The sequence below is a fragment of the Xenopus laevis genome, chromosome 4L (assembly GCF_017654675.1).
Source record: "Xenopus laevis strain J_2021 chromosome 4L, Xenopus_laevis_v10.1, whole genome shotgun sequence".
Classification (NCBI taxonomy): Eukaryota; Metazoa; Chordata; class Amphibia; order Anura; family Pipidae; genus Xenopus; species Xenopus laevis.
This window is the reverse complement of record NC_054377.1, coordinates 56,902,574-58,056,006: the sequence shown is the minus strand read 5'-3', so window position 1 is coordinate 58,056,006 and position 1,153,433 is coordinate 56,902,574. Positions and strand designations below refer to the sequence as shown.

The window sequence follows — 1,153,433 nt, the reverse complement described above, 5'->3', positions numbered from 1 at the left end:
CTCCTTACGTACTGCAAAGCGCTTTTGGCACTTTTCAAATAAATGTGCTATTCTCATTTAATAATAAAAATTATTATTACAGGTATGGGATCCGTTATCCAGAAACTCATCCAGAATTACAGGAAGACCATCTCCCATAGACTCCATTTTAATCAAGTAATAAGATTTTTTAAAAATGATTTCCTTTTTCCCTGTAATAAAAAGACTGTACCTTGTACTTGATCCCAACTACAATACAATTAATACTTATTGGGTTTAATTCATGTTTAAATAATTATTTAGTAGACTTAAGGTATGGAGATCCAAATTACAGAAAGATCCTCAGAAAACCTCAGGTCCCGAGCATTCTGAATAACAGTTGCCATACCTGTATTTAAAGGGGAACTGTTGTGAAAATGAAAATTTAATATAATCTTCATCATACTGAAAAAATAAACTTTCTAAATACAATCAATTGAAAATTCAGTACCATTTCTGAAATAATCAAGTTTATCTTCACTATTCCTCTCTCAGCATCTGTTTCTCTTCATTCTGTCTTCATTCAGGAGTTGGGAATATTCTTTGATAGTTAGATCCAATATATCTTATAGGGGGGCTCCTTTTGCCTAGAAGATGTATTAAAGCTCACTCTATTATAATCACCAGACATCATGTCTCTCTACATGCAGAATTTGGGCAAAATGCAGGGATTTTGTTAGATTTTGTTTGTACTGGAATCTGTTATTTGAGAGAGCTCTAATAAAGATTATTCCAGAAAGGATGCAGACCTTTTTATTGATTGTATTTAGAAAGTGTCTTATTTCAGTATGTCGACGTTTATATCAAATTTTAATTTTCTCAATAGTTCCCTGTTAATTACGTTTTTCTGATACTTGCCGGTGGGCCCTGGTACAGGATGGGCTCCCAGGCCCCCCTGATTCCTATGAATCACGACCTGGAGTGCGAGCTGCCCATGATAACCATTGTTGCAGATCCCAAGGGGGTTTGGATCTGGGTGCAAACGCACCCCTGCACCCATGGTAGCTGCACCACTGACTTGGCTTGTATGATTGCCTCCTGCTATTTAATTATTAGTGAACTCCACATAGCTCTGAGGAGTCCTCCTGGAACACTAGGTTGCCTAAAACCATAAACAGGATAAAAGGATTGTTCTCCTGAACCTCTCCCTTGGATCCACTGTAGAGGGCAGCATTTATGTTTCTTTTCATTCCCTGTTGCATGGATGTGGCACTGACAGTATGTTAGCAGAGGATTAGGCAGTTCCAGCTTGTGGTTGCCACTAATAGACCATGCTTGTTTAAGAGCAATTAATGAAAATGCCTGAGCCTATAATTAATCCACCTGCGTTGAGGAAGAAATACTGTCAGTGGCAGGCTCCTCTGTAGCCCTAGGCTCCTCATGTGAACCAGAAATCTGCTGCCTGTCATCTACACTCAGTGCTGTTCGTCAGTCCACACATATAGATTGCACGTGAGTTTATATTGAATCTAAAGATACTGAGGCAATGCCGAGAAGTCATCTGTATATTTATGTAAACCTATTTCAATCAGGCTTTTTAGAATTGCATTGATTATGTACATTTCAAAGAGCAGCCTGATAATATACAGCATGCAGAATATGCACTTAATGCAGTAGGGCCTAGTCAGTGTATAGAACTGTAATGTAAGGGTACAAGCACTAATTGGGTTGTGGAAAGATAACACTAAATCAATATGAATTATATACGATAGGGCTTAGAAGACATAGAAAAGATGAACTGCACAGTTTAGCCACCAGCATTGTCACCACAAGCCAGAATAGAAATGAAATCTTTCCTGAAACACAGACAAGAGGAATTTTCTTGGGCCAATTACATCAGCCAGTAATGCCTTTGGTATCCCCTCCATGGGGCAAATTCACTAAGCGCCGAAAAAATGCCACACTTCGCCAGGCGTAGGGCTGTGCAAATTTAAGAAGATCCAAAGTTGCGCACAGGTTACCGAGCGGTTGCGAAGTGGCGCTAGTGTTTATACGATAAGCAGTCCGAAGTTACGCTAGCGTTGCCTACTTAGCATACAGCGTGCAGTTAAAGTACAATGAACGTGTATGCTGCAGCAACTACATTACACTACACAAGGCCAGGGAAACTAAATTAAATAGAGTTCTTATGTTGCCCTACAAATGTGCCCTCTGTATAGTTAAGGTGCCAAATATAAGGGGGAAGGAGGGTACCCCAAAACATTTTACGATATTTTTCAGCCTGTTACCCAGTAAAAGGTAAAAAAAAAAAACACCAGCGTTTTGTGGGACTTAGGAAAATGTTCAGCTTTTTTTTGACAAACTCCTATCTACTCTATTGCACTTTGCCTGGTCTGAGCTGGCGAAATAAAGTCTGGCTGCAACTTTGTGAATTAGCGTAGTTACGTCCCTTCACCAGAGCGCAACTTCACCTGGCGTAAGGGTTCAAAGCCTTGCGGCTTTGTAATATGTAATTAACAAGTAATACCGCAAGGCTAGTATCCAGTTTCTGGCAGGAGCTCCCCAAAACTGCAGAATTGGCATTTGCTTTAGATTTATGCCTCAGGCGGCACGGACTTCTGTGCTCATGTCTCTTTACTAGTATTACTATTTCATATTTTGTAGGCACAAAATAGTGGGGGCACAATGTACACTGCAAGCCCTTTATCTGCCATCTGGTCAATGCCTGGTGTAAAGTTTCCTAGCATCTTTGCTCTAGGAGCTAGCACTTTTTTTCATAATATTCTGGCATCAGGTGATGTAAAATTGAGTGTCACTCTCAAGTTTGCAGGTGTTTTAGCACCAAGTAGAGACCCTTCTAAGGGCTCTTACACACAGGCAGTTTTTCCTGCGCTCCCCTGCGTTGCGCTTCAGTTCAGCCGCAGGGGAGCGCAGGAGTAGACACACTCAATTATTGTGAGGGGGGCTGTAGTCATACAGACGCATGTAAGCGCCAAACGCAGATGGGACACAGCATGTTGCATTTCACCTGCGTTCGGTGCTTACATGCGTCTGTGTGAGTACAGCCCCCTTCACAATAATTGAGTTTGTCTACTCCTGCGCTCCCCTGCGGCTGAACGGAAGAAATCGCAACGAAGGGGAAAACCGCCCGTGTGTAAGATCCCTAATAATAAAGGAGGCCCTGAGACTTAAATCACTTTAAATCAAACATGAGTTACCTTATGTTTTAGCCAATGCTCCAAAACAATAATTTTTCCGTATTCTATTCCATTTAATATTCAGGCAACTGCTTTCCTTTAAGGCCCCAACGAAACATTTACTATCAATTAAAATTAGAGCTATAGGTTTGCTCAGACCCAAATAGTTTCAAATTAAAAAATACAACCACAATAATTACTGTGGTTATCACCCGCTGTTAGCTTTGGAATACACATTTAATCCTTCAAGCATGGAAAACATGCTCAGAGAGCAGAAAAATGTATTGCTTTGAAAAATAACAAAAACATTTAAATGAGTGCAGATGCTATTTAAAAAAAAATTAATCAGATGTCCCCATTATGAATTGCTAAATGACTTTAACCCTTATTATTGAGGTCCTGCAAGTTGCAAGCAAAAGTGTGTTTCTGCTATACTATGTCATATGAATACATGATTATACTGTAAATTATATTGTGCCGCCATATTGCACAAAATTTTACAGATAATGTTCAGATCTCAAATATACTTGGTCGTGCGGAGCTTACAATCTAAGGAGGGAATGTAATAAAAGTTGCAAAGTTGCATCAGGTTTAGTAACTCATAGCAACCAATAAATATTTATGCGTTACCTGCCAACAACTAATTAGTTGCTAGGAGTTAATAGACAAGGCCCCAACTTGCAACAATAACCCTGTTGTTTCACTACTACTACCACACTACGGTCAAGTGGCCTGCATGTAGGGTTTTTTGCAGTTTTGGGGGAAGGAAACTGTAGCACCCAGAAGAGCATACAAACATAATCCATCAGCCTTAACCACTGCACAACCATTGAAGTTGGGTTAATATAATGTGTTTTATACATATTCCAGCAGCATCGGCCAGGGAATCCTATATACTAAACGAAGGTTGTTTCTATGCCCGGCGTGTCGGGGAGGCAGATGCGCGCGCATCTTCAGCTGAAAGGTTAGGAAAGATGCGCGCGCAGAAAGACACGCCGGACATAGGTTGCTGGCAGAAGATTCAGGCAGACACCGTCCCCCTCACTCATGCCCGGCGTGTCGGGGAGGCCCCTCACTCATGCCCGCCGTGTCGGGGAGGCAGATGCGCGCGCATCTTCAGCTGAAAGGCTAGGAAAGATGCGCGCGCAGAAAGACACTCCGGACATAGGTTGCTGGCATAAGATTCAGGCAGAGACCGTCCCCCTCACTCTTACCGCTGTCTCCTTCTGCCTCCCGCCGCCTCTTCTTTGCTGGGGAACCGTTGCGTACCTGAGTGGGCGGCACCGCGCTGCCCAATCAGCACGCACCATCGGCCATGTTGCTACTCCTCTGTGAGTGCCCGGCGCTGCCCAATCAGCACGCACCATCGGCCATGTTGCTACTCCTCTGTGAGTGCCCGGCGTGTCAGCTGAAAGACACGCCGGACATAGGTTAGGAAGGAGGCATATGCGCTGTGCTGGCGGCAGATTCAGGCTTCCCAGACACCGTCCCCCTCACTCTTACCGCTGTCTCCTTCTGCCTCCCGCCACCTCTTCTTTGCTGGGGAAGTGTTGCGTACCTGAGTGGGCGGCACCGCACTGCCCAATCAGCACGCACCATCGGCCATGTTGCTACTCCTCTGTGAGTTTGTGTAATGGCGGCGCTAGCGACACTGTAGGAGGGGAAACGGTTGCGTACCTGCGTGGGCGGCAACGCGCTGCCCAATCAACACGCACCATTCAGGTCACAAGGGTCAAAGCAAACCAATCCGCCCACTGAACGTCTGTATGCGCCCTTTCTCCTCAGTTAAATCATCCTTCATACGGTGTGTTGTTCCTCACTATATCTCTCTGCTGAGAACTGTGCTAGCCATCAGGGGCACCATTTGAGGATACAGCTACTAAACTAGCACAACCACTGCCAGCAGCTACTCCACTGCCTCTGTCACACCAGTTAATAAGCTGTCTGCCTCTGTCACCAGTGCTGGCAGCCAGGGCCGCCATCAGAAATCACGGGGCCCCACACAACAAAATTTTCGGGGCCCCCCTCACGACACCTCCCCTAACCACGCCCCTAACCATGCCCTCACCTTAACCACGCCCCCTCACCACAAAGGTCACATTCACAAACTGTATGGTGGCCCTGCAGTATGGGGCTCAGGGGCCCTGCAGTATGGGGCCCAGGGGCCCTGCAGTATGGGGCCATGGGGCCTTGCAGTATGGGGCCATGGGGCCTTGCAGTTGCAGTATGGGGCCATGGGGCCCTGCAGTATGGGGCCCAGGGGCCCTGCAGTATGGGGCCCAGGGGCCCTGCAGTATGGGGCCCAGGGGCCCTGCAGTATGGGGCCCAGGGGCCCTGCAGTATGGGGCCCAGGGGCCCTGCAGTATGGGGTTCAGGGGCCCTGCAGTATGGGGTTCAGGGGCCCTGCAGTATGGGGCTACGGGGCCCTGCAGTATGGGGCTACGGGGCCCTGCAGTATGGGGTTCGGGGGCCCTGCAGTATGGGGTTCGGGGGCCCTGCAGTATGGGGCCCGGGGGCCCTGCAGTATGGGGCCCAGCAGTATGGGGCTAATGGGCCCTGCAGTATGGGGCCATGGGGCCCTGCAGTATGGGGCTCAGGGGCCCTGCAGTATGGGGCCATGGGGCCTTGCAGTATGGGGCCATGGGGCCTTGCAGTTGCAGTATGGGGCCATGGGGCCCTGCAGTATGGGGCCCAGGGGCCCTGCAGTATGGGGCCCAGGGGCCCTGCAGTATGGGGCCCAGGGGCCCTGCAGTATGGGGCCCAGGGGCCCTGCAGTATGGGGTTCAGGGGCCCTGCAGTATGGGGTTCAGGGGCCCTGCAGTATGGGGTTCAGGGGCCCTGCAGTATGGGGTTCAGGGGCCCTGCAGTATGGGGCTACGGGGCCCTGCAGTATGGGGTTCGGGGGCCCTGCAGTATGGGGTTCGGGGGCCCTGCAGTATGGGGTTCGGGGGCCCTGCAGTATGGGGCCCGGGGGCCCTGCAGTATGGGGCCCGGGGGCCCTGCAGTATGGGGCCATGGGGCCCTGCAGTATGGGGCCATGGGGCCCTGCAGTATGGGGCCCAGGGGCCCTGCAGTATGGGGTTCAGGGGCCCTGCAGTATGGGGCTAATGGGCCCTGCAGTATGGGGCTAATGGGCCCTGCAGTATGGGGCTAATGGGCCCTGCAGTATGGGGCCATGGGGCCCTGCAGTATGGGGCCATGGGGCCCTGCAGTATGGGGCCATGGGGCCCTGCAGTATGGGGCCCAGGGGCCCTGCAGTATGGGGCCCAGGGGCCCTGCAGTATGGGGCCCAGGGGCCCTGCAGTATGGGGCCCAGGGGCCCTGCAGTATGGGGTTCAGGGGCCCTGCAGTATAGGGCTATGGGGCCCTGCAGTATGGGGCTATGGGGCCCTGCAGTTTTGGGCTATGGGGCCCTGCAGTATGGGGTTCAGGGGCCCTGCAGTATGGGGTTCAGGGGCCCTGCAGTATGGGGTTCAGAGGCCCTGCAGTATGGGGCTCAGGGGCTACATTGGTGGCTCAGGGGCTACATTGGTGGCTCAGGGGACTTACCTGCTTGTGCTGGTGTCTTCTTCTTCGTCCAGGAGGGTCTTCTTCGTCGTCTTCACCGTCCGTTCGCTGTCTCCAGGAAGCACGTCCTCCTCCAGCGAAGTCCTCGATCTTCTGACTGCAGGCGGCAGGCGGCGGCGGCTTAAATAGAGTTGCGCCCGTGCGTACTGACGTCACGCGTACGCACGGGACGCAGCTCTGAGAGGATAAATGCAGGGCAGAGTCAGGTCGCGTCCGGGCCCCCTGGAAGCGGGGAAATCCACCGGGCCCGGGAGGACTGTCCCCCCAGTGACCCCCTGATGGCGGCCCTGCTGGCAGCTACTCCACTGCCTCTGTCACCAGTGCAGACTGCCAGCAGCTACTCCACTGCCGCTGTCACCAGTGCAGACTGCCAGCAGCTACTCCACTGCCTCTGTCACCAGTGCAGACTGCCAGCAGCTACTCCACTGCCTCTGTCACCAGTGCAGACTGCCAGCAGCTACTCCACTGCCTCTGTCACCAGTGCAGACTGCCAGCAGCTACTCCACTGCCTCTGTCACCAGTGCAGACTGCCAGCAGCTACTCCACTGCCTCTGTCACCAGTGCAGACTGCCAGCAGCTACTCCACTGCCTCTGTCACCAGTGCAGACTGCCAGCAGCTACTCCACTGCCGCTGTCACCAGTGCCACCAGCTACTCCACTGCCTCTGTCACACCAGTTAATTAATTGTCTGCCTCTGTCACCAGTGCCGGCAGCTATAGTCATGCTGTTAAGAAACCTTAACACTAAGCAAGGTTTATGTAACGGTACACGGTTGGTTGTGAAGACCATGAGACAAAATGTTATCAAGGCAGAAGTGCTTACAGGATCCCATAGCGGTGATACCATTTTGATTCCCAGAATTGACCTTCAAGTACAGAAAATAAAGTGCTAGAATCCTCAAAAATTCATTGAGGAGGGGGATTTAACAGAAAGAATAAAATATAGTGTAGTATTTTTTCAAAAAAAATTTTTTTTGTTATTTGTTTTTTTTAAAGAATTTCTTAAACACCCACCGTGATTATTGACAGTGATAATAGTGTTCTTTTATTTGGCTTAGAAAAAGAGAGCCCAAACTGTGATGGTTGTGAAATAACAAGTGAAAAAAAATATATATAAAAAAATGAAAAATGAAAAATAAAAATAAAAAATAAAATATAAATAAAAATAAAAATAAAAATAAAAAATAGAAAAGAGTGAAAAGTGAATTTGTTCAGTGAATTAATAAATACCAACGATTTCTTTCCAAGTGATAATAAATGCAGTGTTATTCATTACTTAAAACACATTCAGTGCAGTAGGTGAATATTAATCTGATTAGTGAATATTTAGTGTGGGTTAAACTTCCCCTTAGATTTTTCTCGTTTGAGATCCACACTCTATGGATTAGAGGAAAGGTAACGTAAAATACTTTGCCACAATTCCGGTACAACCGGTTGTGCAGCTCACTCACCAAATGTGAGTTAAGGGAGAGCGTCTGATAGGTCCTGTTCGCGCTGTTTCCACTCTTTTTCTGCTATCCAGGTTTTTGTAAGAGGGATAAAAATGGAGAGGGGCATGTGCAGGGATCACTTTAAAACAGTTTAATAGAATAAAAAATACACTCACAAACACGATCGGTAAAACTGCAAAAAGGATTGGTAAAAGTCCCGCGAAAGTCGCTGTGTTTCCTTGGCGTCCCTCGGAAGGTACAGACGTCTCTCTGGGTCGGGTACTCCTGCAGGAGTACCCGACCCAGAGAGACGTCTGTACCTTCCGAGGGACGCCAAGGAAACACAGCGACTTTCGCGGGACTTTTACCAATCCTTTTTGCAGTTTTACCGATCGTGTTTGTGAGTGTATTTTTATTCTATTAAACTGTTTTAAAGTGATCCCTGCACATGCCCCTCTCCATTTTTATCCCTCTTACAAAAACCTGGATAGCAGAAAAAGAGTGGAAACAGCGCGAACAGGACCTATCAGACGCTCTCCCTTAACTCACATTTGGTGAGTGAGCTGCACAACCGGTTGTACCGGAATTGTGGCAAAGTATTTTACGTTACCTTTCCTCTAATCCATAGAGTGTGGATCTCAAACGAGAAAAATCTAAGGGGAAGTTTAACCCACACTAAATATTCACTAATCAGATTAATATTCACCTACTGCACTGAATGTGTTTTAAGTAATGAATAACACTGCATTTATTATCACTTGGAAAGAAATCGTTGGTATTTATTAATTCACTGAACAAATTCACTTTTCACTCTTTCTATTTTTTATTTTTATTTTTATTTATATTTTATTTTTTATTTTTTATTTTTCATTTTTCATTTTTTTATATATATTTTTTTCACTTGTTATTTCACAACCATCACAGTTTGGGCTCTCTTTTTCTAAGCCAAATAAAAGAACACTATTATCACTGTCAATAATCACGGTGGGTGTTTAAGAAATTCTTTAAAAAAAACAAATAACAAAAAAGATTTTTTTTGAAAAAATACTACACTATATTTTATTCTTTCTGTTAAATCCCCCTCCTCAATGAATTTTTGAGGATTCTAGCACTTTATTTTCTGTACTTGGAGATCGTCTCAAACAGGTGGAGGAGGACCTGCAAGTGCTGAACTGTGGGGAAACCAAAGTTTGTCCTTGGATACAACCCGATATATCCAGAATTGACCTTACCAGTTCTGACCAGGAATTACCTTTTAAACTTAAACGACGATGTCATGATACAGGCCTGTAATAGTTAATAAAACAGGCCAAGGTATCATGAGAAATATTTCTGCCAACATCTAAATCAGACACATAACAGGCCTCTTTTCACTATGGTCAGAGGGGTCAGAGCTGTAATTCCCTCCTCCATACCCTGGCTGATAAGAGCCATTCCATGGGGAGGGGGGAAGCCCAAGGAGTGAGAACTTAAAGTTCCCAGCAAGACCCTCAAAGGTGAAGTAAAGGTTACATATAATGTATACTACAATATATTTATCCTTACAGAACCCATACCTGTTGTACCAACAGTATAAAAAACTGATGATGGGTTCAAGGCAATTTCATCTTTCCAACAAGTCCAAACATGACTAGGTTTGGTACTCTGTATATTAGATGTGAATATCTGGGCAGGGGCAGGTCACAAAGTATTGATGTTTAGTATCTATGGAATCCCAGAGAGAATTAATAACCAATGAATATAAAATCATCTCTCTCCTATGTTCCAATGGAGAGTTATGGTCATTATATTCTTGGTCCAGTTCCTACTCACAGGAGGTCATAAAAACTCAATCTGTGTCCTGCTAGGCCACACCCCCTTACATTCCTGAGGGAGGGGGAGTGTGCAGTTACCTGATGCCCTGAAATCACTGATAAATAGTCAGCTCTTCTGATTAAACTTTGGATTTACTTTGGAGGACCAATTGCGATTGGAAGTTATCCCGTTTGTTTCCCCTTGCCTCCAGGACCAGGAATTCTATATCTTTGGAGTTAAGTATAGGTTTTTCCATGTTTTCCCTTTTATTTTACAACTGTTTGTACTTGTATTATTGAATGTATGTCTCTTTTGTAACATCTTTTTTGTATTTTGCACTGTTATACCTTTTATAATATTAAAGAGAATTTAATAAGATTGTCTTTGATGCTCTAAACGAACCTAGCCTGAAAGAGTGTAACTGTGAGCCTTAACCCTCTGCATACTGAAGTACTTGTTGAATCAGTAGGTGTATTGTGAATTATTACCTGTAAGAGAGAACAGGGGAATAGTCACATTAGGTTTCTATCGCCTGTGAATGATAGATGGTGGCAGCGAATGAGTTTTGTGGGTGTTGGTTGGTGTTTGGGGTGCTTTTGTGTTAGTCTAACCTGTGTGCAAGGTGGGTGAGAGACTGAGTGAGTGACCCCTGATAGCCACACCTAAAGTCACGTGCGGTTGGAAGTGCCGTGTTCGTGACAGATTGGTGGCAGCGGTGGGATATTTTTTATTTAGAGCATTAGTGCTTGGGTTAAGTCATTAAACCTTGCACTAAAGAACTGTAAATCCTTGCGAGGAGTTTACAGTCTTCAAAGACAAACTCAGTGCATACTATTTTTATTAAGACATACTTGCAAACAGTTTCCCTTCCCTTCTTGTTTTTCTTTTCTATCTTTTATTTTGGCAAAGTGTTGCAAGATGGCAGCATTTTACAAGAGGCAGACCAAGGAGACCCTCATCAATCTCTGTGAGCAAAGAGGAATTGATGCAGCGGACAAATCGAAGGAAATGTTGATTTGTGCCTTGGTGGAAAAGGAGCAGCAGAACTACACACCTGAGTCAGGAGACTATGCAACTCAGGATGTCCCAGTGATGAACTCTGTTCCAGGATCCTCTCAGCGAGAGGACAGTTCTAGCTGCAGTGGGCAGGATGACAGGAATTCATCCCTGCAAGCAGCTTTGCAATTGTTGGGTTCAGATGACCCCCAGCTGCGTCTTCAACTTATCCTGCAATATCAACAGGCAGAAAGAGATGCAGCAGCAGCAGCAGCAGAAAGAGATGCAGCAGCAGCAGCAGCAGAAAGAGATGCAGCAGCAGCTGAAAGAGATGCAGCAGCAGCAGCAGCAGAAAGAGATGCAGCAGCAGCTGAAAGAGATGCAGCAGCAGCTGAAAGGCAGGCAGAACGACAGCATCAACTGGAGTTAGCAAAGCTCCAGCAACAAAACTCACACCTACCGTCCATGGAACCCAGGGTGGCCCATCCTTTCCATATTTCCCATGACAAATTCCCGACCATGGAGAAGGATGGAGATATGGACACCTTCCTGCGTGGGTTTGAGAGGACTTGTAGACAGTACCAACTGCCCCGGGAACAATGGGCAAAGTACCTTACCCCAGGGTTAAAAGGCAAAGCCCTGGAAGCCTTTGTGGATTTACCACCAGAGCTCGATGGGGATTATGATGCTATCAAACAAGCCTTAATTGACCGGTATAATCTTACTCCAGAAAGATATAGGAAACGGTTTCGTTCCCTACAAAAAGGCCCTGCTGACAGCTATGCAGATATCCTAAGTAGTTTGAAAACTACCTTTAAGCAATGGGTCTCTGGACTGGATGTTACCACAGTGGAGGATTTAACTGATTTGATGGTCAAAGATCAGTTTTTACACATATGTCCATTGGAAGTACGGCAGTTTGTTATGGACCGGGAGCCTAAAACAGCAGACCAGGCTGCCAAGCTTGCTGATACTTATGCAGCTAGTCGGATGCCAGAGCACCGCAAAGCATCTGTCCCAAGCTACAAGGAGCGATCAACAGGAGGAACCGCACACAGCAGTCCACAGTCTGGTGAGAATTCATCTTGTGGGGGGTCTGTTGCAGCTGTGGGGCAGAAGGATACCCGCCGATGTTTTTCCTGCAACCAGATGGGCCATGTGAGGACTGACTGTCCACAAAAGAAGGAACCAACTTCACCTGGACAGCCTGTTGTGATGCTCGTGTCTGGTAAGCCTGAGAATCTACATCATCATATGCAGTCTGTGATTGTGGGGGACAAAGTGACTCAGGGACTAAGAGACTCAGGTTCTAATTTTTCTCTGGTGCGTCCAGAGATGATAAACACTGGGGACATTATTCCTGGAAAGACTTTGTCCATAAAGGGAGTGGGTGGGAGCCACCCAAAGGTGCCTGTGGCAAAGTTTTCTTGGATTGGGGTGCGGGGAGAGGTCTAAGGGAAGTGGGTGTAACTAATGAAATTCCTGTAAATGTCTTGTTGGGGAATGATTTGGGTTACATGATAACTGCTTTTGTGCCCTATGACCAGGTCTCACTAGGTCCAGCCGCGCTGGAGTGTGGCCACCCACCTCAACAGGTAATTGTAAAAAGTACAATGCAGCAAAGTAACTGGGAGGGAGGACTGGGAGGCAGGAGCCAGAGTCAACCAGTGCCTGAACCAGTGTTGTCCCAAAGTAGGGATAAGAAGGGAGAGGGGGAGGAGAGGTTTCCCCTAGGAGTCTCCCTGGTGCAGCCCGGTAGTATACCGGCAGTGAGGGATTTCCAGCGTGTAATCCCTGATCCTGTACCCAAAATGCCTGAAGTCTTGAGTGGGGGTCAGCAGCTACGCCAAGCTCAGGAGTCAGTGCAGAAGCATGAGGGACAGGTGGTTAGGACTCAGAGTAGGGTCCTAGTGGATAATGCCACTCAGACTGGGGAGAGTGATGGTAGTAGTGGGCCAGGAATAGCCCTCATGCCAGAACCAGTACTGAGGGGCGGTCAGGTGGTCAGTACTAAGGAGGAAAGGCTGACAGTACCAGGAGTTGCTCCCAAGTCAGATAGCAACAAAGTAGTTTTTCCAGAAGTCCAGAGTATTAAGGACAAGCCCAGTGGTTTATGCCAACCCAAGACTAAGCAGGTTAGTGGAGACCAGGGTGGCATCAAGGGGGTGGGAGGCCTCCAACTACTTTCTATGTCTAGGCCCAGGGAATGGGAGATTAGAGATAGGCTGGAGGGCCCCTCAGTGAACAAGGTGGGAGGCCGCCAGCTAGTTTCTATGTCTAGGCCCAGGGAATGGGAGATTAGAGATAGGCTGGAGGGCCCCTCAGTGAACAAGGTGGGAGGAATAGGTCAGATGCCTGAGGAGAGCAGTGATAGACCATTGCCTACTATGCAAACCTGCACTCTGTCCAGAGACAGTGCAGATAGAGGCAAAATGGGAAGTATACCTACATCAAACCAGTCCAGTACCTGGGATTATACTGATACAGCCCTCAAGGAACAAGACTTTAGGCCGGGGAGGTAGCCTGATCCCTCATACTGTATAACATGAATGGATATTTCGATAATGACCTGGCTATGGTTATGGATTTATGTTTTATTGTGGCAAGGTTAAGAGTGACCTGTAAGTCAATCTCCCCTTGCTCACTCTAAAAAGGGGAGGTGTCATGATACAGGCCTGTAATAGTTAATAAAACAGGCCAAGGTATCATGAGAAATATTTCTGCCAACATCTAAATCAGACACATAACAGGCCTCTTTTCACTATGGTCAGAGGGGTCAGAGCTGTAATTCCCTCCTCCATACCCTGGCTGATAAGAGCCATTCCATGGGGAGGGGGGAAGCCCAAGGAGTGAGAACTTAAAGTTCCCAGCAAGACCCTCAAAGGTGAAGTAAAGGTTACATATAATGTATACTACAATATATTTATCCTTACAGAACCCATACCTGTTGTACCAACAGTATAAAAAACTGATGATGGGTTCAAGGCAATTTCATCTTTCCAACAAGTCCAAACATGACTAGGTTTGGTACTCTGTATATTAGATGTGAATATCTGGGCAGGGGCAGGTCACAAAGTATTGATGTTTAGTATCTATGGAATCCCAGAGAGAATTAATAACCAATGAATATAAAATCATCTCTCTCCTATGTTCCAATGGAGAGTTATGGTCATTATATTCTTGGTCCAGTTCCTACTCACAGGAGGTCATAAAAACTCAATCTGTGTCCTGCTAGGCCACACCCCCTTACATTCCTGAGGGAGGGGGAGTGTGCAGTTACCTGATGCCCTGAAATCACTGATAAATAGTCAGCTCTTCTGATTAAACTTTGGATTTACTTTGGAGGACCAATTGCGATTGGAAGTTATCCCGTTTGTTTCCCCTTGCCTCCAGGACCAGGAATTCTATATCTTTGGAGTTAAGTATAGGTTTTCCATGTTTTCCCTTTTATTTTACAACTGTTTGTACTTGTATTATTGAATGTATGTCTCTTTTGTAACATCTTTTTTGTATTTTGCACTGTTATACCTTTTATAATATTAAAGAGAATTTAATAAGATTGTCTTTGATGCTCTAAACGAACCTAGCCTGAAAGAGTGTAACTGTGAGCCTTAACCCTCTGCATACTGAAGTACTTGTTGAATCAGTAGGTGTATTGTGAATTATTACCTGTAAGAGAGAACAGGGGAATAGTCACATTAGGTTTCTATCGCCTGTGAATGATAGATGGTGGCAGCGAATGAGTTTTGTGGGTGTTGGTTGGTGTTTGGGGTGCTTTTGTGTTAGTCTAACCTGTGTGCAAGGTGGGTGAGAGACTGAGTGAGTGACCCCTGATAGCCACACCTAAAGTCACGTGCGGTTGGAAGTGCCGTGTTCGTGACAGACGACAATTCCCCATTAAGGCTGCATTTGCCATGACAATCAACAAATCACAAGGACAAACATTGGATAAAGTCGGCATTTACCTATCTGAGCCTGTGTTTGGTCATGGTCAACTTTATGTTGCATTTTCAAGAGTGCAGCGTTCATCTGATGTTAAAGTCAAGATTTTAAGTACAGCTCACCAGGGAGAACTCATTCAAGGACAGGAGAACATTTTCACAAAAAATGTTGTTTATAAAGAAATTTTTCAGTAACACTTTACTACCAATAAACTCAAAATTTAAGAATTCTAATAGCAGATAGGTAATAACAAGCAATAGGCACAGATTCACTCTACATCCCCACAAATTAGCGTCGTCAGTTGCTGCCTGGGGATGGAGAGTGAATCAGCACCCATCACATTTTGCTGCCTCACTGTTGTTACCATTCTTTCATTAACGATTCTTTAGAGAATCGGGGGTTTACTGGTAACCTTATAATGAAAGGTTCTGTATTAGGTAGTCCCTCATGGTGGAACCCTGGAAATCCAAACAAATTGCAATATGCCAAAGTATCCATTGAAAGTAATGTCACGTTTTCAGGAGCATTATCCTTTTGAATGTAAACATTCTAAGCTACAAGAACATTATTTTAGTTGTTTGCTAAAACTGCATCCTTCACATTCTCATTCATATAAATTACAGACCACTTCAGGTCTTTTTAGTTCCTACCAATGTAGCACTCACGGACTCATTTTCGCAGTCGTACAAAAAGACAAAGGTCACATTCGAATGACTGAAATGTTTGATTTATAATGATTTAATTACTGTCACATTCATGAAGACCCATGGAGAGCAGTTCTTATGTTGTTTTTTTTTTTAATTTGCACACAGTTTTTTTGAGAAATGTCGGGAATTGCTCCCTGTTTATTGTAAGGGCAATCACTTAGACCCGTGGACGCATTTACATAGTAAGTTAGTAACGTAGTAAGTTAGGTTGAAAAAAGACATTCAAGTTCAAGCTTTTACCTTTTTTTTTTAACCAGCCTAACTGCCAATTGATCCAGAGGAAGGCACATGATTGAAGCTTGGAAATGTTGACTGCCATATGGGGTAAAAGGCTTGAAATCACACTTTGTACCACTGCTATTGACTTTTTTCTTCTGCAAACCTCATAAAGTCTAAAGTGCAACTTTGCAACTCAATAAGTGTCTTAGCATTCTTTATGTACCATATTTGCAATGCCACTTCCTGTAGCTTTCACCTGCACTTATTTATTATTACACAGACAATGACAGAAGTGGCTTTTTATCTCTATATAGTACAGATATAGGATCTGTTATCCGGAAATCCGTTATCCAGCTCCGAATTACAGCAAGGCCATCTCCCATAGACTACAATTTATCCAAATAATCGGAATTTTAAAAAATTATTTCCTTTTTCTCTGTAAAAAACAAAACCTGTACCTTGTACGTGATCCAAAGTAAGATATAATTAATAGGGATGCACCGAATCCACTATTTTGGATTCATCCGAACCCCCGAATCCTTCAAGAAAGATTTGCCAAATACCGAACCAAATCCAAATCCTAATTTGTATATGCAAATTAGGAGTGGGAAGGGGAAATTTTTTTAAACTTCCTTGTTTTGGGACAAAAAGTCACACTATTTCCCTTCCCGCCCCTAATTAGCATATACAAATTCAGATTTGCTTCGGCCAGGCAGAAGGATTCGGCCGAATCTGAATCCTGCTGAAAAAGCCCGAATCCTGGCCGAATCCTGGATTTGGTGCATCCCTAATAATTAATACGTATTGAAAGCAAAACCAGCATGTTGGGTTTATTTAATGTTTACATGATTTTCTATTAGACTTAAGGTATGAAGATCCAAATTACGGAAAGATCCATTATCTGGAAAACCCCAGGTCCTAAGCATTGTGGATAACAGGTCCCATACCTGTAATACAGGGTTTCAATGAAGGTACAGTTAAGTGTCTTTGAAGGATAGTGCCTGACTTCCCAGCATAAGGCTTAAAGGGGACCTGTCACCCTAAAAATAATTCCAAAACTTATTTTCTGATGTGAATCAAGCAAAATAAACTTCACTTTCACTACTTAAAGGAGAAGGAAAGGTTAAAACTAAGTAAGCCTTATCAGAAAGGTCCATCTAAATATACCAGTAAACCCCCAAAGTAGTGCTGCTCTGAGTCCCCTGTCAAAAGAAACACTGCATTTATTTCCTTCTATTGTGTACTCATGGGCTTCTGTATCAGACTTCCTGTTTTCAGCTTAAACCTCATTGCCCTGGGCAAGAGCATGCTCAGTTTGCTCCTTTTCCCCACCCCCCTCCCTTCTCTACTGTAATCTGAGCCCAGAGCAGGGAGAGACTCAGGCAGGAAGTGATGTAACACCATGTTAATACTGCAGCTCCTATCCTTAACAAACAGAGAGTTTCTAGAGCTTTTTACTCAGGTATGGTAAAACATTCTACAGAATAAATATAGCATTCTAGCTTGCACTATTGCAGCTAATCTATTGGCAATAAAATGCCTCCGTAGCTTTCCTTCTCCTTTAAATTATTTTAATCTTCTTTCTTTTAGGGGCAGATTTATCGAGGGTTCGAATTTCGAAGTATATAATGAGAAGGTCTGTGCCACTGCCACATAGAAAAAGTATATATATATATATATATATATATATATATATATATATATATATATATATATATATATATATACGGCTCTACTCAAAAAATAAATGGCAAATCAAAAATACAAAATCCAATGTTGAATCAATCAAGGAGGATTCACTCACAGTTCACCCCAGTCCCAGGGCGCAGATCCAAAAACAGCAGTTCAAAAGAGATGTGAGGACCTCCAATAATAAAGCAACAGCTAATTAAAAAGTAATTAGAAAATTTTATTAGGACATAGAAACTTAACGCGTTTCGTGCCTATTAGGGCACTTACTCATAGGCTGAGTACAAAAAAACTTCGAAATTCAACCATCGAATTGAAAAACGTTGAATTCGAATATCGAATTCAAAGTTTTTTCACCGAATTTGGCAATCGTACGATTCGAACGAATTTAGTGTACGATCGATGTGTGAAGACTTTAAAAAAGTTTGTCGACGGTCCCCATAGGCTAACATAGCACTTCGGCAGGTTTAATTTGTCGAAGTATTGAAGTCGAAGTAGGAGACAGTACTTGGATTATCGAATGGTCGAATATTCAAACGATTTTTAGTTCGAGTCGAAGTAAATTTGAAGTCGTAGTATCCTATTCGATGGTCGAAGTATCCAAAAAATTACTTTGAATTTCGATTTTTTTCACTTCGAAAATTCCCTCGAATTCACTTCGACCCTTGATAAATCTGCCCCTAAGTGTTGAAATTCACAATCACAGCAAGCAGACAGCTGCCATTTTGTGGACACTGTTATTAACAAGCATTGCATAATGCCTACATTTTGTTTCTGCTCCAGAATGCTGCACCTGATGCCCATGCTCATGCACTGGCTACACAATTAGATGGTGAGGAGGGAGGGGGAATGTGAGGAGTGCAGTGACCTATAGGAAGTGAAAGTAATTAGCTGCCAGCCTCTATGCCTAAAGGTGGCCATAAATGGTCCTTTAGACTGATTCGGCAGCTCATCTGCCTGTATGTGGGAGGTTCCGACGGGTTCCCCCGATCGATATCAAGCCAAAAAACAGGCAGATATCGATCGGGTAGGTTTGATTTTTGCTTAGATAGAGGACCGCATTGGCAAGTTGATGCGGTCCTATGACCCTTCGGCAGCCATTTCATTCCTTGTAATCTGATCATTCAGCCCTAGAGCCTAACATTCTGATTAACCTGATATTGCCCTGCTGTTAGTGGACATATCGGGTTAAGATCTAATAGTGTATGGCCACCTTAAAGGAGAACTAAACCCTAAAGTTAAAAAAACCTACCCCCCTACCCTATATAGACCCCTCCTCCCCTCCGGCCTAGATGCTACCCCGGGCAAATGCCCCAACTCTTTACTTACCCCTCCGTGCAGATTCTGTCCAGCAGAGTTCATGAGCGCCATCTTCAGCCACTTCGGTTATCTTCTGAACGAGACCAGCACTTCAACAATTTTTGCAGTTGTTGCGAAACAGAAATTTGCTCCAGCTGCGCATGCGCGGCTACGCTGGTCTCATTTCAAAGATTATGGAAGAGAAGAAGACAGAATCTGCACTAAGGGGTAAATAAAGCGTTCGGGACATTTGCCTGGGGTAGCCGATTTGCTGAGGAGGGGGGGGGGTCTATGTAGGGTAGGGGGGTATGGGTTTTTTAACTTTAGGGTTTGAAAGTTTCTCCTTTAAGGCATAGAGGAGGGGCAGGCGATACATGATTGACAGTTGAGATCTTTAAATGTATTTATAACAGGTATGGATGCTTTAAAAGACAAACGAATTTAGGTGTCATGTTTAATTTGAAAAGGACTTTTATTGCACATCTTTTTATACCTGGGTGACCTTTAATCATACATATGTTCACTGTGAGAATTGTGTTAAACAGGAAAAAACTGCTTTTAACACAAATCCAGAAGAACTGGGCAGTTTATTTTGTATCTGTGTCAAAGGGAGAAATAACATCTTCATAACAAACAGCTGAGTAATGCATCAAGTAATACAGGTATAGCTCGTTTGTGAATAAAGCTAACAATTATTGTAGATGAGTACCTTAAGGCAGGTTGTGTAGTTCATGCAAAGCGAAGCAATTCCTACAAATACATGTCTCAGGGGGTAAATAAAATATTCCATACAAAGTTCAGATTTTCTTGATCTGGTATTCTGTGAAAATTTTATTTATTGCACAAAAATCAACATTTTGGCCTTGTTTCCAGCTGTTTATCAGGGTTCCAGAACAGCATTAATTAACAGGAGATAGGACTCCCTTGGACATTTATCATCATATACTCACTCTCAAGACGAATGATATATATATAATACACAAAAGCCATGAATATCATGTAAATTATATCCTTATAAACTGTGAGTACTGATATCAGTTATAGGCTTTCGGCCTCGTGTTTTTATATGGTCATTAAACTCCTCGGTAACTTATAATATCCTTATAATTTACAAGAGGGGGTACTTTACTCACTATATATTTATTTATTATATAGTAGAAAAATCCTGAGTTTGGTGCCAAATATTTTCAAATTCTTAAAAAAATGTTTATTAGATTTACCCCATAATCGGCAAAAACCACACACTCTAATGTAGGATTGTGCTAAAATCAGCCAAAAAATATCCAAGACATATACTAACCAGACATGGACAGAGAAGAAACCAGTTAGTTGGGGGGCACTGCTGCATTTAGATAAATCCTAATAAAGGACAGAAATTGGTTTGTCCTACTGTAAACTAAGCTCCAACTTCACATCCATCTATACGAAACAGATATGGGTTACGCTTTTTGTCTTGAACAAGCAATTTGCCCAATATCACATATCCTAAAATCCTACATGAGATACCAAAAATACACAAATCACTGGTGAACCTCCAAGGTCATTGATTATATTATATTATTATAGATATTATGAAAGATTCTGTTAAAGTAGTGAACTACACAAAAATTCTGGCAAATTTAGAAAGCATTGCTTGCCCTATAAAAAGTACAGAAAAAAATCACTTTCCACCAGGAAAGAAACTAACACGTTCAAAAATTATCTGGCACTTAATGCAAATTTAACTTTAGAGCATAATGTGTTTTGCTCCATATGTAATAAAAACACAAAATTTTTCCAGTTGCAGTAATCCATATCAACTTATTTTATGTTTGCTTTAATTTTAGATGATTAAAATGGAGTCCATGGGAGATGGCCTTCCCGTAATTCAGAGCTTTCTGGATAACGGGTTTCCAGATAATGGATTCCATACCTGTAGTGATTTAGCTTGTAACAATAGGTCATCAGCAAACAGAACAGGCGCACCTTTGGCAGTACTTGGGCTCAGTGACTTATTCTGCATGTGTTTTTCTTTATGGTATTGTTGAGAAAATTAAAAGCATTTGTTGGATGAAAACATCCTTTCCCCTTTCACAATATCCAACATTGTTCGCTGGACATGTTAAGAATATTTCAAACAATTTCACAGTAAATATGTTCTACGCCAGCCCACATGTTCATGAAAACAGGAGGAGTATTTTAATTTGATGTTTTATGGAGAAATGAGCTCTAACAAGCATGGCAGAAGAATGGAGCACTGTATAACGTCTATGCTCTATTTAAAATTATCCTCACGCCTATTTCATACTATAGGAAAAACTGGTCTGTACTTGGGATCCGATCAGAAACTGCCTTGGCTTTGCTCCAAATAGGCAAAAATATTTTTTTTTATCTTATTTGAAATATTGGGCAAAATTGAAGATGGGGGGCTACATGCAAACTGGGTGACTTTCCACTTCACCCTGAAATGAACAAAGTCCTAAACTTTACCATTAAACATACATCAGCTCTCCTAGAAAATTGGAGGTAAGGCTGTCAAGTTAGGATGTCAAATTCTGTTTCCTTTACTCTCTTAAAGGGGACTCGTCACCCAAAAAAAATATTCCAAATCCTATTTCATCATGTTAGTCAAGCAAAATTTAACTTTAATTACAATGTATAAATGATTTGAATCTTGTTTCCTTCAGTCTGAGAACTAGAGATGTCGCGAACTGTTCGCCGGCGAACTTGTTCGCGCGAACATCGGGTGTTCGCGCTCGCCGGAAGTTCGCGAACGTCGCGCGACGTTCGCCATTTTGGGTTCGCCATTGTTGGCGCTTTTTTTTGCCCTCTCACCCCAGACCAGCAGGTACATGGCAGCCAATCAGGAAGCTCTCCCCTGGACCACTCCCCTTCCCTATAAAAACCGAAGCCCTGCAGCGTTTTTTCACTCTGCCTGTGTGTGCTGAAGAGATAGTGTAGGGAGAGAGCTGCTGCCTGTTAGTGATTTCAGGGACAGTTGAAAGTTTGCTGGCTAGTAATCGTTTTGATACTGCTCTGTTATTGGAGGGACAGAAGTCTGCAGGGGTTTGAGGGACATTTAAGCTTAGGTAGCTTTGCTGGCTAGTAATCTACCTTCTACTGCAGTGCTCTGTATGTAGCTGCAGTGGGCAGCTGTCCTGCTTCTGATCTCATCTGCTGACTGCTGCAATAACAGTAGTCCTTGTAAGGACTGCTTTTATTTATTTTTTTGTTGTTTTACTACTACTACTACTACTACTACTATAAGAGCCCAGTGCTATTAGTCTAGCAGTGTTGGGGAGTGGGACTGGTGTGCTAATCTGCTGCTCCTAGTAGTTCAGCAGCACCAACTTTAATTTTTTTTTTTTAATATTCATTTTTTTTTTATTTTACTTTTTTTTATTTTACTACCGCTGTAGTAGTGTATAAGTTGACCTTTTAGGCATTATTTGCCCTGTAGGCATTATTTGCACACTGTTTTCTTCAACCCGCCATCGAGCTGTGTGACCTTGTTCACATTCTGTCTAAATATCCATAATATTACCGTCTCCAGAAAAAACACCGGAGTCACTTTTTTCAAGCAGCCATAATATATTTTACGTAATCCGTATCCACCGCTGTAGTAGTGTATACGTTGGCCTTGTAGGCATTATTTGCACACTGTTTTCTTCAACCCGCCATCGAGCTGTGTGACCTTGTTCCCATTCTGTCTAAATATCCATAATATTACCGTCTCCAGAAAAAACACCGGAGTCACTTTTTTCAAGCAGCATTCATATATTTTACGTAATCCGTATCCACCGCTGTAGTAGTGTATACGTTGGCCTTGTAGGCATTATTTGCACACTGTTTTCTTCAACCCGCCATCGAGCTGTGTGACCTTGTTCCCATTCTGTCTAAATATCCATAATATTACCGTCTCCAGAAAAAACACCGGAGTCACTTTTTTCAAGCAGCATTCATATATTTTACGTAATCCGTATCCACCGCTGTAGTAGTGTATACGTTGGCCTTGTAGGCATTATTTGCACACTGTTTTCTTCAACCCGCCATCGAGCTGTGTGACCTTGTTCCCATTCTGTCTAAATATCCATAATATTACCGTCTCCAGAAAAAACACCGGAGTCACTTTTTTCAAGCAGCATTCATATATTTTACGTAATCCGTATCCACCGCTGTAGTAGTGTATACGTTGGCCTTGTAGGCATTATTTGCACAGTGTTTTCTTCAACCCGCCATCGAGCTGTGTGAGCTTGTTCACATTTTGTCTAAATATTGATAATATTATCGTCTCTAGAAAAACCACTTGAGTTACTTTTTTTCAAGCAGCATTCATATATTTTACGTAATCCGTATCCACCGCTGTAGTAGTGTATACGTTGACCTTGTAGGCATTATTTGCACACTGTTTTCTTCAACCCGCCATCGAGCTGTGTGACCTTGTTCACATTTTGTCTAAATATTGATAATATTATCGTCTCTAGAAAAACCACTTGAGTTACTTTTTTTCAAGCAGCATTCATATATTTTACGTAATCCGTATCCACCGCTGTAGTAGTGTATACGTTGACCTTGTAGGCATTATTTGCACAGTGTTTTCTTCAACCCGCCATCGAGCTGTGTGAGCTTGTTCACATTTTGTCTAAATATTGATAATATTATCGTCTCTAGAAAAACCACTTGAGTTACTTTTTTTCAAGCAGCATTCATATATTTTACGTAATCCGTATCCACCGCTGTAGTAGTGTATACGTTGACCTTGTAGGCATTATTTGCACACTGTTTTCTTCAACCCGCCATCGAGCTGTGTGACCTTGTTCACATTTTGTCTAAATATTGATAATATTATCGTCTCTAGAAAAACCACTTGAGTTACTTTTTTTCAAGCAGCATTCATATATTTTACGTAATCCGTATCCACCGCTGTAGTAGTGTATACGTTGACCTTGTAGGCATTATTTGCACACTGTTTTCTTCAACCCGCCATCGAGCTGTGTGACCTTGTTCACATTTTGTCTAAATATTGATAATATTATCGTCTCTAGAAAAACCACTTGAGTTACTTTTTTTCAAGCAGCATTCATATATTTTACGTAATCCGTATCCACCGCTGTAGTAGTGTATACGTTGACTTTGTAGGCATTATTTGCACAGTGTTTTCTTCAACCCGCCATCTAGCTGTGTGTATTATCGTTTCCAGAAAAACCAACTGAGTTTTTGTTGTTGTTGTTGTTTTTTTAAAAATAATGCCAGGCAAAGGCAGGCCGCCACGCAGAGGCCGTGCTAGGGGCCGTGCTGCTATGCAATCCTGTGGCCCTAGCAAATTGCCCAGTTTTAAAAAGCCAATGACCCTGAACTCCCAAAATGCTGAAGAGGTAGTTGACTGGCTTACACAGCACACCCCATCCTCTACCGTTTCTAACTTTACCACAACATCCTCCTCATCCTCCACTGCTATGGCCACCCCACGTAACACTTCCTCCACCACCGGTGCCCCTTCTTCACTGGGGTCAGAGGAGTTATTTTCCAATGAGTTTCTTGAACTGAGTAATGCGCAACCATTATTGCCAGAAGAAGATGAAGGAGATGAGGACCTTACACCAGATTTAATTCTGGCAGAGAACACGATAGAGATGGACATAATGAGTGATGAGGAGGAGGTCCCCGCTGCTGCTTCCTTCTGTGATGTGTCAGAAGAAATTGATGCATCTGAGGAGAATGATGATGAGGAGATTGATGTTTTGTGGGTGCCTAGTAGAAGAGAGCAAGAGGAGGGTAGTTCAGATGGAGAGACGGAGAGTCAGAGAGGCAGTAGGAGAATAAGACTTAGAAGAAGCAGGGAGGACAGCCCGCAGGGATCAGCAGGGCAACAACATGTATCGGCACCTGTGTTCAGCCGGCCAACGCACCCGCCATTGCCGCCAATACCGCCAACTCCGCCAACTTCTACTGTTACCGCCAGATCGCACACTTCCAAAAAGTCAGCAGTGTGGGATTTTTTTAATGTGTGTGCCTCTGACAAAAGCATTGTAATTTGCAATGAGTGCAGTCAGAAACTGAGCCTTGGTAAGCCCAACAGCCACATAGGTACAACTTCTATGCGAAGGCACATGAGCGGCAAGCACAAAGCACTTTGGGAGCAACACCTCAAAGGCAACAGGCAAACTAAAAGCCACACTCCTTCTGGTCCAGCATCTTACTGCTCTACCTCTGCTCTCCTTGACCCGTCTGAACCACCCTCCACTCCGCCTTCCACCTTGACCACCTGTTCCCATTCCCAGTCATCTGCCACCAGCCAAGTTTCTGTGAAGGCCATGTTTGAGCGTAAGAAGCCAATGTCTGACTGTCACCCCCTTGCCCGGCGTCTGACAGCTGGCTTGTCTGCACTCTTAGCCCGCCAGCTTTTACCATACCAGCTGGTGGACTCTGAGGCCTTCCGCAAATTTGTAGCAATTGGGACACCGCAGTGGAAGGTACCCAGCCGCAATTTTTTTTCTAAAAAGGGAATACCACACCTGTACCAACATGTGCAGAGCCAAGTTACCGCATCTCTGTCACTTAGTGTTGGGCCAAAGGTCCATATGACTACTGACGCATGGTCCTCCAAGCATGGTCAGGGCAGGTATGTCACCTACACTGCCCACTGGGTGAACTTGGTAATGGCTGGGAAGCAGGGAATGGGTAGCTCAACAACAACAGTGGAGTTGGTGTCACCGCCACGGATTGCACGCGGTTCTGCCACCACCTCTACTCCTCCATCGCTCTCTACCTCGTCTTCTTCTTCTTCTTACTCTGCTGCTGGGTCCTCCTTCTCCTCCTCCACACCTGTGCACCCCCAGCTCCCCTAGGCTATTCGACGTGCCAGGTACGCCGTTGTCACGCTGTCTTGGGGATGACGTGCCTGGAAAGCAAAAACCATACCGGATCTGTACTCCTGTCATCTCTGCAGTCACAGGCCGATCGGTGGCTGACCCCACACCAACTGCAGATCGGAAAAGTGGTGTGTGACAATGGAAGCAATCTGTTGGCAGCGTTGAGACTAGGCAATTTAACACATGTGCCCTGCATGGCACATGTGTTAAATTTAATAGTCCAACGTTTTGTCTCCAAGTACCCAGGATTCCAGGACGTTCTCACCCAGTCCAGAAAGGTGTCGGCCCATTTCAGACGTTCCTACACAGCCATGGCACGCCTTGCTGACATTCAGCAGCGCTACAACATGCCAGTCAGGCGTTTGATTTCTGACAGCCAGACTCGCTGGAATTCAACGCTCCTTATGTTGGAACGTCTGCTGCAACAACAAAGGGCCGTCAACGAGTACCTTTTTGAACTGGGTGGTAGGACTGGATCTGCACAGCTGGGGATTTTTTTCCCCCGTTACTGGGTGCTTATGCGCGATGCCTGCAGGCTCATGCGACCTTTTGAAGAGGTGACAAATATGGTCAGTCGCACCGAAGGCACCATCAGCGACCTAATACCCTTCGCTTTCTTCCTGGAGCGTGCCGTGCGACGAGTGACAGATGAGGCTGTAGACCAGCGTGACGAGGAGCTGGAAGCGCACGATTTCTGGTCGGAATCACCAGAACGAACCCAGGCACCTGCTGCAACGCAGGGAGAGGTGCCAGAAGTGGAGTCAGAGGAGGAAGGTGGCTTTGTGGAGGAGGAGGAGGAGGACCAACAGGAGCAGGCTTCCCAGGGGGCTAGTGGTGACCTTTTGGGGACCCCTGGTCTTGTACGTGGCTGGGGGGAGGAGACCGTGGATGATGCAGTCCTTGATAATGAGGAAGCGGAGATGGATAGCTCTGCATCCAACCTTGTGAGAATGGGGTCTTTCATGCTGTCATGCCTGTTGAAGGACCCCCGTATCAAGAGGCTTAAGGAGAAGGACCTGTACTGGGTCGCAACGCTACTAGACCCTCGGTACAAGCATAAAGTGTCAGAAATGTTACCAACATACCACAAGTCCGAAAAGATGCGGCATTTACAAACCAGCCTGCAAAACATGTTGTACAATGCTTTTAAGGGTGATGTCACTTCAGGAACTCATCAACATTCCAGGGGCAGAGGTGCCAGTAATCCTGCCACGAGCACACCTGCAAGGACAAAGCCCTTTGGCCAGTCTGTAACGTCAGACATGCAAATGTTTTTCTGTCCAAGGCAGCGCCACAACCCTTCTGGATCCACCCTCAAAGAACGCCTCGACCGGCAGGTAGCGGACTACCTGGCATTAACTGCAGATATCGACACTCTGAGGAGCGATGAACCCCTGGACTACTGGGTGCGCAGGCTTGATCTGTGGCCAGAGCTGTCACAATTTGCCATGAACCTCTTGTCTTGCCCAGCCTCAAGTGTGCTCTCAGAAAGGACCTTCAGTGCAGCAGGAGGGATTGTAACTGAGAAGAGAACTCGCCTAGGTCACAAAAGTGTCGATTACCTGACCTTTATTAAAATGAATGAGGGGTGGATCTCGGAGGGTTACTGCACGCCGGAAGACTTGTTCTGACTTCTATGCAGCTGTCCTTCTCTTCAAGCCTCATGACTCCACACACAGCTGTCCTTTAGCGTCCTCCTCCTCCCTCCGCCACCGTTACAAACTAGGGTGCAAACCCTACTGGTTTAATTTTTTCTGGCCTCTGTGCTTCAGTGGCTGCAACCAAAAAAACTGGGCAAACAATGTCTACAAGGTCAACGTATGGCAAAAAATGACTATTTTCAGCATTTATATGGCATATTTTTTCTGGCAACTGTGCTTCAGTGGCTGCATCCAAAAAAAATGCATATTTTCTGCATTTATATGGCATAATTTTTCTGGCCTCTGTGCTTCAGTGGCTGCAACCAAAAAAATGCATATTTTCTGCATTTATATGGCATAATTTTTCTGGCCTCTGTGCTTCAGTGGCTGCAACCAAAAAAATTTATATTTTCAGCATTTATATGGCATAATTTTTCTGGCAACTGTGCTTCAGTGGCTGCGACCAAAAAAATGACTATTTTCAGCATTTATATGGCATATTTTTTCTGGCCTCTGTGCTTCAGTGGCTGCGGCCAAAAAAACTGGGCAAACAATGCCTACAAGGTCAACGACGTTGACCTTGTAGGCATTGTTTGCCCAGTTTTTTTGGCCGCAGCCACTGAAGCACAGAGGCCAGAAAAAATATGCCATATAAATGCTGAAAATAGTCATTTTTTGCCATACGTTGACTCAACGTATATGGCAAAAAATGACTATTTTCAGCATTTATATGGCATATTTTTTCTGGCAACTGTGCTTCAGTGGCTGCGACCAAAAAAATGCATATTTTCTGCATTTATATGGCATAATTTTTCTGGCCTCTGTGCTTCAGTGGCTGCAACCAAAAAAATTTATATTTTCAGCATTTATATGGCATAATTTTTCTGTCAACTGTGCTTCAGTGGCTGCGACCAAAAAAATGCATGTTTTCTGCATTTATATGGCATAATTTTTCTGGCCTCTGTGCTTCAGTGGCTGCAACCAAAAAAGTTTATATTTTCAGCATTTATATGGCATAATTTTTCTGTCAACTGTGCTTCAGTGGCTGCGACCAAAAAAATGCATATTTTCTGCATTTATATGGCATAATTTTTCTGGCCTCTGTGCTTCAGTGGCTGCAACCAAAAAAATTTATATTTTCAGCATTTATATGGCATAATTTTTCTGGCAACTGTGCTTCAGTGGCTGCGTCCAAAAAAACTGGGCAAACAATGTCTACAAGGTCAACGTATGGCGAAAAATGACTATTTTCAGCATTTATATGGCATATTTTTTCTGGCAACTGTGCTTCAGTGGCTGCGTCCAAAAAAACTGGGCAAACAATGCCTACAAGGTCAACGTATGGCAGTTGTTTAAAGAGAACAGTAGATTACTAGCCAGCAAAGCTACCTAAGCTAAAATGTCCCTCAAATCCCTGCAGACTTCTGTCCCTCCAATACAGAGCAGTATCAAGCAGATTACTAGCCAGCAAACTTACTATCATCTGTCCCTGAAATCACTAACAGCTCTCCCCCTACACTATCTCTTCCAAGCACACACAGGCAGATTTTTCAGATACATTTTTGCCCTTGATCCCCCTCTGGCATGCCACTGTCCAGGTCGTTGCACCCTTTAAACAACTTTAAAATCATTTTTCTGGCCAGAAATGTCTTTTCTAGATGTTAAAGTTCGCCTTCCCATTGAAGTCTATGGGGTTCGCGAACCGTTCGCGAACCGCTCGCGTTTTTGCGCAAGTTCGCGAATATGTTCGCGAACTTTTTTTCCGACGTTCGCTACATCCCTACTGAGAACTCATAATTATAGCAAGCAGGCAGGAGCCATTTTGTGGACACTGTTATTAAGACAAGCCTTGTATCATCTCAGAATCTTGTTTGTGCACCAGAATGGGGGACCTGATGTCCATCCCCATGCCCTGGTTACACAATTAAATGGTTAAGTGAGAGGCGGAATGTGGGGAGAGCAGCGACATCTAGGAAGTGCTGAATGGAAAGTGCAAGTAATTGTCTGCCCCGCTTCTATGCCCATGGCATAGAGGAGGGGCAGCCAATATTTGATTGACAGCTCAGTTTTAAACGAGTTTACAACAGCTGTGAATAAAAAAATAAAATAATCAATAAAAAAAAGAATTTGGATTTTATGTTTAATTTGAAAAGGACTTTTATTATACAGCTTTTTATGTCTGGGTGACAGGTCCACTTTAAGATTATACTAAATCACGCTGCAGAATACAGAAATCCAGGAAGAGTAATGCCATGTTAGGTGAAAAGCAAGAATAGGGTAGGCCTGCAGTTCCCTTTCAAGAGCTGTCTTTGTGGCAACTCCATATTGTGCAATTTTCAGTTGATACTAAAACACAAACAATTTAGAATGTATCTAGAGTAGTTGTGTCAGATACATCAGAACAATTGCAGATGTGCATGTGTTCATACATTAGTCAGGAACATGTTGCAACTCAAATTTCCATGGTGGTTAAGGCGCTACTTCTGGTTTTCATTGTTAAAATGGCATTAGCATGTGATTCTTTGGACACCTATTGATGTAGTCCAATGTGGGAACATTGAAATTAGATCGAAATTCATGGTGGTGGGAGCTCCGGGGTTTCTCTGTATTATTAGGGGAATTATTTTTGTAACAAGAATAGTAAAAATAAGCACACAGTCTAGGGTCCACCTAAGCTCAGATGCACTTGCTTTTGTAAATAGTTTTTTGTAGTTTGTTGTGATTTTGTAAGAATCCAAATTACGGTGTAAATGGTGGTCCAGTTAGTTCTGTTACTCCATTTATTTAAAGTTGTGTTGATGTTTGTGTTCTCTTTCTAATAACATGCACAGAAATCTAGGCACCACTATTGTTCTCTAGACCTTTCACTAAATACTAGAGATTATATATGACAATAACATTGTAAAAATATGAAACAACAACTGCCCTAAAAAAGTAATGTAATATCGGAGTGTCCCCACCTCTCAACTTATGCAATTAAGAACAGAAATGAAACGTGAGGATACAAAAGTGCAAATGCAAATAGCAGCCACTTATAAGTTTCAAAATGATACAAGTATCTGGCTACATAAATAATTGCCTATGTGAATATGCTTGTGCATATGGATGGTCAATGGTAATGGAAAGTCATAGGAAGTTCTCAGCAAACAGAGAGTACCTTTGTGTGCTAGGTAAAACACGATAAAAGTAGGTGAATGTATGACAGCATTGTGGGGCAATCCAAGTGTATTATAAATGACCATGCCTGAGGGTTTAATCATGGTTCATATCAAATAACAACTATTCATAGTACCTCCACCTGCTAATGTAGAAGAGACTTTGAGACATGGTGGGAGTGTCCAGTCAATATCACTAATGCACATGACCCACTTACATCTCTCTACCCATTATATTAGTTATATATAATTTGCTGAAATTTTAATAACTATTAATAAATCTAATGCAAACATACTGTAGGGACCCATGTGCCCATATGGCTTTAAATCCCTACACTTCCTGATATCCCTAGTTGCTAGGCAGATGCCCATGTATCTAATTGTAATTTACATATCCCAGTTATTGGCCAAGAGGTGCTGTGACCACTTCTTGTCACACTTTGGTAAAGTGAGTGAGAAGGGGTGGATCTTTCTTTTTGGCTTCTGGCTGCTGATCCCCCTGGATGTTTCCAGGGTGCCTGGGTACAACAAGGCCCAGTAAAGCCATTTTGCCCAAGAGGGACCTTAACCTCTAGTATGGAAGTTGGGAAGCAGGGACCCGTTGAATAAGGCTAGTGAGTGGCAGGAATATAATTGTTATAGACTCTCTAGGAGAGTAAGACAGTGAGGGAAGAGATAAAGAGCAGCGTTGTGCTCCATCAAGGAGGTGTAGCAGGGAGTAGCTTCCCAGGCTATAAGATTTGCCTACAGTGAAGGGACCACAGTGGATAGCGTGTCAAGTTTTGGTTCTCCTCCCTGACCACTCCACTGGGTGAGATCCAGACCACGTGTGAGGTATTTCTGCCTGATGGTAGGCTGTACTGCCTTGACTACGTCCTCAGGGAATGCACCTAGATCTGCCTCTGATATACTGTCTGAGCTGGGTGCCTATATATTCTGCAAATGCCTCTTTACTGATGTAAGTAACCTGTGGATCATTTGTCTCTAACAAAGTTATTTTGTTCTGTTTGATTGCAAGAACCTCCTGGTGCCCATTTCTTTATTGGTTAAAGCACAGTATCCTGTGGGAGTTGTAGTTTCACTACACCGCACCTTCATTTCTTCCACTTTGCTGAGGCCCTGCCTTAAGTGTTATAGTCAAGTGTAACCCATGCTCTAGTTTACTAGCTGGTGATTAACCCCGTTGGCCTGTATAGTCCAAAAACGTGTTACAATTCTCACAATACACCTCATAATTATGCATATATTAGGGTTGCCACCTTTCCCCATCCAACTTACTGGACAGGGGGCGGGAGGTGACATCATGGGGGGGCAATGATGTCAAGGGGCGGGAGGTGACATCATGGGTGAGGGGCAATGATGTCAAGGAGTGGGGTGACTATGACGTGGCAATTGGTCGATTGTCATGTCAGCCTGGGACAATCCTGCCTGGTTTTCCTAATTTGGAAAACTGGGCAGGCAGTTTTGTATTACAGAAGGGCTGTCCAGGTCAAAACCGGACAGGTGGTAACCCTAATATAAAACACATGTAATTATCTAACAGCCTCATCTCATTTTGATCTGCAAGTTCTGATCTTTCTATTAATCAGGGGACGGGGGTCTTACAACCTAACAAAGAGTCTCAGTATAGGTTCAATACACGTGGCATGGACAGAATACAGAGCACTGCACTCCTTTAAAGGGTTTCTAAACCCAAAAGTAATTTGGATAGCCAGTGGCGTAGCTAGATGATACTGGGCCCCATTTTAGGGTCCCCCATCATGTCCAGAGGTTGTCCTGTTTTACCAATATATTTTGACATTGTTCATTATTTAGGGCATCATGGGGCCCCCTATCCCTCCTGGGGCCCCCTGCAGCTACAGGGTCTGCTTCCTCTGTAGTTACACCCCTGAGGATAGCTTCTGTCAGCAATTTTAACAATTTACATTTATTTTCTATTTAAAGTGCTTCCTGGGATTTTAGCATTTTTAGACTGCTAATACCAGCCTTTTCACTCAACCCTAGGGTTAATTGCCTATACAGAAAATAGAAAATGTATGTAAACTGTAAAAGTTCTCAGAGGACCACTGAGTACGTTTATATGAATTAATTGTGTAATTTTTTCCATAGGTACATACAGTTTCAGAGAGATCTGCAGCAGATGTAGATCAGTTTAGGTACATAAAACCCAATGCAGACTTCAGCATATATTGTAATGAGTTGATGATTAACCATGCAGCATGATGACTTTATATGTGTAAAGGATTAAATGGGTGAAATGGAAACTGTATTATAACAATAGCTGGAGGTGGGTAAGTGTGGATGTCAATATAAGTAATTTACAGAAGCATTTAATGTTTTATGTTGATAATATGCCCATTGTATAGTGTGTGTAGTGTGTTTTATATAGTGTGTCACAACATTGAAGTAAGAAATATTATTGGAAGAAAATCTGATTTAAAAAGAAAGTCACCTTCACAGTATTTTGTACACCTTGGCGTTAAAGGGCTGGTTCACCTTCATGTGAACTTGAATGGCTAATTCTAAGCAACTTTTCAGTTGGCCTTAATTTTGTATTTGTTAAAGTTTTTTAATTATGTGCCCTAACCCTTATTCATTCCAGCTTTCAAATGGGGGTCACTGACCTCATCTAAAAAAAAACAAAATCTCTGTAAGGCTAAAAATGCATTGTTATTACTGCTTTTTAATACTCTTCTTTCTATCAGGCCTCTCCTATTCATATTCCAGTCTCTTGTTCAAAAATGCATGGTTACTAGGGAAATTTGGACCATAGCAACCAGAGTGCTAACTTGCAAACTGCTGCTGAATTAAAAGCTAAATACCAAACAGAATCCTGGATTTAGTGTATCCCTATTATTAACAATATTTTGTCTAATAATGTCAAATTCAGAAAATGGAGTTGAAATGGCAAAATTCGTTGATTACAACTTTTTGATGAAAAAAACCTGATTTTGGTTTATGGAAATTTAACGCCAGTTTAGTCTTAATGCCGGTTTTGTGTGCATGGTAAGGAATTTCAAAAAAGTGCATTAGTCTGAAATTGAAGTTACAGTGGAATAAAATGTTCTTTTTAGGCCAGAAAATCAACTCATTTTAACCTACAATCTACTAAATTGAAAAACACCAGGATGTTTGTTTCCTATCCACATTGAAAATCCCTATTGTTTATCACATAATGTGTACAGTGGCCCAGGGTGTCCAAATTGCGTTCATTGTGAACAACGAAAAACGCATTCGAAATTATGTGAAGATTCATGTCTGTGACGCATTAGAGGACCTAACCCCCAGGCGACTGTAATTTCATCAACTTACAATATAAAAATAACATACACTTTATTAATCTATATCATTATATATCAGCACAATTAAAAACACCCAATCCGATAAAAAAAATCTGCAGTGCTATTGTTTTTATGGGTTTGGGTGTTTTTAATCGTGCTGGTATATTATGATATAGATTAATAAATTGTATGTTATTTATATATTTGAAGTGGATGATCTGGGGTTTAAGTCCTCTAATGCATTTTTGGTGTTTCTTGATGTATGTTTTTTACACTGTCATTTGTTTTTATTATCAAACAAGAGTAACAGTGGTTCTGCTAATTAAAAGCCATGCTAATTATTATGGCTAATTATTAAGCGACTGTGCAAAATAAATAAAGAAGACCTACAGAAAAGGCTTCCAATTAGTGCACCTAAACTAAAGCTAGTTTAAAAGCAAACTTTAACAATTTTTCTGCCACACTAGATTAGACTACATTGTCAGCAAGGGGTTAATAGAAAGCAGCTAAAAGGAAAGTGATGTCTAGAGGCACGCTGTTCCCAAAGCAGATGTCAGTGAAAAGGCTAAGGGTACAACATTTGCTACTGGTCTTGTCGTCCACAGCATCCAATAAGGAGGAAGCATTAACTGGACAGCTATTTAAACAAAAATGTAATTGGTTGCTATGGGTTACTAGACCCTGGTAATCTTAACACCTTTAATTACATACCATGAAGTTTCAGCTGTTCGAAAGCAGACTATCATAGAGTGGTGTTAATTCCAAAGGGGAGGGGCTTGCAAACAAAAAAAATCACAGAAAGAGGTGGGAAGCAGTTTAATATTTATACCAGCAACTTTTTAACAAGTCTTACAAGTCTGTTATTGCTCAAGGAAGTTCCCGAAATATTGCACCAATTTAATCTCACTTGTGGCGCTTCCCAGGATTCCAGAAATGGCCCAGTTGGATTCCAGGCTGCTTTACTTAGCTGTGGGTGTCTTCTTCAGTGGATCAGCCCTTCACAAATTAATGAAGAACAAGGTGAAGATTGAAAATGCCTCTGTCCCTGGTCTCCTGTCACTGCTCATATTGGGGATTTTCTGTTTCTTCATTTTGTCTGACAGTTTTGGCTTAACTCTATTAACTCTAGCATGTACCCTCTATTATTATTCCATACCTGTCAGAAACATGTTAAGCGCCGAAGGAAAGTCTGTGCTTATTACAGGTAAGAATTCTGTTCTGAATATTCAGCCGTACACACATTCTGTGGAGTGCGAGATTACATTGTATTTAATCAGTCAGTCTGTGTTAACCATTGATTTGCCTTCTCGAATTGCGATACAAATATACATTACACTAAGAAAATAAAATAGCTTTGTGCAGTGACAACTAAACAGATAAAAGAACATAAAAAATACAGTGAGATTACGAAAAAAACGGAAATAATAAAATATTCCAATAAAATTGCCAATGTTATCAAACCTTTCTGGTGAGCTTCCTGTTGGAAATATTATTTGCTTTGCTTGGGAATTTTATTCCCCATAATTTTCCTATACCAATAAATTACTTATGTGTTTGGACTACAGTTATTCCAATTGGGGATAATCCAAATATATATTAAATTGACCTCTCCACACATACAACACATCTCTAAACCATACTCACCCTAACTACATGAGGGTTAGTGGACATCTCTTCTAATATGTGCAGTTTATCATTATGATCATAGAAAGGTAAGTGCATTGTGCAACTCTTGCTTGTTTTGGCACAAAATATGCCATCACACCCCTTTTAAATTGGACACATAATCTAAATGCTAAATGTCTAATAATTAATTAAATTGTGTTTTTCAGACTGCAGCTATGCAGTAGCCATCTGATTTAAATGTCAGTTAGGGATTTGGCATGTTAATAGTATATATAACTTTAGGGCTCTTTCGTTTTTTAATGTCCTCATGCTGAGCACAAATAAACTGCATATGTTGCGTCTATATTAGTTAAAACTAAGTGCGTTTTTGTCAGTTCCAGACGCATCCTCTTATTCTATTGTCTTTTCAATGTGCATTGAGAGCTGGAAAATGCAGCAAGCTTCATATTAGGGCAAAGACATACGGTCAGATTCTGGGAGATTAGTCACTCGGTGACAAATCTCTTCTTCGGGGCAACTAATCTCCCCGAACAGCCTTCCCGCTGGCTAGAATGAAAATCGGCAGCAGGATGGCACTTGGAGTGCTTCGTTTTCCGAAGTTGCCTCACGATTAAACTTTGGGCAACTATGGAAAACGAAGGGCTCCGAGTGCCATCTCATTGCCGATTTTCATTCTGCCAAGAGGGAAGGCAGGGGAAGGCAGTTTGGGGAGATTAGTCGCCCCGAAAAAGAGGAGATTTGTCGCCGGCTGACTAATCTACCCGAATCTGACCATGTGTCTCTGCCCTAAAATAACACATTAAAACACAAATACAGTGAACTGCAACTCTATATGCTCATGAGTACAACCAGGCAGAATTATTTGGAATTAATTAGCTGATGCATTGAGGAGCACTCAAACCTGTGTCAATCACCTATGTGTAAGAGCCCTTAAAGAGATGAAGTGGCAACTATAGTAGAAAAGGGTAGAATCCAATAAAAATCACAAAAAAGAGAAAAAGGCAGAATGGTGAGCTCACCAAGGGCATATGTTCCTTAGACCAAGTGAAAAGTATAAAGGAATCCCAAAATGCAGAATTAGACAGCATGTACATTGCAAAATTCAGAATAATAGTCAAGTATAACAGAAACGATATATCTTTTTTTTTTTTGATTTCAATCGAGGCAATATTAGCAATAAGTTTGTATATTCTCCCCCAAGTCTGAGTGGGTTAGCTCTGGGTACTCAGGTCTCCTCCCCCTCCCCACCCACAGGGCTGCCCATTTTTACCCATTTTTCCATCCTAAGGTGATTTAAAGGAAACGACAGGATATTAAACTAAACTGTGTGTTTGCCATGTGGTTCCACCACAAAAAATCCAGTCTAATTCTGCACATGATAAACACATCAAAAAATAGATGAAATTTTAGCTTTTCTGCATATAGTGGTGATCCACTTAGGTGTTAATTGTAAATAGACATGAGTATATTGTGCATTGGTCCCCAAGCTATTTGTTCTACACCACACATTTTCCATCACTAGTTCACTTTGGAGGTTACTGGAAGGAAAATTAGAATCCAGTTGCATATGTAGTTTCAGTTCTCGGGTGCAGTGCAGTTACCCATATCAACCAATCGGCATGAATTTTGATCAGTCTACAATAAAGAAAAGGTCTGAATGGTTGCTGTGGATAAATGCTCTGGGACAATTTAGCACCTATGATAGTAACTTAAACACAATCTGTTTATTTTAATAGATGAGGTTAATATATAGGGAAAAGGCACATGCTGCAACATTTAGGGTTCCCAACAGTTCCTTAGGACAGTGTTAAAGAATTGTTTTGAACAGTCAAAACATTAATTTTCAATGGGTGTTAGTGCTCAGTGCTGCTTAACAATGGACAATGGAGCCCTTAGAATTTAATATTTTATTAAAGTTTTTATGTCGGATACAATTTTATATACTGATTCATGGGATCTGTTTCTGTAACAATGTTAGTGTTGTTATAGCCACAGCATCTTTTTATTCGTAGCCATTTTGAGCTTTGCTGCCTTGTTGTGTCTGTATCTGTGTCTAGTTTATAGTTCCTATGTGCCTGTTTCTGTGTCTGGTTTATAGTTCCTACTCTGTGCTTATGATCTTTGATCCTCCGTATGTGCCAGGAACTTTGTTCCTCATATATATACAATGACTTATGGCCAGTTAGTGTTACTAGAGTTTAAAGTCGTAATGGAAAGTTCAGTGCCTTTTTTATGAGATGTTTTTATAGTTGTATCTGGTATAATAAAAAGCTTCAACATCTGATGCTTAAAGTGGGAAATGCCTACAAGGGGTCATTTATGAGTTACAACTCTGTTTTTACTCATAATTTTTTTTTCCCACAGTCATTGTGGGAAAATTCCCATTTGTCAAAGGTACTGGCATCAATAGCTGCTCCTTGAACAATGAAGAATTTCAGCTCAACTGTGGCCCAGTTGCATTTAAGTACAAGTGCAGTTTGCATGTGTTTTAATGCATCCCCTTCAATAGTGTCAGCGACATCTCCTGTTGTGACCACAATTATGCTGGGATTGTGGGAAAACACTAAATCATGGGTAAAAATATAGCGATAGGGTCCAAAATTAGCACTCTGCAAACTAATACCCGGTAAGTAAATGAATCCTATAATCTGACTGCTCTATATAAGCAGTTATTAAAGTATAAAAAATGTGGCTTTGTTGGTGTCTTTGGGAAAGGGCCAAAGGTGTGGCTACAGGTGCATCTCAGGACATCACAACTGGTGTTTCAACAAGGCTCCATTGCCAATTGCTGCCTGCTAAAACATGACCTCCTGTTATCACCCACATACACATCGCTGCTCAAACGCACAAAACCAGCCAGAAAAACCATCACAGTCTGGCCGAGTGGAGCTGTGGAAGCACTTCAGGACTGTTTCGACTGCACAGATTGGAACATGTTGAGGGAGGCTGTTACCCACAATGGCTCCACCAACTTGGAGGAGTACACAAACTCTGTGACCTGCTACATCAACAAATGCATAGAGGATGTTACCGTCTCCAAAACTGTCACCACGAGAGCCAACGAAAACCCTTGGTTTACAGCAAAGGTTCGTGCACGGCTAAGAGAGAGAGATGCCGCTTTCCGATCAGGGGACAGAGATGCTCTAAAAATAGCCAGGGCCAACCTCTCTCGAACCATCCGACAAGCAAAGCAGGAGTACACACTGAAGATTCAAAATCATTTCGACAACTCAAAAGACTCACGCAACTTATGGCAAGGCATTCAGGCTGTCACACAGTACAAGCCTGCGTGGAGCAGCAGCGAAGAAGACGCCACACTACCAGAGGAACTGAACAAGTTCTACACATGGTTTGACGCACTAAACAAAGAATCTGTGAGGAAAGCCACGCCTCTTCTCACCGACCAAGTCATCTGTCTATCCACGGCCAACATGAGGTGAACATTTAACGAAGGTCAATCCACGAAAGGCTGCCGGACCAGATAACATTTCTGGTCGAGTGCTCAGAGACTGTGCTGATCAGCTGGCTGACGTCTTCACTGACATTTTCAACACATCACTAAGCCAGATGATCATCCCCACATGCTTCATGTCCACCACCATCATTCCAGTGCCAAAGAAATCTTCAGTAACCTGCCTGAATGACTACCGCCCTGTTGCACTAACCCCGTTATGAAATGCTTTGAGAGACTTGTGATGGCACACATCAAGAGCACCCTCCCCCGCTCACTGGACCCACTACAATTTGCATATCGGCCAAACAGGTCAACTGAGGATGCCATACCTTCTGTACTCCACCTCTCTCTAACTCATCTGGACAAGAAAGACAGTTATGTGAGAATGCTGTTTATAGACTTTAGCTCAGCATTCAATACCATCATCCCTCAAAAGCTGAGTGGGAAACTAAGCGAGCTGGGATTGAGTGCCTCTTTGTGCAATTGGAACCTTGGACTTTCTGTCAGAGAGGCCTGTACTTATCGGCGACAACGTTTCCAGCACCATCAGATTGAACACAGGAGCTCCTCAAGGATGTGTTCTCAGTCCGTTGTTGTACACATTGCTGACACATGACTGCATAGCTAGACACAACTCAAACCACATCATCAAGTTCGCCGATGACAAAACTGTGGTGGGGCTCATCAGCCACAACGACGAGTCGGTGTACAGAGATGAGGTTCAGCAGCTGGCGGTCTGGTGCAGTGAGAACAACCTGTCACTGAATGTGAATAAAACAAAAGAGATGATCATCAACTTCAGGAGAACTCGCCCTGCTCACACACCACTCAACATCAACGGCTCCACAGTAAAGACCGTAAAGAACACCAAATTCCAGGGAGTCCACATCTCTGATGACCTCATCTGGACCACCAACACCGCCTCCATCACCAAAAAGACTCAGCAGCGTCTTCACTTCCTAAGACGACTGAAACAGGCCAGCCTTCCCCCTCCCACCCTCACAGTGTTCTACAGGGGCACCGTAGAGGGTGTAGAACAAGCAGGCTGCGCGAAAACTTTTTTCCGCCTGCCCTCCCACTACATTCCAGACACAACTGAACTGTGAACAGTGTGGGACTGGGACACCAGGGGCCCATCCAAAAACCTTAGACCAGGTGCCCACTCTCAGTTATTATTCTTCTCCTCACTCAACCAATATTCTCCTAGTCTCTTTTCTTTACATATTATAATACTATGATATACTATTCCATCTATTTAGCCTCTTTTCCTCATAGGAATAAAGAATGAACAGGAAATATGCCAAATGTTTAGCAGCATGAGGGCCCACTGACACTTGGGCCCACCGGGAGTTTTCCAGGTATCCTGGTGGGCCAGTCCGACACTGACTGTGAACTTAACTTTGTGAACTGTTAATTTATTTGCACAATTCTAAAGGTTTAATTTACACATGTATATATCCAATTTCTGCCAATATATTGCACATTTCATGTTTACATATTTATTTTGTATTTTTACGTGCCTTCTTGTGATACGTACTAGCTGGAGCCACGTCGTCTCATCTCACTGTGTATTCGTATACTGCTGAGATGACAAAGTTTACTTTGACTTGACTTTTACATCTAGTCAGGGAAGGACAGACCTGCCAGACCACCAGCCCAGAAAGGTCAGCCCACTAGTGCCTGGCCTTATCTTCCAAGGACAATTCCCATGAACTGTATAACACCTATAAAATGTAGCACTATCTACTCTGAAAGGCCGTGACAGTGGGACCTGGATATCAGGTATTTTGTTGGGCCCTAGAAAGCCCGTTCTGACATTGCAAGTAAATGTATCTGTGTCATAAGCCTGACTTTTCTTAATTTCTAGATTACAAGCATTAATTATATCATGACTCTGATAAAATACCCCCATGTGTATAAAATGGACAAAGTTGCAACCAATAAGACAAACTGGGCAAACATAGTGGTTTTTATTACATACCCCAATATAGTCTTTTTTAAAGGCCCAGTAAATGCCTTCTTTTTATTTTTCCTTCAATTTCTTTAAATAGAGAAATAATAAATATAAAATGCATCAGTGTATAATTATAATACATTGTATATCAACATAAGCACAATATGAGCAATATGAAATGTAAGTTAAATTTGTAGTGACAGTTATTACGTAACATTAGGGCAAGAGGTAAAATACTTTTATAAGAGAACGGAACCTAAGAAATTGGAAAATGAATGTAAAGTAGATACCCAGAGCATAGCCAGTGGGAGTGTTTCTGCCTTAAGCTAGGTTTACATTTAAAGATCTGTTCTTTGGGCAAGGTTGTCAAGTCAATTGGTCCTTTTGCCACTCATATTCTGGGCCAAATCCGATTGATCAGATGTTTTTTCCGAGGTCAACTATTGAAGTATAATGGGGACTTTGGGGCCTATACGGTCCTTAGATTGTGAAAATTTATAACCTGCCTAATAAATATATGTTGGGAAGGCTCAATACATTGGCCAGTAAGTTGCTCGTTCATGAGGGGAGAAGCCTAACTCTCATTAAGTGTAACTTAATTGAAAATATAGCTATTAATATTTGTATTATTTATATTTTTTAATATTTTATTTTTAGATATTAATATTTTTCACATTTCCTATATTTGCTTATTTGAAATTCACATTTCAGTCTGGTACACATTTGGGAAGTCTGTGGTAGGCCAAATTCTACTAACAACCAACTGAAATACTTGTTTGTGTATTACAAACAGAGAGGTGTTTGAAAATTTCAGGCAGAGGATATAAACAGGAAAAAAATGTGTTAACACCACAAAATAAATATAAATTGGAAATGCATTAAGAATGAAGTTAGAAGAGAATGAAGGGAGTGTACGGTGTATAATTCATTAAAGAAGACCTATTTTGTGAAAAACAAGAATGTGCCAATACATTATAAAATATAGAAGTAAAGTGCTGAAAAAGCAGTGTTTTAGTTTGGTTTATTGAAAATGTCAGCAAAACCTCTCATAATCCTGTCCATCTGTTCCACTTCCTGCTGCCTCCTTTCCCAGGCTGTGCAGGGGAGCCAGCCCACTGCACTGTAGGATAAGAATCAGCATCTAGTCTGACTGTCAAGGATTAGGTAGGGGGCCCTGTGGAGGCAGCAGGAGGAAAGCGAGTTTTTTAGGCAAGAGCTGGCTAAACCCACTGGACAAAGACAGAAAAAGGGCAGTAACAGGGTAATGGAGGTGATGAGTCAGACTGGAACAGTGCAGATCGGAAAAGGACAGAGAGTGCGAAGATCAGGACTGGACTAGACAGGATGAAGAGGGCGAAGGTCAGGACAGGAACAGACTGGATGGGACAGGACGGTGCGGGCGTAGATCGGATCAGACTGGGGATAGAGTGCAGAAGGAGACTAGAGCAGAAGGAGAGGATAGGAGCAGAAGGGCAGGAAAGCAAGAGGACTGGATAGCGAGTGAACTGGATGGCGAGAGGACTGGATATAAGACAGGTTAGGTACAAGGCAGGACAGAAAGCAGGAATCAGGAACAGGCAAGGTTGGTTCAAGGTAAAGGTAGGGAAAGGTAATAGGTAAGGTCAGGTTTGGAGTGAGGAGCTGAGCAAGATTCAGAATAGCAAGGAAAGCTGGACAGAGCAAGGTCAAGGCAAGGAAAGTTCAAGGTTTAAAGCAAGACTGGAGTAGAACTGGAAGGTAAGGCAGATTAAGACAAGGTTCAGAGCCAAGCAGGACAAGACAGGGAAGAGTCCAGAGAAGACAAGGCAAGGAAAGGAGGCTAGAGCAGGAACCCTTAGCTAGGGACAATGCCACACTGCTAGTTTGGGAAGCCAATGTTCAGGCAAGGAGTGTTTTGAGGGCTGGTCTTAAATAGGGCAGAGTCAGCCCTGATCAGGCTGCTGCTGGGCTGGGGTTGCAAAGGCCAGGTAATATATAGTGAGCAACCCAGCAGGCTGCTCACCTGGTCCAGTGGTCAAGACATTAAACCAGAAACCCAAAGTAAAAGTTGCGGGCGCTAGGACCTGCCGGCCTAGGGACGACAGGCACGGAAATCCGACCCTGCTCGAATCCCAGCAGATCCTGACATTGACCTGATAGGAAACTAAAGCATGTCTTTGTTTGTGTGACTGCAGGGCTGTAAATGGTTGTCACCCGCCTACTGTGGCTCACCCCCACTTGCAAATAGTAAGTGAGCTATAGAGATGACTACATTTCTAGGCATTCACAAGTAATTACAGCAGAGGGGCCCACATGGGGTCTATTGTAGTAAAATTATGCCAATAGGTGTGCACCACGTTGAAGGTAATGAATGACAAAAAGATGTGCTAAACAAAAAATCTGAGTACTCCAATATCTACTCATGGGTATCCCTCTTCCTCTATTTTAAATCATTATGCAAAAGTGCCATGTGTTTAGGGTGCATCTGTCTCCCTTCCTACCACATACTGTAGATCTACCATTATAAGATTATTTTCAGAATGCAATTACTATTCTAACTTATTTACACTGTAATTTAAAGTCCTTTTGTTATAATTACACGCATAGCATCAAAACAACACTTTTTAAGTGTAAATGAATGGAAATCTCAAAAGAAGATTGGGGGCACATTTACTTAGGATCGAATATCGAGGGTTAATAAACCCTCGATATTCGACCGTCGAAGTAAAATCCTTCGACTTCAAATATTGAAGTCGAAGGATTTACCACAAATACTTTGATCGAACGATCGAAGGAAAAATCGTTTGATCGAACGATTAAATCCTTCGAATCGAACGTTTCGAAGTATTTTAATCCATCGATCAAACAATTTGCTTTCGATCAGAAATTTGTTAGAAAGCCTGTGGGGACCTGTCCCATAGGCTAACATTGATGTTCGGTAGGTTTTAGGTGGCAATGTAGGGGGTCAAAGTTTTTTTTAAAGAGACAGTACTTGGACTATCGAATGGTCGAATAGTCAAACAATTTTTAGTTTGAATCATTCGAGTCGTAGTCGAAGGTCGAAGTAGCCAATTCGGTGGTCGAAGTAGCCAAAAAAAACGTTTGGAATTCAAGTATTTTTTCTTCTATTCATTCACTCGAGCTAAGTAAATGTGCCCCTTGAAAGCAGAAATTCAAGAAATCCCTTCCAGCCAAGATTCTAGGGGGTCATTTACCTATGGGAAAGAAGTGTGCACAGATTTGTTTGCAGTTTGCACCCTGCATTTCTCTCTGAATTGCTGTGGGTCTTTGCATTTACACTTTGTAGAGCAAACACCCACAGACGACCTATGAATACAACATTTCCTGCATTTGGCAACACTGTATTCATGAGGGGCAGAAAGGTTGGCATATAGACTCTTGTACCCCTTAATTCTCTAGGCAAATGTTATTCTTGGGTTTACAGCACCTTTGTTAATCCTGGGTTCTGCTAGTTACCACCTTTGTTTTTATTGGTAGCTTGTCATCTACTTCGGGCATTTGTAAAAAAAATTTGTGGTGTGAAAATATTATACAGTAACTTATTAAATATGCTCCTAAGTGTCCTTAAAACGATTCTTCTAATACTAGCCAGTTACACTGTGTAATTATTTATTTGAATTTTTACCATTTCAATTCAAGATTTAGATCACCGATCTTATTGTGCAGTAAAGTTTTTTTATTTTTTCATTTTATGACATTGCTCTTGATGACTTATATTTGGCAAAAAAAGATTTATGTTTACAATTTTTATTCTTCTTTACTTTCTTTGTTGTTTGACTTCATTTTGACTTTTTCAGTTTGAATCTTGTTTGTTTTGCATTTGCAACACAGACTGGCCAAAGCCCACATCTTCCATGCTTAGCTCAGCACGTATGAAAATAAATACTAACCAGGAAAACAATCCTAACATTTATATGCCCTTTAAACTGCATGAAATCCACATAGTCTCAAAAGTCCACCCTAATAAATTTTGTGTCTGTGCCTAATTAATGCTCCCATGGGTCTGCTCATGTTGGTATGTTCCTGCCTGATACTGCAAGTGGGGTTATTTCTGGAATTAAATGTCTTACACAGCTGACTTGCACCTTTTGTAAAGCACAAGGCCAGATCTTTGTCCCTTGCTTGGTGCACAAGGAACACTTGCCTTTAATAAGACACCATAAATATAGATGAACCGCTAAGATGAATATGTGTTCCTTATTAAACCTGACAACCATTGCTGAAATTACAAGCTCTCTCCCTGAGCTTGAGATTAAAAGAGTACATTTTGCCACTCTTCATTAATTTATATGGGCTTTTTTAAAGCATATTTATTAATAGGTGAAAATGAAAGTTCGCCTTTTGATAAATAGGCCTTTCAAAATGCCATAGAAATGAATGAAGAGTGGCGGAAATTCACTCTTGTGGACTGAGACGATCTCTAACTTCACTCTTTGCTAAATATGCCCTTTAGTTACTATATGTCAGGAGACAAATGGAGCGCCATTTCTAGCAAGATTTATTTCTAGGGTTTAATTTTTCTTTAAGGGTTTACTAAAGGCTTCTTTTCTCATCAGTGCATTGAGCAACCACACACACATTGTTGTCTTGACCACCTCTACTCAAAACTGCATTTGCATTGCTATGAGCTAGACGGAATTCAGAGATTATTTACGCTGGTGATTTTTTGGCATAAATGTAGTCATAACCACTGTACAAAAGGTCATTTAGTCTGGTGATTTCTTATATTTTGGGATGTATTTTTGTAATGAAAGGTAAAGAACTGTGTGGTAATAGAGCTGGACCAGGTTAAGACCACTCTTCAACATACATTTTCAAATTATTAAACTATAATATTAGTTTGATAGATTTGATAAGCATAAAGACTTATTTAGCATCGCCTACAAACTTATCTTTGCCCAGAATATATGTAATGACAGTAAAAGGCACAAAATGCATAATATAAAGGAGTGACCTATGGTGGAGACCTTGATAAACACCCTGTTAAGATATTCTTGAACATGTAGGGGTTCCATCTCTAGGAAGGATTTTCAAGGTGTTTGATTATTATATGCTATAGCAGTGGTCCCCAACCAGTGGCTCTCCAACCTCTTGGATGTTGCTGCCAGTGGCCTCAAAGCAGGTGCTTTTTTTGAATGCATGATTTAGAGGCAAGTTTTGGTTACATAAAAAACAGATATACTGTGAAATAAAGCCCCCTGTAGCCTGCCAGTCTACATAGTGGCTACCAAATGCCAATAGCAGCCCTTATTGTGCACCCCAGGGACTTTTTGAATGTTGCTCCTCAACTTTCATTTGAATGTGGCTCACGGGTCAAAAAAGGTTGGGCATCCTTGTGCTATAGTATCAGGCGGAGCAACCTAATGTTATATCTCTAGTAACTTGTAGAATGGTCTTTTCTTGCTATAACATTTAATTGGTTATTAATTAAGTGCAGGGTAGGGTGCAAAGTGCCCAACTGTCTAATTCCATCTTGCCTACTTGCTATTTTCCCCTTTTTTAAATAAACCTTGGACTGCAATAGATGTTAAAATGTTTTTTTCATTTCCAGCTTCCATTCAGCTGTAATTTGTTGAATGACAGTTGCATCCCCTTCAGCCAACATTTAGGGATACAGTACTCCAAGGCACACGTTTAATATTCCAGTGATTCATTTTCAGCCACCAATCTCTGCAGGTGTCAGTAGTGGTGGTCAGATTTCCCTGTATTGTGATGGGAGATTCATTATGGCAATACAATACAATGATTCACTAACTGAAGAGAAGAAAATGAAATGTATTCATCATGTAAGCAGATATCCAGTGGCAAAATAAGCAGGTCTGTACCTGTATGTTTGGTATGAATCGTCTGTTTATTATATTTATTAAATATGTGTCAGGGCTGTCTTCTGCTAGATGTTTGTGAATAAATCATATCTGTGGGAACTAGAAGCAGCGAACCAAAAATGTGTAGTTTATTAAAAAGAAGAGCAAAAACCACACAGACTATGAAATATTTATTACACCATTTATCTTGGAATAGTGTATGGAGAGAAAATAGATAAGAAATCCTTTTGCATTAGAAACAAATATACAAGCTCAGTATTTTCCATACTTTTAATGAATTGTGTGGTCTTTTTTTTAACCTTGAGCCTATACCCTACCTTTTTATATCATTAACCAACTGTATCCTGGAAGATAATGATTTCCGAATCATATAGGCAGGGAAAAAGTGGCTTTATACATTTCAGGTACAGGTATGGGATCCATGTTCCGGAAACCCGTTATCCAGAAAGCTCTGAATTACAGAAAGGCATAGGTAGGACAATGAATGCATTTTTAAAATCCAATCATAGTTATAAAAAAAAACTGCACCAATCAGGATTTTTTTTTACAATAACTAATTTTAGTCCCGCAGTTATCTCAATTGCAACATAAATTGCATTGTTCTATTCATTTTTAAAAAATTGTAAAAAAAAAAAAAAAAAAGCTTATAAAATAGTTTGAATGTTAAAAAAAATACACCCCCATTGATTCCTACAAAATCACACCAGGTTTTTGAAGAAATCTCAAAAATTCAAGTTTAGAAAACTCAATTCCAATATATTCCAATATATATTAAAGGGGAACTATCGTGAGAATAAAAAAATTATTATAAGCTTCAGCATACTGAAATAAGAAACTTTCTAAATACAATCAATTAAATATTCTGCATTGTTTCTGAAATAATGAAGTTTATCTTCACTATTCCTCTCTCAGCATCTGTTTCTCTTCATTCTGTCTTCATGCAGCAGTTGGGTGTCAGATATTCACTGACAGTTAGATCCAATATATCTTATAGGGGGCTCCTTTTGCCTAGAAGATGTATTAGAGCTCACTCTATTAAAATCACCAGAAATTCTGTCTCTCTACATGCAGAATTTGTGCAAATGGCAGTTATTTTGTTACGTCTTGTTTGTACTGGAATCAGAATTTGAGTGAGCTCTAATACATCTGCTAGGAAAGGAAGCCCCCCTATAAGATATATTGAATCTAACTGTCAATGAATATCTAACACCCAACTGCTGCATGAAGACAGAATGAAGAGAAACAGATGCTGAGAGAGGGATAGTGAACATAAACTTGATTATTTCAGAAACAATTCAGAATATTTAATTGATTGTATTTAGAAAGTTTCTTACTTTAGTATGATGAAGCTTCTTTTCAATTTTAATTTTCGCGATAGTTCCGCTTTAAAGATCACTTTTTTTGGTGTGATTTTCTTGAATCATGGAGAAACATGATTTGAGATATTAATACACAATAATACAATCCAATAGTGCCTCTTGGATTTAAAAATGAATACCAAGTCAAGAACAAGGAACTGTTTTATTATTACAGAGAAAAAGGAAATATTTCTGGATAACTGGTTTCTGGATAATGGATCCCATACCAAACCATTTGAATAGTGAATTCCCGCAATTCTCGAAACCACCACGAAAATTTTCGGCAAATAAATTCTCGAAACCGCCGCGAAAATTCGCCAGCATCAAAAAAAAAAATGGACGCAGGCACCGTTTCGCAAACTTTTCTCAAATTTCGCGGGAAATTCATGAAACGCCCCAAATTCGCCCATCACTACATTTGCATATACTCTACCAAAAGAAAAAAGGAGATATAGTTTGAAAGATTTTGTTTTTCTGAAAAAAAGTAAATTTATTTTTCATTTTATTTTTACTATAATAGGTTTTGCTGTGATGGTTTTGTGAGTTATACACTACAACTACTAAATCCCCATTCCATTCCTCCTTAAGCCCAGTACATTCCATCACTTATTTCCGTGCAGTTACTGACATGCAGACAAGATGTTGTTCACATTTAGTACAAGTTAAGAAAAGCAAAAAGCAGGATTGAATGAGGCTGGTGAATCGTAAATTAACAGGATTATGACTGAATAAAAGCAGTTAAACCTTCATTGTTTTACACTCCAGGCTATAAGGTTACAAATATTTAGGTTTTCACTTATATTCAGTCTGATTTCAATGAATATAAAATCAGTTTTTTTTTCCTTGTATGATTCTTTAGCAGAAATGTTATCTTGACAGTATAATGGTTTGCAGCTTATCTTGAGGTTATGTTTACTTTGGTTAGATCTGACATTTGTGCTTTTCATTTGTTTAGGGTGTGATTCTGGGTTTGGACATGCACTAGCTAAGCACCTGGATGAACTGGGCGTTCATGTCTTTGCTGGTGTGTTGGATAAGAAAGGGCCTGGCGCTGAAGAACTGAAAAGGGTTTGTTCATCACACCTTTGCCTAATCCAACTTAATATCACCCATTCAGAGGAGATAAGGGAGGCCTACAAGGAAATCAGCAGTCATGTGCAAGATGCAGGTAATCCTGTTTTAATAACAACATTGATGCAAATTGCCAATAACAACATTACTTTGAATTAGCATCTAATAAAAGGGGCAATGAAAGTAAGGGGAGAAAAATATACTCACAGTTCACCCCAGTCTATGGGTGCATGAATAAATAGTAACAGACAAAAGTTGTGAGTTTTTCTCCATCAAGTAATAACAAAAATATAATTAAAAGTTCAAACCATTTATTAGGACATACAGGTGAGGGCCTGACGTTTTATCATGCCTGTTGGGGCACTTACTCATAGGCTGATGCTTAATTGCCCCAACAGGCAGGAAACGCGTCAGGCCCTCACCTGTATGTCCTAATAAATGGTTTGAAATTTTAATTATATTTTTGTTATTAATTTTTTGGAGAAAAACTCACAACTTTTGTCTGGTGCAATCCTGTTTTAATTCCAAAAGCAATTATGTTAACAAATATCTTTATTTGTGTTGCATCAACATTATGGGGCCTATTCACTAAGTTCGAGTGAAGGAATAGAGGAAAAATAGTTCGAATTTCGAATGTTTTTTTTCGCTACTTCGACCATCAAATTGACTACTTCGACCACGACCTTCGAATCGAACGATTCGAACCAAAAATCGTTCGAATATTCGACCATTCGATAATCTAAGTACTGTCTCTTTAAAAATTTCTTCGACCCCCCCTAGTTCGCCACCTAAAACCTACCGAGGCCAATGTTATCCTATGGGGAAGGTCCCGATAGGCTTGCTAACAATTTTCTGATCGAAGGATAATCCTTCAATCGATGGATTAAAATCTTTGTAATCGTTTGTTTCGAAGGATTTAATCGTTCGATTGAAGGATTATTCCTTCGATCGAACGAATTGCGCAAAATCCTTCGACTTCAATATTCGAAGTCGAAGGATTTTAATTCGACAGTCAAATATCGAGGGTTAATTAACCCTCGATATTCGACCCTTGATACATCTGCCCCAATAGGTTTGAATTTCAAACACAATATGGATCTTACAGTATTTTTCTTGCTAACGGTGCTCTGTCAGTGATACAGGAATGGGATCTGTTATCCAGAAAACCACTTATCCACAAAGCTACGAATAACTGGATGGCCGTCTCCCATAGACTCCATTTTGTCCAAATAATCCTATTTTTTTTCTCTGTAATAATAAAACAGTAGCTTGTACTTGATCCAAACTAAGATATAATGAATCCTTATTGGAGGCAAAACCAAGCTATTGGTTTTATTTTATGTTTAAATGATTTTTTAGTAGACTTAAGGCATGAAGATCTAAATAATGGAAAAATCTGTTATCTGGAAAACCCCAGCTCCCGAGCATTCTGGATAAAAATGTATCCAAATATTTGTAGACAAATATAGGTTTTATTATTTTTTTTTTGAGATATAAACAATTTGCTTTCTCTGCCCAATAATGTTTTCCCTCAGTCACGCTGTTCTTCTGTAGTGCACTGCAAATTGATGGCTAATGCCCGATTTAGACAATGAAATAAAATAATGAACACATTTCTTGAATATACTGCATGAACTGTAAAAAAACATAATAAAAATACTCTTTGTATTGAATGTCCACAACAGTTTAGTGATTTTTATAGAAAAGTGGCTGATCCCCCTTAAAGAAAAGACTAATGCGAAGCAACTGAATTCTCTAAAGTATGTGCACAGTAAGCGATTCAATGCTCAATAAAGATTCACAAAAAGACATTCACCTCTATTACAGGAGAGTGGCCAACAGATGTGTTATTTTGTCCTCATCAACATGTTAATCATTTGGCGATTAAGAGACCAGTCACACATCCGAGAGATAATTGGTTCCTGATGCTTTGTTATGCTCAAGGAACAATACGTGGACATAAAACATGTTTAGGATTTTTTAATTTTTCATTATATACATTGCAGTCATTTGTGCATCAATTTAACAAGTGTTTGCAAAACAGCATGTAACATAACAGTATACATACTTTTTCTATTCTTTTATAATTTTTCTAATAACGTTGATTTTATTTCAGATTTTTTTTCTGAAGGTCTATGATTTTTGCTGTTTTATTTTAAGCTGAGAAACATAAATAAACAAGAAACAATGCAGGTTGTAACATGGTGTGCGGGTCAAGAAATTCTCGACCCGCACCCGACCCCAACCTGCACCTGGCCCGCCATTCACCCTCTATTTATAGACCTGGCGAGAGTGTACAAGTTAAGGGCCATAAGCAGGCAGTGCTAGGTCTTGGGTGGGGAGAGAAGGAGAAGAACTCAACCTGGACCCACCCATGAACCAAATATTTTGTGCAGGAGCCGGCCCTAACTCACAGGTCCCGCAGGTTTTGGGCTAGCCCCCACATCACTAGTGTGCAGTTTCCTCTTCCAAGATTTTACCCAGTGAAAGAATGGACAGAATATTATACAAACCATACACTTGAGAAAGGGCATTATATGCCATCACGTGTCGTGTCGGGTTGTCAGCAATAAAATGTAATTACAGCAGTCATACTGTGTTAAGAGTGCTCACTCATCTCACTTTCATATACCTTCCAGTGTCATGGTTTGGATACAGGTATGGTATCCCTTATCTAGAAACCCATTAGGCAGAAAGCTCTGAATTGCAGGAAGGCAATCTCCCAGAGTCCATTTTAAGCAAATAATTGGTGGTAACTAGGCTGCATAAATCCATATTGGCAACAAAACAATTCTATTTATATTAAACTGAATTTTAGCAGGCAGGTATGGAAATCTGAACTACAGAAAGATCACTTATCTGGAAATCTTCAGGTCCCAAGCATTCTGTATAATAGATCCTATACCTGTACATTAACGAGTCGATGTACTTTGGATATGCATAAGCTATTACTGTATTGTACGTTGAGAACCTTCATTCTGAACACAGACTATGGGGCAGATTTACTAAAGGGCAAAGTGACTAAGGCTGGCGATAATTCGCCAGCATTACCGTTTTAGGCACTTTGCCGATTTACTAACGGGCACAGGCGTTAGCGAAAAAGACAGATGCTATCGCTCATTCGCACTCTATCACCAGGCGAATTTTTGCTCTGGCAAATTCACTAAGATGCGAATTTTAATTAACGTTAACCTTTCGCCGGACTTGCCTTTGCTAGCTCAAACCAGGGAAGTGCAATGGAGTACATAGATCTTCCTCATTCTTCTCTTACTTACATCATATTTTTTAGTGGAAAAAGTTTCTAAGTCCAAAAGCGCTGGCATCTTTTCCTTTTTTCAGAGTGATAGGCTGCAAAAGCCCTAAAAAATTTTTTTTTTACATTTTCTAACATATGGAACATAAACTATACAGTGGGCTCATGTGTAGGGCATTATAACAACTTTATTGTGTTTATTTAGGTTCCCTGGACTTGTGTAATGTAATGTATTTGCTGCAACATATACGTCCATTCAACTATAAATTTCCCGCCTTATGCAAATTAGCCTGAGTGAAGACCTCTAACGAAGTTGCGATAAGATTTGCTTGCATTGGTGAAGTAATGCTAGAGAAAATTCACCAGCGTTCGGCGCCCTGGATGCAACTTCGCATTTTAGTAAAGTTAAAATGCGAAAGTAAAAGTTAAAGTTAGTAAAGTTAGCGCTGTCTGAGTGAATTCTCGCCTGGCGAAGTGTTGCGATGGCTGCGAAGCCGTCGCTGGCGAATTTTCGCCACTTAGTAAATTTAACACCATATATCTATAGGATTATATTGGTGTGTCTTACCACTGGGTTTCCCAGGGGCAAAGCTTCACAAACATACACAATTGACTTGCCACTTTGAAGGTGCTGGAAAGCTGTGGGACACAGCTTATAGTCTACACTTGTATAAGGAACGCCTGTGTTTCAGAAGCGCTAACAACCTTTATAACAACACACACCCTTATACTGCAGGCTTTGCCAAATAGGGCTTAAGGTTATAAAGGTAACAAAGACACGTAAAAAAGGTAATTTGCTTAGTATTGTTGTGAAGATGTTTTTATCAATAAACATTTATAGGATTTGCTCATTTATGGCTGTACTTCTGATAAAAGGATGGTAAATATAGCAGACAAGGGTACTTCTGCTTCAAAAATATATTATATAAATATGGACAAAAAACTATTTAAAAACTGAATGTAAAACATTCCTTTGGCTGCTCTGAGCCTATGCGTTTATTAAATAACTCATAAATATTTTACCTGTCACAAATGCAAAATAATAGTCCAAGCATTGCCTTTCTGTATAAAGCCATCTATCATTAGTGTTCGAATTGTTCCTATATTCTCTGTGGCATCAAATTGATCCCTTAATGGATCTTTAAAGACTTGCTGTGGTTCCACTTCTAAAAACAATAAAAAGCAGGACATTAACATACTGAGGAAGAGTTTAACCATGTTGGGGTTTGTATTAATGTAGCCTTTAATACAATTTAAAAAAATTTATTTTGTGTGTATCCTTCTTTATATATGATATTGCATATACTTGGGACTCTGAGTTTAAAGGTGACCCCCCACAGTGAGCATCACCTATTTTATTACTATTACAGGAGGGCAACACCTATGTAATATAAAAGGTTGTAAGATGCTCTCACTGCGTAAATCTCATAAACTAGTAGTTCTATATCTTGAAACGAAACCCATCAAATTATTTGTGCCTTTTCCACTGCTTATCATTAGTGATGGGTGAATCTGTGCCGTTTTGCTTTGCTGAAAAATTGGTGAAAATTCGCGAAACGCATTGAACTCAATGGGCATCAAAATAATTTTGATGTGCGGCAATTTTGACCCGATCATAAATTTATACGCGTACTATTTTGTCCAAATGCATTCAAGTCAATAGGCGTCTGAATCATTTTGACTCTTTTTGTTGCAGTGGCAGCTTTGCAAATTTATTCGCTGCCAGAGAAACGCAGAAATTCGCAGCAAATGAATTTAGTCGCCCATCACTTCTTATCATGCTTCCTAAAAGACCTCAGTAGTGTGGTATTTGTACATAGCTAAACAGATGATACAATTACTAATAATCCATAAATGTGTGTGTTTTTCAGGACTGTGGGGCATTGTGCACAACGCTGGGGTACTTGGTTATGTGGCTGATGGAGAACTAATTCCTTTCAGTGTATATAAGCAATGCATGGATGTCAATTTTCTTGGTGCGGTTCAGGTCACAAAAATATTTGTTCCATTGCTGCGGAAAGCCAAGGGAAGGCTAGTTAGCATCTCCAGCATGGGAGGTAAGATTTATAAGATGATAACAAACATGCTTCACTGCTGGATTCTGCTAGCACTCGTTGCCATATTTCTTAGCCTTAGGTTGACAGTGGGCTTCTGAAATTGATCCGTTGTTATAATGTTTCCATTATTGTACTGAGTGGAAAGCAATTGCTGTTGCACTAACTGATAGCTATATATATCAATGCACGGAGCAGAGATTCTGGGTCACATTTGTAGCTATACACAAATCTCCTTTAATGCTAAAATAGTCTATTAACATTGTTTATGGTGCTGGGCCGTGAATTTCAATTCATAAGCATATACACCTTTGAATGTGTTCTTTTTTTTTACTTGAATTTTAAAATGCGAACAAGACTTTTACTAAAACCTCAAAATTGCACTTATTAAAAATTGTCCAGCACAGTAAAATTACAAAAACATTTTTACTGTAAGCCCTACAGGGTAGGGTCCTCCATCCGTTTGTCTCCTTGACACTGAGCACTTAATCTGTATTGTAATTATATTTTATATTTATGGGAATGGTATTTCTAATAATGCACTTACTGTTACTTAAGGTGGCCATACACGGGCTGATAAAAGCTGCCAACAGACAGAATCGGCAGCTTATTGGCCCGTGTATGGGGCCCCCCGATGGACTTCCCCGATCGAAATCTGGCCGAAAGTCGGCCAGATCTCGATCGGATGGGACTAAAAATCCCGTCGGATCGCGGCCGCATCTGTTCGTTGATGCGGTCCCGCGATCCGACCGCCCGTTCCCATTCGTTAGGATCCGATCATTGGGCCCTCAAGGTGGGCATATCGGAGAGAGATACGCTCGTTTGGCAACATCGCCAAATGAGCGGATCTCTCCGTGTATTGCCACCTTTATTATTGCGATGACCCATTGTTTGTTACTACTACTTATTGTTTTGCTGTACAGTGCTTTGCCCTCAAGAAGCGCAATACAAATAAAAATATACATACATACATACAAACTATCAAGTCCTATTCATGAGATTGTGTAGTATTCTGCATTCATACTTACATACTGGTATGTGACCAAAGCCCTAGTACGGTTTTTAAGACTGATGCCAACCCAGGCCCAGAGGAAATCCTCATGGAGTATCTCTTTGTGGCCCCAAAGAGAAACAACAATGTTTTTACTATATATACTGTATATATAGGGTTCAGATGTCAGCAGACTTGGAGGGCCCATACCAGGAAAGACTCAAAGACCACGCTGAAGATGTTGCTGACTATAAAAACACCCCAACGGCAAAACATTTTCTAAAGCAAATTGTCAGCATTGCAGTCTATCTGATTGCCACAGGCCAGTTACTGGTACCAATACTTAAGGTGGCCATACGTGCACAGATAATATCATATGAAACAAATTTTCTTACGATATTCGTTGCGTGTATGGTGGGAAAAGAGCCAACCGATATCGGCAGAAGACTTGAATATCAGTCGGCTCGTCAATGGGGAAAATTTTTATTGGTGAAGGCACTCAAACATTGGCCATTGTTAGCACTGAATTGTCAGATACAGGTAGAATTCTATTGTTTCTACCTGTATATCTACCTGTATATCTGACGATTCAGCTCTGCACATGTGTATTGAAACAAACGATCTTTCTTGGAAAGATCTTTTCCAAGAAATATCGTAATTGTTACGTCTATGGCCACCTTTATTCATGCTATATATAGTTGTATTTACCTCTACTGATATGATGTTCACTGGAAGAGAATAAAGACTGACGGCATATTCAAATCAAACACACAGCTGCAGCCTTATTTTTGAGCTTCGAAATCTAGGGTAGTAATCACAGCAGTGTTTGGACTAAGTTAGTTAGGTATTAAAACAAAAAAGGATGCATCAGAGTCAAAGAGAAGAACAGCATATTTGCCATTAATTAATGAAGTCATTAATTTGTCAAAATGTATTTGCTGTGGCCAGGTAATTAGCATTTTGATTATTTAATGAGTTCTGTATGTGATTTAAAATTAACATGCATAAATATCTAATTTACAAATGAGATACGACTTACAAATTTAAGAGATTTTGCAAACAGTAAAATTGTTATTCTCTTGTTCTTTTGAAGTTTGTGGCAGGAATTTCTGGCACAGAAATTCTTTCTAAATCTGCCTGTTTTGGAGTAATTCCAGAAATATGAAATAGCTTTCATAATACAGAGAAATATATTTTGTATATACATGGAATATTACAAATCGTTTTCTTCCAAGTTCGCTAATATCATCTATGTAAAGTTCAATTAAATGCAGTATACTGCTGAATTTTCAAAGTTCTTCACCAGATAAAGATAATTTATATTTCAAGGACAAAAAAAAGCCCCTAATAGTAAGCAAACCCCAGAAAACAATATCTGAACATTTCTAAAATACAATTTAGGGGCAGATTTATCAAGGGTCGGAGTGAATTCGAGGGAATTTTTTGGATACTTCGACCATCGAATAGGATACTACGACTTATTCGAATATTCGATAATCGAAGTACTGTCTCTTTAAAAAAACTTCGACTTCAATAGTTTGCCAAATGAAACCTGCCGAAGTGCTATGTTAGCCTATGGGGACCTTCTAATGCACTTTTCCAAGTCTTTACACACCGAAGCAAAATCGTTCGATCGTACGCTAAAATCATTCGAATCGAACGATTTAATAGTTCAATCGAACGATTTTACTTCGGTGGTTCGATTGCAAAATTCTGTAAAAATCCTTCGACTTAGATATTCGAAGACGAAGTATTTTAATTCAATGGTTGAATTTCGAAGTATTTTTTACTTTGAAATTCGACTCTTGATAAATCTGCCCCTTAAAGTATAGTCAATGTGAAATATATTTAGAAAGGAAATATACCAAATAATTCCAAATAAGGAACAGGGCAGACATTTATTTGTTAGTATGCAGAGCTACTAATATATCAGTCAGAAATGTTACAATTAGTGGTAGGTAAGCAGTTTTTTTTGTACAGTGAATTAAATTTGAAGATTTTAATGTTTAAACCACTGGTGATGTTTAACCAAGTTTCCCGTTGGTAAAATTGATACCACGTGGATAAATTGGACCCTTACCCTTTATTCATGTTTTGAGCAACTAGGGCTATGAAAATATGCATACATACATTTAGTTTCTGATATGTACTGTTCATGGTGTGTTCTCCATTTTTCTTCAGATGAATAAAACCCCACTGCTTTGTGCACAGTATTAATACTAGTGGACTCCATCTTTAAAGTGTTCTTCATTCTTTCAGACTGGACTTTTTTTTAACCTTAGGACATGTCCCCCTTAAAGGGTTTGCAGCATATGCCTCATCCAAGGCAGCTCTTTCAATGTTTTCTGCTGTGATGCGACAGGATCTCTCCAAATGGGGTGTAAAAGTTGCTGTTGTTTGTCCAAGTGGATTCCGAACAAGTAGGTTCAAAAAGAAACGTTTACAGAACTCTACACTAACAGATAATTCAAAGTGTGTTGGTTACTATAATAGATGATTTTTCTTCATCCGCATACCTACAATAGAAATTGTATATTTGGATATTTTTTAGGTGCAATTTACAGTAATACAGAGAAATTCACCTTCAAGTTTACTTTCATTTTATTATAGATATGCCTGGTCTAAGCAACTTTTCATTTTGTTGCATCTACTATTTTGCACAGATTTACAATTATACATGTGTCCCAGCCCTGGGAACAAACAAAGAACAAGGGTAGTTATAGACTGTGAGCTATAAATAATATAATAATTACAGTATTCATTTTAAAAACACTCAAAATTAAAATCATTCCCAAGATGCCATTAAATACTATTGTCCATGCCATAATAAGAGGTATTTTATAGGTGAAAAGCCACTTTAAAGGAACAGTAACACCTACAAAAATAAGTTTTTAAAGGAATGACAATATAATACCCTGCAATGTTAAAACGGGTGTGTTTGCTTCAGAAAAACTACTATAGTACAAGCTGCTGGGTAGCAATGGGGGCAGCTATTTAAGCACAGGATACACAGTAGATTACAGCTAAATTCTGAAGAATCCCATTGTATACTACATAGATTATCTGTTATCTGCTTTGTAGCCTGTGCCTTTTCTCCCTCTGCAGCTTTGAATGGCTGACCCCTTGGCTACACAGCAGCTTGTTTATATAAACTATTTTAGAGTTTCTGAAGCAAACACACCAGTGCAGCACAACAGTACATTATATTTTCATTTTTACTTTAACAGAGTTTGATTTTTTGGTGTTACTGTTCCTTTAATGCAACTAAGAAACTTACCCTTATGTTACATGTCATACTTTGTCAACTCAACCCAAAGGAAGAGTCATCAGTTGACTAATTGTCATGGATAACCTTCTAGTGGAAATTACCGAGAGTATGAACAATGTGTTACTATGATTTGACAGTCGAAACCCGTGCCATGTTCATGGACACCTTCTGTGTTTACTAAATATATAAGCATAATAACCATTTAATTGATGTTGATGATTGTTATTATTGATTTATATTGCAGATATTTTTGGTTCTCAAGAACAATGGTGGTGCCAAAACCAAGTCATTTTGGATGATGTCATGCCAGATGTGAAAGGGGATTATGGTGAAGACTATATCGAAAACTTTAAGGGCCTCTACCATACAATGCACAAGTTTGGTTCCTCTGACCTCTCACCTGTCCTGGAAGATGTGTGCCATGCTTTACTGGCTCAAACCCCAAATCCCTCATATACACCTGGAAGATTTGCATACTTAATCCCATGTTTATACTATTACTCTCCTCAGTGGATTTCTGATAGGATATCGATGCAAAGTTTCCAGACACAAAACAACATGCTTCCTAGGGCTTTAAGGACTAAAAACAAGACATAAATTATAATTTAGACATAAACCTCAACTTGAAATTGGATCATTTGAAAAACATGATGAATACTAACGTGTTTTTCCTGTCAGAATTCAACAGTTTTTAACTTTTTAATATTAATTAGAACGTGAGAATTCTTATTACACAAATTTTCACTTGCGGCTAAATTGACCATATACAGCAACTTAAAAATAAATTGAAGTGGATCCTAGTCAATGAAAACTTGACTAACATTTTAAAAGATAAAAAAACACAATTCTGAAAATGGGACCCGTGATTATTATACGTCACCCCATCTGATGTAAGCCGTGTTCTCCTCTCTAATTAGATCTCTAATTAAATAACTGGGTATGGGAGACTCACATAAGCATGGGGGAAAGAGCACACTCTTGTGAGAATATCATTTGAGGTCCTATCCTACAAAAAATGGTAAATAGGGGCATTGCCTTAACATAATTAACAGTGATGATGAATTGTAAACAGTAGTTTATGCAAATCCAGAGACCTTGCAACGAGCAGAAGGAGATTTTGATTCTGATCTTGTTTTTGATTTTGACAATTCATTGTCATGGTCAACTGTTAGGCTTGTTTAAAATGTTGATCTTCAATTGTTGAAATTCATACTCTGTCCAAGCTAAACATATATGATCGTATTACCTCTCGTAAAACTAGCCACTATGTTAATTTGTAAATATTACTATACAAACTGCATGTCAGGCATCTGTAAGAGACCTGACCTATCCGATGTCTCCCCTTACCTTTTTCTCCTGTCCTTCCTTAGTCTCCCTTCTTTTCCCAATGGTCCCTCTCCCCTACCCTTAATAATGAGACATAATATATGGATGTTGGTTGAACTGATCAATACTTTATTGATACTCTCATATATAAACGTTCATGCTGTTTTGTTATATACACTTTTACCTTTAATAAAAACCTGGAAAAAAAGAGCCAAACAGGCCCAAACAGATCCTAAGACCATTTTGCTGACTATTATCTTTATAACCTATGCACAAAGCCAGATGAACCTAAGCCAACTAGGGAGCATATTAGAGACTATCTTAGCTCCTCAGCGTACAAGACCTACTTTCCCTCAAAGGGAATTATTAAATGCACCAATCACCATGGAAGAAGTAGCACAGATAATTCAGCTCCTTAAATTGAGTAAATCTCTAGGCACAGGTGAATTTACAGATCCATATTAGTAGTTACCTCCATTGTATGCTGGCAAAGGCATGGAGTTTGCCAGGTAAAATGGGACAGCTAGCGTTAATTGCATGCTCTAAACATTATGATATAATTGGTATCACTGATACCTGGTGGGATGAAACATGTGACTGGGCAGTGAATTTAAATGGTTACACCCTTTTTAGGAGGGACAGAGAATTAAAAAAGGTGGAGGCGTGAGTTTGTATGTAAAGCCTGAAATAAAGCCATGCTCTAAAGAAATAACCATTGATGACACTGGGGAGGGTGTGGAATCCCTCTGGGTGGAGATTTCGACTTAGCAAAAGGTTACAAAGAAAATTATCATTGGTGTATGCTACAAAACACCTTATATTTGTGACGAGAAAAAAGCCCAGCTACCTTTACAAATAGAAGTGGCTTTGCAACTAGGTCAAGTTATTACTATGAGTAACTTCAATTATCCAGACATTGACTGGGGTAATGGGGTTGCCAATGGTCAGGAATTGTTACAAAGGTGTCCCACAGACAGAAGTTTAAAATCAGAAAACTTTATTCCAGGCTATTTAAAACAATGAACAGGCATCAACTACAGATGTACTTCCCATTTTATGTGTGGTCATCTCATTCTGGCACTTCATTAGTGGTGAGGCCACAGGATATCTCATGCCTTATATAGCAACATCCATTAAAACCATCAATCATTTAAAAAAACAGCAAACAACATATTTGCATGTTACATCAAGTACTATATTGAGTTTGTAAATTTTTTAGGGATATAAGAGAGTTATAGAAGGATGTATATGTGTATATTTATGATAAGGTGTATATATGTTTATTTTTAGAAAACAGGATACTTCCCAATCACTATTTAGCCCATATGGATATCTTGTTATCAAAGTGAATATCCAATAAACTGCCATTTGATCTATTATTCTCTTGATATTTCCTCCCCTTGCTCCTAATTTAACACTTTCTATTCCTTGGAATATAATCTGATCAAAATTACCATTATGTTTATACATAATGTGTCTGCCTATGGCTGAAATTCTTTTATTATGGGGATTAACCAAATCAATGGGTGTAAGATGCTCTCTAACTCGCTCTTTAAGGGATCTATATGTTCTACCCACATATTGTTTGCCACAACTGCAGGTAGCTAAATATATGATCCCTCACAATTGATATCATTCTTAATGGGAAATATCTCCCCTGTTATATTACTTTTAAAAGTGATCTGTACTAACAAATGTTTACACACTTTACACCTGTTTTTGCCACATATGTACATCTGTTTTTGCCATTGCTGTTTTAGCCTATGGGTGACCTCCTAGAATCTATTTGGAGTCAATTTGGTTTTTTTTGGGAAAAACTTAGACTCTAATTGATCGAATGCAATATTCCTTCGATTCATACAATTCGAATTCGGCTGTATACAGACCTATTCGATCTAAAACGGACATATTCAACCAAAAAAAATGTTGTCTTAATTTCGGTTGGTCTTTTTGAATTCGAATTTCGAAGTTTTTTCAATTTGAGATTTGACCCTTGATAAATATGCCCCTTGGTTTGTTTAATTTTAGGACGATATTGGCTGGGAGAAACATCATTATAGATTGTTTTTCCCCATTTGAAAACATATTTTATGCTGTCCAACATTGTATTGTCCAAGAGAGGATCCATTTTGAGGACATCCAACCTTTTTTCATTTATTTTCCTTATCTTCTTAGATTACTATATTTTGTAATACAAAGCATTGTTTTTGTATCCTGTGGTTTCTTTTGGCAAGTTTTCTTACTCTTCCTATTCATTGTATTTATTAATTCTTGTCTAGAGGTTCCTACAGCCCTCTCATAAGCCTTCCTGATTACCGTTACCATATTTTTATTACAAAATATAGTATTCAATCTAAGAAGATAAGGGAATAGTGATCATAACATGGTCTACTTTGAAATTATGTTGCAGAGGCAACGCTAATAGGGAGTAACTAAAACACTACATTTTAGACGTGCAAACTTTGACAGTATAAATGCATCTCTGCAACATATTAATTGGGGAATGTTTTTTACAGGGTTAAACATGGAACAAAAGTGGTCTTTAAAATGCTGCTTAATAAATATACATCAGTCTATTGTTAGCAAGGAACGTTGTTGAAAAACAAAACCTTTGTGGTTCAATAGAAGTGTTGGGGTTGAGGTGGGTAAGAAAAGACGTGCTTCTAAGGCTTTCAAGTTAGGTGGGACAGCCGAAACCTTTATCAGGTACAAGGAGGCCAATAAATCATGCAAAAAAGCATCAGACAAGCTAAAATCGATATGGAAAATGGTATTGCAGTAAAAAGGAATCCAAAATTATTTTTTAAATATGTAAATAGTAAAAAAAATGAAATAGGAAGGTGGAACCCTTAATATCAGAGGGGGGTCAGCTGGTTGATGAGAACAGAAATAAAGGAGAGATTCCGTTGTTTTTCATCTGTCTACACCAGGGGTCCCCAACCTTTTTTACCCATGAGCCACATTCAAATATATAAAGAGTGGTGGAGCAACACAAGCATGACAACGACGTCCCTTAGGGTGCCAAATAAGGGCTGTGATTGTTGGACTGGTAGCCTACAGGAGCTCTGCTTGGCACTATATTTGGGTTTTATGCAATTAAAACTTGCTTCCAAGCCTGGAATTAAAAAATAAGTACCTGCTTTGAGGACACTGAGAGCAACATCCAAGGGGTTGGAGAGCAACATGTTGCTCACAAGCTACTGGTTGGGGATCACTGGTCTACACAAATGAGGAACCAGTTAATGAAGGTTTCCTTCTTAATAGTCCCAATTCTTGTAATACAACTAATGATGCATGGTTCACACATGAGGAAATTGTTAAGATAAACAAAGGTCTGGGACTGGATGGTATTCATCCCAGGGTACTCTGTAAATGCCAAACATCTTTACTTAATTTTTCAAGATTCATTGAGGTCTGGCAAGGCTTAGAGAGACTGGTGAATTACTAATGTGGTGCTGCTATTCAAAAAGGGATCCCATTCTCAACCTCAAAACTATAGGCCAATTAGTCTGACATCACTGAGAGGAAAGCTTTTTTGAAGGGTTATTAAGGGTTAAGATACTGGACTTCATTGCAAATAATAATACTATAAGTTTGTGCCAGCATGGTTTTATGTGTAAATAGATCTTGCCAGACAAATTGAATTTCTTTTTATGAGAAGGTGAGCAGGGACCTCTATTCTAGGATGGCAGTGGGTGTGATCTACTTAGACTTTGCTAAAGCATTTGATACAGTGCCACACAAAAGGTTACTGGTTACATTAAGGAATGTTGGCCTGGAACATAGTATTTGTACGTGGATAGAGAGCTGGCTAAAAGATAGACTACAAAGAGTGGTGGTAAATGGAACATTTTCTAATTGGACCAGTGTTGCCAGGGCGCTGTATATGGTCCTTTGCTTTTCAACTTGTTTTTTTAATGACCTGGAGGAGGGCATTGAAAGTACTGTTTCTATTTTTGCTGATGATACAACATTGTGCAGAACTATTGGTTCTATGCACAAAGCTGCAACTTTGCAAAGTGATCTGACTAAATTGGAAAACTGGGAAGCAACCTGGAAAATGAGGTTCAATGTTGATAAATGCAAGGTTATGCACTTAAAATAATATAAATACAAGTTATACACAATATGGCAGTGTGTTGGTAGTTTCCTTAATTGAGAAGGATATAGGGTTTTTTTGTGGATAAAAAGGGCATAAACTATGAAAACATATATTTTTCTCTTTATAGGTCCCTGGTAAAGCCTTGCCTGGAGTATGGAGTGCAGTTTTGGACTCCAGTCCTTAAGAGGGATATGCAGAGATGTGCAACTAAATTGGTTAGAGGGATGGAAGACTTAAATTATGAGGATAGACTGTCATTGGGGTTGTTTTCTCTGAAAAAAAGACACTTGCGAGGGGACATGATTACACTTTACAAGTACATTAGAGGACATTATAGACAAATAGCAGGGGACCTTTTTACCCATAAAGAGAATCACCGCACCAGAGGCCACCACTTCAGACTAGAGGAAAATAACCTTCATTTGAAGCAACATAGGTGGTTCTTCACAGTCAGGACAGTGAGGTTGTGGAATGTACTGCTGGTTGATGTTGTGATGGCTGATTCTGTTAATGCCTTTAAAGGAGAAGGAAAGTTATGGAGGAATTTTATTGCCAATAGATTAACTGCAATAGTGCAAGCTAGAATGCTATATGTATTCTGTAGAATATTTTACCATACCTGAGTAAAAAACTGTAGAAGCTCTCTGTTTGTTTAGGATAGCTGCTGCAGTATTAGCTTGGTGTGACATCACTTCCTGCCTGAGTCTCTCCCTGCTCTCTTATAGCTCTGGGCTCAGATTACAGCAGAGAAGGGGGGGAGGAGCAAACTGAGCATGCTCACGCCTGGGGCAAGGAGGTTCAAGCTGAAGGCAGGAAGTCGGATACAGAAGCCCATGTGTACACAATAGAAGGAAAGTAATGCAGTGTTTCTTTTGACAGGGGACTCAGAGCAGCATTACTTTGAGGGTTTACTGGTATATTTAGGTGGACCTTTCTGATAAGGCTTACTTAGTTGTAGCCTTTCCTTCACCTTTAAGAGTGGCTTGGACAATTTCTTGGACAAGTACAATATCCAAGGCAATAGTGATGCTAAATTCTAACGTTAGTATTGATATGGGAATATATAATTTATGTGAGGGTATGGAGGGGGTCACTGTGAGTGTGTTTATGTATGGATGCTGGGTTTCATGTGGAGGGGTTGAACTTGATGGACTTTGGTCTTTTTTCAACCCAAATTAACTAAGTAACTATGTAATTATAAATATTACAAAGCTTTTAGGAAGATACTCATTCTGCACCTTTTAGTACTATTCCAAAACATAATGCATATGGGAAGATTTAATTTGCTGATTTGGGCCCTTCATACCAATTCAGTAGGACATCTGCCCATGTATGGGGTCCTACAACGGGCCCACCTGATCAAATTATGAATGCAGCTCATTGATGTGGCCCTTGCTCTGAGTGATTATATTCCTGTTGTTGTAATCTGATCGTTTGGCCCTGTAAGAGAGGATGTGGGCACCAAGACAGTCTACTACATATATGGTGGTATTGCCAACCTAACTATTGCCTATGGCATTGATCCCCAACTAGTGGCTCGTGAGCAACATGTTTCTCACCAACCCCTTGGATGTTGCTCACAGTGGCCTCAAAGAAGGTGCTTCTCTTTAATTTCCTGGCTTTGAGGCAAGTTTTGGTTGCATAAAAACAGGTGTATTGCCAAACAGAGCCTCCTTTAGGCAGCCAATCCACATAGAGGCTACAAAGTAACCAATCACAGCCCTTCTTTGGAACTTTCATGATTGTGTTGCTCCCCAATTCTTTTTACATTTGAATGTGGCTCACAGGTAAAAAAGGTTGGGGTCCCCTGGATGACAAGTGTTTAAACTGATCAAAGAAGATCTCCAGTTTAATATTCCCAAATCACCTGAGATATCTTTATTATTACTCTTACATGATGACATTTCCAGATAAAAATCCTTTTTAACACATTCAATACCACCCCAATGGTTATTTCGAGAGGTTGTAAATCAGGCATTCCCTTTGAAATACAACAGATATTACAAGATATGGACTCTGGAAGTTAGCAGCTCAGAACGAGACTAGAATGAAATAAATTGAAAACATTTGGTCTAAATGGCTTACATACCAAAAACTGATCAAAATTGAATTTCTCAGAAGACACGGCATCTCCTTAGAATCCCATTTCTGCTATTATTGTAATATATTCACAAGTGACAAACCTTGTGACATGATTCTTATGTTAGATACTAATTTGTTAATTTATACTGAACCCTTTCTTCTTTTCTACTTTGTTATTCCAACTAAATCTCTACTAATGTGCCCTCCCTGAGCTCCATACAAAGTGCAGTCCTCAGGTCTCTGTGCACCCATAGTGGCTGGCGGATATTTGCATGAAGTAGGCAGAGTACAAAAAAAATTGGATTTTGCACACCATGTGGAGCATTGTAAATAAGACCTATAATGTACAGACTGAGATTAAGAAATAGCAGTGCAAAGCACCTGCAAGGTCTGTAGTCTGTTTAATATTGCCTTGTAATGTAAATCATTTACAATAGGGTAATGTAATTATATATTTCTGGACTGCTTGTTGTCTGATTTTTATTGTGCATAGACTTTTACTCCAAGTTTTAGGGGGTTATTTAATAAAACTCAAATTTATCTCATCTTTTTATTAAACCAAGTTCAACCAAACTCCTATCCACGATTTTATCATCAGCCCATCATTAGCGCAGATCACAATATCTTCAAATTATAAAAGGGACATCTGCCATTGACTTCTACATGACCTCGACAGGTTTGAGATGGTGGATTTTTGGATTCGGACTTTTAGCAGCTTCAGGGTATAATAAATCTTGAAAAATGTGTTGCCCATAAAACCTTGACCAGAAACAATTGAGGTTCAGTAAATAACCCCCTTTTTGTTGCTGTTTGGGAGGAGATGTGTGTAATTTATTGTAAGACCCATTGGTAGGTCTTATTGGTTCCTTGGAACGTTATTATCTTGTTTTCACCAGGGGCGTAACTATAGAGGAAGCAGACCCTGCGGCTGCAGGGGGCCCAGGAGGTATAGGGGCCTCATTAGACCCCAATTCATATACAGTTTTAATACATATTAAGAAAACAAGTCAACTGCTTAATATTTTGGGGGCCTGAAAAATAATTTGCTGCCGGGCCCAGTAATATCTAGTTACACCACTGGTTTTCACTTTACTGATGCTTCACCTGATCTGCTGCCTGATCAACCCTCTAAGCAGAAGAAATATTTTAAACAACATTATAGGTCAACAATGTGATTCTCTGATGTGAGGCTAACTTTCAACCTTCTGCTCTTTGCAGAATGTATGTCATTGTTGATTAAAACGGTTTCATTTTAGTGAACCGAATGGGTGCTAGATTGGAAGTTCTAAAGGATATCTAATTGAGAGACAAGCACAGCTTCTTACTTAAAACATTGTACAAATAAATGTTTTAATTAAGAAGCTGTGCATGTCTCTAAATTATATGTATCATTTGGAAGTGGACCCGTGAACAGTTCTTACTATAAAGATAGCATATACCCCAAAACTTTATAATTAAAGGATATCTAAGCAGTTTAAGAGGTCACATTAGAGTCCCTACCTATATGAAGACATTAGGACTCAGACAAAGTGCCTTTAAACAGACATTGAAAGACTCATATTACAAACAATTACATTGATTTAGCATAAAATTCATGTACAATAAGATGTGACCCATCTCCCACTCTGATTATAAATGGTGACATCATTACAAAAACATTTGTAAAGACACATTTTATTTATTCTGGCTTATAATATTCGCCTCAAAGTGCCATGAGCACTACTGAGCCTCTACTGGATATCCAACTGCTCTTTAAGTTCAATCACCATAAGGATTTAGAATGTGGAAAGAGCAATCTTTTCCTTTTTGCGTTGGCTAAGTATTGTATAATCATTTTTTGAATAGCATATGGAAGCCCTGGTTTCTACATGACTTAAATGCTTTTCACCGAAATGAAATAGATTATTACAAGTGCTGACAGATTTAGGGAAGCTTTTCTGTTTAACTATATTATTATACATGCATATTCAACAAGATAGAGAGGCCTGTAATTTGAAAGAAACTGGGCGTTTTCATCATATAAAGAAAGAATTATTTACACTTCACGTGTCTTTCAATGCATAATGCTGCAGCACTGGCCTGAAGCAGATAATTTGAATCAAGCTCATACTTAAGGTATGGGAAAAAGAGAATAGATAAATGAAATGACACATGGCATAGACTGATGTTTCTTAACTATTCCTTAGTTTCTTAGGTATTATGCTTCATGTAATTAGCTTTATGCTTTTGTGTGTATAACTCATTAAAGATGTATACAACAACCTGCAACAGTACTAGGACCCTTGGCAAATTCACTAGTTTCACTGGATAACAAATCATACTTTGATATAGTGTTCCCTGTGATATTTTAAATCCCTGCAACTGAAAATTATTTTTTTTCTCTATATGACAGAGAAGAGTGGAAAAGTTGGTGGTAAGGAGATCTCAATTATCTCTAGCTAAACTGCATTTTCAACAATCCTAATACGATTGTGCGGGCAGGGAATTCTGGGAGGTGTAGTTCAGGGACTATGAACTAAAGATCACGCTATCGTTTATTTTCAAATGGTACTCGACAGCAGGAGGCAGTAGCTGAGTCACATCACACTTCCATCTGACAGTAAAAAGGGGCCAATGGGAGCCAATTTAAAGTACAATATTTTTTTGGGATATGGTATTATGCCCTACAGTGTAATGGTTCTTCATTGGGGCAAATTCACTAAGATTCGTAGTTGCGCCAGGCGTAACTTTGCCGCACTTCGCCACACTTCGCCAGGTGTAGTTTCGCCAGCGCTCCGCAAATTCACTAAAATCCAAAGTTGCGCTCAGGGGTAGCGTAAGGTTGCGAAGTTGCGCTAGCATTGATTCGCTAAGCGAATCGAAGTTTCGCTAGCGATGGTTAATTTGCATACGGCGCCAAATTCAGATTTCAATGGAGGAATATGTAGCAGCACTACAAATGCCTGGGAAACCAAAACATCAAATAAAATTTTTATTTTGCCCTACACATGTGTCCACTGTATAGTTAAGTTGCCATGAGTTAGGAAATGTAGGGGGGAAGGAGGGGAGCCCCAAAAAAAAATTTTGATCTTTTTCAGCCTATCACCCATAATATAGAAAAAACGCCAGCGTTTTTTGGGACTTGGAAAAAATTTGAACTTCTTTTGAAGCAATCCCTATCTACTCTATTACGCTTCGCCTGGTCTGAGGTGGCGAAGGAAGTCTAGTGTAAAAGGTAGCGTTCAGTACAATGCGTGCGTTAGTGAATTTGCGTAGTTACGTCCGTTGCGCTAATTCGCCAGGCGTAAGGGTGCGAAGTAACACTAGTGAAGTTACGCCAGCGTTCGTTAGTGAATTTGCGAAGTAACGAAAAAGCCCAACGCTAGCGAATTGACGCTAGCGTTAGGCGCTTCGGCGCTTAGTGAATTTGCCCCATTATCTGAGGTATATGCAAGGCAGTAAATATAGATATATAGGTGCATTTGCACATAATATTTTGCCCAGTTCTGAATAAGTGTTAGCCAGTGCATGGTCATTTCTGGGTATTAGTGTTTTTTGGACTTTAAATATGCCAATGCATTTACACTCCTATGTGTTCTGGGGACATTAAACCTGAAGCTGGCATGCATGTACCTTGCTGTGTTCAGGGGTTTTTAAAACTGAAATTTGCATTGCATTTATCCTGCTATGTGTTCTGGGGCATTACACTTAAGTTGGCAATGTATTTATTAGGGTTGCACCAAACCAGGATTTGGCTGAATGCGCATGCCTGGCCGAACCAAATCTGAATCCTTAAAATCACTTTTTCATCACACAAAAAAGAAAGTAAAATTTTGTTTACTGCACGCTATGTATGTGGTTCTTTTCCAGACTTCCTTGCCCTGATTTGCATGTGTAAATTAGATTTCAGATTCGGTTTGGTATTGACCGAATCTTACACAAAGGATTTGGAGATTCGGCCAAATCTGAAAATAGTGGATTCGGTGAATCTCCAGTATTTATACTGCTATGTGTTCTGGGGTCATTAAACCTGAAGTTGTCACTACTTTTATCCTGTATTCAGGGAGAATTAAACATGTTGACACTGCATTTGTACTTTTATGTGTTATAGGGGCATTAAACCTAAAATCAGTACTGGGTTTATACTTCTGTATGTTCTGGGAGCATTTAGCATAAAGCTGACATTCTATTTATGATGCTTTAGGTTTATATTTACAGATTAAGGTGAAGAAATCTGTGAGTGTGTCCTTAAGTGAGAGTGGTTAAGTAGCAGCAGCCAAAAGATTGTTTGTGTGATGTTTCTCTCAATGTCACTATGGTAATCTGTTATTGTAGTTTATGACAAAATACTAGTACAGACAGAAAGTGGCAATTTTGTAGAAAATCTCTTATTGTGGCCAGCTAAATGGACACTATTGCAAAAATAAAGTGATTGAAAATCTGAAGCAAACCATTATTAGCAGGTTACTAGACCTGGAAAAATATGGTCTAAGTATATGTATCCCTATTCTGCTACTGCAAGAGATCTAGCATGCATTGTCTTGCGTGGGGCGCTACAGGAATCTTGTGCCTCTGTTATATGGGAGAGCAGGTACACTATGAGTTGGCATGCCGCCATCCAGGGTCAGGACAGACTGGCTGCAATTCCCCTCCCTAGGAACTTCTTTGATCCACAATCACACATAGGAATAAAGTTGAAAGGTTTATTTGCAGAACAATGTAACTAAATGGCATGCAGATTATGGATCTCTTTAAAGGCTCTTTTTGATGAGTGCTGTGTGTAGTCACACGAATGATCAGTAAGTGCTTCCAGAGGTATTATTGCCTGCCTTTGGTGCACAATCCCCACTGAAGGCAAATCACACAGGGTCCCACGCTCCAAGGACCTCTCTATCCCTGAGCCTTACCACTTGAGTACCTAATCTGGCAACCTTGCCACCGCACGATACTAACCCTCCTGATCTCTTCGTTGGAGCCTCTGGCTACTCACTAAATAACTCCTGATCCTGTTTTTCACTCCTAGAGTGACTATAACAGAACTGCACTTACTTCACTTATTCTGGAACCTTCCTTTGTTCCAGCCCTCTGCAGCACCACTCCGCTTTCTCCAGCAAGTGTGCCGATCAATGAGAGTGAGCACATGGGGTCTACTTTAACACCTTCCCTTCTATAACTGAGGACCAAATCTAGCTGACTAGCTTATGCCCGGGGGACCAAAGCATGCACCAAAGTGTGCTCGAGCACACATGCACAGAAGCGCATTATTACCAAAAAATATTCATGGCAGTCGGGGAGAGACGGGACCGGACAATGGGGAAGGCGTCAGAGCAGGTACGTGCCTGGAGCCCACCCAGTTTTGCTCCCTAGGCACGTGCCTACTCTGCCTACCCCTAGTTCCGGCCCTGAAAGGACCTAAAGCAGGGGTGTCCAATCTTTTGGCTTCCCTGGGCCACATTGGAAGAAGAAAAATTTTCTGGGGCCACACTCGAAATACACACAAACCCTAACGCTAGCTTTTGATTTATTTTATTGTAAACATAAAAGAAAAGAGGGTATCATAAACCTAGTGAGATTTTTGACATTGTTTTTGAGAAACTAATGTATCAATATCTGGTTGAATGGAAGTAGTTGCAATTCACAGTGAATTCTCAAGGTGCTCATCAGATAACTTGGTTCAAATTCGATCGATTTTGACCAATTCGATGGTCGAAGTACCCAATAAAATACTTCGAAATTCGTATTTTTTTCCATTCGAATTCTTCACTCAAGCTTAGTAAATCTGCCCCTTAGTGTGTTCATTCTTGAACTAGTGCTTGAAAACTTTCATTCCTGCTTTCAGTGTGCACCAAATCGATGATGCGCTAGTTCAAAGAGGCGACTTTTCTGCATGCACAGTGTAATTGTGGCAGCCATGTTGTTGATATAAACTAAAGAAAAATGGGGCCCGTGATGCACATTCCTTAGTTCAACATAGACAATGACACTCAACAAAAATCAAAAGGTATTTTGAAAAAAAGATTATAACACAGTAAAATGTTGTGGTAAACTTTTTCCTTTTCCTTCAAGCACAAAAAACTCGAAAAACTCAAATGTAAAACTTCAGGATATAAAAACTTGCAGGTTCATAAAGAAGTCAGTTGGAGTTGTCCTAGGCAGCATTTGAGGTATTACAGTTTTTTTCCACGACTGTATTTAATCAAATTTGCTCTATTCAGATTTTTTAATAAATAAGCACAAATTGTGAGTTTATTCTGCGTATAAAAAACCTCTAAAGCCTTGACAAATTAATTTTTTGATGACGAAGCCCATATTAGTTTCACAGGTGTTCTTATCACCCCAGCATTATTAAACCCTAACACCAGTCCCCAAGTCCCCCACCTATCAGAATCATTAGCTCCATAAAAACCCACATACTGTTCATAGAAGAACACACACACACAGAACTCTGCCTCTTCAACAGATCTCTCCTTTTCTCTCTCTGCAGCAGGACAAAGCTTTTCATTTCTAAAACTAAGCTGTAGTGGGATGTGGGGGGGGGGATAGTTTTGTTGTTTCCAAATAATACAAGAGGAGTCAGAGCAGGTGAAGAGAGATAAACACTATGCTATATTCAGCTCCAGGGCAGACGCTATTGATCAGAGGTGGGAGACTGCATAGTCATAAAAGAGCAGTGATGTCATCGTCATTAACTACTTGTTTGCTCCAAGTAATAATCAAGCATGTATCAGAACTTGGTGGCATAGTCACTGCTCTTGAACATGATAACATTTCAAAACTATTGCAGCCCAAAAAACAAAAATACAAATTGAATTATTTAAGCCTGATGCCCTGTTGCCAGGATTTGTTGACCTATATGGCAAATACAGACCTGCATTCATTAAATTCAATAATTTATTGAATATTTTGCAATATTACATGAGTTAATACCATAACCAAGCAAGGAGGGAGCTGCAGCTCCAACACTGGACACAATTAATCTTTTATCACAATGTATTGGCTCTATAACACCTAGAAAGTGAAGCTGAGAGTGAAGAGACCTAGAAGTGAAGCTGGACATTGATCACTTTGCAGGCTACCTAGGCTCTAGATATTTTAGGTATCTATTACAGGCATAAACATTACTGAATTCCCTCCTTAAGCACCGGGGGGGGGGGCTACAAAGAGACTCACTGGCCAATTGTCAGAAAGCTAGTAGCCAGAATAAACAAAATAGGAACAAGAGCAGCAACTGGAAAATGGCAGCAAATAATGGTAACTAGAAAGAAAACTGAGAGTTTGGGGGTTATTTAACAAAATCCGAATTTTTTGATTTTTTAAATAAAAAAAGTCAGACAAAACTAGACTCCACGATTTGACCTTATTTATTATTAAAAAAGCTCCATTTAATCGTTAGAGTAAATACTCGATAAAATCGAACGGAAATCTGAATTTTTTAGGAGTTTTTTCCCAAATCACTCAACTTCTTTGGGCTTTTTCCTGAAAAGCCGAAATTTTCAGATTTTTGCCCGAAAACACAGAAAAATTCGGATTTTTGGGTTAATTCCAGTGCAGACCACAGAAACGTCAACATAGGATAGGGACCTCTGCCATTGACTTATACACAACCTCGGCAGGTCTGAGATGGCAGATTTTCGGATTCAGGCTTTTGCTGCTTCAGGCTTTAATTAATCTCAAAAAATTTGAGTTTTAAAAAAAAACTCAGTGCAGTGTTTCATAGCTGTAAATGTTTACACCTTCCCTCCAGCACTGAGCAATTTGCAGATGTGCTTTACATTAACTACAGTGTCATTTTAAATCCATTATTCATTGAATATTAAAGGAGAAGCAAACCCTAAAGTCAAAAAACCCTACCCCCTACCCTACATATACCCCCCTCCCTAGCTGCTACCCCGGGCAAATGCCCCAGAGTCTTCACTTACCCCTTGTTGCAGATTCTGTCCAGGGGAGTTAACGTCAGCCATCTTCTTCTCTTCGGTAATCTTCTGAAAGTAAGTGCCGTATTGGCGCATGCGCAGTTGGAGCAATTTTCTGTTTTGCGACAACTGCGCATGCTCCGAAACTAATGGAAATTGCCAAAGTTCCGGGAGATGACCCGAAGATTACCGAAGCGGCTGAAGATGGCATCCGTGAACTCCGCTGCACAGAATCTGCAGCAAGGGGTAAGTAAAGACTTAGGGGTATTTTTCCGGGGTAGCAGTTAGGCTGGGAGGAGGGGGGGGGTCTAGGCAGGGTTTGCTTCCATTCATTGATTGCAGCTTCTGCATTAGCTACTATTTTTTTATTTATAAAGTTGTGTGTTCTCCCTTCTCTGACGTTTAATTTGATGTGATGTTCCAAGGACATAAACACAAAATCAAATATGCTCTAAGATAAACAATGTGGAGCCTACCCACCTATCTATGTATGTAGATTGAGTTAGTGCTCTGAATACAATTAATTCTCTATCACCGTTGCTACAATTCCTGACATCACTAAGATTACTACCAACATGAAAATTCTTTTTCCAAAACCAAAAACAGTGACCACTAGAGAGATCTCCACAAACCAAGCTCATTTTCTTCCTAAGCATGCCCAGTCAGGCTTATGTTGACCACAGCATTTGAATCAAGTATATTTAAGAGGAAGGTTGACCTTGGATAAGATTCCCCTGGATGTTTCCAGTCCAAAGGCTTAGAAGTTAGAACCTATATAAGGGGGTTGGCCTGATTATTATTGTGGATGGATACTAGGAGCCAAGAACCTGATCAAGGTGATCTTTTGGTCTTACTGGCACCACTCTCCAACCAAATCCTATTATGTTCTGAATGAGCCTGGTGCTCCTCCCCTTCCAGAATACAAATGCAAGTGACTCCTGAAAAATCCAGTAGGGTTGACAGGTCTGGGAAAGACGATATCTAGTTAGAACTTAGTTACCGTCCTAGAGCATCTACAGCCTCAAGGAGGTGATTAGTCAGTTAGTGATCCCAGTGAATACATTGCCCAGGTAGAAGGCTTAGCCTTAGATTGATCCTGGGAATCTATGGAACTGCCAGCAGGGGTGGTTGTATGGTGCCAGAAAGCCTGCACACATGAGAGAAGAAAGATGAAACCTGTGTCAGCTTGCAGGTGGACTCTGCTGTTTACCTTTAGGCCACTCTGCCATACGGCTGTACTGTAGGTTGTGCAGGGCATTGGAAGCACTGTGGTGTAGCAGCGAGAGATACAAGGGGTGTGTCAGCTTGTTTAACGTTTGTATAGATTTGGTTTAGATATAAAATATAATGAATATAAAATTGACAGTTTGATTCAGCATGGTTTGACTACTTTGTTACTTTGCATGAACAGTAGTTAGCATTGCCTTGATCTATTAAGGCGCAACAGAAATCTACCAAGACATGTACAAATACTGAATAGATTCAATGGATTCAATGGAAGGATATTCTCAAAGTGTGTGTCTCTTTCCAATTAGGGACAATATAATTCAAAGCTGCATACCCATAACAATTCGTATATGCATGCATCTAAAGGCTACAAAAGAAAAACAGCTTTATCTCTGGGAAAGAGTTTCTCTCTACCACAAAATGTTAGTTTTATAATTCACTACATAATTCCCAGGAATGTATCACTTATGATTTAAAATAAAACAAAACACTTGGCGCTATAGCATTAAAATCAATCACTGACATTTCCCTGTCCATGAAAAGGATCCTGGGATTAATGCTCTTATTATTATAAAAAAAATATCCCATTACGCCAGGAAAAATGAACACTGATTTAATGGCTTTTTAATCAGATGGCTATGTAGGCTTGTTCAATATCTTATGGGACTTACAAACCTCAAATCGGAAAAACCTATTAATTTGTATCTACCTCAGTTCATGGATGCTGAACCTGCAGATCACTAGCAAATCATTACTTGATGCTCAGCCTTGTTCAGGAAATAAATCTTGATTTTACAAGCGTAAGAGGGAGTAACAGTAAAATACTGACAAAGCACAAGGAGTTAAGTAAAAGTTAAATCAGAGAAACTGCAGTGTTGTGAATTGCACTTCTCTGATGCCCTCTTCAGGCAGTTTTCATTCAAAACTAATTTGAAAATATATAAAGAACTTTTAATACACAAATGGAATGTTTTTTTCCCACTTAAGGATGATTTACAGCAGTGGTTTCCAAACTGTGGCCTGGCCCAAATGGTTTCATATATCTGGTGATAGACACAAATAAACTTAGAAATTATTGACATAAATGACAATGAAGATATATCAATATAATATACAAAAGCCATGAATATCTTGTAAATTATATAGTGAATAAAGTACTCCCTCAATTATAAGGATATTATAAGTTACCGAGGAGTTTCATGACCATATAAAAACACGAGGCCGAAGGCATCAGAACTCACCGTTTATAAGGGTATAATTTACAAGATATTCATGGCTTTTGTGTATTATATCCTTATAAACAGTGAGTACTGATGTCATCATTTATAAACGGAGAGTAGTGATGTCATTTCTGTAACATGACTCACTGAAACTTGTGTATTATAATAAATAAAGTACCCCCTGTTGCAAAACATGAGGATATTAGAAGTTACCTCCGAGTTCCATGACCTGTATAAAAACATGAAACTCCTCGGTGACTTATAATATCCTTATAATTTGCAAGAGAGGGTACTTTATTCACTATATACCTGTGATGGATGTGTTGTAAGTGGAGCAGGGCCATGGTTGGAATGGGGCAGCAGGTCATAGGCTGGGGCCAAAGTAAGAACGAACCCATCCATAAATAAATAGATACAGTAGATAGATGATAGATAGATAATAGATAGATAGGGTTGTTTGAGTGACCCCTTATTTTATTAATACATTTGTGTGATTTTAGAGGTTTTGACTGCTTTGAATAAACTCTTAATTTTAAAAACATTTAAATGCTTGCTTATTTATTAAAAAACCTGAATATAAAAATTTCAATAGAAAAAAATTGTCACAAAAATTTGAACAGCTCAAATTTTTACTCTATCATTTTTAATGGCTGAGAAATTTGAAAAACTTACATTAAAAAAAAATATTAACATTGCTATAAAATAAGCAAAATTTTCATGTATATAAGGTTTATATTTTTTACCATTTAGGGATTCATGTAATATAAGTGCAAAGTTTGATCTAACCAAAATGATTGGTGGATGTGTTATAGATAGTGCCTACATATAAATACATATATAAATACATATAAAAAGATAGGGTGAATGGGGCTCCCTTGTACCTGATAGTGTTGCCCATTTAATCTGTTGCCAACACAAAGCACAGCAAAGCTATATGAAAATTATAAGTGCACTCAAGTTTTGGTGAGATACAATCTGGTGGTATTAGCTGTTTGCTACCACATGCAACATTTAATGTTGCCGAGTTTACAAATGTTGGTTGTACAAGTATTAGTATTTACTGTTTTGGTCCTATTTCCATGTTTTTCTAGGTACAAGGTTTCTGCTCTAACTTCTGCCTCGGGTTTAATCTTCGATGGGCCGGTTGGGAGTCTTTTCACTGATTGTTATAGCACTGTACATTATTATGTTGGGATAAGCGATGCACTGCAAAGGAAGAATGACACGTTTTTATTCATTGAATGCTAGGGGGTTAAACTCCCCTCATAAGAGGAATCAGGCTCTCAGAGATGCGCATAGAGCAAAGGCTGATGTACTATTTTATCAAGAAACACATTTCACTGTTAAAAACCCGCCTAGATTCTCTAATAGGTATTACCCCCACTCATTTCATTCTTATTCTCAGAATAAGACGAAAGGGGTATCCATATTGATCTCGGCTAAAGTGTCATGCCAAGTTTTGCAGTCCGTTGCTGACCCCGCTGGTCGCTACCTGATGTTAATTTGCATGTTAGATAATGTTAAATATACCTTGGTGAACATTTATGCCCCAAATGAGCATCAATATAAATTCTTATCCCAAACACTTAATAGGCTACTCAGCGACAGACAAGGGAAGTGTATAGTTGCTGGGGACTTCAATATGACCCTGCAACCACATATTGATATTTATAGAGGGATTAAAGGGGCACCCAGTAAAAATCAATTGGCTCAGGCCAAAAAACTAAGAGCTCTGATCCATAACTTTGCCTTGATAGATGTGTGGCGAGCGAAATACCCTTCTGAAAAGGAATATACGTATTTTTCCCCGAGATTCCATACCCATACAAGAATTGATATGTTTTTATCGGATACTCAGACCACATCACAAATTTCCAATCCATGGATAGGTATCCGAACGTGGTCGGATCATGCACCTATTGGCATGACGATACCCCGGGGGAACAATTTAGAGAAGCTTCCCTGGAGACTTAATAGTGTCTTATTGCAAAAGGAGGAAAGTAAACAGTACATAGAACAAAAAATTACCCAATATTTCAGGGAAAACAAACCGGAGGATACGAACTGGCAAAATACCTGGTTGGCACATAAAGCAGTAATTAGAGGAGAATTAATAGCTCAAGCCAAACAAATAAGAAAACAAAGGGAGATGGAGCAATTACAATTAGAGACCCAAATGGCAGAACTGGAAAAAAAAAACTTATTCAAAAATATAGCGTGACTATTGTTAAGCAAATCAAGGAACAACGGGATAAATTGAATGCACTATTGGCAGCCAAAACAGCATATAGACTACAACGCTTGCATCTCATTTATTATACCAAAGGGAACAAGGCAGATAGATTATTAGCAAGTTTACTGAGACAGAAACAAGCACAAAACAGAATCCAGTATTTGATGGATGCCCAGACCAAAATAACGGACCCCAAACAGATTGCAAATAAGTTCGCACAATATTACGAATCATTGTATAATTTGGGTTCTAGTGTGAATAACCAAAAGCCCCAATCAGAGCATATCACTGACTATCTGAACAAATTAAATCTCCCGACCCCTTCAGCACAACAACTTGAGGCACTTAGCCGTCCAATCACCCAGGAAGAGATTCAACTAATAATTAAAGACCTAAAATTAGGAAAAGCCCCGGGCCCGGACGGGTACTCTAACCAATATTTTAAAACGTATGCCACACTTCTTTCTCCATTCCTACTTAAGCTTTTTCAAAACATAATGGATACGGGTCAGATACACCCTGAATTTTTACAGGCCCATGTGGTTACAATCCCCAAGCCGGGTAAGTCCCAAGAACAATGTCAAAATTACAGACCTATAACATTGCTCAACACTGATCTTAAGATTTACTCAAAACTCCTTGCCCAAAGATTGAACCTAATCCTGCCTTCCCTGATTAATAACGATCAGGTGGGATTTGTGTTAAATCGCCAGGGCGCTGATGCTACCAGGAGATTTCAAAACATATTGTATATACTCAAGAAGTCGAACACGCCCGCCTTGTTGTTGTCCTTGGATGCTGAGAAGGCGTTCGACAGGGTAAACTGGGACTATATGAAAGCTACGTTAGCTAAGTTCCAGTTGGGAGAGTCCTTTCTCAAAGCTATACAACCACTTTACTCTAACCCGACTGCTAAAGTTTGCACAGCGGGTGCCCTGTCGAGCGCCTTCAAGCTTTCTAATGGGACCAGACAGGGATGTCCTCTGTCTCCCCTAATTTTCGCCTTGATGGTGGAACCATTAGCCCAGACTATTAGAGAGAATCAAGATATAAAGGGAATAACCACGTCCACGGGGCAAGAAAAGATAGGATTATTTGCGGACGACATTTTGCTATCTATTACAGAGCCTATAATCTCCCTACCCAATGTCTTACAGGAATTGAAGAAATTTCAATCCATTTCGTGGTACAAAATAAATACTCAAAAAACACAAGCCCTTCCTATAAACATCTCCAAACAGGCTTTGGCAGGGGTTATGCAACATCATTCGTTTGAATGGAGGGACTCTTATTTAGTTTACTTGGGCATAAAACTACCCAAAAATCCGGAAATTATCTATAAATTAAATTATGTGCCACTTATTAAACTGGTGGAGTCCGAATGTAATAGATGGCGGAAAGAGACAATCTCGTGGTATGGGCGCATAACATCAATAAAAATGAATCTGCTTCCACGGATATTATATGTCTTCAGAATGCTACAAATAGCTCTCCCCTCACATTTTCTAGCAACCTTGCAGAAAGGGTTAAATAGATTTGTCTGGCAATACAAGCCTCCGAGATTATCCTTTGCTATTTCACAATACTCCAAATCCTCAGGAGGGTTAGGTATACCCAATGTTAAATTATATTATATGGCTACGATACTAGAATCTGTTGTTAGGCTGCATGCGGTGCAATATTATAAAAAATGGGTGGACATGGAGACAGACAGGGGAGGTGACAAGTCTCTTGCCCACTATTTTTGGCTCCCTAAAAAAAACAGACCGTCACTTGACGAATTTTTACCAACTACTTTACTCTCTTTGAAAATATGGGACTCAACATCTTCCAGATATAATTTTGGTTCCTTCCCCTCACCATTGCTTCCACTATATGCATTCAAGTATTTCATTCCACATATCTCCCTGACCAATTGGACGCAAGTAGGTCTTTATAAATTGGGAGATTTATTTTTTGGAAAAACGTTGCGGAGTTTTGAGGACTTAAGGGAAAAATTCGGACTGCAAAAGAACCAACTCTATGCTTATCACCAAATAACCCATTTTCTCAAATCGTGCAACCGAGACTACAAGTCACTCCGGAGTCATACCCCAATGGAGAATCTCTGTGGGAAATATTGGGGAGGTAAAGCGATTCTATCTGATTGCTATAAAATGTTAAACCAGCGAGATGAAACACGCAAATTGCCCTATATGGAGAAATGGGAGGAAGACCTACAAGCGCAATTTACTCCAGCACAATGGAATGAGAGTATAAATAGCCCAAAAGGAGCGACGCATTGCACAAACCACATTGAAGCCCACACAAAAATAATAACGAGATGGTATTTAACACCGACCAGAATAGCTAAATTCTCGGGGACCTATCCCACTACTTGCTGGAGGGGGTGTGGGCATCAGGGTACTGTTCTCCACATGTGGTGGCAATGTGCTAAAGTGGTCCCATTTTGGAATACGGTTTTTGCAGATATCAAGGACATAATTCAACAGGATATTCCACAGCTTCCACAAATTGCTTTATTACAAATATACCCAATGAGAATCACAAAGGAAAAAAAGCGGTTGCTATTTCAAATCTTCAACACGGCAATAACTTTAATAGCCAGATCATGGAAACAACCTTCAACTCCTACGCAGCAACAACTTCAGGCCCAGTTGAATATGAGACGTAACATGGAGTTACTGTCGGAAGTGGATCCTGTAAGAAAAACAAAAATTAGCAAAATTTGGGAACCTTGGAATGTCTACCAAATCTCCATGTCCACCCATACCCTATAGCCCATCTGTGCCTTTTAGAATGCAATATGTTGGGGACCAGTTATGTAGTTAAGTTTAAAGGAAGCGAATATTGTGATATGAATGTCTCTGGTTCTAGCCGGTAAATATTGGTGATTTCACGGTAACCTTGTACCTTATTACCTTATTACCTTATTATTATTTATTTTCTTTTTTATTCTTTTACCTATTCTTATTGTTGTTTATGATTTTATGTGTATACTTTGTGCATATATTTTTCAATAAAAGCAAAACTGAATTGAAAAAAAAAAAAAAAAAAATTATAAGTGCATAGCTACAACCCTTTTGCACTTGGACCTTTCCCTTTGTGAAGAGACCCATAAGACAGCACACAGAGAGTCATCTCTCTTAAGCATCATATTTTCCTGTTTTCTATCTGGTTAATGTACAGGAAAGAATTACATCTCCCTGCCACATCTTTCATGGAAAGTACCTGTTGAGCGTGTCTCAAGACAAATCGACTTTGTTATTAATACTGGGAGTTAGGTAATGTCTAAAACAAAATCCAAACAACAAGAAAAAAAAAAAAAAAGGCTGCGCTATCAGCAATGACTGAATTCAGTCAACCTTGAAGAAGAGCACAGACTACAGTATATTAATAACTGTAATATTTTGACTTTTAAAGCGCTGCAATGCCAAATGAATAAATCTAGTGGCAAAAGCAATTTGTCTTGGAAGGTCAATGACAGGTTTACTTCTGATGGAATAACTGTGGTTTTTAAGTACGGTGAATAGGTCACTGTAACCTGAGTTTGTGATTCCGCTGTTAGCGTACTGCTTGGCACCAGACACCTGTTATATTGGTTTTCAATCCCCAAGAAAAATGCCTTCATAAAAGTTTATGGCCATGCAGTGTGTAGCACACCTGCCCACTATCAGTCAGGCTGAGGACATCCAAAAGGGCTGAATATCTGCTTGTTTTATGAAATATACTAGTGTTTGCTAATTGATATAATAAAAGGTTCAGATAACTGGCAATTTAATGGTCACTAGACCCATAGTGATTTACATGACACTTTTGTTTGCCTGATCACTAATCTCATAATACACTGCTCTGTAGTGAAATATGATATGCCTAATAGCTACATCATTTTATTTGACATTTTGTGGTTGAACAGAAGCAGTATTACTAAATTAAAATACCTAGTCTATCATACACATATAAAATGCAATTGCAAAATTTAGATATATAGTTCAGTGAAATGTCAAGAAGCGGATGATGGTTTATTCCCCAAGAAAAAACCCCAAAACAAACAAAATAGAACAAAATAAAATAAACTGTTTTTAGTGAACAGGTGAATGAGAAGTTGTTTGTTGTATTACAGCAAGAGAGCTGAAGCTTTTGTCTGGTTTTGTCTTACTGCATGAAAGGAGGTGAAATATTTTTTATTTCAAATGTAATTAGTTAGGCAAAATGCAAGTCAGCCAGCAGGTAACACAACCCAATAAGGTTGGCCTATAGGTAGTTGCTTTAAAAGGGAGTGCACAAGCTAGGTACTTTTTGGCCTGGAAAGAAAGATCTGATGACAAAACAATCAACTGGATCAGTCTGAAAAAAAAAGGGACTGCACTGAGCTAGGCCTAGGGAAGTAGGAGTGCAGTGTGCCAAGACCACCTCAGAGGTGATTAGGTAGCGGGGGCAGTCTTTGGCCCCAACAAAGAGGTAGTGTTTGGATTAGTACCCCGGCGATTCTGTGCCATTAAGGGACAAAGCTTTCAGGTGTAGGTTGGAAGGGAACTTATGAACTGTAGTGAGACAGTCAGGAGAAGCTTGTGCACTGTATGTGGACACAGCAGAGTAGAAGATAAGGTCCATGAATGGTCACAACCCTCTGTGAGTGCCTTTTCACAGGACAAGGGTACCGGAGGCTTCTTGAAAAGAGAAAGTGAACGTTGTGAGGGCAATTGTAGTTGTATAATGTAACAGGAGATAAACCGAAGTTGGGTCAGTTGTGCATTTGACGTCCTGTACTTTGTCATCCTCTAAAAGGAACTACAATATAAAGTCTGTACTGATTTATTGCATCCTAGGGTGAAATGTCTTCTATACACAGCAAAGACCTTGCCTGTACCCTTTCCCTTAAAGAGAAGCTACCAGCCACAGGTAGCAACTTTATATGCACACTTGCTCATGAAAGTCTATAAAGTGGCAAGGGTGTGTAAGTGAGCTTGACTTCTGGATAGTTTCTCCACCTGTTGCCTTATTGCATCATGCGCCACACTGAAAATAATCTAACATTTCACTACTAATTAATTAGTGGTCCTCATATTATTCTGTTCATATTTAAATCTGCTTTAAAAACAGTAGGTGGACATATATTTTACCTGCTGTAGTGTAACAGAGACATCATTGAGAAGTTTGGGAATTGATGCTCTTGCTCTGTACATTTTAATTAACTGGGCTTAGCAGTTGTACAAATGCAAAGTGACCTTGATTGCATCCCCCATATCACCATTTTGTTATGCGCTAAGGTACCCGGAACTACCAACCAGGTTTTCCATTCTTAGGCCCTACACCTTTAAAAATAAAAGCATAGAGCATTGCTACATTCAGGGAAACTTGTTCCATGTGCATATTGGTATATGATACGAACAGAATCTAAAGAAGATCTCTACCTAAAAATTCTTATTTTTGAACCTATGCTGCTGTCATTTTATTTTTTTTAATTTCTCCTTTAAACATTACAATTTTAGAAGTATTGACAGGATGTTGACAAAAATTGTAAGCTCATACCTGTTACTCAACCCTTGCCACTACACATCAGAATTATCTTGGCTGGGAGCAAATCTATGTAAATTGATAAAGAGTACAAGTGTGACAACATTCAGTAAAACCATACTGATATACACAAAACCAGATATTTTTAAAGGGGTACATTAACTTTTAGCATGAGTAGAGTGATATTCTGAGACAATTTGCAAATTGGTTTTCATTCTTTATTGTATGTGCTTTTTATTCAGCAGCTCTGTAGCTTGCAAGTTCTGCAATCTGTTTTTTTAGGTTCCAAATAACTGGCGCAATATGTTGGCACTCTAAAAATACATGTTAATAATGAATAAAATAAGAGATTGGAATATGAATAGGAGAGGGACTGAATAGAAAGATGCGTAATAAAAAATAGCAATAATTATACATTTGAAGCCTTGTAGAATTTGTTTTTTAGATGGGGTCAGTGTCCCCATTTTAAAGCTGTAAAGAGTGAGAAGAAGGCAAATAAATTAAAAACAATAAAAAAAAGAAAATAATGAAGGCCAGATGAAAAGTTGCTTAGAATTAGCCATTCTATAATATACTAAACGTTAACTCAAAGGTGAACCACCCCCTTAAAGCGCTGGCTAGCAAAGGACTACACTTTTTTTTTTTTTCTTTAAATAAAACAAAAGACTTCGTTATTTTGCCCTGCAAATATATTTGTATATGCACACAGACACATACAAATACATATAGGGCAGATTTTTTACAAATGTGGTGTAAAAAACGCCAGGATAATTCATCACACATTAAAATGCTTTGCTGTCTAAAAAATGGCGTAACTGTTTTACGTTTTTTCTTAGAGGGACTTCTGTCGAACGCTATGTAAAATAACAGCAGCATATATGGGGTTAGTATGGCGTGAAATAAAACACACCTTAATAAACTTTATTTATTTTACACAGCAATTTACACCATTTTTTGTGCAAATTTCATTTTATACAACATAATAAATATGCCCCTTACTGTATATACATCCAAGCCCCTCTTAAAGTCATTTAGGGAATTGGCCAACATGCAATTAACTCAAACTAACAGACCTCATAGTGAAAAACTAAATTCTGTTATGGTTTTCATTAATTGCTTAGCCCAGATAAAAAATTCCAGCATTAGCTGTCTTACTCTTACTGCTTCCTATGTTGCAAATATCCTGCTTCTTGCCATCTGAATTTTTTCTATTGATTTGAATTGGTTACATTATATCTGAACTATCTGAGTTAAAGATTTTCTTACATTTTGGCAATCTGCGTTAAAATGGAAAAAGAACAAAACCTTCACAGATACCATGACAAATAGCATGAATAGCCCTTTGAATGGAAGGTTCAGGGATTCTGATGGATGGCGTACAAGATTTTGTACGAAAAATACACAGCATTATACACACACCAATTATTTTACACCAGTTGGCAATTATAAATCATTTTACATAGCTTCATACATTGACACTATAGCATTAACTGAGACCTTCACTGAGACTATCACTTACTATATATACTAGTAAACTGCCTGTTGTTGCATGATGGGTGAATATTGGAGTCTTGGTAACTTTGCCTACCCTACAGGGCCCCACAGACGAAATATGGTTAAGCCAAATAAATACAAGCAGATGAGAATGCTTGGAGTTTGAGTTCTGCAACAGCTCAACTTAGATTCCATCTATCAGTTCTGAGTAGCAGGAATTAACCTTCCAGGTCCCAATAAAGTGCTCACCGTCAGAATCCCATGTGCCTGATTCTTTATGCGCAAGTGCACTGATGTGATTGAAGCAGACAGCTATTGGAACTCTGGAGCTACCATCGCCTAGAGAGGTGGTGGTAGCTCCAGGGTTCCCTTGTGCCAATAGTTGCACTGAGCTTAATTCAGAAGAGGAGGCAGGATGGGCAGAGTGCAACTATATGGAAGTGCAAGGAGTGGCTTTTGATGCTTAGTTCCTTCAATGAATGAGATTTTTTCTGCAAGGACTGTGGCCAACTTAGTGCAACCACAACTGAATTGTATCATCATTGCTCAGAAACTCTAATTAGCAGTTTGGCCAAAAAAATACAAAACAGAATGGCTAATCACCTCATCGGTGCAAGCATGGGGACACCTAGATATGACTAATCTCTCTAATCCTTTTTTACCAGCAGGACTTTCCAGCTGATGCAAGGTCGCCCAGAAGAAAGGAGGTTCGAACGCCTAAATATTCGGAATGGGTTTTTTACAATGAGAGCTGTGAACATGTGGAATTCTCTCCCTGAATCAGTTGTACTGGCTGATACATTAGCAGTTAGGCAGGTTAAAATAGAGTTAAAAGGTTGAACTTGATGGACGTGTGTCTTTTTGCAACCTAACTTATTATGTTAGTATGACTTCTGCATAGAGGACTAGTCAATGTTAGCTGGCCAAGCACATGGGTGGAAAATTGCACAGTATCCAACGGATTAGTCTGTATCCCCAAAGCAAACGAATGAATAGAAAACTGAAATTGACTCCCACTGCACAGAAATATATTTTCTATTGTTTATTTCTGCAGTTACCAAGAGGACATGAAGGAACTGAAAAGGAACTAATTTTCATCTTCAGCAACCCCATTATTGTTTGGTATGCCTGATTTTCACCCTCTTAACATTTTTCTCTATTAACCACTACTAATAACAATTAAGGATTGACCACTAATGATTACAGCAGCTATTAATTCCTTATTGGTATCAAATTCATATTGATGTTAATGCATTAAAAACAGTAAAACTGCTACTACAAATTATTTCAAGTATACATGCATATTCAGCAGAAAAATGATTTGTTTGCTTCTAATAGTGGATTCAAGTTCAGCCCTTCTGTGGCAGCTCTTTTGATAGTTACATAGTTACATAGTTAAATTGGGTTGAAAAAAGACAAAGTCCATCAAGTTCAACCCCTCCAAATGAAAACCCAGCATCCATACACACACCCCTCCATACTTTCACATAAATGATATATACCCATATCTATACTAACTATAGAGCTTAGTTTCACAATAGCCTTTGATATTATGTCTGTCCAAAAAATCATCCAAGCCATTCTTAAAGGCATTAACTGAATCAGCCATCACAACATCACCTGGCAGTGCATTCCACAACCTCACTGTCCTGACTGTGAAGAACCCCCTACGTTGCTTCAAATGAAAGTTCTTTTCTTCTAGTCTAAAGGGGTGGCCTCTGGTACGGTGATCCACTTTATGGGTAAAAAGGTCCCCTGCTATTTGTCTATAATGACCTCTAATGTACTTGTAAAGTGTAATCATGTCCCCTCGCACGCGCTTTTTTTCCAGAGAAAACAACCCCAACCTTGACAGTCTACCCTCATAATTTAAGTCTTCCATCCCTCTAACCAGTTTAGTTGCACGTCTCTGCACTCTCTCCAGCTCATTTATATCCCTCTTAAGGACTGGAGTCCAAAACTGAACTGCATACTCCAGATGAGGCCTTACCAGGGACCTATAAAGAGGCATAATTATGTTTTCATCCCTTGAGTTAATGCCCTTTTTTATGCAAGACAGAACTTTATTTGCTTTAGTAGCCACAGAATGACACTGCCCAGAATTAGACAACTTGTTATCTACAAAGACCCCTAGATCCTTCTCAGTTAAGGAAACTCCCAACACACTGCCATTTAGTGTATAACTTGCATTTATATTATTTTTGCCAAAGTGCATAACCTTGCATTTATCAACATTGAACCTCATTTTCCAGTTTGCTGCCCAGTTTTCCAGTTTAGACAAATCACTCTGCAAAGTGGCAGCATCCTGCATGGAACCTATAGTTCTGCACAATTTAGTATCATCTGCAAAACTAGAAACAGTACTTTCAATGCCCACCTCCAGGTCATTAATAAACAAGTTGAAAAGCAAGAGACCTAGTACAGAGCCCTGCGGTACTCCACTAACAACACTGGTCCAATTAGAAAATGTTCCATTTACCACCACTCTTTGTAGTCTATCTTTTAGCCAGTTCTCTATCCAGGTACAAATACTATGTTCCAGGCCAACATTCCTTAATTTAACCAGTAACCTCTGTATGTATGTATATCGTATGTTGCCAGTACATGCGGTGAGGCACAGAGCAAAGGGAAATCCAGAAATGAAGAGTCTGTGGCTCTGTTATGCTGTTACTTTCATGTCAGTGCTGTAGAGTCTGTGTTGCCCTGCATGTAAAGTATTAAACAACTTATAGTGTGAGTCCCATTCCAGATTCAAATATAAATGTACCTGAAGGAAATATAGGTAATTTTGTCCCGAATAGCCGTGCTAAAATGAAACTATATCGGTTTCACCAGTAAAGTAAAGCATCACTTTTTTTTAAAGGAACAGTAACACCAAAAAATGTAAGTGTTTTAAAGTAATGAAAATATAATGTACTGTTGCCCTGCACTGGTAAAACTGATCAGTTTGCTTCAGAAACACTACTATAGTTCATATAAAAAAGCTGCTGTGGAGCAATGGCGGAGATTGAAAAAAGGCTATATGGCACAGGTTAACGAATGGATAACAGATAACACCATTAGACAGACAGAGCTTATTTGCTTTCTGCTCTGTAACCTGAGTCTTTTCTCCTTTGAATGGCTGCCCCCATTGCTACACAGCAGCTTATTTATATAAAAAATAGTAGTGTTTCTTAAGCAAACACAGCAGTTTTACCAGTGCAGGGCAACACTGCATTATATTTTCATTACTTTAAAACACTTACATTTTTTGGTGTTACTGTTCCTTTAAGACAATTTCTCCAGATTTGAGCAGGTAAAAACACTTTTTTTCCTATGGGTCAAAAAGTGTCAATCAAATGTTTTCATGCTATTTATCACAATGCAAGTCTGTCAGAATGTCCAGAAACCTTTTTGTAAATGTTAAAGAATGATGGGTCAAATTAGAAATTTTGCCTGGTTCACTTGGACAAACATTATTATTATTACTATTAACATGTATTTATAAAGTGGCAACATATTCCGCATTGCTGAACAATAAATGGGTTTGTACACTGAACAAACAGAATTACAAAGTAACCAACAACCGACACAAGAGGTGAAGAGGCTCCTGTCCAAAAGAGCTTACAATCTAATAGTTGAAACTTGAATGACGTTTAATGCATCTGTCCCTTAAAACTGAAAAATGCATCACAGTAGATGCACAGTTTCTGGATATATGTAAGTCAATTTGGAAACAAAGGATATAGACAAGGGAAACATTTTGCCAAGGTCACTGTACATGGCCATTTTCATTTCATCTCACTACCCAACTGTCTTATATGTAGGTTAAAGAACATCTCTCAAGTTGAGCTGTGGAGTACAGTTAAGCTAACAATGTAACAAGGTCCAATTTTCTCTTTTTGCTTAAAATGATTTTTATACTTTTTTAAGAAGCCTGGCAGGCTTATAAAGGTCATTCCTAAATATGAAATTGCAGTTCTGAAGGTTTTACGTTAATCATGCAACTGACTCAACTCACTCGATTTATTGACTAGTTGTTACAGGGGGTGGTTAACCAGAGTACGGTTGATCGGGGCCAACAAAGGATGACTCCTGAAAAATTAATTTAAGTTGACATGTTTGTATTTAAATATATAGCCTGCAAATCAGAAGCCATGATGATATGACTTTCACTGATGATATCTAAGAAGTCCAAAATTGTTTAAGCATGCAATTTGTTTTTATGTCTTTGAATTTATGGGCATACATCTGCAGTTAAACCAGCAGTTCTGAATACATTATAAATAAAAAGCTTAAAAAAATATCTGAAGTTTTGTTTAATATAACATAATAGTTTATGAAAATGCCCTTTAATTTGAACTTGTTTTCACTAAATATCTCCAAACACTTAGGGGTATGGTTGCCATCTGTTCGGTTTCGACCCAAACAGTTTGGTTTTTCTGAGGCCTGTTCAGGTCTCAACTTTCTGTTTCGTTTTTGACCTTGTGAATCCCGAAACAATAATCTGGCCAATAAATATAGTATTTAAATACTAAGATACTGACCGTTATCAAGTGCAGTTAATTTCTTATTACACAAACAAACAAAAGAAAACACAAAAATAAAAAATCGTTTTTCTTAATTAGCATTGCTGTATTTCAGTGCTTTCTGGATTACTGATTACTGTATAACTGAACCCATACCAGTAATTAAAGGATTAAGCTTACTCATCAGGCAGAATATAGATAGAAATAGGGTTGCTATCCATGTGGTTTTTAATTGAACATCTAAATTTTTCGAAAATACTCCATATCAAACATGTCAAGGTCATGTAGAAGTCAATGGCAATCGACCAATCGATTACTAAGCCTGTTAGTAACAATGTAAGGTAAATATAAGTAGAATAACTGCAGAAAAGTTACTTTTTATTGCAAATATTTCTGTTGATACATGTCAACATATTTTTTCTTTTTCAGGATCAGTATCGAGCAGTTAATATGATTTGCAAAGAAAACAGCACACTCTATTGGAAATCCTGATGCTATTTTCTATTACCAACCAAGGATACATATTTATAGAGACATCTCATAGATTAACAGCTCGACAGGAAGGCAGCGGTGGATAATGTCGTGATCATTGCAGCAGATTTCTGTGTAGGCTACTGCTCAAGACTGAAATGATAGGGACTGCAGGGAAAATACAGGGTCAGAAAGGCTTGACAGAGTAGCAGATGATTTCCCAGCGGGTCCCAGGAAAATACAATTCCCATCAGCCCATTTTTATTTCCCCCCATAGGCTTATATGACAGCTATTACATTTAACAGCTTCTAAATCTAATTGTTGTTAGAGTGGGCCCTTGATGTCAAATTCTTTGGTGGGCCCTAGGAGGCCCAGTGTCCAGACACAGGAAAAATATAATTATGATCATCATTACAGGAGATATTACTTTTTAAAGCAGAAGAACAGCTCTTAACATAATCTTAAAGTTTGCAGTCATGTAAATAATCAGACTGCTAGCTGTGGGCTGCCATCATCCTTTGAGCTCACAGGTTTTAGATGTACTGTAGATCTGAAAATAATTCCATCTGTTGTAGTCAACCTGAAAAACAAATACAGGTATGGGACCTGTTATCCAGAAAGCTTGGAACCTGGCATTTTCTGGTTAAGGAGTCTTTCCGTAATTTGGATCTCAATATATTAAGAGGGTTATTTCCTAAAATCTGAATTTATCTCATATTTTATTTAAAAAAAAACACGACTCAACTCCCATGCCCGATTCTAGCTTATTCATTAATAAAAAACTCGATTTAATAGGATTGCAAAAAAACACAAATTGCTTGCATTTTTCTGGCTTAAATTTTTGAGTTTTTACACAAAAAAGACTGAAAAAGTTGGATTTTTCGGGCTAAACCCAGCGCAGACCATGAAAACTTCAAATTGAGATAGATGCCTCTCCCATTGATTTATACAGGACCTTGACAGGTCTGAGATGGCAGCTTTTCGGATTCTAGCTTTTTGCAGCATCAGGGTATAAAAATATCAAAAAAATCAAGTTTTTTTCCCCTAAAAATTCTAGTTTTTAGTGAAAATAAATCATATTTTTGGAGATTTCACAACTTGAACTTTAATAAGTAACCCCCTACTAAATATTTTTTTTAACATTAACTAAACTCAGTAGGCCTGTTTTGCCTCCAATAATGATTAATCATATCTTAGTTGGGATCAAGTACAAGGTACTGTTTTATTATTACAGAAATCATTTTAAAAAAGTAAATTTTTTTTATTTGATTAAAATGGAGTCTATGGGATAAGGCTGCCACCATCTAACATTTCCGGGATAACAATACCTAAATGTATAAGTAAGAATAAATTTGTATTTTAAATGAAACGTCCCTAAATTTAGGACTAACTAACTATCTTGTAGGCAAGCCTAATCAGGATCAATCTGATTAAATTAAATAAAAAAGGATTTACATGTGGCAGAACAGCTTCTTAAATATTTTTGATGCAAATCAGGTTGTAAAAGTTCTGACCTATGTACTGTGCCACTGGTGGAGACTTCATGCTTAAAGGGATACTGTCATGGGAAAAATTTTTTTTCCAAAATGAATCAATTAAAAGTGCTGCTCCAGCAGAATTCTGCACTGAAATCCATTTCTTAAAAGAGCAAACTGATTTTTTTTATATTCAATTTTAAAATCTGACATGGGGCTAGACATTTTGTCTATTATTTTTCTATTAACTGATGCGTTTCTGATATGTTCTATTTTCATGTGAGCTCAGAATTATAATCACTCAATGGGCTACAACTGTCTATTATGAATGCAAAATATAAGCTTGTGTCATTCTCTAGTTACAGGGAATTCAACCTGTATACGGTTAATAATAAGTTCTAGGGTCCTTGGTACAATATATTAGTGATTTTGCCATGGCACAAGGTTCTCTGAGAGCACCGCTTCAACACATTATGGACAGAAAGTATGAATCTATCTACTGTCTTTTGGTTGGATGTCATACGGGAATGGGCTGTTGGTGCTCCAGTAGCAAACAGCTGCTTGCGTGTACTTATCCAAGATAGTTACAATAGCATTACATATGTAATAAAGACATTTACTAGTCTTGTATATGCTCTAAGGGCAGAGACAGACGAGAAGATTCAAGGAGATTTAGTCGCCTCTTGTTCAGGTGAATAATTTCCCCGAACTGCCTCCCCACTGGCTAGAATCGAAATCGCCGGCCGGATGGCACTCTGAGCGCTTCATTTTCCTCATGAGGAAACTTCAGGGTGACTTCGCAAAACGTAGCGCTCCGCGTGCCATCCCGCTGGCGATTTAGATTCTAGCCGGCCGGGAGGCAGTTCGGAGAGATTAGAAGAGGCGATTTGTCGCCAGGCGACTGAATCTCCCCGAATCTTCTTGTCTGTCTCTGCCCTAATAAGGACCAGGTTGTTTTTACTGCAGAATACTATAAATAAGCACACATATAACTCCTATTCAATTGGAATAATGTTAACATAGTATTCAAAAATGAGAGTTAATCAGCTTGAAAGTCATGTACAGGAATATAACATAAATTTAATAGGGAAAAAGGCAATTATCATAAAAAATATAAAATTAGATTAGTAACAGAGTCTAATTCTGACTGAAATGAAATGTGGCTGTTGAAATGTACTCGATACCTGAATGCTAATTAGAGTCTAAGAAAAGAACGCACAATCACAAATCATACAGGTTGAGTTCCCAGTAACTCGAGAATGACACAAGCTTATATTTTGCATCATCAACACTTAATTATTGGTTTCCTTTGCAATGAATGACCGTTAGTCTCCCAGTCGACACGCCAGCAGATAATTACAAGCAAATAGAGGCCATGAAATGATATTGGTTTCCACACAAAATGGGAAAAATTAATCATGCTGTAGCCGCTTCCTCCACGCAGGTTTCAGATCTCATTTCCAGCCAATATTTATGAATAAGCAGATAACAGGATTAGCATTTGCTACACAGCCAGCTGAATGATAATACTGTGCCTATACTGTAGAACCCTATGTAAACACATACTGCTTATAGACTATAAAGCCCATAGTGCCATGATTGTAAATACTGCTCAGAGGCGGGAGGAGACAACACTGTCAATATTTTATCTGGGAAAAGTGAATCCTCAAAGTGTATCTGTCATGCCAAAACAAATATGACTAGTTAATATGAGAAGCTATGGTACACATCATTAATAAAACTTCACAGATTTTGTGCTAATATTTAAGTCATGAATATTCAAATATTAGTTCTTCTATGAATGGAGTAGACGCTTCAGGCACTAAATGCGCAAAGAAATTTAATTTGTTTTAATAGAAAACTATAGAAACTTCACTAAATTCAGTCCCACCCTATGTTGCTTAGCACCCATTCAGCTTTAATCCTGTTGGGGTTATGCAATAAATGTACAGTATTTGCTAGGTCTAGGGACCTGCAGCAGCCAATACAAAATCACCTCTACCTAGGGTAGCAAAGGCCCTAAATACAGCCCTAATGGGCATTATGTTTTAGCACAGGTATAGGATCTATTATCTAGAATTCTTGGGTTTTCCAGATAAGGAATCTTTCCGTAATTTCGATCACCATACCATTAGTTTGCTTAACATGAAATAAACCAAATATAATTGTTTTGCTACCAATATGAATTCACACAGCTTAGTTATCATCAAATACAAGGTACTTTTTATTACTGCAGAGAAAAAGGAAATCATTTTTAAAAATTAGATTTGATTATATTTGACTCTGTGGGAGGTGGCCTTCCCATAATATGGAGCTTTCTGCATAATGGGTTTCTCGGTAAATGCAACTAAAATATTTTTGTCTGCATTCTTTTAGGCTGATGACACACCAGGTGATTAGTCGCCCGTGATAAAGCTCTTCTTCTGTGGGCGACTAATCTCCTGTAAATGCTTTGTTGATAGACTACAAATTCCAGCATGCTTTGGTTAAGGCATGCTGGGAACTGTAGTCCGGCAGTGTAGAATTTTTAAAGCTATATACATCGTTACAGTCAGTTGCCGTATTAAAATATTAAATAATCATCCAATGAGAAGATGTGTCATGTCGCTGTAATGTTTAGTTTTGCCTTAGGGATGATTAATTGCGATTGATGTACAGTAAGCAGTGCAAAGGAGCCCTGTTCTGTTTCTTTTACAGTGTGTAAGTAGGCAACAATGACCAGAGAATTGTGAAAACTACGGCTTACAAAATTCTTCCTCTTTTGAAATAGGGCAACAATACTAGAGAAGACATTTATGATTTACCTTAAGATTTATTTGAACCATTCAAGAGGTTACCAAATAATCTCTTTGAAATGGTGTGGCTGAGAAGTGATATATGGCTGATGATAAAAATGAATGAGTGGGTCTAGAAACTCAGCTGACCCTGTTAGAAGTCAATGATAGCATATCAATTAAATAGCTACTCATACTGAGAATTGCTTTTGTATCTGAATTAGATAACAAGCCCAAGAATCTATGGCAGAGGTTTGAGGGGGAATCAGTTTTTTTTTCTGGTGGCATTTTTCATCCCTTAACATGGGAAGTTTAGCTAGAAATAGTGTAAACTATTAAGTATTCAAAAGAAGAATGTTCACTCCTTGCCTGAAATAAAATGTGCAGTTCCTTTACTTTGTCTGTCATGGAATCTGCGAGTGCCTGCTGTTTTCTCCATGGTAAACTTTTACCTGGATTATTTGTAATTATTGTAATAGGTACCATGCCTCCTAATGCAGATGTAAATATTTCTTGCCTTTTATGAAGATGCTTTATTATTTAAGTAAGACTGATTAACATTGAGCACGATCATTCTGAAAGCACAAATGAAGACAGAATAACTGGTACCTAAATTACATGCTATGGTCACATTAAAAAGGTTTTAAACATTCAATTATAGGCATTTCAGGAAATTGTAGTATAAAAAGGACACTGTCAGGCATCCTGCTAGGATCACCACGGCTCTGTCTATGAAGCCCCTATGTGTACTGGTAGCCTACAGGAGGCTCTGTTTGGCAGTACACCTAGTTTTTGTGCAACCAAACTTGCCTCCAAGCCTGGAATTCAAAAATAAGCACCTGCTTTGAGGCCACTGGGAGCAACATCCAAGGGGTTGGGGAGCAACATATTGCCCATGAGCTACTGGTTGGGGATCACTGAGCTAACTGGTTCCAGATTCTGGTAAGCCTTATAGACACAATGCAATGATATGTGCGAGGTTAGGGGTTTTGGTTGTATGTAAGTTGCCTGTGTGATTGGGGCTTCAGGAGCTAGGAGCGGAAAGAAGTAGGGTCCATGAACAAATGGTAAGCCTCCAGAAAATGTTCTCAGCTAAGTAAAATTAAAACTGATGGCTGAACATTTCAAATTGCTTCCATGACAGGTGCTTGCATGAGCTCAAGTACTTCTAAATAACATCAATGTCTGCTAAATTTTGCATCCAAACTAGTGTACTGTTCTTGCAGAATCTGCAGTAATGGCCCCCTCCAGTTTCAAGCAACAAGTTTTTCCTCATATAGTTTTGTCTGTATTTGTCTGGCTGGTCTTTGATTAACACACAGAAACTAAAATATATTGCAAGATAACTAGACAATATCTAGTTTACTCTAAGATTCCTCTTTTCTTTTCAAATTATTTTTATTGCATTTCACAATAAAACAAGTTGACTGTTTTACAGCATATAAATATATGTGCAGATTCATGTTTCAAATAAATGACATTCAGATTTTTACATGACCAATAACCAAATATTGTTAACTATTTTGACCTATTTCTCCTTTTTAAATTTTCAATTCTGAATCGAATAACTTCTTGAAAATATAAACTATGCAAATATAGGAGTACATCTTTCAGTGTGGGAGACTAGATTCCTCTAGTGACTATCCCTGTGCCCAAGACACCAGAGAGGCAACGCTGACCTGGTAAGAAGCACTCAGAAAATGCAGTAAGAGTCATGTTCGGGTAACAACATAAATTTCTATTCCATTTCAGCTGAGCAATCCTTTTTTGGTGTTGAAACTTTCCCTAACACAAAAGAAGAAAGATGGCTAACATTTCAGTAGCAACAAGAGTGGACAACAACCCTTCAAACTTAGCAGCTATCTTGTTGATAATAATAATAAAAAGCAGCTATCTGCTTGAAAATAACAGCCAAGGAGGCTCTGTAATGTTTCCCACTTGAGAATCTTGGGTGATTTATCAGTTTGAATTTTTGGCACAATTCGATTTTTTTTCAAAAACTTGCAAATTTGAATGATATCTTCAAAAACTTGACACAAAAAACTCAAATGTAAAACATCGGCATATAAAAGCTTTCAAGTTCATCTAGAAGTCAGCGGAAGGCAAATTTCAAGCCATTTTTTAAAATTCGAGATTAATTGTTAACTCGCAAAATGGAATTTTTTTGAGCTTGTAAACTCAAAAATTTGAGTTATTCAAGTTTTTTTCATGATTGTATTCAATCACTTTTTTATATTTGGATTTTTTTTAAAATATGCAAATGTTCAAGTTTTTTTAACTCTTTAAATGACAGCAGAATTTCCCATTTCATTTGCCAGCTGTTTTTTGAACATTTTGCGCTCTTTCACTTTAGGGGCCTTTCCTCTGGGGGATATTTTGTTTACCTAGGATAATAATACATCCTTTTTTTCAGGAGAACCTGAGCTTTCTAAATCTGCCAGAGTTTTTGTGTATTCCCACTTCTGGAGCAAGATTTATAAGTCTAAATACCAAAGAAATAATAAATAAATATATTTTTCATGATATAGGGATTTATACCAGAAAAATATTTAATTTTATGCACAAAAATTCAACTCATTTGGAAAGCCTCATGTCTCGAATGCCAATACCAGATATGTATAGTTTTATGGAGATTTCTGACTTCTGTGTCTCAAAATGAAGTTAGTTCATACAAATTGCCTCACTACAGCTACTGAAAAATAAACACATTTACTGCATTTTTGAGGGGTAAAAACACAAAAATATATGTTGACCCCCCAAACCATATACATATATAAGTACGCATTCAGTCATGTCTTTCTACTCCGAACTACTGAGTCACAATATTTCCCAAATGTTTGATAAAGTACCTGAAAATTGCCTCAAAGCTTCCAGTTTCTAACATCTTATCTCCCACATAGCATTAGGTATAAAGGAAAAACATCCTAAATATGAATGCCAGGGGTCCACTGAACAGTTTTATGCCCACTGTGCATAGGATTACTAAAGTATGTGGTATTTAGAGACCCCAAAATGAAGTTAGCGCATTCAAATTGCCCAGGAGGTCAATTCAGCTATTGAAAAATTAACACATTTAATGCATTTTTTGGAGAGTAAAAACACAAATAATATGTTGATTCCCAAAACCAAATATTTTTGGATAGTACACATTTAGACAGCATGATCCAATAGAGAAAAAAACATGAAGCACCAGCAGGGCACTAAAAACATCTCTTGAATAAATGTAAAAATCATGAAGTGGACATGCGGATGTCTTACCGATGTACTGAGCTCTGAATGTGCAAGTAGCCAGATATATTACTTTTGACAGACAGCTAAAATACTGTTTAATAGTGTATTGTCAACGTGTATATGTACTACTGAAAGTAGAGGGAACATATAATATTGTACATGCTTTACACTTATTCCGACCACACATGTATGTTCCCAAGCCAAGCCGGCTCCATTTTATGCTCCTTAGAGTTATTTAAACTTGGAGATAACTAAGAAGCTAAGGATTTCCCTTTTTGAAAGATAAAGGAGGGTAACCTACCTAGGACATCCGTCAAAGAATAACAATATACTGTAACAATATACCCCAATGTCTCTAGATGCTCCTTTGTATAAAAAGAACATCTCTAGTGTAATTTGTACAGAACCATAATTTCAGCTGCTGTTCCTGTGTTCCTAAACTAGGGCCCATCCTTCTTTTATAATACTTTAACAATTCTGACCTATCTTTCAGTAAAGCTTTATCATTGGCAGGCTTAATATCCCTCACATCATACCCTCGATCTACAAACCTGTCTCAGCATTCCATAGTCCGCTCCTGAAAAGCATCCCATGTCGAGCAGACACGGCGTACAGAGACCCCAAATGAAAATGAGATGAAAAAAATGGCTAAAAATGCACCAAGATCCCCAAAACTGTAATATAACCACCAAAACAACATTAGAAAGATATTGCACGGTGCCGTTATCGAAAACGCTATTCACAATGGCAGTAACACTTTTTTATCAGGCAAAAAAAACACACGATGCAGTAAAATAAAAAAAACGTACAACATTGTGTAAGTGTGTATGTGTGTGTGTGTGTGTGTGTGCACTTGGCAAATTGCGTGCATGTGTGGGCAAGTATGTGTGGGTGCTGTGAATGTGTAAAAGCCTCCAATCCCCCCAAAATGTACAGTGGTGTGAAAAACTATTTGCCCCCTTCCTGATTTCTTATTCTTTTGCATGTTTGTCACACAAAATGTTTCTGATCATCAAACACATTTAACTATTAGTCAAAGATAACACAAGTAAACACAAAATGCAGTTTTTAAATGAGGGTTTTTATTATTTAGGGAGAAAAGAAATCCAAACCTGTGTGAAAAAGTAATTGCCCCCTGAACCTAATAACTGGTTGGGCCACCCTTAGCAGCAATAACTGCAATCAAGCATTTGCGATAACTTGCAACGAGTCTTTTACAGCGCTCTGGAGGAATTTTGGCCCACTCATCTTTGCAGAATTGTTGTAATTCAGCTTTATTTGAGGGTTTTCTAGCATGAACCGCCTTTTTAAGGTCATGCCACAACATCTCAATAGGATTCAGGTCAGGACTTTGACTAGGCCACTCCAAAGTCTTCATTTTGTTTTTCTTCAGCCATTCAGAGGTGGATTTGCTGGTGTGTTTTGGGTCATTGTCCTGCTGCAGCACCCAAGATCGCTTCAGCTTGAGTTGACGAACAGATGGCCGGACATTCTCCTTCAGGATTTTTTGGTAGACAGTAGAATTCATGGTTCCATCTATCACAGCAAGTCTTCCAGGTCCTGAAGCAGCAAAACAACCCCAGACCATCACACTACCACCACCATATTTTACTGTTGGTATGATGTTCTTTTTCTGAAATACTGTGTTACTTTTACGCCAGATGTAACGGGACGCGCACCTTCCAAAAAGTTCAACTTTTGTCTCGTCGGTCCACAAGGTATTTTCCCAAAAGTCTTGGCAATCATTGAGATGTTTTTTAGCAAAATTGAGACGAGCCTTAATGTTCTTTTTGCTTAAAAGTGGTTTGCGCCTTGGAAATCTGCCATGCATGCCGTTTTTGCCCAGTCTCTTTCTTATGGTGGAGTCGTGAACACTGACCTCAATTGAGGCAAGTGAGGCCTGCAGTGTCTCTTGGGGTAATTTTGGTCGGCCGGCCACTCCTGGGAAGGTTCACCACTGTTCCATGTTTTTGCCATTTGTGGATAATGGCTCTCACTGTGGTTCGCTGGAGTCTCAAAGCTTTAGAAATGGCTTTATAACCTTTGAAATTGAACTCAGGTGTGATAAACCACAGTTAAGTTATTTTTTAACAAGGGGGGCAATCACTTTTTCACACAGGCCCATGTAGATTTGGAGTTTTTTTTCTCCCTTAATAACGTAAACCTTCATTTAAAAACTGCATTTTGTGTTCAATTATGTTATCTTTGACTAATAGTTAACGGTTTTTGATGAGCAGAAACATTTAAGTGTGACAAACATGCAAAAGAATAAGAAATCAGGAAGGGGGCAAATAGTTTTTCACACCACTGTATATGAGTGTGTGTAAGTGTAAATGTAAGTGTGCATTAATGAAAATTGTGTGTTTGTGAGTGCTGTCCAATTGCTTATAAGTGGTATATGATTACAGTAGGGATGCTGAGGACTGAGCACCTGACTTTGGGAGCTTCTTTCAATGAAAAGGTGAGCTTGGAGTGGTCTTTTCCTTGTTTCTTTGCTTGCGTATAGTGGTACTTATTTGTTGAAACAGACAGGTAGGCAGGCTGGAGGTACAGGAGGACCACTGCAGCATGAGGAACTGCACCATCAGGAAGGATGGGGGGTGGGCAATAATAGTGGCCCTGGGCCATTGCACCCAAGGGCCCACTCGTTCCCTGCTTCTGCTCATTGACTAGAGGCTGGGTAACAAGCAGGGAGTGGAGACGCAGATGTACAAGCTGTTTCTCCACTCCCAAACCAGGAAGTGCTGCAGAATCTATGTTCTGTGGCACCATGAGTATTTTATCCTCATAAAGTAGACTCTACATTCTGTGGTACTTAATGGGTTCAATTGTGAGTTTATTTGAAGTAGAAAAAAACTCTCATACCTCACCAATTTGATAAATAAGACCATTGGGTTTTATTCTCAAAAATGCTACATCTATAGAAAACCCATAGTGGCCAGTAAAATGTGTTTCTAGTGATGCACATAATGGCATTACAAAATAAGCGTATTAGAAGCTGTGATTACATTTCCAAGGTTCAGTCCACTATGCTCATGTGAGCAAATATATCCAGTAAAAACATATGCCAGTGGTTAGAAAAACACTTAATACTTACTTAAAGGCTGTTTGAAAACAGGTGAAACAAGAAAAGTGGAGTTGTAACAAAAATAATCAGCACAACAGTACAAATGGAAGGTTACAGTCCTTTAACAATGTGGGAAGTATTTAAAATTTAACACACCTTGAGCAAATATATCTTGTGTGGCAAGGAGTGAGTTAATGATGTAAGGCTTTGTCAGCAGTTAAAACTGAATGGTTAAAAGACAGCAAGATTCAGCAGCTAAAAGACGATACAGTGAATAAAACCTTGCATTCTTTATTGAGTGGCTGAAAGCAAATAACCTTGAAGGAGTATCCTCCATCAATGGAGAAAGTGATGCAACTCTTGAAAAATTTAAGAACCCCATTCAAACATTTGCTCTCTGCAAAATTAATCGAATAATTTTATTTTCTTGTGAATGTTGAATGTGAATGGGATCCCATAAGGCATGCATTATAAATCAGAACTTTATAGCTATACAACTTTAAGATGAAAAATAAATGTAACAAACAGATGAAATAACCAGGTGCACTTGAAGTCAAGCACCCAATATTTAATTTAAGCTCAAAATGGCAAAAACACGTCTGTGTATTGGATAAAAATAAGCACCTTAGTGTAATGTATCAGGCAGTGGAGGAATCATCAGGATGTATAATGTGCATACAATTTGTAGTGACCCACTGTAATCAGCTCGCTTACAAATAGAAGACTAGTTAAAGCTACATGCACATGGGGTGCAATTGATTACTAGAATTGCACTAGTTTTCACCCCCTGTAGTACTGGACAATAGCAAGAAGTGTGGATGGGGAGTTATTTGTTTGCCATACTCATTACTCCAGCTCTTAAACAAATGAAACAGTAGCACAATATATGATGAATCTAAACTAATCCCTCATTTGCAATAGTATCTAAAACACAAGTATTTAGTCTAGATGGAGCCTCAGTTTGGTGAAGTGTGACAATTATATTATATTTTTTCTCCTACAATTTTGCTGAATATTGTAATAAGGCCCTTTTCTATGCATTGCTTTATATAAGGGAACAGCAATGCTATTAGGCCAGGTCAGACATGTTGCAGCAACTTGGGTGGGTGACTGCTGATCCCTTTCTTTTATATCCCTAGACCAGGGGTCCCCAACCTTTTTTACCCGTGAGGCACATTCAAATGTAAAAAGAGTTGGGGAGCAACACAAGCATGAAAAAAGTTCTTGGGGTGATAAATAATGGCTGTGATAGGCTATTTGGTAGACCCTATGTGGACTGGCAGCCTACGGGAGACTCTACTTGACACTATAGTTATTTTTTATGCAATTAAAACTTGCCTCCAAGCCTGGAATTCAAAAATAAGCAACTGCTTTGAGGACACTGAGAGCAACATCCAAGGGGTGGGAGAGCTGTGGATATCAGGATTTAACATGGTGCTCACAAGCTACTGGTTGGGGATCACTGCCCTAGACAGAGTCAAAGGGTCAGCCAACCATCAAGTGGGTAGGTCTGGATTGTCCATGCTCTGATAGCCGTATAACACTCTAACAATAAAATAAGGGGCATCAATGATGTCCATTTTATCACCACTGGATTTCCTTTCCTTTATTTTACTTTTTGGATACAGCTATGGATGTTCACGGTAAAGAAATGATTGATAGGCTTAGTTGACTATACAAAAAGGTCAATTTAATTTGATAGATAATCAAATGCATAATTATTCTCAAAACATAAACATTTAGGACCCATAGGGAATTTGTTTTAAACTTGTGGACACCTACCTATATTTATAAAAGGGGCTATGGGTACTCCATAAGCACAATGGTTGAGTCTACAGTTGTGAGAGACTCAACCAAATCACAAATCACATAGATGACATGGGCACTGGAAATTGATTACCTTTATATCAGATGAGACTAAATAGATATGCAATGCATCATCCATTGACTCAGAGCTCCTCCTCCTTTAGTGTTTTGTGTATCTAGGAATGGCTGATAACAGGACAGAGGTCTTTGTCAGATGATTGCTGTATTTCAAGCCCAATATCAGTTTGCTTATATTGCACCATTTCTTAACTCACCATTTGTTAGCTATTAGTTGCTCTTTAAAATATCTTGACAACCATGGCTGTTACTTCTTATATACTTAAATACAAATAAGGCTTTGTAATTGCAGTGTTATCCATTCCACCTCTTGTAACACAGCTTGAAGGGAAAAATATATTGCTGCAAATATGGTTCATAAAGCCTCACCCAATGTAGATACCAGCTGCAGAAAGCATTTTCTATGGCCTATATATTGTCTAGCCATTTAGCACATCACTTCATGTCAGTTTTACTTACAATTCTGACATGGCTTTGTGTTCATTAGACTGGGGAATCTTGGAATCTCAATGTTCACATTTGACAACTTGGATGTAATTATATGTTTTAGATTACAGATGAAGCCACTTGGATTTGTGAGTTAAATGCGTCATGACTCAGGGTTAATTGAAGAAACTGGGTTATCTAAAGTCATCTTAACTCATTTAATGCATTTAACCTTTTCATTAGCATACCAAAGCACCATTGTTCACAATGGTGAATGCTTTAATTAGATGGGATGTTGTGACACAGTTTTCTGTGTTAAATGAGATAAATGGGATATCTGTGTTTAGTTATTCTGTGTCAAACAGACAAACCAAAGTGGCTGCATCTGTATCTTGGCAGCTACTTTTTAAAGACAATGTAACTTTAACTATGACGCTTCTTTATTCATCTAGCTAAATGCACTTAAGTATTTATACACCATACTAAAATCATACACAATTATTACCATTATCAAAAAAAAACTATGAGGCCATTTTCATGTTTTTAGAGGTTTCCATAGTCTTGTTTACTGAAGCCACTTGACTAGGATTAACACTTTCTGTTTAATGCTTATTTGTAAATGACTTTTTTTTGTAGAGCATTTTCTTGCATGTAAATGTTTCCTGACATCTTTTGTGATTTATTTTGTATACAGCTTAGAAATTCACCACTTTGGTGGGTAACCTAGCATTAGCATTCTACCCCTTAAAATCGCTCATTATCAGTGAATAGGCTTCACTTTGTTAATCTTGACTTGTAGGTATGGAAGCATCAAGTTGGTTAATTAGTTAGAATTTAGTTAAAATAATAATGAATGTTTAACGCAATTAACTCAACATTTTAAAACAACTGAAAAATATATATAAATCAGCTCTTTAGCTGTAAGAGCATAATTTATACATCTGCATAATTAATTGTATACATTTATTCCCTGGTGGATGTTCCATGACACAGACATTGGCAATTAGAGTTTTATACGTATTCAACAACAAAACGGAAAATAAATTTAACAGATAGGAGAAAAAATTATGCACGCTTTAAAAGTCAAACCTCAGAACATTTTATTGCACACATATACTATACACGGGAATTAAATGTATTCTTATAATCATAATCATTAAAATAAAACAGAGTATCCGGGTCTCAAACAACCTATAAATCAGTGATCCCCAACCAGTGGCTTGCAAGCAACATGCTGCTCAGTGACCCCTTGGATGTTGCTCCCAGTGGCCTCAGAACAGGTGCTTAATTCCTGTTTTGGGTGTACTGCAAAACAAAGCTTTCTTTAGGCTGTCAGTTCTCATAGGGGCTACCAATAACCAAGGAACTTTTTGCATGCTTGTGTTGCTATATATATATATATATATATATATATATATATATATATATATATATATATATATATATATATATATATATATATATATATAGATTTAAAAGTTGCTTATGGTTAAAACCGGTTGGGGATCCTTGCTACAAAGGAAAGAATGTAAACAGTGTTACATGGATCACCTGTGTTTTTCTACTGTTGAGCAGCATGCCTCAATTACACATCACTGCAACAAAACCTAACTTGTCTGTGTTGTGCCATTCATATGGCAGTAATCAAAATATGATATCTAGTATTGTAAACTAAGTATGTCTGGAACACCAATGGGAAAATGTAATAACATTTCCAGAAAGAACAAATAAAAATAATAATTTGCATGTCACAATGTAATATTCTTCATTAAACTTTTATTGCATTGTGAATCTCTTAATGGCGCATTTTTAAGACGTGCTTAAAATTGGCGTAAACGCTTGGAGCCTGGAGCCGAAGTAACAACGTTTTCAGTAAGAAGTTTTATTACATACACTGCGCACTAACGCAAATTACATTTGTGCAAAGGCAAAATTTTCGCAATGTGAATATTTATTTGCATTGCAAGTAGTTTTCCCATTAGCAACCTATATTACATTCCCCCACAAGCCATTTAAATACCAATCGGCAGCCATTTCTAGTAGCTCACCAAACTGCTGGCTTATCTCTTCCGTCGAAGTTCTCTGGTAAAGGTCTCTTTTCTTGCTTTAACATGGTGTTAGTTCTAATTTCTAATAGAGCTCTCCACCCCCATCTTAATCAACCAAACATAGCACTGAACAGCAAGAAAGCAGGCTCAGAAGCTTAAAGGACCTATTTCCATACTATACTAGTAGTGAATAGTGAAATTGTGTCAGTTACACAAAGGTATTAGTAATCTAAAAAAAAATCTATAGAGTAACTACATAGTTACATAGTTAAATCGGGTTGAAAAAAGATAGTCCATCAAGTTCCACCCCTTTCTACACTGGCAGAAAGTTGGCACAAAACATCTATGAGTACAGTATACAGTATGTGACTAAATGGCATCACAAGTAGAGCATGGGTGAATACTTTTATACCGCTGAGTGCATTTTTGCAAATGTGAAAACATATGCACAAGCACAAATGCAAAGGGATCTCTGTACTTAAAGGGGAACTCCACAAAAACATAACTTTAGCTTTTTGAAAAGTAAACATAATTTCAAGCAACTTTGCAATATATATCATTTAAAAAATATGCAGACTTTTCATGATTTTTAATGGTTTCTGACAGTTCCCTAAACCTAGTCCCCTGCTCTCCTGCTGATCTGTCTGACTACTTTGCTGAGCTGGCTGACTACTGTTACTTTGTATCAACAGCCAGCTGTCCTTAGCCTGCATCCTCCAAACCACACAATTCCCTGCACACTTGATTTCAATAAGGAAATGAACATCACAGTGCAATGCATTGTGGGTTATGTAGTTCCTGCATGCTGTCTGTAAGCTGTGGAGAAGTTGTTACAATTTGTAACATGAGTGTTTTAGTCCCTCCTTCCACGCCAGGTTTTCAAATGCTGCAGAAAGAGAAGAACATTTAAACAGCTGGATTTCAGCATAGAAAAGGGCATTTATTCATACTTTTTTTTTTCTCAGTTGAATGTTTATTGAGTTTTCAAAAAAAAAAAAGGAAAAATCAGGGGTACAGAAAACAAAGAAGGGTGGGGGGGAAAAGATAGTACAAATAATCAAGGTTGTAATCTGAGATACAATCAAAAAAGGAGGTTGCATAAGCTCCAACATAACAGGAAAGTGGAGGGTGTCAAAACAACAGGGTCCCATTCAACCAACATGTAATCAGGAGGTTTGCTTGTAATATGCAGATTCTTTAAATGAAAGCCAGTTAAGCCATCTCACACTATAAGTATCATCATTTATTCATACTTTTTGAAGATGGTATATTAGGGGTTTCTGTGTTATGTGGGCCTCTTTATCAAATTTTGGTTTGGAAGCAGGATTTCCCCTTTAATGTATGGGCAATGCCTGATGTACAGTAAAGGGCTTCCTTATAACCTTGCATGTCATTTACACTATAATATAAAAATGAACTTTAACGTCAGTTAATGTGTGGCATTGAGGCTCCCACTAATAGCAAATTAGATACTTAGTAGGGTAAGATTTTCCTAAGCCCCAGGGATTCAGTTGGCCAGCTAGGCTGGGTCCTTTTTCCCAGAGGAGGGGGGGTAGTCCCCTGAGGTTATAACAAGGGATACCCATGTGTGCTCTGCCTCTTTCAAGTGCATCCACTCGCTGGAGGAAGTGGGGTGTTACCGCTATGGTTTGAGTTGGAGGTAGACCTCAATATAGGAGAAGCAAGTGTCAGGTCAGAATTGTTATAAGTCATGCTAGGAGTGACAGTAAGGATCAGGAAGGTTAGTGAGCAGCTAAGGCTCCAACAAAGAGTTTAGTGAGGGGTTAGTTCCCTGCGGAACTTCTGCTGCCATTATAGGGATCCTAAACGGTCAGGTTTAGGATTCTGGAGTAATATATTCCTGCGCCTAGGGATAGGGAGTTGGTGACCAAGAGTCAGGCAAAATTACTCACTGAGAAATTTGGTGAAGGAAAAAATAAGTTTGTGAGTATTCTGCATACAACTAACCTGCTGCCACTTGAAGTATTGATTTGTTATACCAACTGAGCACACCCTGCATATTGAAATTGGCATCCTGAATTATAACTATGTGTTCAATAAATTGAGTTGTAGTTTTTAAGAACCACTGGCGCCCAAAGTTATTGTGAGAAAATGAATGCTGTGTGCCTATACCCGAGTGGTATTCCTTCCTCCATCCCACAAGCGAGGGCTCACCCAAAAGAGAGAGAGAGAGAGAGAGAGTATATCAATTGCTGGGAGTTAGACCCCTTGTCCGGGTCTGGATAACAATAGACAGTAACAAAGGGAAAATTTGGGGCACCCCTGACCCATACACCTGTTACATGTATATGTGCTTTTTTTATTCCTTGGATTAAAAAAACTCATTAAGGTTCCACTTGACAAGGAGGAGTTTTGTATTTCAGTTTCCGAACCCTGACCCTGTTAAGTTGCTGACAACTCTATTTTTCAGTGGTTTAGGTAACAAGTACAGGTTTTAAATGCCATAGTATAGGAAAGACTGCCAAAAACCACAATGACAAGTAACAGTTTTGCTCTGATTTAACAATATAATAACAATATTCTTATCTCAATTTTATTATTTCTGCAGACAGCAAAAGCAATACTTAACATGAATTTTACATGTCTTACCCTTGCTCAGGGCATGGCCCTTTACCCCTGAAACACACAATTTCTGACCATTTTCGATTCCTTTGCATATTAAGTTATTGAAGTAGTTCCCTTTTTAAGTAATATAAAGGCTTTTGTGGTTCTTTTTTTTTTCCACCAATGAGAAGAAAAGAGTTGAGCGCACCTAACTAGCTTTTTATAAAGTGCCCGATAAAGTCTTAAGCAGTTGAAACATGTTGAAGAGGTTATGGCCTATGTAGGCAGCCCTGCCATTAAATTATTTAAAAAGTTCACAAGTGTTTCAGTTTATTTATATATTTTCATGACCAGTGTCGGACTGGCCCACAGGGACACCAGGAAAAGTCCCGGTGAGCCAAGGTGTTAGTGGGCCTTCACGCTGCTAAAAATTTGGCCTATTTCATGGCCATTCCCTATTTCTATGAGAACAAAGGGGCTAAATAGATGGAATAATAGATTATAGTATGTAAAGAAAAGGAGAATAGATGAGTGAGGAAAGGAAGAATAATATTACTAAGAGTGGTCCCCTGGTCTAAGATTAATTGGTGAGCCCCTAGTCAAAGGTTTTTGGGTGTGCCCCTGGTGTCCCAGTCTGACACTGTTAATGACATTTACCATAATTTGTTGACATCTATGTTCTCTACTGGAATGTTATATTTTCCGTGTCTGAAATGAATTAAAGAATTTTTGTTTTTAACTGGTAAACTGACCTGCTACAACAATGTATTCGTCCTCCATTAAAAACATAGCATTGATCACAATCTATGCTCACTTTGTTATTTAGTCAGGGTTATTTTCCTTACATTGTCTAGGTGGGGAATAAACTATGTAACAACTGATCCTAAATATTTGGGACACGTTTCACTATTAATGCAAATGTGGTGAGTATAAATTCAAAACACTACACTATTCTTTAATTCTTTTTTTTTTGTTGTATTCCCCCATTATCTTTAGGGAGCTGATTTTTGGAGATTTTGCTTTAAAACAACAGGGAGAGATTGTGTTAAGATCGGAAGGAGGAAGAGGTATGAAAGTTTGAGTAATCTGAATTGCATATTGTTTTTAAAGTTTGCTAATATATTTATGGGTGCAGAGCAATATAATCAATCATAGGTGGAGCGCCGTGCACATGACCTATAACACTGAGAAGAGAATCAAGCAATTAAATCAATGTTATAGAATTCAGCTTATTAAGCACAGTCTATACACAGTATCTCACATGGGTCTGTTTATTAAAGGAGTTGTTGGAGCTATGAAATGTAATACATGAGCTGATTTAGTCTGAAAAATCATATCTGAGTTAGACCACCGAAAGTTGACGATGCTGAATGATCCAAGGATTTTTGAATATTATGCTTTCAATTATGGATTTTGAATATTATGCTTTTATGTAGGCATGACAGGAGCAACCATAAATTGAGTGTTTTATTTTTCCTTCTAATTATAGCTTTAACTATACTGTACGGTAACACTGAAAAATAATTAGCATTTTACACAATTCTCAAAGAACAAATTAGAGTCAGTAAACAAAAAGCATTCATTTGTCGCTATCAAAGAACACTTTTAGCATTGCAAATATCATGTATGAATTATTGTAGTATTTATGCCAGAGGTACAGGGTTTATTTTATAAATAAGGCATTTTATTCCCAAAGGGGTAGGTAGTTCACCTTCAAGGGGTGGTTCACCATTCCCACTTTTAGTATGTCCAAAAGAAAAACCCAGTGGCACACAGGTCTGCATGAACACTTCAAGTGTTTATTTAAACGGAGTGCAATGCAACGTTTCGGGGTGAACCCCTTTGTTCACCCCAAAACGTTGCATTGCACTCCGCTTAAATAAACACTTGAAGTGTTCATGCAGACCTGTGTGCCACTGGGTTTTTCTTGTGGACTATTATTGGGAAGTGGCCGAGCCTCCACCTGTGTGCGCCATACATATCTTCATGACTTACTACGCTGGATGTGGGAGGTCCTACACTATTTCTATTCAGTATAACTATTAGTATGTGTCAGGGGCCTAGCGCTCCAAGCGCTGGGAAGTCCGGAGAAGCTTTAGGGCAAAGTTCTAGTTTGCGGTAACCAGAGGGATCAAGAGTAATCATAGTCAGAATTCCGGCAGTAGTTCAATAGGCAGGCGGCAAGGATCAAAGTCAAAAGGTTCAGGCAAGGTCAAAAGTCCAGGAATATACTTAAAATAAATGTAGGAAACCCAGGAATACAAGACAGCAACTCCTATAAACGGCATTGAACCTGTGACCCTGGCGTCCTTTTAATTAAAAATTTAGATCCGTTCAGGTGCGCTGATGTCACTTGCCTGGCACGCAGAAATCAATGCGCGTCACTGGGCGTCACTGGGCGCCGCCATCTTGGAAGTGGAGCACCCAGTAACGGAGCCCTCCTAGCGCTCCTGACAGTATGTTATAGCATGACCAATTCTAAGCCAAGTCAAGTCAAGTGGATTTTATTGTCATTTCAGCCATATACAGTAAATAAAGTACATAGTCAACTGGTCTTCATTTTTATAATAGATAAATAATAACAAATATTATTATTTGTTATAGTTTCTTTTAATATTTGCCCATCACTGACCCCATCTAATAAACACATGCGCTTTAAGGCTACAAATGCATTGTTATTGCTACTTTTTATTACTCATCTTTCTATTCAGGCTCGATCCTATTCACATTCCAGTTTCTCATTCAAATCAATGCATGGTTGCTAGGGTGTTTTGGACCCTAGCAAATAGATTGTTGAAAATAAAAGTTGGAGAGCTGCTGAATAAAATGCTAAATAACTGATAAACCAAAAATAAAAGAAACCCTTTAACATCTAATAAAGATATCAGTGATTTAAGATGATTTTGCAATTAGTCTTTTCTTTTTAAATATGTAATTTTTTTCTACTTTGTAATTATCAGAGTTGACACACACACACACACATACGCCATAACAATCACACTAAAATAATAGAGTCTATAGGTAAGATAACTGTTTTTCCTTTGTTGTTGTTTCTTGCTTTAATTAACCACCTACCTATGCAATGGAAACACTACAAGTGAATGTTATTACTATTAGCAGAGCCTTCTAATTGCACTTTTATTAAGCCTCACAATTATATATAGCAGTTGCTAATTTAATCTGTAATTCCCAGTATGCCTTTAGTAACTTAGAAAGGAGTGTCTGTATCCCTTTAATTGTGAACTCATTACACCCACTCATGGTGCTGGAAACAAACCAATGGAAGTACTGAAACAGCAGTAACACTCATGTGATAAATGAAAGATGTTCAGAAGGAAGTGACAAGACTTACTAATAGACTGTCAAGAAGCCAAATCTGAGCAGAGACAATACCACTGATTTTTAGACCCATTGGGCATGCCTGGGGGTGAGAGGATCCTTTGTTTTGGTCATTAAAAAAGAAAGCAATCCTGGCATGTTTGTAATAGCTTCCATTCATCAGCTCTCCCCACATTTACACATGAATGAAAGTCATTCGAAGCTATGCCAGGATGCTAGAACTCAAATTGAGAACATTTTGATATACTTACATAAATGCCTCTCCACTTTTATTTTTCTATTCAGAAAGAGTAAAGAGGTCTATTCCAGAATCCAAAAACCACATACTTTCAAATAAAAAAGCAAATTCTTATTGCATGTGATGGTTAAACCGTGTAAGTTCATGAGTATTTGATTTATATTAAATAGCATTGTGTTAGTATTCAATTTTTACGTTATAGTAGAACTGGGTCAAAACAATTTCCATTGAGTTAAATAATAACCAGAATGCAGAGATTTGTCAGAATAGTCCCAGCAATCAATAACATCAATGGCAAAAAAACAGTTTGTTTTGTCCCATGTAGTCATATTAAATTGATGTATGGCATCATGACTTAAAAAATTTACATTTTCAAATAATTTTAGGATTAATACAATTACATTGTTTGCTTTTCTATTTAATGCTATAAACGTGTTTCACCCTTGTAGGTTGGGTCATTTATTTTCTGATCAAGTTTGGTGCAGTATGGGGCCTACACACACAAATTATTGGCACTTAGAATGCAGAAGCGCTACTCCTGTGTGATGCATAAAAAACTTGGTTTTTCAAAATGAATTTGCTTTTTCTACAGCACTCATCATAGACTACAATACAGCTACAGAAAAAAATGCCTTAACCTAAAATAGGAGAAATGTGGTACTGCAGTTAAGAACAAGGGAAAATCAAAATATGCTATCTATTATTGCTATCCTCCCACTACAGTTTGCCAACAACTGAAAGATCCTTCAGTAAACTAAAATAGCGGAGCTGCACAACAACATAAACATGCACTTTTATTAAAGGCAAACCTTTAAACTGCCTGTAATATTCATGCAATAGAGTTAGGAACTGGCTGGTTTAAAACCAGGTACCTGCTGATCGCTGCTCCTCCTGCTTGTGCCCCAGGAGCAGGTCCGGACTGAGAATTAAAATGGGCCCTGGCATTTCAGGTACACAGAAGCCAATCAGCCCACACAGAGGCCCAAAAAGCACCCACCAGCCCACTAAATACTGACTTTCTATGGCACCTTATAGCAGCCCCTCTGGCATTTGCCAGAACCCACAGATTGCCAGTCCGGGCCTGCCCAGGAGGCAGTGTGGTTGGGTTTAGATGGGTAATGTCAATGACTTATAACCCTGTCAGTGTTCCTTGGTTACCAGGCCCAATTAAGATGACATTTAAGCCTGCCTCTTCCATATCCTGGTGTTTTATCCCATTTGCTTTGTCCTAGCCTCAAGTTCCTGCCCTGAGTTCCTGATGATTTTTGTCCTGTACTTATCCCCTTTGGTTCTGATTTCCTGGTTTTGATTCATGTTATCTGGATTCTTGTTTGTCTGCTGCCTGCCCTCACTCTCTGCTTGTTTCAGGGACTGAAACTGTTTGATTGCTGCCTGCCCAGACCTGTGCCTGTATATCTGCACCATATACCCACTTCTGCAGAGATTTGTGTATTTTCAGTTTTTTCTTTATTAATGTAAGTGGTTACACTACACCTTCCAAACACATCACACGTGGCACATCACTAATATCAGGTGGCCTACAGATCACTGGTGTTGAAATTAGCACCTGAATCACTAAATGGAAAATGGAGAAAGTAATGTAGAAACACGATTCACAGTATATAAAAACAACAAAACACAGGGACCTAATGCATTTAAGAAGCTTTGAAGTCAGAAAACTAATTGAATTATGAATTATAGAATTTTTTCCAACTTAAAACTGACCAGAGAAAAGTCAGATGCCTCCTGTAACATACTTGCTAGTGTTGTGTGGGTCAAGTAAAACTCAACCGCACCCGTTCCTTATCCACAAAACCTTAACCTTCACCCAACCCTAACCTGCAAAATGTTGCTACTGTAGGACCAATGGCCAAGCCATACCCACATCTTCTTGCTCTGGTCAATACTTCTGTGTGCACCAAGGGATTCTTTGGGAGCAGTGGAGGAATATACTTACCAGTCTGACCCGTACCCAACCCTAACCCACAATGGTTTGCCAAATTTCAACCCGAACCCACGGGTCACCAGGAGAAAATACTCCTTTGACAAAGATCAGCCATGTTACAGTTTTGTAAAGGATAAGCTTTCATAGTCATTACTAATGATATGATATCACAATCCTGTCATTTTTTTAACAGGACTAACAATGGACATCAGTAATAATTTCTTAAGAATCAATTCTAAGAAGACAATTGAGTTGGATCTCTCCCAAGTCTGCATTTGCCAATCCATTTGTATGCTGCAACTTGCAGATGATGTTTAAGTTAGATGGACATTGACTCAAAGTACAACTCTAAGAAAGTGTGGATTTAGTAGACTTTTGGCACTGTCCAAGACAGTTATGTAAGGCAAGCACTTACCTGGGAAGGAAAGATTTATCAAAATGTGTGATTAGCTCACTACAGAAAAAAAAATTATTTAGAGCGTATTTATCAAATGGTGAACTTTCACCCACTGATAAATAGACTTCTAATATATCCCTAGAAATGAATAGATCATGGGTGAATTTTCAGTGATAAGGTCTGCCCTAAAGGACTGATTTGTCATAAATTTTTATGACAAAAATTTTTTATGATTTTTTTCCCCATAAATTGAACTTTTTTGCTTCAAAAATCATGCATTTAAATAATGTCTTTTAAAACGTGATTTTCTTTTAAAACTTGAGTTAGGTATTGTTTTACTATGTAGGCTTATTGCAGCCAACAGAAGTGGGAGATATAAAATATACTGTAGGCTGCTACAGTATGGCAGAGAAATGAGCACTATTTAGTTATAGCCTCTAGTCTTCATAGTACAAAATTTAGAATATATAATTTTTTTAATCTCTGGAGAACACATACATAGACTTTTGTCAATTGCAGAACTTTTCACTTCAGTTAATTACTGTACTCCCAACTATTTCTGCTGGAACACTTTTTCACACATTGTACAGATGAGAATGTTTGCGCTCCCTATCTTTTATCCTCTTTCTGGATGATTGCTTTCTTCTTGAACTTTATCAGTTAAGGAAATAGGCTGAAAGGTTATTATCTCGTACTGTCTAGTAAATATTAAAAATATTGCGTGTGGAAAAGTTGAAAAGGTTATTCTCCCTTATTTTGTAAGCATTTTAAATACTGTGCTTTATACAGAGCTGGATTCTGGAAGGACATTGTGTGCTTATTAGATAATTAAAGTGTTCTTAAAGTACACATTTACAAGGAACTCCTAAGAAGTAAATTAGTATTAATTGTACAGCTGGCGCGTGCCTACTAGGAGAACACATACACTTTATAGATTTATATGCATATTTATTACAAGGGTTTTTAGGGAAAGATGTGGGATATGTATACAAATGTAATGAAAGTGTTTCCCCAGGTTTAGTTGAACTGAACTATTGTATTCCCCACCCCCTGCCAAAAAAGGACACACTTGACAGCATGGTGTCTGCAGAAGGGGGCAGAGGAGGCAGTTGTCCCACCCTGACTTCTCCAGCTAGTCCAATATATTGTAAATTTAATTCCCAACAACACTACATTTTTTTATTCTTCTCAACGCAAGGCAAGCCTTAATTAGGTTATCTTCTGCATTTTCATGAATAGCTTCATCTTCAGTGGAATGGTAACCTATGTGATATTAGCTTACTTGCCCCCCTGGGAAATTTTCTGCGGACACCCATGCTTGACAGCACTATAACAGAAACCAATGCAGGAACATCACAATAACTTCTGGGTTCCCTAACTGCAACAGATCTTTTACTGTATTTCTGTTATGAATCTTTTGTTCATACATGTGATGCAACGATTCGTGCAGTGCTCAGCGGTGTTGCTAAACAGAATAAGGCTAGAAATGCTGTATTTTGTATACTAAACATAAACATGAACTTACTGCACTACAAGCCTAATCAATCAAATGATTTATGCTTTCAAAGTTGGCCACAGGGGGTCACCATCTTGTAACTTTCTTTAAATCTTTGCAAGACCAAGACTACGCACATGCTCAGTGTGGTGTGGTCTGCTTAGGGATCGTCATAAATTATCAAAACAGGGAAACAAACAAAGCTGCTTGAGTTCTGCATGGCTGGGAAGTAAGGCGGGGCTCCCCCTGCTGTTCATAAGTATGATTGTTTTCCTGCTTAGCAGTTAGGGACCATTTGACAATTCCTATCCACAGCAGTAAATGAAGGGAGAATTCCACTGCATACAGTCAGGTTTCTTATAAAAATGGTGCACATTTTTTAATTAAAGTATATTGGAGATAGATTTCTTTTTCACTAAAGAAAGTAAAAATTGTATTTTATTATTTTGGCTTTACATGCCCTTTAAAGCGAATCTAGGAGAGGACCTGATTAGAAAAACGAGTAATAAAGCGTTACAATAAAATTGCAGCTTCACAGAAAAATAGTTTCCTGGCTACCAGGGTCAGTGACCCTCCGTTTGAAAGATGAAAGCAGCGGAAGAAATTCAAAAACAATAAAAAATAAGGATAAATAAAAAAAATAGCTTATAGACCATTCTATAACATACTAACTACCCTTTTAATACAGGGCACAGAACTCTGAGGTGATTTATATCCATAAATTACAGTAAAATGTGTATTATGTCTGATTACATACAATTGTAACACAGTTAACACATCTCTCCACTGTGCAAGATGCTGCTGTTCAAAATCCCTCTGGTACCACAGTAAACATGGGATAAGGTTAAAGTCTTAACAATAGCATTTGTGGATTGAATGTTCTATAAGGCAACTGATAATTAATTTTTCTAAAAAGCCCAAGAGTGCAACTTCTCAGGTAAATTGGCAAGAACTCTAAATGGCAGATTCAGGGTCAACAGAAGGATAATCGGATTGTCATAGAAAAAGGAATGAGAAAGGATTGTCTCTGCTGGGCACACTAATCCTGCAACTAAGAAGATAGGAATCCTTTTAGGGGATTAAAGGTATAAGACAGTTATCTTACTTAAAGTGGACCTGTCACCTACACATAAAAAGCTGTATAACAAAAGTCGTTTGCAAATTAAACATGGAACCCAAATTATTTTTTTCATTACAGCATCCATACCTGTTATAAAGGGGTTTAAAAATCTGAGCTGTCAATCAAATATGAGGCATATTGGTGGGGCCAGGCGAAAATTAGCTCAGACAACGCTTATTTACTAAAATGCGAAGTTTCGGTTGCTCAGGCTAATTTGCATACGATGGGAAATCTAAAGTTGAATGGACCTCTTTATGTTACATGCTGCATCTAATACATTACATTTACACTGATAACTACACATGCCAAGGAAACCTGATAAAGTTCATGGAGTTGTTCTTATGCCCTACACAAAAGCCCACTGTAAAATAACGTACCCATGTGTTATAAAATGTATGGGGGAAAATGGTTACACAAAAATTTTTTTTAAAAAACACTTTTGCAGCCTACCACCCTGAGAAAAGGAAAAGACACCAGCGTTTTTTCGGACTTACGGTATAAGTTTTTCCACTCAAAAAATATGATGTAAGTAACAGAAGATTGAGGAAGATCTATGCACTCCATTGCAGTTCGCCTGGTCTGAGCTGGCAAAGGCAAGTCTGGCGCAGTGAATTTGCGCAGTTATGTCCATTCGCCAGAGCAAAAATTCGCCTGGCGATAGAATGCTGATGACCGCTAGCGTCTGTCTCTTTAGCTAATGAAGTGACGCCTGCATCCGTTAGTAAATTGGCGATGTCCCTGCGGGCTGTAACGTTAGCGAATTGACGCTAGCTTTAGCCACTTTGCCCTCGAGTAAATCAGCCCCCTTGTCTTAATAACAGTGTCCACAAAATGGCTCCTGCCTGCTTGCTGTGATTGTATATTTACCCAAATAAGATGAAACATTTTACCTTTATAATATCTTCACAGAGAACCTTTGGCTTTGCAACGTTCAGCATACTGAATAAAATTCATTCATTATTCAACATGGATGTTTGGGAGTTCTGTAGGGATATGATCTGCTTGCATATTTACATTACCAGTACTAACGAAGCCAATGGTTTAGTTACTTTACTGAGAACACGGAAGAGCATCTTCCCCCCTACACTTGTCATCCTCAATCACTGCTATATTTTCTACCGCTGATTCTACTCTCTTTTCTAACACAATGGATGTAATTCTATTCACAATGGAAAGCTCTATTGTCAGAAATTTCAGTAAACTGTTTCCCTGTACACTACTTACAGATCGTCCTGTTCAATCTCATATGAATCGGGTTCAGCATAATACAGCGATCACTTCTTTTTATAGAGCCATTTGAATGAAAATGTCTCAAACATCATGTATTTTTACATCAAAATGGGCTAACCACAGAACAACAACTATTTGTAAACAGGACAGGAACTCCTTACAGGAGAAGAAATAGGATTATAATTGGGGGGGGGAATGGGCTTCTGCCAAAATGATAGGCACCTTCACAGTAATTATAATAGCTTACCGTACTTGAGACCCTAGAATAACATGCCAGGAGAAGCTTAATCTTCTTTCTAAATCGTCTCTCTGTTTTGGGTCTGGGTATGTAAGTGCAGTAGAGTGGAAAGCTTAATTGAGATGGCCTTAACGTAATTTGGAGCTTTCTGGATAATTGATCCCTTACCTGCACTGTCTTGTGTAGTTCTGCTTTCTCTACAAAACATCTATATCCCAAAACACGTTTTTCATAAAACTGTTTTTGTTATGTAGCACTTATTATTAAAAGGCTTTTTTTCCCATTCTAGGAAAGCTTTTCTGTTAAATACAGTTGTTATAGGTGGAAACTGGCAGAATCACAAATCCTACTTAGGATTTGGTCCTGGGTCTGAATACTTTTAAAATATTTATTTTCATTCTGTGCAATGTTTTCAAGTCCGAATTTATCTCAATATTATCTGAAAAAAACTCCGACCAAATCTGTATGCGTTTTTTCTCTGTATCACTTTCCTGAAAATTTTGTTTGCGGGGAAAAAAAAAAATCAACATTTTACAAATTTCTACCCGAAATCTCCGGGGGTGGGGGGGGGGGAAATCAATGGAAAGGCTGAAGCAAAAGCATTAAGGCAGATTTTTTTCAGTGGGTTTTCCTTAACTAATACAACCTTTTAAAAGGGCTGTAGACTCTGTGGGGAAAATTCACTAACCTCCGAAAATTTGCTGGGTTAAAGCAAAGTTTTATCTCAAGACCTTCCCAGCTGCATTGGTTACAGAAGTATTTCTAAGCTTCTGAATGTTCCAGTGAGGACTGTTGGGGCCATACTCCAAAAGTGGAAAGAACATAATTTTACCCTAAACTGGCCACAACTAGGTGCTCCTCGCAAGATTTCTGACAGAGAAGTCAAAACAATAACCATAGAAAAGTCCAAGAGCCAAGGTTCACTTGCAGAGAACTTCAAAAAGTTGAATTAGCAGGTATAGTTGTTTCAAAGAAAACAATAAGTAATGCACTCAACAGACATGGCCTCTATGCACGATCACGACGCAAGACTCCACTGCTGAAGAAAAAATATGTTGCAGCTTGTTTAAAATTTGCTCCACAACATTTGGACAAGCCAATAAAATTCTGGTAGAATATAGTCTGGTCAGATGAGACCGAAATGTAACTTTTTGGATGTCATGACACACACCATGTTTGGAGGAAAAACGGCACTGCACATCACTCCAAAAACACCATACCAACAGGGAAGTTTGGAGGTGGGAACATCATGGTGTGGGGTTGTGTTTCAACATATGCTACTGGCAGACTTCATATAATTGAATAATGGATGAATAAAAAATGTACCCGGACGTTCTTGGTAAGAATCTGCTTCCATCAGGATGCTGAATATGAAACGAAGGTGGACATTTCAAGACAATGATCCCAAATACACAGCCAAGTAAACTCTCGTTTCGTTTCTCCATACAGGAGGCGTCTAGAAGCTTTTCTACCAAGTATTAAATACATTTCAGTAAGCGTGTTCAATCCTTATCCCCTGTGTCATTACACATAACTTAATTTATGGACTTATTTGCTTTGATTTCTTTGTATGTGTCGATTACTTGGGTTGTTACCGACATCTAGTGCAAATTTTATATCAATAGCCACATTAGAAATATATTTACTGAGAAAACAGTTGACGTGTTCAATACATATTTGCCCTGCTGTGTGTATGTGTGTGTGTATATATATATATATATATATACAGTGGTGTGAAAAACTATTTGCCCCCTTCCTGATCTCTTATTCTTTTGCATGTTTGTCACACTTAACGGTTTTTGATGAGCAGAAACATTTAACTGTTAGTCAAAGATAACATAATTGAACACAAAATGCAGTTTTTAAATGAAGGTTTACGTTAAGGGAGAAAAAAAACCTCCAAATCGACATGGGCCTGTGTGAAAAAGTGATTGCCCCCCTTGTTAAAAAATAACTTAACTGTGGTTTATCACACCTGAGTTCAATTTCAAAGGTTATAAAGCCATTTCTAAAGCTTCGGGACTCCAGCGAACCACAGTGAGAGCCATTATCCACAAATGGCAAAAAAATGGAACAGTGTGAACCTTCCCAGGAGTGGCCGGCCGACCAAAATTACCCCAAGAGCGCAGAGACAACTCATCCGAGAGGCCACAAAAGACCCCAGGACAACATCTAAAGAACTGCAGGCCTCACTTGCCTCAATTAAGGTCAGTGTTCACGACTCCACCATAAGAAAGAGACTGGGCAAAAACGGCCTGCATGGCAGATTTCCAAGGCGCAAACCACTTTTAAGCAAAAAGAACATTAAGGCTCGTCTCAATTTTGCTAAAAAACATCTCAATGATTGCCAAGACTTTTGGGAAAATACCTTGTGGACCGACGACACAAAAGTTGAACTTTTTGGAAGGTGCACGTCCCGTTACTTCTGGCGTAAAAGTAACACAGCATTTCAGAAAAAGAACATCATACCAACAGTAAAATATGGTGGTGGTAGTGTGATGGTCTGGGGTTGTTTTGCTGCTTCAGGACCTGGAAGACTTGCTGTGATAGATGGAACCATGAATTCTACTGTCTACCAAAAAATCCTGAAGTAGAATGTCCGGCCATCTGTTCGTCAACTCAAGCTGAAGCGATCTTGGGTGCTGCAGCAGGACAATGACCCAAAACACACCAGCAAACCCACCTCTGAATGGCTGAAGAAAAACAAAATGAAGACTTTGGAGTGGCCTAGTCAAAGTCCTGACCTGAATCCTATTGAGATGTTGTGGCATGACCTTAAAAAGGCGGTTCATGCTAGAAAACCCTCAAATAAAGCTGAATTACAACAATTCTGCAAAGATGAGTGGGCCAAAATTCCTCCAGAGCGCTGTAAAAGACTCGTTGCAAGTTATCGCAAACGCTTGATTGCAGTTATTGCTGCTAAGGGTGGCCCAACCAGTTATTAGGTTCAGGGGGCAATTACTTTTTCACACAGGTTTGGATCTTTTCTCCCTAAATAATAAAAACCCTCATTTAAAAACTGCATTTTGTGTTTACTTGTGTTATCTTTGACTAATAGTTAAATGTGTTTGATGATCAGAAACATTTTGTGTGACAAACATGCAAAAGAATAAGAAATCAGGAAGGGGGCAAATAGTTTTTCACACCACTGTATATACAGTATATATATATCTATATATATCTATATCTATATATAAAATGTAATTATATATTTAGGTATGTTGCTTGAATACACGAGCCACCTTCTAATGCAATCCTTTAACATGTCACTCCATATTTTCATGGCTAAGTTTTCTAAACATGAGTTTATATAGAGGTATTTGGTAAATACCATTCCTGATAAATAAAAAGTGAGGGCAAAAAGAGCACTGGTGCAGTGTGTGTAACCGACCAAAGGAACAAACAACACAAGTGACACGCCTTTAAAAAAATATAAATATATTTAATGAGCAGAAATGAATTCATATTGAAACAGACCACCAGTTATCATTTACATCACTTGAAAAACATTTAGGACCTGTTTATTCTTCTGCATCAAAAATATATTTCCATATTGCTTATTTCTGAATAATGTACCAGTGAAGGGGGCTGTACTCACGCAGATGCATGTAAGCGCCAAACGCAGGTGGGATGCAGCATGTTACATTTCACCGGCATATATGCGTCTGTGTGAGTACAGCCCTGTCACAATAATTGAGTGCGTCTACTCCTGCCCTCCCCTGCGGCTGAATGGAAGAAATTGTAACGCAGGGGAGCGCAGGTAAAACCGCCGTGTGTAAGAGCCCTAAGGAACACTAAGCAGCTGGGTTGCTTCACACTTCCAACAAGGAATACAAAGTGGAAACCTGGCTTCCTGTGACCCCAAAGTAGCGATGTGCGTGTTTTCAAGTGGTTATAACCCTGGAAATACAGCTCCAGAGGACGGCAAAAGGGAATTATTGAGAAACACACTTTTTTTAATCCCCCTATAATTTTAAAGAGAAAATTGTAAACCACAGTTCAATAAAAAAAAACATAAAACAAAGTTTGAAGCACTTCTTTTTATAAGGGATGACCCTGAGACAATGATCGAACAATGAAAAGGTCAGTCCTTCATTTCTTTCTGCAGAAATATTGGTGCTTATATATATATATATTATAGTACTTTGGAAACAAATTGAGGAAGAAAAAAAAACTCTGCACCTCTGTTTTTCATAATTGCCAGAAACACAGATGAAATGTAACACAAGTTAAGCAATGATAATATAAAATGTGCAGTCAAATAAAAGTAAAGAGCAGCCTGGCTCACAGCCCTGAAACAGGAGCATTTCACCAACAACTTTTTGCGACGTTGGCCAGTGCAGTTGCACTTATATATATAATTTTGCTGGCAAACTCTTTATCCCAGCTTGTAGTACCCCTTGACTTAAGGTTTTGCTTGAGAAATCTGCCTGTTGAGGAACTGGAACGAATTCACTTTCTATTTTGAGTGGTGCACAAGCACCAGTGCTGGTTTAGGTAGAAAACTTAGGTGGTGCATATAAACATTTAACAGATGAGAATAGAACTGTAATGGATGCTTTTCAGGTACTTTACATTTATGAATAAAAGTTGATCATGGATATATTTTAGTATGCTCCCTTTAAAAATGTACACCATCCAAAGTGGCAAGCTGTTAAAACTGAATTCATAATATGAAGATACAAGTATAAAATATCCATTGTGGGCAGAGGTAGAAAAGCAACGTGTCAACTGTCTAATCTTCCAAAACAATGACAAACAGCAGTTCTACACCTGCAGCCATTTAATCTTGTGGCTTTAGAAAACCTTTTTGTACTTTGCTGCTTCTAATGTTACAGTTTTCATCTTCTTCTTCGTCTTTATTCAATTCTTTCTGGTTCCTTTTTTTCGTAAATTTCTTTTTGATGGTGCCCACTAATGACTCGTACCTGAAAATAAGCAGAATAAGAATGACTGTACTTTCACTCATTAGGACTCCATGGTCGTCGATGCAATTCCAAATTTAAATGAAATTAAAGGCATTGCATGACAGTAAAGGAAGAAGAATACATCATTTACTCGCCTTTTATTAAAAGTCTGCTACAAGACTAGAAGTACATTTTATATATATATATATATATATATATATATATATATATATATATATATATATATATATATATATATATATATATATATATATATATATATATATATATGTTTAGATATATTTTTATAACATTTGGAAAAATTAAGCTTTTTTTCGTTTATGTACTAAAGTATTTAGGAACACTATTAGGAAGCTACCACCGAAACAGATTCTGATAATTGATCTAGACTGTTGTGTGTAATGAGTGTGAACAACAGCTGAACTTACCCACCTCTATGCAAACTCCGCTAAAACTAGAGACGGACAAGATGAAGGTGAACAGCCTTTTATAATCATGATACAGTTGATTATCTGTGATTTAAGATTTTTTTTCTGCTTACTGTAATCTAACCTACACAACTTATAAATGGATCTGTAAAGAGTGGTAGTTAATAAAAAAAATTATAAGTGAAAAAGAAAGGCAGGAGTATGCCCTCCATTGTTTATTCCACCACTTCTGCAAATTGTTAAGAGTGGAAGATCTGATGGTTGGAGCTATTATGTATACAACAGAGCTGCTATTTACATTAAAGGGGTTAGCCCACATTAAAAGGACAAGTCAAACCCTAAATAAGAATTTGCCTAATAAAAGAAAATTAAATTCTAAGCAACTTTACAATATACAGTAATTAAAGGTTTTCAGTGGTTTTAAAGTTATTAGTGAAAACAATTGATACTGAAAGAAGCATTTGCCCAACTCCTAGTTGTTACTTTTTAAACAGCGTTGTAAAAGTCTTGCAAAAAGACAGGTCTGTTTATCAGATGCCTTGTCTTACATTGTATCAACAGTCTGAGCCACCAGGGCAGAGAACAGAAAATGACAAATTATGTTTTCTTTAATTAGGCAAACAATTATTTGGGTTGACATTACATCTAAGTTACATTTTAGTATGTTATGAATATTATTAAAAATGGTTACTTACCAGCATTTAAATTGGTCATTTTATTTTTTTTATTTATTACTACTATTATTATTATTATTTAACTTCTTTTGCCTCTTTCCAGATTTGAAATGAGGGTTAATGACCCCAGCAGCCAAAAACTATTGCTCTGTGAGGTTACAATTTTATTGTTAGTTAATTTGTATTACTTTTCTTTCTGTTCAAGGCCTCACATCTACATGTTCCAGTTTCAATTTCAACCATTGACTGGTTGCTAGGGCAATTTGAATCCCAGCAAACAGATAGCTGCTGAAATTCCAAACCAGAGAGCTGCTAAACAAAATTCTAAAACATTCAAAAACCACAAATAATAAAAAATGAAGACCTTGTGCAAACAGTCTCACTCTCTGTCTACATTATCCTAATGTTAATTTAAAAGGTGAATTTTAGTACGAAGGTAACCTAAATTGTTTTGAAAGAATACTTGGGTTAGCAATCCAGTAATTACCATGTTACTTTAGTCCCTTTCTTAAATTGTCTATGGCCAATATGAAACAATTTTTTTCCACTCTTTTTTGTAAAAGCAATGAATGAAATCTCACCTTCGTGCCATTTCTTCATCAGACACATCAACATCCATTTTCCCTTCGTCAACAATCTCTTCTGTCTCTGTCCTTGAATTCAGTTGGAGCATTAATTTCTAAACAAAGTAATAAATGACATTCCAGATTTATTCTTTTGTACAATATTTTTATTGTTAAGCTTGTAATATATTCACAAATCATTTATGGGATTGAAAAGGTAAACAAATGTGGAGCTGGTTAAAGGGCATGAATTGCAGATATTTTTGCTGACAAACAGTTGAAGAATTATTTTAACCAATTACAATGAGGGTGTCTGCTATTTGCTGGAAGATGCTTTGTTTAAAGGAGAAGGAAAGTGATATGGAACTTGGGGGTGTTTATGTATTTTCTTAACTGACGCCCCACGCCGGTGCTCCTATCAGCAGAAAAATGCACCGGCCCGGGGTTATTCCAGCAAACACCACGGAGCAATCCTCTTCCTTCTTCACTGTTCAAATTTCCAGGGGCAGATGCATGCGCAGTATAATGAAATAGCCGGCTTTTTCGTTACATTTCGGTTTTTCGTTCTACTGCGATTGCACAGTTGCGAGAAGAAAGAAGAAGCAGGAAGAAGATCGATCCGTGGTGCTCGTTGGAATAAACCTGGGCCGGTGCAGTTTTCTGCTGATAGGAGCACCAGTCCGGGGTGTCAAGTAAGTAAATACATTAACATTTGGCACCCCAAGTGCCAAATTACTTTCTTTCTCCTTTAATAGTAACTGGTGTTGAAACGTAATATGGATTCCTTTGACACTTGCACTCTTCTACCTCTCCTCTGTTTTTGTGTGAGGCTAATCTTTACTACAGAAGAACAGGTAACAAAATTCAAAAAAGTATTTTCATATTAATCAACAGAACAGTCCAACAGCATGGTATAAGTTTAGACAGAAAAAAAGGGTATACTTTTTTTTTCGAGAAAACAGAACAATCTATATTGCCAAATATAAAGATGTTTTACAAACCTCCACCTCAGGGTTAAATCCTTTGAAGGACATTCTGCCATACAGAAAATCTTCACATGGTAGAAAACTCCTTTCTTCAATTATATAACTCCTGCAAATTAAAGGAGACCTCATATTTAGAGTGTGTTTTGCTTTCAGGCACATTGATCTTTAATCTGAAGCAAAACAATGTATCAGGAGGTTGTCCAATCCTTCACCTGGATTCATATCAAGTTTGGTAATCCTCACTGAATGGCTCTTTGTTGGTAGCACCTCTAAATTAACAGCAGCATCTCTATGTTAAAATAAGTAGTTTGAAAAAGTGAAGACATTTGGCTGTGTTTAATATGCTGGAGTAAGGTGTTGTCAGTTTCAGTTCCCATGGAAAGTATTCACCATTGACGGGTATGAAGAATAATGCATTTGAATTCCCCATTGCTGGGAGAAGATTTCCAGAAGTACCTCACAAAATAAAGATGGTAAAAATAAAGTTTCTCAATTAAGATGTGTGTTAGCAGGGATTTACTAGATGCTAGCAACCACTGGTTGTCATTATAATTTCAAAGTAAAACTACAGCCTCTGTATCGGCTGGATTCCCTTTCGGTCTAGAGAGAAATGCTGATCAAATCCTCAGAATGCCACTCTTAGTATGGTGCAGATGACCAATTAGCCCCACAGCATGTGAACTTTATGGATGGAAGGCTACCGCTTTTCCAACATTTCTATTTTTAATCATTCTTGAGCCGACTAGCTAAGAAGTTTACCTAAGCCAGCAGTTCCTGGTTGCCTACATACCACTCATGGCCAAAAAAAAGTAGATGGTGACAAAGAGTTGGAGTTTGAATGGCCGTTATAGTGGAGGGTGGAATATTTTCTCAAGTTTGGAACAATAGAAAGTAGAAAAAAGTGTATATTTACAATTCATGCTCTTTACCAGTTTACATAATATGATATGATCTGCCTGTTAGAGTGATTAAAGCATCTCCATGCCTTTTGTAATTTTCACAGGAAAAAAACCCAACTTCAATTAATGTACAATAACAGTTTAGAGCTAACTTTATGCCTACTAATCATGTCTGTGTGCTCTTTTGTAAGCCTTAACAATGTCTTTATAGAATAAAATAGCAGATACCAGCTATGCTGATTAGCCTCTTACTCTTTCTCTTTTAGCTCAGGTAAATCCAAGTACCAGTGCTCATCACTGATTATCTTCTTCTCATCTTCTTCTAACTGCTTTTTGGTCTCTGCATCAAGGCTGCGCTGCATAAACTAGATAGACAAGAAAAATAATTAAATACATACAAACAAATAGAAGTAGAAAACAAAGACTTCAATACTTAAGCTTGCACAAAACAGACAGGCTTTTTTAGCCTTTTCATGTACACAATATTATATTTCACATGTCCTAACCACCGGACACACATCAATATGATCATACATTTACTAGTAGGGGATATACACCTAAAAATCATTATTTCATTCTTGTTAAATCCATTACGTTGGAACAGCAAAAAAATCCACATAAGAGAGTTATGTGACATAATGTAGCTTGAAAGGTGCAGATTCCATGAACAGTGGTGAGTGACTATGCTCTAGGAACAAAAATCACCAAGTCAAATAGTTCTTTTGAGAAAGTTATATAGTGGTCTCATCTCAGGGAACCCCAAGTCCAAGGGTTACCAATTGTTTGGGAAATGTGAAAATAATTAAATAGGAATAGACTCACTTCTAATAAAGCAGTAGTCAAAATAATTATAAAATATTTTTTTATTTTATTTTGGCTACTGCTGTATTAGTCTCTTCCTATGAAAAGTGCAGATGCCTACAGAATGTGCTTCAAAATCTTCTCAACCAACAAAACGCTGTATAGTAACATTTATAGCTACATTAAGGGGGTTAGTAGTCAAAGCGGAATTTTAGATTTTTCTAAACCTCAAATGAACTCACTCAAACGGTTTCTAATTTAAGAAAAAACAAATGGTAAAAACCTCGAATCGTTGAGTTCGGGGTTAACAACACGAAAACTCAAATTGATAAAGAGTTTTTGGTGAAAAAAAAAACTTGAATCGCGTGAACTGATCGAGTTTTTGGGCAAAACCCTCTGAAAAAAAAAAAAACTAACATCATGAAGGCTATTGACATCTTTAAATGGTTTAAGGGACCTCTGCCATTGACTCCTACATGACCTTGACAAGTTTTAGCTGGAGTATTTTAGGATTCAAGCTATTTCCAGCTTTGGGGTATAATAAATGTTAAATATTCTAGTTTTTTTGAACCCGAAAAAATCGATTTTTGGCTCAAAAATAACCTTGAAAGCTCTAATTTTTAGTGGAAAACAACTCACACCTTTGAGTTAACTTTTAGTATGACGTATGATTGATGTATGTATGGTTAAAAATCCTGGCCAAATTTGACTGCATGTCTACGATAGAGGAATCATAGAGTTAATTGCTATGAAAAATCAAAAACAGAGTTGGCCACTACCTGTATTAAACAACACCCACTTTAACCCATACCCAAGTTACTACAAGAACTTTTAAGACCATATCCACATTAATGGTGGTAGCACACCAAAAAACCAAATGGTTGGTGCTCACTGCAGGGATATCACTTATCACTCACATGTGAAAAATGTAAGTAATGTTAAAACATACCCTTACATCCATATGCCTGCTGGCCACATCTGCCCCCACGTGAAAGTCTGCCTGCAGTGACTGCTTAACTTGTGTAAGCTTTAAAAGGTATCAGTATTGAGATTAACTTCCCTATGCTCATTCTGTGTGCACCATACTCTGCCTGCCCTATGCGCCCTGTGTGCGCCATACTCTGCCTGTCCTATGCTTCATGTGTGCCATACTCTGCCTGCCCTATGCTTCATGTGTGCCATACTCTGCCTGCCCTATGCTCCGTTTGTGCCATATTCTGCCTGCCCTATGCTCCTTGTGTGTGTGTCATACACTGCCTGTCCTATGCTCCGTGTGTGCCATACTCTGCCTGCCCTATGCTGAATATGAATGGATGAAAGTTAGAGTTCAGCGTTTGATAAATACGCTTCTAAAAATCCCTTACGAATGAATACAAAGTGAAGAGTACTGCATTACACTATCTCACATTTTGATAAATCTGTTGCATAGTTGAATATACACACACACCGTACCTGCACTACATGTCCTTATGTAACGTACTTAGTTTGTGGCCCGTAACCACTTGGTACCATAGGTACTGTGTATATTCTAGCTATTGTCGGGAAATGTCCTACAATGGACACCGTACATGCGAGAGCCGATGTCCCAAACCCCTGCTTGACTATAAAAACATTATTCGGGATATAAACATTCCAGTTACTGCAGAGCCGCATTGTTTACCCGTGCCCACGAATAATTACCTTCATACGCAGCAGGTTTTTGGACAGCTTCCCCACTTCTGTCGCCATGATACGTCAGTCGTGGAGAGATTCTGGCAGCACGCTAGAGATGTGAAGCACGCACTCCTTCCTTCCACGCGCTGGCACAGGGCGGGAAATCGAAGCTCGGAATCATCGAGCAGCCTTGCACAGGACGAGCAGTGGCTGAAAAGCTCTTGTTAGTCGTCTGAGCGCAGTTGTTTTAACTACTACCACATTTGGCCTAGACTATTTCTGGGGAATGTGTGGGGGCCGGAATCCTTAAGATAACGAACTATCTATTTAGTAAAATTACAATGAACCTGTTGAAGTCCACAAACTCTCAACGTTTCTAAAATAAATCTTATAGCTTAGTTTAGACTGCTGAGTTGTTATCAGCCCCCTTCGCTTTACTTCATGGCCCTCGAAAATCTCTTGATGCAACTGCATATGATTGTATACGATTGTGCACAACATGACAACCTTTAATCCACCTTTCTTTTATGTAAAATCTCCTCATAAACATTAGGATAATGCGTCTGGATCCAAAAGTCAACATGTTTTAAATAGAAAAAAAGCAGGGCCCCTAGGTCCTCTTCCATCATCACCTCCTTCCCCTCCTCTTCCTTTTTGTGCAAATTGTCAGCATCCGGTCTGGAGTACTGGGGATTGGCGCACATGAAATCTTAAAAAACGACTATCTATTCTCCTGTGAATACCCAGTGCTTCCAAACCAATGTGGGAGTGGTTGCGTAGCATTCCGCCCCCTTAAAATGATGCCGCCTTTGTGGCCTTTCCACAAATCCGGGCTTGAAAAAAATAGTCTATCCAATTTTATCTAGTGTGAAAATGGAACATGCAATGATGTTGTTCTCTTCTCACAGATTTGAATATCGAATCTGTTAGTAATTTAGTGAGCAGGTTTTAATACAATTAAATTAGACCTGCAAGATCTGTCAAAGCAAGGTCATTCAGCTAAAAAACTCATGTGGATCATCCCTTTGCAAAGGAGAAGGAATAGCATTTTACACTTGGGGGTACCTAAAAGTTAGGCACCCCCAAGCAGGTCCGGACTGAGAATTAAAATAGGCCCTGGCATTTCAGGTACACAGAAGCCCAATCAGCCCACATAGAGGCCCAAACAGCCCACACCAGCCCACTAAATACTGACTTTCTATGGGACCTTATAGCAGCCCCTCTGGCATTTGCCAGAACCCACAGATTGCCAGTCCGGGCCTGCCCCCAAGTGACTACACTTGACATTCCGGGCCGGTGCTCCTATTAGCAGAAAACCGCACCGGCCCAGGCTTCTAGCGACCACCATGAGAGATCCTCTTCGGGTCTTCTTGCAGTTGCGCATGAGCGGAATGCCGGACTTTAACGAAAAATCCGTCTATTTTGCTCTACTGCATATGCCTTTTTCCCCCGGGAAATTTGAAATCCGATGAAGGAAGATCTCTCTGTTGTGCTCGCTAGAAAAACCCCCGGTCCAGTTCGGTTTTCTGCTGATCAGAACTTGGGGTGCCTAACCAATTGTAAAATGCTATTCCTTCTCCGTAAAAATTAAAAGGGGCATGAGAGGCAGGTGTAATCCAACCATCATTACTCAGAAGCTGGGTGGGATGTGGGTAGCTGATTACACTTCTGCCCATAGAAAAATAAAGTGTATAATTTCTTTTATTGAAGGAGCACAAAGGGGGTTATTTACTAAACTCAGAATGCCAAAAAATGTGCTTTTTTTAGTATGAAATCCAAATTTTTAGTGGAAAAAAAAATCAAAAATTTTTTGGAAAATATTATTCCCCTAGGATGGAAAAAGTCTTAATCCGAAAATCCTGTCACCTCAGACCTGCTGAGGTTGCATATAAGTCAATGGGAGAAGTCCCAAAGATTTTTTGATCTGTGCTGGGTTTCGTGCAATAATCTGAAGTTTTCTGCTAAAAATCCAAATAAGTTTTGGAAATTCCGAAAAATTCGTAAAATTCGTATTTTTCACAATTTTTTTCAGTATACAAAATTTTTGGGAACGTCTATTAATAAATAAGCCGAAAAAGCCTGTGTGGATTTGGTCGGAGTTTTTTGCAGATAATATTGAGATAAATTCGGACTTTGATAAATAACCCCCAAAATGTAAGAATAAAAGGCACATTCTTTATAATGCTATATATTGTCCGTGACAATATATCTCCCCTTTAAGTTTTTAAATTGTTGCTGCCACAAACTGAAGGCCTGGATTTGTGGGCAGGTAACAAAGGCCCAGTCTCCGGGCAGCAAATCAGTGGAGCAGTAGCAGAAGACAACAGTTTAAAACCCAGCCCTGCAGGCACTTTAGCCTGAAGTAGTATAGTTAGCAAGATGCAGATAATTAGTTTTGTGTCTTGGGTAGAGCACCCATAGTTTTCCCCCGTATAAACCCCCATTTTAATGCAGTGTCATGTGAGCTATCTGTTGGAAGTCAAAAAGTCATTTTGTTCTTTGTCTCAAATGTCCCTTTTTTTAATCAGAAACTTGTAAAAGAAACAAATACATATTTATAGAATTTTAACATTGCTATTTGTTTTCTTGTTATACATGACATGGGCATGACAAAATAAAAAATGAAAAAGTTATAAGCTATATTCTTTGGTGTCTGTGTGACTTACGCTTCATTGAAAAGACTGTTACCTGATTTCGGGAACAAATTGTTTCACGGCTCTGTTATTTGCTGTGTAGAAACGTCGTTAAGATATTAATGGGGATTAAAAGTCTATTAGGGCACTTAACCTGTACTGGATATTTCATACATTCCAACCCAGGGGAGTGCAGAAAGAAATGCTGGCCTGAATTTCCTATTAGGCCTGTATTTCCTGTTTTGTATTGTGGTGCAGGCAAGCCCTGAACTAAGATGGAACAAATCAGGTTGCACGCCACCTTGCCTCAGATGGCAATGAGTGGCCATTAAGCAGGGTGGCAAAAAGCTGTCTTTGGTAACGTTAAGAGCTTTTCTAGTGTACCCCCCACGCCAAAGAGGTAAGCATTGGGGCTGCTGACTGGAAGGGACAAGAACAATCTAGCAATTGCACCAAGCCTGGCGGAAGTATTTTAACATGCGCCAAAGAATGTAACGACCGGATGAATAAATGAATTATGCAGTCTTTAAGAAGCTGCCTAAAGCACATGCACAAACATGTGCCACTATAGGTGTAATAAACCTCATTAGCATTTTTAAGAAAAGTAATCTTCTGAATACACTGAAAATGACTCTTAAAACATATTTTAAATAAAAAAAATAGCTTAAAACCAAGTTAAATAGTTAACTTATGTGTTATGTCTCAATAAGTCAATTCAAATATCTTACAAATCATTATCTGAATGGAGATAAAGCATTGCATCAAGATCTTAGGGATGATATATTATTTTAGGAACTAAAGCATGCCTTGCTTCATATCAGCTGTTATCTTTTTTTATCTAGATGACACTTCAGGGGTTATTTAATAAAATTCAAATTTATCTCTTATTTTTATTAAACCAAGCTCGACCAAACTCCCATCCAAGATTTTATCTTATTTATCAATAAAATAACTCGAAAAAGTTGGGTCAGGACAGAAGTATACTGAAAACTCGATTTGTACACATTTTTCTGACTTTACTCCCGAATCACTAGATTTTTTTCTGGTTACTGCCTGAAAACCCCCAATTTTTCAGATTATCGGTCTTAACCCAGCCCCAACATGATATCTTCAAATTGGAATAGGGACATGTGCCATTGACTTATACATGACCTTGACAGGTTTGAGATGCCGGTTTTTGCAGCAATGGGGTATACCGGTAATAAATCTTGAAAAATTTTATTTTTTTTCCCCACTAAAAATTTGACCAGAAAAAATCAAGGTTTGGTAAATTATCCAATTTGTATGTTGTTATATTTATAGGTTTATCTTAGTTGCTTAGAATGTTTCATTTGCCTTGACGTAACAGTGGAACTACTGCATAATTTCCCTTGAAGTTTGATAAACTGGCCAGTGCTATTTAAAAGGAAAATTTGGCAAAAAATGGTGCAAAAAGCTGTGTAAAATAAATGGCAGATTTATCAAGGATCAAGGTGTGTGTAATTTTACACCATGCAAAAGACAGATTTGCCACCATTATTTTACATTGCTTCCAGTGGAAGTCACTATAAGAAAAAACAAATATAAAATTTACACTGTTTTTTACACAGCAAAGCCTGGCGATGTGTGGTGTATTATCCCTTTGTTTTTTACACAGTATAATAAATATGTCCCTTGGTGTGCTCGGGGCAGCAATTAGACTGCCCATTATGTCCATCCTCTTTGTTGTTAAACTGCCAACAATACCACACTCATTAACTCCATTTCTAAAACCCTGCACAACTTCTGTAGCTTTAACTCTCTGCTCTCCCCTTCCCCTACCCCCCCCCTCAGTGTTCGTCACTGCTCAAGATGTTGCAAAGCACTTCAAAAGCTAAATTTACACCATCAGGAGTGAAATTACACAACTAAATTCTCATCCCCTGTGACTGAAGTGGAAGTCTCAAAACTTTTGGCCTTCTCTCACCTTTCTACCTGCCTACTCAATCCCATTACTTCCAAACTTCTCTGCACTGCCAATCCCTGTCTAATCAAAGCCTTAACTCATCTATGTAATCTCTCTCTCTCTCTAAACTGGAATCTTAGCCTTCTGACTAAAACATGCACTTGTCAACCCCCATTCTGAAAAAACCTTCTCTTGATCCCTTCAATCTTGGTAACCTCTGACCTCTAACCTCTCTGATCCCTTTGATCTAGTTAATTGTCTGGTTTACAATGACTAGCACTATTCCTCTCTGACAGTAAACTGCTGGACCACTCCCACAATTTGGTTTCAGGCAACACCACTCCACATAACCTGCTCTAACCCGGCTAACTAATGACCTCTTATCAGCTAAAGCCAAAAACTGCTTCTCATTATGACATTATGTATCACCCTCTACTCCAGTCCCTCCATTCTCCAGGCCTTTGTGACAATTCATAAATCGTTAGTTCAGTGTCTCTTACAATGAAGCATCATCTTCTCCCTTATCTCATTCTGGGGTTCCTTAAGGCTCTGTCTTGGGCCCCTTATTTTTCTTTATGCTTCCTCCCTTGGCAAACTAATCAATCCCACCTTTACACGGATCAAACTCAAATCTATCACTCCTCTCCTAATCTCAACCCAGAGCTCTTAACTCGGGTCTCTTCCTGCTATCTGTTCTTGGATGTCCCAACGCTACCTAAGACCTAACTTCTCTAAGATAGATTTGGTTCTCCACATCTTCTACCCATAACCTTCCAGAAGTGTCTTATCACAGTTAACAATTTTAATTAATAATTTCACTATCACCCCATCTCCTTCAGGTTTGGTGCCTTGGAGTTATCCTTGATTCTGGCCAGCCCTGTTTGCCTGAAATAAACCAGTGATTTGCCCGAAGATGTGGTGTCCCTGTCTCTATTCTCCTGATCCTACTAACCTGCCTACCATAGCCAAAAATCTATGTGTACAGGCAGATAGCTTGTCTCATATATATATATATATATATATATATATATATATATATATATATATATATATATATATATATATATATATATATATATATATATAATTTTAAGAGAGGGAGTGTGCAAACAAATAAAATCATGTACTGTAACTTTTATGTTCAACACTATACAGAGCTGAATATTAGATAAGCTAAATCTGCTTTTGCTACAAACAGTACCACATCCATGGCTTTTAAGTTCCATTTGGAAAATGAAAAATGATTCTGTCAGTGTGAAAAAAGAAAAATAATACTCCGACAGCAATTGTATCCAATTCAACAAACAGAGATGGAGCAAGATGAATGGTTAATTGGTTTAGCTAGGTAACTCAATTTGGATCAAAACCCACACTTCATACACTGCATTAGGTCTTTGCCATATTTGTTCTGCTTTCTATTGTTCCAATAAATGACTGGAAATATGACTTTGTCTTTGGCTTTGTTACACTTGCAGAGGTTTTCATCAATATAGGTGCTTACTGGTATTATTATCCCTGCTGATGTGGTGTAAACTTGAAGTCAGTTCATAATTCATCTCTTTCTGTTATACACATAACTCATTTTAGCTCAGAGCCGCCTGAAATTCCATTACAAGACTACTTATCGCAACACATATTTTATTTCATATCCTGGTGCAAAGTTGCTTTGTGTCTATAAACCTTCCTGAGTGTAAAATAGCTCTGCCTTTAAATCATTGCTACAAACCTGAGTGAATTTAATTAGCATCTAAACATTTTTCCACAACATGCCAAAAAACAATGGAATAAAAGCTAAAGCCTGCTCAACACTTGTATTGGCATTTATGAGAAGGAGGTGCAATGTAAGATTCAGTTTTTTTTTTAAATAATTGTGTATCAAACATTTCATGGAGATTTCAGAATTTGTAGGAACACTCTGAGGCACTTTGTAATGTCAGTGTACAAAAAATCTATAGGAAAGTTCAACCAAGTGTAGGATCTACTGGATGAACTGTGTTTTAATATTTTAAATATCACACTCTGGCATCTAATAGCAGTTCAGTGAGAGGCCAGGTAATGTGTGGTAATGAGTCATTATATAATAGCAAGAGGATGATTGATGAAATTGGAAATGGGAATTCCTAGGCCTACTGAGAAACTTTAGACCAACAGCACATGGGATGTTTTGTCTGCCACGGACGTCACAAAAAAGTAGCACACAATTTCATCTGATTAATTTACATTCTAACATTGTAAACATATTACTACATATGACTTCAGATTGTATTGCAGAGGGTGCTGATTGTGTTTTCTTGATCATTTATATAAAATTATAGAAAGAATCATTACTTTTGAAGAGCTAACTGGAATATAAGATGCCTTGAGTGGTATAATGGTGTAAATCTGGCTGTGTTTGTCAATCTAACAGTAGTACATATATAGTGTACTTGCAGTGAAGGCTTTGACATGATCTCGGAATATTCATATACCCTTTTGATATAGAAAGGGCAATATTTGACACAAGAACGTGATTAACAAACCAAATTGTTCTCTTCCTAAGAAGGCAGTTTTTGGCAAGTGAAATAAAAAACTAAGCTGAAAAAGAATTACGGCCAGAAGCAAACGAGAAATACAGTTGAAAATAAGTACACCAAAGGTAAATTTGCATGGGTGAATTAGTAGATCTTCTCTATGGTCTAGGGCATTGCTTCTCTGTATTTTTGATCCAAATAATTACTTGGTTCTTTTAACTTGGGACCACTTTAATATTTCAACGCAATTTACGTTTTAAACTTAGGGATTCCAGGAATGATAATTGCCTCTGCACAGGACTGAAAGTCTCTTGTCTATGGAGCTCTTTTTAGGTCTGACTCATTTTTAGCAAGTACAGGATAGTTCTACAAGGTAATACACATTTTATTAGTGGATAAAAGGAATGATAGAGCAGACTTTCAGTATGTGAAGTAAAACCAATTATTACCGTAATTGTAATCTGTTCGGCAGTTATGTGATTAGAAAACTCTTTAACAAGAAGTTAAGTCTAATTACAACACCTGTGTGTTAATTGTTTTTTAACTTGCTCTATGTACTTGAACTTTTTAGTGAGCTAATTCTGAACACCTGAAAGGAAAGGCAGAATTTCCAAGAATATCAGTTTGTCATACTGGACTTCAAAAGGACCACAATTTATATAACTGCTGCAAAAGGAATGCTCTCCGCACAGATTAAACATAATCATTTGTCTATTTAAAGCTAGCCAAATGGAAAAGTAATACTGTGTATAGGGATTTCATTGAACATTGTACCAGGCTTCTACAATTAAATTCAATTAAAGGGTACCTGTCACCCAGACATGAAAAACTATATAATAAAAGTTATTCTTAAATTAAACCTAAATGCCAAATTCTATTTTTTTAATTAAATCATCCATACCTGTAATAAAGGTATTTAAAAATCTCAGCTGTCAATCATATATTGCTTGCCCTTCCTCTATGCTTCAGGCATAGAGGTGGGACAAGCAGTTTATTTCACTTTCCATTCAGCACTTCCTAAATGTCACTGCACGCCTCACATTCCCCCTCCCTTCTCACTGTCTAATTGTATAGCCAGTACACGGGCATGTGTATCAGGTCCCCCTTTCTGGCACAAAAACAAAATCTTGCCTTAATAACAGTTTTCACAAAATGGCTGCTGCCTGCTTGATGTTGTCGTACGAGAAATTGATGTGATTGTGAATTCAAAGACAGAAGGACACAAGATTTAAATAATTTATACAGTGAAAGTAAAGTTCATTTATTTATGTTTGTCAAACCCAAATAGTAAAGAATTTCTTAGGGTGACGGGAACAGAAACACCAAAAAAAGAAAGTGCTTGAAGGGAATGACAATACACTGTACTGTTGCTCTGCACTTTCAGCCATTCAAGCATAGGATATACAGTAGATAGCAGATACGTTCTGAAGAATCCATTGTACTACTACAGAGCTTATTTGTTTTCTGTTGTGTATCCTGTGCCTTTTTTCCTTTTTCAGCATTGAATAGCTGCCCCCATAGATACACAACAGCTTGTTTGTATAAACTATTGTAGAGTTTCTGAAGCAAATACACCAGTTTTACCAGTGTAGGGCAACACTACATTATATTGTCATTATTTTAAAATACTTTCAGTTTTTGGTGTTACTGTTCCTTTAGGGGACCCGTCACCCAAACAAAATTATCCAAATCCTATTTTATCATGTTAGTCAAGCAAAATTAACTTCAATTACACTGTATAAATTATTTGAATATTGTTTCCATCAGTCTGGGAACTCATAATTATAGCAACCAGGAAGGAGCCATTTTGTGGACACTGTTATTAAGGCAAGCCTTGTATCATCTCAGAATCTTGTTTGTGCACCAGGGGACAGGGACCCAATGTCCATCCCCATGCACTGGTTACACAATTAAATCGTTAAGAGAGCTGGGGGAATGTAGGGAGAGCAGTGACATCTAGGAAGTGCTGAATGGAAAGTGAAAGTAATTGCTTGCCCTACCTCTATGCCTAGGCATAGAGGCGGGGTAGGCAATATTTGATTGACAGCTGATATTTTAAAATGAGTTTACAACAGCTATGAATGCTTTAATAAAAAAAAAGAAATTGGATTTCATATTTAATTTAAAAAGGACTTTTATTATACAGATTTTTATGTCTGGGTGACGGGTCCACTTTAAATTCATTAAAGTTTGGTTACAACTTCTAACTCCTACTAATACATAGGTAATGAAAGTAGGTCGTACATATCTAGCGGCAGTGCTAGTAAAATCTAAAAAATAAGTTGTTATTAATCATGGACAAAAAAAAATAACTCCTATGTCATTAAAATAATTCACCTACACTATGGGTGTTCTCCTAGTGATCTACAGGTAGTCTGCAGCCAAGGAGTAACCTTAAACTGTGAAATTACTCATTATTATTGGATTTCAGCTTCTTATGCAGTTTAGCTCATGAGCTTGTGATAAGAAGTTAGCCTAAATGTTGTGATAGTTTTACATTGCTGGGCATCATTGAACTACAGTGAAACTACTGTACTACTACTGAAGAACTAAGATATTTCTAATATGCCTTTGTAAAATATGTGTGTGTCAAAAGGGCACAATATTGTGTGTATTTCACCAGCATTAGGCTGGTGAAGTGAAAACTCCAGGGAAAAGTGTGTGTTTCTGCAGCAAACATTGCTGTAGTTGTGTACCAGCTCAGGAAAAGATGGATAGTGGGTCCCTGGAGTAAATGGAAGAGAGCAGGGTGGGCTTCCATTCCTTGCTACATTTTGCATTTTGCATGTTTTGCAGCTGCCTAGCTAGAGGCAGTTAAATAGTTAGTTACAGGTGAGCTGTAGCTAAAAGGAGGTATGGAGCAACACCTCAGAGCTTCCCCCTAGAGACCTCCTTGAGTGGAGAAGGGCGAGGGGCCACGTGAGAACCTCCTTGAGTGGAGGGAAGGAGTTTGTGAATAGCTGGGAAAGAGTGTGATTCCCCCTGTGTTAGAGAGAACTCCAAAAGGACTGAAGAGGAAGAGAGAAACCCTCCAAGAAGACAAGAGTGTCCTGAGTGTGCCCCAGAGAGGACTCTGGAATTTGTGTCCAGTGAAAGCCAGTGAGGGCTAAGGAAACCAAGAGTTTATGTGAACACCAGTGAGGGTGTTAGAATTGGGACTGTTAATGCTTATGTGAAGCAAATGTGATGTATGCATGCTTGATAAAGGGGCTCGCCCCGAAACGTTGCACGTCCGCACCTAATAAACTAGCAAGGGGTAACCCTGCATGAAGTTCCTTGTGTGCCAGTGTTTCACTACCTGATTGTATATTGGAGGTCGCCGGACTCCTAACACTGGGCACCAGGGTTTCTTACTACATAATCTTCAGGAGTGTGCTCTGCCTCATCTTCCTTCGATTCCCTATGTGAAGCCAGTGGGCTCAAGATTTATGTTTGTGCCAAATAAAAGCCAGCAAAGCGGCATTTAAACATAAAAGGTGGTGTCAGTCTCCATTTTTTGTGCTGAAATCTGTGCCGTGGCCTTGGGTTTCGCTACCAGAAGCTCACACCTTATTATAACACATCTAAATATCTTAATAACCAGATCTCTTTAGTGTAGACAACTCACCATCACTCTTTCCATCTTTACAAACTCAGATGAAGGGGCCTATTTATAAAACCTCAATTTCTTTTTCTGGTCAAGTTCTCAAATTTTTAAAAGATTTCTTATGCTCCAAAACTGCTAAAAATTCTAATCTCAAAATACTCCATCTGAAACCTGTCGAAATTATGTAGAAGTCAATGGCAGATGTCCCTTTTACAATCTGAAGATCTTGAAATCTTAAAAAAAACAATTGGTTACGGTAATATTCTCCATGAAACATTAATTTGTAGAATATTATTAAACTAGTTCTCTCTGAAAAGGTAAACAAGGAGAAACTTGAATATATGTTAGTAACTGAAAACTGTATCAGTTATATTAGTATAGTATATCAATGCAATCAAATGTCCCAGAGAAATGCCTCTGGCAATTACAAATGTACAGACACAGCAAATGGTAGAAATATAACCCACATCAATCATTCACACATTTGCTTGACGCCTACTGTAGACGGTTTGCAAGGCAAGCATTCACAGGAATGGAAATCAAAAGCCTTGTCTAAAATGAGAACAGACAATTCTGATTTCAGTAATATGTCTTTGTAATATATACAACTGGATCAACATAATGAACATTTGAGCAAAATGTAATTTTCCAGAATAATAATCTTTATTCTGTAACTATCATAGAACGGTTTGCTGGAATTTTGTGACGTTTTAATTTCATTTATTATAAATAATGTAGCACACTGAGCTTCAGAAGATAAAGGTGAATTCATGTACTATCTGCTTGGTATAATGGAAATATTAACTACTTTGTTCTAAAACAGGTTTCCAATTAGTTTTTTTTCAGATGATAATATTCTTCTTCTTTATAGATACAGTTGCTCATTTTGAAATATATTCTGATGACAAATAAACATTTTGTATAATGAGTTTTTTCACACAGCTAATACCCCTCATTTGTAATGAATACCCCGCAGTCAATATTGGTTTATTAAAGAGGAACTATCACAGTTATTAAAAAACACTAAACAGTATATGTTTAATCAATGTTTTACAAATAGTCTTTAGCCATGCTGCGTGTGAGTTGTGATTGCAAATAGCTGATGTGCTAGAATTAGCCAATTTGAGCATGTAAAATCTGTCAGTGACTGCAGAAGTGTGTTGTTCGCAGTCTGAAAAAAAGGTTAGGTTGAGGAAATCACATATACATTTTAAAAATATATAAACTGTAAAAAGAAAATAAGAAAGACTATATGTGAAAAAATATCTATTATGCATTTACTACTGTTCAGTGAAATTTTATTGTGACTAAACTAAATTTGACAAAAGCATATATTGGAGTGCAGAGATGGAAATGCTGGCAACAAATTGGCCAGCAAGGAAGTAACATGGATCTTTAAATTGCTTAGCAGAATTCCATCTGGGATGAACAGCAAGTTTACTTGTAACACCAGTATACACTTATTTGCATTTCCCTTTTTACTTGCACCTGCACCTGATATCAGAAAGGGATGGGTTGGGTATGGGTATTTAAGTAATTACAGCTTGCCGTAGAGTCCTGCAATGGGTCGGGTACCCGCGGGTATGTGTGGGTACCGCAAAAAAAAAACCTGCGGTACCCTGCGTGTTGCAGGTAGAAGTTCCGGGTGCGGGTATAGATGCACGTCGGCGGTTCTGCGTGTTTGCGGATCGTGGGCCGGGCTGCGGGTCTTCTCAATAGCGATTTTACTCCTTTCTTCTGATCACGTCTACTTCCAACGTTGTCACTTCTGATTGACAATTACAGCACTTCCTGTTTTACTCCTTTTTTGCTGATCATGCCTAATTCCGATGATGTCATTTCCGGTTTACAATGACAGCACTTCCTGATTCTTGATGGTCAGCGGGTCGCGGGTCCAGGTTGCGGATAAGGTACTTGTGGGTCGGGTAGCGGGTAAGAATGCGGGTTGCGGTTTCCGGGTTGCGGACTGCAGGTTGCGGGTACGGGTTCCAAAAAATGGACCTGTGCAGGACTCTAGCTTGCCTGGTCAGGCCAGGTTAGGTTTGTTCCAACTTTTGTTGACCTGCATATCATTGTTTTGTGCATCTATAGGGGCTTTATATTCTGCAACATGTACTGTATATATTGAATGTTTTAGAATGATTTTTATTTAAACATAAAGTATGTGCTTGTGATTAGATTAAAACTATCCACATTAATATGATTAGGTGTCAGTCACTCACAAGTGGGTTAACTGAACACCCCTCAAACAATTGATTATTGGGGTTGTAGAGTCCCAAGACACCATTGGTAAATTAATAAAACAAATAAGATCAACACCCAAATATATACTAGGGTAATTCATTTTATCTAATTGAAGTAATAATCTAAAGGTTATGGGTTTAAAACACAGCAGTTTAGAAATAAATGGCTGGCCAGTCTCTTAAATGAATTCATTAAAAATAGATCAAAAGCTCATATTCCAGTAAATGAGTGCTTTCTTTATTAGTTAATGGAAAAACACAAAAGCAGGAAAAAATTAATAAGATGTGTAAAAATAAAAGTTTCATCATGCAAAAAGCTATTATAGTGTAAATGGTTTGACGTCAGGGTACGAGCAGGATCACAATGTGGAACATCGTTCCAGGTTTTGTGTTTTTCTATGAACTAATCTGGAATGCACTCATTTACTGGAATATGAGCTTTTTACTTATATTTATTGAATAAATTGATTTTATTTATTTTATTACAGGTATGGGATGCTGTCAAGCAATCCACCACAGACTCACGTGACACAGCATGCAACTGTAAAGGCCTACGCAGTTCCTTGCTAACCTGTGCAGAACTCACACCCAGTCACACCCAAACAGTCCCAACATGCCAAAACTTCAAAGCTGCCACCACCGCGCTTAAGGGCCGCAAGCACCCAACTCTTGACACTCTGACGCTTACTAGAGGCTTATCCCACTATGCTTTCTAGCTAAGCACTATGACCTTCACTCCAACAGACAGGTTAAAGGAGAAGGAAAGCCCCAGGGCGTAAAACCCCTCCCCCCCTCCCCTGTGATGCCCCCCCTCCCTCCTCCCCCCTGGCCTACCTGTCCCCCTGGGCAAATGCCCCTAACTTGTTACTCACCCCTCTGCGCAGGTCCTGTCCACGGAGTTCGCAGTCGCCATCTTCTCCCACGCGCGTCTTCTTCCTGCTCTAACCGGCGTCTTCTGGCGCATGCGCAGTAGGAACAGGTACCGGTACAACTCTATTGCGCATGCGCCGAATGTCACGAAGTGAAATCGGAAAACTTCGTGACATTCGGCGCATGCGCAATAGAGCTGTACCGGTACCTGTTCCTACTGCGCATGCGCCAGAAGACGCCGGTCAGAGCAGGAAGAAGACGCGCGTGGGAGAAGATGGCGACTGCGAACTCCGTGGACAGGACCTGCGCAGAGGGGTGAGTAACAAGTTAGGGGCATTTGCCCAGGGGGACAGGTAGGCCAGGGGGGAGGAGGGAGGGGGGGCAACACAGGGGAGGGGGGGAGGGGTTTTGCGCCCTGGGGCTTTCCTTCTCCTTTAAGGCAATCAACAGTCAACACAAAACTCCCACACCCGAAGATAAAGGATCAAACATGCACAACTTTCCTTCTAACTAGCAAGAGGGGTTAGAATACATTTGACATAAACACTTCTCTTCAGGTCAACGGTTCGTTTAGAGCAGCATAGACAAACTCTTTTAAATTGTAGATTTAATAGTCCAAAATGGACAGTGCATAAAATATAAAAAGATCAGATACAATTACAAATAACATACAAGGCAGCAAACAGCTATAAAATAAAAAGGGATAAAAATACAGAAACCTACATACATCACCAACAGAAGGATCTTATATGAGTCCTGTTCCTGGGGAACGGAAGAATAACAACATATACCCCCCAAGCAGCTTGGTCCCCAAAGCCATATATCTTCCCAGTTGTCTGGACCCTTAGGGGCCCATTTACTTAGTTCGAGTGAAGGAATAGAATAAAAAAAACGTCGAATTTCGAATGTTTTTTTTTGCTACTTCGACCATCGAATTGGCTACTTCGACCTTCGACTACGGCTTTGAATCGAACGATTCAAACTAAAAATCGGTCGACCATTCGATAGTCGAAGTACTGTCTCTTTAAAAAAAATCTTCGACCCCCTACTTCACCACCTAAAACCTACCGAAGGTCCCCATAGGCTTTGCAACCTTTTTTTTGTCGAAGAAAAACCGTTCGATCGATGGATTAAAATCGTTCGATTCAATCAAATGAATTGCGGTAAATCCTTCGACTTCGATATTCGAAGTCGAAGGATTTACCTTTGACAGTTGAATATCGAGGGTTAATTAACCCTCGATATTCGACCATAAGTAAATTTGCCCCTTAATATACAGGTTGGGAAGAGAGAGGTCACACCCCCATCCAATGAGAAAGGTGAGGGCGGGTCACCAATTTACAACTGGCTATTCTGGATACATAGATCTTTCAACCAGCCTAAACTATTTGTGGTTTTACAGCAAAATTATGAAACTATGAATATCAGGTAGGAAATGTAATTCTCTTTCCATAGAGACCAAACACCCCAAGACCAACACATATTATTCTGGTCTTATCAGAATATAAAGTAACACTGGGAGGGATCAAAATAATGTGGGTGTGTTTGTCTCCTCGATAAGTCCTAGCTATAAGGTAAGTAATGGGTGCAATGATTTATATCTGTATTAGATGATATTTAAATTATGAGCATAAAAAAATATTTCCTTAAATCTGCCTCGAGACAAGACCACTCCACTATAGCACAGGTATGATAATTGTGTTTTCAGTCCCCTAGCCAGACAGTCTGTCCTTATGACATTTAGTGGGTATTTGTGAATTACCCCCTACTGTGAGGTTTCCTCACAATGTGGATTCTAGAAGAAGGCTTATTGAATTGGGAGAAAGTGGAAAACCTAACCCTTTCTATGCTGGAACTTACTGTTCCATCATGACAGATGCGTTATCCAGCAACCTGTTATTCAGAAAGCCCAGAATTACTGGAAGGCCAGCTCCCATAATAATTAAACAAAACCTTTTACTTGATTCAAATTGAGATATAATTAATCATTTTGGAGGCAGAACAATTCAATTTGATTTATTTAATGTTTAAAATATTTTTTAGTAGACTTAAAGCATGGGGATTACCGAAAAAGATCCCCAGTTCCCGAGCATTCTGGATAACAGGTCCCATACCTGTAATATGTGCTTGTGTGTTGCTAGAAGGGATTAGGGGATGCAATCCGTTCTCAGATTAGATATTGTATCTTGTTTTGTAATTGGTCAAAGTGTTTTTAAATACTTGTGTAACAATGGAATGGCTGTACACTAGTAAGTGCTAAGTATAGAACAAAATGCACAAGGCAGAGTAAACCATTCTTGATTTTAGAAGCCTGTTCTCTGGGGGAGGGGTTCATTTCAGAATGTCTGCCTTTATTATATCCAATTGTTCTCAGCTAGTGTTCCTGAGTCCTAAGTCCCTGAGTACAACTTGGTGTACATATTTGTGGCCTGTTACTACATTTGAGCACCCACAGACTGTAAAAAAAATTATACACCACAGATCTGACTATGGGGCATATTTATCAAGGGTCGCATTTCAAATTGAAAAAACTTTAAAATTTGAATTCAAAAAGACCAACCGAAATGAAGTTGAAGCTTTTTTTTTGGTTGAATAGGTCAGTTTTCGATCGAATAGGTCAGTATTCGGCCGAATTCAAAACATACGATTCAAAGGAATAGCGGATTCCCCCAAAAAACTTTGATTTTTCAAAGTCCACCAATTGACTCCAAATGGGTTCTAGGAGGTCCCCCATAGGCTAAAACAGCAATTCGGCAGGTTTTAGATGGCGAATGGTTGAAGTTGAATTTTTAAAGAGACAGTACATGATAAATTTCGATATTCGAATTTTCCAATTTTTTTCAAATTCAAATCGAATTTGGACTATTCCCTAGTCGAAGTACACAAAAAATAGTTCAAAACTTGATTTTTTTTCATTCAAAATTTCACCTCGACCTTTGATAAATCTGCCCCTATATGCAGACTGATGCACAAGTGGTGTGCTAACATCTAATGCACAACACAGTATTTACTTTTAATGGTAATTTTCAATTTGTATCCATGTTGGATCAAGGTTCAAAGAGTTCCAGTGAATATTGTTTGCAAATGGTATAAATTGCTCAAAGACAAAACCTTTGCATTATATAGATATATTTTAGGCAAGTGACTCTGGCTTTGTATGTGCATTTTATTCTGTACATACACACAGACGTTTTTTCCTGCGCTCCCCTGCGTTGTGCTTTCTTCCGTTCAGCCACAGGGGAGCGCAGGAGTAGACACACTCAATTATTGTGAAGGGGCTGTACTCAGGCAGATGCATGTATGCGCTGAATGCAGGTGAAATGCAACATGCTGCTCCCAACCTGCGTTTGGTGCTTACATGCATCTGTGTTTTTTAGAAGTGCATTTATTAATGGGTGAAAGTTAGAGTTCACCATTTGATAAATACATTTCTAAAAATCCCATATGAATGAAAAGAAGGTTGGTGAATTTTTCTTTGGGAAACTCAAATCTCACATTTTGATAAATCTGCTGCTATGTATTGCATACAGTATATATTTTGCACAATACCCAAAAAACAATCAGTTGGAGACAGGATGATTGGAAAGGCCCATTCTGAGCAGGGTAGTGATTTGGACCCATTAGTTGGACATTAGTAGACAAGCCCATATCCTGTAGAAAGAATACCATGTTGGGGTACCAGTTGCCATCTGCAAATTGCACTGTACTTGTACTAATCTAATCTAGCAGCAATAACAAAACAACTGCCCAATACTAGTTCTTCGCTTCATTTTCCAGTAGCAATTTAATGATGCACAAAGTAGCAAAACCTACTGTTGCCCTGCAATTGAAGACCTTAAGCAGCTTGCTCCCATTTGTCCAAATGATGGACAGGGAAAAGTCAAAATGATACCTACAAACAATTGAACGAATCAGTTTTAGCAAAACCTAGACTACATTAAAGACCCAAGATAATAAATACAGTGTAGTCAAATAACCCTTGGTCTCCATTAATGAATAATTTAAACCAATCCATTAAACTGAAAAGCAACAAGGTAGCACCTGAAAATAAATCATGTAATTTTTATTCTGTCAACCAGTTAATCAGTAGAGTCTGAATGAAATAATAGAGCTAGGCATTTATCCTGATTAGAAATTATAGTATTTACATTCTTATTGTGATTTTTGCCAGCTGAGGTCAATAGCTGTGGGAACTGGGAACAATGCTGGCACCTGCATCTGGCATATATAATTCCGATTTTAAAAGTCTGCATGTAAGCTTGATTGACTCCAGTATAGTGCACTGTAGGAAATAAACTAACTGAACAGCAAAACACTTTATTTTACTGGAATTATTGCATACATTATTAGACTTGTTTCTTCCGGACCGATTTTTTAACTGCATTGCTACAAATATCTCTGAATGGTTTGGTTTCCATTGGATCCACAGCAGGGTACATCTTTTTAACTGATGTCAGTGAGGGTGTGTTCTGTTGTACAGATACAGAAGTTTCCTACATTTGCCCCATCTTTCTATTTTCTCTTATATCCACCATCTTTTCTTTTTCTGCCTTGTTGTACATTTAATTGCTCTTTATCTTTTTTTTTTTTTTTTTTTAATGTATTTAGTCAGCATTTGAAGGTACAAATTGTCATAGTTTTTCGTTGTACAGTTTTCCTTTTGATTGCCGTTACATTTTCAAGAAAACAGGCAAACAAACAATCAAAAACAGACAAACAAATTTTATCCTATTCTTGATATTTTCTTCACTCTGTTTTGTTGTCGATCAGTCACATGGTATTCTGAGATAGGAAAAGTATTTGTTTTATAGCATTACATTAGTAGTATATGGGACATCTAAGCACAGCAAGTGTCTCATTCCTTATTGTTCAATCTCCATTACTGGAAATCCGGAACTCCAAGTCAATGCTCTTCAAAATCACTAAGGAACATCAATTCTCTACCCTTTCAATGGCATTTCCATGTGCCTTCACCTGTATAGCAAATGGACCTGCACCCATAAAGAAAACCAAAAATATACTGAACAGCTCTTCTTGATGATTAAAAACCATTGGCTGGTCATTTATGGGAGATACTTGTTTAAAAGTTGTCATAGACAATTTACTGCAAAAATTACTCTTTTTTCATAACATAATGTTTTTCAATAGAATAAAAAATGGGATAACTTTTAAAGAAAGCATCACAAATTACTTTGGAACATTTAGGCACTATATAAAATTATGTATAACAATCAAAGAACGGTATAAAGGGTTACAAAGAGGAATCACTATTAAAAGCTAGCAAAAAAAAAAAGTCTTGCTTTACATATTGTTTACTTCACATAATTGTTCTTTCGTGTTCGGTTTTACAGTAGAGAATAACATTAAATAGGCATGGTCTCTCTTCCATACAAAAAAAGGCTTCATAGCACTTGATTGCTTGAATCTTTTAACAGGAACTTACATGGGAGCTATTTCACAGTTAAAAGTATTTTCTTATTACAGATAATGGGATGATGAGATGAAAAATGATCTCAGTCATATATTATTCTGAAAGCTCTCTATCTGAAAAACCTATGGTGATTTAAGGATAATGGCAGAGGAGAAATAACTCATTTGCATGAGAACCTTCTTTTCAATCACCGTTTTAATGGTTTTTACTGTGATATAACTTCTAGATTGCTCTTGTAACAAGTTGGTAATTACATAAAAGAGCACGCTGCCAAGTGCGTCATCCCCAAATTACATACTTAAATTGGCCATTTACAAACACAGTTCAATGTGCAAAGTGCAATTTCTGGATGAAGAGTCCGTAAATTGCGCCCAGAATGTCAAAACAAATGCCATTGAACATTTGTGCAATTTGTTGCTAATGTTTTCAGTGGGGATCAATTCTGGTTTGAATTAGAACCTGCCTTTGTGCGTGATTCTTTTGCACAACTTTTCTATGCTTATTGATGCAACCTACTGTGGGAACCTTAGTGTTAGTATAATCTGTTATTATTGTGGTTAATTGCAGAGTTCTGCAGGGGGTTATTGTCAGAGCTCTCTACATTGGAGGTATATGGCAGGGATTGCTTTATAGATTGTCAGAGAATTCAGTAGTGGAGAAACAAGTGGTCATAGTTATAAAATTGTGATAAGGTAAACTTATTAATGGAAGCGTTTGGAATTTGTTTATTACATTTTTTTATTGTTACTGTCAATTTAACAACCTGGATTTCAGTGAAACAAGCCTAATATCACCAGGTACACCTAGAATTGTCAGACTAAATATAAGTATATAACTTATCAATCCTGTGTTGGCTTCCCTGCTACCTGTGCTGGCTGCAAGGTATTCCTCTGTTCTCATGTTGGAGTCCTGCAGACACAAGAGAGTGACCTTTAGGTGCTTGGAATGAAGGAGGGGTTAATATAAGGATTTGAACTAGGGGCCTCTTTTGTTCAGGCTGCCTTTTCCTAAAAAACTGGATTTGGGAAGCAGTTAGGAAACGTTTGGTAAAATTTGGCATACCAATTGCTTTCCCTGTTATGTTTGAGAAATCCCATTTGCCCCTATTGGTTTAGACCCAACACATCATTGTTAGGTTTTACCTATAGCATATAGGTAAAACACACATTTAGGTGGTTATTTATTAAAGTTCATATGCTAAAAACTCAAAACATTTTTGCTATAAAATCCGAATTTTTTGTGATAAAAAAACCTCAAATTTTTCAAGATTTATTATACCTGAGGCTGCAAAAAGTCAGAATCTGAAAATACTCTATCTTCAACCTGTTGAGGTCCTGCAGATGTCAATGGCAAAGGTCCTGTTTGCAATTTGAAGATATTGTCTGTGCTGGTTTTTTACTACGATAGTCCGAACATTTCGGGCTTTTATGTCGATTTCACACACTTTTTTTATTTAAAATATCAGACAAATTCGGATTTTAATAAATAACCTACTATAACTCCTTTAGGGGAATGTACCCCATTTATTACCACTTATTTAATAATATCAATGTTTTTGGGATATCCTGACAAAGAGAGGGTTCTCACAATCCCACGACTATGGAAAATACTTTTATCCCACCAGGCTTACATCCCAGGAGCTTCTCTTTATGGGATAAACATAACTTCACAACAGTTAAATCCTTAGTCCGTATAAAGCTAATGGATCTTTCAAGTTTCTCCAATTTTTATATGATTTCCTTCCCTCAGGAAGAACAATATAGCTACACTCAGGTTAAACATTTTATTTATTTTTGTCACTATCAGGCTCTGACTTCAATCCATCCATTCTAGATGGATTTGAAATTTTCCAAATGGAATTCATAGCCTTCTTTTCCCTGGTCGTACATTTGTTGCATAATGGGATCAAGACTTTGGTCTTGAAATAAAATTATATTTTAAAATAAGATTAACTTGGAAAAGCTTATAGTCTTAAACACAGAAGAAAAAGAGATGTCTAAAATGCTGCTTAAAGGGGAACTCCGACTTCCAAAACAAAATTTGATAAAGAGACCCACATACCACAAAAAATCCTAATATACTCATCTCAGTTATCTGTTTCTTCAAAAAGTATGAATACATGCCATTTTCTATGCTGAAATCCAGCTGTTTAACAGTTCTTCCCTTTTTGCATCATTTGAAATCCTGGCAGGGAAGGAGGGACTAAACACTGGTGTTACAAATTGTAACCACTTCTCCGCAGCTTACAGACAACATGCAGGAACTACATAACCCACAATGCATTGCACTATGATGTTCCTTTCCTTATTGAAATCACGTGTGCAGGGACATGTGGGGTTTGGAGGATGCAGGCTAAGGACAGATGGCTGTTGATACAAAGTAACAGTAGTCAGCCAGCTCAGTAAAGAAGTCAGACCGATCAGCAGGAGAACAGGGGTCTAGGCACAGGGAACTGTTCCAAACCATCAAACATCATGAAAAGTCTGCATAATTTTTAATTGATGTATATTGTAAAGTTGCTTAAATTATGTTTACTTTTCAAAAAGCTTAAGTTATGTTTGTGTGGAGTTCCCCTTTAATAAATATACATGTTAGTATATTCCCCTTGTAAACAAGGAACATTGTCACAAAGCAAAACCTTTGTGGTTTGATAGAAGTGTTGAGGTCGGTAAGAAAAGAAGTGCTTTTAAGGCTTTCAAGTTAGTACTCTCTCCACTGCCCTAAATGAGCTTGCTCCTATAAAAACTAAATGTTCTAGACCCAAACCACTTCAACCTTGGCATACTGCTCATACAAAAGCGCTTCAAAGATATTTCATGTGCACTTGAGCGTCGCTGGTGCAAATCCCGCTCAGAATCAGACTTTTGGAGCTACAAATCTGCCCTGCGCTCCAATAACACCAGCCTCTTCCAAGCCAAACAAACATACTTTACTTCACTCATTAACTCCCTTTCTAAAAAACCAGCACAACTTTTCTCCACCTTTAACACTCTCCTTTCCCCCTTCTCCACCCCCTCGATGCACATCTGTCTCTACTCAAGATATTGCTGACAAACAAAATTGACATTATCAGAAGGGACATTACACTATTCAACCCCCCTAGACTTCCACCACCCTCCCTCCACACTCCCCAGTCTCTCCTGTGCTCTTCCACCCCTGTCACTGATGAGGAAGTCTCAAAGCTTTTGGCCTCTTCTCACCTTACCACATGCCCGCTTGATCCAATTCCCTCAAAACTTCTCCGCAATACCAATCCTTGTCTAATCAAAGCCTTAACTCACCTATTTAATCTTTCGCTCTCAACTGGACTGTTTCCTTCTCAACTAAAACATGCTCTTGTCACCCCCATTCTGAAAAAACCCTCTCTTGATCCCTCCAATCTTGACAACCTCCGACCTATCTCTCTGCTACCTTTCATCTCTAAACTACTTGAGCGCCTAGTCTACAACCGACTAACCTCATTCCTCTCTGACAATAACCTGCTGGACCCGCTACAATCTGGTTTTAAGCCACAACACTCCACAGAAACTACCCTGACTCGACTAACTAATGACCTTTTAACCGCTAAAGCCAACAATCATTTCTCACTACTAATACTGCTTGATCTCTCAGCCGCATTTGACACTGTAGATCACCCTCTCCTCTTCAAGTCCCTCCATTCGCTTGGCCTTCGTGACACAGCCCTGTCCTGGTTCTCTTCTTACATCACCAATCGTTCCTTCAGTGTCTCCTACAATGGAGTTTCATCTTCTCCCCTACCTCTTTCTGTTGGAGTTCCATTACTATTCTCCCTCTATACTTCCTCCCTCGGCAAATTAATCAACTCGTATGGTTTCCACTACCACCTCTATGCTGACGATACTCAGATCTATCTCTCATCTCCTGATCTCAACCCAGAACTCCTAACTCGTGTCTCCTCCTGCCTGTCTGCTATCTCTACCTGGATGTCGCAACGCTACCTTAAATTGAACCTCTCTAAAACTGAAATGGTTCTCTTTCCTCCAACGAACACCAGTAACATCCCGGAAGTATCCATCATAGTTAACAATTCCATTATCACCCCCTCTCCACAGGCCCGGTGCCTTGGGGTTATCCTAGATTCTGCCCTGTCTTTCACTCCTCATATCCAGTCACTTATTAAATCCAGTCACTTCCACCTAAGAAACATATCCAAAATACGATCATTTATCACCCAAGATGTCGCCAAAATTCTTATTCACTCTCTCATCATATCGCGTCTAGACTACTGTAACTCTCTTTTAATTGGCCTTCCCCTCCAGAGACTGTCACCTCTCCAGTCCATAATGAACATTGCTGCGAGGCTCATATACCTCAGCAACCGCTCCTCCTCTGCCTCGCCATTCTGTCAATCCCTGCACTGGCTTCCGTTACCTTTCAGAATCAAATTCAAATTAATGACACTGACTTTCAAAGCACTTCATAACTCTGCCCCACCCTACATCTCTGAACTCATCTCTATATACTCACCCAACCGCTTACTACGCTCCTCTACTGACCTACTACTCAACTCTTCTCTCATTACCTCCTCACATGCCCGCATTCAAGACTTTGCAAGGGCTGCACCCCTCCTCTGGAAATCTCTCCCACGGTCTGTCCGACTTTCTCCCAACTTTTCTGCTTTCAAGAAATCTCTTAAAACGCACTTCTTCTGAGAAGCCTACCCTCACTCTGCTTAACTACAAAACTCAACACCACAAACAGTACCACATTTCTCACCCACTTAATTCCATCTTGCCCACTCCCACACCTTGTGTATTACTCCCCTCCCTTTAGAGTGTATGCCTATGCATAGGGCCTTTCCTCACCTTTTGTACCTGTATTGATTGTGATGTATGTAACTCCATGGGGCAAATTCACTAAGAATCGAAGTTGCGCCAGGCGCAACTTCGCCGCACTTCGCCAGGCGAATTTTCGGCAGCGCTCCGCAAATTCACTAAAATGCGAAGTTGCGCACAGGGGTAGCGTAAGTTTGCGAAGTTGCGCTAGCGTTGATTCGCTATATAAAGCGAAGTTGCGCTAGCGAAGGCTAATTTGCATACGGCGCGAAATTCAAATTTCAATGGAGGAACACGTATCTGCACTACAAATGCCTAGAAAACCTTCAAATCTGCAAATAAAAATTTTATTTTGCCCTACACATGTGCCCGCTGTCTAGGTAAGTTGCCATGAGTCAGGAAAAGTAGGGGGGAGGAAGGGGAGCCCCAAAAAAATTTCGATCTTTTTCAGCCTATCAGCCATCATGTAGAAAACACGCCAGCGTTTTTTGGGACTTAGAAAAAATTTTGACTTTTTTTGAAACAATCCCTATCTACTCTATTGCGCTTCGCCAGGTCTGAGGTGGCGAAGGAAGTCTAGCGTAAAAGGTAGCGTTCGCTACACTGCGCTAGTTAGTGAATTTGCGTAGTTTCGTCGCTAGCGAAAATTCGCCTGGCGTAAGGTTGCGAAGTAACACTAGCGAAACTACGCCTGCGTTCGTTAGTGAATTTGCGCAGTAGCGAAAATGCCGAACGCTAGCGAAAAAACGCTAGTGTTCGGCGCTTTGCGCCTTAGTGAATTTGCCCCCATATGTTCTATGTTTATAATTCATGTGATTTAGTTGTATAATCACATTTACTTTACAGTGCTACGCAATATGTTGGTGCTATATAAATGCATGATAATAATAATAGCTGGGACAGCAGAAACTTTGTCAGGTATAAAGAGGCCAATAAATTATGCAAGAAAGCTATCATTGATATGAAAAAGGTAAAAAGAGTAAAATGAATCCCACATTTTTTTTTAAATATGTAAATAGTAAAAAGAAGCAGGATGGAGTGGGACCCTTAGGGCCTTATTTATCAAAGTCCGAAATTTTCTGATTATTTTATTGAAAAAAGTCAGACAACTAGAATCCATGATTGGACCTTATTTATTATAAAAAAAAAAATCATAATTTAATCGGATCAGGGACAAACACAAAAAAATTGAGTGAAAATCCAAATCGTATGATTGTTTGGATTTTTTCCCTGAATCGCATGATTTTTTTCCATCTTTTTCCCAAAAAGCCTACATTTTTCAGGCTAATTCCAGCGAGGGCCACAGGGGGTTATTTTACAGATGACATGTTTTGCAGTTTTTCCACAATTTGCTGTTTTTTTGTTTCTTTTCTTTTTTAAAATGTAATACCATTTTGTGAAAGCAGAAAAACTTTGGTTGGTCAGGTCATGTGTTGCCTGCTCCTCAGGGTCAGACATGAATGTAATTAGCCATAAATAGTCATCTATGCCATGCCATACATATTAATAAGATAATTAAACAAGATTTATAGTGCTAAATAGGAAGAAGTGAGTGATTACTATTCTGTATATACAAATTCACGTCAGTCGTATTGTGATTAGTACAGAGTTAAAATATATTTTTTTTATATATATTTTTTTGGTGAATAGTATTTTATTTTTCACCAACAAGTAGAGCTTAGAAACACGTTTTCTTTGTGGCTATACATGGGGAAGAAGGAATGGAAAAATGCTATTATGATTATTACAATGCAAATAGTTCAGTGTTTGTGGGGTGTTCGGTAATGGTCCTGGCCAAGCCACATGCCAGTGATTAATGCAAAGTAAAAAGAATGCCAATACCTTTGAATGCTGCAATGGAAATGATCCCAATTTTATTCCATAGTGCTTTCAGACACTGCAAACATGATCAAACGTTTCGGGAACACCTGTCCCTTCCTCAGTGATAATGAAATTGTGCTGCCATGCAGCCTTTATAGAAAATAACACAGTGACACCTACTGGTGGAAAAATATACTACTCCAGAATAATTACATTATAACCAACAGCTTATAGCTATAAAAGTGACAATATTCGAAGCAGGTGTCCATTTAGTCCATTTGTTTACAAATGACAAAAATCTATAACTATTTAGAAGACAACAACTTGTACAAACATACACATGTTGCTTAACGTTTTATTACTCACTGACTAGGAAACTGAGAAGGCCCTCTCTATCTCACTTGTATTGTGTAGAGCAGCGTCCTTCTTCGTAACTGCAAGAATAAGAAAGGTAAATTACAAGATAAGTGTCATATTTATAAAAAGCAATGCAATCCCAAATTCTCATTAAGAACCTTTGGGGATAATGTATCCAATCTCCAGATCCAATATGATTCTCTCTGTAGAAGTTTGTTATCATTATCCGTACACCCCAATTTCATCTCTTCCAGTACTTTCCACCGTAGTTGTGACATACTATGTTTGCAGTCCGCCCAATGGCGGCTGATGGAAGTTACTTTGGATTGTACATTTCTAATTGAGCTACGGTGTTCATTTAATCTTACCCGTACCATCCTATTAGTTTTACCTACATACCCTTTGCCACAAGGGCACTTGAGGTAATAAACCACATTTTTGGACATGCATCTATAGTAGCCACATAATTTTATTTGGTTCCCTGTGTTGGATGTGCAACTGTTTCACCCTTTATAATGCTATTACAATTTTGGCAGGATAAGCAAGGGTAGGTACCTATAATAGGCTTACCCAAAAACCGTTGTTTCTCTATCACTGGAGGTTTAATATCGGATCTAACCACAAAATCACTTAAGTTTTTTCCTCTTTTATAAGCAAACAAGGGGTACTCTTTAAAGATTTTACTTGTAGAGGGATCGTTCATGATTATTGGCCAATATTTCCTAATCACCTTTCTCACTTTTTTGGAGTGTACATCATATCTTGTAACGAAGGGTATTCTTTCGGTCATTTTTTTTTCTTTAGTGACCAGTAATCCAACTTTTCGACCTCCCTTTCTGCTTTCTGTAAAGCCCTTTCCTTTTAAACATATTCAGAACATGACTTTTCGTATTATTGTATTCCCTTTCATTTGATGTTATACGTTTACATATAACATCAAATTAATTGACTTTTTGGGAGTCCTGTCATCGTGTTTGGTGGATGGAAGCTATCAAACTGTAGCATACTGTTTTTGTCTACGGCTTTCCTGTTCTAACACATACATCTAAGAATTCCACTTGTTCTTTATCATAGTGAAAATTGATTCTGTGTTCTGTTTATGTAATCCAGAAACTGTAACAACTTCTCCTTCGTACCCTTCCACACGAAGAAGATGTTGTCCACATAACGACAATACCAAAATATGTACTGGGAAAACATCACATTTTGTAAAATGATTCTCTCTTCAAGATTGCACATGAAAATATTGGCATGATTGGGTGCCATATTAGCACCCATACTGGTACCTTACTTCTGTAGGAAAAACTGGGTGTTGAATCTAAAATAATTTTTGGTCAATATCATTTTTAACAACTGACACAGAAATGTAACCAAATATGGTTCATGTGGATGTTTTCTGTGGAGATGTTGTTCAACTGCATCTAGCCCCTCACCATGAGATATGCATGTATAGAGGATAGATACATCCATAGTACATAGGAACATTTCCTCTCCTTCCAGCAATGTGATATGGGAAATTTTATTTAGAAAATCAGTGGTATCACGTAAACATGTTGGTAATTCTTGTACTATAGGGCCCAAGTAGCTGTCGACAAAAATGGCCAATGGTTCATAAAAAGCTTGACTCTTAATAAATCTTCCCCTAATGTACATTCATATTTTGAAAAGTAGTTTTTAGTGTCAGTATCACTTTAATTTCTTTCCGTAAGGCTGTATATTGTAACGCTGCATAAAAGATCCAATTTGAGCTAAGAATTGTAGAGCGGTTGGTCATTTAAATTTTTATGATGAGTTCTCATTGTTTTCTAAGGCATCCTTAAACTATCTGTGTACAGTGTATTTAGCATAAGACTTTGTCAGTAGAAAACACGAAACATAATAATATGAGTCTGATTGAGGATCAATGATCTGTTATAAAAGCTGATGCAGACCTCAGAAATATGTATTCTTTGTCCCAGCAGAAAACCTTGTCTTTTACAGAAATGATAATCAACTGAATGATAGAAGTCCTTTCCAGGGACTTTTTCTTTAACAAAAGTAATTTTTATTTCACCTCCAAATGTATGATCACTTGTGACTTGTTTCTTTACTGATTTAATATATAAATATTCAGTATATATATATATATATATATATATATATATATATATATATATATATATATATATTTTTTTTTTTTTATATATAAATATATATATGTATCCAATATATATATCAAATTGTTAATATCCCATTGTTAATAGAACTTTTTCAATAAGTGCCAGAAACTACCATTTTAGGAGGTACAATAAATTTTCAAGCACAGAAAAAGTTTTAAGGCTGAACCCTATTTAACCCAAAAATGTTATCAAGCTCTGTAATGAAAAAGACAGATATGCTGCTCTTGAGTCAAAATAACTCTTCTGGATTCTTTTTGACTCAGCAAATAAGCCTAGACTCCAAGTGATAATTGCTTTACCACAGGGGATATTACAGAAGCCTACTGTATTGCATATTTCATTATCTTGTAAGAGAACTTCTCTTTAAATGTTGCTAACTGCCACATTAAAAGCTGGGATTGAAAACTCTTGGATTATAAAATGGCTGTATCCATTCCGCCAACAGTAAAAGGTATAATATTTTCTTCTTCTAACCTCTAAAATACATTCAGCAGTTTTACTAAAGAAATGCCATTGGGAGGGGGAGATCCTTTAGAAAGTGGTAAGCTTGCAAAACTGCATTCAAATGGGGAAGCAAAAAAGAACCCATACTGTAATTGCACCTTTCCATAATATAGCCAAAGGTAATTTACAGAATCATAGAATGCACTATAGGGGCTACAACTTTTAATAATATGCATTTGATAAGCCTTTGATAAAGCTTTCTTATTAAGCAAAATGCATGTCAGGCATTTCCTTAGTAGAGGGGCTGTTTTGGTTTTGAATTTTAATGTGCTTGGCACTGTCCTTATGACTTATATGTCAGGAAATGGCATGTCGAATCCTGGTCTGTGATTTGTCTGGCTGGTGCACCTTCCCGTTGAGACACCTGGGTCTTTTGGAATCGACTGCAATAGTCCACTTAACCATATCCTCTCTCAATTACCTTCACAGTCTCCACCTCTAATCTTGTTAAGGCCAAGTGCTGACAATCTAGTAATTAAGCCTCTATATAAACCAATTCCTATCTGCTAGCTATTGCTAGATCATTGACTCAAATTAGTGCCACTATTTCCAATTCCTGATTGCCTTGATCATGGTTCCTGATTACCTTGTTCCTGGTTCTTGATTGCCTTGTTTGTGTTTCCTCTTGTTACCCAGTCCTGCCACCCACATTCATTATCTGATCTTCAGGTTTGACCCTGGCCTGTATATACAGACTTGTTTCTGCCTGCTGCCTGCCCCTGACCACTGGCTTGTTATGCGGACTTGTCGTCATACACTTTATCACTCAGTATTGACTTTTGATTTCTACATTGTTACCTGTTTCAGTTTCGCATTAAATCCAGTTCTGAGTATAACTAAGTATTCTTGGTTCTTCTAACACCAAATATGGGAACCCCACGTTACCAAGCACTAACCCTATTCATGACATTATATTTATAAAGGCAGGTAGGGAGATGTAGAATTGCTCATGTGAATCTATGCCGTCCAGGATCTTATTATTTCTTTAATTGCTGTGCACAATAAGCATTTTTATGCATGTTATTAAAAGTGACATTTTAGCCTCTGTAGTGCATTCTTTGATCTTGTAAGTGACCTACAAGTATATTGTGGGAAGGTGCAAATATTTTTTGTTTTCTCTTTTGAGTTGTAATACTCAACTTCAATTGCAGTGTTAAAAATTATGTTAAAAAATGTTGAATACAAGTGACCTCTAGAGGCAGATTTATTAAGGTTAAAGTTGTGTTTTCCACAAACAATTTGAGTTTTCGATGTAATTTTATAGACCAAAATCAATTTTTTTTTGTGGTTAAAAATAAAAACTCATATTTTTTGAGATCTGTTATACCCTCTCGAGGTTATGTAGGAGTCAGTGGCAGAGGTCCCTTGAACCATTTAAAGATGTTAATAGCCTTCATGATGTTTGAATTTCTTTGGAGAGTTTCGCTCTAAAAAACTTGATCAATTTGAACGATTTTCTACAGAAAACACGATCAATTTGAGTTTTCGGGTTGTTAACCCCAAACTTGCTAAATAGAGTTTTTTCTTAATTTAGAAACCATTCGAGTTGTAAGTTAATTCAAGTTCATTCGAGGTCTAAAAAATTCTAAAATTCAACCTTTGATAAAAAACCCCGCTAGCTTAGTTTTACTGGCAGCATTGCCTAGAGTATATATTTTTAGCACCAGATCATGGCTGTTTCAAAAATTATATCCACAGTTTGTGAAGGAATTGATTATTAGTTATTAGTAGATTTTAAAAAGTGCTTTTGCTTTCAATACATGAGCCTGTTATAACATCTTCCATATAAAACAGCCTTATGCAACTAGAGTTAGGAAGCATTGATCTTTTTCCCTTTTTAATCTCTAAATCAAAGTAATCTCCACTTTGTGAAGGCCATGTCCATGCCTAGATTGTCAATTATGCAACTGTACCAAGACCCTTTAACTCCAATCACAGCTTGGATACTTAATTTGGAGTGCATGGAAGGAGGTTGCCCAGACAATCTGTGTGTAAGTTCTTCATTTACTTTTCTTATTCACACCATTACTTTTGTCTATTTCATTTGTTTTTTTTTTCAGTGATCTCTTGACCAAGATGGAAAATCGGTTTCCCTTAATGGAAATACATTTTTCTTTTTGTCTCATATTATGTACTGTACTCTACCGTAAAACTCTAATATGTCCTTGCAGTGGACTCCAGTCTCATCTATGTATTTTAAGACTGGAGAGTAATTAAAGGCAGACCTTAAGAAGGTTAGTAGGGGTTAGGGGCTAAACTTTCTAAAGGACATTCTGGAAATCACTTCTTAAGACAACTGACATTGCTTTTAGCATTTACTCATATAAAGGGCTATATTAAATTCTATGAGAAAAGAATGGGTTATCACGTGAAAACTCTTGAAGTCTATGTGAAAATCTGGAACTGAATTAGCAGATACATCTTTCTCATCATATAAAATATAGCCAATATGAAAGAATAATCCACTGTATGCATAGAACAGATACGCAAATTTACTTTCCTTCGAAGTTGCGCCAGCGTTGACTTTGCTGCACTTCGCCGCACTTCACCAGGCATTGATTCGCCAGGGCTGCGCAAATTCACGGAGATCCAAAGTTGCGCACAAGTTACCTATCGTTTGGGAAGTTGCGCTAGTGCTGTTACGATCAGCGGTTCAAAGTTATGCTAGCGATCGGAAATTTGCATATGGCGTGCAGTTAAAGTACAATGTCCGTATATGCAGCAGAAAACACATTACACTTCACCAGGGAACCTTAATCAATGTATTCTAATGTCCTACATATGTGCCCACAGTATAGTTTAGGTGCCATATGTGATCAAATGTAGGGGGGAAGGCGGGTACCCTAAAAAACAATTATGATCTTTTTCAGCCTATCACCCTTAAAAAAGGGTGATAGGACACCAGCGTTTTTTGGGACTTAGAAAAAATGTAAACTTTTTTTTTAACCAAGTCCTATCTACTCTATTGCACTTCGCCTGGTCTGAGGTGGGGAAGTTAAGTCTGGCGCAAGAGGTAACGTTCACGAAAATCCACAAGTGAATTAGCGTAGTTACGTCCCTTTGCCAGAGCGCAACTTTGCCTTGCGTAAGCGTGCAAAGTAGCGCTAGAGTAGTTCGTACAGTAGTAGAGTAGTAGTAGAGTAGTGAATTTACGGCAGCACCCGTTAGTAAATTGGGGAAGTGGCAAAATTTTCGCTAGCATTAGCCACTTCGCAATTTAGTAAATTTGACCCATAATGTCATTGCAGGAGTAAAATATCCTGCTCGAAGACCGGTCTCTGGTCTTGTTAGGTCTTTACATTCCAAAATCATTGTTTTATGAGCATCTTATCCACCATGACATTGCTGTCTATGGCTGGAAGGGTTTTGCTTCCAGCAATGGTTAGAAGTTGTGCTGAGAGTCACATAATGATGTTTTAACAAAAGTAATTTTTGAATTAAGCATCTCCAAAAATTGCCAGGCTGATCATTTTCATTATAGAAATGATAGCTGATGCTTGTTATACACAACCTTGTTTCATAAGGTCATTTTGTTCTGTTTATTGCCAGTAATTCCCAATTTCACTGCCAAAACCCCAGGTGGCAGTATAATTACATCATAGGTTGATATGGGCTGATAACTCATTTAGGTGAATTGAAAGCTTTATAAATTCTGTATTGATCACATTATATTAGAGAAATTACAGCTTTTACTATTATATGACATTTAAGAATATTGGCTCTAGCATTGCTCATAACAGTACAGAGTAGATTTACTTGATCTATATTTATGGTTTTCATTTTGCAAAATTCTCACTCAAAGCTCAGTTTTGTCAATATATTTTTAATGCCAGTTATAACTACAATCTTAGTTGGGCCTGGATTATTACAAGTGGTCCATTTGTCTTACGTTTAGTTATAAATAGAGATGCTCCAAATCCGATCTGGATTCAGGTGAATACTGAATCTTCAATGAATGAATTAGGTGAATCTGAACTGAATCAGAATCCTAAACTGCATATATAAATGAGTAAATATTTATACATAATCAAGTGATCTAAAAGCACAATATTTTATGGGTTCAGACAGGCACTGGGTTCAGACAGATAAGGGTTCAGACAGGCACTTGTATTCGGCAAATCCTGCCAAAAAAAAGACTAGGATTCGGACAAACCCTGAACCAAATTCAGAATTCAATACAGCCCTATTTACAAATTTAAAGAAAATACTAGAATGCAGAAATTGAACCTCTTTACCTGTCGCTCCCATTCCATGGGGGCAGCCTTTCAAACGTGAAAAGGCTCAGGTTACACAGCAGATAACAGATAAGCTCTGTAGAACATAATGGTGCTATTTGTTAACCACTATTTAAACTGTACAATATATTGTAGCTTTTTTCACTTTGCACCATTGCTACACAGCTTGTTTATATGAACAATAGTAGTGTTTCTGAAGCAAACAGATCAGTTTAACCAATGCTGGACAACAGTAGAAGTATAGGACCTGTTGTACAATAAGCTTGGGAGCTGGGGTTTTCCAGATAAGTTTCCTGGATAAAGGGTTACTGGAAAAATAAATCCCATGTGATCCCTGCGTGTTTCATTCTAACATCTTTAATAATTAGCATATGGAATGAATGTTATGTGGAAGTCAACATGGGTTGAAGGTTTCCATTCATTATGTATACCAGACTTATATCTATAACACTATAACATTGTTCCCAGGCTTTAATAGTCATTAACGGAGCTTCTGCATGCCATTTTTTTAAATTGTTAATGGAGTTTTGCAATGGGCAAACATATTTTTTTAAATGAGATAGTCAGATAGTAAGATGGGCATACCAGTGTTAAACTATACATTATATAATTGCAATCTTTCCAGCAATCTTCGCTATGCGAGCAATTATGTTTGCATTTTTTCATCATAAATTGCTTAATATTAGACTTTCTAATTCATTTACAAAATGAGAGACTTCAAAGGTAATATCCGAATGATGTTAAAGTGATTAGTAAGAATGACAGATCCCCACTCTAAAAAATCTGTGACTTTAAAAAATAAACTCCTAAATTGAAATGTTCTTTTCTTGTCATACAAGGAGCTGGCTATGACTCCTATATAAATTAACAAAACAAAATTAACATATTATTAAAAAATATGATTTGCCCTCACACATACCAATATAACGTTGTGCTCACCACTACATTTTAAACCATTAGGCAGGGGGTGCAATGATTCTGTGACCACTAAATTTGTACAGACAAAGACAAAAGGTCCTCTGCACTCAACCATTATTAATACATATATTTATTGGACATTAAACTACAAAACAGGGATTGCTTGTCCATAAATTGCAATACATGCAAGCTGTCCAACTATGTCAAAACCATCCCTGGTCTGACCAGTTTTACATACACTTTCATCTAATTAAGGGCTGTGACTGCTTACCATGTGTAAAATTTAAAGGGGGTCAATAAAGAGATAAACTGGCCCCTGCATTGTTTAAACCTCAAATTCAGACTGTAATCCCCTGTATTGTTCACACATGTAATCCCCCCTGCATTGTTCATACTTGAAACACCTCTATTGTTCACACCCTACTGTTCACACCTGAGACCCAGACTGAAACTGCCCACATTGTTCACCTGTTCACACTCATACATGCCTTCCCTATACTTCCTGCGTGTGCGCTTCTGATGGGAAGTGGGCAGCCCAGCTGCATGATCTGCACCCAGGCTCGCCACCCCATAGTTAAGTGACTGACAGGGGAGAAAGAGGCATATGGATGTAAGGGTATGTCTTAATATGACTTTACATTTTTCACATATGAGTGATAAGTGATACCCTTGCAGTAAGCAGTGTTACCACAAGTGGGGGCCCATTTACTTAGCTCGAGTGAAGGAATAGAAGAAAAAAAACTTCGAATTTCTAATGTTTTTTTTGGCCACTTCGACCATCGAATTGGCTACTTCGACCTTCGACTACGACTTCGAATCGAACGATTCAAACTAAAAATCGTTCGACCATTCGACCATTCGCCACCTAAAACCTACCAAGGTGCCATGTTAGCCTATGGGGAAGGTCCCCATAGGCTTTCTAACCATTTTTAGGTCGAAGAAAAATCGTTCGATCAATGGATTAAAATCCTTAGAAACGAACGTTTCGAAGGATTTTATCGTTCGATCAAACTATTTGGGGTAAATCCTTCGACTTCGATATTCGAAGTCGAAGGATTTACATTTGGCAGTCGAATATCGAGGGTTAATTAACCCTCGATATTCGACCCTATGTAAATCTGACCCTTAATATAGACATGGTCTTGTGGTAACATGGATGTGGTTTAATTGTGTGTGGTTTAAAAACAGGGAGTGGCTAACACTGGGTTCCATTATTGGCACTTCACCATGTAGGCCAGAAAAATCCCGGGCCTTGGTTCCACAGAAGTTAGACAGCACTGATCTAATTCATAAAGAATTTTACACACACAGCAGATTTTGGCAGCAAAATGCATACTCTCATTTTTCCCTCTTATGTTGTATACTCTGAAGAATTTTTATATAAATGTTGAAAAGTATTAGTATCAATACTCATGTTTCAGGGAAACAATCCCTTGGTTATAATGTCAAGTGCTTCTATACATCATAAAGTTGAGAGCAGCATGAGCCCATTTTTACTCTGAAACAGCATAACCAATCTACCTTGGATTAATGAGACTGCAAAATTCAAATCTGTAAGGCTATTTTCGGGAATGAGTGATGTGAATGGTAATAGAATATCTTATTCTCAGCCAAAACAATCTTAATTGTATAAAGCCTTACGAAGAAGCCTAATTACAATAGATCAAGTTTGACTAAGCCAAGATTAATTCCCTAAGAAAATGGAAGATGAAGCATTAAAATTGTTGGAATTTTGAAATATTTTATCTCATTCTCTAGTAAAATTAAGTACATGAATCATTTGGGATACTGAGAGAACAATGCGTGATTTAAGTGGAATTCATTGCGCTCACTGCTTTCTAGACTTATCCTTTATATCATGGGTAATTTCCCTTTCACCTTCAATGACATCATCAATAAAGTATATTTTACAGCTGTTTTCTTACTTTTGCAGATGTTTAATTTGTTCATGCATAAATCCATGTGAAGATCTGGCAAGTGCATTTTTTCTAATTTTTGTATTGAAATGTAAACACAATGCTCTCTTTCGCCCAGATCCACTGTTGGAAAATAAAACTAACTAAATAATCGTTAAACATTTATTGCCATTTAAGAACATAAAAGTCATCAACAGTAAGGTGGTTCAATTCTGTACTGATTTGTACTCCTCCAAGCTAATAAAGCCCCTAGCAGATACAGATACTTTCTTCGCTGGGTTAGTTACTCCCAAACTGCCCCCCCAATATAGAGAATATTTGGATGGTAACATTTCCAAAGAAGTCATTGAGGCAATGGAGTCATTCCCCAATGGCAAGGCCCCAGGAGCAGGTGGGATACCGATTGAGGTGTACAAGAGGCATGCCACAACCCAATCGCCCCATCTTTTGGCATCTTTTAGTGCTGCTCTGGAACAGGGAAAGCTATCTGGATCGATGTATGAAGCGGCAAATGCTCTACTCCCTAAAACAGGTAAAGATCAAATCCTTTGTGAATCCTATAGACCCATATCTCTACTGACGGCTGATGTTAAAATCCTCGCCAAAATACTGGCCAAAAGGCTTGGCAAAGGGGTCACCATGATAGTCAGCCCAGGGAAAACTGTAGTTAACACCAGAAGGCTGTTTGCCTGCTAACTTTGTGATAGGGCCAAGGTTTTAAAGCCTGGTTAGACTAGAAGATATTTCAGCAGCACTCCGATTATGGTGAAAAAAACTTCACTGATATTTCAGTGCTGCTGAAATATCTTCTTGTATATGAATCAGATCTGGGCAGACAGAGTCACAGACGGCACCCAATGCTACAAAAAGCGGTGAGAGTGTTTGTGTAGCACTACTTTGTCTTTTTGAAAAGCCTGGTTAGACTGTTATATCACTAACCCGAGCCTCGCTTAGGGTTAACTCTACGCTGACTCCGTCGTTCTTACTAGCAAGAGGTACCAGGCAGAGGTGTCCCTTGTCCCCTTTGCTTTTTGCCTTAGCTATCAAACCCTTTGCCCAGGCTATTCAGCAGTCAGATGACATAGTTGGGTTCAAAATCCAAAACCTAGGGGAAAAAATACAGCTATATGCTGATGACACTCTGGTATATATAGGGAACGGGGGACTCTCTTTATTACACCTCCTGGAGATAACCAACCTGTTTGTGGAACTCTCTGGCCATAGAGTAAGCCCTACTAAGTTTTATTCCCGGTTGACCCGCTGGGAAAAAATGGTCAGGATGGAAATGCAGTAATGCCCATTGTGGAGAAATTCACATATTTAGGAATAGAAATAATCAGAGACCTCCAACAGTATTGTAATAATAACACTGACAGACAGATAACATTGCTGACAGAAAATATAAAAGTGTGGGAGCACCTGCCCTTTGGCCCCAGGCGGATACAGTTAATTAAAATGCTAGTCATGTCCAAAATCCTGTACCCATTATGGCACTCCCCCATATGGATGCCCGCAAAATCCTTTGAAACTATAAATAAGCTGTTAAGGAAATTTATATGGGGGAAATCTAGACCCAGATTAAGCTTCCAGACCCTCAAATGATGAAGGTGGGATGGCCTTACCTAACTACATTACTTTCTGGCTGCCCAGCTTACCCATATGGTTACTATGCTACAACCAAACCACTCTCCACCTCTACAGAAGTTGTGTATTGGAGAAACCAGTACAACTAATTTCCCATGGGGTGCAATATTAGGGACTGAAGGTCGAATGCAGAACCCTCTCTTGCAGACGCAGGAGAGGGCCCTGGCAAAAACCCATGGCCTGATAGCCTTTGAGCAATATGACCCCCGGACACCTCTGTGGGGCAACGCAAAATAAAGAGAAAATTTGTTAGGGGCTGAAGGTCGAATGCAGAACCCTCTCTTGCAGACGCAGGAGAGGGCCCTGGCAAAAACCCATGGCCTGATAGCCTTTGAGCAATATGACCCCTCTGTGGGGCAACGCAAAATAAAGAGCATAGCAGATGTATGGGCAAACAATTCCCCAAAAACATTTGCCGAAATAAGAACACAATTTAATGTACCCAATACTCAATGGTTAACTTACCAACAAATTAGAAGTGCCTTGCTCAGGCAAAACAAGGCAAAACCTGTTAGGATAACCACCTCTCAGCTCTTAGTAACCCTCCAAAAACCAAACCAGAAAGGACATCTCTCTGGAATACTGTATACAAAAAAATACAACTCATTGGTCAGGAATAACCCTGTTAAGAGAAGGGACGCATGGGATAGGGACCTGCACTATTTAAATGATAGTCAGTGGGTTGAGGCACTAAGAGCCTCAAAACATGTATTATATAAGTACAATGACAGATTGCTGCAACTGTATATGTTACACAGAGCTTACTATACGAGAGAAAGGCTGAACAAAATTTACCCTAACATCTCACCCATGTGCCTCAGATGTGAATCCCAGCAAGCCAACTTGCTGCACACAATGTGGCAGTGCTCTCAACTGCAGAAATATTGGGAAGAGATCCTAGCAGATTTGTCCAAGTTAATAGGCACCAATCTGTCGTTAGATCCAGGTCTATGTCTTTTGGGTTTAGGCATTGGGGAATACACACCGAAAGAACATAGGTGGTTAGTATCCAGGGCCTTGTTCTAGGCTAGCAGACGGATCACACTTAACTTGAAAAGTAGCTCCCCACCCTCCATTTAACACTGGCACCAGGCAGTTACCGCTGTTGGTAACAAAGAAAAGATTATACTTACCAGAGATGGTCATATCCTTGAAAGTTGAGGAAGCTGGCAGTTATGACTAGAAACTACAATAATGTGCTGATAGTGGAAGGGACTTTAAGCCCCAAATAATGTAATGATGTGATAGGCTATAGCAAACGACGACTGATTACTTTACCGTATATATTTATGTTTATGTATTTCATTCTCTGCATCTTTTGTGTATAAAGAAATGCTGATTGTATGTATATGTGATCCCTAATAAACTCGGCTTGAGCAAAAAAAAAAAAGAACATAAAAGTCAGATGACTTTATTTTTACCACATTATAAAAGATTTTTACAAATTTAAACTGAGTTCTCCTTATATGTAAAAACTTGCCAGTGACAGAAACAAATGATGTGAAGACAGAAAAAATCATGTGTGAAGGATGAAAGCTATAGTGTATTGTAGACTGCAATTCAGTTGTAATACACATTGATTTTCCAAGACAAACTTCTATTTTTTGCATAAACTTGGAGCCTAAATACCAATCTCCTCACCAGTTGACATAGATAATGTCCTCCATGATTTTATGCCTGGGGGTTTACTTCGGAGTACATCCCCAGATATAAAATCATGAAGGACATTATCTATGTCAACTGGTGGGGAGATTTGTATTGTAGTTTCTAGATGTGTAGTGGAAAATGACCCATCTCTTGTCTACTAACTACTTTGAAACCATTTTGAAAAATGTAATTCCCAATCAAGTATAGGCCTCCGAGAAAATCACATGCACCAGTTAACTATTAAAAACAAAAGCCCATATTGTTGTGTTGTATGTGAACACTTAGGGGCAGATTTACTAAGTTCGAGTGAAGAATTCAAATGTAAAAAAATTTGAATTTCGACGTACTTTTATGGGCACTTCGACCATCGAATGGGTCAAATTCGATCAAATTTGATTGAATCAAATGATTCGAACGTTTTGAAGTAAAAATCGTTTGACCATTTGACCATTCGATAGTCAAAGTACAGTCTCTTAAAGAAATACTTCGACTTCATACTTCGCCACTTTAAACATACCGAGGTGTAATGTTAGCCTATGGGGACCTTCCCCAGCACTTTTCTAACATTTCGAATCGAATAAAAATCCTTCGATCAATCGCTTAAAATCGTTCGAATTTTATCGTTCGATCGAACGATTTTTACTTCGAGCATTTGAACTAAATCCTTCGAATTCGAACTTTGAAATGTAACTTCGAGGGTCGAATTCGAGGGTTTATTAATTTAACCCTCGAAATTCGACCCTTGATAAATGTGCCCCTTAATGGCTAATATATCAAGGTGTGTGTTTTAGTTTACTCCGCCTGAACACTGGATTTGAAGCTGCTATTTTACACCACTTCAGACCTTGCAAAATCCATTAAAGTCAATGAGAAAAATGTGAACGCCTTCTAAGTTCCCATAGCATCTTGTATCATTTTCAAGTAGCTGCTTACTTTTACTCTGGATTTTTAAACAAAGGTACTCGGTTGCCGAAAAGCAGTACACAGCTTAAAAAATAGTGGGTTTTTTTTGTGCTGCAATGTGCGGTGTATTAGGTCAGATTTTTAAACATGATAAATAGGCCCCTTACATGTGTGTTTCCTATAAACACACTACAAAGGGAAAGGTGAATAGAGGGGCAAAGGTTCCTCCTCTGCTCTTCAATGTAAACATGCAGTGGTAACACGATTGGTAACACAATCTTTTTTTTAAATGAACATTTAGCTGTGGTGATGTTAATTTGAGCCTATATTTAATAAAAGTTTGAGTTTGACCTTTTTAATTTCAAAACAATGTAGTAATTATGAGCTTATGAGTAAGCAGTTTGGTCATAGAATGGAACAGGTTAGTAAAACATATTTTTTCTGATTTAAGTTGTACTGTAGGTTTAGCAGTGTACTCAATAGACAGCAGTCACTGTCACATTAGCCTAAAGTGCCCTAATTACTTTTAAGACTTGACAGGATCATTCCTATCATTAAAAATCAATCTAAAGACTAAATGTTTTTTGAATCTTCAGGGCCTTGTTTGCAATGAAAAGATTTCTCTTTCTCTTTAAGGAAACATTTTGTGTAGGTTCTCTGCAAACCCTATAGAATATAGACTTCTTTTTCCTAAATACGTCTTCCAGAAAAATTCTGACTGCCCTCACCTTCTTTTTTATGAAGGTAAGTCCATCTTTTATGTCAAACATATTCTGTATAGCAGGTTGACTTGATCCATATCTATTATTAGACTTTTTTGATCAATTCATCAATAGCAATAATCTCTGTCTTGGTAGAGATTACAGTCTAAGGACTCTATCATATTCATTGTTAAAGTTGTACAATCACCATCTGTAATCATACTGTGCTGTATTAAACTACTCTCTTAATAGCAGCCTTACATGTACTATTAGTACCTCATTGTTATATTTAATATATGTAATATATATCTGCTCATGCCTGTGACACCTTAGATCTATAAAATAAATAAGCACCTGTAACATGGGATTTATTTCCCAGTTTGTGCCACATTCCTCCCCTTATTTTTGTGAGGTTCAAAGGCAGAAAATGTTGTATTTGCAAGTTTTTAGATGAGAAGTGACAGTACTTGAGTACTTGAATCAATGGGAAGCAGCAGAGATGGCGGGGAATAATTTTCTGTCAAATATGCTGCTTTATGTGGCACAAATATTAACAGTTAAAATAGTACCAAAACTTAATATAATTTGAAGTCCTTTGATTTTACACAACAATCACAATTTTAATTAATTGCTATACATATATATTAAGATGTTTTTTGGCAAAAAATCTTTATCTTAATGTTCAAAGGACCCTGCCACCATGTACTTATTAAATGAAATACACTGAGTATAGTATGAGACTTTTAATGATTTCCCGAAAATGCTCAACTTTTTGCTAGTGGAATTCATTAACAATATATTTGTAGTGGAAAAAGAAAAATCTGTCAATTGTTTAACAGCCCTTATCACTGGCCTGAGTGCTTTCTACAATAAATCATGCAGAGAAAGTTTTCTAGCTTCCCATTGCCAAGAATCTTAATTATAAGAATCACAGACTTTTGCTTGCAATGTTTTTCAGAAGTTAAGAGTCGTGTTTAAATATAAGCATTATCTATAACAGCTATTGTCAATCTGCTTTCACCCAGGCATCCCATACTTATCTTGGTCAGCACCTAGCGCTCACCCATATGCAGATTTTCTACTCACTTTACAAATATGGCTGCATTTCTGCCATATGTTATAGTTTATAGTTATTCTTGCACAGTAAACAAAAAGATATTCAAAGTAACTTGAACATGTTTTGTTTTGATCCATACCAAATTAATGGCAGATGCTATTATATATGGAGGCAAAGACTCCTCTTGGCCCTTGCAAAATTTCCAAGGGGCCTTAAGAAGTGAGGTTTACCTTGCAGTTTGAGAAACACTGTTTGAAAGCCAGTGATTATAAACCATTATATAATGCAGATAAATGTATTATGCTGCTACTTTCAAATATAAAACATTTTGAAATATATTTAAATATCTCAAAATATGCACTGAAATGACAAGAAGTTAAGTAAAAATATATTAGTTCCAGTGAATAACAGATACAGTATGTCTCCCTTTGTATGAGAAACATAGACCTTTCGTGTGTGATAAACAACATCCTTTGCATTAACAGTAATTCGGAAAGAATTGGGACTCTACCTTTGGGTGTGTGGATTTACGTTTTTCCCTAGAGGAACCCGAGCAGCCCTGCTGAGTTTAGAATTATATTTTTAGTCATACTAAAACAAATACTCATAATTGCATTTTCACTTTTTGTTTTTTTGTTTGTGTGATTTTATTTATTCATTTTAAAGCACAAGGACACGCCTAAGTCTAAACAATAGTCTCCTAAAGCTCCTCACCAAACGCTATATAGATTTTGCCCTAAACCCTTTAACTGCAGTAATCCTCTGAAGTTCACTCTTTCTTTAAACCTTGTGCTCCCAAGTTGCTCCTGCTCCATCACACACGTCAACTCTTTCAGTCTGCACATGTGTGCAAGAGCGAGTAGTAGACTCAGAAGCTGTGTGTGTTTTGTGCACATGAGCAGATTTTCATTAAGCCGATGTGTATATGTGATACAGTCTTGATATTGCTCTGGGAATGTGATGCCAGCCAAGTTATGGGAAAATGTGCACCTGCTACAGTTCTACTGGAAGAATGGAGTATCTTTGGAGTGTTTGGTAAGTGCATATGAAGTATTTATAATGGGTCCTAATGCATGGGCAATTGTTTTGTTAACGGTTGCCTTGTCCTTTAAAGGTGATATAAATGCTTATGTAAATGGAGTTACCATCCCTGCAATTTCCCCACAGTCAGTTTTTTGAGAGAAAAGGTATAAAATAGGATATTTGTTGTCAGGAAATAGTTTATTTGTAGACACATCATAAACTGATTCAAACTTTCACTTTTTTGGTCACAAGTTACGGTTTACGGTTACGGTAAGCATTGTGTGCCCATAATGTAGCCCACCTGTCATGGAGGCTTCACTTTGTAATAACATTCCTAAACTAAATATACATAGATACATTTCAGAAAATGTGTTTTTATCAAAATTCATTAAAAAAATAAAAAAATATATATATATCTATATATCTATATATCTATATATATATATCTATATATAGATATATATATATATATATATATATATATATATATATATATATATATATATATATATATATATATATATATATATAACATTTGTGTTGCAATAAAATATTGGCACAATTAACACATTGGATACTACTCGAGAAGAAGAGCAAAGTGGTCATTTTTAAGGAAAGAAAACCTTACAAGCAATTACATAACTGACTTGGCATTCAGACTACTGTCTGGTCGTAACGATGATTAAGTTTGGCAAGCCGATAGCATTTTTATTGCCAAGAAACACAGAAAGTTAATTTAGAAGGATGGGAGAAAGCTGCAAGTTACAATATAAATTATCATTTTCTTCAGTGAAGTTGTGGCTAATCTCAGTCTGAGGGGATGATTTCAAAAAAACTTCTAAAAACTATTCACATTTAACAAATCATAAGCCAGATTCAATTTGATAGGAAAAGCTTATCTCCTAATTCAATTCCAAAATGTCCCATAGAGTCAGATGCAGTTCAATGAGAAAACTTATTTCACTATTTATTACATGAAAATTATAATTTTAAATATCAAGGAATTCATGGACTTATTAATGTGATCCCTGCCCTCACAGCCTGCTAGTCTTGCAGTGTGATCCGATCGTTTGGATCAGCCTATTAACTACAGTATCTCAAGGTGGTAAAAGATCCACTCGTTTGGCAACCTCTCTTGCTCAACTTATGATGCAAATTGCAAAGACAAGTGCAAAGCACTATGATTTTGCCTTTTATGCATGTTGGTCCCCAGTATTAGGGCAAATTACTCATACGCAATTACTAGTAAACAATTCACAGCAGAAACCTGGTTCTTACTGTGTGTCTCAGGTGTTTCGTTTTGTTGCAGAGGAGAACACTGTGATCTGCATCTATGTGTTATCAAAGGCTCAGCAAATAGGGCAAACAGCTATGTGAACTGCATGATAATGGCAGCTATTTTATGGCCATTCGTGATTATATAATTTGAGCTCGGCAATCATAGACACCCCTTATGTTCTCTCTATATATAACAGTGTCTTTCTGTTATATTTTTGCTACATAATTCACAGAATAGTGTTTTCAAATAACTGTATTTCCAAAATAATAACAGAGCATTGAAAGAGACTTCAGTGTTATAGTCATGTATTTCTTTACTTCTAAGGAGCACCCCACTTTGCTTTCAGACTACCAAAGCAGGTCTTGATGGGTATGGAGTCACAGATATAGAAGATGAAAGGGAAATCCAAAAAAAACACCTGGGCAATAAAGAAAAAACAACTAAAACAAAAAAAAAGGAGGTTGTCAAGGAGCTAAAGAGACAAAATTGAAAGTAGCGGCCGGGAAATGTGGTAACCGAAAGCTCAATAGAGACAGTTCTTATTTTGGCGCATATATAAGTAAATGTTTGTGAGTTTATTTTAATTGGTTTTATTATTAAAAGTTTCAAAGTAATTCTGCACGTGCGCATGTACTTTTATCCCCTAGTCCGCAACTTTTACTGAAGGGGGAGAGGAGAAGCGGTTGGTGGAAATAGAAAGGTTCCCATACTGAATGAGAAATAAGTGATTTCTATCTGTGAGTAGATTCACATGGGAGAGAGCACAATAGACTTTTATGCAGCACAGCATGTTGTGTGCGGTGATGGGCTTATGGAAACTGGGAATACTTGACGGGTCCTGTGCCCAGTTACGTATTTACCGTACCTGCATTGGAGGCGATACATTCTAACCACAGAACAGCTGACAGCTCCACCCGCGGAGGTAAGAGAAGGTATTATCTCCGATCTTATATTAAGACCATACAGAGACCCTTCTGTTGTTTTTAATCACAATTAAGACAGGGTACCGGCCCCTGTTTTTCACTTTCATGCTACTTAGTAGGTTGATTCTAGCTAGTGATTGGCAGCACATCACAGATTACCCTCACGCGATATGTTTATCTTTGTGTCACTAACACTGATGATGTCAGTAACTGTACCACGCCCACTTTTGATGTCACTTGCGCTGTTTTGCACCCTTTTGGTTAATTTGTATGTGTATAAATGATATAAATAATTATGTTCACGTTAGGCTTGTTCTTCCTGATGACGGCTCGAGTCTAAGAGCCGAAATGTTGAATAAACAAAAAAAATATACTGTATATATATATATATATATATATATATATATATATATATATATATATATATATTTTGTTTTTGTTTTTTTTTCTTCCTTTATTATCCAGTTGTTTTTTGGATTTCGCTTTCATCTTCCATATCTGTGACTCCATACATCAACTTATCCCCATCAAGACCTGCTTTGGTATTCTGGAAGCAAAGTGGGGTGCTCCTTAGAAGTAAAGAAATAATTGTTTTTGGACTTGGTGCACAACAAGGGTTTTGGTTTACATATTTCAACCACTAGTAATTTACTCTGGTATTGTGTATTATTTTATAGTCATGTATTTAACAATGATCAAAATCCTTCAGAATAGAATAGGATTGACTGCTATATACTGTTTCCATTGTCTGCAAGAACTGTAGAATGTGTTTTTATGTACTGTCACCAGTGTAAACATCTTACCTCCTTAGGAGCAGTTAACTCAAGTTGTGTGTTAAGAAACTTCAATAATGACAGTCATAAATATCATCCCAGGGCCCTTTAAGGGACATGTCATTTATTTGCAGCAACTGCCAGAAAAGTGCTGTCTCAGTGACCCTTGGTTCTTAGTGGTTCCCAGCTGCCTGCATTGTTTATTAGATTGTCGGTTGTCTTTCACTATTTTTGAGTTATTCATTACCACATGAATGTACATTGTGCTTCACTGCTGAACAATAGAACCAGATCCAGCTGCAGAATTCTTTTTTTCTTCCATTAGATGTACAACACCAAGTTATGATTGAGAAACATCTGTTTAACAGCTGAAATGTCACCTTGGGGACCAACAGCTTTTATGGCTAAGGCATTTTTTGCTGATACTCTTTACAACAATTCTATTCAACTTAGGGTTTTTGCAGCGTTTGGATGAATAAGAAAGATTGTATATGGTTTTGTTATTTTAAATCCTATTTTCACTCTTATGCTTTAAGCAGATACACATTAAAAGTTTGAGGTAAGAGGTGAGTTATTTCTAACTGTGGAGTAACAGACTGCATTTAGTAAGGATGAAAAAGTCCATTGGGTTCAGCTATTGTTAAAATACGTTATCGAAGAAAAGCGAAACAAAAAAAAAAAGAGGAGGCTAGTTAGAAAAACTGCCAACTTCCTGCCTCAATTGGCAGTAACAGTAATATATTCATTATTGAACAGTTGCATGTGGATGTGTCCAAGGGCAACAGATGCAAAGGAGTACTGTTACATCTTTAGTGTGCTTGCTCTACTTACGCATACACTGGCTCAACTGAGAAGTGTGAGTAGGATTAGATTCTCAGGTGTATTATTACCCAAAAGTAGGAAATAATGGGGGAATGTAATAAAAGTTTGTAACGGAAAAAAACTATTCGCAGTGCAAAAAGTTATGCCTTTGTGCAAAGAAATTTTCCTTCATGCAAATTTAATATAGCTTTTGCGACCTCTTCCAACAGTGGAAGAGTGCTTCAAAAAAAAACCAAAAAAAAAAACGCGCGTCAAAACAACTTCGCAGCGCGTCAAATTTTTTTTTGATGCCCATAGACTTTAATGGCCGTCTTGACATTTTGCTGGCGGTGAATTTTTGACGAAACGGGTCAAATTCACCCATCCCTAGTGAATATAATTCTTTCTTATTCTTTCACTTTTTTATTGAAAAAGTTATGTTTGCTCCAAAAGATTATGACACCTTAAAGCACTTCTTAAAAGTGCGCCATTAAAATTCACAATGCGATAACAGTTTAAAGAAGAAGATTACATTGCAAAATTAAAATTTTTGTTGATGCAAAATGTTTTTCTCTTTGTGACTTTTAATACATTCCCCCATACGCGTTTAGAGTCAGGGACTAGATATATTCCCTTGGGGTTCCACATAGGATAAGGCCTAAAAACTGAGAGCGCCTCTGTACAAACTGTTTGTCCTCTACGGGGATACATGCTAACCATCGGTGCTGTGATGTTCCTGATTTATCCTGATAAACTCCTATGTGGACTTGGTTAATTAAATCAGTTGTATGGTTAAGTTAAGAACCACTGGAATCCATTTATTGTGCAATGCATGATAATTGTAGTTCAACAACACCCAGCCTGCACCTGTTGTGAGGACTTTCTCCATGTAGAGTCTTATCCGTGTTGATTTATGATAAAGCTCATAGCTCTGGAGAAAGGTTCCCTCCAATTTACTATAGCTTTACATGTGTTTTGCACCTATTACAAATATTCCTTGGAAAGTAATGTATCACAGGTTATTAGAATACCATTTCTGTCTCTTTATACCAATTTGTTGTGTTGCCCCCATTCCTGATTATGGTGTGTTGACCCATGGGCCGAAACCTTGCCTTCCATTCATATAAAATAAAATGAAAGGAACGACTGACTAAACAAACACATCAAAGCATATGAATAGTTAGGGTTGCCATCTTTTGTCAGGAGTAATAATGGCTGACAATGAAAAGGGTTGGGCATTAATGCAAGGGTGCGTGGCAATCAGGGTAGAGCTGTGCCATAAGGGGGGCAGCACCATGGTGTTGAGGGGGCAGATTAGAGATTTGGATGTAGGACAGGGTAACAGAGGTGTCAGGGGATAGAGAGGGAGAGGGCATTGGTGCAGATTGCTGGTAACTGCACTGTAGTGTTTAGTAACAGCCCTTCTAAGGACATGTTTGTTATGCTTTGTTTATGTTTATTGCTTTGCAGCACTGCTGACAATAGAGGGCACCCTCTATAGCAGTCCAGGGAGAATCCTAGAGTATCCTAGGATTCTATGGTTATGACACTTTCCATGTGGAGCCAGCTAGGCAGTTCTGCAGTCTGTTGAATAAAGACTACAACCAAAGCCTTCTGTGTGTGTGTGGGTCAAGATTCTACATGTACCAAATCTCAGCCTTGGCTGGCTTTCTACCAGTTCAGTTGGTGAAATACCAGCCATTTCATTTTATAAGAGCAAGGTCAGTTTGCTGCTCCATCAAGGTCTGCTGCCCTAGGCCTGTGCCTATGCATGTGGTCTCTACACAAGTCCAGGCCTGAAAATGTAACTGCGTGATTCTTTGGCAATCGTAAGTGTATTAGTGTGACTCATTTATTTTTAAGATGGTCGACAGCCAGGCCTTCAATGTCTGTCATAGTGGTCATATTGCCAGTGCACTGCCAGTCAGGAATATTCAGAGCGAAAATTGTTTGTCTAGGAAGATTGACAAAGAGTGAAGTGCCTCTATTTTGCCCTAGATTGTGATAAACACACTTTTAAAGGGATTTGCATACATGCGGTCACTGCAAGTAACAAAGTATGGACATCCCTAAAATGTGCACCAAATACTATAACAAGCTGTGATTTAAGTGCATCATTCTGTTTTTGGCATACCTAAATATATACCTTTTCAGCTAATAGTTTCTTCACTTCTATCCTGATTTACTAGTTCCTGCACTGATTCCCAAAAATGTTCTACCTAATCCCTGAGTCAATGCAACATTTTTCTGGGACTATTTGTAGCTGGAGGGATTGCCATATTAATGTTGGTTAATTAAACCAATTATTATAACTTTTAAACACTATACTTAGTGAATGATTTTATTAAACATATTCTTGCCTTTTGAGACTGGTTTGCGAGTCACATCAGAAGGTGCAAACTCAGCATAATCCTAAAAAATAATGGCATTGGTGGAAAAAAAATACACTGCTAGAAAAATCAATCATGTTTCTTTGATCTTACAGTTTCTTTGATCATTTTGCTTTAATAAAAGCTTTGCTAATATTGCTTCACTCCTTTTTACTATTTGGAAGCTATAAATATATAATATTCACACAGGGTCCACCAATTAGGAATTTAATATAAGTTTTTACCCTACAGGGCAGACAGTCATGTAGTGAGGAGTGAAGGTTTTCCTCATAGTTGTGTTTGTATTGTAAATGTAGAGCTGTGCCTTGCCGTGTTATAATCATGGCAGCAAATCTGTGTGTGTGAACCACTTCTCTGAGTCAGAATCCAGAGACTTAAGCCACTCTTTATGGCTTAGCATTAAGTAGATGTTATTTGTAATGTTCTTGTTTTCACATAATTGTGCATTGGTAGAACAGATCTTGTGCTAACACTAGGAAATGCTTTTGTTATGTGAAAGAAAGCCATTATTAGGGAAACATGCTTTGAAAGAATATACAGAATAAAATTTAGTTTATTTTAATGGAAGTGAAAAATGTTTTTTTTTTATTCTATCCAGACTCTTGCTGACAGTAACCTTTTATAAGAGCCAAACTGCAAGCTTATATGCCACAAATATCCAAGTAGTGATGTAAATGGACTTGGTTTAGGGCAAGTTTGTAGATTGGAGCAACACAATAAATCCAGCGCTACACTAGGGGGCTCATTTATCCTAGCATTCACCTGAAAATTATCAAAGGCTACTGCACAATAAAACATTTTCCATGTTTTCCATGTTTTTTCCAAAGACTATATTAAGCAAAATAATTCTTTATTGTGAATCCTGCTTTTTTTAACTTAAATCTCTTGTCTTGGTTTCATAACAAATGAAGCAACATTTGTGCATATTCTGGTACTTTAATCTCCCTTGGGGAACTGTGGGATTCTTGTGCATTTGATATTTGACATTTAAAAAAACAAGTAGATCCGAATCACCATTTTTTGTAATTTGGGGTCACAACTCACAACACCAGCAAGACAAACAGTATTCTCATATGTATTTACAACAGTATTGCATTCAGCATGGCCATAAATGCATTATACAGTTATTGGAGCTGTTTTCCAGAATGCTTGGGACCTGGGGTTTTCCAGATAAGGGGTATTTTAGTAATTAGGACCTCCATACCTTAAATTTAGTAAAAAATAATTTAAACAATAAATTGAATTATTTGATTAAAATGGAGTCTATGGGAGATGGCCTTCTTGTAATTCATAGCTTCAGGATAACGGACCCCATACCTGTAGAAGTTTTACCTGCTTAGCATATGCATTCCAAAACAACTGAGCAGATACCTGTAATGGCTTTTTTATTTTGCTATAAGACTGAACAACAATAATTAATCTTATGTTAGGAATTTAAATATTTTTAATAGTTTTTATTTGTATTGGCAAAAAACAAGAGCAGATAAAAATGAAATTAAAACCAAACAACAAGCAATCACTTTGGAGTATCTAGTGTGGAACAACTTCTATGGGATGTAACTCTAATGGAGTAGGACACATTAAACCAATAGGGCTATTTCAGCTGACTTTCACTCACAGGGCTGTGAGATGAATAATTTTCTACTCAATTTATTACTGTACAAGCCATTTTGTTTTTGTGGACTGCTGTAATCAAATAATTTTGATTCAAGAATTCTTTCTATTTTTTGTCTTAGTTGCATTGACCTAATTCAAGATTCATTTATCCAAATCAGCAAATAGGTCAGCTATTTAGCATATCCCTGCTTGAACTCATTTGCATATGCAAAGCAGTAATTACATTTAATTGGAGGCACTTTGCAGATTTTCCTGTTGCATTGAAGTTTTCCCTCTAGTAGCTCATGAAGGCCGAAGCCAAGAGCTGCCGATTTAAACATTCTGTCAATTCTCTTTGCACCATCTGCATATAAATATCGCCTTATTTGCATTCTATTCTCCCCCCAAAGACCAGTGTACTTCCCATCATGTTATATTTATTCTCACCATCTTCTTCTGTGCAGTGTGCTGCTTCACTTTCTATTGTTCCTCTAAGAAATCTATGAAGACAAGTCATTAACTAATATTTTATTGTTATTTCAGAGAATATACATTTTAATAGAATACCTTTTCTCTCCTTTTAGGATTAAGTGGATTAGAATTTTCATTAACAGGATCATTAGAGGGACCTGATTTACCTCTGCACTTTGCTCTACATGATTCCCAGTGCAGTAGTTACATTGCAATTGAATTTAAAAGTGAAAGGTAGCTCTTCTAATTGCTTCTGTGCTGTCTCTAAATCTACAATCTGGTACATGCAAGCTTGATGACACTGCATAAAAAGTGTCTTAATATTTACTGTCACAATGGCAGTATCCTTTCCATCTGTGGAAGCAGGTACGTTGTGTAAAAAAAATGCATTTATATTTATTTCTGAAAGTTTACACAATGTTTTTGCACCTCTTCTAGATCAGATCGAATGAATGAGCTTGTGGGAACTCTTTGCAAGAACTGAACTTTTGCAAGGACTGAACCTTTAAATTTGACCACCTAAAGAGACATAAAACCTTTATAAAATTGACTTTTTTTGCATGGCAAAATATACTCACACTCTTTCCAGAGTTTTATAAGTTAAATGACTTTAAGGGCCTGATCTAAGAATGCTCAAGCCTTCATGCTTGAGTATTCCGGTCCAAAAGCAATGCAAGAGTTCCTAAACTCTTCCTACCTTCCAAATATCTTTGCTTTCTGCCTAGCAGGTTTTTTTTCCCTGACCAATAAATAGAAAGCTTGGCAGGTTATTTTTTTGGTAACCCCACTTGCGGAAAAAACTCACTTGGTGGTAAGCGAAAGTGTTGGAAGGAAGAAACCACTAAAGAGTTTAGGAATTGGTTTTTGGACCCGAATGCTCAATCACGAAGGCTCAAGCATTTTTAAATCAGGCTCTAAGTATTTTGATTGAGCTTAACACACATTTGACTTAGTTAAACACACATGATTTGGCAAAATCTTTATTATGCAAAAAGTGCTGGGATGTCTCCTTATCCCAAACCAGTTCCTGGCATGGTATACTTTTTGCTCTGTACTTTATCAGTGGTTAGGGATTCCTTTTTTGGGCAGACTGCGAACTTTAACAAACTGAAGATGAGTCTGCCAGTAAGAGCTTAATACAGATGTGCAACAAGGGAAGTCTTGCCTCGGAAGGCACTGCCGAATTTGCATAAAATCTGCATAGAGATCTGTGGTTATCTTAAATCATGATACACTTATCCGTTCATTGCGAATCCAAATGTTTAATTAAATAGACAGCTCATTTGCAAGTGCAGGGAAGAGTGGAAAGTAGAAAACAAGCACCCTTATGCCATGGTCTGCCAATGCGTCACCCCCACCTGTCACCTAACTCACGTGTTATTCAGAAGTACAGGCAGAAGTTATCTCTCCTCCTACAATTCCTTGAGAATGAGAACTAAGGGGTGTGATCTGTGCCCCTTAGTGCTCCTCTGCACTACACCTCAGTTTCTAAAGTGTATACATGGCATCAAAGCAATGAATAGAGGGTCTGAAATTAGGCCAATCAGGGTAAATGCCATTTGGGATGAGATTTCAGTCAGCTCTTATTTGCTGTTCCAGACATTTCCTGGACTATAGCTGGATAACCAGTGGAGCAAATATTCATTTTTTTACTGGGGAGCCTGGATGACAAGAGCATGACTTATATGGCAATGTTTACACATATCTGTAACCTATGGGAACCTAAGACATTTTCAAAACACTGTTGTGGGCATATTTATGAAAGCATAGAACATCTATATTTGCTAATTAATACATATTTTAATATAAATATGGCATATTTTTAAAAAGGCCTTCTGCTGTTGAAAACCATTTTATTTATACTTTCCTAAGCAAAACAACCTGTGGCAGTCAGCTATGCATAATAATAGTGTTTTACTTACTTCCTGTGCTGGTTGGGTTTTTCATGCATGTATTTGACTGATTTTTCCCTTGTTGGATTTGATTGTATGTATTTGACTAGTGGGGCAGGCCAAAGTTCTTAAATGTCACTTACTAATAAATAGAGCTGCTATTTATTTATTTAAACAAACAGGATTTTCTCAGCTGCTATTCTGATACAGTTCCATCGTTACTAATATTTTTATACAAATATCCATATAGCCCAAGCAAGGTACCTACAATTGGTAATGGCCAAATAACGGCCCGCATAAAGGAGGTGTCCACATTTAATTTATATTGACATATTTACCCACCCTGATATGGGACTTATCCTCCAAATGCGATTAAACAATATTAGATAGCCAGGACCATGCAATTTAAATTAAAAAGCGATATTTATTAACACCATGCCAAAATTACTAAAACCATTTAAAATAAGCAGCGCTGCTTGGGGGGAGGGGTTCCCATTCCTCCTAAATATGTATTAATAAACAGTCCAATGTAGTATGAGAGGCTGCGTGCACGCTTTGAATCCGAGCCTCCACTGAGTATCAATTGTAACCCGCTTCTAGTCAAAAGCGCCCATCCATACGAGGTCCTGGCTATCTAATATTGTTTAATCGCATTTGGAGGATAATATTTTTATACTTTACACAGCAACAGTTTACCTGTTTGTGTTACTGACCTGTGTAATATGTCTATTGTATAGTACTGTAGGGATGAGCGAAATGCTTCGCCAGACAAGGCTTCCTAGCAAAATTGTGTGTTCTGGCATTGACAACATTTTCAGTGAAATTGTAAAAATTCACCACAAAAAAACCCTAAATTTTGCAGGAAAACAACACCCAACGACCAATGTGTTTTGCACAAAAAGTTGCTTAAAATTACCCATTGACATCAAAGCATTTCTTTTAAAAAAGTTGTGAAAAAAACCCAATAATTTTCATGTGTTCACTGCTACAATCTTTTTCCTGTTTTATACTACAATCTTTTTCCTGTTTTATACTGTACATATGTGTGATTATAATATTCCATATTCCATGTCCTACCATGCCCAACATTTTTCAAAGTCCACAATTGCTGTTGACTAAGGAGGATTATTTTTTATCATCTTTCTTTCTCTCACCAGATTTTGCCATGGAAACAATCCTACTTTTTAAGAAAACAGTTTTGACAGGGGATATAATTATGTGGCACATAATTGGAAACTTTAGGTAACATCTTAGCACCATGTTTAGTTACTGCTATAAAAACCTCAGTATGAGCATTGTTTACATTGACAATAAAAATGTAGCCTCACAGAGCAATAGATTTTAGGTTGCCAGGGTCAGTGACCCACACCTGAAAGCGACGAGGAAGGCAAATTATTCAGAAACTGTAATAAAATGAAGACCAACTGAAAATTTGTTAAAATTGGCCTTTCTATAACTTACTAAAATGCATTACTAAAGCATGACGGCGCCTGTAGTTCAAGAACCATAGAGATGACTATTAAAACAACACTGTCCAATTAAATATTACTTCTATGTTTTCCAGGGCCAGCAATTCAATTTGAACTGGGACATGCCATATTGAGAATGCTGGCTGCTCTGTCTACACTTGACTCCTTCTTCTTGGCTATAATGAGTGTTGAAAGGGTCAAAGGGTCTATACACTTAAGTGACACAATATCAGCTCTTCTAAAGTTTAATTAAAGGTATCATAGTAAAATTGGCAAGTACAATGTGCATGTTAATTTCAGTATGTTGGATGACAAAGATATGATTAACATAGCATTAGTAGGAATGATTCTCCTTAAGCTCCCCATAGACGCGACGATTCTTCTTGCCGAACGACCGATTTTAGGGAAGTCCGACCAATCCTTCGAAATTATCGTGCGGTTAGTGGTATTCGAACGATCATACATCTTACGATTTTTCGGCCGACATCTGTCGGGAAATTGATCGGCCAGGTCAAAAAATCTTTGTCGGTCCCAGTGCAATCTCTCTATGTTTGCAGGGCCAAGCAGGCAGCTCCCCTTTGTTTTCCTGCCAAATTGGTCTTTTTAGTTGATGGTAAATTCGTACGATCGTACGATCGTTCTGAGAAGATCGTGGTCTCACGATCAGGATCTGATCTTTTAAAAATCTCAACATCTATGGCCAGCTTTAGTAATGCTCTTCTATCTGTATTTCAATTTGTGACATGTCAGTTGTAGGGCTAGGCAGTGCAAATAGTAGAATGCTTGTATCTTCTTTATTCTTCCTGGATCACAGTGATTAATATGGTGATATTAGCTAGTTAAGGGGGTGTAAACCTTTTGTAAAAATAACCCTCCAGTTGTTATCCCAAACCTAATTATAGATACACTATCCCAGTCATCCTTTTGCTATCTTTTTTTTTTTTTTTTTTTTTCAATTACTGTGCACTTTTGTTGGACAATATACAATTGAAATCAAATGCCATTAGAGTGAATGTAGTAGCTAACTAATCTGATTCTAAGATCCTTAGAAGACAGAGTCAGGCGTTCACAGAGCAATTGAGTTATCAATGGAAGAATGTCTTGAAGAACTTGGAGAATGCTGGGGATTTAGTTGAGCAACATTTTTGTTATTCGTAGACAGTTGTAGGTCTAATTAGTGCGTCCATGGGTGATTAAATTATCCAAAAATTAGTATAGTGTACAATATCTGTAATGGGTTGTACCTACATGTGGTTTTCCATTTAAAAGGGAGAAACTCATCACACTGGATATATATATATATATATATATATATATATATATATATATATATATATATATATATACTGTATATGTATATATATATATATATATATATATATATATATATATATATATATGTATATAACAAGGGAAAGTTGTGCTCACCACTATTTTTTAAAACCATTAGGCGGGGGTGCAATGAGGCTGTGACCACAAAATACATATAGACAAATACAAGAGTCCTCTGCACTCAACCCATTATCAATATATTTAAGACAGAAACATTTTGTGCATACTGCTACTAAAAAATGCCTTACCCTTTAAACAAAACAGGGATTGTTTGTCCATATATTGCAATATATTTAAGCTGGCCAACTAATTCAAAGTCATCCCATATCTGGCCAGTCCTATGCTCAATTTTCATCTGATTCATTAAGAATTCTATTGCTTCATTATACATTTTACAAAGGGACTAAGTTTTACCTGCAACTTACTAGCTGCTTTCAAAGTAAAACTCCCAAACTTGCCTGCCTTTTTTTTAGACACCAGTGGGATCACCTGACTATAGCTGGGAAGGGTGGGAGCTACAACATGGAGCTGGTCACTGCTTCGGATCCTTTGATTCGAAGTCGTAGTCGAAGGTCGAAGTAGCCCATTCTATGGTCGAAGTAGCCCCAAAAAAACTTCGAAATTCGAAGTTTTTTACCTTCGAATCCTTCACTCGAAGTTAGTGAATCGACCCCTTAGTCTGGTCTACAACGAGCAGGGATGAGTCCCCAGTTAGTATCCTGTTTGACATTCACTTAACTAGATATTCACTGAACTAACAATAGCACAGACAATAAGGGAAATGGCAAACATTTTTTAGAACATTTTGCTACATTGAAACACTGAAGAAAACCTTAAACCCGTCATAACAATGTTCATTGGAGGCCCCCAAATGCTGTGATTTTTTCAAATATTTAATATGATTTAGTTTGTAATGATAATAGTGAGTTGCTGTAATTAGAGAAAGCAAATGCACTTGGTAATATATATATAAACAATTGTTCCCAACTGAATCGTTTGTTTTTTTCCTCAAAATTCAATTTATTTGACATATTCTATGCTGAAACATTGCAGCCTTCTTCTTTATTGCGTCCTCTGTTATTTCCCTAAATTGCTACTTGCCAATGTGCATGCAAATCTTTCTTATGAAATTATTTTTGGATTAGGAAGGTGTGCATATGCGCTGGCCCAGGGTCAGTGGGTTTATTCAAGGAAAGGATATGCAAAAAGAGGAAAAAGTTAAGCAATTGCAACCACACCGAGGGGGTTATTTATTAAAGCTCCAATTTTTCTGGCTTTTAAAGGGGAAAACTCTAAGTCTGAAAAATTCGTATGATTCAAGTTCTTTCACAATTTTTTCAAGACTTTTCGCAAACTAAATTGTTATTTTATTAATAAATAAGGTAAAATAGTGGGTGGGAGTTTGGTTGAGTTTGTTTTATTGAAATTATGATTAAAATTCAAGTTTTAGTAAATAACCCCCTGAGACTAGCAGAGCAGTGTAGTCACACATTTCTAAATCATTTTTAGACTAGAATTTTCTTTAACCCTTTTACTGCTTGTCTACCTGGGGTGGTGGGCAAACATTTTATTATGCCATATTGCTGTAAGAATGCAGCAATGACATCTCAGCAATATTTCTATAGAAATTGAGGCCTTACCAGGGATCTATAGGGAAGATGGATTATAGTGGTAATTTACTAGGAGCCTCTACAGAAGTGCAAAAACACTAAGGGGTATATTTATCAAAGAGTGAAGTTAGAGATGGCCACAGTCCTCTAGAGTGAAATTCCGCCACTCTCCATTCATTTCTATGGGATTTTTATGAGTAGTTATCAAAGGAAAAACGTTCTCTTTCAACCATTGATAAATACTCTTTTAAAAATCCCATAGAAATAAATAGTGAGTGGCAGAATTTCACTCTAGAGGACTGTGGTGATCTCTAAATTCACTCTTTGATAAATATACCCCTAAGGGTGCAAGCGCATACTCATCTGCTACAGGTCACAAGTCTGTCTGCGCTCTGCAACTCACGTTAGTTAAAAGATGAGCAGGTTACAGCCTGCCTGGTTCTTGCTGCCTTCCATAAGGACCTGGATCAATTTAGTTAGGCAGGATGGCATTCAGTTTTTTGGAGTTTGCATCCTGCCTTCCTGTTTGTAAATTACTTTTATTTCCTTTTATTACTAGTTGGTCTCATCATGCTTACACTGGCTGATTAACCCTTTAAGTGCCACAGATCGTAGAATCTACGTTCTGTGGATCAAAGGACCAAAGTGCCACAGATCGTAGATTCTACGATCTCCAGCACTTCCGGGTTCCAGTGCGCAGCGGTTGCATTTAAAACCGCAAGCGCACGTTAGATGCTGGCAGAACCCCCTAGGCAACGAGCAAAACCGGTCATACTCACCGGTCTCCCCACCGATCGTCGCTGGAACCAATAGGAGCGCAGGGCGCACGCAGGGCGCATGGCTGTGACGCGCTCCTGCTGCCCAAATAAATCCAGCCCTCCTGACGCCTCCCCTTTCACTCCTACTGCGCACTTGTGTCTGTTGGAGCCCTCCTGCTGCCTTCCTGCGGTTCTCCTGCTGGTTTGGTCGCCTTGATTGCCTGCCTTGGATTCAGTGAGCTGAACTACAACACCCTTACACCTTTTATTTTACTTGTTTCCTTCTAATCTCTCTAAATTTGGTTTTTTTTTTTTTGAATATTTTTTTCTTCTGTCTTTATCATTTAGCACACTTTTGTACACTCACACACTTACAGGCATCTTTGCCAAGCACACACTCACACTCACACACGCACTCACACACACACTCACACTTCTACACTTTTTCTTTCCCCTATACTTCTTTTCTTTTCTTTCTTTCTTTGCTTTCTTTAGTAGTTGGTTTTTTTTTTGCTAAAACTTTATTTCTACTCTTGTTCTATAATTATCTGCTTTATTTTATTGTATTTTTGCAGTTTTTTACCATTTTCATTGTTGCTTTGTGTTTTATATCTATTATATTGCATTTTCACTTTTATTTGCTGTTTGGTGCCTTTACAGTGACGTTGGTGGATCAAGGTTTCTAACCACCAATTTCATTCCAATAGCTGTTATTTTTATTGTCTTAGCTGATTTTTATTATATTTTGTTGTTTTATTCTGCTTTGCCCTTTGCTGCTTGTTTAGTGCCCCCAAAAAAGTTTGCCTTTGCAGTGACGCTGGTTGGTCTAGGTTTCTGGCCCCCGATTTCATTCCAATAGCTGTTGTTTTTGTGCTTTAGCTGATTTTTATTTCATTTTGTTGTTTTATTCTGTTTTTCATTTGCATTGCCCTTTGCTACTTGTTTAGTGCCCCAAAAAAAGTTGTTTGCAGTGACGCTGGTTGGTTTAGGTTTCTGGCCCCCGATTTCATTCCAATAGCTGTTGGTTTTAGTGCTTTGGGTGATTTTATTCCAGACTGTTCCTTTGCCCTGTTTGCTTGTTTAGTGCCCCCAAAAGGTTCTTTTCGATTTTGGGCACGTGCAGTGTCTTGTCTGTAATCTATTCTGTAGATTTCTGGAAGGAGTTCAAGTTCTAGTTTTTTTTCTTATATTTTGTTGTTTTATTCTGCTTTGCCCTTTGCTGCTTGTTTAGTGCCCCCAAAAAAGTTTGCCTTTGCAGTGACGCTGGTTGGTCTAGGTTTCTGGCCCCTGATTTCATTCCAATAGCTGTTGGTTTTTATTGCTTTAGCTGATTTTTATTACATTTTGTTGTTTTATTCTGTTTTTCATTTGCATTGCCCTTTGCTACTTGTTTAGTGCCCCAAAAAAAGTTGTGTTTGCAGTGACGCTGGTTGATTTAGGTTTCTGGCCCCCGATTTCATTCCAATAGCTGTTGGTTTTAGTGCTTTGGGTGATTTTATTCCAGACTGTTCCTTTGCCCTGTTTGCTTGTTTAGTGCCCCCAAAAGGTTCTTTTCGATTTTGGGCACGTGCAGTGTCTTGTCTGTAATCTATTCTGTAGATTTCTGGAAGGAGTTCAAGTTCTAGTTTTTTTTTTCTTCTTCTGATTGTTTGTATTAGCAGGGGTTAACTGTTGGTCAAATCTTGCTGCCTTCTTTTTTTTCTTCTTCTTGGTGTTTGTATTAGCAGGGGTTAACTGTTGGTCAGATCTTGCTGCCTTCTTTTTTTTTTTTATTCTTGTTGTTTATTTTAGCAGGGGTTAACTGTTGGTCAGATCTTGCTGCCTTCTTTTTTTTCTTTTTCTTCTGGTTGTTTGTTTTAGCAGTGGTTAACTGTTGGTCAGATCTTGCTGCCTTCTTTTTTTTCCTTTTTCTTCTGGTTTGTTTTAGCAGTGGTTAACTGTTGGTCAGATCTTGCTGCCTTCTTTTTTTTCCTTTTTCTTCTGGTTTGTTTTAGCAGTGGTTAACTGTTGGTCAGATCTTGCTGCCTTCTTTTTTTTTCCTTTTTCTTCTGGTTGTTTGTTTAGCAGTGGTTAACTGTTGGTCAGATCTTGCTGCCTTCTTTTTTTTCCTTTTTCTTCTGGTTGTTTGTTTAGCAGTGGTTAACTGTTGGTCAGATCTTGCTGCCTTCTTTTTTTTCCTTTTTCTTCTGGTTGTTTGTTTTAGCAGTGGTTAACTGTTGGTCAGATCTTGCTGCCTTCTTTTTTTTTCTTTTTCTTCTGGTTGTTTGTTTTAGCAGTGGTTAACTGTTGGTCAGATCTTGCTGCCTTTTTTTTTTCCCTCTGGTTGTTTGTATTAGCAGTTGGTCAAATCTTGCTGGATTGGATTTAGGAGCTTCTTGCTTTGCAGTTGTTACTAGTTTTGCAGTGGTCTGTATTTTTCTGGCACAATGGCCAAACGGTTTTATACCGCTGCAGAAGCAGCTAGGTATTGTGAGGACTCCAGCTCAGAGGAATTTAGCAATTCTGATTCGGAGTATGTCCCATCTGATGACTCTACTGATGAATCAGAGGTTGGTGATAGCAGCACTATTAGCGCAGAGGCTAGTAGTGGCGGCACACTTACTGCTGAAGAAGTAGAAGAAGAGGGAGAGGCTGGTGGCAGTGTGCCAGATGCACCCATGGAGGTAGAAGAGGGTGAGGGTAGTGGTGATGCAGCAGTTGGAGCGCCTATGTGGGGGCCTCCCTGTAATTATGCCCCTGAAATTCCCCCATTCACTGCAGTCACGGGCGTCAAGGTGGACACCACTAACTTTGAAATCCTAGATTTCTTCAATCTTTTTATCACAGAGGCCATCCTACAGGACATGGTCCATTACACAAATTTATACGCTGAGCAGTATCTTGCCAGCCACCCTATACCAGGGTATTCAAGAGCCCAGGCGTGGTATCCCACTACTGTAAATGAAATCAAAAGATTCCTGGCGCTCACATTGGCAATGGGACTCGTAGAACGCAACACCTTAGCTTCATACTGGGATACCACTACAGTCCTTTCCATCCCTCTTTTTTCAGCCGTTATGCCAAGAAACCGTTATCAAATTTTACTGCGGTTTCTTCATTTTAACGACAATGCAGCGGCTGTTCCCCCTAATGAGCCCGGTTACGACAGGCTTTACAAATTGAGGCCCCTTATAGATAGCCTGTCTCAGCGCTTCACAGAGGTCTACTCCCCCTCCCAAAATATATGTGTGGACGAGTCCCTTTTGCTCTTCAAAGGGCGCCTAAAATTTCGCCAATACATCCCTAGTAAGCGTGCTCGATATGGGATGAAATTTTACAAACTCTGTGAAAGCAGCTCGGGCTATACTAGTTTTTTCATGATCTACGAGGGAAAGGACACTAATTTGGACCCCCCCGGCTGTCCCCTTGACTTGACTGTCAGTGGTAAAATTGTCTGGGAGCTCATTACTCCACTGTTGGGCCAAGGTTACCACTTATACGTGGATAACTTTTACACAAGCATCCCCTTATTCAGAACCCTTTACTGGTTGGACACCCCAGCTTGTGGCACTGTTAGGCGTAACCGCAGAGGACTGCCCAAGGAACTGGTGGATAAGAAATTGAAACGTGGAGAAGTACATGCTCTAAGAAGCGATGAGCTCCTGGCATTAAAATTTGCAGACACCAAAAATGTTTTTATGCTTACTACTATCCACAATGAGAGTGTAGTTGTCCAACACAGAAGTGGTGATAGGCCCGCAAAATCAAAGCCACTCTGTTGTAAAGAATATAGTAAGCATATGGGTGGCGTCGATAAAACCGACCAAATCCAAACTTATTACGACGCCACCAGAAAAACCAGGGCCTGGTACAAAAAAGCCGCAATTTATATGATCCAAATGGCCCTTTATAATTCTTATGTCGTTTACAAAACGGCAGTACCAGGCCCAAAATTGAGTTTTTACAATTATCTGCTGCAGCTGCTCCCTGCCCTTTTGTTTGGTGATGTACAGGAGGTTCCAGAAATGCCTGGCAATGACAATGTTGCCCGAATGGTGGGTAAGCATTTCATTGCCCAAATTCCACCAACTCCTAATAAAAGATATGCCCAGAGAGCTTGTAAGGTTTGCCGTTCCAGGGGTGTTAGAAAAGATGTGCGGTATTTTTGTCCCAAGTGTCCTAGCAAGCCTGCTTTGTGTTTCCAACCCTGTTTTGAGGTGTACCACACTGTGGTACACTACGAGAGGGCTTGAATTCTGTGTTGTGTTGGTAGGTTAGGGCTCTCTGGGTTTGTTGGTGGTAAAAGGATTTAGTAAATCTGTATAGTAAACTTGGCATGCTCTAGGTTTTTATGCACATGCTAGCAGTAGCTGTTTAGGTGTGCTGGCAGAGTGATACTTTTCTTTTTTTTTTTTTTTTTTTGTGGAGTGGTTTTTCAGATTCAAGCCCCCCTATTGAGATCTAACATTTTGGCAGGTCCCTACTTCACTTATAACTAGGTATAGATGTTGTTAATAAAAAAAAAAAGTTTGACAAGGCAAACAATGACAGTTTTTTTTCTGTATAGTAGTGATCTTTGATTTTTTTATATAGGATTTGGCACTGGGTGAGCAGTGCAATGTAGCAGTAAAAACTTGTATGTAGGTTTGTTCTTAGTCTAAATCAAAAAACCACACTAGCACACGAGACTTGTATCTGCAGGGCAAGCCCTTGCAAAGGTTTTTACTGCCGTGGTGCCACCGCAGTAAAAACCTTTGCTAGGGCTTGCCCTGCAGATACAAGACGTTACTAGGAGGCCACCGTATCCTCCATTCACTGTGCACCGAGCAAAGCTATATACCTGCACAACAGGTGTGCGAGTGTCTACTCCAATTGTTCTTAGTCTAGGCATTCAGCTTTTGTGTTGAGCAATGGTGTTTTAGACCAGTTGTGTTATGGATAGCACTTCTATTGCGCTGGTGGTAAATAGCAAAATGAGGTGCTGGTTGGCGAGAGGGCACACGATAGAACTTGTGGTGCGTGATGAATACGTGGGATGATGTGCATCTCTAATGCTGATGCTACAAGTCTTTTATTTTACTGGCACCTCAAAAGCTCGTCTATCAGCGCAGTTATCTATAGTTTTGTCTGTATTTCTGAGCAACATTTGCATTTGTTTTTGTAGATTTAGGTATCTCTGGATTTGTGAGTATTTCAGCTGCTAATGCCCCAATCCTCATTGTTGCCACCTAAATTCCTAAACTTCTTAGGACACTTGCATAATTTATGGGCCAAATTTACTATGGTTTCTGTTGGAAAATGTATTTGTAAATGTGGTACAGATTTTGTCATTGGCGAAATAGTGTAGGAAGAAGCAAAGGAATTCGTATCGTAACACCACAGGACAGATGGAACTCAAAGACACTCCACTACAATATATCCGAATAGGTGAGTGAAATATATTTTGGGGTAGTAGCACCCAGATGCAGATCCATAAAGTGGTCCCAAAATTCCCTGGGAGATAAATCTTAACTTTGTATACTATCTTTTCCTTTATTTCAGACCAAAGCAGAGTTCTACAATGCAGAATGTGGCCAAAATTCTCCACGCAGTAAAGCATGAATGGCATCTCTGAATAGTTGAAGGTGTTTATTTTCAAGAAATCTTAGTTTTTGGGGGTTATTTCATCAGTAAGGGACAGTTTCAGATGATATATGGATACATGCACCTAAATTCACAGCACCAATATTACGCATTGTCCCTGTTTTGGGATGTTTGGTGGCTGTGTCTCTATGTTTATGCATACATATGGGGTATCATTTTATTCAGGGGGACTTGCAGATTGTTATTGAGCAGGTTTTTGTTAGTTACCATGGAAACTTAGGGGGAAATCTAAGTTTGTATATCTTTTTTTCCTTTATTTCAGACCAAGTCTCGGATTTCTACGAAGGACTGCGGCCACAATTCTCCGTGTAGAAAAGTAAGAATGGCATCTTTGAATATCTAATGAAGTGTACTTTTCAAAAATATATGGTTTGTGGGGGTTATTTAACAGAAAAGGTGCAGTTTAGGATTAGAAAAGTTGAGAACCTGGTATAAATTCGCAGCCCCAATATTATGCATTGTCCCTGTTTTGGAGTGTTTGGTGGCTGTGTCTCTATGTGTATCCATACATAGGGGGTATCATTTCATTCAGGGGGACTTGCAGATTGTTATTGAGCAGGTTTTTGGTAGTTACCATGGATACTTAGGGAGAAATCTAGCTTTGTATATCTTTTTTCCTTTATTTCAGACCAAGTCTCGGACTTCTACGAAGGACTGCGGCCACAATTCTCCGTGTAGAAAAGTAAGAATGGCATCTTTGAATATCTAATGAAGTGTACTTTTCAAAAATATATGGTTTGTGGGGGTTTAACAGAAAAGGTGCAGTTTAGGATGAGAAAAGTTGAGAACCTCATATAAATTCGCAGCCCCAATATTATGCATTGTCCCTGTTTTGGGGTGTTTGGTGGCTGTGTCTCTATGTGTATCCATACATAGGGGGTATCATTTCATTCAGGGGGACTTGTAGATTGTTATTGAGCAAGTTTTTGGTAGTTACCATGGATAGTTAGGGAGAAATCTAGCTTTGTATATCTTTTTTCCTTTATTTCAGACCAAGTCTCGGACTTCTGCGAAGGACTGCGGCCACAATTCTCCGTGTAGAAAAGCAAGAATGGCGTCTTTGAATAGCTGAAGAAGTGTACTTTACGGTAATATATGGTTTGTGGGGGTTATTTCAGAGTTTAGGGGTGTTTAGACTGAAAAACCACAAGTAGTACACATAGAGCGCAGCCCCCAGATTTTCAACTGCAATTGCCCTTCTGCATTGCTCCTGTTTTGGGGTGTTTGGTGGCTGCGTCTCTATGTGTATCCATACATAGGGGGTATCGTTTCATTCAGGGGGACTTGCAGATTGTTATTGAGCAGGTTTTAGGTAGTTACCATGGATAGTTAGGGAGAAATCTAGCTTTGTATATCTTTTTTCCTTTATTTCAGACCAAGTCTCGGACTTCTGCGAAGGACTGCGGCCACAATTCTCCGTGTAGAAAAGCAAGAATGGCGTCTTTGAATAGCTGAAGAAGTGTACTTTACGGTAATATATGGTTTGTGGGGGTTATTTCAGAGTTTAGGGGTGTTTAGACTGAAAAACCACAAGTAGTAAACATAGAGCGCAGCCCCCAGATTTTCAACTGCAATTGCCCTTCTGCATTGCTCCTGTTTTGGGGTGTTTGGTGGCTGCGTCTCTATGTGTATCCATACATAGGGGGTATCGTTTCATTCAGGGGGACTTGCAGATTGTTATTGAGCAGGTTTTAGGTAGTTACCATGGATAGTTAGGGAGAAATCTAGCTTTGTATATCTTTTTTCCTTTATTTCAGACCAAGTCTCGGACTTCTACGAAGGACTGCGGCCACAATTCTCCGTGTAGAAAAGCAAGAATGGCGTCTTTGAATAGCTGAAGAAGTGTACTTTACGGTAATATATAGTTTGTGGGGGTTATTTCAGAGTTTGGGGGTGTTTAGACTGAAAAACCACAAGTAGTACACATAGAGCGCAGCCCCCAGATTTTCAACTGCAATTGCCCTTCTGCATTGCTCCTGTTTTGGGGTGTTTGGTGGCTGCGTCTCTATGTGTATCCATACATAGGGGGTATCGTTTCATTCAGGGGGACTTGCAGATTGTTATTGAGCAGGTTTTAGGTAGTTACCATGGATAGTTAGGGAGAAATCTAGCTTTGTATATCTTTTTTCCTTTATTTCAGACCAAGTCTCGGACTTCTACGAAGGACTGCGGCCACAATTCTCCGTGTAGAAAAGCAAGAATGGCGTCTTTGAATAGCTGAAGAAGTGTACTTTACGGTAATATATGGTTTGTGGGGGTTATTTCAGAGTTTAGGGGTGTTTAGACTGAAAAACCACAAGTAGTACACATAGAGCGCAGCCCCCAGATTTTCAACTGCAATTGCCCTTCTGCATTGCTCCTGTTTTGGGGTGTTTGGTGGCTGCGTCTCTATGTGTATCCATACATAGGGGGTATCGTTTCATTCAGGGGGACTTGCAGATTGTTATTGAGCAGGTTTTAGGTAGTTACCATGGATAGTTAGGGAGAAATCTAGCTTTGTATATCTTTTTCCTTTATTTCAGACCAAGTCTCGGACTTCTGCGAAGGACTGCGGCCACAATTCTCCGTGTAGAAAAGCAAGAATGGCGTCTTTGAATAGCTGAAGAAGTGTACTTTACGGTAATATATGGTTTGTGGGGGTTATTTCAGAGTTTAGGGGTGTTTAGACTGAAAAACCACAAGTAGTAAACATAGAGCGCAGCCCCCAGATTTTCAACTGCAATTGCCCTTCTGCATTGCTCCTGTTTTGGGGTGTTTGGTGGCTGCGTCTCTATGTGTATCCATACATAGGGGGTATCGTTTCATTCAGGGGGACTTGCAGATTGTTATTGAGCAGGTTTTAGGTAGTTACCATGGATAGTTAGGGAGAAATCTAGCTTTGTATATCTTTTTTCCTTTATTTCAGACCAAGTCTCGGACTTCTACGAAGGACTGCGGCCACAATTCTCCGTGTAGAAAAGCAAGAATGGCGTCTTTGAATAGCTGAAGAAGTGTACTTTACGGTAATATATAGTTTGTGGGGGTTATTTCAGAGTTTGGGGGTGTTTAGACTGAAAAACCACAAGTAGTACACATAGAGCGCAGCCCCCAGATTTTCAACTGCAATTGCCCTTCTGCATTGCTCCTGTTTTGGGGTGTTTGGTGGCTGCGTCTCTATGTGTATCCATACATAGGGGGTATCGTTTCATTCAGGGGGACTTGCAGATTGTTATTGAGCAGGTTTTAGGTAGTTACCATGGATAGTTAGGGAGAAATCTAGCTTTGTATATCTTTTTTCCTTTATTTCAGACCAAGTCTCGGACTTCTACGAAGGACTGCGGCCACAATTCTCCGTGTAGAAAAGCAAGAATGGCGTCTTTGAATAGCTGAAGAAGTGTACTTTACGGTAATATATGGTTTGTGGGGGTTATTTCAGAGTTTAGGGGTGTTTAGACTGAAAAACCACAAGTAGTACACATAGAGCGCAGCCCCCAGATTTTCAACTGCAATTGCCCTTCTGCATTGCTCCTGTTTTGGGGTGTTTGGTGGCTGCGTCTCTATGTGTATCCATACATAGGGGTATCGTTTCATTCAGGGGGACTTGCAGATTGTTATTGAGCAGGTTTTAGGTAGTTACCATGGATAGTTAGGGAGAAATCTAGCTTTGTATATCTTTTTTCCTTTATTTCAGACCAAGTCTCGGACTTCTGCGAAGGACTGCGGCCACAATTCTCCGTGTAGAAAAGCAAGAATGGCGTCTTTGAATAGCTGAAGAAGTGTACTTTACGGTAATATATGGTTTGTGGGGGTTATTTCAGAGTTTAGGGGTGTTTAGACTGAAAAACCACAAGTAGTAAACATAGAGCGCAGCCCCCAGATTTTCAACTGCAATTGCCCTTCTGCATTGCTCCTGTTTTGGGGTGTTTGGTGGCTGCGTCTCTATGTGTATCCATACATAGGGGGTATCGTTTCATTCAGGGGGACTTGCAGATTGTTATTGAGCAGGTTTTAGGTAGTTACCATGGATAGTTAGGGAGAAATCTAGCTTTGTATATCTTTTTTCCTTTATTTCAGACCAAGTCTCGGACTTCTACGAAGGACTGCGGCCACAATTCTCCGTGTAAAAAAGCAAGAATGGCGTCTTTGAATAGCTGAAGAAGTGTACTTTACGGTAATATATGGTTTGTGGGGGTTATTTCAGAGTTTAGGGGTGTTTAGACTGAAAAACCACAAGTAGTAAACATAGAGCGCAGCCCCCAGATTTTCAACTGCAATTGCCCTTCTGCATTGCTCCTGTTTTGGGGTGTTTGGTGGCTGCGTCTCTATGTGTATCCATACATAGGGGGTATCGTTTCATTCAGGGGGACTTGCAGATTGTTATTGAGCAGGTTTTAGGTAGTTACCATGGATAGTTAGGGAGAAATCTAGCTTTGTATATCTTTTTTCCTTTATTTCAGACCAAGTCTCGGACTTCTACGAAGGACTGCGGCCACAATTCTCCGTGTAGAAAAGCAAGAATGGCGTCTTTGAATAGCTGAAGAAGTGTACTTTACGGTAATATATAGTTTGTGGGGGTTATTTCAGAGTTTGGGGGTGTTTAGACTGAAAAACCACAAGTAGTACACATAGAGCGCAGCCCCCAGATTTTCAACTGCAATTGCCCTTCTGCATTGCTCCTGTTTTGGGGTGTTTGGTGGCTGCGTCTCTATGTGTATCCATACATAGGGGGTATCATTTCATTCAGGGGGACTTGCAGATTGTTATTGAGCAGGTTTTTGGTAGTTACCATGGATAGTTAGGGAGAAATCTAGCTTTGTATATCTGTTTTCCTTTATTTCAGACCAAGTCTCGGACTTCTACGAAGGACTGCGGCCACAATTCTCCGTGTAAAAAAGCAAGAATGGCGTCTTTGAATAGCTGAAGAAGTGCACTTTACGGTAATATATAGTTTGTGGGGTTATTTCAGAGTTTGGGGTGTTTAGACTGAAAAACCACTAGTAGTACACATAGAGCGCAGCCCCCAGATTTTCAACTGCAATTGTCCTTCTGCATTGCTCCTGTTTTGGGGTGTTTGGTGGCTGCGTCTCTATGTGTATCCATACATAGGGGGTATCATTTCATTCAGGGGGACTTGCAGATTGTTATTGAGCAGGTTTTTGGTAGTTACCATGGATAGTTAGGGAGAAATCTAGCTTTGTATATCTTTTTTCCTTTATTTCAGACCAAGTCTCGGACTTCTACGAAGGACTGCGGCCACAATTCTCCGTGTAAAAAAGCAAGAATGGCGTCTTTGAATAGCTGAAGAAGTGTACTTTACGGTAATATATGGTTTGTGGGGGTTATTTCAGAGTTTAGGGGTGTTTAGACTGAAAAACCACAAGTAGTAAACATAGAGCGCAGCCCCCAGATTTTCAACTGCAATTGCCCTTCTGCATTGCTCCTGTTTTGGGGTGTTTGGTGGCTGCGTCTCTATGTGTATCCATACATAGGGGGTATCGTTTCATTCAGGGGGACTTGCAGATTGTTATTGAGCAGGTTTTAGGTAGTTACCATGGATAGTTAGGGAGAAATCTAGCTTTGTATATCTTTTTTCCTTTATTTCAGACCAAGTCTCGGACTTCTACGAAGGACTGCGGCCACAATTCTCCGTGTAGAAAAGCAAGAATGGCGTCTTTGAATAGCTGAAGAAGTGTACTTTACGGTAATATATAGTTTGTGGGGGTTATTTCAGAGTTTGGGGGTGTTTAGACTGAAAAACCACAAGTAGTACACATAGAGCGCAGCCCCCAGATTTTCAACTGCAATTGCCCTTCTGCATTGCTCCTGTTTTGGGGTGTTTGGTGGCTGCGTCTCTATGTGTATCCATACATAGGGGGTATCGTTTCATTCAGGGGGACTTGCAGATTGTTATTGAGCAGGTTTTAGGTAGTTACCATGGATAGTTAGGGAGAAATCTAGCTTTGTATATCTTTTTTCCTTTATTTCAGACCAAGTCTCGGACTTCTACGAAGGACTGCGGCCACAATTCTCCGTGTAGAAAAGCAAGAATGGCGTCTTTGAATAGCTGAAGAAGTGTACTTTACGGTAATATATAGTTTGTGGGGGTTATTTCAGAGTTTGGGGGTGTTTAGACTGAAAAACCACAAGTAGTACACATAGAGCGCAGCCCCCAGATTTTCAACTGCAATTGCCCTTCTGCATTGCTCCTGTTTTGGGGTGTTTGGTGGCTGCGTCTCTATGTGTATCCATACATAGGGGGTATCATTTCATTCAGGGGGACTTGCAGATTGTTATTGAGCAGGTTTTTGGTAGTTACCATGGATAGTTAGGGAGAAATCTAGCTTTGTATATCTGTTTTCCTTTATTTCAGACCAAGTCTCGGACTTCTACGAAGGACTGCGGCCACAATTCTCCGTGTAAAAAAGCAAGAATGGCGTCTTTGAATAGCTGAAGAAGTGTACTTTACGGTAATATATGGTTTGTGGGGGTTATTTCAGAGTTTAGGGGTGTTTAGACTGAAAAACCACAAGTAGTAAACATAGAGCGCAGCCCCCAGATTTTCAACTGCAATTGCCCTTCTGCATTGCTCCTGTTTTGGGGTGTTTGGTGGCTGCGTCTCTATGTGTATCCATACATAGGGGGTATCGTTTCATTCAGGGGGACTTGCAGATTGTTATTGAGCAGGTTTTAGGTAGTTACCATGGATAGTTAGGGAGAAATCTAGCTTTGTATATCTTTTTTCCTTTATTTCAGACCAAGTCTCGGACTTCTACGAAGGACTGCGGCCACAATTCTCCGTGTAGAAAAGCAAGAATGGCGTCTTTGAATAGCTGAAGAAGTGTACTTTACGGTAATATATAGTTTGTGGGGGTTATTTCAGAGTTTGGGGGTGTTTAGACTGAAAAACCACAAGTAGTACACATAGAGCGCAGCCCCCAGATTTTCAACTGCAATTGCCCTTCTGCATTGCTCCTGTTTTGGGGTGTTTGGTGGCTGCGTCTCTATGTGTATCCATACATAGGGGGTATCGTTTCATTCAGGGGGACTTGCAGATTGTTATTGAGCAGGTTTTAGGTAGTTACCATGGATAGTTAGGGAGAAATCTAGCTTTGTATATCTTTTTTCCTTTATTTCAGACCAAGTCTCGGACTTCTACGAAGGACTGCGGCCACAATTCTCCGTGTAGAAAAGCAAGAATGGCGTCTTTGAATAGCTGAAGAAGTGTACTTTACGGTAATATATAGTTTGTGGGGGTTATTTCAGAGTTTGGGGGTGTTTAGACTGAAAAACCACAAGTAGTACACATAGAGCGCAGCCCCCAGATTTTCAACTGCAATTGCCCTTCTGCATTGCTCCTGTTTTGGGGTGTTTGGTGGCTGCGTCTCTATGTGTATCCATACATAGGGGGTATCATTTCATTCAGGGGGACTTGCAGATTGTTATTGAGCAGGTTTTTGGTAGTTACCATGGATAGTTAGGGAGAAATCTAGCTTTGTATATCTGTTTTCCTTTATTTCAGACCAAGTCTCGGACTTCTACGAAGGACTGCGGCCACAATTCTCCGTGTAAAAAAGCAAGAATGGCGTCTTTGAATAGCTGAAGAAGTGCACTTTACGGTAATATATAGTTTGTGGGGGTTATTTCAGAGTTTGGGGGTGTTTAGACTGAAAAACCACTAGTAGTACACATAGAGCGCAGCCCCCAGATTTTCAACTGCAATTGTCCTTCTGCATTGCTCCTGTTTTGGGGTGTTTGGTGGCTGCGTCTCTATGTGTATCCATACATAGGGGGTATCATTTCATTCAGGGGGACTTGCAGATTGTTATTGAGCAGGTTTTTGGTAGTTACCATGGATAGTTAGGGAGAAATCTAGCTTTGTATATCTTTTTTCCTTTATTTCAGACCAAGTCTCGGACTTCTACGAAGGACTGCGGCCACAATTCTCCGTGTAGAAAAGCAAGAATGGCGTCTTTGAATAGCTGAAGAAGTGTACTTTACGGTAATATATGGTTTGTGGGGGTTATTTCAGAGTTTAGGGGTGTTTAGACTGAAAAACCACAAGTAGTAAACATAGAGCGCAGCCCCCAGATTTTCAACTGCAATTGCCCTTCTGCATTGCTCCTGTTTTGGGGTGTTTGGTGGCTGCGTCTCTATGTGTATCCATACATAGGGGGTATCGTTTCATTCAGGGGGACTTGCAGATTGTTATTGAGCAGGTTTTAGGTAGTTACCATGGATAGTTAGGGAGAAATCTAGCTTTGTATATCTGTTTTCCTTTATTTCAGACCAAGTCTCGGACTTCTACGAAGGACTGCGGCCACAATTCTCCGTGTAGAAAAGCAAGAATGGCGTCTTTGAATAGCTGAAGAAGTGCACTTTACGGTAATATATAGTTTGTGGGGTTATTTCAGAGTTTGGGGGTGTTTAGACTGAAAAACCACAAGTAGTACACATAGAGCGCAGCCCCCAGATTTTCAACTGCAATTGTCCTTCTGCATTGCTCCTGTTTTGGGGTGTTTGGTGGCTGCGTCTCTATGTGTATCCATACATAGGGGGTATCATTTCATTCAGGGGGACTTGCAGATTGTTATTGAGCAGGTTTTTGGTAGTTACCATGGATAGTTAGGGAGAAATCTAGCTTTGTATATCTTTTTTCCTTTATTTCAGACCAAGTCTCGGACTTCTACGAAGGACTGCGGCCACAATTCTCCGTGTAGAAAAGCAAGAATGGCGTCTTTGAATAGCTGAAGAAGTGCACTTTACGATAATATATGGTTTGTGGGGGTTATTTCAGAGTTTGGGGGTGTTTAGACTGAAAAACCGCAAGTAGTACACATAGAGCGCAGCCCCCAGATTTTCAACTGCAATTGCCATTCTGCATTGCTCCTGTTTTGGGGTGTTTGGTGGCTGCGTCTCTATGTGTATCCATACATAGGGGGTATCATTTCATTCAGGGGGACTTGCAGATTGTTATTGAGCAGGTTTTTGGTAGTTACCATGGATAGTTAGGGAGAAATCTAGCTTTGTATATCTTTTTTCCTTTATTTCAGGCCAAGTCTCGGACTTCTACGAAGGACTGCGGCCACAATTCTCCGTGTAGAAAAGCGAGAATGGCATCTTTGAATAGCTGAAGAAGTGTACTTTTCGGTAATGTATGGTTTGTGGGGGTTATTTCAAATTTTGGGGGTGTTTAGATGGAAAAACTGCAAGTAGTACACATAGAGCGCAGTCCCCAGATTTTCAACTGCAATTGCCCTTATGCATTGCTCCTGTTTTGGGGTGTTTGGTGGCTGCGTCTCTATGTGTATCCATACATATGGGGTATTGTTTTATTCATGAGAAGTTTGTCTTTCAAATTGTCTGTGGTTTCAACATTTATAACCGTGTTGTTTTGTCAGATTTACATTTGATCCTGCGTCTAAGTTTACATTTTAGAAAAAAACTAAAAATGCAACAAAAAAGCTCTAAATTTCATGATGCGCTGGTAAAATGTATTTCAATTTTGAGTAAAAAATACAGCACCCCTACAAACCTGAAGGTCTGTTGTTTCTAAAAATACCAAACTTGAAGGGATAATTTAAATTTACATATAAGTTATGCTGCATCAACTGTTACATGTGCTTATCTACTTTGTTCTGGTGTAAAATTCTAGAAAATGCTGATTTAGTTTGGGGGTTACTCCTGGACAAAAAAAGTGGGTTACTGATACATATTTGGTATCGTTGGACTTGGCAGGATCACGGCTTTTACAAACACAAAAAAAATGCTCGTAAAATCAACTTTTCTGTGGAAAAAAAACTCAAGATATACTCAATTTTTTAATAATTTTATTTTTTTTTTACATATTTCACCCAAAATACACACTAAATCTCCAGAAAAGTTGCAAAATTACACTTGCATGTCAAAGTCCAATTTATAACGAAAAAAACAATATATAATTTTCCTAGTTTCATGGAGGTTTTCCTACAGAAAAACCTTGTTAAACTGAACAAGTACCAAATGCTTAAAAAACGTCTGGCATTTCGCGTACCAGAAATGTGAAATTCTGCTGGCACTTAAAGGGTTAAAATTATAATTTAGATTTAGATCTTAATTTAGATTCTGCACACGTACCCCTAAATAAAGAGAGCTGAAGATTTCTACCGATATAGTATAATTGCTTGTGTCAGTGTCAGGCACTGTGATATTACAATGATATATAATCCTTCAGTTCCTTAACATTAGTATATACATTAACAAAAAATGGATAACATTAAGTGCCAGAGAACATCCTTTCATTGTGCTCACATCCTTTGACTTACTGGACAAAGAGGGATAAATGAATATGTAGTGATGCTCAGAGAAAGATTGTATGCAGTCATCCAATTGAAATATAGCTTTCATCCTAATTTATATGCAAGGAAAGATTACTTGATTGTGGTTTTAAAATCCAAAAGTCACTTTGGCCAACAACTTAATATATCCCAAGGGTAGAATATCTGACACTACAAAATGTAAAATAAATGCATAATGAATGCCAAGCGTAGAAAGAATTATTATCACATGCTGTTTTTAGTATTTCTTTGCTGGAACTCTGACCAAACAGTGAAAGGAAAGTATAGCTTAATGCTTTGTTACATTCAATACTTTTCCACAGTAACAATATAAACTCTAGTTGTTTAAAATGACTGAAATTACATTTGTATACAGCTATTTTATTTTGTATTGTTATCAAATTTCTAGAAATATTCCCTATTCTAGTTGCGTTCCCTATTACATTTACACATTAAGGTAAATTTTTTTCAGGTACCTATTAACCTATATGTGTTGTCATGGAAGCCCACACAGAAAACAAGCTCCTTAGAGATACTGCCTGTCTCATCATTCAAATCAGGACCTAAGTCCTACGCTGATAATTTACAGTGCTTGCCACTAAGTACAACAGGGGCCATTTATGATGCATGGGGAAGGGTGCAAGCTGCTATGGTTTTCTCAATTTGCTCCTGCCCCATGGGTGAGCACTGGTGGCCATACACGCACAAATATTTATTGTACGAAAGATGTTTTTATATGATAATCTGTGCATGCAGGGCCGCCATTAGAAATCACGGGACCCCGTACAACAACATTTTTCGAGCCCCCTGGGCCCGCCCACACTCACGCCCAAGCCCCACCCCATATCCCACCCACTCCACATCACAGTTAAAAGACCACACAGACATCAGCGCTAAAAAAGTAACCCCCCCACACAAGTTATAAAAAGCTATTGATGGTCAGAGCCCCCTTATAAGTGTAGCGCTATAGTAAATTGAGTGCACCTTACTCTACTATGGGCTTCACTCCTAGTACATATGCTCCGGATGAGACCTTAAATCTTAGGGAGTGAGCCTTCGCATCGAGGTGGAAGCAGGGTGTAGTGCAACTGTAACTGTAATCAGGGTGCAAAGAATTGGGCGCCAGTGGTTCTTATAACTTAACCAAATAACAGATTTATTGAACACAGTATACAATCCTCAGTGGAGTGTACATAGATCAGAGCAATGCAGGTTCATACAATACATTGAATAGGCAGTACTCACAACACCTTTAGTCAGTATGAATCTCCTCAGAGATAGGAACAATACATGCAGATTTGAGGAGGTACACCCAACTTTCAGCCTTTTCCCTAAGTGGAACCTGAGGGGAATCTATCTACCCTAGGTCTGTACACTTAGTCCCTACTTCTGGGCAATGAGTACCCTGGGATCTTAATCCCACTACAATCCTCGTAGGAGCCTCAGACTGCTCAGCTAAATAAACTGACTGACTATCACTCCTAGAGTGATCTATAAAGGTGAGTAGCCTATTCTTACTAGACCTGACCTGTCTAGGTTCCAACTCGAGCTCTGCCTCCTGCACAGGCTAGAGCCAGCACAAGATGGACACTGATAATCTGGCTTCAGAGCCTTTTATACTCTAGCACAGTGCCATCTGCTGGTCACTGTGGGCAACAACAAGAGTCAACAGTACCCCTCCCAACTGTATTTTAGGACCCATTTAGGTGTCCATAACATGGAGGAACTGCCTGCACAAAATACTAGGGGTGTTATTTTACACATCCCTACATTCTCCCCCTGGTGAATAGCTTACGTCAAGCAAGGAACATATTCATATCAAGGCAAAAATACATTACAACAATAACACATGTATTGTATTTACTGTAGGGTTAACTTCCCCTCCAGTAGCCTCTTCATAGGCCTACTAGGGAACCATGGTTAACCTGAAAAGAAAGCAGTTTAGACATACAGTATCATGCTAGGAGCCCATTACGAAAAATAAGCAGTTAAGGCACATCTTGCTAGAAACCATTTTGAGAAATATATCTCTATCATAGAACAGTGGTCTAAGTCTTCTCACTACTGGAGACTTAGTACATTCATATCAAACACTTTACCAAAAAGTGATACTTAGCCATTACCTTATAACCTCTTCGGGGTAACTCTCCTGAGTAACCCAGGTACAATGGCATATCTGAAAGAAACAGCATCATAGAAAAACAATTTATTTTACTGTCACTTAACTGTGCATTTATTAGTGTCACATTTCATATCATTGTGGCAACACCATAGCATTCATCTTATCATATAACCACTCTTGAGTACTGTCCAGGTACCCTGGGTCAATAACTCCCTGAAAAGAAAGGCACAAGTTAGACATACTGTTTTTCCTCAAATACTTTAGCATTCCAGTCCATATAAGAACCTGAACCCATAGTCATTTTGTATATGCACTTAGGAGGGTAAAGGGAAAAATTGGATGAACCTACAAAACGTGTAGGTGTTAACTAAAACAGTCCTTAGACCTATCTCCAAGAGGAGCAAAAGAAGAAAAATCCTTCCCTGAAGAAAGTTCAGTCACTTTGGAGGGACAGGAAAACAGGTAGCTCACAATAGCTGTAAACAACTCCCATGGAGTATCATCAGTGGAAAACAAACCACCACCCACCAGTAGACTCAAATCATGTGAAGAAACCTGGCCTTGGTGTCTTCATAGGGAATGTAATATTTGGGATGAGGTTTGTCCACCCATTGGCCATCTCCCAAATAGACTTCCAAATTAAAGTACTTGGTGGGGTTGTAGTTGACACAACTTTTCACGGCATTTTTCAGAATGGTGCGGCCATACCACCACTCTTTCTCAATAGAGCGCAGGTACTGCCAATCTTGCTCACGCCTCACCTTGTCAGGGTTTGTGAGGCAACTGTGGTGCATCTTTTCTTTTCTTAGGATCTCGTCGATCGGTCAATTCTCATAGGATACAGCCACCTTCTCGTACACCCACAGAGGAGCATAGGGCATAAAGTAACCCCACTTTCTATGGACATGGAAGTTGATTACTCTCTGCACTCTGGAGACAGAAGTAAACACATTCGGATCTGCCCGGCCTGGCAGCACCCAAAAATCTTTTTCCTCCTCGGGTCCTATAATGGGAGGAGCAATGAAGCTACAAGGCACTTCTGTAGGAGGACCTGGACCATGCTCAGCTTCTGGAGCCTCCTCATATTCTTCCCATCCTGGAGCTGGTCCTAAGAGATTGTCTCCCTTAGGCTTGGGAAGAGCAGCAAGTAGGTTCTTTTCCCTCTCTAGGGATATCTTTCCCCACTCGTAGTGGTGCAATTCAGCCACTTGAGTGCTCTCTTCTGGCTCACTAGGAGTTTGAGGCACCATCACTTTGGGGCAAACGAATTTGATTGGCTCACTCACCACAGACCTTTTACTTTGGCACCGAATCTGTGCAGGAACTTCCAGTATGGATTCATCAGCACTGTTCACACTGGAGGACATCAACTTATCCAGCAGATCCTCATCATCCTCCAATATTGGAGGGTCTCGAATGGAGGTAGCTATGGGTGCAATCGGCCCCAATCGGTTAAAGGAAAACTTCCTCCAGTCCACGTCATGGCCTATGACTGGAAGTGGAGTAGGAACAGGAAGGGCTGTATAAATGGTGACAGTCAAATCCCCACAAGGCTCCGAATCACTGAGCAACACTTTGCGGGATGAAGACTTTGACTCAGAAGAATTAGACCTCACATGAGGAGCGGCAGCTCCTGGAACAACCATAGGAGTTTTGGAAACTTGAGATTCAACCAGCGGGTTCTCGGTTCCAGAATTCAAAACATGCTGAAAGTACTCCTCCTCCGAGGATATAAGAACAGCATCAGGCCTGCAGGCCACATCAACTTCAGGCGCGTGCCACGCCCTTTCCAGACAGTCCTCTGGTAGCGGTTCTGTAGCAGGAACACAACAAACGGGGGCCCCTATAGCAGAAGGGGTACACACTTCTCCCCCTGGTGCATCCGACACTGCTGTAGATACAACCAAAGGTGTAGGCATCACGGCCGCCAAAACATCACACAAGCCCTCAGGCTTCTACGAAGGGGTAGTGGAGCACACATCTGCCGTCCAGCCGGACGGGGTTGTTTCACTGACCGCAGCCGCGGTCACGGGCACATCTCCCTCAAGCGGAACCACTTCGGTTGGGGAGGCATACTCAGAATTGAGTGAAGACTCACTGGGTGTCTCATCTAATACACTCTCTGGTGCGGGTACAAAGGCCGACCCTAGCGCGGGTTCTGGGAACTTCTCTGGGACAGGTTCTTGTGCGGGGGTCGCAGCCGCTGACACCCCCGGGGCCTCCTCTATCCTTTCGTAGACAAGAATAGTCTTGCCGCTCACCTTGTCCCGTGTCCTCTCCACCAATGGAGGTTGATCAGCCCGGTTAAATGGTCCCATCCATAAGCGGGTTTCGCATTGCAAACAAACGCCATCCGGGTCCTCCAAGGCTTTGGGCACTTCCATATCACACACGCCACAGGCCGGAATCATCATTCCCCTTTCACTCGGGGTAAAGGTACCCTGGTACACATACTGCCATTCGGGCTCCACCCGGGTAGGAGCACACGGCACTGGGTTCTCTTCAGGCACTTGAACCTCCGGTTCAGCAACAGGCTCCGCCATCTGCTTTTTCGCATCCGCTAACTCCAGCAGGGTTGAAGCAAGATACAAAATGGCTGCAGTACTGTCTTCTACACTGGGACGCCACGCCATGACCCTGGAGGCACCTCCTCTGTTTGGTCTGACACGCCTCCTTTGTCTCTTTCGCGCGCTCCCCAACTTAACCCTCACTGAGCAGGGTATTGAGGGGGAATGTGACGCAGTACAAATTTCCACAGCAGTAACTTCTTCGGAAACTCCCCCTGGTGGATCACTCTCAGCAGGGGCACATTCGGGCATCACATTAACACAGGCCACTTCTATGGCAGGAGAGTTGTTCAGATTCACTGCACACAACTCCGTCGTTAATAAAGTAATATTTGAATCCACTTCCAAACATGGAGACACATTAGCACTGGGCCCAGACTCTTCCTGGGGCAAGGCCACTACATCACTCGCATCTCCCTTGTCACTGAGAGCGAGGGGAATTGCAATTATTGGAGGGCTTTCTTCTAGCAACAGCACTACTGGGCTCTCAGGCTCACACGGCCGCTCAGTAGCAAAGGCCTCCTCGGTTGAGCAGTCCCCTCTATCAGTAGATTCAATTAGTCCCGTACTCTCTCTTGATTCTACCGGGCCCTCCGGCTCAGGCGGTAGTACGTCAGTGGGGACCCCGGACTCCTCCGGGTAATCTACTCTGTCAACGGACCCAGTAACCCTTACACTCTCTTCATATTCAGAAGGCGGGTTACAAAGTGCAGCAGCACGGGCCTCACTAAGGTTTTGCGGTGTAAAATAGTCCTGATAAACACACGGGCAACCTTCTGCAGGGACGCCCATAGGATACACTCTGGAGGGCCAAGTTTCCTGGTAAGGCTCATCAGGGACCCAGTATAAGAACCTGACCTTTCCTTTTTCCATGGAGGGCCCCTGAGTGACATATTCAAGCCCTTCGAATAACGGGTTATCCATAAGAGCGTGATGCACACTATCTGGAGGGCAACACTCGGGTATGCCGTCAACCACAACGGCCTGACACGGCTCCACTTTCTCTAAAAGAGCCCACAGATACACAGCAGAGGGGGTTATCACCGTTTTCCCCTTTTTGTGGGACTGTGCTGGCAGGCTTGCATAAACACAGGGACAACAATCCATGAGGGAAAATCCTAGAGGGCCCCTCACCATCATCAGGGAGCTCATTTTCTACTTGCCACAATAGCCGCACAGTGTCCTGAATCTCTGAAGGAGCACGGGCTATGAATCGGTACCCCATAAATCTTGGGAACATACTAAAAGGCCATGCAGCTAAATACACAGGAGCGAGTGGGTGAACTCCATCTATCACCACCGCTCGCCGAGGGTTTACACCTTCCTTAATAGCCCAGGCATACACTGCGTCAGAAGTTATCAAGCCTGGGATAACTGAGGGGAAATGACCCTTCATTTCTTTGGGCAGTATAGTAGGCATTTTCACTATGGCCAAATACTATACTGTGACTGCGCCAGAATATTTGAACGGAAGAGAAGAACCACAGAAGTCTCCTGCCTCTTTCCTGGCCTTTTTCCTATTGAGTCCGCACCTGCAGCGCCTGTCACACTAGGCTGCAGTGCGGTGTTACAGTTTAACCCTTCTCGAGCCCCACGTACTGGGCGCCAAAATGTAGCGCTATAGTAAATTGAGTGCACCTTACTCTACTATGGGCTTCACTCCTAGTACATATGCTCCGGATGAGACCTTAAATCTTAGGGAGTGAGCCTTCGCATCGAGGTGAAAGCAGGGTGCAGTGCAACTGTAACTGTAATCAGGGTGCAAAGAATTGGGCGCCAGTGGTTCTTATAACTTAACCAAATAACAGATTTATTGAACACAGTATACAATCCTCAGTGGAGTGTACATAGATCAGAGCAATGCAGGTTCATACAATACATTGAATAGGCAGTACTCACAACACCTTTGGTCAGTATGAATCTCCTCAGAGATAGGAACAATACATGCAGATTTGAGGAGGTACACCCAGCTTTCAGCCTTTTCCCTAAGTGGAACCTGAGGGGAATCTATCTACCCTAGGTTTGTACACTTAGTCCCTACTTCTGGGCAATGAGTACCCTGGGATCTTAATCCCACTACAATCCTCGTAGGAGCCTCAGACTGCTGAGCTAAATAAACTGACTGACTATCACTCCTAGAGTGATCTATAAAGGTGAGTAGCCTATTCTTACTAGACCTGACCTGTCTAGGTTCCAACTCGAGCTCTGCCTCTTGCACAGGCTAGAGCCAGTACAAGATGGACACTGATAATCTGGCTTCAGAGCCTTTTATACTCTAGCACAGTGCCATCTGCTGGTCACTGTGGGCAACAACAAGAGTCAACAGTACCCCTCCCAACTGTATTTTAGGACCCATTTAGGTGTCCATAACATGGAGGAACTGCCTGCACAAAATACTAGGGGTGTTATTCTACACATCCCTACATAAATTAAAAAAAATTGCTAGGGGATTAAAAAAAAAACCCCAAAAAAAAAAACAAACTGGTGTTCAGTAGAATTGAACTCAAGGATTCAGGACTTCAACTTTGCCTGCTTTTGTAACTTTGGGTCTTTTGGCTGCTTCAGGACTTTCATTTCGGCCGTTTTTGTGACTTCGGGTCTTTTCGCCACTTCAGGACTTCAATTTCGGCTGTTTTCGTGACTTTGGGTCTTTTCGCCGCTTTGGGACTTCGGCTTCGGCTGTTTTCGTGACTTCGGCTTCGGTTGTTTGGCACTTCCGCATACGGCAACCTATGAAATGGCCACACGGCTCGGGCGCTCATAAGGGGGGCCTGGCTCTTTCAAAAATGCAGCACTGCCGGGCCCCCCTTCAGGCCCGGGAAACTTGTCCCCCCCCTGATGGTGGCCCTGTGTGCATGTGTGGTGGGAGACAAGGCAACAGATGTTGGTAAAAAGCCTTGGATATCGTATAGTGCCTGAACATCGTAATGTTAATGCTGAATTGTCAGATAAACCAACAGAATTCTTTTTGTTTTTACCTACAAATCTGACGATTCAGCTCTTAACATTAGGAGAGTGGATGAAAGATCTTTCATACGACCATTGGTTGTGGGAAAGATCATAATTGTAGCATGTATGGCCACCTTTAGAGTCAGGTCCTTTCACTCCAGAATCCTTTTTGCATTAGTGAGGAGGTGGTTGATGCATGTTAGTATTCACAATCCCATCCAGTTTGTCCATCATTCAGAAGTACGGGTTTGCTGATGGATGTATGTTTCAAAGAAGCCATATGGCAGACCGTATGCACAGTGCTGCTGTTTATTATGATCCAGTGCTGTAGTAGGCAGGTAGTAGGAAGGTGGGTGTCTAGGTCCTACCCTGAACCCACCTCACATGTTCAGTACTTTAAGAAACAATCTCTGTGGTTACTCTACTACAGTTCACAAATTCCAACAAGCCCATGGCAATGTTCCCCTTAATGCTAGAGGTTTTAGTCTGGAAATATTTGGGTGGAGTAATGCTGCTATTGAAAGTTTGCCTCTAAACCTATACTATATATAGAAAAGCTTTTTCCAAGTCACTAGGACCAAGGGCTAATTTGATGCAAAAGGATTCTCTAATCCTCTGTGACACTCTCTTCTTGGTTTAATGCAATCTTCACTGAAGGCATTAATACTTTTTTTTAGCTGAAAGCTGCTAAACAATATTATATCTGCCTAGAGCTTGATAAAAGTGTAATACTGGTAAGCAAATGTGCATGTATACTCTCTGTATGTTAGCTTACAACGAGACTGACCAATAGTCAAAAGAGATTTTCATTCTCACAAATCTCTTAGTTCCTTTTAACTACATCATCAAAGACATGTTCTTGCACCATATTTATATTTTCTAGTATTCAGATATCGGAATGGGTTAACTATCTCTTCATACTAGTTTCATGTACCTTCTTTTCAACAATTGAATTCTTTCCCTTGTGTTTACCTGTAATTTGTCGGCAACCCCGGATTCTTAAGTGCCCTATTACCATGACAACTCTATCAGACATTTACTGCCCAAGACTCTCCATGTCTCTCTTCTCGGTGAAGTGCATTATCCTTCCAGGGCTGATTTTCTTGACATTTGCAGCTCATCTCTTTGAAATGAAAGTCATGTTACAATTACCACCATCACAGGCTGATTCAACCCCTGCTATGCCAGCTAGGAAACGTGAATTGAGAGCAGAAATGATTCCTATATTGGATCATTCTCCTTCAACTGTAAATTAATTCCTGACTGATTAGCAGTGAAATTCCTCTGAACATGCCTTTAAAGAAGAATAAACAATCTTACACTTTGCAATACAATTATTGTTTTGCTGTGCTCCTTAGTATGGCATAAACACATTCACAAGATATAACAACTGCAGATCAGATACCTTTCAATGGACACCATGAAATATACATAAAAAGTATTTAATTTCATAATCTGTCAAAGCTGCCTTAGCTTCTTAATCAGATGTTAATTAAAACAGAAATGGAGAAGCTCAAACACAGTGTGGAAGAGGGGATGCAGCAGGATTCTGTAATTGTCAAATTGTTCCTGATATGATTAACTGCTCTTATGAAATCAAGGTGGATATGTTCTGCCTAGGGTACAGGATCATATGGTGATTAAAGTGATACTGACACTAAAAAATGAATTTTAGCATATGAATGTACATTAAATGTTACCTGTAGGTCATGTTGATCATTTTTTGCTGAGAGGTTTGTTTTTGTATATAATTGTTAGTTGAAGTTCCTAAGCCTGACTCTCTGACACTCTGACTTTGCCAACCTGACTGTCCCATCTCAGCCTGTTAGTTACAGTTTCTAATGCTAACGGACTCCTGCTGCACAAATATGGCAGCCCCCTCATACAGGAACATGGGGGATCAGAAAGGTAATGTAAAAGCATCATGCAAATACTTTATGCCAAAGTTAGAAGTAGCTTGCAAAGCCAATATTATAATAGATGTAAAAAAAAGTTTAATTTCAGGTGTCAGTATCTCTTTAAGGGATGGGCCATGGAGGTCAGAATTAAAGGAGAGATTTATGAAAGTTTGACATTTTTAATATTTTCCAGGCATTTTTTCAGCAATCTTTTAGATAAAGATTCATAAATTTAGCATTCTTTTCAATCTGCACTTGATTGCAATAGTATTATAATCCTAATGAACAAGACATTATTGAGTGATTTTTGGGGCAGCTGTAACTAGGTAAATTGATCCCTCAGAGCAGTAACCCATAGATTAGTTTTTATTATCCTACTTGCAGTAAGTACTGGCCAACACAGTATACTGTAGTTTTAAAGAAAAGATGAAGGGTAATATTATACAATGGAGAGTTTTGGGATTTAGACTTTTGTTTTCTATGACAGAAAAAGATTTGCAGAAAAAATGTAACGTTTTATATTTAAAAGTAACGAAAAGATGATACAGAAAGATAATAAAACTGCATAGTCATATTCAGTTGAGAAACTCGCCTCAGGTGGCACTCCCAGCAATTTAAAAGGGGAGGCAAAAAACTGTTCCTGGTAACTTTAAAGAGCCAAAATTCTAATTTTTCAAACTGTCTCTTTTAGTGTGCTAGAGCTATGGCACTCTCTGCACTAGCCATGCGCCCCCCAGTCTGCTCTGATGCTTAAAAAGGTGTAAAATGCATAAATATAAGAGGTCCCTAGAGGAATATTAAAATTCATTTGCTGATAAGTTCTGAATCTGCAGGTTCCGCATCCCTTCCAAAAGTGCCAGGTCTGCCAAGCTTGTCTCAATATAGATCCTTTGCTGCCATTAGTAGTAACACATAAAAGTTCAAGAACGATTAAAAATATTAAGAAACTTAAATTTTCAGCACTATAAGGACTAGCTGTCCACCCAGCATTCCTGTCTTTATGAGGTCTGTAGAGTTATGAGAACAGTTATGAAGACAAGGTATCTCTGTAACCTACAAGGCACATTCATTTCTCCAATTAGGGCGAAAACCTCTAACAGCTTGCATGCAATTTAACAAATACATAAGTGCTTGCCTTGTAGACTGCATTTCTGTGTTAGCATGCTATTTATTATGTGCAAGTCAGTTGCAATTATAGGTACCACATACAAAGGAAACACTTGAAGTAAGACATCCTCCAAGTAATTGTTAGTTCCCGAGCTCCCTTTATCCATGCATTTTGTATTTTGCTCTTTAGTGTGTATCCTGGCGCAAGTAACTTTGGGAGCTTTACCTGGAACTTTCTTCTTCTCTTTAAAAATTCCCCAAATGACAGCACTGTTTTTTGGACAACACCTGGATCAGACACTAGAAAGGAGAGGAGCTACAACAAGGTCCTGGACACTGTTCATATATAGAAGATAATCTAAATAGCCTGTTCTTTAGTCATTCTTTTTGTGGCTCCAATTAACAAACCATTATCACATTGCAGCCACAGCAACTATAAAACTAAGGTAAGTATAAAAACAGATTTAGAAAATCTCTCCCCATATACCTAACTTGGATAAGAAACAACATTTTTGCCCAAGGTCTAAGCAACACTCTCTTCCAAGTATGGCAATGATTAGGCATGATCACAGATAAACTTACATTTAGGGGCAGATTTATAAAAGGTTGAATTTCAAATTTTTTACTCTTATAAATTCAAATGTATTTACAACTCGAATGTTATCTTATTTAAGTAAAAACTCTAAAATTCTAATGAATGTTACTAACTTGAAAGCTCAAATTGAATTAGAAACAAATTCAAATTAAACTCGATTCGAGTTTCTCTCTAATGTCAAGAAGGCTGTTAACATCTTCAAATGGGTCAACAAATCCCTGCCATTGATTTGTAAATGAATTCAGCAGATTTTAGATTTGAAATATTTGAATTAGAATTTTTCTAATTGAGGTGTGATAAATCGCACATTCTAATTTACATTAAAATCGGTGCTTTTAAATTCCATGTTTGCTCAAAGAATGGAAAGGCGGCACTCCGGTTACTCCCGAAACGCATCAGGTGATGTTGGTTAGTGACCTGTTGGAATAAACCACATTTTTATTTAACTGGAGTGCAGCCTTTCCATTCTATGAGCAAACATTATTTCAGTGGGAACATAATAATGGCAGAGCACCGAGAATAAAAATGGAGCTACACTAAGGAAAACACACAGAAGGTAAGTTTTGTAGTGGCCTAAATCTCCTTTTTTAACTTTTAAATTCAATTTGTGAGTTTTGACACAAAAAAATTAAAAATTCGAATTATAATCAAATTTACAATTCGAACCTTAATAAATCTACCCCTTATACCTGTATCGGATCTGACACAAAAATACTGATTCATACAAAACCAACATTTCCCCCTAAACCAGTTAATGCATTTCATCAAACAAAAACCAACCCAACTAACAGGTAAAGATAAAAAATAATCTTATAGACTTCTTATGGGCACGCCACCATACCATAAAATCAACTGCACAAATCTATAGACAGATCAGAACATCCACAGATCAAGAAAAACACAATGCTAACCTAACAAAATGGATGTCAATAATTCCACAATCGGAAACAGAAGACCTTCTCCAATACTACATACATATTATGAAATGCATACCAGCTAGCAAATATCAGGAAATGTCCTACTGTACATCAAATCCTACATCACTCGTATCTTACACCACTCAAAAGATTTCACATAGGCACCACCACCTCAGACAGATGCTTGATATGTGGTAACCCTAGAGCGGATATGATACACTAGACACCTTACTATACAAATTTACCAACACACAACATGGTATGAAATGTTAAAACTGCTTCCATTGAGAAAATATTACATTACTACTGGATGGTCATAATACTTTTGACTCAGGTTTATTCATGTTATTTAATATTTAGATTTAAGTTGATTCACTTTTGATGTTTCTATTTTCCTATTTCTATGTCATTACACTTGTAAATTCAAATAAAGACAATAAAAAAAACAGCATATTTGTATTTGACATGTTTTCCAAGTTTGAGGAACAGCTTATTGAATGCTGTTAGCATTTGTGAAAATGAAGCAGAGAGTGTCTTTCATGCTTTGGAGTGGAGCATTGGAGGACAGACAGAGTAAATGGACCAGAAACATATAGTACAGTATAAATGTATAAATAAAATACAAGTACAGATGTACAGCTGCACTGTTATCCTGGACTGTAGATACGACTGCTATCCTGTGGTTAATATTAATAACGATTATTCTGTTAGTTGCTTCATGCTGTTGAGCAGAAAAAAAAATGAGGCAGAGCTTTTAAGCACAATTAGAGATTTTGCTTTAAAACTTGGTTGCCAGTGGAGATTTCTTTTCAGAACAGATGTTCTGCAATAGCTCAAATGTTGTTGATAGCATAAGGGATATGTGTAGCTGAATTAATTGGAGTTTTACAGGTCATTTCTTCTCAATCTGATTGTATGCTAGATTTTTTTGCCTAGGATATGCCATGGGTAACACTGCATACAGGACAACAGCCTATTGCATTAATTCAACTTGGACATATAAAAAGTGTATGTTATTCATTATATTTTATTTTATATAGGGTTACATATTATATTTGGCACTACCTACTGAATTCTTCAGACACAGCAAGAGTTTGTTACCAAGGAGCATGAAGATTAAATAACTTGCTTAAGATTATTTAGAAAATACATGTTTTCTACTATAGGTATGGGATCAGTTATCTGGAAACCAGTTATCCAGAAAGCTCTCAATTATGGTATGGCCATCTCCCATAGATACCATTTTAACCAAATCAGGCAATTTTTAAAAAATGATTAACTTTTTCTCTGTTATAATAAAATAGTACCTTGTGCTTGATCCAAACTAAGATATAATTAATCCTTATTGGTAGCAAAAACAGTTTATTTCTGGATTTTCTAGTAGACTTAAGGTGTTCAAATTATGGAAATATCCGTTATCAGGAAAACCCAAGGTCCTGAGCATTCTGGATAACAGGTCCCATTCCTGTATAATGATGTTTCCAACTGTCATGCAGAATTAGTAACCTCTAATTTTAGAGAGTGGAGCTGATTTTAAGACCTTCATGAAAGCTCTAGCGTTTACTGTACATGTGATTACATTTATAAAGACATAAGAACATAAAATGATCAGTCTTGTTTTGTCTTCATAGTTCAATTTACTGTATAATTGGTATTTCAATTATTTACTTTTGATGACCTCCTTGTGTTTATGGATACAATAAGAAAAAGCTACTGGAGCTTCAATTATTTCAGCAGGCGTATATTTGTGACAAAATTCCGTGTTTTACCATCAGCTAATTCTTTTTTGAGGGAACATATGTCTGAAATTATTGTCTGTTGACTTCAATGCAGTTTGTGTGAAAAAAACGCATAGATTTCAAAGCATTTTTATTGAGAAAGAAAAAACACTGAAAAAAACACCAATTTTTTTCGTTGTAAAAAATGCCAGTGATCCTTTTGGTGGGACTTTCAGAGCCAGTTCATGAGTATATATTATTTAAGGACAGTGGCTGATGGGGAGATTTGTCGCCCGCGATTATTTATGAGCGATTGCGATAGACAAATCTCTGTATTGGCCACTCCCCTTATGCAAAATGGACAATATAAAACAACTTGTTTTAGACAAGCAATACAAGATGGCCAAACACAGCAGAGCTGATAAACACCCTGCAATAATATAGGACTTTCCCTTCAGTTATCAATTTGTACATGTACAGGATCGAGTAAATAGTATGTCAAGTAAGATTCATCATTTTTAATTTTGGTGTTACTGGCCTTGACAATATTAGAAAATCAAGCAGTATAATTCAATGAAGCACATAATGTATGTATGTATGGCATACATACAGAATTTGAGGTGTAAACAATGCAGGGGCCAGTTAATCTCAGCACTGATACTTTTCAAAGCATACACAAGGTAAGCAGTCCCAGCAGGCAGACTTTCATGTTGGGGGCCACACAAGGGGGGTCACGGGCCACCAGTTGGACGGCCTTGTTCTACAACATTGGACTGCCTGTAAATATCTTTCTACATTTTCTTTATTTCTTTTGGAAATGTATGAGCATTTCCTTGTCCACATTATTAAATAGCATAAAGGTGATGATCCCAAATTGTTCTTCATGTATGACTTTTATACTTTTTCCCATTTTCCCATTTTCCATGACCTCGCCATTCAGCGGCTAACATTTGATCTCATCATAATCTTGAATGAACCATTTCGGAAAGTCCATTTTTGTCAGTATGTAATGAGATTGCTATCCCTAGCAAATGCATTTGAACAGCATTGGAAAATGTTGATTTTCAGGACAGAAAAAGACTCATTTGATAGAATTGTATGAGAGTAACATATAATTTAGCTTGAACAAATGCAATTCAGTCTTGAGTGTCTGGCTTCCCACCAGCACATACAAATGCAAAACTAAAAAAGTGACAAGACAGGTGCCGTATTCAACATATCAATAAACATCCAAAATGGGATTCTTGCTTTTCGTGTGCAAAGTTCGGTAAAAGCTGTAACTCCTTCACAAAAACCTTCTAAATCAAATTTCCATTTATGAATTTCTTTCATGCATTGGAGGACGTACCCTGGCAGCACTCCCAAGTCTGGGGAACATCAAATGACTGAGTTTTCAGATATTTAAAAATATGCTTTTTGGAGCAATTTAACAGTAGGATATAGTTTTATATTCATGTAATGTTTTACCAGGCTAGCACAAGTCCAACACAGTCAAATAAGAAGGAGAAAATGATGCAGGACTGTAAAGACTAAAGTGCTTAACTATTCATTTGAGTTCTTTAATAATATGACCACAGAATGTTCAAATCTACTTGGGGATATCTATAAAGTGTATTAACACTGGTTTTCAGATCAGCCTTGTGTAGTGGCTATTAATAGCCCTCTGTACATGGATTAACATGCTTGGCTTTAGATGAATGTGTCAGGTATAGTAATACAGGTATGGGATCCGTTATCTGGAAACAGGTTATCCAGAAAGCTCAGAATTATGGAAAGGCCATTTCCCACAGACTTTATTTTATCCAAATAATCCAAATTTTTAAAACGTATTTCCTTTTACTCTGTAATAATAAAACAGTACCTTGTACTTGATTGAGGATATTATTAATCTTTATTGGAAGCTAAAGCAGCCTATTGGGTTTATGTAATTTTCTAGTAGACAAGAAAACCCCAGGCCATGAGCATTCTAGATAACAGGTCCCATACCTGTATGGTGTCAGTCACAAGAAAAAAGGTGACCATTCACTTATAGATCCACTCACTTGGCAAGGAAAAAGGTTTTTGCAGGCATTTTTTCACTACTATGCTAAAGTGAGATAATTGAAAGCTGATCTTAGTAGGCACATGGCCCAGACTAAATTAAGTGAGTAAGACCAAACCTGTCATGGGGCCTGGGAGAAGGATGCGCAATCTTACATCCAGACATGCTGGCTCCTGGATTCGGCTGCTGTGGCGCACTCCTGCGCATGTCCTGACACAGTATGGTGGGCCATTTTCTTGAAGTACAGTACACATTGTATGATACATACATTTGTTTTGGCAATTAGAGAGTGTGCTTTGTTGAAATGCCTATTGATTTGAAACACATGTTTTGTCACTGAACCTTCAGAAATATCTGTTGTCATCTGTAGACACAAGACGACTGTATGTATATATATATATCCTTATATACATATATCTTTATATATATATATATATATATATATATACATGTCTTGAGAAAGGTCCAGACTGGACCGAAACGTTGACAAATAAACTTCACTTTGCTTGATCTCATTATGAAGTCCTGGAGTGCGTCATTCCTTGGAATACGACTATCTACACCAGTGATCCCCAACCAGTAGCTCGTGAGTAACATGTTGCTCTCCAACCCCTTGAATGTTGCTCCCAGTGGCCTCAAAGCAGGTGATTCTTTTTGAATTCCAGGCTTGGAGGCAAGTTTTGGTTGTATAAAAACCAGGTGTACTGCCCAACAGAGCCTTAGTGTAGGTTGACAATCCTCATAGGGGCTACCATATAGCCAATCACAGCACTTATTTGGCACCCCAAGAACATTTTTCATGCTTGTGTTGCTCTCCAACTCCTTTTACTTCTGAATGTTGCTCACGGGTTCAAAAGGTTGGGGATCCCTGATCTACACTATATATGACAGCACCTAGGCAGTAAAACTCTGCTGGATTGGAGTGCACCACAGCCTGAACTGTATGTATATATATATATATATATATATATATATATATATATATATATATATATATATATAATCCTCCAATGAAGAAGCCACACTCACAGGTCTTGTCCAAATGTATAAACTGTTTATTTAAGAAACGAACGTTTCGGCTGCATCTCAGCCTTTTGTCAAACAGTTTATACATTTGGACAAGACCTGTGAGTGCCCTTTTTTGTAAAATTTAAGGTTATTATAAGTTTTTTGAGGAGTTCCATGACCATATAAAAACACAAGGCCAATGGCCTGGGTAATGTAACAGTAGTATAAGGTCTAGTAAACCATAACAACCAATCAGAGGTTAGTATTAATTGCCTGGGTCTATTAGTTTGTTTGACCAGTAAATGATAATTTAATTTCCCCATACGACTGTTTATTAATTTAGCATTACAAAAATCTTGTAGTATGCATGTTTTAGATTCAGAAACAAATCTGTTTTATATTCATTTCAGTTTTCAGTAAATGCTGCTACACAAAAGAGGGCACTATAGCTCTGCTGGAACTAAGTATATTAGCATTACATGAATTGAATGTCTGGCTGAATGTTTTCTTCTCTCTCAGGTCACTCCTTGCTACACAGAAACTTCTCTACAAAAAGACTGTAAAAAAAAATGAAAAAGATAATATGTGCGCTCTTAGTTTTATTACCTTAAAAGAATGCACAATGTATCATGAAAAATATGTTTTTATCCTTAAGGACCAGACATTATCAGGAATACACTGCATACACTTTTTCTCTCTTCCTCTCCACATCTTCTCACCCAGTTAAAGTGGCTTGAAATTTGCACACAGTATTCTTTAGATGTTCTGCATTGAGATATTATAAGTACACAGAGAAAATACTTGGTAAAATTGTGTTGCTTTCAATGTTTAGTTACAGCAACTAAAGCAAAATTTCACCTTTTGCTTTCAAAGTTATAAAGTGGTCTACATTAAAAAGTAATTTCCAAATATTTTGGATTACGGGAAGACCATCTCTCATGAAGTCCATTTTACGCAAATAAAGAGAGATTTTTAAAAGTATTTACTTTCTTCTCTGTAGTAATAACACAGGACCTTTTACTTAAACCCAACTAAGATATCATTAATCCATATTGGTGGCAAAACAATCCTGTTGGGTTTATTTAATGTTTAAAATATGTTTAACCGACTTAATGGTATGGAGGTCCAAATAATAGAAAGATCCCTTATCCCAATAGTATGAATGGTCAGAACAGCAGGAAATGGTGCATCTCATCTAATGATGCACCTTGAGCTTGCTGACATTGTGCCAGCGTTGCAACACATCCATAGTACATGGATTATGGTCAGGATCCTAGCCATAATTGTACATTTCATAGATATTACTGTATGTGTTGACCAGCTTAATAGTTCCCCTTGTACCAGCTTGGAATGAGGACAGAAGTTGCAGGTAAGTAATTAATAGGTATTCATTGGTGGGTGCCTTAGAGGAACTAATACAGTTTCTTCTTTTACAGGGATTCACTGTAGCAAGAGATTTGGAAGAAGATCTTCACTGAAATTTGCAGGAAAGTAGAACTGTATTGGCAAAAGTAAATATCCTGAAAGGATGGTAGTAATAATGTCCTTATATCCACAGGAACAAGAAGTCAGAGAGGCAGGTAAGTTTAACTGTAGTTAGTGAAAGCAAGAAGGTGAAATAAAAGCAATATCATATACAAAACAGACCATGTGAAGCCAGGAAGTCAGTCCATCTAGACAACTGTGCCAATAGGCAGAAGTGTGAGGGAATTCCAAGGTTCACAGGACACACTAGCACAAAGTGGCAAATTATATTATTGTACCTGCAGCCATGGGCACCAAGGATTGGAGAGTTTAGTTTAGCCACAAGTCTGGAATGGAGATCTGGAGGTGGGACCAGCGCCTATCACTATGAAATAGAAATACACAGACTTATTTCCTTTGGAATTTAGTAAGGCTACTTTCATAATTTTAATATCAAATATGTTTATGTGTCTTGAAACGACACATATTTTCATCTGTACACCAAGTTTACCAATGCAGTCAGGGGAAGTAAGGGTAGTATTATGAGACAGAGAAATTATATTTTAATTGTGATTATTTATTACTACCAACAGCAACTGGTGGCTGGTGGCCTTAAAGTTATACTCCTCCAAGAGATTGTTATGCCCCCCCATACTCAATATTCTCATAGACCTTTATATAACATTGTTTTATACCATGTTCTCCAATAAAAAGTCATATTGTAAACAATTATTTTAGGGGTCTGGGATATGTATTTACCAGAATTACAGCTAAATATACAGTAGAACCCCCATTTTACATCTCCTGATTTTATGTTTCCCCTCATTTTACATTGTTGTTTTGTGGTCCCACTTACAGTATATATTATGCACAATAAATTTCCCTGATTTTACATTTTCCTGGATTTTACACCATTTTTTCTGGTCCCCTGAAAAACATAACATCGGAGTTCTACTGTATTATACATTGGTTATTGCCTGTTTTACTAAAATACCATTTTTGTGCTTTATCTAAAACACCAGATGGAACAATGTTTCAGTCATCTGCATTTGCTTTACAGTACTTTAGAATTATTCTCTAAGTGATACAGAAACCGAGGATAGTATCAGTATTACTTTCTCTGCTTTGTTCTTTATAAAAAATTCTGAGCCCTTCTCCTCACGTTCTTTTCTGAGCCCTTGTCCTCACGTTCTTTCCTGGAAATGCCCATGCCAGACACCAGCCCTCCTTCTACCAAGCTGCTATGGTAAAAATATAGTTGTCATACCAGTCTTGGTGTAGGAGCACTGACATCAACTCAGGGCAAGTGTTGCTTTGTTAGTGGGGTAACTGGAGGAGAAGTGTTGGAGCCAATTACTTGTTTATACTGGAAGAACAAACAGAAGGCAAGGAAGGCAGTGAATGTTTTTAAAGTACACATTTAAAAAAAATTATCAGTAACTGGAGTAACTAGAAATTACAGAGCCACGCACAAAATTAATTTTAGGGTACACTTATACTTTGGTTACTGCTTATCAGTCAGTGCTCCATTGGGCCCCCTATGTCTGCTTGATGCCTAATCAATTAGTCTGAGTATTACTTAAGAATAAAGGTCAATCTCTCATACTCAGCTGTCTCAGCTGTCATATCTCCTGTATATTAATGCAGTTATTTTATCATATTATTTGATCTTCTATAAAGGGAAAAACAGGATGCCTAATGCCTATGCATATGCCTGTGCATATGGAGTTATCAACTGGAGCTGCATGTGTCCTCACTACTGAACAGAAAATTAAAAGTTTGGACAGAAGTATCAGTAGTTGCTTTGTTAATAACCTTAGCCCATTTTTGGCTAGCTGTACTTCCAACAGGAGTCCTTTTACTCTCATTTACAATATATTCATACAGTTATAAACTTTTACAACAGAATAGGAGCATCAAGTCATAGCATTAGATGTTTGTATTTTCTTACATTACTAAAACTGCGCTGTAAACTGCTGATTTTTGCTGTTCCAACTAAGCCCAATAACAAATAAATAGTGATGGCCGAATTTATTCGCCAGGCGCAATTTGCGGCGAATTTGCGTGATTCGCCGCCACCGAATAAATTTGCGAAACGGCCGCAAAAATTCACTGGCGAAAATTCACTGGAGTCAAAAAATATTGTCGCCGGTGTAAAAAACGGCCGCCTGCGTCAAAAACGAGGCGCAAATTTGCCCGTCACTACAAATAAATATTGTATAATTAGTGCATAATATGCTCATAGTATATCCTTTTTCATTAACACAAAACTCATCTAAAAATGACTAATTCCCTCTCAGTACATAGGATTCACTTGGAGAATGGAGAAATACCAGGTGTTGCAATAGCCCTGCAGCTGCAACACCTGAGAGAAAGCAGTAGTCCATGATAATGTTCATTAGGCACTGAAGTGCCAGAAGGGCTAAGTCAAAGTGCATTTTTGAAGAGCCAGAAATTGATGGTTTTCTCATTTAAAAATGGCCATTGTCAACATTGTTAACTGTTCAAAATTCCAATGCACCTGTGAGTCCTTCACTTTTATGTTAAGCAGATAATTATATCACTAGCATCAAATAGCACTCATCCAGGAATCATAGAAGTCAAAGCAATTTGGCTCAGATGTAGAAATAAATGTCACTCTAGATCTCCTCAATTATCTATCAGTGTGTTGAATACAGGTGTGTTGTCTTCGGAGTTGCTTTAAATCTAAAATAATGGCTTTGATTCAGAAACTGCCATTTTGATCCTGTGAATCCTTCATTTGCATACACGGGGCTGTGGCTCTTGCTCAAGTACTGGAAATCACCGTTGTGCTGAGAACAATATTGCCAAGGTTTAGTTTCCAGTGGAAAGCAGTGGCGTGCAAAGCATGGCAAATACCTGCTACTTACATTCATGGTTACATGCTTGAAACGTGAGAAAAAAGAAAACAGCTGGTACCTTTTCTTACACATGATTGAAGGGTTAGGGAACCCTGCAATAGCAAACTAAAGAATACACCAACCAAACAATAATAGTAATTCTGCAAAGAAGATTTAATTTTAAGAAAATATACTATATGCATTAAATCCCACAACTGCTTTGCCTAGGGTTACCACCTGGCCGGTAAAAATTATGCTTGATGCCAATGTTATTAATCGGAAAAAACGGCAAGAATATAGGAAGGCCAGTATTTTTTTCCAGAAAAGGTGGCAACCCTAGCTTTGCCTGACTATATGCAGCATTAAAACTATGTAACAGCAAAGACTCAAATTGTCACATTGCAATTGTGGCCCTCGCTCCACCAGCTCGAGCACGACTTCCGGGTTCCTTTTATAGATCCACGCGACCCACCCTACCGATGATGTCACAAAACAGGCGGGGTGAGCAGGCGCGCGGCTATAAAAGTGGAAGTCTGAAGCCGGCAGTGTAAAATAGCGAGTGGGGAGAGCAGGACAAACAGCTTCACCCAGACCCGCCCGCCACCCACAAATGGCAGTGCGAGGTCGGTTTGAACCCAACTGACCCGCAGGTATCGGGGCGGCCTGCACATCACTACAGCATGGTTTTATGTGTAATAGGTCTTCTTGCACGACTAAATTGATTTATTTTTATGAGAAGGTGAGCAGGGACATCAATTCTGGGATGGCAGTGGATGTGATCTATTTAGACTTTGCTAAAGCATTTGATACAGTGCCACACAAAAGATTACCGGTTAAATTAAGGAATGTTGGCCTGGAGCTAAGTATTTGCACCCGGAAAGAGAACTAGCTAGATTACAAAAAGTGGGCTTTGCATTTTGTCCTTTGCTTTTCAACTTTTTTATTAAAGGGGTGGTTCACCTTCAAACAACTAGTTGTTTTCAGATAGATCACCAGAAATAACGACTTTTTTCAATGACTTTCTATTTTCTATGTGTGACCGTTTTTCTAATTTTGAATCTTGCAAAATTGTAACAGTTTAGAGTCTGCACCCTGCACCCAAACACCAGAGACAGGAACATTCAACTTTAAACTTAGATTTTGGAAAACAGTAAAAAATAAATAATGGAAAGTAATTGAAATAAGTCTTTATTTCTGGGGAAAATTCTAAACACAACTGGATTGAAAGAAGTGTTTGGAAGGTGAACAACCCCTTTAATGGAGGTGGGCATTGAAAGTACTGTTTCTATTTTTGCTGATGATACAAAATTAAGCAGAACTATAGATTAAATGCAGAATGCTGCCACTTTGCAGAGTGATGTGAATAAATTAGAAAACTGGGCAACAAACTGGAGAAGGATCTAGGGGTTTTTGTAGATAACAAGTTGTATAATTCCAGGCAGTGTTATTCTGTGGCCACTAAAGCAAATTAAGTTCTTTCTTGCATAAAACAGGACATAAACTCAAGGGATGAAAACATTATTTTGCCTCTTTATAAGTCCCTGGTAAGGCCTCATCTGGAGTATGCAGTGCAGTTTTGGACTCCAGTCCTTAAGAGGGATATAAATAAGCTGGAGAGAGGGCAGAGAAATGCAACTACACTGGTTAGTGGGATGGAAGACTTAAATTATGAGGGTAGACTGTCAAGGTTGGGGTTGTTTCTTCTGGAAAAAAGGCGCTTGCGAGGGGACATGATTACACTTTACAGGTATATTAGAGGACATTATAGACATTATTAGAGGACATTATAAGGGACCTTTTTACCCATAAAGTGGATCACCGCACCAGAGGCCACCTCTTCAGATTAGAGGAAAAGAACTTTCATTTGAAGCAACGTAGGGGGTTCTTCACAGTGAGGACAGTGAGGTTGTGGAATGCACTGCCGGGTGATGTTGTGATGGCTGATTCTGTTAATTCTGTGGCTTGGATGATTTCTTGGACAGACAATATCAAAGGCTATTGTGATGCTAAACTCTATAGTTACTATAGATATGGGTATATAAAATTTATATAATTCATGTATATAGTATATATAATTTATGTATAGAGTGTATGGAGGGGTCAGTGCCAGTGTGTGTATATATAGATTCTGGGTTTCATTTGGAGGGTTTGAACTTGATAGAGTTTTTTTTTTTTCTGGATCGCAGAAAACTCAATAAAATAGAGTGAAAAACCTGAATCTTTTGAATTTTTAGGCTTTTCCCAAAAATTTAAATAGGTGCCTCTCCCATTGACTTATACAGGACCTCGACAGGTCTGAAAAACATTTGGATCTTAATAAATAACCCCCTTGGTTTCTCCCCCGCTGATGGTTTAGATACATGAAATGCTATATATCACAAAACTTCTTTGGAGGGATTGCAGCTAAAAAACTTTAACTGCAGGGAATAGGCTTTGCCATCACAAGGGTATGATAAAATACAGTTATTTTTACTAAAATGCTTGTGTCAAAAAAAGCAATTCATTATTCTTAGTCTTTGTAGTTATCCCACACTAAGGGGCCTATTTATTAAACCTCGATTTTTTTCTGGTCAAGATTTTAAAGGGGAAAACTCAAATCTTTTGAAGAAAAAACTACATTTTTACGAGATTTATTATACCCCAAAGCTGCTAAAAACCAGAATCAGCTAAAACTTGTAAAAGTCAATGCCAGATGTCCCTGAAGATGTTTCTTGTGATCTGCTATGGTTTTCGTCCAAAAATCTGATCAACGCTCAGAAAACTCAACTTTCTCGAATTGTTGACTAAGTCTTACTAAGGAGGCCTTAGTAAGTAGAAGCGAGTACCCTAAGGTAGGGAAAGGACATTGTAGTAAGTGAAAAAGTAGCATGTCATGCCAGGAAGAGCAGTTGTATACTCCAATGAGGAGATTGCATTGTAGAATTGTTCCCTCCCACCAACCTGGATGGCTAGTGGAAAGGGTAGTGCCTTTATGATTTTGTTATAGGGATTTCCATTTGTGGCACTTGTTTGACTGACCACATCCCTATGATATCAGGCAAATTAATTAATATTTCCACCTCTTTCTGATGGGTGTATGTCAAAAAATAGGTGTAAAGAAGGTGGAGTGGCATCTAATTAGTGACACAGGGGTCAATTACTGCAATCTCAGTCAATAAAAGCTCACACATTGGGAAATAAAAAGCCTTAAGAAATAAATATACCTTCATCCTATTTTACGTAGGACAGTAACAATTAGGGTAAGATTGCTCATCGTTTTTTGTTCTGGGAGAAGAATATATATATATATAACACAGGCAACATAGACTTATACTAAATAGCTATATGAAAGTTAACGCCAGTCTAGCCCAGTAAACCAGGATGTGCCTTTGGGAGACTTTTTTTGTCACTTAGGTTGAAATGGAAGTTTGAGAAAAGGAGTCCAATGGATGTCACAATGTAATATTAGTACAGTTTTCTGCACTGAGCACGTTTGATAAATGATAGCCTTTTGTCTCTGACACCAATTAAAGGCTAAAGAGGTTTGAGTGCTCTGTGAGCTGTGACTGTAGTTCAGAAAACAGGGAAAACTTATGGGACATGGTTTTTATTGTAATTGGAAAAATACAGATGCAATTGAAGATAGTAATGGTGCTCTCTGTACAGATAGTACTTGGGACGGAATAGTAGCACAGTAAATTGGCAAGATACAAGATAGACTTGATAATAAGAATAAAAAAATTCTTCCGGTGGTACCATAAAAGTTAGTTCATTGCAAAATTTAGCCAGATAGCTGATAGCTAAAATGCTATTGGTTTAACTAACCAAACTGCACAAAGCATAGGTGACAGCTCAAAAGACTGCATCTTGCTCATGGTTTGATCTAACAGACATTTAGATGCAAAAATTCTTGGTGCACCTGTTTAACGTGGCATTGCGACATTTCTATTAATGAAAAAAATTGTGTCAGTACCATGTTCAAAGGAGGTCTGTATTTTATATTTTTATGAGAATTCCTTGATTTGAGTTGGATGTTAAATTCACCAGTGCAAGAAGAGTGTGACTGGTGTGGTGTAATCCGATTAAATCAAGATTTTTTAATAATAAATAAACTATGGGAATTTGGTCATGGTTTTTTTTATTTAAATAATGAGATAAATTTGGATTTTAGTAAATAACCTCCTAAGTGTCACATCCCTTATTTTAAGTTAAAAAAATCAGAAAGTGTTGTCCACTATTTTTCTTAGTTGTGTTATACTTCTGTGTGGACATTACTACCTAGTTTTTCTTAAATCCTCCCCTTGGTTTTCTACACAGTTTTTTGGTGATCAGTTAAATATGCCAAAATATTACAATATAATTTTGCATGATATGTACCTATAACTTCTGCAAATCAAGTCCGGTGTTTTCCGGGTAAAGGATTTGCAATTTGGATCACCATAACTTCATTGAAGTTAAATGCCTAATATTTTTTTTAGGGGTAAAAATATTTAGTGCTGGATAAAAAAATAGGAGATGGTTAATTGGTCCTTAAAATCCTTCCCTTTAACACCATTACGTTATGATACATAGAAAAGTGCTGTGCTGAATGTAAGATATTCATTTAGTGTGTATTGGATTCCCACTGATCAGCATTAATGTAAGCATGAGAAAAGGTCACTACTTGAAAACAAATGTTATTCATGCTGAGTCGAGTGTTAAGATTGTTTTTTTTTTTTATAACACAGATCTACTGAAAATCAAATTTTATATATTTTTCCAAAGGCTCATAAAATTGTTATATGTTGGATAAAACTGGGAAAAATATTAATTAATTAAAATTTCCAAGCTTACATAGTTACATAATTAAATCGGATTGAAAAAAGACAAAGTCCATCAAGTTCAAGCCCTCCAAATGAAAACCCAGCATCCATACACACACCCCTCCCTACTTTCACATAAATGATATATACCGATGTCTATACGAACTATAGAATTTAGTATCACAATAGCCTTTGATATTATGTCAATTACAATATTATGATATTATGTAAGCTTAAAAAATTTGTGTGAATCCTGAGCCAGAAAATAATCACAAACAATCCACAGATTGAATGACTAGTAATCATCACCATAGGTTAGGCAAACCAAGCATAAATATGTTTGGGATTTGGCTTCTTGTGGAAATTATTAGACGGCTACAATAAAAGAATCAATCCATAGTTGTAATAAGTATTTTAAAACTGTTCCTTAGAGATAAGGATCTGAATCATTAATTTATTAAGGGAACAGTATGCTAACCGAGAAAAGTAAGGAACACAATGATAAGCTAGAAAAAATGTTCTAATGTATTGTAAATGGTGATAACTGCTAAAGCAATTATCAGTTATAGTCTAATTCAAAAACATTTCCAAAAGCATTTGTGGCACCACACAATAATTCTTCTTCTGTAGCCAACAAAATCATTCAGTATATCAGGCAAATCAGAAATAAATATGGAAAAAGTCTTCCATAAAAGCTTCTTAATGTTACTTTTAAGCTACTGGGCACACAATATATGATACATTACAGGACACTAAGTAAAATTAACTGAAGTTATCCTTCCTGTCTATAATGAACTCATATCTAATATGTAGTGCTGCTTCAAAAAACAGTAAAGGGTTAGAAGTATAACATTTCATGACAGAATCAATGCCTATCAAAGGACAGGAAAAAATGTATCTACCTTATACCAGGATTAGGCTAATGTCACACCAAGGGAACATTTCTTTGAACACAGAAACACCTGCCAGTGATGCCTCCAATAGACTGTAAGGGTAGTGCCAATTGCTCACAATGTCAATTGCCCAGGGCTTTCATATAAATGCTACTTTGCTGGAGAAATATGGACATTTTCTGATTTTGTAAGGGCATTATTTGGATGCAAACATGAAGTCCTTGATTGACCATGTAAACACTCTTCAAAATATTATCAAGTATTCCGGGAGCTGTAGCTTAGCAACATCAAACAGCAATATTGCTCAATAAAACTTTTGCCCCGCTCTCCAGAGATAGCAGCTCCAAAAAAAAAAAATGTTTTAAAGTTCAACCTTTAATAAATTATCCTCTATCTGATGCGCAAGTTACGGGAGTGATAGTTGGCATCTATGTCCTGCCTAAATCCTGTCCAACATTGAATATACTGTAGGAAACAAGAGTTACAGCACCTATTTGCAGGGTAGGTACTGGCGTTAGGCAGAAAAGGCACATGTCTATGGCACAATCCTAGGGGGGCACTGGACATATACTTCTGCTTGCTTCTTCCTGGTCAAGGTTACATAGTTACATAGTTAAATTGGGTTCACCCCCTCCAAATGAAAACCCAGCATCCATGCACACACCCCTCCATACCTTCACATAAATTCTATATACCCATATCTATACTAACTATAGAGTTTAGTATCACAATAGCCTTTGATATTATGTCTGTCCAAGAAATCATCCAAGCCATTCTCAAAGGCATTAACTGAATCAGCCATCACAACATCACCCGGCAGTGCATTCCACAACCTCACTGTCCTGACTGTAAAGAACCACCTACGTTGCTTCAAATGAAAGTTGTTTTCTTCTATTCTGAAGGGGTGGCCTCTGGTACGGTGATCCACTTTATGGGTAAAAAGGTCCCCTGCTATTTGTCTTTTACGTCCTCTAATGTACTTGTAAAGTGTAATCATGTCCCCTTGCAAGTGCCTTTTTTTCCAGAGAAAACAACCCCAACCTTGACAGTCTACCCTCATAACTGCATAGAACCAATATTTTTTACAATTTAATATCATCTGCAAAAACAGAAAGAGTACTTTCAATGCCCAGCTCTAGGTCATTAATAAACACGTTGAAAAGCAAAGGACCAAGTACAGAGCCTTGCGGTACTCCACTAACAACGCTGGTCCAATTAGAAAATGTTCCATTAACCACCACTCTTTGTAGTCTATCTTTTAGCCAGTTCTCTATCCAGCCAACATTCTTTAATTTAACCGATAACCTTCTGTGTGGCACTGCATCAAATGCTTTAGCAAAGTCTAAGTAAATCAGATCCCAGAATCGAGGTCCCTGCTCACCAAAAAGGTTTTGCTTTGCAACGATATTCCTTGCTTACAAGGGGAATATACTGACAAATATATTTATCAAGCAGCATTTTAAAGACATCACATTTTTGTTCCGTGTTTAACCCTGTGAAAAGCCTAATATGTTGCAGAGATGCCCTTATACTGTCGAAGTTTGTGTTTTAGTTATTTCCTTATAAAATTGCCTCTGCAACAGAATCTCAAAGGAGACCATGTTATGATCACTATTCCCTAAATGCTCACCCACACAAATGCTAGAGATGAGTTCAGTATTATTAGTTATTAAAAGATCCAAAAGAGAGTTATTCCTAGTAGGTTCTTGAACGAGCTGGAATAAAAATTTGTCATTCAGCATATTTGCAAACCTACTAGCTTTTTCTGTCTTGGCAACCCCATTACCCCACCCAATGTCTGTATAATTGAAGTCACCCATAGTAATAACTTGACCTAGTTGTGAAGCCGCTTTTATTTGTAAGAGTAGCTGGGCTTCATACTTGACACTTCTACGCGGTGGTTTGTAGCATACACCAATGATAATTTTCTTTGTAACCTTTTTCCCAGTCAAAATCTCTACCGAGAGGGATTCCACTCCCTCACCAGTACCAGCTATGATTATTTCTTTAGTGCATAGCTTTAATTCAGGCATTACATACAAACACACTCCTCCACCCTTTTTTTGATCCCTCTGTCCCACCTAAAAAGGGTGTAACAGTTTAAAATACATTTAAACTGTATGCCCCCCTCACTCCTCCCCATGACCCCTTACTTATCCTACTGCCCCTTCTAACCTAGCTTCCCCATAATTCTTTATCTCATTCACCCCTTTTGCCTAGTTTAAACACCAACCTCTTAGCCATTCTTTCCCCTAGCACAGTGGACCCCCTTCCATTGAGGTGCAATCTGTCCCGACTGTATAAGTTGTACCCTAAGGGAAAATCATCCCAGTGCTCTAGGGACCCAAATCATTGCTTCCTACACCAAGACTTGAGCAAGGCAACCCTAAGCTCCCGCTTTCTTCCTAAACTTGCACGTGGCACGGGCAAAATTTCTGAAAAAATGGAAATTGGAAGATCTTCCCTTAATCTTAGAGCCTAGATCCTTGAACTCACTCTTTAAGGTCTTCCATCTACCATTTATTTTATCATTAGTACCAATATGTACGAAGACAGTTGGGTCATGCCCAGCCCCACCCAATAATTTTTCTACCCGATCAACCACATGCCAAACCCTGGCACCAGGAAGAAAGAAAACCGGCGATCCGGACAACAGATTACCCTATCCTCTTTCATAATAATTGAATCCCCCTACAACCACATGACTCTGCTGTCCTCTCCACCACTACTAGAGAAATTGGTCTCCCAGCTGTTAGAGAGACCAGCCCCATCTAGAATTGCCAATCCAGAGTTCACACTCCCATCTCCTTCAAGATCTCTATCTCATAGCTTCCAAATCAGTGTGCTTTAATATCGATAAATATAAATACATTTAGTTTATTTAGAAGCAAAGTTTTTTCATATTTCATTTTAGCTTGGATCAAATAAATAAACAATAAAGGACAAGGAACAGAGTAAATAATGCAACTGTACTTCTTTGTAACTATTTTCCACATCACTGACTTGTACACAGCTGCCATCTATGTGCAATGCTTTACTTTATTAAACTGACAACATAGAGCTGTTTGCTGTTTTTGCTCCTGTACTGATCAGTTAAGCTTTATATTTTTTTTAGAAGCATTACCTGGATTTAGTTCATTTGTGGTCACATTTAACTCACCAACTGTGCTATAAATCCTGTCAGTGCAGATGCTGAGCAGATAATCAAATCAGTGGGGAGCTCCATCTGCTGAGATATACTTAAACGGGAACCATGCAATTATAAATACATTCCACAAAACTGTAAATTCAATTCTTGAACAGGTTAGGCAAGTGAAAATGTCATATTTTTGAAGTGTTAGTTACTAAGGGATCTACTTTCAACCCCACAAGAGCTGTGTTTGTAACACAATATGCAAAGTGTAGTAAAAATGTACAAGTATGATGTACATATTCCCAGACTGAGGAATATTCATTAATTCTAATATTTTCCTATAGAAGTATGGCCATTGGTTCCTATGTAGGTTCTTAATGATAAAGAAAGGAATCCAGTAGGGAAAAGGTGCCAGCCCCGAAAATTTGCTGGTTTAAGTTTTATCATGGGTTGGCTGCAGAACCAATTTTTGAAACATGGACCCACAACCCACATTTTTACCAACTTGGACCCGTTACCTGATCCGACCCACAACTGCATTATCGGCAACTTGATCTGCAACCCACTTACCGCAATGAAACAGGAAGTGCTGTTGCTCCAGCAGTGTTTCAAATATATTTCTCCTACCATGCAAAAAGTAAAACTCAAGTCCCAACAGAGCTTTCAATTTGAGGGTGTCTTGGGTGTCTTTCTGCTTTGTGTTGTGCCCCAGCCCTTGTTTTTAGATATTGTTGTGCAAAAGTGGGATAAAGCAAACAAATTCTTTGGTGATCACCAAATTATACTGTATGTGAATATGTAGCTTGAGATATACAAGTGTTTTAGTTTGTGCTTCCAAATGAAGTTAGAAAAGTGTACTCAGGTTCTGGATTTAGTGTGAATATGCTGGGTGCCCTCTAAAATATATATATGGCTTTATAGATAGAAAAAGATGATTTTTGCCTCATTATCTAGGCCATTAAAATTAGCACAATTTAGGGAAGATTTAAGAAGAACTTATGGTAGCTATTTAAATGCTGACCTTAATTTTCATTCCATTACAAACTTACACAAAAGCAGTTGCAGCATGTGTGTATAAAAAGAGATATAAAAAGTGAAAACTGAATAAAGTGCAGAATAAGGTGCAGAACATAGGATTGGCAGGCAGAAGCAGACCCTATCCTTACCAGCTGCCATACGGTGCCTCCCATCCGTTATTAATACAACGAAACACAGGAACTATATTCATTCGGGTGCTCACATGTCCCTGTGTTGCAGAAATTCAATTAGCAATTTGTGGTGTGCAATGTGCAAAAATGTCTGATTTGGCACTTTGCTCACTGCCGTACCGATGAAAATGAGCTCAATCATTTTAATATAATGTGCTTGAAGAGCAAACCCCAATAATCCACCTATGAAAACTAAGCAGGCTACTAAAAGAAAGCAAACATGACATTAGGTTACATTACAGGCATAAAACTAATTTACATCATTAATGGAGTCTAGTTTTGTATTAAGGCTACAATTTACAGATGTTACTCTTTTCTTGACTTAATGTGTTAATAAACATCTTCCCTCTAGCTATAGCCATCTGCTTTTTGTAAAACATTGCTTCTTCCCTTGCTGTACTTGTTTTTTTTTTTGTAATTTCATATCTTACACGTTAAGGTCTTGAAACTTTTCCAGATATGCATTGACATGATGTGCCATTTAATAGCTTTCCTCTGCTATTCCATGAACTTTCTGTAGAAACTGATTTCATGTACCCGTACTGAAAATTGATTTTATATGATCTTACAGAAGTAAACAACTGGTTTACTTTTTTTAATATCCATGTGCTGGTTTTACATGGGAGGATGCATGCAAGCTATGGGATCTATTGTCATAAACTGCAGAAGTAGTGAAAGCATACTTGGGCTCATCGAAATTCCTTGGCACTGAGTTTTGCCTTGATAGTAATTTCTTTACTCTCCATGCTTGCAGCTTTTTAACCCCTAGTTTCTAGTTTATCTACCATACTGCACAGTCAGTATGGTAGCTATACTAGGAGTGATGTTATCACACAGACTTTTACAGACTGGTGGAGGTTGCAGTCTCGTAAGATTTTAAAGTATTATAGGCCTTAATTACGATGCAGTTGTTGCACATAAATGTACTCCATGTACTTGTGTGTACTTGCAGCAACTTGCAATTGTACCCAGCAAGTCAGTCCTGATGACTTGCAAGCAAGTGCTCCTATTGACCCCGAAGGTGGCAGTAATTCCAGGGTCCCCACTGTGGGAAGCACACTTGCGCTTAAAGAAAAATGAACAGATGTCAGCTTCAAAAATCACCATGCAACTGTGTCCAATTCATCTGGAATTAGGCTACATAGCAAAGATCTCTGACAGAAAGAACCCAAACAGTTACTAACGTCAAATATTGGTGGTCAGAGGGTCACCTGAGCATGCTGGGAGCTGCTACATTTTCTGATACGGACAAATTTATAACTTAGGGTGACCGAAAGTTCCCATTCCAGTTTGCAACAACATTTTCAATTGAACCTTTATATTTTTAAGTGCTTGTTTAGAGCATTTTGCAGGCCCTATGCCATTAACTCAGAAAGGACCCTAAATTGGGAGGAGAGATTTGTATAGGCGAATTAAGTCATTTTTTCAATTCTGGTTTACCAAATAATACACTTTTTGTGAAGAAGTATTATGCTGATATTCATTCAGTCAGTTCTTCTGCCAAAAAACTTTATGGAGCTGGAGCTTTTTTTTACCTAAACCCAAATGATTTAAAGGGGAACAATGAAAATGTAATATTGGCTTCAGCATACTGAAATAAGACATTTTCTAAATACAATCAATTAAAAATTCTGTACTGTTGCTGAAATAATCAAGTTTATCTTTATTATTCCTCTCTCAGCATTTGTTTCTCCTCATTCTGTCTTTATTCAGGAGTTGGATGTCAGATAATCATGGACAGTTAGATCCAATATATCTTGTATCTTGGGGGGCTCCTTTTGCCTAGAAGATGTATTATAGCTCACCAGAAATTCTGTCTCTCTACATGCAGAATTTGTGTTTGATTTTCTTTGAGTGAGGTCTAATACATATTCTAGGCAAAAGAAGCCCCCTATAATTGGATCTAACTGTCAATGCCTATCTGACATCCAACTGCTGCATGAAGACCGAATGAAGAGAAACAGATGCTCAGAAATGGATAGTGAATATAAACTTGATTATTTCAGAAACAATGCAGAATTTGAAATTAATTTGTCACGTTTTCATTTTCGCGATAGTTCCCCTTTAACTTTCGCCAGTTTGAGAGTTCTTCCATTAAATGTGCTTACAATGAATTGTGAAACACAAGGGGTCATATACCCTGCAAGTATTAGAACACTGAAAGGCTAAGATTAAAAATTTGGTGAGAGGAGCAGAGCTCAGCATCAGGAGGCACAGTCAAGCCCAGTCCTTACCGCTCCGATTTCCTGCAGTTTGCATTGTGAATGATCCCTGCAAACTTTAAAAATACAATAATTTTTTTACATATTTTTCACCTTCTAAAAAAATTCTGTGCACATAGTTTTAGAATGTTCCCAAATAATGCCCAATAACACATTTGTCCCATGGGTACTTAACTGTCTCCTTAATTGATAAGAATAACTGATGATTTCACTGTTTCTCTTAAGAACCGTATATATGTGAATGCTGTACGCTGGCAGGAATAATATTAAGGTTCGCGGTGGGTGTAATTTAGCCATGGATAAGAAATATCTAGAAGTAGTGTATTGCTTTTGTAATACCAGCAAAGATTTATTCTGTGCAAGCAAGATTTATTGTGTGCTAGCAGGCAGTAGTGACGATAATGAGACAATTTTAGTCTGCTTACAGCTTAGGACCAAATGCACAGAGTTAAACAATTTTCAACAATCTCCAAATATTAAAAGATATGTTTTTGAAGAAAAAGGAGAGTTTGAAACATATCTGTATGACAGCAGAGGCCAAATTGTACAGAATTCAGATACTGAAATCTCCAAAAGATGCTTTGCCAAGAAGTATAATGCTGTATCCGTGCGGATTTTCATTGGAAGCTAAAGGGATTAAAATGTCTTATGTCAGTATTTCTTGCCTGTTCCAGGAATATAAAACCCTGTAAATGACAGAATGTAATATGCATTCAGAGAGTACATACTGTTTTGTATCAAACCTCTATTATAATAACTTGTCAATTGCTTTTAACCTCTACAAAAGCAGAACCAAGTATTGGAACAGTTTTAAATGGGCAGCTGATCACATTTAAATGGTCAAAACTGTACAAAAAACACATCAGGCTGTAGAAAAAGGATTAAGGACCCTATTTATCACGCGGTGTACAATTATTTACTCTGGAAAACCAGTGGTGTAAAATAAATGGTGAATTTGTGAAGCTGTGTGTTTTCTTTCAAGCCACCTGATTTTATGTGGAAATACCTTTGCACTAAAAAATATATACACAGCTTGACCAATATGGCGGGCTTTTTTATGTGGTTAGGCCTGACAATCAGATGGTGATGTGTGGTGTATTTGGTCACCATTTACAAATACCTTTAAATGGTTTGTAGTCAGCACCGCTTATATAATACAACAACGTCCAAGCCACTATTTTGCACCCACAATAGTGCCAACTACTTTGGTCTTAAAAATGTGCTAAGGATCTTAACAGTTTCCATTTCAATAAACCGTCAAAAATTTTACTTTACAAATTCAGATATTTTCATTCTTATTTTAGTCCTTGATCAATTTAAAGAAACTAGGAATGCTGAAATTCTGGGAGAAAAAAAACAATGACTAATTTATGACTGAACATTGCTCTCGTTGTGATCATATATACTGTAAGCCTTTATGTTTTTCATCCACCTGTATATTTGGATTATTTAGACCCAGAAAGCACATTTGTCTGTCACCAGCTAGTATATAATGGTAAATAAAAGGAAGGAAAATCAATGTCTATTCACACCAGAGACCATGTGATGTTTTTTTAATTTGGACACTTTTCACAGAATATAGGGGAAAACATACATATATTGGCAAAATATTAACAAATTATCTTTCTGACACATAAGTAAATGGAATCCTTTCTCATCTTAAAGTTGCACTTACAGAAACAACTGCTCCATTATATGAAATGCAATATGACAAGTGTAACATCATTGTAATGTCCTCTGAATAACTCAATAACATCCACCCATATTTCCTTAAAAGCCCTTACCCTAAACTTTACATTATAAACAACTGTAATATGTTAACATAGTCCAAAACATAATTACTAGAATATGTTGAAGGCTGCATTTGTAAGAGATCAGATTTATTGAGCTCTCTGCACAACGTTTCGGTGGTACAACCTCCTTTCTCTCAGAGGTTGTACCGCCAAAACGTGTGGAGATCTCAATAGGTTGCAAATATTAAGCACATCATATCTATCTACATTACATGGATGTTTGGAGGTTTGCAGCAAGGTGTCCAGTATGAGCACCACAGGAATATACGCACAGAATTTTGTACTACTATATGTTGCATTTGTAAGAGCCATTCCTGCCCCACCCACATTTAAGTCCCTGAAGATAGAAAACCCCCTTTTTATAACCACCACACCACCCATTTATCACAAGTATATGGCCATACTCCTTAGCCTTAGTCATAACCTTCTGCCCTGTGATTGCCATCCAGCAAGCATCTCAAGCTGCAGCTTCTCTGATTGTCCTACCCATTGTCCCCTTACAACCAACGCCAAATTAAAAACTGTGAAAAAGGGAGGGTGGGTGGGAGGTATTAAAGAAAATGGTACCATTCCTTCCCATTTTACCTAATTCAAATAACTCCCAAACCAATCTCATAATCCCTGTAACATGAATCTCTCCATGACCTTTTCCTAACTTTGGCCCTGTCCTCTCAACCTGTGCCTTGCTCTGTCCCTGGGCCCCCTAGAAACAGCTTGTCCTTTGTACAAAAAAATGTACTGACTTTCCACGGGCACATCTCTTTTGGACTGGAGATGTAATATTTTTGTTTTATGCCTCCATTTTAATTAGGAAGACATTAAAAGGCTGCAATAATCACTAATGGAAAATAAAGAATTCTGTTTATTGTTTTTGACAGTAAGCTGAAAATAATACTTTGCAACAGTTTGATTAATGGCTCAATGTTTTTCTGAGGAACACAGCAATGACAAATATACATAAAATAATTAAATCCCCTAAATATTAAGAAGATTGTTTTAAATAAATTAAAAGAGACTTTTTTTTGGAGCTGATAAAATCCAAGCACATCAAAATAAGCTTTGTATTCATATGAATGGGAAAGGCATGACAGTGCAGAATCTGGTGCTTCTCAGCTGGAGACTTTCAGACCAAATTCACTCGCTTAAGGGATTTCAGTATTAGTATGTGTTTCCTATTTCTATAAATAGGAAGCAGCAGTGGCAGATTCGAGTACATCTCCTCATGAGAAATAATATTAGCTCCAAATGGAATGGTTGACATATTCAGCTCTTCCATACATCTCTGGAAGACATTCAGAAGAACTTAATTTATTTTAGAAAAATCAAATTTGGATTTTTTCCACATATCTCTAAAAATTTGATTAATGTTCATATTTTTTTTTAAAGCTCTAAAAATGTGAGTTTCATTAAAGAAAAAGTAACACATTTTATTAAAGTAAACAATCAATTCTACCCCTGCACTAATAGTATCTCTGTCCTGTACAATGTTTAATATTTTAAATGCTTCCTAAAACTCTGCTTCTAGTTCTACTCAGAAAAGCGAAAGGGCGACATTCAGGGGTAGGTTTATCAAAGGTCCAGTTTTGTTTTCACGTAAAAGTTTTTCGAGAGTAGTTTTCAGTCAAAAACTCAAATTTTTGGGTTAAAAAAAACGTAGATTTTGGGGGGTTTAAAAAAAGCCTCAAACTTTTCAGGTTTTTGTCATAAAAAACTAACATTTTTCGAGATTAATTATACCCCGAAGTTGGAAATAGCTTGAATTCACAAATACTCCAGTTAAGACCTGTCAAGTCCAAATCAGAGGTCCCTTCAACTATCTGAAGATGTTAATAGCCTTCATGATGTTTGAGTTTTTTTCTGTGGGTTTCGCTCAAAATTTGTGCGATTTAAGTTTTTACCTCGAAAAACTCGATTCATTTGAGTTTTTGGGTTGTTCACCCGAATTCAATTATCTGAGTTTTTTTTTTCATTCAAGTTTTTCTTAAATCAGAAAATATTTGTTGTGATTTTATTCAAGATATCAAAAACCTTACAAAGCTCTTAAATTTGACCTTTGATAAATATCCACCTCATTGTGTAGGATCCAACATGCAGTGATCAAATTATCCTCCTAGCCCAGGCAAGTAAAGAAAAATGGAAGTCAATGGTTGTGGCTGTATGGAGGATTTTTTCATCCTATCATACTGATTTATCTCTGTAATAGGTGTGATTAGTAAAGGCAGGTCAGCTACAGAAGACCCCATAAAGTCAGCACACTCTTTATTGCTCACACCCACAACTGTTGACTTCTGTTTTTCTCTACTTGCTCTGGCTAGGAGGAGAAGTTGAGCACCGCATGTTGGATCCTGCACTGTGAATGTCGTCCCTTTCACCTTTCTGAGTAGACCAAAAGCAGAGTTTTATCAAGGTATTTTTAATAAAGCATTAAACATTGTGCAGGATAGAGCTAGTATTAGTGCAGGGTGGAATTGATTATTTACTTAAATAATGTTTGTGTTTGGTTTTGTGTAAAACTACGGAAACCTATAATACAAAACTGCAGCAGGTAAAAGATGTCAAGGACCTATAGAAGTCAATGGGAGTTGCACTGATCCTATTGGACTGTTTTAAATCAGTTTGGACTTGTATATCCATGAGAGAAGCTTTTTTTGGGTGAGGGAACCCTTTCCTCATTTGAATACACAGCAGAAGGAATTCTTTATGGAATAACTAAAAGGCTAAGTCTCACCAACTTGGTTTTACAGTGCAGCCAGGACTGTTGCTGATCAAGTTTCAGCCACAGTCTGGTTACACCCCTCATCAGTGTATTGTGCATCCTTACTAGAATTACAGTATGTCTGTTTTTTGTAGAGGGAATTGATATTTTTTTTTTACAAAATTTCTGATGCAGGTATTTCTGTGTCAGGACCGCTACCTCCGGGAGCGCCCATCGGCATGTCTTCCCTTCCCGGCGTTCACAAAGAATTCAAGATGGCGGCGCCCATACAGCACACGTGGGTGCTGTGAGGCCGGCGCCAAGAACTGTATAAAAGGGTGCCCAGGACGCTGAAACTCTGCCCATTTATAGGTTCCCTTTGCTGGTGATTCCTGGGTGTTATTTCTATTGCTGAATCCTCGATCTCCTGCCTGAAACTTTGTTATTGAACCTTCTCTGCCTGCCTTGTGAACTTTTGCCTGTCTCCTGACCACTACTCTTGTTTAACCCTTTGGCTACCACAACCTGGACTTCTGCTCCTGGGCTTCCTCCTCGGTCCAGACTGTCGTACGAGAAATGTCGTATTCAAATTTATGTATAATATATATAATATATTCTTGTATATATTGTCACTCATCTATCGATATGATTCTCCACTAGGGATATATGATTCTCACCCACAATGAGTAATTAGTGTCATGTTCTATTATCTTTGTTCTTTGATAATAACCACTTATGGCTTAAATCTAAAACCCTGATACCTACATGGACTACTCCCGCTGGAAGCCGATATGCCCCTGACATTCTGTGACTTGGCAGTTGGGTTGGCAGTACTCAAAAGTCTGCACACCGTAAGCAGTTTACTGCTTTTAAAGTAATTACTCATTTAATACATTGTTAAAACCCACAAATTTATATTAATATGTTATAATGCAGTATGCATCTGTTTATTTACAAATTGTATGAAAAACAGTAACCATACTTTAACTTTTACCTCAAGAACTATGTTAGTTAATATCTGGAATGCTCTAGAACGATCATTTCTGTAGCTCGGATCACCATACCTTAATTCTACTAAAAAAAACATTTCAAATGCTTTATAAACCCAATAGTTTTTGCCACCAGTATGAAAATATGCAGCTTAGTTACCATTCAGTACAAGGTTTTATTATTATAACCTTGTGTTTTATTACTACAGATAAATAGCAGTTTGCCATTGGTATCAGAGAGTAAATGACAGAGAAGGACATAATACAGGGCAATTGTAATAATTTCTTTGGTTGTAAAAGAGATTGGCATATTTTATATAAACAATGTGATTCATCTGTTAAATATACACAAAAACCATTGAGAATGTGTCAAACCACCTACATCCCAGGGGAAGTACTTCCAGATTTTTTTTTTTATACATTTTGGGCAAGAAAATTCTTTGGTTTATACTATTAGTATACACAATTTCCAGTATAATGTGTTTTATCTGCATTACTGCATTATAGAAGGTCAACACATTGCATCTGGCAATATTTTAGGCACACATTTCCCATTCGTTTCTCAGGCAGTCTCCTTGGGAACATGCCACTGGGTTTCAGTCACTGGCAAACAAAATGTCTCTCGGGCAACACTGTATCTGGCAGCTTTCCTTGTGCTGCTAGAGAAATTTCCTATTCTTCAATCCACTTAGCCTTTCTAGCAAGCACATTGTCTTCATAATTGTTCTTGAAATACTTAAGGCACCACCCTCACTAACCACTAGTGTGTAACAATAAAGTACTGCAAAAGGGAGGCTAAAAATTTAAAGAGCCAAGGCCAAGCTTCTGATACCAATGTGAATTAGTATCTCATTAGTAGTTATCCACAAATTGGAAGGCTGAGAGCTGAGACACCGACAACTGAAAACTGAAAATAATCCACCAAGAATCATATAGATTGTTGCCTATTTTTAACGCTGACATTAAAGTGCTTTTTTTATTATCTTCAACACATATTGTTTAGTTGTTCAGACATTAATTTGATATAAAATGACTTTTACTAAATGCATTACTGGAGCATATGTTTATTGTAGCATTTATTATTCAATGTTCTTTCCCTCTAATTGTATTTTAAATATTGGATCTGAGCTGTTTATATGTGCCAATTAAATGGCGGGGTGAAGGCAGGCTATGAGCTGCTAATGTTTTTAATTGTGTTATAAATATATAAGCTTTGCACTAATAATCATATCTGATAAAATGTGCATTAAACTCACCATGCATTCATCCTAGGATTGCTCTACTGTATTTTGTACCTTATACATAAGATTTATTTTGTATTTATTTATATTAGGCATGAGGGAACTTTTTCACTTGGTACAGTGTAATGGAGAAAGTCATAGTTTTACTGGCAGAAAAACAATTTCATGAATCCGCACTATAAATTTGCCATGCACGTCATTTCACCAAATAAAAACCCCTTAAGTATTTTGGTCCATAAAAGAATTCACAAAAACATCATTATTATGTGCCTCTTCTTTTCATCATCAACCAATTGGATTGGATCCTTCCCACCTATCTAATGAGTTGCTTAGGTGGCATGTTGCCATGTTTGAAGAAATTGGCAGCATAGGGGCCTTTTTTTTTCTATGAAGAACAGTTGGAAAACAGCTTCTCTAATCAGATAGGGCAATCTATATGCTATTGCTGACCAGGCATGTCATTTTGCTTTCCCATTGGCTTCAATGCATTTTGGCAAAATTGCTCCATTTCATGATTTTTTCAGCAGATTTGCAAATTATTAAGTGAAGTGAAACTGGGCAGTTTGGACAGAACTGAATAAATGACTTTGGTTTTAGACAGGTTGCAATTTGTGAGAAAAAAACTTCAATGCATTTTGCAATTTTTTAGTGACATGTGACATTACTAATTATAGTATATGGGACCTGTTATGCAGAATGCTTGGGACGGATCTTTCTATAATTTAATACCTTAAGTCTACTCAAAAAATCATGTAAACATTAAATAAACCCAACAGACTAGTTTTGTTTCCAATAAGGATTAATTATATCTTGTAGTTTGGATCAATCATTTTTAAAAATTTGGATTATTTGGTTAAAGGACATGTAAAGCCTACATTTTCCTACCACGTATATAATTTGGGCACATCTCCCCCACCCAAATGGCATTATTTGTACTGCTTATACCCCCTCCGTTTGCCAGCGACATTACATTTCCCTAAAACAAATAGCAGCTTTCACCCGGAGGCCATTTTCCCTCTGACACATCGTCATTGCATTTATTGCTGCAAACAGCACATATGGCTGTAAAGTTCATGCAATTGAAGAATGCAGGTTTACACAGGCAGAATTTACTATGATAACAAGTCCTGCTTGGATTGAGCACTGTAATAGTTACTCTGAATTTAGTAGAGGGGGTTAGGATTTAAAAATAGGATCAGACAGATAGAGCAGAGTTTCTATGGGAACCAGCAACGCCATTGCTTCATTGGCTGCTAGACTGGAGGGTGTGTTTCTTAATCTGAGTTGAGAAGAACTGAGCATGCTCATGAGCCAACAGCCAAAGGAAATTCCTGAGGGAGGGGGCAGAGTGGGTTAGAGGAGGAGAAAGAATCCCAAGGGATTATGGGGATGCTGCAGCCTTACTGTTAACCTTTGAACAACCAGAGTGGCAGTTATTTAAAGATTTCAAAGAGGCTGTTCACTGATTCATTTTTTGTTTGGGGGGTTTACATGTCCTTTAAAATGGAGCTTTCAGGATAACTGGATTCTGGATAATATATACCTTACCTGTATCTTTATCACCCTTAAAGTTTTCTTTTAATGGTAAGGCAATGATGAGTAGTAACTTATGAAGGGAACTATTCTAGGTTGGTTTTGCTATCTGAAATATACATATATTAATAGGATTTCATGGCTAACTGAGCCAAAGGAAGGAAACCTGAACCCCAACAGTATACGTATAAACAGGTTTCCTTCCTTTGGCTCAGTTAGCCATGAAATCCTATTACTGTGATCTAAATAAATAGATTAGATAGATAGATAGATAGATAGATAGATAGATAGACGGATGGACAGACAGATGATGGATAAATAGAATTTGCATGCATTGAAAGTTTATATCATATTCCAATGATATTTTTTCAGTTTTAGTACCCTTTACACTGTGCGTTTCAGCTCACAATGACAGGAAAATTAACAGGCAACTTATTTAGCCAGCTCTGAAAAAGACCTTGGAGAACCAGCACGACTGATTCATAGCACGTCTCATCAGAATCAGAAGGAACAAAATAAACAATCTGGAAAGAGGAATTGATTTGATATCCCGCTCCCCATTACTGTCTCATTTAGTGAATGCATATAATTAATAAGAAGTCCTGTAGGAGAAATGTAGCTATTGATTACCAAGCTTGTATTTCTTCCTGATGAGAAAATAAAGACAGAAGACAAAGGGGCTTCTTGTTATAAATGAAATAACTTTATTTTCTTAAGCACTGGCAAAATAAAATCCCTCAAATAATGTTGTTAGAGGCAAAGATTGCAAGTGTACAGTACATTAAAGAGTTATTCTTTCCTAATGTGCTTTCACTTTCAGACCTATACAGATCCTGAAAATGTTTAACTGCGGGGAAGGTCAGAAACAGACATTCAAATAGTTGGCTGAGGCTTGAAGTAAATTATATCCCATTTGCATCAATTTTTCAAAGCTCATGTCAACTCTGATGCTTTTCTGCCAGCAGTACAGGGTGTTACTAATGGTGCAGTTAAAGGTGTTGTTTAGCTACACTGCAATTTGTTGATATATGTTTACTTGGAATTCATTTGCTACCTTCAGTACATTTAAGAAGGTACAGATGCAGTTGATGCAAAGGATGATTAGCTAATGCGTCTATCAAGACTTTATTAAAAATTATATTGATACATATACTTATTAAACCTAATATAGGAGAGAAACCACAGAGAAAGAGGAAACCACAGTGTCTAATCTCTAAGAGCTCAGCAATTATACATGAAACATTTTGAAGTTCAACGACCACAAAATTATAGTTATGCAGTGAGCAGGCAGAAAGTCAATTGTATATTATTTTAGCCATTAAGAACCACCTCCTCCCAAAAGATCACATTGTTTAACCTAGATTAAAAAAAAATTTATTTTGTAATCCAATATCTTTAAGATTGTATATTATTTTATAATTGAGACTTTTTTCGTTTTCCATTGTTTTATGAATTTATCACCAAGGGTTGAAAGTTATATTTTGGTATGTCTAGTGCCCACCTTAAGGCTTTTGTGATAATGAATTTGGATATCTTGTAGTACATCTTTACTAAGAATATTTAAATTTTTTCCCATTAGATTTTTTAGATAAACAACAGTAAGGGGCAAATTCATCAAGGGTCAAATATTGAGGGTTAATTAACCCTCGATATTCGACTGGGGAATGAAAATCCTTCGAATTCAAATATCGAAGTCGAAGGATTTTGCGATAATACTTCGATCGAACGATCGAAGGAATAATCGTTCGATCGAACGATTAAATCCTTCGAATTGAACAATTCGAAGGATTTTAATCCAACGATTGAAGGATTATCCTTCGACCAAAAAAAGTTAGGCAAGCCTATGGGGACCTTCCCCATAGGCTAACATTGGGTTCGGTAGCTTTTAGGTGGCGAACTAGGGGGTCGAAGTTTTTTTCTTAAAGAGACAGTACTTCGACTATCGAATGGTCGAATAGTCGAACGATTTTTAGTTCGAATCCTTTGATTCGTAGTCGAAGGTCGAAGTAGCCCATTCGATGGTCGAAGTAGCCAAAAAAACACTTCGAAATTCGAAGTTTTTTTTCTTCTATTCCTTCACTCGAAGTTAATGAATTGGCCCCTAAATGTTTTATCAAGAGAGGATCAAATACTCCTTCCCAATCAAAAATATATATTTTCTGGCATATAGAGCTGATGAGGACAATTTAAGTTCTGCTGACCCACCTAATATTGGTAACTGAACATTTCACATTCAACTGTGGACTTTTAGGTGACAGCTGGTAACATATTTTTCCATAAGAGCCAGTGGATTTCCTTGGTGCAAGTGTAATAAATGAGAGGTGGTTTTCACCAGCACAATAAAAGGATGCAGGATGGGAAACAAAAGTTGACTGGGGGTTTACTCCCTTATAAATTTCTGTTTTGTGTAATGGAGTATTTACATCATGTTTTTTAATAATGGCATTTATTTTAGGTATGTGTGTCAACTATACTTTGTGCTCACATTTGTTGTCAAAGTAGCTCTTTAACTGAAATAGATAAACATAAATTAAACACTTGTTCTTGGTCACTGTTAGCCAAAGACAACTTGTAGGTATACTTTCTGTTCTTCCAGATTTGCAGTGAACTTTTTGCTGCCGGAAAACAATAAATGACACACAACAAAAAAACAAATAAAAAATGAGCACAAAAAAAAGGGACGCAAAACAAACACATACGTCACTTCATTCTTTCCCTCTCCTTCCACGTCAACCCAGATATTATCTGTTGGTGGTCAGATTTATTTTTAGTTGTGCCTGTGTTTTTAAGCAACATAGTGTAGTAGTAGATACTAGCGATGGGCGAATTTATTCGCCAGGCGCAAACTTGCAGTGAATTTCCATGTTTCGTTGACAGCAAATAAAGTCGCAAATTTGCAGTGAAAATTCAATGAAGACAATTTAGACTCCAGCAACAATTTAGACGCTGGCAGCAATCAAATTGACTTTAATGCACGTCAAATGATGCCAGCGTCAAAATTCGCATTTCAAAAACTGTTCAGGACAAATTCGCCCATCACTATTAGATACCATTATCAGTCGACCAGAGGTAATGTCAAAAATCACAGCCATGTTTTTAAGAAATTGGCAACATGGGAGCCTATAGAGGATCTCTGTGACCTCTATTGAAACAGAGGTTGTAGCACAGTGGATAGGAGGTCTAACAACGTAGGGCATGTGTGTAACAGTATATTGAGTGAAAAATGCACATGATTTTGCCCTCCCAAAGCAGAAACAAGTTGCCATGAAAAAAATGCCCATAGACTAATGCAGTTTGCTACAAAAATGACACACAACAAAAAATGTTGTCGCGACAAAATATGGATGACAAAAAAGTTTGGTGAATTTTTTTATGAAACAGGACAGATCCACTCATCACTATTTCATAGGTACATCTTGTTTGCTTTCTCAACATTCCAGGCATTTAGAAAGGAAAATGTAGTTTGATCTGGTAACTAGTGATGATAACTTAGGGGGTTTCACTTCATGAAATTACATTGTAGTAAAATGGATTTTTAGCTGTGCAGTAGCATATACAGTGCCCTGTTAAAGAAGCTATTTTCTACTATGCTACAAATGTTCTTCATAGAATAAAAAGGCTCCCATATTGCCGATTTCTTGCAAACATAGCAATGACTTCTCCATTGCGGAACTGTACCCAGCAGAAAACCTTGCTCATCCCTGCTGGTAAGCAAATCACCTAGGGTGCTACACTATTTTGCCAAAGAATAGGGGCATATTATTAGAATAGCTAAAGTTTCCAGTAAAAATACAGAATATGAAAACTGCTTCCATCTTGTTTTTATTGGTCTTTTTAAAGGTCTTCTAGTTCATATTTTTAAAACTATCTGCTACCTGGGCATATGCTCATATGACATATATGAACACTCCTCTTAATGAAATTCAGTCCATGCAGTTTTGTATATTTTTAATTTGATACTCGTATTAATGGATGAGCATTTTACATTTCATTATTATAAAATAAGGCACCCATTATGAATAATTATGTTTTGCTGTAGTTTTAATTTTTTGCATATTTTTGTGGTGTTAAGAACAAACCTACTAAGAGTAATAATTCAACAAAACTCACATCCAGGTTGTATCAAGTGCAAATATATACTATCCCTCCACCCGTTGCCAGAGCCCAAAGATGCTGGCAACAGTCACTCTCAGCTCTGAGTGCAGAACAATGGGAGGAGGCCACAGAGATCCTCTATAGTGATCTTTTAACATTAGGTGTTAAGTTAATTCAATATAAATTTATACATCAACTATAATTCACCCCCTAAAGCTGCAGAAAATAGGCCAGCATTCCAGGGCCATTTGCCTGAGATGCCAAGAGCCTGAAGCATCCTTTTTGCACCTGGCATGGCAATGTCCTCGGAAACAGAACTTTTGGAGTTCTCCCCCTAAACCGGACCAGATCACTTATTAGACTAGGCTTAATGCAAAGAAAGTGTTAGTCATGAATTGGATGGGCAACAATGCTCTATCAGGGGTCAATGGGTCAATGTAATTAATAAAGCCCTTCCCTCCAGGCCTGGACTGGCAATCTGTCTGTATGGGCAAATGCCCGAGGGGCTGCTCTATTTTTTGTTAAGTTGGCCCCTCCCGATCCCAGGCGCCTCCCTCCCTTCGCTGCCTTGAATGAAGGCAAGAAAAAAAACCCTGCAAAATAGGCAGCGTGGGGCTGGATTAGATCCAGATCCACTGAATGTGCTGCTGCACGGAGCATGGGGGTGGAGTCATGGCAGAGTTGGGGGTGGAGTCGGGGAACGAGCAGACACTTTCTGAGGAAATCGCAGGGACCAAGTTTCCAATGCAATTCCATGGCAGATCTTCATGGGACTTCTGGTGAGATGTTGAATAGGAATAGACGAATTTGACCCGTTCCATTTCGCCCAAAAATTTGCCACCAGCGAATTGTCGCCGACGCCCATTAAAGTCTATGGCAAATTTTTTTTTGATGCACGGTGCCATACAAGTCTATGGGAGACATTTTTACAGTGAAACAAGGCAAAACAATCCCTAATGTTGAATAGAGAAACTCAGCTGCCCCAGCCGACTCTCCATTAATGGTTGGCAGCACACAGGAATGCAGTTTGGTATCTTTGCCTTGGTGCAAAACATCTTGTACCTTAATTATCCCTGAGCTACAGGTAAAAAAATCAGTTTCCTTCTAAATGCCAGGGAGCAAGGCCATAGGGCAAAGATGTTGCTTCCCAAGTGCCACTTATTTGTTACATGTTCAGCACCACACGGTTCATGAATGACACAAGGGCTGTTTCACAGTGTAGGTTCAACTGACAGTCTCTGCATTCTGCAGCCATGGGTTCAGTAATCTATCAATACTCTTGGGCTTTTACCCCAGTGTGGAACCTGAAACTGACAAGTGCTCCACCTGTGAATGTTGCCGTTTTTGCCAACTTATCATCAGTGGGTAGAATGCTGGTATCTGCCAAGGATAGCATCCCTGGAAAACAGTAGGGATGGAAATTCTAAGGTTCCATCTTCTATGTAAAATATCCCATATTTTCCATTTTTCTTCCTTATTGCATGGGCTGCACTCATTCCCAATGCTTCACTCAGTTCTCCCCAGGAAACAGATCCCATCCTCCTCTGCAGACTTTCTGAATTGCCTCTAGCTGGTTCCTTAAACCCAGGCAGTGCTTCAGAGAATGTGCCAGTCTCTTCAACTCCAATACACATTTAGGGGATGATTAGTTATCTATGAACTATCAGGCATATGATGCCCCAGTGAAGGAAATTTGATTCTAGGTTCCCTATATAGCTTATAACTGCCACACATGGAAGAGGAACTCTCACAATATAAAACTAAGCCATTGTGGATTTTACAATAGAGCAAGAGGGTAGTAAAGTAAAGAGTCTTACTGGAGGTCGGGGCTCTGGAACAAATGTCCCCTCCTCCCTGAGCTACTGTTGATTTGGTACAATGAGATTTTCTATTACCGCACACCTCCTTCCACTTTTCTGCGTAGTGGTGCTGGTCCTCCGTTGACCTGGCCAGGTCTCCTTACTGCTTTGTAGTTTTGAAAAACGGTCCGCACACACCAATATTGCAGTCGGGGATTGTGCCCCTTTTATTAATGCCACCAACAATCAACGTTTCGGGGGGAACACAGCCTCCCTTCTTCAGGGGAGGCTGTGTTCCCCCCGAAACGTTGATTGTTGGTGGCATTAATAAAAGGGGCACAATCCCCGACTGCAATATTGGTGTGTGCGGACTGTTTTTCAAAACTACTACTGTAGCTTTGGCCATTTGACTGCTTGTGGAGTGAATCGGGGGTATCAGGCCATTTACCCAGACCTGAACTGGCCATTGGGCTTTTCAAGTAAATGCCCAGTGGGCTGCTCCATTTATGGGCCTGGGGAAGTGTAGCCTCCAAATGGGAACTGAAGCCAAATAGTGGCCGTAACAAAATGGGAGCAGAAGACGAATGTTGGATGAAACCGAATAGTGGACAAAGTTGAACCCAAAACCAAAGGGGGGTAGAATCTGAATAGGGGGCCGAAGCCAAATGGGAGCCAAAGTTTAAGTCACCAAAAAGTGCTGAAGCCAAAGAGAAGTTTCCATTGAACACCAATGTTTTTTTTTCTTTAAATCCCTGGCCACAGTGTTTTTTTTTTTAAAACTTTATAGGAGGGGGAGAGCCCTGACCACCAATGTTCTTTTTAAAGAACTGGCCTCCAGTGTTGCACATTTACTCTTGATACTGTGATACAAGAAAATGCCAATATATTGGAAGAATATCACTCCATCACATAAATCAGTGTAAGAGACTCCATCATTCTGTTGTGTGTTAATCCATAATGTCCCTGTGGCATTACCTGCTCATTTCTAATCACATGATAAAAAAGGGTGAGACACTTTGTAATTTGCAAGTGTACAAGACAGAAACCCATAGCTGACATTGGTAGGGAAACCCTTCACATTTAGGACCTTTTTTATCAAAAAATTAATTTTTCTCACTATTTAATAACAATAATAAAAAAAGCAAGATTTAATCGAATCAGGGACACACGAAAAAATAGAGCGTAAATCTGAATCGTGCGCTTTTTCAAAAATCTAAATTTTTCAGATTTTTGCCTGAAAAGTCCACGATAGTCTGATTTTCAGGCTAATTCCAGATCACAGAGACTTCCAAATAGGATAGGGACCTCTCCCATTGACATACAACCTCGGTAGGTCTGAGATGCCGGATTTTTGGATTCGGACTTTATCCATCCTCAGGTGTAATAAATCTCGAAAAATTTTAGCTTTTTTTTTCCACTAAAAATTCGGATTTTATAGTAATCTGAATTTTTTGAGTTTTTGCCATTTGGACTTTAATAAATAACCAACAGAATGTAGAGCAGGCACTCAAAAGGCAATCTTCCACCAAGCAGTAAGATAAGTCAAATATTGGTGGAAGATTGCCTTTTTGAGTGCCTGCTCTAAATTTCGTTGGTTTGAATCCGCTCCCCCTGCTGAGGGCTCAGGACGGTGCACCTGGGCCTCTTCCCTAACTTGGTGGGTTAATACAAACTAATATTGGACTCTTACCTTTAGTTTATTTAATAAATAAACCCCTTAACTTCTATACCTAATGTACCCTATTCCTAAACACAGGATCATTTACCATATTTCCAGCTAGAGAACAGTTTCACATTTGGTTTGTGTTACATTTTTCATTAACTCGTTAATTTATATCAGTATGAAAATGATTGTTCAACACTGGAGAATTGCCAGCAAGTTACCTGCTCATATCTTATCAAAATTTATAACCTGCATAGTCTTTCCACGGGGGATATTGTGCAGCAAATTATATCCTGCTATTGTATGTTCACATACATAACAGACATTGCTTTCATAAGAGCGGCCTTTAAAGTAATTGGTATTGACAATGCCTGATGGTTGTCATTGCTTTTCAAGGATAGTGAGGGTAGAACACTATTCTACTGTATCCAAGATTAGTTCCTTATCAGCTGAATGACTTCACCACAACCCATTTAGTGGCAATGAAGGGCAGAACACTATTATGGAACTATTTCAAATGAATTGCTTTTAATTCTTAATATGTACTTTTATTCTGTTAAAAGCAGTGAAATTGGAGAAACAGTAATCACCTTATTTATTTACTTCTTCCATCGAAACCCCCTGCTGGGTTTTTCATATCATGCTGCTATGTTTTTCACGGAAGTTGAAAATTGATCACTGGAGTGGAGGGGGGAAGATCAGCAGGGGGGTCCTAATACACCCTTATTCTCCATATCATAATTAAAATGTGAGAATGTTTTCATTTGCCTAGATCTGAGGCTGAAATTAAGCATTCACTTCCAGACAGCACAATGATCATTATAATATATCCTGCAATCTTCTATTTACAGCTTCATTTGAATAAGAATAAAAATATTTTGGCCACTGAGCGGGATAATGGAATCATAGTCAACTACAGACAAACTACTGTATACCGCATTTATCAAGTAACCTGACAGATTTGGCACTCATAGGTGGATCAGACCTTGCCAGCAAGTTGCTAGTAATGATCAGTGCACTCCTTTCCAATTCAAATTTTTAAAAATGATTTCCTTTTTTTTCAATATAATAATAAAACAGTTCCTTGAACTTGTTCCAAACTAAGATATAATTAATCCTTATTGAAGGCAAAACAATCGCACTGGGTTTAATTAATAATTAAATCTTATTTAATAGACTTGAGGTATGAAGATCCAAATTACAGAAAGATCAGTTATCCAGAAAACCCCAGGTCCTGAGCATTCTGGATAACTGATTCAGGATATATTAAAGCTTTAATAACTTTGTTTCAGTGTGATTTTTTTATGAGGCTTTATGTGTGTTTGATAAAGAAAACCTCTGGGGCAAATTTACTTACCTCTGAAGTTTTGCCAGCGTTGTCTTCGTCAGGCGTAGATTCGTCAGGGCTGCGCAAATTCATGAAGATCCAAAGTTGCGCACAAGTTACCGATCGTTTGCGAAGTTGCGCTAGCGATGTTACGATCAGCGGTTCGAAGTTGCACTAGCGAAGGCAAATGGCCGTATATGCAGCAGAAAACACATTACACTACACAAGGCCAGGGAACCTTAATAAATGTTTTTTAATGCCCTACTCATGTGCCCACAGTATAGTTTAGGTGTTATCAAATGTAGGGGGGAAGGAGGGTACCCTAAAAAAAAAAATTCTATATTTTTCAGCCTATCACCCTATAAAAAATAAAAGACGCCAGCGTTTTTTTGGGACTTAGAAAAAACTTTTTTTGAACCATCCCTATCTACTCTATTGCACTTTGCCTGGTCTGAGGTGGCGAAGTAAAGGTGCAAGAGGTAACATTCACGAAAATCTGCAAGTTAGTGAATTAGCGTAGTTACTTCCCTTCGCCATAGCGCAACTGTGCCTGGTGTAAGGGTGCGAAGAGTAGGTCCACTTCGCTAGTGAATTTACGGCAGCACCCATTAGTAAATCGGTAAAGTGGCAAAATGACGTCACGCTGGCAAATTTTCGCTAGCGTTAGCCACTTCGCCCTTTAGTAAATTTGCCATGTATAATGTGAACTTTATTAATGAGTGAAATTTTCCCCAAATTAGGTGTGAAAAACGTGCAAGCAAAAAATGCCCATTTACTCCAATGCATTTTTGGAATGAGAAAAAAAATCCCATTGACTCCAATGCATCTGTGCAGAAAAATAAAAAAAAGTCAAATGACTCCAATGTATTTTGCAATGCAGCAAAAATGCACAATGCATTCTGCAAATTTTTTCTAACTGCAGAAAGAATAGTGAATCAGATTGCATTCTTTTTGCATTTTTTCCACACATAATGCAAAGCCAAACAGATTCTCTCATCACTAGTGACCTATTTTATATTCTTGAGGAGAAATAAGAAGATGAAAAGGCTTCCTGACCTTCTTGCTAATCATATGCATTTCTAATATTTTTGGGTGTTTCTTGTTATGTATTAAAAACTCACATTATATTTATCCATTTAGTATGTAAGATGATTTAAGACAAGTTATACAGAACATATTAATTAAGGGTTAATTAGAGCTAAATATATTGATGAAATTCTAGACCAGCTCCCTATAGTTTAGTGCAGACTTGGATATATTTGATGTTCAATCAAATGTGTTTGATGAAGAGGCTCATCTACCATTCTTGAGCGGTAAGCAACATGGGAGGTTTTCCTGATTTGTCTCAATTGTAGTGAGCTTGAAGGAATCTATTCCCATAGACATAGTAGATCTCTACAGAAATATATCACATTAGAACCCCTTATTTTAAACACTGTTATAAATAAAAAAAACATTTCCTGGTAAAAAAATTATATATTTTTTTATAGATCCCAGCTATAGTCAGGTGATCCCACTGGTGTCTAATAAAAGGGCAGCCAAGTTTGGGAGTTTTACTTTCAAAGCAGCGAGTAAGTTGCAGGTAAAACGTATTCGTCCCTTTTGTAAAATGTATAATGAAGCAACAGAATTCTCAATGACTCCGATGAAAATTGAGCTTAGGACTGGCCAGATATGGGATGACTTTGACGTAGTTGGCCAGCTTAAATATATTGCAATATATGGACAAACAATCCCTGTGTTGTTTAAAGGGTAAGGCATTTTTCAGTAGCAGTATGCACAAAATGTCTCTGTCTTAAATATATTGATAATGGGTTGAGTGCAGAGGACTCTTGTATTTGGCTATATGTATTTTGTGGTCACAGCCTCATTGCACCCCCGCCTAATGGTTTTAAAAATTAGTAGTGAGCACAACTTTCCCTTGTTTGTTATAGTGCTGTAGGGACTGCTCCCTAATCAGAAGGTGGAAGGAGCATGTTGCAAGTCTTAAAAACGGCAAGTTCAGGAAGGAGACCTGACTGAATATAAAAGGAGTGAATGGTACCTGAGGGTAAGAGATTCTGGATTAGAGAGTACTGGATCTGCAGCAGAGCAAAGATGCCCACCAGCTACTGTGAAGAAGAAAGGCAAGAGCAACCACTGTCCCTAGTTTCCTCTAAAAGTCAAAGCCCATTTTTTTCATGCATTAGCTCCATTTCTGGGTAGACCATTGAACTTCCCTCACTATAGCATCCCATTTTCATCTTGACTTGTTACTGTACTGTGAAGCAGGCAGTTAATGCGCCACTTATATTGAGACAAGTAGCTTCCCTTCTGCCAGAGTCTTACACAAATAATAACGTTCTCTATGTACTGTTTTAGGAGCTCCTTGTCGACACCGGACTTTATAAGTGCCTTCTGCTTCCCTAAACACTACCATAACCTCTGCTGTTCTCATCCTAAAATAGAAACCTGCTATGTTTTGGGAATTTTATTCCTACAACACCCTGTGGAAACCAAATTCCTAAGATATGTCATTTATACTGTCTGACCCAGTATTTACTGTCATTTTCCATAAGAAAGCAAATTGATAGGTATTCCTTTTGTAATGTACATTTGCATTACATGGCATTGTGTTTGTGCTATGCCTTTCTATATGATAACATAAAACATGCATGCTCCCTGGAATTCTAGCCATGCCAAGGGTAATAACAAATAAAGGTTAATTGCCATTCTAAGTGTGTTGTGTCATTAAATAGTTTATAACTATATCAAATGTTAATATAGTATTCTCTATAGTGTGAAAAGGCTAATGGTTTCCTATTCAAAATAGTCAGGCAAAACAGTGAAGGTCCTGTGTGTTTGCTGCAAAAGTAAAAAGCTAATTACTTACTTTTTATTAATAACTATGTGCAGTCATGCTCCCGATGTTCTGTTTAAACAAAAGAATAACACATATGGAAAGGGATTGGTAAACCACCTATTTTGGGGTTCTTGCCATTAGAGTTAAAATATTCATATTCTAAATTAGCTTTATAGTATCTATCTACATAACTGAATTATATTTAAGAGGATACATGTCAGCAGTCATGAATGAATGAATAACCAATTAAAAATAATATATATATATATATATATAAATATTTCTTGATAATTCTTTTTATTTGATGTTGGAAATGGTTTCTTTTTCTTGAATAATCAGGAACTGCTATTTTTGACTTCTGTTTTTTGCCTTCTGTTGGCCGTGGTCACCAACTACTTTTCTTTTACAAGAACCTGTATTCATTTCATCTGGTCTTCTGGAGATACTGTATCTCACTGTTTATTGTAATCTACTTGCAAGATAACGGGTCCGTTTTATCATGGATCAAACTGGGGAATGCAGAAGGATTTCCAGCAGTTCTCGTGTACTTGAGCAGAAATGTTATTTTGCTAAGGTCGCAAAGGTGGCATTGTAAAATGTTAGCTATGCATGACTTTTAATATGTGTGTCATTAGAAAATAACTTTCTAACAAAGCAATGCAGGCCTTCATCTTTATGCCTGTTTAGGCATAAAGAACTCACACACACAAACATGCACAAATCAATGACCACAGTACAAGGAACCATTTTAGACAACATATAAATGAAAATGTAAAACAATAACCTTGCTATAGGCTTATATATTCTGAAGGGTTGCAAGTCTTTGTACTATTTTATTACTGTTAAAAATGAGTCTTGCATATAACTGAAAAACACTGGGAAAAAAAAATAAATCTGAGCTTCCTTTTATTTTGCTGTATTGTTTCTTCTGTGCATTTGGACCACATACAGAGCCATTTATTGGTATAATTGTGCAGCAATCACAAATGAAAAAAAAATGCAGTAATCAGTCCAGCTGTCCACCCACTAGCAAAGAAGAGAATATAAGCTGTCGAATGAGAAACATAGTAACAGACATCCTCATTTCGAATTTGACCGTTCCCTGGACACTGTTCTATTTTAATATCGTTGTAGAGGCCTATATCGGAGCTCTCCAATTAGTCTAAAAGCAGGCTAGCTACTGCTCTCTGCTGTAAAAGTGTCCCTGTAATAGAGAACTTCTGTCCTGGATGGACAATTTAGGATAATGTTAATAAAGCTTTGAAAATCATACTGATGGCTAGAGTGGAAACACAGTTGCCTTTTTTAAAAATGAATGTTAGTACCAATATCACTATATTCTGTAGTTTTGCAAGCAATATAGGTGCCAGCATGTTAGCTAACATAAATTATTTACCATCAGCAGTAAGCAGGAGGTTAGGGGCATGGATAAACATACATTTTTGGCAATTGTTTTAATCAGGAGAAACGTATGAAATATTTCATTTCTTGATCAAAACAGGGAAACAGAAGCTACTCTGTGTTTGGTCCTTGTGAGGTAGATACTTAGATTGCCAGTATACAACCACCACCCTTCACCCTTTATTATGACTGCTTTGTTAACAGGGGCCCATTATGCAGGGGGGTAATCTGTGCACTGGTAATCTAATTATCTACCTTGCAAGGATTAAACATGCCCCTTTAAATGCATAATTGTGCTGCTCAGCAAAAATGCTTTACATGTAAGGCCTCACCCATAGCATGCAGTGCAGTTTTGGACTCCAGTCCTTAAGAGGGATATAAATGAGCTGGAGAGAGTGCAGAGACTAAGTGCAACTAAACTGGTTAGAGCAGTGATCCCCAACCAGTAGCTCGTGAGCAACATGTTGCTCCCCAACCCCTTGGATGTTGCTCTCAGTGGCCTCAAAGCAGGTGTTTATTTTTGAATTCCAGGCTTGGAGGCAAGTTTTGGTTTTATAGAAACCAGGTGTCCTACCAAACAGAGCCTCCTGTAAGCTGCCAGTCCACATAGGGGCTACTAATAGTCAATCACAGCACTTATTTGGCACCACCCAGGAACATTTTTCATGCTTGTTTTGCTCCCCAACTCATTTTACATCTGAATGTTGCTCACAGGTGGAAAAAGGTTGGGGATCCCTGGGTTAGAGGGATGGAAGACTTAAATTATAGGGTAGACTGTCAAGGTTGGGGTTGTTTTCGCTGGAAAAAAGACGCTTGCGAGGGGACATGATTACACTTCATCAAGAACGACCATAGGGATGCACCGAATCCAGGATTCGGTTCGGGATTCGGCCAGGATACGGCCTTTTTCAGTAGGATTCGGATTCGGCCGAATCCTTCTGCCAGGCCGAACCGAATCCGAACCCTAATTTGCATATGCAAAATTAGGGCTTTTTGTCAGAAAACAAGGAAGTAAAACATTTTCCCCTTCCCACCCCTAATTTGCATATGCAAATTAGGGTTCGGATTCGGTTCAGTATTCGGCCGAATCTTTCACGAAGGATTCGGGGGTTCGCCGAATCCAAAATAGTGGATTCGGTGCATCCCTAAATAAAACGTCTCTTCCCTAAACATACATGTGTTTCTGAAATGCATGATAAAATAGTTGTGCATACAAATATCAAAAAGCGAGCACTATCAATTCAAATATATTAATTCAAAATAAACAACACACCATCCAGTATGGTTGTCCACATACTCAGAGTTCAGAAGTAGTGATGGGCGAATTTGCGCCGTTTCGCTTCGCCGAAAAATTCGCGAATTTCGCGCGAAATTCGCAAAACGGCGCCCGTTTTTTCGACGCCGGCGCCCGTTTTTGACGCCGGCGAATTTTTTCCGCGAATTTTCACGGGAGTTTCGCGAATTTATTCGCTGGCGGCGAATTGCGCAAATTCGCCGCGAATTCGCGCCGGGCGAATAAATTCGCCCATCACTATTCAGAAGCGGATGAAAACTTGACACCTAAAACCTTTACAAAAAAGTTTGAAAAAATTAATGGAAGAAAAAGTGAGTTCCTGAACTTAATTTGCCCATGAACATCAATTGATCATGCGCCTATGCTGTTATATTCGTTGATGTTTTTTTCAACTTTCAAGAATAAACAATTTTAAAACATAATGCTATTCATTTATTATCTCCCTTTTATGTGTTATACATATACTGTAAGATTTGTGTCTGTATAACAAACAGCACAGCAGTGAGCATTGTAGGACGATAATTGCCTGACGTGATTGCACTGGCAGGTCAGCGTGATTACTATACTAGTCTGTACAGAGGTATTTTTGAGCATTTTGCTAAGAACTGTGCAGATGGAAAACATCCCACAATACAGTATTTTCCTCCACAATCCCAACTTCATTGCTGGGGGGTTGTAGAAAAAAAGCACAGGGAGATATTCATGTGACATTTAACTTTCCAGAAGCACAAAGCATCACATCCAGGTCTGGACTGAGAATTAAAATAGGCCCTGACATTTCAGGTACATAGAGGCCCAATCAGCCCACAGAGAGGCCCAATCAGCCCTCACCAGCCTACTAAATACTAACTTTCTATGGCACCTTATAGCAGCCCCTCTGGCATTTGCCAGAACCCACAGATTGCCAGTCCGGGCCTGATCACATCCCTCATGTTATGAAGAGCAAAAAAATATATTACTTGTGGGATCAAAGATAGATGTTACTACCAAATCCTTTCTTGTCTTTGCGAATTCCAGTTTATGTTGCATAGATTGATATGGGTCATGTCCCCTTACACTCTTAGCTTGTTCACGTTTTATATTGTAGTTATGGCTAAGGGCTCCAATCTGTGGGCAAGTGATCATATCATCCATAAAGTAATGGTAACTCTTGGAGCAATACTGGAGTTGTTATGATACACCTCCAGTTCCCCTGTAAGTTTAATAATGAATTAGAAGCAATGATATGCTTGCAGTGGATCCTTCTATCTCTTCTCTTTAGGTTTTTCAGGTCTCCAAGATCTTTATGGACACATTGATGGTAAAATTTTCCAGTCTCCTATCGATGAACATCGCTGATGTGCTTGAGAAGGGATATCCACTTTAGTGTAGTATTTTTACATTTCTTTCACAGGTTCTGGAACACCACCATAAATGCTTTATAGCAGCTATCCACTCATTTATTTATTTGCTGTTTTTTTTTCCTACTTGCTGCAGTCACTTTGTAATGTTAAGATTTGGTGACATATGAGAGGGTACTTAGTAAACTAAAGATATTCCTTACAGACTTCAGTACATACAATTTTAACACTTACATTATCTTCAATTAGCTTGTTTAAGCATATACGTAAGGCTTCCCTCTCCAAATTATTGAAGCATGTTAAAGAGCAAACCTGCTCTATGTCATAATACAACACTTTTATAGTTGTCTGTTCATGCAAGACTGTCACATTGACCGTCCCCAGATAAAGGTACTACCCTAAAATTATTTTATGGGTTTCTTTTTTTCTACAACCTAGTGAAGGTTGACAACGGGGAAAAGGTACATATATGGGTATCATTAAAAAGTTGCCTTTGATGTAAATGAAGAAGCTTATTCGCAGAATAAGCCTTGCTAAAATTTAATGCACTTTCCAAGACTGCTGTGGCAATCATTATTTTGTAGCAGTCTTCCTTTATGTGGCTGCCTGTCCAACAGGTGGAAATGGTACATGGAAGAACAAACAGCTTTAAATGGTAGTAATGAGCCTGAAACATATTTTTTTAGTCTCAAACATTGTATGGACCACAGCAATCTGTCCAGACAACATTCAAACACAAATCTACAATTTTTAACTCGGGATCTTCAACATAGTCATCATCTACAAAGGTGGAATCCTTAAAAGTGGCATTTTGTGGCATTTAGGATTCTCTGCATCATCAAGATGAAAATCACTTTCTGATGAACTCTCTGCACTTGAAGTTGTATGTTTTCCATTTCCATTTGTACATCAAAAGGGGAGCTGCTCGAGACCCAAACCTTGGTGTTAGTGCTGTGGGTCCACTCGGGCCACATTTTACTGATGTTGAACATAAAATTCAGCTTTGTTGAAGGAAGTCACACTTCCTGTACCTAAAGAGAGAGAGAGAGATTGAAATCCAAAAGGTCACACACATTGTGCTTTGATTTTTTTTATTTTCACAGTAGTGCACGTGAAAGCATTTTTCCTGTGATGGTTTGGATTAGAATTCGTACCTTTGCTTTTAGTTTAATATGAAATAATCTGTAGAGATGCCAATGTCTCTACATGCACTAGGGTTTGGGAGTCCCCCCTTTAGTTCCTGCCAATAGAGGTTTTGAAGAAAACAAATTAGCTGATGATGATGTACTTGCCAGATCCCCACATGACTCAGTGTATAGACACACAGCTACTTTATCATCTTTTTTTAATTTTTATTAAGGTGGAGTTGTTGCTGATTTTTAACTTCAATAGATCTCACAGCACCTTCCGTAGAATCAATTTAAAAAGCGTTTATTGGTTTAGATGGCTGGGATCTCCAAAAAGCAACAACGTTTCAGGCCGAAGCACAGCCCTATTTTACAATACGTCATCTATAGGCCAATAGAGAGAATACCATCTGACAAATAAAGGACAGATCAAAAAACGAAAAATGTAGCAAAAAGAATTATTTTAAACGAAAAAATATATGTAACAAAAATGCCAGACATGGCTACCTTTATAGATGCAATGTGGTATAAACAGAATGTCCATATCCTTTCTTTTGTTGCAGCAATCCAGCTGTAATCATTAATATCCTAACACAGTATCTGTAATAAAAATAGGATTTAAGAATTTTTGCCTGTCCTGTATATTTTGTCAATATTCTAACATTATCTAAAAACATTTAGTAAAACCAAATTTATCCGAATATGGGGTATAAATCATGCTCTTGATTAAGACCATGGGGTTCCAAAGTTTCCAGGCGGTGTATACACATTACCTCTTTTTTTTAATAGCGCTTTTGTAAAGAATTAAGTATTTTTATCGGTGGGTTTAACAAAGAGGTCCGTAACAAGTCTTCCTTCTCTCTTTATCACCAGAGTGTCCAAAAAGGCAATCTGGTCAAAATCAGAGTGAATAGTAAATTTAATAAAGGGGAGTGCAGTAGTAATGTCATTATGAAAGGCACCTAGGGTCCATGGGGCCCCTGTCCAAATAGTGCACATCAAAACCATGTGATACAGTACTGTAGGAACAAATTATTTGGATATATGAATTTACATTCAAAATCATTCATAAAAATGTTGGCATAGGTGGCCACATTGGACCCCTTATCTGCAAAAAAAAATTGATCCTAAAAAATAAAGTAACTGTTGTATAACACCAATTCCAAACCATGTGAGACAAAAAAAACAATAAAAGTATCATGCATCAGCTCAGTACGAACTGTCTCCACACTCCCATCATGTGGGATGGAGTTGTAGAGGCTCTCCACATTAAATGTGACTAGAATTTAGATAAAAATCATTTGTACCTTTCAAATATGATCTCTGTTTTGCCACATAGCAATTAATAATTTTTCAATGAAAATGCAGAATGGAGATAATACAGAGTCCATGCATGAAATTATTGGACTCCAATTGTTCAGTGTAAAAATAAAAACTGGGTAAAAAGATAGGCTGTTCAAAATAAAAAATGTTTTTAATATAGTTAGTTAGCCAAAAATGTAATGTATAAAGGCTGGAGTGACTGGGTGTCTAACATAATAGCCATAACACTACTTCCTGCTTTTCAGCTCTCTTGGTTTACATTGACTGGTTACCCTGGTTACCAGACAATAACCAATCAGAGACTTGAGGGGGGGGGGGCACATGGGTCATATCTGTTACTTTTGAATCTGAGCTGAATGCTGAGGATCAATTGCAAACTCACTGAACATAAATGTACCATGTGGCCCCCCTTCAAGTAGCTGACTAGCTCAGAGTTATAGAGCTGAAAAGCAGGAAGTAGTGTTCTGGCTATTATGTTACACATCCAGTCACTCCAGTCTTTATACATTACATTTTTGGCAGAAAATAGAAAGTCATTGGAAAGTGTCGTTATTTCTGGTGATCTATCTGAAACCAACTAGTTGTTTGAAGGTGAACAACCCCTTTAATTACTCCTAATATATAATGGATAGTAAAATTCAGCTGTGCCATTGAACTAAAAACAGTTACCACAAATATGACAGGGGCAACTTTTGCCACTTTGACAGGCACTTGAAAGGAACAGTTCAGTGTAAAAATAAAAACTGGGAGCGGCTGAGAGAGGCTGCACAAAATACAAAAAATGTAATGTATAAAGGCTGGAGTGACTGGATGTGTAACATAATAGCCAGTACACTACTTCCTGCTTTTCAGCTCTATAACTCTGAGTTAGTCAGCGACTTGAAGGGGGGCCACATGGTACATTTCTGTTCAGTGAGTTTGCAATTGATCCTCAGCATTCAGTTCAGATTCAAAAGCAACATAATTTGTATGGTCTACTTTTTATTTCTACACTGTTTACATTGCAAATTGGTGCGTTTTTAAAAAAAAAAATGTTTTTCTGCAACAGTATCCGTTTAACTCAAATGTATTATTTATAGGCAATCCTTTAAGTTGAATGCTTTCTTGCATTTAATTTGCATGTTCTTTCCACAGTAACCCTTGGCTGACCTTATGGACTTGGGTGTAAGGTAATAGTGATGTCATTTCCTGTGATATAGGCATTTTAATTATTTTCCAATGATTGCAGTCACCTGAGAAAGGGTTCATGCTAAGCTGAAACATGTAGTGTGAATAAAAGTACATATACAGCCATCCCTTGTATTCTACACAATTCGTTTCAGTTGCCATGCCAACTGGATTAATGCATTACTCTTGTCTGAAATAAGGCAGCTTTTCTACGGGGTATCATTTGACATGACTTTAAATGCCAATTAGGAAGCCACTGGGAAAGGCTCTTGTACAGCAACTGGTATTAGATAGGAGATTTTCATCTGAGACCTAAGCCTATTAGTGGGTTAATTTCTTAAGCTGCGGAGTTGCAAATTATTTCAAGACAGATAGCAGAAGACTCTTGAATCAATACGCTTTTCCTGTACTACAAGAGAATTTTATACTGTACATAGTTTGTGGCTAGGGCTCGGTGCTAATGGTATATGTTGCATTCTCTGTTCCTTCACCCACCCACTGGAAGCAGATTTTCCAAAAGTTTCTTATTTAAAGAAGATGTGATTAGCAATGTCCATGCTTTTTTCTATCTGAATCACTGGACACTACTTTTTGTTAAAGGAGAACTAACCCCCCCCTTTAGCCAAAAGTCCCCACTGGCCCCCCTCTCTGCCTCCCCCTGCCCAGTCTTATCTCTGGATTGTGTCCCCTCTAGAAATACTGACCACACATGCAGAGTCAGCACAGCACAACTTATGGGCGCCATCTTTGGTATTCTTCGAGTCCCTTCGGGAATTTCCGTTACTTTCGGTGCATGAACATGAAGGTTTTTCCAACTACACATGCGCCAATATGTGCTCACATTATGAAGAATACCAAAGCACCGAAGATGGTGCCCTTGAGCTCTGCATATGCGGTCAGTATTTCTAGAGGGGACACAATTCAGGGGTGCAGGAGGGACACAGGGAGGGGGCAGCGGAGGGGGCCAGTGGGGCTTTTGACTAAAGGGGGGTTTAGTTCTCCTTTAAAGGGGCTATTGACACAACATTTTTCATAAGCATAAAGGGGCCCACTTAAGATTACTCATGCACAAGCAATTTCAGATACCACTTGCAGCAAAACGTAGGCTTGACTTTTAATATAAAAAACAAAGGGTTCCAAGTAGTTACAGGCCCATATCTCTGATTAATGGAGATATTAAACTCTTCGCAAAAATTATTGCCAATAGAATAAACTCAGTTCTTCCCCAACTAATTGATCCTGAACAAGTTGGTTTCATACCAGGTATAGAGGGCAGAGACAACACCAACCGATTGATCAACATATTGCATTGGACTAAAACACACGATACCCCACTCATGCTCCTCTCCACCGATGTGGAGAAAGCCTTTGATAGAGTCAATTGGTCTTATATGTTCTCCTGCCTGGAACACATTGGTGTTGGTCCCAAAACAGTTCAGTGGATTAAAGCCTTATATGACAGCCCCAGCTTAGATAGATGCCTGTATAAACCTTTGTCGTGGTTTGGACGCATGAATGTGGTTAGGATGAATATTATTCCTCGCATACTTTATATTTTTCAAACAATTCCTTTGCAACTCCCTGACTCCATCTTAGACTCCTTACAATCTGCCATCACTAAATTCATCTGGCATAACAAAAAAATCTAGATTGAGCCATAAACTACTTATAAAAGATAAGTTCCAAGGAGGGGTGTCTCTACCTGATTGCAAATTATACTACTATGCTGCTGGATTAGGGCGCATCATTGATTGGTCGCACCACATTGACAATAAACTCTGGATTGAAATTGAGCAACAAGCTACTTCTAGCTCTCTACTACACCTACCGTGGCTAGACAAAAGATACAGGCGAATCAAATACATGGACCATCCACTCCTTACTCATACTCTCTCGCTGTGGGACAAATGTCGCCTTAGATTTAAATTTACCCAATTCCCCTCCCCGCTAATTCCCATAATTAATAATCCAGCCTTTCCTGCAGGCCAACAAACTAAATATTTCTCCCACTGATTGATAAAGGATAATTTACAACTTCTACATCTATTAGATAACCGTGATTTTATAGTTAAAGAAAAATTCCAATTGCTCCACCCGTTTTCACCCACTGACCATTACAAATTCGCCCAAATTAAACATTTTTTCCAGAGTATGGGAGGTTCCTCTGCACTGGGACGAGAACTGACTCCGTTCGAATCCCTCTGCTCCACTGGGATGGCTCCAAGACACATAATTTCTATATTTTACAAACTACTGCGTCAACCTCACCAATTCATATCTCCATCCTACCTGGCTCGGTGGTCGACCTTAGCCGACTGTATGCTCAAATTATTTAAAAGCTCCAGGTGTTGTAGACTGCAAGAAACTAACTATAAGATAATCTCTAGATGGTACTTAACTCCTTCCAGACTCAAACGCATCTTTAAACACACGAGCGACAGATGTTGGAGATGTGGAATTGGGGAGGGAACGTTGTTACATATTTTCTGGTCCTGTCCACTTATCGTTCCTTTTTGGAATACTATTAGACAAACCATGAGCCATATCCTACAGTTTGATATTCCTGACGATCCGGCGTATGTGCTGTTGTTCCATATGGATAAATCACTTCGCAATTTCACTTCCACTATTGAACCTCTCCTGTTGAATGCAGCTAAAATGTTGATCCCATTAAAATGGAAGCAAACTACCTCCCCCACATTACAAGATTGGTTTCATAAGATGGAAGAGCTACACAAGTTTGAACAATTATCATTGTTTGATACTGATCCAAATCTCAGTTATAATGCTAAGTGGTATAGATGGATTTCATTTAAGGAGTCGGATTACTATAAAAAATCACTCTCCTAGGAGTTTAACATAACCTTCTTTCAGTGTCATGTTCAATGTATAGCCTGGCAATTCCTGTTTCTCACTTGCCTCCTTGCTGTTAACTCAGCGCATTTTTTTTTTTTATGGTTTCGCTGTGTGACCCTATGTTGTCATTTATTAATGTAATGGAGATTCCGATGTGGCTTGTATATACAGCACTGTATTTTCCTTTCCTTCCATGTCATACTACCCCCTCTGTTTTACCCCCATTTTTATGTTTTCTTTTTGTGTATAAAACTCTCAATAAACAGTTATTTCAAAAAAACAAAACAAAGGGTTAAATACAGTGGAAGAGACAAGAGAGAAATTCCCAATCCCAAACTTAAATTAGAAGCAAGAAGTGAAAAAAAGCACAAAGGATTTACACCTTCTTATGTAAGAGTTTAATATAATAAAATTATGGATTTTATGTATATTATTTTAAAATACAGGTATGGGACCTGTTATCCAGAATGTTTGGGACCTGGGGTTTTTCAGATAACAGCTTTTTTCATAGTTTGAATCATCATACCTCAAGGAGCCCATTTATTAAACCTTAAATTTATCCTTAAAAAACTGCTAAAAATTTGAATCTGAAAATATTCCATCTCAAACCCTGAAGTTGTTTCTTGACATTGTGATCTGCACTGGATAATCCGATAAAGTCTGTTTTTTTGTCCGATAAACCAAAAAAAGTTGAGTTTTCGCAGCAAAAATTAGAGGAGTTTTGGATCATCAGTTGTAAGATACAAAATGATGCTGTGGGTGAAGGAGTCAGTGGAGTTAGTGGCCCCAACAGAGAGACATAAAAAGGACAAATAAATCCTCACACAGGCTTGGGGTTGAGGTTGAGGTTGTTGTAGTAGGGGTAGTTCTATAACAGCTGTTGAATTTCACTTGCAAAACTATATATATATATATATATATATATATATATATATATATATATATATATATATATATATATATATATATATATATATATATATATATATATATATATATACATATATATATATTTAATAAATCCAAAAGTAACCACACTCTTACCCGAGTCCAATGGCGGATGCTAGGATAAAGGCCCCAATGAAGGCCGGAAAGTTGGACACACGATGACTCAATAAAATTGTTTGGAAAATTATCGGAGTGCTGGTCCACTGTACACGAGATATATATATATATATATATATATATATATATATATATATATATATATATATATATATATATAAATGAATTTTGCAAAGGACCAGCACACTGTTTTCTCAAATGTCCAAAGTGTTTTTATTTTTCACATCACAGTGCCTCCACTGGCACTGTGATGTGAAAAATAAAAACACTTTGGACATTTGAGAAAACAGTGTGCTGGTCCTTTGCAAAATTCATTTATATATCGTTTTGACCAAGCATCTGGAAAGTGGATCAGGTGACGGAGTGCGGGTATCACTTGTATTGTCTTATAAGGAATTGCACTAAATCCTTCAACTTCGATATTTGAAGTCGAAGGATTGAACTTCGAGGGTCGAATATCGAGGGTTAATTAACACTCGATATTCGACCAATAATAAATGTGCCCCATAGTGTATATTTATATAACAGCAAACTTGCATGATATCCATTCACTAACTCACCTAATCATTAACTATTAGTATTGTGTAGAATGTCATATCTATATATATACTTCATCCAAAATTACAAGCTATAATTTCAGTAGCCAGTCGACTATATTTAGGGGCCGATTCACTAAATTCGAGTGAAGGATTCGAAGTAAAAAAACTTCGAATTTCGAAGTATTTTTTGGGCTACTTCGACCATTGAATGGGCTACTTCGACCTTCGACTACGACTTTGAATCGAAGGATTCGAACTAAAAATCGTTCGACTATTCGACCATTCGATAGTGGAAGTACTGTCTCTTTAAAAAAAACTTCGACCCCCTAGTTCGGCAGCTAAAATCTACCGAAGTCAATGTTAGCCTATGGGGAAGGTCCCCATAGGCTTTCCTAAGTTTTTTTGATTAAAATCCTTCGGATCGTTCGATTTGAAGGATTTAATCGTTCGATCGAAGGAATAATCCTTCGATCGTACGATCGCAGAATTTGCGCTAAATCTTTCGACTACGTTATTCGAAGTCGAAGGATTTCCATTCCTAGTCGAATATCGAGGGTTAATTAACCCTCGATATTCGACCCTTAATGAATCAGCCCCTAAGTGTATATAAGGGGCTGATTCACTAAGCTCGAGTGAAGGATTCGAATGAAAAATACTTCGAATTTCGAAGTATTTTTTGGGTACTTCGACCATCGAATTGGTTAAATTCGTTCGAATTCGAACGAAATCGAACGAATCGAACGAAAAATCGTTCGACTATTCGACCATTCGATAGTCGAAGTACTTCCCCTTTAAAAAAAACTTCGACCCCCTACTTCGGCAGCTAAAAGCTACCGAAGTCAATGTTAGCCTATGGGGAAGGTCCCCATAGGCTTGCCTGTGATTTTTTGATCGAAGGATTTTCCTTCGATCGTTGGATTAAAATCCTTCGAATCGTTCGAATCGTATATATATATATATATATATAAAAAAACAAAAGGTTTTATTTGATCAACGTATCGGCTCAACAGCTGGAGCCGTCTTCAGGAACTAAAAGTTCCTGAAGACGGCTCCAGCTGTTGAGCCGAAACGTTGATCAAATAAAACCTTTTTTTTCATATAAAGACCTGTTTGATGCGGTTTTCTTTTTCATTATTACTATTGTTGTCTTTAACCAGCATACAGGCATTGTTTTATGTTTGTCCTTGTGCACCATACCTAAGCTTTTTGTGACCACCTGTGCATCAACGTTTCGGGGGGAATTAACCCTCCCTTCGTCAGGATACAAACATTTGTGCTACAAACATTTTTAAAGCATAGGGATACATAGAGTCCCGCCCAATTTCCCATAGTCCACCAGGGTGTTCCAAAGTGAGGCTTGACACTCAAAGTCCATGTCCTGGTATTATTGTCCAAAGTCCAGTTTCACATCCAAAAAACAAGCATAAATGCATATTTGAACCATTCTATCCCAATTTGGTTACTATATATTAACACACTTGCTTACCAAATATTAGGTTTAACTACTTACGACCAGCAGGAGTTTTACCATTACCTCTATTATTCATTTTTCCCACTGGCAAAGATTATCTGTGAAAAAGAAACAAAGTGTCAATCAAAGTGGAAAAGTTATTTACAAAAAACAAGTCAAGCTAAAATTCTCATTTAGGCCCTTAGGTGTACTTCCCCACCCCTCATCATTAAATCCCTGATGCGTAGCTTACTGTTCTTCATTTAGGTATTTTTCTTTTCTTAACCAATGTTCTTCACATTTTGCTTTACCTTATTTTGTTACATGCCTCCTTTGTTATTGCCCTGTTGTGATGTGAAATAACATTATTTAAAATGTTTTCTATATATTTTACTTGCTATATCAGTTTATCTTTTCCATTTTTGCTCTTACAGTATTTCTCATATTTTCTTTCCTATGGATTTTTATCTTTTTTAATCCCCAAACCAGTCTTTTACTCTTGCTTTTACCTTTTTTTTTACTTCCCTTATCCATTACAGGTCCCCTATCAGTGTTAATTTATGTGTGAGGACAAAGTGGACCTTTATAAATATGCCATATATTTAACATATCTTTATAAATATAGTCCTAAACCTGGAAGTACATTGGAACAAAAAAATCATTAAAAAAACAGCACAAATTTAATATAACTAATATATTTGAAATTCAGATGATCTGGCAAAACAGTTCCTTAAATCTTTTAAAAAAAGCAAATGGTGAATTATAAGAACAATAAAATTAGAAGTTCAGATGACACAACCATTTTTATATGTAATAATTAGGTTATGGTCTTTTAATGTATCAGTTTCTGTAATTGTTTGTCTGAAAGTAGCAGTGTAAGACATATATTTTTTTTGTTCTTTGAGGGGAGTCTATGCTCTGTGTTGATGTTGGTAAAATAAAATACATGGATACCCTTGAAACAAAGTAAAAAAAATAGAATTGGTTGGTAGTGTTATTATTAAATACCATTTGGTTAGTAATCTCATTTGTCTTGCAAGAAGCATGAAAAAGCAATCACTGATCCATTTTTATTTTGCATTTTTCTTTTCTTTAGTGCAGATATGAGAGAGAGGGCATTTTAAGGGCAGGATATTTGATAGCCAACTATATTGTCATACAGTATAATCTCACTGCAGGCCCACTTTCAATAATTATTCATGTAACATTCTTAAAAAAATAGACTATATTTTGGTTCCTGGTCCATGTAAATATATAATTAATTTGGGTTGACAAAAAACAAAAGCCCATCAAGTTTAACCCCTCTAAAACCCCCAGTGCAGAATACACCGACCTTTATAGATCTATAAATACACTCACTTACAGTATATTGATAGAATCTGCCAGAACCTCACTGACTTCACTGTGAAGAACAATATTCAATGTTCAGTTCCTTAAGTCTGGTGGCCTCTTGTTTTATTTTCTATGTTAAAATGACCCCAGCTATCTTGTCTTCTAATGTACCCCAATCCTTAACCTTTTATATTTATAGTTATATAGTTTAATTGTTCCATTCCTTTTGCCAGTTTAGTTGCATGTCTCTAAACTCTTTCCCAAAAACTGCTCTGTATACTCAAGATGAGGCCTTTTTTATGCAAGACAAAATTGTATTTGCTTTAATAGCCAAAAATTACACAGTTTGTTATTCGCAAAAATCCCCTGCTCTATTAATAAGGTCCCCAACACAATGCATATATGGTATTTCTTCTAAAGTGTATAGCCTTTCATTTATCAACATCGCACCTCATTTGCCAATTTGCTGCCCATTTCTCTAATTTAGTCAAATCCCTCTGCAAAATGGTAACATCTTGAGTAGAACCTATGGTTTTGCACAATTTAGTGTTATCAGCAAAATAGAGATACAACTTAAAAATGCTAATGTCCAGGCCATTAATAACCAACTAAACAGCAAAGGGCACACCCTTGTGGTGGACAGACAGACCCTTACCCATTTACCACCACTCTTTGTAATCTATCCTTCAGGCAGTTCTCTATGGAATACAAATATTATGACCCAGGCCAATATTTCTTAATTTAATCGATAACCTTCTAGCTGTCCCGACTAGCTGAATTTATTAAAAGCCAATTTTTTTCATACTAACCTCAATGCCAATTAACTGGCTTTCAGTGTGCTCAATGCTCTCAAAAGGGGCAACGTACTAATGCACACAAAACAATTTAATTTATTTACCCAAAATGCAGTTTTTTCTCCAGGATACCAACATAATATTGGGCACATTAAAATGACATGCACTACAACATATGAGCTGTACCTTTAGGCGCTCCATGGATGTTGATGGCATGTGTACTTCCCCACTCCTCATCACCAAATCTTACTGTTCTTCATTAGTCATGGGCGAATTTCTTCCATTTCGCTTTACGGGAAAATTCGTGAAATTCCCGCAAAATTCTCAAAATGCGAATTTTGACACTGTCAGCAAAATATTATAGATGCCGGCGACAATTCCGACGCCGGTGACAATTCTGACGCCAATTAAAGTCAATGGGCGCCTTTTGATGCATCGTAGAAATTGAGTTAGGTGCAACACAGTTGCGTCAGTCGCAATGTCCAATTTAGACCAAATCAACACTAAAAAGGTCAGTTGCACTCATAATTGCACTTTCTTCACTGCACTTGTGATTGTTACATTTTGAATATGTATTATATATATTTTACTATGGTGGGTACATATAGGTAATATATATATGTCTTTATTAGTGATTGTTGGTGAAATTGCTGGAAGTGGCCAGTTATTATTAAAAATGTCCACGGAAGCAAAATAAATACAAAAGAGATCTTCTATTGTCCAAGACATGAACCTACACTAAAACAAATGTGGCATAAGCTGCAAATGGTTAAAACAAAGTTTAAAAAAACATATATTTAAAAACTACAACTTTTAAACATAATCCCACATTAATATATTAAAAAAAGCAGCGTTTTGTTTTTTTTATGACTTTTTTGGCATTCAGGATATGATGTCACTGACATAAGATTGTTAAGGATGTAGCTTAATCTTATCTATTCACCAGGTATAACCTGGCAAAACAGAAAAGGGTAACGTGACTTCCAGACGTGCACCTAAATTGCGTGACATTTTGGTACAAAGCCATTTTTGTAAGACAAGACCGAATCAATTTAATCCTTCTACAGGCACTTTTCCCTGTGGCAAATGTAATATTTGTCCTTATATAATAAATACAAAAGAGATAAAGGACAGATTTGGAAAGAGACATCTAATCAAACAATGGAATAATTGTAACACAATAGGAGTCATTTACAGTATATGACATATCACATGTCCTTGTAATTTAGGGTATGTCTGAACTTAAAGGGATACTGTCATGGGAAAAAAAAATTTTTTCAAAATGAATAACTTAATAGTGCTGCTCCAGCATAATTCTGCACTGAAATCCATTTCTCAAAAGAGCAAACAGATTTTTTTTATATTCAATTTTGAAATCTGACATGGGGCTAGACATTTTGTCAATTTCCCAGCTGCCCCATATCATGTGACTTGTGCCTGCACTTTAGGAGAGAAATGCTTTTTGGCAGGCTGCTGTTTTTCCTTCTCAGTGTAACTGAATGTGTCTCAGTGGGACATGGGTTTTTACTATTGAGTGTTGTTCTTAGATCTACCAGGCAGCTGTTATCTTGTGTTAGGGAGCTGCTATCTGGTTACCTTCCCATTGTTCTTTTGTTTGGCTGCTGGGGGGAAAAAGGGAGGGGGTGATATCACTCCAACTTGCAGTACAGCAGTAAAGAGTGATTGAAGTTTATCAGAGCACAAGTCACATGACTTGGGGCAGCTGGGAAATTGACAATATGTCTAGCCCCATGTCAGATTTCAAAATTTAATATAAAATAATCTGTTTGCTCTTTTGAGAAATGGATTTCAGTGCAGAATTCTGCTGTAGCACCACTATTAACTGATTCATTTTGATATTTTTTTTTCCCATGACAGAGCACCTATCCAATATTTGTTCCACATTCCTAGCTATGACTAATTTACAAGCTCAAAGACAGAATGATATTCAGTTGGACAAAACTAAGAAAAAAAATAACTTCTCTTGGCAAACACTTTTACTTATATCATGGTGGGAATCCAGAGACACTGACAGTTACAGTTCTAGAGCATGTCTCCCTGGCAGTCAGGAGAAGCAATATAGATCGAACACTTTTATCGAAAGAAAGTTGAAGGATATATGAACTTTACACCCTTACTCCCTATGGACTAAATGAAAGTCTATCTTTACATACATATATACTATAGGTAAATGACATTGTGAACTGTGTAATTCCTGATTTGATTTCAGCATCTTATGATTTATGTACTTGCTGATATGTAACTCAATTCTTTATATCATGTATGTGATTTATTTTTCCCTTTTATGATATATTCTCCCAGCACGGTGGCTAATGTGGTTTGCAGGGGGATGCCTTGATAAACTCATTATGCCCCTGCTAAAGTACTTTTCCAGTGAAGTTTTCCAATGCATGTGCAGGACTTATGCCATGATGCATTAGGTGTATCCCTGGTTAAAAATTATAACTGATTTCAGCGCACTGAACGATCATGTGATTATCTGCTACCAGTGGCAGAACACGGAACATGTAAAGATCGCAAGATTTGGCCATCATCTTACCTTTAACAAATCCTTCATGGACGAAACACACGTCAGACACAGAACTCTCTAAAAACAGTTTCTTTCTATGCTGCTTGTAAGGGGGAGGCTACAAATGAAAATAGGAGGAAGGGGAATGTTTTTCTGAATAGTGCCGGTCAAGACATGATAGCATTGCTCAGGAGGATGCACATTGAGGGGTCACGATTGCCATGAAGATAAGTAATAGGGATCAGGCCAATATACATTTAGGTGCCTCTGAGAGGACAATAGTGTTAGAAGTCATCCCTATGGCATATCTATGAAACCAAATACACTTTATTGCCAGACGTTGTTTATATAAGTTTAATTCACTGTTCATTATCAGAATTGAACTCACACCCGTGTCCACCATCTCCATACCTCCTGTACAGTAAGATTATTCAGTAAGGGGTTTGTTGTGGTTGGATGTTATGACCTAGGTGGGATCTATCTATGCATTGCTATTATTCAATATTATCCTGCAAGACCAGGTCCATACATAATTAATATTTTTAATTGTTTTTAACCCCATGAATTGTTCTATTGATTTTAACTTCCCAATTAAATGTTACGTTTTAGAACAGCATAGCACATGATGTTTGCTCAAAATGAATTACTAGAGTTATCAATACGGGGCACTTTATTAACTGGAAGCACTTTATATGTATTTATTGTTCAATCAAGTTATCACAGAGTTGTTCACATGAATGATTCACGATGTCTGGTCCAAATGAATTTGTTTAAAAAGATGCACAATGATTTTCCCGTGAGTCACAATAATTTTCCTTCACCTTTAATTTTCTTCTCCTTTTCATTACACTAAAATTATGGCATATGGATGGTGTGACACAATATAACTCGTCTGGTAGTTCTTCTGTAAAAATGTCCAAGACATATATCCAAGACATAAACTAAAACAAATGTGCTTCAAATATTTAAATAAAAAACATATATTTAACAGCTACAACAGCGAATTGTCCGCTTCGCCTTTTAATAAATTTATAAGTGTCAGTCATCCATAGATACAGTATGTTACTCATCTAGTTGACTCATCTAGCTGCTAATTCCTAGGTTGTAATGCTGCATAAAAATTATAGCTTTGTTAATATTTCACATTGCACCAAAAATGCATGCACTAAAATTGCTGAGCACATTTCTACACAAATATATATATGGGAATCTATACCCAAAAATGAATATACATAAATGAAGCAATTTTAATGGATGTTATCTGTAAATAAAGTTGTGATGAAAGTAACATCAGTTTATCCTTTTCTGTTCTTTGTTTCTGACTTTAAAGCAATGTAGCAGAAGTAATTTCTCCTCCAGGTCAGATAATCATCTGACTTGTTCCAGGAATAAGAAACAAGGTAAATTATACCCACAGTTGACTCTAGGACAAGCCTACTTATTTTCAAGTCTTGCTGCCAGATAGAAGTACACAAACATTTTTTGAGTGTTTTGCAATTGGCAGTTGTCAGGGTTCTGAGGCCCTTAAAATATGTTTACAATTGTGGAGCTAAAAATGTGGGAAAATTACATACAAATGGGGCATTGGTAAGTTTCTCATCACCATGCATTACAATAAAATGAGCCTAATTAAAAGTTTTTCATTCATCTTGCTTCCAGACCAGATAAACATCTGAAACACAAAAACAAGAGGCCATGTTGTTCTGAGCTTGTACAAACCCCTGTCATTTATGATCACCCATAAATATTTTGGTGAACCAGTTCTAAGGACTCTATCATCTCTACTGCCAATAGACTTAAAAGACAACTGATTAATAGGGATGTAGCGAACGTCGGAAAAAAAGTTCGCGAACATATTCGCGAACTTGCGCAAAAATGCGAGCGGTTCGCGAACGGTTCGCGAACCCCATAGACTTCAATGGGAAGGCGAACATCTAGAAAAGACATTTCTGGCCAGAAAAATGATTTTAAAGTTGTTTAAAGGGTGCAACGACCTGGACAGTGGCATGCCAGAGGGGGATCAAGGGCAAAAATGTATCTGAAAAATCTGCTTGTGTGTGCTTGGAAGAGATAGTGTAGGGGGAGAGCTGTTAGTGATTTCAGGGACAGATGATAGTAAGTTTGCTGGCTAGTAATCTGCTTGATACTGCTCTGTATTGGAGGGACAGAAGTCTGCAGGGATTTGAGGGACATTTTAGCTTAGGTAGCTTTGCTGGCTAGTAATCTACTGTTCTCTTTAAACAACTGCCATACGTTGACCTTGTAGGCATTGTTTGCCCAGTTTTTTTGGACGCAGCCACTGAAGCACAGTTGCCAGAAAAAATATGCCATATAAATGCTGAAAATAGTCATTTTTCGCCATACGTTGACCTTGTAGACATTGTTTGCCCAGTTTTTTTGGACGCAGCCACTGAAGCACAGTTGCCAGAAAAAATATGCCATATAAATGCTGAAAATAGTAATTTTTCGCCATACGTTGACCTTGTAGACATTGTTTGCCCAGTTTTTTTGGTTGCAGCCACTGAAGCACAGTTGCCAGAAAAAATATGCCACATAAATGCTGAAAATAGTCATTTTTTGCCATATACGTTGAGTCAACGTATGGCAAAAAATGACTATTTTCAGCATTTATATGGCATATTTTTTCTGGCCTCTGTGCTTCAGTGGCTGTGGCCAAAAAAACTGGGCAAACAATGCCTACAAGGTCAACGTCGTTGACCTTGTAGGCATTGTTTGCCCAGTTTTTTTGGCCACAGCCACTGAAGCACAGAGGCCAGAAAAAATATGCCATATAAATGCTGAAAATAGTCATTTTTTTGGTCGCAGCCACTGAAGCACAGTTGCCAGAAAAATTATGCCATATAAATGCTGAAAATATAAATTTTTTTGGTTGCAGCCACTGAAGCACAGAGGCCAGAAAAATTATGCCATATAAATGCAGAAAATATGCATTTTTTTGGTCGCAGCCACTGAAGCACAGTTGACAGAAAAATTATGCCATATAAATGCTGAAAATATAAATTTTTTTGGTTGCAGCCACTGAAGCACAGAGGCCAGAAAAATTATGCCATATAAATGCAGAAAATATGCATTTTTTTGGTCGCAGCCACTGAAGCACAGAGGCCAGAAAAAATTAAACCAGTAGGGTTTGCACCCTAGTTTGTAACGGTGGCGGAGGGAGGAGGAGGACGCTAAAGGACAGCTGTGTGTGGAGTCATGAGGCTTGAAGAGAAGGACAGCTGCATAGAAGTCAGAACAAGTCTTCCGGCGTGCAGTAACCCTCCGAGATCCACCCCTCATTCATTTTAATAAAGGTCAGGTAATCGACACTTTTGTGACCTAGGCGAGTTCTCTTCTCAGTTACAATCCCTCCTGCTGCACTGAAGGTCCTTTCTGAGAGCACACTTGAGGCTGGGCAAGACAAGAGGTTCATGGCAAATTGTGACAGCTCTGGCCACAGATCAAGCCTGCGCACCCAGTAGTCCAGGGGTTCATCGCTCCTCAGAGTGTCGATATCTGCAGTTAATGCCAGGTAGTCCGCTACCTGCCGGTCGAGGCGTTCTTTGAGGGTGGATCCAGAAGGGTTGTGGCGCTGCCTTGGACAGAAAAACATTTGCATGTCTGACGTTACAGACTGGCCAAAGGGCTTTGTCCTTGCAGGTGTGCTCGTGGCAGGATTACTGGCACCTCTGCCCCTGGAATGTTGATGAGTTCCTGAAGTGACATCACCCTTAAAAGCATTGTACAACATGTTTTGCAGGCTGGTTTGTAAATGCCGCATCTTTTCGGACTTGTGGTATGTTGGTAACATTTCTGACACTTTATGCTTGTACCGAGGGTCTAGTAGCGTTGCGACCCAGTACAGGTCCTTCTCCTTAAGCCTCTTGATACGGGGGTCCTTCAACAGGCATGACAGCATGAAAGACCCCATTCTCACAAGGTTGGATGCAGAGCTATCCATCTCCGCTTCCTCATTATCAAGGACTGCATCATCCACGGTCTCCTCCCCCCAGCCACGTACAAGACCAGGGGTCCCCAAAAGGTCACCACTAGCCCCCTGGGAAGCCTGCTCCTGTTGGTCCTCCTCCTCCTCCACAAAGCCACCTTCCTCCTCTGACTCCACTTCTGGCACCTCTCCCTGCGTTGCAGCAGGTGCCTGGGTTCGTTCTGGTGATTCCGACCAGAAATCGTGCGCTTCCAGCTCCTCGTCACGCTGGTCTACAGCCTCATCTGTCACTCGTCGCACGGCACGCTCCAGGAAGAAAGCGAAGGGTATTAGGTCGCTGATGGTGCCTTCGGTGCGACTGACCATATTTGTCACCTCTTCAAAAGGTCGCATGAGCCTGCAGGCATCGCGCATAAGCACCCAGTAACGGGGGAAAAAAATCCCCAGCTGTGCAGATCCAGTCCTACCACCCAGTTCAAAAAGGTACTCGTTGACGGCCCTTTGTTGTTGCAGCAGACGTTCCAACATAAGGAGCGTTGAATTCCAGCGAGTCTGGCTGTCAGAAATCAAACGCCTGACTGGCATGTTGTAGCGCTGCTGAATGTCAGCAAGGCGTGCCATGGCTGTGTAGGAACGTCTGAAATGGGCCGACACCTTTCTGGACTGGGTGAGAACGTCCTGGAATCCTGGGTACTTGGAGACAAAACGTTGGACTATTAAATTTAACACATGTGCCATGCAGGGCACATGTGTTAAATTGCCTAGTCTCAACGCTGCCAACAGATTGCTTCCATTGTCACACACCACTTTTCCGATCTGCAGTTGGTGTGGGGTCAGCCACCGATCGGCCTGTGACTGCAGAGATGACAGGAGTACAGATCCGGTATGGTTTTTGCTTTCCAGGCACGTCATCCCCAAGACAGCGTGACAACGGCGTACCTGGCACGTCGAATAGCCTAGGGGGAGCTGGGGGTGCACAGGTGTGGAGGAGGAGAAGGAGGACCCAGCAGCAGAGTAAGAAGAAGACGAGGTAGAGAGCGATGGAGGAGTAGAGGTGGTGGCAGAACCGCGTGCAATCCGTGGCGGTGACACCAACTCCACTGTTGTTGTTGAGCTACCCATTCCCTGCTTCCCAGCCATTACCAAGTTCACCCAGTGGGCAGTGTAGGTGACATACCTGCCCTGACCATGCTTGGAGGACCATGCGTCAGTAGTCATATGGACCTTTGGCCCAACACTAAGTGACAGAGATGCGGTAACTTGGCTCTGCACATGTTGGTACAGGTGTGGTATTCCCTTTTTAGAAAAAAAATTGCGGCTGGGTACCTTCCACTGCGGTGTCCCAATTGCTACAAATTTGCGGAAGGCCTCAGAGTCCACCAGCTGGTATGGTAAAAGCTGGCGGGCTAAGAGTGCAGACAAGCCAGCTGTCAGACGCCGGGCAAGGGGGTGACAGTCAGACATTGGCTTCTTACGCTCAAACATGGCCTTCACAGAAACTTGGCTGGTGGCAGATGACTGGGAATGGGAACAGGTGGTCAAGGTGGAAGGCGGAGTGGAGGGTGGTTCAGACGGGTCAAGGAGAGCAGAGGTAGAGCAGTAAGATGCTGGACCAGAAGGAGTGTGGCTTTTAGTTTGCCTGTTGCCTTTGAGGTGTTGCTCCCAAAGTGCTTTGTGCTTGCCGCTCATGTGCCTTCGCATAGAAGTTGTACCTATGTGGCTGTTGGGCTTACCAAGGCTCAGTTTCTGACTGCACTCATTGCAAATTACAATGCTTTTGTCAGAGGCACACACATTAAAAAAATCCCACACTGCTGACTTTTTGGAAGTGTGCGATCTGGCGGTAACAGTAGAAGTTGGCGGAGTTGGCGGTATTGGCGGCAATGGCGGGTGCGTTGGCCGGCTGAACACAGGTGCCGATACATGTTGTTGCCCTACTGATCCCTGCGGGCTGTCCTCCCTGCTTCTTCTAAGTCTTATTCTCCTACTGCCTCTCTGACTCTCCGTCTCTCCATCTGAACTACCCTCCTCTTGCTCTCTTCTACTAGGCACCCACAAAACATCAATCTCCTCATCATCATTCTCCTCAGATGCATCAATTTCTTCTGACACATCACAGAAGGAAGCAGCAGCGGGGACCTCCTCCTCATCACTCATTATGTCCATCTCTATCGTGTTCTCTGCCAGAATTAAATCTGGTGTAAGGTCCTCATCTCCTTCATCTTCTTCTGGCAATAATGGTTGCGCATTACTCAGTTCAAGAAACTCATTGGAAAATAACTCCTCTGACCCCAGTGAAGAAGGGGCACCGGTGGTGGAGGAAGTGTTACGTGGGGTGGCCATAGCAGTGGAGGATGAGGAGGATGTTGTGGTAAAGTTAGAAACGGTAGAGGATGGGGTGTGCTGTGTAAGCCAGTCAACTACCTCTTCAGCATTTTGGGAGTTCAGGGTCATTGGCTTTTTAAAACTGGGCAATTTGCTAGGGCCACAGGATTGCATAGCAGCACGGCCCCTAGCACGGCCTCTGCGTGGCGGCCTGCCTTTGCCTGGCATTATTTTTAAAAAAACAACAACAACAACAAAAACTCAGTTGGTTTTTCTGGAAACGATAATACACACAGCTAGATGGCGGGTTGAAGAAAACACTGTGCAAATAATGCCTACAAAGTCAACGTATACACTACTACAGCGGTGGATACGGATTACGTAAAATATATGAATGCTGCTTGAAAAAAAGTAACTCAAGTGGTTTTTCTAGAGACGATAATATTATCAATATTTAGACAAAATGTGAACAAGGTCACACAGCTCGATGGCGGGTTGAAGAAAACAGTGTGCAAATAATGCCTACAAGGTCAACGTATACACTACTACAGCGGTGGATACGGATTACGTAAAATATATGAATGCTGCTTGAAAAAAAGTAACTCAAGTGGTTTTTCTAGAGACGATAATATTATCAATATTTAGACAAAATGTGAACAAGGTCACACAGCTCGATGGCGGGTTGAAGAAAACAGTGTGCAAATAATGCCTACAAGGCCAACGTATACACTACTACAGCGGTGGATACGGATTACGTAAAATATATTATGGCTGCTTGAAAAAAGTGACTCCGGTGTTTTTTCTGGAGACGGTAATATTATGGATATTTAGACAGAATGGGAACAAGGTCACACAGCTCGATGGCGGGTTGAAGAAAACAGTGTGCAAATAATGCCTACAAGGCCAACGTATACACTACTACAGCGGTGGATACGGATTACGTAAAATATATTATGGCTGCTTGAAAAAAGTGACTCCGGTGTTTTTTCTGGAGACGGTAATATTATGGATATTTAGACAGAATGGGAACAAGGTCACACAGCTCGATGGCGGGTTGAAGAAAACAGTGTGCAAATAATGCCTACAAGGCCAACGTATACACTACTACAGCGGTGGATACGGATTACGTAAAATATATGAATGCTGCTTGAAAAAAGTGACTCCGGTGTTTTTTCTGGAGACGGTAATATTATGGATATTTAGACAGAATGGGAACAAGGTCACACAGCTCGATGGCGGGTTGAAGAAAACAGTGTGCAAATAATGCCTACAAGGCCAACGTATACACTACTACAGCGGTGGATACGGATTACGTAAAATATATGAATGCTGCTTGAAAAAAGTGACTCCGGTGTTTTTTCTGGAGACGGTAATATTATGGATATTTAGACAGAATGGGAACAAGGTCACACAGCTCGATGGCGGGTTGAAGAAAACAGTGTGCAAATAATGCCTACAAGGCCAACGTATACACTACTACAGCGGTGGATACGGATTACGTAAAATATATGAATGCTGCTTGAAAAAAGTGACTCCGGTGTTTTTTCTGGAGACGGTAATATTATGGATATTTAGACAGAATGGGAACAAGGTCACACAGCTCGATGGCGGGTTGAAGAAAACAGTGTGCAAATAATGCCTACAAGGCCAACGTATACACTACTACAGCGGTGGATACGGATTACGTAAAATATATTATGGCTGCTTGAAAAAAGTGACTCCGGTGTTTTTTCTGGAGACGGTAATATTATGGATATTTAGACAGAATGTGAACAAGGTCACACAGCTCGATGGCGGGTTGAAGAAAACAGTGTGCAAATAATGCCTACAAGGCCAACGTATACACTACTACAGCGGTGGATACGGATTACGTAAAATATATGAATGCTGCTTGAAAAAAGTGACTCCGGTGTTTTTTCTGGAGACGGTAATATTATGGATATTTAGACAGAATGGGAACAAGGTCACACAGCTCGATGGCGGGTTGAAGAAAACAGTGTGCAAATAATGCCTACAAGGCCAACGTATACACTACTACAGCGGTGGATACGGATTACGTAAAATATATGAATGCTGCTTGAAAAAAGTGACTCCGGTGTTTTTTCTGGAGACGGTAATATTATGGATATTTAGACAGAATGGGAACAAGGTCACACAGCTCGATGGCGGGTTGAAGAAAACAGTGTGCAAATAATGCCTACAAGGCCAACGTATACACTACTACAGCGGTGGATACGGATTACGTAAAATATATTATGGCTGCTTGAAAAAAGTGACTCCGGTGTTTTTTCTGGAGACGGTAATATTATGGATATTTAGACAGAATGTGAACAAGGTCACACAGCTCGATGGCGGGTTGAAGAAAACAGTGTGCAAATAATGCCTACAGGGCAAATAATGCCTAAAAGGTCAACTTATACACTACTACAGCGGTAGTAAAATAAAAAAAAGTAAAATAAAAAAAAATGAATATTAAAAAAAAAAAAATTAAAGTTGGTGCTGCTGAACTACTAGGAGCAGCAGATTAGCACACCAGTCCCACTCCCCAACACTGCTAGACTAATAGCACTGGGCTCTTATAGTAGTAGTAGTAGTAGTAGTAGTAGTAGTAAAACAACAAAAAAATAAATAAAAGCAGTCCTTACAAGGACTACTGTTATTGCAGCAGTCAGCAGATGAGATCAGAAGCAGGACAGCTGCCCACTGCAGCTACATACAGTACAGAGCACTGCAGTAGAAGGTAGATTACTAGCCAGCAAAGCTACCTAAGCTAAAATGTCCCTCAAACCCCTGCAGACTTCTGTCCCTCCAATAACAGAGCAGTATCAAAACGATTACTAGCCAGCAAACTTTCAACTGTCCCTGAAATCACTAACAGGCAGCAGCTCTCTCCCTACACTATCTCTTCAGCACACACAGGCAGAGTGAAAAAACGCTGCAGGGCTTCGGTTTTTATAGGGAAGGGGAGTGGTCCAGGGGAGAGCTTCCTGATTGGCTGCCATGTACCTGCTGGTCTGGGGTGAGAGGGCAAAAAAAAGCGCCAACAATGGCGAACCCAAAATGGCGAACGTCGCGCGACGTTCGCGAACTTCCGGCGAGCGCGAACACCCGATGTTCGCGCGAACAAGTTCGCCGGCGAACAGTTCGCGACATCTCTACTGATTAATTGTGTTATATCACAGCAATGCAATATTACATATTTGGTGCTATCTTTTGCATAAATATAGGTTGTATTACCAGTTCATTACGTGAACGATAAGATAAGATAACAGCAGGAGGGTTCCGAATAATTTTATAACTGACACTTCAGACAGTGAAAATTAAACTGCAGCTTCCTAAATATTTCTTCTGCGAACGACTTTAAAAATGTGTTTAGGACCGCCAACAAAAGCTGTAATTTTTCATATTTTGAATATATTTCAATATTAATGAATCGTTTACATTATTACATGGATGTTGTATGGTATCAATAAGGATGAATAAACTGTATTGTGTATTATCACGGTAAACCAAAAAAACTGAACAGGCCTATTTATTTTCCAGCACAAAGAGCTGTCCTTACAAATGTTTAATTCTTCGCTTTACAAAAAAGTATAACTTTTTGTGAATGGGAAGTGCAGTCAGAAACCAAGGTTTAAAAAGCAATAAATAATGTAGCTAAACAGTGCCTCGAAAATGTATTCACGCCCTTGACTGATTCACTCATTTTACTGAACCACAAATCCTTCACTGCAGTTGTCTTCTCTATGATATTTAAATTTTGTAGCATTGAAACTCACATCCAGTACTCACATTCAGTATTGTTTTGTGCTACAAAAAGTTAGGAAAAATATTCTATCTGCAAAAATATTCAGTTTCATATTTCTAGAACCATTTTTTGCAGCAATAATAGCTAGAGGTATATACATACTGTAAACTTTGCACACTGTTTGGGAGTAATTTTTCCATGTTTTTCAGGTCATGCACTTTTCATTTTCATATACAGATTCTCAGCTTTGACTATGCCATTGTTGAACATTCACCCTTTTTGTACTTGAGCCACTCCAATGTTATTATGGCCTTGTGTTTAGGATAATTGTCCTGCTGAAAGATGAACTTTGGCCACAGATTCTATTTCTAGCAGTGAATGAATCCACATTTGCGCACCATGGTGGTAACCATTAGCACCACATTTCTTTATATCTGTTAGCTCAACTTGTAGAATGATTAAAAATGTGCAAAGGTGACCATCAATACTATGGGGCAGATTTATCAAAATGTTAGTTTAGAGCTTAATAAATAAAAACTCACCCACGTTCTATTCATTCCTATGGGTTCTTAGAACCATATTTATTACTGGGTGAAAGTCAGAACTCACCATTTGATAAATATAGTTCTTTTTATTTATTAACTCACTTTTTGTAAAATCTGCCACTATGTGGACCAGTGAAACAGACCACTTCTCATTATGTAATTAGCATATATACTATTTTGTACACACATGGTAAAAATGTGCTTGTGAAAGAATTCAGTATCTGCAGTGGGAACTACATGTCCACCAATGTACTTAAAACCATAAAGGGGACCTCATTTTTAACGTTAATTTAAAGCTAAAGCAAAGCTCCAATCCAAAGGGGGTGTCAAATGTTAGAAACCAAAGGATTATAATGATTTACCTGTTAGCAGAAAACTGCACGGCCCGGGAGACTGACCTCTTCCTTCTTTATCCGTGTGCGGTAGAGTTAAAATCAGACTATTCCGCCAAACAAAGCCTGCTTTTCTGCTCTACTGCACATGTGTTGGTTGCTGGATTCTGAAGGAAAACGAAGGGAGAGGGGGATCGGTCGCAATTTCCCTGGGCTGCCACAGTTTTCTGCTAACAGGAGCAGAAGCCCAGGATATCAGGTACGTCATTACAATCTATGGGGGGTGCCCTAACTTTTGGCACCCACCTTGGATTAGAGCTTTCCTTCTCCTCTAAATCATTCTGCCATTGCAAAAGACCTAGGCCTGAAAAGGATAACTAAGGGGGGAGCCACAGCCACCAATATTTCAGTCCACATATCACAGCAATGCCTTTGCATGGAATCTGCCCAAGGAAGAACCTTTGGGGGAAATTTACTAAAGGGCGAAGTGGCTAACGCTTTTGTATTGTGCTGTTCTGTAGCTAAACCTTTCATAAGAGCAGCATATATTCTTATAGGTGTTTTCCCTTATCTTTATTAGTCTTATAAGACTTTGGAAGTTGGAATTTGTGCTTAGTAACAACTGAAGCCATCTGGTTTGGAAGTATAACAACCTACTAAATATGGCAAGGCTAGGCAGTCAAAAGATTATACTTCTCATTATCTTCTTCATACCCTGTAATGATGCTCATACATGTACAACATGTTCTGTTCCTTAACATAATCTCAAGGTATTTTAACTTGCTCACTCTCGCTATATTTGTAATTGGTACAATTACCAGCTGTTTTATGTGCTTGTATTGATGTTTTTGAGCATTGTGCATGAATCTAAGATTTATAACTGTAGCCATAAGAAATTGACCTCTTCTGATGAAAAGTTAACACTTCCTCATGATTAAGGTCTTTTGACAGATGAAATATACAGCTGCACTTGATATGGCATATTACCAAGCATGTTATTTCCAGTCGGGGGTCCCAGAACATGAAATGATGTGTTAGATGATAAAATCACTAAGCAAAGCCATATTTCTCACTCTAGAGCTTTCTAATGATTGCTGCTCGCTGAGAATACCAGAAAAACACATCTTGTAACATTAGAAAACTGCAGAGAGAGGGTTATTGTAGAAGGCTTGCTGGCAAGCTTTTGACACAGAGAAAAATAATATTAACTGCCCCAATTACCACAAGCTTTTCTGAAAATGTCTCTGTACGAACACTGTAGACCAAACTGAAAGATATAATCTGTGTACCTATACCTATACCATGAAAACATGTGCAACAGAAACATTTTGCAGAGGTTTATGGGCTATATTCAATGGGACAACTTTCATTTGCAAATTAGTGCAAACTAAACCTAGCACCTTAATCTAGGCCCTAGTCATATTCTTTCAGTAAGCCTGTTGCAACTGGTCAACAGAAATGCTTTGCAATCAAGCATAAACAAATTTAAATCTGTAAGAGAATGTATAGGTCATTATAAAACCTATGGGGGTATTTATTAAAACTCAAATTTACTCATCTTTTTATTAAAACAAACTCGACCTAACTGCCATCCATGAATTTATTAATAATTAATAATTATTATTATCAAATAATCAACTTCAAAAAGTCGTGTGAGAAACGTCTTGACAAAATCAAATAGATCATATGTGTAATAACTCACCCTGGTGATCAAGTGGGGGGATGCCCACAACGTCCATCTCCATTGGTGCCGTGTCGGTAAATGCACATTTTTCCGGGTCCGTGCTTCGGCTAAATCCGGAAATTGCAAAACATGACGTCATCATCGGCGCGAAATTTGAATATTTAAAGGGCTCATTGCCCAACATAATGGTCTATTTACTTAGTTCCTAGATGTTATTTTTTAGTGATTCCTGAACTGTTTTGACTCTGCCTGTCTCTGATCTTGTCCTGACCACTGCCTGCTCAGATTTTGCCTATCCCTTGACCATTTTTCTGGATTTTGATTTTGTACTGCATTTTGGTGTTTGACCGGACTTGTGACCTCAACTCTGCTTTGACTTTCGATTCTGTACCGCACTGCTTGATTTTTAACAGCACAGCCTGTGCCTTGACCACACTTCTAGTTCTCCACTACAGTACCACGTTTGATTCCCTTGCCTGCCTAGAGCTTTCTCCCTGGTTCTCTAACATTACGACCTGGTGGCACCTGAGTAGCGGAGGGCTCCTTCCGCAGCCAAAGGTGGTTGCTAAAGGTAGAAAATTCAAACAAGGCTTCATAAATAGGTCCCCTAATGTTAAATTTGGCTTATTTCTAGCAATCAATAGTAACAAAGCAGATTTGAGCATTTACTGGTCTGCTGTTTGAAAGCAAACAACTTATTAGTTGTTTTTGGTTCCTAGACCTGGAGCAACCTTGCAGAGGTTTGTATGGGATTGACAGTGAGATAAATGACATAGGGCTACCAGGGCTAATCATATGAATGTGTAATTACATTTAGGATTCCTATTTTAGTGATCTAGCAGTTTAGAGATTTGGGGGGAAATTTACTAAAGGGCGAAGTGGCTAACTTCGCCAGCGTGACATCATTTCGGCCCTTCGCTGATTTACTAATGGTCACTGGCATAATTTCGACAAGGAGATAGACTCTGGCGCTACTTCGTACTCTAGCGCCAGGAAAATTTTCGCTCTGGCGAAAGAGCGTTACTACGTAAATTCACTAGGTTTTTGATTTTGCTGACCATTAACTCTATCGCCAGAGTTGCCTTCGCCACCGCAGACCAGAGTCCCAAAAAACACTGAAACCTTTTCCTTTTTACATGGTGATAGGCTGAAAAAGATCGAATTTTTTTTGGGGGTACCCTCCTTCCCCCTAGATTTGATAACATATGGCACCTAAACTAAACTGTGGGCACATATGTAGGGCAATATAACACCTCTATATAATTTTATTAAGGTTCCCTGGCCTTGTGTAGTGTAATGTATTTGCTGCAGCATATACGGCCATTGTACTTTAACTGCACGATGTATGCAAATTAGAAAACACTAGCGTAACTTCAAACTGCTGGGCGTATTTTCGCTAGCGCAATTTTGCCAGCACTCAGTACCCAATGCGCAACTTTGGATCTTCGTGAATTAGAGTTGTCCTGGCAAATTTACGCCTGGCGAAGTGTTGCGATGTGCGCAAAGCCAGCGCTGGCAAATTTTCGCCGGTCAGTGAATTTGCCCCTTGGTTTGGAAGAATCTTTCAACACTTTAAAAACTTACTATTCAGATTAACTGAGCAGTGTTTGTATTGATTATTAATAAGTACTAACTTAATTATTTACGTACTTATCTCCTGATACTCCTACTGGAACATAGGACAGTCACTCTCAGTGCCCTGTGTTCCCATTAGGGCTATGGCATGCAAAGAATTTTGTCCGGTAGTGGTCAGTAGCAGATGAAATTCCCATGTTCTGCTTGTGATAATAATAAATTAAAAGCCCCCTGAGTGACACACATGAAGCAGTGAACAGAAGACCTTGACAGCTAAAATTCTCACGGTAGAACTTTGAAGTGGAGGTTTGTCACACCATTCCTTGTGACTTATTTAAATATTCGGTGATGGGCATTTTGAAAACATCACTGGTTTTCCCTGGATAGCAAACTCTGATGTGTTGTAGCTCTTCCAGTGAATGAGCAGCTTGGGCTGTACTAAAATACAGGATTATTTCTCCATCTCCATTGCTATATATATATATATATATATATATATATATATATATATATATATATATATATATATATATATATATATACTGTATATATGTATATATGTATATATGTATATATATATATATATATATATATATATATATATATATATATATTTTGATTGTTCATATATACACTATATATGGAGTATACTCTCGATAAGAGTCTTCTCTTTTCATACATGATAAAGATAGATATGGGATCCTTTATCTGGAAAACCACTATCCAGAAAGTTCTAAATTACTAAAAGGCCATCTTCCATAGAGTACATTTTAAGCAAATAATCATAATTCTTGATTTCCTTTTTCTCTGTAATAATAAAACAGCATATTGTACTTGATAGCAACTAAGCTGCATGAATCCATATTGGTGGCAAAATATTCATTTATTTAATGTTTAAATGATTATTAGCAGTCTGAATGTATTGAGAATCAAATCACTGAAATATTGCTTATCCAGAAAATCCTAGGTCCCAAGCATTCCGGATAATAGAGCATTTATTATACATGAAGTTCAGCCGAGTGTACAATCATATCAATTTGTATGAATACAAGTAGTAGAGTGCTCACTGTTCTCTGCAGTCTACGACCATCATTATTTGTATAGTCAAAATAACAGAATCCTCAGGGACTATCAACACTTTCCTTCAATTAGATCGCAAATGTGTTTGCTGAAGGTCATTGACAGGGAGTAGGTAACAATTTCACAATTGTCCCTAGAGCTCTGCAGATTTCCTCCACTCAAGCTCAAATCAGAATCACTGATATACATATTTAGAATATGAGAAACAGATGGCATAATTTTTTTTTAAACTTTCTTGTTTTTTTTTTCTTTTACAATAAAGCATTCATTTTTTCCAATGAGCTTATAAATTCACATGAGTTACATGGTTATGAAGCATGTGTCACTACCAAAGGCATAATTAACCAGATAAAAAGGAACTATGAATAAACCATCCATACTGAAATGAAAGCGGATAACTCAAAAAAAAAACAAAACAAAAAAAACCGATAACATAGGAAAAGACGGAGGTTCCTTAGGCAGAGTCCATGCAAAGGCGTTGCTGTGATATGTGGACTGAAATATTGGTGGCTGTGGCTCCCCCCTAGTTATCCTTTACAGGCCTAGGTCTTGTTCCGTTTGATCATGCATTTCAGAATGCTAAAGTGACCAAGAGAATGATCCATGTCAGGACAGTTCCAGTGAGACCCTTATAGATCCTGAATAGAGCCCATATTCTTTCAAAGCTGTCCACAGTGTCATTTCTAAGTGCTGTTAAATATTCCATTCTCCTAATGAAGCAAACTCTTTCCAAGAAGTCTGTTTCAGATGGGGGGCGGGTGCTTTTCCATTTCCCTGCTATTGCACACCTGGCCGCGGTAAGTAAAGCGTTCACCCGTTTCACCTGCACTTCAAGGAACAACACCCTTTTTAGCCAATGTCCAGGCCCGGACTGAGAATTAAAACAGGCCCTGGCATTTCAGGGACACAGAGGCCCAATCAGCCCACACAGAGGCCCAAACAGCCCCCACCAGCCCACTAAATACTGACTTTCTATGGGACCTTATAGCAGCCCCTCTGGCATTTGCCAGAACCCACAGATTGCCAGTCCGGGCCTGCCAATGTCTCACCATTGTCCAATATATTTGAAGGCCTGGACAGGTCCAAAACACATGTATTAATGTCCCCTCCATGTTACAGCCCCTCCAACAATTTGGGGAGATGGTTTGTGGGAACATCTTAGGTAACAAGGAGGGAGTATGGTACCAGCCCATCAAAACCGTATATATGTTCTCTTTTAGAGTAATGCAAATTGGGGTGTTGGTCTCATTTTCCCAGATATTGTGCCATGTTTCTAAATCCATAGGGTGGCCAGAGCTTCTTCCCGCTTGTTCATATATGTGTGGGGGGCAATGGTGAGGTTTTTTTCATTAAGATTTGAGTACCATTGTGAGATTAGTTTTCTCTGAGAAAAACCCCCCTTACATATACGCACTATAGGGTTATTTTCTGGTGCCAAACCATTTGGGCATAAGAATAGGGCCATGTGTCTCAATTGTAAATATTGTATGTTAGTAAGGCCCTCCAGGTTAGGTTCCCCATGTAGTTCTTGGTATTGCTTAAATCTCCCTGCGAGAGGGTCAAATAGTTTGCCCAGGTGGAAAAGGTTTCCCCTAGTAGCTAAAGTGATAAACTCTTTGGTACAGCCTGGTGGAAAATTGAGATTCCTAGCAAGTGAGGTTTTTTTTTGGCATAACTTAATTTAATTTACATTAAAAATATACATGTTTTTGTATGGCACTGGATCTTACATGATGTACAATAAGTATTAAGAGGTGGAAATGCTGTGAGCTTCTGAGCTAAAAAATACAACACACAGGGGGTTATTTACTAAAACTCAAATTAATCTCACATTTTTTATGAAAACAAAGTCGACCAAATTTGGTTCCGCAAATTGAACGGATTTATCAATAATTGTTATCAAAAAAGCGAAGCATCAAAACGTTGCAAACAAATCGAGTGTCAATTTGTATCAGAAGAGTGATGCTCTGAAAACTTGACTTTATCATATTGTTCCTGGGAAAACTCTACTTTTTTGGATTATCGGACGAAATCCAGAGATCTGCCATTGACTTCTACATGACCTTGACAGGTTTGAGATGGGGTATTTTCGGATTCAGATTTTTAGCAGCTTTGGGGTATAATAAATCTCTATAAATTTGAGTTTTTTTTTACCACAAACAATTTGAGTTTTCCCCTTAAAAACCTCCACCAGATAAATTTGAGGTTTAATAAATGGGCCCGTAGTATTCATTAGTCAGCAACCCTTTTACAACACAGATACTCACTTGTTTGAAAACTTAAAAAAAAAAAAAAAAACAGTTGATTCCATACTTTTTGTATTTGGGTCTGTTAATGGTTGGTCATGAAGGAGGTGATGCAAAACTAAAAGTGAAGCGTTTGTTAGCATACTAGCTATTAGAGATGGACTGTAGACATTTTGGCTCCTGGCAATCAGCTGAGATGTTTCTCAATACATTAGCCATCATTTATTTTAAGTTTACGTGCGTTGTCTCCTGACACTGTGTCAGAATGAGGTCTAAATGTTTAGTATTCATCTTAAGAACAACTCTTCATTGTTACACATGCTTGAGTCGGTATGCCATGATTTATTACTAGTAATATGACTTTGCGTTTGAAGTTAGTACATATGTTGGCCTGCAGCCTTTATTTTTTTATACAGGTCTTGGGATTTGTAGGAAGCTTTTTAGCCTGTTACCCTCTTACTGTTTTGAAATTCTTCTAGTATTAATAAAGGCTTTAGCTGTCAGAGGATGTTTTTAGCTTACACTAATTCATTTACAGCTGGAGGAATATAAGATAGACATCTTTCTTTATACATTTTAGTTGAATTAAATTATTTACACTACACAATGGATGAATTATATCACAACTGGGGCTTCAGCTGTCAGAGGAACCTGTACCTAGGGCATCTCTGTTATCCCTAAAAATTTTTGTAAATGTTCTTTACAACAAATAAGCTATATCAAACATTTAGGGGCCGATTCACTAAGGGTCGAATATCGAGGGTTTATTAACCCTCGATATTCGACTAGGAATTAAAATCCTTTGACTTCGAATATCGAAGTCGAAGGATTTAGCGCAGATAAAATCCTTCGAATCGAGCGATTCGAAGGATTTTAATCCAACGATCGAGGGAATATCCTTCGATCAAAAAAAGTTAGCCAAGCCTATGGGGACCTTCCCCATAGGCTAACATTGACTTTGGTAGCTTTTAAATGGCAAACTAGGGGATCGAAGTTTTTTTTAAAGAGACAGCACTTCGACTATCGAATGGTCGAATAGTTGAATGATTTTTACTTCGAATCCTTCGATTCGAAGTCGTAGTCGAAGGTCGAAGTAGCCCATTCGATGGGCGAAGTAGCCCAAAAAAAACTTCGAAATTCAAAGTTTTTTACCTTCGAATCCTTCACTCGAAGTTAGTGAATCGGCCCCTTAATATATTATGATAATCATATCAGCTTCACATCAGAAAGGGATGATTATTAAAAATAAAATAACCACGTGCCTTATACACAAAATTTTGGCTATGACCATAATAATGCCATAAACGTATTGTATTTGTGAATACTTTCCCAAAGATGCACCAGTATAAAATTTATACAGTGGTAACACATACTACCAATTAATAACATTTTATGAATTCAACTTTTATTTTGCAGCTCTCTATTTTGGAACGGCTTTTCAGAACATCAGATTCTGTTCTAGAGGAGTTTACTGTGTCCACTTAAATGAAAGGACAAGGAAAGTTAAACTATAGAAGTAGGCTAGAAATGTTGTACATTATGTTTTGGGCTTCTGTAACAGCCCCAGCAACCGCAGTCTTTTTTTTGCTGAAAACTCGATCAAATCAGGCATTTTTCGCTGAAAATTTGATCAATTTGAGCTTTCGGGTTGTTTATTCTGAACTTGCTGATTCGAGTTTTTGAATGGGAAGTTCAAGAGTTAAAATAAGAGTTAAATAATGCCCTTAATGATTCAGCTAAATGTGCTTTTAATTTAAAAAAAATGGCAGTAGAAGCTCACCAATCTTAATGTAAGTCTTACTTAATATGCCTCAGACCTGCTCAAGGAGCAAGAACACCATCAAGAGTTGTTGATGGTTATGATTTAAGTAACACTAACAGCAACAATAACAACAAAAAATGAAAGTGTTTTAAAGTAATGAAAATATAATGTAGTGTTACACTGGTTGAACTGTGGTGTTTGCTTCAGAAACACTACTATAGTTCATATAAACAAGCTGCTGTGGAGCAATGGCGGAAATTGAAAAAAGGCTATATGGCACAGGTTAACTAATGGATAACAGATAACACCATTATGTTCTACAGAGCTTATCTGCTATCTGCTGTGTGACCCTAACCTTTTCTCCTTTGACTGGCTTCTCCCATTGCTACACAGCAGTTTATTTATATAAACAATAGTAGAGTTTCTGAAGCAAACACAGCAGTTTTACCAGTGCAGGGCAACACTGCATTATATTTGTATTACTTTAAATGCTTTAATTTTTGATGTTACTGTTCCTTCAGTACTTTGTCACAAAATACATAAGGCTGCAGTGTGTCCTACATTTATCTAAATAAATATCTACAGTTATTTTACTTTCCTGTTCATGGGGGTCTGTGGGTATCTGGCAATCAATTGCTGGATTAAAATATGGTTATATCCAATGATAACAATGTAAAACAGGAACAGTTAGGGGCAAATTTACTTAAGGTCGAATATCGAGGGTTAATTAACCCTCAATATTCGACTGTCGAAGTTAAATCCTTCGACTTCGAATATCAAACGAATATTCGAACAATTCGAAGGATTTTAATCCATGGATCGAACGATTTTTCTTCTACCTAAAAAAGCTAACTAAGCCTATGGGGACCTTCCCCATAGGCTAACATTGACTTCGGCGAACTAGGGGTCAAAGTTTTTTCTTAAAGAGACAGTACTTCGACTATTGAATGGTCGAATAGTCGAACGATTTTTAGTTCGAAGTTGTAGTCGAAGGTCGAAGTAGCCCATTCGATGGTCGAAGTAGCCAAAAAAACATTCGAAATTCGAAGTTTTTTCTATTCATTCCTTCACTCGAGCTAAGTTGACAGGTGGTTTACATTGTGTCCCTAATCATTATCATCTCAGGGGCCCAGTGGGCTTTCACTACCAATCTCATCCATGGCCTGAAGACCATGGTCTTTGCAATGTGTCATTTGGTGACATTGATTTATGAGAAAAATTTAAACATCAGCAAAATATGACTATTACCAAGTCTGGGTTACTGGAAATTTGCAAGACATTTTCCCTATGTATTTTTCCCCGGCAAGAGAAAACAACAAGCAGCTTAGTAAGCCCAATTTGCCATAGGGAACTATAAGGATTTCTACTAATTTGCTAATCATTATAAAACATAGCAGCACAACTTAACAGTTTAATGGCCTCAACTTAAATGCTTACAGAAAAATTTGGGAAAATGAACTTTCTTTAGAATTGACACAATTACTACTAATCTAGCTAGTTTAAGTCATGCAGTCATTGCTATTTCCTTAACAACTGCCATGATAAAGAAGCTGTTTGTATTTCAGGAACAGTAGCATTAGACAAAATTAGAAGCCTTCACGCAGATAGTAAACATGTGGTAGATCGTCCCAGCTCTTAACATTCCTCATGTGCGAGTTTGAGAAACAATAATTGCATTCTTGGTTCATTTTCAACCACCACCTAAATCAGAAGAGCTGCCTTTACAGCCGCACTGCAATAAATTAAAATGGAAGAAATGCTCATTATGGAGCACAGTGGGTAATGGGATGCAAATACACAATACTGATGGCTAAAGTTTTTCACCACTGAAAGAATTTTACATTTACACAGAAGAACATCTGAGGTGCACATAAGTTTCTGCACCGTCTTTTTTTAAGTAGGTCATTTAGCATCGTAAAAAAGTAAAAAAAAAAGAACATTATGTTCATGTACCTACTGTAACGTGGCCAATTAGTTTCTTTAAAAAAAAGTCACGCTATATAACCGAAAGTCTGAAGTACAATCCAACAATGTTACACAGCTCGTTGCAGACTTAGCCGTCACTGTTTTTGCTTCCGACAACTTTATTATAGTGCATGTTGTATGTTTTAGGTCTAAAATCCTGATGAAGTAGGTTGGGCTTTGCATATTTTCAGCATGTCTATAAAGCTTTTATTTATGTAACACATAGAATCTGTATACAACAAACTGTAATAGTTCTGGATAGATCTATACACAACATACTGTTCTAGACTGTATGACTAGGGGGCAAATTTACTTATGGTCGAATATCGAGGGTTAATTAATTAATTAACCCTCGATATTCGACTGCCAAATGGAAATGGAATATTGAAGTCAAAGGATTTACCGAAAATCGTTCGAATGAACGAAAAATCGTTCGATTCGAAGGATTTTAATCCATCGATCGAACAATTTTTCTTCGACCAAAAAATACTTACCTACCTTCGGTAGGTTTTAGGTGGCGAATTAGGGGGTCGAAGTTGTTTTTTTAAAGAGACAGTACTTCAACTATCAAATTGTTGAATAGTCAAACGGTTTTTAGTTCGAATCGTTTGATTCGAAGTCAAAGTCGTAGTCAAAGGACGACGTAGCCAATTCGATGGTCGAAGTAGCCAAAAAAAACATTCGAAATTCAATGTTTTTTTTATTCTATTCCTTCACTCGAACTAAGTAAATGGGCCCCTAATTGTTCTGCAAAAATCACACAGTACATATGGGGTACAATATGTTCCCACTACATTTTTCAACAAAAAGACATTCTGTATACAGAAATATCCCCAGTACACTGAATGAATGTCTATCAGGATACAAACGTAACTGTTGCCATATATGCTGGGAAAAAAATATACTAAATACATTTGAGACATACATTATGTGTACTGGGGATATTTTTGTATGCAGAATTGTAGCTTATATATAGGCTCATTGACAGACACAAGTGTAAGTGCAAAGTATAAATTGGATTGTTTAAATAAACACCTACCTTACAATGCCCGGTTTAACCCGGTCTGTTGAATGCAAGTACATGCAGTAAGGGGCTGATTTACTTAACTTTGGTTTTCCTATTTTTCTTAAAAGCTCTAAAATTAGTTACTGTATGTATTAAGTGAAAAAAACACGAAAAAGTCTAATACAAAAATTTGCCAGATAAAAGTAGTCAAGCTCCTACAGAAGTCAGTGGCAGCTGCGCTGATGCTATTGGACCATGTTCAATCAATTCGGACTTTAAAGGTTTTACATTTTTTTTTAGTTAGGAATTGTCTGAAAAACTCATTGTTCGATTTTTTTTATATGTATTGGTATTTTTAGTGCATCGTTCAGTAATTTTTTTTACTAGTGCTTTTTAAATTCAGATTTTTTTAATGAATGTCATGACATTCATGGTTTCAGAGAATGAGTTTAATAGTGGATTTGAAAACCTCTAAAATCACTAAATTTGACCACTAGGCATCACTGTGTAAAAATAGTGTACTTATCAATCTGTGTATTGATTTTAAGTGATTGCATACGTCTGTGTAAAAGTCCAACATAAAGAAAGTAGCTACTTGAAATAACAATGCAGAAATACAGCATTCATCCATCTCATTTGCATTTTTTTTGTGCTTGAACATTCTTGCTGCTTGCATTTTTTTCATTGATAATCGCCCAAGATGCCACCAGATTTTTCATTCCCCTCTTTGTTAATTAGCCAACTCCTCCAGAGGCTGTCACCTATCCAGTCCATAATGAATACTGCTGCCAGGCTTATACACTTCAGCAACCAATCCTCCTCTGTCATTCCAATCTGTCAGTCTCTGCACAAGTTTCTGCTGGCTTTTAAAATAAAATTCAAACTAATGTAACTGTCATTCAAAGCAGTTCACATTTCCACTCCACCCTACATTTCTGGTCTCTTCTTCAAGTGCTCATCAAACCACTTGCTACACTCCTCTACAGACCTACTTCTCAATACCTTGCTTATTACCTCTTTGCATACTTTCATTCAAGATTTTGCTAGGGCTGCACTACTTCCTTGGAATTCTCTCCCATATTCTATCTGATTTTTCTCCCACTCTTTCTGCCTCTCACGATTTCTTAAAACACATTTCTTTACTAAAGTTTAATCTCATCTCTAATAGCATAGCATCCCTTTGCACACAATGCTGCTAAATGCAATGCTCAATGCCACATCTATCACTTTGCTAACTCCTGATTTGCCCATCTCCACACCTTGTGTGTGATATGCCTTCTCCATCTACATTGGTGGCAGCACTTTTGGCAGGGCCCTTTCTTATTCTTGATGGTTATGAATTGTATTTTTGTATGAAATCTATGTTAAATGTATCCCCCCACGCAGACAGATTTAAGATGATCAGCCAGATAGCTATCAAATTTTTTTAAAAAAACCCTGTTGGGGAGAGGACCACACTGTCTTGTTGATGTTGTCCTCTGCCAATGGCCTGCATTGGCTTTCATTAGGATCCGATCATATGGCCCAGGAGAAAAGTGGCCATATTGGGCAAAAATGTAGCTTTTCATGTGTATTATAAACTTTAATAAATGAGATGCATTTATATTCCCTTATTTTCTTATACTTATATGTATGTATGCTTGTATGTATGGCTGTATATTTTTATTTATATGGTGCTACTTATGTACAGCAAAACAATAAATCAGTAGAACACATGGGGTTATTACAATATTAAATTCAAATAAAAACAAGGTACACTTGCATTTAAGATTAGAGCTAAGTTTTGGGGCCCATTTATTAAACCTCAATGGAAAACAATGTGAATTTTTACATATTTATCATACCCCAAAGCCACTAAAAATCCGAATCTGAAAATATGCCATCTCAAACCTGTCAAGGTCATGTATAAGTCAATGGCAGGTTTTCCTGAAGTTTTAGTAAATCAGCACCTTAGTGTCAGAAAAGAGAGAGTAGGTCCCTGTCCCATAGAGATTGTAATCAAAATAGGAATTTCAGGTTGTCCTGTAAAATTTATTTACTGTATGAACTGGATCAGAATATAATATGATTACGCCAAACTCCTTTAATGCTTTTTTTGTTTTGGTGTGACAGCATATCTAATTGTCTAATATACTTAATGCTCAGTACTTTAAAACATTTTCTCTCCAGCACTTCACTCTGGAAAAGTATTTATTAAAATTGCCAGTAAATATAAATTTAACAAATTCGGACTAAATATCTGAATCGGAGTGCGGATTGGCATAGCTAAATGTGCACCCAGCATCAGCTTTATCACTCAGTAGAACATTTATTTTACTGAAAATAACTCAGTGGATCTGATGTTTTCTCTGCACCAGATGGAGAAGGAACCCCCATGCTCACACATTCAAGATAACACATTGAAACAGAAGACACCTGCTGCTTCCATAAACCTTTTTTCAACCTTCATTTTAAACTGACATCAAGTTTATAAGTCTTGCTCTTTTGCTCTCTTGTTGAATGGCTTCAATTCTTTCTAATCAGTTTTTCAACTTTTCCATTAACTTCGCAAGAGGGGAATGGTAATGAGAGATCCTTCTATGAACCACGTAGCCAAACAATTTAATGGAATATTTTTTACTGAATTTTAGAAAAATATCATTAGGGTTCATCTCACTTAAAGCTCTGCAGATAAGATTGTACATTTAAACCTGAAACATAGATTAAATGGAACACATACCATCATATTTTATCTGAAACAAAAAAGTCAAGGGTATAAGAAAGAAAAAATGGTGTAACCTAACTGTTAGGAACTGTGGGACAAACTGGGCTGTAATACTCCTCACTGGGAACTTATTTGACCCACACACAGGGATACAGTTGAAAGGTATATTTTGCAGAATACTGTCACTTTAATTAACATGCAGAATTTGGATCTCTTTACAATCTCTCTTGGATGGGTGCTGTTTGTAGTCACACAAATTATCTTTAAGTGCTTCCAACAAATAATCATCTAGTGTATACTCACAACATTCAGGATGAGTGTTCACGACACCCTAGATCCAGTATTGCCTGCCTTTGGTGCACAATCCCCACAATTTGAAGGCAAATATAACAGGGGTCCCATGTTCCAAGGATCTCTCTAACCCAGAGCCTAACCACTTTAGTGCCTAACTTGGCGGCCTTGTCACCGCAGGATACTAACTATTCTGGTCTCCTCGTTGGAGCCTCTGACTGCTCTCTAAATAACTCCTGATCTTGTCTTTCAGTCCTAGAGTGACTATAACAGCACTGCCCTTGTACTTGCTTCACATATTCTGGAACCTTCCTTTGTTCCGGGCCCTATGGAGCACCACAGCACTTTTTCCTGCAAGTGTTCAGCCCAAAAGAGACTGAGCACATTGGATTTTCCCCTTTTATAAAATAGAACAACGACATCTACTGGCCAGTCACTAAACTGCCAGCAGAGTACTTTCACACAGGAAAAGGAAAAAGCTTCCCTTCTATAACTGAGGATCCAATCTAGCCAGTTATGCCCAGGGGACCAAAGGACCTAAATGTTGGCAAAACCTTAACCTTGCTACATAACTATAAATAATGTGGGGGGATTTCATGTTTTCCTCCTTAAAGCTTCTGCCCTAGGCATGCACCTTTTTTGGCCTATATGGTATACCCAGTGGTAAGCACCATAAAGTTAAATATAAAGCTTTGCTGTCTGTCCACAAAACATTGTGGATGCTATAAAATAAGGATTAAGGGTGCTCATCCACCAACAATATGAGTGAACACTTAAATGAGAAGCTCTCCCTACATAATTGAGTTGTAAACTAGATCTTTCCCGGGATACCGAGATGTCATATTGCTGTACTATGTAATGATATGCCTTCACTGCTATACTTCTGTTTATGTTCTTTCTCACGTATTATCCATAAAATGTACTCAATAAAATGATAAATTAAAAAAGGGGACTCTTTTAAACTTGGCATGGGGTAACATTGTTAGCATTTCTATCTACCAAAAGAGCCAGATTTTTGGGAAAATTGGCATTGTGTCTGGTGGTGCCTCAGTTCTGAGTTTGATGTCAACAATGATATCTGGAAACAGTATCTTCTACTATCTTTGAGTTATCAGTGAGTCTTTTACTTTTCCCCACACTCTGAAAATGGACCATTATGAGGACTTACAAACATGATGCTGGCCAGTCATACTCCACTTTGGCATGTGAAGCTGGCTGTTATGTTATGACATTATCTTGTTGCAGTACAGTTGCAATGCATATGGTGTCAATGCAACTTGATACAATTTGGTGCAAAATCGCTTTTTTATAAGACCTGCAGACCTTAGAGGCCTGTTTATAAACATTCTTATTTTAGGGGTTTTAGAGGTTTTTGAATTCACAAATAAAATTATTTTCTCTTAAATCACAATGCCATGTAATTTATCAAAAGCTTTGAATATAAAGAGTATGAACAAAGAAGACCTGCTAAACGATGCTCTAAAAAAATACGAAAACCTCTAAAAATGTGCATTTTTTGGATAATTACTAACAAAAAAATCTGAAAACTCCTAAAAGTCGGAATGGCTAGAAAAAAAAGTCCAAAAGGATTAGTGTAGCTCCGATTAACTCCTATAGGACCTGGACTACTCGTACTTTTAGTTTAATTTAGTTTTTTGTGGTTTTTATACTTAATAAATCTCACATGGATGTGCTTCCACATCAATGCTTTCAGCCAGAATATATACAAGCCATTACAGAATGTGAGGCACCACTGGATTAACTGGTACACTGCGGGTGAACACATGCGGTCAAATTAACCTATAAAGCACCATCTTAAACTTGTTGAGAGTAAATCTGTGTCATATGTAATTTATATTGCAGCTATGCAAGTGTATTAAGACATTTATTCCTTTTTGAATATGTTTGTTCTTGAGTACCATGATTTCTTTTGTGTATGGGTGAGAAATAATTCAGCTTTAAGACTTTTTCCTACCGCTATTCATCAGAGGGCCCAGCTGAGGAAGAGAGCTGCATTTAGCAATGTTCTACCTGGAGAGAAGCAGGTGTTAATACCAGATACACAGTGCTACAAAAGTTTCATTACATGCACTGTACACTTTGAAATGTGCATTTTATTTTTTCTGGTGATGAATGTGGAGCTACATTTTTTTCTTTAAAGTTTATTACTTCTTTCTTTATCTGACCTGGGCAGGGACATATATAAATATCTAAATTATGAATACCGGTAAAATGCTTTAGAATATGTTAGCACTATGTGATTAAAAGGTAAATAAATATAAAGGGCACTGCTTTCAGATAAGCTATCATTTCTCATTCTCAGTTTAACTGGAGGAGTCACAGTGGGATTTTTACGATTTAGTGCTATTTTCAAATCTACCAGGGAGCTGTTATGTGTCAGGAGGTTGTTATCTTGTTACATTCCCATTGTTCTTTTAATAGGCTGCTGATGGGCTGCTATGGGAAAAGGGAGGGTGACATAACTTTAATTTGCAGCAGTAAAGAGTGGGTGAAGTTTATCAGATCACAAATCACATGACTGGGGCACCTGGGAAACTGACACCATGTCAGATTTTAAAATTATATATAAAAAAATCTGTTTGCTCTTTTGAAAAACAGATTTCAATGCAGGATTCTGCTGGAGGAGCTCTAGTAACTGATACAATTTGTAAAAAAAAACATTTTTTTTTCATGGCAGAATCCCTTTAAATAGATACTAACACCAGAAATGATGCCTTTTAACATCTATCATACTATTGGCTTTGCATGCTAACTTTTCTTTTATTTGAATTGCACTCCCTCCCCCAGTTGCTTGTGATGAACAAACTGAACAATCTTTCTTGCCTATGGTTTTAATAAAGTAATAAGTAATTATTATAAGTTTTGTTTGTGTTAACTTTTAACTACTGTTAAATATTCTGGTAGTGAGTCCCCAAGCATCTACTGGCTTTAAGGTGATGTAGTTATGTGTCTTAAGTTATCAGATCTTGAAACATTAACTTTGCTATTCTGTATTTTCTAGCACATTTACTACAGTTTAGAATATAAGTAAATGTATGGTGTATGAATCCATCGCGTCACAATGCAACAAGGAGTGGAAGGGGGTTGCATTACATTGTGAGGCTACCATGGTGGACATGATCTTGTATTCTTTTCTGCCCCTCCAGACACAAGCAATTATGAATTCCACTTATGACTTAGTAGAATGATATATATAATGCTTTTTACAGGAACATTCTGCGTAGCTTTGATTTCTGTGTTCTTCCTTTTAAGGCAATCATGTATATAGCTCATGAAATCTTGCATTGTTTTACTTTTTGTACAGTATGTACAAACTGTTAATTGAGATTGTGCTTTCAGGCTATTGCTTCAAGTCAAATGCCTATTATTTATCTTAATGACTGTGCTTTCGAAAACCAATGCATTTGTAAAAGCTATCCCATTTACCAGATCAAGCCCCAGAACCATAATAGGAAAGTTCCTCAGGGCACAATAATGCTGAAATTGCATTTTATTGCTCAAAAAGCGTATTTTGCTAACAACATAAATACGATTAATTGTTTATGTAACATTCTCTGTGTATCTGTTTCTGTTTCACTTATGCTGAGGATATTTTTTGTTCCCATATTCTCTTTTGCTTTCAGTTGGCTTTTCATATAAAGGGGTCCGTTTACTAAAGTGCGTTAAAAATATTCGCACAATATATAGACAGAATTTTCGCCAAATATGTTATCACCAGTTTACTAACCTGCAGTAAATATAAATTTGCAAATTTTCTTGCGCAAGAATAATTTTTCGCCAGTTATCACATTTGCTGAAAATAACGATACGTAAACATTAACGGACGGTTTACTAAACAGCAAAATGTGCTAAAGACAAAATTAACGCCAGAATATTTGCAAAATTTTACTGCTACCTAGGTAGTGGCGTAAAAGTATTTTTTTTCGCCAGAAAATTCTCAGGGGGCAGGAAATATCCCATAATACTGTTTTTTTTACCCATCATTCTTTGCTGACAGGAGAGAGATCTGTAGCTATTGTTTTGGCTTCTGCTTCAATCTGTTGCAACAGCAGCAGTTTCAGCTCAGAGGTGTATTATTGGCAGCGGCATCACAGTCCAAGGATTCGTCAGCCTCTACGCTTTTTTGGTTTCATTGTGATTGGCTACATTAAACTGTGCATTTATATGAAGCAAAGAGATTGACTGGTATCATTTCTTGTTCCTATGATTCTATTGGCAGAAGGGTTTATATGATGCATACATGTTTGATTGGTGTCACTCTGGTAATGTTGTTGAATGGTATAATCATCAGTCAATAAAGTTTATGAGTTTTGAAGATGCATTTCTGGCCATAAATGTCACAGTACAATTTGCCATAAAACAAGACTATAGCACAAGATTTTATAGCACAAATATTCGCAAAAATGTAATTTTTCGCCAGAAAATTCTCAACTCGCTAAAATTACCGCTAAAGTAAGCTGGTTCGTTAACATAGTTACCGCAAGTGATCACAAAGACTTCTGAGCACATCTCTGTTTAGTAAACTTAGTTGCTGCGAATATTCTGGCGTAAAAATATTCTCAGCGATAACATGCGGAAACTTAAAGTCAGATTTACTGAACTTTAGTAAACGGACCCCTAAGTGTTAACTACACGATCAACCAAGCAATGGATTTTTAAATATCTAAACATATATTGTAACTAATAGTCCAAGGATACTTTTTAATAATATCCATAAGCACGTATGTAAAATTTTGGCAATACCTGAATATATTTTATAAAGATTGGCTGGATTTGGCTCTCTAGCAGCTCATTATACAGAGGTTTCTTAGTGAACTGCTGATTTGGTTTTGCTTGTAGGGATCAGGAAGCAGAATATACTTTCAGTTTCTTGTCGGCAAAACGACAAGACAAAACGCATGCAACAAGTCACAGGCACCAAATATTATGGGAGTGATAGAAAAATCGCAGGTACAAACTACATGTATCCAACACGAGACGACTGTAGGATGTAAACGATGCGTCTTCATCCGACAGTCATGTTGTGTGTAGTTTGTACCCGTGATTTTTCTATCACTGCTGCAGTAAGCAGTAAAAAGAATCCAAAATTATTTTTTAAATATGTAAATAGTTAAAAAAAATTAAGCTCGAAGGGGTGGGACCCTTAATATAAGAGGGGGGGGTCAGCTGGTTGAGAACAAAAAAAGCTGAGATTTTTTTCGTCTGTCTACACAAATGAGGAACTAGTTTATGAAGGTTTCCTTCTTAATACTTCTAATTTTAGTAATACAACTAATGATGCATGGTTCACACATGTAGAAATTCAAAAGAGACTAGAACATGTTAAGATAAACAAAGGTCCGGGGCCATATGGTATTCATGCCAAACCTCTTTACTTAATTCTTCAGGATTTATTGAGATCTGGCATAGTGCAGAGAGACTGGAAAATTGCTAATGTGGTGCTGCTATTGAAAAAGGGATCCTGTTCTCAGCCTCAAAACTATAGGCCAGTTAGTCTGACGTCACTAGTAGGAAAGCTTTTCAAAGGCTTAATAAAGTATAAGATACTGGACTTCATAGCAAATCATAATACTATCAGTTTGTGCCAGCATGGTTTTATGCGTAATAGATCTTGCCTCTGACTGCTTTACTAAACTACCCTAATCATGCCTTTCACTCCTAGAAATCTAACCAAGCACTTACTATACTTACAGTGCCACACAGAAGGTTACTGGTTAAATTAAGGAATGTTGGCTGGAACATAGTATTTGTACCTGGAATTGAGAATTGGCTAAAAGATATATTACAAAGAGTGGTGGTAGTGGAGTACCACAGGGCTCTGTACTGGGTCCTTTGAAAGTACTGTTTCTATTTTTGCAGATGATACTAAATTGTGCAGAACTATAGGTTCCATGCAGGATGCTGCCACTTTGCAGAGTGATTTGTCTAAGTTGGAAAACTGGGCAGCAAACTGGAAAATGAGCTTCAATGTTGATAAATGCAAGGTTATGCACTTTAGCAAAAATAATATAAATGCAAGTTATACACTAAATGGCAGTGTGTTGGGAGTTTCCTTAACTGAGAAGGATCTAGGGATTGTTGTTAAATTCTGGGCAGTGTCATTCTTTGGCCACTAATGCAAATCAAGTTCTGACTTGCATAAAAAGGGCATTAACTCAAGGGATGAAAACATAATCAGGAGTGTGCAGTTTTGGACTCCAGTCCATAAGAGGGATATAAATGAGCTGGAGAGAGTACAGAGATGTGCAACTAAACTGGTTAGAGTGATGGAAGTCTTAAATTATGAGGGTAGACTGTCAAGGTTTGGGGAAAAAAAATTGCTTGCAAGGGGACATGATTACACTTTACAAGGACATTTTAGACAAATAGCAGGGGACCTTTTTACCCATAAAGAGGATCACCATACCAAAGGCCAAGAAAAGAACTTTCATTTGAAGCAACGTAGGGGGTTCTTCACAGTCAGGACAGTGAGGTTGTGGAATGCACTGCCGGGTGATGTTGTGATGGCTGATTCAGTTAATGCCTTTAAGAATGGCTTGGATGATTTCTTGGACAGACATAATATCAATGGCTATTGTGAATTGTGATACTAAAATCTATAGTTAGTATAAATATGGGTATATATAATTTATGTGATTTAGCTATGTAACTACATATCTGCAATAATCACAAATTTCTTCAGAGATAAACACCATAACATTAGCATTAACACAAAGCTCAAACTGATTTCCATGGAGATGAGGCAAGTCACAATGGCAATCTAATGGCAATCTAATGACAATCTAACAGGTACCCTATAATAATCAAAGGAACATTCTGAATGTTTTCAGCCCTTTTAACCTATATATGGCACTTCTATAACAGGTAGATGTCAGTGGGGTGTCCTAAAATCACAGTAACCCCTATTGGTATAATTCAGACCCGAGGTCAGACTGTAACTGGAACTCCTGGCAACTTTCTCAGGTGGGCCCTTACTTACTGTTGGAGGAAGGGTTAACCACACCAATTCCACACACAAAGCTTGATCTTTGAAATAAACTTGGGCACCAATGGTTCTTTAAAAACACACACTCTCATTGGTGGTTACTGACTCAGATGGTACCAGACCTTTATCATTAAATGCTTCACCATTAAAGTCAGATGGTACATACTCAATCACAGCGGCGATAGTGTTTGCAACACCCAAAGGTATTTTTTACAGCCTTGGTAAACAATCCCCAGCACTAGGGGAATCTCACAGTTGTGCATTACATAGTTACATAGTTACATAGTTAAATTGGGTTGAAAAAAGACAAAGTCCATCAAGTTCAACCCCTCCAAATGAAAACCCAGCATCCATACACATACCCCTCCCTACTTTTAATTAAATTCTTTATACCCATACCTATACTAACTATAAGGCTTAGTATCACAATAGCCTTTGATATTATGTCTGTCCAAAAAATCATCCAAGCCATTCTTAAAGGCATTAACTGAATCAGCATCACAACATCACCTGGCAGTGCATTACACAACCTCACTGTCCTGACTGTGGAGAACCCCCTACGTTGCTTCAAATGAAAGTTCTTTTTTTCTAGTCTAAAGAGGTGGCCTCTGGTACGGTGATAAACTTTATGGGTAAAAAGATCCCCTGCTATTTGTCTATAATGTCCTCTAATGTACTTGTAAAGTGTAAACATGTCCCCTCGCAAGCGCCTTTTTTTCAGAGAAAACAACCCCAACCTTGACAGTCCACCCACATAATTTAAGTCTTCCGTCCCTCTAACCATTTTAGTTGTATGTCTGCTGAACTCTCTCCAGCTCATTTATATCCCTTCTAAGGACTGGAGTCCAAAACTGCACTGCATACTCCAGATGAGGCCTCACCAGGGACCTATAAAGAGGCATAATCATGTTTTCATCCCTTGAGTTAATGCCCTTTTTTATGCAAGACAGAACTTTATTTGCTTTAGTAGCCACAGAATGACACTGCCCAGAATTAGACAACTTGTTATCTACAAAGACCCCTACATCCTTCTCATTTAAGGAAACTCCCAACACACTGCCATTTAGTGTATAACTTGCATTTATATTATTTTTGCCAAAGTGCATAACCTTGCATTTAACAACATTGAACCTCATTTTCCAGTTTGCTGCCCAGTTTTCCAGTTTAGACAAATCACTAATGCAAAGTGGCAGCATCCTGCATGGAACCTATAGTTCTGCACAATTTAGTATCATCTGCAAAAATAGAAACAGTACTTTCAATGCCCACCTCCAGGTCATTAATAAACAAGTTGAAAAGCAAGGAACCTAGTACAGAGCCCTGCGGTACTCCACTAACAACACTGGTCCAATGAGAAAATGTTCCATTTACCACCACTCTTTGTAGTCTATCTTTTGTTGTTGGAGCCTCTGACCAGGGCCTGATTTACATAGCGGTTGCCCCTAGGCCACTGTTGTCCGTCTCCCCTGTCCCTTCCCCTTTATTCGCAAATTTTCATCATTGGGACCGGAGTAATGGGGATTGGAGTACTGGGAATTTAAGAAATGAATGTATCTCCAGCACATCCCCAGTGTTCTTGAACCAATGAGGGTGTGGTGGGGCAGCATGCCGCACCCCCTAAAATCCTGCCCCCCTAGGCCCGGGAATAGGTGGTCTTTCCACAAATCCAGTCCTGCCTCTGACTGCTTTACTAAACTACCCTAATCATGCCTTTCACTCCTAGAAATCTAACCAAGCACTTACTATACTGGAACCTTCCTTCATTCTGGGCCTAATGCAGCACCACGCCACCTCCAGTAACTGGGGGAATTAAAAATTGATGGAGGTAAGCATTTGACTGTAGAAAGTTAATTAATAGAGAACAATAAAACATTGTGGAGGTGGGTGAGTTGAGCATTATGTGTGTATGTGTGGGTTTATGTGTGTATGGGTAATAGATAAGCAGTGAACAGTTAGGGGCATATTTATTATGCTGGATAATACACTACACATCATCAAAAACAGTGTACATTTTTTTCTTAACGTAACTTCCGCCAGAAACAATGTAAAATAACAGCGACAAATCGGGCATTTGCATGGCGTAAAATAAAACACACCTTTGTAAATTTGCCTTTTATTTTACATCGATTTTTACACGATTTTTTGTGAATTTTACACAGCATAATAAATATGCCCTGTAGAGTCATCAGGGGCTGCTGAATTTAAAGGTCAGACAGAAAACAACTACCCTTTAGCGGCGTAGAGTTATTCGAAGAAAATAAAAATTTTAAGTTGGATGGAGGATGTTTAGGAAAGACATTTATTTAAGCAAAAGAAAAGGGCAACAAAGAAGAAGTGATGTATGCATCAGAGTTATGTTTCAGCAATAAAACCCCACATTTTAACTTACAAGGGTTGTTTTACAGTACACTCTACTAAATTTCATATAAACATATCATCTAATCAGAACTATGCTTTCTCTTCCGTTACTTTCATCATTTCATCACTATTCAGTTGCAGCATAGATTTGCTCAGGCCTCTTCAAGTACTGCCTCTGAACCAGACAGCATTGCTTTAAAAGTCATCAAACCCCTCTGCAATCTACCAACAAGAACATCTCAGAGATACAGCACTGGAAGGTTAAATACTAGGCCAGAAAGCCAAATAATTTGCATAAACCAGAGACTCTGATGTCCTGTGTCCATTATTTGATTTTTAAGACCTGGGATCAGCTATGAAGGGATGGCAAATTAAATCAAACTGTGTGACATTTTCATAGCTGAAGTTGAAGAATAAGGATTTAAAATACATTTCTGTAATGAAATAGGCTTGCAGGAAGAGGGAGTGAAGCAGCCCATGATTTGCCTGCTTGATGACCACAGTGCACATTTTATATCTGGTATCGTTATATAAAAGAAACAGCAGAAATAGCAATTCTGCCTTAGAGAACAGTTGTGGTTGACAAGAGTTTTTCAGCACTACATAGTAATAATGGTGAATGTTACAGCCCAAAGTCCTACTTAGAAGTGGATTGAGGTGTTAAGAAGAGGTAGGCGCATTAATCAATATAAGTTGTGATGGTAGATAAAGGGATTAAGCAGTTTAGAAGAAGAGATGATGCTGACCTACATCACAGAACAGTTTTAAAAGAGGACTAATACAAATGTATCAGAAGGAGAAGAAAGTAATTAGGCTGGAAGGAAAATGTACACATATTAATTACAATGCCATTGATAAGAAGTGTACCTAATTTGATGGTAAATAATTGCTTCTTCACCTTGGCATGTGAAAAAAAAACTAGATTTATAATTGACCGGCTTGGCAGCAGCAGGTCTTATCTGCAGGTCCCAAACAAGATAAGCTAATTAGAGATTGCTAAGCTACTTACAGTGGGAAAAAACTATTTAAGTTACATTTTAATCAACAAATATGTTTTGGATTCTGGGGAAGAAGGGTGAAAAATAATTGAAGAATCAGAAAGTTGTTCTGCAGCCACAGTTGTGGTTTTATGTGAATCCATTATATGACATCTTACAGCTGTAGATGACGGGAGCCATATTTGGAAGCCTACAGTAGGATAGTAATGTCAATGTTCTGTGTGGTGTCATGTAGGGGAAGCAGAGCATGTGACGTCATGGAGGAACCAGGATTGTACACAACACAGTAGGATTCTGACTTACTGGGATAATTTAGACAACTCTGCCACATGTAATGTCCTTAAGGGGCCTATTTATTAAACCTTGATTTTTTTTCTGATCAAGTTTTTAAAGGGTAAAACTCACATTTAGAGAAAAAAAAACCTTTAATCTAAAAAGATTTATTATACTCCAAAGCTGCTAAAAATCAGAATCTGATAACACTCCAGCTAAAACCTTTCGAGGTCAATGGCAGATGTCCCTGAAAAAGTTTCTTGACATTGTGATCTGCACCGGTTTTCATTTGATTATTCAATAAATCAAATTGAGTTTTTCTCACTCTAATAAAATGATAAAATTTGACCAAACTCCCAAACTTGAATCCCCTGAATTTAACTATAATTCTTCTTTGAAAAAGTCGCACAATTGGAATTGACACACGATTTTTACGCACCAACTTTTTCAAGCAGAATAATAGGTAAATTCAGGGGATTCAGGTGTGGGAGTTTGGTCGAATTTTATTATTTTATTAGAGTGAGAAAAACTAAAGTTTTAGTAAATTCCCCCCAAATACAAAACCAGCAAGTCTTGGATTTGCCTACAACACTGCTCATATATAGTGCTGTTGTAGCCACAGAAGAACAACTATTACAGATGAGGCCTCACTCACTTTGCACCCTAAGCCAGACTTACTCTTCACTAGGGCATGGTATATCAGAATTTTGGAGGTGCAAATTGATCCAGATTATCCTTTTATACTAGCGGGAGGGACACTATACAGGGACATACATGCTTTATATCTCCCCTGTTATGTTACTATAAACTCTGCTACTAACTACAAGGAATCCACAGAGAAACACTCATTCTACAGATAAGTTATCTCCCCCTCTTAATAGAAATCAGGACACATCATCTTATCTCTGTAAACTGGAATACCTGCAGTAATCACACAACTATTAAATACATATATTTAAAATATATATATCAGGTATGGGATCTGTTCTCTAGAATACTTTGAAAAACAGAATGACATTTTCCATAGAGTTGTGACAAGTAGTTCGGCGCTGCTGGGCTCAAAGCGGTGTTTTACCCTTGTGGATTGGATGCAGTTTTTATCCCGGGGATGATCTGATGGATATTTGTGAGCGTTCCACACCACGGACGATATCCACACAAGGGCAAGTATAGGAAACCTTTTGCTGGCATACTGAACTGGGGTTCTGCATATATAGCCTTTAGGCTACTACATTGGATCCAGCGTTTGCTACAGCTAACTCCTTACTTACCCTGCATCTAACCTCGGCTCAAGGGGCTTCCGCTGAGGGACTTGCAAGGGGAGCCAGCCCCTACCCTGCTTGGGATATAGTTCTTATACAGAGAAGAAGGGACATTTTGGCATATATGCCCTTAATGTGGTTTCTGCCGGGAGTTCACATCTAATACGTTTTACCAAACTATCTATACTGCTCCAATCACATTTTTTTACCTATGCAAGGTTTTTCAACCAGTATAAAAAATAGTGATCACTAATTAACATCAGGGTATTCCCCGTTTTTTGTTTCCAGCAGCGCTGTTGGTTTTTTTTTAAATATGTTTTAATTTGTTTCACTAGCATGGTTATTAATAAATATTGCTTTTTACTGTAATACATTGTGTCTAATTTTCTACAGTGCAACGGGATAGGGGGATAAGTCCTCTTTTGTATATAGTATAATTTTCCATAGAGTCCTATCTAAGTAAAAAATTTGTTTTCTGATATACACCAGTTCCTTGTGTTTGAGAGTGACTGAAGTAAGACCTTTTATCTGGAAACTTCCAGGTCAAAAGTATTCCAGTGTCAAGAGTTTCAATCTTCTATTTAACAGGTCATTAGTGATGGGCGAATTTGTTCGCCAGGCACGAAATTGCAGCGAATTTCCACATTTCGCCGTCGGTGAATAATTTGCGAAATAGCCGCAAAAATTTGCCAGAGACAATTCCGGCACCAGGGACAATTAAATTGAAACCCATTGACTTAAATTTGCGTCAAATTGTCGGCGGCGTTGGAATTGACACCCGCGTCAATTTTGAATGGCTGCAAATTGACAATGGCATCAAAATTCGCCCTTTTGTGGGATATTCGTGAATTTTTCGCCAAATCGGAATGGGACAAATTCACCCATCACCACCTAACAAATTATTTTACCAAACCTCTTTGGATACCTGTATAAGTACTGTGCAAGGCATTACAGAAACAAAAAGGCAGGAATTAGGTTTCAATTAGTTGTTTTAGGTACCGGTCTAGTGTCCACCACAGATTGGCTGGTTATTGAACAAATTAAGCCCTTTAAGCTCCAAAAACCTGAAATCTTTTATTGGACTGCTGAAAGTTTAAAGTGAGTGACCTACTACTTATGAACAGTGCCAAATAGTGAGATTGTACAGTATGTGTTTACAGATATACTGAAATTGCCTTCTCATATTCTTTCCAACATTTATCAAATCATCAGGGTTTTATCTAACCTTTTGTTGTATATTTTCCATCTACTTTTATAACTACACCACACTATCTAGCAGTTATTTGCCACAGCAAATGATACAAAGCAGAATATCAGACAAAAAAAAGTATGGGGAAACATCTGTGTGTATAAGCCCTTAGGTCATTAAAAGCATAATGATATCAATGAGGTCTTCAAAATGTTTCTGACAGGCCAGAGCAATTTCAGCACAAATAATGTTATTCTATGGAATCTGTAATAATTTGTCAGTTACTTACCCAAAGTTGTTCATCTCGCACAATAAAGGAAATAGTTTGAAAACTTTCACAATCAGAAAATTCCATTCTCCTAACTGCAGGATGAACTAGCATGTCATAAAGCTACAAGGCGCCAGTCAGTTCAATGATCAAACAGCAGATTATTGCTATGACAACATGAGAAACATATTTATAGATTTTATTGTTTAAAACATGACCAGTAATAATGTCTGAAAAAAGAAAAGGTTTATTTCTCATTAATTGTTAAAAAGCTTTATTGTTGCAGTAAAAATCTAATTGCTGTACACAGCCTTCTTTCATATTTATCTTTTTATTATGATTTATGCTTTAATAAGAAGAAAATAATCTTAACTTATCTTTGTCAAAGAGTCTTCTATCTCTGAGGGACCTACAACCATGGCGTGCTCTGCACAGTCAGGTAGGTTGTAATATAAGTAGTGATGGGCGATTTTATTCGCCAGGCGCAAATTTGTGAAACGCCCACGAAAATTCGCCAGCGTCAAAAAAATGGACTCTGGTGTCCATTTTTTGGATGCCGGTGCGTTTTCGCAAAAAAAGAAACGGACGCTGGTGAAAAAAAAAACCGGCACCGACATCAAAAAATTTTTTACCGCGAAACACGCAAATTTGCCCATCACTGAATATAAGCCCCACTGCTCAAGTCAGAGCTTTGTGTAGGTTAAATGTTATTTTCAACTGCTGTGGTATCAACTAGACAAATTTTATCAGCTATAGGAAGCACTACTGTCTTATACCATCTGAAATAATGGAATAATGTATAGTGATTTGCTGGTGGCAACAAATATTCAGAGGGATGCAGAGTCTATGAAAAGGTTGCAAAAATGGGAAAAATCAGAATGCAGGCAATATTTAGTAATATATAAGGAGGTGCAAAAGCTGTGCACTTCCTTTTTGGCCTAGGAACATTCAGAGGCAGGACCAAGACCGACGTGGCCATTTTTTGGAAATTGACTCTTTCTGGGCTAGCTTGTGGTAGAAGGTGGTGTGAGTTCACTCTAGGGGGCAGATTTACTTGTGCAAATGTGCAAATGTGCAAATTTTCGCTTCGGAAGGCTCCACCATACTTCATGCAACTACGTCAGATGTTATTTCGTGGCAAATGTGCATTTTCATCAAAATGGTCAATTTCATCTCGGCAAATGAAAGCAGGTGTACTTTCGTCAGTGATGATTTGTTAGCGCGAACACATTTTCTCTAGCGTTTCTTTCTATCGAAACTTTGTTAACTTACTTACGCTTACAGTACGTCAATTTAAATTCAGCAGGTAAATAAAGGTCAAATGTATTTATTTATTAGTGTTGTTGGTGAAATCACTGGAAGTAGCCACTTTTTATTAAAAATGTCCAAGGAAGCAAAATAAAGACAATAGAGATGCTCTATTGTCCTAGACCATGAGCTTCAAATGTTTAAAAAAGTGTAAATAACATATGTTCAACAGTTACAACTTGTTTACATAATCACACATTAAATATGAACAAATGCCAGTGTTTTGTCTTTTTTTATGACTTTTTTTGGAGTACAGGATATGATGTCACTGACATAATAATGTTGAGGATGTACAGTAGCTTCATTTTATTAATTCGCCAGGCAGAACCTGGCAAAAAGGGTAACAAATAGAAATTTTCACACTTTGATAAATTTGTGGATTAACAAGCTTTCACCTGAACGAAAATTTGCATGGTGAAACAGTGCAAAGCTTCTCCAGCACTGTGGTTTTTCACTAGTAAATCGTTACTCGCCTTTTAGTAAATTGGCGATGTCCCTGTAAATTGTCATTTTACTTGGCTCTTTAGTAAATCTGCCTCTAGGAGTGAAAGATAGCGAAACGAATGACAAAGGACAGTTGCAGTAATTAGATTGGGGTAGAGCCACTCAGGCGATTGTGTGCCAGGTAGGGAAATTAAGGTGGTGTAGGTTAGTGGAGAACCTACAAGAGAAACTTGGGCCCTGTGTGTGAGGTCACCACAGAGAATGGAGGTCTACAGTGAGAGGAGGTCCTTGTATGGCTAGAGACACTCTGCTTGTGCATCCCCTACATGACAGAGTTCCAGGAGGCTTCAAGAGAGAAATGCTGTGAGTGTGTGAGAGAAGCAAGTGTGCATAGTGTAATTATACCCTTGAGTTGCCAACCAGTGCCCCATTTGTAACCTGCTTCCCTGCAAGGAGCTGTCAATAAAGAGTGCCTTTGTTCATTGCAACTTTGTGAATATGCCTGCTTCCTACAGTCAAGGCAATGCTTATGCATCTTCCTATGGGTGCCCACCAGCCATGTATGGCCCATTTACATGTTGAAATGGACACAATTGAATGTCATGTTAATTTACATTCACATCCTGCCCACCTGCCAAAGAGGAATGCTGATATACAGCTTCTGATTTCCTTATTTCTGCAAGGACCATAGTGATCTCATTTTCAGGCAAATTATGTTGGTCATGAGCAAAGTATGTCCACTGGTTCCACATCAGTAAACCATACCAGTGTATGGTTTACAGATCTCATATTCTGGGCACCGTCAGGCCTATATGCTTACTAATAGATATGCATCGTGCTAAAGGGTAAACCAGCTGTGCTCCACATCTAAGTGAAGAAGTTTCTCTTTCCTGAGTCGAGCACTCTTTATAATAACATGAGTTTACCAGGTTACTCCTGTAAATTAGGGATGCATCAAATCCACTATTTGGGATTTAGCCAAATCCCCAAATCCTTTGTGAAAGCTTCTGCCGAATACTGAACCGAATCCAATCCTATTTTGCATATGGAACTTGGGGACAGGAAAGGAAAAAGTGGAAAAAATTCTTCTTTTGTGATGAAAAGTCAAGTTATTTCACTAACTGCCCCTAATTACATATGCAAATTAGGATTAGGATTCAGTTCTGCCAGGCACAAGGATTTGTCCGAATCCGAATCCTGCTGAAAAAGGCTGAATTCTGTCCAAATCCCGAATCGAATCCTGGATTCATTGCATCCCTACTGTAAATGTAAACATGAAAAATTACCTTGTGAAATGCTATGCTGAAAATATATCACTTTCAAGAGAGCACAATCTGTTCAGAAATTCACAGAAAATCAAATATGAATTTTAAAAATACACTTCATCTTTATTCTGCTTCTATAGTGCTTGTCAAATGACAGAATGATGATTAACCAATGCCATCTCAATTGTTGGAAGAACTCTTAGCACACTAGATAGCCATGGATCTGTTAGAGGTGTTGCTCAGCAACAGTTGCAGATACTAACATTAGAGAAATTAATTTCCTCTGAAAGCAGAGCTGAATCTTATTAACTTTCCATCTAGCAACATATTTACATCCCCTCTCTCACCACTTGAGTTCCATTTTAGTCACCCTCTGCACACTACCTATGATTCACTCTATATACTGTATACTCCTTACCCTTTCTTCTCTCCTCCATTCTTTTCACTCTCTTGTGATTGCCATTTTCTCTCTTTATAATGACCCCCCACTTCTACTTTACTGTCTATCTAGTTCTAGTCATATTTCCTATGCCACTTTTTAAAGGAATAGTAAAGCCAAAATATGTCTGTTTATTATTTTTCTTTTATGTATTAATTAGATAAAGTAGATAACATGAAAAGTTTAGAAAGTGGAGAGAAGAATAGGGCAGAAGAAGGGATCCTCCTATTCAATAAAGTCAAAGTTCAGGACACTAACAAACCCATTATATTATACATTTCTGTGGGGGGGGGAGAATTTCAGTGTCCAGCAGTCTCCTTTTTTCTTAAAAAAAAGATTATTTTATGCAAGCATCGCTCTGTGAATGCTAAGAAAACATTGCCTTTCAGTCACTGATCCCTGGAACCATTGTAGTTCCTGATAAATCACCACCTAATCAATGAGAGTCTATTAATGAATTATGCTTCAACAGATATGAATTATGAGTTATTTCTGAGAATCACTGGCTGTATTTTGAACAGTATTGAAAGTGCATAGATTTTTTAGAAAAAATTAATATTATTGGCAGCCTGGTCCCATGAACAAGACATAACAGCAATTTAATTGTCTTTAAAAATGCATTAGATGCATGTACATAGGCACGTTTTTTGCTGTTCTAGTGCAGTTATAGTAAAAAAAAAAATGCAAACATCTGATCCTGATCTCTTGCTAAGGATTATAACATTTTGGCAAATGCGTCCCATGTTTACACTGTTCTTTTCTTTAGAGGAATGTGATTTGTCCTTTAAAGCAAAGTAATTAATATTCATTCCTTTGGGGCATTCTCTGATATTTGACTAATTTAGTACAAAATATGTTGAAGATAGTAATGTTGTGAAATAGATTATTCAGAGTAATTATGGAGCAGTTTAATTATGACAGAAATTGAGGTCAGTAGATGGCATTTAGCCTTGCAGACCTATGAGATTCCTGGACAGATTTGTCCTGCAGTGTGACACATAATTAGAAAATAACATTTTGCTTAGAATCATTATTTCTGGCAGAGATTCAGGTTTTCTGAGATGCTATTTAGAAAATATTCAACTTTATAACATTTTTTTTTTTATCTCAGAGTCTATCTCAAGGACGGCATGTGGATCTCTCCAAGGAGTGCTTATAAAGAGTAAGTCTAATTTTAGGCCATATCGATGAACGAAAAAGAAAAACCTATACATTTTAGAGCATAGATTGGCGACATATGCAGACATATTTGTTTTTTTTTCCCTATACAGAGTTTAATCTACCGTGAAGTCTTTTTTCAAAGTATAATGCTATTAGGCAATGCAGTCCTAATGTTCAGTGCTAAAATACTGTATCTAAAAATAAAATATTTTCTTATTGCTAAAATGTGCATTTTTTATATTTATATAAGCCCAATTTGCTTGTTTATTTTGGTTGTAAGAAATATTTGTACTGCAAAATCTCAAGCCTTAAAAATGTTTGTATACTTAGGGGGTTATGTAATAAAAGGCACTAAGTTTGCCCAGGAGCAGTAACCCATAGCAACCAATCAGCAGGTAGCATTTACTGGTCACCTGTTTCAAAACAAACATTGTATTGGTTGCTATGGGTTACTGCGCCTGGGCAAACTTAGTGCCTTTTATTACATATGGGTGTACGGCTTATGATGCACAGCACTGTTGACCCCAGGAAGAGAGCTGACCAACATAAAAAAAAAAGGATCTATAGTGGACAGTAATTACTGACATAAGTGTGCTACAGTAAGCCTTATACATAAGCCATATCATTTCTAGGAGCTGCAATAACATTCCCATGCAGCAAATGATTAAAGAGAAAATTCAGTCTTTTCAGTTATTTAAAGGCCACGGGGTTAGAGGCAAACATACAACATCTGGAAGATGACTTTGAAGGTTTCACAGTGGAGTGTCCTAAGTAGCCATGGCATTGGTTCCAAATAAAGCAAAATTGAATTTAGAGATAATATCTTTAGGGGTGGTTAAGGATACCAAGGATTCTCTATGAAAGAGAGATCAGTATGCTACTTGGAGGAGTAATCAAAACCCAATATAATGAGGCCGACATCAGTGTTGCATTGTGAACATCTTGTGGTTTTTTTGTGTTTGTGAAGGTATGTTGACAGCTCTGGTTAATATTTGTAGCTCTTCTGAAACAGAACCCCCCACATTTGAGGACCAGACAGTTGGGACAACCCCAATTATATTTGATTTAAACTAGATCATATTGTGTATAACTGTGTTCAGAGAGAAAGAAATGGCACTTATGATTTTTACCGGATCTCAAGTTACAGCTAGTATCAGTATTACAGTGTTCCAGCAATTATATTGTCTTCTTTTATTACATGTCTGTATTGCTTTCATTATTGGAAATTGGAAGTTTTGTCGCTCAGGTCATTGCTGATAGGGATATGCATGTAGATTTTCATAGGTCTTTTTTCAAGTTATGATTCAATTAAATTTGCTTCTCATTAATACAATATATTTGTGTAATACACAACAAGCCTCACTACCTCTAAGGTCATGTTGTACATGGGAATTGTTTCTAAAATGTAAATTTGGGCTAGATGCCACGTCTTCATAGATTAGGCCAGATTCAATTTAGTGAGAAAAGGTTTTATCATGTGAAAACTCATGGACGACATTCAGTTTGAGTTGCAATTCAGTTCAGAAAAAACGATCTCACTTTTTATCATGTGAAAAATCTATGGGAAAAAACTGGAACTGAGTTTGAAGAAAAGTTCTTCTTGAATTGAATCCCATCCATGAGTTTTCACGTGATAAACCATGAGATAACTTTTTCTCGCTGAATTTAATCTGGCCCATGGTGTTACATGGTAACACCAAGCGGCTTTATATGCTAATTATATAGCTAATGTATGATGTATTAATAAAGATATCATTTATAAAATCTGCCATTCAAACAGGTACAACAGGGAGAAGATTTAATCCATGCAAAGTCTGCAACCATCATCCACCAAACACTCTGATGTATCCAGGCAAACCTATTTGCCTTTGCTTTTCGTACAATGTACAGACAGTTTGTTTAGTTGATCATTAAAGGAGAGCAAATTGTATATAATCTGAGAGTGTGCAAAAATGTTAGAAACCCCCCCCCCCTAGTGATTATAATTGTTTACCCAATACTCTGGGCTGGTACTTCTGTTTGATAAAAACTGCATTGGCCTCGGCTATTTCTTTAGAGGCTCCTTGTTCCCTTCTTCTTCATTTTCTTCTGTCTTCTAGAGTTTGTCTCTTTGACTTCTATGGTGAAAGCTGAACTTAGACCCCAAAACCTGGCTTTTTCACTCTACTGTGCATGTGCCTGCCCACGCCTGGAACAAAGACAACAGAAGAAGAAGAAGATTGCAGCAAATGAGTTCCTATAGAAACACCCCAGGCTGGTGCAGTTTTCAACTAACAAGAGCACTAGCGTGGAATATCAGGTAAGTGATAACCACTGGGGAGGGGGGCTAATATTTTGGCACCCCCTAGTAATTATAGCTTTAGTTTTACTTTATCTGTAATAGTCATCAGAGATGGGATTTGCATATAATTCCACCAGATGACAGTATGTGATCACCACCACATACTAATCTTTAGTGGGATGATCTCAAATTCAATGAGCCCATATAAAGTCATGTCTCAGCTATGTATTTGATTTATTATAACCACTTTGAGATCTACAAAAACAACAGTGGGTATAAGCCTTTGTTAAGGCTGGTCAATCGCCAGTATAGAAAGCTCAATTTTCTCTCAACATAAAACAAACAGAAATTTTGGGTTAAAAAAAAGAAGAAATTACCATGGATGGCTTTTTGCACTCCCTGAAAAGGACATTTCTCACCTTACCTCATAGCAGAAACATCCTTGAAAAGTGGTCAGACCCTCATCATGTGGATCCTATATCTTTAATGACCTCTAAGCTTGAGCTTAAAATTTAAATGAGATGATACCATACACGAGCACTGCTACATAAACTATTCCCTCCATACTACCTCTTCAGACTGCTGGAGATTCTACAGTTGGAACTACCCTACATATATTCTGAACCTGTTCAACACTTACCACATTCTGGACATGGCATATAATTGGTTAAACAAGGTGCTCCTCTCTAATATACAAAAAGACCCTATGATATTCCTCTTAGGAAATAAAATCACAAAGCTTAAAAATCCAGCTCAAAGGCAGGAATTTATTGGTCGCATTATATAGGACACCTTGGATCATTTCAACCAGATTTGGAAAAACTGGGATGTAACTCATGTGGTACTTACAGAACCGACCAAAGATAAACATTTTATTTAATCTGGAAAACCAGCTCAACCAGAGTTTAAAGTAAAACCATGCAGCTATAAGCTGTTTATTTTATATTCTTTGTGCTTTGCCGCTTGTAGTTAATATTGTTATACAGGTATGGGATCTGTTATCCAGAATTATTGGGACCTGGGCTTTTCCAGATAAAGCATCTTTCTGTAATTTGGATACTTGTCCACTATAAATTAATGTAAACATTAAATAAACCCACTAGAAAAATTAAAAAATTTGATTATTAGGATAAAATGGAGTCTAAAGGACTTTCTGGTAATTCGGAGCTTTCTGGATAACCAATTTCCAGATAATGGATCACATACCTGTACTATGTTGTTTTATTTTGATCTCTATGATGCACTTCCTGAAAGGGTTAAATAATGTTTTTTAATGATAACATATGCTTCGTATCTCTCTCTTTTTCGAAACGCAGTTACTCACAATAAGACATTGTATCTTGAATTTGGAAAAAAACTTTCAATAAAAATATTATTATAAAAATACTTTCAGAAATGAACAGCTCAAAAAAAACAACAATATTAACCTATGGTCACTGGTGAATTATATAGAAAAATGTGAACTTAAAATCTGCATGACCATGGTTGCCATGACAGTACAATAGTAACAGAGTGTGTAATGTGTTAGCCATAGATCTAAACCAGAACATATAGGTGATAGCTTTTATTGGCTAACTGAGTAGATAAAAAAATGTGAGCTTTCGGGACGGTATCATAGCTGAAGCAGGGACCCTAAAGCTTCATTTTTCTCATCGACTCAACATACTCTACTGTATATTGTCTGGTGATGACAGTACAATGTGCCATTTTAAATGACATCTTACATACAGTACAGTTAGATCCATAAAGATTTGGACAGAGATATAACAGATAAAACCAATATGTCCTACAGAGCTTATTCTGCTATCTGCTGTGTAGCCTGAGCCTTTTCTTCTTTGAATGGCTGCCCCCGTTGCTTCACAGCAGCTTATTTATATAAACAGTAGTGTTTCTGCAGCAAACACAACAGTTTTAGCAGTGCAGGGCAACACTGCCTTATATTTGTATTACTTTAAAGCATTTTCATTTTTTGATGTTACTGTTGCTTTAAGGCAATTATCTATTATCTATTATGACCCTGATTGTTCTGCCTCAGCTGATTCAGCAATCCTTAACCTCAGGAAGGGTAAACAAAGGGTCGAGGAGTATTGTACTGAATTTAGCTGCTGATAGAGACAAGCTGAAACGATATTGCCTTATGCAGTCAATTCAGAGTGGGCCTTTCAGATGTTATCAAAGACAGTCTAGTTAATTTTCCTGCTCTGTCCTCCCTTTATTCCCTCATGCACCTTGTTATACAAATTGATCGGAGGCATAGGGAGAGACATCAGGAAAAAAAATCAACAGACCATCGTGCCCATGTTCAGGAGGTATTATGTAGGTTAAGGCAAAATAAGCTTTATGCCAGGATTGAAGAATGTATTTTTGAAGTTTCCTCTATTTATTTTTTTCGGGTATATTATCTGTCAAAAGGGTCTAGAGATGGAATCAACCAAGGTTCAGGCCATTTTGGATTGGGCCTAACCCCTTTCTTTACGGGCCATTTACAGTATGCATCATTTAGGAGAAGTCTAATCAGTGTAGTTAAGAACTTACTTACAGAAAAAGCAGCTTTCATAGTTTGATAGTTTGAATACTTGAGCAGTGGCAGATGGTGCAGGTAACAAGTTGAGTAACCTGCTTCACAGGGCTCAAATCAATTTGTGGAGGAGTCTAAGATACGCCAGAAAGTTTAATTGCATTTCCCTGCATCTGTCTCTATTTTTGTCCTATAACACTGGGATTTAACTGGGATTTACTTTTACACTATATGTTTCCAACCATATATTTGCAGAACCTTAAGTTCTAGGCAAAGGAAAAGATTGGTATTTTGTTGGCTAATTATCTAACTGATTGTATAGTATATTCTTATTATGCTTTTGCCTACTCTTTTTTTATTAACACAAATAGTGTGTAATAAGGCAGCTACAGTTTCAGTAGGAACACACCTCCAATTACAATGTATCTTTCTTTTTTTGGGAAAGAATTCTTGTGCATATGAAAAAAAGATCCAATAATATTAGTGTTGTACATTTCCTTATTAGAATCAAAAAATACTAGTATAGTGTCTGATCTAATGAACATGTGTTTGATAACTGCATGCACTGATCAGGAGAATTGTTCCGGAATATTGCTCAGGAAAGATTGCTAATTTACTATGCATTTAAAGAGATACTGTCACTGGAAAACATGGTTTTTTTTTTTCCAAAACACATTAGTTGATAGTGCTGCAGAATTATGCACTGAAATCCACTTTTTAAAAGAGCAAACAGATTTGTTTTAATTTAATTTTGAAATTTGGCATGGGGCTAGACATTATGTCCATTTCCCAGGTGCCCTTAGTCATGTTACTTGTGCTCTGATAAACTGCAGTCACTCGTTACTGCTACACTGTAAATTTGAGTGATATCGCCCCCCTCCGTCCCCATCCGTGCAATCCATCAGCATCCTATAAACAGGACAATGTGCAGCTAACTATATAAGCAGGTACCTGACACCTCTGCTGAAGGATTTGTTTACATTGCTAAAAGTGCTTCCTGCTTTCACCTGCGTGGGTGCTAGTCTCATGTCTACCACTAGGTACGGCCAGGGAGCACAACTTGTATTGAAGTACAATGAGAAGAGGAGAAACAATAGCTTTCTCTAAGCAGTTCCATCCTGAAGTGATGGCTCCTTCTCAAAGCTCAGAATCAGGCACAATGCACTGAGATGGCTGCCTCCACCCTAATATTACAGCTAAAAAATACATTTATAGGTTAAACAATACAAGTTTAAATGATATAGAGTGAATTATTTGCAATGTAAACAATGTAATTTATGAAAACTAAAAGTAAACCATTAAAATCATAACATAATTTCTTTAAACCCATAATGACTTTAGAAAATTCTAGAATAATGCAAAACTGTCATCTCCAATAAAAAATATCCAGGGGATGGGACATATTTTCTGCTGTATTTCAGGGACTAAAATGCCATCAGCCATAAAATGCACACATTTATAACCCTAATTTGGTTATTGTCTCTTTAAATAGCAATTAACCCATGGCAATCCAGGGCCCTGAGTCCCTTTTGCATATGAAAAGTACTGGGAACTGGGATTTACAGTGGCGTGCCTCCACCTAGGGAACACTGAGGAGCACACCTCAGGGGATTTCCACTAGGAAAAATAAAACACAATTTGCAATAAAACTTTATGTAAAACTGTATTTAGTAACTGTAAATGCAAATCACACAATATCACTTTACTCTGGGGAACCTGTGTGGACTATTAACCCCTGCCATGGTCCCACACTCCACACCGGGTGGATGAATGTAGAATAAATCTGATCAGTTCCATGTCTCCAAGAGCTCTTATGTCCCCTTGTAGTGCTACCTGCCCCAAAGTACCTTTCCCTTTAAAAGTAGTAGTCACTCCCACATGACAGGTACATAAGTAAGACCAGTTCTCACCCTGGGAAAATACACAATGACCAAAGGATCCACAGGCAGGAGATAGAAACTGGCTCTCCTTGATGCTCAAATACTTCCTCAAAGCAGAGCAAAACACAGCCCTTTCCTTTTACTTCTCCCTGGAAAATCCTTTCAAGCACCACTGTCACACTCCACAGATCTGGATCTCACTGGCTGCTGCTGCAGCAGGGATCCCTTTATAAGCTCTATCGGAATCCCTGTACATTTAGCTTTAAAGTCAGGCACTCCCCCTCTCCCAAGGATGCACTGGGGTGCCAAGCCAATCAGATGGTTCTCCAGCCTGTAACTGGGCTGGATGATGTCACAGACAGAAAAACAGGGAAAGGATTTGTCTGATCACCCACACATTTATAGGGAAAAATGAGCACAACTAAAACTTTAACACTCTGTAATCTGTTGGGTCTTATTTCTTTTTCTATTCTTTTTGGCCTGCTCCAGTCCTGCAAATACAATCCCTGGGAAAAAAAGAATATTTGCAACATATCGGGGATGGTGTATGGCATTTCTGCATTATGTAGAAACCCATTTGATTATGTCAGTATTGCGTTAATAGTTAAGCATTCTTCAAGTTAACATGAATGCTCCTCCATCACTGCCTCTATTCGCTGTTTGGATTGTCAGCTTTAGAGTTATGCTGACATTCATAATCGCGAGTGATTCACCCCCGGATTTACTACATCAAAAAGATGAATCCCACACAACCTTGACAATGCTTAATTCCTGTCAACTTTGATGAAATGATTCTTCACCGAATACATTTTTTTTAGTTAGCTACAGATTACTTGAAACATGACTAAGCATTCACATTGTATAGGCACCTAACATTTAGCAGGGGCAAATCCAATAAAAAAGGTTTTAAAAGATAATATTCATTTTATGTGCTTCAAATAACATCATTATATATGAACCACAATGCTTTTATGCAGAATCTTGTCACATAAATGCCATAATTATTTTTTGAAGAGTTTAGTAGAAACTTTAACCCTGGTTTTGAAGTAGACATTTGATAAAGCTTTGATACATTACAACACAGGAGGTAATTGTATAGATTGTTCAATGGTGCATTGAGAAAAAATTACAGTACAGTTTTTGCTGAAAGGCCACATGCAGAGATTTGTGATTCATGGGTCATTTCTTTAGTTGGACAAGTGGAGAAAATCAGGGGGTCTGTTCTTGGAACAGTTTTAGTTTAATTTAGTAATAATGTACCTTTGAATGTGCCATTGAAAGTCCCATCATATTAGCTCAATGCAGAATGATTTTATTTTTTTATAAAGAAACGAAGATCATAGTCAACTTCTATAATATAAAGCTGAAACTTCGGATTAATAATTTTATTTATTTTATGCAATAACAAGAGCAAAATACTGTACAGTATATACAGAAGTGCTATTTTAAACAATAGAGCAGTACATAATGCTGGGAGTGTTTGTCCTCCCTCTATGCTCTTGGGGTTGCCACCTTAAGTCAAAACACTGGCCAGGTGGCAACCCTAGCTCTGCACTGCACCAGTATTAGGTGTGGAGCATGGATATTCCCATCAGTGGCACTAGCTGAACCTGGCACTAGGAGCCTATGTGCTGTGTAATCTGTACTAAACAAGGGTTTGACATGAACTGAACAAACAAAGACCCAGCAGAATGTATAATGAGCAGACAGAAAACAAAGTCACAGAACAGGCAATTAGTCAGGGCAGACTGCAATAAAACAAGTCCAAAAACCCGCATAGGGTAAGGGCAGCTGGCAAGCCAAAACCCTGCCTATGAAGCAGGTGAATGTCAGGTCCAGTGGCAGATAAACATGAAGCCAGATATGGGGGAAAGGACAGGGCAAGAATGGACACACAGGATTCCAGGCCATGGGGTCCACAAATAGGGGCAAGGGGCGATACTTGCCCCCCCCAGAATTAAGCATACCTCACAACTCACAGTCCGCTGTCCCAGATTGCTATTTAATTATGCCCTACTTGTCTGTGGTTCTTCTCAGCTCCCTGCTTCTTGAGAAAAGAAAAATCCGAAATGGCTGTGTGTTCCACTGTGGATTTTGATTTATTGAGTTAATATGCACATTATCCATTTTCTGTAGCAATTATACTGGCACATCTGTAGTTAATGTGAGGATTACCCATTTTCTGAAGCAATTATACCAGCACACCTTTAGTTAAATATGATCTATTTTCTCTACAAATTATAGTGGTCTTGTGTTAATATGCAGGTTGTCCATTTTCCATAGTAATTATACTGGTACTGTTTAAAATGCCCATTATCTATTTTGTTTAGTGATTATATTGGCTTGTCTGGGGTTAATATGCTCATTATCCCTTTTCTGTAGAAATTATACTGACAAGTCTGGGCTATGTTTTGGTAAATGTGTGTGGTATTTAGAGGTGTGTTCACAAAGTGCACAAGTGCACAGGGGTGTGCATGACAGATTTGTATTTATGGTCTCTAATTAAACAGCTCTCTCTTGTAAACAGGCTTAGTCTTAGAAAAACAGATTGATTTGCTTGATGACTTTGCCCCACCCCAGCAACATTTTCTGTGGACGCCCATTATACAGGATACTCGGGAGACTTGGTCAAGGTAATAACACAATGATACAGCTGAAGGTATTGGCAGAAGCAGGCTTAAATATCCATTTCATTAGGCTATTGCCAGTAGCTGGATCACTGTATCAGACAAGAAGTACAGCCAGGAGGAAAAGTCATTGATAACCTCCAAACCAAAAACACAGGGCTTCTTGTGGCTTAACCCGGAGGAGCAGAAGTCAGTATATAGAGAGTCCCTGGTTCTAGACCCGGGAGTTCTAACATCCTCTGATACAAGTGCTTGTTAAATGAGGATGAAGCATCTGTGAATTAGGCCAATTCCCTTTTCTTTTGCCATGTGTCATGACTATACCCCATGGGCCTTTATAACAAAAATTATACATAAAGCATAAAACATAAAGCACAGCAGCAAAACAAATGACTGCACTAAAAGAGGCGATCTGCAAATGCTATAAGCTAATTGGTTGCTATGGGTTACTAGGCTTGGTGCAGACTTTTCATTTTATTATACCCACTTACATGTTCTATTTTTTCCACTTTTCTACCCTTCTTCTCATATGCCATTCTCTCCATGTTTCCCTCACTATCATTTTTCATTCTCTCCTGCGTTCCACTCTATAATATAAATATTTTTCTCTTGAAATACTGCATTCCTCTGCTTTCTACAATCTCTACATGAGCTATTCTATATTCCATTGCTCACTCTCATAAGCCTTCCTCCCCTTCTTCCCAACCTCTCTCTAATGTCTGCCTTAATATTAAACAGCATCAATATACTATACTGTGTGCTTATGATTGTATTTGGGTGAATGTGTTGATGTGTGTTTGTGCTCATGTACACCACTCGCGCACACACATAATAAAAGTTTTTCAAAGTGTAAGAAAAAGAAAAGCTGCAAGAACAAAATGTACCCATCTGTGTTGTGAAATGAATATGCTGTTCTTAAAATTAGGTTTTGTCTTTATAATTGGAGTAGCATTAATAGGATGCATATGTCACTCACTAGAGTGGGAGGTGATGTACCACATTAGAAAAAAAGAATAAATCAAGTGACAAGGTTAATGGATTAATAATCTGCTGCCAATAAATGGTAATAACTGTGAATATAATTAGCGGTAAAAATGTCATGCCCCTTGATATTACCAAGACAGCTTGATTTGGATGGCACCATCCATCTCAATGGGCACAGAAAAGATCAGTATTACCATGCAGCTTGTTAAATAAGTAACCTACAAATGTACAAGGTTATTGCTCCCTTAATTCCACTGAATAATGCTTTTACTTATTCCAACACATTCATCAAACTAAATGCCTAATTTATTTATTCTTTTGTTGCAAAGGCCCACAATGTATCATGGCTGGGAAGAAGCACAGTTAATTTCAAAAATGACTGCTAATGCTGGTGTTATGGTGACATCCCACAGACTTTATTCTTAAGTAACATACTAATGAGAATTACTAGACATAAACTAGAAAGTTAGCAGAACGTCCCCAATTTGCTGTCCTAAATACATCTGTGAAAGAGAAGTATGCTGCACATCCATGACTGCACAAAAAACTCAAGAACTTTGTAGGAATAATTCATGGCCACTTAGTTCAACAGTGCATGGATATTTTATCTGTCTATCTATAATACAAAATGCACAAGCTGTGGTCAATAAGGTACTTGGGAGAATTGTACCTACTGGCTGCTTATGGCAGGAATAAGGCATTACGTATAGGGCTCCCTTGTACTTAATTACATTTGTGCAGGGCCTCTACCTAAGGGGTAATTGGCAGTGGAGAAGGTCAGGGTAGGGAGGGATTTATAGGGTTTACCACCAGATTCATTGCTGGTAAATTCGTAATATCGGCCCAATCCTAGCTGGCGATTTGCTGACTAGGCTGATCAAATAATGGCCGGATGGGAACCCTTTAAAAACGTGTGGTCAAGCGTAAATATGCCAATGAAACCACACGCATGATAATATGTGTTTTTTAGCCTGTAGTTTAGCTTCTGTTTTTTCTCATTCCCCACAATTCCACTTAGAATAATTTTAGTAAAGTTTTGCGAAAAAAAGCCAAGTGGAAAACAATTTACATGAAAAATTTACTGCTTGTCAATACGCAAAGTAATTACGTCACCAGCATGCAACAGCGTAAATACCTGTACGTATATGTGAAATCCATCTCGCGAGGGTTTAGCCAACATTTTGAAAATATGCAGCATTTCAGAAAAATGTATTTCCAAACCTCTGGATCCCATTGAGTTCAATTATATGGTGTTTCCTTGGCGTATTGGCGTTTCTGCGCGTATTTACGCTCGGCTGTATTTTTTAAAACGTAAAAAATGCCACGTGTGACCTTGCCTTAAAGGGGAAGGAAACCTAGTCAGCGCAAACCCCCCACCCCCCCTCCCGTTTGTTGCCCACCCTCCCTCCTCCCCCCTGGCCTACCCGTCCCGCTGGGCAAATGCCCCTAACTTGTTACTTACCCTTCTGCGCAGGTCCAGTCCAGGGAGTTCACAGACGACATCTTCTTCCACGCGATCTTCTTCCTGCTGTGAACGGCGCATGCGCAGTAGGATCATTTCGCGGGTACGATCTACTGCGCATGCGCGTGACTTTTGGCGCATGTGCAGTAGATCCGTACCAGCGAAATGCTCCTACTGCGCATGCGTCAAAACGCCGTTCACAGCAGGAAGAAGATCGCGTGGAAGAAGATGTCGTCGGTGAACTCCCTGGACTGGACCTGCGCAGAAGGGTAAGTAACAAGTTAGGGGCATTTGCCCAGCGAGAAGGGTAGGCCAGGGGGGAGGAGGGAGGGTGGGCAACAAACGGGAGGGGGGTGGGGGGTTTGCGCCGACTAGGTTTCCTTCCCCTTTAAAGAGCTATGGGAAAGTGTGGTTTTAAGAATCTAGCCCTGATGTTGTCTGACTATAACTCTTACCATACTTTAACCCTTGATACTGTATATGTCGCAGTATGCACCAGCAGCATTTGGATGAAGCAATACTGCTATGGATGGTTGTGCCCTAATGCATCTGGAGGGTAGGTGGATAGAATTTCATAATAGTCGTGGCATATGAATAAAGTTCATTATAACAGATTTCAGTTAATTGCTTACCTGTCACTCAAGTCTTCTAAAATTCCAAAACCTACGGCCAAGTGAACATAATAACACAGTACAGTGAGATTTTTTAATCTCATTCATCATGTATTCAGAGATGTCCTTGATAATCTTTGAAAACATTTCCTGCTGTGTGCTCCCTCCAGGCCAAAAAAGAACGCTGCATTTGATTACAGGGTTTTGTTCAGGACTACACAAGCATTCGGCTTGTAAGGTTGATGTTTACATTTCATCTTAGCCTAAAAATAAATATTTTGTCTTGTGAACTCATATATTCATCTAATAAGATCATTTTCTCTCAGTAATATATTGATTGCTTTAAATGCATACCCTGGGACCAAAAAAAGAGTTGAAAGTCTAGAACTAATATTTGCCTGATGCTTTTTACATGTTTGTCAGGATCAGGTTGCATATTAAATAGACAAATTCAGCTTTTTATTTTCAACACTTTAATTGACTTTCAGTTCAGAGACGTATTGTATTTGCTTAGACCCTCAGATTATCAATTATTACTTTGCCAGCCGAAGAAGCATTACTTAGACATTTCAACAATCACATTTCTGATGGATTATTGTAAAATGTCAGAGGTAAAGGATGACTCTCTTGATGGTGAAAACGAAACCCATGGTAATATTTTTCATTTTGATTTTGATTTAATTTGCAGACTCTTCAACTTTTCTCACCATGCATGGCTGCTTAAATTCATTTCACTTGTCAAAAGAGAAAAATTTTCATAATTAAACAGTAAAATGCGGTGGCCTTTCAGTAGATTACCACATATTTCATTTTAGTAGTATTTTTCCCCTTTTTCGGAAGGCATATTTCTTTCTCTTCTTTATTTGAGTTTTCTCAATGTGCAGCAATTTTGTCTGTCTGTGTTTTGTGTAGATGAATAACATGACTAAAATATTCGACAGCTGTATTTGAATGTTAACTGTGAACGAAGGAAAAAATGCAAAGCAATGGACTTTAAAAAAAAAATAAAAAATCAATTGCCCTTTTTTTTATCCTCATGGGCACTCCAGTTGGTTGAGACAGTATAATGAAAGACAGACAGGAGCAGTTACATTGCATTTTTATATGTCACTGTAACTGAGAATGTCACAACCTTTCATTACGATTCAATACTATCCATGCTGAGCAAAGTGTTATCATACTATTCCACACTGTTTGCAGTAGCAATTCTTAGAGACAACCACAATATAGAAAATAAAAACTAGGCATCAGGGATTGTTTTAGCAATATTCTGAGTTTATGAATTACTCCACTGAAGTGAGGACTTTAAAATAAATGCAAAAAAAGAAGCAACTAGGGAAGTGTAAAGCTGGTAACGCTGGTCACATTGCTCCACCGTGACATTTTTGATTAACCTCTTAGTAAGTAGAAGCTTCAGGCAATAATTCAAATCAATTCCTAGAAAATCACATAATTTGGAAGTTGATTGTGTGCAACTGAAAATCAGTTAGCCTCATCAGCATTATCAACATATGTTGGAGATCATTAGGTGGCCTGAAGACCCTACAGTTCCAGTGCAGTCAATCAGGCTAAACTATCTAATCAGCGGAGTTTGACCATACATGTGTGTAGCCAAATATAAATGAACCGTGAGCAGAGTCTATAGGTCTGACACAAGGATGTCAATATAAAGAAAGTATATGCTCTGGGCTTATTCTGAAAATGTAATTTTTCTGGGTTGTTTGGGCAAAAATTTGAGCAATTCGGGAGAAAAGCCTGAAAAATTACAGCGATTCAGGTTTTCTCTCAATTTTCACAAGTGGGTCTTTCACCCTTTTACTAAGTGGGTCTGGGTGCAAATGCCCCGGACCTGATGCTTAAATTTCCACATTCAATATGCATTCATGATATGTAGGTCACTCACCGCTTCAAATCTCTGGTCCAGGTGCGATGCCCCAAACCCCTCATCTTAGGGAGACTTCACGACCAATCCGATAACCTTGTAGCGTGTACTCAACAATCAGTAGACAACAATGAATTTAAAACAATTTTATTTACCAGACAACCCTCCTAACGCGTTTCGTGTGGTCCCACAGGTACTCACTGTTTTGTTTAATTTTATCGAGTTTTTAATTAATAAATAAGATAAAAACCGGGATTGGGGGTTTGGTTGTGTATTTTTTTTTAATAAAATATGAGATAAATTCAGATTTTAGTAAATAACCCCCTTAATGTTTATGGCCATTTAATAAACATTCTTTTTCTTTAATGACACAATCCCAACTGGATTACCAGCTATTTGGGTTGATTCAAGTGGGGATTAAGTCTCCTTTTCATTTTGTTTGACTTTGTTTAGTATTAGAGACACCCACTTGGTTTATTTGATAGGGGTAATGATTGACTATATTAATATACTTCTTCTTTTTGGTATATTGGGATTTAGTTCAGATTAACATTACACAGCAGCATAAAAGACACGACATTCTGCACCAGAAATCATTAATAAACATCCATTTTATTTCAGCTAATATGATAGGTACTGTAACAACTCTTTCTGCAAGTGGTGGCCTGACAGGATCAATGGAAGCTGCTGTGGATGACTAAAGGCATTGATCATTGCTGTTGTGGAGCTTCTGATCCTCTGGGCTGGTACAGTAAAGTTTAGCATGAAAAGTACAGCATTCATAGAAATAATCTATTTTGAACATTAGTTCTCTTTAAAACAGTAATATTCAGTCAATAAGCAGTCTTTTTATCATTTACTGTGGCCTGTAGACTTATAAAGGCTATAACGACAATCAAATATTTGCTTACCAAGTTACTGAATGATGATTAAAGATAACGGAGCAAAACACAATTTCCTTGCTTCATAGACAGTATAATAAAATATGCCTACTTTATATTAAAAAAAGACTCTAAAACCCTGTACTAAATCAGATTCTAAAAGATGAATGAATTAACTTTTAACGTATCACCTTTCAGAGGCCCCTTTTTCTTATTTCAAATAAGATAGCCAATTGAATTAACAATTAACTTTAAGATGAGAATCTGAGAGCTGCACTGATTAAGTATAGAACTTCCAGGATCCCACAAATGTCCATTCTTTCTTGTTTTCTTCTGCCGTATGTGTATTTTTGAGCTTAGTAACTAGGAAAACGATTCCTACAGTATTTAGAAGGTATTGATTTTGGTTAGAATCACATAATCAAATCTTTTATATATTAAAAACCATATATATCAGCTGATCTTTCACTACCAGCAATAGAGGGGGACATTTAGTTTCCTTGTTGATACTGTATCTGACACATCCAGTCATAACCCTGAAAATACATATACCCTTCAGTAGCACTTACCATTTGACTACTTTTGAATTAAGTTCTTGTGGGAATAGTAAATTCACAATATGCAACAGTATATAGTACTCATAGCCATGCCCTTTTCTCTGTGAATTAATTGAATTGATAGCAGTTCATTTCTCAGAAAGCTTTGCTTTGTCGAGCAGATAGCTTGACATCTGCAGTACAGAGAAGACTTTTGGGGCTTTGTAATAAAAGTAATTAATTGGAAAAAAATATGCTAATTAAACAAGTTTTCCTTTGTGCAAACATTTTTTCTATATTCATTGTAGGTTTTGCAAAGGAATTGCATCTCATCTAGCAGTGGAAATAAGTAAGGCATTTTAAAGTTTGCACCAGTATGCAATGTATGTCCTAAAACCATAATTTTTTGCAGCAAAAATGTATGCTGCCTTAAAGCAGGCTTGTAAGGTTGAGGCACTTTCTGTATTTTTCCAGTTCATGGTTCTGGACAGGAAAGGGAATTATGATGTGAAACAGGAGGGATAGGGATAAGGCAACGCGTAGTCACAGGCCAGGGTCAAACCAATCAGTAAACCCAGTAAAAAGTCAGGATCCTGAAGAAAAGTCAAATACATGTAAAAGTCTGTTAGGGCAGCAATACAGGAGTTGTTAAGAACAGTCAGGGGTCAAGGAAAAGAAAAACATACTAGAAGCGAACTATCAGAAATAGACCTATGTGAAAAGGAACGTGGAGCCTTTAAATATTTGAAATTCGCACCAAACACGATGACGTCACTCAGCACACCGAATGTAAATGACATCGGCATTGAACCCAGAAGCGACGGTGTTCTCCGGCAGTGCACAGAAGATACATTACCCCCTTCTATAGGGGGTCACCGGACCCCTAGGCTTATCAGGAAATTTTGCATGAAATCTCCATATAAGTCGATCAGCCCGAACATCAGAGTAGGGACCCAAGATCTCTCCTCAGGACTGTAACATTTGCAGTGTACCAGATATTGTAATTTACCTCTGGAAAGGTGAAAATCCGCTAACCTCTGTACCAAATATTCAGTCTGACCATCAACAAAAATTAGAAGAGGAGGAGAAACATGAAAAGAGTTAGAAATTTTGAGTTCAGGAGGAAGTTCTAAGCAGACAGTGCTAGGATGGATGATTTTAGATACAGAAAAATGACCAGTGAATTTGTGTCCTAGCTTAGTTGAAGGGACTTTGAAAGGAATGTTCTTAGAAGATAACCAGACCCTATCACCAACCAGATGCCGGCTACCTTAGAATCATGAGCCTCCAACAAAACTGCTTCATGAAGATTTTCCAGAACAAAGAGTTTGTCTGGAGGCACATTAGGAGGTAAATTAACCTGGGCTTCAGGCAAAGAAGAATACAGATACAAATACTTTTTTTACAGTACAGTAATAGGATCAGGTTTGGACTTTCTCGAGGATTAGAGACAAAACTGCTGGAAAGGGCATCTGACTTAGCATGTCTTTCTCCGGGCCTGTAGGTGATGATAAAATAAAGAGGGTACAAAATAATGCCCATCTGGTCTGCTTGGGGTTCAAGCACTTAACAGACTCAATATACAAAAGATTTTTATGGCCAATAAACACCATAACCACATGTTTAGCGTCCTCCATAAGATGTATCCACTCTTCAAATGCGCACGTACTGGCTAGCAATTCTGTTACCAATGTCATAATTAGCCTCCGTAGAAGAAAACATCCTTGAAAAGAAAGCACATGGAGCACAAATGATGAATTGTACTGGTAACAGGGTGTTGCTGTGATAGAACTGCTCCTACCCCAGTCTCAGAAGCATCCAGTTTTACTAGGAAAGGAAGAGTAGAATTTGGATTCTGAGCAGAAGTGAATTCTTCCTTCAAATGTTCAAAGGAATATTTAAATGGCCTGTAAAGAAAGGGGTTGCGCCCTATGCAAAATGGCCTGAACCTTGGTTGACTCCATCTCTAGACCCTTTTGAGAGATAATATCCCTGAAAAAAATAAATCGAGGAAAACTTTGAAAATACATTCTTCAATCTTGGCATAAAGCTTATTTTGAACAATGGTCTGTTAAATTTTTTCCATGACGTCTCTCCCTATGCCGACTTTCAATTTATTTATTGAGGTTCATGAGGGAATCAAGGGAGGATGGAGCAGGAAAAATAACTAGACTGTCTTTGATAACATCTGAAAGGCCCACTCTGAATTGACTGCGTAAGGCAATATCGTTCCCTGTCTCTATCAGCAGCTGAATTCATTACAATACTCCATGACCCTTTGTTTACCCTGCCTGAGGTTACGGATTGCTGAATCAGCTGAAGCAGAACAATCAGGGTCAATAATAGACAATAGACTTAAAGCAACAGTAACATCAAAAAATTAAAGTGTTTTAAAGTAATAAAAATATAATGCAGTGTTGCCCTGCGCTGGTAAAACTGTTGTGTTTCTTCAGAAACACTACTATTGTTTATATAAATATGCTGCTGTGTAGAAATGGGGGCAGCCTTTCAAAGAAGAAAAGGCTCAGGTTACACAGCAGATAGCAGATAAGCTCTGTGGGACATATCAGTGTTATCTGTTATCTACTGTTATCTACTTGCTTATAATGAATAAAGCAACCACTTGTATACACACATCTATACATATTGTGGAGGTAATTTTATAACAAGTGCAAAATTTGCTCCAAGTATGGTAACTCATAGTATAGCAACATTTACAGGTTTGTCGAGGTTGCTATGAGATCCAGAGGAAACTTTGAACCTGTAATAATGCTACCCCTATGACTTAATTTTTTTTGTAACAGTTTGGTAGACCAAATGAGTAGTCGTGTGTCGTAAAATATATGTATTGAATTTATATCACATTTTAATAAAATGTAGGTTACATATGATTAGTAAAAAGTAATCTAACTTTTTACCAGTAACTATTGTTGTTACCATTCATTAAACCATATAGATCAGTGATTAATCTTTGCATATAATTATAATACCCACCAGTATATCAATTGCAGACCTCTACAAAACTGTCTGCTCAAAACTGCCTGCTTTGTTTATCAAATACTGGATCTGAAATCTACTTCCCTGTACCCAAAAGTTAACATAAATAGCAGAGAGTATTGAATAGTTACTGAATATTCTGATTTTATTTCATATGGTATTACAATCATACACCAAAAGCAACATTTCTATATAGATTTACTCTATAGTTCTGTATAGTTATATAGTTATTTCGCTCAAGAAAATTGTCTGTCCAACTCATTCTTTCAGAATACTTATCTTGTGACCAATGATTCAGATGAAGGAAGAAGAAAAAAAACCAAAGTTCTTTTATACAATTTGCCTTGAGTAGTAAAATGTCCCAGCCTTTGCACAGCTGACAAACTCAAAATTATACACAGTGTAAATTCAATGCTCTATGTAATATGTGATAAAGCAATGCAATGTATTATGTTTTTAATATTTAAATTAGTTTTTTCATAGGCATGCTAAAAATTACAAATCCACAGTTGTAAATAATCTGTCTGTGTTTGCTAAAGACATATATTAATTGAATATCTACATTTCCCACAAACGTCAACATTAAATTCAAATGTAGTTACCCTCAGTTTAATTATAAATTAAAACAGACCTTCAAGCCTGATGATGGTGTTACTGCAAATCTTTTATCACTTCTATACTCTTCCACTCAATTTACCCATGAATCTTATCAAGTGTATTCAGGGTCAATACATAAATCTAGCCAAAAAAAGGCCCCAACAGCCAACAAAAACATAGATCTGGGGTTCCTCAATATATTTGATTATTATACTGCAAACCCTTAAAAACAAGAAATTGCAAAAACTGGTAAAAAAACCCATCTAGACTCATCTACTATCCAAAGATCTCATGACATCCCCTATTAAATATCCAGGAAACTTGCAGGATAAGGTGCAACGTACAAAAAAAGGGTGTTTTGTGTCTATTTCTTTACAACTTGTAGGTATTTTTGTAAACGAGCCCTACTACTTCTAAGCTTGGTTAAGGATATAACACTTTATGAAACTGTATTCCTTGTTTGACTAAGATTAGCTAAACACTACTAAAAACTAAATTACTAAACCCCACCCCCTTCTTCACAGGGGAAATGGACTTAGACTTGTCTTTCAACCCACATATCAATGGATCCAAGCCTTTAACTCAATTGAAAAATACTGTACTGTATTAGAGGTTGATTTATCAATAATCAGATTTTCTTTTGCCGAGATTTGAGGTTTCTGCACTAAAAATCATTAATTTTATTTATGTTTTCAAAAATTCTAACTTTTTTATTCATAAAGTGTTAGAAGAACAAAAAACTTGAAAGCAAAACTTTGGCATCTAAAAGCTAGACCTTAAATATGAACTTTTAGGAATGTTTGTTTTTTCGATGATTTTACTTGTTTTTTGTATTCGGATTGTCATAATAAATAAAAAAACACTCAAGGTTTTTTGAATAGTGAGTTTATTCATAGTAGAAAAAAACCCTCTAAAATTACACAAAATGGTATTTTGATAAATAGGCCTCCTTGTGTCTCTTGACGATAATCTAATAGTTTCTATAGATAATTTAGATACAATATATATGAATATTTAGTCCATAAGTGCTGGAGAGGCTGTAACTCAGTGAGAAGTGAAGCCTAACTGATATTAGGTGAAGCCTAACTTATATTTGGTCATTCAATTCAAGCTATCAAGCTAATTGCACTAATACCAGAAATGGCTCTTCTTGATATCTATGAATATTTAGTCCATAAGTGCTGGAGGGGCTGTAACTCAGTGAGAAGTGAAGCCTAACTGATATTAGGTGAAGCCTAACTTATATTTGGTCATTCAATTCAAGCTATCAAGCTAATTGCACTAATACCAGAAATGGCCCTTCTTGATATCAGTATTAACTCCTTTCCAAAGTTTGCACAAGGAATAGCTTCACACATTGTAGTAACTACAAGGTTGTTGATTGCGTAACACTGAAAGCAACAATACCACCCACTCCTCACTAAAATCAGGTCTAGCCATATAGAATAAATGGAGCATTCTGAACCTCTGTAGTAGTCCATGCAATTTAAAATATCAGAATGGCAGTCTTCTAGAATATTCATTTTATTTAAATAAAAAAAACCCCAGAAATGTCCAGTATTAAAACAAAGTAAGCATTACTTCTACATTTTTTAATGTTTGCTTCTGAATCATCAACTCCAACCAATTTTTCAGACTACAGTGATTACAGCAGGACTCTCATGGATCTAAGTAATTATGAGTCTCATTCCAAAACTCATCTGCTAAAATTCAAGGCTGTTTTGTTTCTATGTGATTTAGAGGAACTCATTGAAAAAGCAGATGGCCCAGAGTCAATTCAGTTAAAACTAATGAAGTCCGACTGGACACACAGATTCCTATGAACCAAAAAGAAATATTTCCAAGGAGATGAGCACTAGACACAGCTTGTTTTGTGAAGAAATTTAGTTTCTGTTAAGAATGAGAGCAGGGAATATAAAACCTCCCACTGCCTAATTCAAAGCCAGTTCACAACACCGTGTTGTCCTCTTTTATACCATTTCACAGATCAACCTCAATATTGGAATGGATATCTATTTTTATATTATTATTTAGCTATTTTTTTGTGGAAAGGGTAATGCAAACAGCACAGATTTTAATAGTTGCTGGATGCTTAAGAAGATGACTTTGTTATTTCACTTTATGCACTGCCAACCCAGAGCTCGCTATCAATCATACAGCAAAAGCATAATCCCTGCAAAATTCTTTGCCCTGAGTCTAAGCTCTCATTAAATCTTACACTTGACACCACATGCTGAAACTAATATCTGGGGACTCCTTAACCCTGTCACCTTTTCTCCTGCTTCCTTCTTTATTGTTCATAATTCAGAGTATGTGTTATATGTGTAACATTTGATAACACAAATTTCAGATTTACAAGGAAAACAAGGTTTGTTTTTTGAGCTGCAACAAGACTGAAGTAATGTTCTTTCATCAAGAGGAATTTATTGGAGAAACAATAGAAATAATCATCTAGCTTTCAGATAAAGGGTTTTTATTTTCTGCTGAGTTAATGCGCCATTTGTATACACACATTTATTCATGGCTGTGCCCCATTGAGGTGCCACAGAAGAAGGTGGAACAGTAAATGTTTCATCACCATCGGGGTCAAATGTATATTAGATTTTTGCAGACTGGCTCATTCCTCAGTTATCTATAACTATTTTCTGTTTTTCTGACTAATAGACACTGCTGCAATTTCAGACTAATGTGCACTGGATTTAAGCTTCTCAAGAATCCATGTGAAACTCATGTAATACCCTAAATCTAGGTATCTAGATTTTGGCCAAGTGATAGTATGGCAAGGGGTAATATAGTGCATCTTTGGTATTGTGGTTAAAGGAATTGTTTAGTATAAAAATAAAAACAGGGTAAATAGATGTGCAAAATAAAATATGTTTTCAATATAGTTAGTCAGCTAAAAATGTAATCTATAAAGGCCAGAGTGACTAGATGTCTAACGTAACAGCCAGAACACTACTTCCTTCTTTGCAGATTTCTTGGCTTCCACTGATTGATTACCATGCAGTAACCAATCAGAGACTTGAAGGGGGGCCACATGAGTCATAACAGTTTGATTTTGAATCTGACCTGAATGCTGATGATCAATTGCAAACTCACTTTACTGTTATGTCCCATGTGGCCCCCCCTTAAAGTCTAACTAAGAGTTAGAGATCTGAAAAGCCGAAAGTTGTGTTCTGTTCTATTACAAATCTGCTCAATCCAGCCTTCATACATTACATTTTTGGCTAACTAACTATACTACAAACATTTTTTATTGCACAGCCTACTTATTTAACCAGTTTTTATTTTTACACTGTACTGTTCCTTCAAACCAGGGATTCTCAACCTTTCTAAACCTGTGAGCAACATTCAGAAGTAAAAGAGTTGGGGAGCAATGCTAGCATGAAAAATGTTCATAGTCAACCTACATCGAAGCTCTGTTTGGCAGTACACCTGGTTTTTATACAACCAAAACTTGCTTCCAAGCCTGGAATTCAAAGATAATCACCTGCTTTGAGGCCACTGGGAGCAACATCCAAGAGGTTGGAGAGCAACATGTTGCTCACAAGCTACTGGTTGGGGATCACTGCATTAAACCATGCTTATGCCTGAACTTATATTTGAACCTGGGGTAAGGATGGAATAGGGAGTGTTTCTGATCCTGTTTTGCTGGAACATTTGTGAAACACTAAAAAATTCACAAAGCGTTTTGAAGTCAATGTGCTTTTTTTTAAAAAAAATGTTCTCAAGTTTTTGCTCATGCCAAGGTCAAAGTAAGTTTTTCACCCTTTAAATGCCTTAAAGTCAATGGGTGTTTTTTTTTTTCTTACTCCACATTCATTAGTCAGTGGTTGTTTAATGCCACATTTTGCCATGAATCCATGCCTAGCCAAAAAACGTCACTCATCACTAGTGGTTTATTGGCTCATAAGGCAGGGACTAATGTCAATGATGTATAGTGCTGCATAAATTAAGCGTAATAATAATAATCTTCTAAGGTAAAAAAAAAATAAATTCACAGAAATCCAATATTAAAAAAACCTATATTAAAAAAAACTAATTTCTACATTTTGATTATATATATGCAGTACTGTATCATCTATAATTCCTACCTCATTTGAAAGATTTTAGAATTTTGGTACTGTACACATGTAAATGCCCTTTCTTCTTGGGTGTCAGCTAGTGAATGGTTGGGAATGAATAATTACCATATTAACACACAGAACAACAATATTGCACATTAACATTAGTTCAAAACACTTGCAACAACAGTCTGCCAGCACTCAGAGAATGCCAGTTTGCAGTTTAGCAGCTCAGCTATTACAAATTTTCACTGAACACAACACAGTGGACCACAACATCTAGTTGACACAAGCAGATGTACAAGATAACACACTGGCTTTTTTGGACTGCTTGGTAAGAGTCAGAGAGGGTGGAAAGCTGAAAAAAGAGGTCTACAGGAAACCAACCCACACAGACCAATACCTGCTGTTTGACTCCCACCATCCACTAGATCACAAACTGTGGGTTATCAAAACTCTACATCACAGAGAATACAAGATCTCCACCAGGACAGAGGCTAAGTTGAAAGAAATAAAACCTCTCAGAGGGGCCCTAAAGAAGTGTGGATATCCAGATTGGGCCTTTGTTTAAACCGGTAGAAAGAGAAGCAATAACACCAAGACTATTGATGAAGGTGGAAAACAGGACAGAAGAAAGAACTTGGTCCTCCCATACTGGATGTAGCTTGGGTGTCGGAAAACAGACGTATTTTTAATAAACACCACATCCCTATCTGCTTTAAACCCAGCAACACACTGAGGCAGCAACTAGTTCCCCCAAAAGACCTGACCCCAAAGCACAAGAAGAGTAACATTGTGTATACAGTGCAGTGAGGAGTGATTTGTATGGGGGAGAAGCCAAACAACAGTTACGTATGCCAGCGTTTGGTGCAGCACAGAATAGCCAACTCCTCTGGTCAAGACTCAGCAGTGTACCTACATCTAAAAGAAAAAGGGCACATGTTAGTCCAGATTCTAGACCAGGAGAGCGACTGGTACAAAAGAGGTGTTAAAGAAGCCATATATTCAAAAACTGAAAAACCAACCAAGTTTGAATAGAGGCGGGGGGGGGGGGTTGTGTGTGACATCTATTGCCATTTACATTTTGGCACCTCTCCCTGGAAAGTTTAATAACACCTCAAAGATCCAATCTTGCTAATACAATCAACACCTAATTTAATGACATCATTGTGGATTATGATAAACAGATTATGCTGATTGGAGCAACATTTCAGTGGATATATTCCCGAAAAAAAAGATCCTATTTACAAGTTATTCTGAATTGAGAAAGCCGGTTGGATGACTAGTTTAAAGTCTTCAAGGAGAAAACACAGCAAGTCCAGTTGATTTGACTTATTCCTACAGATATACTATGTACATGGACAGACAGGAGCCTAAAAATGATAATTCCCTTAATAAATCATATCTATACAAGGGTTCTTCAAAAAAAACACTGCATCACTATTGGGGTGTCACTTCTTCTTTAGATACATTGAGGTCAAAGCCACAGTGGACAATGACTAAGGTTCACACTGCTCCAAACTCTATACAAGTCTTGAGCTGCCAAAAAGACTCTGCTGTTATTCAGGTCACACTTCACCTGCTTATAGAGATATTCTATAAAAAAAGATTTATCTGGATCCTGAAAAAAGGAAGAAAGGACTGGTATACATTTTATAGAACTGTACATATATATATACATAATATGTTCGTATTAAGCTTGCAAAGCAAACTAAATTAGCATAGCTGATGACTTATGGAAGACCGCTTTTCAAATATTGGTATATTAATGGTATGACTACAATAGGTATAACTCTTAAAATCACAGAGCCCTTTGTAAAGAAAAATGCATCTCGAATCTTTGATATGCTCTGAAACAATGCAGATGGCTGGGAATTTGACTGTCTCCAGCAGCACTGAAGTGTGAATTTGAAAATTCAGTGTTAAATTATTATTGATGCTTTGCAATGCCACATCAGACAAATTACAGTGACCCAGTTTACCCAGTGGCACCTGGTAAAAATTCATTGCAGCCTGCTGTTTGGTTTCATTACTACAAATAAACAGTAAAGCTATGAATATATAGGGATACTGATTCATTAGAAGAAAACAATGTTTACCACGTGTAATAAATTTTTGGTTTGGTGCAAGGGATCTCTTTGGATAATTTTAAAATTATTCATTGTATAAATTATAGTAACCAATATGCAAACAATCAAATACAGTTGCATGCTGTTTTGCTGCAGTTGACATAGCACGCCTCATCTAGGCTTTAGTATTGTTCAATATACAAAGTACAGTTGAGACACCACACTTTAAATGTATAATGCACCATACACTGTCAATTATATCATACAAAATAGCACATTCTGACAGCAAAACACACAATTTATATCCTATTGTATCAGCATACCAGCATGCCTATGTTATTGCCTGCCTGCTGTTGGAACTTTAAGGGATCTGCTGTTAGAGAAACACTGGCATCAATATACTATTGCTGGTGCTAGTAGCAATAACATGGCCGTGACCGCAGACCAATGTCCATTGTAGAGATGATGATGGCAGCAGCAATGGGATTGTACTGTCAGAGCAGTGCCAAGTGTCAGATTGCTGTTTGCTGTGTCCATCTTAGTGCCAATAGCACTCCAAGAAGTCAGCCCAAATGACTGGGACTTGCAGTTGTCTTTTGGCACATGTATATGCAATTGCAAAGCTAAAAATGCCTTAATGAATTATATGCAGAAGTTCTCCGCACTGCCTTTGTTCGTTATGAATGCTTCAAATCCTCTTCCAGGTTACCACTATCCCAACTTCGATCACTTATTCCATATAATAAGAGGAGAGCACTCCAAAATAGCAATATGCTGTGATTGTGTTTATTAAAGACTACTACACGGTCTTACATATCCTTTTTCAAGTGAAGGGTATGCCTTAATGCAGTTATGCTCTCGCAAAAATATGTCATGCTTTTATAAATTTTTCAGCAAAGTGTAATACACCAGCTTTGCTTATCACTAGTCTGCCTGGTGCAAATTTGCGGTGAATTTCCGTGTTTCGCCGCCGGTGAATGAATTTGTGAAACTCTTGCGAAAATTGTGTCGAATCAAAAAATTTTGGATGCTTGTTGCTCGCATCAACACTTTTTGGACGCCCATTGACTTTAACGCTGCTGTCAAAAATTTCACAATTTTTTTGCCATTTTGTGATTTTGCGGGAAATTTGAGAATTTTTCAGTGAAGCAAAATCGCCCATCATTATCCATGCAGCCCTCCTCTCTGATTGACCTACACTTAAAAAAATAAAAATTCCACCATAGACATGACCATAGAGGAAAAGTGTTTATTCTTGGTTGGAGATAGAACGTTCCTCAAAGATCTCAACTTAGAACCCACATTATATGTGTTTAAAAAGCTGTGTATATATCTTACTTTAATAGGCCCCCAAACACATTCTTATGGTTGGAAACTAGTGACCTGCCTAATGATGAATTCATTCCTTCAAGATTCATCTATATCACTTTGATATTCAAGTTTCATAGAGACTTTTTTTTAATTCTAAGGTCTGGAAACCCTAACAAATGGTGTAAAATTTACAAACGTTCTACAATTATACAGGACATTTCACATTTAACAACAGCACAGAAAAAAATTAATGAATGGTAATCAATAAAAGCTACGTTAAAAGCTATGTTATATTTCTTTTCATACTTTAAAACTGGCCTTTCCTCCTCAGTATTTCCTTTGACAATTTTAATATATTGCAGGCTTTACTGATAAATTATTTAAACATTTTACATGACCTGTTGTTATCCTGCCAATAAGTCTGTTGATTTTCTGAAAGTGAAGTAATGAGACGTATGCTGTTATTTAGGTTATTTCATTAACATGCAGAAATGGATGTCTAATAATATAAAGCCCTATAATTTGGTAAATGCTTGACTCTTATATATACTTCTATCAGCTACTGATTGCAACTATTCCATAAACTTTGTTAGTTCTCTCAGGGAACAAGGACACATAGAGTATTGGTCTTGCATTATCCAGGAAAGCTAAATGCTTCAGGCAAAAGTTCAGCTAACTCTTTTGACTCTTTCAAAGAATATGGCTATAATTTGTCTAAAGTGATTTAACCATCTTTGAGTAATGTCTTCCTTCTGGAATTGCATTTTCTGCTTAGGAGAGAGCATGTAAGTAAAGGCTGCTGTGAACAGTGATATGTGATAGGTGTTAGAAGCACTGCAAGATATTTTTCAATATAAACATAATCAAATTCCCAGCATTCTCGCACTTTAAAGGTCACTGTCTTGAACCATATTTTAACAGTAAGTCCTATTAGATAAGAGTCCCCAGTCTTTAATCAAATAGGACATCATCTCGTTATAACCTTGACACTGAGATGCTTCAAGATATCTTTGGTACATCTGTCTCTTTCAGAAACCTAATTTTTCATTCCATTTATATATAAGGTACCACAAACTGAATAGGACGTTTGCTAACATTTTAACACTTTGGGTACCAGAAAGTTCTCCAACCTATCATACTGGTTCTGAGACATGCAATTGGTATTTATTTATTTCTTGGCTAATGGGTTAGTGAAGCTTCTAGCATAGCAAAGGAAAAGACAGAACTTATCGTAATAAATGAAAATGCCTTTATTAAAAGGCAGATATGTTGAACAAAGCCTGTTTCAGAAACAGGAGACACACTGGATCCTCTCCTTTTCTACCCTCCCTCAGGCACAACTTACCCTGGGGATTCACACAGATGGGTAGGCTCATCCAGAGCTGGAGCAGGCATCCACAGCGATGAAATCCATTCAGCCAAGCACATGCAGCCTGCTTTATCCTCATGGTATAGCTCCCAGCACTCTCCATAGTGCAAGCACACAAAAAGTCCATCCAAGCTCTAAACCTGCATGGTTAAGCTTACCAGGCTCTAGGGTACCCTGCCTCAAGCCTGCAGGGCTATCAAACTCCTTTGTAGCCCTTACTAGTTATGGGCGAATTTGGGCCGTTTTGCTTCGCCGGAAAATTCACAAATTTCCAGTGAAATTTGCGAAACAGCGCCGGCGTCTCGTTTTTGACGCTGATGTCTGGTTTTTTTTACGCTGTCGAATTTTCGTGGCAGCATGCCGAATTTATTCGTTGGCGCCGAATCGTGGGAATTCGCGACTGGCGAATAAATTCAGCAATGGCAGAGTGAGCACATGGCTCTAATATATCAAATCAGTTGCGCAGCAGCGACACCTTGTGACACCCTCTGGTACCTGTCCCTACCTTTACTCTAAGTTCAACCTTTAGTTGCACAGGCATGGGATTTCCAAAATGTGGTTTCACATATTAAGGAACAGAGGGGAATTAACCCTCTGGATCCCTACCATACTCTTCAGCAGGTCAGCATTGTAATCTCGAGAAGCAGATCAGTAAGGGCTCGTACAGATGATTGTTTTTTCATGGTGAATCCTTCATGTGGACCAGCGCAAGGAACTGCATGAAGAAATGCAACCTGCTCTTTTCGATGTCCTTGTACTCAGCACTTCCTTCCTGTCAACTCACAGAGGTGGAGACTCCTCCCCTTCCTTGCACAGAGACAAGTATAAAGCTCCCCTACATGTATTTAAATTAGTCAGTTGCAAGACAGGTTTATGTCCCCTTTAACTATTGTAGAATATTTTATTGCTGTTTTAATATGTGGACATTGTGACTTGATTTTAAAGTATTCTGCAGAGTTTGCTTATTTGTTAAAAGAATTGAGGCAGCCGTATTGTTTTGGTGACCACAGACTTTTTTTTTACTTAGAAAATTGGTCACAAGCTCAGAAAAGCACTGACCAAGCTAAGAAATGTACTTTTCATTATTCTATCTTGCCCGTAACCTTCACCCACAGAATGAAATCCATGACCCGTGTGTGCAGTGTCAGCCTCTGCATACAACCCTCTAAAATGGCTAGAATATTGTCCATAGCTTTATCATCCAACACCAGCAAATTCTTTTGTTATTCAAAGTCCAGGCTTTCCCTATTAAATACCATCTTTATAAGAATATCATTCTGTGTCATAGTGCTAGCAACTTGTGATTCATGAATATTCCATGCTCATTTACATGTTTGGTTGCTTTACATTACAAATCCATCTTGATATTTGTTCTTTTTTGTTTGTCTTTAAATGATCATGTTGCTCGTTCAATGCTCTTTCCACCCAATGTGCTATTTTCTTAGAAAAAAATGCCATTGTTTTATTTCTTAAGGATGCAATATCTGCATCTCAATACTATCAGAAAATGATATGGCAAATGTGTTTCCTCCATAAACATATTCTTAGCACAGCTGAATACGAAGGCTGTGTTTATTACTGAGTGTTTTATACTGGGTTCTTCTGATAATGCCATATGTGTCAAATAGAGATCACAGAAATTAGCCATTTTCCAGTTCTCAACAAAGCTTTCTCAGTTTTAGCATTTTGCTATCCTTGAGATTGTTTCAACAAAAGCCCTGGGTCTGTTAAAAAAAAAGTTGATCATTGTAGCCTGCCAGTAGAAGAGTGGCATACTTACATTTACATTTCTTCTGCTGTTTAGTTGTAAATAAAGATCTGTAAGAAATTTTCTGGACTGGAGAGATTGGATCAAATCAGCATAAAAGAAACAAATATTGGTTATTGAATGGATCTTAATAGATCAGCATTTATGGAAAGGCTTTGAACACTAAGGGGATTATTTACTAAACTCCAGTCTGGCTTTTTGGGGCAAAACTCGAATTTTTTTTAACTCATATTTTTCGAGATTTATTAAAGCCAGATGCAGCAAAAAGCCAAACTCCGAAAATCCGCCATCTCAGACCTGATGAGGTTGTGTATAAGTCAACAGCAGAGGTCCCTATCCTATTTTGAAGTTTCTGTGGTCTGCACCGGAATTAGCCTGAAAATCCGACCTTTTCTGTCTTTTTGGGCAAAAATCCCAAAAATTTGTGCTTTTTGGGAAAAAAACATTGAAAATACAAAGGATTCGGATTTTCGCTCGATTTTATCAAGTTTTTACCCGAACCGATTAAACTGAGCTTTTTAAATAATAAACAAGGTAAAATCGTGGATTCTTGTTTGGTCTGACTTTGTAATTTAAAATTTTTTAAAAATTCAGATTTTGATAAATAACCCACTAACTGTGGACCAGATCTGATTGGCCAATATCACTACTACTATGCATGGGTTTATGGGATTGTAGTGTCACAGCAGAATTAGCAGATTCACAATAAGAAATGTAGGGAAATTAAACACGGAACACACTTCTACATATACAAATAGGACTCATCTAGTATAATATTTGAAAGCATAGTCCAGGAAACTGCCTCCAGCATTCTTTAACCCTTCATATTAGAAGAGAACAGCAAGTTATAATGTTCATGTCCCCTTTAAACAACAGGAAAGCAAAGCTTTAGGTTGTATATTTTATTTATTTATGTTTAATTTTCTGCGTTAAATATTTGACAGTTTTTATTTTTCTCTCTGGCATTAGCCTTAACAAAGGCTTTGGTCTTTTGACAGCAATGTTTTTTTATGTATAGGTTATAGGTCAGGAAGACACTTAATAGGAAAACCTGCTTCTGACATTTTCCATATCCAGCCCCAGGAGCCCTTGCTTCCAACAGGTGATATCATGCTCCATAAATATTTTATATGAGATATTATATTTAGATGATCTTACTGACACCACGTATAGTGTATCATGATTGTGTGAAGTCAAAGTAAATGCTTTTTCCCAGAAGTTAACTATCCCGATCTAAAGACTCTCAAGGCAATGTCCGCCTTTCCAGTGATTTCACTCATTACCATAATGACTAATGTTTCAGTTGGGATGCTTAGCATATACAGTATATATGCCCAGTGCCAATATGCACTGCATACACAATGTATAAAGTAAATATATTCATCTCTATGAAACTGTTTCTTATATCGGGAAGTAGCACAGTGAATGTGAATGTCATTGATTGAATACACACCAATATGATCATTAGCTACAGCATATGCAATGTACTTACTGCAGAACAGATTCCTACCAGAAAATTGACTTTTGGGCACACCCGTCTGCATATATTGGGCCCATTATTGTAATTGAGTGATGTTATCTGATCATGCGTGGCACATTTCTCTGGTATGGCAATGGAAGGAAATGTTGCCCTACTTGCATAATGGCTAGAAATATGAGAATCAGAAATATCACTTTCTAGCATTTCCAGTGTGTTGGCTATTGGTGCATTATTTCACATAATACCACTTGATAGTATTTTGCAGAATGATGGGAGTTTTATTACAGCAACTTATTTATCTAAGAGGATCCTCCAATGATAATTCTTTTTGCTTCATTAGATAAACACCAAAGGCATTAAAAATATTTCTATTGTTGAACACACAAGGCTTATTTACTGTTCAAAGTGAAGGTAATAATCTCCGAGTCACGATTACGACACTTCTGGCACTTGGTGTTAACATGACAATGTGTCACTGTTTTACATGGTGAGCCCATGATTAAGTACCTTAAGGGGCCATTAGGAGATATTCACTTTTCAATTATAACTGAAATAAACAATCTTTTAATTTATACTTGTGGCCCTGTGTATTTTCTAGTGTGCCTGGAGCCCCCTTTAATAGTATTGCTGTCCCTAGTCCTATTGACACAACCCACTGAAGGTATCCTGTAATTACTTCCACATTCAGGTTGGTTATAACCAGGGTTCCATAGCATAGGTAAATTGATGCAAAAGTATTCTATAATGACGCCTGTTCTGTTTATAAAATACTCTTCCCTCCCTTAGTACCTTAATAAATAACCCCTTTAAAGGAAAACTATACCCCCCCAATCAATGTAGGTCTCTATAATAATAAATTGCATAAAACAGCTCATGTGTAAAAACCCTGCTTCATGTAAATAAACCATTTTCATCACTTTTTTAGTAGGATGTGCCATTGGCTAATCATAAATAGAAAATTGCCATTTTAAAAAATAAGGCCCACCCCCTGGGATTATACAATTCACGGTGCACACAAACAAACCAAAAATACAAACCATACATGTTAGGTCACAAGAGCCAATCAACAGAGAGAGTTGTGTCTTTTGCTTCCACGCTGTTACAGTTAGGGGCCCATTCACTAAGTTCGAGTGAAGGAATAGAGGAAAAATAGTTTGAATGTTTTTTTGGCTACTTCGACCTTCGACTTTGAATCGAACGATTTGAACTAAAAATCGTTGGACTATTTGACTATTCGATAATCGAAGTGCTCTCTCTTTTTAATAATTTCTTCGACCCCCTAGTTCGCCACCTAAAACCTACCGAGGCCAATGTTAGCCTATGGGAAAGGTCCCCATAGGCTTGCTAACAATTTTTTGATCGAAGGATAATCCTTTGATCGATGGATTAAAATCTTCGAATCGTTCAATTCGAAGGATTTAATCGTTCGATCGAATGATTATTCCTTCGATCGTTCGATCGAACGAATTGCGCAAAATCCTTCGACTTCGATATTCAAAGTCGAAGGATTTTAATTCGGCAGTCGAATATCGAGGGTTAATTAACCCTCGATATTCGACCCTTGATACATCTGCCCCATAGAGTTGTAGTTTTTCTGGTCAGGTGATCTCTGAGGCAGCACACAGACCATCACAAATGTTGGTTCAAGGCAAGAGATGAAAAAGGGCAATATTTACCTAAACATATATACCAGTTTGGTAAGATTTTTTAGTGCCATCTGCCAAAATACAGACAGTACTTGCTAAACCCAAGGCCATCAATAAACGAATTCAACAAGCAGAGGATGAAGAATGGCTCCCTGTGGTTTCCTACTGACAACACTGGCCCGCTGCTGCTGAGCTTTTTTTGTGTTCAGATCTTTCTTTCAAACTGTATCCTTGTCCAAGCTAGCTTCTGATTATTAGATCCTGCTCAATCTCTAGTTACTATGTTTTGGATTTTGTGGTTTTGATCATTGCATGTTGTGGACCACATAGTTTGCCTCCTTTTGCTTGTCTAGTTTATGAGCTTGCTCTATCCTTGATTGTACCTTCAGCAATGTACAGAAAACTCTATGGGTCATCTCTGATAGACTCCATTATAGGCAAATCATTCTAATTTTTAAAACTGATTTCCTTCTTTTCTCTGTAATAAAACAATAAATTGTACTTGTTCCTAAAATATAATTGATCTTTTTTTGGAGGCAAAACAATCCTATCGGGGTTATTTCATGTTTAAATAATTTTTTAGTAGATAAAGTTTGGAGATCCAAATTATGGAAAGATCACTTACCTGGTCCTGAGCATCCTGGAAAACAGGTCAACGGGTGGTGATAAAGGTTTCCTGCTGGACATGCCACAGAAAGTTCTGGAGCCACAAAAGGGCATTGGTAAAGACCAGTGTTAGCAGAGTTTCTCCAGCTCCACCTAGAAGGCAAGATATAAGCAGTGATCTTTTTGGGGTCCAGTTACTGTCATTATACAATTTTTATATGGCAGGCATTTCACATTGATTACAACATTACATCAGCAAGAAAAAATAAATTGCATGGTAATAGTAATGGTGACTGCATGATTGACAGCACTAAAAGGGGTGATTCTTATAGGTGAACACTCTTGCATCTGTAATTAGATGTGGGATACCTACTTTACAGAGTTAAAGGGTAGAAAATAATACATTTCAGAGAGGGATTGTGTCCTCTTTAATGATGTATATCTATCCCCATGACAGTGAAATTCTTTCAGAATGATATTACAGGTACATGCTACTTTCATTATTTTCAGATTGATAGCTTTTTCCATTGCCTACCTGAAAACAATACATGGATTCTATTGTACATTCTGTACTATATACATAATTATGTCTGTTTGTGAATCCTACCAAATATTCCCCTTCATGAAAGCAATATCACTGTAGCCGTACCTAGCGCATTAAAAACACTGTGCTCCTGTGGCTTTGAGAACAGAGCATATTTTCAATCTGTTGCTAGCATTATGAACCGAATTACTGTGTAATTGAATCCGATTACTAATCATCACAATTTAATCAATGTGCTTGTAACAAAATATTATTGCTTATAAACATTTCAGCTCTCCATACATTATGAGCAAAAGTAAAGGAAATGCAGTGAAATTGAATCCAGTGCACATCGTTTCCTAGATCTGTGTTATGCTGTGTTGCAATTAACAGCTACTGAAGAATAACAAGGGACTTTCTTCACAATCTTTACAAAAAAGGGAAGAAAAGAACAGCAGCACGCAACAACATATTTGTTATAGAATCTACTTGACATATTTCAATTCGTATAGTAAATCTCTAGAAATCAGCATTATCAAACCCCTGATATTGTGTATTCAATAGAAAAAGGCTACCCCAGCTACTTCACAATGCCATTTTCTATTACTAACCACGAGAGTGGGGGTAATTCACAAAGCTGGACACATTTTATACTGGAGTAAGTCAATTGTAGAGAGAAAAGCAAAAATGGAATTGTTATGGTTACTACTGTACATCAGATTAAAATGCACAAACAACTAAACCAAATCCACTTAACAGAGGTAAAGGCCTCACAAATGAATGAGCAAAACACTTGAGCAGTGTCATAGTCTTGTTTTCTTAACAAAAATACAAATTAGCACAGAAAGTTCAAGTAGGATTTTCAGATAATGATTACAAGCATAAATCAGTGTCACAAGTACATTTTTAAGCTCAATTCACCACATATTTTACCATGAAGCAGCAGTTTCCCTACAATTCCAGCATAATTGAAGGTCCAGAAATGGCAAAATGACCCGAAGTCACAAAAAGAGGCGAAGTTGAAGTGCTGAAGCCGCAAGTTCAATTCCACTGAACTGTTCTACGGGGGCCCCGTGATTTCTAATGGCGGCCCTGTAAGAAGGTAATTGGAGTGGGGATATAAGTCTTCCTAACAACACTAGGGCCACCAGCGCTGCCATTTAATGAATTATTAGTTCATAGGGGTCATTTACGAAGACCCCAGGCAGACGATACAGAGTCCTTAAAGGAACAGTTCAGTGAAGAAATAAAAAGTGGGTAAACGAAAGGCTGTGCAAAATAAAAATAATGTCTCTAATATAGTTTAGGCAAAAATGTAATGTATAAAGGCTGGAGTGAGTAGATGTCTAACATATACCTGTAACAGAACTAAACTTCCTGCTTTTCAGCTCTCCAACTCTGAGTTAATCATTGACTTTAAGGGTAAGGCTAGACGAGGAGATTCAGGGAGGTTTTGTCGCCTGGCGACTTATCGCAACGTCTTTTGCGCGACTATCTCCCGAACTGCCTCATCGTTTTTTCCCCATAGGCTACAGCGCAAAATCGCCTGCGCTAATGCACACGCGCGATGCGTTTCCAATAGTCGCCCAAAGTTGCTTCACTGAGGCAACTTTGGGCACTATTGAAAACGCATTGCTGCGTGTGTTTTTGCGCTGTAGCCTATGGGGAAAAAACGCTAAGGCAGTTCGGGGAGATAGTCGCGCAAAAGAAGTGGCGATAAGTCGCCAGGCGACAAAATCTCCCCGAATCTCCTCGTCTAGCCTTACCCTTAGAGAGGCCACATGAGACTGTTCAGTGAGTTTGCAATTGATCCTTAGCATGCAGGTCAGATTCAAAATGAGCAGTTATGACCCATTTGCCCCTTCTCAAGTCACAATTCCTTTTAAAGGAGTGGTTCACCTTTAAAGGAGAAGGAAACCCCCTGGGCGCAAAACCCCTCCCTCCCTTACTCACCCCTCTGCGCAGGTCCTGTCCACGGAGTTCACAGTCGTCATCTTTTCCCACGCGCGTCTTCTTCCTGCTTTGACCGGCATCTTCTGGTGCATGCGCAGTAGGAACATTTACCGGTATGGATCTACTGCGTATGCGCCGAATGTCACAAAGTTTTCCAATTTCAGACATTCGGCGCATGTGCAGTAGATCCGTACTGGTAAATGTTCCTACTGCGCATGCGCCAGAAGACGCCGGTCAAAGCAGGAAGAAGATGCGCGTGGGAGAAGATGGCGACTGTGAACTCCGTGGACAGGACCTGCGCAGAGGGGTGAGTAACAAGTTAGGGACATTTGCCCAGGGGGACAGGTAGGCCAGGGGGGAGGAGGGAGGGGGGCAACACAGGGGAGGGGTTTTGCGCCCAGGGGGTTTCCTTCTCCTTTAAGTAAAATTTTAGTATGTTATAAAATGGCCAATTCTAAGACTTTCCAATTGGTCTTCATTATTTATTTTTTATAGTTTTTTTTTTACTTTTTAAATGGGACCCCATCTAAAAACAAATGCTCTGTAAAGTTACAAAGTTTTTGTTATTGACACTTTTTATTTCTCATCTTTCTATTCAGGTCCTCTCCTATTCATATTCCAGTCTCATATTCAAATCAATGCATGGTTGCTAGGGTACTAAAACTGCAAATTGGAGACCTGCTGAATAAAAAGCTGAATAACTCAAAATTTCAAAAAATAAGAAATGAAACCCAATTGCAAATTGTCTCAGAATATCATTCTCTACATCATACGGAAATTATCTTAAAGGTGAACAACCCCTTTAAGGGTGTAAGAGGGGCCAGATGGCGGTGGATCATGGTCTGCATTTCTCTGCTGCCCCATTGCTCTTCTGCTTCTGGTCTGCCTGCTCCCAGAAGCATTTTTTCCGCTCGTGTGCAGGCAGAAGCGGGTGGATTTTGGCACAGAAATACAACACTTTGCAATTTGTGCTGAAATTCGCCTGCCGTTGAAAAGGCTAAGGGAGAAGCAATGCAACGGATTCTCCGCCTGCACATAATCCACACTGCAAACATCATCTTGTCTTAGCCTTAGTGCTTCTTAAAGGCTTAACAAGATTAGTTGTATGGAAAAACAAAACAACTACTAATTTCTACTTGAGCATTATGTAATCTTTCTGGCAAGAAAAATTATAAAAAAAAAGGGAGCTCCTCCCAAATATGACAACATTGCCAGTTGGTTCTTAATTTTATATCAATTATCTGAAATTATGGAAAAAACAAGGTAATCCAAAATGGCAGCTTATTTAGTTTCTCACAGTTATTGTATCTCAATAAAAGAGTTTCTAGATTTGTTACACATTTGATCCTCTGAAATTTGAGCATGTAATATCATCAAGAAGAGCTCCAGTACATAAGTAATTGTTCTTTTGTTGAATCCCCCTTTTTTCAACATGGATTCAGTGAATAGGGGTTGATGTTTAAATATCTATAGTTTTTTATTATATTTTGCACAAAATAGAGCAAATAAATCAGTTTAATTTTGCCATCCTGTTTTTTATGGAACCTTTAGTGTTTATTTCCTTGTTCTGGCACCGTCTTTGTACAGCATTAAAGAATATGCAAAGCAGGAGGGTATCAGGAATCTCTGTAAACCGAAATAATAGCATTTGAACCATTTATGTCAACACAATACATACATGTGCAAGGACTCTATATATAGTATCTCTGTATACTTTATTGCAATATGTGACCTTCTTTACTGTTCTTTAATGGTTTTGCACAAATGTATATCCCTATATAAATACAATTATCCATAAATAAAAAATAATGGCTGCCAACTGCTGACTTATTCCCACTGACATGAGTTGCAGAGCTGATTACTGTCCTAATGAAAAGTACCATCCAGTGACCACATAATCAAGCTAATGGCAGAATGCTTGCTCAACTTTCATACAATTTCTCACACATTTTCTGATCCATAAGCAGTTTGAGCAATACTTCTTCAAATATCTGCAGCATGATTTAAATTCTTCTGCTGTTGATTGTTAGCCTCCACCTTCTTCAATGCTTGTACCACAGCTATGGTTTATTCACTGCTGTGAGGCTGAAATAAAATCAAATCAAGAGAAACAGTTTGTGCTGCATCTGTTTTACTGTTTATTAGAATTAAGCTTCTAAAATTCAGCATCTGCAATAAAACAACTGAGGCCAGGCCAACAAGATTTATGTAACTCCAGATACTGTAGAATATGTTAACACCTAAATATCAACATATGAACTGTATTGCTCTTAGGTATATTTACTGCTCTCTTCCTAGCTTCTGGCAGTTATTTTATTGGTTGAGATTTGTTAGAATGAATGAGCAAGCATTTTAAATAGGCATTCTTCTAAAGTTTCTCCTACTGCAGAGGTCTTCCTGCCAGTTGTACAATTTGCAGTTTTCATACATTAATTTTATGGATTTTATCTCTTGCATAGAGCTTGATGCCAGTGCTCTATCTAACAAAAAGTAAATTTAATTGGCTTCATTGGATTTTCTGTTGTACATGCATTGCCACATTGTCAAACAAAGCTATAGATTGCTTGCCTAATTTGAAGGGCAGACAGTCCCAGTTAGCATGCCAGGACACTAACATTTAGGGCTCTAATCAGGACCCTCAAATGTGATAGAAAATCATACAACTTTTGTGCTAAAAACACATTTTATAATAAAGAAATACATATTACAGTAATTATGTATATACTCTTATCACATTTTGTCAATAATACTTTGTAATTTCTATCCTGTTGCTTATATTACAGAAACTTTGCTCAATGGACCCAGTGTTTTTTCTTTGGGTGATGCAAACAGCTCAGTCATAAAACATTAAGCTATACGAAGAATACAATAAATGGCTATCCAAGAAACAGTTTATTAAATGTCCTCTCCAGTTAAGTGGATTTATTTATTTCTTTGCATTAATAGTTCCCTGTAATAGTTGTATACCCTTTTATTGTTTCAGCATGTATAAGCATGTGAGAAGGTTTTAAGGTGACCCTTCAAGGTCAATTGTAAGCATGTATTGTTGATGTCTGTATCTCGGGGTTTGCAGTAATTGAAATACATATTGTTGACATATATATATATATATATCTATAGGTATGGGATGCGTTATCCATAATGCTTGGGAGGTGGAGTTTTGCAGATAACGGATATTTCTGTAATACAAATATCTTTCGTTATATGGAGTAAACATATATTGTCTACCACGCTAAGGCTCCATACACTTAGCACTTACTAATGCAGTGGTGAAATGTGGGATCGGTATCTTGTGTATTTAAGTGTTTTTTTTTCCAGGAACACAAGAAAGATCTGCCTATGTTGAGAAGGAAACAAATACAGGGCCCAAGCCACAGAAACACTGCAAAGGGGAGAAGAGGAGATAGGATAGTGCCTTATAAGAAGCATTCCTTTTTTTAATGAGACTCAAAATTTTCCATTTTTTAATAAACTGGGAAATAAAGTTGTTTAAGATAATTTCCACTGACTTCTATAGAAACTCACCAGCTTTTACTTGCCTAGTTTTTCTTGTGGTCTTACGCTTTTCTTTGTGTTTCAATAAATTGCAACTATTCGAGGTTTAAAAGTATATTCTTGAAAAAAGAATTTGATAAATCTGAGGGGCCGTGACTCTTTCATATTGAGATATGTGACGCCAAAAATCCAAAAAAGTAGTGGAAAAAATGTGCAACTCTTCTGCTAAAACCTGTCGAAAACATCTAGAAGTCAGTGGGGGATGCCCCTTTTACAACAGGAAGATATTTCTTTGATTCGTGTTGTTTTTGAAGCTGGCTTTTGTGTGACAATATGAAAAAGTCATAGTTATTGTGACGGTCCCGGTTAGTGTTTTTTCAGTTTGGATTTTTAAATAAATTTCATGACATTCATGGTTTTAGAGAAATATGGTTTTAGAGAAATTGAGCTTAGTCATGGTTTCAAAAACCTCTAAAAGCACATAAATTAGACTGTGGATAAATAGGCCTCCACATGTTTGATTGTGAAATTTAAAACATTTTTTGAACAAAATGAATTTACCTTTTCATAGACTATATAATACTACAGTTTATGTTTCATAATGCACCAATTATATTCACATCTGGAACCAAAGAGTTTTTTAATTATTTAATGTGATATCTGTGATAGTTTATCTCTCATGAGCTTTGGGGGAGGTTTACTGCAGCACAAAACATGTCAGCCAACAAGTCCATTCTATATATATATATATATATATATATATATATATATATATATATATATATATATATATATATATATATATATATATATATACATACATCCTTATAGGGGTATTTTGCTCAGCTATGCTGTAAGCAGGACTTAAAATTCAGCTGGCAGCTAAATAAAATAAAATGTGTATAAAAGACCTTATGCCACAACTGTTCAGATGGGGTCATGTGGATGGGACTAGCCCTTCTCTAATTCCTTCTTTAATTTCTTCTCTAATTCCTTCTCTAATTCCTTCTCCAATTCTTTGCATGGCATCATTATTTTATTTAATTTGGCCCCCAGACATGCTATATAAAGTTTGAATAGGACTGCTCATATACTGACCACGAGATGGAACTGGTTGCTAGTAGTAATGTACGTTACAATATAGTACATCATAAATTCCGTGGTTTGATCAGAAGGAACATAATACACAACAATGCAATGTAACTAAGAGGTAATTTGAAATGCGTTTCTTTTGGTCTCTATATAATTAGCATTTTCATTATTTAAAGGTTACCTTCTATATCATTTGCATTCCTTACTCTCAAGATAATTGCAGTTCTCAAACTGTTGAGATCTTTTTTTTCCCCCGTAACTATTCAGCAATAGCCATGGATGGTTTTAGAATGGAACAGCTATTTACAGTTTACCTGGCCTTGTTTCAAAACAAAAATATTGCTTGCAGTTTCCTTAGCTACAACATATTTTCTTTTAAGGGCTTCTGTCTTTCAGTGAACGATATAAAATAAGATGCATTGTTCAGCGCTGTTGAGTAGGTCAACCTGTTGACAGAAATTCATGATATGTATTATAGAATGCTTGACGCTCTCACAGGCTTTACGGTGAATCTCTCAAGCTGTCTCATGCTAAGTGCCAGATAGAGACATCTTATCTAAAGCTAAAGTCATTTGATTTTAGATTGCAAACAGAATAAATTATCTGTCAAAACAATTGCAAAGGTATCATTGATTCTACCTTAGGGGTTTTCTTTTCTGTGAAACAACTCACATATATTATTAATTGATAGCATTATAGCAATAGAATAAACACAACACAGTAAAATATAGCAGAGTAGAAGAAATAAGCTTCAACATTTCATTGGTCTAATGAAATGTAAAAATATGCAGTTTTTTTTATAAAGAACAGGTAAAACTGACAGAAAGACATTGATGAGTGAAATAAATATGAAAAAAAACACCAATTGATTCCAATGCATCAGGAAAAATTGTGGCAAAGGGAAACGGGGCAGGTTTGCTCATCACAGAAAGCCCCATACAGAAATAGAAAAAGGATAGCCCCACACACAGCTTTACATAAATATCAGCAAGAATGTTGCTAAATTTAAAACTTTAATGGACACTTTTACGACAATAAAGGAAGGAACTCCACACGAACAGGATTCAATTTTAATGAACCAAGCTACTTCTGGAATAAAGTTACCTTGAAATAATGTGGCTCTCTTATATTTCAGAGAGACAGTTATGGTATAGTAGGCCACAGATGTGGTACAACCTATGTAATAAGGAATACTTTGCCCCCAGCTAAAAAAATAAAAAATGGGGTTATTCAACCTGCAGTCTTTAAGCTATTCAGACAGTGACAGCTTGTGGCAGTTAAAGGCCAAATTCTATGACTTTAAATAATATAAAAAACAGAACAGTATTATTTATATTTTTTCTCTGCATTTGTCTATATATTAATTATATCATGAAAGTTAATCCACTGAGTGAAGGTGGCACATGATTTGTTCTACTGCTCTTATTTGATTCTGATACCCCATGAAATCTATTAACTTTCCTCTAGTTGATAGAGGGAGCTATATTATTTCTTCAGACACAGACTATCTAGTGCTTGTTCTTCTAGGTATTATAGTTGTCGTGTAAGTATTTTCTGAAGGGAGCCCCAGCTTCAAATTAACCTAGAGTGGAGGCACTTCTTTAGAGAATTAGGTCCCAAATTCTCAGATTCCCATCACAAAGGAAATGGTTGGTAACGGCAAAATTTTTCTCAGTGTAACCTTGGTATAAGTGTGCAGCTAGGAAATTAACAAATGAATTATTATGTTGGTGAAAATGAGTTTGAGAAATTATAGGATGATAGGGAACCCCGGTTCCATGCCTAGGCCAGATTAATTTTTTACGGATTCACAATATGATTACAGTAGTATGTCATGCATCTTGCTGACATCTTACATATGAAGATATGGTGTCATTCTGGCTTCATTATATTACATTGGCCAATAGGGAGAGGAAGGACATATCTGTTCAGTGTTAGGGAACTGTGCTTTATGCTTCCAACTCCAAATGCAGCAATAAAGGACATGGAGCCGATTTATACAGACCAATGTAATATTACAGAGTCTTGGTTCTAGCTGTTTTCCCTAGTTTGCCTATTTGTTTACCATTGATTTTACTAGATCATGTTCTCTGTATTTATCGGTTTAGAATCTATCTTCCAATCTTCTTTTTTTGCATGTTCAGCTACTTTGCCTGCATTGAGTCTAGCAATATGAAGTCGATTTTCTCAAAACCTGTTAGAGAGTTCATAAGCCAGCTTCCACTACTGGAAATATTAATATGCTATCCATAATGAAGTGAATCATCCAGCTGCTGATCCCAAGTCAATGCTCATCTCCAACGAGCTGCAGAAAGAGACTTGTGTTCAGGTAGACTCAGGCAAAACTATTTGCAAAGGATTTATAGTCTGTTCTGGGAGGTGGACCTCTATACCTTAATGGAGTTGTTCACTGTTATGATGTAGAGAGTGATATTCTGGGAAATTTGCAATATGCTTTCATTTTTTATTTGTGGTTTTTGAGTTGTTTAGCTTTTTATTCAGCAGCTCTCTTGTTTGCAATTTCTGCAATCTGATTGCTATGGTCCAAATTACTCTAGCAACCATACTCTAATTTGAATAAGAGACTGGAATATGAATAGGAGAGGGCCTGAATAGAAAAACTAGTAATAAAAAGTAGCAATAACAATAACAATAACTGTGTAGCTTTACAGAGCATATTATTTTTACATGGGGTTAGGGATCCCATGTAAAGAGTTAGAAGCAAAAGGCAAATAATTAAAAACCTATACAAAAAATAAATAATGAACATCAATTGACATGTTGCTTAGAATTGGACATTCCATTAAAAGTTAACATAAAGGTGAACCACCCCTTTAAGTCTCTTCTTGTGGTGGCATGTATATGCTATTCGGTATGGGATCGAAAACCCATTATCCAGAAAGCTCCAAATAATCCCAAAGTCCGTCTCTCATAAACTCCATTTTATCTAAATAATCCAAATTCTTAAAAATGATTTCCTTTTTTCTGTAATAATAAAACAGTAGCTTGTACTTGATCCAAACTAAGATATAATTAATCCTTAATGGAAGCAAAACCAGCCTATTGGGTTTATTTAATGTTTACATGATTTTCTAGTAGACTTAAGGTATGAATATCCAAATTATGGAAAGATCCATTATCCGGAAAACACTAGGCCTTGAGCATTCTGAATAACAGGTCCCATACCTGTACTTGTAGTCTTTTTTTATGTCTCTCCATGCCAAATACTGGGATCTTTCTCCCTGTGAATCTAACACCACATTCTTGCTCCATCCACAACACGACTTAGTGGTATTCTGATTGTTAGAAAAAAACAAACCATCTTGTATCTAAGACTTTTTGCCATATATTTAATGCAATAATGCCCCATTCAGAAAACATATATTTGCTTTGAATTGCAGATGCAAAATTCATCTAATATAACATTGTACAGTGGGTTTATTGATGCAGCTATGTCATATTCAATATAAAAAAAATTGTGACTGCCAAAAGTGAAATATTGTAGTAATAAATAGAGTGTTTGCATAGATAGTGCCTCATTAAAACACATATTACTGAACTGGTTTTCTGGAAGATACTAGTTTGTAATAATAATAATAATTTCACATTTATCCAATACATTCTTGCATGTAGGATCATTTTGACCTCTTCGCCAAGCAGTTTTTTTTGCTCCTCAAGTAAAACCCTTTTTGGTTACTGAGGTAACTGCAATCTTGCCCATCTTCAGGGTTGGTATTATGCTAGTACTTTAGCTAACAGACTTTTTGGGGGCCTCAAAATGAATTTGCTGTGGAGCCCAATAATATCTAGTTATGCAAATCCAGAAGATTCTCTGAATTAATTATAGGTTCTCAATGATCACAATGAATCGGAGGAGTCACGGGAGGGAAACAAAACACTTGCCCCATTTTTTGTACTTTGCACTTCCTTTTGTATATAAATTCTTTTGCATCCAGAAATAGTTTTCATTTGAACAATGTATCCAAATATGGTAAGTATGATGCTGTATTATGGTTTGTTCGAAGTATGTTGAAAACTCGGCATGCTCGATTTTGATCCAGTGCATTAAATTGTAGAGTTTATAATGGCTCTAGTGAATACAAAAAAAGAGGATTCAATGACCATAACCCTAATGTTGAAAGTGGGATTCACAAAGTACAAGATGTGATATCTTAACACAAAAACATGTCCTGGTTATTTATGAAAGCAAGGGCCTATTGTATAAAGCCTAAGTTAAGGGGTTACAGTTACACATGCAAATACCATGTGATTGTTTCTTTCCACACTATATTCCTCTATTTATGCATTCTGCATGTGGACAAATCGGGCAGAGAAAAGCACATAGTTTAGCACATGTGCAAGTTACAAGATGAGTGTACAGTTTTCTTCTTGCTTCACAGAAGGGATTACAGCAGAAGTCAGTTGGTTGGTGTTTATGCAGCTTAATATGTAATTGGCAGTGACTAGAGTGAGAAGGTAAATGAACTTTGACTCATGGTAGTACAAAATCTAAAGCAAGTAAATAATTATTATGCATTAAAAAATTACATTTTAAATCAGAATTTTTTTTTTTTTGCCTTTCTTGCTGCTTTAAGGGCATGCATTATTTTTTAGAAGATTTCTTTTTATTGAGTTTAAGGGGCTGATTTCTTAAACCTCGATTTTTTTCGGGTCGAGGTTTTTAGAGTGAAAGCTCAAATTTTTAGTTGAAAAAAAAAAATTTTTTTGGAGATTTATCATACCACAAAACTGCTAAAAATCCAAATCTGAAAATACACCATTTTAAACCTGTCGAGGTCATATAGAAATCAATTACAGATGTCCTGTTTCTTGACAACATGATCTGCTCTGGATAATCTGAAAAATTCTAGTTTTCGCAGAGATAATCCAAAAAAGCAGTTTTCAGATCTTCACTCGTACGATACAAATTGGTGCTTGATTTTGTTGTGACGTTTTTTTTGAGACATATTATTGATAAAAGAGTTAAAATCGTTGAAGGGAGTTTGGTCGGATTTGTTTTCATAAGAAATGCAATTAATTTGAGTTTTAGTAAATGTGTCCCTAACAGTTTAAACAATTATAGTGATGGGCGAATTTGGGCCGTTTCGCGAAACATTCGCAAACACCGCCACCGTCCATTTTTTTGTTGACCGTCTGCAAATCTATTAGCCGGTGGCGAATCACGGGAATTCGCAGAAAATACGCGCCTGGCGAATAAATTCGCCCATCACTAAAGAAGTACACAATTAAAACAAAACAGAGTTGTGGCAGACTTGAAGTGGTGTTGCACACACAGGAGACAATAGCAATGGTCCCCACATTTTTTTCAAACATAGATGATGCTTCTCTAGTTAAGTAAGTCAATTTGTAAAGTTCCAGTTGGGGTTTTTTTAAAGAGCATTCATTGTTTACCTACAATATTCATGTTACCAATCTATCACTCATGCTCGAAACCTCTATCATTCATATAACAAACATATCTTTCATGCTACAAACTTTTGTCACCTGCTCTATAAACCTCCATCATTTATGTTGCAAAGCACTGTCATTCAAACCTCCTCTGAACCTATGTCATTTGTACTGTGTAAAAACCTCTGCCACTCATGCTGCAAACCTCTGCCATAAATTCTGTGATCCCCCAGTCATTCATCCTATGACCCTCTGTCACTTGCACTACATGTTTCTTTTATGCTGCAACCCTTAATCAATTGTGATACAAATTTTTGTCATACAGCTCCTTTTGTCAGTAATATGAAAGGATATTTAACAAACATCTTGCTTTGGAGGTAATTAAAAACTATGCTTTATCAGAGGATGGCATGAGGTTTTATGCCAGACCAAAACTTTAATAAACCTGCTCTTAATTTGCACACGTTAGGTACAGATGAATGTACAGACGGTTATATATGAAAGCTAAAAATAACGTAATTTTCATATATTATAGGTAAATTTAATTTAGGTAAAGTTTGATCATCGCTATCACACACTAGGCTTTTTATTTAAAAAGGAATGTTGTGTTTCTACAATTGAAAAAAAATCAATCTATATTGTAAAGTCAGTTACCAACTAGTAACATAGAGCATGGGCTACATTGGACCGGATCCCTACAATAGACATGGAACAGGGATAGAACAATAATCTGTTTCCCTTGTCAGTACTGTGTTCCCTTAACTACAGGCAAGCAGACCCTGGGGGAGAGTTACTCCCTTCTATCTTCCTCGGTGGAGCACAAGGCTGCTCTTGATGGCTAATGCTCACTGACTCACTCTCCTAGAGAGTGCTATTACAGTGGTTATCCTGCACACTAGCTAACCTTGTTCATGGGGTCCTTGTTCCCGACTTCTCTAAGGGGTTTTCCTTTTAGGGCAGAACACTTCTGGGGCATTTTGACTCCAGGCTCAATGGCTATCCACCCAGATCAGCTGCTGCAGGCTAAAGAGGAAGGACCTCCCCCTGCAAAGTCTGCAGGATATGGTCATCAACCTACAGGCCAATGAACTGGGTATTTAAATAAGTACAAATAGTTACATGGGTTTCAATCCAGCAACAAGGAAATGAGGCACAGGTAGGGCATGAAGCCAGGCATTAACCTATGGGTCCCTACAATTGTTTTGCAGTGTAGACTAGATAATAAAATATGTTTTTGAGATGTCAAACTACATAGTAAATAGCTACTGATGGTCTAAATTCTAGATATATGGTCCTTTCATATCTCTCCTGGAAGAAAGGCAGTTAAACAGCAATGACACATGTACTGTAGATGTTTTTACCTTCATCTTTGTCTTGTTTTATCCTGAAATGAGTACAGGTATGTGATTCGTTATCAGGAAACCCATTATTCAAAAAGCTCTGAATTATGGGAAGGCCATCTCCTATAGACTCCATTTTAATGAAATAGTTTCCATTTTAGAAAATGATTTCCATTTTTCTCTTTAATAATGAAACAAGAGCTTGTACTTGATCCCAACTAAGATATAATTAAATCTTAAACCTTACCTTGGAGGCAAAACAATCCTATTTGGTTTAATTAATGTTTAAATGATTTTTTTAGTAGGTATGGTGATCCAAATTACAGAAAGATCCCTTATCCAGAAAACCCCAGGTACCAAGCATTCTGGATAACAGGACCCATACTTGTATTCAGTTGATAGACTGGCATAGTATTATACTCATAAGAAGACAGTTATTCATTGTCCTATCCTTACATTCCCCTAACAGGACCTGTCCTATACCTGTTGTCCCATCTACCCATCACCACGATCAAAGCTCTGACTTTCCAACAACAGAATTTTTGTTACTAATTTAGGTTAGGTAGGGGTAAGAAAGACCCAAGAGAGATGATTCGTTATTAAAAACATTTCCCCTCTATTACATTCTTACTGACAGTTGTAAAATCAATCCCAGTATAAGTGCTGAATACTTTTACAATTCATCATGATATGAATCATTTCACAGAATACAGAATTCATCATTGCAAAATATTATTTGAAATATTTGCAGTCATGTCATTAATGACAAAGGGGAGCATAATTAGTCATAATGACACATTTGAAATGCAAACTAATGAGGTCAAAACATCCCACCCTGCCATGATTTACTTTCACAGCAAAGTAATGAGCTACTTTCCATTGTGATTTAGATAGTTCAGCTCAGCTCCTATTGATTATTTGTCTGGGGAACATAAAGCACATATCTAGCTAGATAATTTTTTATGGCCATATGGAGAAAAAAAACTTGCCAACTGTGCCAAAGAGGCTTGGAACAAAGCTCTAATGAGCATGTAATGAGAAAGACGTCTGATTTAATGTCAAAGTGCCATGGCTAGTCATTAGAGAGATGTCTGACAGCAGAATGATCAGATGTGTTAAAGTTCTTGCACAAATAATTATGCAGAATGCCTATGGATTATAACAAGAACTGGGAAAAACATTGCCACTAGTTTGGTGGACATAGTTGAAAAATAAAACTGTTAATGTTAAAAAATTGCAACATGTTACATAGCAAGCATGGCTTTATTCTTATTTGTACAGTTATTTTCACCTACCAAAAAACAGGAATAGGGACAAAAGATGTGCAAAACAGTCTGTGCTGACTTTCTTTTCAGAGCAGCTTAACATGTAGGCTATAAATGTTGTACATTATGTTTTGGGCTTCTGTACCAGCCCAAGGCAACCACAGTCCTTTAGCAGTAAAGATCTGTACCACCAAATAAGCCCCAGTAGCTCCCCATCTTCTTCTCTGCTGATTCACTGCACATGCTCTGTGCTGCTGTCACTTACTGAGCTTAGGGACCCACTCACAATATACAGTACACATAGACTACAGTTCTCCTTTAAAATTAACACACCCTTTCTTACTCTCTCTAGCATCCCCTTTTTTGCAATTGGAAACCTTACTATTGGCATAATCGATTGCATAAATAATTTTAATAATATAAATAATTATTTGTAATTTAATGGAATAGCTGCAGAGTTGATCAGCCAAAATGGAAAGTAGACCGGTTGTGTGTTCGGTCATTGGCTGACCCAAAAATACCAAGGCTGCACTACTCTTCCACTGAGTGAACTTCTAATCAGGCTATCCCTGTGTGTGAACCACATGCTCTTTTAATTTTTTTTTATTCCCATTTTTCAGAATTATATATATTATATTGCAGTTATTTGATTTCACTTTAGTTTGCCCTGCTGATTCTCAGATACTTATTAATAGTGTTAATGGTGTACACTGGTGGTAAACAGCTTCTTTCATTTTCAAGGTTACTTTCGCTTTTTTTCATGTTCATAATTTTGTCCTGTGACAGCCCCACACTGTTTATTCCATGGGGTGGTAATTTCACGAGTACAGTACTTCTTCACTGGCTGCCTATTCTCTTGGACCATACATGTTTTTAAAATGAAAAATCAACAAGAGAGTCAACTGATCAGTCGCTATCCACAAATAGCATATTCTTACAAAACAATGCATGTGCAGTAGCAAAAATAAATGAGGCAGTAATTTATATATGTATTTGGAATCCCTAAATAAGAATTGGATTGGTATAAGCAAGGATACGATGAACCAGGAATTACATGCTTGTTACTAGCTTTGTCTTTAAAAGGCTATTACCTTTTAACATTTCTAATAGATTTATTTAGGGGAATTTCTGTTCTGATACTTTTGTAATATCCCTTGGTTTTGCATTGTTAGCTTGATCACACCCCTGTTGATGTCTATGTCCCCTTAGTTGCTAAGAAATATGCCCTGCTGCTGCATAATGAAGAACAAATCCAGAAATCCTATGGCTTATTATTTAAGACTAATATTGAAAGCAAGCTATAATCCTGCACAAATTCCATCTGGTATTTTTCAAATTAGCATCTGCTCATATAGCAGAAAAATGTTGCCATTTTATGTTATATATAATGGAACTCGTGGTTGGTTTGGTTTATTTAAAAAGAACCTAACCATGGGGAAAATTCACAAAAAAAAAAGTTAAGGGCATTTGCGCGAGGTAACACTTAGGCTGGGGGAGGAGGGAGTGGGGTCTATGTAGGGTGGGGGGAAGGTTTTTTTTTAACTTTTGCATTTGCTTCTCCTTTAAGAATTAACATATCTAAGAGCGTACACAAGATTTAAATGAATTTCCCTGTTACTATACATGTGCTGTCCAACATCTGTAATTAAATGGATCATCTCACAATTCCTCATTAATTAATATTTCCATATTACTTATGCTTGCCCAGATAGTAGCAGTTTTTTTTTTGTTTTCATAAAATGTCATATTTTAATACTGGAGTTGTTTCCTCTGTCTTGCTCAGTCAATAGTCTTGCTAACAACTTTAAATTCTGCATTGATTTATACAATGGGTTTTAGATAGAATCTGTGGCCACAAAGAGAATATTCTGTTAAAAAGACAGCTAAGATCTCAGTCAATTTTTTTACAAAATTGGAGACAAGAAGGTGATAACTCTGTGGAGCTTTTTATAAAAGCCTGTAGTCCTGAATCTGTCCTGATAATGAGAATTCAATGAATCAATTTGTTAATTAAGCAATGCGCTGGAGGCACTGGACAACTTTTTAACCTCATAATTCAAATGTAAGTTATATAAAAGGTAATGTCACCTGGACATACTCATGTCAATATGCATTGACTGATTACATTTTAGGAAGGCCTACCATCTCTGTTAGTGTGTGAGATTACTCATGATCCTCATCATCTGAAAAATAAATCTACTTTCTCCCACCATGTTATCATCATAATATAACTCTTACTCTAAGGGGTTTATTTACTAAGCTCCGAATACCTGAAATTCCCCGAACTCCGAAAAATTCATGATTTTTTTTTATAAAATCGGACTTTTAAAAAAATCACAAATTTTTCGGAATTTATTAAACCCAGAGGGCTAAAAAGCCTGAATATAAAACCACTGCATCTCAAACCTGTCGAGGTTGCATAAAAGTCAATGGGAACAGTCCCATCGATTTTTGGTTGTGTTGGGGGTTTCAGTCAATTTCACAATGTTTTTGGAGCTATCGGGTAAAATTTGGAGTTATCAGGGAAAATTCCCGAAAATATTGTGAAAATCTGAGCTTTTCCAGCAAAGCAAATTTTCGGGAAAATTATCCTTCGACCAAAAAAACGTAGGAATGGGGACCTTCCCCATAGGCTAACATTGACTTTGGTAGCTTTTAGATGGCGAACTAGGGGGTCGAAGTTTTTTCTTAAAGAGACAGTACTTCGACTCGAATGGTCGAATAGTCGAACGATTTTTAGTTCGAATCCTTCGATTCTAAGTCGAAGTCGTAGTCGAAGGTCGAAGTAGCCCATTAAATGGTCGAAGTAGCCCAAAAAACACTTCGAAATTCGAAGTTTTTTTACTTCGAATCCTTCACTCGAAGTTAGTGAATCGGCCCCTAAGTGTTAAAAAACCGAGGGTTAGATCTGAGTTTGTAGCAGCCGATATTGAGATAAATTCGGACCTTGATAAATAACCCCCTTAGTATAATACAGTACAGGTATGATACCTGTTATGCAGAATACTCAAGACCTGGGGGTTTTCCGGATAACGGATCTTTCCATAATTTGGATCTTCATACCTTGTCTAGTAGCAAAGCATGTAAACATGAAATAAACCCAATAGGCCGGTTTTGCTTCCAATAAGGATTAATTATATCTTAGTTGGGGTCAAGTACAAGGTACTGTTTTATTATTACAGAGAAAAAGGAAATCATTTTTAAAAATTTGGATTAATGGGTTTCTGGATAAGGAATCTAATACCTATATTAATCTCTACCATTTTATACAGTATGGGTTTAAAATTGTACTGTGAGCATTATAATCTTCAGACAGAATATACAACAGTAAACTTGCGTGATAGTATTATAAAACACAGCCAAGGTATACAGAAAGGGTGATGTAAAATTGTGTTGAAAGCATGATATATGATGGTATTGCTACTCTCAACCAATATACACAGCAGGCAAGGTGCATTATGTCACTATGTCAATCATGAATGATGATATAACATAACCCACAGTAAACGCAAAAAATAATAGTTGCATGGCATTCTGTCCAATATAAAGCTCAGCAAGCCTATATAGCAGAAGAGATGAATCATGACACTATAAGCATTATAAATGCAAAGCATGTTATATAATTGAAAAGATGTGCAGGTTGCTGATATTCTCAACCTTTAAATGCCTGCCATGAGACACAGCAAGAGTGATGCATTATAGTATTCTGATGTGCTTCTTAATTATTTCAAGGCTTCATGATTTTTCTCCAGCTGGATGATCTGATTCACATGTAGAAATACTGTTAAGTGCATGCTGTGCAGGTGATAAGATTTCTATTAAGATGCATGCAAGTGAAGCCTCTCAAAAATCTTCTCACCAGTCCAATGCAGAGAAGTCCCTATTAAAAGGGAGTGTTTACAATGTGGATACAGTGCAAGTAGGTGCAAATATAAAAACAGCTTTATTAGGACATTTATAATATGCCCTTATTAACTCAGTGCAATTACTTATAGGACTGGTTTGGCCAAAGAATTAAGAAAATGTTTATGTTAACAATGACATCATGAACCAATTTATTCTCACGCACGTTAATAGAGTTTATAGAAAGTGCATCACCATGTACTTCATTTTTGTAGGTTACAGCTATTGACCTTTAATTCTATTTGAAGGGTGGTCCATTCCTGTTATGGATTTTTTATAGCAATGGCCATGCACTGATTTTCAAGAATGACCTTCTCCAGCTGCAGCATTCATGGGGAGATACATTTATTTATGGCTGAATTGAAGTTGTATTAGAGCATTGTGAAACCACGTTTCAACTCTATGGGGGGAATGTAATTAAAGTCGCAAAGAGAAAAACAATTCGCACCAATAAGAATAAAAATCCACATCTCGCAATGTAATACTGTTCCTTAAACTGTTATTGCATTGAGAACTTTAGTTGCACATTGCGAATTTGAATTGCTCACTCTCAACTTGACTTTTTCAGTAAGAAGTTTTATTACATTCATTGCGCATTTGCATAACCTATAAAATGTGCAAATGGTCTTCCACTGTCAGAAGTGGTCGCTAAACAGTTTAAGGGTTCGCAAAAGCTAAATTAAATTCACGCAAAGCAAAAATTTTTGCGCAAAGGCATAACTTTTCGCATTGCGAATAGCTTTTCCGTTACCGACTTTTATTACATTCCCCCGTATTTCTCTAAAACCACTAATGACATGAAAGTTATTAAAAGATCCTAATATAAAAAGTATGAATGGAGAAATGCACTGAACAATCTAAAAAAGAAAATACTATTTTTTTCGGACAATTACAAGTGAAAAAAAAGACCAAAACTTCTAAAAGTTTGAATATTTATAGAAAAGACATTTGCATTAGAGTTTGTTTTTTTTTTTTTACAGTTTTTATACTTAAAAACAATAAACTAAAGCTTACATTTTTAGAGTTATAGAGAATTAAAACAACCACAATTTTGTAGATTAAAGAAACAATTTTTGAAAAAAAGGAAATTCATGGGGCAGATTTATCAAAGGTCAAATTTCGATTTCCTGTGAATTTTAATATAACATTTTTAAATACATTAGAATATACTCACAACTCAAATGGGATGTTATTTAAGAAAAACTTGAATGTCTAATATTTGATTAAATAGGAACATTTCCGAAAATTCGATTCATATTCCATTCGTATTAGACTAAACTCAAATCGAGTTTTTTCTCTGAAAAAAATTTGAAAGTTAGGAAGACTATTAATACAGGTATAGGATCCCTTATCTGGAAACCCGATATCCAGAAATCTCCAAATTACGGCATGGCTGTCTCCCATAGACTCCATTTTATCCAAATAATCCAAATTTTTAAAAATTTCCTTTTTCTCCGTAATAATAAAACAGTAGCTTGTACTTGATCCAAACTAAGATATCATTAATGCTTATTGGAAACAAAATCAGCCTATTGGGTATATTTAATGTTTAAATTAATTTCTAGTAGACTCAAGGCACGAAGACCTAAATTACGGAAAGATCCATTATCCGGAAAACCCCAGGTCCTGAGCATTCTGGATAACAGGTCCCATACCTGTATCTTAAAATGGGTCACTGGACATCTGCCATTTACTTCTACATAAACTCGGCAGGTTTTAAGTGGCGAATAGTCAAAATCTCGAATTCTAGTTTAGATTATAACCAACTCAAATTCGTGAGTTTGACCAAAAATCCAACTTGAAAATTTGAATTTGAATTTAGAGTCGACCCTTAATAAATCTGCCCCCAAATATTAGTAAATAGACCACGAGTGCATGTCATGTACATGTCGGAAAGAAACATTTTATATAATTTAATGGAGGGCCCTTAACTGGTTGAGCAAAAAAAATTAAATCATTAACCGGCTGTATTTTAATTATATTAGAAGAATATCTACAAGTATTGTTGCTACATCAATATATTCAACTAAAAATATGGGGAGGATTATCGTTTTTTTCAATTAGATTTACATGAACATTATTTATATTTAGGTTAAATATGAATACATTTCATGCAGCCATGCAGGAAGGTACCAGTCCATGAAACATAAGACCAGAGATAAATAGAGCCTCCACATTGGGTTTACCATTCTGTTATATGGTGGATTGGCAGTTATTATCACACCGGCTAAGAATCTCTGTTTTACCCATTTCATCCATTTTACGAAGCTAAGCCTTGACATTATTTGCAATGTTGATTTCAGGTTCATTTATAGTGACATGCAAGGAAAATATGGTCTGTATTATTTTGTGTTTTTTTTATTATTATTATTTTTCATGTTGCACTGTTTAGTAAATGTTTATGATAAGATCTAAAATTTTGGAGCGGATATAAACTTCATCCTTTCTAAAAAATCTGCAGCATAACATCAAATTTATTTCTATGGCCCCTGCTGAACACACATACAGAATACTGATGCAAAAACTGTGTTTAAAGTTTCGAGCTCCAGTTCATGTAAATCAAATGTAATTCTCATTGGAAAATTTCATTATGCTTAAACCACTGATAAAATGGTCGCCTGTGCTGTGATTTGCAGAGCAGATTATTTTTTATGGTGATCAATGAATGTTAAGGAGAGAGGAGAGATTTTATTGACTTGGTGCTCTTTTTTCCAGTTTTGTTGGTGCACAAACAAATCAAGCTATGAATGACCCTGGCTAACATACAGCTATGGCTATCATGCATAGACAATTTTGTATCCAGCATATAAAAAGATCATCCCATACCTTTTACAGAAAAACCTGAAACACTGGTGATCACTCAGTGAAATTCTTGAGAGTAAAGCATGTATCTTTTTGCATTCAAAGACTGATCAATTTGCTGCAAACTGAGATAATAGGCCGTCAGGACTCCAAATGGAGTCTTATTATCATGTTGATTGAAATATTATTAAAATGCTGTCAAATATATTAAAAAAACACAAACAATTAAAAAAAAAATGAATTATATATATATTTATTTATACAGCAGAACCCCAATTTTAAAAGGAAAATCTGTAAAAAAATGCAGTTTTACTGTGTGTGACTGCAAAAATTAGAATAAATACCAGGTAACTGTAAAATCTGGGGACCACTGCAGATACAGCCACAAGTAGGGTTGCGCTCAAATGGACACAATTGTCTTGTGTATTTATACACTTCCATCCAAACTTGCTCCATGCACATCTGTATAATTGTGTCAAGTAGTGATGGGCGAATTTCGCCGGAACGAGAATTTTGACGCCGGTGTCAATCCATGGGCGCCTAGAATTGTCGACAGCGTCGGAATTGTCTTCGGCTTTTGAGAGCAGCGAATTTTTGCTTCAATTTTGCAAATGTATTTGCCGGCGCCAAAACGCTTCCTCTATTGAATTGTGCTCAAATGTGCCTATTGACACTATCGCTACTGTGAACATAGTGGTAATTCCAGGTTCCTTCAAAGGGCTGAGTTAACAGGTACAGTAGACTTGGGTTTAAAGAATTCCATGAAAACAATTACCTAACAATTATCATTTAAACTCTGAGCAACTCACATCCAAATAAGGTGCAGATTATGCTCCCATAACTGTATTTGTTTTTACGCATCAGACACTAGGCACAAGTCTCTGCACAGCCACAATCAAGCTGGAATTATGGTGAAAAACACTGCATTATGGGAGATATTGTAGGCAAAATGCACTTGGGAGATATAAATGAATATTTCAACTCCTACATACAATAAATGGAAAGGTTTATTGTGTTCACAACAAATGTCTGATAACAGAATGGTTGAACCAGTGGAACTGTTCAGACAAGAAATAAGGATGATTTTATGTAGTGCAAGCCGAATTTAAACATGTCTCATGTGGCAATTTATGTAAAAATCCGTAACAAAATTAAAACCAGACTTTTTATATTTGTTTGCAATAATTTACCTCCAAAGAGAGAAAGAATGCATTTATGTATCTCTATAAAAAAAATTAAAGCGCACTAAAACTTTATGTGAAGCCTGGAGAACTGAGAATAAAGGCAATATGTAAAATTAGTAAAATGAATATATGCACAGGAGAGAGACAGTCTGCAGTTTCTTTTTACAAAACAAAAACATAAATCTGCAATGAAACAAGGTGGTGTTCTCAAGTACTATAACAAAAATATTATATTCTGGCTTCTTTCATGTTTTCACAATAGATCTGTTAGGCTGCTTCTGTATCTCCTCTCTGCACTTCCAGGCCTACTGGTGCTAAAAAGATGCTAATTGAGTCCTTAAAGTAGTACACATTGGATTCATATGTTAATGGTCTCAATTCCACATTGCAATAATGATCCCTATATAGTATGCAGTGATTATAAGCAAATAGAAATGTTAGTTTTGTTTGGGGTTTACTACCACATGGATCACTGAAAAAACTAACTTCCCAATTGTATTATTACTTTATAGCAATAGTGTCTAAAACTTTAAGGATTCCATTTACATAAATAGGGTATGCCTTTTTGGAGATATTCCTCTGTTGTATTATTTAGGGGGTTATTTACTAAACCTCAAATTTATATGGTCAGTCTTTTTGGGGCAAAAACTGGAATTTTTTCGTGGGAACAAAAACTCAAATTTTTCGAGATTTATTATATATAAATCTATATCTATATATAAATCTAGATATGCTGCAAAAAATGAATCCGAAAATCCGCCATCTCAGGCCTGTCGAGGTCCTGTATAAGTCATTGGGAGAGGCACCAATCTCAATTTGAAGTTGTCTTGGTTTGTGCTGAGTTGAACCCAAAAAAATTGAGCGATTTGGGAAAAAATTGCAAAAAAATCGGATGTTTCAGGTTTTGGTTTGATTTTATAGTTTTTTTCCCGATCTGTTTTATTCGAGTTTTTTAAATAATAAATAAGGTCAAATCAGGCATGGGAGTTTGGTCGTGGTTTTTTAAATAAAAAAATAGATACATTCGGAGTTTAGTAAATAACCCCCTTTAAGTCACATGGAATATTGAAAGGGAAGTTTTGCTAATGCAAAAAAATTGCCATTTCTTTATTATTTTGTCAATAATAAACTGAACTCCTCACCCACTAAACCCCATTAAACTCACTAGCTGGAGAAAGAAAGATTGTTTATTGGTTTGGGATCAAATTCCATACCATAACAAGTAGTGATGAGCAAAATTTTTCGGCAAGTTTTGCCGAGAAAATGACAGCCATAGATTGTAGTGGGTGAAAAAAATTGTTCCGCATCAAAAATTTGTTGCGCAATTTGTCGCGCGTCAAAAACAACTTTGTCGCCCATAGAATTTTTGCCGTTTCACGATTTTCTGGTGAACCAAAACAGATCAGATTCGTCCATCACTAATGACAAGAAATGAATCTTACTCAAACAACTGCAGCGGTACACCCCACACAGATGTGCCAATCTATTGCTGACAAAAATGTGTCACATAATTACACAACTGTAATGTTCAAATAGCTAAAATAGTTAAAGAAATAGTTTGATAACCTGGACCTTGCAAACTTTTTTTGCTAAAAAAAATGGTGCCGTTTTGCAGTGCTGTATTAAGACATGGCGAAAAGACATATGTTCATTATTGCAAATTTGTTGTACAGGTATGGGATTTCTTTACCAGAAGCCCAATATTCCGAAAGCTCTGATTTTTTTAAAGAATGATTTGCTTTTTCTCTGGAATAATAAAACAGTATTTTGTACTTGATCCCATCTAAGCTTTATGAATCGATATTGGTGCTAATCAGTCCTATTGGGTTTATGGAATGTTTTGTTGTTTTTTAATAGACTAAGGGGCCGATTCACTAACTTCGAGTGAAGGATTCGAAGTTAAAAAGCTACTTCGACCTTCGACTAAGACTTCGAATCGAAGGATTCGAAGTAAAAATCGTTCGACTATTCGACCATTCGATAGTCGAAGTACTGTCTCTTTAAAAAAAACTTTGACCCCCTAGTTCGCCATCTAAAAGCTACCGAAGTCAATGTTAGCCTATGGGAAAGTCCCCATAGGCTTGGCTAACTTTTTTTGATCGAAGGATCAATCCTGCGCTAAATCCTTCGACTTCGATATTCGAAGACGAAGGATTTTAATTCCTAGTCGAATATCGAGGGTTAATTAACCCTTGATATTCGACCCTTAGTGAATCGGCCCCTAAAGGTATGGAAATCCAAATTATTATATCCCAATATCTGTTACTAAAGTTTATTAAAAGGTGAATAGCATTCCATTGATTTCTATACATCAGTGTATACATCAGTGTACAAAGCATATAATGAAAGGGTTTGTAAATTATAAGTATATATACAGTATACATACACATCTATCCCTGCAACTGTTTTTGAAGTGAAAGAAAATTTTTTTTGGATTTACTACAATGGGACACTATAATGTGTTATAATGTTGCACCCACATATGCTAAATCATACATGGAATATATGTAACAATCTGAGATCTTAAAGCAAAGTGTATTTTCACTACATGGATGACCTACTTGTCTTATGGGATGGTATACCTGTCATTTCACCAATAGAACAATACTTGGAAGTCATTATAATTGACCGTAATTTATGACAGTAAACCATCAGCTTTTGGATCTGAAAATTACAAGGGATGGGAAAATGTTGGACACTGATCGTTTTAGAAAAGCAAACAATAGAAACAGTATATTACACTTTGACCGTTTTCACAGCTTGTGCTGTTCCATCCTCACAGTTTGGCTAACTGATTTAGACAAAGAGGCTACCCAGAGGAGTGCTGGAAAGGCGTTTGCAGATTCAGAATAGAAGTGTGGACATACAAAGACAAAACAAGCTGTTTTAGCATTATTATTATTATTGTTTTTGTTATTAATAATAATAATAATAATAAACATTTTTATACATTTTGATTATGCATTAGTATTATAATGTTAGACTTGTTACTTTCTCATTATCTCCAAGGGCAATATTTATTTGAATCCTGATAAGAAATAGAAAACACAGAATTATACAACAAACAAACAAAAAAATGCATGTTTATTTACTTAAATGTCAAAGTGATTATTTACATTGATAAGACCACATTTGTGAAGACCAAAAATTTTTAGAAATTGTACTGTATCTCTAAACTCACATGTACCTTTTACAGCTTACCACTTTGCTAGAATCATGCCAGCCATTCTGTAAGCCAGTCCAGTTTGCATCTTTTAGATTTAGGGGAATGGAGTTTTTTTAAATCTGAATCGAGTCGATTCAATTCTTCAGAGTTTTTTTAAAAAGTTCGATGAGTTGAATTTTCGAATTTATGGGAGTTTAGGGAAGTTTTTAAAAAACTCACATGCATTTGAAATTCAACCTTTGATATATGTGCCTCCCCGTGTCAAAACCATGAAAAAACTATAATGCAAAACTACAAAAATGCTGAGTAAATGGTGATTTCGAGGTATTCATATTTGTATTTGTTCCACACTTTTATTAATTTGTTCTTTTTATATTCAGATGTTGTAGTAAATAAGGAAACATTCATGGTTTTTTAAATTGTGAGTGTTTTCTATGTAGAAAAAAAACGTACATTACACAGATATGAATTTTGATAAATACAGCCCATGTGTCGGTAAGCATCTCAGATAGCAGACAATGATGAATTATTCTTTAATAATTCTTTAATAATTATTTGATTAATAATTAGTGATGGGCGAATTTGGTCAGTTTCGCTTCGCCGAAAAATTCACAAAATTCTCAGCGAATAATTAGTGAAAATGCTTCTCGTTTTTGACGCCAGGATCCATTTTTGGATGCCGGCGAAAATGCACTGGCGTCCAAAAAAAATTTTCGCTGGCGAATTTTCGTTAGGGTTTCACGAATTCACGCCTGGCGAATAAATTCGCCCATCACTATTAATAATTCACAGGTTTTTTTTCTTCCAGTTCATGAATAAGATGTGTCTCCAGGTTTAAGGTGCAAGTTGTATTGTTTTATTTGGTGTTCACTACTTAATGGGTCACTATAGGACTTTTTGAAAAATGGACTTTTCAGGAATGGACCATATTGAAACTGAACTTCTGTCCATTCCTGTGTTGTATTATTATAAGGTCACATGGAATATTGCACCAGTAGTCATACACAAGGTGGTCCTAAAAAGTTGTCAAATTTGTATGCTGATGAGGCGCAAGTCATTTGTTTTGCAACACATTTAGCTAGCAGCAGTTTTTGAAACCTAAATATGTGTCTCCCTATATATTTGACAAGTACTAGAATTTTGTGAGAAAAATTTGCATTCAGATGGGCTGGCAACATAAAGAGTGTATTATTTAGCTAATTATCTCTGATATTTAATATGACATACTGTATAATTTATAGACTGACATTTAGGAATTTCACGATAGTCTTTCAAGCCTTCCTTTTAGCAAAGGAAGATTTCCATACAACATTTTCATGGATTGCATGAGATATTAGGGGTAGAGAAAAATGGATCATTCAAGAATTGTTTGCAAAGTAAAAGTGAAAATGGCTTATTGAAAGCTCACAGTTGGAGATATCAAAAAAACAAGACCCCAGCCCTCCGCTATGAAAATAATTAGATTATGTTTTTTTATCACACAGACACACAACATGAAGAAAATAATACAATAAGAAAAATCCTTAATGGCAATATTATCATATTTTACGCAATAGCTGCTCATGCATTATGAAGCTTTTGTATATTCTTATAGGTAAATACCTAGGTCACATTTATTTTATGAAATTTAGGCAAAATATAAATAACTTTTCTTTGTCTGTATGTGTATACACGAAAACCAGGTTCTGAAAGAAATGCAGCATAAAGAATAATTATGTAAATAAATAATTTCTTAGTAGAAAAAGAGGCCTTTCATTGTCAGCTCTACAGGTTTCTGCAAGGCCAGCATCAGCAGCAGACACCTTTGGCTATTCTGAGACATATTCTAATATACCTCCAATGCATTTACTTGTGGCTGTTGAGGCATGGTAGACTACTTATAGTTGTTACCAAAAATTGACTAATAAATTATGCTGCTGGGACAACTGTTATGATGTCTTTGCGGTAACAACTCACCCAAGTGCTATAACTTCCAAACTACTGTTTATAAATGTATAAAGGTTTAGGAACCATATACGAAATGACATGTTTTATTGAAAGATATGTCCTTTCAGATAGATTTAAGATTATTCAATGAGATTAGAAGAAATGAGGTTCGATCTTAATATTTGAAAAGGGGTTTTTTTTGTGAGATCTGTTAAAGGGATACTGTCATGGGAAAAAAAACATTTTTTCAAAGTGAATCAGTTAATAGTGCTTCTCCAGCAGAATTCTGCACTGAAATCCATTTCTCAAAAGAGCAAACAGATTTTTTTATATTCAATTTTGAAATCTGACATGGGGCTAGACATTTTGTCAATTTCCCAGCTGCCCCTGGTCATGTGACTTGTGCCTGCATTTTAGGAGAGAAATGCTTTCTGGCAGGCTGCTGTTTTTCCTTCTCAATGTAACGGAATGTGTCTCAGTGGGACATGGGTTTTTACTATTGAGTGCTGTTTTTACATCTACCAGGCAGGTGTTATCTTGTGTTAGGTAGCTGTTATCTGGTTACCTTCCCATTGTTCTTTTGTTTGGTTGCTGGGGGGGAAAAGGGAGGGGGTGATATCACTCCAACTTGCAGTACAGCAGTAAAGAGTGATTGAAGATTATCAGAGCACAAGTCGCGTGACTTGGGGCAGCTGGGAAATTGACAATATGTCTAGCCCCATGTCAGATTTCAAAATTGAATATAAAAAAACCCGTTTGTTCTTTTGAAAAATGGATTTCAGTGCAGAATTCTGCTGGGGCAGCACTATTAACTGATTCATTTCGAAAAAATGTTTTTTCCCCATGACAGCATCCCTTTAAATTGTGCAACTCTCTTCCTAAAATGATTGTACTGGCACATACATTAGACAGTTTCAAGAAGAGCTTGGATGGCTCTTTAGCAAATATGGGGTTACTGAAATTAGCTCTTAGTACAAGTTGAACCATAGACTGGTATGATCAGTGGAGTAACTATAGAGAAAGAAGAAGACTGCTTCCCCTATAGCTAGCAAGATTGGTCATATCAATGTGAGAAGATGTGCAGTTACAGCGTTAATAAGTGAGTTTGGAAAAATATCTCAAGTTCATTAAATTCAAACCCCTTTATATTTATTAAAAAGAAAGCAAACATCATCAATAAACTTATTCATGTAAGATTGGCCAATTAAGTCTGTAGGGCTTGCTCTGTGTCATGGGTATCATGCTTGTGAACACGCTTTGTCTGTGTTCAGAATCTGTAAAATCAATTTATTTGCTTAATTTTGTTTTACCAGTTCCACCATTCTATCATTAAATACATGCTTTGATCTGAAGCTTGCTGCCTTAGCAGTCAATTTTCTCTGTCCATGTCAATGCTAAGATTAAAAATATATGATGTATTTCTTGCAACTTTGCTGATGGAATTTTCTACCTTTAAGTAAAATGTATGATAAATAATACAGATGGCTCAAGTTCATGGAAATGTTAGTAAATGAGAAAGCTGCTTGTTAAGAAGACATTAACTCGCTTTAATAGGAAGAAACTATCTCATTTCTAGCTTGAATAGATGATAATATACAGGGTCAAAGCCAAAATGTTTCCTTTTACAGCTTCTTGGCCAGATAATAATCTGCAGTTTACAGCAACTTTCTTTTCATGGTTGGAGCAATTGTCAGTGCTGAACTTGTCTTGTTAGCACAGCGAACACAGCTACATTTTAACCCTTGAATGTCAGGTTTGCTGAATTCGTTAAAAATATCTTACACCTACAGGACAAAACAGTTTTTAAGGATTTAGTGATTCCTCGAATATAAAGTTTAATATGATACAGCATTATAAACTTTACAAGATAAAATAAATGCAAAGACAATGGCAAAATTATACAATTATTTACACATTCTAAGGGGCAGATTTAGTAAGGGTCGAATTTCGAAGTACAAAAAACTTCGAGATTCGACCATCGAATTAAAAAACTTTGAATTCAAATACCGAATTCGAAGTTTTTTCAACAAATTTGGCAATCCTGCAGTCGAATAAAAATCGCTCAATTGAACGATTAAATCGTTTGAATCGAACTATTTAATCGTTTGAATCGAATGATTAAATCGTTTGAATCGCCGATTCGAACGATTTTTAGCGATCGATCATAGGATTTCTATTCGACCAAAAAAAAAAAAGTTCTGTGGAAGGTCCCCATAGGCTAACATTGCACTTCAGTAACTTTAATTTGGCGAAGTATGAAGTCGAAGTTTTTTTTAAAGAGACAGTACTTCGATTATCGAATGGTCGAATAGTCAAACGATTTTTACTTTGAATCGTTCGAATCAAAGTCAAATATAGCCTCTTCGAAGGTCAAAGTACCCAAAAATTTACTTCGAAATTCGAACTTTTTGACATTCGAACCATTCACTCGTGCTTGGTAAATCTGCCCCTTAATGTGCATTTAAAGAGACATCATGGGGGTTATGTAACTGGTCAACCCTTTTGAAATAAAAAAAATAAATAAATAACAAAGTGGTATAAAGGTGATACCTTTATTGACTAACCAAGCTTTCAGAACATTTTAGTTCCTTTTTCAAACTGATTATGAAGCTGTGGTGTAGGAAACTGTGCCTTATTCAATCCACCATATATCTAAAGCCAACAGAAAAACAATCATATCTAATGTATGACAGCTTTCACCCTGAACACCGTAAACAGTCCATCATATACAGCCAGGTTTCAGAATATAATCATATATGTTTGGAGACTGCTAAAAGGAATCACCACCTTAAAACACGCAAGGTAAACTTCATCAACAGAAGCTACAACCCCATGATTGTAGATCAGAACATTCATGCAGCCACCAGGATTCCCAGAAGCCACCTACTACAGTATAAACAAAAGCCTGAAATAAACCGAGTTCCCCTAGTGTTTACATATAATCCACAACTAAGGACCCTCAGAAAAATAGCCAGAGATCTACAGGCCAGGGTACACTTCATAAGGACGGGAGGCTATTCCCAGACCCACCACTCCTAACATTCAGCCTCCCAATATAAAGACACTATTAACAAGAAGTGCCTTATTGCATCCCACCAAAAATGGAACATATCCCTGTGGCAAAAAACAATGTAAAACCTGCCCACACATCCTGATTTCAGACAAAATACCAATTCCGGACACATTAGAGGAATACAACATCCATGGCCACTACAACTGTTCTTCTTCGAATATGGTGTATTTAATACAATGCACTAAATGCATAACAGGGGGACTGTATATGGGAGAGACTGGGCAAAGTCTGAGAAACAGAAATACACACCACCGATTCACTATAACCAATAAAGAAATTGGACAACAATAGAAATCATTTCAATAGCCCTCATCACTCCATTTTAAGAATTTTGATTCTTAAGGACAATTTTAAAAAAAGATAATGAAAGAAAATTGTGGGAGTACAAATTAATGGAAACTTTAAATTCTCTGAAACAGGGACTGAATCTGGGCCTTGAATTTATGGCTAATTATGTGGACTAAGAAAAGCCTGCACCGGGTCAGAAATACAAACGTGTGGATCTGAACTAAGATATCATATGGAATTTCTTTTATTCCATCCTCCATAAATTGAACCCTAATTTATATTCAGCCTCTTTTACCCACATTACCTTGAATGTTATCTGCTTGTCTCTTGCAGATCCCCTCGTAAATGACTTTGACACCTTACACACAGATTGATATTGGTAATCTGACCTATGAGCTGAATGTTGTATATATATATATATATATATATATATATATATATATATATATATATATATATATATATATATATATATATATATATATATATATATATAGAGTATGTAAAGAAGAAGCAGCACTCGTCAATTGCAAAAAAGTGTATTAAAAGATCAGAGCATCACTCAAGGCAACGTTTCGGACAGCATATGTGCCCTTTGTCAAGCCCAAAAAGAGTTCTCTCAGCTTATCACAGGTATCACATTATATAGGCAACAAACAGGAAATGACCTCAAAATTTGCATATACACAGGTACAGAGCATTATCATATACATGTATCTATAGAAACAAAAACAGGTCATAATCACGATTTAAACCCCGAGGATATAAAGATTTGAGCATATTAATCCACCATACCTCTCTTCTTTTAAGTTTCAATTCTCGATCCCCCCCTCTTTTCATGGGCGGTACTACTTCCAAAACCATAAATTTAAGCTGATCTGCCGTGTGTCCCAAATCAACAAAATGCTTTGAGACAGGTAATGTGGTATTGCCCAAATTAATGCTAGACCGATGTTGTGATATACGTGATTTGACCATCTGGGTGGTCTCACCCACATAGATGAGACCACACGGACATGTCAACACGTAAATCGCAAATTTTGAAATACACGTGAAGTGTCCTCTTAGCTGTATCTGTTGGCCAGTCTGGGGGTGAATAAACTCTCTGCCTTTCAATACAAAGGGACATTGTACGCAGCTAAGGCAAGGATACATACCCTTAGATCTACCTCCCCAAAATGTATGAGTCTCCTTGGGTTTAGTTCTCACTAAAGTGGAAGTGACATGTGCCCCAATAGTTTTGCCTCTCCTATAGGAGATAAGCGGAGGTGCTCTAAATTCTGGTATGGTAGGATAGGCATTTCGTAAAATATACCAATGTTTGCGTAGTAATTTACCAATAGCTTCGCTATTGTTATGAAACTGGGTGACAAATGGCACACGTTGCGTCTGTTTAGTTTTCCCCTTAGGATGTCTGACCCTTTGCTGGGCTTGTTGAATCACCTTTTCTGGGTATCCCCTCTCTCTAAACTTGTGGCACATAATTTGTTCCTGCTTCTCTTTTTCCTTCCCTTCACTCACTAACCTCTGTACCCTTGAGAGTTGGCTAATGGGGATTGATTTCTTCGTATGTGGGGGGTGCTGACTGGTAAAATGAAGAATTTGATTATTTGATAATCAAATTCTTCATTTTACCAGTCAGCACCCCCCACATACGAAGAAATCAATCCCCATTAGCCAACTCTCAAGGGTACAGAGGTTAGTGAGTGAAGGGAAGGAAAAAGAGAAGCAGGAACAAATTATGTGCCACAAGTTTAGAGAGAGGGGATACCCAGAAAAGGTGATTCAACAAGCCCAGCAAAGGGTCAGACATCCTAAGGGGAAAACTAAACAGACGCAACGTGTGCCATTTGTCACCCAGTTTCATAACAATAGCGAAGCTATTGGTAAATTACTACGCAAACATTGGTATATTTTACGAAATGCCTATCCTACCATACCAGAATTTAGAGCACCTCCGCTTATCTCCTATAGGAGAGGCAAAACTATTGGGGCACATGTCACTTCCACTTTAGTGAGAACTAAACCCAAGGAGACTCATACATTTTGGGGAGGTAGATCTAAGGGTATGTATCCTTGCCTTAGCTGCGTACAATGTCCCTTTGTATTGAAAGGCAGAGAGTTTATTCACCCCCAGACTGGCCAACAGATACAGCTAAGAGGACACTTCACGTGTATTTCAAAATTTGCGATTTACGTGTTGACATGTCCGTGTGGTCTCATCTATGTGGGTGAGACCACCCAGATGGTCAAATCACGTATATCACAACATCGGTCTAGCATTAATTTGGGCAATACCACATTACCTGTCTCAAAGCATTTTGTTGATTTGGGACACACGGCAGATCAGCTTAAATTTATGGTTTTGGAAGTAGTACCGCCCATGAAAAGAGGGGGGGATCGAGAATTGAAACTTAAAAGAAGAGAGGTATGGTGGATTAATATGCTCAAATCTTTATATCCTCGGGGTTTAAATCGTGATTATGACCTGTTTTTGTTTCTATAGATACATGTATATGATAATGCTCTGTACCTGTGTATATGCAAATTTTGAGGTCATTTCCTGTTTGTTGCCTATATAATGTGATACCTGTGATAAGCTGAGAGAACTCTTTTTGGGCTTGACAAAGGGCACATATGCTGTCCGAAACGTTGCCTTGAGTGATGCTCTGATCTTTTAATACACTTTTTTGCAATTGACGAGTGCTGCTTCTTCTTTACATACTCTATTTGATGTGGGGATGTGACGGCGTCTCCTATTGGAGCGAGCACCGACCAACACAGCAAGTATACTTCTAAGAGTGCTGGGGCACCCATTGTATAATTTTCTATATATATATATATATACAAAAACAAAAAATGCAGCTCATCCATGTGTTGCAATTAAAATCAGTCTGGTGCATGGGTGTGTGGCTTATATCATATACTGAACTAAACAAATTAACCCAGCACTATCATTATACAACTTTAAGGAACAATTGGATTAAAGAGAACTTATCTGAATTTGGCAAAAAGAGACACTTTTGGTTACATGGTTTGTACAAAGTATGCATAAGCTGATGCGCCCCGCCAAGGCAGTGTCCATGCATCAGTCCTACCTAAGTGAAAAAGGGTATTTTCTTTGGGAGGAGAAAGACCATACCTGCTTCTCTCTTTATTTGGCATGACCTCTTCCAAAGAAACATTCAGCATTATGGGCTTTTAAGTAATCTGTAGGACTGTGTTTAGAGGGGCGGGGGTTCGGAGAGCAAGCATTAAAGGGAAAGCCACTTTCCTTTATAGAATATACAAAAACAAAAAATGCAGCTCATCCATGTGTTGCAATTAAAATCAGTCTGGTGCATGGGTGTGTGGCTTATATCATATACTGAACTAAACAAATTAACCCAGCACTATCATTATACAACTTTAAGGAACAATTGGATTAAAGAGAACTTATCTGAATTTGGCAAAAAGAGACACTTTTGGTTACATGGTTTGTACAAAGTATGCATAAGCCTTGGCGGGGCGCATCAGCTTATGCATACTTTGTACAAACCATGTAACCAAAAATGTCTCTTTTTGCCAAATTCAGATAAGTTCTCTTTAATCCAATTGTTCCTTAAAGTTGTATAATGATAGTGCTGGGTTAATTTGTTTAGTTCAGTATATATATATATATATATATATATATATATATATATATATATATATATATATATATATATATACCAGAGAACACCACAGCTTCATTGTAAGTTATGAAAGCTTGCTATGATTATATTAGTTAGCCAATAAAAGTATCACCTTTATACCACTTTTGCAGGGCCGGAACTAGGGGTAGGCAGAGTAGGCATGTGCCTAGGGCGCAAAGCTGAGAGGGCGCCAGGCACGTACCTCCTCTGTCGCCTACCCCAAGTCCGGTTCCCTTCTCTGCCTGACTCTGCCTGTGTTTCTTCTCGCCTTTTGCGCTTCTGACCATGCGTCAAATTTGCGCGACTGCCCGGCTTGCCTAGGGCGCCTGCCCAGCATGGCCCGGCACTGCATTTTTGTTATTTTTTTATTTCAAAAGGGTTGCCCTGTAACATTTTTACTGGCTAACATGGTACAACAACTTTACCAGGAGTTATGTAATAAAAGTTGCAAAATTTGCTACCCTACAGCAACCAATAAGCTAGAAGTATTTACTGCCATTTGTTTAAAAGCAAACAACTTATTGGTCGGTATAGATGATTCAGTCAGGGCAAATTTTGCTCCATTTATTACTTAACCCCCTATGGTTATCAGTTTTATATAATGTTTTTTTCACTTTGGCCTATTCATCCTATTCATCCAGAATATGGGTAAAACTTATTTGCCAACCAAGACCTCACAAAATTCCACTATTTCCCATGAATGGATGAAGCACTTCCTTTGATCACAATAAAAAAATATAATAATTATTATTGTTGAAATTGCCTTTTGAAATAATAAGATTTCAGTAACAATTTATCACTTTGACTGCAATTTCCTACACTTTTTGCATCTAATTGACATCCCTCTGACTTTGAAGGAAATTTTATAAATAAGTCATTTTTAACAACACTGAGGCATTTAAAGGGCATGTAAAGGCAAAAACATAAAATCCCATTTTTACTTTCTTTAATGAAAAAGAAACCTATCTCCAATATACTTTAATTAAAAAAAAACATGTGCAGTGAAATTTGTGTATGCAGTGAAATTCTCCCTTCTCCCCAACTTGCAGATAGATTAGTTAGATTAAAGAAGGTTTGGGGTCCAAGTCATTTTTTGTTTCCTTCTGAGGCAAATTAGAAAGGGTTCAGATGTGGTTTTTTTACCTTCCTCTGGATTAACTACAGTTAAGGACGATTCACGTAGACCAAAATGTTGAACTTGATGGACAATAATTATTTATCATCCTTACATACGAAGTTTCTATGTTATTGGAAACATTGCACATTAAAAAGTTTTATAACTTAGGCCAATGGTCTCTACTTTCCCTTCTCTGCTGATGAGTGACAAGTAAGCTGCTGCTGAAGAAAAGTGGTATGAAATACAAAAACAGAGTAAAGATAGGATAAATGGACAGATATAAACAAAAGCGTTAAAAGCATTACTCACAAAAAAAAGAGACACTCGCCACAAAAATATAGAGCATAGCAGTTTTACAGCAAATATACAGTATCTAGTAGTATTAAGTCAAAGACAACTGGACATTTAGGGGCAAATTCACTAAAGGGCCATTTCGTCAGGCACAAATTCACTACCACTACGCTAATTCACTAAAATGGGAAGTTGCGTCTCTGTAGCTGAACGCTGGTGAAATTCTGCTAGCGCTAATTTGTCAGCGCAAGCATTTCATAGCGAACTTTCGCTAGTGTTCAATTCTGCCTAGCTAAACTTCGTTAGTACTCTTATGCTTAGGTCAATTTGAATAGTGAAGGTACATATCATATAGACGTCTTTATTAGAGATGTTGGTGCAAATTCTTGAAGTGGGCACTTATTATTACACATGTCCAAGTAAGCAAAATAATGCCCTAGACATGAGCCCACCCTAAAACAAATGTGGCATGCCCGTCAAATTGGTTTAAATAATTAACACAAATATCTTTAATAGTTAGAACTTTTGAAGGCAATCCCGCTTTAAAATATGAAAAAAGATTTTTTTAGAACTTTTATGAATTTCCAGCATACAGGATATGATGTTACTGACATAAAATTGAGGAGGATGTAGCTTCATCTTATCAGTTCACCTGGTCTGAGTTGGCGAAGGAAACTGGCGAAAGTTCTGTAAAATTTCGCAGAATAACAATCGATCACCTGAGCGAAAATTCACCTGGTGATAGGGCTTGAAACTGCGCTAGCGACAGTCTCTTTCACTAGCAAATTGTTCTCTACGTCAGTTAGTAGATTGGCAGTGTCCCTGGGGGTGGGATTTATGGCAAATTTTCGCTAGTGACCGCCACTTTGCCCTTTAATAAATCTGCCTGACAGTTTTTCTTGAAAACGTTTCAGCACTGATCCAAGTGGGTTTTTCAGTTCGAATTCCTTTTTTTCAGTAATAATAAAACCGTACCTTGTACTTGATCCAAACTAAGATTACTAATCCTTATTGGAAGCAAACCAGCATATTAAATTTATTTTAATTTTTACATTGTTTTCTAGTAGACTTAAGACATGAAGGTCCAAATTACAGAAAGATCAGTTATCTGGAAAACTCCAGGTCACGAGCATTCTGGATAACTGGCCCCATACCTGTATAAGCTATTGCATAGCTAAAACGGCCTTAACTGCAATGCAATTTAGCTTTTCCATTTTTCCTATTTCCAAAATGTTGGTATTTTGCACCTTTTCTCAGTCTTCAGCAAAAATTCATTGTATTTTTTGGCAAAGTGGTCCACTTGTGCTAATCACTACATAGCAGCTAAATGAAGCAGGGATAATCAACAATAACAAATCCTGCAGTATAGTATACAGAAAAATTGTCCATTTAGTGGTTGTCCTTTACCTTTACCTTTGGTCTATGTGGGTCAGTCTGTTGGTCCAATAAAATAAGTAGGTTCACAGAAATAATGATTTAGGTAAATTTTTCCCTCGGAATTGTAAATTTATTAAACATTTTGTGCAAAATAGCATAAAGATGTAAAGCTTCTAGGTTTGGTGGCAGCTAGTTTATTTTTTACATTGGAGTGAGACACAATAATGACTCCCTCTGGTCTCTAATGTATTGTTTACCCCAAAGATTTCCACCCATTTTTGTACACAAGATAAGGCTAGTTAGAATTCATGATACAACATAAATTATTAGGAACTATATGAAACCATGGTATAATAAACCACGGAATTAGCCAAGCTCAATCAAATATTATGTACTTTCATTCTGACCTTCACAAATCAGTAGGTCAACAATTTATTTTCTTAAATACCAAGTGGACATATACTGCATCTGAAATGTCTGTATATTTATAAATGTATTATTATGTGCTTACACTAAGGAAAACAATGCAAGACACAAACTCATATAAAAAACGATTGAATTTACGAACCAGCTTACTAGTCATGACTGGGACATTGCCTGGCTGTAATTCTAGAACTGATAAATATGCAGAGTAAGTCAGTCTTCTGTTGAGTTGATAAATTTTAATATTCCCTTGTTATTCAAAATAGAGATCATTTATCAGCCAAAGGATTGCTTTATATGACCCTGTTGTATTGCTGAATTGCATGTACACTGTTCTTTAGTATCAAATCTTTTTTAGGTGAAATAATAAAACTTTTAAAAGTATTTGTAGATCATGTCGTGCAAAGCTTCATATAGTTTAGCAGACAAATATTTCCCATAGCACATACTAAAAATTGTACTGCCAATACACACAAAAAGAATAAAAGAGAACTCAATTAGAATAAAAAAGTATATAATGTGAAATGGCCAGCATGGCCTATTTTGGTTGTTACAGTATGATAATAGCAGCAAACATAATGATAATCAACAGACCACATACATTGCCTTTTTACTCCTTGTTTCCAGTAGTTTATGAACATGCTATTATGTTTCTATATAACAAAGACACATGCAATTAACCTCTTCAATGTGTTGCAAGCTGTGTTTAGGTAAATCAATTTATATCTGTGCTTAGTGATGTGTGGAATGTACAGTATATGTTTTCAAGACAACTGACCATTTCTCAGCTCATTATTAAAGATTCTCTCTAAAACCAGAAAATTAAATAAGTTAATGATCAACTCTGGTAGGGAGTTCACCGAATGACCTTGAAGTGTTACTACTCACATTGCATTTGCAACCTTTTCAAATTGTCTACAAGCTAAATAATTTGAATGATACAGTTTATGTCCAAATTGCAAACCATCCATAAAGATTGTGGGCCAAATAGCAAGTTGCTCAACTGTGTGGAGTAGGTTTATTGTAAAAGAGTTTTACTCAAACGATTTTATTAACAGATGAGTTTTGAAATTATTTTTAAAACTTTCTTCTTCTTGAATTGTATGGGAACAGAAGTCTGCCACTGATAAGGCATCCATGTGAATCTATGCAAGAAGAAGAAGATGAAGTACCCAGTGTTCCATAAAGGATGCACAGCTCAATGCAATGGGGATGAGGATATTACTATTCGAAAGGCATGGGATCTATGGATTGACAGTTTAGTAATGGCCACAAACTTACTGTGGAAACACTAAAAACATATTTCTTTATCCTCGGTTTGCTGTATATAAAGCTATTATTCAGTTGATTACTACTGATGGAGAAGTGGTTCTTCCTGTGAATAGGTTATCCTAAATGTTGCCAAGGGACTTGCTGAACACAGGATTTAACTTACTATTCCTGGATTTGAACCAACAACCTGCTGTATGTTAACTGCAGAGGTATAAGCTTCTGGTTACATGCTTTGGTATCCTTTAATTTTCAGGTTGGCTTATAATGATCGGCTGTTTTTAATCTGCCCACAAGTGCTCTGAGATTACCACTAGCCTCTGTATTAATCTCTAACTCAGAGCTTATTTACTGCCCACAGTAAGAATGTTATTTTGTTCCTGGGTGCTCTGAATTCTCAATATACTATATTCTAGTTTCTGTTTTCTGGTATGCCCTTGTGCAGTGCTTTGTGTTGGTTTTCTGGTAATTGATCCTAGTCTTGGCTAAAGGTTTGCCTTATAATTATTTGGTGGTGTATCTGGTTCTTTCTGACTACACCTACGTGTAGTACAGTCCTTACAAGCTCAGCATTCTTGCAGCACCTAAGTAGCTTAGGCCAGGCCCAGAAGCAAAGGTGGGTGTGGACTGGAATCCATGTTACTCCCCTGGTGCTTGGGATTGCCTTTCGTGACACCCTGACTCCAGCAACTCACTTGGCAAACTGCTAAAAGCCAAAACAAAAATGAACACAATAATGGAATATGATTTGTTGTGTGGGTTTTTCTGAATGCTGATGGTTTTGGATCTAATTAGTCAGTCTAGGATAGACTTTATGACCCATTATGTGACCCAAACATTTACGCCGTTTTTTATGCCATTTTTTACATGGCAAAGCCTTGTGATATGTGGTATATTTTACCACCGTTTTTTACGCCATATAATAAATATGTCCCTTAGTGTCATAGAGTGACTACTTAAACTAAATAGTACTGTCTTGCATAAAAAGTGTTGAAAACATAATTTTGCTTCTTTATAGATCCCTGGTAAGGCCTTACCTTGAGTAGTGCAGTGCAGTTTTGGTCTTTATCCCGAAAAATTGATGAGCATGGTAAGAGTAAGCAGAGAGTGCAACTAGACTGGTAAAAAAAACTGAATGATTTTAAATACGAGGAAAGACTGTCAACATTATGGTTGTTTCCTCTGAGGAAAAGTATCTTGCCAGGGGACATGATTAATACATTTTTGAAAGTCTTGAATGATTTCTTAAACAAACATAATATTCAAGGCTACTGGGATCTTAGAATCTTCAGAACCTTTTGTTAACTATAGGTATCAGTATATAAAGTTTATATATGAGAGTGTATAGATAAGTTTGCTTATCTGCGTGAAACGTACAATGGTGTTCATTTTAGCAACTCATTATTTTTAAAATGATTTCCTTTTTCTTTAATAATAAAACAGTATCTTGCACTTGATGGCATCCAAGCTATATAAATCCATATTGGTGGCAAAACAATCCTATTGGGTTTATTAAATGTTTACATTTTTTTTGTAAAATTAAGGTATGGATAAGACAAATTATTGAAAACTCTTTACCCAGAAAACCCCAAGCCCCTAGTATTCCAGATAACAGTTCCCGTGCATGTACCAGTTATTTATTCATTATTCAGCAATGTTTTACTATCAGTCACTGCCCTAGTTTACAACAAGTCAGTATCACTTTCACACAGACTATGGTCAATATTATTAGGAGCCAATAAACCTGCCTGTATGTTTTTGGAGGGTATTAGGAATTTAGAGTTGCCAGATGGAACCAAGGCGAGCATGGAAAAATATGCAAATTCCTTGTAGATAGTACTTTGCAGGAATCAAGCCTAACCATTGATTCATGTGTTCCATGCTTATCTGGTATAATATGCAAACACTTTTCAGAAAACGTTTCCACAAAAAAATCCAAATTCAAAGAGAGTTGGAATCTTATGAATTTGACAGTTGGGTTCACTTTATGGAATTATGTATGCCAGTGCATTTCCCGATACATTTAGTTTGCCCGAGTTATAGGTTTATCAGCCAAATCAACTGTTGGGGGGGGAGTGGAAAATTTTACAAGAATAATCCTGTACTTATTGCAAGATTTACAACCTAGTACAATAAGCCACAAATTTATATATAGACCCACAGCAAAAGTACGAAAAGGAACAGCATTGATACACTATGGGGCCCATTTATTAACCCGTGAATGTCTTTGGTTGAGAATTTAAGGGGAAAACTCGAATTTTCCATGGAAGAAAGAAAAAATCGAATTTGTAGACATTTATTATACCTCAAAGCTGCTAAAAATCCGAATCCGAAAATACTCCATCTCAAACCTGTCAAGGTCATATAGAAGTCAATGGCAGATTATTCAAGTTTAAACTTGAATAATATTAAGTTTGCCTGACAAAATGAATTGGACTGATTAATGAGTCTTTGTAAATCTTTAGATTTACTTTTTCCATGAAGTTCACCCTCTTTCTAAATATTTTGTAGTTTGATCTAGGGATCTGCTGAAAAACAAAACAAAATCAAAGAAACACTATTTAGATAACAATACAATCTGATTTTATTCAATGTCTTCTTTTCTCTAGGTTAATGGAGTACTAAAACAATGATGTTTTAGTCTTCTGTACCAGCCCAAGGTTGCCACAGTCCTTTTATGTTGATAGAAGCAATGGAATTAAGAAATGTATGGACATAGCAGTAAAGAGAGGGGTACTGATTGATTCCCTTTACCTTTATGTCTCATCTTAAAAAATATACAGGATGTAGTGAAGTGAAACATACATTTTTTTCTTGAGTTTACAACTTATAATTCAAGCTGTTGGTTTACTGATCTTTGTAGGCAAATGCTGAAAATGTACAGATATTCATACTCACCAGTTAAACAAAAAAGAAAAATCCATCCACTCACAAAAGCATACATACACATACACACAATTTTCTAAAACTATATACAGTACATATTTTGCACATTTATCAGTGCTGAATCCTTTAAAAAAAAAAACCTTAAAAAAAAATAAAGGCCATTTGGTTTAAGTCAAACATATAGGAAAGCTTTTTACAAGCCCAATTTATTGGGCTTGTGTTGAACAGAGATGCATATTGCCTGTGTATGATGGGCAAACATAGAGACACTATGGTCAATGTCAAGGTCATCAATAAATTGTTTAGAGAGAAAGCTTTTAGATTCATTTGGCAAAGCCATTATTGAACAGCGGGTTGGATTGCACTATTTTTCTGTTGTTGCACTTGGCGTAGTTTAATCTGTCATCTCTGTCGAATACATTTGCTTTCTCATTGGCATTTATTTGCCATACAAAATATATATTGTAAATGCCTTGACTTCTTGTATTATCCACTGTTTATCCTTTTCTCATTGTAAATATATCACATTGTCTGAAGGCTAAACCATGTATCCTCTTAGCAAAAAAAGTCCAAGTATAATTGTCTCAGACCACAGTGTTTGCACCTATTCTAAATCTATTGTATAATGTAATCCTAATGCTTCTTATAAATATTGCTCCTTTTTGGAATCCAAAAGTATTTTGGTTTGCTTTTGTTCATTAACTAATGCCTCTAGTCCTTTTCCATGCTATTGTATGTCTCTTATATCTTTTTTTAAGCTTCTGAACAAATATTTATACGGTCAACTCCCAGGGAAATTGCTCAGAGCGGTTATTCATATTCACTGTTTTCACGGCTAGTTCTCTTCCTATCAGTACTTTTTACAACCTAATCATTTATTTATTTCAGCAACAGCTGTTTTGCAGAGAGGTTTTTATAGCCTTTACCTTAAATGCCTGGTTTGAAGTTATTCAAAATCCCCCAGACCTGTAATTGGTCTTTAATGTGATTGAAATTAGGCATGAAGGTCAATAAAATAATCATACTGCTTTATTTTTTAAAATGTTTGCATGTAAATTGGATGCTTATGTGTGTGTATGTGTTCAAAACTATGTTCCATTAAAAAATTACAGATCGATTATATGCCAAATCTTTACCTGTCATTCTAACGGTACTCTGGTGATTTGAAGAGATGAAGAATTCATGTGGCATAGAGTGTCTTTTCCAATTAATAATTTACAAACACTTAAGACTAGGCTCTAGGGCTGACTTTCTCAATATGAAGCTTCTTATCAAATCCACCAGGTTTCACTGAGAATGTAACAATATTTATGAGAGATATTTTTCCATTTCAAAACTTGTTTAGCAACCCAACTTGAAAGCTGTTCTCCATACAGGGCACAATACTGATTCAGATACAGCAAAATTATCAATTATTGTAGTGCTTGGCATCTAGTGTTTTACAGATAAGGGATCTTTTTGTAATATGGATCTCCATACCATAATTCTGCTAAAAATTACATTAAGTAAACCCAATAGGATTGTTTTTCAAGGGGGTGTGACCTGTGGGTCTCTTGTTATGGCCCTGTTTTGGACAGCACTGATTATTTAGATTCATCCATATCCCAAAATAAGCTATGGTACCAAAATAATGGGACAGATTTACTGAAGGCCGAAGTGGCTATTTTGAGCAAAAATTTGTCAAAATGATAATTTCGCAGCAACATCGCCAATTTACTAAAAGGCAAAGAGGACAATTTACTAGCGAAAAAGCTCATCGCTAGAGAAGTTTTGCACCCTTTTGCCAGGTGAATTGTCGACCAGGCGAACGATCGTTACTCCTCAAATTCATCAAAATTCCAACTTTCCAGTCTGTTTGCCAGGTTATACCTGGTGAATTGATAAGATGAAGCTACATCTTCAACATTGTTATGTCAGTGACATAATAACAAAGTTTCGCTTGGAAGAAAGTAATGCTATTAAAAATTCACTTAGAAAAGTTTGCGCTGACGAATTTTCACTTATCGAGACAAAACTTTGCATTTTGATAAATACGAGTATTCACTGCAAATTAACGTCTGTTAATTATGCGAAGTGTGGTGAAGCCTTCCTAGGCTAAAATTCTCACTTTAGAAATTTGCCCCCTTATGTCTGTTCCTGACAGTGATTGCAAGCAGTTCATTGCTTCGGTGAATTTTAAGAATGGATGAATTCCCTCTAGTGTTTCATTTCATTACAACATTTAAAATTAATTTTATGAATGAGAGAAATGCGGGCTCTGTACCTTTAAGTATGGGAGCTTTGACTGTGCTAGGAGGGGCAGGCTGGAAAGTAGAGGGTTAATAGGGAAGATGAAGAGGGTTTGAATCACGTCGAAAGTGAGGTCAGGATAGGCGAGATATTAGTGAGACAAAAGGAAGAGGAGGTCTCTACCTTTCAGGACCGTGGAAACATTGTCCTGCCCGCCCACCATCCCTTGGAGTACTACAGATTGAAAGGTGAGTTGGGTTAAGCGTTATACAGGAACAGCTTGTGGAGAAATGCTTGCTAAGGGGTGGGGGCTAGGCCCCAGTGTTGGCACATGGCTGTCAAAGGTAGATAGTAATCTCCTGGCACAAGGGCCCCAGGAGGGTGGTGTACTACAGTTTGCCTGCTCTCATTTGTCAACCACATGCTGCTGCAGAAGGTGTCTGGCATGGCAGGAAGCCACTGTTGGTGTGTTATCTTAAAATCAGGAAATAGACCTACCTTGGGCAATGAGTAATTGCCCGTATCCCCTTTAAATAACTGAATTTCACTCCACAGATGACATCAGGAATTTAGGAATTCACTCCAGTAAAGCAGGAGTTAAAAAGAGATGTTGTAACTGGCCAATCAGCGGCTGGGGAAGGTTACTTAGAGCCTATGCGCAGACGGGCCAGTTGCCAGTACAAGTGCTAATTCAGCAAACAAGGTCGCGGCTCATGTTCCGGTTACCTAAATCTCCAAGTGCTCGGTCGGTCGGTTCCTGACTGGCTTCCTGCTACCCGTGCTGGCACTAGGCATTCGGCATTGTGCACGTGAGGTTAGACCTCACCTGCAATGGACTCTGTGGCTCACCCTCCAGTGCTCGGCTTCCCGACCGGCTGTCGGTTCCTGCTGCCACATTATTTCCCAGTGTGGTCAGCTCTCTCAATCGCTGCACACGGCACCACTGCTTGTGCTTCCCCACTCAATGCTCTCCTGACCGGCAACCACAGTTAAAATCCTAACACTCCGCAGGGAATGCGGTGTGCATCCCCACCATCCCACTAGACCACCAGGTATTCTTATATTACCGCACCCCTCTAGAGGGTGCCACTGAGCCCCTACGCTTTACAGGAAAGACAATCAGCCCGATTATCATAGCCTTTTCAGTGTACCAAATATTGCAATTTACCTCAGGAAAGGCGAGAATCCACTAATCTCTGTACCAAATATTCAGGCTGTCCTTAAACAGAAATTGGAGAAGGAGGAGAATTCTGAACAGTTTTGCCAGGCTTTAATAAAGAAACAAAAGAATTAGAAATTTGAGTTTAGGAGGAAGTTCTAATCGAACAGTACTGGGATTAATGACTTCAGATACAGAAAAAGGACCAATACATTTAGGTCCTAGCTTGACAGAAGGGACTTACAGAGGAATGTTCTTAGAAGATAACCAAACTCTTTCACCAACATGATACTTGGGTGACACTTTACGGTGCCTATCAGAGGCTCTCTTTTGGGCAGCTACTGCTGAAGACAATGGGGAAATTCATTAAAGGGTGAATTTTCGCCAGCAACCGTTTTGCCAGGCAATCCTGCTTTAGAAGGCAATCCTGCTTTTAAAAAAAGATAAGTCGTCTACGTTTTGTACAACTTAAGGTATTTCCGGCATGCAGGATATGATGTCACTGACATAAGATTGAGGAAGTAGTAGGTTCGTTTTATCAGTTCGCCTGGTCTTAGGTGGCAAAGTAAACTCTGGAGAAAGAGGTAACGTTCAGAAAAATTAGCATCTTAGTGAATTTGCGGAGTAACGACCGTTCGCCAGATCGAAAAATCCCCCGGCGATAGGGTGCAAACGAATACTAGCAACGGTCTCGTTCGCTAGTGAATTGTCCTCTACGCTTATTAGTGAATTGCGATGTCCCTGCGAATGAGATTTCTGGGTGAATTGTCACTAGCGACAGACACTTCACCCTTTAGTGAATCTGTCCAAATGAGTCTTAGACCCCCTTGACAAATCTTAGAAAAGTAATCAACTATTGAGTTGGCAGCAGACTTAGCAGAAGGGAGGGTGGGAAGGAGAATAAAATGTCTCTTCAGTTTACTACCACCTAAATAACAGTGCTCCCTTTAGAGGGAGGTAAAATTCCATAACGAAATCCATGGAGATATGGGTCCATGGCCTTTTGGGAATAGGAAGTGATTGTAGTAGCCACTGAGGTAAAGACCTGGAAGGTTTTGAATGTTGACAGACTGGACACGAAAATAATTACCAACATCCTGTCTCTTATGTCGGCCACCAGAGAGTGCAGGACAGAAGAGAACAGGTTTTACTGCATCCCGGATGCCCAGCTACCTTAGAATCGTGAGATTCTAACAGAACTGCCTCACAGTGGTTTTCTGGAACAAAACGTTTTCCTGGCAGTACATTAGGGGGAAGATTAACCTGAGCCTCAGAAAAGGAGGAATATAGATCTAGACTCAGTGCTGCCACAATCACTTCCTTAGAGACAATATAATTGGGTTCAGACTTCACTTAAGGACTACAGACAAAACTTGAAGAAGCCATTAGATTTAGCATTTCTTTCCCCAGGCTTGATTTTGCCTTAGCCTAACTTTAACTAAAAATCCGGCTTTTGTGTTCTACTGCGCATACATTTGCCCGGGGAAATTTGGAGAAAGAAGACACCGGAAGAAGATCTCTCAGTGGTGCCCACTAGAAAAACCCCGGGTGGTGCAGTTTTCTGCTGATAGTAGTACCGGCCCGGGGTTTCAGGTAAGTCAATACAATCATTTGGGGGTGCCTAACATTTGGCACCCCGAAGTGCTAACAGACTTTCCTTCTCCTTTAACCGAGGGGACCAGGGGTAGAGTGGGTATGCCCTGTTTCCAAGAAAAGTTAATTTCTATGAATTTCCCTGCTGCTCCAGAATCTAAGCAGGCAGAACTTTCTACGCAACCAATCCCACTCTAAGAGGACTGGAATGAAGATCTTGAAAGAAAATTGTTGGGGAATAGAAACAGCATGACTCTACAGACTTGTTTACGTTGTGTTGTTTCCTGGCCTCTTGGGACAGGTGTTGCGAAAATGCCCTTTATCCCCACAGTACAGGCTGGTTTACCATGCCAGATACAGTATGTGTATTCCATTGTGTGACGCACTAGCAGAAAAGCAGTATATTCCCCAAAATATTTTTTAAATGTTGCTAACTATGCAGTATTACAAGTGCTTAAGCACAGGCTAATGAAAAATCATAAAAGCTTATAAAAAGGTTGAAGCGCTTAGTTAACATGTTGAAGTGCATTAGGTGATTGTGTTCCACCCATCTAGATATTGTGAGCATATATAATGGTGCTTCTTAAATTAATAATATGACACTAATTGTATGCTATCTATGACAATCTATAATAATCTCTATTACTAGCTTCTAGACATAAATGAACAGTTCAAATCGAAATGACATTTGAATATAAGAAAAGTCTCAAAATGATAGGCTACAAAATAAAAAGAATTTTATATCAGTCACATTCATACACATTAGTGTCTTCACTTTGCCTCCTACTTCCTGAGGAAGGCATGACCTTTTTATGGTGGTGGGGGTTAGATTAAAGCTTGTACAATGTAATAATGAGCATCTACTGTATCTCCCAGGAAGTAAATAGTAGCTTCAGTAGCAGTTGCTAAAAGAAAGACTTACACGATTATACAGACATTATAGATGCCCATGCTCACATACTCTTGACTTGCAGCAGCAACAGTGGTTCACTGTGTGGGTAAATTGGTTCACTGTGTGGGCAAATTTACTAAAGGGCAAAGTGGGCTTTTTTAGCGAAAATTCACCAAAATTACTAAAATAATATTTACTAAAAGGCAAAGTGAACAATTTGCTAATGAAAAAGCTCAGCACTAGAGAAGTTTTGCTTCGTTTTGGCAGGCGAATTTTCCCTTAAGCGAAAGATCTTTACTCCGCAAATTAATCAAAGTGCGAACTTTCGAAAACGTTGCCCTTTTCTACAGAGTCTGTTTGATTTGATAATTGATAAAATGAAGCTACAGCCTCAACAATCTTATGTCAGTGACATTATATCATGTATGCCAAAAAAGTCATAACCCCCCCCCCCCAAAAGAAGACAAAACGCTGATGTTTTTTCATACTTTAATGTGGGATTATGTTTAAAAGTTGTAACTGTTAAATATATGTTTTTTTTTAATTTAAACCATTTGAAGGTCATGCCACATTTGTTTTAGGGTGGGCTCGTGTCTAGGATAATAGAGGAACTCTTTCATCTTTATTTTGCTTCCTTGGACATTTTTAATAATACTCCAACACCAACACTCACTAATAAAGACATATATATTGCCTGTTTGTACCCGTCATATTTAAATTGACATATCGCTGGCCAAACTTCTCCAGCATTCATCTGCCAAGACGAAACTTTGCATTTTACTAAATACGCGTATTCACTGTGAATTAACATTTGACGAAGTTGCACAAAGTGTGGCGGAACCTTCTGAGGCAAAAATTTTCCCTTTAGTACATTTGCCCCTGTATCTCATGCCTGGTTGTGAATGCAGGCCAGGCCTGTCCTTATTGCCGCCTACCGCTCTCTCTGTCCTCTTTTTATAAATACATTGCCTACGTACCTACCCAGGTCTTCCCCTTATGAATACAGTGCTGCCGAGTGCAGGCAACACTGTATTAATGAGGCAGCTGAAACCGGTGGCAATTGAGCTCTGATGATTCTGTAGTTGTGATGAGCATACACAGATTATGTCACAAAATTGCATACTCACGCAGACACAGGAATGAGCTGAGACCAGCGAATTGGCTAATTCTTTGCCTGTGTTTACTGAAACATTAAATAAATCCAATAGGACGGTTTTGCCACCGGTAAATTGCTATCAAGTACAAACTACTGGTTTATTATTACAGAGAAATAAAGAATAAAATTTGGCTCTATGGGAAATGGTCCTCCCACAATTTTCTGCATACAGGGTACCAGTACTACACTAAATACGTTCTAAAACACCTTTTATATGGGATCCACACAAAGCATTTTCATAAGTTTTAACAAAATGTTTAGAGCACGGGTTGTTTTAGAATTCTGTACATATTATACAAACTATAGGTAAAAACTGGGGGCATATTACAGAATCTAAAGAATTTTTATTTCTGATAGAGTGCTTTTAAAATAAGTTGTACTTTTCTGTACTGGTATGGGTTATTGATCAGTATAATGCAAGTTCAGAGGGTGTTTTAATGTGTATACAATATTGCTTACATTATATTTTCCATATTATGAAAATGCATTATATTTATGTATTTAGAGCTCTAAATCATGTAACAGCAGTACCATTACATAATTATCGTTAAAGGAAAATCCCAGACATTTGGTTTAAAAGACAAGAAAAGGTAAATTTATTGGGAGGGGTGCTAATGTTTGTCAACTCCCAGTGATTATAAGATCTTTCCTGATACCTGGCTGTTTGCTGAACATTGCATTGGCCCGAGTAATTCAGCAACAATGGACAAAATACTATAAATAAAATCTATTTGTAATGCCTCAATGTGGGATATAGGATGGGCACTTAAATTCTGTTAACAGGCTCATGTTCATTTATTCTGACAAAGGTGGGCTTATTCGCCGAGTCATTGATGGAAGTGTGTGTGTGACAAACTGTGGCTGTAAATAAACGAGTTCAATGCAAAAATATAAGTCTTGCTTGATAAGTTTCCAGGTGTGCTAAAATTTCTTATAATACTTAATCTTCTGGTTCTGAGCTATTCTGATTGCTGCCTGCCTTAACCTTTGCCTGATATTCAACAAAAAAATCTCTTTGACCATTTGAATACTTTATATTATGCATTGACTGCTCATCTGAGAAGTTCTTCTGCCTTAGTCTGGACATCAACCACCAAAAAGGTTGATTGTTCCTGATAGCATCTACGGAAAACAACACACCCTGTATAGGAATTGAGTGCTAGATTATATTGTATACCTATTCTTCTTGTCTAACTCTTTACATCCTATCCACAATAGTTCTATATCACTGGCATAAAATACCAATGTACGGGCTCAGTATATACTCATGATCTATTTTTTTAATTCGGGCAAGATTTTATTGAGACAACAAGAACAAAAAAAAAAAATTGTACATATTTACATTCATTGAGGGTGATAATCTCAGGAGCACAATATACATTGTTAAAGTAATCTGCCTATGGTCCACGAACAGGATGATCATCTAATTTTTAGGACTGCATAATATTATTGGGAAAATGAAATAAAAGTTGCAAACAGGGAACAAAATTAGCAAAAAACTAACAAAAAAATACAGACATTCACATTTTGCAAGGTGATGTTCTTCATTAGGCAGTTTATAATTCATACATTTGCACATAGCACACTTTTAGCACAGAACTTTTAGGAAAGGTGTTTTTTGGATGTAAAAATAATGAATTTTTCAGAAAGACGTTTTCATACACTGTACATTGGTACAAACTATGACAAAATGTGTAAACTTTTTTTCCACTGGAGGGCATGTCAAATGTTTTTGGATTGTATTGTGTTTTTATGGTTTGCATTGGAATCTGCAAATCCAAATTCTCTAAATGCTGGGATTATGCACAAAATCCACCAAAAAGTGCTTAAAATTCAGTGACAGCTGCAAAGACACATTCTGTAAATGAACTCCTTGGGGCAGAGCATTTAAAATCTGACCTATACTGTGCAGTGATAATTTGTTGGACTTTAAGTACAGGCAATAGTATAAACACATTTTATAAAACAAATAAACTGATATACTGATGTTTAACAAGGCTAAACCAGAAATGACAGACTTCCCCAGTAACCTGACTATGGAAAACAAAATGTTGTTAGGCAGCCTAATTCTGCAAATCAACAAATTAATGAATCTCTGGCTAATAGTTTACAATAGAAAATCCAAATTTAAAATTGAGATCAATCCACTAACTGTAGGGTGGACTAGAATATGAATGAGGATGACTTTACACAAGTTATTTTATGGAGTATGGGAGTGCATTATATTTTTTAATATGTAACATGTTGACTCCCCAGTTAATCAATGACATTACATTATTTTACTTTGCACAACACACACATCAGTCATCAACTGGGCAAAAGGAATTGTCTTCTAATGAATAGTATAAGTACATGTATAAATCCTAGGCTTTTTTACATCTATTCATAACACATAACCAGGTGTGGAGCAGCAGGTGTGAAAGGTCCAGATGTCAGTAGGTTACTTGCACAATAAGTAAGTTCCTTGTAAGTATATATGTCATTCCATGACAAATACAGACAAAAGTGAGGATATACAGTATTTGTGTGTATATTTCAAGTTCTTATGTATTCTCATGCAAGATTAAAAATCAGGTAGGAGTTGCAGAGCACAGCATCGGTGGACATAGGCCATCCCCTTCCACAGGGACGGTTGTAACCCGTGTCCTCTGCCGGGTAGCAGTCTGTGGGGGGCACTTACATTCCTCGCCCCTCCTTACCTTCACAAATGCAGCTTTTAAACAGAGCAGAGACCTGTTGCAATTTAGGTAGAGAGGAAGGTATTGTGCAAAAAAATGGCTGATTGTGCTATTTGTCTTTATATAAGTAAATAAGCCCTTATACCTTCCAGTGATGAGACATAGAATACGTGAAAGTGCTGAAAATAGGGTAATCAATATTGTTTAAATTGCAACTGTCTTTGAATTTATGGGAAAACTGGATAAACTTAAAAAATATTTGTATCTGCTATGTTTTAATTAGGGTGCATCTGTTCACACCCAAAGAAACAACTGAAAAAGTAGTGTGACCGATTGGCAGTGAAGAAACCAGACAGCGGGTCTTGCAACAGAAGGTGCAGCTTTGCCTTTAATTGCAGTTTGTATGTCAGACAACAGGCTGCCCATTTTAGGGCTTGCACAAAATAAAACACAAAATAAACAAAAATAAACTCCTGTACAGAGGCTAACTAAACACACAGTTTCCCTTTCTAACACGACAGTCAGCCATCCTGACGTAAAACACATTTACTTAGCTCAAGTGAAGGAATAGAAGAAAAAAAACGTCGAATTTCTAATGTTTTTTTTGGATACTTCGACCATCGAATTGGCTACTTCGACCTTCGACTACGACTTCAAATCGAACGTTTCGAACTAAAAATCATTCGACTATTCAACCATTCGATAGTCGAAGTACTGTCTCTTTAAAAAAAACTTCGACCCCCTACTTCGCCACCTAAAACCTACCGAGGTGCCATGTTAGCCTATGGGGAAGGTCCCCATAGGCTTTCTAACAATTTTTAGTTTGAAGAAAAATCATCGATCGATGGATTAAAATCCTTCGAATCGAACGATTCAAAGGATTTAATCGTTCGATCTAACGATTTTTCGTTCGATTGTTCGATCAAACTATTTGCGGTAAATCCTTCGACTTCGATATTAGAAGTCGAAGGATTTACATTTGGCAGTGGAATAACGAGGGTTAATTGACCCTCGATGTTCGTCCCTATGTAAATCTGCCCCTAGGTCACCTGTTCAGTATACTGTGGCTTCTAATCAGAGCAGTTTCTCTAAGGAGCTCCCCATCTCCTCTCACAGGCAACACAGTGAGCTGGAAATCAAACTTTTTTACACCCAGCAGCTAGGTTAATTGTATACCCATGCGCATGCTTGCCTGACAGGATTAACCCTGGAGCTGCTGGTCAAAATATTGCTTCTTTTGCCTACAAAATTCCTCACTCCGCTACAGTAGTTTCACAGTGAAATCTGGGATTTTGCCAGCACTACATTTTTTCACAAATCCAAACTAAAATTTTGCCATGGAGTATTTTTTAAGGAAATAAAATGCTGACTTATTATCTGCCCTTTACCTTCCACTGGAAGCCCTCCCATGCTTACCTCTTGTTTATCTAAGAAGGTGTCCCTGCACTGTGCTTGGAAGATATTGGAAGAATATTAGGAAACATTTGGAATTCAAACATTTTTGGGTGAACCGCTTCTTAAATGACTTCATATTTTCAGATGATAAATCCTATTCTGAATTAAAGAACTAGTATGGATATGGGCACAGGTCAACACATTCCCTCAGGTATGATGTATTGTATTAGAATTAGATAGGATAAAAAGCACTCGCTAAGGGCAGTAGATACCAATGTTCAGCAGAGGCCCAAGCCCACAAGTAAATATATATTAAGTTTGATCCTTGGAAAGTGGGCCCAAGCTGTTCTTCATTTTATTTTTCAATATTTTTATTGCCATTTAAAATAATAGTAAACCCGCCAGAATAACATAAGACATTATGAACATATAAGATCTTGCTACACATGCCACACATATCTGTGAGTACAAGTTGTTTTCTACAATATAAGATATAATGAATAACAATAATACATTCAATGAAATCTTGTAGTACCAATGAGGTAAGATGAAAAAAACCTTCAATAAAAAAACCTGACAATTAAAACAAAAAGGAAAGAAAGGCAAAACATTGCCATGACTGTCAAAAATAATCTAAAAGTAAATAAATTAAATCTCAAACGAGAAATATTCCAAGGTATTCTTAAGCAATTTAGCGCTATATTAAAGGGTATGTAAAGGCAAAAAAATAAAATCCCATTTTTACTTTCTTTAATGAAAAAGAAAACTATCTCCAATATAGTTTAATTATTAAATGTGTACAGTTTTTATAAGAAACCTGAATGTATGCAGTAAAATTCTCCCTTCATTTACTGCTGTGGATTGTCAGTCGGTCCCTAACTGCTCTGCAGGGAAACAATCATACTTATGAACAGCAGGGGGAGCCCCCGCCTTACTTCCCAGCCATGCAGAACTCAATCAGCTTTGTAGAGCAGTTGGCGACTGTGTAGAAATTTGTATTGGATTTTATTTTTGCCTTTACATCCCCTTTACTTTTTCCAACTCCAGCTGCAGGGACAAAGACCATGGAGCCAGATTAAAACAGATAAACTGGGATTCTATTTGGAGGATTATTTTGCTGCAGCCACTGGTTCTGCAAAGTTGGAGAAAAGTTTGTATTAAATAATATAAAAACTATAAAATCTTTCTGTATTGGCTTCAGGCATATATTATTTGTGCTGTTTTTGATAATTTATGACGATTCCTAAGTAGCCCAGACTACACTGAGCATGTGCACAGTCTTGGTCTTGCAAAGATGTTTAACAAAGTTGCAAGATGGTGACCACCTGTGGCCAACTTTGAAAGCATAAATTATTTGTTTGATTAGGCTTGTGGTGCAGTAAGTTCATGTTTATGTTTAGTATACTGCCTCAGGCGGCAGCACCAGCTAAGTTTCCAGGGGCAGCAAAAAGCTGTGCTGTTTTTGATAATTTATGATGATTCCTAAGCAGCCCAGACCACACTGAGCATGTGCACAGTCTTGGTCTTGCAAAGATGTTTAACAAAGTTACAAGATGGTGACCACCTGTTACCAACTTTGAAAGCTTTAAGTTTTTAAACCGGAAATTTGACTTTGCTAAGGCGAGAGAGCGCAATTGCCTCTCCCCTTGGAAATGTAATTGGGCTCGGGGGGGGGGGGCGGCATAACTGGAGCGGTGCTGTCAATGATGCAAAACTTCTAGGAAAACTGCAGGGAAAATGTCAGGCTTACCGGTGTGATCCAGACGGAGAAGGAGCTGGAGCTGAAGATCTTGAACTCACAAGCGCCTCACACAACCACTACCCACCTGGAGTGGAACAGGGAGCAGGGTTGTGGAGAGTAGCCAGTGAGACTATCAAACGCGGTACAGAGGATAAGACAAGGCCGTAGTCAAAAAGTCCGAGGTCAGGGCAGGCAGCGAGGTTCGTAACGAGAAGACAGGCAGAAGAGTCGAGGCAGGCAGCAGAAATCGTAGTCCAGGTTCAGGCAGGGTCACAACAGGCAATTCAAGAAGTCAGAGATGCTAGGGTTTCAGTGATAAACCTAATAACCAGGCAATGCATGTCAGTCTGGATCTGGTTTAAATGCATATCCTTTTGGCGCCAAACTAGCGTCCTCACGCTGACGTCGCGGAACTGACGCCAGCGCGTCCGTCACAGGCGTTTCCGCCTATGTTCCTGCACCCACGACCGTCGCCGTCGCCACCGCGTCCGCGCCCGCGCCTGCGCCGAACGGAACGCATGCGTGTGTTCTTACATTGCCCCCCATCAAGGAGCGGCCTCAGGACGCGACAACCAGCAGGCTTACCAGGATAGGTTCCATGAAATCTGTCCAACAAGTCAGGAGCGTGGATGTTGGATGCCGGTTCCCAAGAATTTTCTTCCGGACCATAACCCTTCCACCTCACCAGGTAATGGAGCCGTTTGCCTCTTAATCTGGAATCCAGGATCTCTTCCACCTCGAATTCCTCTTGACCGTCAACCACCACAGGAAGTGGTGGGGGAGCCGAACGCCCAGGAAATCGGAACATCGAGACCGGTTTTAAAAGAGCAGCATGAAATACAGGATGTATTTTCCAGGACGCTGGAAGTTTAAGCTGGAAGGCCACAGGATTGACTTGGCGGATGACAGAAAAAGGACCCAGGAAACGTTGACCCAACTTCCTACTGGGAGAAGACAGCTTAAGGTTAACAGTCGATAACCACACACGGTCACCCACCTTGAACTCTGGGTCGCCTCTCCGCCTCCGATCAGCGTAAGTCTTGAAATTTTGTTGCGCCTTCCTCATGTTTTCTTGGAGCCTTTGGAAATTATTCGATAGAAAAGTTAATCTGTCCTTGACAGCAGGAACTAAAATATCAGAAACAATAGCAGAGGGAAAAGTTACTGGATGAAGACCATAATTTGCGAAAAAAGGGGACTGATTAATTGATGAGTGATGGGAATTATTATAAGCAAACTCCGCCAAAGGAAGAAGATTGACCCAATCGTCTTGGAGGTAAGAAGAATAACATCTCAGGTATTGCTCGAGAGTTTGATTAGTTCGCTCGGTCTGGCCATTGGACTGAGGATGAAACGCAGAAGAAAGAGACACCGAAATCTTGAGTGCTTTGCATAATGATTTCCAGAACTGTGATGTAAATTGTGGTCCCCGATCCGACACTACTTCATCTGGAAGGCCATGGAGTCTTACCACTTCTTTAATGAAGGTATCGGCAGTCTCGGAGGCGGAGGGAAGTTTTGGTAGAGATTTAAAATGTGCCATCTTGGTTAACCGATCAACAAAAACAACAATGGTGGAACAATCAGAGGACAATGGTAAATCGGAAATGAAGTCCATAGAAACTGATCCCCATGGACGGGAAGGCACTGGCAGAGGTTGAAGAAGACCAATAGGCCTAGAGTGAGAGTCCTTAGATCTGGAACATATTTCACATGAAGCAACAAACTTAAAACAGTCCTTAGCCATCCCAGGCCACCAGAATACTCTCTTAGCCAAGACAATAGTTTTCTTTATACCTGGATGACCTGCCAATTTAGAATCATGACTATTTTTAAGAACCTCCAGACGCATTGATTCTGGGACAAAAATTTTGCCTTGATGGAAAAGAAGACCTTCCTTAGGCAGTAACGATGGTTCAGAAATGTTTAAAGAAGCGTCCTTAATTCTATCCACCAGGGTTGGTTGAAGCAGAAGAAAGTTATTAGAATTTAGAATTGTCTCAGGGGCCAAGGAAACCTCGTTTTCAGAAGAAAACATTCGAGATAAAGCATCTGCTTTGACATTTTTTGATCCGGGTCGGTAAGTAAGATGAAAATTGAATCTCATAAAAAATAACGCCCATCTTGCTTGTCTGGGTCTAAGTCGTTTAGCTGAACGTAAATACTCCAGATTCCTGTGATCAGTAAAAATGAGAATCGGATGTTTAGACCCTTCGAGGAGGTACCTCCATTCTTCAAGTGCCAGCTTGATAGCGAGTAATTCACGGTCCGCCACATCGTAATTACACTCACTCTTGGCCAGCTTACGAGAAAAGAAGGCAACAGGATGAAGATCCTCTTGAAACCCAGTTCTCTGAGACAACACAGCACCCACCGCAAGTTCCGAAGCATCTACCTCCAAAATGAAAGGAAGGGAAACATCAGGATGGTGAAGAATTGGACCTGAAGTGAAGAGTGTTTTCAATTTCTCAAAGGCCTCCTGAGCCTGAGTAGACCAAACAAACTTTTGATTATTGCGCGTCAGTTCAGTGATTGGAAGAATGACTTGAGAAAATTTTTTTATAAATTTTCTATAGAAATTTGCAAAGCCGATAAAACGTTGAACGGCCTTCTTAGAAGATGGAATCGGCCAATTAAGAATTGCAGAAATCTTCCTCGAGTCCATCTGAAAACCCTGAGGAGAAATACAGAACCCCAAAAAATCTACAGATGATTGTTCGAACACACATTTCTCAACTTTGGCATATAACTGATGGGTGCGTAGACGAGCCAGAACCTTCTTCACATGAACTCTGTGTTCTTCCAAAGAATTAGAAAAAACAAGAATATCATCTAAATAAATGATGACAAATATATCGAGGAAGTCCCTGAAGACGTCATTAACAAAATGTTGAAAAGTTGCAGGAGCGTTGCAGAGACCAAAGGGCATGACCAGGTATTCAAAATGCCCGTAACGAGTACGGAAGGCTGTCTTCCACTCATCGCCTTCTCTTATTCGGACCAAATTGTAAGCGCCCCGGAGATCCAATTTAGAAAAGATCTTAGCCTCCGCCAATCGTTGAAATAATTCAGGAATGAGAGGAAGTGGGTAACGATTCTTAACTGTGATCTTGTTCAAATCCCGGTAGTCTATACACGACCTTAATGAATGGTCTTTCTTCTCGACAAAGAAAATCCCAGCTCCTGCTGGAGAAGAAGATTGTCTAATAAACCCTTTAGCCAAATTTTCATCTAAATAAGAACGAAGTTCCACAAGTTCTGACTCGGATAAAGGGTAAACTCGACCAAACGGAATCTGGGCCCCAGGAAGAAGATTAATAGGACAATCATAAATGCGATGAGGGGGTAACTTGTCAGCCCCTTTCTTATTGAAAACGTCCAAAACTCCCAATAAGCTTGAGGAAGAAGTTCATGAATTTCCGAAGTAGGGGATAAAAAACAGACCTTTTTTAAAGAAGAAATACAACGAGAAGAGCAGAAATTGGAAAGAAATTTTACTTCACCGGTAGCCCAATTGATGGATGGGTTGTGCTTCTGTAACCAGGGCAATCCCAGAATAACGGGGAACAAAGGAGAAGACACTACATCAAAGTTCATCATTTCAGCGTGCCCTTTATTCAACAAAACAAAAAGAAGGACGGTCTCTTGCACCACAGGGCCTGAGGTAATCAGAGACCCGTCAGCCACCCGGAGGGCTACAGGATTCTTCTTGGCTTGGAGCGGAATCTGGAACCGTAGTGCTACTCTATTGTCCAGAAAGCATCCGCTGGCCCCAGAGTCAAGGATTGCTTGGAGTTCTACCCGTTGGTCTCCCCACTGTAAAGACAAAGAGACTGTCAGGAGAGGCACAGGAATATGGCAGGGGGTAAAGTCTTTTTCAAGCAACTTCTTACCCGCCGGGCAGATCGGGCAACCCCGAAGCAGATGGCCTGCTTGACCACAGTAAAGGCAGAGATTCAGTCTGCGGCGTCTGATGCGTTCCTCCGGAGATAAAGCAGACTTAATAGCACCGATCTGCATAGGCTCTGGGGCTGTACTGAAGACAGGCGGAGGCATGGCTGGAGAAAAGGTGGACGGCATCCGAACTTGAGGAGGAGCAGATGGTAACATCCAGGTCTGGGATGAAAGACCCGCTTTTTCCGCCTTTTCTTCCTCTCTACGCTCTCGGAGTCTCTGATCAAGTTGGATAGCGAGGAGGATGAGGTCTTCCAAACTGTCCGGAATGCCAGTACGGGCCAATTCGTTCTTCAACTCAGAAGACAGTCCGAAACGGTATTGATTTTTTAGTGCGGCTGGGTTCCATTCTGTGTCATCTGCCCACTGCCGGAACTCCAACGTATAATAATCCTCAGCAGGACGGACCCCTTGCTTCAGGGCACGTAAGGCAGCCTCAGCAGTGGCGACTCTGTGGGGATCATCGAAAATGACCGCCATCGCATCAAAAAAGGAATCCACCGAAGCCAAAACTGGACTGTGGCGGTCCATGAGACGAAAGGCCCAGGTCTGTGGTTCTCCCGTGAGAAAAGAGATAATAACCCCGACCCGGGTTTGCTCAGTAGGATAAGTGTGAGGCTTTAAGGAGAACAGCAGCTTGCAGTTACTCCTGAAATTCCGAAATAGCTTCCGGTCTCCGGCAAACTTCTCCGGAAAAGCCACCTTGGGTTCAGAGATCTCCGACGTGATGACTTGAACCTCTGTTGGTGCAGGAGGAGTGGCAGCAGAAGTGGAAGGGAGAGCCGCTGGCGGATGAGATCTGATATGCTCCTGTAGCTGAGTATATCCGCTTTGCAGCTCCCGGACCGCTTGCGTCAGAGAGGACAGCTGCTGGGTTAGGACAGCAAACGGTGAGGCCCCTTCAGCTGGATCCATTTTTGGGCCTGGTTATACTGTCAGGCTTACCGGTGTGATCCAGACGGAGAAGGAGCTGGAGCTGAAGATCTTGAACTCACAAGCGCCTCACACAACCACTACCCACCTGGAGTGGAACAGGGAGCAGGGTTGTGGAGAGTAGCCAGTGAGACTATCAAACGCGGTACAGAGGATAAGACAAGGCCGTAGTCAAAAAGTCCGAGGTCAGGGCAGGCAGCGAGGTTCGTAACGAGAAGACAGGCAGAAGAGTCGAGGCAGGCAGCAGAAATCGTAGTCCAGGTTCAGGCAGGGTCACAACAGGCAATTCAAGAAGTCAGAGATGCTAGGGTTTCAGTGATAAACCTAATAACCAGGCAATGCATGTCAGTCTGGATCTGGTTTAAATGCATATCCTTTTGGCGCCAAACTAGCGTCCTCACGCTGATGTCGCGGAACTGACGCCAGCGCGTCCGTCACAGGCGTTTTCCGCCTACGTTCCTGCACCCGCGACCGTCGCCGTCGCCACCGCGTCCGCGACCGTCGCCGGCGTCCGCGTCACGCGCCGGCGCGCATTACCGCGCCCGCGCCGAACGGAACGCATGCGTGTGTTCTTACAGAAAACATGGCAATATGCAATCAAAAACTGCACTTTGCACCCTGCACTATGGTCATAAATGAGGCTACGGATATTTTTTCTTGTAGAAATCCTCTGATCTCATTACTTTTTAGTTTGTGAAGCAAAGAATATTTTTGTAGGGGAAACTGTACTGCCAATTTCTCATTATAACAGCATGAGGATGTTCAATAATGTTGTCGTTTATCAGGACTGTACAAAGCATAAAATGAAAATCTGTTGTTGAGCATCACTTTACTCCTATAATGAGGAGAGTGGGAGGTGATTTATTTCTACTCGTCATTTCAGTTAATTCCCTTGGAAAATGAAATTCATATTTAAATATGTTGTAGACCATGAAGTAAAAAATACTTTCCTTGAAAGCTTGACACTGCAAGTCTGCATTTAATCTCTTCTACAATTGAGTAGAAAGTTGTAGTACAGGCCTCTGCTTTCTAGGAGCTTTTAAGGAACATCTGCAAAACCATATGAATGCATATTGATGGATGATCAAAGAGTGCATTAAGAAAGATCAGAGACTCTATAGTAAAATACTTTAAGATGCATTAGCTTTAGAACCTATAGTGTGGGTTGATGTGCTGTATGAGAGTCATTATCAGCACACATTGCTTTGTCATTACAAATTCCTTCATAAAGAATCATCAAATGTGCTATCATTTCATTCACACAGGCGCAGGTGTCTGGAAATCTCTTTAGACCATATGATATCGATTTTCTTTGTAAAACAGACTTGTTTATCCCAGCCTATCTTTGTAAAACGGACTTGTTTATCCCAGCCTATCCCAGCAACGCAACACCTAGTTAATAGAATCGACACAGCATTTAAACATCATCTACTCATTCACACTAATGCACAATATTATACTCTTGCATATCATGTTTTCTTTTTTTCTTATTTCGCTCGCCATCACGGAAATGTAAATTGCTTTGAGTCTCTGTGGAAGGCGAGCGCTTCAAAAATAAGGTCAACGCATTACTGTTCCATATTTCTTTCAATATTCATTTTCTCGTATTGCCTTACAGAAATATGGATGTTCAATTTGTTTAATTTTTGTGTTTCTGTTATACTTAAGCAGTCATGTAGGTATAGACCACACGACAAGCAATAGCGTAATCAAACAATTGTACTTATCTTGTGCCTTACTTACAAAAAATAGTAATTATCCAGGTAAGACATTTTGACAGAATTATCTCAGTAACTAATTTTTCTCACTGTGCTAAATATCTCATGCGCATTCAGTGTTTTTCCCAGACCGCTTATAATGTCCTAGTTATGTCCTATTATGAATGCATTTTTCTCATAGGGCTTAGCAATAGATCAGTCGATTTATTTATATGAGTTGTCAGGTGTGGCTGCTTGGAAGGTTTGTTAGTCCCATCATAATTGCTTTTGCCAATGTCAATCCGGACTTTTAGAACAAATTATTTCCAGCAAAGCAAGCCCTGTCCAAATTCAGCGTGACTGATTAATCAGCAAGTCTTCTATTTAACATTAATTGAATTTGCATTTAGCAAGGAAAATAGCTGTTGAAACATTTTTGTGTGTTATGGAGAATATTTTTCTTCTCACTTAGTAAGAAATAAAGAGGAGGGAAGTCGTACTAAAATAAAAATATGCTAACCCATATTAATAATTCAGATAACAGGCCATGCAAACAGGCAGCATCATAATTATTAGAATACACAACAAAGTATAATTGACTGCCCACCCCCATAGGCTGCAGATGTTTTTTCAAGCTGTATAAGATTGAAAACTAAAGCAGTAGCACCTTTGCACTAAATCTGCTGTGAATTTCCAAAAAAAACATAAGCAAGTTTATTTCAAATAACTTTGTACGCTCAATAGTTTAAATTAATTTTACAGAGAGGGAAGCAATAAGGCAAGGCAGTGTGTATGCCACTCATGATATTTCATTAAATAAGCAAAGAGATGTTTAATGTCACATCTGAGATCTCCAGTATATAATGTATAGTATTTATCTCTATGCCAAACAATAAAAGACTACTGGGGCCCACAAACCTTTAGGTAAGGCCTATTGTGTAATCATATTTTGAAAGACCATATTAAATAGAATTCCACTGGGCCCTTTATACTCATAGAACATTGTATTTATTGTTACTCCTAACTTTTAACTAAGATTGAGCAAATATAATAGAATACATCCTAAGGCAATAAAGTTGTATTTATATCATATGCATGCATAGCTTTTTGTAAAAGGTCACACTACTCAATTTTGACAAAATTACCTCTAGTCTTTGGGACAGATTTACTAATGGGCGATTTATCTCCAGCGTTAGCAGCGCCGTTTCTGGGGAAGGAGCCGCCTGAGGCGGCTCCGGCAATGCCGCCCCCCGCACCGACTTACCTGTCGGGAGGGGAGGCAGGAACACGATTGCGGAGAGCGCAATTGCGCTCTCTCGCAATAGCGCAGCCGAATTTCCGGTTTAAAAAACGGAAATTCGGCTCTTAAAGGTGCAGGAGCGGCTTTTTGTCGCCCCTGGAATCCTCTCTGGCGCAGCCGCCTGAGGCGAGCGGCTCAGCTCGCCTCATTGGCAGAGCGCCCCTGAGCGTTAGCTTGGCACTCAACGCACCACTTTGCCAGGTGCAAATACGATACGAATACGCTAATTCACTAAGATGCAAAGTTTCGTCCTGCGCGTCGAAACGTTGGTGACTTTTTGCTAGCGTTACTTCAGCTGTGCGAGCCATTTCATAGCGCTAGCGTTCATTTATGCCTAGCGAAACTTTGCTAGTGAGCTTGCATTTAGGTCAATTTGCATAGGGCAGGAAATTTAAAGTTGTATGGAGGTCTTTATTATAAATGTTGCTGCAAATGGTTTAATTTACCGGTTTATATCACACATGTCCAGGAAACTGTAATAAAGACAAGAGAGTTAATATAATTCCCTTCACATGAACCCACTGTAAAATTAATGTTCCATATGTTTAAAAATGTGTGGAGAAAACTGGTTACCCAAAAAATTAAGTTAGGACTTTTGCAGCCAATCCCGCTTAAAAAAAGCAAAAGTCACCAGCGTTTTTTTGAACTTTAATGCATTTTCAGCACACAGGATATGATGTAAGTGACAGAAGATTGAGGAAGATCTAACTGCTTTATAGCACTTCGCCTGGTCTGAGGTGGCGAAGGCAACTCTAGAGATAGAGGCAACGTTCAATAAATTTAGTGAATTTGCGGAGTAACGTCCATTCGCCAGATCGAAAAGTCGTGTGCAAATGAAGGCTAGCGATGGTCCCATTCGCCAGCAAATTGGCGCCTGTGTCTGTTAGTGAATTAGCGATGTCCCTGTGGGTGGCAACGCTGACGTAAAGTCGCTAGTGTTAGCCACTTCACTCTTTAGGAAATCTGCCCCTTATAAGGAGCAGATTTATCAAAATGTGAGATTAGAACTCACCACAGAAAAACTCACTCACTTTCTATTGATTCCTATGGGATTTTCAAAAGCATATCTTTCAAACGGTGAACGGTGATAAATACGATTCTAAAAATTCCATAGGAATGAATAGAAAGTGAATGAGTTTTTCTGTGGTGAGTTCTAATCTCACATTTTGATAAATCTGCTCGTTAAGTCTCGAGGTCCCTCTGAGTACAGCCATTTGGGAATGTTCACCTCTCTGTGCAGCTCTGCACCATATGCTGTACTATTTGGCTCCATGTAGTGTAATTCGTTGCTTCATATTTTATTGAGTAAACATTATCCCCTTTGAATATTCTTGAGGGATCTCACCAGGGTTCTGATGGTGTTTCCCCTTTTATGGGCTTATTTTTTGTTGACCATTGCTTTATGTTAGAATTTTCAGGCTTATGCCTTCTTTTCTGAAATGGCATTTTGTGTAAACAATCTTTTTTTCTTATTGACCCTGTGTTTTTCTGAAGGAAATGTTAAAAAATTAAAGTAATCAAAATAAAAAATGAATAAATCTTGGAAATTAATAAATCAGCCCCTTAAAATTTATATTTGGAATACCTATGCTCGTGCCATAGGCAACAATTCAATGAGAGGCTTCTCTACTCCACTATGCTGTCCCATACAATTGCTGAAAATTAACTGAACAGGAGATATTCAAAGATCACCTTCCCTTAGTTTCTTAGTTGAGTAACTGTTATAAAATAAGTACTGAGTGATAAAATGCAGGAAGGCCTACTGTATGCACAGTATCAATGAGAGATTGAACATATTGCAAAACTAGCAGCACTTTGAATTGTACATTAAAACCTTTGAATACAACTTTGAAACCATAGATTGAGTTGCACAGAACTTGCCCTTTTTATAGTCCTTGAAAAATAAATCTACTACATAAAGTTTGACAGATTTATATGTGAAGCATTGCAGCATTTTATAGAAGACACAAAACAAATATGTGCAACATACACAAATACCTATTGTACGTTGCTATTAATATTCTATCAAAGGCAGGCCTGACCTTTTAGACTCTATAATACATTTATTTGTTCACATGTTCCAGAGGGAATATTCAGTCATAAAAATAACATTTGTGTAAGAACAGTGCAAATAGCAAGTACGTATGGAGAGAATTCCTGCAAGAATGGGACTGTTTTTAAAAATGTCAATATTTTATCTCCGTTTATTTCTCTATAATTGATTGGCTTAAGGGTCGATGCACAGACTTGTGACTAATTCATTTCTTATTATCTCTGCTTAGGCTGCCAAGTGAGGCGGCAATTAGTGTCAATTTGTGGCACCAACCCTTAGGGACCTGAAACTGAATCGTTCCAGTCATTCCTGCCTGTCAAATGGTGATAAGCCACCATGGACCAAATGAGGACTCGAACCAATAGCATAAAGAAGAATAGCTTTAAATGGAAAGACAATTTTAAAATATTTGATACATATGTAATAAGATCTGAAACTGTATTGGAATTCAAAACTTGAAAAAAAATCAGACTTCACCTTATAAATTAAGAGACCAGGGCCTAGACATAGACGCAGAAATTGAATTAACGTTCCTATATACTATGATGTTCTGAATGTTGCTAGATTTGCACAGAAGTTCTATGTCTCTCCCTTATACTAATGACATAAATGTTGTCTTGATTACTAGCTTGCTTACAGGATATGCTAAGGCCTGGCAGCTTGCCTGAAATGATTTTAGTGCATGTTTTCCCACAACTCATAATGTTATCATTTTTCCATATACAGAATGGAATATGTACAGTAAATGAGCTAGTTTATCATCCAGTGTAGATTATCAGAATATTGGAAACCAAAGGGCTGATTTATGAAGCAAAGCCACGAGAACAGACACACAATGATGGCTACAGTTGTTGGTAGCTCCAGCAATTCAATTTAGAAATAGCGAATACTTTAAAGGAGCTGCACTCAGATCATATTTAATACAGGCAGGGAGATTTCTCCTTTTATTATTAGCACCAGTGCATCAACATATCGGGGTGCAACCCTCCGTTTTTCAGGATACTGGCATAAGTGCAAATACCTCCTTTAAGACATACAGTACAATACAAAGTCCAGCCTTTTATTCCCAGAATCAAACATTGTCCAGTATAGTTCCAAAATGAGGCTCAATATGCAGAGTTAGGCTTGGCATACAAGTCCAAAGTCTTGTTGGTAGTTTAAACCATTTAAGCCCATATATGTTTCTTACCAAAGAAAAACACTAAAGCCCTACAAAATTACATTTTATTAAAACAAAAGAGAAATACTTTACATTTTCGATCCCACCAGCAAGGTAAATAAGAAAAAAATGTATCAGTATCAATTTCTAAATTCTTCTAAAAAACTTCAGACTACAATATTCATCAATATCTTTTGCATGTATAGCATCCGTCTCCACCTCCAATATACTGTACTCCCTTTTAAGAAGAGCCAGCTTAATATAACTACCAATGCTACCTTGAGTATTTGCCATCTAATGATAATTAGGCATTTTGACTAAATATATTATGTGTTTCTTACCAAAGAAAAACACTTAAGCCTTATAAAATTATTATATTTTTTAAAACAAAGAGAAATACTTTACATTTTCTATCCCCACCAGCAAGGTGAAAAAGAAAAAAGGGTATAAATTATTCTACTACCAATGCTACCTTGAGTATTTGCCATCTAATTTGAGAATTAGTCATTTTGACTGGATATATAAAAATTTCACTGCAATTGTATACAATTTACATTTACATGTGTTTTAAAATAAAGGATCTCAGCCAACCACTGCGCAATCATACCAGAAGTAACAGTTTTTTAAAAAAAATGCCAGTCCACAAAGGGAGTGATTCTATTGCCAGTCCAGGTCCCAAGTATATTTGAAACAAAATAGGAGCCTATTTTCCTATGAAGAACAGTTGTAGCATAGTGGAAAGGAGTTTCTATAACATGGTAGGGCATTATATATATGATATTGCAGAGCTAAAAATTCCTTAACCTTAGAGTTGCCACCTGTCCAGTTTTGACCCGGACAGCCCAGTATTTTGAAGGGCTGCCCGGGTCAAAACTTACTGCCCCATTTTCCAAATAAGAAAAACCGGGCAGGATTCCCTTGATTGACACGACGACCGGCCAATCGCTGCATCATCGTCCTGCCCTTGACATCACAGCCACGCCCATCTGCATCATGGGCCCGTCCACTGACATCACGACCCAGCCCCCTGCCTGGTCTCGGCCCTACGGAAAGGTGGCAACCCTACTTAACCACAATGTAATTTTGCCTTCCCATTGACTCCAGTACAATCTTCTTTTATGGTTACTTGAAGTGAAATGCCGATCATCGCTCTTTTTTGCAACAAAGAATATGTTTTTCACTAAAACAGTCAAATAATTTTGTTTACATGGGAATACCACATCACATCAGATGTGTACACACTTTATGGTATACGGTGTCATCTAATTTTTCCATTGCTTATTATGTACCTCTTGAAAAATTATTCATATGCATCAGAGAAGTACAATTTCAGAGCTTGTTAACGTGTAACATATCTCTATTTACAATTTGGAAAATGGATTTTTCACCCTTTGCATGTATGTCGAGTTATAATGGCTTACAGGAGTGAAGTACCTTTGCAGGTCAATTAAAAATGTTATATTTGTTTTTCTGGCCGAAGGTTTCTGTCAGCAAACTGTACTATTTTTATACTTCAGAAATACAGGTATGGGATCTGTTATCCAGAAACCCGTTATCCAGAAAGCTCAGCATTAAGGAAAGACTACATTTTATCCAAATAATCCAAATTTTAAAAAATTATTACCTTCTTCTCTGTAATAATAAAACAGTACTTGTGCTTGATCATTGGAAGCAAAACCAGCCTATCGGTTTTATTAAATTTTCTCGTAGACTTAAGGTATGAATGTCACATTACGGAAAGATATTTTATCCAGAAAAACCCAGGTCCCAAGTATTCAAAATAACAGGTCCCATACCTGTATAAGTTTATTTCCCCCTTCTTTTCTCCATTTTATTTGAACTGTCTGTTTATCAGACATTTCATAATCCTTGAATTATACTTTTCTGGCCTCTGCTTCATTGAACAACTAGAATGGCAGAAAACGTAGCTGCACAAAATTCACTGTCCCTGTAGTCATAATATATTACAGATATTTTCTGCAGGAAACCATTTCTCTAATAATGTATATTTTCTCTTGCACACAGTTGGGCTATTAAGAAATGAAGAGAAGAAAAAACAAATAAAGCAATGTTATATATACTCATTGTTAAAGCAATCTGTAATTACCTCTGAGACTAATTAAACAATGAAAAACTATGTGTTTTCTACTTTGCATTTTAATCATTTAAAGTTTTTTTGTGGTTATTTCCTCATTACCATCTAAAATATTGAAGCATTTTACTGCTGTTCCAGGTTTCACGAAGAAAGATCAGTGTTACCGTAAAGAGCATTGTCTTGAAATTTTAAAATAATGGACACAAAATAATCACAGTTACATGGTCATTTTACCTTGCATTTGTTACATTTTTATGGTACGCTTAGGGTTGGGCTTGGCACAGGCTGAATAGTGCATTCTCCAGGTAATGCATACCTTTTCAAGCTGCTTCTTCCCTTAATTTTGCATAAAATTTTAATTTACCTAAATAACATCCTGTCAGGTCACTGTCCTCAATAAAAAGAATACACCCTGCACTGGTCACCTGCTGAGAACTTGTAAACCCATTGTGCCCACCCCCTTGCCATAGGATGTAAATCATTAATATCTTACCATTCACAGGTCCTGAATCCCCTTTGCTAAATCAAAGGGTACTGGGAATTTCTCTCCATGGCAGATCCTCCACCTAGTGGGATCCCGGAATACATCTACAGGAAAGGTGGAAAACAGTGATTAACCGCACTGCTGCAGTAAAACAAATAAAACTTTATATATCTTGAAGAGTGCAGAGTAAAAAACAATCACATTTCAATAACCCCTACCCTGGGGATGCCGTGTGGTAGTCCAACCCTGGCCCAGTCCTTCCCAGGTGCAGTCCCACACTCCAGTATGGGTGGATAAAGAGAGTCACAGTGCCTTTTCCCCAGAGCTCTTAAACTGTCCCAGAGCTACCTGCCCAAATAGACAGAGGTAGTTGCTCCCACATAGCAGGCACATAAACACTTGTCCTCATCCAGGGGACACATGCTTGAGACTTTCAATACCCTCCCTCAGGCAAACTCACCGGGGCTCACACAGAGCTGGTGCAGGCATCCACAGCATTTCCACATCCTCAAGCTGGGCTCCCAAGCTTTCCAAGCCAAGCACACAAAGCTTGCTTTAATATTCAGGGCACAGCTCCCAGCACTATTCGCAGTGTGAGCACAACAAAGCCCCTTTTACTGGAATCCATCCACAGGCAGCTCCCATCATATTCTTTCCACTGCCTCCGAGCTGTAGACCCTCCTGGTCGAACTCCCCAGGCTTGGGGAACCAGACCCCAAGCCCTCCACGAGCCTCTCAATTCCTCAGGCCCCTATATCTTCACCACAGTCCCTGCACTCTGGACTGGAGAGAAACCAGGAAGTAGACTGAGCACATGGCAGCTCAGCCATTTGAAGAATTGGCTCAACAGTGACACCTTCTGGCCAAATCAAGAATCTGCCAGGGCATACTGCACAGGGACAAGTACTCAAGGACTCACTCCTATTCCTTATCCAATTTAGGTCCAACACACTTAGCTGGCCACAACTGGGGATTTCCAACTATGTGGTGTTTTTTAGACCATAGGGGAACTTAACTATGTATCCCTACATTAGATTATATAAATAAAACCCAGCTCAAGTTTATTTGCATCAATACCCTAGTTCTCATACAGAACCTTAAACCATTTATTTGTTGAATGCAAAGAAAACCAGCTTTGGGTATATCAAGATGTTGATTATTATGTATGGGAGCACTGAAGGCAGCTTATCTGATAAGATCAGATGACTCCCACAGCAGTATCAATGATTTGAGTTGAGCTTTGTTGTTTAGTCAGGGTATTTAGGAGGCCTGAGGAAAACCAAGAATCATCTGAATTAGAGCCAGACTAATTCCTATGAAAGATGTTGTATTAGCATGATTTATAGGTTAGTGTCAGCTTCAATATCAAACAAGAGAGCAGATTAGCACTTGTAATATCCTGTAGTCTAGTTACTCAAACATTGTAGGCCAAGTATAGAGGGCAATTCCAAATAATCAGCTTGAATAGCTACATTATATACAATATGTGTACATATTAGAGATGCCCAGAATCCACTATTTTAGTATTCAGCCAAATCCTAAATCCTTTGTGAAAGATACAGCCAAATACCAAACCAAATCCAAACCCTAATTTGCATACATATAAGTGAAACGAGGAGTAAAGAGAGTAAAAAGGAGTAAAAATCTGTGACTTCCTTGTTTGTATGATGAAAAGTCACATGGTTTTTTGGATTTGGATTCTATTCAGCCATGCACTCGGCAAATCCGAATCCTGCTGAAAAAGGCTGAATCTTGGCAAAATCCCGAACTGAATCGGTGCATCCCTAGTACATAATTATCTTCCTTTCTGACTTCCTAATTGCTGTTTGCCATGATATTATTCATTAAATCCTACCAACCGGACAGCAGTTAAAGTTCCAAGCTTGAGAGTCAAGGGACAAAAACACAAATATTTAAAAAATAATGAAAAATGAAAGCTAAATACTATTTGTCTTTGTGTAATACTCTGTTTATAATACTATATTAAGGAAAACAACCGTTTTAAGAGAGTGTATTATTGACCAGCAACAACTTTGGTTCACAAAGCTGGCTCCTACACTTATTTGGGTCCCATGCAAAGAAAGTTCAAGTAAAACTGCTGTGATGTAACTAAGAGAACGGCTGTCCATGGCAAAGCTCACCTTTGCTGCTGTTTCATTACTGATTACACCGTAACACTGTTTTTTCTATTTTGTTCAATTTTGGTTTCAATTTCATCTGTTGAAGGACTGACCACAGGCAGCCAGTAGTGCTCAGTATCATCATCGTCTAATCTGAGCTTTAAGTTTTATTCCAGGTGGAGTGATTAGATGTCAACCATGTTTTCAAGGAGTTAATTATAATTTGCATTTTTGTTCCAAATAACCAATTATTTAGTATTATGTTGACAGAAAATAAAGGGTATGAATATAAGGTAAAAGTATCAAGCATTTAGAGAAATATGCTGCCTCTGAAAGACATTATTTTACCAGTACATATTATCCTCCATATTTTAGGAGTATATTTATACATTAAGATTGTACACTGTGAAGATAGTATAGAAGTGAATTTCTAGAAGTTAATTTCAGTTTCCATTCCTTGGCTTTTATGGTATCTAGTCTATAACTAATGTTTCTTCACTTGAATCTACTTCAATGTTGAGGGTTCAGCACATATTGCAGATTCCAGTCAGGACTTAGTACTGAGCGTGGAGTAGTTTAGAAGTGCTTAGGTTTTTTTCTGTTTGAACTTCAAATCATTATTTTGAATGCTTTCCTTGGAAAGAAAGACACTTATTCAGCAGAGGCATAGTTTGTCTCTTTATTATTGTAAATATGGAACAGTGCATCAGTCCTGATTCATGCAGTGCCAACTTTGCAGATGAATCCATGATACAACTTTGGAAAAGTGTTCTACACTCCTTTCAATTCAGCTGCATTTTACCTGCACCAAACTGAACTCATTTCACCGATAAGCCTGTGCAAAGAAGACCAAACTTAAATGCTACTATAATACATAAAACATGCCAATATAATACATAAAGCATGTCAATTGTTTTAGAATATCATATGTGAAACATACTGTCACTATCATAAAAAAAACTAGTGAATGTTTAAGCTTACTACTGTATGTGAACTGATCAGTCAGTTCCATTTTATTAAATGGGCATTTGCCTCGGGCCCATCTGGAGACAGGAACCCACCATAATATCTTTCTAAAATATTAGCCAGGAATAGGAGAAACCTGGTTTTAATAAAACAGAAGACTTCAAATAGCCTTTTTCATTTATGTTCTTTTTTTTTTTTTTTTTTTTACATATCTCTGTTTATTAGTTTTCATTCAAACTATACATGTTTCAACATTGAATAAAGTAAGCAAAATATCATTATTGTATTACAAACAATACATTTTATTAGTTTACACCTCTGATCAATTGAGACAATGTTGATAATAAAATGTTGTATTCAACCGTTAATCTAAAGAAAAATAAAAAATAAATCATAGAAGTAAAGCTTCATAACTTTTGTTAAACCGTGATCTCAAGTAATCATGCTATTATATCTTGGTAGCAAGGTATGTGTTCCTAACTGTGTCAATTGTCTTATGGGTAGAAGGTGATGTTATCTAAGTTGTAATGGAAAAGCAGGGGACTTCTTAAAATCTTCCCAAGGTTGCCATATAGTGTTGTGGTTTTCTCTTTTATTCTCAATTATCGCTGTTAGATAATGCATTTCTTGGATGTAGTTGAGTCTAAATATAAACTGAGGCACAGAAAGAGCCGGAGAAATCCAATTAAGTGCAATAACCCATCGTGCTGCTGACCATATTTGCAATAATAAATAGTTAGCTGATTTGTCAAAACCATGGAATGGATAGTTCAATAAACTATGCTCTGGGGCTCGTAATATTGGGTTGTTAAATACCTCTGACGCTATCTGTATTATGGCATTCCAATAATTTTCTACAATCGGACAAGTCATTTATGTTCTTTTTTAATGTAAACTTTATATTGAAATAAAAGTTCCTAAACGGCCTTTCTAATCAGAAGATTTTGGTGTCCCGTGTAAAGATGGGCTGTAAGGTTTCTTTTTAATTTATTTTCCAGCAGTAAGGTGATCTACTATATGTTCCTTTCCTCTTTTTGATTTAGGAGAATCAGAAGCCAATTCAACTCTGGCAGGGTTTACCCCCTACAACCTTTTTAATAACAATGCAGTAAAGCCCATCCTTGCAGAGGAACAGGCACTTCACTGCACTAACTATAAACAGGCATCTCAAAACACTTGAAGATCAGATAGATTTAATTCCTTATAGTCCTAAAAATGCAAACACAGAAACACAAGAACATGAGGTTTATTGGTCCAGATAAGTAAATATTACAGATTCATAAATAACAGTGTCATTGAAAAGTACTAAAAACAGTAATATTTTGAAAAGAATGATGGTGTTAAATATATACAATCAAAAAAATCTGGCACACAGGGGGGGGGAAACATTTCCCTGTAGGAGTTCATTGATAAGATCTTTGCCCTGTGCCATCTGACACCTAGAACAGCCTTGTGGGCAGCCAGGTACTAGACTATAAGTGCTGTACATTCTATGATCTACTGCAGGTAAAGGGTTAACACATTTGTTTCCCCAACAGAGGCATATTTATATTTAACATCATGGTACACCATGTAAAATCAGATGTATTTATAAAGCTGTGTAATTATTTTTTGAATTGTGTAGTCAAGTGTAAAATCTGTCTTAGATGTGTAACTACAACAAGGCAAGTAGAATGTGGTATTTTGCAATGCAATATTACACAGCAACCAGATTTTTCGACCAATTATGACAGTTGTTTTTTATATTTGGATAAATAATGTATGCTTGCGTCATCATCTTGCCAGGCCCAGGCAGCAGGCTTTTTAGGAAGAAGGTGATATAAACCAAAAGCAGGTCTTGGAGACCATTAGCTTATCTCTAACAAGGACCCCACGGTAGAGTCTCATTCCAATACAGAAAAAAATGCTAATAGATGTTTATTTGCTGACACACTGAAAATACTTAATTTAATTTCAAGTTAAATTTGCTGTCCTAATTGCTCAGGAAATAATGGCCATTGAACAAGACTCTTTCAATTCAAGGCCAAAATCAATTCCTTGTTTTGTACACAACTGCAGCTTCCTTAGTGACCCAATTAGTCATCTTTGAAAGGAATAATTTGGTACAAATAAGACTTGTTCCTATAAGATGATATTAATGAACTGTCCACAAAGGTCCTGCTCCTATCTGTTTCTAGAGATGTGTGCATGGTTAAAGTTTTAACAGAAGGCCCTGGAGACAGAATTTTTAAGTGTGAATAAAGAATACAGTCGGTCTAAAAGTATTTCAGTATATTAAAATGTCATATTTACCATGTAAAGAACAATACCATTTCTGAGAGTATACAGCAATTTCCCACCATTTGTAGTCAGTCAATAGAACTGCGATTTCTACACATTACAAATTTACCAAGACCGTAGAGTAGGAGTCTGGACCAACTTTTCACCAAGAGCTGAATCAGAAATCATGCACAAGGTGTAGATCACATCGCCTGCCATAGAGTCCCATAGTACAAGACCCTAAAGCAGCCTGGATCTGCCACAGCTCCCTAACCTACCATACATCTAAATGACAGGGATAGGGAAGTGGCATAAGGGCGACTCTGAAGAATACAACATTGCTGAACACAAGTATTAATCGTTGGACTACAAATCTCATTGCTCTGATTGGAGAGCAGAGACTATAAACAATTCATCTACATGCAGGGTAGGGAACAATGTGCAAATCTTGCACATTTTAATTAACCCCCTTTGTGCCTTGTGCTTGGGCAGTATTGTGCAATCCCACAGCAGTTCATCCTCAGTGTCCTTGCGATACAAGCACTTCTGTAAAATTCTCCCAGCAGCAGTATTCCTATCCGCGTGACTTTACAGTTCACACATGATTCTCCCACCGGAGTCTCTAGAAAATGAAACAAAGGAGACTCCCAAGTGCCACAACATCTTTTTCATTTCATTCATTTTTCTTTTTCATACACTTACACGATATTGAAACTTGAGTGCACAAAACAAACTGTCTCACAGCACTGGTCGTCAACATGTAGGGGTGCTTCGTCAGGAGGAGTCAGTATTGTACCTATATTTTCCAAGGAACTGCACAAGTGTCATCCAACCATCGAGTGACCCATATATTGCATCTTTTAAAAAATAATGAAAGAAGAAAAATTTCCTGACCTGTTTATTTTAACTTTCCCTGCCAATATCATAGATTCTATGAGAGATTTCTGGCAAATTAGGTTGTATTAAAATTAATTGGAATGTGTTTCACTAGACCATGTAATTTATGTGGGTACACCAGACATACTGGGTCGGTTAAATAGGGTATTCAAGTTGCCCCTAGGTTACATAGAAAGCCTCATTCTAGCATGCAGAGAGAAGTAGAAAATTGCATCTGTGTGAATTGTACAAAGTAGTTGGCTTACCAAATGGATTTACCATGATGGGGCATGTAAACTAAAATATTCCATGGTCATGTGGTATAACTAAAAATCTGATTTTTATTCATCTAGTGCAGGCATTTTATGAAGCAATAGCAATGTGAAAGCGTGCAGTCGTATTCTAGGTTATAATAATATTAGTAATGTTGGACAAGAGGCAAAAGTGTGTTCAATGGCACAGACTAAATTATCAGCAATCAAGAAACAGGCAACCATACCAGATTCCTTCACAATGAATTAAAAAGGTAGAAACAAATGTTAATAGACTCTATGGTCTGCTACCCCACCCTAAACAAACACAATGGGGTAAATTTACTAAGAAGTGAAAATTTGCCGGCGACTGCTTCGTAGCCATCGCAACACTTCGCCAGGCTAATTTGCATATGGTGGGAAATTATAAAGTTGAATGGACGTATATGTTGCAGCAAATACATTATATTACACAAGTCCAGGGAACCTTCATAAATACAATAGAGTTGTTATATTGCCCTACACATGAGCCCACTGTATAGTTTATGTGCCATATGTTAGAAAATGTAGTGGGGAACCAGGTTTCCCAAAAAGATTTTTAAGGACTTTTGCAGGCTATCACTCTGAAAAAAGGAAAATACGCCAGCATTTAAAAAATATGATGTAAGTAACAGACGATTGAGGAAGATCTATGCACTGCAGTGCACTTCACCTGGTCTGAGCTGGCTAACTCAAGTCTAGTGAAAGAGGAAATGTTCAGTAAAATCCGCATCTTAGTGAATTTGTGGAGGAACGTCCATTCGCCAAAGAGAAAATCCTCCTGCCGATAGAGTGTGAATGAACGCTTCTGTCCCTTTCTTTTTAAATATTGTACGTATTTTTGCTAAAAGTTTACATCAGAACTTGTGGAGTTCCAGTAGGCTTACTGCTGCAGTGCACTGGATCCTCCAATAGCACCCCCTGCTCCTCCGGTAGATGCATGACTGACACCATTCATGAATAGCATTCTACACAAAATAAGATTTTGAGAGCCTTGACAAGGAATGGGGATCCATTTGAAAGATTGTAGTTATTATCTTGACATTTAGGGGCATATTTATCAAGGGTCGAATTTAGAGTTTATGAGCAGCGGTGCTTCACCAATGAGACCACTTGAGACTGTCGCCTCAGGCGGCAGCACCCCACTAGGTACCAGGGGCGGCAAAAATGCCGCTCCTGGTACTTTAAGAGCCAAATTTCCGGTTTTCAAACCGGAAATTTGGCTCTTCTAGTGCAGAGAGCACAGTTAGGCTCTCTGCGCTAGTGCACTGGCCCTCTGCCGCCCTGGTGGACCCTCCCGGACCCCCTCAGGCGCAAGAAGGTAAAAAAAAATCAATTTTTTTTAAATTCAGGTGAATAGGAACAACCCACAAACTTCATCGATTTCTAGTTTAAGAAAAAAAAATTCAAACATCTTTCAAAAGTCCACCAAACTGCTCCAAATTGATTCTAGGAGGTCCCCATAGGCTAAAACACCAATTTGGCAGGTTTTATATGGCGAATAGTCAAATTCGATTTCTTAAAGGGACAGTAAACTCAAATCAAATTTGGACTATTCGCTAGTCGAATTACACTAAAATAAACTTGAAATTTGAATTTAAAAATTCAAATTTTCAATTGGACCCATGATAAATCTGTCCCTAAAATATAAAACAGGTATCAGGCTGCTTGTTCTACTGGAGAGAATAAGTGAAGATGTGTAAGAAAGAGATCCTTTCATGAGCTTCTTACTATTACAGGGTGGATCAAGTGACATTTCAAAAGCAGGTCTAGCTATAACTCTTCAGACTCCTAAACAAATGCACATTCTTGAAACATGTATTGTAATATGCAACTGTTAGAGGTTTAGTCTACTGTAGCTTATAGGAAATGTGAGTGCATTTTGCCAATTATGAATGGTGTTAGTAATGCAGCAAAAATACATAAAATATATAAAAACTCAAGTACACCTCTTGCTATAATCACACACCCAAATAGCAGTAGATGTTTATGAATTATTTTTCACATAAAAGAATGCCTATGGCTTAATCTAATGCTTGTAATAAGAATAAGATGGCCACTGATCCATGTTCCCTTTGAGAGTTTATTGGTATCATTTAAGGATTCGCATGTGGTATAACTATTTGCAATGTATAATTGTATGGGTGCAGTGGAGTGTGGCAGATTCTTGCACCCACTCATTCATTGTTCCTTTGTACTTGCAGTTAATTTCTTTATCTTAATCACAATTTAAAACTATTCTAGAGGAACCTTTTTGTTTTAATTTTTATTATCATCTATAAACTGTATACATAATATGTGTTATCCTCTATTGATTGGTCAGGAGGCAAATAGATCAGACCCAATATGATTCATCACCTGGTTGATTAAATCAGACAAAGTTCCATTCATTGGGCCATCTCAACAAATAAACTGATAAATTCATGTAAATCTAGCTTAACGGTGTGACATTCATCCCTAAGTGCAGGAATTTCAGCTGCGATGGCAGGAGAAAGTGCATACAAAGATAACTCTGTTTGTCTCTATCTGTCCTGAATTATTTATAGCACATTTCCACAAAATTGTAACAATGTAAATAATTTAAATAATATTACAAGGGTTCTGTGATCACACAATGAAGGCACAGACAGAGCACAAGCGGAGACATTTTTTACTTGCCACAACATACATGTTGCTTGTTCAGAGTATATATATATATATATATATATATATATATATATATATATATATATATATATATATATATATATATATATATATATATACATATATATATATATATATATATATACATATATATGTATTCCAATATTCCAGGTGCTCCCAGAATTTCAATATACAGGTAAGCAGATACATCAAATCACATGGACACATGATCAAATATATAATATGTGTGGATGTACATGTGATGCGTTGTTTAATTGTAATATTTTTACCTGAATGGGATGATGAAAGGTGGTGCCTGTTATCATGTTGCGACATGTGGTACAACCAGCACACTTAAAACACCCCTTCTTTAATGCCCCTATTGGTCCCTCCTCATTCAGGGTCAGTCTTCATCAGTAAATCTTTTAGGTTCTTACCCCGTCTGTATCCCCATGTGACAATTCATCACATGTACATCCACACATGTTATATATATATGATCATGTGTCCATGTGGTTTGATGTATGTAGGTAAAGCCCAAACCACTATACGTGAACGAATGGGCAACCATAGGTCCTCAATCAAAAAAGCATTTGAAACAGGTAAATTGGATATCCCCTTGGCAAAACATTTCCTAGCAATGGGACACAGGTTGCCTACTTTTAAGTTTATGGGAACTGATATGGTACCTAAACCAAAGAGAGACGGGGACTGGGACCGCTTATTAATGCAAAGGGAAACTTATTGGATCAGATTTGTTTTTTTTTTATGGTGGCTCCACGAGGATTAAATGAATATTGTTCATCTGTGCCATTCTCAAAACCAGATGAACTGATGTTTTTTTAATTATGTACATTTATCAACATTTTATACAATGCTATAAGTGCAAAAAATGTTTTTTACACTATTTTCTTTTCTTCTCTCTTTTGTCTTAGGTCTTTTTCTATGCACTTTTAAAGTTTGACTTTGATACCCATAATGCCCTATGAGGAAAGTGAGGGGCGGTATGTGGGAGTGTTTCACTGGGGCTGCTTAAATGTTTGTAAATCATTGTGGTTTTATCTTGAGAAAAGTCCCAGTAGAGGACCGAAACATCGATCGAATAAAGGATATTATTTTCTAATTAAGGATAAATAAATGCAAAGCTCATCATTACCTATACTTACCTGATGTTTACCCACGGTCTGTTTCTAGCCTTCCAACAGTAAGAGGTATTTGCTTTTATTAAAATTATAAGTCTGCTAAACATCATTCTAACATTAAATAAATCCAGTAGGATTGTTTTGCCACCAATATGGATTAATGCAGCTTAGTTACCATCAAGTTCAAGGTACTGTTTTATTATTACAGAGAAAAAAGTATATCATTATTAATAATTAGAACTATTTCCTTAAAATGGAACCTATGGGAGGTGGCCTTCATGTAATCAAATTTAAAATATATATATATTTTTGGCCTAAAATGATCTATATGGGAGATGCAGTACTGTAATTTGGAGCTTTCTGAATATCAACATTTAAGATTCAAGAGAGATTCAACAAACTTTTATTGTCCATAAAGCAATCCCCATTTCAGCATAATTGAATCAAATTAGTGCTGTCCAACTTCTGTGGTACCGAGGGCTGGAGTTCTGCCTACATGGGCCGATAACAGAAGCCAGTGTTGACCACTCCCTGTTTTTAATCCACACCCACTTTTAACAATGCCCATGTTACTACAAGAACCATATCCACTGCAGGGATATCACTAAGTCATATTAAAACATACCCTTAAATTCATATTTTTCATACTCCTACCCTGTGGATAACAGCACCCCTAGCACATGATAAAACACCTTAGGAGCTCCTAACAACAATTTCCAAATGCTAGCAAACCCCCAGAACAAACCCTACCAGGATCATGTTCCACAGATAGCATAGGGCAGGCAGAGTATGGCAAACACAGGGAGTATAGGGCAGACAGAGTATGGCACACATATAGGACAGGAAGAGCTTGGCACACACATAGGGCAGACAGAGTATGGCAAACACAGGGAGTATAGGGGCAGACAGATATGGGCACACACAGGGAGCATAGGGCAGGCAGAGTATGGCAAACACAGGGAGTATAGGACAGACAGTGTATGGCACACACTTAAGGCAGGCAGAGCATGGCACACACAGGGAGCAGGCAGAGTATGGCACAACCAGGGAGCATAGGGCAGGCAGATTATGGCACAACCATGGAGCATAAGGCAGGCAGAGTATGGCACACCCGGGGGGAATATGGCAGGCAGAGTATGGCACACACAGGGAACATGTGGAAGGCAGAATACAGCAGGAGACAGGGCAGCCTTTCAGGACCACTCTTAAATGAATAGTTCATACTGTGTTACATACAGTGACAAAATGATGGTGCTCCTCCAGCAATTTGTATGAGGTGTGAACAGGTGAACAATGTGGGCAGTTTCAGTCTGGGTCTGAGGTGTGAACAGTACAGGGCTTTAGGGGTGTGAACAATAGAGATGTTACATATGTGAACAATGCAGGGAGATTACATGTGTGAACAATGCAGGATTTTACTGTCTGAATTAGAGGTGTAAACAATGCACGGGCCAGTTAATCTCAATATGAATATTTATTTATACAAGTTTACACAAGGTAAGCAGCAGGCAGACAATTTATGTGGGGGGGCCACACAAGTGGGGGCCAGTTGGACAGCACTGCTCTAAATGATAAAGAGCACACTAGTGCTTCATAATTTAATGCAAAATTTACAAATTTCAAGAACCTATACAAAATGTATAACCTGTTTTCACTAAAAAATATTTCTTATTCAGAGGGCTAACAACTATCTCTAGTGAATTGCATATTTATTCACAACATTTCGACATATCAACATTTACCAAATAATTATCTTTATTTGTCCATAATTGACTATCCTAAAGTGACTTGTGCAAAATTGTGTCAATATGTATTTCCACATCCAATCTGTGGGTTATTTTAATTTATACAGAAGTGATGTGCATATTTTTGAAACTAACATTAAAGGGATACTGAAAAATAAAATTTTTTCAAAATGAATCAGTTAATAGTGCTGCTCCAGCAGAATTCTGCACTGAAATCCATTTCTCAAAAGAGCAAACAGATTTTTTTATATTCAATTTTGAAATTTGACATGGGGCTAGACATTTTGTCAATTTCCCAGCTGCCCCTGGTCATGTGACTTGTGCTCTGATAAACTTCGATCACTCTTTACTGCTGTACTGCAAGTTGAAGTGATATCCCCCCCTCCCTTTCCCTCCCCCCCCCCATTAGCCAAACAAAAGAACAATGGGAAGGTAACCAGATAGCAGCTCCCTAACACAAGATAACAGCTGCCTAAGATCTAAGAACAACACTCAATAGTAAAAACCCATGTCCCACTGAGACACATTCAGTTACATTGAGAAGGAAAAACAGCAGCCTGCCATAAAGCATTTCTCTCCTAACGTGCAGGCACAAGTCACATGACCAGGGGCAGCTGGGAAATTGACAAAATGTCTAGCTCCATGTCAGATTTCAAAATTGAATATAAAAAAATCTGTTTGCTCTTTTGAGAAATGGATTTCAGTGCAGAATTCTGCTGGAGCAACACTATTAACTGATTCATTTTGAAAAAAATTTTTTTTCCCATGACAGTATCCCTTTAATAAATACAATCTTTACAAAACAAAATTACAACTTAAATACAAATACAATCTTTAAAAAAATTACAGTTTCTTTATCATATCATGTTTGGTTTCTGGGTTTCATACCTGTAATGGATAAATCTGGAATTGTGGATTAATATTTGAAATGTGACTCTTTAATGACAACTGGGTAACGTATCAGTTTGGTGGCAGACGTATTTTAAATGAAGTACTATCTGTACTTTAATATCCGTAAAACCCTTTTCTTCCAAATCCTGACTTTCCTATGGTTAGTATTGCTTGCCTATACAAGGAGGTAGGGCTAATTTCTTCCACATCCTTGTATAATGGGTGGACAATATACTAAAACCTAACTGTTACAAGCAGGGTGAGTCAAGATTTAAACTACTAGGTGGCCTCAGCTGATAGGAGTGTCCACATGCAAACCAATTACAATCTATACACAAAGAATCGTGGGACTTAACCTCCGACTGCTGGACTGTCAGTAAATCAATATATCAATATATCAGTAAACCAGGTTCCACTGCAAAAATGCAATTAAAATTAAAAAGCAATATTTATTAAACACCATGCAAATATATAATTAAAATCATTTAAAACAAGCAGCGCTGCATTGGAGACAAGGAGCCCCCAAATCTATAATAGTTATCCAATTCAAAGAATCGGATACGATGATTGCATGCAGTTTATGTTGTATTGTTTGCGGCAATACAACTCTATCTTTGGTAAAATGAAATCCAATATACTAGGCCTTAATCACAACAGCCCTTGCATGAATGTTCATATTGAGAGGGATGAATGTGTGCTATCACAGCTGATGTCAATCTGTAGAGATGATCCCAAATTGTTAATTGCACATATGATATCCCTGGGTACTTTCTAAGGGACTGGTTAGTCCATGAGGATTAGGTGAATTACGGTATTCCTAAAAGTAGTGTGTAAGAGCGGAGCCGGTGTGGGGGGGAATTCTGAGAAAATTCTCTGTAATAAAGTTTGTATGGTATTCCGTGGGCGTATGGTATGACTCCGTTCCTTATGGGTTAATAATTTCAATAGAAAGTTTTAGCGGCTCAACAGTCGCCATATTGTAGTGGATAGTGTTACTATTACAGCCAATGTATGGTTGTAAATTCCCTGGGAAACTCAAGTCCAACAACGTCCTGCCCACCAATTAGGAAAATATATCGACCGTAGCTGATCGCACCCCACACCGAAAGCTGCAACGCTCAACAGCTTGTTTCCATCTGCGTGTCACTTGAGCACTGTGTGCAGCACGCACAGCTTTTCTTTTTTTTGACGCACAACGCCATACAAGTCTAAGGGCCCCCTACATGGCACAAAGATCAGCAACTGGCCATGTAAGCACTGAATTAAGACTAAAAACAGAGGCAAATAAAAAAAAATCTCTAACTGTGCGAGTTGAATTCAAAACAAACTAGCTAATTAAAAACAAAAACAAGATGACTCCATTTCAGTGTAAAAAAAAAATTGTTAAATGTCACACACAGAAAAGCAACAAGTAAGCCGAGCTAAAAATGTCAATGCTGCTAAAACTTGTTGCTTTGGACTATACATATTGAAATGCATTCTAAAGATAGAAGCAGCAAGCTAAGCACAAAAAGTAGACATCTGCATACTGTTCCTCAATGAAGCTGAAAATCGTGGAAAGAGAGACTTAAGAAACCATGCTAACCAGACCTCAATGAATTCCTTTTGAGGAAAAATACATTTCATGGAAATTGCACTTTGAATCAAGCAAACTGATTTTTCAGTGCAGAATAGCTAGCAGACTGGAAAGAGGTAAGCTTCTGCCTTAGCAGTGTAAACCACAGCAGGTCCTGAAAGCACATGCTGTAAATGAGAACACCCACTGTGTCTTCACAGAATGAGTTCATAAAAAGGATCTAAAAATACATTTCCTAGGCAATGGACTTAACCAAAATAACAGCTAAACCTCATCCATTGTACTAAAACACAAATGTTGGCCATTAGAAGAACAAATAGCATATCAGAGTTTAGAATTTGGACAGCATGATGGAAAACTACAGCCTTTCGCTAATAGAGTAACACCTGGGTGTTGTAATACAGTAAGAAATTTAAGCAGCCATTGGATTAAAAAGGATAAGATTGCCATCAGATTTCAGGCTTTGTTTTGTTCCAGTCTAAACCTGTATCTGTGGCCCTTAAATAATTATCATCTGAAAATATATATCATACTGAGGAACCCATCTGAGAAATTTACCCAGTGCTCTGCAATGCTCCAATGCCATTGGTCAGATAGGAAGATTGGCCTATACCCTACATTGCCTGGTAAACCAATCAGGTTTGTAGGCAAACAGGCTGCATAAAAAGCTCACCATGCTTGTAAATCATTATGTATATGGTCAAGTCAACAATGCCCTGACAATTAGTTCTTAAATACTATAGAATGGTGCAATCCTATTGGTCATGCATGTGATTTGGGGGATTTATAGATGCTAGATATAAGATCAGCACCTTTAAAATCCCATAGGTATATGCTTTGTCATTTCCAACAATGTACTGCTAAGTAGATCTGTGATGCTATGAAATTGTCTGATTGGTCTGATTGGCATGCATGTAATTTTGGAGTAAATGTATGCCAAACTGAAGCTTATGGTACATGTTGTGCTGTATTTGGTCACACCCTATGGAATGCTGATATTTGGCCAGATAGATTGGTGGTGCTGGTGGGGTTTTGTGAACCCAAATTCATTGAACTTCTCTAGATGTAAGGGCAGTCCCTAAAAAGTTTTGTAACATTCTGTGTGACAATTATTTGTTGTAACATTGAGCATCAGGAGACAGGACCCGGAGAAGACAGTGTTCTTTATTAAGTCGAGTTCATCAATGGCCTTGCAGTGCCAAAACAAGTAACATTGTTCTGTTTCTTATTCAACATAGGGGTTATACTGTAGTTTTAACCAGCTATAATGTAGCAGTTCCAGTAAAGACAATGTTTAGGTAAGCAAGCAGCCAGTTTGCAAAACTATATTAAAGACAAACAATCAATACAAAGACCTTTCAAGGTTTTCTGCTGAGACAGAAATATCTGTTAAATGAATTACCATTGTTTTCACTTTGCAAGGACTGAGTGCAGATTCAAATGATGGTATGTAGTCTTTATTCCGGCACCCAGGCAATTAGCTTATACAAACAGAGTGCAAACTACATGCGAATATATAAAGTATATAGTTTGCACTTGTGTGTATATGTATATATATATATATATATATATATATATATATATATATACATATATATAATCATGAGAAAAGGTATCTTTCAACTGTAAGGAAGGTAATCAGGAAATGGAAGGCCACAGGCACAGTTGCTGTAAAACCCAGGTCTGGCAGGCCAAGAAAAATACAGGATCGGCATATGCAGAGGATTGTGAGAATGGTTACAGACAACCCAAAGATCACCTCCAAAGACCTGCAAGAACATATTGCTGCAGATGGTGTATCTGTACATTGTTCTACAATTCAGCCCAATTTGCGCAAAGAACATCTGTATGGCAGGGTGATAAGAAAGAAGCCCTTTCTGCACTCATGCCACAAACAGAGTTTAGACAAGCCACATTCATTATGGAACAAAGTGCTTTTGACTAATGAGACAAAAATTTGTGGTGGAAGAAGCTGTGTGGCTAGTTCAGGGACTGGGGCCCTTGTTAAAGTCGAGGGTCAGATGAATTCAACCCAATATCAACAAAAATATGTCACAAAGTTGAAGATTTGCAGGGGTTGGATATTCCAACAAGACAATGACCTTAAACACACTTCAAAATCTACAAAGGCATTTATGCAGAGGGAAAAGTATAATATTCAGGAATGGCAGTCGCAGTCCCCAACTTGAATATCATCCAAAATCTATGGGATGATTTGAAGCAGGCTGTCCATGCTCGGCAGCCATCAAATTTAACTGAACTGGAGAAATTTTGTATGGACGAATGGTCAAAAATACCACCATCCAGACACTCATCAAAGGCTATAGGAGGCGTCTAGAGGCTGTTACATTTGCAAAAGGAGGCTCAACTAAGTATTGATGTAATATCTCTGTTGGGGTGCCCAAAATTATGCACCGGTCAAATTCTGTTTTGATGCATATTGCATATCTTCTGTTAATCCAATAAACTTTATGTCACTGCTGAAATACTACTGTTTTCATAAGGCATGTTATATATTCAAAGGAAGTTGCTACTTTGAAAGCTCAGCCAATGATAAACAAAACTCCAAAGAATTAAAAGGAGTTCCCAAACTTTTTCATGACTGTATATATAAAGACACAAAATATTAAATCAGTTGAATAGTAAATCTTTGTCAGAACTAACACGTTTGGTGGTAGATATGCTAAGATCTCTGTAGAACAAGACCCGGGTTGTTACTTGATTAATTCCATTCCTTTGCCAAAAAAAAGTGTATAATAACATGGATATTAGTTTCTGTAGGCGCAAAGGACTTTCTGTAAAAAAGCTGTTGTTTGGGTAACATGCATTAAAGGGAAGAGTGTTACAATGAGTGCGAAACTACTCAAGCGTGATTGTGTTCTTTACAAATTTTAGCAGGTGTGAAATGGCTATTTCACAGACTATTTTGAGACTATTTCTCAGCTACAATCACAATTCAAAACCCTTTAGTTAATTAACATTTCAGAAGTGGATTCTGAAACAAAAACCTTTTACATAAAGTATGTGCATGTTATTTAGAAAAATGTTGTGCAATCATATATATAGAGAATAAATCGGAAATTTGCATTCCCTTAAAGCTAGGTGTCAAGAACCAAAAGGTATACCAAACTCAAATATCCATGTTTCTTCCACTCATGTTTCGGCTCCTGCTCAAGGCCTTCAACATAAGTAACATTTATAGAATAAAGCACTTTAAGAAACACGGATATTGGAGTGTAAACCACCTTGATTATATATCATATATGCATATACAAGATAAACTAGAAATTAGAAATAGAAAGTTGCAAAAGAGGGACTCCCTGGGGTACAAGAAACATGTAAGTCTAACAGGGATGGATTCCCAATGACGGAAGTATTATCTCCCTGCAACAGTGATGCACCAGTTATCATACTAAAAGAAAATTAGAAAATCATTTTGTGTGCGTTTGGTTCCTTACAATCTTTTGATTATGCGTTAAGCATTATGTGTGCTGTGGGTAGAGAGAATGCACCATTGCAGCAGTGTTACTTGAAAGTGTGGCTTCACATTATTGCTGGAACACAACCTCTATTCTATTTTCAGATAAATACTTATACAATAATTATATTGTATTATCCTTCTTTTCCTTTTCAGATGTAGCCCACCCTTGGATGAGACCAATATGTATGAATAGTAACTGCAACACACACCCCCCTGTACCTTTCCCAGACTAACCACAACAAGGTCAATTTTGTTTAAAGAATAAGATCCCTTTTTATTATTTATAGCAAATGGAGGGGATCTGAATGTAACCAACAATATTAAACAAACAGCATATTATAAAACAGTAACATTTAACACTATTATATAACGTATACAGCAAACAGTAATTCTGTATTAACTCCCCTGTCACAGTCCCAAATGATTTGTGCACGTTGGGGCTCTTATGTATTAATCCTCTCCATGACAGTGGCTGATAGTGCTGTTCCTTTAGTTTGTTGCCCAGCTGTATAACTCTTGCCACTTAGTGAGAAACACTATCTTTCCAATCACTTGGCAGAGGGTTAACTCCTATGGGTTAATAAGTACACAGTTCCCCAATAGGATATGTTGTTGGTAGTTTACTCACAGTTTGAGTAGGAGATATGGGTTGAGATGATGCAGGCAGCTCAGTCCTTCAGCAGTGTAATCACCTGGGCCTCTGTGTAGCCTTCCAGCCTGAGACTTTCTCACCAAACAGCCAGGCAGCTTCCCTTGGGTCAGGATCTCTGCAGGTCTCTCTCTCTCTCTGGCAGATCTCTCTCCCCAAAGCAGAATACACACAGCAGTCAGAAGTTCCATCTGTCCCAGGGTTGCCAAAGTCAGCTACTATGCCAGCCCAAAACTAGCCAAGAGGCACTTCAAAAGTATCCCAAAAATAGCACAATATGTACAGTGAAAAAAAAGGCGGAGGAGGGAGGGGAGAGCTACAGAGGTGTAGCGAACACGGAATAGGGGTAGGCGGAATAGGTTTATAGCTTAATAGGTACCTTCCAAGCGTCCCCTTATGATTGTGCCCTAGACAGGTGCCTCTTCTGCCTACCCCTTGCTCTGGCCCTGGTTGCCACCTACTTTCCCGTGGAACTCCAGGCAGGAGTGCGGAGCCGCAATGTAATGGGTCGGGCCCTTGATATGGGGGTGGGTCCGTGACATGGCAGGGGTGGAGCTATGACATGGCAATTGGCGTTAGGAAATCCTGCCCATTTTTCCTAATTTGGAAAACCGGTCAGCCAGTTTTGACAGCACTTCAAAAAACCAAGCTGTCTGGTCAAAACCTGTTGTATTGCATGCTAGTGAGTACATTTCTTTTTTTGTAACTTTCAATTTTTATTAGAGAATTTACAGAGATGCAACTCCAGTAAAAAAAAAAAAAAGCAATAGTAGAAAAAAGAAAAAGGGAAAGCCACAAAAGCTGTGATACAAGGTGTACAGGTATGGGATCCATTATCCGGAAACCCGCTATCCAGAGAGAGAGAGAGAGATCAGAATGACAGAAAGGTCATCTCCTATAGACTCCATTTATCCAAATAATCCAAATTTTTAAAAATGATTTCCTTGTTCTCTGTGATAATAAAACAGTAGTTTATAATTGATCCAAACTAAGATATAATTCATCCTTATTGGAAGCAAAGGTATGAAGGTATGGAATTATGGAAAGATGCCATATCCAGAAAGCCCCGGGTCCTGAGTTTTCTGGATAACAGATCCCATACCTGTACTACCTATCAATAGTCCACATTTCCAATGATAAAGGAAAGACTTTGGTGTTCACCAGACTTCAAAGAGGAAAGTCTCTAAGGAAAAGTTGTTAAATAATTAGCAGCTGAACTACAACTGCAGAAGTATTGATGAGCTGTAGTCCAGTATACATAAGATAACAAATTGCTGTTACAGTATGGAATCATTGGCAGAGATGGGGAGGGGCAGGGAGCATTGTTTGCTATTTAAGGAGTTTTGTCTTCTAAACATATTATTTTGGTTTTATTATGACTTTTGCTATTAATGTTTTCTTATAATCACTGGATTATCAGTGTAATACATTCTATCCTTTCAGTTTTCTATTTAAAGCATTATTAGCATTAATGATAACAATTAGCACTGATGGGTTTCTGAAATGATTTGAGAATGTTATCATAGCCGTAATCTTACTGAGCAGACATTTCCCTTCCTAATTAAAGAATGATTTCTCTTTTAATTGATGCAGTTTGCCTTCTGTTGTAACACTGACTCATAACTGGTGGGATTGAATATGTTTTTAAAGTATGAGCATTCTAAAACCACTACCATCTCTAATGGCCAAATTTACAATAGATTTTTTGGAGTACCTGAGTATTTTTACAGTGAAGAATAACGGAAAGGTTTCTTTCTTTCTCTTTTTCATTTTTTACAAGGGAATGTGCTTTGTGTTGTACATTAGTAGAAGATTAGACTTTTTGGATAGCTAACATAAATATATTTTGCCCGGTTCAGCTACTGAATAAATGAATAAATGAAAGATATAATCAAAATAATGTACCTTCATTGTTACAAAATCCATTAACATTCTGGTCTTAGGTGCTACTGGAACACTGAGTCAGGAATTCACTAGAGTTTAATAGAGGTTAAAAGGCTTACATTTTTTTCTGGAACAATGTTAGCTTATGTTTACTGAAGCTTATAGTCATGAGTGGAGTGTTAGCTGTAACATAGTTTGCTAAAGTTACAGTTCAAAACGGCTCAAAAAGGACAAAATACATAGAGCGAATTATCATGGTCTTCTTCTTCCATGTGAAGTCTTCCATGTATTTTCTTTGTCTTTCTTCCTTATTTTACCTTTTCACAAGTCCTCGAAAATTGTATATATATATATATATATATATATATATATATATATATATATATATATATATATATATATATATATATATTATCAAATACGAGCATGGAATCTTTTATCTGGAATGCTTTGGACCTGGGGTTTCCAAATAAGGTTTTTATTCTGTAATTTACATCACTATACTTATTAAATATTAAATAAACCCAATAGGATTGCTGTGCCACCAATATGGCTTTCTGGATATTGGGTTTCTGTTTAAGATATCCCATGCCTGCATGACTTTAATACAGATTTTGAGTATTTTTTAAATGTATTAATATCTAATCTTTTTGTTTTGTGGGCTTCTTAAACCTAAATTTTTACATTTTAAGCCATTAAAGGAGACATATTGTGTCATACTCTTTTACTAGTATATTTATCTTTCACTAAAATGGATAGTGCTTCTGTAAAAAAAAAAAAAAAAAGGTTTTAAAAATATTTTAGGAAGCAGAGCTGACCGGCACTCGAACGGATCCACAAGACCATAGATATTCAGTTAAAAAATAAATTTAGTGGTAGAAAAGTTAAAAATATAGCTGCATCTCCATCCACCCTACGCGTTTCGCACCCCTCAGGGTGCTTAGTCATGGGCACCAAAGAGCCCATGAACCCGGGAGGAAGGTAAAGAACAGGATGGTTAATGTTCGGTATAGCAATAAAAAAAATTCCCTTATATTCAGATGCATTTTTAAAATCTACTGAATAATTTCACATTTTTTTTTCAACTTTTTCCAGATCCATTGCACAATTTGAAATATATTTAATTTAAATCTATTTGTCAAAAGAGTGAGGACAGGAGCCCGAGGATCAAATCACCAGCACAAGTAATTCAGTGACACATTTCATCTATGACTTGCTAATTGGGATGTCTTTATTTATTTCATTTTTATAATGTCTGTGAACTTTTTTGAAACAGTATCATTTAATTGCCTGGGAGCTTAAGATCTAATAAAGAACCATAGAGCCAGGCAAATTTTTTAAGAATGCTTAAAAAGAACAGTAACACCCAAATATCAAAGTAAATAAAATGTTGTTGAAAAGGGAGAGTGGTCGCTCTTTTAAACCACAACTTTTTCAGGTCAGGCTTTTTGATGCCAAAAATCCAAAAAAGTTGCGTAAAAGAAGCAAAACTTTTCAATGATTTATTATGCGACAGAACTGTGACAATCCCAAAGCCAAAAATATTCTAGCTAAAACCTGTCGAAATCATGTAGAAGTCAATGGCAGATGTCCCTTTTAGAACTGAAAGATCTTTCTTTGATCTGTGGTTTTAGAGGTTTTTGGGGGTTTCTGACGCTGGCTTTTGTGGGACTATACAAAAAAGTTATAGTTATTCAGCGTCAAGTCATAAAAAATGCAGTTTTTCGTGATTTTTCTGCAACTTTTAGCATTCATCTTTTAATAAATTTCATGACATTTGTGTTTTTAGAGAAAGTGAATTTAGTCTGGGTTTCAAGAATGAGACTTTTGTTAAATAGGCCTCCACGTATTTGCTTCAAAAAGACTAAGGTGACATAACAGATAACAGATAAGCTCTCTACACCATTGTATCCTACAGATCTTATCTGTTCTATGCTATGCAACCTGTGCCATTTAGCTCTATTTCAGCAAGAATGGCTCCACGGCAGCTTATTTGTATAAACTATAGTAGTAGGGCACTGGCACACAAAAATTCCACCCCCTTCGGTAACATTAGAATTGATGCATGCCACAAGTAAATTACATTACTTGCTGCGATTCAGCTTAATCATGTTGATAAGATAAATTTGCACAGGTCATACTCACAGGTCTTACAAGTCTAATACCTTACTTTAAACTTATATGCATTGCAGTGATACTCAACACTGTTCTTAGGATGTGGCATTGTATTAAAACGGCTGTACTTTTAGGGGAAGATTTACCAACATTCGACATTGGAAAAAAAATTCACAAATTCAAATTTTCAAGCTTTATTAAGAAAAAAAAAGGTAACAACGGGGGTTGTATTTTCAAGTTTGAATCAATGTTTCAAATAAGTTTTGAGATTAATTCGAAATTTGGTTATTGAAAATTAAGTGTAGAATGTGATTTCACTATGTTCTAGTTTTTCATGTTTTTAAGTGATGGTGTTTTTTTGAGTTTTTGAATTCTAAACATGAAAACCTGAATTTTGTTTAATCTGCCCCTTAATGTGTCATATCACAACATGTATAGAAATTATCTAGTATAAATAATTCTAAAACAACTGGACTTGCTGAGTAATCAATGAAGACGTTTCACTACTTATCCGAGAAACTTTTTCAGTTCAACTGACTGGTGTGGGAAGTTCTCGGCATATAGACTCTTCCACTAATCCAATCACAATGGCACATTGTAACTCTTCAGAGAGGTGACATCTGAAACTCACATGGGTATGATTCTGTGGGGTTACTGTGATAAGATTACCAAGGTATCACACAACTCCTAAAAAACATGTGTTTGTGAGAGTTGCATGAATGGATGTGTGGTGTTCTGGAACCGCCAGGGGTACAGATGTTAGAACAGCATTGTATGTAGCAGACAGGTAGTGCCGAAGGCCCCCGCCTCGGTCCAGGGATGGTTTCTCCACCTTGACATTAATGGAGGCGTGAAAGAGGTTTCATGCCTCATTCAAACCAGCGGCCTTCTTTATCCACGATTTGGGTGTTGTTTGGGTGTTGTCTACGTACCTGAACCAGTGACTCGATATAGTTCCCTGGAATGTAAGTAAAGTCCTCCTTTCCACTCCCTGCATGTACAAGTTAGCTACAATGGGAGATACTGGAGAACCCATTGCACAGCCATGCTTCTGTCAAATGGTCCTTGTATTTGAAGGACTGAATGTGGTGTTAAAGGAATTGTTCAGTGTAAAAATAAAAACTGGGTAAATAGATAGGCTGTGCAAAATAAAAAATGTTTTTAATATAGTTAGTTAGCCAAAAATGTAATGTATAAAGCTGGAGTGATTTGATGTCTAACATATCAGTCAGAACACTACTTTCTGCTTTTCAGCTCTCTTGGTTTACACTGACAGGTTACCGTGGTTACCAGGCAGTAACCAATCAGAGACTTGGGGGGGGGGCACATGGGTCATATCTGTTGCTTTTGAATCTGAGCTGAATGCTGAGGATCAATTACAAACTCACTGAACAGAAATGTACCATGTGGCCCCCCTTCAAGTCGCTGACTAACTCAGAGTTATAGAGCTGAAAAGCAGGAAGTTGGATTCTGGCTGTTTTATTAGACATCTGTTCACTCCAGCCTTTATATATTACATTTTTGGCTAACTAACTATATCAGTTTATTTTGCACAGACTATCTTTTCACACAGTTTTTATTTTCACACTGAACTATTCCTTTAAGGCACAAAGGCACAAATCTAGCAACAAACATACTTTTTTAACTCCCATAAATTCGACCAATCGAAATTTATTAAAAAAATTGCATTTTTAAAACTCGGATGAATTGCATCGAGCTGAAAACGAAATCGAATTTGAATTGAATTTGATTCAGATTTAAAAAACTTGATTCAAGTGTTTACTCCAAAAAAAACTTGAATGTCAGGAAAGGCTGCTAACAACTCCAAATTGATTCCTGGATCTCTCCCATTGACTCAAACAGCAATTCGCCAGGTTTCAGGTGGCGAATGGTGGAATTCTTTGGGTCAGAGTATGATAAGTCTCAAAAAAAATTAAAAAAACTCAAATAGAATTTGAATAACTCCCTAGTCGAATTTGACAGTTTTGATCATAAAAAAATGTGAAAATTCAAATTTTCAATCCGACCTTTGATAAATCTGCCCCTTAAAGGGGTGGTTCAGCTTTAAATGTACTTTTAGTATGTTATAGAATGGCCAATTCTAAGCAACTTTTCAATTGCTCTTCATTATTTCTTTTTTATAGTTTTTAATTATTTGCCTTCTTGTTCTGACTCTTTCCAGCTTTCAAATGGGGGTCACTGACCCCATCTAAAAATCAAATGCTCAGTAAGGCTACACATATTCTTATTGCTACTTTTTATTACTCATCTTTCTATTCAGTCCCTCTTCTATTCATATTCCAGTCTCTTAATCAACTCAATGCATGGTTGCTAGGGTAATTTTGACCCTTGCATGGTTGCTAGGGTAATTTTGACCCTAGCAACCAGATGGCTGAAATTGCAAACTGGGGAGCTGCTTAATAAAAAGCTAAATAACTCAAAAGCCACAAATAATGAAAAATAAAAACCAATTGCAAATGGTATCAGAATATCACTCTCTTCATCATACTAAAAGTTAATTCAAAGGTGAACCCAATGTGTTGTGCATCAACAAAAACAACCACCCTTTCCAGGGTTACATCAGGTAGTTGTTTTGCCAGACTCTGTTTCAGATGTTCAATTTTCTGCTCATCCATTTATGCAACTCTCACAAGTGACACCTGTTTCTAGGAGTTGTGTGATACTTTGGTAATCCTATCACAGTAACCCCACCCCTGTGATTTTCAGATCACCTCTCTCACAATATGCCATTGTGATTGGATTAGTGGAAGAGTTTATATGCCGAGAACTTCCCACACCAGTCAATTGAACTGAAGAAGCTGCTCGGACGAGTAGTGAAACGTCTTCAATGATTACTCAGCAAGTCCAGTTGTTTTTAGATTTACCTATAGTAGATATACCATGACCTGGATGAATGAAAATCTTCATAGTCATGTATAGTAATAAATTAACCCTACTCCAGAACTCTAATATATGGTTATTACAATGGCTCGAATCCAAAGATGTGGATAATAATAAATATAGAATAAATATAGAATATAAGATTAAAACGCATACAATTACTAAAAGTAATAAAAACACAATGTCACTATACTTGACAACCTTTGACATAAACAGGCGATTCAAGTGTATGGCGGCTGAAAAGGTGCACTATGGCTCCTCTTTTTTTGTATCACAATATTTTGAACTGTACATATGTGTGTATATATAATAATATTATTATATAATAATAGTATTATTATTAACCATTAATATTTCTATTGTCTGTTTTATTGGGGTAAGAAGTCATATCTTACTTCAAATATTTCAATAGGCCTGTAAATCCCTGCAAAGCTATCTCCAGTGCTTAAAGGAAAACTATACCCCCAAAATGAACACTTAAGCAACAGATCTTATGCGTTTTGGGGAAGCATTACCTTAATCATGAAAAGGAAAATTGTCCCAAAACGCGTAAGGTGATGCTGTTACCTTAATGTTGCAAATAACTTCTTCAAACGTATCTGGAGTGCCGCCTGAATTGCTCATTTGGACCTATATTACAATGGGGACACTGGTGGCTGTGCACAATGAGTTTGTGGAGCTGATCAGAGGGACATTGCGTGATGGGGTGAGTTTTGAGCGGTCATATTCCAAATGACTTCCATGGATTTTCTAGACAATTGCTACTCTGCAAATTTAATAAAGTGCAAATTTTACATTCCATTACCCTTTCGCCAGAGTCTGGCGAACTGATAAGAGGAAGCTACATCCTCCTCAATCTTGGGTCAGTGATATATTTCATATTTTGAAGTGGGATTATGTTTAAAAGTTTTAACTGTTAAAAATGTTTGTTTTACATTTTCTTTAACAATTTGAGGGACATGTCACAATTGTTTTAGGTAGAGCTCATGTCTAGGGCATTAGAGGAACTCTTTTGTCTTTATTTAGCTTCCTTGGATATTTTTAATAATAATTGGCCACTTCATTTGCACCAACATCTCTAATGTGTGTACTAACGGAGTTTCGCTAGGCAGGAATGAAAAGTTTGTTATGAAATGCGCTGTCGAAATTTACGCTAGCAAAACGTCGCCAGCAATGCAACTTCGTATTTTGATGAATTAGCGTATGCGCTGCAAATGAATGTCTGAAAAAGTGCTGCAAAGTGTGGTGACGCCTTCGCATGCGAAAATTGTCCCTGTAGTGAATTTGCCCCATTTACTTCTATGTGCTTTGGCAAATTTATGCCGGTTTGCAAATTTTTTGTGAAACGGGACAAATTCACCCATCACTAGTCATTTTGTCTGAAGGACACATATTATTGGTCTGCCTTATGCCTTGTTTTTCTGTGGGGGAGGGGGGTTTGTTTATATATATATATATATATATATATATATATATATATATATATATATATATATATATATATATATATATATATACATATGTATATATATATACAAATATACAAATATACATTATGCCCCCCAAATGTTTTCTTGGTAAATAATTAGCCTTACTTGATGAAAGTGAGTAAAATTGTAATGCATGCAAAACCTTAAGAATGCTCATTGTTCCCTTCTGACTCAAAGCATAAATTCTTACCATTTACCTAACATTTAATTAATTCAAGTTTGAAATAAAAGTCATTGCAAAACACTAATTACAACACATTTTGGGCATATTTTATTGACCCTAAATTAAGTTCTGTCCTTTTATCCTAGACTATCCCTGTTTATATTTACACATTCATTGTACAAGTTTTCATCTTTTAAAGAATACTTTCAGGGGAGTTTCCTTGCAGCCTCAGCTAGTGCAAAAGAATGGTCAAAACTGAAAAAATGTACCTGACACATCTGATATCTATATTATACCTCCACATCTCATCAGATGCCACTGATATGCGCCAGACTTACATGACAAAATGGGAAACAGATTTCGATCTCCTAATTTCAGATAAGACATGGTCGTATATCTGGGAAAATGCCAAAAAAACATCCATATGTGCAACCTCCAGTGAAAGGGCATAAAAAATTATTTACCTCTGGTATTATACTCCTATAGTAGCAACCTGGCACACGCCACTTGCTTTGCTTTGAGGATGTGGTGAACAAGGATCCTTTTTACATACATGGTGGACATGCAAGGTGGCCCAAGACTTCTGGAAGATGATAGCATCTCTGCTCTCCGAGATTCTAAATAGCGATATTCCGGCAACTCCACACACATTTCTATTAGGTATGAAAATTGAGACTATTCATTCTAAACTATCCCATAAACTTGCTACACATATCCTGACAGCAGCAAGATCTCTCCTAGCAGCTAACTGGAAACAACCACAATTACCTGGTCGACAATCACTGATAACCAAAGTGAACTGGATCCAAGTGATGGAATCTATAAGAAATATACTTCTAGACAAGAGCTATGAGGGGGAGCTGGAGTGGCATCTGTGGGCCCGTTATCTGGAGGAAATCCAATCTGACTCTAACACCTGTGAATCTGGGCCAGCTTGAACAGTGCAATAAATAAGATGTCACTTGATAACGCTTTATTGTAGTAATGATAACTGTCTCTCTTCTTAAACTTTCTCCCCCCTTTCTTTTTCTTTCCCTCTCCCATAATTGTTTTTTCTCCCTCATCCACAAGCCAGCTGCACGACTAATGTCAAATCAGCAAAGCCTGAGAGACCATGGGAAATGGCTAATTTCTGTGAATGTTCTGTAAACAGTGACATAACATATTTTGACATGGATAGGCATGCAGCTGAATATATGTTGTACTCTACTGCTCTTTTTTTTTTACTTGTTATATTGAAAAACAATAAAAAATCTCAAATATTAAAAAAATGGTAATGAAACATTTAAGTTAGCTTGAATTTTGCAAAATTATTCAAAAGCGCTCAAAGCCAACAAATTCCAGTGTGGTTACATTGGTTACATGATTTTAGATTTAAAAACATTCCTTGTGGCAGTTGTGCAGTGCTTAATACAGTAGATGCCTGCTTATCATTTTTCTCTCTTTGATTCCTAAGCTTTATACAATTAAAATGCTGTTCATTAATAATTACGGTCATTAGCAAAAAAAGAACGAGAGACAGAAAAAGTGCAGTGTAGGAGTTCACACGGTGAAACTGACTCTTCAAAGTTTCAACAAAAGTACAAAAACAGTAACAGGCAGTTTGAAATGCTCAGTTGCATAGCAACAGTTTTGGTTGAACGTTCAGCAAAGTACAGTATTTTCCACTTCGAAAACTTTTTTTTTTAATTAAACATGCTGTAATCTACTTTTGTTATTAATCTACTGTTGTTTTAAAGAGCACAGATATACATGAAATTGTGAATAGTGCATTTACAATGTTTGTATTCAAACAATCGTGAACTAAGGGGCATATTTAGTGTGAAATTTTGAATTGAAAAAACTTTGAAATTCGAATTCAAAAAGACCAACCAAAATTAAGTCAAAGTTTTTTTGCTGTAATAGGTCCATTTCTTATCTAATAGGGCCGTATTTGGGCCGAATTCGAATCGTACGAATCAAAGGAATAGCTAATTCGATCAAATTCGATTCAAAGTTTTCCCAAAAAAAAAAAACTTAATAAATAAGTTCTAGGAGGTCCTCCATAGGCTAAAACAGCAATTCAGCAGGTTTTAAATGGCGAATGTCAAAGTCAAATTTTTAAAGAGACAATACATGATAAATTTCGATATTCAAATTTTTGATTTAATTTTCAAATTGAAATTGAATTTGGACTATTCCCTAGTAGTACACAAGTATACAAAAAATAGCTCGAAATTTGAATTTTTTTCATTCGAAAATTCCCCTCGACCTTTGCTAATTCTGCCCCTAACTGTTATGTGCCACTGGGGCTACAGTGGCAAACCTTGACAACATGATTATCGTATCTCTATTCATTCTATTCTTCTAGTCTCTTCTCTACATATATTGTAATATATTCTTTACTTAATTACTTCTATGTGTTCTCATATTTAAATAGTAAAAGGCCATAATCTGGGTATGGGATCCCTTAGCCAGAAAGTTGCAAATTACAGAAAGACCAGCTCCCATAAACGTCATTTTCAGCAAATAATTCAACATTAAGGGGCCGATTCACTAACTTCGAGTGAAGGATTCGAAGTAAAAAAACTTCGAATTTCAAAGTTTTTTTGGGCTACTTCGACCATCGAATGGGCTACTTCGACCTTCGACTACGACTACGACTTCGAATCAAAGGATTCGAACTAAAAATCATTCGACTATTCGACCATTCGATAGTTGAAGTACTGTCTCTTTAAAAAAAACTTTGACCCCCTAGTTCGCCATCTAAAAGCTACCGAAGTCAATGTTAGCCTTCCATCGTTGGATTTAAATCCTTCGAATCGTTCGATTCGAAGGATTTAATCGTTCGATCGAAGGAATAATCCTTTGATCGTACGATCGCACTATTTGCGCTAAATCCTTCGACTTCGATATTCGAAGTCGAAGGATTTCAATTCCCAGTCGAATATCGAGGGTTAATTAACCCTCGATATTCGACCCTTAGTGAATCAGCCCCTAAAAGTATTCTTTCTTTGTAATAATAAAACAGTACCTTGTACCTGCATATAACTATGGTACATGGATCCATGTTGGAGGCAAAACTTTCCTGTTGTGCTTATTCAATGTTTAAATGTTTTAGCTGAAAATTTATGGAGAATGTTTTGAGTATATTTCCATAAACCAAGCCCATTATTACCTAGATGGTTTCCAGTATAATAAATTGGGTATCCAAAGCATACTGTTTACAGGTTTATATTATTAAATAAATGGATGACAGGGTAATTTTTTCAGTGATAAATGGCCCACAGTAAACCACAGATGGCTTCACATGTATGCAAGATATGATACATATATACTGTGACAATATATATATTGTGACAAGCTGTACACGTAATTTTTGGGGGAAATTAGCTATGGTCGACAGGTAAGCAGAGGATCAGCAGCATAAAGACACAGCACATCTTCAAGCAAAAAAACAGGTTTATTCAGGACTTTTACCAACATAAAGTCAAAGTATACAGTTCATTAGCGTTTCAGCTTAACGCATTTAAAACTTTTCCCAACACTGGGATTCTCACCATACAAGTTGGCTTCCACACTCAGGAATATTCAGGCTTCTCACTAAGCGCCTTTTACTGTCCCCTCCAGGGACACAAATTCACCAGCTTTCAGCCTGGCTCACCTTCTGACTTTCCTCAATCACTTTAGACTCAATCTCAACCACCTGGTCATGTCTGCCTCTGCTCCTTCTAAAACACTTGGGGGCAGATTTATCAAATGTTGAGGTGAATTTTCAAATTGAAAAAATGCGAATTTCAACGTTTTTTTTTGTATACTTCGACTACGGAATAGGCCAAAGTCTATTCGAATTTGAAAGAAATGTTAAAATTCGAATATCGAAATTTATCATATACTGTCTCTTTAAAAATTCGACTTCGACCATTGACCATCTAAAACCTGCCGAAATGCTCTATCTATCTATCTATCTATCTATCTATCTATCTATCTATCTATCTATCTATCTATCTATCTAGATGGATAGATAATGAACAATCTCCATGAATACTTAACGACTATCAGAGACAAACTACTTACCCTTTAAACTGTTGTTTTATTGGACTGATTTAATTTGCATGCAGAAACCTCAACCTGCAACAGTTTACCTGAGCTATTCATGATTTGGACTTAAAGGAAAACTATAACCCTAAAATGAATTCTTAAGCAACATATAGTTTATATCAAATGAAGTGGCATATTAAAAAATCTTACCAAACTGGAATATATATATAAGTAAATATTGCCCTTTTACATCTCTTGCCTTGACCCACCATTTTGTGATGGTCTGTGTGCTGCCTCAGAGATCACCTGACCAGAAATACTTCAACTCTAACTGTAACAGGAAGAAGTGTGGAAGCAAAAGACAGAACTCTGTCTGTTAATTGGCTCACGTGACCTAAGAAGTATAGTTTGTTTGGTTTGTTTGTGTGCACCGTGAATTGTACAATCCCAGGGGGTGGCCCTTATTTTTAAAATGGCAATTTTCTATTTATGATTACCCAATGGCACATACTACTAGAAAAGTATATTATTATGAAACTGGTTTATTTACACGAAGCAGGATTTTACACATGAGCTGTTTTATGCAATATCTTTTTATAGAGACCTACATTGTTTGGGGGTATAGTTTGTCATTAGGTTTTACCTTTTTAACCACATTAATAACTAATACATATTATTTATTAGATTCTTCATTCAGCCACCAGGTGGAGCATGAATTGAAAACCACATTTCCATATCATTGATACCTGCCTGTCAGTCTCACACACATCCTCTCACTCAATCGCAATGCCCCATTCAGACCCTGAACTGAACTGAGCAATTGAACTGTTTTCTACAAGAAAGTGATGCACTATATGAATGGAGATGTATGACATGTATCCATATACTAAAATGCCCATTATATGGATGTCTTATATTCACTTTGAGTTATTGGGTAAAAAAAACTCTTTTATACAGTAATGTAGGCAAAGAATTGTTTACTAACAGCATAGTTTTAAGGATGGCCCTTAAAAATTTTTGCTGGACAGTCAAGATATGAATGTAACGATAGTTTGCTCTTTTTATCTCATTATATTTATTGCACGATGCACTTTTTATAAAAGTATGTAACACATGAATTTGAATATAAAATTACATTGTATCTTAATCACCTTTAAATTATTAGTGATACTGTATATGAATTTTGGGATATATGAATGTATTTGGTTCTAACATTCCATGAACTAGTCATTTTAATGAGGTGATGTCACTCCCTTAATTGATTGAGCACAATTGGCTATTTAACCTTGTTGCAGTATTGGTGTGGTTGCCTTGAGAAAGGTCCCAGAGGGGACTAAAATGCCACGTTGGCTGTATATGCACTGAATAATACAATTTTTTACTTGTTTCACCAAAATTCCCAGTGTTTGTTGGTCTTTTTGAATGCTACATGCTCTTTTTTTGCCATGCACCTGGGTACTAAACAGTTAAAGCGGTGTGCCACTCTACGGAATATAAATATATATATACTGTCTGTAACTGTTAAAGATGGGAATTTTGTGAACAGTGTCAATGTACAGTATGGTCAACTTTTGTATCCAAAATTTTTTTTTTCATAAATAAGCTGTACTATTTCTTATCACGGGGGGCCTTATTTATCAAAATCCAAATTTTTCTGACTATTTTAATTAAAAAAGTCCAACCAAACTAGAATCTGCAATTGAAGCTTATTTATTTATTATTAAAAAAGCACGGCGTCAAACAAGAAAAAATTGAACAAAAATCAGAATCGTAGGTTTTTTTTTTTCAGAGGTTTTGTTTCTGGATTTTTGGCCAGAAATACTTGAATTTTCGGGCTAATTCCACCGCAGATCACAGAAAATTCCAAATAGGATAGGGACCTCTCCCATTGACTCATATACAATCTCCATAGGTCTGAGATGCTGGATTTTCGGATTATGACTTTGCACAGCATTGGGCTTTACTAAATCCTGAAAAGGTCAAGTTTTTTTCCTCTAAAGATCCGAGTCTTATAGTTTTTAGCATTCGGACATTAATAAATAACCCCCTTGGTCTCACTGGATAAATTAAAGGGTAATGAGCAGAATTTCAATGGCTGGTTACAATGATATCTCTTTATTTTTTGAAGTTAAGCAGGAGGAGATGCAGGTATAGGCACTGGCCTAGCCACACGCCAGCAATGAATCCAACAATGAATGAAGAGCCGATACCTTTTTATGCAACAAACGGGGTGATCCCAAGCTTTATTACATGGTGTATTGACACAATTCAACAGTTTAAACTATTCGGGACCGCATGGCCCTTCATCGGTGATCACTGATGAAGGGCCGTTGTTTGATCTCTTTATTTTTTGCAAACTAGAGCTTTGAACTTGCACTTGTAAATGGGGCTTCTGATCTGCATCGCGTTGGCTACACTTATAATGCCTAGAGGGTAGCAACTAAACAACAGCATTTCCCATGAAAAATGATATAATAACAAAAAATATATAATATTAAAACAGGATATGCCTTTAGTGGAATAGTGTTCTGCATATTTACAGAAGAGCTTTGGTAGCATGTGCACCTTACAACCCCGATAAGCTTTTACAAGCATACAATAGTCTGTTGCCGAGATCTGCTTCTAAAACACAGGTAGTGAGAAACAACTTACAAGTTTCACTATAAAAGTGAAAGCAAAACATCACAACACTCCTCAGAGATATTGTTTTGAATATACAAAGGTCACAGTTAAGGCTCAGCATATGGTATACAGGATGTGCGAATCCCCACTCAACTGATTTCACAGTTGGCAGTGAGTCTAGTAAAGCTGGCTTGCTGTGTGACAAAAATAAGACATTCTACTGTACAAATGATCATAAAATAGATATTTCTCTGCATTTTAGCAATGTAATTGAAGTATCATAATAAAGATGATAAGGCAAATTATTATATATTATCACTTAAATATACAGATAATAAAACTGAATACAGCTTAGACCTTTCTGCTGCATAGTCACTGCTTGCTAACAGCACTAAGGCAGTTCAGTTTATAAAGGCATAAAATGCACTAAAATTTAGGAAGCATTCTGTGTTGCTATTTCAAGACTTATCCTACAAAATCCAACTCTACTGTATTGTTCAAATTGATGAAATCATAATGCTTTTGGTTTGCAGGAATATGTTAGCCTTGTCATCTTGTACGTATTGTTATAGCTATTCTGAAGTCTTTACATTTTAGGCTAATAGAATGTTTCGTATGAGTGCGAATATATATATATATATATATATATATATATATATATATATATATATATATATATATATATATATATATATATATATATACACATATATATATATGTCTTAAATATATTGATAATGGGTTGAGTGCAGAGGACTCTAATATATATATATATATATATATATATATATATATATATATATATATATATATATATATATATATATATATATATATATATATATATATATATATATATATATATATATATATATATATATAGATAGATATATAGATAGATATATAGATATAGATAGACACACGCATTTTTGTATTTTTTTCCCCTTACGGAAAATGATTTTTTCTTCCTGGGTTATACATTGTAGATTAGCCTCTGCATCTTTACTTGTTGTTACAGCTGTGATAGCCTTGAAATATTTATCACCACAAAGGGCAAAAAGGATAATTGCATACTGCTACCTAAAATTCCCAGGTGCAAAGTATAGTTTTATATTCTCTCTGACATTTTGCATGGGAAAACAAGGGATGAATTTTACCTAAAAGTACTATTTTTCAGAGGAACAGTAGAATTACAAGAATTACAAGATACTGTTATAGGGTCAATGTATAACTTTATGACCACAATTAAAAAAAGATTGAACAAAATATTTAAAAAATAAAATCATATTTTTCTGTCCAGAAAGCCATGTTGCAAGCTTATTTTTATCTTTAACTTTTTTTTTACCTTTTTGAAAATTCTTTTATTTTCATAAATGTACTGTATCTTGAGACAAAAGAAATGTCAATAAATATTAAACAAAAAATATACATGTATATACTTTTTAACTATATATTTAGCATTATAGAGTACTTGTGGCCAAATAGCTGAAGAAAAGTGCTAATAAGTGGATGTGCTGTGTGTAAAGAAAGATGACGTTATCTTACTTTCTAGATTGTCTACTAGGTCGGTATCCTAAATGCTGCAAAGAAATGTGGCCCTCTACAGGTTTCTCCCAGTTACAAGTAGTTTTGGTTATTGTTGTGTTCACTGTGGGGCCTTTTAATGTTCTGTATGTGACACTAAGGGGCAGATTTACATAGGGTCGAATATCGAGGGTTAATTAACCCTCGATATTCGACTGCCGAATGTGAATCCTTCGACTTCGAATATCGAAGTCGAAGGATTTACCGCAAATAGTTCGATCGAACGAAAAATCGATCGAACGATTAAATCCATCAAAACGTTCGATTCGAAGGATTTTAATCCATCGATCAAACGATTATTCGAAAAATTGTAAGGAAGCCTATGGGAACCTTCCCCATAGGCTAACATTGCACCTCGGTAGGTTTAGGTGGCAAAGTAGGGGGTCGAAGTTTTTCTTAAAGAGACAGTACTTCGACTATCGCATGGTCGAATAGTCGAACGATTTTTAGTTTGAATTGTTCGATTCAAAGTCGAAGTCGTAGTCGAAGGTCGAAGGTCGAAGTAGCCCATTCGAGGGACGAAGCAGCCAAAAAAAACATTCGAAATTCTACGTTTTTTTTCCTCTATTCCTTCACTCGAGCTAAGTAAATGGGCACCTAAGGCTCCAGAAACAGAGAAAAAGAGGGAGAGACATAGCAGAACAGGCACTGGACAACAGGGCAACATGGCATACATCCCAGGGTTTTGAAGGATTATAATTTTGTGGTTGTCATCCTCTTTATTTCATTTTTCATGATTCCTTGAGGTCAGGCGTTTCTCCAAGTTGAATAACTAATGTGCTTTCACTATTCTAACAGGGATCCCATTCTCAGCCTAAAAACTATAGGCCTGTTAGTTTTATTGAAAGCAGAAAGGTTGGGAGAAAGTCGGACAGACCGTGGGAGAGCGTTCCAGAGGAGGGGTGCAGCCCTTGCAAAGTCTTGAATGCGAGCATGTGAGGAGGTAATGAGAGAAGAGTTGAGTAGTAGGTCAGTAGAGGAGCGTAGTAAGCGAGTGGGTGAGTATATAGAGATGAGTTCAGAGATGTAGGGTGGGGCAGAGTTATGAAGTGCTTTGAAAGTCAGTGTCATTAATTTGAATTTGATTCTGAAAGGTAATGGAAGCCAGTGCAGGGATTGACAGAATGGCGAGGCAGAGGAGGAGCGGTTGCTGAGGTGTATGAGCCTCGCATCAGTGTTCATTATGGACTGGAGAGGTGACAGTCTCTGGAGGGGGAGGCCAATTAAAAGAGAGTTACAGTAGTCTAGACTACTGTTAGTTGGAGGAAAGAGAACCATTTCAGTTTTAGAGAGGTTTAATTTAGGGTAGCGTTGCGACATCCAGGTAGAGATAGAGGACAGGCAGGAGGAGATGCGAGTTAGGAGTTCTGGGTTGAGATCAGGAGATGAGAGATAGATCTGAGTATCATCAGCATAGAGGTGGTAGTGGAAACCATACGAATTTATTAATTTGCCAAGGGAGGAAGTATAAGGAGTTATGGTCATTATATTCTTGGTCTAGTTCCTACTCACAGGAGGTCATAAAAAACTCAATCTATATCATGCTAGGCCATGCCCCCTTGCATTCCAGAGGGAGGAGGAGTGTGCAGTTACCTGATGTTCCTGAAATCACTAATAAATAGTCAGCTCTTCTGACTAAGAATTGGATTTACTTAGGAGGACCAATTGCGATTGGAAATTACCCCATTTGTTTCCCCTTTCCTCCAGGAGCAGGAATTCTATACCTTTGAAGCTAAGTATAGGTTTTCCATGTTTTCCCTTCTATATTATAAACTTTGTATTATTGAAGGTATGTATTATAATTATGCATTAATAAGTTTGTGGTGCTCTAAACCAACCTAGCCTGAAAGAGAGTAACTGTGAGCCTTAACCCTCTGCATGCTGAATGGAAATGCTAGTCTGTCTGTAGACTGATTAACCCTTGGTGTGCTGGAGTACTGGTTGAATCACTAGGAACGTACCTTGACTATAGAGATAGAGTGTTTAATGCATTTGTGTATTGTGAGTTATGACCTGCTAGAGAGGGTAGGGGAATAGTCACATTAGGTTTCTATCACCTGTTAATGATAGATGGTGGCAGCGAATTCTGGGTGTTGGTTGGTCTGTGGGGTGCTTTTGCGTTAGTCGAACCTGTGTGCAAGGTGGGTGAGAGACTGAGTTAGTGACCCCTGATAGCCACACCTAAAGTCACGTGCAGCTGGAAGTACTGTATCCGTGACACTTGTGTGAAATGTTTTTAACTAACTTGAGGGGCATGCCACATTTATATAAGGGTGGACTCATGTCTAGGGCATTACAGGATCTCTTCTGTCTTTATTATGGCTCATTGGACATTTGTTTTAAAAAGTGAACCAACAAAAAAATTTTTTAACCAACATTACTATTAAAGACGTCCATACGACTTTTAGGTACCCGCCTTATTCAAATTAACCTAAGAGCAAGAGTGGTAGTGACATTTCGCTAGGCAGAAAATTCACTATGAAATGCTTGCACTGCCAAAGTAACGACAGCGAAAATTCGCCAGCGTTCAGCTGCTGAGATGCAACTTTGCATTTTATTTAATCAGCGTAATGGTAACAAATTTGCACCTAGCGAAGTGCCGTGGAGTCTGGTGAAGCGGTCGATGGCGAAAATTTACACCCATGCAGAATTGGTTTGCTGATGAGTTTAGAACAGGTTGAGTTGCCTGTATAGTGCTCTGACCTCAAGCCAAATAAACACCTCTGTGGTGAGTAGAAATGCCATTGTAAGCCAGTCCTGATTGACCACCCTCAATGCCCATTCTCCTTAGATTTACCTAGTAAATGCTATCTGTTTTCCCAGTGTTGACAAAAGCAATGCCGAATATACAAACACATTGTATAAATAATGGCTATTTGTATAAATGCACCTTTGTGTGTTTTCTTGATGGTTGAGCAATATTATTTTGTAGCTGTAATAAACCTAAAATCATCTAAACTCACCTCAGCCATGTCTTCCATTTGTTTTGTATATTTTCCATTATCTGTTTATTATGTGTTGATGGTCTGAATCATTTATCATTACAAATGCAGCACTGCATCCTCTCAGTAGAAATGTATTATTTTTTTATGTAAAGAAGCCTGTACATCAGAACCAACCCCTGCTCTTCACCTTCCCATCCTCCAGGGATTACTAATTATGCTTCTGAATAGGATGTTTGCAGAGAAGATGGGTAAAATTTAAATGTAATCAAGTCTCTCTAAGATGCCACTGCATGCTCACTGCTCAGTAAACCATCTGGTGCTAGGAGTGTGAAAATGCAACGCTGTGTGTGGCTAGTTTATGGGAAAAAAACATCTATGCTTCTCATAGAATAATGTATTTAAGGGAAGGCATTTGTTTTCCTGTCTGGTTTATTTGTTTTTAAGTGATCATAAATCAGCTATGACCCTTTGACTGCCAGAAGGGATAGAAATGTATTGTTGAGAAAGAAACTAAAATCTAAAATTGGCCAAGCAAAACCATCAAGGCAAGTATATCACCACTTTGGAGATAATCAGCGGTCTAGATTTATTAACATGCAGTGAATGGAATACTGATTAAACTGTGCATTATTTCAGCATCATATAAAATCCATATTAAACAGAAATATACATTATACAACTTACATAATACACGCATTTCTTTTTTTTAAATCTTTACAATACTTTGGGGCAAATTTACTTATGGTCGAATATCGAGGGTTAATTAACCCTCGATATTCGACTGCTGAATTGAAATTCTTCGACTTCGAATATCGAAGTCGAAGGATTTACCGCAATTCGTTCGATCGAACGATTAAATCCTCCTAAAAAAGCTAGCAAAGCCTATGGGGACCTTCCCCATAGGCTAACATTGACTTCGGTAGGTTTTAGGTGGCGAAGTAGGGGGTCGAAGTTTTTTTTTAAAGAGACAGTACTACGACTATCAAATGATCGAATAGTCGAATGATTTTTAGTTCGAATCATTTGATTTGAAGTGGAAGTCATAGTCGAAGGTCGTAGTAGCCCATTCGATGGTCGAAGTAGCCAAAATTTTTTTCGAAATTCAAAGTTTTTTTTTATTCTATTCCTTCACTCGAGCTAAGTAAATGGGCCCCTTTGTGTTGTACTCACCGAGATATTCTTATTAATCTATCCAAGTATAACCGTTTAAAGGGGACAGTTTACCTTAAAATGTGTTTTCTTAATATTACATGATAATAGTTTTCTATTTGCTTTCCATTTTGTGTGTTGACTGCTTTGCAAGATCTTAAATTTTAAAAATGATTATTAGATTTATATTAGTGTTAGCAGTATTTTTGACACAATAAGTGACACGTCAATAGCAGATGTAACTTTAACTCCTAATGTGCATGATTCATACGCTTTAGTAAAATCGTCACAGAGCAACTGTTACAATTAGTTGCTGGCATTTCTATATTTCTGAAAAATGTGTCAGTTGATGCATTAAATTGTTAACACAACTTATTCTTTTGCAGCTCTCTAACTTCTCAGTTAGTCATTAACTTGAAGGGGGGCCACATTGTACATAAGTGTTCAGTAAATTGGCTTTTGATCCTTAGCATCCAAAAGCAAATGGTTATGACCCATGTGGGCCCCCTAGTCACTGATTGGTTGCTGCCTGGTAACAGGTTAGAGAGCTGCAAAGTAGGAAGTAGTGTTCTGGCTATTATGTTAGACATCCACTCATTCAAGCCTTTATACATTACATTTTGGTTAACTAATTGAAAACATTTTTTATTTTGCACAGCCTATCTATTTACCTAGTTTGATTTTTACATTGAATATTTCCTTTAAGGAGGAGGAGCAAATGGTCTTAAGGTGGCCATACACAATAAGATCCACTCATTTGGCAAGGTCGCCAACAAGTAGATTTTAACCAGATATCCCACCAAAGGCAGGGCGATATTGAGTTAATCTGATCGTTTGGCCCTAGGTTACAATAAAGGAATGGGTGGTAACGGGACTAGGACCACATCTATTAAATCAAACTTGCCCGATCAATATCTGGCTGGATGAAAGAAAACCTTTCCAAAATTGGATTTACAAATTACAGTGTTTTTCTGCTTACAGAATCTTGCCAGCTAACACTGAGCTGCCAATGACAGACCAAGAAATGTGATTTGTGATTCCATACCTTTTTAAGCATGAGTCACATTCAAATTAAATAGAATAAAAGTTGGAGAGCAATGCAAGTATAAAAAAAGTTACTGGGGGTGCACGTTATGGGCTGTGATTGGCTATTGATAGCCCCTATGTGGACTGGGAGCCTACAGGAGGATCTGTTTGGCAGTGCACATGGTTTTTATGCAACCAAAACTTGCTTTGAGGTAACTGGGAGCAACAGTCAATGGGTTGGTGAGCAACATGTTGCTCACGAGCCACTGGTTGAGGATTAGTGCTGTGGAACAACTATTCAAAATAGTCGGTGGGTTCATGTTGCATATCCTGAGAGAGAAGACCCACTCCCTGCACTCTCCTTTCTCCCTCCCTGACCCCGGTCTCACTGTCAAGCCGTAAAAAGGTAAGCGAGCGCACGGCTGGAAGGGGGGGAGTAGGGTCTTGTTTTTGGTGGCAGAGAGGACTTTGCAGCTTGGAGGCCTGGGGGATGGTGTGGGGGGACCCTGAGGCTGCAGGCCCGAGTCCAGTCCGATGCTGGAAAGGTGGATCGTATAATTTAGTTGTATAATGTTGCTTTTGTGTGATTCCAGGCACTAGGCATGCCTAGAAATTTAGACAGCAATTTACAAAGAGTAGGGTAAGAATCTTTTAAAACATTGTTATTCAAACCCTTTGATAATATTTTTTTGAATCAGATAATAAAAACACTGGTTATTAAATGAATGTCTTTATAAGGTAGCTCTATTTTACACTTGCTGAATCTTCATGAATACTCGGGGTAAAATTGCTTGTGCATGAGTGTGACTTACGACCAGGGGGTGCATCCACTGCCCCTATGCCACACACACACGCATGATGTGTAAGCTGGGGGACTCGTTCATTCTGCACATGGGTGTCACCCAACATGGCTGTCCAGGGTTGGACTGGGCCAGCGGGACACCGGGAAAAAACTTAGTGGGCCCCCAGCTCTTGTGGGCCCTGCCAGCCCAGATTCTCAATGCCGCAACCTTCCTTTGTCGTACTCGGCGCATCGTGCATGCGCACAAGTGTGGCGCAGGGTGCCGGCGCGGCACAGGGGACCAGAGGGGTGCCCTGGGGCAGTAGTCCAGGTGGGCTCCGGGCCCCCCAGTCTGACCCTGTGGCTTTCTGTCCCTCTCAGGGTTGGTGGCTTAGCACTTGAGGGAGCAGGGCCAGATCTAGAAGTAAGCAGAAAAAGACATGTGCTAAGGGTAGGTGAAAGGTGAAGGGGTGCCGAGCATGTACCTCTTCTCCAGGGATAAAACTAGGGGTAGGCAGAAGAGGCATGTGCCATGGGTATAGTTGGGGGGGGGGGGCACCACGCAAATACCTCTTATGTTGCTTACCCTTGGTCCAGCCTTCTCCCGCCCTCTGCTTGCTTAGTCCTTGTGCAGTCATGTCATCAGCGACACAAGGTGGCCAGCTGAGTTGTCTAGGGTAGGGATGTCGCGGACTGTTCTGCGGCGAACTTGTTCGCGCGAACATCGGCTGTTCGCGTCCGCCGCAAGTTCGCGAACGTCGCGCGACGTTCGCCAATAGGCGTTCGCGTCAAAATCGTTCGACCATTCGACCATTCGGTCGCTAAAATCGAACGATTTTTGTTCGATTCGAACGAAAATCGTTCGATCGAACGATTAAAATCCTTCGATCGTTCGAATCGAACGATTTTCGGATGTTCGAAGTTCGCGAACTGTTCGCATTTTTTGCCGGTGTTCGCGAACGGCGTTCGCGAACACATTAACGGCGGTTCGCTACATCCCTAGTCTAGGGTGTCTGGCACTTCTCTTCACCCTAGCTGCCCCTAATTCCCAGCTCCTGAAGTAGACATTGTTTGCACTCCTATCTACCCACCATGGGGATTGAGTGAGCGTGCTGAAGCGCACACACAGGGGTGGAGTGATGAGTGTGCTCTGCCTTTGGCGCTAGTAACTTGGTCTGGCCCTACATGGGGGCATTTTTTTGGGGGAAAAAAACTATTGTGTTCCCCACAAAATTTTTGATGGTAGTTGTCCTATAGCATATGGGCACAGATTTGGGCTTGTAGAGTTACCCTAACCAACCAGTCAGTAACTAGCTACTTATCTGCCCACAGCTGGTAATGGTACCATTTTCCAATTTTCCAATTTCTAACTGGCTGTTATAGGATATTGCACTGTTACAATCTGGATCCTGAAGTGGGTGTGTGTATCTTTTTTTCCAGTTTTATTCAAGCCTATTTATTCCACGATAATGCTGCTTAATTTCTGGCAGCTGGCAGTTGCTAACGACAAAACAAAGCCCAAATACTTACAGATTAATTTGACATATGGGTTTACTGTCATTGTCATGGCTTACTTTAAGAATTGCTACATCTCGGATGGCGATTGAAATTCTTTCCATGAACTGCTTCACTGTTTTCTATGGTTCACAAATACTTTTCTAGGATGCCAGGGGAAAAGAAGAAGAAGAAGAAGACGAAGGGTGGGGTGGAGTCTACAGTGAGTAATGCTTCTATTCTGCTCGCTGGCACTTGCCAAGTAGATTCTCTAACACAGGACTTGTTAATGAGAGAACGAATTGGCATCTGCCTGTGGAATTGACATGTTCTTGGTTCGGAGCTTGGATGAAACTGTGATTTACATGTATGTGTGAGTGTGTACTGTGTATATATGTGTATGTGTGTGGACAGTGTGTGTATATGGGTGTGTGCGCGTATATCGGTGTGTATATCTGTGTGTTTGTGTGTATATCTGTGTGTGTATATATCTGTGTGTGTGTATCTGTGTGTGTATCTGTGTGTGTGTGTATATATATATATATGTGTGTGTATATATTTGTATGTGTGTATATATATGTGTGTGTATATACATGTACAGGCATCAATAAAACAATATGAAATAGATACAGTCATCCAAGCAGATAGACAAAACCATCCTTTGTGAACAAAATCCATTATTTATATAAAGTATTTGCCCAGAAATCTACTTTCCACTAGCTGGATACAGATCAGCCACCCATCCTTTCCTGGAGAGCAGCTCCTTGCTACAAAATGAATTTATTTCCCCCCTTTGCCATTTTTATAGAGAGAAGCCTGTGATTTATATGAAGCCATTTCTTTTTAACTAACTCATATTCCTTCCCTTCACCTCTCAGCATTCCAACGGATTGCACTGCGGTGAAGGCACAGTTGCCTGGGGTGAATCCTATAGTAGTGTGGCCAGGTGGAAAATAAAAGGGGGACACAGAGCATTAAGTAGAAATGTGGTGTTTGCTGTCACCCAGTATGAGCCTTGCAGAATGGGGATACGCTGGGATGAAAAGCAACTTGGAAAGCCATTGGTTGTGGTCATCAGGCGCTATCCAATGCTCTGGTGATGATGCTGCTGATCTATTTGGGAAGTTGGCTGCCTCTCAAGGCAAAGGCTCTTCTCGCACAGCAAATATGCACAGTGCAGCCTCAGTGCGTGAATGAAAACGCCTCCAGTCGCTGCGAGCTCGGCAATATGGATCACAAATCGCTACTCGTGCTGTCCCAGGTAAGGCAAAGATTTTCCTTCTCTTTCCGTGCGCTTCCCGTCCTGTTTCTTTTGGGTTTTTTTTTTGCTTCTTAAATCTTTGGTGAAACGAGTCCCCCCCCTGGTGATCATTACAACGCAGGGGAGACATTGGTTACTGGTCATACGGAAAGGGAGATCTCATTGTCGTGCCGCTTCTTAAATGGATCTAAAGTGGGTTTCAGCTTTTTGCGCCTCTCCTGGGAACGATGTGGATATGAGAAGCGTATCCCCCACCTCCAGCACGGATTTGGGGATACAGCTTGCCTTTGGAACATATGGGGGGGCTAGAAGATCCGAGTGGGTGAAGGGAGGGAGCAGGGGAATCAATGTTGAGCTTTGGCTTTAATGTGAAGTTGCCAATTAACATGCCGAGGAGGTGTATGGATTGCTGTGCCTTTGATTCTGTGTAGAAAGGAGCCAGTATTCTCTCTGAACTTTCCTATTTGGAGCTCTGGCCAGCACTGAGGAGACACTTGCTTGTAACTGCTCATGCACTTAACACTCTAGTGCTTCTTATAAAGTAGCCTTTTTATTTCTCCTGTGTACATAGCACTGTACTGTAACCCCACACCCTTCCCTTATTAAGGCTTCCAAAGAGCCAGGACAAATAACTCTCCCATCCAGGCATAGCTCTGCTACTGCTGCTGCTGCTGTCAGTCACTGCTGGGGATTTAGCCTTCTCTCACCATTCACATCTTCCCACGTTTTGCTAATTCCCTGCAAATGCTGCATGTTTTTATTTTTAAGAAAATCTCCTGTAGATTGCCTACAGCCTAGGGTAGTCATCTCCACCCTATCAAATCCCATCTGAGCATCTAGGGGTTAATAGACACAAAGCATTGCTTAGCAATAAGGATCTCTTTTAACTACTGCACATAAAAGATGACTTTGTGCTTTAAGATGTGGCTTTGAAGTAGGGGCATGTGTGTCCTTGGGCAATTAAATAGATGTGTTTTCTTTTAATGAATAAATTAAGATAGATTTTTGTTTCTCTGATGTGTACTTTGGATAAAAAGGCGTGAGCTTTTACTTGCAGAGCGATTCTCAAGAGGGGGGTGATTTATAATATTATACCTTCTTAAATGTATATTTATTATTGGAAACTATTCAGTATATCTGTATGGACTGTATGCAGAGACCAGAAATGGATTGATCAGTAGCTTCATAGGGCAATATAGACTGGGTGCCCAACTCCAAAAGGAAGAAAGAGCAATAAAACTCTAGGGAGTAAAGAGTCAAGCTTAATTAAAGATATATTGCATTTCAGTCTAATGAAGTATTGTGAAAAACACACGCACAGGGTACAGTCGTATAAAAACGCCAGGACATATGGTTTCAGATATCTACTGACAATTGGAAAGTTATTTTGGAATTTCTCAGTCCGAATGCCTGTGCAGCTGGCGCAAGGATCAACATTCAGATAGCCAGTCAACTCATGACTTGAATATGTGAAGTGAAATGAGAGCTCTGATAGTATGAAGGCGCGGCATGACAGTGTGCCGGAGAAAGAGAGTATATGAGGTCATTTCTGTTGATTGTAGTTGGAGAAACGGAGCAATACAATAAAGACTATAGAGAGCTTCCAAGCAGGTTTCAAGGACTGCAGTGGTGGAAAGTGTTGGAAAGATCCAATCAGATCAAACTAATATGCTTTTGGGACAAACTGATGTAGCCCTTCATTATGGAATGATGTTTTTGAATCATACATGGAAAAAAGAATTCTTCTAGAACAGGCACAGAAAACTAACATTGCTGCTTGTGTATTTCTGTATAGGGAAAAAGTAAAATTAGATACCAAATTATCACCGTCTTGTGGATATTGCTTTGCGATTAAGCCCACAATACCTCTCCTGGAGCGTAGCATGAATAAAATGGATTTTGTTTGGGGAGATAAAAAAAAAGACGAATGGATTTCCTGTGCCATTACTGTAATTATACTGCTGAACTGCAAGGTTTTCTTTGGGGAAAGATCGCAAGGAGGGTGATTTAGGCGGTAGAGAAGTTAAAACAATCCTGACCATATGCTTTCTGCTTTATATTATAGCTGAAAGTCAATATCATCAAACAAGTCTGTTCTCTAGCTTCGTGCAAGCAATATAACAGTATACAAGAGCCTGTATAAACTAGGGGTTGTGTAAAGGAATGCATGGATATGGGGATCGTTGGACTGGTATGCTCATACTTTGCTGTAAAAGCTTCAAATAGTTTCATTCAAAGTAGCACAAAGTGTCTTCTGTAAAATAGGTGACAGCTTGTCCCCAAAGATGCTAATTCAAATTGTCCTACACCATACTCAATTGGAAAGTTGTTATTGGGCATCACAAGGCATCGTATACTGATTGGTTGACCTGGCATGTCAGGGTTGTTTTCATCTGTGCACTTGCTGTTAATACTGCACTTGGCAGAGCAAAGGGCCTACTCTTATGTGGTCACTCGTTTGTTTTTTTCTTTATACATAAGCGGCAGGCACAGATTGCTGCCAGGGACCTATGTCTTTTTCTTTAGCACAGGTGGGTATTATAAGTTTCCAAGTTATAAGACTGGAATCATTTATTAACTGCTGTACTGCGGGTTTGGATGATGCAGTCTCTTTTATAAACAGAGCCACCATCAACTTATACCCATCCATTCCTACTGAGTGTTAGCACATGACACAATATTTTGCTGACTGTTTTCCTTCTAAAAATACCAATATAGGTTTTCAGAACGACACCTTTGTGTGATATACAACAAAAAGTACTGAAGTGAAGGAGTGTCCACTTCTGTAATTCATGCAAAGGTTGGCAACCTCATTCCTTTAATGCAGACAAGGTATGAAATCCATGCGTTGCACAGCTGACTGTAATCAGTTCACACATTATACAGGTTGCACAGCCATGCAGCATGCATCCACAATCACAACATATAGGGGGTTATTTACTAAACAACTGAATGCAAAAATCACGAAAAATTTGTGATTTTTTTTTTATATCAAACCAGACTTTTAAAAATTCACTAATTTTTCGGAATTTATTAAGCCCTGAGGATGGAAAAGTCAGAATCTGAAAATCCGGCATCTCAGACCTGTCGAGGTTGCATATAAGTCAATGGGAGAAGTCCCAATGATTTTTTGATGTGCGCTGGGTTTCGTGCAATACCCCAACGTTTTCACAGTTTTCAGGTGAAAATTTTAAAAAAAATCGTGAAATTCGTGAAAATCGGATGAAAAAATCGTGAAAATCTGATATTTTTCCTGCAAAGCAGATTTTCAGGAAAATGTAATAATAAATAAACGTAAAAAAACACAAATTTGATCGGAGTTTGTAGCAGAAAATATTGAGATAAATACAGACTTTGATAAAAAAAACTCCCATACAGTATTATTTTTAAAAGTTGAAATTTACCTGAATCTAATTATAAATGTGAACATTTTATTTAAAAAAAAACATTGATTGCCCTATTTGTCTGTGCAAGTGAACTAGAGAAGCATTTACTACAGGATTCAGCTAAATTCCAGCAAATTTTGCAGAATTCAGATTCAGATGAATTTTTCAGGTTCCAGTTTATTTCATATAACTTAAACAACCTGAACAACTGAACACAACACCTGTTTGAGATAAACGCCAAAAATTGCATCATTTACGAACAAACTAAAATATTCAAATTGGTGTCTAAATTCAGTTTAATATTTGACAAAATCTTTGTGGAGGATTCAATTACTTCTAAAATGCATGGGCGCCAGTGAGTCATCCTCTGTGTATTTTCATAAGGAAAGAATTCCCCAAAGTCTGTTGTGGTAGAGTGACCAGGAAAAGGTGGAAAAAGGTCACTCTAGCCTGTAATTTCTCCCCAGGTACTGAGAGAGGCTCCAGGAAGGGAGTTAGTAAACAGAGAATCTGCGCTCTGTTTCAAGATTTCAGTAGCCAGGGACTCCATTCTGCAGATCCAGTCCAGAGATTGGAGTTCACCTTCCACAGGAAAGCAGTCCTGTGGAAAGACTATTTAAAGTTACCGTATATACTCGCGTATAAGCCGAGTTTTTCAGCACCCAAAATGTGCTGAAAAACTCAAACTCGGCTTATACGCGGGTCATACCTCTGCTCTTCCCTCTGTCCTTCCCTCTGTCACCTCTGCCCCAGCCGGACTGCCTGTGACTGCCTGTGTCGCCGCCCGGAGCAGGTCCAGGAGCTCCGGGCGGCGCGTCCTTCCCTGCCGGCGTTCGCTTTCAAAATGGCGGCGCCCATGGCCGCCACGTGGGTAGCGGCGCCGGCCGCTACCCACGTGGCGGCCATGGGCGCCGCCATTTTGAAAGCGAACGCCGGCAGAGAAGGACGCGCCGCCCGGAGCTCCTGGACCTGCTCCGGGCGGCGACACAGGCAGTCACAGGCAGTCCGGCTGGGGCAGAGGTGACAGAGGGAAGGACAGAGGGAAGAGCAGAGGTGACAGAGGGAAGGACAGAGGGAAGAGCAGAGGTGACAGAGGGAAGGACAGAGGGAAGAGCAGCCAGGGTGGGGAGAGCGACAGATGGGGGGGGGAAGTGGCAGAGGGAAGCAAACATGAAATAGGGGTGGCAGAGGGAAGCAAACATGAAATCCGGTCGGCGACACAGTCAGTCACAGACAGTAACAGGTACCTGCCCAGTGTCCCCCAATTGTTGCGGCTGGGTCACATTCACATTTTGAAATCTGACATGGGGCCCCTAGGCTTATACACGAGTCAATACATTTTTCCAGTTTTCTTAGGTAAATTAGGTACCTCGGCTTATACACGGGTCGGCTTATACACGAGTATATACGGTAATTAGAATAGGAGAGTGTGTCTCTCAACAGGGCACAGCAGGTAGGAGACCTGGCTGTGTGAGGAACTCCCAGAGGAGCTGGGAGTGCTGCCTGTTACTGCAAGAAGCAGAGGGAGCCCGTGACTCTCACAGAGAGTATTGTGAAGAGAGTACTGTGAAGAGAGTGAGGAAGCCAGGAGGCTGAATAAACACTACAGGAAGGAGTCCTGTGAGTACAGGGGTGAGCCAAACTATTTCTTGTGCTGGTTGTCCACAAGGGGCCCAGGCTAGTCAGGGACTGCTTCAAAGTGTGAAGGTAGTGCCCAGTGGGCTAGGTTTTATTTTTATGATTTATGCTTTGTATCCTGAAAATGGTCACCCCTGTGTCTGTGCATTATTGACGGTGTGTGTTAAAGTTGGAAAATAAACCTTTGTTTTCCTTGAAGAAACTGTGTGTCCCTGTCTTTATGCTCCTTTCTCCTATGCTGCCTGCTCGCCATTGACTAATCCCCCCTAAAAGTTACGTGGTCAAGCCGCCAGCTTGTCACATATGGTGGAGGACGCGGGCAAAATAAGGAGCAATTAAAAAGACATACACCTGTTTAAAGGGCTGATGAGCCTAAGAGACTTTACCTATAAGCCTGTGAATATGGCAATTGGTGCTGCTAATCCCATTTCTTCAGCTGTTCAGCAGGAGGCTGTGAGGGCCGTGCTAAAGAAACAGGAACAGCAAGGTGGCGACTGGTGGATGCAGTTCCACAGCGACTGGGAGAGAGTCTGCGCGCCAAATGTGGTAAAGATGCCAATGGGGAAGAGATTGCAAAATGCCCCAAAAGTGAAACGTGAGCGTTTCTGTGAGTTGCAAGGAGCAGTGGCAGCTCCTGAAAAGTCTTTAGAGGAAAAGACTAATTTTTTCTGTGTACCACAGAGAGAGTTCTTCCAGCAAGCTTCCTTAAAGGTACAGCGACCTGTGTGTTTTCAACAGATGCCAAAGGAAGTGAGGGAGACTTCGCGAGTGGCAATGGAAGTCACTGTGTCTGGATCCAAGCAAGTTAACTGGGTCCCAAGAGGCGGTACCCCAAAGTTGGAGCCCAGGCGGTGGGCACAAGTGCAGCATGCCAAGGAGAGAGGGTATGCTGGTTTCACAGTCCAGTCTGGCAAGGTTGGCCAAAGATTATCCCCAGCAGTTCCAGAGAGTCTGATGCCCTTCAGGAATGGTGAGACTGTTCTTAAAGGGGCGGTGGAAAGGGAACAGCAGGCTGGGGGGATAAAAGACTGGGACTGTGGGAGGAAAGGAAAGGTCCTGGGACCTAAAGAGTTAAGTGCGCAATCAGAGTGCACTGTGCCTGTTAAAGGTACTGCTGAAAAGTCAGTAGAGGTGAAAGTGAATGGGATTTCACTGTGGGTCACACTGGACATTAACGCAACTAAGTCGGTGGTGTTGCATGAACTGTTAATGTTTGTTCTACCCTGGCAGGAGCTCCCGGTGATGCAAGTGAACTCTGAACCGACTGTATGTCTGTCTTTTGAAACCACCAAAGGGACAGTTGTTCACTCCCTCGTAGTTGCCAGTGAGGGGGAGGTGGAAATTGTTCTGGGAACAGACTTTCCCCTATTCTGGGTGTTGTGGGGAATCCACAAAGGTTTAGATGTGGAGCAATCAAACCAGGTGGTTAATAATGTCTGTTCTATGCAAAATGTTATGTGTAATTTTGCTGACCAATGTCCAGATGTGAATCCTATGTGTGTGACTGTGGGGTGTGAAGTAACCCCCATAGAAAAAAGTTTAGGGGTGACCCCCAAAGTGAGTTTTTCCCTAGCAGAGGTGAATTCTGCAGTGCAAAGGCTGGAAGGTTTAAAGCCTAATTTAACAAACCTAAATGTTGCCAGTGTGTGTGAGTATGAGACTGCAACTCTGGTGCAAGAAACTGCAGCAAATGTGGAAAGTCTGCATGGGGAATTGTTGAGCAGAGAAAGCTCAAATACTTTAGCAAACAAGGAGTTAAAGCAAATAGATGGTAACCCTTTGTTTCCCTGCAGTAGCTCATCTATCAAAAGTCTTTATGAGGATGGGTGTACAAATGAGCAGTCTCAGTCAGGTGGTATGGATAACTTGACTGGGCTTATTGAAAGGGAAAGGTGCGCCCACTGTTTTAGTATAGAGCATGTTACAGACAATTGTGCTCTATATTTTGCAATACAAAGGCTGTTTGAAGTATGCAAGCCGAATTGTGGGAATGAGACACCTGAAAGTATGTCAGGTGAGCGACCTGAAATCCTTGACTGCCAAGCTGTGTGTGTGAACACAGTCAATGCAAATGATGGTTTGGAAAATAGTACCATGAGTCTTAGTGGTGATAAGCCAGATGGGATGTCTGAGGAAGTGAGTGATAAAAATGTACAATTGCCTCCTGAATCTGTGTGTGTGCAGGTGTCAACCACAGAACTGTTCTCCAGTGTGAGAGTTGAAACACAGTGTGCTGTAGAGGGAAAGGTTTGTGAAGTAACAAGTTCCCCAGTAAAATGTGTGCCTTCTATTGAGAAGTGGAGTGTGCCTGAGAGTAGCTTAACGGCACAGACTGCCGGTAAAACAGTGAATGTGAACAGACCCGAGTGTGCTGAGATGGAGAATGGTAACATGGCTGTCAATGGGGATAAGCCACATGGAGTGATTGCGGTTGAAAGCAAAGTCATGACTCCTGTGTTACATTCCATGGAAAAAGTCTCAGAATCTGTCTGTCTGAAAGAAGATGCGTTGGGTCCCAATACAAGTGATCCCAAATGTGAGTTGCTTGCTAACCCTGAGCATGTGACTGAGTGTGTGTCTGGCTGTATAACACATGTCTGTGAGCAAGATGCAACCAGAGGGCAGACTAAAACTGTTGGCCATGGGCTTGAAGTGAAAGCCCTCAGTGTGTTTAAAAACCCATCATTGCCAGTTGCGGAAGGACACCCTATATCCCAGGCAGTGGGTAAAACTAAAATGAAAAGCGTGCATGATGGTAACAGAGATGCCAAAGTGTGTGTGTCTTCCCTAGTAAATAAAATTCAGGAGTTGGAAGTGTGTGTGGCCGCTCCCATAGAGACACATGTGTCAGATTCATGTGGTAGCAATAATACGTTTTCATTGAAGGGTTCATCCAAAAGGAACTCCCAAAAGTCAAGTAGGAGAACCTGGGTGACTAAAGTAAGGCAAAAGTGCAAGTACATGGTGATGCTTGAGAGTCACTCAGCCTTACAAAGAAGCATGCATGTGGTATCCCTGATTGAGATGTGTGTTTTGGATCTCATGCATAGGAAAGAAAACATGAGGAGACTTGTAGAAATCCCTTTAAGAGAGAGAGAATTTCTATTAGGGTTTCAATGTGCTCACCCCTACGGGTTGAAGCAGAGAGGGGGGATATGTGGTAGAGTGACCAGGAAAAGGTGGAAAAAGGTCACTCTAGCCTGTAATTTCTCCCCAGGTACTGAGAGAGGCTCCAGGAAGGGAGTTAGTAAACAGAGAATCTGCGCTCTGTTTCAAGATTTCAGTAGCCAGGGACTCCATTCTGCAGATCCAGTCCAGAGATTGGAGTTCACCTTCCACAGGAAAGCAGTCCTGTGGAAAGACTATTTAAAGTTAATTAGAATAGGAGAGTGTGTCTCTCAACAGGGCACAGCAGGTAGGAGACCTGGCTGTGTGAGGAACTCCCAGAGGAGCTGGGAGTGCTGCCTGTTACTGCAAGAAGCAGAGGGAGCCCGTGACTCTCACAGAGAGTATTGTGAAGAGAGTACTGTGAAGAGAGTGAGGAAGCCAGGAGGCTGAATAAACACTACAGGAAGGAGTCCTGTGAGTACAGGGGTGAGCCAAACTATTTCTTGTGCTGGTTGTCCACAAGGGGCCCAGGCTAGTCAGGGACTGCTTCAAAGTGTGAAGGTAGTGCCCAGTGGGCTAGGTTTTATTTTTATGATTTATGCTTTGTATCCTGAAAATGGTCACCCCTGTGTCTGTGCATTATTGACGGTGTGTGTTAAAGTTGGAAAATAAACCTTTGTTTTCCTTGAAGAAACTGTGTGTCCCTGTCTTTATGCTCCTTTCTCCTATGCTGCCTGCTCGCCATTGACTAATCCCCCCTAAAAGTTACGTGGTCAAGCCGCCAGCTTGTCACACTGTATATAATGGTAGAAAAAGTTGGGATATTAAGGTTTCACTCTTAGGGGGTTATTTCACAAAATCCAAGTTTTTCAGATTTTTTAATTAACAAAAGTATGACCAAGCTAGATTCCACAATTTGACCTTGTTTATTATTTAAAAAGCTTGATTTCATCGGATCGGGAGTTTTTTCTGAAATGATCAAGTTTTTTCAGGCTTTCAACTAAATTTTTTGGATTTTTGTCCAAAATAGTCAGATTTTGGGACTAATTCCAGTGCAGACCACTGAAACTTCAAAATAGGATAGGGCCCTGTGCCATTGACTTATATAAACCTCAGCGAGTTTCAGATTTGGACTTTTGGCAGAATTGGGTTATAATAAACATCAAAAAATTCAAGTTTTTTTTTCCATTAAAAATTCAGATTTTATAGTAAAAAAAAATAAATTTTTTTTTGAGTTTTCGGACCCCCGATAATGTAATGTTAGTTAATAATATATTTTTATATATAATGAACAATCAGCCAAATACAAGAGAGAGAGACACTTCCTTCATGCTGGGCCAGAGATACCTTGAGGGTGTTCTGCAGACTGGGCTAGGGGTGGCTTGGGGGGTGCTTTTACAGCAAAGACATTTGTGGCCATTCGTACATAGTAAGGGTTCATACTGATTGGTATTTTGCCCAGCATTTGCCTGTGGTTGAACGCAAGAAAACTGATGGCAGGGGAACATAGGGCATAATGTCTGTCAGTATAAGTCCTTATACTGATCCATTCCTATCAATTTTATAACCATGTCAGTATCCTTTTAAATACAATCATCATCAACATATGCAAAATGGTAATTGTCAGACTGGACTAAAGGTGGTCAGGGTCAAAGATGTTCAAAGACATACTATAATATCAGTGGTAGCAAATGGCCATGCTTAGTAACTTCAATAACCACATCTCCGCTCTCCGCTCTAGTGATGCACCCCTCATCGCTAAAGACTGAACTTAATAAACTTTTGACTTATTTCGACCCAAATTAATTATGTCATTATTTGAAAGCACACAATTATATATGTTAAATTTAGTCATAAGGCTCCTGAATACTCAGGGCCCGGACAGATCTCTCTCACACACATACTCCATCTGACCTTACTATATATCACAACGTTACACAGCCGCTGTATGCCATTGTATAAATAAATAGCCATTGGATACAATTGTTCTCTATGAGCACATCTGCACTTTATCATGTTTTTTATCATGTTCTAACTACTGTCATATCACAATGATACACCCATCATGTCTGACGTTTAGAATTATTTACTTAACATATTACATCTGCTGAGTGTGCACTGTCTTGTCCTGTCCCTGCACTATGCTGTCCTGTCTTGCAGGCGTTGCATATTTTTACACTTTCACTTTTTATCTGTTGTCTGGTACATCTATGTTGTGTGTAGCACCATTGTCCTAGAGGAACGTTGTTTTGTTTCACTATGTACTGTACAAACGTATATGGATGAAATGACAATAAACTCACTCTTGACTTGACTCTTGATGTAAAAACCATCTTTATGCATACTCACACATGCAGCGGAAGTAGTGTTGGATAGCGTAGACCTAGTTTTCTGAAATATTTATTTGTAGCACTTTACATATGATAATATTCTGCCCATTCCTCATTCACCTTTTCATCACTGTGAAAACATAAACACACTTGGCAATTAAGCTAACTAATTACTAGCTAAGCCGTGGGTAATCTTTAAATAGCAACACCTGTATATCACTGAGGAGAACTTTATTTTGGAAAGCTTTGTCAACACCTTCAGCCAATTTATAGTTTGTCTAAATATGTTAACATAGAATAATTTGACAACAGCATAATACATTGTACATTCTTTTTTTATAGACGTCACACTTATATATCACATGAATGGTGAGTTTGATTGGTTTTATGTGAGCAACATCACAAGTTCTTATACATTTGTGTTTGAGATTCAGATTTGGAAATAACACATTCTGTGTTGGGCATTTGATCAGAATATTTTGTAACTTTTGTTGCCATGTGATTATGGATTGAAGTAGAAATGGCTCTCATAAGACAACCAGTGGGTATTTAGATAATAAAACTAATTAGATTACAAGTGCTATCTGCTATGTACAACTTATGGTACAAGAAATGTCATGATGATGGAGAAGAGTAATTTGGTGGTAGTTTTTTTAATATTCCATTTTTGCGACTGTTGATCAACTCTATATACTGTATATACATCCGACTGGAATAGGGAGGAAAAACATCAGAGTTATCTTATTGCTTACCTTTACCAAAACTAATTTCACATTTTAGTGGTCACAAGTAGATTTTGCTATTGCTCTTAAAGAGAAATCCTCAAAATTTGTGTGCGGGGTCAGTTCCACAGGCATGAAAAAATGCAGATACGGGGAGAAGAAATGTTTCTGTTTCAGTTGACACAAATAAAAAATATATTGTAACTTGAAAGTATAAATTAAGGGGGGTTATTTATCAAAGGTCGAGTTTTAGAGGTTTTCTGTGAAAAAAAAACTTGAATGTCAGGAAGGCTGCAAACATCTTCAAATTGGTCACTGGACTTCTCCCATTGACTTATACATGAATTTGGTAGGTTTTAGGTCACGAATAGTCGAATTTGAGTTTTTAAAGGGCCAGAGTATGATAAATCTTGAAATTTGAATCAGAATTAAAACTCGAATCGAGTTTGGATGATTCACAATTCAAATTTGACAGTTTTGACCAAAAAAAAAGTAAAACATTTGAATTCTAATTTTCAGTTTGACCTTAATAAATCTGCCCCTGTATCTTCTTCCTGACAGACCGGCAGTATTTGGTACATTTTAGGCGGTAGTTGTTTGTTTTTAGCTTCTAGATAATAAAGGGAAAACAGGGGCAGAGAGAAGTGGAAGAAAGGACCTCAATGTTTTGTAAATATTATGAATTAAAAAAAATGTTATCATAGTAAATGTATAATATATGACACAAAATCTCCAGCTTCTCCTGGCTTCTTTCTTTTCCAGTGGCAGAGGGTACACACAATAGCATATTTGTCAAGCTCAAGGGCAAACCAGAACTCTGCAACTACTGTTGCTGAAAAAAAAAGAGAAAAGAAGTAAATGTACAAAATCTCAACCCATCCTGCTCCACTCCCAACACTGAGGCACATTAGTAATGAGTCCTGAAGTCAAAACTACACTGCTTATTATATATTAGTCCAATATGACTCCAGTGACTTGACACTTGTTTTTTTCTTTTATTCTTGAGATTACACTGGAGTAATGACTGCTAATCACTAAAATCTTGTAATAGGAACATCTTTACCAGATAAGGATGTACCCCGTCACAGTTACGAATGATAGTTATGAAAAAGTACATTTCATCTTATCAGAGCTACACAGACATTCAATAAAAGATAACACTATAAATATGCAGTATCCATACAGTATTTAAATATTGTTCAGTTCCTTTGTACCTTTAAGCTTAGTAGTTTGAGTTTCACATTCCAGTAACAGACATCCTTCTATTATTCAGTATCACCCATCTAATGAAACACATTTGGCATCCATCCTTAGATTTCTTTCACATTTCATTCGTTTTGCATTTTCAATTCTTTAACGAGCAGCTTTTATTTATTTTTTTGTCACCCTGAGAGGATTTTAGCACATTACATAGAAATGGACGGCCAATGTGTTCACCCTATAAAGACAAGAGAACTCTGTTAGTTACTGCATGCCACTAAAATGATAGATACATACATGTTATACATTTCATAGGATATTTCATTTTACACAATATATGTGTAAAATGAAATAGAATGAAATAGCAGAAGTTATGTGAACATCTTTTTTGGTGGAAGACCAGAGCATGTATTTACTATTGGGGCAAGGTACAAGTTCAAAAAGAATAATAAATAAGCAGCATGGTTCCAGTTACAAATTGGGTTTAGCATCTTTTTTTTTCTTCATCTACATTTTTCTATCTCTGCTCTATAGGGATATTCAATTTCTTAGCATTTAATACAAGGGTCTTTGTCCACCTCATTTACTATGTTCTGATTCCATGGTACTATAAGGAAACTTTATAAGAAAATGAAGACGGTTGGGTGGTGTCTCCATGTTGCTACACTGGTATCTCTGGCAAACTGGCCTTTCCTTTTAAGCTATATCATCCAAATGATTGCACAGGAGCATTGACATAGGCTGTGGCTAAATTATTGACATGTGGTCACTCTACAGAGGTTATTAACTAAATTCATCTGGTCTGGCTTTTTGGGGCAAAACTAGATTTCTTTAGTGGGAAAAAAACCTTTTCGAGATTTATTATACCCCGATACTTCAAAAAGCATGAATCTGAAAATCCTCCATCTCAGACCTGTTGAGGTCCTGTATAAGTCAATGGGGGAGGCACCTATCCTAATTCGGTTTGCGCTAGGTTTAGCCCGATAATCCAATAAATTCTGGGTTTGGGCAAAAAAATGAAAAAAGTGTGCAATTCAGGAAGAAAGTCCAAAGAAATTGTACAGTTCAGGTTTTTGCTCAATTTTAACAGGTATTTTCCTGATCCCATTTATTATTTATTATTATTATTATGATATATTATCAGATAAATTCGGATTTTACTAAAAAATAAAAACCCTACGTGTGGCTAGTGGGATCCCGGAGTAACTACCTACAAATGGAGTACAGTTTATTCTCTCATTTGTATTATACTGTACATGACTTGCCATCTATTTTAGTAGGGAAAGAATGTGTCATAATGATGAAGCCGATTTAAATGAAGTACATGTGATACAGAGCATTTAGTGGCAAAACACTGTTAATAACAACACTACACTACAGAAAACAATCAATCAATAAGTTAAACATTTACTTTTAATTGATATGTAATATAAATGAAACTGTTCTCATGCCTTTATCCAAACACTGTGCCATAGAGTCCTAATCACTCATTTTGTTAGTTTACCATTAGTTAAAGTGTAAGGCAACCTGGTGTGATATCAGAATGTTATACAAAGGCCTAGTGTAGCAACACTGGGTAGTGATGGGCGAATTTATTCGCCAGGCGCAAATTCACTGCAAAATTCGCCGGTATCAAAAAAAAATGAGACGCTGGCGTCGTTTCGTAAACTTTTCACAGATAATTCGCAAATTTTTTGGTGAAGCGAAATGGCCCAAATTCTCCCATCACTAAAACTGGGATTTAGTTTGACTGAACACTAAATAAGGGGCCTAGTTATCATTTTATGTGAAAAATCACTGGCGATGTTGTCCATTGCAACCAATCAGCAATTAGATTTCAAAAATCATCTATAAGTTAGAAAACAAATGCAAAGATCTGATTGGTTGCTATTTTTCACACAGCATGATTAATATGCTGCTTAAAGTCATATTGCCTAAAGCTCAGGACAACTAAATAGGACACATTTTTGTTCACATATAATGCATTTTTAATTGATCTCAAATGGAATAATCTAAATTACGGTTTTTGATTTGGTCTTGTATTCAGTCAAATCTTTTGTGAAGAATTCCGTATAGGGCCAAAATGTCTAAAAATGATGGATTCGATGAATCCCTAGTGATAAATATCTTTTCAGAGCGTAGGTGCACAAAGTTGTAGTGCTAATGATTTAATATTTAGGAGAGTGCATCGCAATATCTGTTCTTGTAAATAGTATAGTTTTAAGGATTATTCAACAAATGTAAAATAGATAAGAAGCATTTACCTACATCCATACTGTGTATATCAAAAGATATGGTGCTCACACCACCTGCCCAAATGCTCAATTTCCAACTAATCTAAGGCTCATCAGGTGAACACCAGAACCCCCAAAGATGAACGTGTTCCTGGCTTAGAAAAGCTTCCTCCAGGTTTTAACTCTTTGTGTAATTTGATTGTATTCCTTGTCACAAAAGAAACAGGTTTTGAAGCACAGAACATTTTCCTTGTTTGAACTTTTTCCTGCTATTCAATCATTGATAAATTGCAGCTACAAAAAGAAGCACTGATTTTTCCTTCTTAAAAATGCTGAGTTTACAGAACAAACTTGTGCATATTGCTTGCAGAATGGAAAGATCATCTTTCTGCATTGCCCATAGGATTACCTTAGCTGTTTCCATTCATGTTTAATGCATCTAAAACACATTAAAATGGAAGGGAAAATGGAAAAGCCTTTTGTAAGCTGGAAAATAAGTCTGCAGTTATAAAACAAGGACAATGTGGCCTTATGGGTAAGTTCATAACTATGTCCCATATGGGAGTCCAGTATTTGTTCTGTTTGACCACCATTGTTTTTGCATAGAAAATCTGGCACAAAGACACTTTGTTGTTCTGTTTTACAAACAAAAGCATGTATATTTGTAGAGTTTTCTATTAACCCTAGTGGTAATCCTTAACAGTATCCTCTCCTTTGTGTCACCTTGAGTTTGCAACAGTGATAACATACTTAATTTGCCTGGTGTATCTTTACCCTACAGACATGAGACTGAAATGTTAAAAACCTTAAGCAAGTTAGGAACCAGATTTTTCATACCAAAGCCAGAAGATATGTGGTTAATATTCTGGATCCAATTTCAGGAATGTAATTAAATGTGAGTTCATGAAAATCTTTGTATATTTTTTAGGCATAACATCATATGACCCAGTACAAGTAGACTGACTTAGAAATCATGTTTTCACATGCTCTTGTTATATTCAGTGACCTTTTCCATCCTATAACAAAACAGGCTTCAGTTAGTGGGAAATATACAGTCTTAGAGGCTATTAAGTTCTATGTCGCTAATTCTACTTTCATTGTGGATTTTTATCATGGTGCCCCCAGTTTTCTTCATATAAGATGTTTTGTAGCTTCCAGGCAGAGGAACAAAAGAAGCATTAGTTTCCCCTATGGAAGCTACTATGTATTTTTTTTTTTAATTCATACTTTTAGCTCGGTAAGCTGTTTTAAAATAAAATACAGCCAGTGAAGCCTTAGGCAAATCCTGCAAATGATATCCTTTTCTTTGTTCGGATCATACCGTAGACCTAAGTCTGTGCATTGAAATGCGGATAGATATCTTTTTGATCTATATATTTGGCTTTTAAGTGCTCTTTCATGCTAAAGTTGGATTATCCATGACGGTAAAAAAGGAATTTTGATTATTCTTACATAGCAATGATATAAAATGTAGCACTTCTTCTCCTTGATAAGAAGTATTTGATTTTTTTGTTTTATATGCAATTTAGCATTGCAAAAAAAGACCTATACGGTTGGTAAAATGGAAAAATTCTCTAGATATTTACAAGTCTCCAGAAGAGGGCTCCCTGTGCACCAAAAAGGCTGCAGCTCTCTATAACAAATCTTTGAAATAAATCACTGCAAAACTTCAGCTGTAAAAGCAGTTACAGAGGAAACATTTCCCTTGATCTTAAATTCATGCAGAGTGATCATTTTTAATGCATGTCAGACGTTGTTTGATTTGCCTGTTTGATGTCAAGAAAATGCACAGCAGATAACTTTGATTACTATTCCCCAAAACTTGATGATTTGCAAGCATATGACAAGTGGAACCATTACTTTGTCATACACTTCCTAATAGGAAGTGATTAAAGGTGGAATCAAAGGTAAGGATTATAATTTGGAAATCTGACTTTATGCAGAAATATAGTTTTAGGTCCCTTTTTGACGGCAAAAATGAACAAATGAAAGGACACTATCAAGAAATTTGCAAAAACATTATTATGAACATATACTAGAGATGTGCGAGTCGGCCCAATACCCGCGCGACCCACAGGTTTTCCTGTGGGTCGTCCGGGTTTAGCTCTTCTGACTGCTCTCGCCGCCCGCGTCCTTACAAACGCAGGCTTCCGATTTCCGCGTTCAACTTTTATAGACGCGCCTGCTCCCCCTGATCCTTTTGTGACATCATCGGCTGGTCGTTGTGGGTCTAGAAAAGGAATCCGGATCCTCGGTCTAGGGCGGGCACAGGTGGAGGGAGGGCGGGTGGTGGGTTGGGAAAAACCTGACCCGCACATCACTTATACATACTATATTATGATTACCTATACATTTTCATATAATAGAGTGAACATAGGTACCAACTTGCACAAGTGTTACCAGCAGTAGCCAATCTGATTTCATTTTCTTTGCAGTACACTGTTTAAAAGTAATTGCTCCTTAATTGCTATTGGCAACTGAACCTGTGCAACTGGAAAAAGTGCCAAATATCTAGAGCCTCTATTCTACAGCCCCATTTCCTATTTTTTTTTTATTTTTACAAAACAGCTCTTGTTTTTTATTTGGACCCATGACTCACTTTAACGATTTGTTAATGGTTAGTAGATTTGTTAGGTTTTGGTATGTCTTTCATTTCCTACTGATTGTTGATACAAGGTCGTCTGCCAATCAGGCTTAAAGGTTTGAAGGGTTTAGAGGAACGAATGGTGCTGTTTAGAGGGGCACACTGTAATGCTTTCCCTTATATCTCTATAGCTTTGATGTAGCTTAAAATGGATGTATGAAAACACAAAATGGATTTGCCTTTCTAAATCAAGTGAACAAAATGTGTACAGCTTATACAGATACATATGTCTTCTTATTCCATTATTAATGTTATTTTGTATTAAGGCAAAGCAATTGGTGCCGTTTCTAGCAGTGAATTATGCTGCCAAATTAGCCTGCTGCTCTTGTAGGTCAGGAGATGTTCCAGAAACCATCGTCTCGTTTGCTTTTATGCATATGTTCAAATGTTAGCTCTCTTTAGCTGAGAGAAAGAAAGAAAAGAAAGAAAGAAAGAAAAGAAAGAAAGGAAAGCAGCCTCATAGTACTAAATAATCTGACTCTACAGTCGAAAAATATTATGCACCTGGCTGGTGCATAATATTTTTTAAAAAAACAATTTTTGGCTCCACTACAAATCCGAGTATCTGAGTATATTTTCTTCGACCACTGCATCTCATTTCCCAGAACCCCCCATGGCAGCAGGTGGAATGTGTCATATCCTCCCTATGTTCCATACAGAGATTGACGGAAATCCTATTACAGCTGCTGCTCTTCAAAAGACTTTATTATATTCATATTAACAAATCCAGTTTCCAGCAATGGAAATTTCAGGTTTATAATCAAAATCAATGTGCTTTTTTTCCCCGGGGTAAATATCATTATTGGCTTTCAGTGTGCGAACACCAGTTTTAAACTTTTAGACACCACAGTATTGCATCCTGAGAAATATGATAGTCATTGTTTTATGGATTTCTTACAAAACTAGTTATCCACAACTTGATTTACCATTTATAATATATTCCCTTTTAAAAATAAAAAAACATAGATCAATTGGCTTTTCATCAGAAAGAAACACAGCTTACACTGATACTTATATGTTACTTAATGGGCAGGGGTGCTTCGCCAATGAGGCGTGTTGAGGCTGTCGCCTCAGGCGGCAGTGCCCCACTAGGTACCAGGGGCAGCAAAAATGCTGCTCCTGGTACTTTAAGAGCAAATTTATGGGGGAGAGGGGGCAGCAGCAACTGCTGCTGCCTCAGGCGGCGGAAGGGCCAGGATCGCCCCTGTTAATGGGCAATGAAAGCTCAGTCTATGATAAATATACGAGTGTATTGTAGCAGTTATGAATTCCATCTCTAGAAAGTTACGCCTATGAAACTAACGAGGTACCTGCATTCAGTATATATTGTACCCTCACCATGCAAAAGGAATAAGTACTGTGATCATAAAAAGAGCTAAGAAGGAAAGTTATGAGTTGTGGTTTTGGATTTAATGATGCATAACTTAGAGTTAACTGTGTTCTAAAATGGAATCCCAGAAAACCAGTGTAACATTGATTTTCTTAAAGTTTCCTGATGTGGCACATTAAACAGTTGCATGATAAAAAAAAAAACCTTAAGAGCTTCTGTACTTTTTCAGATTTTTCTGCTGACTTAAAAAAATTCAAATATATCATTGCCGGATCTTGCCACGTTCCATTCTGCTCTCATCCAGTGAAATAAGTCATAAATCTGTCAGCTAAGCTGTAATGGTCAAATGAAGTCAATCTAATTACATATAAAGTTTGGAAAGAAAATGTGGTTTATATATCATCCCGGGAGTGTCAAGAACTCAATACATATCACTAAAAGTTCCAGTGAAAAAGGGAAAGAGCATATATTACAGCACTGCATAATATATGTAAGTTACATATATAAATGTACATTGTCCAGTTGGCCAAGATACAATGATTTTTATTAAGACCTATCTATCTATCTATCTATCTATCTATCTATCTATCTATCCATCCATCCATCCATCCATCCATCCATCCATTTGTTTACAATGCAAAAGAAGAACGGTCCTCACAAAAATTTGAATTAGTCTTCCAAAGGTTTATTTTTCTCACATTTCTATATGTATGTATCTTTTTTATTTAAATATGGACACAAGCTGGCCTAACATGATGAAGATTCCATGCTATTACATCTTATCCTACTGTGTGGACACAGATCGGACAAAAGAAATAAAGTAAATACATTAATAGCTTGGTCTCTGTAATAAGTTACCAGCAATGCACATTCTGCCATTTTCTTTTCGTGTTTAGGCAGTTTACAGGTACAGGACGCATTGTACAAAAATAAGTTGTCCAGAAAGCTCCCTAACAAGGGAAAGCAATCTCCCATAACTCCCTTCTCTGTAATAATAACACAGGACCTTGTAATTGATTGTAACGGAACCGCATAAATCCATATTGGTGGCAAAGCAATATATTTTTTTTAAGTTGTAAATGTTTAGTAGATTTAAATGTCCCCAATTATTTGAAGATCCTTATCTGGAAAACCACAGGTTCCAAGCATTTTTGTTAATACCTGTAACTGGAAATGGAAATTAGTTTGGTGGTTTGATCCGAGATTTAAGTTAATAAACTGTTGCTCATTTAACCTCATTGTTATGTCAGTTCCTTTGTAAGCACTAGCAGTTTGCAAGCTTTTTCTCAATCGATGCTTTTTCTTTCATTCTATATAAATATACTTGAATTATATGACTTGCCCGACTGTTGTTTTGATACGCATTCCTCTCAGAGTTTATATTGATTCAGCGCTGCAATTCTATAGGAGTCCGTCCGCTGAAGGACATCATACATCTCTTTCAATTGAACAACATGTTGTCCCAGCACTGCAGATAGTCCCAGTCTGATCAATAACATTTCATTTTTAGCCTGTGATTGTAAACCTTAGAAAGCACACCTGAAAAATGGGCATGCTGTGTTGTACAATACTAACACTAATCACCTTTGAAAGAAAAGCCAGTCATAGACATAAGGTATACTAAATAATATTAAATTTGCTTTACGAATACTGGGCAGTCTGCTAATTAGAATCAAAAACAACCCATATTCTGATTGAAAAGCCATCAGGGAAGGCGTAAAAAGCTTAACTACTCCTACTATTATGCAGCAAACATATTGCATGTCTGAGAGTGATTTGAATCGCTGTAACCTAATGCATGTAATATCCTAAAAAAAACAGGGTAGTCGCAGGTTGTGTGCTATGGCACCAGTGAATAAAAATTGAGTTTCAAGTACAAAGGTTTTCATAGAATAGAATGTTGAATAGAAAAATTCAACATTGGTGAAAAGTCATGACAGTTTTTATAAATGTGAAAATAATTTGGAGAAAAAGCAAGCTTGGTGGAATAACACAATTGAACCTTTGTATGGGATCTAGATATGGTCAATGTATACACCCCTTTATTGTACAGCAATGTGAAATATAGTGGAGCATAATAAATACAAATTAATAATATTAATAAAATCTACCCCAACCAGGGGTCACTAAGAACTCAAATATTTGAGCCAAAGGTCTCCAGTAACTTAGCAAAATGACTTTGTTTCAGAGCCTCCTCCCTATATATAAATGCAGCTTTTACTCCAACTTGTTTTATACAGAATATAGTATAACCTAACAATACCAAACACGAATAAAAGCTTTATCGGTTATGTCTGCTTCTAAAATTTTAATTACAATCCCATCAAAAATGTTAATGCTTTTATTTAGTTTAATTATCCCTCAATGAACACATTAGTGTTTAGGCGAGAAAAACGTAGATCAAAATGTTCTGCAAATTAGTCAATGCTATCAAAATAATATTAACACTCCGAGTTGCTCTCCTCTGCTGCTTAATACTTTTCTTTGTGGTTTTTAATTGGACACATTGGATGTACAAACAAAATTAGTGGTTGTTGCGGTCAAAAATATACTGTTTATTGTGGGTATTTTTATTTTGTATGTAATAAATATATCCATAAAATGGTATTCAGAAAGTACTTGCATCAATACTGACTCCTCTGTAGACAGAAACAGACACAAAGAAGCCCTGTCAATAACACTTGCCATGAGGAGCTGTTACTTCCATGGAATTTCTTTCTATTTTGCACCTACACAAGCAATTGAATTACGCCAATGAGCCTCACACTAAGGGGCCTATTTACTAACATCCGGATTTCCTTTTTTTTCATGAATCTGATTTTTTCACAGAAAATTCACGTTTTAAAACATTTTAGATTTATTAAGTGTAAAAACCATGAAAAATTCCGATACAAAACTAATCAAAAGTAAAACCAGTCAAGGCCCCATAGAAGTTAATAAGGGAAGATCCTATTGGACTTTTTTTTAGCCATTCAGACTTTGAGGTTTTAGGCTTTTTTTGCTAGTAATTATCTGAAAACTAGTGCGATATATTTGTATTTTTTATGAACTTTTTCCATTCTTACTTTTAATATTCAGATCTTTTACTAACATTCATGATTTTAGAGAAAAAGACTTTTCAAAAAGCTCTAATGCCACCTTTAATAAATGGGCATCCAAGGTAATTTGGCACACTTGGATTATATGCAATTTGCATCCATCCCGATACAAGAAAAATGTGAATCCAACTTTGCCATGATAAGTGGGAGCAGATTAACATTATTTAAAGGCAATTGGACTACTGGTACATATCACTACATTGTGGGTAGAATAACCTAACAATTTGTACAGCCTAGTAATCAGCAGGTAGCAATTATTGATCAGCAGTTTGAAAACAAACATGTAATAGGTTATTATGGGTTACAAGATGTGGGAAAATGTACTTTTTATTACATTAATCCAGAAGTATAGTAAATTATTGACCCACAAATATATTTTAGAGGAAATACTGTCAACCCCCTTTTAAATTAAAATCTAAATATAAACTTTTCTAAAGTGGTAAAAGCCAAAATGGAATATCTGCCCATGAACTAATGGGGACAGTATCCTATGGACATATGACTATAGTACAGTATCCTATGTAAAATGCTAATAATAAATCTTTATGATTAAGGCTTCTTAATTAGTAAATACAGCATCTACAAAATCCAGATGTTGCAGGGCTGATTTTGTAATTTGCATTATCAAAAAAAGACAGTTCAGAAGATCAGATTAGTAATAATCGCTTAAGTTTGTGGATTGCACATGTGTTTGGTTTAAGAAGGCAGTTGAGGATTGAACAAAAATTGTATTTTATAAGCACTGTACACATTCATTCATTCAAGTACAACAGACATAATTCTTTCAAAGTGTACTTGAAAACATTGAAGGCTTTCATTCAGTTCTACCTAAATGTACTCAGGCCTTAGGCCTTATCAGTGCCATTGCTTCTTATTGGTATGTCTCTGTGAGTATTGTTTTTTAAGCACAACTGTATTAAATCATCTGTTCCGTTTCAACAAGGTGGAATTAAATTGTCTTGGCAACAGAAGCAGTTTTTGAGTTTATGTATTGCATCTCCAGTATCTACTCCCTGCAAACTGCCAACATACGTTTTTTTAGGTCTAGCAGAACATTTTTTAAAATATAAAGCAGAAAAACAAAGATAGTTATAATAATCTGATCATACTGTATATACTGAAAACTGACCCACTCAAATTTTAATATAAACTGCTTTAGCATACAATCCAACATTTTGGTCACATATTTTGACCTTCATTGTCTGAGGTCACATCATGTGAATGAAATGTTGGATTCTAAAAAAACACTTTATTTTGTTAGATGGTCCTTCAAGTACAGTTATTTTGTGGTACAGGTATAGGATCTATTATGTGGAATGCTTGGGACCTGGGGTTTTCTGGATAAGGGTTTTCATTTTAATCATTATACCTTAAGACAGTGATCCCTTACCAGTGGCTCGTTGCTCTCCACTTCCATTGATGCTGCTCCCAGTGGCCTCATAGTAAGTGCACATTTTGAAAATCCTGGCTTAAATTCAAGTTTTGGAGGGATGAAGACAAAGGTTGACTCCATCAGAGTCTCCTGCAGGCTAGCAGTCCACTTGGGGCTACCAATTAGCCTATCACAGCCTATAATTTGGCATCTCCAAGGATCTTTTTCTTGCTTGTGTGGTCTCCTAACAGTTCTTATATATGAGTGTGGCTCACAGATAAAAAAGGTTGGGGACCCCTGCCTTAAGGCTACTAAAACAAATTTAAGCATTAAATAAATAATAATAGGACTGTCTTGCCACCTGTATGGATTTATGCAGCCTAGTTATCAGCAAGTACAAAATTATTTTCGTAAAATTGACTATATGGGAGACGGCCTTCCCGCAATTCGGAGCTTTCTGGATATAAGTATTCTTGTAAGCTGTAACTGCAAATGTTGATTAATGTGTATGATAAACAGTTTTTTTGACAGATCATTGCTAGGACTGACTCCCAAGTAAGAAATATTTTTTACTTTTTTTTTATATAATGACAGGAGCATTAGTCATTGTGGCGTGTTACTGTCTTATTTCCCTGTGTTCACGCAATGGAACCTTCTCTATTTCTGGCATTTAATTACTGAAATTCTCTTCAAAAGTTCCATTCCCTTGGCAATCAGTCACTGAATATTTGGCTGCTGGGATGACTCTAAAATTCAGCTAATAAGATCTATCTTCCACTTTTAGGGAAGAAAAACCTGCAGTTTCAGCATGTGTTGATGCAGTCACTTTGTTTTAGTGGAAAACCGAGACAAGGTCGCATTGTAAAGTATGCTATATTTTCATAGACCTTTGCACTTTTTTTTGGCAGGGTTAAATTTTGAGACATTATACTACAGACACAGATACTATACTATAAATACTATATGGGGATTTACAGTATGACACATATAAAACATCATTCAAATTACACATGGGTGCCTGTTTCTATTCTGCCTATTTTAACTGTAGAACAAATTACTATGGGGGTTATTTATCAAAGTCCGAATTTATCTCAATATTTTCTGAAAAAAACTCCGACCAAATCCACACGGGTTTTGTGGGCTTATTTATTAATACACTTTCCTGAAAATTTTGTTAGCAGGAAAAAATCCAAAAAAATTGTGAAAATTCGTTTCTGATTTTTCATCTGGTCTTCACAACTTTTTTGGATTTTTCACTCGAATTTTGCCCAAAAACTCAGAAAACTTCGGGTATTGCCAAAAACCCAGCACACATCAAAAAATCATTGGGACTTCTCCCATTGACTTATATGCAGGCTTGACAGGTCTGACTTCAGATTCTGACTTTCCCCATCCTCAGGGTTTCATGAATTCCGAAAAAAAATTTAAAAGTCGGATTTTATAAAAAAAATCACACATTTTTCGTGATTTTTGCATTCAGAGTTTAGTAAATAACCCCCTTTGTGTCTGTTGTAATTCTGTGCTATAACAGCAGATACATTTTAATGGAACAGTATAATACAATAAGGAAATATATTAAAATTTCTTAAAATAAATGTCATAACATGTAGCAGGGCTGGATATTTCATCTACCAATGATTATATTAGGTTAATTGTAAACACATAGCAGCATAACAATGGCGTGCCACCCCATCCCCCTAAAAATCTAAAGAGGTGTGCACCTACCCGGCTCTTCCTGCACCTCCTGCCTGCCTGTGTCCCTTGCTCCCCGCAGCACGCACCTACCTGGCCCTCCCAGCACCTTTCGCCCACCCGTATCCCCTTCTCCCTGCCTCACACTCAAAGTCAGTAAGAGAAGCCAGGGAGGGGGGGTTTCTTAAAGTTGTAGGGGAAACAGATCCTGAGGTCCAGGTCCCCCTGTCCCCTTAGCCGCCCGTGACCACTGGGTCTGCTTCCGCTGTAGTTACACCACTGCTTACACAACTAGTAGAGTTAGGTGTTGAGACAAAAATGTGCATTAGAGAAGTGCTAACACAACCTTCACTAGAATATATCCCATCATAGCTATTTAAAAAGTATAGTAAGCCATTCTGTGAAGACCTCAGAGATAATAAGAAATAACTATACATTTTTTCAACTGTAACTTGTTAAATAGGCCCTGAACTAAAATCCCCAGCATCCCTAGGCAGCAATTGAGACCTATAAATCAGCCCTAACTGGAGAGACACTGATTGTATGTGCCTGCAAATAAACCTCACCCCCAAAAAATATATAACACTGTATAAAATTCAAGATATTGAAAATCTTTCATAAAAGAAAAATAGCAAGCCAGGTTGAGATCCATTATGTATGGAAGAACAGATTTGTATAGTAGATTTGTATAGTAGTATTATAGTAGTAGTATTTTACTAAGATAAGATTTTTCTATTGAAAATAAAGGTAGAAAACAAGACATTTTTTCTCGCTCTTGTGGGTAATTGATAATACAATAAGTAGCTATTATGCTTTGCACAGAGTATACAGCAACCAGTAATGACATTGAAGTCTGCATTTTCTGTCCTACAGTATATGAGCTGCTTAACACATAAATTCTTAAATGTCTTGTGACTCAGTGTATCAATCTACATTTGACATCTGGTATACTGGTACCACTGTTTTATTTGAAGCCTGTGGGGATGTATGAAATATGGTATTTATGGCCCTTAGGCGGAGAAATATAAAGCACATTACATTGATAAAAGATTCCATTTATGTCTGGTTAGTTTGCTTCGTTATTTCCAGATAATTTCCTTCTCATATCTGCAGATGGCTTCTACATTACTTTATGTATATGCTTATAAAAGCTTTTTCTTTGCTATTTAAGCAGGACATTTTTATATTAACCTGAAGTCTAATGGTATAATATTCATGAAAAATGTAGGCTCTATTCATTGTTTTTTTTAGGGACAGGGTTGGAGTGCTAAATTAATCCTTATCTTTGCCAATGATCACTGTTATTAAAGGTAAATGTTGGTCATTGTCCTTCCTGCTGTTGAATTAAAATCCCATTAGTGATTTCATACTTTTGTGGAATCTTTGGATGGTTATATAAATAGTTAATTTTGGATGAAAAAGACCAGAGAGTAAAGTCCGGCCCCTCCACATGACCCTCAGTGGACCCTCAATGAACCCTCACTGGACACGTGCAAACATCTCTGTTGCTTCAACTGTGATAAAATTCCATCGTGCCTCCAGCAGACCCCAAGGGAACGCAAGCCTGGGTGCAATCGCACAACCAGTGGTTACACAACCACTTGAGATCATTGTAGCTTTTGAATATTTTGCTTATCCAAGAAATTGAACTCTTAAATGGGATCTCAAGGGCACTGAATTCAACATGATTTATGTATAGCTCCAAATGCTTCACCATTTGATAAATAAAAAAAAAAACAATATGAATGACTGGAATATGTGTGTGTTTTTATTTATTAAGGCCTAAACTCACATTTTGATAAATCTGCCCCTAAGTGTTTCATTATTTATACGTAGTGATGGGCGAATTTGCGCCGTATACGCCGAAAAATTAGTGAATTTCGCGAAACGGCGAAAAATTTGCGACGCCGGCGCCCGTTTTTGACGCCGGCGTCCGTTTTTTTCGAAAAAAAAAATTTGATGCCGGCTAATTTTTTCCGAGAATTTTCGCAAGCGTTTCGCGAACGTATTCACTGGCGGCGAATCGCGCAAAATCGCCATCACTATTTATACGTTTAGCAATAATATGGCTAGGTGCCCCACACAGTATTTCAAGGCTAAGTACTGTTTAACTTTATTGTGTTGAGAATACAACCAGCTATACTTCTGCACCACTACCTTGTTGACAGAAAGCAATATAAAATCTACAACACCTCTCATATCTCCTTTAAAATCTTTCCACTTGTTAAAATGTGTACTCTGATTAGTCTCTAAAATAGGCAGTTATTCAGTGGCTCTAGTTCTTTGGCGGACTGCAATGTGGACTTAAAATATCAGGTGATTTTATTGGTTCACTGCATTGTATTCGTTTATATATATTCATTGTGTGCAACATCATCAAAGCATCAAAGTATAACTTTACTTTTATACATTTGATTTTCCTTCAGTAGTAATATCATCATTGTCCAGAACTTACCAGGAGGAGTCTGATGAAAAACATATAAAAATTGTATTATTTTCGAAAGATGCTCATCTCAGTGTGTGTATTATGTGCATTTACTAAAAGACGTGAAATATAAGAAATCTCTTTATACCTACCGTCTTTTGGATGAGCATAAATAGTACTGAAATGAGCTTTCCACTGTCAGTATAATTTAGTGCACATTATTACTTTATCAACTGCACATTATTGACTGCTGGAAGTTTCATAGACACATCGTAACCCAAAATGGGTTCATTTATCCTCCCTACCCTAAGAAAAAAGCTGTTTACATCTAAATTGTTTCTTACAGATTGTAGAACAGCAGTCTTCTCATATCTTATGAAAAACTACGGTGTGTTTATCCTCATTTTATCACTGCTGAAAGCTTTTCTTCTGGGATTATCTCCCTGAGTGGCATACGCAATTCATAAAAAATAGTTTGATATGTTTTGGAAATGTTTTCAAATTTGTCTCTTTTATGAAGGATGGTGATATAGCCATTTGTCTCTTTTATGAAGGATGGTGATATAGCCATTTTCTTTTCAAACACAAAGATATATTGTTTTATAGTGTGTGAGATTTACGCAATGCAGATCGACAAAATGTAGTATGGAACACCCTGTCATTGTTAAAGCTCCAGGTACCATCTCAAAACCAGGACCAGCTTAAAAATATTGAGTTGTATATTTTTCCCCACCCCATCCCCTTCTGTCATAACAGCAGCATTAACTTTTTCTTTTGTTTTGCATTTTTTATGCTGGACAATGAGAGATGAAGAACACCTTAACTTACAGATGGAGCAGGTATTATTGATGCCTCTAGTGAAGGCAATCCCTAAAGCTCAGCTTTAAATTCAATGTGAAACAGAGTGTGTCTGAGTGTCACATTCATCAATTAAGTCTGTATTGTCAGATGCTTGTATTCTGTGCTGAAATCTCTGGAGATGGCTCCCAGGTTCACTGATTCACCGGTGCTGTGGTGATGCTTTGAGACATCTCCTTGTGATCTTTGACAAGGCATCTGGTAGTGTCACAGCATATTACCAGGGCTCAAAGATGGCTGTCTTGACTTTTAGAAGGAGCTCAGGGTCAGGTTAGGACAAAATGTGCAGCGTTAATTAAGGATGCAGCGAATCCAATACTCCTGAAATATTGAACTGAATCCAAAAACGAATATACATATTCATATGTAATCATAATTAACAAAACTGCATCTTCTGCATTATAACTCTGAGCCCTGCTGAATACTAAGGGATAAGGTCAAATTCAAATATTGCAAAAAATACTGGAATCAGTGGTGTAACTATAGACAAAGCAGACCCCACAGTTGTGGGGGGGGCAGGGAAAAGGGGGCCTCTATAGCATTCAAATCCCCCTCGCCACCGCTTTCTTCTTCTTTTAATTGACACGCTCTCACCTGAGCAAGCACACAGTGGGATGGTGGGTTTGCGGACAGATGTGAGCAGGAGCCCTCGGAACATTTTTCTGGCGGGAGGGGGGGGGCGGTTCACTCTTGTTAGGTCCTGACTGGAATTCAGCTTTATTCAGCTTTATTTTATTATCATTAAAAAAAATTCTTCCATTTATTAGAACCATATGGAAATATTTTATTCACTCCCTACTTTTTACTACTACTTCATGGTAGGCATTCTTATGTTTATATTTAATTTTGCCTTAACCTCTGTAGAGTTCATTGCATGTGGTCAAGAAGCCATCAACTGGGCCAACATTTTTTAGAACAGTGATTTTCAATAGGTAGCTAAATGACATCTCCCTGCTTCCCTTTGTTTAGTGGAGGTCTCTAAATGTTACTGTAAGTAATGAAACTTGATTTTGCAATAAGGTTTACTGCCTGTTGAAGCTTATCCTTGTTTTGTAAAAGGTATTGTATTGTTCTGTTACCAGTACGAACAACTAAAATATTCAGCCTTTTTGATGAGCCAGGGGCTACATATATATATATATATATATATATATATATATATATATATATATATATATATATATATATATATATATATATATAGGCTCTTCAAATTTTGCCTAGAACTGCTTTTGGACACTTCACAATGACAAATATATTACACTTACAATTTTTTTACTTTATTGCCTTTATAAAATATAGTATAAGTGATGCTTGAATGTACTGAGATAAGAGAAATTTGAAGCAGTTTGCTACCTTTAAGAGTCACGTGATTCCTTGTCTTTTACGTCTTTTGCCAGTTTCAGTACATGAATTACAATTGTCACTAAATGGCCATCAGACGTAACTATTTCCTACATACTTTTCTTTGAATTCACTGCTGCAATATGTTTCTTTATCTGGCATTCCTCCTGTAGCAGAAGCAACTGGTTGTGCTGTTCCAGATACAGATGCCTGGTAAAATATTTATTATACTTGATGGCTTTTTGATCATTTCTAAATGTGAGTGTTCTCTGAAAAAGAAGCAGCTTGCATCTAGCTTACAAGATTGTTTTGCTTGTACTTTATACTCTGATGAGTGTACAACAGATAATTACATTCTGTGTTTTTTAATATATTGGAAATGTACAACATAAATTTTGTTAGCAGATCGTTGCTTTTATAGTATATGTGTACAGTTTTCTAATATATGTGTATAGTTTTATAGTATATGTGTATAGTTTTATAGTATATGTGTATAGTTTTATAGTATATGTGTATAAACACAAATCTTTTTAGTGTGGAGTGGAGATCAAGTGTCAGGTGGGCCCCAAACAGTGTATTTGTTTTGCCTATTCAAGAATAATGATAACTGACAAATTGCAAAACAGAATAAAATAAAAGTATATGCACATCTGTATATGCCATACGTAAATTAAGGCCACAGGGATACCAAACCAGTAGTGTTTTTCAATAACAAATACACTTGTCTGTAGAGCAGGCCTTTACTAGTGATGGGCGAATTTATTCGCCAGGCGCGAATTTGCGGCGAATTTGCGCGATTCGCGTCCAGCGAATAAATTCGCGAAACGCCCGCGAAAATTCGCCGAAAAAATTCGCCAGCGTCAAAATTTTTTTTTCGAAAAACGGACGCCGGCGTCAAAAACGGGCGCCGGCGTCGAAAAACGGGCAGCGCCGTTTCGCGAATTTTTCGCCGTTTCGCGAAATTCGCAAATTTTTCGGCGAAGCGAAACGGCGCAAATTCGCCCATCACTAGCCTTTACCAAGAACTCCTCTCCATATAAAAGGTGCCAAGTTAAATTATTTTCCTATCTGTCCAGTCTTTAAAAAGCTCTACTACAGTCCATCATGGGTACCATGGGTCTTAAATCTCTTGTTTGACAGGCAGTCATAGAAATCTGGTTCTTAATCACTCCTGCTAGCTACAGTATGTTGATCCTATAAAAAATGTCTTCTTATTTACTTCTGGTCCATATGTTGGTGCAACCTTGCCTAATTGCATTGACTTGGATGAAATATTTCCCTCTCTGCTGCATAGTGCCTTCATATGGGAGAGGTTTTCCAGGCCACCAATGCGTTATGAATGCTATATGGCTTCCAAAGCTACACTAACCAATTCATGATTAGAATTGCAGGTATGGGATCTGGTATACAGAATGCTGGGGACCTGGGGTTTTCAGGAAAACATATCTTTCTGTAAGTTGGATATTTCCTACTATGTAACAGGTTAGTTTTGTTTCCAATAAGCATTAATTATTAGGGATGGGTGAATTTGACCCGTTTTGTTCTGCAAAAATTCGCTGCTGGCGAAATGTCTGCGACGCCCATTAAAGTCTATGGGCGAAACAAGGCGAAAAAATTCGCCCATCCCTATTAATTATATCTCAGTTTGGATCAAGTACAAGGTATGGTTTTATTATTACAGAGAAAATGTAAATCATTTTAAAAATGTTTAATTATTTTGATAAATTATAGTCTTTCCATAATTCAGAGGTTTCTGGATAATGGGTTTTCAGATAACCGGTTCCATAACTGTACAAGGAAATGTGCTTTATAAAGATTGCTTTTGCAATTTAGAGCTTGATAAGTAGCATTTCCATAACCATAAAGGACAACTAAACCATACTTACAATTTTATTTTTTACAATAGATTTTTTTTTTTCTCTGACATTTTCCCTGATGCAGACTACCTGTACCTGCTTACAGTTCTAAGAGAGAGAACCATATACATTTACAGCCATATACAGTTGGCTCTCTTCCTTCAAACTGCTAGTAATAGCTTGTGGCTTTACAGTGATGAGCGAATAAATTCGCCAGGTGCAAATTCGCTACGAATTTCTGCATTTCGCCGCCGGCTAAAATTCGCACTTTGTCAATTTGTCGTCGAATTTTTCAGCGAAGCAAAACGGGACAAATTCACCCATCACTAGGGAAGGAGCCAGATAATATGTACATTGGCACACCTCGGAACAAAGTGGCATACATGGACAGAGTGCTGAAAGAAAGATTAAAGCACCCTCTTCTACTTTAACTGCATTATTGAAACATCAACTATTGCCATTTGATACTACTGACCAAGATAATTTAACAGTGGTTCACTGTATTTTAGTTTAACATTAAAGATATTCCAAACCCCCTAGAACTATTTAAGATATTCTGCAGTAAGGTTTGCCTAATTTCCATGTGATAGTTATATCCCTAGCCCTCCTTTTTATTGAACCTCTTTGGGCTATAACCTGCAACAAAACGATTCTCACTTAACATGAGGCAGATTGTTACATTGCTTTTAACAACTAAAACAGCAGATATTGCCAAATGCAGTAATCAAGGATGATATGTATTAACATGAGGCATCTAGGCAAAATGTTATGTGACTATTCAGCCATTTTGTAAAATGAATTGTTTTTGTATTACGGAAAATAATGAGCGTAAGCATTATCAAGAATGTTATCAGGACATTCCTTTAACTAAATCATCAAATAAAGAAGAGTGATCTTTGAGTATATGTCTTTTTTTGTAATAGCTGAAATTGAGCGTAATGTTGAATATCATTTCGGAACATCTGCCCGGAGTACCTTGAGCAGCTGTTTAGTATCTGATAAACAAAACATGATTTCATTCTTTGCCGGTCAGTGTTAATTCTCTTTTGTAACAGTGCTCGGGTATAAAGCACCATGTACTCGCTCGTTCTCATTCTGAGTGAAGAATAAAACATAAACTAAGGATAAAATGAAAGACTTTAGGGGAAAAGTATTTCACAGGGTACTACTCTCATGTAAGCAATACATTTAGTCCGGGTATGCCGTAGCAATTGCAGCAATTCATCTGGATCATAGGCCAGTGCTGTCAGCAAGTGTTGGTTTGGCAAAATTAGGAAGGATGGTAAATGTAATTATTTCAATGTTTTTTATTGGGCAATTTTTAAATTTTACAACACAGACTAAATGTAAATGTAATTAGAAGGGTTTAGTGACTCTAAAAAATAGCAGTGTAAAGGGATGTGAATACATTTATAAATGGAGTGGCCATCAGGCTGGCACAGCGTTCCATTTTCTCTTATCATTTCCTGGTGTGAATGGAAAATCGAATCTACATCACAATTGGAGTAGCATTTTTTATGTATGTAATTATATAAAGTGTATGAGCAACAGGTGGATACACAAGGCCTACCCTTTTTAACCTTTTCCTTACAGCTTGGTTTTCTTTTTGGTCTTTACCTGAAGTCAAGTAACCCTAAAAAGTAAATATTGTTATTGACATTGACTAGGCACAGGCCAATATCTGAGGGTGAACGTTTCAGTATGTCTCTACCCAAGATGCCTTACTTGCTTATCTACTAAGGTGTTCATCCAATTTAACCCAAACACATTAAAGGGGAACTGTTGTGTAAATGAAGAATGCATATAAGCTTCAAGCTTAATCAAAAATGTTGTACCAAATTAATCAAGTTGTTCAAATACCCTCTCTACACTACTCCCCTCTCATTATCTCAGTATCTCTTCATACATGTGCCAAGTTAAATTATTGTCCTATCTGTCCAGTCTTTAAACAGCCCTACTACAGTCCATCATGGTTACCAGTGGTCTTACTTGACAAGCAGTTATAGAAATCTGGTTCTTAATCACTAAGAACTCAAGTTCCTCTTAAAAAGAGACAAAATCCAGCAAAATAACTGGCAAAATCACAGAAGCATACATCTTCTTGATCTTACAGTAACTCTTATGGGTCTATTTATCATGCTGTGTAAAAAGTGGAGTGAAACATGACCGGTGATGTTGCTCATAGCAACCAATCATATCTTTGCTTTTATTTTCTAACTGTTGAAATTTTATTGCTTATTGGTTGCTCTGGGCAACATCACTGGTAATGCTTCACTCCCCTTTTTACACGTATGATAAGTAGACACCTTAATGATGGAATACAGTTCTTTAGCATTTACCAGGCTGATTTTAACGTTGCACAGAGTAATAGATGCAGAGTGTGGAATCATTGTGAGGCTATTTCTTATTTTTCCTTACAGCTCTCCAGAACGTATATTACAAGTATGGTTTCAGTCTCTTTTTCTCTCCTATTTTGTGTTTTTTTAGCAACCAAGTTTATATACGCATTGGTTTTTTTTTTATCAAAGTCCGAATTTATCTCAATATTTCTGGTACAAACTCCGATCAAATCTGCTCAGGTTTTTTGCACTTATTTATTATTACATTTTCCTGAAAATTTGCTTTGCGGGAAAAAAAATCTAATTTTTTTTGGATTTTTCATCCGATTTTCGAGTTTTTTTGCGGATTTTTCACCCGTAAACTCAGATTTTTGCCCGAAAACTTTGGGGTATTGCACGAAACCCATCCTCAGGGTTTAATAAACTCTGAAAAATGTGTGATTTTTTTTTAAAAGTCTGATTTTATAAAAAAATCATTTATTTTTCATGATTTTTGCATTCAGAGTTTAGTAAATAACCCCCATTGTGTCAGTGCAGTCATAAAACCAAACTTGAATTGCAGTTATACTTGAAAAATAAAAATGTTGCCGTTCTATTATTTTGCTTGCTTTGGGGTATAAGGCATAACAACAACTTGAATAGATTAATAATGGTAAACTGCTTTGAGCAGAGCTCTCTTTACCTCTTGTATCTGTTGTACAGTATTATGTAATCTGTATGTTCAAAGTATTCACTGATTTATTATACATCACTGTTAGTACTTTATAAATACATGAGTATTCTAAATGCATGAATTAGAATGAATAACTTATCACATGGATGCCATAGCATTCATTTGTATAATCTCACATACTCGCCCAATTGTAATAAAAGGCACAATGTTTGCCCAGTCGTAGTAAACCATAGCATCTAATAAGAGGTTTGCCTGACTGGTGATGAGTGTCTGGACCTGTAGCAAACTTATGTCCATAATAAGCTGGGCCTATGCTTGCCCTCTAATTGGATTATGTTAAAAAATAGTCTGTTTTACTACAATTATGGTATTATTACTGTGCCCCCACCTCACCTAGAAAGTCTATGTACTGTACATTTTTCCTCTTACCTATTCCTTTTCTTCCCAATTCCTTTTCTTCCCAGAGATGAAGCACATATATGTTCATATATATATTTTTCCACAGTCTGTAGGGTACCTGCATACATACAAACAAAATTGGGTAAATCACGGAGTAATATAAATACATGTGAATTATAATAATAATATTAATTGAACATGTTTAAGACTGTAGAGCAGTGATCCCCAACCAGTAGCTCGCAAGCCTCTTGTTGCTCCCAGTGGCCTCAAAGCAGGTGCTTATTTTTGAATTCCAGGCTTGGAGGCAAGTTTTATTGCATTAAAACCAGGTGTGCTGGTAAACAGAGCCTCAATTTAGGTTGACAATCCACATAGGGGCTACTAAATGGCCAATCACAGCCCTTATTTGGCACTCCAGCTAGTGTTCATGCTAGTGTTGCTCCCCAACCCCTTTTACTTATGAATGTTGCTCACGGGTTGTAAAGGTTGGGGATCCCTGCTGTAGAGCATGGAAAGTACTATGCCAATTATCATTAGCAATTATTTTAAATTAATTTGTTGTTATTGATATCATAAAATAAAATTGTGTCTAGTATTGGTTGCAAGCAACTTTTTTAGACATTACTTCATCTGTCGTGTGTGGCACCTCTTTATGAATTGATGTTAATGATTGCATTGCAGCTCAGTCAGCAGGCTCTTTCTGTAGAGTAGAAGACAGACTGTAATATGGTACAAATTGCAACATATAAGGCATATCAAAAATCAAATGAAGTTTGCAGTTCTGCCAGCTGTTTATATTTAACATTGGGCAATAGCATTTTATCTTCTTGGCTGCAGAGTGTATAACACAGTGTATAATAAGCAGACACATACAATCTGACATGGTTTATTACTATAATTGCACACTTGGTTGGTTTTCCTAATGTTTGAGTTTCATTTGTCTCCCACCATCTAACATTCATTGGAAAGGGACATTTTGGCAAAGAAATAGAGGAGGGGATTCATTTACAACATGTGAGCTGAGCTGTTATGGATTACTAGGTATGTTTCTGTTTGTATTTGCTTCTCTGTTATTGCTAGATCACCTAATGGGCATTCATGTTGTAATAACATTATGGAAAGGAATAAAATCTAGAGCATTTTTAGAACTGCAGTGGTACTGGTCGTATTACATAAAGCAAAGAATGAATCTTACAGCAATTGCACTCATTTGCTTTATCTTTTAAGGCTCAAAAACTGCTGTTTAAACCCCAATTTCATTGAGGTTAATATAATTATTTTCTCCATGTCCCCTTTTTTTATCACCATCAGTGCAATTTAATATATGAAGTGGAAGACGAGATGCAAAGTGCAAAAAACTGGCACATTTATTTAGCTGGTGTGAGGGGCAGAGCTCAACCAGAACCTAGACAGAACTATTCTCTAGCACTAAGGGGTATTCTCTTGTGCCTCTTAGTCACTTTAATCAGGAGGTGTCATAAAGGATTCACTATTTTTTTTATATAAAGGGAGAGGGATATGGGTGGTTAAAAATTACCCTGGGGACCATAGAGCTTTAGCTATGTGGGAGGGTCACCTAACACTGATCAAATGTAAGTTGAAAACTGTAGACAAATTCATAAATATTACAGTGTATGCTGGAAGTTTTGCCTGAGTTGGTAAGAAGCTAATGTTTAGGGTCCCCATGGTTTTTTGGCAGTTTTTCAGCTTTAGCTGTCATAGTTTTCCCAAAATCCCAATCTTTTTTAATACTGCACCCAATCATTTTCTTCCAGGATTCAAAAAGTACTGTATTTGGCTCATACATTGCAGCTTTTAATCTGAAAGATGTTAAACTAGCAAATAAGTGGTTACACTTAGGATTTCTTAAAATATGTCTTCAATGATGTTAAAGTTTGTCTGACCTGGTATGCTAACATTTACAGTGAGGTGTCCTGCATCCCCCTTTTGATATACTAAAATCTGGAATCCGACATGGAGATAACTTGTGAACTGACCTCAAAACTTGGCTGATTAGTCATTCCTTATCAAGACTTAACTTTTTTCTGCCATCACCTTTGCATATGTAAGCTTACAGCATGTCTAGGAACTAACAGCAAAAAAACAGAACAAGAAAGAAAAGTGTTATTCGTAGGCATATTAGGCTGTACTGAAGTAAACTTACTGCTATAGATGTGTGGTGTCAGAAGCTCCTGATTAGTAGGCACAAGAGCATTGCTTCACTTTTAAAGGAAGAAAGAAATGTAACCCTCAGCACTTTAAATTAATAATGGAGGCACTAAGGGTATATGCTGTAGCAGTACAGCTGCTTCTGGTTGTTGCTGTATATATTTATTTCCCCATAGCTTCTGATGTTCTTTAAATATTAAATAAATGAAAGAGAGAGAGAAGAAAGAGAGTAGGAGTGAGCAGGAAAATGTGCGAATCAAATGGAAAAGAAGAAAGGAAAAATAAATCAGACTGTTTGCAAACAGCTTCTCTATAGTGCATTAATAGTATGTAATGCTCTGCATAAATGAGAGAACATCAAAGGGAATCTGAAGCCTAGATATTTCATGGTAAATGGGATCTATCACCCAATTTATTCTAAATCACCATTGGTCTATAAGCCACAAGTTAGTTGTACTCTGTGTTTTTATATAAAAAAGGGATTGAATTAATGCTTTAATTTGCCAGTAAAGCGCTCTCCTCCAGGTTAAGGGTGCTATGCTCTACCAGATGCTATGCTGATGGCACTCCAGGAGCAATAGGAGCCATGCAGAGACCTGTCCCACCTCAAGAAACCAGTGTTTACACTTCACCCTGTTTTAAATTGTGCTCCCTCTTGGTACATTACCAATTCACAGATTGCTAGTAGCCTTTGGTAACTTGAGTAGAGGGCATAAGGGACAGCCATCATGTAGAAGTTTAACCAGTATATGCAAACTAAGCCCAGGTAATTTTGAAAGTTCATAAACATGTACACACACAAACATATATATATATATATATATATATATATATATATATATATATATATATATATATATATATATATATATATATATATATATATATATATATATATATATATATATATATATATATATATATATAGAGATAGATATATATAGCAATAATTACTGTTTTGGGCGCTGCTCTTTCTATAGTTAAACTATGGTAATGTCATGTTCTGTTATAATTTGTTTCATCTGTACCTATATGAGTGCTATTCCGTAGGAGTACTAATGGATTCTCAAGCAAAAACTGCATTAAGTATAGGTGGAACTAGATTGAAACATTTGTGAAACCAACTAGTTCTATCAATAAAACATTAATGGAAGTCTGTTTTCTGTATTTTCTGGGTGCCTTTCATCACACTATGAGCAGAAGAAATGAAAACGACTGACCTTTAAAGTACATGAGTCAGATTCCATAGTACTGGATTACTTGCAGCATGTGGCATTCAAGTTATGAGCTGTCTTTCTTTAGACATACTGTAATCTACTGTACATTCCAGAGATTACTGGAGCACTCACCTGCTTCTAACTAATAAAGGCACTATTGAAATAAAACCTTGATTATATGAATTAAGCCTTTATATGTGAGCAGAAATCCCTACCACTGACATTATAACAATTGCATAAAGTATTAAATACAAATGTTATGTGAGAATGCACCAAATATAACTGCAAAACAAACTCTAAAATATCAATGGGCCATTGGGACAAGGCACAGCAGAGATAATGCATGTTTTACAGAGAATGTTTCACAGACTATTTGAGACTCTTCAGTTCTTGAATTGATGCAATCTACCTGTTTGAATAACATTCATTACCAAATCTAATGGTAGTGCTATGGGTATAGTGTAACATTCAGGCTTGTGTTTGGATTGAAAGCATAGAATGTTCTTCCAAATCTCATGCTGTGGTATTCGTTTTCAGTACGGAACAATTTACCCTCTTTACCTAAACTGACCCTTATTCAGAAGTTTTAGTTGATATATGTAAATATTTCAAGTAAAAGTGCTTTAAAGAATTGCTTAAAGGGGACCTGTCACCTAAACATATAAAAATATATAATAAAAGTCCTTTTCATATTAAACATGAAATCCAATTATTTTTTTTAATTAAAGCTTTCATAGCAGTTGTAAGCTCATTTAAAATTCTCAGCTGTCAATCAAATATTGCTTGCCCCTCCTCTATGCCTTAGGCATAGGAGTGGGACAGGCAATTCCTTTCACTTTCCATTCAGCACTTACTAGATGTCACTGCTCTCCCCATGTTCCCCCGGCTCTCTTCATCATTTGATTGTGTGATTTGTGCATGGGGATGGACATCAGGTCCCCCATTCTGGTGTACAAACAAGAATTTGAGATGATGCAAGGTTTGCCTTAATAACAGTGTCCACAAAATGGCTCCTGCCCGCTTGCTATAATTATGAACAACCAGACTGAAAGAAACAAGAGTGAAATAATTTATAAAGTGTAATTAAAGTTAATTTTGCTTGACTAACAAGATAAAATAGGATTTGGAATAATTTTTTTGGGTCCCCTTTAAAATGCTATATTCTTTTATAAGATTATGGCAGTGGGACTGGGCAGCAGGTCCAGTTTTTAAGATGAAGTACTAAATGTGATATATGCGATTTATATTGGCAATTTTAGCAAACCACTCAGATGGTCATTATTACTGGTACAATATATCTGCATGGCAACCCAAATCCCCCATTTTTACCCAATAAAAGGTTTCCAGGGACCTTCTTTTAACATTACACCATATCTAATAATGTCCAATGATTGATCATAACTGGAGATCCAGTGAATAGGAAAGCTTGATTTTCTAGTATTTTTATAATCAGCAAAGTCAATCACTTAAAATATCACATTTTTACTTTACAAGTGCTGTTCAATCAGGGGCTACCATAAGCTTCATACAGTTCTTCAACAATAACCAAAAAAAAGGTGACATCACTCTTACGGGGAAATGTAACAAATCTTACTGCGGCTCATTTATTAATGCTGGGTAAAATACAACTAGGTGGTAACCCATGGCAGTTAATAATTGTTTTGCTACCATTGCATTACTTGCAGGTGATTGAAAGGCTAATTGCTGACTGATTGATATGGGTTATGGCCCAAGTGCAAATATGTCCATCGTTAATAAATGGACCCCAAAATGTTTGCATGGTTTTGCCTAGTAGCAGGCAAATATAGCCTAGATATAGTCAGATATAGCCTTTCGAATAAATGCAATTTGTTGTTTGGTTGCTATAGATAACATTCTGCAATTATTAACCTTTTTTGACATTACCGTATATATTGAGTATAAGCCGAGTTTTTCAGCATCCAAAATGTGCTGAAAAAGTCTACCTCAGCTTATACTCGAGTCAGCGGGCAGTAGTTGAGATTGCAGTCACTTTTAATCACTCCTATACCAACAGTTTGCTTGGGGAGAGACGGCAATATCACACAGTGCCCTCTGTTGGTTATATGAAAGAATAACAGTGCACCCTCTGTTGGTTATATGAAAGAATAACTGTGACTGCAATTAGGGATGTAGCGAACTGCCGTTTATGTGTTCGCGAACGCCGTTCGCGAACACCGGCAAAAAATGCGAACAGTTCGCGAACTGTTCGCGAACTTCGAACATCCGAAAATCGTTCGATTCGAAAGATCGAAGGATTTTAATCGTTCGATCGAAGGATTTTCGTTCGAATCGAACGATCGAAGCCATTCGATCGAATGATTTCATTCAATCCAATGGCTTCGATCGTTCGATTCGAACGAAAATCCTTCGATTTTAGCGATCGAAGGAATCGAATGGTCGAATGGTCGAACGATTTTTGACGCGAACGTCGCGCGACGTTCGCGAACATTCGGCGGACGCGAACAGTCGAAGTTCGCGCGAACTAGTTCGCCGGCGAACAGTTCGCTACATCCCTAACTGCAATATCACACAGCGCCATCTGTTGGTTATATGAAAGAATAACAGTGCGCCCTCTGTTGGTTATATGAGATAATAACAGTGACTGCAATATCACACAGCGCCATCTGTTGGTTATATGAAAGAATAACAGTGACTGCAATATCACACAGCACCCTCTGTTGGTTATATGAAAGAATAACAGTGCGCCCTCTGTTGGTTATATGAAAGAATAACAGTGACTGCAATATCACACAGCGCCATCTGTTGGTTATATGAAAGAATAACAGTGCGCCCTCTGTTGGTTATATGAAAGATTAACAGTGACTGCAATATCACACAGTGCCCTCTGTTGGTTACATGAAAGAATAACAGTGACTGCAATATCACACAGCGCCCTCTGTTGGTTATATGAAGGATTAACAGGGATGGCAATATCACACAGCGCCCTCTGTTGGTTATACAAAAGATTAACAGTGATGGCAATATCACACAGCACCCTCTGCACATGGTAGTGGGACAGTGGGATAATGCACACAGTAATCCGTTTGGCAATTCTCTGTCACCATCAACTTTGCAAAGAAGTCCGGTTGATCGCTGGGGGGGGCGCTTTGGCGGAATGTGCGCTGCTGGGAGATAGGGCTGTAGTTGTGTCTAGGCTTATACTTAAGTCAATAAGTTTTCCCAGTTTTCGTAGGTAAAATTAGGTACCTCAGCTTATACTCGGGTTGGCTTATACTCGAGTATATACGGTACTTCATGCTAGAAACTGTGAACACCTTTGCCTCTTTAAGAATGACATTACCTTTAAACCATATAGGGCAACTAAAACTGAAGTGCCTGCAGCATTCTGTGATCATTATACAGCAAAGTGTGCATGTGTACTCCCCTCCCTTTTTATATACAGGGGTCTTTATTACACTTACATCAACTGGGGCCCCTGTAGCTCTGCCCAATTTAATTTCTAATATGAGAAGGAACAAGACCATTTTTGCATTATATGAACAGACATTATGAAATATAGCAAAACCTGTTCTTCTAGCTAATGAGGTACAAATCACTCAGTCACAGTGTGAATCCATTCGAATAGCTTCATAGATCAATTTGAAATTTAGCTTCAAAATGATTTATGCAAAATTTAGGTCTTTCTGAAACAATATGTTCACTTTGGTTGGCAGAGTTTGCCAACTGCTGTTGCTTGCAGAGAAGAGCGATATACTCATCATGAATGTGTTAAACGGGTTTCTACTTTCAGTCTTGCAGTTGGTCAATACTCTAACAAAGGAAATAAGAATCTTAAAAGATAAATTGCCTTCTCCTCAATTTATAACCCACGCAGACTTATTGCATCCCCTGTTGAGTTGTAACATCTGTTTGTTTGAATCACTCACTTGAAAATGCCACACCACTTAGAAATCAGGGAGACAATGTCAGCAAGATAATACAAACATATAAATGAGCAAACAGCTAAGTGAAAAATAAAGACGCAGGCATAGAAATTAATGTGTAACCATAAGGTCTTTAAAATTACAGAGTAGGCAGTCATAGATTTTCTTTTTCTCTGGTTAACCAGTCACAGTTGGGATGGGAAAAAAGATCAATGAAAAAATGATAATTTATTCACTGTGAGATTTACAACATTGAAGAGAATTTTTAAAACATTTTTACACTAGTTGCTTTTGAATAGAGCTGATTAAAAAGTTTTGAGTATTTTTTGCTTTTTTTGCTATTATCCACAATTCTGGGTCTTGAACAATCAATAACTAGTGATGGGCGAAACGGCGCCAGCTACTATATGTAGTAGCTTTGATTTGACTTGTTTGCACTGGTTAGCTCAACGAATATTAAAAAAAAAACCTTGATTTTTATTAGATTAAAACTATAGTGGAAAAGGCTTGTTCAGCACATGCCCAATTCATTGACCTTAGGTTGAACAAAGGATTTACTGCCCCTGTGCACAATCATTAAAAAATTAATTATGACAAATTTCAGCCAAAGTTCATAACTGATTTTGTGTGTGAGTTCAGTGAGAACTGACAAGAGTCAGATTTATAGACAAAGGAAAGAAATGCAGGGCTGTAAAAGGAAACCAATTTCTGCAGAAGATAGGGAAGACACTGGATGGTTAAACTAGAGAGCCAGGGGATTCATTAGGGATACTGTCATGAAAAAATATTGTCTTGCAATACAGGGCGATACAGGGTTATACACAATTGTTAATGTATAATTAATACACTATTTGTCTTTCACTAAAGCAGAACAAAAATACACATAACTTAGTGAAAACTTAATATATATATATATATATATATATAGACAAATACAAGATTCCTCTGCACTCAACCCATTATCAATATATTTAAGACAGAGACATTTTGTGCATACTGCTACTGAAAAATGCCTTACCCTTTAAACAAAACAGGGATTGTTTGTCCATATATTGCAATATATTTAAGCTGGCCAACTACGTCAAAGTCATCCCATATCTGGCCAGTCCTATGCTCAATTTTCATCTGATTCATTAAGAATTCTATGGTTTAATTATACATTTTATAAAAGGGACGAATACGTTTTACCTGCAACTTACTAGCTGCTTTCAAAGTAAAACTCCCAAACTTGGCTGCCCTTTTATTAGACACCAGTGGGACCACCTGACTATAGTTGGAGGGGGTGGGAGCTACAACATAGAGCTGGTCACTGCTCTTGTAGAACTATAACAAACAAGGGAAAGTTGTGCTCACCACTAGTTTTTAAAAACATTAGGCGGGGGTGCAATGAGGGTGTGACCACAAAATACATATAGACAAATACAAGATTCCTCTGCACTCAACCCATTATCAATATATTTAAGACAGAGACATTTTGTGCATACTGCTACTGAAAAATGCCTTACCCTTTAAACAAAACAGGGATTGTTTGTCCATATATTGCAATATATTTAAGCTGGCCAACTACGTCAAAGTCATCCCATATCTGGCCAGTCCTATGCTCAATTTTCATCTGATTCATTAAGAATTCTATGGTTTAATTATACATTTTATAAAAGGGACGAATACGTTTTACCTGCAACTTACTAGCTGCTTTCAAAGTAAAACTCCCAAACTTGGCTGCCCTTTTATTAGACACCAGTGGGACCACCTGACTATAGTTGGAGGGGGTGGGAGCTACAACATAGAGCCAAAGTTCATAACTGATTTTGTGTGTGAGTTCAGTGAGAACTGACAAGAGTCAGATTTATAGACAAAGGAAAGAAATGCAGGGCTGTAAAAGGAAACCAATTTCTGCAGAAGATAGGGAAGACACTGGATGGTTAAACTAGAGAGCCAGGGGATTCATTAGGGATACTGTCATGAAAAAATATTGTCTTGCAATACAGGGCGATACAGGGTTATACACAATTGTTAATGTATAATTAATACACTATTTGTCTTTCACTAAAGCAGAACAAAAATACACATAACTTAGTGAAAACTTAATATATATATATATATATATATATATTGGTCCATTGGAATTATATATATATATATATAGCTAAGAGCTGGAATATTGATTCCCTTGACTTGTTCATTCTCGATAAATGGCATGAGATCAGGTTACGTTATTACTATTATTACTGGCTACTATTTATTTCTGCTCACTAAATAGGCTTGAAGTGCCTCAATTCAGGTAAGTGAAATAGCAGCTTCCATATGTGTAAGTAGATTGTCAGGAAATTATTCTTCTGTGCTCTCACTATCCTTTGACTTCACATAATTCCTTTTTAGGAAACTAATAAAATATTTAAGATTTTCTTATAAAAAAGGGTAGATCTTTCCTATCAGGAAGTTATAGCAATGGTATTCCATAGGCAGGTCTCTTTTTTTCTTTCATGTTGGCATTTCTCTCCTATTAAGTCTGTGAATATGTAGGCGGGAAAGAATAATATTCCCAATATGCAAGATCTGATTTATGAATGAAAAATAAGCATTTTACCCATGTAAAAGGTCATTAGTGAGTAATTACATAAAATGAATTATATTCATGGTATTATAGTAACAAAATGATTCTAAACTTGTATTGTTTGATTGCTTTCATGGTTTTTGCACAAATGTTTATGGTATTGTAAATCTTGTACATTATATATGTAGCCATACTGAATTACTATTTCATCTGATAAAAAAAGGAGAGTTTGCAGGTATGTGCAGATAACTTAATTTTTTTAGTATGTGTTATTCTAGTCTACTGCTGTACTACTGCTGTCAACACTATTTTTACATTAGCAACCTATATAAAGGTAATCAGAGCAAACAATAAGACATTTGGAAATTAAATCAAAGTATAAAACATATAAAAGTACAAATTGAAGCAGCCACAGATCAGGACTAACAAATTATGTCATAGCTAATAACAATGGCATATTATAAACACTGTTGGCCATGCCCCTAGACTACTGAGACCATGTTCTGATCCATCCATCCACACCACTACGCTGGTAATTTCCCTCTACGCTACATACTGTACCTTTTCTCTGTAAATCAGAGTTAAGTGGTGCCTATTTAATGAAAAAAAAAAAATATAGCGATACATTAAGGTATTAGATTAAATACAAAAATATATCAACTGAAGCACATGGCACTTTTTAAAACAAGGGACATATACCTATATGCCATTTTAGGACTGTATTGCATTTTGCATTAATCCTGTGTATGTGCTTATGCACTTTGCATATTACATTCTGGCCCAACAAAACCATACATGTATTTTATTGCTTTAAAGCAGCAATGTTTAGCTCTTTTATGGTATCATCTAATAATGTGTACTAGGGAATCAGGAGCATGAGCTAGGTTGTAACATGCTGTCAAGGTGAATCAACAATAAACTATATTGAACACACGGGAAATTCATGGGAGATGAATGCATGGGATTGGCTTCCTGGAATACACAGGTCAGCGGTCCAGAAGAAGACCACATGAAGAGAAGACCACGGGAAGACTTACATTTATAGTTAGGAGATCCACAACAATAAAGCTTATCTTAGTTCAGTCATGTATTGTCACCTGTACCCAAGGAACTATTTGACTGTACCCTGGAAAATTCATACCTTTTTTTTTTTTACAGAAGGTACGCAGGATACTGTAAACAAGCCAGTGGTGGGGGAGCCATTTGATATTTGAGAGAACATAAGAGTAAGAAGTATATAACATTAAAACTAAAGCAAACAGCTGTGGGTGAGAAACGGAACACAGACACATAGAAAATAAAAGAAAAAAATGGAAGATAGAAAGATTCGAATAAAAAAAGAGACAGCTAAAAGAAGCTTGGTAAGAAAGAAAAACAGAAAGGAATTTGGTAGAAGAGAGAGTAGAAAGTAAGTGGTAGAGATGGGGTTAAGAAGAAATATGGAAAAAATAGAGAGAACAGTAGAATGGAAAAGTCCAATATGGGAAGTGGAAAAAATAACATACAGGTACAGGATCCCCTACCCGGAAACCCGATATCCAGAAAGCTCCGAATTATGGAATGGCTGTCTCCCATAGACTCCATTTTATCCAAATAATCCAAATTTTTAAAAATGGTTTCCTTTTTCTCTGTAATAATAAAACAGTAGCTTGTACTTCATCCTAACTAAGATATAATTAATCCTTATTGGAAGCAAAACCAGCCTATTGGGTTTATTGGGTATGAAGATCCAAATTAAGCAAAGATCCGTTATCCGGAAAACCCCAGGTCCCGAGCATTCTGGATAACAGGTCCCATACCTGTAATAACATAAAACAATAAGAAAAAGAAAAAAAGGCTGATGTAGCCAAAGAAAGGCAAATACATTTTTGAATAAAAAGGAAAGCACAGTAGATCATATATACATATGAGAAAACCAAGGTGAATCAATGACATATGCACTATATTTCTGCCCCAGGTCTCTTGGGTTTCTAAACCACATCTGGCTGCTAATAATATTTGCAGAGCAATTGACACCTTTTTAAAATTTTATGGCCCCCTGCTACAGGAAAGTGTTGATGTGCAGGGTGACTCTCTTATTTGTAGCTGCCTTGAGTCCATGTTTTTTCTGGTTGTTATTACCATTCCCTAGCTATACAACACAGCACAATTTGATGGCACGTTATAGGTAATTGATATCAACAATAACTGTGAGTGTTTCTGTGAAGCCTGGGAACTAAAATGAGAATGTGGTTTATTGGAAGGCTATTTAATTATGGCTCTTTGCTTTTGATTCATTGGCACCAGCCACTGTTTTTAATTATTAAAATAATGCAATGAAAAGGTACAATTGAAGATGGTTTTAATTGCTACCTTTACTAAATGTTTTATATAAGTAATACAATATCTTCTCTAACATGAACTACAATATCCAAAGCTGTAGAGCCCATAGCTAAATATGCAATCATCGTTATACTCCCTTTTTTCTCTTATTAGATGTCCAAAAAAATAAAAGGCAAACCTCAGAATAGTTCCCATTTAGTCAGAACAGTCCTAAATCACAGACTCAAAAATGGGTGGTGCTGGAAAGTGAGTTCTGGTTATGTGGCTGAATCTGGGTTATACCTGGGTATAATTGGGTTGATCAGGGCAAGGGATACTTTTTGTACTAGTAATCAAATTATGTCCTTTCTTTTTCTCAAAAACCAATTGGTTTGTTGTGCTTAAGGGCTGATATTCTGTTTAAAGCAAAGCATTCTGACCTCCAATGGGATCCTGATTTCCAATAGGATCATGGATCCTATTGGGCAGCCATTGTTAGGTTTACTTCAGCATTTTGAGCAATTAACACAATTTGAGAATTAATAGAGTCAATAAGATACATAAGCTTAGCAAGATGAAAACCATAGCATAGCAGATTTACAGTTAAACATGCAATTAAATGAAACTGGATCTACGTAGTAAAATAAAAACTATGACGCTTGTAAAATTTAAAAAGGGATATTTTACATTATAGTGTAGTACAGGAATGGTTATCTGGAATAGTTTGCACCTGGGAGTTTCTGGATACTGGATGTTTCTGTAATTTGGATCACCAAACATTAAGGGGCAGATGCATCAAGGGTCAAATATCGAGGGTTAATCTCGATATTCGACTGGGGAATGAAAATCCTTCGACTTCGAATATCGAAGTCGAAGGATTTTGCGCAAATACTTCGATCGAACGATCGAAGGAATAATCATTCGATCGAACAATTAAATCCTTTTCGAAGGATTTTAATCCAACGATCGAAAGGTTTTTCCTTCAACTAAAAAAAGTTAGCCAAGCCTATGGGGACCTTCCCCATAGGCTAACACTGAGTTCGGTAGCTTTTAGGTGGCGAACTAGGGGGTCAGTACTTCGACTATCGAATGGTCGAGACAGTACTTCGACTATCAAATGGTCGAATAGTCAAACGATTTTTAGTTCGAATCCTTCGATTCGAAGTCGTAGTCGAAGGTCGAAGTAGCCCATTCGATGGTCGAAGTAGCCAAAAAAAAATTCGAAGCATTTTTACTTCTATTCCTTCACTTGAACTTAATGAATGGGCCCCTTAGTCATTGAAACTGTTAGAAAATGTTGGTTGTACTGTTTATTAGGAGCCAATTGCAGAATAACCACTGCAGATAACTGAGATTAAATAACAAGACTTGATAACACAGAAAAATCATTAAAGACCTCATTGGACCTCAAAAGAGCAGGTCTTGGTTCAGGCCAGATCTGGGCAGGCAGAATCAAAGGCCATGTAAACAGGCCAAACGTCAAGGGCAGGTGGTAGAAAAAATGAAAACCCAATAATAGACCAAGGTCAAAACTTGGAAGTGACATCAGAGGAAACAAGGGCAGGAGCAGGACATACAGGATCAGGAACTCAGTTCAATAAACCCAATAGGATTATTTTGCCACCAATATGGATTTGTCAAGTGCAAGCTACTGTTTTATTATTGTGCAGAAAAAGGAAATCATTTTAAAAATTTTGAATTGTTTGCTTATAATGGACTATACGGTAGATTGCCTTCCTGAAATTCCGAGCTTTTTGGGCATCGGATTTCCAGATATGGGATCCCATACCCACATAGGAATTCAGTTGTGTTGTATGTATGTATGTATGTATATTTTTATTTGTAAAGCGCTCCTTGAGGGCAAAGCACTGTACAACAAAACATTAAATTAGTAGTAACAAACAAGGGGTCATTGGAATAAAAAGTAACAATAAGTGCATTATTAGAATATTAATTCACAAAAATATAAAATATAATTACAATGCAGATTAAGTGCTCAGTGTCAAGGAAACAAAAGGCTAGAGGACCCTACCCGTAGGACTTACAGTCTAAATGGAAGGGTAACATACGGACACAATTCAGAGGGGTATTAAGGTGCTGTGGGTTACAGTTTATTACACTGTTATATAAGTGCCAGTTCAGGTGTTATCCAGGTGCTCCCAGAGGTAGTCTTTGAGTTTTGTTTTGAAAACATTGAGGGAGGATTCTCTCCTGAGAGATTCAGGAATGGCATTCCAAATATAAGGAGTCGCAAGAGAGAAGGGTTTGATACGGGAAACAGCAGTAGTAGTGGGGGGTACAACCAAGAGGTTGCTCTGAGAGGAGCGGAGGTTTCGGGCAGGAACATATAGAGACAAGAGATGAGATGTAGTTAGATGCAGAGGAATGAAGGGCTTTGAAGGTTATGAGGAGGAGTTTATAAGTTATTCTTTGTTTTATGGGAAGCCATGATAAGGACTTCAGCAGCGGGGGGCCTGTACCCTTTTGGATGAGAGGAGGATAATTCTTGCAGCAGTGTTTAATACAGACTGTAGAGGGGAGAGATGGAAGTTAGGGAGGCCAGTTAGTAGAAGGTTACAGTAATCTAGTCTGGATAGGATGAGAGCATGCATGAGCGTCTTGGATGTATCAGGTGAATCGATGTTAATCGATGCAGAGAGAAGTGATGCAAAAAAAGTGTTGCTTGGAAGATCTCACTCACGGTACAAACTCGGAGTCCTGGGCCAGTATGGAAATGATAAGTTATAAAGGGAAAGTCACTTCGGCAGTTCCATACTTCTTTACTTACTACCTTTTGAGGAACTCTTGATCAGCAGAACTAAGCCTCTTTTTTGGGTCTTTCCCATTGCTGGTGTACCTGAAATGTATTACTGGGTACTCCTTATCCCTGTAGCAGTCCAGTGTTGAGGTGCCTAATGCCACCTTTGTTTATACTTAACCAGAGTGGCTTCCTCTAAATGGCAAATATCTTGTAATTGACTACAATTACAAGCCCTGCCAGTTCTTAGAAAAAGATATGAGCAAAACTAGAGACTGAGAATGTGCAGTTAGGTGGGACATTCAGGCCCGGATTTGTGGAAAGGCCACCTAGGCCCGGGCCTATGGTGGCAGGATTTTAGGGGGGTGGCATGCTGCCCAACCACACCCACATTGGTTCAAAAACACTGGGGATGTGCTGGAGATACAATAATTTTTTAAATTTCCTGTGTGCCAATCCCCATTGCTCCTGTCCCCCTTGAGGGGACAGGGGCGACGAACGGTAGTGGGCCTAGGGGCGCCCACTATGTAAATCTGGCCCTGGGGACATTAGTCACATGACAATGGCAGCAGGGTCGATTTTTCTAATTAATCATGTCCAATAGAATTATTCACATCCATAGTTTCTACATAGCCCAGGATGCAGAAGGTTAATGGACTATGATGAAACCAATTTAGGGCCCATCTAAAATTTGTCTCATAAAACCAATGGCCTCTTTGCCTAATCCTATAGACATAATTTATGAGAGAATCAAATCTTGCTGCTCATTGCAGAAATCTGATGAACTAACTTCAATTGCAGTTGGATGTGTGTCCAATTAGTTATAAAAAGCACTAAAACAACCTCCCTGCTGTTCAGTGATTTGAAAGGGCTGAAATTGTGCAACTATAATAAGAATTTCTAGGAGGCAATCAGGGTACTTTAGGATTTCTTAATTGAATTTAAAAATTATTGTGTGATTTTTCAAACCTGAACACTTTTTTTTCCATAGCTGAGGTGCATTCTAAAGAACAAAAATAATACAATATAACCTCTTTTTTATAGTTGAAAAAAAATCATAAAGAAGAGCAATAAAATTCCACCTTCTCTGAAACACGCCATGCAAATTGTGCATCCATGTGCCTGACGCCTTGTCTGACAGCTTATTAGATGCAAATGAATTCCACTGAACTTTCAAGGATGAATTACAAACAAAATATATATCTATACAAAACTTGAAACTAAGATGCAGAGGCTTTAATTGTGTACGGCTGTAACAAATCACTCATTAAGTATTATAGAAGCATCAAGTCTTTTTTCAGAGGGATTAGTGCAATCACCATTAAAGGCAAAGAACTGCAATTAACTGCAAATATTTGTTTTGGTCTTTTCTGCCTGAAAACTTGTGTGTAAACAGATTTTAGTGGTTGCTGTTCCAATCAGCAGGATTCAAGCAGTACACAAATGGCAAACAATGATTCAAATCATATTTCCATAACGTCAATCAAGGTGTTGTGAAATCTCCAATCAGCTGTACAACTGGGACTCTGATTAGCCAATGTCACGATACTATTTTAGTTCTTAAAAAGCTCACAGAATTAAACAAAAAATGTGCAACTTTTGTGCTAACAAAAATGGTAAGGAATTTAGCAAACGTCAACAGATGTAAACTTAAACATCTATCAGGAGCCCCATATTTTATTTTCCATAATTCTATTTATATACAGGTATGGGATTTGTTATCCGGGCAGTTCCGAATTACAGGAAGGCCATCTCCCATAAACTCTATTTAATCCAAATAATACAATTTTTCAAAAATTATTTCCTTTTTCTCTGTAAAAATAAAATAGTACCTTGTACTTGATCCAAACTAAGATATAATTAATCTTTATTGGAAACAAAAACAGCTTATTGGGTTTACTTAATGTTTACTTGATTTTCTAGTAGACTTAAAGGGATACTGTCATGAGAAAAAAAACATTTTTAAAAATGATTCGGTTAATAGTGCTGCTCCAGCAGAATTCTGCACTGAAATCCATTTCTCAAAAGAGCAAACAGATTTTTTTATATTCAATTTTGAAATCTGACATGGGGCTAGACATATTGTCAATTTCCCAGCTGCCCCAAGTCATGTGACTTGTGCTCTGATAAACTTCAATCACTCTTTACTGCTGTACTGCAATTTGGAGTAATATCACCCCCTCCCTTTCCCCCCAGCAGCCAAACAAAACAACAATGGGAAAGTAACCAGATAACAGCTCCCTAACACAAGATAACAGCTGCCTGGTAGATCTAAGAACAACACTCAATAGTAAAAACCCATGTCCCACTGAGACACATTCAGTTACATTGAGAAGGAAAAACAGCAGCCTGCCAGAAAGCATTTCACTCCTAAAGTGTAGGCACAAGTCACATGACCAGGGGCAGCTGGGAAATTGACAAAATGTCTAGCCCCATGTCAGATTTCAAAATTAAATATAAAAAAATCTGTTTGCTCTTTTGAGAAATGGATTTCAGTGCAGAAGTCTGCTGGAGTAGCACTATTAACTGATTCATTTTGAAAAAAACATGTTTTCTGATGACAGGATACATTTAAGGTATAGAGATCCAAATTAAGGAATGATCTGTTATCTGGAAAATCCCAGGTCCTGGGCATTATGGAAATCAAGTCCCATACCCGTAACTTACTCTATAATAGAGGTTTAGTTGCAGTTCCCCAAACTAAAAAAATATACTGATAATATGTGGGTGTTTTCATTATACTGAATGAATGGACATAGCAGCGACCATTTGGCAAAAGAAAAATAGCTCCCATGATAGAGCAGCCTTTAATTTAATTTAATTTATTTGAATTGGCTCACCCGATTAAGATACAGCTCAATAGGCTAGGCACACTCAACTATGATCTTTAAATGGCTAAAGTATGTGCAAATACATTCTACTCCATTTTCTAACAGCCCAACCTTACACAGCTTTGATTTGGGCTCTGTGATTCTTGGATGTACTGAACAGCAAACTCAGTACATTTGGGACTTAAGCTAGATGTTGCTACTCATTGCTAATAATACTGCCCATCATACTGTATGTGCTAACAACATACTGAACTTCAGGAATGGCATTTAAAAAAAATAACATTAAAACGGATTGCTGACCTGGGGAGAAGCGTCCCATATATTGATTTTATTGTTCAGTTTGGAAAATCAAGTCTGTGATTTTGAAACAATTTAGAAAGCAATTTTGCAGTCTTGTTACACAAATGTAAATGCTTTGTTGCACCCCTAACAGGACGGAAACAAATCTTTTTTACGGAATAATAGCATAGGGGTTGGTACAGTGTGATAGCAATGAAAATGGAGAAAATCCCAACATATCACCTAATAAAGCTCCACAGGGAACAATGAAGCTTGTGGTAGGTTTATCTACTCGTGTATCTTGCTTCAAGACCAGATTTTCAAACTAGAAGATTGATACTTTCTTCTAGAAGCTAATGGAAACTGTTTTTCTTTTTTGCAGTGGGTAGGCGATTGGAAGATTATGTAGGACAAGTGGTTTTATCTGCCATCAATTTATGTTTTCAATATACTTTGCTGTAATATAGACATCAGAGTATGCTGGAAGAACAAGCACACATACTGTACATCGAATATATATTTTAAAAAATCCTCAGCTATCCCAGTCCTAAAATGCTGTTATACAGACTAAATGCTCAAAAGTGTGCTCCAGTGCATTATAAACTGGAACCAACACCATACAGTAATGTAATGATGTAGCTGAAAATGTAAAAATGTATTCAAATCTATCATCTATTATCTGTATATTTAAAATGTCTGTGAAAAAGAAGAAAATTCTGTGTATGCATATCTCCCTGTGAGCCCCCCTGAGTTGGATGGATTCTATTCTCAAGCTAGTCTTGGTTATTAGTACCCTGGCCTTGATGAAGAACCTGATTTGTTATGAGAGTTCTTTGTTTTTCTGTGCTGTGGAACGATATCTTTATGCTCTCGCAATGGTAACGCCCTTTTATTTACGTACATTCTCATGTTATATGTTTCCAAGTCTATAAAACTCTGTGATTCCTTAGTTGGGGTTCTGACCCTTTGGGAGTTCAGAATCCATGAAGCTCATGTCAAATAAACGTTACAAAGACTCGAAAGGCAGACGGCACTTCTGAAAATGGGGTTTATTGGAGTTCCTGCTGGAAGAACCTAACGCGTTTCGGGAGTTATCCCTTAGTCATAGGTCTGACACACTGTCTGACTGAGCACCTGACCTGAGGGGAGAGCGGTGAGCATGTGCGGCCCTTTTTCGCTTTTTTACACTGTCTGACTGAGCACCTGACCTGAGGGGAGAGCGGTGAGCATGTGCGGCCCTTTTTCGCTTTTTTACACTGTCTGACTGAGCACCTGACCTGAGGGGAGAGCGGTGAGCATGTGCGGTCCTTTTTCGCTTTTTTACCTATGACTAAGGGATAACTCCCGAAACGCGTTAGGTTCTTCCAGCAGGAACTCCAATAAACCCCATTTTCAGAAGTGCCGTCTGCCTTTGTCGTGTTTACAGTGGGGACACTGTCTGACTGAGCACCTGACCTGAGGGGAGAGCGGTGAGCATGTGCGGTCCTTTTTCGCTTTTTTATCAAATAAACGTTATTCCTTTTTACCTCAAGTGGTCTCCGGCAAGTGAATTTCACACATATGTATCACATAAGTTGTAAGGTATTTAAATGGGTTCTATGTTCTATGTTTACTCATGTGTATCACACCTGAGGAAAGGGTTGGTCCCCGAAAGTTTGTGCTGCAACTTCTGCAGTAAAATGTGACAAAGGCTTGTGCCTGTATAAGTCGATGTGCTTCTTCCCTATACATAGTTTGTATGCCATTTGCCTCAGAGGCAATCAGGGAATTGAATGCACCATACTAAACAAGTAAATTGCACTCTATATTGCACTCTGAAACACTTGCACTTCTGTTAATGAGGGTGCAGGGTCAAAGCCTTATGTATAGTTCAAAAGTACCTGCACTCCAACTTTAGTGAACCATCAGTGTTTATTTTTCAAATATATATAGTACATTCATGATTCCTCTCAACTGTTTTGAAAAGTGGAGGGCTCATTTTCTGCTGAGTGCTCTGCAGTAGTACAGGCCCTTTACTCCTTTATTTCTGGCTGCTGCTCTGGTGAGCAGATAGAAGTGGCAATGGCTTTCTAGGAAGAGGATCCAAACAACTTTCTTGTTTTAACATATGCAATAGAACAAGCTGTTGTATTTTAAAAAACAATAGAAAAAAACTCAGCAAGATGACTTGCATAGTGATGATAGGGATTGCTCTTACTAAATATTACTCCTGTATCCAGGACAGCTATCAGAAATCATGGGATCTCCTACACAGACACCAGTGCTAAGATCAATAAACCCCCTCGCTCACAAGCCATTGGTGGTCTGGAACCCCCCTATGAATTAAAAAAAACTGTGGTGCCAGGGCTCCCCATAAAAGTTTTTACAAAAACATTGGTGGCCAAGGCCCCCTACAAGTTTAAAAAAATCATTGGTGGCCAGGCCCTCTATAAATAACAAAAGAAATTATGCCAGGCCCCCCCATAAATGTTTTTACAAAAACATTGGTGGTCCGAGGCCCCATAGATTATTTAGAAAAAAAATAAAGTATTAATAAAAAAAACAAAAACATTGGTGTTCAGTGGAACTTACCATAGGGTCTTCTTCAGCTTCTTTGTTTCCTTTGGCTCCTTTCGTAGCTTTGGGTCTTTTCAGCACTTCAGGACTTCAACTTCAGGTCTTTTCGTAGCTTCAGGTGTTTTCAGCACAGCTTTGGGTCTTCAGCGTTGTCTAATTCTTGCCAGTGTTATTCTGTGGCCACTAAAGCAAATAAAGTTCTCTCTTGCATAAAAAGGGCATTAACTCAAGGGATAAAACATAAGTTTGCGTCTTTATAGGTCCCTGGTAAGGCCTCATCTGGAGTATGCAGTGCAGTTTTGGACTCCAGTCCTTAAGAGGGATATAAATGAGCTGGAGAGTGTGCAGAGACGTGCAACTAAACTGTTTAGAGGGACGGAAGACTTAAATTATGAGGGGAGACTGTCAAGGTTGGGATTGTTTTCTCTGGAAAAAAGGCGCTTGCGAGGGGACATGATTATACTATACAAGTACATTAGAGGAAATTATAGACCCCTTCAGACAAGAAGAAAAGAACTTTCATTTGAAGCAACGTAGGTGGTTTTTCACAGTGAGGACAGTGAGATTGTAGAATGCACCAGATGTGATGGCTGATTCTGTTAATGCATTTCAGAGTAGCTTGGATGATTCCTTGGATAGACATAATATCAAAAGATATTGTGATACCAAACTCTATAGTCACTATAGATGTTTGGGTGCCTAGTCCGCAGAACTATAAAAATGTTATGGAAAGTTTATGTCTTATGTGCAGAAATGTAAAGGGCATCTCTAGCCCCTGTAGAGCTAAGTCTTTATTATTTTCTTATTAAAAACATGGCTCCCCCAGGACAGAGACCAGGGCATAATGCATTTCATCAAGTTCTAGTTTTTACCTACACTCTTCCCATATCCTCTATGCTCTCCTGAAAGTAAGAAAACCACACCTTACAAATCTTTAAACAGCTACACAAGTCTCAAGGGCACTAGAACTTCTTAAAAATGTATCTTTAACAAAGGGACATGTGTCTGTTTCAAAATGCCAGTTACCTGAAATAAAGTATACAGGCACATCTTCCCTGAAACATTGGCATTGGAACTTTTTTATACAGTTTAAGGGTTTTTTTTTTCTTTAAAGGGTATATAAACATTCCATTAAACTGCCATTTGTGCCTCCTAGTTCAAGGAAGAAGGCTTCCTAAATTAAATTATAAATGCAACACAATGATATTTTTACTTGTCAATATTACACTGTAATCAAACTTCAGAAGTGGGATATAGTGCTGTTTAGGTTTTGCGGCTAGAAAAAAACAGGAAGAGATAATAAAGTGTGAACAGAGAAGACAGGAGTTTTATTGAAGCGCCCTCTTGAATCAATTGGTCCGCTGGCCCTGAAGGACCTGCTTTAATAAAATCAATTTTAGTGGTTGCTGGACTGCAGCTCTCTTGTCAACTATATTGTTAACACCTATTGCATGGTGTTTCATGCTAACATGGAAAGAAATAAACGCTTTGTAGGAATAACATTTTTATATCTAAATCCTAGAATGTATGTAAAACAGAATTTAAAAAGTATTCATAATTTGTTACCAGGAGCCCATTACAGGATAAGACACCAGAGAGTTGGGGAAGTACTGTCATTTTAATATGTTTGTGTTATTAAACATGGGCAACACATCTGCTAATATTTAGGGAAGGTCACCAGATGTGCTATGATAACTATTCATATCACAGAAAGTATTGTATTTTGTGACACTGAAATTGACACCAAGAGAATAATTGTGGTTTGTAGCATAGAGACTCTCAAGACCTAGAGTCAGACAAAATCTATTTGATTCTTTACTTCTAAAAACTTATTCTAGGGCCTTGGCCATATAAAAGGAACTTGGTTTAATCCCATACTTTTGACAAGAGGGGTCCATAAATAAAGAGATACCCCAACTTGAAGTAAAATCAGGCAGACAAAGTTGAGCTTTGCAATTGTCACCAATAGTTTGTAAGTGCAGGGAGTTATTTTATCTGTATTTTCTAGTTCTGTGTGCAAACCTAATACTGTATCAATAATAATAAAAATAAATAACTTCTTTACTGCCTAGTGCCTATATAATGCAGTAGGATATTTCCTTCTTGAAGAGGAACTGCTGGCCTGAAGTTTTCAGAGCTTTGTTTAAAAAGAAGTAAAATTGACTTAATATGATTCATTATACACATGTTTCCATAAAGCCACCCTGAGAAATCGTTTTAGAGACAGACACTTAGGGGCCCATTTACTGAGCTCGAGTGAAGGAATAGAGGAAAAAAACTTTGAATTTCAAATGTTTTTTTTGGCTACTTTGACCATCGAATGGGGTACTTCGACCTTTAACTTCGAATCGAACCATTCGATAGTCGAATTATTGTCTCTTTAAGAAAAAACTTTGACCCCCTAGTTCGCCACCTAAAAGCTACCGAAGTCAATGTTAGCCTATGGGGAAGGTCCCCATAGGCTTTGGTAGCTTTTTTTGGTTGAACAAAAATCGTTCGATCGATGGATTAAAATCCTTCAAATCGAACGATTCGAAGGATTTAATCGTTCAATCGAACAATTTTTCGTTTGATCGAAAGAATAGCGCTAAATCCTTCGACTTCGATATTCGAGGTCGAAGGATTTAACTTCGATAGCCGAATATCGAGGGTTAATTAACCCTCGATATTCGACCCTATGTAAATCGGCCACTTAGGGGCCCATTTACTTAGCTCAAGTGAAAGAATAGAGGGAAAAAACGTTGAATTTCGAATGTTTTTTTGGCTACTTCGACCATCGAATGGGCTACTTCGACTTCAAGTCGAACGATTCAAACTAAAAATCGTTCGACTATTCGACCATTCCATAATCGAAGTACTGTCTCTTAAAGAAAAAACTTCGACCCCCTAGGTCCCCATAGGCTTTAGTAGCTTTTTCTGGTCGAACAAAAATCGTTCGATCGATGGATTAAAATCCTTCAAATCGAAAGATTCGAAGGATTTAATCGTTCAATCGAACGATTTTTCGTTTGATCGAACGAATAGCGCTAAATCCTTCGACTTCGATATTCGAAGTCGAATGATTTAACTTCGATGGTCGAATATCGAGGGTTAATTAACCCTCGATATTCGACCCTATGTAAATCGGCCACTTAGGGGCCCATTTACTTAGCTCGAGTGAAAGAATAGAGGAAAAAAACATCGAATTTCGAATGTTTTTTTGGCTACTTCGACCATCGAATGGGCTACTTCGACCTTCGACTTCAAATCGAACTAAAAATCGTTCGACTATTCGACCATTCAATAGTCGAAGTACTTTCTCTTTAAGAAAAATCTTCAACCCCCTAGTTCGCCACCTAAAAGCTACCGAAGTCAATGTTAGACTATGGGGAAGGTCCCCATAGGCTTTCCCAGCTTTTTTGGGTCGAAGAAAAATCGAATCGAAGGATTTTTCTTCGATCGAACAGCGCTAAATCCTTCGATATTCGAAGTCAAAAGGATTTAACTTCGACCCTATGTAAATCTGCCCCTTAAACTCTACTTTTTAAAAAAAAAAAAAAAAAATGTTAAATAATGCCTGGTGCACCTCTTCAGAAATTCATAACTAATTAGTTATTTGCATTTCAAAGCATTCAAATGAACATCTAATTTCCAAACATCTCCCTTATTCTGCTAAAAATAAGAATACATCCTGGTTATAAAAAAAAGTGATCAGTCTTGTTTTACATAAAATATTGTATTTAATTTGTCTTGATAACAAATTGGTTATTATCAGTTTTTATCTTTTATCTCTGCCAACATACAGTGTACAGTATAAGGTTTACAGAACTGGGGCATAAGTGGCCATCCTTTGTATCTAGGCTATTTCCTAAGCCAACTGGTTCATATATTGATCTGTACATAATTATGCCTTTTCTAGAAACCCCTTGGAATTCTAAGATTTTGCCTAATTTAGAAGTAGGTTGCAGATACCCTCCACCCTTCTCCCTTGGAACTGTAAGGAGAAGAAAGCAGAGAAGCTGATGAGCTGCTGACTAATAGACTTTAACATTGCACTCCACATTTGATAAAAACCCACTTATCCAGAAAGCCCGGGATCAAGAGGATTCATGGGTTTCCATATATTTAGCAACATATTCCTGGAATTCTACCTTTTCAATCCATTTTAAATACCAACGTTTTTAATTCTCACTTAGTAAATAATTTGACTGGTCTGAGTAAGTAAACAATTTTCAACAATATTTTTTGGCACAGAGTAACAGTTTAAAAGCGTGTCGAGAATTTTTTTCAGTCAGAGTATCTTTAATGTCTTACTGTAATGAAACATTAGATTAAAAGACTGATCATTTCAATCACTGGTAGTTGAAGCAATGAATTTAAATTGAGAATCAAATTAGAGCTGATGCTGATGTTATTGTTGCAGCAACATGGTGAGGTGCTCTGTAAAGAACATCTTTGGGGGATCTTAGCAATGTTTTAGTTGTGTTTCTTGCATTTAACACTGTATGGATCCTTTATGTGGCTCATGACTCTCACTGGTGGGATATCAGGTCTTTTTTACAATGAAATGTACCAGTAGACACTTTCTTTTGTGCCTCCCACTGTTGTTATGTATTAGAGTTATATACCTTTAACAATAACTGGCAAATCCAGCGTGCTTCACAACTGCAATGCCTGGCATGCCATCATTTCATTGATAAAATTGCTTCTTTCTTTTTTTTTTCACTTTCACCCACTTCAACTTTAGATTGATTGAAGTGTAAAGCCTTAGGGGCCGATTCATGAAGCTCGAGTGAAGGATTCGAATTGAAAAAACTTCGAATTTCGAAGTGTTTTTTGGGCTACTTCGACCATCGACTACGACTTCGACTACGAATTGAACGATTCGAACTAAAAATCGTTCGTCTATTCGACCATTCGATAATCGAAGTACTGTCTCTTTAAAAAAAACTTCGACCCCCTACTTCGGCAGCTAAAAGCTACCGAAGTCAATGTTAGCCTATGGGGAAGGTCCCCATAGGCTTGCCTATGTTTTTTTGATCGAAGGATATTCCTTCGATCGTTGGATTAAAATCCTTCGAATCGTTCGATTCGAAGGATTTAATCGTTCGATCGAAGGAATAATCCTTCGATCGTTCGATCGTAGGATTTGCGCTAAATCCTTCGACTTCGATATTCGAAGTCGAAGGATTTTAGTTCCTAGTCAAATATCGAGGGTTAATTAACCCTCGATATTCGACCCTTCATACATCTGCCCCTTAATGTGGAAAATGGCAACAACAGCTCAGTGCTTCTCTACCTTTAGTCATGATCCTGTTAGGGGGTCACCTGTGGCCTAAAACACTGCAAAAAAACATTGCTTTACATATCCTTCATTGCTAGTAGGGCCTGCCTCATTTGAAATAATTCTGCAGATGTTTTATTTAGCAATTATAGTTATTATTTGGAGCAAAGTTGGAAAAATCCTCATTTACTTTAATATGAGTTAAGCGTAAAATTAAATGCTTTTGCTCCAAAAATTTTGATTAAAAAACTGTAAATTAACTTTGTAGTGCCTCTCCCCCCCCCAAAAAAAAAATCAGTTATGCTCCAGTGAATCTAATCTGTATTAAAGAAAAAACTGATGCAGAACCCCAACATTGTCTTTCTTCCCCAGGATTCTGAAAGATCCTCTTGCATCAGTTGGGCCTATGTTCATGGAGGACCTGAAAAATTATTTAAATAATGGTTGTAGTTTTCTGATGCTGAACTGCATAACCTATAAAGAAGAATGAGGAGGGAAAATATGTGATAGGTATAGGATCCCTTATCCGGAAACCCGATATCCAGAAAGCTCCAGATTACTGGCTGTCTCCCATAGACTCCATTTTATCCAAATAATCCAAATTGTTAAAAAAGATTTCCTTTTTCTCTGTAAAAATAAAACAGTACCTTGTACTTGATCCCAGCTAAGATATAATTAATCCTTATTGGAAGCAAAACCAGCCTATTGGGTTTATTTAATGTTTAAATTAATTTCTAGTAGATTTAAGGCATGAAGACCCAAATTACGGAAAGATCCGTTATCCAGAAAACCCCAGGTCCCGAGCATTCTGGATAACCTGTACTGGAAAACCCATTAATAAACATTTCAGTAAGAAAAATAGAGCCACATTATTGTAAAAAGCACCATGTTATGCCACATATAGTTCTCAGAAAAAGCAAAACATGATACAGTACTGTGCATTGTTATATTCCAAGGTAAGCAGGACTGTAAACATAACAGCCTTTTAGTACCTGTAATTGGAAGTGTCATGGGGTTGGAAAGCAACAAATGAAAAAAGAGGGTCGTCTGGTACAAAGATTACAGCTGTTTAGCTATATATTCAGTGGTGAGTCATCCAATTTATTCACAACATATCACATTTACGTATTAAATTTCAATATCAAGCAAAGACCAACTGGTATCTATTAGAAGGATATCCCTTAAAGGAAATTATTTCTTTAGAATTAAAACTTCTACTCTCTCAAAAACGAAACGTCTCCATGTTATGTCATGTTTCAAGATTAATTATGCTCAAGTTTATGTGTATACAGTATATGTTTCATATCTCAACAAATTCAACTCATCGGATCTTGTAGTATTGGGTGGAAGTGGGACAATTCATTTACTGTAATTGTTTTCTTAAAAAAATCAATTGTGGGTAGGAAAGGGGCAGTGACAAAATCACATGTTTCTGTGGAGCCTTCAAGTTTTAAGGAACAATTGTTGCTTTTTAAGGATGTGCAACAATTACAGACTTGTCGATACTGGATCACATTACTCACTAGACAAACTCTGCTGTGCCAAGTAAGAAAAACTGCGGGAGTACCAGCTGTCCTCCTCAACATAAGGCACATTTCTGACCACTTCATCAAATTGTGTTTAGCAAATGTTCAGAACTAATGCTGCGTGCAGGTATGTTTTCAACATTTCTGTGTGTCTGCAGGGCCCATATGCTGCTAATGTGAATATTCTTTTTACATCTGATCCGTACGGCCAAGGAAGAGGAGACAACGCATATTTGTTGTTAAGCTTCATTTCCAGGCCAACAGAAATATCATAGTTACAGTAACTACAGATGACACACGGATCATTTTGAATGTGTTAAGTCACAATGAAATAGATTTGCACAAATAAGTGATTTACTGTTATTTGGCAGTGCAGAAACCTCCTTTCTCTTTTGTCAGTACTAATACCCAGCTCATTTCACATATTGATATAGCATCTTATCCAACGTTGAGGTCCCACTTGTGGACCTTTCTCTTGAGAAACCTTGGATAAGATGCTATATAATTATGTGAAATAAAAGAGCATATATATATTCACAACCAACAGAGTGTGCTGATCTACCACCTGCATAAACTACAACAATTGATTGAGTATAGTTCATTTGTTTAGAGGAGGGGATTAAGAAAGTGAAATTCATGTGTTGCTATGCAGGATCTGTTAGATCATGCACAGAATCTGTGAATTAATTCCCTGTTTGTTTAGGATCTGCTTGTTACTTCTATATTTTGTTACAACTGTTTCTTTCCCTGTATTATGGGATTTCTATAATACATTAATAAAAACATATATTTAAGAGGAAACTTTTTGGGTACGTAATTTATGAATGTTTACATTGTATACACCTGTATGAGCTCTGTATAAACAACCCCTTTCCTCCAGCTTTTGTTATGACTGGTTTGATTAACAGATAAGCAGATAAGCGGAGCACAAGCCCTATTCACTGAATGGATTTTCCAGTTCTAATAATATATCTATTGATGGATGGGGGAAAATAAACAAGAAGGTCAAGGACCGGAGGGTATTTATCCCAGGGTACTAAATGAAGTTAGCTCTGTGATTGCCAAACCTCTTTACTTTGTTGTCCTGGATTCTTAGAAGTCTGGCATGATGCACTGAGATTGGAGAATTGCTAATTCAAAAAAGGATCCCATTCTCAGTCTGAAAACTATAGACCAGTTAATCTGACACCAGTGGTAGGAAAGCTTTTGGAAGTGGTAATAAGGTATAAGATACTTGAAAAAGGATAAGATAATTCAATACATTGCTAGTTACATTACAATGAGTTGGTGCCAGCACGGTTTCTTTCATAACAAATCTTGTCAGACTGATCGAGGGGTGTTTTTACTAACACTGGAGATAAATATCACCGGATATTAGCAACTAATCAGCAATTAGATTTAAACAGTCACCTACAATTTTAAAAACAAGAGAAAATATCAGATGTGTTGCTATGGGCAACATCACTGGATATATTCATCTCCGATGTTAGTAAACACACTTCCTAATCTAGTTACTGATCTAAATTGATGAGCCAGCACTTGTGATAGGAAAATATTTCTGCCTCGTCTGTTTAACCTTTTTCCCTGTTGGCAATTTTGGCAGGAAAAGGTTAAATCAAGAGCCATCTAGACATGTTTTGAATAACTAATTAGCAATTAATTCACACTGGTTAAAAAAGAGACTATTGCAGTCTGAATGAATTGCTAGTTTACCATGCAGGATGAAGGCTGTGGCAACCCTAGTATTCATGCAGTAAAATACTCCATGAGAGCATTATTTCACATTCATACCAAGTCAGCTTTCACTGATGACACTGAGAGAGCTTATTATAGTGTTTATGGTGTTAGAAAGAAATGTTCATTTAGAAAATGTATATGGTGTGCATGAGTGAGAGATTACTTGATACAGTCCTTATCTCATTCACTAAATGCGAGCATCAGTTAGGCTACGAGTGTTCACATGTCTTCCAGTTAGATCAACCTTGGGCATTTACACATAACAGAATTAATTGCAGAGAACAATGTGAGACAGTGAAAGTGATGTAAAATGAATGGTATTTTTATAAATCTACGTTGTTGTTGTTACAAACCAATTAACACCATGCATTGCATTAGCAAAAATTAGCCATTATCCAAAGAGCTAATTGCAGTATTTATAACTTTTCTTTTCTTTTCCAGCAAACGCCATCATTTGTGTCACACTGCCTCAGACCTGGTGAAACCCATGGCATAAATTCAGTTTGCTAAAGTGTAAAAGGTGTAAAAAGGTGTGGGGAAAACCAGGCGACACACTGTTCTGCATGTCTTGTCAAGCCATATCTTTAGAGTGCATACAATTTTTGCCAAGCTTTATAAATTATAATATTATATATATACTGTTTACCATGGTGTTAAATGCCAAAGTTTAGTTTATTTAATATGTGTTTTTTTAATACAGTTTTTACAAATATGGCCCTAAATATGATTACTAAGAGCTAATCATAACCATACATTACCTTGGATTAACATTTGTCTCTTTCTGGTAAGCATTACCATGTACAAATGCATTTGCAAAGCAGGGAATAGTGATGTGCGGGTCAGGGTTTTCCTGACCCGCACCCGACCCTAACCCGCCTGCCCGCACCCACACTTCCGGGGTCCTTTTATAGACCCGCGCCGACCCGCAAGACTATAAAACCGGAACCCAGAAGTCAGATGACGGCATTTGAAGGTGGTGGCCGGGGAGAGCAGGAGAAGAGCTCAACCCGTCCGCCAACCGCGAGGAGCAGTGTGAGGTCGACCCGAACCCGCCCGACCTGCTCATCACTAGCAGGGAACATTCAACTTATTCTTTTATTGAAACATTCAGAGCAACAAAAGTTTCTCTATCCATAAAAAGAAACATTAGAAAGCAATTCTCATTTCCTCTCTTAGTAAACCGGAAAAAAAAGTATCTGCTCTGTTATGTAAAGCAAAAAAAAAATGTTCTCTGCTGCAAGGTTCACTCACTCTGCTCCACAAGTTGTTTTGACCTTAGAGCATCAGCATGGCATCTTCTAGGGGTATTGCATGTTTTGCACCCCTGATATCTTATTATTAGAATTAGAATTCTGATGAGATGTAAGTACAGTAGTTCACTGCAAATGTTTTAAATAAAAGTAGAATAATATCTGAAGTGTTACAGGTTTGATATCTCCACTGTAAATGGTCATTGAGGTAGGCAACTTTACTAACTCTAGATATTACTCAGTACCATCCCAATAGAGGATTCTGGAAGTCATACTTAGTGATGGGCGAATTTTTTCGCCAGACGCGAATTTGCGAAATGGCTGTGAAAATTCGCTGGCGTAAAAAAAAATGGACGCCGACGTCCGTTTTTTGGGCGCCGGCACATTTTCGCTAAAAAAGTCTGCCGGCGTCAAAAAACGTCCGCCGGCGTCAAAAACGAGACACAAATGTTTTGCTGTTTCGCGAATTTCACAAATTTTTCGGCGAAGCGAAACGACGCAAATTCGTCCATCACTAAGAGGGATACAAATGAGCTGGAGAGAGTGCAGAGACGTGCAACTAAACTGGTTAGAGGGACGGAAGATTTAAATTATGAGGGTAGACTGTCAAGGTTGGGGTTGTTTTCTCTGGAAAAAAGGCGCTTGCGAGGGGACATGATTACACTTTACAAGTACATTAGAGGACATTATAGACAAATAGCAGGGGACCTTTTTACCCATAAAGAGGATCACCGTACCAGAGGCCACCCCTTTAGACTAGAAGAAAAGAAATTTCATTTGAAGCAACGTAGGGGGTTCTTCACAGTCAGGACAGTGAGGTTGTGGAATGCACTGCCGGGTGATGTTGTGATTGCTGATTCAGTTAATGCCTTTAAGAATGGCTTGGATGATTTCTTGGACAGACGTAATATCAAAGGCTATTGTGATACTAAGCTCTATAGTTAGTATAGGTATGGGTATATAGAATTTTAATTAAAAGTAGGGAGGGGTGTGTGTATGGATGCTGGGTTTTCATTTGGAGGGGTTGAACTTGATGGACTTTGTCTTTTTTCAACCCAATTTAACTATGTAACTATGTAACTAGTCATACTAGGGCTGTAGAAGCAAAGTTTGTCTATTTGTTGGTTGCTAATTCCTTTTCACGTCAGTTTCAGCTTCTAATCACATCCCCGTGTAGCCAGCCAGTCTGGAATATCTTCCTCTCCATGCTTTAAGGGTGACAAATGTACTTTCCATAATCAGCTGCCCTCCCTTTATTTAGTTCTTGTGTTTCTTTAATTATAAACCTTGGAAGTAACCAAACTTTTGTTGAACTGCTATTGAGAAATCATATTTCTGCCAGCTTAATCTAAAGGAAATGGTTGCATTTAATATAAGCAGAGATAAAGCAGCACATAATGTTCACTTTCCCAACGCTGGAATACCAATTCTGAATAACACAAGCATTAAGGAGAATGGCAATATAAAATATATCTTAACGCATAGCATCTTTAAAATAGATTTTATCAATCACACACTAGGAAAAAAAAGATGGTTTGCGCAAGTGAATCAGAAATGTTACATTTTTCCTCTGATAGTCCAATAAAAATTGATTGATGCTAGGACATTCTGTAATGAACAGTGGGTGTTCATTTTTGCATTGAAAAAAACCCCCAAAAAACATTCTGTCTCTATTTCTTCATGCAGGCAATGTTCTGTTTGGAATAACCTTGGAATAATCTGATTTCTCATTGATTTTAGAGCTCATTAACCAATATTGCATAATGTACAAAGTGCAATTATTGGACAGAAATTGCTAGTGTTTGTTTTAACCACAATGCAGCGTTTTCTAAGAATTCCAGTAATATTTGGCATCCACTGCAACTCCAATATGGATTAAAAAAAATGTACATTTTGGTAAATTAAACACAAGTTGCACATGGGATATTTCCCCTGTATATGTGATGTAATGGCCTTCTCTGGGCCCACAAAGGGCTCGTTTATGATTGTAAAACCATCTGCAAAGTTTTAGTTTGGATGAAAAACTTTAGTTTGTATACACCGGTCCATCCAGCCTGCTCTGAATAGTGGGCAAGTGTATGCCTAGATGCTACTGACATCTTATTTTTTGTAATAATTCCAGTTTTCCCTTAGCACAGTGATCTCCAAGCAGTGGCTCAGGAGCAACCAGCTCCTTGGATGTTGCTCTCAGTGGCTCCAAAGCAGGTGCTTATAATTTAATCCTAGTCTTTGAGGCAAGTTTTGGTTGCATAAAATAGAGCCTCCTGTAGGCTGCCAGTCCACACAGGGGCTACCAAATAGCCAATCACAGACCTTATTTGGCACCCCCAGGAACTTTTTTCATGCATATGTTGCACCCAACTCTTTTTATATTTGAAAACATGGACTTGTATGCAGTTAACATTATAATTGCGGATTCGGTACATAGCTACTAGTACAGGTATGAGATGTATTATCCACAAACATTATGAATACATGAATGCCATTTTCCATTGAGCCCTATTTATGTAATAGTTCTTCATTTTCATATGACACGAAATGTCATTTGCTTCCACTTGCACACATACAGTAAGGGTACATGCTTTTGAAGATTTGAAATTTGACATTTATTTGAATTACATAATTCAGATACATCTACACCGTTGATAGGATTATCAGATAAGAATGGAATTGTGGCCCAGGTTCTAGGTACAGGGCCAAAAGTGTCTGGCAGAGTTGAGCAAATATTGATTTGAAACACATCATGGTAGTTTATATGATGCATTATGACAAAGATTTTTTGGGAGTCATCATATTGGAGATCTTGGGCAATTTAGCTTGTTTTCCATTAAGTGCTGTGTAATTCCAATCTTGAATTGCATAAATCCAGTGTTGTTGCCATATATCAAGTATTGGCCGACAATTCTGAAGCTATATATCCTTATTCCAAAACTGGAAGCACAATCTCAATCCTCCAGCGCGTTGGTTTCTAAATACCCCCATGTGAGAGCATTTCACACAATGAATTCCATTTATAGTGGGCACCTTTTTTCACATTAACATTCAGTTTTAGTGCCTTGCTTCAAATAACTCCGAACAATGATAATTACTGCAGCATGCACACAGCTTCTAATCAATGCTGAACTTGTTTGTCTCAGTGCTTTGAAGAAAGATGCACCCTGATAAATGAGGCCCGTGGTGGTTAGATTGTGCTGAGATGCAGCAGTTTAGCAGTCTCACAGTGTAACCTCCATAGACTCCAGCTGACACTGCGGTTCATAAAATGAATATGATAAAGAATTAGCTGATATATCTAACACTTTCAGTCTCTAAAAGAAATTTCTTTTGCATAAGCAATAATACCGAAAATTGGCTTGAGCTAATGCCTCACACTCGGAACATGCCGAGTATGGAAAGAATCTTTAGTAGTATAGCAAGCATAATTTGTTTTTACTTTGCCAGGTCCAGGCATTTGAGGCACCACATATATAATTAAACCCTTATCTTGCATTTAATTTTAATGTATTTGAAACCTAATAGGGAAACAATGCCCCAGAGTTGAAAAACTGGCAGCCGCTACTAACAAGATCATGAAAATAACAGGCAGCAATAAGCTGCCATTTAAAGTGGAAATTAAAGCACCGAAACGTAAACATGCAGAATGTGCCCATAGCAGCAAAACTTCATTTATGTTTCTTTATTTAGTCTATATCCTTCAGAAATAGCTGACAACAAACTTTATGGGTGAAAAGATTTTTTTTTTTTTGCGACATTTGAAGTACAATACTAGGAACATCGCCGCTAAGGTCAGGGGCATAATAGGAAGTATAAAGCTCAGAATTATACAGTATTTAGAAATAAGGGAACCACATTTCCAAATTAAATTCATTTTAGTGCTTTGTATTAAGAACAGGAGTTACTAAACCCCGATAAAAGTGATCCCAACCAATGGCTCGAAAGCAACATGTTTCTCACCAACCCCTTGGACGTTGCTCCCAATGGACTCAAAGCAGATGCTTATATTTAAATTCCTGGCTTGGAGGCAAGTTTTGGTTGCATAAAACCATGTGTACTGCCAAACAAACCTCCTGTAGGCTGCCAGTCCTATTAATAACCAATCACAGCCCCCTGCACTCTTTGCATGCTTATGGTGCTCTCCAACTTTCTTTACATTTGAATGTGGCTCAGCGCTACAAAAGGTTAGGGACTCCTGTCCTACAATAATGTAGGGGGGGGGCATTTCATTGGGTGAATTCAGAGCACAGCCTGTGTTTAGTAGGGGAGTGCTCCCCCAGCCTTATTCTACCCTTGTTGCTCTTGCACGTGTGTGAAACCCTAATATGTTTTGTAGAGGCTCTTCAGCCCCCACCTCAAACATATCTGGGGCAAATCTCAACATTTGGCCAGCCCAAGTAACCCTCATCAAACATGTGGCTGGCAATGAGGAATTTGCTATGTTAAACAGTGTGGGGTCTGCATAAGTCTGCCATGTTTTTGTACATAGAATCCATACCTGCACACCAGATTAATTAATGCAGCTCCAAAACAGTGCATAAACCTGCAGACGTCCCCATAAAGTGCTACTTGTGTACTGTATTCATGAGGGGTGGGCAGGGGATGGAAAGGTGCTCCTCTCTCTACCTTCTACCCATCGCTTAACTTGCATATTCTTCAGCTGTGGGTGCAGTCGCAACATATACATGTACTCACCATCACCCTAAGAGAAGAGGTAAGAACAGGACTGCCCTGTGTTCACAGAAAACAACAATTAACAGAGGGCACTACCTTTATACACATATACACAAAAGGGTGCAAGAGCCAAATAGAGCCAAAAATAATACAAATTACAAAAAGGTTACTCTGCACAGTACAGAGTAACTTTATGTAATCTGCCTTTGTGTTCACAGTCATTGTGCTTTGAATCTCACACTGGATTTTCAAACTGGAGCTACAGTAGATACAGAGCAGAACACTCCACCTGCCTCAAGTCCAGCATGCTTTTGCACCCCTAAGGGCCCTGACAGACAAGCAAGGGAAAGTTGTGCTCACCACTATTTTTTAAAAACCATTAGGCAGGGGTGCAATGAGGCTGTGACCACAAAATACATATAGACAAATACAAGAGTCCTCTGCACTCAACCCATTATCAATATATTTAAAGGGGAAAGAAACCTAGTCGGCGCAAACCCCCCACCCCCCTCCCGTTTGTTGCCCACCCTCCCTCCTCCCCCCTGGCCTACCCGTCCCGCTGGGCAAATGCCCCTAACTTGTTACTTACCCTTCTGCGCAGGTCCAGTCCAGGGAGTTCACAGACGACATCTTCTTCCACGCGATCTTCTTCCTGCTGTGAACCGCGTTTTGGCGCATGCGCAGTAGGATCATTTTGCCGGTACGAATCTACTGCGCATGCACCAAAAGTCACGCGCATGCGCAGTAGATCTACTGGCGAAATGATCCTACTGCGCATGCGCCGTTCAAAGCAGGAAGAAGATCGTGTGGAAGAAGATGTCGTCTGTGAACTCCCTGGACTGGACCTGCGCAGAAGGGTAAGTAACAAGTTAGGGGCATTTGCCCAGCGGGACGGGTAGGCCAGGGGGGAGGAGGGAGGGTGGGCAACAAACGGGAGGGGGGGTTTGCGCTGACTAGGTTTCCTTCCCCTTTAAGACAGAGACATTTTGTGCATACTGCTACTGAAAAATGCCTTACCCTTTAAACAAAACAGGGATTGTTTGTCCATATATTGCAATATATTTAAGCTGGCCAACTACGTCAAAGTCATCCCATATCTGGCCAGTCCTACACTCAATTTTCATCTGATTCATTAAGAATTCTATTACCTATTATACATTTTACAAAGGGACTAAGTTTTACCTGCAACTTACTTGGGGCTTCCTGATGTGGCAGTTATACATTTTTTGGTCAAGTTTTTGCAACTAGAATCCCTTTGCTGTGGTTGTCCACTGTTAATCAGGCAAAGAAACTGCCATGGGAAGGAGGAGATACAACCTAGGGAATATTTTCCAGGCCACTTTGGGTGATGTCTGGAGAACTACATATACAGTATGAAGCCAAGGAAACCTTCCTCAGAGGAGCACTTAAATACTCATGTCAGAACAGGGACACATTGACACAGTCGGTCTTTGAAAATCCTCATTGTGAGCAAGACCCCTTATTGTGTGCCCGCCCAAATGCCAGGATAGCCCCTTTAGTAGAAGGTAATCAGTAGGGCGAGCTACAGAATTCTACCTTGTAAAGAGATTCCATTAATTTTTCTTGTTATAGCACCTTAGGCTTTGTAGCAAGAAAAGTACATTCAAAAAAAGTACATTCAAGAAAAGTAAAATGTTAAAGCTTATGAGAAAGTGGATGTTGTATGAACCTCCAGTGTATTAATCTCTACCGTGTACTGTACCGCTGTGGTGTTGGCAATAGTCAATCAACCTGAATTCTCTACAAGTCCAATGACCTTCCCAACATGTTATTAAACCTCCACGCATTCATAAAGGTAGAGAAGGAAGGTAAACTAACCTCAGCAGGGATGCATTGAGTACAGTAATTACTGCCTGGCTGATGACTTCAGTGTCAGGTCCTGGACGCATTTGGACAGGATGCATGTTTAGAATATTTGCATGTATTAAACGGATACCTTTTCCTGATTTAATACTTTAAATTGATCTCACACATTGCCTTTTGACAGTAAAATTATTCTTGTAAAACTGAGACTGAGGCCACCCTTGTGACCTGGACCATCTTGTTTGTCTAGACCGCTGCAAAGCAGTCGCAAACTTGTTCCTTTTAAGTGAACGTTGCAAACACATTTAATGGTCATGCATAATGTAAGCTTTTTCATGAATATTTACAAAGCATGTGTGTGGCATTTGCTTCACCTAGGAAAACCGTATTAATCTTTAACACCTTGCTATCTTTCTTTTTTTTTCTGCTTGATAGCCTTTAAATGAATTCTTTGATGCACAACCACACTGTTGATTGCTGCTGTTACAGATAAAAAAAAACAAAAACAGACTGCAGAATGTTACAATGAAATTAAAAACCCTTTGTCACAAGAGATAACTGATATAAACATAAATGCCCTGCAGTAATATCAAACCTATTATCCAGAGAGCTCTGAATTATGGAAAGGCTGTTTCCCATAGACTCCATTTAATCCAGATAATCCAAATTGTAAAAATTATTTCATTTTTCTCTGTAGTAATAAAACAGTAGCTTGTACTTGATCCCAACTAAGATATAATTCATCCTTATTGGAGGCAAAACCAGCCTATTGGATTTTATTTACATACATGATTTTCCAGTAGACAAGATATGAAGATCCAAATTACAGAAAGATCTGTTATCCAGAAAACCCCAGGTCCCAAGCATTCTGGATAACAGGTCCCATGCCTGTACAATAAAGATGAAACCTCATGTACCAATACCATGAACACAAGTGCTGGACCAGTTTCCAAAACAGTAGTGCTAGTGGGATTTTGGCCCCAGCTGCTCTATGCACTGAATACCATGACTGCAAGTAATGTGGTTGCAAGGCAACCCTGTACTCATAGACAGGGGGTAAGTACACTTAGAGGCACATTTATCAAGGGTTGAATTTGAATTCATGTGAGTTTTTTAAACCTCCCAAATTCAACCGAATCAAAATTTATTGATAAAATCTGATTTTCTCAGCTCGGGCGAATTGAATCCACCCCAAAACTCGAATCAAATTATTCCAGTTTTTTTTCTCTGAAAAAAACTTGAATGTCAGGAAGGCGGCAATCATCACCATATTGATCCCTGGACCTCTCCCATTGACTTATTCAGTAGTTCTAAATTCAAATTCAAACTCGAATCAAAGTTGGATAGTTCACAATTCAAATGTTTGAGAGTTTTGACCAAAAAAAGAAAAAGGTGAAAATTCAAATTTGAATTTTCACTTTGACCCTTAATAAATCTGCCCCTTACTGTGTGAGCTGTGATGACTAATATTCATACTGTATGCCTATTAATTAGACATATATATAGACATATATATATTAGACATATATATGTAGCGTGCACACATGGGCGCAGTTCACAGTACATGCAATAGTGCCCGTGATGCAATGGCGCTGCGCATGCGCCATGACGTCAGTGCGCTGGACGTCACTGCAGGGGCCTGGAACCCGAAAGATGCGGCAGGCCGGCAGGGGGCAGGTGACGTTTTTCTCCATCCCTGGCTGGGCGCCCGGGCCCCTTGAGCTAGGTGGGCCCTAGCGTGTAATCCAGCCCTGGGACGGGGGAGGGAGCTCAACCAACGCAAAAAAAAAAAGGCAAAAAAAAAACTAGAAAAAAAAAACTAGAAAAAAAGTCAGTGGCTCTGGCGGGCCCCAAGGGGGAGTGGGCCCCATAGCAACTGTACCCTCTGCTCCAACGGTAGTTACACCACTGCCGTGTTTTAAAAATAAAACTTCAATTTAAATTACCGCAAATTCGCGCCTGGTGAATAAATTCGCCCATCACTATAATCTACAGACTCCTGCACCCAGGCATCTAACCTATGTATATATAATATAAATGGAAATCACGCTTTAAATGGGCCTGTAATATGGTCTCTCTTTTTGTAAAAGGTTGTACAGGTATTTGTATTTTCAGAAGTTGTGCTCCTCAATTTAAGAGCCGTTTTGGTTATACTAGTAATAGATAATGTTAGCAGTATGCAAACGTGTCAATGAGTTTATATGTATCCCACTCTGATTACTACTTACTAGTGATGGGCAGATCAATTCGACAGGTGCGAATTCGTGGCGAATTTCCGCGTTTTTGGTGAATAAATTTACAAAACCGCGAAAGAAAATTCGCTGGTGAAAAATCAAAAAATAGCTTTGCGTCAGTATTATTCAGATGCCATTGACTTTAATGCATTTTGACATAAGTTTGTCTTGCTGTCCATTCACCCATTCATCCATTAATCTACCCATCTGATTTGAATGAACATATCTGTATTTTGCTAATTTTTACTTAATGTTCAGATTGCATTTGAGGGAATAGATGCAGTTTGACAAATATTGAAAGTGATAAGAAATAGTAGTCGTAGGCTCTGGAGAACATACACTTATCATTAACCTTGCCATGCTCAAGGTCACTGTTCGTGCATTAAAAAATCCCAAGGCTGTTATCTAGCAGATTATACCTAAGCATTAAAGGCTACAGTGGCTCCTTGAGCTGATTTCAAACATCTATTACTAATGAAAAGTCTGCCTGTGCCCTGTGTTGACATGTTCAATCTTCATGAAGGACACTTCTTGCTAAAAAATATTGTTCAACTCATCAAACATATCATCATACACTTTACTGATACATCATATCATTAGCCGTGTTGCATCTTCAAGGGCAGTTCAATTTTATGCCTCGACAGCTTTGGAATATCAGTTATCATTCAACACTCCGGTTATCAGCGACTAGTATTATTAGTTATTGAATGTGCGGGGCAAGAGTTGCATTGTGTTATTAAAAGTGCCCTGTGTAATAGCATAATGAGAAATAATGATTGGCATGTCTGCTTCACTTGTTATCTTTTAATTATTAAAAATTTCCTTTACTAATCAAAAACTCTTTCACAAAAACTGTCCTTTTTAAAGTTATATTTTCTTCCTTGAACCAGAAAATAACTCTGCAGGAATTGTTTAATGGTGTGCTTTTCAAAGGCAAAAGCAAATTTGGAATTTCTTCTTACGGCAGCTTTGCCTGTGTGTTCCAGCCATTTTCACGCCCAATCATTTTGAAAGGTTGAGGCTCCATCAATATCATATTCTTAGTAGCAAGAAAACAAATGTTTTTATGGTTATAAAAATATGCTAACATAAGGGCTTACATAATGAATCATTAAGTTTAGAGAACCCTAAAGGGCATCTGATATGAAAAATTTAAATATGAAGAATTGTCTCAACTCTTACTCAACATATGAGTTTTGCATCAGGGCTTAACCATTCATTTGGATGTTAGTGCTCATTACAGATCTCCATTTAGCTTTTACAACCCACTCAGCACCCATTCAGAACAATTAACCCAGGTATCCTAATTGATAAATGTGGAAAATATTGTACTTCTGGACACCCCTCTGGAATCCCCAGCTCAATATTTCATAAATGTTCCCCTGTGTGTTTTTGGTTGTTTTTCAGCTAAGCTAAGGGAAAATCTGTATAATGAAGGTGAAAGCAACACGAGATGCCAAGAGTTTGAATAAATATTTGTAATTATTTTTATGCCTGGTTGTAGCAGTGTAGTGTTTGCTGCACAAATACTGCAGTAAGGCATATGTCATAATGCTTGGATAACTTCAAAAAAATTGATCTACTCTTTAATCTTTAGAACTATTTCAACAACAGTCATGTGGCGCCCTCTATCCTTTCCCAGTTTTGAATATGGCACTGAAACTTCCATACTTTTTTAGATACATTTTGCAGTTGAAACTTCCATACTTTTTTAGATACATTTTGCAGTTGATTAAATCCTTTGTGAGGTTCTGGTGGTGAGTTCAAGAAAAATTATACCCCCAAAATGAATACTTAAGCAACAGATAGTTTATATAAAATTAAGTGACATAATAAAGAATCTTATCAAACTGGTATATATATTTAAGTAATTATTGTCCTTTTACATCTCTTGCCTTGAACCACCATTACGTGATGGTCTGTGTGCTGCCTCAGAGATCACCTGATCAGAAATACTACAACTCTAACTGTAACTGGAAGTGTGGAAGCAAAAGACAGAACTCTGTCTGTTAATTGGCTCATGTGACCTAACATGTATGGTTTGTTTGTGTGCACCGTGAATTATACGATCCCAGGGGGCGGCCCTTATTTTTTAAAATGGCAATTTTCTATTTATTATTACCCAATGGCACATACTACTAGAAAAACATTTTTTTATTATTGAAATGGTTTATTTACATGAAGCAGGGTTTTACATATGAGCTGTTTAATGCAATATCTTTTTATAGAGACCTACATCGATCGGGAGGTATAGTTTTCCTTTAACCATGTATAATATAATAATACATCTAACAAGTCCTTCATTGCTGTACTCTCAACTATGGTCAGAAGTATCAGAATGTATTAAATATACAGAAACAAATCAGCTATTTATTCTGCTATGGAGTACACTGTGTTTAGCTCTGTTGGGGTCAGTCTAGTGACCTGAAACTCCATTGGCAGTAAGAGCAGAGGAAAGCAGGGCTGATACTCATGGGATGCCACTTATCAACATGTGGAACAATCATTTATAGACAGGAAAAAATATTTTTAAACTATTTTTCACTTTATGGGGGTTATTTACTAAAATACGATTTTTTCTTATTAATTGTAACAAAACCTTCTCACCCTGGTGGTCTAGTGGTGCGGCAGGGACGCCGCCAGGCTGCTCTGTTTCCTTCCAGGCGCCAGTTCCCTAAGGCACGTGCGGCGCTCCTCTGTGCAATTATAGGCGCCATGATGACGCCAGCGCGCAATGGCACGGCATTTGAAATGTATAAAAAGCTCATTTGGGCTGCAGGACCTTGCCCGTTATAGGTTTATTCCTGGTGCTTTTGAGCTTTGAGATAAATCTGAATTCTGACCTTGATTCCTGTTTTGACCCCTGCTTGGCTTTTTGATGATTCTGAACTCCTGTATTCTGACCCTTGCCTGATATCCGACTCCTCTTCGGCTTAACCCTTCTGATTGATCCCCTGGTTTTGACCCTTGCCTGCCTGACTACGTTTATACTCTGCCTGCCTCGACCTGGCCTGATCTGATTACTCTGTTGCAGAAAGCCTTATACTTCGACCTTCTGCCCAAAAGACTTTGCTTTACAGTCGTGCCCCTTTGCCTGTCGAGACCCCTTCGCTTGGCACCTCTCTTATTAAGACCTGGCGGCATCCGATTAGCCGAGGGCTCCTCCCGAGGTGAAAGGCAGCTGCTAAAGGCTGAAGAAAGAGCTGAGACCAGGGTGCTTAGCATCGGTTCTGGATTAGGGTGCAGACATTAATTGATAAAACAAAATTCAGACCAAACTAGAATCCACAATTTAACCTTATTTATCATTAAAAAAAATATGAAAAAATCAGACCACAACTTTTTTGGATCGTCACACGAAAACCGCAACTTTTTCAGATTGTTGTGCGAATAGTCAGAATTTTTTGTGAACTGGAAAAGCCTAAAATGTTCGCATTATAATACCAAACCCATCGTAATATCTTCAAATTGCAAATAGAACCTCTGCCATTGACTTCTACAGGTCCTCGACTGGTTGAAGATGGAATATTTTTTAATTCAGACTTTTTGCAGCCTCCGGGTATAATAAATCTCAAAAAATTAGAGTTTTTTTCCCCACTAAAAGTTCGAATTTTCGGCTCAAATCGTCGAGTTTTTACCATTCCAACTTTAATAAATGACCTCCTACATGATATCTGTTAATTCTATATAATTATTTAAATGACTGTATTTGTATTTCTTGCTTATTTGTATTCCCTTTATTAGTAGTAAAACATTTCATCCGTCAGAGATTTGCACTGCTGTGTTTTGTAATAGCTACTAACTATATAGCCAGTTCTTAGAACTGATGGCACTCTGGAAATCAGTTGTTATATATTTGTTGTTCTGCTAATACAGTACTTGCCTTAGTGCTGAAGTGTGACAGACAGAACAGTATATTAAAGACTCACTGCATGACACAGATATAATTGGAACCATGTTTTATATGTTGCCCAATATCTTCTTTTTTTTTTTGCCTGCTGCTGACTTTGCTGACTCCATTTTCTGCTTTACTGTGAAAGGTTGACACAGGGACTCAGTAGTTTAATAAAAGATGTGTAATGGGGGGGTTGTAATGCTCCACAATAGAATCTATCTTCCCCTACTTATAACCATTGTAGATCTGTCAATCTATTCCTTGCAACACTGTGTAGAAACAGGTTGGGCAGCGATGCTGAACAATTTACCTTAAACGGGAATTAAAACGGAAGATTCAGCTGTAAAGTAAACATGCTGCTCTTAAATTAATAATAGCTAAATAAATAGATAGATTAACTCTTAAGGCAACACTGCACAGTAAAATCTTTACCAGTTCATGGGCTGAATTGATTCAAAATGCCATGAATTCACTCTTCCAAAGTTTGATTGCAGAGTAATATTGACAAGCACTTCTTTCAACAGATTAGATAACAACATGCTGGAATGATTATGACTGGAGAATCTTTTGAAAGTCTAGAGAGCTGCTAGTGGCTCAGAATTGTATGTCTTTATACATATATTTTTTAAATATTTAATGTATGGTCTGGGGGACAAAGACTTGCTGCTTGGATATTACTGCATAATTGTTGACTTTACAGAAAGATATATCATTGCACATAATAAATCTGGAGCAAAGACCATATTCATTTTAACTTCCCCCTTATTATTACTAGTTATTTTGTTGAACCACTGTTCCATTATGCAAAAGGTTGCACCAAGGCTTAGGTTTGGCATCCATAACAGGTATGATGGATGGCTTTACAGCTGAAAATCAATACATGCAGAACAGGTGAATGGGATACACTGCTAACTACACCTGATGCTATATAACATTAAAGACATTATAATTGAATGCAGAAATCAGAAATCGTCTTTCAGGCAGAGTCCTGCCAAAAAATATATGTAACATTCATAGAAACATAAGTTAAAAATTGAAGATAGATGGCAAAGATAGGGCATGAACAAGACTTGATAAAGGACATAAGAAGGTGTGGGGTAATTCGTGGTATGGTTGATCAAAGGAAAAGACCAAGTTTGAGAATGATTAGGTGGGACTGAAATTATAGAAACAGCACATAAGTGGGAAGAGAAATGGAACAAGGGAGGCTTTATGACAAAAAGGTCTGTTAAGCATTTAATAGTAAAAGCCAAGTCCCACTGAGACTGATTCAGTTACATTAAGTAGGAGAAATAACAGCCTGCCAGAAAGTAATTCCATCCTAAAGTGCAGGCACAAGTCACATGACTGGGGCTGCTGAGAAACTGACAAAATGTCTAGCCCCATGTCAGATTTCAAAATTGAATATAAAAAAACCTGTTTGTTCTTTTGAGAAATGGATTTCAGTGCAGAATTCTGCTGGAGCAGCACTATTAAGTGATGCGTTTTGGAAAAAACATGTTTTTCCATGACAGTATCCCTTTAAGGAGGTAACATTAAATAAAAGGGTCACAATTGCATATCAAATGTTCGTTTTTAAACAGAAGTCCTGTAAATGCTACTCATGCTTTGGTTGCTATGGACGGATACATTTGGTGCAGATTTTGCTCTTGTTATTAGATTACTGCAGGTTGATCACACATTGGATGTTTTCTGTGCAAGGGTATTTCAGCTGGCAGGAAGCAGCTCTGCAATCTTCCATTTGATTAAAAAAAATGCATGAAAATGCCGGTTTTCAGCACAGTTTCAAGTGATTGCAAGGCACCAATGTGTTTCCTGGCATTACTTTTCCATTTAAAATAAGCGTTTCTAGCAATGCAGTCTGATGTCACACATTCTTGATGATGGTGTTCATTGATACCGTAGAACCAGATTTGATTGGATATTTTCATTCAGGTTATATGACTTTTATATTTTACAAAATGAGTTCCCAGTGTAACTCCTTGTCCTGGAGCATAGCCTAGTCAGTTGGCATTGCCACCATCGAGAGTATATACAGCATGAGGCTGAAACAGTGAAAAGGCCACTTCTCTGCTTACTGTGCTTAAGCACTTTAAAGAATGGGAGATTTCTACCATGCAAAGTTGAAAATTTGGTTACATTTAAGTCTTCTAATTTGCCAAAGGATTAGTTACACAATAGGGATGATGTAAAAGTTTGTTACAGGTCTAATCACCAAAGCAACCACCTATAGCAACCATTCAACAGATAGAATTTGCTGATCACAGTTATATAGTAACATATTTAATTAGGTTAAAAAAAGACACGCGTCCATCAACTTCAATCTCTTGTGTTTATATATAACCTCTCTAACTGCTAGCTGATCCAGAGGAAGGCAAAAAACCCTGTTTGAACCCTCTCAAATTTGCCTCAGAAGAGGGGAAATATTCCTTCCTGACTCCAAGATGGCAATCAGACTAGTCCCTGGATCAACTTGTACTATGAGCCTTTCCCATAACCCTGTATTCCCTCACTTGCTAAAAAGCTATACAACCCCTTTTTAAAGCTATCTAATGTATCAGCCTGTACAACTGATTCAGGGAGAGAAGTCCGCATCTTCACAGCTCTCGTAAAAAAACCCCATCCAAATATTTAGACAAAACCTCTTTTCTTCTAATTGGAATGAGTGCCCACGTGAGAAACAGCTGGAAGGACCTACTGGTATATAAAGCATTAGAAAGATTATTATATGACATATCACCCCTTAAAAGAGTATTTAGATCTGAAAATGAATATGGCTAAAAATGTCATATGTTATATAATGAATTTATTGCACCAGCCTAAAGATTCAGCTTCTCAATAGCAGCAATGATCCAGGACTTAAAAACTTGTCACAGGGGGTCACCATCTTGGAAAGTGTCTGCGACATTCACATGCTCAGTGGGCTCTGAGCAGCTTTTGAGAAGCTAAGCTTAGGGGTCCTTGCAAATTATCAAGCAGAAAATGAGGTTGCGCTGTAATATAAGCTGATGCTATATGGCTGATTATTAAATTCTGGTGCTAGTTGCACTGGTTTCTGTGCTGCCATGTAGTAGTTATCTGTATTAATTACTAACCAGCCTTATATTGTTACATTTATATTCTATGTGTACTGTATATTGTGTGTGGGTACCTAAGCTCAGTAGGTGACAGCAGCACAGAGCATGTGCAGTGAATCAGCAGAAAAGAAGATGGGGAGCTACTGGGGCATCTTCGGAGGCACAGATCTTCCCTGCTATATGGCTGTGGTTGCTTGGGCTGGTACAATAGCCCAAAATATAATGTATAAAATTTCTAGTCTACTTATTTAGATTTAGTTCTCTTTTAAGTGCCTGATCTCCAATGTGTACAACCCCAATTTGGCCAGTCTTTCTTCATAACTGAGCCTAAACTTTCCATACCTGAGTTGTCCTTCTCTGGGCCACTCTCCAACTCAATAAAATCCTGTTTGAGTGCTGGAGACCAAAACTGTACAGCATATTCTGGGCAAACTTAGTGACTTTTACAAAGTATGGGGGATTGTCTTTAGGAACCTTTGAATGGAAAAGCCTAATTATACTTATATAGTCTATAACTGTATGGTGGTTGGCCAAGCGTTTCTGCACAAGTATTATGTTTGACATAGCCAATCCCAATTTAAGTGCAGATCTTGCAAGCAATGCTGTCAGTTCAGCTTTTAGTAAATGTACCCTATAATCAGAAATCCATTTATACTGCTAAGCATAAACCCCACACAGCCAAGCATTCTCTGCTATAGAATGTGGGTCTTGCCATATTCTTTAGACCGTATCTTATATAAGATACCGTTATTGTCTTTGTATGAACGATAGTGGGAGTCGTTTGGAAGTTGTGGAGTTGAGATAAAATAAAAATACCTGATGGGCAGCAGATACGGTTCACTAGTTATAAACTGGGAATTGTGTGAATGTGATTGCTTAGTCTACTGCTTGAATTTATTGAAAAGTAATTTTGTTTTTTTTTCATATTAGAGTTTGCATTCATATATGATTCTGCACATATAATCCCTTATTGTCTGAATATTTCTTTTACTTACAAGAGAAGGGACTGCCATCCTTTTCTACCTGACAAGGACTTTATTGACCTTCCAGAGGCCAAACTGTCAAGTGCAGATTGTAGAAATCTTGCTTTACTTTTGTACTTAACATCTGTCAGACTCTGAAGTACACTTCGTTTCGCTCAGCATAAAAAGAAGACGTATAAAACAAGCTTTATTCTTTTTTTATTAGCAACCACAGTGTATGATTAAATTTCTGCTTACTTTTTTAAAACTCGGAAGATCAGCATTTTGCTGATCTCCTGCTATTTGGTGTCAAGCCTCCTATGCAACTCCCAGTGATTGTTCTATAAATGAATAAAGGATTCGCAGGACTGATCTTGTTTACTCATGCGAGTTCAAAAAAAGGTTCTTAAAGAGGCTGGCAAGAGTCGAGGGTTAATTTACTATCATAGGTGTTAACTCGCACAAATGCAGTTACCAATAGCAACAGCAAATTGGTTAGTTTTCATTGGCTACTGCACTCTTGCAATTTGACATACATGTTCATGAATAAGCTCTTTATAAATAGACCCCCTCAGTATCATCTTGAACATACTGAATTCTCCAGGTAGGCCGAAGACACCCAAATAAAGTTACAGGTTTTCTTCACTTAACATTTTCCTTCTTAAAGGGATACTCTCATGGGAAAAACATTTTTTTTCAAAATGAATCAGTTAATAGTGCTGCTCCAGCAGAATTCTGCACTGAAATCCATTTCTAAAAAGAGCAAACAGATTATTTTATATTCAATTTTGAAATCTGACATGGGGCTAGACATATTGTCAATTTCCCAGCTGTCATGTGACTTGTGCTCTGATAAACTTCAATCACTCTTTACTGCTGTACTGCAAGTTGGAGTGATATCACCCCCCTCCCTTTTTCCCCCCAGCAGCCAAACAAAAGAACAATGGGAAGGTAACCAGATAGCAGCTCCCTAACAAAAGATAACAGCTGCCTGGTAGATCTAAGAGCAACACTCAATAGTAAAAACCCATGTCCCACTGAGACACATTCAGTTACATTGAGAACAGCAGTCTGCCAGAAAGCATTTCTCTCCTAAAGTGCAGGCACAAGTCACATGACTGGGGGCAGCTGGGAAATTGACAAAATGTCTAGCCCGTGTCAGATTTCAGAACTGAATATAAAAAAATCTGTTTGCTCTTTTGAGAAATGGATTTCAGTGCAGAATTCTGCTGGAGTAACACTATTAACTGATGTGTTTTGAAAAAAAACATGTTTTCCGATGACAGTATCCCTTTAAAAGGTTGGTTCAGTTAACTTTTAGTATGTTATAGAATGGCTAATTCTAAGCAACTTTTCAATTGGTAGTCATCATTTATTTTCTATAGTTTTTGAATTATTTGCCTTCTAACTCTTTCCAGCTTTCAGATAGGGGTCACTGACCCCATCTAAAAAAATGTATGCTCTGTAAGGCTACACATTTATCGTTATTGCTACTTTTTATTACTCCTCTTTCTATTCTGGCCCTCTCCTAATCATATTCCAGTCTCTTACTCAAATCAATAAATGGTTGCTAAGGTCATTTGGACCCTAGCAGCCAGATTGCTGAAACGGCAAACTGGAGAGCTGCTGAATAAAAAGCTAAATGACTCAAAAACCACAAATGATAAAAAAATGAAAACCAAATGCAAATGGTCTCAGAATACCACTCTCTACATCATAATAAAAGTTAATTCAAAGGTGAACTTCCCTTTAAGAAGAAACAACATAGAATTACAATTACATACTGTAAATATATTCACTGCAATTAAATCCTCTATGACACAAATCACTTAAAGCTACATTCAGGCAGGGACAAAAAATACATTATCACAAATTAAGTGTTAGCAAGGAGCAAAGAGAAACATTAACCACCCCCCGACAAAATACATTTTAACTAAAGCTAATGACAGCTCTGAGTATAAAAAGTGACAAATGCAACCATTTTAAGGAGCCTTATGTACAGTTGATAATAATTATTTTTTCCATACTATTAACCAGAAGGAACGCTTAAAAGATTTCTGCCATCCATAATCTAATTGCACTGGGAGCAGAAATGAAATTTTGCATTAATTAACCCTCTTTTTCATATGCTTTATTCGCCTTTTTTTATTTCAGGAGCTTTGGAAATTTGGATTAATCTTGTAGATCTCGCTTCTAATATGATTATGCCCCTGCCAAGCACAGCCGAGTAGGGAGCAGGCCAAAATCCGATGGTAATGAGGGCAGCAAATCATTCTGATCTGAGATCAGCACCTGCGTGAAGCCGTTTGCATGAAATTATAGAAATCATTTTAAGGTGATTTGGCACAAATACCTTTACCCTCTATTCTTCATTTGTTTAAAATATGAAGCTTCGTCTCATTTTAGGCTTTCAGTGCTGCTTACTAATCTTACGTTTAAAATGATTATGGTTAAAAATGCAAGCAAAAGTCATAAATCTTACTCCACTTAGAATTTTCTTTTTATAATTCACAGGCTGTATTATTCCTATTATTAAATAATCACCAGCAGACCAAAGCCTCTATCTGAGTGAATAGCTCGGTGCTTACTCTGAAAGGGATCGTGGCCCTTGCACTGCAGAATAGAAACATAATTACCAGCACACAGAGTGAAAGCCGCCATAACCCTTACAAGGGTAAGCGTTAATTCCGTCAACATACTTGTTGGGATGGACTCCTTAGACAAACATCATCATTCTTATGAAAGGGATCAGCTTAGCATCAGGCATTAAGAAAATGCAGACAACAGAAATCTCGAAATAGCATAGGGACTGCTGCCATTGACTTATACACAACCTCCATCGGTTTTAATAAATCTCTAGAAAAAAAAATGTAAACATTTGAGTTTTGTCCCTAAAAGCTTGACTGGAGTTTAGTAAATAACCCCTGTACTTGTACCCCTGTAGCATTCTCCTACTGTATTTATTATGCTTCTCAGCTCGGGCACCCTGGTAAAGGAAAGGAAATGTTTATGATATATATACATCAGTTAGGCTTAAATAAATTCAAAATTTGTTTTATTTTAAGGCCTGATGAGTAGTGATGGGACAATCTGTGCCGTTTCGCTTCGCCATACAAATTTGCGAATTTACCAAAAAATTTGCAAAACGGAGGACAATTCGCGAAATGGATTGAAGTCAATGAGCGTCAAAATAATTTTTGACGCGTGGCAATTTCGACGTGATCAATAATTTTTATACAAATGCATTAAAGTCAATGGATGTGCAAATGTATTCGCTGGCGATGAAATGTGGAAATTCGCCACAAATTCGTGCCTGCCGAATTAATTCGTCCATCACTACTGATGAGTGCTATGCCCTGTTTTCTTCTACACTGATTATGAACCAGCACCCAGGCATTTGATTTTAGTGGTGTGTGCTCCTTCCAGGGAAATGTTATATATTTGTTAAATTTAATTACAAATACAGTATGTGCCAGTTCAATAACAATGTAAATTAGCCTAAGTATATTATATAATGTGCCTTAGATAATGTGCTTTAGATAATGAGCCAGCAGTTTGTACATGTTGGGGCAGATTTATCAAGGGTCGAAGTGAATTAGAGGGAATTTTCGAAGTAAAAAAATTCGAAATTCAAAGTAATTTTTTGGATACTTCGACCATCGAATAGGATACCATGACTTCGACTACGAATTCGATTCGAAGTAAAATACTTCGAATATTCAACCATTCAATAATCGAAGTACTGTCTCTTTAAAAAAACTTAGACTTCAATACTTCACCAAATTAAACCTGCCGAAGTCCTATGTTAGCCTAAGGGGACCTTCTAGAGCATTTTTCTAACTTTTTTTAAGTCGAAGTAAAAGCGTTCGATCGTACGATAAAATCGATTCGATCGAACAATTTTACTTCGACCGCAGGATGCCCAATTTCGATGAAAAAAGTTCGCATTCGATATTCGAAGTATTTAAATTCGATGGTCGAATTTCGAGGTATTTTTAACTTTGAAATTCGACCCTTGATAAATCTGCCCCGTTGTGTTCGTTCTGATTCTTGCTAAAGGTTCTAAAAACAGAAGGTGTATGCTTCAGCCAGCAGATGAATAATAATCAATGAATAATAACATCTTTGAATCTCTGAAACTAAATACAGCTTTGAAATCTTAAATGTTTCTTATTGTATTGTGTCCTGTCAAGTTTTTACATGCAGACAGGCAAGTGCCCATTGTTTGCTGTTGTCATTATTGGCCTGGAAGAAGCAGAAAATCATGTAGGGTTTATAGCTGATGAAAAGAAATTGTCTAAAAAGAAACATCTTTATATGGGCCTGTTCTTCTTACTGTGATTTTAATTAATGTGAGGAGCTGAAAGCCAAGTCTGGGGGACATTATATATATATGTGGTGTGTGTATATATATATATATATATATACACACACATATATATATATATATATATATATATGGGATCTGTTATCCGGAAACCCATTATTCAAAAAGTTCAGAATTATGGAAAGGCCATCTCCCATAGACTCCATTTTATCCAAATAGTCCAAATTTTTACAAATGATTTTCTTTTTCTGTGTAATAATAAAACAGTAGATTGTACTTAATCCAAACCAAGATATAATTAATCCTTATTGGAATGCAAAACCAGTATTTTGGGTTTAATTGATTTTCTAGTAGACTTAAGGTATTAAGGTCCAAATTACGAAAAGATCTGTTATCCAGAAAACCCCAGGTCCCAAGCATTCTGGATAAAAGGTCCCATACCTGTATATATAAAACATATTTCTAAGTCATGCCAGGAAAGAAAGTAAAACTCTGTTGCTGCCATACTTTATAAATGCAACTTTTCTCTTACAATATCACTATTTTCCTCTATGACAAGGTACTGGAAATGAACTGTGGATAGGTCACTGGAAGTGGTTTGTGGGATTATGTACAGTATGAAACTTTGTGTCATAAGAAACCAACTTCTAATAACAAATGGAATAGTACAGCCGCCTAGAAGGAGAAAGTCATTTTTATTGCAGAAAAGCTTCTCTTTTGTAAAATGTTCTGAGTAACTGTAATTATGGGCGTACAACAACAAAAAAAACCCACGTGATTAGTATTACAAATCATGACATTTCTTGTACTTCTAAGGCAGCAAAAAGTGGTAAAATAGAAAAAAAAAATCCTTCTGGACTTCTTGAGAACAGTATGGAAAAAAATGGGAAGGAATATTTTACTTCTCCATGAATAACATTACATATAAGATAAAGACACATAAATTGAGCAAGAAATGAATTGTGGAACTGATCTATCATTAGTCCTGGTATCTTATTAATTAGGAGCACAGTGAAATCCTAAAGTACCTACAGTAATTAGCTTCTGTATATACAGTAGGAGGAAGCTTAATTTGCTGAATTCTTCAGTGTGCATCTCAGCATGGCATGTTCCTTGGGCAGTTTGAAGTATGTCTATAGTTTCAATGGATACGAAAAGCTTTTTGACAGCAGTACAATTGGTTTGCCCTTTATATTGGTTTTTTTCACCCACCCATTGGAACTACAAATAGCTAAGGAACAGATATTGTGTGTGAATACGTTCCTGTTCCCTCAGTACAACTTTAAAAACTATTTCTATTTTAAGTACCTGCGTTTATCCATCTTAACTCTGTACAAACTGTCCTTGTACCTTTCTGTTTTCATTTTGCACATTGTGCTTCTAAAAAGTGTACCTCGCCATGTGATGAAGCTGATGCTTCTGATGCTTTTCCCTTGATCATGTTCTGTTAAATTTAATTAACTTTATTTATCTGAAACATTTTCAAGAAACCTCTAAGAAGGTTACGTAATAAAAGGCACTACGTTTGCCCAGGTGCAGTAACCCTCAGCAACCAATCAGCTGGTAGCATTTACTGGTCACCTGTTTTAAAGCAAACATCTTATTGGTGGCTATGGATTACTGCTCCTGGGCAAACATTGTGCCTTTTATTACATTTGGGTGTAAATGTCCAGTTGCCTTTGACTTAATTCTACTAGACGTATATGATGGATAAATGAGAATCTTTATAGACATTTATGGGGGGGGTGAGCACCAGGGCACCCACTTCTTGTTTTTTCTGAGTTTTACTATATTTACTATATCCAAGGCAGGGTGCAAAGTGCAAAAATGGACTCAGTTACAGTATCTACTGTATTCAAAAGAGTTGGGTGTGGGGGAGCCAAATAAATTTCCCTCTTCCTGATTGTACCCATCCCTTAACTAGCTTGCCATTTAGACATGCCAGGTAGGGAACACCAATGGGCACAGGCCACAACAGGGCAATGTACTTACACCATGCCATAAGTAAATGACCCTTCTTATATTGTTAGCTTATGTTTAGTGCAAACAAGTGTTCATAAAATGGCCTAGAAAGCTTGTGGCATAAGCTGATTTTTACTTGGGCCACAGCAGAAGTACAAGAGCACTTAGGGACACAGATGAGTACCCCTTGGTGCTCATTCAAAGAGCACTTCTGTCCTGGGTGGGACTGCACTCTGCACCTTGTTGCTGATGGAAAAAAATTTCACACCAGGGGCAGAGCACGTCACTAGCAAGGCAACCCTGTCCGATGATAAGGCAGGCAGTAAGTACAGGCCCCCATTTTGGTGCTTCCTAAGTTGTGTCTTATAGGATAAGGGGGCTTGAGAAATGACACCTACACGCCTCCCCTTTGCTGGCCCTCATGAATACAGTGCTGCTGAACACAAGCAGTGCTGTATTCATCTAGAAAATGCAGATTCCGGTGCATGGTGAATATGTTTTGTACTTTGCAAGTTTTTCACTATAATAATCACACTATAATAATCACCCCTATAAACCTTACAATTATGATATGGCTGATGTTCTTGAGCACTTGTAATGCTAATGCAAGTAATGCTATTCACAGACATTTGAATGAACCATTGGGTTTATGTAATAAAAGGCACTAAATTTGCCACAGTATAACAACCAGCAGGTAGATTTTAATGGTCACTTGTTGAAATGCAAACATCTTATTGGTTACTATGGATTGTACCTGGGCATACTTAGTACCATTTATTACATATGGGGGTAGGAATTTAAACACAACAATTGAAAACAGTACTTTTAAATGTGAGAAGACATAAACATGTGGTTTATCAATAAAATTACCCTTTAGTGATTTATTCCATGTTTTTCCATCCGTTGTTTTGTGGGATTAGTGGTTTAGGGACCCCCAATTAACTTACTGTACTTACCAGCGAAGATTGGACTGATAAATGACATACACTTAAATGCTAAATTTATGTTCTTAAAATCATTTTTTAAACAGACAATTGATAAACCATGTCTTTAAATGAAGCAAAGGAAGCATTTGATTGAAGAATATAATTCTCTAGCAAAGCCAGTGTGTAAATTCTGCATCATGAAATTTAGATGTCTGACAAATGGCACAGCTATCATTTGTTAAACCCACTCCCTGTACAGTAAAGCTAATAAACCTTTGATTTAATGTTCCATTAAGTAAACTTATTTTTTTCTGAACAGCAGTATAGCACCAGGTAACTACAATTTACTGTTTTATTTGAAAATCTACATGGTCCCAGACCTTTTTTGTTGAATAAAACTACTATTTTAATTGCATCAAGTTTTGGAGTCCATCTTTACTGTAAAAAACCCCTTCAGAATATTTAGATGGAAGCTCCTTTATTGTAACTGGAATGGGTGCCCATGTGTCAACTGTAATGACCTACTTGTAAAAAAAGCATTAGAGAGTTTATTTTATGATTCCCTTATATATAAATATAGTTTTCATATCACCCCTCAAGTGCCTCTTATCCAGCGCGAACAACCCCAACTTGGCCTTTCTTTTCTCATAGCGGAGATTTTCCGTACCTTTTACCAGCATAGTTGCCCTTCTCTGTAACCTCTCTGATTTAGTAATATCTGGTTTGAGCACTGGACACTAAAACTATATGGCATATTCTAGATGGGGCCTTACTAGTGCTCTATACAGTGGCAAAATAACCCCCTCCATTCCGCAAATCTATGCCTTCTTTAAAACAGCTCAAGACCTTGTTTGCCCTTGATGCTGCTGGCTGGCATTGCTTTATACAACCAAGTTTATTATCTACAAGGACTCCAAAGCACTTTTCCATTATGGTTTTGCAAATTAAGGGTATAAGTGGCTTGAATATTTTTACATCCCAGGTCTATGACTTTACATTTATCGACATTGAATACCATCTTACGCAAGCTGCCCATTTTGACAGTTTTTTAAGATCCTGTTGCAAGGATGTCACACCCTGGATGGAATTAATTGGACTGGATAGTTTTGTGTCATCTGCAAACACTGATACATTACTTACAACTAGTGATGGGCGAATTTATTCGCCAGGCGCGAATTTGCGGCGAATTTGCGCGAATAAATTCGTGAAACGGCAGCGAAAATTCGCGCTAAAATTCGCCGGCGTGAAAATTTTTTTTTTTCGAAAAACGGACGCCGGCGTCAAAAACGGGCGCCGGCGCCAAAAACGGGCGCCGGCGCCGTTTCATGAATTTTTCGCCGTTTCGCGAATTTCGCGAATTTTTCGGCGAAGCGAAACGGCGCAAATTCGCCCATCACTACTTACAACACCCTCCCCTAAATCATTAATGAACAAGTTAAATAAAAGTGGACCCAATATCGAGCCCTGGGGGACCCCACTAAGAACCTTACTCCAAGTAGAGAATGTCCCATTAATAACCACCCTCTGTACCCGATCCTGTAGCCAGTTTCCTATCCATGTGCCCAACAGACCTTAGTTTAGAAAGCAGTCATTTGTGGGGTACGGTATCGAACGATTTGCCAAAATCCAAATAGATCACATGTACTGCTCCCCCACTGTCCAATCAAATCAAATTCTTCTGACATGACCTATCTTTAATAAAGCCATGCTGATTGCTGCTCATAATGCCATTCACCAGGACAACGTTTTGAATGCCCTGGTGAATGGCATTATGAACCATTTTGAATTGTTCTGGAAACACTAATTTATGAACATATTGGAATAGGGTTTAGTTAGAAATAGATATACTTTAAAAAATGTTGGTGCAGTTCTTTGAATCTCTATTGGTGAGTGGCTCCTGCTATAGATAAGCGAAATTGGAAAGTCTTTAAGTTCGGCAAATATCAATGGTATGTTGCTTGAAAAACAATATTCGAGTAAATACTATTATGAGTTGGTGAAACCATTTATAAGGATTTGCTACCCTCTGATTATATGGGACATCAATGTGAATAACCTAGGACTACATGGAGTCGTAGCCATAAAAATCTTGTTGGAAGCTGTACTTAGAGGTGGGATCAAGGTTCAAATATATACAGTGAACTTGGCATTGTTTCCCCTCCATTTCTTAGAGCAAGTTTAGGATGTCCCCTCAAATACCCACCCCCTATTACTTGCAAACCTTTTTTGTCTATTGTACTAAATTGGTCGATTACATTGCACATGTTTTTTTTAGAAAATTGTTGTTAAGGACACATTGGTCATTGTTTTAGTGACTTGATTCTGAATCTGTCAGAGCTTTTGGCTGTAATTTGGGTTTTTGCCATGGTTTAAATCTAAGGCTCTTTACTTAACATGTCCTTCAACTATTGATGGCTGGTATCTGTTGTGGTTTTGTGATTCATGGCAAGGCAAAAATTAACGGCACACAGGACACTGTCTGACGAAAAATTCAATAAACACGTAGGAGTTTCCCCGCTTGCATCGTGTACTGTGTGCCGGTAATTTTGCCTTGTATAACATTGTACACTCCTACTCCTACCATACGCCGGACCATCACAATAGGAGAGGCCAGGGTTTGCTGGTGGGTCATTTTTTTGATTCATGTTAACCTAATATGTCAATTAAGCTGTAGCTGACCTTCACCCATTAAAAGTAAAACACTATCTGGGCGCTGTTAATTTTAGGTAACACTTAAAAGCTTTCTACCACGCAGTCTCTGAGGGAATGCAGGGAATGCAATGGGTTTCCTTGGGGGTTTAGGGTTAAGATCACAGTGAGTGATTAGTGAGTTTACAAATGCAAGAAACCTGCAATAGAAATCTAATAGAAATGAGGTCTGTAGTATCAGGGTGGTTTTTGTTTTGTGTACTGTATCTGCCATGCTACCATCAGTCCTGTGTTATTACACATAGGGGCAAATTCACTAATGGGTGAATTTTCACCAGCGAACGATCTGACACACTGCGCTACTTCGACAGACTAAAATTCGTTACCACTACGCTAATTCGCTAGAATGCAAAGTTGCGTCTCTGCAGCCGAACGCTGGCAGTTTCACTAGAGTTAATCCGTCAGCTCGACCATTTCATAGTGATCTTTCTCTAGCGTTCATTTCTGCCTAGCGAAACTTCCTTAGTACACTTACGATTAGGTCAATTTGAATAGGGCGGGTACATATAGATTGTATGGATGTCTTTATTAGAGATGTTGGGGCAAATGCTTGAAGTGGCCACTTTTTATTACAAATGTCCAAGGAAGCAAAATAAAGACAAAAGAGATCCTCTATTGCTTTAGACATGAGCTAACCCTAAAATAAATGTGACATGCCCCTAAAATAGAAATGTTAACACCAAAATATTTAATAGTTACGACTTTTGAAAATAATCCCACTTTAAAAAATGAAAAAATACCATCTTTTTTTTTTTTTTACAACTTTTATGAGTTTCTGGCATACAGGGTATAATGTCACTGACATAAGATTGAGGAGGATGAAGCTTCATATTATCAGTTCGCCTGGTCTAAGGTGGAGAAGAAAACTCTGGCGAAAGAGATACATTTCACAATCTAATGAATTTGTGAAGAAACTTGAGTGAATTTGAGGAGCAACAATCGTTTGCCGGAGCAAAAATGCGCCTGCTAGCGATTTGTACTCTACGCCTGTTAGTAAATTAGTGATGTCCCTGCAGATGAGATTTCTGGTAAATTTTCGCTAGCGTCGGCCACTTCGCTCTTTAATAAATCCTCCCCATAATATAGTACTTTTAATCAACACAGAGATTTCCCTTATTGTCATTGGTAAAATCAAATATTTATAATTAAATGTTTTTAAGTTGAGTGAAGGTAGATCCCACCTAACATTTCTCACTTCTTCTGTCTAATCTGTCTCACTGACATAAGTTTGCTAACTTTTTCACCTACTTTCTAATTCCATGCTCGTCATCAAATGTGTACACCTTTCACAAATACAAGGTAATTAACTTGCTATAGAACATTTAGTATTTATTCCCCTGTGAACACATTACTGGCACCATTTCTGTGCTGCACCAGTAATATCCTGCCTCTTTTACATTCAGTCCACAGCATGTAAATTGCTTTTCTTGCAAGGTTATCCTGCCTTTAGTGTTGTGAGTGGTAGTTACAATGTATCTCATGGGAAGCATTTTCTTTGTTGATTCCATGATCACGGACTTAGCTTCATAAAGTCATTGGCATTTTTGTCTAATCGATTTTTGTAAGACTTTTTTTGTAGGTTCCTTTCAGCAGTTCTTCTACAACATATCAATATACATCCACATTATAGACTTTACTTTCATACACATCATGATCTTATAGCTATAGCAGGAACTGATCCCCTCCCCAAGGGAACCCCATGGGCACAATCAATGAAAGATTTCACTGGACACATGTACATGTGTACAATCATAAAACTTGTTTGTCATTTAAAGTAACTATACTGGGTCTTCCTTAAATGAGCTTAACTACAGAAGTAGCTAGAAATGTTGTACATTATGTGTAGGGCTTCTGTACCAGTCCAAGGCAACCATAGTGCTTTAGCAGGGAAGATCTGTGTCTCCAAAGATGCCCCAGTAGCTCCCCATTATCTTTTCTGCTGATTCACTGCACATGCTCTGTGCTGCTGTCACTTAGGGACCCACTCACAATAAACAGTACACATAGAATATAAATGTCACAATATAAGGCTGATTAGTAATAAATACAGATAACTACTACATGGCAGCACAGAAACCAATGCAACTAGCATTAGAAATAAATAATCAGCCCTATAGCATCAGCTTATATTACAGGCCAACTTCAAGTCCTGCTTGATAATAAAAGATGACCCCTAAGATAATTATAGATGACCCCTAACCCTCAACAACTGCTCAAAGCCCACTGAGCATGTGAGTGTCATTGCAAGATGGTGACCCCCTGTGACAAGTTTGAAGTCCTAGATCATTGCTGCTATTGACAAGCTGAAACTTTAGGCTGGTGTAATAAGTTCAGTATAAAAAATATGGCATTTTTAGCCATATTCATTTTAGGGTTAAGTTCTCCTTTAAGTGTAAATACATAAAATTATCAGCATCAGAGAGTTTATTAAATAATCTTCTTAAGAGCTTCTTATACAAGCAAACAGTAAAACTTGGCCAGCCTTTCTTCCAGCTTTAATGTTACAAGAAATCAGAAAGTGGACACTCAGGGGCAATGCAATACATGGTCGTAAGCTTGATACTTGTATAAAACCGCATGGTCCCCAATCTGCAGATAGCATTTATTGTCAGCTACGTGACAATAAAGATCTCATTCATTTGTATGTGCTACTGGATATGGACACAATTAAGTCTTTTTATTACTTTACTTGGTCAGTTCTAAAAGTGTGATGGCAAGAGCACTCCATTTAAAAGGTTAAGAAAAGATGGTGGTCATCTAGGCAACATATTTGCAGTAGTTATGGAAATCCAACAGTATTTGTGGGTAATACCTTAGAGCACAGCAATTTACAGTTACAATTAGATATTTATAGGCAATAGCAGGTGGAGGGCCCTGCTCACGTGACCTTACATTCTAATTACAATCTGGTCCATACCAACGCCTGAGTTTGTAATAAAATAAAATTACAATTGTTTTAACTACCACTGTTTTAACACAACAGACTGTCATGCTAATACAACAATGACTTTTAGCATGCTGAAATGCAGATATACTATATATATATATATATATATATATATATATATATATATATACTCATTCTTGCGGCTGGAGCACTCTTAATCCATTAGGCAATTGCCCGGGTGCAGGTTATAATCAATCATACATAGAGCAAACAAAAAACCGCACACACAGGACTTATAAAGTGCAAAAAAAATAAAGAAATTTATTGCAACGTTTCGGCTCCTGTACTCGAGCCTTCCACCTCCTGAAGAAGGCTCGAGTACAGGAGCCGAAACGTTGCAATAAATTTCTTTATTTTCTTTGCACTTTATAAGTCCTGTGTGTGCGGTTTTTGTTTGCTCTATATATATATATATATATATATATATATATATATATATATATATATATATATATATATATATATATATATATATATATATATTAACTAAACCCTAAGTCTACTAAAAAAATCATGCAAACATTAAATAAACCCAATGGTCTGCCTACGGAAAGGATTCATTATAACTTAATTTGTACATATATAAAGTAAACAAATATGTACACATTGGTGATTAATAAAAAAAATGTAGCAATAATGTCCTACAGTTATTTTCAATATTACTATTTATTTTTCTTGCTGGTATAATTTGCTTCAGCACCAAAAATGATTGTCCAAATATTCAAATAGGTGATAACTGCTGCTGAATACAGTGTATCAAAGTAGAAAATTCAACAGCTTAAAGCAGTCAAACGCATTGTGTAGAATTGACATAGATATTGACTTGGGAAAATGTTTCAATGCTTTCCTGATTTTCAGTGAAAATGTTTCTTACAGTCAGTTTTGAATTATCTTGGAATCCTTCTAAAATGTATCAATTCAATGTAAATCCACCCACTTGAGCCACAAATTCAGAAGGAAGGTGGCCTCTGCCCACTCATTTCAAACATATAGATTTAGTAACTCCGACGAAAACATATGGAATGTTCATCTCACCACTAATTATCTCCTGAAAACGTTTAATCAATGCTGCTTTGACATGAAAGACTAAAGACTTTCATTTTTTAACATTATGAGGTAGAAGATTGGCACCACAGTTAAAGCGTTAAAAGAATTTTAAAGCAGGTTCAGTTGCAAAGTGCATTTAAATTATGGAATGCTTGAACTTTTTCTGAAAGCTCCTTTTTTCATTTTGTACTTTGAAAAGTGGTTGCAGGAGCTATTAATGTACCCTAGTCCAGAATACATTTCTCTATAGAACACAGCAGCACTAAAAATACACTTGCACTGTGTTGGTCTTGAGAAAGTGATCACAATAAATAATTGCATGTATGGGACCTGTTATCCAAAATGCTCAGGACCGGTGGTTTTCCAGATAGTGGATCTTTCTGTATTTTGGATAAAAAGAATAATAATTACATATTGTTTTATATAAGTTCATTCATCATCTGACATACTTTATAATATATGTTATTATATATATATATATATATATATATATATATATATATATATATATATATATATATATATATACACCAAATGAAAAGGAACGCACAACCATAAAGTGGATCCGAACGTATAAATAATCCCTTCGGTGACGGCACTCCATATTCAATCACGATACAGACAAATAAATCAGTTCATATAGGTTTATTAGGTGGACCAACGTTTCGATCCCACACAGGAATCTTTGTCAATATATATATATATATATATTTTCCTTGAGAAAGGTTCCTGTGAGGAACCGAAACGTCGGATTTAATAAACCTTTTTTCATTTATTTCAACATGTCGAACATTTGAGTTGTTTATGCAAACCCTGGGAGTGCCGGTACTTCGTGCTTTCTTTATATATATATATATATATATATATATATATATATATATATATATATATATATATATATATATATATATATATATATATATATATATATATGAATTTATAATGACAGATGGGCTGTTTTGCCTGAGAATTAATTCATGTAATTGCCAATTATATGGGCAGATTTATCAAGGGTCGAATTTCAAAGTGGAAAATATTTCGAAATTCGACCATCGAATAGAATCCTCCGACATTCAAATTCGAAGTCGGAGGATTTTATTCATCGCGTACGATCTTATTCCGATCGTAGTACGATCATACTTCAAAACGTACGATTCGAAAAATTTTATCGTACGATCATACGATTTTTCTTCGAAACCCAAAAACTTAGAAATAGTTACTGGCAGGTCCCCATTGGCTAACATAGCACTTCGGCAGGTTTAGTTTGGCGAAGTATTGAAGTCGAAGTTTTTTTTAAAGAGACAGTACTTCGATTATCAAATGGTCGAATAGTCGAACGATTTTTACTTCGAATCGAAGTCAAAGTAAATTCGAAGTCGTAGTATCCTATTCAATGGTTCAAAGTATCCAAAAAATTACTTTGAATTTCGAATTTTTTTTACTTCGAAAATTCCCTCAAATTCAATTCGACCCTTGATAAATCTGCCCCTAACTGTATAGAAGACAAATACAGAAGGAACTATACAGTTAAGGGATCAGTTATCCATAAATGAATTATCCAGAAAGCTCTGACTTAGGAAAAGGCCATCTACCACAGACTTAATTTATAGAAATGAATTCACATTTTTAAAAATGATTTCCTCGTTTTCTGTAATAATAAAACAGTAACTGGTACTAAGCTGCATGTATAAATATTGGTTTTCGGGTTTCGCAACTCAAACGTGCAGAATCCATTTGAGTTTTTGCTTAAATAAGATACCATTCGAGTTGTGAGTTCATTCAAGGTATAAAAAACTCATATTCGACCATTGATAAATAACCCCCTTAAGTACCTTCATTGTAATAACCTTACAACACAACAGTTGCATAAAATGAATCCGGGAATAAGTTAAGAATTCCCCAGATGTCATCACTCCTCTGCCGACTTTATCCATTTGGTAGGACATGACCAAGTGTACAGCTATTTTGGGAAAAAGTGGCTAAGCAAATACTAGACAGAACAAACCTAATCCTTCCACTGGACCCTGTAGCTATGCTACTAAGAGTTATTCCATTTAGGGCTGAACATACTTTGCTTATTATACTGTTCATGTCTGCTGAGAAGACTATTGCACTACATTGGAAATCGGATAGGGGCCCAACAATAAGGGCATGGGAAAAATGATCAACAATGATATACCCTTATACAAGCATTTTAAGAAAATAATTAAATATTTTAAAAATTATTTCCTTTTCTTTTGTAATAATAAAACAGTAGCTTGTACTTCATGGTAACTAAGCTGCAGAAATCCATATTGGTGGCAAGATTATTCTATTGGGTTTATTTACAGTGACAAATTCCTTATCTGAAAATTTCAAGAAGGTCCCATGCTTTTCTGATAACACATCATATACTCGTATGGGTCGTAGAATGAGAAGGACCATGTTTTTCCAACAATAACAAAATAAATAAAAAATATTAGATACGTGCATAATAATGGCAATTGGGCAGCATGATAGAGCAATGGTTAATTCTTCTGCCTTGCAGCTGGGTTCAATTTTAAGCAAGAGCACTAATTGCAAGGAGTTTATATGTTCTCCCTGTCCTTGTCAAAATCAGGGTTTAGTTTAATTTGTGTCAAGAACAGTTCTGTTTGCTTACTCTTACAACAAATGTCATGTATACAGTGCAACATTTGCCATGCTGTGTTTGTGATCTATAATCTTGAACAGAAGTAATTTTTGTAGTTATCACATCAATAAGCAGTGTCAATGGTTTTTAGATAAGCCTCATACATACATAAATAAAAATATCCAATATTGTTTGTTCCAGTTTCAGTGCGGAGGTTATTTTCACATTGTTAAAATATATATATTTTCTTTGTGTTATGATACAGCTTAATTATTGTGTTGCATGCCCATTTATTGAGGCTAGCTTTCCAATAAGTTGCTGCCTCTAACACCCAACAAATTAGAAAAGTATGGGCATTGCTCATTCTTTTTTATGAGCTTTACCATCTGTTAAAAAAAAGCAGTTGTAAATTTGTCCTTAATAGTGATGGGCGAATTTGCGCCGTTTCGCCCAAAAATTCGCGAATTTCGCGAAACGGCGAAAAATTCGCGAAAACGGCGTCTCGTTTTTGACGCCTGCGCCCGTTTTTCGGACGCCGGCGCCCGTTTTTTGACGCCGGCGTCCGTTTTTAGAAAAAAAATTTCGCGGGCGGGCGTTTCGCGAATTTATTCGCTGGACGCGAATCGCGCAAATTAGCCGCGAATTCGCGCCTGGCGAATAAATTCGCCCATCACTAGTCCTTAACTTTTGTTTGAAGCATTTAAACTAAAGTGGGGTGAATTCCCACTTCGGAAACAACATTGTTTAAGGGGTGGCATACATCCATATTAGCATTTGTACATCATAACATAGATTAGAACTGTGTGCACCCACACTTTCATTGACTTGTACAATATGCAGCCTGTAACCCCCTTATAAAATGGAGTTATTTTCCCTGCCATCTCATTGTGAAAGTGAATAATTTATTTCTCTTTTGGCAGGTACGTACATTACTACTACTGCAGAGGAGGGTTCCTTGTATACATTATGTACAGCCGCAATCCCTCTATGCTACAATGCAATGCTTGCTGGAATGTTTATGGCATGTCCAGTACTAAAACTTACTTATTTGCTCCAGGGCTGGATTTGGAGCGTGGGCACACACACCGGAGCACTGGCCAAAAAAACGTGCCTGATTTGCGCGAATTTTTTCTTATAGCTGTATTATATTACTTTGTATTATTTTTCTTATATAAGCCTGTCTTGGGAATAATTAGCCCTATGAGATTTTAATTAGCACAGGTGACCTATTCGAGGTGGTTGCTGCCAATACTTGTCAGCTTTGTTCTTGCTTTATGCTGCTTGTAATCAATCTAATCCTGGCTGCCTTTTTAGCTTTGCAGGGTCACTTTTATTCAACACAATTATTTTCTACTTTACTCGAATTAGTCTTAGTAAACGTAAGAGGATTGATGAAGCTAAGAAATCCTCTCTCTCATCCACCCACCTCTCTCTGTCTTCTTGTTTTCTCTTTCCCTCTGCAGCATTAAAACATGAATTAGTGTGAAATAATATTAGTGGGGTGTTGTACTGTTGCTGTTAGGTACAAAGATTTTTGAAGGGGTGCATATAGTAGATGAGATGTCTTGTTTTTCATTGTCTTTATACAATACAAGTCATTACATTAAAAATACCAATAAATATATATGGCATTTGTGATCTGTTATGTGGAAACCTGTTATCCAGAAAGCTCTGAATTACTGGAAGGCCTTCTCTGATCTCTTCATTTTATCCAAATAATTCACATTTTTAGAAATTATTTTCTTTTTCCCAGTACTAAAAAAGCAGGACCTTGTACTTGATCCAAACTGAGATATAATTAATCATTATATTACATTAAATTATATTTTAGTAGACATAAAGGGGGAAATTTAGTATAGGGCGAAGTGGGTAATGCTGGCAAAAATTCACTAGCGAAGAAGATAGACTGTAGCGTTACTTCGCTCTCTAACGCCAGGTGAATTTTCGCACTGGTGAATGGACGTAACAACGCTAATTCACTAAGATGCAGATTTTCCTGAACGTTACCTCTTGCGCCAGACTTCGCCACCTCAGACCAGTCGAAGTGCAATAGAGTAGACTTGGTCCAAAAAAAGTTGAAATTTTTTCTAAGTCCCAAAAAACGCAGGCGTCTTTTCCTTTTTACAGGGTGATAGGCTGAAAAAGATCCCCCCTACATTTGCTAACATATGGCACCTAATCTATACTGTGGGCACATGTGTAGGGCAATATAACAACTCTATTTTATTTTATTAAGGTTCCCTGGCCTTGTGTAGTGTAATTTATTTGCTGCAGCATATATATGTCCATTGTACTTTAACTGCACGCCGTATGTAAATTTGCGAACGCTAGCGTAACTTTGAACTGCTGACCGTATTTTCTCTAGCGCATCTTCGCAAGCGTTCGGTACCCTGTGCGCAAATTCAGATCTTCATGAATTAGTGTTGTCCAGGCTAATTTATGCCTGGCGAACTGTTGCGATGTGCACAAAGCCAGCGCTGGCGAATTTGCGCAGGTAAGTAAATTTGCCCCAAAGTATAAAGATACTAATTACCAAAAGATCCAGTATCCGGAAAAAGAAAGAAAGAAAGAAAGGAAGGAAGGAAGGAAGAAAGAAAGAAGCTCATACATACACACACTGTATATGTATACATCACTCATTTAAAAATTGTATTCAGTTAAGGCTATTGGACGTCTTTCTAATGTCTCTGTTCTGTAATTTACAGTATGACATTTTAACAACAACAGTTAAATGGGCATTTTGTAAGCTTCACACACCACAAAACAGGTGCTTTTAAGGACTGTGGAATAAATTCGGACAGAACGCATTGTCAGAATGTGAGTCATGAACAGTTAGCTCAACTCTAGCCATGTTTCCAAGGAAAAGCTTCATTTCTCAAGGACTCGATTGGGCATGGTGGAAAGTAGATGAGAATGGAAAATATAGTCCGAAGGCGAGACCAGTCTACTTAACTATACAATTTACGATTGAATGTACATCGATTAGAAACGCTGAATAAGTATACACTGTGAGCCTTCTTTTTTTACTGAAAACAGTAAATCAGAGCCAAAAAAGTCTCAGAATTGAATAGATCTCAGGAAAAACTGAACACAGTGATTCTCAGCTTAGTAATAACCATGATTTATACAAAGCTGGCTTTGTTTTAATAATTGAGCATAGTTCTGAATTTACATGGCAGTCCAAACAAGGAATTATTGAAATTGGATTGAATTCAGGCACATCTATCTCCTATTGCAATGTTGTCCTATTTATTACATTTTTATCTGTCCCTGAATCTAGCCCAATTTCAACAAATTTGTGACCCCTGGCCTACGGCCATTAGTTACTGTCCCTTTGTGACACCTCTTCTATGACTGACAACATGTCTCATAGACCATCGGGTATTAGGGGATATAGGGGTAGGGTAGAACTTGTGATGCGATGCTTAGAAACTTAGAAATGTGATGCCTTTAAAAAATGACCACACTTTAAAATGTAGTAAAACAAGTCTTTTAAATCCAACAAACACAAGTCCTACTTAGTAGTAAGCAATAGCAACCAATCAGATATTTACTTTCAAACAAGGGACCAATATATATTGCCTTCTGACTGGTTACAATGGGGCTGATTTATCATCAGTTTGAATTCAAATTGTTACCGCAATTCACATTTTTATGCATTGAAACTCACAAACCCCAATTTACAATTTACACAACTCTATGTTCAATGTTTCTTAAGATAAAAAAATTGAAAAAACCTTGAATGTAAACTTTCATCATCTAAAAGCTTGCGAGTTCATGTAGAAGCCACCCAACATTTAAGCAATTTTTTTTAATTCAAGTTTTTTGTTGCAAAAAGTAGAAAAATAAATGCTTTCAAGTTTTTTTCAATGGTTTTTTTGATTGTTTTTTTTTATTTTTAACAAATAAGCACACATTCGAGTAAATTTTGGTAAAATTTTGAGTGTATTTGAATACAAAGTAAATTCGAATTTTGATAAATGAGCCTTTACGTGTTATCTGACCTAGTGCAAACTTTGGGATTATTGCTACAAAACAAAAAAAAAATAGATTGTAGTTTAAACAAATGTAGCTACAATTACATTGCTGCCGACCAGTTCGTTGCTGGGATCATGACTCCTTTTTCCATTAAGTTCCGCGGTGTAATAAAAGCCTACACATTCAACTTAGCTTCCTATCTCATTTCTGTATTGAAAGAGGGCAGGGTGGACGCTAATGTTTGTTATGTGATAAATATAATGGAATATATTACAAAATAAATGTGTGATTCAGGTATGGGATTTGTTATTCAGAATGCTTGGAACCTGGGGTTTTCCAGATTACTGATCTTTCTTTTATTTGGATCTTCAAAACTTAAGTCTACCAGAAAATTATTTAAACATTAAGGGGCCCATTTACTTAGCTCGAGTGAATTTCGAATGTTTTTTTTTTGGCTACTTCGACCATCGAATGGGCTACTTCGAGCTTCGACTACGACTTCGACTTCGAATCGAACGATTCGAACTAAAAATCGTTCGACTATTCGATAGTCGAAGTACTGTCTCTTTAAGAAAAAACTTCAACCCCCTATTTCGCCAAATAAAAGCTACCGAAGTCAATGTTAGCCTATGGGGAAGGTCCCCATAGGTCCCCATAGGCTTGGCTAACTTTTTTTGAACAAACAAAAATCGTTTAATCGATGTATTAAAATCAAGGGTCGAATTTCGAGGGTTAAAAAACCCTCGAATTCGACCCTCGAAGTAAAATATCGAATTCGAAGGATTTTAGCGCAAAAGGATCGAATAAAAATAGTTCTTTCGAATCGAACGATTTGAACGATTTTAAGCGATCGATCGAATGATTTTTATTCAATCATAAAAAGTTCCCAAAACCTATCTACAATGTCCCCATAGGCTAACATTCAACTCGGTAACTTTTATTTGGTGAAGTATTGAGTCAAAGGATATTTTAAATAGACAGTACTTCGATTATCGAATGGTCGAACATTTTTTACTTTGAATCTTTCGAATCATTCGATTCAATCGAATTTGACCAATGCGATGGTCGAAGTACCCAAAAAAATACTTCGAAATTCGAATATTTTTGCATTCAAACTATTCACTCGAGCTTAGTAAATCTGCCCCTAAATAAACCCAATAGGCTGTTTTTTGTGTCCAATAAGGATTAATTATTACTTAGTTTGGATCATATAGATGTATATGTATAGTAGTTTATAATAATCTGGATTATTTGGATAGAATGGTGTCCATGGGAGTCTTTCCATAATTTGGAACTTGCATAATGGGTTTCTGGATAATGGATTCTATACCTGTATAAATTTGTGATAAATATAATACAAACAATTGTTAAAAACTTTGAAAAAGCAACCCCCACCCCTTTGGTATTGTTTCTGGGTATTTGCATCATGATAAATCTGGGTATGTTTCACTAGCTATACTGTATATTACTCTTTTATAAACAAAAAAGAATAAACATTACATCATTAGAACATAATAACATTTCCATACATCAGCAGAACATATGGAGAATGTGTTACTGACCTCAGTAATGTTGCCATCCCATTTCTTATATAAAAAATAAATCTAAAAAAAAACCAAAAAACAAGCAGTATGGTTGACTGTAATCAATTCATCCACCTACTACATAGAAAGCAGAATAGCCAGCAGCATGACTCTAATATGATTAGTATTCGGTCTGCAACTAGTGTATATATACAGTATGTATGTATATATATATATAATGTATATATATATATATATATATATATATATATATATATATATATATATATATATTATCCAAACTAAGATCCTTATTGGAAGCAAAACCAGCCTATTTGGTTTACTTAATGTTTTCTAATTACTTAAAGGGATACTGTCATGGGAAAAAAAAATTTTTTCAAAATGAATCAGTTAATTGTGCTGCTCCAGTCACATGACTTGGGGCAGCTGGGAAATTGACAATATGTCTATCCCCGTGTCAGATTTCAAAATTGAATATAAAAAAATCTGTTTGCTCTTTTGAGAAATGGATTCAGTGCAGAATTCTGCTGGAGCAGCACTATTAACTGATTCATTTTGAAAAAAAATGTTTTTCCCATGACAATATCTCTTTTAGAATAAGATTTAATAATTATTAAGAATTATTAGTAAGATAAAATAATGGATGGGAGTTTGGTCGAGCTTGGTTTAATAAAAATATGAGAGATAAATAAAAGAGTTTTAGTAAATAACCCCCAAGTTCTGCTGTGATTCAAAGGGACCCAATGCAAAGGAAGCCGGAGGTGTAAGTTTATCCCCTGCAGATACAGACATTCATTTTAATCTCACCCAGTTTAGCTAAAGTAACTCCATCAAGTGCACAACTCGCATCATTCATTTTTTTCTATAAGTCCCTCTCAGAACAGAAATGAAAAGTAGATAACTAAGTCCACAGATTGACAAGGGGGCTGGAGGCACCTTTTGCTCATATCATGTAGTCTGCCAGATGGAATAGTAATTATATTATAAAAGGTTTGCCCACATATTGGCTATAAAAAAAGTATTTCACATCCAGAACAATAATTTACCAAGTTAATTCCCCCAATAATTATAATCCTATTTCTGCAAGTGCTGCTGTCAGTCAGTAGCAATGGTCATTCTTTTAATGTGAGTTTCCCCAGGCTATTTTTATTTGTTTTTTTTGCTTTAATACCGATTTATTTTTTGTTGTTGTTTTACCTCCCTTATCTCATCTTCGGGTCCTAATGATAGCCGCTTGTCTTTTTTCTTTCCTCCCCTTTTTTCATAATTTTAATTTACTCTGATTAAAAGTAGAATTATGATCGGATGAATTTTATATCTGGAACAAATGGATGGAATCATCTGCCAAATCCAAACAGCAGCAGACTTTACTAGCAGACAGATCTATGTATATCATATTTCTTTACAACTTGGATAGATTTTCAGCATTCAGCTAAAATGATTACTTGCTGAATCTGAGGCTACCAAATGGCTGTCAGATGACTTTCCAATTACATATTGCGAGTTAAATTGGTGATAATTTACATTTATGTTGCGTTAGACATTAAGTACGATAACATTTTGTTCTGTTGCAAATAAATTAAAATGGGTCGGTTTGTTGAGTGATCAGGGGAGGGTGGGAATAAAGGGAATATTTACCATGGGCAGTGCCTTTACAAAGCAGTTCATGCCATGAGCTGAATTTGCAGAAGCCGTGTCTGTCTCTGTTGCTCTATTGTAGTAGCTCTAGCATCTGCTCTGGCATCATTTATCAAACTCTTCAAAATGGCTGGAAGATGATTTACAGCTGTTTGCATGTTCATTTATATAGTGCTAGTTGTATACACAGCTATGTACACTTTTACAATACATTAATAGCACAGCCACAGGGAACAAACATTGCTGTAAATAAATATACATAATTAAAAAGATATGTTATGCAATATGTTAAAAGACATGGATATTAGTAGGCCCTAGCCCTGTCATCAATTGAAAGGATATAATTGTTGCTATTCAATATTGTAGTGTTATTAGTCTATAAATTGAATCAGATGCTGTGCTAGTGTTATGTTAGGTAGGTATTTGGGTTTAGTTGTAAAAGGGCTCAAGAAAATCAGAGATGGAAATACAGGTAATAAACTGGCAAGAGAGAAAGGTTTAAGATGGCATTGGATGTTGGTTGTGTGAAAAGGCAGTGGCTCTGAGAGGATTAGTGATTAGTAGGAGCATTTTGTAAGTTATCTCTTGCTTAACAGGGAGCCGTAACTACTATTTTAACACCGGAAGAATGGGTCCTCTCCTGGGTGAGATGAGAAGGATATATCTGAAGAGCAGGGGGATATAAAGTCTGTAAGGCTGTTAAGTAGCAGTTTGCAGTTGTCTAGTCAAAATAGGTGTGGGTATGAATGAATACTTTAGCAATAGGTCATTTTTATGGGACCCACTATCCAAAAACTGGTTATCCAGAAAGCTGATAATTACAGTGAGGCCATCTTCCATAGAGTTCATTTTTAAGCAAATAATTCAATTTTTTAAAAATCTTTCTTACTTAGGGCCGGATTCAATTCTGTGAGAAAAAGGTTTATCACGTGAAAAGTTTCAATTTGAGATGCACTTCAACTCTATTGAAGTCTATGGGAAAAAATGGAACTGAATTTGGGGAAAAGTTTTTCTTTACTCCAGGTCCATTAAAATCCATTGAATAGATAAGGGCCCCCAAAAAGAGAGGACCACGTAGAGAATCACAAAGCACCTCCATAGAGAAGAAAGTGTGTGTCTTAAGTGAGCCCTATAAATCTTTAATTTAATGAAGTGACCCCCCATAGACTAAATAACAGGTAGAAATGGATTGGAGAGCACACAGTATGTTCTTCCCCACAATATGGTTATCTAGATCCATAATGCTTTAATGTTGCCTTTGTCATGAATAACTTCCCCCTCATTGTGCAATGTGGCTGCATCTCCTATTAATAAAGAGCTGTACAGTGTGTATGTTAATACAAGCCTACTTTTATCTCAGACTCTCATTGATTGATTTTGTTTCTGTGCAGCTGCTACATTGCAGCTAAAGTGCCCTCTAATGATGTCTTTTATTGCTTTGTAGCTGTACAGTTTATTACATATATCAAGTGATGATGCCAAGGAACATTAATCTATTAGAAAGTGCTATGTAATTTAGAAGCTTTAAGCCATGCCATGCCTGCATTTTCATTCTGTGGAAGAATATGTATGTTTCTAGGACATTGATTATCGCAGGTGTTGTTTATAATAAGCACTGTATCATAAGAAGATTTTTGTAGGTGGCATATCAATGTTTCATCAACATTAAAGAACCAATAATGTCAAAAAATATTTTTTATTTATTTAAAGTTTGATCTTAAACCTACAAGTAATCCATTTCTTGGTATCAGATGTCCTATTTTATATGAGAGAGGCATTCATTATATAGTCTCGTAGAGAGCAATGAAGAACATTTAACCCCTGTTGTTGTTCCTGTGTAAGAACTAAACACATTGTATACTACAGAGCTAATCTGTTATGTAACCTGAGCCTTATTCAGCTTGGGTGGCTACCCCCATGGCTACACACCAACGTATTTAGATAAACTATAGTAGTGTTTCTGAAGGAATCACGCCAATTTTACCAGTGAAGGGCAATGAGACAGGTATGGGATCCATTATCTGGAAACCCATTATCCAGAAAATTCCCGAATTACAGAAAGGCTTTTAAAAACCTTGTACTTGATCCAAACTAAAATATAATTAATCCTTATTGAAAGCAAAGCCAACCTATTGGGTTTATTTAGGGGCCGATTCACTAACTTCGAGTGAAGGATTCGAAGGTAAAAAACGTTGAATTTCAAAGTTTTTTTGGGCTACTTCGACCATCGACTACTACTTCGAATCGAAGGATTTGTAGTGAAGTACTGTCTCTTTATAAAAAACTTCGACCCCCTCATTCGCCATCTAAAAGCTACCGAAGTCAATGTTAGCCTATGGGGAAGGTCCCCATAGCCTTGGCTAAATTTTTTTGATCGAAGGATATTCCTTCGATCGTTGGATTAAAATCCTTCGAATCGATTTTATCGTTCGATCAAAGGAATTATCCTTCGAACGGTCGATCGAACTATCTGCGCTAAATCCTTCGACTTCGATATTCGAAGTTGAAGGATTTTAATTCCTAGTCGAATATCGAGGGTTAATTAACCCTCGATATTCGACACATAGTCAATCAGCCCCTAAATGTTTAATTGATTTTCTATTAGACTTAAAGTATGAAGATCCAAATTACAGAAAGATCCATTATCCGGAAAGCCCCAGGTCCCGAGCATTCTGGATAATAGGTCCTATACCTGTATCTGGATAATAGGTCCTATACCTATACTGTGGAAACAGTTCTAATTCGAATATTCGCCACCTAAAACCTGCCGAGTCAATGGCAGAGGTCCGTTGAACAATTTGAATATGTTAATTGCCTTACTGACATTCGAGGTTTTTTTTCGGAGGAAAACTCGATTCTAATTTGATTCAAACTTAATTCGAATTGGATTCAAACTTGATTCGAATTAGAAATTAGAATTTTCGGGTCAGGACTATTCAATCAAATATTAGATGTTCCAGTTTTTTTCAGAAATAACCTCCTATTTGAGTTGTGAGTACATTCAAATTTATTAGAATAAAAAAAAAATTCACACAAATTCAAACTTCGATAAATAACCCCCTACGCCTAATGGACATGTTGTGTTTTCTCTGCTGGCATTAAACCAGTGAATGAGAAAACGCACATTTGGCTGTTCTGTCTTGTATTGTATTGTTTTGAGCAAAGGGGGACCCTGGCCAAATTTGGTCTTAGAATGGGAGACTGAAGTGAAAAAAATACGACATCCACTGGTCTAAAGTATAGTTGCTGTATATAATGAAAGGTTTGTTTTTGCATAGAGAGCAACAGCTCATATTTCGCTCAGTGGCGTTTTCATAAATGTTTTGTAGGTAATTGACGAGAATGAATAGAAGCTGATGGCCCTTTATTTATCAAGATATGTTTGGGTAGCTTGTTTTTTGTACGTGGGTATATTTTAAATATTTTATATCATAATCACCAGCTATATTGTAGAGTTCTTAAGAAAACACTGAAACTTTAGAAAAGAACAGTAATAACCATCATCACTGCTGCCTTGTTAAAGACCACGGGGAGTTTTTAATTTAATAGTTAATGAGGCAGATCGTTTTCCTTGCCTTATTCCTAGAGAGCACACCTGCATAGCACTTAATGTGACTGTTAATTTCTATTAACATGTGTTTTTTTTTCTTTTTGATTCTCACATGTGGCGTTTGGTTCCCTCAGGTTCTGGTATTTGCCATTGCAAATGATTTTGAGTGCATGCCGGGATTCCAACAGAAGATATTCTATGTTGAGCAGCATTCAGAATTTACAGAGGATCAACTTGTTTTGAATGGTAGGTAATAACATTTATTTGATTGAAAAAAACTGGTGATGGATTGTATAAGAATTCATGATTTTTCAAAAATGTCAGTCAAATTCATTAAATCAAATCTGAATTTGCTCTATTAGAATAATGTTGATGCAATTTTCACGAGTTTGCTCTGTTTTTTATTAGAAGATTGTTGGTTGTTTTTGTCCTTTTCTTTGTAACATGCTGGATCCTTTTGATCTGATATTTCTCCAATGAGAATGCTAGATATGCATCTTTATGAACAACATTTACAATTGCCAATTGCCGCTTCCATTTATTAGAGTGCTTTGGTTATTTAGTCGATGTCAGTCTGTGGGGGGGTCGGATAGATGAATAACCTCCATCAATTAGTAGTTCATTACCCCTACATGGAACATTAAGGGGCCCATTCACCAAGCTCGGGTGAATGAATAGAGAGAAAAAAACCTCAAATTTCGAGTAGTATTTTGTGCTCCTCGACTATCGAATTGGCGTAAATTCACCTGAGTAGATTGATTCGAATAGATTGAGCGCAAAAACGCTGCGACTATTCGCCATTCGATAGTCGAAGTACTGGATCTAGCGCAAAAACGCTGCGACTATTCGCCAATTTGATAGTCGAAGTACTGTCTCTTTTAAAAATACTTCGACTGCCTACTTCGCCACCTAAAACCTACCGAATTGCTTTAAAAGAATAGGGCAAATATTCGCCAATTCGACTATTCGCCCGCGCGTAAATTCGCCCGAATTGCCTATTCGATTCTATTCCCCAGTCAAATTTCGAGGGATTTAACCCCTCGAAATTCGACCCTTGATACATCTGCCCCTTAGTGTTACATACTAGCTACCTGCCTTACTATCTTGTCTATCATGTAGAGAGAAGAAAGTTCAACCAGTTACTTGTAGTGGTCATCCAGAGATATCCATTTTGCCCAGATCACATCAAATTTACTTAAGCAGTTCCTGGAAACATAAACCGCTTTGATATGAATTAATTTGAAATCCCAATTGAGGGAGTCTGCATGGCTTTCCAGTGGAGCAAAATTAATTTCTTGGCAAAAAACAACAGCTGTAGAAGTAGTAGTCTGTCATGTGTATTAAGGGGTAGTTCCTCTGTAATCCCTAGCAGACTTAGATTTGGTGTGATGATGTACAGGAGGCCCAGGTGAGTGTGTAGGAAGCTCCAAATATCTTTCCAGAATACCTGGATCTGGGTACACTGCCACAACATATGAAAGAATGTGCCCTTTTCTAGGCATCCTCTGAAGCAGGAGTCCACCGTGCTTGGGTATATTTTGGCCAGTCTTTCTGAGGTGTAGTGGGTGTGGCTGAAGAATTTTATTTGTATGAGCCTATTTTTGGCAGGTATGGAGATATCTTTTATTTGGGTTATAGACACATACAATGGTTATGGGACAGTGAGCTAGGATGCTTTGTAGTATAAAGAAGCGACTCTGTTTTCTGTCCTCTTGCAATCAGTCTCTACTACAAATGTTTGGATGGTAAAACAATAATTTCCCTTTTTTTCCCTTTAAATGAGGTATTGTCAATTCCAAAATGACACAATTGGGAAGGTAATGACAGAGGGCCAAGGCAGAATTTTGACACCAATTCTCCATAATGTTCTCCTAGAACTGTGACATACAGTATGTTGCAGCATTATTATGGGGCCCATTTACTTAGCTCGAGTGAAGGAATAGAGAAAAAAAACGTTGAATTTCGAATGTTTTTTTTGGCTACTTCGACCATTGAATAGGCTACTTCGACCCTCGACTTCGAATTGAACGATTCGAACTAAAAATCGTTCGACTATTTGACCATTCGATAGTCGAAGTACTGTCTCTTTAAGAAAAAACTTCGACCTCCTAGTTCGCCACCTAAAAGCTACCGAAGTCAATGTTAGCCTATGAGGAATGTCCCCATAGGCTTTGGTAGCTTTTTTTTGGTGAAACAAAAATCTTTCGATCGATGGATTAAAATCCTTCGAATCGAATGAATAACGCTAAATCCTTCGACTTCCATATTCAAAGTCGAAGGATTTAACTTCGACAGTCGAATATCGAGGGTTAATTAACCCTCGATATTCGACCTTAAGTAAATTTGCCCCCAAGTGTCTTGAAACAAAATATGGAGTGTCGTTTGATCTTTATCATAGTGTCAGGTATTAGTTATCATGGTTGCAAAGAATCTGTATTTATTAATAAACATCATTTTTGTTTTACCTGCTGTTTGAAATGTACATTAGTTGTATAAAATGTAAGGCATACAGATTAAGGGTCAGAACCTACTGTATTCTTTAAATTATTTGCATTTACAAGGGGGAAAGGTTCTGCTTGTTCAAAATGATAAATTATAAAAGCAGCAGACAACTATTTGCCCATCAAAGATGTTCTGAGAGCTCCATTATCTTTATCGGGACAAAGAACGCTTTTATCAGAGATAATAAAAGTTTTTTGTTTAATGTATAAAAAACATTACAACTGGCTGCATTATCATTGATTCCTTGTTTACAAAAGGCTTTCATAATGTTGCGCAGCCTATGAATGTAGATTTGGAAAGAGGGAAACATTGCAGGGTTTTGTTCTGCAAATTATTATTATTTTTTTTTTTGTAAAAGCATCTATATTCATTTGTGGCCTTCCCATTGGTAGTACAATAAACATTTAGATAAACACATTGGTCTATAGGGCTTTCATTTTATAGCTTTCTGAAATGAAAATGTAAAATTTGCAGAGAGGCATTTAAATTGTTCTTTTGGCTGAGGATACATACTTTATATGTCCAAATAAAAATCCAATCATAGTCTAAGGTAATATTACCCTTGCTTTAAAATGTAATAGAAAATGTCTACATTTCCCATGGTGGTACAGGAATAAAATGTATAATCTACCTTTAAAACAGTGGCATTTAAGACATTTTTGAACATGATGCCATGTCCTCCACTTGTTCTTTTAGGGAAAAAAAACCTTTTAGGCAAACTTGTTTTTCTCAGGAATGCTGCACGCACTGTAGAGTCCTGAATTACAGAGTGAAGGGCCCATACTTGGAGATTATTTCCCCGTTGCTTTTGTTTTTAGTATTTATCCAAAATCTGGCATGTAATGTATTTTGTGCATTACTTTAGTGATGAGTCTATTGGTACCTATAAAAACTTCATTCTCCTTTGCGATATTGATCGCATTGCCTTGTCCCTTTATCATGTTCCAGTACTCACCTGTACAACTGAAATAATGTCTAGGCTAATCTGAAATATAGTATGCAAACACAATGTTTTTTTATGCCAATGAGTGTGAAGATCATCCCACTGCCATCAGTAAGTGCTATACTGTACTGTCAGATACCAATTACTTGTTTAGCTGCATGCCATTTACTTGAAGAATAATGATTCAAAGGATACCCTTTTTTTCTGCGGGTTTTATTTCTTCATTGAAATGAATGAAAGGAGTAAAGAAATATCACATTTATATTAATGATAATAATAAATGAACTCAAGTTAGGAAACTAACGTAGATGAACACTGGGGATTTCCATGCAGTAATCTCTTATTAGTGTTGGTTTCCCATTTATGTTACTATGAATACAGTACAGGTATGGGACCTGTTATCCAGAATGCTCGGGACCTGGGGCTTTCCGGATAACGGATCTTTCCGTAATTTGGGTCTTCATGCCTTAAGTCTACTACAAATTAAACATTAAATAAACCCAATAGGCTGGTTTTGCTTCCAATAAGTATTAATTATATCTTAGTTGGGATCAAGTAAAAGCTACTGTTTTATTATTACAGAAAAAAAGGAAATCTTTTTTAAAAATTGGGATTATTTGGATAAAATGCAGTCTATGGGAGACAGCCATGCCGTAATTCGGAGCTTTCTGGATATCGTGTTTCCAGATAAGGGATCCTATACCTGTATTAATAGTCTTCCTAACATTCAAATTTTTTTCAGAGAAAAAACTCGATTTGAGTCTAGTCTAATTCCGTAAATCAGAGCTTTCTGGATATGGGGTTTCCGGAAAGGGATTCTATACCTGTACTAGCAAAAACCTAAGGGCAGTTGTCTTCAACTGAGAGAAAGACTCAATAAGTAATATGATAAAACCTATTATTTATCGGTATGATTCTCTGCTTCTGACCCATTAAACTGGATGCCTTTAATACATTTATGGTATGGTATTTATGGTAATTTATTTATGGTATGGCACAACTTTGTTGTTTCACCCCTATTGTAGTGGTTAGTGACGGGCGAATTTGTGGCGTTTTGCCGAAAAATTCAAAAGGTGAAAAATTCACGAAACGGTCCATTTTTTGGAGGAATTGCACCGGCGTCCAAAAAAACCGTACGCCGGCGTCCATTTTTTTTCTCAAATGTTTGCGGCGGTGACACAAATTTATTCGCCAGCAGGGAATCGCTGGAATTTGCCGCAAATTTGCGCCTGCCGAATAAATTCGCCCATCACTACTAGTAGTAACAAGAATATTATATTTTAGTCTTCTTAAATTTTGATTTATTAATAGTCAAGTTTTTTCCTTTCCTCTATGTTGAATACAAATGGTATTTTTTCCAGTGGGAGAATATTTCTCTTATTTGCTTAATCTTTTTATAGTCTTACATCTAATCCTGAGCTCCTTATATGCATGATTCTGTGTATAGAATTCCAGTTCCCATGTTGTTTGACTCTGTATCTAGAGAATACTGTCAGTATGTCATATATTATTACTAGTGATGGGCGAATAAATTTGTCAGACATGAATTTGCAGCGAATTTCCGCGTTTTGCCGCAAGTAAATTTATTCGTAAGACTGTAGCGCCAATTCGCCGGTGAAAAATCTGTTGCGTCAAAAAGAATTCAAGCTTGAAAAAAAGCTCTGTGTAGCTTGAAACGTTGCTCATCCAGGTCCTGCCAATGTTCCAAATAAAGGCATTTTTACTCAAGAAAGATTAAGAAACCAATTGATGCAAGAGGATTGGAAGGTGGCCATTCAGGGTACCTGCACTAGGACCACCAGATATAAAGACTTAGGAGCTGATTCTACTAATCAAACGCATAGAAATTGTCACGCGTCAAAATTATTCGGACGTCCATTGCATTGGAACCAAATAGTCGCGTCAAAATTGATTTTCGATGCACGTTGACATCAATGCATTTTGCGAATTTTTCGCCGTTTTGCGAAATTCACTGTAAATTTGTGAATGGCACAGTTTTGCCCATCACTAATTATTACATTTGTTTATTGAAACAGTATTGAGTTGTGTTTAGAATGTGTAAGATAAGCTAAATCATACCAAGGTATCCGTATGAACTTTGGTTAAAAGAGATGTTAAGCCTTGATTATGAATTATTTAATTTATGCCTTCATCCCCTTTAGGGTTGTAAAGAAATTATTAAGAATAAGGTTATTCATCTTTAAGAAACTTTCAAACATGGTTTATTTTATTTCATCTTGCTCCATGCATAGATTTACATGTTATCCATCTTTCATCTCAGAGCTCTGTCAGAGCAGAAGTGACATCAAAAAGCCGAAAACCACTTTTAGCTGTATGAAACAGCAGCATTCAGTGATGATACTGTACTTATTTCATTGATGTCATCATTATTTAATGTGCTGAATAAGAATTGACAGAAATGTTTTTAATCACCTTTGGCAGTACTAAGAATCAGGGCTTCAGATGCCTTCCTTGTGACAAGATATTGTTGCTTACTTTATGTTACGTGCTTAACTTCTGATGGATCAAAAATAGAATTGCAGAATAAAAGAGCTTCTCAAACAGAGTTTTGTGATGGATGGGAATATTTTCATCATTGTTCCCCCAGCTTAAAATACATTTCCAATGCAAATTGCTATAGGATTTAAATAAATCTTGAAAAGGATGAGTTCAACTGTAAGTGGAAAATGTGTCAATTTAAATAGAAGTACCCTGCTTTTCATGCCAGTTAACATATAAGTATAGCTTCCAATCAGGGGCCATAGCTTGAAGCCACCAAGTGCTGAAAATAAAAACAGTGACAATTTTTTCAATTGTTGCGGTTTTTGAAACCGTATTTTTGCTATAGTAATGCAGCCATTTCTTCTTCTTTTTTTTAATATGAAAGTGTCAGTATTACAACAAAGGCTTGAATTTAGTTTAATCCCTTCCTCCTTTCCCTGACCCTATAATTTTTATGGTTGATAAATCCATGCTCATTGGTAGCTGTGTGGTGTATAGAGCTTTAATACTAGGCAGGTGTTAGGAGGATTCAGGGACGCATGTCAGTCTGCTAATGCCTTTAACGACCTCAAAGATAGTCTAAAATTTAGGTGGTTTAAAGGGAATGTATAAAGGAAAAAAAATAAAATCCCATTTTTACTTTCTTTAATGAAAAAGAAACCTATCTCCAATATACTTTGATTAAAAATGTGTACCGTTTTTATAAGAAACCTGACTGTATGCAGTGAAATTCTCCCTTCATTTACTGCTGTGGATAGGAATTGTCAGACGGTCCTTAACTGCTTAACAGGGAAACAATCATACTTATGAACAGCAGGGGGAGCCCCGGCCTTACTTCCCAGCCATGCAGAACTCAAGCAGCTTTGTTTATGACGATCCCTAAGCTGCCCAGACCACACTGAGCATGCGAACAGTCTTAAGGGCCCATTCATTAAGTTAGAGTGAAGGAATAGAAGAAAAAATACTTTGAATTTCAAAGTGTTTTTTTGGCTACCATCGAATGGGCTACATCAACCTTCGACTATGACTTCGAATCGAACGATTCGATCTAAAAATCGTTCGACTATTCGACCATTCGATAGTCGAAGTACTGTCTCTTTAAGAAAAAACTTCGACCCCCTAGTTCGCCAACTAAAAGCTACCGAAGTCAATGTTAGCCTATGGGGAAGGTCCCCATAGGCTTGGCTATCTTTTTTTGGTCGAAGGATAAAATCCTTTGAATTGTTCGATTTGAAGGATTTAATTGTTTGATCGCCAGTCGAATATCAAGGGTTAATTAACCCTCGATATTCAACCCTTAATACATCTGCCCCTTAGTCTTGCAAAGATGTTTAACAAAGTTACAAGATGGTGACCCCCTGTAGCCAACTTTGAAAGCATAAATTATTTGTTTGATTAGGCTTGTGGTGCAGTAAGTTCATGTTTATATTTAGTATACAAAATACAGCATTTCTAGCCTTATTCTATTTTAGACTTTACATGCCCTTTAAGAATGTAAGATTGCACGCATCAGGGCAAATATTTTTATGCAGTTTATAATGCAGAAGGGTTAAACCTTTGACACATGGAAACTGGTTTACTAAGAGATCATTTTGTTTAGGTATAAGGGGTGATTTGCCATATGAAAGACAGTGTACAAAGTATAAAACACATCTACAGTAAGCCTTTTTTTTTTTTGCACACATTTAAAGGGGTTGTTCACTTTTAAACAACTAGTTGTTTTTAGATAGGTCACCAGAAATAAAGACTTTTTCCAATTACTTTCTATTTTCTATGTGTCACCGTTTTTCTAATATTGAAGTGTAAAGTGTCATTTTTCACCTTCTAAAGCAGCTCTGGGAGGGGGGTCGCCGACCCCGTTTACTGTTCTAAATTGATACATTTTTACTTGATACATTTCTTATCTTTGTTCTTGCTGAGTAGAATCTCTGGGTTTCATTAAATGCAGCTGTTAGAATTGATACAATAGTTGCCAATACTCCAGAGATGCTGCTGAGAAATGTATCAAAAAAAATGTTGCAAAATTGTAACAGTTTAGAGTCTGCGCCTGAATTACTGAGCTGCCAGACTCAAACACCAGAGACACGAACATTCAACTTTAAACTTTGGAAAAACAGTAAAGAAAATAAATAATGGAAAGTAATTGAAAAAAGTCTTTATTTCTGGGGAAGAATTAGAAAACAACTGAACTGGAAAAAGTGTTTGGAAGGTGAACAGAGATGGCAGAGAAGGGCCATTAATTTAATAATAATAATTAATTAGTAATTTAATATTTGGCGACAATTTCTAGTTTAGTCACTGAATTGCCACTAAGCTCCCTGTTGAATATAGCAATCAGTGTCGAACTATCCGGGAAAAAACCCGGTGGGCTCGACCCTTAATGGGCCCCCGCCGGGCCAGTCCCCTCTCCCTATCGGATCTAACAAAATAAAAAAAATTATTCTAGGTGCCGCGCAGCGCCATCTGCGTATGTGCGCGGCAACTAGTCACTGAGGAGCGCCTAGCGGCGCCTACACGCAGGCGCTCTGAGCAGCGCCTATTTAAATAAACATACCGAATTCCTCACATACAGTTTTATAATTCATTTTGGAGGGTGGGAATGCTTAAAAATACGGATATATAATATTTTGTCCCATTCAACTAGCACTGACAACCTTTATTATTTTGTTGTATGATTTGACTGTTATGGGCCAAACTGTTGAGTAGATAAACAGCAACATATTACGTTTGTTAAACAAGACAATCAATTTGATTTCCTGCAGTGCAAATTAACTGTTTTAGATAACCATGGAAAGGCCAATTAATTCTCTGACATATTGACCATTTAGGTCATAAACAAGACATGGCATATGAATGCAGATTTTATTGAACATCAAGATGCGTCAGAGGGGGTCAGATTGGGAAAACTGTGAATTATATTCTAAAATAAAGAAATGAAGAATGAAAAATAAAGATTTAATTATAATTATCACCTCTACATATATTCATGAATGCGAAGTGTGAAGTAAAAGTGATGCTGCCCATAACCCACATAGCCCACAAATGTATACTGAATATGTAATAAATGTTTTTACAGAATTCCTGTGCACAACTTGTTGGGAGGTTGTCCCCTTTCCTCCTAAGGGAATTGCTGGGTGGGGGCAACTGTGGAAATTAACGTCTTGAATTCCTCCTTCCTCGTGGACTATTGATAATATGTGACCTGTAGTCTCTCAGTCATTGGACCCACAGGGACATCGCCAATTTGCTAACAGGCGCAGGCAACAATTCGCTAGCGAAACCGACGTCGCTAGCGGTCATTCGAACTCTATTGCCAGGCGACTATTCGATCTGGCGAACGGGCGTTACTACGCAAATTCACTAAAATGCGGATTTTACTGAACGTTACGTCTTTCGCCATAGTTGCCTTCACCATCTTAGACCATGCGAAATACTATAAAGCACTTATATCATATCCTGTGAGCCAAAATACATTAAAGTTCAAAAGCTGGTGTCTTTTCCTTTTCAGCGTGATTGCCTGCAAAAGTCCTAGCAAACTTTTTTTGGGGAACCGTTTTTTTCCAGACATTTCCTAACATATGGAGCATTCATTTTACAGTGGGCTCCTGTATAGGGCATTATATAAATTCTCTTGCCTTTATTAAGGTTCCTTGGACATGTGTAATATAAACCGGTAACTTAAACCATTTCCAGTAACATTTATAATAAAGACCTCCATACAACTTTAAATTTCCCGCCCTATGCAAATTGACTTAAGCACAAGATCACTAGCGAAGTTTCGCTAGGCACAAATGAATGCTAGCATACCTTCCCTATGAAATGCTTGCACAGCCGAAGTAACGCTAGTGAAAAGTCGCCATTGTTCGACGTCCGGGATGAAACTTTGCATTTTAGTGCATTAGCGTATTTGTAACGTATTTGCGCCTGGCGAAGAGGTGCGAAGATGCTGGCGAAAATTCGCCCGTTAGTGAATCTGCCCCATGATGTGAATACCCAGTGAAAAAGAAAGAGATCAAGATGTAAATCCCCATGATAACTGCCACCCAGCAAAGCCCATTGTCGCAGATGTGTCCTCATTGATTGTTTTAAAGATATTATTCTTATTTTCTGACAGCCTTCCTTCTTATAATATAGACAATCCAGATTGAGTATATGTTAAGGGCTAAGCCTGGTGCATTAGTCACATTTATTTATAACACTATCTTTTTAGAGTTTTCTTTAACTAGCTATAAAGCAGACTGCTCATGTGAAAAATGAAGGCAATTAGCAAAAAAAAATGCATTTTATGATGCGTTTTGCATATTGAAATGAAAACGACCAAATCAGTGATTTAAATGTCAAAATGAAGGGTATTTTGACCCTCATTGGAAAGAGTCTAATTAGTGGCTGACCCATTGTTCTGTTCGTTGATGGATTGCTGTTATATCAGAATACAAAGTAACTTTGCTACTGCAATGGTGTTATCTGCCTCCGCTTCCGATGTGGTTGCAAATTGTAATTACCGTATAGTTGTATAATATTATAGTAGTTAGGATAGCAATAAGATATATTTATGTCATTTTGAGTCAATGAAATATTTCACTACTCTTCAACTTAGAATAAATCTGTTTAGTCCAGGCCCACATGAAATATGAGGTTAAAGGGGTGGTTCAACTTTAAGTTAACCTTTAGTATGTTATAGAATGCCATAGAAACTTTGCAATTGGTTTTCATTATATATATACAGTATATTTATATATATATATATATATATATATATATATATATATATATATATATATATATATATATATATATATATATATATATATATATATATGTACTGGTATAGGATCCCTTATCCGGAAACCCGATATCCAGAAAGCTCCGAATTACGGAATGGCTGTCTCCCATAGACTCCATTTTATCCAAATAATCCAAATTTTTAAAAATGATTACCTTTTTCTCTGTAATAATAAAACAGTAACTTGTACTCGATCCAAACTAAGTTATAATTAATCCTTATTGGAAGCAAAACCAGTCTATTGGGTTTATTTAGGGGCAGATTTACTAAACTCAAGGGAATTATTTGAATGGAAAAAAATTCCAATTTCAAAGTATTTGTTTGGGTACTACGACCATCGAATGGCTCAAATTTGATCGAATTTGATCGAATCGAACGATTCGAACGATTCAAAGTAAAAATCTTTCGACTATTCGACCATTCGATATTCTAAGTACTGTCTCTTTAAAAAAAACTTCGACTTCATACCACTTTAAACCTACCGAGGTTCAATGTTAGCCTATGGGGACCTTCCCCAGCATGTTTTTGTGGTCGAATAAAAATCCTTCGATCGATTGCTTAAAATCGTTTGAATCATTCGTTTCAAAGGATTTTATAGATTTTTGTTTGATCGAAGCTTTTGCGGTAAATCCTTCAAATTCGATATATATATATATATATATTTATATATATATATATTTTTTATATATATATTCGTTTTGATGATAAAGAATACAGAAGAATACAAAGTCTTTATCTCTCACAACTTTTAAATATTATTCATTTTATTCAGCAAGCCCCGAAAAATTTCATACGCTCAAACATCATTTCGGGAAAGATTATGGAAGTGATGAACGACAGCTGAAGAAACACTAACATCTGAAAACCCACAGAGTTGTTGTCAATTACCCTTGCAATGCACTGGTGTTCACTGAAGCAACTTACTGTATTATTTACTGTATTATATTTGATATAGCAGTCAAAAACTATTGCCCTGTGTGGCTACAATATTATTGTTACTTGTTATTACTTATCTTTCTTTTCGGGCCTCTCCTATTCATAATCCCAGCTCTTGTTCAAACCACTGTCTGCTTGCTAGGAAAAATAAGACCCTAGCAACCAGGTAGCTGCTGAAATATCACAGTATCGCTAACTGGAGAGCTGCTGAGCAAAAAGCAAAATTCCTGAAATACCATAAAAAATGAAAACCAATTGCAAATAGTTTTAGGATATTAATGTCTACATCAGGCATCCCAAACTTTTTTTTTACCTGTGAATCACATTCAAATGTAAAAAGAGTTGGGGAGAAACACAAACATGAAAAAAGTCCATGGGAATGCCAAATAAGGGCTGTGATTGGCTATTTGATAACCCAACTAGTAGCCTACAGGAGGTTCTGTTTGGCAGTGCAACTGTTTTTTGCAACCAAAACTTGCCTCCAGCCAGAAATTGAAAAATAAGCACCTGCTTTGAGGCTACTGGAAGCAACATCCAAATGTGATGGGGATCACTGGTCTTCATCATACTTAAAGGTGAACTACCCCTTTTAATTACATTTGCCATATCTGTTGTAGCTCTACAGAAGAGCAAAATACCCTGAACATCCCTGTCGCTGTGTTTTAAGAATGAGGTCAGGCACGGTGTGTTCTAATGGTCAGATCTTCTACATTTTCTGACAATATAGCAAGCCTAATTCAGAATTGATATGGACATATAATACTTAAAGTGATCCTGTAACTTTTTGGTGTAGTTTTTATTTCTAAATTACACTGTATACAGTGGAAACAATTCACTCTATATATAAGATTCCCTCCCAGAACCAACAAGTGTATTTTTTTTTAGTTGTAATATTGGTGTGTAGGCAGCCATCTCAGGTCATTTTACCTGGTCATGTGCTTTCAGAAAGAGCCAGTGCTGCAGTATGGAACTGCTTTCAGATATGCTATTGTTTCTCCTACTTATTGTAACTGAATGGATGACAGTGGAACTTGGATTTTTAATATTGAATGATATTCTCATATCTACCAGGGAACAGTTATTTTGTATCAGGGAGCTGTTATTCTGTTAGCTTCCCATTGTTCTACTGAAGGGGTTCTTGGGGAAAAGGGAGGGGGTTATATCATGCTCATGACTTGGGGCATCTGGTAAATTAACAACATGTCAAGCCCCATGCCAGATTTCAAAATTAAATATAAAAATTTTTTTTGCTTTTTTGAAAAACTAATTTCAGTGCAGGATTCTGCTGGAGCAGCAGTATCAACTGAGTTTTGAAAAAAATGACAGAATCGCTTTAAAGACATATATCATGCTATGTGGTATTTGTTTATGTAATAGACACCAATTCAATTAAGATTTTCATTACAGTGATTAATAGTGAATTATTTTTCAAGTGGAAAGGTAATTTTGAAAATAATGGCTTATAAATAAGAAACCAAGTTAGTATGTTTTGGGTTCTTAATTTGACTGAGTAAATTACTCACTTTGAGGTTACCGTCATCTCTGGAAAACTGCCAGTCACATTATGGTCAAACATCTGACTGCTTCCAATGTGTGAGTTTCTGGTTGGCTGAAGCAGGCCAGATGTTTTTCTAATTGGCCAAATCAATGGGCAAATGTTCAGCCGTGAATATGTCAGCTGTTATAACGGAGAAATCTTTATCCTAACTGCGTTCCCAGGATTAGTCAGTAGGACATATTTTGGCTGCTTGATTCTGCTATTTCGGACTAATTGTCTTTTCTTGCAGGATTATTGGTGGATCAAATGAGGTCTGAGAGGATTAATTAGCCAAGGATACGACATGGCAGAATTCCTAGGGAAATAAACAGAGCTGTAAATTTACCCTGAAAATCCAATCATTTTGCTGATGTTTTTCTATACGCTACTGTGCAGTTTTCAAAGTGACAGTGTTTTCCATGTAGTTGCTTCCATGTTAGAGTATGCTACTTTATTTCATTGTATTTGAGCACATACTTGCAGCCTGCTTTATTTCTTTTATGTATATACAGAATTCAACCAAGATAGCAGGCTATGTGGTGTGTTACTTGTGACCTACCAGAGGAATCGAATGAATGCAATTGTTGCTGTTTTCTGTTGTGTTACAGATTCCTGCCAAGCACTACCAACATGCAGGGAATCTATCAATGCTTTTTTTTCCGTTATGCCCCTTCAAAGATAATTAATGGTGCTTTGCTTTTCAGCCGGCATAGAAGGCAACCTGCGGCTCATCCCGCCAGATGCTATGCTTTAAGCAGCAGGGTATCACTTCATTCTGTCAATGGTTTTTAACCCTAAAGGTTGACAGCTCTGGATGAAAAAAAAATAAATATCAATAAATCTACAGTATGCAACAGACAAGTTAAAAAATGCAGTTGATTTGAACAGGTATAGGCAATACTTTAATTTGTGAATTGGAAGACAAACAATAGCAGGCTTTTATTACAGTTGGAAAGTAGTGATGGGCGAATTTATTCAGCAGGCGCAAATTGGCGGCGAATTACCGCATTTCCCTGCCGGCGAATACATTCGCAAAATTGGTGCGAAAATTTGCGGCCGTCAAAATATATTTGACACCGGAGACAATTCTAACGCCAGCGACAATTCCGACACCGGCGACAATTCTAGGCGCCCATTGACTTTAATGGCGTCAGAATTGTCACCAGCGTCGGAATTGTCGCTGGCATCAAAATTTGCGTTTCACAAACTTTTCGTGGTTTCGCAAATTTCACTGGAAATTCGCAAATTTTTCGGCAAAGCGAAACGGGGGAAATTCGCCCATCGCTAGTGGAAAGTACTCCAAAACTGAGGTTTAGATTTGGCAGAGTTTTGTCAGGCAGAGAGCATAGTATAAATATTCTTCATTATTCTGCATTAAATTGCTCTATTTTTCCCCTACAGATTATAGTATGCAGAAACCGTTTTTTTGTTTTTTTTTCAAGTTAGTGAGATCAATTTTTTTGGAAAAAGAAAGTCAGATCAAAACTCCTTCAAAGTTTTAAGGTTTGACTGGATGTGATTCTTATAACAAGTTCTCTTGGGAATAGTCAAACCAAAAATGTACTAGTGAAGATCAAGGCTGCTTCTCTTTATGGGAAATTTGCATAGAGCTTTCTCCTGCATTCCCTGCTGGTTTCATTGTAAATTCTACAATAGCTTGTTTAATATTTTTTGTCCCTGGGAAATAAAAACAACTTCTTTTTGGCAACAAAGATGCAAAAAATGATAATAGCAGCTCACTAAAAAATGACAATGACATTATAGCAATCCCTATACAGACATGTGGTTTCAGAGTCTTTCGTTCTTCCATTATATCTCTTTACACCCTTATGGTTTGCCTCCTTCCATTATACCTCATGCCTGTAATTCAAAAGTATACTAACTTAAGTTATATGTCCCACAATAATTTTTTGCAGGAGTAATATCTGGTGCTTTTTTATTATAACGTTCACATATATGTTTTTTGTACAAAAACCAGGCTAAAAACAAAAAACTGTCTCCTTTGCCATAATACTCTCTCTCTATCCTAGAAAGTAAACAGAAACTTGCAAAACATTATAGAACATAAAGACTGCAAAGGTGAAATCATTTCATAGAAAAGGCAAATATTTCACAATATTGTTTAAGAAGTCATTTTGTAAGCTTTTGTATTTCTAATACTTCTGCCAGCTGTAGCCTTATAATTCTCTATTGTCCTAATCTACACAATCTAAATGTCATTTCTCAGACTTTAGTAAGCTGTCCAGTGGTGTAACTAGAGTGTGCCGGGCACTCTGCAAAAAGATCTTCAGAGGAACCCAGAGCACTCCGATCCCCATCCTACTGCCCACCTCCTGCCTCCACCCACTTCTCGCCCTGACTCTGCCCACTCCCTGCCCAACTCCACCCAATCTTTGACCCATGCCATCTTGCACTCTGCTTCCCTGGGCAGATAAGAGAGTGGCTGGGGAAGGGGGAGTTTCTTGTTAGATAAAGAGGAAGCAGACCCCGCAGTCCGGGGCCCCCTTTTCTCAAGGCCCCTCTGTGACTGTGAGGTCTGCTTCCTCTATAGTTACTCCACTGAAGCTGTCATGTCTTTTAGGCATTTACTTTTGGGGTAACTTAAGTGTAAGTTAAGAAGGGAGACTTTATTATAACAAACCTTTCAAAGAATGCCTGGCAACATTATTATGTGGCTGCAGCCAAATAACCCTTAATAGCTGTCCCTTGCTTTCAACTGAATAATGTCCACTGTAAGTTTTTTTCTTATGGACAATCATTTTAATGGCTCAGCTGATGTGTCCGATAGTTTGGACAGAAGAAAAAATCTCAGTAACTTGTAGGTTAGCATTATACAAACTATATTTAAAATTGAGAAGGACTCAGGAATTGAGCTAGCTACGCGCTGGCTAATGTTGCCTATTGGTTGATATATGATGGGGTTTGGTTCAGATTTTCATTAGAAAGGATTGAAAATCCCATTGGGGGAGATCCACATCTACCGTCCCATATGAACCTCTTCCAGTGTTCTTGACCTTGAATCCTCCATGTTCTTCAATTGCCGCCCATTTGCCAAATCATTTTGCTGCCATACACAGTCAAAAAAACTACTGCTCCATTTGGACTCATGATAAATTAGAAACTGACCTAAGGTATAATTATAATACAGGAAAAATTATTTTATTGAGAAATAGACATTTATATTTTATCTGTCCTGTAGCATCTCGGTATCAGTAATTCACAGGCTTTTTCATTACACCATATAAAGTAAAAAAAAGAAGCACTTCAACTACTTGTAGGAAACATCTACCATACTTTTGTTTAGAGGTCTAATTTTGAAGCATTTTATCTATGTTGTGTAATCTGATAAAGCCAGCTAACCATATTTTATTGATATGTAATATTACATATTTTGCACCCTCATATTAAGAATTTGGGGTGTTAAGTCAATCTTAACTGTAGGCCTAGTAGGATGTTATGGTTGAATGTTCAGAAGAAGATTCTGGTTTGTCAGCAGAAGCTGGGCTTGAAGGATTTCCTTCCAGGTAGCGGGGCTGGGACTGTTTCTTCCGGTTATGGATTGCCTTCCAGATGTTATTGCCTAAGAAACCCAATTTATAGGCATGGTGACACATTCCCCCCCAATATGCATTGTCATTCAATACACCAGAGGCCTAACCCGTGAATGGCTGTAACCCATTCTCAAATGCAGAAAACAAATCACCTGCTATCCTATACAGCTATGGGATCTATCATGAAAATCCCCCAATGGCACTAGTTAAAATGAGCAGATTATATACAAACAGTCATAAAACAATCATAAAATGAAGTACATTGGTTATTTTTTCTCAGCAGCCATATAGGATATTCTAATGTCTTTCACCAAATCAATCGCAATATGAAAAAGCAGAGGCCTCTTTTATCTGCAGCTGGTTTAACTGCCATCAAATATTCCATTTTACATAAAGTGACACAATCTGTCCATATGCTTACGTTTGGTCTCTCAATCATGAGTTGCTTCAGACAGATGAATGAAGATAGCTGTCTGATTACCCTTTACATCAATTCGCCGCTGTATCAGATCAGTTTATCTCTTGCTACACTTGCTTACAGCCTCCTGAAATTATTTACTGAGGGTTTGTAAATGCCATCAATATGAGTGTACAGCTTTAAGCAAATAAACCAGACATTCAAAAGGACAAATCTGTTGGGGTTGCTCATATAGCTTACAGAACTTTTATCAGCCACCAGTCTAAATGTCATTTCTGCCTTCAGAATCCATTGCTTATTTTTACTACTTGACTTTAGAAATCTTTTTTATTAAAATGATACAGGGCTTGTGCGTTTTTACATGTTTAAACAAGACAGCTAAGTGTATGAATACTTCATTATAAGTAGTGATGGGCGAATTTATTCGCCTGGCGCGAATTCGTGGCAAATTTGCGCAATTCGCCGCCAGCGAATAAATTTGCGAAAATTCGCCGGCAGCAAAAAAAAACGAGACCCCGGCGCCGTTTGCGCGAATTTTTTTGCCGTTTCGCGAATTTCGCGGCGAAGCGAAACGGCGCAAATTCGCCCATCACTAATTATAAATCAATGATAAAACCAGTACATTTGATTACAGCAGATTTTGTATGATTCTGCATAAGCACATAGACACATTTTACCATTATGTCCAGACTACACAATAATAACATCAATCATAGCAAAACACCACTATAGTGGTAAACAAGTGGTTATAACAAAAAGGAGTGTGTCCCAATATAAGGCTGAAACAAGGCATTTACAGGTATGGGACCTGTTATCCAGAATGCTCAGAACATGGGGTTGTCCAGATTGTAACTTGTATCTTCATATCTTAAGTCTACTAGAAAATCATGTAAGCATTAAATAAACACAATAGGCTTCGGTTGCTTCCAATTACGATTAATTATATCTTCGTTTGGATCAAGTACAAGGTACTGTTTTATTATTACAGAGAAAAAGGAAATTGTTTCAAAAAAAATTTGGATAAAATGGAGTCTTTGGGAGACAGCCTTTCCATAATTCAGGACTTTCAGGATAACGGATTTCATACCTGTATATACAGTATATAACACTGTAGATAAGTGATATAAAACATGTATGGAGGAATGTTAACGTTGTCCATGTATGCGCATTGTGAACCTTTGTGAATCCAGAAATTGCCTTTATATTCTATGTAATATCCCTACCACTGTAGTATACTTTTTGCTAATCTTAATTCCATTATATCTTTTATTAGATTTCCCAGTTAAAAGCCCAAGTGTTTTACAACCCATCATGTTTAGGGGCTGGATGACTGTTTGTATGCTATACACTGGATAATGTTGCCTATTGGTTGATATATGTTGGGGATTGGTCAGCTTTCCATTAGAAAGGATTGAAAATCCCATTGGGGGAGATCCACATCTACCGTCCCATTTCCAGTGTCCTAGACCTTGAATCCCACCATGTTTTTCAATCGATACCCATTTGCCAAATCACTTTGCTGCCATACACAGCCAAGAAACGACTGCTCCATTTGCACTCATGATAAATAATAAACTGTATAACAACTATAATACAGGAAAAACTATTTTATTGAGAAGTAGATATTTATAGTTCCTCTGTCCTGTAGCATCGCTGTATCAAGAATTCACAGGCTTTTTCATTCCGCTACATAGAATAAAAAAAAAAAAGAAGCACTTAACTACTTAAGTATAAGACACATCTACCTTAATACCAGTTTATCTCAGCATTTGTTACTCTACACAGAAAACATACAGAGGCCTTGCCATTCGGTACTTCTGAATGGATTTCATCTGCAGAAAGTATCCATTCCAGAGACCTTGCCATGACAGCGCTGAGAAGTGATTGAAATATGCTAAAGCAAGGACTTTGGAAAAAGAGATAATACAATATGGGATCATTTATGTACAGATACTGAACAGTTTTATTAAAGCAAAGAGAAAGCAATCCTTTTTACCTTTTCCTTGTCAGGGTCCTTAACAATAAAAAAGGGAATTGAAATATTGGCACAATGATATATTTATGTTGGCGTCGTACATTCTACATCATTAAAAGGGTAAAGTAACTAAACAGAAAAGGTGGGTAGTTATAGGAAAAAGTGAGGTAAAGATAGAGGGTGATATTAGCAGGGCGATAGATGTAGACACCTTTTACCTGTCTGGTAAAACTATTATATCTGCCCTTCCTTAAGGTTGTGGTGAAGGGGAGTGTTCTCTCAGCTTGTAGAGGAATTATTGCTAGGGGTAAGAGGGTACCAGTTGCGGGGCTAATCTCCTGGGACAAGAGTCTCAGAAGGGCAGTGTTATGGTTTGCCTGAGATAACTTGCTCACCTAACTATTGTAGAAGGCTTCCTGCATGGCAGACAACCACCAGGTGATTTATATTGGCAAGCATTTTAGTGGGAGAGTAGACATTTAATATTGTGCCATGTTTAAAGTTGCACTACTACTTTGTGCTAATACATGTATTTAGGGTTTATTTTATTAAATAAAAATTGTGACCTGTTACATCCCAACTTGATCATCATTATTGTTGGTAAAGTATTTGGGGAGGAGGCAGACAGTCAAGGCAGATTGGTAGGGTAAGTTATTTTGTTCCACAAATACAAGAGTAGTCACTTATCGTTTATCCCACTGCAGCCTGAGGAATACTTGAGAAAGCACTTGAGGAAGGAGGTAAAAGGTAGCGGTGCCAGGGGGTTGATAGTATGGTGGACGGCAGGAAAGGGGCCTTTGTAGTTGTAGCCCCATGGACCCTGGACACAGCATTGGACTGAGATGTCCCTCCTGCTGTCCACTCGCTGTTATTGGGGGAGGGAATGCAGCAGGGGAGCAAAAGTAATTACAGGTAGAGATCAGGTCTGGGTTAGCATTGGACATGAGGGCCGGGGTCAGTAAAATCCAAATCTGTATGTAATTACTGACACCTATCCTATCAGCATCCAAATAACCAACTGTTTGAAAGTAAATGAATTGGTTGTCCGGGTTACTAGAACTAGAGCTACCCTATTATTACTCCCTCAATATCTTAGAGTACACATGGACAGGAATTATTCCTATACTGAGTCATCTAATATCTTGTTATTCTGCTCTGTGAAACAAAACTGTTAAGGTGCCCCACTCATGATGCCTTCAGGTTCGTTGAAAATAAAAATCATTATTATGGGGCTTATTAGTCTGGGAACATTTATTCTGAGTGCACTTAACCATTGCAACCAATGCGCAGTTAGCTTTGATCAATCTGCTGCAAGTAGGGTGCTGTAAACATATATCCAATGCTTTATTGTACAGAGGCAAATTTTCCCTTTGTTAATAAATGCACCTAACAGACTAGGGATGCCCAACCTAGGGGTATTAAAAGCTGTTCAATTACAACTAATATTCCAATCAAAGATTTTAGGTGTGTCACTTTTTTGTCACTAATTACGAGGATCTCCAGTAGGGATGTCGCGGACTGTTCGCCCGCGAACTAATTCGCGCGAACATCGACTATTCGCGTTCGGCGAATGTTCGCGAACGTCGCGCGACGTTCGCCAATTTGGGTTCGCCTTAGCTGGCGCTTATTTTTGCCCTCTCACCCCAGACCAGCAGATACATGGCAGCCAATCAGGAAGCTCTCCCTCCTGGACCACCCCCACACCCCCTGGACCACTCCCCTTCCATATATAAACTGAAGCCCTGCAGCGTTTTTTCATTCTGCCTGTGTGTGCTTGGAAGAGCTAGTGTAGGGAGAGAGCTGTTTAGTGATTTGAGGGACAGTTGATAGTAACTTTGCTGGCTAGTAATCTACTTGATACTGCTCTGTATTGTAGGGACAGAACTCTGCAGGGATTTGAGGGACATTTTAGGTTAGGTAGCTTTGCTGGCTAGTAATCTACCTTCTACTGCAGTGCTCTGTATGTAGCTGCTGTGGGCAGCTGTCCTGCTGCTGATCTCTCATCTGCATCTGTTCTTCAAACAACTGCCACCTAGCTGTCTAAATATCAATAATAATACCGTCTCCAGAAACACCACCCGAGTGACGTTTTTCAAGCAGCAATAATATATTCCGTATCCAACGGCTGTAGTGTATACGTTGACCTTGCAGGCATTATTTGCCCAGTCTTTAACCAAGTGCCACCTAGCTGTGTGAGCTTTTTCACATTCCGTGTCCAGAAACATCACCTGAGTGACGTAGTGTGATTTCTGCCCTTTACAGCACAAAACGCAGCGCTGTGTCAACAATGGATTTTTCAGATACATTTTTGCCCTTGATCCCCCTCTGGCATGCCACTGTCCAGGTCGTTGCACCCTTTAAACAACTTTAAAATCATTTTTCTGGCCAGAAATGTCTTTTCTAGCTTTTAAAATTCGCCTTCCCATTGAAGTCTATGGGGTTCGCGACGTTCGCGAACTATTCGCATGTTTTGTCGCAAGTTCGCGAATATGTTCGCGAACATTTTTTCCGCCGTTCGCTACATCCCTAATCTCCAGAGCTACCCTGAAATAAATTGCAAATCTTGTTAATGATTGTATGACCAATAAGTGTTCTTATTGATATTAGATTAAATATTATAACTATTTAAATAATACTTTAAAATTATATTGTCCCTTGTTCTGTCATGTTTTACAACTACATTTAATTAAGTAGAAATGTAGTTTGCATCCATGTAATGTAGTATGTATAAGCATGCATTTTATATTGAGACAAGAAACTGAATACCATACCCAAGTTGGTGTATTTAACATTCTGCAGCTGAATATTTAATGTCTTTACAACACAATTAGTTTTCAAATCATGAAGCCTAAAGAAATGTCAGTTGGCTTTAGTCAGCATTGCAGTTTGCTGCCTTCTTATAAAAGAGGCTTTGGTTGCTGGTGTTCCAAACTATCCCTGCGATTGGCATGTTCATTTTTATCCACATTTAGGGAGAAGGATGTGGCTTAGAATAACAAGTACTAAGCATCCAGATGCCACCGCAGTAGGATTTAAGGTTACAAATTTCCAGGGAACCACTACAGAAAGATAAACAGAACTGGCATGTGATTTTCCCCCATATGTTCACTATTCAGATTGGTTACAATAAATCCTTAAGCTAGACACCACCAGATGTACATATTGTTAAGTAACGATTTTCAGTTGATAGTATGGAGATATAAGGAGGAAATGAAAATACTGTACATACTGTATAAATTACAGTAACAAAATGAAATTTAACAGCTTACTTATTGAAAGACTGTATGTACTCATTGTGCACTTTGCTTTTATTGGTTTCATTCAGTTGGTATAGCTGAATATTATATATGTTTAAAGCCGCCCTTCAAACATCTGGCACGTCTTTTGTGCACTTTTCAGTGCAAGTCATTTGGCTTGACTTGCATTCCAGGTTTGCATTATTAGTCTTTATGTATTATAGAATAAAGAACTGTCCAGTAAAAATGAGTTGCTTGCTTTAACAGAGAAATGTCGAAATAATATTTTACCAGTATATATATATATGTATATATACAGTCTATATATATATATATATATATATATATATATATATCAGTCCACGAAGAAGCCAGCACTCTCGATAAATGGTTTAAATTGCCTGGGTGCAGTGTCCAAAATTTCAATGTACAAACAGCAAAAAGGGTCCGCATTCTCAGGTCTTAAAAATGTAAAAAAGTTTTATTGTAAATGCCAGACTAACGTTTCGGCCTCCTCCGAGGCCTTTCTCAAAGTGTCTAAACGATTGCATGAATGCCTTAAATACAAGAGTTGGCGGGAACATAGACAAATTGGAACTGACATATTATTGCATCACTGAAACGTAACTGCCATAAAAGTGCCACTAGTGGCCTGCATATATATGTGTTAAAAATGCATAGTACATATACAGAAAGCATTTATACATAATCTCAACTTTTAAACAGTAAACCAAACTATTGCTAAAAACACGAAATTAAGTAACCTTTGCTAGTATTCACTTCCTTATTTCAGAATAAAACAATGTTGCAAAAATGTTACAAAAGGTATATCAAAAAATGAGTTAAGATAACAGGCCTGCTCTGAAGTTCTGTCCATCTGATATGCTGATTAATATAGCCAATATGTGTCAAGTATAAAAACTACCTCTCAATTAACGGCTAGTGGCACCCTGCAGATTATCATATATTCATCATATTAGACTGAGTGTGCCCCTGCAGCTATTCCTATCCTCGGGTTGTAAAATCCAAGCCCAGCCTCCGTGGGAGGGATGTCCAAATATAATATCGCTCACCTGTGTGGCTCACCATAGTGTGTTTATTCATACCCCCGTCGTGGATCCGTGACATCTCCACTGCGCTGGTACACTCATTCAAAGTTATCTCTAGATGTATGTGTCCATTAAGCCCATAGACCTATAATGTATGTGAATATTAAAGGTATCTAAACCATGTGCATCAACCCATAAATAAATAAATAAATAAATACACCCCCCTGTTACCCATAGCTCAGTATTGTGTGTTAGCCACCCGGTTTCCCAAACCACTGTGTCTCACATACATAAGTGCTTAATAAGAAATCTCCCCAAGAAACCATGATCAATAAATGTATGAGCTTAGATAGGCCCCACCGAAAAAGCAAAAAATAAGATAAAAAAATACAAAAAATGCAAAAACATTCAAAAAAATATGAATGATGAAATCGTTGACCAATGTATAAAATATATAGTATCAATAGTGTTCAAGAGTCAGTATCACACCCCATTTCAGTTATTAATCGTCTCACAAGTCAGGCTGGCCCAACCTCCACTAAATGTTCAAAAAATCCGCCCAATTCAATCGACAGCAGGTGTTGGTGGAGAGGATATAAAAGATGTCGAAAGTATGCCTTTCACAGTCCCATACACACCGACTCTTAACTGGATAGTTGAGGACATCACATATCAGCCCCTAAGCACCTGTGCCCGTAATAAGCACTACAGAAAGTTTTACCTTCACTGCGGGACAAACACCCTCCTTATCGATCTCCGGCTTGTATACACAGCGCAGTGATATGGTGCAGATGCAGGGCAAACTGCCGGCAAAATGTCGATCTTACATCTCCCGTAGTTAGAAGGCGCTCACCCCAACCGAATATTTGTGTTGGTAACCGGTGAGTCCGCACAGACCTTTGGAACACGGGAGGCAACCACAGGAGTGACCACGCAAGGTGCATGAACAATCAAACACCGGATCACTGCCAGCTAGGAGCACCAAACTCACATGCAATATATATAGCTCTGATAAATGACTGCTAAAGCTTCCTACTGACATGTTTGCTGGCATAAAAAGTGATACTCCTATTCAGACGAGAAATTCTTGAATAGAGGGCAAAGAGTTGTGCCTCATTCTGAATGGTTAAGTTAAGACAAGAGATCTGAGGGGTACACATAACAACATGCTAGGTAAATGTGCAAAATACCTTTGCACCAATAGTACTGTGCACTGCATCTTGCATCCGATTTTTAATCCTAAGCATGGTGCAGAGTTCAGACTATGCTGAGCATTATGATAGGTGCAAGTACTCCATACATGGACATAATGGGTGCTGAGCATTATGATAGGTGCAAGTACTCCATACATGGACATAATGGGTGCTGAGCATTATGATAGGTTCAAGTACTCCATACATGGACATAATGGGATCAATTTTGTATGCTTTAGTACTATAGTGGTTGTGCCCATAACAATCGTAAATTACTACTTTTTTTGTATAATATATAGTCACTCAACAATAAAATGTTAGTTTACTGGACCACCCTTTAACTTAAAAAAGGGTGGTCAAATAAACTAAACTTAAGCCTAAACACAGCCCTTAGATCCAATCAGAGAACTCTTGTACCAACCCTTCAGCTTTTTGGGGGAAACTAGCCATCATGTATTTGCATAATTTGACGTAGGGCTAGACATGTTCTTAGTTAGCCATCAGTCATGTGACTTATGCTCTGATAAACTTGAGTTGTAAAGTCTTTAGTGTTAAACTGCTAGTTGGAGTAATATCCCACCCTCCCTTTCCCCCAGCAGCCCATCAACATTACAATGGGAAGGTCACAATATAGCAGCTCCCTGACACTTACATTACTAAAAATGCTTACATGCACCTAGTGGTAGATATAAGAATAGCACTCAATAGTAAAACAACTAAGTCTGGCCATGACTCCTCCAGTTACATTGAGTTGGACAATAGATTATATGAAAGCAGTCCCATACTGAGATGGCTGCCTTTGCACCAATATTACAATGAAATATTTATTAGGGATGCACTGAATCCAAGATGTGGTTTGGGATTTGACCAAGGTTAAGATTCAGCCAAATCCAAGTGCCTGGCGAAAAGTTTTCGTCACACAAACAATGATGTCAGATTTTTTGTATCTGCAAGCTACGTGCACAGTTATCTTCCCCCCTAATTTACATATGCAAATTAGGGTTTAGATTTGGTTCTTTTCCAAAGGATTCAGGATTTGAACGAATCCTTAAATAATGGATTCAGTGCATCCCTAATATTTGTATTTATTGGTTCAAGAATAAACTGATACACTGAATTACTGTATTTGCAATGTATACAGTGTAATTTAGTAATAAAAACGACACCATAAAAATCATGACAGAATCCCTTTAATAATAATGAGGTTTGGGGAAGTTGGGGTTTACATTAACATAAAAAGATATATGCCATATTCTACAAGATACAGTATAGCAATGTAACTTCTCATATTATCTGACTGGTCTGAATAAAAAAGGCATATATTGATTGGAGTATTTCTTGATAAAATAAATTTGGATGTCCAAGAGTTAAGACAAAAGTTATTAATTACCTCTTCCACCGTTCTAGTTCTACAGAATGACCCTTAATCCAGTTTATACTTTTTATTAGAATAAAGTATTTCACTCTTGCTGGCATTTCATTAAAATGCCAAATTGTTGTATTTCAAGACAAGGTGTTATTTCATAAAATACACAGTTTTCTTCAGATGATCTAGAGCAACCAACCAGCAGGAAGCATTTACTGATCAACAGCAAATATCAAATTGATGTCTATGGGTAACTGCACCTGAGCACCTTTAATTACATGTGGGGAATGTGTTGTTCTTCCAGCAAAGGATACACCTTAGAAACAGAAAACATCCAAATCGAATTGTGAAAGACAGAAAAATAAAAGAAAGAATAAATACTGTAGTTTGCCTATGTAACAATAAAGTAATATAACTGGGTTTTCATGCAAAGTGATATTTCACAAAAACCTGTTTATTAGTGATGGGCGAATTTCCTGCGTAATTCGCTGGCGAAAATGCGCCTTCTTCCAAAAAAATGGAAATGGAATTTTTGCTGGCTAATTTTCGCAAATTTATTCGCCAGCAGCGAATTGTGGGAATTCGCCGCGAATCTGCGCCTAATAAATTCGCCCATCACTACTGTTTATCATAGAGTTATACAAATATATAACATACAATACAAAACCTTATCCTTAATTAAGGTGAAAAGCTCAAATCTGTGAGAACTGTACAATCATTTCAGTGCTCAAAGATTGTTATGGATGAATATATAGAAAGAATAAGGTTTGTCAAGATGTTTTTGTCATATAAATGTAAAAACAAAATAGTAACAATAGTTTGGATGAATTGCAGCAAAAGGTTTTTTAAATGAATCAATCAGCCCCTAAGATATTGGTAAGGAAATTAGATAATACATTTCTCTGTAGAATGATAAGTATAAAACTTATCTGGGGTAGTAGATGTTGATTACTGATATTAAAGTGCTGCATGTCAGTGCTAACTATAAAGGAAAATAATTCAACTGTTTTATGTTGAATTGTGATTGTGAAACCAAATAATAAGGATTGGCATGTACACTGCAGAGTACAGAAATGTTGACTGCTCCTTATGCTAAGCAGAAAAGCAGGTGGCACACTCATACCACCTGGGTGATGACTTGTGGTAATTCAGAATGTAACATTTTCTATTCAAATTTGATAAAAAGCCTCAGTGCAGCATCGAGATCCACTGACCCAACCCCCTTTCCCTTGCAAAATAATGTCTATGTCCTCATAGAGGACCAATCCTGAGCCTGGGCCTGGAACCTGATTCTTGCCCCTTTTTCAATCCCCACCTGAGGCTGCCCACCTCCCCGAAGACCCCCGGGCCTACCCAATTACCAGCTAACTTTGTCAACTGTCTGTTAAACTTACCCCTAGGCTCAGAATTAATGCATCCCCACCAACTGTGACTATAACCCCTTCTCCAGTTCCTGGGTAATGGGGGGGGGGGGTGCTGTTGTGCTCCTGGTCATCCAACTAACCAGAACCAACTGCAAGGTAACTTCCTACACTTAAGTTCCATAACCAGGGAATCCTCACAGTCAATGACAACCCAAGGAGGGCAGCCATCAAAGGATTTTCATGCCCTGCTTACCTACACTATGCTCTGTTTCATTGGGCTCTATTAGTTGTACTGGGTAACATCATGCAGCACTGTGTGCTCGATTGAAGAGTTCTGCATATTACATTTGCATTAGGGATTAATATTATTACATATACAATATGTTTTTTTAAGTAAAAGCATGTCTGTTGGAATTAGGTTCACACAATTTATTTGCAACGTAGCACACTGAAGTATGAATGGGGCAAACTTTACTGAAGCACTTGGCACACATGGCCCTTTTTCAATTCAAGAAAAGTGATAGGTGTAAGAAATGCATCCATCTATAGGCAAGAGGTACGTTGTATTTAGGCATGGAGCGTAGGTAATCAACTCAAAACAAAAATGTAGAGCCTAGACTTTTTTTTTTTGCAGGTAATCTGTTACAGATGGCTCTACTGTACACAGTTGAATTGGGACATGATACATCAGCCCCATGCATTCACAAAACTAGCAGGTTGTTTGTTCTTTGTAGCTTTCATTCCCCTGAAGCTAAATTAAATCAGCCCTACACCCACTCTCTCCCAGCTCAAACGGCTAAGCCAGTTTTGACTCAATGGTTTGAATATGCATCATAGAGTTATTTCCTTTTGAATCTGACCTACATAGAAAACAAACATGTGGTTTTCTTCTAATTTTGAACAACAGAATAAGATCAGCAACTCTTATACTAATTTGGTACTTAGAAAATCTGGGACAAAGCTATTAGTGTTTTTATCTTTATTTATCACATTCAGGATGTATTTATTATAATTATTTTTTGTTAACTGCTAATTTTTCAACCACCATGACTGGCGTATAGCCAGACAGAAGCTTTTGGAACAAATCAACCTCAGTATACAATTTATCTATGCTTCCTATACAGCAAGCAGCCAGTTCTCTAATTGCTACTGCACATTTTTTTCACATATCGAAGGAGGAAAATGCCTATGTCTGGCTAATAATGAATGAAGATAGTTCCACACAAGTGGGTTTAATAAATTGAAACAAAAGTTTGATGCAAAGCATGACCAGCAATTTGCAAACTGGATACATGGATCCCAAGCTAATCATCAACCTGTCAGGATGAACTAATGATAGGTAATCATGTTATTTGTATCTTTTCCTTCTTATTTTAGTAAAGCCTCAGGCATATTATTTTTGTTGTTCTATACAAGTGCAAACGTTTCAAATGAGTAATATTAATCAAGTGTCCACACCTCACATCAACTGATGCCTAATAAGGTCAGGTGCTACGGTATGGGATTTTATGTGTTCCAGCTGTGGAACTATTTACTTCTTAACAATTAAATAGAAAACAATAGGAGTGGAGTCGTGCCCCCAGCTAATTCAGGAGCATCGGGCCCCGCCCCTCTGCAACCCAGTTCAGAACTCCTGCTCCAGTCATCTCTACTAATAAAGCTTGCTAAAATTTAACTTTTAATTGTGCCATTAAAATTGTAAACTCATAACACGTGAACCACGTAACAACCCACAACCACACTGACAAATTCACTGCGTGTAAGCATGCAGTGCCGGACCATGTCCTTAAAAAAACAATCAATTAAAACGTCGCAAAGGTGGATGGATGGTAGGACCTACATCCAATTCCAAAAAAGTCGCTGAATTGGCTCCATAGTTAAAAATTAAGAGAGTAGCTACTCACAATGGATGCCCCCCTCCCTTCCAGTCCCACACAGAACACCTGCCTGTCTACGTTGGGAGTATTAGGAGCTTGTCTCACCATCCTCCACCTATGCCGCCTAGCCCGAACTATTTACTTCTCAATAAAACATTTTTGAAGCTGCAACCAACACACTGATGCTGCGAGTCATTGACAATCACAGCATGGTTGAGTTGTTTGAATTAAGAAAAAATGTTAGGTTGAGGAAACACTCATATATAAACCATTTATATATTAAAAAAACATGATTGTCAACAAGAATAATGCAACATCCATTATGGATTTCTAAAGTGAAGGAGCAAATACCTTTCCTGAAATGATGAGCATGATGTGACAGCCCTTAAATTGTCTGGTGGAATATTGGCAACCATTAACGGGCAGCAGGTTTGGGGAATCAGCCTAAATAGACTTAAAGGGCAGGTCAACCCGAAAATAAAAATTAAGTAAGTTTCCAATATCCATTTCGTAAAAATGACAGTTATTTGTAAAAGCAATTGCTATTGGAAGCAGCATTTGCATCACTCCTGCTTGTTACTTTTTAAACAATTTTGCAAAAGTCTTGGTGCCCCAGCAAAGACAGGTCTGTTAATCATCTGCCTTGTCTTACATTGTATCAGTCTGTCACCAGGGCAGAGAACAGAAATGGACAGTAGAATCTATGATCTGTGGAGTACTTCTGGGTATGCAAGGCTTTTCTGCTCACTCCTTCCCCCGCCCCTAGGCAACAAGCAGATGGGTGTAATGAGTGGTTCCTGGGGTGTGATCACCAAGGGCCACATAGGAAGCAGCAGGCATCTGTCTACTAGTTGCCTGCTGCTTCCTCTATTTCCTTCTCCCCCAGATGGCCCCCTTAACTGGATTACAGCTTGGTAGTTTAGTCAGTTTATGATAATGTGGTTTCCTAGGATCTCAGTACTGTTAATCGGGGGGGTCTTATAGCATATAATGTGCATTCCGGGTGCTTATATTGCAGCAGCGAAAGTGTCAGTCAAGAAAATTCATATTCACTATTTTCCTTTGGGGGTCTCTGTATGCCACATATTTTGGTAAATCTATGCATATTGGGTATCAAACTGTTCAGTAGACCTCTGACATTAAAATGTAGGATGTTTTATGTTGGTATGTTACAAAATGTGGGGCATATAATGACATGGGGTCAAAAGCAAGCTTATTGACGATTTCCAGAAATCCAATGAAAACCTGCTATGTTTAGCATAGCTTTGTAGTTTGGTAGTTTGCAGTAGAAATATATGTTTACCCATTTTAGTTTTGTCAGAATGTGTTGTTTTGAAAAATATATGGTTTTCTAGGGTTTTCGTACTGTTAGGGGAACTTATGGCACAAAATGCGCATACCAGGTGCAGTTTTTTGGGGGTCAACATAGTTTTTTTTGTTCTACCCCACAAAAATGCATTAAATGTGTTGAATTTTCAGTAGCTGATGTGATCTCTGGGCCAATTTCTATGAACTAACTTCCTTTCTTGGTCTCTACATATTTTGGAAATTCTGTGCATAATGGGCATCAAACTGTTAAGTGGACCTTTGGCATTCATTTTTAGGATGATTTTCTTGGTCCCTAATGCTATGTGGGAGATATGGTGCTAGAAAGGTATTTCAGATATTTCATCGAAACTGCCAATTTTGGGAAAGCATTGTGACTCAGTAGTTTGGAGTAGGCATAGTTACTCATTTTATTTTTGCCTGAATGTGTACTTTACAAAAATATATGGTTTTGGGAGGGGGGGGTGTAGTTTTATGTGTTTTACCTCACAAAAAATGCAGTAAATGTGTTGATTTAGTAGCTGAAGTGAACACAGGGACAATTTGTATGCACTAACTTCATTTTGCCAGATACCTTTGTAATATTATGCACAATGAGAATCAAATTGTTGAGTGGGCATTCATATTTAGGATGTTTTGTTGGTACCTAATGCAATGTGGGAAATACAAACTTGCAAAGTGAAAGTTTAAGGTGATTTTTCAAAGGTTTCATATATTTTTATATAAACCGCTATGTTTGGTACTTTGGAGTAGAAAGACATGGTTACCCACTTTGGATTCCACAGAATGTGTACCTTTCAAAAATACATGGTTTCCTGGAGTAAACCAACTGTTCCAGGATTTTTGGCTTTGGAATCGAAAGTATGCGGTATTCTGCTGTAGTGCTTTGAAAATCCGGTAATTTACTGTGGGGAGTTTTTGATTTATAAAAGTCAGAAATCTACATAAAACTGTACAAATCTGGTATTGGTATATTCAAAACACCTGAGGCTTTCCAAGTCAGTTGAATTTTTGTGCATAAAATAAAATGTGTTTCTGGTACACATCCCAATATCATAAATAATCATAAAATAATAATTTTGTATTTAGAGCTCTAAATCTTGTCTCAGAAGTGGAAGTACACAAAACCAGACTGATTTATAAAGCTCAGGTTCTCCTGAAAAAAAACAATGTATAGTTTCGTAGGTAAACAAAAAAAAGGAAATGCTCCTAAAATGAGTACAAATGGAGCAGATTTATCAAGGGTCGAATTTCGAAGTAATGGGAGTTTTTTTTAACTCCCATAACTTTTAAATTCAAATTAAAAAATAAAAAAATTATCAAAAAAATCAAAGTTTTTTTTTTAGTTGAATAGGTCAGTTTTTGATCGAATAGGTCAATTTTTGATCGAATTAGAATCGTACAAATCAAAGTAACAGCGCATTCGATCGAATTCGATTCAAAGTTTTTCAAAAAAAACCCTTCAAAGTCCACCAATTGACTCCAAATAGGTTCTAGAAGGTCCCCCATAGGCTAAAACGCCAATTAGGCAGGTTTTAGATGGCGAATGGTCAAAGTCGAAAGAGACAGTACATGATACATTTCGATATTAGAATTTTCACATTTTATTCAAATTCAAATCGGATTTGGACTATTACCTAGTTGAAATACGCAAAAATTAGCACAAAATTTGAATTCTCACTTTGACCTTTGATAAATCTGCCCCTTAGAGGGTTAAAAACCATAGTAAATATGTAATGAATATAAATTGCAAAGTAGCTTAGAATTAGGTTTTCTTTTATCATACAAAAAATGAATTTTTTTGGTTGGTATTCGCTTTAAACTAGCCAAAAACCCAGTGCATTTCCATTACAGGTATTGATACACAGAGCTTTTGTCTTAAAATATGACCCATGGGTCCTTGTAAATGGCAGGTGAGGTTGCTGAATTGGCTGGCAAACTTTAAAGATCTTTATTCTGCTTTTCTGTTCTTTTAATCATTATTATATTAAAAACTATTGACCTGACTTTGTACAATTTTCTAAGCTCACTTCCCATGTGGCCTTTTGAAAAGCTGAATTATATTATAAGTGAAGCCAAAAAGAGTCATAGTAATGTAACCATTAGTAGGGTAAGTGTGAATTTGAACAGATGTTTCTCTGCCCTTTACAAGAAAGGGGGATGCATAAAGTGACACTAAAAAACTACCTTTTGAAATATGAATATACATTAAAAGTTACCTATAGGTAATGTTGATCGTTTTGTGCTGAGAGGTTTGTTTATGTAAGTAATTGTTAGTTGATGTTCCTAAACCTGATTGTTTTGCCAACCTGACTGTCCCATCTCAGCCTGTCAGTTAGAGTTTCTAATGTTAATGGACTCCTGCTTCACAAATATGGCAGCCCCCTCATACAGGAACATAGGGCATCAGACAGGTGATGTAAAAGCATTGGGCAAATACTTTATGGCAAAGTTATAAGTATCTTTCAAAGGCAATATTATGATAGATGAAAAAAAGTTTAATTTCTGGTGTCAGTATCTCTTTAAGGGTAAGCAAACAGCTTTATAGTTACTAGATATAATTATGTTTGTTTTAAAGTAATTATACAGTGTAATTATTAACTGTGATATATATATATATATATATATATATATATATATATATATATATATATATATATATATATATATATATATATATATATATATATATATATACAGTCCATGAATCCTCCGCACACCGTTCTCTTGTAATCACCCAGGTGCTACCAATAAGCTGCTGTATTATTCATTTGTCCAAGGAATAGGTGCACACTGGGATTTGGTTATAAAAATAAAATTTCACATTTTTATTGTCATATTTAAAAAATCGGCCAACGTTTCGGTCTCCACTTAAGACCTTTATCAAGACCTGATTCACATTAAAAGACAGAGATTTAAATAGTTAAAACATGTGACACTCACCCAATCGTGTGTGTTCTCACCAATCATGTGCCTAAAGGGAGACACCCTGCACCAAGAAAATGCACAAGGAAATATTTTTGCTCATGATACTGTAAATGTAAACATAGTAGCAAAAGAGGAATAGAACACTGAATTTGTTGGAAACAGATATTCATAGGAAACTAATTTAGTATGCTATTCCTCTTTTTACTACCATAGTGGTGGCACACGTCATCCTCTGTTTAATCGTGTATTTTTTTACCTGTGCGCTGGTGTGTGAAGTTGGTACCCAGAATTAGACTGCTGCATGTGACACAACCGCTGCGTTTATATACACCAGGGCGCTGGCTAAGAAAATGTTGTATATGGGGCTTAGCATATTTATCAGCCGGATCCGAAGGGCTAAAGCTCTCCTTCAAGCTTGTGGGTCGAAACGTTGGATGCACAAGTTTGAATATATATATAATGCATTGACCCTGCACCCACAGCAACAAGCGACTGGCTCAGAGTGCATACGTTTGGCTGTGTGTAGAGATATATATATATATATATATATATATATATATATATATATATATATCAGGAAGAAGGGTCCACACATGTAGGACTTAAAAATCAGTAAATGGTGTTTTATTCAAGTGAAGGGAGACCTGACATTTCGGTCGGCAATCAAAAAAGAAAAGGTCAGATTTCTGACCGAAACGCTAGGTCTCCCTTTACTTAATTAAAACACCATTTACTGATTTTTAAGTCCTGTGTGTGCGGAGCCTTCTTCTCTGCTACGTTTTGATTTTTGGACATGCACCCAGGCACGGAGAACTCTATTTGACGTGAGTGCTGGTGGTAATCCCCTTGTGATATATATATATATATATATATATATATATATATATATATATATATATATATATATATATATATATATATATATATATATAGTCCTTTGGGTTAAAAAAGAAATTTCAATGATGAAGGATACTTAACTTATAGCCAACAAGATATCTATTACAGGTTTGGGATCCATTATCCGGAAAACCTATTATCCAGAGAGCTCCGAATTGCAGAATCTCCCATTTTCTCCAAATAATCCAAATTTTTAAAAATGATTTCCCTTTTCTCTGTAATAATAAAACAGAACCTTGTGCTTGATCCCAACTAGATATAATTAATCCTTATTGGAGGCAAAACTAGCCCATTAGGTTTATCTAATGTTTTACATGATTTTCTAGCAGATTTATGCAGGTATGAAGATCCAAATTATATATATAAAAATTATACAAAAACCCCAGGTCCAGAGCATTCTTCACCCAAGTTTTTTTTAGAGGTAATTATTAGTTATTTAATATATGTTTGGACAGAATGTCAAGACATTTATCAGCCTAAAAATAAAGAAAGCGTAGTGACTGAGATATCAATACGTCGTTAGTAAACAGTGATATAATGATAGCTCTATTTTGACTCCTTTCAGATCTTTAAAGTTAAACATGACATGTATGAGATCTTACAAGTACTTGCTAATGGCATGGAGTCAGATGTCATCTGTGGAGTATTGCTGCCATATCTTATCACCCATTGCAAAATTTCAGCTATAATCAACCTTTATTTTTCTATTCTTTAACACACTAGGTACCACACACCTATAAGTCCCTGATTTTCCTGGCAGCCATACAGTATTTCAGTTGCAAAACTACAAGCACATTAACGCTACTGATCAGAATTTAGGGAGTCCAGAAAATAAATTGCCTTTATCTTTTGGCTGCAATGAAAATAATCAGCTACACGCATCCAAACAAAATGATATTTTTCTGTGTGCGCTTTTTGCAGAGCGCGTTTCTGGATACATAAAAGCTTGGCCTTCCAATTCTCTAAGACAGAATGGATGAAAAGAAAAATGTCTTGGAAACGTTCCCTATATTTGTTGAATGCAATGCTGCCTGTAGCAGAGAATTATTGTGACTGCCTGGTTAATCTGATCCCATCCATTTTCATAATAAGATCTTCTGCTGAGATTCTCTGTAATGGAACACAGATGGAGAGGTGGTGTTCCCTGCCTCAGAGGTCACATTATTTCTAGCAGCTTATATTATTTACAGCTATGCCTCAGTCTGTAATAAGCAGGATGTAGTTTGGCTATGCACGCTTTATAACACAACTGTTTTGTTACAGGTTCTGCTTGAATATGCTGTTCAGTTTAAAGGACAGCACGGTAAGTTAGTATTGCTCACACTGGCAAAGTCCTCCAAGATAATTAGCAGTTAGCTTCTGAAATCTGAATTTATGTGCTGTATAGTAAACATTCACATGATTTGGCAATATTTTATTGTAATTATATTTCACTAAATCATCCGAAGGTGATGATTAGAAGTAGAAATACAAAAATCAGGCAGAATCCAATTCACGGCTCAATTTAAAGCAGCTCACACAACACCGTTTGCATTTATTTATTGTTACTCTAAGGGATAAACTACACAGAAGAGTTTGATCAGAACATAAGAAATGGATCCTCATGAGTTGATAAGTGTTTCTTTATGGCTGCAAACTGATTATATTCCTCCAGCCACCTTAAATGTTTATAAGAAAAGAAATGGTGGACTTTTGTTCGGCTGATCCCTGGAGCATTGAGACAAAAAAATAAGCAGTTGTCTTTTGTACATTAATAATAATCAACAAGCCATGCACTTCAATTAGCTTCCTCAACCTTGAGTAGGTGTAACAGGTATTGGTGCTGGGGGTCATGTTCTGTGGCAGGAGATGCATAATAAGGAATTTGAGAAGTTCTGTAGACCATGCCAATTCATCTTCTCTGTACAAAGGACATATATTTAAAGGTCAGTGTCCTTAGCCGCCCCATTTCTTTCATAAGGAACCCCATCTTCCTGATCTCAATGTGGCAAGGGTCCTGTGTTAAATAGAGGAATAAGTTAAATAGGGTTGGGTGAAAAGATAGAAGAAAATTTTTAACTCAAGAGAGGAATATGAAATGGGATATATTGCACTTGTGTATCTTTAGTCTGACTACTAGAAATGAGTTTATTGATTATAATAAATTCTATTTTATGGAGTAGTGGTATCAATCTTAGAGGGAATCACACCCACTCAAACTGCAGTAATATCAATCATTAATGGTAAATAGAATTGCAGCAGAATCTCACTCTTGAACTTATCACAGGGTAGAGCAGTCTTAACTGCCCAGAGGGTGTCTTTATCCTTTTATTTTATTAGGAACCCATAATTAATTCCACTCTTGTAACTTCTTGCTGACGGGTTTTCTACAAAACAGAGTCTTTTAAATGATAGATGTTCTTGTAGTTGAAATAAACAATGCTCATACATTCATATTTTGAAATACATGTGCCATAGTAAGTCTGTAAACTCCAAACTAACCCATTCTCTGTTTGCCAGAACTTGCTCTCAAGTTATTTTCTTTCTGACTCACACACCCTGCTATTTATGTAGGGCATGAAAACAGTGGAAGTTTCAAAGTTGATTCACTGTCTCATACTTTATTCTATTCAACTTTATACCAGCATTCTCAGCTTTTTTTCTGTAACTTCCATTTATCCTCTCAACAACGGTCTGTCTCACCAACTATAACTTACTGCAAACAGCCATCACCCTGTCTTAATAACAATTTCTCACTCAGGAAATTTCATCAATCAAAATAAAAAATAAAACTCAGTAAAGGACAGATTTATAAAACATCAGTAACATTTCTTGACTGCTTTCCTTTGCTCTTTCCAGTTCCCATGTTTTTTTTTGTTAAATGAGAATTATTTACTCTTTTTTGGGTATTTACTATTATTTACTATAATCTTTTTTTTCTCACTTAAAGCATGTGATACATTTTTTTCTTGCCAATCATGGATTTCTCGTTGGGTATAAATCGTGAGACTTTATAATGTGAATGAAGAGTTTTTCACCTTGAAAAATCTTTTCAAACTTTGCCCATGGTTTATGTTTGAAATTTGGCCATCTCCAACCTGGGAAAAGTCTGAAACTTTTAGCTTTTTCATTAATGTGAAAAAAAATTCAGCTTGAAGGAATAACATTATTTGTTGTAAAAAAAACCAAGCAGATGAACACTTGGGGGTTATTGACTATAATAATTAGAATAATGCTAGAAATGCTGTATTTTCTACATTAAACATAAACATGAACTTACTGCACCACAAGTCTAATGAAACAAATGATTTATGCTTTCAAAGTTGGCCACAGGGGGCTGTTATCTTGTAACTTTGTTAAACATCTTTGCAAGACCAAGACAAGATGTGCACATGCTCAGTGTGGTCTGGGCCATGTAGGGATCGTCATAAATTATCAAAACAGCACGTCAAATAATTTCTGCCATAGAAGCCGATACAGCAATAATCAGAATATGCAGACTGCACTGGATTCTGTCTTGTCATGTAATCTAATGTGAATTTTAGAGTTTTTGTATTGTTTAATATATACTTTCTCCAGCTCTGCAGAACCAGTGGCTTCAGCGAAATAATCCTTCAATGAGAATCCCAGTTTATCTATTGAAATCTGTCTCCATGATCTTTGTCCCTGTCACTGGAGTTAGAAACAGTTAAAGGGCATGTAAAGTATAAAATAGAATAAGGCTAGAAATGCTTTATTTTGTATACTAAATATAAACATGAACTTACTGCACCACAAGCCTAATCAAACAAATAATTTATGGTTTCAAAGTTGGCTACAGTGGGTCACCATCTTGTAACTTTGTTAAACATCTTTGCAAGACTAAGACTGTGCACATGCTCAGTGTGGTCTGGGCTGCTTAGGGATGATCATAAACAAAGCTGCTTGACTTCTGCATGGCTAGGGAGTAAGGCGGGGGCTCCCCCTGCTGTTCATAAGTATGATTGTTTCCCTGCTCAGCAGTTAGGTACCATCTGACAATTCCTATCCACAGCAGTAAATGAAGGGAGAATTTCACTGCATACAGTCAGGTTTCTTATAAAAATGGTACACATTTTTTAATTAAAGTATTTTGGAGATAGTTTTCTTTTTCATTAAAGAAAGTAAAAATGGGATTTTATTTTTTTGTTTTTACATGCCCTTTAAGGGGATGATTTCATGTGCACAAACATGTCGCGGAGCGCCCGAGCGGCAGGTGGGGGCAGAAGGGGGTCTGGGTCAGTAGCTCCGGGGGGACCCAAGCCCCCCAGTCCAACCCTGCCCATAGACATCAATGGAGTTTTCATGTGATGAACTGTGAGAGATATTCTGAATTAAATTGCATCTCAAATTGAATCTCGCCCATGAGTTTTCTCATGATAAAGCTTTTTCTTGCTGAATTGAATCTGGCCCAAAGTCTGGGCACAGCACAATTCGATAAAGTTGTGTTTTCTGAGGCTCAATTTTGATTTGAAAAATGTATAAAACAAAAAGTATTCTTTGCAAAGTCAAAACTTTTATGGTTTGTACATTATACATTCTGTTAAATATGTTATTATATTAATCTTCTTATTCTGCATACTATTTGTTATCATATTGATTTTTATGGTTTATTATGAAAACCAAATAAAATATTTCAAACCAGAAAACTTTTATGGCTACAAGTTAAAGTATTCTGGCTACAAGTTAAAGTAATCTGGCAGGTTAACTATGTCTGCAACAATTCTTGTTTCAAATTACTGTATGCCATTCTTAAATTAAGTGATAGCATTAGATAGACATTATAGAAACTTTAATTTATAGTGAAAACTTTACTTCTGCTCAGAGCTCTTTGAATAATATTAACCAATTCTGTACATATGTTGGAACAGATGGATCTTTGCTTTGCATAAGTATTTCCCTGGCACTATTACTGACAGTTAGATTTCCATATTATGTAATATTACAGTAATTTCTTGCATTGAGTGTTTTGCTGCCCAAGTTATTGCTTCTCAATCACAGGCACAGGACTGCATGTTCCAGGCCTTTAGCTGATAGTCAAGTCATTTATATTACAGTAAAAGTATTCTAAAAGCTAAACAGATTTGATGCCTCCATCGATCTTCTTTTAAAGCTTTCTGCAAATCAACAAGGAAAAGGAAAACAAAAAATATTTCTAGCAAGTTCGACATTCTTTGGAATTTTGCCCTTGTACTTTGCATTTTTATGTCGCCCACCAGGATACCATATTGAATTGTTTTTAAGTTACATTTTTTTTTATAAAACACAAACAATTTAAGTTTTAGTTTTATATTTTTGAATTGAAAGAGGGGGTTGTGCACAAATTATGAGGATATGCTTGTTAAATGGGAAGGCTAAATTACATTACTGTTACAGTTTTTTTGTCTGCTGATCCAAATAGTCTGCCGGGTTTACAGCATTTGACACCTGGCAGACAGCAATGAAACACACATGTTGGATGTGCTGATCTTGAAGCAGGGATGTGGCAGGCAGTCAATCTTGAAACAGGGATGTGGCAGGTGAGTCAATCTTGAAGCAGGGATGATAGGCAAGCAGGTCAATCTTGATGCAGGGATGTGGTGGGCAAATCAATGTTGATGCAGGGATGACAGGCAAGTGAGTCAATTTTGACACAGGGTTGTGGCAGGGGATTCAATCTTGATGCAAGCTGCTTTTTATTTCTGGTGAGGTGAGACCACATGGTGAATGTCTAGGATGGGTCTGCGAAAAAAATCACAGCTGGCAAAACCTCGAGTTTTGTTGTGAATCTGTACCATCTCTAGTTACCACATATTGGGTCAGATTCAATTCAGTGAATAAAGTTATCTCATGCTTTATCACATGAAAACTCATGGATGAGAGGAGAAAAAAAATTCGCAAACGGTCTTTCACTGTCGGAAGTGGTCGCTAAACAGTTTCCGGGCTCGCAAAAGCTATATTAAATTCGCACAAAGCAAAATTTGTTCGCGCAAAGGCATAACTTTTCGCATTGCGAATAGTTTTTCCGTTAGCGATTTTTATTACATTCCCCCGTAAGCACTAACTAGCAACCGCCTTCAACAGTCTACCAATATTGTAAGGAGAAAGGGGTTGAAGATCAACAGCCTTTAGAAGGAACCATGCAGAATATCCCTAATGTCAATTTAAAAGAAAGTGTAACCGTAGTAACCACAGTTACATAGTTAAGTTGGGTTGAAAAAAGACCCCGCTGCACACATACATAAATTATGCTTATGACTGCAAATGCAAGATGTGAAACACACCAAGCATGTTTTAAATCAAGTTCCTATAAAAAATAAAGTTTTATATGATACTCCTATGATAAGACATTTAACTCCTTGCTGCAATACCCCTTTCCATCTTAATGGTAGCTTTCTCATGATGTATTGGCCTTCTTGTACTTGATAAACGTTTCAGCTGTCCCAGCTAATGTGAATGCCTAAAAAGCACGTTGTTTCTTACCCATCTCAATACCAACACTTATATTGAAACACAATGGTTTTGTTTTGCAATGACGTTCCTTGCTTACAAGGGGAATATACTGACATGTATATTTATTTAGCAGCCTTTTAAAGACATCACATTTTTCTTCATCATTGGTACTGGTACTTAGCCCCCCTGTGCTGCAAGGCACCAACATTTATGGTTACCTAAAGAAAATCTAGCCTTATACTTGGGCTGTTTATACTGGCACTTACTATGTTCTAGCTCCTGAAATCAGAATATTTATATGGTATTTCATCAAGTCAAAAGCCATAATTACTGATAAATCTAACATTAACTTTTTAATTAACCATTTAGTTTGTCAAGCCAGGATAAATTGTGATGTTCAGCTGCAACTAATTAAGCCTGAAGGCCTGACACACAAAATATACGATATCAGATCCCACATTTCAACATTCATCAAACTTTCCTCCTTAAATTCTTAATTACAAAACTCATTTGTAACCAATGCAATCATTATTAAAGTCACATCTCTCATATGGTTTGATATCTGGGTAAATATCGCAGTTATGATTCTGACTAATTCTGCAGTGAATCTCACAGCGGCATCTTGTGTCATCAGTCAAGTGTTAAGTCTGATATTGGGAGAAATGTTAGACAGCTAGCTAGTACTGTGCGTGTGATTGAATAACTAGATTAGTGTGCAAATACTGCAGAGGTCTCTTGGCCATTAGGTATTCAATCTAAGGACATAAAATTGCTCTTCGGTTATAGAAACATGGTCCTTGCTTTCACATTTCTTTTTAAATCTTGTCAGCTCTTTTTACAGAATGATAATGAGAATGGCTCATTGATAAAGCACTGTGGTGATTCAATTACCTGTAGAAATAAACTCTCCTTCCTGATTTGAATCCCTTAAATTGATTTATGTCCCCAGAGTTTTGCAATAGCAATATTTTCATCATCTATTGCTATTAAATACCTAACAATAGACAGTGGAGCTGATTTAAAAGCAGAGATGCTAAACTGCACTAATGGAGTTACCCGGATTTTCACTTACATCTTCTAACTTGTAGTAGACTGTTCAAAGCTAATTGCTGATTGGTTGCTATTGACAACTGCACTTCTGCAATTTAGTATCTATGTTGTTAAAGGAGAAGGAAACCCCCAGGGCGCTAAACCCCTCCCCCCCTCCCCTGTGCTGCCCCCCCTCCCTCCTCCCCCCTGGCCTACCTGTCCCCCTGGGCAAATGCCCCTAACTTTTTACTCACCCCTCTGCGCAGGTCCTGTCCACGGAGTACGCAGTCGCCATCTTCTCCCACGCGCGTCTTCTTCCTGCTCTGATCGGCGTTTTCTGGCGCATGCGCAGTAGGAACAGGTACCGGTACGGCTCTACTGCGCATGCGCCGAATGTCACGAAGTTTTCCGATTTCACTTCGTGACATTCGGCGCATGCGCAGTAGAGCCGTACCGGTACCTGTTCCTACTGCGCATTCGCGCCAGAAAACGCCGATCAGAGCAGGAAGAAGACGCGCGTGGGAGAAGATGGCGACTGCGTACTCCGTGGACAGGACCTGCGCAGAGGGGTGAGTAAAAAGTTAGGGGCATTTGCCCAGGGGGACAGGTAGGCCAGGGGGGAGGAGGGAGGGGGGGCAGCACAGGGGAGGGGGGGAGGGGTTTAGCGCCCTGGGGGTTTCCTTCTCCTTTAAATGAAAAAGCATAAATGGATAGTGGCTGCATCAAAACTATGGCAAATACCTGCATTTATTGTGTAGAAGATTGGAAAGGGAAAAAAGGGCTTAAGAGAATTTTTTAAAATGAATTATTTCTTTAAAATGGACTATGTGGGAGAAGACCATCCCGTTATTTGGAGCTTTCTGGATATGAGGTTCCTGGATATGAAATCCCATACCTGTATTGCTCGTTTTGGCATTTATTTCTTAATCTGAACAGATACAAACTATCTATGAAAAATATTTTTCTTTGTCTGTTCCTCAACAATTTCATTTTTAGTGTGCCCGATAGGCACAAGGAATTTTCAACATTATGGCTCAAAAATGGAAAGCTTTAGGGATAATCTCTAATGCCAAGGACCCTGAGAGTCTATGTCTTCCTTGTTTGCTTTCTATTGACATAATGAGTGCTGGCATATGATGCCAATGGATTACACTGTGAAAGACTTTCATAAACTCCTTGTAAATGTCTTTGGTGTTAATATGCCCACAGCTGTGAAAACAGAAACTTATGTCACTCAAATTTACTGTAACAAATAAGTGAAATGTTAAAATGTAAAATCACAGTACATCTGATGTTCTGTACATACCATACCCTGCCTTTACCTTCTTTAAGCCATTCTTTTCATTGAGCTGAAAATAATCCTTTGTGTTTCAGTTCATCAACTGAAACCAAAAATATAATGCTTTCTGAAGGGGTCCAGAATTTATAGAAATGTATGAAAGTACACTATATCATTCAGTCAATGTCTGTACACTTTTGTACTACTACAATACTATTGTATTGTCACAAAACTATATAACACATACATTCGTGTGTCTGGTTCCATAGGGAACTACTACGTTTAGATTGGGCAAGTTTTCCAGAGTAGAGGAATACTGGCTATGAACCTGACATCAGTATGATGGCTCATGAAAATCCTTTATTAAAGATAAAAGCATGCGATAATTATCTAATAAATAGTTCTGGAAATTTTCATTTTCTAAAGATGTGCATTATCCATTGGTTGCCCAACACAGGCTACCATAATGCTGCCACCTACTGTTTGGGGTAGGTAGGAAAGTAAAGTGCTATGATTTTGATAATATTGCAGAAATCTTGTATTTATTCCTCTAAAAGTCTAATAATCCTTTAACAATGTAACGGTAGGCTTTATATGATCTTTGACAAGATTGACAAAATGTTGTGTTATGCCAATAGCTACAGAATCTCTTCCATGAAACATGGCAAGACTGCTGCTTTTTTTACACCATTGAAGCATATTTAATAATATGAATAAACTTCCCTATGTAAAGTGGTTATGTTTTTTTCAAACTTTAAAGGTGAAACACATTTTTATATTACATCTAATAGGTTATAGATGAACCTATTCTAGATATGTTTTAGAAATATTTCAAGGGCACATTTACTAAAACTTGAACTTGAATTAATCTCATAGTTTTATGAAAATTTGACCAAATTCCATTCCACAATTTTAACTTATTAAATAGTAACAAAATATCACAATAAAATTTTACGGTTGACATGATTTTTTTCAAGTTTTCTCTGCGAAAACTAAACTTTTTTTGATTGTGGCCCAAAATCAGAAATTTTTTGGATTATCCAGAGCAGATTACAATTTCAAGAAACAAATACAGGGACATCTGCCACAACCTTCTACATGACTGTAACAAACAATCTTCCTTTTCCCCCAGCCTCTCCAGACGTTTCTTGCCCAGTGTTAGGTGGAGGGGTTGGCACCTCTCCTGATATACTGCAACAAGGAATTACCAAACACTTTAGCCAGGTGTAGCGGGAAGATCCCCTGCACTTTTATTAAAGTTATGTGATGTAACATTTTGGGGGCGTGCCCCTTCGTCAGACATGTCTGCATGCATTAACTGGTCTATATATTTGAGTAAATTTTGCGCTTTTACATCTCTTGCCTTGACCCCCCATTTCGTGATGGTCTGTGTGCTGCCTCAGAGATCAGCTGACCAGAAATACTACAAGTCTTACTGTAACAGGAAGAAGTGTTGAAGCAAAAGACACAACTCTGTCTGTTAATTGGCGCATGTGACCTAACATGTATGGTTTGTTTGGTATGTTTGTGTGCACAGTGAATCGTACGATCCAAGGGGGCGGCCCTTATTTTTTAAAATGGCAATTTTCTATTTATAATTACCCAATGGCACATACTAGTAGAAAAGTATATAATTATGATAATGCTTTATTTACATGAAACAGGGTTTTACATTTGAGCTGTTTTATGTGATATCTTTTTATAGAGACCTACATTGTTTGGGGGTATAGTTTTCCTTTAAAGGTGAACCAACCCTTTAATGCAGACATAGTTCATCATGCAGACTAGGCTTGATTTCTGATGGATCCTAACATAAACCTTGCTTCATTGCATTAAATTGATGTTTGCATTATGATGTTTGCATTATGCTTATCCACACAGCCTACTGTGGAAACCCTGGAATTAATTACTTACTTAGTCTACAAAAAACACTGAGACATTAAACTGAATTGTTTTGCCAACATGGATATATATTTGTGCAGCTTAGTTACCGTGAAGTACAAGGTATTGTTTTATTACAGAGAAAAAGAGAATAAATACAAATAAAGTTAGTTAGTTGCAGTTTGAATGGAACAGACCTAACACAAAACTGTAAAGAACTGCTGAATTATGCCCTATTATTCTATTCTGTTGCTCCATTCATGATGAATTGCACAATCAATGGGATTTTAATGCATGCCTTCTGAATAGTTGTTCTTAGAATCCTTACAAAGGGAAGCCTTCTGAAATCAGAAGGTATTTTCTTGTCTCATGCCATACACACAGCACTGCCTACATAACAAAAATGAGAGTTTTAAATCTCCCATAAGGCATCATGGGCAGAGACATGCAAATCACTCCTTTGTGTGCCTTTGGCCAACTTCCTCCGAAGCCATGTTCCAATATCTTGCACTGAATGGATATATGACTCTGAACCATTAGGCTGTATCTGTGCTATAAACCAGCGGTTCTGGATGCATAGTAGGCCAAAGGGACATAAAGAAGTGATTTGCATTATGGTATTTAGGCAGTGCTGTGTGTATGTCATGAGACAAGTAAATAACTTCTGATTTCAGAAGGCTTCACTTTGCATGTAATTGTGTGTAAAGGGCTTTTTAGCTCCTTTTAGTCCTTCTCACGCTAACCAGGTTCGGTTTTCCATTAGAATACCTAAAAATCTATAGTGTTATTTGCTACTCTATTGTCTACAATTACATGTAGAGAGCTTTGGCAGTAACAGTTGTCAGTCATTATGTATAAAGCAGATAATGGATTATTAATTGCTACGTAGCATGTCTAATCCACTCAGTAGTGCAAAGACAGTCCACCCTGAGCAAAAAATTGATCTCTTTTCAGAAATGGCTTTAATGCCAGTGTAATGAAAGAATTAACATGAAATCTATAGTTCTGGGTTTGTGACCATTTTGCTGGAAGGAAAATATCTCTTTACAAATTCTCCACTGATAAGTGGCTGATTGGGAATCTTTTTATTAGTGAATAATTTCCTACAGAAAAAAAAAGTTTATGAACTGCGGGGCAACTGCGGATGTGTGAGCTAAAAGGCAATTAAGAGAATTTTTTTTTCAGAATTTATTTCTCTGTGCGGGTATCTGAGGCAACGCTAGGGATTACTGGACAAGGTAGGGGTTGGTGTAGCATTGGGCTACTTTTTTCCTTGGGGGGTTTATTAAAGGCTAGTGACACAGGCAAAATGTTAGACTTTTTTTTTATAATAAAAGCAACTAAATTTGATATAATCCTGTGAGTACGATCTTTAACAGCATCTATTTCTAAATACAACGTGGACTGCACCCAGGCGCAAGTGAAATCGTGTTTTGTGAGTGCTGGGACTCTGGGCTTCATATATATATATATATATATATATATATATATATATATATATATATATATATATATATGTATATATATATATATATATATATATATATATATATATATATATATATATACATACATACAAATACCCAATAACCGCACTCCAGGACGGCCCTAGTAAAGGAGCCGAAACTTTGAAATAAATCACTTTAATTTTTCTCACTTATAAAGTTCCTGGAGTGCGGTTATTGGGTATTTGTAAGTAATACTGTTATTAGACCAGCACCCAGGCAGATGCCGCAGAGAGTGCTGTGAGTGCACCAGGTTGTACTATATATATATATATTATATGTATATATGTATATGTATATATGTATATGTATATATATATATATATATATATATATATATATATATATATATATATATATATATGTATATCCTTGGAGTGTCGTAATTGGTGGGGATATATATATATATATATATATATATATATATATATATATATATATATATATATATAGTGAATAAAGTACCCCCTCTTGTAAAATATAAGGATATTATAAGTTACCGAGGAGTTTCATGACCACATAAAAACACGAGGCCGAAGGCCGAGTGTTTTTATACAGGTCATGGAACTCCGAGGTAACTTCTAATATCCTCATATTTTACAACTGGGGGTACTTTATTTATTATAATACACAAATTTCAGTGAATCATGTGACAGAAATGACATCAGAACTCACCGTTTATAACTGATGACATCAGAACTCACCGTTTATAAGGATATAAATTATATACATAATTTTTATTCATAAGATATTCATGGCTTTTGTGTATTATATTTACATGCATTATAAACTGTTATCTTACATAGGGAACATTTCTATTCAATTCAAGTTTCCCTTTAGAACATCCTAAAGAATGAAGATGAGGTCTGTGCTAATTAAATTACATATTACTGGTCCAAGAAATAAGCAATAAGCAATAAGCAAATGACTAGTTGCTGATTATTAATAAGGTTAAGGCTATAATATTTAATAAACTTCTCTAAGGCACCACCAATAATATAAAGAATAACATATTTTTCACAAAATGTTATTGTAATATAACCTTGGCATTTTAGGACCTTTAAAATTACAAATTTGCAGTCCTATGACACTGTGTGCATAACATACTTTCCTTTGACTCAAAAAATAACATCATTTTCTAGAAATTTGGCCTTCGGTAAGTTTACATGTTTCAAAAATCTATTTATTTCACTTTAAAATTCTACATAGATCATTTTATAAAGTTTTCTCTTTTTCACACAGTTTGAGTAAAATATTGACAGAATTGGCTTTATTTTTGAATTTTGCAAAGAAGCTTTAGTTGAATGTTCCACTAGTTTGTTACTTTATGTTCTTAGTCCATTTAGCTACATTTTGTAGTATTTAGCTTTACCATCAGTCTCCTGAGCTGTAATTTGCCCCAACATACTGAAGCTCAGCTGTTACACTTAATGTTTTTTTCTTTAATCTTATTTACTTCAGTACTTCAGGGTGTAATAGCTCTTGTGTTATTTAAAAAAAATGCTGCATAAGTGAATGTAATTTTAAAATGTAAAATGTAGTATCTTATTCTTTTATGGCAGCAATTGCAATAAAGAAATTGCTATAATGCAATCAACCTGCTTTCTTCATCTATTTTCTTAGATTTTAAAAATGTGCTAGATTACTTAACTCTGTACTTCCTGGGCACCATTGACGTTCCTAGTATTATATAAAGACGCACTAGGTAAAATTTATCATAATTGTGCCATATTTTTATTATCTTGTTTGTTACAAATTAGCACTTGTTTGGGATTAAAGAGCAGACAATGAGATTTAAATCACATAAGTGGGGAAAGGAGAGTGATCTATTATTTACTTCCGATTGATACTCCCCATCAATTTAGCTCTTGTTTACTAAAGATCTGTAAGCTGAATCTCTACCATTTGATCTTCATTGTTCTTAAAAGGGAAAAGGGCAAGGCACATACCAAGCTAATGCATATAATCAGGTTATCCATATATGTTATTGCATTTTAATACAGAGTGATAATATAAAAAACAGATTCGAGTTTTACTCTAGTTGTAACCCTCAGCAACCAATTAACAAGCAACATTAGTGGTGTGTACAATTCTGAAGGCCTCATCAAACTTCCCAGGTCCCTGTGTGCCGACATTTCCAAAACTAATGGAAGCTCTGTCACCAATGTTAGTTAATATGTTGACCTCTAAGAATTCCTAATAAATCAATACAAGAAAAAAATTACCTGTAAGGTATTTAAAAATGAAAATACATGTATAACACTTTAAAACGCTCTACGTTAACCCAGTTTTGTTTCTGCTAAAATGTCTAAAGTGCTTGTTTGATGTATAATTAATCGTTATCTTACTAAACAAAAAAAAAAAAATCTGTCTTCAACTTTTTTATCCACTCATAAAATATTTGTTGTTTAAGACTATGGAATCATGGTAATTAATATGAGATGTCTCCGGCCACCCTGGTCTATTTCATCTGATACCCACTGTGCAACCAAATTAGATCCAAGGTTTATCAGTATCCTTGTACTTGTTCTGAGCAGTTTAGAACTCTTGTCCCACTGGGGGGATTATGCCAGGCTTCTTTGAAGTTTATGTGTTAGTCAGCACACTATTTGTAATGGATTATGTTCAACTCTCAACATTTCTAACCGAAGAAAATTAGGCTACAATCAATGCACACATTTACAAAGCAGCCCAAATAAAATGAGTACTTAATTTAAACAACAAATTATAGAATCAGTTTTAAGATAAATTGCACAAAAGTTTTTTCTAGATAATACATATACAGTACTTGTGACAATGTAACTTTTTTTGCTTATTAAATTTAACTCAATTAAAAAAAACAATGATCTTATCTTAAATTATCTTTTTGATTTCTCATTTTCTTTTTTAGTAATATTCCTTAGCGCTGTCTCAAACTTATATCAGTATTGTGCATCATAAAAATTGGAGATGTTGCCCTCTAAAATATTTCAGGACACTCACCAACTATCTATCATATTTAACAATTCCACTATCATCCCATCTCCCCAGGTTGGTGCCTTGGGGTTATCATAGATTCTGCCCTGTCCTTCACCCCTCACATCCAAAATTCTTATTCTCTACTTTAAAGGTGGCCACACATGGGCCAATAAAAGCTGCCGACAGACTGAGTCGGCAGCTTATTGGCCCGTGTATGGGACCCCCCGAGGGGCTTCCCCGATCGAGATCTGGCCGAAAGTCGGCCAGATCTCGACTGGATGGGACTAAAAATATAGTCGGATCGCGGCCACATCTGTTTGTTGATGCGGTCCCGCGATCCAACCGCCCGTTCCCATTCGTTAGGATCCGATCGTTGGGCCCTAGGGCCCACGATCGGATCAGCCCGATATTGCCCACCTCAAGGTGGGCATTTCGGGGAGAGATCCGCTCGTTTGGCGACATCGCCAAACAAGCGGATCTCTCCGTGTATGGCCAGCTTAACTCTCTATTAATTGACCTCTCTCCAGTCCATAATGAATACTGCCTTCAGGCTTCTACACCTCAGCAACTGCTCCTCCTCTGCCATGCCACTCTGCCAATCCCTGCACTAGCTTCCACTAACTTTCAGAAAAAATTTAAACTAATGACCTTGACATTCACAGCACTTCGTACCTCTGCCCCACCCTACATCTCTGAACTTATCTCTAGATACTCGCCCAACCACTTACTACACTTACTGACCTGCTCCTCAACTCTTCTCTCATTACCTCCTCACATGCTCTCATTCAACACTTTGCAAGGGCTGCACCCCTCCTCTGGAATTCTGTCCGACTTTCTCCCAAACTTTCTGCCTTCAAAACACACTTATTTAGAGAAGCCTACCCTCATTCTGCTTAGCTACCAAATGCGATACCATATGCTACATAGCTCATCTTGCCTTTTTCTGATCTTGTCCGCTCCCACACCTGTGTCTCAATCCATTCCCATTTTAGATTGTAAGCTTTTTTGCACAGGGTCTTCCTCACATTTGTAATTCTGTATGTTTTATATGTGTAATTCTGTATGTTCTTTGTATAAAAACATTTATTTTACAGCACTGTGAAATAAATACATATTTTTATTAACAATAATAATAATAGTGGCAAAAACTGTGGAGAAATTTTGCTAAAGAGGAAACTGGCCTGCATGGTATGTGTAAAAGCCTGCTGAGCCACTAAAGGCATTTAGAGTTCATGACTCTCTATATAGACACCAGCCTCACTCTCTTTAAGGCCAGGTGTCTATAATCTGGTCATTATGGGCCTATATAAGCCAGTCCCATTCTGCCTCCCTTTGCTAGATCATTAAAGTTTGCCAGGTGATTTTGCTTCCTTGTTTCCGCTCCAGCCTTGCTCCCCGAATTCTTGCTATCTTCTGGTGTTTGTAATAATTGATCTTTGGATTAAGACTTTTTCCTGGAATCTTCTACAGCTGAACTCTGCCTGCCTTTAACCTTGGCCTGTCCCCGATTACGACCGAACTATGCCTGCCCCAAACCTCTTGCCAGCTTAAAGGAATAGTTCAGTGTAAAAATGAAAACATTGATAAATAGGCTGTGCAAAATAAAAAATGTTTCTAATATAGTTAGTTAGTCAAAAATGTAATATTTAAAGGCTGGAGTGACTGGATGTCTAATATAACAGAAGACTACTTCCTGCTTTTCAGCTCTCTAACTCAGAGTTAGTTGGCGACTTGAAGGGGGACCACATGGGGCATAATTGTTCAGTGAGTTGGTAATTGATCCTCAGCATTCAGCTCAGATTCAAAAGCAACAGTTATGGCCCATGTGTCCCTCCCCCTCGAATAACTGATTGGTTACTACTTGGTCACCAGGGTAACCAGTCAGTGTAAACCAAGAGAGCTGAAAAGCAGGAAGTAGTGTTCTGTTTTGTTATGTTAGACATTCAGTCGCTCCAGCCTTTATACATTACATTTTTGCCCAATTATATTAGAAAAATGTTGTATTTTGCACAGCCTATCCGTTTGCCCAGTTTTTATTTTTATACTGAACAATTCCTTTAAGAACTTGCTCTTGCTCACCTTCCTTACCACTGGTTGTACTGGACTTGTTCCCATCATTTCAGCTCATTTTGTCTTACCATTAAATCCTCTTTTTGCACTTCACATTTCTAATGCTTCCAGTCTGCCTAGCAACATGCATAACCTGAGTAACACAGCACATAGGCACTCAAACCTCTCATCTGAGGTTGTTCCTGACAGTGCTGAACTGTTTCTACCTATTCATTATTGGGGGCTTATAGCAAACACTGGGGCCCATTTATGAATAGTAGATTTAGCTTAGAAATTTACATGGCGGGCTCTCAGATCTCCTCCATGTAAACAGGCATACCTGCACTCGTGCTGGCTCCTCTGGTGGCTGGTCTCCGCTCCAGCCAAATGCAATTTCTCTCAACAAAACAAAGGATACGGGAGTAGTCTCCCAGATCACAAGTTAAAAACTGAAAAACTTTATTAGCAGGCTTTTATTAAAAACAGTTGACAGGTATCATTACGAATTTATGAATGATCAAGCTTACGTGCTCAGGCATTATAAAGAAACTATGCGCGAGTATCTAAGAGTACAAATATTTTCTTTGTCCCAAAACATGATTAGTAAACTCATGCAGAGTCTCCTTTATGATTGCCTGAGCATGAAAGCTCAGGCAGTCATAAATTGCCCCCTAGGTGTACTGATTAGCCAAAATTTTAAATGAATACTGGTCAATGTCGATTCGCTGTAAGAGGGACTCTTGGGTGGTGTTTGGGGAATGTGAATGCATACACAAAAGTGGCACAACAGTTTCCCCCACCTTAAACCTACTTGCATCTGATTCAGAGCTTCTAAACAGGAAGATGTGTCATTAGAATTGGGTAATGTCTTGGGTGATGTGAAAGGGAATTTGATTACAAGTGGATTGTGTGGTACTGGCGTGGTGTGTGTGTGTGGGGGGGGGTACAGCTTTATTAATTCCCTTACTGCAAATTACACTTCACACAGTTTTTATCTGATTAAAAACTTATACAGATAAGGTATATGCTATGTATAAACAGAATTAAAATAAAGCTAGGGTGTAGGACAAGGGCACTCACATGTTCCTTCCACATCTCTCCACTTAATCAATAATAATGAATCAGATAAATCAGTATAAATCAGTATAAATTAAAAGTAAAATAATTTAAAAATAATTGTGCATATGTATATGCTTGGAGTACATAATTATTATGTTTTATTACGACACAAAATATATTTTATGGAGTGCACATGGCAAAAGTACCTATTGGTTTTACTCAATAATATAATCAAATTAGTGCTGGCAAAATGTCCCTATAGTCTATAGAAATATACAGTAATTATTATCACAATTAGTAAAAAATACTTTCTGAATCCTTGTTATTAACAAGTAGCTGTCAATAATTGTTTGTTACTTTATTTAAGAATGCAACTGCAATATCTTAACCTGAAATTGAATCTATGCCCTTTTAAATTTCTTATATCTGTAATAAAACCTTTGAGACAGCACAGAGGTTATGTGATGCTATCTACTTTATACAGTGTCACTTAAAGCTAATGATCCACAGACTTAATTACAACTGCTTTCTTAAACCCTAGTCAAATACTGAGGCCTGATTTCAGAAGATAGACAAAGACTCCCTTGACTAAGAATTACCATATTGGCACTATTCTCCAGTGATTGCTCAGTACTGCATTATCTGCTTTACTTCCCATGTTATTTAATAACTCTATGGGGGGTTAAACAATATGTGTTGTGAAAAGAAAGAGGGAAGGGGATACAAGATTATTTCATGTACACTTACATATTGCTTTTGAGAAAGTCATTGTATAACACAAGCATAGGTCTATTTTTTTTTATAATCTGGCACATGAAATTATGTTGGGCCACTAGAATCACAGATTTCTATATATGATAAAATATTGCTTAATATAGTGGAATAACTATACTTCCATAGATTTATCCATACAGATATAGGATCCCTTATCCAGAAACCCGATATCCAGAAAGCTCCGAATTACGGAATGGCTGTCTCCCATAGACTCCATTTTATCCAAATGATCCAAATTTTTTAAAAATGATTTCCTTTTTCTCTGTAATAAAACAGTAGCTTGTACTTGATCCCAACTAAGATATAATTAATCCTTTTATTAATTAATAACCCTTATTAATTTATCAAGGGTTGAAGGGAAAATTTGAATTACATTTATTTAGTTTTTTAGTGGAATTCAAATAAGGAATAGTTAAAATTCGATTCGAGTTTTTAAGAAAAATTTCATTTGATTTTCAAAATTTATCATGTGATGGCCCTTAAAGAATTCAACTATTCGCCACCTTAAACCTGGTGAATTGCTGTTTTAGCCTATGGGGGACATCCTGGGATCAATTTGTAGTTGTTTGCAGCCTTCCTGAAAATCGAGAAAAAACTCAAATTGAATTTGATTTGAGCTTGCGGGTCGATCTCATTCACCAGCGTTTGAAAAATTCGAATTGTTTGCTAAATTGGTCGGTTTTTTGTTTTTTTTGCAAACTCCCATGAACTCTTAATTCGACCCTTGATAAATCTGCCCCATAGTGTTATGTATAATGTTACAGAATGAATTTCTTGAAATGTGCAAATTTCCTATCGAGTTTAATGGTACATCAACTTGAGAATTCTTGTACCTCTTAAGAATCAGTCTTAAATACGAACCATAGAAACATTTGAATTGAATGTGATGTGCTCATTAGTTTGAATGGATCTCAGCAAGTCTAAGTGGCAAGAATATGTATGAAAATTTGATAAACACCTAAACATCTTACTCTGGGAGAGAAAAGTGATTTTTCTTCCTGATTGAACTACAGTTTTTGTTTCTAAGCAAATTCCTTTAGACAAATACTAAAGGTATTTTTTTATGACATCATTGAATCAGTGTGCTCATTCATACAAGTAAGCATTACAGTTTCTCCAATATTTATAGGTTAAGGTTTTATCTGTGCCGGCCAGTGTGTAACACTTCAATTGAACTATATCCCAAGAGGTGATGCTTTCCAGTATGCCCCAATTACTGGATTCACTGAAGATAAGTGGGACCAGGCGTGCTGTCACAGAAAGAATTTGTATTTTATTTAGCTTTATTTGGAACGATCAAAGTTCAGACAAGCAGTTCCTTATGCTGTAATCTAAGATTGAAATCAGCAACAGTCATTCCTTTCTTCCAATTACTGTTTAAGCAAAGATTTGCTCTCAAAAGACTGTCCCAGAAAAGCTTTCAAGAGTAGAACATAATAGCAACGGAATTACTTCTGCTCATTTATCTCACGTAAAGTTACCTATTCTTTAGGTATGAAGAGCCTGAGGGAAACACAGAGCAAGCTAAACAGGCTGATATATCTGTGTTTTTTTTACAACCATAGTTATAAAGCCTATCAGTGTGCAATATAGAGATAATTCCCTCTTCAGTACTGAGTAGCATTTCTAAAGGAATGATAAATTACTTAACAAAACATACAAATAGAAAAATGTCAACAATGTTAGCTTAAAAAAACTGTATGTACTTGCCCAGCAGAATGCACTTATTTTAAGCTTAGTAAACTCCAAAACTCATTATTTTATTTAAAAAAAAAAACAGAACCAAACTCCAATGCTCGATTTGATCTTATTTATCAATTAAAAAACATGAATTAATCAGATCGAGCAAAAAAACTGAATCGTCTGATTTTTTCAGACTTTTTTCCAGAAACGCTCACTTTTTACTGGTTTTTGCACGAAAACTCAGATTTTTTTGGATTTTCTGCCTAAACCCAGCATAGATCACAAAAACTTCAAATTGAAATTGGTGCCTCTCCCGTTGACGTATACAGGACCTCCACAGGTCTGAGATGGCTGATTTTTGGATATAATAAATATTGAAAAAGGGTTTTTTATCACACAAAAAATCAAGTTTATACCTCGAAAAGGCAGGCCAGATAAATGCAAGGTTTGGTAAATAAAATTGTGATAAGAACCATCACAGATCTCCAGTCATTCCTGATAAGAAAATTGGGACATATTTCAAGTCAGGATATAGCTATTGGTGATAAGTGAATCGCCAAATATTTGCAAAACTACAAATTTACAACAGCAGAAATACATTGAAATGCATTGAAGTCAAACAATGTTTTTTTTAAACCTGAACAAAAAAATACATTGAATCTATTGGGCATTCAACATTTCCCATGGCAACCTTTCTTTTTGTTGAGACTTTTTCTCATTGGAGTCAATGGGGGGGGTCTATGGCCATTTTGCTTCCGTGTTTTTTGTGGCAAACTTTTTTGCTGAAAATATTGTTTTCCAAAAAATTTTTTGCTGATAGCGAAATATGGCTTTTTGCCACATCCATGCCTGGCAAAAAATTCTGTCATTGTCAATGTGTACCATAGTGTTTCAGTTGAACAGAATTCAAGCCCCCTTAATCAAACACTTTCCATAAGTTCAGTGTTGCTTTGTGTTTGTAGCTACAAAAAGCATGTAACAAACTGTATTTCAAAAAAGTTATAGCCATCCACAAATATTACTCTAGATCTCAGAATCTAGATCTCAGTAGAACATTGGTAACTTGAAATTCGAATCAAGGGTTGATTAATCAAGGCTCCATGGTTTTTTTTTACCAAACAGTTACATTGTTTACAGCACAGGTAAAAATAGTGAACATTTCATATGTACAAATATTTTTCAACACAGGTGAGATGAATTTTAAGCATTTAAGCCGAGATTAATAATTCAGAGTTGTGTTAGAACCAGGCTCTGGAGCAAGGCTCTAACAACCCCAGCAGAAAGGTTACTCAAAACAGTTGAATGCATTCTGGTGAATTGATTTGCACTGATAAATGTGTCAGTTTGCTGACTGTCAGGAAAATTTCCCTTCCACTCAGAAAAAAAAGTTAATAAAAAGGGGAAAATATTGAACTTCAGAGAATCCCTCTGGATTCCCCAGTTCGGTCTTTTATAAATCTGGTACTAAACCAGCTTTCTGTTTATTAAAGCAGTACTTACTACTACTAAACTTAATGCCAGTGAGACTCTGACTAAGTAGAATAATATTCATGAGTAAAACAATTTACATGTGGTTGCTGAGTCTTTGTCATGTTTGATAAATTGTCCTCTTGTTGGACAGCACTTTGTGCCAGAACCATCAGTTTAGTAAATGGCCTTTATGAATATATTATAAAACTAATTTCCCCTTGAAAAACAAAGTACTAAAAGATACATAAAATCTCTCTGAATTTCATTTGATTTCTATTAAAGCAAAGTCAAGACAGCAATAAAATAGCAGCATCCAACCTGTGATGCTCCTGCGCCCAGCTAACTCCCTAACATTTATATTCCACAACATACTTAGATAGTATATAACAAAGATACATTTTGCAGAAATGAAAGTAAAATACTATTGTCAAATTTGTAAAATTACAATAAATTTGTAAGATTAAATACTGATTGTTCCACCTTTACCTTGTCAAACAACACAAGCAGTACTTGTTCCCTAATCCATTTATCCATCAATGCAGATTCTGAAGAACTAACTACTTAAAGGGATACTGTCATGGGAAAAAAAATTTTTTCAAAATGAATCAGTTAATAGTGCTGCTTCAGGAGAATTCTGCACTGAAAACCCATTTCTCAAAAGAGCAAACAGATATTTTTATATTCAATTTTGAAATCTGACATGGGGCAAGACATATTGTCAATTTCCCAGCTGCCCCAAGTCATGTGACTTGTGCTCTGATAAACTTCAATCACTCTTTACTGCTGTACTGCAAGTTGGAGTGATATCACCCCCTCCCTTTTCCCCCCAGTAGCCAAACAAAAGAACAATGGGAAGGTAACCAGATAGCACCTCCCTAACACAAGATAACAGCTGCTTGGTAGATCTAAGAACAGCACTCAATAGTAAAAACCCATGTCCCACTGAGACACATTCAGTTACATTGAGAAGGAAAAACAGCAGCCTGCCAGAAAGCATTTCTGTCCTAAAGTGCAGGCACAAGTCACATGACTGGAGGCAGCTGGGAAATTGACAAAATGTCTAGCCCCATGTAAGATTTCAAAATTGAATATAAAAAAATCTGTTTGCTCTTTTGAGAAATGGATTTCAGTGCAGAAGTCTGCTGGAGCAGCACTATTAACTGATTCATTTTGAAAACATTTTTTTTCCCATGACAGTATCCCTTTAAAGGTAGCAAAGCAGCAAGGATAGAACAATTATTCTTCACTGGAACTTTTTCTTTCATAGTACAGTTTCTTATTTTTTTAATGAAATACAAGACATGGATAATAATATTTTCCCATACAGATATCTATGGATCAGAATAGCTGTCAGCAGTAAAATTTAATCTAAGCGTTAGAAGATTGAAACAGAAATATTTTCTCATGTACCAGTGCCAGCTATCAAATTAAATTAAGACTTTTAAGAACCATAAAAGGCAAAGGACAAATATACAATCAAATGAACATGAAACAAGAAGGGGTTGTTCTAAACAGTCAGTTTAGAAAATGTCCATAATTACACATCAATAAATATATTTAAATAATTATGTTTTCTATACATGTATGGGAACCTGTTATCCAGAATGCTTGGGACCTAGGCTTTTCTGGATAAGGGGAATTTCCATAATTTGGATCTCCATACCTTAAGTCTACTAAATCATTTAAACATTCTAAATATAATCAATTAAATATTCTATAGCATTTCTCCTAAAATTTCAGACCCTCAGCAGTCTGTCTTTCTACATGCAGTTTAGTGTCAGAGTTGGTTTTTTTGAAACAATAAGCCTTATAACCATGTCGCGTAGGATCGTTTATGGAAAGGGGAGAATTAAACAAAAAATATAAAATGTGTTACTAAATATTAATTTTTCTATATCCGATATTAAAGAAGAATCGGCTAAACAGTGCTAAAACGCTATGGCTATGTACAAAGTTTAAAATAGAATAAAATAGAGTTGCTTGCAAGTACACAAAATACAACATAGAGATTTTTATGTTTGTGCCTTTTTTTGAAGTGTTGACAAGGCAGCATAGTCAAAATATAGAACTTAATATTTTAAAGAATGCTAAATACCACCTATATAAAACCCCAATTCTAGTCCTGTGTGCCAACACCACAAATTCTACAATGAAATAAAAATGTAGTATGATCTTCATCTCCTTCAAATAAGTCACTTTTTAAATATAGTCAATTAAAATATTCAAAATGTTGTCTTCATTCAGGAGTTAGAATACATTGGTGGATGATTCCTTTGCCTAGACAATGTATTAGAGCTTACTGTTTCAAAACAACCAACTTTGACACAAATATGCATGTAGAGAGACAAATTGCTAAGAGGGGGGACAGTGTACAGTATCTTAATGGAATAAAAAATGATATAGAATTTTTCATTGATTATATTTAGAATGTTCTTTTTTCTATAAGATGAGGCTTGTCATTACATTACATGAAATGGCTCCCTTTAATGCAGTGAGCCCTAACAGTTGCTCATCAACCCCTTGGATGTTGCTTCAGTGGCCCCAGAGCAGGTGCTTATTTTTTAATTTCCAGGCTTGCTAGCAACTTTTGGTGGCATAAAACCAGGTGTATTGCCAAATAAAGCATCCAGCCCACCTAGGGGCTACTATATACTCAATCACATCCTTATTTTACACCCCCAGGAACTTTTCATGCTTGTGTTGCTCCTCAACTCTTTTTACATTTGAATATGGCTCACGGTCACGGGTAAAAAAAGGTTGGAGACCCCTGTTTTAATGGGTTCATAGGAAGAATCCTTTAATGGATATTGAGAGAGGAACTGGAATTTGCACAGATATATTACCAATGTGGGATCTGTTATCCAGAATGCTCGGGAACTGTGGTATTCCGGATAAGGGATCTTTCCATAATTTGAATCACCATACCTTAAGTCTACTAAAAATCAATTAAAGATTATATAGACCAAATAGGATTATTTTGCTTCCAATAAGGATTCATTATATCTTGGTTGGGATCAAGTACAAGGAACTGTTTTTTTATTACAGAGAAAAATGATGTTTTAATCTATCATCTGTTTATTATAGTTATCTATCTGTCTATCTGTTATCTATCTAAAGAGTCAGATTACTGTTCTGTTTGTAGTAGGGATGCACCGAATCCACTATTTTGGTTTCAGCCGAACCCCTGAATCCTTTGCAAAGGATTCAGCAGATGCAAATTAGGATTCGGATTCGATTCAGCCGGGCACAAGAATTTGGCCGAATCCGAATCCTGCCAGAATCCCGAACCTAATCCTGGATTCGGTGCATCCCTGGTCTTGAACAAACCAAACATTAAGGGGCCGATTTACTAACTTCGAGTGAAGGATTCTAAGTAAAAAAACGTCGAATTTCGAAGTGTTTTTTGGGCTACTTCGACCTTCGAATGGGCTACTTCGACCTTCGACTACGACTTCGTCTTCGAATTGAATGATTCAAACTAAAAATCGTTCAACTATTCGACCATTCGATAATCGAAGTACTGTCTCTTTAAGAAAAAACTTCGACCCCCTAGTTCGCCATCTAAAACCTACCGAACTCAATGTTAACCTATGGGGAAGGTCCCCGTAGGCTTTCCTAAATTTTTTTAATCATTGGATTAAAATCCTTCGATTCGAAGGATTTTATCGTTCGATTGAAGGAATAATCCTTCGATCGTTCAATCGCACTATTTGCGCTAAAATCCTTTGACTTCGATATTCGAACTCGAAGGATTTTAATTCCCAGTCGAATATCGAGGGTTAATTATCCCTCGATAATCGGCCCTTTCGGCCCCTAAAAGAAATACATTATTTTTTTAATAATCTCGGAGTATTAATATGGTATTTTATGAAGCGTGTTTATATTTACCTAATTAACTATGTTGGAAGAAGACTTTGTATAGAATTTATTTGAATATAATGCCAATGGTAAGACACTAGTTAAAATTACCTAATTAAACAAAGCACAGCTATACATCTGCCTGCATAAAAGAGCAGTTTCTCATATGAAGAATACACTTATCAAAATTGTGCTTTGCAGAGCTGAGTTACAGAGCTGATTTCAGTATATTGCTACTTTCATTATTAATTTACTTGGAGAATGAATCACAGACAGTGAGCAGACCAAGTTGATTGAAGCTCATGCATAAATATGCCATGATATGTCATTTGAAACCTGTCAACAAATTACCACTGGGAATCAGTTAGTTTATTCTTCAGAAACGCACGCAGTTACCATACACAAAAAGAAATCTCATTTGTGAAGTTCTGAAGCACCGGAACAGTCTAGAATTAAATATCCGTAGCCAGTGTAAATGACTTTAAATATTCTACTGTGCTTTTAAAAATGAATAACAAATTAATAACATTTATTAAATGATGAAATGCAATGAAAAGCCAAATTGCACAAATACCTTATTTGACCCCAAAATATCGCACTTTGGTAATAAAATCCAATAGCATTTTTATTAATATATTTAGTTCAGTGAGCCCTTTTTTTCCAACTCTTATTTTGTTTTAGTTACAAGTAGAGATGTCGCGAACTGTTCGCCGGCGAACTTGTTCGCGCGAACATCGGGTGTTCGCGCTCGCCGGAAGTTCGCGAACGTCGCGCGACGTTCGCCATTTTGGGTTCGCCATTGTTGGCGCTTTTTTTTGCCCTCTCACCCCAGACCAGCAGGTACATGGCAGCCAATCAGGAAGCTCTCCCCTTGACCACTCCCCTTCCCTATAAAAACCGAAGCCCTGCAGCGTTTTTTCACTCTGCCTGTGTGTGCTGAAGAGATAGTGTAGGGAGAGAGCTGCTGCCTGTTAGTGATTTCAGGGACAGTTGAAAGTTTGCTGGCTAGTAATCGTTTTGATACTGCTCTGTTATTGGAGGGACAGAAGTCTGCAGGGGTTTGAGGGACATTTAAGCTTAGGTAGCTTTGCTGGCTAGTAATCTACCTTCTACTGCAGTGCTCTGTATGTAGCTGCAGTGGGCAGCTGTCCTGCTTCTGATCTCATCTGCTGACTGCTGCAATAACAGTAGTCCTTGTAAGGACTGCTTTTATTTATTTTTTTGTTGTTTTACTACTACTACTACTACTACTATAAGAGCCCAGTGCTATTAGTCTAGCAGTGTTGGGGAGTGGGACTGGTGTGCTAATCTGCTGCTCCTAGTAGTTCAGCAGCACCAACTTTAATTTTTTTTTTTTAATATTCATTTTTTTTTTATTTTACTTTTTTTTATTTTACTACCGCTGTAGTAGTGTATAAGTTGACCTTTTAGGCATTATTTGCCCTGTAGGCATTATTTGCACACTGTTTTCTTCAACCCGCCATCTAGCTGTGTGACCTTGTTCACATTCTGTCTAAATATCCATAATATTACCGTCTCCAGAAAAAACACCGGAGTGACTTTTTTCAAGCAGCCATAATATATTTTACGTAATCCGTATCCACCGCTGTAGTAGTGTATACGTTGACCTTGTAGGCATTATTTGCACACTGTTTTCTTCAACCCGCCATCTAGCTGTGTGACCTTGTTCACATTCTGTCTAAATATCCATAATATTACCGTCTCCAGAAAAAACACCGGAGTGACTTTTTTCAAGCAGCCATAATATATTTTACGTAATCCGTATCCACCGCTGTAGTAGTGTATACGTTGACCTTGTAGGCATTGTTTGCCCAGTTTTTTTGGCCGCAGCCACTGAAGCACAGAGGCCAGAAAAAATATGCCATATAAATGCTGAAAATAGTAATTTTTTGCCATACGTTGACTCAACGTATATGGCAAAAAATGACTATTTTCAGCATTTATATGGCATATTTTTTCTGGCAACTGTGCTTCAGTGGCTGCGACCAAAAAAATGCATATTTTCTGCATTTATATGGCATAATTTTTCTGGCCTCTGTGCTTCAGTGGCTGCAACCAAAAAAATTTATATTTTCAGCATTTATATGGCATAATTTTTCTGGCAACTGTGCTTCAGTGGCTGCGACCAAAAAAATGCATATTTTCTGCATTTATATGGCATAATTTTTCTGGCCTCTGTGCTTCAGTGGCTGCAACCAAAAAAATTTATATTTTCAGCATTTATATGGCATAATTTTTCTGGCAACTGTGCTTCAGTGGCTGCGTCCAAAAAACTGGGCAAACAATGTCTACAAGGTCAACGTATGGCGAAAAATTACTATTTTCAGCATTTATATGGCATATTTTTTCTGGCAACTGTGCTTCAGTGGCTGCGTCCAAAAAAACTGGGCAAACAATGCCTACAAGGTCAACGTATGGCAGTTGTTTAAAGAGAACAGTAGATTACTAGCCAGCAAAGCTACCTAAGCTAAAATGTCCCTCAAATCCCTGCAGACTTCTGTCCCTCCAATACAGAGCAGTATCAAGCAGATTACTAGCCAGCAAGCTTACTATCATCTGTCCCTGAAATCACTAACAGCTCTCCCCCTACACTATCTCTTCCAAGCACACACAGGCAGATTTTTCAGATACATTTTTGCCCTTGATCCCCCTCTGGCATGCCACTGTCCAGGTCGTTGCACCCTTTAAACAACTTTAAAATCATTTTTCTGGCCAGAAATGTCTTTTCTAGATGTTAAAGTTCGCCTTCCCATTGAAGTCTATGGGGTTCGCGAACCGTTCGCGAACCGCTCGCATTTTTGCGCAAGTTCGCGAATATGTTCGCGAACTTTTTTTCCGACGTTCGCTACATCCCTAGTTACAAGGAATGACAGTTGTTTACATTTTCTGTACTCATATTATGTACTAAAATGCAGAGTGGCTCTGTACTCATACTGAACAGAAGGAGCTCTGTTGTCTTAAAACATTTTTATTTTATAGATTGTATGTTGATATGTAAGCATAAGCCACATTGTACAGAATCTCCATGCCTAAAGTATCCGAAGCAATGATTTATGATTTCTATTGCCATTCACTACAGTTCAGTGGGCAAATATATGTATAGATAAAAAGATAAAAAAACTTGTAATGGCATGAAAATGCAAGGGAAAACTTCATTGTGGTTAAGGTGTTGGTATCTCTGCCATAGCATATACATTGCCCTACCTTGTTAGATAAGCTCCATTTCACAATGCTCCAACTGTTCTTCATGATATGGAAGGCAAAAAAATGATGCTGACCAAACAGAACCCCGAGCGTTCATCCCTAAAAGCCGATGTAACATAATTGCATTGATTACAATGTAGGGATGTGAAAATCTTAGACACCCTTACACTTTACAGACAGGCACATCCCTAGTAATATGGACACCTCAGTGTTTAGCATAAGAAATAACAAAAAAACAGAGCTTTTACAAAATAAAAACAATAAGCAGAAAACGTGTTCAGTACAACTCATGTTAATCCAAGTACAAAGCTGTCCCTTTATGTAATTACTCTACTGACTTATTTAGTTTGTATGAATTTAGTTCATCTCAGTGACATCTCAGTGCTGTTGTAGAGCAGAATCAAGTATAAAAACCAAATGAGTGCTGTACTTCCAAATGGCTTCTGCTCTCTATTCCTTGTTTTTCACAACTACTGAACACTTAAGGGGCAGATTTATTAAAGGTTGAGTTGTATTTAACCAAGTTCAATTCAAGTTTTCAAGGGTATTTTCGGGTAAAAAGAAACTTGAATTTCTTGGGTTTTTTAAAAAAAAAAAAAACTAACATTTTACAAGATTTAGCATACTCTGAAGTTGTAAATAGCTTGAATCTGAAAACACTCCAGCTAAAACCTGTCAAGGTCATGTAGAAGTCAAATGACAAAGGTCCCTTCAACGATTTGAAGATGTTTGTAGCCTTCATGATGTTTGGGTTTTTTTCAGTGGGTCTCTCTTGAAAACTCAATTAAATTGAGCGATTCAAGTTTTTTTTCCGGTAAAAACTCGATTCATTTTAGTATTCATGTTGTTCGCTAGTGATGGACGAATTTGGTTTGCCTGTCATATTCGTGAAAAAATAGTGATACTTGTAAACTTTGGATGCGCGTCCGAAAAGTCGCTCGTGTCAAATTTGACACAGCCGTTAAAGTCAATGGGCGTCCTTTTCGGACGCACATCCAAAATTTCTTGGGAGATTCGCAATCTATTAGCCAGTGGCGTGAATTTGTGCTACGCTAATTTATTCGCCCATCACTATTGCTCACTGATTCAAATTTTTTCTTAAATTGGAAAACATTTCAGTTGTGAATTCCTTCGAGGTATAAAAAAAACCTCCAAAAGTCGAACTTTGATAATTAACCCCCTTAATCCGCACTATGTCAGTTCTCTTGATATTTGATTAGAATACAAACCTGCATTGAAATGTCCTTGTTTGAAATGAAAAAAAAAAAAAATTGTTTCTGCCTTTTGTGTTTGTAATTAAGTTTGGGCCACCTACTTTGGAGGAGTTGGGGGGTGCAGCGGTAGAGTTTTAGGAGTTGAGATTACAGATGCTTTAATAATTAGGTTTTTCTTCTGCCGCTAGCATTTTTATACATCAGCTTAAAACAAATTGCAACTGGATGAAGCATTTAATCTTTTTTATTTATTCTAAGCTATAAAGAAGCCTGTAAATTAGAAAACAGAATGTTGCTAACTGCGGCAGAAAAACAATGTACAGCGGTTAATTAACATGAAATGCATTATTACTTTGCTACTCCTTACATTAATGTTTTATTAATACGCAGAGGTATAAAAAAACGGAAGGGGGTATCTTTATTGATCAGACGGGTTACCTTCTGCATATGAAGTCATATCACAAATTTGCATAAATGTTCCTGACTGACACAGCTTACTTGCCCCTGCGGCACTTGCTTTGTAGAGGCTGCCAAAGCCTGTCTGCATGAGACCTGTGAATGGCAACGTCTGATGTGAGTGGAATATGCTCAGGGAGCGTCTGCATGCTGGAAGATTACATGGTGCAGTTTTAATGACATTGTTCTCTGCACTACATCCAGTCAGATCTTGGTGTGCAAGTCAATATTCGAATGGAGGTTATTCAATTTTGTTACCATTAGTCAGCCTCTGATAATTTGAAAACAAGATAACAGTAACGATTAGAAAGCTTAAAACCCAGCTGACTCTGCTAGATAAAGGAGATTCGGAAGATCGTTAGGCAAAATATAGTTCTACAACCTACAGTACGCTTAATAATGTCTCTGTAATAAAGTAAATTAAGGAAACTTAAAGGGACCATACCACCATTGTGCCTGAAACTAAAGTGTAATGTTGGATGATACAGAACAGAGAAGGACAAGTTTATTTTATTTATTTAAATTATTGGTTCATTTTCTCATTACCCAGTGAAACATACAGTAGGTATACCTGTGTTTGTTCAAATTATGTACTGTGACTATATTCCTGGCTATCTTCTTCTTAACAGTAATCAGAGAATCAAGAGTTATGTGATACACATCACAGTTTACCTAAGGTTTTGTATCCCCTAGCAAACAATTGGCAGGTACCATTTACTTGTTAAATCTGTCTGGTTACTATGGGTAATTTGTAATGCTGCAAATATTGAATAATGAAATTATATGACCCCAATATACTATAGATTTTATATACGTTGTTTATACCCTGGCAACAATCTCTCCTAGAAATAAGATTTCTGAAAAGTAAAAGTGGTACAAGTAGTCCTTTCAAAAATTGATGTTTCCATGTTAATGCCTCTTCTAGACCTACAGGTTACCAGTTGAGCTTAAAACCATAAGCTGTTATAATATTACATTTTACTTCAACACATCTACCTCTGCTAACTAGCGGTAGCCTATTGCTGACAGAAGCTCAGTTATTGCCAGTGATGGATGGCATAGATTACAATCTGCAGTCTAGGTTAAAGGCAGCATCTCTTGCTAGTTTATAACTGTTTTCCTTTTGTACTCAGCATTTGACTGTTCCTAGGATTGAATATATTATGTGAAAAAAGTTTCACCTTAGGTATTTGGACCATTTGATCTATTAATAGCACAACTGTGAGGTCATTGTTTGTCATTAATATACAGTACATATATGGGATCTGTTATCCAGAATGCTCTGGGTTTTCCGGATAAGGGATATTTTCGTGATTTGAATCTTACCTTAAGTCTACTAGAAAATCCAGAAATTGTTTGCTAGTTGCTCTATTTGTTGATCAATTCCTGGCCACCATACAAAACTCCTTGCAAGTGACTTCATTTTTACTATGCCTAGATGGCCTTCATGCAGCTCATCTAGTACTCTTGGTTGCAACTTTGTGGGAACAACAACACGAACTCCCCACATTACACATCCTTCATGTATGGTCAGTTCATGTCTACGTGAGTAGTAAGGAATTAGTGGGGCCTTATCTGTATACTTCCAGCCTTTAAGAGTTGCCTCATAGACACATGCTAGAGTGGGATCTCTTTTGGTTTCATTCTCAATCATTTTACAGGTTAGAGGAAGGCAATCAATCTGATGTACATTAACATATTCAGAATTTTCCTCAGAACTGTCTTGATCTGGTAGTGGCAGACGTGACAGTCCATCTGCATTTGCGTGTGCAGCTGTCCTCTTGAACTCAATATCATAGTCATAACCAGCAAGAAACAAAGCCCAGCGCTGCATGCGCGCAGCAGCTGTTGCAGAAACTCCTTTCTTTGGGTGAAGTATTGCAACCAATGGCTGATGGTCTGTTATGAGTGTAAACTTCCGGCCATATAAGAATTGATTAAATCTTTTCACTCCCCAGATAAGGCTAAGTGCTTCCTTGTCTATCTGTGCATAGTTGCGTTCTGCACTTGTGAGTGATCTTGAAGCAAATGCTATCGGCCTTTCACTTTTGTCTGGGAGAACATGAGATATCACAGCTCCAATGCCATATGGGGAAGCATCACATGCCAGTTTTAATGGCAAGGAAGCATTGAAATGCACGAGGACATCATCAGACGTGACCAATGTCTTTGCTTCCTTGAAGGCTTTGTCACACTGTACAGTCCACTCCCATTTTTGACCTTTCTGCAGCAATTGATTTAATGGGTATAGCACAGTTGCAAGATTTGGAACAAACCGGCTGTAATAATTAATAAATCCCAAAAATGATCTGAGCTGTGTTACATCCTTGGGCAGTGGTGCTTGTAACACTGCTTGGATTTTCTCTGGAGACTTGTGCAAGCCATTGGCATCTATAATATGTCCACAATATTGTATAGAGTCCTTAAAGAAGGCACATTTTTCTTTGTTGGCTCTTAGTCCATATTCTTCCAGCCGTGTTAGAACCCTCTTTAGGTTTTCCAAATGTTCTGTATCATCTGTGCCTGTCACAATTATGTCATCCAGATAACATTTAGTATGTGGAATGCCTTGTAGAACTTGATCCATGGCTCTTTGCCATATGGCAGGTGCCGAGGCCACGCCAAATACTAATCTGTTGTATCGGTATAGTCCTTTTGGCGTGTTGATTGTAAGGTAGTGTTTGGCATTTTCCACTACCTCCATTTGTAAGTAGGCTTGAGCAAGATCGATTTTGCTGAATTTTAGTCCACCCGCAAGAGAGGCAAATATATCCTCAATCAAAGGTAAGGGATACTTATCAGACTGTAGAACGGGGTTAATGGAAACTTTAAAATCTCCACATATTCTAACTGAACCATCCCTTTTTATAATAGGCACAATAGGTGTGCCCCAGTCACTCCAAGAGACTTTTGAAATTACTCCATCTTGTTCTAGACGATCCAATTCTGCTTCGACTTTTGGACGAATACTATAAGGCACTAGACGAGCTTTGTGAAATTTGGGCTGTGCATTTTCCTCAAGGCATATATTAGCCTTGATGTGTTTTAAAGTACCCATGCCTTCTTTAAATACTTCTGAGGCTTGAGCTAAAATGGCCTTTAAATGTTCCACTGGTTTGGTGTTATCAGCAGACACTGAATGTAACATTTTTATGGATTTCCAGTCAATGGGTATTTTGTGTAACCACTCCCGGCCCCATAATGCAGGACCACCTGTCTCCACCACATATAAGTCCAGCTGGCATTTAAAATTTTTGTACTCTACCTCAGCATTTAAAACTCCAGGTGGCACTATCTTCTGTCCAGTGTATGTTTTTAGTAGCAGTTTTGTTTTTTGAAGAGGTGTGTCTTTAAATATTTTTTTATATTCCGGGTGTGTTATTATTGAAACAGCAGACCCTGTGTCTAATTCCATCTTAACTGGAATACCAGCTATTTTTGGTGTTAGCCAGATGACAGATCGGTCACCGGTATCTGCATGATACACATCAATACTTCCAAGTTCAGAATCAGTGCTATCAGCTAAACAAGCATTATGAACATCATGTGTATTTGTAAAAGGCTGTTTTGAAACAGGGAAGCTCATTTTGTCACTTAGGCATACTGCTTGGATATGGCCCTTTTTATTACATTTTCTGCAGTAAGCATTCTTGAATTTGCAGGTTGCTGCATTATGGAATCCTTTCCCACACCTGTAGCAAGATCCAGAATTCGGATTAGAATATCTTTTATTTTGACCTGCCACCACTCTATGCAAATCAGTTGCTGCTTTCTCTAGTGTTTCTGCTTTGCTTCTGTTCTGTAATTCTAATGTGTCCTTAGCAGCGGTCTCCATTGCTACTGCAATTTCTATTGCTCGTTTAAATGTGATGTTATCCTCTGTTAGAAGCCTTTTCTGTATGTTTTCACTGCATAAACCACATACAAATCTGTCCCTTAGTGCATCATTCAGTCCATCCTTAAAATCACAGTGTTCTGACAGTTTCCTTAACTCTGCTGCAAACACACAAACTGTCTCACCCTCCTGCTGGTTCCTTTTGTGAAATCTGAATCTTTCTGCTATAACCAGGGGCTTAGGTGACATGTGTTCCTGAACAATTTGCACTATTTCTTTAAAGCTTTTAGAAGATGGTTTTTCTGGTGCTGTTAAGTTGCGCACAAGGCTGTACGTTTTGCCCCCTATTACACTGAGTAATGCTGCCACATGTTTCTCTAGGGGTATGTCATTTACTTCCAAATACTGTTCCAGTCTCTCTATATATGTAGCCCAGTCCTCTATTGAGCTGTCAAATGCTTCCACTTTCCCAATATGTCCAGCCATATTTCCAGATAGCATACAACTCTCTGCAGGGACTTACCACTGTTCTGTGTCTTTTTTTTTTTTTTTTTTTTTTTAACTGCAGCTTTTGGTGTCTCACATTTAGCAGATCTTGCTAAAATCTCATCCTCGTCGTCAATCTGTTGTGTCCATGGAATATAGTGAAACACACAGACAAATAGCTGCTGGAGTAATTGTGTAATGCTTAACAGGAAGGAAACTCCATAACTCAGTAAGATAAAAGTAGCATAGAAAACATAACAGCAGATTCAACAGGAAGCCTTATACATAAGACTCTAGTACTAGAACAGCATCAGCAGATTCAACAGGCACAATTACTTTAACTCATATTTAACAGAAAGTCATGCAAACATTAAATCCCTGATAAGCTGGTTTTGCTTCTAATAAGGATTAATTATCCTTTAGTTTAAATCAAGTACAAGGTACTGTTTTATTATTACACAAAAATAGGAAATCATTTTTACAAATTTGGATTATTTGGATAAAATGGAATCTAGGGGAGACAGTTTTTCTGTAATTTGGAGCTTTCTGGATAATGAATTCCATACCCAGGCCCGGATTTGTGGTGAGGCCACAAAGGCCCGGGGCGGCATGCTGCCCAGCTGCATTGGGGACTGCGCTGGGAATGTGACAACTGCTCCCAGCCAACGCTCCACCACTGTCCTGGAGGTAGACTGCACATGCATGCTCACGAGGGGAGATGGGCTCGATGGGGGGGGGAGTTTCACCCTCCGGTCTTGTACAGAATTGATATGTGATAATACATACTCAAAGACAAGTAAATACTGGTTACATACTGGCTTATCATCCAACACCTAAACACCTTATCATCCAAAGCAAAAAACTTTTCATCAGGTTACATAATAAAGCATTACACAAGTATGTATATAAAATTTAAAGGAGAAGGAAAGTCTTCTTCCACGTGGGGGTGTCAAATGTTAGGCATCCTAAATGATTGTATTTACTTACCTGAAACCCTGGGCCGGTGCTCCTATCAGCAGAAAACTGCACCGGCTTCTTCCGTCTTCTTCCTTCTTCTTGTGGCTGCGCATGCGCAGTAGAGTGAAAAGCGGAACTTTAACTTAAAGGAGAAGGAAACCCAGTCGGCGCAAAAACCCTCCCCCCCACCCGTGTGTTGCCCACGCTCCCTCCTCCCCCCTGGCCTACCTGTCCTGCTGGGCAAATGCCCCTAACTTGTTATTTAGCCTTCTGCGCAGGTCCAGTCCACAGAGTTCACAGGCACCATCTTTTTCCACCCGATCTTCTTCCTGCTTTGACCGGCGTTTTGGCGCATGCGCAGTAGGAGCATTTCGCCGGTACGGATCTACTGCGCATGCGCCAAAAGTCACAAAGTTTTCGTAACTTTTGGCGCATGCGCAGTAGATCGTACCAGCGAAATGCTCCAACTGCGCATGCGCCGGTCAAAGCAGGAAGAAGATCGCGTGGAAGAAGATGGCGTTGGTGAACTCCGTAGACTGGACCTGCGCAGAAGGGAAAGTAACAAGTTAGGGGCATTTGGGGACAGGTAGGCCAGGGGGGAGGAGGGAGGGTGGGCAACACACGGGAGGAGGGGGTTTGCGCCGACTAGGTTTCCTTCTCCTTTAAAAGTCGGCTATTTTGTTCTACTGCACATGCTTCTGCCCCAGGAAATTTGAAGAAAGACGAAGCAGGAGGATCGCTCCGTGGTGCTCGCTGGAAGAACCCTGGACCAGTGCAGTTTTCTGCTGATAGGAGCATAGGTCCAGGGTTTCAAGTAAGTAAATACAATCACTTGGGGGTGCCTAACATTTGGCACCCCAAGTGGAAGATGACTTTCCTTCTCCTATAAATAAAGCTGGAATATAGGATTCTTTGTTGCAGCTTAGGGTTTATTGCTGTCATTAAAGTCCTTCCACATTAGCCGTAACATTTTATAAAAAATTTATTTGTTTAACCAATTGTAATGGGATAACAGGGTTGTGGGTTTAGGGAAAAGAAAACAAGGGGGAGAAAAAGGGTGTCTGAACTTGTCAGAATGACTGGGATATTTTGCTGATGGCAAACTTGTGCCAGTGCAACTGCACTTAGTTGGCATAAATGACCCCTACAGTGAATTTGGAAGCGCTTCTAAGTTATATACTGCATTGGTTATCACCAAATTGCAAGTGAAAAGCCCATAGAGCAGAGTGTGTGATCTGCATTTGATCTACATTTGAATAACATTCAAAACCAGGGTCGGACTCGGCCGGCAGGATACCGGGATAAAACCTGGTGGGTCCCCACCGACCCACTTCTTCTATGCCGATAGCACCTCCCCCGCTTGAGAGTGATTGTGTTAGATAGGAAAAGCGGCAGTTATGTGAATTGCAGGGGGAGGGGCAGCGGTGGTGGTACTTTGTGGGGTGGTTGGTGGCACTTGCGGCTCGGGTGGGGGGCCCCCAGGTGGCAGCCCCAGTGGGCCCTGGACACCCCAGTGCGTCACTATTCAAAACAATATTTCTCCTTGTCATATTTAAACATATATTCATTGAAACTCTTCACAACACATTGCATTTGTTATCCCGTCATATTTGGAAAGTATTAGCAATGGTATCGGTTTTTATACACTGCACCCAGATTTTCAAATGCCTGAAGTACGCAAGATTATTTAACTTGAGTTTAAATGCAAATAGGATTATAAAAATAAAATTGTAATGGCTCTTTCTTTTTTGTTACTGTCAGGGTTTATACGCTCTTTAAATGCTTATGTCCTACAGCTAACTTCCCAATATAGACAACTTCTCCGCCGGTTTGACTGTAATGACCCTTTTCATTTCAAGGGAGGAAGGATCCCTAGTACTCAGTCTCTAATAGAGATTGCTTATGAGCTGACAGATTGCAGAATGTGAAACACACCTCAAAGACAAATTGTTTTAATTGTGAGCTTGGAAAAAAGTGACCCAGAGCTAATTGGTTAAATGAAAGAAGATTTTAAATTAATTTGTTTCTCAACAATCATTCAGGGGAAGCGCTGGCAATTTCAATTTCTCCTGTATCAGAGTGTAAGTAATTTCCTGAGAGTGATTGCTTTGCAGTGCATTTTGACACTTACAGATGACAGTTTATTTACATGCATAAGTCCCAAGGGACAGCTTATGTTTATCAAATACACTACTCTCTCGCAGTGGCCTTTATTAGGAAGGTTTTTCATCTGAAGGAGAACCTCTTATTTTGTTATTTGTGTAGATAAGTGTAACAGGCTGGAATATAAGTGAGTATGCAAACCTCTGGCCAATATCAATATAATGTCCTCAACATCATATAAATTGTAGTTACTTGGCTTGTTTACTTGTTTACTTGTATACTTTTGTTGTCCCTGCTTGAAAAACGGTGCACACTGGCTTTGCTGTATTGGTTAAAATTGGTGTAAATAGGTACAGTAAAGTTTTCATGCATACAGTTAAAGTGAAATAGGGATTCATAAATACGTAGCTAATTTGAATTGAAACAGGGACATTGCAGCCCCACGAAGGCAAACTTTAGACGTTTAGAACAAACACAATGTTCCAACAAGCTATACGACTTGTGTATCAAAAAAGGGAAATGTTTCCCTTTGAGAAATGTCTCTGGCTGTGACTAAAACCTTGTTCTACTTTACAGCTTAGCTTCTCAGAGCATGTGAGTGTCACAGACACTTTCCAAGATGGTGACCCCCTGTGAGAAGTTTGAAGTCCTGGATCATTGCTGCTATTGAGAATCTGAAACTTTAGGCTAGTACAATAAGTTCAGTAAATACATAAAAAAATAAAATTATAGCATTTTAACCATATTAATTTTTAGGATTTAGATCTCCTTTAAAGACAAGAACTGGGGAACTATGGTACAGTATATAACTAATATGCAAGTGCTTTTATCAAGAGTATCTGTAACCTAACCAGGGCATGGAGGACATTTATGGACCATAATTGAAAGCATGAGTACATGAATTCTGAAAACCATTGGCATACTGTTGGGCTCTAAGCATTTACTAATGTTTGTCTAGAAGGTTGAGCTTCAGAAAGAATAATAAATATGTATTTCTCAGTAAACTGCAAATAATAAAGGGCAAGAGTTTTTACTGTGTGATGTCCACTAACAATCTGAGAACCGATAATGCTCAATTCCTCAGTCCTAATCTGCTTTTACAACAGACCATGAACTCCAACATGATCCTTATTATAAAATAAATAAGTGTTTTAGGTTGTCAAAATAAAAATGACATTACAAAGAACAAATGTTACATTATATATATATATATATATATATACTAAGAAAAAAATATATGCAATACATATGCATCCATCCGTCTGCGTTTGTATATGTATAGTTTAAATACTGTGTATTTAGGCAGATTTAGCTAGATAGTTGTGCAGTTAGTCCTCCTCCTGACTTGTGAATACCCTCAATGCTAGATTCACTTACTGGCTAATTGGCTCAGTTGAACTAGTTTTCCATTCATGCTGATCAGTTTTAATGCGATTGCTGACATTTTTAGGGAGTACATGCACATGCCATTTTACAGTTTATTAGAAATAAGTTTGTGAGTGTTTAGTGAAGCACATTTGGTGTTTTTGTTTTTTTTATTTACTTTTTTTCCTTTTACAGAAAATTCATAGATATAAATTTAAAAAAGCTAATCAAAAATATATTGGTGTTACAGGTATGGGATTCGTTATCCGGAAACCCCTTCTCCAGAAAACTCAGAATTACAGAAAGGCCATCTCCCATAGGCTCCAATTTAATCAAATAATTACAATTTTTAAAAATTATTTCCTTTTTCTCTGTTGTAATAAAACAGAACATTTTACTTGATCCTATCTAAGATATAATTAATCCTAATTGGAGGCAAAACAATCCTATTGGGTGTAACATTTAAATTATTTTTTAGTAGACTTAAAATATGCCGATCCACATTAGGAAAAGGCCCCTTATCTGGAAAAGTCCAGGTTCTAAGCATTCTGGATAACAGGCCCCATACTATACCTTAGATTTAAATTAAGAGCATTACATGCATAACAATCATGAAGTTTAAAAGCATATATGCGGCATAGCTTTCTCTCAAAATAAAACCGGACACTCTCAGAACTTAGAGGAAATTGTTGCTTGGCAAAACCAAGAATTGTGCAGTGTGCCTAAATATATTGGACACTAAAGCTACTATTTCATTAAATTCTATGAAAAATCATCCATGTTACTTTGGAAAATTAAGGGGCCGATTCACTAACTTCGAGTGAAGGATTCGAAGGTAAAAAACTTTGAATTTCGAAGTTTTTTTTGGGCTACTTCAACCATCGAATGGGCGACTTCGACCTTCGACAAGAAGGATTCGAAGAAAAAATCGTTCGACCATTCGATAGTCGAAGTACTGTCTCTTTAAAAAAAAACTTCGACCCCCTAGTTCGCCATCTAAAAGCTACCAAAGTCAATGTTAGCCTATGGGGAAGGTCCCCATAGGCTTGGCTAACTTTTTTTGATCAAAGGATATTCCTTCGATCGTTGGATTAAAACCCTTCGAATCACTCGATTCAAAGGATTTAATCGTTCGATCGAAGGAATTATCCTTCGATTGTACGATCGAACTATCTGCGCTAAATCCTTCGACTTCGATATTCGAAGTCGAAGGATTTTAATTCCTAGTCGAATATCGAGGGTTAATTAACCCTCGATATTCGACCCTTAGTGAATCGGCCCCTAAGTGTCACCGAAAAAAAAAGATTAGTTAAAAACTGTAGGATACTTTTAAAGGGTTACAAATACATAAGCATTTTTATGTCTGTTAAAGTTATTTGTCCCATGGAATGTTCCCTCTATTTTCTCTTTGGTAATATGCAAAAATAAAAATCCTTTGTGAGACCAAAAATTATCTATCTTTCTCTCTGGGCATGAGTGAGAGATGGGTGACTCAGGATAAGTATTTGGTTAGAAAAATTTGTTTTGTTGGTTGACCCCAAAAGTTATTTGTGCAAGGCTTAGAAGGAACAATGATTGTATGCCTTGTCCTACACTAAGGGGGTTATTTACTAAAAAAATGTTATCTCATTTTTTCAATAAAAAAAGCTCGACCAATTGTGCCTTATTTATCATTAAAATAACTTGAATAAATCAGCTTGGGAAAATCAAGCGAAAACCCGAATCATATGATTTTTTCTCCCGTAATCGCTCAATTTTTTCTGGTTTTTGCCTGAAAACCCGGAATTTTTCTGATTATCAGGCTACATCCAGTGCAAATTACAATATCTTCAAACTAGGATAGGGATATCTGCCATTGACTTATACATGACCTCAACAGGTCTGAGATTTGGACTTTTTGCAGCATTGGGGTATAATAAATCTTGAAAAAAATAAAAAATTTTCCACCACAAATAGTTTTTACCCCCAAAAAGCCCAACCAGAAAAAAATTGAGGTTTAGTAAATAACCCTACTAAATAACTTTGATACTGGAATGCAGCATGAACAGAGCATCAGGAAGGCTTAAAACAGATTATTGCACATGGACATTTTCCAGCCAGCACACACCATAATGTTCCCAGTAAGGGAAGGGCAACTTATTGGCTATGAGCCAGAATGTGAAGAGAAGGTAAGGAGATGATCCACAATGTGCAGCAATTAGTAGATCATCTACTTGATTGTTATGCTTAATGGGGGATTTTTTTTCTGCCCAGGTATACTTTGATTGCATAGAAAAAAAGGACATTAAAATTTTTGTTACTGTTTAAGATTATAAAGAACTAAATTAAAACACGTACAATGTCAACAAGCAGGCATTGCTATTTATACATGGGTTGGAAAGAGGAGGGGCATCAGTTTATAGCTGGATAAACTGTAACACTGTTGACAATGGATAGCTTGAAGAGCTAAATGTTTGAGAAAGACTTTGGCTCTACAACTATCATTCTATGGTCTGCTTCTTGAAGTAATGGAGTGTAACTTTAGGAGGTATCATGGTGATTGACAGCTGTAGTTTATGGGTATTTATGCATGGCTTGGTGGATGGCCAAGTGATATCCTATGGTGCCCAAATTAATTACAATCTCACCAGCTGCCTTCTGTAGAAGCCAACTCTAATGATGGGCCCCAGAAGGATCCTAGAACTTTTTTTTGTTGTCCTTTACCAGTCATTAAGCACTGTGCTGGTGTATTTGGAGTAATATTCATATCTGAATGGTTAGAAAATGCAAATAGGTTTGTTGTTATGACAGCAAAATCTGAATAGTTGTGTAGATGTTAATTTCATAACTAAGAGATAACATAAATACTTTAAAAGTCTGTGTTCTTGAAAATTTCCAAAGACAAACAGAAAAAATGGCTTTACCAAGTTTGGATAAATTATCATTTGTTTTAGCATTAATTAGTATCTACTGGCTAATTAGCGATTTAATTTTCCATGATAAATAATGGGTTATATGCTACGTTTTAATATTTGTGAAAGCAAGCAAGTTCAGATTTGCATATCTTTTACAAATACTATAAGTGCCAAAAAGGAGATACCAAGGGGCAGATTTATCAAGGGTTAAAAAACGTAGAAATTCGACCATCGAATAGGCCAAATTCGATAGTCAAACTTTTCTTTTTGAATTTTTTTGTCCGTTTTCGGTCGAAGTAAAATCATTCGACCATTCAATGAACCGAACAATTTAATCGATCGATCAAACGATTTAAAAAAAAAAACTTTGACTTTTTAAAACTTAGCCAAATTTTGGCTCTAGGTTCTAGGGGGTCCCCATAGGCTAACATAGCAATTCGGCAGGTTTAAAGTGGCGAAGTGTCGAAGTCGAAGTTTTTTAAAGAGACAGTACTTCGATTTTCGATTGGTCGAATATTCAAAGTATTTTCTATTTGAATCAAAGTCGAATTTGGCCTATTTGAAGGTCGAAGTACCCAAAAAATATTTCGAAATTCAACGTTTTTTTAATTTGAAAATTCACTTAGACCCTTAGTAAATGTGCCCCCAAATGTCAGGAAAATACTATAGTAATAGGTTTGTACCAGTTCAAGAAACCTGCCAATATGAAAGTGCAAATCACATTGGTGCTAATGGACACTATAATATAATTGGTACAAACTTTTCCAACATTGTATATACCCTTTAACTTAAGGTATTTAGTTCTTCCCAACACAGAAGGGCTTGCTTTTGCTAGCCTGGGGAACAAATACCCCTAATCAGCCCATGCATCATTACCTCTGAACCAAAGCCCACGTAATTAAAAAAAAATGGTGTCCTACAAATTAGTAGTCAGTTTGCAGAAAATGTTCTTTTCCAAACCTCTAATTAAATCTTAGTATTCAAAATTCCTTTGCAAGCTCCTCTTTTCAAGTATGAAAAACTTCTTACTTCTATAGGTTAATAAGACGACTCCAGATACAGTATGCTGAACAATTTGGATATGTAACCCGAAATATTGCATGATTTTATTTGCCATATTATTAACATTAAAGCCTGAGAATTCAGCTTAGAAAATGTAACTAGCAAGAAATTCATAGGAAATCGTTTAGAATGTTTCTTATCCCATTGGTATATAATACAGGAGGCTCTTTGATCTCTTCATCTCATACTTATATTCAGCAATGCCCAGTCTGTGAACTATGGATCATATGCATAAGATAACAAGATTTTTTTTTACTTTAGGACATGTTACATTATTCACAGTGAAACAATGTACAAATTCCCATTTATTTGCTCCTGCACACCTTTCTCTGCTCATGACACCCATAAGCAGAGAAAGGTGCCTCATGCACACACATGCACATACACAACTCATCCACATGCTGAAAAAATTCTAAAAAAGAATGTGCTCAAAATAAATAGGCTGGAATACATCCATTGTAATGAGTTATTTTCCACATCAAGCACAAAACGATACATTTATTAAAAAAAAAAGGATAAAAACATTGATAGCTTAGCAATAACATTTTTTTCTGGGTCTCCATTAAGAATTTATATGTACATATACTTTGTAAATAGACATAATACTAAACCAAGGAAAATGTATGTAGAAAATATCAAGCAAAGGATAGAATACATTTGAGTCACCTGGGCTGAGATTAGAACAGGGTAACATTTATCAGTTAAATATTGTATTACACACAATGGAGTTCGTTTAGTATTCTTCTTCTCTTGGTGCACTTCATTTTAACAGTTTGGCAGTGGTACTATTATTGCAGAATGATTATATGTGATATTTGCATAATATTGTTGTAAACATTTATATTTTAAACACAAGAGCCAGAAAACCACAAGCAAGAAAACTCAGAGAATGTTTAAACGCTGCCTTCTGATTAACTGTTATAGGTTACTAGATTGGGGCGTGGGGTTACTTTGCCCAGGTTATATTATTTTTTATGTTAAATTCTGAGACTTAACTGCTTTTTTTTCTACCCAAAAGCACTTTAGACATAAGCATGGGATATATAATTAAGAACGACGAATCAACTTGGACACTGAGCTTCTATGATCATTTTTGTTCTCAGCACAAAAAACTTTTTTTTTCCAGTAACAAAAAAAGACTTTTGAGAATTTGAGAATTTGTAATAACGTCATTGGTGTTTTTTCCTGTGTTCCAGCGAAAGAAAAAAAAAAAAAAAAAAATTTCCCCATGGAACAAGATGCATGTAGAAATTCTAATAATGGTATTGGCAAGTGTCTTCACACATTTTGTACCCAGGCAAAAAAAAAACAAAACACTTTTTTCAGGGTAGCAAAATAAGTGGAGAAATTCTGGAGCAAAAACATACAACGATTCACAACTGGCAAAACTGTACCAGGTAAAAAAGTCATCAGTCATATTCAGTCAGCTTCAGGTGAAGAGCAAAGCTTTGATTGGTTTCCACAGTTTACTGTCCAGGTGCAAATTTGGCCAGTGTTGATAAATGAGCCCTATTGATGCTTGCCAATCTATTAGACAACTTTCAAATTACTATTCGCATGATATGTGCCAATTTAACAAAAAATTATTTCTCTCTATAATTATTTTTTTTTATGTACCGTATATACTCGAGTATAAGCCGACCCGAGTATAAGCCGAGGTACCTAATTTTACCTACGAAAACTGGGAAAGCTTATTGACTCTAGTATAAGCCTAGACACAACTACAGCCCTGTCTCCCAGCAGCGCACATTCTGCCAAAGCAACCCCCCCAGCGATCAACCGGACTTCTTTGCAAAGTTGATGGTGACAGAGAATTGCGAAACGGATTACTGTGTGCATTGTCCCACTGTCCCACTACCATGTGCAGAGGGTGCTGTGTGATATTGCCATCACTGTTAATCTTTCGTATAACCAACAGAGGGTGCTGTGTGATATTGCAGTCACTAGTATCCATATGACCCAAGCAAGGTGCACACAGTTAATAGCAGCCAATTAAGGCCCGCATGAGAAGAGGTGTCCACATTTACTTATTATTGACGTATTTCCCCACAACCATATGGGACTTAACCTCTATATGCAAATACACAATACAAGATATCCAGGACCATACAGATTATATTAAAAAGCAATATTTATTGTCACCATGCCAAATATCTAAAATCATTTAAAATAAGCAGCGCTGCTTAGGGGGTGGGGATCCCATTTATCCTATTTTGCATATGTTATACAATACAGCACAATGTAAGAAACTGCATGCACGCTATAGATCAAGACCTCCAATGTATGTGGATTGCAACCAACTGGATAAATCCGTAATTGAGTATTCATAGGATGAGGAGAGCGACAGTCGTCGCGGCTGTAGTATAGGTAACCATTAAAGTGCTCAATTTGATGGTAGAAAAAGTACTTGTTGGAATCAGTTATGGGATATCTGATTTAAAACGGCATGTGAGGGCGAAGCCGGTGTGGGGTTAATTCTTTAGTGCCCAGAATGATGCAGTCTTGAATGGTATAAATGTAGGCACTAGAAGAGGGAATATCCTCTATACATATCCAATGGACATTCAGATCCCGGTACTCTGGTGGTATGGCAATCGCTATATGATGGTATTTATCCCACCACTCCGCAGCAAGCCACTGTTCAAGATAGAGAAATTACTGACCGTGATGGATCACCTCTCACACCGGCTGCTCATCGCTCCATACTCACATACTCACATCTGACTCCCGCAATCACTTGAGCTTCTGATGCGCATCATCCTCAAGATGGAAAACAGGAAACCGCAAATCCCCTCGCAGCGCTGTGCCTCGACAGCTGTTTCGCCGCTACCTGCGGCTTTGTCAAGAGTTTATGTACCGTATATACTCGAGTATAAGCCGAGGTACCTAATTTTACCTACGAAAACTGGGAAAGCTTATTGACTCTAGTATAAGCCTAGACACAACTACAGCCCTGTCTCCCAGCAGCGCACATTCTGCCAAAGCGACCCCCCCAGCGATCAACCGGACTTCTTTGCAAAGTTGATGGTGACAGAGAATTGCGAAACGGATTACTGTGTGCATTGTCCCACTGTCCCACTACCATGTGCAGAGGGTGCTGTGTGATATTGCCATCACTGTTAATCTTTCGTATAACCAACAGAGGGTGCTGTGTGATATTGCAGTCACTGTTATTCTTTAATATAACCAACAGAGGGCGCTGTGTGATATTGCAGTCACTGTTAATCTTTCATATAACCAACAGAGGGCGCACTGTTATTCTTTCATACAACCAACAGATGGCGCTGTGTGATTTTGCAGTCACTTTTATTCTTTCATATAACCAACAGAGGGCGCACTGTTATTCTTTCATATAACCAACAGAGGTTGCTGTGTGATATTGCAGTCACTGTTATTCTTTCATATAACCAACAGATGGCGCTGTGTGTTATTGCAGTCACTGTTATTCTTTCATATAACCAACAGAGGGCGCACTGTTATTCTTTCATATAACCAACGGAGGGCATTGTGGGATATGGCAGTCTCTCCCCAAGTGAACTGTTGGTATAGGAATGATTAAAAGTGACTGCAATCTCAGCTACTCGTGTCGGGTATGAAAAACTCGGCTTAAGTTAGTGAGCAGACTGAAAGGTCTCTGGTCAGTACTTCAGAACAACATGTAAGATTTAATTTTCTACAGTGTCCAGTCAACTGAAATGATGAGGTGGAACTGTTGTTTGAAATTCAATATACCGTATATACTCGAGTATAAGCCGAGTTTTTTAGCCCCCAAAATATGCTGAAAAACTGTACCTCGGCTTATACTCGGGTCAAGCGCAAAAACGGTCACGGCGTCTAAGAATAGTCGCCGGCGCCTAAGAATAGTCGCTAGCATCCAAGAATAGCCGCCGGCATCCAAGAATAGTCTCCAAGAATATTCGCCAGCGTCCAAGAATAGTCTCCAAGAATATTCGCCAGCGTCCAAGAATGGTCGCCGGCATCCAAAAACGAGACGCCGGCACCTCCAATGGGAGCAGAAACCCTAAATTTTTTGATTGAAACTTACCAGAAGCTGCTGCATTTCTTACCCTAGGCTTATACTCGAGTCAATAAGCTTTTCCAGTTTTTGGAGGTAAAATTAGGTACCTCGGCTTATACTCGGGACGGCTTATACTCAAGTATATACGGTATTAAATACCAAAACTAAGTATAAAACTATCAATGTAAATTCAAAAGCTTAGAAGAGTACTCACTTTTACATTAATCTGTTTCATGGGTTCCCATTATCTTTAAATAGATAGGACACTATGGGAAATGGCATTGCTGTATTAGAGATTCCACAACCCCACCCCACGGTAAGGACAATATTTCCTGCATTGAGAAAACTTCCCATTCCATGAATTTAGATTGTATTTTAGTCAGTCTCATTTTGCTGCTTTTTTGGATATCATGCAGACTCTTCATTGACTCTATTGAGTTCACTATGAGTTACACAAGTTATTATTGGTTCTCTTATGGTCTAATAACTCTGTTTTTTGATGTACTGTAATTGCTTCTATTTTGGATCTGGCTTCCATAGACCATTGGGAGCATTTCTCTACTTGAAGATGATGCCTAATGGATAGTAGATTGTTCACTTCTTCTGCTTTGAGGCTACTTTTGTTACAGCTGCTTTTGATGGCAACATAAAACAGCACCCTGTAGCAATAATCACCAGTCAGTCACACTTTGCTTCTATAGTTGCATCATGAACTGTAGCTAAAAAGCAGTTGGTTTGTTTGTGATACATCCATGACTTGCTCAACAGGAAAATTAAATCTTATTTTTCACACTCTGCTTTATTTCAGGTAATCAGTTTTCTCTGCTAGAGGGAGAAATAAACTATAAATAAAACTGTTCCGCAACCATATCCATGATGAAAGTATTCAGTGATAGGTGCAATATTTATAAACAAGACATGCATATTTTTCTAGGTGCAGTTATTTTTGGAGATGGTAATGCAGCACCTAAATAATGGATAGCGGGTAACTCATTTTGTAACCGTCTCCATAGCCAGATAATGATTGGGATATAGAAAATAACACACACAATGAAAAATTAGAAGAGTATAATGATTATATTTTGCAGCTTACCTTAACATGGCAGAAATATGCAAAAAGTCAAGTACATTGGGTAGATCTTTAAGGCGTAAATAGAACTCATCCAGTTCTGATCAGTTACTGCAACAGCCAGGGCCAGGCCGAGGTATTTTGGCACCCACCGCAAGTACTTCAGTCTTGTCCCCCCAAACCCCACCTCGAATCCCCCCAACCATTCACAGCACACCCACCTCCAAAATAGTCACAGTAGCACACACAACAGCCCCCAAGTCACAATCAAAGCTCGCCTTTGTCTTTATGATTAAAAAACTACCATATATATATATATACCGGATGTTTCATTTGTAAATGTAAGTGGTATCTGCTAAAAACAAAAATGGATGCAAAATTTAGCATATATTCAGACTAAGTGACTTGTGTCCATAATTTATAACCTCACAAAAAATGGCACCATTTTGAGGCCTCAAAATGTGTATACTCCAAATAGAAAGAGAAAGAGATAAATGGATACTAAACATGATAATAAATGGTTCATTACTTTACACAAATTTTGATCCTGCAGCCATACAGTTTTGACCAACTTACTGCACTTTTTACAAGGGGGCATATTTATTATGCTGTGTAAAAAATGGGATAATACACCACACATCGGTAGGCTTTGCTGTGTAAAATTTATACGTGTTTTTTCTTAGAATGACTTCCGCAGGAAGCAATGTAAAATAACGGAGGCAAATCTGGAGTTCGCATGGCGTAAAATTACACACAACTTGATAAATTCACCATTTATTTTACACAGCTTTTTACACTGTTTTTTCATCTAATTTCATTTTACACAGCATAATAAATATATCCCTAAGAGTATGGAGCGTTGTACACACAATAATCTTTTCAAAGAAAAGAACATGATCAAATATTGGAAAGGTGACCTGAGAGGAAAGTTGAGCTCACATAGAATAATACAATATTTGTATTTATCTATAACGTTTCTTATAAAGAGGTACAAGGATACACAGCACTCTATCTTACAATGCACCAAAGCACACACAGGGAGGACAAGCATAATAATAATAAAATAAAGTAAAAATGTCCAAAGATTAAGGTGCCGATTTACAAACGCAAGGTTTTCAAGGTTTTTGTATTTATATTCTTTTCGCTTTTTTCGTCATGCGTACTTTTTATATTAAAGGGATACTGTCAAGGGAAAACATGTTTTTTTTACAAAATGAATCAGTTAATAGTGCTGTTTCCGCAGACTTCAAAAAATCAATCAAAATCAATTTTTCAAAAGAGCAAATATATTCTTTTATATTTAGTTTTGAAATCTGACATGGGGCTAGACATATTGTCAGTTTCCCAGGTGCCCCCGTCATGTGACTTGTGCTCTAATACATTTCAGTCACTCAGCTGCACTGAAAGTAGAGTGATATCTCCCCCTCCCTTCTCCCCCCATCAGCAGAAAAAAATAGGTAACCAGATAATAACTCCCTGGTAGATCTAAAAACAGCTCTCAATAGTAAAAATCCAAGTCCCACTCAGACACCTTCAGTAACTTTGCTTAGGAGAAACAATAGTCTGCCTGAAAGTCCATCATTAAGTGCTGGCACTTTCTAAAAGCACATGACTAGGCAAAATTAGCTAAGATGGCTGCCTACACACCAATATGACAACTAAAAAAATACACTTTTTGTATATGACATTTTACATAGTACAGGTATGGGACCTGTTCTCCAGAATACTCGGGACCTGGGGTTTTCTGGATAACAGATCTTTCTGTAATATGGGTCTTCATGCCTTATGTCTATTAGAAATTAATTTAAACATTAAATAAACCCAATAGGCTGGTTTTGCTTCCAATTAAGATTAATTATACCTTAGTTGGGATCAAGTAAAAGCATATGGTTTTAATTATTAGAAAATAAGGAAATCAATTTTAAAAATGTGGATTATTTGGATAAAATGGAGTCTATGGGAGACAGCCATTCCGTAATTTGGAGCTTTCTGGATATCGGGTTTCCGGATAAGGGATCCTAAACCTGTACAATGAATTATTTGCAGTGTAAACAGTGTGATTTAGAAATATAAACTACACCATAAAAATCATGACAGAATCCCTTTAAGATCTTTAACAAATTACTTAGCATCCATGGTTTCAGTGATAAGTGCCATGTGGTTACAGCCAGTATAAGTAGGTGGTTAATATATAGTGAATAAAGTACCCCCTCTTGTAAAATATAAGGATATTATAAGTTACCAAGGAGTTTCATGACCATATAAAAACACGAGGCCGAAGGCCGAGTGTTTTTATACAGGTCATGGAACTCCGAGGTAACTTCTAATATCCTTATATTTTACAACTGGGGGTACTTTATTTATTATAATACACAAATTTAAGTGAGTCATGTGACAGAAATGACATCAGTACTCACCGTTTATAACTGATGACATCAGTACTCACCGTTTATAAGGATATAATTTACAAGATATTCATGGCTTTTGTGTATTATACTGTATATATATATATATACAAATCGAGGGGCAAAGTTAGGTTTGGCCTTTAAGTGGCAGGACTAGACTGAGTAATGTTCTGGTGCTCCAAAAGGTTCAATCTAATCTAAGTTTTCTTTTTAAAGAGATTCAGGGGACAATTTAAATTGATTGTGCAATATTTAAGAAAAAACCTGAGTGCATTTAAAAGGCACGTGCATTCTTAAATGCTAACGGTTTTACCAGGAGGTTGAAGAGGAGTGTGCAGCAGTGTGCAAAATTGCTTGCAGGGGAAAGAGGTGGGAGTCTGGGAAAGGGTCATAATTAGTATGCTCTTAGGAATACACTCATTCAGTAGAATTTTCAGAAAGCAGTAGAAGGCATGCACAGTAGCATATAAAGAAAAGGAACAGCAGAAAGTACATTTTATTTTTTTTTAATAATTTCTGAGAAAGTTGGTTCGGAGGATGGCACAGTGATTCATTCTCACTGTCGCAGGAGATGTAATTTCCCTTTCTTAACATTTGTGCATTGGTAAAAGTCAAGATCAATTCACTGTGCAATTTCAAGTCAGTGTTATTAAAGGATATGAGAGAGGGCAATAAGGCTATTGTGTTTAGCTTACGGGTGGACTATGCTTCTTGCCAGTTATCTGCAAATGGTGAAAATACTTTTCCAGATCAATGCTTCTCGCCTAAGGCTAAGTTATTAAACTTTTCTGTCAAAAGTACCATCTGCCAGACAACAGGCACAGTAGAAATGATTTATTAACAAAGAGTTCATAGCCTTTTGAACTCTGTATTTTTGTTAAATGTAAAAATGCTTCCAGTGTAGGGAATCTGACAATACAAAGCTTAGCAATGTGTTTTTGGGATATGACAGTTGTAAAACATTATTGCTCTTTATATAATAGCCTTCTTTCTGCCAAACATTGTAATTGTAACATAGGCCAAGCAATATATCCTACAAGGTGTTTGCTGTAGCAGTAGATTGCAAGCTTGTGATAATGCTTTATTGTCTTTTAGCGACCCTTTGGAAAACTACCCAGTTAATTTCAAGCTGGCAGGGGGTGCTACAACAGTAGGAGCATGTCAGTTTGCCCACCCCTGCTTTAGAAATCATAAGCAATTAAAATAATGCATAGGCGCTGGTAAAAAAAATGCAGTAAAGTGCCTTAAATTGTTGTTAAACAATCAGCGGTGACAGATTTATGTATAACCATATCCATAAAAGTAATTGTGCTGAATAATAAACAATGTAAGTCTTTTTTCCTTCCACAAAAGCAGATTTTCTGAATAGGAACTCATGATGATACTGTATATTAATGGAAGGAAAAAATGCTTTAAATGGCATGCAATACAGAATATTTTAATAATTTTATATATATATATATATATATATATATATATATATATATATATATATATATATATATATATAATCTTCTGCAATTAAATGTTAACTATTAGTGATGGGCGAATTTATTCGGCAGTCACAAAATCGTGGCAAATTTCCACGTTTCACCGCCGGCGAATAAATTCGCAAAATTGTCTGAGAAATTCGCCGGCATCCAAATATTTTACGCCGGTGACAATTCTGATGTCGGCGACAATTCTAGGCGCCCATTGACTTTAATGGGCGTCAGAATTGTCACCAGTGTTGGAATTGTCGCCGGCGTCGGAATTGTCGCCAGCGTCTAAAATATTTGTCCGTCGCGACAAAATGGGCGTTTGCCGAACTTTTCGCCATTTCACAAATATCGTGGAAAATTCAGGAGAAATTCACCCATCTCTATTAACTATCATAGATTTAATGGAAAAATAAAAAAAACACAATAAAATCGAGCAAAAGCTTAAATTGTAAACCCAGCACAGACCACAATAACTTCAAATTGGGATAGGTGCCTCTCCCATTGACTTATACAGGTCTGAGATGGTGGATTTTCAGATTCAGGCTTTTTGCAGTGTCAAGGTATAATTAATATTTTAGTTTTTTTAGTGACAAAAACTCGAATTTTTTGAGATTTCACTATTCGACCGTCAATAAATAACCCCCTAATGTTTCGCATTGAAGCAATATGAAGGGTGGGGTGACAGATTGATATAAAAAAAAGAAACAGGAGGTATAAAAATGATAAACATTATTTACGAGTTTTATATATTTTTTTCTTCCTGATATATGATTGAAGCATTAAAAATATAATTTGTGCTAGTACTGTAGCTTCTCATAGTCCTCATTTTCAGCTAAGTGGTCTATGGTCCTTCTATATGTTTCTTCTATATTGTATGGAAGTATATATACAGAATATAATTGAATAGAACCTATAAACATGGCATAGCTTGCCCAATAATCCACATCTTTTCACACAGATGTGGAATCTAGAGCAAAATTTTATTTTATGAATTTTCTAAGAAGCCTTAGCCAACAATACAATGTATTACATATAGAGAATCATAAACCCTAATACATCAAGCCATTTTAACAATTTCTGCATGTTTGGGCTGAAAATGGGCTCAACCCTCAGTAAATTTGAATACAGAGCTTTTATTGCTGTAACCATACTGCATAGGGCTACTGTAATATGCCATTGACTGTCACTATTTAATAGGCTTGTGGGGACTGTTTGGATCTCTGTGTACTTGAAATTCCAGGGCCTATTTTGAATCTCTATTTGGGCTTGATAACCTGGTTCAAGTATTACCCTGTGGCCTCATAATAAATAAACATCTTTCCAGGGTGTCAACTCTGGAAATTTGCGAAACAACGGCGTCCGTTTTTTGGACGCCGGCTTAAATTCGCAGTGGTTTTGCGAATTTATTCGCCGTTGCGAATCGTGAGAATTCGCCGCAAATTCGCGCCTGGCGAATAAATTCGCCCATCACTAATGATTTATATACTAAATGGCCAGAGATAGCTACAGCAGGGGTCATTACCTCAAAAGTTGTAATGGATGGTTTTCATGGTATGGACTTCCACTGGAAATGATTACAGTCAATGGCCCACAGTTTGTGTGAAGAGAATTTCCTTCAACTGAAGGGCATATCCAGAAAGCTCTGAATTATTGAAAGGTCATCTCCCACAGACTCCATTTTATACAAATAATCCAAATTTTTTTAAAATGATTTCCTTTTTCTCTGTAATAATAAAACAGTACCTTGTACTTGATCCCAACTAAGATATAATTCATCCTTATTGGGAGCAAAACCAGCCTATTGGGTTTATGCAATTGTGTATTATGCATGATATTTTAGTAGACTTAATGAATGAAGATCCAAATTACAGAAAGATCCTTTGCACGGAATCTCCCAGGTCCCGAGCATTCTGGATAACAGGTTCCATACATGTACTGCATAGCTTCTAAATAGTGGGGCAGCTTTTTGTATACACACAGGGTTGGACTGGGCCGGTGTTCCTGTTTTTGAAACATTAAGGGGCAGATTTACTATGGGTCGAATATCGAGGGTTAATTAACCCTCGATATTCGACTGGGAACTAAAATCGTTCGACTTCGAATATCGAAGTCGAACGAGTTTGCGCAAATCCTGCGATCGATCGATCGAAGGATTTTAATCCAACGATCGAAGGAAAATCCTTCGATCAAAAAATCACAGGCAAGCCTATGGGGACCTTCCCCATAGGCTAACATTGACTTCGGTAGGTTTTATCTACCGAAGTAGGTGGTCGAAGTATTTTTTAAAGAGACAGTACTTCGATTATCGAATGGTCGAATAGTCGAACGATTTTTACTTCGAATCGTTCGAATTCGATCGAATTCGATCGAATTTAACCAATTCGATGGTCGAAGTACCCAAAAAATACTTCGAAATTCGAATTTTTTTACATTCGAATTCTTCACTCGAATTTTGTAAATCTGCCCCTAAGTTAAGTGATATGAATGTTTCCATTATTTATCAGAACCTTATATACCACTATTGTTGATTTGTATCAGACTGGGCTAAGCAATTTTTCTTTGGAAATTATATTTGTATCACAAAGCACTTACATCTGATTTGGAACGAGCAATACAAAGGCAAAGAGTTTACCCCCCTCTGCCGAAAGTCACCTCAAACAACAGCACAACTACAAGTTCTGTCAAGGTATAAAAGCATTTAGAGGCATATTTGTTAATGACACAGACCTCATTATTACAATAGAGAAGCTTGCATGTTAACATCAGTTGAAGCATGTGTTTTCGCTGAAATCACAAATTCAAAGCTTTCATGTTGTCAGAAGAACATTAATGTAGCGTGTGCTGTGGTGAAAGAGCAAGCAGAGTATGTCATAAACCATTATTATCTTGATTACACGGGGCTCCATACTTCCTCCCACACCACGTAACTGTCACTACAATTAACTATTACATTCTTACTTAAGCTGTCACAATGTATTTCTGCACTTAACAAAGCATTTGAGCATAAAATAAAACAGGCATTATGCAGGGATACTAACTGTTGTTGTCACCGTGCTGTAAAATTAATCACAGTTAATCTCTATACGTTTCAGACTGATGAATAGTATCCTTTGTATTAATTTGTTTAACCAATAATTATCCCCAAGTCTGCAATTTCATTTCTTTTTCACTGTAACATTTTAATTTGGACCACAGTTTAAAAAAATAGGGTTAATAATTAGGGGGTTATTTATCAAAATCCGAATTTTTCTGATTATTTAATTGAAAAAAGTCAGACCAAGCTACAATCCATGATTTGACCTTATGTATTATTAAAAACACTCAATTTAATCGGATCAGGGGAAAATTTGATAAAACCGAGCGAAAAGCCAAATTGAACAATTTTTTCAGATTTTTTCCTGAATCGCTCGATTTTTTAGGAAATTTTCCCGAAAACCTGTGTTTTTTGGATATTTGTCCGAAAAGCCTGAAATAGTCAGATTTTCTGGCTAATTCCAGTGCAGACAACAGAAACTTCCAAATAATATAGGGACCTCTTCCATTGACTTACAACCTTGGCAGGTCTGGGATAGCTAATTTTTGCATTCTAACTTTTTGCAGCCTTGCATAATAAATCTTGAAAAATGTTAGGTTATTTTTCCACTAGTAAAAAAAGGTCACATTTTTTCGGCTTTTTAGCATTTGGAGTTTAATAACTAACCCCCTTAAAGTCATTATTTTATTAATTGTGATAAATAAAATAAAGATAAAGGTTGCCGTTTAAAAGAAAATGCAAGCAGTGAGCCACTTTTATTAAGATGACCCCAATATATTTCTCAAAGTCCACACCAGGTTTGGAACACACAGCAGTCATGCTTTAACATATAACCAGTAAAAGCTACTTGCTGATTGGCTTCAAAATCCTCACTATGACAAACTTTGTGTCTGATTTACCAAAATGTACATCCACAACTGAATTCATTTTAATGCATCTTACACAATTGAAACCTCCCTTCGACAACATGACACTGGAATTGTAGAGGGAAATGCTACAATTGGCTTCCATTGCACTTTTGGCTGTAAATGAGCCCTGTTAAGTTTTCGTTGTGAATGTATTATAACAGCAACACATTTTGGCAGGAAACTATGTGATGCTTATTACGGTGGTACATAACATCTCCAGCCTCTGCCTCTCTAGTTGCTCTTGAACTCCGGCATCTATCTTCAGGCGCCTCTCGCTGATTGCTGCTAATGATGGGATTTATAGTTCCAGAACAGCTGGTTAATTGGAGCAGAGATGAGCCAAACTCTTGGGGTTTATTTCACTGAAACACTGACTCTGTAACAACAAATATCTCTGAAAAGGTTTTTCCTAAATCAGTAGCCATATTGCTTCATTTGTGCATTGGCTATCTGGTTTCTTAAATGTCTTTTTTGAACAATAATGTAGCTGTTTCACTGGGAGAGATAAGCAATGCCATTTCTTCCTTACCCTGCATGTCCAATTTTTTTCCACAGGATGACAAATCTCTATAAAAAAAAAGATCCAAAAGCACCAAAGTGCTTAAAATCTGTTTGTTTTTTAAGCATTTTGCTAATCTTGAATAGAGAACCAAATAATCATTAAATGTGATTATAGAAGGTCAGAATTTCATTGTGTAACAGTTAATGCAAAGTTTGGCCATGTCTGGAATACCATAACAACTAAATAAATAGTTACATTCAGTACAGGTAAATAATCCAGTAAATGCAACATGCTGATGGTTGACTAGACCTGCCGAAGATGTTTTACTTTCTTGTAGGTCATGCGTACAATAATAAGTCTTCTGTGTGCTCCACAAGTTCTTATGTGCACTGGGTTTGTATGTTGTGTGTGCTCACAGCTTAGAAGGAACATTATATACAGTAGCAGCTAAAACTTGTATCAATTGCATTATTGAAACATAAAGGAAAGGGAAAACAACATCATCAATAGAGAACCAGAGAACCACATTACAGCAGCCTCAGCTTTAAAAAAAAAAAGAGAACCGAAAGAGAACGGTTCATTTTGTTGCTAATCAGTCTTCTATACATTTGTCATCAGCATATTACATACAATCTTTTTTCACATTATACAAGTTAGTAAAATCATTCTACCCATACATTTTTCTAGCCTCGCACTGTTATACATAGTAACATAACATGCATTATAATCATCTGATCATCACGGGCGACCATAAGCCTTCTGTATGATGCATCTTCTAGATCAATAGTCGTATTATTCTACAAAGTCAAATAATCTTTATTCTGTATGCAAGAGCTACTCAAATGATCCTTTTGAAACAAGTTTATCCCTTCTGTGCCAAAGGCTGATAGATCATTATATCTTAAACATTTTCTAGAACACAGCCTTATCATATAGCAAAATCTATTATTGTTATAGATTCTTATGGTTTCTTTACTTCTGATATTTATGTTGGGCTCTTATAATTAGCTGTGTAATTAAATGCTACTATACACTACACAGTACTACACTATATCTAAATACAGGAATAAACAATATTTGCATACGTTGTCATAGTCTCAATAGCAATATGGCATAAGAATAAAGAACACATTTTTATTATGATATGAAGAAATTCTGCCAAAAATCAAATAAGGCATTTAGAATTTAATAAAAGTCATACTTTTTGCATCTTTAAAGAGGTTGTTCACCTTTAAATCAACTTTTAGTATGATGTAGAGAATGATATTCTGAGAAAATTAGCAATTGGTTTTAATTGTTTATTATATGTGGTTTTGAGTTATTTAGCTTTTTATTCAGCAGCTCTCCAGTTAAGAATAGGACCTATTATCCAAAATGCTTTATTTAGCTGTTTTCTGGATATACAGTAGGCTCTTTATGTAATTTGTAACAAGCCTCAACTATGATGTTTCACCATCAACATGGATTTATACTGGGTGTACTTTATTTAAACCAGAGATTAAGGAAAGGGCATTGTATGGTTAACATGATACCACCAGTGGGATGGCAATGGCAGAGTGCAGAAGTTTCAGGTTGTGAGAAAGTAGTAGTCCAGATGCTGGTTGTCACTTTTAGAAGCAATTGTGGATCGGTAATCATGCAGGGTCAGTAAAGCAAGGAAATTCACAGCAGTACAGGCAAGGGTTAAAGGGATACTGTCATGGAAAAAAAAAATCTGTTTGCTCTTTTGAGAAATGGATTTCAGTGCAGAATTCTGCTGGAGTAGCACTATTAACGGATGCGTTTTGAAAAAAACATGTATTCCAGGATCCCTTTAAGCAGAAATCAAGTCCAAAAATGTAAGAGGGGTTCAGTAACTAATGAAACCTGAAGGTTTAATGCGCTCAGTGGAACACTCAGGCAAGGCACTGTGACAAAGAAACACTGCAAGTCAAGTCACATGCATGTCATGCTAAACAGGATACTTGCAGAGGTCTGGATATGCACATTACACCAACAATAATTACACTGGGTTAGTAATGAGTGAAGCTGACCCATTTCGCTGAAAAATTAGCAAAGTTGCATGAAAATTTGTGAAACTGAAAAAATTTGCGTGGTGCATTCAAGTCAATGGGTGTTTGTCGCAGCTTTTTTTTTTTTATGGCGACTTTTCCCCTGCAAAATACATGGCTATTTTTTTGGTAACTTTTTTTGTGATGATTTCTCCAGAGCAGAATATATAGCAGTCTGGGTTTTTTTTTGTTTTTTTTTCAAAAGTTTATGGGTGTTTCGTGAAAATATTCATCAATGGTGAAATGTGTCAATTTGTTGCAAATCAAAACCAGCTGAAACATTTTGATAATCCCTACAAGGGGTCATTTATGAACACAAGCATTGCATTAGAACTCCTTGCATCTCCATATAGTAACACCAAGCACCACTGTTTCTTCTGCTGAATTGTGCACAACTGCCTCTATTGACCCTGTGAAACCCTGGAGGTCCCACCACCCTAAACAGTGCTCCCTTAATGGGTTGCATTAATAATCACAACTGATTTACAAGCAGAATTGCAAGCAAATTTGATCATCAGAAATTATGAATTATCAAATTATGTGATTCTCAAAAATAAAGAATTTAAAAATGAAACTGCAGAGGAACGCATGTCATATTTGGAACTTGTTTCCAAGTTTCTGGATTATAGATCCTATACCTATATGTACCTTATGGTGTGATTTCTGATAGTCTGCAGTAGTATTTTCCAATTGAAAGAGCATTCCCTTGAAAACAAACCTGTATTAGGCTGTTATTTTGAACTAGTCTAATGTTTTCCCCAAGCTTTGATGTTTAGCTAGTACTATGAATGCATGCTGTTATGTGATGCTGTGGGCTTTAGAAAATACAAAGCACGAGAGACCATTTAGGTCAAAAGTGTATAAATGATTCAGGTTTGCAGAGATAGATAACAGTGTTTGTGATGTTCGTTTATATTCACTTGCTTGTTCTTCTTACAGTGCAATTCAATGACTGCAGCGGCAATGAAGAGGTGATATATGAAGTATCAAACCCTGATTTTAAAGTGGAACCTGATGGGTCATTAATTGCGCTAAGGAATATTACAGAAGTGGTACGGGTATTATTTATCCATGCTCGGTCTCCTCATACAGATGACATGGCAGAAGTAAAGATTCTTGGAAGAAAGGAAAGACACAGTTCCTCAAAGGTAATATTAACACGTCTATGCATTCTTATACAAATAATGTATATATAAATATATCAATATACAACTAAGCATCAAGCCTGAATTTTAGGGATGCACCAAATCCAGGATTCGGTTTGGGATTCAGCCTTTTTCAGCAGGATTCGGATTCGGCCGAATCCTTCTGCCCGGCCGAACAGAATCCCAATCCAAATTTGCATATGCAAATTAGGGGCGGGAGGGAAATTGCGTGACTTTTTGTCAGAAAACAAGAAAGTAAAAAATGTTTTCACCTTCCCATCCCTATTTTGCATATGCATATTAGGGTTCGGATTCAGTTCGGTATTCGGACAAATCTTTTGTGAAGGATTCGGGGGTTCGGCCGAATCCAAAAAAGTGGATTTGGTGCATCCCTACTGAATTTAGAAAGGTTATGCGACTGCTTGATATTAGTCTATCTCAGGCCTGGACTGGCAATCTGTGTCTTCTGGCATATGCCAGAGAGGCTGCTGCAAGTTGCCATAGACAGCCACTATTTAGTTGTCAGGTGAGGGCTGTTTGGGCTTCTGTGTGCTTGGAATGCCAGGGCCTATTTTGATTTACAGTCCAGGCCTGGCATCTATCATCTATATATCTTCTATGTAATGGATATGGGACATCCCATGCACTGTTTTTACAGTTTTTACGAAATTAAAGTTACATTTTTATGGTTCTATCTCTGGTGTTTCAGTCTTTTAGGCGCTAGGTGCAGATTCTGGACTGTTATAATTTGCTGCATTTATTGATACATTTCTCCGCAGCATCTATTTATCAACAATAGTATCAATTCTAACAGCTGCCTGTAATGAAACTGGATTCTGCTCTTCAAGGACAAAGATAATAAAAATGTATCAACAAATGTATGAATTTAGAACATTTTACAGAGCTGGTCACCACCCTCTCAGAACTACTTCAGAAAGACATAAGAAGACGAAAAATTAAAAATGACCACTCTGTCTTTAACTACATCTAGATAATGCAAGTTGTGTTAATTAACCCTCGATATTCGAACTTAAGTAAATTTGCCCCTTAATCACTTTGTGAACGAACTGCAAACGTTTGCATTAGTGACCAATATCACATTCCCCCCTAAATATTTAATAACACAAATTCAACAAATATCTCACCCCCTTAAAAAGCAACGTGGAAAATGCAGAGTCCAATCGTATGAAACCTATGTAAAGTCCAGAAAAATCCAGGCATGACATTGGTGGTCCAAATAATGGAAAAGTCCAATGGAAAGTGTTGGAAGTTCTCAAAATAGAGGGGGGGAAGAAACCAATACAACATAACACGTAATGGGCCAATTAGGGTGAGGTATAGGGGTGAATGTTTTTTTCCTCTCCGAGACAGCCTAGTGTTCATTATTTGCTCTCCTAGATATTGCCTGATGCTCAGCATGGAGGTCATTTAGGGTGAGATCTTGGGGTTGTACTTATTTCTTGTCCCAGGTATTGTGAACTATGGCTGGATGACTGATTAAGCAATTATTTCTTCCCCTGTTTTGAGCTAAGGGGGTTTTCTGACCTAACGGTGTATCTCAAAGGGACTTGAACCAAACAAGTCAGAAAACTGCTGTACTAAGGAAATACTAATATTTTAGTGTAACTAAACTAAAAATGCCTTCAAATTTGTCAAGCTGTTCAACAAAATATTTTCTTGCTTGGTCACTTTCCTATTTCTTAGGCCATACTCTCTTACATACTCTAGTTCAGCATCCTCACCCAATTTATTTACAATTTTTTGTCCGTAAAACATTACAGGAACGGCACCAGTAATCATGGGTCCTCATAGAAGTTAGCAGGGACCCCCTACCCTTAGGGGACCTTCATTTTTATCCCACTGGAACCTGTGTAATCTGCGTGATGGAACCTGCCAACAATTATAATGGGGCCCCAAAGAAAACAAAAATCCACTATATGTATTGCCACATCCCTGATCTACCCTGGCTGCTCCCTGAAAGTTCTGCCCATCAAAATCCCACCAACTCATCATAATCCCCACTTTAAAATCTGAAAATAATCTTCTTCCCCCCTGGTAACATCTGTAGCCAAAGAGGTGCATAACCTTCCTTGTGCATTGCCCTAGTTAGTAAGAGTAACCATACCAAACTAAGAATAACAATTAACAATGATCAAAAAGCAAGAGCTGTAAAATGTAAAAAACTTCTTCAAAGTTTCTCTAAATGACCAAAATAATATACAATAAACATTTTTCTTATTCAAATATACAGTACTTGATTTAGCAGGTTAGTCGTTACTACTTTACATTTGCCGCTCTGCCAGGTTTTATTATCTCTTGCCCATGACCTTCTGTTCTTAATCTTACTGCCTTTCTGTTCCCTAGTAATTTATTTTCAGTTCCTTTTTACAAACCTTTTGTTTACTTTTTCAGCAGATTGCAAACTGTCAGATTGTTGATTAAATGTTATTTCTACATAGATAATAAACAGTCTGAACCAATTAATCTTTATCACACCAATATGGCTACCTTTAAATAATGTTAGTTAAATGCTACACTTTTGAAAGATAATTATTATATGTATATGTAACAAAGCTGCAGTAATCACCATGGCAATTGTCATATTAAAAAAACTGAGTTGCAGGTTTCTTTAGAAGGAGTCAGAATGCAGCATTACGAGGGAACGATACTTTTAGTTTTAATAAAAGAAAATCTAGAAAGTGAATGTGCTGCATACAGCCCGGCAGCTTGAGTAATATCATCCCAGCGTAACACATAACAGTGTGAGTGGAAATGATTAAATGGAATCTAGGTGCCCCTAAAGACATAGCTCATCTCAAAAAGGAAACAGCAAAACATTGATTAGAGGGAAGGGAGCACCTTGGGATGGCATATTGTTGCAGCAAAGTTCACACAAAAAGAATATTCCAGGTGGGAAGCAAAGAAAAGGAGGGGTAAAACCAGCTCCAGGGCAGAGAAGTATTTTGTTTTATATCATTAGGGGGTAAACATGCAAGAACTCCTGTAGAGATCTGTGTGAAATCTGTCTTGGTCAGTTTCCATCATTGTTATGTGCATCTGTTGAGCTCTCACAGTCAATGGTATTTCAAAGCAAAGTCTTTAAAGAAAAAGAGAATAAGGAAACATTCAAGAAACCGATATGGAAATTTGATAATGCCAGGGTCAGAATAAATAATGTTATTAGCAGACGGGCTTCTAATAAGAGAAACATTATTAAGCTGCAGCTCTCTCAATGTCAAACACAGCATGGAAAACTAAGGACATTAAGAATAATCCAGTTGTCACTGCAGCTTCCTGGCCTCCCTAAACTATAGATGGATTCCCATACTTTCAATTAATTATTCATATTGGCGTTCTTATCACATGCACCCAACAAAGACGATGATTTAAAATTGTTCTTGCAGATAATGTATTCTCCTCAGGGAATGTTTCCTAGCATTAACTGTGATTCTCTTATTTGAAAAAAAAGATTTCAACATTTAAAGGTTGAATTAAAGGTCCACAAAAGGCTCACATATATCAAGAGCAATAAAAAGCATAACATGTCACAGAAAGCTTTGTGTCTAGTCCAGATAATAAAAAGAGTCTGTGTAGAAAAATAGTAAATACTTATTATTATTTTACAAGTGTATCATAATCTGTTCTGTATCTAGACATTTTAGTTGGGCCTTTGTTTCACAGTTGTTTAGAAGTGTGTCATTTAAATATGTTTATTTACTTCCAGAAGCGATTGACTTGTTTTCTAAAAAGTACTAGTGGTATTTTTATTATTCTTATTATTATTGTATATCTAATCTAGTTTAGTAACAGTCTGAAATGACTTGCCTTGCTCCTTGTGAGCTCCAAAACAGAAGGTTAAAACAAGGGCAAGTTTGTCTTTGATTACTTACCCATGGCAAACTGAACATCAGTTATATTTTATGGTCTACAGAAGGAATGCATGAGTTTCTATGAGTTTCTGGAGAAAGCTTTGCCATAAGACTATAGAATATAATTTTAAGAAAACTTTAAAATGTAAGGGTGTACTTTAGTTAAATGGGATCTCATGACATTTATGTTGTTAATGATGGGAGGGTAATACCCAGATGGGTAGGAGACAATAAAAAGGCAAACAGGGATCCTTTGGGGCTCCTTTTATATGGGAGGTGCAAAATGAGCAATTTAAGACTCTATTGCAATTTACAAAGCAGATTAGAATCCACAATAGTGAACCTGCAATGATACTGGAGTTCTAGTATTGTGGATGAATTGCATGTTGGTTTTTGCAATTGCACATTGTGCTTGCATTCCTACATGAGATTTTTTTGGAATGAAAATTATAGGAATCCCTTCATCATTTGCCTTGCTGGAAGTTGTAGTTACAAGTTCCAATATAAATATGGGATCCCATGTTCAGAAATTATGAGAAGGCCATCTCCCAATCCATTTGAAGGAAATAATTAAAATTTTCCTTTTTCTCTTTAATAATAAAACAGTATCTGGTACTTGATCATAAATAAATTGCATTAATCCCTGCTGGTGGCAAAACAACCCAATTGGATTATGTTTAATTGTTTTTTTAAGGTTTTGTTATCCAAATCATTAAAAGATCCCTAATCCGCATAATTCCATGTCCAACACATTCTGCATAATAGATCCTATATTCACATGCAAAAAGTTGGCCAATTGCTTTTTATTATTTGTATATTTGCATCTGGTATAAGATTTTCCATTGATGAAGACATGGGATACTAAAATGATGAAATCTGATACCATTGACTTATGGGTGCTATGGCTATCTGCACTTTAGTTACATTATAATATTAATATTTTATTTAGATGCCTTGCAGTGGCTCTTTTTGGATGTTTGTGTATGTTTCTTCCTCATAGTCGCCAAACATATTTGGAGGGTTAATTCCACTTCTGATATAACTGATCATGGCACGCATGCACCACTGTTATAACTGATGACATCACTAGTCACCGTTTATAAGGATATCATTTACAGGATATTCATGACTCTTGTGTATTATACTGGGTTACGTTACCTTTTGAAAAAAATGCATTTTATATTTTAATATCCAGGCAGTAATGATGTGCATACAAGTGAGACAGTAAGATAGGGTCTGCGGAAATATAAGAAAATGCAGTTCTTTTAGTATTTACTTTATTTTGTGCTATTATTGCTTGTACTGTATTATTGTTATAGTTGACCTTTTTGGCTCAAGCCTGTAATTATTAGGTGTTTGCGATTTATTTGCATTCGGAAGTGATAAAAGAAATAGAACAGCCATCCGAATGCCCATTAAGACCTTGTTATGATTACAAGGAAACCAATCATTCTTTTTGCACCTAGATAATTTTCTTCTTATATATGTAATTGCTGAATCCAACAATTGTACAACAGCTTTAGTATTCAAATGATTCTTTCCTGCTTCCCATTACATTTCCAATCAAAGCGCTTAACGCTTAATTTTATAGAGACAAATGCACTAGAGACACCGGAGGACCATAAATATTTCATTTCAAGTTTTCCCTGATTATACAACTAATGGCAGCCCACAACTGATGAAGAATATTTGTAAGCATCCTGATATGCTTCGGGTAGCCACCAGGTGAGCTAGAGTTACACTTTTGTGAAAATTTCTATGCATTTTACAATAGCGGACGCGGAATTAAATATTACCATTATTATAATTGAACATATGTGTTAAGCAGGACTAGACAAGTAGCACCTTGCTAAGGATTAGGGATGAACGAATTTAACCCGTTTTATTTTGCCTAAAATGACGCCGATGGCCATTAAAGTCTATAAGGGCGACAAAAAAAAATTGTCACGCTGCGAGATTTTTTTTTTGACGCGCGACTTTTTATTTTGACGCACAACGCCATACAACTCTATGGGCGTCATTTTTTGGGCGAAACAAGGCGAAAAATTTCGCCCATCCCTACTAAGTATTAGTACAGTATCATACAATGTTCCTTGCATTATAATTACAAGAGAAGCTTTGAGCCAATATTGAGTCAGTTCTCACATTTTGCTATTAACAATATAGCAATGTATTATTCTACTTTTTGGAAGCAAGAGATTTATAAAAGATTCACATCTTATTCCTTTAAAGACAGTTCAAGAGTAAAAGCTTTATCGTGATATTAGATTAGCTTGTCTGAGATGGTAATTATCTAGGGGGCCTTTGTAATCACTATCTTGGAACACAGCAGAGAATTTCAAATGTTAAGTTAAGTCAGTAGATAAGACTATAAGAGCAGCAAAATATTAAAGGCCCAGTAACACTAAATTTTTCAAATACTTATTTTCCCCCAAAATAGTTATAATGATAGGTAAGGCTTACTTCCCCTTTTTTCACATCTTCAGCATGAATTTGACATGCAAAGGAGAAAGGCGAAAAAGCAACGGATGCGTGAATTCCTCTGAGCGTTGAACCGTTCACGCCGATAACCTATAGCACCTAAGCTTTTTTTCAGTGTCTGCTTAAATTTATGTTTCTATTAATTTGAATATCATTGGGGGTAGTGATGTGAGCATATATTTAAGCTGTAGATGCTGAAAAAAAGCTTAGGTGCTTTAGGTCATCGGTATGAAGCTGACTTCAGAGGACAGAGGAATTCGAGCTGCCATCAGCTTTTTGCCTTTCTCCTATGGGGCACTTTGAATGGTAAATTCAAGCTGAAGGTTTGAAAAAAATCCAAGGTGAAGTAAACCTAGGCATCTATAAAGTTGTTGGAGAAAGGCAACTAGCAATAGAAGACAAGGAGCAGAGAAAAGACTATTGTATATTTTTGTACATGTATGTTGATTAAATAGCCTATAAAGCAGAAGTTCCAAATATTTGTGACTTCTCCGTGACATTCAGAGCACAGTCTGAAGATCACTTGCAATGAAATTTGGGCTGAATGCTTCCTAGATACTCATGGAGGTATAGGTCAAAAGCCAATTAGAGGGAGTTCTGCTTTGAACACATATTTCCTGTTCAATATATCTTGCATAATTATTAATGCATATTTGTAAAGCACCACTTTATTCTGCAGATCTGTACAATCTTTATACATTAGACAGATTTACACACAAAATGCAGTCAATAACCAATGCCAGAGGTAAAGAGGACCCTGCCCAAATGAGTTTACAATCTAGAATAGTTAGAATAGTTTACAATCTAAGAATTAGTCAAGAATAAATACAGCAGTGTTCTGATATCTGTTTACAAGATAAATGGGCCTTAATTTAATAATAGGGTCAAAAAAAAGGCCAGCTATAGGGTAAAATAATGTTGATATAGATATAGTACACAAAAGGTATTAGAAACTAAATAACATAGGAAGGAATAACGCCTATAATTTTAGTAAAAGTCAGGGTTCAAAAAATGGTTGCAGTCTGCCATGTTTTTTGCACTCATGAATACAGACTTACCTGCATTCAGGAACACTATATTCATAATGGGAGGGGGGGGGTGTAGGAGCCCCCTGCCTGCCTAGGTTCAGAACCCTGGACTCAAGTGATTTTAGAATAAGGACTATGGGGTATGCTTTTGTACCTCTCTAGTGGTTAAAAAAGCATATTTCAGCCATCTGCAAAGCTAAGTGTCACTTTGACTAATTCTGCATTTTGAAAGTAATAAATAGTTGTTTTGGTCTTACGTTAAATGTATATCACGTTTATGACAATATCTTACAGATTGTTAGAGCAAATTATATTGCACTGTAAACCCAAGCAATTATCCTACAATTTCTCATGAAAATGTGGCCAATGGGGCAATTAATCCATTTTTGTCTAAGGAAAAATTTAATTTTAACTTGACAGGATAACAAATACGGCAGATAGCACATAAATTTATAAGAAGGAATATGTAAATAAATCAGGCTGTCTGAACAATATAATCTGTATCCATATATCGTTATGCCTAGAAAAAAATAAGGCAAACCCTATTTATTAAAAACATTTATTTTCATTTAAAGTGCATGAGGCAGGCAAGAGAGAACAAACTGTTCTAGTTTAAAACGATTTTGCTGTATTTTTTATTGTATGTAGTTGGTTAGATTCTTTTAGCCATTATAAAGGTATGCTATTATAATGAAGGAATTGTGTCTATGTAAGAGCTAGGGGATACTGAGAAGTAATATGCATGAGCATTTAGCAGAAAAAAAAGTCTATGCATCAATTATAGGAAGAAAAGAGCAGGGAAAGTAAAAGTAAACTGGAATAAAATTCACATAAATAAGAACAAAAATTTGCATTTTGCAATATTTTATTCTTAATTGAACAAGTATTACATTGCAATGTTCAAGGTTTTATATTACAATGTACCCTATGACAAAAATGGTTGCAGCAGAATATAATGTTCATGGAGAGAATATACTGTAAGGGGCAGATGTATCAAGGGTCGAATATCGAGGGTTAATTCGAATTCGAAGGTTGTAGTCGAAGGTCTAAGTAGCCAATTCGATGGTCGAAGTAGCCAAAAAAACCATTAGAAAATCAAATTTTTTTTCCTCTATTCTTTCACTCGAACTAAGTAAATGTGCACCAGGTTTCCCTAGAAGTCAAATTAAATGAGTATGCCCTGGTCATACATTTGTCAGATTATATAATAAAAAACTGAGCACCTGTTTCAAGATTAGGGGTATTTCTGTAATTTGGGGTCTGCTAAAAATCATTTAGACATAAAATAAGCCCAATAGTATTGTTCCCCCACTAATAAGGATTACTTAAATCTTAGTTGAGATCAAGAACAAGAACTGTTTTGTTAGAGAGAAAAAGGGAATATACATTAAAAATTTTAATTATTTAATTAAAAGGGAAATAATCTTCCCTTAATCTAGAGCTTTCTGGATAACGGGTTTCTGGATAACGGATCTTATACCTGTACTAACCTTAAGCTCTGTTAAATTCACAAAATTGTGTAAATGTGCAAACATCTGCCATTTCAAAGTTGAAAAAAGAAAAAGCATTAAATGATTCTATTGTTTATTCACACAAGTCAAGTCACTTTCTTAGTTTTATCCATTAGAATTTGACAGATTTGTGGTCAAAATACATTTCTATAAATGGAATGTTATATGATGTATATTGGGATCAATGTTTGTCTTTGCTGCATTTGCTGAGCCCTACTCACCCCAATACCTGCCATCTTTGTATATGTTCCTGTCTATTCTTTGCTTCATTCCTCACCTATGGCCTCCACAGGTATCTGTTGTGGAACTGATAAATATTTCTGCATATCTTGCATATGCTCAGTTAATTCAGTTGTATTTACATTTGTTTTCATCGAGCGTATCACTTTTTTGTTTAAGAAGCTTTATATTTTAATTTTTGTCCTGTGAAACTATTTTGATTTAAGATTAGGAATCCAATTTACAGTGCAGGCAGATTTGTATTTTTCTCTGTCCTTGTGTTACAACCAGATGCATAAATGAAAAAAATAAAAGAGAATCCTGCCGCAGGAAAGTTTTAATTGAAATCATTATTACTCATCGTCATTTTTAAAGAAGATGTGTGTTTTTTAATTAATCCCAATGCTAGTAGGAGAATTTGTATATGTAACTGCTGAAATCCTGGAATCAGAGGGTTAACATTTTATTTCCGTGCTTGACATAAACAGTGAAGGATTAAAGGCAAGCTGGAAGATTTCTGACTCTCGAAGGCGGAATTGGTGAAATATTTGTATTTGTGCATGCAAAAATTACCACCGTTTCCCCCAGGCAGGAATAGTTCTGGGTGAATTGGTCTATTGGGTAGTAATTCTCTCTCTTTCCACAGAACTTTTCCAGCAGTCAAATCGATTCTGATGAATGTGACACAACAGCACAGAAAAGTTTCAGAACTTCCCTTTCAATGTGCAATGTACAATATTTTGCATTCTAAAAGCAAAAACTTTATTTGGATAATTGGTTATTTCTTCTATGCAAAATTATAAATTAGAATGAAACTTTTGTAATCTTTTTTACACTACATATACAGGAAATATTGTCCACCTTTTGTTTGATTGTGAATAATACTGCATAACCAGATCCAGTAGTTCCAAATGAAAATCATAATATACTCAACATAAAAAAACATTTTTTTTCCAAAACGCATCAGTTAATAGTGCTACTCCAGCAGAGTTATGCACTGAAATCCATTTCTCAAAATAGCAAACAGATTTTTTTATTTTCAATTTTGAAATCTGACATGGGGCTAGACATTTTGTCAATTTCCCAGCTGCCCCAGTCATGTGACTTGTGCCTGCACATTAGGAGAGAAATGCTTTCTGGCAGGCTGCTGTTTTTCCTTCTCAATGTAACTGAATATGTCTCAGTGGGACATGGGTTTTTACTATTGAGTGTTGTTCTTAGATCTACCAGGCAGCTGTTATCTCGTGTTAGGGAGCTGCTATCTGGTTACCTTCCCATTGCTCTTTTGTTTGGCTGCTGAGGGGGAAAGGGATGGGGGTGATATCACTCCAACTTGCACTACAGCAGTAAAGAGTGTCTCTTTGTGACTTATGTGTAATTGACGAAAGAATTAGAGTTGTTATAACAATTACCATTATAATGTTGCTTAGTAGTCACCGAATAATTTCTCGACTAGTAACCTGACTGCCCTAGAGGAAAAACTATTCTTTAGCCTATAACTTTGTGACTTCATTCTTCCTAGCCTTTTGTGTTTAAGATTATTGTTTATGGTTGTGCCACAAAAACAGACTATGACCTAGAATTGCAGGTCATTGACAATGGTCATGATTCATCTTTTTGACTTGTGTAGAGTCAGGTTGGCTAGGGATTGGAGATTTAAAGTTGTGAACTTTTCTACTGTATTTATGACCCTTTGAAGGGAATGGTTTTCTTGTTGTGTTGAAATAATAAACTACATTGCCATGCCCCATGCCAATATGGATTCTATAGTAGATATAAAGTTGTTTTTTACTTTGTTCTGCCTCATTGCATTAATGCAGAGTGTGTTATGTGATTCTGAGTTTTTCCTTTGTGATCAGTTATTTTGTCTTTTAGATGTTTGATATAAATCCACGTGCTTTGCTGTGTGGGATAATGTAATACTTAGTCATCTGTATGCTGTTTCATGTTCCTCTTAAATCAGTCCCAGCACAGCAATGTCATCTGTGAACTTACAGACCTTCAAGCCATCAAAGAAAGATGAACCACTATGCATAAGGAGAATAGTTTGGCTGCAAACAGCATCCCTGTGGTTCTAGTATGCTTGTGGTAAAGAAGCAACCAACAGTTATCAAGGTTTGGTTTAGAAATCTTAGAATCCAAAAACAGGTTAGGTGAGGTCGACCAAAAGCTAAACTGCAGTCTTGGAAAACTATGCATATGTTTTTAGTTTTTTCCTGATTTGAAAAATGCTTATAGTTCAAAAGCATTTGTGTCCTTTGTTGATTTGTTTGATCGATGCACAGTTTTAATGGATCCAGGTTCTTTGGCATGATCTAATTAACAAAGATGCCACCTCATGACAACCAAGATTAATGTGATTGGGCTATAGTCATTTTGCCTTGATACATGCAGAAAGAGCTTTTTTGTCTTATTAAATTTGTATTTATAATATATAAATTTCAGTATAAATCACAATATAAGTTCACAAATAAATGACAGAGGTTTTAAAGAAAAGAAAAAAAGTAAGGAAGTGAAGGGAACATTATTTTTTAACTTGAGCATCTCCTGCCCGCCCGCCTCAGAACAAGGGGAGCTGTGTAGGGGGGAAGTGTAATGTTGCAGTGGGAGGGGCTCCCCTTGGGGGGGAGCTGGTGATAGTGCTATCTAGTGTAGGGCATAACAGGGGTTAGGCCTGGGGCCAAAGGGGTGGAAGGGGCCCAGTGGAAGGGGCGTGAGTAATGGAGGAAAGCTGCGCCTAGGAAGGACAGCAGGCGGGCCCCTCGCGCTTGGATACAATTCTTTGCAGCCTTTGTGGCCTATCATATGTTAAGAAAGTTAATAGTTAAATATTTTATAAATGTGATTGTGCGTTGCCCTACACTCAACTGTAGTTTATGTTTGGTCATTATTGATATAATGAATAAGTTGAAGCCTTTTTGCCCAAGATACAATATCACTTGTGGTTGGTTGGTTTGTTATTTAAGTAAAGGGGGGAGAATCTTGTGTTGCTGGGAGGGGCCAGTCAGATAGACTGACTGCCTGACCTATAGTAGGAGAGGAAGCCTCCCTCCATTTTTTAAAAATTAATTCTACGCACTGCAGCTAAAATCAGTTAGGCATGAGGAGCACCAATCTTTAGACTGATGCACAACCAGCTCTAATACATGTGCTCCGTTTGCTTAGAAAATGTATATGAGTTAACTGCATGTCATTTTTCTTTATTTAAACAGAAATTTGGATAAATTATACTGATTAGGATGTAGTGCAAAGTTACACAGTGAAGAAAACGTATGGCAATGTGCATTACAGCAAGGCAACAAGTGGTGTAAAAAGGTGGGTGTAAAGTTATCCCATTTAGTCATGGCTACACAAATGAATCATGAGCCGTATCAAGTCCCATGGTAAAAGCAGTGATCCTTATTTATATAAGCAACACTGCTAACTAAAGCATCTGATTTAATTAAAAGAGTGGATAAATAAAACAGTGAACTAATAAAAACATTGAACCGTTAATAGTAGTAAAGATTTAAAAACGAAAGATCTAGGTGGCAATAACACAACAAAGCTATGAAAACTGTTGCAGGTCATCGGTAGTATTACATTAAAGGCCAACCTTTAAGGCAAAATCCACCAAACTATAGATATTTTTTCTTTTCACAGTGACACTGATAACGCCTCATTACTAAAGTGTAACAGTTTTGTCTTTCACTCTAATAAACTGAACCACTGAGATAGCCACACAGCAGGATTAGGCACACTTTATCATTTCTTTAAATTCTACTTATTTAAGGTAATGTTACCATGCTAATATTATTAATAATAATAATGGAAGATCTTGTAGACATTTTACTGTTATTTTTTATAATATTTAGATTTTTCTAAAAGATTGTTAGTAGAAAATAAGGGTCCTCCGAGAAAATGCTGCTATTGTAAAAAAGATCTGTTCATTCATTTGAACAGAGCTCTGAGATATTTATTATGATTATGCTGAAGAACATTTTTTAAATAACTTTTGCCACACATGGTTTTCTTATGTTACAGATCATATGAAGGCATTTACTATGAGTAATTCAGATGTACATTTTCACCAAATGAATAAAGCAAATAATAAAATGAATACAAATATATACTTACATGAACAGTTGAAGAGAATCAAGGTTTTGTTTGAAATTGGCTACATTTTTAATGAAATTCCTTTTAACCTTCAAAGCATTCAGGGGAATTTATTTTACTCGGAAAATGCAAGGAACTATTTTCCAGCTCTGCCAGTTGCATCGTTTAATCTCTACTTCACAGAATTACAGAAATAGCTGAAAAGGCTTCAAACAATTGAAGGCATTTGAGTTAAAGTGATAATACAACTTTTGACCCTTAGAACATCTATAAATGAGTGCCAGAGAAAATATTTAAGAGATATCTAAATGCTGAACATCTCTGTACTTGGTTGTTAAAATGGAAATAGAAGGTATCTTCTCCACTCCACAAACAGTATCACAAAATTTGTATTTCTATTAGACAGACTACTACTCCGCTCTCTAGTCATGCCAACCAAATTAGCTAACTGCTGACTGGATGGAACCAAGTATGAGAAGGTTATTAAAGGAGAAGGAAAGCTACGGAGGCATTTTATTGCCAATAGATTAGCTGCAATAGTGCAAGCTAGAATGCTATATTTATTCTGTAGAATGTTTTACCATACCCGAGTAAAAAGCTCTAGAAACTCTCTGTTTGTTTAGGATAGGAGCTGCAGTATTAATGTGGGATGACATCACTTCCTGCATGAGTCTCTCCCTGCTCTGGGCTCAGATTACAGTAGAGAAGGGAGGGGGAGGGGGAAGAGGAGCAAACTGAGCATGCTCTTGCCCAGGGCAATGAGGTTTAAGCTGAAGGCAGGAAGTCTGATACAGAAGCCCATGTGTACACAATAGAAGGAAAGAAATGCTGTATTTCTTTTGACAGGGGACTCAGAGCAGCACCACTTTGGGGGTTTACTGGTATATTTCGATGGACCTTTCTGATAAGGCTTACTTAGTTTTATCCTTCTCCTTTAAATGAATTAATTCTGAGCAGTGCACATCAAGCTTCTTCATTATTTCAATAAATATATGCTTTATTTATTCCATTCCATAAAATTATTATGAATCACATATATCCGTAAGTTCACTGATTTAGTGATTCATTCACAATTTTTTGAATGGAATAGAGATCATATGAGAGAACTATCTCTATGGATCATCAAAAAAATGTGAAATATAAATATAAGACCAAACATGAAAGATCTATTATTATACAAAGTATATGACATTTAGCAAAGAATCCTGGCAATTGTGAGGAGACATTGTAAGGTTCTACTATAAGACCAAGTTAAACGTTTATAAGAATCCTCCCATGTTCAGCTTTAGAAAAGTAAGATCTATAGGTTCACTTAGCTTCTTCTCTACAAATAAAGAGGGACAAAGGCCTCATTGTCTACAATGTAATGGTATGCTTAGGTGTTGCAAATTGTAAATCTTGCCTACTGACATAGGTATTAAAATGATTTAGGAGTACCACCAGAGGGGAACGTATGCCAATTGTCTGGCTGCAGTAGTGGCTTATGACAAACCATATGTTCCCAAGACTGTGAGACCAGCAGAAGTATTGACCATGGCAGCGTCAGGTAGGCATAACTCAATCAACTTACTTATTTACCAAACTTTGTTGTAGTTTCATTTAGGCCACTACATGAAAGATAGAGAGGTTTTGGGATTGATGAAGGCCACAGTTTTAATTAATAAATTGTAAAAAATTTACAGTATCAACATGAATAACAAAATGCATAATAGTTTCTGTAACCAAATAAGTTTAATGCCAAACACTCTCAAGGCACCACCAACACCTGTCTTTTTGGGCTATGCGTTTTCCGTAGTCGCCCAAAGTTGCCTCACGGAGGAAACTTCGGGCGACTTCGGAAAACGCATCGCTGCATGTGCTTTAGCACAGGTGACTTTTCATTATAGCCGATGGGAAAACATGCTGAGGCAGTTTGGGGAGATTGTCGCTCAGAAGACGAGGCGATTAGTTGCTAGGCGACAAAATCTCCTCGTGTGAACTAACCCTAAGGCTAAGTAAAAATGTATTAAAGTATAATGGAAGTGCTACTGACTTGGCCAAATTAATCAGTGCACATTCCCTGGGCCCCTGTCTAAGTAATTCATTATAAATGCAAGTGCACGTGTTCACAAAGACAGGGGTTTTTAGTTATGATCCTAAAGTTGATAAGCTCCCACAACCCCCTTTTTGTATTTGAAATGTAGCCTGAAGCTGTGGCTGAGCTTCATGTGTACAATTTTACTTTTCTCTATTTAACATTATTACATTTTTTTTAAAAAAAAAAAAAGGCATTGGTTTGGACAATCACTCTCTCTTAGGTTGGCCATAGACGCAAAGATCTGATCATACGAATCAAGGATTCATACGATTTTCGAACCGTGTGTGGAGAGTCCCGACATTTTTCGCCCGGCGGAGATCGGTCGTTTGGTCGATCGGACAGGTTAGAAAATTTCTGTCGGCTGACGATAATATCTCTGCGTGTATTGCCGATCGTGTGATTTTCAGTGGGAGACTGTCACTAGCTTTGGTTGGACACAGATATCGTACGATTGCTGTCAGGGGCAGAACATTGCTGATCTGTTCTTTAACTAATCTGACTGGTAAGACTTTGATCTGAATGGTTAGTGGCGGGTCGGGAGATGGGAAAGTCCGATCGTACGATGATTCATACGATCGGATCTTTGCATCTATGGCCAGCTTTAAAGTGCAAGCTAGTGGCGGGGGAGGATCTAGCCCTCAGACTGAAACCAAGGTTCAGCAGACATTTACTTCAATTAATGCTACTAGGAAGAGAGGCACAAGACCTTTTATACTATGACCAGTTAGGGACCACTGTGTGGGGTTTACTTTGAAGTGGTATGGTGGCTTAACTTTATGATCATAACTTTGTAGCTAAAAGCCCCTGTCTTTGTGAACACATGCACTTGCATATATACTTAATTACTTAGACAGGGAATGTGCACTGATTAATTTGGCCAATTAGTAGTACTTCCATTATACTTTTATACATTTTTACTTAGCCTTAGGAGTGCTCCCACAACCCCCTTTTTGTATTTGAAATATTAGCTAAGTCAACCTCATAAAAAGGGGCCCCACAAAGTGAGCTAGTTGAACATGTGGTTCTGGTCTAACAACTTCATGGTCTTTATTTAATTAATGAAGGTGCTCCCTAATTTGACATTGCATCTTTTATGAAAGATATTGGTTCTTTGAGGACCATAGTATAAGTCTTGTAAAAGGCGTGAGTGTCCAGTGGACCCCCAAGGGGTGCAGGCCCAGGTGCTGCACCCCTGGTAGTTCCACAGCTTGGTCTGGCCCATATAGTTTTAATTCCTGCCTGCTTGATGTTCTTAGGCCAAAGAGGAAACAACTAGATCCTGCACTTCCTCCTATGGTTACTTATAGTGGAATTACCCTGCAGGCCAACCTTAAGGGTTGGTGTCACCTGCTGACTGCACTGAATATTGCCCCAAACTATTTACATTTAAAATGAATTTTATTTCACCTCCTTACAGGCTCACCTAAAAGGTGTCATAGAAGTGGTATATCATATAATATAAATCTGCTTTATGTTTTGGAATAATAATTTGTGTTTTATGCTTTGGAATCATAAGTAAATCTTTATTGTTGTAAATTAAGCAGATTAAGGCAGATGAGAACTATTCCTTTTGATAATTATGGGGAAAACATCGCACTTAACCACAATTATAGTCTGACTCATGACTTTCCCCCTGATTTTCTGCATTTATAAATATGTATGTATAACACCACCTTGCCCAGGTGCACAGTACTAGTAGAAATGGATAAAAGAAAGACTAACAACTTCAGGACTTCACTTTTCATCTGCGTATTAAAGGTGTATGTCCAACTCTCTCACAAGTTTATGGATTTTTTTTATCAATCTTTATATAAAGGTTTTATGGAATATGCAAAGTATTTCATAACATGTGGGTTAATTATGATGTCAGAGTTGTATTCATTTTGGAACATATTTATAAATGGTTGGTGTATTGTTTACTGTATAAGTGCCCTTTTCCAGAATCCCTAATGTTGGAATTGCTATTTATAAAGCTTCAAAGAGTTTCTGGCAAAGTCAGAGGGATGCCAAAATAGTTGTCAAAGAGAAAACAAAAATGCTGTTGATGCAGTCAAGTGTCATTAAAATCTCATTATTTCAACAGATTGTCAATGACTTTGTCTACTCTCGCATTGCCAATATCCCTATCCTCCAATGGAAAAGAAAAATGAATTATCATAACTCAAATAATGGAAAAAAAGAATGCTTATAGGAGAAAAAAAGGTTTTTCCCATAAAAGGAGATTTTTGGAAAAATAAAATGCTTGCCAGGTTTTAGGCGGGAAGAAGTCTATTGAAGAAAAACGCAGTTTTTGCATTCATTTTGCCAGAAAATTCAAGTGTACATAAATCTGTCTATTGGTGTTGTGTCAAAGTTGTAGCTGATGTTTATAAATAAGAGAATTGAGAAAAACTGTCTATAGTTTCACACTTCAATATTTTTCCTAGTTGGAACAGAAAAAGTAAGAATACATAAAGAACATAAAACTGCAAAATAATGTGACGGTTGACTTTCAGAAATTCAAAATAATGCCTTTTAGCATAATCTTTGTTAGGGTTTTAAATTGTAATTTACTTACTCGTTAAACTCTTTCTATAGTGGGATTGAACAATGACTGTTAGTTTTACCCAGATAAGCACCAAAGATTAAGGCCACAATGTAATGTGTTGAAGTAATTATTAGTATCAATCAAATCTTGACAGGTAAGGACACTTTCATGTTTTCCAAAATAATGTGTCCTAGCTTGATTGACATTAAGTGGTATATTTAATATTTTCTTGCTGTGCCTAGTGAACAATAGTCAACAGTATTGTTAAAGACTCGTAAAAATCTTTTGAATAACAAATACTAAAGCTTTCAAAGATACTGAAAGAACATATATATATATATATATATATATATATATATATAAGGCTTACTATTAAACTACTAAGGGAGAGATTTATCAACCCTTCTCATTGTTTTATAAGTTTTAAAGATAGTGGGCACTAATAAATAATGGAGAACATTATTCTTATTTATTTTTTTTGACGCCTGCGACTTAATCGACACTGGCGTCAATTTAGACGCCAGCAACAATTTAGACACCATCATCGTATTGCAAATTTTTCACTAGTTTCACGAATTTCGTGGGAAATTTGCAAAATTCGTGGCAAAGCGACATGGAACAAATTCGCCTATCACTAATAAATGTATCACATCTGACTATGGTCACACTGGTTTGTTCTCAATTCAAATTGATAAATGCCCTCTGTTTAGAATGCATTCAAGCGGCTGTTCATTGCTTTGTTTACTTTCTACATCTTGTATACCTTCTATGTAAGGATTCAGATTTCCTAAATTAGAAACAATTTAGTGACTTGACCCTCTGGCTTTGCATTTTACAACAATGTGTACCTAAAGAAGTGTCGACAAAGAATCTAGACACTTTTAGCTTAGAGAGATACTGAAATTAAACCATTTTTACATTTATCATAGTATTGGCTTTGTTTGCAACTTATAAATTTGTCATAAAGTATTTGCTCAAAGCTTTTACATTACCCATCTGACTCCTGGTGCTCATCTATGAGGGGCTGCCATATTTGTACAGCAGAAGTCCGTTAGCATTAGAAACTTTGACTGACAGGCTGAGATGGGACAGTCAGCTTTCCCATGCATGTTGTCAGGCTTCTTACCAGGCTTCTTGCCTACCATGAAGCAAGGTGAGAACTTGCCTCATGCGGAATGGAGTGGCTAGTTACCAGAGGTGGCAAAAAGTCACCTCTGGTAACGTTAAGAGCCAAATTTCAATTTTTTAACACGGAAATTCACAACAGGGCTCACTGCACTACTGATGCGGCCACTAGGGGCCCGCTCTGGCGCTAAAAGTTGAAAGCACGGAGCAGGAGGTGGGGCGCCATCAATAAGTTGCATTTCTTCTCACTCCCACAAAAAAACACACAGAGATTCACTCTAAGGGTGGTAAGTGGTGGATGGCACATGTCCATCCCCTGGTACTCCCTATAGTCATTCAAATGCAGGAGCAAAAGTGTACCAGCACAAGGTGCCCCAAGTTCAAATTGCACCACTAATCCCTTGCAAGTAAGAGCTCTAAAGAGTGGGTTTATAGAGTGCTTGCATCTGTGGAGTTGGTAAATGTAACCCTGTTTAAGTGACACCACAAATACGATGCTCATTCTGTAGGCAATGTACAGTTAAAAAAACTACACCATAAAAGTCTTTCTGCTCATTCCCTCAAAAAAGTAGCTATTCATACTTTCTTCATAAATTATATTCCCGCACATGGCACAGAAGAGAAGATCAATCATCCTTTATTGAAAGACAGATACAATCTTTTGTTTACATCGCTTGTAGCTTGGGGAAGTCAAACAAACATTAAGCAGAAAAGTTCAAGAAATATGAAATGAGAAAAACAATAAAACAAACAAACAAAAAAATACATCCAATATTCTTATGTAAAATAAGGGTGTGTGTGTGTGGAGCGAAATTACATGGCCTCTCTACATTCTGCCCCGGCTGGCACTCGCTACCTTGCACTTTATTCTTCCTAAAGTGGCAGGTCTATGCTTTGCATTTTGGAGTGTCTATGGGCACCCTTTTTTACCCTCAAGATAAAATGCAAATTTCAATCTTGTAAATAGTAATTAACATTTCATTTTGGCAGTTAAAGGGATTCGGACATGCTTTTTATAGTTAAGCCATATTGGGGTGATATTACTTGCATTGTAGCAGTAAAAAAATAACTTAAGTTTATCAGAGCACATGTCACATGGTTAGGGGCACCTGGAAAACTTACATCATGTCTAGCCCCATGCCAAATTTCAAAACTAAATATAAAAAAATTGGTTTGCTCTTTTAAAAAATGTATTTCAGTGCAGAATTTTGCTGGAGCAGCATTATTGAAAAAAACATGTTTCCAGTGACAAAATCCCTTTTAACTATTGAAATTAAAACAGGAAGTTGTTTATTCAATGGATACTAACACCCTTTTGAAAACACTGGGATGTTTTCCTCAGGACATGAACTCCTAAGGATTACATTTGTTTTCTAAATGCCCTATTTTTTGCAGTAGAGCCACTTCTGGTACTGACTAACTAAATTGGGGCTTTGCTAACTTTCCCCTATGTCTACCACTAAATTTCAGGCACATTTTATTTTTTGCTAACTTCAATATCTACTTAGGCAGATATTTCAATTTCAATGGGGTGCATATAACTCCAGCTATGGGCCCAGTCTACACGGATGGGAGGGAAGAGTATAACCCAACTTTTATTATTTAGGCATGCCCTTGAGAAAATTAGAACTTTCACTGTGGTCTGGCATATTAGGGACTACCTAGCCCTTAAATGGGATGGATCCCAAGGTTCCATCTCTTAGGACCCCATTTGCATCCACATGGGATGGATGGTGCTAAAGAGCATGAGGTAGGCCTCAGTGAAAGGAGAAGATTCAAAAGGAATGCCTAGCTATTCTGAGAGCTATCTCCTGTAACAACTCACTTCTAGAACTGAGAGATAGACTGAGGATAGTTGATTAATATGGCTCCAATCAGCCTGAGCAAAAAGTGTTAGTGCTCTTGGTGTCACCTGACAGTGTTTACAGTTAAGCATATAAGCTCAAAGGTAGAAAGATCCCAGCAGGAGCACATCTGTAGAAGCCTTGAACACTGGAGGCTTGAAAGCTGTTAGTGAGTACTATTACTATGTAAGAAGCTAATGTGGAAAATACCTTTTCCAATTCTACAATAAAGCCATGCTCTTCTGTAAAAAAAGCAATCCCTAATTTATATTGTTGGGCCCACATTACTTTTTGGGATGAATTGCACTGGAAAAAAATACCAGAGCACTGCACTGACACCTTACCTTTACTACCCTCAATGGTTTAAATGCCGGGGGTATTCCCTACCACTTCAGTTAAACTGAAGAAGCTGCTCAGATGAGTGGTGAAACATTTTGAAGAAAACTCAAAAAGTTCAGTTGCCTTTGACTTAATTCTACTAGTTACTGTATACCATGACCTAGATAAATCTTCATAGACATGAGACACATTACCTTTTTCCTGGAGGGCCCTTAAATGGGGCATTCAAAAGGTATGAACAGTACCTGCCCACAATGGGATGTTGATACAGGCCCATTACGATCCAATCTTTCAGATCAAGAAGGGTCAGGTGAACCAGGGTCAATTTGGCCCTGGTTCACTGGTGGCGAAATGGAGTATAGGGGTATCCACATGAGCAGATCTTACAGAGTATGTCTATCTTAAAACAATACCTGGGTTACAAATATAATACGGATTTATGTGTCCCCTAAGAAAAAAGTAAAGGAACCCCGTTGAACACAAATTCATCTTAATTAAAAGGTACTTTGGTTTTAGTTTATATTATTTTTAATTATTTGACTTCCAGTCTCTTTCCTTCCGTGTATATATTAATATTCATATAGTGGTAATTAATGTAGCACCCAACAGGACTTTGTATAGTGAATTATTGATTGTGAATTAATTAATTTCAGCCCACTTTGAATTTTTCTTGGTAAAACAAGCTAAATATATAGGTATGGGATCTGTTATCCAGAATGCTAAGGTGCTGGGGTTTTTCCGGATAACTGATCTTCCCGTAATTTGAATCTTCATACCTTAAGTCTACTAGAAAATCATGTAAACATTAAATAAACCCAATAGGCTGGTTTTGCTTCAATGAGTATTAATTATATCTTAGTTGGGATCAACTACAAGCTACTGTTTTATAATTACAGAGAAAAAGGGAATCCTTTTTAAAAATTTGGATTATTATATTATAATGGAGTTTATGGGAGATGTTCATTTTGTAATTCTGAACTTTCTGGATAACAGGTTTCCGGATAACGTATGCCATACCAGTATATATATAAAACACAATTTTGATATCAGTTGATGTTAGATTCACCTCTTCTACGACAAGTTACTACCTGGGTTTAGAAGAACCGATCAAAAGCGGTTTCCTTTCACTGGAAGACTATGGCTTGACTTGGAAAAAAAAAAGATTGTCCTAAAATCCCAAATTGACTAAAATAAATTTTTCAAATGCCAATAAAGATAGCATAGATGAGGTTTTTTCCTTATGCAAAAAAATGCATGTCTGATGTTTTGATCTAATAGCTGCATAAACAAGAAAGAACGGTGTCCCTGAATTGCATTATTGCCAGGGAGAAGTTTTATATGCCTCAAAGGTGCACAGAAATGGAAAAAAAAAAGAAAATGTAAAAAGAAATATGTTATTGTTGTAAGAGTTAATAGGTTGATAACCGTACCTTCACATGTCACTCCCTCCCTGGCTCAATCGTTGGAGCTCTCTTTTCAATTAGTTCCAGTCACATCTTTTGGTTAAAGCAATTTTGTGTGACGAGAATCTTTTCCCATTGGGAAATCCACATGAAGGGCAACCCTCCTGCCTGCTAAATTCTTGAAACATCAAGAAGCCCAACCTAGTAATGTCAAGCAGTAACCTGAAATCATCCCAAGTCCCAAGTGGACATTTCTGATTGGTTGTCGTTTCTGGCCCTGTTAATAGCCATGGCTTTCATTACTAATATGCAAAGTTTTTTTTTAATGAATGATGAAGCAGCAGCTGCAGACTAGCTCTCATTCTCCATAATAGTATGAACACAAAATGTGGAAGCCACAGGTGTATTCTATGTGTTTGACTGGTAGTTGGACATCCAGGACAGACTGAGAGCATTACTGGCAGGATACAGCTAACAACCCAATACTTTTACCATTCAGTGCATATAACACTGAGATGACAAACATTGCCTTCTCCATTTTCTCCATTTAGAAAGACTCGAAATCTTTAAGACATGCACTTGTGAAATTCCCACAGTGGAATGTAAAATCTCTATAATCTCGTGTAGCTCACCTTTTCAAACCACTTGAGATATACAGAAGCTCTTTTCCTGCTGGTAGAGATGGAACTTAATATGACGTAATGGTATGCTAGTAGTGTGCACAAAAAGTATTTTCCAAACTGAACCAGTTAGCAGGTAGCATTGACTGCTCTCCTGCATCCTGCATAGTTGCTTTGTGTTACCAGACAAAGCAAAAAGGGTAATGTAATGAAGAGTCTTAAAGGAGAAGGAAACCCCCTGGGCTCAAAAATCCCTCCCCCCTCCCCCGTGTTGCCCCCTTCCTCCTCCACCCTGGCCTACCTGTCCCCCCGGGCAAATGCCCATAACTTGTTACTCACCTCTCTGCGCAGGTCCTGTCCACGGAGCTCACAGGCGCCATCTTCTCCCAAGCGGTCTAGGGCCTCAAGGGCAATTGAGGGAGCTGTTATATCTCGGGGGGGGGGGCAGTTCTCATTTAAATGACCCTTTAGGCACCTAAAGGTAAAGTTGGGTGGAATAGGGTATCAAGTATGACGTGACAGAAGTCAACAACTTTTTGACAGGCACTTAACACATAACTCATTTGTAGGGGATCAAAGAAATCCTTCTCCTGTTTTTTCTGTCTGTGACATCATCCAGCCCAGTTACAGGCTGGAGAGCCACCCAATTGGCTGGGTGCCCCAGTGTATCCTTGGGAGAGAGGGAGTGCCTGACTTTGGAGCCATTTGTACAGGGTCTCCAACAGAGTTTAAAGAGGATTTGAGGGGCACACACCTGGTTAATTTTCTCAATTGTTTGGGTGCACCTCCCGCAGTGTCCTTCCCCACTGGAATACAGGAATCAGAGACGAAATAGGCAGCACTCCAGGATAAAGTTAAAAATTGCCTTTATTCACCAACAGCAGGGCAGCAATGCTGCCCTGCTGTTGGTGAATAAATGCAATTTTTAACTTTATCCTGGAGTGTTGCCCATTTCGTCTCTGTCTCTGACAGAGTTTAACAGGGGTTGTATACTGAAACATCCAGCCAGAACCAGTTTGTGTGAGACTGTCCAAGCTGTTGCATCTGTGCAAGTACAGAGAGAGCCCATCCTGTTCCCTGCCAAGCTACTAGAGACTCTGGAGGTGAAAGGTGCCACTGGTGAGACGGATCCTGCTGCAAAGCTGCCTGTAATCTCCAGTGTGACTGCCTCTGAGAGCACCCCAGTGAGTGAGCCACCCAAGGGAGGATACTGGCAAGGATACAAGCGTGGCGCCCCAATTTGAGGACAGGTCTTGTGCATTTACCTGCTACATGGGAGTGGCTACTAAGTTCCAAAGGGAAAGGTACTTTAGGAAAAGGTAGTGCTACTTGGACCCTAAGAGCTCTGGGGAAGGGACATTTTAATTGAACTGAACTGTGTGGTTATTAACCCCTTCCAGAGCATTGGGACTTATAATATATAATCACAAGGACTATGTTGGAGAAACAGTCAGGTACTTAATAGTAAGTTAGGTAGGTCCCACTTGTCCACAGTGCATGAGTGCATTGTGTATTAGATTGCCCAAGTTCTTTCACTATATTTTTATATAAAGTTTATATGTTTCATTTGCAAACTGTGTGTTTTATTTTTCCTAGTGGAACGCCCCTGAGGTGTGCTCCTCAGTGTTCCATAGGTGGAGGCACTGCGCTGTAAATCCCAGTTCCCAGTACTTTTCATACGCAAAAGGGACTCAGAGCCCCTGGATTACCATGGGTTACTTGCTATTTAAAGAGACAGTAACCAAATTCGGGTAACACATAGGGATGTAGCGAACGTCGGAAAAAAAGTTCGCGAACATATTCGCGAACTTGCGCAAAAACGCGAGCGGTTCGCGAACGGTTCGCGAACCCCATAGACTTCAATGGGAAGGCGAACTTTAACATCTAGAAAAGACATTTCTGGCCAGAAAAATGATTTTAAAGTTGTTTAAAGGGTGCAACGACCTGGACAGTGGCATGCCAGAGGGGGATCAAGGGCAAAAATGTATCTGAAAAATCTGCCTGTGTGTGCTTGGAAGAGATAGTGTAGGGGGAGAGCTGTTAGTGATTTCAGGGACAGATGATAGTAAGTTTGCTGGCTAGTAATCTGCTTGATACTGCTCTGTATTGGAGGGACAGAAGTCTGCAGGGATTTGAGGGACATTTTAGCTTAGGTAGCTTTGCTGGCTAGTAATCTACTGTTCTCTTTAAACAACTGCCATACGTTGACCTTGTAGGCATTGTTTGCCCAGTTTTTTTGGACGCAGCCACTGAAGCACAGTTGCCAGAAAAAATATGCCATATAAATGCTGAAAATAGTAATTTTTCGCCATACGTTGACCTTGTAGACATTGTTTGCCCAGTTTTTTGGTTGCAGCCACTGAAGCACAGTTGCCAGAAAAAATATGCCATATAAATGCTGAAAATAGTCATTTTTTGCCATACGTTGACCTTGTAGGCATTGTTTGCCCAGTTTTTTGGTCGCAGCCACTGAAGCACAGTTGCCAGAAAAAATATGCCATATAAATGCTGAAAATAGTCATTTTTTGCCATATACGTTGAGTCAACGTATGGCAAAAAATGACTATTTTCAGCATTTATATGGCATATTTTTTCTGGCCTCTGTGCTTCAGTGGCTGCGGCCAAAAAAACTGGGCAAACAATGCCTACAAGGTCAACGTCGTTGACCTTGTAGGCATTGTTTGCCCAGTTTTTTTGGCCGCAGCCACTGAAGCACAGAGGCCAGAAAAAATATGCCATATAAATGCTGAAAATAGTCATTTTTTTGGTCGCAGCCACTGAAGCACAGTTGCCAGAAAAATTATGCCATATAAATGCTGAAAATATGCATTTTTTTGGTTGCAGCCACTGAAGCACAGAGGCCAGAAAAATTATGCCATATAAATGCTGAAAATATAAATTTTTTTGGTTGCAGCCACTGAAGCACAGAGGCCAGAAAAATTATGCCATATAAATGCTGAAAATATGCATTTTTTTGGTTGCAGCCACTGAAGCACAGAGGCCAGAAAAATTATGCCATATAAATGCAGAAAATATGCATTTTTTGGACGCAGCCACTGAAGCACAGTTGCCAGAAAAAATATGCCATATAAATGCTGAAAATAGTAATTTTTCGCCATACGTTGACCTTGTAGACATTGTTTGCCCAGTTTTTTTGGTTGCAGCCACTGAAGCACAGAGGCCAGAAAAAATTAAACCAGTAGGGTTTGCACCCTAGTTTGTAACGGTGGCGGAGGGAGGAGGAGGACGCTAAAGGACAGCTGTGTGTGGAGTCATGAGGCTTGAAGAGAAGGACAGCTGCATAGAAGTCAGAACAAGTCTTCCGGCGTGCAGTAACCCTCCGAGATCCACCCCTCATTCATTTTAATAAAGGTCAGGTAATCGACACTTTTGTGACCTAGGCGAGTTCTCTTCTCAGTTACAATCCCTCCTGCTGCACTGAAGGTCCTTTCTGAGAGCACACTTGAGGCTGGGCAAGACAAGAGGTTCATGGCAAATTGTGACAGCTCTGGCCACAGATCAAGCCTGCGCACCCAGTAGTCCAGGGGTTCATCGCTCCTCAGAGTGTCGATATCTGCAGTTAATGCCAGGTAGTCCGCTACCTGCCGGTCGAGGCGTTCTTTGAGGGTGGATCCAGAAGGGTTGTGGCGCTGCCTTGGACAGAAAAACATTTGCATGTCTGACGTTACAGACTGGCCAAAGGGCTTTGTCCTTGCAGGTGTGCTCGTGGCAGGATTACTGGCACCTCTGCCCCTGGAATGTTGATGAGTTCCTGAAGTGACATCACCCTTAAAAGCATTGTACAACATGTTTTGCAGGCTGGTTTGTAAATGCCGCATCTTTTCGGACTTGTGGTATGTTGGTAACATTTCTGACACTTTATGCTTGTACCGAGGGTCTAGTAGCGTTGCGACCCAGTACAGGTCCTTCTCCTTAAGCCTCTTGATACGGGGGTCCTTCAACAGGCATGACAGCATGAAAGACCCCATTCTCACAAGGTTGGATGCAGAGCTATCCATCTCCGCTTCCTCATTATCAAGGACTGCATCATCCACGGTCTCCTCCCCCCAGCCACGTACAAGACCAGGGGTCCCCAAAAGGTCACCACTAGCCCCCTGGGAAGCCTGCTCCTGTTGGTCCTCCTCCTCCTCCTCCACAAAGCCACCTTCCTCCTCTGACTCCACTTCTGGCACCTCTCCCTGCGTTGCAGCAGGTGCCTGGGTTCGTTCTGGTGATTCCGACCAGAAATCGTGCGCTTCCAGCTCCTCGTCACGCTGGTCTACAGCCTCATCTGTCACTCGTCGCACGGCACGCACCAGGAATAAAGCGAAGGGTATTAGGTCGCTGATGGTGCCTTCGGTGCGACTGACCATATTTGTCACCTCTTCAAAAGGTCGCATGAGCCTGCAGGCATCGCGCATAAGCACCCAGTAACGGGGGAAAAAAATCCCCAGCTGTGCAGATCCAGTCCTACCACCCAGTTCAAAAAGGTACTCGTTGACGGCCCTTTGTTGTTGCAGCAGACGTTCCAACATAAGGAGCGTTGAATTCCAGCGAGTCTGGCTGTCAGAAATCAAACGCCTGACTGGCATGTTGTAGCGCTGCTGAATGTCAGCAAGGCGTGCCATGGCTGTGTAGGAACGTCTGAAATGGGCCGACACCTTTCTGGACTGGGTGAGAACGTCCTGGAATCCTGGGTACTTGGAGACAAAACGTTGGACTATTAAATTTAACACATGTGCCATGCAGGGCACATGTGTTAAATTGCCTAGTCTCAACGCTGCCAACAGATTGCTTCCATTGTCACACACCACTTTTCCGATCTGCAGTTGGTGTGGGGTCAGCCACCGATCGGCCTGTGACTGCAGAGATGACAGGAGTACAGATCCGGTATGGTTTTTGCTTTCCAGGCACGTCATCCCAAGACAGCGTGACAACGGCGTACCTGGCACGTCGAATAGCCTAGGGGGAGCTGGGGGTGCACAGGTGTGGAGGAGGAGAAGGAGGACCCAGCAGCAGAGTAAGAAGAAGAAGAAGACGAGGTAGAGAGCGATGGAGGAGTAGAGGTGGTGGCAGAACCACGTGCAATCCGTGGCGGTGACACCAACTCCACTGTTGTTGTTGAGCTACCCATTCCCTGCTTCCCAGCCATTACCAAGTTCACCCAGTGGGCAGTGTAGGTGACATACCTGCCCTGACCATGCTTGGAGGACCATGCGTCAGTAGTCATATGGACCTTTGGCCCAACACTAAGTGACAGAGATGCGGTAACTTGGCTCTGCACATGTTGGTACAGGTGTGGTATTCCCTTTTTAGAAAAAAATTGCGGCTGGGTACCTTCCACTGCGGTGTCCCAATTGCTACAAATTTGCGGAAGGCCTCAGAGTCCACCAGCTGGTATGGTAAAAGCTGGCGGGCTAAGAGTGCAGACAAGCCAGCTGTCAGACGCCGGGCAAGGGGGTGACAGTCAGACATTGGCTTCTTACGCTCAAACATGGCCTTCACAGAAACTTGGCTGGTGGCAGATGACTGGGAATGGGAACAGGTGGTCAAGGTGGAAGGCGGAGTGGAGGGTGGTTCAGACGGGTCAAGGAGAGCAGAGGTAGAGCAGTAAGATGCTGGACCAGAAGGAGTGTGGCTTTTAGTTTGCCTGTTGCCTTTGAGGTGTTGCTCCCAAAGTGCTTTGTGCTTGCCGCTCATGTGCCTTCGCATAGAAGTTGTACCTATGTGGCTGTTGGGCTTACCAAGGCTCAGTTTCTGACTGCACTCATTGCAAATTACAATGCTTTTGTCAGAGGCACACACATTAAAAAAATCCCACACTGCTGACTTTTTGGAAGTGTGCGATCTGGCGGTAACAGTAGAAGTTGGCGGCATTGGCGGCAATGGCGGGTGCGTTGGCCGGCTGAACACAGGTGCCGATACATGTTGTTGCCCTACTGATCCCTGCGGGCTGTCCTCCCTGCTTCTTCTAAGTCTTATTCTCCTACTGCCTCTCTGACTCTCCGTCTCTCCATCTGAACTACCCTCCTCTTGCTCTCTTCTACTAGGCACCCACAAAACATCAATCTCCTCATCATCATTCTCCTCAGATGCATCAATTTCTTCTGACACATCACAGAAGGAAGCAGCAGCGGGGACCTCCTCCTCATCACTCATTATGTCCATCTCTGTCGTGTTCTCTGCCAGAATTAAATCTGGTGTAAGGTCCTCATCTCCTTCATCTTCTTCTGGCAATAATGGTTGCGCATTACTCAGTTCAAGAAACTCATGGGAAAATAACTCCTCTGACCCCAGTGAAGAAGGGGCACCGGTGGTGGAGGAAGTGTTACGTGGGGTGGCCATAGCAGTGGAGGATGAGGAGGATGTTGTGGTAAAGTTAGAAACGGTAGAGGATGGGGTGTGCTGTGTAAGCCAGTCAACTACCTCTTCAGCATTTTGGGAGTTCAGGGTCATTGGCTTTTTAAAACTGGGCAATTTGCTAGGGCCACAGGATTGCATAGCAGCACGGCCCCTAGCACGGCCTCTGCGTGGCGGCCTGCCTTTGCCTGGCATTATTTTTTAAAAAACAACAACAACAACAAAAACTCAGTTGGTTTTTCTGGAAACGATAATACACACAGCTAGATGGCGGGTTGAAGAAAACAGTGTGCAAATAATGCCTACAAGGTCAACGTATACACTACTACAGCGGTGGATACGGATTACGTAAAATATATGAATGCTGCTTGAAAAAAAGTAACTCAAGTGGTTTTTCTAGAGACGATAATATTATCAATATTTAGACAAAATGTGAACAAGCTCACACAGCTAGATGGCGGGTTGAAGAAAACAGTGTGCAAATAATGCCTACAAGGTCAACGTATACACTACTACAGCGGTGGATACGGATTACGTAAAATATATGAATGCTGCTTGAAAAAAAGTAACTCAAGTGGTTTTTCTAGAGACGATAATATTATCAATATTTAGTCAAAATGTGAACAAGCTCACACAGCTAGATGGCGGGTTGAAGAAAACAGTGTGCAAATAATGCCTACAAGGTCAACGTATACACTACTACAGCGGTGGATACGGATTACGTAAAATATATTATGGCTGCTTGAAAAAAGTCACTCCGGTGTTTTTTCTGGAGACGGTAATATTATGGATATTTAGACAGAATGTGAACAAGGTCACACAGCTAGATGGCGGGTTTGAAGAAAACAGTGTGCAAATAATGCCTACAAGGTCAACGTATACACTACTACAGCGGTGGATACGGATTACGTAAAATATATTATGGCTGCTTGAAAAAAAGTCACTCCGGTGTTTTTTCTGGAGACGGTAATATTATGGATATTTAGACAGAATGTGAACAAGGTCACACAGCTAGATGGCAGGTTGAAGAAAACAGTGTGCAAATAATGCCTACAAGGTCAACGTATACACTACTACAGCGGTGGATACGGATTACGTAAAATATATTATGGGTGCTTGAAAAAAGTCACTCCGGTGTTTTTTCTGGAGACGGTAATATTATGGATATTTAGACAGAATGTGAACAAGGTCACACAGCTAGATGGCGGGTTGAAGAGAACAGTGTGCAAATAATGCCTACAAGGTCAACGTATACACTACTACAGCGGTGGATACGGATTACGTAAAATATATTATGGCTGCTTGAAAAAAGTCACTCCGGTGTTTTTTCTGGAGACGGTAATATTATGGATATTTAGACAGAATGTGAACAAGGTCACACAGCTAGATGGCGGGTTGAAGAAAACAGTGTGCAAATAATGCCTACAAGGTCAACGTATACACTACTACAGCGGTGGATACGGATTACGTAAAATATATTATGGCTGCTTGAAAAAAGTCACTCCGGTGTTTTTTCTGGAGACGGTAATATTATGGATATTTAGACAGAATGTGAACAAGGTCACACAGCTAGATGGCGGGTTGAAGAAAACACTGTGCAAATAATGCCTACAGGGCAAATAATGCCTAAAAGGTCAACTTATACACTACTACAGCGGTAGTAAAATAAAAAAAAGTAAATAAAAAAAAATGAATATTAAAAAAAAAAAATTTAAGTTGGTGCTGCTGAACTACTAGGAGCAGCAGATTAGCACACCAGTCCCACTCCCCAACACTGCTAGACTAATAGCACTGGGCTCTTATAGTAGTAGTAGTAGTAGTAGTAAAACAACAAAAAAATAAATAAAAGCAGTCCTTACAAGGACTACTGTTATTGCAGCAGTCAGCAGATGAGATCAGAAGCAGGACAGCTGCCCACTGCAGCTACATACAGAGCACTGCAGTAGAAGGTAGATTACTAGCCAGCAAAGCTACCTAAGCTAAAATGTCCCTCAAACCCCTGCAGACTTCTGTCCCTCCAATAACAGAGCAGTATCAAAACGATTACTAGCCAGCAAACTTTCAACTGTCCCTGAAATCACTAACAGGCAGCAGCTCTCTCCCTACACTATCTCTTCAGCACACACAGGCAGAGTGAAAAAACGCTGCAGGGCTTCGGTTTTTATAGGGAAGGGGAGTGGTCCAGGGAGAGCTTCCTGATTGGCTGCCATGTACCTGCTGGTCTGGGGTGAGAGGGCAAAAAAAAGCGCCAACAATGGCGAACCCAAAATGGCGAACGTCGCGCGACGTTCGCGAACTTCCGGCGAGCGCGAACACCCGATGTTCGCGCGAACAAGTTCGCCGGCGAACAGTTCGCGACATCTCTAGTAACACATTAATAATACTTTTGCTATTTTCTGGATTTACATCACTAACCTGCATATAAAGCATGTTGTCATGTATTTATTCATGACTCTAAGTACAAGTGGCTTTAAACACAGTCAGTCAGGTTCTGCACACATTTTAATGCAAGTCTGTGAGAACAGCTGAGCCCTGCAAACTGAACTGTTTTCATTCAATGGAATAAATTGTCATTTTAGAGTCCTCTTAACCCAGAACTACGCAGAGGCGTTTATCCTGTTTTGTACGTTGAACTTCATGTACATCTTTAGCCAAGAGTAAACCAATGTAATTAAATTTAGTTCTCCAGAAAGTAGAACTTTTTTCAAGGATGAATGCACAAAGGCAAATTCTTTGAAAAAAAAACAAAAAAAAAACTTCTCCTGACAAGAGAAGGCAGTGGTGCCAGATTGCTTGCCAGCACATAAGCAGAAAAAAAATTGAGGTCCAAATGAAAAAAAATTTGCAGTACATCGCTGCCTTAAATTGGCAATAGAGCTGAGTAAATTAATCTGTATTTCTGAAGCAAGCCTTAAACTGCCAAGATTTGTTTGTTTTTTGATTGCTAGTTTAAGGGGAAATATATTCCCATTTTCATGACAAGTTCAATTGAACTTGTGCCAAACACACATTTTTTCCCGTTGTTTTAATTATCACACACACACACACACACACACACACACACACACACACACACACACACACACACACACACACACACACACACACACACACACACACACACACACACACACACACCTGAAACTGTAAATCATAGATAATTCCTAATTAAAACAATAGGAACAATATTTTTAGCTTATGCCCTATACATTTATGAAAAAGGGCACAATTGAGAGATTAACGGGGTTCATAGATTCACATATACATTATTTCATTAGGGATTAGAGGCTAAACTGGCATCATTTGACCATTTTGCAGCCATGGGGTAGGAATGTGTCTAAAATAATATTCTTTCACGTGAGACTAAATTAGAGCAATTCATAGACCCTATTGCATTTTATGGGGAAACTGTTATAAATCAAATGACTGTAGGTACCTTTTAAACTCTGGTTCCCATTCCTCACTGTGAAATAGGAAGTAATCCTCAACACTTGAGCACTGCAGCAAAACAGAGGTGGCATCAGTTCCCCATTAAGCATTTTCCAATGGCAATTAAATTCTATGGGACAAATCCATTAAAGGGCACAGCAAATGCTCTGCAACACTTTGCTCCACTTTGTCAGGCGCAAATTTGTTACAACAATGTTAATTCACTAAAATGCAATGTTGCATCTCAGCAGCCGAACGCTGGTGAAGTTTCACTAGCATTATTTCTTCAGAGCGAGTATTTCATATCGATCTTTCGATAGCATTCAATACTGCCTAGAAAAACTTTGTTAGTACTCTCACGTATAGGTCAATTTGAATAGGGCGGGTACAAATAGGATATATATATATATATATATATATATATATATATATATATATATATAGTCTTTATTAAAGATTTTGGTGCAAATGCTTGAGGTGGCCACTTATTATTACAACCCTCTAATTCCCTAGACATGAGTCCACCCTAAAGCAAATGTGGCATGCCCTTGAAATTGGTTAAAAAAAAGTGTTAACACTAATAGTTAGAACTTGAAGGCAATCCCGCTTTAAAATATGAAAACAACGCCAGAACTTTTCAGCATACAGGATATAATTTGACATAAGATTGAGGAGGATGAAGCTTCATTTTATCAGTTCGCCAGGTCTAAGCTGGCAAAAGAAAATCTGGCGAAAGGTTTTCTGTAAAATTTCGCACTTTAGTGAAATTGCAGAGTAAGGATCGTTCTCCTGAGCAAAAATTGAACTGGCGATACTGTACTAGCGACAGTCTCTTTGGCTAGCAAATTGTCCTCTACGCCTGTTAGTAAATTGGCGATGTCCCTGTGGATGAGATTTCTGGCAAATTTTTGCTAGCGACGGCCCCCTTCACCCTTTAGTAAATCTGCTCCAATGTCTCTATATTATCATTCCAAATGAAATCTCTTTTTAGCTCAAAAGTATAGTAATGCAGTAGAAACAGAACGGTCCCCAAACGTGGAGTATAGAATTAGATACATGTTTTTAGCTCATATATGGGATCTGTTATCTGGAATTATGGGAAAGCCATATCACATAGACTACATTTTAATCAAATGATTCAAATTTTTAAAAATGTATTTTCTTTTTCTCTGTAATTATTAATCAGTAACTTGTCCTTGATCCTTGTTTAGATATCATCAATCCTTATTAGAGGCAAGACAAGGAGCTTTGCATTTCCAACATATAACTAACAAGCTTTCATACTCTGGGGTTTATTAAAATAGCTTTATGTGTACCCTGGTATGTCAGTAGTAGGGATGTAGCGAACTGTTCGCCGGCGAACTAGTTCGCGCGAACTTCGACTGTTCGCGTCCGCCGCAAGTTCGCGAACGTCGCGCGACGTTCGCCAATAGGCGTTCGCGTCAAAATCGTTCGACCATTCGACCATTCGATCGCTAAAATCGAACGATTTTCGTTCGATTCGAACGAAAATCGTTCGATCGAACGATTAAAATCCTTCGATCGTTCGAATCGAACGATTTTCGGATGTTCGAAGTTCGCGAACAGTTCGCGAACTGTTCGCATTTTTTGCCGGTGTTCGCGAACGGCGTTCGCGAACACATACTCGGCGGTTCGCTACATCCCTAGTCAGTAGACCTTTAATTGTTCTTGTATCCGGAAGTGCTAATAAATGTAATCAGATGAAAACCAATCTTTACTTTGAAATGACCTGATCTGTTACAGCCAATAGCTGTGCTGCCTCCCTGCCAGATGTTTTATATTGGATGTTGTTCAAAATAAGATTCATTCCGCACAAATAAGCAGCCAGAAGGGATGTTCAGGCATCACTGAAACCAAATTATAAACACAATTCAGGAAGCTTGCTTAATATTATTAAAAGCAGGAAGCACAATGTGGAGTGAAAACAACAGTGAGCCAGGAGTGTATCCATTCAAGTACAAATGCTATATTTACATTTTTGGAGCTAATGCTAGAAAACATTACATTACCTGATAAAATACTGACAAGGCAGCAGTCACTCATGCATACTGTAAAGTTAAATTGAATAAAAATACATTATGTTCGATCTCAGAAGCAGTCTCTTTTCTTTTGTCTTAGCAACTAGAGTGTAACACAGAATAATCTCTCCTTTCAGGTTATGCACACCTGTTGGGCTGACCTCTGCTGTGCACTCCGAGTGCTGAGTGGGTACAATGCTTAGCCCGCTTCACACTCTCCTGTCACTCCCAGCATCTGCCATATGCACAGCATTTCCCATTATTTTCTATAGAAATTATGACAGGTGGAAAAGGGCATTTTGACAGCTGTGGTTCTTCCTGACATTACCACACTGGTTAAAATGCTTAGCATGCAGTAGCCCTTTATGCCTTACCCTCCCTAACTATTAAACTTCTGTCTCCAGTAAGGAGGAGCATAATGAGAAGTAAATGCTAAATCCAGAAATGAACTGAAGAGGAAAAAGAGTAGAAAGAAAAAAGTAGTAAATCAAGGACATAGTATTTATGTAGGGCCTCAAAAAAATAATTTCTCTGTGTTGGGAAAAAGGGGTATATAATGTGAAAAAACTTTCATTGTTACTTTCTATCAACTAAATGCAATAATATACCACCCTCTGTATCTAACAAGGTGGGCCATATTGATCCAGTCCAACCAAATGCACTTTTCTATGAAATTTTCTCTTACCAAATTTGGAATATTTATAAAACAGGTATAAGTATAAAGCACTTTCACCAATGTAATACTGTGGGAACATCAGTTTTATTTTTGGGGCTCATTTAAAAGATGTTGAACATAACTGCAACTATTCCCTCTTATACTTTGCAGGTCACTTGCTAGCTGGATTAAGTGGTTCTATAAGGGAATAACATAATAGCAAGTGAAAACTTTGCTATAGTTCTATAGTTTCCTTAATACCTCATTGCAAGGGAAACTTTGATTTTTGTAGTAACCTTTACTGGTGCTGCCTTTTTTACTACATGCATTAGGCTTATATGTGGAGGGGCAGGTCAGTGGTGGGTCGATGGTGACTGCATTAGGTGTAGGCAACATAAGAAGAGCACCCTAGGCACACGCCTATTCTGCTTACCCATAGTTCTGATACTGTGGCTAACTGCTAACTACAGTGCTGCTGTGCTAAATATATGATACCCTTTTACTTTCTTCTAAGAGTTACTTGTGGAACCTAGTTTCTTCATTACCTCATATCGAGTAAGACTGCTCCCTCCCTTTCTGTTACATGCATTTGTATCTCTAATATGTTTTTATATTTCTGTATACCTGTGTGGGTTTATTCCCTTAAGCAATCTTTGAGAGCTCTAAGCACGTTCTTGGTACTAGCTCAATAACATTACATGCTTCAGTGAAACTCAAGAAATATGGATATATATTGTATAAAGGAGTTCTTGTTTGTGCCTTAGGACTCAAATTAGTTCCTGAATACTGAATAAAACATGTTGATTGTAGTTCTCAATATATTTCATTGGAAAAGCATAATAATTTATTCGGAAGTACAATGTTTAGAAACATAAGGAGATCTGTACAGTATTAATTACAAATGTGGGTTTATAATATTATAAAGGGCTGTCCGGTCTCCCAGACAACAAATAGTAATGGGATCCATACAATACTGAGGTCAGCTAATATGAACTTAAAAAATAAACAGATAGAAATGGATATAATAAAATAAAGATTTGTTAGTATGGTGTATTTCTCATTGAATCCCCACATTTAACTGGGTGACTGGATATGATTGTTATACAGGAAAAGAATACCGCTGCGGCACCTCTTTGTTGCAAAAAGTGACAACTTGAATTTATTAGGTCAAACTACCAGGCAACGTTTCGGGCTTACTCTTGCCCTTTCTTAAGCCTATATGGTGAGAAAGCCTGTCTGATCTTGAGAAAGGACAAGAGTAAGCCCGAAACGTTGCATGGTTGTTTTACCTAATAATTTTTTTTTTGCAACAAAAAGGTGCTGCAGCTGTATTTTTTCCTGTATGTCTAAGCAAACCCCTGGCAAGGGTTTTGCAGACTGCTTTGCACCCAACCTATAAGGTTAAATAAGGTGGACGAAGCACACACAATATTGTCTATTTTGGATATTATTGTTATAGAATTGATAGCATTAGAACCTCATAAATATGGCTGACAAATTATACAATTTGCTGCTGTAGATAGCCAGTCATTTTACTCTTTATAGATTAATTTACAGAAGGAGTTAATTCCTTTTGCACCAGCAGTAAAGAGTAATTGAAGGATCTCTACAGCTGCAGAGAATCCCACTTAGGTATGCATTATTGACTGGCACCAGTTAGTGAGAGCACAATATTTATGTGATAATGCAAAGAAAGGTGCCTAAAGCGAGCTGATTAGGGCAAGACAGGTGTTCTAGCTGTCTCCTAGCTTATCTCGCCGCTTCTCCTGGAGTTCATTATCTTGTCAGAGCTGATATCTTTTTTGAGTAGCATAACAAAATGAGGAAATGACATGCAAATCAATACGGGCCCTTAAATGGCACTCTCAAGCTAAAGCAGGAGATATAAAGTTTAAATAAGAAAGATTTTGAAAAAGGAAATAAGGAAACTCTGTGAAATGCATAATCAGCGACCACCACAGACGCTTGTCTTATTTGCTTACATCACAAGGAACAGTATTGCCATTGTTTCTAATTTCCGTCTGGCAGGGCTTAAACTTTCACTTTGATTTCTTTTGGCTGTAAGAGGAAAAATGTGTCGTTCAGAGATAAAGTTCTGCCTTGTACTTATTTCTCAAGTGCTGCTTAAGAATCTTAGGTAAATAAAATCATGTTCTTAAAAACGTGAGAAGGTATAGAAGCTTTTGCTTCTATAGTAAAGACATTTTGTACAAAAGATTGCAAAAGTTATAAACTTTCTTTTTCTGTGAAAAGGTCACGTCTTACAAAATAAAAATGGCCTTGTTCAAAATCATATTGAAAATATTAAAAAGGAAACAAAAATAATTCTGTTCCTTTCTCTAATTTTCCACCTTGATAGTTATTCTACACTCATACAGTATATTGTTTATACCTGACTATCCTAAATAGAAGAAATAGCTATTCAAACATCTTTTGGTGCAACATCATTAAATGTGTGCAAGTCTCATTCCTGGTAGCCTTAGAATTTAATATTCTCAGATAGTTGGCTTAGCAATATAATAAAGTTTAAATTTGCCATATGTAGATTACACTACTGTTGGATACAGAAAAGGGTAAATTAGCAGTGATAAGAGAGCTTAGAAAGACAAATATGTAATCATATGTAAATATTATGGGGGTTATTTATTAAAGTCCGAATGTCAAAAACTATAAAATCCGTATTTTTTGTGAAAATGTTTTCGTGTTTTAATATACCCAGAGGATGGAAAAAGTTAGAATCTGAAAATCTGGCATCTCAGACTTGCCGAAGTTGTATATAAGTTAATTGGAGATATCCTGATCTGCGCTGGGTCTTGTGCAAAAATCCAAAGCTTTTGTGGTTTTCGGCCAAAAATCCGTAAAAAAATTAATTTGTACTATTCAAGTTTTTTCCCCAAACTGGAATTTTTCGGGAAAATGTATTGATAAATAATGGGGAATAACCCATGACGATTTGGTTGGAGTATATTTAGGAAAATAATGAGATAAATTTGGATTTTGATAAATAACCCCCTATATATTCAGTAACAGGAAATGTCGAGTGATAAATGCATTTCAAAGAAAACAAATATATTTTAAAAAGGAAATATTGGGATGACAAAGCCTTTTAATCTATGAAGCACTTCAGGCTAATTTGCATTGCAATATATCATACCTATCATTGGTCCCATGTCCCACCAAAAAGAGGTAGAACTTATTAAAAAATCAGTGGGTTTGGGGCATATTGGAACATACGGTATCTATTTATAGCTGTGTGGATCAGGACAAGACCTAAATAGTGCTTCTGATAATTCATATATGAGTTATTTTCTATTATGGAACAGATCATTGTTAGTAAAAACAGTATAAACATAATATTTAGCATACAGACACCCCATTTCAAATGGCATGTCCTCAGTTGAAACAATCACTGCTGAGTTCCAAACTGTCAATGTAAGTTCAAGCTTAAGGAACATGGGGTTTTTATGGTTGACCAGAGATAAACAAGACTACAATGCCATGCATCAGCTGGAGTTGTGCAAAGATAATCCCCATTTCAGTATTTGATTAATGGAATATCAAAAGTAAAAAACAAAGACCATACAGAATGGTTTTCCCAAGATGGGATAACTTGATTGTACTGCATAGAGTCCTCATCTCAGTCTACTTAATTTATCCTGTGGGATGATTTGGAACACCAACTTCAAGTCAGAACTGGAAACTCAATATAAGTCCCCAATGCTCTAAGACTAATTGGATGCAAATCCCCTCAACTATGTTCCAAAATCTAGTGCAAAGCCTTCCCAGAAAAGTAGCAGCAAAGGCAGAATCAACTTCATATTACCATCCTTGGTTTGGGAAGGAGTTGGCCATATAGTGTACAGTCATCTTAAAAAGTTTGGGAACCCCTCTCGGCGTGCATAATACTTTAGTCCACTTTCAACAAAAAAGATAACAGTGGTATTTAATTTCCCAGGAGTACTGGGGTGTTTTCCGAACAAAATTTTTTGGGGAAGCAGTATTCAGTTAATGATGAAATTAAGTCAAATGTGAAAAACTGGCTGTGCAAAAATGTGGGTACTCTTGTAATTTTGCTAATTTGTATATAACTTCTCAATACTGCTAACTGTATATAACTTCTCAATACTGATTACTGGCAGCACCAAATTGGTTGGATTAGCTCGTTAAGCCTTGAACTTCATTAGCAGGTGTGTCCAATCATGAGAAAAGGTATCTATGGTGGCCAATTGCAAGTTGTGCTTCTGTTTGACTCTCCTCTGAAGAGTGCCAGCATGGGATCCTCAAAGCAACTCTCAAAAGATCTGAAAACAAAGATTGTTCAGTATCATAGTTTAGGGGGAGGCTACAAAAAGCTATCTCAAACTGTCAGTTTCAACAGGAGATGGAAGGCCACAGGCACAGTTGCTGTAAAACCCAGGTCTGGCAGGCCAAGAAAAATACAGGAGCGACATATGTGGAGTGGTGATCTTTGGGTTGTCTGTAACCATTGTGTGAATGGTTACAGACAACCCAAAGATCCCCTCCAAAGACCTGCAAGATCATATTGCTGCAGATGGTGTATCTGTACATCGTTCTACAATTCAGCTCAATTTGCACAAAGAACATCTGTATGGCAGGGTGATGAGAAAGAAGCCCTTTCTGCATTCACACCACAAACAGAGTCACTTGTTGTATGCAAAAGCTCATTTAGACAAGCCACAGTCATTATGGAAGAAAGAGACAAAAATTGAGTCATTTGGTCATAACAAAAAGCACTTTGCGTGGTGGAAGAAGAACACTGCATTCCAAGAAAAACACCTGCTACCTACTGTCAAATTTGGTGGAGGTTCCATCATACTGTGGGGCTGTGTGGCTAGTTCAGGGACTGGGGCCCTTGTTAAAGTCGAGAATCGGATGAATTCAACCTAATATCAACAAATTCTTCAGGATAATGTTCAAGCATCAGTCACAAAGTTAAATTTATGCAAGACAATGATCCTAAACACACTTGGAAATCTACAAAGGCATAAATGCAGAGAGAGAAGAACAATATTCTGGAATGGCCGTCACAGTCCCCCAACTTGAATATCATGGAAAATCTATGGGATGATTTGAAGCAGGCTGTCCATACTCGGCAGCCATCAAATTTAACTGAACTGGAGAGATTTTGTATGGATGAATAGTAACAAATACCACCATCCAGACACTCATCAAAGGCTATAGGAGGCGTCTAGAGGCTGTTACATTTGCAAAAGGAGGCTCAACTACAGTATGTATTGCTGTAATATCTCTGTTGGGGTGCCCAAATTTATGCACCTGCATAATTTTGTTATGATGCACATTGCATATTTTCTGTTAATCCAATAAACTTTATGTCACTGCTGAAATACTATTGTTTCCATATGGCATGTTATATATTAAAAGGAAGTTGCTACTTTGAAAGCTCAGCCAATGATAAAACTCCAAAGAATTAAGAGGGGTTTCCTAAACTTTTTCATATGCCTGTATATAGGTACGGGTAGGCTTTTCAGACTGCAGCCAGACAGGTTACATTTTAAAAAAGAAGTCAAGGGATGCTTTAATATTGATTCTAGATCATTAAGGAAACTTTATATGGCTGCTTTTTATATTTTTGTGAAACAATCAATGAACAATTCATTGCACTGGCAGGACATTCTTACTGAGCTTTATTTTAAGGCATATGTGATATACTATTTCTATTTAACCACTGAAATCTTTAGAATATTGGTAACTAAGGAAGCAGTTAATGCCTTGATACAGTTACAGTTAAAGTAGATTTTTATATAGCCTCTCAGACATTTGGGAGCACCAGAGGCTCTGTGCACTCATCAATATCTTAGCTGCTGGATTTTGGAGTGTGAGTTTTTAATGGTTTTGCCATTGTACAGCGAGTGATATCAGAGAAGCAATAAGAATCCCATTTGATCCTTTTATGATTTTATTGAATGAGAAGAAATAATGCGGTTCTCCGAGGTTCAGAAAGAAATTGAAAGGGTACACTGCATTCACAAGGTAAAAAAAAGTAAATTAAAGCTGTTACTGCCAGAAGGCTATACTGTTTCCTTGGGTTACTCCCAGCTGCAGTGGAAACAGGAGTCTGTGGATATGCTGTGTGCAAGTAAATAAAACACATGAGCAGAGGCAGCTAAATGTAAAGCTTTTATATTAAATGGATACAGGGAGGCCCATTTGACAAAGTCCGAATTTATTTAATTATTTCTATTAAAACAGTCTGACCAACTCCAAATTGCCAATTGGACCCCATTTGTCATTGATAAACTTTGCTAAAATCAGTTTGGGCAAAAAATCAGAAAACTAAGTAATTTCCCCCAAAAGTAAGATTTTCCTGACTTTTGGGGCCAAAATCCGAAAAAAATCAGATTTTTGGCTGAAACTCATTAAAGTGGGACCATCGCGTCTTCTACAGGACCCTGACAGCTTGGAGATGGCAGATTTTTGGATTCTGACTTGGGGTATAATACATTTAGGAAAAAATCTGAATTTTTCGTGATTTTTGTATTTGGAGTTTGATAAATAAACCCTAGAACTGCAAAAAAAACAAGACAAATTGACTTAATTCTGGATGGATAGTGACATTTTGACATGATAGTGACATGCTAAAAATAAAGGTTAGTGAAATATAGCACATCCCAAAGCACCCAACCTCATCACTACTTAATATCAAAGTCCACTATACAGCACTAATTGCCCTTACCCAAAAAACCTGTTCTGTACCTTATTCCAGTTTCATCACCTACATACCTGCATTGTTTTTGGGGACAATCTTTTTACAGAAACCCGTTATCCAGAAAGCTCTGAATTGCGGAAACTCAGTAGGTTCATTTCCCCCCCAAAATGGATTTATACAACTTAGTTGGGATCAAGTACAAGGTACTGGTTTATTATTATAGAGAAAAAACAAATATTTTAAAAAAAAAAATTGGAATTATTTGCTTAAAATTGACTCTATGAGAGATGGCCTTCCTGTAACTGGTACTCAGTGGTAGCTTTATGGATAACGGGTTTCCCCATATGGGATCCCGTACCTGTACTTGTTGCTAATGGATTTACTATAGAAACCATGCAGGTTTATATGAGCATTAGCAAGAAAGGGGTGGGAATTATGAAACAAGTATTTTGTTGTTGTTGAGAATTCCACATTTTGGGGGTGAGGCAAATTTAGTTTTCTTACATTTCCACTAACTACTTTATTTGTGTTTTATTTGGATTTCAGTTACAGAGATTATTGCTCTCTCTACTGCACTGGCAGCAATACTACAAACTGCCACATATCTCATATGTAGGAACGATTCAGTGGGCGCTTTTCTGTCAGAGCACATTGTAACATTTACACTAACATCCTGTCTGAGGACAACAATGAAGTGCAGTTCATGTATCTATAAAATATTTTCAAATATTTATAGCGTGTGGATTTGGACCTAAATCAGTTATGAAATGCCAAGCCATACTGCTTTTACATACCTAGCAACACTCGCCCTGCTTTGTGCAAAACGTGAATGTATAGCACTCTGTATTTTATTTCGGCATATTAAATATTCGTGTTTATGTGGCGCATACATATCTACATAAATATTGTTTGTGAGGAAGATGGACAGCTGTTTTTTTTGGCCAATTATTGGAAGGTCTTTGTGTTAGAATTTTGCTTGTTTCAAAATGCCATCTTTGCAGTGTTCAAAAAACTTTTCCTGAATATTGACTAAAAATGTTTTGGCTAATAATTTAAAAAAGATGTAGTTTCTTATACACGATGCATCATATCAGTTTAAAACAACTGCTTGTCAATTCTGAATATCCAAAAACGTCCTCTTTTGATTCTTCATGCCTAATGGCCATTCTGCCAAGCAACTTGCTAGGGCTATTTGCATAGTGTATTTAGCAGTGTTTGCAGGAAATGTTTCATCGAACACCGTTTATCAAAATTTGTGTCGTTTTAGACGTTTTCTTCAACCTCAACTAAACTCACATTTTAAAAAGCATGAATGTCTACTTATTAATTAAAAGATCTGATGGAACAAATACAAAAAACTCGAAATACTTCTTGAGAATGTTCATGAGATTACGATTGACCCCCCCCCTCAAAAAAAACCCTACTAAAAGCTCAAAGCAGAGAAAGAAAGACTTTACAATTTGCAAAGGACAGCTCCCGCTGACTTCTAAATGACTTTGCCAGCTTTTAGATGGACAAGTTTATTTTAAAGGTTTTTGTAGTTTTTACACTATACTTTTTTTGCAGTTTAGAGTTAAATTCATGATTTTTAGCACTAAAACCAAAAAAAAATTAACTTAGAAAATTGGCCCCTGTGTGTAGCTTCCCCTCATAAGGTGCAAGCTTTGTTCCCTTGTAATGGATATAGATAGATAGATAGATAGATAGATAGATAGATATATTAGGGATGCACCAAATCCACTTTTTTGGATTCGGCCGAACCCCTGAATCCTTCACAAAAGATTCGGCCAAATATTGAACTGAACCCGATCCCTAATTTGCATATGCAAATCAGGGGTGGGAAGGGGAAAACATTTTTTTACTTCCTTGTTTTCTGACAAAAAGTCATGCAATCTCCCTCCCCGCCCCTAATTTGCAGATGCAAATTAGGATTCGGTTCAGCCGGGCAGAAGGATTCGGCCGAATCCTTGCCGAATCCCGAACCGAATCCTGGATTTGGTGCATCCCTAATATATATATATATATATATATATATATATATATATATATATATATATATATATATATATATATATATATATATATATATATATATATATATATATATATATATATATTTATACACTACAAGTAGGGTAAGTTTTTAAAACATATATAGGCAGTTTAATGAAAATGATTGGGAAGTCAACATTTTAGTGACAACTTGACCCCACAACTAAGGTTTAGCAAGTGACAGACTAGTTCCTTTTGTTGAACACTTGCCACTCATGTAATTAAAATGCACAAAGTTTGCCCAGGTTCAGTAACCCATTGCAATCCATGAGATGTTTGCTTTTAAAAAGGTGACCAGTAGATGTCACCTGCTGATTGGGTGCTATAGGTGATAAGAACAGTAGCAAGCTTTGCACCTTACATTAAATAAACCCCCTAGGAGCATGAGACAGAGGTGAATAGCTGGCTAGCTGGCAAGAGCAGTAGGACTGCCATCAGTAATTATGGGGTCTTATACTATAAATTAAGGAGGTTCCTTCCCTCAGGTGGCACCAGTTATTAGCTCACCAGACCCCTGGGCCCCCCATGAATACATTGTCACATCATAACCCACCGGCCATGTCCAATTGCACTGGAATCCATCCCACGATCCATCCAACCCCCTTCCCATTCTCAAAACCCCACCCCTTTGCAACTTGTGAATTGCGTCTCTTGGGGCCCCCTTCTACCATAGGACCCCTGACTGAAGTACCACTTGTACCCTGCTGATTTTAGCCCTGAAGAGCAGTTCTGTGTGCTACCGAAAAGGAAAAGTGTTGGGTTAGTGTGCAGAAGACAACCACGAAGTGTAGAGACCAAAGTGGGAAGGGGCCCAGGCTATAGTTCTTATCCCTGGCATAAGAACCTAGCACTGTTTTTATCAACTGGGCTAGTTGGGTTATTTAAGGTTAAGCATATGTGTGTTTTTGTATTTTGTATACTTTTTGCTTGAAAATGTGTCATGTGTGTATTTTGCTTGAACATAAATGCTCTGTTTTAGCTTTATGGTGTAACATTTGGTATCAATGGAATTTATCTTGAATTTCAGTTTTAATCTAAGGCGTGATATCTATTCTACTTTATATGTATGCCAACTATCAATTTTGTATTAGAGTTTATTGAGTATGTGCTCTCCCTGAGGCTGAAACGCATTTGGGACTGTGGGTCGAACCTTTCCAAACAAACAACTGAAATACTTAACTGAGATCGATACTAGACAAGGGAGCAATTCAGCGATATATTTCACGTCCACTGCTAGACAGTTTGACACTATCAAGAATAATTTATCTAAGCCCTTAAATGACATGAAATGCGACTGCTTCTGTGGTAGCTAATGATGAGCGTTAGAATGCCCACCTCTGAGATGCCTTGTAAGTGCTCATTGTGACAAATCAATATGCTCACAGCATTCTTGGATATTCCCATGACAAGTTATAATGAAGTTTCTCAGCTAAGACTAATGTTGCCTGTTACAAGATACAAGCTTGATCATTTATTTAAATCTGCAAAATTCCACAAAGATCTTGAAGCAATTTAAAAATTAATTACGTGAAAACATTTCGGCCATGTTTAAAAGGTAATCTCATTCGTTGCAACTGGCTCATTGGCAAACCAAGTACTGCCATTAATAACGCCGTGCCATCAATAATGCAAAGGTTAACTACTAGTGGTATATTGTCCACTGTAGATATGTACGTTGCTAATCAAAAAGAATAGTCCTAGTGGTTTTCTAGTGGTATTAATAATAACAGGCAGATGAATATTTGAAAGTGCCTCTGGCTACTGCTTACAGATTCTGGTGAAGTATAGTGTTTTTCTGAGTATATTGATATTGATATGATGCCATTAATAATGCAAAATTTACTTTAGGAAACTGCAACATATATCTAAGGAACAGAAAATGATGTAAAGCAATGCAAACTGTGGATAACAGATTAACTACTAGTAAAACGTTTATATAGCAAAATCCAGCAATACAGTATTTGATGGTTTTGAAAATGGACTGATCTACTATATCATGTCAGTATCTTGTAAATGGGAAGGCTTTCTCGATTTAAAAGCTACTTTCTTTGTTAGATATTATCCCAGTGTTCTTGCATCTCTGTGATAAGTAGACATAGTGATGAGCTAATATTTTCACCAGCCATTGATTAGAAATGCCGCATTTCGGCATCTGCAAATTTTTTTGAGAAACTGCATCGAAAATTTGCCGCAGACCAAAAATTTGCAGAGACAAAAAAAGCCCATTGACTTAAATGCATTTGGACAAAAAAGTCGCAAAGACAAAAAAAAAAGTTGCCACAAGAAAAAACTCCCATTGAATTTAATGCATTTGGAGCAATAAAAGTTGTCACGCACATCACAGGTAAAAAAAATTGACTTCAAAATGTTGTGAATTTTTTGCTGTTTGGCAAAGTTTCCGGCATTTTCTCATCACTAGACATGAATAACCATGATCAATGCCCCCTTCTTCAATTAGGAAAGGTTCTCACCTGCACACCATGGCCTCTCTCTCCCAAATTTTCCCAGTAATTACAAGGGATTGGCACCCCCAGCCAAACACTGTTTCCTGTTTCTTAAATAGCATGTAACAAAAACAATATTTTGATTATGTTTTTCATATTTACAGAATGCACTTAAGGTCCCAAGGCACCTTCCTTTCCTGAGACACAGAAGAGCAATTGTGGCTCCTTCTATCTCCATTCCAGAGAATCAAAGAATCCCTTTTCCAAAAATTGTCGGCAGGGTAAGTGTTTACCGTTGGAAAGCTGAACTTCTGTTTTGAGATGGTGACAAAAAAACAAAAACATTCAATGCACCAGGTTTAGCGCAGTTTTTTTATTGGAAATGTTTCCTCACATTCATTCACACTTCTGGTTGCGATTCTGTCATGTTCTGTGTCGTTAAAGCACATTTTTTTTTTGCCTTTTGAGAAATGGTTTTACAAGTTACGAAAAACTCTGTGAAAAGCAGAAACTAGAAAATATAGCATAATTACTAGATGTATGGCGAAAGTACTAATCATCTTAATTAACGTGTTCGCTCTATTAGTTAAATAATGATAATAAATAGTTGTGACTCGTGGGTGTCTACTACTCCATATACTTATATGATTGTCCTACAGTTATCCCAAACGTTCTTGGGATTAAGTAAACAATGTTAAAAAACATTGTTTTATAATATACAGTATGCTCCCAAATGTATTACACATGCCCTTGAAATAAACTGATGTGTTTCTGATGGTTTCACATTGAGTGGAATGATCATCATGAATGATCATTATTGATCATTGAGTTACTTACTTTTCTACTGTCTATGGATGTGATTTTCTAGGTTCTCCTTTGCTTTTTTTTTTTTTGCAGGCTGTTCTATGAAATGTTAGCTGACTAATCACAAAGGATTTCAAATCTTTTGGGAAGACAGTGAAATTAAAATGTTTAATAGACTCTTGGCAGCTTCAAGCTTTGTGACCAGATGGTGTAGGTGACAAATGCCGACTGTTATTGATGCGTCCCTTCTCTGGCTTGCTGATACAAGCGAGGGATATGATATTCAATTTTTGGTCCCTATCCATATGTTACTCTTCCAATGTATTTGTCCACATTAAGTGAAATGAAGTACAAAGCAGCAGGGCATACAGTTCTGCTATAATTACACTCACGGGCTATTTGTCAGTGCTGCATTAACATATACAGATCATGTTTTCTATGACATGCTAAGTGTTCCTGTAATATTTGGCCACCTTATTACCAGCCCATTATAATATTTGTCTCTCATGCATGCTACATTCACAGTTTTATACTGAACTAAAGTAAGAAAATATGAAACTCTTTCTTGCAGCCTATTGTTTCTGTTCTCCAAATATAATCTAGAACTATTAAATGAAAATAGGTTTTCTGTATTTACCATTGCATGTTATCAGCACAGCAATATGCATTTGTTTTATTTTAAGAACTAAAGAGGGATTTGTGCTTCTGTATACTTCTACAACAACCCCATGCAGTTTGCACATGCAGAATATGCTGCTTTTGAGGCCCAGCATGGGCTAAATATGTATGAATTTTCCTATCTGGTAAGTGTGCTGACCTTCTGGGTTTACAAAGGAAGCTGAAATGCTGTCAGTGAAAGAAAAGCAAAGCAAAGTGCATTAGCAACTCTGGGACTTTATGTAATGCTTCTTGCTGCATGACTGACACATACCATATCCATTGTACTGTACAGAAATAGGATGTCTTGGTACTTCAAGTGCCATAACAATCGGGTGCTGGACCCCTGCAAAAATGTTTACCAGGCCCCTTCTCAATACGAATATGCACTGGCAGCTGGCTCTATCAGTGGCAGACAGAGTGCAGCTTTGTTACTAAGTGGGCACAGGGGGGCAGCATCTCCAGGTCACTGTCATGGGGTCTTCAGTTTGGTGGTTACATCATTGCCGTAGAGCTTACAAAGTGGGTTTGTAACTAAATCAGATATTATATCAGTGCTCCAATTACTGGCATTAGAATTTAAACTTGAAGATATTAAGAGAGGAATACTTATAGAAGAATGCAGAGATGGCATTCCAGATGTAAGGAGCAGCAAGAAAGAAAGGAAGGATATAGCAGTGAAATTTGATGTTGTAACCAGGTGGTTAGTGATGGGCGAATTTGGGGCGCTTGGAAAAATTTGTGAAACGGCGCTGGCATCCATTTTTGACACCGGCGTCCGTTTTTTTTGGATGCCAGCATCCATTTTTGGTGAAATTGCACCGGGCCGAAATACAAACAGGCGCCGGGGTCCATTTTTTTGCGGCGGTTTCGCGAGTTTATTCGCTGCAAATTTGCACCTGGCTAATAAATTCACCCATCACTAAAAGTGGTGGCTTTGAGAGGAATGGAAGGGTTGGCTTGGAATGTATAGAGACACATTGGAAGACATGTAGTGAGAGAAAGATTTGGTAAATGACTTTTTTTCATTATTGGTGTAAGGTGCACCTCTAGTCCTGGTGCACACTACTAATGTCATCATGTTACACATGCTCAGTGGCATTATCATGTCCATGCCGTACAATTGTTGCCACACTAGACACCAGACTTGATGTCAGTGCTTCACACTTTGGTACAAGAATAGCCTAGCATAGCTTCTTATTGGGTCTCCCTGTCTGTGGGTTCCTACCATGTTCTAGATGCTTCCTGCTATGACTTTCTGCTTGAATTAGCCTTCCTGTGCAGTTCCTGCTTCGTGCTTTACTCTACATGTCTTGGAGATTGTTGATGTATATCATGGGTAATGTGTGTAGGCTTGAGCCTTGTGTTCAGATTGCAGTGCTTCAGAATGAGCTCCTCCCACAAGTCCTAAAGGAGAAGGCCCCTACCATTATAAAACAAAGGTTCCTAAACATATTTAGTGTCCTGTCATTGTTCTGTTTTGCTTACAAATATATTTATATAAGAAATTGAAGGGAGTAGTTCACATGTATGTTAACTTTTAGTATGATGTAGGCAATACTCTGATGTTTTTTTATTTTTTGTGGCTTTTGAAATATATACATACTGTATTTGTTCAGCAGCTCTGTGGTAATCATTTCAGTAGCTTCTGGTTGCTAGGAGAACATATGCTTAGTCTCTTTCTGGATTTCAAAAGAGTTAAATCAGCCAAAAGGCTGAGGTGGTAGTAGGACTGATTACAGAAGACAAAGCCCTACAGTAACCAATAGTTTGTAAAGCTGTATGCTCCAAGGATGTAAGATAATTAGGGCTAGTGAGGAAGACCAGTCCTGTGATCTACCAAAAGTAGTAGTATTTCCCTGGGGGACACCTGCCTTCATGTAGGGAGCACAGCTGATAAGAGACTCAAGCTACATTTATCCCTGAGAGGCTACTGATGGAATGGATCCAGTTGACTGTGGTGTAAATCTTATTAGTGAGGGTACACTTCCATCCTATCCAGCTTCAATGCATCTGGGTGTGTGAGAATATTCTGTTCTCCTGTTAGATCTATTTAGATCACAGTAGTGAGGCAATAGATCTGAACAGATCTGAGGCAGACAGAACATACTGTCAACCCATACCCAGCTGGTGGGTGTGTGAGGAGTGCCTGATGGCATTCCACTCGTCTTCGAGCAGCTTTTAACATGGTGGTTCCCATGGTTCGATCCGTTGCCGCAAGACTTCATTGTGCGTGGTTTTGCCACCAATTTTGAAATAAAATAATGCCATTGTCCTGGGTTCAACGCGCAGTGTTGGACTGGCTCACCGGGATACCAGGAAAACTCCCGGTGGGCCCAGGTGTCAGTGGGCCCTCATGATGCTAAGCATTTGGGCTATCTCATGGACATTCCCTATTTTTAATAGAACAAAGATGCTAAATAGATGGAATAATAGATTATAGTATGTAAAGAAAAGAGACTAGGAGAATAGAGGTTAAGTGAGGAGAGGAAGAATAATAGTACTGAGAGTGGGCCCCTGGTCTAAGATTAATTGGTGGGCCCCTGGTCTAAGATTTTTTGGTGGGCCTCTGGTGTCCCACTCCGACATTGTCAACGCGTGAATATAAGTTCTGCTCCTGAGTGTTCCTGGGTGCGCTAAATTTCTCTACTTACCAATTTTTTTTTAAATTCTGACCTCTGCCTTCTGACTATGCTGTTTGCTGGCTCCCCTTGACTCTTTGCCTGGATCTTGACCTTGAACTTTATTAACTTTTGCCTGCTAATATGCATAGCAGCTCCATCCTTGGTCCTTATTACAACCGTCACAGCTGTTAGACCTTGACAGGGTGAAGAAAGAAGAACCTTTTCATTTTATGATTAAGAACCACCCTTTATTTCTATTGTCAATGTCACATCTGAGTTAGGTTCACCTACAACACCTTCCTCATTTTACATATCCAGTGAGATCTCAGCTGAGAAAGTGGGTCACAACGTAACAATGCTCTGTTGCTCAGCTGCTGCAGACTTCAATCAGGTCATTGTTGACAGTAGCGTTCAGATATACTATTTCTTTTTGGCCTTATAGGGTTAGCTGTCAGGAGTAATTTTGCTACACTTCTTATCAACTATAGCAATTAATCAGTGGGTAGCATTTACTGCTCACCTGTTTAAAAGCAAACATCTTGTGGGATTCTATGGGTTAGTGCTTCTGGGCAAACTTTGTGTCTATTAATACATATGGGAGATAGTTCTATACTAACTAACATGCTTTCCTTGACAACAGTGGCAACAGTCCAATGGGGAAACACGGTGTATAACGCAAAAACAACTTTGCAAATATAAGCAGTTCACAATTTATTATTGTTCATATTACTGTGCAAAGCCGCAGTCTATGAATTGTGCAATCCAAGGTTTGCAAAAACTATAGAAAATATTCTCCCATAAAGCATTAGATATTTATTTCACGTATATATATTATTAGGGATGAGCCATTTTTAAACAGATACAGATTTGTGCTAAAATTCACATTTCACAATGATTAAGATTTTTACAAATATGGGCTATTATTTTGTGTTTTTTTATTTTGTTTTACCATGTGTCAGGTTTGCACACTCAGAGAAAAAACTTTTGTCTTAGACTCAGGTGGTATCACAGCTACAACAATGTTTACAACAAGAATATCAGCTGATATAACAATGATATACATACCACCCAATGGTGTTTACAAGGCAAAAAGAAAGCAATAAGGAGTGGATACACCTGCCTATTTTTTTTTGCCCATAAAATATTTTTTTTTTCTGGGGGGGGGAATGCGCCATTTGACCTTAAATGCATTTGGCAGAAGGAAAAAATGAAGGCCACTGACTAAAATGCATTTTTATTTTGCAGAATTTTTCAGCAGTTTTTTCCTTTGTTATAAATTCTTCTGGACAAAAAGTACTTTTTATACATTACACTGAGCAGCAACCAAATGGTCCAAATATTTAGCTTCACCAGATGATTTAAGTACATTCTTGTCTTGATTTGACAAAATAATAAATACTCTAACTGTGAGGAAATGGCACTTTAGATTCATCCATCTAGCATATAGAGCTATACAATCTAAAATCAGTTAGCTCCACGGGTAGCACTTATATGCTCCTGCCTTGGTTGGATTTAGAGTCAAAGCAAAGCAGATACTTTTGGAAGGCAGTAGGAACTAACCTTCATAAGAATATTTTATAAATAAACTTTTATTCAGTATTTTCTGGGGATAAAAAAGATTTTTTTGTTGGTTGGAAAAATTTGAAAATATGCAAAGCCTGAATATATTATATCTTTTATGTGCTTAACTGCAGCTAAATAAACCATTTTGCTCCCATGGATTAAACATGAACCTCCATCTATGAGCAATGTTAACCTATATTTAAAAGATCTATATCTAAAGCTTTTCAATTTATATTTGGTAGCAACACATTTCAGACCCAATTTATGAAAGCCACATGGTCATATTACTTGGACTTCAGAGATGCATCTCACACAAATGAAGCTATTTGATATACTTTACTATTCAAATTATTCATCCACTTTATACATTGTAAGAGGCTCTGCTTTTTCTTGGTTATTGCATCTAGAAATATATGCTTTGTTATGCTTCTGTATACTAACCTATTGGAATTTTAAGAGTCTTATTTTATGACACTTCGGTGCCTTGCCTTAAATTTATTCCCATAATTCTGAATATTCAGTCTGTTTATCATTATTTATGTTGTTGATCTTTATCAAACGCTAGTCATTTCCCACTATATAGTAGATTTTTTTTCTATTGTTATTTATTTACAAAATAAAAATGAGAAAAGGAAGGAAACAGAAAATATTTCTCCTATTCACACTCTAGTCTATTATTTAAATCAATGCATGGTTGCTAGGGTATTTTAGACCCTGGCGATCAGATTGCTGAAATTGCAAACTGGAGAGCTGCTGAATAAAAAGTTTAATAACTTTTTAGCTTTGAGAAGGATCCAGCACTTCAGGATTGAACTGCTTTGAGACACCCAGGGGCAGATTTACATAGGGTCGGATATCGAGGGTTAATTAACCCTCAATATTCAACTGCCGAATGTAAATCCTTCGGCTTCGAATATCGAAGTCAGGGCCGCCATCAGGGGGGGACAGGGGGGACAAGCGTACCGGGCCCGGGCATGAAGGGGGGCCCGGCAGCGCTGCATTTTTTTGAAGATCCGGGCCCCCCTTACGAGCGCCCGAGCCGTACGTCTTGCCTCTTCAGTGCCGAATGCGGAAGTGCCGAAAAGCCGAAGCCGATGCGACGAAAAGACCCGAAGTCACGGAAAAAGCCGAAGTCCCGAAGTCACGAAGCGCCGAAAAGACCCGAAGTCACGAAAACAGCCGAAGCCGAAGTCCTGAAGCAGCGCAAAGACCCGAAGTCACGAAAACAGCCGAAGCCGAAGTCCTGAAGCGGTGAAAAGACCCGAAGTCACGAAAGGAGGCGAAGTTGAAGTACTGAAGCCATGAGTTCAATTCTACTGAACACCAGTTTGTGTTTTTTTTTTTTTAATCCCCTGGCCACCAATGTATTATTTTAATATTCTATAGGCCCCTGCCACCAATCTTTTTTTTAAAACTTTTGTTTTTGGGGCCCCAATTTTTTTTTAACTCGTAAGGGGCCCCTTGCCACCATTGTTTTTTTTTGGGGCCCCAATTTGTTTTTAACTTGTAAGGGGGCCCCTGCCACCATTTTTTTTTTTTTTTTTCAAAAAAATTTTTTTTTCTCCAAATTTTTTTTTGGGGCCCCAATTTGTTTTTAACTTATAAGGGGGCCCCTGCCGCCAATGTTTTTTTTTTTTTTTCAAAAAAAAATTAATTTTTTTTTCAAATTTTTTTTTGGGGCCCCAATTTGTTTTTAACTTAGAAGGGGGCCCCTGCCACCAATGTTTGTTTATTTTTTAGTTTTTTTTACATTTTTTTTGTTGGGGCCCCAAGTTTTTTTAACAGGGGGCCCCTGCCACCAATGTTTTTAAAAAAAAAAAAAATTTAATTTTTTTTTTTTTGGGGCCCCAATTTTTTTTATAAGGGGGCCCTGACCATCAATAGCTTTTTACAACTTGTGTGGGGGGGGTTACTTTTTTAGCGCTGATGTCTGTGTGGTCTTTTAACTGCGATGTGGGCGGGATATGGGGCGGAGCTTGGTCGTCAGTGTGGGCGGGGCCCAGGGGGCCCCAAAAATTTTGTTGTACGGGGCCCCGTGATTTCTAATGGCGGCCCTGATCGAAGTCGAAGGATTTACCACAAATAGTTTGATTGAACGAAAAATCTTTCGATCGAAGGATTAAATCCATCGATTGAACGTTTTTTCTTCTATCAAAAAATTGCCAGGAAGCCTATGGGGACCTTCCCCATAGGCTAACATTGCACCTCGGTAGGTTTTAGGTGGCAAAGTAGGGGGTCGAAGTTTTTTTTAAAGAGACAGTACTTCGATTATCGAATGGTCAAATATTCGAGCGATTTTTAGTTCAAATCGTTAGATTCGAAGTCGTAATCGAAGGTCGAAGTAGCCAATTCGGTGGTCGAAGTAGCCAAAAAAAACACTCGAAATTCGATGTTTTTTTTATTCTATTTCTTCACTCGAGCTAAGTAAATGGGCCCCCCATTGTTTCTCCCCTTTTCATTTTACTTCAATACGACCCAAGTTGTGCAATAGCAGAGCAGGGTTTTTCCTGCTTGGGTGCTACCACTAGGGGTTAGCAATGCAAATGAACTGACTTCATTTTGATCTCTACAAATCTTCTCCAGCCTTCAGGAAAACTGTTTTTTGGAAGGGTTAGGGGATATGGGGTGTCAAAAATCAATGTCTCTCATTGTATTTAATTTATTTGGACCTAAAGCTCCCACTGCCTCTGTATTTATTGTATAGGGAGCTAAAAGCTTATTGAGGCTAATGGTTCATGGGACAGTTTTTCACATTGTGTATTTTAGCTGACAGAGAAATGCCTGAAGCCATCATAAATCATTGGGAGGCATATAGGCAGTTTTGTCTGTTCACCCTCTTGCTATAATTCAGGACAGTGGCAGCAGTGGTATTATCCCATGGCGGCACTCGTCAGTTCAGACTGCTGAATGCTTCAGTAGAGGTGTCAGACAACTGATAAATGGATAGCTGCCCATTGTTTTGTGTACAGGCTGCTGATGGGTTGCTGGGGGGAGGGGTGATATCACTCCAACTTCAGTTCACAGTAAAGAGTGACTGGGGTTTATCAGAGCCAAAGTCACATGGCTAAGGGCACCTGAGAAACGATGTAACCCTTTTCAGTCTGATACATGATGGTTAGTTTTCCCCCTTTACCCAAAAAGTTGAAGGGTCAGTTCAAGAGATCTCTCATTGGATCTTAGGGCTGCATGTAGGCTTGATTTTAGCTTATTATACCACCATTTAAAGTTAATGAGAAGGGAGGTGGTGATATCACTCCAGCTTGCAGTGCAGCAGTAAAGAGTGACTGGGGTTAATAAGAGCACAAGCCACATGGTTGGGGGCACCTGGGAAATGGACATCTTGTCTAGCCCCATCCCAGATATCATAATTAAATATAAAAAATCTGTTTGCTCTTTTAAAAAAAATGGATTTGCAGAATTCTGCTAGATCAGCACTATGAACTGATATGTCTTGAAAAAAAATGTCAGTATCCCTTTAAAACAGCAGGAAAAGCCTATTCTAAGAGTAGTAGAACAAGGGTGAAGGTCAATAGCTAGCGCTGCAGTAGACATTCTAAGGAAGAGCTCAGTGCATGTCTGAAATGAAATGTTTATACATCATTCAGAACTAATATCGGTAAAAGGAAGTAGAAATCAAAACATTAACCACTTACTGCAGATTTTATTGCAACTGCTATTTCCTCTGTCAGCAGACAAGTAGTGATGGGCGAATTTATTCGCCAGGCGCAAATTCACGAAACTGAAGCGAAAATTCTCCGGCAAACAAAAACAGACACCGGCGTCAAAAACAAGATGCTGGCGCCATTTCGTGAATTTTTCGACGTTTCGCGAATTTCGCAGGAAATTTGCGCATTTTTCAGCGAAGCAAAATGCCCCAAATTAGCCCATCACTTTAAACAAGGGATACAATTTCCAGCAATAAGCCATTTACTGGCCCTTTCTTTCTTTATCAATTAAAATATTAAATAACTTTGTTATAAATTACCTTTCCATGGAAACAGTAAAGTGCATCTCTGATAATTAGTCTGATAATGAGTCTTTTGTAACAAGCCAATCCAGATCACTTACTTTCCAAAAGGCAGCATTTAACTACTTTTAACTTATTTTAATTAACGGCATTTACACCAAATACATATTGGCAAAAAGAACTGATCTCTTGTTACAGCTAATTAGTGATCCTGCCAGAAACAAATGTAGGTACAGCCAAATAAAGCAGTATTCAGCCTTAGCAGGAAATGGACATAATTTAACCCTTTCACTGCCAAATAAAATTCATTCTTTATTATGTTAAACTTTATTTGACTTTTTTTTTTTTTGAACCATGAAGGGGCCCCCTACAACTCTCCCCCCTGTCCCCCCCGCCTGATGGCTGCCCTGCCTTCATGGCAATCTCCTATGCACAATTTTGAAAGCCTGGATCATTACTTTTCTAGAGATGCTGAACATTTAGGCTCTTGCAGTAGGTTCAGTGTATAAAATATGGCATTTTTAGTAATATGCATTTTTAGGGTTTAGTTCTCTTTTAATTCTACTTATAACAAGCTGTATGACAAAATGGGTAAGTATGCCTTTCACCTCCAAACTACCAATTTAAATTAATGTTAACAGCTTTTGCCATATGATAGCCTTATATGTGCACTTTAAGGCATACAAACCACATATTCTAGAAAACATTGGATGCAGAAAGTGTGCATATATTCGTTTAATAATGTATTATGTGCAGTGATGAGTGAATTTGTCCCACTGAACAACTAGCAAAACTCTTTTGCTGCGTGACAAATTTTCGACAAACATTTTCTACATTGGGTGACTGTAGATGAAAGGACAGCAACTGATTAATGATGAGCAAAACTGGCCTGTTTCCCTAAAACATTATTGAAACCACAGAAAATGTAGTGAAATTGCAAAAATTCTCCAACATTTCTATAAATGCATTGGCACTTTGGCAAATTATTCTTTAGTTTTCTTTTCTTCAGACAAATGCATTAGAGTCAAACGTAATTTTTTTCTTTGTACCAAATGCATTGCTGTCAAGGTGCATTCTTTTCCTCTGTTGTTTCCCGCACCAAATGCATTGGAGTCAATGCATGTTTTTTTTCCCCATGTGAAAAACATATTTTTTTCCAGGGAAACACATGGAGAAACTTTAGTGCATGTCTTTAAAAATGTTGCCGAAAATCTCTACCAGCCCAAAAAATTGTTCATCAAATAAGTTAAGCCTACAATAGTTCATTGCTAAATGTTGACTTATGGTGGAATCAGTCAAATCAGGTGAAATTATTCAGTGACTCATAGCAATAGTGTATTGTTTGTAACTGGAAAAATGTGTTAAAGTCATTAAATAGGCAAACTACTGTAAGAAAGAAATAAGAACTGTTTGTGAAGCATTCATTAAATATTTAGCAAGACAGATTAATGCAAATATATTATTAGTATCTCAGAACCCCACTATATATTTATCCCAGCATAGATACAGTGTGATTTATTTTCATTGATTTGTTTGGTTTTTTTCAGTAGTCTTATTGTTTGCTCCTAATTTTCTGTTTCACTGTACTCTCAGTTAATATGGTCTTTTCCTTAAAACAGTGCTGTGACATTTACATATTTCTAATGAATATTGGATAGATGATAGATAGAGATAATAGATAGATAATAGAGATAGATAGATAGAATATCCAAAGGGGGCTGGAAGTCGCACTGCAGGGCTGCAAGTGCTGGACTCGCCTGAAGGATCTGAATAATCCAAAGAGACTTTTGGAATGAGTATCCTCCTAAAAGAGTACTGAAGATTACACAGATTGTGTGTGTTTGGGAATACCTTAAAGGACTTTGCCTTCTTTTAGTTAGGCAAATAGTTACCACCTGCTTAGTCAGATAGTGAAGCTCTATTTCCAACTGGTTAGGAGTGCTGTTTGTACTAGTTGCCCATTTACTTCAAATAAACATTTATTCAGTTCACCAAATACTGTGTGTATATTATTACTGTGTTCCTAGTGGGGCCACCAGTTGGTGCAATCCTGGATCCCACTAGGTGGAGGCACTACACTAGTAAGTACCAGGTACCCAGCCTCTCCTGATACCACTGTGATTTGTCCCTTGCCACCAAGTAAGTGCCACACGTGGACTGTAACACTGACAGTATGGGTCATACAGTTAGGTCCATAAATATTTGGACAGAGACAACTTTTTTCTAATTTTGGTTCTATGCATCACCACAATGAATTTTAAATGAAACAACTCAGATGCAGTTGAACTACAGACTTTCAGCTTTACTTCAGTGGGTTGAACAAAAAGATTGCAATAAAAATGTGAGGAACTAAAGCCTTTTTTTAACACAATCACTTCATTTCAGGGGCTCAAAAGTAATTGGACAATTGACTCAAAGGCTATTTCATGGGCCAGTGTGGGCAATTCCTTTGTTATGTCATTATCAATGAAGCAGATACAAGCCCTGGAGTTGATTTGAGGAGGGGGGTGCTTGGACGTGGAAGATTTTGCTGTGAACAGACAACATGTGGTCAAAGGAGCTCTCCATGCAGGTGAAACAAGCCATCCTTAAGCTGCAAAAATGGTAAAAACCCATCCGAGAAATTGCTACAATATTAGGAGTGGCAAAATCTAAAGTTTGGTACATCCGGAGAAAGAAAGAAAGCACTGGTGAACTCAGCAACACAAAAGGACCTGGATGTCCAAGGAAGACAACAGTGGTGGATGATCGCAGAATCATTTCCATGGTGAAGAGAAACCCCTTCACAACAGTCAAACAAGTGCACAACACTCTCCAAGAGGTAGGCATATCAATATCCAAGTCTAACATAAAGAGAAGACTGCATGAAAGTAAATACAGAGGGTGCACTGCAAGGTGCAAGCCACTCGTAAGCATCAAGCCAACACAGTTCTGGAAAACCATTCGTTGGACAGATGAAACCAAGGTCAACCTCTACCAGAATGATGGCAAGACAAAAGTATGGAGAAACAGCTCATGATCCAAAGCATACCACATCATCTATAAAACATGGTGGAGGCAGTGTGATGGCTTCGGCGTGCATGGCTGCCAGTGGCACTGGGACTAGTGTTTATAGATGATGTGACACAGGACAGAAGCAGCCACATTAATTCTGAGGTGTTCAGAGACATACTGTCTGCTCAAATCCAGCTACAGTAAATGCAGTCAAATTGATTGGGAGGAGTTTCATAATACAGATGGACAATGAACCCAAACATACAGCCAAAGCAACCCAGGAGTTTATTAAAGCAAAGAAGTGGAATATTCTTGAATGGCCAAGTCAGTCACCTGATCTGAACCCAATTGAGCATGCATTTCACTTGTTGAAGACTAAACTTCGGACAGAAAGGCCCACAAACAAACAGCAACTGAAAGCCGCTGCAGTAAAGGCCTGGCAGAGCATTAAAAAGGAGGAAACCCAGAATCTGGTGATGTCCATGAGTTCAAGACTTCAGGCTGTCATTTGCCAGCAAAGGGTTTTCAACCAAGTATTAGAAATTAACATTATTCAGTTTTTTAATTTGTCCAATTTCTTTTGAGCCCCATGAAAAAAGTGATTGTGTTAAAAAAAAGTCTTTACTTATTCACATTTTTATGCAATATTTTTGTTGTCTCTGTCCAAAGATTTATGGACCTAACTGTGTGTGTGTGTGTGTGTCTATATGAGCACATAGTGCAGAGATGATACTGTATAACTGTTATAGCTTACAACACTGTCCTAGTAAGTTTATGTTAAAGTCAATAGGAAGTTAAATGTCTACATAAAAGTTCATAAAGGCACATAGTTAGATATTGACTAGGGGACACAAAAAATCAATTCAGCTTTATAATGACTTCAGCAGCATCATAGGTCTACAAACATTAACACATTTATCACACAAGCAAAACCAGTCACATGGGCAGGTACAAAGAAGCACCAAAAAATCGAAATATCCCCAAATTCCCTGTGAAAGAGCTACAACACAATGCAGTTATTCCCTATGTTTGATTCTCCATAGAGGATTATTTGGCTGTGAATCAAGATTTGGATTTACATCTATGATTTCTAAATTGCATCTGCAAACTGGTTTATATTTAAAAGTATATACTGCAGTTTATTACTCATAATCAAATAGATGTGATTATTATCTTCTTGTGGTTCAGTTCAGAAAAAAAAATTATATTTGCAAAGTGTTTGTAAGTTATAAATATCAGAAGCAGATGAGCATAGCCCTCTGGTGCTTTCACAGGATTGAAATATGTCTATCTGAGGTGAGGTTATCTTTGTTTTTGATTGAACTGCTTTAATTAAATGGAGGATAATCATATTATTGTGCTAGTCTTGAAAGGCCCTAAGGTGGTGAAGTTGAGCAGCCCTGGCCCTTACATCACGTATTTAAACATGGCCAAACATTGCTGCGTTGGCATTGGGAAAGTAACATAATATTTTGTTCTGAGAACCATAAAAGATATTAGTATATAATAGTGATGAGCAAAACACATTTAAGTCTATCTGCCTCTTTTTTTGTCGAGGCAACGTTTTTGTAACAAAATACAGTAGAGTCTATGGGTGACTTTTTTTGTAGCAAAATATATTAGAGTCTATGGGCAACTTTAATTCTCACTCCAGTTGCTTTAAAGTCAGTGGGTGTTTTTTTGTCACTCCAAATGCATTGAACCGAATGGGCTTTTTTTTTTTTTCTTTTTTTTTTTGCATTTCCTTGCACATTTTTTTTCTTGGCAAATTTTTGTTGCAATTTTGCAAAAAAAATCCACTGATGGCAAAATGAGGAATTTTGCTGAGAATCCATGCATGGCAAAAAAATTTGCTCATCACATATATGGACATAGCAAACTGTAAACGAACCGTCTTGCAGAAAAAAACTACTAATGTCAGTTTTTTGAGCCAACCAACCCCTTTCCTTTCCACTGTATAGTTGGAGCAGACTTTTCTGGTGCGTGGTGTGCTTACAAATGCACATTTTATTTTAAGGGGGAAGTAGATAATGCCATACAGGAGTCAAATGCTCAATTCAATCCCATTTTAGTGTATGCTTTTGTCCAAAAGATGACTTCCTTGATGGATGCTTGCTCCAAATTTATTTGTGCTCAAAGTGAGGTGCATTCCAGAATAGCTTAACTAGGCCATCTTGATTTCTGTTATGGATAGTTATATTTGCAATAATGTGTTTTTAAATATTTATAAAGTACATTTTAGAACTAATAAGAACAACTATTATCAACAAATAATATAAAAAAACAATGTATTCATATATTTTTAACCAACTCGCATGTAATAATGATATCTATAATAATGTGTGGGTGCACTCTGTTGTATTGACCGGGACAGGATTTTTGAATTGGGAGCACACCCTGTGTCTACAAATTGCGTTACCTTCTGACATGTGGCCACATGTAAATTATATGGATAAAGGGGACACAGCACTCACCAAATTTGCTTACTGTCCCTAACGAATGGAGGTGTTTACCCCTGAAACATTGTCTCCTTTTGGTATGGCACAGTAAAACTATCACAGCTGTTACTTAGTGATAAGCAAATGTTTTTGCGATGCGTTGATTCGCGGCAAAATTCCACATTTTGCCATTTGCAGATTTTTTGTGAAACTGAGAAAATGGGGCAGATTTGCTCATCACAATAGGTGAGTGTTGGGCCCTAGGCTTGGGCGAATTTGACCCGTTTCGCTAATGCCAACCAAATGTTGCCGACGCCCATTAAAGTCTATGGGCGTCTAATTGTTTATGACACGCGTCACCATACAAGTCTATGGGCGTCATTTTCGCGGTGAAAGAATTCTATTGGGCCCCCTTTATCAACATGAACTACACTGTCTGGGACAGGGACTGTTGTGAATGATGTATTATCTCTATAAATCACTGGGGAACACGTTGGCACTATATAAATTAAAGGTAATAATATTAATATTAAAATGCTGAGAATTGTACATGTTCATGTTGTCAGTTTAAATTAAAGTATTCATCAAGTCCTATTTAAAAACACAATTTATTTGGCTCCTGTACTTTTATTTGGATACATGTTACTGCCCCAGGCTTTTTTCTAGTAAGAGGATGAAAGAGGATGACTTCAGGTAGTTTAATCAATCTGTTCGCCAGTGACCTGGAACTAACAGCCATTGCTCCAAGATGGTTTAATCTGCGGTAACTTGAAAGTTTAAAAGGGCGACTCTTTCCACAAAAATGCTGCTATGTAAAATCTACAACTTCATCAATTGCTGCACATTATTACATAACTACTGTATGTCTAATGGTTCACAAAATTATGTTTAACTATAATGTGTGCAGAAGAGCAAGGGCTGTTATATTATCTCTTCACCTCTCATTGATTTTCTTATATTGTCGTATTTCAAACTTTTTCATGCTTCCTATTGCTGAGTTAGCGTGATCAATAATAAAATAGGGCACAGTCACTTACCTAGATGCAGTGAGCAACGTGCAAATGGAATGGAAGGCAGGAACGATGGAACGGTGCCAACCGCATTTTTATGGAAGGGCAAGGAGTGCATTTTAAAGCAAGTACCTTTAAACCAAGTGGTTTCAGGTGCAACTCACTGTGGGGAAACAAACAAGTTGCCTAATGCATTTGTAGACGTGCAACACCACTTTTCTCTGCTCTTGGTACTGATATAAACTGTGTGCAAATGCACAGTCCTGCATATATTATAACACACACACATATATCTATCTATATCTATCTATCTATCTATCTATCTATATCTATCTATCTATCTATATCTATCTATCTATCTATATCTATCTATCTATCTATATCTATCTATCTATATCTATCTATCTATATCTATCTATCTATATCTATCTATATCTATCTATCTATCTATCTATATATATATACTGTATATTATATAAAATGCATACAAAACAAACAATCCCTGTTTTGTTTAACGTGGAGAACACTTTATAGTAGATTTTGCATACATATTTATACATATTTGAATGTACTTCAACATATTGATTAGGATAAGTGCAGATGATGGTAACTGTGCATATTTGATCAACTGGCCACGCTCTTGTTTGAGAAGAGCAGCCTATTTTAAATAGTTTAGGTGGTTCTTCACAGTGAGGACAGTGAGGTTGTGGAATGCATTGGTGTTTGTGATGGCTGATTCTATTAATGCTTTTAAGAGTGGTTTGGATTACTTCTTGGGCAGGTATAATATACAAGGATATAACCTATATTTTTTATATATGTGAGTGAATTGATTGGTTTGCATGCGTATATTTATTTAAAATGGGGGTCATTTGCATGAGTTTAACTTGATGGAATTTTGTCTTTTTTAAACCAAATTAACTTTTTAACTATGTGACAACCCAAATTTGGTCATTAGTCATCTCTGTCAACCATATGATGATCCACTTCATTTTTCATTCTGGGAGCAGAAGCACATATATTCTTAGAGTTAGGGGCACATTTACTTAGCTCGAGTGGAAGAATGGACTAAAAAATACTTCGAATTTCTAAGTATTTTTTTGGCTAATTCGACCATCGAATTGGCTACTTCGACCTTCGACTACGACTTTGAATCGAACGATTCGAACTAAAAATCATTCGACTATTCGACCATTCGATAGTCGAAGTACTGTCTCTTTAAAAAAAACTTCGACCACTTACTTCGCCACCTAAAACCTACAGAGGTACAATGTTAGCCTATGGGAAAGGTCCCCATAGGCTTTCTAAGTTTTTTTTTATCGAAGGAAAATTGTTTTATCGATGAATTAAAATCCTCATTTGATTAGAAGGATTTAATCGTTCGATCGAACGATTTTTCCTACGATCGTTCGAACGAATTGCGGTAAATCCTTCGACTTCAATATTTGAAGTCGAAGGATTTTACTTTGACGGTCGAATATCGAGGGTTAATTAACCCTCGATATCTCGACCCTAAGTAAATGTGCCCCTTAGAGTCTGAATTGAAAGATTGTATAAAAGATGTGTAGCAACACAGTTTTAGAAAAACAAAATACAAAAATCCATTCTATAAAAGAATGCATTGTGGTTTATAAAATATGCATGTAATTTATTATCCTTATTCTGCATTACAATAAACTGGATTTGTTGGGAACAGTTTAAAGTTGACTTTTTTCCCCGAAAAGATAATCATATGAAGCAGAAGAAAGGATGCTGTTCATTAGCTGGGAGATGGAAGAGTTGCGTTTTAGTAAGGAGAGACGAGTAACAAAAAGAAAAAATAATGAGAATTGTGACAACAGGTTGATGGTAATTGTGGAGTATGCTTCCTTCATGACAGAACATCAATACTCTTAATGGAATTTTAGTGATTGCAGGACAGTGTGCAAAAATATCCATTGTCAACAATGATAAAATGACCTGTGGGAGCAATTGGCAAAGTTCTGAGACTGAAGAATGCTGTAGCGTGATCTCACCCTGTGTCATATTGGAATTTTCATTGAGCCAGCCAGACAACGTGTTGACAATGTTATAGGAAATAATTTGATATCTCTTGAAATGATATACAGATCTTGAAATTACTGTAAGGATTTCTTTGTAGGTGAGAGCTTCATTAGTAAAGAATAACAGGGCGTGTTTTTAACAATTAGGGGCAAATATTCCAAGGGCCGAATTGAAAATTTGAATTCAAAATTCACATTTTTTATTTTTTTCATGGTCAAAATTGTCAAATTCGACTAGAGAGCTTTTCAAATTCAATTTGAGTATTTTAAAAAATTCAAATTCGATTTTTGAGATTTATCATACACTGGCACTTTAGAACTAAAATTCGACTATTCGCCACCTAAAACCTGCCAAATTGCTGTTTAAGTCAATGGGAGATGTCCAGGGATCAATTGGGAGTTGTTTGCAGCCTTCCTGACATTCAATTTTTTTCTGAGAAAAAACTCTAATCAAGTTTTTAAAACAAATTGATTCAAGTTTTCGGATCCTATTCATCCGAGTTTTACAAATTGAATTATAATAATACATTTCGAGTTCATGGACGTTTTAAAAAACTCAGATGAACTCAAAACTTGACCGTTGATAAATCTGGCCCTTATTGTTAACTGTATATATATTTTTTGCAGCGTTTATTCTCATGTTTGTACGGTTAGTGGTGATGTGTAAAGGTTTGAAGAGCTACAGGTATGGGATGCATTATCTGGAAACCCATATCCAGAAAGCTCAGAATTACAGGAAAGCCATCTCCCATAGACCCTATTTTACTCAAACAAAATCAGATTTTTAAAAATGATTTCCTTTTTTTCTGTAATAATAAAACTAACATACTGTATAATTTAAACTTGCTGTAGGCAAAAAAAAATCCCATTGGATTTAATTTATGTTTAAATAGTTTTTTTGTAGAAGGGAAGAAGATCCAAATGACAGAAAGATCCCTTTTATGAAAACCCCCAAATCCTAAACATTTAGGATAACAGGTCCCAAACCTGTATTTACACAGTTGCACTATATAAATTAAGATATATTAATAGTGTAACAGCAGGTATTTATATCATAAGATTCACTCATTGCTTGTCTGTAGGGATGGGCGAATTTCAGTGATCATGAAATCATGAAACTACGAAACAAATTGTGTCAATGGGTGTTCATGGTGTTTTTCAGCAAAAAAATAGACTGAAGTAGGTGGGTATTTTTTCTCTTCTCTCTTTTTCAGCTAAATGCAGTAAAGTTAATGGTAATTTTTTCTTGCCTTTTTAAAGCAGAATTAATTGAAGTCAATGGGCACTTTTATTGGTGCTTTTGTTAAACAAAATGCATTGAAGTCAATGGACTTTTTTTCTTGGCAATTCTTGAGCAAGTCAGTAGGGGTATTTTTTCTTGCGTTTTTTCCTGCACCTTTTTATTTGTGAAACGTTTCACCAGATTTTAATACATTTCTAAAATTGAATTTGAATACTTGAATTCTAATTCATCAGTTTTAGCATAGATAAACTTGAACTTGAATTTGAACATCGGCCCCCTAGTGTGTTAAGCCAATTTATCAAGAGGGCCAAGTAATTTAGCTAGGTCCAAGCTGATAAAATACCATAATATAGACAGAGTAGCCACTTAAGCTAAATTCCATGTACATTATTGCTTTATGGTCTTAATTTGCCATTGTTAATAACCATTGTAATTGTAGGAAAATACACCGTTCCATCAGAGTGTAATCATTAAGAAGGACCCTCATTCCATCATACTCAAATCATAAGAAGTATCTAAATCTTATGCAATAAGCATCCTGGTCTGTTGGTCTGTAATGTATATCTGCATGAACTCTGGTTGGAGCTGAAAGAAAAATGGTTTTGCATTCAGCTTAATTCCAGATATTTGCAGAATCCATGTCAAGATGTTCTTTTAGTTTCTGGTACAATATTCAATTTGGTGATTAAGAAAATTCCTAAATTGCAATTTAAGAATGCAGTGCAGTGTGCAATTTTCAGATGCAGTTTCTTTTTTACCTGCAATGTAATTGTGGTCATTATTGCAACTGTGTGGGGTGCTATTAAGTATTATGAGTGCATGCATTCACAAATTGGGTGTAAATAGCAGCGACATTTTTATAACATTTTCTAGTTTTCGAGGTCATTTTTTTGGTCAAGAATCACATTTTTTGGGTTTTATTTGTAGGGTTTTGCCCAAAAAGATTCAATTTTTTTCACCAAAAACTCAATTAATTTGAGTTTTCGGGTTTCGCAACTCCAACTCGCTGAATTTTTTCCATTTCTGTTTTTTCGCAAATAAGAAGCCATTCAAATTGTGAATTCATTCGAGTTCACTCTAGGTATAAAAAAATCGAAAATTAGACCTTTGAGAAATAACAACTTTTCTGGACAATTCTTAATGAAAAAAAAAGAAAACCTCTAAAAGTCTGCATTAATTTTAGAGTGGTCTCAAAAGGATCAACGAAGCTCCTATTGACTTCTATAGGACCTCAACAACTTTTACCTGCCAAAGTTTTGTATTAGAGGTTTTCATGGTTTTTATGCTTCATAAATCTCTACATTTTAGAACATTTAATAAAATTAGATAACCACAAATTTTTAAAGATTTGTGGAAAAAAATCAAGATGTAATTGTTAGGAAATGCGTCTCCATGTTTTAAAACATCATTAGCACGTGATTATTTTGGCTCATGTCTGCTTTACCTGTTAACACACAGAGGGAACCCTAGAATTACCTCCATGTTCTGGGCGGAAATAGCTACAGTGTCCCCAGTATCGGTAGGTGTACTTAATCATGATTCAGCAGAAGACACAACAAACACAATTGCCCCTGTTTGCCCCTGTTTTTAGAGTATTCCATTAAATTCTTAAATTTCAAGCATTTGCAATCATTTATGTATTTTGTTTATAAATTATAGAAATTAGCCAGTAAACCTGTCATCCATATAATTGTTTGAATGCTGGGGAAGTAGAAGATGAGCAGAATAGAAAGTATGTAATTAAAAAATGCGATACATTAATATATAAACCAGTCAGGCATCCAAACTAGTGTCTAATTGCTATGGTCTGTGACCCAAGTTACTGAATATTGACTTGTGTACAGATATGAGGACTGAGAGAAGGGCATTAAAAAAATGACTGTCTATTAAAATACATCCAACATGCTGTACTTCTTAATGTAGTAATCAAACAAACCAAAAATTATGAGCTACAAAAAAGTCCTTCAGGCCCGCTGCTGCATGACTAGGTTCAATTTAGGCTACAATGATACTACTGAGAAATTACAGTATATAATTGATTTACACTATCAATTTAGGTATGGTTTGTATATTAAAGTATATGTACAGTGGACAGCAGTTAGTAACTTACTATACTTCCCTTTGTTTAAAATTTGACCTAGCATATGTCAAGACCTTCATCAGAGAAGGTGTCTAAAAAGGTGTTGTATTATACTTTAATATATTGAAAAAGATCCTGCCATATATAGTTTCTTCCATTCAGATGCAATCACAGGTATCCGTACGTGTATGGCTTATGAAAAATTTAAAATTATTTTCTTATGGAGATCAATGTTTTGGTTAATACAATAGCCTTTGTCAAAGTGAAAAACAACACAACCCTATCTTTAATAAAACATATAGTGGTGGGAAAGGTTATTACATGACCTCATCAACAAAGTCACCATGATATCATATATACAAATATCCCAATTGGAGTACAGGTATCGGATCTTTTATCCTGAAACCAATAATCCAGAAATGACAGGAAGGCCATATCCCATAGACTCCATTTTAATCCAATGATTACATTTTTTAAAATATATTCTTTTTTTTGTCTCTGTAATAAAACAGTACCTTGTATTTGATTCCAACTAAAATATAATTAATCCTGATTGGAGGCTAAACAATCCTATTGGATTTAAATAATTTTTTTGTAGACATACAGTATGGAGATCCAAATAACAGAAAGACCCCCTAATCGAGAATATGCCAGGTCCAGAGCATTCTGGATAACAGGTCCCATACCTGTAACAGAAATGTAGCCAGGCAACAATGCACCAATTCTTCCACCTCAGCGCATTTCAATTAAAGTAATGTATGGAAACCCGGGTCTCAGAGCTCATGTAACATTTTATCTGCTACAAGACCAACATCCAATTATTATTTGTTATGGCTTGGGATGGAGTGCTTAACACTTTCAGTAGATTATAATATTTGTTTTTGAGATCTAGGTTTTCATGCATGGCAATTTTTCTGAAATGCATTGAATGTTTAATGGAAGGTGTTATGCCTTCAGCTGTTATGACAATCATGGTCTATGTTAGTGGTCTATTATATATATTAAATGATACACATAAGGGACAGTGTAACTATTTGAATGTGGAACCTTTATGGTCTCATAGACATAAAAAATAAAATGTGTCAATATGTTCCCAGTAGATAAGGGGAGTCCACCTTTCTACTTACCTGATATTTGAAAAATATATAAGGAACACTCACAGAGTATATATATATATATATATATATATATATATATATACATATATATATATATATATATATATATATATATATATATATATATATATATATATATATATATATATATATATAGTGTAACAGTTTTTGAAATGTAGAGATATAATATCTTAGGACAGACCTGCACCTGTCAAATCAGTACAACATACTTATTTTACACTACTGATAAATGAATAGGCAGAACGAATAAAAATAACGATAGTAGGCTACTTAAATTGTTTCATATAATAATAAAAGCATAGCTGTGTAAGTGTTCAAGTGATGTGAAATAATCTCTGTAAAGCTGTTAAATTCTATCACAGCCTAAGGTTCTCTCAACAAACATCTGTGGGTGAAAGAGAAGGTGAAATAGCAGCTCACAGCAGCAAAGGTGTTAATAGTTTTCAGAAAGGGAGTGGATAAATTGGATATGCTTTAGGCTCTTACTTTACATGTAAATTTAAACCATTTCTGCAACATCATAAATAAGTTGGAAAGAGTGGGTTGTGGCAGTCTAACACTATACTTGCTTGGAGCCATCAATCACAATCTAAAGGTAAGTCAGAAAACCAGCTGAAGTCAAAGAACGGAATGATTGAACAGGTTTTCATTCTAGCAGTAGTTATTCTTCATTTTAGAATCTTTAAGGCTGTCCTCTGTATGTGACAAGCCTATGAAATATGACATGCATTGCTGAAATGCGCCCGGCTTTCCCGACAGAAGTGAATGTTGCAAAAAAGAAAAATGGAGTACAGTGTACTAGAATGGAATCTTGAAAGATGAACCTGTGGCCAACTCTTCATACACACTTTACAAGCATGCTTATTAAAGCATATACTGAAAGTTGTTATATTCCTCCATATTAAAGGTGCAGTTCACCATATCTTTACAATCCTTCAAATTAATTAAAACTAAATCTGACCTATCTAAAAACACATGTAATGATGAAGATGGTGACTGATGGAAAAAAAAATCTTAACGGTAAGAGAAATCTTAGCAGTAAAAGTGAATTCAAAACGAGGTCAGGTTTATAAAATAAAGTAGGAAATCCTAACGGTAAGAGTAAATCTTAACAGTGAAAGTAAATTCAAAAGGAGAACAGGTTCATAAAATAAAGTAGGCTAACATTGTTTACATAATTCAATGCAGTATTTTAAGTTGCTCAAGTTAACTTAATTAAAAAAAAATTATTTGCATTACCTCAATTAATTGAAAACATTCATCTGAATTTTTTTCAGAGATGGTAATTGCGATACATTCAATTATCAGTTGTGAAAACATTTCATTTTATGTACAGTATCTACAATGTCTTTTTTAGGAGGGGTGTATTTTAAAGCATTCAAAAATGTCAGAGGAAGATATTGTTTAAAAAATTGGGATTTGGGGATTTCTGTTAAATCGGATGGTTTTTTTTCCAGTTTACATGGAATCATAACAATTCAATCACAACAGGCAATGGAATTTATTTTTAGAACTGCAAACTATTTAATTACAACATACAAACAATTTATCAGTGGTGTTATTGGTTTCTAAACCGTAAAATTAATTACTACAACATGCAAACAATTTATTTTCCTGTTGTATGATAATACTTTTTGGCAGTTCAGTTGAGTGATTCATTACAATGAAGCAATGAAGGGAATAGTTTAAATACTTTTCACTCGCAATCTTTTCTCTCTTACATACAAAATATATTTTAGAAATGATGATACATAATTAAAAAATGGCAATACTATCTAGAAAAACTTTACATATAATAAAAACTTTACTAATAATAAATGTCTAGCTGGTGTAACAACTGAATATAATGCTCAGATCATCAACTGGCCCTTAATGTACTACATACTAAATCCAAATTCATCTAACAATATTAGTGTGGGACTTGTTATCCAGAATACTTAGGACTTAGAGTTTTGCAAATCTTTTCATAATTTTGATCTTCATACCTTAAGTCTACCAGAAAAATCATTAGAGCATTAAATAAACCCAATACGATTATTTCCCCTCAAATAAGGATTAATAATATCTTAGTTTGGATCAAGTAGAAGGTTCTGTTATAATATTACAGAGAAAAGGAAATAATTTTTAAAAATTTGTATTATTTGGATGAAATGAAGGTTATGGGAGATGGCCTTCCTTTAATTCTGAGCTTTCTGGATAACAGGTTTCCGAATAATTTATTTATATCTTCCTGTTCAGCTTGTACAGATTCAGGGGCACATTTACTAAATAATAATATATTAGCAATCAGTTGGCACTCACACAGTAAAATGTGCTTACTTTTTCTGGTTTATTTAGATCTCCACACAACGTTTTGGGGGGTCCACCCCCTTTCTCAAGTGAAAGGGGGTAGACCTCCCCCCCAAAAAAAAATGTTGTGTGGAGATCTCAATAAACCAGAAACAGTAAGCACATTTTGCTGTGTGAGTGCCATCTGATTGCTAATATATTATCGTATGTTAGATGAAATTGCTGAGCAGCAGAGTTCCCAAATAGAGCACCACAAAACTCCAACCACAGAATTGGGATTTGTATTACATTTACTAAAACTCAAATTAATCTCATTGTTTTATGAAAACAAATCCGACCAAACTTCCTTTCATAATTTTTACTCATTTATCAATCATTTTTTCTTATAAAAATCTAAGCTATAAAGCATCATGACAAAATTGAGTGTCAATTCAAATCATAAGACTGACGCTCCAAAAACGCAGTTTTTTTAGTTTTTACTGCAAATTCTTGACTTTTTCTCATTATCAGACAAAAATCCTGAAATTTTCAGATTATCCTGTGCAGATCTCTAAAAATTAGAGTTTCCCCCCTAAAAACCTCTATCAGAAAAAAAAATGGACTGTTAATAAAGGTTCCCTTAACAAGTCTCGGCAAACTTATTTTGTAAAGTATTTTGTACAGCTTGAGATGCTTCGGTAATCCAATCATGATGTGGAGGCTGCATGACTGGATAACTGTCATTTTGCATTATGGCGAGGAGGCTGATCATGTTTGGAAAAATATAAAGAACGATGGAAGATCCAAGCACTTACAAATCAGTAATTATACCCCCTAATGGTGATTGTGCTGACCCAATTTATATAATATCTAAAGAAAAACAGAGTTGAAAGACTAAAAAAGAGGGTGAAAAGTTACACCAACCTCAATGCTGAGTTACTTTTCAAGAGTGGCAGTGCCCCTAATTTAGCCCTTTTTCTGTTTTCATGAATGTTGTGGTCACAACCGTATGCACAACTTTCTCTTTTTTTGTTCAATTTCTTTAATTGCATATTAGGCAGGGTGCAATGAGTGTGTGACCATAAAATCAATGCAAAGATAAGAAGGGCTACACGAGGGGTGTATTTTTGGGAGGCTGTATAATTCAGCAATTGTCTGCTTTTGGTTTTCCTAGAAATTGGATAATGTTTGTTTAGTCTTTTTTTTTTTTTGTAACTTTTTGTAACTCCTATTTTATTGGATAAGTTCAAACTTACATTACGTGTTTAATAAATATTGCTTTTTTATTAGATGTACAGAGAGTGTGTCTCATCCATTGTATAAATTAATGTTATTAATTATATGATAAACTATCCATTTTTGTGAATAAATCATATTGCATAAAATAAACAACATAAAGAACACGTAATAAATCACAATGAAAAAAATCAACAGTTCTATCTCTGATTATTTTTCTAGTGTGTATCTAGTATGTAATTTCTAGGTGGAGGTGTTAAAAAGGGTGGTGGTCTGGCCAAGTGGGTAAATTACCAAATGGACCAACATCCAGCACTGTCCGCTAACTTGGCGTGATTCTCTTGGCATATCATTAGAGGTCTGGTCCTGTTCCTGTCTTGGGTCAGTAGGTTTTCCCAATAATTCGTATGGGACCCTAATAGCCATAAATTTGGGTGATCTATTTTCAATATATGCTATAGTGCTCTCAAAAAGCATATTTGCCGCCAGTTTTTCATGGACCTCCACTATAGTTGGTATGATGGCCAATTTCCATTTGACTTCTTATAATATGCATGCTACTGTTAAGGGATGGGCAAAATTTTTCACCTTGTTTTGACACAGAAATGACGTCCATAGACTTGTATGGCGGTGTGCGTCAAAAAAAATTTTTTCCACATCGTGGCAAACATTTTTCAACACCCATAGACTTTACTGGGCGTCTCGACATTTCGCCCGGTGGCAAATTTTTGGCGAAACGAAACTAGTCAAATTTGCCCATCTAGTTTCACTAGTTTCTGGGAAGAGTTGGAGATTTCCTCCATATGTTTTCCAATAGATAGTTTATTGGGCTTTTTGCTAAGTCCTCACAGGTGACTTTTGTTACTGATCTATGTATCTCATCCCAAAATGTGTTGATCATTGGACATGTCCATAGCAAATTATAGTGTCCCTGATGTTGAACATCTCCTCCAGCATTGGTCTGAAACAGTTGGGTATACAGTATTTTGCTCAGCTTTTTAGGAGTCATGTACCAGTGCATCATAACCTTGTAAACATTTTCTTTTTGCTTTACACGTTACCCCTGTTTTAGAATTTTGCCATATAGCTTCCCAGTCCTCCAATTCCAAAGGCCCTCTCAATTCTTGTTCCCGATATTGCATGTATTTGTGTTTTGGGAAATTTTTCGGCTTGTAGTGATATCAAGATCTTATAGATTTTTGACAAGAGGGCTTTTTGTGGTCAGACAGTCTGGTGAGGCTTAATCCCATTGCAACTGACATTACACATAACAATTAGGATCTGATTTATCAAAGAAACTCATACACTGTGTATAATGAAGAGAGAGTGGTATATTTTTTCTGTGGTGAGCTCTAATTTCACACTTTGATAAATCTGCCCCTTAAATGTGCAATAAACCGTATACATATATAGGATTTTTTTATTTGCATCAAGCTGAAGTCCATAATAAATTTCATTAGATGTGACCAGCAGCAAAATGTATAATTGGGATTATTTATCTTCACTGGGAAAATTGGGACAGTTGGCTAAAAAAAAAGCTAATAACTGGCTTGTTGCTGTGGGTTACTGGACAATATTGCCCACTGTTGATAAATGACTAAATGTGGTTACTGTTTACAAGCTTAAAAGTATTGAAATTTTGTATTTGCTCCATTACTGTTGCAATACATGCTTCTTAATTTATCTCATTTCCGTGTGCCAGAGAACATAAAAGTACAGTTGAAAACATTTAAAAAGTAAATAGGTTTGACAGGCTCAACTGCTGCTTCTATATCCTGTCAGGATCCATTGCGACAAGTACCTGTAGCTACTAGATAAATTTCTTCACAGTTAAAAAATGTTATCTTCTTTTTTTGACCTTCCAAGCACAGAGCACAGGCCTGAAGTTGTTTCCAAAGGGACTAGTGACTGTGAAAAATCTATAATTACATCTTTGGAATGTACACTACATTTGGGAAAGGGTGTAAATCGGATTATGGAAATGCACCATGGTGTTCCAAGCTTTTAAGTGGTGAATTTAACCCTGCTTGATCCACCGCAGTCTGTTTGTGTTGCTAATGGCAGCCCATGGTTTTGTATGAAAGTAACAAATTAACTTCCTGGGGACCCTGGATTTTGTGAAAGCGCAATATCTTTTTAGTATAGGTATTGTAAATATTGGCATTTAAAATTATACTTTGGATTTTACCCTTCTTTTTTTTGGATAGCTTATTTTACTACCTTTCAAAAAAAAATTCACCATGCTGTATGCTAAAGTAGTTAATAAATAGATTTTAAAAATGGAAAAGAAATTGTGGTTTAAATGCAGAACATTATATTTCATATTTTTGCTACTAATTAAAATTATTCTGTCTCAAATCAAGTGATCTCCTAATGGACCTCAATGAGCACTCACAAACCCAATTAGGTGAGATAAGGACACTATAAGAATGTTTGAGTTGTGAGTGAGTATCTGTATATTTGAAACCTGATCTGAACTAAAAGGTGCCATATGATGGTTGCAACTAGTGATGGGCGAATTTGTCCTGTTTCCTGCGAAATCTGTGAATTTCCTGGAAAATTCGCAAAATGGGCTAAAAAATTGTGAAACATGAATTTTGACGCTGGCGTCAAAATTGACGGCGGGAAAAAATTCTGACGCTGGTGACATTTGACGTGCACGGGCAATGGGCGTCTGTTTACTTGTTGCTGCGTTGGAATTGTGACTGGCGTTGGAATTGTCGCAGTGTCAGAGGGTTTTTTTGCCAGCGAATTTTGAGAATTTATTCGGCGGTGGCGAAACACGGGGGTTCGCTGTGAATTCGCGCATGGTGAATAAATTTGCCCATCACTAGTTGAAACTTGCAAGTGGATCCTGATTTCCAGCCCCTGGGGACATTTTAAAAGGGTTGATAAATTCTAATATGCAGAAATACATCTAGGGGCAGCTTTATCAAGGGTCAAATTTCGAGTTCATGGGAGTTCTTTTAAACTCCCATTAACTCCCATGAACTCGAAATTCGACCAATCAAAATGTATTAAAAAAGCAAATTCGATTGGACTTTAAAAAACTCGAGTGTCAGGAATGCTGCAAACTATTCCAAATTGATCCCAGGGCATCTTCCATAGGCTAAAACAGCAATTTGGCAGGTTTAAGGTGGCAAAACATTGAGTTTGAGTTCTTAAAGGGCCAGTGTATGGTACATTTCTAATATCGAATTCAAATTTAAAAAAAAACTCAAATTTTAATAATTCCCTAGACGAATTTGACAGTTTTGGTCATTAAACAAAACGTGAAAATTCAAACTTCGAACCTTGTTAAATCTGCCCCCTAATGCCATACTTCATTTTGTGTTGCACACATTAAAATACAATTGCATACAAATAAAACTATCTTTTCACTAACTAGAAATTAAACTTTGATATTTTCAGCTTATGTAGAAGAGTTCTTAGTAGTCTACCAAAATCCTTAAATTACTGGTGCATTATTGAGCTGCAACTTTAGGCCACAGCTGGGGAGCCGGTCCCAAAATACACCATTAAAATAAAACGTGCGTGTTTCTCTACAGGTTTATTTAATGTGTTTATGCACTAGCATAATAAGAACATTGTATTTACAAGAGTAAATGTATGTATGTCACTCATTCATGCTCTACGGGAGACTTCCTTTAGGACAATTTGTAGAACACAGCTTTTTTTCTCAATTTCAAAGTTTTTGTTGAATAGTTTTGCTGGTTGCCTTTAATCCCTTACATAGAAGATTATAGTTCCTGTTGATAAATAGTTTCAGTTAATATTTATGATATCTGTTTACACGTTATAAATGCTCCTGTATTTATTTATTTCTCCAGGAGGTACTTTGTAGAGCAAGAAATCGCTATATGACCTTATAGATCACAGCTTTGTTCTTGGCAGGAGATTATAGGTTCCAAATAAATAATACCAATAATATATACAGTACCTCTGAAAAATTCATTCATCTGTAATAGCTTAGAAAAGGGTTGCTCAAGGTCAGTCCTTTAGAATGCTCAGTTAGAAGTTGCATGCCAGAACTATAGTATGCTTTTTTTTTTCTTGACCACTTCTAGATTAAAGGCAAATACATTTTCACTGTAAAAACACTGATAATAACCAATGCACAGCTGGTGTAACTTAACCTAAGACAATGACAATGATGACAATCATCAACTGACCCTTAGGGGCAGATTTATTATGCGGTGTAAAGAATTGGTGGAATAATTCGTCACACATCGCTGTGCAAAAAATGGTCTAAAAATGGCATCATTTTTTTACACACTTAGAGAAACTTTGACCGGATCTTATTAAACAAAGGAACTTACTTACAAAGGTCTGAAGCAGTGTAAAATAACAGAGGCAAATCTGGTGTTTGCATGGAGTAAAACAACACACGCCTTGATAAACTTGCCATTTATTTAACACAGCTTTTTACACGAATTTCGTTTTAAACAGCATAATAAATAGGCTCCTTAATGTACTATTAACAAATTAGGGGTTGGGGAGCACCATCCATCAAGCACAAAGAATGGTGTGCAGGGTCAAATAATAATTAACACAAACAAAGAAGAAGAAAGAAATGACCCATCCAATTGCACCACCCCATTCAAGTATTGCCAAACTCCAGTGAAGTAATTCATAAAACTTAACTTTTAATAAACTATTAAAACCATAGTCTAGATAGCACCATTAAAAAGAAGGTAAAGGTAAGGAGGCTGGTAGACTGAAAACCAGGGGGTTGGAGGGGTTTTCTGAGTCAGGAGTGACGGTTGGTTCAGGAGAGTTGATGTATAAACAACCAGCACATTGTTAACACTATATATCTGTAAGTACACCAGTAGTGCCCCGCGTGCAGCCACCCCTTCACCCACTTCAGGATCCCTCCCTTCAGGTGTACGGGCGAATCGCTAAAGGATCCGATTAGCAAACCTCAGTACATTTAAATCGTTCCAGAACTGTGTATATTAGGATGCTAGCTTCAATTGGTAAACCCACGGATCGTATATTGAGCCAACCCCTTCACCCTCCAGAGTCCCCTCCCGATCCGATTGCCCCCGTGATAGATTCTTTGTCCCTACCAGACGCCTACCTAACCAGAGCTAAAAGTGCGCCTGACGCGCGTTTCACCCGCCAATTTGCGGGCTTTATCAAAGGCATATGCAGAGAGCCGGTACTGTGCACATATTTATAACCACGGAACAGCCGGTATGAGTTTGAATGAGCCAATCAGTAGGCTCCAACTCACTACCGGCATCACGCCCCAGCAGCCAACCGGCGCACTGAGCGTCATCAGAAGAAAATGACAGGCAATGACTGAGCGTCATCAAAGGAAAATGACAGGCAATGACACGGAAACATACCTATAACTATTTGCCATTCGCAACTCCTAGTATCTTATTCCTACCCATTATGTAGTATGCGCTGTGCAATGCGCAACATTGTAACATCTGATGCTCAGTCTCTCAAATTAGAAACGATGTAACAGACAATGTTGCAAAGGGTAGGAAGGTGTAAATTGGAGAATAGAAACATTTGTAGCATAAGTAGCTGTCCCTTATTATCCACATCGACCTATATAAAATACTGTAACCGTATTAAAGAGCCCAAAGGCATATGGAATATGAGGGTAAAAACACGATTAGGACATATTAACAATCCAATCTAATAAGTATAAATGTGGATCGTAGATATAGATCGTAACAACTGCCTACTATAGTGGTGACTAACCACCATCTACTGTGACTATTACCAAAGAGTAAAGTATAATATTTACAGTTGAGTTGATCACAGTTAGGATACGAGGTCTTGATGGCAATATAGTTAATATGAGAGCAAGTTTATTGAGTAAGATGGTCAGTGTATTCCTCAGGTCAATGCTTAGACCCTGATGTATAGGGTAGCAATCCCTCACACCATTAAATAAATATATTCATTGTGATGCTCTCATTGAGGCCGTTGGGGCTTAACGCATTCATTAAGAATATCCACTCGCTCTCTCTAGATAGAAGAGCTGTTTCGAGGTCTCCACCTCTGATACCCAAAGACACTCTCGATAAGCCCATTGCTTTCAAGCCAGAGCTTGAATGGTTGTGTACTTCAAAAAAATGTTGGCTTACCGGCGGTAATTTTTTATGATCTTTTATTAGATCCAATGCATTGTCAATACTAAGGATATATGCTCCATTAGCCTTTTCTTGAAGGCTCTGTTAGTTTTTCCAATATATATTTTGCTGCAGGGACAAGTCAGCATATAAATGATATTATTGGTATTACATGTAAAATTATGAGTGATCTTGTGACTTCTACCAAATCTGTCAACCACAGGATTTTGATTATGCATATACTTGCAAGCTTTACATTTGCCACATATAGATGTACCATTCACCATTGTCCTAGGTTGTTTGGAGAAATGGCTCTTAACCAGCCGGTCTCTAAGATTCGGTGCCCGTCTGCAGCAAGTCAGCGGACGTGGTCCCACTATTGTAGAAAGGACCGGATCTGTGTGTAAAATATGCCAATGTTTATTCAGAACTGAATCAATAATTGGCCATTGTTTACAGAAAGTCCCTATGAATCTGACAGGTTGACTGCTGTTATGTGATTTCTGTCTACGTGAGTCCAATAATGAGTTCCTAGGTGTTCCAACTGCTCTAGTGTAAGCTTTGTGGATAACATTCTTTGAATATCCTCTCTGTGTTAGGCGTTCCGTTAGTTCACTGGCCCTCTTACGAAAGAGATCAAAGTCAGAGCAGTTACGACGTAACCTAAGAAATTCACCCACCGGAATTCCTCTTTTTGTAGCCATTGGGTGATGGCTCTGAAAGTGAAGGATGGAGTTGGTCGCAGTAGCTTTGCGATATAAATCTGTGCCAATGGTGCCATCTTCCCTGATCATGATTAGGGATGTAGCGAACTGCCGATTTGGTGTTCGCGAACACCGGCAAAAAATGCGAACGTTCGCGAACAGTTCGCGAACTTCGAACACCCACTAAAATCGTTCGATTCGAACGATCGAAGGATTTTAATCGTTCGATCGAAGGATTTTCATTCGAATCGAACGATCTAAGCCATTCGATCGAATGCTTTTCATTCGATCGAATGCTTACAATCGTTCGAACGAATGGAAATCGTTCGAACGAATGGAAATCGTTCGATTTTTAGCGGTCGAAGGAATTCGAATGGTCGAATGGTCGAACGATCGAACGCGAACTCAAAATGCGAACGTTCCCAAACGTTCGCGAACATTCGGCGGACGCGAACGGTCGAAGTTCGCGCGAACTAGTTCGCGGGCGAACAGTTCGCTACATCCCTAATCATGATAGTAATGTCAAGGAAGTCGATGCTTTCCTTGCTTTAGTGTACTACACACTAAATCCAAATGCCTCTCTCAATAATAACAATAGTCTAAAACTGATGCTTGTCCTATATGAAGGTGCCTCTAGCAGGCGTATAATTGTGGTAGGGTCAGTAATGTGTGGCAATATTTTATCTACTTTAAGCACATTTTTATTCACAGTATATGTACGTCTAGCATGCACAGATTTAATATATCTGCAAAGCTTTTATAAAAGATACCATTTTTATAGGTTTGCCGAGAGCTACTAATGAATGACAGGTGACTCCCACTGATCACTTATGACAACAATTAGAAAATGACTTATAAATACCTTATATCTAGTCTGCTAGAAATACCACCCTGCATGATTAGCTAAATTTGCAATAAACATTAATATATACAAAGTTCTTTAATAAATTAGGGGGTAATGTAGTAAAAGGTGCAAAGCTGGCTATGGGTGAACAGGTTCAGATGTTTGAAAGTAACCAAAAATCCTAAGAAATAAATGTAGACATGGGCATTCAGGCATTCATTTTCTCTGCCGTTTATGTCACCATTCACTGAACATGCAGCAGTAGCATAGCAAATACAACTGATTACAGCAGGAAGGTGGTTTCATGGACAGCAGAGTGCTAGATCTATACCGAAACCCAGTAACAAACTGAAGAAAACATTGTATGGTTTGGGTTCCTTCTATCTAATGTGGCCAAATATTGTTTTGTTATTATGTGCACACCCCTTTCATTTGTATGTGGCACAGCCCATACTAACAATACATACATAAATCGTTAGGTCTAACCCGCACATACATTCTCTTATTGTGGATATCTTTAAAAATAGTACAATCTGAAACCAGAAAATGCCTATTTTTCCTCTGAAAATGCAAAATAGGAAATCATTTACAAAGGCAATTTTGGACACAATTCTTTGTATCTTTTACACCATAATGAAACATTTTCCCTATAGTTTCAGCTTAATTGCTGCCATGTTCCAAGATGTATCTACCGCAAAGGCCCATGATGCATCCATATGCAGTTGTGTTGTTTTGATATAAATAAGGTGTAAGTTGTGTTTAGTATTTTTGTAGTGGTGCTGTGCCACTTCTGGTTGACACACCATGCTGTGGGAACCCTAGAACTACCTCTATGTCCTAACAGTAGGTCCAGGGTTCTCAGTTCCAATAGTCACAGTTATGCCTATTCATCAGAAGGGGCCGGAAACCATGTGGAAGTGCAGGAGTGTGTTTGAATGCATGTATCCTAATGAATTGCACCAATATGTGCTCTTAATAAATAGAAACAGAAGAAATGTGGAGCACACTATCCTCAAAAGTAAAAAACACTTTTCATTGTTGCATTAAAAAAGCAGAAGAGGATAGTGTGCTCTACATTTCTTTTGTTCTTGTTCTGGATGACCGCAGTTTGAGTTCTGAATGCAGGCACACTGAATCCTCTACAGTCCCTCTGAGATACTCAGCAAGTGGAGCAGGGGGTGAGTCTGATTTGTTTTTTTCAGTTATAACTCTTCTATTTTATTGTAAACATAGATCAGAAAAAAATACTCTTTTCTTCTTTTTTTTTATGATTCTGTCATACAGATTATTTTTGCTTTTAAGTATAATCACTATGTTACTTACAGGGCCAGATTTACATAGCGGGCTCCCCTAGGCCCGCTGTTGTTCGTCGCCCCTGTCCTCTCCCTTTTATTAGTTAAAATTTTCATCATCAGGACCACAGCAATGGGTATTGGTGCTCGCGAAACTATTGTATCCCCTGCACATCTCCAGTGTTTCTGAACAAATGTGGGTGTGGTTGGGTGGCATACCGCCCCCTTAAAATTCTGCCACCCTAGGCCTGGGCCATGGCTAGCAATTTGAAGAAAGTTTACTTTTAAGTGTCTTTCATTTCATGGAACAGAATGAATAAAAGAAAAACTAATGGCATTCCATTGACAGTGTTGATATCATATTACTTGCCCATATAAAGGACCTGGGGGTTTCCGGGTTTAGGGTTTTACCCTAATTTGGATCTCAATGCTTTAAGTCTACTAAAAAATAATTTAAAATTTATATAAACTCAATAGGATTGTTTTGCCTCCAACAAGGATTATTATATCTTAGTTTGGACCCAGTACAATGTAGTGTTTTATTATTATAGAAAAAAAAAGGTAATCATTTAAAAAAAAAAATGAATTAGAATTATTTGATTATAATGGAGTCTATGGGAGATGGACTTCCCTTGATTCAGAGCTTTCTGGGTAACAGGTTTCCTTGATAACAGATCGTATACCTGTAATATGAAGTATTATAGTCCTTATGTTAGCATAAAGGGAAAGGGTGTTATGATTTTCAATGATGCAGCCCATAAATTGATATAACTTGTTGTATTTGTTGTTATTTCCTGGACAAACAAATTCAGGTATGATTATGTTATACCCTGGAAGAAGATAAGCCAAAAAAAAAAAAACCAGAGCTTGAAATTTGGTGGCGGATGTTGGGTGTCTTACAAATTACCTTTCTCATATGCCATGTCTAATAACATAACTAAATATCTTTATTTTTGAACCCAAATTGTTTAATCTATAGCAATAGGGTAGATACTGTACCAATAACAAAAATGTTCAGCAATAATTTTCCAGTCTTGTTGGTTGGAAACCTATGAAGAAAGCCTTTGATTAAATTCACATGATCTCTACACATGGCATGTGGGTACTTATGCATCCCCCCAGTCATTATTTCAATATATGCTCGGTTAATATAGCTCATGGAGCATTACAGATTTCTGTATTACTACTTTAAGAAAAAATATAGAAGGATAAAAGTAACCTACTAAACACATTATTGAATTGAAATTGCACAAAAATGTTTCACTTGGGAAATCATGGATTAGAATGATACATGTTATGTAGCTATAATAGAATGAGATTCATCCCTCATGGGGGAAAAGAATCAAAGCCTTGGGATTTGATTCAGTTAAATACATTTTAATAGTTTTCTTAAATAATAATGCTTCAGATTAAATTTAACAACATAGGCGGTACAAATAAAATAGCAGTAAAAAGCCTGTTTCATATGTAACACAGTACAATCTAAAGCTTACATTTCTGTAATCTTTGCTTTGCAGGCATTATGGCAGCAATTACAGATGCAGCCACTTTGGTTTGTCTGTTTGACACAGAATAACTAAACACAGATATCCCATTTATCTCATTTAACACAGAAAACTGTGACACAACATCCCATCTAATTAAAGCATTCACCATTGTGAACAATGGTGCTTTGGTATGCTAATGAAAAGGTTAAATGCATTAAATGAGTTAAGATAACTTTAGATAACACAGTTTCTTCAATTAACTCTGAGTCATGACGCATTTAACTCACAAATCCAAGTGGCTTCATCTGTATGTGTTCCAAATACACCTTATTCTTTAGACCATTTACTGACCAAAGGCCACACCTTTAACCCAGGGGTCTCCTGTACCTGTTTTTAACAATTATCGTCATCATCGTTCATTTATATAGCACCATCAAATTACTCAGCTCTTCACATTACTTTATAACAAGCAAGGATCTTACAAAAATGTAACAAACAAGGGTTTATAGAAAAAAATAGACTTATAGGGCCCTACTTGGAAGAGCTTACATTCTAAAGGGTTTCAGTACAATAGATTATAAAGATTATGATACATTAATGTCTGATCAATCAATATACATTGAAAAAAGCTTTCCTAAACTAAAAAGGGTGGTTCTTTAGGGAGTGTTTCGAAGGGGAGAATCTGATAGCTCAAGGTAGAGAGTTCCATAAACAGACAGAAGGAAGGAAAGAGTCTGATTGTGATAGAGATTTCCAGAGATAGACAGATACCCAAGAGAAGAGAGTTGAAGGTCAGAAACAGAGCACAGGTTGTGTGAAGGAGTGTATTTTGAGATCAGAGCTGAAATATAGTAACTTTAATTTGATTCTAGAGGAGATTGGAGCCAATGAAGCTATATGCATAAGAGAGCAGTAGATGTTGAGTGGAGGGATAAATAAATAAGTCTAGTAGCTGTGTTTCAAACAGATTGACGTGTTGAAATACCTGCAAGAATTAAGTTGCAGTAGTCAACATGGGCTAATAGGCTTGATTAAATCAGCAGCTTAAATTGGGACTTGATCAGTTATTGATGGGGAAGGCTGGAAAATCTCGAGGCTGATTTGATACAATTTTAATGTATCCAATCCATGTTTGAAAAAATTATTGATATGTTATGCAAAAACATAAGACTCCCTTTAAAATGCATACTATGGTACACTATATAATACAATTCAGTACATTTTATATATAACACTTTATACAGTAATGTACATAGAGGACTTTGTATTGAAATTCAAAATTGTAGGAAATTAAGCTATTTATTGTTACGCACTGGCTCTCATCTTATTTTTCGTTAAATTCTGTGCATATATATTCAGTTTTTAGAATTGGAGTAGTGATGGGCGAATAAATTTGGCAGATGTGAATTTGCGGCGAATTTCGGAAATTTTGGACATGCGTCAGAAAAGTTGCTTGCGTCAAAATCATTGCGCATCAACATTATTAGGACATTGACTTTAATGCCAACATGAAAATTGATGCAAGCATCAGAATTGATGCAAATATTTAACCGTTATGTGAATCGAAACGGGACAAATTCGCCCATCACTAAATTGGAGATATATAAACATTTTCTACATAATTAACTAGCAGACACACATATATTGGGAGTGAGCATATTGCTTGCTTTCACTGAGATATTGTCCATACACAACAATCATTGCATAACTTTTCTCTATTAAAATAGAGGCAAGACATTCATGTGTAAAATATCCAGATAAAATGGAGTATTTAGTGTCACCTTAAGTTTCAGTATGCTCTTGAACTATACAACCTAACAAGGGAAATAAAGGAAAGTTCAAAGTAACATTAATGAATATGACCTGTTTTAGTAAAATCCCATCATACCGATATATGCTCATTTATAGTAGGGATATTCTTTCTTTCTACAGTTTCAATCAAATATATTTTTTCATTGAAAGGGTGAAGGGACACATTTTATCTGATTACATCTTTGTGCTTTATTGATCTACAGAACCCTAAATGTGTTCCATTTGCTTTGTTCTAAGGCATATTGACTGATTAAATCCCTATTTTAATGATTGCATGCATTGGGAGAAGAATCTCTTTCATGGCCAGCAAGGGTTTACTGCCTCATTGCTCTTGAAAGATGAATACTATTTTTTAAGCTTAAAATATTTATGAAGTTCAATGATAAAAGCTGCAGAGAAGAAAATGCAACTTGATGTTGAAAAGTAATGATCATTTTCTGGCCATTACACAGTAGATAAATAGCAGACTGACTATTTTAAGGCACACCTCATGCCGCATCAAGTGAATGAATGCAATTTTTCATTAAAAAATGTAGATTCAATCAAGCCTGAATAGACAAATCTTTCCCTGGGATAATGACTTTTTCTAGCTGAATATTCTACCATATAAAATACAACATGCAAGGATTCCTTTTTATTTTAAAAAAAAACATTCCATTTTGACTTTAGAGATCTAAAACGCTGAAAAGGTAAATAAAAGTAAGTAAAAATTAAAAGTGAGCAATGAGTTTCATCATGATTCATATACACCCAAAATAACTGGTATACCAAGAGCTTACTCACAGTTTAAAACCCAGCTATATACAAAAATGTATATAAATCATGGAGATTTCTAAAGATCAAATAGATATGTACATCTCACTGAGTTAATAAATGCTGATTGTGCTAATCAATATATTTTCTACTAGTGTTAGTCATTGTATCAAGAATTGTGTACATCATTGAAAATGCATATTAGCGATAGATTCCATATGTATAAAAGGCAGCATAGATGGCTATTATCATATAAAGCATATTGTTAAAAACCATGGTTTTTAGAGGTTTGGCAAGTTGTGGAAATGCTCATGTTCATGTATTTCTAAGTTACTTTAATAAAGCACATATTTCCTTTATTTATTCCTATTACCAAGCACTAACAGATCAATGATGTGTTCTTACCTTTAATTTTACATCACTATCTATCCACCTGTAATCAAGAGTTTGCTTAGGCGGATGTAATGGGCTGCTTCCTTCCCTAGCTGCTACCTATCTATCAAAACTATCTCTGGCTTACATATAAGGAGGAGCCATTGTTTTAGGGTTTATTTTAAGGTTTATCTATGAGGGGTAATTTTATTAATTGCAGCCTCCTACTCCCATGTCCGGACTGAGATTCAAATTTGTATCTGGTGTCAAGTATGTAGAGGCCTAAACAGCTCTTATAGCAGCCCATCTGGTATTTACCAGAATCTGCAGATTGACAGTTCAGCTTGCCTGCTCCAACAGTTGCTGCCATGAACCAGAGCTGCAAAATGAAAGTCTATTCCATTTATATTTCTTAATTAAAACAGCAGACAATCATAATTTTAGCACAAGCCTTACTGTAAGCCAAAAGGGCTGTTTTATTAAACTGACTTTTTCGGGTGTGCCTTTTTGACGCCAAGCAAAACTTTCTTGGGATTTATTATGCAACAAAACTGCAACAATTTTAAGAAAATACTCCAGCGAAAACTTGTCAAAATCATGTCAAAGTCAATGGCAGGATTAGGTAGCTGGGATGAGCTTTCTGGGGGTAAAGCAGCCATGGCACAATCACAACAAATGAGAACGTAGTCTTTTTGCAGCAGTTAATTTTCACTTTCAGCAAATAAACAAAGTAAACAGTAAAATCCTTGCCACTTAATGGGCTTCTAACTAACACAGGTCAGTTGTCCTAACTAATCAGGAGTAGGCCTATTGCCTGTCTCCTTCGAAACAGAAAATATTCAGAACACAATGTCCAAAACCTTGTGGTGATTTCAATCCTCTAAGTGAGCGCACACAGGCAGCTTTCCTGTGTCTTTTCCCCAGACTGGAGAACTCCCACTCTGGCTTGAGCTGCCTTTTAATTATCCACCTGAGATGCCTCAGGTAGACCTAAAAGACCCTGGCTGGACAAGCAGTCCGGGAACCACTCTGTTAGGAACCTGGGACATAAATAAGCTCCGTCCTGGACTTTCCCAGGTATCCTAGTGGTGACCTCACCACAGCTCTTACAACTGGAAGATCTCTCTTTGATTCGTGGTTTTAGAGGTTTTCGGGTGTTTTTGACACTGGCAATTTTAAAAACTTGTAGTTATTGTGCGACAAGTCAAAAAGGCTAAGGTTTTTTGCAACTTTTCCCATTCATGCTTTTTCAGTTGGGATCTTTTAATAAATTTCATGACGTTGTATTTTTATAGAAAGTGTGTTTAGTCATGGTTCAATAAATAGACCTCCAAGTTTTCTTTTAATTGTCGTGATATTCAGGTTAGCAGGGATCATAAACACAGCACTCTTTTAGCACACAAACAGGAGTCAAAGGCTACCTTTAACACTTTTATGCTGGCTTTTATTATAAACGAGAAATGAACAATTTCAACACACTTCAACATAGGAATAGCAATCCCACTTTAACACCCAGAATGGTATACAATAAACCAAAATCTATCTAACACTTACAGCATTGAAAGTAATAAACTGTCCTCTGTTAAACTTCCAGCACACAGTCTCTTATTAGGGATTTACTGTTCCTTTCTCCAGTCACTTGGTGATATTTCACAAAAGTGCACCTTAGTGTGGAAACCCCTCAGTTTCCTCCCAAATTCTCACACTCTCCCCCCCGCCCCACACACAATGGGCTGGATACATGGCCCTGAACCATTCTAGCAGAAACCTGGAGATTGAATACCTATGCAAACTATAAATTTTTTCTTATTTTTTTTTAAATACAAAACAATGTTATTAAAAAACTAATTCTGAGTTGCAGTGCTTTTAAATAAAAATATCAGGAAGCACACCATTTCAATATAGGCTTTGTTTTTAAGTAAATGAGAGCGTTGAGTGTCTCAGTACTACTGCAAGGCAGTATATAAAGGGTGTGTTTTCCTTGGTACTCATTCATGCTCTTGCTCTAACACTGCTCCCCTGTGGCACCGTTTGAAATCTAAATGCTTTACATCTGTTGCTTTGCTGTTATCTAAATCCAAACTTTTACTGAGATTAAAAGGTTTGTTTGATAAGATCTATGCGTTATATCATGCTTTTTGCACAATTAATGAAGGTTTGTTATCCCCCTCATGACTTACCCATTTAAAAGGAGCATCAAGCTATTCTGATCTCATGCCAGTTGGGGTTGCCGGATGAATCACTGGGTGATGAAATGATAGACTGATAGAATTATAGTTTTGTTGTTAGTTCTGTACAATTCTAGTTATAATCACTAATAAACTCAACCCTTTCCTCACTCTTTAATGGTTTGCTTTTAGTTGATTTATATAATATTTTTTTGGATGATGTTGACCTCTTTTGGAACAACATTTTTTATTATCACCTTGTAATACTACTATTTCATGAAATTATTTTGGTTGCACTGATGGTTGCAGTATTAATAAGTGACTCCTGGGAATCTGAACCTCTGTGGTAATCTTTCCCATTGCTGAGTATCTTGCCATCCTGGAAATACCATGTCTGCAATGCTCCATGCACTGGAAACAATATTTCCATCTTTGAGATATGTTTCTTTCTTGCAACTGTTCCAAGAGAGACTTAAGTTGCCTCCGCTTCTGAAGTGTTTCCCAGGCGAGGTCTAGATAGAATCGCAATGGTATTCCCTCAGATTCAAAGGAATCAAATAGTTGTGTATTCCATAAATTATATCCATTCCTTTGGAGTACTCATTCAGATTTTTGATTTTAAAACTCTATATGCTGGGGCCAATTGTATTATTGTTATTGTTTCTACTCCACATACTTTATATGGAGGATCTAAATCCTGAATTTATTACAAGTTGACATAACCCCGTTGATCACAGATCTCATGGGAACACTGAGTACAGTCCAAAAATGCAAACTTTTTAATCATATGGTCTACATTATTTATTTTTATTACTTAGAAGGACTGGTAGCGCAACCCAAAGACACCATTTGCCCTAGGCCTCAAATAAAGAAAGAGGGACCCTATATAGAATTAATATAATATTCAATTTTGCTTCCATTTAATTATTTTGTTTGTGCTATATATAGAAAAACTCTTCAGATACTTTATAGCTAGCAGTATAGTAATGTATCTAATCTGCACTGTGTCTGATCAGTGGTTTTGCAATATTGGGTGATTCTGTGCCTGGTTGCAGACAGTGATTAAGTTAAAATACACATAATTTGAATTTTTATATACTGAATGGAATTTGCTATTCCAGAGCTCTTAACTTTGTAGTAAAATGCAGCATTCTTTGAAGCAGTTGGCACCAAAACAATTGACAAAGATGTATTTTATCTTTTCTATAGTAAGTATGTAAATAAGTAAACATATAAGTATGCTCTATCTGTTCCCCAAGATATAGATGGAGAACAGTATATTTGCAGAATTGAAAGCAGTATATGCAGAACTAATTGTGCATAGTGATGCAATACAGGCAAGTTGGTTTACGAAAATCTAAAAAATGCACTCAAAATAACAAAGATGTCCCACTCGACTAGAGTGCAAAAATGCACAATATGTTTTGAACTTCTATACCAGCCCAAGGCAACCACATCCCTTTAGCAGTAAAGATCTGTGCCTCCAAAGATGCCCCAGTAGCTTCCCATCTTCTTTTCTGCTGAGTCACTGCACATGCTCTGTGCTGCTGTCAGTTACTGAGCTTAGGGACCCACTCACAATATACTGAATTTATATATAATATAAATATCACAATATAAGGCTCATCAGTAAGTCATTCAGATCATTGGTACATAGCAGTTACGAAACCAGCACAGTTTTTATCATAATTTAATAATCAGCCCATTGAACATGTGCATGTCACAGACACTCCAAGATGGGAAACTCCTGTGACAACTTTGGAGGTCTGGATCATTACTACTATAGATATACTGAACCTCTAGTCTGGTTTGATACAGTAGGTTCAGTATTTCAAAAATGGCATTCCTAGCCTTAATTTTTAGGGTTTAGTTCTCCTTTAATAAACGTAATACCTCTGCATCCTGCCTAATTTGTTTGTATTTGTGTGATGAAAATATTAAGAAGTTAATGTTCATATCTATCTTTTCTTTTTTTTATATTACTGTATGCTTATGTGAAAGTGGTACTGGCTCATTTTGCAGGTTTAGTCTTGCCTAAGCAGTTATTGTCTCACTGCAACCTACCTGAAATTCGGTTACCCGAAACACCTTTTGCAAGGCTTTGATTACAATCCCAAAACATGAAGCTAGGAATGGGCAAGGCATGACATCAATGGGCTGTTTCCAGCCATACTGACCTTAAATGGCACTTTCCATGGACAACTACCTGGGTTTTCTCATAATCTGTTTCTCATAACATGTCAGTAGTAGGCAAGCAGGGCCACAAAGATCTTTGGCTAAAAATGTGCCTTCAAGCTGCTTCCAGCCCAGTGTTACTTTAAGACAGCACGTGTACAGAGATCTGATGGGGAGACAAAAAGATACTTCCTTCATGGTGGGATGGGGTGCAATCATTTTATAGGCTAGAGAGGAGACATAAACAGTACTCCAGCCTGTTGAAGAATGGAACTACCGCTATACAGCTTGAGTGATCCTGAAATCCCTGTTGGAGTGCAATTTTGGGGCACTTTTACAGGAGAGAATTTCATGACCATGGATGGTTAGCCATGATGTCACTTCCCCCATCCTTTCATTATTCTGTGCATCATCGCTAATCCTGAAATACCAGGCAAGCACAGGGTTTGGGATTTACTTGCAAAGTTAATAGTTTAGTACAACTTTTATATTTCCATACTGCCTTGCCAATTCATTGGAAACAGTTAAATTGTACTAATTTTGCAGCTTTTCTGCAGGTAGGTTTAGCTGAAGTTTCTAAAATGCAAAAACTTCTCCAGGAGAATGAAGCTTTAAGTCCATATTTAGCAATGCTGTTAACACAACCTATTTTGATTTGATGTTTGATTATCTGTTTTTTATTTACATACATGGAACCTACAGTACCTTTTGATTCCTTTCTCTGTATACAGGTATGGAACCTGTTATCCAGAATGCTTGGGAACCTGGGATTTTCTGTATAATGGATCTTTCCGTAATTTGGATCATTATAACTTAAGTCTACTAGATAATCCTTTAAACATTAAACATTAAACATTAAATAAACCATATATATATATATATATATATATATATATATATATATATATATATATATATATATATATAAAACTATATTTGATTGTTAAGCTTGTCAATAAGTTGTTGTGACACATCATTATATTACTTCCTAGGTGGTTGTAAGTGATCGGATACCAGGCTCCAAAATAAAACTGTATGGCAAAGGAGTGGATCAAGAGCCCAAGGGAATTTTTAAAATAAATGAAAATTCAGGAGAGGTCTCAGTGACGAAAGCCCTTGACAGAGAAGCAATTCCATCTTATCAGGTAGGCATGCTATTCTTATACTGTTTGTTTGCTTTTTATAAGTTGCAGATGAAACCTTTGTTGTAAGAGCACCCATGGACATATGCTGAGTACACAATATAATCTGCAAAGCAGTTTTAAAATATACAGTTTTACGTAGTTGTTTTAAGGATCTCTTGAGTTTTGAAAAGGTTGAGAGGCATTTACTTTGCTTTTGTGAAGTTAAAGGGGTTGTTCACCGTTATATTAACTTTTAGTATGATGTAGAGAGTGATATTCTGATAAAATTTGCAATCTCTGGTTTTTGAAAGCTTAGAATTAGATATGCTCCTTATTTTAATTACTGTTTATGGGTTAACAGAACTAAATTGTAATTCTAATATGGCACTAACAATAGAACTTATGGTGCCCCAAATCAGTTGTGGGACAGATTTTTTTATGGTCCATGGTAGTGAATAGTGATGGGCGAATTTGCGCCATTTCGCTTCGCCGAAAAATTTGCGAATTTCGCAAAACGGCGCCGGCGTCTCGTTTTTGACGCCGATGCCCGTTTTTGACGCCGTTGCCCGTTTTTTCGACGGCGGCGCCCGTTTTTGACGCCGGTGCCCATTTTTGGCGCCAGCGTCCGTTTTTTCTAAAAAAAACGGGCGTTTCGCGAATTTATTCGCTGGCGGCGAAACGCGCAAATTCGCCGCGAATCCGCGCCTGGCGAATAAATTCACCCATCACTACTAGTGAAAGAGGAGCCCACCTAATCTACAAGAATATCATGGACAGCATATCCTGTATATAACAAAATATCTTGCATTGGCACAAAAGGTTGATATCTGCTATACATTTTCTTTTACCACAGAATATTCATGGTTCCAGCAAGATGGTGGCATTCTATAGCTACCTTTGCAGAAAGCTAAGTCAAAGAAAACTGTTTAGTGGCATCTTTTGATAATTATGCATTCAAAAAAGAAAAGTTGTCCATAATATGGTAATGGTAACTTATGGAGTAAATCACAATTGAATACCTATAGATAAATCTTAATGACAACAATATTAAACTATTGATATATGTTTTAAGTACTGTATGCTACTTTGAAGATATTTCTGTTACAACCCTTTGAACTTTGCACAGCAATGTACTCCTAAGAGACACCATTGGCATCAGGTTGAGTGGGATTTTTAATTAGACAATTGCAGCTGATGTTAAATGCAAACTGCATGACACTTTAACACAAGATACTTTTGCACAAAAATACACTAAGCTATACAACTGATTTAGTAACGTACAGGAAGGGGCACATTTACTTAGCTCGAGTGAAGGATTAGAATGAAAAATACTTTGAATTTTGAAGGGTTTTTTTTGGCTACTTCGACCATCGGCTACGATTTCGACTTCGAATTGAACAAAAAATTGTTCGACTATTCGACCATTCGATAGTCAAAGTACTGTCTCTTTAAAAAAAACTTTGACCACCTACTTCGCCACCTAAAACCTACCGAGCACCAATGTTAGCCTATGGGGACCTTCCTCATAGGCTTTCTAAGTAATTTCTGATCGAAGGAAAATCGTTCAATTCGAAGGATTTAATCGAACAATTTTTCCTTCGATCGAACGAAATGCGGTAAATCCTTCAACTTCGATATTCAAAGATTTTACTTTGATGTTCGAATATCGAGGGTTAATTAACCCTCGATATTCGACCCATAGTAAATGTGCCCCTAAGTGTTTATTTGTCTACGCAGAATAAATTAGGGCAGAACCTATATTTTTAAACCATGAATCCCTTTATTTTGGCAACAGCATTGTGTACTTTCACCTAAAAATACGGTTTAACAGTGTTGGCATCAGGTTTGGCCAAATTCTTCTATGTGGATATTTTTATAAATGTGCTCAAGGCTTTTTGCTGGAGTATGGGTTCATGATCCCCACGGATTTTGTTTAAATGTAGCTGTTGCACAAGTGTAGTTGCTGAACAATCAATCAAATGATTGTTTTCATATTAAATCTTATAGCTTTAAATCCATACAGAATAGATAATACCATAATTATTACAGATGAACTACAAAAAAGTTTTATTGCAGGTGACACAACATGTTTTAGACCCCAACTTGAAAAAGGGACATGTTGGAGGCAAAACATGTTGTGTCATCCTCAATAATTTTGGAATTCATCTATATATGGCTGTGCTCATCTTTATTTCTAATTATCTTCTTCTGTGTTACCTTTGCAGAAGGAACACACAGGTTTAGGCAAGAACTGAGTAAAAATCACATTTAGTTGCTACTGGATAGGCTACTGGATTCATTTTCTGTACTGATCTATTTAAATAAACTAAATTGCTCTTATTTTGTTTTCTTAATTTAGTTACAAAAAAAAAATAAAAAAAATATTTCCAGTAAATAAATCATGTAGATTTGACAAGCGTATGTGTTAATGTGCTTCACAATTACAATGAGAGGATAACAAATACATAATTTGGATAAGGAATTTCTGATAATAAGGAAGAAATATTATAGTCGGCATTGTGTACAGCTATTTCCTACAGTATTAAAGTTCTGACAATGAATGCATAAGTTCCATTAATTAGCTGTACATTTCCTTGTGGAAAATTGAATTAAAGTATAATCAGGCTATTGTAGTGAGATGTAAATCAGATTAAATGCATTATTAATAGATCTAATTTTTATTTGTTAGTGGAAATTTACATGTGTTTGTATATCTCGCTGTGCAGAAGTATATTCCAATTTCATTTATTAGACTTATTTTACAAATATGAATAGCCAAAAATTACAAATTAGTAAAATATTCTTTTGGCAGTTTTGATTGAAGTTTGTGATTGCAAAATTTGTTTCATGTGCATTCACCAGGGCAGCATTAAAGAATAGGTTGTCCCTAACAAACCCAATTGATTAACAGATCTAGTTACTCTTTCCCCCTTTTCAAGCCCAAAATAACACAGTCCAAGATGAATGTTAAAGGCTTCGGTTTTTATACACAGTATAACTTCAAAATCTTTGGTTTAAACAGTGGAGTATAGTAATACATTTTTACCAGCACAGACGCGAAAACTCCCGAGGAGGGAACAAGCCACCTGCTATGCCAGCCACCTGGTGCAACTGCCCTCTTATGGGAAGATAAAAGCAGTCGCACTCTGCACCGCTACCTCCTGGGACCAAAGCCAAGGAGCTACTGAACTTCACTATACTAAGCAGAGGGATATGAGTCCCTTGCCATCTGTGAAGCATTCCTTTCCACTACCACACCCAAGCTGTGACTAAACCTTTCAACATACAAACCTAATTAAGGGCAGGAGGACATGATGTTTCTCCCTCTATTTGTCAATGCAAGAGGAAGCAGAACGCCCTGCAATTCTTCAATATGCCCAAAACTCCTTACACCCTTCCAATTCAGTCTAACCCTGTCCTCCCTGCTTTCCTAAATGGTCAAGGCTTCCCTTCCTTAATTCCTTGGTATCTGGGATGCACCATTATGAAGATAAAATAAAACAGTTAATATTTTATAATATTTTATAAACATCTTGACAGTTGGGGGCAGATTTATCAAAGGTCGAAGGCAAGGTTCAAAATTAAAAACGTTGAATTCGAAGTAATTTTGGGTACTTCGACAATCGTATAGTCCAACTTCGATTCAAAGTTGAAAAAAACTTCGAAATTCAAATATCGAAATTTATCATGTACGGTCTCTTTAATACTTTGACTTTGACCATTCACCACCTAAAAGCTGCCGAAGTGCTGTTTTAGCCTATGGGGGACCTCCTAGAACCTGTATGGAGGCAATTGGGGGAGTTTGGGAGATTGAAGGTTGAAGTTAAAAAAACTTTGAATCAAAGTAGATTGAAGTAGCGCTTGGACCAACTTGGACCCCAAAAAACTTCGACCACCATTTGGTTGGTCTTTTTGAATTCAAAGTTCGAAGTTTATTTAACTTTGAACTTCAACCTTTGATAAATATGCCCCTTGGTGTTGGTTGCTACTGATCCTACTGATTAGATATGAATAAAACCATTCATATTATTTACAATCTATGCACATACACTGCCAATTTATGAATTGTTTTGTGTGATCTAAACTATAGCAAGACACAAATTATTAATTCATGTAGGAAAAAAGAGGACTAACTGGGATGTGAGCAGTACAATGAGGAGATGGATATTGAATCATATGGGAACAAATCTGTTTCTAAGGCTGAAATATACTGCGGAACAATTTTCTGTAGTGTAATGATTCACAGGTACAGAAGAATAAGTAACATTAATAAACAGCATATTCTCTTGTTGGAAATTAAAGTGCATCTTTTAAGTTATTCCTTTGGGAAAAAAATAAAAGAAGGTTTCAATAGTTTAAGAGATTCAATGAGGGCATTCATACTAAAATTAGTAGTTACTTGAAAGGGGAAACATTTATTTTTTTGGCATCAGTAAAATATATGAGTGACAAAGAATAACAGAAATAGTTCAATAATAAAGGTAAATCTAACGATTATTCATCAGCATTTACATCAGTATTGTCCACAATATGCATGTATTCTATCTTTCAACAAAGTAGTGGTTGATGTGCCACTTTGGTGACAAACTTTATTGAATCAAAATGAGATGTTGAAAGTTTTCACAAATCAAGGCTACAGGAATATATAAATATGCCAAAGGTGTACAATAAAGCCCTAAGAATATTAGATTTAAATATTAATAATTATTCTATTCTGATCATGATAAATCCTTGTTCCAAGTAAAAGGTCTAGACAGAAACAAAATGCTTACACATAAGGAGCACACAACTTTCTAAAAATATGTACCAGACCATTTTCATTAATCTTTTCTCTTCATGTTAGCTGGCTTACTTGCTGAATTTAATTATTCAGATAATACCAGGAGATAACTAATTACTGCACTAGGTCAAGGAAATGTGAACTTGATGTTTTTCTTTTCTCTCTTTCTTTTTTTTTTTTTTCTTCTGTGCAAATTTTGAATAACCCTTATACATTGCCCTATGATTCCAAAGCAGTCATTATAATTATTAACAAGTAAAGGCAAAACTCTTATTTGATTATGTTTCCTGGGAAATAGAGGTCATGCATAGTACTTAAAAAAAAATCTAATTTGCAACCTTGAGAAAAACATTGTAAATACGAACAAGACTCTTTAATCCTATTGATAGATTAGCATTATTCTGTTCTTTCTCTAATTATCTGAAATGCAGAAACAATAATGAAATAATTTTATGTGCAGTTTACTTATATTCAACAAAGCTCTTTGACAGTTATTAAAAAAATAATGCAAAAATATGTTGTTATTAAAACAATGATAATTATGCATAAGGCTTGGGTGCTGAATATGATTAAAAAAACAAAGTAAACAAATTATAAGGACTGCCCTGTTCATGCTTTCACTGTGTTTTACAGTTGTTTATAAAAATACAATAAAAATTACCCATAATACTATATAAGTTGCATATCCTGCTGTGACATGGACTTTTTTAACTGATAACTGAGCAAAATGCTCCAAACAATAATCACTCGTTGTGCTTAAAGAAGTTTACAAATTTAGGTTTTTTTCATGAAAAAACCCTTGAATTTCAGGAAGGCTATTAACATAACACAAATGGCTCAACAGACCTCTACCACTGACTTGTAAATGAACTAGGGATGCACAGAACCCAGGATTCGGCCTTTTTCTGCAGGATTTGGCCGAATCCTTCTGCCCAGCTGAACCGAATCCGAATTTGCATATGCAAATTATGGCTGGGGAGGAAATCACGTGACTTTTTGTCACAAAAAAAGGAAGTAAAATTTGTTTTCCCCTTCCCAACCCTAATTTGCATATGCAAAGGATTCGGGAGTTCGGACAATCCAAAATAGTGGATTCGGTGCATCCCTAAAATGAACTCAGCAGGTTTTAGGTGGTGAATATTTGAATTAGGACTGTTTCCATGGTCTCTGTGTCATGAATTTAACATTCAAATTTGCATTAGAATAGGCAGATTAAAATTTGAATGTGTGAATTTTTAAACTCGAAAATTCGAATTTTAATTTACTATTCGACCCTTGCTAAATCTGCCCCATAGTGTAGACAGTTGCATTTTAAGACCGTTTGAACATAGTCACGGTCACCTAGGGGTTGTTTGAGCTATGGGTAGGTAGGAGTAGGGAGGTAGGATTTGTCACAACAACTACTATTTAAACAATTGTTTGAAAAGTTCTCTCATTTTTATGAACTACTTATATTTAAGTGCAGGGTTGAAGCAAAGTGGAAATGGGTCACAGTAAACAAGTTAATACTCTCCATTATATAATCGTATTGTTTAACTACATATTTTCAGTGTCACTGTACAGAATGCTGTCAACTGACTAAACTCTCAGAAAAACAAAGAAAATATAGAACATGTACAATGTTGTAGATAAGTTTAATACAGTGTAGATTATACAAGCTGTAATTATTTATAATTTGCTTTTAAAATGTATGTGCCTTTCACATCAAGCAGTATATACTAAAATTCAAATATAAAAACAAACCTATGTGAAAATGAACTGTCATTTTGGAGCAGAAAGGTCTATACTTATTAGCTGAATAACCTCAGTAGAGTAAACTGCAATATGCAATATCCATTTTAACAGGTCCCAGTGGATTTTTTTGAAACAAGAAATCCGTTCCCAGAAAATGTAATATGAATGAAACTTGTCAGAATACTGCAGATATGAATTTGCTTCAGGATACAGAAGTTTTACAGATGTTGGATTCAAAAATTCCATATATCCTTTAAGAATTTAAGCAAGCTGTTTATTACAAAAACAGAATGAAATAAGAAAATGTCACGGTTGGCACCCTAAATTCAGAACCGATGCTAAGCACCCTGTTCTCGGCTCTTGCTTCCGCCTTTAACAGCCGCCTTTCACCTTGGGAGGAGCCCTCAGCTAATCTGATGCCGCTAGGTCTTATTAAGAGAGGTGCAAAGCGAAGGGTTCTGAACAAGCAAAGGGGCACAACAGTAAGGCAAAGTCTTTGGGCAGAAGGTCACAGTACAAGGCGAAGACAGAAAGTGAAGTCAAATCAGGCCGGGTCAGGGCAGGCAGAGTACAAGCGGAGTCAAACAGGCATGGGTCAAACCAGGAGATCAATCAGGAGGGTTACGGATAGAAGAGCTGGTTACCAGGCAGGGTCAGGATTTCGGAAGTCAGAATCGTCACAAAACAGGCAGGGGTCACAACAGGTATCAGAATCAGACAGGAATAAACTCAGATAGGCACCAGGAACTCACTAGAAATGAACCTATAATGGTTCAACACGCCAGCGCGCATGCGCCTATAAAAGAAGGAGACGTGCGGCACACGCGCCCTAAGGCCCAAGAACTACAGAGGAGCGGTAGCGCGGCAGGCGTCCCTGCCGAGGAAGCGGTCGGCGTCCCGGCCGACCACCTTGCACTGCTAGACCACCAGGGTAAGTGGACACTGTTACAGAAAACTAGTTTCTTTGACAAAAATATGACTTGGATGGTTGGTCCGAAAATTGGTCATTTACTCCTCTACCTTGTTATATAGGCTGAAGTAGAGTTATTACTCTGCTATGTTATAGAGCATACTGTAAAAATGCACTCAAAAAGTTTTTTTTTAGATCTGTTAGGGTGACTACACCCTCATGTTTGTTTCCATTTATATCTGAATCAAATATTATCTCTTGCTTTGGCTCCCTTTGTTTCCTTAAAGGTGTCACCAACTGAGTTTGTAACATTAGTGTCTTTAAGCTCAACCACCTGTCACCTTTAATAGACCACTTACAAGTAGTGTGGAAACAGCCAAAAATGGAATTAGACAGTTATAGCTTAGCTGCATCAGGAAAGCAATTAAATTTCCCTATATTTAGAAAGATAACATAAAACGATACATATAGGGAACCTATTATCCAGAGTGCTTAGGGCCTGGGGTTTTCCAGATAAGGGATTTTTTTTTTGTAATTTGGATATCTATACTGATATCTACTAAATAAATTAAACCCAGTAGGATTGTTTTGCCTCCAATAAGGATTAATTATATCTCAGTTGGGATCACGTACAAGCTACTGTTTTATTATTGCAATGAAAAAGGAAATCATTTTAATTTTTTTTAATTATTTTATTAAACTGGAGTCTACGGGAGATAGCCTTCTCGTAATTCAGAGCTTTCTGGATAACGAGGTTCCAGATAATGGATTCTATACCTGTAATATAAAATTTGCTTAGGTATTACTTTAGTAATATATTTTGAATGTATTGTAACAGTGTTCCTTTAATATAACAGTGATCCTTTATGTAACTGCTCCGTCAAGTGTTACACAATATAGGTGGCAAAGTTTTAGACCTGGCCCCTTGGTCTGGTAGAGTGGATAATCACGTTTCAACATCCTAATGTGCTTATGTATTTACTATTTAGTAGGTTATTTACTAAAACTCGATTGTATCTCAGTTTTTTATTAAAACAAAGTTGACAAAACTCGCATCCAAGAATTGAATTCATTTATCAATAATTCTTCTCAAAAAAGTCAGAGCGAAAAAAAACGTTGCAACAAAATTGATCGTGAATTCAAATTGTACAACTGACACACCGAAAACTTGACTTTATCAAATTGACTCTGTGAAAACTCAAAAACTTGGATTATCGGACAAAAACCCCATTTTTATTGAATTATCCACCACTGTGTCATGAATATTTTTGAGATTGAATAGCAGCAATTTTTAAAGGTGGAAAAAACCTATAACATTTGTATTACAAACTCAACAGGGAGGATTAAGAAACTTTATTTTATTTTTCCCCAGTTTATTAAAATAGCCAAGATTTCCAGCCTCATTGAAAATTAATGGAATAATGTAGTTTTTGTTTGAATTGTTTGCGTTTGAATTGTTTTTACATGGCAAAACCTGACAGAAACTATTCTAGACTCATTTCTAGTGTTTAGAGGGGAAAAAATACGAGTTTTGAAGTGTTTTTTTCTTTATGGTGTAACTTAAGAGGCCTGGGAGGAACAACCAGTGCTTGGAAATAGTTGGAAAAGGGGATGAGGGGCAATCATTCAAGTGTCACAGATATTTGTACAATGTGAGCCTCTGACAGCTCTAAAGTAATTGTGCATTGTAGAAATAATATATAAGTGTTCAAACCAAATGATTTATTGAATATTGAAAGAAGCTGGCTTCCTTGTCAATTATTTCACTTTTGTTATCCATCAACTGCATAGACTTGATTTCTTACACCAAATCGATAATTTCTACCAGTCAACTAATTTACATGTATATTTACTATATATATAGGATTTATATTATGATCACAAGGTATTACTAAAATCTCTTGCCACATTAGTTTCATGTAGTGAAATTGTAAAGGTGTAAACATACTGTAGGTTTAATATAGAAACACAGGCATGCCAGTTGAACAATACCACTCATCAAGCTTAGCAATAGAGCACTGATTCTCAAGAGGAAGAGGGACTTAAGAGGACATAAATGAATGCTGTGCTGTTGACAGTGTTTTCATCTGGGAAAAACAGTGAAGACAATAACTTGTGTTGGTAAAAAATACAGTTGTTTTTTATATGTAAGCATCAAGAAACAAAACAAATGTTTAATAGTTTTGTGTATTTCCCCTTGAGTATTAATCATCTTGAGGGCATATACATGTTTCTAAAATAACAATGTGGGCTTTCATCAAGTGACAATTGCTTGTTAGTGGGTACTGTACAAATATAGGGTATGCTTCTATGCTTTCTCTCCCAATTTTTATAAAAAGAAAGAATTTATCTTTTTCATACCCATGGCTTTATTGCTATCTTTGAAGTCCAATTTTCTTAGCAGCAGAGGGTTCTCCTGTTGGTCATAGAGTATTGTAGAGAATCTATGGGGCTGATTTGCTAACAATCTAATTTCTATTTTTTCCATTCAGCTTCATTGTAATCAGCTTTGAAGAAGGAACTGCAATGTTCTGAAAGCTTGCTGTGATTATCATCTTAGTTAGCCAATAAAGGTATCACCTTTACACCACTTTTGTTATGTTTCATATCAAAAGCTCTTCCCTATAACTTTCTCAACGGGCTAACACGGTGCAAAAAACTTTACCTATTTTTTCCACAAATCTCTAAAAATGTGTGGTTTTCCTATTCTTTTTAAAAGCTCTAAAAATTTGAGATTTATTAATTTATTTATTAATTTAAAAAAATTTTTTTGCCAAGTAAAAGTTGTCAAGGTCCTATAGAAGTCAATGGGAGCTGCCCTGATCCAATTGGACCGTTTTTTAATCAATTCAGACTTTAAGGGGCAGATTTATCAAGGGTCGAATTTCAAAGTAGAAAAAACTTCGAAATTCGACCATCGAATAGAATCCTCCGACATTCGAATTTGAAGTCGGAGGATAGGCTAACATAGCACTTCGGTAGGTTTACGTTGGCGAAGTATTGAAGTTTTTTTAAAGAGACAGTACTTAGATTATCGAATGGTCGAATAGTCGAACGATTTTTACTTCGAATCGAAGTCGAAGTAAATTCAAAGTCGTAATATCCTATTCGATGGTCGAAGTATCCAAAAAATTACTTTGAATTTCGAATTTTTTAACTTCAAAAATTCCCTTGAATTCACTTCGACCCTTAATAAATCTGCCCCAAGAGGTTTTTTTTAGAGAATTTTGTTTCTGTAGGAATTGTCAAATGTTTAGAAGTTTTAGAGGTATGCTTATTTTTTTGTCAGATCGTTAAGCGTTATTTTCCATTCATACTTTTTTTATTTGGATCTTTTAATAAATTTCATGACATTTGTGGTTTTAGAGAAAGCCTCTAAAACCTATTTATGTTGATAATGGCTGAAACCCAATATCCCCAGAGGAAACTCATGAATACAAAAAATGTCACATTAATGATCCTATATTAGTAAGTACTGGAAGTACACCACCACTTGTCTCCATGTGGTAGTGAGTCCTAAAATGTATAGTTAATTAACACTATCATTTATTTCATTATTTACACACTCTTCTCATTACATTAAATTGATTTTTCTTGTCTACTAAAAAACATCTATTGAAAAATGGTTAAATAAATACGTATATCATGTCATAAAAATCCTTCAGATCTTGCCAGACTGTTCTAAATAATGTTATACATAACACACAACTAATCTTTAAACATTGCATGCAATAATGAAAGCATTGAAAGCATTGCTAGGAAATGTATTCCCATATATTGCTCTGAAAGGCTTTTGAACACATTAATCAAGTTCAGATTCTGCATGTTAAATGAAATGTAGAAATTAACTATTTTAAAGCCTTTTATGCATGTTAAATCCCATTGTTTACACATGAACTTGGCACTATTGTACTAGAACAGCGGTCACAAGATGGCAAGGATGGAGCAAAAAACTTTAATGGTATTTTATTGATCAAGACTTTTATTGAAATTGAATTGTAATTTCGTCCTTAATTGCTGCTACCTTGAGGACCTCACATGCAAATAGCAGAAACATGTTTTTTCAGTCCTTGATGTATTGGCAGGAAATAATGTTATTGAGATATAATGTGTGGAGATTTCAGCATCAACTGTGCATAGACACAAAAGATTCTATTGTGTATATTCAGAATGATGTTTGAATGACCGCTGTGCTTATTACCAGACTAGCAGCAGCTGAGTAATCTTTTATGCATCACTAATGATACTACTGTAGTTAGTGGTTGCTCTAGCCCAACAAACTACTTAGTTGAGACTATCATCATTTAGTGAACATGAACATTAATTTGTCAGCCCTTAGCTGGTTTACATACAGTACATAAACTATTGAAGACAAGAAGCCTGTCTATATGTGAGCAATGTTCCCTTGAATTCCTGCTCGGCAATGTGCACAAAAGAAAACCTTTTGTGCACATATTTTAATCTTGTGTGCGTATATTTATAAAAACTGTTTGACCAGATCAGAATAATTGGAAAATTTTGTGTTTCACACAAGATTCTTTGTGTACACCACAATGTGTTGTGTGCTGGCCTCAAAATTTGTGTCAGTGGGCACAAGGAGAACATTGTATGTAAGTCTCTGTTTTCGTAGTTTATTATTTTATTGCTGCCTCCCAGAAATGAAATATGAAAAGCATAGTCATAATTATTTCATTATATTGTTATGACTAAGGCAGTGTTAAGTAGGCATAACTAAATCAACTCACACACTTACCCTATTCCCCTTTGCTTTTATTTAAGCCACTAGTAACTAATGAGAGAGGTTTTGGGATTGACGAAGGCCTTACTTTTTAATTAACAATTCAACAAATTTACAGTATAAACATAAATAACAATTAGTTTCTTTAAAAAAATAAGTCTTTGGAACAATACCAAAATTCCCACCGAGAATGCTCACCACTATACCCCACCTACACTAGTCTTTGTCACAGCCAAAGAGTTCAGAGGATTAGGAGTTGGGGCCAAGGAGGAACCTGTATGCAGCAAAGTCCAATTTGTGGTATCTGAAGGGTTAAGAGAGTTGTTAATAGGATCAATAGGATCAGGGAAGGCAGTGATTAGCAAGGTCAAATTCAAAGCAGGAGATCAGTAACCAGTGAATCAAGTCAGAACAATAATGAGGAGCACCCAGGAACTTTAGCAAGAAAGACCTATATCCCTGCATTGAACTTAGGTCTCTGGTGTCCCTTTATTTTAAATTTTCATTACAGTACTCTGTGGGGTATAATGGACAAATTAAAATAGCCAATCAATTCTCCACCTAGCATACATGTGCCTGCAAATCATGTAACACATCTCAGTCGACTACCTGGCCATAAGCTTTCAAACAACAGGCACTTACAGTAGCTGTGATAATGGACAGGCCCGGCCTGGCATAAATTAAGGGGAAGTATGCTGTCAAGCCGCAGGGGTATTTGGCCCCATTCTGGAGCACTAAGCGCTCCTGCAATCAATCCTGGGAAAGGGAAGGGGCGTCGGAGGACGCTGGCCTGGGCGCCCTCAGGAGAAATCAGTTCCTGATAATGGAATAGTGTTTTATTTAACATTGCTCCAATGGTGGTGTGGATAGGATTTCTAAACTTTCTGATGAGCAGGTTTCTGGGTATTACATCCCAAGTCTGTACCGATGTTGGGCTAGATGAACTGCATTTAGATTTAGGTTTATTACCACATTTAAAAAATCCCATTTTCAAGCATTTGCTACTAGTGATGGGCGAATTTCTCCCATTTGCTTTGCCGAAAAATCCGCAAATTTGCAAAAGTCGAAAATTGACGCCTGCATCAATTTTGGACGTGTGTCCGAAAAGTCGGTTGTGTGATTTTGGCATGGGCCATCCGAATAATGTTGACTTTTCTTATGCGCATTCTAAATTTTTTACGCAGGCAAATTTACGCAGAAGTTTTGCGCTTTTATTAGACGGCAGCAAAACAACGAATTTCGCTGCGAATTTGCGGCAGCCAAATTTATTCGACCATCACTATTTGCTACCTCTGTGAAACTTTGTCATAAAAGAATAGCTTACAATAATAGTAAAATACATTCACTCCAAGAGATGTATAATGTTGCACTTTGTTGGACAGCATAAACCATTGGGGTTTTCTGCCTGTTTCAATTTTAGCATGTTAATCATGACCCTTTAAGATTTCTATAATCAAAATGATTTGTCAAGACTTATAAGATATGTCACACATCCCTCAATCTGCTCACTTGCTATAAAACTGTTGCAATTTCTAAGGGCACATGTTCAATTCAGTATATTGTCTAACGATTTATTAGTCATAATTGCCTTTTGTTGTACTTGCCACAGTCTTTAACGTGATTGGTATTTACTATTATCACTAAACTGTTTTCCATCTTGGATTTGCCTAATTGCTTTCCATTAAGTTTGTAATTACCTTGCCTGTTGCTGAGTAGTCATACAGTAGATGTCATTATCTTTCATCTCAGGTTTTTGCCACTTTATACCTCGATCCATTGTTTCTTGACTTTGCAGCTGCCTGCAAGTAATCTGTTTCTTGTCCCTTATGATACAGTATGTTTCTTATTCCAAATTAATTCTTCCTGTAACTGTCTTCTATCTACAGTATATTTCTTTATTATATAGTATCATTTATGTCGTGCCTCCGTGCTTTATATAGTAAATGGAATAAAACACAAGATTTAACAAGTAAAGCAGCATCTGGTGGTGGACTCATGGTGGTGGACTTACTGGGTGTCTCCCAGAGATTTTGTGATGGGAAATCGGATGCACAACATAGGTGAGCTAGGTCAATTGTAATGCCCTACTGGAGGGTAGGAGCAGGGGGATTATTGTATTAAGCCCATAGGAGGAAGTAAGACTTGAAGCTTGGAGGCAATTGGCCCATCAATATCAATGGAGATGTTAAAGTCCCTGCAAAGAAAATTTGCAGGGATATCTATGAAAAGGAATGCTAGAAGCCTGACTAAGAAATCATTCAGGATTTCAGAAGTGGGACAGAGTAAAAGGGGCGTATATTTCATGGACTTCAAAATAAGAAATGATGATGGAAGCTATGAGATGAGTTGAAACTCCTCCACCTTGTTTGTTGTCTGGTTGTGGTGTCTGAGGGTGTAGCTAGTCTGTAGTATTCAAAATTTGTATTTAAAAGGGCACAAAATAAGGGCACAGGCGAATATATGTGAGGGGGATGGTTTAAGAGTGGGGGCGGGGGGCAAGATAGAAAGAGATATTCCCAGCTGCCAGGATAAGGAGACATATTACAAAGAAGTTCAGGGCTTCTATTTAGAAAGAAAGTGATGGGAGAAAAGTAATCAAGATATAAGTAGTCAAGACTGTGAGAAAATTAAAGGGATTCTGTCATGATTTTTATGATGTAGTTTTTATTTTCTAAATTACACTGTTTAAACTGCAAACTGCAAATAATTCACTCTTAAATATAAAATTTAATTCCTGAACCAGCAAGTGTATTTTTTAGTTGTAATATTGAGAGCTGCTATCTGGTTACCTTCCCATTGTTCTGTTGTTTGTCTGCTGCGGGGGGGGGGGGGGAAGAGAGGGGGTGGTATCACTCCAACTTGCAGTACAGCAGGAAAGAGTGACTGAAGTTTATCAGAGCACAAGTCACATGCCTGGGGCAGCTGGGAAATTGACAATATGTCCAGCCCCAGATTTCAAAATTAAATATAAAAAAATCTGTTTGCTCTTTTGAGAAATGACATAATAACATACTAAAAGTTAACACCCCTTTAAGAATTAATAACATTTAATCCAGGTTCTTATTAGTATCTAAGTCTCCCTATACCTACAAATGATGTAGTACCAAGTAACATAGGGTTTGGAAAACTAGCTTGAATAAAATGAGCATGTTAACCTGTAAAATGCTGTTAAATTGTTCACACCTCTCTGCAAATTTTTCAGGTCATTTGATGATATCAATTTAACTTAAACAAAACAAAATATCATGCAAATTGTGTCCTTCCCCTAACAAGAAAAAACAACAATGAAAGTATAATCCACTAATAAATATATAAGAAGAATTGTGCCCAGGTAACAGGGAGGTATTCTTTTTCTCTAAACAAATGAAACCCAAACAAATTCAGGTAAAATTGCATAAAGTGCTCTTATGAGCAATTTACATTTTTTTTTAACTGACTTTCAACCTTATGAATAATTTGGGTTGTCCTACTACACCCGGAGCATTGGAACCCAGCAATACAGGTTAGGAAGTTAATAAATATAGTTTGATTATGGAGCAGCGGATATTCAGTAATCCGATTTATGCAATTTGTATAATTATACATTGGTGGAAATCTGGTAACCATACAATAACTAATGGGGAGTTCTTAACTTGCACTCACCTTCTCCTTTGTCACCATTCAAATCCCATATGAAAAAAACTATTGAAATTGCAATTAGTGGTGTATTTTTTAAAAAGTACAATCTTTTTTTTTACTATTTTTGAGCACATAATTGAAAACATTTGGATGGGTTAATAACAATCACATTACGTTAAATAAACCTCTGTAGCAAAATCTGTAAGCTTCATCAAGAGGCAACATCTCAATCTTCAACTCAACAGCTTTCAGGTGGTACAATTTTAATTTAAATTAAAGGTTTTTTTTTATAACAAATCATGCAAAAATGCAAAACAAAGTCACAATCTCTACTTGTGCTGTAATTTTTCTCCAAATTGCTCATTAAAAATAAACCTCTTAAAATTTTTATAACTGACAGTGGGATTAATCTACCTAGAAGTACTATAAATTATGCTTTAAACTAGAGGTCACTATAGCCCAGCAGAGTGAAATTATGCAGATATCTTTTCCCATTCACTATGGAAATTTTATGAAACATTTATCAAAATGTTAAAGTAAACCATTTAAAAAAAAAATGCCCTTAAAATTCCTATACAATTGATTATTGAGTGGCCGAATATTATTCTGGTGAACTTTGTATATTCCACATACAAAAAAATATGCCTCTCTAGCCATGTTTTATTTCTGTTTTTGGCACAAAGCATATAAATTGTAAGACAGGTTAAAGCAATATAATCATGCACTTCTTGTTTGATTTGAAAATTCTATATGTGAACAAAGACTGCATTTCTATTATATTCAATTTAGTTTTAAGTGCATTACTGTCCGCATTGGCTTGTTTCGTTTTTGCCGGCAAAATAGACACTACCCTGTTATTACTGGAGCACTTCAATTCTATTTGAAAAACTAAAATATTGACATAAAAAAAAGGTTTTGCACAGAGTGCTTAACATATTTAAGAACATAGCTGCATGAAAATGCAACCAACTTATTTACACACAATTAACAATATTCTTTTATTGAAAGAGTCGCAATTACGGCAGGTACTTGGCATTAATGGAGCCTTGACTGCAAGACTTCCTTTGCTACTGTACTGCGAACATATTATAATCTCACTTGTTGAAATGACTTTTCTAATGATATCTTTAAACATCTTCGTAATAATGGAGCCGAGATGTCCTGGATTTTAATTTTATTTCCAGCCATTAGCTGTGCCTTCAACAAACATTACTGAGCTCAAGCCTAATCCCATTTGGTTTTTTCTTTTTATCTTATCAATTTTCAAACTGCGTTTTTAGAAAGTGAAGACAATTATTTTGCCACAAGATATTAGGAACTCTTATTATTTTTTCATATGCAATGCTCAACATTGAGCCACACCAATTTTATGGTTATACAGGTTATAAGGTTAATGTTATGGTCATGTAGCCACAGGGACACCAAAAAGTGGTGAAAATTCGCCAGCGGAAAGTTTGCAGCAACAAAAACAATTGTCGCACAGCAGAATTGTCACGCATCAAAATTATTCATATGCTCATCGACTTTAATGCATTTGGACAAAATAGTCATATAGTAAAAATTTTTGCTCGCGGCAAAATTGACGTGTGTCAAGATAATTTTGACGCCCAATGACTTCAATGCGTTTTGCAAAGTTTTTTGCAGTTTTGCGAACTTTTCAGTGAAGCGAAACAGGACAGATTCACCAACTTTTCAAATAGTTTAAAAAGGACAGGAAAAACAGGTAAAAACACTTGTCAGTAATAATTCAGTTTATTAAGGGTAATTGTTAAGAGTTTACAAATTTTTACTATATAGTTTACTACTGGTGCATGTTCTATGAATATGAATGTACTTGACATTTTCTTTTACCATATTAATTCAAACCAATGATTGACTGTTGTTTTCTATGCACTTGGAAGCTGTAACTTGGTTACTTTCTCTTGACATTTCTTTTTTCGTTTTTCTTTTCTATATGTAATGCTAATCTGGGCTATCCAGACCACAGATAGTTAATTGTTCAGCTAATGGTAATGAGCATGGGTTACATTGGACTCAAACATCAGGATCAGGGCCCTCGCTAAGTGGAAGCTGTCCCTTTAAGGTGTAGTGCAACTACAACACACAGTCTACTGTACATAAAAATCGATTGATTGGACACCAGGAGGTTCTTATGATGAAAACAAAAGGGGATTTATTAGCATAAGTAAGAGGGTTGCACCAAATCCACTATTTTGGATTCGGCCGAACCCCCGAATCCTTCGCGAAAGATTCGGCCGAATACCGAACCCTAATTTGTATATGCAAATTAGGGGTGGGAAGGGGAAATCATTTTTTACTTCCTTGTTTTGTGACAAAAAGTCACGTGATTTCCTTCCCCACCTCTAATTTGCATATGCCGAATCCCGAACAGAATCCTGGATTTGGTGCATCCCTAATAAACAATGTCCAAAGGTTTACTCACGCAGGAGATGAAGTAATAGCAGGTGATATTCACAGAGGACGAATCACATGAAACAGCAGATGATTGTAACTCCCATGAGTCTCAGTAGTCAACTGTACATCAATTCCCAGAAGACAGATATACCTTTGTAGGGATTGGGATCACTAGTGAAGTAGTTAGGGAGACGCAGTCTAAAGCCTAACACCCTGTCCTTTCACTAAAGGAAGCCTTTGGGAAGTTACTCCCTACTACCAATCCTCGATGGAAGGACAACTGTTTGTGCTGCTTAATGCTCCCTGTCTTACTCTCCTAGAAAGTCGCAAAATGCGCAAAAAATCGTGAAATCAGAAAGTTCACAAAAAAATTGTGAAATTCAAATGTTTTCACGAAAAAAATCATGAAATTCGAATGTTTTCACCAAAAAATTTAGCAATTTGAAAGTTTTCACTATATAATCGAGCAATTCGAACCTTTTCATTAAAAAAATCGAGCAATTCGAATGTTTTCACGATTCACGGAAAAATTGGAAATTCAGGCTGGCGTATTTTCACCGGCCAAATTACACGGGAGATTCGCAAATTTATTCGCCGGCGGCAAACGCGGGAATTCACAGCAAATTTTGTGCCAGGCAAATTTATTCGCCCATTACTAGCCAGAATTTAATTAAATGCATTGAAGTCAATGGGAAGGGGAAATTACTTTGCAATTAAGGCATTTTAAGCTCTGCAATAGCATTAGCATTGTCCTATCTTGTTAAATAAACTCATTTCCACTATGATACAACTGTGAAAAACATGGGGAGGGCTGGCGAGGGCTCCAATCTGATTGGTTGATGTGAAAGGCAAAAGGCAAATAATTATGATGCAGGTGTTTTTTCTGTGTTTATATCCAGTGCAAAAACATAGAGCTAGTATTTTAGTGTAAATCTAGAGCTAGTGTGCATTGTTGATTTACATTAATGAAAGTGTCATAAAACCAATGTTTTGTTATAATAATGGCACCCCCTGTTCACCTATGTATTAAGAAATATATATTTTATTTCTTATGCTAAACCATTAAACCATTTGCAGTAATGGAGATCCACTATATAACTCGAAATGAGATCAATAATGTCTAATTTCATTCTAACAGAGAAGACAAATTGATGGAAATCAGATAAGTACTTGAATGTAAAAAAGCCTAAGGGATATAATAGTTCAGTTAGCTTAAGCACTGTTTTGGGACTTTAAAGTCTGACAGTGAAAAGTTCTTTAAACCTTTCAGTGAATCTGCACAAAAAAAAAAAATATATAATAACCCAGTATGGTAGCACTTAGGAACCTCCAGGTGACAGAAGAGTTACAATTAGCAGAATGGATTCGTATAAAATCTTAATTTATGCAATTATCTGAAAATCTGAGTGAAAACTTTTCTATGTTGTTTTGTGACCAATTCAAAGCTGCTTCATGGTAACATCTGAGCAAATGTTGTGCTGCAAATGATACAAGATGTGCATCTTTTATAATCTGCAGCACAACATTAGTTCAGATACTTTTGTAAAATAACTAAAAAAAAGTTGGGTAAAGGAAAAAAAACAATAAAATCGAGCGAAAACTGAAATTTTTTGGACTTTTTGGACTTTACTCCTGAATTGCTAGATTTTTTTCAATTATTGGCTGAAACCCCAAATTTTTCAGATTATCATGCTAAACCCAGCACAGACAACGATATCTTATACTTGACCTCGACAGGTTTGAGATGGCAGATTTTCAGATTTAAAATTTCTTCAGCATCGGGGTATAATAAATCTCCCAAAAAAACCTGGAGTTTAGTAAATAATCCCCTTAGGGGCAAATTCACTAACCTCTGGAAATTTGCCACGCGAAAAATTCGCCAGCACAACGCTAATTCACTAAAATGCAAAGTTGCGTCCAGGGCGCCGAATGATGGCGAAGTTTCGGTACAGTTAATTTGGCAAGCAAAGTGAAGTTGCGCTAGCATTGACTTATTTGCATACGGTGGAAAGTTAAATTTCAATGGACATATTTGTTGCAGCAAATACATTACACTACTCAAGCCCAGGGAACCTTAATAAATGAAAATAGAGTTGTTATAATGCCCTACACATGTAACCAGTATATAATTTATGTGCCATATGTAAGGAAATGTAGGGGGGAAGCCGGGTACCCTAAAAAAAAATTACGATCTTTTGCAGCCTGTCACCCTGAAGAACTGAAAAGTCGCCAGCATTTTTTGGTACTTAGAAAAAGTTTCAAATTTTCTCCTTTCTACTCTATTGCACTTCACCTGGTCTGAGGTGGTGAAGGCAAGTCTGGCGCAAGAGGCAACGTTCAGTAAAATCTGCATCTTAGTGAATTTGCGTAGTTACTTCCATTCGCCAGAGCAAAAATTTGCCTGGCGTTAGAGTGTGAAGTAGCGCTAGCGAAGTTACGCCAGCGCCCGTTAATAAATCGGTGAAGTCCCGAAATGACATCAAGCTGGCGAATTTTCGCCAGCATTAGTCACTTCGCCCTTTATTAAATTTGCCCCTTACGGGGGAATGTAATAAAAATCGCTAACGGAAAAACTATTCACAATGCGAAAAGTTATGCCTTTGCGCGAACAAATTTTGCTTTGTGCGAATTTAATATAGCTTTGCGAGCCCGGAAACTGTTTAGCGACCACTTCCGACAGTGAAAGACCGTTTGCGAATTTTATAGTTTGCGCCAATGCGCAGTCAATGTAATTAAACTTCTTACTGAAAAAGTCGTTATGTTTGCTCCAAAAAATTACGACACCTTCAAGCACTTCTTATGAGTGCGCAATTAAAATTCGCAATGCGCAATTAAAGTTCGCAATGCAATAACAGTTTAAGGAACAATATTACATTGCGAGATGTGGATTTTTAGTCTTATTGGTGCGAATTGTTTTGCTCTTTGCGACTTTTATTACATTCCCCTGCATGTGTCTAATTAAAAATAATTTTATTTCATTTGTAGTCAACCCAACTCAAGTAAACATAAAAACATTTAGGGGGTTATTTCGGCTGAATGTTTGAGGCTTTTTTTACCTCGAATGAACTCAAATGAACTTGAAACTCGAATGATATCTTATTTAAGAAAAAGCTTGATTGTGAAAAACCCCATTCTGCGAGTTTGAGTCACGCAACCCAAAAACTCGAATTGATTGAGTTTTCGGTGGAAAAAAACTGAATCGTTTGAATCATTCGAGTTTTCAGGCAGAACCTTCAGAAAAAAACTCGAACATCAAGCAAATGGTTCAGGGGAACTCTGCCATTGACTTCCCCTTAAACATATAAAATAAACATTTTAAAGAAGTGCTTTGGGCATGTGGCAAAATTATTTATATCTTTACACCGGGCCCATGATTTTGGGGACCCACAACATATCCTGGTACACAATAGGATGCATTCACTTCCAAAAATGTTGAGCATAATTGACATGTTTTTTTCTCCACCATGCAGCATTTTCCCCCTGAATTCTTGCAACATTGTGGGTACAATTGGTGTATTCTCTTTGCACAGCTTTCCTGCATATACCGTGAGTGTGTCCAATTTGAAAGAACAAATTCAGTTCGGGCACAGTTGCTCCAAATATTTTTAAAGTCTGCCTAGCATAATTTCAGGTGTTTGCCCTGCAAATTATGTCTGCACCCATTTCTTTAGGTGCAAGTGTGCTGCTGTGATTAAAACAGGGCCCTCAGGGAATCTTGGAGCTATCTCCACCTTCTGAGCAGGTAACTCCAGGGTTTTCTGAGCACCCTCCATCATTAGGCACAACAGCACCTAATTAAAAACAGAGGGCAGGAAGGACTAAGCTATGCTGAGCACAACAATACTGAAGTACAAAGAGCACATTTGCAGGCAAGTACCTTTAATGAAAGTGATTTCAATGCAACTCACTGTTAAGAAGTGCACTAAATGTAAAGCAATGTGAGCAGAATAAAATGCAGTATATGCAATAAATGAAGGTCTACCCACTATGGGGATGATTTATCAATGTTTATGTTTGAATATTTACCATGATTGGAATTTTTGTGCTAAAACTTACAAATTTGAATTAGTGCTTCTTTTTATTTATAGCTAAAAGTTGGATTCTGTCTGCCTTAACTAAGTGGTTTAACCAGTTTCCAACCAGGTGTCAGCACCCTAATAGGTTGTCTGAAAGTGAAAGAATTAATAACTGTTTTTTTTACTCTCAAGCACTATACATAATTATCCCTTCTGTCCCCATGTGAAACAAATATGCTAATTAAAAAAAAATTCAGACACTTCATTTCTTTCCTGGCATCTACCAAGCTTTTTTTTTTATTGATGCATTAAATGAAAGGGTTGACAGCAGAAATTAATATACATCTTAAATTACCATTACTAGAGGTCATTTAAATACAATGAACTAACCTTGGAAAAGTCATATCACGAGAAAAGTTTAGAAGACTGTAATGGCCTTTGTCAAATTATGAAAACATTGTAAAATGAAAAAGCTGTCACATAAATGGCATACAAAGACACCTACTAATTACTTTGCAAGAAAGCAAATTAGTTTCTGTGATTTTTGGATACTTTGCCATGCAGCTATGATGTCTGCCTGGCAAAGTTTGACCTCCTGTACTCCAGAATTTGATAGATTGTGCCCTTTACAATCGATCTGCTATTACCAAGCTTAAATTGTTTCATCAATAAAGCTCCCAAACCTTGCTTAAAAATAAAATGTATCCTGGCAAGAGTTTATTGACAAAATCTAGTGAATTTCACTGTACTGATTATTTTGGATAGTCAAAAACTCTTTAGTTTACTATGAAAAGAAAAATGATTACCATTTCTTCCTAGTGAGATACAATAGTCAATTGTTTCAGATTCATTTAATAACTTTTAGGAAGACTTAAAGTATGTTAAAGAAAGATGGAAGCAACAATCTTGCTAGGAACTTGGTCGGTCCTGCATTATTTCACCTACACAGTATAAGAAAGGAAGGAAACACCCCAGATCTTTCTGAGAACTCATTTGTTTAACCACAAGGCATTACAATATCCCCATTTCATAACCTAGTATCTAATTTATGTAGCATCAAACTGTGTGTTTCTTTAATAGTTTTATTGGGTTTTTTTTATAAATTTTTCACCTATTAATAAAACAGAACTTTCTGACATTCTGGTAAAATCAGAGAAATGTTGAAATAATTGACAAAGTAGATATTTTGTTAAAGGAGTGTTTCAATCACATTGACCAGATTATCTACGGGCAGCAAAATACTTCTTTATCGCTGTTCAAAAGGAGTACCCCATCTACCCCATCCCCAAGTAATATGTTTTATATCTATATCTGTTTTATATCTATATATGAAGAAGTATAAATAGTCAAAGTTGGAAATATCCATAATATTTTCAGACTTTGACCATTTTTTTCAAAATGGGCACTTTATAAAATTAGCCTTTTAAGCAGCTTCTGTTGAAATCGTTTTTTAATCTTGACAAATTAAAGTGAGTTGTGAAGAGGAGAATTTCCAATGACAGAAAAAAACAACCTAGGTGTTCGGTTAAGGTTCAGATGGTCTTAATTTTTGTTTTTAACTAACCAATCACTATGTAGCACTTAAATAAACTAAATGAGCTTACCCTCCGTGTAGAGAATGCATTTAGATTGGACCCTACATGCTTAGATTGGACCCTACAGCAGCTGCAATGTAATGCAGAATGCATGAAGTAAAGAGAACATCAGGCATGGTGTAAACTGCAAAAAATAGGCACACGCCTCCATGTTTATTGCACATCACACCCTGCCCCTCCATCAGTGCCTGTTGGCTCAGGTTCTTGCTCTTCATAATAAAGCACGAGGACAGTGCTGCCTCTGTTGGGCGCAAGGCACAGAGCACAGCAAGACTTCAAATGCTTCTTGAATGAGCTCTAAGGTGCATGATTTTTTGCCCCTTAGTACCCCTATGGTAATAGAATTACCCTATACCCTGCATTTTAAGATGAATGATTCCTGCACATGTGATATTTGCATCTCCCCTGCAAACTCTAATCACGTTCCTGCTTGTGAGGAAATAACTTCCAATAGTTAGGAATGTGTTTCATGAATTGACAATGCAGATACATGGATCTGTTAATTGAAATGTGTTCATATGCACTGAACAGTAAAAATAATTCTGTTCTGTGGGGTTTTAGAGCTTGATCCTGTTAGAGCTTTAACACCCCTATAAATAGTTAATATCTGATGCAGATTGATTGATTAATCTTAATTTAGTGCCAATTTACTTTCATATTTTATTTGTTTCCCTGAATTTAACTTATTACAGTTAAAAATCATGTAATTAACTAATTAATCCACAAAAATGGGGATATTTATAAGTGTAAAAACAAAACAAAGAAACTCAAAGAAAAGTAAAACAAAAAGAAACTCTAATACAAAAAAGCTAGTGGGAGCTGTCCTTTGCAAAATCTTTCTTTGCTTTGAGCTTTTAGAGGTTTTACATTTTTTAAAAAAACTTTTTTTAATTTATACAAAAATTAGGTTTTTGTATACTTATTTGATTTGTTCCATGTTTTTATTCATTTATGCTTTTTATATTCAGATCTTTAAATAAGTAGACATTTGTGTTTTTCAGCGTTTAGTCGAGGTTTAAAAAAACCTCTAAAATACACAAAATTTAATTTTGATAAATAGACCTCCGAGGATTCAAACTTTTCAGAAACAAACTCATGCAAACTAATGTATATTTTTTTTACCGGGTATTAAACATCATTTTTGTTTAATAAAAAGGACCTATGGCCAAACCTTGAACACAAAACTTTGACAGCACTATATTCATTAGTGGAGGTACGTAGGTGTCCCCCCTCCTGCACCTTTACATCCCCTAAAGCACAAGTAGGATAGAGTGGCACAGGTTACAAGCTGTAATAAGGTTTTAACACCGGCTGTATGACAAGCAGTAAGGGCAAGGCTGGCCTGTGTTTGCATCTCATGCCAGATGTATTGATGCAAAGCCCAATGCAGTGACCTAAAATATATATGAAACACAGTCTAACAGACACAGTCGGTTTTTATTGCTGCTCACTTTTCCAACTTGTAAAAGAACTCATAAGAAAGTGTAAAGACCTGACAGAGATAACCTCACAAGAGATATACATTCATTTCCACAGGCAGAGAAAAAGGTAAAAAAAACAATATAAGAAAGGGCACAGGGGGATTAAAAACTAGCAGAAGATAGAGAAACTGCTTTATGTCAAACCACCAAGAAATGGTCTAAACAACTAGTAACAAAACTTGAGGCAATAGATATGTTTCATATCAATAGACAGGTACAAAAAATGTTAGAACCTTTTATGGCATGAAGAAAAGTAATGATAAACAAAACACCACAAGTACTGTATATATTGTAGTCATATATAATAATATCAAAATTTCACATGATTTTAAGGATTCGGTTCGGCCAGTCGCTTGGATTCTGCTGAATCTGAATCCTGCTGAATATAACTGAATCTCAAAACCAGAGCTTGGATTTGGTGCAATGATGCAAGACATCTTTCAACCTCCTCTGATGAATAGTGAGCAAGTATGTTGACTGATGCAAGGAAACCATAGAATTTTAATTTTTGACCATACATCCCCTTTAAATAAGCATACATATTTCTCTATGCATTCTAAATATTATTCTAATCTTACACTTTTGACAAGACTTGAATCACATTCTTCTCTTTTTATGGCAAGAGTATATGGAATGGCAGAAACTATAAAACAGCACTATGACTGAGCTAGAAATAAATTTTACTGTAAAAAGCGGATATGAAAAAAATCCTTTATATCAGAAATAAATGCAGCTTTTTGTTTCTTTATGATGTCTTAAGGGGATTCTCCAAATACAAGACTGTACAGGAATCTGCTTGTGTGCATGGCTGATTCCCAGAGAAATAATGAACACAAGGGGCTTGTTCTGTGAAGTCTTGAATATAGCTATAGCCCTTTTGTGGTTTGTTTAATATCACAAACATGGGAGTATCCAGCTGTTTTTTGGAACATTTTAGAAGTTGGAACTTTTCCTGTGATATGGCATTTTTCTAATTTATGAAATGCAGTATGAAAGTAAGGCTTCTTTTGTATTTTACAATATGTTTCAACTATGTCTTAGAAACTATACAGCATCAATATTTGTCCCACTGCATTCTGGGCAGCATCAGGTGATTTCCCCAAAAGACTATAGTCTTCAATTGGCCAACAAAATGTACACACTGTGTATTTTTTTCTATAGTACAGGTATGGGACCTGTTATTCAGAATGCTCAGGACCTGGGATTTTCTGACAGCTTTCTGTAATTTGGATTCATATCTAGAAAATCATTTAAACATTAACTAAACCCAATAGGTTTGCCTCCAATATGGATTATTTATATCTTAGTTGGGATCAAGTACAAATTACTGTTTATTATTACAGAGAAAAAGGAAATCTTTTTATCCATATAATCCCAATCCAAATAATTTTAATGGGAGACAGCCTTCCCACAATTAAGAGCCTTCTGCATAACAAGTTTCCGGAAAAAGGATTGCATGCCTGTAGCTGTTATTTAGGAAAAAATGTAACATAATCAATACATCTGAAGATTAATTACAATTAAGGGGTGATAAAATGTAATTTATTAGTATGGCTTCATTTCTTGCAAATTAAGGAAAAGATGCAATGTTATACACAGTACTATTATAATTTCATGGCAAAAATCACTTCTGTATAAAGTTAGACTTGTTGCAAATGTTGATTCCATGCCGGCATTTCTGTAACAACTGTAAAATAAATGGCTTGTTGCGTCCTGCTGAGGTATGTGCAACTAGGTTACTTAATTTTGTATCCTTAACACAATATTTTAAGCTTTATTTTAGGATGCACCATTTATACCTTAGGTGTGTGTATCCATTTTTGCTTTACATTATGTAGCCTATTTTATTATGTTATATGAGAGGAACTACTACAATACAATTCCTTTTAGAACAATTCTAAAATACTTTTAATGTAAATCATATATAAATTGTGTATAAAACACACACCTTGATAAATTTGCTATTTTACACAGCATTTTACACATTTTTTTCACAGTATGATAAATAGGCCCCTAAATCGCTTTACTTTATGCCAGTCTAGTCAAGACAAGGGGACTTCTCTACTGACCCTTTGCCCTCAGCCATCCCACTGAACCCCCATTGTTACATACCTTAATGAAACACTAGGAGCCAGAAAATGGGGGAAAAGGTCACAGCATTTATTCACATTTTATTAAATAATTAGAACCTTGCCAGCCTTACCCAATGCAACATTCTAAAGCCAGAATTCCATAAGAGATCACAACTATGCTTTGCTTTTCCTCACTGAAGACTTGAGATCAGCAAGGCTGCCTCTACCTACAGAGAGGATGGCCCCAAACTCTGCTATGAGCAGGAGCTGCATTTCCCACTATGAGAGAAGTTCAGCAGCCCTGCTGCCGGTCCTGAATCTGCAGTGTGTCGATGATAGGAAATCCAAGCAGGCTGTCACCTAGCACAAACAGTAGTATCGTCTGTATCAATCAACCCACCGTGCAGTCACAGGAGAGAACCCCCTTTTTCCCTCTTCTAAAGTTTCCTGTGCAATATTTTGGCAAGGTCCTAATATTGGCAAGGTCCTACATTATGATATATCTACTCTTTTTATCCAGAAGAAGGCAGCCTGAAGCCACTGCCAATTATGCTTCAAGAGGGGGAAAAACATCCTTCCTGACCCCAATGGCAATCGGAAACATTCCCCGGATCAAGCATTTGACATTCATTTAACATGAATGAATATAATACAGAGTGTATGAAGATACAGAAACCATAATATAATGGTGCATTCAGTAAAACATCCACAGCCAGTTGTTAATAGATAATATGAGAACATAAAGAGGAAAAACTCATGTCATTTCACAAAATATGCAAAAAAGGAGGGAGGGTGGCAGGGATGTTTCTACCTGCTCAGAAGATAAAGAAGTGAACTTCTTCTTTCCTTTCCATCATATTCCACTCTTTCTCCACCCCAGCCCAGCTTTCCCCTGCTTTAACTCATTGCTTCTCACCCAATCACAGCTACATCTGATCTGCCAATCTCTAAACATAAAACAGTGTAATCTGGCAGCTGGTCAATCAGATCCCTTGTTATGCAGTATTTACCTCCAGGTCTTTCCTTGTACAGTACATACTGCCAGGTTTAGATTAACAACATATAAAGGACCTTTTGTGCCATTGCAACCTTTTATGTATACATGACTATTGGAGAAACTGAAACAACCACTTGACTGTATGTTGCTCAAATAAATGCAACATAAAAAAGAACTGAATTAATTCCTGCCTTACTTCAGGTACTTTAAAGATTAAATCATGTTTTGGTTTGTTAATCTAATTGCAAATGCATGCTGGGCACTTATTTGGTGAAATGTCTTTTGGAGTGTTCATTTATTTCCACATCAGGATTGACACTAACCATTAGCCTCTTATATAGATTACTGATAAAGTACTTTAAAGTACGTGAGATCCAGAGGCCAACATTCATTTCTTTATTCCCTAATGATCACATCGCAATTCGGCATTTGTTCTCTGTATTTCCATTTAAATTCCTAACTTTGAAAGTTAAACTTTAAATTAACCTAGCATTATTTCTAGAGAGCATGATATTGTTGTTAAAACATCCTTTTTGCATTTTTTAAAAGGCTTTTGATGAAGTGTCTAATTTTCTAAACTCTCATTTGCATTTTGAACATTTCTTTGTGATTTTATTGCATTCAGAATTGTTGATAATTACTTGTAAAAATGCTTGTACCCTACTAGTAGAGTTCAAGTAGGGCACAATGGTACCAATACCTGTTTGGTGATCAGGAAGAATCCGAACATTCCGTTTACGAAACCTTACTCTAAATTAAGGCTGGTTAGTTAGCACTAAAACCTTGAAAAATAATATTTTAAATATCTGCAGTTTAATGTAACCTGTAATAGGTGCTTCATAATTCAATCAATATTTTTTAGTGGATCATAATAAATAAAATAATAGAAGGCAAAAGCTGAATTTCAGTTGAATTATTATCGGTTCTATATGTATTATTTGGTTCAAAGATTTTAGTGCAAGAGACATTTTATTTCAGTATTCTATTAAATTAGTGCTGATCTTTATTTTATCCTCTAAGTTTACAGAAGAATTATCTTGTATAAATATCATGTCGTTCAGGATGAAACTATTTTGTTTAAAGATTTCACTAAAGACATAAATGTAACTGTTTTCTATTTTTAATAATCAAAAATATGTATCAAGGTATTTCAGAACAGATATATATCATTTTAATCTCCTCTCTACAACAGCTTCAAGTTGAAACCACTGATGAGAATGGGAAGACTATTGAAGGCCCTGTTGACCTTGAAATCCTTGTAATTGATCAAAATGATAACAGACCAATCTTTAGAGAGGGACCATATGTTGGCCATGTGCTGGAGGGATCACCAACAGGTGAGAAACACTTTTAAATTTTTTTTTTTTCGAGAAATAGATAACATTTGCTGTATATGCAACTTAATCCCTGCTGCATAATTTCTATGGTAAAGCAAAGCCTTAGCGGAAGTGTTTATGTTGCAAATGTGTTACTATGTATTTGATCTCATTGATTCCATGGCAGGCCTTCTAGTCCCGCCCACCTACCAATGTAAAATGAGTAGTCAAGCAATGGTGGGAGTGACGGCGAGACACACACAAGTCTGCAAACAAGACTGCCTACTTGTTTTTCATTGGTAGGCAGACGGGACTAGAAGTAGAAGTAGAAGAGATGGCCAAGGGCAGTGAAGGTTTTGCGTGCTGCTGAAGCATGTGCAGGTATGTGGAGGGATATGATTGCACTGTGAGCAACTAAAAAATGGCTCAAAAGAACAATTATTTGCAATTTGGAAAATGCTTATTTTCACTCCCCAAAGCCAAAGGGGGATTTTAATTTTTGACCAAACATCCCCTTTAAGTGCATGTGTGTATTACGCTACATAGCAGCGACTACTAATTTTGATGATTGCTATAGCTAAGTGTACTGTCATGAATAGGAGTCCCGCAGGGCTGGCAATGGTTATGCTGAAATCAGTTGTTCATATAAAGATACAAGTGCTAAGTATTTAATCATTGGTTAACAGCAGGAAGATATTAAATGTGAACTATCGTGAAAATGAAAATTTAGTATAATCATTTTCTATGTTCCTGCACTTTTCTTTTCATTACTGATGCTGCCATATTTTTTCCAGCTTCCTTTTTTATTTGAAAGTAAAGCCATGTTGACCAGTTCTCCCCGAGTTCATTGGGGTGGTTAGATCGCCTGGTGTGCCATAGCTGCCATTCTGTATAACTGTGAAAGGTGAACTATTGGGAAAGTGAAAATTTTGCATATACTCATTTTCTATGTTCCTGCGCATTACTTTTCAGGCCATTATTGATACTGCCTTATTTTTAACAGCCCCCTACCTTATTTGAAAAAAAGCCATGTTAACCAGTTCTCCCAGAGTTCATTGGGGTTGTCAGATCGCCTGTTGTTTCATAGCTGGCATTCTGTTTATGGGACTGTATAACTGTGATATATTTTCTCTTGTTTGGTAAAAATGATTTCCATGTAACCCCTATTTTTCTCTTAGAAGACTAAGATAAAAGACAATCCTGAATACTTAATATAGAAAAATATTTAATGTTTTTCAATGGTGGTAAATTGAGAAATAAAAAAAGATTTTTTTCCGACCTTTGATAAATCTATGTTTGAACTGCCTTTAATCTCTGAGCACAAAATTATACATATACAGAGTAAAGTGACAATACTGAGAAACAAAGCTTTAAGCCTGGATTTCTATAACATCTCTAAACCCAGGAGAGACGAACTGCACTGCTAGAGTTATCGATTCTATTAACAGTTTGCAAGTGAACTTTAAGGTCTAAATACTTCAAAATCATTTTTTTCTCCCTGTATATAGAAGTATAGAACTATTTCTTCCCCATGAGATTCATAAGGCTGTCTGAACGCATTATATTTCTTTGAAAGAATACCATTCAAGGGAATCCAGAAATGTAAATAATTAGTGGTTATTAAAAAAATTACAATATGCTAAAAACAACAGCCCAGAGAGCTGTTCTATAGGCAAGGAAATAAAGATGTTGCATTAAAATTACAGTAAGGTAAACCACCTACACAGCATGGATTGATAACTACTCAAGGCTCATAATTGTCCCTTGCTTTCTTTTAGAGAGAAATGAATTGCATTTCCTTTTGAATTCAGTTTCTCTCCAAGAATAAACATTTAATTATCAACAGTGTCTTTTATTTAGCTCCCTGATATAAAGAAGTCAAGGCTGACTAATGGAATGCAAAAGCAATAATGCAACCTCCCCCAAATTGTTCTCGATCCTTAAAATTAATTTATGCAGAATTTATTTGTTTCATGTATATATATATATATATATATATATATATATATATATATATATATACTGCATTTTACTGTATTTTTGTTTACCATACTGAGTGCAAGCCAGTTATTAGATGCAATACCCATAAACCTTTTTTTCTGCTTGGGAGTCTTACGGAATTAAGTTGGCAACGGCAAATAGAAAAGAGTTAAAGATGTCAATTTTAAATTGTACATTAGAAAAAGTCAAGAGGCTCTGTCATTGAAAATGTCCCTGATCGTCAGTAAAGTGTTAATAAATGTGATAACATGGAAACCGCTAGGAATCCATTAGGGCTCCCCAGTTCAAATTACCTGCTGTTGGTTAATTGAAAGAAAATATGGTCTGTGTTAGTAATACTGGAAACAAATTGATATTTTAAAATTCAATTTGTCTTATTTCAGTGGAGCCTTATTTCTTTGAGAACATCTTTCTATCAAAATCTGTAGATTAATGCAGCCAGTCACATTACATTACATTGTGAATGTAATTTGTCTACATTATGTTTGTTCCAACAGATATTATTAGACACATTACTTAAAGGAGTTATATTTGTTCTTCAGATTGATAATGTATGTTTAGCCTCAGATTTACAAGAAATGATGCCGGTACACCGCCCCATTTGCACAATGGAATTTTCCAATAACCAAAATCTCCAGTGTTTTACACAGCGTGATAAATATGCCCCAAAGTGTACATTAACCTTTGTGGTGCTGAAACTTTGATTTTTTCCTCTCTTACTTTAATGTGTCCCGTGCCTATCTTGAGTTAACCTTCTTGTGCCTACTGCAAAAATGTAGATCACTGTGGTCCTCAGTTTTTGACTGTATGGCCATTGGTTAACAAGGTGTTAAGGTACTGATAGATCCGATAGATGTTCTGTTGGAAATTAATTTCTTGACAAAGCCCAGCAACCATCCCACCATTTTTACAATTGTATAACTAGGGTAATGTCAGTTGTTACAACACTATATTATAATGTTTTTTTTTTTATAATAAACAAGTTTCAATTGGTAATGTGACAAACTACATCACCAACACTGAATATAAATTATGACATCACTAAGATCCACTGAGGCTCATTTATAAACACTGGGCAAATTGGCACCTGGGCAGCAACCAATCAGTGATTATCTTTTTTCAGTCAGCTGCAGGTTGAACACTAAAAGCAATCATCTGATTGGTTGCCATGGGTTACTGCCCAGGTGCACATTTGCTCAGTGTTTATAAATGAGCCCCACTGTGTATTATAATAATGTAAAATTAAAATAATTGGTAACTGATATTAATTTGCCATAATGAAATTGTTTATACATTGAAAAATTGTTAATTCATCATACATTTGAAAACAATTTGTTGCTAAAAAGTCTTAATAATTAGTTATGTGCATATTTAATTCCATTTTTGATTTTGTGTCTATTTCTCAAACGCATGCAAAAACAAGTAGATTCAAGGGAAAATTTAATATAAGACGGTAACAGAAAAAAATGCATAAACAAGAGCAAAAATGAGCATATTGCAATGTAATCTTCATTAAAGAGTTATTAAATTGCATATTTGAATTATGCATAGTACCTTTTTTTAAGTCCTGCTTAAAGGTGGCAGGTTAACTGGTTGCAATTTTGCTGATGTCTTTTAGTCTTTGCCTTAGCTATAAACTGTATCCAGAGTTGCTGCAATCCTGCTCTTCTCTGGTGAATTGAGTTATAACTGGTTTGAATTCCATCTCTTTTGCACATAATCCCACGAAAGGAAAAAGGAGAAATTTAATGTTGGAAATTAAAAAGGTTGTTACCCTTTCAGATGTTTATATATGTGTTCTAGTTTCTCCTGTATTGCAACTCTTTTTCTAATAAACAATTTTATTTAGGTTTGCTATCCATCATAGATATTATGAGGTTGCCCCCCCCCAGCCTTTTCCATGATCCTCAGATCAGGTTAAACTGATTTTATTATTTGTTTTTAAATGACCGCACAGACCTGTAATAATGGTCAACCCTGTAAAAGTGCTTTAACAAAATATTAGTTGTTTATTTCAAGTATATAACCATAGAAGTTATAAAATGTTGTCATGGTCATTGTTGCAGGAGTTAATCACTTGCACTGCATTTGAATGACACTATTAAGTCACTGCATTATCAAACACAACATTCTTTGGCAGAATTAATGGCAGAGAAAAAATGTAATTTCCTGATGTCCAAGCAACTTAGGCCTATGGTACTTGGTGTTTGTCAGTACCACTGCCCTCAGGCAGAGAACAAAAGCAGTCAAAATGCCCCATATACCTGTCAAAGCAGCCAATGTTATTGAAGGACACAGAACAGTGACAAGAAGACCTCTGCTCAATAGCACACTTGTTTCCACCTTATAGTACTTGCAGTCATATGCCCCATATGCCATGGTGCAGGAAGAGTAAACTAACTAATAAAAGCAAAACAAAGCCAACAGGGAAAAGACAGTACCATGTGATACAGTCTAGTTTTTATTCAAATATAATTAGACAGTTTCATAAATCATATACGGGTATGAGATCTGTTTTCTGGAATTCTGGGGATGTGGGGTTCCCTAGACAAAGAATTTCTCTGTAATTTGGATCACCATAGCTTAAGTGTGCAATATATTAAAACATTTAAACATTCAATCAATGCAGGAACATTGTTTTACCTAGAATACAGTTTTATGTAGCTTAGCTACCCACAAAGTACAAGGTACTGTTTAATTGTTACAGAGAAAAGGGGCTCTATGTGAGAAAGGATTCTGAGTTTTTGTATATTGGGTTGCTGGATAAAGGGAAGGGATGCACCGAATCCTAATTTGCATTTGCAAATTAGGGGAGGGAAATCGTGTGACTTTTTGTCACAAAACAAGGAAGTAAAAAATGTTTTCCCCTTCCCATCCCTAATTTGTATATGCAAATTAGGATTCGGTTGGGTATTCGTCGAATCTTTTGCAAAGGAGTGGGGGGTTCAGCCAATCCAAAATAGTGGATTTGGTACATCCCTAATAAAGGGGCACACAGTGTGCTTCTGTACTAACTTCAGCTCTTACTCTAATTTAATTCCTCCGTAGCTTCCAGTACTTTCTCCTCTTTATTCAAACACTGGGCCCTTCTTGTCTATCTAACTAATTCTCTGTCTCTCTTTTACCATTAGCCCAAACCTAGAATGAGGGGTAGGCAGGTGCCTAGGTTGCACCTAGGGGTGTGATTCGGGGAAAATGCAGAGTTCCCACCACTCTCTCTCTGCATGGAGCACTGGGGATGGTGGGGTGTCATGTGCAGCAGCTGCGACAAATGACAATGCAGTGGAGAGGATTTGTGCCTGTCTGAAAGGGGCAGGTGACTTCACATGAGCTGTTAAAGTGTGGCAGGTTGGGAGTGGGTGTTGGCTTCATGTGGCTTTAGGTACTTGTATTTGTTGACCTTGCTCTGTACTAACCTCAAAACATCTTGAATGTCTTCTCTTTTTTTAAATATTGCTAACTTTCTCCATACCCATAATCTGTTGGATTCTGCTTCATGCAGAATTGTCAACAATTCTGCTCTATTCTCATTCTCCTGGGTTTATCCCCTGCTTTTGGCACAGCTGACCATTTCACTGTAATACAAATTCTTTATTCTCTTGGTATCCATAATCAAGCTCATCCTGGTTCTTTTCCAACCTTTCAAACCACTCCTTCACTGTTGCTTTTGCTTATAAATCCTCTTCACCAGTGCAGATTAGTGTGAGGTGCTCAGGGTTCTGTACCCTGCCCTTGGCTGTTCTCCTTGTGCACATTCTCTTTAGGAGACCTTATCTCTTCAAAAAGTATCCCTTATATGCAGTTGATATCCAGATTTACAGTATTTATACACCCCTTCACTAGCCACCGACGTTCAAACCCAAATCTCTAGCTTCCTCTTAGCTACAGTATCTCTTTCTGTCTATCTATCTACTATCTATCTATCATCTATACACACACACACACACCCACCGTCACGAGAAATGCCCTTGTTGGCATGTATTCATAAAACTAGATTGCTAAATATGTTTTCTGTTTCACTTTATTTTTTTAATGAATATCTTCTGTGAGTGTCACTTTGAATTATATGCCTCATTCCTTTCCTATATAAATGTACATTTTGTTTAGTTCTTTTGGGGCTGATTTTGTTCCTTCCTAATTATCCACAAGACTCTAATCTTCTTCTTTTCCCAGCTGTAACCAATAGGTGAGGACACATCTGATTAGCTGCAGGCTTTCCATTACAAAATCCAAGACATATTGTTGCTTAATGCTCATTCCTGCTTATTTTCCTGCAGGAAAGTTAGTTAGTATCAAGCTGACTGTTTCCACATCTTTATTTGTAAATGCTTTCTGCATGCCGTGATTTCTCTATGTCTTGCTATAAGATCTATCGCATAATTATATATACATGGAACATTTTTCTCTACTTGAGATGTATATTTGTATGTCGTACAAGACTTCTGTAACTTTCCTTTGTCTCAAAATTATAAATATGCCTCTGTGGTAATGTCAAGAAAATGAAAGAAAGAGAACTTTAAATATGACCAGTATAAACATTTGGCCTAGTTATTGGAAGACTAAAGCCTAAAGGAAAAATATGGCTGTAAATTCCGTATTTTAAGGAAACTTTCTGAACCAGAGGTTTACTGCTGCCCCATGCTTTGGTCCTGTCTCATGGCCATCTCTTGGATCTTAGCGTTACATCACATTTTTGTTCTCAGCTGCTAACAAAAAATTTCGCTTAGGGTTATTGGAAATCAGTAAAGTATTAGCAGAAATATTATGATTATTAATACATTCTGATGCAGAATGCACTGGCTTCTCTGCTGCATAGTAATGTGAATCAGAATAAATTAATAATCAGCTGTATATAGTTAATTGTATAATGTATACATTTTACATTGCAAGTTGGTCCCTAAGTTCAGGTAAATTACAACAGCCAGGAACACATGCTGTAAATTAGCAGAAATTAAGAAAAAATAAACTGCTGGGGACATGTTCAGAGTAGCAGATCTTTACTACTAAAGGGCTGAATTGGCCTTGGACTGGTACAGTAGGACAAAAGCTAAAAGGTGTGGCATTTATATACTAGTTATATATTGAAATGTAGTTCTTCTACACAATTCTGTACTTATGTACATATGTGCATAGGTTTTCAGTATGTTATATTAAGCATGTTAGCCATTTTCAGAATGGCATACTATTCCATATCCCTCTGATGCCCTTTAAAGTGATGGTTCACCTTTAAGTTAACTATTTGTATGTTATAGAATGACAAATTTGAAACTATTTTTCAATTGGTCTTCCTTGCTTTTCTTTTTTATAGTTGTAGAAAATGTTCTGTAAGCTTACAAATGTATAGTTATTGATAATTTGTATTACTTATCTTCAGGCCCTCTCTTATTCATAGTCTAGTCTCTTATTGAAATCAGGGCATGGTTGCTAGGGTAATTGGGACCCTAGCAATCAGAATTTACAAACTGAAGAGATGCTGAATAAAAAGCTAAATTACTCAAAAACCAAAATAATAAAAAATTAAGACCAATTGTACATTTTCTCAGAATATCATTCTGTACTGTACATCATACTAAAAGTTATTTCAAAGCTGGAACACCACAGTGAGTGCTCCTTTTTGTATGGCATTACAACGTCTTGCAAGAAATTAATTACATAGAAATTAATTACAAGTAGGATTGTTCCAGCTAATATATTATACTGGTGTAGGGATGTAGAAACCCATAGGGCTAATATGCCCCTATAGCTACCCTTCCTACCCATAATTTTTTCCCTAGTTGCCGTTCAGATACCCATGTATCTAGTTTTTAATTTACATATCCCAGCTATTGGCCAATTGGCTTTATGACCACTTCCTGCCACACTGTAACATAGTGTTGGTTAGGGGTGGATCTTCCTCTTTGGCTTCCGGTGTCTGACCCATCTGGATGTTCCCACTGAGCCTGGGTACACCAAGTCTCAGTAAAGCCTTTCTGCCATAGACGTTTAGCACCTCTAGATTTAAGTCGGTGAGCAGAGACCCCCTAATGAGGCTCCATTAGAGACAGGATAAATAGTCCTTTCATAGTATGCTTTAGGACAGTAAGATAGTGAGGGTAAATAGCAAGAGCAGCGTTGTGCTCCATCAAGGATTGTATCAGGGAGTAGCTTCCATAGGCTATAAGATTGCCTACAGTGAAGGGACTGAAGTGGAAAGGGTGTCAAGTTTAGCTTGTTCTCCCTGACTACTTCACTGTGTGGGATCCGGACCACTTTTGAGGCATTTCTGCCTGGAAGTATGCGGTACTATCTTGACTACATCCACAGGTACCACGTTCAACTGTCTCTGATGTACTGCCCTAGCCTTCTGATTACCTATTCTGCATATGCTTCTTTGTCTCTGACAAATAAACTGTTCCCGTTCTGTTTTACTGTAAGAACCTCAGAGTAGCCTATGGGAGTTGTAGTTGCACTACACCATACCTTCATCTCTTCCACTTAGCAAATCCCTGCCTTAAGTGGTATGTAAGTCAAATGTAACCTGTTCTCTATAGACATAGCTGGACATTAACCACGTTAGTCTAATAAAACCCAGAATAATGTTACACTGGTTTAGGTAGTATTGGAGCCCAGATGATTGTGTGAAAGATACAGTGTGGACACCCATCCTAGTTGTGTGTAACTGGCACTCTGCTGTAGTATGTCTGTGAGGTTCTGCTGTAGTGTGTAGTTACATGTCATATGTTTGCACAGAATGTATACTTTACAGTTTTTAATGGCATAGTAAGTGTTAATCAACAGTTGTAAAAGGACAGGCTCCCTACGCTCCATCTGTGTGTTCAGAATGAGAGACTGCCTTTACTTGTAAGTGATTTTCTCTTTGCGAGCGACATGCTACACCACAAGCTACTTACTTTCAGAAAAATGTCAGTAACATTATTCCAGCCAATCTTTGCTAAATTAGCTGCAGCCTTTGAAACCAAAGCAGTGAAATACATAAAAAGAGTTTCATTAAAAAATAATTCGATTTTTCAAGCGCCTGCAGGTTTTTTTTTCTTCTTCTGTATCCTACCTGTAAGAACGAATCAAGTCATGCCTTTGGCTTTGTGACCTGCTGAATTTTAAGTAGGTTTCACAGAGCACATCTGGTGCTGAGCATTTTCTTACTGTCACGCTGACAACAAAATGGAGGTACATTTCATAGCCGACAGGTCCCCAAGGAAACATTTGCTGAGAATGCGGTTTCACTTGTGATGGTTAGAGCTGGCTGACAAGGTGTAGAGCATGATCCTTTCCTTTAGGAGGACACTGGTTTTATCTTAACATTTTCACTGCCTTAGCTGCAGACTATTGTACAGTAGTTTTCTTTTTCTAGATTGTATATTTGCCTTGTAGTTAAAGACTACTTAAAGAACAGTCATTTCAAAACATTCTTCCACCTTGATGCATTGTAGTTAGAATTAATTTAATGCCAAAAAGCTTTTTTTTAAATTATGTTTCAATGAAAGTGTTCATGATTAAGGTGCACATTTACTAAGGGTCGAAGTGAATATTCAAATTCAAAAACTTCGAATTTCGAAGTAATTTTTGGGTACTTCGACCATCGAATAGGCCAAATTCGACTTCAATTTGAAGTGAAAATGCTTTGACTATTTGACCATTCAATAATCGATGTACTGTCTCTTTAAAAAACTTCGACACTTTGCACCTTAAACCTGCCGAATTGCTATATTAGCATATGGGGACCTCCTAGAACCTATAGCCAGTATTTGGTTTAATTTTGAGAAGTCGAAGGATTTTTTTATAAAATATTTGTAAAATCGTATGATTAAATCGTTCAAATCATTTGATTGAAAGTACGATCGAAGTACGATCGTAGTACGACCGTACTATCATAAAAAATCCTTCGACTTCGAATGTCGGACTAGCCTATTTGATGGTCGAATTTCAGTTTTTTTCACTTCGAAATTCGACTCTTGATAAATCTGCCCCTAAGAGTAGTTTCTGCAGAACCCCATGAGATGATAATATGTTTTGGACTTCTGAGTTAGGGTGCATTTTATAAAATGTATTTAAATCTTTAATCTTCTACCTTCTATTTTTATTTATCACATGCACTTACATAATATAATAATACATACATAACTAGAGTCAGTTTCAGGAAACAATTGCAATATTGCGGTAGTGAGAAAGCCAGCAAGAAACCCACAGGACACTGGGTGAACATACATGGACAGTGCATGGGTCAGAAATTAACCCAAAATATGCAAATAAATTGAGAAAAGACGTTTATACCACAGTCAATGCCACTATCAGTTGTTTAGACTGCAGGTAGTTAGACATCATTTGGTTTAGTTCTGTTAAGGTTTTAGATGTTGTGTTCTAGGAGCCATATAGACCCTTGTGACATAAAAAGTCATGTCTGTGTGTTCCGGGGGTGACTATGGATGAGCAAACTTTTTCACCTGGTATGTTTTTGCCAGGAATAAATGAAATGAAGAAAAAAAACACTGACATCATTATTATGCACCTCTCGCCTTCCACATCAACCAACTGGATTGGAACCCTCCCTCTGTCTAGTTAGAGAGAGTGCAGAGACATGCAACTAAACTGGTTAGATGGATGGACGACTTAAAGGAACAAAACGTGGGTAAATAGATAGGCTGTGCAAACTAAAACATGTTTCTAATATAGTTAGTTAGCCAAAAATGTAATACACTATATAAAGGCTGGAGTGACTGGATGTCTAACATAACAGAATAGAACACTACTTTCTGCTTTTCAGCTCTCTGAGTCACTCCAGCCTTTATACATTAATTTTTGCCTATATATATATATATATATATATATATATATATATATATATATTGGATCATTTAAGAGCACTCACGGGTGTTGTGAAGAATACTTTTTATTGGAGTGTTACAATCTACCCCACATCAACGCGTTTCGGTTCTCTCTGAACCGTCGTCAGGATCATCCTGACGACGGTTCAGAGAGAACCGAAACGCGTTGATGTGGGGTAGATTGTAACACTCCAATAAAAAGTATTCTTCACAACACCCGTGAGTGCTCTTAAATGATCCAATATGCTAATTTCTGAAGTAGCACCCGGGGCCTGACGTTCTGAGGGTGAGTGCCGGTTCTACTACATGATATATATATATATATATATATATATATATATATATATATATATATATATATATATATATATATATATATATATATATATATATATATTCTTTTTACCCAGTTTTTATTTTTATACGGAACAATTCCTTTAAAGGAGAACGAAAGGCTAAATAAAGAAGTAGGCTAGTAATGATGTACATTATGGGGCAGATTCACTAAGCTCGAGTGAAGGATTCGAATGAAAAATACTTTGAATTTCGAAGTATTTTTTTGGTACTTCGACCATCGAATTGGTTAAATTCGTTCGAATTCGAACGAAATCGAACGAATCGAACGAAAAATCGTTCGACTATTCGACCATTCGATAGTCGAAGTACTTGCCCTTTAAAAAAAACTTCGACCCCCTACTTCGGCAGGTAAAACCTACCGAAGTCAATGTTAGCCTATGGGGAAGGTCCCCATAGGCTTGCTAACCTTTTTTTGATCGAAGGATTTTCGTTCGATCGTTGGATTCAAATCCTTCGAATCGTTCGATTCGAAGGATTTAATCGTTCGATCGAACGAAAAATCCTTCGATCGATCGATCGAAGGATTAGCGCTAAATCCTTTGACTTCGATATTCGAAGTCGAAGGATTTCAATTCGAGGGTCGAATTTCGAAGTATTTTTTACTTCGAAATTCGACCCTTAGTGAATCTGCCCCTATGTGTTGGGCTTTTATACCAGCCTGAGGCAACCACAACCCTTTAGCAGTAAAGATCTGTGCTCCCAAAGATGCCCCAGTAGCTCCCCATTTTCTTTTCTGGTGATTCATTGCACATGATCTGTGCTGCTGTCACTTACAGAGCTTAGGGACTGTCTCAAAATATACTATATGTACAAAAGGAAATGTCTCAAAATAAAGCTGATTAGTAATTAATACAGATAATTACTACATGGCAGCACAGAAACCAGTGCAACTAGCATCAGAATTTGCTTGTTTGAGAGGGGACATGATTACAGTTTACAATTATATTAGAGGACATTATAGACAAATAGCAGGGGACTATGATGGGTGAATTTCTCCCGTTTCGCGGGAAAATTAGTGAATTTCCCACGAAACGAGAAAAATTCGCGAATTTTAACGCCAGCGTCCATGGTCAATGAGCTCCTAGAATTGTCACTGCTGAATTTTCCCTGGCAAATTTTTGCGGCAATTTTGCAAATTTATTCGCCGGCAGCGAAACGCGGAAATTCACCGCGAATTCGCACCTGGCGGATAAATTCGCCCATCACTACAGAGGATCTTTTTACTCAGAGAGGATCACAGCACCAGAGGGCCACTCCTTCAGACTAGAGGAAAAGAACTTTCATTTGAAGCAGCATACGTGGTTCTTCACAGTGAGGTTGTGGAATGCACTGCCGGGTGATGTTGTGATGGCTGATTCAGTTAATGCCTTTAAGAATGGCTTGGATGATTTTTTGGACAGGCATAATATCAAAGGCTATTGTGATACTAAACTCTATAGTTAGTATAGGTATGGGTATATAGAATTTATGTGAAAGTGTGGAGGGGTGTGTGTATGGATGCTGGGTTTTCATTTGGAGGGGTTGAACTTGATGGACTTTGTCTTTTTTCAACCCAATTTAACTGTGTAACTATATGTAAAGAAACTGACAGGAGACTTTTTTCCTATGAAGAACTGTTGTAGCTTAGTGGAAATAACTTTTCTATTGCACAGCTAAAAATGCCTAAACTGAAATGCAATGTTTAACTTCCCATTTAATTCAATGCATTTCAGCTCATTGTTCCCTCCGTTTTGCAAATTTTCAAGTGAAACAAAATGGTTTTGCTAAGTTTTTTCCAAAATGTAGGATTCTTGACAGCCAACTTAGCTTTCATTCTTGACTTGCCCAGAAAGCTGGGATGTAGGCAAGTTGGCACTTGAAAGCTATGGAAAACTTTTAGCAGAAAGTGTTACTTTGTTTGCACTATTCAGCACTAAATTCATTGAAATCCATTCAAATACATGAATGGCTTGGCCGACATGGAGAAACGTTGAAAAGTAAGATGAAAGATTGGGGGAATAAGAATTACTTGGTTAGGCAGCTAGCAAAAAGCCTCTGCATTTAACACAACAGATAGAGAGGCAAATAATGTAGTACAATGTATGTTTTTATGGATCATTTTGGATAAGTAAGGGCAGTGACATGGAGTGGGGGAGGTCTGATGTGTGAACATGTGAAGGAGTTGGAGAAAGAGCTGTTTGCATGTGTCAGGGTACGGAGGAGGCAGGGAAATGTGGCAAAGCAAAGAATATGGCATGGAGATGGGTGCTGGTCAAAAGTCTTGGAGGGCAAAATAGTTGAGGGGCTTGGTGCTAGGAGTTGTGGAGAAGTGGAAAAGCAGAGGGGACTTCGTGACTGAATTGTACAGGAGGGAGAAGAAACCACAGGGGAGCTAGACCTACATTGAAAGCAGGGATGCAGAATGGGCAGTGAGTGGGTCTGATTGCAGGAGTTGTGCATGAGCATCAGTAATATTTTTACAGTGTAAATAATGTGTTGAAATAATATACCACTACTTAAATGTATAAAGTTAGTGGAAATTACCTTAAGCATTCTGTAATATTTCTATGGTCAATTCCTTAGATGGTTAAATTCCTTGTAGACTTTTAATATCCTTGTAAATGACAAAAAGGGGCATTAATCCATATCACAGTTTGCCTTCATTGATGTCCAAAAAATGCTGTGCTTTTATTTAAGAAATTACAGTATGTTGCTAAGTCTTAGAAATGAAAGGGTTTGTCCCGCACACTTTATTTCCAGTATTATGGTGGATTATAGCGTTTCAACATTTTCCGGTTATACTGAACTAATGTCCTTTAAATCTTTTAACTTGTGAGGGATTTTCGCAATGATGACTATATTTAATCAAATAGCTGTATGTCATTAATTCACTGTTCTCTAAAGTAATGATAAGGTGAGTTTTATCTTTGTGTAGATTATTATATTACCGCACTGCACAGTCACTAGCTTAGCCGAATTTTACAAAGAAGTCACATTTCCTGGAATATCTTATTTACTAGAAGCAATTTTATATGAAATACAGGACACAGAAAGTTAATTAATAGGGCTTATCTGCTTGGAATATCAAATGGTGTTAGTTTCTATAAAAGTTAATGGATAACTGTTATGAAGTTATGAAAATATGTGGGATCTACAATATTAATTGATTAAGTTCAAATGTAATATCATAATAGTTACCTGGGCTTTGAATGTATTTGGACAAATTAACAGTGCTCAAGATGAATTGTGACCATACATACATGTTTTTCAATACTAACCTCTCTCAATAATATTATTTACAAAACTATTTGCTCTACTGTGTACTGCAGAACATTTGGTAGCCAGAAGCAAGCTGCAAAAGAGTGGTTCTGTATCTTATATAGAATTGTGGTCTGGACAGATGCAAGAATATTCTCAACTGAGCATCATCCCTACTTAAACTATATCAGTCATCTCAAAGGTTATGTGAGGTTATCATGCAGTTATTGCTTGGTATGCCTGGTAATATTATACTATCTGTGATCAAATATCAAAAAGGCAGAGATAGTCCTGATTTATGGGCAGATTTAAAAAAGGTTGAATAGTAAATTTACATTTACATTTTCGATTTTATTTTGGTGTCAAAATTTACAAATTCAAACGTGAGACTTATCACATCTCGACCATGGAAACAGTACTAATTTGAATATTCACCACCTGAAACCTGCCGAGTTCATTTACAAGTCAATGGCAGAGGTCTGTGGAACCAATTGAATATGTTAATTGCCTTCCTGACTTCTAGTTTTTTAGGAGGGAAAACTCGATTTGAATTTTCGGGTCGGGACTATTCGATCAAATTCAATTTTTTTCTTAAATAACCACCCATTTGAGTTGTGAGTATATTCAAGTTCATTAGAGTAAAAAAAAAATAACATGAATTAGAAATTGACCTATGATAAATCTGCCCATTAGTATTTGATACTAGACAAAATATGACTATGATCACAAAATGATTTAAAAAAAAAAGAAAGAGAATCAGGTGTATACATATGTGTTGGATTCTCATCAGAGTAAACATTTGCATTAAGTGGACTGCTTTCCCTAGGGTGTTGTTTAAATATTCTGTTTTGATACTGTTAGACTACTATTATGTGGAAGAATGATTAAAAATTAATTCCTGTCAAATTTTTGTGGCTAGTGATGGGCGAAAACGGAGAAAAATTTGCGAGACTGTGCCGGTTTCCCACATTTCGCTGGAATTTGCCGCAAATTCCCGATTGGCGAATAAATTCGCCCATCACTATTTGTGGCACAACGTTACTTTGAAAGGTTCATGCCCATTTAAATACCATAAAATAAGATCACATTGATGGTGGAGCAAAAGCAGGGTAAGGCCATTTTCAATAAGAACAGTGGTTGGGAAAAGCAGACAGGGTCCAGTGAATGCAGACTAGAAATATCTCCAAAGATAGATGAAGTTCTTCATTTCTCATAATATAATCTATGCTAGCTGTGGTGTGGTAGGGAACACCCAAGTGGATCCCTTACCTCCAGTTGCTGGATGCATGCAGGCTACACCTCAGATACTAAAATGTAATAGGTGGTTGAAAAGAACTGTAAACCTGTGGTTTACCTAAGGTTAGTCTGAACTTTCATACCTGTAGATTGATACAAAGACTGTGCTGCTCTACTTGTGGATTGCTTATGGGGATTCTATAATGATCTGCTGTTGGATAAAGGGTTGGCTGATCTTCTAAATCTGTAAAATGTTTAAGGGTTCACAAACTGTGTTGCCAAATCTTGGGCTTGTTAAAGGAGAAGGAAAGCTATGGAGGCATTTTATTGCCAATAGATTAGCTGCAATAGTGCAAGCTAGAATGCTATATTTATTCTGTAGAATGTTTTACCATACCTGAGTAAAAAGCTCTAGAAACTCTCTGTTTGTTTAGGATAGGAGCTGCAGTATTAACATGGTGTGACATCACTTCCTGCCTGAGTCTCTCCCTGCTCTGGGCTCAGATTACAGTAGAAAAGGGAGGGGAGTGGGGAAGAGGAGCAAACTGAGCATGCTCTTGCCCAGGGCAATGAGGTTTAAGCTGAAGGCAGAAAGTCTGATACAGAAGCCCATGTGTACACAATAGAAGGAAAGAAATGCTGTGTTTCTTTTGACAGGGGACTCAGAGCAGCACTACTTTGGGGGTTTACTGGTATATTTAGATGGACCTTTCTGATAAGGCTTACTTAGTTTTAACCTTTCCTTCTCCTTTAAAAGGGACTTTTAGTCCCTTAAAAATGATTGGACTGTGTCAATTATTTGTAATTGACAACTCCACCTAGCTACCTTCTTACCATGCTGAGAACTATCACCAATGGAGCACTCACAATTTTTGACTACAAACTGTTGTGCATTCTCCTCAATGAGCAGCATTGGGAATACAAGCAAGTTCTGTGAAGTCATACTTATTGGAAATACGGTAAGTTCAAATGAAGCAGAGATTGAAAAGAAGGAAGGCTAACTTATTATTTATTACAGTTCGAGTTGTGTTTTCCATGAAAATTTGAATTTTCAAGGTTATTTTTTTTTGTCAAAACTCACATTTTCAGATTAAAAAAAACTAGAATTTTTCGAGATTTATTATACCACGACCCTGGCAATAGCTCGAATCCAAAAATACACCATCTAAAACCTGCCGAGGTCATGCAAGATTCAATGGCAGAGGTCCCTTGCACCATTTGAAGACGTTAATAGCCTTTATGATATTCAAGTTTTTTTTGTAGACATTTGCCAGAAAACGTGATCAATTTGAGCTATTCGTGGTTTTTTTTGCACCAAAAATTCTATCAATTTGAGTTCTTGGGGTTTGTAACTCGAACTTGTTGGATCAAGTTTTTTCTATCTGATTTTTTTCTTAAATAAGAAACCATTTGAGTTCAATTAAGTTCATTTGAGGTATACAAACGCTAACATTCAACCTTTGATAACCCACTAACTGCCTGGAGGATAGTGGAATCAGACTATTAAAATGATTAGTGGTTGTATTTCCTTTTCCTATAATGCAGTGTTTGCATGCAATTAATACATTGTAATCAAATTTCGTAAGAGGGATGTAGCACTTTTTAAATGTTCAGAGTTTAAAAAAAAAGTTCATTCTGTGAATATCATATGAAGCCAAGAAGAGAGTCAAGTGAAAACATAGAATACAGGCTTTTTATTGGCGGATCTTCTTAGATAAATATAACCCCCTCATTTTTTTACATAAATATAACCCCCCTGGCCAATACTGGCAAGTCGATAGTTGCGTTCATTACCTTGAAGCTGTGTTCAAAGTACAATTTCTATCATGGTTTTTCCCACAATGCAATTTTTTCCCCCAGAATTATTTCTGCATTGGAGTGCAATGGGGCAATCTCTTACACTGAGCTGTGTCTATGTCAGTTGTGTTTGATTCAACAAAATAGATGCAGCGCTGCATAGATTTCATTGCAAATCAGCTGCAATTGTGCTTAATACTTGCCGTTATTTCTGGTTCTGTGTGCAAGTGATGCTTGTGCCCAATTCTATATACACAAATATGCTGCAGCAATTGAAGCAGGTGCTGAGGGAACCCTGCCACCATTTGACCAGGTCACAGCTCCAGGATTTCCTGCCTTTCATCTATATGAAGGTAATGTTTTAGTGTACAATTTTTACAGTGCAAATAAGACAGGGAGAATCATTTTTTCGTTTGCTAGAATAAATACATGACAAATTATCATTAAGAGGGATTTGCTTTACTAGACTTCAATTATGTAGTAATAGCTTAAAAAATGCATCTAGAAATTAATGTCCCAAAAAATTGAAACATCCAAATATTTCTACTGATGCAAGCTGTTCAGGTAAATGCTGCAAATGCTGGTAATTTACATTTAACAAGTGGGTTTATGACTTGCAGTATGGCATTGCTCCTTTAAAGAAAGCATTTTCTATTTTTTCTATATTTTTTGAAGTCTCCCAATTTTTCTATTTTCCATTTAAGAAGTCATGCAGATAAAAATAAATTGAGGCTGCCAGCCTTTGCACATTAGGGAGCATTTTCTTTTATTCTAACTTAGGAAAAATATTCACTTTAAAGAATTACTTTCTTTCATTAGATGGAACAATAGGCTAATCCAATGAGTATTAAATTGTTCTATTTTAAATACATTACCTGGCATTTGTTAGTTGGCTCCTCTCTTTGTGCCTTGTGTTGAATTAATGTGACTTGCACAGTGAAGGTTATTTGAAATTCACCTTACTGTTTCAGCACTGTGTATATTCAAAACTGACTTGCTGAATGGGTGCTTATTTAGTAGTTTCAAGAAGCTAGTGCATTATCTCCATTGCTACTGTCTGGAGCTAGGGTGCAAGAGTATTAAAGGGTGTGAGAGTGCACCCCTTAGTGCTTATTTAACAGCATTTGTGCCCTCAGGATTGTTGCTTTCTGCATGGAGTGCTGGAAAATCTGGCGCTCTGTGTAGAGTGCAGTGCCTGGAGACACAGCCCAGTCCCATCCTTAATGCCTGCCTATGGGTAAGCAGTAAGTACTTGGCCTGATGCATGCCTCTTTCCACTCCCTAGCTTATACATACATATCATCTTTCCACCAAAATCTGGCCCCTTTTTGCAAATACTACTGTTGGCATTCTTATTAATTCAGCATGTTGCCATGGGGTGATCTGTGATCCTTTCCATATTCTGCATGGACAGCTAATATCAATATGTTTCTCATAAAGACAAGTTTAGGTTATTAGAAATAAATCACATACTATATATATATACAAATACTAATCATATACTGTAAGAGACTTGCTCTGAAATTGGAACCAAGGAGGAAGCTGCTATACAGGCTTGACAAAGATTAGTCCAATTTGCGTTATCCAATGGGTTAAGAAAGTTTGCCGTCGTATCCAGGCAAAGATCAGGGCAGGCAGTGGTCAATCATAACCAGGAGACAAAGCAGAAAGCAAGAAAACAGTCCGATAGGAATTATATCGCACCAGGAACACTTGGAAGTAGAACCTATAATCGTTCCCTGGCGAAAATTTGACGTCGTAAAACAAAGTGGACACCGGTGCAATTTCACCAAAAACTATGTCAAAAACGAGATGCCGGCACCGTTTCGTGAATTTTTCACCATTGCGGGAAATTCGCAAATTTTTCAGCGAAACGCCCCAAATTTGCCCATCACTAATGCTGGCATTTCTTTATTTCAAATTTTCGCACCAAACTGCAACCTGCTGAGGTCACACAAAGGTACATCGTAACATCATTCCCATGGGTGCCGCCATCTTTGCTACTCGGCACGGAGCGCACAAGAACACTCCTGACAATATAAGTTATTAAATATACTTTTTAATAAAAACTACTCACAACAATAAATTATTGTTTATCGAAAACATGCCAGCAAAAAAGTGTTTTTAATTACAGAGAATGCCAATACGTCCTTTCCGCTGAGAAATACAAGTTTTAGTATTCCATTCCAACATTTTACATTATTACAGTAAGCTTTTTGTGCACGCAGATTTAGTACAATCATTGCTTATTTACTATTGCATTTTATTCATTTGCATTTTGAGGAAAACAAAAAGATAAAGTGCCATTTTATCTGGAAATGCATTTAGAGAAAAGCTAATTGTCTTTTCATAAACCTGAACAAATAAACAAAGTAGATCAAGGCAACAAATTAGCAAAATGCGTTCCAATACAAATATGGGTGAGAAAATTACTTTTTGTGCTGTAGAAGTCTGAGTGCTTTTCATTTTCTATTATATTTCTATATTAAGTCAGATAGTATCAGTATTATACTGATGTCTTAGTAGAATGCAAATTGGAATCTGTAGCTAAACATACCCCTTACAAATCTACTTTTACTCACACAACTGAAGGCAGCTTTTAGGGAAATGTATGCTGTGGGAATTGCGCTTAACATGAAATTGAAATATATAATGAGATCCAGTTTGCAAAACAGATGTATGCTGCATCTTTTAGCAGAGATAATCTATTGCCGGGTAAACAAACAGAAACAAATCTACAGATGCTATAGAAAGCTATTTATAATTAGTTGGAAGCAAACTGGCTTGTAACAAGAGATTTTTTGATAAGTCTGTCCATAAATATTTTACTTAAACCCTTAGGCTGGTATCAGTTTCATTGCAAATGTAAAGACCATTCCTATTCTGACTATTTATAATAAACATTTTATTTAACTACCATTTGATATCTTTTAGTATGCTGTATAAAACTAGGTCTATACGTGCAAAGCAGTTGCACATTGTGCCTTCTGGGATACAAGTAGGGTTCTGTATTTAGCAATGAATTTCTGGCACTCAAAGTTGGTGCAAAGGGGATGAGCCCCCCTATGACTTTATCGAGTTACCAATTTTAGGTCTTATGCTATTGAAATTATCACAGTGTGATCGGATTATGGACTTGTATGTGGTTACCATACCATGGAGGTCATGGACTTTAAAAATGGACTTAATGCTGGATTTAAATTGTGGCATTTTGGACTGATTTGCATATTAATGATGGGTTGGATTATTTCAAAGGTAAATAGGGGCAGGCTAATCCAGGTTAATTATCACCTGATGAAGCAGCATGCCCCCAAAACGTTGTGTTTATTTGGGATAATAAAGTCATAGGGGCTAATCCCCTTTGCAACAACCTTCTGTGCTGGAAATTCTTTGCTGAATACGGAACACTGAGGAGTGCCATCTCCCGAATAACTGCATCACTAAGGTTAATGTTGAAGGCCAGTGCATGCATAGGACAATCTCAACAATCAAGTACGGTTGCCAGCTTTTCTCATTATACCAGCCTTCAGGATGGGGGCAGGCTTGGAGCAAGTTGATAATGTCACTGGGTGGGGAAAAAGGTGGGATAGGCAGGGAAAGGGGCCAGATGGGGCTGGAAAATTGGGGTACGGGTGGGGAAATGTGCGGGGTAAAGGGCGGCCTCTTTTTTATAAGGTGTGATTGGCAGCAGAAGTCAATTCTGCTGATTTATAGGGTTTTACAAATTTACTAGCAGCTTCGACTGGTAAATTTGTAACACAGGCCCTGGCCTTAGCTGTCAATTTGTTGGCTAGGCCAGTCAAATACTGTATGAACCACAGAAATTGCTCTGCCTTGTAGTGATGCAATGCAAAGGGGATGAGAATCTAATTCTGGAAAAATCTGTCACTGGGAAAATGGTCCTACCTGTAGTTTTTAACTAGCTTTTAAAGACACCTTTACACTTACTTCTTGATGAAGCTCACATAGTGAGCAAACCTGGGTAAAATCTAAGAATCTGACCATAACAGAGACAGGCTTGTAAGTCATTGCCTTTTGGAGGGTCGCAGAAAGTATTATACTTACATTGCTATGCTGTATACAGTATATTTGTCAGATAGATGCTTTGAATTAGGAAAAATGCTTTTGCAAATGTGTTTGTTACTATTGACTGTGGGCAGAACTGTAGGATAAAATGCGGGAAAAAAAGTGTGGTCAAAATAACTGAAAAAAATCTACACACATAAAAAAAAAAAGAAAAATGTTGCAAAGAAGAAAAAGGGTCAGGTTTGGTCCTAATTCTTTCTGTCTAGTCCGAGGTGACAAAATTGCGAAAATGAAAATGCAGAGAAGGTATTTGAACTGCAAAGAAGTTATATACTTCTGGATTCTCTGCTCAGCATTTGCCAAATACAAATCACATATTTCTTTATGGAGTAGATGAAGTAAGAGACACTTCTATGCATTTTTATCTGTCAAGTGGAGAACATTCAGCTGAAAAAAAATCCCATCAACCTTCAAATCTCATTTTGTCTGAACAAGTGCAAAAGTGCAATTTCCTGTCACAAGAGCCTTCAGTGTTATTGTCATTAAACGTGTTGTCTTATGCGTTGCCAAGTAGACTACTAGTGTTTTACTGAGCCTGCAGGGATTTATAGCAAAATGACTTAGTATCAGGACAGAAAAGAGAAATTACAGTAACTGAAACAGACAGAGATTTTCCTCAATGTTTGCCACACAGTTATAGGAAGGTTTTGCTACTAATTCATTTACTCATTCTGTTTTAGTTTGGAAAGCAGAAATGAGTTTACGTTGTTGTATCGGTTTAATCAATTTAATATGTAATCTTAGAGGCACATTTATCAAGGGTCAAATTTCAAATCCATGTGAGTTTTTTAAAACTCCCATAAATTCAAAATTAGACTAGTCAAATTGTTTCTACTCGGACTAATTTAAACAACCTGAAAATTCAAATTGAATTTGATCAAACTTAATTCGAGTTTTTCTCTAAAAACAAAACTTGAATGTCAGGAAGGCTGCAAACATCTCCAAATTGATCCCTGCACCTCTCCCATTGAATTAAAGAATCAGTAACATAAAAAAAATTGTAAAAAATGTGTTAGTATACATCGAAAAAAAAAAAAAACACCAAGGCAAATTAAACTTTAAAATTGCAAAGTCCTTATTAAGAAATAACTTACCTAAACTACATTTGTGCTCCTCTTCAGAAAACAATCGTGTGATCCATTGTAGAGTGCTCGATTTCTCCTCCCTGAATTCCTTATAGGAGATAGCCAGGGAGGAGAAATAGAGCGCCGCACGATGGATTGTTGTCGTGTCGCCTTTTCTGAAGAGGTGCGGAAGCAGAGTTTCGGTAAGTTATTTCTTAATAAAGGCTTTGCGATTTTACATTTTAATTTGTCTTGGTGTTTTTTTTTCTATGTATACTAACAATTTTTTTAAAAACATTTATAGATGTTACCAGTCCTTTAAATAGGAATTCGGCAGGTTTTAGGTGGTGAATAGTCTCATTCGAATTCTTAAAGGGCAAAAGTATGATAAATCACGAAAATCTAATTTGAATTCTTTTAAAAAAACTCGTATTGAATTTGGATAACTCCCTAGTCGAATTTGACAGTTTTCACCATGAAAAAAAAAATTGAAAATTCGAATTTTCAATTCAACCCTTTATAAACCTGTCCCTTAATGTTTGATGTATATACTTGTAACTAGTGATGGGCGAATTTATTCGCCCAGGCCGCCGGCGAATAAATTCGTGAAACGGGCGCGAAACTTCGCCTGCGTCTGTGTTTTGGACGCCAGCGCATTTTTGCCAAAAAAACGGACGCCAGCATAAAATAACGGACGCCGGGGTAAAAAAAAACAGACACTGGCGTCAAAAACGGACGCAGCTTCGCGAATTTCGCGGTGAAGCGAAACGTCGCAAATTCGTCCATCACTAACAGTAACATCAAAAATGAAAGTGTTTGAAAGGCATGACTACATAATTTACTATTGCCCTGCACTGGTACAACTGGATGGCTAGTTTATATAAACAAGCTGCTGTGTAGCCATGGGGGCAGCCATTTAAGCACAAGATACACAGTAGATAATAGATAAGATCTGAAGAATCCCATTGTATACTACAGAGCTTAACTGTTATCTGCTGTGTATCCTGTGCCTTTCTCCTTTTTCAGATTTGAACGGCTGCTCCCATGGCTAAATAGTGGCTTGATTGTATAAACGATAATAGAGATTCTCAATCAAATACACCAGTTCTACAAGTGCAAAGCAACAGTTCATCATATTTTAATTACTTTGGAACACTTTGGGGCCGATTCATCAAGAGTCGAATATCGAGGGTTAATTAACCCTCGATATTCGACTGGGAACTAAAATCGTTCGACTTCGAATATCGAAGTCAAACGATTTTGCGCAAATCCTGCGATCGATCGAACGATTCGACGGATTTTAATCCAACGATCGAAGGAAAATCCTTCGATCAAAAAATCACAGGCAAGCCTATGGGGACCTTCCCCATAGGCTAACATTGACTTCGGTAGGTTTTATCTACCGAAGTAGGTGGTCGAAGTATTTTTTAAAGAGACAGTACTTCGATTATTGAATGGTCGAATAGTCGAACGATTTTTACTTCGAATCGTTCGAATTCGATCGAATTCGATCGAATTTAACCAATTCTATGGTCGAAGTACCCAAAAAATACTTCGAAATTCGAAGTTTTTTTAATTCGAATCCTTCACTCGAGCTTCATGAATCGGCCCCTTTGATTTTTTGTTGTTACTGTTCCTTTTACAACAACGATAATAATATTAAAGCAACAACCAAAAAAAACAACAAGGCTCATTTACTATCCCTTGGTTTGGACCTTGGCCTGATCCTCGACTATACTCCTTGTTCCCCGTCCTTCCTGTACACATTACGGTTTCCCTTGTCTGCCCAGAACTCTCCCCTTGGTCCTCTCACATTAAGACCTGGCGGGATCCGAGTAGTGGAGGGCTCCACCCGAAGCGAAAATCGGTAGTTATAGCCAGAAGCGTGAGCTGAGACCAGGACCTTGGTGTTTGTTTTCAGTTTTGAGATACCATACATTACAAAACCTTTATTACACTATTATTTTATCCTATTTTAGTGGACTGTAATTGGGGTAATGTGGAGCAGTGATAGTAAGATTGAAGGTCTGACAGTTCCCAGTTCAGAACATGTATGCCTACTCGGCATTATCAGGCCTAAGTCAGTGTAGGACTGGCCAGACCAGGGATGACTTTGGCATAGTTGGTCAGATTGAATATACAGTACTGCAGTATATGGATGAACAACCCTGGTTTTGTCAGTGAGGGTGTGCATTTTTTAGTAGCTTAATGCACAAAATGTCTTAAAGTTTTTAGCATATTGAATATGAGTTGTATGCAGAGCACCTCTTGTCTTTGTCTATATGAATTTTGTGGCCACTGCCTCATTACACCCCTGCATAATGGTTTAAAATGTAGTGGTGAGTACAACTTTCCCTTGTTGTTACAATCTTAAGAGGTGCACCATCTGGCAATTCACAATGAGATTCTACTGTAAGTAAACATTTGTAGGATGTCTTTAGATTAAAAAATACTGTAAAAGGGTAACAGTCACACTCAAGGGGAACTGATAAACTGTTTTAACACAGACAGGTGTTTCATCTTAAAAAGCCAAAAAAAAAATGTGTATTAAAAGTTAATAAAAATTGAATGTGGCATAACTTTTATTGTTAGCAACTGGTTAAATGGTTATTAATATAAATTAAATGAATATATCCCTTGCTTACAAAGCATGCATGTATTTAAAAAAATTGAGTCAGAAATACTAAAAACAATAATTAGTATTTTCTATTACATTAAGGCAGTAAATGTATTTCTTTCATTACAAAAAGAGCCAGAGAATTCCAATGCCATCTTTCCCCTGAGAGATACATTTACTGTTTTTCCGTGCCAGCTTTTCAAATGTGCTTACTGTGCACCCAGATTTAGCAGTCATTGCTTATTTACTATTGCATTTTATTCATATGCATTCTGAAAAAAAAAAAGATAATGTGCCATATTTGTTCTAAATCTGAAAATGCCTTTATTGTTGCATAGCAGAAGTGCTAACCAGTGCAACAGTAATACATTTGTCACAAAAACTAAAATTTTCAAAAAAAAAAAGAGGCTGTCTTATTGTTTCCAAATGTCCTTATTTCCTTGACAGTCCCTGGTTTTGACTCTTTGTTAGTGAAAGACCAGAGGTCAAATTTCAGGCTCTATTATCACTTTTTAAAAGTGGGCAATGTGCAATTAAAATTTGCAATGTAATAACAGTTTAATGAAGAGTATTACATTGCGAAGTGCGAATATTTATTCTTATTTGTGCAAATTGTTTTGCTCTTTGCAACTATTATTACATTCCCCCATAAAGCTGGCCACAGACGCAAAGATCCGATCGTATGAATCAACGTACGATCGGACTTCTCCATCTCCTGACCTGCCACTAACCATTCCGATCAAATAAAGTAGAAAAGAACAGATCAGACGATGTTCTGCCTCTGACGGCATTCGTATGAAAGTTATGTCTGACCAAAGCAGTAACAGTCTCCCTCTGAAAATCATACGATCAGCAATACACGCAGAGATATTACCCACAGCCGACCAAACGACCGATCTCCGCCAGACGAAAAATGTCGGGACTCTCCACACACGGTCCGAAAATCGTAAGAATCCTCGATTCATACGATCATATCTTTACGTCTATGGCCAGCTTTAGACCCCAAAAAGAACTTTGCAAATTCTGCTGAGCCACATAAACACTGCATGGTAAACTTGTCAAACTATACTTCAGTGAAAGGGGTACTTCAATATTCCCAAAAGAACCAACATATTGAATTCTGCAATGACAAGGAAGAATATTTTGGAAGTATTTAGAATGTTCTAAAACAGTAGTTTGTACAATCTACAAGGTAATATTGCAGTAACCAAGCTAAAATAAATCTATATTGGTGGCAAAACAGTCCTATTGAGTTGTTTAACGTTTAAATGTTTTAACAAACTTAAGGTATGGTTGGTGATGCAAATTATGAAAAAAAAAAACTTTGAGAAATCCCCAAAGTTTCAGGCATTGTAGACAGCAGATATCATAAATGCCACTTTGGTTGTGTTTCATATCACACACATTACCCTGTACCATATAATCAGGTAAAGCCATAATAACAGTATTGTGATCTTAACTGTGATGGTTCCTTGCATTCCTCACATTGTTACAATCAATAATCCTACCTACTGTTTATACTCCTTATTTTTCTGATGCTGTGCTTTTATTACCCTAAATCGACCTAAAGATGTTTCACTGCAGCTTTCCTGGTGTTCTAATTTGTATTTAATGTCAGCAGAGCCTTAAACTGCTCTAGAAAAAGAATGAAAATATGCACACCATATCCTGCTGTGAACAAATAACTATTTAGTTTGCTATATAGAGCAGAGATGAGAAAGGACAGTTTGGCACAGTTATACATCAATCTTAACTAGAATACGTATTTATTGACTTATGAAAGATAATATATATTTAAACCCTTCTGTATAGGTCAGGTTTGCATAATTTGAAACAGAATAGACATATATTAAACTATAAAAACAGTAGTTGCATATATACTATGCTAACTATAATTGTAGTTTACTTGTGTATATGTATGGTTTTAACTAAAAACTTAATTTCAAGATGCCGGGTGTCTATTAAAGCTATAACACAGGCATGTATCTGTTATCAGGAAACTTTTTTCCAGCAAGCTCTGAATTATGGAAAAGCAATCTCCCATAGACTTCATTTTATTCAAATAATTTGAATTTTAAAAAGTATTTCCTTTTCTCTGTAATAATAAAACAGTAGCTTGTACTTGATCCAAACTAAGATATAATGAATCCTTATTGGAAGCAAAACCAGCCTATTGGGTTTATTTAACGTTTATATGATTTTCTAGTAGACTTAAGGTATGAAGATCCAAATGACAGAAAGATATGTTATCCAGAAAGCCTCAGGTCCTAAACATTCTGGATAAAAGGTCCCATACCTTTAATAATAATCTGTGCTAATGTTCAGACAGAGCAACACTTGTTTGGTTGCCAGGATCCAGGCAACTAGATAACAATATAAATTGCAGGCTAGGAAAATAATTCAAAAACTATAATTAAAAAATGTAATTCAGATGAAAGTTGAGTAGTCCATTCTATAACATAATAAAGGCTAAGTTAATGTTAAACTGGCCCTTTAACAGGCTGGGGAGATTCCCAAGATAAAATGAAATGCATTTGTTTACCTTTTTTTGCTTTATTTGAGCAACAAATAGGCACAATAAGGGGCCGATTCATGAAGCTCGAGTGAAGGATTCGAATTAAAAAAACTTCGAATTTCGAAGTATTTTTTGGGTACTTCGACCATCGAATTGGTTAAATTCGATCGAATTCGATCGAATTCGAACGATTCGAAGTAAAAATCGTTCGACTACTCGACCATTCGATAATCGAAGTACTGTCTCTTTAAAAAATACTTCGACCACCTACTTCGGTAGATAAAACCTACCGAAGTCAATGTTAGCCTATGGGGAAGGTCCCCATAGGCTCGCCTGTGATTTTTTGATCGAAGGATTTTCCTTCGATCGTTGGATTAAAATCCTTCGAATGGTTCGATTCGAAGGATTTGCGCAAAATCGTTCGACTTCGATATTCGAAGTCGAACGATTTTAGTTCCCAGTCGAATATCGAGGGTTAATTAACCCTCGATATTCGACTCTTGATGAATCGGCCCCTAACTGTTTGCAGTTTATTGCTCCTATAGCATTTGTGATAACAACCTTCATTTTAAAAACCCACTTGACATTATCTTTTATCTTTGATGCTTTTGATGCAGTGCTCGGAACAAAGCACAGGCTTCAATTAAAATTGAGAACAAAATGCAACTTCTTGGGCTCTGCAAATCAGCATTTAGGGGGTTTATCAAAGGTCCAGTTTTAGAGGTTTGTGAGGCTTTTTATACCTTGAATAAACTCACAATGGGATTAAAGGAAAAACTTGAATGGAAAAGAACTGGAATTAGTAAATTCAGGATAAAGAACCCCAAAACTTGAACCAATTGAGTTTTCTACAGGAAAAAAATTCAAGTTGCTTGAATTAGTCGAGTTTTCAAGTGAAACCCACCAAAAAAACCCAAACATCATGATGGCTATTAACATCTTCAAATGGTTCAAGGGACCTCTGCCTTTTACTTCTACATGAGCTGGACAGGTTTTAGCTGGAACATTTTCAGATTCAACCTATTTTTCAGGATATAATAAATCTCAAAAAAGTCAAGTTTTTTTTTATATAAACCACAAAAATTTTAGTTTTTTCTAAAACACCAAAATGTGTTTTTTTAAACCTGAAAATTTAAGTTGACCTTTAACACATTTTTGATAAATAACCCCCTTAAAAGTATGCATGGATAAATCCGTACTGGTGGCGAAACAATCCTATCGGGTGTATCTAATGTTTGAATGGCTGTTACAAGACTTAAGGTATGGAAATCAAAACTTTGTAAAGATCCCCAGTTCCCAAGCATTCAGGATAATAGATCCCATACTTATATAAAGCTTTTTTATATATATATACAAAATCATTCCATCAGCTAATAAAGGACTCTGATTAAACATTTATAATACACAAAAGCCATGAATATCTTGTAAATTATATCCTTATAAACGGTGAGTTCTGATGTCATCAGTTATAAACGGTGAGTTCTGATGTCATTTCTGTCACGACTCACTGAAACTTGTGTATTATAATAAATAAAGTACCCCCAGTTGCAAAATATGAGGATATTAGAAGTTACCTCGGAGTTCCATGGCCTTTGGCCTCGTGTTTTTATATGGTCATGAAACTCCTCGGTAACTTACAATATCCTTATATTTTACAAGAGGGGGTACTTTATTCACTATATATATAATTACTACCATGACTGACAGTTACATTGTTGAACACCAAAGCAATTTCTCTCTTCTCTTTCTCTTACACTGAGATATCCAATGCAGAATTGCTACTTTTTCTGTCATCCTAAGGCTAGGAGCACATGTGGATGATCCACTTTTATACGAAAATCCAGGTGGAGAATCATGTATCCGCTCCCATCTTCTCCTTTGCACACATTCACTGACAAGCACACTTGTAAGGGGCAGGGACCTCCTTCCTTCTGTCTCTCTTACCACATACGCTCTTGTACTTTGTGTACATTTACTGTAATTATTATGTTACTTGTAGTGCTGAGAGAATTTCTCCCGTTTCGGTTCGCCAAAAAATGTGCGAATTTCCCGTGAAATTTGCGAAACGGGTGAAAATATTGTGTCAAAAGTGTAGTCGGCGGTGAAATTGATGCCAGCACCCATTACAGGCGTCAGTTAATCGTCTAAATTGTCTCCCGGCAAATTTTCGCAGCAAACGCCGCAAATTCACACCTGCCAAATAATATTCGTCCATCACTAGTTACTTGTGAGTCCTTTGAGTACTTTTATATATTGTACTTTATGGGGGTTAATTATTATGGTTCGAGTTGTATTTTCCATGAAAATTTAAGTGTTCAAGTTGATTTTTTTGGTTAAAAATAATATTTATGGGTTAAAAAACTAACTTTTTAGAGTTTTTCTAAAAAAAACTTGGAAATAGCTGTAATCCAAAAACCTGTCAATCTAAAACCTGTCGAGGTCATGTAGGAGTCAATGGCAGAGGTCCCTTGAGCCATATCAAGATGTTAACAGCCTCCATAATCGAGTTTTTTAGGTAGGTACCGAATCCACTATTTTGGATTTGCCCGAACCCATAAATCCTTTGCAAATGATTCAGCCGAATACCGAACCGAATCCAAATACTAATTTCCACATGCAAATTAGGGGTGGGAAGGGAAAAACATTTTTACTTCCTTGTTTTGTGACAAAAAAGTCACGCAATTTCCCTCCCCACCCCTAATTTACATATGCAAATTTGGATGGGCAAAAGGATTCAGCCGAATCTGCTGAAAAAGGCAGAATCCTGGTTGAATCCTGAACCAAATCCTGGATTCGGTGCATCCCTAGTTTTTTCCCACTGAAAACTCGATTAATTTGAGGTTTCAGGTTTCTCACCTTGAACTCGCAGAATCGGATTTTTGCCATTCAAGTTTTTTCTTATATTAGATACCATTCAAGTTAATTTGAGTTCATTCGAGGTATAAAAACCATTTGACCTTTGATAATTAACCCCCCATATATTGTACAGGACTGCAGGTGTTACAGCGCTTTACAAATAAAGTTATCCATACATACATATAATGTTGGCCTATGTGCAGCTGATCTGATTTTTTGCTAAACGTAAAATATATGTACTGTATTTTCATTCCACAATTCTCCCAGTGTCACTGTTCACCACCTGGTTTCAAACACAAGTGGAGATATACTCCATGTACCTAAGAATGTAATTTATTTTGAAATAAAATGCCATTATCCTCAGAATCCGTACCTACAATATATCTTTATATATCACCTCCCATGGTGTTATAATCCCCTCATTAATCCCACTGAGAGAGGGATGTGAGGCATAGCATGCCATCATTTTGCCATAGATGTACTATCCCTCTATGCATTACATTCTGTTAAAGGGACAAAGGCAACAGCAATGAGCAAATCTTTGTTGATTTTTTTGTTGTTGATACATTTACCCCAAAGAATATTTAACCACATTTTAATTTGCATAATAAAAGACAGAGAATTATATATGTAAGCCATCACATATTCTCCCTGAGTTATTGCTGGTTTATATCAGTGTCGGACTGGCCCGGCGGGACACCGGGAAAAAACCCGGTGGGCCCCGACCCTCGTGGGCCCCCGCCGGGCCAGACCCCCTCTAATAGTATAAAAAAAATGTAAAAAGTTTTCGGCGATGCGCATCGCATCACCGCTTGCGCATGCGCATCGGCGCTTGCGCATGCGTATCGGCGCTTGCGCGCCGAGAAGTGCGCTCGCGCATGCGCGCAGTAGGGGGGCGGGGGCCCTGGACCAGCAGTCCCGGTGGGCCCCGGTCCCCCCAGTCCGACCCTGGTTTATATAGATGATGTGAGGAAAGTACATAATACTAGATCATATCAAGTTATGTTGCATTCAAGTTGTCATTCTGGCCTTCATCAGCTTGATTGTCGTATATAGAATTCTTCTGGCAAAAAGCCTATCAGAACAATCATGCTTGTAATGTTAGGATGTATAACAGGAGTTAGATTGTTCCAGTGAGAGATTATCAATTTTCCAATTAAAGGGAAAAGAATTCTAAACAAAAGAGATTTTTGTTTCTCAAACACTACAATATTTAAAGGAACAGTTTAGTATAAAAATAAAAACTGGGTAAATAGATAGGCTGTGTAAAATAAAAAATATTTCTAATATAGTTAGTTAGCAAGTAATGTATAAAGGCTGGAGTGACTGGATGTCTAACATAATAGCCAGAACACTATTTCCTGCTTTTCAGCTCCAACTCTCCAACTTTAAGGGGGACCACATGGGACATAACTGTTCAGTGAGTTTGCAATTGATCCTCAGCATTCAGCTCAGATTCAAAAGTAAACAGTTATGACTCATGTTGTTCCCCTCAGGTCACTGATTGGTTACTGCCTGGTAACTAATCAGTGGAAACCAAGAGAGCTGAAAAGCAGGAAGTTGGGTTCTGGCTATTATGTTAGACACCCAGTCACTCCAGCCTTTATACATTACATATTTGGATAACTAATTATATTAGAAACATTTTTATGTACAGCTTATCTATTTACCCAGTTTTTATTTTTATACTGAACAATTCCTTTAAGAAAAAACTTGGACAGAATAGTTACTGTTGGATTTTTTATGTAATTCCAGCGTTGGAATGCATCCGCAAAACCATTTATAGCCACTTATAGGTATAGTGTGTTTTTTTTAAAGAAAGCATTAGATCAGCAAAGAAAGATAAAACAGAATTTTGGCAAATATAACTTAAATCAGAGTTTTGATCTCAGGGCTAAATCCAAATCACATTTACTGATACACAAAACAATAGGGAAAATTGAATCTAAGATGTTTTTGTTTGCATTTCTTTGCATACACAGCAGGAGATAGGCTAAGCTCCAGAGAATTTCTTCTTGCATTAATAATGTAAAGAAGTTGCTTCTTCTTTTGTTGCTGGTTATGTTTTTTTAAACAGCTTTTTAAATGCATTTGCCTACTGTCATGACTTGTACCTTCCCAGCTTTCATTAAAGAAGATTTCAACCGTTAACTAAAAAAAACCCCACTACTCTACGTAGACCCCCCTCCCTCCTCCCCCCCAGCCAAGTTGCTAACCTGGAGAAATGCCCCTTTTTACTTACCCATCTGTGCAGATTCAGGGATCGCAGTTCACAACAGCCATCATCCAATGGGGCAGATTTATCAAGTCAAATTTCGAGTTCATGGGAGTTATTTTATTTATTAAAAAAAAAAAATCTATTTTTTTGTACTCGGGTGAATAGGATCAACCCACAAACTCGAATCGAATTAGAAAAAACTAGATTTTCAGGAAGGCAGCAAACAACTTCAAATTGATTCCAGGATGTCCTCCATAGGCTAAAACAGCAATTCGGCTGGTTTAAAGTGGCAAATAGTCGAATTTGAGTTCTTAAAGGACCAGTGAATGTTACATTTTGAAAATTTAATTCGAGTTTTTAAAATAACTTGAATCGAATTTTAACAATTCCCTAGTCGAAATGTGATCGTTTTGGCCATTAAAAAAAGTCAAAAATTCAAATACAAAAATTAGAATTTTCACTTCGACCCTCGATAAATCTGCCCCTAAGTGTTTGTAGTTTTGCTCCTCTTTGAAATAACTAAGTTGTCTTACACTACTGTCGCAGATTGTGAATAGTGACAGTATAACAGCGCAACCAGTAGGAAAAGTGTACATAAACAGTTCTCTTTTTTCTTGCTTCATTTGATGCTACAGTATTATCACTGGTATTTGATCTTATTAAAGTATTACCTTGGTTTGGCAGCAGGTTATAAATGATTTACTGTATGTGCCAGGCTGTGAATGGGGGGATTACATAAGCGTCCCGTGTGACCCTTACAGGATCTTTTTTTTTTAATAAGGAGCAGGCTAGTGTTGATTATCCAGACTAATGACACTATTCAGAGCTGTCTCAATTGCTAAGTATAATATATAGAGCCACTGTTAATAAATACATGTTATTTATATGTATGGTTATGTATTATCACTCATGTCTTGTAATAAAGCTGTCGCCAACAAAGATTCAAATGAGAAGCAAGTGGTATGAATTTGTTATTTCTAGGCCAGTTGTTGGGGAAAGGAGGCAGTTATTTAGCCCTGCCTATGTTATGACTGGTGTGTTTGCTTCAGAAACACAACTATAGTTTATAGTTGCTGTGTAGTCATGGGGGCACCCATTCAAGCACAGGATACAAAGTATATTAGATAAAAGATAAATTATGAATAATCCCATTGTATACTACAGAGTTTATCTGTTATCTGCTATGTTTCCTGTGCCTTTCTCCTTTTTGTGGCTGCCTCCATGTCTACACATCAGCTTGTTTATATAAATTATAGTAGAGTTTCTGAAGCAAATAGAAGTATAAATAGAGCAACGGTAAATTATATTTTTATTACTCATTGTTGGTGTTACTGTTCCTTTAATACGGTTCTAGGAAACATACCATATCTAACTGGTTATAACAATATTATATCATTGAGCATAATAAATAAATGCACATTTATGCAAACCTTGCAGTGCCTTTCATCATTTTCCGTTAAACATTTTATTTACTGTGGGCTTACCATGCAATTTTCTATCTGAGAGGTACTTAAAAACAAGTAGAAAATGTAGTGGGTCTTGTTGTGATGAAACACACAAATAAGCAGTAAAATAATAAATAAGTAGTAAGTAAAAACATACTCTGTTCATCCCCTTGGCAGCAACAACATTTACAATACTTGATTTGACAGCTGGCAAAATATAGTTTAATGTTTCTCTTTATTTAAGTGCTAAAGTAATACTCGGTTAAGTGGATTGCAGATCTAGTAAAATTCTTGAATTTATTTGGAATAACATAAAAAATGTGAAATATTAGTTGGTATGCACATATTGACATAACAACAAATCTCAAAATACACCATGTAAAACCTGTTGAGATCATGTAGGAGTCAATGGCAGAGGTCCCTTGTACCATTTGAAGATATTATTGCCTTCATGATGTTTGAGTTTTTTTGGCGGGCTTCATCTGAAAAACTTGATTAATTTAAGTTTTGGCTAATTAATCCCGAACTTGCTGATCCGAGTTTTTTCCCTTTGAGTTTTTTCTTAAATCAGAAACCATTCGATTTTTAATTCATTCAAGTTCCTTTGATAAATAACCCCCAAAATTTAAACCTTAAAAACAAGTGAATGTTAAATTGACGAGGGTGCTATTCTAAGCATTCTTGCAATGTACATTCATTATTTTTTTTAATTCCAAGATATTCAGGGATACATGTACTGTTAATATGAATAAAAACAGTGCCAGTTGTTTCAGTTTTTGACCAGTCTGACCACTAAGTAGTCAAGGAAGTTGTCAGGAGAAATAAAGAGGCTGCTCTGATGTTCCTCTGCTTAGGAAAAAAAATAAGAAACCTTTTTTTTAATCTTTCCAAACAGAAGAACATCAGAGCAGCCTCTTTCACTTTCTCCTGACAGCTTCCTTGACTACTTGGTGGTCAGACTGGTCAGAAAATGACCAGCAGGTGGCGTTGTTGTTGTAACAACAACACGTTCGGTATCCCAAAACCTAGAACAGACACCAAGGTTTTGGTCACGGCTCTTGCTTCTGCCTATAACAGACGCTTTTCATGCCAGGAGGAGCCCTTTGCTACCCTAAAACTGAATATGGCTAAAAATGCCATATTTTACATACACACTTATTGCACCAGCCTAAAGTTTCAGCTTCTCAATAGATCCAGGAATTCAAACTTTTCACAGGGGGTCACCATGTTGGAAAGTATCAGTGGCACTCACATGCTCAGTGGGCTTTGAGCAGCTGTTGAGAAGCTAAGCTTAAGGGTCATCGCAAATTATACCACGTAGTAATTATCTGTATTAATTACTTGTCAGCCTTATATTGTGACATTTATATTCTTTGTGTATTGTATATACAGTTCAGTAACTGACAGCAGCACAGAGCATGTGCAGTGAATCAACAGAAAAAGAATAGCTACTGGGGCAGCTTCAGAGGAACAAATCTTTACTGCTAAAGGCTGTGGTTGCCTGGGGCTGGTACAGAAGCCCAAAACATAATGTACAACATTCCTTAACTACTTTTTTAGTTAGCTTTAATTCTCCTTTAAAGTGAGAGAACCAAGGTGAGAGTTATGGGCAGGAACGGGACAGAAGTAATGGGGTTAGAGCAAAGCAAATCCGAGGAAACAGGCCCCAGTTCAATAATCAGCCAGTCAGTGCAGTACAGAATGAGGAACTGGAAGAATAGTCAGTAATCAGGCAATGGTCAGTTCAGGCAGCAAACAGGAATGGCCTAAGACAGACAAGTGTCTAGGAACAGTAAATCAAACCAGAATCACACCAAGGAACTATCTAGCAATAGACCTATGTTGGGCAATAAAAAAATGGACAAAGTGCCTTCAAATATTTGAATTTTGCATCAAGAGTGATGACAACAGACACTGTGCGTATTTAAACAAAAGAGTGCGGGCGTCCCCACGAGGAGAGCAGCAGGCATCCCTGCCTCCCCACTAGACCACCAGGTATTATTACATTAGGGATTGAGATAAGAGATCTTCTGAAGAACGCCACTGTGAGTAATTCTCACTTATAAGAGAATACTACCACTGCTTGGAACCAATACTCTGGCAAGAAACTACTGGAAAAAAATGTGAATGTGATACCCTTTAAAGTAAAATCATAGTGACTGTTTGTGATCCACTAAATTAACAGTTAATTATTGTTTAAGAACCACTGGAGCCCATGTTATTGGTAAACCCTTCCTCCATCCTACAGCGAGGTCCAACCTGAGAGAGTCCCATAGAACGCATTCTCTACGGGAGGTTGCAGGGAGTTGTGATTCACCAGGTCCATCTCTAAGTGAAAAACAGTATCCAACAGTGATACATAGTATAAACAGTGTTACATCTGGATGTCACAGTTACTTTAGAAAGTAGTCCTTGGTACAGAGGGTGAATACTGCATTATGCTTGCAGAGATTAAAGACTATAGCATGCAATTTCATGTATGTGGTTAAAGAGATCTCTTTGTCACAGGCAGGTTTAGAACACTGAGAAGAGGGACTTCTTTTGCAGCTAGATGTGGTGTGAGAAATTATTCAGAGGACTTTCATCCTTTTGCCCTTTGGTAAATCTGTTTTTATAGACTTTGTATTGAAACCAACAAGCTTTGTCAAACCCACAGTATTACATTATAAATCTATCAAATGTCAAGACAGGTCACTGTACATATTTGTTCAACAGCCCTATAGTATTAACTAAAAGTTCCGCTCAATGGTTATTGTTTGTTTAGTGACTTTGTTGTACTTTAGCAAACTTAGGAACTATCAATAAAGTCCCAGTGACCATTTAATCTCCATAAAGTGTAAGAAAAGTCCGTATGTTTGCGCATGATACCTTTCCAGTTTTTTTTTTATTTAAAGCTTGCCTGTTATATTTTGCTACTGTTTTATGTATTGCAAAATAATGGCTACAACTTTTGTATTGTCACAAAAGACACACATTCTATTGTCACTATGCTTTTATGAAATATACGGTAGCACTGGTAACAAAAGCACCATGAGCGAAGATTTGATGTATGGCATATACAGTATTAACTAAATACCTGTAATGCAGCTGAACTACAAAATGTATTAGAGTACATTTAAAAAACACAATTAGGGGCACATTTACAAAGCTCGAGTGAAGGATTCGAATTAAAAAAACTTCGAATTTCGAAGTGTTTTTTTGGCTACTTCGACCATCGAATGGGCTACTTCGACCTTCGACTACTACTTCGACTTCGAATCGAACGATTCGAACTAAAAATCGTTCGACTATTCGACCATTCGATAATCGAAGTACTGTCTCTTTAAGAAAAACTTCGACCCCCTAGTTCGGCAGCTAAAAGCTACCGAACTCAATGTTAGCCTATGGGGAAGGTCCCCATAGGCTTGCCTGCGTTTTTTTGATCGAAGGATATTCCTTCGATCGTTGGATTAAAATCCTTCGAATCTTTCGATTCGAAGGATTTAATCGTTCGATCGAACGAATAATCCTTCGATCATTCGATCGCAGGATTTGCGCTAAATCGTTCGACTTCGATATTCGAAGTCGAACGATTTTAGTTCCTGGTCGAATATCGAGGGTTAATTAACCCTCGATATTCGACCCTTAGTAAATCTGCCCCTTAGAGTTAGAGGCTCATTATCTTTCTCATTTTAGTAGTGGCATGTAATTTATGAAAAGATCCGAATATAAAAAACACTAATGGAAAAAATGCTGAACAATGTGCTTAAAGATATGAAAACCTTTTACTAGCGAAAAAAAACAGCTGAAACCTCTAAAAGTCTGAATGACTTGAAATATGTGTTGTGTATCTGACTTCTCATTTTCCTCCCTGTGCTTTTTGACTGTGACATTTAAGTGCAAAAGTGATTCTCTTTGGATCAGGAGGAGTCACCAACACAGCAGCTCTAACTTAGAATAAATTATTACAACTGACAAACAACAGGAGTTTTATTCAGTGCCCTACAGGTGGCTAATGTGATACTTTGTGAAACTGTATGTTGGCATATTAATCAGCCTTGATAAATAAATGTGTATATATTGGGCACTTTCGGCAGACTAACTGCAGACTTTCTGTAAATAAAATCAGAATATAAGATTGTCTTCACAGCCAAATAGCCTTAATAAAACATTATCCAGCAGGACATATATTTTTTATACAGTCTATTGGCTGTAATTTTCAGTGTTTCCATCTTAATAACACATCAATCCAATTAATACTAATAGGTGCAATAGTTGTTAATACTATAGGTGCAATTTAGTTCTGTAAATACTTTCTCACACATAAATAAAAAAAGGTGTTTAATTGAATTATCTGGCACTGATCTGAATAATATAAATATATAGGTTATCCTGGGATTTTCTGGATCAAGGATCTTTGCATAATTTTGGATCACTATACCTTATGTTTGCTGATATTTAGAATATTTAAACATTAAATAAACCCAATATGATTGTTTTGCCCCAATAAGGATTCATTATATCTTAGCTGGGGTTCGAGTACTAGGTACTGTTTTATTATTACAGTGAAAAAGGAAATCATTTTTAAAAATTTGAATAAAATAGAGTAGAAGATGGCCTTCATGTAATTTGTGATTTTCTGGATAATTGGTTTCTGGATAAAGGATCCCATATCTGTATAAATAATAAGACCTGCTAAGAAAATAGTAATGATCAGTGGCGTAACTAGATATTACTGGGCACCACAGCAAATTATTTTTCTAAAATGTCTAGAGGATGACCTGTTTTACCAATATTTATTGAAATTGCATATGAATTAGGGCCTCCTGGGTCCCCCTGCAGCTGCAGGGTCTGCTTCCTCTGTACTTACACCACTGGTCCTTTTCTAATTTTTAAAAATGACATCATTTTTCTTTGTAATATGCATGAATCCATATTGGTGGCAAAACAATCCTATTGTGTTTAATTAATGCTTTATAGAAGACTTCGTAGAAGGTATAGTATAGAATTTTCTAAAAGTTTAATTTTGATTAATCATTTAAATTCCATTAAACTTTATGTTGTAGTTAAGAGTAAGAAAAACAACAGTGACATGCAGATAGCATGAACAAGAGAGAACACTAGGGAATGCACATTGCCTTCAGATAAAATCAGAGCAGCAACAGAAGGGTGATTATTACCCACAGGCTTATGTAGGTAATGTTTAACATTATGTCTGGGCATTACCAGATCTGCAATTAAAATTAAGCCATCATTTTGGGTGCAATGCTAAATTATCAGAGGCATTACAGACAGAATCAAAATATGACATTTAAAACAAAGGTTTAAATAATGGTAATATAAATACTTCCCACTGTTTTAAAAGTGAATCAAACATGCCCTGTTTTTTTTTTTTTTTTGTAAAAAGCTTTTAGAGCCTTTATAATGGACCCTATAATGGACAAATGACTGACTGACACTGCAGAAAGCTGTCCTCTTTATATATACTAGCAGAAATATGTATTAAAGCTGGGTTTTAGAGCGAATGCCCAGAACATTTTTTATTGAAAATGTTCATGTAGAGTTGCCGAAATCTGCCCAGCTTCATAAAACCCTGAAGCTGTAATTGTCTGCTTCTGTTTTCAGGAACCACAGTGATGCATATGATAGCTTTTGATGCCGATGATCCAACAACAGATAATGCCGTGCTGCGCTATAACATTCTCAGACAGACGCCAGATAAGCCATCACCAAACATGTTCTACATTGATCCAGAGAAGGGCGACATTGTCACCGTTGTGTCCCCAGCACTATTAGACCGTGAGGTAAGTGAATTCCAATACAGTTATCTGCTGCTTTGTTCACCAACACACATTGCTCAACTGTTCAAAAGGAAGAAATAAATAGGGACTACAATTTTGCAATACAGGTATCGGATCTGTTATCTAGAATGCTCAGGACCTGGGGTTTTTTAATTTGGATCTCCATACTTTTAGGGGGTTATTATATATGAATGTCAAAATCTCATTTTTAGATGAAAAAAAAAAATCTAATTTTCTGATATTTATTATTCTCCGATGCTGCAAAAAGCTCAAATCCAAATATCTGCCATCTCAGACCTGTCAAGATCCTGTATAAGTCAATGGGAGAGGCAAACCTGGATTTGTGGAGAGGCCACCTAGGGCGCCAGGATTTTAGGGGGCAGCATGCTGCCCAACCACACTCACTTTGGTTCAGAAACATTGGGGATGTGCAGGAGATACAATAGTTTTTTTTTTAAATTTCCCGTGCACCAATCCCCATTGCTCTGGTCTCGATGATGAAAATTTGAGCGAGGGAGGGGACGGGGCGATGAATGACAGCAGGCCTAGGGGCGCCTGCTATGTAAATCTGGCCCTGGGGAGAGGCACCAATCTAAATTTGACATTTTTGTGGCCTGCACTGGGTTTAGCCTGAAAATCAGATTTTTAGGGGGTTTTCAGGCAAAAACTCAAATAATCCGAGCGATTTGGGAAAAAAGCCCAAAAATTAGAGCAATAAAGGAAATAGGCCTACAAGTTTGAGCAATTCAAGTTTTCGCTTAATTTTATCAAGTATTTCCGCGATCAGATTAAATCATTTTTTTGTTATTAATAAAATAGAGCATGGGAGTTTGGGTGTGTTTTTTTTTTTTTATTATAAAATATGAGATAAATTTGGATCTTAGTAAATAAGCCCCTACGTTTACTAAAGAAATCATTTAAAAATTGAATAACCCCAATAGGAATGCTTTAACTCCAATAAGGATCGATTATATCTTAACTATGATCAAGTAAAAGGTCCTGTTTTATTATTATAGGGAAAAAGGAAATCATTTTTAAAATTTTGAATTTTTGATTCATATGGAGTCCCATAATTCGGAGCTTTCTGGATAACTGGTTTCCGGACAACAGAACCCATACCATCTTAGCGCCTGATGCTAATAATGGAAGTGTGTATTCTCATGAATAATGTTTTTAATCACATTTTTGTGCATTAAAGCAAAATAAATAGACATATTAAGGGTATTGCTGGAAAGGTAGTGTGCAAAGTGCAAAAAAGAAAATGTGCATAGCCTGTTTTCCAGCCTGCCTGCATGGGTGTTAAAATACATGCACGCCTTTTACACTAACACATACACACATACTAGGGGTTTTTGTCAAACAAAGCACTCATATTGCGATACACAGGAGCTTTATGGCATTCTCAGTGATTTTGTTGATTTTTTTAACCATTTAGTGGCTGCTATACTACTGGGACTTTTTGATGCTTACAAGTTAGAAATCTTCATTTGGTATTGGCGCATTCAGTAGGCACAGGCCTTCCACATCAGATTTCTGATTTATCTGGTTTTGATATATCTGTATATTATGAAATATATTTTATTTTTAGTTTTCCCAGTATTTAGTGTCCTATATCTTGTTACAGAATGGAATTAAACAAAATATTCAAAGTTGTCTGGCAATGAGTGGAAATGTGAAATTCCGCTGGCACTTAAGGGTTAAGAGATCAGGATTATATTAGAACTGATTAACATTTTTATACATATTTGCCATCTATATAATAAATGTATACTGTTAGCATTTTGCTAAAGGTTGCTATACATTGGCAACCTTTGTGCTGCCTGTTATTACATATGGGGGCTATAAGTATAAATAAAAAATATAGTTTGGTATGGAAAGGGCACCAGAAACATTACAGCCTCTTTATTCCCTTCTATGCATAGTTTTATTTACTCTCACCCATATTTATCAAGCATATAAGAACAGTGTCCTTAATCCCAATGAATGTTTACATACATAGGGTGTTATTTATCAAAGTCTGAATTTATCTCAATATTTTCTGCTATAAACGCAGATCAAATCTGCTCGGGTTTCTTTGCGCTTATTTATTATTACATTTTCCCAAAAATTACCTGGAAACTTTGTTTTTTGCCCGAAAACTTGGGTATTGCACGAAACCCAGCGCACATCAAAAAATCATTGGGACTTCTCCCATTGACTTATATGCAACCTCGCCAGGTCTGAGATGCCGGATTTTCAGATTCAGAATTTTCCATCCTTGGGGTTTAATAAATTCTGAAAAATATGTGATTTTTTTTAATAGTCTAATTTTAAAAAAAAATAGAAACAAATTTTTCGTGATTTTTGTATTTAGTAAAACACTCCCTAAATAGAGTCCAAGCGCAGACAATATTTTATTACTACCAAATGTGTGTAAAGTACAGTGTTAGAAGTGTGCTCAGCACTTACAACTTTGAAGCAGTGATATTCCTAAAAGGATATCTAGTTACTGCCTTGCACTTGCATTCGTCTTTATAGATACGTATATCTTTCCATCCCAGTTGGCTTCTCTAGAATACAAAGTGTTGGAATTGTTTTGTTGCCTGTGCTGATCTCGGTTCTGTTTCATTTTAGGTAATAAGCATCTTTAAGCAGTCGATACTTTTATTATTCACTCCATCTATATGCAAATATTGAACCCACAGTGCAGTTTCTTTTTAATGAAATGATATTAATCTTTACAGTGAATGCTTTTCACATTTCACATGAATGTTAAACTTTAAAATATTCCTATCTTTTGGTTATTACAGAGACTAGCAAATTTCTTTTTCAGTCATTTTGTTTCTTCCTTGTGTATGCTTTTTTGCTCTTCAGATTTGCCAGTGGAATTATTGCTATTGAATGATTGAATACAATTAAGCAAGTGTCATTAACAGCAAAAGGGTGCACAGTAGTGATGTGCAGGCCGACCCAATACCAGCGGGACTCACGGGTCGACTTCGCACTGCTCCTCGCCACCTTCAAATGCCGGCTTACAACTTCCGGGTTTATAGTCTTGTGTCTGCTTTCCCTGCCCCTTTTGTGACGTCATTGTGATGTCATCGACGGAACAGCGCGGGTCTATAAAAGGACCCCGGAAGTGTGGGTGCAGGCGAGCACAGGCTGGAGCAGGGCGGGTTAGGGTCAGGTGCGGGTCAGGAAAACCCTGAACCCGCACATCACTAGCGCACAGCACAACTTTGGCCAAGTGCATACAAGCAATAGCCATTGAAATCCATAGACAAATATTCTCTGAATTTTATCACCAATAAAAATGCACTGTGTGCTATTACCCTTAAGGATGCATTGTGCTTAAAACAGAAAAAAACAGATAACTTGATTTTGGACAGTCCAATAAAGTGGGTGTACTGCTATGCCCATCTAGATCAGAAGTAGGAGGGGAAGGAGCAGATAAAATTGTGGATAGGGACTGGAAAAAGCAACAAATATAAAGCAGGTAAGTAAATGGCTCCTAATTAGTGATGGACAAATTTATTCGCCAGGCACAAATTCACAGCGAATTTACGCGATTTGCCGCCGGCAAATAAATTTGCAAAACGGCCGAGAAAATGATCTGCCGAAAGTTCACCGGCGTCAAAAAAAAATTGCCGCCGGCATCCAAAGAAAAGGACGGTGCAAATTCGCCCATCACTACTCCTAATGCACCAGTGGAATAGGGCACCAACATGGAGAGCATGGGGCTCCCTTGTGCCTACTTCCATGCACTTTATTTTCATGGAGATTCCAGAGGGTCAAATATGAGGAATACGATTAAGGGGTTATTTACTAAACCTGACATTTATCTGGTCCAGCTTTTTGGAAAGAAAACTGGAATTTTTAGTGGAAAAAAACCCAAATTTTTCGAGATTTATCATACCCCGATGCTGTAACAAAAATCCGCTATCTTGGACCTGTCGAGTTTCTGTATAAAGCTGGCCATAGACGCACAGATCAAGGATCGAGGATTCGTACAATTTTCGGATTGTGTGTGGAGAGTGCCGACATCTTTCGCCCAGCGGAGATCGGTCGTTTGGTCGATTGGACAGGTTTGATTTTGACCCGACAGATCCCGCCGGAGCCCATTGCGCATCGTAATCGGATCGTTCGGCCATACAGCCAAACGTTCAGATTACCCCCGACATAGCCATGCTCGTTAATGGCATATCGGGGAAAGATCCACTTTTTTGGTGATGTCGCCAAACGAGCGGATTTTTGCGTCTATGACCACCTTAAGTCAGTGGGAGAGGCACCTATCTCAATTTGAAGATATTGTGAGTTTTCAGGCAAAAAAATATAACGATTCACATTTTGGCTCAATATTATCAGTTTTTTTTCCCCACCATAACCGATTAAATTGAGTTTTTTTTTAATTAATAAATACAGTCATATGGAAGTCACACATCCAGTTTTTCACATTTGATTTAATTTCATACAACTGAATTCAGCTTCACTAAAAATCTTTGTTCAGAAAACACCCCAGTACTCAGAAGTGGAAAAGTGGAGTAAATTATTATGCAGGCTGAGAGGGGGTCCCAAACTAATGAATGTAAGGTCAGATCAGGCATGGGAGTTTGGTCATGGTTTTTTTTTTATAAAAATGAGATGAATTCAGAGTTTAGTAAATAACCCCCTAACTGTTGGCAGAAATATAGTATTTTGTGTCTTTTTTGACGTTTAAATCTTGCCCTCTTTTGTTTTTTTTTCCCATTCAAACTGATTTGATGAAATTAGGATATTGTTGGTTGATCTGGAGGTGCAGACCTATCGTCTAACCAATCACGTGCCATTGGTTTACGTACCATATTGGTGTAAATAAATCATGTCTGCGTGTACAGGTAGTGGGGGAGCCAAAGGAAATAGAAAGGACTAAGACAGGTTGACAATAGTTTGTTTTTGTGTTTAGGGGCAGCAAGTATAATTATATTGTTTGCTTTAAATTTACGGCATTAAAGCATTTTCTGTATAAATGACTGTACTATTTGTTAATGATTCATATGTGCTCAGTTATAAACTGTAGCCTTTAATAAAGTTTTCTTATTGTTAATTTAATTAATTTCTGTTTCTAAATTTAAATTGGCTGTTTTTTTTATTTGGATTTTATAATGAGCCTGTCAGTTGCATGTGAGCATCCACGGGGAACAAGCCCTAAGGTTAGAGCCACTGTAAGAACATATACAGTACAATTTAAATAATAGGCTGATGATTTGTATCACAGCCCAGGGGAAGACAGGACAATATTTTCATCACGGGAAATTTAAAGTATTACCCTACTTTTGTTCTTTTGAATTGGTTGTTTACATTCAGTTTAAAATGTATTCTGTCAATCATCATACAATATACAATAAAGTCATTAATGTTACGATTTACCTCTATTTGCAAAAAAACCAATAAACAAATATACAGTGAAGCTTTTGTAGTGAGAGATTGACCCTAATAGAACATATCTTCATTTTCAATTAATATGAGATGTATAAACTACGGAATGCACAATAAGAAAAGAAATGCTGCAAACAATTCATAAAAATCCCTGATCTGCCATAGGAATTTTTTTAACAAAACGAAATCTTTAAATTTTAAAAATTCCACCTTTGCTGTAAGCTATTAATTATGTAGAAGGAACAATAGGCTTTCTAACCTATGCAGCTTTAACCCGCTAGGATCTAAAGACGCTCTTATCAAACAGAAACATATTGAATACAAAATTGTGCACACGCTCATATAGTTTAACTCTTGCAGATATGCTTGTCACCAAAAAAAACCTTTTTGAGCTTTATTAAAAACCTCATTGATCTGTTTGTCATAATGTTAGCAATAAATATGTTCCTGTTCGAATATCGAAGTCAAAGGATTTAGCGCAATTCGTTCGATCGAAGGAGTAATCGTTCAATCAAACGATTAAATCCTTTCGAAACGAATGATTCAAAGGATTTAAATCCATCAATCGAGCGATTTTCCTTCAATTAGAAATTGGCTAGAAAGCCTATGGGGACCTTCCTCATAGGCTAACATTGATGCTCGGTAGGTTTTAGGTTGAAAGTAGGTGGTCAAATTTCTTTTAAAGAGACAGTTCTTCGACTATCAAATGGTCGAATGGTCAAACGATTTTTAGTTTGAATCGTTCGATTTAAAGTCGTAGTCGAAGGTCGAAGAAGCCAATTCGATGGTCGAAATAGCCAAAAAAATACTTTGAAATTTGAAGTATTTTTTATTCTATTCCTTCACTCGAGCTAAGTAAATGTGCCCCATATTGTATAGGGTTGTGAAAGAGTTATCCTCTACTATATAAATTGTCATTCATGCTCAGGGAAGTGATGGATATTTTTCTGGCCCAGGAGTGTTATCTTTATTCCCTAGTCTATACATATATCCAGTGGCATAACTAGATGTTATTGGGCCCCACAGCAAATCAATTTTAGGGCCCCCAATATATCCAGGGGTTTTCCTGTTATACCAATATATACAGGTATGGGATCCCTTATACGGAAACACGTTATCCAAAAAGCTCTAAATTGTGGAATGGCCATCTCCCATAGATTTTTATCCAAATTTTTAAAAAACATTTATTTTTTCTCTTTAATAATAAAACAGTTCCTTGTACTTGTTCCAAACTAAGATATACAGTAATTATTGTTTATTTGAAGCATAACCTGCCTATTGAATTTATATAATGTTTACGTGATTTTCTAGTAGACTTTTAGGGGCAGATTTATCAAGGGTCGAATTTCGAATTAAAAAAACGTATAAGTTTGAATTAAAAAAGACCAACCGAAATTAAGTTGTTTTTTTGGGTCGAATAGGTCCGTTTACGATCAAATAGGTCCGTGTTTGGCCGCATTTGAATCGAAGGAATAGGGCATTTGATCGAATTCGATTCAAAGTTTTTCCCCAAAAAAACTTTAATTTTTAAAAGTCCACCAATTAACTCCAAGTAGGTTCTAGGAGGTCCCCCATAGGCTAAAAGAGCAATCCGGTAGGTTTTAGATGACGAATGGTCGAAGTCGAATTTTTAAAGAGACAGTACATGATTCATTTTTTTTATATTCGAATTTACAAACTTTTTGTAAATTCGAATCGAATTTGAACTATTCCCTAGTCGAAGTACACAAAAATAGCTCGAAATTCAAATTATTTCAATTAGAAAATTCACCTCAACCTTTGATAAATCTGCCCCTAAAGGTATGAAGATCCAAATTATGGAAAGATCCTTTATCCAGAAATCCCCAGGTCCCGAGTATAACAGGTCCTATACCTGTACTAAAATTGCTCATTAAACATGGCCTCATGGGGCCCCTATATCTTTTGTGCCCCCCCCTGCAGCTGCAGGGTCTGCTTCCTCTGTAGTTACACCCCTGCATAGTTCTATTTCTTTGCACTTCACCATTACTTGGTTGACAGGGTCACTGTGCTGGAAGACCTAAGGCAGGAGTATGCCTCCGAAAACTAGAGTCCAGGAACCCTAAGATAAGTAGGGATGTAGCGAACGGCGGAAAAAATGTTCGCGAACATATTCACGAACTTGCGTCAAAAATGCAAACGGTTCGCGAACGTCGCGAACCCCATAGACTTCAATGGGAAGGCGAATTTTAAAAGCTAGAAAAGACATTTCTGGCGAGAAAAATGATTTTAAAGTTGTTTAAAGGGTGCAACGACCTGGACAGTGGCATGCCAGAGGGGGATCAAGGGCAAAAATGTATCTGAAAAATACATTGTTGACACAGTGCTGCGTTTTGTGCTGTAAAGGGCAGAAATCACACTACGTCACTCAGGTGATGTTTCTGGACACGGAATGTGAAAAAGCTCACACAGCTAGGTGGCACTTGGTTAAAGACTGGGCAAACAATGCCTGCAAGGGCAACGTATAAACGTATACAGTAGTGGGTACGGAATATATTATTGCTGCTGTAAAAACATCACTCAGGTGATGTTTACGGACACGGAATTATTATTGATATTTAGACAGAATGTGAAAAAGCTCACACAGCTAGGTGGCACTTGCATACCTCCCAACTGTCCCTCTTTTGACCACTCAACCCCCTGTCCCTCTTTTGTACTGGAAAGTCCCTCTTTTCTCTGAACTGAACAGCCAGAAAAAAAACAGTTTCTAACTTAATTAGCTTTTGGCAGAGAGCTCAGAACAGTTAACAGGTGCAAATAAGATACTTTGTAACAATTTTGACTCTGGTTGGTGCTGGTAGTGGTGAACTACTAGGAGGAGCAGCACACCAGTCCCACTCCCCAACACAGCTAGACTAATAGCACTGGGCTCTTACAGTAGCAAAGTAAAAAAAACAAAAAAGAAAATAAAAGCAGTCCTTACAAGGACTATTGGGTTACAGGCAGCAGTCAGCAGATGAGAGATCAGCAGCAGGACAGCTGCCCACAGCAGCTACATACAGAGCACTGCAGTAGAAGGTAGATTACTAGCCAGCAAAGCTACCTAACTTAAAATGTCCATCAAATCCTTGCAGAGTTCTGTAAAGGGCAGAAATCACACTACATTTCTAAACTTGTGTAATAAACTGCTTTAAAACGTCCGGCGTCTACATGCCAATCAAGTCGTGTAAAGGTTACAGCCTGTTCACACGCAAAGACAAAACGCGGCGCTTACTGCAACGCAAAAAAAACGCAAAGAGCTTTAATGAATGATACCGTCAAGTGAGCAAATAATAGTTTTTAATTACTAGTTGCTTGTCACCTCCAGGATGTTCGTCCTGTTGGTGGCAATATTTCTGTAGTGGTGTGTTTAGCAGTCACCGTGCTTGTGCGCACGTGCACGGTCAGGCAGAGGTAATTCAATGTACAGTGAAGTGAACCAAAAAACACTGATTCTGCAGTGTGGGCCCAGTTTTGGTCTACTTTATTGATCACCTGCGGTGACCATAAAAGATGCGATTTTGCCACTGTTGCAGAACCCTGAAAAATTAGGCATGTGTACTTTCCTGAAAAATTATGTTTTTTTTGTCGCAGCCACTGAAGCACAGAGGCCAGAAAAAATATGCCATATAAATGCTGAAAATATTAATTTTTTTTGTCGCAGCCACTGAAGCACAGAGGCCAGAAAAAATTATGCCATATAAATGCTAAAAATATAAAAAAATTTTGTCGCAGCCACTGAAGCACAGAGGCCAGAAAAAATATGCCATATAAATGCTGAAAATATAAATTTTTTTGGTCGCAGCCACTGAAGCACAGAGGCCAGAAAAAATATGCCATATAAATGCTAAAAATATAAAAAAAATTTGTCGCAGCCACTGAAGCACAGAGGCCAGAAAAAATATGCCATATAAATGCTGAAAATATATATTTTTTTGGTTGCAGCCACTGAAGCACAGAGGCCAGAAAAACTCAGGATTTACCCGTCCAAAAAGTTTTGATTAAAATGAAACCAGTAGGGTTTGCACCCTAGTTTGTAACGGTGGCGGAGGGAGGAGGACGCTAAAGGACAGCTGTGTGTGGAGTCATGCGGCGTGCAGAGAAGGACAGCTGCATGGGGAGTCAGAACAAGTCTTCCGGCGTGCAGTAACCCTCCGAGATCCATGCCTCGTTCATTTTAATAAAGGTCAGGTAATCCACACTTTTGTGACCTAGGCGAGTTCTCTTCTCAGTTACAATCCCTCCTGCTGCACTGAAGGTCCTTTCTGAGAGGACACTTGAGGTGGGGCAAGACAAGAGGTTCATGGCAAATTGTGACAGCTCTGGCCACAGATCAAGCCTGCGCACCCAGTAGTCCAGGGGTTCATCGCTCCTCAGAGTGTCGATATCTGCAGTTAATGCCAGGTAGTCCGCTACCTGCCGGTCGAGGCGTTCTTTGAGGGTGGATCCAGAAGGGTTCTGGCGCTGCCTTGGACTGAAAAACCTTTGCATGTCTGACGTTACAGAGTGGCCAAAGTGCATTGTCCTTGCAGGTGCGCTCGTGGCAGGATTACTGGCACCTCTGCCCCTGGAATGTTGATGAGTTCCTGAAGTGACATCACCCTTAAAAGCATTGTACAACATGTTTTGCAGGCTGGTTTGTAAATGCAGCATCCTTTCGGACTTGTGGTACGTTGGTAACATTTCTGCCACTTTATGCTTGTACCGAGGGTCTAGTAGCGTTGCGACCCAGTACAGGTCCTTCTCCTTAAGCCTCTTGATACGGGGGTCCTTCAACAGGCAACAGGCTTCCTCGTTATCAAGGACTATATCATCCACGGTCTCCTCCCCCCAGCCACGTACAAGACCAGGGGTCCCCAAAAGGTCACCACAAGCCCCCTGGGAAGCCTGCTTCTGTTGGTCCTCCTCCTCCACAAAGCCACCTTCCTCCTCTGACTCCACTTCTGACACCTCTCCCTGCGTTGCAGCAGGTGCCTGGGCCCGTTCTGGTGATTCCAACCAGAAATTGTGCGCTTCCTGCTCCTCGTCACGCTGGTCTACAGCCTCATCTGTCACTCGTCGCACGGCACGCTCCAGGAAGAAAGCAAAGGGTATTAGGTCGCTGATGGTGCCTTCGGTGCAACTGACCATGTTTGTAACCTCTTCAAAAGGGCGCATGAGCCTGCAGGCATCGCGCATAAGCACCCAGTAACGGGGGAAAAAAATCCCCAGCTCTGCAGATCCAGTCCTACCACCCAGTTCAAACAGGTATTCATTGACGGCTCTTTGTTGTTGCAGCAGACGTTCAAACATGAGGAGCGTTGAATTCCAGCGAGTCTGGCTGTCGCAAATTAAACGCCTGACTGGCATGTTGTACCGCTGCTGAATGTCAGCAAGGCGTGCCATGGCTGTGTAGGAACGTCTGAAATGGGCCGACACCTTCCTGGACTGCCTGAGAATGTCCTGGAATCCTGGGTACTTCGAGACAAAACGTTGGACTATTAAATTCAGAACATGTGCCATGCAGGGCACATGTGTTAAATTGCCCAGTCTCAGTGCTGCCAACAGATTGCTTCCGTTGTCACACACCACTTTTCCGATCTTCAGTTGGTGTGGGGTCAGCCACCAATCGGCCTGTGACTGCAGAGATGACAGGAGTACAGATCCGGTATGGTTTCTGCTTTCCAGGCACGTCATCCCCAAGACAGCATGACAACGGCGTACCTGGCACGTCGAATAGCCTAGGGGGAGCTGGGGGTGCACAGGTGTGGAGGAGGAGGACCCAGCAGCAGAGGAGGAGGAAGCAGAGGAAGAAGACGAGGTAGAGAGCGAAGGAGGAGTAGAGGTGGTGGCAGAACCGCGTGCAATCCGTGGCGGTGACACCAACTCCACTGTTGTTGTTGAGCCACGCATTCCCTGCTTCCCAGCCATAAGCAAGTTCACCCAGTGGGCAGTGTAGGTGACATACCTGCCCTGACCATGCTTGGAGGACCATGCGTCAGTAGTCATATGGACCTTTGCCCCAACACTAAGTGACAGAGATGCGGTGACTTGGCTCTGCACATGGTGGTACAGGTGTGGTATTCCCTTCTTGGAATAAAAATTGCGGCTGGGTACCTTCCACTGCGGTGTCCCAATTGCTACAAATTTGCGGAAGGCCTCAGAGTCCACCAGCTGGTATGGTAAAAGCTGGCGGGCTAAGAGTGCAGGCAAGCCAGCTGTCAGACGCCGGGCAAGGGGGTGACTCGCAGACATTAGCTTCTTACGCTCAAACATGGCCCTCACAGAAACTTGGCTGGGGGCAGATGACTGGGAACTGGTGGTCAAGGTGGAAGGCGGAGTGGAGGGTGGTTCAGACGGGTCAAGGACAGCAGAGGTAGAGCAGTAAGATGCTGGACCAGAAGGAGGGTGGCTTTTAGTTTGTCTGCTGCCTTTGTGGTGTTGCTCCCATAGTGCTTTGTGCTTGCCGTTCATGTGCCTTCGCATAGAAGTTGTACCTATGTGGGTGTTGGGCTTCCCAAGACTCAGTTTCTGACTGCACTCATTGCAAATTACAACGCTTTTGTCAGAGGCACACACATTAAAAAAATCCCACACTGCTGAGCTTTTTGAAGCTGGCAATCTGGCGATAACAGTAGAAGTTGGCGGCAATGGCGGGTGCGTTGGCCGGCTGACCACAGGTGCCGATACATGTTGTTGCCCTACTGTTCCCTGCGAGCTGTCCTCCCTGCTTCTTCTAAGTCTTATTCTCCTCCTGCCTCTCTGACTCTCCGTCTCTCCATCTGAACTATCCTCCTCTTGCTCTCTTCTACTGGGCACCCACAAAACATCAATCTCCTCATCATCATTCTCCTCAGATGCATCAATTTCTTCTAACAGCTCACAGAAGGAAGCAGCAGCGGGGACCTCCTCATCACTCATTATGTCCATCTCTGTGTTGTCTGCCAGAATTATATCTGGTGTAACGTCCTCATCTCCTTCATCTTCTTCTGCCAATAATGGTTGCGCATCACTCAGTTCAAGAAACTCATGTGTAAATAACTCCTCTGACTCCAGTGAAGAAGGGGCGCCGGTGGTGGAGGAAGTGTTACGTGGGGTGCCCATAGCAGAGGAGGATGAGGATGTTGTGGCAAAGTTAGAAACGGTAGAGGATGGGGTGTGCTGTGTAAGCCAGTCAACTACCTCTTCAGCATTTTGGGAGTTCAGGGTAATTGCCTTTGTAAAACTGGGCAATTTCCTAGGGCCACAGGATAGCATAGCAGCACGGCCCCTAGTGCCTCTGCGTGGCGGCCTGCCTTTGCCTGGCATTTTTTTTAAAACAACAACAACAACTCAGGTGATGTTTCTGGAGACGGTATTATTATTGATATTTAGACAGAATGTGAAAAAGCTCACACAGCTAGGTGGCAGTTTGAAGAACACACTGGGCAAACAATGCCTGCAAGGTCAACGTATACACTACAGCAGTGGATACGGAATATATTATTGCTGCTTGAAAAACGTCACTCAGGTGGTGTTTCTGGAGACGGTATTATTATTGATATTTAGACAGAATGTGAAAAAGCTCACACAGCTAGGCGGCAGTTGTTTGAAGAACACACTGGGCAAACAATGCCTGCAAGGTCAACGTATACACTACAGCAGTGGATACGGAATATATTATTGCTGCTTGGAAAACGTCACTCAGGTGGTGTTTCTGGAGACGGTATTATTATTGATATTTAGACAGAATGTGAAAAAGCTCACACAGCTAGGCGGCAGTTGTTTGAAGAACACACTGGGCAAACAATGCCTGCAAGGTCAACGTATACACTACAGCAGTGGATACGGAATATATTATTGCTGCTTGGAAAACGTCACTCAGGTGATGTTTCTGGATACGGTATTATTATTGATATTTAGACAGAATGTGAAAAAGCTCACACAGCTAGGTGGCAGTTGTTTGAAGAACACACTGGGCAAACAATGCCTGCAAGGTCAACGTATACACTACAGCAGTGGATACGGAATATATTATTGCTGCTTGGAAAACGTCACTCAGGTGGTGTTTCTGGAGACGGTATTATTATTGATATTTAGACAGAATGTGAAAAAGCTCACACAGCTAGGCGGCAGATGTTTGAAGAACACACTGGGCAAACAATGCCTGCAAGGTCAACGAATACACTACAGCAGTGGATACGGAATATATTATTGCTGCTTGGAAAACGTCACTCAGGTGGTGTTTCTGGAGACGGTATTATTATTGATATTTAGACAGAATGTGAAAAAGCTCACACAGCTAGGCGACAGTTGTTTGAAGAACACACTGGGCAAACAATGCCTGCAAGGTCAACGTATACACTACAGCAGTGGATACGGAATATATTATTGCTGCTTAAAAAACGTCACTCAGGTGGTGTTTCTGGAGACGGTATTATTATTGATATTTAGACAGAATGTGAAAAAGCTCACACAGCTAGACGGCAGTTGTTTGAAGAACACACTGGGCAAACAATGCCTGCAAGGTCAACGTATACACTACAGCAGTGGATACGGAATATATTATTGCTGCTTGGAAAACGTCACTCAGGTGGTGTTTCTGGAGACGGTATTATTATTGATATTTAGACAGAATGTGAAAAAGCTCACACAGCTAGGTGGCAGTTGTTTGAAGAACACACTGGGCAAACAATGCCTGCAAGGTCAACGTATACACTACAGCAGTGGATACGGAATATATTATTGCTGCTTGGAAAACGTCACTCAGGTGGTGTTTCTGGCGACGGTATTATTATTGATATTTAGACAGAATGTGAACAAGCTCACACAGCTAGGTGGCAGTTGTTTGAAGAACACACTGGGCAAACAATGCCTGCAAGTGCACTACTATTGGTGCACTACTATGAAGAACAGCAAACAGCACTGGACACGTTAAAGAACAGTAAGATAAGTAAAATAAAAAAATATATATATATGTATATTAAAAAAAAAAAATTACTGGTTGGTGCTGAACTACTAGGAGCAGCACACCAGTCCCACTCCCCAACACAGCTAAGACTAATAGCACTGGGCTCTTATAGTAGCAAAGTAAAAAAACAAAAAAGAAAATAAAAGCAGTCCTTACAAGGACTATTGGGTTACAGGCAGCAGTCAGCAGATGAGAGATCAGCAGCAGGACAGCTGCCCACAGCAGCTACATACAGAGCACTGCAGTAGAAGGTAGATTACTAGCCAGCAAAGCTACCTAACCTAAAATGTCCCTCAAATCCCTGCAGAGTTCTGTCCCTACAATACAGAGCAGTATCAAGTAGATTACTAGCCAGCAAAGTTACTATCAATTGTCCCTCAAATCACTAAACAGCTCTCTCCCTACACTAGCTCTTCCAAGCACATACAGGCAGAATGAAAAAACGCTGCAGGGCTTCAGTTTATATATGGAAGGGGAGTGGTCCAGGGGGTGTGGGGGTGGTCCAGGAGGGAGAGCTTCCTGATTGGCTGCCATGTATCTGCTGCTCTGGGGTGAGAGGGCAAAAATAAGCGCCAGCTAAGGCGAACCCGAATTGGCGAACGGCGTGCGACGTTCGCGAACATTCGGCGGATGCGAACGGTCGATGTTCGCGCGAATTAGTTTGCGGGCGAACAGTCCGCGACATCCCTAAAGATAAGCCTAATACCTTAGTGGAAGTTGGGGAATATATATTATAGTACAATCTATGTTTGTTAGATAGTTAGGACTGGCTAGAAATAGCAGCACTGTGGATGGGCAGTGTCTAGTTAGAATTCTCCAGGCAATACCCACCAATTGTAAGAACCTTGACCCAAAGGAACCCAAGACATGCGATCACTGTGGCTAGAAACCTGCTGGTGAGTCGTATGCACAGACTTTATCATGGCTTTGTTTCTTCTAAGTGTTCAGTGAAGTTATAAACAAACAGAAAACAATAATAAGGACATACTTTAGATGTAATTAAATTTCTTACCATGAAACACCTGTCACCACACAGACTAAGCTGCATTCTAGAACACCGTCTTAAAACGGTTTTGCTTAACTGTAATTTTTCAGCTTTCTGAGATAATTTAAATGTCATGACTTGTTACGCAGTTGCAGAACAACATTGTTATTTTTCGCTATAATATTACTGCTTTGTAATTACGATATATACGTATTAAGGGGTAAACTTTTCACAGATCTCAAGACTATATAACATTATTTATACAACCTTTTCAAAACCGGTCTCATTATCACTACATTCAGTACGCCATGTAACTTTCTGACATTATTAAATTACACAGAACAAAAGTAAAATTGCTCTTCGTGCTCCTTCTGTGGAAGATTAGTAAACGATTGTGGGAAAATGCAATAGTACATTGTTTCAAATGATTTAAACAATACACGTATACTTTGCTTGCAGATGATTGAATAATAGGAACAGTGCTCTAAAAAGACAGAATCTGGAACTTAAATGTTAAAATGTATCTGAAAGAACATGTTTTTAAAGATGATCTACATGAGGTTGTTATTTGTTACATAGGAACAACCCTTAATATTGATCCATTCTAATCTTTTAAATCTCATAAAATGTTAAACTCAAGATACTTGATGTCTTCCTTAGTAATGGCTGCCGTTGCTGTATTATAAAGGGTTTATGTATTTAAATATATTCTTGCCATGCCGGGGGCTTTCTTAAAATAGAAGGTTTTTACATGCCTCATGCTACACACATAACACTGGCTTAAAACCTAAAATGACAGGCTTTTACCTTCACTTATATTATTATATATAGGCAGAGACATGGAAATCACTCTTAATGTCCCTGTGGCCAACTCTGAATTCAGAACGGCTGGTTTAAAACAGATACAGCTTAATAATTCAGGGCCGTATATCAATATACAGACGACCTGTTTTGAACTCATCTCTGCAAGACATTCGAATACGGTTTCCGAAGGCGTCTTGCATTGTAAGAGCCCTTCAGAATGTCAGGCACGCACTGAAATTTTTTCTTTAAATAAAAGATGGATGTGTGAGGCACGTGATTTCCTTCTGTTTTCAGAAGGCTTTACATTGCATGTCTTGCATTATGAAAGGCTCTTCAACTCCTCTTAGCCCTCCTCACCCTAACTGTGATGGTTTCTCTGCCAGTCTATTCTAGTTCAGGATGTTTTGCCTTAAGTTTTATGCAGTGCTTTTCACAACTTTGCAAATCTCAATTCCAGTAATGCTGCCAGGGGATAAGGGGGTTTTAGAGTTTACCCCCAAATCTTTGCTCACTAAATTGTTATCATGGAATTTATGCATCTGCATTTTTTGATGTATTTAGTCTAAAATTATTCAAAATAAATATGCACGCTCTCCTGCAGCCATGGCAATAGAGGTTAAAAATTTGTAACTTTATTCCATATCGTTAAAAGGTATGCATTTCATATCAAAGGATACGTAATCATAGGCACTTGTTAGCAAAAAACCGTTACAGAAATTTAAACTTAATTGAAGGAAATGACGTCCGAATTGACCTTACATAAGGTACTCCCAACGGACTTAATAATTAAAAGCAGTTAACTCTTAACAATCAGGAATGAAAAATGTTACCAATGCAAAATGTCAAAATTAATTAATTAAATTTGCATCTATTTTGTAATGCCTGTACATCGTAGTAAAACATTTTTATAAGGTAAATATACATTTGGTGCAAATTCAATATAATACTAAATATAAAGAGGGGAAAAACGACAACTTTTTAACCTCTATTGCCATGGCTGCAGGAGTGCGTGCATATTTATTTTGAAGATTTGTATCGCCTAAGCTACGGGTTAGGGGCACGGCACCCGGGCCACCTGGCAGATTTGGTGAGTGACAAGCTCTGCTGATTTTCCACTTCATTGAAACAAAATTGTTCATCATTCAAGTGACGGGCCTGGGGTTTGGACACCCAGGTCATCCCTTTCCACTCGGTGAGAATCACCCCGTGGCTTGCCTTTAGTATTGATGGGTTAGGTGTTTAACCCCACATAAGCAAGCTTAGAATTTAAAGTCGTATCAATATTTAATTAGTCCAAATAGATATTGGAGCCAGCTATCCTTTTGGTTTGTATGAGTAGTTTAGTCTAAAATTACCTTCTAGCGTTCTGTCACCTGTCTTTCCTGATCTATTTGTTATTGTTATCTAGGGGGTTATTTATTAAACCTTAAATTTATCTGGTCAGGCTTTTTGGGGCAAAAACTCACATTTTTTTGTGTAAAAAAAACCTAGAATTTTTCGAGACTTAGCCCAAATTTGAAAATCATCCATCTCAGACCTGAGGTCCTGTATAAGTCAATTTGAGAGGCAACTATCACGATTTCAAGTTTTGTGGTCTGCACTGTGTTGAGTCGAAAAGCTGACTTTTTCAGGGTTTTTGGGGAAAAACGTGAAAAATTCGAGTGAATCGGGAAAAGACCACGAAAAGTGATTGAGGTTTTTGCTAGATTTTATCAAGTTTTTCCACTATCCGATTAATTTGGGTTATTTTATTAATTAATAAAGTCAAATTGGGCATGGGAGTTTGGTTGTGTTTTTTTTAATAAAATATGAGATGAATTCAGATTTTAGTATGTAACCCCCTTTATCTCTAAATCTATTTGTTACTGTTATGTAATCTCTTCTTTTTTTTTTCTCTACATTATACCTAAAACTAGTTGGGACATAATTCTTTTACTTCTTGAATGCTGATCTTTGGCCTAAATGTTAGCAAAAGTTTAAGTAACATTCTTCTATAGTGAGGGACGAATTTCTCCCATTTTGCCAAAAAATCTGTGAATTTCCCGCGAAATGGCGAAAAATTCTAAAAACTCGAATTTTGACGCCCGCATCAATTCGTGTAAATTTTGATGCTTGTGTCAATTTTTCGTGTAAGTTTTGCGAATTTATTCGCCGGCAGCAAAACGCGGGAATTTGAAGCAAATTTGCACATGCCAAATGTATTCGCCCATCAATACTCTTCTACATTTCATAGTCGAGTGCCTTCAATTACAATACAGCAACTCAAAAGTGCAAATATATTTAATTCACATAACATGCATTCTAGCTCTCTTCCTGTGGTACCTTAGAGGTTTCCCCTTATGTTTTCCATCTGTGCAGTTTCTCTTAAAATTCTAAAGCTGCATCACATTCTGACAAAGATGGGATTATATTTATTCCTCTCATCGCTCTCTGCTTCATCTGTTTTATCTGCTGGTATGTCTAATCCTTATGCATATCCAAATGCTACCTACAGTAAACATTCAAACGATTGATTTTCTACAAAACCTGCTCTAGTACCAGATGCAGTCAGCTCTTTGAAAACTACAATCAATTGAGCCTCTAAGGTTCACTGCCTATATGTAACACAAACTTTGATTTTGCTGTTACATCCATTAACTTACTGTACATTACTTATATTACTTACATTAACTTTCCTGATAGATATGTCTATGTAGTGATCCCAGTGACTGGAGAGATAGCAGAGTTATAAACTATGTGACAGTACAACATAGCTTAGAATATACTATAGTGTATTTTAAAAAATATTCTGATATTTGTAGTCATCAGGAATGACTGAAATATTTTGCCACATTTCGCCATGAAAAAAAGACTATAGCCTTATAGTATTTCTTTAAAAAAGCTGCACAGTTTCAAAACTGTCGAGGCAAAAAAAAAGCCCATTGACCTCTACTGTATGTGCCGTATTTTTTACAGTTTTGCAAAACGGGTCAGATTAACGCTAATGGTTATAAAATAACTTGCCAATAACAGCTAAGCCCATTTTCCTACTACTATCATGTGTTGTCTTAAAGGGGAACTATCATGAAAATGTAATACAAGCGTCATCATACTGAAATAAGAAACTTTCTAAATACAATCAATTAAATATTACATATTCTGCATTGTTTCTGAAATAATCAAGTGTAAGGCATGCCGGGAGATTTCCCTCGTCCTTTAACTCCCGGCGTGTCTTTTCTCGTCTTAGGGTGCGCAGGCGTGCACTTCTGGGTTTGGGGGCCAAGTGACGCTGGCACTTGACGCAGAGCGTCATGAAACTCTCGTCGTGACATCATGCTTTGCCGCCAAATCCGAATTCTTGGCGCCAAATCCTCTTTAAAAGCCCAGTCCTCCATTTTAACAGTGCCCAAGCTGCCTTCAGTTTACTGATCCTGCCGAAGTATTGATATTGTGTTTGAATTTCAGTTTTATTTTTTTCTTGACTTTGATTCCTGCCGCCTGCCTTGATCCCTTAACCTGACCTTCAACTACGTTTTTGCCTAATCCTTGCAGTTACCTTGTTATAGTCTTGTTACTATTTTGCACTACTCATTCTGTCTTAATGCAGCAGTTGGGTGTCAGATATTCATTGACAGTTAGATCCAATATATCTTATGGGGGGCTTCCTTTTCTAGCAGATGAATTGGAGCTTACTCAAATCACTGATTCCAGTACAAACAAAAAAAAACTACCTTTTGCACAATTCCTGCATGTAGAGAGACATGATGTCTGGTAATACAAGCGTCATCATACTGAAATAAGAAACTTTCTAAATACAATCAATTAAATATTACATATTCTGCATTGTTTCTGAAATAATCAAGTGTAAGGCATGCCGGGAGATTTCCCTCGTCCTTTAACTCCCGGCGTGTCTTTTCTCGTCTTAGGGTGCGCAGGCGTGCACTTCTGGGTTTGGGGGCCAAGTGACGCTGGCACTTGACGCAGAGTGTCATGAAACTCTCGTCGTGACATCATGCTTTGCCGCCAAATCCGAATTCTTGGCGCCAAATCCTCTTTAAAAGCCCAGTCCTCCATTTTAACAGTGCCCAAGCTGCCTTCAGTTTACTGATCCTGCCGAAGTATTGATATTGTGTTTGAATTTCAGTTTTATTTTTTTCTTGACTTTGATTCCTGCCGCCTGCCTTGATCCCTTAACCTGACCTTCAACTACATTTTTGCCTAATCCTTGCAGTTACCTTGTTATGGTCTTGTTACTATTTTGCACTACTCATTCTGTCTTAATGCAGCAGTTGGGTGTCAGATATTCATTGACAGTTAGATCCAATATATCTTATGGGGGGCTTCCTTTTCTAGCAGATGAATTGGAGCTTACTCAAATCACTGATTCCAGTACAAACAAAAAAAAACTACCTTTTGCACAATTCCTGCATGTAGAGAGACATGATGTCTGGTGATTTTAATAGAGTGAGGTCTAATACATCTTCTAAGCAAAAGGGCCACTCTATAAGATATATTGGATCTAACTGTCAATGAATATCTGACACCCAACTCCTGCATGAAGACAGAATAAAGAGAAACAGATGCTGAGAGAGGGATAGTGAAGATAAAATGTATTATTCCAGAAATGGTACATAACTTTTAATTGATTATATTTAGAATATTTCTTATTTCAGTATGCTGAAGCTTATATTAAATTTTTATTTTCACGATAGTTCCCCTTTAAGGTCTTTCCCTCCTCAAGGTTTTCATATTACAAAAGGCAGTGCAGTACATACAGTTTTCTCTTTGTTTTTATAAGTGTGCTGCCCTCGCAAAATTGTATTACAGTACACTTATTCTTTCAGAGGAACTATAAATCAGTGCTCCCCCATAAAAAGCATTTGGAAGGGCCTGATGCGCACTATAAACCCTCCTCCTACCACCACTTGCATCCCAGTAGGAAATGGGACGATTTTCTTAAGAGGAAGCAGCCCCCATTATACAGGTCCCCCCACAACTGTTGTCTACTTCTTCTATTGTTACACTTTTTTCTATATAGAGTATTCAGGACAGCTGACATACAGTTGTTTAGAAATATATATATATATATATGTGTGTGTCATATTTTCAGTTCTTTTTATTATGGAATCCTCATCATAACTAGATACAATGATCGAATAAACGTCTGCCTTAAATTTCTTATATTTTATTACATTGCATTAATTATATTATGTGAATGCAAGACCTTATCAGTGCAGAGCTGGTGTGTCACATCAAGTACGCAAGGGAATAAAATACAGTATTGCTCATTCTCTTCCTCTCACAGGACTAATATCTAAATTAATTTTTTCTAATAAGATTGGAATTTAATGATTCAGTGTGAGAAACAAAAAAGAGCTTAGCATAATCAACATATACAAACACACACACATACAGTATATATATACAACAGTGTATATAAATATTATATAAAACATCATATGAAGCTGCACTCACAGGTCTTTGCAAGGTAAAAAATGTAGTAATTTATTTAACCGACATCTCATCTCTGCTGAGACAAAAATGTGGGCTAAATAAATCACCACTTTTTTTTTTTACCTTGCAAAGACCTGTGAGTGCACATTCATATGGTGTTATGTCGTTTTTTTTATTCTGGCACCGGGGGGGGGGAGAGAGAGAGAGAGAGAGAGAGAGAGAGAGAGAGAGAGAGAGAGAGAGAGAGAGAGAGAGAGAGAGAGAGAATTTTTACTCCATCAAAGCTTTATGGACATCGACACATTTCAATCCTCTGGGGATATATATTGAGAGAGTCATTTTGTTTGTCTGTCACTTGAAGGTACAGTACCATCTCCATTTGGTACACTGTAAGTTTTAAGGCATCAGCATGAATTTTCTCACTTCTTCAGATGATATTGGTGAAAGCAATTCCCTTTGTAGTTGTATCACTTTTATGTGTAAAAAGGCAGGATGTTATGGTTTCAGATAAATGAATAAAAGTTTTTATTACTTGACAGAAACAAAAAAGATATGATGTTGTGTATTACTTTTCAGAAAGCTGGGAGAAAAATAAATATGCCTAAAGTCTTAATTCAGTTAAAGGAAAACTATACCCCCAGAATGAATACTTAACAAACAGGTTTACATCTTTTTACTTTGAGCCACCATTTTGTGATGGTCTGTGTGCTGCCTCAGAGTTCACCTTACCAGAAATGCTCTAACTGTAACAGGACTGTAACAAGACGTGTGGGAGTAAAGGGTAGAACTTTGTCCATTAATTGGCTCATGTGACTTAATATGTATGTGTAGTGATGGTCGAAATTTATTCGCCAGGCACAAATTCGAGGCGAATTCCCACCGGCTAATAAATTTGCGTAGCCGCCGCAAAACGCATTTTAGCGTTTTCGAAAAAGTCAAAAACAAGACGCCAGCGCCGTTTCGTGAATTTTTCGCCATTTCGCTGGAAATTCGCGAAGTTTTTTACGAAGCGAAACGCCTCAAATGCACCCATCACTATGTATGTGTGCCCTTGGTTTGTTTGTGTGCACCATTATTATTTACATGTATTTTTAAAGTGCCAAAATATTGTACAGTCGGACCCCATGAATCATATAGTCCCAGGGGACTATTCAGTATTACCCAATGGCACATACTACTTAAAAAAGTATACTTTTATAAAAATGGTTTATTCAGATGAAGCAGGGCTTTACATATGAGCTGCTTTCTGCAATATATTTTTATAGAGACTTACATTGTTTGGGGGTATAGGTTTCCTTTAAAGAGATAATGTCTTGGTTTGTAATGATGTAGTTTTTAATACTGTATTACAATGTGACCCTTGCAAATAATTCATTTTACCATTTAGAATTTTATTTTCAAACCAATGAATGTTGTTTTTCAGGTTCAGAATGATATGTGGACAGACTTGCCAGTCCATTACCCATGATCCTGTGTTTGTACAACAATGTGTAACTTCTCTTAAGCAGCTACTGCCATGGCTATTCAATCCTTATTTCTTTCAAGCTTTTTCTCCTAATGCCCTTAGGAATACTATTTTGACATTGGATTGGCCACCAGGTGGTACCTGGCTGCATATTTAGCAGTGCAGAAAACTTCTGGCTAATTTTGACTGGTAAAAAGCTAGAACCTTCTCCAGCCCACAGGTGATCTCATTTTAAAAAGTACATTTTTAATATATTTAATATTAAAAATGCCCCAAATTTTTTACTCACCCCTCCGTGCAGATTCTGGCCTCGGAGTTCACAGCAGCCATCTTCCTTCTTAGGTCTTGTTCGGAAGTTTTGGCGCATGCGCAGTTGGAGTAAATTTCCGGTCCCAAACCACTGCGCATGCGCCGAAAGTCACTAACCTTTCCAAAAAATTCTACCCAGGGTAGAGGGAAGGTTTTATTTTTTATTGAATTCTCCTTTAAGTCTACTAGAAAACCATACAAACATTAAATAAACCAAATAGGCTGGTTCTGCTTCCAATGAGGATTAATTATATCTTAGTTTTGATCCACTACAAGTTACTGTTTTATTATTACAGAAAAAAAGGAAAGCATTTGTAAAAGTTATTTGATTATAATGGAGTTTATGGGAGACGACCTTTCCGTAATTCAGAACTTTTTCCATGTAACGGATCCCATACCTGTATAATGTATTTAGGATACTGGGATATTGTTGTAGGATGTCACTTTATGATTATTTACTTATGAAAATATGCAAACGTTTATACAGTAATATACTGTGAAACTCAAATTAGCTTCTAGTTCTAGTTTAATGCTGATCTACTTACTTAGAAATCAAATATGGGATGTGCAACATAGATGTGTAGCAATGGCATAGCTGTGACTTTTTATTTTTTACTTTAATCATTTACTTTAATAATCATATAGTGTGACATTTTAAGCTGCAGGTTACTTCACTCATGGCTGACCCTGTATTACATTTTCTTCTTCTTCCTTCTCTCTTGACCTTTCGATTTGGAATCAATACTTTTGAAGTTTACAGTGTTCCTACAGCTGACACATTTTCATTTATTACACATCAGGCTCACCAAGTTTAATATAATGGCCTAAAACAATAATATATTCACAATTCAAGACAACAAATATTAACACAACTTTTTTAGTGATTAATAGGAATATGCAGAGTAAAAATATTATCTATGCAAGTACCCATCTCTCTGTATGTGCACAAAAATTTAATAAATGCCTGCATGGTGTCTGTATCGGATGTGTAGATGATGTATGTTTGTTCTTAGATGCCCTGATGATGAGAATGGCACCTATTATAGAGACAGCATGCAAACTGTTTTTGCTAAATATCTTAAGTAAAGCTTTATCTGACAGTGTATGGTCAAAAAGTATCTGGGAGTTTGTAGGAGCACCTTTAAATAGAACTAATGGTGAAAATTCACAAAATCACACTGAAGTTAAAGAACATTTTGTTTGCTGTAAATATTTTCCATGCTAAATATATTGAAGTCAATGGACATTTTTTTGTGCTTAATACATTAGATTAAGCAACATGACATTTAGGGATTATTTTTGATGAAGGATTGCATAGAATTAAATATATATGCAGGTATAACACCTGTTATTCGGGACCTGGGGTTGTTTTGGATGATGGAACTACTAGAAAATCGTGTATACATTAAATAACTCCAATAGGCTCCTTTTCCAATAAGGATTAATTATAATCTTAGGTTGGACCAAGTACAAGCTACTGTTTTGTTATTACAGATAAAAAGGGAATCATTTTTGAAGTCTATGGGAGATGGCCTTTCCAAAATATAGAGCTTTCTGGATAATGGGTTTCCAGATAATGGAACACACACCCACATATATATATATATATATATATATTATAAGTAATCAGTTGTGAATGGATGAATAATGAATCGATAAGAAAATAAACAAATGTAGAAGAACCCACATCCACAGATCTTTTTCAAAAGTACTCGAATCGACTTTTTAAAACTTAAATCAAATTCAATTCAAGTTTTTGGGTCAATCCTATTTATCCGAATTTAGAAAATTCGTTTTTTTTTTTAATACATTTCAATTAGGCGATTTTCGAGTGGTTGTTTTTATGGGAGAATTCAAAATTTGACCCTTGATAAATCTGCCCCCAACTGTCCCCCCCCCCAACTGTCCCCCCCCCAGCTGCTGCAACATAATGATTGTCATGAGGTCAGTAAGGAAGCAGGTTTTTTTAATAGAATAATATGGTGGAACAGTAGAGGAGAAAGGTGTCAAAGGGCAGAAAAAACGTTAAACAGAAGAGAACTAAATTGGTAGAGAAAGTTACGAAGAATTGGATAAGAAGTTGGAATATGCAAGAGTGAATAAGAAGCATATAAAAAAAACAAAAATGCTGGAAGAAGTGAAAGTGGAGGAAGGCAGGAGAGAAAACATGGAAACAGAAAGGAATTTATAGGAAAGTAGAAAGTACTGGACAACAATATAAAATGTACTGTTTTCCATATTTTAAAATCTATAAATTATATAGTTGTGGGCATTTGATGCTTCATGTGGAACAGTATCCATACCTCTCACTATACAATGGGGTTGGATAAAAATTGGATCTTAAACCTCAGTCCATTCATGGCCAGCACCTACCATTTTTTTTCATTATATAATCTTCTTTTGACTATATAATAGATGTAGGTTTGTCTGCCTTCCTATTAGTGCTGTGTGCTATTAGAAAATGCTGCACATCTAAAGCAAGATCAAAACACATGGATATGTTGTGTCCTTATGTGACACTTTTTATGTGACCTGTCAGTGTGCCCATTAGGCACAATTGAAAATAATTCACACTCCTTTGAGCAAAAGTAAAAAAAAAACTCTAAACCTCTCTACCTCAAAAACAAAGTAAACTCATTTAGGCTAATTTTCTAGAACTCCTTGTTTCAACTCTCAGGCTTATTACAAATTAGCTTCAAATCATCCTGTGGGTGGCCACCTTTAGCCTTCCTAAACTAAAAAAAATCAGCCTCTGCCTATGGTTTCCACTTTTCAGGGAAAAAGTTAGAGAGAAAGCAAGTAGAAACAATGACACAAATTACTGATTACAAATTAGTACAAATTGCTGGGTAAAGCATGGGTTCAATTATGCAAGTGAGTAGGAACTGGGGTTTTCTGGATAAGAATTATTTCCATAATATGGAGCGTTATGCTGCTAAAATAACAGTAACAGTTGTTTTGCTATTGACATGTATTTATGCAAGGTTACTTAAACTACTGTGTTATTATTACAGAGGAAAAAAAACCTCAACAACGTCATGTGTTAAAAGAGGAAACTGGTAAATTGTAAATGTGCTACTTTCTAGGATGGAGATAATGGGTTTCCAGATAACAGAGCATATACCTTTTAGTATTTACATAATTTATTCCCAGACTATTACCTGAACTAACTTTCACCACTGCAGAAAATGTTTGAAATAACACTACACATCATGTAATGCAGCTCTGACTTACAGTGCTTCTTCTGCCATCTTCTGGGCTGAATATTATTTAGCAAGGGTCACAGCTGTCCAAAGAGGGACCTCCCCAACACGAATAAATACGATTGCATACAAGTTTAACTACTGTGTTCTTGAGTTTATTAGTAACCCAATTTAAATTAACTGTCATTTTTAGGTTGGTGGTTTTTTTTTGCCATTTCCATTTTTAATTTTACATCAGCCACCCATGTAAAATTGTATTGCTAATCAATAAATATAAGCCTAAACATTCTTAAGAACAGTGTAAAAATTCATATTCAACCTAAAGTATGAGAAGGGTCTTAAGATGACAAAGAAGAAAAGTGAAGACTAAACGACTGCTTATCAGTGACAAATTCTCCCCAGAGAGGTATAAAACATGTTCAATGGATTGCATTGCTTTGTGCTAATTAATTTATTCCTCCTTTGTCATAACGAATTCTCATATATAGAAACAATCCCTGCTGAGTCTACATACTTGTACCTGAAATCTCGGACATTTTAGAAATGTCCGTATGGATGCATCTTTACAAAAAATAGAGACGACAGACACATTTATTTACATAATATTGTGAAATAACGATTCCTGTTCTGAGATAGTATGAAAAGTATAAAAGTATAAAACTGGGCTAGGCACATGGATCTGTTTAGATTGGATTATATTTTATTTAATTTATGCTACTGTTGGAAGTCAGAGTTGCTTACATGTCCCACCTATCGAAATTTATGATACCAGTCACATCAGGGGATTCATTTGCTTTCCTTTCTATAGTCTATAGTATATAAGCTGTGTTTACCCAAGAGCCTAGAAATAGGGGATGTAAAATTGCATCTCAGATATTAGTTTCAGATAGAGACTGTGAATGATGCTTCTCTTGTGTATTCCTGGAATGACTGCCTCAAATATGCAAGTGTACAGAAGATGCTGTATATGGGAAGGCAAATAAATAAATAAATAATGCTTAATTTTAGATTCCAGTTACCAGGGGATTTAAATATCTCACAAAACTGAATAAAAAGAAAACTAAAACTCAGTTTTGTATATTATTAAACGGCTCTTATTATGCATAAAGTCTCTGAAACAATTATGCACCAAGCTGCTGTGTATTTTTGCTACTTTAAATATACAATTAGGCTAAGCACCTAGGCTTATTATAGGAAATCATTAGAACCACTTGGTAGAAAATGTTTTATTTAAATGCCCAAACCTAACAAGTACCGTAATCCCGCATACTGTACTTAGACTGACTTTAATATACTGCAACAAAAATAACCCCAGAGAAAGTATCAGTTAGAATACAGCATTATCTCAGTCAATTTTCGATATCTCTTATTTGATTGTGGTAAGTAAACAAAACCGGCCCAAGGAACAAGGGTCAAGGAATAGCTTTGACCTCTAAATATGAGCAATCAGAGGGGTCTTGCCCTTCTAGAATTGTTTTCTCGCAATAACTTTATGGAATAAGTATTTATTTGCAGAGAACTTTAACATCACCTTTTGTGCCCTGTGACTTCATACGTGCCTCAGTTCACGCATCACATGCAATTTCATCTTAAATTCCCTAAAGCCGCAGCCGCAGTGTGACAGCCATGTCTTCAATTACCAGAGTAAAAGGCAATCCGTGATAGATGGATAGCCGTGGTGTTTTATTTTTTCACAGCATCAAAACAATATCCACTCCACAAATGTCCATTAAGGTTTTCACTCCGACAAAGAACAAATTTCACAGGAATTTCTTTGACCAGCAGTAAGCTCAGAAAAAGGCTTACAGATTAAAAATAGATAAAAAAAAATCTAGACTATTCTACATTTGTACATTTTACTATATTTTTCCCCATATCTATTTCATGTTCCTTCTCACTGACTTCACCCAGTTCAAATTTTCTATCGTAAAATATCAATGGCAGTGATCTAGGATGGCATCATCATAAATAAGTGCCATTGATAATTTCAGATAGAAATTTCAAACTGCAGAAGCCAAAACACCCTTGATTGCCTTGATCACCTTGAAAACTTGGAAAATACTCCACCTATGACAGAAGCAAGCATTGAGAGACCAAAACTTCCTAGGAATAAACACTATACAGGTATGGGACCTGTTATACAGAATGCTCAGGACCTGGGGTTTTCCAGATAACAAATCTTTACATAATTTGGAACTTCATACCTCAAGTCTACAAGAAAATCATGTAAACATCATGTAATTCAATAGTCTGGTTTTGTTTCCAATAAGGATTAATTGTATCTTAGTTCGGATCAAGTACAAGGTTCCTTTTTTTTTTATTATAGAGAAAAAGGAAATCATTTTTAATTTGGATTATTTAGATAAAATGGAGTTTATGGAAGATGGCCTTTCTGTAATTCAGAGCTTTGTGGACAAGAGGTTTCCAGATAATGGATCCCACCCCTGCATCGTGAATAAATCACTGTGCATGGGGAATATTGTGGGTCTTAATCCGGCTATTGAGGGATAGGTGTATGTAATAGTTTTACAGGGGTAGGCTGATCTCGGTGGGCAGGTAGTGAAAGATAGATGTGAGATCATTTTGCTGCAGAAGCTAGCTCTATCAGCTCCTAAACAGGGATGGGCGAATTTGACCCGTTTCGCTTCGCCAAAAATTCGCCGCCGGCGAAATGTCGCAGACGCCCATTAAAGTCTATGGGCGTCAAAAAAATTTTGTCGCGCGGCGAAATTATTTTGTCGCGCGTCTCTTTTTTTTTTGACGCACGTCTCCATACAAGTCTATGGGCGTAATTTTTTCGGCGAAACGAGGCGAAAAAATTCGCCCATCCCTACTCCTAAACTCTTGCAGCTCCTCTCCTCTATGTTTCTGTCTATTTAAATGCCAATTGGCAGCTGACAATCCATCTCAACTTTATGCAGTTTTTCTAGTGACACCTTGGGAGCTCCATTGCCTAGAAACGTTCCTCCTGGTCCTTGCTGCTTTTTCAAAATGTGTCATTTTTATATAAGAATCGCATGAATAATTTATACAAACTCTACCGGTCCAAGGGGGTGGCAGCAAGTACAATGCAAACATTACGTTAGCCATAGACTTCCATTAGAGCTCATCAGTGGGAAATGGCTTTCTGTTAAGAGCATGAGCATTTGGAATCAAATTCATGGTAAATGTATTTTGTGAATAAATGAATGTTAGATACATTTAGATTGAAGCATAAATGTGCAATGTGCCCAATAATAAAGTAGAAGGAAAAAGAAACAACAGTACAGCATGCAGGCACTTAATAGGCATACCGTAATGTGTATTCAGTACATTTTGTTGAAAAGATTGCAGCCTTCATTTATATCTCATGGGGTGATCTATAAAGCAGTTGGCCCCTGGTTATAAATATCTGTATGCAACACAGCTGTAAAATGGAACAATGTAAAAGATTCCCTTTTATGAGCAACAAACACTGGGGTTTTTACTGTAGTAAAGAAATCTGGCATAAAACAACACATCAAGTCAAGTAAAATCTTTGTCTGGTCTTTTCAGATCCACTCTGTCCTTCTGTCAGTCCAAAAGATGAGGGCTTCTCTAGAGATTTGCCATCCAAGTGTTTTAATCTAATTTAAAGATGGCTGTTTAACAAGCAAATCAGGAAAGCAGTTTTGCATTTTAAAAAGTCCCCGTAGCAATGCCTGTCAAAGATATTCTCACAAAATAGACTGTCACAATTGGTCTGCTGTTACTACAGTTAATGAACATAAATGAATCCACTATAAGCAACAAAAATGAATGGAAGATGAACTCGATGCTGTAATGATCTTTTTTTCTTTGTTAAATTAACTGATTTTTACAAATCTGCTAATGCATTATGTATTTAGGGATATAGATGAGTTTTTATTTTAAGAAATAATACTAGCTGATATACCCTACACGCAGTGTGAAATGTGTTTTACTTATCAAGTACAGCTTGTTCATTGCGGGCTGTGTTTAGGCTGGACATCAGACATACCAGGGCCTATATGCATTGATTCTTATTTGTGGAGTCAGTTTCTCTACTGCAACAGATCCAGAAACCCAGGGACAAATGTATCAAAATGTGAGATTAGAGCTGCATTCTAACCAGTAGTGTAAATATAAAGGAAGCAGACCTCAGTCATGGAGGGGCAGGGGATATGGGGTGCGGTTGGCAGAAATTAGGCACACAAAGCCGATCCAAAGATTTGGACTGGCCAAGTGCACTGTTGTTGTGCAACTGACCCAGACAGTGGGCCAGGTGTATAAACAGGTTAAAAAAACAATGAACTGTTTTTACTTAAAAAAAAGGCATATATTTAAGGGTAGCATATGAGCACAATTTTCTACCCAATAGCACATATAGTAATACTTACACCTGTAATTCTAAATACTGTAGATTCATGAATGTCTAAGCAACAATATTGATAATTGAATAAAATATCAATAATGTTGGACACGCATGGGCTAATTTTTCCCCCCACACATCTAATTCATACCAATGTAAAATGTCTGACACATAAACATATTATACAAGCCAATGTATAATAAATGTCCTATGTTTGAAAACAAGCTATTTGTAGAAAATAAGCCATCGGGAATTTAAGTTAGTATTTGGGTGTTTTTCATACAAACTATGTAAGTTGGCGACTTTTCCATTTTTTCCAGTGCTCCCTGTTGTTGGATTCTGTTTGCCTTCCTCTATATCAGAGGTTTCCAGATTTCAAGACCTTCTTTGTGATCAAGGAATTTGGAAGTCATCCTTTAGGGGGTTAATTATCAAAGTCCGAATTTATCTCATTTGTTTCTGAAATATACTCCAACCAATTCCACACGGGTTATTTCCCCTTATTTATCAATACATTTTCCCAAAAAATTTCAGTGTGGGGAAAAAACTAAAAAAAATTGTACTTTGGATCATACACATTTTTCGAATTTTCCACACGAAAACTCCAATTTTTTTGGATTTTTGCACAAAACCCAGCACAGATAAGGATATCTTCGGGACTTCTCCCATTGACATATATACAACCTGGGCATGTCTGAGATGCAGGATTTTCGGATTCAGACTTTTTTCCATCCTTGGGGTATAATAAATCATAAAAAATGTAGAGGTTTTTTTTCACAAAAAATAGGATTTTTCAAGTTTTTGGCATTCTGACTTTAATAAATAACCCCGTAAGTATACAATAAGGTGACAAATGGATGTTAATACCCACCTTTCTATAGTTCTTGGGCATCTAGAATAGAAAATAAACACCCTAAATTTTACTTGCCTTTGGACTGGGTCCTATTGTCTATACGCTAAAGCTTTTAAACACACCAGGGGGACTAGACTCGTGGTTTAAATAATACTTCTCTAGAGTGGTTTGGAAAAGGTTGGCTTTATAAACACATGTCCTCTGCCTATGAGCTCAGTGAAATAGTCTGGATCTTAGCAGCTCTAACAACCTCATATGTTTCTGTAACTATTCCTTAAAAATATTTTTCCAATTCTCTTTCTTTCTACTGAGCCAAATCCATCTGTTATTCCATTTGTGTAGTTTATACCTTTGTTGAGCAAAGGTGGCAATTTGCAGCTGAAATAATAGAATACATTTCTGGCTTCAGTATTTTAACGAAACTGGTTCTAATAACATGCTGATCTCTGCTCCGGATGTTTTAAGGGTATCATTTGCCAGCATTATACTGTGAATTCTACAGAGAATTATGTATGTGCTAAAATAAGGCAAATAAAACAATCATCTGCTAAAATAGCTAAAAAGAAGAATAAATCATATATTGCTTTGGGATTTTATTCTATTTTATTGCTTTTAACAGTAGGTTAGCGTTAGCATAAGAGATGTAGGGCCCCTTATAAAAGAAGAGAAAAGAAGAGAAAGCAAGATCTACTGGAAGCTCCATATACTGTAATAAATTGCTATATTAAGACCAGTAAGGCCTGAATGATTCTAGAAGCATTGGTGCATTCTCTATAAAAAAAGAGGTTAAAGGCAAACCATTGTTACATTTTGTAGCCCTTTTTTATCATTTCAATTTAACAAGCTTAAATAATTGTACATTTCATTGGGTACTTAAAACTTTGACAGGTTGCTAAAAAGATGTTTTTTCTTGGCACATTATGCACACACTTTTTTTTATTTAAAGCTTCTGATCAAATCTCTTAAATGTATTGCTTTGGCAGTAACAGTAGAAATCCTAGTTTCTCTTTTTCGTGATCTACAGTATCAACTAAAGGGAAGGAAATTACTTTGATATGGACCATCTCTATCTGTTATATATTTAACTTCAGGAGGAAGTACAAAGGAATAACTTAACATTATTCCTCCTCCAGCAAAATAAGCTTCTGTCTGTTCTTTCATCACGGGACTTTGAGCTAAGGATGGGAGTTGTAGCACAAAATATCACCTTAGGATCCCATTATATGGATAGTAATACTAATTTTGTCTATAGAAAATATACATGTAAACTAATGAACATTGGCTATAGTGATTTAGCATCATCTCTGTCCTCCAGCTGGGGTTCTCCAGTAGCTGATGCTCTATAATTCTTGGCATGTCCCATCAGCCTTTGACTTGACTAAACAAGTGCACAGCTACAGTACTTACTAGCTTGCTCTTGTTGTATCTGCAGGATTGATCCACAGTGGATTTATATTTTTTGGTATATATTCTTCCCTCTGAAATGTCATAGATTGACCCATTTGTTTATCAGGTGATCCCCTGTCATATCGCATCAATTTTAAAGGAGTGATGGTGATGTTCCACAGCTGCATGTGAACTCTAGTAAAGGAGCAAGACATACAGTAATACTAGTGATGGGCGACAATTTGACGTGCATTAAAGTCAATGAGCGTGTGTTTAATTGTCGCATACATCAGAATTGTTGACAGCGTCAGAATTGTCACTGGTATCGGAATTATCACCGACGTCAAAAAAAAATTAGTTGAAAATTCGCGAATTAATTGCCAGTGGCGAAACGTGGAAATTCACTGTGAATTTGCGCCTGGCGAATAAATTTGTCCATCGCTAAGTATGGCATAATAAAATATAATATTCATCCTTTGCAAAACAAGTGACCATGTGACTGTAAACATGGGGGGTGCTTCTACCTATATGATATTGCATGATATTGGATATTTTAGGTGTAAAACTTGTATTCCTTCCAACAATTCATGTGAGCTCTATGGAAAGTAAATACATTCCCCTCATTTTATCTGAGGGAAAATCCTGATTTAGGTGCTACTCCACCAACATGCATTATTTTTTAGCTACATTTGCTTAACCAATTACTTTATGACCACCTTTGTGCTATAAATGAGAAAATGTGTGATGAATGTAGGGTAGTGATGGGCGAATTGAAGCAGTTTAGATTCGCTGAAAAATTTGCGAATTTCCCACGAAATTCTCGAAACGGCAAAAAATGTGTGAAACGGCACCGACGTCCCGTTTTTGATGCCGGCGTCCGTTTTTGAGGCCGGCTTCCGTTTTATTTTTGAAGCCGACGAATTTTCACCAGCGAATTTTCACGGCCCTCTTGCGAATTTATTCGCCGGCAGCGAATCAGGCAAATTTGCCGCAAATTCTCGACGGGCGAATAAATTCACTAATGTAGGGTCATGTCTTCTGCTTAAATAACCAGCTGTCTACAAGTCTGCTAACAATATGCATAACTTTATTGTAAAAAAAATTTTAAGCATTATACTGTATACAGTATATTGTTACAAATAGACATTTTCGTGAATATACACCGAAAATATTCATAGCCTTTTTCAATTTGTTATGCTTAGGCAGTAGTGATGGGCAAATTTGCATCTCGTTTTGTTGGGCGAATTTTCATGGGCGTTTTACGAATCTATTTGCCGGCGGCGAATCGCGCAAATTCGCCACGAGTTTGCGCCTGCCAAATAAATTTGCCCATCACTATTAGGCAGTCAACAGATGTACCAACCATGTTTAAGTACATTATATTTTCAGTTTTCTTTATTTGTCATTTCTACTGACTAAAGCACATTCAGTGAACATTTGACCCACCATTTCAAAATTACTTGTCTACAGTAGAAATTTCTCATTGATAAAAGATAGGAGCAACCAAGTGGATGAAAAGTTTGTAATTGAGAAACATTTTGCTTAGAAATTTAACAGTATGTCCAGAGAAGGCCACTCATGAGCAAGCTATAAAGGGTGGGAGCCTATTTATATCATCCATCATTGTGTTTAGCCCTCCAGCCAATTTCCAATGGCACGACCAGCATTGGCATTAACGTGTCATGCCACACTTGGGTAAGGGGTAAGGGACAGCGTAGACAGGAGGAAAAATGTTCCCAGTAATTAGCCTTTTGTTCTAGTTCCATAATTTCTTGCTCATTTATTTTTCCCAAGATAAATCCTGAGTCGTCAGGGTCATTTGTATGGGAGAAAGAGAAAGCAAAATAATGTACTATTTTCTTGCTTCTCTACTATTTCTATTAATCTATGGGATTTTTTTTTTTACTTTCCCAACCCTTTGCTGCTGTCCAATTATCGCAGTTGTGTACAAATGGACCCACCAAGGAGCAATATAGTTAACCCACTCAAATACTAGACTGACTCTCCTGCAATAACATTTGAATAAAGCACCTCCTAGGAATAACAAACCCTTATTTTAAACAGCTTTTACTAGTACCACAGTGTAATATAATCATCCAGGGACCCTAACAATGCACATCACCAACGGTAAACAAGAAACCCAGCTTGGAACTAAAAGTCTTCCTTTATTAAGGCACATGACAGGCATGGTAAATATAGTAGGTTGGTAGTCCTAATATTATAGTTTTTTTTTTTTAGCACAAACATATTAAGTAATAGTTTTTAGAGAAAATACCATCCATATCAGTCCATGTACCAGTGGGAAGAAAAAATTTAATGAACTGAACAGTGGCCCCACAGAGTCCATTATTTCAGTAGTCAATTTATCTACCAGTATATCATTTTGGAGTGTGGGAGCAGGGGCAATCCTGGCCCCTCCTCCACCTGAGGCAGGTTGCTATCACCCCCATCCCCCGTGCACTCACCTTTTTGCGTGAGGAGGTGGTCTGGGGGGTCCACGAGGGCGGGGGAGAGGGCCAGGATGCTAGCACAGAGAGTATAAACCAGAAATTTGACTCTTAAAGTACCAGGAGTGGCATTTTTGCCTCCCCTGGTACCTAGTGGGGCGTTGGTGCCTGAGGCGAGTTTCAAAATCTCTCTAAAATATATGGTATTAAAAACCATAAAATCAATCCGAGCAGAATTCAGATGAATCCAAGAGCTTGCCTAAACTGAAGCCTAACCCTTGAAACCACGGAAATTAAGGTCATGTGATCGAAGTGCATCGACATTTTTTCAATGTGCTAATCTGCATGCACATTTTTTCCTTTTTTTCTGTAGTAGAGCAACTCAATAACAGCTTAAACTCTATGAATAAATGAAATGTGCATATAATCAAGAACAGAATAAATTATAGCAATATATATATATATATATATATATATATATATATATATATATATATATATATATATCAAAGGACGTAAAGGGTTAGAGGATGAGAAGGAATTCGAAGTGATTAAGGGAATGCTGCAGCCTTACTGTTAACCTTTTAACAACCAGAGTTGCAATTATCTAAAGATTTCAAAGAGGCTGTTCACTGATTCAATTTTTGTGTGTGTGGGGGGGTTTACATGTCCGTTCAGAACTTAGTCAATCAAATTTCTGAGACTCGTCTGTAGTGATGGGCGAATTTGCGCGAAATGGCGAAAAATTTGCGAAAAGGCGCCGGCGTCTACTTTTTTACGCCGACGTCCGTTTTTGATGCCGGCGGCAAATTTTCGCCAGTGAATTTTCCGTGGCCGTTTCGCAAATTCGCAAATCGCGCAAATTTGCAAGTCGCACAAATTGCGCAAGTTCGTGCCTGCCGAATAAATTCGCTCATCACTACTCTGCCCATCTGCAATTGCTTCTTCACAGAGTAATGATATATACAAACTATGTTCTATGTATACCATTTCATTATATATATATATATATATATATATATATATATATATATATATATATATATATTATGTACATGTTTGTTAATGTCATAGACTAATGGCCAGCTGTGCATGACCCAGCAAATAATAGACCTGTACAGAGTAGCAATTGTCGATGAGAGGAAGGCAATATACATATCAAGGCTATGATGCTGAATGTAACATGTTACATCATCTTTCACCCTTGGGACTTGACCCCCCACTCACAGAACTTGTTCCATTATGTAATAAAAATAGTGTAGTATCCCCTGCAACCAACAAGATGTTGGATTTTAAATAGGTGACCAGAAAATGTCAACAGCTATTTGGTTGCTATAGGTAATAAGAAAAGTAGAAAACACTGTACTTTATATTTCAAAATCCCTTTGGTGTATTATCTATCATTTGTTTAATGTGAAGCTGATATATAAACTATTGAAGTGCCAACTGTCCTGTATATTAACTTCCTAAAAAAATGTCACTGTGATGGATGAAAGAAAAATAATGCAAATTACTACCAAGGTTCTCACTTTGGAGGTTACAAAACGTGCAAGAGTGATTAATGAAATAGAATTCTGCTGTGTCAGATTATCTTTTTCCCTGTAAAAAAAAGTCACTCCTGATATATAATGTATTTCTACCACTAATTCAAAGGAATTTGATAGCTGCTGCATGAACAGTGAAAAATACTGCACAGTGCCACGCTAACCTCTTCACTGTCATAAATGTAATTTAAATGATTGTCAGTTCAAGATATTTAAAAGTAACACAAGGAATTCATTCATTTTTAACTGTATAGTCTCATTTACTATTGAGTGTCATGGGAATTTTTTTTTTTTTTTCAAAATGAATCAGTTAATAGTGCTGCTCCATCAGAATTCTGCACTGAAACCCATTTCTCAAAAGAGCAAACAGATTTTTTATATTCAATTTTGAAATCTGACATGGGGCTAGACATATTGTCAATTTCCCAGCTGCCCCAAGTCATTTGACTTGTTCTCTGATAAACTTCAATCACTCTTTACTGCTGTACTGCAAGTTAGAGTGATATCACCCCCTCCCTTTCCCCCTCCAGCAGCCAAACAAAAGAACAATGGGAAGGTAACCAGATAACAGCTCCCTAACACAAGATAACAGCTGCCTGGTAGATCTAAGAACAGTACTCAATAGTAAAAACCCATGTCCCACTGAGACACATTCAGTTACATTGAGAAGGAAAAACAGCAGCCTGCCAGAAAGCATTTCTCTCCTAAAGTGCAGGCACAAGTCACATGACCAGGGGCAGCTGGGAATATGACAAAATGTCTAGCCCCATGTCAGATTTCAAAATTGAATATAAAAAAATCTGTTTGCTCTTTTGAGAAATGGATTTCAGTGTAGAATTCTGCTGGAGTAGCACTATTAACTGATGCATTTTGAAAAAAAACATGTTTTCCGATGACAGGATTAGAGATGTCGCGAACTGTTCGCCGGCGAACTTGTTCGCGCGAACATCGGGTGTTCGCGCTCGCCGGAAGTTCGCGAACGTCGCGCGACGTTCGCCATTTTGGGTTCGCCATTGTTGGCGCTTTTTTTTGCCCTCTCACCCCAGACCAGCAGGTACATGGCAGCCAATCAGGAAGCTCTCCCCTGGACCACTCCCCTTCCCTATAAAAACCGAAGCCCTGCAGCGTTTTTTCACTCTGCCTGTGTGTGCTGAAGAGATAGTGTAGGGAGAGAGCTGCTGCCTGTTAGTGATTTCAGGGACAGTTGAAAGTTTGCTGGCTAGTAATCGTTTTGATACTGCTCTGTTATTGGAGGGACAGAAGTCTGCAGGGGTTTGAGGGACATTTAAGCTTAGGTAGCTTTGCTGGCTAGTAATCTACCTTCTACTGCAGTGCTCTGTATGTAGCTGCTGTGGGCAGCTGTCCTGCTTCTGATCTCATCTGCTGACTGCTGCAATAACAGTAGTCCTTGTAAGGACTGCTTTTATTTATTTTTTTGTTGTTTTACTACTACTACTACTACTACTATAAGAGCCCAGTGCTATTAGTCTAGCAGTGTTGGGGAGTGGGACTGGTGTGCTAATCTGCTGCTCCTAGTAGTTCAGCAGCACCAACTTTAATTTTTTTTTTTTAATATTCATTTTTTTTTTATTTTACTTTTTTTTATTTTACTACCGCTGTAGTAGTGTATAAGTTGACCTTTTAGGCATTATTTGCCCTGTAGGCATTTTTTGCCCAGTGTGTTATTCAACCAACTGCCATCTAGCTGTGTGACCTTGTTCACATTCTGTCTAAATATCCATAATATTACCGTCTCCAGAAAAAACACCGGAGTGACTTTTTTCAAGCAGCCATAATATATTTTACGTAATCCGTATCCACCGCTGTAGTAGTGTATACGTTGACCTTGTAGGCATTATTTGCACAGTGTTTTCTTCAACCCGCCATCTAGCTGTGTGAGCTTGTTCACATTTTGTCTAAATATTGATAATATTATCGTCTCTAGAAAAACCACTTGAGTTACTTTTTTTCAAGCAGCATTCATATATTTTACGTAATCCGTATCCACCGCTGTAGTAGTGTATACGTTGACCTTGTAGGCATTATTTGCACAGTGTTTTCTTCAACCCGCCATCTAGCTGTGTGAGCTTGTTCACATTTTGTCTAAATATTGATAATATTATCGTCTCTAGAAAAACCACTTGAGTTACTTTTTTTCAAGCAGCATTCATATATTTTACGTAATCCGTATCCACCGCTGTAGTAGTGTATACGTTGACCTTGTAGGCATTATTTGCACAGTGTTTTCTTCAACCCGCCATCTAGCTGTGTGAGCTTGTTCACATTTTGTCTAAATATTGATAATATTATCGTCTCTAGAAAAACCACTTGAGTTACTTTTTTTCAAGCAGCATTCATATATTTTACGTAATCCGTATCCACCGCTGTAGTAGTGTATACGTTGACCTTGTAGGCATTGTTTGCCCAGTTTTTTTGGCCGCAGCCACTGAAGCACAGAGGCCAGAAAAAATATGCCATATAAATGCTGAAAATAGTCATTTTTTGCCATACGTTGACTCAACGTATATGGCAAAAAATGACTATTTTCAGCATTTATATGGCATATTTTTTCTGGCAACTGTGCTTCAGTGGCTGCGACCAAAAAAACTGGGCAAACAATGCCTACAAGGTCAACGTATGGCAAAAAAATGACTATTTTCAGCATTTATATGGCATTTTTTTTCTGGCAACTGTGCTTCAGTGGCTGCAACCAAAAAAACTGGGCAAACAATGTCTACAAGGTCAACGTATGGCGAAAAATTACTATTTTCAGCATTTATATGGCATATTTTTTCTGGCAACTGTGCTTCAGTGGCTGCGTCCAAAAAACTGGGCAAACAATGCCTACAAGGTCAACGTATGGCAGTTGTTTAAAGAGAACAGTAGATTACTAGCCAGCAAAGCTACCTAAGCTAAAATGTCCCTCAAATCCCTGCAGACTTCTGTCCCTCCAATACAGAGCAGTATCAAGCAGATTACTAGCCAGCAAACTTACTATCATCTGTCCCTGAAATCACTAACAGCTCTCCCCCTACACTATCTCTTCCAAGCACACACAGGCAGATTTTTCAGATACATTTTTGCCCTTGATCCCCCTCTGGCATGCCACTGTCCAGGTCGTTGCACCCTTTAAACAACTTTAAAATCATTTTTCTGGCCAGAAATGTCTTTTTTAGATGTTAAAGTTCGCCTTCCCATTGAAGTCTATGGGGTTCGCGAACCGTTCGCGTTTTTGCGCAAGTTCGCGAATATGTTCGCGAACTTTTTTTCCGACGTTCGCTACATCCCTAGACAGGATCCCTTTAATGTGAGGCATTGTGCAGCAATAAAGACATGTGCAACATGTAGACCAGGTGAGCCAACTATGGGGTAAATTTACTAAGCAGCAAAAATTAGCCAGCTTTGCAGCCATCGCAACACTTTCACATGGGAAAATTCGCTCAGACAACACTACTTACTAAAACGCGAAGTTGCGGCCAGGGCGCCCTGCACTGGCGAATTTTTGCGAGCGTTACTTCGGCAATGCAAACAAATCAAAGCTAAAATGCGCTAGCGTTCAATTCTGTCTATCGCAACTTCGTTAGAGGTCTTTGCTCAGACTAATTTGCATATGGTGGAAAATTTAAAGTTGAATGGACGTATATGTTGCAGCAAATACATTACATTACACAAGTCCAGGGAACCTTAATAAAGACAATAGAGTTGTTATTATCCCCTACACATGAACTCACTGTACAGTTAATTTTCCATATGTTAGAAAATGTATGGGGGAACCTGGATACGAATCTATTAAAAACTGCTTTTTACACCATTTTTTAAGCGAATTTTATTTTACACAGCATAATAAATATGCCCCTAAGAAAAAAAAGTGTAAAAAATTTACAAAGTTTTTACACAGTGAAGCTTGGCGATGTGTGGTGTATTATCCTGGTTTTTTTTTTTTACACAGCATAATAAATATGCCCTTTTACGTGATGTATACAAAAGTAGGTTGTTAATGTAAGCATTATAACTGTTAATATTGTTCATGTAACTAACATTTCTAAATGCAAAAAAAGCTAGACTACAAGACTAAACTTCACAATCTCAAATATAAGGGGCAGATTTATCAAGGTTCGAAGTAAAAACTCAAAGTAAAAAAATTTGAATTTGAGCTATTTTTGTGTACTTCAACTATCGAATAGGCCAAAATTCGATTAGAATTTGAAAAAAATTAGACTATTCAAATATCAAAATTTATCATGTACTATCTTTTTAAAACTTTGACTGTTCGCCATCTACAACCTGCTGAATTGCTGTTTTAGCCTATGTCAATTGGTGGACTTTGAAAAATCTAAGTTTTTTTTAAAAATACATGGAATTGCATTCGATTGAAGACGATCTTACTTTGATTCCAACAATTGGAATACAGCCTAATTACCCGCAGAAAAAAAACGTAGATTTTAGATTTACCTATACTAGATGTAGATTTTTTAAATAAATTTCAGTTGGTCTTTTTTTCTTCAAATTTCGAAGTTATGGCAGTTCAAAAAAACTCCCATTACTTTGAAATTCAACCCTTGATACATCTGCCCCTAAGTATAATTTAAAGCATAAGAAATGTGTATGATTTTTATTACAGATGAATAATACATTATCCAGAAATTATCCTTTTTCTCTAATAATTAAACAGTACCTTGTACTTGATCAAAACTGAGATATAATTAATACTTGTTGAAAGCAAAACCAGCCTACTGGGTTTATTCAATGTTTAAATGATTTTCTATTAGACTTAAGGTATGAAGATCAAAATACTGTAATTCAAATATTGGTTATCTGGAAAACCCTAGGTCCTAAGCATTCTGGATAGCAGGTCCCATAACTGTATAAATATAAAGAAATAGGTAGAAAAAGGGGAGAAATATGCAGGCATTAAAAGCTATTTGAATCATATACAACCTAGAAATAGTGTCTCGCTAGTGTTTACTGGAACAGAGCCAAAATAGTAGTTGGTTAGTTAGTACTACTTCATCATTTTTATTTGCTAACTTCATAGCATCTAGCTGTCATAGCAACACTTGGCACACCACTTATGTTTTATTTATAATACACAAGTAGTACTAGATACACATTCAGAGATGTGCCCTGCTCAAATCAAGGCTTCCTTGTGCCTCAGAGAGTTGCATTTTCCACCTGTACATCAACTTTTCCGTCTAGTTCAAAGCAAAGGTTGCACTTCACTTGGGGTTGGATACTGCACTTAAAGGCATATCTCCCACCCCCAACTGTCCCGTTTTTAGAGGGAAAGTCCCTCTTTTGACAGCTCATTGGTACTGTAAAGTCCCGTTTTTCAGAACAGCCACAACAGAAGATAAGACACTTTTGTAACAATTTATAGATAAGCAAATAATAGTAATAAAAAGTAATTGTAACAATATAAGATAACAGGCCCTTTGGGAAAAGTTAGACTCACATCTTAAATGGCAACTCACCTTCATTAGAAAAACTGTAATAACTGGAAAAAAACACATGTGCAAACTTTCTTAACTTGTCAAATTTTGTAAAATGAACATGTTACTTAGGGGGTGTGGCCACAAAAATGGGAGTGGTAAAAAATTCCCCGCACTATGCACACCAACTTGTTTGTCCCTCTTTTTATTTCCAACATGTTGGGAGGTGTGCTTAAATGGGTTGTTTTTCTTTGAATTGGTTTTCATTTTTTATTTGTGGTTTTTCACTTAACTTTTTATTGAGCAGCTCTCCAGTTTGCAGCTTCAGCAATCTGGGTGCTAGGGTCCAAATTACCCTAGCAACCATGAACTGATTTGAATAAATGACTGTGATATGAATAGGAGAGGCCTGAATAAAAAGATGAGTAATACAAAATAGCAATACCAATAAATCTGTAGCCTTACAGAACATTTGTTTGCACATGGGATCAGTAGCCCCCATTTAAAAGCTGGAACAATTCAGAATTAGTGATGGGCGAATTTATTCACCAGGCGGGAATTCCCGTGAGTCGCCACCGGCGAATAAATTTGTGAAACCGCAGGGAAAATTTGCCAGCGTCAAAAACGAGAAGCCGTCGTCGTTTCGCTATTTTTTTGGCGAATCGAAACGCCCCAAATTCGCCCATCACTATTTAGAATAAGAAGACAATTCAAAAACTACAATAAAGAAAAAAGTAAGGCCAATTCAAAAGTTGACTACATTTAGCCTTTTTATAACATACTGAAAGTAATGGGCATAGTTTTGTCTTCCCAAGCACTCCAGTTTTTGCTTCTGTATTTGTTTTATTTTTCCATATAGAAATCTGTATTTGTAGATTATTGTTGAAGTTCTGAGTTCTAAGTATTAGCATAAAATTATCATAAACCACATACTCCATTCTGATGATCAATTCTTCAGGTAATGACACCTTTAAAGGACGACAGCTGACCATTATTTCATCAACTATCACTCTTGTTTATTTTGCATGAATATGAAATGGAAAGTTACGGGTATATTTAGCTAAATCTGCATAACGTTTTACTTTTTCTTGATACTGATGGAGAGCAACTGCGAATGCAACCCAACTGCCAACCATTAAATGCTGAAAGCTGAGATAAAATGCCATTTCCAAAAAAGTCTTGGTGCTATTTTATTCTTATATACTTTTATATCTGTATATACTTTTCAGAATTGAGAGCTCTGTTGAAACTTAGTTTATTTATATCTATACTTAGACGTGAAAAGTAAATAATTTTCTTGATCTCAATAGTGCATTTTTGCCAGGCTTCAGACTAAAGCCAAGTAACTTTATTTTTATTATTATCCTTCACCCTCTAAGTGCCAGAAAACATAGAATCTACATTGCTAATAAAAACATATTATTGTGCTTGTGCCATAGATTCCTGCAATATTAAAGATGTCAGAGCACTTACAAGTGGACCCCTATTCCACAACTAGATTTTTAAATGGGTGATACAATTTATTTTATTAAAAGAATTAGAAAAAAATTATATTACATGAACTGCCGGAAAATAAATCCAACTACTTTTTTTGTAGCTTTTAATATGCATATAAACCACTATTCCAGAGAGCATTGATTCCTCGCATGGGCTTTGCTTGATATGTATCCATTATATGGCAGCTGAGTATGCAAGACAGTTAGTTTCATGTAGGGTTGAAGAAGATTATGGAAAATTATTATTTTGCAGAATGAAAATTGTCACTCTTACAGTTTTTCCCTTACTTGTAATTATCGCTAGATGACTTTGTCAGCTTTACTGACCCAGCACCAGAAGAAATGACTTCAACGTCTTTTGGAAAACCTCATCTATGCATGTATTAAATAAATGCAGCGTTCATTGGAAATGATTGCAAAAATTACAGAAGGTTAACCAGTTGCATAGCTCATGATGCTTTACACTTTCTATCTGCCTTCCAATCTCTGGCATAAAAGATTGAAATTCTGCTACATTTAGTTTTTTGTGTTTTACAAATAGTGTGGTTTTGTGAGGCTATTACATCTGGATGGGCTATATAGACAAAGCAATTTTTAATTATTCAGGACAGTTCATGGCTATACTAAAGGGGATAGGATAGTCCTGACTTGTGGCTCATATTTAGTATTCCATTAAGTGCTACAGCTAATTTTTTTGGTGTAAATTTCAGAATATTTTAAACCCTAAGTCAATATTTTCTTATGTCTGGAGCAATTGTAGAATGACCCAATGACTTCACTTGTGTATTAACCCATCATGCTATATGGCAAAATAAATTGCACAGTCTGCAGCTTCCTGTTTGACAATAATCACCCACATTCAACAATGGAAGACCAAGCCACCAAATTTCTATTTTCTCAATGATTTCCAGTGATCTGATTTGTTTATACAAGGTCCTACATGAAGAGCCATTTGATTTTAAAACAAGCATGATGACCTGCCATTGAATATCCCAGTCTGACATTAACACATGCACTGCAAACATCGCCACAAATGATGCAATTTGCAACAGCACTGAAAAAAAACGCGCTAACTTCTGCATGATTTATCAATGAAAACCCCAATGTGCATAAGCATTGGTAAATCAAACACATGTGACGTGTATCTGAACTTGAATTCAGGAAAATAATACTTTGCAGATAAAAAATATGGCAATGCTCATTTATGAAAATAGATGCTAAATTGCATGGGGGTAGGTGCAAGTTTCTGTGCTCTACAATGAAGTACAGAGGCCTGTAGCAATTTATCTAGACAGGGAGACAAGGTGCAATATGCAAATTCATGGCAAATTGTATAATTTTTTTTTGCACTTTGCACCCTCCAGATATAAATGACGACTATAATGACATATATAAGGGGATCAACTAAGCAGACTTTTGGGGTAACATAGTAGCATATTAAGTTAGGTTGAAAAGACACACGTCCATCAAGTTCAACCTTTGAACTCTATTTTAACCTGCCTAACTTCCAGTTCATCCAGAGGAAGGCAAAAAAACCGAAATGCATCTCCAATTTGCCTTAGAGGGGAAAAGAATCTTTCCTGATTCCAAGATGTGAAAACGGGTCAGACTCGCCCATCACTAGTTGAGACCTTTGGTCTTTGTTGATCATTTTTGCTTAGTTGTATGTATTTGCACTTTTCTACATCTTAGTCATAATATTTACAATATGTACCACTTTTCTACTTTTAAACGTCATAATACAGTGGGCCTACTGTAATTGCCACTTTATCGGTTTGTTTGAACAAGATAAAAAAAGTAGTAGTAGTGATGCTATTAAGTAGTAGTAGTGATGCTAGTCTTTGGTAATAGTGATGGGCGAATTTGCGCCCGTTTTTGACGCCGGCGTCTGTTTTTTCGAAAAAAAAATTGACGCTGGCAAATTTTTGCCGCGAATTTTCACGGGCGTTTAGCGAATTTATTCGCTGGCGGCGAATCGTGCAAATTTGCCCATCACTATTTGGTAACAATCACACACAAAAAGAAATGAAATGAAAAACGCTGCGTCTTCATCCAACAGTCGTATGTAGTTTGTACCTGTGATTTCTCGATCAGTCTCAGTGATTTCTTGATTATATTCTGCACATCAGACAAGGTAATTGCTTAGGGACCCACTCACAATATACAGTACACATAGGGGCAAATTCACTAAGATTCGTAGTTGCGCCAGGCGCAACTTCGCTGCGCTTCGCCACACTTAGCCAGGCGTAGTTTCGCCAGCGCTCCGCAAATTTACTAAAATCCAAAGTTGCACACAGGGGTAGCATAAGGTTGCGAAGTTGTGCTAGCGTTGATTCGCTAAGCGGAGCGAAGTTACGCTAGCGATGGTTAATTTGCATACGGCGCCAAATTCAAATTTCAATGGAGGAATACGTAGGATCACTACAAATGCCTGGGAAACCTTCAAAACATCAAATACATTTTTTTTTTGCCCTATACATGTGCCCACTGTATAGTTAAGTTGCCATGAGTTAGGAAATGTAGGGGGGAAGGAGGGGAGCCCCAAAAAATTTTTCTATCTTTTTCAGCCTATCACCCATAATATAGAAAACACGCCAGCGTTTTTTGGGACTTAGAAAAAATTTGAACTTTTTTTGAAGCAATCCCTATCTACTCTATTGCGCTTCGCCTGGTCTGAGGTGGCGAAGGAAGTCTAGCGTAAAAGGTATCGTTCAATACACTGCGCGCGTTAGTGAATTTGCGTAGTTACGTCCGTAGCGAAAATTCGCCAGGCGTAAGGGTGCGAAGTAACACTAGCGAATTTACGCCAGCGTGAATTTGCGAAGTAACGAAAATGCCCAACGCTAGCGAATTGACGCTAGCGTTAGGCGTTTCGGCGCTTCGTGAATTTGCCCCATAGAATATAAATGTCACAATATAAGGCTGATTAGTAATTAATACAGATAATTACTACATGGCAGCACAAAAACCAGTGCAACTAGCAGTATAATTTAATAATCAGCCCCGTAGCATCATCTTATATTACAGTCCAACCTCATTTTCTGCTGGATAATATGTGACGGCCCCTAAGTTTAGCTTCCAACAGCTGCTCAGAGCCCACTGATCATGTGAGTGTCGCAGACACTTTCCAAGTTCGTGACCCCCTGTGACAAGTTTGAAGTCCTGGATCATTGCTGCTATTGAGAAGCTGAAACTTTAGGCTGGTGTAATAAATTCAGTATATAAAATATGGCATTTTTGATCACATTCATTTTTATGGTTACAGCTAAACTCTCAATATCCTCCTCATATCAGAACCACATCTCAGAAGTACTTAAAAATGTTTCCATTTATAAGAATACATACAGTTTAGAATTAGTGATGGGCGAATTTGCGCCGTGAAATGTGCGAAACGGCGAAAAATTCGCGAAACGGCGCCGGCGTCTCGTTTTTGACGCCGGCGCCCGTTTTTTCGACGCCGGCGCCCGTTTTTTACGCCGGCGTCCATTTTTGACGCCGGCGTCCATTTTTCGAAAAAAAAAATTTTGGCGCCGGCGAATTTTTACCGCGAATTTTCGCGGGCGTTTCGCGAATTTATTCGCTGGGTGCGAATCGCGCAAATTCGCGCCTGCCAAATAAATTCGCCCATCACTATTTAGAATACACTCTTTTATCAACTGCAGCAAGACTATTGAACAAGCAAGGTTTAGAGTAAGCTTGCTTCTGGGAGTTACTGTATGTATTGGTTTGTGGTATGCTGTGATTTTCTGAAACCCCAGTAGCATTGGCATGTTGAGTCCTGATGATTTACAGTCCAGTAATATTTAGTTAAGTGTTATGGGTTACATCTTTAACTGGACCCATGGAAGTCATTCTATGGTAAATTCTTTCTCATGAGTACGTTATATATGCAGATCACTCTAGATATTTCATGCTTTCCTAGTACAGAGATACTTCATTACTTAAGGATTGTAATATTGGGGATACCATCTGGGCTCACACACAGTATATCATAGAATTTCATTAGGGGAAATGAGAATGATAAAACGATCAATACCATCCTAATTTTAGTATGTAGCTTTAGTTTGGCCTTTCTTTCACATTGCTGTCAAGTGCCTTAAAAGTAGATACTGTGCTCCAAGATTTATGTATGTGTGCTCAAGGGAAACAACAAATTGTACTGGCCAATTTAGTTCAATTTGCTAACTTTCTGGAGTGGCTTTCTCTTATCTGATGACCCTGGGGACCTAATTATAAGCACAACCAGAAGTTGAATTATGTTACAGTATATGTATGTATTGGAAATTTTACACAAGTGAACAGTTTTTAAATATATATATATATATATATATATATATATATATATATATATATATATATATATATATATATATATATATTCTACATATACATCTACAGCAAAGGCACTATATTTTAAGAAGTCTAAACAGGCCGTTATGAAGATATATATGCAAGCAAATAATTTCTTAGGTCATTTAAAAATGTTCAGAAACCCCTTAATGTATATTTGTGAATAAAGCAATACATTAGTGGAAATTGGAAAACTTCCTGGAAGAGATCCATTACTAATTTGTTTTTGCTCATGAGTTTTGTATGCTAGGTTAATCTGGCCAGTTCCAACAGCTTCATCATTGCGGCTCACTAATAAGGTTACACCTGAATAAATTGCAAGCTATCTTTAGTGAACCGGATAGTGCAAGGATATAAACAAAACTATGAATATTCATCATCATTATGATTTATTTATTTGTATAGTGCCAGCAAGTTACCCAGCACTTAAAACTCATTTCTAATAGAAAGGGGGCATATAATAATTTATCAAACAAGCAGAATTTCTAGTTTAGACAACTCGACAAGGGCAGGTTTAGTTATTCTATCAATAATTGAGCTACCCTGGCATCTACTTACTTTCTAGGGTCAGTCTGGGAATACTCTAGGGCACATTTATCAACATTCAAATTTATGATGTGACAAGCCAAAATGTAATTTCAGTGTGGCTTATTTTGTAAGTAAAAATTATACAACTTCCAAACGAAATGCTGTGTAATTTTCAGGCACATTTTTAACCTTAGTAAATTACCCATATGGTTGAGTCAAGCTCCTTAGGGTAAGGAAGAGTTAAACAGAACCATATGCAGAGGGGCCAATTCATTAACTTCGAGTGAAGGAATAGAAGAAAAAAACTTTGAATTTCAAAGTGTTTTTTTGGCTACTTCGACCTTCGAATCGAATGATTCGAACTAAAAATCGTTCGACTATTCGATAGTCGCAGTACTGTCTCTTTAAGAAAAAACTTTGACACCCTAGTTCGCCACCTAAAAGCTACCCCATAGGCTTGGCTAAGTTTTTCTGGTTGAAGGATAAGCCTTCGATCGTTGGATTAAATCCTTCAATTCGAAGGTTTTAATCGTTCGATCGAACGATTATTCCTTTGATCGTTCGATCGCAGTATTTGCGCAAAATCCTTTGACTTCGATTTTCAAAGGATTTTCATTCCCAGTCGAATATCGAGGGTTAATTAACCCTCGATATTCGACCCTTGATGAATTTGCCCCTTAGTGTGCTACTAAAAAAAAAAACTAAATTTCCTTGTTTGTGTGATGAATTTAAGGATTCAGATTCAGCACTAGCCAGGTACTTGGATTCAGTTGAATCCTACTGAAAAAGGCCAAAGTCTGGTTAAATCATAAACTGAATCCTGGATTAGGTGCATCCCTAATCATTCACTATTGCAGAAGTTTTTCCTAGGCGTAACCTGCCAGTAAAATCCATAATATGAAAGAACCCTTTCTTTGAGAATATCAGAGGCCGTTCATTTGCTTGTCAAAATGCTTTTTTTCTGAATTCATTCTATTCTGTGAAATGTCACCTTGTTAATGAAAATTAGTATTTAACAGGTCATTATCATTATTTATAATTATGAGAGAAGCTGGTGTACAATAGAATTACAAAGTAGCTTTCATTTGCTCTGAAGTACTAATTTGTGATACTGAAGTCAGTTCCATATTTGTGGGTCAGTAGCTCTACATCGATTAAAAGCTACTACAAGGTTAGCTCCATTAAGCATTGTGTATGTTAATGATTACCTCTGCAATCTTAAAGTGGTGAGGTCACAATACAAATGTGGCCCATACTGTTGAATGTCCAGAGGTCAGAAGACACATTTGGTCTATAGTGTTAAATGTCCATTACTTTAAAAGCCTGATATAAGACACCATAGGGCAGATTTATCAAGGGATGAATTACGAGTTCATGGAAGTTATTTTAAACTTCCATGAACTCCCATGAACTTGAAATTGAACCAACTACAATTTATTAAAAAAATCTAATATTTTGTACTTGGGTGAATAGGATTGAACCTCAAACTCGAATCGAATTCAAATCAAATTTTAATCGGATTCAAAAATAGATTTTCAGGAACGCAGCAAACAATTCCAAATTGATCCCACAACGTCCCCCATAGGCTAAAACAGCAATTCGGCAGGTTTAAGGTGGTGAATAGTAGAATTTGAATTCTTAAAGGGCCAGTGCATGATGCTTTTTAAAAATCACATTTTTTTAAAAAAAAACCTCAAATCAAATTTTAACTATTCCCTAGTCGAATTTAACAGTTTTAGCCATAAAAAACGCAAATGTCTGTACCTATGTTTGTACCTATAGCTACAGAATTTCTTTCCCTATAAATGAATCAGGAAATGGTTTGGAATGGTTTTTGTGGTAGAGGTATAATTTGAAGGTAATTTTTCTGTTTTCAAACACTGTTGGAATTCTTTTGTATCTGCTTCCTCCTGATCAAGTACTATTTTTCTGTAACGTGTTCGCTACATACCAGTACAACGTTGTTAGTACAGCTGTGTGATAAAACCTGACCAACAACAGATGAGATGTTTGTGAGATGTTTGCTTAATATGGCAAGGGCATGGGAATACATCTTGATCTATATGCCCCAGCCCATCCAACTGATCACAAGGAATGGGAAAAGAAAGAGATAAAGCAGCTCATTTCCCTGGCATGTCCAAATTTCTTAAGTAGTATTGTGGGTCACCAGGACATTTTGGGGCAGATTTATCAAGATGTGAGTGTAGAGCTTAATAAATAAAAACTCGCCCTTGTTCTATTCATTCCTATGGGATTCTTACTTTCACCCATTGACAAATGCAATTTTAAAATTTCCATAAGAATCAATAGAACATTGGTGAGTTTTTATTTATTAAGCTCTACACTCACATTTTGATAAATCTGTCCATTGGTATTTTAGTGCTTTTTTTGCTTTTTATTAATTTTTCTAATTGTAAAGTAGAATTTGGGGTTTGGTAAGCAGTGTGATTGATTTTACAGAGATAAGAACTTTATTATGATAAGTTTTGTCCTCAAAAGAAATTTGAGACCAGTAGATATGAACCTGTTCCTATAGTTCTTTAAATGTTTTATTGAGATGCCAGTTTATTTATGGATTGAGTATGAGTGCCTGATACTGACATCTGCAGCAAGATCAGTAGATTTGACACAGAACTATGTCAGTAGCACTTTCATTTGGAGCAAGGGCAATCATCTGTAACTCTTGACTATGGCAAAAGAAGCCTACTATAACTAGAATTAGTAGTTAAAAGCACCACAGGAAAGATCCGCTGGGTCATGTTGCTAACTTAAATAGCAAAATCTTTGGAGGAAATTGTGCGACATTTTATAGTAATAAATACTGTATAATATCAAGTAAAATGCATACTATATGGTTAAATGCAACATTACATGGATCTGGTTTACATAAGTTTAAAGGTACGTTTGTGAACTGAAAATGTACGTTAATTTGATTATTTCAGTTTATTTATACATTTTCTCTGTTATTTATCCAACCTATCTAAAAATATGCATATGTTCCAGGAAATGTGTTTCCTAAGATCCGTCATACAGGTAGGAAGGACAGTTTAGTCTTCCTTACTCATACACTGTGTAGACAAGATTCAAGCACCTGCACCAGAATCATTCCCAAGATTTCTTTTTCTAAATAATGGCAGCTATTTCTGAGTGAAAGAACATTAGCTGGCAAATTGGCATGCAAATTGTTGTCTCAAAAAGTACCCTTCTTTGAAGAAAGGAGAAATCTATTAAAAACGAAGATGAAGAAAACATCAAGAGCAAAGGCTCTATTTTCTTCAGTTTTTGGATAGACTAAAGCTAAAGATTTTTTTTTTCTTAACAAAACAACCTACTTGGCGGGCATGCAAAGTCCCTGCTGTGAAATAGGACTAATATATCCTCAGTGCTTCCACTGTAATTTGAAAACTAATGTTTTGGAATAGCTGAGATAGCAGTTTTTTTCATGGTTACCGAGCATGAATTGTTTTCACATTGCCTTGTGTTTTTTACGTTCTACCTTTTCTTCAGATGCAGCATAATCCAGCTACATACACTTAAATTCTGCTTAAAAGTTATTAAGAAATTTCCGTCTAGATTTTCCTTTAAAGGGCAATTAAACATAAAATTAAATCACTACTGTACGAAAATGCATTCACAAAAGTGTATGCAAAAGTTCTGAAATTGTTATAGAAGTCTAGGCCTAGGGTAGGCATATGGAAGTCATCTCAGGCTGAAAGGGAATGATTTCAACAAGTATACTGTATGTTTACCTGATAAGGATCATTTATAAAAACTGGCGAAATTTGCACCTGGGCAGTAATCTATGGAGACCAATCAGTGATTAGCTTTTTTTCAGCCAACTGCAGGTTGAGCATTGGAAACAATTATCTGATTGGTTGCCATGGATTACTGCATATGTGCAAATTTTCCCACTGTTTGTGAATGAGCCCCACTGGTTTACAGGGGTCCTAGGCAATGAGGTAGATTGAAACTGCCTGTACTGGCTTAAAAAGTTGTTCACCTTTAAATTAACTTTTAGTATGATGCCGAAAGTGATATTCTGACACAAATTGCAATTGCTTTTCATTTTTTATTATTTGTGGTGTTTGAGTTTTTTATTCAGCAGCTCTCCAGTTTGCAGTTTCAGCAATCTGGTTGCTAGGATGCAAATTACCCGAGCAACCATGCACTGATTTGGTTAAAAGACTGGAATATGAATAGGAGAGGGCATACAGTAAATAGACCAGTAATAAAAAGTAGCAATAATGATAAGGGACAAATTTATTAAGGTTCATGTGTTTTCCACAAAAATTGGAGTTGTTTTTTTGGTCAAAACTCTAATTTTTAGGTGAAAAAAAAACTTTTTCAAGAAATGTATACCCCGACCCTTGAATCCGAAAATACACAATCTAAAACCTGGCAAGGTCATGTAGAAGTCAATGAAAAAGGTCTCTTGAACCATTTGAACATGTTAACAGCCTGCTGTTTTTCTCTCGATAAGTTCAAGTTTTCGGGTCACAACTCGAACTTGCAGAATCAAGTTTTTTCCATTCAAGTTTTTTCTTAGTTCAGTCGAGTTCATTTGAATTTAATCAGGCTATAAAATATTCTAATATTCGATCTTTGATAAATAACCCCCTAAATGTATAGTCTTACAAAGTATTTGTTTTTAGAAGGGGTCAGTAACCCCCATTTAAAGTCAGAAGAGGAAGGCAAATAATTTAAAAAACTATAAAAAATAAATAATAAAGACCAATTGAAAACTTGCTTAGACCAATTGGCCTTTCTATAACATACTAAAAGTTAACTTAAAGGTGAACAACACCTTTAAGTTGATTCTAAAGTGACATCAAAAATACAGTAGCTCATTATAACAATATTATTGCAATCTAAAACCAATAAATATAACAAATGAATATACTGTACTGTAAATCAGAAAAAAAATACTAGCGCTAAGGAATAATTTAAACTGCATTGTTAATGCCCCCTCTAGTTTATCAGTTGCAAATTCTTCCAACTGAAAACAAATGAAACGCCTGAATAAGCTTGATTTTGTCACATATTGGAAAAAATTATTTATACACCCTTCCCTTTATACATGCTGTTCCTTCCATATATATATATATATATATATATATATATATATATATATATATATATATATATATATATATATATATATATATATATATATATATCACAAGCAAGCTGGAGCACTCACATGCAAAGTAGGCAACTGCCTGGGTGCTGGTTACATAATAGTATAAACAGCAACCAAAAAACCGCACTCACAGGACTTGATTTGTGCAAACAAGAAGTGGTTTTTTATTCCGACGTTTCGGCTCTAACACTCGAGCCTTCTTCAGGAAGTGAACATAGTGCATTGTACAAACCAAACATTTAAACCCCCATTTTGGCGCCAAACCTCCATCTTGCGACGTCATTAAACACTCAGGAACGTGAATCAGTGATCGTATTGTATATTAAAGTGTCAATATAAACACCATGCGCCATGTATCAAGTGCAAAATCGGATTTACCCAGCATGTAACCAATGTGGTGAAGTATATCAGTGCAGTGTCAGACGTGCATCCACTGTCCCGTGTCAGTCTGTGCTGACAGCGTGAGCAGGTGACAAGTGCAAGTTAAAAGGAATACTTACCCCGAGGTCACATATGCAGCCAGAGGGTGGCGATCGCCCTTGTCTCGCCCCTATTCGCTTCAACGTTCCCACACAAAATGCCGAAAGACCCAATCGCAACCTTGGCTATGACGTGTGCTCCGCATCCAACCGATCGTCCCTCCTCCGTGTACTATTGGTTACCGGGTCATAGGCTCCGCCTCCATGTCAAAAGCGGGTCGTCCTAGTGGTGCATATCACCGTGCGACTCTTAACCCCTGTCTCCTCACTGCTAGTCCTGCGCCTTGACCCCCCTTCTTTTAGGCTAAAGTGCTAGAGACCGGGTGCTGTAATAAAACTCACCCTGCTCGCACTCTTTGCTCATCACCCCTAGCATTGGGTCGGGGAGAGGCTTTTAGCAGTGGGAGAATGGAGGAGGAGAACCTTTTCGCCTTTTCTCGCATCGTAACCAGACACTTGGGGATTACATGTAGTCAATCACCAATCCTTCCATGGGTCATTCAGCTTAGTGGGTTCGTCTTTCGTTTAGGGCCTATCTACAGTCCCCGCTGTCACAGTGCCTCAGGGCATCACATATCCCGGTGAGCATAAAACAAAAACACCTGTATGGGCATAAACTAGAACTGTAACATAGTATTATTAGCAAGCATGAAACTTATGCAACAATGTGTGCTACTTGTAATCGTCATGGCCAAAAAATTACATTGATACATTGGTCTGTAGTATCAAAGACCTTTAGAGGAAATTGTTTGACTCAATCATAGGACATAAACAATACATAATCATCAGTACAGGTATCGGTAGTCACCAAGGGTATTTCATTCCATATCCCTATACAGTAGAAGTCATTGTATTATTTCTGCAATAGTTGAAAAAGAAAAATTCCTGTTCTGATAGTCCCCAGTCTTATTGGAGAACAAAACCAGAACCATCTGATGTTAGCGAGCAAAGCAAAAGTTTCAAAAAAACTGAGACATCGGCAAAGTCTCGTTTAATCCCTTGGGTGCCAGAGTGTCTAATGTAAAGATCCACTTACTCTCTTTTTGTACTAATAAAAGATCCCTATTTCCCCCTCTTCTGGGGGCTGGCACATGATCAATTATCATATGTCTGAACTGCGGGAGAGTGTGTTTCATATTAAGCCAATGCCTTGGTACCGGTTGGTCAGATCTTCCAGTGGCCAGCAATACGGGAAAGGGTGGAGAAAAACAAGGAGGGGCGGGACCAAACACCACAGGCAGACCACCGAGAAGGGGGACGAGGAGAATATAGTTGTTAATTTATCCCAACACTCCTTGACGATGGGGGAATCAAGACTCCTTAATAGGGGACTGAAATTCGTACCTACTAACTACTCTACACTATTTGATGTCTACAAAGACATTCATGTATTTAAAAGACACCTCAAGTTATGTGACTACTACAAAGACAGCAAACTGACTGAATTCATACCTTTTAAGAAAAAGAGTACCTTTGACCCCCTCAACACTGCTCCTGCTATTTCCATATTTACACAACTCTTGGCCAATGATTCTCGAGAGATACACCAAAAGAGGGCTAAAAGTTACTCTAACCTCTCTGCAAGTGAGAGAGAAGCAATCAATACCCTAAAAGCAGACGATAATTTGATCATTAGACAGGCAGATAAAGGAGGGGCAATTGTACTACTAAATAAATCCTATTACTCTGACGAACTGACCAAACAACTAGCTGACACTAACATTTATACTAAGCTACGAGATGATCCCACTAGAAGATATAAGAATACATTGGATTCATTGATTAATGCTGCACTCTCATCAGGGTGGATAGATGAAACGACAAGACAATTTTTGACAACTGATTTTCCAAAGACACCATTCATATATACGCTACCAAAAATCCATAAGTCTCTGGTTGCACCACCAGGCAGGCCGATTATTTCGGCTTTGGGATCCCTTTTCCAACCAGTAGCACAATACCTAGATTCTTTCTTACAACCAGTAGTACAAAGTATGGACTCCTATGTAAAGGACACGACACATTTACTCACTCTACTAGAAGATGTTAACATTTCATCTGAGTGCCTGCTAGTGACAATGGATGTATCTAGTCTCTACACTGTCATACCGCACGGGTTGGGTATAGCTGCGTGCAGGGAAGCACTAACAGGTGCTCACCAGGGACCCCCCCCATTGAGTTTCTAATCACTCTACTCGACCTGATATTGTCCCACAATTATTTTACGTTCAAAGATGTTTTTTTCCTACAAATCTCTGGGACTGCGATGGGCTCCAATGTAGCTCCCTCCTTTGCCAATCTGTTCATGCAGCAGTATGAAACCCGATACCTGCTCCCACTGGGTAGAGACAGGATTGTTTTCTACAAACGTTATATTGACAATTTACTGTTAGTTTGGGATGGCACAGAAGATGAACTGAGGGATTTTTATGGAGGGTTGAACAGTATGGACTCACCCATCAAATTTACAATGACCTATGACAGACATAAGATAGATTACCTAGATGTGAGTATTTTCCTAAGAGATGGTACTGTGGGTACGACTTTATATAAGAAACCCACGGATAGGAATAGCTTAATACAAGCACATTCCCATCACCCACCCCATATGTCTCGGGGGGTCCTTTATTCCCAATTCCTGAGAGTAATCAGGAATAATTCCTGCAGGGATACAGCGGAAATACAACTTGACATTCTGGCCAAACAATTTACCTCTAGGGGTTACCCAGATAAACTTATCAGGGAACAGTTGGAAAGAGCACGCTTACATACTCAAGCGGATCTAATAAAACACAAGTCTAACCCCGCAAAGAAAAAACCAGACTCTATTTTTCTAACAGAGTGGACAGATACAAGCCTCCAGGTGAAAAATGCTTTGAAGAAACGATGGGAAATCATCAGTACGGACACTAGTTTACCATTTTTTGGCAAAAGGGAACCACTTGTTGCGTATAGGAGGGGGCGTAATCTAAGTGACATGCTGGTGAGGAAAGATCTCACTAAGGACTCTAAGAAGTCGCACAATTGGCTTGACAGACCCCTGAAACCAGGATGTTACAAATGTGCTAGCTGCCTAACTTGTGGGGGTATGTCGCAAGGCACCCACTTCACACACCCGAGAACAGGGATGAAGTACAAAATCAATTACAGAGTGACATGCACCTCCGATCATGTGGTATACATGGCTTGGTGCCCGTGTGGCCTACATTATGTAGGAAAAGCGTCCACGACCTACCGTGAGCGAATGAACAACCATCGTAGCGCAATCAGGAGCGCTCTGGCCACTGGAAGATCTGACCAACCGGTACCAAGGCATTGGCTTAATATGAAACACACTCTCCCGCAGTTCAGACATATGATAATTGATCATGTGCCAGCCCCCAGAAGAGGGGGAAATAGGGATCTTTTATTAGTACAAAAAGAGAGTAAGTGGATCTTTACATTAGACACTCTGGCACCCAAGGGATTAAACGAGACTTTGCCGATGTCTCCGTTTTTTTGAAACTTTTGCTTTGCTCGCTAACATCAGATGGTTCTGGTTTTGTTCTCCAATAAGACTGGGGACTATCAGAACAGGAATTTTTCTTTTTCAACTATTGCAGAAATAATACAATGACTTCTACTGTATAGGGATATGGAATGAAATACCCTTGGTGACTACCGATACCTGTACTGATGATTATGTATTGTTTATGTCCCATGATTGAGTCAAACAATTTCCTCTAAAGGTCTTTGATACTACAGACCAATGTATCAATGTAATTTTTTGGCCATGACGATTACAAGTAGCACACATTGTTGCATAAGTTTCATGCTTGCTAATAATACTATGTTACAGTTCTAGTTTATGCCCATACAGGTGTTTTTGTTTTATGCTCACCGGGATACGTGATGCCCTGAGGCACTGTGACAGCGGGGACTGTAGATAGGCCCTAAACGAAAGACGAACCCACTAAGCTGAATGACCCATGGAAGGATTGGTGATTGACTACATGTAATCCCCAAGTGTCTGGTTACGATGCGAGAAAAGGCGAAAAGGTTCTCCTCCTCCATTCTCCCACTGCTAAAAGCCTCTCCCCGACCCAATGCTAGGGGTGATGAGCAAAGAGTGCGAGCAGGGTGAGTTTTATTACAGCACCCGGTCTCTAGCACTTTAGCCTAAAAGAAGGGGGGTCAAGGCGCAGGACTAGCAGTGAGGAGACAGGGGTTAAGAGTCGCACGGTGATATGCACCACTAGGACGACCCGCTTTTGACATGGAGGCGGAGCCTATGACCCGGTAACCAATAGTACACGGAGGAGGGACGATCGGTTGGATGCGGAGCACACATCATAGCCAAGGTTGCGATTGGGGTCTTTCGGCATTTTGTGTGGGAACGTTGAAGCGAATAGGGGCGAGACAAGGGCGATCGCCACCCTCTGGCTGCATATGTGACCTCGGGGTAAGTATTCCTTTTAACTTGCACTTGTCACCTGCTCACGCTGTCAGCACAGACTGACACGGGACAGTGTCTGACACTGCACTGATATACTTCACCACATTGGTTACATGCTGGGTAAATCCGATTTTGCACTTGATACATGGCGCATGGTGTTTATATTGACACTTTAATATACAATACGATCACTGATTCACGTTCCTGAGTGTTTAATGACGTCACAAGATGGAGGTTTGGCGCCAAAATGGGGGTTTAAATGTTTGGTTTGTACAATGCACTATGTTCACTTCCTGAAGAAGGCTCGAGTGTTAGAGCCGAAACGTCGGAATAAAAAACCACTTCTTGTTTGCACAAATCAAGTCCTGTGAGTGCGGTTTTTTGGTTGCTGTTTATATATATATATATATATATATATATATATATATATATATATATATATATATATATATAGGTATATATATTGGAGATTCCAGTGATGACATCATAGTGAATAAGTTGCATCATCAAGCTCAGTCAGCTGTGTATGGGTGCCTGTAAATGACATATGTAAAAGTGATGAACATGTATTGATACAGTCCATTTCATGCTGTATTTATTAGACAGTGCTAATTATGGGAAGATGCATTAAGTACAAAAGTATATTGTTCAAAAAGTACATTGTTCAGTCTTTATTTTTTATTTTATCTTGAAATGTTCCAACACAGTGTTTCAAAGTGGGACCTGTTATCCAGAATGCTTGGGACCTGGGGTTTTCCAGAAAATTGATATTTCCATAATTTGGATCTTTATACCTTAGTCTAATAGAAAATCATGTAAACATTACCTAAATTGACTGCTTCCAATGAGGATTAATTATATCTTAGTTTGGATCAAGTACCAGGTACTGTTTTATTATTATGTAGAAAAAGGAAATCATTTTTTAAAATTTGGATTATTTGGATAAAATGGGGTCTATGGGAAAGGGCCTTTCCGTAATATGGATCTTCCTGGATAGAAGGTTTCCAGATAACTGAATCCATACCTGTACTATCATTATTTTATTATAATTATTTCCTGTCTTACACATGAAGAGTGCAGAATTGGGAACCTATTGAATGGCCTTCAATATGTTTTGTTTTATAGTAGCTTTTTGGACTCTTCAAGATATATTTTGTACATAAAATACAGATGGAGCAGACTTTATTGTTACAAAAGATGTATGTAAATCAAAAGCCACAACATTTATCTAAACATTGTGTTAAATGTTTTATTTAGGTATTCCGCTTCTGTAGTTAAATTACAATGTACTTTTGTCTATTATAAAGTTTTTCCACCAAAATGTCACTTAGACCTTTACTAAATACCCCCTTGAAGAAGTACAAAGCCACAGAAGTCTACAATACATGCTTTTATTTACAGTGAAATACATTAAAATGTATTGTGCAAAGAAGCTATTTTTATTTCAATTTTATTTCATTCTTTTTTTTTATCTTTAGACTCTTTCCACCCCTCAGTATGAACTGATAGTTGAAGCAAAAGATATGGCCGGTATGGATGTTGGTTTGATTGGAACAGCCACAGCAACTATCGTCATTGATGACAAAAATGATCATCCCCCTGAATTCACAAAAAAGGAGGTAAGACTCATGAGAAATATTTCAAGAATGTTTAACCTCTCTTCCTATATTTTATTTGTCTTCAGTAGTTACCAAAATAAGAGATTAGAGCAACTAGAGTGTTGTGATTGAAGGAAGGTTGGTATAGATTCATGGTTATTATAAAATATATTAAAATAGATAATTTTGAATCATTCAGGGAGCAGACCAAATTATCTAGTTGGTTCTTTTTTTCCTATCGAACGTATATTTTTGCTGTTCTGGGGTAGATGCAAGATGGTAATTCCTGATTTAGGCAATTTAATGTGTTGTACATCTATATTAAACGTTAAAAAAACATTTAGCATTGCCATTTTTTTGTCTTGATATATCACATTAATTCAAAAATTATATATTTCAGGAATAGCTAAACCAAACTAGATTCACCTAATGAAATGAAGTATGATTCAAAAAAATTAAATTAAATACAATTGTGTGCTTACATATTTTAACATAAACACTTTGCAGAAATAGCAAAGTTTTTCAAAGGATTGATAAAAATGTGAGTAATTGTTCTGTACTCTTAGTGGGGACAGAGGTTATCTTGAGCAGACTGCTAATAAAATGAGACAGTTATAATTAGTTTACGTTTTACTTCTGTGAATGTCAAAGAGTTGTGATTTTAAGAGATTGGTATTCAAATGGAAATTATTAACATATAGCCACAAATACCGAAGTAAGATTTAGTGCAGATACCTGCATTCCTCCCATGAATGAGTATTTGCCTGTTTAAGGACAGTGTTGCCTTTCTCCCCCTTGCACTGCCCTCTCCATTTTTGTGCAATGCGAGGTGCTTGTACAGGCAGACCCCAGAGCAATAAGGGGCTCAAAGAGCAGAAAATATATATTATTTATTTACATACACACAAACACCACTAAACTAAGTATTTGGGAGATCATGTTCTCCAACATGATATACAAATCTAGTTTCACATAAAGATAATGTCTGTCTGGCACAAATGTTGACTCTAGCTAGGTTTTCAGTATACATGAATATTGATTTCAATGTGTCGCAAAACACATTGAAATCAATGGCATCAAAATAATTTTGACGCACAACCATTTTTGACGTGAGCGACAATTTTAATACGCGCGACTATTTTGTCCAATTGCATTAAAGTCAATGGGCGCCCGAATAATTTTGACATGCAACAATTTTTATGCACGCGACAATTTTCGATGCAGTTTCGCATTGCATTAGTGGTCGGCGAAACGTGGTAATTCGCTGCGAATTCATACCTGGTGAATTTATTCACACATCACTACTGTACAAAAAAATGCTCAACTATTTGGCTACATTTTATGGTTATTCAGAACTACAGTACATACTAAACTGGAGCACTTCACAGAATCCCCACAAACTAGTTTTGTAGAACTAGAATGTGCAGTAGAATATTTAATGTATATCAGAACAGCTGCTGTGAGGTAAAGTCTTCATCTTACTTCTTTAAAACTGAATTATACAATTCTAAGCATATCTCTGTTTCAGAAGATGAATGTTTTTTTGCCTTCTCTTATTCAAAATGTATTCTATTGAAAATATACTGCATTGTGGTTTTACAAAAGTCTAGATTTAAGGATAATTATGTTTCAGGATATGATATTTGCTCTCCTGCCATAAAAAAAAAACAATTCTAGCTGATAATAAACTTCATATAATGTTGTTCTAATTTTAAGGGGCTGTTTACTAACAATCGGATTTAGATTTTTTCCGCGAATCTCTAAAATTTGTGGTTTTCCTATTTTTTTAAAAGCTTTAAAAGTTCAAGATTTATTAAGTGTAAAAACCACGAAAACCTCTAATACAAAATTTTGCCAGGTAAACGTTGAGCTGTGCTGGTCCTATTCCTATAACCTATTCGTTTTAAATTGCTTCTGACTTTTAGAGGTTTTTGGATTTTTGTTCCCTATGACTTGCCCAAATAATTCAAATTTTTAATGGTTGTAGAGGTATTTTTATTTTTTCAGATTGTTCAGCATTATTTTCCATTGATTAGGATCTTTTAATAATTGTGATGACATTCGTGGTTTTAGAGAAAGTGAGTTTAGTTGTGGTTTCAAAAACCTCTAAAACAAATAAAATTCAACCTTTAATAAATAGGCCTCTAAGTTCCTTTGCTTATTTTAAGATTTTAAGCAAAGAAACAAAACTACAACAACATTACATGAAGCTTATTATCAGTTAGACACTCCATCATAGAGTTTCTAACTAATATAGAGGCAGTTAGCATCAGAATTTGGGATGTTCCCTTAGGGAATAACCTGACTTCAGGTTCTTCGTGAGTATGTATATATATATATATATATATATATATATATATATATATATATATATATATATATATATATATATATAGATATATATATATATATATATATATATATATATATATATAAAAGCTTTGTATTGGACGAGGTTAGAACATATTTATCAGTGAATAATGAATCAGTAATCAGTTTATTATACAGTAGCTCTTGAAAATCAGACAATGACCGTTTGTCACATTGGTTACTTCATTTGTGCCATTTAGAATAGTTGTAAATTAACCAAAGTGTGTGATTTTATATATTTCATATATTCCTTTGGTTTCTTATCTTTACATATTTACTTCAGCTTCAGAGCTGTATACAAATAATGTAATAATAAATGATAATATATGAGCCCTATAATATAATAATTCACTTCAGTTTGTATCCTATGTCCATATCTTAGTGAGTAAAGAGACGTAACAAGGCAAACAGATGATTTAAGACTGCATTAACCTATGTAGACAGCAGCAGTTTTAATTTGATGGCATGACTGGAGAAGGCAACCTTTCCATCTTATTAGCAATACATGCAAGATTTAAAATGCTCCTGTTGTGTTTGTTACTAAGGATTTAAAAACATAAATACTCTTGACTTACTTCTAATGGAGAGGGAATAATGTATTTGAACTGAAGATGAGGCATTTGGGATAAGTTTTATATATATATATATATATATATATATATATATATATATATATATATATATATATATGGTATATATCTATATATATCTATATATCTATATATCTATATATCTATATATATATATATATATGGTATATATCTATATATATCTATATCTATATATCTCTACTTATCTATATATATCTATATATATATCTATATATATATATATTTATATCTATATATATATATTGTCTATATCTCTCTCTCTCTCTATATATATATATATATATATATACAGTATATATATATATATATATATATATCCCTCCAGGGAGTATATAAAATAAATAATGGCTCCATATCTACTTACTGAACAGGAACCCACATAACATAAATACTTCCCCAGTTAGAAAAGCTATTTAAATCATCCAACCTTTGTCTCCTAACCCCAAACATGCTAGTCATCCCAAAAACATTTATAATAGTATGAAAGAATCTGACTGATTGGCATTGAACAAGTTTCATCTGCATAAGAGGAAGACAAATAGAGGCAATTGTATTTCCTTCTATATAAAGAAAAACAGAATGGCTGGGACCTTGTAAAAATAAGGTAATCTGAGAATCATCATGTTGGAGATAACTCTATGCTATTTTTATAGATATAAATAGGCAGGAACAATGATTCTGGCAAAAACATTAGCCATGTTCAGTTTACTTTTTACTACATTTTAGGGTTTTATCTTGCAGCTAACCATCCTCCAATTATTTCAAGCAAACCTAAACCCAGCCCACATCTATAAAACAGTTTTCCCGTTAAAAGCCAAACTCATACGGGGGAATGTAATAAAAGTCGGTAACGGAAAAACTATTAGCAATGCAAAAAGTTATGCCTTTGCGCAAACAAATTTTGGTTTGTTCGAATTTAATATAGCTTTTGCAAACACGGAAACTGTTTAGCGACCACTTCCTACAGTGGAAGACCGTTTGCGACTTTTATAGTTTGCGCCAATGCGCAGTCAGTGTAATTACTGAAAAAATCGTTATGTTTGCTCCAAAAGATTACAACACCTACAAGCACTTCTTAAGAGTGCGCAATTACAATGCGCAATGCAATAACAGTTTAAGGAACAATATTACATTGTAAGATGTGGATTTTTATTCTTATTGGTGCAAATTGTTTTGCTCTTTGCGACTTTAATTACATTCCCCCGATATTCTACAAAAGATACAATTTTATGCCCAGTCCTTCTAAAACCTTATCCCATTTTGACATACCGAGGCATATGAACAATTCACACATATATAAACTTGTTTGTAAATGGTCACCTCTATATGAATAAAGGAATAAATAAGATACTTCTAAACATTTTGATTTACAGTGATTCTCAGTGACTTACAATGGAGAAATGCTCATTCCGTGATGAATCATCTTCTAATTTACTTGGATGAACTAATTGATGTGGCTCAATGAATGGAAACGCTGCAATTTGGCTGCTAATTGCAGTAAAATTACTAACAAGATGATACGCAATTGCAGCTCCACAATTGCTGCTATTCATATGCATATATTTAGACTCATTTATATTTTCACAAACGTATTAGACTGATATTCCCTACTGCAAGATCTGGACAGTTACAACATTGCCCTATTTGTTTCTACAAATCTGGAGTTTGCTGCCTATAAATTGTAACGTGTGTGATATAAGAAACAACTTAAGTGCATTATTACAAATATGACAACGAGTGCACTGAAATTGTAACAATTCTGTGATGTGAGAAACCACCCAAGTGTATTGTTATAAATAGGGCTAAGAGTGTAGTGAACATTTACAAAAAGATTATGCAAAAATATGAAAGTTAACCATAGTTAAAGGGCCACTAAAGCCCAAACAATAACATTCTTAAGTTGTTTATTAACTAAAAAAGTTTATTCTTAGCGGATAGTGGCCTTTGTTATACACCTTGTAATAACCCAAAACACAGCCCATCTTTCATATATGCATTTAGGTTTGGTGCAGCAACATGAAGTTGCCCTGGAACACAAGCCTGTTGAGATCAATTTGCAGTGATCACACCACAGTTAAAAGTTAAAAAAAGGCTTATGGAGAGTTTCTGGTACAAAAGTCATTTGGTACAGTGGCAAAGATAAGACCTATAGTAGCCTTAAATAGGAGTTTGAATTTGAGAGAGGTGACCTAGTCCACGGTATAGCAAAAATAAAAAAATCCAAATATGCATGCCAGAAACCTAGCTAATATTCCTAACTCTATGCTCTGCTTCTCCTCCCCACTTCCTCTTCCTGTGTCAAAAACCTTTCTCAAGGACTGAATTAAGGCTTAATTGTGTCACTAGTCAAGTTCGACTTTAATATCTAAAATTTTGATGGCCAGTTGTCGAGATCAGTGCTATTTTCTCAAGCTGTATGGCTGTGTGATTTTTAATACCTTTTCCTTGCATTAAACCTACATGTTCTTGTGTATTGCATCTACAGTAAATAATCAGTGCTTTTTGTCTGGATTGCTTTCCTTGCTTGATTACAGGAAATACAGGATTACTGAAAGCTACCACAGGGCTTCTGACACATTGGTAAGATCAAGTATAAACTGTCCACAGTATGTAACAAGTTCAAAAAAATGATGATGTTCTGAAGATGGTTGACTGATTTTATGATAAATTTCCCAGATAGTGTTTCCCTAATAACATTTTAGAAAATGGAGGCAGCAAATGAAATGACTAAATTTAGCCTCTTAACTCACCAAAGTCCCAAATGTGTGCTAAATGGTGTGTGTGTTTGGATTTGGGGTGCAGCTCCAGCTCAAGCTCTTTAATTTGCCTCAAAGAGGGAACAATTCCTTCCCGATTCCAAGATGCCAATAGAACCAGTCCCTGGATCAATTTGTGCTTAGCGCTATTTTCAATAATCCTGTAGATGCAATACACCTGAACATGTAGATTTAATGCAAGGAAAAGGTATTAACAATCACACAGCCATACAGTTTGAGAAGCAAGCACTGATCTTGGTGGTTTTTAATAAGCAGTGAATAATGGTAAGAAAAAGTAAACAGATCAGTCACAGCTTACTTTTTTTTTCCTGGGTGTCTTCATTTTTACATCTCTGCCTTATAACAATATTAGATTCTAGAGATGCTTTATCATTGCAAACACTGATGCACAAGATGTCCAGTAGAATCTGCTGAACTATTTGGTTTCCAAAGAAAATATAATTAAGGTTAACATTGTGTGCGCTTTGAGCAGGGAGGGTGGGATCACTGTCTCTGTGGACTGAAAATATCTTACACTTGGTCATAATACACCTTGGAATCATATGAAGGATGTGCCTTACATTTTCTTTCTACACTTAACCATTTTGCAAAGTTGACTTTCCCTTCCTTACATTTTCTTATGGCCAGACGAATGCATGCATAAAGTATATAATGTTTGTATGTATGTAATGTTTTAAGTTTTAACTTCCTCACTCAGCTACTCACCTAAAGCAATATATGCTTTAATAACACATAGGTGTTGATATACTAACATAGCTTCCAAATTACCCTGAGCAACCAATCAGATGTTTCTTTGATTTAGGAACTTGTAATAGAAAATCAAAATATCAATAAATCCAAATAAATGCACTTGTACAATTTAGCACCAGTGACATCCGATTAAATTAGGTAAAGTTATAACAAAAGTCTTCCAAAAGATGAACTCAACATTTTAGCGTTATATTTGAGCTAATAAATTTGACAAGAGAATTACAAGAGAGTTTCAGAGAGTTTACTGGTTGTGGCACTTATTTAATGGTATAAAAACATCAGAAATTGGTCTGAATTGACCATGTCTGGATTTGAACTTGGGACTACCCTAGGTGCATCAAACCCCGCTCTTAGCTCACACTTGTTGCACCTGCTGTTGCACCAGCCCTATTCTGCCCAATTTTTGACCAGCAGTACCAGGGACTGGACAGGCAATGTGGAAAGAGCAAATAAACAGCCACAATTGACAATTTTTTGCACTTTGCACACTTCCTTCCTCTGTTTCCTTCCTTTGTATTAGAGCACCTTTGGCCACCCCAATGAATTGAATATAGCACTGCATGTGTTGAGAATTGTATTCATGCTGGGAGGGAGGCCAATAAGCAACCCCGTCCTGTCCTCTAACTTGTGCATTGTTTAGACTTGAGTTAGGGAACAGCACAGCAGGGACACAGACTGCAATGGGTCCCCACATAATCAGAAAAAGCAGTAAGACACATTCCGATGAAGTGTCTTGTTTAAAAAGCCAAATGTTTTGACTATGCTTCAATAGTCAAACTGTATTCTATGCTTTGGGGTGCTTTCTGTGATTGCTCCTACACCCCAACAAATACTTACTCCCCAGAACAAGAATTGGTCTAAAATGACCCTGCCTCTGCTGTAGGTAAAAAAAATAACCAACTCTAATAAATATTCCCCTTATTTTCATCAATCTGGGTTTTTTTATTTTTCTAGAATAATGTGCAATGAATGCAGTGGATGTCTAGCATAGATGGTCATTAAGAAGGACCTTAAAGATGGCAGATAACTATACTGAGCCATTAATTTGCTTTTCTAGTTTGTGGAGTGGCCTTTATCATGGCTGCTCTGGGAATCAGAGACAGCAATCTCAGTTCATGCCAAGCAGTGAAGTACCTGTATCTGAGTTAGCAATGAAAAATGTTAATCTAAAGAGTAAAGGACAAGGTATTTATTCAGCTGTACATCTGCACTTGGGAATTTGAATGTTATTTGTCCAAGTATGACCTGGTTTTTATTTTTTTTGCATTTTACACTTTGATATTTTCCATTATTATGTATCTCAGAGCAGAGCATTAAATGAGACTTTACAGTTGCATCTAATAACAAGGTTGCATAATTATGTAGCTTTTGATACATTTTTCTATTTATATTCATCCGTTTTGTATGAAACATTATAAAGCAGCATTATTTTTCTTCAGGATTCAAATAAGGGAACAAAATAAAAGTAATTCATGCAAAATGTTTAAACATTTCTTTTTGTGCATTTTAAAGTTTGCTCCAGTACATAATGTACTTTATTACCCAAAGTCATTATTTTTCCACCAAGAAAATGCAGAACCTTTAAGCAAAATCTGTATTACATTGTGTTAATTGTTTTAACACATTTTTCAATACATTTTTCCTTTTAATTTAGCATTTTTTCAGTTTGCACCTTTTATTTGTCATTTAAACATTTCTTTTTGTGCATTTTAAAGTTTGCTCCAGTACATAATGTATGCAATGAACTTTCTTACCCAAAGTCATTATTTTTCCACCAAGAAAATGCAGAACCTTTAAGCAAAATCTTTATTACAGTGTTTTAATTGGCTTAACACATTTTTAAACAAATTTTTCTTCTTAATTTAGCATTTTTTCAGTTTGCACCTTTTAATTTTTTCTTAGTTTGTACCATTTATTTGTCTTCTCCATAAAATTGTATGATACATTTAGACTATTTATGTAGTGTGCATTTGGAATGTATTTCTCCTTTCCATGGTTTTAAATATATGTAAAGTTACTAGTGCAGTTTTGGGTATTGACCGTTTTAAAGTACTCTTTTCTTGGCCATAACCAAAGCATTACACACATACACAGACATGTGCACATTTATTTTCCTTTTCTAAGGAAATTGTTGCTATAATTTAATACAGTTCTGTGCAACTTTTTACATATAGTGGTACAATTATCATTCTGTATGTGTATGGTTAGAATATATAAAATGGTTATATCATACAAAAATAATCTGTGGAACACTTAAGTAGAAAGGGGGCCATACAAATCTCTTGGAAAGACACTTCCAGCCTGCAGGGTTCCAGCTGGACAGCCCTAAATTAATGTATCCAATATTATTCTGTGGATATAATTCAGTATGATATCTCCTTTACTACAGTAGTTTAGTTTGTATAATCGTTGAACTAGTGACTGACAGTGCTGCTGATTATAATGTAGATGGTATCAGTGTCAACTGGGGCATAACAGAGTGCAAGCGACAATGTATAAAGAGTGGCAGATCATTGTAAGGCTGTTATAATAATTTTAAATGTATGCTGTCTCACATATACTAAGAGAAATTATATGTCCTCTCTTGTAAAAAGGCAGGGTTGATGGGCAGCTGTCTCTCAACTATTGTAGATGTACCCCTATATAATACAGAAAAGCCATGAATATCTTGTAAATTATATCCTTATTATTATAATAAATAAAGTACCCCAGTTGCAAAATATGAGGATATTAAGGGGCAGATTTATCAAGGGTCGAATTTCGAAGATAAAAATACTTCGAAGTTCGACCATCGAATTAAAATACTTCGACTTCAATTATATTGAATTCAAATTTTTTTCAGCTAATTTGGGTATCCTGCGGTCGAAGTAAAATCGATTCGAAGGATTTCAACGATCGATCGAACGAACGATTTTTAAAAAAATGTAGAAAACTGCTCTAGAAGGTCCCCATAGGCTAACATAGCACTTCGGCAGGTTTAATTTGTAGAAGTATTGCATTCAAAGTTTTTTTAAAGAGACAGTACTTCGATTATCGAATGGTCGAATGTTCGAACTATTTTACTTCAAATCGAATTCGAAGTCAAAGTCGTAGTATCCTATTCGATGGTCGAAGTCTCCAAAAAATTACTTTGAATTTTGAATATTTTACTTCGAAAATTCCCTCTAATTCACTTCGACCCTTGATAAATCTGCCCCTAGAAGTTACTTTGGAGTTCCATGACCTGTATAAATCATTTAATATTAAACAGTATTGATGATTTTTTTTTGCCATGCATAGATAAAAATTTGCCACAAAAAATATTTGCGAGAAAAATACGCAAGCAAAGAACCACACATTCACTTCAATGCATTTGGAGTGAGAAAGAATGCCCAATGACTTTAATGCATTTAGAGGGAGGAAAAAAACTTGACAAAAAAACGCCCATTGACTTTAATGCAATTGGTGAGAAATAAAGAAAAAAAAGTCATATGGTCTTCCCACCCAAATAGCAGAGGGTTGTAAGAAGGGTTGTACTTCAGGAATTGTGACTTTTTTTTTTTTACCTTATAAGCATTTGCTATTTGCTAATTCCATTTTAGATTGCAGGTAAACCCTGGTCCTACCCGGGAAACAACCTTGCCTTTTTAACTCTGCGTTAAAGCTCATTGGAGCTGGGTTACTTTTTAAAATGTGTTCTTTAAATATTTCTAATATTCTTATGCTTCTAAGCTGGATTTGTCTGTTAAATTCATTCCAAGCCTCCAGCATTACAAATGTTAATGATACTATTATGGGATAATAATTTTAGGATTGCCTGGTCCTCAGAAGCAAAGGCAGAATGTCATTTCCTGGCTTTATTAAAATGAATGAACACATGTACAATTTATTTCTGTCAAACCATCATCTAAATTCATAAGCTATTTCTCATGTGTCAAAAATCTGTGTTGGTTTCCCATTTCCTTTGCTTCAGAAAAAAATACAGCTTCACATTCATCACTCTGGGGATATAAATGAGAACCACACGCTCTACACTTCATTCAGTTTAGCCTAATATCCCAGGCACAATTTAAATCCCATCTCTTCAAGGCTATTCAGTAAAAGTCAGGCACTAATACACCCTGTGTCCAATTTGAGCCATTCCCATCTATACCAAGAAGAAAAAATTCACACCAGCCTTTCTATTTTTAAGGCACAACCTGCAGCCCACGGAAGATGTAGAGGCGATTTGATTTGGCCTTTAAACCTTTTAAATTATTTGTTATGTGCTAGATCTCCCAGAATCCCTAATATGCTTCCTGCAGTATTAAAGTATTTTACTTGCCTGCTTTAGAATACATTTTGCACGTACTTTCTTTCATTAAAACAGTTGAACATATACAATACTATTGCTAAGATAGTGATCCTAAAATCCCCTTCTAGGACTCACATATATAATAAATTGCAGGGTTCTAGAACAATGCATGGAGCTTTGCCCTGGGGGTTCCTAACTACTTAATGCAGAATGTATACAGTATGTGAGACAACAGCAATACATGTAATATATTCACAACGGTAATCAATATAATGCCCTTCACTTTTCCAGTGCCTCATTCTCGATCCTATTGTTTTAATCAGGCTCCTTGTTTTGGTGGTTCTCCTTGACATCACAACACCCCAGCTGTGTAAAATATGCTTTTTGGTTATCTATCCCAATTTACAGACTGTTTTTACGGGATCTCATATTAGAAATATCACCTCATACTGGTAATTCCTGTGTCATTCCATTGCCTTCCCATTCATAATCTTTATTGTATTTTGCCTATGCCAATCATTTCCCATTGACTCCTTTCCTGCCTTATAAACAGTGAGGATTGTGGTTACATGGTCATGGTCACATGGTACATGGTCATGCTAGTCACATGGGACACTATCTATTCCCTGAATCCAACAAACCGGCAGAGCTATTGTAAGCTCATACACTATCCCCTACCTTGGGGAAACATCTTTCCCTGCAGAAAGGGTCCACATTACCCTTCAATCACTAGAGGACACCACTCAATGATCATGCTTAGCAGTTGTATAAAATAGAAGGGTATATTTGCTTACCAAAAAAATGGAAAATAAAACCATTTATTAAAATGCAAACATTCACAGAAAAATTCAAATTTAATAGAATGAACGCCTGATATGACAAATTTCTTTCACCCAGATAAATAGCTTTTAACACTGTACATTCTACATAATGCACTACTTTACTTCACAGCAAATAGAAATAATAGGTATTTTATCTGATTTTTGTGCAATAAATAATTCAGTTGTAAGATGTCTGACTTTGAAAATAGTAAATATTTTGCAGACCTTTCCCTTTGAGTAATCAAAGGGCTCGATTTGCTTTAAAACACTTTTTTTTTTTTAAATAGATTGCACAGGAAGATAGTGAAAGAAAACCACATTGTAGACTTTATTTACTTTCCTTTTAATAAGCACCTCAGCATGATAGATAGATAGATAGCATTTGAAATAACATTTATCTGACTATAAGCCACACATTTGTAAAATAAATTTTGATATTCAGTGCATTATGATTTCATCAGATACAGTTGGGGGCTGATTTATCAAAGGTCGAGGTGAATTTTCGAATGTAAAAAATTTGAATTTCGAGCTATTTTTTGTGTACTAGGGAATAGTCCAAATGTGATTCCAATTTGAAAAAAATTGAAAATTCGAATATGGACATTTATCATTTACTGTCTCTTTAAATATTCAACTTCAACCATTCGCCATCCAAAACCTGCCGAATTGCTGTTTTAGCCCATGGGGGCCTCCTAGAACCTATTTGGAGTCAATTGGTGGACTTTGAAAATTTTAAATTTTTTTGGGGAAAAACTTTGATTCAAATTCGATCAAATGCGCTATTACTTTGATTCGTAAAGCATTAACAGAATCAGCCATTGCAACATCACCCAGCAGTGCATTCCACAACCTCACTGACCTCGTTGTAAAGAACCACCTACGCTGCTTCAAGTGAAAGTTTGTTTCCTCTAGTCTAAAGGGGTGGCCTCTGGTGTGTGGGTCTTTTTTTTTTTTTTTTATAATCTCTTTTATTTTTCAAAAAATAGATACATTGACAGAGGATAACGTAAATATCTTTTCCAGTATAGAACATTGAAAGTAGAACACATCAGTACAATTCCATGTAGTATAACATACATTAAACTTATTGTTTTGCTCAAGGTTGCAGAAACGATTCCCATGGGGCCCAAATTTGCATATGTCTCTCTACCCTGTCTTCCAATAAAGCCGTTAAATATAACATATTCTGTGTTTGAGTAATTTTTGCAATGACAACATGAGTATCAATAGTGTATTGTAGCCAGTGTTTCGCTAAATTGGTTCGTGCAGCAGCTAAGATTTGTCTCATCAAAGTATTCTGGAGTTTCGTAAGGGACTTGGACGGGCAGGCTAAAAGAGCCGTAGTAGCTTCGGGGACTATATGTGTGTGAAATACTCGGTCAATTAAGTTATAAATCTCTGCCCAATATTGTTGTGCTACAGGACATGTCCACCAGATATGCAAATAATCCCCAACTGCTGTACAACCCCTGAAGCAAGAATCGGGAGTGGAAGGATCAAAACGATGTTTCCTTGCCGGTGTAAGGTGCCAACGCATCAGCACTTTATATGTGGATTCTCTAATGGCAGTATTAGGGGATATCCTGGAGACAGTATTCCATATTAGTGACCATTCCTGCTGAGGTATAGAACGCCCTAAGTCTTTCTCCCAGTCCAGCATGTATTTAAGGGGCTTTTCCACATCCATAGAGAGTGTGGGTCTTTTCTATGGGAAAAAAAGGTCCCCTGCTGTCGGTCTATAATGTCCTCTAATGTACTTGTAAAGTGTAATCACGTCCCCTCACAAGCGCTTTTTTTCCCCAGAGAAAACAACCCTTATAATTTAAGTCTTCCATCCTGCTAAACAGTTTAGTTGGACTGGAGTCCAAAACTGCACTGCATTCTCAAGGTGAGGCCTTACCAGGGACCTATAAAGAGGTAAAGGTTTGATTTTGTCATCCTTGAGTTAATGCCCTTTTTTATGCAAAACAGTACTTTATTGGCCTAAGCAGCCACAGAATTAGACTAAATTAGAATATACTGAGTAAATAAAGGAATAAATTAGGAAAGTGAGGGTTTCCTCTGTTCTTATAGTAATATCAGTTTGCCCAATTTCTTTTTATTCTTGTCTTTTTATCAAATTTTTTGCTTCTTTGTACTGCCACTTCTCTCTGATCAAGATCATTTTCTCATACTTCTACCTCATACTTCCATTTTAACCTTACTCCCCATGCTCCTAATCTCTGCTTTTCTATTTGACCTCTCACTTTCTCGATCAACCCATCTCTGTGTAGGACTAGTAATACTGGATCACTATGATTTCCTTATATGAGATATATATGTTGCAAGATCCTTGGGACCCAGGCATGGTCTCTGTTTACCAGACTACATATATTTATATCAATATACTTGCAGTGTGTATGGCTAATAATAAAATCAATATCAGATTAAAACATGTATATATGGAATGTGGAAAATGCCTTTGCTTGAGCAGACTGCTTGTGATGTTCTCAAAAACACATCTGAGGGATGCCAGAATAAAAACCCTGAAATGTAACACTGTACTATACTTCAAACAGTTTAATGTTCCCTCCAGGGATTGTGCAGGTCTGGATAAAATATGAATGCATCTGGGATTCCACTGATAAAAGGCAGCTTGTAAAATGGAACCTCTGGGTTTCTAATACAAGGACGCTCTGACTGCCAAATCACACAAGCTGAGTATTTCTTTTAATCAAACCCAGAGAGGGTGCAGTGAAAAGGTGAGATGCACTTGCAGCAGATGATGTATGTGACTAAATAATCAAAAGACACCAGCAAGTGATTTGCAGTCAGCACCTCTCCTGAAAGCAAACATCTAATGACTTTCCTATCTCTCTAATACTGGCTGAATGTCACAAGCCTTTGAACTGATTGTGGGAAACTTAAAAATGTCCCATTTCAGAGAAATTTAAATATATGTTAATCATTTTCCCACAAACTATTATACATTAAACATTTTTGGTAAAAAAAAATAGATCTTTTTTATACCTTGACACTTTTAAAACTTTACTGAACTTTCTGAAATTGCAAATTTATTGTGCACCTTCATATGGATGAATAGCACTCATGTTCTGGCTTTCAAATCTTCTATTGTAAGATTATTACAGAGCATAGGAAGACATTAAGCAAACATTTATTGATTAATATGCAGTATTTATCAATGTTAGCCACCTGATTATTATTATTGTTATTATTAGTATGTTAAGTTGTTTGTAAAACAAAAAAATAAACAAAAAAGAAATAAAACAAAACAAGTAAATATTTAAATACAAAGATATTCAGATGTTCGCTTGTCTGCCTTGCAGTTGATTAACATTTCTTATTATATATTATATGTAACACGTAGATGGGTCAGGGTCTGCCTTAACCCTCCTTGGGTTACTATATACTGTTCCAGAACACGGGCAAGGGGTCCAACTCCCAGTAGGCACAATATAACTAGACTCTTTATCTTCAGGTGGGGCCCGGTTATGGTATGGAGGAAGGGATTACCACTCTCATATAAGCAAACACAGTATTCACTCTTGCTCAAATAATGTTGGGTGTCAGTGGTTCTTTAAAACAGCAGAACAATTTATTGAACTGGTGGTACATGAACAGTAGTGGTAGCAAGTCAATTACACAAATATATTACTCACTGATACTGTCTGATCCTTTGTTAGTCAGCTTTCTGAATTGATTTGCCTTGTCTGCCTTTGGTGCACAACCCCCATTGAAGGTCAATCTCACAGCTGGTCCCACGCTCCAAGAATCTTGTCACCTCATGGTTCTAAACCCTTCACTAAACTGTTGGAACCTTAGCTGCTCACTAACTTTCCTGAACCTATAGTGACTTATTAGAGTTTCGGACCTGACACTTACCTCACCTATTCTGAGGCCTATCTCCACCTCAGGCCCTCCCAGCCACACACCACCTCCTCCAGTGAGTGGGTGCACCAGAAAGAGAGGCTGAACACATGGGAGCAACCATTTTTATAATCTCTCGGATCTACTCCCCCCTCGCCTCTGGGAAAAAGGACCCAGCCTAGCTGGCTAACACATTCCCTGGGGCATAGGAAAACCTTTACATTCGTACATATACTAAAGATATGATTAGGGATGGGCTAATTATTTCGCCTTGTTTAGCCACAGAATTTACACCCATATACTTGAATGGCTGCATGCGTCAAAAAAAATAAATAAAAAAAGTCTTGCAACAATAAAACTTTGCCGCGTGTCAATCTTCCATCTTCTAGATATGGAAAGTTGATAAACACACATCAAGTTAAAATAAGTTGAATACAAGTTCATGATTTCAGGATATAAAATACTCAGGCCTAAATCTTATCATCCCTGTTAATCTTAAACAATTTAAAACAATAGTTAATTCTTATCTAATTCTACTTGATATTTCTAACCTATCCTCACAAAGGGAACCAAGCGTTGTGTTGTAGAATGGAAAACAAGGAACGTAGTCAAAAGCCAGGCTGGGTCGGTAACAAACCGTCAATACGGTACAGATGCAGGAGACATAGGAATGGACGGGATCACAGGCCAGGTCAAACACACCAGACTTGCAGTACAAAATCAGAATTCAAATGAGTTGTCAAAATTAGCAATAATCAGGACAGGCAGGATCAGTAACAACAGGAATACACTGAAGAATTGCACCCAGGAACTTTAAGAAAAGACCCGGACGGACGTGGCATGCGTCACTGCAGAGGGTGTGATGGACGTCCCAGATATCACTGCATTGTTCGATAAAGTTGTTCCTGGCTGGCAGGCTGTATGTATCCTGGTTAATTAGCAAGTATTTTTGAACAGCACCACCAAACTCTTTTTCTTTGTGCTTTCAAGGGCATCACAGCAATGTTTCAGGCCATGCGGTCTTTTATCAAGCTGCATGGCCTGAAATGTTGCTGTGATGCCCTTAAAAGCACAAAGAAAGGCTTTTTAAAGAAAAAGAATTTGGTGGTGCTGTTCAAAAATAATTGCTGACTTCTGATACCAATGGAAAGTGGTCATTGAAGAACGTGCACCACCCCCATAGGGGATGAAAATCGTTGTGCTACTTGTCTGCTGTATCCTGGTTATTTAAAGGTACAGGGTCCTGCAAATAAATCCCTCAACATTTCCGCTCTGTGTACAGTATGTGCTTGTGGATCAGGGAAGTTCCACAGCGCAATAGGTTTGTTTGTTTTTTTACAGTGTACACAGCACTTTTTACATTTAGATGTATTATGACACATCCATAGAACTATAAGGTACCGTCTGTGTATTTGTTGTGCTTGCGTTTTTTTTTAACATTAGGTGACTGCCACTTTAAGTACAGTGTACTTTTAGGTTGAGTCAAGGAATGTGTTTTGAGAGCTGAGATATCGGGGGGGGGGTCTTCATTATTAAAAGTATTATATTAATATATAATTAATATATATAATAACAGTATTAGTAATCCGAATTTGATCTGAATGGAGATTGGGAGCCATTGAAGGGGTATGTATAGGAGAGAGGCTTATGTGGAGCAATGAGATGGATGAACGAATGTCCTGCAATGCCTGCAAGGAGTAAGTTGCAGTATTCAAGGTAGGGAAAAAAAAGAGACGGAATAAGAATTTTAGTTGTATGTAAGCTGAGATAAGGTTGTATTTGGGCAATGTTGCACAGATGAAGTTCACAGGATTAGCCAAGGGTTTGAATATGTGGTGTAGAAGACAGTCTAAGATAGTCTAAGATAATTCATGATATATGAACTCCGACATTTATATTGTACTCCAACATCTTCTCCAAGAGTATTCATGGTGACACATCAAGGGATAAAAATATAATATCTCATATTTTGTATATTAAAGCTAACACTTTAATAAGTCTTTGTGCCAGTGTATCTTAACTCTTTGGGGCAAATTCACTAACCTCTGAAAATTCGCCAGCGATGGCTTCGTTCACATCGCAACACTTCTCCAGGCGTAGATTCACCGGGACAACGCTAATTCACTAAAATCCAAAGTTGTTGCAGCAAATACATTACACTACACAAGCCCAGGGAACCTTAATAAAATAAAGTTGTTATATTGCCCTACACATGTGCCCAGTGTATAGTTTATGTGCCATATGTTAGGAAATGTAGGGGGGAAGCCGGGTACCCCAGAAAAAAATGATGATCTTTTGAGGAAGTCCTATCTACTCTATTGCACTTCGCCTGGTCTGAGGTGGTGAAGGCAAGTCTGGCGCAAGAGGTAACGTCCAGTAAAATCCGCATCTTAGTGAATACTGTATGTGAAGTAATGCTCTTTCGCCAGAGCGAAACTTCGCTGGTGTAAGAGTGCGAAGTAGCGCTAGAGACTATCTCCTTCTCTAGCAAAGTTTTGCCAGTGACCGTTAGTAAATCGGCGAAGTACCGAAATGACCTCACGATGGCGAATTTTCACCAGCGTTAGTCACTTTGCCCTTTAGTAAATTTGCCCCTTTGTGTCCTGAACGGATGAGTTGTCTAATTAAATTCTAATTAACTAGTTGACTGCTGGAAGAAACAAAGTGTGAATTATGAATTAACCCCTTCACTGCTGAAACACTTGTTGCATTAGTGGAAACTAACCCTTTGGCTGCTGGGAGACATGGATGGTGACAGCATTTTTGGGGTGTTAGGGTTAGTTTGGGGGTCAATTGTGTGTAAAGTGAATGAGACTGTGTATATATAGCCCCTTCTGATGTGACATGTACGTGACAGACTGAATAGAAAATTTAAATGGCCATTTATGGCAGCTGAGCTCTGCTTACTGTCAGGTAAATTAAATGAGTTAGTTATAATTAACATCAATATACTAAAGGGAGAATAATAAAAGAAAATCTCTGGTTGCTATTTGTCACTGCACTGATGCATGTCTGCCCATTGGTTACCAACATCCATTATCAAGCTTGCATATACCTATTCAACTTTTCTCAACTGTAAATTGCAGCTTCCAGTCTTCTGTGCCGATTATTAGAAACCATTACTACCATTAGCTCTCTCGCCTGTTTGCCCCTTTGTATACATATTTCTGTTTACTTGGCTTTTTGTTGTCTCCTGCCCTTTGTTGTTTCAAACCTGAATAAACTCCTTCAAAGTAAAAGAAAACAAATGCATTATTTGCCATCTCTCAAAAGTAGCATAAGCGATACTTACCCTTACAGCACAAAAAAACCTTTTTAGCAGTTATTACATGAAAAATATATTTGGTTGATGGGAAGCAAATGGCTTATAATGTATTCTTTTCTCCTCCGTGAAATGCATGTGTTTTTCTAGCTGTAGTCTTTTTTGAGTTGGGACAGTATGCTGTTCTCTGCTTGATACATGCATTTATATGTGGCATCTGGACCAATGCCTTTTATTGAGATTTAAATAAATAATCCTTAGATAAGTACACAATTCTAATTGTTTTTCTGTTTTTATATACCATACAATCTTGGTACAGGGCTGCAATGTATGGTGGTACTTTCTGAATACAGGTAGGGGACCTGTTAATTAGAATGCTGGAGATTTGAGGTTTTTAGAAAAATCTCCATAATTTGGATGTCCATACCTTAAGTATTAAGTTTAAATCATTTAAACATTAAATAAAGCCAAGGATTGTTTTACCACCGATGAGGATTTAATTATATCTGAACTGGGATCAAGTACAAGGTATAAGGTATTTAAAGAAAATAGAATTATTTGATTGGAGCTCTCTAGATAACAGGATTCTGGTTAATGGATCCTACCTTTGTCTTTAATAACAGGAATAATAGTGGAGCAAATTGTGTATTAATATGTATTAGAAGAGAATACATAAATGCTGCTATCCAAAATTAATGATATTTGTGTGTATATATCACTTTTCCTGGGTAGGAAATGAGTTTTGATTGTGAAAAAGCAATTGCAGTTATTGTGATAACTCAATACTGGGTATGGAAATGGTTAAGAGCTATTTTATGAATTCCTCTATTTAAATTAGACTAACCTGATTTGCCCTTGGAAAGCTGATTATATTTATAAAATAAATAAAACAATGTTTCTTTTTGATAAACTATTTTTTACAAGATTGTTTCATCTGTCCCCATATATGTTTCATGGCTCAATGGACAGATTAATGGAGCTGAGACAATAATAGGCATTCATTATCCCAACAGGTGGGCTTCACACTGATATAGAGAAAAGTTATTCTTTTTCTCATCTGGCTATCTGGGCTCACTCTGTACAGACTTCTCTGCATTAGAAATGAACTGGGAATCCTAGTATATATTTTAACTGAATTGATATGCTAATTTATGCAAGGTAAATCACAAATCGTCTCTCTTGACAGGCAATCATATAGCGCTGAATTCTATCGACTTAAAACCAATCATCATATTTCTAGAAAATATTTCTCCCGTGTTCTGCTTAATATTTCTACTCAGTTCTACATCTCAAAGGAATATTTGGCATGAAGTCGCTTTCTTCTGTAATCCTTTTAACGGCAATGGCACTTAAACGTAGTAGCAGGATTAGTGGGCTTAAAAATTGCTGAAGATTTGTCAATAAAACCACCAAGTTATGACAAAACCCAAATGAAAGGGAGATAAAAGAATGTTTGCTTTAAACTTTGCTGTCATGCACCACTGACCACTAGGGTCATGTATTTTATTTAATAATCATGATATACATTTTTAGTACAGATATAAGATCTATTATTCGGAATGGGACCTGGAGTTTGCTATAACTGAAGGAATCTTTCTGTTATTTGGGACACCATACTTTAATTCTACTAAAAACTATATAAACATTTAATTATCCCAGTTGTCACCAATATGGATTCATGCAGCTTAGTTATGATCAAGTACAAGTACTGTTTTATTATTAAAGAGGAAAAAGGACATCATTTTTAAAAAATTTGAATTCTGAGCTTATCAGATAAATACAGGTTTCCAATTAAGGGATTTCATAGTTAGTGTGAGGTGAGTCAAAGTTGTAAAGACAACTAAGTTAAGCACAGATCTGATGTTTATTTTTGACATTTCTTCATAGGGAATACATCTCCTGTTTAATCCCTTTTATTTTAATTGGCTGTATGTTTGAGTCCCTTTTTAAACTTTAGAAAATGTACATTTAGAGGAAAAAAGCTAACTTACATTAGTTGGCTTTTTTAAAAGATTGCATTTCGAATTCAGAAGCTCAATTTCACCCATATTGATTGAGCTCTTTGAAGCTGAAAGAATAAATGTGTTCGGAAAGATCTAATTAGAGGCAGAAAATATTGAACAAATAACTAATAATAATAAACTCTGTTGTATTTTGGTTCCAGCTTTTGTGGCTATGAGCTATCAAGTCTCCCGTATTGCCTAACATGTAAAGCTCTATAGATCTTCAATGTTTTAGCACCATATCTTTTGTCATCATAGTGCAATGATACATAATGGACAAGGGTACAATAGTCAACATTTTGAACAATATGAACCCTGTAGAGATATACAACATTAAACAAAAAGTGTTCTGTTGTATCTATATAATGTAGATAATAATAAATGTTTAAACAACACCCAAAGTAGAGCATGAATAAAATGTCCAAATTACAAAACTAAAGTGGGCAGGGCACATAAGGACATCAATACTATGCTGAAGAAAGTTTAAAGTAGGTGCAATTTAGGACACAATTGCTATGTTTTTGGCCCACAATAAAGAGCTTTTGCCATAAGTCCAGCATTAATACTTTCACCAGGGGGAGTTGCATCTGGTGCAGTTTCAAGTGATACATTACAATTCTCACAGTTTGCACTTTGATTTGGATTAGACACAAATGGCCTGAAAATTCTAGTTTCCATCATTTCTGGGTTATTGATGGGTACAGACTATACTTTCAGTGCCACTGCACTGTGGTGAGTGATGCAAGCAGTTGTGGGTTCCCCTCTGTAGGGATGTCGCGGACTGTTCGCCCGCGAACTAATTCGCGCGAACATCGGCTGTTCGCGTCCGCCGAATGTTCGCGAACGTCGCGCGACGTTCGCCAATTTGGGTTCGCCTTAGCTGGCGCTTATTTTTGACCTCTCACCCCAGACCAGCAGATACATGGCAGCCAATCAGGAAGCTCTCCCTCCTGGACCACCCCCTGGACCACTCCCCTTCCATATATAAACTGAAGCCCTGCAGCGTTTTTTCATTCTGCCTGTGTGTGCTTGGAAGAGCTAGTGTAGGGAGAGAGCTGTTTAGTGATTTGAGGGACAGTTGATAGTAACTTTGCTGGCTAGTAATCTACTTGATACTGCTCTGTATTGTAGGGACAGAACTCTGCAGGGATTTGAGGGACAGTGAGTTTAGGTTAGTTAGCTTTGCTGACTAGTAATCTACCTTCTACTGCAGTGCTCTGTATGTAGCTGCTGTGGGCACTGCTTCTGATCTCTCATCTGCTGACTGCTGTAATAACCCAATAGTCCTTGTAAGGACTGCTTTTATTTTATTTTTTGTTTTTTTACTTTGCTACTATAAGAGCCCAGTGCTATTAGTCTAGCTGTGTTGGGGAGTGGGACTGGTGTGCTGCTCCTCCTAGTAGTTCACCACTACCAGCACCAACCAGAGTCAAAATTGTTACAAATTATCTTATTTGCACCTGTTAGCTGTTCTGAGCTCTCTGCCAAAAGCTAATTAAGTTAGAAACTGGTTTTTTTCTGGCTGTTCAGTGCAGAGAAAAGAGGGACTGGTGTGCTGCTCCTCCTAGTAGTTCACCACCACCAGCACCAACCAGAGTCAAAATTGTTACAAAGTATCTTATTTGCACCTGTTAGCTGTTCTGAGCTCTCTGCCAAAAGCTAATTAAGTTAGAAACTGTTTTTTTTTCTGGCTGTTCAGTGCAGAGAAAAGAGGGACTGGTGTGCTGCTCCTCCTAGTAGTTCACCACCACCAGCACCAACCAGAGTCAAAATTGTTACAAAGTATCTTATTTGCACCTGTTAGCTGTTCTGAGCTCTCTGCCAAAAGCTAATTAAGTTAGAAACTGTTTTTTTTCTGGCTGTTCAGTTCAGAGAAAAGAGGGACTTTCCAGTACAAAAGAGGGACAGGGGGTTGAGTGGTCAAAAGAGGGACAGTTGGGAGGTATGCAAGTGCCACCTAGCTGTGTGAGCTTTTTCACATTCTGTCTAAATAACAATAATAATTCCGTGTCCGTAAACATCACCTGAGTGATGTTTTTACAGCAGCAATAATATATTCCGTATCCACTACTGTATACGTTGCCCTTGCAGGCATTGTTTGCCCAGTCTTTAACCAAGTGCCACCTAGCTGTGTGAGCTTTTTCACATTCCGTGTCCAGAAACATCACCTGAGTGACGTAGTGTGATTTCTGCCCTTTACAGCACAAAACGCAGCGCTGTGTCAGATACATTTTTGCCCTTGATCCCCCTCTGGCATGCCACTGTCCAGGTCGTTGCACCCTTTAAACAACTTTAAAATCATTTTTCTGGCCAGAAATGTCTTTTCTAGCTTTTAAATTCGCCTTCCCATTGAAGTCTATGGGGTTTGCGACGTTCGCGAACCGTTCGCATTTTTGACGCAAGTTCGCGAATATGTTCGCGAACATTTTTTCCGCCGTTCGCTACATCCCTACCCCTCTGTCAATAGGTAGGCTCAATTGTATGACATTTTTTGAATAGAAGGTGGGAAGGACCAAGCGCTGACTAGCATAACTATGTGGGTGTTCAAAGAGTGTATGTTGACCTACTGAAATACCTTTTCTTACAATTGACTGGGGCCAAATAATTATGATCACAGCTGCACTTGTAAGTGACAAATAATGATGGGCAAATAAATTAGCTTGGCTCGATTGCGCGATTAATTTTTCCGTGTTTCACGGCCGGCAAATAAAATTTGCCAATCTCCCGTGAAAATTTGCCAGCGGCAAGATTATTTTTCCGCGCTCCCGAAAAGTTGCTTGCGTCTTTTGGACGTCCATTGACTTTAACTCCAGCATCAGCTTGGACGCAGGCGTCAATTTTCAATTTTCACTATTTTTTCAGTGAAAATGACAGATTTTCACACTTTTTTCGTGGACATGTCCGAATTTCAGGGCCGGAACTAAGGGGTAGGCAGAGTAGGCACGTGCCTAGGGCACAAAGCTGGGAGGGCGCCAGGCACGTACCTCCTCTGTCGCCTACCCCAAGTCCGGTTCCCTTCTCTGGCCGACTCAATGTAGTTTTCGCGATTTGTGCGATTCTGCGCATGCGCAAACGTGCAAATTCGTGCATGCGCAGAAGCGCACTAAATAGGCGCTGCGAATGCCGGGCCTGCCTAGGGCGACTGCCCAGCATGGCCCGGCACTGCCGAATTTCACTTTTTTTTGTGAAACTTTCCGATTTCATGATTTTTCCGCAAGAGAAATTCGCCCATCCCTAGTGACAAGTGCTGAGTGAATTTTTTTTACTGTGCATAGATTTGTGGAGAAATTCTGCGTTTCTGCAAGATTTTTTCACGAAACTGCAATGCCGTTTTTGAGTGAGAAAATACTGTAAGTCGTCATAGACTCGAATATATTTTGCTACAAAAAAAGTTGCGGCATCAAAAAAGGTCACCCAAAGACTCCAGTATATTTTGCTACAGAAAAGTAGCAAACAAGTCGCCCATAGACTTTAATGCATTTTGCAAGTTTCACAAATTTTTCGCCAAATCAAAACAGGGCAAATTCGCTCATCATTATAAGTGACCCCTCAGATGTTATCCCATCCCAAAATAAACAACCTTTTTGAGAACAAGGAGTTACTCCATGTGGAGAGTTACAGTCCTATATAATCAGAAAGCATTGTTATACCTACTGTATTAAACTGATCTCATAGCATAATTAATCTCAAATGAGCAGCATTCAAGGACTGCTTACAGTATGCATTAGGAGTAAATACTGTATATCATAAATCACACCAAAAAACCACAATTATTACTATTACGAGCATTATGATCAGATATAGCTGCAAAAATGGAGAGATCACAGTCTCCAAATGATTAATCATTAAAAGCATGTTTCTAATTCTGTAAATCACTAATAACTATTAGGGGCATGAAATTCAGTATTTTTATTCACCTTCCCACACACATCATAAATGTATGTCTCAAATTTTAGGTAGGTGGTTTAAAAGTGATATTGTATACAGACAAACTAGGGATAGTTGAGGTTCTGATCGAGTGATAATCTACAGAAATTACCAGCATCAAGGAAACTGGAATCCTGACAGTCTGTACTGGGGAGGAAAGATCACGAAAAATGTAATGGCTTATGTTGAAGAAGTGAATCTTACAGAACAAGTTTAGAATTCCAGAAGGTGCAGCACCAGAGGAATCCTAAAGCAAATGTGTCAGTTAGAATGGAATTTAATACTAAATGTAGAATTAAAAGGGCAACCAAAGGCAGAAGAAATGAAATGTTCAATCCTATCTGTGGCCTTCAGTATGGATAGACAAAGGTGGCCAGAAAATCCATTATAAGAATCTTAGAAGAATCTAGATGGGAGAGGATGACTGCTTGTATGAGTTACACAAGATTGCTTTTGAGAGATGATTTTGAGATAGAGGTGCTGAATGTAAGGGGAAGAGACATGGTCACATTGAATGTGCAGTTATCAATGTAAAATTGGAGATATGAGAGGATTGAGTTCATCAGGTTTGTTGTTTTTTTTATTTTAAGAGACTTATCTCCCCGAACTGCCTTCCCGCCGGCTAGAATGAAAAACGCTCGGGATGGCACTCCCAGTGCTTCGTTTTCTGAAGTCGACCAAAAGTTTCCTCTGAGGCAACTTCAGGCGACTTCAGAAAACGAAACGCTCCAAGTGCCGTCCTGCTGGCGATTTTCATTCTAGCCGGCTGGAAGGCAGTTCGGGGAGATTAGTCATCCCAAAGAAGAGGAGATTTGTTTTGACGGGCGACTAATCTCCCTGAATTGCCGCATGTGTCACTGCCCTTAATAGCAGAGAGGGTGATCAGTAACTTCTGATTATGTTAACAAGCATCAAACTTGTTGATAAGAAAGAAACTAGATGTAAAGTACAAAAATAAATGACTGAGCAGAATAGATGAATGAATTTAGTAAAGTTTGAAAACTAAGCTGCAGAGGGTTCCGATAAATATGAGAGAAGAGAAAGACTTCTAATTTTCTAATTACTGTTTTTTTATTTGTGGAGCTTGGATGTAAAAGGGGGATTTGAATAGAATCTGATGATGCAATTATTTCTTCAGGATGTTTTTACTGATTCTATGCTAGAGATACATGGCTTAACAATTTATGGGACAACCCTTAAAAGGATGTTCACAAAGTGGTTTGAATGAATGGAGCATGTACTGTATGTTTAAAAGCAAATACTGTATAGATTGGTTGCTGTTGGTTACTGCCTCTGAGCAATCTTAGTGCATTTAATTACATATTGGGGTACAGCCATCTTAACACCAGTAGCTGTAACAGTACCAATGTAGATTTGTGTTCATAACAAAAGTAACCCAAGGTGGGAGCAAAATTATCAACAAAATATAACAAATGGGAAGTCATGAAAAAAAGAAAAAGTAACTGAATATGTGTCCATCTGTATTAAGAAAATAAGGAAGGGGGGTAAGAAGTAGGGGTACATCTTCAAAGGCTTGTACATTACCCAGGACATAGATGTAGCTAGCTCTTAGGCTGTAACATGCTTATATAGCCAATCTCAACAGATATTTTAAACCTCTGATGGGTAACTTCTTTGGTAAGAAGTTAATTTATAGAGGGGGAAATAATTGTTAACATTGTAATCCATTGTTCAATTGCGGGGGGGGGGGCTCTGTTGAATTCATTTTTTAGTGTATGTAAATAGAGCTGAGAGATAGACATGGTCTTTTGGGTTTGTGATATAAATTCCACCTTATAGAGCAATTATAGGAAAGGGTTCCACACCATTTACAAATTGCCTGGGAAATCACAGTCTGCATCATGCTAAAAGTTAATTTAATGGCAAATTACCCCTTTTAGGAATTAGGCTAACTCTTGATTGGTCATGGAGATTGATAGGATAGATGGAAACTGTCAGTCAGTGAATTTGTGTAAGGAACTACAGTCTGAAGATGTTTTCTACCAACATGTCAAAAGTGGGAATTGTTAAATGGTAATGTCCTCAAAGTAAACTTTATCACAAAGGTCTATATAAATACAACAGTAAACTCTCAAAGTAATGCTCCTCTGAGTCCTCTGTCGAAAGAAACACAGCATTTCTTTCCCTCTATTGTGCGCACATGGGCTTCTGTATCTGGCTTTCAGCTTAAACCTCAAGGACACGTCTTGAGCATGCTCAGTTTGCTCCTCTCTCCCAACTCCTTTCTCTCCTCCTTGTTGTAATCTGAGCCCAGAGCTATGAGAGAGCAGGGAAAGATTCAGGCAAGAAGTGATATCACACCAAGCTAATATGACAGCTGCTAACCTAAACAGAGAGGGTTTACTCAGGTATGGTAAAGCATTCTACAGAATAAATATAGTGTTCTAACTTGCACTATTGTGGCAAATCTATTGGCAATAAACTGGCTCTGTAGCTTTCCTTCTCCCAGAGCCGGGCCAACCTGGCCAGGTGCCCTAGGCAACCTGACAGGCCACGGCACCGGGTCAGTGCGCGCTAGACTGCGCATGCGTGAAACTTTGCTCCAGCGCACATTTGCGAAATGATACCAGCGGCAATCGGGGAGAGATGGGACCGGACAGGCTGTAGGTGACAGAGCAGGTACGTGCCTGGCGCCCCCCCAGGTTTGCGCCCTAGGCACGTGCCTACTCTGCCTACCCCTAGTTCCGGCCCTGCCTTCTCCTTTAACACATTTTTTTCTAATTAATATTCAGATCAGGTTTAAAATGTAATTTTATTTTTGTTTTTTCTAGTTTCAGGCAACAGTTAAAGAAGGAGTAACAGGTGTAATGGTCAACTTAACTGTGGAGGATAAAGATGACCCAGCTACTGGAGCATGGAAGGCCGTTTATACAATCATCAATGGGAACCCTGGCCAGAGTTTTGAAATTCATACCAATCCAAAGACAAATGAAGGAATGCTTTCTGTAGTCAAAGTAAGTCATCATACTGTTTTCTGAATTTATACTGTAAATATATTGTTAACTTTAACATGTTTTAATTCACTTAGAAACCTGTGGGCTGGATGGCCTTCTCAAGCCTGCTGCTCAGGGTTTTATATGAAATCATTTTAACATAATCCAAACCACAAAAATGTGGTGTATTTAATCATTTATCCAATACATGGGAAAGTGTGACAGCACTAGTCTACTCTATTATAATAATGTAAGACCCATTTATTTCATCTGTAATTAAAATGATTATGACAAACAGCAGTGTATTAAAATGGTTTAATACTGTATCTGAGGTTTATCAAAAAATTATACAGAATCCACATTCATCTAAATATTCATCATTTCTCACGATCTGCCTCTTTATCTTTGTCACTAGCATTAAATTTAAAATAAATGATCACAGACAGATCTTTATTATTAGCTATGTACTAAATTATTTTATTCCCTAGTCCTTATGGAAAACATTACAGCGTATGTCTTTATTAATACAATAGAAGTACTACCCTAAAAGAGATTACAGTCTGTGGATGTTTTGTATTGACTGACTGCTGTCATATTATAGTTTTTCTTACACCACTTTGAACATATCTGTTGGTTAATGTAGTTTTTGTACATATTTATGAGACTTGAATGCTCAGGACCTGGGGGTTTTCGGATATGGCGTTTTTCTATAATTTTGATATCCATACTAAAAAAATCATTAAAAGATTAAATAAACCCAACATGACTGTTTAGCCTCCAATAAGGATCAATAATGTCTTGGTTTGGATGAAGTACAATGTACTGTTTCAATATTACAGAGAAAAAAGAAATCATTTTTAGAAATTGTAATTATTTGATTAAAATGGAGTCTATGGGAGGTGGCCTTTCCGTATGTTGGAACTCTCTGGATAAAAGGTTTCTGGATAAATGAAAACACAGGCCCAAAGTATGACCCAATATCCTTGACCGATAGTAGGCTAATAAACTCTCTCTCAGCTTTTACAAACTGTGCTCTTTCTCTCATTACACACACTAGGGTAATGTTACCCCCTAGCTTACACAGATACTAGAAGTTGACCAAATAAAAACAAAAGGATGCAGGTCAAGGCATTAACTTTAGCATTTACTGCTATAATGACCTTTTCTTTATTGTGCTGTTACTCACAATGTTTCTGGTCTGCTCCTGTAGGAGAGGTGTGGATAGTGGTGGAATAGGTGAGGGTGCGAGAGACAGAAGAAGTGTTTTATAGTGAGGCAGAGCAAGGTAGGGTGGTGCAAGAAGACACACAAAGAATATTTGGCAAGTGTAAAAGGCTATTATAATTATATATTATGTAGTTGTTCGAAGAGATATATTGCTATGATTTGTCCTCAAATATTTGCTTGGAACATAAAAAATCATGGCAGACGCAGGGCCATGCAATATTGAGCTGGAAAATTGGGAAATCTCTAGAAGTGTTTAGTTGTGTTTAATTTGCATTTCTACACAGACTAACATACAAACCACAGAATACCAACACATTTAAGCAAGCATAGTATATTATTGTATCTCACACTGTAATCATTGCACATAGACATGATAGTGAAGTGGAACATTATTTATAAACAGCTAAAAACTAATAAAGATTTTACATTTACATTCATTTTTAGATTTATATATTTTTGCGTTTGATCAATGTTCAGTACTATGTGAATTTCTTTTAAATGCTCAAGAGTGTGTGAGTGTTAGGTTAGACAAAGATTCCATGAGAGAACTTTAAGCTCAACATCCGTATGCATGAGTTGTATATTTTCTAATTCAGTTTTCCAGTTTTAGTTGTTCTTTAAAATAACACACTGTGAATGCTCATGTTAATTATGTACTCATTGTATTTTAGCCATTGGACTATGAGATTTCAGCATTTCATACACTGCTGATCAAGGTTGAGAATGAAGACCCTCTGATCCCTGATGTTGGCTATGGATCTAGCTCGACTGCAACTGTTCAGATAACTGTATTGGATGTCAATGAAAGCCCAGTATTTCACCCAGATCCAATGACTGTAACAAAAAAGGAAAATATTCAGATTGGTTCACAGTTGTTCACAGTTAATGCAACAGATCCAGACACACTACAGCATCAGTCTATAAGGTAAGATTTTTAGTCTTCTTCTAATGACAACGCATTGTAACAAATTGGTGTCACATAAAAATTGGTATCATTCATTGATCTCTGTAACTATAAAAAGTACATACCTGCAAACACATGCCAAAGTATGATATAATACTGCATGTCATTTTTATTAGGAGAATGTATTAAATTTATTATTACACAACATTTGGTTAGTTTAAAGGAGATACTTTTTGTTCAAAGAAATAGATGGCCAAACCTTAGCTCAGCATGATAAACAGGCGTCATTCCTATATTAATGAATGTAGTGTTCTGTGTGTTTCCTAGAGGACTCATTATGTGCAGTTCCTTCTCTGTTGCTGTAGTAGAGTTTCCGATATTTTCAGTTAGCTATAAACCACTAGAGAGCATCTGAAAACATGAATAAAAGTGAATCAAAAATGTTAAATTTAGCCATTGGGATGATTTTTGATAATATCAGTCACTTTACAGTTGAACACATTTATATACACAATTTCATTTTTTAACTAGGAAAACTTAAGCTGTTATCGGCAGATTTAATAAAATCGGAATTTTAAATACATAAAAAAAAGATTTTTCAAAAATACAGATTGCTTATTATTTACAGTATAGAAAATTTCTTTTTTGCATTTTGTTCAGCGTTGTGCAATATGCTTGCACTCTAAAAATACAGGTTAATAATAATAATTGCCTAACTGGCAATTATCTATTGTTAGTGGGTGTCATTTATTAAGACTGGGATAATCTGCACCTGACAACTATTCATTAATTCGATTTTCTAAGGTAGCTGCAGGTAAAACAATATTGGTTGACAAGGGTTACTACATATTTTGCCCAGTGTTAATAAATGAGTCCCCTTTCAATACTTATTTTAAAAGGGCACTGGCCGTGGTGCTGAAAACTGCTATCATCCATGAGACACATACAAACAAACAATACAATATCAAAAGTCAACAGGGTGTTTAGCTGCCCCACTGTCTTTTCTGTCCCACTTATATAATTCTAAAGGGATACTGCAATGACATAATTAGCCTTCCTTTTTAGAATAATGCAGGTTATATTTAGTTAAACCACTCACAGATACATCCCATGTGCCATTGCCCTAAATGAGCCTTGCTCATAACTGATCTGCATCTAATTTTACTGCATCTAGAGTGCTTGTATAATGTAAAAGAGAATATTGCCAGAAGGGACAGTATGAAACAGTGATATGAATATTACAAAATACACTCCTCTCCTGCATTAACGCCACTATGCTAGAGAATATTAAACCTTGTTTTATTTATAAACAGGTTTTATTTCAATGACGTGTCCCTGGAAACAAGACAAATCAGTTCTGACATCCTTATAGATAAAAATGTTCATCAAATTTGTTCTCTCCAGCTCAGACCTGTGGAAATTCATAATTTTTTTTTTTTTAGTTTGAGAAGAACTAAAGCAAAATACTTTGAATATTTCATTCTTTAACTGCATTTTTCAGGTTGCTATATCTTTGGGAATAAGTGCTAGTTATTAAGAGCTGTAACACAAATATATTTAAGAATGAAAAATCAATTAAAAAGCTCATTTCTAACATATGATTATAATTCCTGCATCTACATCCCTTGGGATATAGGTCTTATTCCCTATTATAAATTGCTAATCCCTCTTTTTCAGACAGCAGCATCGTAGAGATGTGCTGTAATAATTCTTAATTTACCTGAAAAAGCTGCCAGAGCAGTTCACTAGGGAAAGCTCTTTAACCTCTTCATTGATGGGGTCATCCGGTATCTTCTGCAATGCCTTATAGGCACCAGGGAGATGCTTAAGATACAAGGATTTGAAAGTGCTTTATAAGTTTTGCTCATTATAAAGCAAAATCTGCTCTCCAAAAAATCAACTATAAATCTATATCATGTTAAAGAAGAGATATGTGAAGTAGCTGTACTTGCTAGAAGCAGAGATTCTCTCTAATGCATGTTGCAGATTCAATACATTCTTATCTTTTTCTTATTCTATAGATAGACAGACAAATGGTCAAAATGGATAAGTAGACTGACAGGTAGACAGAGAACCCATTTAGTCCTTGGCATTTTCAAATAAATGCTTAACAAATGTTATTTTGTTGCAAGACCCAGTGAGTCTTCCCTATGATGTTCTGGTTTCAAATGGTAATTCATTTTATTCATTGAGTGTGCATTGTCCTGCTTTTAATAGGGTTACCTCAGAAATACATATACAGGTATAGGATCCCTTACCCAGAATCCCGATATCCGGAAAGCTCCAAATTAAAGGGATACTGTCATGGGAAAAAACATTTTTTTCAAAATGAATCAGTTAATAGTGCTGCTCCAGTAGAATTCTGCACTGAAATCCATTTCTCAAAAGAGCAAACAGAATTTTTTTATATTCAATTTTGAAAACTGACATGGGGCTAGACATTTTGTCAATTTCCCAGCTGCCCCTCGTCATGTGACTTGTGCCTGCACTTTAGGAGAGAAATGCTTTCTGGCAGGCTGCTGTTTTTCCTTCTCAATGTAACTGAATATGTCTCAGTGAGACATGGGTTTTTACTATTGAGTGCTGTTCTTAGATCTACGAGGCAGCTGTTATCTTGTGTTAGGGAGCTGTTATCTGGTTACCTTCCCATTGTTCTTTTGTTTGGCTGCTGGGGAGGAAGGGAGGGGGTGATATCACTCCAACTTGCAGTACAGCAGTAAAAAGTGATTGAAGTTTATCAGAGCACAAGTCACATGACTTGGGGCAGCTGGGAAATTGACAATATGTCTAGCCCCATGTCAGATTTCAAAGTTGAATATAAAAAAATCTGTTTGCTCTTTTGAGAAATGGATTTCAGTGCAGAATTCTGCTGGAGCAGCACTATTAACTGATCCATTTTGAAAAAAAATAATTTTTCCCATGACAGTATTCCCATCGACTCCCAAATTTTTAAAAATGATTTCCTTTTTCTCTGTAATAATAAAACAGTACCTTTTACTTGATCCCAACTAAGATATAATTAATCCTTATTGGAAGCAAAACCAGCCTATTGGGTTTATTTAATGTTTAAATTAATTTCTAGTAGACTTAAGGTATGAAGATCCAAATTACAGAAAGATCCGTTATCCGGAAAACCCAAGGTCCCTTGCAAAACTTATTTCTTCGTGATGATGTTTCAAACAGCAACAAACTGGTTCTTTTGTATAGTTCCAGCTATCCCTAGGCAGCACTATTTTTGAAACTGGCTCAGTTATCTTTTTCTAAATCTTCTACTTCTGTTTTCTGTTTGGATGAAGTTTACTGTGTAAGGATAGCCAGAGTTCTATTTACATTACCTCTGAGGCTTTAAATCCGTGTGCGGACTCCCTTTTGGTTGTTGCCTACTGCTCTGAAAAATTCTCTGATGTGATAATTTATGTATTACATTTACCACTAAGGGGCCAGTAAGGTGCCACATATATAGTAAATACAATAGCTATATTGAAATTAGAGGTGTGCATTGAAATTGAGTTTATTTTGCTCCTTTCTTTTTTTCTGACCTCATGTTCAAAAAGAAAGTATAAAGAACTATTAATTCATTCCCTATGCATTTCAATGACAAAATTACATTTTAATTCTTCCTTTATTGGTGACCAGGGCTTATATGGGTCTTGTTGATCTATTTGGGACCCTTTAAAAAGCATGCGAGTAATGTTATGGGCACAAAGTTTCATCCTGTGGGAGTGACCCACACTGACTTACTTTCTGAAAACTTCTGATTTGTTCTTGTTATTATAATACCCCATTTAGAATTTTCTAATGATCTTTATGAGTAACTTTTTTTTAGAGTGGTAAAATGGCTAGCCATGGGAAAACTGGTTCCGTTTTGCTTTGCAGAAAAAAGTGATATTTTTTCTGCAACTTTTCCAGTGCACACAAATTTGGAGAACCTGACAAAAACTTTTGTTCATCGATTAAAGGTGCAGTTCACCTCAAATAGCTTTTAAATGGTAAATTCTATCGCAAATTTCACTTAGTATTTATTCTGTGGGTTTTTCTTTTTACTTTAATTATATGTGTTTTTTGTTCAGCTTAATATTCTGAAAGCTTAATTACCCTTCCAATCAGGCATTATATAGGTAGCCATAACAGAAGATAAATATGGAAAGGCCATGAGAAGAAGAAGCATTACTATTTAAAATCACAACGCAACTAAAACATCACAGTCCATCCGATTCTATTGGTTGATGTGGTCTGTGACCACAACAACCATATAGCACTTTAATTTGCAGACTGAGTAGGAAGGTTCATAAATCCGATATCATAAAAAAAGATCACTCAGCTAAGAAGTTGCTTAGAACAGATCCATCTGTAACTTAAGAATGTAAATGTGCACTTACTCTTTATCTGCTCTTGTCATAATGCAACATTTCATCTGTAACCATCTCTATTCTTGCACTATTTTTCTGGCAAACATTCCTTGAGAAGTGTGATAGAAGGATTGGCTGCCTCAGGCATTTGTTTTCTCCAAAGACCTTTGGCTTCCTTTTGTGTCGTGTAAAGCAAAGCAGTGGCTCCAGCTTGCTGACTGCCAATTCTCTTTTAACTATACAGCCACTTTACATATACACAAGTTTTGCCTTTATCGTTCATAGCCATGCTAGTAGGGATGAAAGCCGATAAATCACTTGTCTCAAACTTTGGAGTTCTCAAAAAAAAAGTGACATTTTCTAAATCCTTCACCTGAACAGTAGGTTTATGTTTATTTTCCGAACAAGTATCATACACAATCATTGACAGATAATGTGTAATGCAGTTCTCCAGCACTAGCATCTATAGCTTATTTTTTAAATACATATATACACATTGCATATTTGTAATTGACACAAACCTCTGCACATCATTATCGATCACCAAAACAACTACAACTTAATCCAACTCCATTAGTAAAAATATATACATTTGTATTTAGTAATAATAGTTTGTATATCATCATCACAGTGATATTGAAACATCCAACTTTAAGAATGTGCTGCTATTTCTGTTTTCTGTAACTCAGACTTTAAGGGGATTGTTTATAAAGGTCCGAATTTATCTGAGTATTTCTAAGTTAGAAATCCGAGCAACTCAGATTGGCCGAATGAACCTTATTTATGAAGGAAAAAAGCCCGAAAAAATAGGGTCGGGCAAACTTTGTCGCTTTCCCCTGAAAAATTTTGTAGTTTTTTGCACAGAAACCACAAACTCATCGGATATCGGTACGGATCAGCGTAAACACTGGGACCTTCCCCACTGACTTATACAGGACCTCGAGAGCTTTTAGATGCCCGGGTTTCGGATTCAGAGTTTTTAGACCATTGGACTTTAATAATTCACAAAAAAATTTGTAGTTTTTTTTTTTCTCCGAAACCACAAATTATTCTAAGTTCGAATATTTGGACCTTGATAAATAACCCCCCTGAGAGTAGTAGCATCCAAATTGTGGGCTTGGCCCCCAGAGCGAAGAAGAGGCAGCCAGCCATAAGGCTCAAACAACTGGATTTTCAGATGGTATAGTGATAAAAATATTAATCCATTTAATTTAACAGCAAAAGCATCATTTTATTCAATTAGCTAACACAACTCCCTTCTTATAATTTATTAACTAAGGAGGAAGGCACTTAGAGCATATTGATTGCTCAATTTGTCCTCTCTCTTCATCAGCAGCTGCTCATTGTTGTTGTATAATGTATTGTCTATGGTACATGTGCTGACCCTACCATAGAATGATACATGCTTGCCAGCACATGTATGTACAGTAAACAGTAGAAAAATTTACGATACAGCAAAATTTTCCGAAATACATTGAAGTCTAAGGGCGATAAAATTTCAAGCAATTTTTTTTCACCCATTAGAGTCTATGGGCATCATTTTCGTGGCGAAACTTGGTGAAAAATTTCGCTCATCACTAGTAGACAGCATATTTCCAGTTCAAGTGCATGGCAAGGCACTAGCAGTGGGAGAAGGGTATTATGATCATGGTTCTTCTGAAGAGTTTCACTTTGAGAGTAAAAACACACTGGGGTTCATTATAAACAGTGGGCACATTTTCACCTGGGTAGTAGCCCATAGGACCAATCAGTGATTAGCTTATATCAGCCAACTGCTGGTTGAACAGTGAAAGCAATCATCTGATTGGTTGCCATGGGTTACTGCCCAGGTGCAAATTTGCCCACTGTTTACAAATGAGCCCCACTCTGTATCATTATCTTATATTTCACTAAACAAAAGCTAAAAAATTACTGTAGACACTCAAAAGTCTATTCTCTCATTACTTTGTCTTAACATTCTACATATATTAAAACCCCTATCCTTTGACAGCAGTGAATCCAGCAAAATGACTGAAATGAACAACCCTATGTTCACGTATATAAAATTTGGTTTGGTTTGTCTAGTTGAATCAACTTTCTCCCAAAATTCTACAAAATTCTAGTAGTAAAGCATTTCTGCTTTTTGTTTTCAGTCACATTTTCTGCAGGTTCCATGTTCTCATTTAATATGAGTTGGTGGCAGTGTGTGCCTTTCAGAACTTTTTCTTTGTCTAATCATGCGTTCAGTGAGCATTTAGTTGAAATAATTGAGAAATAAGGATTTGGAGAGACTCTAATTTTTACTGCCCTATATTAATCTGATGTAATTAATTCCCCCGCCAGCTTCATTTTTTTCAGTGAAAAAAGAGCCCCCGATTAATTATAAGCCACTGTTTATTAATAGACCTATAATGAAGTTTCTAAATTTTGATTGCTTAATTATAGGTGTTCATGTATATTCAGGGGCAGATTTAAGAGTTTAATTTTGGGTGTCTTTCCGCCACCTCTGAAATTTTAATCAGCGGCTTAACATGTGTTGTTAGAGAGAAGTTAAAGGCCAAATTTAATAAGATCTTGTATCCTGGGAAATTAACGAAATCATACCATGAGAAACTCTGTGCATTACGGCGGATCTTAATTAAACATAAGTATAATTATTGATGCCTAAAATAAGGTTTGTGCCATCAATCCCTGGCTTTATATCACCTAATTAAAAAAAGGAATGGCTGTGTACACCACATTTTTGTAGAAAGATTCATTGGTGAAATATTTAATGGCAATTAAAGAACTTAGATCTATACTGTACCTCATGGGAAGTTCCTTGAAAGAAACAGGTTAAAATAATTTCTTCTGCACAGGCTGATTACAGAGGAGAATATGGTTTAATTATTTATACAAATAATACTGTTGCAATCATGCCGCTGAGTTGTGCGACTGCATATTGCAACATAGCGGAAATAGAATAGCGGTAAACTAATATGCTGGGCCATACTCATAAAACAAATAAAGTATCCCCTTGCTAGTTTAACTCTCTGAGACCTATTGACAGCTTTGTAAACTCTCTTGTCTTAAAATGTATGCACAGGTCCATGCTTGTGGAAAAGTTACCAATGTGTATTACATCAAAGATTTAGGTGGTGGCAGATGACCCCTAATATCAAAAAGCAGCATATTTTTCCCCTTCCTCTGCTCTTTTTTCACAAATATTTTAAATGTTTTACCAAAAAAAAAAAATGTATTGTGCTAATATATTCTGAAATGTGTCTTATATTTATGTTATGAGGTTGAGTTTGGGGTTCTGTGCTACAAAAGCAATGCAAAGCTGGTGTATTATTTTAAAAACTGGTCTGTCATATACAATTCTGATTTTTGCCATAAAGGGGTGGTTCACCTTCAGATCAACTTATGTTAAATAATGGCCAGTTCTCAAAGGGGTTGTTCACATGCCAAACACTTTTTTTCAGTTCAATCAGTTTCAGATTGGTCACCTGAAAAACATTTTTTCAATTGCTTTTTTGGACCGAAGTATAAGTCCAGGTGCAGATTCTAGACTGTTACAATTTGCTACATTAGTTGATACATTTCTCAGCAGCATCTGTGGGAATATTAGCAGCTGACTTTAAAGAAACTCAGGGAATCTACTCGGCAGGGACAAAAGAAATGTATCATTTAATGCAGTGTTGTGCAACTTTTGTGGTACAGAGGGCCGAGAATATTTCTGGCCTACATGGCGGAGGGCCATAATGGAAACCAGTGATGACCCACCCACTTTAAACCACACCCATGTTACCACAAGACCATGTCCAGACCAAAAAACCAAATGGTTGGTGCTCACTACAGGGAAATCATTCATATTAAGACATATTTTTAAATCCATATGCCTCATCCTCAACCTGTGGATAACACAGTAACCCCCCCCCCCCTCCAGCACATGATTAAACAACTTATAGCCCCCTAACAACAATTTTAAAATGCTAACAGGCAGGCAGAGCAGGGCACAAACAGGTAGAGTATGGCACACACAGGGAGCATGGGGGAGGCAGAGTATGGCACACACAGTGAGCCCCTCTCCTATTCATATTCCGGTCTCTTATTCAAATCAAGGCATGATTGCTAGGGTAATTTAGACCCTAGCAATCAGATTGCTGAAATTGCAAACTGGAGACCTGCTGAATAAAAAGTTTAATAGCTCAAAAAGCACAAATAATAGACCAATTGCAGATTGTCTTAGAATATCACTCTCTACATAATACTAAAAATTAGTTCAAAGGTGAACAACCCTTTTTAGCAAAAAATTAAGCATCAAAAAGATCCCAAATAAATTTGCCATCAGCATGAATGTTACCAGAGTTAGTCTTATAATTACAGAAAAAAGCAAATCAGTCATAACTTGATATTATATACTATTGCTGTATTTGTGTTCTTTTTGGGTAATGGGTTTCAGATCATTTACCTACGTTACTGCAAGAAATCTTTGCCTTTCGTTAGGCATTTTAGGATCATAAAGAAACACTGCAGTGTCTTAAAGAGGGCTGAAAGGCAGACAATTTCATGGTAATTTGAAATGACTACAAATACTTCCTCTCTGTTGAACCCAGGAGAGACAAAAAAAATCAAACCCTCTTCTGCTTTCCTTTGTGCATTTACGTTGGAATGTGGATGACCCTTTTTTTCAAATGAAAATGATATAAATACATTTATAAAAATGCTGATGCCAGATGTGTCCCACCTGTTAAATCAAGTTTAACAGGTCCTAGCTAGATGGATCTTTTAAAGAACGAGTTGTTGTTGTTTAGTCCGCACATGCATCTGGTTGCATTGCACATGGGTGAGGAGAGGACAGAGGCAGTGATAGAAGAAAGCCTTACAAAATTTACCAATGAACCTAAACATATATTCTGCAGGTAAATGTCTCCTCAGTCTCTGGCAAAGCAGTGCCCCAAGGTCTGGGATCTTGCCTCGCATTTACTCTAATTGCAGCTGCAAAGTATATGAAAGAGGATGTATGGTCAACATTTAATTAATCCCATTTGGCTTTGGGGAGTGAATAGAAGGATTTTTCAAATTGCAAATAATCATATCACCCACATACCTGCTTCTTCTTGGCCCGCCTGCCTCTTCTGCTAGTCCCACCCACCTACCAATGAAAAACGAGTAGGCAGTCTTGTTTGCAGACGCCTGCTTGATGTGTCTCACATCACTGCCTACTCGTTTTTCATTGGTAGGTGGGCTGGACTAGCAGAAGAGGCAGGCGGGCCAAGAACAAGAGACATCCATGGGCCGTGAAAGTTTTGCACATTGCAGCAGCATGATCAGGTATGTAGGGGATATGTATGAGCAGCTAAAAAACGGCAAAAATCCTTCTTTTCACTCCCCGAAACCAAAGGGGGATTAAAAATGTTGACCATACATCCACTTTAAGTCTACAAATGTACATTTATGCAGGAGTATAGTCCTTCTCTGTATCCCATATTGATTAAAGGATTCTAAGTGCTGTGGCAGTGACTAATATACAGGGTATTGGCTTTATCATAGGATAATTGCTGCTCCAATAAGTTTCAGGACCTGCAAATTCATAACTGACTGAGGGAAATAAGGATACTCAGGGACCTGATGCTGATGCCAAAAGTAGGATCATAAGGCTTGGCTATAAGATGTTATAGTGTTGTATTGTGTGATGTATATATATTATACACATATAATAATTTATAAATAGTTATATAATATAATATAATTTTATAAATAGTGGTTCATTTGTATATTTTAATATAAATGATGAGTAAAACATATGGTCATAGATCACGTTAACTGAACCTGTTGAATTTGGCTATATTTACGTATGGGTTAAAGGCACCATACTGCTCCACTGGGAAGTAAAAATGTAAAAAGTGTCATATTAAGTGAATCAGTACTTTCAAAGGCAAAAGTGAAAAAAACCATCCTTGGCTGGAAATAACTTTCTGTATAAGCATTCTTCAGGCATGTGACCACATACAAAGGTACAGTATATATATATATATATAACTTGTTGTCTTTGTAAAATCCCTTGATGTTTAACTCTATTTAAAGAGTCTCATTTGTTAAATGCATTGATTGCATAAAAGAAAAGTTTTACAAAAAAAGGTTAGAAGCATAAAAAAGGTTGTATTTTAACTTGTATGACTTGTAAAAAAAAAAAAAAAGACATTTCTTTCTAACCTATTTGACCCACTATACATTTATTTATCATGTCTGAAAATATGTCATTGATGTAGAGCATTTATAAAAGTTAGTGCTTTTAATGTAATAACATGAATACTCGCTTTTGTTAAGATGGGCTAGCATGTGCCATTAGTGCATTTATTTTAATGACTGCAGCAGTATTAATCCATTCTGACCTTTGGTTGTCATTCATGGCATTCAAATGTAGGTATTTTTCTGTCTGTACATTAAAAGGCTAATTCACAAAGAGAGTGACGTGCAAATGTGTGAACAAATCAGCACAAATAGGTTATTACTTATACAGGTATGGGATCTCTTATCCAGAATGCTCAGGACCTGGAGTTTTCAGGATAAGGGGTATTTTGGTAATTTGGATCTCCATAGCTTAAGTCTGGTAAAAACATTAAATAGACAATAAGATTATTTTACTTCCAATAAGGCTGAATTATATCTTAGTTAATATCAAGTACAAGGTACAGTTGTATTATTACAGAGATAAAGGTAAAGGAAATTTAAGTTAAAATTTAAATCTTTTAACTTTTAGTATGCTATAAAATAGCCATCTTTTCAACTGTTATCGTTATTTATTTATTTTTATAGTTACTGAATTATTTACTGAATTATTTACCGCCTTCTTCTGACTCTTCCCAGCTTTTCCAGTGGGGGTCACTGACCCCATTCAAAAAAAACGTTCTGTAAAGCTACAAATGTATTGTTACTGCTACATTTAATTACGCATCTTTCTATTCAGACTCTCTCCTATTCAAATTTCAGTCTCTTATTCAGATGAATGCATGGGTGCTAGGATAATGGGGACCCTAGCAACCAGATTGCTTAAACTGAAATCTGGAGAGCTGCTGATAAAAAAGCTAAATAACTCAAAACCCACAAATAATAAAAAAAGAAAACCAAATGTAATTTGTCACTTACATCATACGTAGGGGGCAGATTTATCAAGGGTCGAATTTTGAAGTAATGGAAGTTTTTTTGAACTCCCATAACTTCGAAATTCGAATAAAAAAGAAATGTATTAAAAAAAAATCAAAGTTTTTTTTCAGAGGGTGAATAGGCTGTATTTGATTGTTCGAATCAAAGTAAGATCATATTTGATCGAATTCGATTCGAAGTATTTAAAAAAAAAAAAAAAAACTTTTTTAAAGTTCACCAATTGACTCCAAATAGGTTCTAGGAGGTCCCCCATTGGCTAAAACAGCAATTTGGCAGGTTTAAAATGGCGAATGGTCAAAGTCAAACTTTTAGAGACAGTACATAATAAATTTCGATATTTGAATCTTCGAATTTATTTTTAAATTCGAATTGAATTTGGACTATTCCCTAGTTGAACTACATAAAAAATAGCTCGAAATTTGATTTTATTTTGCTTAGAATTTTCACTTTGACCCTTGCTAAATCTGACCCTTAAAGTTAACTGAAAGGTGAGCAACCCCTTTTTATCATACAAAGGGAATCAATTACTCAATGCCAGGTCAAGGCAAGCATTCAAGGGGTGGTTTTACTTTCTATTCAACGCATATACGTATGTAGGTATGTTCCACCCAGATACCTACAGCTGCCCAGCATTAAACCAGTACCTGTATTTAAATACTGCAGAAAAGACTGCTAGAATACCTTGTTATTGTGCATTGTACACTGTCTGCCGTATGTACTAATGTTGGCTAAATGGTGCAGACTCTAAGGGGGTTATTTACTACCGGCATCTCAGACCTGTCGAGGTTGCATATACAGGTATGGGACCTGTTATCCAGAATGCTCGGGACCTGGGGTTTTCCGGATAATGGATCTTTCTGTAATTTGGGTCTTCATGCCTTAAGTCTACTAGAAATTAATTTAAACATTAAATAAACCCAATAGTCTGGTTTTGCTTCCAATAAGGATTAATTATATCTTAGTTGGGATCAAGTACAAGCTACTGTTTTATTATTATAGAGAAAAAGGAAATCATTTTTAAACATTTGGATTATTTGGATAAAATGGAGTCTGTGGGAGACAGCCATTCCGTAATTCGGAGCTTTCTGGATATTGGGTTTCCAGATAAGGGATCCTATACCTGAACTGTAAGTCAATGGGAGAAGTACAATTGATTTTTTGATGCGCGCTGGGTTTCGTGCAATACCACAAAGTTTTCGGGCAAAAAGCATAAGAAATCTGAGTTTTCAGGTGAAAAATCCGAAGAAATCATGAAAATCAGATGGTAAATCCGAAAAAAATCTTGAAAATCTGATGAAAATAAAAATGCTATTTTCGGGAAAATGTAATAATAAATAAGCGTAAAAAACCCGTGCGGATTTGATCAGAGTTTGTAGCAGAAAATATTGAGACAAATTAAGACTTTGATAAAAAAAACCCTAAGGCTTCAAGTGCAATGTGTATGATCTTCACATATTTTTACCTGGATCTGCACCTACTTATGGTAAATGAGCCATTATTTAGATATTTTTTCTAAAGGACCCTGATGGCATGTAATTTTTCAGACACAAGGCTTTTGCCATTTTATCAGCTCGGATAATTCCGGAAATGCTAATGGCAGTAAGAGATTAGTGCCACTTATTATGTGGAAACCTCAGATTTATTTTAAATCTCTTACTTATTCCAGAAGATACTGTAAAATAGGAAAGAAAATATTCAAATAATCAACCCAATGACTAGTTCATTCTCTCTCTTTGATATTCCTCGGCAGTTTGTGTCAATGTGGAGCATTTTAATAAATGCTGATGTAGAGTAATAATAATACAACTCAGGATTGTTCCGCACCAAAAATGTATTTTCTTCTCTGTGTGTTATTTTAAAGGGACGTAAACCCTTGAAAGTTATTAATGTAAATGTTCTCGAATGACTGTTCTGTTTTCCCTTTAATGTTTAATGTTTTAAGGGCATTTCTCTGCTCATAATTTAGTACACACATAATTCATTGCATGCTAGGAACCCGCTCCCCCAGCTGTGCACAAAAGAAAAGTTTTTGATCACATGTCCTTTAATAAATTGGAGGACACACTGGTAGTGGGTCACTTCTGCAATGTCATATAATACATGCTGCAGTTGCTTGAGAGACAATGATCAATATATCACTGAAATAAACCTTATCAGTAGGGAGTTAAGTGCCAGCATGATGTTTGTAAAATGGCCTATCATTAATGTGCAGCTGAGCTCAGTTTCATCAAGGATAAATGCATTTGCCAGGAAATAAAGAACAAATAAACAAAGATAGGAATTTTTGCTAAGAAAGTTGTCTGGTCAGATTAGTGATGGAAAATAAGAATATTGAATGTAAACATCAAAAATTCCAATCTCACGACATTAAAACTTCAATTCATACGCAGGTACAGAATTAATACACTTTTATTGGAAAAAGATATATATATATATATATATATATATATATATATATATATATATATATATATATATATATATATACTTGTGTTTATATATATATATATATATATATAAAATCTGATTTTATATAAAAGATCTTTCATTGTTAGATGTATTTTATATTAGCTTTTATATTACTTTATTTGTAGTTTATGCAATGTTAATAACAACCAGAAGCATAACTTGGCATCAGCAGACCCCTCCCTACTGTCTGCACCCATGCCATTGGAACATACTGGTGGTTGGGAAGGTAGAACAGCAGAGTCAGACTGGAGGGTCCGATGCCCCGTGGCATGTGCACCAGGGGCAGATCTCAGACGGGTGCAGGTCTGGGTCAGAGTGGTCCATCGGGTTTTTACCTGGTGTCCCGCTGGCCTAATCTGACCCTGTAAAAGAGTAACATAATACAGGGGGGAGGGGGCAAAATTGTGTTTGCAGGTGGACCCTGGAACCTTAAATTATGCAGTTAGTAACATTTAACTGTTAAATAATGTTGACTTAGTCAATGCTTAGGAGGTAGACCGTATTATTATTTTGTCTCCTGCTGATCCTCCTTGGTTTTGGTTTCCATTTGAAAGCTTCTCTTTTGGGTGTTATTCCTAAATGGAATTCCAGCAATGAATATGTTGATAATTCCACTAGATTAACTGAAGATGCATGGGGCATATAGTAAAACAGGCATTTCATCAGAAAGCTAAACAAATATTTTTTGCCTTACTGTGTCTTGAAAAAAACAAACACAAGCCGATGCCTTGAATGTTATTGAAGATACTTGAATGTACTTAAAATATGTTCTGTCTATTCTTCCAGTAGGATTGAAGAGTTTTAAGTTATATAACAAACTTTGCATAATAAATTCTCCTTATTTTTGTTTATTGAACTGTTTGCCTCCCCCTTTCCTTTTAATGCAATTGTGTCTAAAACAGATTAGGCAATACTTTGGTATATAGTAACCGGACAGGTTGAGGTATTATTGGTATGCTGGAGATGTTTGGCCTCATGGCCTCTTTGCAACAGCTCCAGCAGGAAAATGCCCATCTCAAGGAGGAGATAACAAAACTTAAAAAACAGTGTCCCAAAAAGCTTTCAAAAAAGAAGCCTGAAGACACAGTGCCCAGCTGCCACCCAACAGCTAATCATCAAAAAGCAATGAAAGCCAAAACCTCTGGAATACTAAACAATTAGCAGAATCCTCCACAAACCAAACAGAGAAAAATGCAACCATCATCCATCATAACTGCAACAAACCCCAAATAACATTCTGGAAGGCAGCACCACATACAGCTACACTCTGCCCCCCCCCCCCAAACCACTACATTCTCACATTATCCTATTAAAGGAAAACTACACCCCCAAAATTAATACTTAAGCAACATATTGTTTATATTAAATTAAGTGGCATATTAAATAATCTTACCAAACTGATATACTGTATATTTAAGTAAATATTGCCCTTTTACATCTTACCTTGAACCACCATTTCGTGATGGTCTGTGTGCTGCCTCAGAGATCACCTGACCAGAAATACTACAATTCTAACTGTAACAGGAAGAAGTGTGGAAGCAAAAGACACAACTCTGTCTGTTAATTGGCTCATGTGACCTAACATGTTTGGTTTTTTTGTGCACCGTGAGTCCTAGGGTCCGAGGGGGCTGTCCTTATGTTTTTAAAATGGCAATTTTCATGATTAATAATAATACAAATAATAAAGAAATATAAAGAGCAATATGTATGTGATTGGAGGATTGAGATATCCAGTTTACAGAAACTTTCCATCTTCCAATCACTGGGGAGGGTATATAGACTGGCCCCATACCTGAAAAGGCTACAGAACCCCAAATACATCCTGAGCATGTACAGACTGAGTGCACACAGCTTGGAGATTGAACTTGGATGGCACAGACTGAGAATAGACTGACAGTGATGTGACCAGGAAGAAGATGAGGCCCTCTTCCTGCTACAGTGCCCCAGATTCTCAGCACTGAGGGACACCCACCTGAGATTCTCCCACCACATCAAAGACTTCAATTCCATAGAAGAAGAGAGGAAACTCCAATTCCTACTGGTAAAAGAGACATTGACAGTGACAGTGGCTGCACAATATCTGACAAGACTGAGCAAGATAAGAGAGAACTGAGAGGATGTGTCAACAATGTTTCAATTTGAAAGGACAATTTAATCTGTAACTCTCCTATGTCATCGGATACTAGGTTTGCTGTACCACTTATGCATGGGACCATGTGCAATTTGAAAGGATATTTCAAAATGTAATTTTCTCATGTCATTTGATATTGATATTTGTTGCACCACCTATTAATGGGTTATGATAGGGATCACCTTATAGAGTTAATGTGTTTATGGGTGGGGCTGTACACATTTAAGGAAGGTGGAGGTAGGCTGCCGACAGATTCTGATGAAGTGTCGGGGAGCCACAAAACGTGTGGCATTCTGCTGTGATTTTTAATGATTATTTAATAACTTTTGAATACTGGCTTCCCTGGTGCTCAATTTTTTGCACAAAGTCTGAGCAAGATAAGACTTTTCCCTATTCCCATAAACTGTCCCCACCGAGTTTATGATATAAACATGTACTGTATTTAGTGTAGTTGAGGGCTTTTTTTCTTTGAGAGCTAGCAATTGCATTGAATACATTTCAGTTTCATCTAACATACATCTTTCTGCATAGCAACTGTCTGAAGACTAATATATGTAGGGAAGGCATTGTTTAGCATATTTTCAATTGAGAGTTGAAACTATATCATCATGGGTTCAGCAGTTATCTTCGTCCTTAGAGAGACACCTATATTATTCTAATTATATCTGCTTGCTCTTATTTTAGTCTTGCTTTTATTCTTTGTCATCATTTAAACATCATTATGTAAAGGAAATGTCCATTTGATGCACGTCTATGGAATACACTAGGTTTATTACATTTCTGCTTGATAAGTAGCCTGTGAAAGAGATGCCAAAATGCCATATTGCCATAATGCCAAGTGAATGCTGATAGCAGCTTACATCCAGGCTTGCACTCTGGTATTTGTTAGAGAAATCCAAACAATGGCGCCTGGGTGCAATCCACACTGTGCTTAAATAGAAATTGTGTAATGTTTCGGCTGCAACAACAGTTGCAACACAACAACACTTTGACAAAGGCTGTTGTTGCAGCCGAAACGTTAGACATCCTTTATAATAAACATTTTTTATTTTCACTTTAAGACCTGTGAGTGTGATCTCTTCAAATGATAGATAGATAGATAGATAGATAGATAGATAGATAGATAGAATGTATCTGCAGGATGTGTTTATAAAATCATCATACACTTCTCTCCTACTCAGGGTTGCTTCTGCAGCTAGCTGTTATCTTGCTGTTATATTCATTAGACAAAGTAATGAATACCTGTATTTTTTCTTTTCACATAAAAATGGTAACTCATACATAGGCTTTTAGAAACTAAAAAGAGTAATGGTATTGGCAGGTATCCTGCATAATAACCCAAGTCCTGCTAGATCAAGTTAATGAATCTTAAGAAGAATATACCACTTTACCACTGTCTTTGATATGTTTGTAATGTTTAAGTTTGGGAGAGAGAGATGAGGGCAATGTTCTAGAGCATTTGTTTGGCTATGGAAGGACATCATTAATGAATGGAGGTGGCATGCTGGGCCACAGGTGAGTGGCTGGCAGGTGGGAGCCTAAGTGCTTGGTAACACGGTGACTCCATGTTTGGTGTTAGAAGAACCAGAATATGGAAATGTGCTCAGAACGTCGTTTATTTGGAAACTTGAACAGACAAATGAGAATAGAGAATATAATTTGAATATAAGTCTGTATAACAAACCCTGTATAACAAACCAGAGATTGGGAGGGCAGGCTGCAAGCTGAAGCAAGTCTGTGTAAACAGGTGGGCAGCAGGCAGGCAATAGAAGTCCATGGAACAGGCCATGGGTCAAAACCAGGAGATCAGATAAAGGGTGGGTAGCAGGGTCAAAGGACTACCAGGACTGAAGAACAAGCAGGAACAGGGTAAATCAGGAACACAGGCATATGGGGCTAGCACACAGATATGAGTCAATGATCCAGCAATAACTGACAGGAAGGCTCTGGCTTATATAGGGCCTTGATGATTACTGACACCTGGCCTTAACGAGATTAGATGTGGAGACAAAGAGAATAGCAGAGGTAGCAAAAGGCTATATGGGCAGTCAGTGGCTCAGCAGAAAAATACACAATTAGACTACCATGCAGGCCAGGGTTTGAAACCCTGAGAGTCCTAACAGGAGATTACCTATTACAATAACACTGTATTCACACAATTTCATTTAATATTGCTTTGCATTAATAAAGATACACATATTAGGATAAGTACAACACAGGGACATAAAATCTAGTATTTACACAAAACAATGGTTTAATATTTTGTTGTTGTTATGTTACTGCAAACTACCATGGCACTATTTTTATATACATTTCACGTTTATTAAGTTGCCAACATTTTATTTTCTATCAGTTTCTTTAAATGCTAACATCTTGAAGAACTTTAGCTGTCCCCCTTGTCGGTAAAACACAAAGGAGACAACAGCTGAATTAATACACCTGCCGCTGCTTCTGTAAGTGGTTACCTGCTGGCTTCATCCTTATTTCTGGCAGTATTACCTGCTGTCCTACTGAAGTTCTATTGATCCTACTGGCAGACATAACACTTACTTGCCAGCTCTCATTTATTTCTACCCCGTGGAAAATATTCTCTTAGTTATGCACAAAGCTTGGCATTCAAATTCAGCAACATTTTGGTTACTTGCAGGAGAAGGCTTGCATTGCAAAACATCAATGATTAAATGTGTTTGAATTGAAATGGGAAAGCAGGATTTTGTTTCCCGTTGCTGTAGGTTACAAGATTTTGTGTGAAACTGAAAAGTCTAATTTTTTCATAACTTTTCAGATTTATGTCACATCAGCCGTGATTGAAATAAATGATGATCCCCCTGGATAAGGGGCATACATTACATACATAAATAAATGAATAATTGTAGCTGTAGTATGATCTGCAGTCTTTCTTACTAGTCTATAGTGAAAGTTGAAATTACATTTGAAGCTAGGTTCTGTGCAATAGAGGGAGGGGACACTGCAGTTGTTCTGCTTATTATTATTTCATTATCTGCTGAGACTAGATTCATCAAGAATTTGGGAATTTGGGAGTGTGAAAGCACTGAATCTCTGCTGAGGATAATTAATTGCCGCCTTATACACAGTTTTATAGAAACCGCTAGGTAGAATGGGTTTTCTAAGCAAAATTGATGTGCTTTTAATTTAGCAAGTCTGTGGATCACATAGGTACCTGTTGTGAAACCACAGAGTTTCATTTTCTTGGCTTTGTGAATTGCTGCAAAGAGATCCTGAATAAACAAATGATAAAGTAACAGAATAGCTCTTATTTCTGGGATTGTATTGCCGTCTGTAGCAGAATCTCATACAATGGGGAATGCACTTGCTTTACTGACATTCACAATGAAACGTTTTTCATAACCTTACTTTTTTTTCCTGTATTGCACCAAATAAAATTATATTTTTATTAAATTTACAGTAATTAATGACTGTTTTTCCCAGTGGCATAACTTGTTGGCATTGGGTTCCCCTGAAACTGAAAAAAAAAATTGGTGGGGCTCAGCAGATGCCTACTCGGAATTACCCACCTGCCCACTCCCCACTGATGTCCCCCCGAGGTCCACACTCTCGTACACTATCTCAACCCTGCTGCTGTCGCTGCTCTTCCTACAGTGGGGTTGCCCCAGTCGAGATGCAGCTAGTGGAATACCCCAGATTTTTACCACTCTAGGTCCAAGCTTTTGTGGCCTGGCAAAAGCTGATATTATAAAAAGTTTGAAAAATGCTCAGTGTTATACTGTAGTTAGTCACATGCGAAATAAAAATATTTCCTCCCCAACTCTAGTAAATACGTAGAAACATACAGTGAAACCTAGATTTTAAGTCCCCTGATTTTAAGTTTCCCCACATTTTTAATTTTTTATTTGTGGTCCCACCAATTTATAATTTATTTCAATGGGTGCATTTCCCTGATTTTAAATAATGGTTTCCCGGATCAAAATCTTGTCTTGATATACCTAAAAACAGCTTTTTTTCCATCTATGAATGTTGTTTGAAAAATAAAGAGGTTTAAAATACTAACCAGATGTATATTTTGCCATGATTCTGCCTGTAAATGGTCAATTCCAATTAGTCTGCCCCTTATACAGTCCTGCACCAATCACTTATTGCTTTAAGTTGTGTATGTGACAATGAATGCTGCAATGCTTAACCCTTGTTATTAACACAGTTAATATTGTCTCAAAGTAAAACAGACTCCTGTGCTTATATCCTTTCAGTACTTGAAGAAAAAGTTACTTTAACACATTTCTCTTATTTTACATTTTCCCAGATTTTACATAATTATTCCTGGTCCCCTAAAAAACGTAAAATGGGGGTTCTACTGTATTTGCATTTGTGGAAAAAAATTACTTTTACTCCAAGTTTACCTTTGGACTGAAAATGCAGCACAGTAATATATCCAAAGGAATACTGTTCTTATAAGGAGTCAATAGTAGGCATTATGATTTAATACCATACCTGCTTTACTTGATTTATATGCAATTTCAAACTTTTGTGTTTCAATTTTTTTTTTGTTTTCACATATAGTTTTTAGTATGTGCTTACTGAAGACATATGACTATAGCCTGTTGTACACCATTTATATTTGAAATTGGCTTCATCTATAGATCTGCGCTTTCATTAAGAGTATTTTAATGTGTGACACCTGGGGGTGTCCTTGCTTAGTGAAAAGGGGCTGTGATATGCAGAAAAGCAGGGAGAGGCCAGTTCCTTGAGTGCCACCTTTGTTTTGGGTTGTGTCATGTGACAAAACTGTTCCAAGCATGCTACATAAGATTTTTTTATACTACTACTATGCTGTACATCTGTTTTCATATTTCCATATATAAGGGCTAATCTGTGTGTTTTGGGGTCAGATAATAATGAAATTATCAAATAATACAAAAAGTTTATTAGCACTCTTGAGGATTCACTGAACGTACTGATCAGACAAATGACGAAAGGATTGTGTATCCAGTTTTTAGCAACAAAAATTATTTGCAAACTTAATGAAATAGAGCAGGGTCATATAGCATATTTATTCATATTTACAAATGTTTAGAAATTCAAAGATGACTAAGGTTGTCAGATCTGTGTAGTACACAGGCGCCTGTTACTAAAGACGCAGGGGACATCAGTTCCTAAGCAATAATGGCTGCCTTTCTAAAATGAATTCCAATCTTTTTCTTTTCCATTTCAGCCAAGCTGCAAATAATAGGTGCTATCAACAACGATCTGACTTTGGTCTTTATTGATAAGGATAACCAGCTCTTCTACAGCATTGTCTAGCATACGACATTGGTGTATGCACTCAATCTTCTTTTCTTTAAGTCAGATGACTAGAATAATGTGTTCTGCTGATCAGCACAATGAAGGGTGCTTTAAAATCTTCTCTGATCAGTTATATGTTGTTATCTGTATCATTTCATTTACATTGACTTCCATAGAATTAGCATAACCATTTTCCTGCCAGTAACTTTTCATGGGCCCATAAGAATGTTTTACTTCTGCAATTCCCCATCATCTTTTATCTCAGGTCATCTGGCAATAAGGATCAGAACTGTGCTTACCCAGATTGGTGTATTGAAAATAATTAAGGGGTTTAAAGAATTGTCTTTCACAGCTTTTAAGTTGCAAGTATGGACTATAAAGTAGCTTTTAATAGACAGGTGAGGCAACACAAATATTGCACATATTAACTACTTCTATTAACATTATAAATGTATACTCTTTTATAAGACCTATTTGTATAAGCCATTTTTTTCACTTTACAATAAAGCATAATAGACAACAGCTACAAAATAGTGGGTACTGCAACAAATATAAAAACGAGATACCATGTTGATAAATCATGCATAAGTTGGGGCACTATTTTTTTTTAGCCATTGTGTGCATACATGTTGATTCATACAGGGTCAATAATACCAACTGGTGTATACAGGGTTGGACTGGTGTGTCAGTGCCCACCAGGACTGGGATTCAAGGATCAAGGACCCTTTATAGGAACTCAAAGGCCTTTCTCCTGGTGGTAAACCTTGCACTGCTCTTAACACACCCCACCCCTGATTGTGCATGCACATTAACAATGTACTTCCAATACTTTATTTTGTTTGGGAAGAGGGGCCCATGAAGGTTGGGCCCACTGGGTTTTTTCCCAGTGTCCTGCCAGCCCAGTCTGAAAGTGGGTGTGCAACTAGGTGAGGTCATAAACATAGACCCAACTGGCTAAGAAAACCATGGAAGTAACATTTTAAGAAGGGTCTTTATTTAACCATTGCTTTGTGTACTTGTGGCCTGTACTTGGCACCTAGGGGCAAATTCACTAACAATCATAGTTTCGCCAGGCGCAACTTTGCCGCGCTTCGCCGCACTTCGCCAGGCGTAGTTTCGCCAGCGCTTCGCAAATTCACTAAAATCCGAAGTTGCGCACAGGGGTAGCGTAAGGTTGCGAAGTTGCACTAGCGTTGATTCGCTAAGTAAATCGAAGTTACGCTAGCGAAGGCTAATTTGCATAGGGCGCCAAATTCAAATTTCAATGGAGGAATACGTATCAGCACTACAAATGCCTAGAAAACCTTCAAATCATCAAATAAAAATTTTATTTTGCCCTACACATGTGCCCACTGTCTAGGTAAGTTGCCATGAGCCCCAAAAAATTTTTAGATCTTTTTCAGCCTATCACCCATAATGTAGAAAACACGCCAGCGTGTTTTGGGACTTAGAAAAAATGTTGCCTTTTTTTGAAACAATCCCTATCTACTCTATTGCGCTTCGCCAGGTCTGAGGTGGCGAAGGAAGTCTAGCGTAAAAGGTAGCGTTCAGTACACTGCGCGCATTAGTGAATTTGCGTAGTTACGTCGCTAGCGAAACTTCGCCAGGTGTAAGGGTGCGAAGTAACACTAGCAAAACTACGCCAGCGTTCGTTAGTGAATTTGCACAGTAACGAAAATGACAAATGCTAGCGAAGTAACGCTAGCGTTCGGCGCTTCGACGCTTAGTGAATTTGCCCCCTTGTGTGCAATTTTTTAAAGCAGTGCAGTTTTGGGCTCCAGTCCTTAAGAGGGATATAAATGAGCTGGAGAGAGTGCAGAGACGTGCAAATAAACTGGTTAGAGGGATGGAATACTTCAATTATGAGGGTAGACTGTCAAGTCTGGGTTTATTTTCTCTGGAAAAAAGACACTAGCGAGGGGACATGATTACACATTAGATGACATTTTAGACAAAAAGCAGGGGACCTTTTTACCCATAAAGTTTATCACCGTACCAGAGGCCACCCCTTTAGACTAGAAGAAAAGAACTTTAATTTGAAGCAACGTAGGGGGTTCTTCACAGTCAGGACAGTGAGGTTGTGGAATGCACTGCCGGGTGATGTTGTGATGGCTGATTCAGTTAATGCCTTTAAGAATGGCTTGGATGATTTTTTGGACAGACATAATATCAAAGGCTATTGTGATACTAAGCTCTATAGTTAGTATAGGTATGGGTATATAGAATTTATGTAAAAGTATGGATGGGTGTGTGTATGGATGCTGGGTTTTCATTCGGAAGGGTTGAACTTGATGGACTTTTGTCTTTTTTCAACCCGATTTAACTATGTAACTATGTAACTTATACTGTGTATTGGCCTATTTGTAAGGAGTGTACCTCTATTTGTAAGTGTTAGTACCTTTGCCGTATTCACAAAGTTGCACCTGACATTGAGCTCTCTAGTCATTTTTGGTTATTTTCTGTAGTTTTATTTTAATTGCAAAGTAGGTTATTTTTTTTTTTTAATTTAAACTAGGGAATGTATCTACAAGTAAAGCACAGCATGAACATAAAGGAGGTTATTTACTAAATCTCATATCTTATTGAAAAAAAACACGACCAAACCCCCATGCCGATTTTAGCTTATTTATTAATAAAAAACTCGATTTAATCGGATTGCACAAAAACTTTTTGCTGATTTGATCAAATTTTTCTTTTTTTTCCTGAATCACTCTGTTTTGAGTTTTTGTCCCAAAAAAAAGTGAGACTTTCAGGCTAAACTCAGCGCAGCCCACAAACTCTTTAAATTAAGATAGGTGCATCTCCCGTTGACTTTTACAGGACCTCAACAGGTTTGAGATGGCGGATTTTAATTTTTTTGCAGCATCTGGGTATAACAAATATGGAAAATTTAAATTTTTTTTCCTCTAAAAATGTGAGTTTTCTAGTATACATATGTAACGCTTATTTGGTTACTGTCCCTTTAAATAATAGCTTCTTTGGCAATTCAGGGGCCCTGAGTCCCTTTTGCAAGTCGAAAAGTACTGGGAACTAGGAATCACAGCGCAGTGCCTCCACCTAGGGAGCACTGAGGAACTTACCTCAGAGGAATCCCCTAGGAAATAATAAACACACACTCTTTGCAGATAACAATATTTAACTTTATATAAACTGTAAAGTAGTAACTAATACAAAAGTCACGCCTGTATGGGAATATAAGGGACACTACCTAAATCCCTATTAGGTTTTAACTATCTGTTCAAACACAGTTCGTATAATATCACAGTCCCACTTGTCTGGAAGGGTTAAAAAGCACACAGTTCAAAATGCAATGTCCCTTTCCCCAGAGCTCTTATTCCCCCGGTAGCGCTACCTTTCCCCAGAGTACCTTTTCCCTTGGAAAATAGCAGCTTCCCACGTAGCAGGCAAAATTACACAAGGCCTGTCTTCCTGTGGCAAATCCTCTTTTCAAGGGATTTACTTAGCGATTTCTCTCAGAGGCAGATCACATTGGAATCACAAGTAACTCTTCTCCAGAATCACTCTCACCAATGGCACTTTCCTCCTCTGAAGCTTTAGCAGCATGGCAGGGTCAGACAGCCTCTTTCTGCACTCCTGCAGACCTCACAGGACTTTGCTTCCTTTTGATCCTTTCTCCACAGCACATGTTAGACTCAATCACACGGCCTACACACACAGATCCAGCAGGGCCTACACACACAGCTTCACAGTCTGGCACACCCTCTCCTCCCAGGATGCACTGCGGTCTCCAGCCAATCAGGTCGCTCTCCAGCCTGTTATTGGGCTGAATGATGTCACAGACAGAAAGCAGGGGAAGGATTTCTCTTCTCCCCTACACATATGTACAGTTGGTTCCTACTTACAACTTGTATTCAAATCACATCAGTAAGGTGCCACACTTACACAGAATCACCTTTTGCAGCGTCGGGTGCACAGCTGTGTTCCTCTCTGCCCGAGGAAAAATTCAAATGAAAAGCAATAACTCCAGCAGCACTCCGATATGTGAATCAAAGGTTATTTATTCATGCTATTAGCAGAGCGACGTTTCGGGCTATTCCAGCCCTTTATCAAGCTCTGCTAATGGCATGAATAAATAACCTTTGATTCACATATCGGAGTGCTGCTGGAGTTATTGCTTTTCATTTTACTTACAACTTGTATACTACTTATAACCTAAGTTTTATCTGTTGGTTGTTGAGGAATGCTTGGCAGCCCTCTCCTCGGTACCATGATATTATATCCAGCATCTAACATTTAGCACAGCTTTTCTTTCCTATACATTCAATCTTTTATGCACAGTGGCATAAAAGAGATTCTACAAATTAAATTACCAAGAGAATTAGAAAGTCGATGACAGTACCTGGCTGTTATTACTAATGTTTGCCTGGAAAACACACATTTTCTTTTTTTTTTCTATGCTAGTCTCTTTATATGTGATTGACAGTGCACAATTGTAAACAATTTTCTAGCCATGTCATAAGGACAATCCGTGACAAAGCAAACAAGCTGTACATTTTACAAATAAGGATACTTCCAGCATTTCAATTTCTTAGTGTCAGAATCTGAATTTGACAAGGGAAATGTTTTGCATTGTTTCCGCTGTATTTTATCTCTGTTAAGGAGGATGAAGTTAGAATACATAATTGCCTATTGCTTTTCATTTCTGTGTGTGTTTTTTATTGTTCTTTCATGACAAGATAACTGTATCATCAGGATATGTGAAGAATGGATAAACTCACGGTTTAACAGAGCAAAAAGGCACAAATTATTATTTTCCGAGACAGCCATATCAGTAATCCACCTTTTGCTACAGAACACCGAAAAAGATTTAAAAAAGAATCTGCTGATATGGTAGCTGACATGAGATTTTCCGCCTGTCTTTTATATACCATTACCTTTTATCCGAGATATTGTTCTCATTGTTCTGTTCCTGATGAGATGCATTCACTGTTCACACATATTTCTTAAAAAAGCTCACTTTTTATTGCTTTATTGTAACTGCATTTTCCTACCGTCTTGATAGACGTTAAACTGGGGCACTGAACTGATTACTCCCAGATTGTCTAAAATAGCTTTACTTTTATTCTACCTTCCCGGGTGGCCAGTTTCCTTTTCTTTCCTTTTTGCAACCCAACGTACAGCCGTGAAACATACAGGACATTTGATCTGGACCTCTCTCAGGAGAAAATTACAAAAGAAATTGGCAAATCTTTATTGGTTATACACTGGCATGATTTCTTATTGCTGGTGAACTCAATATGCTTCATTATTTTCCTCTATTTCTTTTATTCCAACTTTTCAGTTTCCTCATATTCAATGTGCCTGGCAGAAGGAATGTTCGGGAATGTGACACCATGTTTTTCTGGGTTTCTGCCTGGTTGTCTGATCTATTTTCTTTGAGCTACAGCAGGATTTAAAACAGCTTGTGTTACCTTTTTGTCTGATATAATAAGATAATTCTTCTTACTTGATGTTGAATAATCAAACATAAAGCACTTCTAATTGGGAATCAATTTTGGTTTTCTATCAATTTTTTCAGTAATTTTTGGCCAGCAACCAACAGCAGCACAAAGCATGTGCAGTGAATCAGCATAAAAGAAGATGGGGAGCTACTGGGGCATCTTTGGAGACACAGATCTTTACTGCTAAAGGGTTGTGGTTGCCTTGGGCTGGTACAGAAGCCCAAAACATACTGTACAACATTTATAGCCTAATTCTTACATAGTTAAATTGGGTTGAAAAAAGACAAAGTCCATCAAGTTCACCTCCTCCAATGTGACCTAGCATATATATATATTAATTATATATATATATATATATATATATATATATATATTATATATAATATATACTATAAGTATATATATTACATATATATAATATATATATATATATATTATATATATATATATATATATATATATATATATATACTATAGGGTATAGTATATATATATATGATATATATATTATATATATATATGGGTATATAATATATATATAATATATATGGTATTAATAATGGATGTATATATATATATATGGTATATATATATATATATAATTATGGTATGTATATATATATTATATATCTATAGGGTATGTATATAATATACTATATAGGGTATTATATATATATATAAGGGATATGTATATATCTATAGGAATATATAATGGGTATTAGGATTATATATATATCGGCATATATATATATATATAGGATATATATATATATATAGGATATATATATATATAGGATATATATATAATATAGGATATATATATAATATATATATATATATATATATATATATATATATATATATATATATATATATAATATATATATATATATATATATATATATATATATATATATATATATATATATATATATATATATATATATAATACCCATATCTATACTAACTATAGCGTTTAGTATCACAATAAATTCCATTTAATTTACATCAATACCAGTTGCAGTCAAACACAGGCATTTGTTCACTGCTGACCTCCACTGTTTTCCACTGGATGACAGCAGCAAAACAATGCCCTGTGTGCTGAGAACTCCCCTCTCTCCTATTGCTTTTTTTACCCTGGAATTGTCAGCACCTTTGAAAGTAAATACAAATCCCAATATTGCAGTGCCCCAAAACAGTTATTGTCCATTAACCACCTTAGGAGTCTATGTGAAACTCACTTATTGAAACTTTACTTAATATTTAGTCTCATGTGTATTGATGTCTCAGACATTAATCACAGGTGCACATTCTATTAATCGCATTCCTGAATAAGATTTCCCCCGAAGTACATAAATAATATTGAAATTACAAATTTTCCGACAGGGTAGCATGGCTACATTCCTTGGAGACCTTGAATGGAGTTGTCATGCACAATCGCACACCTTTGTTGTTGTATATTAAAATACTCCATAAGCTAGTATTTGTTCAAATTTACAAACTCTACTTTAGCATATTTTTTCTTCCAAACATTATAATGCACATTTATAATATGCAAGGTGATTACTAAGCATTGATAACTTGGAAATTACAGAGTGGTGTTTTCTTTTTATCTATGTCTGTTACTTACACCGAAGGCAAAATGTGCTTTCTTTGAAGTGTCAACATTTTTCATGATGAAAATAAAATAGAAAATACCAGCTAACTCTATTATTAGTGCCAATCAAACTGGCATAAGGAAATGCTTTGTATGGACCCTTTTGTCTGATCTGATAAATGCTTTATTCAGGTACTCCATACTGAAGGATGAGGCAGGCTGGCTGTACATTAATCCTCTGAATGGCACAATCAATACAACATCTCCTTTGGACCGCGAATCAACATTTGTCCAGAACAACACTTATACTGCACTCATCTTAGCAATAGACAATGGTAAGTATTGTACATTATATTTCTATATGCTTCAGAATCGGTACTTATCAGAACATATAGATTCTGACAGTCCCTTCTATTGTATTCACACTGATGAACAATTAAATCATTTGCCGAGTATTATTCATAGCACATAGTAAAACAACCTGGTTTATATGGGGCACCTTATAATAGCAAGATACAATAAATTCTTATCCCCTTTGGGAGCAAAAGAGACAAGCTATCATGATGGAAAAGGTTACCTTTTATAGGAAGACATTGGAAGTGTAGTGTTGATTAAAAAAATGCACAGGTGCGGCTTTCAGTTATCCCTCTGCTTTACTGCAAACCTTTGAAGGATGATTAATCATTTTAAATATCAAGCAGTTGTACAAGCTGAATTAGAAATGAGGGAAAGACAAGATGCTGTGTGTGTGTATGAATGTGCATGAGAATATATATATATATATCTATATATATATATATATATATATATATATATATATATATATATATATATATGTGTGTGTGTGTGTGTTTTTAAAATGATATAATTGTCAGAAGCAGCTTCTCAATTTTCAGTAAGTGAACCGATGTTAGCAAGATAAATTTGTGGTTTGGCTTTCTGTATTTCAGAAGCTGTGTCTACAGTAATGCTAATGGCCATTTTTGAAATAGAGGACAAAAAGGAACACATTTTACCCCGATCTTAAATGTTTTTATGACTGAATGATTTCAAAAATCCAACACAGATACAGTAAATAAAACAGTATATGTCAAACACAAAAGGGGTCAGTTACACATACAACCTCTTTATCTTTGATTTCACATACAATTGCGCTGCAGTAGTTACAGAGCAATTGCATCATTGACCCCAGTCTTTAGCGGAACTCTGATGGACTTCTGAAGTCCAGTGGAGGGATCAGTTTGTAGTGACATGTATGTCATTTTTAAAATTTCATGCTAAACAGAGACTGGTGAATTTAATCTCTCAAGGTGACTTCTGAACACTTAATATGTTAGTTACTCAGGGACTATTGAAGATAAAGTAAAAGCATGGTGTCACTACCAAGGATATGATTGCACCTGAACCCCCTTGTAGTCTGCCGGAGCCAAGATAAGTATTATTTTGGGCGGCAGGGGGAAAGTTTGCAGTTTATGCCAGCAGCTTGCAGCTGCACAATTTGTGGGGGGGACATCAGGCAGTGAGCCTGGGAGCACATACTGCACATGGGCCCACCGGTGATTAGTTACACCACTGAGTAAAAGCCCACTAGCTCTAGCCCCAACAAGGAGCAAATCACAGATTCCAAATGCTTTTCATTAGGGATGAAAAATAAAAATTGCCATGGATGAAATCACAGCCAAATCTGCAAGTTTGCCCCTGGTGATTTTTTTCGAGAAATTGCTACAATAAAACTGCCTAGGCAGCGCAAGCAGAAGATGTGATCAGGATGGCGTCTTGTGCTTGCTCTGCCTGTCAGTTCTGTCCCTATGCTTGTGTCAAGCAATAGATTTCTCCTGCTTGGCATAGGCATTGAGGACAGAAATGACAGCAATAGTGATGGGTGAATCTGTCCTGGAGAAAAATTTGCGAAATGCCTTGAAGTCAATGGGCATCAAAATAATTTTGACGCGCATCAATTTAGACACAAGCGACTATTTTTTATGCGTGACTCTTTTGTCCATGGTCAATGGTCGTCCAGCCCATTTGGACGCTGAACAATTTTTTTAGTCGTGTCAAATTTTACACTGCGAATTTTCACTACTGTTTTACAAAAACATTCACGGGCGGCGAAATGTGAAAATTCGCCACAAATCCATGCCTGCAATGCCTGTGCCAAGCAGGAAAACGCAGAAGTACTACCTCTCTTGCTTGATTAGGCTGTCAAAACAAATTGTGAACAATTTCAACATTAATTCGCAATATCTCCAGGTTTTTGCAAACACACAGGACAAAGCAAATCTTAGCAGATCCAATCATCACTTCTCTTCATGCTGCCAATGTGAAATTTTGGGGACACTGGGAGTTCAAAAGTAGAACATGTTTGCTATCAGGTGACTATTGAATGTTAGTGACTGATTGGTTGTTGTCATGACTAGACCTGAAGCAACCTTCTTTGAAACTGTCAATATAAAGTCACAAAAAAACAAAAAAAAACTTTTATGGGGTTAATTTATCAAAATCCAAATTATAATCCATGATTTCACCTTATTTATTATTTAAAAAGTATGATTTACTCAGCCTCTCTTTTATTTTGTAGTTGACAGATTAATTCGCACACTCTGTCTGTATCTGTTTTGGTATAAAGCAGACAATTTGATTTGAAGCACCAAAATGAATCGTCTTATCTTTTAGTCACCACTGCAATAATTAAGAATCATACTCCAGATGCATCTCTTTTTACCGTTTTAATCAACTAAATCACAGACAAAATATTGCTTTAATATGTCATCACACAGACTTGATTAAAAATTTAAATGATCAAATCAGAGTTTAATACAGCTGCTGTTCTCCAGTGCTTATTATCAAATCTGATAGCGATTTCATTTCTAAATGACATCTATAAGAACATAAGTACAATATTAAAAACACTGAATATTTGTTTAGAGTTTTAGTCATCATGTTTTAATGTGATTTTTTTTTTAATCTTCTGACCTGCTACAGAAATACATTACATTAATGTGTTTAAAAGGAGAGCATTGTAGTCAAAACCCATGCTAACCAATCCAAAGTTTCCTAAATTTGACCAGTTACTGGTTCTGGTGCATACATTGTTACTTTTATTATATCCCCAGCTTTCTTGTTGAGAAAAGTAAACATTTTAAATATCTAAGAGGAGGACTCTACAATGTGTTCATGAATTTTGGCCAGAATGGTACATTTTAATTGGAGCTATGGATAATAGTCCAAGTATTGCAGAGCCTTGCTTATATTATCAAATCCAGTTATAGAGTTACTTCAGTTAATAACATTTATAACATGCTGATAATGGCAACTTTCTCCTTTGAATTCAAATAAGGCAGTTGTAACCCTTTGCTGAAACCTTTGGTAGAATGGAGTTGCACTCACGTATTTAAACTCTTATGAAGCCTGCAATTAGGTGAAAGATAGTGGGATTTAGAGCACAGTACCTCCACCCAGTGAGCACTGAGGAATAGCACCAGATCATGCTGATTGGAGTTAGATTCCTGAGTATATAACCACAAATATTTTTCTACAGGTCAAAAAGAAAATACAGCAAGTCCAGTTGATTTGACTTATTACTATTTGCAGTAAACTAACATAATGTTATATTTTATTGAAAAGTAGAAATATGCAAATATACAGTAGTTCAAACAGTATAACTCTGCCCTGAGGAACCTGTGTGGATGTACTATACAACCCCTAGCAGAGTCTTTAATTGCCACAGTCCCACACTCCACTCTGGGTAGACCAATGCAGATTAGCACAGTTCAGTTCAATGTCCCTTCCCCAAGAACTGTCATGTCGCCAGGTAGCGCTACCTGCCCCAAAGTACCTTTCCCTTTGGATTTAGTAGTACGTACATAAGCAAGACCTGTCCTCACCCTGGGGAATCATTCATGGCCAAAGTATCCTCATGCAGGTGACAGAAACTGGGCTCTGTTAATGTATTAAGTTCAAATGCTTATTCAAAGCAGAGCACACAGCCCCCTACCCAAGCCCTCCCTGGTGAGTCTTTCCAAGCAGCAGAATTGGCTCTTTTATAAGCTCTCTCTGCGGCCTTGTGGATTTGGCTTTTCCTGGATCCACCTCTTTTTCTCGGATGTCTTCTGGGGCTTCCAGTCAATCGGTCACTCCCTTGCCTGTAACTGGGCTCAGTGATGTCCCAGGCAAAACAGGGGGAAGGCTTGTCTGATCCCTTAAGGTTATGTTGTTGTAATGAAAGTCAGATAAATATACTCAATGAGAACACTTTTAATTTTTTGTATATCGCAGGACCTGCTGGCACTGCATAGTTTTATAGTTATATAGTTAAAAGTTGAACTGCTCCAAATGAACCTCAGCACACATGTATCATAAAAATAAAAAAAAGATATCTATACACTCATATATAAAAGATATATACCTAAACTAACTGTAAAGTTTAAAATCACTATAGCTGTGAATAGTAAGCTTGTTCAAGAAGTCATCCAAGCCCATGTTAAAGACATTAAAAGAATCTGCCCTACAACTTCACTTGACCTACCTTTCCACAACCTCACTGCCCTCACCGTGAAGAACCATCTAAGCTGCTTCAAATGAAAGTTAATTTCCTCAAGTCTCAAGGGAAAAAAACTACTTATGTTCTGATACCACACTCCTACTAAGCTTGATTGCCCTTCTACTTGCTGGCACACTAGGCACTTATTATTTTGGGATTGCCCACTTATCCAAACATTATGGACTGAAGTGTCTACACTATTGAGCCATCTCTTGGGATACCAAGTCCTTAAAATATATCAACTCTACTCCTGTGCAAACCCTTTAATGAGATGCATAAACATACTCACATCGGGATCAATCAAGTGCTCAAGGCTAAATGCTTAGTGATAGCCTCAAAATGAAATGGAACTCTTCCAGATATTTTAAAAAGAGTCAAGGAAAACAAACACTTTGGGGCCGATTCACTAACTTCGAGTGAAGGATTCGAAGTAAAAAAACTTCGAATTTCGAAGTGTTTTTTGGGCTACTTCGACCATCGAATGGGCTACTACGACCTTCGACTACGACTATGACTTCGAATCGAACTATTCGCACTAAAAATCGTTCGACCATTCGATAGTCGAAGTACTGTCTCTTTAAGAAAAAACTTCGACCCCCTAGTTCGCCATCTAAAAGCTACCGAACTCAATGTTAGCCTATGGGGAAGGTCCCCATAGGCTTGGCTAACTTTTTTTGATTGAAGGATATTCCTTCGATCGTTGGATTAAAATCCTTCTAATCATTCGATTCGAAGGATTTTATCGTTCAATCGAAGGAATAATCCTTCGATCATTCGATCGCACTATTTGCGCTAAAATCCTTCGACTTCGATATTCAAAGTCGAAGGATTTTAATTCCCAGTCGAATATCGTGGGTTAATTATCCCTCGATATTCAACCCTTTGTGAATCGGCCCCTTTGAGATTGCAAAATATAGCAGCCCAATATTTTTGGTCAATCTGGGAGCAAATCCCTTTACATTCAATAGACTATTTTTCCATGGAATATCCTGATGATTTCTCTTTTTTGTCATCTATCATTTTGCATACTCATGTGGAATGATATATGACTGCAATATTACTGCCTATTTTCTTCTTCCCTTTTACTTTCTTACTTTCTTATTTTTTGTAGAGTACATTTGAAAATATCTTAATACAATAATAAATAATAATATCTTAATAATAAAAGATAGTTATACGCATGTTATGTGGGGCTGAATCAATAACAATGGAAGATTATTTGCAGATCGCTAGTATTTAATACATTTAATCAATATAAGTTGAGCTCTATACTGGCAGTTCTGAAACATAGCAATTTATTTCTTTTCTTTAATCTAGTTATGTTTTTAAATATTATAAGCTAAAGAATAAGATAACAGTGGCTCAGACATTATAAGTCCATTTTGGAATAATGCTTTCAGAATTAAAAACAGCGATTTAATTAAATGCCTGAAAGCCCAACTTTTATGATCCTATTTCAAATAATCTATTGTGTTTATATTCATTTTGTCTCACAGTATTTCCTAATATTATATCAAGATGTATTGGACTCAAATTACAATTTCAATTACAATTAGTCCAATCAAAGGTAATAAAAATAATCTTGTTTTCATTAAACAGATTCAAAGCTAAAATTCAAGAATAGTTTAAGACATAAAGACACAAACACAAATATATACAGGTATGGGATCCAATATCCAGAAGGGCGTTATCCAGAAAACTCAGACACCATTTTAATCATATAATTCAGAATTTTAAAAATGACTTCCCTTTTCTCTGTAATTAATAAAACCGTACATTGTACTTGATTGCAAGTAAGATATAATTAATCATTATTGGAAGCAAAGCCATCTATTGGGTTTACTAAATGTGATCCAATTTATGGAAAGACCCCTTATACTGAAAAGCCCAGGTCCCAAGCATTCTGGATTACAGTTTGGGGGTGACAAACAGCATATATAAAATGTGAAAGTAACACCTGGACCCGACTCTGCTTTGTATATTCATTTTATTTGTTCACCATGATTCTAATGTATTTGCTGGGCCGCAATCTTAATTTCTCCAATGTTGCAGACAGTTTCCCTCAATTCAGTAATCTAGAGAAGGGCTGTCCAACTGAAAGATTGTTGGCTACATGTTGCTTTCATTAAACAGATTCAAAGCTAAAATTCAAGAATAGTATAAGACATAAAGACACAATGGTCCTGAGCCTGTCCAAGTGCTAAGGCTCCATAATGCATACTCTTTGCAGACAAGTAGTGTAGGGAGAAACTGGTGCATTACATGAAAAACATTGGACAGGACAGACAAAGAAAACTAAAATAGATTTACTTTCATCATTCTAATAACTGCTGACGATCTGTTCCTTTTTGGGTCACTTGAGTTCACTTATACAATAAATGAGAAAAAGCTGAATCTAGAGTAAATCCAAAGCACAACATTTCTTTCTATTTTTGTGGATGGTTTGGCAAAACAAATGGAAATATTTGCACTTGAAATAGAAGGTTATATGTCTGGGAAAGGAAAATAAACAAGAAACATATACATTTAATAGAAAAATATTTCATAGCATAAACCTGCTATTTGAAAATAATGTTAGTTATACAGGTATAAGGAATGGGACATATAATGTGTTTTTATCCATAACTGATTTGAAGGGTAATACAGTAAATGGTGGTAAATGTGTTATATAAAAAAAACAACCCCGGGTTATTTAATGCCAAACTTCACAGCAATCATGCTACAATTTTTTTAAAAAAGAGAATAAACTATTTTATTTTGTTGAAAAAAAAATAACTTTTGTTTTTTTGGAACTATTTAATTTTTTTGGATCATTGCAACATCAAACGGTATGGTTAAAATGACTGGTTGTGTAGATTATACTGTAAGTAAGCCCTTTTGTGTTGAGACAATCATACAAAACATTTTTGGCCACAAAAAATCACAGTACAACCCTTAGGCACAACATTTTGCAGATTTTTAGAACACAGAATGTTAAAAAGCTCATAGATTTTAAATGTGTTTAGATGCAGAGGAAGTAAGTAGTTACGAATGTTCCAAATTATTCTTTCATTTTGGAGCTCTGTGTACTTAAGCTAAGCTTCCTGAAACTATAATTTTGTAGCTCTATAACTGTAATTAAGCAAGATTGTCCTGCAAACACACATTTCTTAAACTTTTATGAAATAAGGAACAAAATGACTTTTTTTGTAGAACATTATGTTAATCTGCACAATGGCAAAAAGTGCTTAAACCTGCAGATAAAAGAAATGTTTATCATGCTTCTTTATATTCATAGTTTCAGGGCAGTTTTGCATATAATCACCATGCAAACACTTTGGGGAAAAAAACTCCCATTTTCCAGAGACACAAAATGGTGGAGATTATGTTGCATCATGTATTAAAAACATCTGTTTCCTACTTTAGAAAGTTATCAACAATATTTTATATCTATGATTAGTGTACTATACTGAGCAACAGACAATTTAAAACATTAATTCATTAGTATATGCCCTAGGACTGAGCAGGGAACAGGGTATCCACAGAGCAATGAAGGAATAGGATTCCCCTACATTTATTTAACATAATGAACACATAATACAGGCAGGCTGTACCAGTTACAAGAATGTACTGTAGTCTTTAAACTGTAACAACAACAACGGCAGCAATTGAAAGCAACTGAATATTGTAGTCTTAGCTTTGGCAAATTATAATGCTCAATGGCCCTCACAAGCAAGCAAGAAATTGAATTGCCATCTATATCAGTACGTTTTAGTCTTGTTGTTGTTATTATCAATATTATTAGTAGTATTACTGGATGTCCAATGACCATGCAGAAATGCAAATATGGTTGAGGGTGAAGCAAATCTTTAATAAATGAGTATGGGTTTAATAAATATTTAAATTGGTCCAATTAACTTGTGTGACGGACGGGCGAATTTGACCCGTTTCGCTTCGGCAAAAATTTGCCGCCCATTAAAGTCTATGAACGTCAAAAAAATTTTGTCGTGCGGCGAAATTGTTTTGACGCGCGTCTTTTTTTTTTTGACGCACGCCGCCATACAAGTCTATGGGCGTAATTTTTTCGGCGAAACGAGGCAAAAAAAATTCACCCATCCCTACTTGTGTCATGTGTGTGTGTGTGTGTAGATTTTGTAGCCCTAGGAATGAATTTGCTCTACTTTGCCACCAGAGGCTACATGGACTACAAGGTGAATAAGGCAAGGGCCTTAGTATTTTGTTTCCAAAACATGGGTCTGCCATTTATACTGGCTGCTTCATTTATAAATCATTGTTGGTGCCATTTGCCTTGGCGTGCCCTGGGCAAATACTCATCTTTCTCATTTAATAAGGCAGCCCTGCAAGCCTGCTGTAATTATGGATACTTATGTCATATTCAGACAATAATTTGCGGTTTCCTTTGCTCTAAGCCAAAGTATGAATCTAAACTGAGAACATACTTGCCCAGTCCAAAAAGTTTTTAAAGAAATCCTAAAAAATCTGTACATCCTGTTATTAAGTACAAAACAATTATGTGTAATCTGCACTTACCTTTCTAAGCTTTCACTACTAAAGTGAGTGTTGCAGGTTTCTTTGCTCCAACTTTCAATCATCAATTTGTCATGGCATCCTAGGGGCCATAGTTGAAGCTATGGAACCTTACAATAGCAGCATGCAGTTATATATGTAATATTATGCCCATGTATTACAGAAAAATGGATATTGCCAAACCTATATAGTGGTAGCGCCATCAGGGTGGCATTGCAACCTATAACAACCAGATATTTGACTGCAAAGAGTGCTCAAGTAAAAACACATGCTGCTTTGCAGTATGAGCACAGGTGGAACAGTTGTATCTGTTATGATCTTTAAAGAGATTCACAACAATAGAACTGTCAAATCTAAATCTTGTTCACCAGCAAAGGGAAAGTGAAATGCCTTTTTTGGAACAAATGAACAAGTTTCTTTTAATTTAATACATTGAAATATTGTATAGTATTGTTTTTCTCTTCACTTTGCAGATTCGCTGCTATAACAAATACAAATATAGTATGTTATTAATTCTAGTGAAGATAAAAATATCGAATCTTTCGTATTTCAGGCAGCCCCCCTGCCACCGGAACAGGAACCTTTCAGATTACGCTGGAGGATATCAATGACAACGCACCATACATACATCCTACCTCTGCATATGTGTGCGAAGACTCAAAAGACCTCACTGTTGTTATCTTGAGCGCATCAGACCGGGACCTTCATCCAAATTCTGACCCTTTCAAATTTGAGTTAAGCAAACAGACAGGATCTGACAAGGCATGGAAAATAACCCAATTAAACAGTGAGTGAGGAGAAAACATTCTATGTTTTTGTTTTTGTATAGAAATAACTTTTGTTAAATACATTTTCTGGAGTTATCGGTAACAAACAATGTTTTCTTCATTGGTGTTTCTTCTGCCTTCTGTCTTGAAAACATCATTCTTGCTATTATATATAAATTGATTAGATCCAAATTATTAATCTGCATTTTTTACAGATTTCCTTCATTGCTGTACCATTATTTCAATTAAAATGCTGTGAAATATGCTTCGAACAGGGGTGCGTATTCCACCAAGCAGCACTTGTCATGGGTAACAAAAAGTCACCCCTGGTAACCCAATTTTTTTTTTTTTCAAACTACTTTTCTAGTGTAGTAGACAGCATTTTCATTCTCTACACTAGTGGTCATGGCATGGAAAAGGAAAGTGGAGGGACGGAAGAAGAAGGGTCAGGATTGAGCATAAATGCCACAAGGCACATAACGGTATCAAGTTTTTAAAGTTAGTAATGCCCTCATGGAAGAAATAAAATCATGCAAATAAAAAGTTACCTTATAAAGAACCGGTTAATATTTTAATTTGCACTTAAAAAGTATAGAATGTTTTGTGGCAACATTGACAAAGTTGTATTTGTGCTGTATGTTAGACACGGATATTGGAAGCTGAAGCTTGAGCAATGCCTGACCACATATATAAAAATAATAGGGCTCATTTACTAATACAAGTGAAAAAAGAACATACTAATTGCCATGGTTTTACACAGAATGCATTTTTCCCTAGAATTGTAGTGTAAGAACAGGTGATTACAATATAGCAAACACCACAACTGCAAGATATTTATCTATGCAAACATACATTTGCATCAGTTTTGGTAAGCTGCACCCACATTGCGCAGGGTTTATTCTTAGCCATTTTGTTCTGAATGCTATCACTTATGGAACACAAACAACAACCAAGAGCTGCTAGACAGTTACATGTGTAGCTGCTAGTCAATTGCATGTGTAAGTGCTAGTCAATTGCATGTGTAGTTGCACATGCAAGGTAACCCAGGAAGACCTCAAAGCCTTTGCACTTTATACTTTATGCACTTCACAGTGCCGGGCCAAGCGAACCGGGCACCCTAGGTGACAGGGCCAGCCACCGAGCTCCACCCCCCCATGTGTGTGCTGTCCTAAACTGAATGTATGCACGCATGCGCAGAGTGCTGGAGGGGTGGGAGGTGGGTGAGAGCACCGGAGGGGAGGAAGGTGGGAGAGTGCACCGGAGGGGAGGGAGGCCGGAGTGAGCACCAGAGGGGAGGGAGTGAGCACCAGAGGGGAGGGAGGAAGGGGAGAGCAGCGAACATGGGGTAGGCAGAAGACAGGTACCTGCCCAGCACCCCCCTTTTGTTGCACTCTAGGCAGGTACCTCGTCTACCTACGCCTAGTTCCAGCCCTGGTACTTTATGAAGGTGGATTAAATTGGTACATTACGTGCAGGTTGCAATTAGCATGTATAAGGTAAGTACCATGAATAAGGCGTCACACTTGTGTTCATTAACATAGTAACATAGTAAATTAGGTTAAAAAAGACACGCGTCCATCAAGTTCAACCTTTTAACTATTTTAACCTGCCTAACTGCTAGTTGCTAAATGAGCGCTAACATACATTAACACTATTGCAATTGTGTAGTGAGGGATAGAGCATGATAACATATGTGACAGCAGCCATATTGAAAGTGTTAGAGGCTACAGCTACATAAATCATGGGAATGAGGTCACATTATATCAACCAAAGGAAAGATGAAATGTTTGCTTAAATAATTACACCATTTTTCCCTATAATTTATCTGACTGAAATGGCTTTCTCGGTTCTATTTATCTCCATGATAGCATCTCTTTAGCCGATACTGTACTTAATAAACCATTCATATTATGAATATAGCATCCTAGTATATTAAATTGCAGCATGCTGTTTGAAAATTGCAATTCAAGTTAAGTTCACTATAATGTCGAAATATGCCTTTCTGGACAGAATTTACAAGGGGTTGTGTAATAAAAGGTGCAATAATTGCTACAGGTCTAATCACTGAGACCAACCAATCAGCAGGTAGCATTTACTGGTCACATGATTCAAAAACACATCTTATTCGTTGCTATGGGGTACTGCACCTGGGCAAATACTGTGCCTTTTATTGCCTGTTACATTACATTTATTATATAAGTGCATAATCAAAACGATCTGAAAGTATATTATCTTGCATGCAAATACTCTTTTTAAGTTGTTTTCAATGTACCTGTTGGAGGTAAGATTTATTTACTTTATGTTAATATTAGCTAATTATATAAAACATCATTGTATGTCCTACAGATATTTCTGACTCAGTTTTAACAGTGTTACAGAAAATCTCAATTAATAATAGGCATAGAAAACTAGAATTTAAGTGCACAGCCTCTGACCTCAGATAATAGATGCCTTTCTTCTTATTTTTTGATAAGTGGCAGTTTTAGGAAATGTATAGCATAGGATACATTCTATAGCACAGGATGCATTTCATATGATAGTAGCATCAGTTAATGCATAATCTCTGGCTTTCTGCAGATACCCATGCCCAAGTCAGGCTTCTACATAATCTGAAGAGAGCCAATTACAATCTGCCAGTCACGGTAACAGATTCTGGAAAGCCCCCCTTGACCAACAGCACAGAATTAAAAGTACAAGTTTGTTCCTGCAAGAAAAGCAAAATGGACTGCAGCTCAGCTGATGCTCCCCATGCCAGCATGTTCCTCCTCCTCCTATTTTCACTCTCCAGTTTGTTTTGTAAGTTGTTATAGCGTGACTTGTGTGTCATTAAAATTCCCTAGGTTGCCAAAAGAAAAGGCTTCAGTATTGAATGTAACAGTTGGAATATAAAAGCATGTTTTTTTTCTCTGTTCTGTAATCATCTTAATGTCAGCAAATTACAAGTGAGAGGTTTATTTCAGCTAAAAGGTTGTACTGTAGGAGCAGTCATTCCAAGAAATAAGAGGTGTCAACTCTATATTGTAAAGAGAAAGGAAAAAAAATAAATTACACTATTGTAATTTAAAATAGCAATAATAATCAAAAATCTCAAAGATCCTAGGACTATGGTACATGCCAGTAAAGTGGGGGTGTTGGAGATGAGGCAGTTGAGATTAAGACAAATATTTGTTATTTCAGGTGGAAGCAGAGGACTGAAGTATAGGGTAGCTGGTTCACAGCTAGACCTCCAAACATATTTACCTTTTTTTAAATTATTGGGAAGGATAGTTCTGAACTATACAATTTAAAGACTCAGTCATTACAATATAGGAAAGGAAGGAGTATTATGAAATCAAAACTAGACATAGTAGTAATGTTAAAAGATAAAATTATTAGAAAGATGAATCTGTTTCCAGGACTCTACATGTTCAACAGTGTTTTGTTTGCTTGGTACTAAGGTTGTGGAGAACAAGTGGACAGATTATTTGAGAAAGACCCAGGCTTCATTTATACATGCCCCAGGAACAAATGTTAAATGGGCTATGGGGCACAAAATCACCCCCTCAGTTTTTATGCCGGGGCAAACTGCTGATAGGTACAGACTGCAGTAGAGGGTGCAAGGCAGGTCCATCCTTACCAGCTGCCCCAGGTAATAACTGAGGTTTCCAGTGTTCATGCTATGTGCTATGTTAGGGAGACTGGTTAATAATTTGATGTAAGAAGTAGAACTTTGTATTGTTAGTGACCTAAGCTCATTTTTCTGAGCAGAATGCTCCTTTGCAGGGATTAGCTGCATGTCAGCAGTAATGGTGCAACTGTTTTGAAGGATTTGACATTTTTTGGCTTCAGAATTTACCTAGGTTGAACATGATGAACATGTCATTTTTCAGTCTCTAATTTTATTTAACTACGTTAGATTGCATCTGTAGGGTATTACAATAAACACATTTATGTTGCCATTGAATTTGAGGAACTTTTTATGATAACAGGAGTACAATATATTTGTCAATACTAATTTAATAGTAACATCTGAATGTGGATGAATTTTGTAGGGTTATTTGCACTGGGTCGTGTCTTGTCTTAAGGATAGCCCAGGCCCCATGTACAGTATATCTTAATTTACAGCTGGATGGCATTTAGCTGGTAGAAATCCATAAGGAATTGATATTTTATTCCTAAGCGCTCTGGGTTTAGACTATATGTACAAGAGAATATAAATATTCATTGCAATTTAGAATTGCTTTGTAATAGCAACAGCTTCACATTCAGATTCATATAGTATCTGATCTGCATTGAAAGACAATTTAGTACCTTTAAATTACATTTTCATGATGCAAAATGCACTCCTTCAGATTGCAGCAGTTATTGTCAAATTGCAACCTTTAACCCTTGAAAGCATGGTGTATTTCCCAAGAGATGCTTCTATTATGTAAGTGTGCACTACAGAATAGTAATATAAAATGGTTTGTATGCAGTTTTGGTCATCACATTGTATTTCCAGTCCTAGAACTAGCACGCAAAGAGACAATAAATGTAGAAGTGACTAAGTAATGGAATAAGCATATTGTTTTCTTCACATGAACCTCATTGTGTGGTTTCAGAAGGTTCCTCCAAAACATACATAGTAAAGCACAGATAGACCAAACCATATAACATCTTCAATAGCAGGGCCTCATTTGCTCTATCTGTACCAACTAGCTTTCAATTCAAAACAAACAAAAGAAAAACATTACATGTATTCCCTAAAAACAGTTCTGTGGTTCTTATTAAGAGAGTTTTTTTAATCTTTTTTCTCAATATGAAACCCAGGCAACGGCAACCCATGAATTTTATTTAGAAATTTTAACTTGCAAACATCAAGAGCTGGTGAAGCAAGAGTATTGTATATCACATAGGTTGTTCTGCAGCAGCATTATCTACTGACCTGTGCAAGAATCTCCATGATATGCAGCGTGAGGCTCTCAGGATAATGACCCTAAATTACATAGAAATAGTGATGGGTGAATTTATTTGCCAGGTGCAAATTTGTGGCAAATTTCTGCATTTTGCCTGCATCAAAGTTTGACGTCGGCAACGGTTTCGGGCTGGTGACAATTTTGACACTGTCGATGATTAACTGACGCCAATTGACTTGATGGGCATTAATGAGTCAATGGGCACCGCCATCAACTTCGATGTTGGTGCCAATTTTGACGCTGACGGATTGTCGTCTGCGTCAAAATTAATGTTTCGCAAATTTTTCGCCTGTTTTGCAAATTTCGCAGGAATTTTACGAATATTTGTGGTGAAATGGGACAAATTAGCCCATCACTACATACAAATACATTTGTCTTTCTGTTTGTGCATATGTCACAGGTCATGGCAAGATCATTGCATTTTGGTATAAAATTTTAACTTTTCTGGTAAACTTTATACCAATTGTTTTGCGCAGAGGCTCATGCCATCTCAAAAGGTTCAATGTTTATTGAATAGGATCAATTGGGTCATATTGCACAGCCACATCTGTCCCGGAGCTTGACCAGTCTGTAAGCTACTTCTACCTGTCCCATGCCCCCCAGTCTTGGAACACAGCTGTGCTATCACATTTCCTCATGGCTAATAATGTTCCTTACGATTTATACCAGAGTGATATTTTTCTACTACAGGATCATTCTTACATCTGTTTGAATGGCTATTATGATAACACCGTAAGCACACCTAGGAAAATAATTTACTACACCTCATTTGTCCAATGACAAATGAGGTGAGGATCATACCTCAATTTACCAAAGAACAAACTGGGTGAAAATAACTAAATAAGTAAAACATACAAAGTTAAGTCACTGTTTCAGTTATAATAACTAGGAAAAAGTAGCACTTATCAATTCAGAACCATATTTCCGTTGCCGTACTCTGAGAATTTCTAATCAGAAGCTTCCAAATGCAGGCAATTAGTGCCTTTGCTTTGGTGTGAGATGCAAGTAATTAACATTTTTGTGTTAATGCAGCCAAAAGAACATAATATATGAAATATGCAGTGCCATTTCTGTTTCAAATGCAGTTTATTGATCTGTCATCATGAAGCACAACAAACAATGTGATTATGTTATTTCTTGCAATGTGCCCTTCGACAGCTAAAATATCTCGTTTGTATTAATTAATACACTAGCAACATTTATCCCAATTTTATAAAGAGCCACACTGAAGCAAATGGTTGGCAATTCCTTCCCACACAAAAAAAATAGGGATTGTGGTGTTTTACCAACTGAAACCCACTGACTGTGTTGTAAATGATTGACAAAGACAAAAATTATCAAAAAGCAAAATTGCTTGTCTTAAGGTTTTGATAGAGGGATGTTCCAAAATGTGACAAATGTTACCCAATGAACGAGGACATACAAGGAAAGACCAACTCTCATAATGAAAATGTCATTTGCCTGTTAGCTGAAATGGTTGCTTCACTCCATATGGATTTGTGATGACACAAAATATTGATGTATAATATCAGCTTTTCTGGATTGGATTCATAATGGTTCGACAGCCTTCCTTAAAAAAAGGCAAGGTCTTGTTGAATGTACAGGGAGTGATGTTAAAAAGGCAAACAAAGTGTGTTGTTGCGCAAAATAATATTGAATAGTGTTGAAAAAGAAATATAATAAAAATTTAAAAAATAATTTTGGCTTTTTAAGGTACAGTACATGAGCTAAAGTGCACTATCTTGAAAATATGAATATAAATGTATTATTTTGTTACACAGACATACATGATTCCACAAATTGAGCAGAAATTATATTAGCCTACCTCTACCCACTCTACATTTGCCATCCCCCCCCCACTAGATTTTTACTTGCTTTTACATTTGTATACAAATTACCTTGTGGTTGGCATTGTCAATAGTGTCTTTTTGACACATTCTTCCTTAATCTCCTGTCCCTTGACCCTATTGTCAAGAGTCCTGCAAGACAGGACAGCATAGTGCAGGAACAGGACAAGACAGTGCACACTCAGCAGATGTAATATGTTAAGTAAATAATGCTAAACGTCAGACATGATGGGTGTATCATTGAACATGATAAAGTGCAGATGTGCTCTTAGAGAACAATTGTATCCAATGGCTATTTATTTATACAATGGCATACAGTGGCAGTGTAACGTTGTGGTATATAGTAAGGTCAGATGGAGTGTGTGTGTGAGAGAGAGATCTGTCCGGTCCCTGAGTATTCAGGAGCCTTATGGCTTGGTAGTGAGGGCCCCAATGCTTCGGTACCTTTTTCAAGATGGCAGGAGTGTGAACAGTGAGTGTGAGGGGTGTATTGGATCAGCCACAATGCTGGTGGCTTTACGAATGCAGCGAGTAGTGTAAATGTCCGTGATGGAAGGAAGAGAGACACCTATGATCTTCTCTGCTGTCTTCACTATCCTCTGTAGGGTATTGCACTCCATGATAGTGCAGTTCCCAGACAGTGATACAGCTGCTCAGGATGCTCTTGATTGTCCCTCTGTAGAAGGTTTTGAGTATGGATGGTGGGAGATGGGATTTCCTCAGCTTGCACAGGAAGTAGAGGCACTGTTGGGCTTTCTTGGCTCAGTAGCTGGTGTTGTGGGACCAGGTGAGGTTCTCCGCCAGGTGAACACCAAGGAATTTGGTGCTTTTGACAATCTCCACATTAGAGCCATCAATGTACAGTGGCAGGTGGTCACTCCTAGTCTTCCTAAAGTAAACAACCATTTCCTTTGTTTTGTCTACATTGAGAGACAGGTTGTTGGCTCTGTACCAGTCTGTTAACCGCTGCACCTTCTCTCTGTATGGTGACTCGTCATTATTGCTGATGAGACCCACCACGGTCATCAGCGAACTTTATGATGTGATTTGTGCGGTGTGTGGCTGCACAGTCATACGTCATCAGAGTGAACAGAAGAGGACTAAGCACACAGCCTTGAGGGGCTCCAGTGCTCAGTGTGGTGGTTCTGCAGATGATGTTTCCAATCCTGACAGACTGAGGTCTGTCGGTCAGGAAGTCCAGAACCCAACTGCAGAGGGAGGTGTTCAGCCCAAGCAGGTTCAGTTTTTCTATCAGATGCTGAGGAATGATTGTGTTGAATGCTGAACTGATGTTGAACTGAACCGTCTGCTATAATGACAAAACGCCAGTGCCAATGCACTTGTGGCACTTCGATTTCCGAAGTCGCCCAAAGTTTCCTCGTGAGGCAACTTTGGGAGACTTCGGAAATTGAAGCACCGCGAGTGCATTGGCGCTGGCGTTTCGTCATTATAGCAGGTGGCAGGCAGGGGGAAGGCAGTTCTGGGAGATTCTCATCCCGCAGATTGGTGATTACTTGCCAGGTGACTAAATCTCCCCGAATCTGCCCATGTGCTTAAACCCTTAAACATTTTTCTTATCCTGGGAGGATAACTGTTTTTTTGCTGCTGCCCTTAGTTGTGTTTCCCAGCTATTATTTATAAATACAGCAAAATTAAATTAGAGATTAGATGACAATGTCATCATTAAATAAGAACTGCAACCACCCCATCAAAAGGAGACTCACACATGTCTGTATGCAACACAGGAAAATCTTTTATATTCAAGATTGCCGTGTATGCCATAGCCCTAACTATATGTGTACCTATAAACCCCATTCCACACTTGTTATTTAGAATACTGTTCTCTTAAGTTTCTACAAAGTGACAAGTTAGCGTAAGAATGCTATTTATTACTAGGGATGTAGCGAACGTCGGAAAAAAAGTTCGCGAACATATTCGCGAACTTGCGCAAAAATGCGAGCGGTTCGCGAACGGTTCGCGAACCCCATAGACTTCAATGGGAAGGCGAACTTTAACATCTAGAAAAGACATTTCTGGCCAGAAAAATGATTTTAAAGTTGTTTAAAGGGTGCAACGACCTGGACAGTGGCATGCCAGAGGGGGATCAAGGGCAAAAATGTATCTGAAAAATCTGCCTGTGTGTGCTTGGAAGAGATAGTGTAGGGGTAGAGCTGTTAGTGATTTCAGGGACAGATGATAGTAAGTTTGCTGGCTAGTAATCTGCTTGATACTGCTCTGTATTGGAGGGACAGAAGTCTGCAGGGATTTGAGGGACATTTTAGCTTAGGTAGCTTTGCTGGCTAGTAATCTACTGTTCTCTTTAAACAACTGCCATACGTTGACCTTGTAGGCATTGTTTGCCCAGTTTTTTTGGACGCAGCCACTGAAGCACAGTTGCCATAAAAAATATGCCATATAAATGCTGAAAATAGTCATTTTTCGCCATACGTTGACCTTGTAGACATTGTTTGCCCAGTTTTTTTGGTTGCAGCCACTGAAGCACAGTTGCCAGAAAAAATATGCCATATAAATGCTGAAAATAGTCATTTTTTGCCATACGTTGACCTTGTAGGCATTGTTTGCCCAGTTTTTTTGGCCGCAGCCACTGAAGCACAGAGGCCAGAAAAAATATGCCATATAAATGCTGAAAATAGTCATTTTTTTGGTCGCAGCCACTGAAGCACAGTTGCCAGAAAAATTATGCCATATAAATGCTGAAAATATGCATTTTTTTGGTTGCAGCCACTGAAGCACAGAGGCCAGAAAAATTATGCCATATAAATGCTGAAAATATAAATTTTTTTGGTTGCAGCCACTGAAGCACAGAGGCCAGAAAAATTATGCCATATAAATGCAGAAAATATGCATTTTTTTGGTCGCAGCCACTGAAGCACAGTTGCCAGAAAAATTATGCCATATAAATGCTGAAAATATAAATTTTTTTGGTTGCAGCCACTGAAGCACAGAGGCCAGAAAAATTATGCCATATAAATGCTGAAAATATGCATTTTTTTGGTCGCAGCCACTGAAGCACAGTTGCCAGAAAAATTATGCCATATAAATGCTGAAAATATGCATTTTTTTGGTTGCAGCCACTGAAGCACAGAGGCCAGAAAAATTATGCCATATAAATGCAGAAAATATGCATTTTTTTGGACGCAGCCACTGAAGCACAGTTGCCAGAAAAAATATGCCATATAAATGCTGAAAATAGTCATTTTTTGCCATACGTTGACCTTGTAGACATTGTTTGCCCAGTTTTTTTGGTTGCAGCCACTGAAGCACAGAGGCCAGAAAAAATTAAACCAGTAGGGTTTGCACCCTAGTTTGTAACGGTGGCGGAGGGAGGAGGAGGACGCTAAAGGACAGCTGTGTGTGGAGTCATGAGGCTTGAAGAGAAGGACAGCTGCATAGAAGTCAGAACAAGTCTTCCGGCGTGCAGTAACCCTCCGAGATCCACCCCTCATTCATTTTAATAAAGGTCAGGTAATCGACACTTTTGTGACCTAGGCGAGTTCTCTTCTCAGTTACAATCCCTCCTGCTGCACTGAAGGTCCTTTCTGAGAGCACACTTGAGGCTGGTCAAGACAAGAGGTTCATGGCAAATTGTGACAGCTCTGGCCACAGATCAAGCCTGCGCACCCAGTAGTCCAGGGGTTCATCGCTCCTCAGAGTGTCGATATCTGCAGTTAATGCCAGGTAGTCCGCTACCTGCCGGTCGAGGCGTTCTTTGAGGGTGGATCCAGAAGGGTTGTGGCGCTGCCTTGGACAGAAAAACATTTGCATGTCTGACGTTACAGACTGGCCAAAGGGCTTTGTCCTTGCAGGTGTGCTCGTGGCAGGATTACTGGCACCTCTGCCCCTGGAATGTTGATGAGTTCCTGAAGTGACATCACCCTTAAAAGCATTGTACAACATGTTTTGCAGGCTGGTTTGTAAATGCCGCATCTTTTCGGACTTGTGGTATGTTGGTAACATTTCTGACACTTTATGCTTGTACCGAGGGTCTAGTAGCGTTGCGACCCAGTACAGGTCCTTCTCCTTAAGCCTCTTGATACGGGGGTCCTTCAACAGGCATGACAGCATGAAAGACCCCATTCTCACAAGGTTGGATGCAGAGCTATCCATCTCCGCTTCCTCATTATCAAGGACTGCATCATCCACGGTCTCCTCCCCCCAGCCACGTACAAGACCAAGGGTCCCCAAAAGGTCACCACTAGCCCCCTGGGAAGCCTGCTCCTGTTGGTCCTCCTCCTCCTCCTCCACAAAGCCACCTTCCTCCTCTGACTCCACTTCTGGCACCTCTCCCTGCGTTGCAGCAGGTGCCTGGGTTCGTTCTGGTGATTCCGACCAGAAATCGTGCGCTTCCAGCTCCTCGTCACGCTGGTCTACAGCCTCATCTGTCACTCGTCGCACGGCACGCTCCAGGAAGAAAGCGAAGGGTATTAGGTCGCTGATGGTGCCTTCGGTGCGACTGACCATATTTGTCACCTCTTCAAAAGGTCGCATGAGCCTGCAGGCATCGCGCATAAGCACCCAGTAACGGGGGAAAAAAATCCCCAGCTGTGCAGATCCAGTCCTACCACCCAGTTCAAAAAGGTACTCGTTGACGGCCCTTTGTTGTTGCAGCAGACGTTCCAACATAAGGAGCGTTGAATTCCAGCGAGTCTGGCTGTCAGAAATCAAACGCCTGACTGGCATGTTGTAGCGCTGCTGAATGTCAGCAAGGCGTGCCATGGCTGTGTAGGAACATCTGAAATGGGCCGACACCTTTCTGGACTGGGTGAGAACGTCCTGGAATCCTGGGTACTTGGAGACAAAACGTTGGACTATTAAATTTAACACATGTGCCATGCAGGGCACATGTGTTAAATTGCCCAGTCTCAACGCTGCCAACAGATTGCTTCCATTGTCACACACCACTTTTCCGATCTGCAGTTGGTGTGGGGTCAGCCACCGATCGGCCTGTGACTGCAGAGATGACAGGAGTACAGATCCGGTATGGTTTTTGCTTTCCAGGCACGTCATCCCCAAGACAGCGTGACAACGGCGTACCTGGCACGTCGAATAGCCTAGGGGGAGCTGGGGGTGCACAGGTGTGGAGGAGGAGAAGGAGGACCCAGCAGCAGAGTAAGAAGAAGAAGAAGATGAGGTAGAGAGCGATGGAGGAGTAGAGGTGGTGGCAGAACCGCGTGCAATCCGTGGCGGTGACACCAACTCCACTGTTGTTGTTGAGCTACCCATTCCCTGCTTCCCAGCCATTACCAAGTTCACCCAGTGGGCAGTGTAGGTGACATACCTGCCCTGACCATGCTTGGAGGACCATGCGTCAGTAGTCATATGGACCTTTGGCCCAACACTAAGTGACAGAGATGCGGTAACTTGGCTCTGCACATGTTGGTACAGGTGTGGTATTCCCTTTTTAGAAAAAAAATTGCGGCTGGGTACCTTCCACTGCGGTGTCCCAATTGCTACAAATTTGCGGAAGGCCTCAGAGTCCACCAGCTGGTATGGTAAAAGCTGGCGGGCTAAGAGTGCAGACAAGCCAGCTGTCAGACGCCGGGCAAGGGGGTGACAGTCAGACATTGGCTTCTTACGCTCAAACATGGCCTTCACAGAAACTTGGCTGGTGGCAGATGACTGGGAATGGGAACAGGTGGTCAAGGTGGAAGGCGGAGTGGAGGGTGGTTCAGACGGGTCAAGGAGAGCAGAGGTAGAGCAGTAAGATGCTGGACCAGAAGGAGTGTGGCTTTTAGTTTGCCTGTTGCCTTTGAGGTGTTGCTCCCAAAGTGCTTTGTGCTTGCCGCTCATGTGCCTTCGCATAGAAGTTGTACCTATGTGGCTGTTGGGCTTACCAAGGCTCAGTTTCTGACTGCACTCATTGCAAATTACAATGCTTTTGTCAGAGGCACACACATTAAAAAAATCCCACACTGCTGACTTTTTGGAAGTGTGCGATCTGGCGGTAACAGTAGAAGTTGGCGGCATTGGCGGCAATGGCGGGTGCGTTGGCCGGCTGAACACAGGTGCCGATACATGTTGTTGCCCTACTGATCCCTGCGGGCTGTCCTCCCTGCTTCTTCTAAGTCTTATTCTCCTACTGCCTCTCTGACTCTCCGTCTCTCCATCTGAACTACCCTCCTCTTGCTCTCTTCTACTAGGCACCCACAAAACATCAATCTCCTCATCATCATTCTCCTCAGATGCATCAATTTCTTCTGACACATCACAGAAGGAAGCAGCAGCGGGGACCTCCTCCTCATCACTCATTATGTCCATCTCTATCGTGTTCTCTGCCAGAATTAAATCTGGTGTAAGGTCCTCATCTCCTTCATCTTCTTCTGGCAATAATGGTTGCGCATTACTCAGTTCAAGAAACTCATGGGAAAATAACTCCTCTGACCCCAGTGAAGAAGGGGCACCGGTGGTGGAGGAAGTGTTACGTGGGGTGGCCATAGCAGTGGAGGATGAGGAGGATGTTGTGGTAAAGTTAGAAACGGTAGAGGATGGGGTGTGCTGTGTAAGCCAGTCAACTACCTCTTCAGCATTTTGGGAGTTCAGGGTCATTGGCTTTTTAAAACTGGGCAATTTGCTAGGGCCACAGGATTGCATAGCAGCACGGCCCTAGCACGGCCTCTGCGTGGCGGCCTGCCTTTGCCTGGCATTATTTTTAAAAAAACAACAACAACAACAAAAACTCAGTTGGTTTTTCTGGAAACGATAATACACACAGCTAGATGGCGGGTTGAAGAAAACAGTGTGCAAATAATGCCTACAAGGTCAACGTATACACTACTACAGCGGTGGATACGGATTACGTAAAATATATGAATGCTGCTTGAAAAAAGTCACTCCGGTGTTTTTTCTGGAGACGGTAATATTATGGATATTTAGACAGAATGTGAACAAGGTCACACAGCTAGATGGCGGGTTGAAGAAACAGTGTGCAAATAATGCCTACAAGGTCAACGTATACACTACTACAGCGGTGGATACGGATTACGTAAAATATATGAATGCTGCTTGAAAAAAAGTAACTCAAGTGGTTTTTCTAGAGACGATAATATTATCAATATTTAGACAAAATGTGAACAAGCTCACACAGCTAGATGGCGGGTTGAAGAAAACAGTGTGCAAATAATGCCTACAAGGTCAACGTATACACTACTACAGCGGTGGATACGGATTACGTAAAATATATGAATGCTGCTTGAAAAAAGTCACTCCGGTGTTTTTTCTGGAGACGGTAATATTATGGATATTTAGACAGAATGTGAACAAGGTCACACAGCTAGATGGCGGGTTGAAGAAAACAGTGTGCAAATAATGCCTACAAGGTCAACGTATACACTACTACAGCGGTGGATACGGATTACGTAAAATATATGAATGCTGCTTGAAAAAAAGTAACTCAAGTGGTTTTTCTAGAGACGATAATATTATCAATATTTAGACAAAATGTGAACAAGCTCACACAGCTAGATGGCGGGTTGAAGAAAACAGTGTGCAAATAATGCCTACAAGGTCAACGTATACACTACTACAGCGGTGGATACGGATTACGTAAAATATATGAATGCTGCTTGAAAAAAAGTAACTCAAGTGGTTTTTCTAGAGACGATAATATTATCAATATTTAGACAAAATGTGAACAAGCTCACACAGCTAGATGGCGGGTTGAAGAAAACAGTGTGCAAATAATGCCTACAAGGTCAACGTATACACTACTACAGCGGTGGATACGGATTACGTAAAATATATGAATGCTGCTTGAAAAAGTCACTCCGGTGTTTTTCTGGAGACGGTAATATTATGGATATTTAGACAGAATGTGAACAAGGTCACACAGCTAGATGGCGGGTTGAAGAAAACAGTGTGCAAATAATGCCTACAAGGTCAACGTATACACTACTACAGCGGTGGATACGGATTACGTAAAATATATGAATGCTGCTTGAAAAAAAGTAACTCAAGTGGTTTTTCTAGAGACGATAATATTATCAATATTTAGACAAAATGTGAACAAGCTCACACAGCTAGATGGCGGGTTGAAGAAAACAGTGTGCAAATAATGCCTACAAGGTCAACGTATACACTACTACAGCGGTGGATACGGATTACGTAAAATATATTATGGCTGCTTGAAAAAAGTCACTCCGGTGTTTTTTCTGGAGACGGTAATATTATGGATATTTAGACAGAATGTGAACAAGGTCACACAGCTAGATGGCGGGTTGAAGAAAACAGTGTGCAAATAATGCCTACAAGGTCAACGTATACACTACTACAGCGGTGGATACGGATTACGTAAAATATATGAATGCTGCTTGAAAAAAGTCACTCCGGTGTTTTTTCTGGAGACGGTAATATTATGGATATTTAGACAGAATGTGAACAAGGTCACACAGCTAGATGGCGGGTTGAAGAAAACAGTGTGCAAATAATGCCTACAGGGCAAATAATGCCTAAAAGGTCAACTTATACACTACTACAGCGGTTGTAAAATAAAAAAAAGTAAAATAAAAAAAAAATGAATATTAAAAAAAAAAAATGAATATTAAAAAAAAAAATTAAAGTTGGTGCTGCTGAACTACTAGGAGCAGCAGATTAGCACACCAGTCCCACTCCCCAACACTGCTAGACTAATAGCACTGGGCTCTTATAGTAGTAGTAGTAGTAGTAGTAAAACAACAAAAAAATAAATAAAAGCAGTCCTTACAAGGACTACTGTTATTGCAGCAGTCAGCAGATGAGATCAGAAGCAGGACAGCTGCCCACTGCAGCTACATACAGAGCACTGCAGTAGAAGGTAGATTACTAGCCAGCAAAGCTACCTAAGCTTAAATGTCCCTCAAACCCCTGCAGACTTCTGTCCCTCCAATAACAGAGCAGTATCAAAACGATTACTAGCCAGCAAACTTTCAACTGTCCCTGAAATCACTAACAGGCAGCAGCTCTCTCCCTACACTATCTCTTCAGCACACACAGGCAGAGTGAAAAAACGCTGCAGGGCTTCGGTTTTTATAGGGAAGGGGAGTGGTCCAGGGGAGAGCTTCCTGATTGGCTGCCATGTACCTGCTGGTCTGGGGTGAGAGGGCAAAAAAAAGCGCCAACAATGGCGAACCCAAAATGGCGAACGTCGCGCGACGTTCGCGAACTTCCGGCGAGCGCGAACACCCGATGTTCGCGCGAACAAGTTCGCCGGCGAACAGTTCGCGACATCTCTATTTATTACGACATAACTGCAGAATAAGTAGCAATAACGTATAATATCTTGTGGTTTTTTTTTTACTGTTCTCTCCTTTTCAGATTGGCACATACAGTGCCTATTGATTAAGAGACTGGTTGCACAAATGGCAGTAATTTTGCGGACAAAAGAATGTTCAATAATAAAACAATTTAAAAGCTGTTTGGCATGTTTGCTTGAGTAGGCTGCAGTTTGGGACATTTTCAAATGTAATAAAAGAAATAAAACAATAATACTGTTTTCTGTTAAAGGTACCTAAAGATCTAAGTTCTGGCAGCAGGGTTACCATTATTTATGATTCAGAATAAAATAGTACAAGCTTTGGCCTCTATAAGAACCACACTCTTAGGGGGTTATTTACTAATCTGAATTTATCTCATATCAATAAAAATAACTCGACCAAACTCCCAATGCCGGGTTGTAGTTTATTTATTTATTTATTAAAAAACTAGATTTCATCAGTTAGTGGAAAAACTCGATAAAATCAAGCAAAATCGTACAAATTTGATTTGACTTTTTTCTCGAATTGATTGATTTTTCCAAGTTTGGACTGAAAACCCTGAAAAGGTTGTATTTTCAGGCTAAACTTAGCGCAGACCAATATAACTTCAAATTGGTATAGGTGCCTCTCCTATTGACTTGACAGGTCTGAGTTGGCAGATTTTCGGATTCTGGCTTTTTGCAGCATCAGGCTTTTTTCCACAAAATATTCAAGTTTTTGCCCCAAAAAGCTCAACCATATAAATTTGAGGTTTAGTAAATAACCCCCTTAAAATTTCCAAATGCATCATTTCACTAACACTAGTGCTACATTCCTCTAATATTTTGGGAATCCCCCCAGGGTTATGAGCTTTTCTGAAAAATCAGCCTAAACAATTTCATAAGCTCCAAAAAAGGCATTTGGTAATGCTAACTTTATGGACTTAAACCTGTATGTTACGCCTCATTTACAAGCAGGGAGGCAGTGTGCAAAGTACTAAGCATAGACACAAGTGACCATATGGTTTGCACATTTTCCTCAGACATCCTGCAAAAAATGATTGGCCGCAAGTCTCCACCTGTTAGTGGAAGGGGCAGAGTGGACTCATTCACCCAGGCATACATACTCCACCATTAATGGTATCTGCCATCATAACATTATCCAGTATTCAGCAACCTGGCTGCTCTCATTGCGAAGAACCACTTCTATTGCTCCAAGTGAAAATACTTGTGCCACTTAGTGCTCTTCCATCTCTGCCTGGGGGTAAATGTTCCCCAATGTTTGTAAGAATGGAAGCCTTTGGTTTATTCTCTGCAAATTCTGCAAGTTTCCTGGAAGAAATAAATAATTGAAACTTGTTTTCATGTCGTCCTATTCTGCTAGTGTCTGCAAGAACTAGGTGGTGTTTGAGCCTAAAAACATGCATTTGCTATAAAGGAATCCTTCAGAGTGTTTGGAATCTCAAAAAGTATGTTTTTCGCTTGCTATGAAAACCTATACTTGTATGTTTAGAAGTGAATTCAAGATCTGCTAGTGTTGAACAATATTCTTCAGATGATAGAAATATGGAGTAAATTTTAGCAGCCTTTACATGAAAAGAAACACACGACAGCTGTCATGAGTGTAAGTGGCTCTTGTACAGATTCATTAAAATAAATTGAATTTTTACTGTACGGCTGCATATGAGAGATGACACAGATATTAGCCAAGTACTAAGACTTTGTATCAAAGATATTCTGCTGTGGACTGTAATAAAATACGTTTCTCCCCGTTCAGCCTTCTTCAAAAGCATCTGCCATCAGTCAGTCTAAGCATTTTATTAGGGAATGAATCAGCAGTCTGTTATGTAGAAATTGCCATTCTACGGCTATCAATCATAAAGCCACCTTCTATTCTTCACAAGTGTTACAGTATAAAAAGACACTGTATACAGAATATGTTATTTTAGGCTCCTACCTTTCTTATTATTTTGGTCAGTACAATTTTGAAATAAACTCATTTAGGGGGTTATTTATCAAAGTTTTATATACATCGAATGAACTTACAACTGAAATGGTATCTTACAGTATGTAAGAGAATAAACCCCATTCTGTGAGTTTGAGTTGCGAAACCCGAAAACTCAAATTAATTGAGTTTTCTGCTGTAAAAAAACAATTATTTGAGTTTTTGGCCTAAGAAAAAAACTCGAACATCATGAAGGCTATTAACATCCTCAGATGGTTTAAGGAACATCCACCATTGACTCCTACATGCCCTTGACAGCTTTTGGATGGTGTATTTTTAGATTCAAGCTATTTCCAGCATCTGGGTATAATAAATATCAAAAAACGCGAGTTTTTTAAAAAACTAAAAATTTTTTAATTTTTTTAACTGAAAATATGAGTTTTGACAAATAAATCAACTCGAAAAACTCTAATTTTCATGGAAAGGACAACTCGAACCTTAATAAATCTGCCCCCTAGTGTCCTGTATAAAATTCTGATTTACTACAAAGGCTTTGCAGTTTTTATCATTATTCTTATAAAGCATTAATAGCATTCGTTGGAAAACTTTTTGAGCTTCAACTTTTTTACTCCATTTTAATTCAAATTCAAATTTTTTAATAAAACAGTACACTGGACGTTATCCAAACTAACATATAAGTAATTTTTATTGAAAGCAAAACAATCCTATTGGGTTTACTTCATGATTTTAGTAGCCTTAAAGTATGAAGATACAAATTACATAAAGATCTCTTATCCTGAATTCTCCATGCCATACTATACTATTAAGTCCCTATATAATGAGGAAAGTGTATTACTCTGGATCTGCCAGTATGTATTTTTATAGTGAATGAGTTATATATGAAGAGCAGACCACAGTACACCATGGCATAATGCTAGTATTCATTTTAATATAAATAAATTTATTTATGAGTCATGGGACATAGTAAGCCATCGGAAACAACTTCTAAGATAAAGGTTGCTTCATTTAAAGCCCCTTTTTATTTACAGTAAACAAGCCCAAATTGTTCAGCCGGTGATTAAGTATAACAGCGATTACTTTACTGAAAGACTCTCATATTCTTGATTTGTTTTAAATTTAGCATAATGTTCATCTTTTTTGGTTAGCTTGGCCCTGTTCATTAGGGTGTTTTACCTCTTAGCTACCACCAAACTAAAATCCTCATTGGAAAGACTAACATTTGGCTGTTGGATTCAATTCTCCAAAGTGACCACATTTGTCAAAGCACAGTGTCATACTCAGAGAACCTGAGATTTAAGGCCCACTAGCAAAATGCAAAACTGTATGTATTATATACAGTGTAGGTGAATGGTAGGCTGGCAGGGTATTCATGGTACTATTTATGGTTAGCACTGTAGTTACTATTGCTGCCTTGCTGAACTGAGATCCTGAATTTGATTCTAACCAGGGCATTATCTGTATGTTTGTAGGTTCTCCTTGAGTCTGTAAAGGTTTATTTCTACAGTGTACAGGAAACAAATGACTTCTGATTATGCATCTTTTAAAAATATTTGCATACAACATCTACTGCAACCCCACAGTCCAACTTCTTACTAGACTAAGACTGCCCAGGTGAGAGAGAAGCTTAATAAAACTGCTGGGATTAAGAGCCTTTTTGCTAGTGGATCCTTTTAGCCTTAATGACTGAGTAAGATGTCAAAGCAAAAATTAGCTAAATGTTCTCAGCTAAAATATCAGCCTACAAAAGAGGGGGATCAATGCATATTTCCTGGTCCCGCTTTATTAATTTAGTATCTATGCAAGTGCATATATCTTCAAGTTAAAGAAAATCTGATCATAAAATTGTCAAGCCACCATACCATGTTGAGATAAACCCAACATGCAGGTAGGTGCCAGCCTGTAAAAAGTATGACAAAAAGGATAATAGCTAAAACCACCAAATGTGTTTTATCTTGATGTGGTATAGGGGCTTGACAATTTCATGGTTAGGACTTTGTAACTGAAAACCCCTGTTTTTGAAAACATATGAACTTCAGAAGATACTAAGGGGGTTATTTATCAAGGTCTGAATTTATCTCAATATCGCCTGCTACAAACTCCGATCTAAGCTGCTCGGGTTTTTAACGCTTATGTATTATTATATTTAGTGATGGGCGCCCGTTTTTCCGACGCCGGCGCCCGTTTTTGACGCCGGCGTCCGTTTTTTCGAAAAAAAAATTTTGACGCCGGCGAATTTTTGCCGCGAATTTTCGCGGGCGTTTCGCAAATTTATTCGCTGGCGGCAAAACGCGCAAATTCGCCGCAAATTTGCACCTGGCGAATAAATTCGCCCATCACTAATTATATTTTCCCAAAAATCACCTTTGCGGATAAAGCTCAGATTTTCACGATTTTTTTGTGACTTTTCCCCGAAAACTCTGAATTTTTCCGAGTTTTCATCCGAAAGCTCCGAAAACATTGTGAAATTGCCCGAAACCCCGACACAACCAAAAATCAATGGGACTGTTCCCATTGAATTTTTTGCAACCTTGACAGGTTTGAGATGCCGTGTTTTTATATTCAGGCTTTTTAGCCCGAATATAAAAACATATAAAAATTCGTGATTTTTTCAAAAGCCTATTATCACACAATTTTTTTTTCAGATTTCGGGGAATTTCCGGTATTCTGAGTTTAGTAAATAACCTCCTAAATTATAAATGAATCAGTGGATCAAGGGTTCTGCATTCACCTATCCCCCCTCTTTTGTATGCTTGTAGTTAATATGGCTAGATCAGTTGCACTTCTATTGCATCAATATTTTACTTAGCCTCTGAGTGCTTCCACAATCCCTCTTTTGTGTATTTCAGCTAAAATATAGATATTTCAATATGGATTTGAATACACTAGCTTAGGTTTTCAATGTACTTATCACATGAGTGATAAGTAAACCTTCAAAATAAAAGAATGTATAACGGATTAGGCTGCTATTCCAAGGACTTTTGCAATGTACATTCATTATTTATTTTGTTTTTATTCCAAGATATTAAAGGATACATGAACTGTTAACATGAATACATTTTGTTACAACAGCACCACCTGCTGGTCATTTTCTGACCAGTCTGACCACCAAGTAGTCAAGAACGTTATCAGGAGAAAGAAAGAGGCTGCTCTGATGTTTTTCTGGTTAGGAAAGATTTGAAAAAGGTTTCTAATTTTTTTTTACTAAGCAGAAGAACATCAGAGCAGCCTCTTTCTTTCTCCTGACAACTTCCTTGACTATTTGGTGGTTGGAAAATGACCAGCAGGTGGTGGTGCTGTAACAAAAATCATTGATGGTAACAGTACATGTATCCTTTAATATCTTGGAATTAAAAAATAAATAAATAATAAATGTACCGGTATATTGCAAAAGTTTTTAGAATAGCAATCTTATCAATTTTACATTCACTTATTTTTAAGGTTTACTTATCCTTTAACCATCTCCCACTGACACTGTATATCAGCATTCACATTTATGGAAGTATCTCTACGTTTGCTGCTTTCATGTCGAAGCTTTCTCCTGCCCTCCCTTTCTCCATCCCCTTCTGTATCTCCTGACATATTGGTAGAAAGAAGAGACAGCCTTGAAGCAAGATGTGCATACTCTGTAACTCACCTCTGAGTCTTATTTCAATATGACCTTATTCACAGAATCCGGCTGAGTACATGATTTGAAGTGTTAAAAAAAGCCGAGCGGTGCATTGTGAAATGTATCTCATACAGCTGCCGGAACTTACTTGTTGTGCGCAGTGGGGGGAAAATGTTCAACATTAGGAGGTGTCAAATGTGAAAAGTTTTGGGAAGGTTTTGCATAGGTGCCGCCAAATTGTCTTCATTGAGAAAGCGCATTTAAGTGTCTGTTTCAAAACAAATTTATAATGCACAAAAAGGAAAGGCGAGAAATGTATTCTGACATTTTGTTCAATCTCGACGATGAAAGCTATTTTGTTCCCAGTGCTAATGTTATGTTGCAGAATATCACATAAGAAATGATACTTGCTCTTTTACATACTCCGATTCTTGACTGGAAGAAAAGACTTGTTCACCCATTACAGATATTATTTCATTAGTATTCTGGTCTAATGCCACAGTGCCAACGTCTTACAATGCAGAGCTTTTAAGCAGACAGTTGAAACATCTGAATTACCACTTTGTACAGAAAGCAATATTTTTCCTAAATTTATTGCACTCTCTGCCACCGAGCAATTATTTCCAAATGCTGGCATACCGCTGCATGATGTAGTGCTCACTTTGATGTTTCTTGATATTGTTGTTGACTGGTGTACAATTTCCAAAATATTATTAAAAATAGGATCTGTGACAAGTGTACTCCATAAGCATAGTGTGGCATTTAGATGAAGAGAAGCAGAAAATGATTGTTGCCGTGTCTGTGAGCTGAATCTAAATGAAGTGCGGTTTATTACCGACACCTTTTTTTCTTTTTTTCTTTGCCGAGTCTTTAAGAGCAATAAATGTTAATCTTAAAATAGTTGTATATGCAGCAACTTTAATAGAAATGGCATTTCAAATGAAAGTTGTTTAAATCAGAAAGGTCCCCTACACTTAAAACCCATCTTTATTTTTTTTTTTATAGGAGATGTGTAATCACTATCACTTGTATTTCCAGCAGGTGGAGTAATGTAATGAAAGGTGCAAAGCTTGTTACAGTTCTAGTAACCCATAGCATCCAATCAGCAGGTAGCATTTACTCAACAGCTTATTAATCAAAAGCAAACATCTAATTGGTATTTAGACCTTGGCAAACTTTGCACTATTTAATTAATAACATAAATTGTGTGGCCTCGTCCAAACTGGGTGTTTTGTTATATGGTATTTCAAATGATTGAATCTGGGCCTTATTGATATAGAGTGCATTACTATTGATCCTGTAAAAGTCTATTTGGCAAATATAAATTTAGGTTGGATTTAAAAAAGAAGTATTGTTGACACAGTGCAGGCATTAACTTCCAACTAGTTATGGGCAAATTTGTTGCATTTTGCTTCGCCGAAAAATTAGCGAAATTGTCAAAAAGCAAATTTTGACGCCCACATAAATTTTGACGTCCAGATCAGGGCGTGCGAATAATGTTAATGCATGATAGTTTTGACACGATTGACTATTCCAGCGCGCGTCTGAATTTTTTGGACACTGGCGTATTTTCAACACTGTTCGCAAATTTATTTGCCAGCGGCGAAACGCAGAGATTCATCACAAATTTGTGCCTGCCAAATTTATTTGCCAATCACTACTTCCAACCAGTCATTTACCTTGTATGACAATTTCACATATCGTCTATTTTATACGCCTGCGTAAATCTGGATCAGTCTTTAACTAATAAATTCTTTTTCCTAAGCAGCCCTGAGAAAATGAGCAGCCCTGAGAAAATGAGTGCAATGTATACATATTATACTGTATGTCACGTAATGTTTAATAACCTATGGTCTTTTAAACCATTTTTTTTTCTGCAGCACATCAATATATTGGCTAACATATTTCCATCAATGTATGTTTTTTGCCCCTGCCCAACACTATCAAGGAAAACTCTGGAAGTTCCCCAGAACAGTGATGAATACAAGCACTCTGACATTGTCCTCAAACTAAACTGTCCAAAGCTTTGCTAATCATTATCACATAGTTATTCTAATATACAGGGATCCACAACAGACATTTCTTCTCTTTAAGGCAGTCTATTTACACACAGGGGTGACCATTTCAGGATACATAACAAGCGTCTGACTGAGCCGGTGGGGCCCGGGCTCTTGTGGGCCCCATCGGCCCAGATCCTAATCTTAATGCCGGCGACCTCCCTTTGTCAGGAGGTCGCAGCAAAAACAAAAAATTTTGTGTGTGTGCACAAACCTGGCGCAGTGTGCATGTGCACAGATCCGGCGCCGCGCGCATACTCACGAATGCGATGCGCAGTAGCCCCATTGGGCCCCAAAGAGAAAATAGAAAGTAATTTGAAAGTGTTGTTATTTCTGGTGATCTATCACAAAACAACTAGTTGTTTGACGGTGAACAACCCCTTTAATAGTCTCACTAGAATTAAATACTTTTCGACTTTTCGTGGAAAGTGAGCGCCAATAAGTGAGCTGGACTATTGTATTGGAATACCTGGCTTACCTGTCCCTTCCAGAATACTTCAGCTTCCCTGATCTGGCTACTTAAGATAAACCCTTCTCTGTTTATTAACACCTTTCCTGGCATTTACATCTCTTACTGGGGAGAAATTAAAGGAAAAACTCACCTTTTTACTCATTTCTTTGGCCACTCTACCACAATAGATTTGTTACTCAAACTACTCAAGACCTGTGTTTTTTTGGATAAGGGGTCTATCTATAATTTGGATCACCATACTTTAAGACTAAAAAAATGTGTGTATATATATATATATATAGATATATCTATATCTATATCTATCTATATCTATATCTATCTATATCTCTCTATCTATCTATATCTCTCTATCTATCTATATCTATCTATCTATCTATCTATATATATATATATATATATATATATATACACTGTATATTTCTAACTTTGAGGAAGGCTGGGGTAACAGCCAAAATGTTAGTGTGAACAATAAATGAACATAAGTCCTGCGAGTGCAGCTTCTTTGAGATATATATTATTTTATTTATTATATAGCTTATATATTAAATAAACCCAATACGATTGGTTTGCCATCAATATAGATTCATGCAGCTTAGTTATCATGAAGTCAAGCTGTTTTATTATTACAGAGAAAAGGGAACTCATTTTGATGCTAAAACAGGTATGAGATCCATTATCTGGAAATCTGTTATCCAGAAAGCTCTGAATTATGGTAATGGTAATTATTTGATTTGAATTGACTCTATGGGAGTCGACCTTACCATAATTCAGAGCTTTCTGGATAACGGGTTTCCAGATAATGGATCTCATACCTGTATTACCATGTGCAATAAAGAAATGTGAGGTTACAAGCAAGGCAAACAAGATTTACTTTTTATTTCCATTCTACCAATGCATTCATGCAGCATATTTATGTACAGTGCGCTGGATCTCCAACATCATAATAAGAGTCAGTAAGAGGTTAATGACAATGTGTATTTAATTGCAGGCATAATGTTTTTTATTAAGATACAATTGTTCTCATTAATAAATAAAATCTAATCTAGAAGGATTTGCTTACAGCACAAATTCATGTCCATGCATTAAAGAATATTGCAAACACAAATCATGAGAATTCCAATAATGTGCTGTAAGTTAGAAATGTGAACATTGCTTTTCTAAATACATATCATTAGCAGATTAAGCACCCACCATGCAGAGTCATGTATGTGTATGTGGTTCGAATATTTTATAGGCAAAACAGCGATGGGGGCAGGGGCAAAACATATGTATTTGTCACGTCGCAATAATTTCTGTTGCCCTGTATCTAAAATATTAATTATTTGGGATTGTATAATAGTTCTGAAACAGACTGCAATATTCTAGTTTCCTTTTTGGTCAATGCATTTTCTTCTTAATTGCCAATCTTTAATATGTGAACTAACTGATGTGTTTGACTTCAAGCTTGCTCCTCTAGGGATAAAAATCTACTGGCTGTGAAATTAGAGCTAACCGGAGCAAATTAACTCCTATACTTCCTTTTTAATTTTGTCAGCAATTGCTGTTTCTCATGAGTGACACATGAACCTATTGTACACTGTAAAATTAATAAGATCTCCCCAAGCATGAGGTGTTATGCTCAGAACAAGGAAGGCTGTGCCATAATATGACCTTAATTTTAAATGCTTTGTTGAATTAATTATGGGTAATTACTCTTTTTAATATCAAGTAGCGTTTTGTATAGTGAGATTATTAGTTCATGTAACTAAGCCACTCGAAATCAGACACAAACTCAAATTTAGATTTTTTTTTCTTGGCATGGATGATTAATAATTTTTTCTTCGTTTTGTGTTTTAATTCTTTTTTGATTTTAGTACTTTTTAAACATGATTACTGTAGCAAAGATCTTGTAAAAACGCAATTATAACATGACAGGTTGTTGGCTGTTCTTCAGCCAGCTTATATGTTTTCTATTTAATTTAACTTTGCAAATTCCTGTTCTCCTGACTGGAGTCATGATTTCTGCTAGATACAATGGTTGGATTGAAAGCTGTTACTCCCAATATGAAATACATTTCAAGCCTTTTTATTTTATTTGTATACATGCCACTGGCACTGCAGGATCCCGGAAAGCACTTTAAGTAGCTAACTATTCTCTTCTTCTAGCTAAAATCCATCAATATTATTCATAGCAACAGAAAAAAAAAACTAACCATAGTTGGGTAGTTAAAAAAAGAGTTATACAAGTATAGGAACCCAAAATCACATTTTCCATAAACCAATGTAACCATGTGGCCCTATTTTAATCAAACTTGATTTTCCCATAGCAAAACAATCCTATTGGCTTTTTTTGTTTTCTATATATGTAAATTGCTATGCCTTACATTAGTATCTTCTTACTCTGAAAAGTGCTATGAGAGATGGTATATAAATAATCATAAAAATGTTTATATTTTTAATAGCCTTAAGGCAAGATGCTCAAAACTACATACAAGCCCTTATATGTACTGTTAGATACATTCATCTGTAAGAATATCAGCATCCTGAACATATTTTCAACAAAATAAGAAAAGCCTATTACAAATCAAAAGCAAATCCATAAAAGATGTAATTAATTAGACCATTAAATCTTTAAATAGACAGTCCATGCACAGATAATACCATATCCCATAACAGCAATTAAAGGGCATGTAAAGTCTAAAATAGAATAAGGCTAGAAATGCTGTATTTTGTATACTAAATATAAACATGAACTTACTGCACCACAAGCCTAATCAAACAAATAATTTATGATTTCAAAGTTGGCTACAGGGGGTCACCATCTTGTAACTTTGTTAAACATCTTTGCAAGACTAAGACTGTGCTCAGTGTGGTCTGGGCTGCTTAGGGATCGTCATAAACAAAGCTGCTTGAGTTCTGCATGGCTGGGAAGTAAGGCGGGGGCTCCCCCTGCTGTTCATAAGTATGATTGTTTCCCTGATCAGCAGTTAGGGACCATCTGACAATTCCTATCCACAGCAGTAAATGAAGGGAGAATTTCACTGCATACAGTCAAGTTTCTGATAAAAACGGTACACATTTTTTAATTAAAGTATTTGGGAGATAGGTTTCTTTTTCATTAAAGAAAGTAAAAATGGGATTTTATTTTTTAAGTCTTCTAGGTCTTTAGTACCATGACCCTAAATCTTTTTTATGAAGGTATACATCATGTTATGCCACAAACTAAAGATTTACTGTAACATTTTATGTATTTGCATATTTCACACTTGCAAAGGAGAAGGGACACAAATATGACAAAGATATCAACTTTTTTGGTTGCCTCAAAAAGCCTGGTTTTACTTTCTTCAATAAGTAGTCTATAATGTCAATTCATAAACTAACAATGCATTCTGTGCGAGATCTGTCCAAAGTCATAAAAAATTAGAAATGGAATAGTAGGAGTTCAGAACTTGATAAGGCATTTGGTAAGGTGAGAACTGATCACTCTCTTTGCAAAATAATACTTCTGAGTAAATTTAGTTATTAGCTCCTTTCCACACCACACCTTTCATCACTGACTACAGAAAAAAAACAGTGATAAAAGTTACAGTAATAACAGTAGTACAACCGTACTTTGTACTTGAACCCAACAAGAATATAATAAATCCATGCTGAAGTCAAAACAATCCTATCAGATTTATTTTGTTTAAATTTTAGATTTTTTTTTCTAGTGACAAGGTCCATACCTCTCTCTCTCAAGTAACTACCAAAATATTTATCCATGTCTTTATACTATCTTGCAACCGACTACTAACACCTCCCATATTCCCACCTCTTCCCCAGCTAAAATGAAGCTTCATTGCTAGATTCCTCTTGCTCTCTTTTAAGTGAGAGCACACCCTCTCCTACTGTTAAATCTATACCATGGCTCCCTGTCAAGTAAAGAATATCTTACAAAATCCTTAAACTAACATTCTCTTCACTCCTCTAAACGCTACACTTATATATATTTATATATGTCTCTATATGTTTCTGGTCATCTCTTGTGTTCCTCCATCTTGTCCCAACCACATTCACTTCCATATCAAATTTATTTTTCTTGCTACTCTTTGCTTTTGGAATTCCATCTCCTGAATTCCTCCTTAAGGAATTATCCCTCCGATTCTTCAAAACTAAACTCAGATCTCACCTCTTGCAGCACTAACTTGAGATTTGGTCCAATCTTGGCCCAATGGTTGGATCAAAACCATTGGAAACCATTGGAAATAGCAATGATTACCTTTATTTTTTCCTGTAAGTAATCAATCCATTTATATTGTAAACTTTGTGGGGCAGGAACTTTTTTCCTTTTGTACCTTTTTCTATTTTTAATGTTTAATTCCCTGTACTATTATTGCATTGTATAAACGAACAGGGCTGTGAGCACAGTAGAACTATATAAATGAAGAGATTGATCTTTACATTTTAATAACATAGAAAATCTGTGTTAACTATGTTTTTAAAACAAGTTCATCATTAACTGCAAACATCTGCTTGCAGAACTTGCTTGTGTATCTATATGTAAAACATAAGTAATGAAATATTTTTTTTGTATATTCGATAACATTTTGCTTTTTTTATTTTTCTTTGTCTTACTTAGATGTGTAAGTACTGGTGACTTTTATAAGCTGACTACTGCATTGCCATGGCAACAGAATGAGAAAAAAAAACATTTACAGAAGAAGGCAGTTTACAGTTACTTCGCGACTAGGCCTCAACCGCTCCAGATTCAGTTTAATTTGCAACCTCATAAGTCTTTAAAATGGCACACCAGTCCTTGGCAGCATCTGTTCCTGCATTCTTTGTATAAATCGATCCCTGCCGAAGAAGCACTATGAACATTTTTGGCTTAAAGGCTCAACAACATTAGTTTAAACGTGTCCTTCGCAAGGCGGAAAGAATGCATTCACAGCGACGTAAATATTTTTCTTTTAATGTTATTGTACCCATAACCAAACCTAAAACTGTTTATCGGTCAGATTTGTGCGTGCGCGTTCTTCATTTCAACACAGGCCAGAGATTTTCCTAGATGAAAATACAACTTGCGGCTGTAACCAACGTGTCTGAAGAACTCATGTTGTGTCCACTCAACCGAGACACTTCGAGAAATACTCTAAAGGCTTTCTTAATGAGTTCATGTTAATAAGATTACCAATCAGCATATGACAAGAAGAAAAGCAATGCAGAGCTGGAATGTTGAAGTAACAGATTAAAGATACATTCACGGTGCAACTAATATGTAATAAGATGATGCTTAAACACATTGTAAGCCTGTTAGAAATAATTACAGTACCTTCACTTCTTCCTTGCTGGGAAGCATAAAAAATATGATACTTAGAATCTCTGCCGAAATGGGATATTTGTCTGAAATACATTCACCCGTATAACATATCTTACACGCATTATAATGTACAGTTAGCGGCTGTAGAGAGTAGTGCAGGCAACCTTTGCATAGGGTGTTTAAGATACATCTTCAACAGATAATATGATCCCATGTATATTTTTTTTAATATTCCCTAATTTTTTATGCACAATAACGCTGTTATTTTCAGTTGTCAACTTTGGTTGACATGGATTTGCCTCTCCTTACTTATTTTAAAATTCAATGCTTAATGTCAACTATTCTCCAAAAGAATTCTTTTAAGGCCTGGCTGCATTAGAGTGTCATTAGAAGTCAGAATAAAAAAACAAAAATCTGTGATCTATGTCTTGATGCTTGCTGTATTCTAAAGCTCAGTCGTAAAGCATACCAGGACTGCTGTGAACTTCTTCATAGAAGGAAGGATGCCTGGATGATTACAATTCTACACTGAATACACACCCTCATATGCAAATATTTTCAGATCAATAAGTACGTTTTTGTCACAGGACTCTACTGTTTTACTCCACATTACACTCATGGGTTTATTTATCAAAAATCTAATTTGTGAGTTTTTTTGATATTTTGAATAAGCTCAGAGTTTAAAAAAACTTGAATGTTTGCTTATTTATTAAAAAAAACGAAATATAAAAAATTGATTGAATAAAATTGTGGTAAAATGTGAGTTTATAAGCTCAAAAAACTAAAATTTGTGAGTTTACAAAGTCAAAAATCTTGAAAAATTTTTTTTGCTAAGGATAACTCCAATTGACTTCTTCATGAAGCTTTTAGATGCAGAAGTTTTACATTCGAGTCTTTAGAGTCTTTCGTGCTCAATAAATATCAAACATTTAAGTTTTTGCAAATAAAACTCGAAAATATCATTTTGAAAAATTTGAATTGCGGCAACATTTTCAATTAGAACGTTTATAAATCACCCCCACAATGCAATGCAGCAATATTGCATTTTATTTTGATGTTTTTGATTTTTTCACATTGGTTTGCATGTTGAGTGACATTTTCTAAAAGTTATTGAAGAAATAAAAGTAATTTGTACACTATTCTATAGAATTAAATAATTATCCCAGGAAAACAGTACAAAAGACTATCACATAAATATGACTAAATAAACAGAGCAGGTGTTCTCAATCATTCTCTGCCAAAGAGTTTTGCAATGGATTGCAGATCTCCTTGACCTGAATTCAATTCACCTTCATCGTAAAGTTAATGTAATAATCTGTATGTGTGTTGCTGAGAGAGAGATAGAGAGAGGAATAAAGCAATGCATTCTCTCTACCCATTAAGTTGCAGGTTTGTATGGTGTTTTAGGTAGATTTCTATTTTTAACTACTTTTTTTTTCTTTTGTCCTTGGGATTGGTCTATAATTATAGCAAGTGCATCATATCAAACGACAGTATGTCACCCACACATCTATTTAACACAAGAACAGAAATAACAGAAATATTTTTAATAGTCTTTGAGAAATAAGAAAAAAATGCATCAAGTTTAAGATATTTTATTCTGTGAGCATGAAAAATGACAACATTCTGTGTGTGTTGAGGTAAGTATATTATGTTATTGGAGCTGGAGACACATTTTTATAAAAATATTGTGACTAGAAATAAGCAAGTCATTTTGTCTGGATCTTAATTCTGTAAGAATCCTAGTATTTGTGACGTGGGAATGAATCCTCAGTTTCTGTTATGTTATTTGGTACGGATTTACTTTTTGTTATGAGTCAGTGCAGGTTGTTTGATTCAATTTAAGCTGCAAACTGAAACCATCGAAAATGCCACTCGTCTCTACTGATACCATTTTTCATTAAGTTATACAGGAGCTTGGAAAGAATATTAGATAACTTTATTAGTGGTGCAAAGTTTGAATAACCTATTGCAGCCAAACAAATAGCTGCCTTAGACAGGTGGTACTAAATTCTACCGGGCTGATTTCTGAAAATCACAATCCTGGCATTCGAGTTTTGTGAATTCAAATGTTAAGGATTTATCAATGGAAACTTCTAGTTAGAATTTTTAAAACAACAGGAACTATGTGATTTTCACGATTTTCACGTTTTTTTCTATGACGTAATGCAGCAGAGTTTCTTTCGATTCAAGTTTTTCCGTAAATACACAATAAACCGCCCTCCCTCCACCCACGCCTGCCTGAGACTTCCAGGTTCCTTTTATAGACTGGCGCCAACCCTCCCCACCGATGTTACAAAAAGGGGCGGGCGATAAGGCGCACATCTGTATAAAAAAAGGAAGCCGGAAGCGGGGAGAGCAGGAAGAACAGTTCAACCTGGACCTGCCCACCACCCGCAACTGAGGTGCGAGGTCGGCTGAACCCGCCCAACCCATGGGTCCCACGAGTATCGAGTCGACCCGCACATCACTAATACACAGCATTCAAGTTTAAAAAAATATATATTGCTGAAAAAAAAAATAAAGTTTCTTTTCTGCTATCAAGTTTTAGAAAAGACTTAAAAGTAGAAAATCCGTGAATCAGCCATACTCTGCTGATCTGTTGCTATGGGTTATTAGTCATTGTGCAAAGTCTTTGCCGTTAATTGCAGTCCACACTAGACTTCTCTACCCTTGTGCTGATGTTTCTTGCATTATTGGATTCAATAAGCTAGTTTCAAAATAAAGTGACAGATGCATTTTTAATTAGAACTTCTACTGTATTTTTTTTTATTTGTTCTTTAGGCCATGTATTGTACTTAAAAATGATTTAATAAATAATATTGCAAACAATGCATGCACTTAAATGGTAGTTATAAGGTGCATTACATTAAATTCAGAAAGATGTTTCTTATCCAAAGCTTCACAGATTGGGCCAAATTCAATTCAGTGAGAAAAGGGTTTTATCACATGAAAACTCACAAGATTCAATTTGAGATGCAATTCAATTCAGAAAAACTAGAAGTGAATTAAGTGTAACGTTTTTTCTCCTCGCACCATGAGTTTTCACGTGATAAACTATGAGATAACTTTTTCTTACTGAATTAAATCTGGTCCATTATGTGGTATGCTCTGGTGATATAGGATGTCCTTGTATTATAGCTCGGACTTATAATTACTTGCCACGGTTGGACAACAAAATACAACAATATTAGAAAAGGGAAAAAATTGATCCTTTCTGACACTTCATATAAAAACAAAAGAAATAAAGACAACAAAAAAGAGTTATGGAATTGAACAATACATAGTACACATGGCACTTTTACAGTTCTTCACATTATACACATTTCAGAGAACCATTTTTGAGACGTGGTCATTTCCCTAACCTTTAGAGATCCAGAGAAACTCCCAGTGTTTCAAACATTTCTAGAGCATATATCTGAAGCTGGCCCGGCGGGACACTGGGAAAGTAGGAGTCGGAGTAGGCGGTGGGTGGCCCTGGACCGCAGTTCCGGGGGGCCCTGGGCACCCCAGTCCGACCCTGATTCCGCAACAGACTTTCAGCAAAAGAATTGCATGCTAATGCGAATGCTGTTTTAAGGGCCAAGCAGCAGAAGTAGTCAATTCCCACTCATAAAATGTTAGCAGCAATGTTAGCCCAAATTTCAAAAATGTGAACTCACCATTGCATTTGTTTTGAGATATGAGGCACAACTGCAGTGGATGCAACTTGACACTGTGCTGCAATGATGCCAGAATTCTGGGAAACATACTTTATTGCAGAAAAATTGTACCTTGCACACCGCTATATTCATAAATTAGCCTTTTGATGGTCTAGAGTTGGTAGCTACAGTTAGGGGATCCATTATCAGGAAAGCCGCTATCCAGAAAATTTAGAATTAAAACCAGCCTTTTGAGTTTATTTAATGTTCTCATGATTTTCTAGTAGGTATAAAGATCCAAATTACGGCAAGATCCATTATGCGGAAATCCCCATGTCCCAAGCATTCTGGATAACAGGTCCCATACCGTTAGTCGATATACTCATTGCCACCAACCCTTTGCCTACTGTACAGGATTTCTGATTTCTTTTTCATTTGACTACAGTGCAATTAGTCTAAAAACATAGGGAATAGGTGCAAGGTTTTTAATTGTTTTCCTTGGCCTGCATAGTAGGTCTTTTGGCACCTATAGAATGGAGCACAAAGATTTGGACCACACTTTGTGTGCATGATGGGGAACAGCTGGGATGAAAAGAACTGGGGAGTCTTGTACTTGCTATACAGAATATTTATGGTGGACATTTAAAGTAAAAAGGCTCCCATGTGGCTCACAGTAAATGGGTCTACAGCTTGCACCATGGTTTCAGTCTGGGTAAGGATGCAGTGCACAGAGGTACATGAAGCACCAGAAGGGCTGGGTGCAAGAACTAAATGTACAGAATGTTAAAAGCCTGCCATTGGGCCTAAACATTTTAATGGGCCCTATTAAAACATTTATTCTGATACATTTACATTAATGGAAAAAAACTGATTTTACTGCTCCACCTGCAGCAAAACTACATCTCCCATTATCCTTGCGCTTCTAATGTAAGGTTACCACGACCACTTGAAAAATCAAGAAGAGTTCTAATAAATACAGCTGCTAATATACACTTATTGCAAAGTGTTTGCATTTAAATTGCAATCAGTTCAGCACTTCAGTTCAGATTTTTTAGAAGCTTTCCTATCATCTGGTAACCTTGTGCTAATAGGTGGATGGTGGCAATAAAATAATCACAGAAAGCATACACAATATTAAGTTCTTCCCATTAAATGTATCCAAATATTTTTAGAATGTGTTACATTGGTAAAGCGGAGTTCAAGAACTCAAGATATCAAATTTCCAAATAAATAAAGGGAACCCCATACACTGCACCGAAGTTACACCATTGTTTTTTTTTACTCTCTTACATTTTGAATCCCTTCTGCTGAACGGAAATGGAATGAAAATTATATAACACACATCATTAGCTCTGGAAAAACTGAAAGACTGTTATTTCACCTTCAAGTCCTTGAAACAGCTAAAAGCTAAGATGCTAGTATGCATAAAGTAGCATTAAGACACGCGGGAAGTAAAAGGTCATTTACTGGCACTGTGCCCATGGAGACAATAATGCAGTCTACCCAGTTACATACAATAATAAAGTGGCTGCAAAGGAGGTGATTGTACAGAAGATATGTAAGGTTAAACACTTAGAAATCTATCTGAATATTGCATTACAGAACATTTGGAACAGATTTTATGATAATGAATATATATCCTTGTAGTGTGCCAGTGGCTTATCAATGCATTCTAAGTCCATCTTAATATGAAAGATTCCATCTATGTACAATATAGAACACCCCTTTTCCATTAGATTGCAAAATGCTGCTTTTTGTAAATAATATTCCATGAGCCACTTCATTTTCAAAAAAAAGTACTTTGTATACTATAATTACTCTAAACCACAAAAAAATGTGTTATTGATAGTGATGGGTGAATTTGTCTCGTCAATTTTGATGCCGATGTTAATTTTGGCGTCAAGTCAATAGTCGTCCGAATAATGTTGACACACGACAGTTTTGACGTGAGCAACACGCTTCCAAATTTTTTTGATGCTGGCAAATTTTGTGAATTTAATCGCCGGCAGTGAAATGCGGAAATTTGACGTGAATTTGTGCATGACGAATTTATTTGCCCAACACTAGTTATTGAGTGTAAAAACCATGGAACATCTCTAATACAAACCATCATCTAAAAACTGGTGGGGTCATGTCAAAGTCAATGGGAGCTCTCTTTTTCCACTTGTAAAATCTTTTTAACTTTGAGCTTTTAGAGGCTTTTGGGGGTTGGCAGTAAGATAACTATATTGATTTTTCATTGATCTCTTATTATAACACTGATAATGGCAGGTAATGAAAGACTCTGTAAGAGTAAAAATAAGGTAAAATATTCAAATTTGAATTTTGTTAACTGATGCTATAAAGTATTAAAAAAAAGTATTGTACAACCTCAAAGAGACTATTTATACACAGAATATCACAGTAAACAGAATATAACCTGACACTGCATCATAATATGGCAACAAAAATTTCAGCGCTGCTGTTTGTTAGATAATGTCCGCTGCTTTTGTAATGATAGCTGCAATTCATTTTATAGCCTTATACATACTGATAATAAGATATTCCTCTGATCTTGGCAGCTAAATAGATATTCATTACATAAGTTCAGTGTGTGAGTTCATACCGCAGAACACTAATAGCTAATCGTGTTCCCAAGGATGGCTGCCTGCTGCTATCTGGATCTTTTCTATGTAGGGAAAGGACCGTGGAGAATATTTCTCAGAGAGAAAGTTTAGATAAGTCACTGAGTTGGGACTTTGGCTCAATATTTTCTTATACAAGTATATACAGTTGCTTGTCCTTTAGCAAAGGCATTGGGAGCTCAATTGAAATTAAATGTTTGCTAAAACAGCAATCATTTAATATGCTTCTGCTTGGCAAAGATGTATGTGAAGACCTTGTGATGTTCCGTATACTTATAACTACCATATACCATGTTCAGTTGATGGAGGTGATATGTCCAAAAAGGAGGTAACAAAAAAAGCTGACATAGCACAAGCAATTTCAGGTTGCATAAGAGTGTGATGCAGACTACACTCATTAGCAAGCAACAGTTACAGGGATCCAGATGTCCACTGGGGTTTGATCTTCAGCATATTCAGTAGGGACAAAACCCTTTTCATCCAGCAAGTTTGGCATGCACATGTAGAGTCTGATACAATGAGCAGTAACTTTCATACTTGCTGTGTAAAGTATGCTTGAAATTCTTCAGAACCATGTACCTAGGCCAGATGGGCAGAATGATCAGACTGTTCAGATAATCTTGAATTATTAAAATGGTACACAGCAAGATAAGATGAGTTCAGAATGGTGTATTCAGCTGGCCCCCATTAAGATACTTAAAGAAGAACTAAACACCCACAATGTTTAGTCCCCACTGGCCCCCCTCCCTCCCCTCTGCACAGTCTTACCTGAGCATTCTGTCCCCTCTTAAAATAGTGACCGCACATGCAGAGTGAGCACAGCGGAGCTCACGGGCGCCATCTTCTTCTCTTCAGTAATCTTCGTGAAGTGAGCAGCGTAATGGCGCATGCGCATTTGGAGCAATCTTCAGAGTTCGAGACAACTGTGCATGCGCTGAAAGAGATGGAAATTGCCGAAAGGTAGAAATGGCGCCCATGAGCTCCGCTATGTTCACTCTGCATGTGCAGTCACTATTTCAAGAGGGGACAGAATTCTGGGGTAAGACTGTGCAGAGGGGAGGGAGGGGGGCCAGTGGGGACTAAACATCGTGGGGGGCTAGTTCTCCTTTAAGGGGTCATTGATTAACCTGGAAGTCCAAAAACTTGACTTTTCCAGTCCAGAAAAGTCAACAACTGTAGAACTGATCAAACAGTTGGTCAAGCTATTAATTTCCATGTGCATGAACTGCTAGTTTTACATCAGGAAAAGTTTTTGATGATTCCATATGTTTAATAGCCAGTGTCAGGCCTATAGGTTCACCATCTTTGAACTAGGTTGACATGAAACAAAAAAAAAAAAAAATTATTTCTTAAGTATCTTTACAAAGGCTCATATACTACATAGTTTTCATAGCTTTTAATTTCAAGTATGAATTCACGTAGTCTGACATTAGTATTAATTCATTCATGTTTTAATTCATTTTGTTACATAATTGCAGACAGTAAAAATACATAATTGCATAAAGTAAAAATACTACATTTTTGAGGTAGGGAATCTATGAGTCTTTTGGGACTGTTGTTAATAAGAAGAACAAATAAATACACAAAATATAAAAATTATATTAATAACATGAAAATAAATCTCAATAAAAAAATAAGATATGGGACGGCATTTCATCCACTCAAATCACATGCAGAAGTACATGTTTGGAATTTTCTCCACTGTAGAACTGTGCAGAGAGGAATTTCCCCAAAAACATTTGCCATGAAAAAGTATTAAATTTTTTTCATATTTAATTAAAATGTACCGCAATCTTGTTTTATTTGAGGTCTTAAATGGAACGTGGAAGGTTTTTCTAGTTGTGGTTTATAACATTAGTTGAAAATTCGATATAAAGTCTGGTAATACCTGTATTTCTGTGTATGATGTTTGCAGAAAGTCTGCAGGTTCATTTTGGGTATTTAAAAATCGATTCACTGCCTTGTTATATTCATTTAAGGTCACTAATTCACCTCTTATTATGTTGTGAATAAATCACGTTGTATACATTGTTCACTGCAAAACAGAACGAATTCAACCATTGAATTTTGCACCTTAAAGCAGGAGAAAGAAATTGAGACTATGTTCCAGCAAATTACAGTAGACATCCCAGTGCATTTTTTCAGATATGATGTGATTTAATACAACTTCTTGTAGTTCATTTGCTTTCTGTTCCATGCAGTCATCTAAAGGATCTTGTTCTCAACTTGGTATTCAGCTACTGGTTCCATATAAACACCTCTGTTAGGCCCTAGTTGCTGAATTGCTTGCTGTTCCTGAGGTGTAAATAAGCATTTTGGTTTTATGATGTGGTTGCAAAGAAACTTGTAATTTATTTGTGAACTGCTCAAATAAAGGATCTCTGGACTTTTACCTACTCTGTGTACATTTTCTGACTGAGGTCATATCACAAGGTAATATAATACATTTCTGGGATGATCTTGTGATGAGGGGGGGGGCTGCATTTTATGATGAAAAACTTACAGGAAAAAGTTCAATTCCATTATTGTTTATTGCATACTGCAGCTATTTAGTATGTTACAGACTCATTATAATGAGCTGTTTGGCAATTCAGCACTTTATGACCCTGACAGTACTGTGATAAATTCTTCAGATGATTTCCTGAATGTGGAAATTGGTTCAGTCTTTTTATATATTCCCTTAGCTTTAGTTTAATTGGTATATATATTCAGACATCACTCTGAAGAAGGGGGGCCAATTACTATAAATCTAGAACTTATTATCCAACAACGCACATCATATTTGCTATTAATGTAGCCAAATTGAATCGGTTTAGTGACTTAATTATTGCTGTTCTATGAACATAATTCTTCACAATCACAAATACCCTGAACAAATTTTAATAACCACTGATCAAATCAATGTGAAATAATTGAAACTGTGTTTTTTTTACAGCACCATCAATTATTTGCTTTTATGAGACCTTGTTGTGCTTTTTCCTTTTGTAAAAACATTATTATGCATGGTTGTTGTGTTATGGAACCAATTACTGATAACAATATTAGCTTTTACCGCTAATAATAATAGTGTCAAGCCGATCTGCTTATTGATGATTAATGAATCCCAAAGCAGAAACTCCATACTGGAAACCTTAAAAATGTTCTCGCTATGCCAATTGATTTTAAAATTGAAAGTGTATCTTTAACATCAAGTTTTCTCTATCTTCAACTGAAATCTTCAACTGAATAATTAATAATACAAGCTTTAATGGTGCGAATATGTCACATCTAGTATTACTTAAGTTATGAAGCATTGAGTAAATGACTATTTACCATAGCCATTTATCATACATGTATGCGCTACAGTGCTGTCCTGTAAGCCAAAAAAAGTCAAGTTCTGTTGGTTGAAAAACCCTGTTATAACATTGAGGGCTGAAAGTCAAAGTTGTGCCCAGTCAGACAATGGCAACTTGTACACATGATAAACAGTAATACCTTCTTTCATAGAATCATATGAAACAAATTAAGGGAAAATAATTATGTATTCCCATTCCCAATTAATAATTGCATTAAAATCATACAAGGGAAAATTTAGAAAGAAAGTCTCTTTAAGCTGCATGAAGTCCAAAGCTTTATTCCAACATAACTTACATTTTATAATACATATATAGTTGGGGAGGCCCATTTATCAAAGTCCAAATTTATCTCAGTATTCTATGAAAACTACTTCCACCAAATCTGCACTGGTTTTTTCCCCTTATTTATCAATACATTTTCCAGAAAATTTCCTGTGCGGGAAAAAAATTAATGTAGTACGAGTTTTTCTGATTTTCCGCAGGAAAACTTACTTTTCCAGTTTTTTTGCCCGAAAACCACAAAATCTTCGGATAATTGCACGAAACCCAGGGCAGATCAAGGATAATTGCCCAAAAACCACTTAATCTTCATATAATTGCACGAAACCCAGCACAAATCAATATAACTTTGTGGACTTCTCCCATTGACTTATATGCAACCTCAGCAGGTCTGAGATGCCAGATTTTTCGGATTCTGACTTTTTCCATCCTCGGGGTATAAGTCCCGAAAAATTTGAGGGTTTTTTTTTCACTAAAAATTCTGATTTTATAGTAAAAAAACAGCTTTTTCAGTTTTTTGGCATTCAGACTTTAATAAATAACCCCCTTAGAACTCTATGTACTTGTATCATGACAATTTGTTTAAGTACCTTCCAAACATTTTTTTAGCTCAATAGTTTTAAGAATGTTCACCAGAAGTCTTTTTCCAATTGCTTTCCATCTTTTATTTTTTACCATTTCTTCCAAAATCTAAGTTTAAAGTTGAATGTTTGTGTCTCTGGTCTCTGAGTCAAGCAGCTCAGTAATTCAGGTGCAGATTCTGAACTGTTACAATTTTGCAACATTTAGTTGATACATTTCTCAGCAGCATCTCTTATAAAAAAAGGAAATGTATCAACTAAATGTATCAATTTAGAACAGTTTAGTGGGTCAACTTGCCAATGGTACACACATAGGGGGTTATGTAATAAAAAGCACAACGTTGGCCCAGGAGCAGTAACCCATATCAACCAATCAGCAGGTAGCATTTACTGGTCACCTGTTTAAATGTAGACATCTTATTGGTTGCTATGGGTAACTGTTCCTGGGCAAACTTAGTGCCTTATATTGCATATGGGGGATGGAGCCTTAATTTTGTATTGTAAATATCAGCGGTAGCTTTGTGAATAATATCAAAGTTAAAGGAGAAAACAACATGTGGGGAAAAAAACCCACTTTTTATACCATTTAATTTTTGTTGTCTGAGTTTTTTCCCCATAGGATTGAATTGATTATGTGGCTGAGATGGTGTTAAATAATAGCATAAGTTAGAGCAGTGGTCCCAACCAGTGACTCATAAGCAACATGTTACTCACCAACTCCTTACATGTAGCTCCCAATGGCCTCAAAGCAGGAGCTTATTTTTGAATTCTTGGCTTGGAGTCAAGTTTTGGTTGCATAAAAACCAGATGCACTGCCAAGAAGTGCCTCCTGTAAGCTGCCAGTCCACATAGGGGGCTACCAAATAGCCAATCACAGCCCTTATTTAGCACCCACAGGAACGCTTTTCATGCTTATGTTGCTCCCCAACTGTTTTTATATTTGAATGTTGCTCATAAGGTCTCTGATGAAGTACATAGTTATGAAACGCGTCAGACCATGAGCTAGCATTTCTTTTTAATCTGATGTAAATCAATAAAGGATGATCTTTTAACCGATAATGAACCTGAGCGATCTTTTTGACTTTGGAGTGCGCTGCAACGTCTTGGATGTGTATTGTGAAAACGTCTCCCTTAGCGACAGACTCGGGACGGCAGCACCCGGGTCACCTCGTGGAGAGGGTAAGCCGATCCTTATATTTATCTATGAGTGCAAATAACCGTTGGATATAACATGTGAAGGATTGTGTAATAAACGCAGGGCTCGGGGCAGGTGCACCCGAGCCAATTACTACCAACCTTTAACCGCTATAAATCTTTATATTATAGAGGATTAAGCGGACAAAAATTACTTATACCAGTCTAAACCTCAAAATTGGTGTTGGGATATTTTTTGGTATGTTGCTCCCCAACTGTTTTTATATTTGAATGTTGCTCATGGGTAAAAAGCTTGTGGGCCCCTGAGTTAGAGTGACCAGGAACTGTAAAAGCAAAATGCAAACCTTTATAAATATTATACAAAGTACAGCATCCTGCAGGTCTTACCAACAACACCAAATTGCATTTACTGGTCCAAAACCCCCACAGACTTTGGCACAATATTGGTAATTCATGCACACATGGACCTGGAATTGTGAGGCGTTGTGGGCTTTTCTGTTTGGCTGGTTTCTGCACACACCAGTTCTGTTAAATAGAACAAAACACTTCATCTATGCTGCCATTAGTCCAATAGCAATGTGACAAGTACTCACTGACATTTCTAGCAGTACTTTATAAATCAATCGAGCTTCAGCTAAAACATTTAACTGATTCAATTTTTGCAGTCATTAAAAGAATTTCTGAGACATAGAGATGACAAAAAGAATAAAGGTTCAGGAATTATATCAACATTCTGCATAAAAGCATGAAATAAACAAATGAGAGAAAGGTGTGCCTTACATACATACCTACACACATGTACATGTGGAGCACTGATATTTATCATCTCTAAATTCCACAGTTCACCAGAGTGAACATTTTACAGATTTTTTTGTATGGTATTTTAGAGGTGTTTGTGAAATCTCACTTTTATCTACTAGTAAATCTACCAGTAGTAAATTTACTAGTAATAAACTCCTAAAATGTCAAAGTAAATATGACTAAAGAGTGAGTAGAAGACAAAATGCCTCAGATGTTTCTATTTAGACCACAACCGAAAAATGTCAGCATTAGCCTGCACTTGTAAAAATTTTGCTTAATAGACAGTTTATGGCTATAAATAGTTTTTTATACTAAACTTACTGCTTTAGTCCAGAGATTTGAGAAGATGATTTTAACTGTGCTAAGAAATGTAAGCTGGTCCTGGATTTTCTTAAGAAATGTTCAAGATTTCAGTTGTGTTTTTTCCAAAAAAAAATAAATTTTTTCGAGGGTAGGTTTCGGTCAAAAACGCCAAAAAAAACTTTGGGCTAAAATTTTTTCTTCAACGTGTTATAAAAAAACTCATTTTTGAGTTTTTGTAAAAAAAAACATGAATTTTTCAAAATGTATTATACCAATAAGCTGGAAATAGTTAGAATCAGAAAATTCTCCAACTAAAACCTGTCAATGTAATATGGATGTCAATGGCAGAGGTCCCTTGATCCATTTGAAGATATTAATAACCTTTTGGGTTCGGGTTTATTTTGGTGGGTTTCACTCAAACTCGATTAATTCGAACAATATTGTGGTGTTTATACAAATGGCCTGTGGGTGTCACTGTGCACAGGACTTTCTGTACAGCTTGAGAGTGTTAGAGTTTAAACTTTCTGTTGTGTAATGGCTGCATGAGAGCCTGCTAATAAAAGCACTGTTATACTCTACTCATCCTCCGCTACCAAAACATAACAAATTTGAATTTTTTCCTGTGGAAATCTTGATTTTAAAGAGAATTTACTGATTCAAGTTTTTTCCAATTGAGTTTTTTCTTAAATTAGAAATCATTTGAGTTGTGAGTTCATTCGAGGTATAGAAAACCTCAAAAACTCAACCTTTCATAAATAACCACCTAAGAGTCACATTTGTTCTCCCCCCCAAAAATTATTAGGTCCTTATCCTTAAATAAATAAGGTTATATATAATCTAGTATCAGTAGTTAATTATGGGTGAATTTGTTCAGTTTCGCTTTGGCGAAAAACTTGTGAAATGCATTGAAGTCAATGGATGTCATAATTATTTTGACGCACGTCAATTTTGATGACTTACGACAATTTTTATACATGCTCCTATTTTGTCCAAATGCATTGAAGTCAATGGGCATCCGAATAATTTTGACGCGTGACAATTTTTCTGCACACAACTATTTTGATGCCGCCAAAAAATTTTTGATGCAGCAAATTAATGCCTGGCGAATTTATTCGCCCATCACTATCAGTAGTCAGTTGAAAGAATTCTTACAAATGAAACAGCAATCTAGGACAAGGCTAGTACTTCTAAGTTAGTATTTTTTGTGTTGGGCCAGCAACAAATTAAAGAACTCTTAGCTACCTGCCCCTTAAAGCTTTCCCCTAAATTCACCTTCTTAGGGTAGGAGTACACGAATGATTCCGGCACGATCCAACTCACTGCGACAAAACGCATGCAACAAAAATAAGTAAGAGATAGGATAGTCGCATGGTGTCGAAGCATTGATCCAACGCGGTCAGATGCAAACGCAGCGTGCAGCATCTGCATCCAACAGTCGTGTCGCGTCGGATCAAACGCTGTGACACCATGCGACAATTCTCTTACCTTATTTTTGTGTTTTGTTGCAGCCCATCCGATCGTTCCGGAATAGTTTGTGTAGTCCTACCCATAATGTTTGCTGTTGCTCAATTTCAAACTTTCTTTTGCCCCATGTGATCCTATGTCATATAAGGTGTTTACAAAGTAATTTCAGTACTCCTACAGCAGGAAAGCAATAGGAGGAGTGCACAGAGTAAGTTCAGCCCATGCAAGCAACAAAAGCAGTAGGATCGCTGCAGTGGGATTCTATTCTAACTCCTGAAGCTAAGTACTGAATTAACAAAAAATGTGCAAAAAAATTAGCAAAAGAAGTCTGCCATTATTTGGGGGAATGTAATACATTCTTTAGTTCAAAAAATGTTTGCAAAGTCCATTGTGACCATGTTTACTTCTTTTTTTACCGATTACAGACCTCAATGACTTCCTTGCAAAGTTTGCGACCAAATGGCTTTTGCAAACATCCGAAGTGTATGTAATAAAATTGTGGAATTGCAAAGGATATTTTGCGACTAAATATTTAACCAAACTCTAGAGCAGGTGTTGACGCTAACCTTTGCTTAGAGATGTAATATTCACCAGCAAATGACTTTACATTGTGCAGAGCTAAACATTTGCAAAAAAAAGCCATTATAAACATCAGTTGCAATTTTTAATCACATTCTACCTTTAGAGGTTCATTTAGACATTTTACTATGCATCTGCATGCTGGATTGTTGTAGTGGTAAATAAGAATCACTAAATTAGTAAGATACAAAAAGACACCCTTTCGATGATTATTGCTAAGATTTCCTTTTTGAACACCCAATATCTTTAATACTCATTGGGGAGTGGTTTCAGAAGCTGATTGTCTCATAGTTTTTTTTTTTATCATGAAAGTCAATTATATCATAAAGAGATTTCTTAAGAATTAAAAGGTTCTAGCTCCATTGCACAGTGGAAGTAATGTACCCTTGGAAGTCACAAAGAACGATAGAAATGTTAAATGAGATTTGAGTTTTACTGTGAAATGAACATGTGGATTGTCATATGGCTGGGGGATATACATGAATTTGTTTGAAAATTGACCTAGAGAGTTTAAAAAGCTCTGTACTTAAATCATAAAGTCAAAGTAGGTCTGGAAAATGGTAGAACCAACTGGGAAATCAGATTTTTTTTTACATGTACTGCAGATAACAATAGTAATGAGATTTATCAAACCTCTTTTTTAAATACACATACTTTAACATTGCAATGATAATAATGAGAGCCAATTTTATGCTATGTGCAAATATAGATTTACTCATATAAATGCTCAAAAATTCTTATAATCCATTGTTATTTATATTCTCTTACCAACCTTTATGCTAGACATTGTCATTTTCCCTCTATTGTCGAATTTGTGAATTTGGTCATTTTATCCACCCATATTCCTTAATCTATAAAACCATATCTCTGTAATTCTGGAAACCAACATGCATAACCAGCAACCTTTATCATCTTCATAATTATTTTGCTGTAATCAAACAATTCTTGTTTACTCTATCTTTAAATATATTTGAATTTACTTACCTCTCTGAATCTTGTTTCCGCCAACCCTTTCTAACAATCTGGATATGTAACAATTTAACATCAGCTTTAAATAGTTTTTTTTTTTTAGTAAAACTGATTTTTAAGTTTAATCGGCATGCTAATTTATGGAAATATCTGTATAAAGTTGTTTATTGCTTTTTGATTCAGTTTTATGTGGTTTAAAACCTCCACTTGCCTTACTAATCATATATTCCAAAGGATAGCTTGTAAAACCACATAAAATCAGTGCAAATAATATAACATTTTTATTTTATTTTCCTTATACTTAACTGGTCCAGCCTAAAACTGTCACATAGAGCAGCTGAAGCAGTGCAGTCATTGGTTGGTTACACATGTCAGGACTGAATAGATGGATCACTTTTTAGTTTAATGATTATTTTAAGTACATATATGTATACATATGTATATGCATTGATTTGTAAATGGAGTGCTGAAGTGCACAAGACCCTGTAATTGTAGCTCTTTACATGCAAAGCAAGCAAATATGTGATGCTCAAGGTCAGGTTGGGCTCAAGTGGAGGAAGGGTGTTGTATTAAAACAACATTGATAAAAATCAATTTGGAGCCAATGGTTCTTAAAGGCATTCTTTTACAGGAAAACGTTTTGTTTTGTTTTTTCAAACTGCATCAGTTAATAGCACTGCTCCAGCAGAATCCTGCATTTTTCAAAAGAGTAAATAGACTTTTTTATATTTAATTTTGAAATCTGGAATGGGGATAGACTTGTCAGTTTCCCAGGTACCCTCAGTCATGTGACTTGTGCTCTGATAAACGTCAGCCACTCTTTAGTGCTGCACTGCAAGTTGGAGTGATATCACCTCTCCCCCCCCCACCCCAGCAGCAGAAGAATGAGAATGTAACAAGATAGTAGCTCCTTGGTAGATATGAGAATAGCACTGAATAATAAAGATCCAAGTCCTACTGATTTTCTACTTCATTTACATTGATTAGGAGAAAAAATAGTCTGTCTGAAAGCCGTTCCATCATGAAGTTCTGGCTCTTTCTGAAAGCACGTGACCAGGCAAAATGATCTGAGGCAGCCTCACAATAATATTACACCTAAAAAATACACTTGTTGGTTCAAGAATAAGATTTTACATGTTTATTCAGAAAGGTCATCTCCCATAGACACCTAAAGGTTCAGTATCTAGTAGAATTAAATCAAAGATAACTGGATATTTAGGGGATTATTATTAAAGTCTAAATGCCAACAACTCGAAAAAAATCTAGTTTTATTAATATAAAATACATTTTTAGTGGGAAAAAAAACCTTACATTTTTCGGGATTTATTAAAGCCCAATGCTGCAAACAGTTTGAATTAGAAAAACCAGCATCTCAGACCTGCTGAGGTTATTTATAAGTCAATGGCAGAGGTCCCTATGCTATTTGGAAGTTTCTGTGGTCTGCACTGGAATTAGCCAGACAATACAATTTTTTCTGACTTTTTGGGCAAAAATCCAACAAATTCAGACTTTTTGTGAAAAATATCAAGTAGTGAGGAAAAAAACTAAATTTTGCTAAATGTTATCAAGTTTTTCTCTGTTCCGATTAAATTGTGCTTTTCTAATAATAAATAAAGTCAAATCTAGTTTGGTCTGACTTTTTTTTAAATAAAATACTCCGAAAAATTTGGATTTTGATAAATAAGGCCCTTACAGTTTCTCTTGAAATGTTTCACCAGTCATTGAAGTGGTTTCTTCAGTATAACTGAAGTGGTAGGAAATTTCCCAGCATTTAAACCCTTGAGGGTAGTAAAATCACAGATATCCAATCACAATAGTTCCATTGAACTTTAGTAAGGTGTTGGCTGAAGCTTCAGTTGAACTGAAGAAGCTGCTTGAATGACTAGTGAAATGTTTTTAAGAAAAACTTTAAGGGAGTTATTTACTAAAAGCAACACACAAAGATCGGAGGGCTCCAACCCCCCTGACGATTTATGAAAAACAAAATTTAAATGCACATGCGGGGCAATTAGATTCGCCAACTTTCATTTAAAAAATTAAAGGCAATTCCCCAATGGCTCACCAAATGGACAATCTGGTTCGGGTGCTCATGCCCCGAATCCTCCGCTTAATGACATATCTCCAAACACGTGCAAATGTTAGGGTCAGTCACCACTCCTTCTCAGTGGCCCTGGTGCTGCGCCCAGAACCCTCAGCAAGGAGAGACATCAGCGCTTCAACACCAGACAAATGGCATTCACTCTACGGGACTCCAGGCAGTGGTAAAATCCAAATAGCTTTTATTTACACAAACATGTTATTTCCTAACGTGTTTCGTGTGTTTCAACGCGTAATCATAGGTTGCCTATGATTACGTGTGGTTCCACGACCACACTTCTTGTTCTCCGTTTCAGTACTACGTTCGGTTCCCTTGCCTGTCCAGACCGCTCTCCCTGGTACTATCACGACAAGGCCTGGCGGCACCCAACTAGCGGAGGGCTCCTCTGAAGCAAAAGGTGGTTGTTATGGGCAGAAGACCAAGCCACGACCTTGGGGATTGTTTTGGGTTTGGGGTATCAATCATAACAGTCAGGAGGGCTAGGAAGCACTATTCTAATCACCAGGGGCTTACTTACTGTATAAACGTTTGAATGCCAGAAACTAGAAAAATGCTAGTTTTTTTTAACTGTAAAATCCGAATTAGTGGAGAAAAAAACTTTATTCTACCCCCAGGATGGAAACAGTCCAAATCTGAAAATCCAGATCTCAGACCTTCCGAGGCTGTATATAAATCAATGGGAGAGGTCCCTGTCCTATTTGAACATTTTTGTGGTCTGCACTGGAATTAGCGCGAAAATCCAACTATTTTGGACATTTCAGCAAAAATCCAAAAATCTGGGCTTTTTGTGAACAAGCCTGAAAAAGTCGAGCGATTAGGGAAAAAATTCCTATAAAAATGGATAATTCGATTCTTGCTCTATTTTTTGTGTTTCTTTCCAATCTCATAAAATTGTGCTTTTTAATAATGAATAAGGTGGATTCTAGTTTGGTTGGGTTTTTATTAAAATTATCAGAAAATGTTGGATTTTGATAAATAAGGCCCCAGGTGTTAAAGGGGCAACAGGGACTGTACTGAAAGACAAAATGTCCAGCGATAAAACCCGGGGTCCCTTGTTAATGCCATATCCGCTATAACAACCCTCGCTTCTATTTAGGTCCGTAAGCCCGATCACAGGCTTAAATCCTGCGGCCCAGGTGCATCTCTCCCGGATCCAGCTCTGGAGCAGTTTTGCTCTATCCGACCTCCACACATACCTGAAGAGTATATGCCAAAAAATAGGAGTCTTACCCGGTCTGTGTTGTGACCCGGGTGCCACCGCCCGAGTCCGTCACTAAGAAGATTTTTTTTGTTATTTCATTAAACACTAAGGGGGACTGTAATAAAATTTGCAAAGAGGAAAACATCAAATTAAAATTTTCCGGTCCCAATGTAATTCTTCATTAGGCTTTTATTGCATTGCAAATCTTAATTGTGTATTGCGAACCTTTAACACCTGCTCTGGAATTTCATTAAATATGTTGTTGCAAAAAACTGTTTGCGATTACGCAATTTTATTACATACACTGCAAACGCTCAAAAGCAGTTTCGTCTCAAACTTTGCAAGGAAGTCATTGAGGTCTTAATCAGTCAAAAATGGAGCAACAATGGTCGTTAACGGGTCTTTGCAAATGATAACGAAGTATATTACATTTCCTTCCTTGTAAGGTAAACAATAAGATTACCAGCTAACAGATACAAATTATGCAGGTGGACGGTCTGGGTTCTGGTAGTCTTATGATCTTCCCTGCAAAGACTGAGCATGGAGTAACTTTGTCCTGTTTAGCTCAAGAAACCAAAGCCAAAATAATACAGTTTTACTTATCAGGACCATAGAAAAAAGTATATTCAACCCAAATCCTATTCATTGAACTAAAATGAATGTAAAATGGGTATATATTGCCCATTTAAGTATAGGGATTCCTTTGCATGTTGTACTTATTGGTGCTCAGTGTTGCACCTCTTGGATTGCATGCAATTGGGGCCATGTTGAAGTATGCCCATTACTCTTGTCTACAGCGTAGTGACTTTTCCCAGTAAGATGATGCATGAGTTGGCATGCATTTTACTAACTGGCACAAATCTTTGCAGCTATGATGCAACATTTCCTTCTGATTGCTTCAAGCAGTGATTTACAATTTGTATCATAGGTTTTCAGCACAAGGCACTGCAAATTTGGCTATAAAGGAACAATATGTTGCTAATGTCTTAAACAGTCAGTAAGTTGTGCTCCCAAATGAAACAGAAGTGAACAGAATTTACATGCACTGGAATGCTCACAGCACTGCCAGTTAAAATTACAAACCATCTGACAATGTGCTGTCTTTTCTCTTTTCACTAGCACTGATTATATTTTAATATACTCCATAAGTGAACCAAATAGTCAGTGCTTGAATTGGAGTAAAAAAGAAGTGGAGGGATTCTATGTGTGGCGTACATAAAGCACTGTGCTAACATAAGCCCCTCCTACAATTATACTCACTGTATTAATAAGCCTCACCCACCAACATTTTCTGGTGTTATCCATTTTAAAGCAAAGCCAATTTGCTATTTTAATTTTGGTTTATCCTTCTGATGACCACAATGCATAGATTTAATGTCTAGTGACACCAAAATGAAGATTGCTCATCTGATTTTTTTTTGGCTGCCAATTCCACTACTGCAAACACAGCACCTCTCCTGTTTTCTATAACCCTCTCTAAAGTCTTCACCTTCTTCATCTATACAACATTTCTTCATCTCTTCTCTACTCCTCTTCCAGCAATCTTTTAACCTTTCTATTCTATTGCATGCAGAAGAAGTAAAGAGCAAAATGATGCTCCAGTATTACAATACACAAATTCAGAGATTCAAAACTTTTGCATCCCCCCCAAGGGGATGTTATTTCACAGAAATAAAGAATTGGAGGAATGACATCCCTACGCATCCCTCCTCAATTCTAGCACTGCTACTTGTTTAATCCCCCACTGTTATCACAAACTCTAATGCCTCTAAGACATCTGCTCGGCACAAATAGGGCAACAGCACAAATAGTGTTTTCTCTCATGAAATTTTGATGCACCAACATATCACCAGAAAATGTTTGTAGAAATTGTTGAATTGAAAAGTGTTTTTGAATGCTTTAAAAACAGCGATTCTTAACACCCACAAGGGCAAAGCACACAAAGTTTTTGTAACAAAATTAAGGGTTCTTAAGGGTTTGTTGAAAAGGGTCTGTGAGTGGTATCTTTTGTCTACAGGGAAGAAGAGCAGAATAAATGCGTTCCTTATATGTAAGAAAACCTGGAAATACCTGTCAAGTTAGTACCTATCAAGCAAGTTTTCCATTATTCTTTCTAATGAGAGTTTAATGGTTTCCCCTGCAATGATTCTAAAAGGAAATAATATAATCAATCTATTTTTTACTATATTTAATTAGCTTTGCTCAAACTTTTCTGAACAAATAATGAAAGGTCCAAGCAGCAAAGTTCACTGTCTGATAACCGCAACCACCTATATTGTGCATTCAGTTTTCTCTTTTTTTTTTTTTTTTTTTTGTATTATTTTAATGTTCCAGAGCTAATGAAATAAATTCCTGACATTTACAGTGTGATTTAAGTGGTAATTAAAGCTGAACTGCTCATACAGCCAGTTCTTAAAAAAGCATAGTTCATTCAAAATCCTTATCTTGTTTACTGAACCAGTTCACTTGACTGCAAAAAGTGTTATGGATGTGCAAGCCTTTATTCTCAATAAGTTGGTCTGTTAGTAGAGAAAAGAAACAATGTGCCACTTATTATGGCTTTCCAAAGAAGGATGTCTTTCATATTAGAGCCAGTTAATAGTCCGTTTCATATCACTTGATGATACTGCTTTTCACTCATAAACCTGAATTCCAATGAGCAGATGAAGTCTGAATTAATTGAATGCTTGCTGTGCACAGTGGTTGGTACCAAGAGAATGAGAAGGAAGTCATGTACAGCAATTTACCAGACACTGTATGAAGATATGCCTCAGCAAAGTCAAAGAAAGTATTAGTCTTATTCAAAGTTCACCATGTATTGAGAGCTCATGGATGGACAGTGCAGAAGTATACAAGACATAAAAAAATGACTCACAAAGAAAATAAACATGTTTTCCCTGTCCTACATCTACCTTTCTTATGTTTAATATCATGTGCATATCAACAATATAAAATTGCACAGCAGTCTCCCTAGGTAAGAGCAAGGTGGTCGATGGATTGATGGAAGCTCTTGGATTTTAAGTTAGGCTTTGGAAGGCAAATATTTGGAGAGCTGGGGAGTGCAAAAGTTATTTATGACAGATTTGAATCCCTTTTAGTATGTTGATGAAAAATATGGCTCTTGATCCAATACTGACATTGAATACAACTTTACTGCTTACTTGGAGCCAATAATTGCAATGCTATCAAATGAGTGACTACATATTTCTTTCCATTGCTTGAGAGGAAATTTCAGAGAGACTTAGCAAGTTATATTTTTTTAGGCTCATTATTCCCTAGGGGGATACTGAATTTAAACTCTGTGCCATCTATAGGGAGCAATAAATAGAGAACATAAATATGCATAGCACATCTGAATGGCAAAGTGTGTATTTAATATGCAAGCAATATCAATAATAAAATGCAAATAAGCACATTTGTCTATAAATACACCCCCAGTGTGCATTTATATTTATTACACGCAGCATGCATCATAATATAAACATACCAATAGGTAGAAAGTAATTTTTTTCCTAAATGAATACTATGCTTTTTTAATTTCATATAAGCAAGTGAATTGTGTACAGATTAACATTATACTATAGCTGCTGATATTGCAACTATATTTTTAATATGTGAGATCATCAATAAATAAGATTAACATAACATTATACTTGTATTTTAACTAGTACATTAAAAGAAAAGCCAAAATTGTATGCACAGATTAGTGATGGGTGAAAAAATTTGGCAGGCATGGATTTGCGTCAGATTTCCAAGTTTCGCCGCCCTCTAATGTTTTTGTGTAACTGCATTGAAAAATAGCCAACAAAAAATCCACCTGGACAAAATTGGCAAAAGCATAAAAATTGATGCACGTAAAAATTATTCAGACGCCAATTGACTAATGCATTTAGACAAAATAGTCGCGCGTGTAAAAATTGTCACTCGCATCAAAAATTGTCATACGTCAAAAATATTTTGGAGCCCATTGACTTCAATGCGTTTTGAGAATTTTCTTTTAGCCGTTTCGCCACTTATTCAGGAAAGCGAAACGGGACAGATTCACCCATCATTAGGATTTATGTGAAATATGAAATGACGAATGACTCAAATGATAGTTGAGTAAATTGATGTGACATGTTTCTCCTATTTTATCAAGAAGAGTGATGTTCAATCAACTGCATCTTCATATATACCCCAACTTTCAACAGGCACTCATATGAACATTCTTTTAATTAATGACCATTTCAGCTCCTGCTGTGCAGGCTGCATAAATGTAGCTACATGCAACTGCTTTGGCACATATATTCCAACTTTCATTGTACTAAAATGGAACAATATATTGAAAGAAAGGATTGACTGTGCAAAGCTATTACTCCATGTTTGTAAAAGTAAACATTTGAATTGATTACTATGGATTTTATCATGCCCATGAGTTTTGCATAAAAAGAGATAAAATATAAACCTGACAAAATGTGCACCGATAGTTTATTGCCTTTTACAGTATCACCACTTGTGATATAAATCTTCTGTGGGTGATGCGACATATGATGCTTACTCTGTTGACCCCCATGAATGAAAAGAGCTGATCAAGATGCTGGGGTTGGAGATCCCAGTAAATATTACTGGGGATGTGTAATACCATATATACTCGAGTATAAGCCGACCGATTATAAGCCAAGGTACCTAATTTTACCTACGAAAACTGGGAAAACGTATTGACTCGAGTATTGACTCTAGGGTGAGAAATGCAGCAGCTACTGGTAAGTTTCAATAATCAAAATAAATATAACATTAATTGAGGCATGAGTGGGTTTAATGTTTTTGAATATTTATTTCAAGTACACTAACTCTGTAAGTGGAGAAAGGGTCAATATGGTATCAACAATGGTACCTCAAGAGTACAACCACCTTAGCTCAATCAGCAACCAAGCTAAAACTCAAAAAGTTAAAATCCTTCAAAACTGGATTCCTCCTCATCAGCTGTATGTCCAAACAGAGCTTCAGCTTCAGTTGGTGTGAGGTTGTCAGCATAGATATTATCATCACTGAGTTTGCAGTCATCACCATCACTGCTGTCATTCTCATACAAAGCGCTGTCTTCACTGCTATCCATAGCATTACTAATGCCACATTTCTGGAAGGCGCATTGCACCATGTCCTCTGGAATATCTTCCCATGCATCTCAAACCCACTTTGCTATTAATTCTATGTCGGGCTTTATTAGATTTCCAGCTTTTGTCAGTTTAGCTTGACCAGAGGACATCCATACATGCCACATCTTTCGCACACTGTCTTTCAAAGGTTTATTCAAAGACACATCTAGGGGCTGCAATACAGATGTAAGCCCACCTGGAATAATGGCTAAAGTAATTTGAAAAGACTTTGCCAATTTTTTTTATGTCATCAGATGTGTGGGCTCTGAACATATCCCAAACTAACAATGATGGTTTCTTTTGTTAAGGCTGCTCCTGGTCATCCATTCCATCGATCCAGCCTTTAACATGTGTGCGCAATGTAATCTGTGGTGGGAATTTGACCTTTTTAGGCAAAGTCTTTCTTTTAAAAATAATCACAGGCCGCAGCTTAGTTCCATTACCCAAACATAACAGAACAACTGTGAAATTATTTTTTTCATTTCCTGTGGTTTTGAGGAAAATAGTTTTGTCTCCCAAACTTGCCACAGTGCTGTTGCTTGGAAGATCAAAAGTCATAGGTGTTTCATCCATATTCCCGATATCTCCCAGGTCATAGTTATGAATCCTTCTTTGTTACATGATGAATGATTGGAATGACATCACTTTTTCTTCATGGTCTTGCGGCAAATTCTGTGAAATCTTTGTTCTTTGTCGCAAACATAGGCCAAACCTATTCATGCAGCGGGTACACCATCCTGCTGAGGCAACAACATTTTCAGTGCCTGGTGCTTTATATTGGTAATCCATAGCCATTTGAAAGGCACATAAGCGAATTCCCATGTGTGTTAAGCAGTAACCATTTTGACGACACTCCATAACCCATTTATGCAATTCAATTTCTAGACCCCCATAAGAAGTTGTTAAACCACGTCTAGCTTTTATAGCCTTTGGGATCTTTTCCAAGTCAGCCTTCATGTTCCGCCACTCCCTCACTTGTTTTTCATCAACACAAAATTCCCTACTTGCAAAACTGTTATTGCTTTCTTCTGCTCTTGGCACAACCTTGAGTTTGAAAACAGCTTTGTATGACCTGCATTTTTGTTTTTTTCTAGGATTAGCGGTACCGGTATCCATTTCAGGATATAAAAAAGAAGACTTGTCAGTGCACACGGGGGCAGATTTCTTTCTAAAGAGAAGTGCCTGCCTGGGGTATTATAAGATGCCAATCAATTTGGCTTTCTTTGTCAGTGAACAACTACTTTTTATTGGTTTCAATAAGCATTTTACTGTACCTGACTTAATCTGCACAAAAAATACATTTATTGAATCCTTGTGTTTAAATATGGATTTGCGGTAAATGTCCTAAAAATAAAATGCAAAGTGAGTTTAAGCTACAGTCCCCAATAGACTTTCTGGTCTTAGTGTTGCCAAAAATATGGGCTGGATGTAATGAGGAAGGTGGCATTGTAAAGGAGGTAAAGTTTGGGTTGGATCAGGATGTGTAGGGATTGGTATTTGAACTACCAGTAAATAAAATTGTGGTTACTGGTAAGCACTGTACTGGAATTTCCCACCGTCACTCACGTCACGGGGCGGAGTAAGGCGGCATGACGACGGAGGTGCTGCAGTGCACAGAAGAGCACACTAGCTGCAGGTGCAGGAGGGACTCTGGTCAGAAGCGCAGCCACCCGCTTCATGAAAGAGGCATGCCACGTCAGAAGGCTTGCAGCTCCGTAGTCGCGTCAATCAGCTAGGTTAAGTTTTCTACTGACTCGAGTATAAGCCTGGGTAGACTTTTTTTTTTATATGCATTTATACTCGAGTATATATGTTAAGTGTAATAAAATAAATAATACTGTTTTGAATGTAACATTCTTTACTAGACATTTGAATGAAGTTCAAATGTAACTTCAAACATTTATTAGTGCAAATTCACCACAGCATTAGATACAATATTGTGCAATAATAAAGATCAACATATAAATATTCACTCGTATTATAGCACAAGGCAGTGTCTCCCCCTGTCTGCATACCTCATGTCAGCCACTCCCTTCTGATGCTTTTTGCACCACTAGGCACTTCATCAGAGGAGGTGTGGCTGTTAAGAGGTCACATCCCTCAAATACCTGCATAATTATCTTATACATATTGCAAGGTTTACTAAACAACTGTTATTATATCCCTACTACTGTGCCACTCACAACACTTAAGCCCTTACTTACAAAAAGCTAACTAAATTATTTTTGTTTCATCAGTTAACTCTGTTATTAATACATAATCCTTATGGTGATGACATCGTCAGGTGGTTTAGCTACACTGATGATGTCATGATACAGTGTGGCCCCAGAGGAGAGTTCACTGGGTTTCTTAACTATGTTAACTTATGAATTTGGTACTGTTACAATATTGCTGCCTAAAATTGCTTTTGTATTTCATATTGTATATTGATTTGCCTAATTAACTTAGAGATAACCTTCTTCATACTGTTAGCAACATGTGCAAATTCTATTTGCATTTAACATTTAACTGCTTTATAAAAATCTAGCCTCCGTTTTCTACACTGTGCAAAAGTCCCATCATTTAATGCATAAGTTAATATAAATTACCCACCAATATGAAACCTTCGTTCCAAGTAAATAAACCTCTCCAATATATACAGTGTATAGAAAAATCAGTCAGTAACACATCAGATGGTTCCATTCAGACTTATAGCAAAATAATGGAAAACTTCACAACTACAGGTAGAGGATTCACCATCCGGAAACCTGTTATCCAGAAAGCTCAGAATTTTTGGGATGGCTGTCTCCCATAAACTCTGTTTTAATCAAATAATTCAAATTTTGAAAAAAATGCAACAATAAAAACAGAAGCTTGCACTGGATCCCAGCTAGCATATAATTAATACTTATTAGAGGCAAAACAATCCTTTTGGGTTTAATGAATGTTTAAATGATTTTTTAGTAGACTTAAGATATGGAGATCCAAATTATGGAAAGACCAGTTATAGAGAAAACCCCAAGTTTCAAGCATTCTGGATAATAGGCCCAATACCTGTATATGCTGGTTGATTCCCACAATCGACAAACATATAAAGTGAGTTTTAGCTAAAACCTACCTGAATAGTTCAATGGAACTATTGTAATTAGATGCTTGTGACTGTTATTTCCTTAAGGGTTTCAAATTATATGAAATTAAAGTGAAGAAGCCACTTGGATATGTGGTGCAGCATTTTCAATATTTTTCAGAAAGTCCGATTGCCTAACCTATTTTGTTTTTTCAATACCATACTTAAAAGACTGTCAGAATTATGAGTTCCCTTTGGGAAACCTTTATTCCAATTTCGATCAGATACAATGCCCTTCCTAACATACTTTGAGATATAAAGTGCCAAGGGAGCAAACTGCACTTACTTAATGTGCATGTATTGCTTTTTAATGCACTTTCTAAGTGTTTTATCCAAGAAAGAGATAAACATTTCCCAGGTGTTGTAATTGCCCTTATAAATTATGAATAAAGGTATAGATTTTTTTTCAACTTCAGAAAGGTTTCCTATTCTCCTTCGGTTTGGAATAAATCATATTACATATGTAAAGCCACATTATTCCCCTAAAATAATACGAGCACAAAACTGTTATTGATTTGTAATGGTAATTATGGCTATAGTTAATATTTATTTTCCTTGTTTTACTCTTCGGATTTGGTTTGATCAAGAGTTAGTCAGAAAGAAAAAGCACAGCATAAACCACAATGTCAGGTTCCATCCTGCTTATCACAGATAACTCAGACATCACCCTTTTCCACCCTAATAAAAATAACCTTTAGCATTTTTAAATAATTCATAGCAAACGCAGTGAAGACACTAAGGGGCCTATTTATCATGCTGTGTACTATTATTGTTTCCAGAAAAATAGCGTAAAAAGCAATGTAAATAAAATGGTAAGTTTATAAAGGCGAGTTTTTTTCCCTGCATGGTTGCTATATTTAACAATGTACTTCTACAGCATTCTTTTTATGGTGCAACCCATTCAAGTCAATGGGAAACATTCAGGGAATAAATTCCTGTAAAAAAACTGTAATAAAAATAGCAATAGATGATTGTTTTTTAGACAGAATTTATATACCATATGGTATCTGGGATTTGATACATGAATACTCAATTTCATAATATTCTCATTTTGTTTACTAACAGATCTAAGGTTATGCACATTGCATTTAGGAAAATGTAGCATTTGTTTAAATAAATCATTAGTCAAAAAGAGATCATTTTTACCTTTGAAAATTAGTTATAGTTTTAAACTTTTAAACACCCTATGCCTATGGGAAAAGACATACAAATATTCCAAAACCAAAATGTTAAAAATTGACATTTTAGGAGAGTTATTTACTAAAACTCAAATTTATCTAAATTTTTCATTAAATCAAGCTCACATCCACAATTTTAAGTTAAAATAAAATAACCTGAAAACTTTGGTGTGGGCAAAGACTCAAAATCAAGTGAAAGCTCAAATACTACGAATTTTTCAAATTTCTTTTTTTGGGTTATTGCTCAAAAATCCCCAAATTTTTCAGACAAAACCAAGCGCTGGTCAGCGCATATTTTCAAATTGTAAACGGAACAACTGCCATTGACTTCTACATGACCTCAGCAGGTATGAAATGGTGGATTTTCGAATTTGGATTTTTAACAGCTTCGGGGGATAATAAATATCAAAAAATGTGAGTTTTTTTTTTCTTTTCTAATAATTTGAGTTTTCCCCCCAAAAAATCTTGAGCAGAAAAAAATCGAGGTTTAGTAAAAAGCCCCATAGAAGTTCTTTATATTTTTACTTATAAATATGTTAGTTGTGAATGATTGCTTTCTTTTCATTTTTTTTTTTTTTAAGAAAGTTCTTTTCATATATAACGTCCGTAAAATCTTAGGGCATTTATAAGATAATATGAAGCACTTTATTGAATGCATCTCTACCCTCTGCTATTTTCTTTAACATTATGAGTATGTATAATATTGTAAAAGTGAATAAAGCAGAATGTATCAATTACTCCTCAATGTCTTCATTTCTACTGGCACAAAAAGGGATGCTTTTTTAATTATTTTTTTGTACTTGAAGACAGCTGCTGCCTATTGTATGTGTAGGTTATGTTATTACTTGTCCACTGTAAATATTTTTTTATTGCTTTATTACAATTACACGTTGTTTTGACTTGCCATTGTTTTTTCTCGGTCTAGCATCTGTGCAGTTGCCTTGTGTTATGTAGGCTCATGTGAAGGCTTACTAAAAAGTACAGCTACATTCGAAACAATTACAAATGTAATTCGATGTTTATATAAGTTGTTATATTTTTTAAAAATAGATGTAGTTTTGGATTTGTATCAGCAAAAAAAGGAAGATGACTATATCCACTGCTTTAAATGCTAGACTGTTTTACCAAACAACAAGACAACTAATAAAACAACAAACCAAAATAAAAACAAATACCTCCCACCCAATCTATGGAGGGCAGGTGGTGAAACTTTGCTATTGCTTTCCTTGTCTGAAGGGAAGTTGTAATTAGTGATGGGCAAATAAATTCACGAAACTGCAACGAAAATTTGCTAGTGAAAATTTGCCGCCGTCAAAAAAAATGGTCCCTGGCGTGCAAAAAACTTACGCCGGGGTCAAAAACGAGATGCAGGCACCGTTTCTCCAATTTTCCGCCGTTTCGTCAATTTCGCCCCAAATTCGCCCATCACTAGTTGTAATAATTTCCCCCCCCACTCACTGCTGATGAAGACATTGCTGCCAAATAAGAACAGCAAGTATCTCATGGAGTATAAGGCCTGGGGTGGGAGGTTGACATTTGCACATGCACTATTAAGTTAGGTAAAAGAGCACGTGGGGGTGGACATGCCTACGCCTACTTATGCAGTGCTGTCTATACTGTTTTTCAATTGGTTTGTTACTGAGCATCTGTAAAATCCACAATTGCATTCTAAATCTAACCAAAGTTGTCCACATTAGGAAAATAAAATGATATCGGAAATAAAAATGTTAAAGGTAATTCATGTAAAAACATATACCGTATATACTCGAGTATAAGCCGATCCGAGTAAAAGCCGAGGTACCTAATTTTACCTACGAAAACTGGGAAAACTTATTGACTCTAGTATAAGCCTAGATACAACTACAGCCCTGTCTCCCAGCAGCGCACCTTCCGCCAAAGAGACTCCCCCAGCGATCGACCGGACTTCTTTGCAAAGTTGATGGTGACAGAGAATTGTGCAGAGAGTGCTGTGTGTCATAAAACCATCACTGATCTTTTGTATAACCAACAGATGGCGCTGTGTGATATTGCCATCACTGTTAATCCTTTATTCAACCAACAGATGGCGCTGTGTGATATTGCAGTTACTGTTATTCTTTGATATAAGCAACAGATGGCGCTGTGTGATATTGCAGTCACTGTTATTCTTTGATACAACCAACAGAGGGTGCTGTGTGATATTGCAGTTACTGTTATTCTTTGATACAACCAACAGATGGCGCTGTGTGATATTGCAGTCACTGTTATTCTTTGATACAACCAACAGATGGCGCTGTGTGATATTGCAGTCACTGTTATTCTTTAAAACAACCAACAGATGGCGCTGTGTGATATTGCAGTTACTGTTATTCTTTGATACAACCAACAGATGGCGCTGTGTGATATTGCAGTCACTGTTATTCTTTGATACAACCAACAGATGGCGCTGTGTGATATTGCAGTCACTGTTATTCTTTGATATAACCAACAGAGGGCGCACTGTTATTCTTTCATAAAACCAACAGAGGGCATTGTGGGATATTGCAGTCTCTCCCCAAGTGAACTGTTGGTATAGGAATGATTAAAAGTGACTGCAATCTCGGCTACTGCCGCTGACCCGAGTATAAGCCGAGGTAGACTTTTTCAGCACATTTTGGATGCTGAAAAACTCGGCTTATACTCGAGTATATACGGTAGTAATTAAAATACAGATGCAAATAACCATCTCTCGTTTTCATATTGAACATCTGTGACAATTTTAATTTAAATCATTGTGTATTCAAGTGCTATAAAGTGCTAAACCAGCTGCCTTACAGAAGATGTGTTGCTCAGCACAGACTACTTTATTTAGTGCTATATATTTTGTAGGTGTAGCCCTTTGCTGCTACTGCAAGAGATCTAGCATACATTTTCTTGCATGTGGCGCTACAGGAATTGTGTGCCTCTGTTTATGGGAGAGAAGGAACACTATGATTGGTGTGCCTCCACCCAGGGTCAGGACAGACTGGGCAGTAATACCCCTTCCCTGGGAACTTCTTTGATCCACAATCACACACAGGGATAACATTGAAGGTTTTATATGCACTGTAACTTTAAATAACATGTAGCGTATGGATATCTTTACAGTGTCTCTTAAATGGGCACTATTTGTAGTTGCACAAATGATCAGTAAGTACTGTACTTCCAACAAATAATCATCTAGTGTATACTCACAACTTAAAGGAAACCCAGAGGTATTATTGCCTGCCTGTCTCTAGCAAGTGAACGGACCCAAAGAGAGTGAGCAAATGGGATCTTCCCCTTTTATAAAATAGAATAGACACTGAATAGAGTCACTGAACTGCCAGCAGAGTACTTCACACAGTAACAGTTTCCCTTCTATACCAAGGAATCTAGCTGACTAAATTATGCCCTGGGGAATAAAGGACCTACAGGGTTGCAAAACCTTTACCCTTCTACATAGGCAATAGCCCTGATTAATTTGGCTGAAATATCATCTCAGGTCAGAGTGCAGAGCGGAGTTCAGACTTTAGCTAGATCTCTAAGCAATCATGTACTTGTCTACAAATATCTGTTACAGGAGAGCAAGCCCTCTTGTTAATTCAAATGCAGCTTAAAACCACAGAAGAGGGATGGGTCGGTAGTAGAGATCATTTAGTTCTTAGCCCTTAATATCTTAAAAAGAGTTCAGAATTTTAAAAAGTGTATATTTGGGAAAAATAAAAGACGAATTATTACAATGAGTATAATCTGATTTTATTTCCCTTTAATGGTGCTTAAGTGACTTATCTAGCAATTCGTTTTCAGTAGACTTCCAATCAGGTTACTATTTGAAAGAAGACAACAATGTCATATTATACAGTACATGTTTCCGTTAAAGGAAAGCTATACATGTAGAAGAAATACTTAATACTAAAAACAGCAGTTTTTTAGGACCCAATGGCACATACTACTAGTAAAGTTTATTTTAAAGAAAATTAATTATTTAGATGAAGCACTGTGTTGCATATGGTCAGTTTTATGCAATATATTTTTAGAAGGGCCTGCAGTGTTCAGTGGTATAGCTTCACTTTAAAAAGCGTATAAACCTTACCTAAAACTGAGAACTAGTTGTTGACTTTCTCCAGTTTGCACCCAAAAGAAAACATTACAATCAAAGATTCAAAAGCTGAGAATATACTGTATATACTGTAGCACTGTTTAAGTGTTTATAGTTAAAATTATTTAATGCAACCAAGTCAGCATAACCAGAGAATCCATTTGCATCAACTAGGCTGCTTGTCCTGGGTGACTTGAAAAAGTTGCTGTGTACTGTTCAATATTGCTATAAGAATACTCTTGTATACCCTTCCAGGACTGCTCATTATTATTATTCAACAGAATGTTAATAATGCATTAAATGTTTGTGTATTTTATAAACCTCTCCTATATTCCATAAATCTGTGAAGCCCTGTTTACCTTGACGAAGCTATATAAATGGAAATATTTTATACGTGCATAGGTTACATTTCTTTTCTTTTTATTTATAGTATTTCTTCATTAAATCACATTGCCAGTTTATGTAATACAGCATATACTGCAGTGCAAAAGCTTCCTATTAAATGCCCAGAAAATGGAGTTTTCAAAATATTTTTTTATAGCAGATTTTGCAGATTTTCTTCATTCTTCGGTTGAGGAGTTGTTGAAATGTCCTTGTCATCACTGTATTTTCACTGTTGCATTTTCATATCAAAAGAAGCTGTATAATATAACAGGAGAACCCTGTTATTTTTCCCTAGAAAGTTAATGAGCAATTTCTTTGAAGCTAAACCAAGTTTGCATGCTTTCTAATTGAAATTTATATTCCTTTGCATCTTATTAGTAGCTGTCTGGTCTGTGTACTAAATTAGCCATAGGGGCATTTTTTGCAAAAGTTACTCAAAAGCAGCAATATTAGGGAGATGAAAATTCATCAGATCCATATTAAATTAAGCAGCATAAATATGCCATAAAATAGATTGTTTGATCATCTCAGAAATATCAATTATTCAAATATTATTTCAAGCAAATCTAAAGACATAAGATCAATTTTTAAATTCAAAATTAGGAAAATTTAATTTACCTTCCTTCACAGCATTTAAACTTCACTGCATTTTGAGACTATCCAGGCAAGCATGATTTTTACATGAAATAGATTTCTTGTAGCTTGGTTTCCAAAAACACATACATATTTTTGCCAAATATAAAGCATAAAGTCACACAAAATATATAAACTCAATAAATGAACTAACTACAAGGAAAATTAAGTCAGTGTTAAAGGAGAACTAAACCCTAAAAATTAAAAAAATGGCATATTTTACATACTCAACTTATTGTACCAGCCTAAAGTTTCAGCATCTCAATAGCAGTAATGATCCAGGACTTAAAACTTGTCACAGGGGGTCACCATCTTGGAAAGTGTCTATGACACTCACATGACAAGGTTATGTTAGAAAATGAGGGGGCAGAAGCCTTATGGGTGGAGTTCTTTGCCAATTGTAAAGATTCCAGCAAATGCATTGTAGGGGTATGTTATAGACCCCCTAATATAAGTGACGAGGAGGAGGCTAAGCTCCTGATACAGATAGAAAAGGCTGCTAGTTTGGGTAAAGTAATGATAATGGCGGATTTTAATAACCCAGATATTGACTGGAGCAATAGTACTGCCAGATCAGTTAATGGGAACACGTTTATAACCTTGTTGCATGACAATTTTATGGCACAGGTTGTTGAGGAGTCAACCAGGAAAAATGCTATTCTGGATCTAGTGATCTCAAATGACACAGAACTTATAGCAATTGAGCAAGTCATTGAACCCCTGGGTAATAGTGACCATAATGTTATATCATTTAATGTCTGGTGCAAAAAACAAATATACACTGGGGCAACAAAAAACATGAATTTCAGAAGAGTGCATTGCGGTGGAGGCTAAGACTAACCCCAATAAGTTTTTTTAAATAATTTAATAGTAAAAAGATGCAGGTTGAGAGTGTTGCTCCATTAAATAATGGTACCAGCATGGTTGTAACAGATACGAAAAGTAAAATGTGCTAAATCAGTTCTTTTCTTCAGTGTATGCAATAGAGGAGTCTGAATTCCCAGGCTTACTTCATAGCTGCACTGATGGCTCAGCTCAATCTAGTCAGTGGCTGACTCAGGATAAGATACATAAAGCTTTAATAAAAATTCATGTAAACAAGGCTCCAGGGCCTGATGGCATACACCCCCAGGTTCCTGCAAAATATTTGAAGACTTGTTAAGGGATCACATTCAAAATGTTGTCCTAGTGAATGGCATTATGAGCAGCAATTAGCATGGCTTTATGAAGGATAGGTCATGTCAAACAAATTTGATTGCTTTTTATGATGAAGTACGTAAGATGTTGGACAGTGGGAGGGCAGTAGATGTGATCTATTTGGATTTTGGCAGAGCGTTTGATACCGTGCCCCACAAACGACTGCTTTCTAAACTAAGGGCTGTTGGGCTTAATGAAGCCGTTTGCACATGGATAGGAAACTGGCTACAGGATCGGGTAAAAAGGGTGATTGTTAATGGTACATTCTCTACTTGGAGTAAAGTTCTTCAGGGCTCGGTATTGGGTCCACTTTTATTTAACTTGTTCATTAATGACTGAGGGGAGTATATTGTTAGTAATGTATCAGTGTTTGCAGATGACACAAAACTATCCAGCAAAATAAATTCCATCCAGGATGTGCCATCCTTGCAACAGGATCTTGACAATCTGGGCAGCTAAGTGGAAAATGAGATTCAATATTGATAAATGTAAGTCATGCACCTGGGATGTAAAAATATCCAAGCCACTTATACCCTTAATGGGACTGCACTAGGCAAATCCATTATGGAAAAGGACCTTGGAGTCCTTGTAGATGATAAACTTGGCTGTAGCAAGCAATGCCAGTCAGCAGGGATGGGCGAATTTGACCCGTTTCGCTTCGCCAAAAATTCGCCGCCGGCGAAATGTCGCAGACGCCCATTAAAGTCTATGGGCGTCAAAAACATTTTGTCGCGCGGCGAAACTGTTTTGACGCGCGTCTTTTTTTTTTGACGCACGCTGCCATACGAGTCTATGGGCGTCATTTTTTCGGCGAAACTAGGCGAAAAAATTCGCCCATCCCTACCAGTCAGCAGCATCAAGGGCAAATAAGGTCTTGAGCTGTATTAAAAGGGGCATAGATTCACAGGAGGAGGGGGTCATTCTTCCACTTTATAGAGCACTGGTAAGGCCCCATCTAGAATATGCTGTACAATTTTGGCCCCCATCACTCAAACAGGACATTATTGTATTAGATAGGGTGCAGGAAATGCCAACTAAGCTGGTAAAAGGCATGGAAAATCTTAGCTATGAGAAAAGACTGGCCAAATTGGGGATGTTCACGATGGAGAAGAGGCGCTTAAGGGGTGATATGATAACTATGTATAAATTTATAAGGGGACCATATAATAATCTCTCTAATGCTTTATTTACGAGTAGGTCTTTTTAGCTGACACGAGGTCACCCATTGCGATTTGAATTAAAGAGGTTCCGCCTAAATATTTAGAAGGGGTTTTTTACAGAGTTGTGAGGGTTTTCTGAGAGCTGTGAGGATGTGGAATTCTCTCCCTGAACCAGTTGTACTGGCTGATATATTAGATAGCTTTAAGAAGGGATTGGATGGCTTTTTAGCAAGTGAAGGAATACAGGGTTATGGAAGATAGCTCATAGTACAAGTTGATCCAGGGACTAGTCCGATTGCCATTTTGGAGTCTGAGGCAAGTTGGAGAGGCTTCAGATGGGTTTTGTTTGCCTTCCTCTGGATCAACTCGCAGATAGGCAGGTTAAAGAAAAGTAAAAAGGTTGAACTTGATGGACGTGTGTCTTTTTTCAACCTAACTTGCTCTGTTACATGCTCAGTGTGCTCTGAACAGCTGTTGAGAAGCTAAGCTTAGGGGTCATCGCAAATTTGACATCCAGAAAATGAGCTAATATAAGCTGATGCTACAAGGCTAATTAATAGATTTTGGTGTTAATTGCACTGGTTTCTGAGCTGACATGTAGTTATCTGTAGGGATTGGCGAATCTGACCCATTTCGCTTTGCCTAAAATTCGTGAAACAGCGCAAATTCTCTGAAATGCATTGAAGACTATGGGAGACGTGCAACAAATTTGTTTTAGACACGCAACCATTTTTCTTAAATCTATGAGTGTCATTTTTGAAACTTGGCAAAATATTTTGCTCATCACGATTAATTACTAATCAGCCTTATATTGTGACATTTCTATTCTGTACATACAGTATATTGTCAGTTGGTCCCTAATCTTAGTAAGCGCAGGGCATGTGTAGTGAATAAGCAAAACAGAAGATGGGGAGCTACTGGGATATCTTTAGACGCACAGATCTTCCCTGCTAAAGGTCTGTGGTTATCTGTGGTTATCTTTGGCTGGTGTAGAAGCCCAAACCAACATTTCTAGCCTTGAAGTATGTAAGGTTTCAACACGGGAGGAAATATTGTTCTGAACTCCTTTAAATGCACCCCACTAATGACGCAGGTAATATACTGATAATTGTAGAGGTAAAGAAGCAGGCTAGCTGCTAAGTGTTTTTTATTGGCACAACACGTTTCGAGTGCAATGCTCTTTAACAGGTGAGTAAACTTGATAAAGAGTGTTGCACTCGAAACATGTCATGCCAATAAAAAACACTAAGCAGCTAGCCTGCCTGTTCTTGTTTCTTTACCTCTACAATTATCAGAACATTTCTAGCCTACTTTAGTTAGGCTTTAGTTCTCCTTTAAGCATACCTGGCTTATGACTGTGCTACATACTGTAGCTCTTTTGGAGGTGCTTCCGTAAGGTTGAAGCACCTTCAAGTCTTTCCCTTTAATAGTGGTCATACACCTTGGTGGTGATAACACCTATGGGTGTTTGTTTTGAAGATCCCCATATAAAAATCACTTATCCAAAATGGTGAACTGACACTTAAAATTAAATCATGTTAATAGAAATGATTTAGAAGTTCCAAAGTAATATTACTATATTGCCAAAATATAGAGATAAGAAGACAATTTTTTTTGTTTGCTGTGTGGTTCCCATAACCTCAGTTTGTCTGCTAAATATGGAAGTTGACCAACCCTTAAAAATGTAATGTAAAGATTTTGCATTCAACGACATTGTATTCAAGAGGCATGGGGGGAGACAAGTAGACAAAACCCATCTGCCTCTTACCTATCTCCTAACTTGGACATAGTGTTGGCCTATTTGCACACACTCTGAATAGATACGGACAATTCAAAACTATGCATTTTTAAAGGAATTGTTCAGTGTAAAAATAAAAACTGGGTAAATAGATAGGCTGTGCAAAATAAAAAATGTTTTTAATATAGTTAGTTAGCCAAAAATGTAATGTATAAAGGCTGGAGTGACTGGATGTCTCACATAATAGCCAGAACACTACTTCCTGCTTCTCAGCTCTCTTGGTTTACACTGACTGGTTACCAGGCAGTAACCAATCAGAGACTTGAGGGGGGCCACATGGGTCATATCTGTTACTTTTGAATCTGAGCTGAATGCTGAGGATCAATTGAAAACTCAATGAACAGATATGTACCATGTGGACCGCCTTCAAGTCAATGACTAACTCAGAGTTAGAGAGCTGAAAAGCAGGAAGTAGTGTTCTCGCTATAATGTTAGACATCCAGTCACTCCAGCCTTTATACATTACATTTTTGGCTAACTAGATTAGAATTTTTTTTATTTTGCACAGCCTATTTACACAGTATTTATTTTCACACTGAACTATTCCTTTAAGCTGAGATCAACTCCAGGTGTGTGCACAGTAGTGATGTGTGGTTGACAAAAAGTCAACCCGCACCCAACCCTAACCCGACACTTGAGGACATGCTCCTACCCTAACCCAGTACCCACCTGGCAAGCTGCTTATTGCCATGGGGACAAAAGGCTCCAAACTGCCTATATGCCATCGCCTTTAAAGGCATAAACTAGGGGCAGTAACCAAAAAAGGTGCTTTGTCTTGTCACTTCTGTAATGAATTCACATTAACTTGGCTACTAATAACAGCATCACTAGCAATAATAAAACATGGGAAATTACAGGTAAGATTGTTTTAAAAATAGCCTAAAACATAATTTAGTCTGTCTTTATTACACAGATTTTGATGCATCCCTTTCTCAATAAAGTACAGCCACTGAATGCTTTAAGAGTGCATCTATGAATATACAAAAGATGTGTAATTAAAGGAAAAAAATCTGTATTGCTTCCTTCTTCTGGGACATACGATTCTACAGCTATCTAATTTCAAAGTCATTGTGCAAAGCTTTGCTGAGAAAATTGAATAAAGTCTGTATTCCTCTGATATCTTTACACTTCAGTTACAGTCCTGCACATCCAATAATGTAATATCACTGAGAAAGCAGAAGGGAAACCAACCAATATCCATTACTGCAGCTTCATTTGCCAACCTGAGAAAGACAGATGCTAGCCTCCTATTTTGTCTTATTCTCTCTAATTTTCATCATTACCACTTAGAGCAGTGTGTCTCCTTTTTACTGTACGGAAAGTTTGATAGTCGGAAAATTTTTTTGAAGAGCAATTTAAATGAGAACTCAACAGAGAACTGAATTTAAGAAACACCGGTTATTTTGTGCAGATATCACTACATATTATAGTTTCTTTTCCTCTGTATATTTTAACTGTTCATCAAGTAAAAAGCCGGTGGTACTATATGAGAAAAGTTTGTACAGAAGTCTTTAAAGAATCTTAAAACCTAGCCTGATAGAGGGATGTATGTTACTCTAAATGTAAAAACTGAGGGGCAAATTTAATTACCTCCGAATTTGCGCCAGCATCACTGACATTGCAACACTTGCTAGGCGTAGATTCGCTAGGACAACGCTAATCACGAAAATCCGAAGTTGCGTCCAGGGTTCAGAATGCTTGCGAAGTTGCACTAGCGATAATACGATAAGCAGTTCGAAGTTACGCTAGCGATGCCTAATTAGCATACGACGTAAAGTTAAAGTACAATGGACGTATATGTTGCAGCCAATACATTACATTACACAAGCCCAGAGAACCTTAATAAAATAAAATAGAGTTATTATATTGCCCTTCACATGAGCCCACGCCATGTCTGGCCTTGCCCTAAGTATCATTGCCATTTCCAGTATCCTTTTTTGATCTTGCTACAAGTTTACAGGCAATATATGAAATGGAAAGATCAAAGACACAGTCAAAGGGTTTAATGCTTACAGTATTTGAAACAAATATGGATGTAAAATATATTTAAAAAAAAATTATATTTAGTCAAATATTAATTAAATAATTATATTATTATAAAACGGCTGCTCACTTATTTCATATGTACTGCCTTAAAGGGGAAAATAAGTTAGATATGGAATTTATAGTTTAGTACTAAATGCTGGAATGGTTATTAAAGCTATACACACAGCACGACAAAATGATTCTCAGCAACCACATAAGGGGTTACACTTTGATTTAACCACACAATTGATTGATGTATATTTTTCTATGCTGCCAGTGCTTACTCCCTTATTTATATTATAAATGTGTTGTAACAATATTCAGTGCTGTTGCTAGTGCTCAGAATACAGACAAAAATGTGGCTGGCATACAGACAAATCCCTGCTACTGATTCTCTAGTGTTGTTTACAGTGCAAAATATTTCATAGTGCGAAAAGAAAAATAGTTCTTTCATGAAATGAAAAAAAAAAAAAAATGATGTTAACGCCTTTCATTTCTCTGAAAGTGATTATGGAGCCTTTAAAGGCGAACACAAAGTAATCAGTGGGTGGAAAGAAACACGGCGTGGAAAAAGATGCGTTTTATAAGTAGCTAAAAGCAGAATTTATTTGTGAATTATCATAGGAGTCAGGTTGAAGTGTGCAGCATCATTAGAACATTGCTACCTCTGCACTGAGAAGTTGGTGCATGACTTATAAATAATATCATTTTGACTTGAACAAAGCACTTTAGGATGAAAAGGCTGCTATATTAACTATACTGTCCACCATCAGCTGTTTTAGGTGTGGCCACTCAGGTGCCTGTATAGAAAAAGCGGCCCTGCTTCTGTATTCAGTGCTGCCAAACCCAGATATCCCAGGATACAGACTCAGATTGATGCAACTTTTTGTATAAAAGGTCTGTTTATGATCAAAGTCATGATACAAAGTTTGAATTTTAATGCCTATATGTTCTTTGGCGTGGCTCTTTAAATTTACATGATTGTATTTCATATTTTGATATGAGTCCCAGAGACCCCCCCCCATCTAAATTAGAAAAATAATCTACTTAGAGAATTTCATAGTAGTAGAACATTTACCTAATGGGGTTACGGATATAATTTTATTGCCAATTGTATAATTCACCATCCACTGTATACTGAAGTCATGTCTATGATATTCCTTGTGCCTTATAGAATTATTAACAGATAAGCATATATCTGTCCCTAATGAGCTCAAAGAATAGAACCCTACACAAGATAGCCGTTACAGTAAATGTTGGGACTTTCCAATAGCCTTCACAGTAAAGACTCACAAAATGAAAAACATTATTCATTACTTGCCAGTGTGCTAATTGTGTACAGGTATAGGGTCCTGTTATCCAGAATGCTCAGGACGTGGAGTTTTCTGTGGAAGGCTATAGTAAAATGAGTGGCACCGTTACTCTTCCTATGAGCTATACCCCTTTAATTGCTCCAGAAGAAACCTATAATTCTCAGGGGGTGAGCCCTTGCAACAGTGTGGAGACAAGGTAAAATACACTGAAATCAGTGGTATTAATAAAGAATAGGTTCTTGAGTGGTTCTTTAACAACCAACCAGAACTGATTTATTAAAACAATCCAGAAAGGAGAATAGCACTTGTAGAGAGCACAATCATTGAGCAGTAGTCAGTGAATACTCACAATATAGACCAGTTGTGGAACCTTCCCTCCTGTAACAATTGAGAGGGGTATATCCCACTGTTCTCCCAGAGTTTCTCCTTTTTCCTTTGGGGACACTTATGTGGAGCCCAGATGGGAGTCTAGCTAGATCCTACAACCTTTCATTGGTTCCCTGGCTAGGCCACAATGCCCTTAGGAATCTAATCCCTTCTATTCTCTTTGGTGGAGGCAATAACTGCTTGATATATGTAGCTCTACGCATGGCTGGCTCTCTTAGAGAGAATATCACAGGATCTAACTGAAACTCACTTAACCCTATACTCGCTTGGGGGTTCTACTCCTTCTGCATGGCTCATTCATTATATATTATTACACAGTGCCACGTAGTGGGCAACCTCGGCATAGTTAGGGGTTATGTTGTGACCCAGGAAATCAGGAATTACTCCCTTCCACACACTAATGGTCCCCTTTATGCTCAATCCTTAGCAGAACACGCTATAAATGGGGAATACATTTATCAGTCTCCACTTGAGGGATTTTTCTGTAATTTGGATCTCCATACCTTAAGTCTACCATAAAACCATTTAAACATTAAACAAAATCAATAGGATTGTTTTGCCATCAATAAGGATTAAATATATCTCAGTTAGGATCTAATATAAATGTAGTGATTTATTATGACAGAGGAAAAGAAAATCATTTTCAAAAATGTAAGATCACCTCCCATAATTTGGAACTTTCAGGCTAACAGGTTTCTGGATAACAGATCCCATGTGTGTAGAAGTATTATCTTACCGCAAAAAGAATAGATCCAGATTTCCTATAAAAAATTTGGAGGCTAAAAGGGTAGCATAGTAAAGTAATAACAGAATACAGGCTAGTTACATTAGTGCATTTATGCTCTGGATACTTTACTTTAGAACAGTTGTTCTATAGAGTTCTGCAAAGCTTTCTTTACAAATTGGAGATAAGCAAATAATCTGCATGATCTGTGATTTGTGACGGAAAACAATGATTTTCAACACCATGAGCTCTGTCTGATTAGTATTCAAGGTTCAGTGAGATTGCCTATTGTGCTGTTGATATTACTTGGCATAAGCTAACTCTTATTATATCAATTCCGCACTGAGCATTTCATTATGGAGTTAGAAGCAATGTGACTTCTGGCTTTGCTGCGCTATGGAATGCTCTGGTACCCTAAATCTGCTGTGATAAATTATTCACCATATTGCATGTTTTGGTCTTGATCTAATGTGTTGCTCTACAGATTTGATGAGCGCTGAATGAATCTTCACAGGCTGTTCCAGCACACGCAGCTTGTAATACATATGCAAGACTAGGGGAGGTCTTTCTTTCCAGCCTTTTCAAGCATATTCCTTTTCACTATGTACATTTGTACCAACTTATGGTTTGAGACATTAATAAAAGCTGTTAATGGGAAAACTATGCGCAATGCAAATAATTGCTATTTTGTTCAAACAATTTTAATGTAACTTTCCAAACCTATGCGAATATTTAGTGACCCATTGGAACCCAGTGGAAAAAGACAATTGCAATTGATAGCTTGCTTACACTATTGCTCAGTACATGTGATAAAATGCATTGCTAAAAAAAAAGTCGATATTTTAAAAAAATATATCCCATTTAAGCAGGTCTTAAAATGCTACGTGGAATTAAAATTCACAACATAACAGCTGTCTGGTGAAGGTAATTACTTTGCAAAATAGGATTTTTCTTTTTATGTTATTTTCTTTTCAGTGTAAGACTTTTATTACAATCCCCCATAAGTGTTTATATCTTTTTAACTGCATGTAATGTCTGCAGACATTGGACGGTATTATAGCTACTGCCATTTAAGAACCAAAACCCTGTATGAAACAATTAGGGGCACATTTACGAAGGGTCGAAGTGAATTGGAAGTGAATTTTCGAATTCAAAAACGTCGAATTTCGAAGTAATTTTTGGGTACTTCGACCATCGAATAGGCTAAATTAGATTCGAATTGAAAAAACGATGAATATTCGACCATTCAAAAAAAAAAAAAAGTCTTTTTAAAAGACTTCGACACTTCACCACCTTAAACCTGCCGAATTGCTATGTTAGCCTGTGGGGACCTCCTAGAACCTATAGCCAGTATTTGGCTAAGTTTTGAGAAGTCGAAGGATTTTTTGTAAAATCGTATGATCGTACGATTAAATCTAACGATTCGAAGTACGATCGTACGATCTTAAAAATGCTTCGTCTTCGAATGTCAGACTACCCTATTCGATGGACGAATTTCGAAGTTTTTTTCACTGCGAGATTCGACCCTTGATAAATCTGCCCCTAAATGTATAATTTAACATGACAACAGACCCTGTTTTTCCTTTCATTGGCAAACCATCATATTTCCATTGGTCAAATGTGAGGCTTTCATGCATTTTGTTGCTGTGACCATTGGTATTGCTTCTGCTAATATTTGCTTTTTAATCATTCTAACGCATCCGCAGGCTACTAGCTCTTCTCCTATGAACATTCGGATGCTGTAATTGGCTACACATTTCACAATTGAGAATATTAAGATGAAAACCTGTTAACAATATGTAGTCATACTGAAAAGACATTAAGCATACTCGAACAATGGCACAACATCAGAGGGACATCATAACAAGATGTACATTCTTAAGAGTTATAAATATTAAATATATAAACCCAATGTCACTGTGGAAAAAGGCATCTGCTTGATAAATTTCTCTGTTCCAGACCAAAATGTCAGTTTATAAATATTCATTATGCTTGTATACTGTTTATATCCAAGTCTCTATATAGATCCAGGATCACATTCCAGCATACACTGTGTCAGACAAACCCATAAAAAAATCAACATTGTAGTTGGGAAAGGTTAAAAAACCTGCACAGTGTCGCCACCATATGTTACCTAAGGACTACACCTCTCAGTGAATCCCACTTAGATAAAATAATGTGAACATGCATATTGTATCGCTCCGTGGTGCTCTTTGGTATAACCCCGAGGCGGTGCCGTTTTCTGCTAATAGGAGCACCAGCCCGGGGTTTCAGGTAAGTCAATACAATCACTTGGGGATGCCTAACATTTAGCGCCCCAAAGTGCACCAAGCCTTTCCTTTTCCTTTAACAGTAGGTCAGACACTTCCTTGGCAGGTACTAGGAGGGTATTTTATTGGCCTTCTTCTACCTCTTATGGCCAAGACCAGCTTCTGCTTTGGTCCTCCTTTTTTCCAGGTGTCTCCCAGGACTCCCAGTATTCCCAAGGCTATTTCCCTGCCCCCAGCCAATTAGCGTAGCCTCCCAGTGTGACTGGGCAATGTGAAGTCACTAATAGGAACTGTTAAAACAATGTATCATCAGCCAGCTCTCTTTCAGCCATTAATCCATTGTCACATTATTGTACCTTGGATGCTTCTTACAGTCCATTAACAGCTGGCTTCTGATCCATTGCTTCAAAAGTCAAAATCACCAATGAAGATAATAGCACACCACATACACTGCTGTAAATTATCTTCAATCACAATTTGTACTATCCGCACTAGAAGAATGAATAAAAAATTATATTCAAATAAAAATCATCTTACACTTCATTGCACATACTGGCTTGGCATGCACATTGACATTTGCACATGTCACAATCCATGGCTCTGAATTATGCCAAATTTAAAAGGACTATTAAAAGTCTTGCCCAAGCTGTCTCTGTTTACCACAGTTCCTGTCTAAGCCTTTACTTGTTGTTCCGGATCTCCTGGTTTTTGACTCCTTGTCTGTTCCTGAATATGATTGTTCACTGCCTGCCCTGACTCCTTGCCTGATTTGACTATGCCTCTATTTAACTGCCTGTACCATACTTCAGATCAAAGTTCACTATGTTCAGGTTCTCTCTGTCAGTCCCAAAATAATGTTGGTAAAGACCATTTCTGCCCGGGGCTCTCCTAAAGAGTGTGATCACTCTAGCAGCCCCCTGGGTTCCTGCTGCACAGACAGCGACACCTTTTATGAACAACTAATCAGAAAAAGCATTACCAATTCATGACAATATCAATGGTTGTGATACAAAAAATAAAATTTTCTTCCAAAAAAACATATTTGAGACATTTTAAATAAAGTTAACACCATACAATTGAGTAGAATGAATAATTGCATTGTTTCAATTTATTCATATAAAACAGGAACCATTATATTTAGTATACAATATTAATTCATTTATATTATCTTCATTCCAATGGACTGCCTAGTTTCCAATAGAAAATCCCCTTTGCTACAGTACTTACACTGTTTTTTTTTTATAATGAGACTATGTTCCCTGGTTCTCTTCTTTAGGGTAAGGCTAGTTTTCAATATATTGGTTGTGTCCAGTCTTATTTGGTCAGTTTTACCAGCTGTAGTAAAATTGAAGCGTGAATATGTCTTTTAACTGCATCAATTCTTCAGAGATGGTCCATTTTTAGAGTTTTGTTTTGTATTCTTCATGTATTATATATAAAGTAAGGCAAAGGTAAAGGGGTAGGGAAGGAGGTAGATCAGAAATAGCACCTTACTGAACATAAATATATCAAGTCATTACTAAACAACCAGTTTGTACAGTAGAATTTGGGATTATTTAACCTGTATTAAAAGTAAGGAATTGTAGCTACACAATGTGAAAATAGGACTATGTGTGTGGTGTTCATACAAATGGCCTGTAGATGTCACTGTGCCCAGACTTATACTGTGCATACTTCCTGACAGCTTAAAAGTGAAAGTTACTGTTGTATAATGGCTGCATGAGTCTCTGCTAATAAAGCACGGTTATACTCTACTCATCCTAGGCTACCCACAACATAATGTTGTTTGCTTATCATAAAGTATTTAGGAAGTTGAGCCAAGGGACCATATTTTCCAGTATATTTTGCATTTTATAATGTGTGTAATTCCTTCCGATGGTCCTTTTTTTTATAATGCCAGCCTGTGATTGAAGATTAGTACCTATAACCTCCCTTAATCTGAAGGTCTAGGACATGAGTAAGTTCACCTCATTTTGGGGTATAACTGGATGCTTTATTAAAGCAATACTGCTTTCAGTTGCAATTACATTTACCAAAAAACAATGTTGTTGAAAAGTTACTTAGAATTATATTTTTTTATTAGACTAATTATTTGAGGATTTGCATAGCCTTTAATTTTTTCTTGACTCCTTTAGATATTTAACAAAAATGTATTCTTATTATGCACTATTGGTTAGTTTTCAATCCTTTGGCAGTGTTTGATATCTCTGACGCCTTCAGATATTAAGGGGGTTATTTATTAGAGGTCAAGTTGTGTTTTCCCAAAAAACTTGAGTTTTTCTAGGGTAGTGCAAGGATACTTACTGGCTTCCGGCGCGCTCCCATTACTCACATTGCTGCTGCGGTTCCCGCATTTGCACAGATTCTGACGCACGCACGTCTAGATGCAGGATGTTACGTCACCTATGTTGTGACACATAGCATTCAGACACAGACAGCGTGTCACCTATGTTCTGATGCACAGCGTTCAGATGCAGGCATCATGTCCCTTGCAAATTGGTGCCAAATCTGACGATATTTAAGGGAAAGCCAGAAGCAGATCTGTGGTTAGTTATTAAGGTGTATTCCTAAAGCCTAGCCCTTCTTCTACTGCTGTGTTATCCTGTTGCTGATCCTGCCTGTTTATGACCTCGAACCTCTGCCGCCCATCTCGACCTTCTGCTTGTGACCTGATTCTAAACCTATATGCATGTCCTCGACCCGGACCTGTTAACCAAGCCTTCCATCTTAACCCTAGTACCTTGCTTCAACTCTACTAATAGCCTCACTGGCTTTTCTCCACCCACAGTCCTCCTGTTCAACCTTTGGGTAGGATTTGCATTGTGTGACCCGCTTGTGGGTCAAAACCAGCTTGACTGAATCCATCTTTGCTGGAACTTCCGGTAAGCCTGACAGGTTTTTTCATTAAAAACTTAAATTTTCCTAGATTTATTATGCCCCGAAGCTGCTAAAAGCCTGAATTCAAAAATATTTATATAAGGTCATGTAGAAGTCAATGGCAGAGGTCCCTTGAACCATTTGAAGATGTTTTAAGCCTACATGCTTTTCAGGTTTTTTACAAGGATTTGTGCTTGAAAACTCAATACATTCGAGTTATTTTATAGTTTTGTAGTCTATAACTCAATCGAGTTTTTTCCTCCAGTTGTATTCAATCAAGTTTTTTACATTTGGTTTTTCAATACATAAGCAAACATTCAAGTGTGAATTTATTTGAGGTAGAAAAAAAACATCAAAAATTCAACCTTTGATAAATAACCCCCTAAGTGTAAAGCTAGATTGGAATGTGGGAATTTTGCTCTCCACTGAGTATAAGGCTGCATACAATCCCACTGTAGCAAAAGGAAATTAGAAGGCAAGATGATGAATGTCGTAAGTGGGTCTTTATTTTGGGAAATTAACTCCGCAGCAGAATATATGGGTCTTTTTGTTATACTGTTGTTCACTAGATGCACTGTATGTTATTTTTTACAGGAGAAGCTAACCAAAAATACATGCTGAGTTAACAGGGCTACACGGAATGTACAATTATTTTGAGTCCATCTTTGTGGAACAAAGTTGATTTAAAATACAAGCTATTCAACTCTAAAAACTAAACTCAGTGTGACTGTGTTCTGCTCTAGTCATTTGCTAATATCTCCATCTTTGCATATGGGCCAAATGATTTTAATGTTCCAAACCATTTCCCAACAATTATGGACATTTTGTTGACAATCCATCTTACTGACTGGAACACAAACTGGTTATAGCTTTCCCAATTATAGAACTAAGATACATTTAACGTGTACATAAACTTGCTTGGGAAAGCTATTGTTCTATTTAACTCATGTGGCATTCAGCTTAAACAGATTTAAGTAGCTATGTTTGTGGAACAGGCTTTAGCAACAGGCGTCATATGTAGATGAAGAGCATTTACTATAATGACATCTGGGATCTGTAATATCGAGGTTGCTTATTCAAAAGCAAGGTTGTTTGTAAAGAGTGTTAGCACACAAGGCTGCAAAAACATGGTATAGACTGAGACTCATGCTAAGTATAGCAACAAACACCTCATTACTTCTCAGGAACATCGGCCACTCATTGAAGCAACATTAAACTAAACTATTTTTAAATCCTCCAGTGACCCAAATCATACATGAGAATCTTGCCTACTCTTTTAGTTTATTATTAAACTATTTAAACACCTAAACAACACGATACCCACCCCTTTGAATTTGTATTATTGGCTCACAAGAATTGCATGGCAATCTTAATATTTTAGTTGACAGCAAGATGATTGATGTACTGCTAGCATGTAAGTATTTATATAACAAAAAAAGAGACCAACTAGAATCCGCAATGTGACCTTGTTTATTTTAAAGAACAATTTCATCGGATCGGGGAAAAACTCAAAATCGAGTGAAAATCCAAATCGTAAGTTTTTTTTTCTGAATCTCTAGATTTTTTCAGGTTTTTTCCTGAAAACCCAGAATTTTTTGAATTTTTGCCCAAAAAGTCAGAAATAGTTGGATTTTTGGGCTAATTTCAGCACATACCACAGAAACTTCCAAATGGGAAAGGGACCTCTCCCATTGACTTGTATACAACCTCGGCAGGTCTGATAGGCTGGATTTTCAGATTCAGACTTTTGTCATGCTCAGGGTATAATAAATCTCGAAAAAAATTGTGTTTTTCTCCCACTAAAATTCTGATTTTATAGTAAAAAAAACTCAAATAATTGAGTTTTTGGCATTCTGACTTTAATTAATAACCCCCTAAGTGTGAGATACATACAAATTAACCCTTAAAAAAGGCAGGCAACCTAAAATAAGTGGGCACTTGGCCTAGTAAAATGCTGATCATAGAAAAGACCAATAAAAGCTGTAGCAAAAGCAAGCTCTGTGTATGTATTCAGATCAGCTTATTTTCCACATATCCATATGTTTAAATGGATTGACCAGCTTTAAAAAAAAAAAAAAAAAAATTTAACACTGACATACTTTTCCCATTTATTATGCTACCGTACATTAGCTCATGTTTGATTACATTCTCATGGAGGATGTGTAGTGTAGTTTGTGGAGGCATTGGATTTAACAAGGACATTGCCACTTGCCGTGAGTATTGCTGTTAACTGATTCATTGGGATTACTGATCTTTCAATGTCATAAAATGTATTATTTCTCAGCAGACTGTTTCATATGCTCTTAGTGAAACATAACTGAGACAACATGAATTAGATAAAAACAATGTATAATTAATAGCTCATTACATATTGTTAAACCCATTTGCAGCACTTAATTAAATCTCTGAGATCACTGGTTAAATATGAGTTTGAATAACTAAATAAGAGTAGAAGCATACTATACAGGAGCTTATCCAATAGAAGCCAAGAAACACCTAACATAAATTATTTTAATTGCTAATTAGAAATTGTCATGGTTGAAAGGTGAAAAATAAATTCTCTCGATGCTGTACCTCATTTGTAAAAAGAAAGTATAAGTTTGCTTAGCAGAAGTAATATGCAGGTTTAGTTATGTATTATACTGCTATGCAGTTTTTTTGCAAGTTTATATAAGTGGTTCAGGGACAGAGGAGGAAAAGGCCCATAATGAAGCCCTAGGTAGCACAACAGGGACAGGTGGAGCAGAGATACATGCTCACGCATTGAATAGGACCTTTAGGAAGGGGAGGGGTTATTTGTACCCAAGTATTATCCAAGTACAGAAAGAAAGCAAGTATTGCCCCGCCTGAGGTAAGGAGTAAGGGAGATGGCTAATTGAACCATAAGCTGTGGTGTGGATATCCTTCTGGGATAAAATGCTAAAGGAAAAGTTCAGTATAAAAATAAAAACTGGGTAAATATATAGGCTGTGCAAATAAAAAAATGTTTCCATATAGTTAATTAGCCAAAAATGTAAGCTAGTAGGGCTGGAGCGACTGGATTTCTAACATAACAGAACAGATCAATACTTCTTGCTTTGCAGCTCTCTTGTTTTCCACTGATTGGTTACCAGGCAGTAACCAATCAGTGACATGTGGGGGGGGGGGCAAATGGGTCATAACTGTTTGCTTTTGAATCTGAGCTGCATGCTCAGGATCAATTGCAAACTCACTGCAGTTATGTCCCTTGTGGCCCCCCTTTCAGTCGCTGACTAACTCAGAGATAAGAGAGCTGAAAAGCAAGTTGTGTTCTGTTCTGTTATGTTAGACATCCGTCACTCCAGCCTTTATAGATTCCATTTTTGGCTAACTAACTATATTAGAAGCATTAACTATTTACCCAGTTTTTATTTTTACACTGAACTGTTCCTTTAAGGTGGGTTCGGTGATGAATAGACCAGGGTCTTGGCTTTGGGACAATGAGGTACAGTAACATACAGTATGCTACTGTAGTAAACATGTGAATGAATCAAGCTGCGTTCTTTCAATTCAAAAGGTGGTTAGTGTGTGTATTTTGGTGCAGAGAATGGGTACCAGACATTAGTAATATTCAAGGGCTTTAATTAAGGAGAAGGAAAGGTTAAAACTAAGGACATAGAGAAAAAGAAGAGATTGATCAATGCATACTCCCTGGTCCCCTATGCAGATGCATATATTTAAAAAGACAGGTTTTTTTAGTTACAAAATTATGATCATAAGATTGATAAGCCACCATACCACATCAAGGTAAACCCCATATGGCAGTCCCTAATTATTTACCTCTGGTCATAATACTCAATTGCTATAGCCTCCCGGCATAAAAGCATTACCTGAAATAAGGGTCTCCCGACCTGGGAGAACAAGGCCAAAACTACTGTAAGTAAGCTTTATCAGAAAGGTTTATATAAATACACCAGCAAATAGTAATAGGTGAATCTGATCCATTTTGCTTCGTGAAATGGCAAAAATGCACCAGAATGTATTGAAGTCAATTTTTTTGACGCTCAACAAATTGCGTAGCAAATTTTTGACACGCAACAATTTTTGGGCTTCTGTATCAGACTTTCTACTTTCAGCTTAAATCTTTAGAGCACAGGCTTGAGCATGCTCAGTTTGCTCCTCTCTTACCCTCTCTTCTCCCTCCTCCTCTCCCTGCTGTAATCAGAGCCCAGATTTATGAGCGAGCAGGGAGAGAGTCTGGCAAGAAGTTATGTCACACCAAACTAAAATGACTACTGCTATCCTAAAAAATAGAGATAGCTTCTCGAACTATTTACTCAGGTATAGTAACACATTCTACAGAGTAAATGTAGTGTTGTAGCTTGCACTATTGTGGTTAATCTATTGAAATAAACTGCCTCAGTAGCTTTCTTCTCCTTTAAGTATAGGTCTGTGAGCTATTTAAAATAGCCTAAAGAGATCATATTATGGTACTGTAAAAAAGTAACCAGACAGAAAGCAATTAAAGGAGACAGAAAGGTTAAAACTAAGTAACCTTTATCAGAAAAGTCTACATAAATACACCCAATTACACTCACAGTGCTGCTGCTCTTGAGTCCTCTGTGAAAAGTAACACTGCATTCCTTTCTCCATTACACATGAAAGAATAGGAGGCAAGGAATGTGGTATCAGTGTACTGTACTTGGTTTAACCAAGTCCACAGCTAGTTCATTCCATGTTATGGGGGTATGTGGTAAAGCAAATTGTGCAACAGACCATATAGGTCTCTACTTATGGGCAAGGTTTTTGATGCAATATAAAATGATTGCACTCCAACAGTCCGATAGAAAGTTATCTGGGTCAACATTAGGGGTAGTGTACCCACTTTAGTACTTGCTTCATTGAAGGATTTCTTTAAACATGTTTTGTAAAGCAACATATATTTGCATGGATTTTTTTACTGAATGGTTCGATTTTTTGTTTACGAGGTTATTACCAATTCCAAATATTTACAAAAAAATGGTGAAAATTTCATTTTAAAACCATTAGCAATGAAACAATGTTTTTGCAGAGTGAAATGCAAGATTTTCCATTCCTGTGGACACAAATAATACATATTTCTCCACTATTCATGTACATCTTCCATAATTGTCTTCTTATTTTTATTTGCAGACATTCCTATTGTCAAATGGCTGGCTGGCATATGGTAATAGGGAATAAGGAATACTTGTCTCCACAGAGCACATTTGTTTACATTAACAGGTCATTATAAGTCAACTTCCCTTGAAATGAAATATGTAGATGTCCCAGTGAAATTTCTATATATATATCTATATATATATCTATATATATATCTATATATATATCTATATATATATCTATATATATATCTATATATATATCTATATATATATATATATATATATATATATATATATATATATATATATATATATATATATATATATATATATATATATAGTGGATAATTAAGATCAGTTTAAACTGCCTTAAAAGGACAAAGCACTCAAATATAGGATGTCCATCTAAATATTGAGCTCTTTTTCCATTCTTTTTCTCCAAATTTCTGTTTATTTATATAAATGGAAGTACTCATTACTGCTAATCCAATAGGAAATATATTATTATTCTATATTATATAGTATATATTATTTTTTTCTGATTGGATGATTAGATGAATGGAACATTTACATAAATGTAACTTTTTTGTAGCATTTTTCATACAAAGGAATATTTATTTACTCAATATTTATTCCATTTCCCAATAAAGGTTATTTGTGTGCACCCTGCCTCCTTCAGTTACTACAGTTACTACAGTGAGGTGTTATATAGACCTCAAAAACACTGAGCTCTAACAATCCCCTGTTTTTTTAAGCCCCATAAAATGTAATATTGTATTGTATTGATTACTGTTTTTAATGCAATTAAGTTAATAGAATTATGATTCAAACAAGACCTTTCAGAAACATTAAACATTGTTTCTGCTACATAGAAAATACCAAATGATATTAAAACAACCCTTCTTTACTTACATATTGAACAAAAATTATACAGGTATGGGACCTGTTATCCAGAATGCCCAGAAAAAGTATCTTGCTGTAATTTGGGTCTCTATACCTTAATTCTGATAAAAAATTATTTAAACATCAGATAAACCCAACAGGATTATATTCCTTAGATAAGGAGTAAATATATCATTGATAGGACTGAGTACAAAATACTGTTTTATTTTAGATGACAATATGGAATATAGTCTTGCCATAATTCTGAGCTTTCAGGATAACAGGTTTCCAGATAATGGACCCCATACCTGTATAAAGAAAAGAAGACAACATAATAGTAGTCTAGTATAAATGAACTAATAATTATAAGGGGACTTTGGACAAATATTTCTGATAATTTTCTCTTTTCCATTTTCTCTTTTTTATTTTATACACATATATAACAAATATTCTTACATTGTATAAATGCAATGTAAATTCTATTATTATCTCCTAGTTATATAGTCACACAGTAGGTAAGGTTGAAAAAAGACACACGTCCATCAAATTCAACTTTTTTTTTAATAAATCTGCCTAACTGCCAGTTGATCCAGTAGTTCTTTAATTCTAAAATGCACCATGCACACAGACAGTGCTATACATAAATTACCCATGCATATTAATATATATATAACATAAGAATAGTCATTTAGATACACAATCAACAAAAAAATCATAAACAGCCATTTTTAGGGAGAGAGAGTTTTTTTTACAATGAATATTATTCCCCTACAATTATGTATTAGAGAGTATTCTGCCATTCTGTCCTGCTTTGCACAATAGAAAACAATTTAATTTTAAAAAATAGAATGGAAAAAACAAGACTTACAGTTTTCAGATAATTAAGCAATGCTGCTTTTCTGAGTGTTTCCACTTGTCGCCTAAAAGTCAATGCCAGAATTTCAATAAAATGAAAGCCTGTGCATCTTCAAGGATGATTTGACATATACAGAAAGTTGCCTGCTGCAGTCAATTTGAAGTATTAAAATTTGATAACTCTTTAATCACTTTTAGTGATGGGCGAATTTATTCGCCAGGCGCGAATTCGCGGCGAATTTGCGCGATTCGCGTCGAGCGAATAAATTCGCGAAACGCCCGCGAAAATTCGCGGTAAAAATTCGCCGGCGTCAAAAAAAATTTTTCCCGAAAAAAGTCGCCGGCGTCAAAAACGGGCGCCGGCGCCGGAAAAACGGGCGCCGGCGTCAAAAACGGGCGCCGGCGTCAAAAACGAGACGCCGGCGCCGTTTCGCGAATATTTCGCCGTTTCGCGAATTTTGCGCGAAATTCGCGAATTTTTCGGCGAAGCGAAACGGCGCAAATTCGCCCATCACTAATCACTTTATTTAATGAGACAGAAACAGCAGGGGAAAGGGAAATCCATCATGTCAGTTCAAGTACCTTGCTGTCTTCCTGCTGTGAATGTTTAACATTACACCATTTGCTTAGTCCTACTCTTGCCACTACATTTGAATGAATCATTTGCTTTTATCCTTATGGGATAGATGATTTCCCTACAGACCCAAATTCAAGCTGTATAAAAATACTGAATTATGTCTGTGCTGTAAAGAGGCGTAAATACACAGGAAACATTTATAGACTTATACGCTATTTTATTCTTATAATATAGTGATGATCAACTGGCGGCCCACAACCCCCCCTGGGATTAATTGATCCTACATTGTTTACACCTCAAATTCAGACAATAAACTCCTGTATTGTTCACACCTTTAATCCCCCCTGCATTGTTCACACTTTGTTTGTGAAGATTCTAATTCATCCAGGTCATGGTATATCTGTAGTTATAAATCAAATAATCCCACAGATAATGGCACACCAAGGAAAACTTTCACATCAACATCTGTTCAAATAAAGTGCAGGTTTATTTAGAGACCAATGTTTCAATTCCTTACTGGAATCTTTGTCAGGGAAGGAGATATGCCTGTGTACAGAGTGATCAATTTAAATGTGAAAAAAATGGCACCAAAGGCTCGTTGCCATGGTGCATAGCAACCAAGGTGAGAGAAAGAGTGAGAAAAGTAGAAGAAAACAATGCCGCTCAAATCCAATACTATGCCCCCAGGCCATAGGAGTACTGAAAGCGCTACGGTAAGGGCAGACCCAAGTATGAACCAGCGATCGGTCAATGTATAAAGTGCTGACCCGTCCGTGTCTTACAGTTGTGATGCTCCTGTTGCCTAGCAACCCACCGTCTCTGCTTACAGTCCGTGCGTGAAAATGAATATTAGCCAGTGTCGGTGACTATGCATGATACAAGGCAGTATTCAGCGCAACCGGACTAAGAAAGTCGTGGCACCAGTCTGGAACCATCCAAGAGTGCCAACACGGTGCCAATTCCCCTAGACGGTGCAGAGAAACCGTGCACCTTGTGGTGTATAGGAGAAATAAGTAGTTATAAGTCAAATAAACTGGACTTGCTGTGTTTTTCTTAAAGACGTTTCACCAGTCATTTAACTGGCTTTCTCACTTCAGAATGATTTGTATGAAGATCTTTCTGGAATAACTATGCTGGAATGTTGCTCCAATCAGCATAATATGTTTATCATAATCAGCAGAGGTTCTCATGAAGTTAAGGTGTTGATTGTGTTAGCATGATTGGAGCTTTGAGGTGTATCCTATGATGTTGTTACTTCTCTTTTAATGTCACACATCACAGAGGCAGTTGAAACAGTGAGAAAACTGTTGCTAAAAGACAACACCCTTGACAACAGAACAAAGTTTAAGAGCTTAAGAGCAAGTATGTTCCTTACTGGACCTATGCCTAAGTACCTCCTATTTCAAGTATATGGATAAGTTCTACAGACAGATGCATGGCTGCACCATGGGATTGCCATATTCGCCCACCTGTACATGGAGGAAGCGGAAAGAAAGGTCCTGGATAGCTTCAAGGGAATCGCTCCCAGTCATTGGTTCCGATATGTGGATGACACCTGGGTTAAAATACAACCACAAGAGGTACAGACTTTCACTAAACACATCAACACAGTGGACCACAATATGAGGTTTACACAGGAAGATGTGCAAGTTAACACACGTTTTTTTTTTTGGACTGCTTGGTAAGAGTCAGAGAGGGTGGAAAGCTGGAAATAGAGGTCTACAGGAAACCAACCCACAAAGACCAGGACCCGCTGTTTGACTCACACCATCCACTAGATCGTAAACTGGGGGTGATCACAATATGCAAAAATACTCACAGCTCAGGATCAACTGCAATTTCTCAAAGAATCAAGATAAAATGTTCTCTCTTTATTTCATCCTTTAAAAACCTGTTAGCAAAAATATAGCAACAGTGTCTATATATTCAAACTGCTGACATGTTTCATAAACATGTGGTTCCCTTCCTCAGAGCATGCTTTTTCATGTGATTCTTTGAGAAATTGTGGTTGATCCTGAGTTGTGAGTATTTTTGCATATGTTGGACGATGTTGCAGAGTTTGAGGGGCCTGGAACCAGCATGTGATTAATGGGAGTTTGGTGCGGTGAGCTCTGCCACATACTAGTAAGGTGGGGTAATCAGAGCCCTAAATCCCAAGCAGACAAGATCCCCACCAGCACAGAGGCTAAGTTGAAAGAGTTGGAACATCTCATAGGGGCTCTTAAGACGTGTGGGTATACAGATTGGGCCTTTGTTAAACTTGGTAGAAAGATAAACAATAAGGAAAGAAGAATTTTTAATAAACACTGTATCCCTGTCTGCTGTAAACCCAGCAACACATTAAGGCAGCAATTTTTTCATCGAAAACACCCAACCCCAAAGCACAAGCAGAGTAACACTGTATATGCAGTGCAGGGAGGAGTGTTCTGATTTGTATGTGGGAGAAACCAAACAACAGTTACACCAGCGTATAGCACAACACAGAAGAGCCAGCTCCTTTGGTGAGGATTCAGCCATGTACTTCCATCTAAAGGGAAAAGGACTGCCAACTCCAGATTCTAGACTGGGAGAATGACTGGTTCAAAAGAGGAGTTAAAGCCATATATGTTAAAAACAGAAAAAACAAGTTTGAATAGAGGGGGGGTTGCAACATCTAATGTCTGCCACATACAATGTTTTGGCACCCCTCCCTGGAAGGTTTTAGAACACCTCAAATCTCCAATCATGCTAATACAATCAACACTTTAACTTCATGAGATCCTTGCGGATTATGATAAACAGATTATGCTGATTGGAGCAACATTCCAGGGTATTTATTCCATAAAAGATTCCAAAAAGATTCAAAGCACAAAATATTGAATTACATTTTTTTACATATATATATTTTTTTTAATTGTTTTTTTTTCTTTTATAAATATATATATTTTTATGAAAAATTAACGTGGTGGGTTAAGGGTTAAGTCAACGTACGGCTCTTCCTTTGTTACTTTACAATAACACTGTGGGTAGTGTAAACCTCTGAAAGGCAGGATATATTGCGGTCTTTAGCAAATGCAATACACCACCCACAGCCTCTGTGCAAAGGAGAGGATTCAGCAAACTACATAAACCTGGGGCAACTGGTGACTGTACCCCCACAGAAGATATACATGGAAAAATACAAATAACTTTTGTAGGAAATACTTTGAAAATATAATGTGCCTTTATGGGGGAAAATAATGAGCATTAAAAAGGGGGTATTTAAAAAATCAAGGGGTCTATTCATATAAATCCAGGGGAAATTCTCACAGATTATACTATTTCACCTATTTTTGATTATTTATAAAAATAAAAAAGTATTTAAAAGAATACCTTATCCCCTCTACCTAATCCTTATCCCCTCTACCTAAAGGGGATTAGGTAGAGGGGATAAGGTATTCTTTTAAATACTTTTTTTATTTTTATAAATAATCAAAAAAATATAATGTGCCTTTATGGGGGAAAATAATGAGCGTTAAAAAGGGGGTATTTAAAAAATCAAGGGGTCTATTCATATAAGTCCAGGGGAAATTCTCACAGATTATACTATTTCACCTATTTTTGATTATTTATAAAAATAAAAAAGTATTTAAAAGAATACCTTATCCCCTCTACCTAATCCCCTTTTACTTAAATTCTGAGGTTTGTTTGTTATGCTAATAGATGTATCATGTATATTACTAACATCCTCTTCTACATTGTATTTCAATATTCTGAGGAATAGACATAAAAGTGTTTTATACCTTAATTTTTCTATAAATGTAGATACTGCAGGGGTTGGGTTTCATCAATTGAGGCTGAAAAGTTTTCCCTGACCTCTTGATTTCCAGTTGTATTGAACACATTACACTACGTATTGAAAAGAAGTGAATAAGCAAGCGCATTGTGTTTGTATTATTTCTTATTATTTATCAAACTGAATTGTAGACTGTATAAAAAAGGGTTCTTGAAAGATGACTGTAGCTGAGATTTCACACAGTCAACATAATATACATATAACACCTATGGGCAGATTTATTAACATTCAATATAACTTTTTCTCTGATTCGAGTTGCTTTGAAGCAAAGCACAAAACCTTGAATTAAAAAATTAGACTTTTAAAAGATGGTGAGTACATGTAGTAGTCAAAATCCAAACTATTTCTCAATTTGAGTTTTTGCAAAAAAAAGTTTAATTTGGAAGCTTCATTGAAAAGGGTAGACTGTGATTTCATTGCTTAAGAGATGTTTTCTCATGTTTTTGTGCAATCAAGTATTCAAAGATTCATCATATTCTACTTTGGAAATGTAATATAAGCTTCATCTCAAAGAAAAAATAACAAATGAAACCAGCTTTAAACACTGTACAATTTCTAAAATAATCACATTACTCTTCAGTATCCCTCTCTCGGCAGTCTGAAATTCTTCATGAACCTTAGTGTCTTTGCCGCTTTGAAACAGTTAGCTCTAATAGATTTGTCTAAGCAAAGGGAACACACACCAATGTATTGGATTTTCTCAAATCAATCAAAATCTGACTAACTCCTGCATAAAGAGACATACGTTGATGAGAGAGGAAATCTAAAGAGTTACTTGATTTCTAAAATGGTGTATTTTTTTATTAATCATATTGAGAAAACCTCTTGTTTTCATGCGATAAAGCTCATATACTGTACAAATTTAACACTTTTCCTTTCAAACATTTTTTCACTGTTTTTTCATATTAAAAAAAGAATGTAAACAAAGGTTGTGACAAACCTTTTTTTAAATTATTTTTCTCCACTCTAGACCTAAAATACACTATTTTTAACCCTTTAAGTGCCAGCAGAATTTCGCAATTCATTTGCACTCAGTGCACTTTTTGAACATTTTGTGCTCTCTCATTTTAGGGGCATTTCCTGTGGGGGATTTTTCGTTTACCTAGGAAAACTATATATTGTTTTATTTTCAGAAGAACCTGAGCTTTCTTTATCTGCCTAAGTTTTTGTGTATTTCTACTTTTAAAACAACATTTAGAGCTCTAAATACAATTTTTTAACAATATAGAGATGTATATCAGAAAAATATGTTATTTTATGCATAAAAATTCAACTGATTTGGAAAGCATCAAGTGTCTCAAATGTGTCAATATCAGATATGTATAGTTTTATGAAGATTTATGACTTCTACAGATCAAAAACTCCCAGTAATAAATTACCAAATTTCAAAGCACTACAGTAGAAGTTGGCATACTTAGGATTCCAGAGTCAATAAATCCTGGAACAGTAGGTTTACCCCAGGAAACTATATATTTGTGAATAATTACAGAGTCTTACAAATCCAAAATGGGTAATCATGTCATTATACTCTTAATTACCAAACATTAAAGCTTTTCTGAATGTATTGGTTTCTATAAAAATTTATGAAAATTTGGAAAAATCACCTCAAAACTCTCACTTTGCAAATTCATATCTCCCACGTAGCATTAGGTACCAATAAAACCATCCTAAATATGAATTCCAGGGGTCCACTGAACAGTTTGATGCCTATTGTGCATAAGATTACCAAAGTATCTAGCGTTTAGAGGCCCCGAAATTAAGTTAGCACATACAACTTGTCCAGGAAGTCACTTTAGCTATTGAATAATCATCACATTTACTGCATTTTTTGCAGGGTAAAAACACATTCAGACAAATCCAAAATGGGTAAAATGGGTAACCATGTTTTTCTACTCCAAACTACTGAGTCGCAATGCTTTCCCAAAATTGTTGGTTTTGATGAAATATAGATGAAGCCACTTGGATTTGTGTGTTAAATGCATAATGACTCGGGATTAATTGAAGAAACTGTGTTATTTAAAGTATTCTTAACTCATTTAATGCATTTAACCTTTTCAGTAGCATACCAAAGCACCATTGTTAACAATGGTGAATGCTTTAATTAGATAGGATGCTGCGACACAGTTATGTGTGTTAACTTAGATAAATGGGTTAAATGTGTTTAGATATTCTCTGTTAAACACACAAACCAAGCTGGCTTCATCTGTACCTGAAAATCTTCAAATTTTTTAGTATCGCTCACATTGCATTAGTCACCAAGAGAAAACATCCTAAATATGAATGCCAGAGGTCTACTGAACTGTTTGATTAACCAAACTATGTAGCATACAGAGGCACACAAATGACAATAGTGCATATGAATTTTCATGACTGACACTCTGGCTGCTGCAATTTGAGCACCTGGTGTGTGTATTATTTGCCACAAGGCCCCCTAACAGAATGGAGTCACACTAAAACCATATATTTTCAGAAAGTAAACATTCTGATGAATCCAAAATGGGTGAATATGTCTTTCTCCTGCAAACTACCGAACTGTAAAGCTATGCTGAACATAATGGTTTTTATGAAATTTCTGAAAATCTCTACAAAGCTTGCATTTTTACACCATTATATGCCCCACATTTCTGTTTCATGTATGTATCACCATAAAACATCATAAATATGAATGCCAAGGCTCTACTGAACACTTTTATGCATATATTTACCAAACTATGTGGTGTACAGAGACACACAAATGACAAAAGTCGCATAATCATTTTCACAGCTAACACTCTGGTCAGCACCCGATGTGTGTACCAAATGCCATAAGACTCCCTAACAGTATGGAGACCTTAGAAAACCATATATTTTCATAAAGTACACATTCTGATGAAAATATGTTTTTCTTCTGCAAAACTACCTGTTACTACCTGTTACTGTAACCTGTAAATTTATGCTAAACTTTTGGGTTTTTATTAAATTTCTGAAAATCGTCACAAAGCTTGCATTTTACCCCATTATATGCCCCACATTTTGTAGCCATAAAAATCCTATATATGAATGCCAGGGCTCTTCTGAACAGTTTGATGCCCAATATGTATAGATATACCAATTACCAAACTATGTGGCACATAGAGACCCCCATATTGAAATATAGCAGACAAAATATATATGGTCAAAACGAACAGTGTGAAATGCAATAAAATTACTAAAATCCAATAAAACCACAAAAATCAATTCTTTTTTTCACCTAGTGTAATCAGCAGTTTGAATATTTTTGCTTGGCCAAATAGGTTTTACGGATAGAAATAAGCGAACTATGCAGTTCTCAAAATGCAATAAAATGGCAAAAATGCATAAAAGAAACCAAGAATTACAATATAATCACTGAAATAACATACAAACGATATTGCGCAGTAAACGTTAGTAAATAAGCTATTCGCAATGGCATTACAACATATTTTTTAGGCAAAATAACAGAGAAAAATAAAAAAGAAATAAAAAGCCACAAAATAGTGTAGGTGCATATGTACACTTGGCAAATTGCGTGTTATGTGTGCGCATGTGCAAGTGTGTGTGAGTGCTGTTAGTTTGTGAACCCCCCCCGATCCGGGTCCTCTTCTCTGCAGGTCCGTTGAGTGGGCGTCACTGGGGGAGTGTAAGAAGTGCTGCCAGTAGCAGGACATGTAGATTTCACGTGCGTGTTATTTTGCTTTTTATTCAGCAGCTCTCCAGTTTGCATTTTTAGCAGTTTGGTTTCTAGGGTCCAATTTACCCTAGCAACCATGCATTAATTTGAATAAGAAATGGGAATATTAATAGAAGAGGACCTAAAAAAAAGACAGTAGAAATAACAATACATTTGTAGCGTTACAGAAAATAGAAAAAAAAATAAAAATAGAAAATAGTAAAGATTATTGCTAGAAAAACCCATCAAAGCCAAAATTCAATGTAAGGTTATTTCAGTGGTTTAGCAATCAAGCCCTATCATTTAGGAAGATACTGCCTTCAATGTTTTGTACTTGAGGAAGTTGGATGTCCTCTACCCCAAAATATTGTAAAGGAAAAAGCCTGCAAATAAATGCTGTCTTTATAATATTTTTAAAGCTTAACAGTTGTGCGTGGCAAGTTCTATGACTTTATGCTTTTGTATAGAGCTAATTGTGGCACCACCATATTTAACTATATGAGTGTGCCAACACACAACTATAAAGTGTCTTTTTATTAACCTGTAACGATTATCTTCAAATCACTTCCTGCATCTGTGCCAGTTTTTAGTTTTGGAAAGTGATTGTTAGAAAGGTGATGTGTGGATATTTGCAAAATAGTTGGCCTTCATTTACAAGTATGTTTTGAAGACCGTTTAAATAACACAAGTACAGGTTTGGAACCTGTTATCCAGAATAACCAGGGCCTATGGGATATTTCCGTAATTTGGATCTCCATACCTTATGTCCACAGGAAAATCTTTCATTCATTCATCATTCATTAACCCCAATAGGCTTGTTATGTCTCCAGTAAGGATTAATTGTATCTTAGTTGGGATCAAATATATATATTAAGTAATTTCTGAGGTACTGTTTTCATGATTAAAGTAATGTTATCATTTTCTTAAAATTGTACTGATGTATTTGAGGAAATGGTGTGCCTTTTTAATCTCATAAGAAATATATTCAGATTTAAAAGGATGCTACAAGGTTGGATTTTGTCAAGTACATTATAAGAACTATTCACAAGTCCCTGTGTACAAATTATTTCTCAAACCATGTCAGAGTAAAAATTCAATACACAGCACAGTATGTAAAATATGTAAATAATTTTTGTTCCCAAGACATGTATTTTAATTACCAGTCCTTCTTAAACCCATGCCTATCCTGAGATGTCTCATATACATGGGTGATATTTTAGCTTAAATAGGAAGTTCTTCATTGTGACAGTGCTCTGCAATTTGCGCAGTTATTCGAGATTGATAATTGCATATCATCTTGGTTCATCAATGCCTTCAAAACAAGTTCTGTTGCTTGCTGTCATAAGAGCTTTAAACTTTTGTATGATTTACCCTGAAGAACACTTGAGATGTGTAAATAAATAAAATGTCATATAAAACAAGCCAAACATAAGCTTTCAGAATATAACAGAGGCCATTTTTGGCACTCACTAAAGATAAATATATCTCTTATTATTCATGTTAATGTTAGCACTTCTTCTCAAAGAAAGAACCACAGAGAGAATAAACATTCTAAAAATGAACGGATTGGAGATGTGGAATCTGTATGAATTAGTGCTATTGTTTGCAAAATATAACAAATACATAGGTTAACTAGCAGCATATATTTCAATTCATCCAATGCAACACACAAACACACACACATATACTGAATATATAAAGTTAGAACTATTTGCTTTTATGCGGCACTGTCGCTTTAGCTTGGCAAGCACTGCATAATCACTGAGCTGTGACAAGTTAAGCCAAATGAGAAAGCTGGAGAGGGAGCAAGGCAGTAATATTGTTCAGGTAAAACTCTCCTGACCACAAAATATCTCCCTAATCCTTCTTGGAATTTAACAGCAACTCCTGTCACATTTCCACCAATTTTTAGCCGCTAGGCTTGGATTCATCCAAACAAATATTTCTTCCTAAATGTGAAAACCAAGCTTAAAAACTAAGACCATAAACCAATCAGACACACAGTTCTGACTGTTAAAACTAGAGCAGAGATCCAAGGCGTGATTTATAGATTTTTGTACTAAACAGTAAAGATGGAAAGCTTCAATACCATGTACAGCGGGAACCCAAAAAATAAATGAACTTTCAACGATAAAATTAATTATCAAAATTCAAGAAAATATTTGATTATTTAGAAGCAGTTGTCCAAGGTTTGCTTAGCACAATGTGACTGAGATAGAAGGCTAACTTACAGGTGGAGCACTCTTTATCTAGGCAACATTCACTAGGGTGCCTAAGCTTTAACTGCATTTCTGAACCACAATATACTCTTTTTCAAAGCACTCTTTATCTAAACATTTGGCTAAGATATCTCACAGCATCATTTAAAGAAAATTTTTTATACCTTTTTCCGTTTGATAGATCCTGTGAAATGTTGTGCTATGATGAGTCATGCGTCCTTTGTCAGTAACTTAGGGGCAGATTTATCAAGGGTCGAATTGAAAATTTGAAGTAAAGAAATTCAAATTTTGAGCTATTTTTGCGTACTTTCGACTAGTGAATAGTCCAAATCTGTTTCAAATTTGAAAAAATTAATAAATCCGAATATTAAAATTTATCATGTACTGTCTCTTTAAAACTTCGACTTTAAACCATTCACCATCTAAAACCTGCTGAATTGCTGTTTTAGCCTATGGGGGACCTCCTAGAACCTATTTGGAGTCAATTGGTGGACTATGAAAAATCTACATTTTTTTTTTAAAATACTTCAAATTCAATAGAATTCGACCTTACTTCGATTCGAATGATTGAATACAGCCTATTCATCCACAGAAAAAAAAACTTCAGTTTTTCTTAATATATTTCGGTTGTTTTTTTTTTTTATCGAATTTCGAAATTTGACCTTTTCCATCATAAATGCACCTTTTTGCTTTGACACTAAGGGGTAGCCTTAGTGTCAAAGCAAAAAGGTGCATTTATGATGGAAAACACAGTTGCAGTCACTCCAGACTCCAGGGTTCACAATTGCATCAGATTTGTGCTGAAACACGCACGCGAGTGCACTTTTAACACATGGGCCTCAATTGCATCAGACACATCACCCCTTTGTGAAATGATGCTGGAATTATGGGAACAAAATGCTGCAATGTGGGTAAAAACATGGTGATTTCATCCAAAATTGCAAGCCACACTCAAAGCAAGTTATTGACCCCCTAATGTTTGTTCCATCTGTACTTCTCGTATGGCTCTATAAACTTCTATACACGGTTATATATATATTTTTAAAGTCAATGTGTCCACACAATCGTCTCCAAACAATTGGTGCATAGTGCATGGTCAGTTAAGTATACATATGGTTGGTAAGGACCAGCATTCTCTTGCATTCAATTTAAAAAAAAAAACAACAACTCTTTATTTCCCATACCACTTGTGTCCAATGTTTCGGTCCACATTAGAACCTTTATCAAGGATAACAAATAATAACTTGTGCAAATCGTAAATGATATATATACTAATAATGGTAATTAACAATTATATCAATGTGCAATTGATATTGTAAAATTATAGCTTTGAATATAACACTATAACAAAAAGGGAAAGTTGTGCTCACCACTAATTTTTAAAACCATTAGGCGGGGGGTGCAATGAGGCTGTGACCACAAAACTCATACAGACAAAAACAAAAGGTCCTCTGCACTGAACTCATTATCAATATATTAAGGACATTGAGATGCAGTATTTTGTGCCCTAAGCTTCTACAAACTGCCTTCCCCTATAAACAAAACAGGGATTGTTTGTCCATATACGGCAATATATTTAAGCTGGCCAACTACGTCAAAGTTATTCCTGGTCTGGCCAGTTCTACACTCACTTTCATCTGATTCCTTAAGAATTCCACTGCTCCACTATAGATTTACACTTAGGGGCCGATTCACTAACTTCGAGTGAAGGATTCAAAGTAAAAAAACTTTGAATTTTTGTGCTCCTCGACTATCGAATTGGCGTAAATTCGCCTGAGTAGAATGATTCGAATAGATCGAGCGCAAAAACGCTGCGACTATTCGCCATTCGATAGTCGAAGTACTGGATCGAGCGCAAAAACGCTGCGACTATTCGCACATTCGATAATCGAAGTACTGTCTCTTTTAAAAATACTTCGACTGCCTACTTCGCCACCTAAAACCTACCGAATTGCTTTAAAAGCCTATGGGAAAGTCCCATAGACTTGTTTTCCAAGTTTTTGATCGAATAAAAAGGCATTCGATTGAATGAAAATCCTTCGAGCGAATATTCGATCGAGCGAATATTCGCTTGGCGAATAGTCGCCAATTCGACTATTCGCCAGTGCGTAAATTCGCCCGAATTGCCTATTCGATTCTATTCCCCAGTCGAATTTCGAGGGATTTAACCCCTCGAAATTCGACCCTTGACGAATTTGCCCCTTAGACTGTAAGCTCTACAAGGCAGGGACCTCCTTTCCACTATGGGGCAAATTCCCTAAGCGGAGCAAATTCCCTAGTGTCTGATTCGCCCACTTTGCAAGAGTTCGCCAGGCATAAATTCGCCAGGACAACGCTAATTCCCTAAAATGCGAAGTTGTGTCCAGGGCGCATACGCTGGCAAAGTTGTGCTAGCGTTACTTCACCAAGTACAGCGAAGTTGCACTAGCGTTGGCTAATTTGCATACGGCGTGCAGTTAAAGTACAATGGACGTATATGTTGCAACAAATACATTACACAAGCCCAGGGAACCTTAATAACATAAAATAGAGTTGTTATAATGCCCTACACATGACCCCAGTGTATAGTTTATGTGCCATATGTTAGGAAATGTAGGGGGGAACCCGGTTACCCCCAAAAAAATTTACAGTCTTTTGCAGGCTATCGTCTTTAAAGGTAAAGTAAAGTCTAAAATAGAATAAGGCTAAATTTGCTGTATTTTGTATACTAAACATAAACATGAACTTACTGCACCACAAGCCTAATCAATCAAATGATTTATGTTTTCAAAGTTGGCCACAGGGGGTCACCATCTTGTAACTTTGTTAAAATCTTTGCAAGACCAAGACTACGCACATGCTCAGTGTGGTGTGGGCTGCTTAGGGATCATCATAAATGATCAAAACAGGGAAACAAACAAATCTGATTGAGTTCTGCATGGCTGGGAAGTAAGGCGGGGGCTTATTATTGTTGCAAAGCAGTTAGGGACCGTCTGACAATTCCTATCCACAGCAGTAAATGAAAGGAGAATTTCACTGCATACAGTCAAGTTTCTTATAAAAATAGTGCACATTTTTTTAATTAAAGTATATTGGAGATAGGTTTCTTTTTCATTAAAGAAAGTAAAAATGGGATTTTATTATTTTGCCTTTACATGCCCTTTAAAAAGGAAAAGACCCCAGCGTTTTTTGGGACTAAGAAAATTGAGGAAGTCCTATCCACTTGATTGCACTTCACCTGGTCTGAGGTGGCGAAGGCAAGTCTGGCGCAAGAGGTAACGTTCAGTAAAATCAGCATCTTAGTGAATTACGTCCGTTCCCCAGAGCGAAAGTCCGCCTGGCGTTAGAGTGCTAAGCAATGCTAGCATCTTCGCTAACGAAGTGACGCCTGCCCCCATTAGGGAATTGGCGAAGTTTCTAAATGATATCACGCTGGTGAATTTTCGCTAGAGTTAGTCACTTTGCCCTGAAAACCTATAATGTTGTCTATGGTATAGTGAAATATCTTATAGTGATGGGCGAATTTGGGGCATTTCGGTTCGCCGAAAAATTCGCAAATTTCCTGTGAAATTCCCGAAACCCACAAAAAATTCGCGAAACGGCGCTGGTGTCCAAAAGATGGATGCCAGCGTAAAAAATGAGACACCGGCGCTGTTTTGCAAATTTTTCGCGAATTTCACAGGAAAAAAACGCCCCAAATTCGCCCATCACTATAAATAATATATTTGACTATACCATAGACAAAAATGGATGCCGGCGTGAAAAAAAAAAATTTGTGGGGGTTTCGCAAATTTATTCGCTGGCGGCAAATTGCGGGAATTCGCCGCAAATTCTCACCTGGCGAATAAATTCGCCCATTACTACTTACTTACAAATATGTATCTTATTTGTTGACATCTCAGCATCAGTAAAATGATGTTTAATTTACATTTACCTAAATCTCATTTATTAAGAATATCTTACAATAGCCGAATGCAAATTAATCAACAGCCAATTCTGATCTACCTACCATATATAAATATAGTTTCGGACTTGAACGAACCATGTGGATTTTTAATAAATCTGTCTAAACGCAGTACTCCCACTTTTTATCCTGTGTTAAATAAAATGCTGCTTGCAAATGATTTTGGATGAATTATTAACCTACTTCCAATGAAAAAATTTTATTTTATTAAAAATAGAAAAAAACTCATCTAGTTGACATATTGGACGTGTCACAAAACTTTGCTGTAAGCCTTATTTTAGATTGCCATTGAGAGTATATTTGGTATTAAAAAAAAAGTCTCCTGCATCTGCTGATTTACAGTATCTGGCAACAGGGAAATACATAATGTAAAGCAGAACAGTGTGGTAAATAAAAAAATAAATACTTACTGTATTGGGATACTGGTTGCTATTATAACCTATTATTTTATTGCTACTTTATTTTTGAACCCCCCAAACATGCACACTCAAATAAAGTGAATAGAATAAATTTTCATTAGTTTATGCATGACTTTTTCCAAATCCAAATCACATATTACTTGTGCCTGCAAATAGAACTAGAAAATTTACAACTCTTAAAAAGTGGCAAACAGTGTAGATGCCAGTGTTAGCTTGGAACAACAGAGTAAAGCTTGGTATCCCTTAGCATTCCAATTACCTTGTCTCATCACTGGTAATATAACATATGCTCAGCTTGAAGACTGTAAATGGATGTTGCACACAGGAAGGTATCTAACCTCAAAATCACCTTTTTTGTGTCTGCAGGCAGCGTTCTACCACATTCGTTCATTAAAATTTTCCCTCAAGCTTTTTTGTGCTGTGGATTCTGTTAGAAATCAGTAAAAAAAGTAAATGTAAATGCAAAAATATCTGGCAGTGAAAATGAAATACAAAGTGCTGGACAACAAATTTTGATGGCTGTATTAATAAAAAGAACAATTGAAAAACGTCCATAAATAGGTAGGGATTTTTATACTGACGAAATTTATGTAGCAATATTGTCATTTTAATATATATTTTGGTGGGGTAAAAAATGACAGAAAACACTTGTGCTTAATTTTTATCGGTAACATATTAGAACGCCAATTTTACTTATCCTGAATTTACATTTCTGCCTATTATTCACCATTTATTTGCGGTCCCACGAGCATACGATCTGTTAATTTTGTTCCTGGGTTTTACATTTTTCTGCGTTTTGCTCGGTCAATTGAGGAAAGGTTTTTATCGGCAATTACAAATAATGAATCTTATCCAGTGGCATGTTCACGCAGGTTAATATTTTCATCATCTACTTACTTGTAAATACCCACCTAAAAGATCACTTGTGGTGAATAAGGGGCAGATTTATCAAGGGTCGAATTTTGTTTTTTATCAAGGGTCGAGTTTATTTTAACTCCCATAACTTGGAAATTAGAAAAGACCAACTGAAATTTATTAAAAAATTCGAAATGTTTTCTGTGGGTGTATAGGGCGCATTCATTTGAATTCAAATCGATTGAATCAAAGTAACAACATTGTATTCGATCAAATTCGATTCAAGGTTTTTTTTTTTTTTAAAAAAAAAAAACTTTGAATTTTCAAAGTCCACCAATTGACTCCACATAGGTTCGAGGAGGTCCCCCATAGGCTAAAACAGCAATTCAGCGGGTTTGAGATGGCGAATGGTTGAAGTCGAAGTTTTAAAGAGACAGTACATAATACATTTCGATATTCTAATTTTTTTCAAATTCGAATCGAATTTGGACTATTCTCTAGTCGAGGTACACAAAAATTAGCTGGAAATTCATTTTTTTTACTTCAATTTTCACTTTGGCCCTTTATAAATCTGCCCCTAAGTGGTGTGGTTATAGAATATAACAAAGTTGGTGTAGCCACGAAATATAGAAGTTATGGTTTCCAGATGACTGCATGTAACACCCGCCGCTGGTTTTGAGCGCCGGCGCATAAGCGCAGGCACGCATCAACTTGGGCGCCGGCATCGAGGCGCCCGTGCACGTCAAATCGGACGCCTGCGCAGGAATGGACGCTCACATACTTAGGAGCAATGACCTCTAATTTAGGCGCCTGGCTTCCTATTGGTCCCTGATGTGTCCGTCTTCCTCAGCCTGCTCCTGATTGGTTCCTGTTCCCTTAAATACCTATTGGTCCCTGATGTGTCTGTCTTCCACAGCCTGCTCCTGATTGGTTCCTGTTCCCTTAAATACCTTCCTCTTCCTCCTCACATTGCCCAAGCTGGCTTCAGTTCCTACTGTTCCTGCTAAAGCCCTGGTTGTTCGAGTTTCCTGGTTTTGACCCTCTGCCTGTTTTCCTGACCTCCGAACCTTCGCTGCCTGAATTCGACCTCTGCCTGCATTTAACTACGCCTTAGCCTGACCCCTTGGTACTTCGCTTCTTTGAAACCCGTCTTCTGGAAACGACCTTTGCCTGCACTTGACTACGCCTTGCCTGATCCCTTGTTACTTCGCTCCTGGTAACTCGCCTGGCTTCTCTACCACCTCCGCAGCAGAAAGCCCGGGGCCCCAAAAGGGCGTCGGTGAATACCGGAGCCGTAGAGAGGTTCCTGTTACCATCAGTTCTCCTGGATCAGCTACCTTCCTCCGGGATCCGAGGTAAACAGATTGTTATAGTTAGCTTGGGCCCAAAAGGATGGATCCCTCCCAAGCCGCTGGTCGTTCTTCCTCGTTGGAGACAGTCTTAGAGGCCCTTATGAAGCGTCTCGAGGACTCCGAGGCTTCTCAGTTGCACCTTGCCCAGAGCTTGCAGCACCTCTCAAATCGCCTTGATGCCTTGCAGGCTTCCCAGACTCCGCTGCCTCCTGTCTCTGTTGCACCACCAACCCCAGTTTTGGTTCCGGCTCCATTGTCCAGCGGGGAGAGTTTTCCTGGAGACCCAAGATCTCAGCTCCTCTTCGCTATTCTGGTGATCCAGAGACCTGTCGGGGTTTTTTGAATCAATGCAAGATTCATTTTGAACTCTCACACTTCCCGAATGAGAAGTCCAAAGTGGCCTACGTCATGACCTTGCTTCATGGGAAAGCCTTGGCCTGGGCTTCTCCTCTTTGGGAACGGGATGATCCGTTGGTTCACAGCTCCACGGCATTTCTTTCCACTTTTCGTGAGATTTTTGATGCCCCCGGCAGGAAGGAGAATGCCTCTACCCGCCTCCTGAAAATTTCCCAAGGGGCAGTCTCCGCAGCTGAGTACGCCATAGATTTCCGTACCATTGCCGCGGAGGTATCCTGGAACAATGAGGCCCTTGTAGCTGCCTTCTGGAATGGTCTCAATGAGTCCCTTAAAGATGAATTGGCTGCTCGAGATCTTCCTCCGCTGTTTGAAGACCTGGTCTCTCTGGTGATCCGCATTGATGTGCGCCTGAAGGAGAGGCTTTCGGCCAAGTCACAAGCCCATAGATTGCTCCTTGACTCCAACATTCCAGCTGCTCCGGCTAATTCTCTTCCTGTGCCGGAGGAACCCATGCAGCTGGGGGCTACCAGACTTACGCCTGAGGAAAGGTCTCGTCGCCGTACAGCAGGTCTGTGTCTTTATTGTGGCCTGAAGGGTCACTTTGTTAAGACCTGTCCTAATAAGCCTCAAACTCGGCCGCAGGGAAACTCCAAAGCCTAGGTCGGCGGGTGGAGACCGTCCTGGGCACTGTCACTTCTTCTCCATCAAGAAATTTCTCTCGTCTGTTGGTTCCCTGCTGTATTAAACGTCTCTCCAGGACCATCCCTTGTCAAGCCTTTATTGACTCAGGTGCTGCTGGGAACTTCATTGATCTCTCTTTTGCCCGAGCTTCTTCCCTACCTCTTGTCCCTCTTCAAGTGCCTCTGGCGGCTCATGCGATTGATGGACATCCCGTCTCTCCTGGTCTTATCACCCACTCCACTTCTCCTCTGTATTTGCAAGTCGGTGACCTCCATAAAGAAGAGATCTCGTTTCTGGCCATCTCCTGTCCTTCGACCCCTATCATTTTAGGGTTACCCTGGCTCCAGTTACATAACCCTATGATTGATTGGTCTTCTGGAAAGCTGTCCTCCTGGAGTTCCTGCTGTTCCTCTAATTGTTTATCCTCCTCATCCTCTTCTCCAGTCTCCATTTGCTCCGTCTCAACGCTTGAGTCTCTTCCTTCCTGTTATAGAGACTTTTCTGACGTCTTCGAGAAGAAGAGTGCCGAGGTTCTTCCCCCCCACCGGCCCTATGACTGTCCTATTGACCTGATCCCTGGAACTGTCCCTCCTAGGGGAAGAACCTACCCTCTGTCTGTGCCTGAAACCCAAGCCATGAAGGAGTACATCCAGGAAAATTTGGCTAGGGGGTTTATTCGGAAGTCCAACTCGCCTGCTGGTGCTGGATTTTTCTTCGTCCAGAAGAAGGATGGGGGTCTTCGGCCGTGCATCGATTACCGGGGTCTAAACAAGATTACCGTTAAGAACAGGTATCCTCTTCCCCTTATCCCTGAGCTGTTCGATAAACTCAAGGACGCCAACATTTTTTCGAAACTGGACCTGAGGGGAGCCTATAATCTGATTCGGGTTCGTCAAGGGGACGAATGGAAGACAGCGTTTAACACACGTGATGGCCATTATGAATATCTAGTTATGCCATTTGGCCTCTGCAACGCGCCCGCTGTCTTCCAGGACTTTATGAACGATATTTTTCGAGATCTCCTCTATTCTTCTGTTGTTGTCTATCTGGATGACATTTTGATTTTTTCTTCTTGTGAGTCTCTCCATGCTTCTCATGTGAGGCAAGTCCTTCAACGTCTCAGAGAGAATCATTTGTTCGCCAAGATTGACAAGTGCGAGTTCCATCAGTCGAAAATTTCTTTCCTTGGTTATGTCATTTCTCCCTCCGGCTTTGAAATGGATCCGGCCAAGGTTTCGGCAGTCCTGAATTGGGTTCCTCCCTCTAATATGAAAGCAGTCCAACGCTTCTTGGGGTTCGCCAATTTTTACAGGAAATTCATCAAGAATTTTTCCGGCATTGTCCTCCCCCTTACTGCTCTTACCCGGAAGGGAACACGATTTGTCTGGTCTCCTGTGGCTCAGAGAGCGTTCGACGATCTGAAGCAAGCTTTTTGTTCTGCTCCCGTCTTAGTTCATCCAGATGTCTCTCGACCTTTTGTTTTGGAGGTGGATGCTTCAGAGTCCGGTGTTGGAGCCATTCTCTCTCAGCGGCCTGATTTCCAGGGTCCCCTACACCCTTGTGCCTTCTTTTCCCGGAAATTTTCTTCTGCCGAGAGGAATTACGACGTTGGCAACAGGGAACTTTTGGCGGTTAAGCTGGCTCTGGAGGAATGGCGTCATCTTTTGGAAGGTTTGGTTGAACCCATTACCATTCTTACGGACCACAAGAACCTGGAATACATCTCTGCCGCCAAGAGACTGAATCCTCGTCAAGCACGTTGGGCCCTCTTCTTTTCCAGGTTTAACTTCATTATCTCCTATCGTCCTGGTTCAAAGAACTCCAAGGCTGATGCTTTGTCCATATCATTTTCTACTGATGAAGTTTTGGTTCTTCCTCCCATTCCCATTATCCCTCCTGAATGCATCGTTGCTCCTGTATCCGTTATTCCTCCTGAGTGTCCTCCTGGGAAAACCTTTGTGCCTGCTTCCTCTGTTCCTCAAGTCCTGGGCTGGGCTCATTCTTCAAAGTTGGCAGGGCATCCTGGTGTCGGTAAGACCTTTGACCTGGTGTCCAGATATTTTTGGTGGCCCTCCTTGAAACAAGATGTCTCTTTGTTTGTATCTTCCTGTGTTATCTGTGCCCAACAGAAGATTCCAAGATCTCTTCCTTGTGGCCTTCTTCAACCTCTACCTACTCCCTCCCGACCCTGGGTTGACATTGCTATGGACTTTGTGGTGGACCTACCCAAGTCTTCAGGGATGACTACCATCTGGGTTGTCGTGGATAGGTTCTCGAAGATGGCACATTTTGTCCCCTTGAAGAAGTTGCCTACCGCCTCCACTCTTGCTCAACTTTTTGTCAAGGAGATCTTTCGTCTGCATGGCATTCCTTCCTCCATTGTCTCTGATCGTGGTGTTCAGTTTGTTTCAAAATTCTGAAGGGCTTTTTGTAAACTTTTGGACATTCACTTGAACTTTTCCACGGCTTACCATCCTCAGAGTAATGGCCAGACTGAGAGGACGAATCAGTCTTTGGAGCAGTTTCTCAGATGTTTCATCTCGCAAAATCAGGACAATTGGTCGGATCTACTTCCTTGGGCTGAGTTTGCACATAATAACCTTAAGCATTGCTCCTTAAACTGCTCTCCCTTTTTCTGTGTCTATGGTCTCTCTCCTTCAGCTCTTCCTCCAACTGCTGTCAAGGTGGATGTTCCTGCGGCTGACTCCCTGTTTCGGGACTTCCAGAAGATCTGGACAGATGCTCGTTCCGCCCTTACTAAGGCTTCTTCGCGCCAGAAGGTGGCTGCCGATAAGCATCGTCGCCCTGCTCCCAGGTTCAAGGTAGGGGACACTGTCTGGCTCTCTTCCAGAAATATCAAGATCAGGCAGTTCTGTCCTAAGCTGGGTCCCCGCTTCCTCGGTCCTTTCAAGGTTAAGGAAATCATTAACCCAGTGTCAGTGAGGTTGGACCTTCCTCCCAGCATGAACATTTCAAGCTCGTTCCATGTTTCTTTGCTCAAGCCTTTCGTCCAGAACGCATTTTCTTCTATGGAAGCACCTCCTCCTCCTGTTCTCTTGAATGGTCATCAAGAATTTGAGGTACAAGACATCATCGATTCCCGTAAGTCTAGAAGGGGAGTCCAGTACCTGGTCCACTGGAGAGGCTTTGGTCCTGAGGAGAGATCTTGGGTGAATGCTGCTGATACACATGCCCCCCGATTATTGAGTTCCTTCCACAGGAAGTTTCCCGACAAACCCTGGGAGCCCCCGGAGGGGTCTCCTGAAAGGGGGGGTACTGTAACACCCGCCGCTGGTTTTGAGCGCCGGCGCATAAGCGCAGGCACGCATCAACTTGGGCGCCGGCATCGAGGCGCCCGTGCACGTCAAATCGGACGCCTGCGCAGGAATGGACGCTCACATACTTAGGAGCAATGACCTCTAATTTAGGCGCCTGGCTTCCTATTGGTCCCTGATGTGTCCGTCTTCCTCAGCCTGCTCCTGATTGGTTCCTGTTCCCTTAAATACCTATTGGTCCCTGATGTGTCTGTCTTCCACAGCCTGCTCCTGATTGGTTCCTGTTCCCTTAAATACCTTCCTCTTCCTCCTCACATTGCCCAAGCTGGCTTCAGTTCCTACTGTTCCTGCTAAAGCCCTGGTTGTTCGAGTTTCCTGGTTTTGACCCTCTGCCTGTTTTCCTGACCTCCGAACCTTCGCTGCCTGAATTCGACCTCTGCCTGCATTTAACTACGCCTTAGCCTGACCCCTTGGTACTTCGCTTCTTTGAAACCCGTCTTCTGGAAACGACCTTTGCCTGCACTTGACTACGCCTTGCCTGATCCCTTGTTACTTCGCTCCTGGTAACTCGCCTGGCTTCTCTACCACCTCCGCAGCAGAAAGCCCGGGGCCCCAAAAGGGCGTCGGTGAATACCGGAGCCGTAGAGAGGTTCCTGTTACCATCAGTTCTCCTGGATCAGCTACCTTCCTCCGGGATCCGAGGTAAACAGATTGTTATACTGCATGGTGTAAGCACTGGGTACTTAGTTGTCGGTTCATTACATTATACTACACAAGAATATTTTCTTTGCTATGTACTTATTTCTCTAAGCTTTTTTAAAGCTGACTCACCTCTATTGGAACTGCACGGCTATTACAAGAACAAGTTTTATGAGCCAGAGAAAAGGGGAAGCTCCAGGGACTCTGTATAATCCACTTAAAGGACATTACATTCCTACGGTGTTCATTACTATAAGGCATTATATGATGACTCAGTAAAGGAGTAGGACCACTAATGAAATGTTTTCCATTTCTTTATCTACTTAAAAGGGTTTGACATGTGTTTATCCTTGGATGTAAGAAATCAACTAGGGGTTTGGTCTATACATTTAAATGCCCAAATATTTCCCATTGCCATATTTGTGTTTAGGTTTGGGACCACCCAAATACTGCTGGCAAGGCCCGGATTATGCACGATGATCCTCCTACAGGTATAAGTGGTAAGGAATGTGCCTAGAATGCCATGGTCATAAGTTTTAAGTCGGGGAAACCTTGTGAAAACATTAGAAATGTTAGGATGTTATCTGTATGTAGCGATGGGCGAATTTATTCACCAGGCGCAAACTCGCGGCGATTAAATTCACGAAACCGCCGTGAAGATTCGCCGGCATCAAAAAAATGGACACTGGCGTCAAAAACGAGACTCCGGCGCCGTTTCGAGAATTTTTCGGCAAAACGTCCCGAATTCGTCCATCACTATCTGTATGTCCTAATAAATGATTTGAACTTTTAATTATAATTTTTGGTCTTTACTTTTGGAGAAAACAAAACTTTGCTGCTTCAGAAACCTTGTGAAAGTTGTTTTTGAAATGTTTGTTCATTATGTAAATAATGAAGTTATTAAAATAATAAACTGGTTAGTACTATTTGGAATTGGAGAAAATTCAGTACAAATGTTTCATAAGTAAATTGAGTGAATGTGTTCAGACGTTGTGCTCTCTCTATAATACATACAGTGGTAGTCTGTGTATAGATCCTCACTCAATTTGCTCAAAAAGTTTTAGTTTGGAAACAATATATTTCTTTTATGATATAGATGTGGAAAGGTTGATGTGTAATTGAAACCACAACATGAAAAACATGGTGTTTGGGGAATAGTAATACACTTTTAATACCACACCAAGCTTCAAAGCACATATTCTTTAGTGTATGGGTTTCACACTTTGGTGTTTTTACTCTGCTTTCTGACAGCAATAAAAAAAATTCTATGGCAAATTGCTATATATTGACACCACAACAGCGCTTGACTGAAAACTGCAGTCCTAGGTAATGGCTCCTCTTTGTTACATCATGTGCTGCACATTTTTGTTCTTTATCAATCCTAACGTTGCTGAATTTGTGGATTCTTGATTTCGGAGAGCATTTGGACTGAAGAACAAAGTGCAAAATCTAACAGACTATTAATAGAATATTAAGATGTACTGTATAAAACTCTAGATAATGTAGCATTGCTATTAGACATGCAAATACTATAGAACCCAGATTTTAAATTTTCCACCATTGATGCTGTTTTTTCATGCTCTCACAGAAAGGGGGCTATTTCTCAAAGGTTGCATTTAAGAGCTTTGTGAGCTTTTTTAAAAACTCAAATGTTTCTTATTTAAAGGGATACTGTCATTGGGAAATTTTTTTTTTCTCAAAATGAATCAGTTAATAGTGCTGCTCCAGCAGAATTCTGCACTGAAATCCATTTCTCAAAAGAGCAAACAGATTTTTTTATATTCAATTTTGAAATTTGACATGGGGCTAGACATACTGTAAATTTCCCAGCTGCCCCAAGTAATGTGACTTGTGCTCTGATAAACTTCAATCACTCTTTACTGCTGTACTGCAAGTTGGAGTGATATCACCCCCTCCCTTTCCCCCCACAGCAGCCAAACAAAAGAACAATGGGAAGGTAACCAGATAACAGCTCACTAACACAAGATAACAGCTGCCTGGTAGATCTAAGAACAGCACTTAATAGTAAAAACCCATGTCCCACTAAGACACATTCAGTTACATTGAGAAGGAAAAACAGCAGCCTGCCAGAAAGCATTTCTCTCCTAAAGTGCAGGCACAAGTCACATGACCAGGGGCAGCTGGGAAATTGACCAAATGTCTAGCCCCATATCAGATTTCAAAATTGAATATAAATAAATCTGTTTGCTCTTTTGAGAAATGGATTTCAGTGCAGAATTCTGGAGCAGCACTATTAACTGATGAGTTTTTTTTAAAAAAAATGTTCCCATGACAGTATCCCTTTATGAAAAAAAAATTGAAAAAACTCAAATTGGTCAATTTGAGTTGAGAAACCCAAAAAACTTTTTTTGAAGCTTGAATTGATCATATTGATCGAGTTTTCAAGCGAAACCCACCGAAAGAAACTCGCACATCATGAAGGCTACAAACATCTTCAAATAGTTCAAGCGATCAGTCATTCACTTCTACATGACCTCGACATGTTTTAAAATAGATGGTGTATTCTCGGATTCAAGTTATTTCCAGGTTCAGGGTATAATGCATTTTGAAAAATTTGAGTTTTCTTTTAAAAAAAACCTTCAAAAAATGTATTTATTTTTTTTAACCCGAAAAATTTATTTTTAACTAAAAAAATTGATTTTTTCATGGAAAAAACAACTCAACCTTTGGTAAATACATTTTTTGTGCACACATGTGTGCATAATTTTAAAGACGGTGTGCTCGGGCCAGAGTGAATAAAAAAATGTGTGTGCTGGACTCAAATTTGTGTATGCGCATGTGAACACACAGTTTAGAGGGAGCATTGCCCACATTGGTAAGCTGTGGGGTTTCTTTTAGGATTTCACTTTTCCCCAAAAATGTACATGGTTTTGATCCAGTCCCTTGGCGAATGTGAAATTGGGTTTACTGTTTTTCTCCATTACATTCCTGAAGCTGTACTTGTATGTTTGATTTCTTTCCTTGTAAAGTATATACCGTAAGGGATCTACAATGGGATTCTGGGAAACATGGGAAAAGAAAACTACAATAATTACAAGCAGGAAGGGAAAGTCACACAGTGTGCTTGTGACTCCCAAATAAGGTATTAAAGCAGTCAGTAAACATATATGGCACAAAGTTGCCTGAAGTTTCCTTGCGATGAAACTTGGGCTACCTTGGAAAGTAGCTGTGCTGTGTATGTTTCCCCAATGGCGGTTCTCATGTTAGCCACTGGTGAAGCATTTAGAGAAGGTTAGTTGCCCTGGCAAGAGAAGATTAATGGCGGGGTGGCTCCTAGTCACCTAATCTCCTAGTCTGTCTTCACCCTAATAATAAATAGGCAATGACTAGATCCAAGTGGAGACAGGATTTATTAGAGACAGTTTTTTAAAAGCTGTACGGGCAAAATATTTTTCTCGGCAGCAAATCATACAATTCTGGAATTTGCAATCAGCTTACTCTCAACCACAGCAGATGTATCTACCAAAAAGATGTGCTTTAACTTTTCATGAAAAATAAAGTACCTCAGCAAGCACGGATATTATCTGTGCCATTGGCAGTGTAAGAAAAAAACGCTTAGTGGATTTTTGCTTTGTTCTACATCTACTGTACCTTATTTTTAAGATGCCGTATAAATTACTGTATGTTGTTTAGCTACACCTGTGCTAAGCCTGATTCTGCAGACAGGAATAAGCCTTTGGCATTAAGAGAAGTAATATAAAAGCTTAACAGAAATTAAGTGCAAGTGCCACAATTCATTTTGCGGATAGTTTTGCTGTCACTGAAAAAAAAAATTCCTGCCAAATAAGCTATTGTTTAAATCCTGTAGTAGAAACAGCTCTATATTCTTAATGGATTTGTTTCAGGAAAAAGAAGATATAAAGGCCTATTTACTTTTTATGTGCAGTTCTAAGCATTTAAGTGGGTGCAGAAGTGCATGCACAAAGCTAATGCACCAAATGGAGCTCTCCTATACTTATGTTAGGTGCAATAAACTGCAGAGCTTAATTTGCATATTGTGCCCACATACACTCGATTCTTGTCCAGAATACCATGCAATCATGCCTGCTAGTGATGGGCGAATCAGTGCCGAAAAAATTTACCGAAAAATTCGCAAAAATCATTGAGGTTAATGGGTGTCAAAATAATTGGTGGGCAACAATTTTGACACAAGTGACAATTTTTATACATGCGACTTGTTTGTCCAAATGCTGTAAAGTCAATGGGCATCCAAATAATGCATTCGACTATTTTTTTTTGTTTTGCAAATTTATTCGCTGACAGCAGGAAATTCACCGCAAATTAATTCGCCCATCACGAATGCCTGCATATGTTGCCCTTTACATTGCAGGTTAAATTGCACCAAACTGCATACAATTCCCTAACTGGTAGTGATGGGCAAATTTCTCCCGCTTCACCAAAACATTTGCCAATTTCCTGTGAAATTTGCAAAATGACGAAAAATTTGTGAAACGCATTGAAGTCAATGGGTGTAAAAATTATTTTGACACCCGTCAATTTCCCCACCCGCGACAATTTTTATAAGCGTGCCTATTTAATCCAAATGCATTAAAGTCGATGGGCGTCTGAATAAGTTTGACGCATGACAATTTTTATGCGCATGACTGTTCTGATGGGCGCCCAAATTATGATGTGGCAAATTTTTCGCCGGCGAATTTTCTTGACATTTTTGCCGAATTTATTCACTGGCGACGAAACGCGGAAATGTCTGGCAAATTTATTCGCCCATCACTACTAACTGACGCTAATGCATGAGCCTAGTGTATCTTGTACAAAAGTTTACCCCAGTTTTGTGCAATTTTGCACCCCTTAGTGCTGTTACACATGCCTCTGGGGTCTATATAAATGACCCATATAGTGTCCTTGTGTGCACAAGTGATAGGGAGGAGGGCAAAAAAGAAAACTAGGTAAAGGTAGGCAAAAAAGAATAACTACTGTGCTGCCTTTATAAATTAACAATATCAGTTTGCCCTAAGTTTATACATTTAAATAAATATACTGATAAAAGTACAAATGCTTTATAGATAGTGATGAGTGAATCTGTCCCGTTTTACTTTACCGAAAAATTCTCAAAATGGAGGAAAAATTCACAAAACCGTGAACAATTTGTGAAACGCACTGAAGCCAATGGGTGTCACAATTTTTTTTTTGGCAATTGTTCACATGCACATCAATTTTTCTTGCTCCAAATGCATTAAATTCAATGGGAGTTTTTCTCATGGCAACTTTTTTTTGTTTCTGCGACTTTTTTGTCTGAATGCATTAAAGTCAATGGGCATTTTTTCTTATGGCGACTTTTTGTCCAAATGCAAAGTCAATGGGCATTTTCTTCTTTTTTTTGCCTCAACGATTTTTTTGTCGCAATATATTTTTCCATGGCAAACTTTTGCTGCAGTTTCACAAAACAATTCGTGGAATTTCACCATGAATCCATGTATGGCAAAAAAATTCAATCAGCACTATTTATAAGTGTCTTATACAAATTATATGGCATGTAATAAATTATGAGGTTGTATGGTAAGGATACTGGTACATGTTCCATAGTAGTAAACATTAAAAATTGAAGCAGGTACATACATAAGGCTTCATGTTGTCTTGGGTTCATCAACTAGAAAAAAATATGTACAGGTATATGGCATAAGGAAAAGTGGTTAGTTTAAAAACTATTCAGGATTTTTTTATTATTTGGGTCTTTTTGTCCTCATTGTTCTCAAAGAGACACAAATAAGAAAATCTATTATCACTTTTACATTCTCATGTTACTCTCATGCAATAATACAATATTTCACCCCTTTGACAAGTTGAACTTTGAACAGCAAAGAGTAAGAAAACAAATTAATATTCCATTAAATGAAACTGCTTAATGGAATGTCCAGAATACAATCCCAAAGAGAGAAATCAATGGATATGGTTGGATACTGATGGTCCAGACAAGGTCCTCTATAGTTATTTCACTGGCAGAGAATGCTCTGATAAAAAAAAAACAGATAACTTTTTAAACATGAAAGAGTTTAGAAAGAGTTTAGAAAGAGTTTACTAATGAAATATTTCCAAAAAACACAAACACACTTTAAATAGGATTTAGTAACAATACATTTTCTATCCATGGCTTTCCAGATAATTTCATTGGCATTAGCTAATCCATGAAGAATGATTTGTGCATATCATTTTGTATTCTTTCATTTCCCATCCACAAAAAAAAAATTTGCACCTTATTGTCTGGGGAATATATTGGCGCTGGTGACAGGCAGTTGAAGCGTGCAATTGTGAGACAGTTGTAAAATGCTATAGGAGCAAAATAATAAATCATTCTATCATAACAAAGATTGTCACAGCCTAGAATTTATGATACAAATATTCACAGTACAGCAAAGTGAGAGATGTATTGCAGCTACAGTATTTGGGAAAGTCAATATGTAGAGTATACCTAACCAAGAGATTATATTCTAAGCACCCTGCACTTTAAGATTCTGAGCTTGAAAAGAAAAAATGTAGGGAGTTCAAATGAAAATATCTTGAGCATATTGAAGTAAAAAAAATGGTTTCAAAACTTTTAAGATGGAGGGGAAATAATTTTTTCAAATGCTAATATTATGGGGGTTATTTATTAAAGGAAAAGGAAAGTAGTTTTCCACTTGGGGTGCCAAATCGTAAACTAGATTAGAAAATTAGAGGTATTTAAGGATTTTTTTTAAGCCTATAACTCGACAAATTCGAGGTATTCCAGTTTTTCCCCCAATTGTATTCTAGCAAGTTTTTTACATTAGGGTCTTGATAAATAAGCAAACAATCAAGTTGTGAGTTTATTCAAGGTAAAAAAAAAAACTCAAACCTCACAAACTTGACCTTTGATAAATAACCCCATATGTGTGTTTTTTAAAGGCATTTTCACTAAACACGTAGGGGCCCATTTACTTAGCTCGAGTGAAGGAATATAATAAAAAAAAATGAATTTCGAATGTTTTTTTTGGCTACTTCGACCATAGAATTGTCTACTTCGACCTTCGGAAAAAAATCGGTTTGACTATTCGATAGTCGAAGTACTGTCTCTTAAAAAAAAACTGACTCCCTAGTTCGCCACATAAAACCTACCGAAGTACAATGTTAGCCTATGGGGAAGGTCCCCATAGGCTTTCTAATGTTTTTTTTGGTCGAAGAAAAATCGTTCGATCGATGGATTAAAATCCTTTGAGTCGGTCGATTTGAAGGATTTAATCATTCGATCGAACGATTTTTCGTTCAATCCTTCGATCGAATGAATATCGCTAAATCCTTCGACTTCGATATTCGAAGTCTAAGGATTTAACTTTGACAGTCGAATATCGAGGGTTAATTAACCCTCGATATTCGACCCTATGTAAATCTGCCCCATAGTATCACCACAGTGTTTCTTTATTGCTAGTATGCAACCATGCTGGTGTTACTTGCTACTAGTAACCCTTTGCTCCAAGACAATAAATTACAGTGTTACTATAAAAGATGATGACTAGTGATGATCAAAATTTTTTTGGAGACATGAATTTTTGGTACACAAAAAAACTTGTTGAAAAAAATATACATTGACTCTAATACATTTTTGGCACAAGAAAAACGTCCATGCAGTCTCACAAATTTTTCCTCACTTTCATTCCTTTAAAACACTTTCATACATTTGCGTTACTGTTCCTTTAATGGTACAACATTCATTTGGTGCCTATGATTAAGTATCATTGTTGATACGAAACACATAAGGCTGTGTTATGGATTCTGAATAAACTCATTTCATTTATACAACTGTGTGGAGGATTGTTCCGTTAAGTGCTTTTCCTTTTGCTCTACGGTCTGAATCTGCTCCCTTAGCTGAAGGTTCAGGCGGTGCACCTGGACCTCATCATATACTGGATGAGTCTATTGTGACCTTTATTTTCTCTGCTAAACATTCAGTCATTAACAACCTTGCAGGATGTCCGTAAAAATTAGTAAATCCACCAATTTTTGAAACTTCAGTCCATACATATCCAAGTTGTTAAAATCTCATAAAGGAAAGATCCAGCTGTACTGTTTTATATAAACAATTAAATATTCCCTGGTGCATCCAAAAACAATGAAACATATTTCATGGGACCATAAACCTTCGGATTTACAGTAAATTATGAGAATATTCAAAGTCACCTAAATGTGTTATTGTCAAATGTAAAATCAACAAACCACTTCTGCCTATTTATATTTAAAGTACATTGTAATGACTTCAAATATCCTTTATTCATTTCAGTACTGTCTCTTTAAAAAATTCAACTTAGACCATTTGCCATCTAAAACCCGTCAGATTGTTGTTTTAGCCTATGGGGGCCTTCCTAGAACTTACTTGGAGTCAATTGGTGGACTTTAGAAAAAAAACTTAGAATCAAATTCGATCGTTTACAATGTTACTTCAATTTGAATTAAAATGGCCTATTCACCCGAAAAACGAATAGATTTCAGTTTGTCTTTTTTTATTCGAATTTCGAAGTTTTTTTTTATTTGAAATCCGACCCTTGATAAATCTGCCCCTTAAACTCACAAATAAAAGATTTCTTAAATGAGTATGTTCTAGATTTATTATGCTCCAATTTAAAAATCTGGCACCTTAAAGCTGGTAAGTTCATGTACAGGTCAATCGGAGCAAAATGTAAGCACTTTTTTTCAATTAAAATCTTTTTAAAGTTTGTAGACTTTTGATAAATAGGTCTCCCCCATGGCTTTATATATTATATGTTATTTTGTAATAGTTTATAATACTTACATTACAATATTATACAATCATTATAACATATCAGATATGAATCTGTTTTTAAAGATATTTGTAAATTAAATTGCAATTGCAAGCAATGGTGATTGGAATGAGAAGCACTGAAGACTTTTTAAATTCTCTTTTGCCTTTCCCTCAGATGAGCCTTCCTGTAGGGTTTTAAATCATGAAATGATGGGTCTGTTTTTCACAGTTTTTTTTTCATGCAAAATACATTGACGTCAATGGGCATTTTTTTTGCACAAAATGTGTTGAAGTCATGTACCAAACATAACAGATTGACACATATGTAACCCTAATTTACACAGATATATTTAAGGAACGAGCGCTCAAGTATACAGATTATCCTTGGATAGAAAAAGCAGAAAGCAAATATAAAACATTTATAAATGAAACATATTCTAATTGGTTTACAGTTATATGTGACATTTGAGCATTTGGTCACAAAAGAAAGTTTTCAAGGCAGATTTAAACTCCATGAAGTTGTAAACCTGCTTTAATCACTGGTTACTCCATTACTGAATCAATGTCTTTTTTTAGGAAAAGACGAGTGCAGTTTTTAGTTTCCTATAGATCACTGCACCAACCACCTGAATCCCTTTTAGCAATAAGTATAGCCAGGTTTTGGTAAATCAAAGTAATTGCTTTGTGCTAACGAAGCCACTTCCACATTGAATAGAAGATTTAGTTTGACAAATATAGAGCAACAAATTACTTTGCAATATAAATACTCGTGGGTCAAATAAACACACGCTGTTCTGCATAATTAAAGGAAATATCTTAACACAGTATATGGCAGTTTAGAGCAAATGTAATTATAACTAAGCGGTTTATTAATTGTCGCCTCAGTCTAATTCATAGTACATAGCTATATTTAAGCCACATAGAAACATGAAAAATTTGCAGCAGACACCGGTAAATATGTAAGTTCTAGCAAATTCGATATTTAGAAATAATAAAAAATTAGCCTTTTGCATTTAACAAAAGATAATGAGCATTTCATGTTTATCACTACTTAACCTATTGCCGAATCCTTCATCTCTGCTTGCAATTTGTTCAGATAGTGCTGAGCTCTAACACTGAAAAGAGCAATTTATCATTGACAGCAGTCAAACACATCAAACTGATTTGAATAATTTGTCAGTTCTGAAATAGGTGGTTCACCTTTAAGCTAACTTTCAGTATGTACAGTAAAGTTATGCCACTGTTCAATTGGTCTTCAATATTTATTTTTTATAGTTTTTTTAATTATTTTCTTCCTTCTTCTCACTCTTTCCATCTTTCAAATGGGGATCAGAGACCCCATCTGAAAACAAATGCCCTGAAGGCTACACATTTATTGTAATTGCAACTTTTTATTACTCATTTTTATTACTCATATTTCTATTCAGGCCCTTTCCTATTTATATTCAAGTCTTGTATTTAAATTAATGCATGGTTGCTAGGGCAATTTGGACCCTAGCAATCAGATTGCTGAAAATGCAAATTGGAGAGCTGCTGAATAAAATAGAATAACTCAAAAAACACAAATAATTAAAAAAAAATGAAAACCAATTGCAAATTATCTCAGGCTATCATTTTGTGAATCATACTAAAAGTGTAATCAAATGCGAATAACCCCTTTAAAAAAAATAACATTTACAGGAAAATTCATGACAGTCGGGAAAGTGTTGATAAATGGGAAAATATGGACCTCTTGGAAATCATACCCCAAATGTATAAATGTTGGTGGAGGAGGGGGAGAGAAAGGTGGTAAAATCAACGTTTTACTTCTGCGAAAAGGGTGATGTTATGCAGAAAGATCTCAAATGATCAAAGCTGCTAATATCAAAAATCTAAATTCTAAAGAATGTTTGCTATATAAATGAAAATAAAACATCTAAAGCATATAAAAAACTGATGTGAAAGGTTTCCATAAGCACTTAGTATTAGCTATCAAGATGCCAAAATACCAAATCCCACAATGCAATACAATATTGACAGTTGAACTTGTGCCATCACAATAACATCATGGTGAGCAATGGAAGGTCATTTGAATATAGAAAACTGGCTGCTCATAATGAGGGCAAGAATACATTCGAAGTTGTTGACATTGGGACTTGTGGTTATCAACATAAATCCCTTATTTCTGGAAAAAGTCAGATGTTGAATAAGGTAACAGACAAATGCAGTGTTAACTTTCCAATCTTCATATTCCTGAGTATAGTATAGAAGTGTGTCAGGATCTACAGTGCCTGGTCTCAAACCCTGGACTCTTTAACTGGACTCTTTGTTTAACTGCTCTTGCATTATTCCAGTAAGCCACTGGAGGCTTTTTGAGCTGTCCCCTTCCATAAGGGCTCTTGCAGATGAGCATTTTTACCTGCGCTCCCCTGCGTTCCGGTTTCATGCGTTCAGCCGCAGGGGAGCACAGGAGTAGACACACTGAATTCTTTTCAATGTGGCTGTACTTACACAGACACATGTAAACGCAGGTTGGGACGCAGCATGTTGCATTTTACCTGTGTTCGGCACATACATGCATCTGTGTGAGTACAGCCACATTGAAAATATTCAGTGGGGCTCATTTATCAACACTGGGCAAATTTGCCCATGGGCTGTTACCTATAGCAACCAATCAGATTGCTGCATTCATTGTTCTTCTTGCAGTTGGCTTTAAAAAGATAATCAATGATTGGTTGCTATAGGTAACAGCCCATGGGCAAATTTGCCCAGTGTTGATAAATGAGCCCCACTTAGTGTGTCTACTCCTGCGCTCCTCTGCGGCTGAATGCATGAAACCGTAACGCAGGAGAGTGCAGGTAAAAACACTAGTCTGTAAGAACCTTTATCCTAACGGGCATTCAGTTTCCTCTCCTTTCTGCACAATCACCACTGCCCACCTCATTAATATCATGTGCGATTTATCAATTAGTGGCCTTTATAAGCCTGCATCAAACCACTTCCCACTGCTTGACCATTGAAGCCCCATAGCCCCAAAATAACTATGCACTGTATCTGTTGTGCCATTTCTTATTCTTCATGCTCCCTGCATTTCTCTGTATTACCTGAGTTACACATCACAGAAACTCCAACCTGCCAGTGACTGGACCTGACAATGTGATTTAGATGTTCTGAACTCCACTCTGCTTCCATCTTCTGATTAATCAGCAGTGTCCTTTTTCATGTTCTTATTACTGAAATGTACCCATACCCATCAAAATGCAACCTGATCATACTACATGCCAGACAGGGTGCAAAGTGTGTTAAATGGGATCAATCCAACCTGTTTTTTTTTTAATCTTTTTGGCAGTGTCCTTTGCATAGGGCCCCCATTTAACTGTAATATTCAACATTAATAAATTCCTGTGGGCAAGCAGGACGTAAACATGTGGACATTTTTCTATAAACCAGTATATGTACACAAAAACATTGCTGTTCAAGTGTTTGAACACTTTTTTTGATTTTTAATTCTCCTCTCAGATGACTATGTGTCTATTGATACCTTGTTCAGCGAGATTAATTTGCCTGAGTAAAAACGATGTGTTTGCTAAATTGTTCATGTTACAAGAAAATGCCCATCAACAGCATGTTGCTGATGAAAACATGGCAAAGATTCCTGGAACAAGCACGCAGATGTCCCTCATTCTAAAGCACATGAAGAGAATGTTCGTTTTTGTTTTTTTGCCACTGATTTACAGAACTTATAAAACAACTAATTGTTATTTTAGTCTTGTGCACTGCAAATAGCCACTTTATCAAAGCTAACACATTTTGAATATGCTTCACTACATCAACCACCTGCCAAAGCATTTGCTGAATAGGAAGGTTCCAGACCATTGGAACTTTAATCATCATATGCTCTAGAGGCTCTTGAAATAGCAGAAATTTGTGCATCGATTTGTTGGCAGGATGCAATGGGCAAGGGACCTAAACATAGCACAGTAAATCTAGGTTCAGCTAATTTATGCTTTTCCATTTCCTTTCTAGTAATTAGAGTGGTCACAGTGGTTATCAGCATTAAGAATTCACAATGTTTTTGCCACTAAACTTCAATGTCATTCACTAAAATCATCATGTCAGGATGTTAATTTCTATACCCTATCATTTTAAGCCTTTTTAATTTTGTTTCTCTAAAGCTATAGCTCATCTTTACACTAAATTATATTGGCAACAGGAGTTCAGATTATGTGGTTATTTGTCTATTTAAATGTAGATGCATGAAATGTCTATTAGCCATGCTGTTTTGATGGAACTTGTTATGTAAAATGAATGTCAAAATTCTTCCCCAAGGTCATACATAATAGTATTGGTACCAGGATTCCCTGTGTAGATTGTGCCTCTGAAAAAAAATCCACATTTAGTTAGCAGGTGTTCAGCTCACTATTAATGTTTAATTGAAAAAAAAAATAGTATTTTGCGACTTTGCTTCTGCAAGAAAGTACTGTATGCTGCTGTGTGTAGAATATGTAGAAAATAGTTTTACCAGACTGATAGTGGTATAGTTTTTTTTCCAATCAATTTATATCTGATGTCAGGCTTGATCTAATAAACAATAATTTATTGTGGTTCTAGATCAGTTGAGAACAGCTTTTAAATGAGCACTAGCAAAGCAAATATCTGTCATTTACATGCAGGACCAACCTATAACCTTTTTCAAGCAGTTTGCAGATAACAATTTTTCTGGCCTCAGGTGCTTTTATAAAGGTCCATATAGAATTGGATGCCAAGATGGAAATGGAAGAACTTGACTGGCCCGCAATGAGCCCTGACCTCAACCCAACTGGATACTTGTCGGACAAATTAGAATGTCTGCTGAGTCAGCTTTAATTTCCAAAATCCTTGTACAACCTCTTCTATGTAAATTGAAGCCAATTCCCCCAATAATGTTTTAACGTCTAGTGGCAAGCTTTCTAGAAATCTAGAAGGTAAAGTCTAGAAGGAAAAGTAAGGCTGAAAAGAGCAGAAAGGGTCAGAGGGTAAAGACCGAAAAGATCAACAACTTTGTTAAATAAACTTGGTTTTGCAATGAGACAGGCAGATGCCCACATTTTAGTAACATAATGACTTTAGTGATGGGTGAATTTGTCAGGCGTGGACTTGCGAATTTGCTGCAAAAATTGACGCCGGCGACATTTGACACGCATTAAAGTCAGTGGGCGTCTGTTTAATTGTATATATAGAGCTAAGAAATCCGCACTCATAGGTCTTTTGTGAAGAAAAAAAATGGGTTTATTCACAAAAGACCTATGAGTGCGGTGTGCGGATTACTTTGCTCTATTGATTTTGATATATCTTCCAGCACCTAGGCATTTCCATTGTTTTCTGACATATTTCAATATAGATGTGTTTTATAGATGATGATGATGATAATAGTATTGGTACAGAAAAAAATAAGCAGCCTGGAATATATACTATATATATATATATATATATATATATATAACTCTCCTAATGGGGGCCGAAACGTTGGAAATGCATCAAAGAATAAAATAACACTGTTTTATTCACTGAAAAATGGTGTGTGAGTCCTTCTATCTTCATAGACGGTTCTGAGAGAACCGAAACGCGTTGATGTGGGGTAGATTGTAATACTCCAATAAAAGCCTTTTTCACAATACCCGTGAGTGCTCTTAACTATATCTTTATATATATATATATATATATATATATATATATATATATATATATATATATATATATATATATATATATATATATATATATATATATATACTGTATATATATATATATATATATATATATATATATATATATATATATATATATATATATATAAATATATAGTCCATGTGTTTTCTCTGCACTCCAAAAAGGGCAAATGACCCAGGTGCTACCCGTAATGAAGTCGATAAATGACGTGTGCACCCAGTTATATATATATATATATATATATATATATATATATATATATACATACATATATATATATACATACATATATATATACATATATATATATATATAAATAAATAAACAAACTACTGGATAGGTGCACTCAGAAAACAATGGAAATGCCTAGGTGCTGGAACATATATCAAAATCAATAGAGCGAAGAAATCCGCATTCATAGGTCTTTTGTGAATAAACCCATTTTTTTCTTCACAAAAGACCTATGAATGCGGATTTCTTTCTCTCTCTCTCTCTCTCTCTCTCTCTCTCTCTCTCTCTCTCTATATATATATATCTCATCATATAATTTCATGTTCAGCAGGTTACCTGAAGCTTTATAAATGAAGTATATGGGAAGAAAGCTGTCCAAGGTACTGAAAGTTTTTTTATGATGCTCATTATTCTTGGTAAATCAACACAAGCTTATGCCTGAAAATCCTTTCTGCTCTTTTCAGGATTGATCCCATACTGATCATATTATAACTAACTTGGCTCACAGTGATTACAAGATTTATATTTTCTCTACATTTATAGAGTGTACATTTTTAGACTTTAGACCTTCATAACTTTTTTTTTTCTTTTTAAATGATATTACATTGCTTGTTTGGCATTGTATTTTCTGTCCCCATAGATTAATATTTTATTAATATCTTTCAGTAGCATTGAAAGTTTATTGCAGTTTTGTGGGCAACGATTCTGATATTAAGTTACAATATTGGCATCCAATTATCATCCTCTGAGACATAAAAAGTAATATATTTGTTGCTACAGAATCTTGCAGGAAGAAACTGTCGATTCACAATATGTCTAATTTTAAAGAAATATTTTATTTAGTAGAAAAGGGGTGACTTTCCCACAAAGATTCTGCTGCAAATTTTCCATTAAGCAATATATTTACAATGTTGCACTTGTGGGGTGTGTAAACTAATTTATTTTAAATAAATATTGTATGTAAAATCTGCTAGTCAGGCCATCTCTTGCAGAGTACATTGTAAGCAAAAAAACTTTTGATTTCCTTTTATTCTGTAATAATAAAACAATACCTTGTACTTGATGGTAACTAAGCTGCACAAATCCATATTGGTGGCAAAACAATCCTAGTTGGTTATCCAAATTATGGACAGGTCCCTTATCAGGAAAACCCTGGGTCCTAAATATTCCAGATAATAGATCAAATTCCTGATTATATTTTTCCTAAAATATAATAGATCATGGACCTGTCCAGTCCCCATTTTCCGGGCCGGATTTCCCTCAGAGGTGCCCGAGTCCTCGTTGTCCTAGCGCCCCTTGTTTGCACGCACCCCCACTCCACACATGCTCCATAGCGCTTGGGAACTCTGCGTTCCCAATGCACATCAGGATGCGGCTGGGCAGCATGCTGTCCTAGCCACTAGTCTTTGTGGCCTCATCACAAATCCAGGCCTGCCCATTTCAGCAGGTGAAATGAAAATAAAACTATGTATCCATTCCAATACTTTGCTTCTGATCCTGTCCCTTTCGCCCAGCCTTACTTTGGACTTGTGCAGTAACTTTATCTGACATTTATTAACTTACTGTGACAAGTGGAAAAAGGGGATGCAAAGTAAGAGGAGGAATGTCTGTATGGGGGCAGGATGAAGTAGGCCATGGAGTAAAAATAATGCAAATAATTGTGGTGGTTGGGGGGGGGGGTTCGATTTGGCAGGATCCAAAAATATTTCTTTTTTGCTTAGTCTTGTCAATTTACAGTTCAGCCATATGGTTCTGCTTTTCACATCCACACTGAATCCCCATCTCTTGCCTAACACATTCATATAATCTCAGGGGGCCACCTAAGAAAGCTGCAATTTCCCAATTAAACTCTTCAGTTTTGAACACTTTATATAACTCCCACTGCCACTATTGCAACTCACAATACGCGAGTACAATGCGTACAATATGACAATAAATATTAGTAGCATTTTCAAAAAAGAGTTATACATTTTTAAAAAAGGTTTGAATTATTGCTCTCCTCTTAGCTCGAAATCTTTTTCTTCTACTGTTTGCCAGTGGCACAGGGGCTGTCCCTCTCATGCAGGGGCTGAGTTATAAGATGCTCTTCTACTAATCTCACTTTTTCTCCTAGTGAGATGGACCAAGACAGCTGTTTATCCTCCTGTGTATAGGCCTGCCCTATCAATATCTAGCCAAGAATCACTCAGATATTGATCGGTCCAGTTTAAAAATCCCAAGGACCACATCATCTGATTGAAGCAGTATTTATCCTGTATAGTTATGCAAAACTGAATTTCTGGGAAACAAAACAGCTTTAATCCTAATCCATAGGTAGGGTGCATTCTGATCTGACCTAAGCCTAGATATTGTTCTAACCAATCTGTACAGTGTCGGACCGGGCTGGTTGGCCACCAGGAAAAACCCAGTGGGTAGGCACAGCTGCCATTGTGTGCGGGGGAAGGCTGGGAGCAGTGCATAGTTGGGCCCTGGGAAGAGGGGCCTTCAGTTTGCATGAAGGGCTCTTACGATCACATTCCTGGTCAAGGGATCACACAAATTATCCTTCTTGAACACAGTGTATTATCATTTATGTAGCTTTTACACAAGAATGGATAAAGTTGAATATGTAGGGCACTTCTTACTAAAGAGGTCTGTTTTACAAACCAAAACTGGATAGAATTTTAGTAAAATGATTTGAGTGTAGATACTTCTTTCTGTGCCATTGTGTTTGCGGTGTCTGCCTAGGCCTTGGAGCCCTCAGACATTGTCCATGGTGCTAGTACTGGCTACTGTATGTGACAGAGTTTAAATGTATTCCTGATCCTACACAACCCACATGCAAAAGGAGCGAACTGGGACACTTGCTCTTTGTACATGTCCTCCAACATTGCTGCCTGCAATAGAAGCTCCTTTGTGAGAGCTGATGAATGAGAATTTCCCATTTACTGTACACCTAACAGTATAGATTTCTTGATGGCTTTTACTGCAGGTGTTTCTTGAGCAGTGGATACTTTTATAGGGGAGTTGGTACCTGGGTATTCAGAAAAACAGACATTTCTCACTGTACCTTCAGACACGGGAGAAGAAAAAGTAGCTTTTTTTCTTTGACGGTTATCTTGACAGGACACAAAAGAGGAGACCACATTGCCCACAGCAACCTGAAAAGTAAAACAGTAACTAAGATATGATTTATCCAGAAAGTTTTAACCTAAGTTTCTTGCTAGGGCTCAGATAATCATATATTGTCTTTGGTGCTACTTGGACACTTTTTAATTAGCTTTTATTTAGAGCTGCATCTTTCTTCTTCCTTCTGTCTGGGGAAGACAGTTAAGTCTCCCCTCGTATCTGATATTTGATCTATGTTTGATCTGAGCTGAGCACATGAAGGGAGACTTATTAATATCTTACTAGTAGCCCAGGGGGCACAATATTTCTTGGATGTACTGGCTTGCATCTGAAGACATAGGAACGTGGCCCCTTTGTAATAAAATAAAACATTCAGTCTTGCTGAGCCTCCTAACAGTTATCAGGGAATGATGGGAACGCTGTATAAAATACAAATTTGCAGATCCAAATATAGCACTCAAAAGTGACACCTAAGGTAAAGGGTTGGGAATTTGATGGACTTGCATGTGAAAATAATCTATATGTAAGTCAGAAACCATCCTCGAATAACTGTCAAAATTCTGTCCAGCTGTGGAATTAAGGATCAAATAATTGTCATTGAGCTGGCTTTGGATAACATGAGACATAGTTCAATAAAATATTGTTCTCTGGGATTTTCTACCATAATAAATAGTCATGCTATAAAATGCAGTTATTCTTCAGACCCTTTATGCATTTCTCCAGTTGCACCAAACCCATGCTTTTATATATCAGAAAACGCCTGCTTACTCTGGGAATCATGCCCACATATACAAAACTCTCACAGTTATAATGTAAGGAAATCTTAGAATGCTGCCATTTAAATGATATATTTAAATTATATATATATATATATATATATATATATATATATATATATATATATATATATATATATACACACACACACATATATACACACATATATACACACACTCAGCATTTACCATGGACTTCACATTGGTGAACCATCCCTCACATCATTCAAAGACATCTGGAAGTAACAAAATGACAACAAGCAATAGGAATAGAATACAATTGATAAATACAGACAATGGACACAAGGGTTACATTTCGAATTCTTGTGAGTTTTTTTAAAACTCCCATAAATTTGAAATTTGACCAATTGAAATGTATTATTAAAATAGAATTTTTTCAACTCGGACAAATTGAAACGACCCAAAAACATGAATCAAATTCAATTCGAATTGGAAAAACTCGATTCAAATTTTAGAAAATTGATTTGTTTATTCTCTGAAAAAAACTTGTATGTCAGGAAGGCTGCAAACACACCAAATTGATACCTAGACCTCTCCCATTGACTTATACAGTAATTTGGCAGGCTTTAGGTGGTGAATAGACGAAACGAGTTCTTACAGAAACAGAGTATGATAAATTTCAAAATTCTAATTTGGATTTCGAATTAAAACTCGAATCGAATAGATTTTGGATAATTTCACTTCGACCCTTAATAAATCTGCCCCCTAATGTTTCTGCATTCTTATTAATCGTGAAATATGTGAAAATGTATTTATCATTTGATCTATGTATACTATATACGTACATTTGTACATTCAGATTCATTCATTGATTAGTCTAACATGCAGTAGACTTGACTATTCAAGTACCAATGTGTTCTCAGGAAAGATTATTGAGTTTATCAAGAAACAGTGATGTACTGGCAATATTTGCACTCTTTAATACATGAACCCGCATATCCGATCCTATTATTTGGTTTGTTATTAACATCTTTCTCCATAAAAATTATTTTTAAGTCTTTTAGTGCATGTAAAATATGAAAAATGTGCCTTTTTTTAAAAGCTTCCTATAAATTATTTTTATCACTCACCAGCTATCTATATGACTTACAATTTTCAATGCAAAGGTCAATAATAAAATGTATTAATATTAATAAATTATAAAGAATGTAAAAAAAAAAAAGTTTTCATAGATTGTTAGATTACAATGTATTTTAGTCACAGACATAGGCTGCAGATTATACTGAAAATAGCCAGGCTGGGGTTCTCTAGTTATCCCTAAATTATAAATGCTAGAGTACAGTTACCAGGTCATCTATAAAATTCATGTGTATCTAAGTCATATCAGTGCATTTTCATATTGCCACAATTCATAAGGCAGACTTTTAAGACTCTATGTTAATCTTGGGAGGAGGGTGGGGTGCATAAATGACTGTCTCAAGCTCCCAAAGTATAAATCTAAAATACCCAATACAGCCCTATGTGTTAGGCCACAGATTTGATTTGGCCACAGACTGTGATTTGTATCTATTCTTATGCCCCCAGTCTTCCTATTATTACTCTACTCCTTTCAATTCCCCCCAACAGCAGTTAATGACAAATGGCACTTGAGGGAACAGGTATTATGAAAAATATAAAGCCTTGTACTGATTAACTATGTTGCAGCTGTTACAAAACAATTCAACAAATTGGATATGTATTCAAACCACCAAAATTCAACCACAGCTGAGCCATGTTTTTGCTCATCTCTCATGTCCACTATTTCTTATAATAAGAAGGTAATGACAATCCAATTTACAGTATTGTAAAAATGTTTCATTATCCTGAAACGCCAAAAAAGAAGAATGAGCCTTTTACTAAATGATGGCATTGTGTTTTCTGCTAGTATTCCACAGTCCCAATTGGGAATTGTTTGAAATCAAGGTAACATTTTGAAACTTTCAAAGCTTTAAGGCATCAAGGCAGCAGGGAGTAGGATCTTTAAGCCTCAGTGAGCCTTAAGATTGCTTTTGTCTGGGCACAACATCTTATTATCTGTGCTGTGACGAGATATGTTACCTGCAGTGACCTCTCTTTGTTTCTCTGAATACTGCGTGTCTTTACAAGCTGAGTGTGTTTGGATTGCTGTCTTTTTCATTCTTTGCTGTAAAGATGTAATCCAAGATTTAGGGACCAGAGTTCAATACATTTGCAGTTACGTCTTTATTCCATTGCATACAAAATGTACCCATTACCGTTTCCCTCTTTCTCAGAGAATGAGTATGACGGCTATGGAATAATTTAAATTGTTGGTATACAGCACAGCACAAACTGATGTACATACATTGGACCAGGTACTCACACACACACACACATATATATATATATATATATATATATATATATATATATATATATATATATATATATATATATATATATATATATATATATATAGATATAGATATATAGATATGTATGCATGTATGTGTATATATATATATATTCACATGCCTGTGTGCAGGTCAAAAAATTTAATGAAACTATGATTAAAACACTTGTATAATGTATGCTGACGAAATGTTGAATACAATTTTTTTTCACTTTTTTTCAAGACCTGATTGGTGTGGTCTTTTCATTGTGGTATATGTATATATATATATATATATATATATATATATATATATATATATATATATATATATATATATATATATAGCATGTTGCTTTGCTGCTTCTGTATGATGGAGCAACCCAACCAATTGCCACTTTCCAATATATGTTAATTTTAAAATTTTTATAAATAGAAAGCTATTGACAAATATAACTGCTATTCAAAGCAGTATCTGTCATTTCTGCTCTTTGTCCTGCTGCTTATGACTACAGGTACCCTGAACAAATAAAGCATGATTGGTGGTGTAAGAATAAGGGTCTGTTTTTTATGGTTTGGATTAATGCCCCTGCTCTAATGAAAGTAATCCTTAAATCTACAGTGTATATCGACATTTGTGGAATTCCAGTGGTTCCTACTTTGTGGCAACATGTTGGGGAAGGCTATTTCTTGTTTCAGCACGATATTGTTCCTGCGTACAAAGCAAAGTCTTGATTGAGTTTGCTTAGATAAGAGTAGAAGAGTTTCACTAGCCTACATAGAGTTCTTAACTCAATGCAACTCAAAACCTGTGGGGTGAGTTGGAATATCACTTGTGATCCTGGCCCAATTCCCATCAGTGCCCAACTTCACTAATGCTTTTATGGGTGAATTGAAGCAAATCCCACCGTCAATGATTCAAAAATCTAGTGGAAAGCATTTCTTTGTTTGGAAATAAGATGTTGGACAGACAGATGTCAGATGCTTTTGGCTAGATAATGTAGTTTAACAAGCACATAAGTAACAAGAAGCCATCCTTTTAAAAACACAGTAAGGGGTGTGAGGATTGTCACTGCAATTTGAGATGAAAGTACAGGAAATTCAGATTTTGTAGTTACCAGGCTGGCACAAAACTGGACCATCAAGCCAAAGTGGTGCAGTTAAAACAATATATTTATTTTAGTGAAAAAACATTACAATAAGAAAAACAGCCATACATATTTCGTGATAAACGGGGCACTTAATCATTAGTCTATGGTGCTTTATGGTCAGGTTTTGTGCCAGCCTGGTAACTATGAAATCTACATTTCCTGGAAAACTCCCTCAAACTGAAGGTCTGGGGCATGTGCACCCGGAACCCCCGCGTACTTCACCCCATTAAGACCTATTGGAATCCTCTGAGTATGAATTTACTAGGGTCTGTAAACTGCTCTAATTTATCCACTACTTCAATATAAATTTTATTCACCCGATAGCACAATAATGTAATATTATTGGGGAATATGGACTGTATATGAGATCTGAACAAAGTAATTGGGTGGAAGGGCCAGTAATAGAATTAACACTGAAAATGCATCACAGAATACGGTTAGGTTTTTAATTGTAAAAGGTTAAAATATGTATTCATTTGCTTACAGTGTGGAGGAAAATTGATTCTTTGGGTTAAACATTGCTTTCATTATAAACAGGAATGGAAGCTACAGGTTAAAAAATGTTCCCCCTAAACTGTAGCTTAACACCAGTGTCGGACTGACCTACCGGGCTATCAGGAAAACTCCCAGTGGGCCCTGGTATCAGTGGGCCCTTCTGCTCACCCAATTATTTGTGGTATGTCTATACCACAGTCATTCCCCCATTTCAAAGAGAGATGAGAGGAAATGGATGATAATATGTAAGGAGAAGTGATTAAAATAATAAAGAAAGAAGAAAGAAGAAAAGTGAATGAAGAAAAAAAGGAAAAATAAACCCGCACTCAAAAGGTATTCTGGTGGGCCCCAGGCATCCCAGTACGACACTGCTTAACACCCATGTTCATAGTAGCTGCCTTCAAGTAATCTCCAAAGGGTTAATGATTAGTAGGTATAAAATGTAATGATCTTCAAGAGACACATCTGGATTTTGCCTTCAATATATACAGAGCAATTACAGATCCGTTGATAAGCAGGCTTAACCTTATAAGCTTTCTGCCATTTTATGGATATTTGCTGTATTTATATATACTGATAATTTCCATATACATATCAAAGCATTCCTATTTCCTTTTTCACTCGGATCAGATTAAGCAAACTTTATTATTCAATTACAGAGTGTGTTTCCTTGAAATTGAATGAAATGCCATTTTTTCCCAAATTATAATGATATCATTTGTTGCGGACCTTACTGTTGTCCAGGAAAATTTCAGATCTTCATAAAAACTGAATTTGAATGTATGCTGATATAAATAGTTCCTGTCTGCATCCTAGTGCCTTGGATTGGTTTCATAAATTGTAATGGAATCTGTATTGACATCTAGCCCCCTATTCTATTCATTAGTCAACTTTTCTGAATGATAAACAATGACAACATTTGACATTCGCATCTCTTTATATAGCTGCTGAAACAATGTGACAACTAATAGGCTGAGGATAATTCAGGGAGTGATGCATGTCACACCACTGCTGACTGATGGAAATAAGTATATCAGTAAACTGACATTTGTTTACTTTATTTCTGATGTGAATTTAAAAGGTATATATTTAGCATATCTTCCAGCTACCATAGCGTTTCCTTCCTTGGCCTTTTATATGACTTTCTCATCAGTTATTTCATTATAATTATTTACAATACTTTTTATTTATATTTTATAGGTAATTGTAATCAGAACGCTCAGATAAAATGCCTTATTTATTTAAAATGTAACCGATGTCCAAGCCTTAAGTATTCCTTATGCCATACCATCCAAAATAACTGGTTTATGATTCTGAATCCCATAGCAGATTACAGGCAATGTTAATTTTTTTAATTATGATGGAATCCACTTTTCTGGAAGCAGTAATGTGTTTTCCACTAATATTGATAAAACTTGCAGTAATAAATACTAATAATTGCTATGGATGGATTGGAAGCATTCATTTTATAACCATCATTGGCAGATCAGCCCCACAATTATTTTTAATTCCAACAAAAATAAATTATGGGCTATGTTTTATATATATATAATAACAGGAGCCCACCAACAGAAGAATGCAGTAGCCAAAAAATACCTAAAATTGTTGGGTTCCTGCAGAATGAATCTGAAGGATTGTTTGACATTAAATAAATTATCCATTGTTTTGTATAGATTCTGGGGTTAGGGGCTGAAGAGGAAAACCACCTTTCACATGAACATCACCCCCCTAAATGAGCAAGCTCCATGGTGGCAGAACTATATACAGATATGGGACCTGTTATCCAGAACCTGTTTAGGATCTAAGGTTTTCCGGATAAGAGATTTTTCTGTAATTTGATTTCTTCTTTGAAATCTTTTAAACAATAAATAAATGAAAAGGATTGTGTTCCCACCAATAAGGATTAATTATATTTTAGATGGGATCAAATACAGGGAACTGTTTTATTATTACAGAGGAAATAGGGTTTTCAAATTTTGAATTATTTAGTTATAATGGTGTATATGGGAGATAACCTTACAGCAATTTGGAGCTTTTTGGAGAATGGCTTTCCTGATAATGGTTCTTAAATATGTATTGGATTATATATGGGTTGTAGCCTGGTGCTCATTTTCTTTGAGTTAGCAAATTATCCTAAATGAGTCCTAGGGGCACATTTACTTAGCTCGAGTGAAGGATTAGAATAAAAAATACTTCGAATTTCTTAGTATTTTTTTGGCTACTTCAACCTTCGACTACGATTCGAAGTAAAAATCATTCGACTATTCGACCATTCGATAGTCGAAGTACTGTCTCTTTAAAAAAAAAAACTTTGACCACCTATTTCACCACCTAAAACATACCGAGCACCAATGTTAGCCTATGGGGAAGGTCCCTAAAGGCTTTCTAAGCAATTTGGGATCGAACGAACCGATTTTTTTCTTCGCTCGTTCAATCTAACAATTTGCGCTAAATCCTTCGACTTTGATATTTGAAGTCGAAGGATTTAACTTCGAGGGGGCGAATATCGAGAGTTAATTAACCCTTGATATTCGACCAATAGTAAATGTGCCCCCTAGAGTCAGAAACATCAATTAGTTAAATCTTTGTGTTAAATTAAGTTAAATCTTTAACTTCCCTCCCTTTCCTGTTGGTTCAATGAACAGCAGTTCCCTTGAGATCTAGCGTTCTGCAATACCTCTGGTTTATGCCTTTGCAGCACAAAGGATTAACTACAGTTATGGGACCTGTTATCCAGAATTCTATGGACCTGGGGTTTTCCGGATAAAGGATATTTCTGTAATTTGGATCTCTATACAGTGAACAAACTTTGAAATTCGACGATCGAATAAGTGTAGTATGATAGTCGAAGTCCAAGATTTTTTCCTTAAAATTAAAATCATTCGATCGTATGATTTTACAAAAAAAAAAAAACTTTGACTTCTAAAAACGTAGCCAGCGGCTCAGAGAGGTTATAGGAGGTTCCCCCATAGGCTAAACAGCAATTCTGCAGGTTTAAGGTGGTGAAGTGTCGAAGTCGAAGTTTTTTAAATAGACAGTACTTCAATTTTTGAATGGTCGACTGTTTTTTCAATTCAAATCGAATTTTGGCCAATTAGATGGTCGAAGTACCCAAAAATTACTTTGAAACTCGAAGTTTTGGAATTAGAAAATTCACTTCGACCCTTAGTAAATGGGTCCCTAAGTCTACTAGAAAATCATGTTAACATTAAATAAACCCAATAGGCTGGTTTTGCTTCCAATAAGGATTAATTATATCTTAGTTTGTGTCAAGTACAAGGTACTGTTTCATTAATATAGAGAAAAAGAAAATCATTTTTTAAAATTTGGAGTCTGTAATTTAGCATTTGCTGGATAAGGGATCCCATAGCTGTATTTGATTTAAAGATAGATAACGATGGAACACATAAGTGCTTCTGACATTTCATTCCTGCAGTTCCATTTTAGTTCACAGGATACACATCAGTGAATAACGCAATAAATATGGGCTGCACCGATAATTCGTCAAAACAGCGTTAAAAGTAATAGCATGCCCCTGAGGATGGTGACTGAATATTCCACTTATTATCACTTACGTGAAAACCCTGCGAGAAAGCTTGAAATTGCAATGCGTAATTGTTAAAGTTTTCAAATAGCCATGTGCTTATGAGGAAAATAAAACCAATGTAACTGGGAAAATAAAAATTAACGGAGTATATTAAGAGTAAGCAAACTAAATATAAACTTCACAGTAGCAAACTGTACAGCAAGCCGATGACAATTACTGCGCCGTATGACAGTTATCTATATCATTTCAATAGCTCACTAATAGATATTTTGAAGCTCTTTCCAAAGAAATTTAACAGCCACCTACAAAGATTCATAATACGTTAGTTTGCAGCTGTAAAACAGAATTACAGGACTCCTATTCCGTAGACTATATTGTTATCTGCAGTTATTTTAGCAGTTTGGGGGTTGGCTTGTACTTGCAATAAATGCGATCACTGGCATTGTAAAACCAAAGTAAATAGAACAGGCACTATATACATGTTCTTTTTTTAAACTGCAGGAGAAACAAATTGTCACAAATACTTCTTATAATTGCGAGAAAATTATTGCTTTGCTATTGGAATAACACTTAAAAATACACCAAACACATCATTTTTGCATATTTCTTCCTATTTAATCACCATGTGGTGACACTATTGGCAGGCTCTTCAAGAAAAAACACGGTTGTGCTATGTGTTTATTGGTTGAAGGTTGCTATTGGCCACTACACCTATATTTAGTGCCTTTATTTCATAACCAAATTCATTTCTTAGGAGTTCAACCTAAAATATCCTTGCAACCAAGAGGTTAATGTATTGAAACAAAATTACAAAAAAAACACAAAATGATAAATCAATATGAATTGTTCTGATGCTCTGATTTTCACAGCTAGTGAGATGCAAATGTCTGCCCATAAAACATTTCTAAACGGAAGTTGGGGAAACGTACAATCATTACATAGTAGTAATGTGCGAATATCCCATTTTGCTTCAATGGAAACACACTAAAGGCAGTGGGGCTCATTTATAAACTTCACGCAGGGTAGATTGGTTTGCACAGTGAATATATTTGTCCTGCACATGGTTACATTTATAAACCTGAATAAGTGTGCAAACAGAATTGTGAATTTTTTTTCACACTGCAAATGTGCTTTTTAAATATGGCAAAAATCGCAAATTGTGAATATTATGTGCACGCTCTGCGTTTGAATTACGCCACTTTGATGGCAGAGAAAATATTTGCAAAACAGTTTTGCAAATTTTAGTTACTGTCAACGCTATTTTAGCGTACATCAACCTCACACAGTGGGCGCACTCACGCAAACACCCGTCTCATTTGCAAAAATGCAAATTCAATGCAAATTCGTAAAAAACGGAAAGACGGGCACAGCAGTGCAATATTTTAGCATTCAGGAAGGAAAATGGGCAATACAACCATTTGCCAATAAATATTCGCTGCGCAAACTGTATAAATCAACCCCACTGCATGTTTTTTTGCAGCAACTTTTTCCAAATTGCGTGAGTTTTTATTATAATACATTGGAGGCTATGGGGCAAATGTACTTACCTCCGAAGTTGCGCCAGCATCGACTTCGCAAGGCATAGATTCGCCAGGGCTGCACGAATTCACGAAGATCCGAAGTTGTGCACAAGTTGCCAATTGTTTGCAAAGTTGCGATCGGAAATTTGCATATGGCGTGCAGTTAAACTACAAAACACATTACACTACACCAGGGAACCTTAATAAATGTATTCTAATGCCCTACACATGTGCCCACAATATAGTTTAGGTGCCATATGTGATCAAATGTAGGGGGGGGGAAGGAGGGTACCCAAAAAAATGTTTCTTTGTTTTTCAGCCTATCACCCTATAAAAAGTAAAAGACGCCAGCATTTTTTTGGGACTTTGAAAAAATTTAAACTTTTTGAACCATCCCTATCTACTCTAGTGCACTTCGCCTGGTCTGAGGTGGCTAAGTAAAGTCTGGCGCAAGAGGTAACGTTCACAAAAATCAGCAAGTTAATGAATTAGCATAGTTACGTCCCTTCGCCATAGCGTAACTTCGACTGTCGTAAGGGTGCGAAGTAGCACTAGAGTAGGTCTATTTCGCTAGCGAATTTATGACAGCACCCTTTAGTAAATCGGCAAGGTGGCAAAATGACGCCACGCTGGTGAATTTTCGCTACCGTTCGCCCTTTAGTAAATTTGCCCCATGGGTGTTTTTCGTGGCGAAACCTTAAAAAACTAATTTTGCTCATCACTATTATCTGACACATGAAAGAACTAACCCAGTATTGGTTCAGGTATAGGAGCCGTCACCTGGAAACCCATTATCCAGAAATCTCTGAATTACAGAGAGGCTGTCTCCCATACAATCCATTTTAATCAAATAATTCAAAATTTTAAAACATATTCCATTTTTCTCTGTAATAAGAAAACAGTACCTTGTACTTGATCCCAACTAAGATACTGTATAATTGAATCTTATAGGAGGGATAACAATCCCATTGGGTTTGTTTAATGTTTAAATGATGTTTAGCAGATTTAAGGTATGGAGATCCAAATTACGGAAAGAACCCTTATCCAGAAAACCCCAGGTCCTGAATATTCTGGATAAGAGGTCCAATACATGTATTTAAGTATTTAAGCATCCCCAAAGACAGGGGCATAACTATAAAAGAAGCAGGCTGATCAACTGCAGGGGCCCAGGAGGTATAAATGTCCTGTGGAATACTGAATGACAAACAGTTTCAATATATGTTCAACAATCTTGTTTCTAAAGCATATGGGGCCTCTAAAATGATTTTGATGTGGGGCCTGTACCTTTTAAATAGTTCACTGGCCCCAAACTGAATAATGAATACATTTTCTTTTCAATTTAACAGATGTATGTATATGTTTTTTTTAAATGTGAGCAGTGGTGAAAATTTACATGGAGACCTGTAAAAAAGCAAGTATCATTAAGTACCCATTGTCGGTAACATAACTATTTAATTTGGAAAAATTGATAGGATATAAATTTTTAAAAGGCACTTTGGAAATCCAGTTATAGCTTGGGGAATATTTGTCAGCTAGTTTTTAAACCACAAACCACTAATGGATACAGTGGCTGCATTGTCCATAAATTAATTGAGCTAAGAACTAGCACCATGATTCTGCTCGGGCTTACTCATAACATTCATACATAGATACATACATTTTATACCTGGTATATACCTGCAAAATGCAGTTTTAAAGATTTGGATCATGTTTATACTCAATGGAAAAACATAAAAAATGAATTACTTCATTTCATATCAGTTTTCTTTGTAGCTGCTCCCTTTGTCTCTCTCTTTTCTCTGTCTCTCTCTCTCTCTGCCCTTAGGCATCACTGCCATGCAGTGACAGATACAGTATCTGATATGGGGGGGGGCAAAAAGGAAACAATTTACTATGATAAATAGTGATGGGCGAATAAATTCGGCAGGTGTGAATTTGTGGCGAATTTCCATGTTTCTTCACCGGCGAATAAATTCGTGAAAAGTTGCTTGCGTCAAAACTGTCGCGCGTCAACACTATTCGGATGCCCATTGACTTTTGACGACGGTTTCAAAATTGACGCGATTTGACGAGTGCATCAAAATTCGAGTTGCAGTAATTTCTCAACGTTTTGCGAATTTTGCTGGAAATTTGCAATTTTTTGGGTGAATTGCAACGGGAGAAATTCGCCCATCACTAATGATAAAGAGTCATGTGAAGTAATGCTTTGGGGATTGTGGAGTGCAAATGATGACAAATTCTAACACCTCCCCATTATAGTCTCATGTTTAGTTCAGGCCTGGGGGTTAGGAATTCTTTGGGACCGGTTAGCAGGGCAATGGGGGAGTAATTCCTCCCCCCTCCTCCTCCTATTAGAGAACAGTTGTTGCTGTCACATGCCCATTGCTCCATGCAGTGGCTGGCATCCAGGTTTTATTTAAGTTACTATCCATTAGCCAGTGACGCCCATAGACGGGTCAAATTCGCCCATCCCTGTTTCTGACTCTTTCCGGCTTCCAAATTAGTTCACTGACCCAGACATAAAAAAAAATGTTCTGTAAGGCTGCAATTTTATTGTCATTGCTATTTTTTTTTATTACTCATCTGTCTATTCAGGCCATATTCCAGCATCTCATTCAAATCAATGCTTGGTTGCTAGGGTAATTCAGACCCTAGCAACTAGATTGTTGAAATTGCAAACTAGAGAGTTGTTGAATAAAAAGCTTAACATAAAAAATACAAATAAAATGAAAAACAACTGCAAATAGTCTTAGAATATCACTCTGTACATTATGCCCTCATGGGCCCCTGCTGGGCCAGACCCCCTCTCGTGATTTCCTGGCCCTACAAAAACAAAGCAATTTGTGGTGCTGCGTGGCTTGGTTCGAGAATGCGCAGTGTCGCAGTAAGAGGTCCAGAGGGGGGCCCCGGACAGCAGTCACAGGGGGCCCCCTGTCTGAACCTGCCAAACTCTAACACTCTGGTATAATTTAAAATTATTAATTCATAACTTTACACAAACATAGAAAGGCAGGCGCTCTACTAATCTGTAGAAAGGCTGATAATGACAGCTGACTAGTTTGTTTGAATACAGATTATTTAGCATTCGTTTTCACTGTATATCCACATATACAGTACTTGGTTTTGCATGTTTGCTGGCTGTTAGCTAAAAGTAAGAAAATCTCTCCCATTTACAATTAAATTCATAAAATTTGATGACTTGAGTTTTCTATTTTTTTTTTCTTTGTTTCTCAAGATACTAGGAACCCTTGAGAGAATTCTGAAGCTATTGAAAACATGTACATAAAATAGCCTTATATGCATATATGGGTCCTATTAATCATGCGCAAAAAAAAAAAAAAAATACACCACACATCGTCAGGCATCAGTGTGTAAAATAAAATCTCAAGCTGAGAACTGATTTTCAGTGAAATAGTAAGCAGCCACTTCAAAATTCTATGGGAAAATATGGCATTCATTGATCACATTTTTAATGTTTTATTCTAGAGTGACTTCTGGCAGAAATTACTTTAAAAAAAATAAATTTTTCCCATTGACTGTAATAAATTACGCAAGGTCTGAAGTGGTGTAAAATAAAGGCCTCAAATCCAGCATTCAGGTGGCATTAAATAAAACAAACACCTTGAATTAAGTTTTTTTACACCTTTTTGGAGTTAATTGGTTTATCCAGTAAGATAAATAGGCCCCTATGAGTACACTCATAAACTTTTGTGAGCATCAACCTTGACTGCACATGGTGTATTTTGGTTTACAAAAATACATTATACAAAAATGATTATATTATTTTAATGAGTGGTTGGGCTTCCCGGGTTCTGTAGGTATCGGTCTCTATTCAAGTGATCTGTGCTATGTTTGTTTTTTCTTGCACTTCTTCCTTGATTAATCTCCCAGCTTGGGGCTCCCTACATTTTCAGTAGAAATCTGTAACATACTCGTCTATTAGGAACCTTGGAACCTGGGTACACTCAGATGCACAGGGAACCCCTGTGGATTCCAGTGTTCGCCGACGCCCATTTGGGGCCAGGGCTTTCTGCTGTGGAACCAACAAGGAGTTTGTGCGCAAAATAGTAGAAGTCCGTAAACGAGGTAGCGGCAAGGATTAGGCAAGACATAGTCGGGAAACAGGCAATAAGGGTTGAGGCAGGCGGCTAGAAAACAGGCAGGAGACAAAAAACAGGAAATTCAACGCTTCAGCAGGATCTGTAAACAGACGCCAGCTTGGACACTGTCAAAATGGAGATTTTCTTTTTAAAGGGAATTTGGCGCCAAAATTCAAATTTCATGGCAGATGATGACATGACGGGAGCGCCGATGCTGACGAAACGACGCCAGCCTCAATTGAACTGTAATTCCACAGATTCTTTTTTAATTCTCTCTAGCTTCTATTATTTTTCCTTCACTATATTCTCAGATCTGCCAAAGCATTTGGCATGGTGTTAAATTCATAGTAAAATTATTAACTTCACTCATGCAGTACTTTAAAATGGTTGGATTTGTCCAGGCACTGTTCTATATGTCTAATGGATTGTTCTCACAATTTATAATGGCATTAGTATTATCATTGTTAATACTCTGTCCTTGAGTGTGTATGCACTCCATTCCAGTCTTTAACATGGCCAAATATATATTATTCATTAAAGCCATCACATCATTTCTTCTCATGGGCTAAGTTATTATTATTACTGTCCAAAAGTCTACAGTGTGGATTCATTATGGGTCCTGGGTTAAGGCTACAATTATTCTCTTTATGGCCTAGACACTAAGAACTTGCACCACTTCAAGGCTCAGTGCACACTGCCAGTGTTTGCAACTCTCAGTCCTGGTGTGAGAATACCTGGGGTTCTAGTAGTGCGGCAGGGACGCCCGCCGTTTCCTCCTCTTCCACATATCGAGTGCGCAATTGACATTCGCTAATTCCGGGTTTTGCTGCAAGCACTGCATCTGACGTCACCACGTTCGGCGTGAAATTCAAATATTTGAAGGGCCAGCAGCCAAATGTTCCTTGCCCAACATAGGTCTATTTTTATATCCAAGCTGGACGAGATGGTCCAGTGTCTACAGAGAATGTTGGCAAGGTAGTACACTGTGCCAGCTCCGACCTTCTCAGGCAGGCTACTATCTGCACCTCTCCTTAATACTATTGTTGAACCCAAACTCCCATTTCCTGAAAGGTTCAGTGGGGACCATAGCAGGTTTTTTTTCTTTCCGAGAGGCATGCAAATTACATTTTGGTTTTCTACCCCCACTCCTTTCCCACAGAGGAGTCTATAATAAATTTTGTAATCATCCAGCTGCAAGGGGATCCCAAGCTTTGGGCATTCATCTTAACTAGTTATCCAGCCCATCTTCTTCATGGCTATGGCCATCATTCATGGCACTCCCGACTATGCTGCCACTGCTGAAGCAGCTATTCATAACCTTAGGCAAGGTAAACGGCGGGTAGAGGATTATTGTACAAATAACTGCCAAGTAAGTTCCTAAATTCTTTGGTTCTTTTCCTGTATCTGAGGTCATTAATCCCACTACTGTCCAATTACAACCTCCGCCTGAACTTCCTTGGGGTTGGATCTGGGTTTTAAAACCAGGAAGTTGTGCTAGTGAGCAGGGGGTGCATTGTGGGCAAAAACATGGCAATTTATGCCTATCTTTTATACACTCAACCTTTTTTCTACCATGCCAAAGGACACAAGCTATTGCTAAATGCTATACAGCATCCTTGGCTGGCACATGCAAGCCACTCTACATATACTACATATGCCATTTCATATACAGGTATGGGACCTGTTAACTAGAATGTTTGGGACTTGGGGTTTCCAGATAAGGGATATTTCTTTAATTTAAATCTCTTTAAGTCTACATTAGGGGGCCGATTCACTAAGGGTCGAATATCGAGGGTTAATTAACCCTCGATATTCGACTAGGAATTAAAATCCTTCGACTTCGAATATCGAAGTCAAAGGATTTAGTGCAGATAGTTCGATGGAACGATCGAAGGATAATTCCTTCGATCGAACGATAAAATCCTTCGAATCGAACGATTCGAAGGATTTTAATCTAACGATCGAAGGAATATCCTTCGATCAAAAAAAGTTAGGCAAGCCTATGCGGACCATCCCTATAGGCTAACATTGACTTCGGTAGCTTTTAGATGGCGAACTAGGGGGGGTCGAAGTTTTTTTTAAAGAGACAGTACTTCGACTATCAAATGGTCGAATAGTCGAACGATTTTTACTACGAATCCTTCAATTCGAAGTCGTAGTCGAAGGTCGAAGTAGCCCATTGGATGGTCGAAGTAGCCCAAAAAAACCTTTGAAATTCGAAGTTTTTTACCTTCGAATCCTTCACTCGAAGTTAGTGAATCGGCCCCCATATAAACCCAATGGGATGGTTTTGCATCCAATAAGGCTTAATCTAAGTTGGAATCAAGTAAAATGTAATGTTTTATTATTATAGAGAAAAATAAAATATGTTTCAAATTATTCTATGAGAGACTATCTTCCCATAATTCTGAGCTTTCTGGATAACAGCTTCTTTACCTATAATAAAGTAGCCTTGCTTAACATTACAGCGGATGTATATTCTTTCACAGTTGTGCCTTATATATTTAAATACTGTATTTTAAAAGAGCCAATCAATGACTTAACTGAAGTTGTGGTGGCCTTCTATAATTTACTTTATATCTGGATTTCTTAAGACAGTAAATATTCCTATGTATTTTATCACAGACAGTCATTTGTTTAAGAGACACATTAATGATAAACAAATATTTGTACGATTTGACAACTAAAAGACAAGGATCAAATAAATAAATTGAGTAAAGGCAAAGAGCAGTATAGAAAGAGAAGATAAAGGATTGAGAAAAAAACGAGGAGCAATGAAAAGGAATAGATTGTTAGGAATAAGTACTGATTAAGCCAATGTGCTGTGTAACTTTTAATATAGAAAGAACTAGTACAGAGACCCCTGCAGGCAATTGAAAATGAGGCAGACAGAAAAAACAAGTCCAAGTTCAGGCCGAAAGTCAAGGGCGGGCAGCAGAAAACAGTAATCAGGAATAGGCCAAAGGTTGGGACAGGCAGAGGACTTGTGGAGTCAAGAAGCAAGCTGAGGTTGAAGCCTAGAGATCAAATAATGGGCAACAAGGACAGGAGCAGGACTTACAAGGCAGGAGCAGGATCGCAGTAACAAGAACAGAGGACCCAGAGAAAAGCAAGATCAGCAATACAACAAACAAGACACAAGGCTAGGAAAAGACAGAAAGGCCAATGATCAAGCATTGGGGAATCTGGGGCTTAAATAGCTCTTGACAATGACAATTGCCCACAGCTGGATAGGGGGCTCGTTCCTAGGAAGATTGACACAGAGGCAGAGTTACAGACCCCCTTGTGCCTCAAGCAGGAGGAGCAGTGACAGAAATACCACAGGCTCCTTGTTTGAACCCAGGGAGTTCCTGACATAGATACAATGCACAGTGGAGTTGAAATCTGTATATTTACAGAGAGAATGGTGGATGTAAAAAATAATAACAACATACATATTGGGGTGAAAAAGCAAGTAAGTAAGGGATGCAAATTAATATAAAGTCTAAAGGAAAGTATTTTGTTTTCAGAAAACCCTTGAGAACATCTCCACCCTAGGCATGCCAACAGTCAAACAATTAAGTGCAAATTTTCCAGGTTGGATCCTAGTACAGTGAAAAGAAAAGAGATAGTGATTCTGTTTAATCATTCGGAATACTTTTTTTTTTTTTTAATACAAAATGACGATGCCTGCCTGAGTGAGGGCAAAAAGGAGAAATTATAGGCTGGAGATATACACGAATCAAACAACATTTTTGTATTTCTCCAAACCAATAAACATCGATATAAAAAAGAACTGCGCAGTGAATAGTAAAGATTAATATCATAGTTCGCTAAGAATTTACTAAATTCAGGCCTGAAAATGTCCCTTTTCTCTGCTAACATGTTTTTTTCATGACATTATATATAAAAAAAAAAAATACGTGTTAAATAGAGGAAAGGTCATTTTCTTGTTAAGATCTAATGGCAGAAACACACTGTATCTGAGCTACGTTCTACGTTTAACATTCATTAGCAGCAAAGTTCACAGTGAGACGTACACTCTAGCCAGGTAAATGTGCTTTCAGATAAAATAAATGGTGCTAGGTTTGACCTACATTTCTATAGAATGTACTGCTGAACTAATTTGGGTTCCTCAGAAGAGAAATGTTTAATTTAGCATTACATCAGTAGACAGAGTATTAGACATATTACAATAGTTCTAGTGTTGATTATAAGTATCAAGTATGGTTCTTATCAACCCCATACCTGTTCAGTGACAAACCCATCAACCCTTTTTTATAATAACAGAATTCAATAATATTCTCTCGTAATGAGTGGAAACATTTTGTACATTTTCCTGGTTGAATAATAGTTGATAAGCAATCATTATACAATTAACTGTTTCTGATGGTGCATTAAATGGTTAACAACACCTATTATGCAATATAACAGTGGCTATGTAGAAGCAAATGCCGATAAGAGCTAAGTAAGAGCTACTTCCACAAGTATGTCAATATAGTCTATATATCATACTATCACAGCTTTAAGAGCAAGTCTTTTATGATGCACGGGTCAAATAGTAAAATATATTTTGTTCTACATGTTAGGCATAATAGACTTTTATAATACATTATTTATTTGCTTTACTTTTTGTACTATGAAGCATTAACTTCCAAACTGAGTGTAACGCATGGAATTTCCAATCCCTGTGGTTTCTTCTCTGCGCTTTAAACTGAATCTGTTTGCCTAAGTCAGCATAAAAACAAAAACAGCGTGCAACATAGTATGGATATGCTGATAAGCACACCGGTTTATCATTTAAAAATAACATAATAGAGAATTTCTGAAAAACCTTTGTTTTTCAACTAATTCTAAACAGTTTGTAATAGGTACAACAATTTCACTGGCTGATTCACATCCTTCAAAAATAATACTTAAAATGAAAGAGAAAAAACTATCAAGGTGACTGTCCAGATTATGTAGGTTTTTTCTTAAAACAATGTCAACTGGCTTTTAGACAAGAGGCTTTCCATATGCCTATATAACCTTTATCTGCAGGAGCTGATCTGAGTATGCTTGTGTCTTCGACTACAGCATATGGTTAGCAGCAAACAAAGGTTAATTCTGTGCGCAAGACCACATGATGCAGATATGAGAATCAAACCTAAGCTTCCCTGAGTCACAAAGCCATTTAAGATCCTACAAACCTCAGGATATGCTTGTTCTAAGTTTCTTTGTGCACTTGTATTATGCATATTCTTTGAATATAAAATAATTTTATGTCATGTATCCCCAATCTTTATTCACTCTTTTTTTATATTAATGTTCTTTAGTCATTGTGAATAAAACATTAATACATTAAAACATTAATATTTCTCTCATTACATTTTATTTGCCAATATTCTATTTGCTAATATCAATATCAAGCTGTAAAAGGCCTCCGTTAAATGTATTAATAAAAGCAATAATTATGTAGAAGATTGGATGTCTAGCCTTTAAAGGAATAGTTCAGTGTGAAAATAAAAACTGTGCAAAATAAAAAAATGTTTCTAATATAATTAGTTAGCCAAAAATGTAATGTATAAAGGCTGGAGTGAACAGATGTCTAATAAAACAGCCAGAATCCAACTTCCTGCTTTTCAGCTCTATAACTCTGAGTTAGTCAGCGACTTGAAGGGGGGGCACATGGTACATATCTGTTTAGTGAGTTTGTAATTGATCTTCAGCATTCAGCTCAGATTCAAAAGCAACAGATATGACCCATGTGGCCCCCTCTCAAGTCTCTGATTGGTTACTGCCTGGTAACCAGGGTAACCAGTCAGTGTAAACCAAGAGAGCTGAAAAGCAGGAAGTAGTGTTCTGACTGACATGTTATACATCAAGTCACTCCAGCCTTTATACATTACATTTTTGGCTAACTAACTAACATTTTTTATTTTGCACAGCCTATCTATTTACCCAGTTTTTATTTTTACACTGAACAATTCCTTTAAAGTAACTGATTCTATGTATTTGAATAATAAAATCAATGTGTAATAGGTTGGTGTAAACTGAGATTAAATACATTTACAGTATATAACATATTATACATATTAGAATATATCATAGTATATAAAATATAGATATAAAATAGATATTTTCTCATAAGAATAAACTGTGTTACACCTTAGTCTAGTGGTAAAATAAAGGACATAATCACTGTCATAATGGAGGTAGACCATTACCATATACGTCTTGTATTTTTTTCTATATGGTTTTAGATGCCCATCATGGTTAAGCTGGAGAATAAGCAGGTATAAAATTATAAAGAAGTCAAATGTAGAGAGAAATCATAGTTGAAAAAAAAGACAACAACTGAACATTTCCTTAACCAAAATGCTTAGCCTATTTTATTTTTCTTCAAAAAATTATTGTACTTGTTAATGTTTTAGGTTAATTCCGCTCAATTTAATGTTTCAAGAAATAATATCTTCCCTTTATTGTTAGCTGCAAAGTAATCCTGAAACTTCACATCTTACACATAACATTTTCTATTTCTTTCCTATTCTAAAAATAGATTTTTCTTTCACCTTTTCTTTCATTTTTCTTTCTTTCATCAAAATTGGCTGAGAGAATTAAAATGTTAAGAGTGTCCTCGAAAGTGGAAAAAAGATATCACTATGGAGAAAAGATGAAAATTATAGTTAATATACGTCTAAGTTAAGGAATTTGGAGGAGACAGTAATATTATTATTATCATTATATGTCACTGATGTGTTAATCAAGATATGAAAAAATAGATTTTAGAAACTACTGAGGCACATTTGGCTGTAACAAAAAAAAAAGAAAGATTAAATAATGAGAATAAGAAGAAATGAAGAGATACAGAGTAGCCAAAAATTAGCTATTTGATGAAACCATAGTAAATGAGAATTAATGAAAGTATTTTGTTTTTGAGCAATATAAATCAACATCTACAGTTCAGCATTTATACTGAACTGAAGAGGAGAACAAAATTCAAATATCAAAAAAACTGTATGTGTTAAATTAAAAGTAGATTCTACATTTCTGCTTTATTAAACTATTTTCTACACACTTTCTAACAAAGCCCCATGAGACTGCTCATACAGTATATTAACTAGAGACTCTGGGGACTGTGAATGTCTGCAGATCTTGCTATGCATAAGAGACTGCAGTTCAGTAGCTGTTGTATTCCCAAAGCCCAGGCCCGGAGCAAGGCACAGCATCAACACAAATCAGTAGTGAGTTTCCTACACCCCAAGGCATTAGATAGAAGCAGGGTTTTACCTTGTACCAGATGTTATCTTGGGAAAGGAAAAAAAGCAAATGGATGCAGTAGATCAATAACTCACAGCAGCAGAGCACTGTTCTAAGCATTACCATTGTTACTCATGCTGAGACTGTTTGTATTGACACTTATATTTTACAATTGGTCTTAAAAAGCAATTTCAGAATTCCTCTGGGAGACATCCTGTTCCCTTCACCATACCAACACCATGTTGCATTTTGTACAATTATTCAGAACTGAAGGATTTTAAAAAAGGTAATTGAGGCACGGTGTTGACATTTCTACCACCCTAGAAATAATCTTGATATGAATTACACCATCACTCCTCTAGCAGTTCCATGGTGACCATGTCAGGGTTATTATATTATTATAAAGGATTTTTTTTATATTACTATAAAGTTTAATAATCATATTTAGCAAGTAAAGTCAATACCAAGATTTACAGTGGTGTTGAAGAGTGAAATGCATGAAAGGTTATTTGAACTATTTTCCGTATTTGAACTGTTTGTACTCAAAAGAAAACATGAATCAGTCAAGAGCGTTTCGGTTTAGACATCCCAGATAAATCTTTTATTTTGTTTTCTATTATCTTCATTCATTTCTAGGTTGACTTTTTGCTGCTTATTTGTAAATATTCCTATAGACTTTCTGGATGTTTAATCATGCTTAAATGATATTGCCCAAGTGCATTAAGCAACATATATGGAAAGTTGAGCAACAACGTTCTAAATTACTGACCTTGGATTACTTAGGGGCACATTTACTAAGGGTCGAAGTGAATTCGAAGTGAATTTTCGAATTCAAAAACATTGAATTTGAAGTAATTTTTGGGTACTTCGTCCATCGAATAGGCCAAATTCGACTTCGATTCGAATTGAAATACTTCAAATATTCAACCATTACTAGTACTGTCTCTTTAAAAAAGTTTGACTTCGACACTTTGCCACCATAAACCTGCCGAATTGCTATGTTAACCTATGGGGACCTCCTAGAACCTATAGCCAAAATTTGGCTAAGTTTTAAAAAAATCAAAGTATTTTTTTTTTTTTGAAAATCATTCGATCGATCGTTTCAAACAATTTCTATGATCGATCGAACGATTTAAATTAGACCGAAAATGGCCAAAAAAATTCAAAAAGAAAAGTTGGAAGTTTTTTAACTTTGAAATTCGACCCTTGATAAATGTGCCCCTTAGTGTTATGAACAGTGTTCGCAACTGTTGTATGTGAATATGATCCTGTTTACACCTTTTTTTTCTGTGACAGTCATAAGTAAACATTCTGGGAGACTTTTAATGAGCAGCGTAGGACACACAGTCTTCAGACTCTGGTTATCCATCATGCCCTTGACTTTGCAGAAGTAGAACAAATAGCAGCTTTGTGATAACTGCTCTAACATTGGCTGTCACTTTGGATACCAAAGTCAAAAGAAAGGATGAAGGATTTTGCAAACATGATGTTTAATGCAGTATTAAAGTAAATTACTTTTTTTCTCGAAACAGAAATCAGTCATGTGCTACTTAATTGAATTCTCCATTAAGTTTGACACCATTGCAGGAAATGTGTCATTAGTAAATGCAATTTTCAAAATATATGTTGACTGTACATTAGAATATTTAAAAAAATCTGGAAACCTTTTTCAAAGAGTCACATTTTGTGTATATTATAGATATAGTAGATATATGTACATTTTGCTTTTCCCCTTTTCTCTTGTCCATCTGCACCCTCTTTTCTCCTCTAATCTTTAACTTTTTTTCTCCTTATAATGTTTGTCGTTCTGTCATCATCCCTAATAGTTATTTTTATTCCTTTAGTAAAGGAGCAAGCCCTTTTACAAATGGGTTGGGGGCAGGGGATCAGTTGTGCCACTCTACATTCCTTGCTACCTAGTCACACTGCATTTGTACCCTGAATATAGAAATGATGCTTTGATTATTTCGATATGTCACAACAAAAGAAACCTGTAAATGTAAATCCAACTCTGCATGAGAGTAATGATCTTCATACTAGTACTGTGATAATGGTTCCCTCGCCTGCCCAGAGTTCCCTCCTTGGTCCTCTCGTGTTAATTCCTGGTGACATCCGAGTAGCAGAGGGCTCCTCCCAAAGCCAAAGGCAGCTGCTATAGGCAGGGGTGTGTGCCGGGACCTTGGAGTTTACTCTGGGTTTTGGGATACCATACGTTACAAGTACATTTTGGTAACCCTCTACACAACTGTACCTCCTGGCTTTTTGGGAATACAAAATTCGAAATGACTGGGGTTTCTATAATCACGTGATCACTGGGACACAGGGACCCACGATTTGCCAGCTCTTTCCTGCCGCAAACACTGGAAAACGATAATTGTCTGATGAAACCCAGTCCGACCCTGCTGGGACTTTTTCCAGTTGAGCCACTGGAGGGGTTTTGAGCTTGACCCTGTAAAAGAGCTATGATAAGGTTTTAGTACAGGCTGTTGTTTTCACCTTATTGTTAGGAGCAGCTGCTTAATTGCTTAAGTAAGCCTGCAATATATAACCGGTGTTATTCTGCTCAGAAATATTGCCCGCTCGCAGCGCTGACAGACTTATCCACAGGAGGCCAAAGTGGTGATATCAAATAGCGGCTTCATTAAAACAGTACACGGTGTTAAAGTAGTGGTGGGTGTGCAGCAAACTTACGCATTTCGTGCCCCAAAAACCGGGCACTTCCTCAGAGTTCAAATGTGATTGACAAGCAAATGCATTTAAATCCACCTACAAACGTGTATCATTAATTAACTTTACAGGTGTAGCATATAATTAATTTGTTAAATGTGTAGATATATCAAATTAGAATTATATAAATATGTTGATTTAAATGCAAAACGTATTCTATATACAGAAGGTTTTTTAAAATACTACAACCTAGAAATTATCTTCAAATATGTATACATAGTGGTAAAAAAAATGACTACAAAAAAAAAAAATTATATATATATATATATATATATATATATATATATAAATATATATAAATATATATAAATATATATATATATATATATATATATATATATATATATATATATATATATAGAAGGGTGTACAATCAATAATCTAGTAATCAAAGTGGATGTGAGTGGTGAATTAGTGCTAACATGTAAGATAAAATATATGTTAAAATCAATTTACTTCTTTGTATACACTATAGATAAGTTACGAGGTTATCCCAGCACTATCGTATTCTTAAGAGTTATCTTTTCTTAAGCACGTAAATACGTCATTTTGAATATATATATGGTGTGTTAATGGGGATATCGATAAATGTATCCACTGTCAAATTTATTTAAAGATTAGTATCAATGGGGATATGAATAAATGTATCCACTATCAAATTTATTTAAAGATTAGTGTCAAATTTCAATTTTTCAATACTTAATTTATTTAATTTACGGGTCCAAAAGGGGCACTCAGATCAGTATAAATATATCACAAGTCGTTTTTTTTTTACTTTTTTTACTTTTTTTTACATTTTTTATAAATTGTGTGTAGTTGTAAGAGGGACTGGAAATCGCCAATTAGTCTATGTAAAACTTAATGTCATACTCCTTATTTAACCCCTTTGGTGTAACTGTTTCCACTACAAACATACACTTGATCTCTTTTTAAGTCAATAGTTTATCAAATGTCTCCTTTTCTCTTTCCCACTTTACATTTTCAATAACCTGAAATGAGACAAAATGTTCATTAGCCCCATGTTCATCATTTATATGTTCTGCAATAGCTGAAGATATATCCTTCCTATTAATACAAGCTAGGTGTTCCAAGACTCTGTCCTTAAAGTTTCTAGTTGTCTTCCCAACATATTGTTTGCCACACTGACAGGTGGCCAGATAGATAACATTAGTTGTCCGGCAGTTAGCATATGTCCTATTCTCGTATACTTTCCCATTAGTGGTGCTTTGTATTTCCTGAGATGTTTTTATAAACTTGCAACATTTGCAAATGTTGGCGCCACATATGTATGTCCCAACAGTATGTAACCAATTCCTTCATTCTTCTCTTTCCGGCAACATGCTTGGTGATACCCTATCTCTTAGGTTATATCCCTTCCTGTAACTGTTTCCAGTACAAACATCCACTTGATCTCTTTTTTAAACAATAGTTTATCAATGTCTCCTTTTCTCTTTCCCATTCTCACATTTTCAATAACCTTAAATGAGACAAAATGTTCATTAGCCCCATGTTCATCAATTATATGTTCTGCAATAGCTGAAGATCCAGTCCTCTCACAACTTGATCTTGGGAGACCACAGTTCATCTATAGGAGGGGATATAACCCAAGAGATAGGGTATCACCAAGCATGTTGCCGGAAAGAAATAAACAAGGCATAATAAACATGTCCTTAGAAAGGCTGTTACTAAACACTACATATATTAGAACTTAAATGAATATACTCTAGAATGTAAAGAAAGAAAAGGGTACTTAGTACAACTCTCTTAACACTTTTTGTAGTAAATTAGTATCCTTGGCATGTTTTACCACAATAGTGACTCCAGTGTGTAGACTGTTGCTGTAATTCTAGAGTTAATACTTGAAACGCATGATATGTGAAATGTAGCTTCTTTTACAATAACAAGTCCACAATAACGTACGCAGCTAACTGTTCCCTGAATAAATGACGTGAACGTGGGGCCAGATCAGCTGCAGTAAGATTGCAATATTTTACAGCATCTATAACATGTCCGTTACTTCCGGTATAAGGCAGACAACCAGCAGCTTGCTTCTGTATTGCTTGTCTCCTCGCAGCGAGAATAAAACTTATCACATTCCACTGAACCCTGAATGTCCTTGGCAGAGAACATTTGGTAGCTGGGAATCCCTTGCTACTTGGGGAATTTTGCATGCAGTGAACCAGAGTGAGTAGAATGTCAGTAATTAAGAACTTCTGTGTAACATCTTTGAAGAATGGATTTTATTAAAGGGGTGGTTCACCTTGAAGTTAACCCAGTATGTTATAGAATGGCCAATTCTGAAAAACTTTTCAATTGGTCTTCATTATTTATTTTTTATTGTTTCTGAATTATTTGCCCTTTTCTTCTGACTCTTTCCAGTTTTCAAATGGGGGTCACTGACCCCATCTAAGAAACAAATGCTCTGTAAGGCTACACATGTATTATTAATGCTACTTTTTATTGCTCGTCTTTCTATTCAGGCCTCTACTATTCATATTCCTGTCTCTTATTCAAATTAATGCATGGTTGCTAGGGTAATTTGGACCTCAGCAACCAGATTGCTGAAAAACTGGAGAGCTGCTGAATAAAAAACGAAATAACTCAAAAACCTTAAATAAACAAAAATGAATACCAATTGCAAATTGTCTCAGAATATCACTCTCTTCATCATACTAAGAGTTAACTCAAAGGTGAACAACCCCTTTAAGGCATTTGTATAAACAACATTTTAATCAATAAATATTAGTTTGTTTAAGAATCACCAGTACTTAATAATAATGAGTTTTAAGCAGTGTGAGTGAGCGATATCTCACCTGAGAGATAAAATCAGTGCATACCACGTTCTTAAAGACTTTGTCAGGAGGTGAGAATTATGACAAGGTATCCAATGAAAAATGTTATATAAAAATGCTACTTTTCTAGTAAAATTTCTGCTGTGTTCATACAAAGGTAGAAAACTAAACCTAAGGCAGGTGCAAGTAAGACCTCAAACATGGGCTAGGTAGATACCAATTGCCAATTTGACTTGCTGGAGTGACCCAATATACAAAAGCTGCAACTTAAAGAAACTTTTTTTTTTTTAGTTATCTAACATGTTGAGGGAAACAGGTGTTGGGAGAAACTCAATTTCATGCCTCATGCAAGTATATATTTGATTTATAAATACAGAGGTATTGCATCTCATTCTAGACACATCATTTAGTTCAGGGGAAAGGTTAATATTTTCAGTACATTGCACCAAGGAATATTTCCATAACAGCACTTCACCAGGGCATTTCCCTCAAGTTTACTTACGGTTATAATTTTACTTGTGTAACACATTCCCACAAAAGGTCTTGGCATTTAAGGAAACCAATAACATTTAATTTGTCCTTTTGATAAACATTAAAGCTTTAGAAAACATGGGAAGATACAATCTTTGGTAGATAGGCTGTTAACACTATAGTGTTCCAGGGAAATACCCCTTTATGATGAATAGAGAATCACAGTAAATTCCTTGATCTCTGAGCAATCAGTGAATAGTTGTAGGGCTGCAGGGATACAGAAACAGAATATTGGGTTCTTTATAGGGAAGGGCAGAAATGGTGTTTGCCTAAACTCTAGACTGTGTCTTGTTAACATTAGAATTTACATATAACACATACATATTTTGGGACTTCTGGGGCAGAGAGAAGATTTACTTGGGCGCTTAAGCTCTTCTGCTCCTTGTCAACTCTAACTTGGTTTATTCAGCGTTACACATCATCAGAGATGCAGAATTATTCTTCCAAAGTGTCATTTTGCTCAGCATTTTAGAAGACTAATTCAGAAAGTACTGTGAATGCTGATCTTCTGTATTGCATGATTTTGTTTATTATTTTTTATGGCTAATACATTTAGTGGACTCCATTGTCTCTTATTTTCATTAAACAAATAAATAAGGAAAATTACAACTATAAGTATAGTGTCCCTTTATGCTGGTAAATTACATTACGATTTCAACAGTACATTAGTAAGCACCCCCTCCTCCCTTTAACATTTAAATAAAATATCTCTCCACCCATTCAAATCTTAAACCCACTAGAGATGTCTAAAACTACTCAATACACTGCCTCCCTTTCAAATACTCATAAATTAAATCTTTTATCTATCCAATAAATCTTCATAACTATCACAGAACGTATTTTATGGTAATGAAATCCTTATCAGTAATGAGTTTTTTCTTCCGTGCCCACATGTATCTCCTAATAAAACCTTGTTAGCTCTGATTTCATTTCAAATGCAGATTTATTGGCTATTAACAATATGAAGAAATAAGATAGCTCAAGGCCTTAATACAGAACATCAGTCTTTATCTAGCCTATAATAGTAAAAATGCAGAACACCTTTCTTAAATGTGTTAATTTAACCACTTAATTGGCAAAAAAAATGTGCTGGCTAGTGCTCTTTCTTTGGCAGATAACTGGTAAACATTGTACAAGATAACAGTATAATAAACTTATGACCAGGTTGGGATTTATCATCTTGCAGCATTCAATGAGAAACAATGACAATCACCGTCCTAGCACATACACAATACTAGAATTTAACTGAAGCGATGGCAGTATTTATGTTGTGTCAGTAGTAAAAAAAACATCATAAAATTTCAGAGAAATGCTGATTTGGATGATTTCAAAGGAAATAAATATAAAGGCTGGCTGGGGAATCTGTCACTGTCAGATGTGACGCAAAAAGTAATGTAATAGAGATGGTAGATATAAGAACGATTTATTGTCAGCGAGAAGCTCTGTTGGTGAAAGCATTATCATGCAATGATGGCTAGCTTGCAAGATCATTAGAAATCTCAGAGGCAAAAATGTCTTTTCAAAAGCTTGCTTTGTTAAATGTGAATATATTGGCAGCGTGACAAGAAACACAAACACAAAAAAAGGGAAATGTGCAAATGTTAATTGCCAATGTTAATTTATGAATCATGCACATTTCATGAAGCTTTTCACCGCAGAACTGTAGGCTAATTCTGTCATTGATCTGTATATGAGCATGCGTCACTGGCTGTTATAAGCTGTCCAATGGTATTTCAGCGACGCTCACCTGTTTTCCAGAAACTTGTGCACTAGTTTAATGAAACACTGATGTTTGAAATCTTAGCAAAGAGTGACGCTACAGTGTACTAGTTTGTACTCCTTCTCTGTGGTACCAAACCCACAAATGAATGTCACCATAAAATATAGAACCAAGTGTAAACTTTACTGCTTACTTATCTATATAGTTAAATACTGCCCAGCTTTCCATGAAGAGTAGTTATGGGCGAATCTCTCCTGTTTCGCTTTCCCGCAAAATGGCGAAAAATTCTCAAAAAATCGTGAACTCGGAAAGTTCACGAAAAAACCGAGCAATTTGTATATTTTCACAAAAAAAACGAGCAATTCAAACATTTTCACGAAGAATCGAGCAATTTAGTTTGCACATAATATCGAGCAATTTGAACCCTTTCACGAAAAAAACTAGCAATTCGAACGTTTTCACGAAAAAAAAACGTGAAAATCGGAAATTGACACCGTATTTTCACCGATGAATTTTCGCGGGAGATTCGTGAATGTATTCGTCGCGGCAGAATGCGGGAATTCGTCGCAAATTCGTGCTAGGCAAATTTATTCGCCCATCACTTATGAAAAGGCCATAACAGGTGTTCGATAATGATGATCTGGAAAAAGTTATTTCTCTTGTTTTTGAGCATAAGCATCTACCGCTTTTCCCAACATAAATATCTGGTGTATTTTAACCCAAAGCAATGAGCCTATGAGCCATCTGTAGTGATGGGCGAATTTATTCGCCAGGCACGAATTTGCGGTGAATTTGCGTGATTCGCCGCCAGCGAATAAATTTGTGAAACGCCCGCGAAAATTCGCGGCAAAAATTCGCCGGTGTCAAAAACGGGCGCCAGCGTCAAAAACGGCGCAAATTCGCCCATCACTAGCCATCTTCATAATAATATTTTGATTGGTTTCTTTAAGCCTTACCATCAGAATAATTATGCCTGCGGGGCCCAGTACCAGTACAGGTATAATATTTGCCCTCCCTCTGTCATACATTAGACATATATGTTCAAAATACAACAGTGGTGGGGCCCATACCACTGTAAACCTGAATGCTACTTTGCTTTTGGTTAGTATCGGAGAACATTTTACATATGTTTTGTATATTTGTATAAATCTTGTATAATTAACTGCATATCCTTGTTGCCGCTTGGCATTGAAGAGGAAATAAGATTGTGCACCTTTGGCAAGTGTTAGGCCTAATTGTGCTGGAAGGGTTGGTGGCTTTCAAGAGGGCTGACTGGACATTCAGAGCCAATGGCAGTTAGGTTTAGCAAGGACTTCAGCAGGCACTAGGGGATAAACAAAGCAGACTTTCTACAAGATGCCTTGCTTGTTATTTAGTGTAACGCTAATCTGGGCTATCCAGACTACAAATAGTTAAAGTGTCCAGCTAGTGGTATGAGCATGGGTTACACCGAGACTTACACAACAGGGTCAGGGCCTTTGCCAGGTGGAAGCTTTCCCTTAGGGCGTATTAGAAATACAAAACACAGGCTACTGAATAATAAAAGATAGGAATTGGACCCAGGAGGTTCTTTGGTGCAAACAAAGCTTTATTGTTACAATAAACAATGACCCCAGGTGAGGTAATAGCAGATGATATTCACTGAGGACAGATCACATAATACAGCTGAATGATTGTAACTCCCATGAGTCTCAGTAGTCAAGTGTACATCAATTCTCAGAAAGACAGGATTGCACCTTTGTGGGGATCGGGATCCCACCAGTGAGGTAATCAGGGAGACGAATGCTAAGTCTAACACCCTGTCACTGAAGGCACAACAAGGGAAGCCTTTTGGGAAGCTACTTCCTGCTACCAATCCTCGATGGAGCAACAACTGCTCTTGCTGATTAATGCTCTCTGTCTCACTCTCCTAGAGAGTCTATCACAAAACTGCCCTAGTTCACGGGGTTGCCTGGTCCCAACTTAATCAACAAAGGTGCAGGTCCCTTTGGGGCGGTGGCTTTACTGGGCCTTGGTGATCCCAGGCTCAATGGGAACACCCTTGCTTCAAGGACACCAGGAGCCAAAGAGGAAGTACCTCCCCCCTTACACACACTATATGGAAGTGAGGCAGGGAGGGGTCACTTCACTCTTGGCAAATAGCTGTTGGTGTATTAAATGAAATGCTACAGGGGCTTATGCCCAATACCAAAGGGGATAAGGAAGGTAGGGATTTAACTCTATAGGAGCCTGGTACTCCTATAGGTCCCTACATTAGGTATAGGTAAGATAGGCCGATATAGAATGCTGAAAAGTGGAACACTGCAGGCAGAATGCTCAGCAACAGAATAATGTGGATATTCAATCTAGTAAGGGCAGACAGCAGGACTGGAGTTTTTAGGAAATGCATGGGATGGTATCTGGAGATAAACTGCACCTGCTGTATAATCTTCTAGGTCAACTGATCCCAATAAGTAGACTTTGGAACATGGACAGCAAGTGTTTTTGTATGGGATGGCCCAGTGCATACAGACTGCCTCTGCAATGCAGCTGTAAAGTTGGAGAAACCCATAGCACATGGCTCAAAAACAGACACAGTCTTCTAACATGCTTTAAAAAGTCGCCTTCTTCCTGTAAAATTCCATTTATGACCATACTCTCTCAGACCTTCCACTGTCTGTTGCCGTCTTCTGAGTTTAGTACCAATTAGCAGAAGGATTCATTTTCTAAACTGGTGCTATGTGTAAATTGCAAAATATTGCACACTTTGGTGTTTTTTTTCTTTTATTAACAATGCAACATTCCAACTTTACAGCACACAGAGAATATTGCTATATTGCCAATACTACCATACACATGAAGACACCCCTCCAAGGATCTTTAAAAGCCTATCTAGAATATAAAGGGCAATGCTGTAGCATGTGTTTTATGCAACCAAAACTTGCCTCTAAGCCAGAAATTCAAAAATAAGCACCTGCTTTAAGGCCAATGGGAACAACATCAAAGGGGTAAGTGAGTAACATGTTGCGCACAAGCCATTGGTTGGATATCACTGCTGTAGGAGGAAAGATAACATGTATAGGAAAAATAGGACAGGCATGAAGGACACTGAACCAAATGGCATTTTTACAATATAGACTCTTTGCAGGTAGACAAATATTTTACGGTTCTTTATTAAAATGGTGCTAAAGACATTTTAGCTGGATTTAGCATTAATATCCTAGGCATCACCCACCAGTGTGAGGATTGCAGTGAACAGTGTCAGGCATAAATAGACATAATACTGTGAGGAATTTGTACACTGTAGTTGGACACCTGTAACTATGTATTATTGCATGCTGTAACTACTACCCTTCCTGTGCCCATGTGATTAGGGAACTGAATATAATGGTGCCTACAGTGGTGTAACTACTGGGGGAGCAGGGGGTGCGATTGGGCCAGGGCCCACACCCCCTCAGGGCCCCCCGGCAGCTCGCGCCACTCTGTTCTAATGTGGCCATTTCCGGCTGTACGGAGGGGGTGGGGCCCGGCTGGACGTCCCACGCCAGGACCCGCCACCCTCTAGTTACATCTCTGGGTGCCTATTTATTAACACTGGGCAAATTTGCACCTGGACAATATCTCAGAGCAACCAGTCAGTGAAATATTTTTTTTCAGCCAGCTGAAGGTTCAACAGTGAAAGCAATCATCTGATTGGGTGCCACTGGATAATGCCCAGGTGCAAACTTCCTGTCACGGTCGGCACACTGAATCCAGAACCAATGCTAAGCACCCTGTTCTTGGCTTTTGCTTCTGCCTTTAACAGCTGCCTTTCACCTCGGGAGGAGCCCTCGGCTAATTGGATGCCGCCAGGTCTTATTAAGAGAGGTGCCAAGCGAAGGGTTCTGGACGAGCAAAGGGGCACGACTGTAAAGCAAAGTCTTTTGGGCAGAAGATCACAGTACAAGGCATAGGCGGAAAGCGTAGTCAGATCAGGCCGAATCGGGTCAGGCAGAGTGCAAACGGAGTCAAACAGGCAAGGGTCAAACCAGGAGATCAATCAGGAGGGTTATGGATAGAATGGGTTACCAGGCAGGGTCAGGATTTGGAAGTCAGAATCGTCACTAAACAGGCAGGGGTCACAACAGGTATCAGAATCAGACAGGAATCAACTCAGATAGGCACCAAGAACTCACTAGGAATGAACCTATTACAGGCAGTGAGAAAATGTATACTGGCACTTTTAAATACTTTAAACTTTCGCGCCATTGTGCACTGGCGTCAACACGCCAGCGCGCATGCGCCAATAAATACAGAAGAGGCTCGCCGCACGCCCTAGTTACCGGCGCATATAGGGGAAACAGGACAGTGAGGTGGGCGTCCCCTGCCGCACAACTGGACCACCAGGGAGGTAAGTTGTTGCATTTGCCCAGTGTTTTAGATGGCCCCCATTGAGTACTATTTCAGTGATTTTTCATCTATACACTTGACATTGTGATGGAAATTCAAAAACCTTAACCACTTGTCTGAGTATAGTTTTCGGCAAAAGCCATAAGAGACAGAGTAGGAACATTCTCTGGTTACTCTGCATAAGGTGTGTATGTATAAACCTTTAAGTATTTGTGAAGTACCTATTTTGGCATTATAGGCGCATACAGATCATTTGTCATTTGTGTTCATGTGCCTTGCCTAATTCTGTATATGTGAATCAAGTAACTTCTGAAATTCAGTTTCTTTGGCATATTTCAAACTATTTACTTTACACAATAAATCAGTGAGACTTAATTAATGTGCAGTATTTTTGTAACTATACTTAGCTGTCATCATTGTAGGGATTTTGAGCAAGCATGGGTGCAGCCTTCCACAAAAAAAAACAATTCAATTTAATTAATGTTTTCAATATGTTTTAAGCTACATGTAAATGATGATGTGAATAGCTAAAGAAGGTACTTACAGACTAAAGTGCAGCTTTCAAACAATAAACACAGACAAATTGGTTCCGTTCAAGCAAAACATATTGAGTTGTGGAGCCTTCTGGCAAGTCAGTTGTGATTGTCGCTTCTCTGAGTTAACTTTCACTAACAGTGCAATGGGCCCAAAGGCTGTGTAATATAATGAAGAATGTTCTTCTCCGAGGGGATAAATGGTTTCAGTAAATGAAATGGTGGAACCAAAACGAAATGTAATAACTATGGAAAATTTGTTTTAGACCATGAGATAAAAAAAGCCTTTTTCAGTTATGCACTTGGGTGAAACAAATGAACCTTTAATGGCTAATGATATAGGAATATTATAAAGCAAGATTTCTGGAGTGAAAAGTCCCCTCTTCAGACTGACATTTTATACAATGAAGCTGGAAGTATGTCGCATACAGAAACCTATACATGTACATTATTACTCATATCGTTTATTTCAGTACAAAACTATAAGGGGCACATTTACTAAGCTCGAGTGAAGGATTCGAAGTAAAAAAACTTTGAATTTCAAAGGTTTTTTTTGGGTACTTCAACCATCGAATAGGCTACTTCGACCTTCGAATCTAACGATTCGAACTAAAAATCGACCATTCGATAGTGAAGTACTGTCTCTTTAAAAAAAAAACTTCGACTACCTACTTCGCCACTTTAAACCTACTGAGCACCAATGTTAGCCTATGGGGTCCTTCCCCATACGCTTTCTAAGCAATTTCTGATCAAAGGAAAATCCTTTGATCGATGGATTAAAATCATTAGAATCGTTCAATTCGAAGGATTTAATCGTTCAATCAAAGTATTTGCGGTAAATCCTTCGACTTCGATATTCAAAGTCGAAGGATTTTAATTCAATGGTCGAATATCGAGGGTTAATTAACCCTCAATTAGGGATGTCGCGGACTGTTCGCCGGCGAACTTGTTCGCGCGAACATCGGCTGTTCGCGCTCGCCGAATGTTCGCGAACGTCGCGCGACGTTCGCCATTTTGGGTTCGCCTTACCTGGCGCTTTTTTTTGACCTCTCACCCCAGACCAGCAGATACATGGCAGCCAATCAGGAAGCTCTCCCTCCTGGACCACCCCCACACCCCCTGGACCACTCCCCTTCCATATATAAACTGAAGCCCTGCAGCGTTTTTTCATTCTGCCTGTGTGTGCTTGCAAGAGCTAGTGTAGGGAGAGAGCTGTTACTGATTTCACTGATTTCTTTGAGGGACAGTTGATAGTAAGTTTGCTGGCTAGTAATCTACTTGATACTGCTCTGTATTGGAGGGACAGAAGTCTGCAGGGATTTGAGGGACATTTTAGGGTAGCTTTGCTGGCTAGTAATCTACCTTCTACTGCAGTGCTCTGTATGTAGCTGCCTGCTGTGGGCACTGATCTCTTCTGATCTCATCTGCTGACTGCTGTAATAACCCAATAGTCCTTGTAAGGACTGCTTTTATTTTCTTTTTTGTTGTTTTACTTTGCTACTTTAACAGCCAAGTGCTATTAGTCTAGCAGTGTTGGGGAGTGGGACTGGTGTGCTACTGTGCTGCTCCTAGTAGTTCAGCAGCACCAACCCGAGAAAATTTTTTTAATATACATATAATTTTTTTTTTATTTTACTTATCTTACTGTTCTTTAAGGTGTCCAGTGCTGTTTGCTGTTCTTCATAGTAGTGCACCAATAGTAGTGCACTTGCAGGCATTATTTGCCCAGTGGCCATCTAGCTGTGTGAGCTTGTTCACATTCTGTCTAAATATCAATAATAATACCGTCTCCAGAAACACCACCTGAGTGACGTTTTTCAAGCAGCAATAATATATTCCGTATCCACCACTGCTGTAGTGTATACGTTGACCTTGCAGGCATTATTTGCCCAGTGTGTTCTTCATTTTCAAACCACTGCCACTTAGCTGTGTGAGCTTTTTCACATTCTGTCTAAATATCAATAATAATACCGTCTCCAGAAACACCACCTGAGTGACGTTTTTCAAGCAGCAATAATATATTCCGTATCCACCACTGCTGTAGTGTATACGTTGACCTTGCAGGCATTATTTGCCCAGTGTGTTCTTCATTTTCAAACCACTGCCACTTAGCTGTGTGAGCTTTTTCACATTCTGTCTAAATATCAATAATAATACCGTCTCCAGAAACACCACCTGAGTGACGTTTTTCAAGCAGCAATAATATATTCCGTATCCACCACTGCTGTAGTGTATACGTTGACCTTGCAGGCATTATTTGCCCAGTGTGTTCTTCATTTTCAAACCACTGCCACTTAGCTGTGTGAGCTTTTTCACATTCTGTCTAAATATCAATAATAATACCGTCTCCAGAAACACCACCTGAGTGACGTTTTTCAAGCAGCAATAATATATTCCGTATCCACCACTGCTGTAGTGTATACGTTGACCTTGTAGGCATTATTTGCCCAGTGTGTTCTTCATTTTCAAACCACTGCCACTTAGCTGTGTGAGCTTGTTCACATTCTGTCTAAATATCAATAATAATACCGTCTCCAGAAACACCACCTGAGTTGTTGTTGTTTTTGTTTTAAAAATAATGCCAGGCAAAGGCAGGCCGCCACGCAGAGGCACTAGGGGCCGTGCTGCTATGCTATCCTGTGGCCCTAGGAAATTGCCCAGTTTTAAAAAGGCAATGACCCTGAACTCCCAAAATGCTGAAGAGGTAGTTGACTGGCTTACACAGCACATCCCATCCTCTACCGTTTCTAACTTTACCACAACATCCTCATCCTCCACTGCTATGGCCACCCCACGTAACACTTCCTCCACCACCGGCGCCCCTTCTTCACTGGAGTCAGAGGAGTTATTTTCACATGAGTTTCTTGAACTGAGTGATGCGCAACCATTATTGGCAGAAGAAGATGAAGGAGATGAGGACGTTACACCAGATTCTGGCAGAGAACACAACAGAGATGGACATAATGAGTGATGACGAGGAGGTCCCCGCTGCTGCTTCCTTCTGTGAGCTGTTAGAAGAAATTGATGCATCTGAGGAGAATGATGATGAGGAGATTGATGTTTTGTGGGTGCCCAGTAGAAGAGAGCAAGAGGAGGATAGTTCAGATGGAGAGACGGAGAGTCAGAGAGGCAGGAGGAGAATAAGACTTAGAAGAAGCAGGGAGGACAGCTCGCAGGGAACAGTAGGGCAACAACATGTATCGGCACCTGTGGTCAGCCGGCCAACGCACCCGCCATTGCCGCCAACGCCGCCAACTTCTACTGTTACCGCCAGATTGCCAGCTTCAAAAAGGTCAGCAGTGTGGGATTTTTTAATGTGTGTGCCTCTGACAAAAGCGTTGTAATTTGCAATGAGTGCAGTCAGAAACTGAGTCTTGGGAAGCCCAACAGCCACATAGGTACAACTTCTATGCGAAGGCACATGAACGGCAAGCACAAAGCACTTTGGGAGCAACACCTCAAAGGCAACAGGCAAACTAAAAAGCCACCCTCCTTCTGGTCCAGCATCTTACTGCTCTACCTCTGCTGTCCTTGACCCGTCTGAACCACCCTCCACTCCACCTTCCACCTTGACCACCAGTTCCCATTCCCAGTCATCTGCCCCCAGCCAAGTTTCTGTGAGGGCCATGTTTGAGCGTAAGAAGCCAATGTCTGCGAGTCACCCCCTTGCCCGGCGTCTGACAGCTGGCTTGTCTGCACTCTTAGCCCGCCAGCTTTTACCATACCAGCTGGTGGACTCTGAGGCCTTCCGCAAATTTGTAGCAAGTGGGACACCGCAGTGGAAGGTACCCAGCCGCAATTTTTTTTCAAAAAAGGGAATACCACACCTGTACCACCATGTGCAGAGCCAAGTCACCGCATCTCTGTCACTTAGTGTTGGGCCAAAGGTCCATATGACTACTGACGCATGGTCCTCCAAGCATGGTCAGGGCAGGTATGTCACCTACACTGCCCACTGGGTGAACTTGGTCATGGCTGGGAAGCAGGAAATGTGTGGCTCAACAACGACAGTGGAGTTGGTGTCACCGCCACGGATTGCACACGGTTCTGCCACCACCTCTACTCCTCCTTCGCTCTCTACCTTGTCTTCTTCCTCTTCTTCGTCCTCTGCTGCTGGGTCCTCCTCCTCCACACCTGTGCACCCCCAGCTCCCCCTAGGCTATTCGACGTGCCAGGTACGCCGTTGTCATGCTGTCTTGGGGATGACGTGCCTGGAAAGCAAAAACCATACCGGATCTGTACTCCTGTCATCTCTGCAGTCACAGGCCGATCGGTGGCTGACCCCACACCAACTGAAGATCGGAAAAGTGGTGTGTGACAATGGAAGCAATCTGTTGGCAGCACTGAGACTGGGCAATTTAAAACATGTGCCCTGCATGGCACATGTTCTGAATTTAATAGTACAACGTTTTGTCTCAAAGTACCCAGGATTCCAGGACGTTCTCAGGCAGTCCAGGAAGGTGTCGGCCCATTTCAGACGTTCCTATACAGCCATGGCACGCCTTGCTGACATTCAGCAGCGGTACAACATGCCAGTCAGGCGTTTGATTTGCGACAGCCAGACTCGCTGGAATTCAACGCTCCTCATGTTGGAACGTCTGCTGCAACAACAAAGAGCCGTCAACGAATACCTGTTTGAACTGGGTGGTAGGACTGGATCTGCAGAGCTGGGGATTTTTTTCCCCCGTTACTGGGTGCTTATGCGCGATGCCTGCAGGCTCATGCGCCCTTTTGAAGAGGTTACAAATATGGTCAGTCGCACCGAAGGCACCATCAGCGACCTAATACCCTTTGCTTTCTTCCTGGAGCGTGCCGTGCGACGAGTGACAGATGAGGCTGTAGACCAGCGTGACGAGGAGCAGGAAGCGCACGATTTCTGGTCGGAATCACCAGAACGAACCCAGGCACCTGCTGCAACGCAGGGAGAGGTGTCAGAAGTAGGGATGTAGCGAACGTCGGAAAAAAAGTTCGCGAACATATTCGCGAACTTGCGCAAAAATGCGAGCGGTTCGCGAACCCCATAGACTTCAATGGGAAGGCGAACTTTAACATCTAGAAAAGACATTTCTGGCCAGAAAAATGATTTTAAAGTTGTTTAAAGGGTGCAACGACCTGGACAGTGGCATGCCAGAGGGGGATCAAGGGCAAAAATGTATCTGAAAAATCTGCCTGTGTGTGCTTGGAAGAGATAGTGTAGGGGGAGAGCTGTTAGTGATTTCAGGGACAGATGATAGTAAGTTTGCTGGCTAGTAATCTGCTTGATACTGCTCTGTATTGGAGGGACAGAAGTCTGCAGGGATTTGAGGGACATTTTAGCTTAGGTAGCTTTGCTGGCTAGTAATCTACTGTTCTCTTTAAACAACTGCCATACGTTGACCTTGTAGGCATTGTTTGCCCAGTTTTTTTGGACGCAGCCACTGAAGCACAGTTGCCAGAAAAATATGCCATATAAATGCTGAAAATAGTAATTTTTCGCCATACGTTGACCTTGTAGACATTGTTTGCCCAGTTTTTTTGGACGCAGCCACTGAAGCACAGTTGCCAGAAAAAATATGCCATATAAATGCTGAAAATAGTAATTTTTCGCCATACGTTGACCTTGTAGACATTGTTTGCCCAGTTTTTTTGGTTGCAGCCACTGAAGCACAGTTGCCAGAAAAAATATGCCACATAAATGCTGAAATAGTCATTTTTTGCCATATACGTTGAGTCAACGTATGGCAAAAAATGACTATTTTCAGCATTTATATGGCATATTTTTTCTGGCCTCTGTGCTTCAGTGGCTGTGGCCAAAAAAACTGGGCAAACAATGCCTACAAGGTCAACGTCGTTGACCTTGTAGGCATTGTTTGCCCAGTTTTTTTGGCCGCAGCCACTGAAGCACAGAGGCCAGAAAAAATATGCCATATAAATGCTGAAAATAGTCATTTTTTTGGTCGCAGCCACTGAAGCACAGTTGCCAGAAAAAATTATGCCATATAAATGCTGAAAATATGCATTTTTTTGGTTGCAGCCACTGAAGCACAGAGGCCAGAAAAATTATGCCATATAAATGCTGAAAATATGCATTTTTTTGGTTGCAGCCACTGAAGCACAGAGGCCAGAAAAATTATGCCATATAAATGCAGAAAATATGCATTTTTTTGGTCGCAGCCACTGAAGCACAGTTGCCAGAAAAATTATGCCATATAAATGCTGAAAATATAAATTTTTTTGGTTGCAGCCACTGAAGCACAGAGGCCAGAAAAATTATGCCATATAAATGCTGAAAATATGCATTTTTTTGGTCGCAGCCACTGAAGCACAGTTGCCAGAAAAATTATGCCATATAAATGCTGAAAATATGCATTTTTTTGGTTGCAGCCACTGAAGCACAGAGGCCAGAAAAATTATGCCATATAAATGCTGAAAATATGCATTTTTTTGGTTGCAGCCACTGAAGCACAGAGGCCAGAAAAATTATGCCATATAAATGCAGAAAATATGCATTTTTTTGGACGCAGCCACTGAAGCACAGTTGCCAGAAAAAATATGCCATATAAATGCTGAAAATAGTCATTTTTTGCCATACGTTGACCTTGTAGACATTGTTTGCCCAGTTTTTTTGGTTGCAGCCACTGAAGCACAGAGGCCAGAAAAAATTAAACCAGTAGGGTTTGCACCCTAGTTTGTAACGGTGGCGGAGGGAGGAGGAGGACGCTAAAGGACAGCTGTGTGTGGAGTCATGAGGCTTGAAGAGAAGGACAGCTGCATAGAAGTCAGAACAAGTCTTCCGGCGTGCAGTAACCCTCCGAGATCCACCCCTCATTCATTTTAATAAAGGTCAGGTAATCGACACTTTTGTGACCTAGGCGAGTTCTCTTCTCAGTTACAATCCCTCCTGCTGCACTGAAGGTCCTTTCTGAGAGCACACTTGAGGCTGGGCAAGACAAGAGGTTCATGGCAAATTGTGACAGCTCTGGCCACAGATCAAGCCTGCGCACCCAGTAGTCCAGGGGTTCATCGCTCCTCAGAGTGTCGATATCTGCAGTTAATGCCAGGTAGTCCGCTACCTGCCGGTCGAGGCGTTCTTTGAGGGTGGATCCAGAAGGGTTGTGGCGCTGCCTTGGACAGAAAAACATTTGCATGTCTGACGTTACAGACTGGCCAAAGGGCTTTGTCCTTGCAGGTGTGCTCGTGGCAGGATTACTGGCACCTCTGCCCCTGGAATGTTGATGAGTTCCTGAAGTGACATCACCCTTAAAAGCATTGTACAACATGTTTTGCAGGCTGGTTTGTAATGCCGCATCTTTTCGGACTTGTGGTATGTTGGTAACATTTCTGCCACTTTATGCTTGTACCGAGGGTCTAGTAGCGTTGCGACCCAGTACAGGTCCTTCTCCTTAAGCCTCTTGATACGGGGGTCCTTCAACAGGCATGACAGCATGAAAGACCCCATTCTCACAAGGTTGGATGCAGAGCTATCCATCTCCGCTTCCTCATTATCAAGGACTGCATCATCCACGGTCTCCTCCCCCCAGCCACGTACAAGACCAGGGGTCCCCAAAAGGTCACCACTAGCCCCCTGGGAAGCCTGCTCCTGTTGGTCCTCCTCCTCCTCCTCCACAAAGCCACCTTCCTCCTCTGACTCCACTTCTGGCACCTCTCCCTGCGTTGCAGCAGGTGCCTGGGTTCGTTCTGGTGATTCCGACCAGAAATCGCGCGCTTCCAGCTCCTCGTCACGCTGGTCTACAGCCTCATCTGTCACTCGTCGCACGGCACGCTCCAGGAAGAAAGCGAAGGGTATTAGGTCGCTGATGGTGCCTTCGGTGCGACTGACCATATTTGTCACCTCTTCAAAAGGTCGCATGAGCCTGCAGGCATCGCGCATAAGCACCCAGTAACGGGGGAAAAAAATCCCCAGCTGTGCAGATCCAGTCCTACCACCCAGTTCAAAAAGGTACTCGTTGACGGCCCTTTGTTGTTGCAGCAGACGTTCCAACATAAGGAGCGTTGAATTCCAGCGAGTCTGGCTGTCAGAAATCAAACGCCTGACTGGCATGTTGTAGCGCTGCTGAATGTCAGCAAGGCGTGCCATGGCTGTGTAGGAACGTCTGAAATGGGCCGACACCTTTCTGGACTGGGTGAGAACGTCCTGGAATCCTGGGTACTTGGAGACAAAACGTTGGACTATTAAATTTAACACATGTGCCATGCAGGGCACATGTGTTAAATTGCCTAGTCTCAACGCTGCCAACAGATTGCTTCCATTGTCACACACCACTTTTCCGATCTGCAGTTGGTGTGGGGTCAGCCACCGATCGGCCTGTGACTGCAGAGATGACAGGAGTACAGATCCGGTATGGTTTTTGCTTTCCAGGCACGTCATCCCCAAGACAGCGTGACAACGGCGTACCTGGCACGTCGAATAGCCTAGGGGGAGCTGGGGGTGCACAGGTGTGGAGGAGGAGAAGGAGGACCCAGCAGCAGAGTAAGAAGAAGAAGAAGACGAGGTAGAGAGCGATGGAGGAGTAGAGGTGGTGGCAGAACCACGTGCAATCCGTGGCGGTGACACCAACTCCACTGTTGTTGTTGAGCTACCCATTCCCTGCTTCCCAGCCATTACCAAGTTCACCCAGTGGGCAGTGTAGGTGACATACCTGCCCTGACCATGCTTGGAGGACCATGCGTCAGTAGTCATATGGACCTTTGGCCCAACACTAAGTGACAGAGATGCGGTAACTTGGCTCTGCACATGTTGGTACAGGTGTGGTATTCCCTTTTTAGAAAAAAAATTGCGGCTGGGTACCTTCCACTGCGGTGTCCCAATTGCTACAAATTTGCGGAAGGCCTCAGAGTCCACCAGCTGGTATGGTAAAAGCTGGCGGGCTAAGAGTGCAGACAAGCCAGCTGTCAGACGCCGGGCAAGGGGGTGACAGTCAGACATTGGCTTCTTACGCTCAAACATGGCCTTCACAGAAACTTGGCTGGTGGCAGATGACTGGGAATGGGAACAGGTGGTCAAGGTGGAAGGCGGAGTGGAGGGTGGTTCAGACGGGTCAAGGAGAGCAGAGGTAGAGCAGTAAGATGCTGGACCAGAAGGAGTGTGGCTTTTAGTTTGCCTGTTGCCTTTGAGGTGTTGCTCCCAAAGTGCTTTGTGCTTGCCGCTCATGTGCCTTCGCATAGAAGTTGTACCTATGTGGCTGTTGGGCTTACCAAGGCTCAGTTTCTGACTGCACTCATTGCAAATTACAATGCTTTTGTCAGAGGCACACACATTAAAAAAATCCCACACTGCTGACTTTTTGGAAGTGTGCGATCTGGCGGTAACAGTAGAAGTTGGCGGAGTTTGCGGTATTGGCGGCAATGGCGGGTGCGTTGGCCGGCTGAACACAGGTGCCGATACATGTTGTTGCCCTACTGATCCCTGCGGGCTGTCCTCCCTGCTTCTTCTAAGTCTTATTCTCCTACTGCCTCTCTGACTCTCCGTCTCTCCATCTGAACTACCCTCCTCTTGCTCTCTTCTACTAGGCACCCACAAAACATCAATCTCCTCATCATCATTCTCCTCAGATGCATCAATTTCTTCTGACACATCACAGAAGGAAGCAGCAGCGGGGACCTCCTCCTCATCACTCATTATGTCCATCTCTATCGTGTTCTCTGCCAGAATTAAATCTGGTGTAAGGTCCTCATCTCCTTCATCTTCTTCTGGCAATAATGGTTGCGCATTACTCAGTTCAAGAAACTCATTGGAAAATAACTCCTCTGACCCCAGTGAAGAAGGGGCACCGGTGGTGGAGGAAGTGTTACGTGGGGTGGCCATAGCAGTGGAGGATGAGGAGGATGTTGTGGTAAAGTTAGAAACGGTAGAGGATGGGGTGTGCTGTGTAAGCCAGTCAACTACCTCTTCAGCATTTTGGGAGTTCAGGGTCATTGGCTTTTTAAAACTGGGCAATTTGCTAGGGCCACAGGATTGCATAGCAGCACGGCCCCTAGCACGGCCTCTGCGTGGCGGCCTGCCTTTGCCTGGCATTATTTTTAAAAAAACAACAACAACAACAAAAACTCAGTTGGTTTTTCTGGAAACGATAATACACACAGCTAGATGGCGGGTTGAAGAAAACACTGTGCAAATAATGCCTACAAAGTCAACGTATACACTACTACAGCGGTGGATACGGATTACGTAAAATATATGAATGCTGCTTGAAAAAAAGTAACTCAAGTGGTTTTTCTAGAGACGATAATATTATCAATATTTAGACAAAATGTGAACAAGGTCACACAGCTCGATGGCGGGTTGAAGAAAACACTGTGCAAATAATGCCTACAAGGTCAACGTATACACTACTACAGCGGTGGATACGGATTACGTAAAATATATGAATGCTGCTTGAAAAAAAGTAACTCAAGTGGTTTTTCTAGAGACGATAATATTATCAATATTTAGACAAAATGTGAACAAGGTCACACAGCTCGATGGCGGGTTGAAGAAAACAGTGTGCAAATAATGCCTACAAGGTCAACGTATACACTACTACAGCGGTGGATACGGATTACGTAAAATATATGAATGCTGCTTGAAAAAAAGTAACTCAAGTGGTTTTTCTAGAGACGATAATATTATCAATATTTAGACAAAATGTGAACAAGCTCACACAGCTCGATGGCGGGTTGAAGAAAACAGTGTGCAAATAATGCCTACAAGGCCAACGTATACACTACTACAGCGGTGGATACGGATTACGTAAAATATATTATGGCTGCTTGAAAAAAGTGACTCCGGTGTTTTTTCTGGAGACGGTAATATTATGGATATTTAGACAGAATGGGAACAAGGTCACACAGCTCGATGGCGGGTTGAAGAAAACAGTGTGCAAATAATGCCTACAAGGCCAACGTATACACTACTACAGCGGTGGATACGGATTACGTAAAATATATTATGGCTGCTTGAAAAAAGTGACTCCGGTGTTTTTTCTGGAGACGGTAATATTATGGATATTTAGACAGAATGGGAACCAAGGTCACACAGCTCGATGGCGGGTTGAAGAAAACAGTGTGCAAATAATGCCTACAAGGCCAACGTATACACTACTACAGCGGTGGATACGGATTACGTAAAATATATTATGGCTGCTTGAAAAAAGTGACTCCGGTGTTTTTTCTGGAGACGGTAATATTATGGATATTTAGACAGAATGGGAACAAGGTCACACAGCTCGATGGCGGGTTGAAGAAAACAGTGTGCAAATAATGCCTACAAGGCCAACGTATACACTACTACAGCGGTGGATACGGATTACGTAAAATATATTATGGCTGCTTGAAAAAAGTGACTCCGGTGTTTTTTCTGGAGACGGTAATATTATGGATATTTAGACAGAATGGGAACAAGGTCACACAGCTCGATGGCGGGTTGAAGAAAACAGTGTGCAAATAATGCCTACAAGGCCAACGTATACACTACTACAGCGGTGGATACGGATTACGTAAAATATATTATGGCTGCTTGAAAAAAGTGACTCCGGTGTTTTTCTGGAGACGGTAATATTATGGATATTTAGACAGAATGGGAACAAGGTCACACAGCTCGATGGCGGGTTGAAGAAAACAGTGTGCAAATAATGCCTACAAGGCCAACGTATACACTACTACAGTGGTGGATACGGATTACGTAAAATATATTATGGCTGCTTGAAAAAAGTGACTCCGGTGTTTTTTCTGGAGACGGTAATATTATGGATATTTAGACAGAATGGGAACAAGGTCACACAGCTCGATGGCGGGTTGAAGAAAACAGTGTGCAAATAATGCCTACAAGGCCAACGTATACACTACTACAGCGGTGGATACGGATTACGTAAAATATATTATGGCTGCTTGAAAAAAGTGACTCCGGTGTTTTTTCTGGAGACGGTAATATTATGGATATTTAGACAGAATGGGAACAAGGTCACACAGCTCGATGGCGGGTTGAAGAAAACAGTGTGCAAATAATGCCTACAAGGCCAACGTATACACTACTACAGCGGTGGATACGGATTACGTAAAATATATGAATGCTGCTTGAAAAAAGTGACTCCGGTGTTTTTTCTGGAGACGGTAATATTATGGATATTTAGACAGAATGGGAACAAGGTCACACAGCTCGATGGCGGGTTGAAGAAAACAGTGTGCAAATAATGCCTACAGGGCAAATAATGCCTAAAAGGTCAACTTATACACTACTACAGCGGTAGTAAAATAAAAAAAAGTAAAATAAAAAAAAAATGAATATTAAAAAAAAAAAATTAAAGTTGGTGCTGCTGAACTACTAGGAGCAGCAGATTAGCACACCAGTCCCACTCCCCAACACTGCTAGACTAATAGCACTGGGCTCTTATAGTAGTAGTAGTAGTAGTAGTAGTAAAACAACAAAAAAATAAATAAAAGCAGTCCTTACAAGGACTACTGTTATTGCAGCAGTCAGCAGATGAGATCAGAAGCAGGACAGCTGCCCACTGCAGCTACATACAGAGCACTGCAGTAGAAGGTAGATTACTAGCCAGCAAAGCTACCTAAGCTAAAATGTCCCTCAAACCCCTGCAGACTTCTGTCCCTCCAATAACAGAGCAGTATCAAAACGATTACTAGCCAGCAAACTTTCAACTGTCCCTGAAATCACTAACAGGCAGCAGCTCTCTCCCTACACTATCTCTTCAGCACACACAGGCAGAGTGAAAAAACGCTGCAGGGCTTCGGTTTTTATAGGGAAGGGGAGTGGTCCAGGGGAGAGCTTCCTGATTGGCTGCCATGTACCTGCTGGTCTGGGGTGAGAGGGCAAAAAAAAGCGCCAACAATGGCGAACCCAAAATGGCGAACGTCGCGCGACGTTCGCGAACTTCCGGCGAGCGCGAACACCCGATGTTCGCGCGAACAAGTTCGCCGGCGAACAGTTCGCGACATCTCTAGTCAGAAGTAGAGTCAGAGGAGGAAGGTGGCTTTGTGGAGGAGGAGGACCAACAGGAGCAGGCTTCCCAGGGGGCTAGTGGTGACCTTTTGGGGACCCCTGGTCTTGTACGTGGCTGGGGGGAGGAGACCGTGGCTGGGGGGAGGAGACCGTGGATGATGCAGTCCTTGATAACGAGGAAGCAGAGATGGATACCTCTGCATCCAACCTTGTGAGAATGGGGTCTTTCATGCTGTCATGCCTGTTGAAGGACCCCCGTATCAAGAGGCTTAAGGAGAAGGACCTGTACTGGGTCGCGACTCTACTAGACCCTCGGTACAAGCATAAAGTGGCAGAAATGTTACCAACATACCACAAGTCTGAAAGGATGCTGCATTTACAAACCAGCCTGCAAAACATGTTGTACAATGCTTTTAAGGGTGATGTCACTTCAGGAACTCATCAACATTCCAGGGGCAGAGGTGCCAGTAATCCTGCCACGAGTGCACCTGCAAGGACAAAGCACTTTGGCCACTCTGTAACGTCAGACATGCAAATGTTTTTTTGTCCAAGGCAGCGGCAGAACCCTTCTGGATCCACCCTCAAAGAACGTCTCGACTGGCAGGTAGCGGACTACCTGGCATTAACTGCAGATATCGACACTCTGAGGAGCGATGAACCCCTGGACTACTGGGTGCGCAGTCTTGATCTGTGGCCAGAGCTGTCACAATTTGCCATGAACCTCTTGTCTTGCCCCGCCTCAAGTGTCCTCTCAGAAAGGACCTTCAGTGCAGCAGGAGGGATTGTAACTGAGAAGAGAACTCGCCTAGGTCACAAAAGTGTGGATTACCTGACCTTTATTAAAATGAATGAGGGGTGGATCTCGGAGGGTTACTGCACGCCGGAAGACTTGTTCTGAGTTTCTGATTCTGACTCCCCATGCAGCTGTCCTTCTCTGCACGCCTCATGACTCCACATACAGCTGTCCTTTAGCGTCCTCCTCCCTCCACCACCGTTACAAACTAGGGTGCAAACCCTACTGGTTTAATTTGAATCCAGGTAAATCCTGAGTTTTTCTGGCCTCTGTGCTTCAGTGGCTGTGACAAAAAAATGAATATTTTCAGCATTTATATGGCATATTGTTTCGGCCTCTGTGCTTCAGTGGCTGCGACAAAAATAAATGAATATTTTCAGCATTTATATGGCATATTGTTTCGGCCTCTGTGCTTCAGTGGCTGCGACAAAAATAAATGAATATTTTCAGCATTTATATGGCATATTTTTTCTGGCCTCTGTGCTTCAGTGGCTGCGACCAAAAAAACAGAATATTTTCAGCATTTATATGGCATATTTTTTCTGGCCTCTGTGCTTCAGTGGCTGTGACAAAAAAATGAATATTTTCAGCATTTATATGGCATATTTTTTCTGGCCTCTGTGCTTCAGTGGCTGTGACAAAAAAATGAATATTTTCAGCATTTATATGGCATATTTTTTCTGGCCTCTGTGCTTCAGTGGCTGTGACAAAAAAATGAATATTTTCAGCATTTATATGGCATATTGTTTCGGCCTCTGTGCTTCAGTGGCTGCGACAAAAATAAATGAATATTTTCAGCATTTATATGGCATATTTTTTCTGGCCTCTGTGCTTCAGTGGCTGCGACCAAAAAAAACAGAATATTTTCAGCATTTATATGGCATATTTTTTCTGGCCTCTGTGCTTCAGTGGCTGTGACAAAAAAATGAATATTTTCAGCATTCATATGGCATATTGTTTCGGCCTCTGTGCTTCAGTGGCTGCGACAAAAATAAATGAATATTTTCAGCATTTATATGGCATATTTTTTCTGGCCTCTGTGCTTCAGTGGCTGCGACCAAAAAAAACAGAATATTTTCAGCATTTATATGGCATATTTTTTCTGGCCTCTGTGCTTCAGTGGCTGTGACAAAAAAATGAATATTTTCAGCATTTATATGGCATATTTTTTCTGGCCTCTGTGCTTCAGTGGCTGCGACCAAAAAAACCAGAATATTTTCAGCATTTATATGGCATATTTTTTCTGGCCTCTGTGCTTCAGTGGCTGTGACCAAAAAAAAACAGAATATTTTCAGCATTTATATGGCATATTTTTTCTGGCCTCTGTGCTTCAGTGGCTGCGACCAAAAAAATTGAATATTTTCAGCATTTATATGGCATATTTTTTCTGGCCTCTGTGCTTCAGTGTCTGCGACAAAAAAAAATTATATTGTTAGCATTTATATGGCATATTTTTCCTGGCCTCTGTGCTGCAGTGGCTGCGACAAAAAAAAATTAATATTGTTTGCATTTATATGGCATATTTTTTCTGGCCTCTGTGCTGCAGTGGCTGCGACAAAAAAAAATTAATATTGTTTGCATTTATATGGCATATTTTTTCTGGCCTCTGTGCTGCAGTGGCTGCGACAAAAAAAAATTAATATTGTTTGCATTTACATGGCATATTTTTTCTGGCCTCTGTGCTGCAGTGGCTGCCACAAAAAAAAATTAATATTTTCAGCATTTATATGGCATATTGTTTCTGGACTTCTGGTTCAGTGGCTGCGACAAAAAAAACATAATTTTTCAGGAAAGTACACATGCCTAATTTTTCAGGGTTCTGCAACAGTGGCAAAATCGCATCTTTTATGGTCACCGCAGGTGATCAATAAAGTAGACCAAAACTGGGCCCACACTGCAGAATCAGTGTTTTTTGGTTCACTTCACTGTACATTGAATTACCTCTGCCTGACCGTGCACGTGCGCACAAGCACGGTGACTGCTAAACACACCACTACAGAAATATTGCCACCAACAGGACGAACATCCTGGAGGTGAGAAGCAACTAGTAATTAAAAACTATTATTTGCTCACTTGACGGTATCATTCATTAAAGCTCTTTGCGTCTTTTTGCGTTGCAGTAAGCACCGCGTTTCGTCTTTGCGTGTGAACAGGCTGTAACCTGTACACGACTTGATTGGCATGTAGACGCCGGACGTTTTAAAGCATTTTATTACACAGGTTTAGAAATATAGTGTGATTTCTGCCCTTTACAGCACAAAACGCAGCGCTGTGTCAACAATGGATTTTTTAGAAACATTTTTGCCCTTGATCCCCCTCTGGCATGGCACTGTCCAGGTCGTGGCACCCTTTAAACAACTTTAAAATCATTTTTCTGGCCAGAAATGTATTTTCTAGCTTTTAAAATTCGCCTTCCCATTGAAGTCTATGGGGTTCGCGACGTTCGCGAACCGTTCGCATTTTTGACGCAAGTTCGCGAATATGTTCGCAAACTTTTTTTCCGACGTTCGCTACATCCCTACCCTCAATATTCGACCCTTAGTAAATGTGCCCCTTAGTCTGGTATTTATAGTGCCAACATATTTCAGCAGTGCTTTACAGAGATCATACTTCATTCTCTGCCTTGTTTCTTGATAATTTAAAGTGAATTAGCTTGTTTTATTAGAAAAAGGATGTCTAATATGTTTCAGTAAATGGGGCATACACCTTCCACAACAGGGTTCTTTCAACCATCCCTACCAGTCACCTTGCTGTTATCTAACAATGTGGATTATTTAATTACTGCTTGCTAATATCACACTGTGATCCAACATCATATGGCTGGAATATGGCTGTTTAGCATTTAGAACTAGTCTTGCAGAGTGTCTTTAAAAAAACTGGGTCTATACAGAGAAGCCTTGCTCAAGAGGATGCATACTGGAGGATACTCCTGCATCAGTTAGGTCGCTGGCCTTCAAGAGCTAAGAAAAGATTTATTGACCCTTGTTGCTTCAAATGTTCAGCATTTATATTGTTGCATTTGCAGCTCACAATATGCTTTAAACGTGATTAATAATACTGGTCAATAGTAGACTATAGTCCAGCAACACTTGGATGGAGCAACAATGTTATTGAAGGTTTATGCCCCCTTTTAGTAGAAAAGGAACCAATAGCACACAGGACTGGTGAAATCTTCCAATTATTTTATTGTGCAAGCGGAGTGCAATGCAACGTTTCGGGGAACAATACCCCGAAACGTTGCATTGCACTCCGCTTGCACAATAAAATAATTGGAAGATTTCACCAGTCCTGTGTGCTATTGGTTCCTTTTCTACTAAGAAGTTTGTGAGGTTGCCGAGCCTCTACCTTTGTGCACCAGGCATCTCTGTTTGAATCGAAGGGTGTGCGTAGTCCTACATTGTTGTATTATGCCCCCTTTTAACCAGCTCTCCAGCACCAGCAGCAAAAAATGAAAATGGATTCTCCAATAAGAATGCTGCCTCCTCTGTGTACTCCTGACTTCTTGACATGGATGCAGGTATTAACATATTTCTTATACATTACAGAATCTAAACAGTACTTTTTAAAAGTGATGTGTGGGTTGGGTTTTTCCCGACCCACACCTGACCCTAACCTAACCTGCCCTCCCTCCTCCCCTTTATAGAACTGCAACGCAGATGAAGTCACAAAAGGGGCAGGGCGAACAGGCGCACGGCTATCAAGCTGGAAGCCGGCAGTTGAAGGTGGCGGGCAGGGAGAGCAGGAGGAAGATCTCGAAGCACAGAGGGGTGCGAGGTAGGCCCGAACCCAACTGACCCGCGGGTATCAGGCCAGCCTGCACATCACTACTGTATAGTATGAGCAAGAATAAATAGCATAACTGTATCCCTATGTTAGATAAACATAATATGATTGATTTAATGCTGGTAGGAATGATTCTCACTGAAAATTCCCCTTGTATTAGAAATTAATTTGTAACAATTACTATAGAGACCTAAAGGTGCAAATTGGGGAGTTCAAAGGAACAATTATGTTTCACATCTATTTTTAACAAGAATGAGTAGTGTCGATGTGTTTGCAAGGTCAAAAAAGGATAAATCTGGCACAGAAAACTGTTGCATGTCACATATTAAAGTTCAATCCCGTTACCTTAAATAAAGGGGGCTTAATAAATACTTAATTTGCCTTCCTTATCCGCCTCTTTCCAGCTTTCAAATGGAGGGTCACTGACCCCGACAAGCAAAAAACCTTTGATTTGTGAAACAAAATTTTATGTTTACGTTGTTACTTTGGGCACATTCACTAAAGGGCGAATTATGGATGTTTAGAGAAAATTCACCTAAAAGACAATTCACCACTACTTCACCTATTTACTAAATAGTGAAGAGGACAATTTGCAAGCTAAAAACCTCAGCACTAGAGAACTTTCACACCATTTCACAAATGAATTTTCACAAAAATTCTCTAGCGAAAAAATCAAAGTGCAAATTGCCCTTTCCATGGCGAAGAAATTCTCTAGCAAAAATTTGTCTACTACTATTGTATGGGGAGAGAGAATTTTTGCCAGGAGAAAATTCATCACAATTCTCCTGAAAAAATTATGGGTTTTTTAGTAAATATAGAGATGAGTTGTTAAAATACACCTGGCGAAGTGAAGCGAACTGTCGTGAAGTTAGGCGAAGAGAAAATTTACACTTTAGTAAATGTGCCCCTTTGAATTGTGTACCTTTTGTAAATTAAGGGCCTTCTCTTATTCATTTTCCAGATTCTCATTTCAGTCTCAGCTGCACCCTAACAAAAGGTTAGTCACTGAAATTAAAATAAATAAAAAGATAGATAACTCAAAAGCACAAAATATTGAAATGAATACCAAATTGCAAGTTATCGCAGAACATCACTGTCTGCACAATACTGACAAGTTGAACTATTTAATCAGTTTAGGTGTTTAGGACAATGCTTATCATGGGAAGGGAAGGAATTGACATGTCCAAACCAATTGAATTATGTAATCTAAACACTAGTGTCTCCATTTTTCTATGATTTTGTTGTTTTCCATTGGTCTGGACACAGTGATTTCCATGGTCTTCAATACAAAAGTATTTTGGGGGATTTTTTTCCCCACTTGAGAGATTATTTTGCTTGGGTTTCACTTCATTTTGCTGAGCGTTGCTAAAAGAAAGCTGAATTCAAAGATCTCTTATTGCATCCTCTTGCCAGAGCATATGTGTTAGAATCTATTACTGGAGACCTCAAAGAGCTGCTGGTGTATCTGTCTGTTAGGAGTATAGTATAAACCTCCCACTCTATTATTTTTTTTGCTAGTTATTTTTTCTGTCTTAGAAACGTGACTATATGCAATCAGTCTACCATTAACAATTTCCTTGAGATAGAGGCTTTATAACTCCATATTCATGTACATGAAACTATTATTCATGCCTTTGTAAAATACTGTTCTGTCAGATACAATGAATTATGTAGTATATATATTATTGAAATCAGCTTTTATCCATTATTAACATGTTTCAGTGAGCCGATGTGACTTGAAATCTCTGTGGAAGGTTATATCTGCAATGACCTTACTCAAATGCTGTATGGTTGCAATATTACGATTGGATTTGGTCCTAATTTTTAAGTCAGAGTGCACAAATTGAATATGTGCCTCTTTCATTAGCAATACCAGTTATGGAATTAGCTTGGATAATATTGATGTGTCAAACTAATCATATGCATTGATGCTGATATTTTTTTCTTGCATTGATCAGATTTCACAGAGGTATTTACGAGCTATTTAATGCAGGTTAAATTTTAGTTGATTAGCAAATTTTCCTTTGTAAATTAGCTTTTATAAACTATAATATGGGGGGGTCGGGTGCTCTTTTAATCAGACATGTACATAATAAATGCATAATTGAAATGGCAACAGCATATAAAAGGTGAGTTTTCCTGATCTGTATGTAATATTTATGCAGGTGTTTGATATTTTACTGGTAATCTGTGTTTGGTACTGTCTTGTACAATTTTGCATTTATTAATACACCTTAGCAAATAGTCAGGAGTCAATGATGAAGGTCCTTTCCTTAATTTTTTTTAATTTCACTTATATATGTGTCTAATGGAAATATTCAGGGACAGATTTATTAAGGGTCGAATTGAAAATTCGAAAAAACATTTTTATGGTCAAAACTGTCAAATTCGACTAGGAAATTATCCAAACACAACTTGAGTTTTTTTAAAAATTCTAATCAATTTTTGAGATTTATCATACTCTGGCCCTTTAAGAATTTGATCTCGACTATTTGCCACCTACAACTGGCTGAATTACTGTTTAAGTTAATTTGAGAGGTCCAGGGATCAATTTGGAGATGTTTGCAGCCTTCTGGACATTCAAGTTTGTTTTGGAGAAAAAAATTGGAATTTAAGTTGATCAAATTCTAATCAAATTTCGTGTTGTTTAAATTCATCAGAATTTTTAATAATTCGATTTAATTAATACATTTTGCAAAGTTGAATTCTGAATTGATTCTAATTTAACGGATTTAAAAAAAAACAAAAAAAACCACAACATGAATACGAAATTCGACCCTTGATAAATGTGCCACCCCGCGTCAGTCCTGAATGCCAGGGGCCCACCAGAAATTCATGGACCTTAGGCCCACTCTTCAAACTATTTTTACTCTACTCTTCAGCAGAACACAGAAGTTAAATATTATCTTTGATTTACACACTACATTACCATACAAAAATAGGTAATAATATACATAGGAAAAATGGTTAGGAACTACTGACACCTATGCCCACCGGGAGTTTTCCTGGTATGTGAATCTGACACAAATAATATCTAAAAGTTAAAGAGCTGGTTATTTTTCCTCACTCTTCAATGAAGGTATCACCAAGTGGGTGATTTATCAAGATTCAAATAAAATTTTTGTTCCATGATTTGAATCTTTGAGCACAAAAACCCACACATTTAAAATTATATTTACAAAAACTCAAATGTTTGGTATTTATTAAGCTCAAAAAACTTGAATGCAAAACTTCAGCATCTAAAAATGTCATTGTACAAGTCAATGGACGTTGTCCTAGGCAAATTTCACGATAATTAATTATTATTATTCATTTTTTAATTCAAGATTTTCAAGGTTTTTTTTTGAGCTTGCAAACACAAGTTTGAGGTATTCAAGTTTTTTTTCCACAATTGTGAGTTTTTTATATTCAGATTTTTTTATAAATAAGCAAATATTTAAAAATTCTATTTGTGAGGTTTCCAGATAAATCCATTAATTTCCAGATAAACCCTAACCTAGGCAATAATTGTCTATCTGGCACATTTTGGCCCATGGACAATTTTGTGTTATAATGCCTTTACAATAATCCTGAAGGAGGTTACTGCATAGCAGACTAGGGGTGTGCCATGTTATAACTGAAGAAATAGCAAACAAAGCAGAACCACACATTGCCCACTCCATAACAGGAACAACTTCCTAGATCATTCACTACCAATAAAATGAGATACCACATATATCAGCATACGGTATGCTACGGTAGTAAGTCTCGTAAGAAGAATAATTCCCCAGAAAACTTTCAAAGTGTGTTGGCCATTCATACAAGCTGTAATTTGGCTAATACAGCTTCTCCAGCCCTAGGCCTTTTCTTTCTGTTGCCTTTTAGTTTTGATTTTAAAACAATAAAATTGTAATAAAAAGACAGATTAGTCATTATTTTTTACAACTAAGAATAGTAAATGAACCCTTGACAATATGGCTGGATCCAGAACATTTAACTTGAATGTGAAGAGTAAGCATGTTCTGCAGAGAAGGGAGCATTTATTGTAGCAATGATTTTCAGAATGAATAATGGAAATTTCTAGAGGGAATCTTGTGAATTGTTAAATTGTTGCATTTACTGCCAACACAAGATTGTTTTAGTCCTTATCAGTGCTGCTCTACTGTTTTAATTCATTCTGAACAGCTTTTGGCTTGCATTCATAGAGGATGCAGTTAAGCTTGGCAATAGAAAAAGGTGACTACATTTTGTATTCACCAGCTGGACCACAGAGACTTTGCAACATAACATGTCAGGGCAGAAATAATGTCTAGGGCCATTAAGATCTGTGTTCAGTCCCTGTAACACCCATAATACACTGATCTTGAGGGAGCATAATAAATCCTTGCTGATTCCAAATTAGAAAGAAAGTGCTGAACAATTAACTACAGACAGGTTTTAACTGCAGGAAAATAAACTTAAGATGGGCAAATCCGAGTAAAACATGGCAATTGTTCTTAATATTGTGCTTCTAATAAAGTTATTGAGAACACAGAACAAATTGTTTATTAAAACATGGCAAGCCCATTAAAGATAAATCCGAAGCTCTAAAATTCTCTACCTTTCTGTTCATTTCTATTAGAAATGTAGTAAAGGAAATGGAAAGGCCAGCCAATTTGGGGTTACTTTACTAGCAAAACAACCAGCCTTGGCCCTGCTCTGACTAAGTAAGGTGACAGAATATGTAATGGTATATGACCTGATATCCAGATTGCCTGATGTTTTCTGGATAAGGCATCTTAAATTATATTACGGTAATTTCAATCTCCATACTTTAAAGAAGAACTAAACCCTAAAATTGAATATGTTTATGGAAGGTCCCCATAGGCTTTCTAGACAATTTGTGATCGAAGGAAAATCGTTTGATCGATTAAAATCCTTCTAATCGTTCGATATTCGAAGTTGAAGGATTTAACTTCAGTGGTCGAATATCGAGGGGTTAATTAACCCTCGATATTCGACCGATAGTAAATGTGCCCCTTATGGTCTAAGTGTACCGTATATTGTGAGTTGGCCCCTAAACTCAGTAAGTGACAGCAGCACAGAACATGTGCAGCGAATCAGCATTAAAAAGACAGGGAGGTACTACCAAGAGCTGGTTGCCAAGAGCTGGTATAGAAGCTCTAAACATAATGTACAACATCTCTAGCCTATATATTTATTTAAGATTTACTTCTCCTTTAAGTTTACAAGAAAATCATAAAATAAAGTTTTGCCCCCAATGAAGAACTTTTTAAAAATGTTTTAATTATTTCAATAAAATGGAGTATATGGGCGATGGCCTTCCTGTAATTCAGAACCTTTTGGATAACTGGTTTCTGGATAATGGATCCCATACCTGTAATTGTGGCTGCACTGGTATATCTGACAAGCAGGATTGAACCTTCTCCCTGCCTCTATGAAGTTATACGAGGTTGAGGTTCTAGAAAGTTTTGTATTATATTCAACCTGTAAATTATTAATGTCTTAATAAAAATGATTTAAATTAGAAACTTTATGAATTGTTTACTTTGTTTCTCATACAGACTCCTCCCTCCTACAGAGGGTTTAGGAGATCACCAGGACTAACCACTTTTGTACTGATATAGTTCCATTTCAAATATAAAGCGGTGCAGTGATATGTTCTCAGATTACAAACCTATAATCATTGTAAGATCCATTCCATGCGAGCATTTATTATATGATGTTGTCCAAGCTGTTTGCCAATTCTCAAGCTCAAAACTGTTCATTTGAATGTGACAAGAATATGAGTGATTGAGAGATTTAAGAGTTTCACCCAACAGTGCCCAAAAGCAAATAGAAATCAGCCCCAGGTGAAACAAAACATATAATAAAATACATGAGCAACAGGTGTGCCTATTAGACTTGAGCAGTTCTTATACATTGGTCAATAAAATAAATACCATTACATTACACTTCACAAATGGTTAAACATTATTCCCTTCTATATGGATCCCTGGAGCCAAGCCATTACAACATTTTATGTTGATATACTGTATATGTTAAGTTACAGTGTCTCTCTCTCTCGCTTGGCTCTTGGGAGCCCAACAGACCTTTAGGAACTTTTTGTATTTTGACATTGAAGTTTCATGAATTCACTTTATATACACTTTAATAATTAAAGATAATACTGGAGCCAAGGGAAAAAAGTTTTCCATATTAAATAAAGTTATTTCTTCTTACATTAACGAAAAAACATTTACTGTAAACCTTAAATAAACCAACTAGCATTGTTTTGTTACCCACATGGATGCATAACATCAAGTACAGGGTACCCTTTTATTATTACAGAGAAATAGGAAATAATTGTAAAAATGTTAATTATTGCTTATAGGCTATATAGGAAACAGCCTTATCGTAATAAGTCTGTATACCATATATACAGGTATAGGATCCGTTATCCGGAAACCCGATATCCAGAAAGCTTTGAATTACGGAATGGCCTTCTCTCATAGACTCCATTATAATCAAATAATTCACATTCTTAAAATGTATTTCCTTTTTCTCTTTAGTAATGAAACGGTACCTTGTACTTGATCCCAACTAAGATATAATTAATCCTTATTGGAAGTAAAGCAATCCTATTGGGTTTATTTAATGTTTAAATTATGTTTTAATAGACTTAAGGTTTGGAGATCCAAATTACAGAAGACCCCTTATCGGGAAAACCCCAGGTCCAGAGCATTCTGGATAACAGCTCCTATATATATATATATATATATATATATATATATATATATATATATATATATATATATATATATATATATATATATATATATATATATATATAGGAGCTGTTATGGTTGCAATTATCGGAGGTGTGTGCACTACAGATACGGCGATAAGGTAAACGGAAGCGCTGTTACTATTTTCCTTGGGGGTATGAGACCAATAGCGCATGGAGTATGCGCTATGATACGTTTTTAATCTGCACAAATACACCGGATAATAACACGATAGTTCACTTGTGTCACTTTGTATACATTTCAATGATGTTACATATAAAGCCCTGGATTGGACTTCACTATGTATTTTATATTTTTGTTTTCTCTTATCCCAGCCATTATGGGGTTATACACGTTGTATTCACGATCACCAATTGAAACACTGTGGTGGGATGACGTCATCACCTCATGGTTGGCGCCATTTTAGCATTTAAATATGTGTGTTGTGTGTGTAATTTTCACCTCCTGAAGACGGCTTAAGTTGGGAGCCGAAACGTTGAAAATAAAATAATTTTTGCTTTTTCACATCTTATGGAAGTCCTGGCAGTGCGGTTTATTTACCCTTTTGATTATTTATAATTTAACCAGCACCTAGGCAGTGACGATCACTTGGGAGTGCTCCAGATTGCGAATTTGGATATAAGCGAGTCCCCCTAGCTAGGGGTTGGCTCTTACTGGTAGCACCCGGAACCTTTTTGTAATTTTGAAATTTTTATTTACCTAATTCAATGATTTGAGTATGAGGATCACTCCACAACAATACACCATACGTTTGGATTAAATTGCTGACTGGAAATGGATGCAGCCCTGACGCAAACTGAAGTTGATACCACAGGGGAATACACCTTTTCAACAGAGGACGCTGAAAGAATCCTATTTGCGGATTTACCCGTTTCTTCTGATACTGGTAGGACCCCTCGGGACTTATATCATCATATCTTGAGTTTAAAAAAAAGGGAAGTTGATTTACATTTACATGGGTCATATTTGTCTAACTATCACAGACAGAAACTCATACCTAGGGGTTTCCGCATTAGAAATATTCCCACTCTGGGTCGTTCCAACTCTGATTTCTGTAGTAAGTGGTGTAAGATTCTGAATAAGTGTTCATCCGATTTACTTCTACTGGTGGTTGAATTTGTAGGAAAGGAATTGAAACAGACACAATCTGATATTTCCGAATTTGAAACTGACCACCTACTACAGCTATCTCAAGACAAATCTATAGACTGGCTGAAGAATATTGATTGTAACTTACAGAAGTACAAACAGGAATTAATATCATTTAAGGAGAAGAAACTACTAACGGTGAAGGAGGATTATAGGCAGAAAAAAGTCTATCGATGGTTATTGGGAATCACTGATCAAACCATTAGGAGAACAAATCGTAGATTCAAACCTAGATCATTTAACACAATTGATAGTTCAGGTGACTCCACTGACTCAGATCCCAGCACCTCCACACAGACTGCACAGCCTTTTTTAGGCACGCACCCTTCCCCTCCCACTCACCCAGACAGAGGAAGAGAGGGACAACAAGGAGGGGAGGAATCAATCGTCACAAAAAAACCACCACGGAGGGGCACGAGGAGAATATAGTGGTTAATCTGTCACAACACTCTCTGACTATGGGAGAAAGCAGGCTTTTGAACAGGGGCTTGAAATTTATTCCTACCAACCATTCTGATGCATTTGGGGTTTACAAAGACATACACAGGTTCAAGAGAAATCTTAAACTAAGGGACTACTTTAAGGACAAGGATAAAGGGGAGATACCTGTGAAAGGACTCAAACCCAGAAGTAGTTGGGAACCTCCTAACACAGCCCCATTGATTGCCACCTTTACCCACTTACTTGCTAATGATTCATGTACTATACATCAAAAAAAGGGCCATATGCACTCGAATTTATCCATTTGTGAAAGGGAAGCCCTTAAATCTTTGAAAACAGATAATAATCTCATCATTAGACAGGCGGATAAAGGAGGGGCCATAGTTCTATTGGACAAAACATACTATGAAGGGGAGATTCTCCAACAACTAGCTGACACGAACACGTACTCCAGACTGACAGGAGACCCAACAAAAGCTTACAAACAGTCGTTGGACTCTCTAATTAAATTAGCCAGGGACTCAGGATGGATCAATGACAGTACACATAGATTCCTGGAGACAGATTTTCCCAGGACACCATTCATATATACCCTACCAAAGATCCACAAATCCATATCTGAACCCCCGGGGCGTCCCATTATCTCGGCCATGGATTCTGTATTCCAACCAGTGGCCAAATATTTAGACCAATACTTACAGCCTGCAGTTCAATCTATGGAATCCTACATTAGGGACACCACACATCTATTATCACTCTTGAATGATTTGAATTTACCAGAAAATAGTCTACTGGTCACAATGGATGTGTCTAGTTTATACACAGTAATTCCACACATTGGTGGTATTGGGGCATGCAGGGATGCGTTAACCAGAAGACACACAGGGACACCACCCACGGAATTTTTGTTGTCATTATTGGATCTCATTTTGTCCCACAATTATTTCACGTTCAAAGGGGCCTTCTTTCTACAAACCTCAGGGACCGCGATGGGCTCTAACGTCGCCCCGTCATTCGCAAATTTATATATGGAACAATATGAGACCCAATATCTATTACCTAGGGGTGGAAAGTACATCCACTTCTACAAACGCTATATTGACGATCTACTGTTGATTTGGCAGGGATCGGAAGATGAACTCCTAAGTTTCCATTCCTCTTTAAACAAGTTGGATTTACCCATAAAACTCAGTCTGGAATATGATAAACAGCAAATTCATTTTCTTGACATTACCATCTTTAGAAAGGGGGATAGATTAGGTACTTCTCTTTATAAAAAACCGACTGATCGCAATAGTCTTGTACATGCACACTCACACCACCCACCTCACATGTCTCGAGGGGTCCTATTTTCCCAGTTTTTGCGGATTATTCGTAACAATTATAACAGGGAGACTGCGGAACTACAACTCTCAGAACTAAGGTCACAATTTGCCTCTAGGGGTTACTCTAGTGTGTTGATCGAGGAGCAGTTACAACGGGCTAAATTGTACACACAAGAGGAACTATTATCTAAGGATGAACACCACCCCAGAGAAAATCCTGACCTAATTTTCGTGACAGAGTGGACGGATAAGAGTGCACATGTCAAGAAATCCTTAAAGAACAGATGGGAAATTCTGAAATCTGATGGCAGTTTGCCGTTTTTTGGGACAAGAACTCCATTGGTTGCATACAGAAGGGGTCCCAATCTGAGTGACTTGCTTGTAAAAAAAGACCTAATGGACACCCCTAAAAGGGGTACCACATGGCTAGACAAACCATTAAGAAAAGGATGTTTCAGGTGTGCGGGTTGTCTTACCTGTAACGGGATGCTACAGGGCTCCCAATTCACACATCCTAGAACCGGCCATAAATTTAACATTTCGCACAGAGTGACCTGCACCACAGACCATGTTGTGTACATGGCGTGGTGCCCATGTGGACTACATTACATAGGGAAAGCCTCTACCTCCTACCGCGAAAGAATGAACAATCACAGAAGTGCGATCAGGATTGCCCTTAACTCAGGGAAGGCTGATCAACCAATATCGAAACATTGGCTGCATTGTAAACACACCTTACCACAATTCAGACATATGATAATAGACCATATACCGGTCCCCAGAAGAGGTGGCAATAGGGACTTACTATTAGTCCAAAGAGAGTCAATGTGGATTTACAAATTGAACACCCTTGCTCCCCATGGACTTAATGAAACCTTGCCTATGTCTCCTTTCTATTAATGATTCCTCCCTATGTTTAGATTATTACAGACTCACAGTTTCCTGGAAGTGGGACCGTGACATACCTTGATCCAATTACATAAGACTTAACCGATTTGCTCAGCCTCAATAGGATTGTGGCAACAATGTATTCCGTATGTTAATAGATACTGTTTTTGGTTAACAATTTGATTCTTACCCCTTGAGTAGATACATTTAATTGTAACTCACACTGTTGCCATTCAGCTAGCAAGCGTTCAAGGCTGATAAGTGAACTTTGCCGAAAGATATGTTACTGATTTATTGAAATGATTTGGTGATTTAATAACTTATGAACTGTTTTCCAGGTGTCTTTCTCTTTTTCTCTATACCCCTGATGGAAAGGAAGGGTGCGATTGAAGGTCGGCCGTGAGTAGTGAGACATGCCTCTGTGCATAAGTAAGCAAACCCTGACTGCCCTACCCACGGGTGGCACGAGCCCAATGTTATGTTGTTGAGAAATATCTATAGCAAAGTGACGCTCCTGGGCCCAAATCCAGCAATACTAAAACATAATGCTTCAATGGGGCTGGACGTCTGTGACTAGACTCTCCTCTGACTGACTGATCGGCGTGAACACTGGCGTCCTTTGGACAACCTGTGCCCCACGCTGATTGTTTCGGTTATGAGAAATAGGCCCTTGAATTAGATAGATTCTGATGAACGAAGGAATGATGCACGGAGATGCAAATCCTTTGAGACTGGTGTGACATATCGGCGCTATACATCGTCCCATAATGATGAATGCACAGTGTGCCATATGACAATTGGAAAGCGAGATGTCAGCCAGATGGATGTCGGCAGGATGCGCAGATTTGCGTGAACACGGGCGTCTATGGGCAGCCTGTGTCACGCGCGGATCAGCGCAACGGAGAGAGATCGGCGTTTCAGAACTGCTGCAGAAGGACGAACACACAGTGAGCCATAAGGTTGATGGACGGGCGCGCACACGTGCGGTGTTTATCGGGGATTGGAGAACAACTTGCTCTGGACACGGATGGATGTGCCTTAGATTCGATCCACATACTGCGGCAGCACAGGGCTTACGGTTGCAATTATCGGAGGTGTGTGCACTACAGATACGGCGATAAGGTAAACGGAAGCGCTGTTACTATTTTCCTTGGGGGGTATGAGACCAATAGCGCATGGAGTATGCGCTATGATACGTTTTTAATCTGCACAAATACACCGGATAATAACACGATAGTTCACTTGTGTCACTTTGTATACATTTCAATGATGTTACATATAAAGCCCTGGATTGGACTTCACTATGTATTTTATATTTTTGTTTTCTCTTATCCCAGCCATTATGGGGTTATACACGTTGTATTCACGATCACCAATTGAAACACTGTGGTGGGATGACGTCATCACCTCATGGTTGGCGCCATTTTAGCATTTAAATATGTGTGTTGTGTGTGTAATTTTCACCTCCTGAAGACGGCTTAAGTTGGGAGCCGAAACGTTGAAAATAAAATAATTTTTGCTTTTTCACATCTTATGGAAGTCCTGGCAGTGCGGTTTATTTACCCTTTTGATTATATATATATATATATATATATATATATATATATATATATATATATATATATATATATATATATATATATATATATATATATATATATATATAAAACCGATGTTTAAAAAAAAATATTAAAAGAAAACAGAATTAAGAATAAAAGCTTAATGGGAATCCGTCATTTTTTTATAGTATAGTTTTCATTTCTAAAGGACACTGTTTACACTAGAAATAATTCAGTCTACCATATAACATTTTATACCTGAATTAACAAGTGTATTTTTGGGGTTTACTATTGGTGTGCAGGCATCCATTTCAGGTCATTGTGCCTGATCCTGTGCTTTCAGAAAGAGCCAGCACTTCATGATGGAATGGTTTTCAGATAAGCTAGTGTTTCTCCTTCTCAATGTAACTAAAGAATTGGAGGTGGACTTGGATTTTTACTATTTTCTCGTAACAGAATTCCTTTAGAAAGTCATCTGTTACCATTTGAGCTACCTGGGCAAGCAACCAAGTAATTCTCCTGTAGTGGCAATACACTGCTGGTGCATTATGGGCCTATTATTGTTTGATCTAAAATAATGTTAAGAATTCATATAGAGCAGGTTTTCCAGTTTTCCAAATCCTTTGCAGTGCACTTTTCCAAAGATTTTTATCAGTTTTTTATGCAGAATGTATAAAGGAACATATTTTTTTTAAATAATTCTAATTTGATTTTTGAGATTTATCATACTCTGGCCCTTTAAGAATTTGATCTTAACTATCTGCCACCTACAACTGGCTGAATAACTGTTTTAAGTTAATGGGAGAGGTCCAGGGATCAATTTGGAAATGTTTGTAGCCTTCTTGACATTCAAGTTTGTCTCAGAGAAAAAAACTGGAATCGAGTTTGATCGAATTCTAATCAAATTTGATTCATTCAAGTTTTTGGGTTGTTTAAATTCATCCGAATTTTTAATAATTCGATTTTATTAATACATTTTGCCAAGTTGAATTCTGAATAAGGGAGTTTTAAAAAAAACATGAATAAGGGAGTTTAAAAAAAAAACATGAATTCGAAATTCGACCCTTGATAAATGTGCCACTCCGCGTCAGTCTTGATTGCCAGGGGGCCACCAGAAATTCATGGACCTTAGGCCCACTCTTTAAACTATTTTTACTCTACTCCTCATTCAACTTCTGTGTTCTGCTATTATCTTTTATTTACACACTATATTACCATACAAAAATAGGTAATTAATATTACATAGGAAAAATGGTTAGAAACTACCGACACCTATGCCCACCGGGAGTTTTCCTGGTATGTGAATCTGACACAGATAATATCTAAAAGTTAAAGAGCTGGTTATTTTTCCTCACTCTTCTATGAAGGTATCACCAAGTGGGTGATTTATCAAGGTTCAAATAAAATTTTTTTCCATGATTTGAATCTTTAAGCACAAAAACCCACACATTTAAAATTATATTTACAAAAACTCAAATGTTTGGTATTTATTAAGCTCAAAAAACTTGAATGCAAAACTTCAGCATCTAAAAATGTCATTGTACAAGTCGATGGAAGTTGCCCTAGGCAAATTTCACGATTATTAATTATTATTATTAATTTTTTAATTCAAGATTTTCAAGGGTTTTTTTGAGCTTGCAAACTCACAAATTTGTGGTATTCGAGTTTTTTTCCACAATTGTGAGTTTTTTATATTCAGATTTTTTATCAATAAGCAAATATTTTTTTTTTAGAAAAAAACTCACAAATTGGATTTGTAGGGTTTCCAGATAAGCCCATTAATTTCCAGATATACCATAACCAAGGCAATAATTGTCTATCTGGCACATTTTGGCCCATGGACAACTTTGTGTTATAATGCCTTTACAATAATCCTGAAGGAGGTTACTGCATAGCAGACTAGGGGTGTGCCATGTTATAACTGAAGGAATAGCAAACAAAGCAGAGCCACACATTGCCCACTCCATAACAGGTACAACTTCCTAGATCATTCACTACCAATAAAATGAGATACCACATATATCAGCATACGGTATGCTACGGTAGTAAGTCTCGTAATAAGAATAATTCCCCAGAAAACTTTCAAAGTGTGTTGGCCATTCATACAAGCTGTAATTTGGCTAATACAGCTTCTCCAGCCCTAGGCCTTTTCTTTCTGTTGCCTTTTAGTTTTGATTTTAAAACAATGAAATTGTAATAAAAAGACAGATTAGTCATTATTATTGAGCTTGCCCAGGTAGCTCAAATGGTAACAGGTGACTTTTTAAATGGATTCTGTTACAAGAAAATAGTAAAAATACTGACATGTACAAGAAATTGATTAAGTCAACAATTTATAGCCACAATAAAGTAGCTGATTTGTCCATTAAATTAGAGTCATTCTATGTATCCTAATGTGTGTGTGTGTGTGTGTAATTAAGAATGCTTGTTAACTGGAGTTTTACATATAAGAAGCTCTAATATGGAGCACTATGGGTGAAATCTATTAAAATAAATGTAAATATTTTCGACATGCCAATTTATCATACTAATTGGTTCATGCTATGCTAATTAAAAACAATGACTTGGGCAAGAGCAAAGGGATGTTTGATATAACCAATACACTGTGTATGATGGCCCTTTGGAAGTCAGATTCCTGAATAGAAAATTCTACATCTGTTTGTTCACTGCAAGAAGGTAAATAAATCAGCATGGTTCAGGTGGGCCATTGCAATCATATGATTTAAAAAAAAAATCATAGAGCACCTCACATGCTTCAAGCTGAAGGCACTTGGGATCTGGACTTACTCAAGTCAGGGGTAAGGTTAACCCATATTAATGAATTCAGGGATGTTTGAGCAATTAGAAGGTTGTAGGGGAGGAAAATGAGCCAAAGTGCATTCTGCATCGTTGCTTGTGACTTCTGAACTCACCTTTGGGTTCATTTTTCGGTTGTCCTGTCCTTAAAGCAGATGTTTGAGCTAAATTCGACCTTTGTTCACTCCTACTTTTACTATAGTTTTTCTTTCTCTAATCACAGCAACTTTACAGAAGACTAATATCATATGGCCAGAATATAAAGTATAGCAAACAAAAGGAAAATCCATGTCATTTTATTTCCTGAGGATACATTTCTGCCAATACAGCTATTAGTGACTTTGATTATACACCCAGATGTTTGCTCTGCTAAACCCATGTGTTTATTGCCTCGGTGTCTGGATATGAAAACTTTAAAACAAATATATATAATGCATGCTACACTAAGTATACAGACAAACCTCTCTACCCCGAGGGACTCAAAGCAGCGTACAACTGCTGAGTGAATAATTAGTTGTAATTAGTACTGGAAATTGATGCCTTCAGAGATACTCTGCCAAGTTTTTAAGCATTTTAATACTAATGGATTTTTTTCACTGGTATAAATCATTATGGAGGAAGCAAGTGCAAATTGATTTTTAAAGACACTGTCCAACATGGAATTTATCCTTTAAAACATTAGGTTTGAAAACAAAAACATTTATCTTCTTTACTTATTTTTATGTAACTCTGCACCTTTATCTTTATTTCTAGTTCTGTCATTGGCAGAATAAATTATGACAAAAAGTTATGACCTTCGATGTATCAAAGGAGTGTATTTTATCTTGAAGAAGATCAAGCTCTCCCTTGTTGCATTTATGATCTAAGTCAAAGTAGCCACAGGCACAGAAGTTTTAAGAACAACAAGTCCTAAATATTAAATGAATTAATGAATACTTTTTTGCCATGTGTTTGGCTATGATATGACTTTGAAATACAGGGAGTATTCTTTACAAAACTTCAGACTTTTATATATCTTCGTGCGTCAATTGTAGTAGTTCATTATGTTGCAAGGGATTTTAATAATCTGCCCAGTAAGTTTCATTTTCCCTAAATGTCCAAGCTCTTGCCAAGAACCAGTGCTACTTTTAGTGGGGGTAGAAAACATCAGACCAGGTTAAAGTTACCAGATCACCGTGCAGCCATTTTATTTTGCTTTCTCAGTGTTGACTTACTTTATGGCGTAACTACCGAGGGAGCAGGGGGTGCGATTGGGCCAGGGCCCGCACCCCTCAAGGCCCCCGGCAGCTTGCATGCCACTGACTTCTTCGTAATTCCAGGCCGGTTCCGGGCGTACGGAGGGGGCGGGGGGCCCGGCTGCACGTCCCGCGCCAAGGCCCGCACCCCTCTAGTTACATTACTGTCCCTGGTATATACCCTTATTCGCAGAAAAGTCAGAAAATACAAACTGTCCCTAAAGGAAGAACAAGGTTTATGCACAGATATCAGGAGGCATTTACATGGAACTCCCTAACATATGCAGTGGCCAGAAGCTACTGGATATACTACAAGACCACGTAAGGGAATTCCTGCTGGTACAACATATTGCCAATCAAAGGTATTACTTTTCTGGTGAGATTTCCTTCCATTCAACCAAAAGTGCAGAGTCCCCAACCTTTTTTTACTTGTGAGCAACATTCAAATGTAAAAGGAGATGAGAGAGATGCACACATGGAAAATGTTCCTGGGGTGCCAAAAACATGCTGTTATTGGCCATTTGATAGCCCCGATGTGGACAGTCAACCTACAGGATGCTCTTTTTGGTAGTTAACCTGTGTTTTATGCAACCAATACTTTCTTCCAAAGAAGCAAGGAATTGAGAACCTGCTTTGAGTAAACTGGGAGCAATAACAAAAGGGTTGATGAGCAAGCCACTGGTTGGAGATCACTGCACTGGAGCAAAAGTGAAGTTGAGCATGATGCTAGGAGATCATACCTGGCTTTCAGTTGGTGATTTGTCCCAAAGGTGTTCCAGCTTTATTGAGGTCAGGGCTCTGTGCACGCCAGTCAGGTTCTTCCATTCCCTGCAATTCTGTGTGGACCTCACTTTGTCCATAGGGTTAGTACCCTGCTGAAATAGGAAAGAGATGTCCTTAATTGATTACCACAAAGCAGGGAGCACACAGTTGTCAGAAATGTCACTGTATGTTGTAGAGGCACCTGTATCAGCAATAATGGCCAATAAAGGGTTGTCCACCTACTTTTGTCTACATAGTGAATATGAGTGTTTGTGTCTAACTGAGAATATCTGGAGGTGATCACCAACAGACTTTGTCATTACTTGACTATTCCTTACTTCCTGAACTAATTAATCAGTATTAAAAACAACTTTTTATTAGCTATAAAAACAAAAAGACAACAAAATGAAATGTAGGAAATCATGTATTTAGTCAATCAAATATAGCAGTCACTGAATCTGAGAAGCTGTTCCATAAATATCCTGAATGACACTAACATAATGATGATAGGCAAAAAGGATAATTGGGAAATGAAAAGCAGGACACAGTATATCAAAATGATCAATGGGCATAATAACTGTAACTCACACCTAATGCAGTGTACTGAGGCACTTTCAGGAATGAAGGGATTTCTAAGTAGCTAGGATGCTGCTTTACCATAAACATTTATTATTTATTTAGTAAGAACAGAGCTAATGAAAAATGTTCTTAGCTGTACATTTTACACATCGTGTACCTGAACTTTTTCATGGTCTTTCCCTGTTTCTTTAAGGGAAAAATGCTTAATAATGGGAGAATATTGTAAGTATATATAAAAGACTAGGAGAATAAAGAGGTTGAGTGAGTAGAGGATGAATAATAGTTTGGAAAGGTCCACTGTAAAGTTTTCTGGTGGGCCCAAGGTCTAAGGCTTTCTGGTGGGCCCCTGGCATCAAATCCGACACTGAATGCCATGGTCCATGACTGTAAACCTATAAAGCACTGTAAATAAATTCCTTACATAAGGGAAGCAGTGTACATTAGAAGAAGCAAAAATGACCAGTTGTATGATTGTAGAGTAGTTAGTTAGTGATCACAAACAAAAGTGATACTGTGGCACCATATGAAGATGTTTTTAGCCTTCATGAATTTCGGGGGTTTTTTCGGTGGTTTGCGCTTTTAAACTTGATCAATTCGAGTTTTTTTTTGCTGATAATGCAATCAATTCAAGTATTCAAGTTCCCCCCCCCCCCGATTGCTTTCATTATAGTTTTTTTACATTCACATTTTTTATAAGTATGCAGACATTTGAGTTGTGAGTTTATTAGAGGTAGAAAAAAACTCACAAACTTGACTTTTCATAAATAACCCTCTAAATGTCAACATGTCAAAAATTCTGTTCTACTACTTCAATTTGCAGCCCTCCATTAACTTGTAGAAAAGTGTTAAATATAAATAAGTACATGGAAGTAGTCTTTTGGTTAGATTCAGTTATAGGTATTTAATCATTTTAAAACTTTAATCTTAAATCTGCTAAGAACCTTTTTTCACTTATTAACCAGGAAGGAAATTCAGGGCAAGAAAGGAAAAAGAATATATGGAAAAGTTGTATATTTGAAAAAATCTTGCTGTCACAGCAGAAAATTACATTTGTCCCATAACAGGGCACTCTATGGGCATGTAACCATACAGAAAGAAAACCCAATGGATGTTGGGGAGCCAAGAAATAGAGGGGTCTGATGAGGGTGACGATTAAACGGTTAAATGATTGGTGGAATTAAACTCACAGTACCTATGCAGAATGGATGACTTAAGTTTTGGCGATAGAGTTGAGGCATAGGTCAGCTAATAACATGTGATGTCCTATTAGTCAAGAAGTTGTAAACTAACTCCATATAGCTGACTGCATTACATCACATCTTAGAATCTAGAAACAGAAAAATATGTAAAGTATAGTAGTATGTGGCAGTATAACTTATTATTTTATTATTAACATGTATTTATATAGTGCCAACATATTGCGTAGCACTGTAAAGTAAATGTGATTATACAACTAAATCACATGAATTATATACATAGAACATATAGAGTTACATACATCACAATCAATACCGGTACAAAAGGTGAGGAAGGCCCTATGCAAAAGAGCATACACTCTAAAGGGAAGGGAGTAATACACAAGGTGTGGGAGTGGGCAAGATTGAATTAAGTGGGTGAGAAATGTGGTATTGTATGTGGTGTTGCATTTGGTAGTGAAGAAGAGTGAGGGTAGGCTTCTTGAAAGAAGTGCGTTGTAAGAGATTTCTTGAAAGCAGAAAGGTTGGGAGAAAGTCGGACAGACAGTGGGAGAGAGCTCCAGAGGAGGAGTGCAGCCCTTGCAAAGTCTTGAATGCAAGCATGTGAGGAGGTAATGAGAGTTGAGTAGCAGGTCAGTGGAGGAACGTAGTAAGCAGTTGTGTGAGTATATAGAGATGAGTTCAGGGATGTAGGGTGGGGCAGAGTTATGAAGTACTTTGAATGTCAGGGTCATTAATTTGAATTTGATTCTGAAAGGTAGTGGAAGCCAGTGCAGGGATTGACAGAATGGCGAGGCAGAGGAGGAGCGGTTGCTGAGGTGTATGAGCCTCGCAGCAGTGTTCATTATGGACTGGAGAGATGACAATCTCTGGTGCATAAAGGACATAAAACAGTAGCTAGCAGATGGTATCATAGGAGACCCATAAGTCTATTTTAAATAATCACCCTCATATGCAAAACTGATCTAACTTATAATGCGTAAAATGGTTTGATTTGTTTTTTTGACGTGTTTGCAAAATGATGCAGTAACCCAATGTGACCACTGAAACCTTTGTTAACATTAATTTTACTGTCGAAGACAGGAGAACTCCAATTGCTGATTGTTTTGCTGTGGATAACTGATAATGTTTTTATTTGCATGTCTCTCAGACAAATGTTTGCATGAATAAATAAATGAAGATGAAACTGTATCCCAAGCTAAAACTGTATCCCAAGCTAAGGGCAAGATGGGTTAAGTGCTGAATTGGCAGGGATTGTGCATAATTAGCTGGGAACACAATGAATAGCATAAAACAGTATAAAATGTCTGCAGTAGGGCTCATTTAAGTCTACAAGTGCAGTGAGCAAAGTGCAGTTTAGAGTGCAAATGCTTATAGTGCAAGTAGCTCCAGTTTTCCGTTCCGTTCATTAAAGGGGACCCGTCACGCTATTAAACAATTCCAGATCATATTTTATGATAACCAAGAAAAAACTTGAGTTACACTAAATAAATTATTTCAATCTTGTTTCTTTTAGTCATGGAGATTACAATCACATCAAGCAGGCAGCAGCCATTTTGTGGACACTTATTAAGGCAAGCTTTAGATCATGCCAACATCTTGTTTATGTGTTCGAATGGGGCACCTAATGCCTATGCACTGGCTACACAATTAGATGTTGAAGATGAGGGGAAATGTAAGAAATGCAGTGACATCTAGGAAGTGCAGAATGGAAAGTGAAAGTAATTGCCTACCCACCTCTCTGCCTAAGGCATAGAGGAGGAGCAGACAATATTTGATTACATTGGTTAGGAGAAACATGGTGCTCCAGATTGATTAGTAAATGATTTACCAAGTAGTGACTGTGGTCCGGGTGCTCCAGCCCCCAGACCCCCAGCTTTAGGGAGCGGTACAGCAAAGAGTAAATGGAAGCAGGGCCGGCTGGCCCTCAGACGGATACACAGAACAAGAGAATATAATAATATTTTATTATACAAAGTTAAAAAATGTGTATCATCTCAATCCGCCCTACGCGTTTCGCACCCACTCAGAGCACTTAGTCATGGGCTTGATTTGATTGACAGCTGAGATTTTTAAATGAATTTCTAACCAGTATGGATGTTTGAATTTGAGTTTCTTGCTTAATTTTAAAAGGACTTTTATTATACAGATTTTTATGTATGGGTGACAGGTTCCCTTTAGTGATGGGCGAATTTATTTGCCAGGCACGAATTTGCGCTATTCGCCGCTGGAGAAAAA

The 1,153,433-nt window shown here is 37.7% G+C and overlaps 4 protein-coding genes across 4 annotated transcripts; 3 read left to right on the top strand and 1 right to left on the bottom strand.

Annotated features, from left to right (window-relative positions):
• Nucleotides 1-12,365: 12,365 nt before the first annotated feature.
• On the top strand, nt 12,366-13,725 carry LOC121403021. Its single transcript, XM_041590194.1, has 2 exons — nt 12,366-13,190; nt 13,275-13,725. The coding sequence occupies exons 1-2, from the start codon at nt 12,459-12,461 to the stop codon at nt 13,461-13,463; spliced, it is 921 nt and encodes a 306-aa protein (XP_041446128.1). The 5' UTR covers nt 12,366-12,458; the 3' UTR covers nt 13,464-13,725.
• Nucleotides 13,726-34,402: 20,677 nt separating this feature from the next.
• hsd17b2.L (hydroxysteroid (17-beta) dehydrogenase 2 L homeolog) lies at nt 34,403-60,134 on the top strand. The gene is made up of 5 exons (XM_018257964.2): nt 34,403-34,928; nt 48,897-49,109; nt 54,137-54,322; nt 57,593-57,730; nt 58,823-60,134. Exons 1-5 carry the CDS (start codon nt 34,658-34,660, stop codon nt 59,173-59,175), a joined length of 1,161 nt encoding a protein of 386 aa, XP_018113453.1. The 5' UTR covers nt 34,403-34,657; the 3' UTR covers nt 59,176-60,134.
• A 61,462-nt stretch (nt 60,135-121,596) lies between these two features.
• Nucleotides 121,597-129,315, bottom strand: mphosph6.L (M-phase phosphoprotein 6 L homeolog). The gene is made up of 5 exons (NM_001096684.2): nt 129,083-129,315; nt 126,854-126,966; nt 125,718-125,808; nt 124,735-124,832; nt 121,597-123,051 (listed from the first exon to the last, which is right to left on the bottom strand). The coding sequence occupies exons 1-5, from the start codon at nt 129,128-129,130 to the stop codon at nt 122,907-122,909; spliced, it is 495 nt and encodes a 164-aa protein (NP_001090153.1). The 5' UTR covers nt 129,131-129,315; the 3' UTR covers nt 121,597-122,906.
• A 335,196-nt stretch (nt 129,316-464,511) lies between these two features.
• On the top strand, nt 464,512-987,812 carry cdh13.L (cadherin 13 L homeolog). The gene is given in 14 exon segments (NM_001094730.1): nt 464,512-464,619; nt 573,647-573,758; nt 667,874-668,082; nt 715,049-715,165; nt 759,644-759,796; nt 789,324-789,468; nt 829,303-829,481; nt 889,911-890,051; nt 917,484-917,666; nt 919,544-919,797; nt 948,364-948,506; nt 957,792-958,025; nt 960,583-960,801; nt 986,712-987,812. Coding segments are annotated over 14 exon segments (2,130 nt in total). The 5' UTR covers nt 464,512-464,586; the 3' UTR covers nt 986,720-987,812.
• The last annotated feature ends 165,621 nt before the right edge of the window (nt 987,813-1,153,433 follow it).

Excerpts from the sequence above, each read along its gene's own strand:
- LOC121403021 (XM_041590194.1), top strand. The coding sequence starts at position 12,459 with ATGATAACTGCTTTTGTGCCCTATGACCAGGTCTCACTAGGTCCAGCC. Across the intron at positions 13,191-13,274 it reads AGGGCCCCTCAGTGAACAAG|GTGGGAGGAATAGGTCAGAT; the intron begins GTGGGAGGCCGC and ends TCAGTGAACAAG.
- hsd17b2.L (XM_018257964.2), top strand. The coding sequence starts at position 34,658 with ATGGCCCAGTTGGATTCCAGGCTGCTTTACTTAGCTGTGGGTGTCTTC. Across the intron at positions 34,929-48,896 it reads AAAGTCTGTGCTTATTACAG|GGTGTGATTCTGGGTTTGGA; the intron begins GTAAGAATTCTG and ends TCATTTGTTTAG. Across the intron at positions 57,731-58,822 it reads TCCAAGTGGATTCCGAACAA|ATATTTTTGGTTCTCAAGAA; the intron begins GTAGGTTCAAAA and ends TTTATATTGCAG.
- mphosph6.L (NM_001096684.2), bottom strand. The coding sequence starts at position 129,130 with ATGGCGACAGAAGTGGGGAAGCTGTCCAAAAACCTGCTGCGTATGAAG. Across the intron at positions 126,967-129,082 it reads AAAACCTGCTGCGTATGAAG|TTTATGCAGCGCAGCCTTGA; the intron begins GTAATTATTCGT and ends TTGTCTATCTAG. Across the intron at positions 123,052-124,734 it reads GATGAAGAAATGGCACGAAG|GTACGAGTCATTAGTGGGCA; the intron begins GTGAGATTTCAT and ends GCTTATTTTCAG.